The sequence below is a fragment of the Fusarium keratoplasticum genome, chromosome 4, assembly GCF_025433545.1.
Source record: "Fusarium keratoplasticum isolate Fu6.1 chromosome 4, whole genome shotgun sequence".
NCBI classification, from domain to species: domain Eukaryota; kingdom Fungi; phylum Ascomycota; class Sordariomycetes; order Hypocreales; family Nectriaceae; genus Fusarium; species Fusarium keratoplasticum.
The window spans coordinates 4,403,113-5,372,508 of record NC_070532.1 but is presented as its reverse complement, the minus strand read 5'-3'; the positions used below and the strand labels follow the sequence as shown (position 1 = coordinate 5,372,508).

Below are 969,396 nucleotides of genomic sequence, written 5' to 3'. Positions count from 1 at the left end.
CTGACGATGCTGTTCCAGGATGAAGTCGGTGGTCTCGAAGTAGAGGACATCCACAACAAGGGCACATACATCCAAGCACCTTACATCCCTGGAACCATCGTGGTCAACATTGGCGATTTCCTGATGCGCTGGAGCAACGACGAGCTGCGGTCTACGATGCACCATGTGCGTGCGCCGGCGGCAGAGGAGCCCAAGGACAAGAGCCAGGTGCGCATGACGAAGGAGCGCTACTCGATCCCGTACTTTGTGTGCGCCGATGCCGAGCGTACGATCGACTGTGTGCCAGGATGTTGGGGACCCGATCGGCCGAAGAAGTATGAGCCTGTCAACGCCATGGACTATATCAACATGCGGCTCAACTCGACGTACTAGGGGTGTAGCTGGCCCGAAGCTGGATATCACATGATTGGTGGTATGCCTGTCAGTATGAGCAGGTAGCTGCTAGGCAGAAATACAGTCTCAGTTCCGAATCACAGATGAACAATTCTAATGAGACTCACTTATCCCAATCATACTGCCATGGCCAACTGGTGCTACGGTGTTTACGACATTAGTTGCAGGCGGCATCTCATCTAGACCGAATCCTAAAACCATCTCACGACGCTGTTACCGACACGAAGACAAGCCAATCAGTAATTTGAGAGTGTTTGGCCTAGACCCGCCCAACAACATAGTTAACCGAAACTTTACTATCAACAACAAATGACATGAAACAAAGATTTGATACCCGACACTCGATCGGCCAACATGACGTTCATCAACGATGCCCAGTCAAGAGCCAAGCCAATGGCTGAGGGTGTCCTGTATTGGGTGTCGGCAGAGCAGGGAGTGGGCATTGGTAGCTGGGTGCCTAAACTGTGCGGGGGTGCCCTGACCATCTCAACCACCTTGAGGCCGGCCTACAGGGTTCTAGGGCGGGCTGATACGCGAGTCGGGGGCTCTCAGTTCGGCTCCACCATTCCTTCAGGGTAATCATTCCCGTTGGCTTGGGCGATATCGCCTCGATCGGCCAACTAATATAAGGTAGGTTGGCCGATGGAAGGCCGCCTAGCTGGAAACGACCTTCACGTGCAGCCTCTCGCGAAACTGACTATCCAACAAGCTATTGAGGATCATTGAGACAACCGCTATCACTAAATGACACACTGACACTGCAATGCTGATTTTGTTTGTATTAGCCTAGTCGGCCTGTTCCGGTATAATCCGGTCCTCTCCTGGTAGAATGCGAAGTTGTATCTTATCAGCTGTGTAATGTCGTATGAATTACCGGATTTGCAGACCCTGGGACTTCGAACTCGACGCCAACAAGGAATCTCTGGATAATCCCAAGCAATGGCCAACAATGAGCTCATGAAGGCCGTCATCTTTGACGGCCCCTTCAAAGTATCTGTGCAGGATCGGCCAGTGCCAAAACGTGAGTGCAAATGAAGCAAGGGCGAGCCCCATGTCCAGTTGGCAGTCATTAGATTTCTACCCGCTAACAATGTTCGCTGGGAAGTGCAAGACAGTCGCGATATCATCATCAAGGTTAAAGCTACAGCACTGTGTGGCTCGTATGTACCATGCCCTCAATACCTTTTGGCATCGACTAGGTTCTGACATGTAGGATGCAGTGAACTTCATGTATATCGTGGCCATGAACCCTCCAATCCGGGGTTTATTATGGGTCACGAATTTACCGGCATTGTAACGCATACTGGTGAGGACGTCGAGACTGTTCAGATTGGCGATCAAGTTATTGTACCCTTCACGGCATCTTGGTAGGTGAAATCACAACACCAAGTTTGTCCTCAGCTACTGAACTCGGGTACCTCACAGCATGAATTGCTTCTACTGCCGCCAAGGCTGGACATCTCGATGCGCATCATCCCTACCTTTTGGCAGCCCTCTCCTAGACGGCGGACAGGCGCAATACGTCCGTGTCCCCTACGCTGATGGAACCGTGCTCAAGTCACCCACTGGTGTCCCTCAAGAGACACTCGTTCTCATGGCCGACATCTTCCCAACTGGATTCTTCGGCGCCAAGAACGCATTCAAGATGCTGGATGAGATGGATCACTCAGACGCAACTGTGGTCGTTATTGGATGCGGTCCAGTTGGGCTCTGCGCGATTATTTCCGCACTCGAGTACAAGCCGAAATACCTTTTTGCTATCGATGGTGTAGAAAGCCGCTTGGAGCTGGCAAAGACGCTTGGCGCAGAGCCTTTGAACTATGTCAAGGACCATGATACTATGATGCGGAAGATCATGGATGTTTCGGAGGGAAGGGGGGCAGACGCGGTGATTGAGGTCGTTGGTCTGAGTAAGGCGCTGAGAACCGCATACGATATCATTCGCCCATGGGGTGTCATCAGCAGCATTGGTGTACACAACGCAGAGGTGAGAGTTGAGAGAGGTGCCCCCTTTACACCCAAATCAGTGTGCTAACCATAACATAGATCCCATGGACAGGAACCGAGGCATATGAGTAAGTCCTTCTATCCGATTTATTTGCCCTCAGCGCACAGTGGTTAATAATCCCGTAGCAAGAACCTCCGAATTCAGATGGGTCGGTGTCCTGTTCGTGCGGTCTTCAAAGAAGCCCTCGAGGTACTGACGCGCAATCACCAGAAGCTGAAGTAGATACACCCATGCCCATCCCCTGAAGGTTCCTTGTACTGACCAGCGCTGCCCAAAGTTTCATGTTTGAGAAAATCATGCCCCTTACGGAGGCCGTGGAGGCTTATGAGATTTTTGACAAGATGAAAGTCCAGAAGGTCATCTTTAATCCAAATGAATAATGTTCTGTTCGTGCTCGCAAATACGAGGACGTACTGCGTACATGAAAAGTGTTCTGGGCTTGAATAGATCTTAGTCAGTCTTTATAGGGCCAGTACATGAGCTGTACTAACATGACCAATTGTCGGTGACAAATCTCTCTAAACTTCAGTGAGTGATCACCTATCAAGTTGATTAGAGAGAAATGTAGACAAATAAAGGTATCTTTGGAGGATAGGAAATAGCTTTTGACGACCCTGATGCAAATAAGGTGATCTTAGCAATGCGAGTTAACCTCAACTCACCCATTGATCAGACCCTGATATCATCACATTAATACACAGAACCAACTTGGCCACTTTTTAGATTCAAAGACAGAAACTTTTGTTCCTATTTGCTCTATTATTTACAAGGTGGCTCTGCCTCGGCCACTACCCTACTCATCGTCACCGAAAAACACCTTAATGGGCATCCAGCTGTCCCCAACAACCTTGGAACGCGTCTTGATTCCAGTAAGCTCTGCAATCTCATCCTCGGACAGAACCCATCCGTCCAAGTCAAAGTTAGAAGCGATGCGCGTAGGTGTGACGCTCTTAGGAATGACACTGGTGCCGCGCTGCAATCCCCATTTTAGGCTAAGAATAATGTTAGTGCTAGACTCGCCTGAATTGTTCCCCTGTGGCCATCTTACAGGATCTGGGCAGGCGTCTTCCCCTTGGCCTCTGCGATCTTTGCCACTGTGCTATTCTTGACAAGATCGGTGTGGCCGTTGATGGGCGACGTCGAGTTACCACCCAGGCAGCTGTATGCAGTGCAGTGTATACCCTTGGATTTGCAGTATCCCACAAGCTTAGGCCTGATTCAACATATTGATTAGCAAACGGGATTCTCAAAAGTGTGGTCGAAAAAGCCTCACGAAGGGTTGTAAGGGTGCAACTAAGGTTGACAGGTCAGTTAGATCATCTGGAGTCCCCATGTCATTCCCGGGGAGATGACTTACCTCAAGCTGGTTTACTGCGGGGACAACCTTGCATGATGGGTCGCTGAGAAGCTTCTCGAGATGGCGGATCTGGAAGTTGGACACCCCAATGTTCTTCGCCTTTCCAGTTTCAAGCAGCTTCTGCATCTCTTGCCTGTGCCGGGTTAGCTGCGATCTCGTAGAACGCTTCAGCCTCTTTACCATGTCTTCACATAGTCCCAATCAGCGAGGTGTTTGGAACTGTCTGTTGGGTCCGTAGAGCAGGGGAAGTGCACCAGGAATAGGTCGACGTAGTCAAGCCCCAAGTCTTTCAGGGAGGATGCCAGGCCTTCGCTTGCACGATGATGCCAGTCATTGTCTAGCTTTGTCGTAACCCAAATTTCCTCCCTAGGAATACCAGAGGCGCGAATGCCATCTCCAACTTCCTTTTCATTCTTGTAGTTGAAGGCGGTGTCAATGTGTCGGTACCCGTTCTGCAGGGCGTACTTGACAGCATCCCGGGTCTGATCTTCGGCAGACTGCCAGGTACCTAGGCCAATGGCCGGAATGGAGGCACCGGTGTTCAGCTTGTAGCTGAGGGAAGTTGCGTTCTTGGCATCCATCTTGATTGGTATCGGATGGTGTGCGTGGCGTTGTGTAGAGCTGGAAGTGAGATGATATGGCGATAAAGGATGTCGAACCAGAACGAGTTATGAGGTCTGGGATGGATGTTTATCGATATATTGTCGGCTTCAGATTTGCCGACGTTGTTTCCGATCTACAACCCTTGCCTAAGCTTGTGTGTTCAGCAGGGTCAGGGTTGAAGCGTCATGGCTAGTTATCAGCAGTAGTCCAGCGACAATCTCCTATCAGGTTGGCGTCGGCCTAGATTGATCGGCCTACCACCTGCGCTAAGGATTCGGCCCACCTGATGGTGTTACCGCTTCCGACCCTTGGAGCTGTATCACAACTTAGCCGTCCTCTACATTTAGTCATGAGAAAGCAAGACAAATAAGAATGCAGATGATTGATCGATCCCCAGAATAAGCACAGAAGCAAAACGCACGCGCTGCTCGCAGTTTCATGCATGCACTGTGGGGGTGATCTTGACTCCAACCAAGAAAACACCAAGTCCAAATTCCAAACACATTCGTCCATAGGTAGCCAACATGGCTATTGACTGGGAAAAGTACAAGCGCAAACTTGAGTGGTAAGATCCCTATTTAGGGAAACTAGATGGTTCTGTAGTCTGGCTAACTCGAACCTCGCAGCCCCAAAGACGATGAGGCAAACTACGATAATACACAGTGGTGTAATCGCGATTTGATTCCCATCCCCCCTGAGCGTCAAACTTACGGACAGTGGTCCTATGTCGGTATGTTGAGGTCTCTCCTGCCAATAACTTGGACTGAGCTGACAACCCCCCAGGCTACTGGACCGTCTCTGGCTCTTGCGTGTCCGCCTGGACGACCGGCAGCACGCTGTTGGAGTTTGGCCTAAGCCCACAGCAGGCCATCGGCTGTGTGGTAAGTGATCCCTTAAGCTCACAGTGTTGATTTGCGGAACCCAGGTGAAAAGGTTTCCCTAACAAGAATTCCAGATCCTCGGCGCAGTACTGACTGGACTTTTGGCTGTCGCCTGTGGCTGGATGGGAGCTCATCATCATATTGGCTTCACCGTATCCAGCCGCTTCAGCTGGGGCATGAGAGGATCGTATTGTGAGTGTTTGGTCGTGCCATCTTAACACGCGCCATTTATGCTAACATGTTGCAACCAACAGTTCCTGTCATTCTGAGAGTGTTTGTGTCATGCATTTGGTTCGGAATCCAAGCCTTCTGGGGCGGACAAGCCACGAGAGTCTTGATCGGTGCCATCATCCCAGGTGAGTAACCTCCCACGTGTCAGAAGGCCAGGATACTAGTTAACATTTCATTCATAAAGCTTTCGCCAACATGAAGAATTATTTTGCCGAGAGTTCGCATCTAGAGACCAAGGATTTCATTGGTCTCATCATCTGGATGTTTGTCTTTGTTCCATTCGTCCTCGTCAAGCCAGAGAAACTGCAGATCCCATTCGTCATCTGCTTCGTCTTGTTTTGCGGTACTTGCACTGGCCTACTTATTTGGTAAGCATCAATAAATTGGAGCTCACATGTAGATAACCATAGGCTAACTACCCACAGGGCTGTGTCCCAGGCTGGGGGCTCTGGCAGCATGTTCCACCAACCCGGCACCGCACCAAATGTTGGCTGGGCGTTCCTCTTCGGTATAACCTCAATTCTTGGGGCCTGGGGTGCTGGAACTCTTGGGCAGTCTGACTGGACACGATACGCCAGGACGCCGAATGCTCCTATCCTCTCCCAACTTGTTGCGTCCCCTCTAACTATCACGGTGACGGCAATCATTGGAATTGTTGTCACGAGTGCTGCCCGTGAGGTCATGGGTGGGGACATCGTTTGGAGCCCCATCATGCTCCTGGGTGAGATCCAGAACTACTATAACAACAGCTCTGGCGTTAGAGCCGCAGTTTTCTTCGCCAGCCTTGGCCTTGTCGCCTCACAGCTTTCGATCTCGGTCGTGCTCAACTCGGTCTCCTGTGGAATGGACATGGCTGGTCTCTGGCCCAGGTATATTAACATTCGACGTGGTGGATATATCATGGCCGTCATTGGCATCGCTGTTCAGTGAGTTGCATTGGGACTTTGACACGGCGGACGTCTCAGCTGACAACTTTCTGCAGACCATGGCAGCTTTTGACCACTGGTACAAAGTTCCTCCAGGTGCTAAGTGGTTTCGGTATCTTTATGGCTCCAGCGACAGGCATTATGCTTGCCGATTACCTTGTTGTTCGGCGCCAGAAGCTCAAGCTGAACGATCTTTACATCGGGGACGCTTCGTCCATTTACTGGTATCAGGGTGGACTGAACTGGCGTGCCCCAGTGGTTTTCATCATGGCCATGTGGCCCTTCATTCGTCAGTTCCGCATGCCACACTACATTATATCATCTAGATACTAACGAGACAATAGCTGGATTGGTGGGTACCGTCAATGCATATGATGGATCACAGTACCAGAGCTGGATCCGTCTGTATAACCTCACATTCTTGGTTGGCGTTTTCTGGAGTTTCGCAATGTTCTGGGGTCTTAACATTATCTTCCCTGTAAAGGGCCTTGGTGAGGAGACACCCTTCGAAGGCGGTGACATTGTCTTGGGAGTTGAAACTCCTGATGGTGTCAGCGAGGATGGGCAGGTAAAGGCTGAAGTCTAGGCATCTACCAGGACGCAGGGACCGCCCTTTGACATCCATGATGAGTGGTTCAATTGCTACTCTGGGATTGAGTCTGTTTCCTCTTCTTATCTTGCCTTCGCCCTGCTCCCTAGCTCGGCCAATCTTCTCAAGAGAGTTGAAGCTTTGGTACATGTTTATTGCTTGATTAGCTTGAGATAAGTTTCTATGTTAAGTCCAGGTATTCATCCTGCTTTGCATTCCATTTTAACAATCTTAGGTGCTACTTCAGGTTTCCTGGGACACTCTTTGCAATGGGGAAGACAGGCCGCTCATTTTACGGTTTAAGGACCCGAGCAAGCCGAAGGGTATCAGTGCAGGAGTGTCAACATAGGAACGCGTCAAATGGCACTCTCGAGATCAGTAATGCAAGGCCAAACATCAAGCCTTTGAACTGGTCATTGCTCTACTTTTCACACTCAAATACAATGCCGTTCGCCCTCCTCATATCTTCCATGACCGTAAGAACATTGACGGTTAGCTGCCTCAGATGACTCTCGGCCTCTTTATCTCCTTCTTGAATAATCCGCCCAATCTCCTTGGCCTCCCAGGTTAAGTTCAAGAAGCCAGTATACTCGGGGTTCGTGTCACCGAGCTGTTCAGCCTCCTTTGATCCTCGGGGAACAAATTCCACTGTGTTGATATCTGTCACGCCAGTTCCGCCGTTGATCCTAATGGTGCCCTTCTCGCAGTAGATCTCGGTAGGGGCAGTCGACGTGTACACCTTGCTGGTGTGAGCGTGCACCGTAAAGTCGCGTTCGTGTTGCGAAGACTGAGACGAATATTGGAAGATGATGTGACCGCCGCCATCAACACCAGTGCGGATGATAGCAGGGTAGTATGTCTGGCTTGCAGGCTTTCCGAAGAGAGCCAGAGCGAACATGACGACGTAGCACCCCATGTCCCACAGACAGCCTCCACTAAACTTGGGTGAAAGAACGTTTGGCTCCTCGCCCTCCAACACCTTGGCGTACCGTGACGAGTATACGGCCATGTTGAGACTGGCACCATAGACTGGCCCGAACTTCTCGGTTCGGGTCTTTTCATCGTTGAGTAGGCTTTGCAGCTTCTGAAAATTGGGTTCTTGGATGTGTCGATAAGCCTCCAGAATGAGCAACCCCTTGGAGTCGGCGAGTTGGTAAAGGGCCTCCAGCTCTTTGATATTGGAGGCAAAGGGTTTCTCCATGATGACATGCTTCCCAGCACCGAGCGCCTTCAAACCTTGCTCATGATGAAGTGAGTTTGGAGAAGCAATATATACAACATCGATGTTCGAATCGGAGAGCATCGTGTCCAAGTTATCGTACAATTTGATGGCGGCAACATCTTTGATGGAGGGGGTCTCCGAGACGAATTTGTTGGCGGTATCCAGACTTCGTGAGTACACTGCCTTCAGCTGGAATTTCTTGCTCTCATGGGATGACTGCACAAACGAATTTGTGATCCAGTTTGTACCTATGATTGCGAGACCTAGAGGGGCTGACATGTTGGCTGATGTATCCGGGTGGTGTGATGATTCTGTGTTGAGATAATTTGTTGAAGTGCGGAGGTTCGTTCACAAGTGGTCGAATCTGACTTCGTGGTTGGCTCTTGCATGAGACTGTCACATGACTTTCGGTGAAGACTTGGTCACCAGATGAGGAAAAAAGTTAACCCCCTCAAAGATTGACATGGAAGTTCTGTGGACCCTGCTCTGGTGCTGGTGGCTCTAGAGGCAGATGGGCCGAAATACAGGGCGCAGGCCATTAGTTCAAGCATACGTAATACCCTAAATGATAGCCGTGGCGCTTTAGCTCAGGAATGATACGCATTGCTGGCGGAAACAAACACTCGAGCTGAGTTGACTGCCTTTGTGTAGGTATGTGGTTTTGCGCAGCTACTGCTGCTGGGATGATGACCCCCGTACTCGGAGCTTTATCTCTGTTGGCTATAGCCAACTTAGCCAGTCCATCTTGGTATTCGATGTTTTTTAGGGCGGAAGGGATCGCCCATAATGCAGCCGCGGCTGGCAGATGGTCTGGACGTGAGCCTTCGCGGCTAAATTGGAATATCTGCCCACTGGATGCAACCATCCCCGCATTACACCCCTTGACCTCAATCTGAGTTTCCTTGAAGCATATCGCAAAGGAATATTATATATCTTGCCTGGCCTATGGGGTACTCCTTTCTTCCATTTCCCAAGAGAGTTACCTGGAGTCGAACGACACGGCAATGCTGACACATTTTCTTCCCACAACAACACTCGCCATCACGCTTCGGAGTAAAGAGGATGGAGTAACGAGTGAAGCCAAGAATCGATCTCTTTTGCGAACCTTTTCGTCGTCCCACTCTGGTTACCCCTCTACCCCGGTTTCAGGTCTTCTGCCACGAGGGTGACTCCACACAGAAGCTATTTATCCAGACACCCGTCGGCATTCATGTGGATCGTCCCGAAACCTGGAAGGGTCGCAATTCTCAACATGATGATCAACACGCCAGAATCGCGATAGGCCAATGGCTTTGTGGCCAGAGTAGTATCAAGGTTGGGGCTTTTATGGTTAAATGTGAACATGTCGAGAGGGGTTGGATACCACGTCGCACGGCAATTTTGATCTTGGCCTGGAACCTTGTGATCAGGCCTAAATGGCCCATTACATGGTCTCATCTCATGCTATCACTCTATTGCGGTTGAAATGCAACCAAGTTCCACTACAAATACTGTCGATGGGCCCAAAAGAGGGTCAGGGGATCTGGAACCCTAACTCACCGCAACACTGGGCTGCTGGCCTTATTGCACATTTGTCATGAAGATACTCCCATTATGGCTGATCGGCCTCTTCGGCTTGACAGCGAATGTCGTTGCTTTAGGACAAGAGGCGATCATATCCTTCACCAACTCAGACGATTCCTTCCAGATCTTTGGAGGGAGCATCACGACAGGCCAGATTAGGGTATCTAAAGATGATTACTGGGGCGTGATTCGAGCCGCGGGAGACCTCGCCGTGGATTTTGGCCGCGTCACTGGAACCAATTTTACTCTCAGTAACGGCGACACTGGCGCTTCTCCAGCAACGTACACCTTTGAGCCAGTGGATGTCAAAAACAACACCTACGTAAGTCCCGACAAAGTGGTTGGAGATGCTCAGCTAATGGAGAGAACCAGTATCGGACACTTGACGAGGAATCATTCTCAGGCCCAAAGTATTATGATCCTGATCCCGCCAACACAGTTATCATCGTCGGAACCATTGGCCACTCAGAGGCTATAGACAAGCTGATTGAGGACGGGAAAGTTGACGTCAGCAAGATTGAAGGAAAATGGGAAGCGTTTGTCAGCCAGCTGATTGAGGATCCCATGAACGGCACAGCACGAGCACTTGTTGTCGCCGGCAGTGATCCAAGAGGCACCATCTACGGCATATACGACATTAGTGAGCAAATCGGCGTCAGTCCATGGTACTGGTGGGCTGATGTCCCAATCCGTCGACGAGACGACATCTACGCTCTGCCAGGGCCAAAAGTCCAGGGCTCGCCTTCAGTCAAGTACCGCGGTATCTTTTTGAATGATGAACAGCCAGGACTATCCAGCTGGGTTGGGTGAGTGAAAAGACCACATTGGCCTTGTTCGACACTGACGGTCATGATAGCTCGCAATGGGAGGCGACTTGGAATGATGCCGCTCCGTACAATCGCCACTTCTACGCCCTCGTCTCGGAGCTCCTGCTCAGACTTCGAGCGAACTACATCTGGCCGACTCTCTGGGGAAGTATGGTCTACGTCGACGATCCACTGAACCAGCCCACCTTTGACGCCTACGAGATTGTCCTCGGCGGTTCTCACACGGAGCCACTGATGCGAGCTCAGAATGAGTTTCGAACCTTTTATCAGGGCGAGTGGCAGTACAATACCAACAACAAGACTATTGATGAGTACTTCCGCTACGGTGTTGAGCGAGCCAAACCGTACGCCCGGAATAGCTTGTTCACCATGGCTATGCGAGGAACAGGCGATACTGCCATCGAAGGGAACCTGGGAATTGAAGCCATCGTCAAGATGCTAGAGACTCTTGTGGATAACCAACGTACTATCATTGAGGAGGAATTGGGCATTGACAACGTGTCGGATGTACCCTCACTTTGGTGTCTGTACAAGGAGGTCCAATCCTATCAAGAACGTGGCCTCGTCGTACCAGAAGACATCACTCTTCTCTGGGCAGACGACAACTGGGGCAATATTCGTCGGCTTCCTCTCAAGAACGAGACTGACCGAGCTGGTGGTGCTGGAGTTTACTACCACTTTGATTACGTCGGAGATCCGAGGAACTACAAGTGGATCAACACCATTCAGCTCGAGAAGACAGCCGAGCAGATGCTTCTTGCCTACCACCGCAATGCAAGGCGGATATGGATCGTCAACGTTGGTGATCTCAAGCCAAATGAACTTCCCATCAGCCATTTTCTCGATCTTGCCTACGACACTGAACGCTGGGGCATCGACGGGACGAGCCAGTGGATCCGCGCTTGGGCTGAGAGAGAGTTCGGCGAAGAACATGCTGACGACATTACGGACATCGTGACTCGATACGGAATGTATGCTGCCCGCCGCAAGTTTGAACTTGTCGAACCACACGTCTACTCAGTTATCAATTATCTCGAGGCTGAATCTGTTCTGGAGCAGTGGGCCACACTCAAGATGGACACACAAGCTATCTACGATGCACTAGGTGAGGAGTACAAGGCTGCCTTCTTTGAGATGTTGCTTCATCCCGTTCTTGGAGGCGAGATTGTCCACAAGATCCAGATCAATGGAGCAAGAAACCAGCTTTACGCAGGGCAGAAACGCAACTCTGCCAATGATGTGATCTGGGAGAGCGTGGACCTCATGTATGATGATTCAAATCTCACACAGAGATGGGACGAAGTACTTGATGGGAAATGGGCACATATGCTCGACCGTAAGTCTTTCATCGCTTGTTCATAGAAGACAAATTTACCTGTCACAGAAACTCACCTTGGATACGATGGCTACTGGCAACAGCCGATGAGAAACACCCTTCCGGATCTACGATTTGTCCAAGATGTATTTCCTTCCCTCGGTGGGCAGTACGGCATTGGGGTTGAAGGGTCCAATGCCACGATCCAGGGCGACAGCAGATGGCACCCTCTGTCGACCAACAGTTTACCACTTCCACCCTTGGAGCCCTTCGGTGCTCAATTCCGTTACATCGACGTATTCCACCGGGGCAATAAGCCTTGCAATTGGTTTGCTTCTACAAAGGAGACATATGTCCAACTATCGGAGTCCAACGGAACTGTTGGTGGTGACAACGGCACTGATACTCGTATCTACGTCACAGTCGACTGGGACAATGCCCCGAGTGTCCCAAGCACCACCGAGGTATTTATCAATTTCACCAGTAACTGTCGTGGCTTCGAGAAGTATGCTGGACAAGAACCGCGTGTTGTCGCAACGATCATCAACCGGGAAGTTCCTGGTAACTTTTCGGGGGGTTTCGTCGAGTCAGACGGGCACGTTTCCATCGAGGCGCAAAACCATCAAGACATTTTCTACGACGATGACAGTGAAAATTCTCTCAAGTATCACACCCTGAAGAACTACGGCCGCACATCTGCCGGCGTGGGTCTCTTCCCACTCGATACGGAAAAACTTGATATCGGTCAAGGCCCTGCCCTGACGTACGACATGTACCTCTTCAGCAACCATTCTCAGACCAATGTGACAATTTTCATGTCTCCGGCAGCCAATTACCTCGGCGACAACAATCCTCTCGAGTACGCCATCGTTCTTTGGCCTTCTGGTCAGAAGCAGCCTGAGCCTACAGTCGTCCAACCCATTGGGCCCAACATTGGTGGCAACATGCCCGATGGATGGGGATATGCTGTGGCAAATGCTGTTTGGGGGCTGCATGGGAACTACACAACGGCTTCGTTTGATGTTCCACAAGAGGGGGCATATAGCCTTCGTATCTGGGCGCTACTTCCCAACATTGTTATCCAGAAGATTGTGGTTGATCTTGGGGGTGTAAGAGAATCGTACTTGGGTCCACCGGAGAGCTTTTTGACCACACGGGATGAGAGGGGCAAGTATAACGGAACTTCATTTTCAAGCACCCCAAGAACAGACGAGGGGAGAAATGGCAAGGCTTAGGGAGTGGAGTGTCACTTCAAATTACCACATCGCCCTGCCGCCGAATGAGTACTACATTGTCGAGTTTTGTGTTTACCCCTGAGAACTACCTTGGCCTGAGACGGCAACTCACCTTGTCCTTGAAAGTGTGCCTCCAATGCTGCGATCCTTCAACAAGCCGCCTGGCCTCTGAGCTGACTACAGTGCTCCGTCGCCCCGATGTGCCTGCCTGGACGCAACAGCGAGTCCATCGGGCCGTACATATGGTGTCTCCGAGAACACCATTGGTGCAACTAACATCAGCCCCTGGCTCAAATCCCCACGTTAGTGCTTTTATATGTAGTATCCGGACCTTATTAAAACCCCCTTGGTCTTAGTCTGGGGACCATCCATACTCGGGCCGATCATGGCCTACCTTTTTATCTCCCGGACCATTGCGCATGTGCCAAGGCCTAAACGACCTACCCCATTCAACGCACGCCTTGGCTTCCTTGTCACGACTCTGGGGTAGGTCCGGAAACAGTTAGAACTGGAAGATGAATGATTTAAGTGAGTGCGGCAATGGCTTTTACCAAATCTACTCTGAAGCCATGATGATACACAATTGATCTACAACCCTTTTAAAATCCATCCCACTTGCCTGCTTTTGAGCCATAACTAATGGCCTACCCTTATCCGTGATCTACCTAGTGAAAGAAAAGCAAAAAGGCCCATCACTCAATAGCCGCATGGGTCCTCCAGAATCATCAAAAATCGCTCATGGTCTACCTAGACTTACCTACCAAAAAGACCCCTAAACCGAGACTTCTCCTTGACAACATGTCTTTGCCCCGTATCTCCGAGAGACCCATCCTGCACGGACTCTATCGAGATATGAGACTTGGGAAAGATTCCATACTCTCCGTTGGCATCCGAACCACTCCAGAACCACGCATGCGGATCCTCCCCTAAGAGTTGTCAGCGCTACTTTGGATTAGATTGCCAGACGAGGAAAACTCACAAGCAAGGTTGTAGATGGTGTTGCCTTTTCCAAACGTTAACCAGCCGGCCCGTCTTGACTTTGCCTCAAACTTCCATCTGGCTACTCCTGTTCTAGGAGATCGTGGCAATGATGCGGGGTTCACATGCTGCGGGAGCTCTAAGTCAATAATCTTGCTTGGAAACGTCCCAAAAGCCCCATCATGCCATCCCTGACACCATTTGCCAGCCCACTTCTCCGGGTACTCGACGCCGACTATTCTCGCCCCTGCCAAAAACTGCAAAACTTCTGACACTGAATCGGGTCTCGCCTGTGGCTTCTCGTTACGTCGGCGAATGTGGTCTTTTGTCGCCCTCGCAACGGGTAGACATGCGATTCTATCCGCTTCACTGGCTGGAAACCCCATATAAGGAGTGGGAGGGGTAGAATTGGGAAAGAATAAATCGTAGTCCTGGCGTCCTCTGGCGCTTATCTCGACGTCCTCATAAGCGACGACAAGGCCCGGGATGTGCGGCAATGGCCGAGGGTGTCGAGAGATGTGACGGAGGAGAAGGTCAACTGTCTGGAAAACAGTCGCGTCGCCCTCCCGCATCGTAGCCTTGGCTTTATCGCAGAAGAGGCAGCCGAAGTAGACGGAATTGATGTTTCGAACTGCAATGTGAGATTTATAGAGGAAACGAGACCGGTAAACGACTCCCCTGGCTTGTTGGCTGGCCAATGCTGAGCATGTGTATTAGACTTCAATCTCATGTTCAACCTGGTTAGTGAGGTACTTACGATCTTGGTCCATGTCCTGAAGCAAATGCGAGTACGGAGTCTTGTACTCGCAATGGATGCACTGTGCGGTAGGTTCCGCGTAGGCTTCGGTTGAAGTCGCCAACATCGATCCAAAGAGCATTTCTGGGGAATATTGCTCCCCAGCTCTCGCTGTGCTGTCGGAACCACCACCGACCTTTCTGATAGCTTGTCCGGGACCTCCGGCGGCAAAGGCTCGTGCTCCTTTACAGAATCCCCCCAACATGGAAATGGAACTATCTGGTCCAATGTCACAGGGTGCGATTCGTGGAGGTTGTAGGCCCTTTACCGACGCCGAATCTGTCTTGTTTGTTGCGCCCGAAGCTATTGACGCAGCTCTCACCCCTGACCCGCCGCTTGCGTCTGATCGAATCGATGGTCCAGATCCCTGGGTCACAATTGACGATCGATGATGCTCCGCTGAAACTTCAGTTGCGTACGGGTATTGCTTCGAATCCTGGTAATCTCCGAACCTTGTTGCACGCCCCTCAAGATGGGGTGGCAGCGAGCCCAAGCTGCGCGGGACAGCGGCCGGCTGATGGTCAATGGCTGATGCCCAGTCCTGTTCAGAAGCGAGCTCAGCAGTCACGGATGGTGGTGGAGTATCTTCGTAGGTGTAACCGCTGGAACCTCTGACGCTCGGGTTCATTGAGCTCTGGTAGTTGGTTGATCTCGGAGATAGTGCCACGGAGCTTGGAGGAGTCATGTCCCGAATGTCCAATCCTTGCAAACCGTTGGCAAGTGACTCTGAAGCACTCATCTGACGTTGATGACTCTGGACGTAGTCATAGGTTGCCCTTTCCTGTTCGGGAATGGTTGATTGATTCGAGAAAGGTAACGAATTGGGTGATGATAATGAGCTTGGTGAAATTGGAGAGGGTGATGAAAAATAGCCAATGGGCCTCGCTGGCCGCGGGGGAGCGCGGGATTCATCACGTTGCTCTGCTGCGCGAGTAAGAGAGGGCCTTCTCTGGGCCCGACCAAAACTAGGACCAGAGGTTGAAATGCTGGTTGAGGGACGTGATGATAGTTGAGAGCCTGGCCTGGGTATGTCGGGGAGAGGAGGGAGTGGGGGAAGAGGTGGAAACTGGGATGGCGGCGATGGCAAATCCAGCGCCGATTTGGTTGTGAACCTCGTAATTCTTTCGACCAGAGTGATGGCCAACTCTTTGGTCGCCGCTTGCAGCTCGTCAAACTTGGCCTTGTCATATGTTTGAGGTTCAATAAAGTCCTCAAAGTCGTAGAGCAAAATGTCAATTGACCGAACCTGGCTCACAACATCATCTGTTCTACTGTTAGTGTGAACCGGAACCTGCAAGTTGAGAAATTGTGCCTCTTACTGTTGCGCAATGCGAGATCTCTGAGAAAATCGCTCAATTGGGGCGATGGCTTCTCAAGCAAAGGTGCCAAGCGCCGCAGAGCCCGCTCTCCCTCTCTCAATAGCGACTGCGATGATCGACTGAGGGGAACCTGTTGGTAGTCGTCGCCCAAGGACCCATCTGCTTGCAATAAAGCACATTTGGCCCATTTGGTCACATCGTTAAATGGCCGTAGTAAAACGTGATCCGCCGGAGCCGACATTGTCAATAAGAGCGTAAAAGAAGCGCCAGCTGGGCTACTCGACGATGGAATCCAACATAGCAAAGCATCCGCAAGCAAAGCAAAGTGGATGGACAAACTGGAGGAGATTTGAACGAATGGGCTCGTTAAGCATCAGTTTCGCAACTTGAAACTTCAGTCACAAACGGGACATGGACATGCATGTAATTAATCAGCGCACTCTCAACGGCCTTTATCAGTTCCTGACCGTTGGCGTCTCGTCCACGCGTTGTGGCTTGCGCCACCTGTCGAGGAATCAGAGCCGCTGGGGTGGCATCCCCCCCTCCCCGGCCGGATAAGAGGAATTGGAGGTTCCAAGCGATCCATTCAGTGGGTGCATTTAACCATAAGGAGCACGGGCTGCAGCCGACAGGGGGATGATGGTGGGTGGGTAATTTCCAGTCCTCGGCCAGGCGTTCCGTAGCTTCAGGACCCTGGATCAGCGCGGAACCGACGGACAATGCTACCATTTGATGGAGGGGTATAATTCCTGACAGCTAACGAGCAAGCCAGTCTCATCTAGACCTTCGGGGCTTTATTAGTTAGTTTAATCGTCTGTTTTGCCTCTTCTAGAACCGAGCTTGTCAAAGCGCTCCGAAACCTTATTGCCAGCGACCTTACTATTGGCTCGATGCATGGTTATTCGTCTTGCGCTATCATATCAGACACGATTATGTGACAGCCAAGCCTTCCCATGTAAGCCCAGTCCGTCAACGGAGCAATTTACCAAGAAAGGCCAAGACGGCGAAGCACTCCCCAATGGTTCCCAAAGCCCGTAGGCTCAGACGTTCCGCGAATCCAATTCATGCGTGTTGGGTCCGGGGTAATCTGTGTGTGGCCTGGATAGGTAGGTAGAAAACTTTCTGCAACCTTCCAGGCTGAAGATTGGCGACTCGTTATCGCCCCCTTCGTCTCTCTGTTATCTTTCTTGGTCGTTTGGCTCTCTTTTATAAACCAGTGCAATTGGGAGTGCTGCCATTTTCAACTACGGCGGTCTCTTTCTTCTTGTTTGTCTTTTCTCTCCCTTTTTTTTCTGCTTTCTTTCTCTGAGGCCGATTAATACTGCGCGCGACTCATCCAAATCATGACTTGGCTAACCCGAATTAACGATGGCGTGGCCAACAGTCGCGTTGGCCACTGGTTCCAACTCGAGGGTTCTGGCCATGTGAGTTGACCAAGAAACATCACGCAGGAACGGCACTGACTGAGAGGCAGCCCCGTGAGCGACATGGCTCCCGTTTTACCACCGAGATCCGAGCCGGCATCATTTCTTTCTTCGCGATGGCGTACATCTTGGCTGTCAACTCGAGCATCGTCGCCGATAGCGGAGGTACTTGCGTCTGCGACTCGACTCCCGAGGACCCCATCTGCGCCGAGAATACAGACTACCTCCTCTGCAAGAATGAGGTCAAGCGTGATCTGGTGACTGCTACTGCTGCGATCTCGGCCCTGTCGACTTTCTTCCTCGGTGCTCTCGCCAACATGTTAGTCCCCATAGGCAATGCGATGCGCCGGACCGTTGATGGCTAACTACATGCCCAGGCCTGTCGGAATTAGCTGCGGAATGGGCTTGAACGCGTACCTCGCATATGATGTAAGTGTTTTCCTTTTTGCTTTGTGCTCTCGCCAACATCTAGCCACCTAGGTCGTCGGCTTCCATGGCTCGGGATCGGTTCCTTACGAAGTTGCCATGACGGCCATCTTCGTTGAGGGTCTCATTTTCTTTGGCCTTACCATCCTCGGTCTTCGACAATGGCTTGCCCGTGCTATCCCAAGGTCGATCAAGCTTGCGACCGGCGCTGGTATCGGTCTCTTCTTGACACTCATTGGCCTCACCTACAGCGAGGGCATCGGACTGGTCACTGGCGCTGTCTCTACCCCTCTTGAACTCGCCGGCTGCTCTCCTGCCGACAAGCTGGAAGACGGCACATGTCCTGGTTCTCATAAGATGCAAAATCCCACCATGTGGTTGGGCATCTTCTGCGGTGGTATTCTCACGGTCATTCTCACCATGTTCCGCGTTAAGGGAGCTATTCTGATTGGCATCGTTCTTGTGTCGATCTGCTCTTGGCCTCGTGGTACCTCCATCACGGCATTCCCTTACACTCCGGTTGGAGATGACTCGTTCAACTTTTTCAAGAAGGTTGTCAACTTCCATCCCATCACACGAATTCTTGCTGTGCAAAAGTGGGATGTCAGTCAGTACAGTGGCCAATTCGGCCGTGCCTTGATTACATTCCTCTATGTTGATATCCTCGACTGCACTGGCACCCTTTACTCGATGGCCCGGTTTGCCAATCTCATTGATGAGCACACTCAAGATTTTGAGGGCTCTGCTACCGCTTACCTTGTGGACTCCATTTCCATCACCATCGGTGCTGTTTTTGGCACATCCCCTGTCACAGCCTTTATTGAGAGCGGAGCCGGCATCGGTGAAGGCGGTCGAACAGGCATCACAGCCATGGTCACCGGTTTTTGTTTCTTTATTTCCGTCTTCTTTGCCCCTATCTTCGCATCAATTCCTCCCTGGGCGACGGGCTGCGTCTTGATCATGATTGGTTCAATGATGATGCGAGCCGTCGTGGATATTAACTGGCGATATATGGGCGACGCTGTTCCTGCGTTCCTAACAATCGCTATCATGCCCTTTACCTACTCCATTGCTGATGGATTGATCGCCGGCATTTGCAGCTACATCATCATTCAGGTTCTGGTCTGGGCTATTGAGACAGCCTCGATGGGCAAGCTGACTGCCGTCAACAAGAAGGAGAAGGACCCCTGGACATGGCGCATCCCTGGGGGTATCCTCCCCGGCTGGCTCACCCGACTTTTCCAGGGCAAGAAGGACTTCTGGCGTCCTTATGCGGATGAGTCGATCGACGCTAATGTAAGTGCCAATTCTCATGAGCTGAGCTCTGTTAGGCATCATGCTGACTGGGTCAAGCCCGGTGAGCCTTTGCCATATGTCACGACACAAGTTGTCGCAGGAGATGGCAAGAACTGAACTGGGTTGTGTGGAGGAAGCTTGTGCAATTTTCAATGACTCTCAGTAAGAGTCTACGGGTCGGGCCTTGTATTTCATGTTCATTGGTTTGACTTTGCGCGGAATACCAACACGGGACAAGAGGGGCATGTATAATGGAACTTCATTGTCAAGCACAGGGTGGTCTAGGCACAGACGAGACTTAAATAATGCGGCGCGATTTAGATGAACATTTGTATAGTAGGAGGCATTATTAGACAGTTTGAAATAGCTATTTACTGCTGGTTATTGGTAATATTTGCAGGGTTTGTTGTAACAAACGTCACTCGATCTTCATCGGCTGCAAGGTAAACATTGTTACCCCTGCACGTTGCAATCACCACAGCAAGACCAGCAAATAAAGCAGCAACAATTGTAGCAGGTGGGTTACCATTATTGCCACTGCCGCTAGGTTGCATCATGAGAGATCTTCCATTGGGCAGCTCCAGCTGCGAAGAAGCTGTAAGGTCCGGGAGTGTGATTTTGCCTGATGGGAAACGCGCCTTCAAATATTGAATAGCGTCTGCACCACGGATGACAAGTGTGAAATCGTATCCATCTGCTAATGCCCGCAAGATTGAGTCATAATTTCTTGGATCAACCAAGAAAGTCAATCCTCGACTGTACCGCAGCTTCGAGTCCGGGTCAACCCAAAATACATAAGGAGTTCCACGATAGACAGTGGCACAGGGGCTGCTTTTGTTCATCAGACTCTGCCCCCCAATTGTGCTGACAAGGCTGGTTTGCAGCAGCCATGTTTTTCCATCCGTGGTATTAGTATACCAGAGTCCGTCATTGGCACTTCCATTCCAAAAAAGGGTTAATTGACTTCCACCTTCGGAAACATAGACCGCAGGGCTTGTGCAATTCAGAGCGCTACCCTTGATAGGAAAGGTTACCGAAATGACTTGGGACCATTTTCCGTTGCTGAAGATGGTCATCCATGTACCGTCTTGACCTGATCCGTTGAAGAATAAATAAAGTTGGTCATTAAAGACAGTCATGGCCGCACTGGTTTCAGTCCAAATTGACAGTCCCAGAGATGGAACATCCATTGGCTTTGCAAATGCATCCGCCGGAGTGCTCCAAGTTGTGTATCGTAACATGCCGTTATTACGACTGTTGTTCTATACGAGGTACAGAACGTTCTGGTAGACCGCGGCAGCTGGGCTTATCCATTTTGCAAAGGTTTCCGAAGTAGTATAATAAGAGTCAAGGCCAGACCGTCTTTGAATTAACAGATACACAGCCGAAGACAAGCAACTATCAAAGCATTGGTATAGCGATGTCGCCCATTGCCAACCATCCGCCTCAAAAGCTGGTTGGAAGGAAACAGCACAGAGAGCCAGGTCAGGCCTCACACGACGCCAGCCAAATTGTACTAATCCATAAGAGGAAATCGTCACGATCGAACGGTGACGGCATTGTTTCTTGAGTTTAACAAGTAGCTACAACAGAAGTACACATCTAATCATTGAAAAACAAAACATCTTCATACTTTCTAATGGCTAAGCTTCCAGAAAGAGTTATATAGGATAAGAGATCTTGGTTGTGGTCTTGAAAACCTAAGTGCTGATTCCCTCCTGGAGTTAGAATGTCGCGATGGTCGAACACAACTACGCACCTGCCAAGATTTGAAAGACATTCCACAGCTATAAAGACCAGGTACAGTACATAAGGATATACAAGTTCATTATTCCCGAATCCAGAGAGAAGGGACCAATGACTACTTGACAAGACTCATACGGACGTTTCCATTGGCGCCAGGCCCAAATTCCCCGTCGCGGATTAAGAAGAGCTTTGGGGGCCCGTTGACAAAGTGGATGAGGAAGCACCTGAAGCGCTTCCGAAGGCGACCGTCGACACGCTGGATGAGGACGTCGGTGTGGAGCTAGAGGGTTCACTGTTAGCCCGACGTCGACGAGGCTCTTTGAGAATTGGAATGAAGTTCTTGTCAACAGGAACGTACCTCGGCCTTCCACCACCTAGACCCGAGGATGGGTGAGAAGGTGGCTCGCTTCGAGCCGGCTGAGAAGAGTCTGAGGCAAATCCAGAGGGGCTTGAAGCAGGCGGAACTTTTCGGGACGTCGGCTCGTTTGAATGGGGCTGAGAAGGGTTGGAGCCGTATCCAGGGGGATTCGCGGCAGGTGCAGAGGGGGGAAAGGGCGCGAGGCCAGTGCTCTTCTTCTTGATGATGCACTGGGCAGTCTGCTTGTATTTGACGGTTGAGACTACTTTGGTGGTCGTGGGGACGATATGAACGTATTCTCGGGTGGTGGTGATGTTGACGTCAACTATAACGATTTGAGGGATCGGGGCTTGCACAAAATCCGTTTCACGACATTGACCTGAGTTATTTGTAAGTGCGACTGACACTATAGTTCTTTCGAGGACTATATACCTTCGGTAGTTGTCGTCTCTGTTGAAACTTCGACCTCGGTATAAGTCCGAGTGGATGTGGAAATCGTCTTAAGTTGTGTCAGAACAGAGTGTCGATTCATCCATGGAAGTTTAAGAGGCTACGCACCGTTACTTCCTCATGGAAATGAGTGTTTGTGGAGTATATTGTGGATGTGTATGTGCTGATGACTTTGTTCTTTGCTGTCGCTGCGCAGGCTGTGATTGATTCATCACACTCCTCCATCAACTGCTCGATCTCTTCGGTTGTATTAGCAACCGCTGGCTGTTGGTAGAGTGTTTGCTGTCCGATATTGCCGTAAACTGCTGATGGATCTACGCAAAGGTATATGTGCTTAGTCTTGATACATTTTTCAACCCAGAAGTCCCGAGGTCAGAAAAGAGAGAACGTACCAGCACCAGCGAGAACAAGCTTTTGTAGCCCTGCTGCAGCGAGAAGGGCCAATTGCAAGAATTGGTTGGACAGCATTTTGAGCGGTTCAAGGGTCCGACAAAGAAAGTGGTGAAGGCAGGAAGACAGAGAGGAAGGAGAATATGATAGGAAAAAGAAAGGCTACTCAGAGCAAGGCTCGGGGGCTACTTAATAAACAGGCTGCATCCTCAAGACCCCTACCCTATTCTTTGCCATTCACGGCAAGAACGAGACGAAGGGCGAGTCTAGATCGTCGGCCGCTGCCCCATCACTCAGCTTGCCTCAATCCAGTGTGGCGCCATGAAACATCTGCCCGTCTGTTGAGGGGTGCAACGCCATCTGCTGAAATGAGCAATAGTCCGGGCTTGGGAGGAGGGGAGAAGAGAAGAGAAAAGAAAAGATTCTCGTAACACATATTGTAACTGTGATACGAAACTATCCTTTTCGGCTCTTGGAAGCGAGGCAGGCTAGGGATTCGATATACGCTATCTTCACAGTGTTAGAGCAATTATTACTGGTTCACCTATGCAAGGAAACCTTCAGCCAGCCGCCTGATTTCCAGAATGGGAAGATGGCTTGATATCACAAAAGGCTGCCTGTTCCTGGCGAGTGATGAGGGGGCGGCGGCTACCAAACAAGGCATGGTGCTATTGAGAGGACAATAATTGCATGGAATGTATCAGGAGGGTCTATCAACTACTGCATATGTCTTCTGTCCAGCTCATGGGCCCCGATTCTTGGTAGGTGGAGTATGAGACGCATGCTCGTGAAAAGTCCTGTAATGTACAACGTTGGCTGGGTCTCGAACATTTCAGGACTCTTATTGCAAATGCAGTTAGGCCTCCTGCACACCACGGCCCGGGTCACTTTCGTCACGCGAGGCTTGCGTGACAACACAAGGCATGTAGGAGAGCTGCTGGTCGTATGTTCAACGATCTTCATCTGCATGAGGAGAGGAGAGCGTAGAGACTCATGGCTTAAACTACAGCTAATTTACTCCACTTATACCGCTTAGGCATTACTGCATCGAGCTTATGTATTATAAAGGTGGCTGGCTGGAGTCCCACCCAGGAATAGCGTCGGCCTATTGTGGCTGGCAGTATGCAGGGAAGGCCGGGACGTTTTATCAAGAGCGGCCCGTTGCGGTACGCCGAAATTGGTCACAGGGGATGACCCCGTTACATGACCCCTACAGACCTCTTAGTCTAGTAATCCCTGATTTTAAGGTATCAGGAAGGTAAAGAGGCTATCAATCACAAGTAAGCCCTTATAGGTTAATATCCGGGTTGCTTCTCAAGTATCTGATCACTTTCAATACCTGCTGCCATGCGGAATTGGCAGAGCAAAACTAGCCACTCTGCGCCTCCAAGAGTTGTCGAGTATCCTCGCGGGTATGAATTGGTTAATACCCTGTCTGACTTCTGCCGATGAGGCAGGAGTCTATGACGTGACTGCACTGTGTAGTATTATGCCACAGCGGTCATGCTTATAATTGTAAGACAGCCAGTAACGTTTCGACTCCACATGTCTCAGCTCAGCGTTCGTCTAGCCGGAGCTAGGTATTAAAAGAGTAGGGCTAGGCGAGATAGGAATTGAGGCTGCAGAACTTGTGTCATGCCAGCTTTACACAAGGCATTACGACATTACATGGCCGTGTGTTCTAGACAGTCTAGACTACATACGTTATTCATCCCTGAGCCCTAACAGTCCAATCAACAGTTGAATGGTCTCATGTACGCATATAGTGCGGCCAGAGACTAGTTTTTTGGTTAATGTGATATGCAGACCTAAAGAATGTGACAACACGTTAGCCACTCACGGCGCTGTACTGCCAAAGGCTGGTTGAGTTTCTTGAGGCTGGCTGATTCAATACGCCACGAAAATTGCGACTATGCCCTCTGTATTGGGCTTTCCTCCGTCACGAACGCTTTCTGCGCCGTGGCATCGTAAAGATAGTCTATGATTGGAATATTGAACCATTGTTTCACTTCTCTGGACGTATTGTACCCAAAATCATGACTGGTTCTGCCAGCTCACGTCCGGTCGGGCTCGATCACCATGATCCTCCAGCTATTGCCACTCCCGAATCGATAACGCCACCAGTGTATTGAATTGTATCACCCATCCCAATCCCTATCCCCATCCCCATCTAGATCTATGTAACCGCTAGGGTACGAAGGAGGACATTCATCCTTGGATCGTTCAGACTAATCAGAGTACTGAGGAATGCGTTGTGTGTTTGTGTCCGACACCGACGCAATGCAAACGAGATAGACTCCTTAATCAGCCCCTGTGCATACCACTACCTTAAACATGTTGGGTTCAAGACTCCAGTATGTTGTAGTTCTCTTACATCTACCGTACCCTCCTGATCCTGCAAGCTGCACAGCCTAGATCGTGTCTAGACTTTAAGCAATTGTTGGGAGTCACATCTAAAACAGTTACTCTCGAAGCCACCTCAACACCTTGATAGCTGAGAACACACGCCACCTGATCTATCACATTCGAAAAATATCGTCCTCCGGACTGCTCCGTTCTGGCCAGTCGTGGCGGACGAAATGGTAGCAATGGACCCACTATTCTTTGCCGGCTCACCCCAAGCTCAGGAGCGACCCAGGAACTGCTCAGGTTAAAGCAGCGACTACTCAGGATCGTGGGCGAGAAAGGAAACAGAGAGCGTCGGGATTTAAATGGCATATGAACTGATACAGATAATACCCGGCCCTTGATGGGAGAACTTCGCCAGAAGATACCTAACTTAACTCCCAGGATGCTCTCTTCTTGCTTAGGGGCTCCATTGATTGCAGCCTGCATCATCCTTGCCTCTACACAGCTCGGCTGTCCATAGATTGAGCGAACTCTGAAAGCTTGAACCGACACCAGGCTCCAGGGCGGTTGAGCTCTTCAGTGGCTGCCTGATCCAGTCGTCGTGAGCAGGAGGCACACGAAGATGAAATGTCAGGTTCTCGGGAAGAGGTGGGTTGCTAGGTGGCATTGAGCTCCTTCGGAGGTGCGAGGGGCCCATGGACTACGACACTCACCTAGCCTTAATGAAAGAGATGCTGTGCAGCGCATGATCGAGGCTGTTGAGTTTTTCAATAATACAGGTAATCCCGCAGATACAGAGGCACTGAGGCTGTATGTACGAGACAAGACACCCTCCTCTCCAGTCTCCTGACTTCCAGATCCAGCACCTCGGAGGCGAAATCGAGTTTAACTGAACATCATATCTAATCCTTCAAAAAGACACGGGGCGCGCGCTGATATCAAGCCTACTCAGCCTTGACCTGGAAGCCATCGCCAGACTTGGTAACCTGGAAGGAAGTGTTGGTACCGCTCGTGAGAGTCTTGGAAACGGAGAGGCCAGGCGCGGTAATGGTAAACTTAAGAGTATAGCCTTGCGGTCTTGGTGGTGGTGATAGTTGCTTAAATATGACTTAGCGATACTTAGGCTTAACAAGGATGGTAGTGATATCTTTCCATACAGGAATTAAACCGCTCTTATATATCAAGGTTTAGTAACACTAGTTCTTAACTACTATTTAGATAAACGTTTAACTACAAACAAGTATTCTAAAACTTCACAGTATTTCCCAGCTATCCGGCCCGTGTTTCCTAGGATTCATGCATATTACCGGAGCCTTAATCCCACGCGCGTTATGTTCTATAGCAACGACGAAGGAATGCAACACAAGACGATGATTCAACTAAAAGCACGATCAAAAGCGCATGTGTCACTATGCATAATTTCAGACATATGTCACGTTATTAATGGCGCCTTTAGGGCTAGGGTAAGCACCTGCGTGGACACGATCGGAGGCAGTGCCCCCGTCGCAGCACGCATACGACAGCTGGCGCTCCGTGAAGAAGAGGCGGCGCCGTGAACTTGGCGTGGGCATACAACTGCCCATACCAAACCCGGTGCCGCTTGCGTAGCATCCATAAGGAAGGATATAAATAACCCTGGAAATCATGGTACATCGTGCGAATCGGAGTAAAGAACACAGAAAAGGCCTCTGTGATGTAAGCGGTGCGGCATGTTCAAGTTAGGCCGAATCCTGGATGTTGTTTGACAATCGCCAGGGACCAGGGCTCCGGATTTCCGGGTTAGTGCAAGGAAGATACATCCGAGCCAATTGGAACTTTGACTCCCAGGATACAGTGAGAAGTCTAAACTCAATCGGTGGTTTTACATTGGCTAATTAAAACCTTAAAAGATGGCCTCCCAAGCGAGCGAGGCGGGCTCTACTTCACTTGCCTCCTGATCTAGAATGTCTGTCGTCTGCGCCCCCTGTGCAGGAAGGGCGAGTAAGTTCCCGGGGACTTTTGCAGGTTCGAGACCGACTAAGCACCCGTGAGACTGGTGAAAGCGATAGACACGTGGAAGCTTAAGTGTTAGCATGACCCCTAAACCTCTATTCTACCTCTTTATTTATTGCTACCCGAGTTCGAGCTTCAGTGACAGAAAAGGTTGATGAGAAGCGATGGACTTGGCACCAACGCACTAATGCCCCAGCGCAAAGTGATTCAGCTCGTAGTGGCTGGGCGGTGTCGAAAGGACAATAAGGGGTCATGTTGCTCCTCCGGAGTTATCAGGTGGGTGTTGTTTGTCAACTCCACGATCAAACAGTCCTGAGCTTGTCTTCTACTGCACATGGGAGCCGCCACAAGTCTGGGGTGAATAAGTCAAGGTCCATTATTTATTCGTACTGCTTCAGTTGGAAGGTCCATGGTTCCTTTCCATCATCAAAATACTGGCAACCCGTGCTTGCAGTCACGAAACGCGAACGATCCTACTTTTACAGCCTGATACCTGAGCTAAGCCTCGGGCATACAGCGCTAATTGCCCTCCCCCTCACCAGCCCCAAAGACAAGTAGCAACCCTAAACTTTGACCTCGATAATCTGGCCACCTTTAGAAGGGTCTGTGGACGAACCTCCAGTGACCAGATATACCGTCTGCTCGTCCTTGCTAAGCGCAGCTGCCGTCGGAAACCTGGGCACCAAATCTGTGCTGTCATCGAGAAGAATGGTCTGGTTACCATCTGCCGTAATTTGAACCAGCTTGCTTGTTTGCGTAGCCACATATGCAACGCCTTCACTATTGAGGGTAAAGTCATCATACCTCAAACCCCAGCCGGCTGGCAGCAAACTTAGTTGTTCCAATTCTCCGACAATGCTCCCCTGGGCATTTATGCGAAAGCGTCCATGAAATCCATGAGCTGAACTGGTAAAGTAGAGATGGTCGTCAAGAATTTTCATTCCGTTGATGCCCATTGGGAGTTCAGAAGTACCGGCCAACAATGGCTGTTGGAAGATGACCTTCACACTTCCCGTAAGCGTGTTGATGCGAAACACTTGCCCTGCATTGGAGTCGGCGGAAAGAACGACATGGGGACTGAATGGTAGTGAGACCATGCCATTCAGCATGGTCGTGTTGGCAACCTGCGCGACGGTCCTCATGACAGGCTTCCGTCCCTCACGGAATCCTCTGGTGAGATCAAGAGTCGTGATTTTCGCGGAGCCTCTTATGAAGCGGAAGTCCGATATGATATAGTTTCCGCTGCTGATGGCAAACACTTCTGGCGATATCTCACTAATCCCGAAAGAGCTGTTGCTACCAGGAATCTGAGCGACAAGCTGGGGCTCTGGATTTGGAGAGGAGGGATCCAAAGAGTATATACGCCCCTGGTCGAATGTAGTAAGGAGTAAATGTCCATTTGAACGCGTAAAGACATTTTCAAAAAAGATTCCTCGCGTAGACTCAAAAAGCAGTCGAGAGTTGGATGTCTGCCGTTGAAGAACTGGCATTGCGCAAGCAATGGCCATAGCGGCAGAAACGACCAAGAACTGAGAAAGCCACATGGTGTTGGGAGCAACACAGAATGGAAGTGGGAGAGGGGAAGAGTTATCCACTATCAGAAAGTACAGGGACAACTCTTAAGTACTTCCTCATGGTCATGCCAACAGTCGATCTAGGATAGCATCCTAGGAAATGACAAAGTGAACAGGAGAGAAGGATCCGGCGTTATTTCGTTCTCTACTGCGCTAAATTGGATCACCCTTGTATACTACAAGAACCCGCTCTCATCTGTCCAAAGTGGGACCATGGACCTCTCGCTCCACTCGCGGTCATGTCTCCGGACGGAACCTCAAAATATCGGAGCTCCGGCCTTCCGATCTCCGTGTCTGTCCACGGGCCACGAGAGGCACATCTTGAATTCTTGATCCACCATGTCGCATCTCGGCGAGACCTTGGTTCGTCCATGCAAGTGATTCCACCTTGGCCAGAGAGTGACGTGTCAATGGAACCAGGAACTGCCGCGACGAGGTCTGACGGTTCGTTAGGGGAGGCAAGGGTTGTAGCCGCTACATCTATGACCACGGGATTGCTCTACCCGGTGTCCGAGGGGAAGTGACGCAGAAGACCAGATCAGTCAACATTTTTGTCTACAAAAGGACGGCTTGTTGGAAGCTCAAGAAAAGGTGAATTCCTCTTCCTCTCACCAACCATACAATCAACCCCATCCTCTTACTTATTCTACAACCCTTCTACCACCAATCCCAACACCTACCCGCCTTCCTGCTTCACCATGACCGCAGTCCAAGAATCTCGAGCCTTCCCCCTTCGCAATTCCGGCATCTACCGCAACCTTCCAGGGTTCGACCCAAGCATCAGGGGCTTGTCGGCACTCGTGTGCGGCGCCACCGGAATATCAGGCTTTCACGCCATCCGCGCTTTGCTAGACACCCCGAACAGATGGGGCAAGATCTACGCGCTTTCTCGAAAGCCCATAGCAGAGTCGCAGCTGGCTCTGTTAGAGCCCTCGCAGCGCGAGCGCATCAAACACCTTCCTATCGACTTAATGGCTTCCCCTGCGCAAATCTCGTTGACTTTGAAGGAGGCAGGTGTCCAGCCTGATTACATCTTCTTCTTTGCCTACGTGCAGCCCAAGAGTCAGAGCGGCCTGGCCAAAGAAATCGCTCAAGAGCTTGCGGAGGCCAATGTTCCCATGTTCAAGAACTTCCTCGAGGCTTTGAACGTCGGCAACCTACTGCCCAAGCGTATTCTCCTACAGACCGGCGGCAAGTACTACGGTGCGCATATTGGTCGTATCCGCACTCCAATGACCGAATCTGACCCGCGACCGACGCACTTGGGGGATAACTTCTACTATGGCCAAGAAGACGCCCTGGCCGAGTTCTGCAAGGCCCACCCTCAAGTAGGCTGGAATGTTGTCCGGCCGTCCGCTATCATCGGCGCTTGCTCCGTGGCTGCCATCAACAACTTTCTCCCTTTTGCTATTTATGCTGCCGTTCAAGCTCGCAAGGGGGAGGCTCTTGAGTTTGGCGGTAGTTTCGATGCCTGGCTGACTGAGACATGCTGGTCGTCGGCCCGCCTGACTGGCTTTATCTGCGAGTGGGCCGTTCTTAACGAGAGCTGCAAGAATCAGGCATTCAACGCCCAGGACGGGTTACTTGTTGCCTGGAACAGGCTGTTCCCTGAGATAACTTGTTGGTTTGGCGCCTCCGCAGGATTCCGCGGTCCCGAGCTAGACGAAAGCAAGTTTAAGGAAACCTGGTCGTTCCAAGCAGGAAAAGACACCCCCCTCGGATTTGGCCCGCCCATGGGGATCAAGACATCCTTCACCATCTTTGACTGGCTGCAGAAGCCAGAAAACAAAGACACTTGGAGATCGATCATGGAGGAATCGCAGGGTAAAATCACCTATGACCCTTTCGATAGGGAATCCCCGGAGATGTTGGGCACTGAAATGTTGTTCCTGCGGAGTGGCATGCTTGATTCTAAAAAAACTCCGCCAGTTTGGTTTCGTTGGTTGCGTTGATACTATTGAAAGCATCCACGAAATGTATCATGAGCTGGGCAAGGTCGGCGTCCTTCCGCCTTTGGTTGTGAAGCCGGAATGAGATCTACCACCATGCGAGCTGGGCCAGAATGGCCGTCATGATTAACTAGCATAGCTAACGTTAGGAAGATATTTCAAGGGAGAGGGTTTATTTCCTACATTCCTCAACTACCGGTTAGTTATCCTTGAAGGGGCAGCTTGATGAAGCAGAAAGTAGCCTTGATAGATGTCCAAAAACACGTTAGCTCCAATTTAACTATCTCCGTTAACCCCGTTGGCTTACAAATCTCAGCCAGTTCCAATTACCGGTCGAAAGCCTCCAGATTCTGCTAGCTATAAAGATGTGTCTCAGACGGCTAGTTTGCACGTACCTCGCCCTCTTTCAAGTCAACAGACAACCGCTCCCCCCTGCAGTTTCAACTCTCATCGCTCTTCTTCAAGAAAATAGTTATCAGACAAGCAGGCCTCCACCATGATGTTACACGTTGTCTATGTGGTGCAGTAGGTTACGCAATAGACATCTCCGACGAACAAGCGGCCAAGGTGAGATGACAATAATTCCAGTTATAACCAATACCGTCAATTCCTATGCCTTGCGTCAACACGAGCAACATCTGTCCTGTCATTCCACTTCGGGTGTTACATGTCGATGCTGACCGGTTGATGGCAGCCTTTGTTATGCCACTGTCGTGTCTGTCGCAAAATCACGGGCGGATCAACCTCTCACAATGTGACAATTCTTTATTCAGCCTTCACTTTAGAAAGTGGGGAATTGAAAGTTTACCAAGCCACACACTTCGATGAAGGCTTTGAAGTTTGGCTTCATTTTTGTCCCACATGTGGCAGCCCCATTTTCGCAGGCCTCACGGGAAGCTCACCGGCTCCGGATGATCAAGTATTTATTCAAGGCGGGACATTGGACGACACAACGCTTTTGGAATCAACGCCTGTTGCAGAGCTGAATGTTAAGTACAGACTCAGCTGGGTTGGACAAATTCAGAATGCAGAACAGAGACAAGGTTATTTGTAGTCAAATTCTGTAAGTTCTCAAATGTTTATTAATAGTCGTGTAAATAAGATCAGATAACTTATGTATTACTCGCAGGACAAAAGGAAACTCATTTTAGAAGTAACAACCATCGCAATAGAGTCTATTAAAGGTGTCTCTTATCTTTACTCTTTTTTTTAGTAACTCATGGTACCTTGATGCACGTGTTTGTCGAGATGCTAGTGATGTCTACAGCCTGCATTCTTTGGTGTTGTGGTTGGTTCTGCGACTACACACCCGAGTCATGCTGGACAATTGCATAACCATCCCTATGCGCAACCCACTCTGTGCACACATCCGATAAGAGATCCTCCTCAACTAGCTCAGGAATCTCATCCACCCGCTCGATAAACTGCAATGCAAAGCCCTCGGACACGTGCCACCCGATATGGCAGTGCATGAGCCATGCACCAGGATTGTCAGTCTCCCATGCCATGACAAGATATCCTGATGCTGGCAGCATGGCCGTGTCCCGACGAGGGGGGTTGTCTGTGTTCAGCGTTACAGTCGAAGAGTCGTACGTGCCGGAACCCTGAGCCAGGACGAAGAAGTCGTGGCCGTGCAAGTGGATCGGATGTGGGACGGGGATGGCCGTCTGGACAACCAGGTACACCCACTGGAGAGTTGAGAACTCTATGACGGCGTTTTGGGTCGTGTACTCGGTCACGCCACCCATGATGGACTCGAGGGTTGGCTCTGCCCAATCGACCAGGAATGAGGTAGTGTTGAGCGTCCACTTGAAGAGCCCTGCGCTGTTCCGCCCAACAGCCGCATCCTCAAAGTCGCTCCAGTTTGCCCCTTCGACATCCTTTGGGACAGCGGGCACCATGTTGGGTGTTTCATCACCACAGCTATCCGTGTAAGTATAGCCCGTTGTCTCTGGGGTCTCGGTGCTGTCTCCATAGTAGACAATACCGCGGACATTGTCGCCGTTGGTGATGTCAGAGCACGCAGACTGGGGGATAGCCCGCAACCAGAAGCTACCAGACGCGGCAGCCTGATCAGCTGTGACAACCACATCGATGCGCTGACCTAGAACAGAAGTGCGTGAGCAATAGCGTCGAGATATATGAGCTATGTCAATTTGACTTACCCATCGCCACGTCCACGTGAGTAGCCGTATAAGGCTCAACGGGCACAAGATCACCAGAGATGACAGTAAGGGTGTGATTATCGATGGAAAATTTGTAGTGCGTATCGACGGCCGCGTTGACAAGTCTCAGGCGGTATGTCTTTCCCGGCTCAAAAGTCACGTTGAATCGGCTGCCGGTTTCGTTGCCATCCTCGTCGGTGTAGACGTTAGTGCCGTTGATGAGCCCATTCTCAAGTGCCGGAGGACCATTCAGTTCAGCGGACGGGTAGAGCTCATCAACTGTCTGGAGGTCCCAGTCGTTCAAGAATAGTACGCCCAAGTCCTCGTCGTAGTTAGCTGTGGCGGGACCGTTAATAATCAGACCGCCAAAGACCCCCTGGTAGGCTTGTAGGCCAAAGTGAGAATGGTACCAGCTGGTGCCGTACTGCGTTGCCTTCCATGAATAGGTAATAGTGTCCCCCACAGCAACAGGACATTGGGTAATCGCGGGAACGCCATCGTGCTGATTTGTATAATTCTGTCGAATGCCGTGCCAGTGGAGAGAAGTGCCGTTTAGCGATGTCGTAAGCGAGTTGGTAACGTGGATAACCACATTATCTCCCCAGTCGGCAAATAGCGTAGGACCAGGGATGCTGCCATTGATGGCCATAGCAGAACGCGATCGGCCATCAGGGGAGACTGTCGCGTCGCTTATATCGAGCCAATATTCCCTAGTGATGCCAGTGTCGACAGGTTCGGTCCAATAGTCTGTTGAAATGTCCAAGTCACACCATTGAGTGCGGGTGGTGGCAGTGTTGCCCTCACAGGCCGCACGACGCTGTATGCTAACAGACTGAACGGAGTTGGAACTAGGAAGGGCTGAAGCCAGCTTTGCCGTGGCCAAAGCAATATACGAAAGATAATGCATGATGAGTTAGGAAATCTGAGAAAAGAATGAGGGAGTTGACAAATCAAAAGAATGTGTGAGACGATGCTGCAAGGAACGGAAACCCAGGAAAGCAGAGATATTGGGTTGACACAGCACCGCAGGAACACTGTCGCAGAGGCAGTGTAGAATCTTTTTACAGTTCTTGACCGTGATTTAGGTGTAGATAGTGTCTGTCTATAGGATTTATTGGGCGGGAGGTATGCCATTTGTACTTGGGTCGTCTTAGAGTTGTGAGTCTGCTCCAGTCTTGGCCAGGTTCTTCCCACGGAGTATCCGCGTTTACTGAGTGCATCATAGGGATCAAACTACTGAAACAGAGCTGAATACTACGTACGCGGTAGGTTTACGCTGAAGGCGGTGATACTACACTTGAGTTATCGTCGGCGGACTTGCCTATATGGAATACTCGGCCACCACGGACCGCAACATCATGACGCTGGTGGGTATGCAAGGCAAATCGCCCAGTTACAATCATACCATTACTACAACGCTTATTGCGGTAACAAGCTTGACCTGAATCGCGTTGAAGGCAGAGACAGGGTCCAGCTACGTAATGTGATGACGAGGCAATGCTTGTGGGGGTGGAGCTGGTTACTTCCCGCATTGGCACTTTGCTGGTGAGGCCTCAAACTCAATCAACATATATCCCAGCAGCCTCGCAAGATACCCAGGATACAGTGAAACATATGCCGTGGGAAAAATTTCCGGGTGTAAAAGGGCCCATGCCCTATCGGACAGACCCTAGTAGATAACCCGCCTAGGTGACATCGTGAAGGGGTACGTCCGTGTTACAAAGTTGACCCTACCACCGAATGCTTACGCGTCTATTGCGTCTTCAGCGGCAAGCCCGCGGTTATTCCTCTTGGCAACCTATTCTAGATTATAGCTGCTATGCTATAGTTTCCAAATGACTTGGGCTTCGCCTACTCAGTCCCGCGGTCGCTGTAACGTAGTATATGTGTGGGGCTGATAGATGATGGGATCTGGGTCTGAATTAGGGGCTTGGGCTAGGTCAGGATAGATGCGAGGACTTGAGAGCAAAACGTATTTTAACAATTCTTGTGCCGCCTCAGCGCCCTCATCCGAAACTTACATACTATCTGACATTCCCTGTTGTCGCATTCCCACCTTGGACTTTTTCAGTTCTGCGAGCAAACAATAATGCGTGTCACGGAGTTCTTTCTTTTGTCCTTGGCTGCCGCCTCGCCCGTTGCATGTGCCAATGCAGCGACGCCAGACGGGCCATTCCAGCTCTACGCCTATGGCGAGGATGTGGGTGGTCTAGTTCTGTTCTCCGATGGAGGTAGGTATACCTGTTCAGTCCGATTCCCTTGCTGATCCATATCGTAGAGCACGTCTACGCCGGCGAGCATTCACTACTAGACAATGTCCAGGCTGCTCCTATCATCCGTAAGTCATGCACCAAAACCTACGAAATACTTGGCAGAACGCATCAAGTCTAAACAAATTCAACAGTTGAGTCTCATGACGGCCAATGGTCTTGCTCCCCGAACACCACTGCCCTGGCCGACGATGCTCAGCCAACCTGGTCCAACCTCACCTTCGCCATTCCCAGCACCGCCGCGCCATCGCACGACGTTCAACTCGTCAATGCTACAAGCAACGGAACTTCTAACCTCGTCACCGATGGATTCTCCTTCTACGGGGCGATCGCTTTTGCGTCCATGGATGGAGGGTTGGTTTCTCTATGGCAGGGAATACCCTCGGACGTCAAAGGAGTCTACTCGTTAAAATGGAATGACACAGAGGAAGCAAACAGCGCTGTTATATTTACCCTCAAGGCAACGAAACCATTGTCCACCTAACTCTCCGAGGAGTAAATTGGTAGTGCCTTTTGGATCGGTTAAGATCAAGACATACTTACCTGGCAATATCAATTAGAAATAGACCCCGGTTCCGCTTCTTCGCTAGATAGTCTTATCGCTATTGTGTTCTGTGCCATAGTCGAAGCCGGCCCTTGATGGGATAACTGAGAGAATAGATAGCTTCATGAGAACGAAAGAATGTCACGTCGATCTAGCACCAAAGGGTGTGCGACCAGGTATGAGTAAGTTATGTAATCTTCTCTATTCTTTCTTTTGATCTCTGATTATAATATAATTAATATCCCGCTCTTACTGCTCCTGGAAGTCGCCAAGAATTCGCTTAACGCACCGCGTCATTTCCTCCTGGTACGCCTGTTCTTTAATTATGAGAGGTTTCCTAGAGTCAGCAGACGTTTCTAGATAGGCTTGATTATCAAGGACAGGACGCCCATTTCTCAAAAAATTAACTGCCAAGTAATATAATGACAAACTATTCGAGGTAAGATTGGAGCTTGCTGTCCTACCAGAGCGAACGTAAGGCTGTCCTCGAATCTGTTCCCGAGATGTAAACCATGTCTGCAGCGCTTGGTCCAGGGCAGAAGTGTCAACTGGCAATATTGAAGTCTGGGCTTCCAGCAGCAACGCGTTCACGGCGAGGATAAGCAGATTCATGCCAAACATGGTCATGTTTGACTCGGCAGGGGCTTGGCCCATCATCAAATCCTTGACTGAGGATAGGAAGCAGCTCGACGGATCCTGCGCCGGAAGTGCAGCCCACAAAGAGGCTGAACAAGCGGTCCAGCTCTCATCGTCGCACGGAAAAGGCGCCCTCGTGTCTGTCGGAGAGAGGAGGGGTTTCCTGCCGCAGAGTATCGACTGGTAGCAGTCGACGGCGTAGACGCCCTCTTCCTCGACTCCTTCTGGATCCATGGCTTCCAGGACTGCGCATTCCGCGCCGCGCGGGTGCATTCTCCGTGGATTTTAAGGAGCCCTTCGTGCCGTATTGCCACGACGAGGAGAGGGTGCAGAAGCCGTGTTGCAGCCCTCTCGGCACTTCCACCATTTGCCAATGTAGCAAACTGCAGCAGCACTAAAGCCTGCAGCTCTTCAAAGGTTGGTGATGTCCCATTGGAGAAGAGACAGCATTTGGCGAGCAATGACGGAAGGGATCCATACAGCAAACTGGCTTCCGATGTGGATAATGGGTCACTGTCAAAACCAGCGCCGATAAAACATATCGTTCGAACGAGGACCGGAGCGGACGAGGCAAGACGGAATGTTGAGATATGCAATAGAGGTATGAAGAAATGGAAACGAGAAAAAAAAACAGTCTCGCCAACGTCTCAAGCCGATGCACCGGGATGGTCTCTGGGCCGTCCAGGTCCAGGGTATAGTTGGCTGGGAGGCGGAACGTATCTCCGCCATTGAGATTGGCCTTTGCTATATCAGCAACTGTCTGGGATACGCAATCGGTAGCATCCTTGGTGGCAAGTTGAGCGACGCTAAGCTACGCCAGTACCAGCTCACCCATAATAGCGAGCTTCGTCCTGTTGAGAGAATTAAGACGGTGTGGTACGGCGTCGGCTTTGTCCCAGCTGGACTGCTCATCTACGGGTGGTGCTCATGCTCGTCACCACCACTATCATGCCCTTCCTTGTTGATATCAAGCCGGGAGTTGGTGCTTCTGTCGTAGCTGATTTGAACTTGATCCGCAATATCCTGGCCGCTATTGGCACCGTCGTGTCGCCTGTTGCTATATCAAGTATTGGTTTTGGATGGTGGATGTCTATCTTGGCTTTGATGTGCTCTTTAGCAGTTGGCTTTGTTATTATTGTGGTCTGGACAGAGAGGATAGATAAGAGGTCAGCTAGGGAATCTATAGTTTGATCAGGGTTAATATATATATTGCTATAGCCTTGGGATGTTGAGATTCTTTATTGCGGTATGACCTGTGTTTACCTTGAGCAAGAAGTGAGGCTATCGCGAGATTGCTTTTAGGTGCGACAGAGAAAAAAGTGGAAGGTTAGTCACTCTATCAGGTATGACGTGCCTGTGGAGCTTTGGTTATCTTATCTTATCTTATAGTCAGTCACGTGACTAGTGCCCCGTTGAGGACCCCCTTCTTGCGCTTTTGCATGAAGTTCGCGCTTTGTTCACACAATGCTCTTCAAAGCATTTGGACCATTCAACCTGGTCAAGTTCTCATTTAATTCATACCAACGCCAAAAGAGGAGGCTGCGAGTGAGACAACTTATTAACTTCCATGTTTATTCTGTGTTCTGCTCTTGAAGTTGCTCTCTAACATGAGCACTCTCTGCCACCGGTAAAAGTGGCCGAGGTACCCTACAGCGGGGCTGGATATGGGGGTGGACTATTCTTTTAAGCCAATCACGAGCCCTGAACAGCGTCAAGTACTCTGCGAGTTCCTCAGCGGGCTTTCTCTCTTTTCTACCGTGCATAAGCGGCCATCTAGCGACATGCCTGGTACATCGCTCCAATCTGTGGTTGAACTCAAGACTCAAAAGGTTTCGCAGCTTCAACCCAATACGTTACTCATTTCACTTCTTTATTTCCTCAGCTCGTGTGAAAACAGAAGCCCGACTACGCAAGCAGGATTGCCTCTAAGTGCCAGCAATTTTTTTTTCACAAATCAGCAGACACGCAGTCAAGAATGGTAGGATTGCCCAACAATTTCATGACCTTTTGAGATGTCCCGGAGATTCCCACATACCCTCATGCGTTTGTAGCTATCTATGCAATGGAGACCGAGAACCTTGTCAGCTTTGGAAGCCATGCTCTCTCTCTTTGCTAGCTTGAATTGATTCATCGACCGGTATTATTGAACCACCAAAAGCGAAACATCGTCAAGATGACGAGCCTCGGGGCTTGAGTGAACATGCAATGACTCTTCATGCAAAGGTGTTCATGCTGTGACAATGAAAAACAGGAAGCGAATGGCGTGCTAGTCGTCCAGACCGATTAGGATAGTAAGATTGATAAACGAAAAGACAAGTTGGAAAACACGCTCAAGACTGTCGAAACTCGCTTGATACAACCATCTAATCTTATCCCACTCGGATCGCTTAACTTATCCAATCTAGTCTGCAATCGGCTCGATGCGTCGAGTTATTTATTGCTGCGCCTCGTTGCAAGGTCAGCTTTAGTTCGTATAGCACGCGACGGAAACAACGGCACTTGTTCGGGTCTTGGCCTCCTTCAATTCTAGTCAAGATGAGGAAAAGAATTACCCACTTTTGGAAGCCGCTCCACTTTGAAATTGACGGCAGTGCCGAGAGAACGGCAGCTTCATTCCGAACGATCGGCCGACTGTCGAATTTGGGACGTTAATCAGAGTGTTTTCTTGCCTTGTGAAGCAGAAGGCGAGCGAGAATTGTAGTCGTACTTGGGCAATATCACCCTTCCCCCTGTCCCCTCCAATGGCGGACGCTGTCTCGTAACAGCGTCGGCACACCTTGAACCCTTCTTGGTCCACTTCCATGAGCCAAGAAATACAACAAGACTTCCACGCTCTTACATGAACATGACCAAATCTCTTGATGCTTCAATATCGGGCCATTCGGCACACAGAAGCCCCCAAACTGGACCCCCACAGAATGTGGCGTATTCCAGTTCTCGAGCCTCGTGGATGGGACCCTTCTTCCGTGGTACCGACTTGGCGGATCTTAGGAATAGATATCTTGGCCTCGGCCGCCATCTTATCTGATCGTAATCAATCAGCACCTTAGCCACCCAGAGAGTGCACACTCCCTCGCATTATCATTCAAGATGACTGCGGTTGACAAGTCATCCCCCGAACCAGATTTGAGTAGCGAGCAGCCAGAGTTTGCTCGGACTGAGACATCTTCAGGTAGGGCAGGAGTTCAAGCTGTATGAAACCTTGAATTACTGTGATACTGATTTACTTGGCAGGGAAGTCTGTTGAAGAGGTCCTGAGCGCGGCAGGCGTTGATTTCCGTCCCGATGACCCAAGTCTACCATGCCTCACCATCCGCATGTGGACTATTGGCATCGCTTTCTGTCTCGTGGGCAGTGGCGTCAACACTCTCTACACCCTGCGCTTCCCATCCGTTAGCTTGTCCCAATCGGCTATCCAGTTTCTAGCCTACCCCATTGGCAAGGCGTGGCAGTACGTCGTCCCAGACTGGGGCGTCACGGTGTTCGGCCAGCGCCACAGCTTGAACCCAGGTCCTTTCAACTACAAGGTGAGTAGAAGCTAGCAATGGAAGAAATACGAACGAGGGAGAACTTCCCAGGGGGCTTGATCTGACATGCATTTTACAGGAAAACATGCTCATCTACATCCTGGCAAACCTCAGCTTCCTCACCCGTCTTAGTGCTGATGTCCTGACCGAGCAGCGCGTCTTTTATGGCCTGCATGCCGGCTGGGGGTTTGAGCTCCTCGCTACGCTGACCACCATCCTATATGGCTTCGCCCTGGCCGGGTTAGGCCGTTCGCTTGTGGTGGAGCCGAAAGACCTTGTATGGCCGGGCGTATTGGGCAACACGGCTCTCAACGCGGCGCTGCACTCATCCCGCAAGGAGGAAGTTGAAGGGTATGTTTCTCTCATCTGGCATCCCAGAATCTCGCGTGCGCTTACAGTGGAAAACAAAATAGAACAGTCTCCCGCTATCGGTTCTTCCTCATGGCATTCATGGCCTCCTTTTGCTGGTACTGGCTTCCAGACTTTCTTTTCCCAGCTTTGGGCTACTTCACGTGGGTTTGCTGGATAGCCCCGAAAAACCCCGTGGTCAACCAGATCTTTGGCATGAAGAGTGGCATTGGGCTTCTGCCTTTCACCTTTGACTGTACGTGAGGGCTTCTCCCTCGAATGAATACGATATGATTGCTGACATTGTGCTAGGGAGCCAGATCGCCTACATCGGATCACCCCTGGTTGTGCCGACCTGGGCTATCCTCAACGTTTTGGGTTCACTTGTGCTCTGGATCTACGTCGTCACTCCAGCCCTCTACTACACGAACACGTGGTGGTCTGCCTACCTGCCAATGCAGAGCAACTCAATCTACGACAATACGGGCCAGGTCTTTAACGTGTCCAAGGTCATTAACAAGCGTGATGGTTTTGCTTTCGACCTCGAAAAATACCAAGAGTACTCTCCTGTAAGTTATTGCCCCCAGCTCCACGGATATCAACGTTTCCCCATATACTGGGACAAAGACCTGACACCGAGAAACCGCAGATCTATCTTCCTGTCACTTATGCCCTCAACACATTTGGTCTTGCGTTCGCCACCATTTCTTCGCTCTTTGTCTGGCTCTTCCTCGAAAAGCGCCAGGAGATTGCACTTGCCTTTAGAGCAATGTTCCATAAGGACGGGCACGGCCTATCAGCCAAAGATGGTCCATCTCGTCAGAAACTCCAGCCCCAGTACAAAGAAGTCCCGGCCTGGTGGTACGCAACGGCAGCTCTCGTTGCCCTGGGTGTCGGGCTGTTTGCGCATGAATACTATCCAGTTCAACTGCGATGGTACGGAGTCATATTTGCAATGGCGGTATCCGCCATCTTCTTCATCCCAGTTAGTTTCCTTCTTAAACATTAGCCCTCTCTCTTGCTGACTATATACACAGCTTGCCTGGGTGTATGCCACCAGCAACATGAAGATTCAAATCGACATCTTCTGTCGCATCATCGCTGGCTATGTGTGGGAAGGAAAGGTTCTGGCCAATATCTGGTTCTTCAACGTTGGATACATTTCAGGCATCAAGGGACTGGCCTTTGCACAAGACCTGAAGCTCGGCATATACTGCAATGTTTGTGCTAGACTTGTTTTCTTATAGTTGCCTGGAGCTCTTCGCTGACATCATCTTTCTAGATCCCTCCAAGAAGCCTCTTCGTGGTTCAAGTCGCTGGCCTCGTCGTTGGCACTCTTGGACAGGTTTCCGTTCTCAACTGGGCCCTAGACCATATCCCCAACGTCTGCAACCCAAAGACCGCACCCAACGGATTCACCTGCCCCTTTTCGCGCACTCACTTCAACACTAGCATGGTTTGGGGAGCCCTTGGCCCCCGTCGGTTTTTCGAGAAGGGAGCTCTGTATCGGCCGCTGCTCTGGTTCTTCCTCGTTGGCGCTGTCCTCCCAATTGCCGTCCACCTCTTGAGGAAGAAGGTCTTCCCGCAGGTCAAGTGGCTGTCCAAGATCCACGTACCCCTCTTCCTTGGTGGCTTAAACTACATCCCTCCCGCGTCGGGTACCAACTATGGCAGCTGGGCCTTGTTCGGTCTTCTCTTTAGTGTGCTCGTCAAGCGCCGGAAGGAGAGCTGGTGGCGCCGCTTCAACTTTGTTCTGAGCTCGGCGCTGGACTGCTCGGTGGCTATCGCTGGTATTCTCATATTCTTTGCCATATTCTACACCGGTGCATCTAAGCATCTCTCTTGGTGGGGAACCAACGTCTACAAAGTATGCGTCCGAAAAAGTGTCTGTCATCTCGCACAAGTTGGCTAACAAAGGCGATAGAATACTTGCGACTGGGATGGTTGCCCTTATATGTCCGTGGAAGAAGGTAAAACCTTCGGTTCTTGAGCTGCAGGATTGTGTGCATTGGAAATGGATGATGCTTGGACAATGGCCAGGCTATCTGCATGATAGAGGAGGCTCGTCCGTCTTGAGCTTACGAGGCGATCCCGTGTACCAGGCTTGATAAGAAGGAGAGCATCATCTTTTCACATTCGTTTCATAACTGCGGGGAGATTATTCAAGTATTAATAAAGAAGATGTTCACTTCATCCACTACTTGGTCAATATACAGGATAAGATCCATGAAGTTACATGACAAGTTCGCCCCCAAATCCAGACTAGGGCTGCATGGCCAGGGTACAATCCCTCGTGACACACTCAGGTAGGTAGTCGACTACCTTCACAGGTCAATATCTGTGGCTGGGCGGGCCAGGTTGTCTCGCCAATGGTGCTTGTTGATGGGATCGCGCTGGTAAAGGTTCACCTCAAAGAACCGGTTGTGCGCATCACACCGAAAGTTCTTGTAGCTATACTAGGGTCTCAGCCACAAGAAAACCAAACTCATAGTCATACTCACGCATTGAGCTTTTGGAAGTTGGCTCTGATCAGGTCGCTCTCGGTGACTTCCTTGAATGCATTTGTGGCAGCTGAGAGGGGGATGAAGTACCTCTTACTTTCGAGAGGGCCGAAGTTCACCTGGCGCACGAGCTGGACTGCAAAGGAGGGATGAATCTCATTAAGGTCGGCTGGCTCGGCCTCAGGTACGGGTGCAGAGCTGGATTCCTCTTTGTGCACCCAGGTCATGAAGCTCGTGAACTTGGCTTCGTGGTCAAGGTGCTGGGGACGGTAGGGCCGGATGGCATCACAGCAGAAGCAAGAAGACATTGCGAATAGAATAAGGCTTTGTCACAATGATTTGGGTTGGGCCCGAGAAGTGATGTGCCGCCATTGTCTTGTTGAGATGCTTGTAGGGTTCTTATAGCCATCGCTCAGCGCTGGAGATTCACTCGATCTTGGCATGTGGCCCATGGGTAAACTTTGTCTTCGCTTTCGGGGCTCTCGAGAGTGATCAAATGTCTCAGTAATAATTACTCCGTGTTCTCAATCCTGATCTCTCCATGATGATGATCTGTATCTTGTTGACATCTCTTGGTGGGCCTCCCGCATCCGGCCTCGGACGTTTTTGAGCCCTACCATGACGTTGAACCAACCGCCTCTCGCAAGAGGCAAGCCACACTGTAACGCCTTACATATTTTGAGCCCTACAATTCTTATCATCCAACCATTGGTCAGGCGTCAGCAGCCACATCGTCCTCGACACGACCGCTTACAGGATTTGGGCTTCAGCTCGACTCTGGGCGTGCTCATTGGCTTCGGCCCACCTACAGTCAAGCCAAGGTTTAGGAGAGACTCCCAGGAGCATAAATGGCTGGCCTTCCGCCGTGAAGGGCATTCGTTTTTTTCTCTTCTCTTCACGGCCAACCCAGGCGTTGGAACGGCACTCCTTTTCCAACCCCCTGTGGGAACCATCTTCCGTCTTTCCTTTCTTCGTTTGATCACATCACTTCTTCCCCCACACTACTCTCATCTCTGATTCTGTTCCGGGCAGGTCCCCCAGCCTCAGTTTTCTAGAGCGTTCTTTTTATTTCCAGTTCCAACCAGTCAGGGACCAGCGGATCGAATTATCACGAACATTATCTTTTTGACTCTGTTGATCCTGCCTGGTTGATCCGTGGAAATGCTGGGCCCCTCCCAGATGACGAGACTGAGCCTGCTGGTCAGGACAGAGGTGAGCATGCAGGGGATGCGAGTGATCAGATCTTTCTTGAGGACAACGATGCCTTCGTCCAGTCTTTACCGTCAGATGTCGCGGCCCAGGCCGCTCTTACTCAAGGAGAAGCTGCCGATGATTCTCCACAAGCGCCACCAGCCTCAACAACAAACAGACCTCTCATCTGTGATCAATGCGGCGAGACTTTCACATTACCACATCAGCTCAAGTAAGAATTGCTACTAGAATTCTTGATTGTGATGCATGCTAACTCTAAAAGTACCCACATGAAAAAGCATACTCGTCCGTTCCACTGCCAAGAACAGGGCTGCAACAAAAGATTCCGGTACAAGAAGGACCTCACTCATCACAAAGAGTCCAAGCACCCTGACTCTGTTCCAAACCTGGTCCTCTTCTGGTGCCCTGTCGAAGGCTGCAAGGATTCACTTGGGAGAGGAGTGGGCAAGCCACGGGAGAGAAACGTCGCCAGACACATTAGATCACAACATCCTGGAGAGGTGCGGGCGCCTGTGAGAGGATCTGCCAATAGCTAGTAGCGTCTCTTAATTCATCATATACATGTGTCCGGTGTCACCCATTGAAATAAGCTTAGGGCGACTACAAAAATTGGCCCACGTAGAGCGGGCAACTACTTATGACCGTGAATATATACAGAGCCCGCACAACTGATTTAATAAGCCACAGGCCAGTCCGAGTCGTAGCGAAGAAGGTTGATACCCAGACGAGAGTCACCAGCGTTGGTGTAGTAATGGTACACCAACACGTCGGCATCATTGTCAGTGAAAACAGCGTTGTGGCCAGGGCCATGGATGGAGCCATGGCTAGCCAGAATCTCAGTGCCACCTCCCTGCATCATGTTCTTTCCATTGCGGTCGACAAAGGGACCAGTGATGCTGGTGGATCGGCCGACCATGATGCGGTAAGTGCTGGAAGCACCGTTGCAGCACTTGTCAAAAGACACCCAGAGATAGTAGTAGTTGCCCCGTCGAGTGATGAAAGGGGCCTCAACGGCACCGTCAACATTGGCGTCGCGCTTGGCGAGAGAGACAAGGTTGGAGCCGGTGCGCTTTCCACTGCTGGGGTCGATGGAGATCATCTTGATGCCGGTCCAGAAAGAGCCGAATGAGAGCCACCACTTGCCCGAGGCATCGATGATCAGGTTGGGGTCGATGGCGTTGTAGTCGTTGGAGTCGGAGGACGAGATCACGACACCCTGGTTGGTCCACGAACCGGATGCACCAGTGGTGCTAGTAGCCAGGAAAATGGCCGAGTTGCGGGATCCGAAGCTCGAGGCGGAGTAGTACAAGTAGTACTTGCCGTTGTGGTAAGAAATATCCGGAGCCCAGAGGTTGGTGTCGCCCTTGGTGTAGGTTGTTGTCCATGGCGCACCGTTGGGGAATACGGCGCCGGCATCGCGCCAGGCAGTTCGGTCAGATGAGGTCTTGAGTGCCACGTTGGCTCCGGTGTGAGCCATGATGTACGAGCCACCAGGTGTCTTGACCACAGTTGGGTCATGAACGCCGGTGTTGCCGGTGACAACGCCAGGGTTGGGATACGCGGCATTGGCACCAGCCACCATGGAGGTGACGGCAAGCACGCCGCTGACGAGTTGCTTCCACATAGGCACCATCTTGAGCTTGAATCCGTGGTTTTCTGTGAAAGCTCGGTGGGATTGGCTTCCTTCGTTTGAGAATCCCACGAGCGCCGCGATCCCTTATATCCTCCTCGGCACTTAAACTGAAACATTGCTGCTAAGGGTTGCATTTGGAAGCGCGCCACGGAATAATTATCGCCAAAGTTACGGAAATTCTCCGCCCGTTTCCAAACTCGGCATCATGGGTTCGGACGCTGGCCCTCCGTCACCGCTTACTACAAATAGCAAATTGGAGGGTCACCGCCATGGACGGCTTGGTACTAGGGGGACTTCTAATTGGACTGCGAAGGTGTGAAACGGTCAGCAGGCAATCCACGTATCCAGACGCTCGGATCTTCATCCACCAGGGATGGTAACAAGCTGCCGGAGGTCGGGGCTGCATTCGATCTAGCTTGAATCATTGGATAGGCATTATTCGCCGAACGTTGCCTTGCACGGCGAAACTCAACCTCACCGCACCTTTTATAGAAACTCCGTCTCCCAGAGAAACATGGCCGTCTAAATGCCTTGGTCAAAGTATGAGTTGCATGATAAAATTCAACCTCCCCAGTTCGATACTAGGTCGTAAGTCATTGATGCAATTTCCCTAGCCCATCCTCCCATTAAAGTCCAAAATCTCTGACGTAGTGTGCGCCGTTGTATATAACTAAGAGTTCGGTGCATGGGCTATCATCGCCATTGGGGCGGGTATTGCGAAAGACGAACTATTCATTGGTTGATCCTCACCGCATCCATGAGACCTAGCAGCCTATCATTGAGGACTCTGATGCAGCCAAAATAGTGTCTAGGATATACGAGACAACCCAAAGTGTTGAGTCTTTGTTTGCGATTGGCGGATTTCCATGTCTGTGTGGACCTGGCGGAGAAATGCCCAAGCTTATACCAAGGGTGGCAACTATGTAACTCAGTGGCATCATGGAGGTTAAGATAGCGTGCTGGTTATAGGGCACTTTTGCAATTAGAGAGGGTTAAATTGGTGAGCCGAACCGTTGAAGTAGACGCCGCTCCTGGGTTTAACTTATGAAGCTGACCGGCCAGTTGGCGTACAAAGACGTACGAGGTTCATTTTAATCGCCCAAATCTTCTCTTCTGTCTCTTCGACACCATCCGGCATACAATTAGCTATCATAGCTATGGCAAGACCAGAAAAAGAATTAGGAAACAACATATCACTCAAAATCTTTGCCGAAATAGTCGTCTAATAGGCCTCTCAGCACTAACTGCTCTGGGGGGTGCCGTTTATATTCGATCCTACCTGACGTTAGCTTCGGCCCTATTGCCGTCTCAATCAGCACTTACAGATCTCTCTCGAAACTCAAGTCACGTTGTGGTATCGCTAGGATTTGGGATAGCATGTTGTAGAACTCGTGTTTCTCGCTATCGTGTTTGTCTTGAACTGCGCGATAGACATCCAGAGTTGATTTGGAGTAATCGGGAACGATGGCTGTTTCATGGCTCGCCATGCTTACCAGGGCATAGACTTTATCTCTGATATCTGTGCATTGCCAGTCGCGGAAGGTGTCGATGAGGACCTGAAGCCGTGGAGAAGGGGTGTCAGGGTGTCGCCAGTGTGCACGCTGCCAGACCATGGTACAGGCCGAGCTTTGTAATACCCTTATTGCATGTGGGTGATGTGCAAACCACGATGTTTCTTCCAAAGTTTTGAGAGTGAGATAGAGGCTCTCAAGAACGTGCCATCTGAAAGACTTGGCTCCGCACCAGACAGTGATGTTGTCGGCGTGCACAATCTCCTGAATGATCCACATCCTTCTCCAGTAGGCACGCTCGCACAAGTCGTACAGAGCCTTACCAACATGTCTCGGCCAAATAGCGTGAAACCCAGGACCCCGACGCCTGAGTTCTCGTGTGCCTTTCGCAGCAATAAAGTCCATTGCGAGATCGCTGTTATCCGCTTCCAGCCCTAGCCAGATATAGACCTCAAACGCATTGACGTAGATTTGTTTCATCATGTTGACTTGATGGTTGCGTTCGTGGACGTTGGATTGATTGATGCAGATTGCGTCGATCCAGAAGAATTTAGGCTTGGAAATGATATAGCTCTGTAGGTGGAGAAAGGACCAGAGGTTCTCACGTATGTTGATTGTCCCGCCTCCACCAACGGTGATGTTCCGGGAAGCTTCTTCATCTCCCCAAGTGTAGGAGAGTGCAGTATACCGAGGACAGTGGGACAGCTCCATACATCGAAAAGAGAATGATAGATCCTGGGGATTCCTATTGGGATTTAACTTGAGCAACCGGATCTGTCGGGCTTTGAGGTTGAGTCGTGAATAAGGTGACCCCAAGTCTCTCGTAGTTTGCGCTCTCGCCTTGGATAGCCTTGAAGTGCTGCTGACTGGAAGGCCCCACTCCCGATCGGGGCCTTCGGGGTGTCTCATGGCCTCCAGGACTCTTCTAACGAGCCTCTCACGTTTCTCTGCAAATCGCTTTGCCATAACGCTAAGCTTCAGAATAGTGTCGGTGCTTACGGCGAAGGGAGCAGACTCGAGGGCCGAGGTTTCAATCCGAAACTGGTGTGTCCCCCGGGGAAACGAGATATTATACCGGTCGTGCGAAATGAGCCTGCACGGCATTGTGTCGAGCATGGGTTTGTTAACGCCCAGGATCATATTGGAGGCAGGAAGGGACGACTCCGCATTGCCATAAAGCCTAACCCGGAGGGGATCGATTCCGAATGGATCTCTCCGGCATTTTGAGCAGACATCGTTCGTGCCGATGTGGACATGCTTCCGAATACGCTGTTCCTGGCACTGAGCATCGTCACACGGCTGTCGTACATCGCTCCATTCTCGATGGTTGCAGCTGAACTTGACCAGATCGCAGTAGCACATTTTCTTTCTCAGTGTATGCCACAGTAAACTATCCGTTTAAATGTTTGTTATGCTCGTGAGGGGACGGAAGTAGGTAGCGCGGAGTCTAAGTTTTGAGCAAAGAACTAAGTCAGACCTCCAAGGTCACCTCAGCTTTCTCTTTAGAGACCTTGATAGGCCATCTTCTAGGTGTTGACAGAGGCGGAGACTGGGTAGAGCGGGTTGTGATGGGTGGATAGATTTCTCGATCGGTGTTTGTCAGGTTTGATGATGAAAAAGATGGAGGAGCCTGATAGCGGTCAGTTCGCGTCTTTATGCGAATGACAGGCAGTGCAGGAACCTCCGGATAAAGTCCAATGCGGCGTGCAGTTGATGTTGCAGGGGGCTTGAAAGAGAGGCTCTTATTCGACGTGGTGGAATCATGCCTAAGCATGGTTGGTGACGTTATCTCACCATTAACGCTAGCTCGTTATCACTAATGCAGATATCAAAGCCGTATTATGCTTGGCGGTGAAGGTGGCTGTAGCCCGTAGCGTCTGTGTCTCTAAACAATCCAATGTTCCCTTTTAGTGTAGGAGGGGTTTTAGAATTGGCGACTGCCGCCGACGGCTCCAAGAGCCGTGGATGGGGATTATCCTGGGGACTAAAATTACAAGAACTCGCATGTTAGTACCTATCTGCTTCTCGTGGGGTGAAAGGAAGGCAGTGGTTACTGGGAGCGGGTTACTTTGGTCACGGTTAAGGGTCTTCGCTCCGAGAACACACACTTCAACTAGAAAGAAGGTCATGTTAGCCTGGATGAGTGAAGAGGTGCTTTAGTAGGGTGGCGAGATAGGCACCCCCTCTTATAGAAAAGCAAGTCAAGGCTAGTTATGCTACGTTCTTGTTTAACTAATAGTAGAGGGAAAAGGTCAAAGTTTCCTTATTTTATAAACCAATTCATTAGTAAATACCTTTGACTGCTAGGCAACCCCTACGTGCACCGCCGGCGGTGCACGTAGGGGTTGCCTAACTGCCAGTCACTCTGGGAATAGTCACAGTGAATCCCCATGACAAGTGTTTAAGGATAGTTCCCTTTGTCCATGAGTGAATCAATGTTTTCAACTTCTAATATAAGCCTTTTATTGCCTCCGTAGCCTAGAACTAACAAACTTGACTGCTGTGTTGAATGTGTAGCTCTGCATCTCTATATGTATGTTAAGATACATACGCGCAGGGACCGAAGCAAGGGAGCTGAGAAACGTAACACCCGCTCGCCTTGAAAGCACCGAATATATGCCAACAAAGAAGAAGAAGAAGAAGAAGAACTAATCTAAACTCCCCTTGAAGCGATGCTTAAAAGCGATTCTGCGTGATTGCCATAATGATTCCAGCCCTAGTGGTGTATTCCGCAGACAAGACTCCCTCGGGCACCGCCTCCCCATTGCTCCTCAACCCTTCCGCAAGAGTACACAGCCCAGCGTCAGAGAACCCAAGGGATCCAAAGAGCTTGCATGCAGCCTGGTTGTCTGGGGCAATCATTGTGCGGACGCGGATCCTCGGGGCTGTATGGCGGAGGGATCGGAGATGTTCGATTGCCTCTCGACAAAGCAGCTTTGCTACGCCCTTGCCTCTGTGGGTTGGGAGGACGTAGAGGCTGAGCATCTGCCACTTCTCCTCGTCTTCATCGGGTGCTACGGGAGGTTGGCCGGCTTCGCGGGGGAGGGTATAGGCTTCTGCAGAGACGGGGCCGTAGACAGTCACTTGTGCCACCCACTCGCCGTCAGAGTCGACTACGACGAAGGTGTCTTTGGATGGATTTCTTAGTCTAGCCATCCAGTCATGGTCCGATAACTTGGACTCGGCCTCGTAAGTTGAAGAGAATGCGCTTGGAGTCTGTTGCAGGGCCGACAATCGCAGGGCCTTGTACTTGCTGACGAGGGCCGGGAAGTCAGTGTCGGATCTGTCGATTCGCAGAACGGTGTGCGCCATGGTGATTTTATGTTCAGTAGTGAGATCTGACGAGCACATCTCTGTCGTATCTCCAACAAGCTTATATAGAAGAGAGGAACGTAGGTATTGCATCATTCTGTGACTCAGGCCTGGGATGACTCAAGCGACCTTGGGTGCTCGTCATATCCGCGCTTGTTGTGCCACAAGGCATGAATTATGTCTGAGGCCAATCAGAAGCGATTTGGGGATGAAAATCAGTCGATTTAGTAGCCAGCATGATATCGAAGTGCTGAGTGTTCAAAGAAGGCTTCAAAATCGACGATCACTTGTCCTCTTGCCTAGGTATGCCAGATCAGCCTCGGTATACACATCTCATATTTAACTTGCGGTCCCAGAAGAATTGCCCATAACTCTACAGCCTTGACGATTATCCCTCTCACGTTCTATTCAAATAGGTCCCGTATACCACCAGTGTTATATTAGCTATAATTCAGCTAATTTCTTTACTAATAAGTTTTAATATTTTTTTTTTTATTTTTTTTTATTTTTTTTTAATAAAAGATTTAATTTTTTTTAATAATTTATTTTAATTTTTAATTTTATTTATATCTTAATTATTTATAAGCTATATAGTTATAAATTATTTATTAGTATTTTTTTATTTAATAAGACTTAATATATATATATAGTAAATATAATAGTTAACTAAGTATAATAAAAATCCCTTAACTTATATTATTTCTATTTAATTAATTAATTCTTAATAACTTATTATATCTTAATTAAATAATAAAACTAGATTACTTCTTATACTTTAGGCCCTTAAGAATAACTGAAGATTAAGCCTTTAATACGCCGCAGAGATATACAATATTAATTAGATAAGGCTATAGCGCTAATAGTAAGGTATCTAATCTTAATATAATACCTTTAATAAATCGCATTACTTATCTAATCTAGAGGAATAGATTCTTATTTATTTTATTCTTAACTTAGATTTATAAGGATTCCCCTCTTAGCTTTATAGTATTAAAGAAATAGCTAATTAATTACTTATTAATTGCGATATATTATTAATTAATATATATTAGGCTTTAAATTTTATTAAGTAATACCTAGAGCTTAAGATATATTTTTTTTATAAATATAATTATTAAAGAGCTAAGTATAAAGATCTAATTATTATTTATAATTAATTTAAGCTTATAATAAATATAATTATAAAATATAATATTTAATTAAATAATATTTATAATTTTAATAAAATAAGCTTTTTTATAGGTATAATTATAAATAAAATAATTATTATAGGCTTAAAAAGATATTTAAAGCTAAAATTAATATAGCCTAGAAATTAAAAATAAATTATAATTATTTAAGTAATTAATATAAAAGGCTAAGTAATCTAGTTATTTATTATTAATATAAGCTAATATTACCTTATTAATTAATATTAAGAAAATAACCTTTTAGGTAATTAAGTAATTATAATAACTTAAAATAATTAGATTAATAATAAAATTAGCCTTAAGTAATTAAAATACTTTAATTAATATATAATTAATTAATTAATTAATTTTTATTATTTCTTAATTTTTAATAATTATAAAAATTATTAATTAATTAAATTTAAGAGATATTATAAAAAAAAAAATTATTTAGTTTTATATATTACCTTATTTTTCTTATTTATTTTAGCCTCTTAATATTAAGTATTTTAGGCTATTAAAAAAGGCTTATAATTAAGAAATAAAATATCTAATTAAATATTTTATAATTTATATTTTAAAGATTAAGTTTTTTTTAGTCTTTTATATTATATATAAGGCTATTATAATAAAAAGAAATATTAAGGGGGCTTTTAAAAGAGCTAATTTTATTCCCCTTAACCTAAAAACTATAATCTCAAAGCTTAATGTAAGGATGTGAAGAGCTTAGGCCTCCTTATATACTGATGTGGCAGGCAGTGCCAGCACGTTGTGCTGACACTGACGGATCTTTTGGTCTATTGGATTAGTTTTGCACCTGCCCGATACTCTTACACTTAATATATAGCTATAGACTCTAATACTTACTAAGGAGGGATCTAAGCCTTTAACCTCTTAGGTCTTAAGGACCCTAAGGATTATACTTAAGGCTAGATCTTAATTTAAATACCTTAAAAGATAAATTAGAAGGTATTAAAGTAGCTCCCTAGAATTAATCCTTAAAGCCCTAAGATCTCTTAAGAAGGGGATAAAGGTAATTATATATTAAGTTACCTTATTAGCTATTAAGAATAAAGACCTTTAGGAGGTAAATAAGATACTTAGTTAGCGCCGAAGGGCAAAAAGAACCTAGCTATAAAAAAAAAGGGGTTATAATAATAGAGAAAAAAAGGTAAGTAATTAATTAAATAGATACTAATATATAGGTAGTAACTAAATTATCGAGATATAATAATTAAGGAAAATTAGCGCAACTAGGGGTTTAGTATTATAGTATCTATAGCTAGCCTAGCTATAATATAAGGACCTATTAAGTAGTAATTAAGATATCTAAGGAAGAGTATAATAAGTAATTTTAATTAATTAATTAGTTTATTATATTTTTATTATTATATTAATATAAAAAGTTAAGATTTCTATTAATATATATAATAAGCGAGTGGGATAGACAAGCAAGTAGGATAAAAATCCCTTAACCTATATTATCTCTATTTAATTAATTAATTTATTACTAAAAAAGATATCTAGCTTAAATACTAAGGCTAGAATCCTTCTTGCCCTTTAAGCCCTTTAAAATAACCTAAAACTAAGCCTCTGGCGCGCTATAGAGATATATGATATTCGTCGTATAAAGCTCTAGCGCCGGCAGTAAGGCATCTAGTCTCAACGCGATACTATCCCTAAATCATATAAACTATTAGATCTAGAAGAATAGATCCTTATTTACTTTATTCTTAATCTAGATTCGCGAGGATTCCCCCCCTGGCTTCGTGGTATAAAAGAAATAGCTGATTAATTGCTTACTGACCGCGACGTATTACTAGTTGGCACCCGCTGGGCTTTAAACTTCGTTAAGTAATACCTAGCCCTTAAGATGCGTTTTTTTCGTAAATATGACTACTAGAGAGTAAAGTGCGAAGACCTAATAATTATCCGCGATTAGTTTTAGCTTATAGCGAATATAATCGCAAAGTATAGTATCTAATTAGATAATATCTATAACTTTAATAAGACTAGCTTTCTTATAGGTATAATTATAAGCGGAATGGTTATTATAGGCTTAGAAAGGTATTTAAAGCTAAAATTAATATAGCCTAGGAACTAGGAATAGATTATAGTTATTTAAGTAATTAATATGGAAGGCTAGGCGATCTAGCTATTTATTATTAGTGCGGGCTAATATTACCTCGCTAATTAGTACTAAGATAGTAATTTCCTAGGTGATTAGGCTATTATAATAACCTAAAATAGCTAGACTAATAATAAGACCGGTCTAGAATAGCTAAAGTACTTTGACCGATATATAGCTAAATGATTAAATAGTCGCTATTATCTTTTAATCCTTAATAGCTATAAAAGTTATTATTCTATTGAATTTAAGAGATATTATAAGGAGAAGAAGATTATCCGGCTTTATATGCTACCTTATTTTTCTTATTTACTTTAGCCCCTTAATATTAGGTATTTTAGGCTACTTAAGAAGGCTTATAGTTAAGAAATAGAGTATTTAATTAGATGCTTTATTACCTATGTTTTAAAGACTAAGTTCTTTCTGGCCTTTTATGCCGTATATGAGGCTATTATAATGGAAAGAAATATTAGGGGGGCTTTTAAAGGAGCTAGCCTTATTCCTCTTGACCTAGAAATTGTGGTCTTAAAGCTTAATGTGTAGCTATGGATGCTAATGCCGGTTGAGGAGGTAGCTGAACCGTTGACCCTTTGGGCTTTAAAGACCTTAAAGACTGTGCTTGAGGCCTAATCTTAGTCTGAATACCTTGAAAGATGGATTAGAAGGCACTAAAGTAGCTCTTTAGAGTTAATTCTTAAAGTATTAAAATCTCTTGTAAAGGGAATAAAGGTAGTTATGTATGAGATGGCTCTCGTGAGGGCAGAGGTCTAAGACCTTTGATAGGCAAATGAGATACTAAGTCGGCGCCGGAGGGCAAAAAGGACTAGACTGTAGAAAAGAGGGGTAATGATGGTAGAGGAAGGAAGGTAAGTAATTGATTAAATGGATGTGGATACGTAGGTAGTGGCTGAATTGTCGAGGAGTAGTGGTCGAGGGAGGTTAGTTGGACCGGGTATTTGGCGATGTAGTATCTGTGGTAAGCCCGGGTATAATGCAAGGACTTGTTAGATAGTGATTAAGACGTCTGGGGAAGAGTATAGTGAGTAGTTTTAATTAATTAAATAGTCTGTGGTGTTTTTATAATAGTTTTTAATCTTAGGGGTAAGGAAAAGTGTCCCACTCGCTTATCTGTCCCACTCGCTTATTATATATGTTATACTTAGTTAATTATTATATTTGCTATATATATATATTATAAAATTATACTTTTTTTTTTTAATTAAATTTAATAATACTTTTATTAATAGTATTATTAGTTTTTCTTATAAGAGATTAAGCTTATTAGTAATAAACCTACCTATCTATCTACCAACCTACCTAGGGTCAAAAGAACTACGTTCTCTCCCTTTAACAATCCATTCGATCATGTCTTTTATTATCCCCTCGCCCGATATCCAGCAAGCTCCATCTCCAAATCGGTAACCTCAACTGCAAGGCCTTCGTTCAATCTGTTAGTCTCCTTGATCTGATTGCCCGAGTCCTGGATAATCAGCAGTGTTGCAATATTGAGCGTCAATCCAGATAAATAAGCCAGCGGGATGCTGGACGCTGGGCTCCAAGCGTAAGCTACCGCGCTCGCAATGCTTGTTGCCAGTGACAATACGAGCATGCTGTAGAAGGTTCTTGGAAAACCCGTCTTGATCTTATCCTTCTGGTTGCTGCTGAACATTGGCTTGGTGACGACGTAGAGCCCTGCAAATCCAGAAACACACTGGCTCAGCGTCGACCAGAAATTGCTGTCGACTATGGGCAGGGAGTCTGGAGTCTGGCAGAGAATGGTGGAGTATATGGTGAATGGCATTGCCGCCGCCAGGATCAGCAGCACGGGCGATTTAGCAATCCCGGAGAGCCCTGTCCAATGGTGGGCGCCTGGATTGCGATCAATATCAGCTCGCTTATGAGCCTTGGCCCGTAACTTTCGAAACATCCTACTCGTGCTGGTTTCTGGTTGGATGTCAGGGGCAAGAGGGCCCTTTCCGAACGACGTCCTCTGGACGCCCCCGCCGGATGAAGTCTCGGCACCACTCGTCCATGACTGGACTCGAGCAACATTTAGAGACGGGGAGAGATGTTTCGGCCGCCCTGTTCTAAGTCAGCGTTGGAACAAGCAGGACCTATTTGCTGACATGGACAGTCGGTCGTCCCTGCGCCAGCACACCTTTGACGCCCAATTCATCGGCCTTTGCTCCGCACTTAGCCAAATGTTCTTTAAACATTCCGAATGTAGCTCGGATATTTTTGGTCATATCTCCGAAGGAGATCCCAGTCCTGGTGGTAATCTGGTCGAACGCCGCTTCGATGGAAATGAAGATTGGCCATATCTCGTCTAGGTGGTTGCGCATGCTGCTGACCTTGGCGCTAAGCCAGGACGAATCCTCGACTTCTCTTTGCCAACGATCAAAAGCATCGATCCATCGTACTCTCCAGGTGTAGTACGAGATAAAGCCTCCACCTAGCCTGTGCAACATGGGCTGCTGGTCGCCTTCTTGGGGACCCTATTCTCGAGCTCAACGTCCATGCTGTCTATAACATGAGCCTGAAGTTGTGAGGAAATTTGGTTAGGAGCATCCGATCGGATAAAAGCTAGATGAAATCGGCTCTGGACTGACCGAGGTATTTGTTCGTTGCATTGTAAGGCATTCATGCCCAAGGAAGCCCAAGGCAGATTAAGACATATTAAGGCAGCTCAAGGCAGGCCAGTGTTACAACCGACCGCCCCCTACTTAAGAATATATGCTAGAAACGCAGTGCATTTCCCCTTTCTGTTATAACCCTCGCGGCTACGTCACATAGTCTCTATATCCCCCGGAACTACTATATTATTGTTGATAAGTCGGGCTTATCCTTCCACCTGTGTGTATTGCCTATGTTGATCTTCTTGAGATAATTGCTTCCTTCCCTTTTCGGGCCGCGACGTGGTGTTCCTAATTGGGCCTAGTCAGCCTGACTAGCCGGAGATCACCCGGCCGGCCATTGAAGGCACGTGACCACCCTCAGAGCTATTGTACAGGGCCCAATCCAACACCAGCAGGGATACCGTCTGCTCCAAGCCTTGCTCCCCAGATAAACGACTAGGGTGTAACGACAATTGATAGGGCTGTAACGACATTTCTTAAGCAGCCTCTTTGAGCTCAGACCATGCTTTCGTCTCAACAACGGGTTAGACCAAGGATAAGGAAAAAAAAATTCACTGGTATCGATCAATTAATTACTTTCTTCTCTATCATTTCGTGTACGTTTCGCTATGGGCATCGCTGTGGTTGAATTTTGACAAAATAAATTGCCTCCGCCAACTGCCTGCGTGAATTCCTCAAGACCCGGCGGACTCAAGCCCTGGGGGGAGCCGGATCCGCATGTCCCATGGGCCCTACTCTTCCCAGAGCTCCGCAGGACCTAACGGCGGGCCAATCGGAAATGGAAACTAAAAGCACTAGACATGCCTCGGGGATGTCGGAGCCGAGCCAGGTCCCACCACGAGTCTACGTGAGAGCCAGCCCGCCACGGATCGTATTATGCATCCAAAGGAGTTCGGGCAATTTCTGCCTAGCACGGACTCATGGCAATGACCGCCGAAAAAAGACACGATGGTGGGTCATGGAGGCCGAATCCATGATATCGGCGCCGCGGTGCAGCTTGCTCAGAAGCCGACACCAAGAGCCTTACTACGTATGGCCTGGCCCCCCAACACACTCGTACCTACATCTCCTTCCAGAGCAATCTGGCCATTGTAAGCCCGCGAATTCTTGTCCATTTTGGCCGTTCTAGGTCACTCCACGCATGGCCCAGGCCGCTAGCGACTCAATGTCGATATGTTCTGCACGAAACGGACCCAAGAGAACCGAGCCATGACACCCCCAGCGCGCAAGGGGTCCATCCATCTGATTATTTTTCCATTTCCATTTTCATCAGGCTCCCCCATCGATTTCCCTCCTCTTTTGCCCAAATCCTAACTTCCATCTCCTCGAAGCGATCCACATATCCAGCTCTCACGTCCTTCGACTACGCATCCTGGAGTTGCACTCCCGGATTTTCCCTTTCAGCCAGATTACCTCACAACGAACGCACCCACCCCATCGTCATCCAGGACGTCGTCCTGGGACCCAGATCAGGTTCTCTGGCTAGTACAATTAAGAATGATTGAATGAGCGGATGGGTGGGTAATGAGTAATTAACTAGCTTCGGACATCGCAAACCGCATCATGTTGTTGTACACGAGACTTGCACCACCAAAGATCCCCAAGAAGCGCTCCCGCGCAGGTACGTTTTCCGGGACGTTTGCGACGCAGAATTTGACCTTTAAACCCCCTTGCTCCTCAGTTTAGTTTGCCCGTAGTTTCCTGAAGTTTTTGACGGTTCAAGAACCTGCACTGACAGTTGGAATTTATCTCCATTCCAGGATGTTGTTCCTGGTAAGTCCCTCCACCACCTGCTGTCCATGACGTCGCCAACACGCCCTCCGCAGCAAGGAAAAGGTATACCACAACCACGGCTCCAGCCTTAGCAATCGGCCCTAACACACTCGTTATAGAGGAAGAAATGCGACGAAGCCCGTCCCCAGTGCGCGCGCTGCCAGAAGCACGGCTGGGAGTGTCGATACGAGCCCATCAAACCTCGGCAAAGGCGCAAGCGTGGATCCAGCGCAACCCTCCCGCTCGACGCCAACTCCCCGTCCTCCGGCTCAGACAGAACCCTTCAGTCACCTGATGCTACCGTTCTCATTCCGCAATGGAAGCAAGAGAGACGAGGAAGCGATGCACCATTTGATGCGGCACCGATCATTACGGAGCAGAACCCTCTCTCGGGAAAGCAGATGAGCAGCCCGATAAGTAGCCTCTTGTCCTTGAGCCCGACTGATCTCCCCATCGTATCCCGGATTGACTCGATCGGCTTCAAATTCACGAGCCTTGACGAGACCATTGTCTCCAACCAAGACGATGATGCCGAGGAAAGTGCTTGGCAAGACTCACTGGCTTTGGCGAATACAACCCTTCAAAGCCCTCGAACCCCATCGCTATCCCTCATTGCGACTGTCTCGGTTCCCTCTCCACGATTCGAGTTCTGCTCGCCGGCATTTACCGAGTTCTCAGAGCGCACCAACAGACGCGCTCTGGTCGACCACTTTTGCAACGTGCTCTCCCATCTCATCGTTTTTCAGGAGGAGTGCGGCAACCCGTTTCAGCAGCTGATCCTCCCCTTATGCCACAACAGCCAAGCAGTTATCAACGCAGTGTATGCCCTAGCCAGCGCGCACTTGGAGAATAGGGGCGTTGAGAATGAAGAGAAGAGTGTCTACTTCCATAATGAGTCTATTCAAGGGCTGGCGAATTTGATTGAGAAGGGAGAGAATACCAATCCCAACGAACTCCTGGCTGCAGTTATGCTGCTAGTCTACTACGACGTGGTAAGTGAAGTATTTTTCGAGCTCGAGGTAGGCACTGATAGTTTTGCAGTTAGTTCAGAAAAACCGTTCGAATATCGTGGATAGCCACCTCAAAGGCGCCATATCAATCATGGGCAACAATCAAGCTACCGCCAACCCAACCAGAATCTTCTTGGAGCGGGTAAGTTGATCCTCTATCTTCCTCTGAACTATCACTAACATGTTCCCAGATATTTCAATACTTCGACGTGATTACAGCACTTTCATTAGGTACAGCACCCCTATCCACCGCTCCTAGGGCTAGATACCTTAGCCCGCCCCCTCCTCTGGGCTCGCGCGGAGCTTTGTCTCCTCTCGGAAGCGTCGACACCCTTCTTGGCATGGCTGTCTCCCTCTGGCCCATCATCCACCGTCTCCTCTACCTTCACGCCCTCAAGGACCAGCTCGACGTCGCTGTCAGATATGCAGAGCTCTCCACCGTGTCCGTTTTGCGGACTGAGTTCGAGACTACCGCCTCGGCTATCGAAACTGCCCTGAAGGAGTGGCACCCTATTTTGCCACCTGACACTACATCTACACAGGGTCCCCAGGATCTATCTGCGGACAAGGCGGCGGAGAGGGCTCACCTCCAGAGCATCCTCAACAACGCATTGGCCTATTACCACTCGGCTTTCGTGTGGCTGTATCGAGAAATCCACCGCTACTCTCGTGAGCACCCACTGGTCCAAGGCCATACGCACGTTAGCTTGACCCATTGCGTGGGAGTAGTGAGCAATACCGGTCCCATGGGGGCGCTCCTATGGCCACTGTTCGTTGCGGCATGTGAGGCGACAAGCCTGGAAGACCGAGAGCTCGCCCGACAAGCATTTGTTACGATCGACCGCCGACAAGGCATGCTGAATATCAAAAGGGCATGGCGTATCGTTCAAGAGGTTTGGAGACGCGCGGACAAGGCTGAGATGATGCAACATGAAGAAGGGGCGATGATGATGACATGGGTGAGAGGGGGCGGCCATCTCTGGAGGAGGGTGAGTGACGATATGGGCATGACAATCGTTTTTGGTTAAGATAAAACACGCGATATCCCGAGATGGGGTGCTGGAGGACTGAAGATACCCTCACAATGTGCCAAGAGTCAAGCACTCCTCGCCCTTCGGCCGCTTGGACTTCGGCGACCAACCGATGAGGAACAAAGTTGCTAATTTTCCTGAGCTCTGTGTGGATATTGCGACGTGACGGCTTTGTTGGACCAGCTGGGGAGATTAAGACACTGGCCTCAAGTCTCGAAGGTAGGCTATCTGGACTACTAGAGCGTCCTATGACCCTTTGAAACAGAGAGACAATGCATCGATATTAAAAAAGGAGGGTAACCCTAGAAGGTCAGCCACTAGTAAGTGCGGGATGGATGTGACAATTGTGCAGGGCTGGCTGGGGGAAGGCCCTTGAGTACGGAGGCCGATAGGGAACACTGTTGCAAAACCCCTGTCAGTTGTCTTTTGGGCCCCTTCCCCACTCCTAAGTCAGAAATCACCCCATACATTATTTGTCCAGATACTTAGGCATAAGCAATAGAGCAGGTACTGCGGACCAGCTGCGGGCCCGCACGACGTTCTAGAACCTCGATCTACATAATGTGGTCCAAGTAGTTTAGTTCTTTTTAAGCAATTCTTAGCGAGCGATATGGTATTGTAATTAACCTGATTTTCATTGGCTACGGTGGTAAGTTGAACGGCACTGTGCTGGAGGATAATTACTTTATCCAGCTTCAAAAGCTATAGATATGTATGCTAGCGTCCCCTTTTCTATAGCCTTAACTTTTAATTCAGAGACTCGCGTTGCGAACTCCATTTAAGTAACAGGTATAATTCTTGCATAAGCGATTTTCACTCTAGGTGCCAACATCTATGTGTAAGCACGCAGCGTGATATACCAGCAGCGGCTTTAGTGCTGTATTCCTCACGCCGGGTCAGCAGCGGACTGGCGCGGCGATCTCATACTCAGGAGAGTCTAGTGATCATCATCCACCATAGTAAAGGGCAACATTGTTATGGTTGGTAAAACACTAAATCTCGTTCCCAACATCAGTTTGGTTCTTTATTTGCTTCCATTTGCTCAACGTCTCTCTTCAAACAGAATGGCACCCCCAGAGATCCCCCCTGAGTATGTCTACAGCGTCAAAACTGGGAAGAAGCATCATGATCTCTTTACCACCATAGTTTACTTCGTTGCGATGCAAGACTGTCAGATGGTGGGGCACTCCGATATCACATAGATGTACCATTTTCTAGTGGAATTCAACCGCTGTGGCTCCGAGGTCGTTGGCCCATATTGCTTGTCGTGCGACTGTGAGATCACGCATGGCTGAGTCAGTAGCACGTATGGCCTATCTAGTGTTGACTGTAATTTTGAAATGGAAGTCTAGTAGACTGCGAAAAAGTATATTGGAATAAGGATTGTGGCGTATAGGCCAGGACTAGGAGTTGATGGGATAGAGAAAATGGACCATAAAGTGTTGGTCTGATCACCAGAGAAGCAAGACAAAAAGGCTAGCAGAGCCACTTCAATCACATTTGATAAACCGGGAGTTTGTATTGTCAAATTCGAACCATACGGTCTCAGCCATAAGTTAGGTACTTCTTTCCAATATATGTCAATTCCTCGTCATTCTTTGAAGCTGGACACCTTGGAGTCCTCCACTGAGAAACATGACTGGAGAAATGGATAAATTTATCCCTAGTACGAAGATTGACCGTGTACTAATATTTAGCCCAATAGTCCTCTGCTGACGTGCCAGAGGGCTGAAGGAAACCATCTCCCTAGGAAAGTGATCTTGGGGCCTTTCCAGTCCCCTAGTCAGTCGGCACCAGGAGCTGATCTACATCCGGACCCCAACTTTTATCCTCCGTCGAGATCACAATAGTGTTTGATCCCTTCTTCAAGTCGCAGTGGAGCGAAGCGCTACCTGCTTCCCACCAGCGCAGCTTTGTCGATTTGAATGCCAAAGTCTGAGACTCCCCATTAACCGTAACGTTTGCGAATCGCGTGTTCCAGGTTCCATTACCAAACTTGATGGTAATGGTCTTGCGGCCAGCAGAAGAGCTCTGCACATCCTTGAATGTGACGGTTCCTCCCTTGTCACCCCCGATATATCCTGCAGAACTTTTTCCGCTGCACTCTTCGCACCAGATGGCTTCGGCACCGCTCTCAAGGCTTGCGGCTTCACCTTCCAGGCTGGTTTCTCCAGGGCGCTCTGACCAGGTGCCTTTGGAAACATCAGGCCTCCAGCTCTCGCGCCATTCAAGAGTGACCTTGGTGCCATCAAAGGTAAGGGGTAGCCAGACATAGGTGCTCGAAGCAAGGTCACCGCCATGCCAGCGGTCGCCCATGTAAATCGCGTTGCTGGTACCAAGGGGCTGGATGTAATTGACTTGACTATGGTGAGTCTTTGTACCAACGGGTGCAAAGGTTGTCCAGTCAGACCAGGGGCCAGAGAGGGATTTTGCGTAGCTATACGTCTGTGAAGAGGAAAGAAAAGAGTGGTTATTACTATTTGACGAATCGAAGGATGAGGGAAAAGCGCTAAGCATGCTCTTACGTTTTCGTTTGCTTCCCAGCCTGTCAGGTCCGAGGCAAAGATGAAGTAATATCCATCCTTCTTCAGCATGGCCGGGGATTCGGCCTTGGCACCCTCGAAGCCGAAGGTGATGTCAGTGACGTCGAGGTAGTCGTCCGACAAGGCCATGATACGAGTGCCATACGGGCGCTGTTTCCCGTTAGTCGTCATTCATCGAGTATTCAGAGACAGGCCATCTTACATCTTCAGTCAAAAGATATGCAGATCCGTCGTCATCTTTGAAAAGGCCCATGTCTCGGCTTTCGTGGTCAAGAGGCCTAAAGCTACGATGGTAGGTGTACTTTCCGCACACGGTGTCACTAGTAGCGACGCCCACGCGAGCGGTTTTGTAGTCGGGGGGAGTGTCGATGTGGAGGTACATGACATACTTGCCGGTCTTGTCATTGTAAAGAACCTTGGGTCTCTCTACAATGCGGTTCGGGCCCAGATCTCCGTCCTCGTCCGTTCGGGAGAGGAGAGCGCCTTCGTAGGTCCATTCAACCAAGTCCTTAGACGAATAGCAGTTCACGTTCTCAAAGAGAGCGCCGTGTGTTTTATCCTCTCCTATCATGTAGTAGGTTCCATCGACTTCACTAAAGTTAATTTAGTTTACCAGAAGACGAGAGAAATGATGAGGGCCATTTAACTTACATAATACCGGCGCCATGGGCTTGAACGGGCTTCCCGGTGCCGGTCTGTCAAGACTGGCGGTTAGACATTGGCAGGCATGCTGAAGAGCATCTGCAGAAAACACGTACAGCGGTCCAAGTTGCTCCAGGAATAACATCAAGGGCAGCTTGCGCTTTGCACACTGCAAGTACAGTCAGGAGAACCGAACTAAAAAGAGTCATTGCGAAAGCGGTTGAGAGTCGAGTTGCTGAGAAGGTGGCTCAAACATTTGGTTCGGGAAAGGAGCGCTTGCAAAGATTTATAGACGGTCTTGATGCACCCAGTACAACCTAGGTGGTTCATTGCTCAGCTTCTAACGACATCTCGTATTCACATGAAGGGAACCATAGAATCACAATGGCCTAAGTGAAATGCCTCAATCGGGCGGTCCAATGGGATAATTTTTCAGGGGGACTGATTCAAGCTCAAACAGGAAGGTTTTGATCCGGGGAAGTCGGAGAACATGCTTTGCACGGCCATGAGGTGATGTTCAGTCTGTGAGAATCAATTTTCGCATTCCAGCATTAGTTCGGGGAAATGCCATAAGCTTATTTGCCCACGGGGCTTCGAAAACCGAAGACCTTCCTCTTTAGGGACAGAGGTTGTGGGGAAGTCTTCTGCCGAACCGCCACTGATGAATCGTGCATCATGGGCGTCACGAAAGGGGTGGTGATACCAATTGCGATTCCACCTGTGGCTTCAAGCTTTGACCGCGACTCGACCCGGGCGTGCTGAAGAGCATTTGCCGGCCCGCATCGGCCCGAGAGGATAATTAACTATCTTGCACGAACTGACAGGGGTTTTCTTCCCCCATCTTGAGTCTTCTGCCAGCATTCGATGCTCCCAAACTCGGGATAGCCCGTTTCGCTGGCCTGGAGCTCCGTGTGTGGATGATATTGAGAAGTGGTGGTCGAATATGTGGCAAGGCCGGTTAATTACCCGTCGGCTCATGGTGGGGTAAGCCCCGAGGCGATCTAACTAAGCAAGCTTCGTTGGCCACAAAATTCCGAGACAGCCGCAAAAGCCTATCACCTGTGAAAAACATCGGCTAAGCTATTAATATTTTTTTTTCTATAGGAAAAAAATTCTATGCTAATAGACTATAAGGTAGCTAATATTTTCTAAAAAAAAAAAAAAGTTTTAAAATAATAAAAGTTTTAAAAAAGAAATATAACGTACATGATAAGCATATGCACCAAACAAGTATGTGCACCAAAAATCCCTCAATCATCACCAATGCCATTTGATCAATTAATTATCAACCAAAAATCATGCCTCAACTCTATTCTGAACGTCAAGTCCTTCTTGCGCTTCAAGCTCTCCAAAATAACCCAAATTTAAGTCTCCGAGGCGCTGCTAGGCTATACCAAGTTAACTATTGGGCCTTACGTCGCCGGCACAATGGCATTCAATCTCGACGCGATTGGATTCCTAAATCACGCAAACTATCTAATCTAGAGGAACAGATCATTATTCAGTTCATTCTCGACCTGGATTCGCGAGGATTTCCCCCGCGACTGCGTAGTGTTGAAGAAATGGCCAATCGATTGCTCGCCGACCGCGACGCGCTACCCGTCGGCAAGCGCTGGGCTTCCAACTTCGTTAAGCGACACCTAGACCTCAAGACGCGTTTTTTTCGGAAGTACGACTACCAGAGAGCTAAGTGCGAAGATCCAGCTATTATTCGTAACTGGTTTACGGTTGTGGCGAACGCAATCGCGAAGTACGGCATCCGATTAGAAGATATCTATAACTTTGATGAGACTGGCTTTATGATGGGTATAATTCAAAGCGGAATGGTCGTCACAGGCACAGATAGGCGTGGAAAGCCAAAATCAGTGCAGCCTGGAAACCGGGAATGGATTACAGTCATTCAAGCGATCAATGCGGAAGGCTGGGCGATCCCGCCGTTCATCATCGGCGCGGGCCAATATCACCTCGCCAACTGGTACCGAGAAAGCAACCTCCCGGGCGATTGGGCTATTGCGACGACCCAAAATGGCTGGACCGATAACGAGACTGGTCTAGAGTGGCTAAAGCACTTTGACCGGTGTACAACCAATCGATCAATTGGTTCCTATCGTCTCTTGATCCTCGATGGCCATGAAAGTCATCATTCTATCGATTTTGAGAGGTTTTGCCAGGATAACAACATTATCACGCTCTGTATGCCACCTCATTCATCTCATCTGCTTCAGCCCCTTGACGTCGGGTGCTTCAGCGTGCTCAAGAACGCTTACGGTCGAGAAATTGAGCATCTGATCAGATGCTCTATAACCCACGTTTCGAAGACCGAGTTCTTTCCGGCCTTCCACGCCGCATTTCAGGCCACCATGACACAAAGAAATATCAGATCAGCCTTCAGAGGAGCCGGGCTTGTTCCTCTTGACGCGGAAAGTGTGGTCTCGAAGCTTGATGTGCAGCTACGGACTCCAACGCCGCCTGAGGAAGTGGCTGAACCCTTGACCCCTTGGGTCTCAAAGACCCCAAAGACCGTGCTTGAGGCTCAATCTCAGTCAGATTACCTCGAGAGACGAGTTATAACGCACAAAAGTAGCTCCCCAGAGTCAATTCTAGAAGCTATACGGTCTTCTTCTAAGGGAACAAAGATAGTTATGCATAAGGTTGCCTTACTCGAGGCTCGGGTCAAAGACCTTGAACAGGCGAATGAGATACTAAGCCGGCGCCGGAGGGCAAAAAGGACCCGACTACAGAAAAGAGGGGTAATGACGGTAGAGGAAGGACGGCAAGCAATTGATCAAATGGATGTTGATGCGCAGGTAGTGGCGGAATCGTCGAGAAGTGGTGGTCAAGGAAGGTCGGCGCGACCGGGTGTTCGGCGTTGTGGTGTCTGCGGCAAGCCCGGCCATAATGCAAGGACCTGTCAGGTAGTAATTGAGACGTCTGGGGAAGAGTATAGTGAGTAGTTTTAATTGATCAAATGGTTTGTGATGTTTTTATTGCGGCTTCTATCTTATGGGTACAGGAAAAGTGGTGCACATACTTGTTTGGTGCACATGCTTATCATGTACGTTATATTAATACTAAATATTTTAATTTTAATATTTTATATATATATATATATTATTTTCTTAAAATTATTTAAGGAAAAATTTAAAATTCTTTAGTATAATAATTAACATAGCTAGCATTATATCAAAAACCTTTAATTATTATTATAACTTAGCTACCTAGCTATATAATTATTCTAACCGGGGCCTCCTTAGACCTGGGGCTCGCTACCGAGACAGTAGGTCACGGATTTTCTTTCACGGTGAATTGCCTCCCGATACGCCCAAATCTCATTCTTGAAAAACTTTCTTATTTCGTATGGCGCTGTATGCTAAATTATTAGCCAGCAAGGATGAAGATATCCTATCGCTCCATGCAATTAGTAACCGTGAGGAGTAAGGCTTCGTAAATTAGTGCAGATATGCTAGACTTCCAGATGACAATCGCATCTACCGAGCCTCGTCCTGACCACCATGTTTGGCCCCGCCCTAGTCCGTACAGCTCCATAGTCATAGAATGGTCGCCTTTCTTAATTCTCCTTCCAACGGCTCGAAGCATCGTTCAGACTGAGGTGTCTGGTACTCTTCATATATTGCAAGGTTAGAATCAGAGGACCTTGTAACTTCGCACCACTGATACACCATTCCAATTTGCTCATACGGATCCTTTTCATGTCGCCGATACAAAACCAAGGCAAGTTGGGTCTGGCTGTGGAACCCGCTGCCTGTGGCTAAGCCCATGCATAGAACCTCTTTAATAGAGGGCATATCCCCAAGCCCAATTCCGAAAGGATCTGCTGGGTTGTCAGGGTAGAAACGATTTCCACCGGTCAACGAGTATGTTGTATTTCCCATCTTCAACTCGGGCCTTTGGTCTATTGACCCAGCGGCCACGACTTCTCCCAAGACGGCCGGGGCATCAAGTGTGAGAGACCCTTTGCGGACTTGGCCGGTCTCATCGTTTGTTGCCGGCTTACAGTAAGCCTCCAGGACTTTGAAGTGAATCTGAACTTTAGTGTGATCCTTGAAAGGGAACTTGATGGGCGCGTCGATAGATGCCCATGACCATGTAGGAGCGCGCCACTCATCCGGCCTCGCGTTTGATGCTTTGCCCGGTACCATGGCATCTTTGTTTATCCACAACAAGTCAAATTCCAATGAATCGCTCCACAGACCCGCGAGATACCTGGACTCTGACCGCCTGGATGACATTTTGGTCGCAACGCCAGACAAGGCCGGGAGCTTGTCGTCTGCGTATGAAAGATTCAGGGCCGAGTACGATTGGACCATTTCCAGCCATTGTTTCCTCAGTAGCTGCGGCGAGTCGTCGTTGGCCGTCTTCTCGTAGTGGGATTTGACCGATGCCTGTGGCCGGCCGCATTCGCAAGAGCTCATTTCCCTACACTCCCAGAACATTTCCGGGGATGCGAAATGTACGACCCTCGGAGACAGTAATCTCTCCTGGAAAACCCACGCTCGCGTCAACAGAGGCCACTTTTGTGCAAGCTTTCGAGACTCATCTGCCAGCTTGGGATGTGGTACATCCTCCACGGCTGCGACCAGATAAGGCGCGCCGTCGGCCCCATATCTTTGTCCACAGACGAGCTCTTGTCGCACTCGCCGTGTTGAGAACAAGCCGCCACTGGAGTCCTTGGAAGAAGTAGCGGCGATTGTCAGGTAGGCGTTCTTGTGTATGTTTGCCATGGCGCTTGACTCCCGAGCCCAGTCGTCGTCGTCGTCCTGAATGATGCACAAGGAATCGATCCAGACATATGGTATCCCCAATAACCGAGCGATGCAAATGGTATCTCGATAGGTCTTAGGAAGTTGAGACCAACCCAATTAGGCACAATGACGGTCAGTATTCTCAGTTGTCGTGGTCAAGGTCCGCCGGACGCCCCAGCAGCGGCTCAGACAGAGATAGCGCCCAGGAGAAGTGTTTGTCTTTGCCGTTTCTTTGAGCCGAACGCCTCTGCCATCCGCCCCAACGTCAATGACTCTTGTGGGGAGCCAATTTGCCGTCGCTGCGGCGCTACCGCATTGATGATTTGATTCGCAGTAAGAGATCCATTTCTTGACCCGCTGAAGACACTGCATGCTGCCGGGAACAGCGACCTCGTGTCCTAAGCCAAGTTGGAGCCATGGACAGGGGAGATCTAGTCAGGGTTAAGTCAACTTGAAGAAGATGGGGTGGGGATGGAGCATTACTAACACGGGACACTTTGGAATCGGATGTCCTTGCCATTGGCGTTGACTATAATATGAGCGTAGTTTGCATCAACCCTTACGGTGAGCCCGGTGGTGTCTCCCAGGCAGTTGTGTTTTGCAATGCCCTGAAGGATAACGAAGCAGAGTTCGCACGTGATGGCAGAGTCCCGAAGCATTGCTGAGGTGAACTGTACGACCCGGACAACACTGTAAGAAGGCTCGAGGTCGCCGAGTATATTCTCGCAGCGGAAGCATTGGCGTGCGAGGGGAACGAATGAGCCCGCGTTCGACTGCAGTTCCCCCAATGTCCGAATGACTGGTAGCTCAGTATCCTCCGGTTTGCTACAACCGATTAGCAAGGGAACGGAGAAGCTTGACGAGAAATAAGAGAGGCCATTACTCACTATTCGAGAGCCTGAGATGGATTGTTTTCATCATCTAGATCCACCAGGTCAGGGAAGTACAGCTTGGAGCGAACTCGGTCGCGTGGTTTCCGTGGAGGCCGGCTGGGCGCATCTTTACGCCACCAGACCAGGCGAGCAAGCCACTGCTTCAAGGTTGACATGTTGCGTGGACCAGGCTAGTAAGATGCTGTGAGTGATGTTAAATCGCAGCACGCGTACGCACATACAAGGACGACCTGTTTGCAATCAGTGCGTGAGGGGAACGCGGGAAGAGGCGAGTGATGCCTCGTTTCTCTGTCAGGGAGGGGCGGGCTCTGGCGTTCGTGAAGTGCGCCTAGGAGGCCGTCAAATCCACGACGGCAAAACCCGTCGAGCCAGCCTCACGAGGCTTAAGTAAGATCAGGGCGGCAAGCACACCAATCACAAGACTCAGATCAACGGTCGCAACATCCGTCCTCTTACAAATTGATCGGCTTGATCGTCGATGCATTAATACATGGGGACCCTGGGGCTGTTAAGTCCTTGGATCCAGGCTGAACTAGCGAGTGGGTTCTCTGTTTTCTATCAGATGGACTATCGCACGGTCGAGCTTTGACGGAGAAGCCTAGGAATAATTCTATACATGAGAACAGGTTCCAATTTGCAGCATGCGAGATTCTCTAGTATTGGCATTAAGAGATTCAGACACTATTCCGAAAGGCAGGCAAAGTTTATATACACCGCCTTAGTTAAGAAATATATCTTCTTCCCCTATATAATTACAATCCTTATACGCCAGCTGATATCAAGAAGGATTTGGATGACATGGTAGTCGAGGCCGAGGCAACAAACGATTCTGTAAGTGCCGTTATTTGGATTGGCTGTAGTGCCAAGCTGACCTGCATGACAGGTCAACACGTTGCTCGACTTGAGGCAAAAGCGAGTCAGTATCAAAGAGGTTGAGTTCGGCCGGATCCAGGCCAATGATTCGGCAAGACAATCCAACAGCGTTTTCATCTTCACCGTCATCACTATTGTGCCTGTAAGTTAACATGGTAATGGAAGAAATTTTCATAAAGCAATTGGCTAATGTTGAGTTACCCAAGCTCCCCCTTTCATTTCTATCGTCCCTATTCGCCCTAGACGTATCCAGCTTTCCCCACGAGTCAGGCGACGTCCAGTATCACGGATGGTGGATATTCCCAATTCTCTGTGAGTATCTTCGCCACGGTTGTTAAGTCTAAGTACTGATGTGGCGAGTAGTTGGTGTGACGGCCATCGTATCTATTCCTGCCATCATCTTGGCATGGAATGTCGACACTATCGCAGATTGGCTTCGGCCGCGAAAGAGAAGAAGTTCCCTAGATCAAAAACCCAGGTCTGAAGTAGTTCAAAATGGTGGCTCCGAGACGGGCGGTAGAATGAGACTGTTAGAGGAAGGTTGAAACAGGGGAGGACAGGGGCGTGATGGGGCTGTCCTCCCGCGGCACAGGAGCCGCGCAGAGCCCAATAGATGATATAGACTTATGAGGAATGTAGGGAGTCAATGACCTCTGATTGGTTATCTACCAGGGCTTTCGTCCACAACGCCAGGTTGAAGCCCTTGGATATTTATAGGCGAGAGGTTATTTGGAGGTTACTGAGACAAAAGAGCGGAGTTTATAGAACCTGGACTTACGCCTAAAAGGGAAGTTGCTTGACAGACAGCACGTGTCACTTCGCAGCTGGAAATAAGCTTTAGGAGGACCCAGCTTTAGTTATACGAGAACGAACGACAAAACGTGCTAACCTCGTGCGTGACATGTGCTCCGCATCGGACCATGCTATTATGGGCAGTTCATGGAATAACTACAGGGGCTTGGAGCTTGCTTATTTATTAATGCCGGAGAATAAGCATAACCCAGATGGGAAGGTCCATTACACTCTCCCATCCGCACTTATCCGATTTGCTGTGCAGGCCATGACTAACTAGCTTTCCGATACTTTGAGTTCTACTCATATTTGGCCAGCCCAAGCATCTCTTGACTTATCCATAGTCGTCAAGACAGGTTAGATATCCTCAGATGCAGTAGATCTTCAGTTATCATAAGCACTATATCTATCGTACCGACAGAGCAGGCGAAGAATGACTAGGGGGCGTAACTATGACAGTTCGTTGTTGTGGTCTGACTTGATAAACCCTAAGCAAAACTATAATTAATCATTCTGCCGCCAAACTGGGCTCGGGCCTGCGACCAGCCAGTCTCCCCGGTAGGGTATGTCCACCTACGCTTTCATCCTCTTCCCCTGTCTAGATCCTAGCATTCTGCCAGGGATTATGCCAGGGGCCTATGGGGCTCAAGGGTCTAAGGCCACCTGGCTTATCTCGATAGTTCTTTATGGCAGGTAATGGTTACGATTTAACTTCTCGTATGCTTCCACTTCTCGTTCTCGCATCGAACTGGGAAAGGCTACATTATTCAAGAGGCTTGCTATGAAAGAAGATGACTATATAAGACACCTCTTTCTTCCAGCAACATTTCAGGTGCCACACTCGAAGCACTTTTTCTTCATTCACCTTTCTCTATCAACCTTCCTCTGGGCCTACCCCGGCTCATAGCCTTCATCATGCGTTCCGCCGCCCTCCTGTCCGTTTTGGCCTTTTTTGGCACCGCTAGCACCACTCCAGTGGACGGCAAGCTTCAGGCCCGGGCTATTGTTCCACATGACTCGATTGGACCCGTCCTTCCCAAGACTCAAGGTGGAAAAATTGGCAATGCCATGGAGCGCTTCCAGCCATTCCTGCATATTGCGCATGGATGCCAGCCCTACACCGCCTCAAACGAGCAGGGCGACATTAGGTAAGGTGGCCATAGCCTTTCCCTGCTTTGTATCTAACAGTGTTGGCAGCGGCGGTCTTCAGGACACCGGCAACCCAAGCGCTGGCTGCCGCGATCGGAACAAGGGCCAGACCTATGTTCGCGGGGCATGGCACAAGGGCAAGTTCGCCCTTATGTACGCCTGGTATTTCCCCAAGGACCAGCCCAATGCTGGCAACGTCGTTGGTGGTCACCGCCACGACTGGGAAAACGTTGTAGTCTGGATCGACAACCCTGACAATGCCAATCCCCGCATCGTTGGCTTTGCCGCGTCCGGTCATGGCGACTACTCCCGCACCACCAACCCCATCCGGGAGGGCGACAAGGTCAAGGTTGAATATTTCACTCAGCTTGGCCTAAACCATGCCCTGCAGTTGAGCAACACCAGGGGAGACACCCACTGGCTTCTCCAGTGGGAGTCTATGGATGCCCGATCCAGGAATGCCCTTCAGAACGCCAACTTCGGTAAGGCCAATGTTCCCTTCAAGGATGGCAACTTTTTCAACAACCTGGATAAGGCTTTTATTTAAGTCTCATCCGTAACATCTCTGTGACTGTTTTTGGAGCGTGGCTTCTTGTTCAAGGGTGGCTGTAAACATAAAGGCCCGGTTTGATTCTCTATTACTATGATACTCGCCTGCGCTTTAGAGGGTGGGCTCTTAGGAAGTTGTGTTTTAAGAAACGGGGTTATATGTACTTGGTCTTATATCTTAGATATTCCTTCTATAAATCTCTTGGATAATACAGTGGTTTACAGTATGGGGTTTAATGCCGTCAAACACTGGTGAATGTGTCTTTTCCAATGGTCTCTTTTAGAGACTTCATCGGTGGAAAGAAAGGAATTCTACAGTATTGCCTGACGTTAATATCTACTAGCAGAACTATTCAGACGGCCAGTAGAAAACCTAATCTTTCTAGAATTTACCTCCACGTGGCTTTACGCCCTGAGGCGAAGAGAAAACATCCTTCGGATCGACTGTAGTCTTTATCTTCTCCAGTCTTGCGAGGTTCTTGCCCCAGTACTTCTTCTGTGCGCTTCCCTTAATCCTCAAGTTGGTGTAGCCGGCATACGACAGATACTTCTCAGGTTGTCTACCTTGGTAGATAAAAACGGCCTTGTCGGCAAATTCGTGCGCAGTCTGTGACGTCTCCGACTCGGTCTGAGCATACAAGGCGAAAAAGTAGGCAAGGTCGCGGTGAGGGAATGCCGTGGCGTCGCTAGATACATCGTTCACAGCGCCTCCATAGAGATCGACCAAAACAAACCAGCTCTTGGATCCGGAGTCTGAGTTCTGTAGGTACTCGAGCACGGAGTCAATACTGTCGTTGCTGGGCAAGCTTGAGTAGCCAATGGCCGTGTCCTTGGCGTAAAAGTATGACTGTTCTGGGAAGATGTTGGATATGCTCTCGAAAGTGCGGTTCATATGTCCCATCCAGCTCAGTCCAGCAACAATGTTGCGCTCAGTTATACCAGGAATGCGGCTCCCGAAGTCGAGGGCTTTGTAGTCTGCTTCTGCGCCAAAGAAAACCCCACTGATTAGGACAGAGCCCTTGCCGATGATAGCCACAGAGGAGAGCCGCGGATCAAGTGATTTATCAGTGGTGATTTCATGATAGGCTTTGAAGGCGTTGGAGAGCTGTGCTGGGTCCTCAGATGACACAGTAAATGCGAAGTTGACCGCCTCTTCAGGTTCAGGATAGGTCTGGAAGGAGAAACTCGTGACGATGCCAAAGCTTACACCGGCTCCCCGAAGGGCCCAGAAGATATCTGGATGTTGCGTCTTGGAGGCGGTTACGACGGTGCCGTCGGCAAGGACAATCTCCGCACTCGTCATGACGTCGAGCGAGGTGCCAAGAAGTCGGCTGTGAAGTCCGAGACCACCGACAGTTGCATGACCGCCAATTCCCACAGTGGGCGAAGATCCATGAGGCATGTATCTCTTGCCAGCAGAATGGAGCTTCTCGCAGACATCTTTGAGTCGATTGCCAGCCCCAACATTGGCTACGCCGCTTGAGTCGACTTGGACATGGTTGACATGTTTGAGGTCCACCACGACGGCACCATCGTTTCCACCAATGCCTGCAAAGTTGGTAAATAATTCGGTTGAAACTGGGTAACAGGGACTTACCTTTGTTCGTGTAGTCATGCCCGCCACTTCTTGCTTGAATCTTGCGATTGTACTTGGAAGCGCACACGACAATGCTCGAGACCTCTGAAGCATTGATGGGATAGATAATAGCAAATGGTTCGTATGGGAGATTGAGGTTGTAAGGACGGACATGGTCTGTTTGAAACCCGGTGTCACCAGAAAATCTGGCCCTCTCAGTCTGTCCATTAACTGATGCCAAGAGACAACTCTTGAGGCTTGGTGCCGCGAACACGTTTGCTGTGGCAAGACACCATGCCAAGCAAGTTGCTAAAGAGCGTGCCATTTCGAGTTCGAGATTATGCGATGGGAAGAGGTTGCTCAAGCGCCCAGGTGAAGAGGTGAGGATGCTGTCTTGATGAGAATTTACCGTTCATCGGAGCGAAACCCATTACATACCCATCATTTGAGCCTTTATTGAGGCTCACGATGTATTACGGAGTCACGGCCTTCATCGAGCTGTCCAAGTTCCGTTGAACGCGATCTTCGGACCCCGAGTTCTATCTTGCACTGGTGGTTCACGATGACGTTATGCCGATTTCTATTTGCCATATACGGGGTCCGCGGGATGCAGCTCTCTGTTCAGCTTGGCAGATTTTAGGCATGCCACGAGGTGTTGCGAACCTTATTCTTCTGAATGACGTCCAAAGTCCGAAAGGCCGAAAGGCCGAGCTTAATTTGACGACTTCGCAAAATGCAGGGTTTTGGGTGGATGAAAATAGGTTAGTAGGCGGAGGCTTTGTCATATTGCAAGGGCTAGCCTCTTTCCTTGTTCCCTGTACACCTAATTTTAGCACATCTTATCTGATCTGCCGTACCCAGAAGTGGCTCGGTCTATTAAATACCGTAGAGATCCCCCTTTCCAAAGCTGGGGAAGCCAAGACTTTGGTCTTAGGATCATCCATGGCAGGTATGAGCTTCCCAACACATCGATTCCACCGGACTCAAGCTCGAATTTGAGAAGAAACTGTCCCTGGTCTGACAGTAGAAGCTTAGCAGCACTTATCAAATCGAAGTTCCTCTTGGGTCAAGTAACCAGGACTTTCAAGAGCCCCATTTCCCGAACCTGGGCATTATGGTCCTCCTTCGGAGCCGCCAACCTTTACATCGCCGGCTGCACCGCCGTAGAGCTACACGGCTTCGGTATCGGATCTACTCGAGTTCTTACAATTTATGGAAACAAAGTACATGAGACATTGAAATACATCGACCCGAACACCCACTCGTTTGCGTATTCGATTGCCGACTCACCTGAGCTTCCCGCTACTGGCGCCCTTGGCTTGATACAATTGCAAAAAATGGGACAGGACGAGACTGAGATAACGTGGAAAGGGTTTGCGGATAGTGTGATTCCAGGAGCAGAGGAGGCTATGAAGCAGCAGTTGGCTAAGTTGTACAATGATTCCATTGACAAGGCCCGAATCACGCTGGAGAAAGAGACTTGGGTGTGATGCATGCGGGATCACGGCTATAGAAAGATAGTGCAACTTGAAATGAATTTCTCTTTCCTCGTAGTGTTCAATGTGTCTAGATGACTAGGGTCTGTTAACGACCGTTTACCTGCCCTTCATAGCCATCACACCGAGAGTAAGATGATCGTATAATCAGGGAATCAAGACAAAACCAGGTACCATTGGACGGTTCTAAAGACATGGAGTTAGAACTCGGAAATTTAATCGAAGCCACCAGGAGTTATGCCCTTGTAGTGGTTTTCCAGCGCATCTCGGTGAGGGGCTTGATACCGGGGAACAAGTCGTTCAACCGTGGCCCATATCGAGTAGTATCCAGCAATCCAGCTCCCATGAAGTATTGAATCGCCGATGGAAGTCTCTCTGCCATTCTCTTGGGCCAATACTCATACAAATCTTCCCAACCATCCAGCTGTTAGAAGCGGGTGATGTCTCCGGATTTGAGATCCTCAAGGTCGTTGTGCTCTCGCTCGAATTTGGTGCCTGAAGTGTGTCAGTTCATTATTGAAGCATTAAAAACGTTTCAATGCAACCTACCCGATGCCTTTTCCGCAATATCAATGAACTCGTTCCAGGTGAGGTAGTCTCCGGACATGTACAGGCGGCTGGGCCACTGCGGAAGTGACAGACTGGCGACCACAAACCGGGCCACGTCCAGAGTATGTGTGAACGATACAGGAACGTTGCCATCACCAGGAATGATGGCTTTCTTCGAGTCCAAGTCCGCGATGTACTTCCGAGGGGTCAGGAAGGTCTTCATTTTTGACGAGAAATAATAGTCAAGGAAGAAGCCATTGTGAAATCTTGTCCACTAGAGGCTTTTAGTCATCGTGAGGATCTTTTCGATATCGAGCTTGTGCCCGCCGGTGTACAGGACGGACGCCATTCTTTCACGCTACATTAGCAGTGGGTAACCGAAGGGAAATACTAGACTTACTCCTCATCATATGGAACATCGATGTGCTAGGCACGAACCTCTTGGTCACGGCCGAGGCTTCAGCAGCATAGATCAGATTATGCCGGGATGGGGTGACCCCGTCAGAGATAAAGACGTTGGAAATCAGCGTATGGACTTCTTCAGCTTCCAAGACGTTGGTGGTGTCTTTGATGTCCGAATAATCTACAGTGATGATCTTGACCCCAAGCTCACCAGCCTGGCTTGCGTCGGCATTTCGGCTCAGAATCTTGACAGTGTAAAGATCGGGAAATCGCTTCAGCTCATGGATGATGGCGAGACCCATGTCCCTAGTGCCTCCGGCAACTGCAACGGTAATTGGGGCATTGCCTTCCCGTCTGTTGGTGGCCATGTTGATTTTCCAGAAGAACGAATTGGAAGTAGAATTGGATTGTTGTGGATGGATTTGAAGGACGAAGCTTTGCTGGGGCTGGCCAGGAATCAAGAGCCAACGTTTCGTTTTTATAATTGAAGCTGATATGAATATCGGAGGGTCTTGTTTTTCCGCTTTTGCGACATCTCGGACACACTGGACTTTCTACAAAAGTCCGAGCATGAAGTGGGACGGGCTTCGCGACGACCATAGCACTTGGCAATTTGGCAGCTGTGGCCACCAGGCGCCCGCAACAACAATGGTCTTGACGAGGATCAGGATAACAGAATGGAGTTAGGCGCTATTTGGGATTCAAATTAGTGGTAAAATTGTCTGACATGACTTGATGGTGCTCAAGGTAGGTCAATAAATATGGTAGTCGTGATGCGACGCCCACTCCCTGGATCCTAAGATCTATAAGGCCCAACCGCAAAGGTACCACTCAATAGTTAGGTAGGTAAAGGTAATTTGGTATCTTAAGATACGAGTAATTTTTTTCTCTATAAGAAGAGTATTTTTACTTATGAGTATTTCATATATACCGATTTTATACAATATGTATAACTTTATTCTCATATTCTATATTATTATATCAAGATATGATTCAAGCTCTAGGGTAGCCAGGCCCGCTAAATATTCCCTTGTTACTCCTCCGTCTCGGTGAAATTCCCCTTTCCCCGCTCTCGTCTTGCACACAACACCATGACCCCCTTAGCCATGAGCAAGCGAGCCTATGACGCGTATAAACAGCGCAAAGTCAAGGTAAGCAAGGTGCAACCCCGGATCCACCTGTTCAGCTCCAGACTGACTGACACGCCAACTCAAGTGTGATCTGACAACTGAGATGATCAACTCAGTTCGGAGTTACTCTCTTCTCACTGCCATATGCTCCACCGTCCTCCACTCCATGCCGCTCGATGTCTGCCCCCAGGGCGATGCTCTGGCAACCCTGTTCCTGACTCTTTGGAGCCATAAGGCCTGGCATCCGAGAGGTGGAGAGTCTTATATTATAAATAAAGGGCGATGTGGAAAGACAAGACCATTCATAGTCATTTATAATACGTATTGGCTAGTTTTCCCAGGCCGTTATCTTAAAGGAACCTGTTGCGTCGCGCTATGAATCCCTCCCCCAAGCTTGGGAAGCGTATTGAGATAAATTTGCACGACCTCGCGCCCAGGAAAACGCCGACGAAACAGCTCAAAAGCATCAAGATCTTCCTCTCCAACCCCAAACCGCGGCATGATCACCCCGCCATTGACGAGAAGATAGTTTGCATACGAGGCAACAGTATTACCGTAATGGTCCCCCGCGAGAACCTCGGTAGGAGGCTCAGCAAGTTCAACGACCTCTAAGTGCCGACCTTGGGCGTCTGTTTCTTGCTGGATAACTTCTCTCGCTTGCTCGTACGCCGCGCGTAGGATTTCCTGGGCCGTCTTGGGCGGCCTGGAGAGGAGGACAACACCCGGTGAGAGAAAGCGTGCAAATGCATCGATGTGATAATCTGCGATGTCGTGCCCCTTTACTCCTCGAAACCATATAGTCTTCTTAACCCCTAGGAACTTTCTAAAGTGTTCTTCCACTGCCTCCTTCGATATGCCTGGGTTGCGGTTGGCGTTGAGAATGGCACTTTCTGTGGCGAGCAAAGTGCCCTCACCGTCAACTTCGATGGCGCCACCTTCGGCTTTAAATGGGGCGGTAATGACCGGCACATCCATTCTGGATAGGATTCTTGAGACTACGCCGTCGTCCCCTTCGCGGGGGAGCTTAGCACCCCAGTAGTTGAAGTTCATGCTCAGACCAGTCGGCGAGCCATCTGAAATGTTTTGGACAAAGGTGGGACCTGTGTCGCGGACCCAGAGGTGCCAGGCTTCTAGGGGGCAGACGGTGACCCTCTCAGAGACGGTATCTTTGGCTCGTGATACGTTGTGGGGCCTGGCGTACATAGTTACAGGCTGGAAGTGGGATATGGCGTTGGCGATTGCTGAGACTTCGTAACGGGCGGAATGGATGGCTTCATGGTACGGCCATGGGATAGAGGCGGAGTCAGGCCAGACCATGAGTGTATGGGAGTGGTTGGACCATTCAGCTGGCATGTAGAATCGAGCATGCGGTTGGGATTGCAAGGTAGAAGATTTGAATAGCCATTCACCTGGCATGTAGAACTTGGGATGCGGCCGGGATTGCATGGTAGAAGATGTGAATAAACGAATATGAGCGGGAGGCTGAGGGAGATGTTGTCTGGATAATGAGTTGTGGGCGCGCGTTGCCACTTGATGTGCTGATAGTGGGTGTCTAAACATCGTGAATAGGACAGGCCGTTGCTATCGGAAATTCTATACAATAAAAACACTGAATGTCTAGTGAGGTCGACTGAAGCACTGATAGCCGGTTGGTAGAGCTTGCGACGTGGATGGTATTAAGTGAGATCTCGTAGTACCAGTACGCTGGGTCGTGTCAAGCACAGAGTCATTGTCCCTGATCACAAGCTATGTGGGAACTTGATGCGTTAAGGCGCTAGTAACTCTCACCCGACAGTAGTATGATCCGAGCATCCAGAAACGGCGACTTCCCGCTCGGCGATCTGGCGAGGTAGGCAACTGAGTTGCTGATGTCCGCACTTATCTGTAACCGGCATGAAGGCCCAAAAGGTCGTACCAACACCGGTACTCCGTTGGACTAGGGGCCACCGGCTGGTTGTAAGCCTAGAGGCTGCATGGCGACGTCCGTTCTCTAGACATAATAGCCGTCGGAGAAAAGGAAAGATTATCCTGCGCCACCCGACGGTCCTATTGGTATCCAAACAGGAAGGCAGCCCTTGAAAGTTAGCCATCAGTGAATACCGGATAAATACGGCAATTGCGCAGGGCCAGCGGGGAGAAGCCCCTTGAACGTGCCCAGACGAGTAGGGTTTATACATTGGAGATCTAGACCGTGGAGTTTCCTGACCGAGGCTACCTAAGAGTTTCATATTGGTGAGAACGGTGAACCAATTGCCCACAAGTCACAGCGCAGATAATGAGTTGTAGGATTCAGTGAACACGATCGGGCTGAGCTACGCGCAAGATCTTCCTGATTCTGATCCCTATGCCTATCCCAGTTATCGCTATCTTGCTAATACCAATAGCTCGATCCTCAATGCTAATGCTTAAGCGAGGCCTTGTAGGCAAGACGCTAGATGACGGCTCAGTGATCATAACTCTCTCTCGAGCTGTCAAAACCGTCAACGGCCCCAATGACAATGCCCCCTAGGTTCCGGTGGTCCCGCCCCCCTGTCATAACCACTGTCCATCACATTGAAGAATGGGTGCTCCTCGAACGTCTAGCACCCCTGAAAATCCCGACAGGTCAAACCTGGGGTTCATCAGCTCTGACCAAGAACTCTCTTATCACAGCGGTGCCCAGTCGACCGGAGCCGCAGGGTGAGTCCATCTGTGTGTACGCCAATAGCTTTGACGTCAATAGAGCTAAGCCAACATCAGCTTCGTGCCGCGAAAGGGATGCATCTGGGCGAACGCCTCCAAGCCCATTGCATCCAATTCACCTGACGCATTTCATATCAATCCTGCAGCTGGCATGCTTAGGGGCATCATTGGGACCTCTTGGAGGCGCCAAACATGCACGGCGGTGTAATCGTCTGGAGATGCCCCTGATTTCTTGTTTTGCGGGCGGGGTAGTTGGTGGATTATTTACCGAGATTCCCAAGCTCTCGGGAACTTGCTCTCTGTCGAGTCGGTGACGAAGGGTTGTTTCAGGGACGCTGTAGATCCTCGCTGCAGCACGGACCTTAAGATCTGGGTCATTTTGCACAGCCTGAATGGCCAAGCTTAATTGGGCTTCATTACTTGTTGATGTTAGTGTTTTTAGTAGAGAAAGACGCGTTTAAACGCGAATGGTCACGGAGTTGCGGTCAGGTGCGTCACCCTCGGTGACCATGTCCATTGGCTAAGCTCCCAACCGATCCGGCCCCGATGGCCCCTGATTGAGCGCCAACCACCACACCAGCACCCCCGTGCCTTCATGAGTCCATCTGGCTTCTTTGGCGTAGAGCCAGAGGCCCCGCCTGCTTAATGGGCAATCCAGACCAGGTGAATCGGCAGGGGCTAGACCGATGTGGTTAAATAAAATAAGTTTATAAATAATTTTATTATAAGTAATTAAGTTATACCCCTAAACTTAAATTTTTATAATAAAGTTAGCGCTAATCATATAAGGAGATTAAGCTAAAGACTATACCTGATCATAGTAATACTATATATATAACTATCTTTAGTTACTCCATAGCCCGCTCCATAACCAGTGTCTTAGAAGATCATGGGGCGCAGAGCTTCTTAGACAGCGGCGATTATTGAGTTACAGTTCAACTATTTAGACGCTGTAGCCCCTACCCCATTCCACTTTCTTGGCCACAACGCCAGGCAAAGATGACACCTATCAGGCATAAACTTAGGCCTATCTTCCCCGTCCAACAGCCATGTTTGGTCTTGGAAACGCCCCTAGGCATCTTAAGCAGGGTCTAGACCAAGAGTCGTTGCCACAGTAGCCGTATCCCGCTTCATCAAGCTCTTTTTGACGGGGTTCTTTGCCTCGAAGACTTCGTCCATCTCCTCCAAGGTGCGCTCCTTAGTCTCGGGGAAGTAGAAATAGATAAAAATGCCTTCAAAAATATCCCAGAATACAAAGAAGATGTAGAAATAGTATCCAATATCCTCAAAAGCAGGAGCTGACGAATACTGAATGACGACGCTGGCAGCGGCAGAAGTTAAGTTACTTACCGCGGTGCCCTTTGCGCGAGTAGCCGTCGTTAGTGTTTCCACAATGTACATAGTCTGCAACGGCGTCCAGCCGAACGAAAAGGCGACGCCGAATAAGAAGACAAAGACTATGGTGGTGTTCGCAGCTGAGGCATTACCGCCCCCGCTGGTGGCGAGCTTGGAAGTGCCAGTCATGACCGCAAAGCAGATAGAGCAGAAAAAGATAGAGTAAAGCAACAAGGGCCTGCGACCAATCTTGTCGCTGAAGCGTGCTCCTAGGATTGAGGCAATGAAGCAGAACACGGGATTGAGGCCGTTGAGCAAAAGCTGCGTGCTTTCGGAAGTTATGCCCGCGTTCTGGACCATGACGGGGAGATAATAGCCAGTTACCGAGTTGCCGCTGAGTTGGCCAAAAGCAGCCATGCCCAAGACGCAGATGAGCCTTCGGTGAGCCGAACGTGTGTTGACAAGCTCGCGGTAGTCCCACCACTTCTTGTCCGAGGCGTCTTGGCGGATACTGTGCTTCATCTCCTCCATCTGCAGGAGAACCATCGGGTGATCCTCTAAGCCTTCTCCATGGTACTTGGCGAGGACAGCCTTGGCTTGCTCTATTTTGCCATGGGCAATGAGCCATCGTGGCGACTCTGGCACAAACCAGACACCACATCCCACAATAACTGATGAAACTAGCTGCCCCCAGATAGGGATGCGGAATGCGTACGGGTTGTCCCACTTGGAGCAGCCAAAGATGGTCCAGCTTGCGATGATAGAACCAAGCCACCTAAACCTATAAGTCTTGAAAATCGTGGCAGTTTTTAGCGACGACTTACCACATACAGTTGTACAAGCCCGTATGAACCCCACGCCACCGAGGATGAGACATTTCGCTCACATAGCACGGTGCACTGACCGAACAGAAGGAGACGCCGAATCCAAGAATAAAGCGGCCGCCGATGAACATGGAGAGTTTCGTCGAAGGAGCCTGGATGCAGGTGCCAACGACGATGAGTAGAGCACCGGCGAACATGCCAAGCCGTCTACCGAAGAAGTCGTTGATTGGTCCGGTGAAAGGAATGGCAGCAATGGACCCTATGTTGTAGATGGCAAAGATGAAGCCCGTCTGTGAACCTGCCGGAGTCCTGGGGGGTGGCGGAGACACGCAAATCAGCACAAATTCCACACGGCCATCTTTCTGAGCATGACAGAGACTCACGTGTTGTAATAGTTCTGGTAGGACACCATGGCATTTAATCCACCCATGAGTGACCCATCGTATCCTGTTTCCATGTCAGTCACGAAATTCTCTTTACCCATTGGCGTTACGTTACCCACCATTGAGGCATCCGCAGAAATAAGTAATGAGCAGACAGCCGTGCAGCCTGAACATGGACTTGGTCCATGGGCTGCACTCAACTTCAACGGCGCGGTCTGCCAGATGTTCGGCGAACTCATTGTGCAAGACATGCTCGGTAGCTTTGAGATTAGGGAGGTCCTCTGTTGACGCAGACTTTGCCATCGTGGATGAGGATGGGGGAGAGTGCCGGGCGAAGTAGTCAGGATGTCAAGTGGAATATGGGAAAGGAGAACGCTATGGTGGGCAAAGATGAGGCTATATAAGAAATTCCGAGAGCCCCCAACGCTAAACAGACCACATCTGGCGCTATCGCGAAAAGGTGTCCCCCGTCCCGAAGCGATGTTGGTTGTCCCGAGCCCTTGACATTGTCGACCCAAGTCGCCCGCTCTCCCCTGTAAAGATATCGGATACAGTCGAATGAGGAGGTATGGATCATGCCCCTTCTTTGATACTTGATGGACAAAGTCTAGATCTTGGGAATCCGCTATCCCCGGATTTACCCCAGGTCTCGAGATGGCTGACTGGGCAGTCTACCTTTGCCCCGCGCGGGGATGGTTTGGGCCCTGTCCATGCCTTGTCACGGCACCAAAAAGGGTAATTTTTGCCCGCCACGCTCACGCATTTTGAAGCAGAGGAGCTAAGCAATAGTCAAAGCGCACTCTCCCAAACAAGCAACTAGTTAGTGGGCATACGGACAACCAAGACAGACTCCATCGTGCGGAGACTCGGGAGTACTGCACCAAAGGATAAGCTACCTCCATTCACCATCCTGCTGGAACACACCCTGGCCAGTTCCCGGACATGAGATGAAGGTGGGCGATTTTTCGAGACCCAATACAGATCGGCTTACAATAGGAATGGATGTTGCCTGTAGGCGAGTCGAGAATAGCTTCGTGGCATCGCATCAGTTGACAATAGTACCACGACAAACAACGCAACAAAATCAAGGTCAAACTACAGGTAATGCCACTATCACTGCATTCCGGTAGCTGAGCGAGAGTTGCAGACATGGCGCACAAGATAAGTTAGACGGCCGAAAGCTTGAAGCAAACAAGTCACGCAAAACGGGGAACAGCGCTGTTAGAATTGACTTCTAAAGGCAGATATCGTTCAAATTCTTGTGATAAATTCATCAAATTGCCAAAGACATGCTCTAACACGTCCAATCGCCATAATTATCTCTGCATCTGTTACAGCACTTGCCTACACCGTGCCTCTGCTTACAAGCCATCGCCCGGTCGGAGAACGTTGGACCATCTCTATATTCCAGGTATTAGCACAGTCTAGATCGTCAAATATAACTCAGGTATACGTACAGTGTCCCAAGGCCGGCTTGAGTCCACGTAGCGTAGATCAGTTCCGAGCCGAATCACATTGTCCTTGTCATGGTTGATGCAAGAGGCATGGATCTACCCACTTGTCAGTCCAGCTCAACTTGGAATCGTTCATCGATCTAAATAACTCACGGCGTATGAGTTGTGAAGCACAACGTCGCCAGCTTCATAAGCCGTCAGCAGCCACCGTCTGTTGTACTCCTTGGCGAAGCCGGCAGGGCCCTCGGCCAGCAAACCACCGCCATTCATGTTTCGATTGTAGGCGTTCTTCATCTCCTCATCAGTGAGACCGGCTGCTTTAGCGCGGTCAGTGAAGTCTTGTTCAATCTGGGCCCCAATCTCTTGCCCCTTTTCTAGATAGATGAGGCCTCCGCCGTCGATCTTGATGTCTCCAATAGGAACCCAAGCTGTAATGACGGTGTCTTCGCCGTGTCGAAGAAATATCTGGTCGTAGTGAACCCCGATGGCCTTATTCTGGGGCATATTGTTGCGTAGGAGAGTTCTGCGGATGCTAAGAGTGTTATCGCCCCAGCCAGTCATCTTGGCGATAAAGTCTTGTAGGGCCGGGTGCTGGCAGAGGTCTTCCTTATACCAGTCCTCATGGTGAGCTTGCATAGCTAGATCGCCAAACAGACGCGCAACCTTTGGGTTTGGGCCCGTGACGTGGCCTTCAGCGTCTGTCGAGTTGGCAGTTCCAGCACCGATGCCGGGGAAGTTGAGCCGGTCCTGAGAGGTGTTGAAGATACCATCGACCGGCTTGCTTCCTGGAGCGAGAACGCCAGTGGGGGCAAGCATCTCAAAGTATTTCTGCCTGACCTTAACGACATCCTCTCGTGGCAAAATTCCCTTGAGAAAGACGTAGCCATCCTCCTTGTACCGTCTCCGAATCTCCTCCATTGGCGTATCCAAGGTAGTAGCCTTTAACAAACCAATTGACTTGCTGGGCAGGATGCCATCATTGACGTAAAACTGCTTGTGCTCAGAAATGGCCGACAGCATTTTGGAGACAGCGGAAAAGTGATGTCTTGACAGAGGCAAAGAAGGCGAATGAATCAGGAAAGGTGGATCTGCTCGAGACTCAAGCTGGATTTGCATCTTAAATACCACGCTTCTGACCGGTGCCCTCTTTTTATCGCGGAGTATGTATACCTGATGGAGAAATAAGATCGAAGCCAAACGGCGGGATGCATAGTAATAGGCTTGATGCAGCTCGACTTCTTGCAGCTCCGGTGGAGAGGGGTGATGATTGCCACATGGATATGCAAACACACAAAGACAAGAGCAATGCCGGCGCTTCTCCGCCCATAGAGGAGGGGTTGGGCGTCCCAAAGGGGCAATGATTGTCTGACCGGAAAGGAAATAAGTGTCCGCTCGCTCCTCCGCACCTCGCGGAGTATGGAGCTGAGCAAGCGTTTGAACCGAGCTTTACTGCCCATGCATTTCCCCGATGGGCATGCCGGATATCGTATATGCAGCTGCGATTCATGGCCCTTGGTAATATAACGGGATTGGCTGACTGTAGTAAGGTGCCGGCTGGCAATGAGGTACTCCCTGCTGAAACCCTTGGTCCGTCTGAAATAGGTGAGGCACGCTGCCAACATGGCAGCTGTTGCTCCTTGACTTGCTGCGACGTGTTGGCATCCCAGTTTCCATGCCTCACCTTTGTGACTCTCCGTCTCTATTGTCGATCGACTGCTCCATGCGTGGCCAAATACCCACCAGTGAAGACCGCAGATCTGTGGTCGGCCAGCCGTGAACCTCTTCCAGTTGCATCAAAAGATTCAGAACAGCTCGGCGCTCCAGCGGGTTCTCTATTAAATCTCCTCCAACTTGTATCGCCATATATGCGACTACCAGAGCGACTGCGGTTGCGGGATTCGTCAAGGCAATGCCACAGATCAAACGAATGACTGATCGTGCTTCATCCTAATTTACTTTGGTCAGAAAAATTTAGTAGTAAATAGGACCAAGCCATAGGTTACTACCCAAACACTTGGATTGCCGATTGAAGAAATCGCACTCACATCCATCCTCTTCAAAGCTGCTTGCCGTCCCAATCCTATACGAGGAACACGGGGATCATGCGTGATCAGTAACACGCTTGCCAGACTCCTGTATTGCCAGCCCATCACTGCACGTGTTAGACTCAAGGCCGAAGACATCAGGCTTGTTGCGGGAGTTCCTTACCATGCCAGGAAGCGAGCACTCGCACCTCCCCAAATGGATAGTCAGGGCCATTATCATCGCGGAAACACAAAAGGTCGTACGATGGCGGCCGATCCGTATCCCATTGCACATTGGCAGCCAGTAACGAATCAAACCTCTCGATGGTCTGGGGCGGCTCCCCAAAACAAAACTCGAGCACCTCGAGGCAGTGACTCACAGCTCGGTTCGCCCATGCGCAATCATCTTCTGAGGGATCAAGCTGGTCGACAAGCCCCGGCGGGGCCTTAATCGCCGGGGGCCGCTGCGTCCTCAACGAGGCGTAGATCTCTTGGCGCAGGCCCGCCCAATACGCAGCGCGTCCCAACCCCGTAGCCTGTGCTATCTGGGCTGTCTGGGTTCGCAGAAGTGCCCGTGTGCCAACCGAGTGCTGGTACTTGTCCGAACCTGAAAGTGGAACATCAAGCTCTTCAAGAAGACGGAGCACCACAGTAGCAGCCAGTAAGTCGTCGACGGAGTTCAATGCCACGCGGTCTAGCTCGGGAATGAAAAGCTCCAGACACCTCTGGTAGTGGCGGTCGGCGAGATAAGGGTCAAACTCTTTACAGGTGCGGCTCAGGTGACGGGCTGATAGAGCTAGGATGGCGTCCAAGAGTGGACGACATGTCCGTGCTCGGTAGGGAACTTCGACGGCAAAGTGCCGTTCCCTATCAGAGAAGTCAAACTGATATGAATTAGTTGTCATTAGAGAAGAGGTGAACTGGGAGTAATTCATACAAACCAGGATAAGTGATTCGTAAAGTGCTGCAGTAGCAAGGCGTCAGTTGAGTCCCGGAGGACCCAACAGCGGTCCACGGAGACAAGTGGCTGAGGCGTTGCCTTCAAGCCCTGATCTCCCGCATCTGAGGTACACGGTTCAAGGGGCGACTGTGGATGGCTGCCAACTGGAGACCGGGGGCCGAAGTCCAGGCTCTCTCCATCCGGACCAGGCGATGGTGTGCGCTCGGGCTCTGTATAGTATACCTGGCTGGAGATTCCAGTCTCATGCACGAAGTCAACTAGCACCATAAAGCACTGGTCAGATTGGGTAGTTTCTAATCCGCGATGGAGGCGCCCTTGACGTACTTCTTGCGGGGACGCCTGACCATGGCTGGGGGCGAGACAATTCAAGCTCGGGTCTGGCTGTCCTAAAGCGGATTTGTCTGGCCGTCCGGCTACATGACCGTCCATTTTCTTTGCATAGTCCGCACTGAGGCTTTGCTAAATCGCCTGGGGGCGTGCGCGTTAATGACGTGACGACATAAAGGGCAAAACGGGGCTGAGAGAGACGCACATCGACGGTGGAGTCTACGACAGTAGTCACTAATAGCAGGCGTGGTCAGATACATAGCATGCCTGTGTAGTCTCTGATGGCACAATCTGCATTACGTACCAGGCTCTTGATCGAGGAGGCTTGTCCTCTGGTGCCATACTGAGCAGATCTTGGAGCGGACATTGATGAAACGATCCGGGGGAAACGGGGTAAGATAGAGGCGGGCGAGAGTGGGGAAAAGTTGCCTGCTTAAGAACAAAGACAGGTAAAGCGTAAAAGGGAAAAGAATTTCCGCCTGTGCAGGGATTAGCATCCGGTGTCAGGTGATCAATGTTGGTTTAGGGTGTTGGATTTCGCTTGTGTTCAGGCAGACTTAGCTAACGAGATTACGTCTAAGACGAATAGTACTGTTGGATTGGGCCCTGTACAATAGCTGACCTTTTGGCCTAGCGGTCAATGCGCTAGCCCAAGCCTCTCTTTTTCCGTAACAGAGGCCGGAAATGCCCTGAGGCATCTAATCTCACACCTGGAATTCTCCCGCCATTCCAACACAGTCACCCCTCCTAGTCTAGAAGCTTGGAGACTCACCTCCAATATCACGAGCAGGAAGCATGATGGGATGGCAGTGCGATGGAGAATTGCATCACAAGCGAGAACTACGGAGTTTAGGGGGTTATCGTGTGGGGTCCAAGAATGTCCGGCCGTATTGATCATCTGGACCGAACAGGGGCCTTGGAATGACGCCTCGAACACAACGGAAAGCTCAGCACCGAGACAAAGGCCTGGAATCCGCCGCTTTAGCCCAGGTCTTGTATTTAGTAGGCAGCGGCCGGTGAGGAGGTTGCATTCACTGGAGTTAAGGTTGCTATACGTTTGTGCAGGGACTTACAGGCAGGCGGCACAATAATTGTGCTTCTAGATCCGAGGCAAAGTCATCGAGCGCGCGAGCTTATCTAATACTGAGAAATGCTTGATCCAATGTCCTGTATTTGTATTTGCAAACTTTGGTCAAGAATGAAGTGCAGCTCGAGCAATGCATTGCTGTATTTCCTTGCCATTACACGTCGTCTCTAACCAGGAGCTCGTCTTATCTCTTTCTTCTCTCTAAACTCTATTAAAATGAGAACCTATATACTTAGGCCTCTGGCACCCTTGGTCCAGCGGTAAAGAGATAGAATCTGTCGTCTAGCTCTTTTAAACTCCTCCCATCCGGACGCATTTGCCCCTTGCACGCTATACAATGTCAAACGAAACACACGACGAAGGTTTCTCTAAGGGTCTTTTGGTCAGTAACTACTCCAATGTCTAGGGCCGAACGCTCTTAGCAAATACCTGGAACTCTGTGTTCAGCGTCAAGACGCAAACTTCATGCGCTCTTATGATAGTCTCGCATGCCTGTTCGACAGTCTGATTCCGTCCTAGTTGTGGCATGCGGTCAGCGAACAGTAAGAGAATCAGGCTGCCGTGAAGAAGATAGACTCCAAACAGACACGGCATAAAGGTCAACTCTGGGTCTAGCCTGAGGATCTTTGACAAAGCCGCTGAAGCATCCACAGCAGGCGAAGCGCATGCCATGAATGAAGGGGTCGTGATCCAACCATCATCGTTATCCAGCATGCTGATCGCATCCCATTTGCCATAGAGTAACACACGCAGGACGTGGAGGATGTGTGTGCTGTATGCCAGTGCCAGTCTCATCTCAGACCACTGCGCAGCGGCGTCGGCTGCCGGAGTACCACTGCTATATCGCCTATCCTCCTGTGTTTGGGCAGATTGTTGGCTGGCACCGAGGTTGTCGGCATTCCGTAGCGTTCCCGGCGTTGTATCGCGACGTCCAACCTCTTGAGCAAGGCGTTTAATGCTTTCTTCGCACTCGGCGATCGTGTCTGCAATGGCCGACGGGGCGAGTGCATTGTTCAACCTGGCAAGTCGGGGGTGATGCCGTGCGTGCCGCAGCTCGATTATGTCCCCGAGTATGGCCATCAAAGGAAGGAAATACTGGAAATAACCAGCTCCAGAAATGGTTGTCGGGGGGCCCATGCACCGGGATGGCAGCATATCGTAAGGGATGTCGTCGAGATTCTCCCATACATTATCAGGAAGAGGAGCTGGTCTGATGGTTAGCATGATAAGTAGCAGAGAGAGGTACTGCCTAAGAGTACTTGCTGTACACCTCACACATGGAGTCGGATATTTGTAGTGTTTGGTTGGAAGAGAGAGCAAGGTGACGATCTATTGAATACAGGTACCAGAAGACTCGCCGCCTCTCCTCTCGAGCTTGCAAGTCCATTAACCAAGGCGGAGACTGATATTTTCGGGTCGGGTCGAGAGAATCGTTGCCGTTTTCCATATCTTCAACGTTCAATTGTAGTGACATGGCGAGCCTTGTCGCTTTGCTCCACCACTTTTGGCAATCGGACTTGAAGTCTCCAGCAGAGACCCCGATGCAGAGCAGAAGGAATGTAAGGACATCGTCAATGGAGCTGGCTTGTTCGCTGCTTCCCACCGCGTTGGGGACAGCCATGGTACTTGGACCGTAGTGGTGTACTTGTTCGCTCTCAACCCGCCATCCACCTATCAATATCAGCCAACCCGGACTGGTGTTTCTGGAGAGGAAAGGCCCTACCGTGTGTCCGCCGCCATCCATCTGCGTCTCGACAACTTATCAACGCTACTGCCAACTCGTAGAGGAAATCCGTGAGCATCGACCTAGACCCTGGGACCAGCAGCGCAGAGAGGTCCGCAGTTTGGGCACAGCACCAGAGGATTGTGGCTAACAGGGCTGGCGACGTTTGCCGCGGGTTAGTCGGGTGCAGAAGAGACTTCTTGCGGAAAATACGTGTGATGATGCACGGCGATGCGCTGCGAGAGAGCGACGTTCTGGGGTCCAGAAGGTAGACATCGAATAGGTCGCATGCCAATGATGCAGGAAAGGTATGGCTAAAGAATGGGAGCAGAGGATATAAACATGGATATCGACACTCGAAAACTGCAGAGGCTCGCTGCGGAGTCAAAGTCCGGTCAATGCTGGCTTCGACGGCGAATTCGCTCGGGCTAAAGATACTCAGACATGGCAGGGCACCGGTTGTGCTGGTGGAGCCTGTCGAAGAAGTAGGTGTCTGTTGTGAGCCATTCGACTCTACCGGCGAAGGCCCATCTCGAATAGAGGGATGGATAGCACTCGAAACCACAGCATGTTGAACTCTGCTGGGCCCGTAACCAATGCTGAAACCCTCTCGTGAAGAGGGACCGCAAGCAGCGGGGTCTTGTTGCTCAGGATGCTGTGCACGCTGCGACTTACTCAGTCTTCTCGAAGACGGCAAGACGCCAATATCGTCCTCCTGCTGGTGTTGGTCTGAATCCAAAAGCAGTGCTGATGCAGGGTTCGGCGATGAGGGCGTGGATTGTTGATCATTCTGATATCCGGGTCTGGTAAAGGTTGACATCTGGGCGGCAATGACAGAATCCGCAGTCCCAGATCGCCGAACTCGACCGCGCTTCTTGATCCGTCGGTTGTATTGGCAGGGGTAGCCATATTCTGCGGCGACGAGGCAAGTTAGAGCTATCCAACCTTTTCCAAGGTCTTGATTATTCCAAGACTCTGTGTAGTTCGCAAATAGCAAACAGTGGCACGAAACGTACCTTGACATCTACAACTAGCACGTGGAGAGTTAGCGGATGTTGGGTGGCACCAAGTGGTTTGAGATGGGGTTCTTTTTTTTTTTTTTTTTTTTTTTTTTTTTTTTTTTTTCACTTACCAGGGATGGGACCCGTCACAGCGAGTCCGGGAGGAGTGGCATTTGTCACATGCCATCCTGGTTCGTCTTCTCAGCCTGGCGTCGGCGGGTTGGTTTGTCTTTAGCTCAGCTGTATCGGTCCAAGCCCGGCTGCTGTGTTGATGCATATTGAAGGTCAAGAGTCGATAGCCAACTACCCCCGTGATCAGTTCCAGTAGGGTGGAAACGCTGCGAACTGATGCTGTAGGCTGACGAAGTGAATTGATCGGCCCTCTTCGGTTTGCAGGTGTGTTGTGTGTAGTGGGGAATGCTACTTGACTGTGGGGATGTGCGCAATTTGCCGTCGGGTTTATATCCTTCATCGAATATCGGCCTGATCCCCATCCGTCGGCATGCTTCTCCCAACCTTCCTCCATCCTTCTCTGCAGCCTAGTCAGAAGGGGGAAGGAGCACTGCAAGACACTCAGGCCGCCAAACGCCACAACTCTGTAGTCAACGGAGTGGCTGGAGCGGTTGACTGAGAATGCACCCTGATGGGTGGTTTCACATCCTCGGAGGTTACGACAGACCTTGTCGTCAGAACCGAAAATGGATGGGGGCGGGTCTGATGAGGAATAGTCCCGCCTGTGCTGGTGGCTGCGGCTGCGGTGATGATGATGTCCGGGTCATCTGCCCTTCGTAGCGGTCTTGGTGTTGCCGTCCAATTAAGGTTGGCCATACTGCCATTGACGTTATGCCACTATTCTTACAGCCGTTTGCCCTTCCAGTCTAATAACGCCCCATAGCGTAATTTTAAACTGACGTAATGTACTGTCGCAGGGGTGAAGAAGCGATAGCTCCTCCGGCCCTGCGCCCCTGATAATCCAATGCGCTAATCAGGAGAATATCAGTCTGCTGGCTTGAGTTTAGCGGGACACTTGCGAATGTTTATTCGTCATATATCTGCACGGTTACTATAGCTGGACCGCTGCCTCGGTATTGTGGGTTGCGTTGTCGGGATCGGCCGCCTCGGCATCGTCTTCTCTCTTCCCCCTGATGACTCAACGTCATCTTTAGCGTGACTCGGGCACCGCATTAGCGCCTATCTTCGGCATAGTTTGATCGAGGCCTCGAAATCCCTGCCAGATAGACTCATCCAGACTAAAAAAGGTAAAATGCCATGGGCGGCTCCGACATCCCCGAGACGGTCCAGAGGCTTTCAATCAATTGAGGCGTCTGTATTACTCCGAGGGCCCTCAGGAAGCCGTGCAGTCGAAATCGTACGACAGAAATTTTCTCACATCATGGTCCTCGAGCTAGCCGGACGAGGAGGTAAGAGACGGCTGGGTAATCCACCCGGTCGATCGAGCACAATCGCCCAGTACGGATAGCTCTTGTCAAGTATTCCCAGTCATCTGGGGTCGCCCTCGGAACAGTAGCACAGAGTGCTCTTAGTGCTGTTAAGAAGTAATGATGGTCTATCTCTTCTTTACTATGTCGTCCGCTGTATTAAAACTCCTAATGTTACTTCAACGCCCAGACTCTGTTGTCCTATTTCTCTCAAGAAAGATCAGCGAGAGTATGCAAATTCAAGCAGCAGGCAACCCCTCTCAAGAGGATAAGCCGTAACTCGACTATTGCTACGAAGGGTATCTAATATCTAAGACTGTTAGGCAGATACATATTCTAATAATAGTATTTTATTAAACACTCTCATGCTCTGGGGTAGTCTCCGCGTAGACGTTAATATAGGCAGCCGGATCTGGAAAGAATAGCACCTCCGTGGATATTTTAAAAGCTTCGGTAAAAGATAGGGCTGACACCCTCGGGCTCTAGAAAGAGCTCGTACAATTGCCAAAATTAGGTCTCGAGGCCCTATCTTGAAAGAGGAACAGCTCCAGCTACGTAGCAGAGCGCTATCTGCAAGGCTGATGCCCACGTCAAAAAGCTTTTGTTCTTGTCGTCCTCTTAGTAGTATACCCAAAGCGTCCGGGTAAAGAGTCGCATTGCTAAATACTTCTTACCATGCCAATGCCGTGGCAATCCTTTGACCTCTGACAACCATAATCGTCTTTCCAGTATCGAGCGGGAGATCCAGGGGGAGTAATAGCCCACGACTGACTACACGCAGGAGATGGCTTCTTCCCAAAAGGCAGACGCCACATCGGTACCCGAAGCCACTGATGTGTCATGAGCGTATCGAATCGTTGGCTTTCAATCACAGATTTATTTGGTTGAATGGTGCAGAGTTCCTTGTTCATGTTGTATGCCAGAGTGCCATATCCAGGTTGATGGTTATCGCTTTGCGGATGCCATTCGTAAAGAGAGCAAGGGAGGGAGTCGAATAGATGGATGTGATTCATGAAATGATGCATGACGGCGGGTTTGTTGGAGTCGATAACTTGGGCTTTTGCGACGCAGCTTCGCAGGTTTACCGGCCATCGATGCTGAAGAGCAATTGTCCTGATGACGATGATTAGTGGATGTTGGAGACGGGGTGGTAGAGACAGGATACTTCTCACCTTTCTGTGACACACAGAAGCCAAAACAGTCTGTGCCTCTCCTCCCGTTCCCTTTCTAAAAGGGTGAAGTAGCCGTCCTCTCGGGTTAGATCCTGCGACTGGGCAAGTGATATGCTCTGGGTCACATAGAACCGAGCATGGCCAGTGTTGTTGAGATTCCCGTAGCTTGCGTATAGGAAGAATGAGCTCAAAGTCGAATCAAGACTGGTATCCTTGGTGATGTTAACCTGGCGAGGTGCATTCTCGGCGAGGCTGAGGAGCATTTCTCCCGTTAGCTGGGGAACATCAGGATCCGTCCCCTGCCCAGCACCATCTTTCGTATGACCCATTCTGAGCTGCAATCGAGTCGCAGTACATAGTGAAACTATCAGTACATATCATGGCAGGGGCAGCTCCTCTAGCCAGATCGCATCAGACAGAATCTCTTCGCCATTAACCACCGGCATGATCGGAAACAGATGTTTCAGAAAGACCTCGATATGGGCGGCCAAAGCCAGAGATAGTCGCCGACTATAGCCTGCGGCGTCTAGCAGGAGCTCGTTCGAGGATTGAGCCAAGATGTTATACGAATCAGTCTGGAAGACGGAATCTTTGAGCGTCCCGTTCGCTGCTGGAGTTGCCTGTGGAGGTTGGGGAGGGAGCTCACTATGGCTTCGAGGTTCGCCGTCACTCTTGCTGCCCATGCTGCTAGTATCCAGTCGTAGTAGTGTTTCCATAGTCATGGCTTGGAAGCAATTTTTATCAAAATTGGTCCGTCCTTGTCTGAGCTGCGATTGTCGACGTCCTTGGCCACCCTTGGGACCCCTGGGACGGATGTTGTGCAAATACTGGCATCGTAGAGCTCCGTTATCGCAGGTTTTGCAATGGAAGACCACGTTCGCATTTTACCTTGCGGAATCGACAATTATCGCCTGCCGGATAGGTCTTTTGTTGGTTGTTTAACATGGTGATAGTCACGGTGGAGTGTTGAGCATCCGAGGGGGACGACTCCGCGCGTGTAGGCAACACGCGGACGAAGCAAGGTAATTCAACGAAAACAAATAATTTGGAAGAGTGAAATACGTAACCGGGTCGATATACGGAGTATCAAAGACGGCATCCGCCCCGAAAGGCGATGGGTACAATCCAAGGTGTGGGCAGAAGAGACGACGGAACGCCCCCGAGGCATTTAGGCCCAGATCAGGGACTGGGTTCTGACTGATCCCGGTTATCAGGAAAGACATCCTATCGCATAAAATTAGCGCAGCCACCGTCTTGTACCCAAAACCCCGTCATGTTCATAGCTATTCCTCAACCGGCGATGGCTCTGACCGCCCTGCCCCACGTGCCAGAGGGTCATAGTGAAGTCATCACGGCTGTGATCTTGAGGAGGTAAACACATCGCATTTGAAGCTCAATTTCAACGCTTTGAGACGCAATTTTCGAGAAGAAGAGTATTGTTCCTGCGATTCCCATAGAAAATATACCTAAATCGAAGAGATGCCGCTCTCACGAGCCCGTCGGCAGTCCCGACGAGGTCCTCAATCGCTGCCGGCTACACAAGAGGAATCAGAGATGCCGCCCACCTACCCTCGCGATCCAAGCACGCAGCCGGCCGAGTCACAGCTTCATAATAGTCGGGGCTGGCATTGGACTGACGAGCAGACGTTATACTTCCTTCAGAAGCTCCTGGAGGCTCGTCGAGACGGCGAATTGAATGTGAATAAAGTCATGCCATACCGACGTGTATTGGAGAGCTTTATTCCCGGCTTCCAAGAGAGATGGGGGTCTGATATGTGGGGATATGAGACGTTGAAGAATAAGCTGAGGAATCTAAAGGGATTCTGGCGTGTTTTTTCGTGATGCTGCTGACCTCTCGGGCACGGAGTATGACGAAGATACTGGGCGGCTTTATATGAGTCGATCTAACGCCAAGAAGGTCAGGGATAGGAATCCTCATCATGGGAATAAAGTCATTAGCGACGGACTTCTTATCGGTCCTTATATCTCCTTTGATTCATGGGGGGGAGATCTTCTCAGATGACCCGCCGGCAGGTCGTCTTATCACCGCAGCGACAGACGAGCGGGCATGGGGAGGGCACGCAGGAAGTGCGGCAGAAGCTCAAGATTCGGATGCCCTGATGGCCGACGACGATGAAGAAGAAGAAGAAGAGGAGGAGGACGAAATTGAAGTCGATATTGAAGAGGAGGCAGGGAATAGACTGAATAGTCTGCCGCAGAGTCAGCCACAGAGTCAACTTCCTAATTCCTTGCAACTTCCCGACTCTCTGCTCGAAGGAGGGGATTCACAACCGATTCCTGCGTCGCCTCGCACGTCTCATACGCCGGCAATAAGGTTAACTCCTTCTTCCACACGCCTGCGAGAGCGGCAACGTACCGCTATCTCTGAGTATCACACACAGACTTCATCATCGTCAAGGAAGAAGTCGAAGGGCCAGGGCACGATCACAGCGGAGGAGTTAAAGGAGCTTCTTCATGAGGATTCTGCGAGGCGCCTTTCCGTCACATTACGGGCAGCCGGGTCAGAGGATCTAGAGAGGGCTGTCAGCAACTGCTTGGAGGTTATTGGAGAAGCATACGGTATACCTTATGCCGTGAGGGCGATCGCGATGTTTAAAGAAGTGAGGAATGCGGTGATATGGAATGCGCTTGGTTCAGTGGAGGTGAAGAAGGCCTGGGTTGAGAGCCAAATTGGCCCGGCAGAATAAGGCTATGAATAAGGCTATATGGTTACTGTGATTTAAAGATGAAGCTATGTAGTGTTATACCTGCTAAGGGGGCTTTTCCTATATAAATTGACCTTAATTCAGGTGCCTTATTACTGACTTCAATAGAGCTATCACAGACCTGATTTTGCAGCTTCAAATTACCCCTCACCGCCTTCAGCCTCGCTGCGGCCCCTCTCTCTATTCACTTTCCTCACCTCCTTCACTTTCCTCGCTCTCGCCGCTGCCGCGTATCTCAACAGCTTCCTCGCCTCTATTGCCTCTGTGCCGACGATGATTTCTGGCTTCCTGTTCTCCTTCTTCTCTTCTTATTCCCAATACTTCATTATATCTCTGCCAAGTCGCTCTCGCGATCGCCGTACGTAATCCACGGGATGTCTGAGTCGGCACGAAGTCATCCGCGCGCCTCTTGGCTGCCTCCATCGCTGCCCGAGCGTGAGGGAAGTTATTCAGGTATGTCTGCAGATCAAGATCACGCTCATTAGGCTCGAGGCCGTCTCCTAAGATGAAATTCCACAGACCGGTGACCGCAAGGATAATACGCTGTTGATCCCGAATATCATATTCTGCGGCGCTGTGCCTCACGATCTTGAACTTCCTTTTCACTCGACCAAAGATCTGCTCCACGATGACTCGAAGCTGGGCGTGACGAAGGTTATATATCTCCTTTTTTTTCTGTGGCCGTCGATCAGCAGCTTCCCAGTCTTTGAGATGGTATCTAGTCCCCGGGAAGGGAATTAGGATGCCTCGACTAGAGCCAAACCCGGCATCAGCTATGAAGAAGCGTGCTGAGGGGATTCGCAGGTCAATAGTCTTTGCAATCCGGATCAGTGAGGAGTCGTTGATAGAACCCTCGGCGCCCACAAGCACATATACGAAGAATCCCTCGAAGTTAACTGCTGTGAGGATATTCTGTGATATGTTGTTTTTCCTGGACCAATATCTCTTCTGATGCTTCCGGGGCACATAGGCAGGTATATGACAACCATCTATAGCTCCAACGGCGCCGTTGAACGCAGTCATTTTCGGGGATAACTCCACGAAAGCCGATAGATCAAGAAGATGACTTGTTGGCTGCATAACAAAGCGTATATGCAGTCGGCGAAGAGGTTCGAGGAGTTCATGGAAGATATTCGAGACGGTTCCTTGGCTGACACAGAAGCGAAAAGCAGTATTCCTCTGCGGCTCCCCCATACGCGAAGATCCATAGCAGGATCATCAACTTCTGCTCGAGGGATATCTGCCTACTATCACGAGCAGAAGTATTAATCCTCAACCACCGGCAGAGGTCTCGAAATAGGGCTTGTGGCATACGGAATAGGTGCTTGAACATATCATCATCCCCCTCGAGCAGCCACGAGGCATAGTCTCTTGCAAGATGACGATTAGTACGGGGGCGGCGGCGTCGGCGGCCTCGCCAGCTCGGTCTCTCTTCTCCAATGACTCCAAAGAAGCGTAACAGGATGAGAACCCTGTGGCGGTTGGCGATGACTTCATCTTCTTCTATGAAGTAGCGCAGAAGGTCCTCATTCTCGAGGAGGCCGTCGCCATCGATTAGGTTCGTAATTTCCTTATTTTCCTCGTCTTCAACCGACATTATTGACAGTTATCAGGAGTTGTGAATCGCCTCGTTTCACCCCCCCTCACGAGTGTATCAATTTGAGTCACGAAAATCGGTATGATCTACATCCCCGTTGCCGTCACGGGCAACCCGAAGCTCCCGGCTAGCTTGGTACATGAAGGTGGCGGTGTTTATGTGCAGCTATGCAATTGAGACAGTCAATTCTTATATCCCCCGCTAGAATTGGTGCCAAATTGAGCAAAGCGCGTCCCCTCATTCATTTACACCGAAAACCTGATGACAGGGATCTCCCAGATTGCTGACCCTGATCAGGGCCTTAAGCTTATCTGCGGACAAACCCAGGCACGGCTCACGTGTAACCCATTCAAAGCAAGCATTTCTTAATGTATTCCTCCAAGGCAAATGAGACATTTTATCAAGCGTGGCCGAGGTAGCTTGGCATAGAAAGCTTAGGGAGGATTTTGCCAACTTAACGGGAGTGAAACCCTTAGAGTGAACGGACGCTGGTTTATGCCTCGACCTGCAGGAGGCCTAACAGTCACAAGACACAGCGAGTCTCCATTGTGTCCTCGACAGTCTCATGCAGGAATCTGCCAACCCCGGTCCGCTTCGGGCCGTCCAGGCTCTTCCACTCACAACATGACTGAGTCGGTTACGGGCTGCAGCCCGATGCAGACACGGCTTCCCACCCCCAGTCTCCTGGAGAAGCAATCGCCCCGTGGCTTTCTGTGGCTTTTCTATTGCGGGGTAGATGCCGGCCGAGTGGAGGAAAAGCCAGTCAGTTGGTCGCCTGACACTTTGCTAGCCTCTCCTTTGCAAAGGCCGGACTGGCTAGCCCGTAGTTAAAGCCTCCGCCAGGTCCGCGCCAAACCTCAGGGGTGGCAGGCTCCATGCAGCACCAATGAATAAACTTTGTTCAAAATGTCACAAGGATGAGAACTGCCAAGAGGGACAAAGATGATATCTCCCACTCCTCTCGGCCTAGAATGTTTGTGGCTTGCTCTGCTCACTGCACTCGTCGTCACATTCACCATTCACGCTCCCTTTCGATATTCCTTCACGTGACAGCCCTGGGGAGGGCAGTAAAACACGCCTAATGCCACATTGCGGGTCCATGAATCACGTTGTGTCTCCCCTCACAGGTATCGTTTGAAGCTCGCGTCATGGCCGAGAGTGCTTCTCCACCATCAACATCCGCATATTTCGAGCTCAGCTGGGCCATCCTCAGCACCATCGGACTAGCCAACGTCGTCCATGGTTTTGTGGTCATCGGCATCATTGGCTGGTCCCGTATTGTATTTGTACCCATCACCGTCTCGGCCGCCGGAGCCCTCGCCAATGGGCTGTGTTACTACGCCTTCTACTCCAACCACGCGCTGGAGGGGAAGCTTGCTGCTTCTGCCTTTGGTGATTTCTTCTGGCTGGTGAGTCGCACGACAACTGAGACGGCGGTCCACGGCCCCATGTGCACGAGAGGAAGAAGGCCTGCTGACCGAGCCTCCCTGCGTCGGGCGCAAAATAGATAGAAGAAGCCGGCCTATCGTTGTACAGCTATCTCATCCTCATCAAGATTCTTGACTTTCGCAGTCGAGTTGTGTTTCAGGCCTGCTACTGGGCAATAATTGTGGTCGTCTCCGCCTTGAAGCTCGCCATTCTCTACTACCGTATCCGATTACTGTTAGCCCCATCCGACGACTTGATAACCCTCATCGGCCGCTTGCACATTGGTTACTTTGGCGGCATCGCGGCAGCGGAATGCATCAGTGCCGCTCTGCTGTTGAGACACTTCGGCTCCGCGTATCGGACATCCACCGTCATTGCGCTGCGTGGCGGGCTCTTCAAGTATTTGATGCGGAGCACCGAAATACGTGTCGCAATGCTCTGCTTGATTGGTGTTTCCCGAGCGATAACATATTCGTTCCAGGCCACCGCGCAGAGTGCGACTACCTTGGCGGGGCAGTTTGATCGCTTCGCGGCGACCTTGGAGATGCTTTTCCCGGTTGTCATGTAGTGTGTTGAACCATTTACCCTCCTGGCTCAAGTAGATAGCTAACTGGTGCCTTGCACGACAAGTATCGACCTTTTGGCATCGCGACTCAAGTTCGCAGACGACGTACGGGCGAACTCAACAAGCCTCCAAAGATGCTCAACCAGCGGATCAAGAGTCCATCGCCGGCCAGCAAGTGGCTTGAGGAACACTGATACATGGCATCTCGAAGATCGTGAATATGGCATAGAGATGTCGTGTAGGATGAAGAGGAGCGACGAATCGATGATCACGCAGGCGGCACCTCAGACGGGAAACAAATGACCGCGCGGAGTTGCTGAAAGTGCTGAGAACAAGAGACGTTGTGAATGAAATCTTTCGTGTAAAGACTGAGGAGATATTTGCATTCATCGTCAACCTGGACAATACGTGCATTCCCTCAACCCTACAGATTAAGACTATCGAGCTCGGAAGCAATGATGTAACATTTGATCCAACTTTGAGCTGGTGTACTTGTCAATATACCTGTTTCGAAAGAAAAGGGAAATATTGTTGGCCCCGAGCAGCTTGAAACCCCCAAAGTTCTGTATATTGATCTGTTTGTCACTTCAACAGCCAAACTTCTATGTCCTAGGGTTCAGTGCCGCACTGTTGCTATCTACACGCCACCTCAAAACGCCATTCTCGCCCCACCACATCCTGCGCCATTGTCTCGTACCACGGGTTGACATCTCGCTGTTGGGCCCAGAGGTGAAAGAGCAACCAAGCTCGTGGCAGGTACGTGACGAGCCTCTTACTTGTCCTGTTCCACGGAATCGGTGGGAGCTGTGGCGTTTGCTTGCTGATGCTCTAGAATCCCGAGCCATTGCGCTCGACATCAGCGTTGTTCTTCTTGACGAGCGCATTGACCCCAATAGTGCTGGCAAAGGTGGTAGTTGGCTTCCACTTGGTCGACGTGCGAGGTGTAGTCTCTTCCATCATCTTATCGACCTGCTCAAGAGTTAAACCCTTGGTCTCCGGGACGAGGAAATACGCGTAGACAAAAGCGCAACTACAAAGGCCACCCCAGACAAAGAAGACAGAGGACTTCATGTTTCCCTTATCTTCACCAACCATAAAAGGTGTGATAACGGCAATGATAGTATTCCACAGCCAGTTAGAAGCGGTAGAGAGCCCTACGCCGCGGGAACGAATAGGCAAGGGGAAAATCTCCCCGATAACGACCCAAGCACCAGGACCCCAGGTAGAAGCAAAGAAGAAGATAAAGATAGCGATAAAGGCGATTTGTGCATTGACGGCGGAGATATTATCGGCAATGGCATGGTCAGGAACCTCCGGATCCGGGTGTGTCTTGTTAAAGCCGACTGTGACACCGACGATGGCGACAAGGAATTGGCAGACGAGCATGCCGAATGCGCCGGCAATAAGAATGAAGCGGCGGCCAAATCTCTCAACGGTCCAGAATGATATAGGGGTAGAACAGACGTTAACAAGGGTGAAGATTAGGGAGATCAAGAACGAATTGCTGATAGCTCCAGTAGACTGAAGGAACTGAGTCGAGTAGTAGAAGATGAAGTTGACGCCGGTCCTGATTACCATGTTAGCGTCCGACCCATCAGCTGGGGGCGGATGGTGGGCATTGTTAGTGGAAAGTAGGATAACACACCATTGTTGCATCATCTGCAAAGAGGTACCCAGGATCGTTCGGCGCAGGTTAGACTTGGCCTCAAAAAGGCTACCCTGGAAGCAGCTGGCCCAGCTTCCCAGCCATGTGGTCGATGGGATAAGGGCTCGTTCATACTCTTCATTGGCAATGATCTCGGAAAGTTCAGCCTGAACGTAGTGGGAATCCTCGGGCTGCCCGCGGATGCGGGATAGAGCATAAATCGCGTTCTGAACTTGACCCTTCTTAATGAAATAACGAGGCGAATCTGGGAGGAAGAGGAGGCCGCCACCCAGGACCAAAGCCCATGGGAATTGGATCGCGACGGGGATTCGATACGCGCCAGTGTCGTCGCGGTTTTGGGTAGCGTAAACAACACAGGAAGCGAGTAGGATCCCAATCGTGATGCAGAACTGGTATCCCGCGACGAGGGCACCACGGACCTTGCGGGGACACTGAAAACAGGACAGGAAAGTCAGCATGTGCAATCATGATCACTGTCATGCAGTGCCGCGTGGACAGTCCCATGTTCTACTTACAATCTCAGACATATAGAGAATGACAATAGCAGACTCAAAACCGACGCCGAAACCGGCAATAAGACGGCCAGCCACAATAGGGGCAAGTGCAGAGGCCGGATTAGTTATCATCTGGATCACCACCCCGATCATATAGATAACGCAGCCGAAAATGATGGTCCACTTGCGGCCGATGAAGTCGGCCATGTCACCCGCGATCAGAGCGCCGAAGAAAGTGCCGCAGGACAGGATCGAGACGATGAGAGAGCTATGGCTCTCGGAGAGCTTGTCGACCCCGGGGCCTTCGACAGCCTCAATGAAGATAGAGGAGCCATTCACGCCGTTGATGTAGCCAATATCGTAACCAAAGAAGATGCCCCCGAAAGACGCGAAGGCGCAAAGCAGGTAGGCTTTCCAGGTAACGGGTGCCTCGACGTGATCGACGTCCTCGGCGGTGTGCAGGGCGACAGAACCCGTGCGGGCCTCCACAGCAATGGTCACGGCCTTGTGTTTGGGAGAAGACATGGTGAGGCCGTATCTCGACTTGTGTTACGGCTCTGCTATCGCCAATGCCTTATGATGGAGGGAAAACGATGACGGGGTCAGTGAGAAAGAGAAGAAAGAATGGGAATGAGACAGTCGTGTGACGCGGATCGAGTGAATCAGTACGACGGCCAACAGTTTGAAGAAGATACGAGTGGCTGCTAACAATGTGCATTTAGGACGACGGTTGGGCTACAGGTTCACCAGGAGGATGAGCAGAGATTTATATCATGCGGCTGGCCAAGAGATGAAGCAATCTTGACTCCGATATGCCTGAAGCAACGCAGTTTGTGGGGCCCCACAGCTGATCTGAGCTTGTTTCTCAATCGTTCTGGAAACATGGGCAGAGACCGGGGTGACAGGTCTAGAATGGACCGCCTGCACAGCATTCGTGGAATATGCGAAGAAGCACCATGGAAGTAAGCTAACACGACGCCCGACTCTGCAGTCGGTGACCGCGAGTCAAGCGAACTCGGGCCGTCACGGACCGGATGAGGTTCACGTAACGGACCAACGCGCCAATGGGCGGGCATAGAAGAACTGCCCGGGCGCACAGATGAAACTGTACATGGATTGAATGAGGGTAGAAGCGTGACGAGGGCATAGGGCCACTTGACAGAGCCGTCGGGTAATTTGCTAGCTTCATTTGCACACATCCTGCTGGGGTTCAGGGTCAGGTATGTGGCATGTGAACATGCCTGCTGAGGACCTCTTTATTCACGCTAGTGCCGAACAGGTACATGAATTCTACTTTCGGATAATCCTTGAGTGATTTTCTATGCTTGGGATGGTAGAGCTCTGCACTAGCACTTTGGGACTGTTGGAAATGGCGGGTCAGGGGAAGAGAAACGCCTTTTGATGTTCAAGCAATACCTTGGCGTTAGCCTTGTTACTTGGGTTGGGGGGATAGGGAGACGGGGAAAGCAAGAGCGGCCACTAACAGTAATGCGCGGTGTGGCTTGCAAGCCGTGTAGATTCTTCGAAACCAATAGCCAGTATCTCAGTATGGAACAGTCTATTGATACGGAGTAACGAATCGTCTCTTCAGATCAACGGCCATGGGGCGTGAAAGGAGACACAGCCGCGCTGTACACATTAAGTATTTCTAAGACTGGTCAAACACAATTGTCATACTTACATACCATTACCTGCGTATGATGATTCTTGACCGCTTCATCGCCGCAAATCTCCACTGTTTGCTGGGGTTGAACGACGGCCCAATATCACTGAAATGCAGGAAGGTAGAGATTGCTCACGATGTGCTTGAGCTTGTCACGAGTGCCTCGTTTGAGACTCTACAAGCTAACGGGGAATCATGTGTAAGCCGCGTTCTTTTCTGCTCAGCTACACGCATGTCACTGGTGTGCTAAATACTTGGCCCTTTGCTCTCTGTTCAGGTCGAGAAGCTTCGTCTCGTTTGCGCAACCCTCCTCGAGGTACTACAAAATTGCGAATCCGTACATGTACTAGAGAGAGCCAAGTCACACTTTGATGCTTTGCTCGATGTTCTCTCCAAGCTCAATTCACGAGTATCAGAGAAGCTAGCGGTAACCTATCAATCTTGATCTATCCATCCATCTTGCGGTCCGCATCATGGTCTTTCGTTCTTGGAGCGATAGCCTCTTGTCATTGCACTGTCTTTGTGTTTCATGAGTTGGCAGGGTTCTCATATTTCGCAACGGATACAATGAGTACTATATGACTATGGGTTCGTGATCCCTGGAAGCTAACGATACAAAGCTTGATTGGGAATGCGACTAACAACCCTCACCATTCCCAGACCACTTCTTCAAATCCAAGTATACACACTTGGATGATGGGCAAACGGCAACTAGATCAGGCTTCTTCCGCCTTGGGTGCCTTCTTCTCCTGGTGCTCATGACCGCCGTGCTCCTGGTAGAGCTCTTCCAGCTCACTGAGAGTTCGGTTCTTCGTTTCTGGAAGAAAAAACCACAGGTACAGCGTCAAGGGGACTGAAAGACCAACAAGAATGATCAGCAAGCGAGCTCCCAGGTTGGCCTCGTCGGGGTTGAACTGATTCAAGGTTAGCAGGGTCCTGGGGCAACGGAAATCCCAGCAGGTCGAGGGTCAGACTTACTAGATACGAGATGGAGAATGCAATAGCCCTGCCAATGATGTTGGCAACGGTGGTTCCGAAAGACTGGGTCTTGGCTCTCAGCCGCTGGCTTGAAAGCTCTGGTGCAACCACGAAGCCAATAGTACCGATGGTCAGTTGGTAGAAGAAAGCCCACGAAGCAACAAAGGCCACCGAAGCAGTGACGGCAGGCTTGTTATCAGTTCCAGAAAAGCCAACGGCGCAAATGATCAGGCCCCAGGTGATCAGGAGAGTTGCTCCGTAGATCATGACCTTGCGTTGACCCATGAAATTGGGCAAGATCAGAGCTCCGATGTTGCCTGCCAACATGAGTACGAAGGCGCCAAGGCTGATGGCAAAGGGGTATGAGACACCAGACAGCTGGAAGAAGTAGGTCTGGTAGCTGATGACGAAAGGCATGCCGCCGCAGTGATGGAGTGTATAGGTGGTGGTCAATAGATCAGTGCGCTTGAGGTTTCCACCTTGGAAGATCTCCAGCCATCTGACCTTCTCTACCTCATGAGGGCCCTGGTTGGCCACGTTGATGTTATAATTGAGCTCCTCGACCATCTCCTCAACGCGTTCGGCGGACAAGTCTCCATGGAGGTGGACAATTGCCTTGCGGGCATCCTCTTCTCTCTCCTCCATCATGTACCACATCGGCGACTCTGGGAGGAAGGGCATGAGGGGAAGAAGAATGGCGGGGATGAGGAAGGTCAGGCAGAACGTTCCCTTGTAGGACCAAGAGCCGTGGACCTTGGAGAGAGGGTTCGCAATAACGACTCCCGGGAACTGTCCAAACACGACAAAGACGTTGAAGAAAGACATGAGGGTGCTGCGAATTTCGGTGGGCGCATTCTCCACGATGTAGAGGGGAGCAGTGGTGTAGGAAAATCCGATAGAGATGCCAAACACAAGCTTGTCACCGAACAGTGCCTGAACGTTGGGCGCAAAGATCATGACGAAGCTGGTGGCGACCGATATGACCAAGTTGATCCAGAAACTGAACTCCCTGCCCAGCCAGTCGTTGGTGAAGCCGGCAAAGAAGCTGCCGATGGCGACTCCAATGGTATTGGCGGCTGCCCAAAGGGACTGCCACATGGCAGAGATGACATCGTCGTCAGCTGGGGCGTAGTATCGGCCGTAGTCTTCACGGAAGGCCTGGAAGGCGAGAGCTTGGCCAGAGATGATGGCGTCGAAGCCAAAGTTGATGAGGAGCGATATGATCATGAAGCACCAGCGGGTGATCTTCTTATTTTGCTCAATGGGAAGGGTATCGGTATAGAGCAAAACCCCTCTGGGGATTGCGGCTCCTGTACACTGCCCGTGATCGACGGTGCTCCCGGAAATACGTACCGTTTTCGCTTCATATGATCGACGGGATTATCTCTGGTTAGCATGGCGTTTGAGGGGCATGATAATCTCACAATTATCCAGGTCGACGGCAGGGAGTGGACGAAACCCGTTTCGGTTAGTCGCATGCAGCTCGGGTCAGGCCAACGGTTCGATGCGCTATTCGTAGCCAAAACAAAACGAGAGCTGGAAGCCGAAAAGAGGACTGCATATCTCGTCCAGTTTGAGACTTGTAACCGACCGACCATCTATTGCAGTTACGCGGTGCTCCGCTACTCCAAATCGGCCCCGTTACCCAAATATCCGGCCAAGGCGCCACTCAGTCTTCCAAACGCCACATATGACTGGCTTGAGTACCAACTACAGCCCCTCTATCCAGAGGCTATGGGCTATCCCACTCTTGCGGAGGTCACTCGCCGCGTGACTATCGACTCAGTCCAGATGATCTACCCCACGACCAATCACTTGATATGGCGGCTGGCAAATTTATCCTGAACAGAAACCACAGTACAGACGCCCTTGTTGGTTAATATTTACGAGCATAGTGAGGCTGCCATGCCGGACTACGATGCTGCGCTTATTAACCATGAGTAAGATCCCAAGACAAGAGCGTTTCCGGCCAAGGTGGGGGAGGTGCTTGAGATTGTGTTGCAGAATACCGGCTCGCTGGTGAATAGCGGCGGCGCTATGGATGTGCATCCCTTTCATGCCCATGGGCAGCACTTCTACGATATTGGTAGTGGAAATGGTTTTTACGATGGCGAAGCAAATGAAGAGAAGCTCGTCCGCATGGGTTACAAGGCTGTGAGAAGAGATACGACAATGTTATACCGGTATTCGGCGGTCACAAACCCAGGAGGTCCAGCCGGCTGGCGGGCTTGGCGGATCCGGGTGAACCAGCCGGGGGTGTGGTTGATCCATTGCCATACATTGCAGCACATGGTCATGGGTGGGTGAGCCTTCCTTCCGATAGAGAGGCAGAAACACTAACTTTTTTTCTGACAGGTGTGCAAACAGCCTGGGTTGTTGGTACTGCGGCGGAAATTCAGAAACTTCCTCTCTATCAAAGCAAAGGGTATCTAGTTTATGGAGGTGATGCCTACGGTAGTGCCACTCATCATCCAACCTGCAGTCATCAGTTTGGCAATTCAAAGACATGCAAGGCCCGCAAGCCATGTTAACTCTATAATATTAATTATTGCTTTTATGATTATTACTTTTTAATATTTTATTTGTATTTCTCTTTTTTTTTTAAATATTATGTAAAAGACTAAAAGCCGGGAGATAATAATAAAAAGCAAATAATTAAAATAAAAAGGGGATAAAATAAAATACTTAAAAAAATAAATATATAAATAAGAAATAAATAAATAATAGGTGATTTGTATTAAACCTAGTTACTATGTTAATATATATAGACAAAAAGTATAAAATTAAAGGGTATTTTTTAGGAAAATACTAAGGGATTTCACGGTCGTTTAAGTTAATGTGGATAAAACGTAGATAATGCGGCGCGATTTGGATAAATATTGGTATAGTAGTAGTAGGGATATATATACTCATAGAATGACACTGAATTAAATAATAAGCCTTTACTAGCTAAGCATAGGCCGAATGCTTAGTTTGCAAAGCTTACTGTTCCCTTATGGTTGCCAAATATAGAAGTGCCGTCCCTGACAAACTCAAACTGTGCAGCAGACGGGGTAAGAAACCATCTAGCACTTCACAGGAAGAGCCTTCTCGCTCGTCGCCTTCTTAGCCAAGGCAATCTCAGCATTACGCCGACGGACGAGGCCTGGGAGCTTCCTCTTGCCCGCGTAAACCCACTTAGGCAGCTCCCCAGAAATCACAGTGTTGGGCTTCTCGCCCTTGTTGAGACGCTTGATGAGTTGCGATCCCTCGGCGGCACCGCAGCCGACGTTGAAGGACCAACTGACAAGGGCACCGAATTGGTTCTTGTTGAGGGTGACTTTGCTGCTGACCATTTTGGCGATGCATTTCTCGAATTTCTATCATGATATCAGAACTAGTGGTTTGAGATGTGAAGACGGACTTGAAGATGGACTTACTCTCATGTCATCCGCGAGAAGCTTCTTGCCGTTGGCCTTTGATAGGGGGATTGGGTATTTAACATCAGTGCACTTAGAGTTCGAGCAGAGATGGCCGTAGCCTACGGTAGGATAGCCAGCAGCGTCCTTGTCTATCGTAACTGGTTAGTACGCCTGACAGTCCCAAGAGCAGGACATCACTGACAGATATGAGGAACGAAACCCTCAAACTCGCCAATCAGGTCCACGGTAGCCTGGTTAGACGACGGCGCAGAGCAACCTCCGCCGCACTTGGGCTTGACGTATCCATTGGAGCCCGTCTTGACGTAGTAGTCCGAGACGTAGCAGCCATCCGAGATCTTATCCCAGATGGTATTCCCGCTGACATTGGTGCCCTCGGTTTGGCAGGTGATTGTGACGTCGGTGCCCTTCTTCAATACCTTCTTGACCGCATAGCTGGTACCTGGACCAGAGCGGCACTTGACGCCGTCGCCGGTGATGGGGTATGCGGCCGCGAGGGAGGCCGTGAGGGTAGAGAGGGCAAAGAGAGTGAACTTCATGGTGAGCAATGTTCTGCAAAGGGGAAGTTGAAGAGGGTTGAGGGAGGTTGATGAGTATCAGTTCAAGCTCAAGAGGCCAGGACAAACCCTTTATGTACTCAAGTCTCAATACTGTACAATATCAAAAGGCGGACAAGAACCTTCGGCCCTCATTTCCATCTGGACCCTGAGAAACAATCTGTCATCCCTCCCCAAGACGCCTTCCCCTTTGAGCAGCTGAAGAACACAACTGCCGGCATTCTGGACTCCTTCTTGCACAATAAGACGGGGAAACTAGTGTGCCGATTATCCACCGGATTGGGAAGCTACTCAACTCAATTGCTTGAATGGGATCGCGGTGGATGTGGGGACTGGTGAAACATCTCGGAGATTAGCCCCGATTCTGCATGAAAGACGGGGAACTTTGTTTCTGTGCGACGGGCCGGACCTGAATGTAGATCAGTTCGCTATTCGAAACGGCGTGTACATTCGTTGTTTGCGGAAATTTCCGTCTAACATGGAACGACGGGCTGTGGGCGTGGAGAGATGCATTGATTTGGGTTTTTATCTGCAAGCGATACTGAGTACTATGACATGGTGAAGGGGCTGATCCTTGAGTTTGACCCTCTTAATTGCTTTCTAAATGCTACGTCAAGCCAGGTAGTTGAATTCCAAAGGCATGATTGATTAAGGCATGTTGCGGCTAATGTGGTTGTTCAGCACCGGGACAGGGGTTAATATAAAGCTCTCAGGCGGAGGGTTGCGCATAAACGAGACATAGTAATACTATCCTGAAGGAGCTCAATCTTAGGTCCAAAGGAGATAATTGGAATAAACCGCAGAAGAGATGAACAAGAGTCGATGCTGAGCCAAACATCCCCCTAGCGGTTCAACCGGTAAGGATCCTTTCCCTATCACAGCTGTGTCTAACGTATTCTAATTATTTGGACCATTCAAAATCCAACTCAGATTGAATCTCCTCCATACTATCGCTCTATGATCCTTCTCCGACCCTCCAGCCTGGTAAAAGTCTGTCTCAACCAAAGCACCAACCTTTCGATCCGCTGTTTTGGTCAAACTCGAGTAGCCACCCTCAAACCCAACACCTGGGATGGGAGCATCAGAGAGCTTCCTTCCGTAGTTAAACTTATTCGCATCACCGTCGTAGCTGATCCGTACGCGTATGTGCCTCCGGCTGCTTTTGTGCGCAGAGTTCATGAAGAGCGTGCGCGCTGGGCCGTTGGCGTCCTTTTTGTTGTAGAGGAGAGTGGACGCTTCGCAGGCTGGGTCTGGGAGACCCTTGTCGAGGACGAAGGGGCTGAATGCAGACAGAGAGCCTCGGGCGACTTTACGGTATTCATCATCGGCAGAGGCACGGTCGTTTCGGTAGAGTTTTCCGTCAGGGGTTTGGGCGACTGTGCCTTCAGAGCCGGCGCCTTTGAGGGATTGGTAGGACCATGTGCGCTTGCCGGGCTTGCCACGGCCGATGATGTTTCTTCCTTGAGCGGGAATGACGAGCTCACCAGAGGAGAGGGCGATGCCGATTCCGGGGCCGACAGCATCCCATGACCATCCGTCAGGCGTGAGCTGCTTCGTCATATCCACAGGTTCAGACCAAGTCTTGCCGTCGTCGGCGCTCTGGGTGAGGAAGATATGACGTCTTCCCTCCCAAGAATTGTTGATCTTCTTTGTCTTCTTTCCGCTAGGGAGGGTGTCACCGCCGTTTTGGCTGTAGGCGCCGTGGTTCCAGCTTAGGAACAGGTAGATCGTGCTTCCGTCAACCACAGGAGTGGGATTTCCCCAAGTGCCATCTCCCTTTCCGACCACCTCTCGGAGGGCATCCCAGTCGCCGGGGCTCTCACCGTGGTTGTTGGTGGTCTTGGTGCGCTTGCAGACAAGATTGACGTCCCCGTAGTCTCGATTGTTGTGCCGCCGACCTTCGGCGAATGCGAGGATGCGGCCGGTAGTTGTAGTAACTACAGCGGGGATTCTAAATGAATGGAAGCCAACACCGTTTGGAAGCTTGTCTGCGTTGCGCATGTTGGAGCTGCGGAATAGGGCGAAGCCTTTGTGGTAGGGTGTTTGATTCTTGGCCGGGTCATTGACGTTGGCAAAGACGGTGCAAGCCGTGACCAGCACAAAGAGCAGAGCTCTGAGGGAGCCGTTGAAACTGAACATTGCGTTTGCCATGATGATGTGATTTCACTTCTCACTTAGCGAAAACCATCGGGAGCAACAGATGTTTTTCGTCACATTGATATATGAAACTATACATGCTTGGATAGATGACACAATCGTCAGAACCTTGCCTGTCGGGGAATTTGGATGAGTGATGACAACTGATTGGCTTCAAGATTTACCACCGACAGTATCAACAGTTTCGAATAGATCACCCACGTGCTCGAGGACATCCTTTGACTGGAGAACACCACAATTCTTGTCAGTGCTCATTAATCACATGCCGATCAATCAATAGACATCCTTCCTAATGTGGATAAGGTTATGCAGACGATCATGACCCCTGTTTTTAGTTTCATCAACTGGAATGAAATGCCGCAATGATCCTCCGCGGTGAAACAACCAAAGAGGAAAGTAGTCCGATACCCTTTTGAGATAAGTCCGTGGGAGCTGAATGAAGGGCTGATATAGAGTCAGCAAGGGCCGTTTCTGGAGGCCCAGACCACTGTCGATTGGGTGAATACCGGGGATGCCGTCCTATTCCGGAACCCTTTCGAGAAGGTCCTTCAATCTTAATATGCATGCTACCAGAAAAGTTCCGATGACCATTAATCAAATGGAACAATGGATTCATCCGTCTGACAGACTGAGGCTTTTCAATCTGTCCGTCTTCATTTTGATTTCGATCGTCAGTCATTTGTCGTTATGCTCTCCCTCAGCTGAAGGGGTGATAGGTGTTGGTTCCAATTTCTATAAAGTGAAGCAACCGTCAAGTTCTCTTTCATGTTCAATATCACCAGCAGTCAAGACAACTCCTTAAATACCTCTCAAAATGAAGTTGACAACTTTCTGCGCCTATGCGCTCGCATTCTTTTCTACTGGAGTTCACTCCTATCCCGTGACCAGCGACAACCTCAACTGCCGCTCCGGTCCAGGCACGGCCTTCGCCATTAAGAAATCCTACAAAAAAGGCCAGGATGTCACTATCGCCTGCCAGACTAAGGGTGACAACATCGAGGGAAATTCCATCTGGGATAAGACCTCTGACGGCTGCTACGTTGCCGATAAATACGTCAAGACCGGAAAGGACGGCTACGTCAAGGGCAAATGCACCAACGTCCCCAAACCTCCCAAGAACAACAAAATCCCAGGTCCTAGAGTCAACGACTATCCCTACAAGAACAGCTGCGGCCCAGCGGACAAGTGGCTCTACTTCAAGTGCCAATGCACCAGCTTCGTGGCATGGCGCGTGAATGAGCGCCTGGGCATCAAGTTCCACAACAAGTACAAGGGGAAGGCGTGGGGAAATGGGAATCAGTGGGATGAGGCTGCCCGGGCGAGTGGTGTGAGGGTTGATAATAAGCCTGTGCCGGGCTGTATTGCTCAGACTAATGCCGGGAAATTCGGACATGTTGCTTGGGTTTCTGCTGTCGATGGGGATATGGTTACTGTTGAGGAGTACAACTGGAACAATCACAGGGCTTATGGGACGCGCAAGGTCCACAAGAGCAAGTTTAATTACATCCATCTCAAGGTCTAAGGGCTTCTGGTTGATGGGTTGGGCAAAGGAAGAGGGATATGGGGTTGGAGAAGTGATATTGGGATGTCAAGAATTCCCAGGTCAGCATTATTATTCTTGGAGAGATGTATAGTTTGCGAATGTATTTTAACTTTTGATTAACGAGTGGTTAAAGACTGAAGAGAGCCTCAGATAGCGATTTAGTAAACTCCTTAATGGTGAGAATAGGTACAAAGGAGTATATAGATCGGTAGGCACTAAATAATCGCCTATGTCCAAGCCATAGTCTGTGATTTCGGTCTAATAATCAAGCCCGCTGACTTTGGTCGAGAATAGCGGCAGTCTAAGCCTCCTGATGTTTCAATGAGTATATCAATTACGAAATATAGACCATTTGTCTATTTTGTGGCGTAGAGAGTCTAGGTTATCTCTACTTAAAAGCGTCATAGTTGAACGGCAAGAACGTAAAGTTAAATCACTAAGTAGAACCAGGGGGCCGTGACTCGTACTAGTATAGGCTATAATTTGCAGTAATATGGTGCACTGCTTGATGTCGTGATGTTATTATGAGGTCCTCAATTGCGGGATTATAGGCTAGCATGACGTCCTACATCTCATCCCATGTAACTGCCGAAAAGGGAAGGCGATGATATGTGAGATGGCTAACCATGCTCTTAGTATATCGCTGAGGATTGAACACTTTGCGGAGGGCCGATTCTGATGGGGTTGCTGTATAATAATTGTCGAGCCTAGCTTGCTTTAATGGATGACCTATGTCTGAGGATCGTTTGACTATTATATTATCTGAAGAGTTAATGATATCGCGGTGCTTGCGCGTCGCGTGGTATATAGCGTTGTCTCGTTTGGTGTTTGACTAGGACTGACCAGAAGAACGGAGAAGGTATTCATAAACCACTGCTCCCTTCGTTCTGCGCTTCCCTGATGGTCCGAATTGGCCCTTGTTGGGATACGTCGCGCGGAATATGCAATCGAAGTTTAGGACCTCAGATGACGCTGATTCTGTATCAATAGTAGGATTAATAGTCATCTGGGACTGTGAGGTGTAATCCGGGAGTTGCTGTGATGAAGAAACCATAATTAAGGATAGGAGAGGCGCGAAATAATAAAAGTATTATATCTGCATACTTCAGTGATGTTTGAGAGATTTGAAGATTGCAAACACAGAACGATCAGACGTTATCAGACGATAAGATGAAATCTTGCCAATCAGAGCGCGCAGTTTATCTTGATATCTAGCTGATATCAGGATAAGGCAGCCTAGCTTTATCCGATATCCGATATGATATCGGATATAGCAGGATAGCAGAGATGATATCAGGATAGCATATCAGGATAGGCAAGTCTGGTCGTGACCACTAGCAGAAGGTCTCCCCAGTTGATCTGGGCATAGGTCACCCAAGCCCTCAGCATCTTTTCAATTTCCTGATTCATCCACTCTTGCCCCCCGTCCGTCTGAGGATGGTACGCCGTTGATAAGCGCCGTTTGACTCCAATCCGCGTGCAGAGGTGTGTCCATACGTCGCCTACGAACTGTGGCCCTTGATCGCTGGTTATTGTTGTTAGGATGTCATGGTATGGGAAATAACACAAGAAGAGTCTTCGCGCCACTGCTTCTGCTGAGATGTCGTCCATACATTCTAGGATTACTCCTTTCGTCAGACGGTCGGTAATTCCCATGAGGTTAATAGCATTGTCCCATCCTGTAGGTGGGAGCTCAGTGGTGAAATCGATGTGGATCTCCGACTAGATTCTTTCAGGTATCGGCAGGGGCTTGAGAAGGCCTTGCTTTTACTGCCTCCAAATGGTGGTCCTCTTGCACGTGTCGCAATTGTTCAGAAACTGCCATACTTCGTTTGTGATACCAGGCCAGAAAAACTGTCTTGCGACTAGCACATATGTCAGGTCTCTTCCCAGATGCCCCGTTAGGTGAGAATGGTGTGTTTCCTGTATGATCCCTGTCCGCAGAGGCTCACTGCTCAGAATCCAAAGCCGGTTTCTGAAGTGCCAGTCCTCTTACGTCGAGCGAACATTCCGATATGCTCACGGGGGTGTTCGCAGCAACCTTTGCTGGCAGGCTGCTGTTTCCTGCTGCCACTGCTCAAGAGATTTCCTTGTAGGTTCCATCCATTCTTCTCCCATTAGTCCATGCTTTCTGCATCTCTGAATCTTCGAACATAGGCACCTTGTGCTCGAAATCCAGTGGATCACTCTCCTTGGCTGCCACGTCGACGGTCTCTGCTCCTTCGGTCTTTCCAGTTGCAATGTTTACGCTCCGCATGTTCTCATTTTGGAATATCTTTCGGAAGCGCGCCTTCAGACGTTCGTCACCTCCCTCCTTAGGTATGTCTTGTGCTCTTCTGGATAATTGGTCGGGAAGTTCTGATTCCTTGCCAGGCCTCCATTCGAGAGTGAAATTGGATTGCGACAACTCTGCCCATCGTATTTGCCGTTCAGACAACTCTAGTTCTTTATAAAAGTAGCAGAGGTTTCTATGATCCGTCATGACCTTGCACTTGGTCATTATCAGCTCCGCTCTCCAGGCTTTGAGACCTCGCACGATCGCTGACAGCTCCTTGTCGTAAATCTTGTAGTTCATTTCGGTTGGAGAATGCTTCTGGGAAAAGAAGGCAACAGGTCACGATCTGTTCTGATCATCCAGCTGTAACAAGACTCCTCCTGTGGCATATCCTGAGGAATCGGCGTCCACCCTCGTTTCTCTATTCTCATTGAAATGAACGAGAACGGGCGCAGTAATCAAGGCATCATTCAGGGCAAGAAAGAACTTTTCGCAATCATCTCCTCAATAGAATTCTGCTCCTTTACTCGTAAGACGGGTGAGAGGCTTTGCCTTGTCCAGGCTGGCGATCCATTCCATTTCCATCCATGCAGTCGCTTCTAGGCAGAATGAATGGACGTCCGTTTCGGTCGGCCTTGAGTGGAATGGATGGAATGGACGGATAGAGGGGCCGCGTGGAACGGATGGATGTGGAAATGGATGCGTGGAAGCTATAGAGGGCCAATACATGTTATCCTCCCACCCGTTGCTTCCCGGGCTTCCGCAAAGCTCAGTTCAGCCAACGCGTCTGTGCCTGACAGCTTGACCTCTTCAAGTACTGGTAGCGTCTCTGTACCCCTGATATATCCCCACGAAACCACGACCTCACTGTCTGCGTCATTCCAATCGTGCTCGCATCCAGATTAGCCCGATCTTCTCGGACCATTCTGCCGGCCGCCGAGAAGAGTCTCTCAACGTCAGCAGACATTGGGAGGATAGAAAGCAGATCGAGAGCCATCTGTGATAACCGTGGGTACTCCTCTCGTCTTTCATGCCGGTAGCTAATAGGATTCAGGACTTTCTAATCCGACTTGTGGACATCACGAAGCCAATCCTTATATTCGTCGCCAACAATGAGTGCTACCCTGTTAGCCATGTCGTTGTTGGCTTGGAACAAGGCACATGGTGATGAGGGCGGCTGTGATAACGCCGGGGCCTGACGGGATTCTTCGCCGTACTCGTCGAAGTGATTCTGATACATTCGCCGCTTCTTTGTGAGTGGCTCGCCGCGTTCTCGATCCTGGGAAACAATCTGTGGCTCGTAATGCGACAGGTATAGTCCCTCTACAAGGGACTTTGCAATTTGGGTCCAGTTTGGCCGATCCGCCCACCTGTCCTCGAAATATTCCCTACGATAAGCTGGATGAAATGCAATGGCGGCGTAATAAACTGGTGTTTCGTCAAGTCGCGAGTAGTACTCGTCAAGTTTCTACCAGCAGGGGTTAATATTAACCTTGAAGTGCTCAGGCTGCGAGGAGCAGCGGCCGTATATAGCTCCATTCTACTAAGGAGATATTCGTAGCCCAGCATGATATCCCGCGGGCATCCATATGCTTCGACATGGCTTTGTTTCCTCGTTCGATGTTGACCGTCGCCTTCGATGGTAATCAGGACGTGCTCGAAGTGTTGCAGGACCTCCAGACCTCCAATGTGTCCAACAACCAACTTGCTTGACTCGTCACGAGCTCAGATTCTCTGAAGTGTCTGATTGGATGTGTGTAAGTTCTTGGTTTCGCCAGGTCCCCGCTCTGAGTTCTGTTGAATACGCGATGGAGTAGGGGTGAATTCAGTAGATTGTGGGCCACAAATTGACGATCTTATTGATTGAAGTCTGGATGATCTTGTTCTTGCTCGCTTCGTCATCATGCGGGGACGTTGGTCCATTCTTGATGTTTTCACCGCCACAAGCCAACATTGTTGTAACGAAGAGCAAACTCTCTTCTATCTGCACACAGGCGCCAATCTAACACCAACAGTTAGAGGCCTTGCTCTGTAGCCCAATACAATCTCTTCTGCCCATACCCTTAGTATCACACCTAGTCTTCTGAGAACTTTAGCTGCCGCAGTAGAATAACCCAGATCACGTGCAACATATGAGATGTGTTGTCACACTGGCAATATATTGGATTCTTGGCAATACAATACAATATAGGCCAATGTCATGTGGCCTAATACAATATGCCCCATTTGGCAATATAACAATATTGCGAGTCTTCCATATTGCTAACATACGTAACGTACTTTAACAGTAAGTGCAGCATATTAGCAAGTGCAATATTTATACTATACAGATAAAGTTATAAATTTTAGGTTTTCTAAACCGGGGTAGTTACTTAGCCTTGGGGGTTTTAGGAAATAAATTTTATATACTTAAGTAGAAAAGTGATAAAATAGTATTTCTCCTAGATTTGTAGTTAATTTATTTAGTATTTTAAAAATAAAAGTGAGGAAAAAAGTAATATAAATAAGATTTCTTTTAAATAAGTCGATAAGAATTTTTTTTAGAAAATTCTAGAAATATTTATACTTATTATTATCCACTTAAGAGATATATGTATAAATTTATATTTATTTTTAGCTTCGTTTTAATTTTTAAGAATTTTCTAAAAATCGCGATTTACACTAAAAATCAGTATATTGCACTCGCTAATATGTTGCACTCACTGATGAAGTACGTTATTGTTCGCAACACTGCATGTCCGGAGGCAGTTCTCTTGAGCCACGTAAGCTTACGGAGGGTCTATGGGTGAATCGGGTGGCATTTGGGATTCGGGTGACTGTTAGCAACGGCATGAACATATCAATGCGGAAATGCATTCACCAGAGAAAAGGTCAGAACGCACCGCGATCACCTCGGTTCTCAAGATGATAGTGGGAAGAAGCAGGTGCCCCTTGCAGAAGCTCCAGGATGGTCTGGTGTTATGGCGGCAGTTGAGAAATAACTCGAAGGGCCGAGCGTAATGACAAGGGATCATTCGGCCTAACATTGCCGTCATCTTACTCAAAAAGGAGCACCACCACCTTCCAAGGCGGGGTTGGCGTGCCTTGATCCGCCTTTCCCCTCCACTTCCTCGATTTTTCACGTCTCTTCCAACCTCACGGGTGACAATGGCGTCAAACAAGGGGTTCTCATTGTTCTTTCTGAACCATAACCCCACTGGAAGTCCACCGGGCGATAGGCAGCTAAATGCTGCAGCACGAGCTCATGTATCGCGGCAAGCTCTGAAGAACAGGTCCGCGCGGCCAAGAAACCTCAAGTTCGTATCTTACACTCCGGAGACAATGCGTCATGGTGATGGCTCTGGTCCCTCCACCAGATCCAACGATACCTATGGCGAAGAGCACCAAGCATTAGCCATCGCGGATAGAGATCGTGCGGTAACTGATCCGGCGAGTCGGCACATGTCATCCTGTCCACTCAGGCCTGCTGGCTGGGACCCATTCCACTCTTTCGCAATGTCTGGAATGGGACGAGACGAGCATCTGATGCTCTATTACGGTGAGTCATGTCTGATTAGCAGCAATTTGTCATTCATGCATTGAAACCAGCCACCCTAACGAGATTATTCAAGCGTTCACCACGACTTGGCCCCAATTTGGAGAATTTGAGAGCGGAAGGCGTAACTTCGCGCAATCGTGGTTGTGGCGTACTCTGGAGTCCCCTGCGGCATTTTATGCCGGGCTCATGGGGTCTGCCACACATTACACCATTTTTTGCCCGACTGCGTGTATACAAAACCGCATCCTTACGATGGGACTGAAGTGGAAGATCCAGGCTATTAGAGCTGTTCGATCTCTTATCGAGCAGCACCAATCCGGTTCTGCTAGAGAATTCACGAATAGCGATCTTCTCGCCATCTTTGTCCTTGCTATCCATGGTAGCATCAACTTTTCAGACGAACCGGAGCCGCACCCGTTGTCGCCCTTTGCTACATACCGCCACATGCATGTCTACGGCCGGTTGCAGCCTGGCAAGGAGCATATGAATGCCATTTATTACATCGTCGACCAGAAAGGTGGAATATCAAATATCGACCAGCATGCCTTTGGCTTCGTTTTGCCCATGTAAGTCCATGAATTCCCACGGTACATCGAACATCCCATCTCGGCGGAATGCTGTCTGCTAATCTCCATTTTGTTAGCCTCGATATGCTTTACAATGCGCGGCTAGACACTCCCCCTAGGTACCCATGTTTGCGCCAGCTGAAGCCAATGGTTCAAGAAGGTCTATGGGCCCCGGATTTGGAAGCTCATCAAAAGCTCAAGACCTTAGGCGAGTGCTTCCGGACAAGCTCTGATGCATCTTTGCCCACGGCTGCCTATCTGGAACCCAAGATGGTCAAGATCCTCGAAGTCATGGCAGAAGTAACTGTGGCCCTTGACCATTATTGCCGCCGCGGACCTGGAGCACCGGATTCCCTTGATGTGTTGGCTAATAACTGCGATTGGGCATCACATGCCATTCTGTCACTGCCTCCCTACATTCCATTGGCCATGTCTCAAAGCGACCTGGACCAGCAGCCGGATATTGATACTACTACTATCCTTCATGAGATATGCCGACTTTGCACCCTTCTCTACCACGATATGGTCCTTCTTCCAACTCCCCCACATACAGGAACCAAGTTACGCCACTCGACCAGAGTTTTATGCTTGATCCAAGTTATACAGCGAAAAGACCCTATAGAAGACCTGCGTGTCGTTGATTTTTTAACTTGGGCCATGGTTATAGGCGGAATCGCCGCAAGGCTCACAAAGCTTCAAGTCTCATATATCAAAATCATTGAAAAGGTTGCACGAGACACAGCATGGGAAGTGATCCATCCCCGATGGGAGAGATATTTATGGTTTAACACTGTATGCGATGAGCCGGCTTCGATTATTTGGCTGAAAGCGCAACAAGAGCGCCTTTCGGAATAAAGTTTCACTTTAGGCGTCGGAAGATGCGTACATAGCTTTAGCTTTGCCTCCTCGCCATTTATTATCCCTTCAGATGTGTTAAGGCTCCCGGTAGGTGTTGGAAGAACTATTAAATGCACATAACCACCCTCAGAGCCACCATATAGGGCCTAATCCAACGGCATAACGAAAGAAAGCTCGTCAACGCCGATATTCATACAGAAAGTGGAGACATCCCCGGATTCTCTCATCCAGGGTAAAGCGTGGTCGGGTCATACGAAGGGATCGAGGCCGTGACCGTAAAACCGGGACCATCATTGCACCATTGGCCCGCTTGACACATGGAGAATTGCCGGTAGTCGGGGGCTTCAGAGCGTGACTAGAAAATTGTCGGCTGAGAGCTGCGGGAACATGGGGATGACATTGTCTAGTCTGTTTTGAGATAGATTCGCCGAGCGCTGCTCGCCCCCGCGAGGATATTTTTGGCCAATTTCGCCGAAGGAGGCTGAACGGTACCATTAGTTTGCCTTGATTTAACGCTATTGGAGCGCAAGTATCGTTCCTTTTCGCGTGCTATTTGTTAATATCCGACGTTCAGCCAACAAACGTACGTTCATCCATCGTACCTGTTCTAGGCATCATTTCTCTTTTGTTATATCTCATCTCGAGGGCCATGGACTGACTGGTCGTTCTGGGCAATGGAGAACCTCACCAGTAGAGACAGTTGTTACTGCCCGCGTGACGAGGCTAACTAAGTGGTTAGTATGTAGGATCAATAGGTGCACATCACATCATGCTACTTCCATCGCGTGGATCACGTGGAATAGTCGGAACGGAAAAGGGGGATCAAGTCTCTTTCTCATCGAGTATTACCAAAATGACATCCCACGTCAAACTATTCTCCTCAGAGAAGACCAATCAACTAACTAACTAGATGCTATACGCAACAGACTCGGCAGGGTAAGTTCTTGCGGGAACCAAGACTAGGCTGGCTTCTCACTCGGCATGATGGCGAGTTCTCCACCCATACGCTCATCTCCGTTCGGTGTCCGGCTTCGCGTGAGGTTGCCATCGTTATCCACCAACAGCTCAAAAAACTCTAGAACGCCCGTGTACACAGTGGACGGGTCTACGCTCTCGAATGTGACCTGGTAGCCCTGGCCGATGAAGAGGAAGCGGCCGTTGCCACGGTGTATGATCATACCATAGGCAGGCGCCGGTTCCCCAAAGGCTATGGAGCGGGTGATGTTCAGCTTGAACTTGCCGAATGTGTGCTCCCACTTGTCCTCCCACTTGTCCTTATAGCTATCTGTAAGGGGGTCAAAGTAGAAGCCGAATGTGCTGTTGGGCTCAGCGGCCTGGGCCGCGAGAATGTGCTTGCTCATCTTGGAGAAGATTTCGTAAGGCTTGGTGAAGTCGCTCTCTGACGCCGGCACGTCATCGACACCAAAAGGAGAACACCCCAGACTGCTGTAGGTGCCATCGGCCAACCAGGCGCGACGTGCACCTCGGCCGTCGGCTCGCTGCTCGGGAATGAAGAGTGGCTGGTTGTCGTAGCGATACAGCTTACATACCCACTCATAATCTTGTAGGTAAATATCGGGAGAGACAAAGTCGATGGCTGGCGCGTTGTACCTCCAAAAGTCGAGTGTGTGAGGACAGGGGCCACCCGACGGGTAAACGCCAGGCTTATATCCACCACCAGCCACCGCTGGGAGATCGAGCTTGCCGCCAGTCTCTCCAAGGTCCACAAGAGAAGCGTCTTCAGTGTTCATCCAGACGTTGACAAAGAATGGGAGGGGATATTCCTTCTTGTCAGCTTCAGCAACCTTGCCCACGTATGAGGACAGAGCATTTGTCATAAAAATCTCGTCTCCAAAGATGCTTGAGCCGAAAGCCTGAGCCCAGCTCACAGGACTGTCAGCAGCAACAGCCTCTTTAAATTTGGACCACTTCCTCTCGAACTCGGGGTGGAGCTGGTTCTTCCCCTTGAGATATGCCAAGAGGTCAGCGGGGATGGGCTTCTGAAAGGCTTCGTTGGCCAGGTCGGAACGATCTCGAGAGTCTCCCAGAAGACCGCACTCGTTTTCCACCTGAGTCATGAGTACGGTGCTGTGTGCAGCGTCGAACTCTTTGATGTGTCGCATCAGGGCGGCAAAAGCTTTTGCGTCGGCCTCCCAACAGGCTTGGCAGAAGGGCGAGAGGACTTCGGTCACCTTCAACTTGCCATCCTGATCGAAGATCTTTGCGCGCTGGAATCGACTGGGGTTCGTCTTGATCCAGCCTGAAACGTATGAGCTGGTGCCGTTCTTGTAGCTGCCAAACCACAGCACCACGAGGTGAAGACCACGTTTGCGGGCGGCCAGGATAGCTGTGTCGAGTTCTGCGGAATTGAACTTGCCCTCCTCGGGCTCGATCATCTCCTAGGTAACGCTCTTTAGAACGGTGTTGAAGTTGCAATCCTTCAGGTTGTCCCATACTATCTCCATATACTCTTCTGAAGACAAGGACGAATTGTGCAGCTCTAACGGAAGCATAAGAAAGGGCTGGCCCTTGACGATCAGCTGGGCTGAATCGGGCGTAGCTCGAAGGTACGGGATCTCGGTGGTGACCATGGTGGCACTGAGCGGTTGTGCACACAAGGTTCTTTTTCGTTGGGGGAGAATCACGAGTGACGATGATGTGAGTCAAGGTTCATGAGTTTTCATATCTTTAGACCATCTGATGGGATGGTATTTATCATGTAAAATGTCTATGCCATGGATGAGTCCCTCCGGAGAAATACCTTGCCATATCTATATCTGGCCATCCCGCGGTTTAATTCGTAGCGAGCTGGGTATTTCTCCGAGACTAAAGCCCCTGGCTGTCAGAATAATCACGTGCACCTAACAAGCATAACAAGTAACGTTAAGCCCTCGAACCACCAGCAGAGAAACGTCAGTAATGTAGGTACATCTAAGGCATTTGTTCTGAAAAGGGTTGGTAATATATGCGAAACCACCGTTCGATCCTTATATCCAGTTTTTAGGTTTTTTATGCATTAAGCCTCGGTACAGCGATTTCTCCGTTATGCGGGCTGTTAACATAAATAAACCAACCTTACTCTGTTGGTTGCGTCTAGTCCTTGCACTTCTACCTATTTCCAAGAGAAATATCTCATTTTGTTTGAACTCTGCAATTATGGGCATTCTCGACTTTCCAACAGAGGTGCAGCTTGCCATCGCTGAATTACTGCCCTTATGCGACTTGTCCGCCTTATCCATGACCAGCAAGGGCTTGCGCCATCTCACCGAACCGCTCATCTACTCATCGATCAGGATGACATGGACACTCCAAGACCACCCAACTATCGTGCTGCTCCTACGAACTATCCTCGAAAGACCGGAACTAGGAAGCTACATTCGACGCCTGAAACTTGACGGTGAAGGGTTTCTTCAACCGTCACGTCAGTGGATCGCTCAGAATCCCGCTGCACTGCCGAATATCGTGTTACTCCAGGCCGAAAAGCTTTCTAGAGCCGCTGATTCCGCAGGAGTGGAAGAAAACACCGGTTCTTGGGTCCATGAGGCCCAATCTGGGTCACCCAATGCCGTTGTAGCATTTCTTTTAAGTCTATTACCGAACTTGGAATGGCTCTCCCTCTCTTGCAACTGGACCAACGAGATCAAATACATCGGACTGGTATTCAAATCAGCCCTCTGCAAGACTGCCATGGACGGCTTTCCGCCACGACTGCCCGTCTATGAGTCACTGAAGCACGTCGAGCTGGCACCTAGGGTCGATACAGACCACTTTCTCGACCCAGAAAACACGCTGGACGCCTTAAGCCTATTCTACTTGCCCAATATCGAACACCTATCAGTCTGCATCGATAACCCGATCGAGTTTTCTTGGCCATGTTCAACCCCGCCGAATCCGCTGTTGCTGACTTCCCTCGAGTTGGATCGGATAAGGGAAACCCGCCTCGAGCCATTGTTGTCTGCTCTTAAAAGCCTACGGAAGTTACAGTATAACTGGTTCTACCAGGCTGATATGGACCCAAAAGTCAGCAACCGCGTCGTCAAGTTGGATACGATGGCGGCAGCATTGGCGGTACTCAGGGACACGCTAACCGAGTTGACCATCACGGGAGAAACACAGCCGGCGTTATCGATGGGAGAATACGATCCACCTGACATCACCTTCCAGGGCTCGCTGGGCCAGCTTTCCCAGCTGCACAAGCTAAAACGAATGAACATTCCGTGGCTCTTTCTGATGGGCATGACGGAGTCTCCCCCCGGCCGGATCGATTTCAATCTCCCTCCCAATGTCGAGAATCTTGCACTTCCCGGGGATTTATTTGAGGTTGATAGCAACGAGTGGGATGATGAAATGATCATATCTGCACTAAGGTCGGAGCTGGAGAACGGAGCGCTATCCAGAATGGGATGCTTGAAGAATATGACGGTCTCGGGATCCTACTGCCTAAATAGAGAGCCGAGTGAGTACTTGAGGGATATAGAAGCCCTAAGTGTTCAATTCAACCTTGAGGTTATGGATTCCAGGAAGGATTTTATTAAGACTGGGATTCGGAATAGGCAAAATTCATAGTCGAGAAATCCCGTAATGAGAGCTGCACGACTAAGTATCGATTCGCATCAGATATATCCTAACTAAAGGTCCATAACATCCAGGCCTCCATTGTGACCTTGGTGACGCTTCCAAAAGCAGCCATCAGCCACGATAATAAAGACCACAGTCATTAACATATGCCGGCAGTAAAACCGAATCCAAAAACACCATAATCCAAGCCTCCTTGATCTTTTCAAGCACCAACCTTCAGAAAACTCCTGACGAGAGCCCTCAAAGATCACCACCCACACTCCATAATACCTTCTTATCCGCATTGCAGGGATGCATCTGGATCTGGCCGATTTTCTTGATGCCTCCCGCTATCTCGTCCAACTTGTATGGTTCCGGCTCAACGTCATTTAAGAAATAGTCGACATCGATGTTTGCATGCCTTACCAATAAGTTACATCCCCAAGCATCCTATGATAACGTTAGAGAACAGCTAGGCTCTACTCGTATGTCCAGGATTTGGCTTACATCACGGTCCTCAGGGGGGTTTGAGTTTTGAACTGTTCCACACCCCGGGATGATTCTGTGACCCACGTCGCCAGGCCTTCCTGTTCGGATGACTGTTGTCACTCGGGCCTGTGGGTCTAGATCGGCTATCTTCTTGTCATGTATCTGATAATACTGAAAGAAGGTCGAAACCTCGCCACATTTACGCTCATTGAGATGGTCTTGGCCTGCTTTTTCTTCGTCTTCGGGGTCTTGAGCGAGAACTCGATCTCTCCAAATTGTCTGACAGAGGTCTAGGGTCTCGCTGACAGGATTATTGGGGCGACTATTGAGAAACGCAGCCGACCCCTTCTGTGACGAGGCGAGAATGATTTCGTTGTCGAAGGCCATGATCGTCATAACCCCGGGAAGGCGTTGAGGCCTCCCGCTTCTGAAATCCTCTCTTGGTCTGTATTGCATGATGTCTTCGGCCATCTCGTCGATCGCGTCAGATACTATTTGTCTGAGCTGACCCGAGGTGATCGAAGATACCGGCTCATTGAAGACGAGATAAGAAGAAAAGACCCATTTGTGTGCGCCATCGTTTCTGACGTTCTTGGTCCGCCCCCCATTTGTTGCCAGGGCATAGTCGAGCCGGACTTTCAGATCACCCCTCGGTTGACGCGGTCTGGAAAAGTCGACTGCTTCGAGGAATTGACTGAAGGCAAGGAGCAGAAAAAGGAGTATCAAGGGGTGGCAAAAGGTCAAGCCCGCCATTGTGAAAATGAAGCAAGCTTGGTGCTACGAGGAAAGGGTGTGATACGAAAGGACGGTACTGACCGGAGTGGTCAAGAAATACTAATGGACGGCAATATAAGCAATCATGATAGCAACTAGTTTCACCGAGGGAGAGACGGTAGAACCATCAAGAAGGGAGTACATCCAACCTGGATCTAGAATGGTGATTCGACTTCCGAGGCCGAAAGACCCAACGCTGTAGATGAAACACGCCCTCGTCAAGTGCACAGCCATCAGTATCCTTGTGGGCTGTTGGGCACGGGCTTCGGGGAAATGCAATATATTTGACTCGGTCCCATGTGGACCACGTTACAGGTTAAATATGGGACATGTCTGGCGATCTATCTGGTTAACGAACCAATTACCGGTTGCGAAGAACCGCCCGGGCGTTCCGTGTAGGGGCCACCGTGGATACGACCAACAACCAACAACCAACAACCAACTACCAACAACCAACAACCAACAGCCCACAACCAACAACCGAAGCCAACGACCAACAACAAGCGGCAGCATGGCGATGAAACAGGGCTGTGGGTTGGTGCTGTGCATGAACTGATCCTTTGTCTAATTTAGACATACCTGTCGCATGAATGGATATGAGCACTGCCCTGGTGTCCTGAGCCTTCACCTAACTTGAGGAAATAGATCAACGGTTGAAGGGGGCTGAAGTTTTAGCCCCTTGTACTTTCTCGTATTCCCCTATTCCCTCTACCAACATAACATGGCCCACCCTCACCAACACAGCTCCAGTCTTGTGCAGTATCTGTTGGTTATCTATAGATAATATGACGCAGGATCATTGTTCTATGCGTCACTTGGCCCGAATTAGGCCCGTCGACTCCCGAACCCAATATGGTTCGCGGGTTACCTGTTCAGGATCCGTCCCCCTGTAAAGTGTTCGGTACAGGATAGCTTAGATGCAGACAGATTATTAAAGTGCCTCGGAAAAGTATGCATCCTGTTTTTATCTGCCATGCCGGGCCGACTATCCTTTATTCGCTTTCCAGAGTAACTGGCTCATCATGAAGTTCAATACGTTCTTTCATTGTTTCGCTCTGATTGCCACTTCTGGTACAGCAGTCGCTCGCCCAGCGTTGGGAGATATTGGATCAATACCCATGTCGAGTTTGTTCTCAAGGGCTACGGATGACGACTTTTACTTTGATGACCTCTCTTCGATCAAAAAGATTGCAGCTATTGGAGACTCGTATTCGGCCGGGATAGGGGCTGGTGACAGACTGCAGGGCCCAGGTGGTGAGTACCTTCTTTGTCTTGGCATGACGAATGATGCTAATGATTGATCAAGATTCCGATTGCGCTCGATATGATCATTCATACCCATATCTTGTCAACCAGGACGGAAGGCTTGGCGATTCAACCAAGAGAAAATTTCAGTTCGAGTCGTGTTCCGGGGCAGTAGTCCAGGACGTGATTGATGACCAGATTCCTGCGGTCGACTCAGGCCAGCAAGTCATTCTTCTCTCTGCTGGTTTGTTGCCCCTATAGTTCACTAATGGTATTCTAGCTTATCTATTCTAGGTGGCAACGATGCGGAGCTTGTCAACATTCTCAACCAATGCGTTTTCCAATGGCTAGCGTTTAGCGATGCCCAGTGGTTCATTGGGAAGATTGCAAGCTGGAAGGGCGACAAGTGGGCTAACGCGTGGGACTGGAACAAATATTCCCGTGGATGCGAAGGACAGCTGAAAGTATCAGAAAGCATCATCCGCAGTGACGAGTTTGGAAAGAGACTCGACATTATGATTGAGGCCGCCAAGAAGAAGTTGTCGCCAGAGTAAGTGAACCTTTGACGACCCCCTTCCTTTCGCGGACTAGCACTAACTGCCTTGTTCCTCAGTGGTATGATATACTATACTGGGTATGTTTCCACCTCGCTCCGTGGACTAGTGGCTGACGAATCCAACAGTTACGCAAAATTCTTCGGGACTGACTACGACACGGCGTGCAACAAAGTGAGCTGGACAGTATGGATTTTTGTACGTTTTGGCCTTTGACGTACCGCAGTGCCCCGGCTGACTATTCAGCACAGAAAGCTTACAGCCGATTGCAAGATGTCATCACTCTGAAAGCTAGCAACCGTCGTTGGATGAACTTTCTCGTTGACCTCATGAATAAACAGCTGGTAAGTCTAGTATCTCGCTTCTCTTTCATGTGGCCTTCTTCTAAACAGCTGTCACTAGGAGGCGGCTGTTGCACGGGCGGGTGACAAGGTCAAGTTTGTTGATTACGACGAGCTTGTCGGAGACTTTAACGGGCGCTTCTGCGAGCCCGGCGTCGACGAATCAACCGTGGATAGCAACACGAGGTAAGTCTCGGTTGGGTGTATAACAAAGATGAAACATACTGAGCATCACAGGCCAGAATTGATGTTCTACGAGCTCAACACCCTGGATCCGTGGGGCAAGTATCCCTGGAAGCGAGGAACAGGCAGCTACCACAACGGAACCTTCGCCGCTGAGATGAACATACTTTCACAAGCGATGCAGTACGTTGATGATAGTGCCGAATTCAGACATGATCGTCTTATAGACGATGGCGGCAAGTCAGAAAACATCGAGACAGTCTCGGCTCTGGATATCGACGAAGACAGTGTATCTAATGTGATACCTGACGGGTAAGAGCTCGAAACTCAGGAAAGAAGCTGAGAACTGACCGCGAGACTTGCAGGTATGGGCGCATCTTTCACCCTCAGATTCTGCTGCACAAGCTCATCGCGAACCTTGTCCTTTTTCACATGTCGAATCACCGGGCGAAAGAGGACGGGCAAGATACTGTGCCTATGGAGGATGAGAGTTCTGGCTCTTGCTCCCTTGATCTGCCTGACACGGATGTCGTTCTGAATTACAAGGAAACCGAAGCTGGGGAGTCTGTAAAGAAAGGCACGAAGCTGCGGATTCTTCCGGTGGGCGATTCCATCACTGTCGGGTACTTGAGCGACAGGAATGGCGGGGACGGCAACGGCTACCGAGGTCAGCTTAAAAAGGACTTGTCTGGTAGGAACATACATTAGTCCGACACGATATGTTGTATGCTGACATCAGGCCCAGATGATGAAGTCGTCTTTGCTGGCACAGAATCATCCGGCACGATGAGTGATGGTTACTACGTAAGTGACCTCTGCGGAGCAACGCGACACCGCTAACCGAGAAACAACAGGCGGCTTGGTCTGGAAAGACCATTCAGTACATCTCTGACCATGTCGATCCGTCATTGAAGCAACGACCCAATATCATCCTCTTGGCAGCGGGGACGAACGACATGAACCCGAACCGCGGCATCTCCAAAGAAGGGAACGACCCCAAGGGAGCTGCTGATCGACTAGGCAAGCTAGTTGACAAGATGATCAAGGAGTGCCCAGACGCGACCATCTTAGTTGCGATGATCATCAACACCTGCGACGAGAAGCAGAGTCCAGCAACGAAAGAGTTCCAGAAACTCATTCCTGATGTTGTCAAGTCACGAAGGGAGGATGGTCACCACGTGCTCGCAGTCGACTTCACCACCTTCAAGACAAGCGATCTGCAGGATTGTATTCATCCCACGAATTCAGGATACAAGCTCATGGGCGACTATTGGTACAGCTTCATCCACCAGATCCCCACCAGCTGGATCAAGCAGCCCGTCGGGCCCGACCCAAACAGCGGCGGAAGCGGCAACAACGGCGGCATTGACAAGAACATCCCTGCTCCCGACTGGGGGAAGAGCCCCATCCAGGTTACCTCGAAGGAAACCGTTGCTTATGCGGCTCAGTCAGCAAAGGGGGGGAAGAGTTGGACTGCCTGCAATAAAAGCCCCATCTGGAAAGGTGCGGGAAAGATTGCTCAAGGCAACGTGGGCCACAATGGTGACTGGAAGTACCACAAGAACTGGGTTGCCGAGGGAGAGGTTGCTGAGGGACTGGGGTGGGACACTCGCTATGTCCGTCTCCATGACATGAACGGCGACGGAAAGGCCGGTAAGTTGAACATTGGCAGGTCCTCTTTTGTCTTCGGCTGTGCTAACCAACGTGATAAGACTACGTTTGGATCCATCCCAAGACCGGAGAGATCAGATGCTGGCTGAACAACCTGCCCAAGCCATGGTCTCCCGCAGGCAACAACAACAGCATTATCGGCAGTGGTGTGGGCCCGGCAAAGACCATCTTCCTTGCGGTAAGATCTCCATGACTTCTCAACTAGACTAAGCTAACATTTCATAGGATATGAATGGAGACGGTGTGAGTATCAAGTTGATTGACTCATATCATGGCTAACCTTTGATCAGATGGACGACTATCTCGTTGTTGATCCAGATAATGGCTCAGTTCGGGTCTGGTGGAACTACGGCCCCGACGATAACTGGGTCAACGGCTGGAGGTTTGTACCTGGAGGCGAGATCGCCTCAGGTGTTCCACATGCCAATCTTGAAACTTTGCGATTCCCTGATGTAAATGGTGACGGAAGGGCTGACTATGTGTACATTGGTGAAGGGGGATCCTTGAAACACCACATGAACACTGGGTCGCCTGGAGGACAAGATGTACTCTTCCATGCCATGGGTGGTATTGCAACGGGCGCTGTGCGGAACTTGTCTAACTTGGTATTCGCTGATGTGAGTTTTCCCTTGCCCAATGACCACGTGCGGTCTGAACTGACTTTCTCATTAGATGAACGGTGATGGCCGAGACGGTAAGAGTCTCGTAGGGCACCCTGCCGTATGCAACTAACAAGTGATAGACTATCTGATCTGGGACGAAGACGGTGGTCTCACTGGCTTTCTCAACCAGCCCACGAACAGAGAAGGCGTGCCTCTCTTTATCAACCAAGGCGAACCCAAGACTATCGCAGATGGCATCAAGAAGGACCCTAGCACCATCAGGCTGGCCGACATGGACGGGGATGGCAAAGACGACTACGTCTACGTCGGCAAGAATGGCGCCCTGTCTGTATGGTATAATCGGGGGACGACAGATGACTCCATGACAATCGATGGTCTACGCTTTGCGGACATTGATGGCGATGGGGTGAGTGATCACTCTACGAAATTCTTTGGGCATCATTCTAATCGTGCATCCCAGATCGATGACTACATCTGGCTGGATCCCAAGTCGGGGGCTCCAACTGTCTAGTAAGTTGACTGATTACCAACAGCCTTCACTAATCTAACCTTGGCGTGTAGTCTCAATGCAGGGGTAGATGACGGTGACTCCCTGGGTTGGGCTTGGAAGCCACTGAACGGTGGTAAGGCCATTGCTTCTGGTGCGGCACCGGCCCATCAAGTTGTTTTTGGTGATATCAATGGGTAATTCCTTGGGCCCTGTTATACGTTGGATTTTTAGTTGACTGACGTGACACAAGGGATGGGCTTGACGACTACCTGGACCTGGATGACAAAACCGGTATGCTCAAGGCCTACTTGAATGTGGGTGAAGACAAGGGGTCCGAGTATGGCTGGAAGTTCAAGCCTATCGGCACCATAGCCTCTGGTCTCGGACCCGGCAAGAGGGTCAGAATTGCCGATATTGATGGCGACGGCGTAAGATACCCGGTCTCCAAATCCGCTATAAACCAGTATACTAACTTCTCTTCAGCGCGATGACTACATATACCTCAAAGACAACGGCGGCACCACCATCTACCGAAACGTCTACCACCCTGAGCACACAGGCGACAGGTACAAGCCACTTCCAGAGGCAGATGCCTCCGGCATAAACCAGTCGCCCGATGAAATCGACTTTATCGACCTCAACGGCGATGGCAAGGCAGATCACGTCTGGACGCGCAAACTCGACGGCCGTGTCAAGGTCTGGTACAACGACTACCCCAACAAGCCTACCTGGCGGGAAGCTGGCGAGATCGCTGGCGGAGTCGGAACCTCCGGTACCAACGTTCGGTACGGGACTCTTTCATCGACCGGCCGCGCGGACTACATTCCTGTCGATCCCAAGACTGGTGCCATTGCGGCGTGGCTAAATGGTTGCAACGACTTTGATACCTCGGAGAAGAAGCACAAGATCACCATTTTCCAGAGGAATGTACATGGTAACAAGAGGATGTGGGGCATCACCGAGTACCCCTTGCAAGGGAAGCAACCCAAGGATCACTGCGACCTAACGGGCAAGTATTCCCGAAGCGCGCAGATCAGTCCCAATGATCCTGACGACGCCGAGTACCCGACTTTGGTTACGAACAATGACAAGATATATGGCAAAGAATGTTACTATATTGGTTCGCCTTATACGGTAGGCCAGTTGTATTGTGATGGCGTCAGCGGGATTGTGTGCTACAAAGACCCAGACCATTGGAAGAGCAAGGGTTGCGGTGGGTGGTCATATCGGATCTCCCTGTCATGTAAATGGTAGTTTATGTTGCGTTATTTAATATAGTTGAGGCCCGGCCCTTGGTGGGATAACTGAGCCAGAAGACCGTGAGTCCTTTCCCCGCGATCTGGCCAAGGCCCTCTAAAGATAGGGCCACTCGAGGTGGGTACTGATCGGAAGTATGGCTTGGCGGTCTTCTTGTAAGCATTATTACTCGTGCACATAGCGACATCCTAAGCAATGCGTCATGGCAGATCCCATATGGCCTCTTCTTCGTCCCAACGATCATCGCAAAGCTTGACTTCATCTATGATTCGATCCCCGTGCTTGTCGTGTTCTTCCACTACTTCTACATCTCGGAGCTTCAAGGGCGTACACTAGAAGTGATTGAGTAATTTTTCGCGATGAACATGCCCTTCAGGCAGATCAAGGACACCAAGACGCTGAGGATATTGAAGCCGATGTCAAGGATGACAAGTCAATTGCTTGGTTCAAGTATCTAATGTCGATTAAATAGGTAGTCTTGCTGAAATTAACTACCTATCACGCACTGGTTATGTATATAAATAAATAGTAAATAATACAAGAAAGAAATTGCACTGCATTCCGAACCAACTCAACACTAAGCCCCTCATCTCGACCTCCTAGGTCCCCAACCTAACCTTGAAACTCCTAGGTAGCCTTGGTCACCACACCAGACTTGAGCACAACATCCTTCACAACAACCTGGCCATCGTTGATGTCGGTAACACGGACGTAGGCGGTGTCATCAGGAAGGGTCTTGTCGTCAAGAATATACATGTTGGGATCATGAAGGGTGCAGACTTGCCAGGTCTTGCCCTTGTCACTGCTGACTTCAACCTTCTTCGTCCGAAGAAGAGCGTTCTCAATAGTAGCAGCGAACCAGTACTTGGAGGCTCCCTTGTGCATGTGAATTTGAAGAGAGGACGACTCGGGTAGAGGGCATTTGATCCATTCCCATTCAATGCCGTCAACTCCACCTCCGGAATAACCCTTGGTGAGCTTCGACCAGGTCGATGGGGTCATATCGAGATGAGTAGCATTTCCGCCAGTCCTGTTGGTTACCTAGGACAGAGTTAGAATTTTGTATCTTCACAAAAGGACGGAAAGGCCAAAAATAGAACCAATTCTCACCATGATCTTCAAGGTGACGCCTTTGTAAGTGACGGAAATGCAACCGCCGCAGTTAGCACCATTGTCCCAGATATCATCCGAGACACAGGTAGAACCATCCAGACCCGAGGGCAAATCGTAGTCGACAAAGCTGCAGGCACCGCTTTGCCAGCAGTCTTCCTCGGTACAGCCATCGGACAGGCCATATCGAGTTCCCAAGCCCGTGAAGACTTCAGAGGTAGAGGCCTCCTCAGAAGAAGGGGCTGAAGAAGCAGTGGCTGAAGAAGCAGTGGGGGCTGCAGGCTTCACAACAGCCTTGGTAACAGACGTGCTAGTGGCCTTGGATTTGGCGACGGTAGAAAGAGTCGAATGGGGAAGTTTGGTGACAGGATCGACATGGGAAACAGCAGTGTTTGGCTTCTGGTGCCGACAAGCAGAAGCATCAACGACTTCGGACACGGACGCCAGCGCCGTGACAAGGAAGGGCAACAACTTGTTGAACTGCATTTCGAATAGGAAGATGGAAAGTAAAGAGCGATTTAATGAAAAGAATCAAGCAAAATCGATTGCGATGCGCGAAAGAACTTGAGAAACAAGCCGATACAGAGAAACCAGACAGACTTCTATTATACATTTGTAGCATTCAGTATCATCGCATCACGCCGCGTGTCTAACATGGATAAATTGGAAGCAAGTGAGCAGACTCGTAACCGACTAGAATTGACTTTAATTACTTCAGGTTTCACGGCTTGGACGGCACGTATGTTGTTTAATTAACATGCTGAGATCATCTGCACGTGTAGAACGGTTCGAGATTTACAGCGGCCTCCAAAGGCTAACAATATTTACAGACGTACTGGCTGCCTCGCCAGTTTAGCGGGATTCCACCCTGTCAAACCAGACCGAGGTGATTGCCGAACATCCGATTCAGAGCGGATATCAGTTGGAAAGCTGATGCCATGTCCGTAGGTGGGCTGAAACACCTACGCAGTGAACGAGGTTCTGAAACAGCTGAAGGATATGAGGCCCCACCGAGTTCTTCGCCAAACAATCCAATTCAGGTGAGGGTAGCGAAGAAGCATTCATAGCGCCACAACGCGGCAGGATGTTTTGAGCAGATTGATCCCGCTTGGCATCTCTCAATGCCGGCAAGGAATAGCGCGATCCAGTTACTAGGCAAGAGGCAGCCTCCTACTGTCGCCGGTAAAGCTATAGAGGGGTGTCGAGGGAGAGGTGCGCGAGAGGAGACAAGTGAAGAATATACGGATCAGCGGCCAATAAAAACTACAGCATGTGGCGTTGGTTTCAGTTGTAACCACTTTTAAAAAGTTCCTCCTTGTGAACTTGGTGATTCTTTAAACAGGGTTCCTCGTTCAGGGCAAGATAGCGAAGAACGAAATACGTCGTTATCGACCCCAATTGTGGAGAGGAAATACGCCAAGCACGTTTATAAACGAAAACCAGGGGTCAAATTCGGCGATGATGGCCCCATGTTTCCGGAAGCTCGGGATCCAGTTGAGGCAGATAACCCCTGGTCCAGGTGGTAGAAATGAAACGTGAGGCTCCGTTGTATTGTTCCTCCAATGAGATCAGGGTTAATTCCAAACGAACACCAAAAAAAAAACGGACCGTGCTCCTCCGGATGATACACTGGTGATGCCGAATAGCATACAAATTTTGCATCACCGGAGTTGGTGTATAATGTCCTGCTCCGTCCTCCTCTTCTTGGCACTTTTCACCCACTCACGATCAACTTTTCTCTCCTTTTCTCTCCATTCCTCACACATTCGCTCTCCATACTACAGGATATCGCTTTCTTTCGTTCTTTCTTGTCTTTCTTTCATTCTCTCAAACTATCAGCAACTCACAATGAAGTTCTCCTCTTTCCTCTTCGCAGCCTCGCTGGTCGCGGCCGCCCCCGCCAACATCGAGCCCCGTCAGTCCCCGAACAGCATCAACAAGCTCATCATCAACAAGGGCAAAAAGTACTACGGCACCATCACCGATCCCAACCTTCTCAGTAACCAGAAGAACAATGCCGTCATCAAGGCAAACTTTGGCCAGGTTACCGCTGAGAACAGCATGAAATGGGATGCCACCGAACCCCAGCGTGGCCAGTTCAACTTTGCTGGCGCCGACCAGGTTGTCAACTTTGCCCAGCAGAACGGCCTCAAAGTCCGAGGCCATACCCTTCTTTGGCACTCTCAGCTGCCTCAGTGGGTTCAGAACATCAACGACCGCAACACCCTGACTCAGGTCATTGAGAACCACATCAAGACGGTTGCTGGCCGCTACAAGGGCAAGATCTACGCCTGGGTGAGCACGCATTCAACTAATCAAATTAGCCTGAGATAGTCGACTAACTAAAGCAGGATGTCGTCAACGAAATCTTCGAATGGGACGGTCGTCTCCGTGACTCGGTCTTCTCCCGCGTTCTCGGCGAGGACTTTGTTGGCATTGCCTTCAGGGCCGCCAGGGCTGCTGATCCCAACGCCAAGCTGTACATCAACGACTTCAGCCTCGACTCGGCCAACGCTGCCAAGGTCACCACTGGCATGGTCGCTCACGTCAAGAAGTGGCGCGCCGCCGGTATCCCTATCGATGGCATCGGCTCCCAGACTCACCTTGACCCAGGTGCCGCTTCCAACATCCAGGGCGCTCTCCAGGCTCTTGCCGGCTCTGGTGTCTCTGAGGTTGCCATCACCGAGCTTGACATCGCCAGCGCCCCTGCCAACGACTACGCCACAGTCACCAAGGCCTGTCTCAACGTCCCCAAGTGCGTCGGCATCACCGTCTGGGGTGTTCGTGACCAGGACTCGTGGCGCACCGGCAAGAACCCTCTCCTCTTCGACAACAACTACTCGCCCAAGCCTGCCTACGACGCTGTTGTTCAGGCCCTCAGGTAAACGCGAAGCACCTAGCAGAATGCTTCTGGCGTGTATCCTGTGGCTACATTTTAGGATGGCTTGAAAGCATTTCAGGAGTGAACAACTATAGTTCGCATTCCACACCATTTTTTCTTCGTATATAGTAGTTTTTGGAGTAAATATTTTCTTTGATGGAAAGAGGAAGCCATGCCTCCTGGAGAGACAAATAGCATGGCTCCCTCCTAGCTGGGCTCTAGTAATCCACGAAGCATTGTAAAGGTCAATCCCGTGCTGTGCAAGAGTTTTTAGTGCAGTATTTACTTGCCCCCTGAGTCTCATCTTGGGGATCTTCGCAGGACTCTAGCTTTTCAGCAAGTATAGTAAGGCTTCACAAGGCCAAGTATCTCTGTGGTGGTCCAACAGCCTGAGACGTACTGAGAGCAGCACTAGACTTATGCTGGTACAAGCACTGATTGTTGCGTAAAGCCAGTAAGCTTAACTTGGAGGGCCACTTCGGGGATCCTTTGGCTCCAATCTGGGTCCCTGTCGAGTGGCTTGATGCCGAAATTGCGGTGTACCGGTATTTTCGACCTTGATTGCAATAGCCGAGGATGAAGTGTAGTGTTTACGATGATCAGGATGCGCCATTTTACTGCTGGGGCAGAATCAGTGGTGGTTTACGTCAGGCCATTTTCTTCTATGGGGTAGGTTCTTTACAAATGGAAAAGACCCAGGGCTCTCAGCAATCTCTCGGCACACAATCGCCTTGATCAATGATCAAGGAGAGGCCCAGTAGTATTAGAAGCTATCCTTCCTCTGTCCGCATGAGTGCAAACAAGCAGAGACCTCGTAGAATCACCTTGAGTGACCTGCTTCAAAAGAACACCGAAGATCGATGTTGAGTTTTGTTCCCAAAGAACATAGGGGGTGAGATTCTCAACAAGCCATCCTGACCCCTGTCTCAGGTGCGTGGACTGCTGAAACAAACAATCATGAGTAACGGCTGACTTATCTGGCAGGTGGCGGTCACCGAATGATAGGCTTTCGACTTTCAGCGGCAACGTGGAGACATCAACAGGAGTTCCACGTGCCAGATTAACTAACTACCTTTGACACCTCAGTCAGCATCTGGAGGATCTTTGAGGCAACCCTTCATAAAGTACTCAAAGTGCCATCACGGCAATCATCTGCTGGAATTGTTCAATCTTGGCCAGTCTATCGAACTTCGTAATTCCTCAATACATGTCGTTGAAGACCATCACATGCTCCTCCCCCTGTCAACGCACTGACATTTGGTCTAGACCTCGCTAAAGTTGACTCCATTCCCAGCGTCTCGGGCCAAGAAGTGTCGGAATGTGCGCAAGGGTCCTCAGTAGTGGAATTTAGATCCGCCGAGCTAACGGCCCCAGCACCTGATGCAAGAGGCTGAAGAGCTCCACGAGGGTGCCCTGTCCCTAAATTAAGGAACATTTAGAGGAGCGGGGGCACGGTGCCAAGCTGAACTTCCAAACTGGTAATTCGTCTGATTAGCCGAAAACACCGGGGAAGACCAGCGGCTTCGTCCACCGGCAGTTCTTGGTATTCCATCTTTGAAACATGCTTATCCTTAGACCCATTGTGAATGGCATGACGTCGTAGAGCGGGTGGAAGGAATCATAATATAAAAGACACGGCTGTCCCTCTACATCAGAAATCTTCATTCCTCGCTATCGCTTCCTCGTTTCATTCATTCGTTTCTCAGAGCTAGTCTCTATTCAATTCACTCTTTTACTGCCAACTTCCTTACTTCAGCATTCTCTTCAAGTAACAACCACTCACTTCAACTACCAACTCCAGCAACCATGAAGTTCTCCGTCGCTTCTGCCGTCCTGGCCTCCATCGCCTCCGTCTACGGTCACTACACCTTTGACCAGCTTGTTGTCAACGATGCCCTCGAGGGAACCGCCAACACCTACATTCGCAAGCACCAGAACGGCTACATGCCCACCAAGTTCAAGAACCCTCCTTCCGGCTCCATCACTCCTCTCGACGCCGACTTCTCCTGCAACAAGGGAGCCGTCCCTGCTGCACAGGTCTTCAAGGTCAAGGCTGGCGACAAGGTTGGCCTGAAGATGGCATACGGTGGTACCGGCATGGCACACCCCGGACCTTCCCAGGTCTATGTCAGCCCCGTCGATAATGCCGCCAGCAGTGACGGCAGCGGTGACTGGTACAAGATCCACCAGACCCTGATTTGCAAGGCTGGAAGCGCTGAGTCGCTGCGCACTGATGCTTGGTGCACCTGGATGGAGGACCAAGTTTGGTTCAACGTGCCTTCATCCATCCCCGATGGCCAGTACCTCGTCCGTGGCGAGCACATTGGTCTCCATGGCGCCCACGGCGGCGAGGCCGAGTTCTACTATGCCTGCGCCCAGATTGAGGTTGCTGGCAACAGCGCCACCAGCATGCCCGGCCAGAGCGTCAAGATTCCCGGTGTCTACAAGGAGTCCGACGAGGCTGTCAACTTCAGCCTTTGGGGATCTTCCACCTCATACCCCGTCGCCCCTGGTCCTGATGTCATTCCTGGTGGCACCATCCGTGGTACTGCTGATGGCGCCACTGGCGATGTTACCGAGACCGTCGCCGGTGGCGAGTCGGACTCTGGCTCTGCTCCTGTCGATACTCCTGCCCCTACTTCCGCCCAGGACGATACTACCGCTCCTGCTGCCACTTCTGCTGCCCCTGCTCCTAATGCCACTGGTTTCGACACTGATGCCGGATCAGCCAGCCCCTCGACCGGCTCTGGCCGCGGATGCTCTTCCGGCTTCCATGCTCGCCGCATGAGGTCTCTGAAGGCTTAAAGGGCCGATCTGGAGAGACGGCGCGACATATTTGAGCCCATACAGAGTGGATTGTCATTCTACGGGCTTGGAAGGTGGACATGGTTGTTTCCTAGACTGGCTTCTGGATGCAATGGTTTATATAGTTTGAGGGTGAATCTTGTTTCTTTCTGAGATAGCTGCTAGTATTGTACATTAGGCATACATATTTATTTATAGCTTACAAAGCTCTTCTTCTCATCATCAAGGCCCTCTCAAAATAGGTTATCCGTTACAACAAGACACAATTAGCAAAACATAACGGCATCGAGGCCCGACCCCATGAAACACCGTAAGAGTTACTCCGTATTAGGTTGTCCATACAGCACTGGCTGCTCACATCAGCTTCGTGGAAAGTGGAGATACAGATCGAAGAATGAGGGGAAAGCGCTCATGTCTATCGACAGTGAAAGTGTGTTCCAACTACCCACCTACAGACCGCGCGCATTGGGAAGCATACGTTATCATGCAAGATGCAAACGATGCCTCAGACGACTCTGGCCGTGTTGTGGGTTCGATCGAATGGGTAAAATCACAAAGGTTCCCGCACATGGCCAATCCTGATGGAATCTGCGGACATATATGGACTTGTCTCGAGCATTCTACGTCATGCGTAGTGCCATCTAATCCTACAAGTCATTGAGGCCTTTGAACTCACAGCACCGATGCTTTCGACACGAGTAACGAGATTGTCAGGAAAATCTACTGCACAGTTTCTCAGCACCTCATGCCACGTATCAGACCAGAGAGTCCATAGCCTAATCAAGTATCTTGCATTTATCTACATGAGTATTGATCATGGCACAGAGTATGCAAGCATCAAGACCCATAACGACCCTTTTCCAACGACTGACTTCAAATCCTCGCAAACATCTGATCCAGACTTTCGGTTGAGCCTCAATACTAACACAGTAAACAAAGCTCTCAAATAGTTCCTAAACCTGCAGCAATCGTGCAAGGGCTCAGTGTGCGACTCGGCCCAGAAGGAAAAGGGCCTGCTTGTTGCTAAAGTTGGCGACATCTCCCATGATCTCGGCGGCTTCAGGTCCCTCAAAGGCAGTCTTGACTTGGTCCGCATTTTCCCATTCGACGACGGATCCGAAGGCGTAGGGACTTGGTGAACCATCCAATCCACTAGTAAATTGCGTTGCCGACCAGCTCTTGACGCCGTATTTGCCCCAGCGCTCCTGAATTAGAGGCATGTGGTTAGAAACGTAGTAATCGAAGTCGTATTTGGCATCGGGTTCATTGGGAAAGAGGACGGTGATGGTGAAGGCCATGTTGGCAGTGATTTTGAGGGCGGTTTGAGTAGGAGGAGAAGTGGAGAAATCCAAATTTGCTTTCGTGATGTAACAGTAAAGCTGGCAATGCTGAAGAATGGTTTGTACTTTCAATAGACAGAACATTGACAAGAAGCTACCGAGTCTTTATGCATGAGCTGCCTGTGTCAACAGTTTCGAGTTACTTCTTCGACCACGGAGTTAGCGGAGGTAAATGTAATCAACAACTAACTTATTTCGAACCTTTGGGATTAAGGTTTGACATTATCAGCCGACACTTCGTATTACAAGGTAGGTAGGGGCAGGGCGCATGAAGGGCCTTTTCGGCGTTAAGACACAGTAACTTGGTTGCTTTTCGGCAGTCGTGATAAGTCCGAAAAATGGCTTCCGCATAAAAGGCATCCTCTAACTCTAGAATACATTATCTAAGTCCCAAAGCTACGAAAACGACACACCCAGTATCTTCGTTACTCCTTTTCTATCTACATCATGTCTACCAGACAGAAACTTCTTGTCGTCCTTACATCTCAGGATGTCCTTCCCACACGGGCCAACATGAAGACAGGTTGGTATCTCCCCGAGTTGGTTCACCCATACAACGACCTAGCTCCCCATGTGGACCTCGTTGTAGCTTCACCTAAGGGAGGCGAAGCTCCTGTTGACCCATATTCAATTGAGGATGTCAAGAATGATGAAGCCTGCCAAGTCTTTCTCAAAGAGAAGGAGCATGTTTGGAAGAACACGCAGAAGCTTGAGAGCTTTCTTGGCAAGTCTGATGAGTATGCCGGTATCTTCTTCGTCGGTGGCCACGGACGTACGTGTACTTTTTCCTGAATCACAATGAGGCGCTAACAAATCTATCCAGCCATGTTCGACCTTGCTGTGGATGGCACGTCTCATGCTCTAGTTCGCGAGTTTTACGAGTCCGGCAAGCTAGTCTCAGCCGTTTGCCACGGACCGGCTGCCTTGGCCAATGTCAAGCTATCGGATGGAACCTACATGGTCGATGGCCAGGTAGTCACAGGTTTCTCCAATGCCGAAGAAGAGGCATACAAATTCACCGATGCAATGCCTTTCTTGCTTGAGGACAAGCTGCAGGAACATGGAGGCCAGTACGAAAAGGCCGATCAGCTTTTTGGCGTCAAGGTCGTTACCAGCGGCAAGAGTGAGAACCTGATCACTGGGCAGAATCCTCCCAGTGCTGGAGTCATCGGCAAGGTCTTGTTGGAGGCCATTCGCAAGCGTGCTTCCTAAGTCAGGTGCGACAGCAATTTGCAGTCTTTAGTCTACTGAAACATGATTGTATTTTCAAGTTCTTGCACTATCTAGATAGCGAAGCTTCTTTTAACCCTCTTTCCGAGGCTCTCACCACCGGCGGCCAATGCCCGAGGTCTTCCATGGGCACACATGATGACGCCGAAGGCCCAATGAGAGGCCGGCGTTAACCCCCTTACATAATGGTCAGCAATGAATCACAACCTCCTCTGAATACGTCATCAAACGTCGACAACCCAATTTCCCCATTCTCGTATCTATCTTTGACCTGTAATCACTCACAATCCATCTGATCCTCGTCCTACATCTATCTCGGAAGGGTTCACCCTTCCCGTCTATAGAGAATGGCCGATCCCCTTCGGGATTCAGACCAAGACGAGGCAAAGTCGGCAGAATCAGGCCACAGTCAGTTGGATCAATATTCGCAGCAACTGGTCCACCGACTCCATGACGAACTAAAAGACAACCTCTTGGCCGTCCATCTTTTCGGTTCGGCTGGGTACAGCGCATACCAACCTGGCATCAGTGACGTTGATGTCTATGCAATCATACATGAGCCGATATCCGATTACCGTCACCTCTCTGAAATCATCAGCCATCACTCTTTGCCCTGTCCAGCACGCAAACTTGAGTTTGTCCTCTTCACCAAGGCCAATGCAGCCCGGCAGGCACCCGATCCCAAATTCGAAATGAACTTCAACACAGGCAAGGGTATGGAAGACTATATCAACTTGGATTCCCAAACTGAGCCACGATTTTGGTTTTTACTCGATATCGCCGTTGGTCGTGAGCTGGGCAAGTCTATCTTTGGACCACCGCCCGATACGCTCTTTGCGGCTCCGTCATCGGAATGTGTATTCGATTGCATGATCGAATCTTTAGCCTGGCACCGTCAAAATGGCCCTGTGGATCACAATGGTATCCTCAATGCGTGCCGGCAGTTGAGGTATGAAAAAACTTCTATATGGGGCTCCAAGAAGGATGGTGGCAACTGGGTCCTTGAACACTATGACCATCCCAATATCGTTACCCTTGCCATGGACGCCCGGCATTCAGAGACGCAATTGCCGCCAGACCTGGGGGCTGACTTTCTGGATTTTGTGGAAGACGAGATCAAACGAGACAAGGTGTCAGATGAGCAAGGCTAAGATGGAAATGAGGCACTCGCGCGATGGACATGAAATAACAGGGAGATTGTATTAATCATGGGACCGTGGCTAACTTCTATACTTTTGATCCGACGGAGAAGAGACATGCTCATCCAAAACCAGGGGCTGATGTATGCAATTTTGTTCCCCCAACTTGCCATAACTAGTTTATCTACCTTAGTATTCAACTTTTGTTCTCAGTCTTTCCCCATACTTGTACGACATGACTATCATGCCAATCATACCCAAAGATATCCCTGCAAGCAGTGTATTACCCCATCCCTGGTCCAAGGCCTCATACATCTTCGGACCAGCAAGTGGCAAAAGGGCGCCGCCGACACTTCTCAGCACAGTGTTTGCCGCAGTAGCACTAGCAGCGTATACAGGGAACGCGTCGACCAAGTAGGTGCTCACAGAACTAAACACCGTGATCATCCCGAAACCAATCAGGAAAGTGCCAATAATGGGCACAAACCAGAAGACTCGGAATTGAGCCGTCCAGCCATACACCAACAGCCCGATGGGAATGATTGCGCTGCAGGGAATCATAAGGGGAAGCCGATACTCTGGTTTCATCTCTCCGCCTTTGGCGGCTAGTCTCTTCATAATAGCGTCTGAGAGTAAGCCAAAGACGAAGAGTCCAACGATCTGACCACTACCAAAACCCAGGTAGACAAGTCCGACGTTGGTGACTATCCCATATCTGGTCCTGAAGACTTCAGAGACAGTGGTGAACAGCAGGTAAAGAGTGCCGTAAGCGATGGCGGTTAGAAGAGAGAGGCCGAAGATGATTGGCGATAGAAAGAGCATCTTCAATGGGCGAGCCAGGCTTTTCTTCAGGAGCTGATTGGTTGTATCGGAAGTGAGGGTGGAAGAGGCCTGCTGAGTGTCGTGTAACTTCTGCAGCTTCCTTTGCCTCTTCTTTAGCAGAGTTGGACGGTGAGTCTCCTTCTGAATGAAGAGGCAAACAGCCAGAACAGCGCCAGTCTACGTTGGCCGATGTTAGCAAAAGAGATTGGACTTGAAGGATGCTTAATCTCACCATAATGACAAGGAGCCAAAAGTTCCACCTCCAGCCCAAACTTCTAGAGACATATGCCCCGACTGCAGGTCCAAGGCTCGGGCCCAGCAGTACAGGCATATTCCATATGGCCATCGCTCGGCCTCTCTCCTCCTGTCTGAAACAGTCGGCGACGCTAGCCGGCCCAAGAGTCAAGGGACATGCACCCACCAGTCCAGTGAGCAGACGAAAGACGATGAACATGGGCATATTGACAGACAAGGCGCATGCGATGTTCGTCAGGAGAAAGAGAAACATGCAAATATGGTATACTGGAAGACGGCCGTAAAGCTCGCTGAGTGGAGCGAGGAATAAAGGGCCAAAAGCATACCCAAGCAGGTATATTGATACCGAGAATGAGCCTATGTTGGGGTTTGTTTCCCCCATATCGTCCATAATGAGTTGGACAGCGGGTGCAATCATGGAAGATGCAAAGGGCCTAACAGTCAGGATCAGCACAAGATTCCGGGGTTGCAGGCCGTAGCATGTCAGGGGCCACAAACGTTAGTAGCGTCAAAGTTGACACCGCCATGGTGTTGATCCATCGCTTGGACTTTGGCCAGTTCAATGGCATCTCTGGATCGTCTGGTCCATCCCAATCGACTGGGCAAGCATCCGACTGACTTGACCCAGATTGCTCCTCTTTCTCTGTTGATGTTGGAACTGGGGAAGTGCCATTCTCCAGCTCCAACTCAGTGCGCGCTGCCATGACTGTCGGGGGCCAAAGTTCAAATTTCGGATAGCGTGACGTCGCCAGGTGAAGAGTTGAACTGCGATGTTCTTGAGGCGATGGTGAAGGGACCGTTGAATGCTTCTCGCCAAATTAAGGATTGCAGTAGTATTTAAAATACAACTTAACTCAATCTCCAAGCTGGCAATATCTCTAAAATCCGAGAAAGTTCCTTGACGCAAGAAATCGTGCATGGAGAATAAAATCATGGTCCTCTCCTTCCGCGGATCACTCTCGAGACTGAGACCAGACGGACCAATCAGCGAGCAAATCTTAAGTCCGGACGTCCGTGTCAGCCATCGGGGAGCCTCCCCGACACAAGCAACTTTAGGCTGGAGCTAGTGTCAGCAAGTTGCATTCACTAGCAAGGGTCATCTTGGGCGAGATTGGCCAACCGCTTCCAGGGTCGTGGGTCTCAAACACCCACCCAAGTGAGGCAATAGGGTAGGGAGACAATTATCTCATGAACGCGTCCAGATGGCATAAGGATCAAGGTTTTAATAGATTACTTAAAGTTGTAGAGTGACATATGAACGAAGAAAATACTTTATGCGATTTGAGGAGTACTGGAAAACCAAGTAATGTGCTAATTGTCAGGTTTTGTGATATGATGCATCGTTTAATATCGCGAACTCTTGAAAAAGTCGGATGCTTTCCGCCAGGTGTAGCAGCCAAACAAAGCTCTCATCGCGTCTTATGTAAGCACAGGATGACGTCACCGCAACGTCCGAAAAAGATTAACCTTCACGTTCCCGACCGCGCACACGTAAAAGTCATCTCATGATAGCCTCATTCGGTGGCAGTCAGACCACCAACGATCGCGACAATTATAATGACAATCACGACCTTTATCGCGCCACAATGAGAAACTTAGCTGTGCAACGATAGTTATTGATGTCAATAATGTCTCCAAACCAGGCTATCTTCCAGAGGTAAGAAATAAAATAAAGTTGTCGGCACACAATGGCATTGATAATTTTAAATACCATCCTGAAACATTTGTAATTTCCATATAGACGCAGCCTATAGTCCAGACCAATAGGCCGTTTCCATCACCTCCAGCTTCCCTTCTAATAATATCTTCTGGCTACTAGACCCTACAAGCACCTTGTACACTCCCTTTTCACAGACCCAGCAATGCGTCTCCTCGTCCCAAAACGCCGTTGCAAACCGACCTAGTGGTATTTGCACCCGCTGTGTTTCCCCAGGTTGTAGGTGTACCTTCTTGAACCCCTTTAGCTCCTTCTTGGGCTTCGCGATGGAGGATGTTGTTTCGTCGGCCGCGATGTAAAGCTGAATGGCTTCGGCTCCAGCTACTGTACCCAAGTTCGTGACTTCCAAATCCACGTGTAAGGATGTGACGCTCAGGTTCGAGTACGTAAAAGTCGTGTATGAGAGGCCATGGCTGTGTGCATAATGTTAGCTGGGTTCTTTGCGTTGTGGCATGAACAAGGAGTAGTCATCTTACCCAAAAGGATAGAGCACGTCTCGATCCACCTTCTCGTAATATCGGTATCCAACATAGATGTCCTCACCGTATATGACGCGCCCCCTCTCGCTTCCGAAGTTGAGATATGTCGGCGTGTCCTCGATTCGTCTTGGGAAAGAGAGTGGCAGTTTTCCGCTGGGACAAATCTTGCCGAAAATGACGTCGGCGATGCCGTTGCCAGTCTCATTACCCCCCATCCATGCATGGAGATGCGTATTGGTCCGCGTAGCCCAAGGCAACATGTTGAAGGGTGTACCGCTCTGTGACACGATGATCGTGTCGGGTGCTGCATCCAAGACGGCCGAGATAAGGTGAGGGAGGAATCCTGGCAACTCCATGTGCTGACGGTCAAAACCCTCAGATTCTTGATCTCTGGTCAGACCAACACATAGAATCGTCACATCTGATTGTGTTGCAACATCAACAGCCGCTCGGATGGATGTATCAGGGTCAATCACTCTCGCGAGACCGAGTCGTCCTGCACCGCCACCGAAGTTGACCACACCTGGCTTGACGAGTTTGGATGACGGTGCACTTTCGTATTCGACCTTGATCCTGTACGTCTGGCCTTGAGTGAGGTGCATCTCAGCCTTTTCTTCCAGAGTACCCTTGCCGAAGAAAAAGGTGCCGCCTCGCTGCACAGCCGTGTTGTCGATCAACAGCTGGCCGTCGACGTAAAGCCGGGCTGAACCATACACAGCCAAGCCAAATTCGAAGGGGCCTGTAGCTTGCCCAACAAAGTCGCCCTCCACTTCAGCGTAGAACAGCTTCTCCAACTTCGGATGTGAATAGCCCATGAGTTGCCACGAAGATTCGGGTAACAAGCTCTCGTCGATGACTTCGCGATCTGGGGCCGTGGGCGGTTCTCGGTAGAAGCGTATTCGCAGACCAGGACATCCGTCAGGTGTCATGATATCTGAAGCTTGAAGAAGAGGGTTCCAACCACTTGCTGAAGCGCCGATTTCGTATTTAACCTCGATGTCGGGTGGTAGTTGGTCGACAATCCCTTCAAAGGGAGAAATAGTGTAGTATGGCTGAAGATGTGCTGAGCCACCACCACAAAACGAAGTGTTCTTCATGTTGGGTCCAATCAGGGCGATACTCTTGAATGGCCGCTTGAGCGGTAGTAGGCCCCCCTCGTTCTTCAACAACACGACACTATCCCCGGCCAGCTGTCGATTAAGCTGCCTGTCTTCAGGAAAGTCTCGACCGCCTTCTTCAGAAGCCACAGCGACCTTGTTGCATCTCTGGACAAACTCGAGCACGTTGCGTGCTCGTGTGTCTATCGTCGTCCGGGATACCTTTCGCGTTGATACTGCAAGGTCCAGTAGTTGGCCGCGTTGCCTGGTAGGCCCGGGCATCTCAAGGTCCAACCCTGCGTTGAGAGCTTCGGCGGTCGAGTAGGTACCGAACCTAGAAGGATAGTCGTTAGTCTCAAACTTGACGTGAGCCATATGCCATGTCACCGACGTACCAGTCGCTCATGATCAGCCCCTTCCACTGCCACTCCTCGCGGAGGAGGCCATCCAACAGATCTTGACTTTCAGAGACATGTTTTCCGTTGACTTTGTTGTAGCAAGACATGACAGCTCCAGGTGCAGCGTCACGAAGGGCTATTTGGAAAGGGAGCATGTGAATCTCTCGCAAGGCACGCTCGCTAACCACGACGTTGACCCCAACCCTTTCATGTTCTTGGTCGTTGGCCAGCCAATGCTTGATGACAGAGACAACACCGGTCGATTGAACGCCCTTGATGTATGCGGCAGCCAACTTGCCTGTGGCATACGGGTCCTCTGCCATGGACTCGAAGCCCCGACCGCCCAGTGGAGAGCGTTGGATGCAGACTGTTGGTCCGAGCCAGCAGTGGGCGCCCTTTGCTTTGCATTCGTTGCCTATTAGAATACCTGCCTGGTACAGGAGATCTTGATCCCATGTGGCCGCCAGACCAGTACCGCAAGGCAAGCATGCTGCAGGTACACCGTCGATGAATTTGGTCCCTCGTACGCCGTTCGGCCCATCGCTCACGCGGACGGAGGGAACGTTGAATCTAGGTAGAGGAGCTGTGTGCCAAAAATCCTGGCCTGTATCGCAGGGCAAGTTAGCATGGATACTAGCATTCCTTTGGCCACTGAAGGATTCGAAAAGTAGCACTTACCAGACAACAACGAGATCTTTTCTGATACGGATGCATTTTTGATGACATACGCGATGTCAAAGTCGCTTGAAGCCTCAGAAGGAGCTTGCATTTTCAGAACCATGGCTGTGGTGGTCCAAGGGAGGATGTTCAGAAGACAATGGTGGATGTGAAGCTTCAAGGCCTAGAACAGTGTCCCTTGTCGCCCGGGCCGGTATCAAGACTGCCGCCACACTTATATTCCAAGTAAAAAGTAAATAGCTAGTACACATGTTGGAATAGAGGACCAGGTCCCTGCTTAACCCTGGCCTTGGCGAAGCGGTGGGCCTTGCGATGTTGTATGCACTGTCGGGGAGCCTCCCCGACCATAAGCCTCGAGGGTGGAGAAACACCAAGGAGAAACGGATGATCGATTGCCTACTGTAGTGGAGTCGGGTAATCCAGACTTGACTCCAATATCGCTTCCACTACTTGTTTAAGGTTGGAGGCTCCCCCATTCGGCTCGTCAAACTGTGGCTGATTCGAGTCCACAGCCTGTCTAACCTTGTCTCTCCATGTTTCCGGCAGAATGACATTCTGCACGATAAAGGTTGCTTGGATCTCATCAGCGTGGCGCTGAGCCCTGTGAACAGCTGCCAGGGTTAGACATGAACTGGCTGTCATGCGGATGGTGTACCAGGCGCCCTGGTGCCGATGACCCACGACTTGGCCCAGCTTGAGCATGCAGAACTGTAGACATTGGGACGCAAACGAGGTAACCGGGGCATGGAGGCAAGGGTCCATTCCGTCTACGAGCCGATCCACGCAAAGCCGGACGAACGGTCGTGACACAAGCTCGCGAAGGGTGAAATACCGATGCCGCAAGACAAATATCATGGCGTTTGGATGAAAGTCGATTTGGTAGCCCTCTGGGATGTCAAAGTAGAAGATTGGCGGCAACGAAGAGTACCAGTCGAAAATCTGAGTTTCCATCATCTCAGCTTGGGAGATCATGCGACGAACCTGCTTCTCCGTTGGCGTGGTGGGAACCTCCGAGTTCATCTGGAGCAGCCGATTGATGAGATGTCTTGCCGCGATCTCGCTGAGGTAGTAATACCAGCTCCGCTCTCGCTCCGTTGTATCGGGATCTAGCGGGTGCGAGCCGAGACTTGGAGGCTGGGGGAACGCCAGAGGGAAATACGCGTTGTCGAGGACCGAGGGGCTCGGCAAGGGTAGTTCTAGCCTCAGCTCGCATTCCGACTTCCAGATGGTGAAGTAGAGAGCCTGCATGATGGTGAGTTCGTTGGAGGAAGAGTCGGCTTGGTTTATGAGTTCCCCATGAGGGAAGTGTGTCAAGCTGAGACTGTGCCATGCTGTCCCGGCGAGGCTGAAGTGCTTCCAAGCTTCAAGAGGTTCGAGTCGATGCATGTACCATATGCCTGCCAGACATAAGCATTGAACGGCCTGAACGCTGCTCTGTCCTGATGCATAACCAAGGCGTTTGATGGCGACATTCCAGAATTGCATCGACAGGCCCAACTCGGCGTTCTCCCTAGCCTTTTGATTTGGCGTAGACGACAAGTGTATCTCATCTCCTCCTCCGGACTCGGGATAAGGCTCGGTGATGGCAGCGTTGGCGCACACCAGGGCTACCAAACACGTTTGTGTAGACCAGTCGAGTCCGTCCTCGGCAACTTGTAACATCATGCGATGCAGATCGCTTAGGTCCAGGATCGGGTTCTTGGTGTGGAGAGTATCGATATACTTTGACTCCAGCCGCGCGAGCTGAGGATAGCTTGTATCCGGTAGAGAGTAACTACCCATGTTTGGAGGGTTCCGCTGGGCGAAAAGGCATTGTGTGGGCCGGTCTGGGGCAAAGATTTCCCAGTCGAGAATTGATTCAACCCCCTGAGGTCGTACCGTAGCGTGATGCGTTAAGCTCTCCGGCCCCTCGGATTGATGATGTTGCTCGGAGACTGACTGAGACACGTAGGGCGAGGAGTCGATAGCCTGTGCGGGTGACTGCTGCTGGTAGTGTTGAAGAGGTTGCTGGCTCTCCACCAATCTTGTCAGCTTGTGAATTGCCTGTAGGATCTCGGCCCCCGAAACTGAGCTACTGTTACATGAAGAGTTGGTTAGCCAGCCACTCGTCAATCACGAGCTCTGCACCAACCAAGCAACTTGGATCTTACCCCGCATCTTCCTCGTCCGGATAGACACAGACCAAATGGCGCCTCAAGCAAAACCCACATGTTGGCCGACGGTTGTCGCATCTGGTCTTGCGGAGGCGACATTTTTCGCATGCGGTAACGCCCCGAGGTTTGGGGAACGGGACCTGGCCCCCGCCATTTTGACGGGTCGTTGTTGGACTGTTGCGGCTAGTCATGGAGGCGGGCCAACGGTGGTGATGGTGGTTGTGATGGGGATTAAAGATGTCGGGGAGGACCCGACGAGGCCAAGATCAAATATGAATTCAAGAATCCTACAGCAAAAGACGTTGAGCAGGGGAGAGGCGCCCTGGGGCCATTTAAATGCGTCGGGGAGCTTCCCCGATCCGCAAGGGACACCAGTAGCGCCACCAGACTAGCCAGACAAGGTTTCCACCACCCATCCGATCCTGTACCAAGTGAGGAGTAGCGAGCGCACTGTTCGAACCATTCTTCATTGTCACAAGTTGGTTCAAGCCATGTGATCGAAGAAACTTCAAGTGGATGCATGCCGACTGTGGTTGGCCACACCGGCTAACTCCATCCCTGATCTTTTCGTCCCTTCACAGCTCAATGCCCTCCCCGCATCCCCATCTCCCCAGTTCTAGGCTCGATCTAGCCTCCCCACAACTTTAACCATGGGACCAGCTACAGTAGCTCCGGTTCTCGGTCCTGAACCATCCATGGCCTGACCTCACCACCAAGAAGTTTGCTTCAAGTCGGCTTCCCCTTGCCATGGCTCGACTCTTACATTGATGCTACTTGGCAAGGTTATAAATATTCCTCAGCAGCCCGGACGTTTGGGTTATCTTGGCCAGCAATCAGCACGACTCGTCAAGAGAATCCCAATTGCAGATTTTTCAGCCCCCTTCATTTTGCAACCTTACAGGCATCATGGGCCTTTTCAACAGGAATGAGAAGAAAGATGCCGCGGAAAACACTGTTGGGCCAGAGCTACTCAAGGTATCATCAACATCACACTAGTTGACAGCAGTTTCCGAGTCTTTGCGCAATCAATGCTAACTTAACTTAACTCACAGGTTCTTCCTAATACAGACTTGCCATGGTATCGAACCAAGCATCTCCTCCTGCTGAACTTGATCCTTCTTGTTCCTCTTTTCAGCTCCTCTGCTGTCGGCTATGATGGTCAGTTCCTCTCCGAGTTCTCACGATTTGCCATATCAAGGCTGACGATGGCGCGTGTGACACAGGCTCCATGATGAACGGTCTCCAGACACTCCCACAGTGGCGGGGATTCTTCAACAACCCTCCCGCGCCGGTGCTCGGAGCCATCAACGCGGTCTATCCAGTTTGCAAGATTCTTGGTCTGGTCCCTGCTACCTTGATCTCAGATAAATGGGGTCGCAAGATGCCAATCTACCTTGGTCTTGTTGCTCTCGTCTTTGGACCAGCTATTCAAGCAGCATCCATGAACCTCCCCATGTTCATCGTGTCCAGAGGTCTTATTGGGTTCGCCACAGTCTTTCCTCAGGTGGCTTGCCCGATTCTCGTGTCCGAGCTGTCTTATCCGACACACAGAGGCAAAATGACGGCTCTCTACAATACGTTTTTCTACTTTGGTGCCATTGGAGCGGCTTGGATCACCTATGGAACCTTCAAGATTCAGTCTACATGGTCTTGGCGTATTCCCTCGGCATTGCAAGCAGCCATTCCCTTCTGCCAGCTGCTGTTCATCTACTGGGTTCCTGAATCTCCTCGGTTAGTAGAAAGCCAAGCACAGAAACGACACTTGCTGACCAGCATGATGCATTAGATGGCTCATCGCCAATGGCAAAAAGGACCAAGCAGTTGCCCTTCTCACCAAGTGGCACGCGGCCGGACAGACAGCCTCTCCCCTTGTCGAGTACGAGATTACCGAGATCGAAAAGGCCCTCGAGCTGGAGCGCAACCAAGAGTCATCTGTGTCGTGGCTGACCCTCGTCCAAACCGGTCCCATGCGCAAGCGAACTTTCATCGCCTTTATCCTCGGCTTCTTTAGTCAGTGGAACGGTATCAGTGTTGTGACATACTACCTGACTCTGGTCCTCAACACCATCGGAATTACTGCCGTGCAGGATCAGACCTTGATCAACGGACTGCTTCAGCTCTTCAACTTTGCTGCCGCCGTCTTTGCCGGTGCCATGATGGTTGATCGATTTGGACGTCGGAGACTGTTACTGGTATCTACCATTGGTCTTGGCCTCAGCTACATCGCCTGGACTGCGCTCACGAGCTACTTCATCAAGAGCCACGATGAATCGGCCGGTCGAGCTGTCGTGGCCTTCATCTTCATCGCCTTTTTCTTCTACGACATCGCTTGGACACCGCTCCCACAGGCATACACTATCGAGATCTTCCCCTTCCTCACTCGTAGCCGTGGTTTGACAACCGAGCTCACATCATCTTACATTGGCCTCATTACCGCCCAGCTGATCAACCCGGTTGGCTTGGCTGCGATCGGCTGGAGATACTACATCGTGTTCTGCTGTATCCTGGCTGCCCTGTCCACTCTCATCTACTTTGTTTTCCCCGAGACCAAGGGTCGGACATTGGAGCAGATCACCGAGATCTTTGATGGCAAGAGCATCGCTGTGGCTGCTGAAGATCTTGTTAGCAAGGGAAAGTTTGGAGTTGTTCAGGAAGTTGAGATGCCAGGCAAGCGTGACAGCGCGGATGTCTAAGCACGGTGCTTTCTTTGCTAGATAGTTTCTCTACAAGAGACTTGGGATAAGTAACAATCATGACCTCTAAGTACTACGAAAGACGGTCATTTGTCTCTTGCTAGAGGCAAAGTTGGGCAGGGGTCGAAGAAGACGCATGGTGTTGCACAATAAACGTGGAAAGCATATGTTTATGCGAATATAAATGTTCTAAGAGAGATGGTAGCCACATGTGTTACAGGTTCTTTCCCCTCCATGTTGTGCTCTAGAAGCATATCCGTAGCCCTCAGTGCATCCCCTTCGTCCAGGACCTTGTCTCTGTAATGCCAAGCCCAATTGTGCACTCAGATGATAGCAATTAGTTCTTGATGGACTTGAGAATCACCTCAAAGGCCTTCTGGCTAATCACAAATGTGGGAGCGACGGGGAATCCACCCGGAGTGCGAGGGAAGATGGATGCATCAACAACGCGAAGCCCGTCAACTCCATTGACCTTGAAGTTGGAGTCAACACAGTAATCCTTGTCACCAGCAGGACCCATACGGCAGGTAGACGTCGCGTGATGACTAAAAGCTTCGTCCATGATTCCCTGGCGGACATCAACGCCGGGAGGAGGCTCGATAACCGTGTACGGGGCATACAGCTCTCCGGTTGCGTTGAAGATTTGCATGGTGTGCTCGACAGCCTCCTGTATAGCCTGGAGATCGCGGTCTCCCTTCTCAGCAAAGAAGTTGAAGTTGATCTCCGGGGCTTCTCTGGGATCCGCCGAGCGAAGTGTGATGGTTCCAGCTTGGTTGCCAGTTTGCATCTTGACGACTGACCAGAACCACGAAGTGGGAGGCGCCTGGTATGTGGAATATCCGGGAAAGTAACCGCGGAACACAACGCCAGCAGCTCCGAAGAGGAATAAATCCGACTCGTCGGTCTCACTGACGCTCGACTTGTAAAGAAGACCAAGAGGTGCTGCACCCTCGCCATACGGTCCAGTGTGAGATTGGTTCCATTCCTGGAGACAGGTGTCGTTGGGTCCAAGGGAAAAGTCGCATCGGGCAAAGGGGTTGTTCTCCCAAGGGATAGATGCTTCGACAGTAACGCCACCCTCGTAGTTGTCTTGGAGATATTTGCCCTGGAAACTAATAGTTAGCATCGTATGATCTCGCACTATTGTTGAAGGGAACTCACCACAGCCGGAAGGTCCACCACGACATCGATATCATGGCTCTCGAGTTCCTCCCGAGGTCCAACGCCACTAAGCTTGAGAATCTGTGGGGTATTGAACGCTCCACCGGCGACAATGACTTCCCGAAAAGCAGTGACGTTCATAAAACGACCCGAGTCGGATTCATTGAACCGCTTGTCAGCCGAGTACAAGCCTTCGCCCTTGAGGTACTCAACGCCGTAGGCTCTTGGCTTCCCATCTTTGCCGTCCTTAAACAGGACGCGTGTCGCAAGAGACTGTGTGCTGAGAGTCAGAGGATACTTGGGAGATCCATCTTCAGTTTTCGCAATGAGTGTCTCGTGGAGGTATCTCCAAGATCCAGTGCGTTGCCTCAAACCATCAATGTGGAGAGGAAGCTGATAGAGACCAGGGGCATATCGATCCGGTCCAATGCCGTTAATGTCCCTCTGCATCAGCGTTCCGATCTCTTCCGCGTTTTCGACTTCGATGTCCTCGGTCAGCCGGAATGCATGAGTCAAGACCTCGACAACGCCAGGTCGTTCAGTAATGTAGGAAATGTTGTTTCGGTTGCTCTGTGGCAGATCAGTCATCGCGCTTTGGACATGGGTTAGATCTGAGATTACATACGGCGATGAAGCCATCAAAACCGTGGCCAGGGGCGCCCTCGGGAGCATAAGTGCAGTTCTCCAGGTCGACAAAGAGCCGTCTCATGTTGTCAGAGCTCCAGGACTTGTCTCCGGTGAGTTCAGCGATATAATTCCAGTCACTCTCAGGTGGCAGAGCGAAGTTCATGGCGTTGAGCTGAGCAGAGCCGCCGAGTGTGGCACCTCGAGGGTAGAGAATTCCAAGACTGTAGGAGTTAGCATGGCAACCTCTTCGGGAAAAGGTACTGGAAGGGGACTCTTACGGCTCTGCATCTTCCGGAGGATCAAGTCCATACCACAACGTCCCGTTTGAAAGTCGATAGGTATACTTGGAGTCACGGCGTGCTTGCGTCTCGTTCTGGTAATGGTTCACAAAGAACGACCAAGACATGCTGGGCTCTTCCGAAACGATATCTGCGCTGATTTCTCTGGTTAGCCACCAAACTCCAAGTGATATGGGTGCGTAGGTAAGTTACAATGATGGAAGACGCTGCAACAGCGTGTCACCCTGATCATCTCCAGCCTCAAGCAGAAAGACGGAATGGCCAGCGCGGGCAAGGTTGGCACTTCAAAGAATAGTCAGTAAGATGTTATTATTATCTGGCAATCAACTTACGCTAGAGTGCCACCACCTGGGCCTGAGCCAATGATGACAAACTCATACTCGGCTGTCTTGTTGTTGTTGGTTGGGAGGGCAGCAGCCAGCCCACAGAGGAGGCTAGGAACTAGCAACTTCATCGTGTTCTGTATTCGTTCTTGTTCTGTTGGTGGTGTTCCTGTGTTTGTTGATTGATAGACATAGATGAGAGTCAACCTCTGTTTTATACTTCGTCAACCCACGCAGGCCCAAGCGAGGCTCAGGCCTTTCTGCTTACAATTTACATCGTACGCAATCATTACCAAAGTTCTCAATATGTGGAGTCGTAACCCTGCGGCTGTGCAAGAGATGCATCGTCAACCATGAACTACCTTGGGTAGATTCAAGGAACTCCATCTGTACCACTTTCCTTGGGATCACGTTAACAGCCATTGACGATCATCTAGGTCCCCTGGTTAAGCATAAGCCAGCGCGTTACATCTACAGGTCTGCCAAGGCGCAGAGTGTAAGACACCCCACCAGCCCTTACGTGTCGTCGGATTTATTGAGCAGGAAAACCCGCATCTCCGATAAAGCTGACTCCGGCTTTCCAACCAGCGATTTCCGACGACATGTGTAATCCCGTGCTCGCCTCCGGATTAATTGTGTTTAAGCTTATGCTAAAGATCATCGCCTTAAAGTCCGCAGAATGACATGTTGTTCTATTAACCTGTTCTCACTACCATCAACTTCAACTGCCCTTCACTTGCTCTGTCCCGTCTAATGTTCTAGTGTAGTCCACGGGCCTCAAGTTGCGCTGCAAAAAGGCTTGTCGGTTTAACCTGCTTGTCAGGGCGGATAAAGGTACCGTTCCCCGACGTCCCATTCGTTCCTCCACAACCGATACACCAGTTAATGCCAAGCGGTGGTGACTGGACAATGGCTTCACCCCTCAGATTCCACCCAACACCAGCATTTATCGTCCATCCATGGCCTGTGCCATTTGAAGCTCGATTGACAAAGAGAGTCGGCACTGATGTCCCCTCAACAAGCAACCCATGCGCCCACCTTTCATGAGGGTAAATGGTCTGTATGTCAGACATGGTGGAGTGACGAATGACGGTGTTAGGTCCTGCGGCTAGCGAGTCTGTTGCCACAGAGAAGCACCTGGCTGTTGGGAGACCGATCTGCTTGCAGTCTTGTACAAGAACCTGGGAACCTTGAATCAAGATGTCGATGGGAAGCGCTCTTCCTTCAATGTCGTGATCCCGATTCATCTCGATGTCTTGAATGGTGATCCGAGAAGCGTCCGTCTCAACTTCAAAAAATCGGTTGAATCCTTCCAGCCTCAGCCCGCTTGCCCAGCTGTCAACTGTCCATGACGGGAATTTGACTGCTGCGAAGTTGCAAGTCTCGTTACTGAGTGGAGCTCCAGAACAAGAATTGGGAACTTGGATTCGAAGATTGTGAAGTCCCATCTCCGAGTATTGCTCTGGAGGCTTGTACGCCCAAACCTCGGGCTTCATGTATCTTGAATCAAGAGCGTCTGTCAATGGTATCTGAAGCGTGACCTCCGTGCCATTTATGGATTTGATCACATTTGGTGACATGATCTTCTTGTTCAACTGTTGTCTACTTAGTATCTAATTATCTCTATGTAGCAAGGGGGGCTGCCGTACCGTTATCCATGTCTGTGGATCACCATCTCGTACCAAGTCACCCATCCCGTTATATCTGATCCAAGATTCCTCTGTGGCCCTGGATATGTAAACGGTTTGGTTGACTGAGAGTTCGGTGTTGTTCCGGATGTTCACTATGGACGAGCCGATAGGAACATAGTCGTCGATGATTCTTGATTTGGCCCCAAACTCTGCCTTGGAAGTGTTGCCAATACTCCCAAGAGTGAAGACTGGGCTGGATGGTTGTTCCCTCAGTACCAAGAGGGTTTCACCACCCTTGGGTCCCCGAACAGTGACGTTGCTGCGAAGCTGAATGCCAGCGCTGATGTGGAAGCTACCCGGTGGGAGCTCAACAACGCCTCCGCCACTAAGGGCAACGGAGTCAATGGCCTTCTGAATCAAAGGACTTATATCATCATAAGTCTTGTTGGGAAAAGAGAGTGTGATATCGGCAGTGGTGACAGTTGGAAGTGATACCTCTGAGTTGTGGTAGCCAGAAAAACTGAAGTCTGGAAGCTTGTCCCCGTTGGGACTCACAATCGAACGCCAATCCACGGTAGATTTGTGTCTGTTGTCGCATACGAAATAAACAGTCAGAACGACTGCCAGTATCGTCAAGATTAGGAGATGCCACATTTCCGCAGTGAGGCTCAAGGCAAACTTGTCCGGGATGCTTCAGAGAGGGGATGATGAAAGTCCCCAAATGCAACGTTCAAGGCCAGGGCTCGGAGAATTCACCCCTCTAAGAAAATGGGAAAGTGACTGATTGCTTCCATGCCTTGACTCTTGGACTGGAATGGATTGGCCAGGTCTGGATCGTCGGAAATGGCTAGAGGCGCCGCTCGATGTAACCCCGCGTCCTCACAAGTGATAGAGTTTAAAGTAGGTCCTTTGATCACAACTCACTACCCTGTACCCAAGACCGGAGGATTTTGTCGTGTCATTTATCACTTATCGGATGCAAGATGGACTCGATTCGAGCCTCTGGTCTCGGGACTTAACATTAGAGCTATATCTTGGAGGCAACCCTTTCATCCCGACTTTCAGGCTAAAGGAGAGGAGTGGGCTAGAACCGGGTCTGGCCTCGGCCTGAAGACAGAAACGGTTGGATGGAAACGGTCTGGGTATACTGTCCGTCACGATTGATCACGGGAGAGGGGTTACAGTACGCCATGGTGTCTAGATCGAGATATTTCAGCTACCTGTAGGGTAGGTCTCCCATACAAGTCTTGTTCCGCCAAGCAAAGATCAGAGAGGTAAAGCGAGATGGGCTTAACATGTGCTATTCGAGACGTGAGGACAGTTGAATGAAGAAGAAAAGAGGAAATTACTTCTAAAATCCATGGAAACGCTCTTGCTTACCTTTGGTCTCCCCACGGCGTTTCGATCTGCAAAGCCACCCGCTTCTTTATTACGCCCTGCTCTGATCGTAAATTCTGCTTCTTATCGCCGATCTACGCGTAGGGACCACTTCGCTCGCACTCACTAAACATAGCCGCTAACTAAGCTCGGGTTTCGGACGTGTATTCGAAAATGGTAGCACCGAGAAACACTAGCTAGACTGGTGCAATAATGGTTGAGTCTCCCGAAGATTGCGACACTTGGCTCGAGGGCCGAACTCGGTTGGGGCACGGCTGTGCATGCTGAGTCGGGGCCTGGAGGATATGCTTTATTGGGAATGAGCCATCGAGTCAAAGCAGCAGGCACAAGAAGCATATAACGGCCAATATTAACGCCTCCGTTGACCAATCGAACGGTTCCTTTGCGATGTTCATACGGAGGTCTCCGCTGTCTGCCAGTTGGTGGACCTGCCTGGATGACTAGCTTGCCACCCCCACAAGGCAAATAGACACGGTAAATGTTGGGTGTAGTGATAGGAATGTATAATACTGGCGCCGTTTAATGGTAGACGCTAGTCTCCAGTCTCCCCGGCGGGTCAGAGCCGGTGGCTGCCGCAAGTGGCTGAAGAATGTGGGACCATGTCTCTCTACCAAGTATCTCCTGATGCCAGGTATTTCCAAGTCCAAAGCCGGCTTGGCGTCTTGCTCCCGCCGGGTCCAGACGGTTCAGGAACTCTGCGGTTGCGGCGTCCTACCACGTGCCACCGCCAGGTGCCGGGAATGCAAGGAACGGGCCCCAAGGAGGTCCTTGCGGTCTAGACAAAGTATCGGCTTTGGCTAAAGTTAGTGTAAGTGACAAGGAGCCACAGCTTAGACCACGGGCACTTGGGAGGCTTCTCGCCCCAATCTTGCTGCCGTGATGGTTACATCTCCCGGCGCCCGTAGCTCACCACCACTATGCAGAAACACACACAATGTGGACGTCCATGCTGAAGGGCGCAGAGCTAGGATAGGAACCCGGGCAGCCAAATCAACGCCCGGTGGGCATCCTGCGGAAGAGGAGGCAGTGGCTGCAGTCAGAGGATTTAAGAAACTGCGCTGTTGAGTCGTAACGCCGCAAACTCCGGCACGTCCCTAAATGCTCTCGCCTCAGATCTTTGACCTTATCTATCTTGTATTGCTAAGATTAGCGAAACCGCCATGTCTTTGGGATTGCTGAACCACGATAGACCACTCGCCGTACCTAGGCAGGTAAGAGGTAAGTCAAAGTGTTCAACTACGTAAATGGCCAAAGCACAGACAAGCTTTGATGGTGATGGGATATCAGATTCGGCGTAGCTTTTTGATTCTCTATTTCTAATCTAATCAAGTGAGACTAGTGTAGTATTCTAGTTGGCCGAAGTGTCTTGTTGCTGCATCTATCGCTTCCCCGAGCCTTCCGGAGTTGTTGCTCCCTCTTTGTGGCCCGTGGGTTATTCGATATCATACCCTTCAGTGCTGGGAGCACGGCTAGGAGCACGGTCCCTCCTCTGGCCCGGCCCTGCATAGACTGGCTTTGGAGGAGTGATTTCTCCTCTCTCAGCAGCGGATAGCTCATCATTTGTGGCGGGCGCCGTCACAGTCTCTGTTTCTGTCGTGGCGGGAGCACCTGCGGGAGGCGCTGATGACGCTGTCACTCCGGATATGCCCCATACTGATGTCATTGTTAGTCTCGCAATTTCCAAGTGAGACGTTTTGAGACGGACGTACCTTGACTGCCAAGATTGGTAGCAACCTTTGTGAAGATGATGACGCTCATGAACGGCGATATCATTTTGTTGATGCAGTACCCCAGTATCAGTTTGTGCCCACGTTTTCTTAGCTCGGATTCCAGAAGAATTGAGCAAAAGAACCAGACAGAGGGTACTTGGCCAATGATCAACATCGGCATAAGCTTCATGATGCTAGCATGATGGGTCAGGCTCCTGATGAACAGAATTGTGTTCAAGACCCGGTAGTAGACCATGCTGAGTCGCACGACTTCGATCGTGGCGGCGATGCGAGTCAGGGGAATCATCTTCTCTCCGGCAAGGTAGAAGTAGTTGTTGAAGTAGGCATTGGAGCCCCAGCGACGTCTTTGACTCAGATAATGCGTGATGGATTGAGGTGCCACTGTCTCACTAACAGCGTCGGGTACGAAGAGTGTCCGCAGATGTTTCCCTTGGGATAGCATAGAGTACGTGAGCCTTCTGTCAGTACCCTATATGATGTTAGTAAAGAGATGAAATGAGTGTCTACAAGGTTGCACTCACAAGGTATTGGACTTGATGAGAAATCACCATATATCCAGTAACGGGTTCGGCATATTTTCGAATAGCACCGGCCATCTCTTCCCTGACTGCAATCATGGTGATGCATCCTGGAAGGCAGGTTACCTTGCCAACGATGCCTTCTGCTCGTCTTCTCACATATTGACCGAACGTGTACTATGACGGTTAGCAAGGCCGGGTGGTTTCAGTCATCTGAGACACTCACCTGAAACTGTTGATATAAATTCCAAAAAGACCATTCATACCCCGGTTCAAGTTCAACAAGAACCAATCCACACGCAGCAATAGCATTCTCGTCTCTGGCGATCGCATTTGCAAGAAGGGCGACTGCTCCCTTGTAGATGGTGGAGTCTGCGTCGGTGCAAAAGACCATATCAAAGCCGTTGAATTTCTCGCCCTCCGTGAGAGCAGGGAGGACATCTTCCCAGATCTCCTTCCTTAGAAGCTTGGTATAAAGAGGAGAATTGTCCCGTGCATAGTTGAAGAGGTCGTGGCAGAGAATGAGAGAATCCTTCTTGCCTGCATTCTTGACCTTTTCGATGACAATGACAGGCACGTCCATCATGAACCCGGCGAGGACACGGAGACAGCCCTTCTTCCACTTGAGAGACACATAAGGCCGCTCAAATTCACTGACCACCCGAGTCATGTGTGATTGCACATCTCGAGGGTTGCCGTCAAGGATGACAACCATGACCTGACGGTGCGGTTCGACACCATTGTCCCGAAGAGAGTAGATGGTCTTGACGATTTGCTCCTCGCTCTCTGAATATGCAGGGATCAAAGAAAGTATCCAAAGCTGCTCGACTTCCTTGGGTGGCCGAAACTTGTGGTAGATGGCAATGACCATCATGCCAAGTGGTGAAAGAATGGCCGACAAGAAATCCTTGCTTTTGATGAAAAGAATGGTGACAAAGATGAGCTTGCTCTTCTTTCCAAAAAAGGCCGTGACGGTCATGCAGATGTTGATCAAGATGATGATGCCGAGAAAGATAATTCTCTGGTTCCGCAGATCCCTGGGCGTAAGAATGCGAGCAGGATCAACAGGATCCTCGATGGGAGGGTAGCCACATGTCTCAACAGTGTCTTTGGGACCTGGAGATGGCTGCTCAACCGCCGTCTTCTGACTTGATGCATCTTGATCTTTTGTTGATACTTGTTGAGGGGCATCACCAGGCGTTGTGATGCCCGTTGTCGAAGGCGCGGTGACATGCATGACTGATGTTGAAGCTGGTAGTCTGGTTTACGATATGCCATGAGGTTTCGAGATGGAGGCGTTTGGTCTAAGAAATGTATAATAACTAGTAGCTTCTAAAGAGTTTGCCGCCGGCCGGTGTAGTAAAAGGGCCCGACCCCGAGGGGCGAGTGAATGGGGTCAATAGCCTTAGTCAAATTCCGGCGGCGTTGAAGCGCCGGTGGCCAGATTTTCCATCAATGTGATAGATAGCATCAATACTAGACGGTGATATACATAGCGCATACGAGACGTTACGTACTGGTTGCAGGATAATCAATATTAGAACACATATCGTTCCCACCAGATGGTCTGATCGCCTACCTACAGCAAGAAGGATATGAGGCTTGCCAAGAAGACTAAAAACGACACCAAACTTTTCCCGGAATTCATCCAAACTTGCCCATCTTGGGCCATCTACCGAATATCTTCCCCTGAAGGCTGTCTCCGGTTCCCCGCCTCCACGTTCCATACACCTGCCCCCAGCGTTACTCAAGTTTTGGCGGCGTTGAACAAGAACTGTCAAGTACTATAGTACCAGGACTATGGTTACGGCCGTCGTGGAGCAGTGACATTAAACTGGAATGGTTGGGCCCTACCCACATTCCACAGACTTGACTTAGAGTTGGGGCGGCATGGCAATAGCTTTTAGACCAGTCCAAGCCTCGAATCATTCACTCCCTATATCACCGCTCCTAAACCCGCCCTTGTTCCCGTCAAGAGCCTAACCGTAATGCATTCAGTATAGACTGAGAGATACATGTGGAGCATAGAATATGGCAGAACTCCAGAGCCTCAGAACGTTCATCGGTCGAAGAGCCTGAAGTGGTTAGGTAGTCAAACCAACGGGCCTAGATGTGTGATGAAAACGAACCCTATGCTTGGCATTCATCAAAAGTGCCGCATAGCCAAGCGAGAACGTTCTATCAAGCAAGACGTCTTCGGATGTAAGTGATTGGTGTCATGTTAAGAGGTCCAGGCTGATTAGAGTGCTTACCAAGAATGGCGCCTTGAGGCCCAGGACCGCCATGCCGCACGCGGCTTGCCACGACATCTCTAGACCTGCTTTCTTGGTGTCTAAGCCCAGAAAATGGATACATCACTTTATCAAAGTGCTGGAGACGGGTGGCGGCGGAGCTTACCGCGTGGTGCGTGCGTGCCGTAGTGTAAGGCTCGTCGACTTGGGCGCAAACGTCAAGTTCACTTGGCCCAATGTCAAGAGCTTTGGCAAACTTGCACATCTCAGCGCCCACCGGGTTCCAGACAGCCTATACCGAGTGCTGTTAATCAATGTCGACGCTAGAGGCGCGAACATACCACATCGCCACGATGTTCCCTGCCGATAGAATGTTACCAACAGTAGCCTACACCATACCATCTTTCGCCATTACTCAAGTTGAGGGTCTAGACTGCTCTGTACAACTTAATGTCTGCCGACGAGAGGACAAACGCCCGATACCACACGCGTGAGGAGTGTGATAGTCCAGTTCAAGTATGATATCGGCATTATAGCCGCCATGCATGTCTCACCTATAAGTATCACAGTCCCGGCAGTCTGGGTCAGCTCATCATCACAACAACTACTTCACAATCCTTCCAAGAGTATCATCTCTACCACTCACAACACTTTCAATCATGTCTCCCTTCATCAAGCTTGCCCAGAGGGCCCTTCCTCGCGACTCCACCATCATGGAGCGCAAGTGGATCAAGCTCAACAAGGCTCCTCAGACTGAGACGCCTGCTGAGCCTACTCCTCTTGTCGCTGTCATTGGTGTTGGCTTCGTTGGCACTGGCCTTGTCGATTCTTTCTCTGCCAAGTACGACATCCTCGGCTTCGACATTAGCGAAGAGAGAGTCAAGGACTTGAGGGTTGAGTTTGAGGCCAGACCCAACGTCAGCTTCACCTCGACTGAGTCTGATCTCAAGTTGGCAACTCACTTTCTTATCTCTGTTCCCACTCTTCTTCTCTCCGACAAGTCTATCAATCTTTCCTATCTGAAGAGTGCACTCGACAAGGTCAACAGATGGGCTCGACCCGGCTCGACCATTGTAATTGAGAGCTCAGTCGCAATTGGCATGACTCGTGAGCTTCTTGGACCTATTGCCAAGTCTCGTCGTCTCTTTGCGGGCATGTCTCCAGAGGTAAGGTCACATCCGATTCAGGACTTCCTTACCATTGCATACTAACATCGATATAGCGCATTGACCCAGGGCGCACTGAGCCTCCCATGAGGACCATTCCCAAGGTTGTCTCTGGTCTTGACGATGTTGTCCCCGGATCTCTCGATGCTATTGTCAGACTTTACGGCCGAGTCTTTGACACCATTGTCCCCGTTTCCAAGCCAGAGGTTGCCGAGATGACCAAGCTCTACGAGAACTGTCAACGAATGATGTGCATTGCCTATGTCAACGAGATGGCCGATGCTTGTATCGGTCTTGGCATTGACCCATACGAGGTCTGCGACGCGGCTGCCACCAAGCCATTCGGATATCTCCCCTTCCAGCCCAGCCTGGGTGTTGGTGGACACTGCATCCCAGTCAACCCTTACTACCTTCTCTCCAACGGCGACTATCCCCTCCTCAGAGCTGCCGCGGAGACCATGAACGAGCGCCCCGCCGAGATTGCCCGGAGAATCATTGACGGATTCTTTGGAAGCGACAAGGGAGGCCGCCGAGACTCTGGCTTCGAGATCAGAAAGCGAGTCCTCGTGGTCGGCATGGGCTTCAAGGCAGGACAAAGCCATCTGGTCAACTCTCCCGGACTTCAGCTTGCTCGGGAACTCAACAAGTTCGAGCTCGACGTGGCTTTTGCTGATTCTCTTGTCAGCCAATCAGCTGTGCCCGAAATCACCAGACTGGCTGATGAGGACTGGACCAAGGAGAAGTTGGAGGAGTTTGACTTGATTGTGGTGAGCTTCAAGCAGACGGGTATGGACTTTGGCCTCTTGGAGGAGCTATCAGAGGATGTCTCGGTACAGATGTTCTGCCAGTAAACATTTGGATATGGGAAAGATAATTCTGGGGCGTTTTGTTTCTTTGAGTTCAAGTTTCAAGTATCTCTATTTTCATAGTAAGATTTCTGGAACAATCTACATGGGCATTTCAAACTACTTTATGTGCCTTCGTACTTACAGCCCACGTCCTGGACCATCAATATGATAGAAACCGATGAATTAATTGTAACATTGTAGTTCTAGCGTTTTCTTAAAGGGATACTCTCTTAACTATGTCTCTATTCTAGTAAAGAAGTTCTTCTCTCCTTCCTTGCAAACCACTCCCGCTCGTCGGATCAAGCTATCGCCAACAGCCAACCGTAGCTTCTCTGCAGTGCTTGGAGCGTTCAACACCAAAGGCTCTGTGACCTTGTTCATCTCGCGAGCGGCCTTGACAGCTTCCCTCAAGGCAAAGAAAACTGAAGACCCCAGGAAAAGGGGAGGCTCTCCCGTGCCTTTGCTGCTCTGGATAGAGCGAATCTTCTCCCAGCTGATCGGCTTGCCTTCCGAATCATGTTGCAAAGTCGATATGTTGAATACTTGAGGGATATCAGAGAAGCCTACCTATGCATTAGTACGGAGATTATTCTGCCCGAGACACAAAGCTATGGAGAATACTCACCTGGGATCTTATATGTTCCAGGCCCTTTGGTAAAAAGCTCTCCGGTCTTTGTCCACAAGGATTCTTCCATTGTGAATAGACCTTGGCCCTGCACAAAAGCCCCTTCAATTTGACCATAGTCAAGAGCTGGGTTAATGGACCGGCCAATGTCCATCATGAGGTCAGTTCTAAGGACCGTAGAATCTCCAGTCAAGGTGTCTAGTTCGACCTCGGTGATAGCACTGTTGATAATCAAGTCAGCATACATAGGCCGCTGTGTTTGGCAAGTGTAAAACTTACACTCCTTGAGTCCAGTAGTAATACCTGCAGTAAAGTCAGTACCACTGGGGGAAGCATGAAGACTCAGATACTCACATAGGCAGAGGATCCTTCCAATTTCCCCACACATAACCAATTCGGGGCATCTTCCAGAAGCCGTTTGCCGCCAGGTTGACTCTGTCGGAGTACGCCGCATGCGCGATCTTGGATAGCGGCGCATCATAGCCGTACTTCTCTCGATACGGCTTCAACCGCTCATTGATCTGATCGCACGCGTTCTTGACCGCCTGTCCGTTCAAGTCACTACCAGAGGATGCTGCAGTGGGAGAACCGTTGGCGATCTGGTCAGTCTGTGACTCCTTGTTGTAAACCTCATCCACAGTGACGCCTAGCTCCTCGGCTGCAACTTGGGACATCTTGGTGTACAAGCCTTGGCCCATTTCGGTGCCCCCATGGTGCAGGAGAACTGAACCATCTTCGTAGATCTTGACATAAGCTGCGGCCTGGTTGAGGCACAGAGCAGTTGCAAAGCTGAGGCTATTAGCGGGGTGTCTCGGTGATACGAGATGGTACAACATACCTGAGGCCGAACTTGGTTGGTATCTTGCAAATTCCCCTCTTCTTGTAGCGATTCTTTAAGTTGAACTCCTTGACTGCCATTTTTCGCTTCTCGTAGTCAGAAGTGAAGGTGAGCTGCTCTAGCATGGTAGGGACATGGAAGTCGTCTGTGATTTCCTGCAGGAATGGTGTCCGTTGCCCAATTTGGTACAGGTTTCGAGTTCGGAGGTCGTCAATATCGATATTCAGACCTTCCGAGATGGCGTACATGATGTTCTCGGTAATGTACATGCCCTGAGGACCACCGAAGCCACGGAAAGCCGTATTGCTGACAGTGTTGGTCTTGCAGACCCATCCTCGGACCCAGGCGTGCGGGATGTAGTAGCAATTATCGACGTGAGTACAAGCACGATCCCTGTTGGCCAATGTTAGTATTCTTCCCGGCAACATCAAGACGGCCAACGTTGGTCAAAAATGTCACTTACATCACCGCCGAGCTCATGTCCAGCGTGTGGCCCGCATTGTTGTAAATATCCACGTCCAGGACCTGAATCTTTCCCTGCGAATCAACACCGACCTTCCAGTGCGACTGGAACGGATGTCTCTGGCCGCTGGTAGCAATATCCTCATCACGATTGAGCATCATGCGCACGGGACGAGATTCCTTGCGTGCTGCCAAAGCCACCAGCATAGCAATGGGAGTGCTTCTTGACTCCTTGCCACCATAGGCTCCTCCCATGCGACGAACGCGCATGTTGACCCTACTCATCGGAACGCCCAAAACCTGGGCCACAAAGACTTGGTTCTCCATGAGATTCTGTGACGAAACATAGACCTCCATGGAGCCGTCTTCCATATGGGGAATTGCAAGCGCCGCGTTGGTCTCGAGGTAAAAGTGTTCCTGGCCTCCCATCCTTGTCGTGCCTTCGAAGACATGCGCACACTTGCTAAAGGCGTCTTCAAGTGACCCCCCAACGGCATCACCCTTTCTCAGTTGCTTCCCATGCTTGAAGAAGCTGCCGGCCTTGATCGCTTCGTCAATGGTGACAATGGAAGACAGGGCGTTGTAGGTGACTTGAACACGATCGGCAGCTGCTCGAGCTTGTAGAGCCGATTCCGCATAGACCAGCCCAATAATCTGCCCATAAAAGTGAACTTTGCCATCGGCGAAAAGCTCCTCGTCGCGAACAACTGGGCCCCATGTGTTCTGGTCCGATGATAGACTGTTCTTGTCCAGATAGCCGACTACCCCTGGCATCTCCAAGGCAGCTGTCCAATCGACACTGAGTATTTCAGCGTGTGCCATCTTGGACATGACCGGTGCACCAAAAAGTTCATTGTGTTGTCGAGGCATGTCATCGACATACTCTGCCTCTCCAGTGCAATGCTTCAGTGCTGAGAGATGGGGAACCGGTCGTCCTACAGTCCTGGTTCCTCTGTTTTTCATCGAGGCTGTGAAGTTGTCACGATTGCCAGAGGATATTTCGCGGTGGATTTCTTGGATTAGATCGGGGTCGACCTTTGCGAGGCCCAGCTCACTGACAACCTCGTGCCAGAAACGGAAGAACATGGATATGGTCAAGACTGATTAAAGCGTTAGCTTGTTGCAATACAACTGGGCTTTGGTGTGACAAACCTCTGCGATAATGGGCCATGCCGCCAGGAACACCAAAAGGCAGGTCAAATTGTTCCAACAGCGCATCCATCGCTGCCTCCAGTGTAGCTGTGTCGGCCCACCGTTTGCTAGCAACGGCTTCTTGTGCCTTGGCGGCAATCACCGTAGTTGGAGCCATTCCACCAAAAGCAAAGCCTGAGTCTTGCACCATGCCATCTTGATCAAGACGGACTCTCAAGCCAGATGTGACAATGGCAATATCGTCGTCTTTTCTCTTGGCTTGCTTGTATGCCTTCGTAATTTCCAGGGATTCTTCTTCAGCAAGTGGGATGACGATTTGAGTAATAACTCCATCTTCCGGAAGGGCGGTAGTCCGATAAGACACAAACCAAGAAGACAGGGGAATATCGAAGGCCCCGAGTTTCCGAGACAGTACACTTACTCTTGCACCGGCTGCTAGAAGCACAGGTGCAGAATCTGAAATTGGGCTTGCGGTAGCGAGACTGCCTGCAAGACTGGCCACATTCCGAATCTGACGTCCAGCAAAGTAGCGGAGCTGCTTTCGGAGCGCTTCTAGTGGCAAAGCACGTCGGCCAAGTTTTCGATACAGGTTGGTGCAAAGATTCTCTACTTTAGTCAATGACAGATTGCCCGGGATTGTAATCTCCTTGAGAGTGTTGAGCTTAGCCTGGCTCAGTTCACTGGGATCTTCGTGACTGTTTAACTCGGGAATATCTGCCGCAAAGACGGAGACTCGATAGTTCATCTTCTTGAATCTGACTTCGATCTGTGTCTCGCTCGCACCGCCCACGATTTTTGCCGAGGGATAAACCGCCTTCAACTCAACAAGCTGCTTCAAACTTGTCGGCCTAAACCAAAGTCGTCGCTCGTCTCCATAACAGATCGGTCGAGGCTCATACTTCCAAAGGGACGGTGGAAATATCGGTTCAGTGGAAGCATCGTATGGCAAGAAGGTTCGCTCCATAAATGACTTGCCAGGTGAACTCGGTGGTGTAATTTCTGCCTCAGTAGGCTTGGCCGAACCGCAACCCTTGGCATTCGGATCATCTCGACAGCAGCCACCTGGTCGACCACATGACCCAGAGCCATTGGCAGCACGAAAGGCATTTGCATCAGTTTCCTCTGTGTCTGGAGTACTTGGGCCGGGAGACTCTTTGTGGCCATTGCTTTCTGCAATGACTCCGTTCAAATCTTCGGTGATGAATGTCCGAGCGGCTTCGAGAATTGGCTTGTAGCCAGTCTGGAGCAGGTCAGCAACGTTCTAAATATGTGGAAAGTCTCAAGATGACATACACATCGGCAAAGATTTCCGTCGAGATGGCCCTGGAGCTCGACATCGGAGTTGGTAAGATGGAATTTGCCATCCCGATATGAATTCCTGATCAGAGCGTACAAGCTCATAACAATACCGGGCGTGCAAAAACCGCATTGTGTGCCACTAAGGCCGCCAGGTTAGATGTCATACCAGGTTTTAGAATGCAATCGGAAACGACATACTGCATCTTTGCCACTCTCTCTTGTAACGGGTGTGGGCGATGGACTGTACCGAGTCCTTCAATTGTAATCAGACTCTTTCCATCCAATCCAACAAGCGGATATAGACATGCATTGACAGCAAGGTGTCTGACGTGTCTGCCCGGCTCAGCCGTTTGCACGACAACGGTGCAGGCCCCGCAACCACCTTCGCCACATCCTAACTTTGTTCCCTTCAGGGTATCTTGGGCTCGAATCCAGTCAAGGAGAACCCAGTCGGGGTTGGGATTTTTCACGGTCACGGGTCGTCCATTGACAACGAACCGTAACTCAGAGCTCTGGTAGGTGGATTTGATAAGAGAGGAAAGCGCCTCGACGGAGCTCTTTGGTGAGCTGGCGCCATCGGTATCGGAAGGGGGCGGCGACGGCAGAAGGTCCAATGTCGGTGTGCTGTGCATGTTGAATTGGTGATTCGCTAGATTAACCTCAGAGAAAGGAATGAATCGAGAGAAGGATGGTCAGGAAGCGATTGACCTGGCGCAAACAAGGAGAAGGGAAGTTTATGGCAAACAAGTGACTTCAGCAACCCAATAACGGCCAAGTGGAAACGACGTGAGCGGGAGCGTTGTAACACACTCAACCATTCGCTCCAAGCCACCCACTCCCGCTACCCGCCCGAGGTAACATTGACTTTGCTCTACAAACGTCGATCAGAATGTAAACGAACATGCAGGGGTGGGGATGAGGCTGGAAATCCCCTATCCTCAACCCCCACTCCTGCCTACAGCATCCAGTTGCTCTGATATTATGCATGGTTATCTATGCCGTCACTGTACTTAAATAATATTCCTTCCTCGGCTTTCTTTCCTCTTTCCCCGTCCTGTTTCTACGTAAATTCTCCGCAAGCCAACCTTGTGCTGGACACGGACCCCTCCGCTCGGAGGGCGCCATGCAGAATTTCCAAACGCCACCGACAACGCTGGGGTCCAAGACGGAAATATCCGTTCATATAAGGGCTTACTCTGCTGGTCAGTTGGACAAGTTAATTGGGGGCTAGTGAGGTCGTCTTTCGAGAGTGGGATGCTTCCCCTCATTCGAGTCTTTGGCTGCCAGATTGGTTGGGTAATCGGGACTTGAAGAGTGGAGGTACCGAGACGTGCATTGCTCGGTACTTTGCTCACTATCTTACCCCGCATGTCCATCAACCCTCCCACTCCTGTTTCCACTTCCGTTAACTCTCTGATGATAGAGGCAAGTCCGGACGAACCGGGAATATGAGAAATCGACCAGTTATGAAAGAGGAGAAGGGCCCTATCAGTGTACAGTAATCAAGCAACCTGTTGAGGCGCTAATTGGGCCTCGGCTTGCTAAAGATAGAGGCATACCAATCCCCTGGTCTGTGGCAATCTGGCTGCAGAGGTGTGCGCAGGGTTAAACTTGATAGTGGAGGGAAATTCTATGTAATAGTTACATGAACGTGCTTTGTTGAGCTAAGCCCATTCTTGGTCTAAGTACAGCGATATATGAAGAAGAAATTATGGCTGCGCACTGATCTGACTGCATTCCATCCCAATTAACCTTTGGCAGTGGCATTCGGGAGCTGTGTCTGATATTGGTCTCAACACAATAATTCAATGCAAAAAGCTTGTCTGAGGAATGCCGCTAGTAGGCGAGGCAGCTGGGGACTCCAGCACGGAGATGAGTCGAATCGAGAGCCGGGTAGACGTAGCTAATCTGGTCAAGCAAGAATGACAAGGGAACCGGCATTCCATGAGTAGGCACAACGCTATACTAGGTCAGTGTCTGTAGGATAGAACGGTGGGGTTGGCTTACATGGTGTTGTTGCTCATGCCGTCAGCGACAGCTTGGTTAAGCCAGCCGTAAGCAAAGTGAGGGTCAAAGTGCGTAAGGGTGGAGAAAGAGTCAGCTTCGTAGGCCAACATGGTGCTGTTTGCCGACGGGCAGCGGGTGGTGACGATGGAGTACGACCAGTCAACGGAATGGGGAGCCTCCTCGTGCCAGATGAAGCGAGCTTGCATCGTGCTGTCGGCGTGAATGTACGGCTTTCCCTCACTATCAAGGCATATTAGATATAGATCCATCGGGGGTTGGGAAGAACTCACGTAAAGGTAACGAGCTCAGCACCAGGAATCTGTTTCCAGTACTTGGCTGCAACCTCAGGAACGATGATCTTGGCTCCCAGAGCGACATACTTGTGAACATCATAGCTATGGTCATGGTGATGATGTGTGAGCTTGGGTAGTTAGTACAAGATCCTGCTAATGATTAGGTGGTAGACGCCTTACAAAGACATGGGTGATCGGCTTCTTGAGGTTCTCCTTGACCCATCGAATCACAAGATCTGTCTGATGAGGAGGGGCCTCATACACGATAACGCCATCCTCGAAATCCAGAATGAGATGCTCCACGATTGGGCTGTTTTCAACCAAGAACTTGTGGGCGTTGGGGAGATCAGGGCCAAGCGTCTCAGTAGTGATGTTGTCATAAGTTCCAGTATAGGGACCACTCCATAGGGCATTGGTCCAATACTCTCCAATCTCTGCGTGCGAGTATTCCGGGATCTTGGCGGGTGCAGCCCGGGGAGTTGCACTCTTGCTCTCCTCAAGCCCTTCGAAAAAGTCAGCAGAAAAGTCTGGGTTTGGGATGACCCTCGAAAAGTCGGTTTGCTCCACGATGGCAGTGCCGTTCTGGAAGACGAAGCGGCGAGTAGGAAACTGGATTCCATTAACTTCAGTGTAGTTGTAAAGGTGTAGGTCGTTCTCTGTTCGGCCAAAGATAGCATGGTCTTCAAAAGAACGGATGATGTAAGGCAGCTTGGTCTCGAGGTCGAAAGCGACAACGATGTCGAGGTGTTCATCGTGAACTGAGGGCTTAAGTTAGAAGAGCTCCTGGATGCACAGGATGCACGTACCAGCTGGGAAATCGACGTTGTTGATAGTGACAGTGGTTCGGGTGGGCTGATGCTTCTCCATCTAGTAGAATATTAGCAGCGCATCCGCAACAACAACGAATGTCACCAACATCTAGCAAGAGTCGGGGCGACATCTTGTGCGCCTGGAACAAAAGATACTCGGCAAGGGCAGCTAATCGAGATGAGTGCACGTCCAATAAGAGTTGTCAAGGAACTCACAGTCTGTGTAGCCGGCAGTCGCATTTCCGGGCAAGAATACGAGATCATTTCCCTCATTGTAGCAAGCATACCCCTCAGGACCATCCTTCATGACAAGTGAGAACTGGACAGGTGGGATAGATGGCGTTCCGAAAGCAAAGTAGTCTGGTGACGAGTTAGAGGAAAGGCTAATCTGTGTTTGAGAGGAAATCCCTACCAGAGACTTGATAGTTACGGTCGATCCTCTGAGAGAAGCCATCTTTGAAAGAATACGAGATGTTTTGGGTACCATGAGATACCACGTACCGGTCTTCGTAGAAAAGGTTGTAGTTCTGCATCAAGGTGCTGATGCGAAAGATCCTGGATTTGGTCAGCTCCATTCGGACCCAGTACGGATTTAAAACGTCTCTTACTCATCGGACTCATAGGTGACACCATGCAAATTCTGCAGGGCCTTCCTGCCACCAAGAGCTTTGATAGCTTGGTTGAGAAGCAGGTTTGCAGTTTGCACTCCTCGATCGCTGCCATTCCGGGGATAAACATGGGAGGATGAGCAGCTACTACAGGCAAGAGTGGCTTGGGGTAAACAAAGGACAGCAGCGAGAGCCGCGGTTGCAGTTGATAAAAACATTGCTGGAGCTTAGAAAGGCTGGAAGTGCGGTTGTGCTTGAGATATTTCTGGGCAAGATAGCAATACGGCAATGTCTTTATATGCAGAGCTGAATCATGCATCTCAACCATCCTAAATTTGATTCCAAACGGCAATCATGCTATGCCAGGCCATCCTTGACATTATTAATCCGATCCTGGCTGTGCTGATCCGACTACGCGGCGCGACTTGAGTTTCTTCCCACTGTTTCTTTGTAATAGATTGAGGCTGGGTCAGACAAATTGCGAGAGAGCCCCAGATGGCAGGCTAGTTAGTAGCGGAGCGGGCATTTATAAGTGCCGTTGGCAATGCTGGGAGCGATGCTGATGTCCCGGATCTCATCGCGGACCTTCATAACTTCCGCACCGCGAGCGACGGTAAGCATAGCCCGCGTTCCCCGCTTTACAATGACTTGATGAGTTCTAATTATTATTATTTTAGGTATATCGGGCTTCTTTAAAGCTCTGGGATCATTTCCCAAGTTGCTTTCTACTTTGAAAATTCATCATCGGCTTTGTTATGCATGGCATGAAGAAATACCTCAAGGCCACCACCCCAGTGTGTTCACTGAAGTAGAGAAAAAGCGGAATAGCCTGGGAGTCATAGTCGACATGATGGTTACTCTTTCATTACCTAGCACCATCGTCTTCTTGGTTTTGAATCGCCTCTAGTTGGTGAAAGATACCAGGACAGAGAGAATTCGGATTGACCGCCTTGCTAGTAAAGTCGCAACTTTTCAGCCTCTATTCTCCAGGCCGCTCGTTGTGCCCTAATCTTGTTCTGCTTCTTTAAGCTCCATGACTTTGACTTTTCCTTTTTCGTGTTTTTCTTCCCCTTCTTGCGGACTCTGCTGTTGATAATATCGCAGTATTGGTCTGGTGTTCTTACCAAGCATGGGTTTGGCCCTGGAGCTGATGATGATACGATTTCTCTCAACCGGTCGACAACAGCCTCTTTTCTGTCAAGGCATCTGTAAGTCGCTAACAGTAATGCGGCTTTGAGGGTAAAGTTGGCATCATTCCCAGCACTGTGGAGTCGATTAAATGGACATCCAAGCCTTTTAAGCAACTCCCGAAGTTTGCACGGCCAAGGCCCATACACCTCGTTTGCTACTTGGGTGGTGTTGATAACTTCTATGTAAGGGTGCGCAAGAGCATACCCAGGAGCATGGAATATATCAAGTTCATTCTCGACTGCATGGCCAACAAGGACGATAGGCCGATCTTCAGGTAGCGCTCTGTCAATTTGACACACAAGTTCGGCCGGTTGTATCGCCGTCGACTCCCCAAAGGCAAACCTATTGGAGGCTTTCTCGATGTAAGACTCCGACCCCGTGATATAGTTTTTAGTCTTGATGAGGTCCTCTCCGTTTTCAACTGGCTGGAACAAAACTTTGGTGTCGAATGTGGCAATACCAAGCTGGGAGTCCTGACTCTCAACAAAGCCATTCCTCAAGTTGTTAGTCTGCTCAAAGTCGATTGCCACAATGATAGGTGACGGTTGGTCAGATTCTGATAGGCCAAGAGCTGCTTGCAAAACCTGCAGTCCGTTCTTTGAAATGCTTGGACGCCACCAGTGGCGAGCACGCGATGATGGAGACATATTCGCACTCTCGGGCTTAGGGTAGATGGGTGTTGGATTTGGCCCCTAGCTCAGAGGTGAGAATTGGGATTTGACTGGCTTGGGCGGTTCCTTTGAGGTGGTAGTTGAGGCCGGTTAACGCACCATTAAATGGTTTTAGAGTCGCAAAGGCCTTAAGCTTTGCATCTGCATGTCGCAGAGTTATGTGTTGCTTGGTGGAGCGCAGGCAGAAAGGGATAAAACCTTTCTACCAGTTAGCTTTCCATGGCTACTGCCTTGCGAAGGCTTATTATATCTAACGTTTGGTCTTTTTACGGTATTGAATTTTATTCGCGTTCCTGTACAAATGCATGTTACCTCTTGCTCCTCTAGCTATCACTTGTGCGTCAGTGGTGTTTGAGCAGCGCGTATCCTCCGTGGACTAATAACGTGTATCCAAGGGACGTGATGATGGCGTTATCGGAATCACCTATTCTCGAGTGGTAAGAGAATAGGGATTTAGTTTGTCTGTTACTTGGCTGTAGTGGTCCTGTTATTCTTCGGCCAGTGGGCAGGCGGTATGTCGTGAGCAGTCATTTGTTGAACACGAAGTAGATTGAATAGGTGAAACTAGCAACTAGATCCAATTCAGCCGGAAATTATATCACGGAATGCTTTCAACGCTTCTTCCCTTGCCCCCTGACTCATGCTCTGTGGCTCGAAAACACAAGGTATGTACCAGGCGGCAAACTTTTCTATCGCTTCATGTAAAAGTCGTGTCATCCTCCCTGGCCCAGGCCAGTTATTGTCCAGCGCGGCTATACCCCGGATGTACATTCTAGAGAATCTGACCAAAGCCAGGGAAATCGGGTAGGAAATCCATGCTAGCACGCCAGCTTTAACAGGCGTTTCTTTTTTCCCTCTCGACATGTCCTCGATGGCTTCCAGGATGGCAAACACCAGAATGCCGCGCACCCACCGGTGCCCTTCTTCCACCTGTGAGGGGGGAGGAATGAGATCTAGTAGTTCTCTCCCAACATGTTCCACGATCACCTTGTGTGCATAGCTAAGCTTGCTCCGTCGCTCGAAGGGGGCAACTTCTCCAAATGCATTTCGGCATTTCCGGTGAAGTAAACGTTGGAAAGACTGCATCCTGGCCAGCTGATAGGTATCAGAAACCTGGCTAAGTGCCTGGGCGAGGCCACTGAGTTCGAGGCAAGTGGCCCCAATCCAAGAACCATTACGCGATAAAAGTCTTTCAAGTCGCGAGAACTCGCCGTCGGTCCCAGATTCGATAACAGATTCAACATCAAGAAATGGGTGCCGATTCAGCTGCTCAGCCCTTCCCATGAAGTAGGCTGCGTCTCCAAGCAGGCTGGCCAATTTCAGCCACCGTTGCGACGCCTTGACACAGTCCACTGCTGCATGTGGATGACTTTGTTCTTCATAATCTCCATATAGTAGAAGGTTCAAATCGGGCCAGATAGTTCTGGGCTGCTTTGAGTATTCCTTGACATGAGTGGGACAACGTCCGGGGATCCGGTGTAGGTAGCGCGCAAGCAAGATCATAAAACGGACAGAAGAAGGCCGGAAAGATGCATCAGTTTGACAAAGCGATGTCTCGTTTCGCATGAATAGCGACTCGTTCATCGCTAAAAGTCTACCAAAGAAACGGCGCGCAGCTTCATTTCGTTGCTCGCTCGTTTTGGGGACCATGACTCGTTCGGCCTCATTTTGTTCATAGAGCCTAACTCTTTCGGCCAAGTCAGTGGGCTGGCTGGCACTAATGTGCTGAATCTCGCGAATGCCCTGCGGAGTGCTGGACATCATACATTTCCACAAGAGTCGGGCGTCGTCTTGCTGGTACATTTCTGGCAGGGTACCCGCATATTTATCCTCAGCTGCAAAGAGGTGCTTCAAAAGCTTTCTCTTCTGGCCGAAGATATCATCTGATGACACAAGCATATCCGTATCGAGATCTGCTAGACTCTTCTGCATACTCTTTCGAGGGCCACACCTAAACAAATCCAGTTGTTCAGGCAGGTGATTCCAGAAGTCGGTATAAGCCGGGAGTTTTGAGACGAAAACAGAGGCAAAGATCCATAGAGCAGTTCGAACGCGTGTTTGCCGATCTCGATGGTCTTGAACCTCGCGTTTGACATTCTTTGCGTTGTGACTCTGGAGAAATTAGCATACTGGGCATAATTTTCTGTAAAATGTCATACCATTCCAAGAGAATCGACACGTCCCTGGGATACACTATGGTTCAAAATGAAGAGTGCGCTGTAGATGAACATTTTCTGATCCTCAGTGGCCTTGCTGGGATTGTTGGCTTTCTCCTGAAGGTAGCTGAAAAGACAAAGCTCCCCATATCGACAGTAGAACCAAAGCAAGCGGGCTTTGGGGTCGAGTTCGGGTTTAGGCACTGAATGGGTTGTTCTGATGGCATCCTCCTCAAGAGGATTGGAGAATTGTTTGCCGCTGCAAAAGAATGCCAATGTATACTACGACGGTCAATATTATTCCACGGCGTGGCTTCGGTGTATACTTACTACCCAGTGGAACTTGTCGGGTCTCTCGGGATCCCGGAGGAAATCAACTGCTTTACCTGAAGGGTATTCACGGAGAAGCTGCTTCTCAACCGTCCTTATTTTGTCTGGGCTCGGTTTCTTGAAGCCTTCCGAAAAACAAAGCAAACTGAGCCCCCGGAAGCCGAAGTACCAGTCCATCTTGTATTTTCTGCCGAGCATATCAACAGAATATGGATGTTTCCCCCATTCAAACACTCGCATTATCAATTGGGCAATTTCAATGTCGAGTGTATCAATCCAGAGGTTTCGAAGTATCGACGTTCCTAGTCATGTCATGAGTTGCTTAGAGACGATATCGAATGCAGATACATGGAAGAAGCGGTTACTCACTCAGAAAGAAGGACTCGGACTCAATAATTTCTAGAAATTGGGCCTTGGTGCAAGGGCTTTTCCAGAGCCGCGGCTTGCGAAGTACCAGACAAGCTTTGCATGGGAAGCCGCCTTCACACTGACACCAGGGTTCGTAAATATCCATTATTCAATAAAAAGGTGGTGATGTATTACCGCAATCCCCACACATCTGCAGCGAATGCAAACTCCATTTGCCCGCGCCATAAGCTGCCGTTCGGCTTGCTCTCTGGTAAGACGACCTCGTCGACCTCCACGCCTGGCGGGTGGCAAAGGTCTTCTATTTTGAAAGACTGGCCCAGTGACCGGTTGATGGATGAATGATTGGGTTCCCTGTCGGTGCTCTCCGAGAACTGGAGCTGGGGTAGCGGTCTCGCAAAAGTACGATGGGGCGGGAGCGGCGTGTGGGATAGAAATCGTGTTGGATGAGTTGGAGACGGCTAAAGGACCAATATGTGAGGTTATTACCCGCTTTGAAAACTCTTTCGCTGGAGATGGTCAAACTTACTTTGGAGCTGGCTGGCGTTTCCATCATGCCCCCAGCTATGACAGTTCTCTGGCAATCCCAGGTTGTCGGAAGCAAGCGAAGGCGACAAGACGCTCGTGGCATCGGAAGGCCCGGGAAAATTGACAGGTGCTTCAATGGACGGAAACCCAAACTCGGCTGCGCCGGGGGCATCGTGAACCCAGGCTTGGCCGAAGACCTGGCTTGAATTGGGACCAACCGTTGCGGGGGATTGGAAGTCGCTGGTCTCAAGGAGGGGTAGATCAGCCGCAGTGGAATCTCCGATGGGCATCATGGACATGTCGGTCATATCCAAGTCTGGACTTCTCTATCAGCGTAACTTCTTCGAGAGGGCAGAGTCATCAATGACCTGGAATGTCTAGTAAAGCGGCATCATCAATCTGATCAAGGTCCATGAGAGACGAGAAATCAAAGTCGGAAGGCTCAAAAGCAGATATGTGGAGATTGTCTAGAAAATGCGAAGCCTCAGGGCCGTTCGGATCAAGGGTGTTGATATGCGAAAACGGTTCGGCATCTTCTGGAAGGGAAGGGACCTGGGGATCCCAAGGATCTGGAGGAGGTGGCATCTTGATTGATGAACTGCGTGTCTGTTTGAGGGATCATGGGATGGATGAGGAGCTTCTTATACCTTGATTGAAGACAGTTTAAGGGCGAACTACAAGGTTGCCTTACAACGTGTTCAGCCAATGAGAGGAAACATCGGTAAAGGACATGAGACATGGACGCCAGGGGTCTCAACACATGTCCAATGGGATCAATTATCGGTAGAGATAAGTGGAGCTAGCTAATCTGAATCTGGTAGCGGACAAGGGCCATTATTCTTGGATTGGTTGTGGCACTCAGGCGCTTCAAGACGCTTTGGAAGAGTGCAAGTCGCAAGCAACAGTACCATTCAGGCTCAGCCCGTTCTTGTTACATGTCTATATTGATCACCTTGATGAGCAATAAACACTTGTCAAGCCACTGCTATTACTCACGTGGAGTTTGTATCATCAATGAGATGGAGCCGGGAGGCAAATGGTTTAGCCAATAGCGCCCAATTTGGGATTTAGCATCAACTGCCGAGGGTATGGGCAATCCTATGCTACTACCCACGGTTTCTTACCCGGGGTCTATGTCACTCGGAACAAGCACAATAGCGTAATGATTAAATCTTGAGACATGGGAATAGCCAGATTAAATCGACAGATAGGGATGATGGAGGCAGATTATGTTTAACGGAAGAGCGGCATGGTTCACATGGTGACGAGGTAAAAGTCACTACACTCAGAGCACGATTGTATAGCTCAGGGTCTGGGCTTAGTATCGATAATTTGTCTAATTCAAATTTATGCCGCGATGTTCGTTATGGAAAACAGAGAGACTATTGAAAGAGCATAGTCCGCGGATGGCAACTCGGATTTAGTCCATGGCAGTCGCTCTTACGGTGTGCATGCTGAGGGTCCAACAATGAAGCTATAAGTATTGTTATTCAAAGAAAGACTATGCTTATCTGAATCAAATCTAGTCATGAAGTGAGTATAATTGTGAAAGGTGAACATGCCAGACAAATGAGTGGCCTAAAAAACGACTGATTTCCCCTCGGATGTCCATACGGACAGAGAGCTGTAATACCACAAGTGCGTAGACTCCACCTAGGCTACTCTAAAACACGGAACCTTGGTCCCGTCACACCAATATCCCAACGAACCTCCACACGGTCACCGACACCGACATATTCAACACCGATGAGCTGCCCAGCTGGACAAGGGATTCTTGGCCACCCCTGATAGGCCTGGATCCATGTAGCGTCTCCCGGCTTCGGGACTAGGATTCGACCGACATGGTTGTCTCTGCTCTTGGCTTCTGCCCATCGAGCAATGTCGGCAACCGAAAAGGTCTTAAGTCCTTGTGGGGGATCCGACCACGTGAAAACGTCGAGGGTCTGCGTTCCAGTAGAGACATCTCGATCCCAGAGCTCAAAGATGAGTTCGCAGGTCTTGCCTTCTGTGCTTTGGTCGAAGTCGAATGTGACGATGGTGGTTGTCTCGTCGGCAGCTTTGCCGTTCTTGACGATCAAAAGCTGATCCTGGGGGTCTTGAACGATCTTTCCACTCTGGACCCAACGTCGGTAGGTTCCCGCGGGGAAGATGATGTCTTCAAATTGGCGGGGTTCAAGGGCTGGTGCGGCCAAAGAGACAGCTGCGCTGGAAAGGAGGAAGGCAAGAAGCTTCATGTTTGCTTTTGGGGGCTGGGGAATTGTCTAAGCTTGATGGAAGCGGTTGAGACGATGGTGATTGAAGATAGACAGATAGAGAGAACAAAGTAGGATTGTCACCTTTTTATACCTCGATAGTCGTAATTGTTCCCGCACATCCGCACTATGAGGCCTTAGAGATGGAGGGTGCCTCGTATAATTCGGGTCTATCAATGACGAAAGACCTCATTGCAGATGCATACAGCCAATGTTAATTGATCAACCCACATTTGCAGATCCTTCGGGCCGCGCAGATCTCCGTTGCTGACCGGATATCCAGAACTTGACTTCGAAGGAGAATGCTCCCTAGTTATACAGGCGGATATCCGCGAACACTCATGAACATGAATCCATTTGGGAACTAGACACTGTATTCAAACAGAGCAAGTATAAAATCGTATTTGAGAGCGCAGCTCAAAGAATGTTAATTCTTAAGGATATTATGCATATTCTAGGCTCATCAGCTCGGAGAAATTGTTCAAGCCTCGAGAGGGGCCCCTTGAGACGTCATTGGCTAGGCATTGTGTCTAAATATACCACACTGAACCACCTATTTTTAACCACACCAAGTACACTTTTACTGGGTGAGCGCAGGCAGGTGACTACTCAACAGCGCGGCATTAACACTCAGCTCGTCTTCCCCTCAAAGATTTGCGCCTTGGCATCAAGACCAAGCCGGGATGTCACCCTCCATCGACCGCGTAGCTCAGTAAGACGGGCTAACTTGAAGCCACCGTGCTGCACATTCTTCAAAATAATCTTACATCATGGAAATTTTATCTCAATCTTTATGCTGGCGTATGTTGGTACGAATGACTGACTTGGTATGACTACCGCCGAAAGGGTATTCGTTCCGGTGTTGTCCGGAGTGATAAAGAGGGCATTCAGGCCAACACACACAAAGTCCAGGGAACCTCTACTTCAACAATGCATACTGTAAGTTTAATTCGCTGTTGAGTTTAAACCTCCCTTGACTGATAGTGCTTGCTCGCATTATCACTTATGCTGCTCGTCTCGGCATACGTTGTACCCTCGGCTATAATGCCCTTGGAGCTGGACGTCTCGTCCTCCAAACGTCGCCACTTCCCCCCACTGCCAGTTACCGACATTCTACCCTTGCTGCTTGGCGTGAGATTATCAAGCTGTGTCCCTCCCACATTCACCTGTCCTCCTCCAATCGTGTGGATTTGTTGGCCGCTCGACGCGTTGCCAGCTGACTGGCCTTTGGAAGCACCACGACTACGGTCGAAATATCGGGTAAACAATTTCCGGAGAGACGGGAGGGATGCTGCGGTGATGGCGACTCCACTCTCCAGTTGACACCAAAGGGAAATATGGCCGTTCCAGTCTGCGAATGCCAGTCAGAGAAGATAGTTGTTAACGGAGTAGTCGGCTCACATAGCTTGTCCTTTGTAGCCAGGTAGTACTGAAGGTAAGGCGCCCTGACGATCGTAGCTGTACTTGCAAGAGCACCCAGTCCTAGGATGAGCATAACGATTCTCTTGGACCGCCGATTCATCTGCAGCTTTCGTACCACAAAGTAGGGCAAGATGGCGCAGCACCAGTCTGTCACAATACCCACAGCCGTCCAAACGTACCCAATGATGACAACTCGATTGAAGTCACCACATTTTCCAAGCAAAGGGTTCCAATATGCTCGGACGGGGGTGCAGTAGGTAAGAGAAGCAACTATGCCAACGATTGCCATAACCGTGGCGAGCAGCTGCATGATATAGAGCGTCCAGCGATACTTTGGTTCGACGGTGATGCGAAGCAGCATGAATACGACTGAGGCTTTGATCAATGGTACCGTGGTTCCGTACGTGACCTGGGAGTAGAGCATGTATTCGGCGCATCGAACCATGACGAGATCGTTGAGTTTATCGTCCCTCGTCCCAAGGCCAAAGTATGCTGCTTTGACGGCAAATACGCTACTGACGATGAAAGAGCCCTGACAACTAGTTATTACTGTAAGCATGACGACCTCGAGTCTTACATAGGATAACACAGCAAAGGTATCCTCCCATCCCCAGTTTGCGGTATATCGCAGCATCCAAGCCCGGACGTAGACCCTCAGAGCCATAATAACCGTCGCAATCACCACGAATATTAAAACGACAATGATCAAAACGAGGGCAAACCTTTGTGGTTTGATCGGAGGATGGGCATAAGCCAGCTTCTGGAGCTGCTCGCCCTGTTCGAGTGTCGACATCTTCAGGATGCTGCAGGACGAGATTCCAAATCATACCACTGCCTCTGCTCGGAGAAGAACATTGGGGAGTCCGAACTCTTCAGTAATTTTTAGCTTTCGCTGCCAAGATACATGGGTATTGATCTGCGCGCAGAGCCAGGGTAGAATCCACAGGAAAAGGAAAAGGACGACGATGGCATGATACCAGTTCTCTTGGATTCAAGGGTGCAATACACTTGCCCCTGTTCCGCGTGGAGCCATTCAGGGGATTTTACAACCTGCATGCCTCAACGGACCATGTTCCTGCAGCTCGCCCAACCACGGAAAACCGGATCACCTTTCGGGTCCGGTTCACGTTGCATCGGGGACGTCTTGAAGGAACGCTGTGTTGGTTCCAAGCTTTTTCGTTTCACTTGGCGCAAATACAGCCAACACGAAGGTACGGAAATGCCAGGAGCCCATGATTAGCAGCGGTTCGATGCAGGACCCCGAGTCTATAACCCCTATTAACCCTAGCTAGAGGATTGAAGCTATTTCCGCATGTCCACGGTCAAAATGGCCCAACGCGCAGTTCCATCCGATATCTTGTTTTGTGTCTTAGGTTCTAAGAACTGCTTGTTTATCGGAAACTTGTCCGTATTTCAACATGTTGAATTTGTTTGGCTGGGGTACAGCGGTCCCGGAGGCTAGCGACAAAGTCCTTCCTCTCCACTTCTTCGATGATACGCCAGTCTGGAGATCGTTCATTTTGTATTCCTTGTTTGTTTTTGAGGATGTACTCGACACGGATAAAATTCGCCACTCATTGGAAGAGCTGGCCCAAAGGGAGGGTTGGCAGAAACTGGGAGCTCGGCTCCGACGAAACGTGCCGTATTCCACTTTTGTTTACTCAACACATATTTACTGACTCTTGCTCAGTCCAAAGGCGTTCTTGAGTATCACATCCCCGCCGATTTCAACCAAGACCGGCCGTCCATTGCGTATACCCATGTTCAGCATGACACACCCATAGCCGACGACCCCGTCGCGGGTCAAATACCCAAACCAAGCGCGAGACCCTCAATACTCGGTGACCCTGACCAATTCTTGAGTCTTATGCACACTGAGGGGAGCCCCAAGAAGTTGGAAGACTATGTCAATGCGGAAAGACCCCAACTTGGTCTGCACACTGTTTCGTTCAAGGATGCCACTCTCGTCTCTATCTACTGGCCTCACATTCTATTCGACGCGATGGGCAAGAAGGCTCTCTTGACTGCGTGGTCATTGACACTTCAAGGACGTCAGGACGAAATTTTGCCTCTTTGTGGCGCCGATAGCGACCCTCTTACGGAGCTTGGCTGTCACCCTACCGAGCCTCACAAGTTGGCTGATCGTCAACTCTCCACGTTGGGGCTGGTTCGATATGGCCTCAATCACATTGCAGAGTTCGCACTACGCGGGAACGAAACTCGAATTGTATGTGTTCCCGCAGCCTTTATGGACAATTTGAGAGACGAGGCAATGCGAGATGTCTCAGTGGACAGCTCTAGCGACGAAGACACGTTCCTCAGTGAGGGTGATATTCTGTGCGCTTGGTGGACTCGCATAGCCATATCACATCTGCCTCAAGACTCGGAGACCAACGTTATTCTATACAACGCTTATTCCCTTCGTTCTGTCCTTGCCCAAGACTTGCTACCAGCCGGCACCTCATACCTCTCCAATGCCACAGGGTTCATACATACGCCTCTCACCGTCAAAGAAATATTCACAAAACCTTTGGGCTACATCGCATCCCGTATCCGACATTCGATCTCGGAAAACGGAACAAGAGAGCAGGTCGAGGCGTTCATGTCCATGGTCAGGCAGTCACAGGCCCGAACACCCCCATTCTTTGGGGACCCCTCGATGCACATGGTTACCTACTCGAACTGGAGCAAGGCCAAGATGTTTGAAACCGACTTTTCAGTGGCTATAAAGCCAGATAGCCCGTCGCCTTCTAAGGGGCACTTGCCAGGGAGGCCGACCTATATCCAGAACTGTCAATATGGCTTAACTCTACCCAACGCGTTCCCCATCATGGGCAAGGACGCTCATGGGAACTATTGGCTCTCTGGGTACTTGAATAAGGGTAACTGGGACAAGATTAACGAGATACTCAATAATATCTGAGGTAGATTCTGGGGCAACGAAGGCGTATGAGACTGTTCACGGACGCCTGTGCTCATGAACTGGGTAATTGCAGGATAAGTGGTGCTTGAGGTTCCGATTTACTTTACATTATCAGTACAAATAACGGTGTCCTATCTTACATGTCTCCCTCACGTTTCGCACTTACACTTTGACGTTCAAGGCCCCATCAATGAGTCCCCAGGTGTGATCCGCCACCTTCGTCATCTGCTCTTCGCTCCAGATAGCCTTCTTGACAAGGAGACGTCCCTTATTATCGATGTTGCTCCAATATCTCCCCTCCTTCTCTCCTGCCGTGCAGCACTCAGTCGCCCCATTTATCAAATATTCGGCACAAGTTTCCGGTGACACGCAGACCAGGTTGGCTCCAACTCGGCCGACCATCCGTAGATACCAGGGAAGCTCTCTCCATAGACCTGAACTGACACCTCCAGGCCATGCATGTACGAAATGCCTTCGACCAACACCGTTGGATTTCTGCTGTGCCGCAAAGTACTGGACCATAGCGTCGTTCATGGACATGCAATGATCTGCCGCCTTACCGAGACTAAAGTGCGTCTTAAGGTCGAGGTCCTCCCAAATGAGCTTATCAGGACTTCCAAGCCAACCATCAAACACGATAATAACCTTGCCATCTTCACTCATCGCTGGGAGAAGCTCGCGTATGAGAAGCTGTTTGCCGTAGTAGTGCAGCGCCATCTTGCGATCGATGCCCTCGGGAGTCTCGGTTCTCCCAGCCGTCGTCATGATACCCTGAGTCATGATGAGGAGATCAAGTTTCTGGCCTTGAGCCTTGAAATCATCCGTGTACTGCTTGATCTGGCGCATCGACGTTGCCTCGAGTGGTCGAAAGTTGATGTTGGCGTGTGGAATCTTTTGGGGTTTGGTGCGGCCGCTGATTGTGACGACTGAGGTGCTGGCTTCGGCGGCGACACGGCAGGCCATGGCATAGCCGATGCCGCTTGTGCCGCCCACTACTAGAGCTCTTGTAGTCATTTTCTCCTACTTTTCAGGGCTTTGAGGAGTGGTTTGATCGTGCTGGGAGAAAGGAAGTTGAAGGCGGAGGGGGGAATGGAAGCTAACTGCGTTTTGTTCAACTGGCTGTTGGCTGAGATCAGCCATCCCCAGCCACATAAATTTGCAGCGAATGTTCAACGTCTAGGCACGGTGTCGACGCGGCGACAAGTCACATAGTCTTCGAGGAGGTCATGTTTCTGTTCCTACACTGGGTCACATCTTAGACAATTGAGATGATACCATCGGCTCAGTTTTACCACTCGTTTTAATGAGTCGGCTTCTTTTGTTGCCATTCATTGCCCTCTCTGATGGTGTCTAACCTACCTACCCTAGATTCCACAATGACCCCTGCCAATTCATAGGCTGCAGGCTGCGCGTGAGATTAAGCGATCTGAAAGCCAAGAGTTTGTGGATCCTTCGTAGGCAGAGCAGGCAGCGAGCCCCATTTGCAGGAGCGAAATTACTTTCTTGTTCAGCCTTAAAAGGAGATGAAGCTTGCGCGATAGGCAAACCCCACGCTCTAGAGCAACCGCCATCATTAGCTTTGTTAGACTTTATCCCATCATATTCTTGCATCGCCATGTCTTCTTCCGCAGCTGGTGAAGGCGTCCTCCCGCCCCTTTTGCCCGAGATATGGAGCCATATTTGCTATTTCATGCTCAAGCCGAGCCTGTCCAACCTAAGCCTCACCTCGCGCCAGATGAACCACATCGCCTTGCCTCACCTATTCAGGAGCCTACGCCTCGAAGCCTTTGACGGTTCAGCCGAGCGCGTCATCAATATCGCCAAGTCCCCCAAGCTGCGTGGCTTAGTCCGAGAGCTCACCATCGACTCTTGGGTCGGATCCGGCTTTGAATACAATGCAAACCAGGACTATGAGATTCCTACAGATTTCATGGACGCTTTGCCTTATATCCGATGTTTCGGAAAGGTCACGACTATGCATCTGCGGTTCAATGAGTTTTGTGGTGACGATGATCGGACCTATTGGGCAACCGAGATTGAAGAGACCTGGTCATTCAGATACAGAATCATTGATACCGTGTGTCACTGTATCGCAGGCATGTGGACCAAAGAGCGACAGGAAAGAATAGACAACAGAGCTGGCCTTGAATACGACCCTGAGTATCCCGAGGATGATCTGGGTGTTCCCCTGGAACATGTCTTGCCGCTCAAGGAGCTCACCATATCGAACCTGGCAGACTATGCCGATCCTTCCATCACTAAGTCCAAGGCATGGAAAAAGGTTCTTTCTCTTGACAGCCTCGTCAACCTCAAGCTCTTCATCGCCACGGAAACCGAATCCGCTTCACCAGAGTCCGCCGTCTATTTCGAAGAAAAGTACGAGTTCTTCGGCGACCTGCCCAATTCATGGCTCTCGAGCCCCATCACCGACAACCTGCGAGTCTTGTCGCTATTCTACTGCGACTATTGGGGCTGGTTTCCAAAGTTCGACTTCCGCCTCATCGGCCAAGACGGGTCTCCATTCCCGCAGCTCAAGGTGCTTGCCCTTGGAAACTACGTCTTTAGCCATGACTGGCAGATAGACTGGTTCGCCTCCATCGGGTCAAAGAATGGCAGCGGAGGGCTAGAGGAGCTTTATCTTGATGACTGCCCCATTTTGACCAGGGCTCGCCAGATGGGTCCGCTCAGCCGCAGCGACCCTGGCTATCCCAGGGCTGGGACGGTCATGCAAGCGGGAAGCCGGAGGCCTGAAATGTTTGAGTTCTCACTGCGATGGCACCAGGTCCTCTCGCGGTGGACAGAGTCGATGAAGGCGCTAAAGGTCTTTCGAATGGGTCATGGTGCCTGGCACTCACCTGCGCCAGCGGATGCCAAAATGTTTCGAGAAGATGCAGATGATGATGGCTATGGCATGGACGCCAGCACGTACCATCGCATTTCCTACAATACCCACCGAAGCTTTGGTGGAAATGGCATCTCGGTGACGGAAGAATCACGCATGCAGTACACAGAGTACGACATCGGCACCGGGCCTAGTCCATGGCTCGAGGGTGGTAGATACTACGCGGGGGATGCTGAATCACCTGCTGTGACGGAGGAGACGCGGAGCAAGGACGAGGGAGCTTATGAGGCACTTTTTGCTGCGGTAAGTGCCAGGCAGCAGGATGCAAGAGGTGAGCTGTGACGGAGCCGCTTTACATGGTCAAGGGGCAGGGTTTTCTTTTCATCTTTCCATGATTTACCTCTCAGTACATGCTTATTAGTCTACTCTTTTTCTCCAAGCATCTCTGCCACGACTCTGGGGGAATCTGAGCTATCTCCGAACGGGAGTGACCGCCTCAGCTTTGTTGGGGTCTTGATCTGTGCATCAATCTCCGTCCACGTTGCCATTCAAGTTGTGGGGGTTGGCACTATAGACTCTGGGCCCCCCGGTCAAAGTTCGCCTCCAATCCCGTTTTATCCGAATGTCATTGGAATTAGACATTGAACGCTTCCATTATTCCTTGATAGCAATATGCATCCAAATGTCGTCTTGACATCTCACCCGATATCGTCCGTATGCGGCAGCCAAAGCTAACCCCGAGGAGCGATCGGCGCCCAGAAATAAGCCGCATTCACCACCAAACTTGGCAGTTTCCAGAAGCATTCCAGAAGCATTCCAGAAGCATAGTGCTTACTTGAGCCTCCCACTAGCGCCAAATCACGACAGCCTCAATGAATCGCGCCCGCACAACAGCCTCTGACCGCACACTCGCTGATCCCTCACCGAACCCATGCCTAGTGTTACAGACTTATTCGCCTGCGCCATTTTATTTTCCCATCAAGTGAGCTGACTCGCTCAACAATGACGCTCCCGGAGCCACCCGAGTCACCGTGTAGACCCATATCGTCGAGTGTGGTTATCCACTTAGTCCAAAGGCTCCGAGAAGCCACCGTGCCGAGTATCCGGTATATAGGGACTAGTTATCCACAAGGTGTGGGAACCATCCCGACGACGTCCGCCAAATGGCAGGCAATCCGTTGCCAACTGCCGTGAGCACGTACACTTCGATTCGACGTTGACGGTTAATCAAGTCGTCTCAGCAGGATGCTAAAACCCCACAAGAACGGGGTCAAGTGCCTTTAGTGATCCCATGGGGCTCCGCAAGACATGGGGGTAAAGATGAGGAGAAAAGATTTAGTATATAAGGGGTAGTCTACTCAAATCTTTTCGAGGACCACTCATCTTGTTTTTGTCTCTTCAGTGCCGAATTTGCAAAGATGAGCTCGCAGACATACCTTGGTGCCAGCGGCAAGGCGTTGAGCATTCTTCAGCTTGCTCTCGTCGTCGGCCCGGCCTTTGTTATTTTCGGTTACAACCAAGCCGGCATTGGTGGTCTCCTCACTGAGGAAGATTGGGTCAAGACATTCCCTGGCATCGATACCGTCCACAGTGAAGGCTCCGAGAAGAGCCGCAAGTCGACACTGCAGGGCTTTGTCGTTGCGACCTTTGTTATCGGTGCCCTTATCGGCTCCTTGTCTTGCTCGTACACGGGTGACAAGTTTGGTCGACGCAATGTTATCTTCTTTGCTGGCATCTGCACCTTGATTGGAGAGATCCTCGAGGCTTCCTCCTTTGGCCTTGCCCAGTTCATTGTCGGCAGAGTCATCATTGGCTTGGGTGTCGGCCAACTCAGCTCTATCGTCCCTGTCTGGCTGAGTGAGACTTCAGCAGCAAAGAACCGTGGACGCAGTGTTGTCCTCACTGGCCTTTTCATGTGTCTGGGTTATACACTCGAGTCTTGGGTTGACCTCGCCTTCTTCGAGTTCAAGCACGGCCCCGTTACCTGGAGACCCCCTATCGCCATCTCCATCGCCTTCTCTATCGTCTTGTTGGCTTCAGTCTATGCGCTTCCGGAAAGCCCTCGATGGCTGGTCCTCAAGAACCGATCCGAAGAAGCCCGTCATGTCGTCTCAGCACTCCGAGGTCTCCCTGAGGATGCACTCGAGGTTCAAGCTGAAGTGGCCGGTATTGAACACTCTCTCGAAGAGACAAGCCGAGGTGGAGCCACCCTGGGAGACATGCTGAAGATGGGCGACGATAAGCTCCTCTACCGATTCTGTCTCTGCATCATGCTTCAGTTCTACCAGCAAGCCTCTGGATCCAACCTGGTGTCAGTTTATGCGCCAATTCTCTTCCAGCAAAACCTGGGCATGAGCAGTGAGATGTCTCGTGTTCTCTCCGGAGGCGCTCTTACGTGGAAGTTCCTCTCATCCTTTGTCGCCTTCTTCACCATCGATCGTTTCGGTCGAAGAGCCGTTTTCATCATCAGCGGAGTTGGAATGTCGGCCTGCATGGCTGCACTTGCAATCACGACGTCATTTGGCAAGGAGAACCACCCTGCTATGATTGCTGCCGGTTGCTTCCTTTACCTCTACAACACCTGGGTCCCTATTGGCTTCCTTGGCGCCAATTTCCTGTACTGCACCGAGGTTGCGCCTATTCGTCTGCGAATGGCCATGTCGTCCATTTCGACAGCCAACCATTGGCTATGGTATGTCACTCCAACTCTTTACAAAGCACCACAACTAATATTTCTACAGGAACTTTGTGATTGTCATGGTTACTCCCGTGGCCATCAACACTATCGGATGGCAATACTACATTGTGTTTGCCGTCATCGCCGCATGCATCCCCGTCTCGGTCTACTTCCTCTTCCCAGAGACTATGGGCCGAAACCTGGAGGAGATTGAGCTCCTGTTCAAGGACTCTCCATCGGTGTGGTCGACCGTCAAATTTGCCAAGACTCGACCGATCGCTATGCCTCAAGAGTTTGTAGGAGGAAAGGAAAAGAGCGATCACATCGAGGGTGATGACTAAGTTTACAAGTGTCAAATGGTCCCCTTGCACGGCATGGGAATGATCTGCATCGGTCCCCTTTTACGAAATAGACGACCACCATATCCCATTGGCCATTCTGGGCCATCGCACTCATCATCAACAGTCCTTGGAAAATAGGCAGTTGATGGTGGTTGGTGAATAGGCACTTGCCACTGACTTGGGTTGCGGATGGTGATAAAGGTGAAGATAGCATGAACAAACAATGACAAGAAGAATTCAAGATCGGATCAGGCGGATGCCCGTGCTTTTTACCTTTGCCCATGTTTTTTTTAGTTGCGACAAATTCCAACTGATCGACATGCCATTATCCGATTCCTCGCTTATAATTCGTGGACCTGTTGATCAATTCTTCCACCCGGAGAAACCGACAAACAAGTATTCACTAACAGCAGGAAAAGAAGTGATAGACAGGCTTAATTAACTCCCCCGCCTGATCAAGACCATTTTCCCCTCACTCTATGCGCAACTATAACTCTTATGCGCGCGAATCCAATCCCGGCGCTTCAAATCTGCCGGGGCACGCTGGCCTTTATCCTGGCTCAAATGTAACCTTGCTCCGGATGATGCTCGACCGATCAGGAACGTCATACGAGCTTAGATATCCCGAGGCACGAGACTTCTCCGCGTTGTTTTCTCCGCATCGGCGCTACTAACTAATAAGAGCGGGATGAAGTGCGGGTTAGTCGACTTTACGTCTAGGCACTTGGATGTACATGATGCGGAGAGGCTTGATTGATCGATGATTGGGCCGCTTGACTATTTTCTGTATATGGTTTCGGGGAATATCTCTTTTAGGCTGTGTTGTATGACTTTGTTGTTAATATTAATTAACTGGCTGTTAGTATGGCCGACCATCGGCTGCAGGCACGTCATGAGCAGATCGTCGTGATATAAAACCCCGTCAATGCCGACAGAAAATGTGACTCTTCCAGACACAGACCTCTCAGGCTTTGTCTGCCCAACTTTGATATGGTCTCCCTCAAGTCGATTCTCGCCGCTGCGGCGTGTGTCGCGACGGCTGGAGCTGTCAGCATCAAGGTGTCTGCCTCGGATGGAAATGCCACCAGTGGCCATCAATATGGCTTCCTTCACGAAGTAAGTGTCTACTCACTCACTTCAAGGACTGGTGACTGACCTTTGTATCAAGGACATCAACAACTCTGGAGACGGTGGAATCTATGCTGAGCTCATCCGCAACCGAGCCTTCCAGTACAGTAACAAGTATCCAGTCTCTCTAGATGGCTGGCACTCAGTCAATGGTGCCCAGCTATCTCTAAACCGTCTCAAGGAACCACTTTCCGATGCCCTTCCCGTGTCTTTGAATGTCAAGGCAGGAAGCAAGAAGGAAAAGTCTATTGGTTTCTTTAATGACGGCTACTGGGGAATGGATGTGAAGAAGCAGACTTACACAGGCTCTTTCTGGGTCAAGGGTGCCTACAAGGGAAAGTTCACCGCCTCGCTGCAGTCTAACCTCACTAAGGATGTGTTTGGCTCTGTGGATATCAAGTCCAAGTCTGTTACCGATGACTGGACTGAGCACAAGTTCGAACTCATCCCCAAGAAGGATGCTCCCAACAGCAACAACACTTTTGCCATCACGTTCAACCCCAAGGTAGTTATCCAAATCTTATCGGTCGCCGATATTGGACTCTTACTTACTAGTACAGGGCGTCTCTGGCGGGTCTCTTGACTTCAACTTGATCAGTCTCTTCCCCCCTACTTACAAGGGTCGCAAGAATGGGCTGAGAATCGATATTGCCGAGGCTCTCGAAGGCCTGCACCCCGTGAGTCTCCCACAAATAAACCCATCATGTTCAATATGCTGACCCAACTGCACAGAGTCTGCTTCGCTTCCCTGGCGGCAACATGCTGGAGGGATCAACCAACAAGACTTGGTGGGACTGGAAGGACACCCTCGGCCCTCTCCGATACCGAAAGGGTTTTGAGGGTGTCTGGGAGTACCAGCAGACTCATGGCCTTGGTTTGATGGAGTACCTTGAATGGGCCGAGGATATGCAACTAGAAATAGGTAAGATATTCTTGCTCAACATGCCTCGACACACATCTAATAAACTCCTTCTAAGTCGTTGGCGTCTACGCGGGTCTATCCCTCAACGGCGACGTCACCCCCAAGGAAGACTTTCAGGCCATCATTGACGACGCCCTTGACGAAATCGAATTCATCCGTGGCCCTGCTGACTCCAAATGGGGCAAGCGTCGAGCCGAACTTGGTCACCCAGAGCCATTCAAGCTTCATTACGTCGAGATTGGAAACGAAGACTGGCTCGCGGGTTATCCCGGAGGATGGAAGAGTTACAAAGAGTACCGCTTCCCTATGTTCCTCAAGGCCATCACCGACCTCTACGATGACATCACCGTTATTTCTTCTGGCGCGACTACTGATGGCGACGGCTTTGACATTCCTGCTCCTGGAATTGGCGACTACCACCCTTACCGTGAGCCCAATGCCCTGGTCAAGGAGTTCAACCGATTCGACAATGACATTGGTCACATCGTTGGAGAGGTTGCTGCCACTCACCCTAACGGTGGAACTGGCTGGGCAGGGGATTTAATGAAGTTTCCGTGGTGGATTGGAACCGTGGGCGAGGCTGTGTCTCTTATCGGCTACGAGAGAAACGCTGATCGAATTCCTGGAACTTTCTACGCCCCTGTCCTCCGCAATATGAACCGCTGGCAGTGGGCCGTCACCATTGTCCAGTTCGCCGCCGACCCCGCCATGACAACACGCTCCACCAGTTGGTACGTGTGGGAGCTCTTTGCCGCCCATCCCATGACCCATACTCTACCTGCGTCCGCCGAATTCGACCCTCTCTTCTACGTTGCTGGAAAGAACGAGGACGAAGGCACATTCATCTGGAAGGGCGCCGCCTACAACACCACCAAGGGAGCCGACGTACCTGTCTCTCTGTCCTTCGAGGGTGTTGAGGCAGGTGCTGAGGCCGACCTCACCCTGTTGACCAACGCCAAGGATGATCCCTTCGCCTATAATGACCCTCACACTGGTGTCAACATTGTGAACAGCACAACTACAGTCCTTGAGGCTGATAAGGATGGAATTTTCAAGTTTAGCCTGCCAGAGCTGAGTGTTGCTGTCTTGGAGACCAAGTCGACAGGAAAGAGCTTGAGAAAGCGTACCCTCGGAAGAGCGTTTACGTCTTAATGAGCTTGAATCGTTATAGTATGCAAGTTGATCACGGCTCTGCTACAACAATGGCAGTAGCAGATTCCGGTAGTCTATAGGAAACTGAATTTAAGATGTACCAAAGAGTAGTCTCATATTATCGGCAAGTGCTTCTTCATATTGACGGGATTCGCCAGTTCAGCCGAATTTCCTATCTCCGAGTGTCATCGAACAATAGTCAAATCAAACGATGAGGACGGAATATAGCATTAAAGGGGGTTTCTATTCTACTTTCACCGATATTCTACAAGGATCTACTGGTAGTATACTAGTACTATTAGCATGCTTTCACACCTAAGTTCCCCCCCAGAGTATATCACGTCCTCATATGCTCAGGAAACTCTTCCAGCGCCACATCACTTGTCAACAGCAACAATACACTCTCATCAAAGTTGGTTGACCTCGCTGTTGAATAATTGGAGAATATCATTAGCTATGGCGATAAACCGGCGGACGAAGGAGTTGGTTGGCAATAATGAAAATCAAGCATAGTGCAAAGGGTTGTATAACTTCCATGTCTTCAAAGATGGCCGTGTATACATGTATACAGTCAAGACAACCCCCCGACCCCCTTGTCCGCCAACCCCCTTTGCACTTTGAACCAATCATAGACTAATCCTAACCATAACCCTAACCAACCATAACCCGAATCCCAACCCTACCCTAGCCATAACCCTTATCCTAACCTATGCATTGACTAATGGGGTGTCAAAGGGGTTCAGCTCACAAGGGGGTCGCCTTGACAAAACACTCAAGATAGCCCGGTAGTTGGAACCTATTTGGGAGTTAAGCCCAGCCGCTAACAAGCGGGGGTGGACCGTTATCGCGGGGTTTGGTGCCTCAGGCATTGACCCCCTTCTTAGTCTAATCACGACGGCAACCCTTCATGATATCTAACATCTTCCTTATATCACCTTTCACTCCCTGGACGATCTTGATTTGCTGCCATCATTACACCTCACTGCTGTTCTTGCCAACCATGAGCACCCTTTATCGTCTGACACACTCGAGGTCGCGCCACGGGTGCACACAGTGCAAGGCCAAGAGGGTAGGTCGGTCGATGGACCTGGCGTCGAGACACATCGAGGCGCTGACGGTGAAAATCAGCTTAAATGCGATCAAAGAAAGCCCGGGTGTAGACGGTGCGAGGAATCTGGGAACCAATGTCCCGGATACGTCTTTAACCTGCGATGGTCTGCTAAGAACCAGCTCCATCAGAACTCTGCTGGCTCAAGCCGTGGTCAGAAGCCGTCAGTAACCAAAGGGGCTCAGGCTTGTCTACAGGCTGGTACTGCCTCAGGCGACCAAGAACTCGCGGGGACATCCGGGTCCTCAGGTTTGAGCCTTCTCTCCCTGTTTCCCAACTTGGGAGACGGCAGTTATCTACCGTCCCCTACGCAGCCAGGCGCCTCACAATATCCAGGCCTAGGATATGAGCTTTCAGACTCTCAATGGGGTTTCCAAGGATACAGCCCTATGGAATACCCCCTGACCTTGGGTGAACCCTTGATCTTGGACAGTGGCTTTGCCGACATGCCTACGAGCCATGCCATCAGCGAGAATTGGGTGGATGCAGAAACCCAACGATATCCCCATAGCATAAGCTCAAGTTCATGTGCCTCCAATCATCATATTAACCAAGACTCGGGGCAGATGATACAAATGTTTTCAACACTGCCAAGGGAGCTCAGCAACCTCCCCACCGCTCTCTCAGATTTCTTCATCAAAGAAGTCATATCACTATTCTGCGCCTGGGACAGCCAATCAAACTTTATGCGTGTCGTGGTCGAAAAGGCTTGGCAGTCATCTAGAGTCCTCTACCACACAATGCAAAGCATGGCTGCAGCTTGCCTGACCAGTGGGTTCCCTGAGCTATCCGCAACGGCGACCGAAGAACGCCTTTTAGCGCTGCAGTGCCTTGAAGAAGACCTCAGTAGCTCCTCGGATCACCCAGAGGTCGAACTCCTGTCAACAGTTCTTCTTTGCCACTCCGCTACCTGGCATAATCCTAGGAACATGTCCGAGGAGCGATTCCAAGCGACACAGAAGTTGGTGCATGACCGGGTTGCGACAGCCACAGGGGAAGACTCCAGGTATATCGCCAGGTTCTTCCAGACTTCAGTCGACTATTGGAGGATGCTGCTCTCTTTCTTCGCTGACACGTCAACCACTGACAATCCCTTCATCGGACCGGAAGAGCCGGTCAATGAGACTGCCTTACACCCTTTTGTTGGGGTATCAGGTCAGACAGTCAGGATGCTCGCCGATATCGGAAGACTGGTATATCAATACCGTCGTCGAGTCTCAGCCATCAAGTTTGTCACGGAGGCAGACTTGGACTTTTTCAAGAGCCAGATTCGAGAGGCTCGCATCTTGGAGAAACGACTGCTCCCATACAGGCCGTTGGATACTTCAAGGTTGCAAGACATGGGGGATCCGAGAACTACATTGGCGCACCTGGCCAAGATAGACGAAGCTTATCAATATGTCGGACTACTACAGATATACCGCGTGTTCCCTGATCTCCTCGCAGAGCGGTATCGTCCGTGGGATAAGGAGCACATCCTCTCCCCGCAGCCTCCATCCAAGATCCCAAGCAGAGCCGAGATGGACTCGTGGATGACCAGTCTGGCATTGCACACTCTGGATCTCGTCCGCGAAATCCCCTTTGAGTCCAGAAGCCGAAGCATCCAGCCCCTCATTTTTGTTGCTGTTTCCAACGAGCTACGCCGCGGGCCGCAGGACGTCGCTTCGCTGGGCGCGGTAGATGATCAGGCTCGGGGGCTTGGCCGGAGCGTCATCGAGGTGGCCCGCGCCAGGAGCTTCGTCAGGAGTCGGCTGTCAGCATACGCGGCTGTGCTTCCGCTGCGCAAGGTAGCCAATGTTCTGGAGCTCGTCACGAGTATCTGGAGTGCTCTGGATGAAGGGCAGTCTGATGTGTATTGGCTGGATATTTGCACACAGAAGGAGTTGAGCACACTCATGGGGTGATCCTGTTGATGTAAAGTTGGCTAGCTACTCTCTTCACCAGTCTCCTGTCTTTGCAATTGAAACCCATTTAGCTACGGATTTCTCGACTGTCACGTCTTGTTGAAGTCGCTCCTTGGTCATGAGGAAGGCCTTTGGCAGCCAGTCTGGGACAACATCACGAGTGATCATGCTACAGAGCGCCTCGCCAGTCATCCATGCCTTATCCATTCCGTATCCGCTGTAGCCTCCGGCGAACCATTCACCATCGCCGTCCCTGCCGGACATATCCTTGGTCAGTCGGCCCACCAGCGGTATGCCATCGGATGTATGCCCCTGAAGGCCAGTCCACACTCCTTTAAGTTCTGGAAGCTCGCTAGTCGGCCATCCTTTGGTAAAGTATTCGGGGAGAAAACGCAACAGGGCTTCAACTGCCTGACCTGGAACGGAAGTATCGTCGGAAGTCAAGACATCAAACAAGTTGGAGTAGTCAGTGCCAACCCAGATATCTCCAGTGGTGCCGTGCTGTTGGAGGTAGTACAAGCCGCTGTGAAAGAAGCCAGTCACCGGGTCCAACTTCGACTTGACCAGGCAACTCCATGAACGTTGGTTGCCGCGGTGCTCCAGGTATGGACCAGCCTTCTGCACTGACATCGGTCCGCGATACGGGTACAGTCTTCCCGCAAGTGGACGCAAGAGGTGTGCAGCGTTTGCATTCGTGCAATGGATCACCTGCTTGCTACGAATAGTTCCCCGTGGTGTCTCGATTGCATATGGGTATTCAGACTCGGATTCCGGGAGGAACTTTACGTTGGTGGCGGGTGTGTTGGTCTCGATCGACAGACGGCCGGGGTGTTGGGCGAGGAGGCGCTCAAAGATTCCGGTGATGAGACGATATGGCCAGAGTGCGCCAACTTGATGCTGGATGACTCCAAATCCGTTCTTGATATTCAACTTGAAAAGGGGCGGACAGTCAGTTCTTGTCGTCCATATAAGAGACGATACGGGGCATACCTCGGCAAGATCTTCCTTCTCGGTCACGCCATGAAGCGCTCGGTGCTCGGGTATCGCATCTCGGAAAGCATCCAGTGACTTCCTTGAGACTTCCCAAGTCTCCTTGTCTCCAGAGACCATCACTTTGGAAACTTTGCGGATCTCGCTGGCAGCCTGGAGTTCGGGATCCAGGTCCTTGACCATGGACATGACCCGATCAATGTTCATGAGACTGAAGCGAGAGATCTCCTTCGCCGCGTCTTCTCCGTGTCGTCGACACAAAGCGCTGTATGTATGACCGACTGGCGAGACGAGTTGGCCGCCGTTACGGCCAGTGGCACCGCTCGTGAGGGTGCGCGCCTCCAAGACCACGACACGGCTTGCGGGGTGTAGGGAATCATCTTCGAGGAGGGACTTGGTGACGCTGCACCCGGTGATTCCAGAGCCGATGACGACAAAGTCGGCAAACCGAGGAAGACTGGGCGACTGGATGTTGGAGACACTGGGATGAGGGGGTTCCTGCCATAGGGAGACAGATGGGTCAGCCCTTGGGAGCAATGGGTCAGCGACGAGGGCCGCCCTGAGCTTCGTCATGAACTCTTGCGGCAGACCATAGTTGGGGTCTGGACTCTGGAGAGTTTGAGCGATGGCCAGGAGCCGGTCTCTTGCCTTGTCGCATGGGTTGCTCATGGTCAGCAGTAGGTTGGTCGTGAATAGGAGGTACCGATGCTGCCATGGTCGCCATCCATTTCTTCACTATTATACCTTTGATAACGGCCATTCTGGTTCTTGCAAGTCGGCGGTCGTCGTTCGGAAGTGTCCTCAGTCTCAATCAGGTGTTGTAGTGCTAGTCTTGCCATATAGAGTATGACAAGGATGGGTTATCTCCATCGGGAGATAAGCAGGTGACGATAACGCTAACCTAGATTTGGAGTTGTTAAACAGAGGCATCCTATTGCTCAGATTCTTACTCCATGGGGTAGGCGGGGTCTAAATCGTTCGTGCTACGCTTGAGGGGGCAAACTATTGATTAGACCCCATGTCTACGAGTCAGGTTATCTATCCGGTCTTCTTTGCTAGCAGAGAGTCCCATCCTTGGCCCGGCGAGCCGATCAGGGTGGCGGCCTGGAGGTTTGTCCTTGCCAAGGGACAACTTGTCGTCTTTCCGCAGATATGAGCCTTGCCAATCTCCTGTTGAGCATCGATTCTCATGCCTATAAGGACCTTGATCATCCCCGCCACAGTCCCTATCATCAGTTCCTCCTCCTTGCCCAGCTACCAAAGGCGAGCATTGGTTCTCTTTCTTTGATCCTCCATCTGCCATCATGACCGCCTCGCTCAAAAAGGATACCGGCGATGACAACGTTTCGACTTTCGCCGGGGACCACGTCCCTACCACTGTGCTACAAACTCGTCGCGGCTTGACCCCACGTCACGTTCAGCTGATGACCATCGCCGGTGGCATCGGCGTCGGCCTCTTCGTCGGCGTCGGTGGAGTTCTATCCAAGGCTGGCCCGCTCCCACTGCTCATAGGTTATCTGATTTACGGCCTCGGATTCATCTGGCCAACCTGTGTCAACATTGCCGAGATGCTGGCGTGGCTTCCAATCCGTGGCTCCATCTACGAACTCGCCGCTCGTTTCGTCGACCCCGCCTTGGGCTTTGCCATGGGCTGGACCTACTTTTACGCCGGTGCCATGTTGGTGTGCACCGAGTACTCTGCCGTGGCTACCGTCATGCAGTATTGGAACACCGACATCAACCCAGCTGTGTGGATCGCCATGGCTATGGTGGTATGCTTCTTTCTGAACATGGTTGCAGTCAGGTAAGCGAGTTAGATACTCTTAACTACATTCGGAGTCACTGACAGAATCACAAAGGTGGTATGGAGAAGCCGAGTTCGTCATGGGCTCTACCAAGATCCTTCTGCTGATCGGCTTGATCCTGGCGACCTTTTTCACCATGGTCGGAGCAAATCCCACGGGTGAGGCCTATGGGTTTCGCAACTGGAAGAACGGCGACATGGCGCATCCTTACTACACTGAGGGTGCTACTGGTATCTTTTTGAGCATCTGTATATCGGTCAGGTACGCCGTCTTTACCATTGGAGGTCCCGATATCATCTCCCTGGCAGCTGGCGAGATCCAGAACCCGCGAAAGACGATTCCCCGCGTTGCCAAGATGATTGCCGCCCGTATTCTGTTGTTCTACATTGTGGGAATCCTCGCCGTGGGTATCCTGTGCAACTCGCGCGACTCGCGACTCCTGGGCGCGATCGAATCCGGCGAGGCTGGTGCAGCGGCATCTCCCTGGGTTCTAGGTCTTTTGAACCTCGGCATCAAGGGCTTCTTGCCCGGCCTCATCAACTTTCTCATCCTTCTCTCCGGCTGGTCTTGTGGCAACGCCTATCTGTACTCTTCCAGCCGAACCCTCTACTCACTTGCCCAGGACGGACGGGCACCCAAGCTCTTCTTGAAGTGTACAAAGAGTGGCGTGCCATGGGTCTGTGTCACAGCTGTCACCATCATCTCGCTGTTGTCTTTCCTCGTCGCATCCAATAGCGCAGGAGAGGTCTTCTCTTGGTTCGTGGACCTTACCACCGTCGCCCTTGTCATCAATGCCACAGCCATGTCGTGGGTTTTCCTCGGCTGGTGCCGCGCTCTCAAGGCACAGGGGATTGTTCGTCAGGGTGAGAACCACTTCAAAAAGTCGCTCTTCAGACGATCCGTGGCACAGCCAGTGCCAGGCATTGTGTTCCCCTATACCGTCCCCTGCGCATCTTGGTCGCCATATTTGTCCATCCTTCTTGGTACCCTGACCACCATCTTTATCGGTTTCGACACCTTCAAGCCATGGTCGACAAAGGGGTTCATTACTAGTTACTTTGGTCTGGCGTGGTTCACCTTCATGTTCTTGTTCTGGAAGATTTTCAAGGGTACCCGTATGGCAAACGCCACTACTGTCGATATCTATGCCGACGGGCAGAAGCAGGCCATTGATGAGGAATGTCGGTTCTGGGAGGAGGGGCTTGGCCAAGAGAGTGATAGGGAGGCTTTGAAGAAGAAGAATATCTTTGCCCGAGCTTGGGCGAGGTTTTGGGGAGCCTAATGACCAGACTCGAGTCTAGGCATGAAAGATTGGGTGTAAGTGGCTCCATTCGGAGAGTTAGCAGCTTGGATTCCATGTTGATCGACTCGTACTGCCTAGATCATCAAGATGTGACATGGGCGTCTCTATTCTCATATGTCCTTACCGATATTTTGTCCATGATGGTTGGCATCTTGGTCCGATTATTGGCTTCCTATTTGTAATTGGTTCCCTTTCCTAGTTCGGAAAGATTGTAGAAGTGGGAAACTAACTTAGGTATGGTAAAGGTTGGCCTGAATGAGACAAGTACATCCTGTGCTTCTATTAAGAGTTCCAACAGTGACCGCTCATACGTGTATCCGTGACTCTGTTTCTCCCTATCTTCTGGCTCAGTTATCTTATTAATGGCCGGGCTTTAACTATATCAAAAACTTCAATGTTAACACATCATGGCATTTTATCCCAATGCTAATATAGTAGCCTGTTTTTAGTCTTTCTACTGCCTAGATGTAACACTGCCTAGATATAACTATTGCCTTTGCCGTAGATAGCGGCGGCGGCTACGCACCTTAGGATGAGATTAGGGATATCACACCAACTATCACATCAGAGGCTTCCTTAGAGCAGGCCTTCTCACAAGCGACTAACTTCTATCTGCCCACTGTTAAATGCAGACTTCGGTGTTAATTCGCTCAGTAAATAGGAGAGCAATCTAAATCTTACAACTCTATTATGAAATCCCATTCCTTAATCTCTTACATAGATAAAACTTCTACGCCTGCTTAACTCACGGTTAAGTACGCGATCCAGAGGTCCTCGTCGATATGGAAGACGCTCAATGGGTAGGTCCTGGTTCAACTTGAGGGCGCCCCCTCCTAGATATCGTTGATGCTCTTTGTCAAACTCAAGCTTCCGGGATGCCCTGTCATCCTTCATCCTGCGTAAAGCCGAGTAAACGGCTTGGTGTACCGACCACGCTGGGCGACTCAAGACGTAGTCTCTATCTGGCTCCGCCGCCAAGAGTTTGATGGCTGCTTCCACGTTCGAAGGGTCCACGTTGGCGCCGTAGTCAATCATGAGTCGGGTGATCTCGCCAAGGGCAGCTAATCGAGCCTTTCTTGCTGATCTTGACGTTGAAAGAAAGGCACAAATAATCTCTCCAATGAATAACCTCCAAGGTGTAGTAACCGTCCCGGCTCCTTTGTAGGTAAACTTGAATTCTTGATTAGGATCTGCTCCTCTCTTGAGCAGGGCCTTAACCACCTCGGCTTGTCGATCGGCGGCTAAAGGCGAGAAGTGTAGAAAGGGAATATGAAGCAAAGAGTATGAGACTGTCGTAGGGTTTTTAAAGCCCCTCTTGATAAAATTCCACAGGGGACGACGTAAAATGGCGGGGCTGAACTTTTGAAAGGATATTTCAAGTAGACGGTCTCTGGACAGAAGAAGTGAGCCTCCGTCGTCAACTTTGTCGTTTATGTAGCCTACAACTCCATGCTCGATGGCGAGACATAGAAACAGCTGTTCCAGGCTCATCGCATCATAGACACCGTTAAGGCTTCTTAAGCCGAGGAGGAAACTCTCGTCGTTAGTGTACCTAGTTGAAAGCCTTTCGCAAAAATGGTCCAATCCTCTCACGAGCTCCTGTGTTGAGTTTGGGCTCGCTCGGCCCGCATGATACATGACATCTTTTATCATCGGCTGCCGTTTTGTATAGGGACTGCATCTTGCATCCAAAGCAATGCTGGCGTAGAAAAGCGTTAGGTGGGGATCATAAGAGTCAGGCAGATAGCGACCAAGTCGTCTTGTGGTGTTTGGGCTGTCGATGAAGTCTCGAACGGTTCTGTGCAAGTATTGAATCTTTGGCCCGAGGTACCTGAATACAAGTTTGGGAATGGGTTCAGCCACCTCCAGGAGGCCTTTGCATCTGCTGTTCAACCTGGTTGCAATATCTTGCACACGGTCAAATAGGTTGTCCATGCCGTCTTTCCTGAAATTACTGGCAAGAAGCCTGCCAGGTAAATCCAGAAGATTCTCTTCGTCCGCAAAAGAGAAGAGTAAGGCGGGAGGTGGTTTGGGGCATGTTTTCATGAGGGTGAAGTATTCGGTAGCGTGCTTGAGATAGAAGGGGTCAATGTTATCAAGTATCCTTTCGTATAGCCCCTCCAGATCCTCTGGTAGATCATCAAGTCGTCGTTTTAGGTCACTTGGACGATCTGCTTGGCTGAGTCCTGCAAGCAATGAGGACACCACAATCTTGACCCATAGGAACACACCAGACGCCTTCGAGACCACGGAGCTGACAAGGTCGTTGGTGAGTCCAGTCTCCCTGCCTCGTAGAGCCATATATTTCTGATTCTCGTTGAACCTCGCTTCGACGTATTTCTGGATGTCAGAGCGGGTGAGGTCCTGAAGTCGGAGGCTAGGCAAGTCCCTAAAGGCCTCCTGGAATTCATTCCATGGGCGACTTGCGGTGCACAGCTTGACAGATGAAGAGTAGGATATGACGTCGTTCATTGTGGAAATCAGCGGCTCCAAATCTCCTTCGAACTCGTCCAGTCTGTCCACGAACAGAGCGACTTTTGCTTTCGAGGAGATATGCCTCATGGCTCGCTTGAACATGTTGCGCAGCTCTCGTTCCGGGACTTCTCTGGCAACTTCGTTGAATAGAGACAGCACCCCCCATTGCTTGGGAGACGCGAATGGAATGGCTTTTGGAAATGCCCGAAGGAGTTGTGAGAGGAGCGTCTTGAATAGCCCTTTGTGAGATTTTTGGGCAGCATTACCTGCAGCCCAAAAGTAAAAGGAAGCCATGATGAGACGTTGGTCTCCGGCCCAGTGTTGAAGGTACTCGGTGCAGCGAGTTTCCATAGGCAAGTTCCTGGAACTCTCCGCTGCATCCCGGGATTGGTGAGGCTGGGTCAAGAACTTCATCAAGGTAGATTTCCCTGATCCAGTCTTTCCGGTGATCCAGTAGACCTGCTCATCCGACTCGAGCCAGTCTGTAAAGCTTGACCACTTCGCGGTTTCATGCTTGCTGTTGTTGAAAATCCAATGAAATATTGCCTCGTGTGCATCAGAAATTGCCAGTTCCCTATCTGCCATACTTTCGTAGTGAAGTGTGGCTAGGAACATTGTTTCAAGGTTCTTACGATGGCCGTCGGTAAGAAGGATGTTCGAGGATGTCTCAATGTCGTCGTCTCCAGACAACATTGCGCTGATGATGGCGGTCCGAAGCCGGACTCTTTCAGCCTCGCCGTCTTCCTGGCCCAGCCGCCGGATCAAAAGCTGAACGATGGATGATCCAAAACCAGACTGGTCGATTGAGGGGATTGGTTCCCGTGCAGACGCACTGGTGTCTGCTGTGAGCTGGTCAAGGCATCGAAGGATCTCGTCTTGTTGTGTTACGCTCTTTTGCGAATATTGCCTCCGAAACTATTAGCTCCAGCAAGGATAAGAATATTCTGGACTACTACTTGCCTAACAGAGACAAGCAAGTTCAGGCTGATTTGATGCTTGAAGTCATTGAGCTGGCTCTGGAGAGCGGAGAGGCTACTTTCATTCCACTTGAGTGCCACAGCAGATTTCATCGCCTTCCAGATGTTTCCAGTTTTCGAAGGCTTGACAATCTCAAGGGTGTCGAGCATCCTCTGAAGAGCTTTGGAGCATTCATTAGCCAACGCAATGATCCCATCATTTCCGTTCCCAGATGAACGATTAGCAAGTCGGGAACTGTCAGCTTTAAGTGTTCCCAAGACAGAACCGAGGCTTTCTGAGTTTGTTTGCAGACTCCGGAGTGCGACGAGGTCCTCGTGAGTCGAAGATGACGACCTGTACATGGCGATGGCTGTGATGACGAAATTCGAGCCGAAGTCGATGACTTGCATGATCGACGCAGCTAAACTGAACGCTTCCATTATGGTTGAGATGCGTGGAGTAGGCATGTGAGTGCATCTATGTGGAAGAGTTCGGGCTCAGTAAAATTCATGGATCAAAATCGAGGTTCAAAAGAGATCAGGAACGAAGAAAATGGACATGCTGTTAAGCCCCGTGTGCTGTCTCGCCTCATTATTTTTCAACCCAATGAGAGTAGCCAATCAACAATGGCCAGCAAAGAGATTGTGCCATTACTGCCTACCGCCCAGGCCGCTTTCACAGCCACCTGATTCCCCAGCCGCACTGCGATTGTGAGGCCTGCAAGTTGCTTGCTCGGGCTGTGCAAAGCCAGTGCGCCTGACAGCCTGTCAAGCCATCGTGGTGGTGACACCGAGCCAGCTGAATGAGCTCGGTTGTGACCAACACGTCTGCAGTGCAGCAGCAACGATCTAATAGCTTCACCTCTTATATATTGCCCCAATTCTTGGATTCGAGGTAAATTCAGAATGAGGCAAGTCGACATGCATCAGGGCTGGAGAACTCTTCTTGACAGGGATGTGGCCTTATCAAGGCCCACGTTGCAGCTCTGCCGGGCTGAGATGTTCAGCTGCATAATTGACATGGCTTAGTTGATCAATAGTCGCAGCCTGGTTTCATCTGGGCTGCACCTGATCGCGATCTCATCCGTAAGCTCTTTCGACGCTACATCACTTGTCAACGGAAACAATCCACTCCCATCAACAAATCTCCTAATTAGGCACTGAGGCGCCTCAACCGTGAATGCTCTCCCTTCAACCGAACCCCTCCTTTCTCTCGATTCATCCGTCCACCTCCGCAATCCTTCTCGGTCTTTCCCCTCACTCTAAGTTTTCCCGCACACGATGGCAGGGATTTAGTGTGTGCTGATCATTCTAGAGTTGCCTCTGTGCACTGGAATCTGCAATGTAGATCTCAAAAACGGCTTATAAGAGCCGTTTTAGCCTGATCTCGGAAAACATTCTCCTCTGAATAGTTAACCCACCAATCCGAGGCCCTGTACACAGCTCAACTTCGCCTAACAATTTTACAGGAACGAAGAGGTAAATTCATAAATATACATCTCTAAGTCTTAGAATTCGTAGTAGAGTGCTCACAACCTTGTATCGTTTACCACTTATACTTATGCCCGACTCCATTTAAGATCCAAAGGCTACACGCTGCAAATTTGTGTTCACCATGCGCACACTCTTCCTCCTAGCACTTTTGACGGTTCTTCCAACATGCCATGGCATTGATCCTCCCAACTCCAAATCAAACCCCTCGAGATTGTGGTACGACACTCCTGCTAGTCTCTGGAACGAATCTCTGCCCATTGGAAATGGGAGGCTTGGGGGAATGATCAAGGGGGTAACTGGAACTGAACTCATCTACATCAACGAAGACTCGTTCTGGAGCGGCACCTCACTCGACCGAGTCAATCCAGACGCCAAAGACACGCTTCCAAAGGTGCAGTCACTTCTCGCCCAGGGAAATGTTAAAGATGCTACCTTTGAAGCCAATCTGGGACTATCAGGTGTACCCTCCAGCATGCGAATGTACCAGCCTGGAGGAGACTTTCAAATCTACTTCCAAAACCAAGGGTCAGCTACCAAGTATGAAAGATGGCTCGACCTCAGCGACGGCACGGCAGGTGTCTACTACGAAGCGAATGGTGTCTCGTATCAGCGCGAGTACCTTGCTAGCAAGCCGGCAGACGTCATGACCGTTCGGCTCACCACTTCAAAGCCGGGCTCCTTAAGCTTTTACATTAAATTTCAACGACCTTCGAATCAGCAGAATCGGTTCGTGGAAACAGCTTACGCCGAAAACGGAGACACTATTATCTCGACTTTCAACTCGAATCAGATCAAGGCGGTTTTTGGTGCTCGGATTGTCATTAAGGGCGGATCTAAGCGTCAAATTGGCGATCAAATTGTCGTAACCAACGCGGACGAAGCCTTGATATACATCGACATGCGAACTACTGTGCGGGAACACGACCCTCTATCAACAGTTCGAAAGACACTCGCCAGGGCCGTGTCTTCCTCTTACTCGCAAACTCGCGAAAGCCATGTGAGCGACTACCAAAAGTTATACGAGCGAGCGAGTCTATCCCTTGGCACTTCGAGCGATGAGCAAAAGGCCTTGACCACAGCCAAAAGACGCCAGGCCCTAGCCCAAGGCGACTTTGATCCCGAACTCTTTAGTCTCTACTTTCAGTTTGGGCGATACTTGCTTATTTCTTCATCACGTCCTGGAACCTTGCCTGCGAACCTCCAAGGAATCTGGAACAATGCCCTAGACCCCTCTTGGGGCTCCAAGTATACGATCAACATCAACATTCAGATGAACTATTGGCCAGCAGAGATCACGAGTAAGCCTCCTGTCAACTTCAACTTCTCCAGTAGTCCTAATAAAGCACCAGATCTAGCCGATTTGACTGAGCCTCTATTCACTCACATGAAGCTCATGCACAAGACGGGCAAAGAAGTAGCACGCAACATGTACAATGCCCGCGGTTGGGTCGCCCACCACAACACCGACATATGGGGCGATGCCGCACCCCAGGATATTTACGCACAAGGATCATACTGGCCCATGGGACACGCTTGGCTCCTTCAGCACGTTTTCGATCATTACCTCTACACTGGGGACAAAGACTTCCTCAAAGAGAACTACTATCTGTTCAGAGACGCGGTGCAGTTCTACGAGGATTTCCTTTCAGACTACAAAGGTTGGAAGGTGACCAATCCATCCGTTTCTCCAGAAGCCTCTTACAAGAATGGAAGCAACTCTGGTGCAATGACAGTTTCAGCAACCATAGACAACTCGATCTTGCGCGAGCTGTTCGGAAACTTTGTGCAGGCGGCCAAGGTCTTGAGCAAATCACAAGACGAATTGGTCAAGACTGCCGACTCTTTGAGTAAAAGTCTTCCTCCCCTGCAAGTCTCTCCGAGAATGGGTACCCTCATGGAGTGGATTGAAGACTTTGAAGAGGCAGATCCAGGACATCGCCATCTGTCTCCCCTCTATGGCCTGTATCCGGGGTCCGAGATCACGCCAGAGAATCCCAAGATCTGGGAGGCGTCCAGGAAACTCGTAGAGCGGCGTGCCTCGTAAGTGCTATTTACAGTGCCAATGTGAGCCAGGATAAGCATCACCTTTTGCTAACTCCTCCTAGGCATGATGCTGGCAGCATGGGATGGTCTCGTGCTTGGCTTGCAGCCTTACGAGCCCGACTAGGCCAGGGCAAGAACCTTGAAGTTGACATGACTCACCTCCTCTTCAATCTTACTTACGACAGTCTCCTCAACATGGGACCTCCTGCAGGATTTCAGATCGATGGCAACTTCGGCGGCTGTGCAGCCATTGCCGAGTCACTCTTATCAAGCAGCAACGGCGTGATACATATTCTCCCTGCTCTAATGCCATCCTCAAAACGAGGAGCTTTCAATGGCTTCGTGACAAAGGGTGGGTTTGTGGTTGATGCTGAATGGAAGGATGGTGCCCTTACCAAGGCATCGATCACGAGCATGCTTGGGAATGCTCTGAACGTGACGATTGGGACAGGCCAAACGATATCAGAGGCTACTACGGGGAGTAAATCTTCAGGGAAGGGCAGTAAATTCTTTTCAAAGAAACTCAAGTCTGGCGAAACAGTCCACTTGCTTGGTGGCAACTCAGGTTAGGCGGTCAGACTATAACTAGGTCCTCACATCCAAACTCCATAGCCTGCGTTTCATACATACTTGGGGAGAGCAAACAGATAAACAACTTCAGTGCCATATGATCCTGCTTTCAGACTCATAAACCTCCCGTGTCAAGTCATCCCAGTCCGCGGCTTGCCTCTTTGGGGCGTCGGCCACTTTGTACCCTCGAAACTCAACATTTCCCCCCACCCATGGAAAGTTATAAGCCAGACCAACGAACGTAGCATAGCTATCGCCAATGAAGTCCAAGTGGCCAAATTCTAGATCATGGATGATATCGCCTTCACCGGTATCACAGCCCCTCAGTCGAAAGTAGACGCGACGAGGGAGGGAGGGCGTAACCTTTCGTTGGTTTAGTGCAGGGCCGACACCCTTTTCCAATTTTTTGCTCGGTTCAATGTCTTCATTCGACCTCTTCTCTGAGTTGGGCGTTTCTTCTTCTTCTTCTTCGCTATCGCCATCGTCCTCGTCGTCGCTGCCAGGTTCTTCCGAGTCAAAGCTATCATCGTCAGAGCCCTCGTCCGAGTCATCCCAAGTACCAGCGAGTGCATCCAGTGTCTCCTGGCATGTGCTTAGGATCATAGTTCCTTCGATAATCCCAAAGTGATAGTCGGCAATGAGTGTCCCGTTTTTTCCATCCCCGATATCCATAATAAAGCCACCCATCCCCGGCCAACCATCTGATACGGTGTCGCATTTGACGATGTAGGAGCCTGTACATTGCCCAAGCTCAACGCATGGAGATGCCTTGCCTTTCCCAGTTCTTGCCTTCTTGCTTTGAGCTGAACTCTCCTTGTTGGGCTTTGAGACATAGTCGTGGTGTGCTTCCCTGGCTGTCTCCCACTCAGACTCTTGTTTCGTCTTTTCTTCCTCGCGGGCCTGCCTGTTAATGGCCACGGAAAGGCAGATAACGGCTGTACGGTCCTAGCCAATGCAGACACCTCGATCCCCGTAGGAGCCACTACTCATGTGTAGCCTAGGGATTTCCGTAGCCATTTGATGAAGTGGCATCCTGTCGTCGACTCCATACACCACGAAGGCTTCAGGAGTTTCTGTCTGGTCGGGTTCTCCGTTGGTTAAGAAGTAGTAGTCCAAAAACCGTCCAGCATCGCAGTTAGCTCTTTCACCAGCTGTTGTGCATCTGTTAAAGGCCTCGTCTTCCCTCTGTTTCTTCCTTGCGCTCCAAGCCCGGACATCGTCCCCCCCCACTTTTGCTGCAGGGGTGCAGTTTATGTCCCATTTCATCTCTGAGCGGGGGAGGAAACGGACAATATTTCCCATCCACCACACGTCCCGTGATACTTCAGGATTGTAGCGAACAGCCACAGTACAACCGCAACCTTCCATCAGCCTCCTCGCAGACGTCAACTAGACAAGATGTCTGCTTTCTAAAGCTTCCATCCTTTGGAGCCAGAATTATCCAAAAGTCCACACGTAGAGCGTTCCCTTACTAAAGTTGATACCACCCACTCACACATGCTATCTATGACCTGGTCTTCTGACTTTGCCGTTCATGCAGGAGGCCAACCACTCCCCGTGAGGGGTAAACTCGAGTTACACAAGGTCATCAGGCCTTCGCTTCCTCAGATCATTACTTCAAACTCTCTTCTTTTCTCATCTCTTCCTGCGCCCTCAATTGCCCATTGGGATTTGAAAGCTGCTCCGCCCTCCGCATATGGAACAAGACCCCGAAATGGCCGGACAGGCTGAACACCCAAAATGGTGGCGTCGCCGATTTCCGTGGCATCGCACACAATACAGAGGATCGCTTCTCTTCAATCTCGCATCTTTCATTCTTCCAGCTCTCTACGGCACTCTTTCCAAGCTCTGGGTTGCCAACATTGACGCATCCATGGTGGTAACGACAGATGCATACACCTACATGAACACGGCCGCCGAAGCCGTCAACGAAGGCCTTCCAAGAGCCGCTTGGGTCATTATTGGTGACAAAGCATCACGGGATCTTGCAAAGCGTCTTCAGTTGACACATACCCTGATCGCGTTTCAATCTCTCGCGGGATTCATATTGAGCATCGTCTTTCTTGCCGCAGCCCCAGCATTCGCAAGACGCTTCGTCCCCTCCGAAGTCCGGGATGCGAGCTTGACATATATACGCATCTCATCGTTCACCGTCTTTAGCGGAATCCTTGAGACTGCTGTCGCGACTTCAACAAGGGCTTTAGACAAACCAGATATTCCCTTGGCCATCAGCTCGGTCAAGTTTGCCATTAATATCCTGCTCGACTTTCTTCTAATTTCAAAGTGGCATGTGGGATCCTTCACCCCGACTGTCAACATGCAAGGCACGATCCAGCTAGTCTGCAATCTTGTGGCTTCCTTTGTCGGGCTTGCCTACTTCCTATGGTCAAATACCCGGCCTCTCCTGAGAGAATTGCGACGAGAGCCGCAGACACACCATCGACTGCGCCCAAGCTTCCAAGCGCTCAAGGTTTTCCTTCGTCCTGGCCTCATTTTCTTCACCGAATCTGCCGTGAGGAACGCACTCTATCTCTGGCTGGTTACGACAATCGTTGCACTCGGCTCCGTCTACTCCACGGCTTGGGGTGTCTTCAACACCATCCGCTGGGGCCTGGTCATGGTTCCAGTTCAAGCACTAGAGGCGACTGCCCTTCAATTCATCGGCCACAATTGGGGAGAGTGGAGAAGAAAGGTGGGCGTCAATATGCGAAGACCCAGGGCGAGCTGGAAAGATATTCTCGCCATTGTACGGCCTGCGCTGAAATCCCTTGTTCTTGCGATTGTCTTTGAGGTTCCGCTTGCCATCTTCCTCACTTTATACGGGGCCTATTCGTTTGCATCCTACCTCAGCGGCTCGCACGAAGTTGCCGAAGTCACGGCATACATGTGGCGAACTCTTGATTGGTGTTATGTGTTCTATGCCATGTCGACTCAGCTAGCCACGATCTTACTTGCAACCCGACCAAAGTGGTATCTATACCAGAGTCTTGCGAGCAATCTCCTTTATGTGCTTCCATGGGCCATCGCTTGCCAAGTTGCTCACTTGGATACGGATAGTGCTTGGTGGTATCACAGTTGGGTTTTTGGCGGCAGTCTCGTTTTCAGTTTTGGAATTATTATAATCCTTGATTCGCTCTGGGCCTGGACTTTGCTACGAGGGAAGGCCAAATTGGAGGTGTTCAGAGAGTGATTTCGGCACAATAGACGTGCCTTGAAGCATGAATATTCAAGAAAGAGCTCGAGGTGCTGAAGGAGAGACTCTTGTTAGGAGCGCTTATTCCTGGCTTTAAGTTTTTCCTACAATTTTGTTATTTATTACCTTGCTTCTCAATTCTGCTTTTCCATTCTCTTTCATGCTTGATACAAGATCTAGTCACACAGAAGCGTTATTTCCCCAGACAATATGCACCCCAACGTTGATGTAACCGGAAGAGATGGCGCAATCTCGATGTGACATCACCTCATCGCATTTGCGTATATCGCAGCCAAACAGCACCAATGTCTTAGTAATAATGGAGAATATCATCAAGTCTTTTTAAGAGTTTGCATCCTTCATTCACGACTCAACTCATTAAAAACAGTAGAATAACAGAAGCATCATGTCCGCCACTGTCGTCATCACTCCAGCAGCCCCGGCTCCTCCTGGACAGCCTGACATCGCATACGCTCCAGACTACGCCAAGTTCCAAGCCCGCCAAGCTCAAAGACTCAAGTCTGAAACCCTGCCTTCGACTGTTCCTGAGGGATTTCCAACCCAGTTGACGGGCGATCTGGTCTGGGATGGAGAGTCAGTTGCTCAAACGTACGATTGGGCCTATGTGTTGTCTCCGGATCAGACGAACGAGATTGATCAAGCATTGAAGCATTTCCAAGGTAGCCGCAATTTCACTTCACCTATTCTCTAGTAGACTTGCTCACTCTGATAGTTCTTAACATCCCCCTTGGCCAGATCTCTCCTGAGACCTTCCCTCTGCCTCAATTGCATGCCGAACTACGCAAACTTTCGGATGAGCTTCATGCAGGACATGGCTTCTTTGTGATTCGCGGTCTCGACGTCGACAAGTACAGCCGACAAGAGAATATAATCATCTATGTCGGAATCTCTTCACACATCGCAGGTCAACGAGGTCGACAGGACAGCAAGTTCAACGGCAAGCCTGCCGATGTCGTCCTGACCCATATCAAGGATCTAAGTTCGGGTCAGGAGAAGGGCGCAATTGGAAGCCCTGCATACACGACTGATAAGCAAGTCTTTCACACTGATACCGGTGATATCGTCTCCCTCTTCTGTCTTGAAACTGCCTTGGAGGGTGGAGCTAGTAGACTGGCCAGCACATGGCGCGTCTACAATGAGATTGCCAGAACTCGACCTGACCTGGTCCACACTCTTTCCCAGAACTGGGACGTTGAAATGTGAGAACACGACTCTTGCCCCTAATCCAGGCAGCAGCTGGGTACTGTACTAACCCATACCAGCTTTACCAATGCAGACAAGAAGTTTGCCACACGGCCACTTCTCTACCACCAAAAGGCTACGGAGTCGACCCCAGAGCGGGTGGCTCTACAGTATGCTCGCCGATATTTCGTCGGATTCGGGGCCCTCCCACGAAGCCACGACATTCCTCCCATCACAGAAGCCCAAGCCGAAGCTCTCGACACTCTTCACTTCCTTGGGGAAAAGTTGAGCGTTTCAACCGATTTCCAAAAAGGCGACATGCAATATGTCAATAACCTTGCTGTGTTTCATGCGCGAGACGGCTTTACGGATTCGCCGACCCAGCAGTGAGTGTCTCTATCAGTCACTGCCCTTCCTTAAGCTCACCACTCTGACCTTTTAATAGGCGACATCTTCTGCGGCTCTGGCTTCGAGACCCGGAGAATGCATGGAAAACTCCAGAGGCTTTGAGATCGCGGTGGGCAGAATTATACGATGGTGTTACGGTAGAGGCTGAAGTTTTCCCGTCGGAGCCTTACATTCGCAGTTCCAGCAACAAGGCGAGGTAATGATCACCACTGGCACTTTTGTTCGTGGAGGTGCGATTGGCTACGCATCCTGGGTGGGTTGGTCGGAATATGTGCGACAATGTCACATGCGACTGTCTTCTCCAGCACGTCGAGAAATTCGGCTCAAAAGGTCCGGCGAAATAAAAAGACAAACATGAACAGAAAGGGGCCACATCAGGGGCCAATGCCAATGCATTGCTTGCAACATGGTGCCACTTTGAGTATTCGCAAACTCGGCAAACGTGAAAATGATGACAACCGAAAAGACTTGCAACATTCAAGTTGGGCCCAGGTCGAATTTATCCTCAATCGGGTTTTCAGCCGCTGGTGCTGACAGCCCGTGTCGGAACAGGCGATCGCAATCTCGGGGCATTGAGAGGCCTAATTTCGCTAAAGCCATGCCCGTTGTGGTTCTAGAAAAGCTCGCTGCTACGCCCGCTAGAGCATTGACATGACAGTTACGTCAATGAACTATGTTTTCAACGATGAAACCGTTCAAGATATAAAAAGCTACCGGGTTACCATTTTGGCGTGACGCTTCATCATCAACGCCAAGGGACGCTGCCCTGCCTGTCAATCTGCAAATGCAAAAAGGTATCCATCACTCTCCACTGCCTCCTGGCATTTCCACTGTCTCGCATGTCGACCAATGATGCCCAACTCTCGAGTTGCCTGGCAACCAGGATCTTCCCTTGGCGTGTTCCAAGCCAAGGCAAATACGAAGATTAGTCAAGTTTCTAAATATGGGGATTGGCTGTCTGCCTTGTAAAAGTGGGTGCCCCCGGATTAACCCCTTTAACGCGTCAGCCGGATCAACTCGACCTTGGTTAAATAAAACCGAACCATCGCCTGTTCAGCTTCTGTCAGACTCGATCCGCCATCATCAAGTTCTCTCGTTATTATTCTATTCAATCGATCGCTATTTGCGTCTTTCGTTACATTTGAACGTAATATTACATCCATCTTAATCCACCGCCATCATGTCCACCACTACCACCACCGCGGCTGCCACTGCCACCACGGCATGCACCAACCTCTACGACTCTCCCAACCAGGACACCACCTGCGCCATGCCCTACACCGGAAACCACACCGACATCATGAAGAAGTGCTGCGGTGATGCTCAGATCGTCAGCTACCACAACGACTGCGGCATCTACTGTGTTGCCCTCGACCAGACCGTCAGCGACCTCGCCGACTGCCTCTACGAGAACGGTGCTCCCTGGGAGGCCGTCTTCTGCAGCGTCCCCAAGAGCGTTTCCTCCGACGTTGCCTCCAAGACCAAGGACGCCGCCGTCCCCGCCTCCGCCCAGGCTTCCGTCATCTCTGGCGGCGACAGCGACAAGGACGACGACAAGGACAAGGACAGCGACAAGGATAGCGATGACAAGGACAGCGACAAGGATAGCGATGACAAGGACAGCGACGACAGCGACAGCACCGCCTCCGGCACTGCCAGCTCCGCCAGCTCAACCTCCACCGGCAACGCCGCCGCTGGTGTCGTTCCCCAGTCCAGCGTCAGCACCCTTGGCCTCACCATCGGTGCTCTCCTCTTCTCCTCGATGGCTCTCGGTGCCTTCAACATTTAAGAGCCCTTTCGGTTCTTTGTCTGTTTTTTCTCGCATTTAAAATTACAGCCTTTTGCATCAATCATCGAGGCGGCATTGGCATACATCCGGATATCATAATGGGGTCATTGTATACATACACGTTATTGTATTGTTAAAACTGGTAGTCGTTCATTTGCCACAACAGACGAATTGTCTCCAATCGCGTCGCCCATCTCGTGTAATCGCTTGTCTCGTCTCCAACGCCCGCCCAAAACGATCAATTAGTCTCGTTTGAGGCCGATTCGTCCCGCTTTCCTCAATCCCAGCAGTCCAACAATCGTACATAGTAGCATCATGCCAAACATCGTCCAGAAGCTGGCCCTATACCCCTGCATGAGGGCAACCACTTTGTCAGTGCTGTTTGAGTCCTTTGTCACCTGTGTGGATATCACCTGGAGGATAGCCAGACCCAGCGCGCTTCCGAACTGTGCGGCTGTGTTGAACACTGCCCCAGCAAGACCCTGCGTATCTTCAGGGAAGACGTCGGTAATGATGATCAACCCGACCGTAAAAAGTGCATCACAACTAATAGGTTGCAATATCTGTGCCACAAACGCGTTACCCCAATAAGGCCAAGAGGGATCGATAACAGCCATCAGTAGAGGAGAGCCAGCACAAAGTATCGACGTGACAGTGACGATCCAGATAGCAGGAATCTTGTGGACGAAAAGACCCACAACGATATTGACAAGTGCAGCAACTAGTGTGCAGGGCAAGATCCGAATGGACGCTTGAAGAGCTGGTAGATGCTGGATCTCTTGAAAGCTGAGTCTTGTTAGAAAAGGTTTTGTCCTCAGGTGTGTATCAGCCAACTTACAACAAGCTGCAGAACAATTCCATGGAATTCAGGACAGCAAATGATAGGGCAATAGTGACACAAATACTGAAAAAGGTCGCATTCTTCCAAATGGAGTTTGGGATCAAAGCTGGCTTCTTGGCTTCATCCTGACGATGAACCCAACCGACGAAGGCGAGAAAAGCAATTGTGCTCAGACAAAGCATAGCGATGCTCCCAGGCTGACGAATTGTTTCCACATCCGCACTCAGAAAACTAGTGATTTGTTAGTTACATTCCCACAATACCCTTCTTGGAGGAAGAGTTACGCTGGCAAATAACACATCACTGTCATGAAAGTAGATGCGAGTATAGCGCCAACCCAGTCAACTTTGGTTCCAAAATCTCGTAGGATATCGTTCAAATTTCGGTCATCTTGCCTCGTTGGAAGCGCCCACAGGCCCACGACAGAAAAGAAGAGAGTCAAAGCCCCAGAAAGGTACCATCCCGCTCGCCAGCCAATAGTGTCAACAAAGACACCACCCAGAACCAAGCCAATCGAGAACCCAAGAGGCTGGCTTAGACCCAGGCAAGAAAAGGCCATGTTACGGCCTCGCCCGTGAGGCAGAACTTGAGTGATGATAGCGACTGACGAGGCAAGATGCATTCCCAACCCGATCCCTGAAGAGCCCGAAACGCAACGAGTTCTGTGCCTTTGCCAGATGCCCCTGATCCAATCATCAGAGCTCCGCTCGCAAAGCAGCCGACAAGATCAACCCATCTTGGCCCTAGGACATCAGCAACCGCCCCGGCCAGTAGCAAGCTAGAAGCTGTAGCCAGGCCAGAGACTGATGCCGGCCAAAAGGCCAGAGGGGGCGGTAGCTGAAGGTCTTTTGTGATTGCTGGTAGTCCGATGATAACCAAGCCGTTGATGAGACTGGAGGTGAAGGTGACGCCTGACAACTAAACCGTGATAACTACCGTTTTAAAGCCAAAGATTTCGCTAGCCTTACCGATATCGAGCTCTAAGTCATCATCAGTGGTATCCGAAATAGTCGAGGGAACGAGCTCTTCTGATGATGATTCATCGCTGTCATGAGCCAAGACTGCCTGCGTCTGCGTCGACATGCTGGCCGAGGGGATTCGCACTTGTTTACGAGAATAAGGAGAGATCAGGGGTGGAATGCGCAAGCTTTTCAGTTTTCCAAGGAAAACCTTGAGTGATGAGTTGAATGAGATCCTATGACACATGAGAATTGCTCCTTGGCCGAGCTCGGGCGAAATCTCACCAAGGTTCAGGCACGACAAATTTTGGTCACCAGTTTCGACGATGAGAAAAATAGAACCAGAGTTAAACTAGGTATCAGGATTTAATCCAAAGAGACGAGTTGTTCTTGCATCGAGATCTTGTTCGGCCTTCTGGCTTAGTTGTCCCATCAAGGGCCAGGCTTCAACTGTAATAAAGAACACATTGTCAACAAACCATCGCATCATATCAAGTTCTTGTTCAATGATCAGACGTTCGGATTCTAGGCACCACCCCAGGATAACTACTAGCCTATTAAGAAACAGAAACAATAGAGACAGGTCTAGTTCTGCAATCAGTCGAGTTAAAATACTATGAGCAAGGATAACTATCCTTGTTTTCAGCATCGTGTCTAGCATCGGAGGCCTAAGAATGTCTACCGTGTTGGCTGGTCTATTTGTGCCTCAAGATTGGCGTAGACCAAAAACATTTTGTGGAACATGGGCATGATAATTAGGCATTTTCACGATAATTTTTACAATACATACCATCGTTGACAGTGTATATAACGCAGTAGCACTAAACTTGATCCCCTTTGCCAAGGCTGCCCCGTCCCGTATGTGTTGCTCAACCTCACCTACCCTAGGTATTGAGGAGTGTTGCACTCAGCGATCTTCTTTCATAGTCAATCTTGATTTTCGCCCAAGTATTAAAAGTAACAATATTGGTCAAACCAAAGGAAGTTCTCCTTTAACTCGACCCTGTCGTTATTAACGGCTGTACGTGTTTTCTCATAATCATAACTTCCCTGTGGTCCCTCAACACATCCAATATGAATGACATGCCAGCTCCTCAACAGGCCGTATCATACGTGAACATTCATCTAGTAATCTTCTACCTTTATATCTCATCATTATCTACTGCTGACGTTGCCCTTCCATCATTAATTATCATTGCATCCTTCAATCAGTGCATGAACATGCGGCATCTCTCCTCCGAAGTGTAAGACGTCATTATCACGTCGACTGTCTCACTACTGTGTTACATGACTAGATGTGCGCAAATTACAAAGAAAGCAGATGCATGCAGTTACCAGAGATACACTATTCACATTCCACCACATCAACCTCGTCAACTGCACCTGACAAAGGGCAGGCAGTAGAACAAGAAATCAAGGAATGAGTCCAGCACATCACCTTCACAAGTCCAGAATCTGCGGCCGTCGACGGTGCCAACCCAATAGAGTTGGGCCCTTGTCTAAGACACGAACCCCCCCTCGAATGACAGGGGCGGAGAAGTCCAATGAAGCCCCCGCCATATTCATCGATGATCTCTTCGGGGCAATCGGAGATCGGCTCGCACATGGCCCATTGAGTTGCGGAAACTGGTATGGCAAGGAGCACCTAGGCCCTTGACGTCGACACCCATGCTTTTCAGAGCGTGGATGGGAGGTGGCCACAAGTTGAGGAGGGTTCCCGCGGGTTTGGCGGAAGGATACCTTTCGTAGACCTTGACTTTGAACCCGGCTTTGATAAAGGAAAGTGCCGTGGCCATTCCGGCAGGACCTCCGCCGAGAACGACAATCTTCTTGGGGGTTATCATTGCCACCATCTTGGCACGCAGGGAGCAGGGAACTGAGATGCTTGGTAGAACGGAGTAAGGCTGATCGGGTTTAAAACATAAGCAGTTAGCTGGAATGTCTCCTCTGCGGCAACAATTCATCGTAAGGGATGTGATAATTAATATTCACTTACGGTACTCTGTAGGTGGAGACAAGGTGCAAGAATGGAATGTGTGGTCTCCGTATTTCTTCCCCCGATGGCCCCGGAATCACCGAACCCGCAAAACTCCACAGCACCTCAGATTCACAGAGTGAAGGTACATTCGCCTTTTAATGGGGGCTTTCCCCGAGAACTCCGGATGGGTTTCAAATGTTGGATCTAATGCAGTAGGAGTGGAGTCACCTCCCGTCTGGCCAATACCCATCCAGGTCGCCTCTCCATTCGTCCAGTTCACTGACGCTTCCTGTCAACTCGGCAACAATTGATACCTGAGGCTTAGCGTACTGGAAACCCTTTTCTATGTAGGAAGGAAAAGCGCATATCTTGCAAGAGCTTCAGTCTTCAATGTTGACAGGAAATGGGTTTTTTGTTGTTGCTGATTTCCCTAACCTAGCGACTAGCTTGAAGCTTTCACTCCTGCCATTCCACCATAATCTTCCTTGGCATCCTCCCCTCCAATCTTGAAAGGTCGGGCAGGCTGAAGTACAAAGAGCAGCCTTGCTGAACTTGTGTTGCTCGTATTCCTCCAGGCATGCATAGTAGCACGCTGAACACACACGTCTCCCCGCTTCAGTATTCTCGTCTCCCCAGAGTCAAGGATTAGTTCCACCTCCCCTTCCAACACCAGACCAAAATCCACACTGACAGTGCGATGTATCGGCGATGTCACGTTTGGCCCGATGTCGACGTAACGCAGTACAGTTCCATTCGAAACAACCAAGCCTGGGGCGTCATCCAGGAACTCCCGGTACTGCTGGAGGTCTTTGTCGCCAGACAGGTTGACAGGAAAGCCGCGAGTTGCGTAGCATTGTGCGAAGATGGCCGAGTTGTCAGGTAAGCTATACCACGGCGCAGCAGTAGGTATCGACTGGTCGATTACGGATTTGCCGGAAGCGTCGTGGGTGGTGATGTACCGCTGAACTTGGGGTAGATCGCTGGCCATTGTTCTGAAAGGATGCAGTACCTCTAGAAGGTACGCGAAAGGGGCTATGAAGGTCGTGAGGCGTAGGAAGCGAAGGTTAGTGAGTTCTTCGGCTGAAAAAGGATCAGATGAGCGTCAATTTCGATGGCTTCGTTGTAGCACTTATTTGTACTGCGTGACAACTTGCGAGCCGTCTTCTATCGGGATGTGGGGAAGATGGAATAGACCTCTGTCGGCAAGTGGTGGCATCTAAATGTAATTGTGCAAAAGTGGAGGACCGAACACAGCGGCAAAGTATTTCTCGGCATGGAGTACGGAGTAATACAAATACAGGTAGGGGAAAAAAGTATAGACACAAAAACATATGCGCATCGCTTGTGCAGAGACGAAAAAAGTCGCTCAAATGACCTCCAGTGACTGCGAGAGCCACTTTTCGCTGGCAAATATTCCGTTTGGAATAGCTTCGTCGAAAAAGCGCCCTGAGCCCCAGTGCGTCACACGCCTGGCCAATCAGGTAATATTCCTTGACTGCCTTGCTCTGCAGGGGGTGTTTGCGGAAATACCTGAACTACCCAAGGGAATTTTCGCAGAGCCGACCCTGAATACGTTCGCCGCGCTGCCACGATCTGTCCACCAGAGCGTCAGGCATGCCATCCAAAGCGCACTCACGGACCAAAATACAGAAGCTTCTTGGCGGAACCATGCAGAACATACACAGGACGTAACAATGCACTTGCCTATCAGCATAGGCGACTTTACCGGTATGTTTTGGACTATGATTTGATATGCTCCCAAGATTTTACTCATATTTGAGACGCTAGACTTCTCTTGCAGTTTGAACCACGTCCAGAATGCTGGTCAAATTATGGTTGGCCAGAAGTCCGCGCCTCCATCTTTCTACAAGTTTCCAATGTGCTATCAAGGACGTGCGAGCTCTGTGGTGGTCTCGGGGACGCCTATTGAGCGACCTGTCGGGCATTTCTGGGACAACTCGGAACGACACGCTTCAGCGAAAGATCCCCCGGTGGTGTTTGGTCCATCCAGGAAGTTGGACTATGAGGTTGAAGTGGCAGCGATTGTCGGAAAGCCACTACCCATGGGAGCAAGACTCAACGCCACAGATGCTGATGATCATATTTTCGGCTTCGTGCTGATGAATGATTGGAGCGGTGAGTTTGATGCACAGCGGAATCTCCTGGGACCCCTCTAACAGCCGTGCTAGCTCGAGATATTCAAGCATTCGAGATGATTCCATTGGGTCCTGTGAATGGAAAGAACTTTGGCACATCGATATCGCCGTGGGTGATCTCCTACGAAACCTTGGAACCGTTCAAAACAACTGCACCGATCACTCATTCCGATGTCTCAATCCACATGATCGATCCTACCGCTTCCACTTATTCCATTATGCTCAAGGTTGAGATAATATCGAACTCCAAGTCTACTACTACCGGGTTGTCAAACTTGAGCTCATTGTTCTGGACGGTACGCCATATGCTAGCACATACGGTTAGTGCAGGGTCGCCCTTGAGGACAGGGGATCTCTTAGCAACGGGCACCATCAGTGGCGACCAGAAGGGTACCTATGGCTGTCTTCTGGAGGAAACGGAAGGGGGGAGAACACCTACTCAACTCGAAGATGGCACCAATCGTTCTTTTCTAGAGGATGGTGATGCAGTTCGTATCACGGCAATTGCTGGCGGAGAAGGATCTGGGGTCGGCTTTGGAGAGTGCACTGGAGAGGTGCTCCCCGCTCGCCCTTCTGATAAACCGCATAGGAACGACTAAAAATAGATTAGTCGGGAATAAGCAATATGGTTTTAGAGACTTGATTTAGAATTTGACGAAATCTCTGCTAAGTACGAGGTTGATTGCCTCTGTCGGTGAAGGCGCAAGCTTAATCCGGTACCGCAGTGGTATCTCTCCTGTAATAGCCGTAAGAGTAGACCATTCGTTGCCTTGAAGTTGAGTGGTTTGTACTGCTTTGGGGCGGAAGGCTCCGACTAGGCTTGGAATAGGTCCTTTGACCGTCACCTGGCAATGAAGCCATCCATAGCGCCTACAGACTTGGCTAGGCCATCAAGCGATCAGTGCGAGCCTGGCCGTCAGCTTTGGTAGGGGGTCCAGGCTGGAGGTTTATGCAACTGGCGGGATAATGAGCTTGTCGAGCGAGGGCCGTTTAGATGGTGCTCAGTTGAGTGGCGTGCTCTTGGCATCCGGTGCACACCACCCGTAGTAAACCGTAACCTGATTGGTTCATGTTCTATTGGAAGTTGTAACGGGGCGTAGCGAACTGAGCCTAGGGTATCGTATCACGTCGGGTAATGTCAAGAAGTATTCTTGAGTAATCAACTTGTATTTAAAGTTCAAGGAAGCTAGAGTGTCTGTATTAGGGGGTTCTGCGTAGTCTTTGGTGAGCATAGCCCAAGGAGTATCTCACCATGTCCATCATGAGATATCCTCACATACTCACTTGTTCAAACAGAGTGAGAGAGTGGTTCCCGCTCACGGGTCCTACAGTCAGCGGTAATACGTTGATCCGTGCCTGCGGCATCATGCAGTCGTATCCGAGTCACAACGATGGGATGTCATCTTTCCGATTCCCCTCAGATTTCCCCCAAATTTTGCCTCCACGTAGATCGGAACACGTATTGCGGAGTAGCCAGCCGGCGGGGTACCCGACCCGGACATCCCTCCGACTGTCTGCGGGGTTTCTGAGCGGGCAGCCAAGAAGAGCCTGCGTCAACGTCATCAGCGCAATACTACTTACATGACCGTCACAGGACCGGGAATGTCTAATGCCACTATACAAAATTCTACGACATCACTTGACAAGCAATCCACGTTGCCAGCAACGCCTAAACCATAGCCATCCTCGGCGAGTATCCTCCTAGGCAATGGGAACTCCTACCTCTAGCTGTTGCTGCTACAGCGGCTTTCCTGATACTGCGTATAATTTATCTTTGTACGTTGCATCCGCTGGAATCTGTACCAGGCCCCTTTCTAGCACGATTGACCCTATCACTTATGAAAAATGTCGGCTGAGCTATTAATGTTTTTTGTTACATAGGGTAAAATTTTAATACTAGTAGACTATAGGGCAGCTAAGAGTCCTACCAGCTGTATCTTCGAACCAGCTGCAGACGCATTCGAAGCAATTTCAGTGGACCCAGTTTACAATTCCAGGGTATCCACAACTTGCATCGACGACAAACTTCCAGCAAATACAGTGGCAATGCGAAAGGCCTCTAGCGAGTTGATTCAACTGACTAGTCCCTAAGCTTTCTACTTTCAAAATGAGGAGAGAAGGGAAGAAAGGCTGCAGCAAGGCATAAAAAGGGGCCAGAGCAGCAACAACAACAACAACACAATCATCGAAGGAACCAATGATGGAGCTCCGGATCAATTGACCACCATCACGGCTACACTTGTGCGTGCACTAATCGTCATCGTGTGTCTAACAGAAAGAAGGGTGCACAGGCCAGAACAAATGGTATTGGGTGCCATTACCGGCGGTAATTGGTACAGTAGGCTCAAAGTGAGAACATCAAGATCCTAGATCTGCAGCATTCCCCTTGACACTCTCTTCCAGGCTGATAAAACCAGCCCCATAGGCCTCCATCAATAATTCTTCAGCTCTTCGAATTGGCTCAACAACACTCAAATCTTCCCCCTCATCCGGCAAATTCTTCCACTCCTTGTTTGGATACAGCTTACGGAGAATATGGACGATGTCATTGAGGCTGACAGGCCCGGCCATCGCAAAGATGCGTTCTCGCTGCACTGCTGGGTGGCTCAAGGCGATGACATGGAGCTTTGCATCATCCTGCACATTGACATAGTGCTGCGGCGGAGCGTTCTTTAGCGAATCATAGTCTGAGTCCCAAAGAGCCTTGACCCAGCGCGCTGATGTCGGATATCCTTGGTTGGAAGAGCTGATCAATGGGCCAATGTTGGCGTTGGGAAGGACTGAATTGTCCAAGTCAGCAAATCAACCGTAACGAGTTGTGAAGAATCCATACTAAAGTTAACAACAAATGATGGCTTGTTATTGTCAACCCACTCGGAGATTGCACGTTCGGCTGCGATTTTGCTAGCAGAGTAGACGGTATGCGGATGAGGATTGGGCTTCCAGGCGCCTTCGACCGCCTCTTCGTAGAAAGTATCGGCCTTGATGGTGAACGCCTCTCCTGGCCTGGGCAGAGCTGCTGCAAATGAGGACGAGGTGTACACGAATCGCTTCATGTTGGGCTCTTTCGCCGACGCTTTCACCGCGTTGAGGGCACCGTCTACTGCTCTGGCTATCGCGGACTGGGGGTTAGTAGAGCCGGTCATGTCGTTTGCAACGTGAATAAAGCCAGCGGCGTCTAGTAAAAAAGTAAGCGCAAGTGTCTGAAATGTTACAGGTAGGGAATTATACTAGACGTGGCCGCATCAAAAGCAGCCTCAAGGGCCATGTCTGGCACTTCGACCAGCTCAAAGCTATCCGGACCATACTTGCTCCTGAAGAAATCTTCCACCCACGCACTTCTCAGCAAACTTCTTGTGGTCCCGCGAACCCTGTAGCCTGCGGCAAGAGTTTGGTCGGCGACATGGGAGCCGATGAAGCCGCTAACGCCAGAAATGACGATCAAGCTGCCGAAGGGGACGGCGGGGTCTTTGATGCCAGAGAGGGTCATCAGAGGAATGGAAAGCGGCAGTATGCTTGAGATTGTGCAAGGAGAAAGCGTCGACTGGAACTCTGTTCTAGCGAAGTTCGCATGAATGAAGAGCAGGCATAGGTCTATATAATGAACCTATCTCGACGCCATGGAAGAGACGAGTGTCAAGGCTCACTCTGGACCCATTCATGCCGTGGGGCATAAGCCGGTTGCATTGTCCTGCACCAACCAGAATTGAGACCCTCACTCTTGGGTGGCAGATGACGCTCATTATGGAGAATAAGCCAGTTGCATGCGCATGACGTTCTAACTCAACTCGGGTAACGTTCCTGTAGCTCCTCCTCAAGGTGGGGAATAAGCCAGTTGCATAAATGCGGGGCCTGCCCTCTGCTGAGGCGTCTCAGAAACTTCATCTTGACCAATGGCTTCCAATGATAGTACAACTTCAATCCAGCGAACCTCTCTCGAGCGCTTCTACAATCCGCCAGACTTGTGGAATGATAGAGACGACTGGACGGGCGTGACGAGCACGGCACAGAGGAAGAGATTGCAGAATCGCCTGAACCAGAGGGCGTGGCGTGAGTCAATTTTGACTGACAGCCTCAACTGAAGCCTGACTAATGCGGACTTGAGAACAGGCAGAAGACAAAAGCTGAACACGGCAAGGTCTTCTGATGCCTTGCCCGCTTGCCAGGTTCCCTCCGCTCCGCCAGGCCCTAGCGAAAATACCTTCACGGGCAGCGTAGAAGGCCTTTTGCTTCTGGTCCAAGCGGATGAGGCATGTCGTCTTCGAGACTTGCTTCAGCAAGCTTACGAGGAGTACACTCTCAATGCCCCGAGACTCACGGCCTTGCCTCTTGTGACAAGAATCAACGTCCTCAATGCACTGGCACGCAATGCTGCCTACTTGAATATTCCTTCTGTAGGCCTTTGCTGTGTCGATCTCATATCGCCGTTCAATCTCTCCGGCCCCTCACTTCCAAACCACTCGTCTTCAGAGTTTCCGAGAGCCTTACAGCCTACTGAACTCCAGAAGAAAATTATTCACCATCCTTGGATCGACTTGTTGCCCTTTCCAGCACTGCGGGACAATATGCTTCGGTTCATGGCTCTAGGGCTGCTAAATGATGATAGGTTCTGCGACGATATCCTTGGCATGAGAGTGGATGAGTTAAGTAGCAGTCCTGCTATGATTGTATGGGGTGAGCCTTCGGATTGGAACGCGTGGGAGGTTAATGCTGCGTTTTTGCGCAACTGGGGCTTCTTAGTTAAGGGTTGTCCTGAGATCTTTGAGGCAACGAACAACTGGAGATGTAGCAGGGGCGAAAAACAACTCGAATATACAGACTAGGCATTTGAGAATTGAAATAAATATTCTCTCAATTCGTGACTAGTCGCCATCATGATTAGGGTTCCATCGGGTTGATTCAAACTCGGACATAGAATTGCTGCCAAGAAGCCGTCTACTATTGACTGCCAGTTTAGTGCAACAGCCAGCTAGATTAGTCATTTAACGTAACTGAAGGGGTCAAAGAGTCTGTCGCAGGTACTGATGGGCTATGAGGATCAAAATAGCGCTTGTTTTTCTATCTAAAGGAGTGACGAGAGTCGGTCTCTTATACGTGTGTTCAGTTAACCGACCTCAAAGGCAGCAGGCTGTTGCCTGACGCTTGATATAGTATCGCGCTTTACCTCCTTAAGCTGTGATTGCCGTTGCCTTCTTCCACCCTCCATAGTATTTACCCTTTGTCCATTTACCAATAGTAAACTGCGTCTCACCTTGATTTCTCTGCGTCTTGGTTAGCATTGTTCCATTAGCAGCCGTGATACAACAACTCAAGAAAGAGTAGGCACGAGAAATCACCCCTCGGGGGTAGGGAGGAGCTCTTACCAGTTCCCAAAGCTCTGCACCGAGAAGTCCTTCAGCGCCCTCATCTTCTGGCTCTCCAATGGCACCGGCGATGAACAGGGCGGGGATATAGTGTTCATCCGTTCCGTGTGCATCGCGGAAGTATGGATGCTTCATCAGCCTGGCCAGGCCCCTCCTAAGCTTGGGCCCTCCACCGTTCTTGACAATGACGTCCTCCAGTGCGGTTCGAAACTCGATGTTCTCGCGGTCGGGGGGCCGTTCCATGGCGAAATTATCCTTGTACTTGTTCATGTACTTCCACTCTGTACGGTAGAGGTTATGAACGCCTCCTCCCGAGCCGATAAACAGATAGCCCTCCTCTCGTAGTGGCCTCAGCACTGTCCCCATCCGGGCGTGGTCAAAGGGGTCAAAGTGCGAGTTCAGGGACACCACTGTGACTGGCGGGCATCCGTTGGGAAACATGGCGACGAGGATGGGGAACACGTCGATCATCCAGGTCCTATTGGGGTCCTCTTCCACTTCGAAGCCAGCGCCTCTGAGCATTCCGACGCATCGTCGGCCCGTCTCCAGGTCCGGGTTTGGTTTGTAATCTCTCCAATGCTTTGGATGAACGTTGGACACTGGCATGACGCTGGGCGTTGGGTTCATGCCAATCTTTATCTTGTTGTCGTCGACCCACCAATGGGCCCCCTATTTGACACCCGTGAGTCTCAGAAGGCTTTGATTGAGAATTATAGAAGTGTAGTCACCATTAGAATGACACCTTTAATGCCATGGTTCAAGGCGTCCTGGCCAATCTTCCGCCAGTAGTCCCTGACCCGTGAGTCTTCCCCCAACAGCATCGTCGTCCCGTGGGACAGGAAATGGACAGGCGGTAGGTCTAAGTGAGAAGTTAGGGAATCTGTGCGTTGTTGAGCGCCAGTTCGTTAACGGCTAATCTTACCAGCCATCGTTCCTGAGCCTGTCGAATGGACAGCGGTTCTGGTGGAGAGTTCCGGTGGTTCAGAAGATATAGGGGTGAAAGACTATTCCCGGCGAGTCTAAAACAGAAATCGTTTGGAGAAATATGATTGTAAAATGAGCCCACGGAGGCTATATCTGCCCTTTCATGACAGCTTGAGGTTGGCCTTCGCCATCAAAGAGTTGGGGGGGAGGGGGGTGGCGGCCTACTGTGATGTCCTAGCAACCTCCCCACACGGATGTTACCCCTAGTCAAGGCGGCAAAGGGTCTCCACCTCATCCGGCCGGTGGAGGCCAGGCAGGGGAGCGCGGCAAGTGAGTCGGGTTACAGATAACAGGTATGATGTCGGACGAGAACAGCCATCGGTTAGAACATACACGTTTTACCTAAACTTTCCAGGTGGTTTTGTTGATGCCTCGTTCCTGACTTTCTCCAAACGGATTATGACGCTGAGGTAGCTCTCGATGAATATGTCTCTCCCAACATGCTCTTCGAACGAGTCAACTGAACAAGGTAGAAGAAAACGGCAAAACAAAGTTCCAGTGTCAACAATTAATGTAAATTCGTCGGTAAACTCGGAATAAGGCTTTTCTACATTTACAGAGCAGGGTAGAGGCCTCACAATTTGTTGAGGGAATGGCTGGCGAGGGTACTCGAACAATACTCTCTCGATTCGAAAGCTACAATGGGGACATCCTCCTAGTGAACTTGGATTGTGAACAGGATTCCAACTCGTCTTCTCATCCTACTCTCTCTGACTCCCACCAAGACTCCCACTACCACTCTCCTGCGACTTGATATTGGAAGTACCCACGATCGTGCAGGCCAAGTGCGGTCGGGAACGTATACGCCCACTGGGTGCAAGAACAATCAGCCACGCAAGATCCTCAAAAATACTCTGCAAGCTGTGGACGGAAAGGTGGGGAGCATCAAGAAAGCAGACACTTACGCGCAGCATCTCGCAGCCATGAAACATAGTCCACAGGAAGAGCCTCACCGGCAGCGGCCCTCCTATGGCGACCCAGTCATCGTGGACAACCGGTGGACGATGAGCAGGCACTCGACGCTGGTCAGAGCGCCAGTCCGGGGGGTTTGTGTTTGGCTCGCGGCCGGTGACGCTGTTGTTGGCCGTGAGGAACTCGCTGATGCGTTCTCCAGCATTGTCCGTTCTCGTGCTTCTCCCAACGCCTTGGAAGGGGGAGATTGGAGCCTCTTGAATGGTCCTGGTGGTGGTGGTTGCGGTGCTCATGATGCTTGTTGGCAGTGAATTTACGAGTATTGAGTGAAATCTGGATTCGACGAGCAGGCTGGCAGGTCAAGGAGTTCTGTTGATGAGTGGAGCAGGAGATGCTAAGATATTCGGGCGAGCATCGACCTGATTTGCCATCTCCAGGTGTGTCTGGGGTTGGGACTTGGCACGCAGCTCGGAAGTATGGGGTCCGGCAGAGGGCTCCGGGAAGTGGAGAGCTTCCCCGTGGGGCAGATATCGGGGTAAGCATCGGAGATATGACAGACGGAGGAAGCGAACCGCACGCCACATCATGATCTTGGGGGCAGGGATTAATGATTATGGCCTGCTCTTGTAGCGGACCGGCAGTGTAGTAGTGTACCAGCTCCGATACTCAGGGTTTAGTCTATATCAGACATTGGACTCCTCCTCCCTCAAGCCTCCTTATCGCAGATTGGTTTTTTCTTTCATTGCTTCCATCACAAGAGATAAATCCGAATGGCTACTCAATCCGCCGTGACTATCGCTCAGGTCCAGGCCACGGCCACGGAAGGCCGCATGAGGGACCTTCGACATCGGCAGAAGCAGCTCATCTCGCTCCACCGACAGCTCACAGAGAACGAGGCCGAGGCCATCTCGGCCTTGCAAGCCGATGATGGGTTCTCCCGAGAAGAAGCTGAATTCGTCCTAGCGGCGACTCTCGACGAGATCCGAACGCATTACGACGCCCTCGACCTCAAGAAGGAGCTGGAGGTTGAATACGGCATCAAGCGAGGCAAGAGCAACGAGCAGAAGCGGACGGTGCAGCCGCTAGCCTACATTGTCCCGGAAACCTTTACGCTGCTTTACAGTGTGCTAGCGGCCTTTGCAGCTGCCACTGAAGCTGGGACCTGCTGCGTCTTCAAGGTTGGTCTGATCATGAATATGCGAGTATGAAAAGAACTTTTTTTTTTCTGACACGGTAAAGTTTGACAACAACCTCCTTTCGACTCCTCCGCTCCTCGGGCGAATCTTCGCACAGCTCTACGACAAGGAGGCTGTCTCCATAACGACATCCGAGCCGGACACCAGCCTGATCGAGTCATGGCTCGTTGTCGATCAGACCGGCAACGCAGACGTTGGTCCAGGCGCCGAGAAATATCTGCCTTCTCGTCCAGAATCGCTCAGCCTCGGGGTGGTAGATCGGACCGCCAACGTCAAGGCTGCGGCCAGGGAACTGGTTCAGTCGCGCCTCGCATTCCGAGGTTCGAGCCGGCAGGCCGTAGACTGGGTGTTGGTCAACGAATTCGCTGTGGAGGAATTCCTCGACGCGGTCATCGAGAACATCAAGGCATGGCCACAGGCAAGTGGAGCCAAGAAGGAGACTGACACGCGGAACGCAGACCTGGAGGCTCTCGCGGCAGTTGGGTCTCAGGAGGTCTTTGACAGACCGGGGGTTGGTTCTGTGACCAAGACGGTTCTAGGAAGGTGAGCAGAAGCCGTAGCATCAACGGAGTAAGTTCCTTGGGCACTGACAAAGCATCCAACAGAAAACACAACGGCTTCCTGGGGAGAAAAATCGCAAGCCGCATACTCAGCGTCGATGTTGTTACTAGTCTGGACGATGCCATCGACCGGCTCTCCAACAGCGGCATTGAGCTAGGAGCGGTCTACATCTTTGCGGGACTGAAGGAGGCAAAGTACCTCAGCCAATACATCCCGGCCCGAGTTTCGTTTGTAAATCACATCCCCCGGAGGTTTCACAGTAAGTTGACCACCTAACCTGCACGGAACTACATATGCTTACACACAGTCCAGTTGGCCCAGTGCCAGCACTCAGGTATCCGGTGTCGGACAGGACCCGATACACGCGGCAGATGTTCGAATTTAGCAGCCCGCAGTTCGTGGTCAGTACAAGGGCGGCGGTGAAGGAGGACACGGGGAAGCTGCTGAGAGAGGCGCGACGGCCCCTGAAGCCAACCGGCCAGCCAAAGGCCGGGGCGATAGGATTTTTCGAGGTCGGTGTGTACTTGGGTGCGACGTTTTACTTGTTGCCGTTTGCAGCGTTTGGCCTCGCTGGCATTGGCTTTGGGCTGCACAAGGGATGGGAGCTCTACCGCGGGCTGTAATTGGGGAGAAGTCCATAATAGGTATCTGAAAGGCCACTGTGTTAGCATTGGGATATGATGCTATGATGTGTTGAAAATGTGTTCTTTATTATAGTTGAAGCCCGGCCCTCGATGGGTTAACTGAGCCAGAAGATCGTCCATAATAGGTATCTGGTTTGTGTTGATCATTCGGGTCCTCGCATAACCTCCGTGTCCGAGAAAACCCGCTAAGCGGTAGTGGCTGTGATGAAAAATGCGGGGTGCTAGCGCGCCGTGGAGGCGGGGGTTACGGGGGCTCGGAGTGTGGGCACGGTAATGGAAAATGGGGTAATTTTAGTGTCTAACTTGGTATTAATTCACCCCGCGGCCTCAATGGTCCCCTTTCCATCCCATCTTTATTCAAGCAGAAGAACAAATGAGTGCGTGCCCAAATATCGTGCCCATCAATTTCGCGGGCACGCCTCGACCTCGCTCTCATTCGTTTCCCAATCCCCAATCGAAGATGCGCAAACAGCCCCCCGGCCGAGGAGAACAAGACCCCCTGTATCAATGCTCCCAGTGCAGTCGTCGCTATCACCGCACTGAGCATCTCGTCCGCCATGTTCGCTCCCACACCAAACAGCGCCCCTACTCGTGCGCCTTCTGCAGTAAGGCCTTTGCCCGGCGGGACGTTCTCAAGAGGCACGAGGTGATGCACAGCCATGACGAGCCGCGCCTCAATCCCTCGTCGGCCGTTGCTGTCAGGGTGAGCCAGGCCTGCAGACCGTGCGCGGCAACCAAGTCCAAATGCTCCGACCAGAAGCCTTGCCATCGGTGCGTCGCCAAGGACCTGGACTGCACGTATCCTGATGACCCCGAAGACTCCATACATCAGACTCAGGATCAAGCCCAGCATCAGATGCCGAATCACAATCAGAACGACCAACCCGAGATGTTCCCCGACGGCGAGTTTCAGGAGCAGCCGGATGCCGTTGCTACGGATCCAAGTCCGAACCCCCAGCGAGACATGGACGATCCATCCGCGACTCTTCACGCCTTCCTTGGCCCGATGGACCTCCCGGATCTGTTCGATCTTTCGGCGCAGGATCCCCTGGTTGCTGAGGGCTTCTCCTTCGGACCGGACTGGGACCTCGGCCCAATCGACTTTTCGTCTCTGCAAGCGCAATTTGACGCGCCCGACGCCATAAACATGATGCCCGACATGTCAACTGTAGACACGACGGCCGAGCACCCCGAGGCCCTGTCCGTGACCGGCTCCTGGGAGCCGCAGCACAGCGAGAATGGAGAAATGGAACGTCCCAACCTGGCCGCCGGCGAAGAAGGCTTCAGAGTCCCCAGGCTAAGCCAGAGCCCCAACGCCTCGGCCCTGACCATGTCGCTGTCGACCCCTGCGCGGGACAACATCCTCAGCATGATCCTGAACACCACGTCGCAGGCCAACGCGGCCCAGATCGTAACGGCGTTCCCCTGCACCGAAACGCTCAACATGCTCATCCGCAACTGCGCCCAAGACCAGCGAGCGGCATACATCAACGGCATCCTCCATCTGCCGACTCTGGAGCTCAACCAGCAGCGGCCGGAATTACTTGGTGCTATGGTTGCCGTGGGTGCCAGCAACGCGGGAACGACCGTGGCCCGCAAGTTCGGCTACGCTATGCAGGAGGTCATCAGGGCATCATCTTTCCGATCGGTAAGATATATATTGAACTTGCTAGTCAAATTAACGCAGCTGACACGCCCAAGTGGGAAGAGGATAATACAGCTTTCCGCGACATCGGCCTCGCCCAAGGCTTCTACCTCCAACAGTACATGGCCTTCTTCAGCGGCGTAAGGCGCAAGATCGCCCTCGCAGAAGCCTGCTCCAAGTGCATCCAGGTCATCATAAAGAACGGCCTTCACCTCCGGGGAGCGTTGGAGAACGATAATGACAAACTGCTTGACCTCGCCGGCCTAGATCATCAATCTCTCGATAGGGCGTGGCGGCAGTGGTCCGTCCGTGAATCGCAGAGGAGACTCTGCTATGCCGCTTACATCATGGATGCACACGTCTCATTCTCGCACGGCACCCAGGTCATATCATCGTACATGGACATGAAGATACCGCTGCCGGCGCCCCGCCGACTATGGACGGCCGAGACATGCACCAGGTGGAGGGACGAGATGCTGCTGTTGGAGATGTTGCCCAGGCCCCAGCGGCCACTGTGCCTCAAGGACGTCATAGGCGACCCGGCGCTGTTGGCCATGCATCGCGACTTATTCGACGTCGACTTTGCCAACTTGGGCTTGCTCGCAGGCCTCTGGGCTCTCATCAAGGAATGCCATCAGCTCAGCTCCCTGGGCCATACCAGCACGTGGAGCTCCCTGCTGCTGTCATCGCGACGCGCCGAGCTCCTGTCGGTGCTCAAGCTCTTCGGTTCCGAGGCCCTGAGCGCCAGTAGCTCTCCTGAGGCGGAACTGCTCTACGAGGCCGTGTCGATGCACGCCCTAATCACGCCGGACAGTTTCTTGCTACCCGAGCTCACGTCGCTGCTGCGGCACGGCAAGGCGGTTATTCCCTCGTCGGTGCACCATCCCAGGCTGGCGGGGAGCGTGGAATACCGTGCTGCCCTGTGGCGAATAGGCCGGATGATACGCGCGGCGTCCCGCTGTCCCACGGGGACCCTCTGCGACGTCTACGCCATTGCGCTCTTCCACGCGGCCATCATTCTCTGGTGGCACGGGATCGCGTTGTCGCAACAAGGTCTGGGCTTGGACCGGAGGAGTCACGTTTGCATCTTGGACAGCGACGACTCTCACGAGCACCAGATGTTGAGCCGCGACGTCCGTCTGGCACTGCTCGGCCCTGGTCCTGGAATGGAGCCAATACTTCTGGAGAACCCCTCTGACGTGATGGAGCGTCTCAGAGAGATCCTCGGGCATAATTGGAGAGACAGCCAAATGCCCACTGGCGTGCAAGAAATCTCGTACGTCTTGACGAACCTCGGCAATGCTGCGCACAACTATGAACTAGAGTTGGACTGATGCAGATGCTTCCCCCCATGGGAGGGGGGAGTATGTGATGCCGATCTCCTTTGTATGGGTGGAGGTGTCTGACTTCGGCCCGGCTGCACCACATACCGGAGGTTATGGCGGGGGCTGCCCGGCAAGGTGGGCTGGAGGAACGAACAACTGGATCCTGCACCGGGGTCCCCAATACGACCCCTCATACGCTGCCCCGCGATACTATGTCAAATAGCGACAAGGCTGCCGTTCCTGAATGTATTCCAGTAAAGACAAGTAGAAGCCTACAGTTGACGAACACGAAAATGCCCAATGTCATCAGAGACATACGCACCGTCGAGACGGAAGCCTTCCCTTACATCTTTGAGCAAAATGTCAGCATCCAACTCAAGAGCAACAACCAGACCGTCGTGCGGGCCAATGTGTACCGCCCCAAGAACGTAGAACGAGCCCCTGTTCTCATCACCTACGGCCCCTACGGCAAAGATATTCCCTACGAAGAGTGAGCTTGCCCACCGAGGATTCACCATCGTTGCTGACCATGTTGCCTCTTAGCTTCCTAAAGCACTCTTTCGATGAAATCAATCCCAAGCACAAGTCAGCCCACTCGGCATTCGAGACCCCGGACCCAGGCTTCTGGACCAAAGAGGGCTATGCCGTGCTCCGCGCCGACGAGGTGGGACTGGGCCAGTCCCCCGGCCTCCTGGACACCATGTCGCAGAACACGACCGACGCCTTCTACGAGGTCATCGAGTGGGCGGCCGAGCAGCCCTGGTCCAACGGCAAGGTCGGTCTCATCGGCATCAGCTACTTTGGTGGAAGCCAGTGGCGCGTTGCGGCTCGGCGACCCAAGGGCTTGGCTTGCATCGTGCCGTACGAAGGCATGGCCGACTACTACCGGGACCGGAGCCGCCAGGGCGGCATTGCCGCCATACCCTTCCTCGAGTTCTGGTTCAACCGGCAGTGCAAGAGCAACCAGTACGGCCTCCCTGGAAAGGCTAATCGAAAATGGGGTCCCGATACCATCGAAGGCGACTTGAGTGAGGACGAGCTGGCGGCAAACCGACGGGACCAGGCTGTGGATAACGCTGCGCATCTCTTCCGCGATGACCCGTACTACGCCTCCAAGGAATACAACCTTGAGGACATCGAGGTCCCTGTGTTATCAGTCGGAAACTGGGGTAACACCGCGGTTCATCTTCGAGGTAATATCCTGGGCTACCTATTTGCCGGCTCGCGATACAAGTTCCTGCGATTAGGCGTCGGCCGCCACGACCTACCCTTCTACCAGGACGAAGAGGTTGACAAGCAAAAGAGCTTCCTCAGTGCCTTCCTCAAGGATGACGACTACGCCGGCTGGACAAAGGGTCAGCTACCGGCCATCGACATGGTCGTGCGCAAGGGAAACGTCGGGTACAACGATCCCGCTGCTGAGAAGGCAGGGTATACTCGACGGACTGAGAATGAATGGCCGCTGGCCAGAACCAAATACACCAAGTATTATCTCCACAGGGATAATACCATCTCGGTAGAGCCAGAGGCGTTCAACCCCAGCACCCCGATCGGCCGTCTCTCGTACGAGACCCCCAGCACCCCCGAGGACCCCAGGTTTATCCAGTTCAGCACGGCTCCCTTCGAGAAAGAGACCGAGATCACAGGGCACATCGTGGCCCACCTGAATATCTCGGTCACGCCTCTCCTGGGCGGGTCGGTACCGCAGGACATTGACCTGTTCCTGACCATACGCCACTTTGACGCCAAGGGCGAAGAGATCTTCTACACCGGCACCATTGGCAACCCTATCCCGCTGGTCAAGGGCTGGCAGCGCGTGAGTCTGCGCAAGGTGAACACTGCGCACGCCCGACACCGCGAGTGGCTGCCGCACCGCGACTACTTCTCCACGGATGTCCAGCCCGTCATCCCGGGCGAGGTATATCCCGTCGACGTGGAGATCTGGCCGACGAATGTGGTTATCGAGCCTGGTGCGCGCCTTGTTCTCGATATCAGTGGTGGTGACACACCGGGCGTGGGTATCTTTGTCCACGATGGTGCGGAAAGGTTAGTTTCACCCCTCGTTTTATTACATGCTAGTCTGCTCAGAAAGCTAACTGGAACAGGACCCAGGAGAGGTTCGGCGGAATCAACCACATTCATTTTGCGCCGCATTATCAGAACTATATAACTCTGCCCATCATTCCATCGTAGAAGCACTTGGGATTTAGACCTGTAGTTAGACAAGGCAGCGTGAGTTACCGGACAGGCTAGTATCTGGTACCAGGTAGTGAGAATGATAGAAGGTTGTCTAATGTGCGTACAATGAATTGCAAAAGAACCGGTCACTTTTCTGAAGCTCCCTGAATATTAAAGAGTTATTACAAGACTTGAATCGGCATTTTTAATCTTATGCTATGAGCGTATGTACTGTCGGTAGCAATTGTCGGTTCTTTTGCAACGCCACTACATGCAGTTTCAGCGTCGGTTGAACAACAGAAAACAGATTCCACTTCTAGCCTTGTGGGTATCTAAAGACGCCATCCGACTTTGGGCATTTACCTTGGAAGAAATTGCTTTCGAGCACTAAGGATCATCTTGAAACTGAGAATCGTAAAGGGGCTGAGGTGGGATCCCCAGATGCTGCTCAGCTTCCTCCGGATTTCCCTTTTTTTTCCTTTCTTTCGTGCGTCAAGATTTTCCCTGGCTCGTATTCCCGTTCGTCTACAGCTTAAATATCGTCGTCGTAGCCTGTATCGCCTTTGATCGTTCCTTCTGATGAACTCTGAGCTTCGATTACACTACTGTTACCCTCATGCTTCAGATTTAAGACAGTGACATGGCATATATTGGTTCTTATTCACTACCATTGCAAGTCGAATGCATCTACAAACTGTAACAAATCCTGCAGGGCCGCCAACGACAATTCCAGATGTCGACCGCGCACCAGCTTACAGTAGACAGCAAAATCTACCTCTCATTCTTTTGAAGGCTATCATTAAGTCCTGCTAGGAGTACATACAAGGTTTCTAACCTCGGAACCGACACGGACCTCTCACGAGCGAATGCCAGGATGCCTCCCAGGATTGCCTCCACTTCCATCGGCAGTCCACCATGCATGTCGGACATCATGCTGGGCTCTACCCCGGGATACTGTCTAGCATGCGTCCTGCTCATCTGGAATTTGATGGTCTCCTCATTGGCGGCTTGAGCGTAGCCACACGCCGCAGCGACGGTGCAGATCTCTCGCATTATCTCCAGCACGACATGCGAAGCGAGGGGAGCTGCTTGGAGGAACTGAATGTCGCGGCAGCGCGAGAGAGCGCCGATTGGGTTCCACGCTCCGTTGGCCACTATCTTTTTCCATCTTTCCCCCTGGACATCTTCTGAGAGATGGACAGTGGCTCCGCCGGCGCGCAGGACTGAAGAGAGACTGTGGACGTGGTCTTGGCTCGCTGTCGAGGGAAATGAACCCAGGTATAATCTCTCGCCCTCGCTGTGCTTGACCGAGACTGCTGAGGTCCGCGTTGTCGGCATGTACACGACACCCGAGATGATTGGGTTGGCGGGATAGCCCTTCTGATAATCTATTTCCACGCCGATCCCATTCTGAAAGAGCACAACAGCCGTTGTACTATCTTGCAGTGCTGGCGCAAGGGATTTGACCGTTTGTTGCTGGGCGCCTGGGAATGACTTGGTGCAGATGACTACAAAGTCGAATGGCTGCTCGCTCAGATGAACTGCTTCGTCGACTGACGACACGACCGCGGGGTTGATGGTTTGATCGCCAAAGATGACAGATTCGATCCGAAGGCCGGACGTCTTGGCTGCCTCAAAGTTGGAGCGGCAGACACAGACGACTTCGGCACCGGCGCGAGTGAAGATGAGGGCGTAGACACTGCCGATGCTGCCCACCCCGAGAAGAAGGATGCGTGCCATTGCTGCGTGTCCGTTGGTGCTAAGCGTATTTCTCAAAGCAATTCCAGTCAAGTCCTTTATTAAAAGTAGGGGCGAAGCACATGCCTGAGCGGTTTATGTGTTTCGGGCCTCCACTTCCCGGTCAGACCTGGGTGGAGGCGAGTGCAGCCGTGAGAAACAGCAGAGAAGCGCAGCGTTATCGGGTGGTGGAGGAATGCCGCATCATGAGCGAGTTTATTATGAACGTCGGTTCTAGTGCGCAAAGTTCATGACAAATACGTCGAGATAGTTTTAGGGTAAATCGTAATCATGATTCGATGACCGAGTCGAAGTGTTACAACTTCAACCTATTTACTTTGTTTGAATAAAGAGATGATTCTCGAGGCAATGATGATGCCACCTTTTTATTCTACAAAGCCGCGTGAATTCCATTCTCCTGCTTGTATTCAGACAAGAGCTTGTAAGCATCGCGGAGGACATTGTTGGCGCAGCTGAACCTTTCTAGCTCCTCGGGCGTTTCTGCGAAGAGTTAGCACTGGGGGGCTCATTCCTGCTTGCAAGGGGTCACGTACCCGGGACCTTGTCTCCGAAATGGTGCACCTCATCTTCCAGAACCTGCGTCGGGTCCCACTGATGCATGGACGAGATGATCTGTGTTACGGCGACACGCGGCACACGGAGCGCATTGAACAAGTCCAGGCGAGCCGGAACCTCATCCTCGGACGCCATGTCAGAAAGCAGCATGCCCAAGGCGGCCGCATCTTCCAGCGCCATGGATGCGCCCTGAGCTCGTGCTAGGCAGATTCGTTAACCGCTGTTTCCAACATATGATTGCTGGGACTCACTCGGGGGCATAGGGTGGGCGGCGTCTCCGATCAGGACGACTCGGCCTCGGGCGAGTCTTTCGAGCGGCTTTCTCTTGTATAGCGGCCACTGCCCTACCCTCTTGCCGTGGCTGGGTTGTGTCAGGGCCTGCTGACTGTAAAGGGATGCCCTAACTCACCGGCAAATAGCCTGGATTGCCTCTGGGTAGCCTTTGACAATCTCGCTGACAACGTCTTCCTTGCCGGATATTTCGTTTCCTAGGCCCGTCAATGTTTTGAGTCAAAAAAGGGGGTGTAAAAAACATTACCATCTGCATCTTGGGAAAGCTCAGGAGGATAAAGCACTCCTACGTTCTGCAGGGCGCCCCTGAACTACATGTTAGTCTGTACCAAGTCCACAGAAGAATATCGCACCTTCGGCATCCATAGAAAACAACGCTTCTATGAGCGCCGTAGGCAATCCGGAGAGACGGATAGCCATCCTCGAACAGGGCAAGCGTCTCTGGGTCAGTGCCGAGCTTCTCGGTAGGGACCATGAACCGTAGCATCGACATGTAGTGGTCGGGGGCAACGTTATGCCCGATAACGGTGGGTAGAAAAGCAGCCTAAGAGGGTCAACTTCATCAAGCCTGGCAACTGGGGGTTTGATGGCCTACTCTAATTCCATCAGCTGCGATGACGAGGTCCTTCTTGACGGTGGTGCCGTCGTCAAAGTGAATAGTACCGTCCAGGTCCAGCTTCGACACCGCGGTGGCCAGGTGAAGTCGCGCAGCGCTGGATCGCATTGGGGTTGGTTCGATAGCCAACCTCCTCAGCTCATTGTGCAGATCCACGCGATGAAAGAAATACCACGGTGCCTTGTATTTGGCTACAAAGTCAGTGACAGGTGCAAGACGCTTCTTTCTGAGATCACCCTGGACTGGATATATGATGGTCTGCGAGCAGTGGTTAGAACCGTAGTGCATGCTAATCTTGCCCGGTATACTTGCGTTCTCGGCCACTGTGGCCTGAGACCGTTCAAAGTCGACACCGTAGTAGGCCAAGATGCGCGAAGAATTGGGCGGCGCCATGATGGCTGCCCCGACTTCATCTTTGAACTGAGATCTCTCGTAAATCTGTTTTCTTCTCTTGAGCCTGACTGCTTGGACACGTATAGAGGCAGATTATCCAACCTCAACTTGGTGACCGCTCTCCAACAGCGCAATGGCAGCTGCCAAACCTCCGATGCCAGCACCGATAATGCCAACCCGGAGGGTTTTGTTGTCCGGCTTGGGCGTTAGGTAGGCCCGTGGCGGGAGCCAGTAGAGGTCGTCGCTGATTTCTCCGACCATGATTTATCGGGGATTTAGGATATGGCTTTCGGGATCTATGGACAAGAATATCGAATATCTGCTCGATTGTTTTTCGTTTTATTTTTTATTATTATCCCGGAACGGAAGCAAGCAATTATCACCAATTCGCAACATGTGCTCTGAGGGCATTCGGCATCCCTGGTTGGCTGCTGCTTCCGCATGGATGTGGAGAGCCGAGCCGACATGGGTTTCTTGCATGGGACGACTCTCACCACACTCCACAATCCCATCTATCCGGCAACCGGGCTGGGGTAAGTTACCCCAGATGCCGCAGTTGGGAGACGATATCCGAAGTCGGAGAGTCACGAGAACTACATTAGGAGGAATGCAAGCATTGCTACCGGTGAATCTATGCTCCCAAGCCGTAACGATAGCCCTTCCGATTCACCGTAACACCGTCGAGGTCTGTGGTTAGGATCCTAGAGCAATATCTCGACTACACTAACATTTCCTAGATGCCTCCCCAGATCATCAAGTCCGTGGTTCCCCTCCACGTTGGGCAATTCATGTTTGTCCGTATCGAGACAGACCAAGGCATCGTCGGATATGGCGAAGCAGGAATCTGGGGCCACATCACGGCCGCGGGAACAGCGATCGAGAGGTTCGCCGAGTACCTCGTCGGCAAGGATGCGTTTCCCATCGAGCACCACTGGAACACCATGCATCGCTTCAGCTACTTCCAGGGTCTGGCCATCAACGCTGCCATCTCGGCCATCGACATCGCCTTGTGGGACATTAAGGCCCGCGCCTTAGGGGTGCCAATCTACGAGCTTCTCGGAGGCGCGTGCCGCACAAAGGCGCGGGTTTATTGCCACATCTACGAGAAGTCGATTGAAAAGGTGCTCGAGGAGTGTAAGAAGAAGAAGGAGGCTGGCTTCACGGCCTTTGGCCATATCAACCCGTTCCTCGACGAGGGCAACGACCAGGTCTACTTTAAGCCGCACGCCAGGAAGATGAACGAGGCGATCGCCAACGTCGAGAAGATGCGCGCCGTGGTCGGCGACGACGTTGATCTGCTGGTTGAGCTGCATCGCAGGCTCACGCCTGCCGAGGCTATTACCTTCTCTAACGCTATTGAGCACCTCCGGCCGCTCTTCGTCGAGGACCCCATCCGGCCTGAGAACCCGGACGCCATGGCCCGCGTCGCGGATCGGATCTCGGTCCCGATCGCGACCGGAGAGAGGTTCGGCACCATATACGAGTTCCAGGCGTTGCTGGCGCGCAACGCCGTTGAGTATGTGCGCGTCGACCTTGCATTGTGCGGCGGCATCACCGGCGCAAAAAAGGTTGCGGCCATTGCAGAGGCGCACCAGGCCCAGGTTGTTCCGCATAACCCTCTCTCCCCGATCGGGCTCGCCGCGTGTCTGCAGCTCGTCGCGTCGATCCCCAACTTCACGGTGCAGGAGTACGCCACGGGCTTCGAGTCCGGCGTGTTTCATTCTACGAATAAGCATCTAGGCCATGATATCGTGGACCATGTCCCCGAGGTGCACGAAGGCTTCGTCGATATCCCTTCTGGCCCGGGGCTTGGCATCAAGTTGCTTGATAATGCGGCGGAGGTCAGGCCGGCTCTGGTGCAACCCATCGCCATGAGGCTTCACAAGGATGGGTTCGTTGTGGACCAGTAAGGTAGATGGATTGACAGCCAGATACGAGTAGATGGAAGGCTTCACAAGCAGTCATTATAAAGTTAGAATTCTGTGCGCGTTCCGACTGTTCCACGGCAGCTCATCCAGCTCGAGTAATTTCATTGCCCATCAAGGATAGGTGCGCGAGGATTCTCTCTGGGTTCCGCTCACCCGCTTCGCGCTGAAGCAGATTCATCCAGTCCAAAACCCAATCGCGGATGTAGGTAAGAGGGAACGGAACGTGATGGAAGAGCCTACCCAGGAAGTATGCTGAATTAACTTGATCATCTCTCAGGGCCCTAACCACTGCCGAGGTATCATTGAGATCAACGCCATGAAGACGTTGACCGATAAAGTACCCGTCGCAAATCGACATGCCTGCTCCGTAAGCTGCGTATGGAGACGTAGCGTGGGCAGCATCACCAGCCAGGCTGATCCTCCCCTTGGACCACTTTTGCAAAGGCACTCGGTCTCTTATCGGCCATCTCTGAAGGTTTGTTTTCTCCGTTGCTTCAACCAGGTTCTTGAGTGTGCTCGGGAAGCCGTCGGCGAGCTTGAGGGCGTACTCAAACAAGCCAGCTAGTGCTTCTTTGGAGTCTGGCCATGCTTGCAGAATCCACCACTGATGGCCCTTATGGCCACTGCTCAGGATCGTGGTGTAAGTGCCCTGCACATATTTGTTGTGTGCCAGTACGCATTCGTTAGGCTCCGTTTCCACCAAATCGTTAAAGGTGAACCCGCCAATGACGTGGAGATGATGGCTCCGTTTGGGCACATCACCCCACAGGTGTTTCCGAACAAGGGAGTCGATGCCAGCTGCTCCAATGAGGACAGCAGGCATTCACCACCTCTCCATCTGCGAACTTGAGCGTGACAGAGTCACCGCGATCCGCGATTTCCATCACATGACGGTTGAACTCGATGACGCCGGGGGGTATGGCGGCTAGCATGCGGGAGTAGAGATCGGGCGTCCCAGCATTCCTTAGACATGTGCCGCGCCGTCCCTCATATGAAGGGGCACGGAAATTCCTTCTCCACTCAGTTTCCCCCCTTATTGCAGTGAAGATCTTCGCACGGGAACCGCCCGTTCCGGCCCGTCAAGGGAATCCTCCATGAATGGTTGGGTTTCAGGTAGTTGATTGCATGATGACGACTTCACCTTGTAGGGCCGCGACAACCGATCTTTAGCGAGGAGGAAAACAATCAGGGGGAGTGGGGCCAACAGGGCTGTTGTTGATCGAATTGATCTTGTCAATATTCAATGTCTGGTATCTACCAAAACTTGCCGCGTCCAGACCTCTGTCCCTCCTGGAGACCACCAAAGACCCAGGAGCCGTTTTTCACAAGACGCGACACGGAAATTTTGATTGCAACAGGGCAGCAGTCTCTAATAACAGCATAGTCAGTAGAATTATAATTATGTCGAATGTATTGGTGCCATGGCCCGGGTCCTTGAAGTGTTGGCTGAAGAAAATGACACCTTGCCTCAAGAAGAATTCTTCCAGGACAAGCTTTTCTTCACCTGCTGTAGATCCAATGGGAGATTTTTGGCGACAAAAACGTGTATTCGAAAAACTCTAGGTTTCCAATGGTGTAACGATAAAAGAACTGGTCCTATTTTTAAACCAGCACCACTTCGAACCACGCACCGTTGTTCAGTGAGTCACTTCCCTTCTTATACAGGCAGAGACTGGATCGAGCTATGCACAGCAATAGTTGCCACATGAAATGCTCAAGTAGAGAGAGGGAGGCTCCACAGTCCAGGGTAAGAGGAGATCATCATTCAACATCGAGGGTACTCAGATTTCGGGCCGCTGCTTCACGCGTGGAGATGCCATAAATAGTACTCACGTGGTTTTTCTACAGTACGATAGGTAATCTTGGTTTGGTTATTTCCATCACTGAGCAGAAAGAAGTGATACGTAGAGAATGGCCGACTTCCGGATCATGCTTCCCTAGAACCTTGACATCAGGTGCTGATTCTTGCCCGACATCATGTCTACCAATCATCCCTAAGCCACTAGCCCCCAGCCTCTGTGCCAGACAGTTATGATCTGCAGATCTTGGGGTGCCCATATCTGCTTGATATTTACCAACGCTTTCGGAAAGTATCTTGCACAACAACGGCACTATGCATCTAAGCCAAGGCTATGCAGCCCGCTGCGAACGGTTGATATTTCTGAATGCAACGGTGCATAATCGCTCACAATCTTAGGCTGCTCGAGTAGACAGGCTCTACAACCGAAGACGGAGTCCACCAAGTCACGCATGAGACAATGCCCCTGAGGCTTACGCGTCAGGACGACTGTGTCATCTCAAGGCTCGACGGAACCGGTCCATGGAAGACGTCGAGAGCAGAGCCGCTCGAGGGGCAAAAACAGCAAACAAGATAAGCTTCGACTGCATCTTCATGTCTAGACTAAGAAAGGGTCGTGATGCGTGGAATGACATCGACTTCATCTACGAGTGGACAAGAATGTCGCTAGACGGGGCATCTCAACGTCGAGGGGAAACGCCCTGTGACTGATAATCACCGTTTAATCTTCCCAGGAATTCAGACATGCCATGTTTAATCATGTTGGCCCAGCTCCGAGAAGCCACTCGGATGTCTGCTGCATGCCTGGAGTCCAGCCATTCAGAGCCATGGATTCGTTCGTTGGTGGTGGCATCAGGCTAGACCCAAGATGCCCTACATCCGAAATCTCGTCTCGTTGGTGTCTGGGGCGGTTTCCGAAGAATTCTAGAGAGACTATCTGCATCCTGTGCCTGTCAATATCCCTGCTAGAAGGTGCCACAGGGTATAGCCATTCCTATCTAGTCGTTAGCTCAGCCCAAAGACCTCATCCAGGACCGATATGGCTTTGCCGGTTGAAAACTGGTCAGGGGGCGCGTTAGACATGTGAACTTTAATTTGGTTCAAGAGAGTGGCAGGTCTTGCAGCAGGACTTGATCTCGATGGAATTCGATGGCATTGTTGTAGAGATCGCCTCAAACAGAGATGCAGGGCGAGCGAGCAATGTGACTCTCCGCTTGGAGACGCGAACGGACAAGGCTAGAGATGTTAGCCCCTCTAGCAACCAGGTTCCATGTGGTATGAGCAGGGGCTTTGAGAAATGAATCTGATCCCTCCTTCAAGTCTAGACTGCTTTCGATAGCCTTGGTCACGCCTTTCAGGGTGAGACATTGTCTGTAGTCGCCCACGTTTAGCGAGGAACGGGTAGGCAGGGCAGCCGCCCTTGCATGCTTTCGGTGGTGGGAACACAAGGGAGCGGAATGCAAGAGGCTTTTAGTTCGAAAACGATTAACATCAGGAGAAAATAGACAAACTCAGGGGACCAGAATTTTGTATATATATCAGTCCAACTTCTTGTCCAGAAACATGTCACCTCGTCCTCCATTCTCCATCCACTGAGGAACAGGTCACTCGTTTAAACATCTTTCGTTCCCTTACCACTTTCGCTTAATTGTCTTTTCAAAAGCAACTTCAGCATGCGTTTCTCACTTGCCTTGCTCGGGGCCATCGCCCCGGGTGCCCTCGCCCAGGGGGTCCGCTTCACCAACACCAGCACGCCCGCCATCACCACGACCGAGGCGACGTCATCCAATCCCACCTCGACTGACGCTCCGGTCTCTGAGCCTGTCGACCTTGGCTCTGCTTCCCTTGGACCCGGTGCCTCCTTTGTCACGGGACCTAACGGCGGAGTGGCCATGTAAGTTGACGCTGAGCCGAGTATACAACCCAACACTGACCTCTTATGCAGTCAACTTTCTGCTCCTGCCAACGGCTTTGCCTCTTTCGGTGTTTCCGGTGCTGTTCCTTTCGGAATCAACATCGGAGATCTCATCAGGATTCTCTTCGACATCCTCGTCTTGCTCCTCGAGTCGCTCAGCAAGCGTGATGATGCCACCGACTGCTCCCTTGATGTCCGCGTGAACGGCGCGTCCCTTTACAATGAGGTTCTGCTGTACAATGGTGGCAACTACCAGTCCCTTCAGAGTGGCGACACCGCCGCTGGTGCTGATGCTCCTGAGCTCGAGTTCATTCAGACCTGCGGTGCCAACCCCGTTGCCATGGTTGTTGCCAACGTCGCTGTCGGTGCCAACGGCGCTTCCAACACTGGCAACCCCCCTGTCAACCCCACCGAGACTGACGACACTCCTACCGGTACTGAAACTGACGGGTCTTCTCCCACTGGCACCGAGACTGATGACACTGGTGCTCCCACTGGTACTGAGACTGACGATACCGGGGCCCCTACCGGCACCGAGACCGACGACACTGGTGCCCCTACCGGAACTGAGACTGACGACACCGGTGCTCCCACTGGTACCGAGACCGATGGCTCCGAGCCCACCGGTACCGAGACTGACGGTTCTGAGCCCACCGGAACTGAGACTGACGGCTCTGAGCCCACCGGCACCGAGACCGATGGCTCTGCTACTGGTACTGAGACTGATGGCTCTGAGCCCACTGGCACTGAGACTGATGGTTCTGAGCCCACTGGCACTGAGACTGATGGTTCTGCTACTGGTACTGAGACTGACGGTGCTGCCACCGGTACCGAGACTGACGGCTCCGCTACTGGCACCGAGACTGACGGCTCTGGTACTGCTACTGGTACCGAGACTGATGCTACCACCACCGCCAGCTCCGTCCCCGGCTTCCCTCCCACCAGCAACGGCTTCGTCTTCTTCGGTTGCACTGGCTCTTCCTCCGGCTTCCCCACCTTCGAGCTTGCTCTTTCCAGCCCCCAAATGGATATCGATCTGTGCAGCTCTACCTGCCAAGGCAGCGACTACTTTGGTGTTTACGACACGTGAGTTCCTTGACCCCTGATTCTAATCAACCGTCTTCTAACACATAACAGTGACTGCTACTGCGGTGATGAAGTTGATGGAGACAGCACCAGCATCGTTCCCCCTGAGCAGTGTGACATTGAGTGCCCTGGCGACGACTCTCAGAACTGCGGTGGTGACGCTCCCGCTGCTCGCCGCAGCCGCATCCAGGCCCGCCAGAACGTCCCCAACAGCATCCGCCTGACCGTCTACATCTCTGCTGAGTTCAGCGGCCCCGGCACCAGCATCTTCGTCACCGATGTCATCACCGCCACTGTCACTGACCAGCTGACCCTGACCACCACCTTTGTCACCACCCTCACCGGTCCTGCCACTACCCAGACTGCTACCGTCACCGCCATCTATGAGTGCTTCAACGGCCGCTGCTTCCCTCAGGATGGCGGCTTCAACCTTCCCGGAGGCTCTGGTGGCCGTATCGTCTACATTTTCAAGCCCTACCCCGGTGAGGACTGCGACGGCCAGACTGTCTACATCCCCGAGTCCTGCAACTGCAAGGGTGGCAGCCACTACGTCCCCATCATCTGCCACAGCGACGTCTGCCACGGAAAGACCGTCTACAAGCCCGAGCAGACCAAGCACATTGGTGGCGGCGACATTGTCTTCACTCCCGTTGACTGCCACGTTTGCAAGGATGGCAACGTCATCTACAAGCCCTGGGAGGATGACTACGATATCATTGGTGCCCCTGGCTGCACTGGTTCCAGCTGCCCTCCTACCTGGAAGCCCGGTCACGGCGGCTCTGCTCCCGGCGGCGGCTCTTCTGCTCCTGGTGGCGGCTCTGCTCCTGGTGGTGGTTCTTCTGCCCCTGGCGGCGGTTCGTCTGCTCCTGGTGGCGGCTCCTCTGCTCCCGGCGGTGGCTCCTCGGCTCCTGGTGGCGGCTCTGCTCCCGGCGGTGGTTCTTCTGCTCCTGGAGGCGGCTCTGCTCCTGGTGGTGGTTCCTCTGCTCCCGGTGGTGGCTCTTCTGCTCCTGGTGGTGGCTCTTCTGCTCCTGGAGGCGGTTCTTCCGCTCCTGGTGGCGGTTCTTCCGCTCCTGGTGGTGGCTCCTCTGCTCCCGGCGGCGGTTCTTCTGCTCCCGGTGGAGGTGACTCTGCTGCCCCCGGTGGTGGCTCTGCTGCTCCTGGAGGTGGTGAGGCTACTGGCACCAAGGGCTCTGGTGGTGACTCTGCCGCCCCTGGTGGTGGTTCCGCTGCTCCTGGCGGTGGTGACTCTGCCGCTCCCGGAGGTGGTGAGGCTGGCGGCGAGGCCGACAGCACCAAGCCTGTTACCGTCTCCGGTGCCGGCAAACAGGCTGTCAGCATCATTGCCGTCCTCGCCAGCATTTTCGCTGCTGCCCTTTAAAAAAGCTGCTTGCACGTTTAGAGTTCGTTTCAAGGATCCGATGTCATGTCTTTCTTCATTATTTTTGTGTGCGCCCCCTTTTTCAATGCTCGGAGCCTGGGAGGGATAATACTTGATGGTGGACTTGTTTCTCTGCCACCTGTTTGTAATTAGACCTGCGCGAACTTCAATTTCACCGAGATCATTGTTTAATAATGATTTAATTCACTCTGTATCTATTACTGGCTATTCTCGTGCTCATCTGTGACTATCTCTCCTGGAGTCATCGTTATTGGCTGTGCTGCAGTAGCCTTGGCTCGATTAAGCGCTTGTATCCTTGATACACAAGTCACCTAGTTTGAGAGCATCTTGTGTATTATAGGACTCCCTTCGCTCGTGTACTATACTGACTTTACTATATAGACGTTCTGACGGTGAAGTTAGATGAAAGGTTGTTGCACAGTGATGTCAATGAGGGCATTCGGAGTTCAGGGAGCCTAATCATTCAGGCTTGTTATTATCATTCTGGCCTTTTCTCATTCCTTCGTTGACCTCAAGCTTATAATACTACATACATCATTGTCCTGGGTCCTTCATCACACTGGCTGACCCATCCATCTCCAGTGTCTTTGCCTCATCCATACTCTCGTTCATCAAGCATCTCCTTCTCACTGCCCAGCCGCTTGTCAAATGCCCAACCACCCACCACCCAGACAGTACCGGCAAGGCAACTTCATTCTGTGCCTTGCATCCACCTGACCATATCGTCATGAGAAGGGTCCAAGTGCTATGCGCAGGCAACGCATAGGACCAACGATAGAAGCCTGCTGAGAGTTCAAAAGGCCAAATTGTGCTGGCGACGTTGAGGATAATCCAGGTGAGGAAAAAGAAGGCAAAGAATTTGATGGGCACCACCACATCAAGTATTGAATCCACAACGAGATAGTTGACTTCCATGTAAAACCAAAGGCACATCCAGGTCTCAAAGAACTGGCCTCGGGAAGCGCCCCAGTCTTCGCGGAATGCCCAGATATAACCAGACATGCCAATTCCACACAGCAGAGTGTATACCTTGCTAATAATCAACCGAATAAGGTATATATCGCGCTTTGAAAGCTCGGTAAATACGCCAGTCTCAGTAAAGATGCCGTTCATGGCCATGGAAAAGAAGAATTGCATCAGGATCGGCATAACCATCGAGACGGTGTTGAATAGAACCCGAGATCCTTGACTCGTAGGCATAAGGTCGATGAAAGAAGCCTCAATTGGGTTGAGAAATATATTGGAAGAAACAGGGTCGCTGAGGTTGACGGCTGAGCGTGCCTCATTGGCAACACGATAATAGATCCGAGAGGCTGCGCTGACAAGGGCCCTCATGCCTGGGTCGATAATGGATGAAGTGATGACCGGATAGTATATTCCGTTGAATATGTAAGAAATCGTCTTTCTTGGGTCATAATCAGTTGTATTTTCCCCCTGAATAGCTTCCATGAGACGAGTCGACGCGTCGGAGTGGGTGTAGATAGCTCCCCAGTAACCACCTTTGCAAACAGCTTCTTGCAGTAAATCTGGATTGGGATACTCGGATATCGACCGGTACTCAAGAGTGGGAAACGTTTTGGCTTCAAGTGCTTGATATGCGAGTGACAATGATTTTCCAATTTCAGCACCGTCATAGTCAACTGCAAGCACCTTCAACGCCTGAGCTCGGGACCCAGACTTAAAGAGGACGCCGTAGAGGTAGGACATGTTTGCCAGGAAGAGAAGCTGCAGTATGATTCCCACCATGGCGACTGGTATTATGAACTGAGGCCATCGTTGGGACCAATAAGGGGAGCGAAACGGTTTTCGGGAGGAGGCCCGTAGTGGGAATAGGGGCATGGTTGATCAGAGGCAGGTCGGCCTATGAGAGGGTTCAAGAAAATGCATGGACTCTGTATGAGACGAGCGTAAAAGCTAGCTAATTTGAAATGGGAAAAGGAGCCCAAGGCATTTTAAACAAATCTCTATTCCCCATCATGGGCTCGTAAAATCAGGTGGTGTTACCTAGCCTTGTCAAGCCAGGGGGGCAGACGACAGGTCAAGATCACGAACCGAATCAAGCCAATCCAAATCTTTACGAACTTCCAAGACGTCTGTTAGCAGCGTCAGGGCGCCTAGAGGCGAAAATCATGGCTTGATGCCTTGGAATCTTTCGACTTGGAGTCAAGGTTCATCGTGCCCAGCCAACAACGCAGTCCGCCCCTTCCAATGTCTCCGCTAACATGCCCCAAGCGTCGTCATGAGCCCTGACGAAGATTTCCAAACTGCCGATTAGTAAGCGGTAGATGTTGAAGAACAGCCTAACGCCGAATACCGAGTGGCCTGATGGGACATGGTTCACTCGTAACAACTATTGAATGCCGATTCAGTGCCTAGTTGAGATCCCATCATTTATTCCGGGCTTGAATTTGTAAAGGTTGTTGAATCATCAAGCAATGTTCTGGAACGAACTCTCGCAGGTGCAGTCTTTCACGCAGGCACGTCTTGTAGCTCTCAAAGTCCTTGAGCATTTGGGTAAGCAAGCATTTAAGACCAGCAGCATTGAATTAGTGTGGATTTCAGAGGCCACGAGTTAATAGTACTTTAATTCAACATCAAAGCTCAGATAGGGACAGCATAGGTAAGATTCAGCTTGCGCCTATAACTTCAACCAAATCTATTTCTACCCAACACCTTACCATGTCAAAACCTTCTCCTCACTCCAAATACAAGTCCCTTGCTTCAGAGTCTTGACCCATATTCTCCGATGTTCTACATCAGTGACAATATCCATGTTGCAGACTCGAGACGAACTTGGAATGTCAAACTGAGTACAAACCTGCCCCAGCCCCTCCTCCTCCACACGGATCACCTCCTCAACCACAAGAGAAGCACCTATACTATCCCAAACTGCCTCTCGTCTTGGAGCCGCCGTCAATATCGAGACGGCGCGACGACGAACGAGCGGATGACGGCATTTGAGTGCTACGTAGTACAAGAGCGGAACCGTTCCGATATCGACAGAGAACTGTGTTGTTGCTGTTGAAGACAAAAGCTCACCCGCCTTGTTCACAATATTTGTAAAATCCTCCACAAACGAATCAAAGTAAATCTCGTCATCAGAGAAGCTGGCAATAAAGATCATATGCGCAATGTGATGCCAGAGCTTCATGATCGTGACCCTTGGACTCTCTTGCTCCTCCACATCCTGGGTAGAGAGAAAAGCATCAAAATTTTGCAACCATTCTGCCAGACGGCGTTCGAGGTTCAAGGACTTGGAGTAGCGTAGTGAACGTTCCAGCTTGCGGGACACTGAATCCGGGACGACGTAAGCCAGGAGAATATCGAGAGCCTTTCTAGCTTGTTGGAGACTTGTAAAGGGCTCTGAGGTTTCCTCTTCTGGTAGCGGCATGTGGCACGGCAAATCCTGTACCATGGTTCGGGCCTGAAGCACCAAGCTTGTCCAGAGAGGTCCGAGTTGGGTTCGAATCATATATCCACCCGGGGATGATACCGATGTTCCATTGGCGAGGGGTCGTTTACCCTCCGCCCATTGTGACATGACGAGCAAGCTGCTCCTCAAATGTGTTTGAGCAGCAGAATAGTCACCTCTCAACCACTCAAACGTGACACAGAGAATAGAGCAGAGCAAGGTGATTTCCAGGTTAGCCCAGCCCTGAGTTGTTATGTGTTTGTTGAGAAGACCGATGCCGACGCCATATTCGCCGATTGCTCTTTGTCTTAGCGTCAACGTGGAGGAAGGATAACTTGACTCGGTGTGAGCGGTATGAAAACTCTCGTGGAGAGAACTGAGAGCGACGACCATTTGCCGCACGCACGGCTCACGGCGGCTGATTTGGAGAATCAAGGTACTCCATAGATCGCTCTCAAAGAATCCACAAAGTTCCGGGGCGGTCTTGTTCCGAAAGTAGTCCAGGGCTCGACACCCCTTCTCCGATAAGAGGGAGTCTCCGGATAGAACGAGGGAACAAGTGGATGCAGGCAGTGGCGGAGATGTAGATGCCTCCCTCTGAGCCAGAGGTGCAGTGTCATTAGACTCCTTGACAGCGTACCCATCGCACTGTCGACCAGTCTTGGTACAGCGCTCACAAGCAGGTCTAGTACGATCACACCTAACACGACGAATACTAAGAAAGGCAACATCAGTAGCCGCATGAACAAGATAAGGCTGAACTAGGGGCGATAGTTAAGCATACCGACAAACTCCACATCCCAATTTAGAACGCGTATGCTTAGCCCTCTTTCGCGGAGGGCGGGCGTTAGCAGCGTCTGTCGACATGGTCTTAAACGCGCGGTACCAAGAACGTCAAAAGACCGCGTGGGAGTGATAAAGATGAGATTCGAGTGGCTCGATCTGACCGAAACATGAAAGTTGTGAGTCTTCGGACTCGGACATGATCATCTCCCCTTTGTCTCCACGAATGCATGTTCCGCAGTGGAGATAATCTCATCAGCGACATATTCTGATTGGTCTGTTCGTCTAAAAGCCAATCGCTTCTCCAAAGCCGATCCCTGTCTGGGAATAGGGCGTCTTGGTGTGGGCTCCGAGCTTACACACAGAGGCCGCGGTGACGGCATGTTATAACGAGCCGCGTGGCTCATGGGAAAGCTTTTTGCATGCCAGAAACGAGTGCATAGCCATTTTAATGTAGAATAGAATAAGCTCTGATTGGTCGGTTCGTTTAATGATAGACCTCATGTTTTGAGGTTCGAATATTTAAGAATGGGGAGCCTGCAGATGAGCTCACCACTTGTCAAGCTCAGCCACGCCTCAATAGCGCTCATAAGATCAACGACATCTTTTTAATCAGTTCCAAGTCTACTGAGTAATATCAAGGCGATACCCTTTTACACACATTCACCATGACTATGGACATTCCCAACCTAGGCGGCAACGCCTTCTTCCTCGCCTGCCACGCCCTCCTCATACTCCCCCAAATTTACTACGGTATCCGTCACAAAACATGGGGTTTCCTGTTTGGAATGCTCTGCGGTCACGTACTTGAGATCATTGGCTATGTCGCTCGGATAAGAATGCACTTCCTACATGATGAGTTCTTAATGTGAGTCTCATATCTCTATCACCACAACCTCCTCTCTAATGCAATCTAGGTACATCGTCACCTTGACTATTGGCCCTGCCTTCTTCAGCGCAGCAATCTATCTCTGCCTAGCTCGAATTATCACTGTCTACGGCGAAGGCTTCTCCCGCTTCAGCCCCCGCACATACACCATCACCTTTATGATTTCCGACTTTGTCGCTCTCATCTTCCAAGCCGCTGGAGGAGCCATTCTCGGAGGCGAGGATCCGACCAAGACCGATGCAGGTCTTGCCATCATTAAAACCGGTCTTGCGGCTCACTTGGCTGCCATTTCCATCTTTGTTATCCTGGCGGGCGAGCTTGGGTTCCGGATTCATCGTAACCGAGACGCCTGGAACCCCAACTTTAGGGAGTTGCAGCGATCCTGGCGATTCAAGATGTTTCTTATCTGTGAGTCAAAGCTGAGAACACTTCTATGCAGTAATTTTCTGACAACAAATAGGCCTCACAGCTGCTACTCTGTGCATCCTGATCAGAACCTCGTACCGAGTTGCCGAACTCAGTGGTGGCTACGACAGCAAGCTAGCCAACGATGAAACGGCCTTCATGATCCTCGAGGGCGCCATGATTGTCGTTGCCACGGCCTGTCTACTCGCTGGCCATCCCGGTGTCTGCTTCGAAGGTCGATGGGGAGAGGCTGATTTCCAGTTGAGGAAGACTGACGAGTCCGCTCAGTTTGAAAAGACAGAGTCTGATCCAGTTCCCCTGTCATGTCTAACCACTACGACGGCACCCGGATTCAGAAAGACGGAAACGCAATAGGCAAGGATTGGAGTTTGGCATAGTATAGACTTGGTTTTCCTTTGTTAGTGGGAAGGTTTAAGGATAGAGACAGGCCAGCCACCAAGGGCGGCTCGGAGACAACTGGGGCGCTAGATTATTTTGATACACAGTAACAGACATTCAAGTTGAAATTGGCTGCTACACAATACTTTTATGAATTTTAGATACGGGAAGGTAACCGAGACCATGATGAATTTAGCGATAAATATGTGCTTCGCCTGATATGAACAATCTAGATGGGCAGCTTGCAAGCAAGAGAACCAGTTCCTATCCATCAATCTTGGTAATAGCCTGATTTGCAGTCTTTGCATCACCGCCAGCTCTGTCGATGCTAGCTCCATCTCCCTCAATCTTATCAGAGTTCTCCTCATCCTCCACCCTCGAAACATTACTAGGAACATCATAGCCATACTTGACAAGCTGGGGATTCCGGCTTCCCCACCAAAGCAGGCCAAGCTGCACAAGGATCGTACCAAAGGTAAAGGCCGTGGAAAGAGGGAATCCAATCGGATACTTCGGGGCATCAGAAACTCTGAAGGCGCGGAGAGGAATGGTAGCATGACCAATGTAGACAATCATGACAGTGAGGGCCACGATGATAGCTCTAGCTTCAGGCTCCTTTCGAAGCAGTTCCGCAAACCATGCCATAAACGACGGGCTTCCAGCGTTGGTTGCATAGGTCATGAAATAGAAGCCCATGACGACTTTGTGGTCTGACGGCCAAGCGCAGAGGACACTGAGCATGATGCCGTGGAAAAAGGCAGAACCCACACTGATCTGCCATCGCCAGTGCTTCCAGTCAGAAAGACCGTTTAGAACCAAATTGGTAAGAATCTGAAGAGCGTAACCGCCGAGTGGGAGAATGTTGACCTGATAGGTGCTATACAGGCGGTTTCCAGCGCTGTCAACCAGGCTCTCAAGGTAGAGCACAAAGTACGAGTTGGCTCGATGCGCCCAGGCACTCATGGCAAAGGCGAGCAGGTAAAAGTATGTGACCGGGTGAACGATGAGCTTTCGAAGCTTTTGCTTCAGGACGGAAGCAGGAATGAGCTTGGAAGTGTTGGCGCCAAATTCACCCATTCGCTCACGCGAGAGTGCCTTTTCCTCCTGAGTCAACCACTTGGCGCGGGTGTAGGCGGGAGTATCGGGGATGATGAAGAAGCCAATGATTCCCTGGCCAATGGTGATGGCACCGGAGATGATAAAGAGCCACTGCCATCCAGCGATACCGTGGACGCCGTTCATGTTCCGGTAGAGGGCAGCCTGCAAAGCTCCGAGGAACATGGCGCCGGCCACATCAGAGACGTTGAAGAAGGCGATTCGGAGGGCAAGCTCGGTTGGTGTGTACCAGTTGAAGATGAGAGAGACGACACTGGGCCAGAACACGGCAGAGAAGAGGCCAAGGAAGAAACGCAAGGCGTAGATGGTATGCGCGTTGGTGGCTTTGCAGGTGCTGCACTTGGTTAGTCGAATATTTTCATCAGTCTAGGTATAACTTACAAAGTGACAAAGAGTCCCCAGATGATTTCGCAGCAGGGAAGAAACAAGGAAGGTCGAACCTGTTCATGTTAGTGGTTGTATCGCCAAAAGCACTGCTTCAAAACTCACCTTGGTCTGAGCAAGCTGACCAGGAACAAGCCCAATCGCATAACCAATAGAGAAAAACGTATTAAACTCAACCAGTTCATTCCCATACAAACTCAATGCCTCTCTCATTCCCGAGACATAAGCCTGCGTAGTCGCCGACTGGTCCATCTCCTTCATGATGCCCGCCAGGAACGCCCAGGTGAGGAGGAGGCAATCGAGCTTGAAGAGCAGGACATGTTTGGGATCGCGAAAGTACGGGATCTTCTTTGAGATGTGCTTGAAGATGCCGGATTGGACAGGCTGAGAGGGTTCTGTGGTAGCATCAGGGGATGCTGTTACTGAAGCGTTGGCCATGTTGCAGGGCTATCTCTCGCTTGTGCCGATGATCTCAAAAAGAAGCTCTCACATCCGATTTACAAAACCTCCAACCAAAGATGGAACCAACGTTTTATATAAAAACATCTTGTCGTAAGTCACATCGCTCACCTGAGGTTCGCAGGGGATCCGCGACCTCGTTTTTTCCCTTTCCAAGTCGTCGTGTCTCTCAAGATGGTCAATTAGCGGAGATTCGGACCACGAGCGACGTGTTGCGTCCTTTGAGCGGCAAATGACGACATTGGTAGGTTCCCCAAAGGGGGAATTGTCATCGGGGAGCACCCGAATGCGACACGACAGCTGCAGCGCTTACCCTTAAGCTTATTACTTTAATCGCGACGATTGTATTGAGCTGTGCCGCAATGATCAATGGGGAGAATCTAGACATGGCGTGGCTTGCTTGGAGACGCGAACAGTTGGGGCCAGACGCGGGTGATCGCGATCCAGCATGGCCCAGGTAGGGAACTCTTGTGCGCGTATAAAAGAGCGGGCATGTCTCCGACATTGATGAAGAATTCCTCCCTTGCCTTGACGTGAGTCTATTCTGTTGTTCATCCATTGTTACTCGCGATGCAAGTTCTCTGCGGGCTTCCCCCGGTCCCCTGTGCAAGGTGGGCACGCGATCGGGATAGACAACGCGAGTTTTTGATGTCGCAAGCCATGCGACGATTTATATGAGACGTTTTTTTTTTTTTAATAAGCCTGGCAGTTGAGTAGAAATATTGGCACACTGGATGGTTGCTCTGAAGGAATTCGCCTCTTCTTTAGCGACGAAGGATTAGCTCGTAAGACAGGGCTCAACGCGACACGCCGATCGTCTTGAAGAACACCGATGGAACAAGCCTAGAACAAATGTTAAAATGGCAGGTTTGACAGGTATTCTAGTCTATTTGATCAACCAACAGTGGCTTATTTTAGAGCCCAAATGTCAGCAATCCATGCATGGTTCACGGGCGCAAGGTCAAGATTTAGCTTGTCTGACCTCGTTTGCCTACCCTAGAGCATCGGACGAGCCGCTTTTCCCCATGTTACTCGAGATATCAACACCGATAGAGGAAATGATATCTCAGAAATTCGGTTAAATGATTTGTAGCATTTTATACTGATGCCTTACTTATTACGTAGTACTGGTCATTGGGACGTTGACGGCATTATCACACACAAGCGAGATTTCTGCTGACTTTTCACACTGGCCGTTACGCGCAGCCACGAATGTTAAGCTGATGCCGCAGCAACACCAAAAATGAGCGATTCTACAATGGACCTTCTCGAAGCCGCCATTTCTCCAATATGACCCCCAGGGAAGACTCGAAAAATAAAGGAAACAAAAAACAAAAAGCCTCAGACTTCGTTCTGAGGCAGTGACGTCACACGTTGGAGACAGCAGCCCTCATTTTCTCCAAGCCTCACACGCTAACCACACAATGCATATAAAATGCACTCCACCAAAAGGACAAAAACCTGGTCCTACCCTCACTTCACGAACCTTGGTCACGATGGGAGCATGAATATGTCATTGTGGAACATAATGCCTAATTCTGGCTTCAACAGCATCTTGCACACAGACGACATGACCCCTTCCTGAATTTATCCATCGTGTCAATATTGGGCCATTTGCATGACAGACAGACAGACACAAAACACAATACGTACTCCATCGCCAAGCATCACATCGCAGAGGTGCAGCTCATTACCCACCATCCTGACTCCCGGACACTCCGTCGTGAAACGTAAGGGCGACAGACGGTGGGTTGCCATACCGTAAAAATCTCCACAGGCATAAAAAAGCCTCGACCAGAATCAGAATCAGAATCAGGTGGGCTGAGCAGAGCCTCTCTTGGCTCACTCATGTGCATGTACTCGGGAATCTATTTACGTATCCCGTCAAGATCCTGGAGGCATCACAATGCACCACTCTTACCGCATGGAATTGCAAGCGCGTGGTCAATGTCAGAGGGTGGAAAGACGGGGTGGAAACGGAGGATGGGAAATGGAATGGCGCATGATAACAGTCTCCATCATATAATGGAGGAGTTGGGCACTGAAGCTCCATAAGTAGGGCAAAATGGAGCTTCGAGTGGGATGATGGTACGGGGTCGGAGATGGGGTAGACCACTCACTCCACCAGTCCGTAACATATCGAACGAAACCCATGGCGAGTTCACGATGCTCCGGAGATTCGTGGCGTTGTTGTTGATGAGGCAGCCAAGGGCAAGGGCAAGGAGCCCGGATACGGCCACCGAACACACACAACAACCAACAGATTTCTTGGCTATTAGCAAGGGCTGGGATTAACTGAACTGGTGGGGAATCTTCTTTTCTTCTGCGGCAAGCAAGGCATCGATTACGAGGGCTTCTGTACATGAACGGTTCCATTCCCCATTCGCTTCGGCCAGAACGGTCTCGGTCAAGGGACCCATGGGGGACTGTCATCCAACGGAACACGTCCGTTTTCTCTAGCGCGGCTACAGAGTAATTAATTATGGACACCGAAAAACTTCTAGAGCGCGTTCCGTCCGTAACCGAGCTTTTCCCAGATCAGACAAGGGGAGAGGGGACTGACCCCCCCCTGGAAGCGGGATTTCTCTTCAGCTGTGTCTCGTCTTTCCTTGGTCCCCCCTGAGTGTGAAGAGAGAAAGAGAGGGAAGCCCTGACCAAGACCTTTTTCACTTCTTGTTTGTTTGGTTCAAGGCCCGTAATTATCTTGTCTGCATTGGCTTCTGATTCGGCACCTGCGAGACACACTCACACAACAAGACACATCCCACCACCCACCAAACCGACCGACCGGATCGATCGATCAAACAACCCACCACCCCTTCCAATCTGTCTGCGGCAGAGCAAAATGTCTGGCCTCGACGCTCCTGAAGTTGCCGCCGCCTACGATGCCGTGCGATCGGACAAGGATGAGACCAACTGGCTCCTCATCTCGTACGCATCAGCCGTGGGCAACAAGCTGAGCCTTACAAAGACGGGCACGGGCGGTCTGTCCGAGCTGGTGAAGGAGCTGGACGACGGCCAAGTCCAGTACGGCTACGTGCGCGTCGAGTACGCCAACGACAAGGAGAGCACGCGCGTCAAGTTCGTGCTCGTGGTCTGGATCGGCGAGAACACAAAGGTGATGCGCAAGGCTAGGGTCAGCATCGAGAGCGGCGACGTCAAGCGTCAGCTCGCGCACCACAGCATCGCCGTCACCACGGGGGACCGCGGCGAGCTGGACGAGGGGGACATTGTGACGCGGCTGAGGAAGGCTGGCGGTGCTGATTACAACGGAGGACGGGGTTGATACCGACGGTGAACGGGCAACGGGTAGTATCAGCCTCCCGGGGGGGAGTTAGAAACAGGCATCGGATCACACTACCGATCACGTGCCGGCAAATGTCTGCTGGAATACCGGTTCAGGCTCAAGAGCACGCGACTATACTAGGGAGGATGTGTTTAGATAAGGAGCGAGAGAGCAAAGCCAGAGAGAGGCCCCCGTCCTGTCTGGGAACTGTTCCAGGACGCACACACAGCAACAATCATCGACTATCACGAACCAGCCACACGGAGTCCCAGCCGGCATTCCCAGACTATCCTCCATCCATTCGAGCGCTAACCCAGATACTGGTAATTGCCATCAAGACACACAGGAAGAGCACGGTTCCCCATGGTCTGACGATTTGATATGATGGGGTCATCAATCCACAGACAGGATCAAGGGTTGTTTTGCAAAGCACCAGTCTCTCTCAGCCCTTTGCCCCCCTCGTCGTCGTCCTTGACTGCCGTCATCTGCGTTTCCATAATCAAGTCGATAATTGCCTTCCACTGTCCTTATCCCACAATCGCATTATCCCACAGACACAGACACACACTCACACACCCTTCCAGAAAGCCAATTCTCAGCTCTAATGTTGTGCTACCCAACTTGCAATAAACAACGTCAACGCCGATTCGTCCATCTTCTTGTCATTACATGTGATTGATTGAACGCCTCGTATTACCACCAAAGAGACCTGTTCAATACAAAGTCCAATTGGACAGATTCTCACCCTTGGCTGAAAGCTTGGCCCAGAACCACAACCACTCCAAGCAAACCCTGGCCACCCCATCAGTAATCTCCTTCCGGTTTGAGCCATCAACCCCGAACGCTCGTTCGGCCAGGCCGCCCGGTGCGCCCACTATCCCCATGTAGCTGACCCAGGGTATGACGTCTGGGGCTCCCACTCGCCGTGCTTCCCCGTCAGGGTCTCGCCGAGGCGTTACGTTTTCGGGCATCGTGGAAAACGCCTCAGAAGGAATAGCCCTCCACAGATTTCCAGCGACAAACAGGGGGCCCCACGCTGGTAAGCAGTAGCCTCTTGTCTGCCAAGGATCATGATCGAATAGGCTTTCGAGCCGTGCCACACCTCGGCCTGCGGCGTTGGGTGAGGCACAAGTCAAAACAACGCCTGTCCGCGGGCTTTATTTTTCTTACTAGACCCTTCTTGCTTCTCTTGAACCGTTCCTTGTCTACAATCCCTTCCCTTCCCTTCCTTTCTCCGACGTCCCGAGAGAAACAATCTCGGTCAACAATACCGTCCCTTACCGTGTCCTATCGTGTCCTATCCTGCCCTTGGCGGTGCCACGTGTGGAATCACAACCCTTGCCTCCGCACCCGCATTATCATTCCTTTTTCCTGACCCCGACGTCCCCCCTCCCCCCCCTTGTCACACACCTTATCTTCTCGGTCTTGTCTTTTCCGTCCCTTGTCTAGTGTCCCTCTCGCGACTCGTCGCATTGCCACTACCTGAACCTACTAATTCACCTGCATCCCCTCCCCCGTCCCATCGGATCCTCCTCTTGGCTTTCCTCTTTCGCAACACCATTCCTTTTTCTTTTTTTCCTCTTTATCCTCCTCTCAATCCCTCGACGGGAAGACCTCAATCCGATCCCTCGACTCCTCTCTCAACTCTGGAGCGACCTTAATACCAAACTCCTCGGCTGGTCTCGACAACCTCTCCCACCTCGCCATACCCCCCCCGTCATGTCGTCGCCCATCGGCAAGCGCGACTCGGCCAGCAGCAGCAACGGAGCCATGGATCCCAAATCTGAGCAGGTGCGCCGAGGTTCCAAGACCTCGCTCGGCAACACTGCAGGCGCCGACCAGCTCCTCGAGAACCTGGGTTACAAGCCTGAGCTGTCGCGCAACCGCTCGACTCTCCAGGTCGCCTTCATGTCCTTCGTCCTGGCCTCGATCCCCTACGGTCTTGCGACTACCCTGGTGTACCCCCTCATCGGTGGCGGTCCCGTCAACATCATCTGGGGTTGGGTTGCCGTGTCTCTCATCATCGTCTGTGTTGCCGCGTCCCTGGGTGAAATCACCAGCGTCTATCCTACTGCCGGAGGTACTTACCGTGTTCCGTCCCCTCAACTTCTACCGTGTTGCTCTATATCCTTCCGGCTCGCGACCCTTTCTTCTTTTTCCCTTGCTGCTCTTAATGTGACCATGTGATTGATCGCGTATTAGGTGTCTACTACCAAGCCTTCATGCTTGCTCCCGCCCGCTGGCGGCGCATTGCAAGCTGGATCTGCGGCTGGCTGTACGTTGTGGGAAACATCACCATCACTCTTGCTGTGAACTTTGGTACCGCCCTGTTCTTCGTCGGCTGCATCAACGTCTTTGAAAAGAAGGACGGCTCCGCCGTCTTGTCGGGCGAGGCCTACCAGGTCTTCCTGATCTTCCTCGCCCTCACCCTGCTGTGCAATGCCGTCTCTTCTCTGGGCAACCGCTGGCTTCCCTGGATCGACGTGAGATTCCCTGCGTGCTCTCCTTCCCCGTGAACTCTGCTAACTGATGTGCTTTAAAGACTGCTGCCATCTTCTGGACCTTTGCCGGCGTCATTGCCATCGTTGTCTGCGTCCTGGCCATTGCCAAGAACGGCCGTCACGATGCCAAGTATGTCTTCACTCACTTCGAGGTTAACTCTGGCTGGCCCGATGGCTGGTCTTTCTGCGTTGGTCTTCTTCACGCTGCCTACGCTACCTCGTCCACCGGCATGATTATCTCGTGAGTCTCAATTCATCATGACATATACACCTCCTGTACTAATACGGTCCCAGCATGTGCGAGGAGGTTCAGCAGCCTTCCACCCAGGTCCCCAAGGCCATGGTCGCTACCATCTTCATCAACACCTTTGCCGGTCTCCTCTTCCTCATCCCCCTGGTCTTCGTGCTTCCCGACATCACCGAGCTCATCAGCAGCGCCCAGCCCGTGCCCGCCATCATCAAGAGCGCCGTTGGCTCCGCCGGCGGTGCCTTTGGCCTGGTCTTCCCCCTCATGGTCCTCGCTATCATCTGCGGTATCGGCTGCACCACCGCTACCTCGCGATGTATCTGGGCCTTCGCCCGTGACGGTGCCATTCCCGGTGCCAAGTGGTGGTCCAAGGTCAACCACCAGCTCGACGTTCCCCTCAACGCCATGATGCTCAGCATGGCTGTCCAGATCATCCTTGGTGTCATCTACTTTGGTTCTTCGGCTGCCTTCAACGCCTTCTCGGGTGTCGGTGTCATCTGCCTGACTGCCTCCTACGCCACCCCCATCGCCATCTCTCTCGCCACTGGCCGCAAGCAGGTCAAGACCGGATCCTTCTACCTCGGCACTTTTGGCACCGCCGCCAACGTCATTGCCATTGGTATGTGTTCATCTCCTAAAACTTGGTAACAACAACTGACTTACTCTTTAGCCTGGTCCCTTCTGGCCCTGCCCCTGTTCTGCATGCCCTCCGCCATCCCCGTCACCGCCGAGACTGTCAACTACGCCCCCGTGGTCTTCGTGTTTGCCTGCCTCGTCTCCGGAATCTGGTACTGGGTCTGGGGCCACAAGAACTACGCTGGTCCCCCTACCCACGATGAGTAAATCCACCAACCTGGTAGGGTCTAGCTGCTTTGCAATCTGCTTCAGCCCTTTCCGCCTCACATTCTTGAGGAGTACATTATAGTGTTTGGAGAACGCCGGCGCGACATGTTTGATACCCCCTCATCTGCTCGACATCAAGGGCTGTGGACGCTCTCTAAGCAAGAAAGAAGATATGTTGAATAATATGAGATCCGTTCGAGCTTTGCTTCATCCCATGACCTTTAGTCAGGCTTGATGTCTGGAACACCTCGATAGAGAAGTCGAGCCAGGATCAGTACATAGTTTTATAATACCAAGCATTATGGCTTCCCACGTTGCCAAGGCGTATACCTGAAAGTTCTCTATCTTGCTATGCTTTTCGTGCGTGGTTCAAACAAGATCCTCACGGGGTGTTGATTCTTTTTGATTAGCATGTTCAAATCATGCTATGTTGTTGTACAATGGGGCCTTGATGCCGCTATTCGTGATGACTAGGATGCCCTCTTTTGAAGAGAGGTTCTATGGGCATTAAATAACTGTCTCGGTCGTGTCCGTACAATCATTAGCCACACGGCGGTACAATCAAGCATCGAAAGGCTCTTAATCATGCAAGAATACTTGATATTCGATGATAGCTAAACAAACTCGACGTGAAGTATTTATGAGACATAGCTCTAACGATGGGTAAGATCCATACCGTGAATTGCACCCATGCCAGTTATAAACTTGTCGCCATTCACATAATCCGTGTCGTTAGAATCTTCAACTAGCCCTATTAAACTCGCGTTGTTGCTCCTCATCCTTTTGACTGGCATATTTTTTTGCATGGGTTGAGACTATATGCCTACCGGTTTGGCTTACCCTCCCCCTCTGTGTTTTGGGCTGGCAAGATGAGATAAATGTAGTCTGTAGAATCTTAGAGTGAAGCACCTGGTCCATAACTATGTCCATTATGGTTTAAGATATCCTGCCTGTTCGATACTCTCCCTAAGTGCTCCGGGCCTCAATATAGCTGTACCGTGCCAAAAGTCGCATCTAAATATGTGTATTAACTGTATAGCCAGTAGTAGGTTGCATGCTGAACCATAGAAAAGCTGGCTAAGATCAATTAGCTATAGTAAGGTGATGCATGATTCTTGGATATCATGACAGCTCGAATGACGGCATCGGCCACACTAATAAGGTGCATAGTTATCAACATACGCGGATATGGCATCTCTGCGACTCTGTTTAGACTGCACTTAGGGCCCGAGTATTAGCTCTGACTAAAGCCTGCGGAGATAGCTAATTCCAAGAGGAAAAGCTGGTGCATAAAGGCTTCTCCGTCTCTCGCCTCAAACACATGATAGCCCTTGTCTTCCAGACCGAGCCGAGATCATGATGAAGCAAACCCACCTATGAAAGCATCTGATTTCTTCTGAGCAATAGCTATTTGATACAGTGTCTTCATGAGTGTTAACTGAATCATTGGAGCTACCGGGCCTGAGCGAGATGGGATATGTGTTTACCTTGAGAGACAAGAATCGCTCTGAAGGCTCATGTATCAACGGATTCGAAATCTCTTTATATAATGCCCCATAATCAGTAACATCACGCGAGCCATCAACCTTTCAATACCGTCCTATGTCAATCCTGTCTCCCTTGGGCTCTGGGTGGCGACCTATCCTTGTGGCATAGCTGACGAGGCCAGGGAACTGATGGCAAGGTAGAGCAATATTCAGATATTATTGGAAGTAATGAGATTCATGGTAGTTTTCTCTTATCCCTTCGCATTGATAGAATGTTCTCATGGGCATGAAGCGATGTAGGAGAGCTCATGTGCAATACAGAGCTGTTGCCTGGTCTACAACACCAGCTTGCCATCTTACCCCCAAAAAGCATCCGCAAAGCACACCAGAACCCACACATACATTTAAAGGATATCTCATCACAATGGGTGTACTGAGTATGCTGGGTTTCAAAGCTGAGACTTGAGATTGACACATTGCTGCAAGGATATACTTGTCAAGGTGAGCCCCGAATCAGCCTGTCAGAACCTCAAAAAGGAGCCATCAAAATTCCCGGCTTGTGGCCTAGGGTATCTGCTATCGATAGTTCTTAGTCTGGACTCACTTCACGATTATAGAACACTTCCAGGCAACATGAAGCAAGGAAATCATGACCTTAGGCCTCAGATATTTTATGATCAGAGATAGCTTGATTACTAAAAAGAAATCTCCATTCTCTTAAAGATCTAACCTAATTTCTACCTAGTATAGAGTTTTTCAATTTATTTCAGAAGTCAACTAGCTACTCACAAGCGGAAGCACCTTCAAAGTGACGGACAGCTGCTTTACCAACTATCAACGGATAACAAAGATCATGATAAGGATGTGGATATCGTCATACTTCACCTGTTCCTCCCATGGGTTTATCCATTGCGTGTTCCGAGTTGGGAGGGAGGTGCATTTATCCGGAAAGGGGGATATAAGATGGCGTAGTAAGGCAAGGACGCAACTGCAGCTGGCCGGATTATCTCTTTCGGTGGTACACCTCCATACCAATCTCCAGACATGGATTGCTTTACTTCCGAATCCTATTACCTTGAAAATCCGGGGCAAACAGTGATGAGGCTGCGCCATTACCGGGGGTAAACGGACTCATGCTCGGCTCCGAGATCAACCTATATTTGCCTACTTGCATAGTCAAAGCCACAACGTGAGCATCTCCTCTTCGACCTATCAAAATAAGCTCAATTCTTCTTCCCCGCAAAGTATGTAGGGTCTTGACTTCTGCAAAATGCATCGTGTTGAAGTTTCCTACAACTGCTGTACCACTCTTCTCCAGAGCATCACAACCCAAGTATCATGCCCTTATACCCTCACAAACACTCCTGCAAAACAACTCCAAGTCACGTCATCTATGCAGTAGAGGGCCTCAATAAACCACTGTGGGGGAATCGTGCGAGTCGCATCCCCAGACGGATAGCTTCGGATGATTGTCAAGACATGAACAGGTGATCACTGCTTCAGAAATCCTGCCATCGGCCGTCAGCACGATAAAGGGATTCCACAGGCCACTGTATCTGCGGCAAAGCTGTGCAACATCACCGGTGAACACGTTCAGAGAAAGAAGGTGGCCAGGGGAGGGGGGCGCCACGCATATGCCGTGATACCATGCCCTTTCCATCGGGCCCTGGCACGCATTCTTCTTTCCATGTCCTGCATGATATCCATGAGCCCATTACCTGTTTACCGACTGAGGCTGGTAATATTCGGTCAGTAGGGGTTGTCCCCAGGTCTCGTGATGATTTGCATGACATGTGCAGTGCTTGAGTCGAGATTCCTGTACAATTGGCCTGAATCGTGCAGCGACAGTCCGGTCAAGCCGGGCTCATAACCAGTCGTCAACAAGCGCAGGACATGTCAACCGGCTTCAATGGGATTGGTAAGCAGTCATCGTAGGTGGTACAATAGCGTGGCTCTGGTTTCCAGCCTCTTGGCTGTATCACTTGAAAGTGTTGCAAGGAGAAGCATCAACGGACACTCACCGGTTCGAGACGCGGCTTTGAATTGCGATCGACCCATTGCTTACTCGAAGGCATCTCGGTGCAGGTACTTTACTCCTACCCCGAAATTGGGGTCATTGTCAACCGTTGTAGTAAGCAACTCCAAGTATATCAACATTCAGCCTAATGTCCAACCCCGATAATGCTGCTTCACCATTGAGCCGGTTTACACAGCAGCAAGAGACTTTGTGCAACGTTCATATCAGCATAGAATATTCACTATCAATTCATCAATTCTACCGAATAACCGAGCTCGAGGTCGCACAGCTGCCCCTGTCTTCAGCTGATGCTGTAGGCCATGTTCCCCTCAAAGGGGGGGAGTCAGATGGCCCGGGCCGTCGACAAAGGGTGTGTACAAAAAAGATGAGGAGCAGAGGAGATCTAGAACTGGTCAGATATATAGTTTCAACGTGCACTAGTGCGTTGCTCCGACTCGAACGTGAGAAAAAAAACTGATGGGACGCTCAGACGGGGAGGTCGTGTCAAGGGCCGTTGAGGGCGCTTGTCATCTGGTGCTGGCACACATCACAAGACCCATTGGGGCAAGGCTCAGGTGCCTGGACAGTGAGGAGTGTTTTAAACCTTGAGGGAAGGCTACCCTATCCGAGCCCAGGGCTGCGTCCTCCGGATCGTCCAGCGTAGCGTCCGAGATGGTTACATCTGCCCGCTTGCTGCAACGCATATCCAAGGAGGAGAAGCATCTGCCGAGAGCGAATGACTTAGATTAGCAATCAATGCAAAAAGACACGGTTCAAGACTATCGACACTAGCAGATTCCTCCCGATAGAGCCTCCTCCTCCTCCTCCTCCTCCTCCTCCCTCCTTGCATGCGTGCCGTCTCCGAGTCGAGTCGTGCGGAGGCAGACAAGATGAGGCGGTGAAGGGGGCTCCCGTGTGCAATGGTTACAGCGGGCTTGGGCTGGGCAACGCTCCGTGTGGCGGTCGTGAATTAACTTAGATTGTGGTGGCTCGCGCGATGTTATGTTGTTGGTGCCACCGACTGAGGGGAAGCTTCGAGACTGACTTCAACAAAAGCTGATGGCAAAGCGTCTCATTCAATTGATCTCTTGCGTGAAATTTGGAGGGATGAGATAATTACGTAAATGAGGAAAAAAGGTTAGAATGAGGGATATATCATCACCAAAAAAAGAGATGAGATACTTCTCCTCTGTGCAAGTTGCATGTTGTGGCGGTTATTTCGAGGTTGCGTCCCCCAACTACTACTGTACCATAGCACACTTCTCCTCCCTACAACTAGCTAACAAAGGCCCGGAAAGTGGGCTCCGGGGGGGACCCAAGAGCGCGGCGACGGTGGTGCTAGAGGCTCGTCTACCCGCCTTGGTGAGACCATCTGAACGGGCCAGCACTGGATTTAGCTCCGGCCCCTCTTTCTCATGGGGCACTGCAGGCGCTGAGATGCTTGGCATCTTGGAAGCAAGCAAGGCAAAGCAAATGAGCCGTGTTGGACTCACCGTGCGCCCCGAGCAATCCCTGGCCCACTCGGCCGACTAGTATCTTTATTTGCGCGATTCACATACTAGAGCCCGATGACGGGGACCTTGAATCGATGCACAATACGTCATTCGCTGTCATCTTGATCGCCGATGGGAAAGGGGGAGCAAATCCTGGAGGGAAAAGACCCAGGTCTTGAAGACAGGCAAGCAAAAAATGAAGATATTTCGTTGGGGACCAAACCACCAAAAAATCAAACCTAGAAATAGAAAAAGAGTGTGTGTGGTGTCGTCCCCTGTGCCTGGGTCCAAAAGAGAAAAAGAGGCAAACCTATCCGTAAACTGAACAAGACCTTGCTGATCCGAGGCCCGAGCCTCATGGGCCGGCAACCACTTGGACTCTTTGTGGCTTGCCTTTGAAGTCGTATCCATGAGATGATGGAGGGGGTGGTGGCTTGGTAGAGTAGCAGCGGGAGGAAAGGCGTACGCCTCGCGCTGTGGATCGAATGCGGGATGCCCCAACTAGACATGGCCGACTCGCGCAGGGCAGGGCGGCGGCGTCTACACCATCTCATAAGAGAAACCAGGAGGCAAGGCGGGTAGGGGAGCTCATCATCAGGCCGATTCGGGACACCGGCCTTATCTGACCGACTGCAGAGGGCATCAAACTGGGCGATCGGCGGGGGATATTAGACCACTCGCAGCCGATTCCCAGACACCTCTCACAAAGTCCATGTCGGCCAGAGCCCCAGGGATTTTCGCGGAGGTGGTGTGGAGGAGGCGCGGCGGCGAGGGGTTCTTTAGCGAGCAGGAGGAGGAGAGTCTTGATAACGACAGAGGGGGGAGTTGGTGTAAGAGCAGAGCTCTGGATCTGGACCAGACCACCGCTGGGTTGTATTTACAGTCCATCATGTTTGTTGAGAGCAACTCTGTCAAGGGGAGTGTAATGCAGAGTAGCCTTTTCATTCGATGGACCCTGTTGATCCGAGAGTCAAACAGAGGAGTTCCCCGCGGGGATAGCTACTGTCTTTGGTGATCCTGTCATTCTCAGATCATGGTGCATCAGCACACACAGACTGACGACTACCTAGAAGTAGTGGACTTTGCAACTTTCCCATGACCTCTTTCCGAGAGCTCCGATAAATCACACTTTCAAATCCCATCACGTGTGCAGAGTTCATGTCGGCCGAGAGACAAAAACAGGGCAAAACGGTCTCATGAGCAGATGGTGCCTCCAAGCAGGTTTCACACACTGAGGAGAAGCAAAGGTGCATCTGCAGCACAGGCACGTTGGCAAGGAAGTGAAAAAGAGGGGGCAGGGTGGGGTAAGCCATTCATTCGTAAGAGGGGGACGGACAGTGGCTTGGATGGCTAACAACTGCCTAGAGAGCCCCAAGCTTGATAGGGTGACATGCAGGAGCAGCTTCGAGAGGATGATGACATCCGGAGACGACCTCGAGGTGGCTTTTCTGCGAGGAGATGTCCAATTTGACAGGGAAGGGTTGGTTGGTGTCTGTCGGTTTCGCTCTGTCCAGCCTCTCTTCCTCTTCACCTCCCTCCCCCTGGCTTACTGGCCTAACCCTCGTTCCGGCCGTGAGATGCTGCATCACCCCACTAACCGACCGAACCGTCGTAGCCCAGTCCGGGGCGGAAGATCCGGAAAGCTTGAGGCTCCTCCGCGTGCCGACTCTGTTGTATCGTCTCCAAAACGACGGGCCCGGCAGAAGAGCAACGACTCCAAGCTCAACACCACCCGATAACACGAAACGGATAGCGTCTGACACGGCGCGCGCGCCTACATACCGCAGCATTTTTAGCTGATCGTCAACGTTCCCCGCATTTTGAGACGCCCAGTTTCGCAACCAAGCACCCTTCCCCCGGATTGAATGGCAAGATAAGGGAGAGGGATGACGACGAAGCGAGAAGCACTGAACTGACTTGCAGCGCCTAGCGATGCGCAGCAACGCAATTGGCATGTCCGGGGCTCGTCATCTTACGCCAGCACCAGCAGCAGTCTCTCTGTCTGTCCCACGGCTAGGCGTTGCTGCATCTTCAGAGCCGAGGGTCTACCCAACTGTGGCTGCGTAGCTTCAGCCTTCAGGGTAGACTACAGAGGAGGGGGGAAGCCATGGAACATCGGTGAGCGGGAGCGACACCAAACTCTGTTAATCCTGATGAGCATTGGGCGAGAACCCCAGATCCGGGGTCCAAGCCCCTTCCCTTGGGTGCTTGCTGCTGGTCTCCCTTCTGCCATGTATGAAGGGTCCATCCCGGTGGCCAAAACCTGACCGGCTACAAGCAACCTTACCCTCTTGGAAAAAGAAGGGGTCCTCCTGAGGGTGTGTCGAACAAGGACAGCAAAAGAGGCGAAGAATGTGAGTTGCAGAAAGGAGGCAAGACTGACTGACATGGCGGCGGCAGCACATCATCAATCAATGCACGGCGATCAATATCCACCACACAAACATGCTGTGGCTCATGGATCATTATCACGGCGGGGGCAAGTCAAGCGACGATCAGGGTAACAACACCCATCATCTCCTCAAAAGGACCCTTCAAATCCCGGAGATGGAGATAGCCAAGAAGTCTAGACGAAGCGAGGAACGAACGGGCAGACCCCGAGGGAGGGCGAAGGGGCAATCGCGGCTGCTGCGACTTCGGATAAGGCAAAATCATGATATGATGGAGCCTTCTGTCACTTGTTATAACCTCAACTATACGCTGGGAACATCAGATCATGGACATTCGCGAGGCCTTTCTCGTGGGGCTCTTTGCAGAAATTCAGGGTCCACCAGCCGCAACGACCGGGGCGCGGAACTGTATTCCCCATCAGAGCATGTTTGCTCTGATCTGATAGTGAAGAGGGGCTGACGATGGTTTCATTTTCAGTTGCAGAGGATCTTTGAGAGAGGGATTGGCACAATTTTTGACTCTCTGCCATGCATAAGACGGGCTTTGATGGATGGAGTTCGGCGTCTAGATGCCTCGAGATGCAACGCAACACGGCCCCTTCAAAGGTCCCCTAGTGGCAAATTGCTGATGAGTCTAGAGGCCGAGCTTGAGTCAATCGGCAAGCCAACGGCACGTCAATTGCCTCAAGCAAGAGGTAATCTTCAAGAGTCACCACCAACCAACGGATTGGTGATGGAGAAAGCCTCTGTTGGCTGATTGCAGTAGTTTGAAGCCATCTTGCCATTCCAAGGCTGTTGTGGACAGATCTTGACTGGCAGTGACAGTGACAGTGACAGTGACAGAAGGCCAAGGCTAGCAAGTCGTCAAAACATACCCCCATGTCGTGCCATTCAAGGCCATTGTCTCGAGCCCGTGCTTGAACCTGACCTGCTTACAATACGAATGAGCTGCCTGTCTACTGTAACTTGATCAATCTCGGTCTGCAGGAGCTCCACCCTCACTCCCTGGTCCTTGCTGATTTGACCCCTGGTCGAGAGCGAGCCAGGGATGGATGTTTTCTGCGAAGCGAACGGCCAAAGCCTCACAGGGGGGGCACGGCGGACCCCCATGCAGGACTCGGGTGCAGCCAATGGCGACGGCGTGCGAGGCCGTTTTGGAAAAAGGGCATCGAGATGGCCGCATCTCGGATGGGCGATTTGCGTGCAGCAGCAGCAGGCGCTTGTGCGAAGAGCATGGCCTGCGTGGCGTGCGAAAGACCCGGGCTGATGAGACGCAGGAGATTCGCGGGGGAAGGCCAGGCGCTGCGCTCTGCGTGTGTGTGCGACTGTGCGTGCGTGGGAGGAGGCTCTGATAAGCATCCGTCTGTTTTTAGACATTTTTGGCTATCGGTAACCTGGGAGTGCAGGCAAGGCAGGGCAAGGCAAGGCAAACGGGAGGGGGGAATCTTTGTTATCAGCTTTGATGGAGGTTGTGTGAATGCCATTGATAGAAGAACTAGCACCAGGTAGACCGACACCGGAGATGTCTACGGAGATGTTCATTGCCAGTCAATCAATCAGTTGAATTCTTGATGACGATGAATGATGAGCAAAGAATAGATGAAGCGATTGATCTGCTTCGTTAGTATAGTTATCGGCCGGCCTTTGTTATCGCCCCGAAGCTATCGGTGAAGCTATCGCAAAATGCCGCCGGAGCTAACGGCGCCCTCACAGCCTCCGTCGCTTTGGGGCCCGCTTCGCATCTCTCCAAAATCTTCCATCTCCGTTCGCACCGTGTCGGCCGAGCCCTTGGGGTGGTGTCACGGAATGAGGAAGCTAGGCATCATACGACCAGGGGGTGGTTCACAGCTCTACCGGCATCCATCGACTGGTCTCGCCATTGTACGCAATAGAAACAGAGCATGTCTGTGGTGTCGCGATGTCGGCCAGGTCCGTCCTGCTGTGAGTAGGTAACAGTAATGCGAGCGAGCCAAGCATCACTTCTCACAAACGGTCCCGACCGTATGATACGGCGGGGACGGGCTGCGTGTAAATCCCGTCTTGTTAGTCAATGCGACGGTATGTTGGGGAGCATCAATTATGGGTGCAGGATCTTGGGGTGATCAAGTTGGAGGGGAGGGGGCAAGCTGAAGATGCGTCAGGACAGAAAGAGGAATGAAGCAATCCTGGACAGCCGGTGAGAGTGGCGATGATGGATGGGCAGGAGTTTTGAAGGGCAACGGTCTGTGCTTCTATTCTTGTTGGGAAATGGATGTTGGATGGCAAATCGACAGCTCCTCTTCGGGGAACCTTGAAGTCCGCCATGCCATGCCATGGCCTCCGACTGTTGCAGCTGGGGTCGTATCATCGCAGGGGATCTTGTGGTTGGTTGGGGCAAGCAGGCTGCAGGGGCTCTGTCTGCCTGGAGACTGGGACTCATGAAGAACCTTTTTGGATGGGGAAGCTCTGGATGTGATTGATTGATTGCTTGCGTGTGGGATTGCGCCAGATGCGCAGAATCCATGCAAGTCTGCAGTACCAAGCTCCAGGACCAAAAATTGCATGTGAAAGGCGTTGGCGCCCATGTATGGTGTACTTCTAGACAGTACAAACGTCTTGGCTGTGGTCTTGGCTCCTCGCTTGGCCATAACGCTCCGCCAGCCAAATTATGTGCGTCTTCTGTTAGCACGGCACAAAAACCTCATGATTTAGTCTTTTATGGTGTCGCGAGGCGTCCCAGCTAACCACCTCGAAGCGATCTAGTGCCGTGCGAAGCGAAGAGCTGATAATAATGAGTGACTCTCACTCAAGCGAGCGATGGGCCTGGAGAATTTAGCTGCCGTCGGTCGGCCGACGGGGGCATAGCTCAAAGAGCGAAAAAGGCGAAAAAAGACGAATCTGCCCCACCAGTTGAAGCTCACCAAGACGCGATTATTGGAGACGAGCTTTCCCCCCTTGTTGTTGGAGGTGAAAAATTTTGGTCCAAACGATTCAAAGAGAGAAGAGAACTGGCCCGTGCGTTTACTTATCTCCTGGTCCCGGAGCAGAAACGGCAGATAACTGCAGCCCTGGCAGCACCAATTGAAGCTATATCCTTGCCCATAGCACTTTTATTTACTTTTTCTTTCTTTTTCGTACCACAATCAAGCTCATCTCATCCGTGGGGCCCTGACGCATCACGATCTAAGAAAACTCCACTTAAAGGGCAGGCGATAGAACGATCAAAGTCCATGACAAAGAAATGGCCAATGTTAGGGTCAGACGGGGTATCCCCATATCATGATGACAAGCAGCAATGACAAGCCCTGACTAAGCTGCCGTCGTGCTACAGGCTCGGGGTCGGGGTCCAGAGACAATTTGATGGATGCAGAAGCGACACTCGTTTTCGTCTGGGGCAATGGCTTGCAGCGTTAGGCGGGAAAGACAACCGCCATCGTCTTCCTGTCTGCGTCTGGCATTGGATTGGACATCCCCCCGCGTCACATCAAAATCGTCCGGTCTGGCTCGCGGCGCTTCGACCTGAGCCGAATTCCTTCTCCTCCTCCCCCCCTGTGTAACTGTTTACTGTTGTGTTGTGGTCGCACAAGACCTGGGGGATCGGCGTGTCTCATAAGCCAATCCAATCCGTTGCCCGGCGAGGACGCCATTATACCAAGCCACCGTCTAGCTGACAAGGACCATGATTGCCGGTGAACTTGTGTTCAGACCTTCATCTTGTCAAGTGCCAGCCCGGACGAGAACTCGGTCCTAGACCCTTTGTGGCTTGGCGCAATCTGTGGCGGGAGGTGCTCAGGAGACTTGAGACGAGACCAGTCACTCTCTGTGAGCCCAGCATTGAGCTGAGAGACGGAGATGGGGGCGTCAGGTAACAAGCCACGAGCGTTGAGATCGCATGGGGGGCTTGACGGGGGCTTGCCCCAAACAGCAAGCCCATATTCCACGAGAGAGGCTCAGGTCAAACAAACAGACAGACAGACAGACTGTCTCTTCCCCATCCTCTCTGCCCCCCCAGACCTGGGCGCCTCTCAACGGTGGGCGCGCAGGCATCCTGAGACAGCACGGGGGAGAAACCCGGACATGGCCTCGGCGTGGTCATGGCATGGGACATGGATGATGCTGGGCAACAAGAAACCTGAAAGCCAATTGCAGAGGGGAATGTCTAGGGTTTGCTGCTTCTCGATCACCTCTTGGATACGTATACGAACACCACATCTCTCGACTCTGTGTCAGTCAATTCATCCAATCTCTTGGTCGCGGCCGAGAGACGCGATTGCGTGGTGAGACAATGAAAGAATGAGCGCGTGGTTTCTGTGACGACCTACGTCATTGAAGACGACGATGGGTGTCAGTTGACATGCATTGGGAGGGTTTCAGCGCGATTGTCTCCTTCCCCTCACTTGTATGTGTCTCCCTCTCGTGAGCTGCCGTGGGATGGGATGTAAGGCGAGTAAGCGAAATGTTTCTGAAGCAATGCATACTGCCCGTCTCTGTGCAGGAAGCAGTGCGTGAGCTTCCAATGGGCGGCTACCATGCGTCTCTTTGGAGGAGGAGGGCTTCGGCTCGCCTGTAGCAGGCGGCGACTTGTTCACCAATCAAGCACAGTGCCACGGAACTGTGACCTGTGTACCACTGCGGGCGGTGCTTCTGGCTTGCAGTGATGCATGCACATTTTACAGCGGCCTTGCAGAGAGCGAAAGGATCCCGTCAGCAGCAGCAGCTAGTAGCAGATGGATCTGCCGGTACCATGCCAGTGGCCCCCATGGGCTGGGCAAGGGGGGGAGCCTTCTGCCTTGGATGTTTTGGACTTTTTGACGACCGAAGAGACAGGGAGGGAGGTTTCCGTCCATCGGAAACTGAACTGAGGCTCGAGGTGGAAAACGCCATGGCTTTCTGCACCTGGCATGTCGGTGAAGGAAGCTTATGTACCATCCATCTTCAATTCCCTCTCTTGAAAAAATACCCTCGAAAGTAAAGATGAGGCCATCAAGATCTTGCCGACTTTCCTTCTTTTTGCCCCCCTGCTCTTCTTTCAACGGCGCGTCCGGAACCAGCGGGGCGGAGAGCGGAAAGACGGAGACGCACGAAGGCGATGATTTCCATGGGATGGGATGTGCCTGAGCTTCTCTCATCGGAGTCTCCCACTGTGCACTAGGGTATCCACCTGGAGATGATTTTCCCACACATACCATTTTTTGCAACAATCCATCCCACGCCTTTAGCTCAACGCCCTTCTTTTTTCTTGTTGTTGTTGGAATGACACCCATGTAGGTAATTTGATGGGAATTTTTCGCCTCTTGAGGCATCTCGAGAAACGAGTAGATCATCGTACATCACAGCTCGGAAGAATAATACCGACTCCTCATTCTCCTTCTTCTTCTGTAATACCCTAAACGTTCCCAGATCATAACCTCACTCAATCTCACTCACAAATGCACACGCCTCTCACCGATTGCTTCCAGATGCACACACCCAACGTAAAAAAAAAAAAACGACAAACCACCCCCCACCCACACTAAGACATGGGTCTGTCTCTCTCTTGTGCTCACCACCAAGAATGCACCTTGGCAGAGAAAAAAAGATGGGAAAAGCTCAGACCAGGGGCGCGCGCCACGACCGGGGTTTGGTTCTTGGGAGTAACGAGCGACCACCATTCGATGATCTGACTTGAGGGTTTCACGCCTTGGAAGAAGACGCCATTTTGCGTGTTGTGTCGGGTCGCCGTGGTCGCAGATTCATTCATTGCCCTTCTCAACCCATTCACCATGACGACTGATTATTCCATCTCTTCCTCTGCTCTAAACTTCTTCTTCTTCTTCTTCCAAACTTGAGAAATTCTCCTTCTTGTAGACTGCCACAGTAGTTTTCATCGTCATTCTTTTTTCTTCTCCTTTGTTCCGGTAATTGTGGCGCCGTCTTTTGGTCTTCTATCTTGCTATCGCCAAAACCCGACCCTTCCATCATCATAACACCACCACTCCATCGCTAATTGTGCACTAAAAAATCACCGACTGTTGCTTTGCTCTGCTCTTCCGGCGCATCCTCAACCCCTGGTCGCATTGGATCTCCGCCTTTCCTGTCGCCATCCATCCATCCATTGGGTCCCATCGCATCGCATCGCATCGTCGTCCCCATCAATTCTTTTTGGAGATTCGTCGATACGATACTGATTGTCCGCTCATATCATTATTTTCTCCTTTGTTCTCGCCTCCTCTGACGTTTTCTCGACTCCAACCATCCCACACTATCCGCACGCATACGGTAACCATCAGCATTTCGGGCATCATACTTCAACGTGCTTGCAGATTAAATTCATCATCTACTGCCGGGTTCTGAAAATCATCAACTCTGGGCGTTTGTCAATCGTTCCCAGTCGTCTGCAACCAGCTGGTTTTGGCATTTTGCCGCCGCCCCATCTTCTCAACTCATCAACCATAAGAAAAAGCCTCCTCCAATCTTGTCCCCAACTGTAAAGCCTCCCACCTCAACCGGACACTGTCGCCGCCGTCGATAAAGAGGAAGAGAGGAGAAAAAAAAAAACCAAACCTAACCAGAACGTCCAAGCGTCTCACGGCGTCTGCACTACAGCGGTATGATCCCACCCCTACCTTGAACGCAAACCCACCAAGCCAAACCAAACCAAACCAAACCAAAGCCCTCTCCCACCCCATCCCTGTCCCCATCCCATCCGCCGCTCGCACTCAATCCTGCTCCCATCCCATCACACATCCCTGCCCTCCACTACCACCCATCCTGGACGCCGCCAGACGGCCCATGCCTACGCGGCTCTCAACCTTGTCGTGCTAGTCCATGCCGCTCAGGCCGGCCCCGGCGCCTCAGTCCTGGTCTCTGCGCGCGGCGAGTAGAGCACACAGGCACTCAAAACCACCTGCTCCCCGCAGGCCATCTTGATCTCGTTCAGCACCTCCACCAGCTTTCTTGCTGTCCATGAGTTTATGACTGACTGACTGATTAACGTCCAGTATCAGCAGCCTTTTTTCGGTTTTCTTCTATTCTGGTTCTTGTTTTTTATTGTTGTTTCTTGACCTGCATCTCCATCCTATCTCATCCGCACCGCCTCGCTCGTATCACTCCTAATCTCGACGACGCCTTTGTTCTCCCCCGAGTCGAGTCCAACGATACCATCCCTCCGGACCACTTCCTCCTGTCTGGAACCTGCGGTGCAACCTGATTGTGATACCTGGCAACCTCAATTCCTCCTGCCTGGGGTTTTTACGACTACGCGGCTGCTGCGCTTCACGGTCTGCTCTGTTGCTGGAATATTGCCAGAGCACCTACCGTGTCGCCAGTTTGCTTCAGTTCCTCTTACACGCGGTTCATGTAAGTAGGCACGCACAGAAACACCAACGCACCACTCGCACTCCATCAATCGCCTCGAAATTTTCGATGAATATTATTCCCCTTCGATGATCTCGTGCTTTTGTCCTAAATTATGCTTCGCCACTCAATTATTCATCCTTAAGCATGCTGCTGACCAGTGCCTTCCTAATCCTTAGACCCGTCTCGATAACCTCCTTCCTCCTCCTTCCCGCATGCGCTGAGGCCGCCTACCAACACCACAAGGCTTCCATTCCTCGTTGCCTCATCATCCCGATCAATTCGCCTCAGCCCTCGCATATTATTCACCTCCACGTGGTATAGCTCCTGGCAACAGCTTCCACGGAATCCTTCCTCTCCCCCCTTTTCTCTCCTCCTCCCTAACTCACATACCCGCATTGGGAATGCCTTACACGCCGCCCTCAAATCGATCTCCCGCCTCGTCAGCCTCCTCGTCGCCCGTTGCGAGCCGGCGTTCCTCCCTACAGACAGGGACCCGACCAAACCTCCCCAGATCCGCCTCGTACCTCCACAAGCACCGACGAACACCCTCAGCTTCCGCCGTCAGCGATGGATCAACGGGCACGCTGACACCCCAGGGCACATCGGAGGATCTCAAGAGCATGGGCTCGGCCGTGCCATCCAACGTCCGCCAGTCTCCCCCCCCGCTGACGGACGACCGAGCCATGCCCATGGGTGCCATTATCTCGCCTCCCGACTCTGCCTCCTCCGGTAGCGATGACGAGGAGCAGGAACCCCAGATCCGCGGCCGAAAGCTCGACAAGGCGCTTCGAGATGCCGTTAGCCAGATCCCCATGCAACGATCAGCATCCCCCCAGAGATCGCAACCCACACAAGAAAACGGCGATAGCCAGCCTCGTCGGAAAGACAGTGTTCACCTGAGCTTCAGCACAAGCGCCCTGGGTGACCTCGCCAAGGCGGGACGCAAGATTGGACATGTTCGCTCCGTCACTGAGCCTCACATTTCTCTGACCAAGTCTGCCGATAACTCATTGTCAGTATCGGAGGAAGAGACCGATGAGGACCTGCAAAAGAAGCCTCAGATGGTGCGAAAGAAGTCGGGCGAGCTTGTTCGACCTGCACTTCGCCCCCCCTCCCGACGACGCCCCTCCAGCATGCCTGGCACCCCCGTCTTCTCCAAGGCTGTCCACTTTGACTCACACCTTGAGCATGTACGCCACTTTCTGCAGGTGGACCGCCCTCTTGCTGTGAGCGCTGGCTCTTCGCCCATCGACAGCTACGAGAGCGATACCGAGTATCCCTTCCCTGGCAATGGCCAGCAAAAAGTGCGGTCGCCCCCCTACGAGTGGGAGATTCTCACATCCAACTTTCCCCACGACAGCGCCACTCGCAGGTCGTTGCCCGTGCGGCTCGAAAAGGTGTGGCTGTCCAACGACCAAAAGACGCTGCTAGGCTCGGTGGCTGTCGCCAATCTCGCGTTCCAGAAGTCGGTTACCTGCCGCTTCACTCTGGACTACTGGAAGACCACCTCGGAGGTTGCCGCTGACTACAGCCACGAGATCCGCCCTCGGGAAACACCGTTGGGCCACGACCGGTTTACCTTTTCTATCAAGCTGGCTGACACGGCTAACCTCGAGTCCAAGACTCTGTTCCTCTGCGTCCGCTATGCCGTCAACGGACTTGACTACTGGGACAACAACGACTCGAGCAACTTCCAGATTGACTTCCGCAAGAAGCATCTTCCCCAGAAGGGGAAGAACAACTTCCAGGGCGCCTCTTCCCGCCCAGTTAATGGCCTTCCCCGGAGCAACCGACGCAACGGAGCCTCAACGGTGCCTCGCCCCAAGTCGATGCCTGCTGGCTTCGGCGAGTTTGGTGAGGATGCTAAGCTCAGCTATGACCAGCCCATCCACGAATATCTCGGTGAGTCGGGCAACGGCACCTCGGGTCTCCGCCTCAAGTCCAAGTCAGCGGGCAACCTCGCCAGCGATAACATGGCCAAGGGCTTTGGCTCGCCCAGCGGCCTTGCCTTCTCTAACCGCTACGACTTTGGCGCTTCTCTCAGCGCTGCCGTCCAGGCGGCCAAGGATTCTGGCTCCAAGGATAAGGACGGGCTCTACATGAAGGCCAACGTCCGGAGTGCTAAGCCCACTCTCCCCGTATCGACGACTCAGCCCTCGACACAGGTTCAGAGCCAGACGGCCCACGGGGCGACCTCGCCCAACTCAACCTTGTCCAGCTCCTCGTACGAAGAGCTGGTCAACAAGTACTGCTTTGTACGTGCCCCCGAAGTGCGCCCTGCTTCACCCGCCTCTGGCCCTCGTCCTCCCCTCGGTCGCCAAGATGGTTTCACCCTTCACCTGGATGTACGGGATGGCACGATAGGCCGGAAGCGCAATTGAAGAGTTGGTTACTGACAGTCATTGATGTTGCAGTTTGGTTCAAAGCAGTCGAGCCCTAACATGAGGGACGGTACGCTCAGCGGTGCTCGCTTTGATGGTTCTTCTGGAGGCGCTGCTGCTGCCCCTGCTCCTCGCCGGAGCAACGTCACGGCTCTCGGAAGTCCCAACGGCAGCATCCATCACGCCGGCCCCGCCGTTCATCATAGTCTTCCGCTAGGACATGGTGTCTACCACCCTTCTTCGGCCCCGTCGACACCCAAGGATGCCTTCCAGGCAAGCGCCGGGTCACCGACACCGAGGACATCTGCCTCGGCAAGGTCCGCCTCGCCTGCCTTTATGACATTTGACGGTACGCCGTCGACCGATGTTTCCTACCACGTCCAGCAACAGATGATGATGGAGCGGTTCCCCTGGACGGGTGACTCTCACGCTGCCACAGCAATCCGAGGATAGTATCGCGATGCCGATTGTGAATCGAGCTTCATCCTCTGAGACGAGTCAACCTGCAACACACTTACCACCAAGAGCAGCTCCAAGACTGTAGTGCTATCTTGGTATTCTACCAATGACTGTGGACCACCTCTTCAACATGGCCACATCTATCAATCCTCCCTCCTGTCTGTTTGATTCGAGACAGCACACACTACACACACACTGTGGCTAGCCTCGGAAGGGTTACTGGAATATGTTTTTACGGCTTACGGCCAGCAATGTTTGGCGTTTACGGTTTCGGACTTGTCAGCGAGCAAGCAAGCAGCCTGGCATGGCGTGCCGGGCATCCGCATTTGGAGTTTTGGGAGCTGTTTCTGTTGTTTGCCATCGAATGCGCGTTGTTGCCTTTTCCTTGTCGCCTCTGATTTACTCTCGTTGTTTTTTTAATCCTCGAACTTTCTGGTCATGTTGGTTGGCCCTCGGTCTGGTTGGCTGCTCTGCTCACCGTTGAACGGTCAGAGACATCCATACTTTAATGTGGTTTTGAGTGAGCAGCAAACGGAAGGGTCACTGCGATGGAACACGTCGAGGAAGAGGCTTATACGGAGTCGGGCGATGCAATGCCATGCCTGCTTAACCCGCGTCAAGATGTCTCCTGGAGCGTTGACTTGACTGCGAAGACTGTACACGGCGCAGGGAAAGGAAGGATACGGGAAGGGAAATGGGACAAAAGTTTGCTTCCCTTGAGGAATGCAAGGGATTTTGGGGAGTAGGCCAGACGGATTGATATACACTATACAAGAATGCGATGCATGCAAAGCTGAAGAGACTATTTTGCACCTCATTTGTCCTCGATGATTGCCAGTGTGAATGTAGTGATGGTGTTGCGCGTCCTTCAAGTGCCAAGGTCTCGGCCGACGCCGAGTCTCGAACCGGGCTGTGCTGAGGGAGCTATGGCCTGACTCCTGACTCGCTCAAGGCCCCGGAACTGCTGGGCTGAGTTTGAGCTCTGATTGGCCGGTTCGCCGGACTTCCTGGATGGGCTTGGTGGTGTTGATCTTGATCCCACACACCGAGCGTGCCGAGTGTCTGTCCAGGTCAATGTGCATGCGGATCTGGCTTGATCTCTTCAGCAACATCTAAATTCAATGCGAACTTGGTACAGATGTGTTCTTGCGTCCTGCTATGCGGTCATCTTTGCCATCCCGCGCCGGCAACGGACAATAGATGCACTCCGTACCGAGTGTCCTCCCATCCTTCTTGGTCAATGCAGATCCCTTAATTGACTTGCTTAGCAGGCATCCGTATAGTCCCCGACCAACCTCATCTGGGGTTTCACGACCAAGAAGCTCATTGGCGGTGTCGCCAAAGAATGACGAGTCCAACACCAAACTCTGGGGAACGTAGAAAAGGAGGATTCTATGAATGGAGTCAACTGTTGATGAATTCATCGGCCAAGCCATGACGGGATGGATACTGTGTACGCGTTCTGTTGGAGGTTTTGTTTTGACCGAGGGAGGGAGACGGGATATAAACAAGCTCTGCTTCCTGCAGAATGAAGTCAAATCACCAGTCCTTCATTAGTATCAAATTCTATTCATTTGTTTTCAATCTGTCATGGCGCTTCTCTCGACGCTTGTCCTCTCTTTGGGGGCTCTAGCGACTGCCCAGCAATTCGTCTCTCCTCCTCAAGGTCTCCAAGTGTTGCAATCGAAGCTCTTTGAGGGAGCAGAAATCTCGTACAAAAGGGTAGACTCACCATTGAAGCGAGATTCAGGAGATATTGGATGGTCATGTACTGATAATTCGTCGTTCACAGACATCCATATGCGAGATCACTTGTGGCGTCAACTCTTATAGTGGCTATGTGACTCTCCCGAAGCATCTACTCCTGGATGCCAAAGACTGGGATGATGATGTGTCTGCACACCTCTTTTTCTGGTATTTTGGTAAGTCGCAGAGAATCCCCTCTTGCTCAAAGGCTTTGTACTCAATGGAAACCTCTTAAGAGTCTCGAAATGATCCGTGCAACGCGCCAACGTCGATATACCTCGGAGGAGGACCAGGAACAACCTCGTTTGACGGCGCGTCTGGTTTTCCATGCCTGTTCAACCCTGACGGAAACTCGACTACATTGAATGGATTCCCCTGGAACAACAATGTCAACATGCTGTATGTTGACCAGCCCATCGGGACCGGATTCTCTAACGCAAAATTGGCCAACGGCGCTTTGGATGTGCTCTCCCACACCTTCACCCCGTCAGAGGATGGTCAGGTTCCCGGGGTGAATGCTACGACTTTTCAAGCAACTCTCGACGCTAGACTCCCTGAAACGGTCCCGAAAACTACCATGAGTGCTGCAAGAACCTTTTGGGCCTTTGCTCAAGTTTGGTTCAACGAGGAAGTCGACGAATGAAGCTGGACGCTGCTGGGTTACTGACTTTGTCAAGGTTTCCAGAATGGAACACGAACAGTGATGGGATTTCCTTATGGACTTCATCTGTGAGTGAGATCGAGTTAGTCTGCTCGAAACTGACCATCTCGGTAGTATGGCGGCATGTACGGACCACACTTCTTTTCCTACTTCCAAGACCAAAACGAACTCATCGAAAACGGAGCCCCATCTCTCGAGAATGCAACGACCCTCAACCTCGCAACTCTAGGACTCGACGAACCCGGCATAGACTACCGCGCCATGATAATAGGGTATCCGACATTCGGTCACAACAACACCTACGGAATCCAGATCTTGTCGGAGGAGGTTTACGAGGAGCTTATGGCTCAGATTGTGGCCCCTGACGAAGGATGCTACGCTCTCATTGATCGATGCCGTGGGTTGGTGTCGGAAGGCGATCCTGAGAGGTTTGGGACTAACGAGACTGTGAATGAAGCTTGTGTGGAGGCGACGAACATGTGCTTTGGAGTTATACAAGGCGCATATGGAGAACTATCTGATGTGAGTCCAGAGTTCCGTCACCGAGAAGGCTCATGAACGGTGCTAACATCCATAGCGCTCTCCCTTCGACGTCACTGTTTCCAACGTCACAGTTCTCCCATGGCACTATGTGGACAACTACCTCAACCAGGCCTGGGTACAACAAGAACTTGGCGTACCTCTCAACTTCACTGCCGACTGGGGACTCATCGCCAAAGTTTTCCTTGGAGAAACAGGCGACCCGATGATTGGTAGCTTCACCACACTGGAAAAGGTGATCAAGCGTGGTGTCAATATAGCCATTGTTTACGGTGATCGAGACTACCGATGTCCTTGTTAGTACCCAAAAGCATCGCCACTTTCTGATACTGACTCTTACGTGCAGGGTATGGCGGCGAGAATGTTAATTTGGCCTTGAATTTTCAGGATGCCGAAGGATTCCGTTCCGCAGGCTACGAGTTCATCACAACAAACTCGTCAAGTAAAGCCGGCTTCGTACGAGAACACGGCAACCTATCCTTCTCAAGAATTTTCCAAGCTGGCCACGGTGTCCCAGCCTACCAACCCGAAGTCATGTCTAAGATATTTGAACGAGCCATATTTGGTCGCGATATTGTCACTGGCAAGATCAACATGGCGCAGAACGGGAACTATAGCACCACCGGCCCGAAGAGTGTGGCGGATGTGAAGAATAAGGTAATGGAGGCTCTGGAAAACATGTGTTTTGTTCGCCTGCCAGAGAGCTGTACGGATGAGCAGTTGGCTGCGTTGGCCAATGGGACGGCCGTGGTGAATGATTGGATTGTTGTTGAGCCTCGAGGGAAGAAGCCTAAGCCAATGCAGCAGCATGAGGATAAGGATGAGGATGGTTTTTTCTAGAACCTACCCTTGGTTTTACAGAACTGTTTCTCAGTTGATGGGATATCATTCACTACTAGCATTTGCTATCTGAGACAGGTACAACATCTACTTGAACTTGGACAAATGGCCAGGGTCTTGAAGGTTGAAGATACGCTCCTTTCGTTTTAGAAATATCATTTATAGACTATTCATAATTACACAGCACGGTGGTAACAGCGATTACTCTTCTCGCCCTGAGTGAATGGACCTGCCGAGCTCCACTGATTTACGGATCTGATGGTCAATCGAAAAACATGACATCACGTATTTTTAGGTCGAGATCGAAGCTAACGGTCTTGGCGGTCTCAGAAACCTCAGGGCTGTGGCCATACGAGCCGGATAGATCCGTTATTGAGTAGGTATAAAAGAATGTCAGTATCCTAGATGCTCTAGAGAGTCATTCTAAACACCAGCAACTGTTTCTTTCCTCAAGTCCAACTATGAGCTCTTCGGATTATCCCCTCCGCCAGTCTGGCATATATCGCAACCTCCCCACCTTTGATCCAGCAATCAAGAACCTGTCGGCTGTTGTGTGTGGTGCCAATGGCATTTAGGGTTTCAACACCGTCCGCGCTTTGCTGGACTCTCCCGATCGTTGGGCCACCATCTACACGCTTTCTCGTCGCCCTTTATCCGAGAAGCAGCTGTCTTTGATACCATCTGCCTTACAAGATCGTATTAAGCATATCCCTGTCGATCTCTCCGACAGTCCTGAAAAGATTGCTGGTGACTTCGCCGAAGCCGGTGTTCGCCCTGATTACGTCTTTTACTATATCTATGCTCAGCCTTCTTCTGATGGCGAGTCAGGCATGGACCCAAGATGGCACAGAAGTTGTTCGACGCCAATGCTCCCCTGTTCAGAACCTTCCTGAAGGCTCTTGAAATTGTCCATATTGAGCCCAAGCGGATTCTCCTGCAGACTGGTGGCAAGAACTACGGGATGCACATTGGCCGTGTGCGTACTCCGCTTGTCGAGTCCGACCCTCAGCCGCGCCATCTCTCCAACAACTTCTATTACGCGCAAGAAGACGACCTGAAAGAATTCTGCTCCCGCCACAGTACGGGCTGGAACGTCGTCCGTCCGGCGGGTGTCATCGGAGCAAGTCCCAATTCGCCTCTCAACACCTTCTGGCCATTCGCCATCTACGCCGCCATCCAGGCACGTAAAGATGAACCTTTAGAATTCGGAGGAACCTTTGAGTCCTGGCAATTCGAGGCAGGTCACTCGACAGCAAGGCTCAGCGGTTACCTCTCCGAATGGGCAGTGCTGGAGGAGAAGTGTGTAGATCAGGCGTTCAATGCCATGGATGGGGGCTTACTGAGCTGGGATCGCTTCTTCAGTGAGCTGGCTAGATGGTTTGGTGTCAGCAAGGGAGTTGTTCCTCTCAAGGTGGACGACGAGTTCACAACAGCTATTTCTCTAGCTGGAGGTGAGCAGGCGCCGCTGGGCTACGGACCACCACTCGGCTTGGACTTGAAATTCTCCCTGGCCGAATGGTTCAATGAGTCAACCAACAAGGCGGTGTGGGAAGAGATCATAGCAGACTCTGATGTTACGGCAAATCCGTTTGCCGATGGAACTGCAGGACAGATGATGGGGGATTTTGCATATATAAGGTTCGGCACGCTCTCGATGAACAAGGCACGTCTGTATGGATTTTCTGGTTTTGTGGACACTTGTGAGAGCATTTTTGAATCTTTTGTTGATATGGAGCGGCTGGGACTTCTTCCACCTATGAGTGTTTCCACGGCTAGGGCTTTGGTGTAGGCCGGTATCGAATCTTGATATCTGCTTTAGACAGCATATAGAAGAATTTAGCAGGTCATTGATGTTCTTACGGCCTGGGTAGAACCGGTGATGGGCCTCCAGACCCATGGCAAATAACGTGCATACTAGGCCACGAATCTGGGCGCCTCCTATTTCCCTTCTTGCCCGTAATCCTGAGTTGATGCCACTTTAACCTGAGCCCGCCTGAGCTCATCCTGAGTCTGGGCTGAGGCCGGACTGAGCGTCGGGAAGCGTTGTTCTTCAACCACTCTTGGCAGCGAGGAGTGGAAGGCCGAATCTCTGCGGTATTCGGTATACCCAACTCACCTGAGCTCTATAAACATTCCAAAAAAACCGAATCACATTGAAGTACAATTCAGGCGATGCCTCCAGCCGCAGCCTTCCCCGCGATTTAACTCTAATGATGTCGCCCCCGCTCAAGTTAAGCAATGTTTCAGTTCAGCTGCCAATATTTACGCAACTTATCACACGCTAGCGGAATGTGATATCTGTTTGTGGAGAGCTGAATATTGACAAAAGCATACATGCTTGATCTTTAACATGAGCTCAAGTATATGAGTAAGGGAACAGACGCATAGGTAGATTCTCTGTATCATGCCAACAAAGCTCACAGCTATGAATTTGAAGACCTTCCTACTCAGCTCTTTGAGCCTCCTCCCCAACGCTCATGCAGCGAAACCCCCCCTTCCTACCCTTGATCTTCCTTGGGGATCATACCCGGCCACCGTCCTTCCAGCGGACAAAAATGTGCGACTCGTATCGAACTCGTGTAAGGGCTCAGCTAACAAATGAAAGATCTACCTATTTGAGAATGTCCGCTTCGGGGCCCAGCCGGTACGTTTTGGCCTATTTGATTTCCTATAGGATTGTGATAGTAGCGTTCCCAAAGTTACAGATTGTCTCCAATTCAACCCACTCCTACTTGACAAGGACGATCGCACTGGACCTGGCGGTAAAAGTCCCCTTGGCATCCCTAACCAGGACCTTGACCCAGACAAGTCGCATACAACTAAGGTGCCTGACTGGAGTGGAGCTGAAGACTGTCTCTTCCTTGACGTCTATGTGCCGCGGTCGGTGTTTGACGACCCAGGTTCCCAACCGCCACTGCCCGTAACCGTCTGGTTCTACGGAGGGGCATATGCGTTCGGTACAAAGAGGATGAATTCCGGGCCCCTCTACAATGGGAGGTCCCTTATCAAAGCCTCTAATTACACAACCATCTTGGTGGCGGGAAACTACCGGCTTGGAGCTTTTGGGTGGTTGGCTGGCTCCTTCATGCAGACCAACGGCCTGCCCAATGCCGGGCTGTACGACCAGAACCTCTTGCTCCGGTGGGTTCAGAAGTACATTGGCAAGGTCCACGGAGACAACAACACTATCAGTGCTTGGGGAGAGTCGGCCGGTGGTGGTTCTATTCTCCACCACCTCATCAGAGGGAATGGAGACAAGAATCCCCTGTTCACCCGTTTTGTTGCACAGAGTCCGGCCTTTGAATGGGCGTGGGACAACTCAGTCGGCGGCCAGCTGGATCAAGTCTACCAGAACTTTTCAAATTCCCTTGGCTGCCATGCCCCGTACGACATTGAATGCATCAGAAACCCGTCATTCTCATTGGAAACCCTGGCTTTGGCGAACATCAAGCTTTTCGAGAATGTCAAACAGACCGGCCTTTTCCCCATCGGACCATCGGTGGACAATGCCTGGATCAAGACGATCCCTACTCTGGCCTTCTCCCAAAGTAGGTAACGACTAACATTTCGTCTTGAAGATGATGCTAACATCTTGACACAGAAAAGTTTTGGCCAGGGATCAAATCCGCCATCGTCTCCCACTGTGCGAACGATGCCCAACGTTTTACCCCAGACAGTGTCGTTGACAACACTACCTTCTACGGGTTCCTGACCAAGTTCCTGCCAGGCGAGAGTTATGCCCCCTTGAGAACGAAAATTGCGAACCAGTATAATTGTGTGAAGGATTACAAGGGAGACTACAATCTCTGTCTACGCCACGTCATCCGGGATGCATCCTTCACATGCAACACAAGAGATCTCCTCGACTCGTATCCGCAGCAGGCCTACGCCATGAACTACGGCTTTCCCAATGATGCCTTGGCAGTTCATGCAACTGATCTCGTCCCGCTATTCGCTAATGTAGATATATGGGGACAGATCGCGGCCATGTTTGTGAAAGGGTTCAACTACACTATCCCAGCGGCAGCCGAATGGGGGCGACAGCTGCGCTCAACGGTCATAAAGCCCTACCTGAGGTACTTTTCGTCGTTCGCACGGTATGGAAATACTAATGGTACTGGAGATGGTGGATGGCCGGTTGTCAATGGATCTGGGCAGCTCTTTTCCAATGTCATGAAGCCCTCGGCGAAAGGATGGAAGCTAGTTGAAGATGGCCAAAATTCGAAGGACACATGTGCCTTCTGGCACAGCATAGCGCAAGATATTATGCAACCCCAGCCTCATCCAGGATGGAAGATGGAGAATGCGGATATGGATACGGATGTCCAAGAGGAGCTTTAAGGGTGATGAGCTACCAAGGGAACATATGTGACTAGGTACACAAGGGCTCTCGCCTGATCCAAATTCCTAGAACTGAGCAACAAACTTCCCGGTTATCTAAGCCATCATTAGCTCGTATTCATAACAGGAAAAGGGGACACTTACATTGCCAAACTTGCTCGTCACATCATTCAGTTGATCAAAACCCACCGTGTTCACCACTGGCTTCACAGCTCCTCTCCGAACAAACTCAAGAGCCTCAAGCGTATCGGTCCGTGTACCAACCAAAGTTCCAATGATCCTGATTCCTCGATCCATAACCGTGATGGGGTGTAGAGTCAAGGGCTGGTCTGGAGGCGGGATCCCAACGCAAACTAACGTGCCAAAGACAGCGACCAAATCTAGCGCTGTCTGGTATGCCTTTCCGGAGTTTGCTGTGACGACGACTGCCTTTGCTCCCACCTCGTCAGGAGTCACCTTTTTCAGGGCAGACACAATGTTTGGATCTGTAGCGTCAAAGTACGCATCGGCTCCTGCTTTGAGGCAGGCTTCCTGAGAAGGTCCGACATCGACAGCAGCAACTTGATATCCCATGGCCTTTGCATACTGCACTGCGAGCCCTCCAACGCCTCCAGCTGCTCCTACAACGGCTACCCACTCTCCTGGAGTAGCTCCACACGTCTTGACTGCCTTGTATGCCGTGACACCGCCGCATAGCACTGGAGCGATGAGTTCATCCGGCAGAGCAGAATCCTCCGGAAGAACCAACACATATCGGCTCGGCACGACACAATGCTCAGCAAAGGTCCCGTCCCAATTCCGCCCCGAATTCTGAAGCTCGCGACATCTCGTCTCGCCACCAGGCTCACGACAACAAGAGCATCGTCCACAGACATCACGAACCCAAGCAATTCCAACACGGTCGCCCGTCTTGACGATACTGGGGTCAACTCCATCACCGATTCGTACAACACGGCCTACGCCTTCGTGGCCGAGGATATCACAGGATGGACCAAGATGGCCAGCTGCAAGGCCCATGTCGGTGCCGCAGACGCCTGTGGCGGATAGTTTGACGAGAACTTCCCATGGCTTGGGTTGCGGGATTGGTACTGAGCGTACTTCAAAGCGGAAGCTGGAGTCTGAACGCTGCTTGTCGTCAGGTTTGGATTACTGATATGAGGGGTGTGAACTTACGACTACAACCGCAGCCTTGTGGAGAGGTTCTTGAGTTACAGTCATTTGGGTTATATGATAGACAGTGGCTTGCTTGGAAAGTATGTAATGCAACACTGAATTCTGTTTGCGGACGCATGCATGCTCATATCCCACTTGAAGCTACAAAAACGCCGATCAACAAAAAGGTAAGCCGAGGCAGTACTCACCTTTAAAGTTTGACTCTCGGGCCGCCACGAGCTGGAATGCGGAGGTGACACAAGACTCAGACGCCACGGACACGGACTCGTACGCGGACCAACCTCCAAGTAGGCTTGGCGCCACGTAGTGAAAGCCTCTTCAAGACTCCTTACCAGGATCCCCCAGACTCTGATGTGTCTCCATTAATGCCGCGATCTAGTGCCGATGGCCCCCTTGTTTGCGGGGAAACGATCTGCGAGCTTTGCGGGGTTGTGAAGCTATCGGCTCGGTAGATGCCTGGTGTTGTTGATTGCTCGTGAGGGGAAGTGCCGATGCCGATTTTGTCGGATGCATTGTTCCTTGAGATTAGTTATTGGGTTTTTGAGAGTTGAGGAAATGAGTTGGCTATAACCTTGAGTTGACTTTGTGTACTCTTACATCTTGACTGAGCAATGGCTGAAACATGTTGGAGTTTGGGGTTCCCTGTCGACTCTGGCGGAAGCATCTAAAGGGCAGCGCGATAAGCGCTACCATCTGTGCATAAGATGCTCTTGGTAATCCTCATACACGTTGTTTGAATGAATCAATTGATTGGGTATTGTGAGTATTAAAGATGGCTATTGAAGAATGTGGTTCAGAAACATGTAGGTTGTAATTACCAGTGAGGGTTCATAACCCACAACTGGGCGATCATGGTTTTTGATGAATGCATCTAGGGTCTTTGTGAGATGCACGCACTATATCTAATATTTGAGTTAATAAATGTTTCATCCGCCCCAGAGGAGGCTCTGCGTTGCCATATTAAGAGTTCATGATTAAGCAAGGGCTCTGCCTAACCAAGTCAAGGAGCAATACCAGCCTCTGATACTAGGCTATAGTGAAGCTATCAAGATGTCTTTGTTCTCCATAACTCATGCATGCCGGTATCCCGGAATCCCTTATCCAGCCGAAACCTCCTAGATGCACAACCCTCAATGCAACACCGTGTCAGCTTTCCAGACCTCAACCTGCATAAAGCTATCCGAATACTTCCCCACCGTGCGCTGTGTTGTTGATGCTACCATGTCCGGGCCCTGCCCGAGCCTCCACACCTCCTGCAGCTTGCATCGTTGCATGAGTCGCGGCCCGGGCCATGGTGGGTTTTTGTTTATCATGTTTCGAGACATGTAGGTAAGCTATCGTTGCGTGCAGGTGGAGTTTTATGTGCCATTGAGATATTTAAACTGGCCATTTCGCAGAGATTTTGGCTCAATGCCTTTTGTTGTATTCTAGTTTTGTGCCTCACTTGAAAATCCTCTGAAGACAGCCTCAATTGACACCAAGATGGCCAGCAATTCCGAGGCCAATCCATTGACTCTGCCCCCTGGCATAGACGCCGCTGTCTTTCACAAGTTCATTGCGGCTGCCAGGGACGTCACTGGCCCAGAAAATGTTACCATCATCTCCAAGAAGGAACAGCTAAGCAAGGACCAGTATCTTGACCAGAGCAAAGCCCACGACATGTTTCACATCACCGGCAAATCCTACTTCGTATCTTCAGCCGTCATCACTCCTCGAGACGTTGCCGAAGTTCAGGCAATCGTCAAGTTGTGCAATGAATACGAAATTCCCCTTTGGCCCTTCTCCATTGGCCGAAACGTTGGCTATGGCGGCGCTGCTCCCCGAGTTCCTGGATCCATTGGACTTGAGCTCGGCAAGCATATGAACAAGGTCCTTAAGGTTGACGTTGATGGAGCGTATGCTCTGGTAGAGCCTGGTGTCACATTTACAGACCTTCACGAATACTTGGTCGCCAACAACTTGAGGGACAAGCTCTGGGTTGATGTTCCCGACCTCGGTGGAGGATCCGTCATTGGAAACACCACTGAGCGAGGAGTTGGCTACACGCCATATGGTCAGAGCCCTTACCACGTTTCAGACTGAAAGGTCACTGACAGCTCATAGGTGATCATTTCATGATGCACTGCGGCATGGAAGGTAGCCACCCGGCCACTTTTTCGTTGTTCCGACACATATCTAACATTCAACAGTTGTACTACCGGACGGAACTCTCGTCCGCACAGGAATGGGCGCACTTCCAAACCCCAATGCTGACCCCAACGCGCCTCCCCATGACCAAGAGCCCAACTCAGCCTGGCAACTCTTCAACTACGGCTTTGGCCCCTACAATGACGGTATCTTTACTCAATCGTCCCTGGGCATCGTGGTTAAGATGGGGGTCTGGCTTATGCCGAACCCGGGAGGTTATCAGTCGTACATGATCACTTTTCCCCGAGACGAGGATCTCCACCAGGCCATCGAGATCATCAGGCCTCTCAGGACATCAATGGTTCTCCAGAATGTGCCTACTGTGAGGAGTATCCTCATGGATGCAGCTGTCATGGTAAGCTGGCCATAACCATGCACATGAAACAGCAAGACTAACAGCTGAAAGGGCACTCGTGCGTCGTATACATCCTCTGATCATCCTCTAACCGATAAGGAACTCGATGAGATTGCAAAGAAGCTCAACCTAGGACGGTGGAACTTTTACGGTGCCCTCTACGGACCTGAGCCCATTCGAAAGGTCATGTGGCAGATCGTCAAGGAGGCGTTCTCGGTGATTCCAGGGGCCAAGTTCTACTTCCCCGAGGACATGCCAAACAATCTTGTCTTGCAGACTAGAGACCTCACACTACAAGGCATCCCAACGACGACCGAACTGGAGTGGGTGTAAGTTGTCACAACCATCTGCCCCAGCCTGCCATTCTCTAACCAGCCTCCAGAAAATGGCTCCCCAACGGAGCCCACCTCTTCTTCTCCCCCATCTCCAAAGTCACAGGCGACGACGCGGTAGCCCAATATGAGCTCTCCAAGAAGCGCTGTGAAGAGGCCGGTTTCGACTTTATCGGTGACTTTTGCATCGGCATGCGAGAGATGCACCACATTGTCTGCCTAGTCTTTGACCGCGAAGACCCAGACTCGTGCCGTAGGGCTCACTGGCTCATTAGCCAGTTGATTGACGACGCGGCGAAGAGGGGATGGGGAGAGTATAGGACGCATTTGGCGTTGATGGATCAGATTGCGCATACGTATAATTTCAACAATAATGCGCAGATGCATCTCAACACTACCATCAAGAATGCCTTGGATCCCAAGGGTATCTTGGCGCCGGGGAAAAATGGGATCTGGCCCAAGGGATACGATGGTGGGAAGTTTGCCGTCCGACCGGGAACATTGACTCGAGGACCGAATCTGTAGATGGCCGTTTTGGTATAGGTCATGTTGTAGCAAAATATCATCTTTACGGTTATGCTTGTCACTCTGTCTAAGTCTTGCCCAGCAATATTGCAGCAGTACTCTCAGCTAAGCAATGTGAATAAGCAAGCGTCTATAAAGCGAGGGAAGAAAAGCTGAAACTTCATTCAACCTCATTCCGTGTCCAAAGATAGATCAAGGCAACCCAGCAAAGCCATCATGCAAAATGTCTTGAAGATAGAGCTTATTTGTGATCCTAATAAACAGGTAGTCCTTTAGTCCAAATTTGGTCCAATGCCGGAGTTGTGTTTGGCAAATATTCCCTGCCCCAGAAAATCAGCGGCTAGCTGTATGGTGGCTACCCAGTCGACGCCACCGTTATGGTGTTGTCGAATAGGTACACAGATATGAAACAGGGACATATGCAAGCCAGCAACTAACTGGAGACTTTGATTGAGTCTAGAATGCCTTGTCTATTTTCCTATCTAGTCGTGTTTTGTTACACAGCCCCTGTTGCAGTTTGTGTGATGCTGTGGCGTACGGGCTCTTCCTATCAGCTCTGCAGTCTTCAAGACATTGTGCACCATTTCTCCCAGCCTGCTTGCCAGGATCCCTGATGGTTGCTCAGCCTGACTGCTATTTTTACATTCCGCCTTGCCAACATTTAATTGGGCTGAAATGCCGGGCTAAAAAAGACAATGGAGCTGCGCGGTTTCTTCATGTTTTCCCCTACCCAGGTGCCTACCTACCTACACCTTATTTCGGCCATGGCTCAATATCAAGAGGTCGACAACATTGAGGAGATAATATCTCGACCGTCAACCCCCAATTCAAACCTTAGCCGCTCCGAGACAGCTCCTGATGAGCTTGGTCAGTACAATGCGATCCGTCAGCCGGCCTCGAACCAGTCTCGGACGAGTGCCGAGTCCCTTGACCAGCCACACCCAGAGCCGGGGCCAGAGCGCCCACGACGTCGTTATGCTTGGTGGCAGAGAATTGGGATATTAGGCGCGCTCACAATCGTGATTGGAACACTGGTTCATCTTGCATCCTTAGCTGTGCTCATTTTCCTTTGGCGAGGTGCTGAGGCATCCTTGGACCGTAACGAGCCAAAGTTGTGGCAGACCATCGTCTGGGATGGATGGGCGCCTGGAACCGTTACCATCTGCTCTGCCGCCATGCGTACCTCGATATCTCTTCAGCTCGGTCTTCTCGTGGCGGCTTTGGCGGCCATCATGCTAGAGACATCTGGCGTGTCCTTCAAGGATATCCCGCTCTTGTCCACCGAGCGGGCATCGAAATCGACCCCTATCGGTATTCTTCCCGCAGTATTCAGACAGACTACACATGGTACCTCGGGACTGGTGCATTCTTTTATCGTCAGTATCGCGGTCACCATAATGCTCGTTTCGACTTTTATTTCCACCATCCTACTCTCCGACTTCGAAACCCACGACATCGCCGCTCCGGCAATTACCAGCAACAAGACAATAACATTCGAACATGACATAGAGCTCGAGGACGTCAATAGAGCTTCATACTGGAGATCCAAACCCGCCGCACAGTGGCGATTCGCAGAATCTCAGATCGGCAAGTCCTCTCCTGGCGACACAGGGGATACTTATCGTGCCATGCTGCCATTCTTAAACGAATCGTCGAGGACGACTTTGGAGTTTTACTCTGGGCCTGCGGTGGTCGCCAACACCCGTACTATCTGCGCTCCATTATCCTTGCACTCCTTCAGCATTGTCCCAGAACCACTAGCAACCGAGTCCCTGGTCAGTGGTATTAGAAAAATGTCTGGGGGTGGCACGCTCTTGCGTGTGGGTAAAGAGTTCGATATCAGCGCATTTGAATGCCAGCTGCCTACAGTTGAGGGCCACCAGACAAACTGGCCCATCTCCCTCTGCTTTGGGGCTTCTCCTGAAGGACAAAAGTACCCCTCTGTTGCCTCATCAGATCCGAAAAGTGGCATGCCTTATGTCCTCCATCCGATAACCATCCTCAACACGACCAGAAGGCTTGTGCTTGACGTAGAGGTAAATGATACTGACGACAGTGTCACTTACCTCGTACCCAAGCATCTTCGAAATTTGACGTCCAAGTCCAAAGGTCTTTGGACGACAGTGTATGATGCTGAAGGCCTGGATGTATTTTCAGCCTCTCTTTGTTATTTCAACCTTGCTCGGCCGCTGGAATACAACGTCACAATGTACGGGCCAACGATTCCATTCGAACCTACTGGTACCGACGACATATGCCTCCAGTTCGGTTCAGGCGCGCTCTCTCGGGAATTTGCAGACCGTGGCCTCCTCAGCCTCGACATTGGGCCCCGTATAAGAGACATCAAAGACGAACTTGACAGGGCAGCCGTGGATTCAAGTTTCGGTCGTGTCTGGACTGAGCTTCCTCTCGGGTCCAAGTCCGCTTGGAGCATGAGGTATGGCACATTTTACGAGCCACAGTGGAAGGCTCATCGAGCGCATACTGCTGTTTTTCAGCGGATTATCCAAGAGAAGGGAGACCCAGCCAGAGCAATCCAGGCACTACTCACTCGGCTATACCAGATGACATACTATGATTGGCTGCCAGACTACAATGCTGAGCATCCAGTTACAACTGTGCACTCGGCACAAAGACTCATCCCGATGAGATGGACTGGACTTGTTATTGTTTTGATTCTCGTTGGCTACCATCTCATCTTGGTGTTCGCTACAGTGGCGCTCTTCATGGTAAAGACGAGGGGTTCTGCGCTTGGAAATGCGTGGCAGGCGGTTGCGCAGATAGCCCGCACGACAAACGCCCTGGAATCAGCCGACAGGATGCTGGACAAGGAGGTGGACAAGTGGACAAAGACAACAGGGCTGGATAAGGAGGTGTATTCTATATCAGAGTCTGCTGATGGAAATACGCTTGAAATCCAACTTCGGAAACGGACAGTAGGTTGATGGCATTGATATCAACTTTTGAGCCAACCTTGTAAATGAGGATTTGGGAGTATGTATTTGGAATGCCAACTAGAAAAGCATCTTTGAAAGTGGTGAGGATAGGTGTGTAGCATTGATACAAACTCCGGACGGGAAGAGTACACGGAGGCCTCAAACTCGTGATGTGATAACCAGCAGGAACTATATACCAGGAGAATATGTCCATTACCTAGGAGTTTCTCTCATCTCCACTTCTTAAGATGTTAGTCAGTAAAATGTAACGTAATAGTCTTGCCGTAATAGGTCCTTGACACCAAACCACCAAGACGAAATAAACTATTGAATCTCGCAATCGTTCCGACCACGGTCTCCAACCAACAGAATCACTTGCGGATACTCAAAACAGGCCAGTCAAGCAGAAGCAGTACGTAATAAAGCGAACGGTCCATCCCAATTCCCAGCATCCCACACTCGGAACCAAATTCCTCACTTCAGCCCGTGCGACCGCTTACCATAGCTATAACGAGCTGATGTCATTCCGCCTTTGACTGATAACGCATCACATCCTTGAACTCTTCATCCTATGAGCGGCACGAAGTTGCCGGGCACCCCGGAAACATCTCCGCTCTCATCGGCCGAGAGATCTATCACGCAATCGGCGGCCCCGATTCCTAGTGTCCGAGAACCAGGGTGACCCCATTTTGGCGATTACGCCATCTCAAATATACGGGTGATGCTGTGTGTTTCAGCGGGCCGCTGATCTCGAGCTGAGAGTTTGAAAAGGGGGGCTCTCCCACAATATCCCACCGGGAGTGATGGGTCCTTTCAATCTACGAGTTTGAACTATGGAGATATGCGAACCAACGTGGATTATGGGTCGAGCCGCTTCTTGCCGACGGATCAAAGCTCGTGAGATCCAAAGTGGACCTCTCACTGTACCTCTGTTCAAAGACGTGACGAGGTGATTTAGGACATGTCGATCACCGTTCATGCAAAGAGTAGAATCCTTCTCGAAGAGTTCTATGTTAAACGGTTTCTTCAACGACACGTCAAATCATTCGATAGTCTTTCATAAGCCCTCCACAACCTGGTTGTTCTCGTACCTAGCGGTTTCGCCATGTTGGCGACGTCTGTTGTCATCGCGCACCCTGCGCACCCTCCCACTCGGCCCCCCTGGTTGTATCATTCGCCCCTACAATGTCGAAATATACAGCAGGGGAGAAACATCGCTAGAATATCGGCCAACTATTTGCCTCCCGAGGGCAAAATCATGTACGCCGAGGTCGCATTGTATAAGTAGCTCTGGGCTTCTAGCTTGCTTCTTGAGTTCATGCAGCAATCCTTGGCTACAACTACGGGCTTGGCTCTCTTTTCTTCTTTGACCATCCCTGCTGTTTCTTGTTTTGTTTCTACGTCATGGCCTGGCGCAGACCATTCAGTGGCGGAGAAGCCGAGGCTGCCACTGTGCTAGAGGGCCAGAGGGAGGAAATTGCTGATGGCAACACTCACTACATTGCTGAGAAGGGAGGCAACAATGCTCAAGCTACCTATCAGGATGCCAGTGGTGCTCCAATTGAGAATAACTCTCCTCTGGGTTACTCAGTCGGTCCTGTTACCATCACCTTGCTCAACATTACCATGATGATTGGTGCTGGTATCTATTCGACACGTATGTTGTTGATGTCTGATTGGAGTGAACAATACTGACCTTTCGAAGCATCTTCCATTCTGTCTGGTACCGGCTCTGTTGGTGTCAGTTTTGTCTACTGGACTCTTGGTTATCTGGTAAGTCTCCTTGCTTCAAGATATAGTTTGCCAAGATCCAAGACTAACCTAGTCCCAATTAGCTGTGCATGGCCTCTGGAGCCGTCTACCTCGAGTTCACTGCCTACTTCCCCAGTCGATCCGGCTCCGAAGTCGTCTTCCTCGAACAAGCTTACCCTCGCCCCATGTGGCTCTTCCCTACGACTTTTGCTGTACAGAGTGTTATCCTCTCGTTTGGAAGTGCAAATGCTACCGGTAAGTCAAGCCTCGCTGCTACATCGCAGATGTAAGCTAATACGTTGCGACAGTCATGGCCAACTACCTATGGGCTATTTCTGGACATGAAGGCACCAATTGGCAGATCAAGGGCACGGCTCTGGCTTGCTACACTCTTGCCACTCTGACCCTCGTGTTCAACACCAAGTACGCATACTGGTTCTCCAACGCCGTCGGAATGGTAAAGGTCTGCACTATCTTGTTCGTCATCATTACCGGATTCGTCGTCCTTGGCGGCAACACTCGAGTTGAGAACCCCACCGCCAACTTCAAGGATGCGTGGTCTGGCAGCTCCAATGCATCAGCTTATGGCATGACCATTGCTCTTTATCGTATCATCTTCTCTTATGGAGGTTACAACAACGCTTTCAACGTCGCCAACGAGGTCAAGGTAAGAAAACGACGCTGTGTGGTAGAACCCAGCTGACTCAGGTCTTGACAGAACCCTGTGCGATCGCTCAAGATCTACGCTACTGCCGCCTTGACTACCGTCTACATCCTGTACATGTTTGCCAACGTTGCCTTTTTCGCTGCAGGTAAGTACATAATTACCGCCCAATAGTTTGTGTTGAACATCTAAGTTGACCACCTCCGTGACAGTCCCTAAGGAAGACCTCGAGAACTCTGGCCTCACAGCCGCAAGCCTCTTTTTTAAAGCTGTTTTCGGAGACAGCGGTGCCGTCCGTGGTCTCAACTTCCTCATTGCGCTTTCTTCATTCGGCAACATGATCGCCGTCATCATCGGTCTGTCCCGAAGAATCCGGGAGTGTGGCCGACAAGGCGTCCTGCCTTTTACGAGGTTTTGGGTCTCTACAAGGCCTTTCGGAACTCCTTTAGGTCCGTTGTCCCTGTGAACTTGGCGATGCTTCCAAAAGAAGCCATCAGCCGGGACAACAAAGAATACAGTTATTAACACATTATTAGGCCCTTACCTCGTCATCTGGTCGCTTACAGCTCTGATGCTTCTTGCTATTCCCGCTGGAGATGCCTTCACTTTTGGTGAGTGACTAGGGTTATCCCTGACCAAGGCACTCCACGTTCTGACACTCAAACAGTCAACGATCTCGCCACCCTTCCTTCAGCTGCCTTCAACCTAGCCATGGCTGTCGGTATCTATGTTGTCCGCTGGCGCCGAAGCAAGGCCAACCTGCCCGAGCCTGAGTTCAAGGCGTGGCATATTGTCATCATCTTTAACGTTCTGATCCAGCTCTACCTTCTCATCATGCCATGGTACCCTCCCGAGGGCGGACAGTATGCCGGAGACGTTAGCTTCTGGTATGCTACATATGCCGTCGTTGGTATTGCAATGTAAGCAACCCCTCATCTATCCCTTGGTGACGCACTGGCTGACACACTGTAGTCTCCTTATCTGCGGTGGATACTACTGGCTCTGGGCCTTCCTTCTTCCCAAGTGGAAGGGCTACCAGCTTCGACAGGAACTCGTTAGTTTTGAGGACGGCGCTCAGAGCAATCAGCTTCGAAAGATTCCCAATGTCGAGCTTGCAGAGTGGGATGCCACCCATGATGCTGCCGGACGTCGCATCGAGCCTTCTGCTACCTCGACTGGGATCCAGATTCAAGAAAAGGGTGTTCGAACTTCTTCTGATGATAGCAACTCGGATTCAGCCAAGAGGGTCAATACTCTTCGGGAGACACAGCTCTAGATGCTCAGGGTGGCTACCGGACCAGACTATCATTCAAATTTGCAGACTGAGGCTTTATCATAGAACTATAGAGATTGGTTTGATCTTGTCATGTCGCTGATGACTGTGCAGGCTCCTCGCGGGATGTTTTCCTCGTTACATGACCATCTTAATATCATCATCCTCATTCCCAAACGCCACAGCATTCTCAAAAGCCCAGTCCCGAATAGCATCAAAGTTCCGGCAGGTATGCAGCGTGCTAAAGTCGGGCCAATGGCTCTCAAACCCTTTGTAGTGCTTGAAGGTGAATACACCAGTATCACTTTGACACATCAGGTTTGTCCTCAACACTTCGATGCAATGGTCTGTACCAAGTTAGTACAAGCAAGAGATTTGTGCCAATCAACTCACCGAGATGCCCTCTCAGGTCCTTGGGCTCCACATCGATGTCTCCGCCCTTGTCGGAGTAATACTCCTTGAAACTATGCTGCCTCAACAAGTTCAAGCAGTGGAGCTGGTGAAAGACCTGCATGCCAACACGATAGCCTACTTGGCCCGTTTTGGGGCTCTTGATGGTGAGAGATGCGGGATCAAGCCCCAGTCGATCAAGCTCTTCCCGGGTGATCATTTGGTCTCCAACGTCATATGTGACGTGATCCCATGCCTTGTCGACCTCTGGGCCATACCCGACAAATTCGGTTCTCTCGAGGGTTGGAGTTATGTTGTATCGTACCGTCCGGTAGTTGGCTACTACATCTGCGGGAGCTGCGTTGCCTTAGAGAAAGCTCGGAGTGGGAGTAAAGGAGACTTACAATAGGGAGAAGCTACTTGGGAGCAGCCAACGCTCAAGGGTTGTCGGATGTGAAGTATCAGAGACAGAACAAAGAATGCCAGTGAAAAAGACAACAGCAATCCATGACACACCCAGACAATGTATGGGTGTGTCGAATACCGTTTCAGAGGAGGGACGACCTGTGTGTACTTTGGCAAAGGAGACAGGAGAGATTTTTCCTCAAACTGCTGCTCTTCGTCCGAAGGAACAGGGCCATATTTCGAGTCCATGATGAGTTCAAGAATTAGGTAGTTGGAGAGAAAGGAATGAAAGAATTAGGTGCAGCCAGCTGACACCCCGAAAACACGAAAAGAATGGCGAATCTATCGACGAAGAAGGAAATGCCCAACGAAACATGCCACGAAATGGAAGAGAGGCTATCTATACTCACATGCAGTTCAAGTCGTGGCGCCACATCAACGTCATGATCTTTCACCACTGTAAGTTGCTTCGGGGCCAACCGCCGACGCTTGAGACGCTAATCAGGCGACCAAGACCGAAAACGCCAAGCTTTTCCGAGAAAAGGGACAGGGCGAGACGCCAGAAGAGTCGCGTAGGTAGCAAACGCGACCTCAAACGCAATGTCGAAACTCGCTTGGCGAAACCAAACAGAGTCACCTATCAACGCGAGCAGGTCCCATCAGGATAAAACACTTGGGAAAGAAAACTCCAAATCTGACCAATAGGACAATGGTGGTTGGGGTGGTCATCTGTAACAGGGGTTGGTTGCAAAAGAGAACCTGAAGCACCTAGTGTCTTGTATTGGCTAGGGGTACACCGAAACGTTAATAAGACCTTGTGGCTAGCAGAAACATGGGGAAAGAGGGATATATCCACGAATCACGTTATTTCTGAACGTTGTTTCTGGTAGTTGATCTATTACGCGCTCAAGATGCAGATCAAGACCCATCATCTGTCATCTCAGTCTCATGGTTGGATACGGACGAACCATTGCTTCGGAAATACCCCAGAAACCGCCTAGTATGAGAACCTCAAGTTTGGCGAGCGTGTCAACCGTTTCTATTCCTGTGCAAGTCGGATATTCGGCCCTCAGAGGGGACGGTAATTCGGCATCACTAGACTCGCATCGCGGCATTCAGGGCGTCAACTACACTTCAGAGATCGGTATGGGAGGTTCTATTTTGAGGTTCTGTCTAAACTGCTAAGAGATGAAGGCGAGGAGGTGAATGGTATAAGAAGCTCAAATCTTCTGTTGAGATGTGGTTTAATCATTCACTCTTCATCCACTCAACATTCTCTACATCTTCGCCCGGCGCGACTTTTCAGCTTTTCTTACATTGATTCAATTCTCAAGGGCTAGTCCCATCTTTCATTATCCAAAATATTTTCGACTGCCGGCCAGTTTTTCTACCCTCATTCAATATGTACTTCTCCAACGTCGTCATCGGCCTCCTCACAGCCCAGGCCTTGTCCAAGGGTGCTCAGCCAGGAGCTGCTGTGGGCAAATACGCGGTATGGCTATCCTACACAAGTCTTCAGCCCCATGATTCTAACTTATTTACAGACCTTGATGGCTGCTGCAGCCCTGCCCGTGAGCGGTCTTCCACTCTTTGGCAGTCTCGAAGTTCGGGAGGTGAGATTAAACATCATGGCTCTGGTTTCACTATGCTAATAATATGAAGCCTCATCATCAGGGAAACCAAGGCAACCAAGCCAATCAAGGCAACCAGGGCAACCAAGGTGGTCAGAACGCCAACGCCAATGCCGATGCGGTTGCCGGATGCAACAGCAAGAGAGACGAAGACCTTGTCCGTCGGCATCACCAGGGAAACCAAGGCAATTCAAACGGTGCCAACGGCCAATCCGCTGCTGGCGCTGGAAATGCCAATGCCTGTGGCAACGACAATGCCAATGCAGCTGGTAACGCCAACGGCAACTCGGGTGGCAATGCCAATGGGAACGCTGCTTCGGGTGCTGGCAATGCCGCGGCCGGAGGCAATAATGGTAACGCTGCTGGCAATGCTAACGGTAACGCTAATGGCAATGCCGCTGCTGATGCTACTGGAAACACCGCTGGTGGTAATGCTGGTAACGCTGGTAACGCTGGTAACGCTGGTAACGCTGGCAATGCCTGCAACAACAAGAGAGGCATCATGGGGCTTTTTGCTAGACACCATCAAGGAGGCAAGGCCAACGCTGCTGGCTGTAACTGAAGTGCTGATGCCTTCCTGGACGAGCCTCGGAGCTCTTGACGAGAGGCAAGAGATACGTGGTCAAGGGCTAGCCAATTCAAATCTTGACAGGTAATCTTTGTATGGGATATCGTCATAAAAACATGTATCAATAGGAAATACTTGTATCTAAAAACTAGGCTAAGATGAGACAGCAATAAGCTGAGTCTATTCTGAGCGCCAATAGAACACTACCCCAAGACTCCTATAATCCATCCAGGGCCGGGCTTCAACTATAACAAAGAACACCTTGGCTACTTTGGGAACCTCGCTGGCAGGCCACCTTTGCAAACGGTGGTTGGAACAATGACTGGCATGAATACATATGCATCGTTTTGGGCGAGTACCCAAACGAGTCACTCTGGCTCTTCGCTGTTACACCAATACTCCGTGTTAGTGAGAAGAGAAGTCCCAAGGTCAAAAAGACAAAAAGAGGGTGCTCCACGCCTTTTGTTTATACAATCGGGCTATATGTAACTAGGAACGCGAACTTCGACATTCCAAGTATTCTGACCAATGCCGCATACCTGCAATCCAATACATAGTACCTCCCGGTTTCATCATTTTACCCAGCGATTCCAGCTGCTTCATGTATTCGTTCAACAGCGAAGTCTGGCCAAGGTCTTTCAGCGCGTCGCAGATGGATATGACGATGATTCGCGTTGTGCGGCCGTTGGTTAGCTGGAATTTACCGATTTCCTCCATCGCTTCTTGCCAGTACGACAGAGCACTTTCCTTATCAGACTGGACGTGGCGTATTTTTGCAAGTGTGATGTGCAAGCGTAATTTCTCAAACTTCAGGAGGCCGGGGCGGGACTGAATGTCCAAGCAAAGCCTTTCCGCCTCTTGAAAGTGTTCCTGAGCAAACAAGGCTTCCGCTAGGGATATCTCGAGACGAGGCCTTCCTGAGGAGAGACCTTTCTGACCTCGCCTGGCAATTTCTGCGCGGAGATGATGTTCGGCAGCTCCAGGGTCGTCGAGTTCTCGTAGCGTATCGGCATGCTCACAGGTAAGATCGCAGAGATCTTCATCGAACAGAAGGTCCTTGCCATGCTCTGCAGTTTCCCGTGCTTGATCAAGGTGCAACAACGATTCTTTGAATACGCCGAGGAAGCGCAGAACCCTCCCAAGCAATAGTTCTTTACGGAAGACGGTGACTTGCTCGATTGGTGATGAATTCTGGTCCAGAGGTGTCCATTGTTCAAGTAGTGTCTTCGCGGTCTTGAGGTCTTCTACTTGAATACAGTTCAAAGAACGCTGAATAGTTGCTTGGCCGAGTGCAGAATTCATTCTCTTATCCACCTCGGCCTTGGGTTGAACGGACTTGCTGATGATTTTGGTGGCGTAATCCATGTCACCGGCAATCCGACTGAGAAGACTCTGTGACTGTGCGATGCGGCAATCCAAGTATGGGTGCTCCAGGCCGCTCGAGGCGATTTCCGCTTGGCTAATGACAGAGCGTTTCCATGCTATAGTGGGAAATCGAGATGCCTCGACAAGGGTGAGCGCAAGGTCAATCCTAGTGCTCGTATGTAGCAAGTCGAAGTGATCTTGAAAGGCTTGCAGAGTATGCTCAAGGTGCGGTAGGAATAGCTTTGCATTTGAAGTCCTATGCCGGTGTTAGAATGAACGCCCAGTCCCCTCATTTGTTGGCTTGGACTCACGCAGGCTGGATGTATTTCCATGGGATTGCTCGATATGAAACGACCAAGGCCTGGCACCTCCAAAAAGGTAGGTCCTCTGCAGGCACGCCCTCGCGAACACGGCTCGCAACGGCTTCATCCAAGGTATAGTTCTCGTCATTGTCCATCGAAACGACCGACGATAGACACAGGCCATCAAAGACACTCTCCAGCCTTTTGCCATCTGATAGCAAGTTGCGTAATTCTGGAGCAAGACCAGCGTGGACCGCGTCCACTTCTTCGATTCCGCCTAGTGTGGTCCATCGTTTACGTGCTGCAGCCCCATGAGAGAGAAGGTCCAGGGAGATTGGGTCGGATGTTGATAAAAAAGAAAGAAGTGTCAATATGACCTTGGCATCGTCCGATCGAAAACCGTCTGGTCCCGGAACAGCCTCCAACACAGCCACTAGTGGCGGTGTTTCCCATGCGGTGCGTGATTCTGCCGCTGAAGCGACGTCGGGTTGGTAGTTGTTTCGGCCGGATTGAGGGGTGGACATTGTACCGAGAAGATATTGCTAATGCAGCGTGAACTTGATCGCCTCATCGACGAAGGAATGTTCTACTAGCCAGGAACCGTTAGTGCCGGAGGGAATCTGAGTCCTGAAGGACACACTTGAGACCTGGTTCACAGTAGTGTTGACGAGAGGTATAAACTCCAAAGTCCTCTCCAGGTCGCGTCAGAATCGCTATCTTGGGACGAATCGACCCAGGCTCGGGTCGTCTTACCAAGATATATCCCTTCACCTCAGCTTTAGTAAAGCTGTGACAATTCTGAGCTCAAAGTTTGTGGCAAAAAGATGCTAGTTTGAACTGAGATGGAGGGAGGAGGTAGGTGTTGGGTGAGCCCAGTTTTAGACTTGGCCATGCCCGATTTGTGGCACGTTTGTTCGTTGTACAACAGCAGGACGAATTAGGTTTAGCTTTGTGCGAGATAATCCATCCTTCTTATGTATGTACCCCCAAGGCAGCTCGACTGATAGAGAATTGGAATGGGTGGATCGAAGCATGCAATACCTACATGGCAAGAAATGATATGAAGATAGGTACTGATGTCGATTCATAGTAACTGACACCCCATCCTGGAGTAGGCTTTCCCGCCTTGCTAGGCGAAAATCGTCGCTCGCGTCTCGGAGAAAGCGGGGAGAGCAAACGAGGATCATCCATGGCCCCTCCCCATATCGAGCCTTGGCTACTCAGTCTTGGCAGTACCGGGTTTATTTTAAAGTTAAATAACTATATTATCAGCAAGAAGGTTTGTCCTGGTCGAGATTGCAACTTGACCAATGAATAGACTATATTCGATATACTTGAGCGCATCCTCTATCACTATACATTGTGCGAAGCTTCTACCGAGCCGAGAAAGCCATCTTTCTAGAATATGCTACTAATGTGGGCCTTCCATCGCTTCTTAGGGAAGAATAACAGAGAGATGAGTTATCCCGGCAAGTGGTAAGAGTTGTAAAAAGATAATGCCTAGACTAATGCACGCACGTCTTTCAATCGTGATACCAGTAAGACGGAAAGACATTTTGGTAGTCAATCAAAGACGTCAAGCAGCCGAGAATCTCTAGCGAGCCCGTTATATTAGTTTGGATCCGGCTGGTAGGTTGAATCTGTCTTTGCCTGTATCTCAAGTTCAACCAGCCGATCTATTGATGCACTCTCAAGTTGAAAGCTAACCTCCACCTCCCCATGTTTTCCGTCAGAAAGCATGAAGAGTATGACACTCAAGTTACAGGGACCGATGCGTGAATTGCGATAATTCTCAGGACATCTCACCTTGAGACCCGCCGAGGATCAACGGCACCTAGCTGCAATATTAAGGCCTGCCAAGGCGGTTAATTACTCTGCTATCGGGGGATCTTTTGGCTATAAAGTTATTGTTCACCTGTATCTTCTCGCTATCGATAGCATAGTTCGGACTTTGGCAAGTGTCTGAAAACTTTACCTCGAAGTGCAAGGTTTGCGTGCTGCATCTGTTGAGGCTAGGTGACTCGGGCCGCAAAAAGCCAATCCTAACGTTGATAATCCAAATGAAACATAAATAGAGACTGCCTTCCAGATTCCCTTCTCAGATCTATCTCCCCTTATCAAAAATCCAAGCGTTATATCCATCAAGTCGGTCTGAACACCCCAGCATCCCAAGATGAACAACACGTTCCATCGCTTCGTTTATCTCCCCTGGGATATTCGGGAGCAGATATGGAAATTCGCGCTTCGACCATCTCTCCCCGGTGTCCACACCTTCAAACTCTACAAGCCCAACTCAGGCAACGGCACAGATGAGAATATTGATATCATTGCCTGTCACACACGCCAGGGTTCCCTACGTCTCGCCGCCCCTGATCGCGAGCAAAAGTCCCCTACCGGGAACCACAGTACGGAAATCACCCAGAACCAGGGTAATTATTCGACGTACCTCATCGATGGGGGGCTATGGACTGTCTGCAAAGAGTTGAGGCACGTTATACAACGCCATTTCGGCTTTCCCAAGTGGCGATCCTTGCACGACGAAGACCCCGAGAGATTCCGACATGAGGCAGTACGGAAACTGGATATGCCAGCAATAGGCTACTTTGCGGGTAAAGACCCCTACTTCTTTACCGTCTTGCCGAACCGGGATCTCTTCATCCTTCAGCCTCAGAACATAAGCATGATGACTCCAGGCGATATTAGCTGGCATGCTCGCGTTGGAGCCCGTTGGCAGGGCTTTCAAGGGTTCCAACACATCGCGCTGGAATACAATAAGTGGTGGGAATACATCCTATCTGATTTCTCCAACCCTAAACATGAGGCTATCATCAAAGTTCTTATTACACTGGGGTACCATGCCGTTGGTGATAAGCTATGGTTTATCGATTATACCCTCAGACGAAGACACGAAGTGGTTGCTGAGCCGTCTTCATCTCGCAACAGGGAAAGCGCCACTTTTTATCTTCAAGGTCAGCGGTTCGTTGAGGTAGAATGCTCCCCCAACAGTCTAGAGAACTGGAAGTACACCGAGAGAGTGAGTGGTGACGACGTTGAGAGGCATGCAAGCAATGGGAATTGGGACTCGATAAGCTTTGTCCGCATAGTTCGATGTGCTCTCATGAATAGCTTTCTAGATCTCGAGGGATTGGGATATGGCTTGCCACGGCAGGTAGGACTTCTGGCTTGCGAATTTTTCTGAACTTGGGTGTTGTTTCGGATGGAGATCCTGGTGATGCTAGGTGGTGATGGACTCAGCGTTAATAATGAGGAAGATAGACATGAAATGCCAAAACTAAGAATTATCTCTTCAAGCATTCATATCTATCGTCACAGTGTGTGCTCTTGTCGAGAGAATGTTGAATTTTTCGGCGATCCTCGACCAGAGAGTATCGGGACAACAGACAAGTGCAAATAACCGCACATGTTCGTTACAAGTATAGCCCAAGCAACGAAATTGGCCTTTCGAAGATATGTTTTCCAAGATATTAGGGTAGTGCCAGTAGCGCATTGCAGCCAACTCCAGCGCTTTCGCATGACTTTCGACGGCAATGTCAATGTCGTCTTCCACCCTATCCTCGAGAACCGCTGCGTGATGATCTGCCCCAGGTTACCTAGTCAAACATGCAGCCTCGTCGGGAAAGTCGTCAGAGAATGCTCTTATAAGCCGTTATATAGCCCAACACCGTTGAGTTGCTCAGGAGCCTCCCCCGCTTCTTCGAGCCCTTTGACGGGGAGTAGGCCAACAACTTTTCAGCTGATTTGGTTAGACCCTGCGGCTGAGATGCTGGGTATCTGCAGCCTCGTTTATTAATACGCACCGTAACCCCCGCACCATCTCATCTCCGTTTCTTCCAAATTCGATCTCCGTATTTGTCTTTGGAGGTGGTCCAAACCCGTCATAATATAAAGTCCCCTAAGCCTCCCGCATCTCATGCGGCACAAGCCTACCATGGCTCAACCCGCGTCGGACACAGAACAACAGTACGGTGATGCGCCGGAAGTTGTGCCGGGTTCAGGTCCAGAGGTCGCCTACGATCGGGCGGGCATGTACTTGATCCAGCCTGACCGGGAGAATTATCCTGAGCTAGACCCTTCATCAGCAGAGTCGAAATCCGGGGCGCACATCGCAAAGCAGAAGATACCCAGTCGCGGGCCCAGGTGGAAACGGAGGAGGGTATGGATTATCCTAGCTGGCTCCCTGCTCGCAGTTATTGGGCTTGTCGTCGGGCTTGCCGTAGGCTTGAAGAACGCATCACAGTAAGTCTTGTACCAAGCCTCTCACCATTGTATCGTGTTTAGTTACCGACCGATTACAGCAATGCCCCAGAAACCACAGATGATGTCGACGTTGACCCAGCCTCGCTATGCAATGGCGCCGTCTGCCCCCAAGTCATTGCCACAGCAGCCTTCAGAGATGAGCTGCATGTTTTCATTCGCTCCTCTAACGGCAATATACAGCACCGTTCAGGTAACGGCTCCTCTTTCGATTATAGCTCCTGGGAAGACTTGTTCAAGACCGGCACGCTGACCCAGCCTGTCGCCATGGCCTGGAAGCCCGACGGCAAGGACCGCCTCGACGTCTTTGCGCTCAGCTCCCAAGATCGCACTATTTACGGCCTCCACTTCCAAGATGGCAACTGGTCTGGCTGGGAGGAGATTGCCTCCGGTGCGGACAGTCAGCCTATCCTGTGCAAGGTAGCCGATAACCGCATTGACATGTGGACGACGGATTTGGAGAGTCACAACATCACCCAGAACGACTGGATCATCGAGAAGAATAGTTTCTGGAGCACATCGGACGGCAATGGCAAATTCAGGACCAGTAACACCGGCCCAGCAAGGTCCGCCCCAGGTATCGTCTGCCGCGATTACAACATCACCCAGGACATTGCTTGGTACGACCGCGACAGCGGCTCCCTCTGGTATCGCTTTTACACAGACGACGACGGATGGTCCAAGTCAAGGGACATTGGTGGTCATTTCATCGGCGACCCGGCGTTGGTCTCCTTTGTCAACTACCCACAGCGAGTAGATTTCTTTGGTGTGGGGGAGGACCATCAAGTGTATCACTTCAGCCGCACGGGCGACGAGGACTCGAAGCTGGAGGCGCTGGGCGGTAATGTGACGAGTACGCCCGCGGTGGTGTCACCGTCCAAGGGTGTGATGGATGCTGTGGCCCTCGGCAGGGATGGGCGGATCAAACACATGCATTATAATGGGAGCGCGTGGGCGGATGAGTGGGAGGATCTCGGCGTGGGTGCGTCCGCTGCGCCACAGGTAGTGATTTTCAACGGGTGGGTGGTTTTAATTGCGCTGGGGAAGAATGAGGTACGGTATGCATCGTGGAAGTCGGGGGGTGAGAGTTCCTGGGCGGACTTAGTCAAGTTCAAGTCTCTACCAGATGTTACTCCATCGCTGGATTTTTTTCAAGAGGAATTATAACGGAGTATAAGTATTCTATAGATTATTAATGGCATAATTTAAGTCCTATCGTGATTAGCAGTAGGGTAACGTATATATAACACAAGAGTATAAATTGGAGAGCTTAATCTCAGGTGCGCCACGGTGCTATGCGTCTTAGGTGTGATTGAGGAGTGCAGCTGAGAGGCTATGGACTGACGTGGACGAATAGTATCCATATCAGTCTTATCAGGGCACTTGTGGATTGAGGGGGCCGGTCGCACTGCAAATATAGCGTGGAGAGAGGGTTGGTTCCATTCATCGAATCTCAAGATGGGCCAAACCATGGATCGCTGGGCAGCTATACTCGAGATGGATACAAATGTGGCAGAGCAAATCGAGAGGGCCAAGAGAAATTCGAGCAAGGGATCACAAATTCGCCAACTGGGATCAATTGCTACTCGATATGTAGTAGTTGCATAGTATTGTAGATTACCTCTCATGGGCCCATGGGTAATATTGTAGTTGCTTCCCTAGCTATGAACCAATTACCTCCATCAATCCATCTAACCATCTGAAACAGCCGATACACAGACTGAGCGACACGCACAAGGGCAGGCCGCCATGTCTGGGGAGGCTCCTGTGGGCGAGATGCTAGGCGTACCAGACCCCGGGGCCGATTTGGGGGATGGGCTGGCGGAGGATAATCTCGAAGGCGAGGCGGATGAAAATGATGCATAGAGGCTACCCTAAAAAATCTCCAACTTAGTGTGCTCCTCTCGTTAATATAGTGGTTGTTTAGCACGTCGTTGAAGCACTTGGGCCTATGTGAGTATTTAGGCTGTATATAGACTCTGCCTATACCAGTTACCCTTTTGCAAGAGACACAAGGGAGTAGGCAAGTCATATATGCACCGCCGGCAATGCAAATAAGATTATATAATATATCACACCGCCGGCGATATAAATAAGATCTATTATATAAGAGGTAATATAGCCTTATTAAATAAAAATAATACCCTTTAAATAAGGCTCTTAATTTAATTATTAATAGCTTTTATCGCCTTAATTTAATAACTAGTAGCTTCTATAATATTAATTCTATTTATAATTTTTTTTTTTTATTTTAATAAATCTAATTATAGCTTCTTACTCTTTCGCTAATAATACCCTCTCTCCTAAGGGTAAATATTATAGCCGTAAAGATTTATATATTGCTATTAATACTTAGGCTATGCCGCGAGGCTATGCCTTTATAATTAAGAAATTAAAAAAGACTTTTAATAAAAGAAATATAATTATTTTTAATTATAATTATAAAATAAAATATATTTTTACCCTTAAGGCCTTAAAGTAATAATAATAATAAATTATAATATATTATATAAAATATTATTTTTTTATTATAATAAAAAAAAAGCCTTTATAATAATATTTAAAGTCTAAGGTATTATCTTAAAGCTAGCTTTAATTAAGTAATATATCTAATATTTTATTAATTATCTTAATAAAATAAATTAATAAATTAATAACTTTATAAGACTAATATTTAATTAAGAGAAATTAAATCTTATTTATATATTAATTTAAATAATATATATAATAAGTAAATTAGCTAGTTAAGTAAGTTAGCTAAAAATCCTTTATCTAATATCTTCTTAATTTAATTAATTAATTCTTAAATACCTAGTATATTATAATCTAATTATAAGGCTAGAATACTTCTTACCTTTTAGGCTTATTAAAATTAATTAAAACTTAGCTTTTAATATATTATAATAATCTATAAAGTTAATTATAATATTTTTATAAATTGCTATAAGGGCATTTAGTCTTAATATAATATTATCTTATAGTTATATTAGCTATTTAATCTAAAGGAATAAATCTTTATTTATTTTATTTTTAATTTAAATTTATAAGGATTTCTCTCTTAGTTTTATAATATAAAAGAAATAGCTAATTAATTACTTATTGCCCGTGATATATTACTTATTAATATATATTAGGCTTTAAATTTTATTAAGTAATATTAAGAGCTTAAGATATATTTTTTTTTAAAAATATAATTATTAAAGAGCTAAATATAAAGATTTAATTATTATTTATAATTAATTTTAGCTTATAATAAATATAATTATAAAATATAATATTTAATTAAATAATATTTATAACTTTAATAAAATTAGTTTTTTTATAGATATAATTATAAATAAAATAATTATTATAAATATAAAAAAATATTTAAAATTAAAATTAATATAATTTAATAACTAAAGATAAATTATAATTATTTAAATAATTAATATAAAAAGCTAAGTAATTTAATTATTTATTATTAATATAAGCTAATATTATTTTATTAATTAATATTAAGAAAATAACCTCTTAGGTAATTAAGTAATTATAATAACTTAAAATAATTAAATTAATAATAAGATTAATCTTAAGTAATTTAAATATTTTAATTAATATATAATTAATTAATTAATTAATTTTTATTATTTCTTAATTTTTAATAATTATAAAAATTATTAATTTATTAAATTTAAGAAATATTATAAAAAAAATTTTATTTAGCTTTATATATTATTTTATTTATTTTATTTATTTTAATCTCTTAATATTAAGTATTTTAATATATTAAAATAAGCTTATAATTAAGAAATAAAATAATTAATTAAATATTTTATAATTTATATTTTAAAAACTAAGTTTTTTTTAATTTTTTATATTATATATAAGGCTATTATAATAAAAGAAAATATTAAAAAAGTTTTTAAAAAAGCTAAGCTTATTCCCCTTAACTTAGAAAATATAATCTTAAAGCTTAATATATAGCTTTAGACTTTAATATTTATTAAAGAAAGAGCTAAGCCCTTAACCTCTTAGGTCTTAAGGACCCTAAGGATTATATTTAAGGCTAGATCTTAGTCTAAGTACCTTAAAAAATAAATTAAAAGGTATTAAAATAGCTCCCTAGAGTTAATCCTTAAAGCCCTAAGGTCTCTTAAGAAAGAAATAAAAATAATTATATATTAAGTTATCTTATTAATTATTAAGAATAAAAACTTTTAAGAGATAAATAAAATACTTAATTAATACTAAAGGGTAAAAAAAACCTAGTTATAAAAAAAATTATAATAATAAAAAAAGAAAAATAAGTAATTAATTAAATAAATATTAATATATAAGTAATAACGTACATGATAAGCATGTGCACCAAACAAGTATGTGCACCACTTTTCCTGTACCCATAAGATAGAAGCCGCAATAAAAACATCACAAACCATTTGATCAATTAAAACTACTCACTATACTCTTCCCCAGACGTCTCAATTACTACCTGACAGGTCCTTGCATTATGGCCGGGCTTGCCGCAGACACCACAACGCCGAACACCCGGTCGCGCCGACCTTCCTTGACCACCACTTCTCGACGATTCCGCCACTACCTGCGCATCAACATCCATTTGATCAATTGCTTGCCGTCCTTCCTCTACCGTCATTACCCCTCTTTTCTGTAGTCGGGTCCTTTTTGCCCTCCGGCGCCGGCTTAGTATCTCATTCGCCTGTTCAAGGTCTTTGACCCGAGCCTCGAGTAAGGCAACCTTATGCATAACTATCTTTGTTCCCTTAGAAGAAGACCGTATAGCTTCTAGAATTGACTCTGGGGAGCTACTTTGTGCGTTATAACTCGTCTCTCGAGGTAATCTGACTGAGATTGAGCCTCAAGCACGGTCTTTGGGGTCTTTGAGACCCAAGGGGTCAAGGGTTCAGCCACTTCCTCAGGCGGCGTTGGAGTCCGTAGCTGCACATCAAGCTTCGAGACCACACTTTCCGCGTCAAGAGGAACAAGCCCGGCTCCTCTGAAGGCTGATCTGATATTTCTTTGTGTCATGGTGGCCTGAAATGCGGCGTGGAAGGCCGGAAAGAACTCGGTCTTCGAAACGTGGGTTATAGAGCATCTGATCAGATGCTCAATTTCTCGACCGTAAGCGTTCTTGAGCACGCTGAAGCACCCGACGTCAAGGGGCTGAAGCAGATGAGATGAATGAGGTGGCATACAGAGCGTGATAATGTTGTTATCCTGGCAAAACCTCTCAAAATCGATAGAATGATGACTTTCATGGCCATCGAGGATCAAGAGACGATAGGAACCAATTGATCGATTGGTTGTACACCGGTCAAAGTGCTTTAGCCACTCTAGACCAGTCTCGTTATCGGTCCAGCCATTTTGGGTCGTCGCAATAGCCCAATCGCCCGGGAGGTTGCTTTCTCGGTACCAGTTGGCGAGGTGATATTGGCCCGCGCCGATGATGAACGGCGGGATCGCCCAGCCTTCCGCATTGATCGCTTGAATGACTGTAATCCATTCCCGGTTTCCAGGCTGCACTGATTTTGGCTTTCCACGCCTATCTGTGCCTGTGACGACCATTCCGCTTTGAATTATACCCATCATAAAGCCAGTCTCATCAAAGTTATAGATATCTTCTAATCGGATGCCGTACTTCGCGATTGCGTTCGCCACAACCGTAAACCAGTTACGAATAATAGCTGGATCTTCGCACTTAGCTCTCTGGTAGTCGTACTTCCGAAAAAAAAACGCGTCTTGAGGTCTAGGTGTCGCTTAACGAAGTTGGAAGCCCAGCGCTTGCCGACGGGTAGCGCGTCGCGGTCGGCGAGCAATCGATTGGCCATTTCTTCAACACTACGCAGTCGCGGGGGAAATCCTCGCGAATCCAGGTCGAGAATGAACTGAATAATGATCTGTTCCTCTAGATTAGATAGTTTGCGTGATTTAGGAATCCAATCGCGTCGAGATTGAATGCCATTGTGCCGGCGACGTAAGGCCCAATAGTTAACTTGGTATAGCCTAGCAGCGCCTCGGAGACTTAAATTTGGGTTATTTTGGAGAGCTTGAAGCGCAAGAAGGACTTGACGTTCAGAATAGAGTTGAGGCATGATTTTTGGTTGATAATTAATTGATCAAATGGCATTGGTGATGATTGAGGGATTTTTGGTGCACATACTTGTTTGGTGCATATGCTTATCATGTACGTTAGCTAAATTATTAAGAAATAATAATTAAGAAAAATTAATATAATTAAATATTTAGTATTATAATATCTATAATAAGCTTAGTTATAATATAAGGACTTATTAAATAATAATTAAGATATCTAGAGAAAAATATAATAAATAATTATAATTAATTAAATAATTTATAGTATTTTTATTATAATTTTTAGCTTATAGGTTTAAAAAAGTAATTAATTTACTTAATTAGCTAATTTACTTATTATATATATTATATTTATTATATAATAAAATTAATATTAAAAACTAGCCTCTAGGGACTTATAAGCTTTATATATAAAATCTTATTAAATAATAAACTAGGTTTATAGTATTATATTAAGTTAGGGGAAATAAGTACTAAGCTATTTTAAGCTATTAGGTAATTTCTTAAATATAGAAAATAGTTAAAGGCTATAGCTTTTAATTATTATTTTTTTTATTAATTATAATAAAAAAGAAGAAATTTAGGCTTTCTTTCTTAGTATAATTATTATTTCTATTAATTAATTATTTACTCTTATTATTTTTTATAATATTAAGATTATAGGATAGTATATAAGATCTTTTTTTTAAAAAGTTATTAAAGAAAAATATATTAAAAGTTTAGGCTATATAGTTAGTATATTTTATTTCTTTAATAAAATATAATTCTAAAAGGAAGATATATTTAATATAAGATTTATAGTTTTCTTACTAAGGAAATAAAAATCTTTTATAAAAATCTCTTTTAGGAATTACTAAGAGAAATCCCTAGGATTTCTAAAGCTTTTCCCCCTTTCCTAATCCTTGCCCTTTTAGGAAATTCCCTTAGATTTCCGCTAGGGTATTTAGTAAAAATCCCTTAGAAATCCCTAGCTTATTAATAAGGGAAATCCTAGGGGATTTCCCTAGGAGGTTATATAACCTATCCTTATAGCCTTTTATAATAAAGATATTTATAATTATATTATATAAGATAAATAAGATCTTATTTAAGACTAAAATAATATATATATCCTTATTAATAAGCTTAAAAATAAGGGCTTTTAAAATTATATTTATTTTAATAATAATAATTAAGTTATAATAATAATATTTATATATTTAAAATTATTAAGATATTTTTAATCTTATCTTAAGGTATTTATAATAAATTATATATATTATTATATAATTTTATATTACTTAAAATAGAAATTAAAGTATTATAATTAATATTTTAGTAATTTTAATAATAAAGGCTTTATACCTAAAGCTAGAAGCCTTAATAGGCTTAAATTAATAAGGTTTATTTATATAATTATTAATAGCTTTAATAATATATTAAAGCTAGCTTTATTTATAATAAATAGCTTATATCTTAATTAATTAAAGAGGTTAGAATTCTTTTTATATAATAGCTCTCCTCTTTAATATTAAGCTTTTAATTATAATTCTTAATTACTTAAAGAATTTAAAATTACTTTTATTATCCTTATAAGAAAAGGTTTAACTATAACTAATAATAACTATAACTAACTAATTAATTTATTAATAATATATTAAAGAGATTATAATAGCTATTTTCTATAGAGACTTTTAATTAGATAATTAAAGTAATATAGCTAATACCTATTAATATACCTTTTAATATAACTAAGATAATCTTAGCAAGGAGGTCTATAAGCTTTATAAATATAATAAAATTCCTTAGGAACTATATAATAAGAAGGGCTAAGGAATTCCTAGGAAATTCCTAAGAAATTCTTTATAAGAACCCTTAGATCTCTTAGGTAAAATAATTATTAAACTTTAATTTTATTTTTCTTTTTTTTAGAAATTTATAACTTATTAAAGACTTAGAATTTCTAAGAAGTATTTTAAAGAATTAAGATTAAAAGCCTTTATTATTTTTCTCTTATAATAAAAATATAAAAAATACCTATAATAAGCTATAAGTAATAATATTAAATAAAGGCTTTAAGAATATTAATATAAATATAATATATATAATAAGTAAGTTAGCTATATAAGTAAGTTAGCTAAAAATCTCTTATTTAATATCTTCTTAATTTAATTAATTAATTCTTAATTACTTAATATATTATTTATTAATTATAAGGCTAGAATACTTTTTATTTTTTAGGCTTATAAAAATTAATTAAAACTTAGCTTTTAATAGGCTATAATAATCTATAAGGTTAATTATAATATTCTTATAAATCGCTATAAAGGCATTTAGTCTTAATATAATATTATCTTATAGTTATATTAGCTATTTAATCTAAAGGAATAAATCTTTATTTATTTTATTCTTAATTTAGATTTATAAAAATTTCTCTCTTAGCTTTATAATATTAAAAGAAATAGCTAATTAATTACTTATTAATTATAATATATTATTAATTAATATATATTAAGCTTATAATTTTATTAAATAATATCTAGACCTTAAGATATATTTCTTTTAGAAATATAATTATTAAAGAGCTAAATATAAAGATTTAATTATTATTTATAATTAGGTTTAGCTTATAATAAATATAATTATAAAATATAATATTTAATTAAATAATATTTATAACTTTAATAAGATTAGTTTTTTTATAGATATAATTATAAATAAAATAATTATTATAAGTATAAAAAGGTATTTAAAGCTAAAATTAATATAGCTTAGAAATTAAGAATAAATTATAATTATTTAAGTAATTAATATAAAAAGCTAAGTAATTTAATTATTTATTATTAATATAAGCTAATATTACTTTATTAATTAATATTAAAAAAATAATCTCTTAGGTAATTAGGCTATTATAATAACCTAAAATAATTAAATTAATAATAAGATTAATTTTAAATAACTTAAGTATTTTAATTAATATATAATTAATTAATTAATTAATTTTTATTATTTTTTAATCCTTAATAACTTTAAAAATTATTAATTTATTAATTTTAAGAAATATTATAAAAAAAATTTTATTTAATTTTATTTATTATTTTATTTTTTTTATTTATTTTAATTACTTAATATTAAGTACTTTAAGCTATTTAAAAAGGCTTATAATTAAGAAATAAAATATCTAATTAAATAGTTTATAATTTATATTTTAAAAACTAAATTCTTTTTAGTTTTTTATATTATATATAAGGTTATTATAATAGAGAGAAATATTAAGAGGGCTTTTAAAAGAATTAGCCTTATTTCTCTTAATTTAGAAATTATAATCTTAAAGCTTAATATATAGCTATAAACTTTAATATTTATTAAAGAAGAGATCTAAGCCCTTAATTTCTTAGGTCTTAAGGACTCTAAAGATTATACTTAAGGCTAGATCTTAATCTAAATACCTTAAAAAATAAATTAGAAGGCACTAAAATAGCTCCTTAGAGTTAATCTTTAAAGCCCTAAGGTCTCTTAAGAAAGAAATAAAGATAATTATATATTAGGTTATTTTATTAATTATTAAGAATAAAGACCTTTAAGAGGTAAATAAAATACTTAATTAATACTAAAAGGTAAAAAAAACCTAGTTGTAAAAAAAAGGGGTTATAATAATAGAGAAAAAAAAATAATTAATTAAATAGATATTAATATATAGGTAATAGCTAAATTATTAAGATATAATAATTAAGAAAGGTTAATATAATTAAGGATTTAATATTATAATATTTATAATTAGCTTAGCTATAATATAAAGACTTATTAAGTAATAATTAAGATATTTAAAGAAAAATATAATAAGTAATTTTAATTAATTAAATAATTTATAGTATTTTTATTATAATTTTAATCTTATAAGGTAAGAAAAATAATTAACTTATTTATATAGCTAACTTATTTATTATATATATTATAATATAATAATTTATTATTAATTAAATTTATTATTTTTAATTATAGTTTTTTTTTATTTAGTTTTTTTTTATTTAATTATAATATTAATAAAAAGTTTACTTTTTAAAAAAAAAACTTTTTTTTATTAAAAGCTCTTAAAAATAAGTTATAAGAAAGGGAAGTTCTTATTAGTAAAGATATTAAATTCCTTAAGGACTTAAAAAATAATACCTAATATAAGGTATAAGTTATAATACTTATAATAATTATAAAAATCTTTTATATTACTAAATAAGAGGATTAAAAAAGTCTTATTATAGCTAGCTAGGATCTAGTTATATAGCTATAGGCATAATTATATTAGGAAATAAAGGTTATTAGTATTATAGGTTTTAGAGGGATTAGTTCTTAGAGTTAGTATTAGAGTTTAAATCTAAAAAGAGTTAGCGCTAGGGCTTAATACTAGACTTAAAGGTAAATAAAGGTTTATAGATTTAATTAATTAAACTTATCTAATTAAATATATAATATATATATCTTAGTTTATATAAATATATAAATAATAGTAATTTTAATAATAATTTTAATAATAAATAAAATATATATAAGCTTTATTAAAAAAATAAATATTTTATTTTATTTTTTAAGCCTATTAGGGTTATTTTTATCTTAAGTAAATATAAATATATAATAACTTAAAATAGCCTTATAAATATATGATAAATATAATAATAAAATTAATTTAAAAAAATATAAATTAAAAATATTTATATTTATATAAGCTAAGTAATAATTTATAAATATTATAAATAAAAAAGTAATTTTATATAAGTTTATTATCTTAATAATAAAAGATATTTATAATAAAAATCTTAAAAAGCTTAAAGAGCTTTATATCTTAAAATATATTAATAAAATAAGTTATTTTATCTAAACCTAGCTAGATCTCTATAAAAAGTAATATATTAAGATATAAATTTATTAATACCTCTATTTTAAATAATATATTATATTATATTATAAGGGTATTTATAAGCTTATTAAATTATATCTAAAAACCTTATAAGTTAATCTCTTTAGAGCTTAAAGAATTATTAAGTATATATTATTAAATTAATTTATTAAGCTTAAGGTACTTTAGGCTAAGTAATATATAAGTATACCTCTTTAATTATTAAGGGTATTATATAGCTATATTTATAATTAGATTTTATATAAAGCTTTATATAAAATTAATTCTTAATAAAAATAATTATTAAAAATATATCTTATATATATAAATATATTTATAAGGACTTTTAATTTACCTTATATTTATACCCTTTAGCTATTATTAATATAAAATAAGTTATTTTAATTATATTATTTTTATATATATTAATACCTTTAGCGCTTAAGAATCTCCTAGCTTTTTTATTATATTAGTAATTTCTTAGGTTATAAAAAGCTAGGTAAGTAAAATAGTTATATTATAGTAAAGCTTACTAGAATTAAGATAATATCTTCTATAGTGAAATATAAAGGATCCCTTTATATTACCCCTCTAACAGGGTAGGGGCATGTAAACCCGATGTTCCGCAGGTTTGCATAAAGCCATGTAATATTTTTATTAAGTTTTATAAATTATTTAATTACCTAGTAGCTAATTTAATACTATTAGTAATAAATATTTAATATAAGCCTAATATATTTAAGCTTATTAAGAGGATATTATAGCTAAGAGTATAATTAAAGTATTTAAGATATTATAAGCTTAGTTATAAAATAATCTTAAAGGCTTACCCTTTATATTATAAAAATTATTTAATAGCATTATTAATAGCTTTAATTTAGACTTTTATAATTATATAAATAATAATATATATATTTTCTTATTTTGTAATTTATTTTTTATTTTTATTATTTTTATTTAGTACTTTTATTATATCTAAGATTATTATAATAATATATATATTAATATATATAATTACTTAGGTATTATCTTTCTTAATAATTATATTAATAATTACCTTAGTTATACCTATATTATAAGCTAATAATCCTTATATTATTTTTTAATAATATAAAGAATTATATAAGGCCTAATATATTATATTACTTTAAGGAATAATTAAGACTAATTAATAATTTAGAAAAGCTATAAAGCTACTTATATTTTATTTTAGAGCTAAATATAATTAATAATTTAATTATAAATAAATAAAGAAGTATTATAAAGAGAGAAATAATATTAAAAATTAAATTAAAAAAAATAATAAGTTTATTTTAATTAGGATAAGGCTAAGACTAAGTAAGTTAAATCTAATATAAAAAAAGAAATAATATAAAAGCCTTTTATATAATAGCAAGGGATATAATATATTTAAAATATTACTAAAAGGAATTATAAATTATAAAAAAATTAATATAAAAATAAAAACCCTCTTTTCTTAATATTTATAAAATTAATAAGAAATATAATTAATATATATTATTTAAAAAAAAAGAAATCTCTAAGTATATTATATATAACTTAATAGCTTATTTTAATTAAGCTATAGGTATATTAAATAATTATATAATATAGGCCTAATAGCTTTTAATTATTTAAGTAAAAAAAATAATTATTTTTATAGAAATTATTATTATTTTTATTAATATTATTATTATTCTTACTAATATTATTAAATATAGCTATTTTAGTTTATATTTATAATTTAAATCTTTATATTTTCTAATATTATAATAACTACTTAATAAATAATTATTCTTATTATTAATAAAAGCTAAATTATACTTAGGATAATTATAAACTAATTTTAATATATCTAATCTTTAGCTTAAAGAGTATATATATTTTAATAAGAATTAATATTAAGATTAACCCTTTATTATAATTATTATAGCTATTAATTCTAATATATAATATAGTGCTTTTTCTTAATTTAATATTTTTATAAATATAATAATATAATAATAAGAATATTTTAAAAAAGATATTAAATATTTTAAGCTTTTATAAGAGCTTAGGGATTCTAGGTATATAAAATATTAAATATAATAGGGTTATTTAATAATATATATTAAGCTTATTAATAATATATTTATAGAGGCTAAGCTCTTAGATAAGGATTATTAAGATATTATTTTTATTATTAATTATTAATAATAATATATAAAATAACTAAGATATTTATATTTATTAAATATATTGCCTTAGCTAATATTAATATATTATTAATAAAAATAAAAAAATCCTAAGGGTTTTACTATTAGTTTTAATTTTAATTATTTATCTTTATAATATTATTTAAGAAAAACTAAAAATCTCTTTTAATAAAAAAAAGCTTACTTTATATATTAAAAATATTAAAATAATTTATTTTAAAACTATATTATTTAATAATATAAGTAAAAATATTATATATTACTTATAGCCTAAGATAAATTAATATATAATTAATAAATATTATATTATATCCTAAATATCTATATATATAAAAAACCTCTTAATTTCTTTAATTATATAAATAAATATTCTCTTAATAACTAAGAGAGGGATATCTCTTATTTATATATATATAAGTCAGTCTTATATAATAGATCTTATTTATGCCGCCGGCGGTATATATATGACTTGCCAAGGGAGTAGGTACATTTATTAATCACATCAAATCCAGTGGCTTTCGGTGTTGAGTTTAACCGCTGCATGCTTTGACAAGGGCCTCTCAGCCTCGTCTCTCTGAGGCCCATGTGCCCAGCCCAACACTGCAACACCCAGGCCATGACTGCCTGATTCTACCTGACAACGAGATTCCCCGTTAGTTTGCTTCTCACCTGGCTTTTTCGTTGAATGATGCCTGTCTTCCGACCCTCTCGCCGAGACGAATTCGAGGTCGCAATCATTTGCGCGTTACGAATCGAATACAACGCCGTATCCTACGTCATCGACGAGTTCTGGGACGAGGATGGCGATCCGTATGGGCGAGCTCCTAATGATCCGAATACCTACACAACCGGCCGCATCGGCAACTTCAATGTCGTTCTTGCTCTATTATCACGAATGGGCAAGATCAACGCCGCAAGCGCTGCAGCTTCCATGGCCATGAGCTACAGTGGCCTACGGATGGCCCTTCTTGTCGGAGTCTGTGGCGGTGCGCCTCGCAATAGGAATGAAGAAATCTTGCTGGGGGACGTTGTCATAAGTAGCAGCGTCATCGAGTATGACTTCGGTAGGCAGTATCCGGACAACTTCGTACGGAAAGCTTCTCTCCAAGATAGCCATGGCCGGCCAAACAAGGAGATCCGCAACTTGCTGGCAACACTTGAGACTGACCGAGGGCTCAGCCTTCTTGAAAAACGCACTATATCTTTCCTCCAAAAGATTCAGGCTAAAGTCTCCAAGACAAAGCATCGGGGAAAGTATGGTTACCCGGGAACGTCGGAGGATACGCTGTTCGAGACAGCCCACCGCCACAAACACCATGTCTTGCCGAGCTGCGCTTGCGTCTCCTGTTTTAGTGACGCCGACCCCGTTTGTGAGGAGGCGATCAACTCGTCGTGTGCGAAACTTGGATGTAGTAACGGGCCTATTGTTACTAGGGAACGACTACGGGCCAAGCAACGGGCAGAACAGGAGGGTGAAGCTACCGCCCAGCATCCCACCGTGCACATCGGGCTTGTCGCATCGGGGGACAAGGTGATCAAGTCTGCAGCAGAACGGGACAGGCTCTCCAAAGAAGAAGGCGTGATTGCGTTCGAGATGGAGGGCGCTGGCGTATGGGACCAGCTCCCATGCATCATCGTCAAGGGGGTTTGCGACTACGCTGATAGTCACAAAAACGAAAAGTGGCAACCGTTTGCCGCTGCAACGGCAGCCTCCGCGGCCAAGGCTCTGCTATCGTTCTGCATCAAGACCGATAGGCCTAGAGATGCCTTTAGAGAGGTCATTGAGCTGTTCTACCGCATCGCTGCTTCGCAAGATCAAGGGCGTGATACGAATATTCTCGCCATCAAACTCGACATCGAGAAGTACATTCTACTTCAATGGGCCGAAACAGTCAATCTTCTTCAAGAGAACTTCGACCCGCGCCTGAAAGACCCTGACACCCAAGACTCCGTCACAACAGTGCTGGGTCGCATTCGTGACCTTCTTGCAGATACCTCACGGATGGAACAAGTATATGGGATCAGCCGCCGTGGCGGGCTCTTAACGCCAACTGATACTCGGGATCACATCCCAACCATCTGTGGTCCATCTTTGGACAGGCTGGGACTTGCATCTGGCAATCCTGGCGCCAGCTCGAGCTTGTGGAACCGGCCCACGCGTGCAAGGGGAGACCCAAGCGCCGTAGAAGATCCTTTAGACGCTGCGGAGAAGGAGAAACCTCGCTGGGTAATCCAGGACAATGAGAAATTCGGAAAATTTGTTGCGGAACTGGCGCGCTACACCACAATGCTCAGAGACGCTGTCCTGCCTACCTCGGAAGCCAACGCTAGTAAGGATCTAGAGGTGATCCGCGACCTTGGCCATCTGAAGGCACTTATGCAAGCAGCAACAGATCATTTGACGACCATCGCCGAGCCCACACGAGAAATCATCAACCGCAGGTGCACTGAGCGTATCCTTTCAACACTCTGGTTCAGAATGATCGATGATCGAAGGGAAACCATCGCTGCTGCGTGCCTTCAAACATTTAGATGGGCTCCGAAGCCTCCGGCGGACGACCAGCCTTGGGATGGCCTATCTCACTGGCTCCGGGCTGGCACCGGTATTTATTGGATATCAGGAAAGGCGGGAAGCGGCAAGTCGACGCTCATGAAGCACATTTCCTCCTCGGGCGTGACGAAAACTCTCCTGTCGGAATGGGCCGGTGATAGCCCATGCACAATGGCCGACTTCTTTTTTTGGTACCTTGGAACGCCTGAACAGAAGACACAAGACGGTCTTTCCAGAGCGCTTCTGTACAAAATCTTCTCCTCTCATCAGAAACTCATTCCCAAAGCCCTGCCGGCCATGTGGAGGGAGGCATATGACGACCGGGACACGATCGCGTCTCCATCCCCCGCCGAGGCGGAAAAGGCGTTCAGAGTCATCTCAACCTCCCCTGATCTCGGACGATTCTGCTTATTCATAGATGGCCTCGACGAGTATCTCGGAAACTGCCAGGACGGCATATCGTTCATCAAACGTCTCGCTGCCGGTCAGAACGTCAAGGTCATTGTTTCCAGTAGGCCGACTCCGGATTGTGCCGCAGCTTTCAGGGGATTACCACAGCTTGACCTTCCAGACTTGAGACCGGCCGACATATATGCATTTTTCGAAGATGTCATTAGCATACACCCAGATATGAGCAGGCTGTACGAGGACGACCCTCGCGAATGGCTCTTGCAGCGATGCTGCTGCGAACCCCTGCCCGCAAGGCTCTTGCAGCTATGCTACGCAGAACAAGGGGCACGGGAGTAGACCAAAGTTGGTGGCAACTATCCTTGGCCTCGCATTAGTCGCCGACTATGACCTCAAGCCACCCCCTATTGAAGTTTGGCCAGAGGAGACAAAGGTCAGCTTGTGAAAACGTCTCGAAGGCCGGCCGAGAAGCCATTGCGGGGGCCTTCTCGAGATTGTCAAACGACGCACTACTGACTTCAAGCCGAAGTTCTGCTTCTGTGGCCCCGAACATGACGGCCGGGTCAACATGGAGGTGGGCTTTATGCATCGCACTGTGTTCGAGTTCCTCAGGGACAAGAGGGTGTGGAAACTTCACTGTCTCAGGATGAAAGCAAGCAGCGAATTCGACGCAGCCATGGACCTGTCACTCATTAGACTACACCTTGCCATGCAGAGCCTACACAAGCAAGCTCCGTGTGATGCTCAGACTCTCTCATACCTCCGAGACGGCGTTCGCTGGGGCTCGAAGGCGGACCGCGATGCCCCCTTAAGTAGGGAAAACATATTCTGGAGGATGATGCCGTTCCTCGACTTGCTCCACACCCAAGACTTCGCCCACCCAAACCTCACCAGCCAGAGTATGCGCCTTTCTGATCTGGTAGATGCCCATCATAACCTCATGGATCAGTTCTCGTACGCCACGCTCGCCTTGGCCGCTAATGATAGCGCAGCAAACTACCTCAGGGAGTCAGGGAGCACCCGCGTTTGCTCCCAGTCGCAGAGATATGTGAATCAGAATTCCAATGTCGACCACTCTTCTTCTATGCTATCAAGTATAAGTTTCTACTTGGCATCTACAGCCATAACCCATCCCCGTCACCGCCATGGCTATGAGCATGCTCATCGGATGCGGTAGTCAGACTATTACTCTCAGCAGGCTATGAACCAAACAATCTCGCGTCTGACGGCCATGGAACGTCTAAGTCTTCGCCATGAATCTTCTGGCTGGAATAAAAGCATGAGGCACTCGGTACTACCGTCCAAGTTGTCAGCATTGACGACTATCGAGTCATCTGTTGCCGCCGGGGCAACGGCCAGGCCACGTGTCGTTTGATGTAGAGACTTGGATCAAGAGTCGTTTCGGGAGCCGGAGCTTATAGAGAGGAGCCAATCTGTTATACAACGTTTCCGGGAACTGAAGACGGACCTGGGTGGCGGGAGCTCGGAGGAAGAGAGCCGGTTCGGATGAATTTGGAGGTTGAGGGCCGGAGACAAAGCGAGTCTGCCCCTGCTAAGTATAGATTGGAATAGGATGGCAACTATTAAGGCCAAGGTTGTGACTCTTTTATCATACAGGTGAGCCGGGGATATAAGCAGGTTGAACAGTCCAACGTTGTGGCTGCAAACACCATTTGTCTGCTACATCCTTATGATCTTAGCTTCTTGTATAGATGAGGATGGATAACGAGCGCCAAATATCAAGGATTTAAACAACTACTCATCTGTTTATTAGTACCGTCATACTGCGAAATTCTACTACTTTGGCATGGATCGTAAACCTGGAGGGAAACATTAGCTCTGGCGTATTAGCAAGGAGGGTTGGCCGCTCACGTCAGCACAATGGATTGGCCAACAAGTATGCCAAAACTTCCCAAGCACGTTTCAATTCCTTCCCTCTAAAATTCGCAACAAAACTCGTGATCAATATGCCTACTCTCAGACAAGCCCTCGGCTTCTCCCGAGGCAGATCGCTGGCCCTCTTCATTCTCTTCGGTGGGGCCATGTCGCTCTTCTCCATACTACAACTCCCATTCATCGACATCGACAATGTCTTTTGCGGCAAGGATCCATGGGCAACACCGGGGGAATGCTATTGGTTTGGAAGACCAGGGATCAACAAGGTTGCAATGAGGTTGCATCTTGCCACGTTCCTGCCGGCCGGTGCTTTGGTCGGCTGGCAGTTTGTACCGGCGAGTCGGCGACCGCACTTGGCCAAGTACCACCGTATCAATGGATACGTGATACTTGGACTATCAGCTTTGGGTACTGTTGGTGCTCTCATTATTGAGAAGCGTGCCATGGGCGGGCCTTTCTCAGCCCGAATCGGGACCTGGATCATAGGCTTATCGTTTATCACCGCCATGGTGATGGGTGTTGTCAGCATCAAGAAGCGACAATTCGATCAACATCGAGCCTGGATGCTCAGAGGTTGGTTCTATGTTAGTGCTTCCTTTGCTCTCCGTTATATACCGAGACATGGACTAACATGCCCAAGGCGGGTGCCATTATAAGTATGAGAATTATTCTCATCGCAGTGGCAATCATCGTCGGCCAGCGAGGATGGTTGCTTCGACCTCTCCAGTGTGCCGTGATCGAGTACTTGGACGAGTTCAACCCAGATGGAACAAAGCCGCTATACTCGAACTGCTCCTTGTATCTAGCAGGGGAAGACCCAGGGCAAGAGGTCCTCGTAAGAACAAACTGGGACTTCAATGATCTACCAGGAATGGCTGTCGCGTTGCGATACGGGTATCTGTTTGGGGGCTGGACTGCTTTCACACTTCACGCTGTGGGGGTTGAGATCTATGTCAGTGAGACCCTTCTCTGCTTGCGGACCTCGCGATTTACTAACGGCCATTCAGTTACGGCGAACGGCTCCCAGCCAGAAACTGAAAAGCAGATAACGAGCAACAATTAAAGAGTATATGGGGACTCCTTAATTAGCTAGCCCATTACATGTCTTGTTTTGTGTCCCAGTTAATCTAGAGCAAGGCCTCAACAGAGCCCTTCGCGATCCAGCTGTACTTCATCCACGTTGACAATACAGCAGCTATAACAACCTTCAGGTAACGTTACACCAACTATTCCAACTACTAGCAAAAAGGAAAGACAAAAACATACAACACCGGGCATTCGCCGGTCGTCACCGACCCGACTACTACTCCAGCGGTCGCCAGTTTGACTAAGGGAGAGCGGACGGGATCCCGTATTCTCTAGCGCCTATGGCCGTATGTGACAGGCTTGCTGCTGAGAGGTTCTATGTTGTCGACTCTTGCTAGCCAGTTCTCAAGTTTACGACAGAAAGCGGGTGGAGATTGCCAGAAACCAAGCTGGCCTAGAATACCAGCAACACCTGGTCCTTGACAGTGAATTGGCAGAATAGAAAGAGTAGACAAATCCCATGTATCTCCCAACCATGACATAAAGCTCAATACACCAATGGCGAGAAAGAGTATCGTCAATTGTAGCAACCATGATGCCCCACGCCGGGAATCCGGGGTCGCGGGGAAGTGACATGGGTCATGGGAGCTAATGGCCATAACAAGAAGGGATGGCCAGGGTTGTCGAGCTTATTGCCGCTGACTCCATCACGAGCAGCCGAGGTGAAGTAGCCAGGGAGGGGGGCCGTGAGGTAAAGCGTCAATCTCGAAAGACAACTAATACCAGGCCATCCTCATCTCTAAGCAATCTTGTCTCCCATTCCAAACTCAATCTCATCATGACAACACCTCCAACAACAAACCCCATCCCCTCGTGGATCCAACACCCGTACCCCCACGTCCAAGACAGCATCATAAGCTTCCCCCGCAAAAACATCCTCCAAGTCACCCTCAACAGGCCAGAACATCGTAATTGTCTCCCCATAGAGGCCACCATCGAACTCGGCGCCCTGTGGAAATGGTACGACGCCGAGCCGGAGCTGCGATGCGCGGTCCTCACGGGTGCTGGTGACAAGGCGTTTTGTTCGGGGATGGACCTAAAGGAGAGGCTCGGCATGGTCAAGTCGAAGGATGTCTCGCTTGAGTTTCCTTCAGGCGGGTTTGCTGGGATGACGAATCGGACAGGCAGGAAGCCGATTATAGTCGCCTGCAACGGCCACGCGCATGGTGAGATATTATGTCAATCAGCTAAGCCGAAAAGCTAACAGCTCAGGTGGTGGGTTTGAGATCGTCTTGAACGCCGATGTCATCTTTGCCTCTCCCAACGCAACATTCCGGCTCCCAGAAGTCCTCCGGGGTGTCTCTGCTCTGGCTGGAGCTTTACCCCGAGCCATGCTTCTCTTTGGGAACCACCGGTGCATGGATCTCATCCTCACCGGTCGAGTGCTGGGCGTCGAGGAAGCAGTTCAATGGGGTCTTGTCAAGGAGATTGTGCCTCAGGACAAGTTGTTGGAGAGGACCTTGGACTATGCGAGTGAGATTGCCAGCCACAGTCCCGACAGCGTCATCATCTCGAGGTTGGCTGCAAGAGAGGTGTGGGAGACGGGCGTGAGTCGGGCGACCATGAGGGGCCAAGAACTCTGGGGTGAGGCGATGCTGCGAAGCAAGAATGCGAGTGAGGGTTTGGCCGCGTATAAAGAGAAGAGAGACCCAAAGTGGTTTCCTTCACATATTTAGACTTGAGCTGGGCAGTCCAGACGTGCCTCGATCAACACAACTGCAGTCCATGGCAGCCTAGTACAGGGCAGAGCAGACACTCAATGGAGGCACTATAAATATTATACGGAAAGAGAATCTAGACATTACCCTGCCACTTGAAACCTAGATCTACAGCTTACTCCCCTCGTGAGCAATACGTGCATAGCCATTCGACAAGGCCACACGCCCATCCCCCTTCACAACAGTCTCAAACAAGACATCATCCGCCCCATCACTAGACCCAACAATCCACATCCTCGTCTCAAGCTCATCTCCAGGATACACAGCGCTCTTGAACCTAGCGCCAAACTTCTTGAACCTAGTAGGATCAGAGCCACCAAGCTCCCTCAGCACTTGCACAGCGGTAATGTTCCACGTCCCCAAGCCGTGGAGAATGGTTCCCTTGAAGCCAGCGCGCTTACCAAAGGCTTCGTCGGCGTGGAGGGGGTTGTAGTCGCCGCATAGGCGATAGAGAAGTGCAACTTCGGGTGTTGTCTGGAAGGTGGAAACAGCATCTGGTGCACGATTGGGGATCTTTGGGGTTGGTTTGGAGGGACCTCGAGGACCACCGTAGCCACCTTGACCCATTCCAAAGGCCATCGAGGTCATCTTGACGTAGACAGTGCCAGTCTTGGTATCTACGAGCTGCTGTTCAGCGTCGAGGATCATGGCCCCGCCTGCAGATAGTTAGCTCACGAATGAAACGTACGGAACACCAATCACTAAAGGACTTACCCTTATCGTAAACACCAATGACCTTGTTCCGAACCTCCAAATCAAGTCCATCAGAGCTAACAGGCAAAGGCTTGAGAATCTCAATGCCCCTCTCCCCATCCACCGACTTCTGAGCATCAAACGGCGGGACTCCAGGCACGTTTGTTGAACTCATACTAGCGATGAAGTCGATGACATCTTGAGAAGTCTGCTTGAAAGCGAGATTGATGGGGAAAGTGGGAAAAGCAGCAAACTTGGGGTGGAGCTCAAACAAGAAGTGTCGCTCAGCTTGTTTGACGCCAATGGCATTGGCCTGGAACTTGGTCAGCGGTCTGTTTATGAGTTGATGAGAGTAAATTAACTTACAAATAGTAGCACATCGCGACGGTTGTAAGAGCACTTCATCGGAGGATACTCAAAGCCAGCAGCCTTGTTAAAGTCGACATTGTCGTATCGCCCCGAGGCGTTCTTTACAGGTCTGTCGCTCGTACTCATCTTGTGAAAATGCAAATCACTGTGATGGATAATTGATACAATTGAGTCTCTTGAGAATAGGGAGATATAATAGACACACACTTGATGGGATGCCCCCACACGCTGCGATGTGGCTATAAATGGTGGTTTACCCCGCGATCCAAGATCTGGGGTGCCGAGGCGCCTTACCGAGCCGAGGCTCGTCTTGGGGAATAAACTCAACAACCCTGTCTGTAGTTTATTAATCTGTATCGAGGGGTTACGGGGTTACCGATGATCTTGTAGCCGAGCCAGTCAAGCACAGCTTCGAGATGAACCGAGACTGTAGAGTGCCCCCAGCCAGGTCGCGTCCATTGGGGAAGCTCCTCACTGCCGGCAGACTACCTGCGTCGTAGCAGCCTAGAGGCGCTCTTAGACGGGGCATTGAAGAGATGAGACCAGCGAAGCAGTATCGGCAATGATCATAGAGGAGTGACATCAACTGGGGCAACCAAAGAAGAAAGCTTTATTCTGCATTGCCGTAGAGGCAATTTGCCGTTCATGGGGCGACGACGACATCAAATAAACCAGACATAGCCTTTATCCACAAATAAAAGCCATGCATGGAATCTGATATAGAACCAGGTACAATCATAGAGTGCTAGCCAGGCCATGGTTAGCTTCTCAACCAATTGTGATCGTCTCTTCTTAGAGAACCGGTAGATGCACCTAGTGGAAATGCCACTCAGTTCAGGACTCGCCATAGCAAGTACGAATTCATATATTACAAACTTTATAATGCTCCAGTTTTGCAATCTCCCATTCGTGTCCAGGACTCACAGGCAGACGATCTTCACCTCTGAATCCACATTCCTCCATTCCCGTAAACTTGATCCCTCATGGCCCCAGCCTCAGACCTAACCCCAACCCAATGCGTCGGAATCCGATCCATCTGATGCTGAACCCTACTCGTCGCCTCATTCAGCCTATCGCCAAAACTCCTCTCGCTCCTCAGCGCCCGGATACTCGACGCCGCAATCTCGGGTCCCCACGTCTCCCGCGCGAGACTCGCCATGGTCGTCATGACATCTCGTCCGTGCTCTTCGACTATTTCTCCGTCTTGTTGGCCTGGAATCCATGGGTGTAGGAAACCCATTAGCATCACCTTGACTCTGATTTCGAAAAAGGTGATGTCTTCAAAGTCGTGGATGAAGTGGACTGCGACCTTGTTCCGCTGCACGACTCCAGGAGGCCCGTTCCTTAGAGGGGCTATCGTCACAATAGCGGCGCACCAGTCGTCATCGATATCTTCCATGCCTTTGTTGGGCGGCACAAGACGCGCCCACGCAGCAAACACGCCTCCCATGCGCATCTTGACCTCATCAGGCACCTCAGTAAGATTCGCCGTCGGTATCCCAAGTTCCCTAGTCGACGCTCCAGTACCGTGAACCACCTTGCCCGCAAGCTTGAACGGAAAGGGCGCTTCAGGACCCTCATCACTACCAATGATGGACAAAGGACCCGTAAGTGCCGCGCCTCCAACCATGGGATCGTATCGGCCAGCTTTTCCATTCCTCCAACTCTCGTTGACAGCGTTGCCAATGCCAGAAGTGTGATATGCAGCATGCGCAGCCTTTTTGATGGCCGCGTTGGGTGCAAATCTCTTAGATCCAGCCTCGACGACCGCTCCCGCGACGCCCGTGTACTTCTTGGCCACCTGCTGTCCGATGGTGCTCGCGACCTTGATACCCATTTCCAACGGCATCGTGCTAAGACTCGAGCCTCGGACGACGCTGGCATCGGTGGATGTGCTGGCTATCCTGAAGACCGGGCTCCCGCAGAGAACCTTCTTCCCACCCTCCCCAGCGCAGAGAACCAACCGGAAATATCCATCCGTAGCAGCTGCAGGTATTCGAATAACATGCGTCTCCCTGGGAATGTGCTTCTTCAAGCGACCCGAAGCCTTCTTAACGAACCGCTTAAAATCCCTCTGAATGCCTCGTTCCTCAGCTTCAGCCAGGTCCTCAACACCAGCCTTGGACGCAGGCGTAACATCGATCCAGCTCCCGTTGGTGCCCACCAGAGCCTTGAGGGTCATGCCCATGTTTCCAGAGAACCCCTTTTGCTGCAGCCACACCGTCCTGCCTTGAGGAAGCGGCTCATCCGAGAGGATAGTGATGGGCACTGATGTCGCAGGCCCGCGATACCAGACAAGGGCGTGAGAGTGTCGAATGATGGTAAAGTGTTTGGTAGATTCAGCTGGGTGACTAATCAGTCCTCCAGCAAAATACTGCGCCTCTCCAAGAGCAGCCTTCCATTTCGACTGATCCTTCGGTTTCGAGTCTGTAGTAATTGTCGAAAGTGCAGAAGAGCTCTTGATCCTCCTAATCTCGTTGGTGGGACGAGGACCCAAAGACGATGCAGGCCTGGGAAGCTCATCAACCACAAAATCAACGGGCAAATTGCCCCTGGGATCCGCGAGGCCAGACTGCTGAGGAGCGTGAGCCCCCGTGAGGTTGGTAGCCGACCGAACTGGCCGTAGAGGCCGCGGCGGAGGTCCCGGAGGAGCTAAGCTTCCGGAGTCGTAAGCACTGTACGGAGGGGGCGCCGGCGCCGGTTTCCGGCGGATTGACGGGTCGGACCAGTTGTCCATGTCCGTGTCTGATGGAAAACAAATGTTACAGATAATTCGCGCCCATTTTGACGCTGAAGAATGACATCAAACGCAGGGAGGCCGCCTGAGCGAGCGGAAGGGTCTCCCAACAGAATCAGACGCGTTGTGGCGAGAAATTGCACAGTGCTATTTCAGGGGTTGGAGAAAGATGGCACAGTACGTATACGGATACACGAATCGCTGCCTATTGGATCGATGACCTTAGTTGACGCTGCATCCTTGAGGGTTGATTGCATTTCTCGTATTTCTTCTAAGCTTTGATAGATTTCATGGAATTCCTTTTGTTCCACGTCTCTACAGGCATCGCGTGTCTACAACCAAGACCGCCTACCAAGCCTAGGTACCTCATATCGTCTCCCTTCAGTTCGAGACCAGAGTCTCTATCTCGTCAACCTCCTTTGGCGTAATCGTCAAGTTCTCGTATCCATCCTTGGTAATAAGAATGTTGTCCTCAATACTGCCCACCGTAGTTAGCAACCGTAACCGTGCAGTCAATAGCGTGACGGTATGGCCAAGACTCACCGGACTCCACCGACATCCCAGTACTTATCAAGCACGGCCGAATCGATAAACTTGCTGTGCACAGGATCCTCCAGGTACGGGGCGATGATGAAGTTGCAGAAGTAAATCTGGGAGCGTTAGCCAGCGTATCTCAAGGCGTCTTATTCAACTCACTCCGGGCTCGACGGTAATCACACTGCCGCTGGGAAGGTTGCCTCGCACGCGCAGGTATCGGAAGAGCTTGTCCTTATCCTCGTAATTGGCGTTACCACCAGTGTCATGAGTATCCATGCCGAGATAGTGGCCCAGACCATGAGGCAGGAAGGCAGCGCTGGTACGGGCCTTGAGGATCTCATCCTTGTCGCCCTTCAGAACACCAATGGAAAGGAGACCATCAATGGCAATCTTGTGGGCAAGCAGGTGCACGTCATCCCACAAAACACCCTCCTTGAGCACTGCTATGCAATCATTCTGCATCTTGAGAACAATCTCGTAGATCTCACGAGACTCCTTGGAAAACTTGCCCGACAGGGGAAAGGTTCGGGTCTTGGCAATGTTAGATCTGTATCCACACAAGCATGCACAGGTTCACTCACGATATCAGCAGCATAGTTGTTCCACTCAGCACCAGCATCCATCAACAAGTTCAGCTTTCCTTCGAGGGGTGCCTCGTTGGTCACATAGTGCAGAGTCGCGGCAGCCCTTCCACTAGCTGCAATGGGATGGTAGGCCATCTCCTTGGCTCCATTAGCCACACATCTCTCCAAGAAAGCAGCCTCAAACTCTCTCTCGTTGACGGCCGTCTTGGCCTTTTCCAGAACAGCTCGGTGGCCAATGTCCGACACGTGGTTGGCCTTGCGGATCATGGCAACCTCGAACTCGTCCTTGACAACACGGGAGACCTCAATGGCCTCCTTCAGAGCATCAAAGTTCTTCTTCTCGAACTCGAGGAATGTGACGTGGTCCGAGACCTGGTTCGCGATCGCGTAAGCTGTCGATTGGGGGTTGGCCCTTCCGAGGTGCGCCAGGGTAGCGTTCAGCTCAGAGGTAAGCTTGACCTCGTCGACATCGTACTTTTGGAGGGCCTCGTCGATGCTGAGGGGAAGACCGGACCAGATGACGCTATCGGGATCGATGGGAGGAATAAAGAGGATCGACTTTGAGGATTGGATATCGTAGATGTAGTAGCAGTCGGGTAGGTTGCAGCCGGTGAGGTAGTAGAAGAATCGGCGCTGACTATTAACTTGTCAGAGGAATTCTTTAGGTTGTCCATCATAGCGAATCGACTCACCGGAAGGGTTCGGGCTCGTCGTTGTCCTCGAGGAGCTTGGTCATGCGAGACTCGAGGTATAGGATACCGTTCGCATCGGGGATCTTTTCGCGGATGAGGTCGACGACGCGCTTGGCGTGCGACTTGCTCGGGTATTTGGCCTTGAGAACGGCCTCGAAATCTTCGGCGACCATGTTGGAGGGTTGCCCAGGACGTAGTGGTGAAGCAGTCGAGATTGCTCTGAAGCTCGTGAAGCGGGGTTGTTGCGATAGCGAAGCTCGCGAAACACCGAGATATCCGGAAAAAGATAACTTGGCAGAAGTCGAGTACACAGCAGACCTCTCTCGTGTTACTCTCAAACTCAACGTCGAGATTGACCTGACTTGATAAAGAAAAGAAACACGACGAAAAAGATACGATGCGGAGAGCAACCCCGCCATGGACTCGTTGCTGATGACAGCGGCCATGAACCAAACAGGAAGCTCCCAGCACTATCGACCGCCGACTAGTGGTCGCATCCACTAAACAGCTGCCCGTTACAGGTGTGCTTCCAAAGTTCCAGGGTCCCGGGTCCTTTTTACAGGGCTCCACTGCGGCTGTCTACGGCTTCCGTAGGCGGTCCTTTTGTGTTCAGTCGAGTTGAGGGATTGGATGGTGCGAGTTTTGGAGACGGCTACGTCATTGGTTCAAGTCGGGAGAATGATAACCCGGCAAATGAAGCCATCCCCACTGCTTCAATCAACAATCCCAATGTCCATCTGAAGCGATTCAGAACTTCAGGGCACGGTTGTTTTCAGCTTCAGCTCGGACCCGATAGATTTGTTTCTAGAAAAGCATGATCCAGCGTTATTCTGAGTTCAGGCCCCTTTCAAAACGCTCAGACAGCAAAAGGCAGATAACCGAGGGGGTTGCTAAACTCTCGCTTTGACCTCAACGCCTCAACCGATCTCGAGGTGGTTGCAAATTTCAGGAACAGGATCATGATTCAGGTACAAGTAAAAGTTTCGGGTATATTACTAAATTTGTCCAAGAAGAATTCAAAGTCTTAAAACATCCGGCTCAGGGTCTGAGCTCATTCAGAGAGAAAGTCGAAAATAGCGTCGTAGGTCTGTCCACATGTGTACTCGAGATTCATGCCATGACCAGTACCAGGGATAACAGTCGTGTTCAACCGCGAGGCATGAGGGAAGTACTTCTTAGACGTGTCAAGAAGCGAAGAGAGCTCCGAGTCAACGCCACCAGTAGCCATGCAGTTTCCGCCACAGAAGGGAACATCGCGATCTAATTAACCACCAAAACGTCAGTGTCATGTCATGTCAGTGCGCATCAGGAACAGGGTGGTGTCTTACCGCCAGTAACCACAAACACGGGACCAGTGTACGAATTCTCCTCCAGCATGGGTCCGGCAAGGGTCAGCAGCTCGCCAGGCGTCGTCGGCTGAGCAGTCTTGTACGCCAGCTTGAGCATCTGGGGGTCAAAGTTGCCCTCGGCGAAAAAGTTCATGTGAACGCTGACGGTCGAGGCCGTGGCGACGTAGCCGGCGGGATAGTTGTTGGCATTCGGCGACTCCTTGACGGGGATGAAGTTGTTGCTAACGGCGAAAAGAGACAGGTAGGTGGCTGTCTGGGCGAAGCCAGTCAGGACAATAGCGTCGGTGAGCTCAGGAGCCGAGTTGGCGAGAGCAAGGGAAATGACAGAGCCAAAAGAGTGGCCAAGGTGAACAGCCTTGGAGTACTTGGCGTTGATACCGGGAAGCAGTCCCTTTCGAGCCTTTCGGGTGAGCTCCTTGAGAGCAGCAATCTCGAGAAAGACCTGGATCTCATCGATGGGATTGCCCTTGGAAGAAGCGCCAATGCCGAGTCGGTCCCAGGTCAGAGTCGAGTACTTGTGCTGATCGACCGCCTTGGCGACGTAGCTGTAGTTGTTCTTGTTGTAGGACATGTCCCAGTAGCTTCGATCGAATCCGATGCCGTGGGTCATGATCTGGATCTCATCGCCAGGGCCGCTGTCAGGCTCGCAGTAGGTAGCAGCAAGCTTGTAGTTGCCGGTAATGACAGTAGTCTACACTAGTTAGCAACTATTGACAATATGTCAGACATCAAAGACTCACTCCCTTAGTAATCCCTTCAACAAAGTTATCTCCCTGTCGAGACAAGTTCAGAATAAAGTTGGTAACATCCACCTTGGTCAACGGCTTGTCCAGGTCAAAGACGGCATTCTCAGCCTTCAACGACACAGGAACCGTGATATCGGTGCACTTGCGCGCCGAAGCGGCAGCAAAGAGGGCAAAGAAAGCGAGGGGCTTAAACATGATGGGCTACTAAGGCTGGGTAGAATGTAGATCGGTAAGGACTGGGCGTGGAGAGGTGATGTTCAACGGTCAAGCCACTGGGAAGATGGTGAGACTTATACCCATTCTTGAAGGCAAGCGTCTCGATCTAACGAGTGAACATTTAATTGGCATCCTTGGCTCCCGGAGGTCTCGGCTCTGCAAAGACTCGAGCTAATGCTTCAGGTCGGAGACAAGAGACGAGGCGCTGCGTTGCGTTTCCTCTCCCCTCCTCGGTTATAGAGACAACAAGACTCTCAGGCATCATCAAAGCGTTCGGCACTTAGCCCAACAACAAAGTCCGAGTGATGTCGGGGAGATGATAGTACAACTTGCACCAACATCACACGGCATCATCTCCAGAAGTAGCAAAGCTCGCGAGGCAAACAAAAAAGCGGGCGAACTTTTGTACCCCCATCAAAATCCAACAAGGTCCTCTCTGAGAAGATCGAAACAAATCTACCGATGGCTATGCAGCCAACCGGAGAAAAGAAAAAACGGCCCTAGCAGGCGGGTTGATGATTGCGATCTTCACCCCCCGGCAGAGGAGACATCCGCACGGCCAGCACATCAATGTCTCTTCCTGGAAGTTCCAGACCAGGGGCATTTCCTAATGAGAGAGAAAAAGGTTTCCTGCTAGGACTTGGAGGTTGCATCATCTCCACTCGGTCAGAAGGCCTCGGGCGCGCCGCCATGACAGCAAAGGATGGTCTCCTTACCCCTTGCTGCTGTTTGCTGCAGAGTCCAGCTCGGGATCAGATATGCCGGCACGGCTGGATCCGTGTTGTGTTTGCTGCAAGCCAAGCAGGGGGTCTTTGCCGCTCGCGAAAGCATCTGATTTGAGGTTGAGGATCCATCCTGCAGGTAGCTCTCCACGAGAACCAATGTTAGCTCAGACGAGGTGCATGGAGATAACACAGCGTCGAGGAGACAAGAACCTCTAGACACTTGTCCAGCCAACACTCACATGAGCTCGGCCTCGGCTTGCCTCACCTGAGCCAAATATCGTGATGTCATTGTCGGGAGACCTTCTCAATCTTGAAACTGCCACAGCAAAGACTTTGGAGGAGAACGGACTCGACCTTATATCACGCCCGTTGTGCCCGGCCATCAAATGTCTCTGGCCTCCCCAAACGCCTCCCTTGCGTCGGGTACGGTGTGATTCCGAGAAATCTAAGACACAAAAGTCACACACCGTTACGAAAGTTTTTTTTTGCTTATTACCTTGCCGTTCTGCAGCCAACCGAAGTTGGTCTGAGACATCTTGCTTACTTACAGGGTCCAAGTCACAAATGGTCTGGATCAGGCGGCAGAGGCGCGCGGACGAACCAGGGACCTCCACATCAGATCTAGTGATGGCATCGTGTGCTACGTGATATCAGACAGGCAGTAAACGAGATCAGATCTGTTGCAGCCTAATCTCGCTTGGCAATAGTTCAGCTCATCGTTGAAGGAAGTGATCGACGCTCAGGGCTTCATTACTAACAAGACGTTCTAAGCAACAAGCAACTCTATTACCACCGACCTATTTCTCAAAGCTCATCCTTTGCATCCAACTCATACTGCAACTGCGTCGCAGCCCCAGTACCAGAAAACGCCCCCATAGCCATAGCCTGCAGCACACTCTTCAACACGGTCGCAGCATCGCCAGCCGCGAAGCACCCCTTGACGCTGGTCTCGTAGAAGGGCGGTTCCACCTTGATCTCGCCCGATGGCTGCATCTCGAGGCCGAGCTGCTCCGCAAAGGGCGAAGTCTGGACCACGTTGGGATGGCTAGCGACGAAGCCCTCGACCTTGGAGGAGCCGTCTTCAAAGGTGATTTTGACGGCGGGGCCGTTGTCGACGAGCTGGAAGCTCTTGATGATTCGGTTGTCGTAGTTGATCTTGCTACTGTGTAGTTTGGCGCGTACGCCCTCCAAGAGAGATTCGTTGCCGTTAGAGTAGACGGTCACGGACTTGGCGAGGCGTTTGGCCATGGGAGCGACATGAGAGACCATCTCTGGAACAGTGAATATGCCGCCAGCGAATACGCCAACAGATTCAGCGCCTCGTTCCTCAAAGCCATGGCAGTAGAGGCAGTGGAAGCTTAATCATGTCAGCTGTGACCCATCACGGAGACTCAAGACCACTTACATGCCACGTCCCCAGCAATCAGCATAACCTTCAGGCTGATCCTTAAGAACATCCTTGACACCCGTACCCAGACCCAGCCTCTTGCCTTGGTACACAGTACCTTTGCTATCGACAGCTTCAAAGATACCAGAGTCCAGCTTCTTCACCGTCTCAACGGTCGCCGACTTGAACTCGATAGAGCTATACCGCTTCTCCAAATCTTCCCGAGCCTTGGCCCTAAAGGCAGCAGGGTCAGCATGATCGAAGCCGATGACGTTGTGCATGTGCTTTGTTGGCGCGTTCCGGTAGACTCCCGAGTCAAGTACCAGGGCCGTGTATAGTTGCCGGGCGAGAGCTGTCGCCATGGAGAGGCCGGCGGGGCCACCGCCAATGATGAGAACGTCGTAGAGTTTGGTCGCCATTGGTTCTATTGCTCAAAGTCTGTAGTAATTGTTCGTTGAATCTGGTGCTTATGATTGTCTCATTATCACTTGCATCCACAAGCGGCCGATGATTCTTTATACAAATCCCGGAGAGAATTGAAACCCTCCGGTCGGAGACTTCGGTCGTCGGCCCCACTCCGCCCCGGATTCAAAAAGGTGCCGGCGATTTTGTTCCGCCAGCGGACACGGAGCAGGCCAAGTCCGAAGGACATGAGCTGCGTCATGATTCGTGAATTCCCATGACCAATGCAAGTTTCGTAGGGTATTACAAGTACCATCATCCATGAATCTTGGTCATCGCTAACCCCGCTACAGCCTGTGAAAGGCTTCAGGCACGTCTCGGCATTGTTGATCAGGACATCGCCTGGTGAGTTGGCCGAGATCGACGCAATGCCATCTTGGGTGATGTACCGCGACATGACGTTGCGACAGAATCGGGTTTGAACTTCATCAGAGGACCACCTTAGGCCGGCTGCGAATATCACGGTTATAAGAAGCTTAAAGATCAAGCCCTCCGTTACGGAGTATGGAAATAGAGACATATCTTGTCACAGTCGAGTCCTGCCCTTGCTGCTAGGCACTCAAACATTTTAAGCGTAAAAGAGCCAACAGGTCGACGAATGGACGCCAATGAAAAAGTTCCCAAGGATCGATAAAATCTTGGATCTTGCCCGACGCAGTTCCACCTGTATATTGTTGATGAGTTGTCCAACGTCCATCTTCCGGCCAGCATCTCAGCAACAGAGCAGGGTCAGTTGAGCGCAGAGCATGGTCATAAATAGCTACAAAATACATATCATTCTCAATCATCCTAAAAGGGATGATAATGCGCCCGAGGGGATATCAATTCCTGTTAATAGCGATTACATCTCTCGTCACATCACGCAAAGCATCGAGGGCAAGTCCAAGTTCGACCAAATAGTTTAATTCTCTCAGGTCAAATAAGAAAAAAAGTCCCGCGTCCGGGAAATATCTATACATGAAAAAGCAACAACGCTCTTTACAAGACTATGCAAGCAAAGCAGGTTCGTCAATGGACGCTACCCATGTACAAAGTAGACCACAAACTCCCGACAACCCACGATGCTCAAGCAGCTTTTCACCGCGAGCACCAGGCAGGCAGCGGAAGCTGTGTTATCCATTTCCATCCACCATCAACCCCATCGTAACTCAACACATCTGAGAAGGCTAGGTTTTGTGAGGACCAGTCCGCGGTGAGGCTCTCCCACCGTTACGCTGCTGCAGAATTCCCACGGAACACGGGGGGTTTCTGAGGCGGACCTGCTACGAGTCGTCACCCAGCACGACCCAGACGTCCGAGGACGGGGTGGCTGCACTGTCTCGGACCTCCCGCTCAGAGGGGAGGTCGTCGAGGTCGCTGTCTGAAAAACAATCATAGTCTGAGAGGGGGTCGGACACGAGGTCCGGGGGCTGCGAGGTGTCGACGTCAAACGATGGCTGCGAACCGTCGAGCTCGTAAATCACCCGCAGGGGAGCAAAGGAGCGGGTCGAGGGCCCGTTTCCTTGAGGGATGGAGCCGTCGTCGGACGGCGTGGGAGAGAGGAACTGGGCGATGCTGTCGTCGCCGCCGAGGTCTGTGAAGGAGAGGTCCAGGTGCAGGGGGTCGTTGAAGCTGAAGCTGTGCGACTTCTTGTTCTTTCGTGACCGCTTTGCAGGACGGATGGTGTACACTGGCTCCTCGTGCTGGATACTGTTGAGATCAAACGCCTCTTCGGGCTGCTTCTCTTCGTCGTAGAGAAGACCGATACGGTAGAGCTCGGCAATCTCGGCGTCGTCATTCACAGGCTGGGTACGTCGCAGACGGACGTTGCCCTTTGCTGTGGATGCATCGCGAAAGGCCTCCTCGCGCTCGAGGGTGGGCTTTCGCACGAGGCGGTATCGGTCGCTGGGCAGAGGGACCTTGCTGCGAGCAAGATCCCGGCCCTCGGCCTCATCGGAGCAACATGCGGTTTGGGTGCGGCCCCGGGTGATGCCGCGGTTCCGGGGATGACGGACTCGATAGTCTAACCGGAGCTGCTCGGGTCCAGTAAACACGAGCTCATTGCGCAGAACTCTTTCTAGCTGAGGACGACGGGCGCCGCGATTTTTCTGATCCTCACCGCAGCGATGGCAGTGTTCGGTACCGCAGGTAGCTGTCGTGCAGTGGAAGCCGGTATCGCGGCATACAGAGGTACTGGTGCTCTGAGCCTGGCGCTTTGCGTTTGCGCGGATAAAGTGGTTGCGAGAAGAATAACCACGAGTCTTTGATGGAGCATCAGGATTGATGGGAAAGTGTTTATACTGCGAGATGGCAGAGGGAAGATCCCCAGCGCTGTTGAGAAGGGTCTCCATGATGGGCGAAGCTATCGGTATAAGACGTGAAACTTGTATGTGGGACTCGGTGGGTATAGATGATGTGTATGCGTTGTAAAAGGGCGTCAACGATGGCGCAACAGGGATGAAAGATGCAATATCTTGCGTGCTCTTGCACATCTACTGTACTAGAGCAGGAATATGGTCGAGGCCTCTGGAACACTCTGGGCGAGAAGGGGGACTGGTATTATATCATCCGGGGGCGTGTTGGTGCGAGGCCAGCACGATTGGACGCCGAGGAAGAGTCATCTGGGCCGTCGATGGCGTACAGGCGACTGTACCCCGGAAAATCAAGCCCCCTTCAGCCTGGGGCCAAGGCATCCCCTTTGTTTTCTGAGTCACGGTGCCTTGATCCGGGCGTCCTCTGTAACATGGGTGGCGCAGCCGGCTTACCTTTGGTGAGACGGGCACGCTGCTTGGTGATAGGCGATAAACCCCAGGAACGAAAACAGTCCCCGATAGCGTTATCAGCGAGGCACAGAGCAAGGCGCATGACGTGCCTCTTTGGTTGGGTGTGCCAGGCAACGTCCTTGTGACTGTTTGCGTCTCTGGACATGATTGGTCAGTGAGCATGGGGGTTTGACTTTGGGGCTCACGCGCCGTCATGACGATAAGCAAAAGAGAGGGTGTCGTCATTTTTGGCAAAGTACTCCCTTAACAAATTTGTGTGTAGAGTACATGCTCGCAAGGCAGCCAGCCTTCTCATCTCCGGTTCTCGTCTCGGTTCGCCTTGGAAGAGTCATCGCCGGGTGACCAAGCTCAAAAGTCTCGGAAGACGTCAAGTCCTTGAAAGAATTTTCCAAAAAGTTGGAACCTGATCAGTGAGGAAGCAAATTCTGTGAAACAGCTGCGCATGAATTGTCTCTGTTGACAGTCCTATGACGCCTTGTCGCATTCATGCTGTCAAACATCCTCGGCAAATGGCTCAACCACATGAGCATAGATAACAAATGCAATTCATGAATCAGGTCAAACCAGTACCGTCAAATACTCGTGCTCGTCCTTTACTCCAGCACGTTCTTGAGATAACGGCGCCGATAAGTCAAACGATGGTTCCCTATCTAGGAAATCCCGATAACCAAAACCCCCGGACGTTCTCGGCCTCTCGGTGATGCGGATACTAACAAATCGGGACACCGGACAGGGCCTCATAAACGCCAGTGTGCGTCGTATTCTTCCCCATCTTTTGTGAAGGAAACATGCAGCAACAAGGCATCCATACTGCAAGAACTGTACATCATGTCACCTCGCCCGAGGCAGCCGCAGGATGCATCTCGAAAACAATAGGGTAGGTAGATGTGAGACAACAGGAACAATGCAAACTCCACCAACTGCTACGCTGCCCGGATGCTTCAACAAGGTTTCATTCCCGATTCGCCTAGGCCATGCTATTTCCATTTTCAAAGTTGACCCATCACATCTCAAAATTCTTTCCTCTCCCCCGAGCCTCACCTCACCTCACGTCCAGCGTCTTGAGGTACTCCTCCACGTCCGTCATCTCGATCCCTCTCTCTGCATTCACAGTCTTGCTCTTGTCCCACGCGACGCCGCGCCCTTGCGCAAACGTGTCCCTGTACTTGACCATGGTGCTCGGGTCCTCGTCCATCTGCCGCTTCAGCTCGTCCTTGTCCCACAGCTCACGGTGGAACTTGGTCTCCAGGCGGGCCTCGAGCAGATCCGCCAGCGCCCCGTACGAGATGGTGTCGCCGGCCGTGTAGACGACCTGCCTCTGAATCTCTCTTGGATCCAACACCACCTCTGCCGTGACGCGCCCAATGTCCCGCGGCGTGGTCACCGTGATGGTGTTGTCCCAGCTGCCTAGCGCTCGCACCGTCCTCTTCCCAAAGTCGACGACCCCAAAGGCCTCAAGGAACAGAAAGCTCATAAACAGCCCCGTCGACACAATGACCCAGTCCACCTCGCTCTGCGCCCTCAAGCCGCGGCGCACCTCTAGCTGCTCGTCAAACAAGTCCTGCGAGCTCCCCTCGCCAATCACGTCGTAGTCCATTCCAAACTGCCACGGAAAGTAGCGCTTCACCTTGGCCTCGATGACAGCCTCGAGAAGCTTGACCTGCGTTCCCGCCGGCAGGCCCATGCCGTTGCACGAGACGACAACGTCAAAGCCGGAAAAGACGGCCGCTAGCTCGGCCACGCTGGCGTTGACCACGTCGGCGGCCTCAAAGTCGGCGCCGAGTGCCCGGATGTGCTGGATCAGCCTCTTCTTGTCCGGGGCAGCCGAGTCGAGCGTCGCCTGTCTCAGTAGTACCGAGATCCGGGCTCGCCTCTCCTGCCGGAGCGGGTGTACGGCCAGGGCCTCGAGGACGCTGAGCCCCAGCTCTCCGGCGCCGAGGACGAGTATGTTGACGTTCATGATGCACAGTGAAGGGTCGTTGAGGCGGTCCAGGGCTTGCAGGTTTGCGACCGAGAGTTTGAGGGGCGTATCCTGATCTTGTTGATCCGTCATTCTCATGGCTGAAGGGGGCGATGGCTCGTATATAGGCTATAGCTTATTCTCCCGCCCATTACGTCGATTTACCGCTTGTGATCCAGAGTCGCCTCCTCTCCTGTGTCTGTGGGGTTTGACCTGCCGATCTGATGCGTTGGGGATCCGCTGATGTCACGCTGAGTGGCGCTCAACAGGCCCGAGGGCCGTACGAGACGACTCTTGGCCTTGGTTATGCTCGGTTCTGCCTCTTGCTTATCCATAATCTCCGGGAATGAGGCTATTCTCATGTTGCCCGTCCTCTCTAAGCGAGTACTGATTTGTAACGTCATTCGTTTAGTCTCATGTTGGACCTGGTATTCAACGTTGAGTCAATTACAAAGCGTCTTCGCTTATCCCCACAGTCGTGCTAAAGCCGGCTCATATCCCGGACATAGAGGATTGCAACTCTAACCATTTGTAAGCCTTGAATGCTACACTTCGAATGCGGAAATGGAATTCTAGATTTGAACTTGAATTTATTCATTCCATTCATAATAATGGTCTAGTCATTAAACTTTCGAGCTAACGCAGGGACCGGCCTGCTGCCACAAGACGCCATCGCTCCCAATGCAAACCACAAATGGAATTCAATTTTTTGCGTGCCTTGACCTTTCTTCCCCTTCACTTTATCGTCTTCTTGTTGGCGAATCCCACTGACCGTGTCTTGAGGTCAAACACCACGAATTGCGCCTTGAGGAGGATGTCTCCCAGGATTGCGAATCCGATACCTTCGGAACTTTGAATGCCACCGTAGCATGTATCCTGGGTGAGACGCCCATAGTTGATGTAGCTTCCGGGAACCTTGCCTCGGTAGTTGCCCATGCCAAAGTAGTAGTCAGGGAGCTTCGATGTGCAGGGGAATGTCCACACTCCCTGCTTAGGGTCGAGCTTTGCCCCCTTGACCTTCCTGTAGTATCCCGTGACGATGAGTTTGGGCACCAGGAGGAGTGTTGTGCCAGTGTCGACGATGGCCGAGTACTTGTACTTGTGGTAGGGGGCACCAGTTCCAATCTGGAAGCCCTCGACTGTAAACTGCCACCAGGGGCTGCTCTTGTCGACAGTGTTGAACTTGATGGTCCCCGAGTACTCGCCCTGATTGATGTAGCCAAAGTTGTAGTTGCCTGCCTTGCCCTTTTGCAAGTTGGCTGTGAAGACGGGGAGGGCCAAGCTCTTCTGGACGTTGTCAAAGTAGGTCTTTTGCACCGTGGGTCGGACAGTGTTGAGGCTGGTAAAGGCAAGGCCTACGATGCCATGAGAGAACTTGTCCTGTGCGATGCCTTCCGAGACCTCGGTCGCTGACTGCACTGCTTGCTTGGTGACGTATGTGTTGCCGACCTGGACTCTGTCGGTGTAGACGATGCCGTTGGCACCAGTGCCATCTCCGTACACGATGCTCCACGTCTGTCCGGAGAGTCGTCTGCTGGTCTTGGACTTTTCTGGCTTGTAAAGAATGTGGCCAGCCTGGTCAGGCAGGTATGTGTCGGATGAGAAGACCCAGCTGCAATGGGTTAGTCGAGTCACTAGAATGGCTTCTTAAGACTTACAGGTCAGATGAACCAGTATCAAAGTTGAGATAGGTAGTCTGAGGTGGTGTGCCAATCTTGACGGGGACAACGTATTGGGAATCGTAGTACCGGGGAGGTGTTGCTGAAGCTGTGCCCTTCATGTTTCCTGAGAGAGTCAGATATTGTTGGTACAGTCCATTCATCTTTACTCACCAACTTTCATCTTGAACTTGTCATTGGTAGCCTTCTTCTTGGCCGCTAAGGCCTGCTTGAGCTTCTTGGGTACTGGCTTTTTGTACTTGTTGAACACCTGCACCATCGCCGTAGTGCCATCAGGCTGCTTGTAGTGACCATTGGTAACCTGGTCAAGCGAAAACTTCTTTCCATGGGCTCGGGGCACCAGGTGTGTGCCGTTATCCTGGGGAACAAGGTCTTCGTCGATCTGGGGGACCTCTTCGCTGTCGGCATCCTCTAGGGGGGCGGCATTGGCGTTGACGATACCTGCAAGGAGCAGGAGGGCAACCGAGCTGAACTTCATGATGACTTGCGAAGGTTGTGATTGATGTCTGTAGTCCTCGGCAAGAACTGGAGTGAGACGATGGGGCGCCAGGACCCTGATATTTCAAGACATTCGACCATAGGGCCAGCCCAGCAGTGCGGTAGCCCACGAGGCCGGATCAAGGGTGACGACGCCTTCGAGGCAATTCTGGATCCCGATTCACGGAATTCTGGCCAAGGCTGGAGTAGGTGAAGCCATCGCGGAGAGCTTAACCAGGAATGTGGCCCGTGTCCAAGGGGATAGCTGAGGAATGCTCCTGAATCCAGTAAAGTATGGCTGCCCGTCCACATTCCCAACGACTTGGACTAGGACTAGACCCGAGAAATACCTTTGACGGCGACCGAGACAAGGCACCTCCCGCCAGGCATGGCCAGCGGACGGAGGCACCTCCGGCCTTGGTAACTGGCGCCGGTATCTGATTTGCTCCTGGACGAGCTGATATGGTTTTGAGTTGACGGTCCAGAGGCCCGATCGCCAGGAACTCGCCCTCATGGAGGCCATGTCAATACCCTGTCAGACATTTTGAGGTAGTGATCGACGAGTGTCGAACGGTCCCCAAAGTTGTTGGAAAAGACCCTTTGCAGATCACTTGATCTGGAGCATCGTTGCTTTCCGGTCGGGTACCTGCGCAGCCAGGCTACCGCGCATGCAGGTCCCCAAATGTCATGGCGATAGTGGCGTCACCTTGACATGGCCCAGGCTCCCAGGGAATGAACTCACTGACTCGATATTTCGATGCGAGCAGTGGCGGAGCTGAAAGCCGAATCTCGTCTTGGCTCTGGGGAAGCTGGCCCGGGAGGAGGCCCGGGAGGGCGAGGCTGAAGCCATCTCCGCAATGAGGCTCACCCTATAGCAAGGCTGTGGTAAACACCAAGACGGTTGTCAACACCATGAGCTGTCATATCAGACATCGTCATACAGTAGTGGCAATGGCTAGCGATGATGCAAAGTGATAATCTATGGCTCATCCATCTTGAAATTCGCCCCTCATGAGTCACCAAATACAGTAAAGCAACCCCACTAAAAAGTCCCTAAAAATGCACCTTCCACACACAATTTACGACTGGACGAGACGATAAGATAACGTTTTTGAACCCCGCGACAACTCAACTTCTCTCAAGGTTGCCCACAAAATTCCACAACGCCTCTTGAACTCTTGTTCCCTAGTCTCGAACCCTTAAACTTCACGAGATACTCGCAAACTGCCATTCTCGACATCATCGAGCGAATCCTTCACGATGGACTCTTCGGCAGGCGATGCCACCGCCTCACCGGCTGCTCCTCATCAGCCGCCATACACCTACACGGCCAACCAGGGTTACGAGAAGACCGAGGAGATCCCCCGCGAGTTGCAGACCCAGAGAGAAAACCCTGCCCCCGAGGGCCAGGAAGACGACAACGATCTCGACGACATCTTTGACGACGATGAAGACTTTGACGAGAAGGAGTGGTCCGCTGACGGCGGCGACCTGACAAAATCCTACAACCGCCAGCGCAGTGCTCAAGACGGCGCCGTTCTCCCCCGTTCAAATCAGCAAAAGCCCACCGCAAACACCTTTGCCAGCATCGACGATCAAGTCTCCGCCCTCTCCAAGCATGCCGCCAAGATCCGCCTCGACTCGGTCAAGCAGGATGCCGACAAGGACAAGGACAAGGCAGACCGCGCCACCAGCGAGCAGGTCCTGGATCAGCGCACCCGCATGATCCTCCTCCAGATGATCAACCGCGGCTTCGTCAGCGAAGTCCACGGCGCCATCAGCACAGGAAAGGAGGCCAACGTCTACGGCGCCGTCCTGCACGACGATCGCACCGGCGAGACCACCCAGAGGGCCATCAAGGTCTACAAGACGGCCATCCTGAGCTTCAAGGACCGCGAGCGCTACATCACCGGCGAGCACCGTTTCAAGGGTGGCTTTGACAAGGGCAACAACCGCAAGATGGTCAAGCTCTGGGCTGAGAAGGAATTCCGAAACCTGCGCAGGATCTACAACGCTAGTATTCCCTGCCCAGAGCCCATCAGCCTCAAGCTTCACGTCTTGGTCATGGGCTTTCTTGGCGACCGCAAGGGCTGGGCCTACCCTCGCCTCCGTGACGCTGTTCTGACGGGTGACGATGTGGATCAGCAGTGGCATAAGCTTTACGTCCAGCTGCTGGGCATCATGCGCCGCATATACCAAGTCTGTCGCCTTGTCCATGCCGATCTGAGCGAGTACAACATTCTTTACCACAAGGAAAAGCTTTACATCATCGATGTGTCGCAGAGTGTCGAGCCTGATCATCCCCGGTCGCTCGAGTTCCTGCGTATGGACATCAAGAATGTGGGCGATTTCTTCCGTCGCAAGGGCGTTGACACGCTCGCCGACCGCGCCATCTTCAACTTTATCACGGCACCTGAGGGAGCCGTTGAGGAACCTGCCATGTCAGAGGCCATTGAGAAGCTCTATGAGACTCGGCCTGATGCCACGAGTGAGGACCACGCTGCTCAGCTCGAGGTTGACAACGAAGTGTTCCGAAACCAATACATTCCTCAGACACTAGAACAAGTCTATGACATCGAAAAGGATGCGCAAAAGGTTAACCAGGGCCAAGGCAATGACCTAGTCTACAGCAACCTCCTGGCAGACCAGGTCATCGCTCCCAAAAAGACAGAAGAAGCCGATGAGGAGGAAGGCTCCACATCCGACACTGACGGCGAGGGTGCATCCCTCGACGACGACGACGAGTCGCACGATGAGAGCCGGTTCGAAAAGGGCACTCCCCGTGGCCGACGCTTCGAGGACAAGGACGAAAAAAAGGTTTGTGTCCCCCTAATCCATCGCCCCTTGGCGCCACTAACCCCCGTTTTCTCAAACAGGCACACAAGCAGGCCGTCAAGGAGGCCAAGCGCGAGAAGCGCAAGGAGAAGATGCCCAAGCACCTCAAGAAGAAGATAGTCGCCAGCACCTCTCGACGGAAGAAGTAGACAAGAAAACAAAAGAATAACTTACTTCAGTCTTGGGACATTCCTCCAGCCGCCGTTGAACCATGAGGTCTGAATGAGCAAAATCTCCGAGATCTTCAGCGGCAGAGACAATTCGAATCCCCCACAGCACTTTGCGACACAAACCGCAATCGGATGATGAGCACTGATTTGTCGCCCGTGGCGTGTCTCACGGCCGAGACGGTTTAGCACCCCGAGACACTTGCGTTGACGGGTGTGTAACCTCCGGCCGTAGACTGCCCAGCGCGATCTGAACGCCTTCGGGGCGTCGGGAAGATCAAAGAGAGCGCTGACGATTGCAAGGTTTTGAACCAAAGCTGCCGTGGGAGCCGTTCAAGTGACGGCGCCGGCGCTTCTTCCTCCCCTCAGGTAGAGAGATCCAGGCTACTCAAGCCCAGCTCGTCACATCGGAAAGAAAGCACCGACCAGAAAAGTAATGACTTGAATATTACCATGATTTTTGAAATCCCTAGATGCGCTTGGCTCAAAAGCAAGTTGCCCTCCCGAAGCCGTTCATGCAGTCGCGCCATACCTGTTGTGTATACAATCTCTCCATCGCCCAACTAGAAAGGTCCTCCGGCTATTCGTCTGCAAGGTACCAGGTCCCAAATTCCCAAATGCGGTCGTATTACACAGCTTCGCCCTGAGCCATGCTAAAAGTAGAACTGCTGCTGTGGCTGGCCTGGTGGCGGCTGAGCCAAAAAGTCAAAGTTTAACGAGTCCATTCCCGTGTTCCACGGGTCCGGCGATTCTGAAAAGGCAATGTCGAGTCAGTTCTGGACCAAGCTGCTGCGGGCAAAGTACGAGAGAGAGAGAGACTTACCACCCCAGATGGACTCGTAAAGATCCATGGGAGCCATGTACTGAGTGGGATCGACATTCATCGTGCCCATGCTGTCGAGATTAATGTTGTTATTAGCCTGCACCTGCTGACTATACGGGAGGCTAGATTTGTAGAGTGTGATTTTAGAAGAGTTTACACTTGGAGAGAGGAAACGACTCGGTACTAACCCAGTAAAGTCTTGGATGGCAGCGCCTCCGTTCTGCATCTCTGCCATGGCCAGGGCGGCATCCTCCCGTGGGTCGGCGCTCTGTGGGACGTTGCGGAAGTGCGGGTTGCTGGATCCGGCGAGCTGACCCCCGGGTCCGAAGGGGAACTGAGGCGTCCGGCTGCCGCTGCCGGCGGCAGAGGCGTCACCCTCCTTCTTGAGGTGGGTAGGCACCACGGAGCCATGGTCGTAAATGTTCTTGAGCGCCGTCAGAGCTCGGTAGAGCGGCCCGGAGAGCTCAATGTCCTTGTCCGTCGTTATGACGTGAGGCTCGGGTGAGCTCACGTCCTTGGCGGCCGTGGCAGACAGGGCTGCGATCAGATCGCCCTGCAACTGCCGGACCTCGGGGTCGGTCTTTGTCTCGCAGAGTATCCCGAGCAGGAGCGCTGATGATAGGCCGTGGTACGTAAAGGCCCAGCTCCTCGTCGGGATAGCTGATAATTGGTGCATGGCCAGGAACATGCGGACGGTTTCGGTTAGGTTGTCCTTGCAGCGATCGGCGAGGCTCTTTCTCTGGTCTGCCTCAAACTCGCAGTCCCTCCGTAGCGCCGGGCGACAGGCTACCGAGATGACAAAGGAAGTATGGAGGCGAATGGCGTAGTGCTGTAATCGATCAAGGGCCGTCTTGCAGCTCTCCTTGAACTGGAGTTGTGGCGAAGTGCGACTCCGAAGGCTTTCAACGGCCTCGCAGTTGTCGACGATTTGCGTGTACGACGAGCTCATCATTACATCGGGGTTTAGGCGGCGCGAAATGATTTCCATGAGGTGATACATGGTCTCGAGGTATGAGTAGTTGCCGTTCGGCGTGGGTGACATGACAGGGATGGGACAGCAGGGAAAGTTGGTCATCGGACACCTAACAAGGGATTAGGAGATCAATCACATCAGCGCCTGGTCGAGCTCACCTGTCAAAGGAGAGCGACGTCAGGGTATCGTGCCAAACGCAGCTCCACCATAACCTTCGTCGGATCATTTCTTTCGATTGCGTGTTCGGGGGCGTACTGTCACGGCTGTCGCTGGGTGTTGTTCGGTGCAGACCTAGAGACTGGGCAAGACGACATGTCAAACCCATCAGCGCCCACGACGCCTCGGCCTTCATGTCGTTGAGTAGTACAAAGCTGGTAAGAAGTAGTGCTTGGATCGAATCGAACGAAGGTCTAAAACAAGTCAGCATCGCTAACTCGAGTCAGGATGAGAACCTGTCGCTACCGAAGAAGAAAGTTGCCCAGCCGGAGAAAATGGAAAGAAATCTGGATGTATCGCTGAGAGTCTCTGGTTCGAATATGATAAGGAGATTCATGGTACTGTGAGCCGACGGCCAAGACCGCAAATAGTATGGCCAGCCATGATGCTTGGACTGGCTTGGTCGACTTGACACCGTTAGTCGCGCTCCGAGAGCGATCTTCAAGGTAAACCATGAGCTTGGACTCAAGGTCGTCAATGTCCATAACAAATCCCCAGAACGGTTGCGGTATTTCCTTGTAAGCACGGAACAGCCTGGAGAGCTTGTCAGCACTGCGGTCCGGACTGCCCGCGGCTGTCGCCATTGCGGTCGCAAACTCACTTCATGACCTCGCGATCGGACGGCAATTCATTTGAAATGTCCTGCGTCATCCGCTGAAGGTGATGGGCCGACATCAGCGGGAACGGCGCCGACGTGTCCAGACCCAGGATAGACCTCATGTCTTGGCGGATGTCGACGCTCTCGCCCTTGTTGATGGGTGAAGACTGCTCGCGCAGCAGGGCGGGAATGCTGTTCTGGCCCAGATAGCGGTCGCCCGCAGGCTCCGGCTCATCAAGGCTCGCTGTGGTGTTTCTGTTAGCTGGTGGCCTGACCCGAGGTTATTCAGAATTTGCGGACGCCTACCGATGGTCCGTGGCCAGCTGTCCTGGCGTTCAACTTTGCGCACGCTCTCGTCGGGTCGAGAGTCAGAAAAGGAGTGCGTCCTCTTGCGGTTGGTCACGCTGGCCTCTGAAGGCGCGGCCGACGCTGAGTGCTTGGCCGTTGAGGAGCGGTTGGGCTTATAGGAGCATAACCGAGGATGTTCTCTCTTGACGCAGTTTTCACAGGGCTGCTTGTTGTCGCACTTCACCTTACGCTGGCGACAGGGCCAACATGCGGTACCTGGAGCATCGGTCAGCGGATGAGACGGGCCGGGCGGCGCGAAGCTATTCACATCGCGCCGTGATCTCAAGACTCAACTCACCATAGCGAACCTTGCGGTGAGAATGGATGATGCGACTCGCCTCCTCTGGGGTCAACTCATCAATGGGCACCCGCTCGTCTGGGCTAGGGTTCTCAGCCATAATTAAGCGGGTGGGCGGCTCAGAATCGAGCCACGGAGCCAAACAGACGTCGCGATGGTCCTGACGAAGCAATGTTTTGATACCAGATGAGGCTTCACGAATGCCGAATTCCGAGCGTCTCCATGCGCGATGCGGGCGAAGAGGGGAAGATGCGGCGGTGATGGCGGGGCCGGTTCGGCTTTCAATTCAAACAAGAGCGGCGGCGTTTTTCGGTTGGAGAAGGAGGAGCCTTGGCAATCTGTTTGGTTGGTTGGGGCGGGTGAGCGGGAGGGATACAGTACGGACAGTATGAAGTAGAGGACGGTGTGAGGGCCGATCTCCGGGGGCGGGCTGGAGACGGTTTCGGATAAATAAAGGCCGTTTCCGGGCCGCAGCCCAGCTGCCCAATGGCTGGCTCCTGGCGCAGGTCAGGAAGTGAGATACAAAAGGTAGAAAGCTTAGTTCTGACTCGTCTCAAATGCTGCTACTTTTGAGAATAATTTGTGTAAAGATGTTCAAATAATAGATAAAATATCATCAGAAACGGTAATACTCTAAACTGTTCTTTTATTATGCTTATGATATTTTAGCTATTACCCTTTGGGCGAAGTAACCTGATGCCTCAGGTTGACTCATGTGGTTTGGCCTGTCCGTGGGCTGAGCTAGAGGCGAATTGAGTACCGAGACAAGAGACAACATGGCTGGCGGCTGGCCTCATGGCGGCAAGCTGCAGCAAAGTGCAAATCCTGCGACAAGCAAACATCCAAAGCACGGCACTTAATCAATGCGACTGCTTTTCACGTCATGTCTCGATATTCCTCACGTGGTCTATCCCCTTGCTCCCGTTCTCTGCGCGGGGGCATACCCATTCACTGTCCATCCCATCTCTACCACACTCTTCGCCAATCTCTCTCGCATCTGGGTCCGCTACCATCTTTTTGCCCAATCGCCTTCCTTTTTTGTGATTTTCAAGCTGTTTGCTGCTCTGAACCAGTTCCTCGAGGCTGCGACTCCCAGTACCGCAGGGCTGAGCAGGTTTAGCGCCAGGAGATATCTGGCGCATTGACCAAAACCTTCGCAACGACCTCACCTACAATCATTGGAGCGCCACGCCGTGGCTGCTTAAATCGCATTCATTTTGACTTTTGGCTTTCTGCGATAAGCTCGTCATGTCGACTGCCCTTCCGGCTTCCCGGAGGTCTCAGGCGCAAGAGGAACTCAATCGCACAATCCGGTCGCTCAGCTTTGATTTCCAGCTCGACCTTGAGCTTCCCGACCCGACTCTGTCGCCCAGTAAGCGCCGGCTACAGCGTCGCACAAAGGAGCAGGAACGTGCGGATTCCATCTACCGTCGCGCGCACTACCTCAAGTTCCAAGATCCCAACCGTCTCTCGAGATGCTTTGGCCGGTTTCGCGAGCAGGCCGACGAGCATCTGAGGCATTGGGTCGAGAAGCCCCGCGCCGATCCGGACACCACTCCAAGAGCAACCAATGGCCCACATCGTTCCCGCTTGAGCCCCGAAGAGCGGGCCGAGCTCCAGGAGTTTCTCCTGCAGCTGCTTAAAGATGACAACCTTGTTAACCAACCGCGAGCGAGATACTCGAAGCGTAATTCGGATGAGTTTCCGGATCCCAGTGCAAAGCGATACAGAAACTCCATAGATGGTCCTGGCGCAGACTCGCCCTGCAACAGTGTCGATGACATCCCAGTTCGATCCAGCACTTCGAGTCGCTCATTCGCGGGATGGCCCGCAGCTCACGACGCAGGTACAGCTGCTGCTACCACACGCTCTGCCACACGGTCTAGCACACACTCCAATGGCGTCCAAAGTGCAACCACCAGCTTTTCCAATTCCCATGCCTTGTCTTTTGGAAATAGATCCTTCAACTCCAGCAAAGTTTCACTCGCTCCGACTGTCTTTTCTGCTGCCAATGATGACTGTGCGGCCAGTACTCAAACAACTGTCATGACCAACCAGTCATTCAAGGATCCTCAGACTTCGTTTTCTCGCAGCATACGACAATTCGAATATCAACCCCTTGCTGAGCCTGTCAAAAGACGTGTGGATTGCGAACCGGTACCCTTTTCGGTGAACAAATATGAACACCAAGGGCCAGCCGAACCCGTTGATGAGCCAGTGCTCCCGCCTGTGGTATTCCCACCCGTGGAAAAGCCTCGGCCTGTCATCCGGCCTCAGCCCCTTGATATCAGATTCGAGGCCCCTATTAGGTCGAGCAGCCCTGCCACGGCCTACTCCAGCGTCCCGGAAATGGCTGACCTGGACACGCCAGTTCTCGGAACTCCAGTGTTTGCGAAAGAGCCGTCATCGTGCGCCCTAACTGATAGGCTACGAAACATCTGGCGTGAGTAGTCTACTTGAGAGGGCATTCGACAACTTACTGATTAAAATCTAGCCAAGTTTCCAATTCCTGGATTGAATCATGCTCCTTTGATCATCTTGTGGGAGCTCACACGCGCTGCGGTTCACTGCCAGGTGGACCTGTCACAATGGGACATTGATTACAAGCCCAACGATACCTGGCATGATCAGAGCAAGTTTCGTGGTCAGATCTTGCTTTCACATCGACTTTTCGTGGGTCAAGGACTGCCTCCTGCTTGTGAACGCGCTGCCTGGGATGCAGCCTTGGGCACTTTTGCAGCCCAAGACAAGACGGTAGCCTTGCTTGCAGAGCTGGCTTACAACACTGAGGATTCTGGTCCATTGTACCGACTCAAGCTTCAGCCGCCTCGACTTGAACTTGGACATCGACTGGCTCGTCGATTCGGCGCGGACCGTTTCATGGAGATTGTGATGCCAAGTCCAACTTCCAGAGATGCTCCGGACGTTATCAAGCAGGATGAAGGGGGCCCGAACAAGGTCATAAGATGGCTGACTGACAGTTCCCATTATTTTGTAGGTCGTACATGGGTGCCGTTCTTTACGCGTGACGCAAAGAAGACGGTCAAGGATCCCAAGCCTCCCCACAAGAGCATGACCATCATGCAGGAGCGCGTCTACTTCTTTGCAACTGATGGTAACAACTTCCGTCTCCCTGATCATCAGTATCCACCACAGGAAGAGGCAATAAGCCCTAGGAATCGCACGAAGATGCGGCGCTGTGACCTCTTGAACTGGGCCATTGGCGTTGAGCGCAACTGTCGGCAGCCCGTTCCGAAATTGTTTTCTCGACTTGCTCTCAGTGAGTATCCCAGATAGATGATAGTGAAACTGGCTGACCCTTTGACCAGACCTCAGTAAAACGGTCCCCACCATTGTCCTTGAGCCGAACCAGTTTCGCCATCAAGACACCATGTTGGGCTTTCACAAATACATGAGGGAAGAAGACAAAAAGTCCCAGCAAGACATGGGTGATGGTATCGGCCGAATGTCCCGAACCCTTGCTCGCAAGGTGGCGACTCATCTTGGTCTCTTGGAAGCCCCTTGTGCGTTCCAAGCCCGTATCGGCAGCGCCAAGGGGATGTGGATTGTCGATGTTGAGGATGACGGCCTTGACGACAACGATTGGATAGAGACATACCCGTCTCAAAGGAAATGGGAGTGCGACTACCTGGACGTTCACCACCGGACGTTCGAGGTGCGTGAGTGGTCGAGGGAGCTGAGGCCGGCAGCTCTCAACCAACAATTCATTCCCGTTCTGGAGGCTCAGGCTCCCAGACCCCGTCTCATGCGGGATGCCATCGCCGCTCACCTGGTCAATGGCCTTGATGAAGAGATTGGTGGCCAAATGGCTGCCATGGCTCACCCCACCAATCTTCGCGGCTGGACACATCGTGGATTCGATCGCTCGAGTGTTGGTCATATCCCATTCTTGGGGGGTCTACCAGAGCGAGATGAAGACGTCATTTCGTACCTGCTAGATGCAGGCTTCGAGGCTACCAAGTGCCGTCACCTGAGGGACCTTGTCTGGAGCATGCAGAAGCGGCAGGCGGATCAACTCAAAGCGAAGATGAACATCAAGATCCCGCGCTCAACCTATGCGTACATGGTTGTTGACTTTACTGGGACATTGGAAGAAGGGGAGGTTCAACTTGCTTTCTCCTCCAAGTTCCAAGCCGACGGCGAGTCAGACACACTACTGGATGGCATCGACATTTTGGTCGCTCGAGCACCAGCCCATTTTGTCAGCGACATCCAAAAGGTCAAGGCAGTATTCAGACCTAACCTCAAGCGGTTGAAGGACGTGATTGTCTTTTCTTCCAAGGGAAAATCGCCACTTGCTGATCTTCTCTCTGGCGGTGACTACGACGGTGACAAGGCTTGGGTTTGTTGGGATCCTCAAATCGTCAATAACTTCAGCAATGCGGCCAAGCCTGTGGAACCTGACCTTGTGGAGCAGGGATATCTTCGAAAGTCCAACCCGAGCTTTGAATCGATCCTGAGCACAAGCATTGATGTGGACAGTGCCTGTGCCGACTTCCTGCACTCGGCTATTTCTTTCAGCATGCAGCCATCCTACTTGGGCATCTGTACCGTGTTCAAAGAGAAGCTCTGCTATTTTGAAAGGGGCGTCAACAGTGAACGAGCCGTGGCACTCAGCACACTGGTCAGTCTTCTTGTCGACCAAGCCAAACAGGGTCTGCTTTTCACACGCGAGGACTACGAACGACTCAAGCGCGATATGAAAATGCAAGGCAAAGACCCCGAGTACCACAACGATAGAAGCTCGACGTACACCAACAGAGATAACTCCAGTCATATTCTTGACTACCTCAAGTTTGATGTCGCCGAAAACACCGTTAGAATAGCGTTGACGAAATTCTACAACGCTCTCTACGGCCACGAAGTGTACGCCTGGGACAAGGACTTGGCCCGTCTCAATGATGAATTTGAGGCCCAGAAAGAAGGCTCCAGGATCATTAAGAGACTGATGGAGGTCCTGCACGCCAAGGTCTCGGAAATGACCAAGGAATGGAAAGTGACAATGGCCGCCAGCAAGGCTGACACCCAAAACAATGAATTTGGTGCCAAGGTTAAGGAACTCCACCAAAAGTGGTCTTCATTCCAGCCGCCGGCCGAGCTGATGACTTCCAGACAAGTCAAGCCTCTCCTTGATTCCTGGAATGGAGACCCAGCGCTAAGCAAATGGGAGCTCCTCAAGGCATCGACCATGTTCAAGCTCGGCTACAAGTTCGCGTACAACATGGTCTGGCGACTCTCGGGTCAGCAGTATGCGTGGATGAAGGCTATGATGTCTCGTGGGGGATTTGACGTGAGCGCCGTGGCCGTCACGGCAGAGATGTGGAGTATCCTTCGACCAGATAACAGGCGCATCGCGGCGCTGACTGCTCGACGCCAGGCTGGACATGACAATGAGAGTCTGTCGGCGCTGGAGGAGGTGATGGAATATGATGAGGACGGTACCCAGATCGACGATGCTTAGAAGCGCATCGGCCTGGCCAGTTCGATCATCTCCAACACTGATTCTTCAAGGAGCTGGGACTCTTGATTCAGCTATTCTTCATAATTTGGCGTCGCTATGGATAGGGAGGCGTTTGGGGTTGGATCCGACGGCCGTTGCGTGTGCCTCTTTTGGCGCCAGCACTTGGGCACCGTTGGATGATGGATTTTGTTTTTCGTATAGCGTGTTGGTTCGATACCCTGGTGTCTTGTCACATAATGCTTCATAGGTGCTCCCAAGCCTTTATACATGCACGCAGCTCTTCTAATTGGGCCCAATTGTCCGGGTTTCACTTGTTGTGAATCAACCATGCGCAGTCACATTCCACGCGACTTGGCGAGACATTTCAAGAATTGGTTGAAAAATAAGACCTATCTGTTGTAGTGTCTACCCATTGGCCATTGGCCCTTCTCATCTGCTTCCAGCGGTGTTGCGTGCACGCTGAAGCAGTCGAACAACTCGCAATTGTTTTTGTTTCCTCCCCAACTCACATCCTAGAACGAGACATTGTTGCCAAATTTTCCTCCAACGTTCTCTTACATTAGAGACCAAGAAAAATATGTGTGTTGTGTATGGTGGCTCTACCGCCCCTACCGTCCCATGATGTCCTCCAGAATTAAGTAGGGACATTGTAAACAGGAGATCCATTTCCAGAACCAGAAGAACCGTTGCCCCCAGAGGTCTCGTCGTCGTCGTCATCAGAGGAACCATCTGAGTCGTCACCACCGATTGAACCCTTGCCTCCGACTTTAATGCCAACGTTGAGCCTAAGATCTCCCAATAGATCCCCCAGAGGGGCCAGAGCGCCATCCAGAAGTCCACCGAGAAGTCCAACTCCAGTGCCCGTTCCAGTACCGGTACCGGTGCCAGTACCAACTCCACCAAGGAGCGAGTTCAGGATGCCCTGAAGACCAGTACCAAGACTGGGGTCGATACCGACGACACACTCGAGGAGGTCGGAGAGACCCTGGAAGAGAGGGGTCAGAGTGCCAGATCCGACTTGGCCGCCTCCCAATCCCAGCGTACGGACAACATTGTTGACGGTGCTGGAGAGGGTGTTGGTGAGACCGCCAAGGAGGCCGAGGAGCTCATCTTGGTCGTAGTCACCCGGATCAGTGATGGACAGGCCATTGAGGCTGCCGAGGGTATCATGGAGCAGAGACGAAATGGACCCGAGGAGATCAAGGCACTGCGCTCTTCCTTGACCCCTGGAGAGACCTCCAGTCCTGATTCTGAGCAGAGTGTTGTCTGGCAAGAGTCAGAAAGCGTAATTGTACCATGGAGATGGTTCACCTACCAACATCACTGGCGTGGCCCTGGATCTTGCTAACAAGATCCTTAACCGTGTTGACAAGCTGAGCACCCTGACCATGCCCACGCTTAGCCTTAGCCTTTCTATTCGTGGGGACCTCGACGTTGTTGGCGTTGCCAAGCAAGGCGTCGAGGAGGGGCTGAAGATTAAGAACGAGAGTTAAGGTGTCGCCATTGACGGTGGCCTTGTTGTCACCGCCACCGAGACCCAGATCTCCCAGAGAAAGGGCCTTTTCAGGCGCAGGAGCGGCGATGGCGACAGTGGCCAAGGCAGCGGCGGTAAGGAGCGTGTACTTCATTTTGAAGGCTGGTTAAAAAGAGTGTGAAAGGAGTGTGTTGGAAATGTTGTTGTGCTGGTTGATGCTGTGATGATGAGGAGAGGAAGCAGTTTTGGTCAGTGAAAGGTGAGATACTTATACTCATCTTTCTACGGGAGATAGACGTGTTCAGGAGCCGATATCCAGGGGAAACTGAGGGCATACTCGTCAACGCAGATCCTCCTCTTGCCAAAATCCAGTCGACGATCACATCACCACCAACATATCCACCGGCAAAAGTTCATGGCTCTGCTGCACTGGTAACGACTTCCCGGAACATAGCCGCTGACGATGATGTGGAAATACAAGTGGATTGCGTTCATCGAGGAGAGCTGAATTCTGGCACCAAGCTGCTGAAGAGTATGTCGATCGCCTTTCGGGAGAGCTTCCGTTCGTTTCTGGGTGACACAGATGTATGATCGACATTGATGTTGGTGGGCTAGGGGAGATGGTGGTTTTGTTGAAGACATGGAGAATCAGGCGTGGGCTTGCCAAGCTGTTGAGCGCCTTGTGCTAGATGCCATATGTGGTTGCTGTGACACAATGAAAGAGTTCAACTGTGTGAGTAAGCGTTTCTCTCTCCCTACTTCTGGATTCTATTACATCGATTATCTTGCATATTGTCAAGTTATCTGATGAAGACAGATGACGGTCCCTGCCAAGAGGTCTCATCTAATCGAGATTCTCCTGCAAGGGCAAGCCACTTGCCTGCCCATTACCCGGCACACAGCTCGTCACATCCAGATATGTCACTATCCCAGGGTATCCAACTTCAAAGGGTATGTGATTTAAGTGAGGGATGCATGCACCAATCTCCACCATTCCACCAACTCAGCTGCTGGTTACCCACGTGTTTTTCCACGGGGTGCGACGATCAGACAGATCTCGCACGCCAAGATGTGACGAGTAGGTTGTTTGCGAGGGATTGTCCTGCCAGCCCTGCGCTGTCGTTGGAATGTAGAACCCTTCTATTGTTAGAAGCGTGGTTGTTAGTGTTTCTGGTTGGACTACGGAGGCACATCTCAAAAGTTTTGTCCTGCCAAGACGCTAGGCCGGCGCCACAAAAACCCTCGCAAAAGCAACGAAAGGCGGTCAAGGCCTGTTACAGCTACTTTCTGTGGTGATCTTCTTCATCGGCTTCTTCTTCGATTTCTAACGGTTTTTTTAGGTCCCTAGCCATGGCCCCAAATACCGATATCGCGACTCGTGCCTTAGTCGTCGCCCTCAAGGCGCCTTGCAGCGGCAAAACCACTGAAGAAGTCGCTGCGATAACTGGCCTTTCAACCCGTCAAGTTAACCGTATTTATGCTCGTGCGATCTATCGAGGATTTGACCCTAACTTGCGGCCTCTTGTTATTCGCGATGAATACCTTCGTGATGCCCCACGATCCGGCCGGCCACCAAAGCAGACAGAAGAGACGAAGAAGGAGGTCTTTTCAAAGGTTCGCCGCGATCGTTACGGAAGGGAAAAATCGTGTGCTGATATCGCTGGTGAGCTTAGCTTGCAGGGCTGCGATCTCTCTGCTATGACGGTTTAGAGGGTACTGCGAAAAGCTGGGTTCCGGAAGACCAAGCCAACGAGGAAGCCTGGGTTGACGAAGAAGATGAGGAGAGAACGCCTTGAAGCTGTATTCGTGAGAGATGGAAAGGAGCCAGCGAGTTTATGTTCTGGGGCGCCTTTTCCTATGAGAAGAAGGGTCCTTATTATTGCTGGGGTCTAGAGACCGCAAAAGAGAGGAAAGAGGCGTAGTTATTAATTAATAATCTCAATGAGGAGTTAGAGCCGATTATGAAGGAGGAGTGGGAGCTTAATAACGGGATAAGAAGGCTAGGTCTCTGAAATCTGCCGGGTAAGAAGCCTGTGTGGAAGTAGAAGGAGACCGGTAAGCTGACGAGAGGCTCGGGCAAAGGCATCGACCGGTGGCATTATTAACAGACTATCTTGCTGCCGAAGATGCTTCTTTTTGCAAAGGAATATCTCCTCGAGAGGCTAGGCATAGTTATTTAAGAGGATAAGGCGCCAGCATACGCACACTACGCTCAATAATGGATATATGATCTTTATTAAGTCCGCCGGCTTATTTAGTGTGGTAACTCGCCGGATTTGAACGCGATCGAGCCTGCCTGGCTGTATTCAAAGAGGATAACTATGAAGAAGGGCGCCCCGAAGAGCGGGTCTGAAGCTATTTATGCCTGGGAGGCAGCTTGGAAAGAGCATCCGTAAGAGAAGATCCAGGCCTGGAGAGAATACCCTCATATGGGCAGAAAATCATTAAATTAGAGGGAGGGAATAAGTATAAGGAAGGTAGGGGTTTTCCTTAGTAAAATGAGGGGATCGGAGGTACCTTTATTGCTTTGGGAATAGTGCTCGTTTTAGGGCAGGATAAAACTTTTGAGATGTGCCTCCGTATGGCTTTGATGATCAAATGCTACAGCGGTTGAGGTTGCCATGCCATCTCCTTGCTTGCGCAGGGACTGCCAGAGCGTACTCATCGCCACTATTAGAGCACCATCTAAGACTGTACAAAAATAATATAATAATAGGTTAATCCCTTTTTTAATTTTGGTTAGCATAGGAAGAGACTAGTCATAATTGCAGTGGTTTAGATCCCTGCTCAGTACCTAATGGCAATCCCCACGCAAGCAAGGAGATGGACACCGATTTGAAAACAGAAAGTCCATTGAGAGAGCCCAGATTGGCTCAAGGAGCATTCACTTGCTGGTGGAGAGTTATCTCGGTGTGAAGGAGACAGTCCTGGTTATCACAGACGTATAGCAAGAGGGGGGGCGATTAGCAAGCAGGAATACAGTCTGAACGGGACTGAATTGTCCCATCTTGGGTATCTCCAGTAGGCCTGCGAGTATAAGTCTTTTGGTCTATCATGTCCGCTGCCCTGGTCTTTCAACACCAGCTAAGCATCCAACCAAGCCTTTGCAATCCACAAAGCCCTCCACTTCGTATCAACATCAAAATAATGCCTCCACGGACTCAACGCAACATGAACAGCATGACACTCCTCGCTAAAAGCCACAGGCGCATGCTGATCAACGACATGCCTCTGCCTAAAAGAGTCGAGCGCTATCCGCACATCAAAGTAGACCGCAAACCCAGCGGCTATGGCCATGCAGACGATGATCATGTACCATATGGTAGGCTTGTCTTTTTCGGTTTGGGAGTCTTTGGTGGAGAGACAACGGCGGAGGATGAGCATTGAGATGAGGAGGGTCCATTCGGCGATGTGGTAGAGGAAGAGGATGGGGCCGACTGAGGTTTTGTAGTTGAGGCCTGGGTAGTAGCTCTTGAGCATCCAGTCTTGAGAGCAGAGTTTAGCTGGTGAGCAGGGCGATGTGCCAGGCGCGTTGGCGATTCTATCTTGAAGGCACTGATATCCAGGAGGGACATGATACCCGAGTCCCCAGCGCATCCAAACGATCATGGCATAGATGGCCGCACACCACTGAGCAACAATCAACCCTTGACAAACCCTCTTGATAGGAGCCGACCATCTCGGAAACTTTGCCAAAGCGCAAGAGTATGGATGATACTGAAGGTCAAAGACGTGACGCCAAGTGACCGTCCATGCTGCAAAGGACATGGAGCTCCATTGCGTAGAATCAGCAACAGACGAGAAAAAGGAGATCCACCACCAGAGAAAAGCTCTGACAAAGTCAAACAGGTTGAAGCACCAGTCTAGAGGCCCCAGGGAGGCAAGCGCGGTGCACCCGCCAAGTGCTTTGTGTCCGCCCTGGCTGGTCTGCGCGCTCTGCAGGTATCCCTTGAGGGACCACAGCAAACTCAGAGTGGCAATGTTGAAAGATACCCAGACGGAAAAGTTATTCGGGATATGTGCGGACGGGTATGGTTGTGAGGGGATGACCTTGTAGCCCTTGAAGCACTGCATCGCAGTACACCAGCCATAAATCTCTTTTGGTTGACCCATCTCATAGATCTGAGTAGCCAAGACATTTCTGAGTCTCGTATCTCCTAACATATTTCTGAGAGCCTTGCAATCAATAGGCTTGACACGAACCGAAGAACAGTTCAAAAATGCCGTGTTCTTGTAGAATGGAAACTCGGGGCTGTCAGGGGGATACGTCGGTTCGTCCGAAGTCAACCCACGCGCCATGAGGTATATGGCAGTGCATAGAGAAGCAGCCGTGAATGCTAATAGAGTCCATACGACGAAGGACCCGATCCGGATAGCCCTGCTAGAATGTTGCCAGTCGATGAATCCCTTTGGCCATCTAGGATAGCGGCATTGTGTGTGTTGGTGGTTTGGGTCATGGTATTCTGACGTGTAGGTGTTGGCATAGTTTTCTGAAGGACGAAGCTCTTGAAATCCGTGAAGCAGCGAGGCGCTGCTTGGGTTCGCCATGTCTCGGCGCCTGTCGTCGTGTTGGTGGAGATGGGCCAAGTGGACGTCCTTGACAACGGTAGTCCCGAGGATTAATCTGGACGAGTTGGACAAATCCAAGGCAAGCTCTATTTGAAGAAACGTTATTCTCTTTGTATCCGCCTTCAAAATAGAGCCAGAAAGATGGCTTGGGAGTTGGCAGCCCTACATCCAGTGTCATTTACACCAAAACCCCAGGGCCGAACACTTTCGGACGCCATCAAACACAATCCCACAGCTGAAAGAAAAGAAAACATGGCTTGCTTGCTTACGCAGTGGAGCGTAATTAACAGTGGGTGTTGGATCGATCAGGCTGAGGTTTTTGAGGCAATCATTGGACGATAATTCAAGATCTACTCGCCCGCTACGTACCAAGATGCAATCTTGGGCGCTAAATTCATGGTTTGAGGGGAAGGAAATGGATCTTTGGTAATTCAGCCTTGGCGGGGCGTGTGGGAGAGGCAATTTCCAAGTGTCGACTTGAGGCTGAAAGAGGACATTCTCGAGGGCATTTGCAGGTTGATGCTTGTCAAAGGAATCATTAGCTGCGTCATCGGCTACGTACGTATACATATCCCAGATGATCAAGATGAAAATACCAAGCCGGAAGGGCGGCAAGAAGAGCCTCACACAGCAGGGGACGCGCAGTGTGCATTAACAGCCCGAAAGATCGATGTGTCCGTGCCAGATGTTTCAATCCTAGCCTCTAGCAAGGTCTTTGACATGAAGCCCAGTGCTGTTCGTCAACGCCCAGCTAAACACCAAATCACCATCTACACGCTCAACTGTTCATCAAACCCATGTGCCGTCTCAAACCTTTTCCCCCTCAAGAGGCTTCCGTCCCCAAACAATGGTCCTATAAAAGTCAGCAATCCCATCTCCCTTTCCCCAGGCATACTCACAATTGACACCACCCAAAGTTGCTCTTCTTCCTCATCTCAGCCCTAAACTTGGCAACAAGCACCAAAACCTCTTCTCTCTGCCATCCCAGTACCTGCGTCAACATGAACAGTCCAAAACCCTCGACGCTCTCGTCAAGCGCAAGCTGTAACAAGAGCCCAGCCTGTTGAAGCTTTGGATCTTTGGGCCATCCGTGGATGGGACATTTGACCTTTTTCTCCGCAATGTCGATGAAACCTGCGGCTGCGAGGTTGTCTCTCATGGTGTGTCCTTGAGCGACTGCGAATGAACGACCCATCTTTTCGCCGCCTTCGTAGAAGAGTTCAGCCCATCGGTTGAAGATGTGATCTTCAGGAAAATCAACGTGATCAGACTCAATCTTGACGTCCATCTCCAAGTCCTGAATCCATCCTCCCGGCTTGAGATGGTCAAACGCCTTCTTATAGAGAACCTCCCAGTCGGGAATACTCCCGTAGAGAGCGCGAATGTGCACAAAGTCAAAGTGCTCCAGTGGCCACGTCCAATCGAGGAGACAATCCTCAATGACAAACTCGGCGTTGGGGGGCACCCACGTCGGCTGGATAGGGCTCAGATCAGTCCCAATAACCTCAGTCTCTGGAAACTGATCCCCAAAGTCAATAGCCCAGATCCCAGTCCCGGTCCCAACATCAAGAACCCTACCGGGATGATCACCAATGGGCGCAAAAAACAACTTGTCGTCGAGCGTCATGAGCAAGCCATTGTGGATCATGTCCAGACCCTCATTCTGCTGCTCGTCGTTAGGCGCCCAGTACTCGGTCGTCTGAATATTCTCATAAGTCCTCCCGTGAAGCTTGCGATAGTTGAGAATGCTACTCGAGACAGAAGTGGTAGAGGACGCCAAGCTGCCCTCGACTGCAGAGTCAGCATCGTCAAACTCGACATGCGGATCAGCCTCGATCCTCGACGGGGAGTCAGGGCCAGACGATGACTTAGGGGAGCTTCCAGGCGAGTTGTTTCGAGACATGACTGTGTTTCAAATGACATTGACAGAAGAGGAGAAGCAGAATTAACCGCAGGCGCCGCCGCAGCCGTGTTCGTGGCTTGCCGGACGGCACATCATATCCCCGCAGCAGAATCCCTGCCAAGAAATGATAGACAGCGTTCCATTGTTGGCCATTCATTGATGAATCAGCGGGTCGACATGCAGAACTGTTGGCCGCGACTCTGCTGCTTATGGTCTCTGTTCTTTGACTGCCGTGAATAGAGCCTCGTCGACGTAGGGCTGAGTCTCGATTGTGGAGAGAAGCTTTGAACTAGACTGAAACACCGTTTCTTGGTTGCATTTACCTTTGAGATATCAGAGTCTTAAAACGTCGGCGGAGAGTTCCATCTTGCTCGGAATAGGCGGAGAAGGGCGTGAGAAGACGGGTAGATCCGTGCTGTTGAGTGTGTTCTTCCAATGGTTCAAGTAAACGGCGCCCAGTCGTCCCTCGATGGCTTCAATTGCCCCCTCATAGTTCATCTAGACACCGTTTATCTCAGATAAACTAATGATCATCAGCAGAGTCCTAACCCAACGTCTTCCCCTCCCTCGTACAGCGTGACGATCTCAGTCTACACCCTCCATGCCTCCATATCTCAAGGCGCACAGCATCTACAATGCAGTCTGTGTAGCATATGAATCACCATATAACTGCCGACCACGCTGCCCTCGGGCAAAATCACAACTCACGATTTACAGCATCACACCCGAGTAACAAGGTAACATCAATGTTTTGTAACGAAAACATAAGAAAAAGCCATTAACAGCAAACGCCAGCCAGCCATCCACCTCAGGGTATCAACGCCGCATCCCGAATCGTCCAGTTCACTCGATACGTCTCTCTTCAGATTCAATTCGCTCGTACTTTGTTGTCTCGTAGTTTGTCGTCCAGTGCAGTCTCCGCGAGAAGAAGCGTCCGAGGAACAAGCCCATGCTCACAACGCAGCCCATAATCATGAGGATACCAAACTTATTGCTGATCATGGGCTCGGTCTCGGGCCACACGCTCGCGATGCTGCTCGGCATGAGCACAGGCTGACCATTCTGCATGTCAATCACAAACGTAGACCCCATGATGGCGCCGTTCTTGTCGAGTGCTGCAGCACCCATGTACCGATAACTGGTCCGGTTTCCCAGGAAGATCTCTGTCTCGAAGCCCGTCTTGTTAGCCAGAGCAACGAGGTTGTCAAAACCGCTGAGTCTGTTTGCGTAGGGCGATGCAAGCTAGTCCAAGTCAGCACAGTGAAACACTCGGCAAAGGGCCAGAGAAGTAGACTTACCACGGCCCACGAGGCAATGTCGGTGGCACCGTTCCACGACAGATAGACCGTGGCATTCTCCGTCGTCCTATGAGGGGCGTCGACGGCAGCGCTGGGGAGCCACGACGGGCGGCCCGTCCAGTTGCCCTTGTGGGCGCGGTACGCAAACATGTCGGCTTGGAATCCCTCGCCTAGTTTTCCTCGCTGGACACTCATGACGACGGTGCCGTTGGGTGCGTATTCGACAAAGCTTGGAGTATATCCCCATCCAACAATTACGTTGCCACTCTCGAGTGTCTGCATGCCTCCCATCGCTCCAGAGTCGATGCCGGATGGGTGATAGTACTCCTGTACAACACGGACCGTCATGTCGGTGGTGTTGATCGCCAGATGCAAACCGCGAGATCTGCAAGGTCCATCACAGTAGCCGGTATGCTCTCCATGATTGTCAAACATGGTGATGTGGCTCTGGTTCTTGTAGAATCTGGCATCGTGCTGCCAGCCAAAGTTGGTCGCCCTACCTCCACTCAAGTCCCTGAACTGGTTGCGACGACCTCCCAGAATCCAGATGGGATGTCCATTTGTACCGTCAATAAGTGCAATGGTCGAAGTGTGACGGCTAGAAATGAGATAGTTGCCGTCCTCCGTCTTCTCGACCGAATTGATGTGGAAAAAGTCGAATCCTGAGCCTTCCTTAACGCCGAATCCTTCCGTATAACGCGCATGCGTATCCTCGAGGCTAAAGTACTGAGACGCAGCCCACTGGAACAGAATCTTGTTGGTGACGGGGTCAACCTCTTGGAAACCGCTGTCCATGAGCATGGCGTCGGCCTGTCCTCCCATGATGGTGCAGTCGTAGGGTATGGTCCAATAGGCGGAAAAGATGATGGTACCCTCGGACGTGAGCTGAACTTCGTGCATGTCGGCGAGAGCACCGCCTAGACCCTGCGCAGTGACGTTGAAGACGAGGTTGTAGTTCTCATCATAGACAAGACCGTAACCGTTGGCATGGCCTCGATTGTGGACGCCCTCCCAAAAGACCAGATGCCTGCTCCCATTGAACATCTGAACATTGGAGCAATAAGAGTTGTCGTAATGCTGGTCAGCATACACAAGACTAAAGTCCCTAGCATCGAGAATCATGGGGCCCGCCCTCATCTGACCATAAACTGTTCCAAGAAAGATGTACGGCGCTTCATCGAGGCCATGGCGACTGAGTGAATTGATGTTGAGAATAGGAGCGACGATATCGGAGGAGCGGAAGGTCTGGTGAGCGAATCCATTAGACGCCTCTGCGAGTGTCGTAAACTCGTTGGCCTGGTTGTAAAGGACCAGGTCAGCCAGCGACGGCCCAGCCAAGGCAAGAACAGAAGCCAGAGCGCCGACAGCGCGTCTGAAGGATTCCATTATGTTGCTTTGGCATATACCGAGTAAGAAATATTAGAAGAAGCCGAAAGCAAAGGTCGGGAGTAATTCTAGGTATCAAGTAGAAGAGCAGCAGTAGGTGTCGGATCGAATGATAGGCCGTGAGACGTGAGCAGACAGATTCTAGGATACGCAAAAAGCGGGTGTAAGAAGTATCCAAGGCCTCACAAGGTGCGATGTCGGAGGCGACGGTAACGAAGCGAGCAAACTTGAAGAGAAAGGAACGATCGATGGTTGATGGTCACGCAGCGTGAAGCCGCACCCAGGAGAAGAAAAAGAATGGACGAGGGGAAAGAAGGTGGTTCTAGTGATAACGATGAGAAAAATGAGGGGCGGCTAGATTGATATATACACAAACAGTAAAAACATCCTGGTTCTTCTCCCTCCTGGAACGCGCGGAGGGTGGATGTAGGAGGAGGAGCGCTCGAGGGCCCGTGAAGCTGCATGTATCAATTCCATTGGCAGGCCGCTTTAGTCTATCACCACATTTTCTCTATTTCCGTGAATAAACTCGTCTACAGAGGTAAAAGCAGCGTCATACCAAGCCGGGTTTGGTCCCGTCCAGCTCGAGGTTGACGCAAGCCCCGGACATGGGTTCGGGCGACCGCCCGGAGCGAAAGTCAATGGCGATCGACTTGGCGTGGAGTGATACTGTACATCAAAGGGACAAGTGTATCGGGGGCTCACTGAGAGATAATCCGTTTTGTTCAAGTTAGAATGCACTCGACAGTATGCTTCATACATCGAAATACCCATCTCGGACGTCACGGACTCATCCTCTCCCCGATGTTCAACATCATCCCTCCCATGACCAAACGCCGAGACATGACATCTCTCCAGTGGAACCTGACCATCAGACGACAGACGCAAAGAAAACCCCGAGGACTCCCCAGGCCTGTCCTCTGAGCCTTTGAAGGCGACGATCAAGGGCCCACTAACCACATGAAACGCGTGTCCTGGCACGACCGACTTCCGAAGAGACTGCTTTCTACCAGTTCAAATCAATGAATCAACGGTATGTGGGAGAGGAACATTCGGGATGCGGGTGAGGCCGTCTAGGATTACGCGGCTAAGCATAAGCTCCCGCAGAGAGACGCCGCCTTTGAACGTTGATCCACAATTGATTATACTTTTATATCCAGATTCAGCTTACCTCTTGTCACTACCTAAAACGCAAGAAGGATTAAAAGACGATTATTGATGTTAGTTCACAGACAAAAGATCAACTTCATCTACAACTCACAAATCCCCTGGCTTCTCACATGCAAGGATCCTCGTGATATGTAGAGTGTCTGTTTCTCCTTACAGGGACCTTGATTCAGAATCCCCTGACAATCTTTACCTCCGGCCCCGCCGATTGCCGAGAGCTTCGGATGCCGGAGGTCCGATAGCCCGGGTCCGTGCCGTAAGGTTCTCTTGGCGGGATCACGACGATCACTTCAACTACATCTTTGGATCTACGTATATTACGGAGATCATCTATCAATTCCAACCTTGGAGTATAAGTGGTATATCCATCATTCCCTGGGCTTTCTAGCTACACAATGCCACTAACTCACTGAGACTAACGGGCTATGAAGAGACATCAACGAGATGGTCAGATACATTAACAACTTCAGTTATAAGGACCATCCATTACAGCTTCCAAATCCGCGTAGCCCTCAGGTATACATATCAAAGGCTACGAATGATACGACATTCACAAAACATTCAGTCACTAACAATGTACAGAAGTGTTCCTCAAATATATCACAATTGATGACCCCCACAGGAGGCTACCTAGAAGAAATATCTACAACAGAATCTCTCTCTCCTCTTCTCCAAGCCCATCATACAGACGGGTCACCTCGAAAGCTTGACAACGATGTCACGATGCTGAGCAGACAGAGTTTAGTAGTCCTCGTCGTACTCCTCATCAGCGGGGCACTCCTCGTCGTCAGCGGGCTCCTCATCATCGACGGGCTCCTCGTCGTCGGCGGGGCACTCTTCATCGTCATCGGCAGGCTCCTCATCGTCGATAGGCTCCTCGTCATCATCAGCAGGGCACTCCTCGTCGTCGTCGACGGGCTCCTCGGCACCGGTGTCGGGAGCAGCAGTGGCAGCGGGGGCCTCGGAGGAAGCGGTCACGGCCACGAGAGTGGTAGCGGCGGGGGCCTGGGTGGCAGCGGGGGTGGAAGCAGCAGGGGCGGAAGCAGCAGGGGCAGAGGGGGAAGAGCCGCTGTTGCCAGAGCCAGAACCGGAGCCACCGACGACAAAGTCGATGCAGGACTCGTAGGTCTGGTCGATATCGGGAGCGTCCCAGAACCACTGGAGAACGCAGTCGCCAGCAGTGGTGCAGTCACCACCAAGGCTCTCGGGGAGAGTAACGCTGAAGGCGGTGTTGTTGGCATCAAGACCAGCGTTGGAAGCATAGTTGGAGAACTCGATCAGGGGCTCGCCAATGACGGTGTTGGAGCTGGTCTTGACAACAGAAACGTTGGCGTAACCAGTGTGGGGAGCGGCAATGTTGACGTCAAAGTCAATCTCCTGACCCAGGGAGTAGGTCTGGACGTTGTCGGCGTTGTCCTCCTGCTGGAAGCCCTTGCACAGCCACAGGTTGCACTTGGCGGGGTCGGCGCCGGTGCCGACGACCTGGAAGATGCCCTGGACGTTGCCGTTGATGTCGGCGCTCTGCTGGTAGAAGGGCTGCTCGCCGCAGGCAGCCTTGAAGGCATCACCGGGCTTGCGGGGAGGGGGAGAGCGGACGAAGCCGTGGGCGGCGACGAGGGGGATGAGGGTGAGAGCAGCGGCGTACTTCATTTTGGCGGTTTTTTGTTGAGTAATTGTGATATAAAGAAGTCTCTTGGACCAGATGTTTGTGTGTTTAATGAGTGATTGGTTGTGAATAAAGGCTCAAGAGCACGAAGCAAATGTTGAGTATTGTTGTAATTGAACGGCCGTCAAGGCTCGAAACGAAAGGTATGGGAATGAAAGGATGTACAAAAACGTACAAGAAAACACAAAAAAATGAATGGATAATCTGGTCCTTCGAGGTCCTTGGAGAGAGAGGCTGAGGAAAGTCGAGGCAAAGAGAGGGCATCGTCGAGTTGATATACGGCCGTCCTGCCGGGGGAGGGTTCCTGCATCTGGCCTCCATCTCCGCTTCCAGGGGGGGAGGAAGTGAGCAGGGACGTCTACCCCCCGGTCCTTGGGGACCAGGAACCGAGGCCGGTGGCGGCAATGGAGGCCGGGGGTTTGGCAGGTCTGGATGGACAAGCGCCGGCCGAGAGTGGAGGAGCTCAATTGCAGTCAAGCTTAACAGGGCAGCTATCAATGCTCACCAGCTGCTCAATTGTCTGCTGACGACTCAAAAGTCGTCCAAACAAATCCTCTACAAACCAAACTGTTTGCATAAACACATCAGCTCACACCACGTTTCGTTTACCGTCTCATCGGCATTAACAATTCACCATGTCCATAACTTGTGTCAAGTTCATCTTTGATCACCCCATGAACACCGCCAAGATGCAAACCCACCGGCTCACCGGAAATCCTAACACGGACCCTTGTCGGTGCGCGTTTGGAGCCAGCGCAAGGGGCGCACAGGCGATTGGTGGAACATCGACATGCAGCGTTTGAGCCTCAACTTGTGGCCGCCGCGCCCAGGGGAAGGAAATCTTGGTCAATTTTGTTCCGCGATGGAAATCCTCGGCCAGAAATCCTCAGTTGAGATTCGCTTAGATTCGACAAGAGGAAATACCGGAACAGAGTTGAAGAGCGGTGATGCCTTCAACTGCCACAACCTCACCATTCATTTCTTTTGCTTCAATCAAATTCACAAACATCAATCAACACTATAAACAAATCATCCCCTCTCTTAATTGAAACTCAATCTCCAAACCTCGATCCCCAATGCCCTCTTCCCTCTCCCCCTCCTCGCAACCCCTGTCAACCAGTGGATCCTCCATCTGCCAGATAAACGTTTTCTAAGCCATGGAAAAACTATGCCCATCTTTCAACGCGAAACGAGACACAGATGTCCTTGTTTCAGGCTGGCCCATGGAACATCCCCGCCGTCGTCCAAGGGATATTTTTCGTCCGTAGATCCTTGACAAGGGGGGAATCTTTATTCCATGGGCGCTAAACTCTAGGCGAGCGGTCTCTCTCTACGCGAGCAAAGATTTCACCTGAGTCGAGGATTTTACAGTAAGAATTCAATTTCTTATTCAGCTTCGAAAAGGGGTATAGGTTTACATATAGTATCTCCGCCGAGCGTGTTGAGACGCCCAGACCCAAAAGCCCCTGCCATTCCATCCATTCTTGTATCCAACGCCCGTTGAGTCGCTAAGCTACATCATCATGATCCGATCATATCGAGAAAGGAAAAATAACAAGACAAATCCCTGATGCAGGAGGAAATCTAGATACATAGATGAAAAGAAAGATTAATTAACCCGCTTAGATAGGCTCATCCCGAGGCTCGATGAGAACCTCGTTGACTGCCACATGAGGAGGCTGGCACACGGCGTACACGATCGAGCTCGCAACCTCCTCGGGCTCCAGCACCTTGGCGCCCGTGGGCTCACCGTACTTCTTGAGCGCCTCCTTGTCCGTCGACATGCCCAGGAGGTCCGTTGCCACGTTTCCGGGCTGGATCGACGTCACCCGGAGGCCGGAGCCCGCTGTCTCGAGTCGCAGAGCCTGCAGCGTCGCCTCGACAAAGAACTTGCTGGCAGAGTAGACGCCCAGGCCGGGGAACACCTTGCGGCCGGCATCCGACGAGATGGCCACGATGTGGCCGCTGCCGCGGGAGAGCATGCCAGGCACCGTCGACGACAGGCAGTGCAGCAGACCCTTGCAGTTGACATCGACGGTGCGCTCCCACTCGTCCGTCTGGTTGTTGGCCATCATGGTAAAGTACATGACACCCGCGCAGCTGACAAGGATGTCGACAGGGCCCAGCTGCTCGCTCGCCTCCTTCATCAGGGACTCCACCTGGGCCTTGTCTGTCACGTCCGTCTTGTGGAGCAGCACCTTGCCTCCGTGCACAGCAATCTTCTTCTTGACGCCTTCGAGGGCCTCGGTGCGTCGAGCTGCCAGGGCGACGTGCGCACCCTCCTTGGCGAGGCCAGCAGCGACAGCGGCACCGATGCCAGAAGAGGCACCTGTCACGACAGCAACCTTGCCGGCCAGACGACCCTTGTTTGCCTTCTTGGCCACGCCATTGACCTGCACACGCTTAGGAGGGCGAGGCAACCAACCTCGCGCGTAGAAGTGGCGGGTATAGATCTCCAAGAGGCCGTCGTCGATCTTGGGTCTAAAGACCTCGTACTTGTCTAGGGTTGGTTGTGTCTTGCCATCCTTGAGCACAATGACAGACTTGAGAACCTCTACGTTGGGCATACCACCGCGGAGAATATCAACGGTGAAGGGATCATCTCCTCCCTTCCTGTCGCCTCGCTTCTCATGCCAGAGAGCAACCCATTCGTCCCATGGGAGAGGCTCTGTGGGGTAGCCAATCTTGGCCAGAGAGTCAAATACGTCCTTGGAAGCCACAGGAGCAGGATCACCCAGATGGTACAGAGTCTGGTCTTCATCATCTGTGTGGTTGGCGAGGGTAACAATGGCTTTGCTGACAAAGTCCACAGGCGTCATCTCTAGGAACCATCCATCGACATCCGGCGCTCGGCCGAGCTGCAATGACTCGACCAAGATGGCGTTCATCAGATCCCAAGCATTCGTCGAACCAGAGTGGCTATGACCGGTAATGGTACCAGGTCGATACACTCGGACAGGAATACCTCGACGACCGGCCTCGTAGACGAGCTTCTCAGCAACCCACTTGGTCTGACCATAGCCATCCAGCAGCTTGGTTGGGACATCGTCAATGTCAATGACAACATCCTCAGACCAGCCCTCAGTGGAAGGGGGGAGAACACCGTTGGTGGAAACGTGATGGACAGTCGCTCCACTGCGGCCTGCGAGTCGCAGAATCTCCCTCGTACCTCCCACGTTGGCATTCCTCAGAGCAGCATAGGGATACACCAAGTTGACGGTGGCGGCGGCGTGCACAATGACTTGCACCCGAGTCGCCAGCTCGTCAAAGGCTTCAGGCGAGAGACCAAAACGCTTCCTAGCGAGTGTCCCTGGCAAGATCTCCATGCGCTCCAGCAGATAATCCTCCCAAACGCCCAGGTCGATCAAGTTCTTTCGGATTCGGGCCATACCAGCCGGTGCACAGTCCTCCACGGGTTCGGGGAATCGCACGAGACAGATGATGTGAGCATTGGTAGAGTCAACCAAGGTCTTGAGAAGGAAAGCTCCAAGGTATCCAGTGACACCGGTAAGAAGAATCGTGTCAGCGTCCTTGAGAGCACGCATCGGGGTGCCATTCGACTGGATCTCTTCAGGCAGAGCTGAATCTGCGCGGAGAACAGCCGGCAGATCAGCCTGCACAGCAGCAGTATGACCATCGCGAGCCGCCTTGACGGCCGAGAGATGTCCTTCGAGAGTGGGGTTTCCAGCCAAAGGCGCAAGAGGAACAGGGAATCCAAATGTCCTGGTAAGTCGGCTTGCAAGGTCAGCAAGAGCCAACGAGTGACCACCCAGATCGAAAAAGTCGTGCTTCGGTGTGATGGCATTAGCGGGCATGTTGAGAGATGCTGCCCAGAGCATGATGATGGTCTCCATCTTGATCTTGATGTTGTGCTCCTTCTTCGGGGGTGCCTTGGGTGACCGCGGAGATGGTGGCGGAGGCAGAGCCTTGAGATCAGTCTTGCCAGAAACTCCATGCGTGGGGAGTTCGTCGAGCTCAACCCAGACAGGAGGGATCATGTAATGAGCGAGGTGATCTGAGAGAGCACGTCGAGCCACCGGGCTGTATCCGTACTCATCAATGATGGGGATGGTTCGGTCTCTGGGCTCGCCCTGTTCGCGGACGATGTATGCCACAATCTGCCTCTCCAAGCCCTCACCATGGGCAATGACTGCACAATCGCGAACAGCCAAGTGTTTTCGGATAGCGCTCTCGACGGCGCCAGGCTGGACGGTGTAGCCACGGGTCTTGATCATACCTCCAACTCGGCCTGTGATCTCCAAAAGTCCGCTAGGAAGCAACCTCGCAAGATCACCAGTTCTGTACATGCGCGCATCCTTTTCAGGGTCGAAAGGATCCGACTGGAACGCCTTGGCAGTGGTCTCGGGTAGGTTGAGATATCCTCTTGCCAGGAGGTCACCTCCCACGTACAGCTCACCACTTACACCGGGCCCAACTCTGTTGCCGGCCTCATCAAGGATGTAAGTGTGTTCAGGGTCGGTGAGAGGACCGACAGGACAGACTCTTGTGTCATAGTCGATAAATGTCTTGATGTCACCCACTGCAGTCTCGTGGGTTTCACTAGCGCTGTAGACGTTAAGAAGACGGGCGTTGGGGAGGGCGTCAACGGCGCGTCGAACAAGGTCGGTGGTAACAACCTCGCCATTGAGCCACAGCGAGCGAAGATGAGGAAGACGCTCGCCAAGCTTGGGGTGTCGAGAAAGAACAGTGGCCAAAAGTGTCGGGGTCATGAGGGTATCGGTGATGCGCCACGAAGAGAGAAGCTCAACAAGAGCAACGGGATCATAGCTGGCGTGGTCGGGGATAGCGACAGTGGTGGCACCCCGCAGAAGAGGCCGCAGCATCTCCCAGATGAAAAAGACGTTGCAAGCTACCCTGTCACCGGGCTTGAGGTCGCTGACGCCGAATCGCAGGTCGTATGAGCGGATGGCGGCTCTGTGGGGGTTCATGATACCCTTGGGCTGTCCAGTGGTACCAGAAGAGTATGAGACAAAGGCGAGCCTCTCGACGTCGTCTTCCTCGGGCAACGGACGTCTCTCGTCCAATTGAGGTGTAATATCTCCTCTAGCCTCCTTGTCGGGGTGGTCGACGACAATGACGGGAACATCAGACTTGATGTGGCTGGCGTGCTCGACCTGGGTCAAGATGACAGTTGGCTTTGCATCCTCAATGACATCTCGCAAAAGACCTGGAGGATATGCCACCTCAAGGACGAGAAAGGCACCACCAGCGCGGAGAGCAGCGACAGATGCAATCACGTAATCGGCACTCCGTCCCATCAGGACACCGACGAGGTCATCGCGACCAACACCGTGGTTGCGCAGCCGCTCAGCCAGAGCCCACGTCTCCCTGTCGAGCTCGGCATAGGTGAGCGATCTCTTCTCATCCTCAAGAGCCACGGCATCAGGCGTGGCGGCCGCCTGCTGCTCAAACAGAGCAGCCAAGTCCTTGTTGATGTCGATAATGGTCATGATAAAGGACTAGACTTGGGGGGTATCAAGAGGGAACAAGACAGAAATGTGAAGGGGCCTCGGGTAGTTGTATCTTTTAGAAGCGGTGGGTGGGTCACGCGACCAATCTGCAAGGCGTTACTCCAAAAAAGATGTCGGTGACGGGGACCGGTAAACTAATGCTTGGATCCGATCCCAACAATTAATTGCGGACAGGCGGAGGCTTCCGGTGATACGAGAAAAGGTCCAGGTTCGGGGTCTGCCAGTGTGTAGACACCACGTGGAATGGAATTGAGCGAGTACGGAGGGTTTCCGGTCAAGATGTCACGTCTCAAACGGTTCCCATTGCTTGAAACGGATCGTGGAGAGCTTCTCGCGGGGTCAATGACGGGATAGAGGCTTCTTTTGACTCCAAGATCCGAGTTTTATCTCGTCCCCACAAACGGCAAAAAAAAGAGATGGTGATGATCAAGTGGAGATATGTGTCTGGGTCAAACTCCAGATATCCTGTTCAACTTGCTCCCACAACCAATACTTTATAAACGCAGGACTTGCCACGACTAGAGACTGGTCAAACCACAAACTGCGAGAAATATCAAGGCCAATTGTGCATCCATCAGGGCAATGCTGGATTGGCAAAAGCCCCCACGTCGGGAATTGGCGGTTGGTGATTGGGTTGCAGCTGAGCCGCCACCAGAAACCATACCGCTAGACCTAGGGCCCGATCAGGTTTAGCTGCCCGCCAGTTTTTCGAGGGGGAGGGGATCGGCTCCATCGTGTCCCTGGAGAAGGTTGTAGCACGTTTGGGGGGTGGAGAGGGACCTTTGTGGTTGTTTTGTACAGCAGGTAGAGTACGTAGGTAGATGATGTTGATCGTTTTGAGATGCGAACATTATCACAGATACTCTAAAATATCTCCAAGAAACAGCTTCAATGCCAAGCAAAAAGCCCTCCCGTTCATGGCTGATCCGTCAGTGAAACCGCCTCCCAACCAGACGGCTGGGCCACTTTCACGTGCTTGAAAGCCATTCTTGTCTCAGAACGCTATCCCCCTTGCGTCCCTAGCGCTCATGGCAGGGCACCAATCGGAAGCTCCCGATGCCAGGGTTGAATAAGCGCTTTTCCCAGTTCAGCTTCTCCTGGTTGTAGGGTAGGTCGTGAACTCCCCGTGTACATCGGCTTCGAGTCCCGATCACGATGTCAGAACGACATCCACGCCAAGGAGAATCATCTGTTCATGAGAATGAGTCTGAAGCATGTCTGTGCGGAATAGTTTAATGTCATTGACAAAATAATTGCGCGGGGGCTTGGTCACGAGAACTTCTTGATTCGCCCTCGCGAGCTGAGTTGACGTACAACTTGCCTGCCCCGGATCACAAGTGCCACCTTCAGACTCGTCGAAACCTTGACATCCGCGGGATGTCGATTGCGTGATTAACTTTCTTTCAATTCGGGATACTTCTCACGCGAGGAGGTGACAACCTTCGGATCTCGCAAGACGCGTTCCAAGGATCAACCCATCGTGTAATGAGTGCCCCCATTCCTCTTTGCGTTGACCGAGACGCAACACACGTCAACACCGCTTCTATCAGCAACTTGCCAACTCATCACCCCCCAAAAACTGTGAAACCAAGGTCACGGAACCAAATTGCATCATCATTCCCATGATCCTCCATCATATCGATAGGCCCCGACGACCCGAAGGGCATGGGGGTCGGCCCATCGCCACCACACGTCGCCCATTGCCACATTGATCGCCCTGCATGCGCTATGCATGACGGTCGGGGAGAATGGATAGACATTGGGTGGTGTGCCCGACGAATCAGTGGACGTGCAAAGAGCTTGTTTTATCCGGATTGCGTCCCTGAATCGCCTTGGCTGAGGGTTACCCGAATAGGAAGATGATGTGAGACCACCTTGGGTTCGTGAGGTGAGTATCGTGAATGAAGCTTCGGGGAGTTCAATTTGTTTCCATTTGACGACGCGTTTTTCATGTCAATGGCACGAAAGCGACCGATTTGATAATAAATATCTTGTTGTCTTACGACCATGCTCTGAGCTCGTGAATTCCTTCCTAAAAAAATAGCCGTGGATGGAGCCTATGGATCCAGCATCATGCGAAGCATCGGGATCTCTTGCTGGATTCAAACCAAATAAAATATAATAAACAGCTCAGCCCCCCCGGGCCTTTTCCCAACAAATTATTCCTTTCAAGCGACATGATTAGCTTCAACCCGCAGTTACGCGTGGGATGGTCTGCCAAAGCCATGAGACGGTGAGGCACGGATGCCATGATGCACAGGTGAGTATGATCACAACCAAGCCGGATTGCATGAATCTAACATGATTTTGCAGACCCGACGCGATGTTGCAGCCTTGAGCCGAGGGTACAGTCCTTCGAGTGAAGGTGTGTACTCTTGGCATCATGACATTGCCTAGTGGTGATCTGCTATGGAAACCGAAGAGCACATCTTCATACACGGTCGTCGCATCGAATGCTATATTCACGAATGCCACATGAAGCCATGTTGGCCACACTCCCACCATTTCGTGGACCACTCAAGACAAATCACGCGAAACAAAACAAGGTCGCCAACGATATCATCACGTCTTATTACAACATTACATCAATACGCCAAAAACATTAACTTTTTTCCCGCCCCATACTCCAAAAGCACCTCAAATATCCGATCGTCCCTTGCTAAGATCAACTTCAGCAAGGGGCACAACCTTGGTCCGACGAATAATCTTGTGTCCGAGATACGCCACGAAGAAGAGCATCAGGCTGACATAGTTGGAGAAAAAGTCGCCAGTGTTCCACTCGATGAAGACGGTGAAGCCGCAAGTGAGGGTGATGAGGGCGACAAAGAAGGCGCCGTAGTACGACAGGTAGGGCTGGAAGGGAGCGTGGTAGGGCAGCTCGGAGCGGGGGATGCCCTGCACGCGCATCACCTTCTGGAACCGGATGTGGCAGACGTTGATGAGGACCCAGGTGATGAAGCATGATGTGGCGCTGATGTTGAGCAGCCAGTTGAAGACGGTCTCACCACTGGATGAGAGGTTGATGAAACCGAGAAGACCCAGGACAGAGCAGGAAGCGACGGCAAAGTAGGGGGTACCGAACTTGTTGGTGCGCTTCATGAAGGCAGGGGCAAGACCGTCCTCAGCCAGGGCCACCATGATACGGCTGCTCGAGTAGACGTTGGAGTTGGCAGCCGAGAGGACAGCTGTCAGGAGGACAGCGTTGATGATGTCAGGAAGAACGCTCACGCCTGCACGAATGGCCACAATGACGAGAGGCGAGGCAGAGGCATCGGTAGCACCACTATCGAGAGCTGGGTCGTTGGAGGGCACGTTGATGCCGACAAAGAAGACGGTGGCCATGAACAGGCCAAAGATGCCCCAGAAGGTCCAGCGGATGGCCTCAGGGATGGCCTTGCGGGGGTTGGCTGTCTCACCAGCACCGACACCAACGAGCTCAGTTCCCTGGTAACTGAATCCAGCAGTGACGAGGACAGCCCAGAAGCCAACGAAGCGACCGGTAGGGCCCTCGATATCCATGTAAGTGTTGAAGGGGCCGGGGTTCTTCCAGTAAGTGAAGCCAAGATAACCCTCCTTACCCACACCAGCATTGATGCAGATGGAGAAGATGATGAAGCCGATAATGGTAATAACCTTGATCATAGAGAACCACATCTCCACCTCACCGAACCAGCGGATAGGGAGGAAGTTGAGAGCGGTAAAGATGAACCAAAAGACAGCGATCCAGATGCCAATGCTGAGGCTGCTGTCCCAATACTGGATGATCATTCCGGCGGCGGTAAGTTCAAGGGCGAATGTGATGGACCAACTAAACCAGTAGATCCAACCCATGGCGAAGCCGATGCTAGGGTCGACAAAGCGAGCAGCGTACGAGGTGAAGGAACCGGCAATGGGGATATACGAAGCCATCTCGCCCAAGCTGACCATGACAGCATAGACAACCGAACCCATGAACAAGAAAGCGATGAGGAGAGAGACGGGACCAGCCTTGGCGAGGGCAGGACCGACACCGAGGAAGAGACCAGTTCCAATGGTACCACCGATGGCGATGAACTGAAGGTGACGAGAGTTCATGCCACGGTCAAGACCGCTCTCACCAGTCTCGACATCCTCTCGAGTGGGAGAGATCTTCTTCTCGTTGCTCGCCCGAGGCGACTTTTCGTCGGACGACGACTCGAGGAGCATGGCTGCTGTTTTCGGAGGGGTGCTATGGCTTTAACAAGGCCGATGATTAACAAACAGGAGAAACAGGGGTTTGGTTCTCGATCTGCGACCGTTGACAATAGGTAGTCAGCCGAGGCAAGGCTTGACGAGATGGACGTGGAGGAGGCGAAATGACGAGCTTGTCCGAGATATGCTCAAAGGACAAGAGCCGAATGGCAAACCACAGCTGAGGAAGACGGGATGGAACAGAGCATGGAGGGAGCAGAAGCAAGCACCAAGTGGGCTGGAGAGACGGTTGTTATGTAAAAAATATGAGAGGGCCTCTCAACGCTTGGTTAACCCATCTCGGGGCCAGGGCTCCATCCATCATGGGCCCATTGCGCAAAATTCTTCTCCACGGGTGATGGGAATGGGAGGGTGGCCCAAGAGTTTTCCCATGGTTCGCCCCCGTCTGTCTCGAAGGGAGTCCAAAAATGCTCATCATGATGGCCCGGCGCCGGCGACTCGTTTCCTCTAGAGGAGAGGTGCACCTCAGTCCCCTGTCACCTATCCCCTGTTTTCCGTCCATTCTTCATCTCGAACTGGGATGATCAAGGCGTGGGATGTCGATGTGAGCAAGCTTGTGTGGAGATGTCCGAGGGGCAAAAGACCCCAAGATGGGGAGAGATGTTGGAAGGGCGCATCCGTAGGGTGTGCTAGACATGGCGAGATTTCCCAGGAAGAGAGGTTTTTCTGATGCGTCTACTTCTCCGAGCCGCGCTAGAAAAATCCAAGGGGACCAGGGGTGGCAGCTAACTTAGGTCGCGGTAGTGGCACGGCTTGGCCGCTCCCAAGGTGAGGCTCAGCGCATGATGCGACCAATCGGCCTGAGCCGCCGTGGCCAAAAGGAAAGATTTTGCAGTGGGTGGAGTGTCTTTTGGAAACGCCACTTCCATCACTGCCATGCGAACTGGCTTCGGTGGTTTGTTCCATGCAGCTTCTGCGAGAAAAAAAAACAACATTTCATGTCGATTTCTTCCTTCTGGGACAAGGGACAGGGAATGATCGTCTGTTAATTAATAGCCTGAGTCATCATCTGCTTACCAAACTAGGTCCCTACTGCCGGCTCTTGTTCCCCTTGCCGGTAGGTGATGCGCCGCTCACCTTGTCCCATCACCAAGTCTCAGTGACGCCGAGTCATCATCAATAGCTACCCCATCCTACGGAGACACCGTCCCGACCTCGGGTGAGAGATGCCCGACTGGGGACAAGTAAGAAAAACCTGCTGCCTTAGCTTCGATCTGGCGACTGAACTGGATCCCGCAAATCCTCAACGGCCTTCAATCCCGTCCTCCCATGTTACACGTCGCGCTGCAGGAAATAAGCATTCCGCAGCGTGTCAAGCGACTCAATCAGCGTTGGCGACAAGAGGAGAACCTAGTCTTCCAGAAGGCTTGGGGATTCGGCTTTTTAGTATTTTCATTACTTATACAAACTCCGCTTGAGATGGTCGAGGCTGGACATTGGCCGCATCACGGGGGCGTTGTGGACGGGCCATCTCGATGGGGACCCTGGTTTCAACAGGAACGGGCCGGGATGCTTTGCCTGCCCTTGCTGTTCCGGTCCGAGAACGGATATGAGACGACTCAGACGAGGAAGCAAAGATGATAGAGAAACTTGGTTGGAGTCATACTTGAGCTCCTTCAATCGGATACTGACCCGTTCTCGCCAACCCAACATCCCCAAGCTCCTCCTCGACAAAACCACGAGATGCGAGATCCAGGCACCATCAACTGTCGCGTGAGATGCCGCGCCGTAACAACGTGCTCCACCATGACGGGCCTCACAATTATCCCACTTGCCATTGCGGGCAACACGGTTACCATTGCAGGCAACTCCCCAAAACCATGGACACCCTCCACAGACGACGAGACGAAGATGGGTTCCCGTTTTATCCCCATGATGGGGCTCCATCGTTCGACAATCTCGCCTCGCCCCCGACAACCCGCTGCACCGGACCTCGACGACCACGCGGACTGGTTGACGACCAACTCGTTTGTCTTTACGTAGTGTCACACAGAGCTTGTTCTGACATGAACCTTTTAGCTTGGTCGTTTCTTTTGGGGCGATAAGATATTAGATCCGGGGAGATCTTCCCGTGAGAGACTGCATGAACTGACCTTCTCAATTTTTCTGGAGTCTCATGTTCGGGCACTAGCGTAGTCTCTATCATCTCGGGGCATTCTATCCGCGAGGTTTTTTGAACCAGGTCTTGAATAGAACTGTAGGTGCTGACACATAATAGCCGGGAGTTGTCGTTTGTGTTCTCAGACCAGTTTCCTCTTGAGTGCAGTTCTTCCTTGTAACTTGACAGCATACATACCATATCCATGTCCTGTCTGATCGAGTGTTGGGAACGGCCCAACCGATCGGAAGACGCAAGCGTCCAACGCTCTGGCCAGAACCTCACACCACTGAATAGCCAAGAGGAAAGTCGATCGTCTCAGAAGAGGACACGCGATTTGGCATGCATCAGGGGGTCAGCTACAGACGGTAGCACTCTATTGATTTCAATACGAAGGCGACGTTGCGATCGACATGGGATGGCCAACATATTTGCAGCACTGCAACCAAACAATCCTGTTTCACAGCATCTTGCAGAGGGCAAGCTGAGGTCTTGGACGTTATTCCCGGCCTAGCTATTAATCCCGTGGCAAGGGAGGGCACACGGACTGGCGACCAATGCTGCATCCACTGCCGGAGAGAAGGGTCAAGTCGTGATGCCCCTGGATAGTCTTGTTGCGGCTACCCGTACGTAGGTGTTTGTTGAAGACGATACTGACGACCTATGCCCATTTTCCTGTATAATTGATTTTCCAACTCGATACACCAAGGACGGCACAGTAACAAGAAGTATGTCGCATCCGGTTCTGATCTCGTTGCCGACGCGTCCTCCTACTTCCCGTTTGGCGCATCTTGGCTGGTGGACGTTAGGCAACCTGCATCCGTCAACCGACACAAACGCTCTTGCATGCTGTGCTTCTGCATGCCGCTCAAACGACGACGGGATGCACTCATCCTGAGACACGGCCCAAGAACGAATCCTCAAATCCACGCAAACACTCTGAGCAGTCAGTGTATGATCAGGAGATTGGCATTCGGCTCGACGGCACCGGACGAGCCTCTAGCGGCGTCTTGGACTCGGAGCCTGCACGCAACCAGCACCAGATTTCAGCTCCTCGTGCTCTGTAGCTACAGGGGGGATGGCCAGAGCCAAGACCTCTGATTCGTCAGACGGCACCTTCTCGATGGCGCTAAACCCGATGCCGTTACAGCTTTTCGTTTTAGGGTAATTGCCGTGCTTGGGAGCTGGCGCCTCAATGACCTCATAGAGTCGGGCCAAGGTGAGGAAATGTCTTGGAGTTGTCTTGGAAGGTAGGAGCGACCTTGTTGACACCCCGCTAGGTACCGATTAATTAAGTTCGAGGTCATGATCTTTCGGTTGCCGAGGGAGAATGTCGCAACTTGGAACTTGCAACCTCCATCGTCGTTCCATCGATTCAATCGACACTTGATGCTTTAGCATTGATTACTTCACGTCGCCATTCTGCATATTCGACATCCCTGCGCCGATCATCGTGATACCCTCAGTTCAGCTGTGCGACAGCTTCACCAATTGCGACAGCTTCATCGATAGTCGCCGCCATCATGGGCGAATCCGATAGCTACTACAACCCCAACCAGCCGGCCAACGGTCAATACTCGAGTGCCGGCTACCAACAGCAATACCAACCCCAGCCGCCACCTCCTTCTCATCCCCAGTACCAGCAGCAACCGCAGCAACAGCCATACCAACAAGGACCTCCTCAGAATGGGAACGGATACATGCCCGCCCAGGGCTACGACGGAGAGAAGGCGTCATTTGAGGAGCAATTCAAGGTTCCCAAGCCCAAGTACAACGATCTCTGGGCTGGTATTCTCGTATGTTGACCCTCGTCTTCAAACATGCGAGCATCATCTAACTCTATAGCTCATCTGCGTCTTCATCGGTTTCGTAGTCGTCTCGGGTCTCACTCTTCAAGGATACGCCGCCAACCGCGGAAACGCTGGCTCTGGCATTTACGGCAACCCCAACGACTTTTCTCTCAACACGAGCACCATCATTCTATTCATGTTTGTCCTCGCTGTCGCCTTTGTCTTATCGTACGCGTACATCTGGCTCGCGCGAGTCTTTCCCAAGCAGTTTATCTGGGTTACGGGAATTCTCAATATCTGCTGGGCACTCGGAACCGCCATTTTCTACCTCTGGCGCAAGTACTGGTCTGCTGGTATTGTGTTCCTCATTTTTGGCCTGTTCATGGCCTTTTGCTTCTGGACATGGATCTCGCGCATTCCCTTTTCGGCTCTCATGCTCAGGACGACCATCGATGTGAGCAAGAAGTACGGCCATGTCTACCTCACCAGTCTGATCGGAGGCCTGATTGCAACTGCTTTCGCCGCCTGGTACTCGATTACTCTCGTCGCCATCTACGTCAAATACCAGCCCGCCGACGACAATCCGTCATGCAATGATGGAGGTTGTAGCCAGGGCAAGGTTATCGGTCTCCTTGTCTTTGTCACCTTTGCCATGTACTGGTTCTCGGAATGGCTCAAGAACACGATCCACACAACCATTGCTGGCGTATACGGATCCTGGTACTTTTGCGCCCACAACTTTCCCAAAGATGCCACACGCGCTTCTGCCAAGCGAGCCTTGACGTACAGCTTTGGATCCATTAGCCTGGGCAGCTTGTTGGTTGCCATTGTTCAGTTTCTTCGTCAGCTCTGCAATGCTGCACGAAACCAGGAGGCAGCTGATGGCAGCTTCCTCGGGTATGCCCTGTTCTGCTGCATCAGCTGCTTCCTGGGACTCTTGGAGTGGGCCGTCGAGTTCCTCAACCGATACGCTTTTTGTCACATTGCATTGTATGGCAAACCATACTTTGCAGCTGCCAAGGATACTTGGAAGATGATCAAGGATCGTGGCATTGATGCTCTGATCAATGTGAGTTTGCTACGTATTAGTCCCTGTCCTTGAACTATTGCTAACCTGTGCAGGACTGTCTCATCGGCCCCGTCCTCTCGTTCGGCGCCCTGTTCATTGCCTACGCCTGCACCCTTCTCGCGTACCTCTTCCTCTACTTTACCGATCCTGCCTACAACCGCGACGGTGCTTATACTCCGGTGGTGATGGTCTTTTCGTTCCTCATCGGCTTCCAGATCGCAAACATCTTTACCACACCCATCTCGAGTGGTGTCGATACCATCTTTGTTGCTGCTGGCTGGGATCCCCAGGTCATGTGGCGCGATCACCCCGAGCTGTATCAGGAGATGTGCCGAGTGTACCCCAAGGTTCAGCAGGTTATTCGTGACCGATGAGCTTGAATAGTAATGCGGAATAATGATGGTCTGGTTTTGAATGATACCACAAAAGTGCTGGTGGATGACTGTTTCTTGGCTTGAGGGGATGTTGGTTTTGTATGGTGAAGCGGCGACGATTGGTCGTGGAGATAATACTCAAATAATTACCAGACTCTACAAGAGTTCTACTTGTGCTGACCCGGCCCTCCTTCTGGATCCTTCGCACACACTTCCATCTGTCCGTGTCTAATTCGGCGCCGGAATAGCAGTGACATGGATAGGCCTCTCCCTCGATCCGAGATAATCGATATAAGCCGGCAGAGCCACCTTGACAGGCGTCTCCTGGTTGCCTTTCAAGACGATGCCGTGGTTCGGGCTCGTCATGCGCTTGAACTCTGCGAGGATGAGGGCGAGGATGACGACGAGGCCGGTTAGGAGGATGACGGTGAGGGATTGGAGGATGCGGTCGAAGCGAGAGGGGGAAGACATGTTGATGGAAGAGTTGTAACGTTGAATAGGTAGCGGACGAGAGTTGAACAAGATGGAGGAGATGGAGAGTCCAAGTTGATCAGCAGTGGAAGTAAATCAAGAGTCGAAAGCCTGGATCGAGCAAGCAGCTCTTCACAAAGTGCAAGCAAACAAGGAACAACCCCCTCCTCCCTTACCATTAAGCATGTTAGTCCAGACAAGCTACAGTAGTCCAAGCCCAACCGACAAGGGTATGCCTCACGATGTGTTCAGCTGCACGTCTAGCACCCAATGAGACCGAGGGAGGCTTGATTATGCTTAACAAGACAAGTGTGGAAGCACGGGCTATTCATAGATGGAGAGAAGATGAGTTCTTTTTCAGAGGTCCAGATCCAGGCAACTAAAAATAAAGGGATGGTGGTATTTACAACAACAGCAAGAAGCAAATAACAAATAACAATCAAGAACCAGTACCCTTCCTTGCGGTAGCCTCAAACGCCAGAATCCCCAACACCGTCACGTTCCCAAACAAGTTAGTTAGCAAGTTGCCCAGTAACTGATGCCATGCATAACAAGATGAGGTCTACTCATCGTCTTGGCTCTGCGGTCGCCCGTAGAAGCCTCTCTCGCGCTGCTTCGACAACACTCTTTCGTAGCGCAGGTCCTTGTACATCCTCGCCGTCGTCATCAGTGCCGTCATCTTTGATCGGCACAACTGCCCATCTCCTGGCTGAGCCTTGCATGCCCGCCCAGAGATCGGTGGGCAGGAACTCCCCGACGTCTTGTCTAAACGTCTCTCGAGATGCGCCGTCCTCTTTGAGCAGCTTGTCGACGTTGTCCTGGGCCTTGCGCCAGATGCTCCTGACCCGGTCGTCGACGGCGTGTCGGCGCTCAACCTCGAGGATTAAACTGTCGTAGGCGCTGGCATAGCGCTCGTAAAAGTCCTTGAGTTGGTGCATCTCCTCAAGCTTGGCATAGACGCCTTCCTTTTCCATTTCCCACCTTGTTCTAAAGTCTCCCTCGGCTGCAAGATAGTCGGCGAGTCGATCGCCAATGTCGCCAAGCATAGCATATGCATCTAGCATACTTGTATACGCTTTGGTCGACTTCTCGTGCTGCTCCTGCAACACAGCATATCCTTGCTCCATAGCCGCGAGGCGTTCTTGGATCTCTTGGACCACATCTTCCACCTCTCCGGCGTCTTGGATAACGACCTTTAGCATCTCTGCGCGATCCTTGGAGGTCTTGGGCTCGAGATCAGAGACGTTGGATTCTTGTTCCGCAATAACTCCTGAGATGGAGACGCCGTCACTTCCTTGGGATTGTGTAACCTCGGCAGCCCTTCTACGGGCGAGAGCAACACCACCCTCTGTAGTTCGGATCGCGGTGACGCACATATCAAAGTGATGAGTCAATGACACCAGCAGATGTGCCATGTTGGCTGAATGATCAACCAAAATTTCAAGGAGTTCGCCCGTGGACGGATTCGTGTCGCTGGTGTCGCGTGACAGGCTCGGAGCATCGACGATGATCTTTTTGAGGCTGCGAATGTCGGTATCGAAACGGAGCAAGTCTCCGTCAAACGACTGCTGAATTGCCTGCGCCAAGTCAGCAATGGGCCGCGATAGCTTGGGATGGCTTTGCCTACCTGTAGCTCTTGGATGCTCTTCTTCATCGTCTCGCGCATGCCATGCACGCCGCCTTCGTCGATGAAGTCGAGCAGAGTTCGTCTCTCCTCACCTTTCGGCCGAAAGACGCTTTCAACGCTGGTACTCTCGAGCATCTCCATGGTGTGCCCGAGCTCTCCGTCAGCCAAGTCCATCGACTTGACCAACTTTTTAAAGTCCTTCTTCCCCCAGTCATATGTGCCCTGTAGGCTCCTCCGGACCCGCACGAGGATGGCAGCCTGGTCTAGTATCGATGTCCGTAGGAAGCCGGCCTGCGCCGCTAGGATGGCGACGTCTTCGTGCGACTGGCGGGCCGCGGTAGCGATCTCGTTGGCGCGTAGTACAAGAGTCATGGAGGAGAGGGAGCGCTTAGCGACGAGCAGATGATTGACGAGAGTGTCGATGGAGATGGACGGCATGTTGGGGTCGGCATTGTCGTCGTGTGTGAAAGATCGCGAGCGGGAATTCGAACCGCGCGAGTGAGAGTTTGAATGAGGATGTGAGTGTCTGGATGAGGCTCCAGAAGAGCCGTGGCTGCGTCGCAACGAAGCTGAAGAGGAAGCCATGATTGCGGACGGAGTCGAACAGATGTGAATGGACTTGTGGGGAGGAGGGTATCAAAGAGGAGATAAATATCGGGAGATGACCCCGTGACTACATGATGGGGGAAAAGCTAAAGATGGACACGAAGAGAAGCGACAAAAGATAAGGTTGATAAAATGAAGAAGTATGTGAATGATGATGGGAGAGAGAGGAAGATGGGAGCTTGATGGGCAATGACGGAACCACTGATAAGCTTCCGTTATCGCAGGAGTGAGAGGCAGGTGCATGTCGCAGCAGCACCTGCCTAGGCAGCTGACGCAGTCTCAGACCAGTCACACCCGGGACCCCGGTGATAGCGCGGATTATGGGGACCTCGACTTGCCCTTTAGCGGCTTAGCGGCTGCCTCTCAGTGAGTCTAGGCGGTCCTGGGCGCTGATGTTTGGCGCTGTTTCAGCCTGGGCTGTTTGCAATTGGAATTTGAGGACTGGACGCACGTGGAATGGCGCCTCCATCCCGTCATCTGAATCGTGTCTGTCGCAACAGTCTCACCTTGGTCACCACTGTCTACAGTGTTATACGGATGGCTCAATTGTCATTGTATAATCGTCATTAATAAATTCATTCTTTACTATCGTTGCTTCGTTCCTAAGAGAATCCCTTCCAGGGGCCTGTCCATCCGTCCTCGCTCCTCATCCATCCAAAACACTAACCAAGAGCAAAACAAGCTAGCAGAAAATCATCCCCAATCCCGTGTACTTTGGGGTCTGGTATATCAGTCTTCTCTAAATCTTCTCTAGTCGCTCTCTTCGAAATGCAGTCTTGCTTCTCGCCCTTATGGCCGATGCTCCAGCCGGCGGTCAAACTCGTACGGCGTGGGTGCCGGAGAGTTCATCCGAGTTGTATCGGCCGAGTCAATGTGAAAGTAACTCTTGATGGTAGAGTTCCTCTCTCCCGTGGTCGTGACTTCTTCAATCACTCCACCATCCTTGCGGACTACCGGAGGATAGAGCTTGCCATCCTCGGCCTTGTCCTTGGGAGCGTCCTTGTCGTCCCCAGCTCGGACGCCACCGGCGTTGGACTGGGCATTGTCAAGATCTGCCGCTCCCTTCTCACCCATGCCTCCTTCAAGAAGTTGGCCGCCCTCCATAACGGTGCGGAGCTCTAGACCCTCGTCCTTGGAGTAGACCCTGATGCCAACAACGCAGATGGCGTTCCATGGATCAGGCATGCGCTCTTCCTCCGAGTCGTAGTCATCCACATGCACCGCCTGGTTCGACTGTGTGAGTCGCGGCTTGCGGGTCATGTCATCGCTGCTGTAGAGGGCCTCCCAGTCCTCAACGGGAGAGTCTGACGACTCGCCTGCAGAATCATAGGCAGGTCGAAGCCGGACGGGCAGGGGCTCTTCCTCTTCAACAGGAGCTGGTGGAGGACCACTAACGGGAGGCACCTCTTGCTTCTCCTCGACGATCACAGTTGTGGAATCAATCGTCTTGGGAGTGAATTGCGGCGATCCAGTAGAGACTGACATGACAGCATCGTCAGGGACCTGAGTCTCCTTCTTGTCAGAATCCTTCGAGTCCTGCTCGGAAGAATCCTTGCCGTCTTTGTCAATCACCACAGGCTCGTCCTTGTCGTCAGACTTCTCTTCGGATTTCTCCTCAGACTTGTCCTCAGGCTTGTCCTCGGTAGACTTGTCGTCAGCCTCCTTGTCTTCGACAGGCTTGTCCTCAGATTTCTCTTCAGACTTGGCTTCCTTGTCGTCGACGGGCTTCTCCTCAGACTTGTCCTCAGACTCCTTGGGCTTGTCATCCGAAGACTCGTCGTCGGCCTCCTCAGCCTTCTTCTCAGCCTCGGCCTTCTTCAGGGCCTCAGCCTTGGCGAGTCTCTCCTGCTTCAGCGCCTCCCTCTCGGCCTTGACTTTGGCGTTGAATTCCTCGTCAAGGCGGCACTGCTCAGCCTCCCATGCGGCACGTCGGCGTGCTCTCTTGTCGGTGTTCTTGCTCGACTGCTTCTTGGTGACGTCGCGGTTCACGTGGCGCTTCTCCCACATGCGGCGACGCTCCTTTTGTCGACATCCAGAAGCCTTCTCTTGATCCTTCTTCTGGCGAAGCTTGGTGACCTTGTCCATGTGGTCCCATGCCTTGCTGTGGGCCAGATCGTAGGCGTAGCCAACCTGGGCAAGCTTTTCATTCTCAACCCTATCGAGGCACTCGCGCTTCACGACGTCCTCGACAGAGGTGGCATTCGAGTCTCGCTCGCCTGTCACCTTGAGATACACAACGTAGTTTCCTGCAGGCAGGTCTGGAAGTTCCACTGACACCGACCTATCCATGAGATAGTTGCCATGAGAGCGGACGATGTAGTCCTCGGCATTGGGGCTATCCTCATAGTGAAGTCGGAAATGCAGGCGGAACGAGTACTGGCCGTGAAGACCCTTGAAGTATCGGCCATCAAGTTGAGACAGTACCAGGCAAAGGGGCGAGTCCTTGGTTAACTTGATCTGGAACTTCTCATGGTACTCTGCCTTCCATGGCACATCGACTCCGATCCAGCGCTGACAGCATCGCCAATCGCGATCCCGGAAAAGTCGAGTGCGATCAAAGTGAGAGTACTTGCGAATGAGGTCCTCGTACGAGATCCAGAAGACAGAGTCGCTGCCAAACTTGTGGCCGAGCTCCTCTTGGACCTCGGTGGTCCACTCCTTAGAACCATCACTCCAGGGTCCTTCCCAGATACCCTTACGGACCTTGCCCCAAGGGTTTCGGAGCTTCACCAAGCGCTGACCAGACTTGAGCGTCCGGGCCTCCATGACAACGTAGGCGTGTCCCTCCGAGATGCCGTTGCGCTCACCATAGCCGTGCTCCAGCAGGCCGGTCGAGGCGCCAAAGAGGAACTCGTCATTGACTCTGGACATCTCCTTGTCCCAGAATTCGTCAATGTCAAGGATGTCAGACGTCAGGAGTTCGGTGGTGACGCCACCCGAGAGATCTTCCAGACCCTCGCCGATCCAGCCGCCAGACAAGGACGCATAGTCGCCATGCGCCTTGGCATAGGCCTTCTCTACCAGTGGGACCCAAGTCTCGTTCTGATCCTTGCACTGGGCAAAGAAGAGAGCCTTGGAGCCAGTCTGGTAGGTCTTTCGGTACACGTTCTCGACATCCTCGCGGTCAATCTGCTGCAGGAGATCTCGCTGCATGCTGGGAGAGTCCCAGCAAGGCGACTTGAGATAGAGCTTGTCGTCAATGATGGAGTAGATCCACTCTCCGTCTCTGTAAAAGACGAAGCCGTAGATTCCAATCTTGGTGTCATAGGCGACGCAGATGCGCTTGAGTCCATCCGGAACATTGGAGAGGGCCGTCAGACCCGCCATGATCCAACAGTCACCCAGACTTCCTTGCTTGACGTCACCACCATTCACATCCTTCATGAAGGTGGGCTTCTCGAAAATTTCGTGAACTCGCTTGACAGCCTTGGGGACAGAAGCCTTGGAGCTGAGAAGAGTCGTTCTGTTGAGTTCAAACTTTTGGACGCCGAGAGTATTGAGACAATAGCCCTTCTCGTACTTGAGATCCCAATCCTAGCCAATCAGTCAGCGTCGCATTCTCCAACACATTGTCTGAACAAACTTACCAAGTCCCAGCCAGGATCCCGATATCGCATATTTACGCGCTTGCATTCTTTAATGATTTTTTCGACCTTTCGTCGGCATTCTTCCGCAGCGCGCTCGTATCCCGCCGAGAGCAGCTCATTGGATTGGTAGGTGGCGGGAGGGAGGACGGGATCGAATGGGAGGACGGCGAGGGCCCTTTGGAACTTGCGCTTGGAGAATTTCTTCCAGATTCGATTGATAGACTTTTGGGGCGGCAGCTTCTTCTTCTTCTTTTTCTTTTGGTCGTTGGAATTGGCTGTGGTCGCGGGCGGCACGCGAGGCCGACGAGGGTCGTCCGACTCTTCTGATGAACTGTAGCCGTGCATGTTTCTGGCTGATGTTGTCTTGGTCCGATAGCGGATAGTGGAGAGTGCCGAGATTGGTCGTAGTCTCAAAGCACGCTCAGGGAGTTGGGAGAGAGGGGTGGGAGTTAAGCAAAGCGAGAATAAATAGACAAAGTGCAATGCAAGTTCGGTGATTCAGTAAATAGCATGAGAGTGAGAGACTGTAGTAGGAACAGGATAATGACAAGGAATAACGTATATGCCGTAACTTTGGGAGGAATCAGGGGAGGAAGGGAAGACGGTGAGTCAAGAGGAAACAAGAGCATATATACGGAGACCAAAGGGTACTTGGCCGGCCCGCCACCCAGGGTCCGACACCGTGAGGATAAGACAGACCTACTGCCTCGTTAGTTCTGCAGCTACACCGACATTGGACTTGAGAGGCTACAGCAAGCTTCGTCTCTTTCCTCTGGCGCAGCAAAGCTATCAATGGATGTCTCGAATCGCACCATTGACGCACGGCGCACTTGGCGGACCGGCTGGGTCTGCCGTGTGGGATGGCGGAGAACGGCAAGGAGGTCAGCAAGGGTCCTCTTTGGCAACGAGCTAACACAGAGTCCCCCGGAACTGGAATTGTAACCGGTACCCCGAGCTGCATGGTACAAGGTTCCACACGGGGATAACGAGCTGTTTAATGGTTGACGGGCTGATGCTGGCGCAACCCCAGCAATTTGGACTTTGAGGCGAGAACTCGTTCGTTCCTCTGACGACTCCTTCTGCCCGTCCTTGATATTGTCTCTTCACTTTTGGACCACCGAGCACAGCGTATGTCTTCCCTTGTTCAAGTGTACTCGGCCGTGTGAAAAACGGGCTGCAGTGACTTGACGATCAAAGCGAGGCCTTTGCGGGAGGCTGAGCTGACAGATTTCTTCGGGGGCGGAAAGCCCGAGGCCTAGTGGGGGCTGAAAGCCGTGGTTTTCAACCGTGACGCTTCTGGTGAGCACATGGCGACGGCCCAGGGCAGATCAGAGGCATGAAATGCCTTCTCCGACCCTTTTTCTTGAGAAATGTTCCATTCTTCGCCATCCGCCATCGCAATTGCCCCCCATCCCCCGCGGTTCCGATTCGCTCGGCCGGCCACGCCAGACTCCTGAGTCGTTGGGGGTTGTGGGTCCCGTTTTAGGGGTCTTAAGGGTCCTGAGCTAGTCACTAGGACGGCGTGGATGGGCACACAGATGTCTCTTTCAAATGGACTTTGGCGAGGCAAACAGTGCGGGGGCGCGTCTCAGTCCAAGCCTATGTTCAAGGCTGCATCTCCTCCTGTGGGCCGCATGGAGATGCCTGCAACTGTGGACAAGGATGACCTGTCGCCGACAGCTTCCAGGCGGCAGGCTGGGGATGGGAACGAGTGGTCAAGGAGCTTTCTTGGATTAAGGCGGCTGATGTGATCGTGCGTGAGACAGCAGGGCTCTGTAGCAGCTCTTGTGTGGCTATACCGTCGCATTCATGCGAGAAAAGGTACAGGAGAGAAAAAGAGACTGTGGCCAGCACTGTCCGGTACCTTGTCCAGACTGCGATAAGCAATTGCCCTATGAGCGCTTCGAGATTAGTCGATCACAGAGGATTTGCAAGGGTGGCAACGCTTCCGAGAACGGCGGGGCCTGCTGGGGTGAGCATCTGACTCTCTCAACCCTCCCTCAGCCTCAAGCTGGGACTTCTAGCGACCTGCAATCCGCAAATCCTCACACGACTCGAGTGAGCGTGAGTGACCCATTGGTGGACGGGCCCATAGCTGGGCCAGTGGATGAAAAGAGAGACCGCCCCCGCATTGTGGTTGAAGACGACAAGACGCTATCGTCAGCCTGGATGCCTTGGTGCCTGTGGTCTCCATCAGCAGATTAGACCAGGCCCCAGCACAGAGCCTCAACGCGTGTGTCCGAGTGCGTGGCCAAGGCTGAGCCCTCCAGGCAGTCCAGGCTCCGATATGCAATTCGGACTTCGGTTCTAGAAGTGGTGCTTTGAAAATGAGTCGGCAGCGGACGGAAGGAGTCAATTGGGGGAAAAGTAGACAAAGTCTGATCCGATCGGCGTGTCTAGCGGCGCCCGACCCAGGTGGCTGTCGCCCCAAAGTGCCAATGGAAGAACAAAGCCGTTGTTCGGCGTGTGTTCCATGAGGCTGACTCAACCGTCCTCGAGTTCGTGGCTTTGGAACTGACACTCTCGACGGGTGTTGTAGTGAGGGATATGTTGCAGTTTCAACAAGGTTCTGTTCACGTCATGGTCCGCCCATCCGATGCTGAGAACCTAGCTGCCTCTGCCTCTGCGTGCATGCAACGCTGATACGAGTTGTTCGCGAACCAACCCAGAGTCGAGATTTGCTGATTGGTGCCACCTGGTCAAGAGGCGGCTCAAAACAAGAGATGTCGACTCGAGTGATATTTCGTGAGCATTGTTCACGGTTTCGTCGTCCTGCAGTGCTTATGCGGCCTCCCCATGGAGTGCTATGATCGCCATTGGTTGTTGAAGTGACGGCCAAGTGCATTGTGCAGCATCGTGCAAGCCGACTAGAGGATGCGGCTTTTGTAGAGCTTAGCAATGGCCGACGCGTTCGTGGGGACTCGTCACGGCTGGATTGGGTGCAGTCAGTCACATGCCATCTCAATGGATACAGGCTGATTCCTCTTCTCACACTCATTGTATTCGTTGAGCTGGTTGATAGTGGCTTGCATTGCAGGTATCCAACTCTTGTTGCCCCCTCATTTGGCGCCAATGCAGAGCAACCCCCGCGTTCAGAGTTGCACAGTGACAGCTCAGTTGTCCCAAGAGATGACAAGGTGTGTGTGATTCGGTGCACAAACTGGCCAGCGCCTAGCCGCGTCTATAGCGGATGTTGTGAGACGGGTATCGATCGGTTATCCGCACATGTGTGATGCAACGATGTCGAGGAGTTGATGAGCGACGGGCGATCTGGGAGCAGAGTCGAGTACAGGGGGCATATGGAGTAGCTGGCTAGCTTGCGCCGTTGGACTCGATTGCTTTTGGTATATGCATCGAGAGAGGATAAGGTGGTTGAAGATTTAAGGTAAATCGAGGTGAAGCAAGCACGTGCAGCATGGCAGCTGGTGAGATGGAAAGGTGAGGTTGGGGCTGGGGCACCCGGTGTCGGCCAGAGCCAGAGCGAGCAACTACTCCATATGCATCCAGACTTCATTGCTATTAAAGCCGCCGTGACATGTTCTGGTTTGTTTCAAGTAGAATCATTTTATTTTAAATAACTCGAATATGAGATCCATCTCTTTCTTTCTATTGTCGCTGTGCTGGATATTCCCGAGTTCTGCACCAAGGGCAGAGGCGCACTGGCATCCATTTGGGCACGTCCGCTGGCAACACCTGCGATGCACCTCTTTGACAGGCGACCCTAAGGATATCCTAAGCTTAGGGTTCACATCTTTGGCAGAGCAACCCTAAGCGAGCCTAAGCCTGAGCTTCCACAGGATTCCGTGCTCTGCTGTTTATCTCTCTCTCTCTCTCACCATCTCCAAACATCTCCCCCCATTTCTCCCCCTCCTCTCCTCCCGCCTCTTGGCCTACCCCAACCATCCCTAAAGCTTCTTGCAAAGGGGTATCCAAAGGAACTGATCGGGCGAGAGCCCCCACGATCGGGCGAGAGCCCTCATTCATGATCCAGGTATGTTGTCGCATCTCTTGATATCCCCAGAAGCCATTTCCCGCCTGGTTTGCGAGCCATCCTCCGCGCACAGGCGACACAAGGTCTGCCATAGTCAGCCTTTGCAGCTAACCATCACCTCAGCACATGCCACCTTGTCCCATTTCACTGGAAGGTGATTCTTTCACCTCGCGTCCCTGATGGCTCACGGGGCACCGAGTCTGGCAAAGACGATGACGTGCCTCCTATGCCCGTGACCTCAACGGGGTCGAGAAACGCCCTTTGTCTTTACGCTTGGCCTGTCGAAGTGCATATGCACATGGGATATAAAACCTGCGGGTCGCGAGCCTAGAAAGTACGATTTTATGTACTTGCCGGCCGGCTTTTGGCAAATACGATTTCATGTACTTGCGCATTGACTTCGCAAACGACTGCAAGTGAGTTCTTCCCGTTTTGTTGACATCACCTGTTATGGAGAACTGACCGATGTCTCCTCCAGCGTTGGAAGTGGGTGCTGACATCGAAGAAGATCTGTATTTGCGAGCCGGCTTTGGAAAGTACGATTTTATGTACTTGTGGCTCGGCCTCAGACAGACAGGGTTCAACCGATTCCACCAACGACTGCAAGTAAGTTACTCCTGTTTTGTGGATGTCATCAGTTATGGAGAACTGACCTGTGTTTCCTCCAGCGTTGGAGGCGGCGGGGAAAGCTACCCAGCTGCAAGAAGCGATTGCGGACAGAAACATATATATATATATATATGCCCGATGACATCCTCGGTAGTGGAATGCTTCTCCTCCGGAAAGTACGACTTCATGTACTTGTGAGTCGGCTTCGCAAGTACGACTTCATGTACTTGCGAGCCGACTTTGCCAACGACTGCAAGTAAGTTATTCCTGTTTTATAGATTGCCCAGCTCTAGAGAACTCACCTGTGTCCCTTGTAGCGTTGGAGGCGGTGGCTGCTTGAACGAGAAGACCACTGTCTATTCGCTCAATTATCCCATCAAGGGCCGGGCTTCAACTATAACAAAGTATGCGGACGAGATCAACACTTTGAGGAACGATAAAGAAGATGGCACGCAGGTTGGAGAGGAATAAGGTGGAATATCACTTGATGTGGAATATGGAAATGGACTGGTGGCATCACTGTGAGGAATGTTCAAAGACTGCCATCCCGCGTCTTCAAATATACAACTTGTTCTTATCATTCTGCCAGACTTTTGCCCATCGTGCCTCTGGAGCATATGCGAGGTGTTTGGAGAGGGTAGAGAGGAAAGCTAGGAGCTCGCTGAGGCAGAAGCAGAGATTGCCATGCAGCTGAAACCGCTTGCCAGTAGTCTATGATGATGATAGAATGAAGGGAGGCCAGGCGTCAACGAGAGACACGGGACACAGCTGGGGAAGGGAAGGGCTAGCCCCCCAGAGATGTGAATTGGCGCTCGTCTAGAATGTGGCGCATGTATTAAGTTGAATATCCCTTACGACTCGAGCGATTGAACGGTGACCGGATTCCTTGATCCTTGTGTGGATGCTCATCCTTCATACTGGATCGTGACTACGACAACTCTGAAGACCGCCCTGTAGAGGAGCCCAACCACTTCAGCCAAGATCCTCATTTCCGTATTTATGCTTCATCTGATGATGACCCATCATACGCGCCCCCACAAGACAAGAGCTGCTTGATCATTCATCGGCAGAACTCGACCCCTGTGTGTAGAGCTACTTTGATGTCCCTTTGATCGACAGAGAGCGCGTCTCCGGCGCCATGATACTCTCGCCTTTGTCAGTGATGACTTTCTCGTGGCTTAGTCAAGTTGCACTCCTCTCAACTTCCCTTCTTCATCCTGCCGGTTATCACACCTCCCCCCTCGATCGCCATGACCCAGCAAGATGATTGATGAAGACTCCAAATATTTTTCGCTTAGTGGCGATGTCCGCATCAGCGGGGCCAAGTACATGGCACATCACTGACTGGGATCAAAGGCGGGTGATTCCTGTCACGATGGACGAAGAACAAGACGATGAGAGCATTGCCATCCAACACCTCAGGCGCCATAGCAGCCAGATTCCGCTCAACATGTATAGGATACACGTATCCAACACCGGTGAAGTTATTTCTGCATACACCGATGCGGAGAATGACGAGACTTGATGCGTACATTACCCGCTCCTTGATGAGATCTCCCTTCCGGAGGGGGTCCGAACAGTACGCCGGGATATGCTCAAGAAGCTCGAGAGGCTAGGTCCTGACACTGACCTTGCCACATACCCTCCATGCTCCAGTGAGCCTGCCAACAAGGTGAGGGCCACCCAGTCACTGCTCCCAAATTGCATTGTCGTGTGCTGACATTTAACCAGGTGATGTTCAATACTACTTTTTATGGCAGTATGCGCAAAAGTCTTGGAAAGAAATGAACCTATGGATGCGCCTGCCCAGCCACCCGAATATAGTTCCCTTTGACCGCGTCGAAGTCCTTGCTCAATAGCCATAGATCAGTAGTATGAGAGGCGACAGGCCATCTTAGAAAGAGGCAGAAAGGTACTGAACTGGGAGCGACCGCCGCAGAAGGTGCTAGATGACGGAAGACGGCTTCTTTCAACTGGCAAGGTAATAAATTGATAGAAATTGAGGTGAAATCGATTACTTAAGAGCATTTATGTTTATTTGTTCAACTACAAATCTGGTTTCAAGAGTTTTGGCAGTGAATCATGCGCTGGTTGGCAACAATGGCTAACTGTCCAATCTTGCGATTACTAGCCAAGTCCATTGGGTTCTGAGAGCTTGAAACAATTGCTTTCTATGTGACTTGTGGATGAGGTCTTTTTGATAGGATTGATTGGTCAATGAGAATAGTAGGAGCGAGCAGTCTACACTCCATCATGTTCAAGTACGAAAGCCGAACCACCAGACTGATGCCAACAAAAGGATCCTCTAACGCCATTGCTAAACCCAAGAAATCAGGTGACCAAACACCACTATGAAGTAAACCAACTACTCTGAAGCGATGAGTCCAATGACAAACAGCGTCAGAACCCTCGTGATATCCCCATCTTTGTGGACAACACAACAATACCAGCAAGGCGTTTAGCAATAAGCAATAACGACCAGCTTATTCTACGTCTCAGATCGCCAGTTCAATCCTTTGGCTGTCATTTTTCGGCCACTTATCCGATCCGATCCCATTGAGGGCTTCGTCAGAAGCTGTTTCCTTGAGCTCTTCATAGAGCTGATCACCTAGGCCGGCAATAACTTCGGCAAGGATAACCTGGTCATAGAGGAGTTCAATACGATAGGCGTTGGCCGCGCTGACGTCCCATTGCCAATAACCGACAAGCATGCCGACCTGACCACCTTCCCCATGCATCAATGATGCCATTCGCAGCTGAGCTTTGGAGGTCTCATACTAGGCGAGTGCCTTCTGGCCGCACTAAAGGGGGAAGAGAGCCTGGCGTTATTGTTGTTGTTGTTGATGCTGGCTGTTGGCGTTGTTTTTCGAGTTCATGGTGGCGGCGGCGGCGACAATGATCCAGAGCGCTTGACAAAGTTGCAGCGACGACGCTCCTTGCAGTGCGTACACTTCAACTTCTTTACCCTAGCCTCAGGGTGCAGCTCAAGGCCGGGTCATATGCCATACCGAGTGTGCCATTTCCGCACGTCATCGTTTCCATCCCGGTCGAGATGCTTGATGCACTTGGCGCAGAGCCAGACGCCCTCTGTCTTTCGGGGCCCGTCCACGAATAGGAACTGGTTCCGAAGTGACTCTCGTAGGGCAGGAGTGAAGATACTTGCGGCTCGTTTTGTAGGTGCGGAGCTGTCCGCCATGGTCCCTTTCCCGATAAGACTTTTGGCCATGGGAGGATTGGGGATTGAGCCCATAAAATCTTTGGCTGGGGGATTGCCTGCCAGAAAGATGTTTGTCGTAGACACACTGTTAACAGGACTATCGATCATGGTAGTGTCAACTTGGTCTCCCATAGAGACGGGAGTATTTGCGGTAGGGAAACCGTTGGCAGAGCTATTCGTCGAGTGAGTGTAGGCCATGGAGTCATTGGCCGTGAGACTGTTGATCGTAGAGTCATCAACCATCAAATCGTCGACCATCATCAAATCTTCAACCCCGGAATCCTTGATAACCAGACCCTGGGTCATTTCGGTAATATCCATCAAGTCATTGCTCGTGGAGTTGTCGACAACAAGGTTGTTAACCATTGAGTTGTCGATCATGTTGTTGGTCATCGAGTTATAATCCATAGCGACAGAATCAAACCCAAAGTTGGGCATGGGATTAAGAGTGAAGTTATTCATGTTGAGAGTGTATGATCGCGTTAGCGAGGGATGGCCAGGTAATTGACAGAATAAGAGTTTGGAGAATAACAAAGGGAGAGGAATTGGTTGTTGTTGATGTGAGGATGGATGGGTTGGTCTCTACAGAAGAAAGCATCATGTCAATAAGTAGGCCGTCAACACGAAACAATGGTTGTAGGATTGAATTTTCATTGTCATGGTAACAAGGTGTATCATTTCCAATATGCACGCTGTATGTATAAATCTGCTGCCTAATGGCTAATATGTGTTCTCATGACCGCTCTGATCATCAAGAGATATAGACTCTCGTGCTTTTAGCCTTCATAATGCGTTAACATCGTATCAGGGTGTGTAAACACGTCCTGGTGTCTCATCAGGAGTCGGAGGCTCTTCCAAACCCTCATCAGCAGCATCGACAAGGGGCGGATTCCTCCTCTCCACACGTCTTCGCCAAGGCCTGTACACGAGGATAGAACCTAGTCCCACAACTAAAAAGACACCACAGATGCTTCCTCCGATAATATCAAAGTGATCTCCAATGGCGGATACACCATCCCAGAAACCTCCCTCGGGCTCGGCAACGTTCTGGATGAGGGACAAGACCTGGATAATGCCGATAAAAGCAGACACAAAGACTGTGATGCCGGTGAGTACAATGGAATAGTATAGAATGGCAACGACGTCTCTGGAAAAGGCCTTGGAAGTGTATAGAGCCATCATCAAGGCTCCGTCGGTGGTATCAAGTAGACACATGCCAGCTGTGACAAAGTTAGCTGCCAAGAAAAAGCTCAACTGAGTTTGAAACTTACCGGTAAACAGCAACGGGAAAATCAAAATCAGCCAGATACTCGTCCCCTGCACAGCCTGGATACTCGCAATTCCAAGAATAGCAATCTCGGAACTCGTATCAAACCCAAGGCCAAAGACGACGCCCAAAGGATACATCTTCCACGGCCGATCAATGACTCGAAACAGCCTCTTGAACACACGAGCCAGGAATCCTCCTCCCTCGAGGGCAAAATGATCCTGAATCTGACTCTCCTCGGCGTCAAAGCCACTCCGTTGTCGGCGCTCCTGCAGAACAACCTTGAGACGCTGCACGAGCTGATACAGAACCCAACCGTTTCCTATGCATAAAATGATGAGGAAGACGGCACTGACGCTGGTGCCTATGATATTTCCCACACGGGTAAACCCATCAAACCTCTCCCTCAAAGCACCACTCGTAGCCGCAACAACAATACAAGTAACAATAACAATAGTACTATGCCCCAGCGAAAAGAAAGTCCCCACAGTAGCAGGTCTCTGCCCAGAAGCGATGAGCCTCCGAGTCATGAGGTCGATGGCGGCGATGTGGTCTGCATCCAGAGCATGGCGCAGGCCGAGGACGTACGAGAGCGCGGCTGGCGCGACAAGGCGGGGGTGGAAGTGCAGCACAACGGCGGCAGTGGCCCATACGATGGCGTTGACGCTGATGAGGAGGAATATCATGAACAGGCTGTTTGTGGGTATTCCGCGGAGGAAGCTGGGCTTGGAGATGCCCAGCGGGTTCTGAAAGTTGAAGGGCGCCATGGTGATTGAAGTTTGTGAACAACCACCTCGGGATATTCACAGAAGGAAAAAAGGTTAAAAACTCGACGAGTTAGGAAGATATACTACACAAGCCACCAGCAAAACCCCCTCACTTAAGCTCCCCCACGTAAAAGATGCTAGTCATCACCAGAGAGAGAAAAAAAACGCCATGAATTTGACCGACGGCGGCCGGCGGGCGTTTGAATGCAAGAGTCGTTGCAGTCGCCTTATCATGGATGTGCGGGGATGCGGATCAATATCGATAAGCTAAGCCACTTTGGGAACGGCTGGCTAGACTTGATGGGGATGTGCCGGAGCCAAGACTCCAGGGTAATCTGAGGCTATTCAGAAGAGCCTCAACTTAACGACGTCTTTGCGCCGAGATGATGGTTTGCAGGTGACTTGATTGGGAGCTTATTGATGGTTAATGCACCGCTAAACTTCTTATTACCGTTTTGATTCCAGAGCAGCCAAATCTCGCCCAGTAGTAAAGCCAAGGCAAGACAGCCTTCCCCACCAACAAATGATTGACACGAGCTTCTCAAAAACGCCTTTGCTTATCGGTGTTCTGACTTCGGCCTCGACCAGGACACACATTGCAACATGCAGACATTTTGTGGTTCTTTTTGTTGTTGCTGTTACCGGTGACTTGTGATGTCGCTCCTCTCTTCCCGATATGAGTGTCACGAGTGAGGATGTTCAGACAAATCCCTTGATCTCGTCCCTTTGGAACGTCGGCATCATTTCTCTCCATCTCCTCAACGTGTCCGTCGTCAACTAATCTTTAATAATTGAAGCCTGTATGTACCCTCGGTTTGAATGCAACGGCTTGAATGCCATTGACTCCCTGGCCCCGGCACTTGTGATCCATCCAATGGAATCGAAACTGTCGACTCATGCGCGTGATGTTCTGTCTTCAAAAGTTAAAGTCGCTCTCGAAAATACAGACTGAAACGATGCGCCCGTGGGAAAAAGCTTGAAGTAATCCGCCTCATCACAGGCCTCGGACTCGAGTGATCCCAGTCTCGGGTTGATAGCTCGTCTTCGCCTCTCTGAGTTGGTGAGAGGGCGTTATGGATTCTAAGAATGAGAATGAGAGGGCAGTTGTGATGTCGTGTGGGAGGTCCTCAAACTGGACAAGACATGGTGAATAAAAACTTCACGTTAACTCTTCTGCCTGGCGTCTTGGGGGAGACATACTCAGACGTCCTATCCACAACAAAAGGCGCAAAGCTCGCCGGCGACAACAAGTTGGCTAGTTCGGGAAGGGTAACCGTAGGTAGCTTGTGGACAGGCTGCCCCAACTCTCCTTAAAGCCGTGCATGAGGAAGAGGAAGAGCTCGAAAGCAACAAGGCCAAACTCGTGGGATCTTGATCACATCTGACCGCGCCCGTCCCCGGTTAGCGCATCAGATGCCCCGAGCGATATAAAGAGTTCAAAGTTGCCACACCCTCTGGTTTATTCTAATCCGAGTAATAAAAGTTAGACCTCATCCCCAACACATGGTCTCAAGAACTTATTCTTTTACCCCTTAATCCACCCCGAGGGTACCGCCATATGCAACGTCTAACTCTCCCCCCCTCAATACTCGACGTGTCGTTTGCCCGTCGTTTAACTTACTGTCAAATTTCAGAATTCAGTACTCAAACGTAGTTCATCACTGTGAGCCAAAGCCTGTTTACCGCTGCCCCATTAGGCGGCAGACAGAGTTGCCAGCTGCATCGCGGCCGTTGGACTTGCTCTGCCTGGTTTGCAGTGCACGCTTGTAAACACTGCTCAACAGCTTTTGTTTGCTGTCTGGAGGAACATAAATATCCGTCTTCTCCCTCAGTCCTCTTCTCTTTTTTTCTCTTTCTTCTTCTTCACCAGCGGGTTTAAATTACAACTACCTTGACTCCCCCCCCCTCATTCTTTTTGACAGCTTCTTTTTGAAACCTGGTTTATTGCCCATAACCTCGCACCTCATACACATTCTTCATATTGGAGATGGCGTCCTCCTATTGGCCCCATGTTCGGGAGGAGATCCTTCGCACCAGCCCCGAGACTACACACCCCTCCCTACAATGCATGATTTGCCTAGAAGGCATGGGCCCTCGAGAAGAAGCCTCGCATGAGGCTGTGGTCCTCCCATGCGGACACATCTTCGGAAAATGCTGCGTGGAAGCATGGGTGGCTTCATTTATAGGAAGAAACCCACCTAGCTGCCCGACCTGTCGGGCAAATTTGATACACCCGGGCTGCGGCCATGTTGTCAAGATCATCCCCGTACCGACCATCATCTCGGCACCACCCCAAAACATCTGCCAGACTCTCACCAGACGGCCCGACAACGTTGCCAAAGCTTTGCGACATTTCTCATCGGCCGTCCAAAACTACAATCTCGACAACGCCAACCGTGTTGCTCTTCGGAGGTTCCCGCCCACCATCCCCGAAGGTAGCGTCATCAGACATAGCTGTTCCGATTGCCATGTCCACGAACTTCTCCGCGTCTTCACCACCATCGTCTCCCCCATGAGCATGTTCAGCCTGATCGGGGCAACTGAATTTCTCGGTTTTACCGCCAAGGCCGGAGAGGAACGCTGGGTCCTCCACAACCGAGGGATGCGAGCAAGGGCTGTCAGGACACTCGAACCACAACCCGAGCTGCCCGAAATTTGCCACCAAATTCGAGCCTTCATGGAAGGGACCGCGAAGAGCCAGTTTTGGCCCGTCAAAGACCTTGAGGGTCTTGATTTTACGCTGTGCGTTTGCCGCTGGGAGGACCCATCCGGATGGACCTGAAGGAGACGCCGCTGGTGGTCGTTTGTCAAGTGTTTACGGATCAGTTGTTCTTGTTTAACATTTTCTTGTTTTCATTTTACTTTCCATTGTACCGATGAGTCCTCTTCGGTTGGTGGCTTATTGAGTTGGGTTCGACTGAAAGGTTGTTTGTTGTCTGAGTTAGATTCGAGAGGTTGAAAGGATTGATGTGGCTGATGAAGATCATTATGTTGTTGACTCTCTTATTCTTACCTAAAGGTGATCATTGTGATGTCCTGGTGAATTCTTTGTCCTTGGAATGATCGCGTCTGAACAAGTTGTTATTCTTTATACCGTCGAGTTGAACAGAGTACGCATCAACGTCCCTGTTGACCATTAAAGGATTAATCCGCCTTAAAATACAAACCAATAACTCTCAAGTGACAATTCATACCATCAATCTGCTCCGATCCTCCAACGTTGACCGCCATGAATTCTAGATCCCCTTCTCCCACCACGCCCAAGAGCCCCTGTCCAAACTGCTCCAAGACGTGCAAGATCACGTCCATCTACTGGCCAGAGCTAAAGCAGATTCTAGAAAATGACCCCAGCAGGTTTGATGACCTCGATCTAGAATGCCTCTGCTTCGAGCGCATGTCCATCTTTGAGGATGACCACGTCAGAGACCCAGCGATGGGTAGTTACACCCACGGAGCTCACGTCCTCCCCTGCGGTCACATCTTTGGCGAAAAATGCCTCGTACGCATGTGGGAGTATGCGAATGAAGCTGATGGCTGGTTCGCCTGCCCAGCGTGTCGTCAGGCTCTTGGTTATCATCCGCACTGCTACCACGACCTCAACTCCCTTCCCATGCCTCAGTCACTGGAAGAAATCAAGCAATTCCCCTATTTTAGAGACAACGTCCTCATATCAAACAAGTGCGGCGACTGCATCATGATGGACGAGGTCAGGAACCTCAGCTCCATGGCGCAGAACCATCTTCCCCCGATGGACCTCCGCGAGGGTGAGTATCTGGGCGTGTCCATCTGCTCTCCCGATGCCATGTGGGCACCTTCGACGGATCCCTACAAGGCGGACCCTATTGTACGAACGATGCAGCCTTTTGGGGCGTTGAAGGACTTTTGCGAATTTTCGCGGAAGTCGATGTCGGAGAACTGGGAGGGGGTGTGGAGGTCGGTGGACTTTCGGGAGCTGGAGTATCGTCTTCATGTTTTTAGAGTATCGGGATATCCTCGAGTGTATACTTGAGGGAAATAGATAGACGGTGTGTGACCGGGCCATATTGCAATTCATATAATTTTACTGCTTTGTTTCTGTAGATCACCTATTAGCTATGATCCAGTTCCAGTGAAACAACATCCATCTATGCAGCGGCTTCAAAGTCAAGAACCAATCCAGGAAGCAGCTCAATCGACTTGGGGCTCTCCTTCGTGCCCAACAACGTCAACCTAACCTCAGCCTTGTTGCCCCCATTCGAAAGACTAGACAAAGCAACTTGGTTGCTCCCAGGGTTAAGTCCAGCAGGAAGCTCATAAGGCCAGGAGAACACTCCCGCCTCTGAGGCAGCGACTGAGTTGTGAATGGCGTCATAGACTGGCTTATAAGTCGAGATTTCTTTCTCCGGGAGTAGAACTGTAATCCGTGAGAGACCCTTGGCGTGAGAAGGATGCTTGGTGTACTCGTGAGGTCCATCCTCTCCCTTGAACGGCGACCGAAGATGTCTCTCAGTAACATCAACACACCAAAACGGCACCGTAGCGGGGAACACACGTTTCCCCTCAGAATCAAGAGCAACCGAAACAAGACACTTCATAAGAACACCATCCGGCCTGTGTCTCTGCAGCGGAACGAGATCGCTATACGTGACACCCGCAGCAGCATCAGCGACACGCTTCTGAAGCTGCACATAGTCGGCCTCGGAATGCAGCGTATGCGCCCAGTCTGCAATCTTTCCCTCCTCGAGGTTTCCCCAGCGATGAGCGCGTCTCTTTTCTGGGTCTACACCTTCGACAAAGGCGATGAATTCAATGTATGTGCCGTCGGCGAGGTGGATAAGTTTGTTGACGGTGAGCCCGTCGGCGTGAGCCCCGCCGTCGATGACGATGAGGGAGTCTTTGAGTTGGTCGGTGACGGTTTGGAGGGTCTGAAAGGAGACCAGGATGGCGATGTGGTCAAGGATTGGGAGTGCCATTGTTGATGCTTTGTTTTCTTTGTGTTTGAATGAGCGAGTGTCCCTGCCGCTTTGTTGAATGAATGAATGAAGGGTGTTCATGGAAGGGTAGTGCGGGGGTTCGGAGGTGGTTCGGAGGACGCGCATAACAAGCGCCAGAGTCGACATTTACAGGTGATTAGACGCCAATTTGTATTTTATTTGCATATGGCCAATCAATTGTATAGGGGGCATGTTGGAGTTGCTCCACCGACCTTGCTGAACACGCAGACTGTCAGTGGAGGTTCCGATGAAGCAATTGCTGGTGTGTGCCATTGATACTCAATAGCGCATTGAACTGCAAGCTTATATCGCGACACTCATACAATGATACTATTAATCGATAATAGCGAAGATATGAATCGATACTTTATAATTGTACCTGTGGGTAATGGAATCGCAACACACCTTGCTGCAATGGACACCAGCTTATTGCTTCAACCCAACCTCCACGCCAACCATCCAGCTTCCTTCAAAGCGATGGCTTGTTTCATTCGTCGGCTCGCCATTCGCATCAGACCATCGAATCATAACCGACCGTCCAGCCCCTCTAAATAGCCTACCGACTGCCGCTCGGATCGTCGCAGCCTGCACATAAGATTCACCCTTGTGTTGAGTGAGATCTAAGCGCTTACCATCTCCGCGTCTACACCAAAGTCCGTCGCAAATCCGCAGCATCCGGAAAGCGGCACAGTTCATGATTATAAAGCTGTCATCATGGGTTGAAGCGGGGTTGGGATGCTAATTGGGGGCTTGGTATATATGAGTGAGGTTCGCTGGTAGCAGAGCCATGAACTACACTTCTCATCTCACACCTACTTACCCAAAGACACGATGACGTCCCTACACCAACAGACCGTTCCACCGCTGGTCAAGTACCTTAGGAATTTGTCCCATCTCCTCCAAAAAGGTGCCAAGTTCTGCGAGGAAAAGGGCGTCAAGCATGAAGAACTTCTCACCTACCGTCTAATCGCCGACATGCGAGGGTAAATACCAATGGCAATTACACTCTCTCCATGGTATAATCTCTAACACAATTCATAGACTCCCATACCAAGTCCAATCCTGCTCCAACACAGCTAAACACGCCGTCTCCCGCCTCGGCGCCCCCAACATCCCCATCTTCGAAGACACCGAAACAACATTTACAGAGCTGCACGCCCGAATCGACCGGACAATCGAAGTCCTCGAGTCCGTAGACCCAGCCTGCATCAACGGAAAGGAAGAGCAAGAGGTCATCATGGAGACTGGGATGGGAAACTTTCGCTTCACGGGGCAGAGATATGTCTCCGAGTTTGTGCTGCCCAACTTTCACTTTCATCTCACTTCGGCGTATTGTATCATGCGTGCGCAGGGAGTCCCGCTTGGGGCGTTTGATTATCTCAAAGATGTTTTTGAAAAGGTTGAGAAAGAGTGATGGTTGAGGGTGGGATATGATATGCGGGAAAGGGAGGGTATTCTTGAATGGGGGCCGGGAATAGTCCGTGAGAAATTCTCGCCGTCACCTACTTAATGAGAAGAGAAACCACTTAAAGATATCAACAATACAACAACATTGAGTCATCATGTCTTCTGAAACACCCTCCACTCGCATTCAAACACCAGATGTCACCACATCAGAAGTCGAAAGAACAGCCCACGTCCAGCGTCTAATGGACCGCCTCCTCGAAAAGAGCCCGATCTACAACTTCATAATGTCACCCGTCAAACTCATCAGCGCCACGCAAGGAACAGTAACAACTCAAATGGTCTTAAACGCCAACCACGTCAACAGCAGAGGAGGTCTGCACGGCGCCGTGTCGGCGACAATCATCGACTTTGTAACGGGTCTCGCCATCGCGTCTTGGGATCTGAGGGAAACGACGGGGGCGAGCGTTGATATGCACATCAGCTATCTCAGCACGGCAAAGGTTGGGGATACGGTTGAGATTGTGTCTACTGCGGACAAGGTTGGAGGGAGCATGGCTTTTTCGACTATTCGGATCTCCAAGGTTGGGGAGGATGGGAGTTTGACGCCTGTTACTGTTGGGCAGCATACAAAGTATGTGAGGCAGAGCTCAGCGAAGACGGATAAGGCATGATGGGATATTGGCAGAGTTAAAGAGTGCTGAAGGAAACATATGCTTAGAGGCGGCACCAGAGAGCTTAGACATGTCATGGAAGACGGCTAGATGGAGGGCATGAAACATAGATATATATACACCTCACCCCTCAAACTCTCCCAGTCGAACAAGTAATCCCCCCATCAACAACAATCTTCTGCCCCGTAATATACCTCGCCTCTTCAGAAGCAAGAAACAAAACAGCATTCGCAACATCCCACGCATCCCCCATCCTCCCCATCGGCACCTGTCCATTCCTCATCTCGCAAAACGCCTCGTATCCCCCTTCCTGCGGGAACCTATCCGCTAGACTCTTCGTGTAAGGCGTATCCATGAGGCCTGGGACGACGCTGTTGAGACGGATCTTTTTGGGGGCGTATATGACCGCTGTTGCCTTGACGAATTGGAGGATGGCCGCTTTGGCTGTGTTGTATGCGACTTGGGCTTTTCCAATGTATCGGAGTCCTGCGATGGATGAGATACACACGATTGATCCTCCTGTTGGTTGCTTCTCCATAATGGGTAGGACGTGATGGCAGGCGAGGTACACGCTCTTCAAGTTGATGTCCATCTGCGCATCCCAAACCTCCTCTTTCAAACTTGCCGGATCCCCAGGTTGACTCTGTCCAACGCTCGTAACCAGGATATCAATCCGTCCATGCATCTCGAGGCAAGCATCCACGAGCTTCTTCACCGAGGCGTTATCCGTGGCATCGGTAGCCACGACATCGCACCGTCCCCCCTCAGCTTCAATCGTCTCCTTTGTCTTGAAAGTTGAAGCAACAGTCCTGTTTCCTCCAAAGACAACAGCTCCTCTTCTCGCGAGTAACACGGCGCATGCAGCACCAATGCCCCATCCATCGGCACCAGTTTGCCCGAGGCCGACAACAAGAGCGACTTTTCCGTGTAAATCCAACATGACGGAGACGGAAAAGGAAATAACAAGCGAGACACAAAATAATGATTGGCGGCCATCTTTTCAAAGGCGCCGAACGATGCAGTTATAAGCTGTACATGATGGCCATTTTCCATCATTTCCAACGGGTTTCTTGCGTCCTGTCGGAACTTCTCCGTCGGCAGGATTGCGTGATCACCGAGGATGCGGAGCTCCTCCGCCTGCAACTCACGGCGACACTTGCAAGAAACGTCATTTGGGGGGTGTAATACATAAGCCATGATAGGCCAGCTCTTTTACTACTCAAATCCCAATCTACACTTACAACAAAACACACATCAAAATGGCAGACATCAACCCAGACTACGACCTCGACACCCCCATAACCTCAAAGGTAGGCCTCCGCCAGGGCCTCGCCTCATACGGAGACCCTCACTTCTCTCTCTTCCTGCGCAAGGTCTTTATCAAGGCCCTCGGGTACAGCGAAGATGCGCTCTCAAGACCCATCATCGGCATCGTCAACACATACTCGAGCTTCAACCCGTGCCATGCCAATATTCCGCAGCTGATAGACGCCGTCAAGAGGGGCGTGCAGCTTAACGGCGGATTAGCGATTGACTTTCCTACCATCAGTATACATGAGTCTTTCTCGAGCCCGACAAGCATGTATTTGAGAAACTTGATGAGTATGGATACTGAGGAGATGATCAGTGCTCAACCTTGTGATGCCGTCGTGTTGATTGGAGGTTGCGACAAGACCACGCCTGCTCAGTTGATGGGAGGCATCTCAGCAAACAAGCCCATCCTCCATCTTGTCACAGGCCCGATGATGCCAGGAAGCCATCGAGGTGTGAGAATCGGAGCTTGTACCGACTGTCGTAACAACTGGGCAAAGTACAGAGCTGGCGCTATCGATATTGAGGATATTTCAGCTATCAACGATGAGCTGGCACCGACTGTAAGTTCAATCCATCTCAACTCCTGTCCACAAACTCATTGGCTCTCAGGGTGGAACATGTGGTGTCATGGGCACAGCAAGCACCATGGCCTGTATCCTCGTCGGTCTCGGCATGATGCCTTTCGCAGGCGCCACAGCTCCCGCAGTCTCAGCTACTCGTCTCCGCATCGCCGAGGCCACAGGAGGACACGCTGTAGCTGCATGCAAAAATCTCGACCAGCTTCGGCCGCAGACTTTGCTGACGCGTGAGTCGTTTCTCAACGCCATCATTGTTCTTCAGGCTATTGGTGGTTCAACGAACGCTGTCGTGCATCTCATGGCCATCATCGGACGTCATCCAAAGGTGGCTGGCACCATCACTCTGGACACTGTTGACGAGATTGGCCGAAAGACGCCGTTGCTGGTTGATCTGAAGCCCAGTGGCGACAATTACATGACTGATTTCCACAATTCAGGTTTGTCGTTCACATCTCAATAGTTGACCAGAGACTGACATCCCCAGGTGGCATGCTTGCCCTCTTCCATGAGCTCAAGCCTCTTCTCTACCTTGACGCCATGACAGTAACCGGGCGAACGCTTGGTCAAGAAATAGCTCAAAACTCTCTCATCCCCGTACCAAGGGAGCTCAGCGTCATCCAGCCCTTCGACAAGCCCCTCTACCCGAAATCATCACTCGTCGTGTTGAGAGGCAACCTAGCCCCAGGAGGTGCCGTCATGAAAGCCAGTGCCTCTAAGTACAGACGTCTCCTCCAGCATTCTGGCCGAGCGGTCGTCTTTGCCAACTCGGCAGACCTCGCAGAGAGAGTAGACGACCCTGATCTGGAAGTGACGCCAGATAGTGTTCTCGTTCTTCAGAGTATCGGACCCATCGGCAACCCAGGCATGCCAGAAGCTGGAATGATCCCAATCCCCAGAAAGATCGCATCACAGGGAGTATTGGATATGCTCCGTCTATCAGACGGCCGCATGAGTGGTACAGCAGGCGGAACCATCGGTCTTCATATCTCACCAGAATCCGCCAACCCCGACTCAGTGCTGGGAATCATCAGGAACGGCGACCTGATCACCTGCGATGTTGAGAAGAGGATACTCTCAGTTGATCTGTCAGATGAAGAAATCGCCCAGAGAATCCAAGAGAGGAAAAAGACCTTTGCCGCGAGCGAAGGCGCCGCAGCACCGTGGGTGAAGAGAGAAGGAATGAGAGGTTATCGGGGACTGTACATGCGACATGTGAACCAAGCAGAGGCGGGAGCAGACTTTGACTTTTTGACGGCCGATGGGCCGCCTCGATCATGAAAGTTGTTGATGTCCGTTATATGCTTGGGTATGTGGGTATAAAGTCCTGGAAAAGGTCCCGGACTATAGTGTCGACGTTGATGGAATCCGTCGCTTCAAAGTATTCGGCAAATGTATCGTCCATGAGAAAGTCTTCAAATGCGTTTCCACTAAAGGCGTTCATGCTCTCGTTGTTGCTCATTGACAGCGTAGTGTTGGGATAGGAGATGCCAACATCCAAGCCTGCCAATGTGGTTTGCGTAGATGTGATGACGGGCCCTTCTGTCTCGCGAATAGCTCCACGACTGTTTGTAACGCCAAACTGCCCAGTTCTGTCTCGTAGCCATCGAATCGTTGATCTTCCCAGTTCATCCAAGATATCCCGGCTTCGTTTTGCCCCTGACCAATGCTCACCAGTGGCGCTCAGAACACTCAGAGAAATGCTTAGATCTCCCATCAAAACGTCAATCTCAGTATCGCGAGCAATCTCTGGTACCACTTTAATACAGTATAGCAAGGTAATTGTGCTGAGCACCAGGGCATGAAACGTTACCCAACTGTGCACCAATAGATTCTTCTTGTACAAGCTGTCAAACAACTTGATGCTCTCGCGAGCACTCTGGTGGCACTGTACCAAAGCCTCACTGGAAGGCTTGGGTATGGCGGGACTGGGTCTGAGGAGAAGCATTCTCAGACCGTGATAGCGCAGCTGACAGGTCGTTCTCAGATAGAATTCGGATGGCACGTTGGGAGAGACAGGAATCTGGCTTGCCCACTCATCCAACTGACGCAGCATAGATATTTGCCAGTCATTGATGTCGATGACTGGGGGGTATGCGTAACTAGGCGAGTCTCTGATGATGCTGTTGGCAACATACTTGATCTCCGAGTTGAGCTTGGCCGCCTTGAAGAGATGCATCGCAAAGTCCATCTCCTTCTCAGTTTCTGGAAGCCGTGACTGGTTTACGTCGCCAAACTCATTGTCGCTCAACCCTTGAGGCATCTATCCTGGTTAGTCAAGGCCCAGTTTGCCTGTCAGCTTCCACTTACACGAAGTTCGCACGCCTCATCCCTCACACCAATAGGACGGCCCATCATGGTTGCAATAATCCGATCAAAAGAGAAAATGACCCAAAATATGCGGGCGCGCATCTCCTGCTCAAGCAAGGATATCCCAGAGCCAATGTTAATGTTGCGCTGGAGGCCCAGGTCAAGCAGGGCAGCGAGGCAGTGATAGTTGAGGTACCACACATTCAGGCGGACAAAGGGGCTATGAATAGTGAAGATGAGGAGCAGGAGAAGGCACTGAACGCCTTGTAGAGAGTTCTCGAGGTTGAGCTGTTCCAAATGCTGTAGGGCAGACAGACAGTATGATTCTGCTGGGATGCGAGCCCTGAGCCGACCGGATAGTACAGTAGCCCCTATGGCCAGAACCATGAATACTTGAAAGGCAACAACAGGGTCTTTTTCTTCCTGCTCATATGCCTGATCCAACATCTTTAAGAATGTAGGCCGATGAAGGATAGGGTACTGCAGGTGTACCGCGTCAAAGTAGGCATCGCACAACTGCTTCGCCATATCTCGAGCGGGAAGAGGCAGAGGCCCTTGGATCGCCTCAATGAGTTTGGTGGGAAAAGGGGCATCGCGACCTGATCGGCTAAGCCTCTCATCCTGCTTCGAGGCCGAGTTGAGCATCACTCGCGCCAGAAAGTAGCCGCTCGAAGGGCCGATGTATCTTGGGTCTTGGTTCGTCCCCAGAGACACCAGTCCAATCTCATGGGACAGGGCACCAGCCCCTGTAGGCCCAGGAGCCGACCTAACAGGCTGATTATTTGGTTCTGTAATTGTTTCGTTGACTTCCTCCGTATAGTCCTGGGTCTGCAAAGCAGAAGGAGAGTGTAGTATGGTATCTGTGGTATCATCCAGAGCAGCTTCACTCGAGGCTTCTCTAATCTCAGGAGGCGGCTCCTGGGATAAATCAACATCAGGGCATCTTGAGCGTACGATACCCTCTAGCCAAGATATACGGCGCTTCAGAGTCGAAATGTATCTACCTTGACGTTAACATAGGAATAACCACGGCACGCTTGACCTACTCCCTAGGCAGATCCTTCAATCGGGCGCTTTCTCCGTCTGTACAAGCCGCACCAGCATTTCGACAATTTTTACACGACGGCAATTCTCCATCACACTAAATTCATCAGTTCCGTATCCCAGACACTAGAATTTTCGACGTACTCGTATCTTGCGTCGCTGGCAGCGGAGACACGCCATGCGCAGCCTGGGATTTCTCCGTCCCAGCTGATTCCGTCTTCGGGTCCGCGGCCCACTGGAACTGTCGTCTTCCGGCATCTTTGGGAATATATTTGCGGGTGCGTTATTATTGGTGGATGGATGAGTAGCTGCAGGTGCTGTTGTTGAAGAGTAGAAGATGGAGTGGCGAAACTCCGATGGGAGCGGGGAGATGCCGTCAGAGGTTGGGGGCGAGACGGAAAAACGCCGCGTGGTTTAGGTAGAGGATAATCAATTGACCCAGTTCACGATGAAATAAAACCATTCAACGCTCGTTCGATTAAAACAAATACTATTCGTTATTAATTGATTCCATAATTACAATCACTTGTTCAAGACAACTCTCTACCTCTTCCCTGTTTAACCAATCCATCCAACCTCCTCCATCTTCAACTCCTCATCCCCACAATGGCATCTCAACCCCCAGAAGAATCCCTCAAAACCCACGTCGCCGCCTCAGAAGCCCGACGCCTAGTCCAAGACATCCTCAAAGGCAACGGCGTCCCAGAAGAGAATGCCGCCATCATCGCCCGCTGCCTCGTCGCCGCCGACCTCCGCGGCGTCGACACCCACGGCATGAACCGCATCCCCTCGTACATGGAGCGCATCCGCCAGGGCGTACTCAACGCCAGCGCACAGCCTGTCGTGAATCAAGTGACGCCGGCTGTTGCTCAAGTTGACGGAAAGAATGGGTTTGGCTTTGTTGCGGCTTACAAGGGTATGGCTGCTGCTATTGAGTCTGCTCGTGTGTTTGGTATTGGCATGGCTAGTATCAAGCATTCGAATCACTTTGGTATGAGTGCCTGGGTCGTTCAGCAGGCTCTCGACGCAGACATGATGAGTCTTGTATTCACAAACTCGAGTCCTGCTCTGCCTGCCTGGGGCGGCAAGAGTAAGCTCATGGGCGTGTCCCCCATCGCCTGTGGTGCACCAGGCAAAGGCCCAATGGAGAACTTCATCCTCGACATGGCGCCCTCAGTAGCAGCTCGAGGAAAGATCTACAAAGCCAAGCGACGCGGCGAAAAGATTCCATCCGACTGGGCCCTCGACTCCGAAGGACGCCCAACCGATGACCCGGAGGCTGCCCTCGGAGGCGTCATGCTCCCCATGGGAGGACCCAAGGGTTCAGCCCTATCCATAATGATGGACGTCTTCTCAGGCGTTCTCTCCGGCTCAGCCTTTGCCGGACATGTCACAAACCCCTACGACCCATCCAAGCCCGCAGATGTCGGCCACTTTCTAGTCGCCATCAAGCCAGATCTATTCATGAGCTTGGACGAGTTCCGCGAGAGGATGCAGTATCTGTACGAGAGGGTGGTGGGTTCAGAGAAGGCGGCCGGTGTAGAGAGAATCTATTTTCCGGGCGAGATTGAGCAGTTGGCCCAGAAGGAGAGGGAAGAGAATGGGATTCCGCTTGTGCAGGCTGAGATTGATGCTTTGAATGAGGAGGCGAGGAAGGTTTCTGCAGACACTTTGGTCACAATGAAGGATTGATAGTTGATTTAGAGTGAAATCATTGGTTGGAATCATGTATCAATACCAGAAAACTATTCAGGCGTACACCCGTTATTGATCATTGCAATAAATACACTTTTCATATCGCTATGTGACCAGACGAATCTTATGCATGAGGAAGACACCTGGCAGCAAAGAATCCCCTATCCTTGAGAGTGAAAACCAACTACCTATATCTAACAGCTACAGCACTTAGATAATTGGCATATGAGCCATTTCGGAGCTCGTGGTAGGTTCCAGAGGCCGGCGAGTTGTCCCCATAGTGGCCACGGACATTCTCCGTCAGGCAACCCGCGGGTTTGTTCCGCTCAGCCTACACCAACACAAGCGTGCACACTTTAAGAGCTGAAGATCAACCATAGTGAACTTGACTTCCTAATCAACATAACAACAGTAAATCAAAAAATACACATCATCAACAACCATGACTGTGGTTCACATCGGTACCTCCTACGGCCTTATTCCATCACCTCTCACCGCTGACATTGAACAGTCCTCTTCAAATTCCGACCTGATGTCGATGAATCCCATCGAAAGACCTTTGTCAAAGAACTCAAAACACTCAAGGGTCTATCATGCGTCAAGGATCAGCGCTTGGTAGTAGGCGGCCCGTCCATTACAGACCCCATCGCACGGAGCAAAGGCTACCAGATTGCCCTGCTGAGCTTTCACCAAGACCCTGCTGCGTTGGCAGAGTATCAGGCTAGCAGTGAGCACCACAGGTGAGTTGCATCCTACGATGAGAACGGACAGGCATTAACTTGGTGTCAGGGTGACGAGTCAATATCTGTGGCCTTTTGCGGAGGATGTAACACGCTTCGACTTCGAAGTGGACGCTAAGGATGAGGACATGTTTGAAAAGAGGTTTGGTTTCTCTCAGGCATAGAAAATAGATCTTAAATTGCTGTCATAATCCCTCTCTCACACCTCTACGACGTAAGCATCAAACGAGCCACTTCAGGACTCTCGCGCAGTGTGGATCGCCAACGAGCTTAGTCCCTATACTTCTGACGATTCACTCAGATTGAGGAGGTCCCTCTACCCATCACCATGCTCCTTCGAAATACGGAGGGCTTCCGTGTTTCAAGGCGAAGCTCTGCCGCAGACAGCTTGTATAGAGACATCTCGGAAAGCATGCCGAACAGGAGCAGAGAGTAACCGTCCCAGGTACCAATCCGTAGGGAGTCAAGGTCATCAAAAGTTTGGTGCGCATTCACGGGGTATTGCGAGCCCAGTGCCTTACCAGATAGATGGTACTATAAATCGCTGGCAAAGTCAGCTCATCCACTCCTACAAGTCTTTCCACTTCTCTCTGCCAAGGATAAAGGACCACTTGAAACATCAGAGTCCCGTCTTGTCGAAAGAAACTTCGGATCAAGAGATCGTCTGGAATTATTGCGCAGACGAGCCGAGACAGCCATAGCCGGCGTGGCCATGGACGGATCAATCGGTCTGTCGCTTCTAGTCATCGATCGCGCCGAGGCTTGTACGTTCCCGCGTCAAGTACTTCGAGTGTTGATATCGACGGTTTTCAATCGTACACGGCGCGACTGTAGATGAATCAGTAACAGCGCTACCCACTCACAACCTCAGGAGTCAAGCTCCATGACGTCCTTATCTTGAAGCGACCGCATCTGGCAGCCGATGTAAATCCCGAATTATAGTACAGCATTGCGCCCGGTAGATGAAACGAATATCCCAGAAAATCAATCAGACAAAGCAGGAAATGCGCCAGTGGCCTAGTCCCGGCCAGTTCCAACCTCTCAACCCGTCTTCTGCGGTTACTCGGCGCGTGAGCCGCCGCTGCTGTGTCGCGCGCGTTTCCGGCCGCTGCTTGTGGCAGGGTGCATCTTGTCGTTGCGCTCTCTCTTGAGTTTGTCGTCCAAGACACGAGCTGGTGTGTGTTAGCACTGGGCGCGTCTTTTATACAGGAGAGCGTACTGAGAACATCGTATCCGAACTGGGGGTGCTCCAAGCAAAGAGCCTTGAACTCGTCTTCGGCCTCGGCGCGCAGTGTGTGAGAGCGGGTAGCCCAGAAGCTCGCGATGGGTGCGCGAACGGTGGTATCGTCGGTGCTGGTGTAGGCGTAGACGTAGCGGGCATAGGCGATCTCGCCCTTGGCAGTCGAGTTGACGCAGTGGATCTTGGAGCTCGCGAGAGTCTTGAGGCCCAAGACGCCAAACTTCTCGGCGAGTGTGTAAATGCGGGCGTGCTTGAGGAGCTGATCGCCGCTGTTGTCGACCGAGGGGATCGAGGGATCGGACTCGAGGACGCGCTGGCCGGGGAGCTTCTTGGGGAAGTATTCGCCAGTGTAGAGGAACTCGAGGAAGCTTCCGACGGTGTCGATGTCATAGTCTGGGAGCTCGATCTGGCGTGGCTACGGGGTGTCAACGGCCTCAAGTGGCTATAGAACAAGGCGCAAAGAGCTCAAGTACTAACGCTGCCGTCCTCAACAAATCTGTCGCAAATCTCCTTAAAGTAAGGGCTCTGGGCCAAGAGGCCTTGATGCGCCGTGAGAATTGACTGATCGCCTGATCCAATGAGCAAGGTAACGATCGGGCTCATAAGATAGTTGGCAAATGTGACTCTAGGCTCTGCAATTTCGGTATCGGCAAAAGGAAGCTCGCTGCCGTTGGGGTTCTCCTGCTCCTCGCCATCCTGAGTGTTCTGGGTCTCAGTCATATCGACATCGCCAGTCGGCTCAGCCGACTCCTCGTTGTGCTCGTCGGTAGGCATTTTGAGCCGAGTGATCGTCAATCTTTAAAAAAGGAAAGTCTTGAGCAATTGGAACCAGAAACGAGCGTAAGTCGGCGCGCGCGTTGGAATCAGTCGCAACACTGACGAAAGCTGCCTGATGGGCGCATGTGTGTACTCTGCGAGTCGAGAGGTGGGAGCTCTAGAGGTGCCGAAGAGACACGCTAGTCCGAAAGCAGAAGCCAGCTTGGTAGTGGGTCCGGGGTGAGAGTTGAAGTTGATGCCTCGTGCGCAAGGCATCAATAGAAGAGTCAGCTACCCTATACCTTCACATCGAACTGGAGCCGCTATCGGTGTGCCCCGCCCCCACCAATCTCTTGGAGTCACCTCTGACCAAACCAACGCTGGACCTTCAATTGGCCGTCAATTGGCATGGAGACAAAGAAAAAGTAGCAAACTCCAAGCCAACCCATCACTTTCTTTGTCCCTGGCCTACCTCCCCTCCTTTTCTAGACGCCACCTCTTGCCATTGTCTTGATCTCCTTAAGATGTATGGTGCAGCGCAGGTAACTATAGCCATTCCAATTATCCTCAATTCACCATGGACAGTAGACTCATTGATCGTCAGCTCGAGATACGGCCTTCTGCCGATGAAGCTCGCGATGCATTCAACCAGGCCTGGTCCGACACGAACCGTCCTACTCTCCTCCCCGTCTGCGCCTCCACCCCCGCCGACCTCCTGACTCCTTCTGCCGTGTACCTGAAGCTCTCGTCAGGGTAAATGCTCTCTGTTCCAGCTTAGACCGCTCGACCTGTGACTCACGACTTATAGAGCGACGGCCGAATACTCATTTCTCCTGGAGAGCGCAACTGGCAGTACTGAGACTGTTGGACGGTATAGCTTCATCGGCGCCAGTAGGCTCCCCTGTGTTCCCCCAAGTGAAGCAGTGTCTAAGTCCTTCAGACCCCCGAAAAGTCTTGACGACCGGCGACGGCTACGATCATGTTGGCGACCCTCTCCGAGCCCTCGAGGCCGAACTCTCTAAAGACCGAGTCCTCGATATCCCCTCCCTACGACTTCCCAAGCTTTCCGGCGGTGCCGTGGGTTACGTCTCGTACGACTGCATCAAGTACTTTGAGCCCAAGACCGAACGACCGCTTAAGGACAACCTCAAGATCCCCGAGGCTCTATTCATGTTGTTCGACACCATTATTGCCCTAGATCACTTCCGCTCGACTTTGACTATCGTCACCCACATGAAACTTCCCGAGAATCCCTCGGATGATCTCCAGCCCGCCTACGATGAGGCCTGCGCTACGCTGCGAAAGACTCTCGACATCATCTACCAGCCTGACACTCCACTTCCCACCCAGACATTGGGTCCTCAATCAGACTCAGAGCTACAGTATTCGTCAAATGTTGGCCGAAAGGGCTACGAGACGTTTGTCACGGAGCTCAAGAAGTATATTGTCAAGGGAGACATTATCCAGGCTGTGCCGTCACAGAGGTTTTCTCGCAGCACCAAGCTTCACCCTTTCAACATTTACAGGACCCTTCGCACCCTGAACCCTTCACCTTATGTGTTTTTCCTTTCATGCGCCGACTTTCACATTGTCGGTGCTTCGCCCGAGTGTCTTATGAAGACTGACGGATATGCCCCTCTCCCTTCGGACTCTCGGTTTGGCTACACCACCGCCGAGGCTCGCTCACGGCCTCGCATCGTTAACCATGCTATTGCTGGCACCATTCACCGTGGAAAGAATGCCGCCGAGGATGATGAGCTTGCGGCTCAGCTTCAGGCTTCTAAGAAGGACCGCGCTGAGCACGTCATGCTTGTCGATCTCGCTCGTAACGACGTGAACCGAGTCTGCCACCCTACCACGGTCAAGGTCGACCGATTGATGAGAATCGATCGATTCTCTCACGTTCAGCACTTGACCTCTGAGGTCTCAGGCGTGTTGCGCCCCGAGTGCACACGCTGGGACGCCCTTCGATCCATCTTCCCTGCTGGAACCGTATCAGGCGCCCCCAAGATCCGAGCCATGGAGCTGATCTACGACTTGGAGCAGGAGAAGCGAGGAATCTACGCAGGCGCCGCCGGCTGGTTCGGCTACGACGTGGTAAGAGTGGACGACAACAGCAAGCCCGAGGACAAGATCTTTATGGATGAGGGACCCATGGACACCTGCATCGCCATCCGCACCATGCTCGTCAAGGACGGCGTTGCGTACATGCAGGCGGGTGGCGGCATCGTCTATGACAGCGACCCGACGGATGAGTGGATGGAGACGATGAACAAGTTGTCGGCCAACCTTCGCTGCGTGGAGCTGTCGGAGAAGTACTTTGGTGAGGGCGTGAGCACCAAGACGGTGGAGGAGATTATTGCCGAGGAGAGGAGGAAAGGGGAGGAGGAGGTCAAGGCGGCTGAAAACTGAGTGTACATGTTGTAATGATGTACATGCTGCAAGTGAGTGGTAGATAGAATGAATAGTAGAAATTCATTGTATATCCATGAGTGTCGAGTGTTTGCCAACATGTTCACTGAATATGGTGCCTGTTTATATGGTCGCTGCTTTGTTCGGACGACATTAACCATGTCTTTGTCTCGTGAACGGTTCTTTCTATATGGTTCATTTTCTAGTACTCGATAATTGACTGTTCACATCCACCAGTTCCAAGACGTTCATCTTAACATGATGGAATACACCAAAGGCAGTGATGTTGAGCTCAACTATATAATGGTTTACAAGTTGCCTTCAAACTTACTCTCATCTTATCACCCACAGCTCACTCGTCTACACTCAATCAAGTGTAGATATCAACGCTACAGCGAAGCAACATCACCATCTACGCAACTCACCTTTTACTCACCCACCAAAACAGCAACCATGCCACGCAGCACCACATCGTCTGCAAACGGGTCAGAGCACTACTGGCCCAACATCAAGAACGCCATCCTGCAGAACCCAGCAGGCCAGCCGCCGAGTCAACTCATGAAGCCTCAGTGCCCTGTTTGCCTCGAGACTTTCGACATCACCACGTTCCGCAAGCCATCGGGGAACCCGCCCACCTGTGTAGTACTCTTCTGCGGACACGTCATGTGCAGGAGGTGTCTTAGACAGGCGGAGGAGTCTGGCGTCGGAGGCGAGGATAAGAAGTGTCCTTGCTGCCGGACGGCGCTGGCATGCAGATGCGGCGAGGCATCCAAGACGTTCACGGTGCCTGACGCCAACACGAGCCCGGACGCCGTATTTGATGCACCGCTCACCAAGCCTGAGAACCCCAACGGGGACGTCCAGCCAAAGTGCCACCGCTGCGCGGCGTCGAGGGAGTGGCTCAACCGGATCGATGGCGGGGACTGGCCAAGAGAGGCCGAGACCATCGAGCCCGGAGCCGTGCGGTTCATTTACGGGACCGTCGACGCACTCGAGTCCGAGGGCCGGGCCGTAACTCCTAGGTCCGTCTCCAGCGCGTTTGGAAGTGTCACTGACGATGAGTACCAGATGTTGATCGGCCACCGCAATGACTTCATTAGCCAGCGGAGACCGGAGCTCGAGAGCGCAAACCCGTGGTTTGGAGGTCATCGTGAGGCCGGTGGATTAGACCGTTACAGTTCTTCCAGTCGCCATGACGAGCGTCGCCGAGAGGTAAACGTCGACTACCGAGCTCCTCTGGATCCTCCTCTCGACACAGAAGCCCGGCGCCGCCGCGGTGAGTTTGAGGAGCGCCGTCGCATGCACGACAGACTTCCAGAGGAGAGAAGTCTTCAGGACCAGCTCAGCGGTCTAAACCTAGGAAGTGAATCGCGCTTTGATGCCTTTGGACGGCCTCGGCCCAGTAACGGGAGAGAGAGAGAGCGTGCCCAGCAACGCTTCGACGAGCCCGGCTTTGATGAGCCTCGACGACGAGATGCCGGCATGGGTGGCATGGCAAACTATGGTGACTTCGGAGGAGGGCGTGAGACTGGTCGCGATACCTTCTCTGGCGCCCAATACGGACGGGACACCGGCAATCCATACTCCGGTCAACGCGGACGGGATACCGGCAACGGTACCCCCCACACACGGAACACCGGCAGCCTTTACGGCGGTGCTCCATACGGAGGTGATATCGACAGAGATAGGCGCTTCCCCAACACCCAACGCGAGGCGAACCCTGACCCCTTCTCCAGGACTGAGCGCGGCCGCGGGACGACACGCCCTCAATCCCAATACGGACGCGAGACAGGCGAAGACGGCGACATCAACGCCAAATTCGAGAACAACCCCGAAGCGCAGGAACTCTTCCGGGAGAGCATGGAGCGGATGAGAGCCTACGGCAACCTCACCGAGGAAGAGCTGTCCGACCCTTCCTATATCGCATGGCGCAAACGAGAGGCCGTCAACGAGACTGAGTTGGGGGCACTAGCGGAGCGTAATCGCGCCTACAGAGGCGGAGATGGGCCTTCGGAGAGGCGGCGATGGTAAGTGTGAGGTTTTCCCGTCTGAACGCCGTTCTGGACGGGCCGAGAGATGACGCGGCTGCGAGTGTAGCTTGGCGAAATTCAGGAACGAGAATGTTGCTGAGTCAGACTGTAAATTAGTTGTAATAAATCATCACCTTTTCTTCATATCATCCACCCTTGCTTGAATTTTTGTTTACGCACGATGCCGTCAGAGCCGTCGTTTCGTACGTCAAAGAGAGAGAGACCGCCACCGGTGAAACCAAATGACAATAATAACCCCGTGATGCGTAAGAAAAAAAAAAGGTGACGACGACGCGTGAGGGAAAAGCAACTAGCCATCTCGTTAGTGTTCGGCATACCGGCTCGTGGATTGATCGTCCATTCCACTCGGCAACTCAAAACCGGAATATATATGCCGAGCGATGGTTTCTTTATAGCCAACACGATATCAAAATGAATCAATTAAAGACTGAAGAGGATGAGAATAAAGAGAAACGACAGAGAGAGGGAAGAAAAAGTGGGGGATAGCATCATCTCACCGCGCCGTGCCGGTATCCGATCGCGCCCAATCGACCCCGGCAAGTCGGCACAGCGACATCCACAAGTTGTAGACGCCCTGTTTTGGAATGAATTTCAGGGCTTCAGGCTTGTCAGGGTCTGTCTATCAGCAGCATCAGCAAGAAGACACGAGCAAACAGACGGACAATTATCTCTGAACGGTAAACTGTTCCTCTGAAATACTCTATCGATCCATCTCGTCTGAATATCCATCTCCAACCCCATGCTGTATTCATCCGTCATCGTCAACAACCGTTCTATTCCCTTATAGTCCCACCTCGCTTCCTCGGCACCACGATCCTACCCACGAGCCACCCCAAGAAAGCCCACACCCCCCCAATAGCTAAGCTTCTAGTGGAGGGCAGTCCGTCCTGTCTCGGAAGTACGGCTTCGTCCCCAAGCTTGCCCTTGAATCTGTTCGTGCCGTTTCTTCCAGGACGCGACGAGGCCCTTACTTTGCGGCGGTAGACTAAGAATAGGCGGCAGCCCCCCCAGTCCCAGTCCCAGTTCTCCCCCCTTCGCTGTAATACATACATCCCTTCCCACGACCACTGTCTGTCTCTTTTTCCCCTCTCTTTCCCCCCCGCCCTCGCTGTCTATTGTTCCCCCCATTTTCTCTTGGCCCTGTTCGTCCCCCTCCCCTCCCCTCCAAAAAAAAAAGTGTCTTGTCTCGCCTTGTCTTGGACGACTCAAGAGTCCAGGGGGGCCGGCCTAGAAGCGCCTCTGCCAAGCAAATAACTCGATCGCGCCGCCCATTCAACTCACTCACATCTTGTGTGCCTTTGAGCCTCAAATCAAACAAATTACCAAACCTGTGCTTCCCAATTCCTAGGCGTAGCACCTCCAAGCCCGCCTCCGTCGAACCGTTCATGTAAATGCCTTCCGCTCTGCAGGCCGACATGGACCCCGCCGTCGTCGGCCTCCCTGCGTCCACCGCCATCGCCGGGCTTCTCGCTGTCGGCGCCACTGCCATCGACACTCTCATCGATCTCAACATCTCACCTCAGCACGACACGGCTATTCTGAACCTCTTCCTCCGTGAGGTCAAGGAGTGTCGCTCTTCGATTCACGCCCTCTGCAAGACTCTCAGCCTCATCGAGAATGCTCAGATTCCATTCCCAGCTCGCGCAACATGGATCGGCCTCGATGAGCTGGTCGCCACTCTGACCGACACAGTTCTCGCCTTTTCTCGCATGTATTCCCTGTGCTGCGCACTCGACGAGGAGGCTGCGCGCTCGAGCCCTGAAGATGCCACAAGACACCTGGAGAAGCGCATAAGGGCCCTGTGCGCCCGTGTCCGGTGGCATAACTTGTCAATCGCCATGATGATGACCGTAATAAACTGGTGAGCAGGCCACATAACCCACAGAATCACATCCCTGCCCCCCTCTCGTTTGTTCGCACAGACCGCAGAATGGCTGACTGGATGGAAATACCAGCCCCGGAGAAAAGGACGCGAAAAATAGCCGCGACGAACTTGCCCACCGCATTAGTCGACTTCTCACCTTCAACGTTGGTCTCGCATCCCGTTTGCGAAGCGGCAGCCGGCCCGGATCCTCGGCCGCCAAGCCTCCGTCCCCCGGTGCCCAGCCCACCGAGACCTCCGCGATCGCCCGTGCAGAAGTGGGTCCCACCCCCGGATCTTGGCCCTCCAACTCGGGCACCCTCGCCGATCGAAAGGCCATCTCCCGCCTCATCCTGCCCGTCACACTAGAGGAGCTGCGGGACGACTTCGAGTACTATGTGCCTGACATCCCCGAACAGATCGGGGGCTGTGATTTTGTCACAGGCGGTGTGCTTGTCGGCACTCCATATGAATTTACGCCGGCGCGATGAATGACACGGCTGGATTACTATTAGCGTATGAATTACCAAAGATGAAGAGGACGTGTCCTCGGGAAGGATAATCATCAGGAACGATGACGAGGATGCAAACTCGGTGTTAGGGTTAGTAATTGCAGGCTTCTTCAAGGCCGGTCGGATTAGCTTGCTGTCTTTTTGCTTGATGGTTGGGGTTAGACGGGCATTTCCAAAGGTTTTTATGACTGTAAATGGGTTCTTTTTTTTTTCACAAGGTGGACAAGATTCATCTAAGCATTTAAATTCAGTTGAGATATCCAATCAATTAAAAAAAGACCACTAGGTCTGGTGCACTTCTTAAATGATGTACTTGTTTCCGTGCATCTTGACCTTGTCAGCGTAGGCCTGGACAGAAACCTCGGTTGTACGCTCAGGGAAGTCCTTGAACGAGAGAGCGTACGTGGCCACCGAGTGGGCAATGAGCTGTAACGCTGGTCAGTTACACGTTCGTCTTGACACAATACATGACTCACCTTTGTGTTGACCTCCCAAGCAGTGTAGTTGACGTTACCAAGGTCGTCACACAGCTGGTGGTAGCAAGGATCATACCACTGGCCTGCGATACCACCAAACTGCTCTGCCTCCTCCTTGGTCTTGACGCCCTCGGCACCAGTAGCGATACCACCAGCGGGGATACCACCACGGATGAATCCATCATAGTCGCTGCGACCGTCAAAGGGGATGAAGGTGTAGTTGAGACCCTGCTCCTCGTACCAGTCGACGTACAGGTTGCGCAGCTCCTCAGAGCCGGCGGGGTTCTCAGAGTTGGTAGCGTTGTAGATCTGGTAGGCAAAGTTGGGGCTGCCCATCATGTCGTAGTCCATGAAGAGGCGAATCTTGCGGTTCTCCTCCTCGGGCAGCACGGCAACGTAGTGGTCCGAACCAAGGAGGCCCTCCTCTTCAGCGGCCCACCAGGCGAAGCGCACGCAGTTGTTGACGCGGAACTTGGAGAGCTGGGTGGCGACTTCAAGGACGGAGATACTGCCGGAGCCATCGTCGTTGATACCAGGACCCTCAGCGACACTGTCACTGTGACCACCGAGCATCACACAGTTCTCGGGGTCACCGTGACGGGTCTGGGCAATAATGTTGGTGGTAGAGATGGTCTTGACCTCGGCGTCAATGTACGCAATAGCATCAATCTTCTCGCCATCCTTGAGCTTCTTAGCGATGGCCTGGCCCTCCTCGCCACCGAGGCCGAAAGTAGCGACATGGTTAGGAGAAGGAGTTCCCAGAGTTCCATGAACCTCCTCCTTCTCATAGTTGTACACCACAGCGGCGACAGCACCAGCCTTGCCAGCATTCTCCGACTTGGTACCAAAGGGGCAGGTTCCTCGCAAAATGAGAGCAATGTTGCCCTTGAGGGACTCGGGGTAGTCGGACTCGCTGCAGCCCTCGTTCTTGACGAGGACGAGGTCTCCGTAGACGGGCTGCTTGTTCTTGGTGGGAGGAGTCAGACCCATGGGCGACGCGTCCTTAGGCACCGAGTTGCCGAGGACGAGGCGAGACTCGAAAACGTTGCCCGACACGGCGGGGAACTGCTGGTTAGAGACGGAATAGTAGCCGCCCAGCTTGGCCAGCTCAGCGTGGATGTAGGACAATGTGCCGAGGTGGCCTAGGTAGCAATCATCAGCATCATGCAGATAACACGGCCGAAATCGGCAAGCTCACCTTCACTACCAATGACACGAGTAGGATGTCCATACTCCTCCTCTCCATTCTTTGCAATCTCGTAAAGCTCCTTGGCCCTCGTCTCGAGGTTCCCGGCCTTGATGCTGCTCTGCAATTCCTTGGTATCGATCAAGGGCAGACCGGTGAGGTCATCGCTGCTGGGTCCCGAGCTAGGCGACCAGGAGCTCCACGGGAGCTGGACATTGAGAGGAATCTGCAAGGCCGAGACGCCCGAGAGCGCCGTGGCAGCGACCAAGAGGCTCTTGGCAGTCATTGGAATGGTGAAATGAGGATCTGTCTTGGGTTGTTTATGGAGGAGAGAGAGATGAAGGAGGAGAGTTAAAGTGATACAGCCCTTGTGATGAGGTGCTGGGACTCGGGAGCTATTAGTGGCTGTGGTTGCCCGCTGCGACGCCAGCCAGGCACAAGCTCTTATCGCGTCTTGCCGCTAGCCGCTTTGAGTCATGAGCTTTGCCTCCCCGCATTAGGTTGCACCATGTCTCGGACCTTGCCTGTTTACCCTGGACTCACAAAGATCAAGGTATTTACAGTGCAGTGTGTACGAAGAGAAACCTGTGGCAGAGTTCGACGTAACTAAAGCATTGCCGTTGCCATGGATGCCGGCTCTTGATGCAGCTAAGAACTCTATTCCAATCAGGGTTGGTAGTGACCCCCCTTCCACCATGCACCCAAGCCAACGGCCACCAATGGCTTTTCACCAGCCGACGTGAAGCTCGCCGAAACTCACTTTGCAGACCTTTTCCATCTGCATATCACCAATATTATACAGTACGCAAATAATTTACTTGTGATCGATTGTTTACTACATAGTCGAGCTGTTTGGTCTGGAGGCCGAGTCGCCACCAAAGACTTATAGTCTGCTATCCCACTACCTACCCGGGTGAAGGGGGGGTTCAGGACAGTGTGGCACATAACTTACATCACACTTTTAGGTCAACATTATGGCTTTATGATAAAAACTGACCATAATATCCTCTAATAACAGATATCAATTACAACAGAGCCGTAATATAATAATAAGCCCTCAATAGAGCTATAACAGGCTTATATATTTAATAGTGTTATTCTTTAACACTATGCTGTCATTAACTACCATGCTTAATGATACAGTGCGAACAGTCTGTCCTGAACCCCCCGCCACACGGGTAGGTAGGTGGCTTGCGACGCCAACACTACCAGACAGCGACGAAGCAAAGATTGCACGAAAAGATACGACGGATTACAAACTTCTACATATATAGGCTATCGCCTTTGACCAATGAATAGCCACGAGCACAAAATATCTACTGAATACTGTAATTCTCCTGGTGACATCGTGCTGACGCCTAGCCAAACCTCGAGTCCTCTCCGTACAGCCTGTGTGGCTCGATTGCCAGCCCAAATCTCACTCAGCTGTACCACCCTCAAAGCTGGGAACACAAAAGAGAGACATATTGTGAGCCAGTGCACCTAGGTTGGGGAAGATAAAGCGAGTAGATACCCCCCAAAATGTTTTTACGCATAAAATGGTTGATGACAGCCTTTCTCGGCTTGACTTTGGAATAATGCACGTCGTCTACCTACTCTACCTCGGCGTCGTCCAACGCATGGGTGAGATCAAACACAGCATGTATGGGACTGTCAACAAGATCTTTTCCGTCAAAACTGCAGTGAGAGAGCGAGTAAAAACAGCCTTACCGATAGACAGATGAATGAGCTAACTTGATGTAGGTTACCGGCAAGACAAAGGGCAACACTGAAAGAGAAGCAGAAGAGGGACGTTGTAGTGCCGAGAAAGAAGTGAGACAATAGGACTCGTCAGATACCAATAGGTCTTTTGATGGAGTCAAACGGCCAATGAACGGCTCAGAGGATCCCTGAATGACGATGCCTGGTTGAGGCTGATGTGCTGACGACGGTTGAGAGCAAGTGAAGCCAACTCAACCACGGCCTTGCACATATCCTGAGTGCAATGAATAACAAACCAAGCAACACTGGGAAGATTATTTAATTTAAAGATGCGCTAGTCACTCCTCTAACCATTCCATGCATGCCTGCCTCATAATGTACATCTCCCCGTTGCTGTAATTGTTGCTCCCGGAACGCCCCAATATAAATATTATTCTGCCCATCATGGATCGAGCAGCCTGCTGTTGACCCTTCTGAGCCTTCCACTTCTTCTAATCCCGGACAGGTCTTCCTCCACTGCGGGCGCCAGCTTCCTGGCTATGCTGGCTGTGCTGTGTCGGCTCAGCTTTCGTCCTCGCTCTGACTCTTCTGGCTCTTCAGTTTCCGTCTTGGAAGCTGCAAAGCTCTTGCGTCCTCGCACCCGTCGCTCATCGTCAGCATCCAGGAAACGGTGGATCGTCCGATGATCTAGAACTCTCTCTTCTTTGTCGTGCGGTCCTGCCTTGTCCGTCTTGGGCCAGATGTATCCGTAGAGCTTCGAGTGTCGTTCGCAGCGGGGGCAAGACGATCGTGTAAAGTATGCGTTCTGTTGTACAAAGTATCCATCGCAGATGGTGCACTGGATCCATGCCATCTCAGGCTCCGACAAGAGCAGTGGAGTCAGGAGATAATCACCGGGGACTCGCACCCGAGATGGCGGCGTGGGTTGTTTGACGAAGGTGCGCCGTTGGTATTTGCGGCGCTTCGGCTGTTCCTCTTCGTCAGCAGCCTGACCCTCCTCGACAGGCTCGATGCTGGTTGCGATAGGTACTGGCTCAGGCTCAGGTACAGCCTCAGGAGCCTTTTCAGGCTCCGGTTGTGGTTCCATCTCAGACTCCAACGGAGCGTTGAGGATAGCTCGAATAGACATGCTCTCCAAGCCGCTTCGACCGTTCGGCCCTGTTGTGGGGGCTTCTGTCTTTGTCTGAGGTGACCGGGATCCCTCAGTGCTCTGGGGGGAAACTGGTGCCACCTGGGGGACTGTTTGAGCTCTGCCCTGCTCAATAGCAAGAGGAATCGCCTCTTTCATTACTGGTGTCTTGACCATGGGCTCCGGAGTCTCCTTCTCAGGCGAAGTGACATCCGTCTCCACCACGCCGCTTCCTGACGATTCACTAGCCGTCACAGAGCTACTGCGTGAGGATGAATCTTCCCTGGAAATCGGCTCAGCTGAACGCTTGAGACGCTTTGCGGGCGTCTTGGGTGGTGTCGCAAGGGCATCAAGTGGTCGCTTGCGGCTGTTGGTGCTCTCCGCAGGAGGAGATCGAGCAGCTGAAGAATCTCGAGCGTGGCCGAGGAGCGAGTGTCTCGTGGCTTTGGGAACTCGTGGCCGCATGTCGGGAGTGACCGAGGGAGTTCGTGATGAACCAGAGATGCTATCGTCTCTTCTTCGTCGTCGCAGCGAATATCCATCGGACTTTTCCTGCTCGATGCTCTTCTTCACCGCCACTGACCCCTCCTCCGGCTCCCACGCATTCCGCAGCAGATCCTCGCAGGTCTTGCAAAGACACTCGCAGTTGTTTTCGCCAAAGTAATTATCACCGTAAGTAACTGTGATCTCCTCTCCTGGTCCAATCGCTCGTGTTGCGATAATCTCGATTCCTGCATGGCTTGTCCTCATAAGTTTGGCGTTTGCATCGCAATCGTGGTTCGCAAATCGTGCGGGTCCCATGAAGAGGCTTGTGCACTTGCTGCGTGAGCTGACGACAATGCTGAAATCCTTCTTCTGGCTCGAGATTGCCTTCTCCTCTTCCGGGGTGATGATGACCTGAACGCCTGAGAGGTACTTGATGGATTCGTTGCGCTTGATGTACCGTCTGGCGTGCACAGCAGCCTCGTGGGTGACAATCGTGTATCGGTTCGTCGAGCTGACCTCCCATGGACAATCGGGGAGGTAGATTTGCACGTATCGCCTCAAGTGTCGTCTGAAATCCTCCTTCTCCTTGTCTGTTCTCAAGCCATTGTAGAACCTCTTGAGTCCGTCTGTCTTCAGTAGTCGCTTCTCGGCAGCCTCGAGGTCCTTGTTGATAACAGCTTCCTCCTGAAGGACTTTTGTGATTTCCTCTTCTCGTACACCTCGGGAAGGGTGGTAAGATGTGCGATTCTTGGGAACCGTTGTCCAGTAAAAGACCTTGTCTGGGTTAGAGCTGTGTCACAAACGCCAGCGTCTACTCCTTCATAAACCACTCACATGGTCAACCAGGGCATCGGTGAGAATGTCATCATATGCTGACAATTGAGCCAACGTTATGCGCTGCTTCTTGGCAGGCGCATTCTTTGAGGGAGGCATGATGCCTACTCGAGCCCTTCAACACAGGCAATCTCCAAGTGCCGAAACTGTCGTCGATGCTGAAAAAGGAGCGCACGTGTCCCCAACAAGAGACACAACAAAGGCGAGAAAGAGAGGATAGCGAGCGTCGATCCTCAGGGCACTCCAACTGAGAATCCTTGCGCAAAAACCGAAACGGAAACCTCCTGGTCTTGGAAAAAAGGCGGTGGGTTCTAAAAGAGCGGCGCAGTGAAGCGATGTCGTCCAATTCAATTCAGCTCATCCACTCCCGCAACGTCATAGTCTTGAGATGGCCCGCAGCGAGTCAAGGCAGTGGAGACACAAGTCTCTCCTTGTAAGGAACGGTATTCGATTCGAAAAGCGACAGAGGAGAGACAGGGCGAGGCTGAGACTTGAGAGGAGGGGGTGCGGTCTCTCAGGGGATCCGGATTGAAGGAGGGAAGAGTTGGCGGAGGTGGAATGACATCGTTGCTTGCTTTCGAGGTTAGGGGGGGGCTTGCTTTGTTCGTCCCCGGTCTGGTCCTGCCCCAGAGAATTGGCCAGGCGACGGGCGGGGGCTGTGCAATTGTTGATGTGGCTTGGCGGCTTAGGTGCGGCTGGCTGAGCCTGAGCTTGAGCCTGAGCCTTGGATGGCACGTGATCTTGGTTCGAAAAGTTCAACGCCAATGGTGGGCAGTCGACGATATCCGAGCTGGACTGTGGAGAGAGACGAGTAGGAATAGACCTCCCTGCGCGAGGATAGACTGCCAAAATGATTCAATTAAAGGTATGATTGATCTTTATATGGTTTCAATTTCATATGCTAACCGTGCTAGACCATGCTCAACTGCATCGACAACTCGGGCGCTGCCCTTGTTGAATGCGCTCTTGTCGTCGGCCAAAAGCGACACGCCCGAATCGGTACGACCTCTCCCCTCTACATGATATACGACCCTCAATCGAACCATTCGAACTCTCTATTACTCACAAAAACTAACTGTCCCCAATAGGTGACCGTATCGTCGTCGTCGTCCAGGAACAGCGAGGTTCCTCCTCTGGTGGCATGGCTGGTCTCTCTGCCGCCAACAAGGTTAAGCGCGGCGACATCCGCCACGCCGTCGTTGTCCGAACCCGATACCCTACCCAGCGACGAGACGGCTCGGTCGTCAAATTCGACGACAACGCCTGCGTGCTGCTCAACAAGGCTGGTGACCCTGTCGGATCCCGCATCAACGGTGCTGTGGGCGCCGAGCTGAAGCGCAAGAAGTGGAGCAAGATTCTGTCGATGGCTCCTATGCAGGCTTAAAGTTTGGGAAGATGAGAGACTACAAGAGGGGATGTGGATGGCTGTGTATAAAAGACAGGTTAGGACGAAGATGTCACCATGTACGAGTGGGATACTGTACAATTACGAATACTCGGGCATTTGCGAGGCGTTGATGAGAGAATAAAGACACCTTTCAGCTCAATCATTTACGGGTCACTGATTGCGATTTCATGTTTCGGATGTGATTACATGTCACTTGGATGTTACTGCGAATAATGTTGTGATTCAAGACTGCAAAGAGCAGCTTGACAAATCCTTATTGTCCTCCATCACATCTACCAGTACAGGTCTATCAGATATTGATAGGATACAAATTCCATGTCTTCTAAAGCCATCCAGCGCCAGTGGCATCTTAGCCACACCCTTCCGTGAACGCCATTTGCTAATGGAAACAATCCGAGAACCCTTCCTCCAAATCTTTAAGACGGTGATGAGATCGAGCTCTTCGGGGGTAATCATACAAGTCATGCCTATGTGAAGATGTGACCGCACTCGCAGCAGACGTAGAACAATTTCTACAAGAGTTAGTTGTCTGATATCCAGGCAGTCATTGGTATGGCTTACCATGCCGGTCTCGGCGCTTCGCTGCTGAGACTGGAAGAAGACGGCTTCTTCATGCTTGCAACTGGGGCAGGTCTTGTTGGATCGCGGGAGCTGCAGCACACAAAAGAAGAACAAAGTCAGCCAGCAGTCTGTAAGCGAGGGCAAGCGGGTTCCAAAGAAGACGCGAGACACATGAGCTCCGACTGCTGAGTGCAACTTTTACGCGACCGTCACGGGTCGGCTGCCAAACTGCTAGCCGCGAGGGTGTCTATCATGAGAAGCCCAGAGCATGTGCCAGCCAAATGAGGATGAACATAAATCGTGTGCGTCGTGATGCAGCGTAAAGGGTATAGTCGTTTAAGTAACGTCGATCGGGAGTATGTGTCGGTCATAGGTCGATGTCCATGAGGCTGTCGCAAAACTCCTCGCTCGTGTCGGAACATGAATCTTCGGGGTCGGTCTTGAGGTCGCACTCCTCGGACATCATCTCCTCGTCGTACTCGGAAAAGGGGTCCGCGTCCTCATCCTCCCAGGGCAAGGTAAACTGGCACATGCCCGTGACGGAGCGCTTGACGTTCTCGCGGAGAGTGACAACCATCTGGCAGTCGGGCTTCCCACAGGTGGTGCAGAGGATGATATCGCCACAGCCGTGGCAGGTAACGGGCGGGAGGTGACTAACCGTTGGGTCGGAGCCAACATCCTGCGTGACACCGGCCGTCTCACCGGCCGAGGTGTTGAGGACGTTGCGGAAGACGCAGGTGGATTGGGCGTCCTCGGTGTACTGGCAGGTCCGGCAGGTGAACTGCAGCTTGTGAGAATCCACATCCTCCTTGGGGTAGAGCATGTTGGAGCACTCGGAGCAGAAGCGAAAGGTGATTTGCTCAAGCTTCTTGTCGCCCGAGGCGTCGTCGTAAGAAGTGGTGGACTGGGGGGTGGCCATTGTGGTCGGTCGCAAGCTGGATGTAATAATGCGTAGGGGAAATGGCGAGTCGCTGCGCGGTTGAAATACTAGTATATTCCAAGATGCGAGTGAGAGTCGCGAAGGCGATCCTTTGTTTGTCGCTCAGAGGTTGTGGTGTTGGTGAAGAAGAAAAGAAGAGGACCAAGTTGAAAGCGGCGAGGCAAGGGAAATGGTGGTAGGGTAGTCCAGGAGTGGGAGCGGAGGGCGTGCCCGTGCCAAAAAGACCTAGACCCACTGTTTTTTTACCGCTGCCCGAAACTGGTTCCAGGTGACTTGACTTTTGGCTGGGTCGCAGGGGAAGGTTGGCTGATGCAATGGTAGTCAAGTCTGCAGATGGGGAAAAGTATCTTTTGCTTTTTGCCAAACTTTGAGGGTTGTGGTCAAATATCAGAGGAAATAGAGAGGAAGAACTAGAGTCTGGAAAGTGTGGTAGGTCTTGCTAGTTTTGTAGGGAGACTTGAAATAGGCCAAGCCAGGCCTCGTGTGGATGGTCACACGTGGGGATTGCCATGAGAGTGAGTGAATCTCCTCCTCAAAACTCTCGGTCGCTCTGTTTCACGGTCTTGACGCGCCTTGCGTGGCAAGGCAAATACTAGGGGACAACACGGCCACTATGGGTCCCCGACAGGGGGGGTTTGTTTGGTTTGCTTGGTGACTCACGCCTGAAAGCTACAGTGCAGAACAACACAACTCGGCGATAAACATGAGGTGACGCTATTCCTGCCTGAAGTCCCAGGCAGTATGACCCCGGCCAGCTGGCAGCGGCACCTCCGCCCTGTGTAACTTGGCAACCCCAAATCATCTGGTGAGGCGGCCGACTACTGTGCACTCAGGAACATAACAGTGAGAATCGTGATTTGGGTCATGATTGGTCGTAGCCCGTCACCTCGAGAAGGGGGCGAGTAAGCTGATTCACGATTGAAAATAAGCCGATTTGACGGTAGAGTAGGGCGACAGCGACAATACCCTCTCAAGTCGGACGCGTAGATTCACACCTGCGTTAATCAACGCCTCGATCCAGGAACAATGCAACCTGGTAGGCACCCAAAGGGAGACCGCCAAGATGATGTGCATGGAATAAGAGACACGCATACGAAGCCTCTGGAAATCCCCAGAACAGCCCAACGTAGACAGGCAGAGGGTGAGTGCCGTCAGAGGTAATGGCGGGTGACCAAGGGTGGCACATGGAGGCTTGGAGTCCCGGGTACGAGGGCCACGGGACCAGCCCATTCTCAACAGCACGACCACAAACGACGGTTCGAGGTCAAGACCACGTGTAAAATAGACGCAATCTATCCCGCCGTCGCTGTAATGGGGAAGAATTGGGGAGTTGGGGATGTCACTACTGTTCGTTGGGTGTTTTCCTAGTCCCCGCAACTGGGTGGTGTTATGGCTTCCTATCGCTCAACGAGCTCACCAATACTCTCGCTGTTTCCCCCCTATGACAAAACCATCCATATGCACTTTCATTTTAATTCCGTGCAATTCTTCACAAAGATGTGTTCTTTCGTTGTGTCTTTGTGAGTCACGACACCCCTAGAGCGCGTTCTTGAACGCGACCGATGGTTGATCGTGGCCTGGCTCATGGATTTCGCCAATGGTCGTTTCATCTATCATTAGACATCCCCTCTAAATGCCTCTCGTACATGCTTATCAGGTGCTCCACGTGCGTCTCGTTTGCGTATTCGATCTCGTCTGGCGTGTCTTTCCATACGGATTCCAAATCCACAATAACTACCCTGTCCCCAACAAGAAGAAAGTTGTCCAGCTTCAAGTCGCCGTATGCGAGTCCAAACTTGGCCAACTCAGCAAAAGCTTCCTCAATCCGGCGCTGAAACTCTGGGGGCTCAAGGCAAGGGAACTTTTGGTTGCAGGATTCGATCCCATCGACTTCGGAAAGGATCAAGGCACGAGTGCCATGGACTGTTGTTTCGCCAAAACACTTGGGGATCAAGCTTCCATGTAAAGATAGAAGCTTTTCATACATGCTCTTCTCATTCTTAAACTCATCATTCCAGCCTAGCTTGAGCTTCTTAATCACAATTCTCGATGGAAGAAAATAGCCTGGGATGACAGATTTGGCCAGCGATTGGATCACCAGAGGAAGCCGGCGGAACAAGGCGATTACAACGCGGTCAAAGGAGCCGCGAATAATTGAGAGTCGCAACACGTTGGGGTGGTAGCTATCATTTTGGCTTCCGATAGCACATATGGTACTCCATCCAAGTCGGAACTGGAGAAGCCGGGTCGGCCACTCTTTCAGTAATAGATAACCTGGATTGTGAGTACCTTGACCAGTAATGAGCTTGAGTAGTTATAATTATCCGACTTTATGGAAAGGCGACCGGACGACGTGGATGATACAGAATCGCAGTCGCGCATCGCAATGGAAACAAGGACGCGGTAATCACTTCACTGACACTGGCTATTAGGGGTCGTGAATGTTTGGTACGAGCTGGCAATACATAATCACGTGCTCCATCTTGCCTGTCAACACGGCTGCCTGATGCACGCCAGACACGTAGGTCAAGCGATAATGTTATGTGATCAGCGAGGCAGCCGGCGATGGCAAAGACGATGATGAAAGTTTAACTCCTCTCCAATGTTATATGTAACTTTGTGTAAAAGCCATCTAACTACTCAAGGGATATTATAGGTATTTTCTTCCTTTGTGTTGGCGTCTCTTTTGCCGGTCCTTACCAATCCTCTGGGAGTTGCGATACCCGCTCAAGACCTCATCAAGAAAGGTTTGGAGCAAACACCAACCTTCCTGACCTCGAAGATGATAAAGCACGAGGACAAAAACGACCAAACACTCTGATTAGAGCCCATAACCTATTTAATTTGTCGCCCGCTTCCCGAAATATTGGAAACTCAAGGCCGCCATGCCGAACATATCGTTATTGGGGAGACCAGGTTCGTACCCGCCCGCCGGGGTATTATCCGCCGACTTCTATGCCTCCCATCCTTATCTTGCATAAGTACTGAGGGGTAAGTTAATGTATATACTTTATTCACATGCTCGCTTGGTCTTGCTAAGAAAAGAGGCGAGCAAACTTGCTCCTGGATGAGTGTTGGGGATGCGTTGAAGAGAAGCATTGATGAGGATGCTGAGTATCTTGGCTCTATCAGTGATACTTAATCCCTGATTGAGGATTGATACATTTGACCTCTTATTTCGAAGAATGCCTCTATTAGACTCTTTCTATATACGTGGTTGCGGATCATGTTGAGAGGTGTAATCGTTGCTACGAATTTCTCCAGGAAAGAAGCTTAACTTCCCCACAGAGACTACCGTCCAACCCCGGATCTTGGCAACTTTATTTGTTGGAGGAGATTACGAAGCTTAACGATGCTAACGTTGCTCTAAACTCTTTTTTATAAAATCATTCGGGAAAGGGGTACGCTTGTCATATGGATGTCAGTATCGAAGGATCCGATGGTGTCTCGGATGCCGGGTATCCCCAACGGCCATGCGTAACACCTCACCGACGACACCTGCACCGATGCTCTCCCATATATAATAGACAAAGACCACCTAGGTTGACATGTATTCATCACGCATAGACTCATCAATAAGAACACCGAAAGCATGACAGGCCTTACTGAAACCAGCGACAACCCCATCCCAATCACGAGCGCCGATTCGGTCACCAAGATCGAAGCCGGTGACGAATTGAGCCACATGGAGAACCAAAAGTTCGTATCAAATCGTCCCTTTAGTGATTTCGGCGAGCTGACCTTGGCTGTAGAAATGTTCCTCCCGAGTTTATCTTTGATCGTCAGGCTGAACGTCGTTTGCGCAACAAGATCGACTTGACGATTATGCCCATCATCTGTCTTATGTATCTCTTCTGCTTTATCGACCGTGCTAATATCGGTAAGAATATCATTCCTGTATTGACCCATAAGCGTCTTGCTAAGTATGATTACAGGCAACGCTCGGATTGCTGGCATGGATGTCGATCTCGGCATGAAAGGGTTTGACTATAACGTCACCCTATCCATGTTCTATGTCTCTTATATCGTCTTTGAGCTTCCTTCCAACATAGTCTGCAAGCTCCTTGGACCAGGATGGTTTCTGCCTGCCCTCACCGTGCTGTTTGGGGCCTGCTCTATCGGCTCTGGCTTTGTCAAGACAGTCCCTCAGATGATGGGAGTGCGGTTTCTACTCGGCATATTTGAGGCTGGAATGCTTCCGGGAATTGCATATTACCTCTCTCGATGGTACCGCCGCTCTGAACTCACGTTTCGGCTGGGACTGTACCTCGTTGCGGGACCCCTGGCCGGTGCTTTTGGAGCTCTCCTCGCCTCAGCCATCCTCCGACTCGACCATTTCGGAAGTGTCGATAGTTGGCGTATGATCTTTGTCATTGAGGGAATCATCACAGTCGGACTCGGATTGATCGGCTTTGTCACCATGACAGACCGACCGGGTACAGCACGCTGGCTCACAGAAGCAGAGAAGCAACTCTCTGAGGATCGTGTTCGGTCGGAGCGTGTCGGGCAGGTCAAAGTGCTCGACAAGATGGACAAGAAGAAGCTCATCCTGGGGATCTGGAACCCCGTTGTCATTAGCACGTCTTGGATCTTTCTCTTTTGCAACGTCACGGTACAAGGGCTGGGCTTCTTCCTGCCGACAATTGTGAGGACGATTTACACGGATTATACGGTCATCAAGCAACAGCTCTACACGGTACCACCCTATGCAGTAGGATCAGTTGTTACGCTGTTGCTGCCACTGATAAGCTGGCGGTTTGATAGACGACAGTTGATCATGATCCTCTCAACGCCGCTGGGCATCGCTGGATACATTATCTTCTTGTCAACAGCCAACCAGTCAGCACGTTACGGCGCAACCTTTTTGGTGGCATCATCCGTGTTTTCCCTGGGGGCTCTCACCAACAGCCAAGTCTCGGCAAACGTGGTGTCGGACACGGCCCGATCCTCTGCCATCGGCTTAAACGTGATGCTCGGCAACATTGGGGGTCTGATCTCGACTTGGTCGTTTTTGCCCTTTGATGGGCCCAATTATCCTATCGGCAATGGGTTGAACTTGGCTACTCAGGTGGGAACTCTGGTCTTGGCGACGCTGACGCTGTTGTGGATGAATCGGGACAATAAGAGGAGGGAGAGGGTTGAAAGTGAGGAGTTGGAGAGGATGCAGGGCATGTCAGCGGAGGAGCAGGAGGATCTAGATTGGAAGCACCCGTCATTTCGATGGAGGCCCTAGATGTGAAAGCATCCAATTCTTCTGTAAATAGCTTGATATCGATGAATAGTATCCAATCCGACATTGTCCGTTTACTCAAGACGACACAACGAGTGAGGGATATCCAGGCCAACCACTAGCGACCCCATGACCTTAAATCCTCTTAAGCTTGTGCGTCTATTGGACCAGGCGCACGCAGAGCGCAAACCCAATCTGGATATGCCTCGTCAAGTCAAAGGCCAGTCCGGGGCGTTCCCCCTTGCCTACTGTAGGTGTTGGATGCCGCGGGGAGGATGCGTCGCCCTATGAGAGCCATTGGCCGATCACCACCAGCTGCGACACCCCGCGTCAGACCCCGCTCGCTACGGCAACGCCGCTAATTTGTGCCTTCGCGGGGCCGGGGGGCGGACCTGACCTTCTAATGGGGTCTCCCGTGGAAACTGGTTCTGCGGCACGTCATTGTTTCCAGCTACGTCCATCCCAGCTTCACTTTTACTCCTGCATACTCTTGCTTCTTTTGCCCAGCGCATCTTGGCTTCTCACCCGCGACGATCCGTACCATCACCAAAGTCAAAGCTTTACTACAGCTCTCGTGACACTTGACTTGTCCCTCCACCAGCTTCGCATCAACAAACTCTGTAAACATGGTAAGCGCCTAGTCAACAGCACAGCCCTTGCTTGACCAACAGAGCACCAAGCTACCACGGCCTCATGATGCCTGCCATGGGTACCTCCAGCTAACACACCCAGTCTGATACCGGTCTCCCCCCCAGCTGGGAGGTGCGAATCTCCAACTCCAAGAACCTCCCCTACTACTTCAACTCGACCGACAAGGTCTCCCGATGGGAGCCCCCCGCCGGCACCGACACCGAGAAGCTCAAGCACTACATGGCCACTCACCACAGCGCCGGCTCTCGACCCGCCGCCGCCCCTGGCGTCCCCGAGGGCAAGATCCGCGCAGCCCATCTCCTGGTCAAGCACCGCGACAGCCGACGACCGAGCAGCTGGCGAGAGGTATGCGCGGGCAAAATGGAGTCTAAGCGAACCCGCTGACAAACATATCCAGGCTGAAATCACCCGCTCCAAGGAGGACGCCTACCAAATCATCCAGGCCCACGAGGACAAGATCAAGTCGGGCAGCATCACCCTCGGCGAGCTCGCCCTCACCGAGTCTGATTGCTCCTCGGCGCGCAAGCGAGGCGACCTCGGCTACTTTGGCAAGGGAGACATGCAGAAGGAGTTTGAGGATGCCGCCTTTGGCCTCCAGCCTGGCCAGATGAGCGGTGTTGTGGAGACTGCTAGTGGTCTGCACTTGATCGAGCGGTAAGTCCATCTGTGATCCGAGAGAAAATCATTGACTGATGAGTTTGGCAGCCTGGAGTAATTAAAAAGTATATATCATGCCGAAAAATTGACAAAGCACAGCGTGCAGTTGAAGTCGTGTGCAACACTAATAGCAGTGTTCTGAAGAATGTCGCCTACCTCGTCTACATCCCTGTTTCGTTCAAGTGCTCAAAAGAAATTTAATTGCTGACCTAGAAACCGTACATCTCCTCTAGCTACATTATCTTGCCCAAGGTTTGTTCTCAAATGCTACAAAATTCAACCAAATGTGCTTCTCTATATCAGACATGCTCCCCTCTTGGCCTTCTATCCTTCTCTCGACCGAAATGAACTCTAAACACCAGGCATAAAGCGCACAATACCGCCTCTAGTCTATCGCCCACGTCTTGTCTAGCTTGCCAGACTCAACACCGCATCTTTGAAGGGCTCAACCGTTGTGAATACCACCGTCATGACTCCAGACACTGTCATGGCCAAGGCTGCATATGGCGCTGCTCGACTTTTAGTCTCGTACAGGTAGGATACGCCCATGGCTGCGCCGTTGATGCCGACGGTGATGCCTGCGGCGATTGTGATGGGGTCGTCACCGCTGGCTAGTTGTTGCTGTGTTGTGTTGAGGAGGGATTTGAGACTTCGGAATGAGCTTTTGCTCTCTGACGCAGGTAGACCTTCTCGGGAAGAGGTATCGTCGTCCTCTAGCTTCACCCCCAGCTTATCCAGCACGAACGGATAGCAAAGCTGGCCGAGGATTCCGTTGCTCACTACGAGGGCGGCGTTCACGCCTGGATTGCCACCCAATGCTGTCATCGCCGGTTTCGCCAGAGCAAGAGTCGTGCTTCGTGCCGCGAACGCCAGCGCTTCGGGGCCATCCAACCCCAGCGTTTTCCCCGCGAGAACCGACAAGAGGACGTTTCCTGCCGCCGACGCCGTGGCCACCAAGATCGTGAGAAGACCGGCCACGCTGAAGAGCTGGCGCTGGCACTCGTACAGCTTGAAGCCCCAGATCAAGATACCGCACTCGAGGATGGAGAGCGCAGCATCTCCAGCACCAAACCACGGAGAGTGGTTTTCGGGAAGGGGTGTGTTTGTCGCTATGGAAGTCCAGAGAGCATAGAGTGGCGTGCCGCTGCTGAAGATGCTCAACACTCGGGGCAAACTGTCGGGACCGTAGGCGCCGGCTTTGCCACGCGTGTATGCCGTCATGAGCAAAGTCGTAAGCAAAACGGGATTCATGAGAGTGATGAGAGTGTTCTTCAACTTGGGTACGTCGTTGCAGTATCTGGATGTGTTGAACTGTCGCTGAAGCCAGAGTGTCAAGGCCCAGACGAACCAAAGGACGCAGCCGTCGAGGACGCGGTCTTCGTTGGCAGCGGCTGCGATGGGGGCACCGATGACAAAGATGCCGAAGAACGAAGCAAGTAGATGGCAGTTGGAAGTCCAAAAGCGCCAGACCGAGGAGTTGTCAACACATTCGTCGATAGGCATAAGAACCGACGACCTTCGACTGGCTGCAAGAGACTGTCCTGTTTCATGTCCCGGTGTCGAGCAACCGATGTTCTTTTCATGGTTGCCGCAGGTGGGCCGGGATATCTGATCCAGAGTTGAGTCGGAGGAGAGCCAGCTGATTTCGACCCGCGGGGGAGTCGTCGCGAGAGGGCTGGGGATGCAAAAGTCGTCAGGGATGCGAGAAGTCGCCAAGGACATGACGAGGAGCGAGACAGCAAAGACGGTGGTCCAAGAAACGAGGTTGGTCACAACTGGCACGGACATCAGCGAAACGAGCGAGATCTCCAAGGACGAGGAACGTACCAAAGTTGCCGATGATGCAGGCAATGTCGTGGCCGCCCAGGATGTCGCTCTGGTTGAGCATCACCAGAGGGATGGGGAAACCCAAGCCCAAGTGGACGTTTATGAAGTCTATCTGCGATACGGGTCAGACCAGCATCTTTGATGAAGCTGCGAGTGCTTCGTACCTTTGATTTGATGTGCTTCTGGTATATCTCGTCGACGCATGGGGAGCAGAGATAGGCCACGGCCATGAGCACAAAGGTCAAAGCCATACCAAAGATGGAAGAAAAGAACTCGAGATGCGCAGGAGCCAAAGCCCGACTGATACCCCAGATGATGAGCTCGCTCATAAGGTAGATGATAACGACCCATCCAAAGTCGAGGACGCTCGTTGCGGCGGCTGTCAACCGCCTCCTCCATAGGGCGGGCATGTCTCGGGTGGGATGAAACAGCAGCATCATCTTCTTTATCGAGTCCAAGAGGAGCGGACCGAAGGCTCCATTTGAGCGTCCGAGACAGCGGCGCAGAGGGCGGAGGATTTCAGAGACGTTGTCTCTGAAGGGGGCCATTGTGCAACAAGGCTTGGTGAGAGAAGGATCCAACACAAAGTCCCCGGGGCAGAGCAAGTGAAAAAGAGTGTTACACCATGGCAAAGCCTCGTAACTTGCGGAAGGGTGCGATGTTGTTTTTAAGAAAAAAAGTTGGTTGCTGGTGTTGGGCACTGCAGAAGTTGAGATGGGTGAAGCGAGCAAGCGTTGACAGTGACAAGGGGCCGGTGGCGGATAACATACCCCGGAGAGACTTGCAGTTTGAGATGGCAGTTTTTGGACATTGGCAGCATAGCTGCATGAGATTTCAAGGTTCGGATGGCTCTTTTTAGTTGATGGTCATGTAGGAACCCGAGTCACCAGTGCCAAAGCAGGTGTTTCGATCGGTCTAGTTCCGACATGTCAACAAGCCAGAGATCTTATTGGTATACGAGTGTATCGAAATCAGGGCACAACGAGGCCAGAGATATTATTGGCATATGGAGGTGTCGAAATCAGGAGTTTGCTCTTCAAAGATTGACCCCAGGCAGATATCCGTTTGGTCTTGTTTGTCCAATCCCACATCAGCCAGTGGCAACTTGCCGCTCCCGTCTTGCCGTGCCGAGACCCTCCGTTTGAAGAACTTCCCCAGCGATCTTGTACTTGTCCATAGCCAGGTACGAGGTCATCGCCTTGGAGTGTTCAACGGAGAAACGTCATTGAGACGGGACGTGGTGACAAACAAAGGACGGAAATAGTAGCCTTGTGGGATTTGAGGAGGGGGGAGACTCGAGGACACGGCATGGGAAAATAATCCCCGCGGGGAAGAGAGTTAAATTGGACTTGAAGATGCTTGGTAATTGAAAGAGGGGCCCCTGGGTCACGGCATGGAGGGCGATGCTGGGGGACGTGTGACGACTCTTCAAACGGAGAGGGGAGGAGCTTTGTTCAGACGGCGAAACGCGATTTTTTGTAACTTGAGATGATGGATACGAGGAGAATTAGACGACGGTTTCGTCTATGTAAAGAGATAACATCATGGGTTGGACAAATGGACTTTAATAGGTAGCCCTACGTGGATGCATAGGTAGTTGTGCGGCTGCGAGGCTATCGCCAGCCTGTGGCCTATGCACTCATGCACAACGCAGCTAGGGCATACATACCCAGCTTGACAGATCTGACTAGAATAAATGAAACGGCTTGACGTGCAGAGATTAATATCTTCAGCTGTTACCATCTACCAATTATGAAGCCCTGATGAAGCGTCTCTTAAGGCAAATATCCGTTGGATGCAAGATGTGCTGTAGGTGTAACCGGCCAGCGGACCCACCCCGCCTGGAACAGTTGGTCCCCCGGGCGGGCTGGCCGCTGAGAAGGACCTTACGGTGCAGGGGGCTCGTGCTGACCGCCCCCAGCCGTTGTCTCGGATCTTGGGCCGACGACGTCCAACGTCTTTGATGTTTGTTTGGGCTTGAGGCTCATCAGGATTCATCAAAACGCCCACCCATCAGCTCAAGAGGCTTGGATCTGCAGACGGGATTGACGAACGGACACCGCCTCCATCTTGAGATCCATCTCGGATTCTTGTCAGCAGCCTCGATCTTGACCTCAGCCTTGTGGCTATTCCCGTCGCGGCTCATCGGCGCCTCACCACCATAACGTTGATTCCACCTGGCGACACGTTCAAGACAAACGGCTCTTGGCCTCGGCTACACTTGACCCAGCCTCTTACCGCCTCTCATCACCTGGTCAAAACCCTTCCCATCAACAAAGCCTGAAGCAAGCCAGCACCGGCCTGTGCAACATCAACAACGTTACTTGAAAAACGCCACTTCGCTATTTCACAGGACCAGAATGGATCTCGCCCCCAGGGATCGCGCAGAGGCCCTGCTGCTCAAGGCCGCCCGCGCGTACGGCGTCCCCGCCGCGAAGGACGACGTGCGTGGCGCCCTGGACGATGCCGCGTTCGTCGAGTGGGCAAATCTACATCTCGCGCCCGATCACCTCTTGACGGGTGATGAGCTGGCATTGTGAGCTGTCAACCCCCTGTTGTGTGCGCAATCTGTTTCGGCTGACTTTTGATAGGTATACTGCCCTTGACAAGAGCGGCCAGGTTGATCGGTTGGCTGATTTGTATGATTTGGGTGAGGTTCAGGCGGTCAATGAGGATGACATCAGGGCTGCTATTGATGAGTTGAACCGGTCTACCGCCACCATCTCTAAGCAGACCGAGGCTTTACGACAACAGCAGGATGCTCTCTCGCGTCTTGTAAAGAAGCGAGATGAAGCTGAAAGTCAACGCCGTGACTGGGAAGACTCCCGCTTAAACAAGACCAAGCTCGCACTCAAGAAGCTAGCCTTTGAGGTGACTACCCCTCCCCCTCACCAATATGCAGTTACCCCTGGAAAACGTCAGACTAAGACAAGGGTAATTCAGGTCGACGGCGAGGCGCAGAGCCTCGAGTATCGCGTCGCCGATCTAGAGCACCTCGCCAAGGACTCCCGCTCCAACCTCAAGCACACGGTGGACGACGCGCTGCAGTCCGACGACAGGCTGCTGTCGAGCTTGCAGAAGCTAGGTTGGGAGCTGGACCAGCAGGATCCGGAGGAGAAGCAGACTGTCGAGAAGCTGCGAGAGATCTGCATGCGGTATGCCGTGCCTGGGTGGGTATCATGTCATGGATACTAACGGTCTTTGCAGGCTGATCAAGACGACTGTTGAGACGCTTCGCACGAGGTTGGATAGGATTTACCTTGAGGCCACCCTTGCGGCGGAGAGATCGGGTGACGTCAAGTCGGCGACTAGTGACGATGTCAAGGCTCTGGAGGAGGAGCTCGAGTCTCTCTACTCTGAGATTCTCCCCGTTGCTCAGATGTCGGCCGAGCAGCAGCATCTGGAGCCGGCGTTGAAGTCGACCGACTCTCACAGCGGACAAAGCCTACACCGTTCTGCCGTAGCGGTTTCTTACGTGAGTCTGTGTTGCACGCCAGCTGTACAGTGTCGCTAACAGGTTCAGGTCGATGAATGCCTGGACCACCTGCTGGACAGAATATGTCTTCTCGCGGACCGTGTAGAAACGCTCAAGTCACACCACGCAGCAACATCTTCCATCATTGCAACCGCCAAGTCAGAGGTCGCTGCCTCCCTCTCTCCGGAGAAGAAAGCTGCCAAGCCCGCTTTCCCTGCTTCACCTGTTCGCAACCGCAACCCCTCTCCCATTCGACGAATACGCGCGAACACTGGTTCTCGTCGCGGCAACCGTCGCCGTTCATCTGGAATCCTGGATGAGCCTGCTATTGAGGCCCTCCTTCGTAGCCTCGCACTCACCCTACCCCCAGCAGAAGACGCAACCGCCCAAGAACGAACCTCAAGCCTAGCACAGGTCGTATCAGAGCGCTCCATCAAAACAACAGACGTAACCCGCAACGCACAAGAAAGCTACGAAGCAATCACAACCTCGCGTCTCGACGACACCCGCCTCGCCATCCAGCTCCTCCGCGACAGCGTATTGGCCGAGAGCCCTTTCAACGAGGTCAAGCTCGCTGACCCCGAAATTGAAGGGTCGATCCACGTGCTGAGCCAAGAGGTGGAAAAGGTGAAGGAGAAGCTCGAGGGGGCGGTTGCGAAGAAGGGGTCGTTGGCGAGGAGCGTTGCCAAGGATGAGTTTGTGCAACGATGGGCGACGTGATTTTTGTGATATCCTCCCATGATGCATCAAAGATGTTCAACTAGAAACCTAAGATTTCTCGTATCTCTACCATTTTCACGTTTCAACTGCTGTCCATCGTACTATCCGCACCGCTGAATTCCTTCAATACCAGCCAATTGCCCCCGGCCCACAAACATATGCAGGCTCATCCTCCAATCTGGGGTATTGGATAAGTTGAAACAGGGAGGGCCCCGATAAACTTGATTGGGTCTGCAACCGTGAGGCCCGAGACTCCATCGCACGTCTCTCGGGCGGCTAAGCAAGGGCAGGGAATGTGGCCGCATATGGGCGTCTAAACGCATGTCGGCATGTGTTGTCCAAGGGTCGCGGCCAAAAATAGTGGTATTTTGCTGCAGGCTGGATAATGTTTCGTTTCTCTGAGAATAAAGGATGATTTCTCGCTCTTCGTATTTTTCAACTTTGTTTCTTTTGTTTTTTGCAGTTGATCAAGTTGAGTTCCAACTTCACGAAGGAATCATGGCTTCAACAGATCAGCCGGCCGACCATGGCTCCAGCGACACTGAAAAATACCCAGGGGACTGCAGTCGCAGAATAACATGTCGGCCTTCGGTTGTACCCAACTATAGTCTCACCCTCCGCGCCTTGGCCGAAGCCAGTGAACCTCCCTCTCCCACTCCCTCCGGTTCACTACCCTCTCCTCGCTCCTCTTCTAGTTCACCTCGCTCTCGCTCTCGCTCTCCCTCCAACTCGCATCAGTCTCACTCTCATCCCAGTCCACCTCTCTCTCCCTCTGCCCCCAGCTCAACTCTCTCTCCCTCTCACCCCGGATCACCTCGCTCTCCCTCTACCTCCGGTTCACCTTTCTCCCAGCCTGGCTCACCTCTCTCTCCATCTCCGCCAGGCTCGCCTCTATCCGATGGCACAACCCCTCGAAACTCGGTGCAGGAATCCCGAGAACTTTCATCTACGAAACCACCGGACTATGATACCGAATATAATAGGCAGGCCCAGGACATCAAGGCCACTCACTGCTGGTGGTGGGAGGACATCGGGGCTGCCATGTTCAGTATTGTGTGTATGAGCATGGTGGCTGCAGTCTTGGTCTCTGCCCACGACACGTCACTGGAGTCTTGGCCAGCCTCGATACAACCAAATTCCATCATTGCCATACTTACAACATTGAGCAAGGCCGCTATGCTCGTACCCATCACCAGCTGCTTGAGCCAGTTGAAGTGGAGGCACATGAGCACAAAATCACGACCGCTATCACATCTTCAAGTATTTGACGACGCCAGCCGAGGACCTTGGGGTTCAGCCGCGATGATGTGGAAACTCCCGCTGCAGTCGAGACTTGGATGGGCTCTTGCGCTCGTCACAGTTGTTGCGCTGGGAATAGAGCCGAGTGCGCAGCAGATCTTGGCCTTTCCGGTCCAGGAGAGGGCCTTGAAGAATGTCACGACAGAGATTGGAAAGGCGGATATGTACTACTCCAAGAGCCTCTTTCAGCCCGGTGAGGGAGACGGTAAGTTACGACGACTGTTTCATACCTTACTCAAATGCGAGCTGCGCTGACATTCACGAAAGGGCAAATCTTGGATCGCAGCATAGACCTTCCTCGCTTCCAAGCGTCAGTCATCAGCGCTCTAGCAGGAGACGTCTTTCAACCATACTTCAACTGCCCTTCACCAGCAACACGCTGCGAATGGCCTGATTTCAGCAGCCTCGGCATCTGCAGTGCAGTGAGCAACGTCACTGAACAGACGAAGCGAAAATGTGAAGAGGGAGACAAAGGTGTCAGCAATTGCACTTACACCATCCCTCTGACTCTCGAGTCACGCGAGGGAAGCAAAAACACGACGATCTCGATGAAATACCACGAGGATACGGAACACGGTGATGGCAGCGAAAATTCTCATGTCCTGCGAACAACCTTTGTGCCAGGAGACAAGGACGTGGTGGGCCAGTTTGTGGTCGTGCGACACAGGAACGACAGCTGGGGCGAAGACTCACCAGAGCCGAAAAGCCCAGAAGTACTGGTGTCTGATTTGAGATGGTGCGAGAAGATGTACAAGGACGTGTCTGCCAATCCCTCAGGACCCAACTCAGAGAGCGTCGACGACAAGCTCCTCCAGTTTGCGAGCAACGAATTCGAGGGTGGTCGCTGGTTTCTGAAGTTCACGACTCCTGATGGACAAGAGAACTATACGATTACGCGAGATTTGGAGGAGTATCTGCCGATGTATCTGGCGCAGGTCCTCACCGTCGAGCTGGAGCAGCAGATGGCACACGGCGTCGCATCACGGCCAGATCTGTCAAGAGCCCTCAAGAGCCCAGGCTTCTTGTCTACCGAAACGGACGTGGAGAAGTTGATGACCAACCTCGCGGATACGCTCACGAACCAACTACGCACCAACGACAATGGCGACAACAGAAACGCCACCACAGTGAACGGCACCGCCTTCATCAACGAACCCGTCATCATGGTGCGTTGGGAATGGTTCATACTCCCACTCATGGAAGTATTCTTCACAGTCGTTTTGCTTTTCTGGGTCATCGTCATCAACAGAGACGGGCCCCTACTCAAAACCTCTATCATGGCGTATCTGATATATCCTCTGAGAGGATGGAGAGAAGAGGAGATGAGCGTCGCTGGACGGCAGACGAAGGAGAAGCTGGGTAGACTGGCGGAGGTAATGCGTGGAAGGATGGGTGAGAGCGGTGGAGGATACGCCATTTTCAAGCAGGACTAATATCTCATTGCTCACTAATTTTCTTTTCTGTTTAATGAAGGGGCGGGTCATCTTCGAATTAATAGTCTGAAACCGGGACGTTTCGAGACACAACATAGGTTATCAGCCCAAAGGTTCATGATCACGCTGGTCGTGAGTAGATATAAATCGTCACCCACACATAGATTAAAGAAAGAATGGAGCCAATTATTCATGATATTAAACATGTAACCAAGCATGGTCGATAAAAATAGGCTGCGAGAATATACTATCTAGCGAAAACTGCTCCAACCCTTCCTCATAAAACCCATCCGCACTCGGGAGTTGAGCGTCAGAGTGCAGTTCCCTCTGAGCCCGCTTATCCCCGACAGGATGAACAAACGTTGTCTGCACGCTCACAGTCGTGTTGGAAGCGTTGGACTGGCCGCCGGGTGTGTCGTCGGTCATGACCTGTGGTGCTACAGTGTCCATAATGTCGGAGTCGATAAGTTGCCAAATTTTTGCGGGCTGGAAACTGATCATGTTGTTGTCTTGGGCTTGGCTGGACATTGTTTGTAATTGATGTAGAAGCTCGAGCTGTGACTTGGTTAGCCAATGGTTGTACTACATGATACGCATCAAGGCCGAACTCACCTTTTGGGCGCCTCGTGGACTAGGATACGGCATCGATGAAAGAAAGTCGACGCATTTCCGATAATTCTCCCTCGCTGTATCAGAAACCTTGCTATCCCTCGCATACTGAAACAACCACGCGATAGTAGCCGTAGCTGCAACCATGTCACAGATCAACGGGTCGTAAACCACAAACCCAATGTCCATACACGTCTGTGCCAATCGAGCAACCCACGAAGAGTGAAACATGGCCTGATCAACAGTTCCCTGTAGAAAGAGCCTTGGTTGGGAAGGTCGGTTTGCTTTTCGCAAGGTGACGAGATGGATGAATGGATGGTTGAGAACCCCTTGTGTTGCGTGGGCCGCCATCTGAAAGGCAAGCCAAGGCACCCAGTACTCGTGATGTCTCTTCAGCTCATCCAATGTCCGCTCCGAGAATCCCACATTACGCACAAAATGCACGTGGCCCAGTTCGGCTTCCAGGTCGTATAGTTTGTTGGTCAACCTGTAAAAGCTGGAATCCGTATTGGACGGGCTGTCGACTTGGCCGAGTCGGATGGCGTGGACATACGAAGCCACATCTCCCCAGAACGACACTCCTCGTAAAGCATGAGCTATAATACCAGAATCTGGCTTGCTGTCGTCCCGGATATTGGCCAGGTCTGGCGCAAATTCCTCGTCTGCTTGACAGGAAGGGGGAGAAGGCTCACGCGTGCTCCGTGGATATTCAGGGGGCGCGAGACTCTGAGATAGAAGAGTGAACCGTGGTGCAAAGGCCTTTTCCAGGATAAATACGCTCCAATAGCATCTTAAACTGGCGTCATCCTGGGGACTGCTTTGTGGGGAGTTGACGAAGCTCATGCTACGGACGAGTTCTAGTCTACTAGCGGCCCCTATGGCCATCAATGCCAGCGCAGGTCTTCCTTCTAAGGCACCGAGTTAGCAATGCTGATATGAGTTTTAGTTCAAATACATACCAAGAATATCGGCCAGGGCCAGCAAGCAGAGAGCCTGCGAGATTTCGAGCTTAGCCGTTCCCCTCATGGCCAGCTCCAGGACAGTGTCGCGGGCAGACCTAGCCCTCAAATGAATGAGATCAGCCTCCTTGGCGCTATTAGAGTCATAAGGCAAGTTGGACAGCGACAGAGCGAGAAATATCCACTGTAGAAACAGAGGAAAGCCCTCCACTCGATCTCTCAGGCCCTCAGGTCTGAAGAGCGGGAGCGGTTGGAAGTACAGCCGAGTGCCGTACACCTCGACAGCTTTGTCGAGGGATTCTGAAGACGGCAGGGTCTCATGGGGGTCAGAAGGCCTATGCAAGTCAGAGCAACATTATTAAGTGAGAGGTTGGAGCGCACCATGGCGTTGAGGGCTTATCAGGGGCTGTTTGTCTAGTGATGGGCCTCTCAACTATTGATTCCGTCGCATGCCTTTGCTCAAGAAGTGATTCCGGGGTGAGAGAACTACCACTACCACTAGCATGGTTTTGAGAATTACTTGAATAAATTCATCAGCTTCATGTCCATCAGAATGGGATGGCATGCTCACCGAAGAATGTCATAGATCTCGCCAACTTGGGCCTCCAAATTGCGGACACGATCTCTTGGTATTGACGTCCTACCCAAGTTCATAAGCTCGGACCAAATCACCAACGACAAGGGGCATGCTCACGATTTAGACGTCGTCCTCCTTTTGCGTCTTGTCGTTTCCCGATTCCGCGGAAGATACTCACACGGCTGCTCAAGACGTTCACAAAACGAACAAATTGGCTTCTCTCCAGTGCATTTGGTCTTCTTTCGCCTAAATCTCACGGTGAGCAAATCTCTCCCGTTCCACACCAAAAACCCCTGGTCGACACTCACCTGCAGCTCTCGCACGCACGGCGGACAGTCAGCTCTGCGTTACCACTCATATTGAGTGTGGGGTTTTCGCCGCTCATGCCACCACAGTCCGGGGGAAGAAGCAGAAAGGGGACGAAGGTGGGATCGATGAGATCTCCGTGCCCACTTTAAGTTATATATACTCGGTGCTCGAACGAGACAACGACGGTGGCACGTGATCAAGAGGGGTTGAAAACCTGGGGTAATCTGCTAATCTTTCGTATCAAGCTCAAGTGTTTCTCTGGGCTTCCAGGATATCCCGTCGGCGCGGGGAAGAGGCGATATTGAAACCCTGTCTTGAGCTGACTCTTTTCGAGATATGAGCGAGACTACGGAGTAGGCTCGGCAAGTTACGTGTTAAATATCCGTACCCACATTGTTTATCTTTGTGTGAAATACCATTGGTCAATGGCTTCAACACGGAGCTTTACACTACTTTTCCGGATACCCGTCCTCGATTAATACTTTGTCCCTTGCTTTCGTCTTCAAGGTGATAACATGTCTTCTCAGTCGATTTCTTTCCCAAATCACTCCAATTCCTACTCCTACAACAATCAATCAACCCCTGAACCATGACGTCCCGAAACCCCGTATCGAAAAACGAGCGCATCGTCATCGTGGGCGCAGGCGTCTTTGGCCTCTCGACAGCCCTCGAACTCAAGAAGAGAGGGTACCAGAATGTCACCGTGATTGATCGTTATCTCCCGCCAGTCGTGGACGGATCTAGCGTCGACATCTCCCGAGTCATTCGGGTAGAGTATGCTGACCCTCTCTATGGAAAGATGGCCCGCGAGGCCCATGAGGGTTGGGTCAAGGATTACCCTGATCACTATCACCAGTCGGGGTTTGTCATGGTCGCCAATGGGTCGGGGAACTCTTACATTGAGAAAAGTAAGGGTATCAACAAGTCACTTGGTGATACCCTTGAGGAATACGAAAATGCGCACGACATTCGCAAAAAGTTCCCAGAGATTCAGGCCAAGCTGGATGGAATGAAGGCCTATTACAACAAGACCGGTGGTTGGGCAGATGCCGAGTCAAGTATACGCCAACTCGCCCACCAGTGCAGTCTTGCAGGAGTTACCTTCATCACTGGCCCCAGAGGCCGAGCTGTTTCTCTGAAATATGAAGGATACAAGGTCGTCGCCGTCAATGTCGCCGAGGGTGATCCCATCCCAGCTGCGCAGGTCATCTTGGCTACCGGCGCATGGACCAATCGCCTCCTCCCGATAGGTTGGGCGTCTTCTGCCTCTGGTCAGCCTGTTGGATTCATCCGACTATCCCCAGAGGAATCAAAGAGACTTGCCAAGATGCCCGTCATCATTAACCTCAGCACGGGCGTCTTCATCTTCCCGCCCACGCCAAACTCCCACATCCTCAAGATTGCCCGCCACGGCTACGGCTACGCCACAGATGTTCACGTTGAGGACCCCCTAGGCCAGTCCCGAGCAGTGTCGTCTCCTAAGCGGGATGGCAATAACGCCAATGGGTCGTTTCTCCCTGAGGACGCAGAGCAAGCCCTCCGTGAGGGTCTGCAGCAGCTTGTGCCAGAGTTTGCCAACCGAGAGTGGCTCAGAAATCGACTGTGTTGGTACTCCGACACGCCTGAAGGCGACTTTATCGTGGATCACCACGAGGTCCGAGAAAACCTCTTCCTGGCCACCGGCGGTGCAGGACAGTAAGTACACCATCCCCCAAAGCAGGGTCAAAGCTAACATCAGTCAGCGCCTTCAAGTTCCTTCCCATTCTGGGCAAATATATCGTAGACTGCTACGAGAACAAAGCTCCTAAAGAGCTTCGACACAAGTGGAGGCTCCGCCGCCCGACTGGCCAGGAGCTTGTCAAGCAGGGAGATGGAAGCCGAGGCGGACCTCCTCTGAGGAGACTTTCACGGACTGAGCAGGCCAAGCTATAGATACAGTCATGCGAAAATTAGATGTAATGAGCGTGGCTGGCTTGTACATAGATTGCTGTAAGCTGTAGAAATGGGGCTTGGACAGTTTGAACTAGACTAGACAATAAGAGTTCAATCCATTTTGATACCAACCTCCTCATGTCTTTAACCGTAAACTACCCTAGCCGTATTCACTTGCATGTTTAAATCCTCTACTTTCTATGTAAGCCGTCACGTTTGGCTCTTTGGTGAGAGTAACAACACTCAGAGATAGCCATGAGCGCGTCCTCTCCTTGGTATCGCCTCAGCTGCCACCTAGAGGAAGACGTGCACTATCTCCCCTGCTACTTCAAGATAGACAGACTGCTTAGTATCAAATCAGCCCCGCAGTCCCACGGTAGACCTGGTGGTGACTCGGGTTCTCCCCCGCAAGCCGTGTCAACGTAAATCTCCGTGCCCACCCGGGGAGCCTATCTCTACTCCAGAAACCGCCTATCTTGATATCTGGGGTAAAGCGCGACGGTTGGAGATGCCCAATGTGACCGCTCTGCTGCAGCAGGTGATCGGAGAGTTATCTGAAGTGGGATCTATCGGACTTCGTCCTCCCGTTGATGTCTTCCTAGCCAACCATGACTCACGCTGAGGCCTTTGTCGGGAACAGCCCAGACCAAGCATGGCCTTTTTAATGGTTCTCTTATCAAACCCCGCCTTTGAGATGTCTGAAAATTCTCGGGAATCGGTGTTTCGGTCAGGGCTTGAGGTTCAACGCACGCATGTGCGGTTTTGTGGACGACAGGTTTATTTGGGCAAAACTAGTAAGCCCTCAATCAAGACTCGGACACTTCAAACATCGCCAGAGACTCGGGAATTAGACCTTGGTGATGAAGTCACTCCTGTCAACTGAGGAACAAGGTTAGGGCATATCAATAGGAGCTGTCCCGCAGCTATAGCTATAGCCTTTCCCTTGGGTGGGGTTCCTGGATATCCTTATCAGGCATTCTCTCGCCTTCTTGCGTTCTATATCGTTGGCCTATGACTGTAGAGCTTTCGCCATGTCCATCACAACGTTTGAGCATATCAGCCCCAACATTATACGTTGGCTTCTACGCGACCATTGCTGTGATGTCGTACGAGACAACACGGGCTACGGATGCGCCTTGTTGAGCTTCATAGGCCAATCAATGCCATCTCTTGGCAATTTTGGTTGGTTTGGGTGTTCACTCATAATCATGCCTTCACAGCACAGTGGTTCAACGTCCTTGAAGGAACGTCTACAGTGGACCAGAGTAAAGACTTCTGCATCCCACAACATATCACGCCTACGTTTAAAAGGGCCCCTACGGTGGTTTTGTGTGCTGTATTATCAGGGATACGGAGGCTGGTATGACATGGAGTATCCCATCGGGTCTACGACTGAGGACTCGGAGTGAGCCACAGTCGGTAGATGAACGTCCGTAGACAACTGGCTTCGGGCTTGACCAAGCCCATGGCTTGAGAGAAGGAAAGGCTTAACCGAGAGGAGCACAGGTGAAGGGCTCCTTGACGGTTCCATGGTCGTACTGGTCAATCTGTAATAAGAGTCAGCACGCTGGATTGTCTTTTGTGGATTGATACACTTACAATGTCAACAACAGCAGAGTAGGTTCCGGCAACGAAAAAGATCAGGCCCATAATGAAGATGATGGCGTTGACAATAGTCAGCAGGATATTCTCCTTGCTGAAGCAGCTTCCTTTCCTCAATAACATGAACCACATCATTGCGGGCCAGTAGAGAGTGAAGCCAGAGTTCAACAAGCTCGACGTGATGGCAATCAGGTCGCTAAAGAAAGGGATGGCCTCGGCGATGACGAATCCAATCCAGGTAAAGATGGAGATCACGATCAACCATGTGATCCAACCCTTGGGGGTGTTGATGTACTTGACGATCGAGTTCTCGTAGATCCGGCCGTGGATGTATCGAACTGCGACGGTTGTGTTGATTGAGCCGCTAATGAAGATGACAGGCAGGGCCACGCCAAAGGCGACCTTGCTGATTGTGTGTCCTGCGGATAGCAGAGCTGGCGACTTCACATCAATACCCACGAAGGAGTAGATGAGGGCGCCGGTCAGAGTATAGATGACGATCTCGAGGCTTCCCAGCGTCCAGATAGCCTTCATATAGTCGGTGGGCGTGTGCATCTCGTCCATGAAGCTGAACTGCGAGATGGAGAAACTGTAGGCGAAGAAGATATTGCAGATAGCAATGAAAGCCTGCGCAAAGGTAATGTCCGGCTTGGGCCAGGCAGACCAGTTGGCAGGCTCAGCTGCACCAGTCGACTTGACGCCTGTAGCAATGATGGTGATGCCAATGGCGGCAATGATGGAGCCAAAGTCGATGTAGCCCAAGATAGCCACCTCTGCGAAGCTAGGAGGCACAGCCAGGATGAGCAGGATAATGGCAGAGATGACACCCCAGACAAGGCTGCACATGTCGCTCTCTGTAAGAGTTGAAAAGGCAATGGTCCCCGTCAAGCAATGCGAGGCCGTGAGAAGCAGAAGCTGTAGCGTCACCATGACACCAAAGACTTCCTGTCCCCAAGGCCCAAACATGAGACCTCCTGCGGCAGGGTAGTGCTCGACGTGCGGGTACTTGACCTTGACCTGGCCTACAATGTAGGATGTGTAGATGGCGATGAGGCCGATACCGACGGAGCAGATGACGCCGGCCACCATGCCCAGCGTAGCGAAGGCGCCGGGGATGGAGAGGGAGCCGAGGGCCACGGCCTGGACGATGAGGACGATGGTGAGCCTCTTCCAGCCAAGACGGCTGAACTTGGCCTTGCCGTCGAGGATCTTGCGCTTCTCAAACTCTGTCACCTCGCCAATCATCTTTTCGCTGGTCGAGTCGTCAGGGGCCGCAAACATGGGGTCCGAGGGGTGGCCGGCAGGCTTGATGTCCTTGCCAGAGGGTTGGATGGCGGCGGCGTCGGCCGCAGGAGGAGTTGTCGTGGGGATCATTTTGGGATTGGACGTTGATTCAGTCTACCATGGTCACACAGACGGTTATGCTGGGTCGAACTCTTGAAAGTTCAGGAGGTTTGAAGAGGAGGGAGGTGCGTATGAAGGAGGAGGACGGATGGGACATGAAATTGAATCCGGAGGAGGGGACTGGGGAAGTTTTGTAGCAAAAATATGACTCCTCCGATGGACCGACGCCGGACGGGGTCCAGTTCCTTGGGGAAGAGAGCTCAAGAGGCAAAACTCTGTCATTCGATGGGGTTGCACCAGTCATGCGTAGGGCCAGGGCCAGTTGTCGATCCATGAACAAGAGGGTCAGATAGTGGATACCACACTTGAAGAGAGATTCTAGAAGATGAAGAAGCGTGTTCCTGAAGAGCTTGTTATGGGTCAGGGGACTAAGCGAATGAACTGCGGGTCCATGACATGAAGTTGCAGCTATTCGCAACCTCCAAACCAGCCATCATCTCCAACTTGTAAACTCGATACAGAAAAAGCAAACTCAATGAACCCCAACTTCGAGATTCAGTCCAAGCGTTTCACCGGTCAGGCGCTGAATCAAACTTTTGAATCGCCCCAGACGTTAGAAGCTTAGACTGTCACCAGTTGCGAGAAAAAAAAAGTGGTGATGGTGTTTTTGTGGATTCCGTTACTCAAAAGTCGGTCCATTTTACATAATGTCCCCTGGGACAAAAGCGGAGGCCCCGAGTCAGAAGCTCCGCGAGACGAGAAGAAAATAGGGTTATCGCCCCAGGTCCAATGGAACTTCTGGAAGGAAGATGGCCGAGGCAAGATGGTACGGGAGGCCAATCTGCGAGTCAATGCCATTGGTAATGGACCTGGGGATATTGGCTGGGGAGGGGGGTTAAGCTCCCGTTGGAAGAATGATGGAGGAAACGGAGTGCATTTTGGTTGCATCGTGACTTGCAGGATAGAGGTTGATCATGCGAGATACTGAAGAGCTGCTCGAGATGCTTCAACTGACAAGTCTCAGTCATTTGTTTGTACTGTCCGTGTCTGCAATATACATGAAACTCGAACAACACCAGGTTCCACAGCCTCTCAACACTCTCCCCTCTTCCTATTCAGCTTCTCACTTAAATACCTTCCGTAAGAAATTCATGACTACGACAGAGTCCAGTAAAGGACCCTCGGGTGGCGGCTCCGGCTCGGCAACGCCGGTAGGGTCGCCCCATGTTTGCCTCCACTTTCTACGGGGAGCCGCACACAGACACCATGAGACAATCTCCATTTGTGACCCGACGAAGCAATCTCCTCTCGCTTCCCCAAGTTTTATGTGTCTCTACTCCAGAATGATCTAGCCGGTTCCCCGCGTCTCATAACTGTCAAGATTGGGAAAGTGAAAAGAGCTCATCACGTAAGAGATAGCTTCACAGCTCTTTGATGGGGCAAGGATGTGTTCTCGGGAAGCGGCAGAGGTCCCGGCACTAACGCCAGGTATAACGCAGCCGCCCGGCTTGGCTCTGCTGGCGCCATGAGACTGGTGCGCCTGTTTGCATTCATCACCATGGAATCTCAGACGAGAAGACACTCTTCTCAAGCTACCTCCTGGGTTCACCAATGCATTTAAAATCCCTCTACTGTTTAAATCGTAGCACGGAGCCACAGTCTCGGGCCATCGCTGTTGAGGCCCGATGTCTGTGCCTGGAACCTCGGTTCTAAGGCTTGTGACACCGATATTGGTTGGTGCCTTTGAGGCCTTCTACCAAGGTGCTGGTGAGCAGCACGGACGTGAGTATTAACAACTCACGCTCCTACGGCGGCCTTGGAGTTTCCTTGGGCAGCATTGGCTGGCACAAGGACCAGCTGGGGACCACCCAGTGGCGGCGCGCCGAGAAGTGTCGCTTCAGGTGCAAGGTATATGCTATCGTATACTTCAAGATGGATGGCCAGAGCACTTGCCTGCCCAAATGTGGGGGGCTTGACTGCAACTATCGACACTGCTCGACAGAAGCACGGGGGCATAAACAGCTTGACCTTGTATTCACTATCAACAGGCGCTTCAAGAACTTGGCGTCGAAAGGAATGAAAGGCATGGCCATGGGCCTCTCACAACGCACATGCTTCAAGGTTAAGGTAGTTGGAACTGTAACAACATGTGAATTCAAGAGAAAGATGATCCCTCTGAACGGTCTAGCTGTCGCGTGCCGAAAGGATAGTGCCCTTCACATGCGTGTTGGTCTCGACCTGGTCAAAGCAATGAAACGACCGATTACATAGTCAGCTCACAACTCTGGGCCGCATTGCCGTGTTGTTGACCAAGATGTCACATAGTGTGACGCGACGTGAGGAGACAATGGGGGATGGTCCTTTGAGGTTGAGTCGATGCGTGACTGAGAACAGTAACTCACCACATCAAACTCTTGAGGAAGGTCGGGTAGCAGATTACAGGTTTGATCAGCCCACTCAAGGCGACAGAATTTGGTCTTCCCGGGTAGTTGAAGGTAGTGTCCTATTCCCAGGTCGATTGATGGCAGTAACTGCTACTTCTATTCAGCTTACCCGTTCCATGTCCATCTCACGCCATGGTTTTATCACAGGGGCCATGGAACGTTTCTAGTAGCTAACACTAAGGGCTTTCCAAGTCTGTAGTCAACATCGATGCGCCATCGGGAAGATTCAACGCCTTTGCGGCCGCGTGTGGCTCAACATGGCGTAGCGGAAGGGTGCTTCGAGACCAACTTGGACATGGTCAAACTTCCTTGATGTTCAAGACTAATGAAGGTAGTTCACAGGTTGGAAACGATTCTAGGTTCTCTTGTCTATCCCCCACTCCCCTTTAGGTAGTCCTTCATGAAAAGCCGTGAGATTATGCCCCGATATCATGCTCCTCTTGTACCAACACCCTGGCGACCAGCAACGACGTCGGCACATTTCAGCTTACAACTTCATGCGCCTCCAACCTTGGCGCGAATCAGACTTTACAAAGACTTTTCAGGGTAGCAACTGCCTCCCTGCCAGCAAGCTGATCGACAGGGCAATGCTACGGCACGGATGATAGGGGATGGCAACCTTAACGCCATCGCCTCAACATTCTGAGAACCACGTTGTTCTCGGTCAGGATAGACCAATTGCACTAGCTTTGTTATCTCGGCAGCTAAACGAGTCTCATCGGCAGGCCCTCAGCCGTGTTTGAGGTGTCGTCAATGGTATGCGGATATCGCCTCTTCGTCTGCCCTCGCATCACTCTATCAACCACAACGCCACTTCTTCGGCTTAAAATGATGGCGCAACGCCTCTTTACACTCACTGAAAAGGATACAAAGATATTCAGCCTCAAATTCACATGGAAATGATATTTCCGAGTGAAGATTTTACCCAGCTACGTACGTGAGACAAACGCCCGCTCGAAGACCATCATCTCGTCGCAATCATACGTGAAACAAAAGCGCCCGCGTTCCTCCAGCAACAAATCGTATCTAGATTCCTCAAGACCCTGTCGTTAATCATGTCGTCAGACATCCCGTCGTGTATCTACCCAAAAACTCTATCCAACACACCGAATCAAAACTTGGGTGTCTTTCTCTTTGTCTTTGATGACGGAGTCCCGTTGAGGAGAAAGTAAACCGGCAGGAATATCAGAGATCCAACGACACATAGCCATGTGCTGTAGAGCTGCCATAGAGTCCAAAGGAAGGGACCAAGGCCGGGGAGGATGAATTGTATGCAGTCGTTGACAGGGTACAGGTCCTCCTGGCTAGCGATGAAGTACTTGGGCTTCGGCTGCCGGCGTGGCTTGACGCTTCCTGGCTTGCCGTTGCGCTTGTTGGTTGGTTGCTTTTCAGGAACGTCCTCCTCTGAGGAGTCGGGTGATAGTTGGGTGAGTTGGAGAACGGACACCAGTCGTACGGGTGCTTTGTAGAGTGGTATGAACCAGACTGCAAATGTTTGGCGAAGGGAGACGTATAGAAGACCACTTTTTTGGTCAAAGACTGGAATATATTAGCAGCTGCAGCTATGAGCGACAGTGTCTACTTACCAGCTGAATCAACCTTGATGTCGATGTGTGGACTTAGAGTGCGATACCACCGGTAGATACCGAGTATCAACCAGATAGAGTCAAGCCCGCCAGCCAAAGGGATCGTGCCCTTTGAGATGGACGGCACATGACAGTACGGATGGGAGAAAGAGGCGTTGGGCAGAAAGTACTCTCTAAGCGCCGACTCTTGCACCTCAGGACTTCCCTGAGTGAGAGCCTTTATCACGCCGGCGATTTCTCTGACTGTAGTTCACTGTGAGCTTCCTTCTCCCTCAAGTGAGGTCATCGCGGGGACTTCTTACCTGGATGCTCCATTATTTTTGTCTGCAGCGCGTTTGATGTGCCAATTGGTGAGAGGGAAGATGGTGTGGAGATGAACTGTTAAACGCGTTGCAAAGATGGGGTTTATGAGGAAATTGAAAGGTCAGAGTATCGAGAACGAGTAAACAAATAGAATCCTGGAATGGTCAAGATTACTTGCTATGACGGCCGTTTCAGCCATGTCTGTGTGGTTGTCCGTGAGCTTCCCGGGCAATAGAACAATAGAACTCGAGTCGTCATAGCGGGGTCTTTCAACATGTGAATATTGACGTCATGCCCGTGGACCGAGTCTCAGCAAGTAGCAATTTCACATGATAGCTTGAGCCCTTTAATCATCGAGATATTTATTAGGCCGAGAAGCCAATTGATTTCTGGCTGTTGAACTACAGGCATTGTTCATCATGGCTTCCGACTCGGGGCTGGTCAATCCGCTCTTCCATCCTTTCATCTTTCTCTATCAGATCCTCCAATGGCTTACGGATAAGCTGCTATCGCCGAAACCTCCCGGTCAGAACACGAGACAGGGTCGTCCCAAGATTGCCGTCATCGGTGCTGGAATCACAGGTGTTACGGCGGCGGCTCATTGTATCGGTCATGGCTTTGAGGTCGTCATCTTCGAAGCTGGTTCCAAGGATCAAGTGGGAGGTATCTGGAGTGTAAGCTACAGCTTTGACAAAACTGCCACTTCAACTAATGATCCTTGCAGAGAGTCAATGAGACTTCTGGTCTGCAAATTCATTCGTTAATGTACCGCTTCCATCCCTCCGTCCAATGGAACCGGGGCTATCCCGACCGCCAGCAAATCCTCAGCCAGGTCCGACAGCTCTGGGAGCGCTACGGCCTCAAGGAGAGAACCCGATTCAATACCAAGATTGAACAGGTTTACCAGGACGATCACGGCAGGTGGATTGTCAATGACCCCTCTCTTGGGCGCTTTGGGGGCGTCATCACAGCTGTTGGAACTTGTGGTGATCCCAAGATGCCCAAGATTACTGGCATGGACGACTTTTACGGGCCAATCTATCACTCGAGCGAATTGACTGGGTATGTTCACCTACACATCATGCTTTACACAAATTAATTCTTCCCAGGAAAGACGTCAAGGACAAGAAGATTGCCATCATTGGCGGTGGCGCCTCGGCTGTCGAAGCCCTCGAGTTCGCCTTTGCCGAAGAAGCCGCCAAGGTCAGCATCCTCTCCCGCTCCGACAAGTGGATTATCCCACGAAACATGGTCGTCGACACTCTTTTGAGCTTCAACATTTTTGGCCAAGAGACGTTCCTATCCTTCATCCCCGAGTTCTTCCTCCGCAAGTTCTTCTATCGAGATCTCGAGGAGATTGCACCTGCCAAGGGCAATGGGCTGTTTATGGATACGCCTATGGTTAACTCGGATATTATGGATAAGCTCCGTGAGGGCAAGGCTGATTGGATCCGTTGCGATATCGAAGAGCTTGTCGATCGTGGAATCATGGTCAACAGACGTGCCAGGGGCGTTCCCAAGGGTGGTCCTGGTCATCAAGAGCTCGTCGAAGCGGACATCATCGTCATGGCCACCGGTTTCAAGCGTCCTTCTCTTTCTTTCCTCCCCGATGATTGCTTCGAGGAACCATACGGTCCACCAAACTGGTATCTACAGACCTTCCCACCCACACACCCTTCCATCTCAGCCATCAACTGCACATACCTCAACGCCATCGGCACAGTGGGCAACTGGCACATCGGCATCTACACCCGCATCCTCCTCATGTTCATCATGGATCCCTTTGCCCGACCCAGTCCGTTCTGGATGAAGCGCTGGATCGACATGACCAAGGCCCTGAAGATCAGCAGCCCGACCGGCGCTTTCGACTTTTTCACTTATCTGGAGCTTGTCTGGTGGTTTGTCTTCTGCGTGGCTATTAACCCGTTCCGGTGGAAGTGGGCAATCTTTGTCTTCTTGGGCGTTGGGTTTGGGCTTCCCAAGGCTGTTGTTGACAGGGAGGAGAGGTTTACCAACGGTAATGGATACCAAGCACGAGACGAAGGAACAAGTTTCTGATCAACCACTCACTATTATTTCATTGTCATCAGAAGAGACATCGCAGCAGGTATCGAGACCAAATTGAACAATTTCATATTCAGGGAAAAGGATGGTGTAGAGGTCATGATCTTGTGATTTTAATAGAATTACTATATACAGCCCAATCCTGAAGGGTATCTCAATGGGGTTCCACCCCGTTTCTATCTAAGTTCTAACATGCAAGAAGCCTGGTATCTTACAAACGGCGCTGCCATTCCTCTTTCTCCCCTGAGAAAGGTGGCAGCGGTCCCTGTTTTTGTTGGCGCTGCCATCGGCTTGAACAGCTGGCGCCTTTATCCTCCCATTCGAGCCTTTGAAAGGCTTCTTGGGTTTTCTGTATCTCCTCCGTGGTCGTCTCGAGTCGGGACGATGCCGACATTACTATCCTCGGGGCTGTGAAAAATGCTCTAATTGAGCGGCGCGTCGCTTAGGGTGAGTATCTAAAGATGCTCGAAGTGTGGGTTTGTTGATTTTATGGTTTTTTTGTGTGTTGTTTATGAAGGACCGTAAGTGATGACGGTCTCCTTGGTGACCTGGATGCCACCAATGTTTTGGCTTCGCTTGGTAGTGAAGCCAACCAGAGCAGGCTCAGGCTTGGCAGGAGGCTCAGGCAACTGTTCAGTCAAGGTCTCCATACTGTCCGAGTCCTGCTTGGTGTCGACAGACTCAAGGGCGTTGTTCTTCTCTCCCATCATGGTCCAGAGGCGAGCCTCCTCGTCCTGGCTAGGGTTGCTGCCGTTGCCAAACTCCTCGCGGCTGGGGAGCTCGTACGAGTTGCTGTAGGGGTGGTGGCTTTTGCGCTTCTCTTGGCTGTGGGAGTATCTGTTCTTGGACTTTTCCTGGGAGCGGAGACGGGAGTGGATGAGGAAGGGGATGTAGCGCATGCAGAAGGGCTTGAGGGCGGGGACAGAGGCGCAGATGAGACCGGCGTTGACCTCGATGAAGCTCCAGATGAGCTGCTGGGGGAGGTGCCAGGTGTAGTCGACAGTGTGCAAAAGAGGGTAGGTGACGACGGTCCGCTTGATTGAAGCGATGCAGACACTAGACATTGTAAGTAAGAGACGTAAGATGGGATGGGATGATGACTCACAATCCACCAGTCGCAAAGAGAAGAGCGAGAGAGACCTTTTGGGGAGTGGGGATCTGAAGAGGAATGACGATGCGGATAGGAAGGCAAAGAACGCAGAGGTCGATGAGGATGTTGGCAATAGCGAGAGTGAGAATGGGGATCTCCTTGTCGATGCAGTCACCCTTAACTGAGAGGTCCCAGTTGGCAGATATAGGGCGGCAGCGAAAGATGTTCAGGAGGATGAAGCAGAAGGTGTAGATGCAGACGAGGCAGATGAGAATGTGGACAGCCCTGCGGATGATCCTATCGGGGGAGATGCGGAGGTAGAAGGCCAGGACGGACAGCTTGGCTAGGGCAATGCAGAATCCGTAGACGAGGGTGCTTCCGAGGGTGGTGAGCCAGAACTTGGGGCTGTACTCGGCCATGGAGATATCCCAGAGGTGGTTGCCAGCGCCAAGGTTAAGGACTGAGGAAGTGTTAGAGATGGATGAATAGATGGATGACATATACACATACGAGTCAAGGTGACACCCAAAAACACAAAGGAGAAGGCGAGACCAGTAAGGCACAGGTCTAGCAGTAAAGTCAGCCTCCCTCTTGCTCGTCTTAGACCGGATAGTACCAACAGTCATCAGCACCCAGCACACTCTTGACGACAAACTTCCTGGTAAAGATGCGCAGCGACACGGCGATGAGGGCGATGATTGTGGTGGCGACGCCCGCGGGGACCACCTCGCCCGCGCTGCTGGGAAGGTTGGTCAAGCTTCGAACCTGGCCCTCGGGGGGGTCCATGACATAGGTGATGGCCGCCATTGTGAAGGATTGTGGTTGACAGGTTTGAACGGTTGGTTTGAAGTTGAACAGTCACGGCCACTCGAGGAAAGCAAGGAATGGACGTGAACCGAAACCAAAACTCCGCAGCAAAGTGAGCATGGCGGACACTCAGAGGATTATATCCATCTCATCCGGGTCCCGCCCATTGTTGGAGTGCTTTCAGGGTCCTTCATCGAGGGATCCATTCTCACAGGACATGACCGTTGTCGTCCGGGGTCCATCCCAAGGCTGAAGGAGGAGAATGGTTCGACTTTGAACTCGCAAAAGTGATCACTCACTCTCAAACCAGCATTGAGAAAAAGAAACTCTAGAGCGAGAGCTTAGAAGACTCCGTTCTTGCGCGTCTGGGCCCCTGGCAGTTTAGCTGCCAGGAACCCGGGCCCTCCCATGACCCGCACTTTGTTACGTGGGGAGAGAGTGAAGAATTTCTTCAACGGCGGCTTGCTTACACGGGAGTGTGTTAGCTACCCCGGTCCCTGCCTCCGCTCCTCGCCGTAGGCCGGGCTCCGCCGGGGATTGGACGGAGGTGACGGGGACGGAGTTGCACCTCTCACATGGACGGCTTCAAAGGCATTGTGAGAGGAAGAAAAAAGAAAAAAGAGACCCCATGAAAGAAGAAAAAATTCATGGCCTCATCGCCCCTCTTGCTGTGAGGACGTTGCAGGTCGACGGCTGAGGCGTTTTCCCGTCTTGCCTTGACCCTGTAGAAACGAAGCCCGCTTCGAATTGTGCAGACTCGAGCATAACTTGAGGCTTTCGGGAGGTCGGTGTAAGTGACGGCATTTGTCTACGACAAGAAACCATCGTGATGTCCATCAAGAGGGTTACACCTCCGATCATGTTGGAGCCCATCATGTCAAATCCATGTCAGAACCAGGGGAAGAGACGAAAAGCACAGACGATTGCATTCCCAGTCTAGGTTTTCCGATCAATCACACCCAGCTAAATCTACCGTAACATCAGCTTCTTGTTTGACTCTCAAAAGCCGAGGCAGTGTGGAGGATCGACCAAGGTTACACTTTCAACCAAAAAAACGCCCATCGAACCACCAAGAGCTTTCAGTACACTGCCGGAATAGGAAATTCCTGTTGTAGAGGTTGTCTAATTTACACCTTATTGATCCATGACTCGACAATCGGGCTTTTCTTTTTCTTTTTCCACGCGTGGTTTTCACTCCTCATTTCCTTTCTTTTCTCGTGTCTGCTTGTCTCCTCACCGATAGATCTCGTGTGGAGGTGGACGAGCATGGCTTCCAGGGGGTTCAAAGAAGAAAGTAATTGAAAATGGGGCGACTTGCCGTTTTGACGGTTTTCTCTATAGAAACGGAAGGGATTTGAAGCCGAGAACTGAATCCGGGGTGAGCCGGGACGAAAAGAGTCGAGCCAAGAAGACAACCGAGAATGAGTCTTGCGGAGCCGCAAGGCAAACGACTCCCAACTAACAGCATCAACAACCATGATTACGGTCTTCATTTACATGTGAAGTGACAGCTCAACACTCACAACCAACAGCTTCCTGTTCGGATATGAATGTAATCGCTGATGAATCCGTTAAGCGACATGCAATAGTTATGTCAATGGCGCGGCAAATTAGAACCAGAGAAGCTCCAGCCGTTGGTGTTGCTTTTTCTTCCTTTCTTTTTTTGGCAGACTTTTTTTTCTTCACCACGCTTGACTCTGGGAACATTTATGGAGACAAAGACATCCCTGTCTTGCTCTCAAGGCATTGACACACACAATGGTCTAGACTTGTGAGCCAAGTTGAAGAAAATCCCATGTTGTCTTCTGAGACATTGCTCTCACACATGCGCGACATCACGGCCTACAGCCACGAGGTCGCCTCTTTCTGCAGTGTCTCGGTCGATGAATGGCTTTGGACGACTGTGGCTTATGCCCTGTTCCTGGATCATTCTCCACCCTTTGAAGCAGGCATTGTCTGGGAATAAACTCGTTTTGTCTTGTCCAGCTGAATGGTATTTTGGTACGTGCAGATGAAATCTGGTCAGATGCTCATCTTGGAGGCAAATCTCGTCCCTGAGAAGCTGAAGAGAGGAGTCTTTGTTTGCCGCTTCATAGTGAAACCAACCAACAACGCTTATCACCACTAACCAACGCACCGAGACATTCACTTCTAGCCCTACGCCATCTCCACCAAAGCTAGCTACCCGTCTACCGAGTACGGATCCGACCGGGTCAAGTTCCCTCTTGTCTCGAGGATAAAAACGGAGCAGAGATAAAAACGGAGGGCAGCGTGGAATCAGGCCATCAAGAAGCGAGGCAGCCACAAAGCGTGATGAAAAAGCAAGCATGCCTACTGGTCTCCTCGGAGGACGCCTAGCCGCAGTTATGCAGGTACCATCGAGGGGGGCACAGTTTGCATTGCCTCCTCTTCTTTCTCGTGGCGGCTTTGCAAGGGGAAAATATTACATATTATATCCATTACTTCTTCCTTACCCTCGTTGCATGCTTCTTGCGTCTCTCCACCATGAAGGAGAATTCGAAGTTTGAAGAGAATGCAACTTGAGATATTATGCAAATCTTACAGATCTTGGTCCACAGAGGGCTTTTCAACCCAGAGAATCCACATTACACGAGTCCATCTCGAGTTGCCCATCTCGGAAGTCATCTTTTCGTCTGAACAAGGAGCGGAACGAATGCCGATCAAACAACGGCCCGTCATCGCTTGTTAGCGAAAAAAAGACCTTGCCATGTAAAAAGCCGGTCAAAGAATCCGATACCAAGATTTGAACAATTCCGTCATTGATGACAACGTCCGTGTGCTGAGACAGGCAGGGGTTGGTTCCTCTTCACCGGGGCCGTCGTTTACGTACGCTCGGCCAGAGTTCATGTAGAACCCGGTTGAGCCGCTTGGTCCGAGTGCAAAAACGCGGAAACAAACATTTGGAGGCTTTTGATGCAAGATAACACCCTCTTGGCCAGCAGACTCGACCAACAGACTTGATAGCACTGCCCTCATCAACTCGAGACCGCCATCCTTTCTGCCTTGGCAACTGCCGACCTGCTGACAGCATTCATTAAAAGCAAAGCCTTGCTCGTCATATGCCCTCTCTCCGAGAATCCACTCTCAGATAGCCTCTCCCCAGGGACACCCTTGCCCTCCACACTACGAATCTACCATCCATTCTTCAAAAGCCGCATCTCATTGCACCGTCACATATCTCCTGCCTTGCCAGAAACACCGGCCACGTCGCACCATGCCATGTAACGCTGAGCCCGTTGCCCTGGATTCAGCCCCAACAGCGTGGATGATTGTGAGAGTTTTGTAACGTGTCGGGCATCCTCACGATTGGAAATCACACCTCGATTGGATTTTTTTAATGTCGTAGTGCAAAAGCAATAAGCATCAATGCCTTGGATGAGGATTTGAGATGCGGTCGAGTGCAATATCTCGACAAAGCAATCCCGTGAGCCACGACAGCAGCAGGGTGTCACTGTGTGTGAAAGAGAGGCTGGGCGCCTCATGTAGATGACATTGGTGCATTTAATGGATTTCCGCCGTTGCCGACTCTGAATGCCGTGAAGAATGAGCATTTTCTTCTTGGAATAGGGTAAGAAAGGGTGCTGGCGTGCGAACCCGACTGCTTGACATTCTTGGTGATGCTTCCGATAAGTCGTGATTTCGACCGCATCTATGGTGCAAAATTCACCTTCCCAATCCCGCCTAGAACTAGAAAAATATGATCCAGAGCAAAGTCAAGTAATCATACTTGCCATTCTCACGAGCTATTACCACGTAACCATAAACGTGCATGAAGAATTTCCTTTCCGAATGATGGTTTACTATAGGGTAGTGCTCACGAGACCTCATATCCACTCCACTCTCAACGCAACAGCTTCTCGTTGAACAATCTCTTTATAACAATACCGATTCCCTGAAAATCCCCCGTATTAATATTACACACTCCATTCCATAGTATACATTCCCCTCCGAAAAAGTCTACCCAGGCACGCTCCCTTCTCGCAAGAATCTCTCGCAGGTGTATAGTCGTTCGTGATACATCACCCTCCGGTAGGCCTTCATTATTTACCGACTCTTTGCCTTTTGTCATTTGCCGGCCGTCTCATTGATCGCATAACATAGCCCATCAACCACTCGTCTATTCCCCGTGACACCTGAATGCAAAAAAGACTTTCGTGGCTATCTTTATCTTAAACCTCCTCGGTGCCCACCGCCTCGTAGCCACCTCGCTCTCGTCGACCCGTCAATTGCATCAGAGTAGGACTCTCGTACATGGCAGTATAGTCGATCTTTTCGCCGCCGAGAACAGCAGTTCCCGTTTCCCTCTGTCCAAAGACGGGGGCGGGATCACACCAAAAGTCCTTACAGTTGGTGATGCAGCCTCGGCTGTAAGGGTTCTTCTTCTTGCGCTTGTTCTTGGTCGACACTGCGCCTCGGCCGGTAATGGTCTCGATGAAGGGGTCAACACCCAGGATACGGCTCCACTGCTTAAGCATACCGCCCTTGTGCTTGTGAGAGTGAGCAGCAGGAGTCGATGCAGACAGAGATGGATGGTTGGGGTCAAGAGGTGCGCCGGTCGAGGTGAGGGCAGTGATTGCGGTGCCATCTTGAACACCAAACATGTTCTCGTACGTCGTCATGGCTCGCGAGACCTGGAAGAACTGGGTGAAGAGAAGCATCGTGACCCAGAGTAGTTGAAGGCTGATCCAAACAGCCAGAAGCGCAGTGTAAGAATCAGCGTTGATGAACTTGCACAGTCCAGGGCTAAGGACATTGCACGAGTCTGAAGCCTTGGTGCTTATAATCTCGAAATCTGTACATTGTAAGCGATTGCCGATACACGTGAAGAGAGAAACTTACAATAATACAGCAGCCAGTCATATGAAATGATACCAAGAGAGAGTGAGATGAGGTAGAAGAAGAAATGTCGGTGGTTGTTAACACCAACGCAGTTGTATACCCAAGGGCAATGGCTAAACTGGTCAGTATTGCACATGTCTCGGGAGATAGAAAAGCTTACTGGTCATGCTTGGCAACGCACCGCTGGCATCGGCGGCAGTGCTTGCTTCGCAGAGGTGTTCGAATCATGCACGTAACACAAAAGTTGGATTCGTCATATTTCCACTGCGCGAGCAGCTCGTCAATGACAGCCTTTTGCTCCGCAATGCCGTTCATCTTGGGCACGAAGCCGGGGTCGTATCGCATGCTGGCGACGTAGAAATACGCCGTCAGGCCATAGGAGATGGCAAAGATGATGTTAAGGAACAGATGGCTGTGACCCTCGGTTGCTCGCAGAGTTGTCGCAAAGAGAACTGTCGTCAACCAGTTGACTCCGACCAAGAACAGAGATGCAGCAAAGATGCCGGTAAGCCAGGGCTGTTGATGATTAGAAACGAATCACAAGGCGAGTCAAAGTAACATACCGTCTTGTGAAAGTGTCGCATGTCGGGAGGTGCATACTCCAAGACCTGCTGCGCAACCCACTGAATACCATACACGACAGCCAGGCCGAGGGGCAGACCGATGTACACCGGCGCGTGTGCGACAGCCATGAGCATGCCCCAGACAAGCACAAAAGGCCAGAGGAACAGGAACCTGGTGACAAACGCCCTCTTGTCCTTCAAGAAATAGCTCGCGCCAGGCCACGGCGGCACCGCGGGGTGGCCGTCCTCATTGAATCCGCATTCCCGGAGCGCTCGGTGCCAGGCGCCCTCCGTATTGAGCTCGCTGGCTGTCACGGCGGGAGTCTTACCAGTCTGAGTCTTTGCGAATCGATCGGCGCCATATTCGATGAGCTTGAGGATACATCCCGGATTTCCCTTGACCAAGGCCCAGTGCAGAGCGGTAAAACCTTGCTCGTCGGTCGCGTGAACACTGGCGCCCCAGCGGAGAAAGAGGTCGACACATTGCGGAAATCCCTTGTAGGCCGACCACATCAGCGCCGTGTGGCCGAAAGTATCCAGGACATCGACGGGAATGCCCTGGTGGAGCAGGAGCACGAGCAGGAGGACGTTTCCGTTAAAAGTCGAAATGTGAAGGGTGTTGTAGCCCTGGGCATCGGTGATGAGAGGGTCTGCGCCGTGCTGGAGGAGCAGGTTGACGGTGTAGTAGTGGCATCGCTGAGCAGCCCATTGAAGAGGCGTCGCTACCGACTCGCCTCCTTTCCTGTTGATCTCGGCGCCGTGTTCGATCAGGAATTTGCACATCGCATACTGGTTGTTAATTGCGGCCCACTGGATACTAGGTCAGCCATCATCGTCATCGCCAACTGCAGCACACGACTCACATGTAGGGGTGTGATTCCCTCGTCGTCGCTGTAGGTGGCATCGTATTCGCCCGACTCGAACAACTTCTCCATGGCCGGAACGTCTCCTATCCTGGCCAGCTGCATAATGTCATCCGCCTGGTTCTGGCTGTCGTCACCGGGAAGGCTGCCCATCTCCACTTCACTATTGAGCTTGGGCGTGGCGGCATTCGACTTGGACGACATCTGAATGGGCGCAGTTGGCGCACCAGAGGTGCTGCTGCTGCTACTCATGGCGAAGGATGATGATGAAAGCCAGGGGGACCGTGGATTCGAGGCGCGCGACTGAGGGGGAGCAACGGATGCTCGGGACTCGACAAAAGATCAAACAGAGACAATGGACAGAAGAGGATATTCGATTATTCGTACAGCATAAATATCATCAAACTTCCCACGCGCAACCAGGGAAAATAATGAAGAGGGAGAGGAAGAAAAAATGCCAATGCTGACCCGAACGAACTGACCAATTTTGGACAGCGGCGCGTGGAGAAGGACTACGTATTACTGAAGCCGTGATGCCGAGCGCGGCTGAGCATTGGCCTTGCCTAAAGGGGCTTAGCCGCACGCTTCAGACTTGCCGGTGACGGGGTGCCGTGATTGCAAGGGTCTTGTGGCTGATTGCTCCATTTCCCCCTATCCGCTTTCGGGTATGTGGCTCGTGCTGTGGCTGTAGGATTCGTGTGAGTGGCTGCGCCGTATTGTGGCGTCCGGTGTAGGAGCTCGCCGGTGGGTGAGGTGGGTTGGCCAGATTATCGTTCGCACAGCTTCACCACCTGGCCGCCGAACAATTCCATGCGCAGACGTCGGCTTTGACGCTGTGGATGCATTTCGGATACCGTTGAGTTATCCGCTTACTCTTCAACTGCACAACAATCGCAATCACCGCAGGCGCCCGTTTGGTGCCGCATCACTCATTCACAATGCCCACCTTCACCGAGGTGGTCGAGGCCATCATGACGCCTTCGGCCACAACAATCATCGTCGGCGCACTCATCATCGTCCTCGCCCCGATCATCCTCCACGTTATTCTGTCCTCCTCAAAGACCTACACCGTCGCCCCGACCGTCCTCCTCATCGGCCCCTCCAACGCCGGCAAGACCTCTCTCTTGACCCTCTTCGAGCGCGGCTCCTCAGGCACCGAGACGCACACCTCCCAGGTCCCGCAGTCGGTCGAGCTCAACGCCTCCACCGACTCTGCTACCAAGCACTCGTTCCGCAACCACGATGCCACCGATGGCACGTATACCAAGTTCCTCCTCGTCGACACCCCCGGGCACGGCAAGCTGCGCCTTGTCGCCATGGAGAAGCTGACCCGCACCGACAAGCTCAAGGCCGTTGTCTTTATGGTGGACGCCGCCGCCATTAGCGAGCAGGATGTCCTGGCACCCACCGCGGCGTACCTCTACGACGTGCTGTTGACCCTCCAGAAGCGCGCTACTTCCAACTCTAAGACGAAGGTGTCTATTCCCGTTCTGATTGCCGCCAACAAGATGGATCTCTTCACCGCTCTGCCCTCGACACTCGTCATGACGAACCTGGAGGCCGAGCTGACCAGAATCCGCGCCTCGCGAAGCAAGGGACTGTTGGACTCTGGAGTTGGAACCGATGACATTGGCTCTGAGGAGCATGATTCCTGGTTGGGCGAGTACGGTTCTTCCAAGTTCACCTTTAGCCAGCTCCAGGAGTTTGACATTGATGTCGAAGTCCTCCCCGGCAATGTCTCTGGCGATGGCCCTGGCGCCGACAAGTGGTGGTGGTGGATCGCCCAACGGGTGTAAGTCCCAGGGAAGCAAAAACAATTATGAAAAAGGGCGGATTGGGATATCAGTTGTATTAATGACTTTTCTTTTTAATTTACGCAGCTGGTCCCATCACATAATGCCATCCATTGTAGATGTTGAGTCTACCGTCCCAAGATCCATGCCCAGTTCTAAAAACCGAAATCGCCTGCCTTTAAAGATTTCCTACGCTTCTCTATCCCGGAACGCCAGACGTGAATGTCGTTGAAAACATGAGTACTCGTTCCGGCCTCTCGCGAGGCTCACTCCCCTCCTTCTTACAGCTTCTTGTTGACCATCCATGTGAGGAGGTCCACCTTTGTCACGATCGCGATGGGCTTGGACAGGGACTTGGAGTCGTCGGCCTTTTCGGTCACGACGGCTGCGCTGTTCCACTCAAAGAACTTGCTGAGGGTGCTCAGAGGGGTGTCCTTGGTGATTTCGACAAACTGTCTCCTCTTTCCGGGGTTGATGGGCGAGGCAAACTCGCGGGGGTCGGTGACGATCTCGTCGAGACGGGCAAAGTCGAACATGACGTCCTTGACCTGGCTCTGCGCTGTGGCGCGGCCTCGAGAGATGTAGCTCAGCAGGTTGCCCAGGGTCACGAGACCAACCAGCTTGTTTCCAGAGGCCGAGAGGACGGGGAGCTGGTCGAAGCCCTTGTCGCGCATGGTCTCGATGGCCTCGGAGCACAGAGAAGTAGCACCGACTGATGTGACAGGCTTGAGGCGGAGAGAGGCGATAGTTTCGCCCTCGTAGGGGTCCGAAGTCTTCTGGGCACCAGCAGCGGTGGACTCGACTCCGTTGACGGGCAGCAGGTTGTTGGCTGCCAGCCAGTCGTCGTCGGCAAACTTGGAGAGGTAGCTTCGGATGCTGTCGGGGAGGATGACAACCACGACATCACCCTTCTTGAAACCGAACTCCTTGACCGCGAGGAGCATGGCAGCCATGGCAGAGCCGGAGCTGCCACCAACAAGAAGACCCTCCTCAGAAATGAGTCTACGGGCGAGGTAGAAGGACTGCTGATCGTCGGTCTTGTACCACTTATCAACAATCTCGCGGTCGAGAACGTCGGGAATAAAGTCATAACCGATTCCCTCCACCTTGTAAGACTCGTTGGCGTGCTCCTCGTTCAGAAGCTCGGGCAGAGCAAGAATACTGCCCTGAGGATCCGCCGCAATAACCTTGATGTCCTTGTTATGCTTCTTGAGACCCCGCGCAAGACCGGTAATGGTGCCACCAGTACCGGCGCCAGCAACAATGGCGTTGATCTTGCCGGCGGTCTGCTCCCAGATCTCCTCGGCGGTGCCGAATTCGTGGGCGAGCGGGTTATCCTTGTTGCTGTACTGATCAAGGATGTGGGCGTTGGGGATCTCCTTCTCGAGGCGCTTGGCGACGCCGATGTGAGATTCGGGGCTGTCCCAGGCAGCCTGCGTAGGGGTACGGATGATGGTGGCGCCAAGGGCACGGAGGACCGAGACCTTTTCGGCGGACATCTTCTCGGGGAGGGTGATGATGGTCTTGTAGCCCTTGATAGCGCCGACGAGGGCGAGGCCAATACCACTGCCCAATGGTTAGCAACTGCGAAGGATGACGGTAAGAATTGGGAATCTTACGTGTTTCCGCTGGTAGGCTCGATCAGAGTGTCGCCGGGCTTGATACGGCCACTCTTCTCGGCCTCCTCAATCATCCTCAAGGCGATTCTGTCCTTGACGCTGCCGCCAGCGCTGAACAGCTCAGGCTTGACGTAGACATCGCACTCGATACCCAGAGACTGGGGAATCTTGTTAAGTCGTACGAGAGGCGTGTTACCGATGAGCTCGGTGGCCGACTGGACGGTGGCAGCGCGAGGAGGAACGTGGGGGACCTGAGACGCCATATTCGCAGCGGTTTTTGGGAAATGGTGAAGCTGTAGAGTATAGCTTTGAAATAAAAAGAAGAAGAGAAAGAAAGCTTCAAAGCTCTTCTCATACGAGAAGACAAGCACGCCACGGCGGAGTCTTGCACAATCCACCACGATCAAATCAGAGACATTCGAAGTGGCGGGACGGCACAATTAGCAAACTCTACCCCGCCAATGCCGAGACTATCCGTGAATGGCTTAGTCAATACCGAGACCCCGAGCCGAAAGGAGTAGGCGGTGAAGAGCTACGGGAAAGATGACTGTCATGATGCTCAGCTCATGGTTGTTTGTGATGTAAATTGTGGATGATTTGGGCATTAATTGATGGAAAGCTCATGGAAACTTGAATTATAGGTGAAGAATGACATTGATCTCTGCTATTTCTGCCAGATGAAGCTTGGATGTCGCCATTCTCAAATCCGGTGGCCTTTCTCTAAACCGAGAAGCCCACTCTAATCCGAGCAGTCATTTCTAAACCGACAGGCAAATTCTAATCCGAAAGTATCCTTCCAATCCGGTGACCGTTTGACGCTCTCATCTAATCCGATAAGTGTTAATCATCCCGGTAAGCTTAGTACAAGCTGACGTAGTGTTTCAAGCTTTGAAACGGTCTGCGGGCAGTCAGCCATATTTGGTGCTCTAGGTTAATGGAAAAACGAGACACCACTATAGTCCCTATGAAGGCTTTTGTATATCTCCCCCAAAGGATAGCCAGAAAAGGAAGATAAAAAGGAACAAATGTATTTTGACCAATATATTCTTGTCAACATAGATATCTTTTTTTTTTTTTTTTTTAAATACAACATTATTATAAGTAGAGGCCTTAAAAGAAGAGTCAGAGCAAAGCTTCACTCTACCCCGGTGGTGTTTGCATCATCATCATGCTGCCAGCGGCCGCCACAACATCAAGTTAGTCCTCCAATTGGGACAACCTACCTAGAGCTCTAAGAAAAGAGCAAGAACACAAAGAAGACACACTGTCGAACTGAATAGACTCCATCATGACAACTTCCTACAGACCTTCCTGTCTCCATCTTGTTCTCTGTTTTCTTCCATCGCCAATTGATGACCACTCTATCTCTCAGCACACAGTCATCACCCCAACCTCTCCTCCCATGATACAATGCATCTCGTATGTTCAACGACAATATCCATCTCATGACGATAAGCCCTTCAAAAGTGCCTTCTCCCTCTAACAAAGTTCCCTCGCCTTCCCCACTCGCCTCCCCCGGAGCTCATCCCTCCTATCACGGACCTTGCTCCCCTTGATATCGCAGCGCGAGCATACAAACGATTGCCATCTCGGGGAGCTCCTCTGCGCACCGCCCCGCGTCTCTCTGTAGCACCCTGTAATTGTCTGGCGAATCAGGAGCTCGTGCTCTCGCGCCACGACATGGGGGTAGCGGCGCCAGCCCGTTGCCAAGACCCTTGGCCATTGCGACCTGCCATTTCTGCTGCTGATGCCGATAGGCCAAGGGCGACATGGAGTTTCCTGTCTGGGAATGATCCGCTCTATCTGGCACGGCGATCATGGCGCTGTGTAAGTTGAAGTGTCTTGAGCTATGGTCTGAGGTTAATTACAAGGTTATTTGAGCTGTCGGTGTTAGAGCTATAAAAGGGACCTGCAGTCGCGTTGCATTGAAGCTGCACCAGAGACTGCAAGGCGATCTCTGCTGAGGACGACTTGAGATTGCCCATCAATTGTCACCATGAAGCTTCTCGCGGGTCTTCTCTACGGAGCTCTGCTCCTCACTGATGTTTCTGCCAAGAAGTTGACGGCCAGTCAAGTTGAGGGTGACATCAAGGAGCAAAAGTAAGCTATCACAGGTCAATGCGAAAAGACATTGTTCCTAACCATGTCAGGCTTCGAAAGACGCTCGAGGACCTCAACAAGATCGGCACCAAGAACGGCGGCAACAGAGCTTTCGGTCTTCCCGGCTACAAGGCTTCTCTTGACTACATCCTCGACCAAGTCCAGGGCAAGTACGGAAAGTACCTCGATACTTTTGTCCAGCCCTTCAACCACACCTTTGAGCAGACGCGAGATATCTGGGTGCGGGGACCTGATGGCGAGGATGTCTATGTCATCACCTTGATGTACAACACTGCTACTCCTACCCCCGATGGAGTGACGGCGCCTCTTGTCCTCGTTCCTATTGATGATGAGCGTGGTTCTGGATGCTTTGAGGACCAGTGGGAGGGAATTGATGCCACCAACAAGCTCGCACTCGTGAAGCGTGGCACCTGTGCTATTTCCGACAAGCTCAAGCTGGCAAAGAAGGCCGGTGCCCGTGGTGTCATTCTCGTCAACCAGCTCCCAGGCGAGAACATCAGCAGTGCTACTCTCAGCGCCGAGAACCTCGGTCTGATTGTCCCCGTCGGTGTCATCCCTCTGGAGATCGGCACTGCCTGGCGTGAGCGCATCGAGGGTGGTGAAACGTTGGAGGTTACTCTTCTGGTGGACTCTATTGCTGAGTCTCGAGAGTCGTGGAACATCATCTCTGAGACTAAGCAGGGTGACCCCAACAACGTTGTCATGCTGGGTGCTCATCTCGACAGCGTGCAAGCTGGCCCAGGTATCAACGACGATGGTAGCGGAACTGCTGCTGTCCTTGAGATTGCCAAGTCCTTCACCAAGTACAAGGGCTACAAGAACAAGGTCCGATTTGCTTGGTGGGGTGCCGAAGAGTGAGTTTAATCTTCCTTATACCTTGCGACAATGCTAACACAGTGACAGGAGCGGTCTCGTCGGATCTCTCTACTATGGACAGCAGCTTTCTGAGGCCGATGCCGACAAGATCCGATTCTACTTCAACTACGACATGATTGGTTCTCCTAAGCCCAAGTACTGGGTTCAGTCCACCACCGATGCCGACCGGATTGGTGGAGATATCCTGGCCAACTGGCTGCGCAAGAAGGGCAAGAAGCCAGAGTGGGAGTGAGTATCTCTTCATCTTGAACATGGAATATGACTAACGCGGAATAGGGAGTTTGACACCTCTTCTGATTACGTTGCCTTTATCGAGCTCGGCATCCCATCCTCCGGCCTCTTCACCGGCGCCGACGCAGAGACCGACCCCTGCTACCACCTCGCGTGTGACACCATCAAGAACATCCACTGGGGTGCCCTCACTCTCAACGCCAAGACTGCCGGCAGGGCTGCTGCTCACTTCGCCCTCAGCCTGGACGGCGTCCCCCCTCGATCCAAGACCAGCACCAACCCCACCAGCAAGAGAGCCGTTGCTGCCAAGTTTGCCAAGTGGGAGGAGAAGAAGAGAAACGCAGGAAAGTCTCATAGCTGCGCGCACAAGGAAAAGATTGTTGTTTAAAGCTTGATGAGTGATGTGTTCATGTAGGGGGTTTGGAGTTGAGGTTGGTAAGGGGGTAGTTAACGTGTATAGAAGATTTATGTGTATATGAAAATTATACTATCTGATCATATCTCATTATCTCATTCTGAATCTTGGCATCATTAATCATTAAGCATGCTCACTCGTATAGCCGGTATGTTGTGGGTGATCTATTGGATGGCCTCAAAAAACGCAGGCAAAGGCCATCCAATAGACCGGATCTCGTCTTTTATCTCCCCAAAACAAACCCTGTTAGACTCCCATGCCATGCGTATTCTGAAACGCTCACAATAATACAATCTGAACCCATCTTGGTGTTGTTGCTAAAGTTTGAAAGGCCGTCCCCTCGATCAAACAACCCGTGGGGGATTCTGGGGCTTGTTTGGATTGGCAATAGGAATCGCCCTGTAGGTGGGAATCTTGGGACCGCCTGGGATTTGTTCCCTGTCTATAACCGGTGGAGGGAACTGCAGGTTGGTGGTGGGCACGGGGATGGTCCTCACCCAGCGGCCTTCTCCTTGTACCGGCTGACTCTTCCGCTTCTTGGGTGTCTTGCCTGCGTGAGACTTGGGAGGAGGAGGTGGTGGGTAGTAGTACTCTTGCTGTGCCTGCTGAGGCCAGTATCCTTGAGTTGGTTGAGTCCAGTGTGTTTGAGGCATGGGCTGAGTCCATTGCTGTGGTGGAGGTTGGCCTTGTGGTGTTTTGCCTCGGCGGACTTCACCCATGGCTTCCGAGTAGCCATCCGACATGTATGAGCTCCCATAGCTGCACCTTTTGCTGTGAGGCATCCTCCGACCTGGCGGCACGAAATGAATATCGTTTACCCGCCCTGAACGGAGGCAGCAGCGTATGACGATCATGAGGATGATAAAGACGCCGACCACGGTGCCGACAATGATGCCGATCTCAGTATCCGTGAGACCATTTGGGTTTGAGTGATGGGATGTGACCACGGGACGGTCCGTAGCGTCCACGCCTAGCGTGACATAGGTTGTATAGGTGGTGGACGGGAGGATGACAGTCTGCGTGATGACCTGGGCCTCCTGTCGGATGGCCTTGAAGTGGGGGAGCGCCGTTGTCGTGGCCATATCTGAGACGATCTGAAGTAGAAGAAAAGTGAGGTTATTCACAAGGAAATGTGCAAGGAAATGTCGCAGAACTCAGGCAAAGACGACGTGTCGGCCTTTTGAGGAAACCCATCTTGCTTTCCAACCTCGTCCCACACACGCATTTCGCCGCGCGCCCCCCTCTTCTTCGATACCACCAGTCATCTGAACATTTCCGCGCCGCTTCTCATAGAAAGCGGCCCCCAACAAAGAAGAGCTGCACCGGTTTCCTAGTCGGGCATGCCTTGAGTGGCCCTACCCGATGCAACCGTATCTCGAAAAACTGTAAGAGGGTCACTTGGACCTGGGCGCTGGCCAATAGTAGAGGGAATCGTGTGAGTGAGGGGGTTGCGTGATGCAGCCTGGAAACTAGGCTGCCAGCGCTGCTGCGTGCTGAAAGAGAAAACAACAAGAGGAAAAAAAAGATGACTGCATTATGCCTTGCTGCGGTGTTTTTGGGATGCTTTGTTTGGTTCGCAATAGCTTCGCTGTGGGGGTCCGGGTCATGATCGTGATGAAGTCTAGTACGGATCCGAGCCTGCTTGTCCAAGATGGGTTCCCGTTCGCAAAGACGGCATGTTTCTTGGCATGTACATGTGTATTATTCATCTCTTTGTCTCCGCATGAGTCAGCCCTGCCGTCTTTGTTTACTTTAGATGCAGGCTGAGCCTCCTCGCGTCCCGTCCCTGTTAAGACGCGTCTTTGTCTCTGAGAGACTCCAACGATCTTTACTCTTATCTGCTCTTCTCAAGGCAATTTCTACAGTAGCTGAGATCACCTCAAAGTCTGTATCGTTGGCATCACTGTCGTGAACCATGCATGATTGTTGAGTCTCGTGATGAGACTCCCCCAGGTATAGCTGGGCCACGTCTCACCGAGCCTTTCGAGCCTCTCTTGTGCTTGAGCCAGAAATGATTCTATGGACAGTGTGGTGAAGCTTGTGGGCGGCGAGGAAAGAGAGATGATGTTGACGAGTGACGTATGAGCTGACTTGTAACCTCGTACGATATCACCACTTGCAGGACCGGGCAAAGTGCAAGACGTCTCTCGGTACAAGAACGGCATAGTTATATAGCAGTCCATTAATCGCGTTTGTCCCAAAATGTAGAGCCGGTGTCTCATTGTGCGTCTCAGACTTGTTTATTCGTTGGCACTGCTGCGCGAACCTTGCACTCCGGTTGGTGACGCAGACTTGCAGGAGTTGCGGCTGCTGCCGGACGCGTTCTCATCTGCCGAATGAGTGTTTTTGTTTCCTGTTTCAAATGAGGAGGGAACAGGTGCGATAGGGAATTTCAATACTGATTCTCTGTAGAATCTCTGCAAGATGTGCATGATATCCTAGAAGCTATAGGGGAGAGCAGGAGAGGGAGTTTGCTTCAACTCGTGCTTTAACCACACAAGTGCTAAGAACCACGATTAATTCCATCCTCACAATGTCAAGATTCTATCTAATGACCACAAAAAAGCCTTTTAGAAGCTGCTCCTTCACTCCACCGTCACGCGTAGGTTGAGATCTCCATCTGCCGTGATGAGCTTGGCCAGATCCTCGCTATGCTGACGATCATACCCGGACAGATCATGGCAGTACAAGACCAGCGACTCTGACAATCGCGGCAACTTTCCGCTCAGGGAGGCTGGGCTGCCAAGATCGTGAGGTATCAACTTCAGGCATCGTAGTGAGCCGAGTTCATGCAGGGACTCGATTTCTCCCTGGATCTGGTTGTAATCTCAGTACCTGGTGGTATTTAACTCTAACTCGATAAGGTCTTTCGCAAGCTCCCTCAGCATCTGGCCAAATACAGTCAAGTCGAACGTCGTCTCGGATATCATGTAGTTGCGTGCCTGGTCCAAGGGCTGGTAACTCAGATGACCTATCTCGAGTGAACGTAGAGCAGGCTCAGGACTGAGATGGATCGCCAATCGGCGGATGTTGCTACATCGCGTGAGTATGCTCCTCATTCCCGTCATGCCGAGGAAGCATCACCTGAGCTCAAGAGTTTCTAGCTTCGAGACGCGGTCAGACCACTTTACCTCTGAGACGTGGCGCCCCTTGCACTCGAATTTACAGACCCTCAGTATCTTCAGGGTCGGGTGGAGGAGTAACGGCTCGAGCTCAACCATGTCGAAGTTCTCGGGGCGATAGCGGTCTCTCGTCAGCCGTACCTCTGTCAAGTGTGGTAGGCAACGCCTTGAGAGTCCGTGTCTTACGGGCTCATCTTCTTGACCACCCAATATCTATGGTAAAGGGGGATTTGTTATTGGGGATTGTTGATGGTACAGTGACATCAACTAACCGAAACCGAGGTTTGAGGGCCAAGATGAGGGTATCCAGCCCAGTGGCAGATGGCATTGGGCTGAATGCCGCATCAAGTCGGCCGCCCACCGCAGGGGGTAAGCCCAAGGGCGAGCGTGCCTCCTTCAACAAGCCCACGAGCGAACGCCTGTACCCTGCATCCATGTACGTTTGCAGTAGCCGTGCTATAAGGTTCCAGTTGCACAAGGAGATAGCGCCAGTGGCCTACCTGAGCTGTGGACGGGCGACGAGTGAGTGGATAATTAATCCTCAAGCATATTGCCCATGGCTAGAAGAAGCAAGATGAAAGGTGCGATATAGCATGGGCTGAGCGAGATCTCGAATGCGACGAGAAACAAGGCAGAGAGAGAGCAGGGCCTCTACATTGACACGATGAGGCCTGGCAGGCTCGGGGGACTGCCATCTCAACGGGAATATCGTCTTCGAACAGGGAGAGTACTAGATACCAGACATGATCTGGCAGTGAGGACATGATAACAAGGTGATCAAGTTTTGTAAGATAGGCATTTGGTGGTACAAGATTGAACCGGCTGTTGGGTAGCAGGCCAGGTCGACAGGCCGACCTGATTGGCCACTCAATGCAAGGGAGGACCAACAACATGCTGATGCTAATACTTGCCCAACTAACAACATCTTGAATATCTTTAACGAGCACCATGAAACTAAGACAAAACAGAATTTGCTACGAGGAGCAAAAACATACAACAGCGGGGATTCGCTGGTCGTCACCGACCCAACTACTAATCCGCCCCTCACCGGCTTATCTATGGGAGAGCGGACGGGATCCCGAGTTCTCCGGTGGGTATGGTCGTATGTACCAAGGCGTCGGACAAGTCCACTCATGAATACGGCACGCTCAACGCCCTTTCAGGAGAATGATAGCATTGAGATCTTCCATATCCAGTTCAGAGACTGACTATTCTTCAATATTGGGCGCCAGAGTCGAGTTTAGGCATTAAAGCATCTCATCCTTCACTGGCCAAGTTGCAGGTTCGACTCCCCCTCTTGGGAGAGCTTGGCGGCTTTTGCATGGCTGAGCATGATTGTGAGTGGCACTTAAGTCTTGGTCGTGTATTTTATATGCCTGAATTTCGATGATTGCTGGATTCTTTCTGGATGCGGCAGCTGAATGTGGCCTCAATTGAGGCAATGGTTGAGAAGGAGACGTGGATCAAGTTCTCAGAGTTCTCACAAACACTCCCGCGGAACAACTCTGAAGCACTACATGGGTTGAATAATAGTAGCCAAGGACTGACCTAAGGCCGAATAGTATATTTATTCGGCCCAGAACAAGCATATCAAAGCACTTACCATGGACTATTTCTACCATGGGTGTTCTTCGCTGGTGTGAGTGCTGGATACGTGCAGGCAATGCGAGCTTGGGGCCCTTCCCTCACTTCTCCTTTATGACACATATTGTCTCGAATGGCTGCATCGCTCCTTACTGAGAAGTATAGTTGAATGCATGGTGACTCATGTTGAGGCCGCATGACCCTTGGAGCAAACTTTGACGGGGTTAAAGTCTGCTGATGAATCTTATAACTACGCAGGCCTCATTCAACCGCCATTTACATTCAATATACACCACAAAGGAATATGATGTTTAACAAAGGCATCAAAAATTCTTCTCTAGCTCTACGGCCCGACTCCATCTATCGCACAAGTCCGGAAGATGACAAGGCCAATCCTCAGGATCTCTTCACCAAAGCTACTCGTTACTTGGACACCTTACGGAACCTGAATGATTCCGCAGAGCGAGAAAATCTATTCAAGAAAGAGCTCAACGAGACTCTGGTACACTGCATCTATGGGAGCAACCGAATCGAGCATGCCGGGCTTGGCCAAGAGGCGACGTTTTACCTCTGCCGAAGGAGACTCAACCAGGGCTCAGTGCCGACCTTTGATGGAAGAGCTACTGATAAAACTGGTATAGAGGAGCTGCTGGCGGTTGATCAATCGCTGCGGCAAATACCAGAGAAAGAGCTCCTACGCCAAGGCCGAGAAGTCGTTCAGCACCTCCAAGCCTTCGAGTACCTCAATCATCACTTTGTGGAAGGCGGCGAAGACCTCACCGAAGACCTCATCAAAGAGACCCATGCAATCCTCTGTAATGGAGTGTCAATCATCGATGAAGAGCTGCCCGAGGTGCCTTCGGAGATGTACGCAGGCCGTTATCGCAATGTCGCCGTCGGCGCCGGCTCGACCATGTTCATTATGCCCAAGTACGTCCCGCAACGGATGAAGGAACTCTGCAGCAGCCTCAAAGAAGAGATCAAATACATAGAGACCCATAGCTGCGTTGATCCTTTCTCCCTCGCTGCGAAATATTCACTACAGTTCGTGGACATCCACCCCTTCCAGGACGGCAACGGACGAATGTGTAGAATAATTCTTAATGTGATACTTCGCCGCTATCTCGGCATCGTCGTGGCAATTGGAGAGACCGATGAAGATGTCAGAGAGTACATTGGGATCAAGAGGAGAGCTTCGATGGAAAGGGAAGGGCATGGGGAGTATGCGACGTTTGTGTTGAAAAGGGGGACAAAGACGATACAAAAGCTGAAGCAAAAGATGCACGGGAAGAAGGCTTGAAGGAGTGGGCTATGCTATCGGGTAACCTAGATCGCTACAAAGGGAGCTCAACTGGAAGTCTTCTTTCTCCAATTGAGGCATTGCGATGACTAGATCCTCGCTCTTTTGGCGGAGACGAAGTCTGGCATCCATTGCCCACCTTAGTGGTGAATAATACACGACAAGCCTTGAACTAGATGGCAAGCAAAGCCAGAGATGGCATTATAAAACCTTTACTTGTTCGTAATAAATAGATATCTGCTATCCAATAATGACAAAAGGCCAGAAACGCAAGACATCGCACATTCCTCTCAGAAACCCTACCTTCCCTCAATCTCAATGCTCAAGCCGTCAGACTCAGGTGGTCCCTTGTACACATGCTTTGCGTGGACAAAGTACCACACAGCCGATATCGTCATGAAACCGAAGAAGACGACAACGGCATAGTTCATGGTGACGGGTGTGACGGGGATGGCTGGGGGCATCGAGAAGAGGACCATCTCAAAGGCGATCCACGAAACCGCGACAATGTTGACGACCCAGCCAATTGTCTTTCCGAAGGTCCAGGGTGCCGTGTTGACTCCAGCTCGTCCAGTGAGCATTGAAAGAAGAATAGGAATGCAATATGAGATGGCTAGACCAATGACGCCAACGGAAACAAAGGCGTTAAAGGCTGAGCTGGAGCCGAGGTAGATCAGACCCAAAAGCATTTCGATGACGGTGGTGAGGATCAGAGCGTAGATGGGCGTACCATGACGCTTGTCGACCTTGGACCACACCTTGGAAAGAGGAATGGCGTCGTCTCGCGCAAAAGCCCATGTTGTTCGAGAGGCGGCGACCGTGATGGAGATGGAGCAGAAGAGTGTGATGATCAGGACCAAGGCCGTGAGAGCGATGCCGCCGGCTTTGGTACCCGTGACTCGGTAGAAGATATATGGGAGGACTTGGCCGAGGGGCGCTTCGAGGAGTTCTGCCAGGGGTGGGAGAGTGGCGCACATGGGGATGATCTGACGAGAGTTAGCTGACAAGTTGTAGATATGGATGGTAGGCACTTACAAAGAACAAACCAGCGACGAAACCGACGGGGACGCAGAGCGAGATGGCTCGAGGGAGCTTGACAGTCGCATCGCCGCATTCCTCAGCCATGGCTGTGATCATGCCCAGGGCAGAAAATCTGTGTCTGTTAGTCAAGAACTTCTTTGAGATAGCACGTTAACTCACGTATAAGCAGGGGGGAGAGCTCCGATCCAGAAGGAAAAGTCTCCCCATCCACTCAAAGTGTTGTCATAGTGGCCCTGGGCATGTCAATAACCAGATCCTTCTCGAGTTTAGGATGTCCAACTTACCAGAGTGTAACTGGGGGAATGTCGGCCATCAGATGCCTTTGTAGAAAGGAATACGCAAGCAATGAAGATGGTGATGGCTGTAAAGGCAGCACAGAACGTGTCCACAGTTGGTAGAAACTTGTTTCCGAATGCGACGATAAAAAAGGTGACAACGCAGAGGCCGTAGAAGATAAGGAGAAGCTTCCAGGGCTGCCAGTCGTAGTCGGGATAATAAATACCGACGGCGGCAGCAAGAAGAGAGGCAAAGCCAAAGTTGACGGACAGGGTGATGGTCCAGTTACCGACGAGCCATGTCCAGCCGGTTATAAAGGAGAGGACGGTTCGGTACTTCGGAGAGGCAATCTGGAAACTCCAGTAGTAAGGACCAGCGGATGTCGGCCATCTGGCAGCCAGTTCTCCTAGAGAAATTGCAATGCATTCGTCAAGAATACAGACGACGACCCAGCCTAGGAACATGGCAAGCTGGCCGCCGCCGTAGATCGAGTTGATCATTGGTGCACCGAAGCCATAGGGGATCTATGAAAAGTTAGACAAAGCATCGAAATGATGAAGACGAACTTACAGCAGCAATAGCTAGAGATTGGAATAGCAGTGTGAACATGGAGCGGTTGCGTCGCAGTTCGGGCTTGTAGCCCAGGGCACTGAGGTCGGCGGCATCACCAACGGGAGCGCCCTCAAATTGCTTTCCCTGCTGATCAAAGGACTTGACCTGCCGGTCACTATCACTGCCCTTCTCAGACACCATGATGGCAAAGAGGTATAATGGGAATCAACAGTAGTGAGGAGAAAGGAGTGCTGAGCCGTCTCGGGGATGTGTTGTCCGTGACACAAAAACCCACGTCCAAAACAGCAGCCATCGCGTTGAATATAAACCCCGTCTCCCATAACATTTGACGGCTCCCTCGGCGGTGACATGTCCAGCCACATGTCTGATAGTCGCCCCCCCTTGTCTACGACAAGGTTTCAGGGATGATAAGCCGCGCCGTAAAGAACCCTGTTTCCCCGGATTTTGGGACGGGACTTTTTTGCCTAGAAGGTGTTAGTCTGACTCGCGCGGATGCAACCCCCGCCCCGGTTGCTCCTTGTCTGTGGTTGGTGAGTGGACGGGAACTCGAGCCTGAAGCGGAAAAGGCGGAGGGGCAATAGGTTTGCCGCTAGGACTTCTGAATGCTGGTCGCTGGGACAAGGGTTTGAGATAAGGATGTCAATCTTGTTTCCGCTTGTGTCTTGGGATGGTACCAACGTGTGTGACAGGGACTTCTATGCCAGAGTCGGCAGTTTTATGGCCCAGGTGCTGAGTTTTGGGGTAATGGGCGTAAACGATGCCCGCTGTTCACATACGATTAAACAGAACCAGGCCTATTGATGAGTCTATTGGATTTTGGGTATCTACTCGAATCATTTCCCCCACGTCAACCAAAGACAGTCTCATACTTGAGATCAGCCATGACGTCGAGCCAGTGCACCGATCCCGGCACCGCCTCACTGTCGTACCATGACCAGACAGCCTGTAAAAGTTCCCGAAGTATGACAATAGGGCCTACAGCTGGACCTTGACCAAAACCCCTCAACCTGTCCATGATGAACTCGCGAGCTAGGCCCACGTCCGAGAAATGCCTCTGCTTTGGAGACTTGGAGTCTCCGATCACTGGGTAAGACATGTCTGACCAGCTTGTATCTGACAGCTCCAGCTTCGGGGGTGCTTCCTCTGTGGATACTGTTATACACCGGAGACCAGAGCCCACGCCTAGGCATAGTAGGGGCTGAAGACATCGGATTGACTCTGCTGGGATCTCTGAGAGTATCCCGGTTATGTATAGAGCGAGCGATGTCGGCCATGTTGTTTTGGTAACGCTCCCTGAATCTATCCTATCCGGTAGGCGCCTGGAGACGAGATCAGGAAATGTCTGGTAGAGCTGAAGAAGCGAAGATAGACGAAACACCTCGGCAGCGCGGTGCAAGTCCATGTCCAGACCATCTCCGTTGTGACTTTCGCTTCCATTCTCGATAAGAGCTGGTACCTCGACCGATAAGAGTGTCTCCTCGAGGGCCTGAGCTTCGTTGATATCTAGCATCGCCTGCCACATCACCTCATAGGTGGGTGCGATGCTGCCTCGCCACGTATCGCGAGACCTGCGACACAAGGACATGGCCTTTCCAAAGAGCGCGATTATCTTGGGCGGAACACCGGTCCAGGGGTGTAAGACAAAGTCGTACGGTGGATAGGTTGCGGGCGTCCATTCCACGAGGGTGCTGATGTCTTCCTTGTAGCTCGTCACGATACTTCTGACGGATTCTTCGTAAATGAGGCACTCTTTGAAGAATTCGATGAGCTTTTGGTCCTCTTTTGTAAGATACTTGGATCGCATCTCTAGCAGGGACAGTATCACCCGGACATGACGGAGGTATTGTAGCCCGAGCTGTTTGTGATCCATCCAGCAGAGTGACGAACTCAAGCAGAAAAGAGATATTATGAGAGCGTGAGGTATGGTCGTGACGGTATTCGGTGCTTCAAAAAGCTTTTTCAGCTCGTGTATGATGGCTTCGGTCGCGATCCGTGGAGCTGACGCAGCTATTTCTTGGATCTCAGGTTGGCGCTTGACTAGAGAAGCAGCTGCCATGCTCTGTAGAGAATAAAAGAGAGGTCGCGACGAGCCCCATAAAGAGGAACCGAGTCGTCGAAATGGATTTGTCGGAGAGTCGTATGCTGCCCAGGCGCCGCATACGGATTTGAACCAGAGCTCAATGAGGAATGTCGATGGTTCGGAGATGGCCTGTGTTGGGGAACTGATTGGTATATAACCTGAGGTGCAGCCCTTGGAAACAACAATTTGCTTCTCTTCAGCATCTTCGGAGTTGCTCGGGGTTGGTTGGAGTGGCTTGAGCTCAAGCTTCGTGTTTGGTGAAGCCGTCAAAGCATGGTCAGCTTTAAGATTGACTGGCCTCAGACGTCGTTGGCTACTGATGGTTGATGGTTGAGAATAACTTGTGGCGACAATGCCAGCTTTCGCCCGCTTCTCCGAGGAAGAGGATGGCTGTGTAGGAGGGAGACTTGGAGTGGCGCCAGACGATCGAACATGACTCTGCGTGTCTGAAACATGATGCTCTTGAAATGACACGGAGGCGGCAGAGATGAGTTGATCGAGGTTAGGGGGGTCATTGGTATTGCGCCTGCTGCGCCGCTCATGCTTGGTCGACCATTTGAGTGTCTGCTGATAGCCAGGGCAGACAATCTTTCTGTCTTTACAGTTTTGACAGCCCGGCTTGCTCTCATCACACTTCAGCTATAGAGGGGGACGGATTTTTGTCAGCCTCGAGAGCGATAAGGATGATAGGACAGGTTGGTACCCTTTTCGCCTTGCACACCTGGCATCCCGACCGGGATTTCGTCTGCCCCTTCATATCGTATGTTTCAACAGATCAATGAGTTTGAAAAGAGGAGAAGTTGCATGGCTCGGCCGAGGAACTCTGGGCAGTTCCCACTTTCCCCAGATTCTCTCTCGAGCCTCAAAGCTGGGCACGCTAAGAATGAAGCCAATGGGATGTTACCGGAGATCGACAAGGGAGACAGAAGCTATTCCCAATCAAGGAAAAAAATCCCGTCGGTATCTTCGTGCGGGGTTGATTTATCTTGTGCAGACGCGCTCATGACCACGACGTTTGTTCATGAATTGGTTTGTGGAGATGATTGATCATGGGGACAGGAAATAAATGCGTGACTCTTACGTGTTTATTCGTATTGATCTGTTGCTGATAGCGTTGTTGGAGGGTATCCTGAAGCAGGGATTCTCGACGCCATGGACTTGGCTACCCTGAATGGTAACCATTTCCCTCTGGCGCTGCGCCAACAGGTAGTTTAATCGCGTGATGATGCATTAAATCCTCTAAGCTTATATTCTAAAAGCTAGGAGAATTTCTTGCTGCTCTAGGAAAGGATGTCCATGAAGGATCATGCTCTTTGGCGAATGCTACTGCGCATTGTCTGCAGGAGAGGAGCCTGTGACCCCATGAAGAAAGAAACTTGCCAACAATCATCACTGTAATTAAAAGGCCTTCTTTTCGCGCCCTGAAAGCATCTTGATCACCTTGGCATGCAATCTGAACTGACATGTCGGCCGTGTATCAAAGTCGAAAGCGGCTAGACCTCCGAACAGGGGGAATAGTATCTCGGCATCTAATTGCCGATCGAGATATGGGGATGCCGAGTATCCATGATTTCGGTGTTATCTTGTCCGCGAATCCATGTATAGACCAATCACTCGGACTCTCGTTATCTCTATCATGGCATATCTTCTCCTCCACGTACAAATCATGTGTTTCTTCTCATCATGAGACTATGGGCGATTGTTCTCAACACCATGACCTTGCGGATGGGTCCATACCCGCAGCCTTGTTCCGACCATGATCCAAGCACTCAAAATTCATGAGACTCATAACCTTTTCATGTTTCCATGGTAAATTTTCTCTATTTCCAAAAGCCAAGTTGCACGACCGAGACGATTATCAACATTACACCATGCCAAATTATGCGTATACTCAGGCCCAGCTACCACTCTTCATATCCTCTAAGCAATTTATCAACAAGCACACTACGTATAATTAACAAGGACTAGATGTTCATCTCATGCCACACCAACATATGCTTCATCAATGCGTGCCTCGCCCACCGACATCATCGCCGTCCTTTTCGTTACTATCGCGAACAACTTCGCGAGTCTTGCCCCACTTGAAGTCGTCGGAGTATATCAGGGAATAAACCAGAATAATAATGTTCATGAACGGAGAAGTAAAGAGATGAAGAACGAAGCCTGCAAAGTACTGGGCTCGCTCGAGGTTGTTGCGTGGCAGCCAGAAGCCAATGCAGAATGAGTAGAGCTGTTGGCATTAGCACAAGGTTTAGATTGATGGGCGATGGCCGGAACTTACATAGCGGAAGAATAAAACGCAGATGAGACCGAGAAAGACGGGATCCTGCATCACCTCTCTTCCTCTCTTGGCAAACACCATGAGGAGCTCGACGAACGCCGCGATGATGAATGGAGTGATGGCCCAAGTCACGACAGCAATCACACTTTGCAGTCTCTCGATGGGGATAATTCCCGGTCGAAATATCATGACAAACTCATTCGAGATGCTTCCCAGAGCCCAACGCTTGCGCTGAGACAGAAAAACCTTCCAGGTCTGTGGGACAATAGTCATGGCTTTGGCACGAAGAGCCTGCGCTGTCTGCTTGCCGGGGAAGAGACTGAAGATGATGGAAGCATGGATACTGTCCTCTGAGTAGTTACCCATGATGTGTTGTGTCATGATATCGTTAGGCTTGGGGCAGTATCCAAAACGCTCCCTGAGGACAGCATCGCCAAACGTGGCCTCGTCGACGCGGATGAGCTGGCAGCAACCGGGCAGACAATTGACCTTTCCCGTAATGCGAGACTGGAACATGCGGCGAAGGCTTTGTGTCTGGGAGTACTCGACAGACTGATACAGAGACCAAAGACCCCAGTTGTGACCGTCAAAGTCGACGCATACGTGACCACACACGCCGACAAGCTTGGGGTTCTTGCGGATCTCTTTGATCATCTCCCAGATGCAGAACTCGTCAAAGACAGTATCGGCATCCATACCACAGAGGTACGTAACGTCATCAAGACCAGCTTGGACAAAGTTGTTGCCAATATACTCAAACAGGTCATTGTTGAACATTGTGACGACGTTCTCGGAACGCTGCTTGAAGTGGTAGAGTAGCGATCGGGCAAAGCAGAGACTGTCTCGCTTGCCCTGGTTGTATCGCTTGCCGACAAAGACGTATGGAATGCCCCTGTAGAACCCAGTCTGTGTCTTGACTGGCATGAAGAGGCCGTCGCGAGCACGGTAGCCGTTCTCAAAGTCGCGAGATGGGCCTGGTTCCAGGATGTCCTCGAGAAGATAGCCTTGAGTGGTCTTTGTCATGCCAGGACCGCGCACGTTTCCGTCAACGACGATAAAAATGACACGCGGATGGTTGTCGATGTTCTTTTGCGTAATCAAAGAGTCCAGGGATCGTGTCAACTCTTCGTACGTCTCGTTGTAGCAAGGGAGCAAAAGAACCATCTTCTCTGGCTCATCCGGAACATTTTCCTTGGGCTTCCACCAAAAGCAGAGAATATGCGTGCAAAACCAGTGCAGCATGATACAAAAGCACATGAACGTTTGCAGAATCGTATTCGAGCTGAGGAGAACGAGGAGGAAGTAGTACACCTCATAGTATCTCCATCCGATGTAGACGAGTGCAGCGTTGAGCCCGACGAGGCCGATGATGAGACCCCATTTCTGGAGCATGAGCATCGACTTGGACATTTTTTTGAGTTCTTCGTCAGAGTCCCAGCGTAGCTTGGCTTCTTCTTGTTGGATGGACGAGGTGAAGGAGAGGCTCGAGTCGTTTCCGCCGTGGGTGAGCCATGAGGCTTGGGTTACGCCTGATCGAGGGGTTTGGACACCGGGGTGAAAGTCGCCGTTGATGCCTCGAATAACGGACTTGACAAAGTTGAGCAATTGTTCACGTTGATAATAGTGCCATTGAGGTACTCACCGAGTCCCGGGAGCCGGTCCCGCCAGGTCTGAGTTGATACTGAGACACTTGGTTGTAGGAGACGGGCGGGTGCGACCCCTGAGGAGTCATACTGTTGAGCCCCTGAGAGGCCATGCTATTGAATCGCTCAGCGGAGGAAGAAGACTCCCCGTTGGGAGGTGGGATCCCCAGGAAGCTCATCGCGACAGCTTCTTAGTCCCCCTAGGAGCGACGTGCGGCCGAGACTCAACTGCAGCAGGGGCAAGTGATAGGGCAAACGAAAGGGTGAAATGATTTGATAGTGAATGACTGGGATGAGAACGAGTGAAGCGGGTAGTTGCGTGCAAGGGACGCAGCAACGAGGGGGAAATAGAGACAACGAGGATGAATGATAGGCAGAGTCTTGTTCCAGACTCAAAGAGGTACCCTTCAAGAGGAAACGCGCAGAAATGACAAGCCCAAGCGAGTGACGGGCAAGGTGAAGAGCAACGGGAGCCAGCGAGAAGACGCCGGGGAGCTGTAGAAGCTATAGCAGCATCACTCCCTCTCTCAATTCCCCGCCACTATCCCGCAAAGTCCGTTGAGCATCAAGTGCCGGGCGCCTCACCGATCACCGCCTTCAATCACGGCCCCAGAGGAGAACCCCGATGCCATGGCACAACAGCAGATAGTTCTTGATCTGATACGAATTCTCAGCTCTCAGGGGCGTGAGACGGTGGGTGACTGTAGTATCCAACCAAACAAGTCAAGAAGATATGTGCCTTGTTCGAGAATAGCAAAGAGCGAAGGGAGACATGCTTGGAGAAGCTCGTACACGCCCCCTTGTTCAGCCGCTGTTTGACCACCATCCACTGACAACCTCCAAGCAGGAACAAGTATAAGCATAAACATGAGTCCTCCAGGAGACATCATTGAGTTTATTCAGTGGCCTAATGCGGGTGTCTTGGTTGAAGCATGGCGTAAACTATTAGTTTGATGCTGTCTGTAAACGTTCAACAACTGCCAACCGTTCTAGCGACGTGGACAGCATACGAGTCAGGTTATTTTTAAACTGAGCTTAGAGATTTCTTTGCTACTATTCAAATCAGTACGTGTAGTCTAGAGCACCGTAGAAAGTCGACAAGAACAGCCAAGGAGGATGCAGTCACGACAGCGTGAAAGCCCCCCACCATTGCGTTGTGCGACAAACATGAGAATCACATCCGGTTAGTGATGACTGGTTCTTTTCAATTTCGGGATCCTTCGTGAGAAGAAAACAGACCCGGGTCGGGGCCGAGGACCATCAAGACCAGCGTTCATGCTGTTGAGAGCATCCCGAGTTTCGTTTCTGCAAGACGTCTTTACTCCTTTGATCCCGAAGTCTCAAGCCATCTCAACAACGGTAGGCCAAGTGGCGAATGTCTCATTCAACGGTCAGATGGCGAAATAGCCATGATCTTGGCCTTTGACTCGTAATCCATGCGGTATATGGTCAATCTCAAGACAAGATGGGGGATGCGGCCGTGGGGGGAGTTTTCGTGTCTCAAGGCCGAGTTTCGCTCACAAATAGGACAACATCAAATAGCTCCAAGCACACGGCATGCTCACAGGCACGACACCGAGTCAACGTTGGCCGGGAGTCTTGCCCGGATGTCGTGATGTAAAGCCCTTGCAAAAGCGAGGTAACAGAGAAGTCGTGTTTGCAGCGCGGCCCCCGAGCCCATGATCCCAGGACCTGCAGTAGTTAGACAGGGGGTTCGTGTCGTCAAGGTACCGGTACGTCCGTCCCTGTTGACAGCAGTCGTGAACCAAGGAGGTTATCCCCGGAGACGGGAAGTCGACACGGGGTCTGGGATGGACACTTTGAGTCAAGATCAGCACGGAAGAGGACTATCCCCCACCCACGAAACGAGGAGCCCGTTGCCTGTCTGAAGCCACCGTTACACAGGGTCGTAACCCATGTCCTGGCCTCAAGATGCACAGCATCACTGACATCATGGTCCGGTTATCCTCCCGAAAATACACATTCAAAATGCTGCGTAACGCTCGGAATTCGGAGCACATTCAGCTTGCATAATAACTCACTCGGATTCCACTTCAGACGCCGTATCCGACGATATGAGTGCGGGGCCTGATACTTGGCTCCTGGCTTCTTGATTCCATCCAGTGAGCTTCAACTATGAGGCTGCATGTTCGTGGGGTGGACAGGACAGCCATGGGGAGGCTATTCTGGCAGGTATACACCCTCTTCTTTCACACTCTCTGCAAGCACTGCCTATTTGGGACGCTGCGATGCATGTGGGAATACGGCGGCACACACGCATATCCCATACGAGGGGCTAAGGACGGCACGCATTGATGGCGCGTTTTAACCTTAAGCCTAATCTGCAAGAGATTGATGTGTCTGAACCTGAGTTGTTGGGGTGTTCGCCTCCACTGAGCATTCATCGTAGGCTACGTGACGGATATATCGTCAAATGCGCATCGAGTGACTCTGTAGGACAAGATGTATGAATAGAATGGTCGCCAGTGATGAATAGAACTAAATAAAGAATTAGGAACATAAATGAAGAGCATGTAGTAGATGAATAAAGTGTAAGAATAGAATATTAAGTATAGAGATCAACTACCGAAACAACCCAGAGATGTTGGGCTGAATCAGCCCAAACGGCTTGACAAGGGTCCAAGGAAACTCAAACAAACAGTATCCCAAAGGAATTTCCTTCGGACATGACGAAATAGATCCCAATTACACAGGCGCGGGTGCGCTTAACCCCCTCTCAGTAACACTTCCCAAAGCCCTCCTGGCAGCCCTTGCCACAGTGCTCGTCACTGCTACCACTACCATCAAAGTCAGCCTATTGTTGTCCGGGAAAGCGAGAAAGTCTTACCAGAATCCGTACGGAGAGCAACACTTCTTAGATCCGTAATTGGTGCAAGTTGCCTTAAACTTGGATCCGCAGAGGCCGTTGGTGGTGTCATGGATCTCGCCACTGGGAGGCTTGCACGACCCAAAGTCGGCGTCACAACCAGTTCCGCAGTATGGGTCGCTCGAGCCGCTGACAAACCATAACGTTAGCAAAGAGACAAGTTACAAAGGCATACTCTACAGATATTCGAGGGTGCGGCTGAACCCGTGCTTCACCAAAGTGAAAAAGGGCCAACTTACCAATAACCATACCAGGAGCAGCAGTTACCGAATCGAGATCCTTGGCAGGTGTAGCCCGTATTGCCACCACAAGTCTGGTTGGGCGAAATCTTGAGGCCACCCGTCGGCTCAACTGTGTAGGTAGGTTGCGAAGCCTTGGTAGAGGACGGCTCGTGAGTAGGGACAGCTGTGTAGTCGCGGCCCCGAGGCGCAGTTCGATACCAGTTCTCTTTGGGATCTCCAAGGCACTCTCCGACTGTCACTAGTCTGTACCCGCGATCCTGCGCTGTCTTGATCATGTAGGCAGTCAACTCGGTGACAGTCAGCTCGTGGACATCATGGGCAAGCACGATGTACCCATTGTTGTCCGAATCAGAGGATACGCCGTCAGAGTACCTGTCTTTGGCAAGCTGGATTAAATCCGGACTGTCATACTGATAGTCCTTGGTGTCGATATTATTATTGACGGCGTGGTAGCCAAGCTCTTCCATCAGATCGAGGCACCCAGATCTAGAGATGCACTCCAGGTAAGGGGGTCGCATGTACGTAGGGATCCACCCAAAGATGTTGCGCAAGGCCATCTCGTTGTAGATCATCTCCGTTCGTCTGATGGTGCTGTTGACTTCGTTGAGATTGCGATGAGTCCAGGTGTGGCTAGCGATGTGATGGCCTGCTGAATACATGCGTCTTAGCATGGCAGCCCACGGGTTAGACGGGTCGTCGATGTGCCCCTTTCCCCTGTTGTTTCCGGCAACAAAGAAGGTTGCCTTGACATCATACTCGTCCAATACGTCCAAGATCTCGTTGGTGTAGGTGTAAGGGCCATCATCAAACGTCAGGGCAATCACGCCAGGGGTCGTGCAAGTTCTGATGATACTGCCTGTCATGATCTTGTCAGTCTTGTGCCATGAGGGGCATCACAACATCGGAGCAACAACTGCACATACCGTAGGGCACGTTCCCGAGGTTTGGTCGAGGGATGTCTTCCGTGCTGCTCCCATCTGGTCCAAAGCTGAGTCGACAGTCAGCCATCATTCATGCAACCCGACTCCATAGCCCTCCGCATTGCCGCATCTGGATAACCTCCTCTCATTCATCTGCAATCAGCTCTTTGTGGCGAAACTTACAAAGTATCACAGGAGTCGCTGTATTCGAGCTGGCAGCTTGAACCACCGCAAAACTCTTCGGTTGTGCCGCAGAAGCCACTCTCTGAACAGCAGGACCCATCGTCGCACGATCCAATCCCAGGACCACACTCTGCACGCTTTCGAAGCATAGCATATCTTGGTGACAGGACTTGATCCTCAGCTGGAGCCGGCCCAGCAACGGCAGTCCCGGCATTGAACAGCAAGGAAACGACGGTGATAGAAAAGACAGACTTCATCCTGCCGCTACGCTCCGTGAGCTTCAACAGACAGGGAAACAGCAGGAGAAAGAAACGAGTGACAACATGAACGAGCGATGGGTAGAAGCACAAGCGTCTTCCAGGAGCGGAACCACGACTTATTTACCCGACCGAGCTTAGATGCAGCTCGCTCAAAGTCGGGCAGAATCACCTCAGGGGAGCCTGTATATTGGAACGCCGAAACCCGTTGCATCCATGAACACGAGAAACCCCGTTCAGGCAGGTCCAATGTGTTGAGCCGACAGCCTAAGTTTCCCCACCAGGACGCCATGATAGCTCATCAGGATCCCCGAGATGGCCGCAATTACAGCCATCTCCAAGCAATAGTTCAGCCCATTGTCGGATGTGGCCCTCACCGGTAATTTTATTCTTTTCTTGGAACCGTCCCCATGCCCTTTGGCTTTCCTTCTCAGCCATGCTCCTGACTGGTGACCCGGCGCCACTGCCAAGGCGTAGACTGGTGTAGCCCCTATTAGATGGTCAACCACTGCAAAGGAGTAGATGTATCCGGAAATATCGCATGTAATCTAACGTGCCAGAGGCTCTTAGGTCTTGGCCAAAGGCTGATGCGAGGTGGGATCGGGAGGGCCGGCATGGGGGCCGTTTCGGCCACCTCGCCGGCAGCATGAAGCTGATGCCGGTGACAATGTTTAGCGGGAGACGGTTTCCGGGCTCTTTTCCCACTTCTCAATAGAAGCAAAAGCCAATTAGACGCTCATATGATGCATTTTGATGCAGGCGAGGTCGCTGACGGCCAGGATTCGTGTTCAGCTCTCCCATGTTCCTCGTCTTCCGTCCTGCAGGAAAAGAAGGTTGAATGAGCCTCTATGCGTGCTCCTGTAGGTCCAACAACATTCATTCGCAATCAAGACTTTGTGTATCGACTTGGCAGCCCGTGGCTTTGCTTTTCGACCAGTCATATGAATAAGAACAGCAGAAAGCCTCCTCGTTTCGACTCGAGACTCAGGTCCGAGACAGGGACGACGCGTCTTATCGGGTTGGCATCACACCACTGTGAATGACGATGCAATGGATGCTGTGTGTAACCGTCTCTTGCATGTTATAGACCTAGATTATCAGACGGGCCAACCAATTTCTTCTCCGATGAGCGGCCTGCCCTGGATCTGGTGTTCTTGCTGTGGCTTGAGCCAGTTCCGGGAGGGCTGATGGCCTCCCACGTAGGTGGACGCCACTGAGCCAAAAACGCCCGCTTGACGGGCTGTTCCTGAGTCTCTCGTCTCATCGTCGCACAAAAGCCAGACTGAATTCTCCACGTGCAGTCTGCGACCAGGGTGGAAATTGCGGATATGGGTGCGGGTGGAAGTACCAATACGATGGTCATGATGCCCGGACGTGTGACAGTGTTCGGCTAGATTTGGTGCTCCAAACCCTTTTTTAAACCGGTTCCTGGATGTTTGCTCAAAGACCCCTGTCATAGAGTTATAGGCTCAGCTGGAGTTGAGTTCTCACAGATGTTGATGGGGGGGGATCCTCCTCCTAGGATAACATATCCGAACAATGGTATTCTCTTCACAAAAGCAGTCCGAGAAAGAGACAGCGGAGGTTCCGTTCCCTCTGTAGGGTGTGCGAGCTGCCCGCTTTCGGCTCAAAGTTCCAGGCGTCGTTATGAGAATGAGGAATGCTCCGATCTCTAATTCAAGCTACGATGGGCAGCACAACCGGGCTGTGAAACGGCTCATCCGGTCAAATGCAATAGTGAGGTGGGGCCGCTCAATTAGAGCCAGCTGCTGTGTCTCTGGCCTCGAATCATTCTGCGCAGGATACACGACGGACGAAGGCACCAAAGAAGAAAATAGAGTCCGTTATAGCGTCGACAGGTGGAAGAAGTACGAGGTGACGGTTCCAGCTGGGCTCACAATAGGATACCCCTGATCAATCGCTGAGGCCGGGACGAAGCTCGTTCCTGTGCAGGCGGATGCACTTTGCAGGATGACATCGATGGGGGAATGCTCTCGAACCGCACGCCCTGGTTTTCTTAGCAGATGCTGACCGAAGGCTCTGAAGACATCAGGGATGAAGATGTCGGTTTTGCTTGTTGAACACTACTCGACGAGAGCCTTGCGTGAGGGCTGGCGAGTACGTGTCGTCTTGCCCATCTTCGGAGTACATTGCGATCGTTGGACCAAATCACTCGATCTCCGTCGGCAGCCAGAATTTGCCTACTTGTTCATATCCGCATATCTGAGCTGGAGTCCCCGTAGCCTTCCGGTGCATGTTCCGGCTCTGTAGCCTTTTCATTCGTTAGCAGACCTTTTCCGATCGTTACCAGTATGGCCCAATTGCTCTCGCATAGCCTCCTAGCTCGGGGGCTTCCCCTGATCGCACATGAGCAAGACTCCAAACCATGGAACTTCTCCAACCGCAAATACTACGACATTACTCCACCGAGCGAAGTCTCAGAGACAGAAGGGGGTATTCAACCTACTGAGACAGAGTCAATCGACTTAACAACGGAGCCTCTTGTCGCTGTCATTGGAGTTGGCTATGTCGGCGAGCACCTTGTTGGAGTCTTTTCCAAGAACTTCAATGTGCTTGGATACGACGTCTCTGAAGCTCGAACGCAGCAACTGGCTCAGAAACAAACGGCCGAGAGCAGAGTGCGGTTCACCTCCAAGGCATGTGATCTTGCAGATGCCACCCACTTTCTCATCTCGGTGCCAACCCTGTTGCTTCCTGACAAGACCATCGACTCTTCCTATCTCAAGAGCGCTCTTTCATCCGTTGGCCTCTATGCCCGTCGAGGCGCGGTCGTGGTCGTCGAGAGTTCTGTGGCTGTCGGAATGACACGCGAGCTGCTTGGCCCGCTCGCCAAAGAAAGGGGATTCTTTGCCGGCATGTCGCCAGAGCGCGTCGATCCTGGCCGTGTCGAGCCGCCGGCTCACTCCATACCAAAGATTGTTTCGGGGCTCGACGATGTAGTGCCAGGCTCGCTTGACGCCATCCTCCGGCTCTATTCGCAAAGCTTCGATCAAGTTGTCCCGGTCTCGCGTCCAGAGGTTGCCGAAATGATGAAGCTGTATGAGAACTGCCAGCGTATGGTCTGCATCGCCTATGCCAACGAGATGGCAGATGCCTGCCTTGGGCACGGCATTGACCCCTACGAGGTGTGTCGGGCAGCTTCAACCAAGCCCTTTGGCTACCAGCCCTTCTCTCCCGGACTTGGTGTTGGAGGACACTGTATTCCTGTCAATCCGTGGTATCTACTCTCCAACAGTAGTTTCCCTCTTCTTCGAACCGCGGCTGAGAAGATGCATACCCGTCCCGCGGAAATTGCCCGCCGCGCTGTCGATCGTCTCTACAGCGAAAGCCGTGAAGGAATGCGGCCGCGGGTCTTGGTCGTCGGCATCGGCTTCAAACGAGGGCAGTCCCATCTCGCAAACTCCCCTTGCCTCGAACTTGCAAAGAGCCTGGTGTTGACCGAGAAGGTTGATGTCACCTGGGCAGATCCATTGGTCTCACAGGACGCGATCCCTCAGATCACGCGTTTATCCGAGAGCGATTGGACAGCTGAAGCGTTGGGGCGCCTCTTTGACATGATTATCGTTTCTTTCCGTCAAGATGGTCTTGATTTCGATGTGTTGGATCGTGTCCAAGGCGTGCATGTTGAGCAGTGGTGTGTTTGATGTTTGGGAGAAAATCTTGGAGTTTCGAAATGTTGTTTCTTTGGCGAAAGCAGGTTGCGTGGTGAAGGTGGAAAGCGCCACCTCAGCGTTCTAGTATCAACAGACCCTCGATACCTTCCTTCCCCCTCGTTCTTTCCTTTGTCTTTTCCTTTGTCTTTTCGATAAAACACGAAGAGATAGATGCACGAGTTTTGAGTGGTCGAATTGACGAGTATAACCAAGCTGCCCTCCGAATTCCAGAGCAAGGTCTAGGGTGGCAGTCAATCGCCTGGGACTCGCACTCTTCTTTGAACACGGCCTGTAATAAATCACCCCTTTTTATCATGGTATGGAAGATAGTGATATTTACATATTCTATGATACATCCGAGGTAGGTTGTGTTCAAAAAGGCAGGCTGCCAACCAAGGCATCTGTGGTACAGCCCAGATCTCATTGCGAGCCATACCATACACATTACCTCCCAGTATTATCTTTCAGCAATTTTTAGGAGCTCATCGCAATAGTGAACAAATTTGACCACCAACGTATTGTGCGTCTCTCCCTCGACCTCCCGAAGCTGCGACCCAGCCACTCTCTCAGCAATCCATTTGCCCATGTGGACCGTGGTGTTGACATCCTCAGTTCCATACCACATAATTAAAGGTCTCTTGCTCTCCGATGCGAAGGTGATATCTTGGAGCTTAAAGTCCCACTCCTGCGCAAACAATTTCGACTCATACAAGTGAGCATCGACACCCTGGATTGTTGCTTCAACAAAGGTTGTGGTGAGATGGTGCACAACTCCTGGTTTGCTCATGATCTCTTTTTCTCGGCCTTTCATAGTGTTGACGAAAGCCTGCTGTGTCTTTTCCGCTTCGGCTAACATTGATGGATCAACGGTCCATTCTTCTAGGGGACCTGTGAAGTTGCCTTTCCGGCTCGGAATCGGGAGGCGAAGGAAGAACCCAAGTAGCCCAGGCGTCCACTTGGCCATTTTGAGGCTGAAAGCCGTAGCCCAGTGGGCACCCTCGAATCCAGACTCAAAAGGTGACAAGCCCCCGAGGACCGCCACGGCTCGAAGACCTTCTTCTGGGCGGATGTACCTGGCACATGCCAGGGCATACGGACCACCACCACTCTGACCCATGACTGCGTATTCCGAAAGATTGAGTTGTTTTGCGAGTGCCCGAACATCGCTGGCATATCCTCCGATGGTTCGCCCAGGGTGGACCTCAGACCGGCCGAAGCCTGGTCGGTCTGGGGCGATCAGTCGGATATTGCAGTCATGAAGCTCCTGGTGAAATTCGGCACACTCGAGGCGAGAAGAAGGGGTTCCGTGAAGGTAGATGATCGGTCGTCCATTTGGGGAGCCGAATTCGGCCCATGAAATGAGTCGCTTGGTGGAGGGGAGGCGAAATGTTAACAGATTTCGAGGACTTGTAGTCATCACTGTTTGCATTTGAGGTCGGCGGACCTCAGGGTGAGGTTGAAATCGGATTGAAGGGCAGTGATAATAATTGACGCAGCTTTGAGCAATTGAGATCGAGGGGACTTGGAGGAGGCTTCAGCTTTCCAATCGACCTATGGATCATGGCGGAACCTGCTCTTTATACCTCGTGCCTGGCTTCGATTGCTTTCTAGCTGACTTGAGGTCATCGTATCGCGTATTTGACACCAGGAGGATGAACCCCACTGAAGGATGCTAAAATGTTACGCGTCTTATTGGCCTGTGGCTTACATCCAGTGCTTGGCAATGATATTGGGGGTTCTCAAGCATCTCTCACTATAAGGTGCTGGAATGATAAAGCGGCCAGGCAGTATACCTAACAAAGTAGCCAAAGGTATTTGACCTCTTGCCTTCAGTCAAAAGATCTCTTGGCCCCTGTTGATTCCGAATTCCACCACCGGGCCGGCAGGGATCACATCCCCATGCTCCACTCGGGCCCGTGTCATGCCGTGTGGAGCCCCGTGGCGGGAACGGGCCGGACTACCGGACGGCCAGGTCGTTAAGATCAACGTTTGACACTCCGATCCTGAGAAAGACCCGATGCTATAGTTCATTCCCTATCCAGAATTTCTCAATTCCTCTAAAAGCCAAGCTCCTAGTGATTATACTGTAACTACTGGCTCTCTTGAAGTATGCATCTGGAAGTACTTATCCCTGGTCACTAGGTTGGCATGCTAATCCGGTCTGTTATCAACTGCTTGAGCTACAGGCTATGTTCTTCATCTTCTCTCATAGCGATTGAACTCTATTCTCTCGTTCTCGCCGGAAATTCAAACATGACACACCTCGGCACGACTCGTTGCTCATATCAACTGGTCGACCTCCTCATCTCGCATCCGATCAGCGGACTCGACAAGCTCTCTCGTCTGAGGTGAAACCACCTGCACAGCCGCTTGCCACGCATTTCCCAGCATCGATGACTTCGTTTGCGTTGCAAAAAGTAGTGTGGTAGCAAGGAGTAGTGCAAAGTGCATGAAGACGAGGCCAAGGACGATACCAAGCCCAGTCCACCGAGCTGGGACGAGAGCACCAGTTGCATGTATTGTTGTTACTGAATGCTCGATGTTAAAGTATGGCGGCAGGTCATAGTAAGCCATCTGGTATAGCCGAGACACTGACACAGACATCCAAGGCTCAATATGAGGAGGCCATTTGCGCCATGCTTCCCATCTTGACAAAAGTGCCTCTATTTCTAGGCTGTGCATCCAAAGAATCGTTTCTCAAACGCAGATGAGTGTGGACATGATAGGATCTGGGATATGGGGCTCGTCGTATGATAGAAAAACCACAAGCTCAGTAAAGACCGCAAACCCTCAGCTATTTGGGTGTGATTCTGCCTCGTATCTCGTATCCCGATACCAATGCATGCACCGAAGCTGAACTCAGCCGGAACCTATTACGCTCGGTTTCTCATGCCAAATTGAAATCGCCCGTGTTCCCCGTATACAGGCTGCAGATCCCTTTAGAAGTCGGGCATATCATACAACTCGTCTGGGTCTGCAAATCCGTTAACACCGATAAACATGGAAGAAGTGTGTGCAAAACTCACCGGTGCCCTCATCTCTAATATACGCCTTGACTTCTTCAACTCTTGTATCAATCTTCTTCAACATGCCGTCTAGTTTATTCTTGACCTCGTCCTTGCACTTGGCGGCACCTCTCAGCGCTCGCTTCGCCACATCAAACCTGCTCACCCCGTTAACCAACATCATGTCGAACGGCGTCGTCGTGGTTCCCTCTTCTTTGTATCCTTCAACTGTCATGCGGTGCAAACCAGGACGACCAAAGAGGAGGCCCTGGAGCTCCGCAGCGTAGCCGTGATAGTTGAAGCACACGGCCTTGTCCTCGGTGAACATGTCTAGAAAGTCGACTCGACTGAGCGCGTGTGGATGGTGAGATTCAGAAGCAAGCACCATGAGATCCGTTACGTTGATAACACGGACTCGCAGGTCTGGAAGTAGCTGTCGGAGCATCTCGGCGGCCTTGACAACCTCAAAGGTCACCTCGACACCGACCCCAACAAGCACAACGTCAGGGTCCTTTCCACCGTCAGTAGATGCAAACTTCCAGACTCCCGCACCCTTTCTGCAATGCTCCGCAGCGTCAGAAGGCGAAAGGTAGACAGCCGTCGGCTGCTTGGAGCCGATCATGAGGTTGACATAGTTCTTGGACTTCAGGCAGTGATGGATGGTACTGAGGAAGCAGTTGGCGTCGGGAGGCAGATACACCCGCGCGGCCTCGGCCTTGAGATTCAGCACGGCTCCGATGAAGGATGGGTTTTGATGCGAGAAGCCGTTGTGCTCCTGGCGGGCCCAGGTGCTGGACTCAATATAGTTGATGGAGCTGAGGGAGCCTCTCCATTCCACCTCGCCTGCAACCTTGTTGAACTTGGAATACTGGACCATCATGGTGTGGATGATGCCCAGGAAGGACTCATAGCTGGGGAATAGCGCAGTCCGACCCGTGAGAGTGTAGCCCTGCTGGGAGTTAGCTTTCATCTGGTCGCCCAACGTGCAATGGCTCTGCTTACCTGCATCCATCCCTGGCAACAATGCTCAGAGAGGATTTCAATGACCCGACCACCTTGAGCCCGCGAGTACTCGTCCCATTGGAAGTTTCGACCTGTATGCTCGAGAACTGCATTGAGCTTATTGCTCTCCAGCTCATCAGGAGAGAAAATACGGAAGCTCTTGGGGTTCTCGGTAATGACCTTGTCCAGGAACTTGCCCGTCTGCTGCATGCAGCTGCTCTGCTGAGAGATTTCCACAGAAAACGGCTTCCAATCAGGGAGTTTGAGGGCCTTGTACGGGTCGTACGTCTGCTTAAGCTGTCCAAGCCTCTTTTCATCCTTCTGGGGTATGATCTCCAAGATGCTCTTGGTAGGTTTCCCGTCCTTGAGCAACCGACCTGCGTCGTAGGTCTGGAGCCAGTCCTGCAAAATCTTTAGGTGCTTCTCATCCTTGTTGGCGTTGGGAATGGGGATCTGGTGAGCGCGAAATGAGCCTTCAATGATGTCATTGTCAACTTTTTTGGGGCCCGTCCAGCCCTTGGGGGTTCGAAGGATAATCATGGGCCATCGCGGTTTCGCAATCGGCTTGCCCTCTCGCGCAGCTCTCTGAATGCTCCTGATCTCGCTGATGGCCCATTCTAAAGCGCTCGCAAGTTCGACGTCGATCTCATTCAAGGTCTCAACGATGGCCGGCTGATATCCGTAGCCAGAGAACAAGCTGACAAGTTCCTTGTTGTCCATGCAGCCAAAGATGGTGCGCTCACTGATTTTGAACCCATTGGCATGGAGGATGGGGATGACCGCTCCAGACTCTGCGGGATCTATGTACTTGATGGAATGCCAGGCGCTGTGAGCAAATTAGGAATTTGATCTTCTGTCTTGGATAGCTGAACTTGCGCTGCAGTTGGGCCGCTCTCAGCCTCACCGTCGCCAATAACACATGTAACAATGAGGTCAGGGTTGTCCATGACTGCACCGAACGACACTGCTAGGGCATAGCCAAGCTCACCGCCCTCGTGGATGGATCCCGGGGTTTCAGAGTTGATATGACTGATGGCTACATTAGCAAGACATGTTGCCCTGAAAAATTATTGTCTCACCTGGGAAAACCTCCGGGAACAGAGAAGCCTGTGATGAGGTTTCGTAGACCATCTTTGTTAACACCATACTTTTGAGGAAAGAATCGCTCCAAGGAGCCCTCAAGCCATAGGGATGCCAGAGCGGCCGGAGCGCCGTGACCGGGCCCAATAACATAAATCATGTCCAAGTCATGATTCCGGATTAATAGATTGAGATGAGACCATACGAGGATGAGGCCAGGACATGTTCCCCAGTGACCTGTGGTGGTTAGCCAAGCGTGGTTGAGTGTAGAGGCAGTGAGCTACGCACCCAACAGCCGTGGCTTGATATCTTCTAATCGCAAGTCTCTCTCGAGTAAGACATTGTCCCGGAGGAATATCATGGCTATTTGATGGGTGTCAGCAAGTTTCTCCCATTCAAGGGCGGGTCACCATACACCCAGCAAGATAGCATGCTGCTTGTTGAAAGTCTTTCAGGGACTGCGCAACACTCTTGTCCAGGACCTTCTTTGGCGGCCTCGCGGCAAGGTCCAGGGTCTCATATGGCAACCGACTCTCGAGCGGCGCCGGGTTGGGTCTGTCAATGACTTCGCCGGGCATCTTGTTCGAAGGTCAAGTTTACAGGTATTGCGGTATCGCAAAGGAAGTGAGACGAGGTGCACAACGCCAAAACATAGTAAAAGAGTTTGTGTCTGAGAATCTACAGGCCGAAAAGGTCCGACTGGGCCGACATAATTGTGACGACAAACCAAGCATGAAATGATGTTATATCAATGACGTCGATGACGTCGCTTTGACAAACGCCCTATTTAACAAAATATCTTGACAATCAAAACTGTACTGCAGCGAATAAACAAAAGAAGGAATAAAAAAGTCAAAAGATGGAAAAATATCTACTTCGCTCTCCGTGACTTTCTCTAAGATCAGTGCTTCGAGATAATAATGTCACTCGGGGCGGGAGGCGTTGAACACGCCGGCTTCTGGAAGCTCCATAGAAGGCGGCTACCAAGCAGCTAAACAAGTCTCCTGCAATAACTTGAACTGTAGCTGTCATTGAAGATTCGAGATTCCACATCAAGACATTACAAACGGGCCCCGGCCGATTCGCCAGCCTCCAGGAAAGACGGCGCCGATCTTTCCGGAGCAATTCTCCGTGACTGAGGCCAGTGTAACCTGGCAGACGACGATCACATCCCTCAGAGAAGCATTTCCCACAGTGCCACAAAGCCTGGTTGTAAATGACACGCCCTTCATAGGCCAATCGCTGTCGGAGGAATTCCTCCTGACAAGTAATGACGATTTACTTGCTTCAACCACTTCCGTGGCCAAACCTCCCTTGCAGTGGCATTTCCCCGCTCACGATTGAGGAATGAACGCAGTTGTGACGTAAAATGAACGTGCCTTTGGACGAGGCCCGGAGTCGTATAAGATGAGCGTTAGCCAGGGCGCCCTGGATAAGAGTATTGTCCACACATGCCCAGATACCCTGAGTTCGCGATACGAAATGTCCGAGCAAATAATTGGGACTATCAAGCACGCAGTCATGGGTTCCAAGAGCGACAAGATCGATCAGCTCAAGACCACCATGGTCCAGCCTGACGAAAAGTCGAGGATCACCTCCGACTTTGGCACAAAGCAGAGCAACACAGATAACTGGCTGCGCGTGAATAGAGAGGATCAGACAGGGCCTATGCTCTTGGAGGACACATTTGGTCGAGAAAAGGTATAGTTCTGATAACGTTACCAACCCTCGGACAAAGACTCATCAAGATGTGTTAGATTCACCGTTTTGACCATGAACGTATCCCCGAGCGAGTCGTCCACGCCCGCGGTACCGGAGCTTTCGGTACCTTCAGACTCCACGAGTCGGCCGAAGACGTGACCCACGCCGGCATCCTCACCGACACCTCCCGCGAGACGCCCCTCTTTATCCGCTTCTCCACCGTGCTCGGCAGCCGAGGCTCAGCAGACACAGTCCGCGATGTCCGTGGCTTCGCCGTCAAGTTCTACACCCCTGAGGGAAACTGGGACATTGTGGGCAACAATATCCCCGTCTTCTTCATACAAGATGCCATCAAGTTTCCGGACTTGATTCATGCTGGAAAGCCTGAGCCGCATAATGAAGTGCCCCAAGCGCAGTCGGCACACAACAACTTCTGGGACTTTATGTACATGCACTCCGAGGCGACGCATATGTACTTCTGGACCATGTCCGACCGAGCCATCCCTCGCTCCTTTCGCATGATGCAGGGATTCGGCGTCAACACTTACACACTTATCAACGCAAAGGGAGAGAAGCACTTTGTCAAGTTCCACTTTACTCCTGAGCTGGGAGTTCACTCTCTTGTATGGGATGAGGCCCTCAAGCTCGCGGGCCAGGACCCAGATTTCCACCGCAAGGATCTCTGGGAGGCTATTGAGAACGGGGCGTATCCCAAGTGGAAGTTTGGCATCCAGACCATCCCCGAGTCCAAGGAGCACGACTTTGACTTTGACATTCTCGATGCCACCAAAGTCTGGCCTGAGGATCTCATCCCCGTCCGCTACATCGGCGAACTGGAGCTCAACCGGAACGTCGACGAATTCTTTACCCAGACTGAACAGGTCGCCTTCTGTACCAGTCATGTCGTTCCTGGCATTGGCTTCTCCGACGACCCGCTCCTCCAAGGCCGAAACTTTTCCTACTCTGATACTCAACTCAGTAGACTTGGCATCAACTGGCAGGAGTTGCCCATCAACAGGCCTGTATGCCCTGTCATGAACTTTAACCGCGACGGCGCCATGCGACATACGATTGCCAAGGGCAAGGTTAATTATTGGCCAAACAGATATGGCTACCAGCCGGCAGCTACCAAGGAAGAAGGTGGTTATATCGACTATGCGCAAAAGGTCCAGGGGATCAAGGAGCGAGCATTGAGCGCCAAGTTCAAGGACCACACGTCTCAAGCCCAGCTGTTCTACAACTCGCTCTCTGAGCCAGAGAGAGCGCATCTCCAGGCAGCCCTCTCGTTTGAACTGGATCACTGCGACGAGCCCATTGTCTATGAACGACTCACCCAACGACTATCAGAGGTTGACGGAGTTCTTGCAGAGCTTGTCGCGGACATGGTTGGAGGCAAGAAGCCAGAGGGAGGTAAAACAAACCCTGGAAAGACAGCCAAGAATCTTAGTCAGATGGACTTCCTCCCTGAGACCCCTACGATCGCCACCCGCCGTGTCGGAATCATCGTCGCAGACGGCTACGACCCCATCGCCTTCAACGCCGTGTATGGGGCCATCAAGGCCCAAAATGCCATCCCTTTTGTCATCGCACCGCGCCGCTCAGCAATTTTCTCAGCAGATGAGAACCCAGACTCATCCAAAGGCATCGTTCCCGATCACCACCTCGAAGGCCAGCGCAGCACAATGTTTGACGCCCTATTCATCCCCGGCGGCGAAAGATCCATCCAGACGCTTGCCAAGATCGGTCGTGCCCGGCACTACATCCGTGAAGCATTTGGTCATCTCAAGGCAATTGGCGGTACGGGTGAAGGTGTCCAGTTGATTGAGAATGCTATCCAACTCCCCGAGGTTTCCCTCTCAGAGGCAGATAACGGCGATGTGGTGGAAAGCTATGGCGTTGTGACGCTCAGGAACGCGCGACCCGAGAGTCTGAAGGAGATTGTTAGTGTTGCAAAGAATGCAAAGGGATTTTTGGAACAGTTTGTGTATGCTATTAGCCAGCATCGTTGCTGGCAGCGAGAGCTGGACGGGCTGAATGCCATGGTGGCATATTAACATGGGACTTGGGCAGAGAGTAATGGATTCAATTCACCACATTACCTATGATATTACTTTCAAGGCTACTTATATGAATGCTTTAGTAGTCCCTGTCTGAAGCGGTAATATCTATTGGATTGGGACCTATATAATAGCTCAGAAGGTGGTCACGTGCCTTTAATAGCCGGTTAGGTGATCTCTAGCTCCATGGCAGACTATATAGGCCTAGTTAAAAAAGCTATAGTACCCAGGGGATTAGGTAAGCGAGTTACGTAACCCCTCTGTTTATCACAGAGGGGGCATTATAACCTATAACTACGTCACTACTATAACCGCCTTATGCACTATAATTACCTTATTTCTTTATGAATTAAGGTCTAAATAGCTTTAAATTAAAGTTAGATCTTATTTTTAATTAAAATTAACTATGCCTCGATTTTTAGCTAAAAAAAGCGCCGCTATGGTATATATAGCGTATATATATCTATCTAGGCTATCTATACTACTAATAACTTAGGTAAACCCCTCTCTAGCTAAATATAGCATTAGTAATACCGCTGCGCTTTATTATATAAATACCTCCTTAACTAAGAAATATATATATCTATTAAAAGCTAAGAAATTATTACTTTCTAACTTTAAAGGAGGGACTCTATTAGCACTAATTAGGCTAAAAGAATAAGCTTTAATAATCTTTATTTACTTAATTAAGAATAATATTTTTATTATATTAAAAGCTTTTATTTATAATTATATTAATTTCTTTTAAGGATATTAATTTAATAACCTATAGCCTCTTATATTAATATTATAGGTATAGAGGTTTAAAAAGTATTATTTAAAGCTTTAATATAAATCCCTAAAAGTCTAAGAAATTACCTATGCCGCTAGTAAGATAAATATATAATATATTAATAATTAGTTTAAGGAATTTAATACCTTAATAAATACCTTTAGTATTTAAAAATATAATTTTTAGAACTTTAATAAGACCCCCTTATAAATTAGGTAAATAAATAATAGCCTAAAGCTTTTTTCTATTTAAATAAAATAAAACTTATAAATAATTATCTTTTAGCCTAGGAATAAAAAGTCTTTAATATTTATTAATATTATTAATATAGCTAAGAGGTTAATTCTTTTATTCTTAATACTTATAATAAAGATATTATTAAAGAAATATATATATATTAATATTAATAAGTAGGTTATTCTTATATTTATAGATATAGGTTATAATAACTCTTATTAAGCTATTTAATAGCTATAATACTTTAATTATTATTTCTTTATTATTAGTAAGACCTTTATTAAATCTTTTATTAAGGAATAATTTAATTACTTAATAATTATTATTAAGTCCTAATTTAATAAGAAATATATATTTAAACCTTATTACTAAGTTAAGAAGGTATTAATTTTATATTAGCTCTTATTAATAAATTCCTTTTTTATTTATAAGAATCCTAAATTTATTTAATATTATAAAATATTTAATATTATCTTATATTACCTCTTAAGTTATATAAATTATTATATATAATATCTTAATATTAATATTTATTAATACCTTAAAAATAAATAAAAATATATTCTTAGGGATTTTATAATAGCTAATAATATATAAATCTCTTAATTTAACTTTCTAAACTAATAAAATTATATATATATAGCTATATTTAAGGCCTATTATATATATATTAGCTTTAAAAAATTAGGTATCTTTCTTATTAACCTAAAAGTTATCTTAGGTTTATTTTACTAATATATAAAAGAGTAATAAAAGCCTCTATTCTTAGTAATATTAAATAGGGATAAAATAACTCTAAGGAGAATTAAAAAATAACTTTTTAATTACTTTATTTAAAAGTCTATATCCCTCCTTAATATATTAATATAAAAGGTTATCTAGAGCGCTAAAGTATATATTAATCTCGCTATTATAATATAAAAGTTATAAGAGAATATTATTATATTATAAAAGAACTATATATAACTTAAGGGATATTATATATAAAGTTAATATTAAATTAACGTACATGATAAGCATATGCACCAAACAAGTATGTGCACCAAAAATCCCTCAATCATCACCAATGCCATTTGATCAATTAATTATCAACCAAAAATCATGCCTCAACTCTATTCTGAACGTCAAGTCCTTCTTGCGCTTCAAGCTCTCCAAAATAACCCAAATTTAAGTCTCCGAGGCGCTGCTAGGCTATACCAAGTTAACTATTGGGCCTTACGTCGCCGGCACAATGGCATTCAATCTCGACGCGATTGGATTCCTAAATCACGCAAACTATCTAATCTAGAGGAATAGATTATTATTCAGTTTATTCTCGACCTGGATTCGCGAGGATTTCCCCCGCGACTGCGTAGTGTTGAAGAAATGGCCAATCGATTGCTCGCCGACCGCGACGCGCTACCCGTCGGCAAGCGCTGGGCTTCCAACTTCGTTAAGCGACACCTAGACCTCAAGACGCGTTTTTTTCGGAAGTACGACTACCAGAGAGCTAAGTGCGAAGATCCAGCTATTATTCGTAACTGGTTTACGGTTGTGGCGAACGCAATCGCGAAGTACGGCATCCGATTAGAAGATATCTATAACTTTGATGAGACTGGCTTTATGATGGGTATAATTCAAAAGCGGAATGGTCGTCACAGGCACAGATAGGCGTGGAAAGCCAAAATCAGTGCAGCCTGGAAACCGGGAATGGATTATAGTCATTCAAGCGATCAATGCGGAAGGCTGGGCGATCCCGCCGTTCATCATCGGCGCGGGCCAATATCACCTCGCCAACTGGTACCGAGAAAGCAACCTCCCGGGCGATTGGGCTATTGCGACGACCCAAAATGGCTGGACCGATAACGAGACTGGTCTAGAGTGGCTAAAGCACTTTGACCGGTGTACAACCAATCGATCAATTGGTTCCTATCGTCTCTTGATCCTCGATGGCCATGAAAGTCATCATTCTATCGATTTTGAGAGGTTTTGCCAGGATAACAACATTATCACGCTCTGTATGCCACCTCATTCATCTCATCTGCTTCAGCCCCTTGACGTCGGGTGCTTCAGCGTGCTCAAGAACGCTTACGGTCGAGAAATTGAGCATCTGATCAGATGCTCTATAACCCACGTTTCGAAGACCGAGTTCTTTCCGGCCTTCCACGCCGCATTTCAGGCCACCATGACACAAAGAAATATCAGATCAGCCTTCAGAGGAGCCGGGCTTGTTCCTCTTGACGCGGAAAGTGTGGTCTCGAAGCTTGATGTGCAGCTACGGACTCCAACGCCGCCTGAGGAAGTGGCTGAACCCTTGACCCCTTGGGTCTCAAAGACCCCAAAGACCGTGCTTGAGGCTCAATCTCAGTCAGATTACCTCGAGAGACGAGTTATAACGCACAAAAAGTAGCTCCCCAGAGTCAATTCTAGAAGCTATACGGTCTTCTTCTAAGGGAACAAAGATAGTTATGCATAAGGTTGCCTTACTCGAGGCTCGGGTCAAAGACCTTGAACAGGCGAATGAGATACTAAGCCGGCGCCGGAGGGCAAAAAAGGACCCGACTACAGAAAAGAGGGGTAATGACGGTAGAGGAAGGACGGCAAGCAATTGATCAAATGGATGTTGATGCGCAGGTAGTGGCGGAATCGTCGAGAAGTGGTGGTCAAGGAAGGTCGGCGCGACCGGGTGTTCGGCGTTGTGGTGTCTGCGGCAAGCCCGGCCATAATGCAAGGACCTGTCAGGTAGTAATTGAGACGTCTGGGGAAGAGTATAGTGAGTAGTTTTAATTGATCAAATGGTTTGTGATGTTTTTATTGCGGCTTCTATCTTATGGGTACAGGAAAAGTGGTGCACATACTTGTTTGGTGCACATGCTTATCATGTACGTTAAGGATATTAAAAATAATACTTTTATTATAAGAGAATTAAAATATATAATTAAAATATAAAAAAAAAAGACTAGAGATTAAAATTAAAAAGGCTAACCTAGTAGTAAAATAATATCCTCTAGAGACTTTATAATAATAGTTAGCCGCGCCTCTATAATTGCATAGCTATAAAAGCAAAGAGGGAAAAGGCAGCTATAAAAGCGGCCGCGATAGCTTTATAAGAGGCTAACCGCTAGAGAATAATATCTAAGACGGAAAAAGAGACCTTATGAAACTATAGGCGCCTTTAGATTAAAGCTAATAAGAAAAAATAAGACTTCTAATATTAAATTTAAGATTAGTATATTCTTAAAGCTATTCCCGAGGCCGCTAACTATTTAGCCGACCTTAATAAGGCTATAGCCTTGCGAGGTTAGCTAGATAATATACCTAAAGATATGCTCTTAGTATTATTAGGAGACTTAATACTGCTATTACTTAGTAATGAGGAGGAGGATTATAATAATATTAAGATTATAAATATATAGATTAAAGGATTTATATAAGCTACTTTAGCGGCTAGAAAAGGGGATTATTTACTTAAAAATAGTAATTAAGAAGAGGATTTATTATATTAAGAAGATTAAGGTAGATTTAGCTATAATTATATACCTAATAACTACTTAGATAATAAAAGGGTTAAGGTATATATTATAATAGCTAGGATAATAATTCCTATATTACTATTATGGGCCTAAGACTAGGTATTATATTTACTTATATATAATAATATAGAAATAGCCTTAAGAAGACTTAAATTAATAAAATTAATTAATTAGATTAAGCGCTATTTATTAATAATATTTTTATTAAGATTAGACTTTAATTTATAAAGAAATAAGGTAATTATAATATATAAAGCAGTTATAATAGTAATATAGTTATAAGTTATAATACCCCCTTTATAATAAATAGAGGGGTAGCTTATTATTAGTTAGCCCCCTAGGTATAGCCTAAAAGGGAAAAAAGAAATTAATATTAAGAATAATAATAAAAGTAATATATATAAATTAAAGTAATATATATAATAAGTAAATAAAATAAATAAATAAATAAAATAAAAATCTTAACTTCTTTAATAAAAATTATAATAAAAATATAATAAATTATTTAATTAATTAAAACTATTTATTATATTTTTCTCTAAATATCTTAATTATTACCTAATAAGTCTTTATATTATAATCAGGCTTATTATAAATACTATAGTATTAAATTATTAATTATATTAACCTCCTTTAATTACTACTTTATAATAATTTAGCTATTATTTATATATTAATATTTATTTAATTAATTAATTATTTTCTTTTTTTTATTATTATTACCTTTCTTTTCTATAATTAGGTCTATTTTATCCTTTAGCGCTAACTTAATATTTTATTTACTTATTAAAAGTCTTAGACCTTTGCCCTTATAAGAGCTATCTTATATATAATTACCTTTATTTCTTTTATAAAGACTTTAATACTTTAAGAATTAACTCTAGAGAGCTACTTTAGTGCTTTTTAATTTATTTTTTAAGGTATTTAGATTAAGATTAGGCCTTAAGTATAATCTTTAAGGTCTTTAAAGCCTAAGAGGTTAATTAATTAAATACCTCCTTAATTAGTATTAATATCTATAGCTATATATTAAGCTTCGAGACTATATTTTCTAGGTTAAGGGGAATAATATTAGCTCCTTTAAAAGCCCCCTTAATATTTCTTTTTATTATAATAGCCTTATAACGTATATGATAAGCATGTGCACCAAACAAGTATGTGCACCACTTTTCCTATACCCATAAGATAGAAGCCGCAATAAAAACATCATAAACCATTTGATTAATTAAAACTACTCACTATACTCTTCCCCAGACGTCTCAATTACTACCTGACAGGTCCTTGCATTATGGCCGGGCTTGCCGCAGACACCACAACGCCGAATACCCGGTCGCGCCGACCTTCCTTGACCACCACTTCTCGACGATTCCGCCATTACCTGCGCATCAACATCCATTTGATCAATTGCTTGCCGTCCTTCCTCTACCGTCATTACCCCTCTTTTCTATAGTCGGGTCCTTTTTGCCCTCCGGCGCCGGCTTAGTATCTCATTCGCCTGTTCAAGGTCTTTGACCCGAGCCTCGAGTAAGGCAACCTTATGCATAACTATCTTTGTTCCCTTAGAAGAAGACCGTATAGCTTCTAGAATTGACTCTGGGGAGCTACTTTTGTGCGTTATAACTCGTCTCTCGAGGTAATCTGACTGAGATTGAGCCTCAAGCACGGTCTTTGGGGTCTTTGAGACCCAAGGGGTCAAGGGTTCAGCCACTTCCTCAGGCGGCGTTGGAGTCCGTAGCTGCACATCAAGCTTCGAGACCACACTTTCCGCGTCAAGAGGAACAAGCCCGGCTCCTCTGAAGGCTGATCTGATATTTCTTTGTGTCATGGTGGCCTGAAATGCGGCGTGGAAGGCCGGAAAGAACTCGGTCTTCGAAACGTGGGTTATAGAGCATCTGATCAGATGCTTAATTTCTCGACCGTAAGCGTTCTTGAGCACGCTGAAGCACCCGACGTCAAGGGGCTAAAGCAGATGAGATGAATGAGGTGGCATACAGAGCGTGATAATGTTGTTATCCTGGCAAAACCTCTCAAAATCGATAGAATGATGACTTTCATAGCCATCAAGGATCAAGAGACGATAGGAACCAATTGATCGATTGGTTATACACCGGTCAAAGTGCTTTAGCCACTCTAGACCAGTCTCGTTATCGGTCTAGCCATTTTAGGTCGTCGCAATAGCCCAATCGCCCGGGAGGTTGCTTTCTCGGTACTAGTTGGCGAGGTGATATTGGCCCGCGCCGATAATGAACGGCGGGATCGCCCAGCCTTCCGCATTGATCGCTTGAATGACTGTAATCCATTCCCGGTTTCCAGGCTGCACTGATTTTGGCTTTCCACGCCTATCTGTGCCTATGACGACCATTCCGCTTTGAATTATACCCATCATAAAGCCAGTCTCATCAAAGTTATAGATATCTTCTAATCGGATGCCGTACTTCGCGATTGCGTTCGCCACAACCGTAAACCAGTTACGAATAATAGCTGGATCTTCGCACTTAGCTCTCTAGTAATTGTACTTCCGAAAAAAACGCGTCTTGAGGTCTAGGTGTCGCTTAACGAAGTTAGAAGCCCAGCGCTTGCCGACGGGTAGCGCGTCGCGGTCGGCGAGCAATCGATTGGCCATTTCTTTAATACTACGCAGTCGCGGGGGAAATCCTCGCGAATCCAGGTCGAGAATGAACTGAATAATGATCTGTTCCTCTAGATTAGATAGTTTGCGTGATTTAGGAATCCAATCGCGTCGAGATTGAATGCCATTGTGCCGGCGACGTAAGGCCCAATAGTTAACTTGGTATAGCCTAGCAGCGCCTCGGAGACTTAAATTTGGGTTATTTTGGAGAGCTTGAAGCGCAAGAAGGACTTGACGTTCAGAATAGAGTTGAGGCATGATTTTTGGTTGATAATTAATTGATCAAATGGCATTGGTGATGATTGAGGGATTTTTGGTGCACATACTTGTTTGGTGCATATGCTTATTATGTACGTTATATTATATAAAAGGCTAAAAAGAACTTAGTCTTTAAAATATAGGTAATAAAGTATTTAATTAAATATTTTATTTCTTAATTATAAGTTTTTTTTAATATATTAAAATACTTAATATTAAGGGGCTAAAATAAATAAGATAAATAAGATAATATATAAAGCTAAATAATTTTTTTTTATAATATTTTTTAAAATTAATAAATTAATAATTTTTATAGCTATTAAGGATTAAGAAATAATAAGAATTAATTAATTAATTAATTATATATTTTGTTGGAGAAACAGAACACACCACACCACACAGCCAGATCTTCGCGAATTCCTTTCGTGACCTTTCAAAAGAGGGATCTCACACACTGTCTCGTGATCTCAATAACATAGAAAATAGTAAGGGCAAATGATCAATTGATAGCAATAATGATTACGCCGAGGAAGAAAGCCTGAAGCTCCCCTTTCTCGTCATGATCGATGAAGATGATGATGATGATCAGAGGCCGCGGCCTCTGACCTTTTTCTACGTACAAGAAATTGCCCAACGGCCCAAAAACGGCTTAGCACTCATTTTCCCCAACTCACAGCTCCCCACGAGGCTTTGACACCTGTCCTCACGGTCCCAAAAAGCCTCGTCAAACTTATCCCCCCCCCTACTTCACGTGTTGTTCCCATTGCGCCTCACCCAGCGCCGCGCCCGCCACATGACCATTCCAGATCAATTGATCAAGTGTCCCTGCTCTTCTGCCGTTTCTTCATCCTCTCGTCTCGGCTCTCTTTTGACACCGCAGCAGGTGTCCAAGGCTGGGCGGCAGTGGCCAGAATCTCGTCCCACTGCGAGGGTCTCACCATCCCGCCAGGGAGGTGAGTAGCGTAATTGCCGGTCAGCAATCGTTGCGTAGGCCGGCCACGCACCATACCGAGCCAACTCTTTTCCCCTGGGTTGACTGACATGATCTTTGTCCCCGCCCCAATCGCCTTCCGCTTTGATGCAGCTTCCTCATCGGTCTCGTAGTCTGAGCAAATGAAATCTTCGGCTCCGCGGACGTAAGGTCCTTCTTCGACAACAAAGGGACGCCCGTCTCTAGTTTGACCCCATCCGTAGTCAATTATCATTTGATCAGACGGACCTGGTGGCTTCTGTCCCGTAGTCGTGTCTTCCACACCCTCAGATGAGGAGGGGCTCCCGGTCTGCTGGTACTCGAGCCACTGTTCGACGAAGGTCGTGGCCGCTTCGGAGTCCCCAGGGATAGATTACTGAGGGGCTTGCTTGCGGGTCCAAGGCTGATCCTTCTGATCAGGAGGTGCAGGAGTCGAGGATTTGTCGGCTTGCTTCTGAACCCTGGGTCTTGGGCCGACCGACTTCTTCATCGGCTTCTTCGTCTTTGGGTCGGGCTCATCGTCGTCAGTCGGGACGACTACCCCCTCTTGGTAGATAGGGAAATTGTCCGTGATCTCCACGCCTCGGTCGGTATACCATTTGATCAGTTGCGCAGGGAGGTCAGGAAATGCGACTCCGGAGTTGAGGACTGCAAATGGCCCTGGCCCTTGGGGAATTTCCACCGTATTGCCTAGACCGGCCCGGGGAATTGAGATCAGTCGGTGGGATTGCCAGTTGCTAATGTGGCTGATATCCCCTCACATCTGCCGGCACATATCCTCCCCCAGTCGGTGTAAAGCTGGTCTCGGGACACCGTCTGAGCGAACTCGACCGGACTGTAATTGATCACATCCGCGTAGAGGGATTGCCGCTTTACAAAGACCTTGCTGCGGGTGCTCTTGCGCCAGAAGTAACCGTCCTTGATCCCCAGCTCGTCAAAGATCATAGTCTGGTAGATGCCCTGAATCCCATCCAAGTTGTCATTGTATAGGATGTCTCTGGGCTTTCCCCCTTTAGTCCACGAGTCCGGTAGCCAGTCACGGACCAATAGATCAAATGGTTGCGAGGGTACTACCTCGTTCCCGTCAATGTTCAAGGCTGTGGGGGGACAAATCGTGGCCAACTCGCTTGAAGTCACTCCCACGAGCCCTCTAAGGGTTTGAAAGAGGCAGAACGTGCTGAGGAGACCGCATTCCCATCCCCCTCTCTGTGGAGTCAAGGGAATAGAATGGAAGTTGAAGTGGTATGGTTGACCGGCGCTTGCAAGGTGTTCTCGCCAGGCGATGGAGGCGAGCTTTGCACGGAGCTTCTGATCAGTTGATACAGTATCGAAGTGATAGAAGTCGCCCCTGACCCTGTCCCATATGAATGTGGTGAAGTGCTTGTTGTACCTGAACCTGAAAAAATCCCACAAAGAATCTTTTCCCTCTGCAGGCTTCACGCCACCTCCGAATCCCTCCAAAACCCATGTCATGGTTTGTTGGCACTCTCTCGTAGTCATCGGGGAGGAATGGCGAAGGCTCCTCCCAGTCGGAGTTGTATTCTGGCTTCTTCGCTTGGATGTCGATTTCGTATCGTGCAACTGTAACGACCTTTTCGAGGCCATTCCCAAGCATTCGCAGTACCGCTGAGATCGAGTCATTCAGGAGCATCTCTCCGTCCTTCTCCAGGTCCTGGTGTAAGCGCCACAGAGCTAGCGCATGTTCCCCCCATGACACATTGTAGGTGGGATTATTGAAGTAGTTCCTCTGGAGCTCATCCTTTCCGAGCTTTGATTTGATCAATTGGCGATCGTCTGTTGTACTGGGGTATTCGAAGGTGGCAGAGTCCCAGTGGTCCCATTCCTGTCGTGGCTGAAAGAAGGGCGGCTGCTCAGATTCATACAACTTCTCGATCGTATCAGGGCTGGTCTCATTCTTCTCGAGGAAGCTTCCTGCTCCTCCAAAGTGATTGACCCGAGCCACTAGGTAGGCCATCTTCCCTTTCTTCATGAACCGCGAGTGGTCAACGGGGGGCGAAGAAGACGGTTGGTTGCGTGAGTGGAGGCATCTTGAAGGTTCAAAAGTGTACTCGAGGGTGTAGAGTTGTCGCTGTGGGAAGGTCTTTTCGTTGATTCGTGTGTGGTATGCGCAGTGTATGGTTCTCGTGTAGTTGCGCTTCGTATGATCAAATGGAAAGGCGGTCGATCGGTCTTTTAAGCTCGTCGGTTCCGGGGTGCGAAGGGCTAATCCCAAGGTCGGTCACTGGTCTGCGCTGATCTCGCTGTTGTTGGATAAAGAATGTTGTTTTGTCAGGGGAGTAGATGCGTGCTCTTGAACAGGCGGAAAGGAGGCTTTGTGTTCTGATCAAATGGTCGGCGCGGGTGATTGTGAACAAGGAGCGGGATGTGTCTTTGTGTCTCGAGGAAAGTGAATGAAGGGTCGGTTTGTGTGCGAGGTGTGAAAGAAGGCTGGTGTGTTGTTCTCCCTCTTGTGAGGCTGTCCAGCTCTTTTGTTGTGTGCAGAGGGCGACTGTGAATCACAGCCTTCCACTCAGAGGTCACCTGAACACGCCGCTCCTCTTACTTCACACATTTTTGACCTTACACGCATATAACTCTTGTGTGCTCCTCATTTTCTCATTCTCCTCTCTTTCAACTTCACCACTCTTGCCTGCGCTTTTTGATCAATCGATTCACCATGTCTGCACAGACTCCTCACGAGATCCTCGCCAACAAGCGACGGAACGTCCTTCCCAACATTCGGACTCTCGCTCGGCCTCAGCTCTCTCACACTGACTTCCAGAGGGGCACCTCCTCTCAGTGGAGTGACCGTGGCGGTTTCAAGGTGACTCCTGCAGAGGCCCAGACGGCCAACCTCCCCAGGGCTAGTTCCCGTATCCTCTCTGCTCTCGATAGCCTTTCTGACCAAATGATCAAACAGGTCCACGAGTGCCTCAGGGTCTGGATCTGTTCTCGCTTCGCCCTTGACCGAGATGGCTTCCCTCTGTATGTCGAGCTCGCTTTTTGACGACACGGGCCGTGAGAACCCAAAGGCCATCGCGAAACGTTTCTTTGAGCGCTGCGGCGCTCCCGATGCTGTCATGAGAGAGCTCATTTCGCTGATACCGAATCGTTCCCTCCAGACCATCTACATCCCTGCCGACTTTGCCCATCCCCGTGGATGGTTCTTCAAGCAATTGATCACTCGCCCAGAGCACCGGAAAGCTCTTGGGATCGCCCTCCTCGGGTTCCGCAACCCCATCTTCTGTCGACACTGCTGCCAGTCCTACTTGACCAACATCAGCTGGAACAAGGAGCATATCCTTTACCCCTTCTCATCTTGCGTCTCGATCAAGGGTTTCATGGGCGGGAAGTGTGCCAACTGCGTTTGGCACCAGAAGCCTTGCGAGTGGGAGTTTCTGCCTGGGTACCAGCCAAAATCCGCCACTGAGGGTCCTTTGGACTGGCCTCTGCAGGGGAAGGATACTCCAAAGGATTCGTCCGATGAGGTTGGAATTGATCAATTGAATCGGGTGTCTTGTCCTCGCATTTCCTGCCTGTACCCTTCCGAGGATGGGAATCAAGAGCAGGACCGTCAGCTTCTCCAGGGGATGCGCCAACTGGCTCTTGATGAGAAGGCTGACCCTTCTGGGTTCTGGAAGGGGTTGGATTTTGGGTCCTAGGAGCTTTCCCGCTGAGGGATGAATTTTGAGCGTGGTAAGGAGTTGTCGTTTTTGCTTGACCAATGGTAGGGTCTGGCTTTGTGTCCATAGTTGCTTTCAATTGATCATTTGCCTCCATCTGTTCCTAATCTCCCTATCGAGTCCTTTGTCTAGTTTTTGGTTGTCTTCTGCGGGCTTTGTGTCGAGCTTATTTCTCAATGAACAATAAATTCGAGTGTTGCGTCTGAATTGTCGTGGACTGTGTCGCGGTTGTCTCTTGCAGTGTCCCGCCTGTCCTGGACAGCGTCCTCTGTGTCTTGGGCGGTGTCTCTGGTGTCTGATCAAATGATCTGTGTGTCTCTCGTAAAATGAATGCCCGGATTTGTTGAAAATTCCGGTGGTTGTGTTGTGGTACTAAAACTTTCTCCTCCGTCTCGTCCTTCCCCACTAGAAACCTAAGGATCCTCACAGGTTTCTAGTGCCACCCCTCTTTCCTCTTCGTTTCATTTCAGAGGCTTTCATACTGAGCAGCTTGCTCAGCAGTGAGGCCTGGAAGTTGCACTTCTATGCGTACTGGAGTGTTTCTCCTCGGGTATGGCATCTCACTTTTTTTCGCCAAGATCCTCCTCCCCACTATCTTCCTCCTCACTTCCATCATCGCTTGCTTGATCAACCATTTGATCATTCGCTGCTTTCTTGCTTCTCGTTACCCGCATGTTCTCTTTGTCTCCGCTTCCCTCTGAACTTTCTTTCTCCTCTTTGAGCTTCTTGAGGACTTCCTCTTCATCTGACTCCCCTTCCCACCAGCCATTTTCGTCCTTCACGAATTTCTTCAGGTGATCCCCATGGATAGATTTTGTGATCTCGTAACCATCAAGTGTCTCGAGCTTGTAGTGATTCGCCCCGTCATAATGTTTAAAGATACGAAATGGGCCATACCACTTGCGTGCCATCTTCATTTTTGTCGACATATCATTTGATCGGGGAACGTCGAATCTCAATACCAAATCCCCAACCTTCAGAGGGGTCTTTCTCAACCTGTGGACGTTCTTCTCGTTCTGCTTCTTCGCAACTTTCGCCCTGAATGCACCAATCTTTTGCCGCGCTGCTTCTACGTCTTCACCTTTTCTTTCAAGGATTCTGACCCTCGCAAGGATGAGGTCGTCTGCCGTAGACACTTCATCCCAATTGATCAATCGCCAAGTGGGAAGATCAACCTCCAGGGGGTACGCTGGCTCCCATCCGTGGATGAGATAGAAAGGAGAGTGTCCGTGTGGTGCTTTCGCAGCTGTTCTGTCGGCGAAAAGCGCTCTCTCTAGGTTGTCGTACCATCTTGGCTTCCCTTTTCTTTCCATCTTCCTTAAAGCCATCGAAATAGAGTAGTGCCCTCTCTCATTGATGCCATTAGCTTTGGGGTTATACGGAGACGTGACGATCTGCCGTATTCCCAATTCCTCGAGCAAGGGTGGAAATTCCTTCTTGAATTCGGGCCCACCATCCACTACTGCCACAGAAATCATGCCAAATCGGTAGACAAGGTTGGCCGCAAAGCGCCTCAGTGCTTTGGCCGTGATCTTCTTCAGAGGGATCGCTTCCACCCATCCTGTCATATCGCATCTTGCCTCCGCGAGGTACTTAAACCCTTGGTCTAGTGGCATATACTGGCAGTCGAAATGAACCTTGATCATGGGATCAAATGGTTTAGTGTGCTGGACGGCCTCTAATGGCCTCCAAGGAGCGTGGGCTTGACAGGTGGGGCAGCACCGTACTGCTTCGGAGACCTGGTTCCACATGCCATTCCAGAAATATCTCCTCTTCGCAAGGTTGTAGGTCACTTCCCTGCCCTTGTGACCGCTGTCGAAGTGATACGATTTGATCAACTTCTTCTGCATCTCCGGGTCATCTACCACCAGCAGAGGTGAATCGTAGTCCCGTTTTGCTCGCTTCCAAAGTCGTCGTCCTTGAACAAAGAAAGAAAGAGCCTTTCTTTTGAACCATTGTAGTTGTGAACGAGTCAGCCCCTCAGGCTTCTCAAAGGTGCACAGGTATTTGGCTATATCCCTATGCTCTTGAGAGTAGACGCCATCCAGGACGTCAGGTTCCCCGTTGACGTGAACTATGTTGAGGTGGAGGTCAACGAAGTCTTCAATATCTCCTTCAACTTGCGCGTCCAGTTGATCAGATGGTCCCGCATGCTTTCGTGACAATCCGTCAGCCACGCGGTTCTTCTTTCCGGGTACGTGTCTGACTGTAAAATCAAAGAGAAGAAGGTAACTGATCCATCTCAAGACGAGGGAACCGGGCACGTCGTCTGCTTTGCCGTTGATTTGGTGGACCAATACTTGCGAATCAGTCTCAAGGACAAAGGGAATGCCATAGATCATGCCCCCTAAGGCGGCGGAAGGCATAGAGGACCGCCCTGCACTCTCTCTTTGTCGCGTCGTACTTAGTTTCGGCTGGGTTCCATAATCCGGATTCGAATCGAATTGGTTTCCTTTTCCCATCGATCACCTGCATTAAAACGCATCCCCAGCCTAAAAAGGCTTGCGTCGACCATGAGGATCACCTCCCCCAGCTTCCTCGGAGTAGTTAAGAGTGATAAGGATCGGCGGTGCCGTGATCCTCTTCTTCAATGTCTCCATGGCCTCTTTTTGGTCTGCTCCCCAGACAAACTCGGCGTCTTTCTTCAGCAGATCCGTCAAAGCCTTCGCAATCCATGCGAACCATTTGATCCATTGGCGATAGTATCCCACAATGCCAAGGAAGGACCTTACCTCCCCTACGTCGAAGCAGTCTTCCCACTCCAAAATTTTCACAACCTTCCTCTCTTCTGGCTTCCTCCCGTAGGTCCCACAGAGGTAGCCAGTAACCACTGCCGTTTTTCTGCAAAACTGAGACTTCTGGCCTGCAACCGTGCAGCCTGATAGCTCAATGTTCACTAGCACTTTATCGAGGTTGATCAAGTGCTCCAGAACAAAGCGGCGTATTCCTGGGGCTGCCTCCTCCCCACCGTAGTCCGTTGTAGGTCCCCTGACGCAGATATCGTCTAGGAAGGACCGACAGACGTCAGGGATCAGGTCTCTCAAGATTCGGAGGATGTTTCGGGTGAACTGGGCGACTGAGTTTGTGGCTCCTTGCGGCAGCGTGCACATTCTTAGTAATCCAATTGGCGTCATGAAACTAGTCAAGTCTCTGCTGACCTCCGCTAGTTCCATCTGATCATATCCTGAAAAGAAATCCAGGAGTGACAGCATCCTGCACATGGCAAAGTCTGCAGAGAACTCATCGCAGCCTGGAGGGATAAGGCTGTCCCGTATTGTGTGTTTGTTCATCAATGTAGCCGAATTGATCAATCGAAACTGACCGTCCTTTTTCTGAACAAGGAAGAATGGGTTCCTATAGGGGCCATGACCTTCTTCGAGGATTCCTCTCTCCATCCGGGTTCTCAGGAGTTTGATAACCTCCTTCTCGCACCCTTTGGGGATAGGTATGCCTTTTGCTTGCCAGGCCTTGTGCTCAACCACCCTGATGACCTGCGGCGGTGCGACGAGTGGGTCAAGTTTTCCGCACTCTGAAAATTCCCATGCAAGTGCCGCTTCTCTGTTGTACATGATCTCGAGGAATACATCCAATTCTTCGCGCGTGAGGGTGCCATCCACTTGATCAATTAGTCCTTGGAGTCGCTCTTTGTAGATCCGGGTTCCTCGTTTGATGTCTGAGAATTTTGGCGTGATCCAATCTCGGTATTTCGAATCCTCTTGCAACTTCTCCTTTGCCTTCTCCCACTTTTTGGCTTTCCATTCTGGGTCACCTTCTGGGGTAGATCCATCTGACGGAACGTCATCTCTCGGGTGGATCTTGACGCCTTTCTTTTTGTAGAGAGTATTGACCAAGATTTCTTCCAACTTGCTCCGGTCAGGCGGGTCTTTTCCTTTCCGTATTTCATACTTCTTTCTTGCCCATTTTCTGATCAAATGGTTTGCATCCTCAAGGGCCACATGATATTGCCTGATCGTCTCTGCTTTGACAATACCGATCACCTCCTCCCCCGACTCCCGACTCAACCACCGTAGTGACGTCGGGACGTCGTCCGGTTCCAAACCACTCTCCCAGTCAACCTCAGGTTTGGAGAGAAGGTTGACGTTTATTTTAGCGGCACGCTGTTGTCCACGCCGTAAGTTGGGGCCTCCCACTTGATGGACCCTGCAGCCGGGGTGACGACACGGGTGTTGCCTAGTTGGCATCGGAGGAGCATAGAACCGTCTCTTGTCGAATGATCAAATGATACTCTCGCCGAGCGGACGAATGGCATGCCGAGGATGAAGGGAATTGAGATTCCCTTTGAGGGCGCCACGTACATCCTCTGCTGGATCCATACATTGCCGAGGTACAGTCGAACAGTAGTCTGGCCTAGCATGGTGATTTGGTCCTGGGAGAAAGACGTGGTTGAGGCACGGGCTGGAGCAACTTTGAGGCCGCAGGCTTTTGCAAGCTCCTGCGAAATGATGTTCCCTTCGGAGCCTGTATCCACCATGGCTTCGATGACCTTGCCCTCCGGATTATCGAGTCTCACAAGAATGCGAGGTAGTTCCTGGGACTGGGCGACTCTCTTGCTTTGGCCCTCGTCCATCAGTTCGATGTTATTAACCATCTGATCAGTCGGTTCTCTTTCCTTGGCTGTGGGCGTGGTCTTCCCTGAGGTCTCCGTCTTGTTCTGACGAACCTCCACCGTCTTTGTCTCTTCGTCCGTTGTGCCCGCGTCGGTTGTGACGATATAGTCTCCGGGCTGAAGGTCCTTCGTATTATCATCGGTTCGGTCGGTTTGGCTTACTTCGTCGATGAGAATTACGTTCACGCCGGCTCTCTCGCTGATCGCTGTCCAGTAGGCCTCTCCCCAGTCTTGTTCACCAACTTGGACCGCATTGGCGCCGTTGGCCTTTTTGATCAGATGGTCCCCGCCCTTCTCCGGTGGTATACGGCGCGGGTTCGATGTAGGTGATCTGTTCCACGCTGTTAGCAATGTCTTGGCAATCTTCCGCTACCTCTCTGCCTAGTTGGGGCAGCAATGTGAATAGCTTATCAGCTGGAATCGAGATCTTCTTCGTTCGAAAGTCATCTCTCAGCTCCTGTATGATTGAAGCCTGCTTTTCCTCAAGCGTTTGAAACCTCTGGCTCTTCTCTTTGCCTGTAGCGGCTGGTTTCTCAATTGGAGTCGACTTCCTGATCGGCTGAGCAGCTTCTTGCACTTCAGTGATATCTTCGACATGGACCCTCTTCCTTGCATTGGCGTTGACGGCGACAGTCGTAGTGGTAAGCGTCTGAGGCGCCCCTGCTTGATCAAATGGTGTGGGGTCTTCGTTGACCAAGATCACATTAGTGGAGGTTCCAGGCGGCGGGTTCTGGCTGTCCAGGATATCTCGGTCCCCACGCGTAATTTCCTTAGGCAATCGATCAAACCCTTCTGGGGACTTATACTTCGGGCGGTAGAGATCCAAGGCCTCGGGGTTCTTCCGTATGAAATCGTCAATGATGTTGTTCTCGGGCTGGGTTGGTGTGAACCTGAGCCCGGCTTTGTTATGTTGTTCAAGCCGCCTCACCAGTGGGTGTAAATCTGATTCCGGGAAGCGCATCAACCAGTTGTGGACGAGCTTTCGGACTCCGAACTTCTTGAATTGGTACACAAGATTCGGCGGCAGCATTGCATCACCCCTTCCGAGGAGGGCCGCTCCACCTTGAGGGTCGTAACTCGCGATACCGGCGCTTTTATCATAGGCCAGGTCAGCACAGGTGTCGGGAAAATGGTTTCTTCCTGCGCAATACCAACACGCCATGTTGTTTTGGTAGCCACCTCGCCCCGATCCGTAGGCCGCGTATGTGTAGAGATTCTCGTGGTTCTGAGGTTGATCAATTGATACGGCGTTTGTCCTGAAGGGTTGGCTCGTCCCCGTGGCAGCCTGCCTGTCGTTCTCCCTCTGGATGATCTGAGCGAGCTGTAGCTGTGTCTCCTGCCCTTTCGCCAGATTGATCGAGAGCTGGGTCAATTGCGCGGTAAGGTCGTCGATCTTCGAGTTGGTCACTTCGTCGGGCTCCTTTCTCAGGATCCTAGGGGTCTTGGTGCTTTTCGTGGAGGGGCTGGAGTTCCTTGGAGGGGTCGGGGCCCAGGTGACCTTGCGAGTATCATCTTCGTTTCTAGAGCGGTGGGTCTTCCTGATCTCGATCTTGTTCTCGCAGTACCGTTTGATCATATCCGTAAGGTCATGGTAGTTCATGATGGTGAGTTCCCTGACGCCTTTGTTGTGCCTTTCGCAGATCCCATCAATGACCTCCTCAGGCAGTGCTTTGTAGATGGCTCGGGACTGCGTGCGGGAGTCCATCCAATTCTTATCGGTCTGTTTGAAGAGATACTGATGTTCATTCAACCATTTAATAATGGCGTGAAAGTCAACCTTCAGTCGGACCTCATTGAGTATTTCAAGCTTCTCTTCGACCGTTTCGGTTTGATCGGAGTCATCGTTCGCAAAGGACTCCTTCAGTTTCTCTTGGGCCTCTTTCCAGTCGAAGCCTTCCATAGCTTGCCGGACTTCTCTCTTCATCTCGGGGTCGGTGTATGATTCAAAGAGTCCCGGCTTTTTTTGTCTTCAGAAATATTCATGAGTTCTGCTTGCTGGTTGAAGTTTCGCAGGTACTCAGTCACATCTTTCCCTTTGAAGGCAGGGAGTGGGTGGAGCGGGATCGCAAACGAAGGACCATTTGATCCTTTGGTCATGAGTTCCTGGAACAGGTTGAAGAGGGCCTTGTTGACCGTCGCCTCGGTGTCGTTCTTGGCCTCCGTGCTTTGGCCAGTGTCGCTCTTTGGCACGGTATCAAGGCTTTTGTCGTTCTGAGCCATCGGTACGATATCTGTGGTTGTCGTTGTTTGATCAGATGATTCCGAGTCGTTGCAATGTTTTTTCCTTGCAATTCGCGCCTTTGAGAGGGTCGGGGGATCCCGTCCTGGGGGTTTCCTCGAATGCCGTCAGGATCAGGATGAGAGCAGTGAGTATTTCGCTTCTCGTAAGCCACCAGGCAAGCATTCCGATGATGAGGGCCTTCCATTGTCGCGTCGTAAGCGTCTTCATGAGCAGTTCCGGTGGAGGTGGCCTGCTAGCTCCGGTGAAGGGAGGTCCCTTCTGCGCTAGCCATGGGTTCACGATGTCTTCCTTTTCCGTATCCGTAGTAGGTGGGTCCCTTCTGCAACCGGCATTTGCTTTGTGTGGGGGCACGGGAAGGGTCCATGTTGACTTCGATTGTCCGGGGTAATCTGATCAAATGATTCCAATCTTTTTGGCGGTCAGGGGAAAGGCGGAATCGAGCCGTGGTTAATTTCGATAACGGCTGGGCGATTTTCAGGGTCCTCCTAATCGCCCGCTTCGTCTTTTTTTTTCGCAATTCTTCAATATCTCGCGTTTCTTGATCTCGTGGAGGTGGTTGTGTTTATAGTCCATTGATTGGCAGCGTAGGAGTGCGCTCTCTTGTCTGATCAATCGGTTTTAACCAACTCTGGTATATACCAATCGTCAGAAAAGCAAGAGTATCAAAAAAATCCTGTGTGGGGGGCACCAGATTTGTTGGAGAAACAGAACACACCACACCACACAGCCAGATCTTCGCGAATTCCTTTCGTGACCTTTCAAAAGAGGGATCTCACACACTGTCTCGTGATCTCAATAACATAGAAAATAGTAAGGGCAAATGATCAATTGATAGCAATAATGATTACGCCGAGGAAGAAAGCCTGAAGCTCCCCTTTCTCGTCATGATCGATGAAGATGATGATGATGATCAGAGGCCGCGGCCTCTGACCTTTTTCTACGTACAAGAAATTGCCCAACGGCCCAAAACGGCTTAGCACTCATTTTCCCCAACTCAATATTAATTAAAATACTTAAGTTACTTAAGATTAGTCTTATTATTAATCTAGCTATTTTAGATTATTATAATAACTTAATTACCTAAGAGGTTATTTTCTTAATATTAATTAATAAGATAATATTAGCCTATATTAATAATAAATAATTAAATTATTTAGCTTTTTATATTAATTACTTAAATAATTATAATTTATTTATAATTACTAAATTATATTAATTTTAGCTTTAAATATCTTTTAAGCCTATAATAATTATTTTACTTATAATTATACCTATAAAGAAGCTAATTTTATTAAAGTTATAAATATTATTTAATTAAATATTATATTTTATAATTATATTTATTATAAGCTAAAACTAATTATAAATAATAATTAGATTTTTATACTTAGCTCTCTAGTAATTATATTTCTAAAAAAAATATATCTTAAGCTCTTAATATTACTTAATAAAGTTTAAAGCTTAATATATATTAATTAGTAATATATCGCGGTTAATAAGTAATTAATTAGCTATTTCCTTTATACTATAAAGCTAAGAGGGAAATCCTCGCGAATCTAGGTTAAGAATAAAGTAAATAAGGATTTATTCCTCTAGATTAAAGAGCTAATATAATTTCTAGAGGGTATTATATCGAGATTAGATACCTTTTTATTAATACTAAAGTATTATTAGGTTAATTATATAGATCTCTGTAGCGTATCGGAGCTTTAATTTTAGGTTATTTTAAAGGGCCTAAAGGGTAAGAAGGATTCTAGCCTCTCTATTAGATTATAATATACTAGGTGGTTAAGAATTAATTGATTAAATAGAGAGGATATAAGTTAAGGGATTTTTATTTCACTTGCTTGTCTATTTCACTTGCTTATTATATACGTTACTCCTTCTTTGGCAAGACCTTCTTGAACCCATATTGTGGATGGCCTGGGTAAGCTCCCCACTGGTCATGTGGCCGTCTGGCTAAAAAATCCTGAGCTCTCTGTCAGCTACCTCGCCATGGATGTATTAGACTACGTGTTAGTGTAGACTAGCTGCAATACTGAAAACGCCTTGCTTTCCGCCGCTCAACCCGAGACTGAGCCCCTTCTGGATTCAACAAACAGTGCTGCGCCTTCAGCTCGATTGGCTACGATGCTGCCAAACCAGCAGGCAGTACCCCGCCACGCCATCTTGCATATGAGGCTGAGACCATCTCAGTTTCTGCCTGCAGCGAAGGGCTGTCTGCCTTATCACGAGGCACGTCACACATTCAAACGGATTGGTAGTCATAGTTGTAATTCCCCTCCCTGGCCGGTGCAAACCCAACGCCCACCCAACAACTAACTGCCCGATACTCATCCGAGGATGACTTGTACCAAGCGGATGCATGAGGAAGCGAAGGCATCACGATCGCGAACACGACAGACAATATGGACTTCGTCTCAAATTCGGCGTCCCTCGTTCAACAAGTTTTTCACCTTTACCGCCATATCTCGTCGTCACAAAATTTCTCAGACACCGCTGGTGAGCATGACCTCCGGTGGTCGCGGATGGAGTAGTTTAGCTAACGCTTGACTGTTTCTCAGGCGCCCTATCTGCTCTCATCGCAGTTGAATACTTTCGCTTCGAAAGCTGGGTGCAAGCAAGCGGGCTCGTCACCAAAGATCCCGCATCTGGGGAGCCCGTTGTCCACGATAACTCGCTGCGACGATGCATCCTCCTCGCTGCCGACGCCAACTGGGCCACCCTGGACTATAGGACAGTAGAGGAGACAATTCTGGGAATTCTCTCTGAGGTGTACAGATGCCTTGAGAAACTCAACAAGCTGAGGGGAAAGTACGCCATGCACCTCACGTCCGGGTTGTCGTCATCCTCCATCCCTCCTGGGCAGGTTTCGCAAGGCACCGCCCCGTCGCCGGCCTCGACTCCCGCGCCCACTGGGCTCCATAATGTTGATCCCCTCTTTTCCAGTCCGCGTGTCGCTGCGACGCTGTCTCGGGATACTACCATTCGACAGGAGCGTAGCCGAGCCGTGAGCTTCTTCCGCAAGGTCAACTTCGCCTGGTCGCTTTCTAACGATGTAAGCGATAGAGTGAAGCTCGAGGAGGCCCTGAAGACACTGAGGGATCTCAATGACCACCTAGAATTGATCCTCCCGTCGTCTAGTCGGAGTGGCAATGGAGCCGAGGTGACTGGGCGACTTGTTAGTCTCAAGATGCTGTCAGTTACAGCCGAGCCGACGGAATTGCGAAGCATTGGAGAGGCAATGGTGACACGGGCCGGTCACGTTGATCTATACCAGGCCATACACACCGCTGCTATTGTCAAGGCAAAGAGACTCGAGGGAGGCGTATCGCCGTCGGAGTTAAAACGGGTGGTCCTTGAGATAAATATGCTAGTCGGACCTCAAGCACCCAGTCAAGGGAAACAAACTCGCACTCTATGCAAATTTCGATCAGACGGTTCTATAGTTTTGGTAGAAGGGACGCAATACCCGGATTCCCTCCCCGACGCCGACATCCAGCTACTCAACGAACGGATCGCCACTCTCGCACTACTTCTCAAGCTCGCGGGCCATCCCTACTTTAAGCCACTCCCCGGTTGCCACGGCTACATCCGCTACACTCGCACACAGTTCGGCCTCGTCTACTCTCTCCCCGACTCAGCAGACCCAAGTCGCGAGCCCATCCCGCTCTACTCCCTTCTCCCCACCACAAGCCGGCGCAATCTTGAAACATTTGGCATGACCAAACGCATCAGCCGCAACACCCTGCCAGCCCTCGAGGAGCGCTACCGTCTAGCCCACGCCCTGGCCGACGGTGTCCTCTCTCTACTGAGCGTCTCCTGGGTCCATAAGAGCCTCTGCAGCTGGAACATTCTCCTCTTCCGATCCCGCACCAGTCAGGGCGCTATCGACTTTAGCCGACCTCTCATCGCCGGTTTTGGTGTCTCGCGCCGCGAAAAGCCAGGGGAAATCACCATTGACACGCGCGATCCCGACTGTCCGCTCCGCTTGTGGCAGCATCCAGATCTACGTGGTAGCACACATGTGCGATTTCAACCGAAGTACGATCTTTACTCGCTCGGATTGATGCTCTTTGAGATTGCGATGTGGCAGGACTTGCCGAGTTTTGACGGGCATGAGGATCTTCAGACGTATGTGCTGAATCATTCGGGGGTTGTCGCGCATAGGATGGGTACGACGTATCGGGATGCGATGATGGCATGCTTGGATGATGATTTTAGGTGGGATGAAGCAAGTGTTCCCGGGGGAGAGACGATGCCGTTGGTGTTTGCAGATGATGTTGTTGCGAAGCTGTTGCTTTGTGTTGAGGGGTCTAAGTGCTAGAAAGGGGAAGGCTATCATTCTCAGTCCTCATCCGTTCCCTCTTCTTTCCCCTCAGCGGCATCACTCTCGTACGCTGTGTCATCATCACTGAGCTCCCCTGCCAACGTAGCAATCATATGAACATTCCGGTCCTGCAGAAACGCCATCGCACGCTCGATACCTCCGCCCATGTTCTTCGCCAGAATTTGAGCCATGGAATCTCTCTCCAGCGTGATCGTCCCATCGAAATGTTTTAGCACTCGCCATGTAGGCAGATCCTGGCACTGAAGACCATACGAGAGGGGCGTCTTGCCTGCCTTATCGTACACATTCACCTCAGCACCAGCCCGCAAAAGCAGGTAGGCCATTTCGGCATCCCTATTCGCAACAACTTGGTGAAGGAGTGTCATTTTCTCATCTCCACGGAGCACCTGGTTCACATTCGCGCCATATTCGACGAGAAGTCTTGTGCTGCCAGCTTGGCTCCTTAGCGCAGCGTCAGCGAGAAGCAGGTCTAACGCATCTTGCCATGGCATGTCAGACTCGGGATCGTTTCGGAGGTCTTCCAGCGCAACTTTCAGGAGACGATTCATGTTGTTCTGCGCCGCGTATAAACACAGCTTGAGGGACCAAACCATGTCGTCGTCGTCCTTTGAGCCAACCGTGCGAACGGCCCGACGCTCGCGTACCAGCATTTTTGCGATTTCCAAGCGACCCAGGTAGACATCCTCACGGTCTCGAACTATGCCGTGGGTTTCTTGCAGACAACTGATATCTGGGCCGCGCAGGCAATGGCAGTAGTCTAGGGCGTTGCAGCGGCCTTCGGGGTTCACAGATTCGTCCCCTGCGAGGATGTCGACTCGCGCGCGTTTTTCACAGAGCTGTCTTGCAACGTCGGCGTGGCCGTGAAAAACCGCAAAGTGCAATGCCGTGAAACCTTCGTTGTCAATGAAGTCGAGGTGGTATGGGGTATTGAACTTCTTGAGGATATAGCCCACGATTAGGGGGTTTCCGTATCGGCAAGCCAGGTGCAGCGCGGTTTTGTTCTTGCTGGGCATCACAATGAACGATGGAACCAAGTCTTTCTTCGAGTGCAATGGTTCGAGGAGGTACCTCAGCGGCGCCAAGGCTGTATCTAGGTTGGTCGTGAGATACTCGAAGAGAATGTTCACACCAGGATGCTCTTTGTCAGGCGAATTGGGATCAATCGGCTTCCACATGGCGTTGACGTCGGCCCCATGCTGGATGAGAGTAGAAGCAATCTCAAAATTCCGGTTCAAAATTGCTCTCATTAGGGGTGTCCGGGACTGCTGTGTAAGGAAATCCATCTTGATGTCCTCACTGGCAATCACATCCACTACAGTTCCGTCACATCCGAAACTCTCTGTACAGAGGTCCAGGAGCTTCTCTGCGTTCGGAATGCGGCCGTCGGCAGAGTATGCCTGAGCACGCTTCATGGCATACAAGACATTTGCGGTGTCAGCTGTTGCGATGATCTTCTCTGCGACATCGGCCCAGAACTTTGCCTGGTCACTCCCACCTTCCAGAAAATCTTCTTCGGAAAGCATTTTCAAGAAAACGGTGCTGTTCCCCGTTGAACATAGGAGCTGAGGGAGTGCCGATATTGGGACTTTCGAAGCCAAGTCAAATTCGCGAAGGACAAACAGAGTGTGCCTCAAGGCGTCAGCCCAGCCTTTACCTCCATACGCCAGCCGTTCGTGAAATGGATGAAGGGCTATGGCCTGGACAACGTAATTCTCGAACAATGTGCCAATGGAGTTGCTCTTACCAGTCCGGTCGAGCATAAAAGGGAGAATCGGCTGGGCGAGAGTTTCGCCTCTTTGACGTAACTCCTCAAGAAATACGCGGAGGATCTCCGGTTTGTTCCTCCGAATGGCAATATCCACCGGTGTTACTCCCTTGAAGGCGTTTTGGATATCTGCCCCGCATGAGACGAGTGTCCTTGCGAGTCCAGTCATCCCCAGCTCTACGGCCCAGTGCAGGGCTGTGCCTCCATAGGTGATGCCGAATATGTCGATGAAGCGATGTGGCGGCTCTGCTGTGGCGTTGAGGACACTCTTTCCATGCCGTTTCAAAAGCTTTACTAGGCCGATGATGTCTTCCAGCTTCTCGATGGCAGCAAGCCAATGCCAAGGGGTTTCTCCTCGGTTATTTGTCAACGAAGCATCTGCTCCGTTCTCAAGCAAAAGCTTGGCGATCTCGATATGAGCAAACCGAACTGCAAGCAGGAGTGGTGTGTTACCATCGTTATCTCTGGTGTTGATGATACTGCGCAACAGTCCCAGGAATGCCCGAAACCGATCGGGATTCACCCCAAAAGCAGCCCCGGTATGCAAGAGTGAGTTCCTCCGTTGACCCAACCACATGCTCTGCATCCTCGGAACTGCTGAAAGTAGGCTGGACATTGAAGTAAAAGCGCATTCGCTGAATAGCCCGTCGATCATGTCTTTGAGGTGGAACCTGGAGTCATTCTCTTTCCCCAGCGACACTCCAGCTACTTTTTGGGCCTGATTTTGTTCAGCCTTTCGCAATGCTTCAGGGTTGTAACGATGCAGCCAGATTCGTGCAAGAAGTGAGCCGTTTTCAACCCCTTGAACCAATAGCGTCTCGCACTCGTTTCTCATCGTAGCATCCATCACCACCCCGGAGGCTTCGTAGAACTGCCCCAACATCACTTGGGCGATGGGTTCGCCTGCCATAGCGGCATTTCTCATCAAGGACACTGCGGAAGCCATGCTGTCCTCCGTCTGCCCAAAACCATCGAAAGTTTGGAGACTAAGCTGGAACAAGGACTCGATCCCGGTGATCCAGTCCACTGCTTTGGGATTTTCGGTAATTTCGGTTAGACACTGATGAAGCATGGCCTTGACACTCCTGGGCACGTCGAACAGCAGTAGGTGGCTAACCATCAACTGGATATGACATGAGATGAGGTGCCGTGTGCAGAGTTTGGGAACCACTTACAGAACTTTTTGCGAACAATCCCTCGTCTTCGCCAACGTCACTCTTCTTCGGGTTGGGAAGATCTCCCATAGACCTGAATGTTTGTCAGCAATTTACACAATGGAGCTTTCCTTGAGGATGTCAGGACACGGTAAATGTAAATTCTTGAACCTACGCATCTGGGCTATAGTGCAGTGACTCCACCGCCTTATCGAGGTCCCTTTTCTCTATCGAAGCGGAAAGACAGTGTTGAAGAGATCGTCGAGGTATCGACACGGCCAGCATGTACGACTGAAAGCGAGTACCGCTGGCTGCCTGGCCTGCAAGGAGCATGGCCTTCCGGTAGCCTTCTTCGAGAGACACGACCGCTTCGCCGAGGATCAGGTCACTTTTCTTCCGCCGCCAGATATCTTCACTGTCCTGGCCGTCAAACGGACTTTGGCCCGGGAGACAGAGCTTCCACACAAGAAGACCATACGAATACGTATCTGTGCCGCACAGCAAACCGCTATGAACCGGCTCGTTGTGCTCTGGTGAGGTCCACGGGGGAGTTCCCGTAGTGAGGGTAACCGTCCGGTGATCCTTGGCCTTGATAACAGAACTACCAAAGTCGGACAATTTTGCCCTCACTCGCCCGTCTCCCAGATCGAAGACGAGAACATTCTGAAATTTCAGATCTCCGTGGACGACCCCGCTGGCGTGAAGGGCCTGTAGACCGCTCCCAATCTCTTGGCTGAGCTGTAAACAAGTCTTGATATCGGGCTTCTCCGACAAGACGTACTGCTGAAGAGACCCATGTTGAGCCTCCTCCAAAAGAAACACTGGAATCCACGAGTGCGCAACTGGATCAATCCGGGCCCATTGGACGGAGATTAGCTGGACGATGTTGTCGTGTTCCTTGAGCGGAGCATGGCAAAGGATTCGCAGCTCTTTCAACAGAGACTTGTAGGTGCTCTTGGGAAGAATACCAGTGTCGTCGGGGATTAAGGGATACTTTGCAACTCTCTGGCCAGGGTAGCGGTGAGCTTGGAAGAACCCACCCCGCGCAAGTAAGGAGCCTCCCAAGACCGAGAAGTCCATGCTAATGGCGTTGACGAGTAAACCCCCAGAGAACTTTGCCCAGTTCACGGCCTGGAAGAGATCATGCACCATTTGAAGTCGGTCGGACTCGGACTCTTCCTTTTTGTCCGTTGGTAATACCAAACTCGCAGTTGCCGAGTTGAGGAACTGACCGTAGTCTTGGATGATGACGCGATCACGAGTGTGGGCGCGCTCGCGATAGTTGTTGGACGACTCGGAGGCCATCTCGCTGATCCTGTTGTCTGCCTCCGTGCCAAGTACGATACCTTGAGAGAATGAAGGCGAGGTTGACTGCTTTGGGAACAATTTACCGCAACGGAACAGGTGATGGGAGAGGGCTTATTTCCTGTCGCACACAGACTGATACCCTGCAGTTAACTATTGAAAGTGGCGTATGATCAATGTTCCAATTGGCGTGAACCCCGCAGCTGATGAAGTCCGATGAACTGCAGCACTTGAAAGAGGAAGTGGCGGTATAGCAGTAGTTTCAGCCGCAAGGCTGTGGGCTCCTGACTGAGTGCCTCAAACTTCGTAGATACCTACCAGCAGCACAATCACGTAACGAAACATTGCCACCGCCAACTACCTGAGTATCTGTGCATTTACCGGGGACTTGTAGCATGTTCACAAGTCGAGGTCTCGCCGTTGACGCTAGAATCATCGCGCAAGTGTCCTGCAACAACGCTCATGGGGATACCTTATTGCATTGGGCCATCCGCAAACATGCAACCTCCTTGGCACGTAAACTGCTCCAGAACGGAGTGCCCACGAATCTCCCGAACGACGAAGGCCAGACTCCGCTCCACCTCGCGGTATCTTCGAAGGACCTCGCAACGTGCAAGCTTCTCGTCGCCGCCGGCGCCAGCCTCCACACGAAGGACAAACATGGCAATTCGCCTGTCGACCTGGCCATGGCCACGCTGCTGAACGGCCACTCCACAGACGACAGCATACTCGACTTCCTCGTCCAGAAGGGGACCGCGTCAACGGAACACCAGGCAGAGTGGTTTCGTGCATTTTGCTTCGCCATCTTGAATTGCAAGAGCATTTTGACTGACGTCTTCCTGCGACAAGGGTGGAATCTCCTGGATAGGAACCCTGCAACAGGCCGAACGACACTCCACGTTGTAATCGCTTCCACGGAAAGCCTGGCACCTCTCGAACGCCTTGTAGAGGCGGGCGTTGACGTCAATGCCGTGGACGGCGAGGGAGTAACGGTTTTACACGTTGCAGCACAGAGACGCAACACTGATTCTCTCAAGTACCTCATCAAACACGGTGCTACCGTGGACGCCATCGACTACGGACTTGGCGGTACACCTCTGGTTGGCGCTATCTTCGGAGCAAAGGTCGACAACGCCCGAGCCTTGATCGAAGCCGGTGCCAATGTGTTCCACAAACTGAAACCGGGTCGTCCGCTCCTCCATCTAGCCGCTCAGCAAGGCCAGCGGGGAATTCTCGAACTCGTCGTGTTAGCAGGAGTACCGGTCAGCACACTCGACGAGTTGGGAGAGACCGCCGCCTATTGGGCTTGCCAGAACGGTCACCTGGAATGCATCGAGTTTCTGATCACGCATGGTCTTAGCCTCCAGGCTGGGGAAACAGACCTAATGGAAGAAGCCATAAAAAAGGGGCACATTCCCATTGTGGAGTCTCTCTGGAAGCACGGTCTACCGATCACAGAGTCATGTCTGCATTTCCTCCATGGCTTAAAGGATATCGATGCCAGCCGTTGGGAAATGCTCTACCTCATTTTGCGACATCTACAATCCCGCCAAGCCAGTGAGGGTGATGCGGAAAATGAGGGCTCAGACGTTATGTTCACCACTGAAAGTTACCTATCCTTGGGATTTCCCGATCTCGCTGCTGCCATCCTTGAAACCGGTCGCAGAGTAGGTTATCTTGACGACAAGTCATGCGCCCGTCTCCTTTTCATCTGCGCACAACACGGGTTTTTATCCGGGGCTCGAACTCTCCTGAGCGTAGCCCCGTCTCTGGATGAGGTGCGAAAGTTCTACGTCGAACCCCAGGGCTGGCGTGCATTGGAGGTTGCGGCCTGCGAGAATGGCATTGAGCTCATTAAGCTCTTCTTGGAACATGGCTGGGACCCAAACCGTGAAGACGTACGAGGCCGGACAAGTCTTCACCTCGCAGCTCTCTGTGGTGCGTCAGATGTGGTGAAGGAGTTGTTGCGCGAGTGTAACGTCCATCATAGGGACAAGGAGAGAAACACACCAGTTCATCTGGGTGCTTACAGCGGTTCGGTTCAGGTCTTGGAGCTGCTCGTCACTGCGAGAGGGGACCTTAACAAGCAAAATAAGGCTGGGGAGATTCCCCTCGGGATTGCTTGTGAGCAGGGCCATGCTGAGGTAGTTCGATGGCTCTTGGAGCAGGGAAGCCGGTACCAGATGGGAGATGCTTCGCACCTACACCCGTTGCATCATTCCGCTCGTCACAACCATGTCGATTGCGTAGACATTTTGATCACCTCTGGGTCCAATGTCAACGCAAAATGCGCCGGTGGAAATACTCCCCTACACGCTGCTGCTAAGAGTGGCGCATGGAAGGCTATCTCACGACTCCTCCAGGCCAACGCTGACCCAAACTGCAGCAACCACCAAGGCATGACGCCCCTTGCCATCGCCCTTTTGCACGCAGACCAATCTCCCGATACCATTACCGAACTACTCCAAAAAACCTCGGTGGACTGGGACACCCCGCTATCCCAAAACATTATCTTCACCTCGTGCATCGGCGGAAACAAATACGCCATCACCGCCGTCTTTGCCCGCCTAAAACAAGAACGCCCAAAAAAAGCAAAGAAAACAGTCCGTCGCGTACTCCCCGAACTCCTCGCAGAGCTATGCTCTTCAGAGCCAGCAAACAGCGCAGCCTTCCCCTTCCTCCTAGAATACATGCATCCTAGCTCCAAGGAAGTTCTCTCCACGGCGATACTCATCAAGACCATCCAAGTCGGCGATGATGCAGAGCTTGCACAGGCGCTGGTGGATATCGATCCAAAGAACGCGTATCTGCGCACGATAAGTCTACCGAGCATGCTGCATTTTGCCTGCCGATATGGGAGGATCAAGATTGCAAGGGTCTTGTTGGCAAATGGGGCGCCGGCGTGGGCGGAGAATGAGGGGGGTTTGTCGCCTTTAGGAGTGGCGAAGAAGTATCTGGTGGGAGAGAGATTGGGGGAGTTTGTAAATTTGTTTAGAGGGTATGAGACTGCTTTGGATGTACTGAGGGAGGATGATGAGGCTCAGGATGTAATTTTGGCGGTGGAGATAGGGATACTCTCGGATGAGGATGAGGAATAAGACACAGCTTAATGGCTCAATGTCACATGTTGATCGCCCCCACCTGATCAGGTCAGTGTTAGAAATGTGGAAGATTAGGGAGCTTCTGTATCCCTCTTAGGTCTTTCAAGTTAGGACCACAGTGCCTAGAGAAACATCCAAGTTACGCCCGGTCTGCTAAAGAGCTTTACCTACCCGTTGACGATTCTAAACCGCCGAGGATGCTCGTGCGACACGATCTTTAGGCCTCCTGGATAAAGCGTAGAAGCCTATAGAAGCGACACGGATTAAATGAGCGCCTATGTGAAGATACCTAATATGTCACGAAGAAATGCAAGCTTGACCATCCTTCCTATTATCCCCTATACTTTTGAGATAACCTCTCCTAACTTGAGTTGATAAAAGGCGCGCTGTGAGAGCTTGACTGTTGAAACGCTATGGAACCCTATCCTTATCTATATTATGAGCATCGATATCGCCGTCCCTGTACCCAACGCGTTGCTGCCGCGCGGCAAACCCCCCCCCCCTAGCACTTGAGTTTCTCCAATACTAATTACTTATGCCTATGTCGAAGGGGGCTTGCGCGAAGCTCCTATGGTCATTCAGAGTGGAGTTTTTTCTCAGTAAGCTTTCCCCTCTTTGGTGGCCTGCATGCTGTCGGGTAATCCGTGGGCCAGTCATTCATGGAGCGCCGACGGTCGGGACAAGTCGTTTTAGAAGAACCCATCTTACACCCACCCGGGCACAAGCAAATGAGCGGCGGCAATTATCTGCTTGAGGCTTTGATCGATGTTGAGTGAGCGTCGTTGACATCTAGCAACGTCGAATAAGCCATATGATGTCTGCCTTAGGCAATAAACATTGGATGCTCCCCTTGCCCTCTCCTTACATCTCTAATGGTTGATATCGAAATCGTCATCACAGCCACGGCAGAGCCTCCTAAACAGTCTTACTCAATTCCTTTAGTTTATAGGCAAATTTTTGCTAATTGTAAGGAGAGGAATAGCTCATGGTGGGCCACGGTTTCTTCATTGGTATTACTAATTGAGTGTAAAAATACAGGAATAAGCTTTGATTCATATATATCTCTTTTGTCAACCTCGACGAGGGTACACTTACATAAACCATCGACAAACACATGATTGCCCTTTGACTTTAACTTGCCCGAGACCTTCGGATTATCGGCCTCTTACTGAGGCCAGTCAGGAGGGTCGTGACAGAAAGCTCCTGGAGCATGTAATTCGCAAGCGAGCCATCCTCGAGCGACATGCCCTCGTTTTCGCCGTGCGGTCGGAAGTAATGCTCAACCCCCGGCCGGTAGTAAACACAGCAGTCAGCGTGTGGTGTCGGAGCCAGCCTGGAGCCCTTGCCGGGCCCGAGCTTGGGCGGGAGCACGAACGGGAGCAGCAGCAGGAGCGGCCAGCCCGACGACGTGCTGGAACCGGATCGGAAGCCGGGGCCTGGAGCTCGTACTGCAGTTGTGGGAGGGCGCTTCTAATCGCACGGCCTGAGATGGTAAGCTCTAAACTCCTAAAGGATCCAGCATGTCTGAAAAATATGATATACCTTCTACAGCAAAGCCATTGTTTTCTAGTGCAACAAGCTTGCTCCTTTCGCTAGTCGCTATAGTGTCGTCGGAGATGGTGTTTGGTACTTGAAATGCTTCATCTCCCCCAACCTTGCTTCTTTCCAATATCACGTCGCAGAAAGATCCGCTAAAACCATCAGCACCCGAGTTCGTCTCCGCGGCGAATGCTTCATGTAACCTACCTAGTTAGGCGTGCAGTCTGCATCGCGGAAATGCTTCTGAGTGATGGCAGGTTCTTCCTTTCGGTGGAGGACGTCGAATCGAGGCGGTCCGTGTTTTGAGGACCCTTAAAACTTGCAAACGGCGTAGCGAACCCTTCGGATAGGTCTTAGACTTGCAACCTGTGCAGATTCTGTCAGTCGTTTCTCCCAACGAGGAGTGGCGCGTCTGGGCTGTGCTGGACTGAGGGACCAAGTACTAACTCTGCCGGCATTATAGAGGCTAGTTCTTCCCAGGCCAGTGCAAATGGGTAGAATGATATCGTTGTGTATGTTGGCAAACATCCGAGGCAAATCAGGCTGAGCACGAAAAGCCCTCAGCTCTCCCCCTCCCCCCCATGCGCCCAACAAGAATACAGGCCATGATTGACCCCGAGGGAAGCATTTTGTTTTGCGTATTTATCTTGCTCAGCCCCCAACAATCATGTGGCCGCCAATGCTGATCATGGCCCTCCTGTCTCATGTGCTAGGCCAGCTCTAATCTTGACACCCGACCAAACAAGTCATCGCATGGCCGCTGGGTCAGGGAAACTGGTACATCTACGGATATATGGACCGGGCATCTTCGTTTACTGCATGGTATTAAGGTGACGGCCAAGGTAAGAGTCATTTGAACAAACAGGTAGGCATGACCTAACTGAGACTATAGATGGAGATGGCATGGCCAAGGCTGCTTTTGAGTATGCCAAGAAAGACTTTGAGCGCCGCAATAGTCTAACAGACCAAGACAAAGCACTTTTGCAAGGCTCATAGTCCCTCTAAAATGTTCAAAAAGTCGTCGCCGAAGCAATGGCCAAGTACGAGGCCAAAGCGGAATCGTCGAAAACAAAGAAATGGCTCCAAAGAGTCTCTGAAACCATCTGCCATTACAGCCAAGTACTGGACGTCTTTGTTCAGCACCATCCCGAGTATGTTGCTCTAGTCTTGGGAACCATGAAGCTAGTATTCATAGTAAGTTGATAGACTGGTTGCACAATTCGACAGGCTGATGATATTATGTACTAGAGTGCTGTGAACCACGCAGAAACCCTGGAACTCCTATCAACATCCCTCTTTGAAGTTGCGCAGCGTTTTCCACGCGCCAGGGTTCTTTCAATGCTTTACCCGACTAAGGAGATCCGTGTTGCCGTCGAGAGGCTCTACGCCGCGATGCTACAGTTCCTTCTGATGGCTCACTCGTGGTTTAATGAGTCCAAGTTCCGCCATATATATCACAGCTTCACGCGGCCACATGAGCTTAGGTATAAGAAACTACTGCAGAGGATGACGGGTTGCACCAACGAGATCAACGAGTGGGCGGATGTAGGGGTTCGCACTGAAATTCGAGTCATGCATGCGGGTTTCATCGGTCAACTTGAAAAGGCCATCACCGCTGTACAGAATTCTACGAGCGATAAGCCGCATCGAATAGACGGCCTAATCCGCGCAGCATCAAGTCTGAGAGACGAGGTCAGGCAGCAACACAAGCTGTTGATGCACAATGTAGAAGCATCAAGGAATGGGACCGGAGCTGGGACTGATCAACTTATAGCAAGGGTGGAAGGTAAGCATCGATCTCTTTATCATCCTTCATGCTAATGAAGATGCAGCCCTCCACTCCATTACCACCAGTGGTCAGCTGAATAACAACCAGAAGCTGTCGGAGCTGCAACTGTCCCAAGTCCTCAACAGCCTCTCTCAGCAGTTTGAGGACCCTGATCGATGTCTCAAACAAAATTTGTTTTTCCGACATCGAAGAGCTTCTGGTCGGGGCAATCCCGTATCAACCAACGAGTTCTGGTTGTCCCCGAAGCTTGCAAAGTGGTCCTCAGGCAACGGCTCATCCCTGGCAATCATCAAGGGCACCTTCACGTTACGATCGGCCATTCAAGTCTTTGGCGTCAACGCGAATCTCTCAATGTGGACCGTTCCAACGCTCTGGGCATTGGCCAGCTCTCAGAAGCCAAGGTCAAGCCCGACGCTGACAACGACGGACTTGGTGAAGTATCTTACTTACCAGGCGCTGAGGTTCCCTAGGGTTGTTCAGACTGAGAAGCAAATGTCATGGCACTATTCACAGCTTCAAACCGAAAGGACACTGAGAGAATGGCTTACCCTGTTCAAACGCATCATCGGGGGTTTGGGAAGGCAGGTGTACATGGTTGTTGATCTAGCCATGGTGGGCTCCCTCCTCGAGTCTGTGGAAGGCCTCAATTTCATCCAAGAGATTAGCCAGGTTTTGAGCGACGTGTCTGAGCAAGAGAAGGGCGTTAAGGTCAAGATGGTAATCCTAGCCTACGAAGCGGAATGGTTCAGACTCATATCAAGGGAGCTTTCGGATCCAATTATCCCAGTAAAGCCAATGAGGACAGGGAGGCGACAAGGCGAGGAAATGAGAAATTCCATCAATAGGCAATTCGTTTCTTCTCGTGGCACAAGACAGGCACGGCGAGTTTAGATGGCCCATGGGAAGAACAGCAGGGATGTTCGGCACATTCCCATCCCTTAAGTTTGTATTACCACAATGCATTCTGGTAATAAGCTTCATGGTCTTTCCTGGATCCCCCAAATACGTTAATTGGCACCTTCTTTAACTAATAGTACCGGAGTAGACAATCACAGGACCTTTTACATCCAGGTCCAGTCATCATACGTCATGATCCCCTCAACTGATCTTGCCAAAGTGTCCAGATACCTATGCAAGCTTTGAGGTTTGAGCTGCAGGTCCCAGCCCTGGCTCGCCGTGCAGGAACTTTAAGCACTATTCGCACCGCAAACGTCCCCTCTCTTGGAAGAAAGATGGCCCGTCCTCCTCGCTCACCACAGGTTGAAAGGCCTTGCCCGGTTCAACTATACTAGTATAACATTACGAACCGGCTTCTCCCAGGTGGTAAGCTGGTTGCTCCTTTGAAGTGTCGCGGACAATGCTGATACAGAAGCAGGCTGCGCTTAAATCAAGCACATAACCCACGAAACCCCATCACCCAAAAGATGCGGCTCAAAGACGGTGGTCCAAACCCCCTCTTCCTCGCCATCGGCACCCGAGGCTACTACGTCCAATCGCAAATCTTACGAGTTCCTCAACGATTCGGCGTGTTCTCCCCCGGTCCTCCCCTCCTCCAGGTGCACCAAGCTTCCTTCCTGACTTTTCTGGTCATTCTCTTCGCTGTTGAGTTCTCCCTGTCGAGCACGTTCGTTCTGACCCTATATCGCCTGGACGGGCCGTGGTTGATGGCCCTGCTTGGGCTATCGGGAGTTCGGGTGGGATTGTTTGCTCTGCTCTGGTCTCTAATGTGCGGGCTTTTGTTTGTTGAATGATGTCAAATGACATTCTGGCGTGTTTGGAGAAGGCCGTGGGTGCAAAGAAATGGGGGATATGACCTGGTTCAGGATTGAAAGGGGTATAATGCTTGTACCTTGCAGACAGCTGCGCTTCTCTTATCGCGTTGTTTTAAACGACACTCGACGGGGTCGGGCAAGACAACAGATCAGTCGCTTGGCGAATGGCCGATATAGGGTTGGAGTTAATCCATATGCTTTGGAATGCAAGGCCAACAGTATTCTTCCAATCAGCCATATCTTCTAGCAGAAAAAATATCGCTGGGCTCGATAATAGTTCGGTTTCGGTCATGCTTCAAGATGCAGCCGATGGCACTCTTCCATCCCCACAACTGTGGACAGCTACCTACTTGCTCAAACACCCTCCTCCTCGTACCTTTTTTGCGTATATCAACCATGCAAATGAATCATCTTTTAATTCATCAATCTTTTAATGCCAAAATGTCTTTCATCTTTACCGAGGTTACGATTCGTCGCGTTGATCATCTCTCGGCCTGAGTCACGTTTTCCCGGCCCAAGTCAGCCTGACATGGCGCCACATCTGGCCTCAACCTCTCAACATCACCGCCATCAAAACAACCAAGATCCCATCGCAATCACCAAGTGATCCGTCTCACCTCAGCTCTTCATCTCATAGCCAGTCTCAGCGAATGGCTCACCAAGCTCACAACATCCCCTGGACCGTCCTCGCGTCGACTCTCAAGCTCAAGACCGCCAACTCATGCCAGCACCACGCCCAGAACTTCCACGTCCGAAAGGAGCCTGACCGCGGCAAGAAGCTGACTTATTTTGCCAACGCTTTTGTCAAGAATGCTCTGGATCATGCGCGCTGTGAGAGGGACAAGTATCCCAAGACGTACGATCCCCCGGCAGACGATGATGTCGTTATCTCGGATGAGGTGGCCAAGACCATCGAACCCACTGTTTACCGCTGGCGACTCTATCACGATGCGCCAGATGAATTCGACACCGTGCAGGAGCCAAATAAGCGCAAGCTCTGCCAGCACATGAAACCTAATGAGACATGCCAGTGTCCTCTACCTTTCAAGGAAAGGAAAATGTCTGCCTTTTTGAACCCGCACACGTACAACTCGTGCTACGAGTTCTACAGGCACAACAGGGATGGCTTTTTCAACCTCGAGGTTGTCAAGTCCCTGCTCCTCTACGGAGAGATGGATACGATACTCCGAATCTGCGCCGCTGAATACATCGACCTGGAGAATTGGTGGGAACAATCCCAGTGCGCTTGCATGCAGCCCGATCTTGGATGGGACAAGATCTGCCGCTTGGCCATTGACTCTTACGTCCTGCTCAATCTCATCCAATGCTTCCCGGAGACTTGGGATAACGCCGGTACTCCGTCAGACGCCTACACGTCCATCAAGGCGTACCAGTATGTCGTCCGCCATTGTACCAAATCCGGTTGGACGTCAGACATCGCTACATATCCTCACCGACAATTCTTTGGAATCGAGAAGGGTCAGTTCAAATCTTACCCTACGCCCCATAACATCGGCCGATGGGGCCATCTCCTGGAAGGAAAGTACCAGGATATGACTTACTACCCATATGGGTTGATGCCATACCAAGAATTTCTGGAGTTTGAGAAGCCCATGGGCTATCAACCACACGCTACTGATGTGACACATGTCCAATGGATCCTGTGTCAGAGGGGCCTCCCACCAGAGTTGGCCGATGCTATTCTTGACGAGGCAGACTACACCCCAAAGCGTCGACTACGTGTTGCAGACCAACCACTCCATCCTGAGAATCGAGCCGACTTCGAGAGCTATCTCAAATATTGTTGGCAACTCATCGTTAGATGTACCATGATGGGGCAGGCTCTTGGCATGGATATGGAGCTGCTCCTGGGAAACATGATCAGGCTGAGTATCGGCGATCTCTTCATCTGCAAATGCGCCAAGATACACCATTGGACGTTTGACGACAAGGATCGAGACTTGTTGGTCTTTAAATGAAGCCAACATTGGTAATGTACGTGTTCCGTGTCCAAGATTGTCGGAAGCTGCTTACACCATCTAGACAAGAGTATCTGAATCCGAGATGGATTCAGAAATGAGTCTGGCTACGAGGCTCACCATGTCAATGGCGCTTCTCGTCCAGGCCCATCATCAAGCCATTCCGCCAAAGTCTGCATCTTCACACGCGCCGTGTGTGCCCCCGTGAATCTGAAAACGGCCCAGCGCACTTGGCAGCTTTCGGGAATGACTTCTACCTCGTCAAGCCCGGCTTGACCAGCCATTTCCCCTCCCCTTGCATCCCGAAACAGCGCAATCTCGTGCTCAAGACACGCCTCCAAGAAGGCTGCGGTAAATAAGCTGTCCCACAGGCCTTCGCGTCGAGGATACTGCCTCAGTAGCGCCATAGCACGGCGCCGCAACGCCAGAGTCGGGCCAGTAGCAGCTACCACAAAGACTGGCTGCGTGATCGAAAGCGAGGGGAAGAATTCTCTTGCGCCAGATCTTTCGTGCCTAGCCTCATTCCCAAATACGGACTCGGCCATGTTCAGCAGCTGGATGGCGTGTGCTTTGAGATCGGTGTGCGAGTCACCCATGAGGTAGTCTAACAGCGGGTGGCATACTGCTCGAAAGACTCGGAGGGAGTCTATCGCCTTATTTCGGTGTTGCGTCGAGGATGAGAGTTGGTCTGGCGGCCCGAAGCACAGACAGTCGCCCGAACTGTCCGAAACAAACATATTGAGAGCCGTATTCAACTCGTGAAAGGCTCGAGTATAGGGTTGCTGCTGGCTGATGGGATTCTCAATCGCTTTATCAGCACCTCCAAGAGTCCCAGCTTTGTCTGGTCGGATACGTTGTGATAAGAGTATCAGCGCATCGAGCAACGATTGAAACGCCCTTCCAGCACGCGCAATGCTCTCCGGTGTCGCTCGAGACGGCACACATCTGCTATGTTGGCAGATCCTTGAAGACTCGGTCGGGTTCGGTGCAGTATAGTATCGCCAAGCGGTATACGCGTCAACATCCCTGAGAAGCTCAGGTGCTTCGTTTGCGTTGCGATTGTTGAGAGCTTGAGACTGGAGTTCAAGGCTGGCAATGATGGAGAGGACGGCTTTATACGACACTGAGCTGGCTGTGAGGTATTCAGGCACTTTGGATTGGTTTACTCGGGTTGCGTTCAGCTTGGATTGGCTTGGGTTAGAGTTTTGCAGCTCTCTCAACAGACTCTTTGCCGCTGCAAGATGGACTCCAGATTGAGAGTGTAGACCTTGAATACTGCATAGATAGGTGAACAACACACTCGCAATCAGCGCCCTCCATCTTTCTTCGGGTGGCGTCCGTGAAGATGGCAGATGGACGAGGTGCTTGACAGCCTGGTTATACTGATGCACTGCAAAGGGCGAGGTTGAACCCGCACGACCAGAGCCCCGGCTTGCAAGATAACCTTGGTGCGCCGCTCCAAGACTCACCACGGCGTGCCAGATGGCTGGATCCGAGTGGCAAGTGCGCGGTATATCAGTCAGCCAAAAGTCGGCATCGAAGACGCCGGCAAACTCGGAGGCTGTGACATCTAGGAAGAAGCGGTAGCTACGGAGTTCTTGGTCATTTCTCCTTGGCAATGGCAATCCCAAGGACATGGAAATAGTAGCGTTTCGCCTGGGTATCCGGGTCTCAGAGGACGGGGTGTTTGCTGAAGGTGGAGGGGATGGCAGCTCAGTGCTGTTGTTGTCTGCATATCCGTCACACTTTCGGCCAGTGGAGAGGCAGCGATTGCACGACGGCTTTTGCTCGTCACACCGCACTCTTCGTATCCTATGTAGGAGTTAGGAAATTTAACAGTGATCTTATGAGTTCATGACTTACTTGCAAGTAATGCAATCCGTTCTTTTTCGGGGGTGAAAGGCACGCTTCCTATGACCCATGGCGAACATACCATGGCCTTGTTCAACCATGTGTCGGCGGCAGGACTTGTAGCTTGTGATCGTTCTTCAGGTTAGAGACGCGACAGGGTGACGCGTAACAAGCCAGATACTCAATTTTCTTCTTGTGCCCTTGCCCCTTGAGCTTCGTCAAGCAGAGTGGCAGTGTACGGACCAGCCCCCAGTGTAAGCATACGGTTAGTTCGTTAGAAGCCCGTGCACCTTCAAAATATCTGGGTGAGATTATGCGACCTGACCAATAAGACGCTCAGTTGAGCACTCGTCAACTCTGATTCGTCTACCCTTCGACATAACGACGGGTCATGCCTAACGAACCCCCATAGCTTGTAAGTGAGAAAGCCTTCTCCTGTGCAGCTGAGCGGGGATATCAATCCTGGCAACAAATTCATACATCTAAGCCTCGTGATGACCCGGCCGATTCGACGTATATCCTTGCCCTCAAGTATTTCCAGGTCCTCTGCTTACGGTCATCCTTGACGAACTCCCCAATAGGATGTTGTGTTGGACTTGGGCTTTCTATGATTGGGCGGGCAGCCCGTGTTATAGAACGTGTGTAGACAAGCCTACGAGCAGAATGGTCAACTCAACAAGGCATGCAAACTATTTAATCGCGAGGTCACCACCATGATACTCTCCTCAACAACATCTGTTCTCATACACGGATTACGGCCAGCTCACTCATCATGTTCATCAACCCTTCAAAGACACCGAGACTTGTCCTTGGCCTCTTGACTCTCCTCAGCTTGTCTGAGGCCCAGACCGCCCATGACTGCCCTCTATGGGGCCCTATTTATCCTGCTCCCACCAATGTACTCAAGTCAACCATTGTCACCAAAGCCATCGACAACTTGAAACAAAGCCTCGATGCAGCTTTGAGCAACGGGACTCTAGGCGCTGCCAACGCCTCCTTCCATCTCGAAGTCTTCTCCACGGATCAACATCTTCTCAACTACAGCTATGCCGCACCCCAGATCAAGGACTCACTCACCGCAGGCCTCCTGAACAGGGACACCGTCTTCCGGATTGGAAGCGTCTCCAAGCTGGTGGCGGTTTACACCCTATTGGCAGCCACTGGCATGGAGTACATCAACGATCCCGTCACGAAATGGGTCCCCGAACTCGCAGCTGCTTCCGTACCTGATGATAGCGCCGTTGATGCGGTGCGATGGCAGGATATCACGATCGGAGCTCTGGCAGGGCACCAGGCTGGCCTGTTGAAGGATTGTATGTGATTTGTCTTTTGCTTGTTCAACTCTGATATTGACTTGGGCTACAGTTTCAGTTGCTGACCTTACCTTTGCCTACAACGCTTCCACTGAAAAGCAGCTCGGTCTTCCTGTCCTACCAAATAATGAGATCCCAAGTTGTGGCAGCGATACCAAATTGCCTGCCTGCTCGAGACAAGGTATGCTGTCCCACGGAATACTGTCTCATCATTTACTCACCTTGATATAGAATTCTTTGAAGGTATAAAGGCTCTCCACCCAGTGACAGCGCCGTTCAACATGCCCATCTACTCCAATCCCGCTTTCCAAATCCTAGCCTACGCCTTGGAGGGCATTACAAACAAGACCTTCTCTGAAGTCTTTGAGTCAAGCATTGTGCGCCCTCTTCACTTGAACGCCACGTACCTATCAACGCCACCGGTAACCGACAACCTGAATGCCATCATCCCCGGAGGCGAGATTGAAAGCGGTTGGAAGATTGATGTAGGAGATGAGACTTCGAGCGCGTGAGTATGGTCTACAATTGGGTTCCACTCTTTCTAACATTCGAGGCCATCTCAGTCAGGGCATTATGCTATCCACCGGATCTGACATGGCAGCCATCGGCCAGTCGATTCTTTCCTCATCTCTTTTATCCCCAGTGGTGACGCGCCGGTGGCTGAAGCCCATATCCAACACCCCAGATGGCCATTTCTCAGTCGGCATGCCCTGGGAAATTCGACGAATAGAAACCCCCGCGGTTCCAGGTGCATCGTCCAAGGCATCGGGGACCCGCCTGGTTGATCTCTACACCAAAAACGGCGGAATTCTGGCCTACTATGCCCAGATGGCCCTCTCGCCCGATCATGGACTTGGGTTTATGGTCACCATAGCTGGCAGGCCCCCAATTAGTGGACCAGATCGAAGGTCTCTTGAGATGAATATCATCAACGAGATGGTGACAGACATAATGGTCCCAGCCTTTGAGGCTGCCGCCGCTGAGCAGGCCATCAAGAACCTTGCGGGTACGTACGTTGCGACTGATAACTCTATGGAGATGACGATTGTTGGTCTGGACGGATATATGGGCCTTGGAGTCCAGAATTGGACTTCGGGAGACCTTGACTTGCTCGTCACATACTATGCAGCCCTGTCGGTGGCCGATTCTGTGTCCAGCACAAGTCCAAGGGCGAATCTGCGCCTCTACCCTGTCGGACTTCACGGAGGCGGCAAAGTGGCTTTCAGGGGCGTATACGGTCTAAACACCAACGAAAGCGTATTTGGTTCAAGAGATGAGCCTTGGCTTGGCGGTTGTGGTGCCTGGGCTGGGGTTGGCGAACCGCCATACGGCAACGTTGGGCTCGACGACTTTGTGTTTGATGTTGACGAGGATGGGAGGGCTACCGCTATCACGGCTCGAGGGGCAAGGAAGACTCTTCAGAGGAAGGCATAGATGATTCTGCCTCTGAGCGGCAGACTGACTGGCAGCTTAATTCAGTGGTAATGGCTGAATGTTAGATATCTTCCAATATTGCAGTATGACTCCAGCCCATGACATGTCCAAAGTGACCGTCGCATCGCCCATAACGTCCTTAGTGGCCTCTAGTCAATCATTCATCTCCGCCATTCGGTTTTGATGCCCGGAGTACGCTTTGTATATCATCAACTACTTGAGCTGACGACTCGTATTCGCCCATCCAGCACTTCCGGATGACTTGACCTCCCTTTTCGTCTTCCAGCATGGGAAATTCGCCTGCCCTGAAGCGACGTTGCACCTCGCCGCCTTCGTCAACAGGGTCAAGATCTAGAAACAGTCTCTGGCCTGTCATGATGGAGTAGATGGCTGTCCCTAAAGCAAAACGATCGGTCTGGTAATCACAACAGTCTTCGTCATCCCGGGGCATGGATGAAAGGGTATTATACCGGGCACCTCCATCAAGAGCGGCGGTCCCATCCGGATGAAGAAGAATTCCTTCAAAGTCGCCAATCTTGATGTTGAGAGCCAGGTCCAAGAGGAGGTTTCCGGTTGTTATGTCGCAGTGGACAACTTGGTTGGAGTGAACAAAGGTCAGACCCTCGGCAGCTTGCAATGCCCATTTCAATCTTTGGCCAAGTGACGTGTCAGGATGCGAAACGAGGTATCTCTGGACTGAACCATTGGGCATGTATTCGAGGAGGAGCCCATCTTCATGTCTTCCCTTGACAGAAATGATTCTCTCGTGGTGCCCTATCCTCTTGAGGATCTTTTCCTCAATCTGCAGCCCGCGCAAAGAGACCTCCCTCATCCGTCTCCTGTATTTCCAGCCGGCAGCCGAGTAAGCGGACTCATCCTCATGTGGCGGGACAATGGGAAATTTGAGTACTGTCTGGTCATCAATAAGCGCCACGTAGTTGCTTCCGCTTGCGTCAAGGAATTTTTGAATCCCCCGAGGGTACCATGGGAGAAAGGAATAGTCGCTCATGGCAAGTTTTGTTATGTACTAGTCGAACAGACGCATGGCGAATACCATGTCAGTTAGATTCCCCTCAGTTGGCCCACTAAGCTGACTCACCCAAGGAGGAATGTACCTTTGGCAGCCTGGAGGCCGTCCAACCATAAGAACAGGACCCCATGCATCACCTCACCAGACAACAATAGGCAACATCACTACCTGCATCCTTGCCTAGCATCCATCCCATCCAAGGTGCTAGTGCATCAACAGCCTGATAAAAGGGCAATGCTAATCTTGGATTCGAGGTCTAACTGTCTCAAATGAGCGACTATGGAGTTTGAAATAGTTACGTTCTGCTTATCGAGTTTGAGAATGTGAGTGTTGTTACACCAAGTAAACTTGCATCATGAGTCTTTGCCACCAAGCTCCGACCCATGTCCTCAGCTACGGCTTGAATTGCAATCCACACCTTCTTAGCAATTTTGCATCGGCATGCCAACCGTCATGGTCTTTCAACAGAGCCAGTTACACTTTACCGACCGATTCACCTGTCATTAGGTCTGTGTAGTAAAGGCAGCCGATAAGATATCTGTGCAACTCATGCCCCAGATGAATCCCCCATTCAACTATGCCACAGGCACGGCTACCAACATTGATTGCGACTTCCTCGCTTGTTCCCTGCCAAAGTAGGATGATTCAGACGGAAGGCATCATCCCGATGAACATGTTGGTCTTTGAAAATCCCACAGGCCACGCACAAAAGTTCGATGATGCATCGGCTTGCGGCACAACCTACCTACGATAACCTTGAGTATATATAGCCATCATGCGTTTATCACTGATCCTAGCCCCTCAAGTTCCTCTCTTCCATCTTTTACTCTTCATATCCTACTTTATCGACATGGGGAGCGGCACCAGCACGCCCATTCGTGACTGCCTCGATGCCGTCTGTGCAAACCGCCCCGACTGCGTCAGATATCCTGGTGAAAACCTCTTCTTCCCTTGGGCGATACCGTTCAATCTCGAGTTTCCAGTGACCCCGGCGGCAGTTCTTCGACCCAGGACTGCCATCGATGTCTCGGGAGCGGTCAAATGCGCAAAGGAAAACGGATTCAAGGTCCAGGCAAGATCTGGCGGTCACTCATACGGGTAAGGGCATCATCAGGGAGATCACTTCTAGCTGTGCTAATGAGAACAGCAATTTTGGCCTCGGGGGGGTTGACGGAGCTGTAGTGCTTGATCTGAGGAACCTCAAAAACTTCACTATGGACCACTCGACGTGGCAAGCGTCAATCGGTGGAGGGATGCATCTTGGAGAACTAGACGCGCATCTTCATGCCAATGGTGGAAGGGCCATGGCTCACGGAACGTGTTCGAGTGTGGGCGTAGGGGGTCACTTCACAATTGTAAGTTTCACCGACTTGATGCATTTCAACAGTGGCTAATACGGAAAAAGGGCGGCCTCGGACCAATCTCGCGCCTGTGGGGTACCTCTCTCGATCACGTAGTCCAAGTTGAAGTGGTAACAGCAGACGGAACCATCCGTACAGCGAGCCAGACGGAGAATACGGATCTCTTCTGGGCGCTGCGCGGTGCTGGAGCCAACTTCGGTATCGTCACCAAGTTCGTGGTGAAGACTCACCCGGAGCCCAACGGTATTGTCGAATACAGCTACAACTTTGCCTTTGGTACCCCAGGAAACATGTCGACTCTATACAGGGATTGGCAGGCGCTGATTGCTGATCCAACCCTTGATCGACGGTTTGCAAGCCTCTTTGTCGTCCAACCACTAGGCGTACTCATCACAGGAACCTTCTTCGGGACTGATGCAGAGTACCGCGCATCCGGAATCCCTGATCGACTCCCTGGGGCCAAGGATGGTGCTATCTGGCTGACGAACTGGATGGGCCACCTCTTACATGAAGCAGAAAGAGTGGGATGCGCAGCGATGAGTCTCCCTACGGCGTTCTACACCAAATCATTGGCCTTACGGAGGAAAGACAGACTAAACGAGACGGCTGTTAGCGACATATTCGCTTTCCTTGAGAACAAGAAGAGTCAAACGGCTCCCTTCGTCATCCTCTTCAACACCGAAGGCGGTGCAACGGCCGACACGGCGGGCAACGCGACCGCATACCCACACCGGGACAAGATAATGATGTACCAGTCCTACGGCGCCGGAGTGGGCAAAGTATCGGACTCAACACGGAGTCTTCTAGACGGCGTACACGAGCGGATCTTACGAGCGGCCCCGGGCGCCCGATCCACGTACGCCGGGTACGTGGACGGGTGGATGAACCGGACGGCGGCACAGAATCTCTACTGGGCGGACAACCTAGAGAGGCTGACGCGGGTAAAGAGGACGTGGGACCCGGAGGACGTGTTCAGCAATCCGCAAGGCGTGGAGCCGGCTGATCATGAGACGTGACCTCGATGGCGGACGGACCTATAAAGTGCATGCCGAAACGGGCTCCGATGGATGCCGAGACGGGCCCCGATGGCCGTGTTTGGATGCCGATAAAGGCTGGGGTGTGCTGAGCGTACTTGTGTAGCACAGATGTTGAACACAAAACACAGACCATTGTCGTCAATGTCTGTGATACTTTTCAGCGTGATGCCTTAAGATGTTGACCGCCCACTCATGATACCATCGCTTATACAGTACAGGCCCAAAGGTGGCATGCGAAGAGGATCCTCAACCCACCAAGGGGAGTCCTGTCGGCGGCTGAATTCCCCACCCTGCAAGCACCTCAAGTTCAGGTCGATGTCGAGGGTCCTTGCCTGACCACGTTGTCGTCTCGTGTCTGGATAAAATAGCATGAGGCTCTGGGCCAGGGGATGCACGTGGGAAATCAAATCCTCAAGGTGCGCACGGCTATTCATAGGGTGAGATTGACAAAGATATTTCATAAGGTGAGATTGACAAAGATATTGCCTCGGAGAGTACGCCTTATCAAGAGGTTCAACTCTATGCACGCCATGCCAAATAGGCTTGTCAAGAACGCCCTATTCCCACAATTTAGCTCCCGCGCAACCCCGCATCCTCTATCTTGTCTCCCTCTGGGTAACTCAACCCGAATCTCTCTATGTGCCCTCGTGAGCATCATCATCTCCGCGTCTTGATACGGCCAGCCACGGCACAAAGACCCACCAAGACGTAACAGAGGGCATTAACAAATTCCAAATGTTTGCATCCGCGGGGAAGGGAGCGGAGAAGGTTGTTGCGGTTCGACGAGGCGGCAAACAAAACCCGGACTTTTGGGAGCTAGTTATGCTTTGTTTCTTCTTTCATACATCTTAAAACTAACAAACTTGACTTTCCAACTCTACACGTCATTGGTTCTTGGGCTTGAAGCTATCACCAGACGAGTTGTACGTGAGGTAGGTTCATTGACGTGTTGTTGTTATCTTGCACTTTACCACACTCTTACCTTGACCTGTATCCTTGGCATCCCTGCTGGCCATACATACCTACCACCCTCACTTACATCCTCACTCACCTTTTCTCACCTTGACAACCCCCCCGACACCGAACTCACCCACCCTGTCATCTCGCAAACAACCTTCCCTTCGCCTACCAACATCATATCCACAAATCCCTATACCCGCCCACTCCCCGTTCCGTCCCTGGTCCAAGTGCTCCCGTCTCATCTGCTGTTCACCATCCACTCCTCGTCTGATTCCCGTCGTTTAATCCAAGATGCCCCAACCCCCGGTCGCTGCAAGACGGAGCCTCCACAAGGAACCCCCCATCATCACATCCCGTCTCTCACTCCCGGTCGCCAAGGCGGGCCGCTAACACACCCCTGCCCTACCCCTCCGTCCTCCGATCCCCGGGACCCCTTCGGCAACATCACAGCGTGTCTCCTCATGTCCCACGTCCACAGTAGGAACTGCGGAATACTGACAATGCGCCATAAAAGCACAATCCTACCGAACCATGGCCATGCTGCAGCGCTCCGGATTGGTCGCCCCGAGCCTCTGGGTGCGCCGTGGACCTGCAGGGGCCTCTGCTCTGCGCGGATATAACACCGCTGCCGCATCCTCCTCCATCCGCGGGCGTCATTCTGCTTCTTCTTCAACTCGTCATACAGTAGCAGCCAGGGACCAAAAGTCTGGTCCTTCGACTGCTCTGCATATCCCTTCCCCAAAAAGTCTCATCTCTCGTCCGTATTCGACAGCAAACCCCAAGATGTACACCGCATCTTTTGCCTTCTTTGAGGCCATCTGGGAGGCCGGAATCACCCATTGCTTTGTCAACTTGGGTTCCGACCACCCCAGTATTATCGAGGCCATGGTGAAGGGTCAACGTGAGGCCAAGGGCAAATTTCCCACAATCATCACCTGTCCTAATGAGGTATGTCTGGCCTTGCAGACTTGACTCCAAGAGACTAACGTGATGGTTTGAAAGATGGTGGCCATGTCCATGGCCGATGGCTATGCCCGGTTAACAGGCAAGCCTCAGTGCGTTATCGTGCATGTTGATGTTGGTACTCAGGGCCTTGGAGCGGCTGTCCATAATGCCTCCACTGGCAGAGCCCCTGTCTTGGTGTTCGCTGGTCTTTCACCTTTTACCCAGGAGGGAGAGCACCGCGGCAGCCGTACCGAGTACATTCACTGGATCCAGGATGTCCCCGATCAGAAACAGATCCTCTCCCAGTACTGCCGGTACTCTGCCGAGATCAAGACTGGATCCAACGTTAAGCAAATGGTCAACCGCGCCCTGCAGTTCGCCACCTCAGACCCTCAAGGTCCGGTATATCTGTGCGGTGCACGAGAGGTGATGGAGGCTGATCTCCAGCCCTATTCCCTCAAGCAGCAGCACTGGGACCCCATCGAGCTCGGAGGACTTCCCAAGAGCGCCGTCACCAAGATTTCCGAGGCCCTGGCTGGCGCCAAGTCACCCCTTCTGGTCACAGGGTACTCTGGTCGAAACCACCAGATCCCCGGCGCACTGGTCGAGCTGGCGAACAAGGTCAAGGGACTCCGAGTGCTGGACACTGGCGGTAGTGATATGTGCTTCCCCGCGGACCACCCCGCTTGGCTTGGTCTGCGATTCGGCGCTGATGACGCCATCACCACTGCCGACACCATTGTCGTCCTTGACTGCGACGTGCCCTGGATCCAGACCCGATGCAAGCCTCGGGAGGATGCCAAGATCTTTCATATCGATGTTGATCCCCTGAAGCAGCAGATGCCTGTCTTTTATATCCAGTCTGATGCTCGATATCGAGCCGATGCCTTGACGGCAGTGCAGCAAATTACCGAGGCCCTTAACAAGGAGGAGCTCAGCAGCAAGCTCCAGGCCAGTGCTGCCGAGGCTGAAGAGGAACGATCCAAGGCATACCAGAACAAGTTGGCGACAATCGCCAAGGCGGCCGAGCCCCTGGCGGACGGCAGCTTCGGCACCGGTCACCTCTCCAAGACGCTCCGCGACCTCTGCCCCGAGGACACGCTCTGGGCCATTGAGGCTGTCACCAACACGCAGTTCGTGCACGACAACCTGCAGCCCAAGATCCCTGGTTCGTGGATTAACTGCGGTGGTGGTGGCCTTGGCTGGTCCGGCGGTGGTGCTCTGGGTATCAAGCTGGCGACTGACGCTGAGAATGGCGGCAAGAACAAGGGCAAGTTTGTGGTGCAAATTGTGGGAGACGGAACATATCTCTTTACTGTCCCTGGCAGCGTCTACTGGATCTCAAGACGATACAACATTCCCGTCCTGACAATTGTGCTAAACAACAAGGGTAAGTGGGATGAAATACCATCATGAACAACTTACTGACTCTCGACAGGTTGGAACGCTCCCCGCAGATCTCTACTACTCGTCCACCCCGACGGTCTTGGCTCCAAGGCCACAAACGAAGAGATCAACATCTCGTTCGACCCGGTGCCCGACTACTCCGGCATCGCCAAGGCCGCCGCGGGCGGAGACATCCACGCTGCCAAGGTAGACCAGGCGTCTGAGCTGGAGAGCGTGCTCAAGGAGGCCATCGCAAAGGTGCAGGCAGGCCAGACAGCTGTGGTGGACTGCAAGGTGGCGCCCGACTGCTAAGGGATAACACGCAGAGATAATGAAATTTTCATGATAGAAAGATAATAAAGCGATGGTTCTAGACCTATGAGGCTCCTCGGAAAATACACATGAGACGACGCTAGCATGTGATTAACTGATAGCACGATTTCGGTTGATTCGCCTGCATATTTTCTTTCATGTGTCTTGTCATCGTATCTGCTCCATTGACAGACAGCTCCGCTTCGTTCTAGGCGATTGACTGCATAAGGTGAACCAGTGGGGATCTTTGTTAAAGATTGATTGATTGTTGCGTGGGAACCTCGTATCTTGGCTCTCAACACGGAAACATCTCCACCCCGAGATCAAGACGCATTCATACAAAGTTCCGAGCCGTTTATTGTAAGTTTGAAACGAAAACAAATGGACCCGGTCCCTGGCAGCTGGGTCACAAGATGCAGTAGCTTTGGGCCCAATACGAATGCCTCAATGCGAGACACGCTGGCAAGACCTGCGTATCATGGAGGCCACGAGGGAGCAGTTCCTGCATCAATCGACGATTCCGGACATTTAGCTTCAAAACGTCCGTCTTCAGTCGTATCTGGTGCAATTGCGGAGACTCTTGGTCGCTCCAGACATTGCCACTCAATATTGTCTCATTTCCATCTCGTGTTGTCTCTCTCCAAACGTGGCAAGGGCGCTTGGGGGTTGCAGAAGCGAAGTCTGATGTTGGAGTCGCGACATCGAATCCATCCCCCGTTTTCTGTAGATCCCTTCAGGTCAGCAGGTTGCGTGCCCCTCCCCGCCTAAAATCCGGGGCGACCGCCACCTCCCGGACGCGCTGTAGCGCCGCCTCATTAGCGAGAGTGCTCTGTGCTGGGGTCAAAAATAATGAGACATTGAAGGTTAAGTCCTCTCAAATACTGTTGGTGTACGACGTAATGATTCATATAAAAATACTGAAATAATAGATAAGATACAACCATATTCTCCAATTTATTTAAATGTAATTTTTATCATTCTTATTATCTCTCTGTAGCTCCCATTCGTGGAGGATATTTTAACACTCCGTACTGCCTGGTATTGTCTTTTTTGCCCCTCCTGCCCTGTAGCGTCCTAAGCGCCCATCACCCTAGCCTCGACTAGGAAGTTGAGGGCGGCGCAGAGAGGACCCGGCGATTCGATCAACAGCCAGGAAAAAGCACGTAAATCATCAGGCGACATTTCGCCCATGGACCTCTTGGCGAGGGGAGGTGATCATCTCTTGGTTACTACGCTGTATATTAACCGCCAGTTTGAAAGCATGATCACTCACAAAAAGGTCTAGAATCCTTTCGTGGGCAGGCAAATCTTGCCGGAATAATACGATGAGGGGGAGACACACGTCCGGAATCGACCGCTTGAATAACACGAGCTTGTCGTCTTCCGCGAGCCCGACCCGAGAGGCGAATTGACAGCATTCCATTCAACGGAGCTTTTTTTTCTACAGCAGCTACGCTAGGGGACCAGAGCTTAACCAGAGATCGGCTGAAAGGGAAGCCCGGTAGAGCCATCATCTCCAAGTTAGCTCCCCCGCACCCAATACGCATACGCACACCCTGGCTCGTGACAGGCAAAAAACCACTGGGACTGGACTGCAAGGTCATGCCAGCCGCCGACACTACAAAAACAACTTGCCTTTGCTTTTATTAATCTCGCCATCGCCGGCGCTTGTAGGAGCGTCCTTCATTTCCTTCCTTACAGACAGCCTCCACGCGCGGCTGAGGCTCGCGATCCTTCCATCTTGATCCTGCCCCGCTAGTCGGACCGTCTTCGTCTAATGTCCCTCGTCAACCGTTGTACGATTCTCATGGCCAACACCACTATCTAGAGGAGTCGAGATTTGGGATCCCGGCTCTTGCTTGCAGCGACAAACAGCAGCCCAGCGCTTCCCACTTTCAGGGTCCAGGTCTAGATCCGAGGCTCCACATACGGCGCCTGGCTCGTCTCGTCCCACCCCGAGTCGCAAGTTTGCGCTCGCTCGCAAAGGCAACAAAACAAAAAAGCGCCGGGCCCCACGACAACTGGAATTCCCAATTTCCATTGCGCTCTTCAATTTTCCTTTTTCTTTCTTCTTGAGCGACGAGATCATGAAAGGCGTCGAGCCGGTTCTTGCGCAGCGCCTTGTCTTTATCAAGAGACTGAGACGCGTCAACGGCTCCATATCCTGACGACAAAGATCCCCTCTTAAACACTTACCCGCTCTCTGCAAACTGAGCCATGTCTCACCACAATTCGACGGCAGCCGTAGCGACAGAGACGCACGCCGGCAGCATCCCATTACGACTCCCCGACTCAAACCCGAAACCCACCCCCGACCGACCGCCGCCTCCTCCCCCGGTGCCCTCGTCCGATCCCCATCTGATCGCCGCCGAAGATAAGCATCAATCCACCCCGAAGCCCGCCGTCGATCATGGCCTCTTCGAGATGGCGCCCTCTGAGGCCCTCGCCCTGCTGAGCGCCGGCGTCGAACTGCTCGTCAGGATAACCGGGGACGTACCCCCGACGCCACCTCCAAAGTCTCCCACCGTACCGCACATGAGCGGCATGCAGGCCGAGAAGGAGAACATTGTGCGATCACACTCGGACAAGAACCTCGCCAGGATGAGGAAGCAGGCCGAGCTCGAGGCCAAGAAATTGGCCGCCGCCAAGGAATCGCCAGCTCCAAAGCCAGAGAGTCACGACTCGGACGCCATTGACGGTGTCCGGCTGAAGCAGCCCGCGGGCCTCATGTCGCCGCCTCCTCAATCGGAGCCATACGTTGTTGTCGGGGCCGATTCGCAGCCCGTCAATCTTCAGCACAGCGCCATTACGCGCAAGTTCTATAGCAAGAACGAGCCGCCCATTAGCATCAACCAGTATCTCCAGCGTCTACACCAGTTCTGCCCCATGAGCACGGCAGTATACCTCGCCACATCTTTATACATACACCGATTGGCAGTTGACGAGCGAGCCATTCCAGTTACTCGACGCAATGCCCATCGACTGGTCTTGGCTGGTCTTCGGGTCGCTATGAAGGCACTCGAGGACCTATCCTATCCTCACGCCAAAATGGCCAAGGTGGGAGGTGTCAGTGAGGCAGAGCTAGCCCGTCTAGAAATCAGCTTCTGTTTCCTAGTCGGATTTGAACTGGTCGTGGGTGAGAAACGCTTACAGAAGCATTATCAAAGATTGAAGGAGGGGACAGCTCAGCATCAGCACATCCTCGAGAATCTGGACGTGCCAACACTGAGGCTCGGCAAGAGGCCGCGCGAGGAATCACAACCGGTGGCTTAACGACGCATATACCATACTCGTACTATTTTCCATTTGTCGAAGGAGTTTTACCAGAGCATATGTGGGAAGGCATTGCACACTATTTGTACATACGGGTCACGGCCATGTCGAGGATTAGTATTTGTGGGATAACTTGACACATAGTCTAGGCGCGGCATTGATGGGAGATGGCAAAGCACATATGAAGCGAATATTGAGTTTCGATACCCAGACTAGGTCATAATTGACTGCATTCAAAAGTGTTGTTGTGAGTATGTGAGGATGACCATTGGTTGTCACCAGTCATGAGGTTAACACCATTTCGGCCAAACAACGACGAGCACCGTCACACCAACTATGTTCTGACGCAAGAATTACACTATCTGTGCTGTTTTCGTGTGCACATGTCCCGTTTCGATGTCCTCGTGGCCCCCTTTCGGATAAAATGCGAGAGGGAGGGTTACATGGTCAACCGTCGGGTCGGAGCGAGAAATGAGGCTTCGGTGAAGGATGGAGGTTTGTCTCGGTCAAGAGGTCATGGGATGGTAGAATTGGATTGATGGTGGATGCGAGAGAGAGTTCAATATTGTTGCACAAAGAAGGTTCAGTGTCTTGGGAATTTGTCTTAGACATGCCACCTTCACTATCAAAGTGTAGGCACCGCTCAGAATCATGGCGGGATTCGCAAACAAGTAATGTGTGAAATTTTATGTAGTCTTTCTTTAGTTGTTGTATCGTTTCTCCTCTTCGCGCATTTGCAACCTTGAGCTGTTCATGTTGTACTCAACGAGATGTTGCAGGCGAACTATCAGATTCAGCACATCGTCCAGTTACCACCACTAAATGATCCCAGTTGACGATCCTCGCTTATTCTAATACTGGCTATATCGCCAGCTACAACTCAACCTCGATAGTGGCCAATGCAGAATAAGTGATTTCTAATTACAGCAGAGTGACAGACTTGCAACCCACATCAGCTCAACTCGCGCAGCCCAAACACTCTCACTAAACGACATCGACGAAATACGGGCTTCCCACGTCAACGTAAGCATTTCTAATCGCGGCCAGTTCGGATCTATCAGAAGACAAATACGAGGCTATCCCCAGACCGGCGTTTCCCAAGGATACGTGGGGCAAACGCAAATACGAGTATTCTCTTGGCACAACTGTGTCGGCCGCTTTTGTGGTTCGAAATGCAAATCATGACCTGGCACTAAGATAATGAGAATATTCAGCTGTGGTAATCTCAGTTGGTTCGCCCAGGCGGGCTGCTCAACCAAACTCAGGTTCGTGAGCCAGATGCAGTCATCCCCCAACTTGCATGAGCCCGGCTCAACTAAAGCAAGGTACGAGACAAACCTGCTCCATAAGCATCGATTAGAAAAATTTGTTTCATCTCATGACCTGTCGAATCTACACGAGTGTGGTCTCACTTGAAGGAGGGGGCGTGTCAGGCACTCGGAGGCACAATGAGACAAAATACATCCATGTCTATAGAAAGGCGAGAACAAGATCAAGGAACGAGGAGTATCAAGGAACGAGATCCAAGTTGAGCGCATGTGGAAATGCGCACTGCGAGTTTCGATAAAGCCGAAGCCGAGTATCCATCCAACACGAACTGGAAAAAGGGTTGTGGAGCGCAACCAAAGTTCCCTCTTGTCTCGACGTGGGGGAGGGGCTCTTTGATGTCCTGCGCTAGCGTGCGTGGGTGCCTGGGGAAAAGAGGAGAAAGGAAAACACCAAGACTCGCAACATGTGTATATTTTGGGACTTTGGTAGAGCTTCACATGTGTTTGGCTTGAATTCATCTATAGGTCTGCAGGTATGGAATGCAACAGATGCATTAGTAGCCGTTGTTCCCGGTGAAGCCATCAGTGATTGCATCACCACTCATTCTCTCCAACACCCTGTTTCGTGAAACTGGACTTTCGTTTGAACCAGGGCATATTCCATGGTTACAAACAAAAAAAAAAGTTATTCCCTCTCCATCTTCCCTCTTCTTCCGTTGCCTGACACGCCCCCCTCTTCCTCAGGCCCCATGACACCACAAGGCATCCAACCTCAAAATGGGAAAGGGTAGTTCCCCTCTCACGATCGACGAGGGGTGGTGGTGGGGGTGTAAGCATTCAAACCATCTGCATTCAGCTGTGCATGTACCCTGGCTTGCAGCAAGATTTTTGAGTCACTCATCACTGGTCAATGGCCGGACATGTCCAATCGCATGCTTTTTGGAGGTGTGTCATGTCAATTCCTTCAGGCAACAGTTGCGACTTCGGAGGTTTAGCCCTGTGATGTTCAACACTGAAACGGTTGAAATGATAGTTTGTATAAGAGTCAATCTAGACTAGTTGGTCAAATAAATGTAGTGAAAGTAACTACTGCAAACTGTTGAAGTCGTGCAATGGTTGTTGGAACTGTTGAAGTTTCTTGATCCCATACAGAAGCAGAGTTGAATCTGCCATGGAGCAGTAACTACTCCCAAGCCGTGTTGAACATCGTGGCTCTCCATCAAACCAAGTAGCAAACTAATAATCACTTCCTCGACTCAGAATCTCCTTGCTAGACTCTCGAAGCAGAATTGTCTAAAAATCGTTAGTCAAAATCCCCTATTAGCATAGACAAACTCACATGCTCAAACTGAGCTGAGTACGACCCCTTGACGTCGGCAAGCGGTTCATAAGCCTCCAGCAGACCATTGGAAACCAGGCAATTCAGCTTTTTCAACCCATTAGCACAAACACTTCCTCAACACTTTACTGTGGCACTCACCCCGGCCAAGTACCGCTCCTGGCCTAGACGCTCAAGGTAGCGCCGGCAAAACACAATGTTACCAAAGTTCTCCTTGATGACCTTGTGCAGCTTCTTCGCCGAGGCAAAAGGCAGCGACGCCGGAGACGGACCTCCATTCTCCAGCTTGTAACCGTAGATTCCGACCTATTCCGATGTCAGTTTCCTCTTCCCCCAAGAGAACATAACCACTCACGTCATCGTACAAGCGGCCGCGCCCCGTGGTCCCAAACGTCTCGATGGCAAAGACTTCCCCCTCCTCCATCTTGGTCTGGTCCGAGTTCTTGATGAAGGGGATCGACTTGCCGCCGTGGATCCGGTAGTGCTGGATGTTGTGCGCGCTGATGTTGCGGACCGGCTTGACCGGGTACGTCTTGCCGCCAATCTCTACCTCGTAGCTCTCCATGGCCTCCTGGATAGCCGCACTGACGTCGCAGATGCGCACGTCGATTCCAGAAGCCTGAGGCATCGTTAGAATCCTTGTCTCCGGTTGAATGTAGAGATGCTTGCTCACCTTGATGCCGCTATTGGTCGCGTCCTTGACCGCCGCGAGGAGGTTATCATACGTGGGGTCAAATGACATGGTAAACGCACTATCGACGATCCATCCGTTGATGTGCACGCCAAAGTCGACCTTCATGACATCCTCGTACTGCAGGACGACATCCTTCTGGCCAGGGTTGGGCGTGTAGTGTGCCGTCTCGTGGTTGAGGCACAGGCCGGTTGGAAACCCCATCCCGGACTTGAGGCCATCGCCCGGTTCGAGGCCCTGGTTGCCGAGGAGGGCTCGCACGCCATCCTCGATGCCGTTGGCAATGTCACGTAGTGTCTGGCCTGGCTTGACGCTCTCCTGAGCCCACTGGCGTACTTGGCGGTGCACTTCTGCCGCCCGGCGGTACTCATCGAGGAACGCAGGGTCCTCAAGTTGCTTGCGGTCAAGGGCACGCAACTCCGCCGCAGTGGTGCGAGCCGTGTTGGTATCCTCATAGTCGAGGAACTCTCCTGCAGGATACTGTCCAGGAGCAAAGAGCTCACTCAGCGGCACCCTCGGAGGGGATGATTGGTGAGTAGCCTTCTTGGCCTTCTTCTTCTTGGGCTTTCTCTTCTTCTTTTTCTTCTTATCAGATGCATCAGTCAGCGGCACGGCGCTAACGACACCCTCGTCATCATCGTCGTCGTCGTCGTCGCCGCCTTTGTCACCCACACTCCCGTCCCCATCACGGGACAAGTGAGCGCCTCTTGGTTCTCCGCCGGCGGAGCAAGGGTCGTTTGAGAGGGGACCGCCGCCTATCACAGTGAGCACTCATCCAGAGTCATGGTGGTGAGTCGTGTTCGTACCATTTCCCTGCGGGGGGTGATCTTCAGATATCTTGGCGCCCATTCCGACATGAACGCAGAGTCTTGACTTGATAATTGTGAGTTGCTTGGATGATCTTGAGATCTGAGCTGACTCCTCACGCGAGCAATGATGCAAGTAAGAAAGCGGTCAACAATGGCAGAATGGATAAGTTATGAGATGCTCATGATGATTTCACTTGAGATGATGAGAAACAGAATGTTTTGTTTAAAATCAAACCCCATTTTTGGATTCTTTTTTTGTTCTTTTGTGTATCTGATTTCTCCGTATTCCTCCCTCATCGGCTCTCTTCCGAATGAGTGGTGTCGGTTGGTATCAATAAATCCCAAGCCCAAGTGCTTTCATCCAATATCATGTACAAGTTTCCCAATAACCATGCCCAAATCTAAATCAAATCGCTAGTCCCAATAAAACCAAAATGCTGTACTGTTTGTCCGAGATCCCAATCAAGAAAGCCAATGATACAAGAAGAAATACACAGAAGAAACCGATATCAGACTCTCAGTCGCTTACTCCCAGCGGTACACGCCGTCGTCGTAGAGTACTCGCTGCCGCCGGCTGCCGGGGCCGACTGAGGCCCGACGCTTGGGCTGCATGCGCTCCATCAGACGCTTTCGCTGGGCCTCCTCCTCCTTCTTCTCCTCCTTCTTGGCCAGTTTGCGGGCCTTCTCCTCTCGGCGCTCCTCCTCAAAGTTCAGCCGGCGCACGGCCTCGACGAGCTCAGCCTCGCGGTCCAGGACCTCGACTGAGGGTCGCTTGTAGGTAGAGGCACGGCGAGGACGAGGGGGAGCGGGAACTGCAGGACGGCCAGCGATCTCGGCATTGGCCTCGGCGATGCGGATGGCAAGTCGCTGGGCAGCCTCCTCTCGTCGCTTCTCCTCTCGCTTCTGCTCACGTCGGATCTTGCGGGCCTCCTCGCTGTCAGAGTGCCGGCTGTCACGAGAGCTGGAGGAGGCATGGCGAACATGCTTGGAAGATCGGTGGTTGTCGACAACCTCAATGATGTGACGCTCAGGCTTGGCCCGGTCGTCAACAATCACTGGTCGTCGGTGAGAAGCATCGCGGGTCTCGATAACGTAGGTGTTGGGGTTGGGAGAGGCGGGAGCAGTGTGAGGGGCAGTCCAGGTCTGAGGTGGTGTGCGAGAAGTAGGCGGGTTGTCGACCAGGACGATGCGATCAGCGTGCCGTGAGCTAGGTCGACGCTCCTTCTTGTGGTGGAAATCGAGGACCTTGTGGCCGTCAATGTAGAGGCCAGATGCCCGCTTCTTCTTGCTGGACGAGCTGCCGTATGATCGGTCTGACTCGTCACCAGAGCGGTAAGATGGCGTTGAGGGCACAGGGCTGTACTGAGGAGTGGGAGGCAGCTGGGTCATGGTGGGATATGTTGTCTCGGTGTAGTTGACGAGCTGGCTGGGGTGCTGGAAAACGTAGTTGCTGGCGCAGACCTGGCCGTGACGGGAGTTGGCGCAGAGCGTGGGCTGCGAGTACTGCTCTGTCCGGCCGTCAGGGTAGACGTAGGTGTAGATGTTGGTGGTGCACATTGTGTCGGTGTTGGAGGGTTCTGGGCGCTGGTTGCGCGGTACAGGAGGGTGCTCCTGGATAACTACAGGAGGCAGACGAGTCCTGTTGGGAAAGAGTCGAGTCTGCTCTGGTCGTGGTGTTGAAGGGTTGCTGTTACGGCGACGATGGTTGTATAAGACGTTATCAACAACGACGGGAAGCTGTTGAGACGACAGTGTGTTGGTGAGAGAAGTCAATGAAGACTGCTGTTGTTGGAGAGGTCGTGGGTATTTATGAGCCTTTTGATCCAGATGGGATTGAGTGTTTTGTTTGGCTGGTCAAGAAGAGGAAGAGGGCCCTTGTTTATATAGAAGAGAGGCCGCAGGTCAATGGAAGTTTGGTGGGATGGTGTGCAGGGACTTGAGTCTAAGCCGGCAACTGCTGGATCAGGAAAGGGTAGGGGTGGATGCCTGGGGAGTGAAGAAATGGACTGATGGACTTTGGAGTATGGGGGGTATCAAAAAGTGGAAAATATGCGGAGATGGGGTGTGTTGTTGCCTTGGGGTTTGAGCGAGTCTGATGGATAGGAACAGGACTTTGGTTCGCCAAGCGGATCGCGATATATACATCGGGACCTGGGCTGAACAAGATGGTGGTGTTCCCTCCGAGGCAGCCTCAGAGCTCAGGGTGGGGATGGCCGTTTCTGCCTACCAGCCCTAGCTGCCAGGGTCTGTCTGTGAGTGAGTGTCTGCGGCCACTAGACGACCCCTGCCACGGGCGCCAATGGCCTTGGGAATGGCCTTGTGGCCCCCAGGTCCACCATCAGAACCATGCCGATGACTCCCTCTTCCTGGGTCAAGGGGACAGTCCAATGGCGGTGCCTGCTGAGCCACGGCCTTCTCGCTAGGGTCACCCCTGACCGAGACAATCCTTGGTCCCAAGGGTTCACCACCACGGAAGAGTAAAACACAGCCCAGTAACAGTCCAGTCCGTAGGATCGAGTTGTTTCCCGTCTGGGGGAGGGACGGGAATCGACACGGGAGACGAGGGGGACTCTGACAAGCGACGAACCAATGCGAATCCAATCAAGGGTTGGACGTAGGGCATTGACGGGTACGGTATCCCGCCAGCTGGTGAACCCATCGCCAACTTTTTAGGAACCCGTCCACAAATTCGTCCAAGCGTAGGACTTTGGACATGTCATGTACCACGAGGTGGTATGCCATCTTTGACAGTTTGCTCATGACGATGGAGGCGGCTCAAGACGCGGCCTTGGGTTGAAACGCAAAGGACACAATTGTGTTGACATCGATTGACATGCACCGTACACCATCTTCTTTTCGTGTCTGGGAGGTGGTCTGCGCACACCATCCATGAGCAGATCCAGACCATCACACAAAAAAAGGTGCCTCGCAAAAAGATTCGACCCTAACGGACTGCGACTCACTCGGAAAGTCCCAGGCCACGCAAAAACATGTCGCCAACACCTTCTCTAATGCCGCCGTCGGCCGTCTTGTCAAAAAACCTGGATCATGGGGTCATTTTCTCTTGTATCCGGCATTGACTCATCGAGTCTGCAGACACACAAAGGAAAGCCGATAACACTAGAGCAGAGTGTAGACAGGCCACCTACACGCCCTTGCACACACTGACCTCGTCCTAGAATGCGACAGCGACAAGGACACGCCCTCCAACCGGCGAGTCGGGAGACGGAGTGAGACAGGATTTGGGTAGGGCAGGGCGTGACTTGTCAAAGTGTACAATACGGCCCCATCATCATGCGCGTGCTCTTTGTCGTCCCGCAATCGCAATCATTGACATGAATGTCGCCCATCTCTCATTCGCTCGCAACCTCACCCATCTCCAAGTCCGAGTCTCAACTCCAAGAGCCCCTGCAGCAGTGGGAAGCCAGAGCGGGCAGTGCCTGGGGCCCTTGGAGTCCGCCTATCGAGGCTTGGACCTCGAGAGTGGACGCCTCTGGCAATCTGGTTGCGGCGCTAGAAGGTCCTCTAGCGACAGAGGCGCCACATCGTCTACCACAGCCTCAGCCCTTCCACCAGGGTATGAGAGGCTTTGGCGTCAGATTTGATCGCGATGGCTGCTCAGCCTTGCATCGATCCCAGGTTTTCGATCAAGAGCTTGAGCAGAGTTTGATGATCCTGAAGGATTCATTGGATGCCTCTTCCCCTCTGACGGGCATGCCGTCCTCCACCTGTCTGTCCATCATCCCGCCAAGATGCAAACCACACGGGAGCTAGATGGATGGCACAGATGCCTGTCACAACGGGACGCACAGTTCAGTTCAACGGCCACTTTAGGGAAGTCGTCTTGGAAGCAGCCAGAAGCAGCCACTGTCAATTGTCGATTCAATTCGACTGCATGCAGAGCCAAGGGCGTGCATCTTGTTTGTGACCTTGGAATTGGAGATGCAAGATGTCGCACTACTGCGAATAGCTTCAGCGAGTGCAGCACAACGCCCGCTTGAAACTCTCCTCGTCCATACCCCGGAGAACCAAAGATCCAAATGACAAAGATGCTGCCTGCCGAGACGTCTCCATTCAGGACTCAAGACATGGGCAACCGTTGACGTGCCTGGCTCTGATCGATCCATCACGCGGCCGTTTGTGAAGGGACCTGCGTCCAACCCGGCAACTCCACAGGTCCGTGTTTGATTGGTTTGTGGCAGCCACTTCTCAAGACACGATATTCATCAAGACGAACGCCAATCCCATGAGCAACCTCATACAGCTCTGAATCAGAGCCGTTCGCTAGGAAGAACTCGGCCTGACGCGTCAGGACTGACAAGTTGCCTCTTCCTGCAGGCTCTGCTGATGGATCAAGAAAACTCGGCAGGACGCGTTGCTCGCCGCTCACAGTCACCCTCTCAGAAAACGGCCCCCAACGGCCCCCAAGTGTGTGCCAGGGCTGGTCGCTAGGGCGATTGCCTTTTTGGCTGCCTCACGGACTAGGCCAATGAGCGACATGGTTGATACGGACATCCGTTCGAATCCAGCTCAGCCGGCAGCATTTTTACGCGTCCGCACATTTGTGTCCAAAGATGGTTGCTGGTGACGATACCTGTGCTTCATTCATGGTGTTGATAGAACTGCAAGAACTCGTGGCCCCTGCTAAAGGGCCAAGAGTGGCGAGGTTCGTTTCATCAAGGACAGGTACGTACCGCCAAGAGTGGTCACCACAAAGCGCTTGCCGAAAAGGGAAAGGCCAGTCAGCCCTGTGAGGCAGGCACGACGGTCTCTCAGGCAGCCGAGCTGCAAGCAAGAGCTCTCTCAATCGCGCCTGCCTGCACTGCCCCCTCCGCATCCAGGTTCCATCATCATCGAGCTTCTCTTCTCGTTTACAGGCATTTTAATAATACATCATCCCCTGGTCATGATGCTTAATTTTTTGCTCGCTTGATAATAAAAAGTCACAGGGGCTTTATGATGAAACCGATCAGCCTCTGGGATGCCTCTCGAGTCCTGGCCCCCAATGTCTCGAGTCCCGAAGAGCTGGAACATTTTGCAAATTTGACGCGCGCTTCTTCAACACCCACACAAAAGTAAATTAAATTGCAAATGTTTCGGGCTGGGCCGTTGATTCTGGCTAACAAACCGTTCCCTTGGGTTCACCAAGCGCCGTCATGAACTGACAGTTGGATGATCGATCAACCAACACAACCATACCTGGCAGTCAATTCCGTCTAGTGTAGGAGTGGCCGTATTTGGAGACCATGAAATCTGCACATAATTTGACTCTCTTCGCATCAATTTCTCGCCTGCAGCCAACATGTTTGAGATATTTGCAGCTCTTGTCATGACCAACTTATGATTGGTGATCCTCTCGCCAGCCCTTCTCCTTTCGTCAGCAACCACTTTAGTTCTAAACATATCCAAGCCAGCGGTGGCAATTCCGATCCTCCGTTGACATTTTCCGATAATAGATGCCTGTGCTATTTGGGGTTCCCATCCCATGGCCGCGTTTCATGTGGCCGTTGTCCGCGCGGCAAAATCCAGCACGCGACGTCGTCAACTCTAGGGTAGTGCTATTTCAAGCTGAGCAGCACCTTTTCAGCTCAGTGGCGGCTTGAGATGGAAAGTCTCAGAAGCATGATTTCTGTTGGTGGCATGCTCCTAAAATTTCCAACGAGACGGGCTTACGGATTTGCCTTCATCTTGTTGCCAATATTAGCAGCGTGGCTATTTCCAACATCCCATGCAGACACATCTGTAGGCGTCGAATCTTACGCGTAAACTTGCAACTACACTCTCCAATTGAAATCAATGTCAAAGAATCCCTTCTCGGGTACCTTGAAATGCGAACATCGCACTGGTTTCCCCTGACCATCTAGATATCCACCCCTATCGACTCCTTCATTGCCAACCCGATTCCCCCACCAATCCAACACCACCCCTGGATGCTGCAACGCAAAGTACATGACCAACCCAGAGATTCCAATGGCCGCGCTGAACGAACTCGTCAGGACGTACGCGTACTTTTCCCACCACTCCGTGTGCCGCCGTTTGATATAGTAGTTGAAGACAAATGCCAATAGAACGCCTCCTTGGATGTAGGACCAGTTGAAGGGTGCCCATCCTAGTGGTCCAGCAAGAAAGATGGGTGAGTTGACGTTCTTCCAGAATGATCGCGGCCATCGCTTTCCAAGGTAGTAGACGACAATTGGAAATACTAGTCCAAGGGGCATGAGGTATGTGATGGCAGTGTAGGGAGCTCCAGGACCGAATAAACGTCTGGGACCGATGCATCCCCACATGACTGTCGACATGAAGAAGGAATGAGTGTGAGGGCATGTGAAACGGTCCTTTTGTCTCTCTGAGCAAACATCTTCAATGTTGCGTAGAACCCAGTGGTTGACTCCAAGCGCGACAAAGCCTGCTAGGACAGTCGCCCAGACTTGCGCGGCAAATGCCCACCGGGGAGGAATCTTTGCGTAGTGGGCCAGTTTGAGATCCGAGAGGAAGTTTACAGATTGATGCGTTGACATGAAACTGAACATTTTGAAGATCATGTTAGGAATTGCCCTGCCTTCTAGGACATAGCCGCCAATGACCATGGCTAGGAAGGCTGTTGAGATTTGGATGTTGGTGATCGCCGTCAGAATACCAAGAGGGATCTGCAAGATTGCTGTAAAAATGAGGGCCAGAAAGATGCCCCATATGGGCATATCTGTCGGCCAGACTGTGACAGAGACGCAAGCCATGACAAAGGCGAGGACGAGGATGATGAGGTACCACCAGTGAGGACACTCTGGGTAGACAGCCATCAACCTGTTGTGCACGTCTTTAAACTCTTCTTCCCTCGACTTGCCGGACCAAAAAGCCTTGAGCCCGCTCATCATGTCGTGACGATGCCAGAGATAGATGTGTACGGGAAGACAGATGTAGACCATGAAGACGGCAACATAGTTGAGGGATTGAGTTGTATTTACCAATGGCGGGCTGTATTCGTAGTATGCTGTTTCGTTGAGGGTGAAATTTGGACTCAAGATGCGAGAGACGTTGTAGATGTTGCCCGTGTTGTCGTAAATCTTGTTCCCGTTGATGGGAAAGTATCCGCCTTTCCAGACATTGTTGAAGTACATGAACGGCGCAACGACGAATCCCGTCAAGGCCATCCCGCTCGCAAAGTTGATGACTGTAAACAATGGCATGATGATGGGGTCGACCATGTACGTCAACATGTTCCAGTCAAGGGATGGCAGCGGATTCAGGCCGAGGCCGCATGTTGCTCCCGCTATCAAGGCGAGTGTGACGTTGCCGGGGGATATCCAGGTTGGCCAGTTGAAGAGCGCAATGCCTGTGAAGAGGTAGTTTGGGATCCAGTAGTATACGAACATGGCGCCGAATGCGATGTAAAAGAATTTGTACCTCGAGATCGTCCAGCCATTCGCGCTTCGTCCTACTTCTCCATCGTCGTCGAACAGCGCCTTTGTCAATCCAATGTTGGCCAATCCCTTGGGCCAGATCATCGGAGCCGGATAGACAAGAAATCGACGAGCCATTCCGGCGCAGCCGTACCCGATAAGCTGAGTTGACAGCAGAGTCGTTATCTGCCAGGGGATGCTATTGGCGAGGACGGTTTCGCCGTAGAAGCGTTCTAGCTTCAGGACCTGGATGATCCCAACGATGTATGCGCCTGTCGAACCCCCTCCAAAGGAAACGTTTGTCATGATTGCTATAAGAACATGTTCCTTCTGATTGAACGGCCCCGGATTGAGCGAGAACTCCCAGGATAGTATCCGAAACTTCCTCTCAGGGAACCACCTAGCCATCAACAAGCCCAACGGCATGGACAACAACTGAGCGACGTAGGTCGAAATCTCGATGGGCGGCATTCTCAATGAGAAGAACTGACATATTGCGGTTCCGCAGATGGCGAAAAGTGTCCCTAGGATAAAAACTCTAAACGTCCCCACGGGGAGGGAAGGATCATCGGTAGGATCGACGACGGCTCGAACTTCGGGATATATGGAGTTGTTGAGCATAAGGTCCTTTTGCTCTTCAAAGTCGGCAAAGATGCTCCGCGCGAGCTCTGGGTCGGCGTCATTGCTGTTGTTGAGATATGATCTGGCTCGATCGAGGACTTGATGGGGGAAGTTTTGATCTCGTTCGTGCTCCTTGAGTAGGATCTTGAGCTTTTCGACTATATCTGGCTCGGGGGTGTCGGCGTCAAGGGCTGGATCTTTGAGCTCTGTGGCAATGGGCTCGCTTTCATGGGGTGATGTCGAGTCGTTTGATATCGCAGCCTTTGTCTCCTCTGATTCCATCTTGGATACGGTTCTACAGAGAGGAGCAATGAAAAAACAGGTCTATCAAGGTTGTGTGAATTTGCGTCTATAGCTCTTATGCATGATGGCGACATTCCCAACAGAATAAGCTTCTGAAGTTTTCACGATAACCACCCAGAGGCTGAAGTATATGAGCGATAATGCAATATGATAAAGCCAAGATACTTCTTGTGGGAAAATCGAAACTGGGAATAGAACGATGACTCTCCATCGTTCAGTAGACGAGGTTGGCGCAAGGGCTTTAGAAGCCGCGAATCCATCAAGATATTGCTTCACATAGGTTACAGCCCCCAGAGGTGGATGATGAAGAAACCATTGATTCTCATGGTGTTAAATGAGAGACCAAGCAATCTATGATCTTTTGATGTAACAAGCACATGACTACGCGGCCATGAAGAAAACAAGCAATGCTCTTCCAACACTCGACCAGATCTCTACCTCAGGTTTCTCGCCGGTCCGCATTCAACAACCTTTCCATGATCCAGACGCAAGCACCAGTTTGCATCCTCCACAGCCTCTAGACGATGCGCAATCGTGATGACAGTGCTGTTCTTTAGTTCCTGTCTCAAGATGCGCTGAACCGTCGCTGCGGTACCGCGATCGATGGACGCGGTGGCCTCGTCTAGAATCACCAGTCCACTCCTCCGCAAGACGGCTCGTCCGATACCAACCAGCTGTCTCTGTCCTTGACTCAGGTTCTTGCCTCCAGCGTCAATCTGAGAGCCCAGACTCCATTCCTCACCAAGAACACGGTGGATGGCATTCGTGCACTCTTCATCCGAAAACTCCCCGGATGGATCGATGTTATCGCGCAACGTGCCAGGGAAGAGAGTCGGATCCTGCTGGATGAAAGTGACGCGGTTACGCAAAGCTGTGCGGTCAACCTGGGAAAGATCTACGCTTCCAATCTTGACCGAGCCCTCCGCAGGGGCTCGCGTTGCCAAGAGAGCGTTGGCGAGGGTTGACTTGCCTGATCCAGTTCGACCCAGGACCGCACAAGTTGAACCACCAGGGATCTCGAAAGTGACACGGTCCAAGACAGAAGGGAGATGATCGTCGTACTTGAACGACATGGAGTCGAAGCAGACGTCATCGCAAGGCCTGGGCCAATCCTTGGGCGGCTCGATATCACCATTCGGCTCCTCGGGAATCCGGTTCAACGCATCAACTCGCTCCAGAGACACAGCATCCAACTGCAGAGCCGCAAACTTCTCGCACAGCTGCTGGACAGCACTCATGGCAATGTTTGTCTGCGTCAGAACGAAACCGACGGCGCTTGCTGGTGTCCCCATGTACACCATCGACAAGACCAGGACGGCTCGCATAACGGCTGACGACATGCCGAGTCTGCAGTCTAGCCAGAAGGCCATGCTCCAGAAGAAGTGGTCCTGCTTCTGAAAGTCGTCGACAGCCTCGAGGTGTCTGTCCTGAAACCGACCTTCAACCTTGAGCGCGCGGATCGTAACCAGCCCGTCCTGCATGACACCAATGTTGGCAATAATCGGAGTGAGATACCTCATCTCCATACGGCGAAGACAGCGGGAAACAGGCACGTAGATCCGGAAGAAGTAGACAAACAGGAGCGCCACGGCGACGAGGATAATCACGAGGAAAACCTGGTGCGTCATGATGGCGGCAAGACTCAAAGCCAGAGCAATGAGGTTGTACACGAACGCTTCCAGAGGCGCCAGGATTCCACCGTCCACCATGCCCATGTCGGATATCAGGCGGTTCTTGAGCTGTCCTGTCGGAGTCGTGTCGTGGTACCGGAAAGAAGCCTTGCTCACCTTTTCGATGGCGATCCTGAACAGTCCACGCGCGGCGTTGATGCTGATGGATGCCAGAAGGATCTGAGCGATGGCGAACGACACGATCTGCGCGAGGGAGAGACCACCAAGTACACCGAGCCAGGGAGAAGGGTGTTGACCAGGATCGGGAAGACCCCAGTAACCGCTTGTCACCGAGTCCTCGAGGTTGACAGACTCGGATCCCCATGCTTCGAGGAGACCGGCTCGAGCAATGTCGCACCACCGGGAGAAGCTGTAAAAGACGGCAAGGGAGATCCAGAGATGCCATCCACCAGCACCCATATACTTGATGTAGATGGACAAGGGAATGGCGCCTGTCTCAGTAACCTGTTCCGGCACATCCTTGACTCCAGGAATATCCTCAGTAGAGTGATCTTGTGGAATCTCGTGGGCTTGAGTTCCGACAGGGCCTGAGTCGACGTGGTGAGGGTGCTCCAGCTCTTCCTCAAGCTCCTGAGGGGTCAAGACGTGAGCGTAACCGTTGGTAATGTCGATAACCTGATCAGCATGCTTAAGAACCAAATCATCTCTATGCGTGACAAGAACAATGATTCGATCCTTTGCCAAAGGTCCTCGAAGGAAACGTTGAACGATAGATCTCGCAGTATCATGATCTAAGGCAGCAAGAGGGTCATCTAGAAGAAGAATACGACAACGACTGTAAACAGCTCTAGCCAAAGCCACGCGAGCCTTTTGTCCTCCAGAGAGACCGATACCTCCCTCCTCAAGCTTGGTTCGATCACCGTCTGGAAGTGTCGCAAGGTCGGGAACGAGGGCACATGCGTTGATGACATCTCGATATCGTGCTGAGTCAAAGGGTTCGTGGAAGATGATGTTTTCGCGGATCGTCTTGTTCTGCAGCCAGGGGAGTTGTTGAGCGTATGCAATAGGTTCATCGGGTCGGGAGAAGAGACCGCTTCGGTGTTCCATCTCGTTGAGAATCGCAAGAAGCAAGCTAGACTTTCCAGAACCGACTTTGCCTCTGACAACAGTGAGACCAGTAGTTATCTTGAGGGTGAGATCCCTGAGGACGAGGTGTTCGGTAGCAGGTCGCGAGAAGGAGGCGACGGAGAGTTCAATGTCCTTTGTAGAGGATCCGCTAAAGGCGTCTTCGTCTCTGTCGGGTTCAGACATGTACTTGTTGACTCGGTCGACGGGAATAGTAGCCTTCCAGTAAGCAGAGATCAAGTCAAATGCCTCCTTTGTTCCGGACTCGAGCTGCGCAAAGAGTTGTAGTGAAGGCCAGATGACATCGTTAGGAAGACCCTGTCCAAGGACAAGCGTGTAAAGACAGATACTCGCAAAAGGATAAGTAGCTCCTCCGAGAACATTAATCGTCGAAATGGCAGCATTGACAAACGAAATTTGTAGACGCTTCCTCATCTCCAAATCACGAAACCTCATGATCCTCTCACTCCAAGAAGAAGTCCACCCATTGAGCTTGAGCGGGCGACTAGCCTCAACAAAGTGCGCCACAGCCTGTGCTCTCCGATCAGAGTGAGCAGTCCGCTGTCGCTCCAGCTTGATGACCTGCTTCACGAGGAGCGAGTTGCAGCAGAGGAATAGAACCATGAAGCCGAAGCCGACACATGAAGGCCAGCCCATGATGTCGATGAGGTAGTAAACGGTGACGATGACCTTGATAGGCTGCGCGATTACCTTGGGGAACTCCCAGAACCGCTGCGATATCTCGTAGGTGTCGCCGCGGACCAGGTTGACCACCTTGGCGTTGGAAGCCTGGTTGCTTGGGGTTTCTGTAGTAATGGGCTTGTATTTCTTTCGACCAAAGCATCCGTTGAAGAATTGCTTGACCTTGTCAAGGCGAGTAGGATGAGCATTGAATTGGTCCTCTCCCGCAGCAGGATCCTTCTCGGTCATCTCAGATCCAGGAACAGCACGAGTCAAGAGTTTACCAAACAATCCGATAAACGTCTCGCCACGGCATCTCTCATACGCCTTGCGAGAGTACCATCCTGAAGTAGTCTTTGAAACCTGACGGATGGTGTCGATGGCGAGCATCACCACGCACCAGAGACCAGCCTCTGCAGGGTCATTGTCATCGAGAGCGCGGTACAACTTGCTGGTAAGACGAAGATTAGAAACTTCAGAGACGCGCTCAACAATGGCGAGGAGAGTAGAGATGAAGAGGTCGAGACCGTTGGCTTCGATGAGGCATGGGAGGAGTTTGCCTTTGAGCTCGCGAAAGGCCATGTATAGTCGAAAGTGCTGAAAGTCGTGAGGCAGCTGCCAAACATCTTCAACAGAAATCTCTCGCTTGCGGCAGATTTTAGCAAGAGGATACACCCAAGTGACGGTCCAGAATTGGAAGAGGGTGAGGTTATCTTCTGGGCTGCGGAGAAGGTTGGTAGGGTCGCGTTTGGAGCTTCCAATGTCTGAAGCTCCCCATGACTGATTTCGAAGAGGCATATTGCCAATGATGAGAATAGCGACAAGTGTCAGAATAAATCGAAGGGATTGAAAGACGTTGAGGTTGATTGTCTTGAAGTTGATATAGTGAGCAGCGCAGATGACGAGTGTTGCCGACGTCATGAGGAGATACTGAACGAACAACAACCTCGGGGTCTTTGTAGGACGGTCGAATAGCGTAATGAGCATCGCAACAGTCCATGGCGCAATATCCAGAAATGAAATAGGTAGTCGAGGGTTGAGAATAGCAGAACAAACAGCCAGAGCGAGTCCCAGAAAGCTAATGGCCATCAAGCAAGGCGTCCAAAAAGTCCACCGCTTGCCATTCTTCTGACGAAGCCCAGTCTCTTGAGCAAAAGGCTTGAGCCATCTCGGCGTAAGGTATCGTAGAGGCTTAAGGAATATGTAGAGGAGGAAAACGATAAAAGAGGTGATGTTGAGGGCGAGGAGGATTCCAGCGTCACGCCCGGATAGTGAGCTCACCCAGGTTTGAAAGCTCTGCTGGTCGAAAGCGAGGACAGAATCGGTAGAGAGTTGCCTGGAGTTTCCAGAGATATATGAAATGTTTGCAGACGCCATTGTGATAGATGCTGAATAGACAGGATGCTTGTGTTGATAGACGTCGTGTTGTTTGGAACTGCTGGTTTGACAGCCTGCGTGTGTGTCAACAGCAGAAATCCAGCGATTTGAAAAATTGGGAAAAATAGAAGATTTTTTTTTTCTTTTCGGGGAAGGAAAGCAAGGGACAAAGGAAAGGGTGAGTCAATGTTGAGTTTACTGACATTGATAATTTACCTGCAACACAAAAGTATAGAGACTTGACTGAAGCCGAAAGGTTCAGCAATCAACGGTCGCGTACCAGATACAAAACACGAGGCACCCAACACAAAATTCACACAAAAGACAAAAGGCGAAAGACAAAACGATCCATTGGTGCAAAACAAACAGACTCAATGGCGTCGTGATGGTCAATTGAACGCACTTCAACAACCACACCAAGTTCTGGATAGCTTCGGTGAAGAGTTGAAGCTTCAGAGAACCCCTCAGCGGTGTGAATTCTCGCGAGAGAACCAACCGCGCCGCGATAGCCATTGTCCAATGATCCAGGGTGCTGTGGAGAAAAACGTGGGTGAAGGAGTGAGACGGCGTGGATCATGGCCGGAAGGGGTTTGGTATGGTGTTGGATGGCGGTTAAAGAGTTGTGCTTATGAATATCGTCATCGCATGTTGAGGCGATGGGAAGTCGTATGGTGCTAGCGGTAGAGGTACAGGCACGTTGCAATGGGACAGTCAGTATCTTTCAAAGACCCATTTCGAATTGTTCGCTTGCAAATACGAGTACATTCCATTCATTAACCCCCATCTAAACCATCAAAGCACCTCCAGCAAACGCCATGGCAAGCAGAGTGATGAAACCAGCACCACTCGCAGACCACGCCTGCAGAGCCGCAGCAGCATCAGCAGACTCGGTGGACGAGGCGGCAGAGCTGGTGGCAGAAGAGCTTGCGGAACCCGTCTCGGAGCTGCTGTTGCTGCTGTCGCCGACGAGAGCCTCGAGGGCCTTGTCGTCGGTGAAGTAGGCCTTCACCGAGGAGGCGTTTCGGCACTCGCTGGGGGGCTCGGCCTTGCCCTTGACAAAGTTGGCGGCGATGCACTGTTGAACGTTAAAAACGGTGGACTTTTTGAGGCAAGAAAATACGTACCTGGTAGAGGAGACCATCGACGGCCGAAGAAACAACATTCACCCATCCCTTCTTGCCAACATACTTTTCCGGCACGGTAACCTGGGGTTGGCAGAAATCACCAAGTCCACTCTGCTGAACAATGGGGAACAGCTGCTCCCAGTCGCCGTCGGCCTTGGCATCCGTGGTGACACGGAACAGCCAGTTGCCCTGTTGATGAGTCGAGCGGACGGCGATGGCCTCGCCGCCGACGTGGAAGTCGACGAGGTCGGCCTTGGAGAGGTCTGGAGTAAAACCGCCGCAGGGGGCCTTGTCTTCATCGTCGTCCTTGAAGCCGATCGAGTCTGGGTACTTGAGCTCGAAGTGGGCGAGGGAGATGCCGCAGAGGGCAGCGGCGGAGAGGAGGAGAGAGGAGCGCATTGTGGTGGTTTTGGAAGAAGCGCTGGAAAAGTAAGATGGTAGGGCGCGAGAGAGGCGAGGATGAGAGGGAGTTGGTGATGCGAGATGAAGGCGGGTGGCTGAGAGTTTTTGTAGCTGCGGAAATCGGCAACAGAAGCTACTGCAGTGTTGGCAAGTGCCTGAGAACGGGTCAAGCGCGTTATTGGCTTCAGCTCGTTAATTGATGGGACAGGAGGGAGTGTGGTTCATGTTTGACGGAGCAAGGGTGTGCATCATAATTGCAGCAGTGAATAGGTCTGGACTCGGCTCTCGAGGTCATCATGAGAAGTACGTCATTGAGGCCAAGAGAAGACATGATGGCGCCAATCGATCGTGTCTTATAGATGCGTCAATTGAGGAAGTATTCTGTGCATCTCTTCTCTGCAAGTCTCTATCTGATCTGGAAGCCACTACCACAATTATCACAGCCATAGAAGCAAACGCTGCAAGACACAAGCGAAGCTCTCACAAACCATCCATCGTCAACCTTGATGGTGGAGGCTGTTACCCCAAAGAATGACACCCCTGCAAAGCCGGGGGCTAAAGCGCAGGGTCCAATCAAGAGCCGCGTGCACGGGCCTTCCATTGAGGCTGTTTGAGCAAGTTTCCCTTCTCTAGTGCAAGAGTGAGGGCATTTCCAAAGACACTCGCTGTTTGCTTGCTCGGCTACACGGCATATTACAGTAGAAACACGGATGAGACGGATCAACTTATCGTGGGAAAAGAGGCGCAATATCGACTAATTTTGGTGAATTTTTTACCCGAGTTCCTGGTCTTTCACGCTTGTGTTTCTTGCCATGGCCAATCCGCATGGTCTAGATCGAGTGCCAATATCAGACACGGCTTATCAAATTGACCACCATCTTTCGAGACTGTCTCGTCTCTCGCGGGGTTCCTCCAAGTTACATCCAACATCAGCACTTCTCTTCTACGGCTCCTCCGTCTTCCGTGTCTCGTCGTTGCTTACCACCAGTCTGGCAGCTGAATCAACCTGCTCAATCACTCTCACTCACTCACACAGTCACTGCTCGGCACGTCACCCAGCCGAGGGCAATTGCTACACTCCCCGCAGCAGTCATGAACAGGTCCACAGCACAATGATCATCTGAGAAGCATCTGTATTTGCGCTCCATCCAGACCACCTCAACCGACATCACAACTTGCTTTCAAGACGCTGGCCGTCCCCGCGTCGCAAAACGACCGCTTCTATCCCTGTTCAAGTCCATCATAGCCCACCATGGATATGGACCATATGCATCATGACCCCGGCCTGGGCATGGAGACAAATTATGCCTTTGCCCGGGGATACTGGTACTCCATCGCCGGCGTTGTCGGCGCTCTCGCTGTCGTCCGCGGCATCAACTATCTCGATGCTCGACAGAGGTGAACACCATCCTCACCCCCTCTACCTCCGAGGCTGACTCGAACAGACTAAAAGCATGTCGCGACCCCTCAGTCGATCATCCTACCCGACCTCATGGCCCTCTTAGCCAGGCTTGGGCCACAGCAACCGCCATCATCCGCGAGATGGGCCATCCACAGTACTACATCCGCCTCCGCGGTCTCCAATGGGCTACACCACTTCCTCTTGGCCGAATATGGGTTCTTGCTTGCTACTGGGCTGTCATCGTCTACCTCATGAGCTGGAAGGTCTCCAAGAACGACGTATACTACTGGGAGCGCATCGGATATCGCAACGCCTGGGTAACTCTCACGCAGTTCCCGCTACTATACCTTCTCTCGACAAAAGTCAACGTCATCGGCTTCCTCATTGGCACCAGTCACGAAAGGCTCAACTGGCTGCATCGCTGGGTTGCGCGAACCATGTTTGTCACAGCGACGGTCCACGGCTTTCACTTCTGGACCATGTGGGTTCGCGCCGAGTTTCTCGACTACGCCCTTGAGATCATGCCTCTGGTCAAGTACGGACTCGCAGCTTGGGCGATACTACTCTGGAACGTTGTTACAGGCATCGTGCCTATTCGGAGGCTTTCATACGAGATTTGGGTTGCTCAGCATGTCCTGACCAGCATCATCATGCTGTGGTTGTTACACAAGCATATCCCTGCAAACGCCCGGTGGTTGCTATGGATGAGCATCTCGTTTCTTGTGTTTGACCGCGCCATGAGATGGATACTCTTACTTTGGCAGAATGTCCGCATTCGATCCAATGGGTCAGCTTGCCAGGGGATGAAGCATCTAGGACATCGGGTGGCTGCCCGGGTTGTTGGGCCTTCAACAACTGTCATCACGATCAAGGATGTTCACTTTGAGTGGAAAGCTGGCCAGCACATTTACCTCTGGCTTCCTCGCTTGGGACCATTTGAGGCCCATCCTTACACCATCGCTTGCGCACACAAGATAGAGGGCACATGCTGCTGCAACAGCATACAGCTGGTCGTCCGGGCGCATAACGGCTTCTCGAAACGAATTCACCAATACGCGACCAAGAATCCATCATCAGAGCTCACGGGCTTCGTGTCAGGGCCCTACGGTGTTCCTCCACGATGGGACATTTTCGAGACGCTGGTGCTCATCGGGGCATCAACCGGAGCGAGCTTTGTTGTTCCCATTCTTGAATGCGTGGCCGACGCACAAAAGGCCAATTGTACGCGAAGAGTAGAGGTCGTGTTGGTTGCCAGAACATCAGAGGAGATCCAGTATTACGTCGAGAGGGCCGAGGAAGCAGGGCGAATGGTGAGGGCCAAGGGCGTGACAGTGAGCATCCACGTTGCAATAACAGGAGCCAGTAAACCCATTGCTTCACCGGAGCCTCAAAGCCAAAGCGACTCGGACGAGATCCAGCCTACAAAGACAGGCTGTTGCTGCAGCGCGCCGTCAGAAAAGACGCCCGACGAAAAGGCATGTTCCAGCGACTCCTCAGCAACGCCAGATCTCATGCGCCAATACACGAGTCGACCTGATATCGAGGCCCTGATCCGTGAACCCGTGGAGCAGGCCTGGGGCGAGACGGGGGTGGTTGTCTGCGGCGGGCGAGAGATTGTTGCACGGACGAGGAATTGCGTGAGCCGCTTAAGCGACGAGAGGGCGGTGCACAAGGGGACAGGGGCTCAGGGAATTGGATTGCATGTTGAAGAATACTCGTTCTAACAGGGATGTTGTTGATACTGATATCATGGATATCCTGGGACGTGCATGTTAGAGAATAGCACTGAACACGTAACGACAGCTTAACAGATAATGATGAAACTATCTACCGAGTACCAGCCTCTCCCATTTACCAAACAATTCAATGTTTGCCTCTTAATTCCAGACCAGCCTGGAATGCCTCCCTTATCCACCCACCTTGCCCCTGCCAGCTGGTCCCGTCTCTGATTGGCTGTACACGTCTAGCGAAACCTCGTCCCCTCTTTTTGTTGTTTCCAGCCTCAATCACCCAAAACAAACCTCGGCCGGCTTCACCTACTTTCAAGTCTTGACCGACTTCTCATCAAATAAAATAAATGCCCGGAAGAGATCGCCCATGCCTCCTCGTCGACGGCAGCGTCCTCTGCCGAGGGTGTACGCCCTACTCAACGCGGGCGTGAGGCTGGTGGCGTGGTTGACTAGCCTTGCTGCCGTGCTCATGCTGGCGTATGTGGGAAAGGAGTGGCCATCAAAGGGCCAGGTCGTCATCGCAGGCGCCCTAGGTGTGAGTTTTTCCTGAAAAATATGTGTATTTCTCGCAAGACTAACACGGTGTAGTGCGCCATCGCCATGCTCAACGATAGCTGGGACATGCTGGCCACCACCGACGCCTCCATGGTAGTCCCGCGTCTCGCCGCGTCACGAAGAGTCCTGCACGATCTCTTCTCCATGGCTCTCTGCGTCGGCGGCATCATCATGATGTGGGTATCCAACATCAGCCTCTCACCAGAAAAGACGTCGGAGCAGCGTCGTCAAGAGATGTGGATCATGATGGCCCTCTGGACCCTGATCGCCGTAGTGTACGTTTCTTCCCGCTTTGATCTTCATCATTGCTAACGGTGCGGTAGCGCGTGGAGGTTGATATTTGCGGTTTGGGGATGTGTGGATTGTTCCGGTGATGCTAGACGGGCAGCAAGAAGAAGACAGAGACGACGAAGGAGGAGAAATGACCCTTGGCATCAGATGGGTATACTATGACGATGCAGGAGTAATGAACGACAAAGGGAGATATGAAAAGGACAGGCATCGACACGCGCGGTTACTCAAAGACAGCTTTTTGACGACAACCATCAGATATCGGCGTTTTTTCATTTTGAGCATACGACTGGCGGTCACGAGAAACGTGATGATATTTTCGAGACAGAGAGAAGGTAGACTAATATTACGGTTGAGCTTGGTCTCACATCATTTAAAGTGCTAATCTTTACGACCACTTTCAAGCTGTTCGTTACTCTTCGGCCTATTCAGGGCAAATCATGGCTGCTTAAGAAGCGAGATGGTTCTCGACACAAAGACATCAAAACAAACACCATTCAACACGGCTGGCGGCAGCATCTGACAAGCTTTTTCAGATGCATGATACCCCAACGAACCTTGTTCGCAAATGGCCATTATAAAAGGGGGCTTGCCCTCAGTTCTAGCAAGGGCAACAACTTGACCCTTTCACCCTTGAGGGGTCTTGATCCATCGAGATGAATGTGAGATACGGGGACGCGACAGGGCGAGTGGCTTGCTGCCTGCATGCCTTGAAAGGCTCCTCCTGCCTTCTCAAAGGCTCAACCGGTGTTGTGCACGAGTGGCGACCAAGTTTGCGTCAGGAGCGAACAACATCAGCCGAATGATGTTGGAGGGGAGACTCGATGGCTACCTCGAAGGCACAGTTTGGGCACTCTTGGTTCTGGTCATCGCGGCACCTTGTTCCATCCGCGACATTCACCTAGGAACATGGTGGCCAAGATCACAACGCACCAGGTTCTATTCTACGTGGGATCTTGGACCAGAATAACCGCTACGAACCGTGTTCGTTGTTATTGTGGCCGATGCCCCCTTTGGACCTATCGCGTTACTCAACAATAAACAGTTGGCACTGCGAGGACAGAGGAACCCTTTCTCGGAATGCTACCGGCAGCAACAGCAACAACGACGACGACGACGACGGCTATCTATTCGCTCAGTTATCCCATCAAAACCAGAGCTTCAACTATAACAAAAGACACATCAACACTTCATAGCATCATATCCCAATGCTAACACGGTGGCAAAGGCGGCAGCGTTGACAGCAACAACACTCGAGAGCATACCTGTCATTGCGAACTTGGGACGTTTCCAAGAGAAGATGTTAGCCACAGCAACAACATGCGCGCGCAAAGCTGCTCAGATCACCCGGTGTGTTATCCCACTCAACGACCACGACTCTGAGGTCGTCGATAAAGTTCGCGATGCAGTGCTCCGACGATGCGTGGCCCTGTCTCTGTCGAATCGCGAAGGGAACAAAGATCATCTCCGACAAGGTCACTTCCAACGAACCAGCCTATTGAGACTACTGCACCCAAAGAAGCTCTTTATACTTTTCAGGCCCTTTTCAAACCTTCAGAGGGTCAGCGGAGCCCCTTCTTCGCGGCCAGTCAAGCATCCAGAACCGATCGTGATTCGATTCCATCAGGGCAAAGGCAGGGGGCCTGGGTGTCGGCCAGGCCCAATCCGAGAGCTCCCTCCTCTTCCCTTCTCTGAGAACCCTAGCCGTGGATTCTCGATCCTTCCCGAGATACTACTCTCATCACGGAACAAACCCGATCGTATTGCTTTCTGGGGCCATCTGAGGCATTTCGGCATTTGGCATCGAAAACAGCTTTATCGGCAGGGTATGAGTGCTTCGACGCATAGCCCATGGTCGTCCTCTCGTGGTGCTTCTTCAAGACATGGAAGTGCTTGGAGAACTGGTGACGGGCCTCAGGTGCGGTCTTGGGTAAACTTGGAGAGCTTGGCAAGGTTTCAGAACCTTGCAGCTTTGTCCCCCGTGGTGCGTGTACCGGGTATCTCGGCGGTAGCTGTTGTCAGCGGGCCGGGATGGGGAGAGGGAATAGTTTGCGTGCGTTGCGCTGTCACAGGCCGTGTAAGATGGCGGTTGGGAGCGCCGGGTTCCCATGTAACTACTTGAGTAGGCTGAATACAAGAATCGCAGAACAGGTCTTATTTGTCCTTGTCCCTGTTGATGGCTTCACGGCCAGTCAAGTAGCACCTAAGGTCTTCATCCCATAACAACGAGCGCCTTGATTCCAATCCCACGCTTCCATGCCCTGTGGCCAATGCCATAACCATCATTAACTCAACCTCAATTTACAGCAGCCAGGGTAGGGTTAATGTCTATTCACAGGCACAGTTAGAAGCAATGGAACACGTGTAGGTAAGTAAGAGTTGTGCTCGTACATGACGCGTTAAGTATCAAAGGGCCCATTTTGGGTGTAAAATGACTCGGTGAACTGGAAACAGGCATCTGGCCATTTAGGTTTTGGGAAAGGCTACCGGAAGAGCTTTGCTGGGTCATGTATGTTAACCTACAGAGGTTAAAGGGAGAACATTAGAAAAAAGATGCACGAATATGGAATATAACCTCTGTTCCTGCATTGCCAGGTGTTACGCCGAAAGTAAGGGTTGTGGCTGCCTGTATGCCAGCAAGAACTTGAGCCACCAAAACAGCCATGTGTTACTTTTGTTTTCTTCCATAAGAGCCGGATGATTCCCTCTACTTTTCGGGCGACAAGATATGGACATCTTATAACAATCACCAAGTATTGATGACTTGCATTGCGCTCAACCTTTGTCGTTGATGCGAATCACCTCAACTCCTGACAGCAAGCTTCATTGGTCATCCCGAACAGTGATTTAATACCATCTACTCTATGACCCATTCATTACCTCTTTATCACCCCTTGACACCAAGACCCCGGTCCTGTAAGTCTCACGCCCACTCAGCACAACAGTACACTCACATACACCAGCCACCACGATCATGCATCGCCTCTGTAGATACCCGCGTCCAACCGTAGACTGCAAAGTCTACACCAACGAACCATACTCGTTAGACATTACGTCCGAGTACGCGAGATGCCCTCAAGAAGGCCTCGAGACCATCTTCACTGGCTTCGGCTCCACGATCAAGAACTTTGTCAACCGCCATCGCCACCGTCGAAACAAGGTGCTCTCGGTGACGGTCCAAGTGACTCTTCGCAGAGTCACGATAGGAGCCGTCATCAATTTGCCTCCGCCGGTGCCCGGGAGGGGGAAGCAAACTCGGGTGTTTGAGTACACTGTATCGGCTGAGGGGAAAGAGTACCCGCTGAGGCTGTGGGTTAAAACTTCTCGAGGACAGTTTCTAGATGGTGAAGGCGGCTCTAGCCCTGAGGAGCCTTGCGTCGAAGGCTACTACCGGGCTTCGTTGCACTACGCGAGGTGGATGGTGGAATCTTTCTACCAGTTTTCATCGTGACCGGGCTGGGCAATGACATTCTCTGGAGACGTTATTGGAAAAGAAGAATTCACCAGATCTGGGTGGCTTTCATTATTGACTTCTCGACCATGTTTGTCCTGGATGATCTGAATTCATTGTGGTCCTGGCTTGTCATTCACTGGACGGGCTCGTTTGCTATTTACCGTCTTCGTCCCTTTGATGCCTTTTATCTCGAAAGAGTAAAAGGGAGGATAGCAAACAACACATCTTTACAATGCCTCAAACGGTCCGGGATGATTCTCAGCACTTCGTTCGACGGGATATGATTCGTATATAAGCCGATCATGCTCCTCATATCGTCCTTCGAATCGAGAGAATTCATACCATCAACCAACACCACTCATACCACAAATCAACCTCTTGAAGGTAAATATTACCAACTGCTCATCTCAAGTCACATCACTAGCCTCTTCCCAGATCAAAATGTGTCAAGCCGTCCGCTACGTCTACCCCGGCTGCGGTCATCCCATCCGTCCCGACTCCGACACGTGGTATCTCGAAAGATGCCGCATTGCCCACGACACAGACAGTAACTGTTGGCTGCCTCACAATCTCCCTCCCGAGTTCATCCAGGACAGAGTGTATCACGGCGAAGGTCTGGCCGAAGACTGTGCTATGTGTCTCTCCTTGAACGCCTGGGATGATGATGACGCTGTCCGGGCATGGGTTGAAGGAACAGACCCCTCGGAAATTGAATAGGGCTCATTCTTCGAGGGGGAGGAGAACGACGACGAAGACGAAGATGGCGAAGGCGACGCCGATGCGGGAAATACCACCCAGCAAAACACCACGCAGATATCAACAGAGGCGGATCCCTCTGCAGAGGAACTTCCTGGGGCCGAACACCTTCGGTGGGCGATGAACAAAATGATTGAGATCGACAGCGATGCCGGGGGAGAGACTCCTCCTCCTGAGGACCGAAGCTTGGGTTCGGCGAGCATGGATCTTGAGGGCAGCCAGCCTTCGGAGATGGAGTATCACTGAGCATCCTAGGGATAAACTTTTGAAAGGCCTCCTTCAATCACATTGTGCTTTCGATGAACAAAGCAGCTGACTCCATTTGGCATTGCCCCTCTACATAACCTCCAAACATTAACCAGTCATCTTCTGTCAACCACTGGTTATATATGCTTGTTCCCTTGATCCAAGGATATCTCAATAACATATACAAAAACAACAGTGTTTGCAGTGAAGAGAACCGCCCTGAAGTCATATTTAAGCCAGGTATGCATCCATAGTGACATTTTGATAGCCATCCAACGTGAATCCTTTCGCCTTCACGGCAACAGAGCCCCTGAGGTTTACCCAGGCAATATTCTAGTGTATCACAGCTTCGAGTTATTTGCCCTTGCTGAGGTGAACTGGGTTGGCGTTTCAATGGGCGGGTTAATCTCTTTCAAGGCACCAAGACAAGCAGGACAAACCGTTGACGTGTTTAACAGCTGGGCAGCAGATTAACTGCCGTGTTAGAAATTGTTTTTTGCGTTGAGTATTATGATTCCAACATGCCCCCAAAGGGTTCGTCAGTTGATGAAACATCCATGGGAGTTTGACTCTCTGATATTGCCTATTCAAAGCATCTATATACCGAGGCCAACCTGGGTTCCTCCTGTTCCCAATTCCTTTAACCAAAGAGCTTATCCAGCATACGCTCAAACATGGTCCTATCCTCTGTTAGCAAAGATCTACTGAGTCGCTCATGATACTCACTTTGGCGGTATCGGCACATAGTTCTCTTCATATTCTCGCACCTCGTCGAGGTTCTTGTAGAGATCAACCTCGTGTGGCTTGTGAATCTTGGTCTTGTGGATCAACTTCCAGCCAACGTACATCACCGGGAAAAGACCGACAGATGTGTACCTATAACATCAGTATCCGAACTCGTCAACTTTGGGAACTTGACTTACGAGAACAGAAAGTCGGGCACGTTCCAGTATCCCTCAAAGGGCAAGAACACAGTATACCCTCCCACGAATGTCATGATAAAGGTACCCGTGAGGCCATAGTACGCCGCAAAGGGCATACACCACGCTTTGTAGGGCAGCGTGTCTCGGCTGATACCCTGGGCTCTCAAAGCACGGCGGAAGCACAGGTATGTCACGCAAATGCATGAGAAGTTGATGAGCTGCGAGGCCGTGACGAGCGAGACGAACCAGTCCAGGACCACGGCCGTGTTGGTGGACAGCTGGAGGAACGAGAGGAGGGCGATGAGCAGGACGAAAATGACGCAGTAGATCGGCACACCCTTCCGAGTACAGGTGGTTAGGAACTTTGGGGCCTTTCCTTCGAGGGCGAGGCCGTAAAGAGATCGCGAGGCGCAGTAGACGTAAGAGTTTCCGGCGGAAAAGGCACTCAGCAGGACCATAGCGTTAACAATGTGAGGCAGCACATCGATACCAAGACGGTTCATGGCAACCACGTAAGGCGAAGCTGCTGCTCCTGGCTTTCCGTTCGTAAAGGCGTCGGTCATCTCCTTATCGTCGTAAGGAACCAGGATACCAACACAAAGCGAACCGAGAACGAAGAAGGCCGTGAGACGGTAGAAGACGGCGTTAAAGGCTCGTGGCATGACCTGTCGGGGATTTTCTGCCTCTCCAGCTGCCATTGAGACGTAGTCAGGGCCGGCGATGGTGAAGGAGGCCTGGATGAGACACTGCAGGAAGCCCAGCCAACGACCCAACGCTCCATCGTAGTAGAGCGGTTTGAACGCTCCAGGATTCTTCCAATAGGTGAATCCAAAGCTGTCCCTGTCCGGGTTGGCGCCCACCATGACGAAGAAAGTGAACAGGATCAGGCCAACGATCAACAGAACCTTGCCGAGGGCTGCCCAGAACTCTGTCTCGCCATACCAATGCACAGCCAACAGGTTAATAGCCGCGTAGAGAACAAGGACAATGACAATGATAGCAGCGGTCGGAACAATGTCACTCCAAAAGTGAATAATCAGGTTACAGGCCACAACTTCGAAGGGTACGAGGGCAGCTTCGAAGATGAAAAAGTTCCAACCCGCTGCAAATCCAAAGGCCTCGTCGACGTAGCGACCCGCGAATCGGATAAACGGCGACGAGATGGGAAGGTAGGTCACCATTTCGGCCATGCAGAGAGTAATGGCGAGGATAAAGGTACACCAGATGGTGAAGGCGAGGAACAAGCTGGCCGGGCCACCATTCAGGAGACCTTTTCCGATTTGAACCTATATCCGTATGAGCTCATGTACTAAATAAGGGAGAAACTCTGGCATCCACGCACATAGAGGGCAGTACCAATGGTTCCACCGATACCAATCAGCTGAATGTGCCGCGACTTGAGCTTTCGGTGAGTAGCATCTTTCTTGGTTCCATTGTGGAACGACGAAGCATTAAGGTCATCGGCGAGTACAGGACTAGCCCCAGCTTCCTTTTCGCTCGAGAACTTGTCGTCTCCTGCAGGGTACGCCGGCGGCGTTGAGTTGATGGCGCCAGACATTTCGACCTGGATCCAGTCACGTCCAACTGGTAGGATTTCTTGTGTGTAGTAGTAAGCTCAACAGAATTGTCGACTTTGCTTCAGCGTATGGACTTGAGAAGTAGTGAAAAGAAGGCAACAACAAAGTCCATAAGCTGCGATACAGGTTCGAAGCTGTGATCCCCCTCACCAAATTTGGCGATGAATCCTTTAGTGTTGACGATCAACCTTGAAGCTCGGTCCAAGGAGAATCAGAAGCTTAAAAAGAGGAACAAAGAAATCAAAGACCCATCTTCAAGTTCCAGACTCTGCGGGCCATCGCGCGGCTTTTAAATGCAAAGGGGGGGGGACCCGACCTCCCGTCTTTTACACATGATGCAACACCAAGTTTTTTCGGCAGTGGCGAGACAAGAGCTGATAAAAAGTCCTCATGGAACAAGCATTGAGACCATGGATGGTTGCACAAGAAACCAACACTTCCTTCAGTTCAGCTCCCACAGCATCTTGTCCTCTAAGCCAATTGGATCCCCGACATCGAGTCTGACCATGCCATCTCGGCTCACAAGGGATCCTAGATCATGACGAGGTTTTTCCCCTCGGGGAACCCCATTCGCCTGGGGTTCTTAGCACAGCCCATCCTGTGCTTCCCCCCACGGGCAAATCCTTTCAAATCTTTCTTCGTTGGGCTTTGCGCTGGTAACGGTTGGCTCCGTAGATCAATTGAACCGACGTCCAAAAGTTCCTTAAGAGCCTCCTGCTTGGCGCCAACAAACGGGATGACGCCCAAGCGCAAGCCACGACGGAAAGCCTCAGTCTTGGATGCAGTTTGACACAACGATATCACGAATCACAACCTCGGCAAGTCGCCGAGTATTGGCTCTAGCTTGATTCTCTCTCTCCACTCCAGTGCCCTTGCTAGTCTCTTGTTTCCTTCCCTCCCCCTCCTGCAAGGAAATGGCCTGGTGTTTTTTGGATCCCTGCACAAGTCGCGTGCAGATATTCCTCCAAGAATCGATGAACTTTCAGCTTTCTCAGTTTACCACGCCATCTTCGACGTTGCAACGCATGCTTCCAACGAGCTGGTTCGCCACGCCTGTGACCAAATGCCCGGGTCTAGATCACGCTCATCCTTGCTCTTCGACTTGTCAAGAATGATGAAAGGGAACGAGACCCACCAAAGAACGACTCCATCGCTTCACATGGATGCGGCTGCTTTTTTGTCCCAACCACCATGCTCTACAACGTAGTATTGATAGTCGCGGCCAAGGATCCATGATACCCCTCATGGATTTCAACAAATAGATAATAACTCAGTAATCAGTTATCTAGCAATATCTCGCGTACGACTCTTCTGAGCGTCCAATACATGGCTGTTTCTCTATTAAGCGCTGCGATTACAATGATAACCACTCTTCCTCACTGTTGGGCGCATTTTACACCCAACACAGACATGGACTTGAAACAGGATGCCCAGATGGATTGGCGCTATACCGTTGACGATAGGCCATACCTGTCGATCCAGATAATTGATTGCCATCAAACCCTGAAGCCTGCGAGGGTCGCCGTTGTAGCGTCGGCGTTTTTCTTGCATAGCGGGCAATCCATGACTCGGGTCCTTGAATAGCCAATTGACCGGGCAGTTTATTCTGTTGCCTGGACCGGGGAACCAAGGATACTCGACAAGGGTGCATCAAAGAGGAAGCTGTTTACGGCATCCCCGCTCTTGTATTGATGTGGCGTCTGGAGGATTTGCGCAACCAAGGAAACGGATCTGCCGTTGTTGGAATAGAGTTGCTCCTAGATACGGTTCAGCATAACGATGGGTAGTCTAATGGATCTAAACATACCATTGACTGATGTAAATATGTATCTATTCAGTTAATTCATGCCTAACAGTAGAGACAATTGCTCAAATTATTATTAGATCCCATACATAGTCGATATCCAACATCCTCGCAGTCACACCATGCTCTTCTCAAGCGACTGCGGAGAGACACGCTAATCTTGCCCATCGTCTGACTGTGGAGTGTCATCAACTCTTCCGTTTGGTCAAAAAGAAGAAAAGAAAATCATATTAGCGCTAATCTTGAGGATATCTCGTTGGTGGCCATGTGCCCATGTATGTAAGCTGTAAACCAACAACCAAGCATCATCCCCCGCTCGACGTCACCAACACCAATTCCAGAGACCAGCATCCATTCGCATTTCCTCCCCAGTCTTGCTTATGTCCCGTCTCATTGGTTCCGCACTCATCGGCACATGACCTGCCTTCGGTGTCGCCGTGAATGCACCTCAAGGGTTGGGAATCGTAATAGTACAAAGTATCCATGCGTGAAATCCAAGTCCCGTCAGTCGCGCCTCGTCTTCATCCTTGTTAGTACCCGTCTTTTGATTCCATTCTCGTCTTTTCCTTCTCCCGTTCATGGCATTAAACGATCGTCATTTCAACTTGGGTATCGTCCAAAAGAGTGTCTTCGTAGTTGTTCTTCTCCAACAACTTGTCCTGTTTACAACTCGTCCTTTGCGTGCTGGAATGACTCCTTGACGGCTTCGGTAGCCTGGCTGGCAGCGCTTCCGACCTTCTCGCCGACAGACGACGCAGCCTCGTTTGCCTCACTAGCAAGGCTCTCGACGCTGGCGGCCGCCGTGGCGTAAGCAGCCTGGAGTCGGGAGAGCACACTCTCGGTAAACGAGGGCTCCTTGCCACTGATGAGTTCAGAGACAAGCTCGCTCACAGACTCGTATTGCTTAGCCGCCTCGGCTGATGCAGTCACTGCAGATGCTGCAGCTGCATCCGAGGCAATAGACGCCTTGTCGGCGGCGGCATCGGTAGCCGCGGCTGCATATGAGCTGGCATCACTCCAGATGTGCTCATACCACGCAATCTGAGTAGGCTCTCCGTAAACCTGGCCGCTGATCTGCTCAACGATTGTGTTCCAAGACTCGGCAATAGCCAGGCCTGCGCTAGAGATCTGCTCGCCAGCAGCATCCACAACAGAGGACACGGAATCGTCGACAGCCTGGGCGGCCGACTTGATTGTGTCACCGGCGGCCGAATAGGCAGATCCAGCCGCATCACCAGCAGCCTGGGCAGCAGAAGCTGCTGACTCCCGAGCCACAGAGGCAACAGATGAGGCAGATCCAGCGAGGTCGGTAGGGGTAGGAGTGGCCGTCAGAGATGAGAGGGCAGAGGAAGCTCCAGCAATAAAGCTAGCGTATCGGTCCTGGGCAATACCAAGACCAGCGAAGTAGTTCAACTTGGCCTGCTCGTAATACTTCTCCATCGACGATGACGGAGTGGGCGTGGCGAGACCCATAGCGATGAGTGCGCTCTGGTACTGGATCTCAGCCCACAGACGGCCCTCGTTGAGTCTCTGAGAAGCGATAGACTCGATGCGTTCCCAGTCAACCCAGTTAGGGACAGTGGTCGTGGCAGGGAGTTGGGTTGCCGTTGTGGCAGCCTCGACAGCATGGTTGAGCTTATCGCCAGCAGCTGAAACAGCCTTGTCGTATGCCGAGGAGACGGATGCGAATAGCTGCTCGTGGACTGGCTTGGGAGTACCGTAGATCTGTGCAGACACGACAGACAGAGCACTTGAGTACTGCTCCGATGCTCGAGAGACAGCGGTCGAATAAGCTGCCTGTGCTGCGTCGGTGGCACTGGCAATATAATCTGTATCCACGTAATCCTCGAGGACGACTTGTCGGTGGGGGACTTCCTGAGCCGCGGCGCCGAGGAAGGCTGGCTTGACATGCTGCTCGTTGGACAGCGGCGTCTCGTCGCGATGCGTTAGGGGGTCCTCCTCGATCTCGACGAGGGGCTCGTCGTCGGCCGGGAGAGGATCTTCACTACCGTTGCTGACTATCGAATGGGTGTCACCCATGAGCACTTCAGACGCTTCCGAAGCAAAGGGGGTCGACGTACTGCTGTCTTCTGGTTCTGCGTCCTTTGTGGCCGACTCGAACGTCTCTGAAAGCTGGCTTGAGACCTCTTCAATCACACTGCTAGCAGACTCGGAGGCTGATGAGGCCAGGGCTTCTTCGGTCTCGGAAACCTCGTCCGCAATGCTGCTGGCGCTCTCCTGTCCGTCAAAAGCGAGGCTGGAAGCATCGCTGACTACCGACTCGATCGACTCGGAAATAGCAGAGGTGGCCTTTTCGATAACATTCGGTTCATCGTCAACAACCGAAGAAACCTCCTCCTTGACGGGCTCAGCAATAGACGACACAAAGTCCTCCAGGTCTTGCTCAGCATCTTCGGCTTGAGAGGTGGCCTCTTCAGCAGAAGCGGAGAGGCTGGAAACAACGTCATCTTCGGCAGGAGTCTGCTCGTCAGCGTCCTTGGACTCTTCGGCCTTCTTGGCCGCGATGGCTTCCTCGGCAGCAAGCTTCATCGCGTCGCTATCAAAATCATCCGACGAATCTCTGGCCACAACCTTCCAGCGGGCAACCTCCTTGAGTCGAGCAAGCTCCTTGGCAGCCACGGAAGCGATCTCCATGCCCTCATCCTCAACCTGTGCAGAGGCGTCTTGCGCCTGGAGGAGGCTAGGGTGCGTGACGATCAGCTGCTTGAGTTGCTCGGTCCATTCGTTGAGGGTGCTCTTGAGCTCATGGTACTTGGCCCAGTCCTTGTATGTGACGCCATCAGTCCATGCCCACCTCATGCCAATCTGCTGGAGGGCGAGGTTTCTAGTCTCGTCCAGAAGCTGGAAATGAACATCGGCAACGGTAATGACGGTCTCCTGAAGCTCCTTCTCATAGCCCTCGCGCCATTGTCGAATGGCCTGGGCCTTCTTCTTAATAGCCATGCCGGCAGATCGTACCGCAGCAACAATCTTCTCATCTACATTGTCAGTGTTCTCATCGACCGATCCAGCCAACGCCGAGATCTTGATCCGAAGAGCCTCAAGCTCCGAGGCAATCGTAGACTCGAGGTCGTCAAATAGCTGCCTGCCAGTGATCTGGACATTCTCCTCGATCATGCGCTTCGCAATCTCGTCGACACGTTCTTCCAGGTCATTGGCGCCCTCATCAGCTTGAGAAGCAAACTTGGTCTGCCAAGTCTCCAGATCATGGGCCACCATTTCTCGAGCCTTTCGTCGCTTCTCGCTCTCGTTCTCGGTGGGGGGAGGTGCCTGCACAGGGTTGATGTACTCTTGAGTGACGGACTCGGTCACAGGCTCGGGGCTCTCCGTAGCGACCGGGACCTCAGAGGATGTCTCGACAGAAGTTGTGCTCTGTGGAGAGGGCCTCTGGAATGACGAAGTAGTGGTATCTGTGACATAGCTGAGAGACGTAAGTATGGCGCTTTAACAAGGAACGCCGAGCATCTTACCTGGTCGAGTAGTTGTCGTGGACAGGCTTGACCTTGGTCTTGTAGCGACCCAGGCGTTCACCGATACGGACCAGCTGAGGTTCGACATTCTGAACGTAGACAACACGAATGTGAGGCCAGACGCTTCTGTCAAGGAAGGCATAAGTCTTGTTCCAAGCCCAGTAGGTCGTGGGAAGGGCGGTTCGGACGGTGAATTCAGAGGCTGCGTCATAACCCTGAACAGCATATGGCTGCACAAACTCATAACCCGGTCGCAAATATTCGTAGTAGACTTGTAGGCCGTTGGTGCGAGCAATGTCGTAGTAGGGGCCAAGGGCCTCTCCAGCCTGCTTGACGTAAGGGCCAACGGTTTGGTCATATTGCGCCTGCGCAAGACCCTGGTACTTGACGAGCTGGGGCTGGCCATTCTTCTCCCACTGAGCCCAAACATAATCCTGCACCTTCTCGGCCCAGGGAGCTCCATATTGGATCGCATATGCGCGAGCGGGCTGCCAGACTTTGCTTTCAACAGTCTCGTAGTACGGTCGGGCGACTTCGACATAGGGGGCCGCATAGTGGTCGTAGTAAGGTTGGACATGAGGCGACACGGCGTCCTTGATCTGGAAATAGGGTTTGCAGATGGAGGGGGAGGTCTCGTCGCAGGCTTCAAGGGACGAGGGGCATCGGAAGAGGACGGTCAAGATGGCAGCCCATGTTGCGAGTCTGAGGGGGTACAAGTCAGTTATCAGCTAATAGAGATTCAGAATGCAAAGATGAATTGACGCTGATGAAAGAGCGGCCAGAACAAAGCTCGGGCGAACTGGCAGCGATGACGCGCAAACAGGACATACCTTGCGACGACATTGAATGTCCAAGCCAAGAAGCTTCGTCTCTTCTTGACAGCTCTTCTTCGGCCGGCTAGGGACTTGCCATTCGCCATGCCGTTGGTGTGGCCGTTGCCGTTCATGATCGAGCCGGCGGACTCGGCCATGGTTGATAGAAGCACGCGCTGCGGTCAGGACGGTTGATGACGGGAGCTTCCGAAGAGGGGAGCAAGCAAGCCAAAAGATGATGCAAAGTAACAAGTTTGATTGTGCAAAGTGGCGCAAAAGCGAACGACTTCAGAAGAAATCCGACTCGCGACGGGAGAGACGTATCCAGCCCTTCCTGCCAGTCAGTTTCACGATCCACGAAGCCAAGTTGGGATTTTTCGGCCAGCGAGCAACTGGACTGGGAAGCTCGGGGGTGAGGTGCTTACTTTTTTGGATAGGCTGCAGGGGGTCAGTCCGGCAAGCGTTATGGATCTCGGGACAGGAGCAGGAGTGCTTCTGCGACGTAACTCGAGACGGGAACGAGACGATGGGCTTGAACGTGCAACACAAATGGTCACTGGTGTGAGCTTCTTTGACCCTTTATTATTTTTCTACCAGGAGATGATCAAGAGGGCGGGAATGATGGCAACACCGGAGCTGAAGTCGTTGTTCCTTGGTTGGAATTGGAGGGCACCAGCACATGTACAGTGGTGTCATCCGTTCCCCCACCAGGTTTTAGCGGTTCGCATCAGCGCGGCCTGGCACTTTTAGCGGCATTTGCTCAGCGATTTGCAGCCTGTCCTGCATCTTCGAAACACTTGATGGATGGTTGCGACGTCATGGAGAAGCACAGAAGCTTGCTTTGGTCCAGATTTTCAGTGGCATCATGGCTTTTTGGGATCCGAGAGACGAGATTACAGACATTGATTGGTTGCTGTTTCGACTGGAATGCAGACAGTCGTGAACTGGAGGTTGGGGCAACCTGAGTCTTCTATCAGGACTCCAAACATGGAACGTCAGGGGATGCCGTGATGGTGACTACGGTTATTTTAACGTGTTTTACCATCGAGCCTCGGCTCCGTTTCCGTACCATTAATTCCAATATTAATGATCCTTCAAAGTAAAAAGAGCTATCTTGAACAAATACAGGTCCATCGCAATCGATCATGTCCATCACGAATCTCCTGGTTCAGCTTCATCATGCTCTCAAACGATGATCATTTCCCATGTGACACGCGCCTCTCGGTCCATGACATCAGCTGCGCACATCAAACTGCCAGTGCTGCCTCTGACACGTGAGGGTTCACGGAAAGCGGCGGTGTCGGACTATCTGCTTCTCCGAAGCCTTGTTCGCCGTTTCGGAACTCACGCATCGCATTGCGTTGGGGCTGGATTCCGCCAACCGTACCTATCTCCGCCGTGTTGCGTCTTGTGGGGTCGGAGTGGCGGTACTGTAGTTGCAGCCCAGGCCGACAGCCACTGTGGAATTATTAACCACCACGTCTCATCACCTCTATTTTGAGGCCGACGACTACTCCCGGTCACCTTGTCGACTTTTCACTCTCGACTGAAGAGACACATGCTCACCGGCTTGGCCGACTGCATTGTCGCCGCTATTTCACTTGTCAGGTCACCTTTTCCTGCCTCCGTGTCCCGTTCGCCGCTTCGATTCCCCGGTCTTCGGTCCGCTCGCGCCCCTCGAACATCCTCTTGATCGGCCAGCGCATGGTTCTCCCAACAATTCCTTCACAATAAGCCCCTCGTGGGCGCGATCGATTTCTTCTAGAATCGCCATCGCTGAATATTATTTGCCGTCATGGAGGACCTCACCTCGAGCATGAAGCTCAAGGGCCTTCACCGAGCCGCCACTCGATCCGACGACATGAATCAGAATCAAGATGCTGCACCTGGAATTTGTCGAATCTGCAGAGGGGAGGCGACTCCGGAGGAGCCTCTCTTCTACCCGTGCAAATGCAGTGGTAGTATCAAGTATGTCCACCAGGACTGCTTGATGGAGTGGCTTTCCCATTCTCAGAAGAAGTACTGCGAGCTTTGCAAGACGTCGTTCCGCTTTACCAAGCTGTACGCGCCTGACATGCCTCAGTCCCTTCCGGTACACGTTTTTGTTGGACATTTGGCCAAATATTTGTTTCGAAATGTCTTGGTCTGGCTTCGTGCTGCCATGGCCATCAGCGTCTGGCTATGCTGGTTGCCCTATTTTATGAGATCCATCTGGTCATTTATGTTCTGGGTCAGCGATGAAGGCTTTGGCAACACTTCTATGCTCTCGCGCAACAATGAGACTACGGATGCAGCACTTCAACTGGCTGCAGGTCTCGATACCGGCACATGCCCCGCGAGCCCCCTCTTTGCGCCCACGACGACATCTGCTTCAGCCGCCGAAGCCCTCCTGGAATCCCTCTCTGGCCAGAATATCTCCGAGTTTTTGATGCGCATTCTCCTAGGCTCGTTGGGAGTGCCCGTCAAGTTCGATCGATCCGACTCGTCTCTGGAATCAGTCAATGCCTCGTTGGAAGCTGCATCGATTGGCACAGCGCCACCTTCGTTACTTGGGGAGGTGGCTTTCTTGAACAACCTCACCCGGAACCCAACGCTTAATCGGACCGTGATTTCGGTGATTGAGGGTCAAATCATCACTGTCTTGGTCATCATTTGCTTCATTCTAGTCATCCTGGTCAGGGATTATGTCGTTCAGCAACAGCCCGAAATGAACATGCGCGCAGCCTTTGCCGGCCCCGAAAACCCCCTGGCAGCCCAAGAACCCATGCTTGTCCGGGCCGAGATTGCAGAAGACTTGCGGGGTCCCGATGAGTCGGATGACGAAACTCTGGATGATGGGGAACAGCCTCATGTCGGTCCCGATGAAGCTTTCGCTGCCGAGGTCGAGCAGGTTGCTAACATACGACTCCTCCGTCGAGCATCATCCGATCTTCGCGTTCCTCCAGGGATGGTTGAATCCGAGTCTTCTCCTCTTGAGCCTCGCCCTGTTGAGGCTCGTCCTGTTGCTCCAGTTGCTGCCGAAGAACCCTCTACTGTTTATGACTACATGCGCATATACCACAAGGCAGGCGGCGAAGCTGAGAGAATCCTGCAGATTATCGAAGAGGAAGGGCTTCAGGACAGACTTGCATACTGGGTGGACGTTACGCGCCGATCCATCCGGGATCGAGAAGGCGGACCCTCTGACGTTGCCCGACATCCAGAACAAGCTGATGGAAGAGATCACCCAGAAAGCCCAGGTTCTACTGCAGCAAGCTCATCCAGAAATGCCTTTACCCCTCCCTCTGAGGAATTTCCTATCTCCTTTGATGAAGCTGGCGATTCGGCATCCGGAAAGGGGAAGGATAAGGAACCGCTACCCGCTCTTCCTGATCAGGACTTCGAGATAGACCCCTGGACAGGAACCTTGTCACCAAACCCTTCTCGTCCGCGTGCCGTATCTGACGGCCCTCAGCTTCACGACACTATCAATCCTTTGGCCAACAACAGCTGGTCATTCGCTGGCCTCCCCCAAAACCCCGAGGATGAGGGTTCTTCATCCCAGGCCCATGACCAACCCCAGGCTCGTGGCCCGTACGGCAAGTTCAAGAAATCCCGTTCTGGGCCAAGAAGCGACGTAGCTGTGACGGGATTCGATGAAACTGATGAATCCGATGTACCTGATGAGCCCGAGCCATCAAGCGTTCGTCATGACTTTCCCGAGTTCAGGGGTCAACAGGATCAACGCCTTCCTCTGGATGACCACCACCATGATAGACGAGAAACTCCGGAAACACAACTGCCTGTCCAGGGTAATGCTGCTGCTGCTACTGCTGGTGGTCAGGATGATGGCCCGGCACCTGGCCTTGTCGGTAGGGTGACCGATTTCATGTGGGGCGACTTGGACGAGCAGCAACACGCCCTTCAAGATCTCCATCACGCCGACGACGATATTGGCAACCTTCGAAATGATCTTGACGATTGGGAATTTGATCTTGACGACCTTGGTCGGGACGATGCCCCCGGAGCCGGCGGTGCCGACGACGAGCCCGAGGATCTCGGTGATGCCCAAGGACCCGGTCTTGACCAAGAAGCTATGGAAGAGTTGGAAGACTTCGAGGGCGTTATGGAGTTGATTGGCATGCGCGGTCCTATTGCCGGACTCTTCCAAAATGCCATCTTCTGCGCCGTTCTCGTCTCGGTGACAATCTTTGCTTGCATCTTTGTTCCTTACAACATTGGACGTGTAAGCGTTTGGATTCTTGCCAACCCCATGCGCCTCGTTCGCCTGCTTTTTGAGCTCTCAAAGCTTCTTCAGGATGCTGCTGTTATGGCCGCCGGTCTGGCCTCATGGGTTATTTTGAACATCATCGACATGTTCACCGGTATCATTGGAGGCTTCATTGGATCCCAAGTCCTATCAGCCAGAAAGGCTGCCTGGATGCTATGGACGAGCGCCGGGTCCCGAGTTTTGGATTATGCATTTATGGACTTTCCCATGTCCGCCTCGGAGATGCAGAACTTTTCCGCCATCAGTCATGGCGCTCTGATTGCAGTCAAGCAGAACATTGGTGCTGTTTTCACAACCATCAGTGACTCGGTGGGCTTCATTCTCGGCGGCGGTCTTCTATCAACTGGCCTATCTCTGGAGACTATCACCTCCGCAGGCGACATGGCCTGGTCCAACCTGCTCGCTCTCTCGTCCGCATTCCTGAACCCGAACTTCTGGGTCATTGATCTTAGCGAACCTGATGGGCCGGCTGTCATCAATCCCGTCCTAGCCTACTGGTCTGGGTTGGATCGCTTCTGGGCCATCCTAGCTGGCTACGTGACGATTTTCTTCGCCGGCGCCATGTACCTGAAGCGAGGAAGTCCATTCTCGAGGGGCCACATCTTGCAAGCTTGGGAGGCGGGTGTCATCGACACCTTGCATCAGGCCAGTGGCATCATGAAGGTCATCATGATCATTAGTATCGAGATGCTCGTCTTTCCCCTCTACTGCGGTCTCCTCCTCGATGGTGCCCTTCTGCCCCTGTTTGAGAACACGACCTTCAAGTCTCGGATGCTCTTCACCTATAACTATCCTCTGACCTCCGTCTTTGTTCACTGGTTCGTTGGCACTGGGTACATGTTCCATTTTGCACTGTTTGTGTCAATGTGCAGGAAGATTATGCGTCAGGGTGTTCTCTGTAAGTCCTCCTTATTCTTCAGCCAAATATCTCAGAGCTAACTTTGCAACAGACTTCATTCGTGACCCGGATGATCCCGAGTTTCACCCTGTCCGCGACGTCCTAGAGAGGAACCTAATGACACAGTTGAGAAAGATTCTCTTCTCGGCATTTGTGTATGGCGCACTTGTTATCGTTTGTCTAGGAGGCGTTGTATGGGGTCTCTCCTACTCCGTGCCTGATATCCTTCCGGTTCACTATTCCTCCAATGAACCGGTCCTCGAGTTTCCAGTCGACCTCCTCTTCTACAACTTCCTCATGCCGCTTGCAGTTAACTTCTTCAAGCCTGGCGATGGGCTCCACGCCATGTATACGTGGTGGTTCCGGACATGTGCGCGCAGCTTGCGGCTCACTTTCTTCCTGTTTGGCGAGCGAAGAATCGACGAAGAGGGAAGCCTCCATATTGGAGCTGATCGCAGGTTCCGAGAACTTCCCTGGTATAAGTGCTTCTTCTTGGAGCTGAACCACAAGTATCACGTTGTTCCCAAGACCTGGACAGACTTTTTCGACGGGGGTGATGCCAAGCCTAGGGCTCCTCTCACCCAGAGCGAAATCCACGCCCTCACCCGGGCGAAGAATCGTTTGAGAGACGCCAATCAGCTGACCCAAAGTGGTCACTTTGTTCGCGCTCCAGCCTCGGACCGTGTCAAGATTCCCAAAGGCAAAAAGGTGTTCCTCGAGGTTGACGAGCGCGGCCGGAGAAAGGACAAGCAAGACGACACTGATCTGTACGCCGGTCCTCAGTATCAGATGGTGTACATCCCTCCTCACTTCCGCGCGAGAATCTTTCTCTTCATCTTATTTATCTGGGTGTTTGCGGCGATCACTGGAGTTGGCTTCACCATCATCCCGTTGGTGTTTGGTCGACGAATGTTTAAGATGCTGATCCCGGAGCACATCAGAACCAACGACATTTATGCCTTTAGCATCGGTGTTTACCTCCTCGGTTCCCTCGCTTATCTGGTCTTTCACATCCGAAGCGTGTGTTCCAATGTGCAGCGCGGGGCACAAAAGTCTTGGGAGTGGCTGACTGCTGGAGAGATCGGCTGGCGCACCGCTACTGTCCTATTGCGAGGAGCCAAGCTGGTTTATGCCTACTTTTTCCTCCTCGTGGTATTCCCACTTCTTGTATCAGGGCTACTGGAGCTATATCTGGCAATTCCTCTCCACACGTATATGTACCCACCTACCGCGGCGTCAGTTCAGGCATCAAGAGAGGGAGGATCCGAGGCAAGCCGACATACAGTCCGAGTCATTCAGGCTTGGACCCTTGGTCTACTCTATCTCAAGCTGGGTGCTCGCATGGTTACGACCTTGTTCGCGGATACTCGACTTGCAGTTGCCGTGCGGACGGTGCTACGGCGCGGCTGGATGCACCCCGACATTGGCGTTTTGACTAGAGCTTTTGTTGTCCCTGGTCTAGCCATATCAGCGGCGGCAATCCTAGGACCTCCAGCCATCACCGACGGCCTCATCAAGTACGGCTTGATTGCAGGCGCCCGACCTGGTGCGAATGAGCTGGCGGAGGTGGCACGGTTGGCGATTGTGTATCGTCAATCGTACCCAGCCGTTGCACTCACAGCCCTACTCGTTAAGAATACGGTAGGGTTGGTCAAGGTATTCAACGGATGGACAGCCCGTATCCGTGACGAAGCGTACCTGATAGGCGAGAGACTACACAACTTTGGTGCTGCTGCAGCGGGAGCAAGAAGAGTTAGAGGCGCTTGGAGAGCCGGAGGGGCAAGACTATAGAAGATCAGGCATCAGTTGGTATATTGATTTCTATTATTTTACGTCTGTCAATACTTGCATCTATTAATGCGGAGTTGGGTCCCACGGGTTTGGACCCATATTCACAACCACCCTGTACCACAACACTCAAGAGCCCGGACAACCAGAAAGCGGGCCATCACACAAGGCTATTCATGTAGCACCTCGATCATTTTTACTTAGAAGCGTTGGTTTCGGTCCTTTGTATTTTTTCTTGGAGCGGGCGAGGTCCGTGGGAAAATAGGTAGATCCATCCTTTGGCCAAACCGGTCTGTACACATACAAAAGATTATGCTCTCAGACAGCAATGCACACCGCCATCCCTTGAGCTATGAACTTTCGCACTCAATTAAATGTCAACACTAAATACTACCACGTAGTATGTTAACACCCTTGACAAGTAACATGCAGAGATTAAAGACCAACAGCATGCAGGTGTCGGTCATTTCTCGATCTGCCCCTGGAGAACCCCTGGTCTGGGCTCTGTTGCATTCTTGGCGGCTTACGCTGGGTCGTAGTGCTAAAAGTATGGTAAGTATGGCGTCAGTATACTTTGGCGGCTTCAATTATTGACGGGGTTATGATCTAGATGTAGATAGTCTGGATGAATACGACTCAAGACCGTGTCCTATTTGGACAAGTCTGAGCCCTACGTGGACAGTGCAAAAGAAAGTACGTGCGCTTCGGCAAACATAGCGGGCCGCACTCAATTCCTGACGATACGGCAAAAAGCAATTGTGCCCCTGACACATCGAGAACCTCTCAAGCCTCGTCAGTCCTGACTTGATACCCATTGATAGAACAAGGGGAAAATTGGAAACAATGGAACAAAGGTGGCTTAAAGTGCAGGAGTGGCTTCAGATGCAAGTCACGTGAAGCAGAAACACACTGTTGCCCAATGGTGGGGTCGAGAAGGGGACCGAAAGCGCCCTTGTTGCCCATGGCTGCCAATAACCTTGCCCCAAGGGGCTTAGTGCATGATGCCGGCCCAAGGAGAATGGGGGGCGCGATGTGTCGCATCAACAGCGGTCGTCACAGGCCAAAACAGCAAACACCCTTTAACATCCAACAACCATCACCAGCATTGGCGGCGACGTTTCCCTTGGAACTCCGCGCTTCAGCGGCCGCGAATACTAACCCAACAGCAGCAGGACAAGGTAAGATCCAAGGTAAGTGCGGTTGCCGCCCGAGAAAGAGGTGATTCCATTTCGAAGGAAGCCCTCTTATTCCCACCACTTCAGCTGGCCCTGCGAACGGACGACTTGGTCGGTGAGTAACGTCCCCCGCCTGTTCTTGTCCCAGACGCCGACTGACGGAGGGCAACAGCTGCGCAGCGGAAAGACACAGTCTGCACACAAAGAGACGACGTCTTTGTTCCGTCCTTTTTCTTTTCGACCACCCTATTTTATCACCCCAGCCCCAGCCTCCGACACCGTCGTCACCGCCGACCCCGTACCTTGGTTCCCTACCCGAACCAAACCACACCCATGCGAACCCGATCGAGCCAAACCATCTAGATACCCGATCGCTACTATCCGTCATGGCTTCAGAACCCCCTTCATCCCCGCCCGGCGCGGAAGCAACCGCCGAGGACACCCTCAACTGGTACAAGGCGCAGTATGAGCAGCTTGAGTCAGAACTCGCCGAGTTCAGAGAGTCGAGCAAGGAGCTGGAGCAGGAGTTGGAGAAGGATATTGAGAGGGCGGAGAAGCAGGAGCGCATTTTGCAAGAAAAGGCCGAAACTCTGGGCTTCGAGGTGGAGGAGTGGAAGGTGAGTCGAACCACCCCCAACAGAACACAAACCCGACTAGCAGGACACTTGGCTAACTCGACGGCTACGTTGTCGCGCGCAGAGGAAATACAGAGAGTCCAAGACGGAGGCTAGCGCATCCCAGAATGCGCTCGAGAAGGAGATCACGACACTGCGAGACTCGAACCGGACTCTGCAACTGAAACTGAGGGATATTGAGGTGGCCAACGACGACTTTGAGCGACAGGCGCGCAACACCACGTCATCGCTGGAGGACATGGAATCCAAGTACAACCAGGCTATTGAGAGGGCGGTCATGATGGAGGAGGAGATCAAGATGGGCGAGCAGGAGCGTGAGCAACTTCGCATCGAATCTCAGCGCTTGCGCGAGGAGCTGGGCGACCTCAAGATCGAGGCCGAGCTTCTTCAGGACAAGATCAAGAAGCAGGAGTCCCGTCATCTTTCCACCATCTCGACCGACCTCTCCGTTCTCGAGTCGCCAACCTTTGACCACACCGGATCCCCAGGGTCGACGGCCAGCTCGCCTCTTATCACAACACCTCCCGAATCCAAGTCGCCTATTCCCGATGGCGACACGCTGTCCGAACTCCCCGATCCTCCTTCGCCGCCCATGTCGGATGTCTCGGCGCCTTTGCCCAAGGTCGCATCTACAAGAACTCCGGCTGTGTCTCGAAATGGCCGCTCTCGTCTTCCTTCGTCGTCTGACAACAGCATTACCCCCAAGCCCCGGGCTAAGCCTCCCACCAAGACGACGAGAGCACCTGGCAGCCGAATCTCGACTGGCGGCACTACGACTATGCGCACACCTGCGAACCGCGCCGTTGGACCTCGCTCGGCTTCGCACAAGCTCCCCGCTTCCAACTCGCTTACGCACATCCGAACCCTTACTGCGCAGATGCAACGCCTCGAGGCTCGCGTGCACTCTGCACGATCTAAGCTTCCCGGGCCGACGCGCACGCCAACACGAGCTTCGCCGCGCTCCTCCGTCTACGGAGTCAGCAACGTGCCTTCAACGGTTACGATCCGTTCTCGCAAGCGCACTGTGGGCTCTACGACGTCTTCTGTAGCCGGTGACGACACCACCCCAACCAACAGTCAGAACTCTGGGACATCCAAGGGTAGCCACATGCCCCGACTTAGCACGTCTGGGGTCAGCCGGCTGTCGTTTGGACCACTGCCGAACCGTGGGGGCCCCGAGTCAGAAATCAGCAGGCCCAGCTCACGTGCTAGCGTCTCGTCGTATGCTCGGCCACCTTCACGAACCGCTGGAGACATGATCCCGCGACCTGTCTCTCGAACATCTCTCACAGGAACGCGAACTCCTATGGGCCGGCCCCGTTCATCGCTTGGAGGCTCGATTCACGGTCACTCTGCCAGCATCAGCCATCTCGATCTGGAGGAGGAAGACGAGACCGAGTTCCGGACTCCAAGCCGTAGAGGTACATACTCCAAGCTGGACCCTGACGGAGGTATGACCGGCATCCCCGCCCCTGGCAGCGGTATCCCTATGCCATCAAGTCGGCGCCAGAGCGGTGGCCGACGGACTAGCAACGGGCCAATGAGATCCAGCATCTCTGCTGGGCACAGGAAACTGAGCGACCTGGGAGAGACCTACTAAGCAGTCTCTTCTCGGCAACGCTCCGAGACTGTCCCAGTTTACGATTTTCTTTCATTTGGTTTTGCTTCACAGCGGTTCGAGCGGTTACAAAATTGGCAGCATTTTCACCTCGGTCAAGGATATCCATCATACAAGAAGGGGTGGGACGGCTCGGCATGGTTCACAGCAGGCGCTTTGAAGACGGTGTTGATGATGATTACGGAATCCATTCTTGTCTCTCTGGCAGACTTCGTTACTAATACCGCTTGTTTGGGTACATGGGGTTTCGGCAACGGGGTTTATGGACGTTATGAAGAGATGGCATCTGATATTTCTTTTGTTTTTTCTATTATCCCGAGGGGCCTGGCCGGGCTTTATACCTACGAGGTACTATACCATACCACACGCCTTGGCCGGGCCTGACGGGACGGGGGTGTACCGCTGCAAAGCGAGTCATCGACCAGGCTGCCCGGCTGGCCTTGACGGCTCAAGCTGGCGAGCGGGTAATACTGGGGAAGATGATGCGAGGCTACTTCTGGTTCCCTCGCGGGGGCGGAGAGGGCGACATCGACAGTGTGGGGAGTGGTTCGATGTCTGACAAGGCTGGCGAACGACAAACGGCGGCCCGTGAATTAGTTAAACCTATCTTATTTTCCTTTGTTGATCAGGGGAGGGGAAGGGGAAGAGAAGAGGAGTAGATACAGACTGTGGAGGCGTACGATAGTATACCTTAGCTTGAGGACTGGGAGATGCCCGGCCTTGAAAACGCCCAATACACAACTTGATACCATTAAGTGCTGTTTCTGGATTTTGGATTGACTGTGGGGCGGTGATATGATGGAGGATCCCGGATATGGAATGACAAGGTGATGCACAGATTTACAGAGATTGCGCCTCATCATACTGCAGTGCTCGGTGCCAGCAATGAATTGAGTTTCCAACCTGCAACGCGCGCAACAAGCCGTTGAGATTACACGAGACGGTGGTGATGATCATCATGTTGAGCGTTGTTGCCTCAAGACAAGCTAGTCTGAGATACCGGGTGCAACTCTGAAGCTCAACTGTAGAATACCCTGCTCACCATTGGCCCTGCAAAGTCAAGGGAAAGAGATCGGCATCGGCATCTTGCATGACGTTCCAACCTCAACCCTCGAAGGGGGTGGGGGAGTACGTACTACAGTTCCGCTGGCCCAGCGCAGTGTGTCTATCTCTGAATCAAAACCTGCAATCTTTTGCTTTGGATTTGCCGGCATCCCGGGGACGCCTACAATGTTGGGACTCGGAGGATGACCGCTCAAGGCTGCGGCTCTGCGGCGGCCCGCGGGACCCCGAGGGGGCATCTAATTGGCAGAGGAACCTGATACATGGATCCAGATTTCGGGTTTGGGGCTCAACAATTGGGGACGGCTCCTGTTCCATTTTTTTTCTTGTCTCTTCTTGTGCCTGGGGGTGGGAGAATTAAGGTAGGGCGCTAGTGTCATTGGGCGTTAGCGGAGAAGGCAAGGTACATGATGTCTGTGCATGGGGTTTGATATGGATGTCTTGGATGATTGGGAAGTTTGGGGTTGGGAGCGGGCTTGGAATGTCAAGGGAGAGGGAAATAGGTTGTTGAATGACATTTGGAGATGGAGGCATTTTGCCTTATCGCGATGACGAAAACTCTAGATGTGATATCAGAGGCTTGTGTTGAATGCTGGGGATGACCTGACCTTTGACAGGGGTGGATGAAGCATTTACACGGGAGTGGAGATGTTCATCTTGGGATAATGGAGGCTCATGGAAGAAGAGGGAGCTCAGGAAGCTTTCTAGCTGGGCTTGGCTAGGTAGTAATGGATACCCAGAGCCACGATTAATAGTAGGATCGACCCAATTGACCACGATTCATCAACCCTCTGCGCTGGGATATTCGCAAGGTCAAGCGAAATGACAGCCCCTTGTCCCTGTTGACGAAGCTCCCGCTCGGTACAGTGTCGTTCCGGGCTAAGGGACACACACGTCACTTGGAAAAGAGGGCGTTTTGGAAGCGTGGCTCAACGCCGCGCATCAGTCGCTCCCGACTGGCTCCCAACACCTGGGCTTGCGCCTGTGGCTTTTTTTTCGGATGGACACATCCCTGGGCAGCCTTGCGATTCACGACTGCGAGGCTACGAGAGAAAGGCTGCTGTTGCTGTGGATTATATCGTGACGTGCATGCGATTTTCGTGTGGTCAGCCCGGACATGTCGGTAATGAATTGGGATTCTTCGGGAAATCGTATTGTCCAACTGGTGATCGATCGGGTTCCGAGTAGCTCGACATGGGGGCGTAATACGTGATGCCTTTCTTGGGGGCTAATTTCAATTCTTATTCAATTACTTCTGCTCATCTTCGATTTCATGCGTCTATCGTTTTCAGGCAATATTTGGTCGTGGATGCTCGTGTCATGACGACATATCTTATCCATCTCATCTCCCCGTCTCGCAGCTCTTTATGTCGGACGGCCACTTACACGCACAGTCAGCTGATGGCAGGTCCAGAATGAGCAGGTCGTCTGGTTATCAGCCATCTCGGTATCGGAACCCGTCAAATAGAATCAATCAGACTCATGATCACGCCTACATCATGAGCAATCATCATCATCATGGTCATCAATTATAAGCCGGCTTCCGATGCGGATTCCGGCAAGTCGTTCGGTCTCCGTCTACGGGCTTTGTCTCCAACAAACCCGAGAGTCCCCGCGATGGGAAGGGGAAATCTTCCACGCCCCCCTTACTAAATATGCCCGCTCAACCGCGCTGCTCCCCGGAGCCGCCTGGCCCGCCTTGGCCCTTTGGGAGAGAGAGAGAGCTTGACGGGCATCCCCACCTGGAGCGAGTGCCGGCCCCTCAACCCTCGACCTCACCTCACCCATTGAACTTCCATGTCTCCCGCTGGACCCTGAAAGGACGCGCCAATTCCACCTGGGAGATCACCACCTGGGAACTCCACCGGGCCACCTCCAATTTTTTTTTCTTTGGGGGAGTCAGTGTGTCACTTTTTTCCCTCTCTTCCCCTTTGCTGGTTCCTAATCCCGGCCCCCCCTCCACCCCTTGATCGCTCGGCTTACGCCCGGCCTTCCATCTTGTCCTCCCGTCCCAACAGTTCTAGTTTGTCTCCCCCGCCAGCTGCCGAGCAAAGGGCTTGCCACCACCTAGCCAACAACAAGTGAGCCCCCCTAGGTTAAGCCAACAGTAGAGACAGAGTGGAGGTCAACAACCCGCAGAGGAGGGACCATCCGTGGCGGGATTAGCTCCAGGTGCAAGGGGATTGGGCAGATCCCGTAGCATTGTGCATGTCTTGTAGCTTCGTTTTTTTTTTGTACTTGAGGTCTCCCGCATCCTTCAGACAGATTCTCTCCTCTGATCTTTGTCCCCCTCTCCTCCTCTTCTCAAGTCCCATAGAGAATCAATTGGAAGACGAACAGGTTGTGAAGCCCTGTTCTCTGTATAATCCCTGGACGTCCTCCTCACGTTCAGTACATACAAAGTCTTCTCTCCCATCCATCCTATCCTATCCACCTCATTTTAATCCCCCTTCGCCCTCTTGTATTATTTTTTAGCGCGTATACCAACCGCTCCCACCTACCGGGACGCTTTCCACTGAGCCTTCCCAACAACAGAGAAGGTCTTTGTTTTTTTTCTGGGTCGGAGCTACCCCTGCCGTGCCTGCCCTGCGCGCACCCGCCTGACTGGACTGTGCCGGTTCATGACGCCCTGAGCAAAGACAGCGAACCAAAGCTCATCAATTCTTCCTCCTCCTGGAAACCTCTTTTTTCCAACAAATCCATAATCTCCTCCGCCCGCGATTCTTTCTTTCTCCTCCTCCTCCTTCTCTTTCACATACACACAACGCAGAAGCCATGACTGAGATCTCAGCTGGTGCCCAGGAGGGTGCCAATGGGCGGTCGGTGCCCTACGTCAATGGCAAAGCGTCGTATGCAGAGAAGTTCAATATCGCAGACCACTTCATCGGCGGAAACCGAGTAGAGAATGCGCCTCCCAGCAAGGTCAAGGACTTTGTTGTCCAGAACGGCGGTCACACCGTTATCACCAACGTGAGAAGCCCCTTTTGCGAGTTTCGAGGTTCCCGGAGCGGCATCTCGACCCCGCCAAATCCCCCATGGTAGAATTGTTGAGCTGACCAGAGCTTGCTCGCGTGGTACAGGTCCTCATTGCGAACAACGGTATCGCCGCCGTCAAGGAGATCCGATCAGTCCGAAAATGGGCCTACGAGACGTTCGGCGACGAGCGAGCCATTCACTTCACCGTGATGGCTACCCCCGAAGATCTGCAGGCCAACGCAGAGTACATTCGAATGGCCGACCACTACGTCGAGGTTCCCGGCGGCACCAACAACCACAACTATGCCAACGTCGAGCTGATTGTGGATATTGCTGAGCGCATGAACGTCCATGCCGTCTGGGCTGGATGGTGAGTCTTTGCTGGCTGCGATTCTGTATACACGAGATACTGACCAACTCAGGGGCCACGCCTCCGAGAACCCCAAGCTGCCAGAGTCGCTGGCCGCCTCTCCAAAGAAGATCGTCTTCATCGGCCCCCCCGGCTCCGCCATGCGATCACTAGGCGACAAGATCTCCTCCACAATCGTAGCACAACACGCCGACGTGCCTTGCATTCCCTGGTCGGGAACTGGCGTCAGCGACGTCGCTGTCGACGACAAGGGCATTGTCACCGTTGCCGACGACATCTACGCCAAGGGATGTGTGACCTCGTGGGAGGAGGGTCTGGAGAAGGCCAAGGAGATTGGCTTCCCCGTCATGATCAAGGCCTCCGAGGGTGGTGGTGGTAAGGGTATCCGAAAGGCCATAGCCGAGGAGGGTTTCGAGGCTCTCTACAAGGCCGCCGCCAGCGAAATTCCTGGCTCTCCCATCTTCATCATGAAGCTCGCCGGCAACGCCCGACATCTCGAAGTCCAGCTGCTTGCTGATCAGTACGGCAACAACATCTCCCTCTTCGGCCGAGATTGCTCCGTTCAGCGACGTCACCAGAAGATTATTGAGGAGGCTCCCGTCACCATTGCGAAGCCCGACACGTTCAAGGCCATGGAGGAGGCCGCTGTCCGTCTCGGTAAGCTGGTCGGTTACGTCTCCGCTGGTACCGTCGAGTACCTCTACTCCCACGCCGACGACAAGTTCTACTTCCTGGAGCTCAACCCCCGTCTCCAGGTCGAGCATCCTACCACTGAGATGGTCAGTGGTGTCGATCTGCCTGCTGCTCAGCTGCAGATTGCTATGGGTCTTCCCCTTCACCGCATCCGCGATATTCGACTCCTGTACGGCGTCGACCCCAAGACGTCGAGCGAGATCGATTTCGAGTTCAAGAACGAGGGCACCGCCCTGAGCCAGCGACGACCCCAGCCCAAGGGCCACACCACCGCCTGCCGAATCACCTCTGAGGATCCTGGTGAGGGCTTCAAGCCTTCCAACGGTGTCATGCACGAGCTCAACTTCAGGAGTAGCTCCAACGTCTGGGGTTACTTCTCCGTCGGTTCGCAGGGTGGTATTCACAGTTTCTCGGACTCCCAGTTTGGTCACATTTTCGCTTATGGCGAGAACCGTTCTGCTTCGCGGAAGCACATGGTCATGGCCCTCAAGGAGCTGAGCATTCGTGGTGATTTCCGAACCACCATTGAGTACCTCGTCAAGCTTCTCGAGACCGAGGCCTTTGAGGAGAATACCATCTCCACTGGTTGGCTGGATGAGCTCATCTCCAAGCGTCTTACCGCTGAGCGACCTGAGACTATGCTCGCCGTTGTCTGTGGTGCCATCACCAAGGCTCACATTGCCAGTGAGGCTTGTATGGCCGAGTATCGCGCTGGCCTCGAGAAGGGTCAGGTTCCCTCCAAGGATATCCTGAAGACGGTCTTCACCATCGACTTCATCTACGAGGGTTTCCGATACAAGTTCACCGCCACCCGTGCCAGCTCTGACAGCTACCATCTCTTCATCAACGGCTCCAAGTGCTCGGTTGGTGTCCGTGCTCTGAGCGACGGTGGTCTCCTTATCCTGCTCGACGGACGAAGCCATAACGTCTACTGGAAGGAGGAAGTTGGTGCTACCCGTCTGTCCGTCGACAACAAGACCTGCTTGTTGGAGCAGGAGAACGATCCTACCCAGCTTCGCTCTCCTAGCCCTGGTAAGCTCGTCAAGTACACTGTCGAGAACGGTGCCCACGTCCGAGCTGGTCAGACCTATGCTGAGGTCGAGGTCATGAAGATGTACATGCCCCTCGTTGCTCAGGAGGATGGTGTTGTCCAGCTCATCAAGCAGCCCGGAGCCACTCTCGAGGCCGGTGACATCCTTGGTATTCTTGCCCTGGATGACCCTACCCGCGTGAAGCAGGCTCAGGCCTTCGTTGACAAGCTCCCTGCCTACGGCGAGCCTGTTGTCATCGGTTCCAAGCCCGCTCAGCGCTTCTCCGTCCTCTACAACATCCTCAACAACATTCTTCTCGGCTACGACAACTCCGTCATTATGCTGCCTACCCTCAAGGAGCTCATTGAGGTTCTCCGAGACCCCGAGCTGCCCTACAGCGAGTGGAACGCTCAGTTCTCAGCCCTCCACGCCCGCATGCCCCAGAAGCTCGATGCTCAGTTCACCCAGATCGTCGACCGCGCCAAGTCCCGACACGCCGAGTTCCCTGCCAAGTCCCTTGGCAAGGCTTTCCACCGGTTCCTCGAGGACAATGTCGCTCCTGCTGATGCTGACATGCTCAAGACCACCCTCGCTCCCCTTACTGAGGTCATCGACATGTACTCTGAGGGCCAGAAGAACCGTGAGCTTTCCGTCATCAAGGGTCTTCTCGAGCAGTACTGGGAGGTTGAGAACCTCTTCATGAACCAGCCTCAGGAGGATGCTGTTGTTCTTAAGCTCCGTGACCAGCACAAGGACGACATCATGAAGGTTGTTCACACTGTCCTGTCTCACAGCCGTGTGAGCGCCAAGAGCTCCTTCGTCCTGGCTATTCTTGAGGAGTACCGCCCCAACAAGCCCAAGGCTGGCAACATTGCTAAGAACCTTCGCGACACTCTTCGCCTGCTCACCGAGCTCCAGTCTTCGCGCCCCACTTCTAAGGTCTCCCTCAAGGCCCGTGAGATCATGATCCAGTGCTCTCTTCCTTCCCTCGAGGAGAGAACCGCCCAGCTGGAGCACATCCTGCGCACCTCCGTTATCGAGTCCCGATACGGTGAGACTGGCTGGGACCACCGTGAGCCTAGCCTGGACATCATCAAGGAGGTCGTTGACTCCAAGTACACTGTCTTCGACGTCTTGACCATGTTCTTTGCTCACGATGACCCCTGGGTGTCTCTGGCTTCTCTTGAGGTTTATGTTCGCCGAGCGTACCGTGCCTACATCCTCAAGTCGATCGAGTACCATCAGGACGAGTCTGACGCCCCCCTGTTTGTGTCTTGGGACTTCCAGCTTCGCAAGCTTGGCCAGTCCGAGTTCGGTCTGCCTCTGCAGTCTGCTGCCCCCTCTACCCCTGCTACCCCCAGCGGAGGCGAGTTCAATTTTAAGCGAATTCACTCGATCAGCGACATGTCCTACCTCACCCACAAGTGGGAGGATGAGCCTACTCGCAAGGGTGTCATTGTTCCTTGCAAGTACATCGACGATGCTGAGGATCTTATCGGCAAGGCTCTTGAGACCCTGGCTACTGAGCAGAGGCAGAGGAAGAAGCACACCACTCCCGGTCTTATCCCTGACCTGAGTGGTAAGCGCAAGCCCGTCCAGGCTAAGCAGGAGGTGGAGGAGCTGTCCGCTGTTATCAACGTCGCTATCCGCGACTCTGAGACCCGCGATGACCGTGAGACTCTTGAGCGCATCCTGCCTATCGTTGAGCAGTACAAGGATGAGCTCCTCGCTCGAGGTGTCCGTCGTCTGACTTTCATCTGCGGTCACAGTGATGGCTCCTACCCCGGGTACTACACTTTCCGAGGACCCGAGTACAAGGAAGATGACAGCATTCGTCACAGCGAGCCCGCTCTTGCTTTCCAGCTTGAGCTCGCTCGTCTGGCCAAGTTCCACATCAAGCCTGTTTTCACTGAGAACAAGAGCATCCACGTGTACGAGGGTGTTGGCAAGGCTGTGGACACTGACAAGCGATACTTTACTCGTGCTGTCATCCGTCCTGGTCGTCTTCGGGATGAGATTCCCACCGCCGAGTATCTCATCTCTGAGGCTGACCGTGTCGTTAACGACATTTTTGATGCCCTGGAGATTATCGGCAACAACAACTCCGATCTGAACCAGGTCTTCATCAACTTCACCCCCGTGTTCCAGCTCCAGCCCAAGGAGGTTGAGGAGTCCCTGCAGGGCTTCCTTGACCGATTCGGTATCCGAGCTTGGCGCCTCCGTATCGCTCAGGTCGAGATCCGCATTATTTGCACGGATCCCCAGACCGGAACTCCTTACCCTCTCCGTGTTGTCATCACCAACACCTCCGGCTACGTCGTTGACGTCGACATGTACGCCGAGCGCAAGTCGGAGAAGGGCGAGTGGGTCTTCCACAGCATTGGCGGTACCCACGAGAAGGGTCCCATGCATCTGCTGCCCGTCTCTACTCCCTATGCCACCAAGAACTGGCTCCAGCCTAAGCGATACAAGGCTCACCTCATGGGCACTCAGTACGTCTACGACTTCCCTGAGCTGTTCCGACAGGCTATCCAGAACACCTGGACCAAGGCCGTCAAGCTTCAGCCCAGCCTGGCCTCTCAGCAGCCCAAGACTGGTGACTGCATCAGCTTCACTGAGCTCGTGCTTGATGACAAGGACAACCTTGACGAGGTGAACCGTGAGCCTGGTACCAACACTTGTGGTATGGTCGGCTGGATCTTCCGGGCTCGCACCCCTGAGTACCCCAACGGCCGACGATTCATCGTCATTGCCAACGATATTACCTACAAGATTGGTTCTTTCGGTCCTAAGGAAGATGACTTCTTCCACAAGTGCACTGAGCTTGCTCGCAAGCTGGGTATTCCCCGTATCTACCTGTCTGCCAACTCTGGTGCTCGCCTTGGTCTTGCGGATGAGCTCATGGGCCACTTCAAGGTTGCTTGGAATGATGCCAACAACCAGCAGGGTGGCTTCCGATACCTCTACCTTGATGAGGAGACCAAGACCCGCTTCGAGAAGGACGTCATCACCGAAGAGGTCTCTGAGGATGGTGAGAAGCGACACAAGATTGTCACCATTATTGGTAAGGAGGAGGGTCTTGGTGTTGAGTGTCTGAGGGGATCCGGTCTTATTGCCGGCGCCACCAGCCGAGCCTACAACGACATCTTCACCGTGACCCTGGTGACCTGCCGATCAGTTGGTAAGTTGATTTGTCCAGTAACGAAAGTGCTTCTCTAACATTCAATAGGTATTGGTGCTTACCTCGTCCGTCTCGGTCAGCGTGCTGTCCAGATTGAGGGTCAGCCCATCATCCTGACTGGTGCCCCTGCCCTTAACAACCTGCTTGGTCGTGAGGTGTACACCTCTAACCTGCAGCTCGGTGGCACTCAGATCATGTACCGCAATGGTGTCTCCCATATGACCGCTAACGACGACTTTGCTGGTGTCTCCAAGATTGTCGAGTGGATGTCGTTTGTTCCCGAGAAGCGCAACAGCCCCGTGCCCGTCAGCCCTAGCGTGGACGACTGGGACCGTGACATCACCTACTTCCCTCCCCAGAAGCAGCCCTACGATGTCCGGTGGATGATTGGTGGCCGCGAGGGTGAGGACGGCTTCGAGTCTGGTCTGTTCGACAAGGACTCGTTCGTCGAGGCTCTCGGTGGCTGGGCCAAGACTGTTGTTGTCGGCCGTGCTCGTCTTGGTGGTATCCCCATGGGTGTCATCGCTGTCGAGACTCGATCGGTTGAGAACATTACTCCTGCCGACCCTGCCAACCCTGACTCTATCGAGCAGGTCAGCAACGAAGCCGGTGGTGTGTGGTACCCCAACTCTGCCTTCAAGACTGCCCAGGCCATCAACGACTTCAACAACGGTGAGCAGCTGCCCCTGATGATCCTTGCCAACTGGCGTGGTTTCTCTGGTGGTCAGCGAGACATGTACAACGAGGTGCTCAAGTATGGTTCCTTCATCGTCGACGCTCTCGTCAAGTACGAGCAGCCCATCTTCATCTACATTCCTCCCTTTGGTGAGCTCCGTGGTGGATCTTGGGTCGTCGTTGACCCTACCATCAACCCCACGGCTATGGAGATGTACGCCGATGTCGAGGCCCGTGGCGGTGTCCTTGAGCCCGAGGGTATCATTGGTATCAAGTACCGCAAGGACAAGCAGGTCAAGACCATGGAACGCATGGATCCTGAGTATGCCGGCCTCAAGAAGCAGCTCGAGGACCTCAGCCTGTCTACCGAGGAGGCCGACGAGATTAAGAAGAAGATGGCCATCCGCGAGAAGCAGCTGCTGCCCGTGTACGCCCAGATCGCGGTTCAGTTCGCCGACCTGCACGACCGTGCTGGCCGCATGAAGGCCAAGGGTGTTATCCGAGACTCTCTTGAGTGGACCAACGCTCGTCGCTACTTCTACTGGCGTCTTCGCCGCCGTCTCAACGAGGAGTACATCATCCGCCGCATGACCTCGACCATCATCAGCACTTCGCACAGCCAGACTGCTGCTAAGAACGCCGAGACGCGTGCCAAGTACCTGCACCTTCTCCGCAGCTGGTCGGGCATTGTCGACTGGGAGAAGGACGACCAGGCCGTCACTGAGTGGTATGAGACTGAGCGCAAGACTATTGGTGAAAAGGTTGATTCTCTCAAGTCTGAGGTGCTGGCTGCCGAGGTTGCCAGTGTTGTCCGAGGCCACGCCAAGGCTGGCTGGACTGGTGTTCGTGAGGTCCTGAGGGTCATGCCCGTTGAGGAGCGGGAGCAGATTCTCAAGTACCTCCAGCAGTAGAGAGGGGATTAGAAGTAGAGGAGGAGGATAAGAGGACATTCGATTCGGAGGAATCTCCTAATGTGTGTTTTTAGAGGCGATTTACGCTGCTTATGGTTTTACGTCACGTCGTCAAGACATTAGAAATGATGGAGGATAGAGAAGTGGTGGGATGTGTATGAGGCGTAAGGCATTGGATTTACAAGACATGTTCAATATCAATATTTCTTTACCATGCATGACTGATTGACTCGTTGATGTGAGGTGATTGAAGTGAATGTGCTGCTACTCAGGAGGGAGTAGATATGCTACATGCAGTGTGCACTTGGCTCCATATCCGTCATGCTCTACTTAGGTAGTAGTAAATTTATGACCAGGTACCTTGATAGAATGGCCTTAAAGTAGGACAAATTGTTTTGAGGCAATAATGTCTCTTATCAATTTTTTGAATGTTATGCCAACACCTAATAACACTTCTTCTCACGCTGTTCATGCCTCATCCTCACGTCCAAGACTAAGTCGTGATAAATTCACCTACTCTTCAATGCCCAACCTGACATGAATGTGCCCTCGTTGTCTTGGAGACCAAGAGAACCCAGCTTCACAACCTCAAACTCGCTCGGAAGAGGCCTCAGACCGTTGTCACCGAGGATCCACGGCCAAGGTCGTATTGTCCCCCCCCCAAAGCACTTGCTGAAGCGGGACTTGGACGCGTCGCTCATGGGCTGTTGTTGGCCAATCTCCTTGGTTGAATGTAAAGATGAGATTTTTCTAATCTGGCCACCGATAATGTGCGCCTCGACCCTTGGCCGTCTTTGGTAGTACAATGCCGTAAATAACAGACCCGTCTCCAATGTCCCAATGGTATAGTGACGGTTGGCCTCCTGAGTTCCCAGTTTCCGTCCTCCCAAAACCGAGGCGCCAAGTCTTGAAACTGAAGAGATGAGGCAGTTACGGGTTCAGCGAAAAAGAATACCAATGACCCAGGGCAAAGTCATCGATAACCTATTCACTGAAGTCGCAAATGCCTTATCTCGTCAATTTCAAGACTTGTCGCCTCGTTTTTTTCCAGTTGTCGTAATTGTACAATAGCCGTTCCCGTCCCATACCCCTCTCAATGTGTGTGTTTTATGCCGTCTAGCTCATGAATGTTGTCGTCTCAATTTGTTCTTGAATCTTTGTTTCGTTACGCATCTTGGGGAATCTTTGTCCGGATCTGCACGCCGTGCCAGCCCTTGACGAGATCACCCAATGCAGCATTCACCATACGCTGCTGCTTGAGAATTGTCTGGCCCTTGAAGGCGGCGGATGTGATATCGATGGCGTACATGCTCCCACAGCCGCCCGAGACGTCCTGGACGAGCAGCTCGCTCGGGGAGAGTTTCTCTGCGAGGATTTCGGCAATGGCGGATTCAGCGGGTGTCATTGAGGGTAGATCGGGTTCTTCCTCGAGAGCTGGGGAGGATCGTCGAGGGAGAGAAGTTGAGAGGAGACGAGCGGGTTGACGGATAGAGAAGGGCGTTGTTGAGCGAGAGACTGTGGGAGCTCGGAGGAGGGATCGCATAGGAAGGCGTGTGCGCATCGCAGCGCGACGACAGGCGTTACAAATCATGGCAATTGAGTGATTAGAGGCAGCTTAATTGGACTCGGATGTTGCGCGACGGATCAATTGGCGGCGGGGGAGGAAGAAGAGAGAAGTTAATGATGATGGGGGAAAAGAATCCCCATGTGCCGGAATTTGGAGGCCGAGAGATTACCTAATTGAGAAACTTGCAGCCGGGGGGTGGACACTGGGGAAGGGAAGAAAAAGTGGAGGGGCTTTGAAATCAGATTTTGGGGATTTGCTGAGATATGGGGGTAGATAAGATCTATAATATTGTTTAGAGTATTATAATACGGCTATAAATCCTCCTTCTAGAGACTGTATAATACGGATGCTGTATAAGAGAAGAGTGTTGAGGTGAATGTCCGAAATGGCTTGTGAGAGTGGAGGCTTTGTCAATTCTTTTCATGGCTGGTGGGAACTAAAATTTGCTGGACAAGGCTTCTCTCGTCTGGAGCCCGTCGACGAGAGTCTAGAGCCACGTAATCTCGTCGTGACTTGTGATCTCATCGATTCTTTCTTTGACAATCCGTTTGCTTGTTTGATTTTGGTATAATACATGCTTGATCTTGTAACCGATGCCACGAAAGGTATGAGATGGCCCCTGTGAAGATTGCAAGCACCACTGACTGACCCCAGAACCGAACCCCCGAATCCCTCGCTCTCAACCGCGAGAACCAGCGTCGTTCCCGTGCGCGACAGCGTGAACTCCTCGACGACCTACAGCGTCGGGTTCGCGAGTACGAGACCCGCGATGGACAGGCTACTCTCGAGATGCAGCGCGTAGCGAGGGCCGTCGCTGGTGAGAACGCCGCGTTGAGGAGTCTGCTCGCTTCGAAAGGGGTTGCTGCGGATGAGGTTGAGGCCTATCTCGAAGCTGTGAGGGCGGGAGTGTCGTCTGGCGCATCTATGGCGTGTACCCCTGCGTCGAATTCACCTTGTGCTGCGTCACCGGTGAAAATTGCCCCAAGGCCAGTAGCTTGCTCACAGCCCAGCGGATGTGGTTCAAACGGCGCCATTCCTGACCGTGCTCCATGTTCTTCTCAAAGACAGCTCAAGGCACGCTCTTCCGCAACACCTACGCCAGCAGCACCATCTCCACAACCCTGCAAACAAGAGACAGACGCACCCACGCTCAGCTGTTGCTCCCAACCACAGCCCGAATCTCAGGAGACTTCAAAACCAAAGCCGGTGGACAAGATCCACTGCATGGAGGCTGCCACCATTCTGGCTCAGATTCGAGGAAATTCCGATATCTCTCAGGCACGAGCTGCTCTCGGCTGTTCCAACAACGATAATTGCTTGGTCCGGAACACAGATCTTCTAGACCTCATGGATGAGATGACTTGATGCTCGCCGAGTCTATTATTCTACGGTTGACCCCTTTCCTTCCATCTTCTCAACTCTATCAAGCATCCCACCACAAACTCTCATGCCCTCCAAGTCCATCTATCCGAAACCCATCGAAGGAGATACACCAACCCCAACAACACCGGAACTTCAATCAGCGGTCCCACAGTCGCTGCGAGCGCCTGGTCACTCCCCGGTCCATAGGTGGCGATGGCCACTGCTATCGCGAGCTCAAAGTTGTTGCTCGCAGCCGTGAAGCTCTGCGTCGTCGAGAGCGGGTATCCAAAGCCCCATTTCCGCGCCACGAGCAGCGTTGCGAAGAAGATGACGATGAAGTAAACGATTAGGGGGGCTGCGACGCGGATGACGGATACGATTTGGTGGACTACTTGGTGGCCCTGCGAGGCGAAGAGGATGAGGATCGTGTATAAAAGTCCGATCAGGGACCACGGCGAGACGATGCGCAGGAATACCCGTTCGTACCAATCCGAACCGAGCATCGCTCGGAGCGAGAAGCGGGTTATAACAGCAGCACCAAGAGGGATCCCCAGGAACACGGCTACGCTCGTGGCAACGGTCGCGTAGGATACTTCAAGGGCGCCTTCTTCCCCGCTGATGATGCTGATGAAGAAGATGGCCATGGGGGCGTAAAGGGCCATCTGGAGGATCGAGTTGATGGCCACGAGGATGGCGCAGTACTCGCTGTCACCGCCTGCGAGGCCGTTCCAGATCAGGACCATGGCAATGCACCTTGCTAGACCCACGAGGATGAGACCGATGCGGAGTTCGGGTTTATCTGGAAGAAATGCCCATGCCAGACCGAGCTGTTCAAGTCAGCACAAGTACGGACCCAGATTCTTGTCCATTGTGTTGATGCCCTTTTTGAAGGCGCCATACTACTTGACGATGGGTGCGAGGGAAGGGACATACCATGAGGAAAGGCGCAACGATCCAGTTGATGACTATACTGAAGAGCATCTGCCTCCAGATATCGCGCTGGGCAAAGATCTCATGAAGACACTCGTACCGCACCTTGCAAAGGATGGGATACATCATGACGAGAAGGCCTACAGCAATCGGTACCGAGACGCCGACAAACTTGCCCTTTTCTAGCGCCGGACCTGTCGAGGGCACAAAGTTGCCCAGGATGATGCCCACCGCCATGGCGAGCAGGATCCAGAGGGCGAGGAAGCGGTCGAGCCAGCCGAGGGACTTGAAGGCCGAGGCATTCTTTTTGGATTGTGTAGAATTGTTCTCGAGGTCGTGCATAGTGGGAGGTTCTTGTTTCGTTGGTGGTGGTGTTTCTGGGGGCATTTTGGGAGATGTTGAAGGTGTTCGGAGGATTGTCGATTGCACAAGACGGTATTTCTATTACCAACAAAGATCAAGATTGATTCATTGAACTCTCAAGATGAAATAGAAAGATCCCTTCTTTATGTACTTGGATTAATGTCTTGTCAAATTCTCCCATCTTCGACCGCCGTAGCATGTGCGTCGGCCATTGGGGCTACTAGCCAATCAGAACAGGGGCATGACAGGATCCCCCGGGGCGAGTCCGGAGGGATGACGGAAGGGTCTCGGCGTCACACTGTCCACTCTTACTCTGAGATTGCTATTGTATAAAAAATTTCTTTTCTTTTGAAGAGCAGAGCATTGACGAGAATTTGTTGAGGATAACTAGCCCTCTTCCGCCCAGTCCCCTTCCATACTCACTTACCTGAGAGTTCATCCCAGCTTGGCCCTGATATCATCGCATGGGAAATAGGGGATCACAACACAGCACTGTATATGTTCAGACAGACTCATTCATGATATCTTTTAGTTGCCTGAGCGAGATGAGATGCTCGCATCTCTCATCAATGTACGTAAAAGTCATATATACATGCATATTCCAGCAGCGTTCGACGCCGACAGCGTTTATACACAGTTCTCGATAATCTCTTGAGTCTCGTCATCGTCTTACAGGGTAAACCTAAAGCTCGGATGCCAGTCACCCATGTTCCTCAAGTCTTCCTCTGGCAGACTGAGCCTGTCATCGCGGTCACCGGCATCGCGCTTCCTGTTCTCGCGCCACATGAAGCCAAACATGAGGGTGGCGGCGAGGGTGCCCATCCACATCATTCCGAGGGCGGTGCCGTAGCCTGTCTTGTAGGTGGGGGACTCCTTGACGAGGAAGATGTTTGCGCCGATGATGCCGGCGACGTTGCCGAGGGTGACCTGGAGGGCGGAGCCAAAGGAGCGCTTCCAGTGGCCGGAGAGGTTGTTTTGCAGCCAGGCGAGGCAGATGGGCGTGGCGATGTAGCCGCCGGCGTTGATGAGGAAGACGGCGGCAAACTTGTAGTCGCGAGACTTGCCGCCCTGCTCGAGAAGCATGGCGTAGCCGATGGTTGCGATGCAAGCACCCGTCAAGACGAAGCCATAGCGGTGCTTGAGACGATCAGATCCCCAGGCGGAGAGGAGCATGACGCCGGCCGAGAGCACATAGACAGGGATGGTTTGGACCTGGGCCTCCTCAGCCTTCCAGCCAAACTCGAGCAGAATGGTGGGCATGAAGAAGACGCCAGCGTAGCCTGTAGTACCAATGCCCATGTACATGAAGGCACCGAGCCAGATCTTCCAGTCCTTCAGGATCCTCTCGGTGGCGAACTTGTTGAGCGTGTCCATGCGGCAAGAGTCACCAGTGTCAGCAGCGAGGCGGCGCTGGACGAGAGTCTTCTCCTCAGCAGTGAGGAAACGAGCCTGCTCGGGCCAGTCTGCGATGAGGAAGACGGCAATGATGGAGAGGAAGGCGGTGATGGCACCCTCGATGATAAAGATCCATCGCCAAGCAGACATGCCCTTGTCGCCACCGAGACGAGCAATGCCGTAGGCCAGCAGTCCTCCAAAGGCACCTCCGATGAGGGTGCTTGTGAAGAAGAAGGACATGCGTTTCTGGAATTCGTGGCGCTTATAGTACATGGACGTCACGTAGATGATGCCGGGCAGGACTCCAGCCTCAAAGGCACCAAGGAGGAATCGCAGGGCAACAAGAGATCCATACGAGTGAATAAAGCCCATGCACATGTTGATGATCCCCCAGCAGAACATCAGCCCAGAGAGGTAGAAGGACGGGCGGACCTTGCGGATGAGGATATTGGATGGCACCTCGAGCAGGATGTAGGGGATGAAGTACACCTGGCGTGAATGTTAGTGTCTGTGAATCTCCACGGGACAGAAACGTACAAAGAGAGCAATGTTGAAACGGTTGCCCGAGAGGTCAATCTCTTGTGGCAGCCCCTGGATCCTGGCATTGCTGATGTTGATCCGGTCGAGGAAGGACATCATGTAGATGATGAACAGGGTTGGGTAGATGCATAGATCCAGCTTCATCAGCAACTTCTTCTCCGCCGCGGGGTCGATGGGTGCATAGTCCTCCGACTTGGGCGTGCTGGGAGGATGCGACTCATCGGCCACAGTGGGCGTCTTTTCCTCAACGACTGACATGTCGAATCTGGCGGGGGGAGACAAGCTTAGAGAAGAGGCAGGGCGGGAGGGAACAAGGTAGTATTAGGGTAATAGTGAGGTGAAGGAGCAGCAGAGACTCCAGGCAGATTGAGCCGTTGATGCGTTAAACCAGGATGGGGGTGGGCAAAGATCAACTTGGCTCCGACAATCTGATCGGTCGAGAGGATCAGATATATTAATCTGCAATGAGACTCAGAGGGGATGTCTTGTTTTGAAGAGATGAAGCTCCTTGAGGGAAAAGAAGAAAAGAAGGAAAGAAACGGACTTGTGAGACAATATATGCATCTCGGGCGGGCCAACAGGTTGCAGCTGTGTTCCTCACAGCCTCCAGGGGCATGCTACGCGATGCGAGGTTCGAGAAAACAGACCCCGGCTGTGACTCCAAGAATATCCATTCTCACCTGTGGTATAGGACGGGTTCCTCAGGTTGCGTCCTGCCGGTAGCTGATGGCACGTTTTGCAGGTGCATGTTTCCCGCAGGTCGAGCATGTATGTCGACTCTGCATATTCCCCTCCTCGCTTGGCTCTCACTTACAGGCAGCTCCCTCGTAGAGGTCGGAATAAGCACCCTCTACGGTGAGCTCTAGATCAAATCAGGAAATAGAAACTGTTCAAGGGCATCGTTTCTCCTCGTGGTTGACCGTCGATAGTGCCTCCCGAGTGGACTGTCGTTGTGGGGATAGGATCATCGCTTGGCAAGGCAAGACGGATAAACACCCATGGCTTGGCTAGATGACTAGGGGGATGGCTCCCCGATGGTCCAACGAGAGCCGGTCTTCGGCGTGTCGACGGGATGACTTTCTCAGGGGTACCCCGGCCGAGCTCTAGATCCATGCTAAAGCCGCTCCCGCAACGGGTCCCGCGACGAGATGGGTTCGGGAGGGGGGCAGCAGAGATCCGAGCCGGCTCACCAACTTACGAGTCCATGCGTCGGAGGCTGAAGGAGAGGATTGCGCCTTTCGGTGGATCGTGAGTCCCCATGAAAGAAAGTGGTGATAGAGAGCTCGCACGTCGGACGATGTCGTCTAGATCCTGGCGCGCAGATGGAAGCACCTGTGCTCCCTTGTGCTGGCCCTCGGGGCGTGTGCTGGACAAAGCATCATCTAGATGCCCTACCACGTGGCCACAGACTGGATATTCTGGATGCCAATTTCATGGGGATCCAATGCATAAGAAGATGGACCAACACAAAGTGCTGAGCCACTTGCAATCCCGACTGTTGGCGGCATGTCAGGTTGAGGCTCCATCATCCCTGCTTGCTTCTAAGGTGGGTGTCGAGATCCAAAAGTTCTTTGACCTGACGGTAAATGTCTCGTCAAGGCAGCACAGGAAAGAAGCAAACAGAGCTCACAAGCGACTCGTCTGTTTCAAGAGACGGTTACCGCGCAGAGTAGCATCTACAGTCAGCCGCGCATGGTCTTCAAAGAGAGTCGTTGGAGTTGATCCCCGGCATCGTGTGATGGATCAGAGGGACCCTTGCTCGGCCGAAACTTGACCCACCATGTGCCGGACGCCAAAGTGCCAATGTTGCGAGTGCCGTCTTAGCGGCCGTTGTCCCGCCCCTTGGCGGCCAGTCCAAAGACACCTTGGCCATGCTCGACAGGCTCATCCCGGTAGTGGATAACATTGTGGCAACGTCAACCAACAAAGAGTTGCATTGGGAAACCCCAAGAGGCTTAGAGCCTGGTCCAGGGACAACACCACGTCCAGGCCCGCAAACAAAGGAACTCGTAATAGAAACCCCAATCGAAGCCCTATCCAAATACAGCCCAAGGGCCTTCCCCCCGAGACCCAGGCGCGATGGCCGCCATGAGGGGAACAAGATGAGCTCTCCACAAACTCCCTTTAGAAATGATCACCGGTGATCCCCATAGCGGGCCGAGCAAGATGGAATCTTGTTGCCCTAAACTCGACGCTAGATATGCGGCGAGCGGTCTTTGTGTGTTTGAACGCAATATCTGCGTGGCAGACTATAACTTCACACAGCTCGCAACTCCTTGCAGGTCTCATCCGTGACCGCATTGTCGGGACTCTGCAAGCCTTTCGGCATGGGTCAGGGGCACGTTCTGCAAGAGAACCAACACAAGGCGAAATTGGTGGTCAGACTGTTGGCCAAGCACTTTTCCAGCTCTCGAGATGCCGGCGGATTCTTCCACGATGACTTGGTCCATGCTGTCCCAGGCCTCCCTGGTCCTCTTGCAGTCGAGGTTACATGCGCAGAAAACCACACTTTGACCATGTCACGTTCTCGTGTACGTAAATCTCGACCGCCGTACCGCAACGAAGTGATCACCCCTTTCCAGGCGGGGTATAGGCGTTTAGTCTGTGCTGGATCGACTCGCGACTGCGAGACATCTGGCGTGATCATCTTCGTGGTCGATGAGAGCTTCTCTTGTGGAAAGAATGAGTGCAGATCCGGGACGAGCAGTATCACCATGTTCGGCACGAGCCATTGGATGCTGGTTGCTCAAGGCTGCCTGCTACCAGCCTGGGATTGTGAGCCATGGACTTGGTATTGCGAGAACCAACACGAACCCAATGATTCGGAAGAGATTCCAGCTGTTGGCAACCCCTTGAAAAACTCTCTCGTTCTGGCTGTCGGCAGCTCAGGGCTGCAAGGGCCGACTCTCTATATGACACCACTCCCAACCTCTTACGGTTCTCGACACCCTAGCTTGCGGTATGTGAGTGTGTTTAACCGGAAGAACCCTGGAGAGGTGCCGGTATTTGGGCATAGCCACCAACTATGCCTTCTGGCTTCCTTGATGATCCCTCACGGAATATCTGCTCTTCTGAGTCTTGCCCATGGCCATGATGCGATTCGTGAACCGTTTGCCTGACTGACCGTGTGGCTTCGGGTCAGCGTCTCAGGACACGCACCTCAGGCTCAAGGATGAGTGAGAACCTTGTGTGTGACAGCGGGATGCGTAATCCGTTGTGGTTGATCCACCTCCTATGCAAGAGGGGATCATCACGGAACAATGTGTGCCAGGATTCGCCGATGCAGGAACATCCACATCTTCCATAAGCAAAAAGCAAGCTCTCTTGGACCAAGAGGCGGATTCCAACGCGTCCAGATTCATCTCCGAAGGGGCTCCGGACCCGAAAACCTCTACCGGGATGAGTCCTGCATCGCCTATTATTGCTCTGGTCCGTGGGGCCAACTCCTCAACACCATGCCCCAGTCTTCTGTTGGCCCTCGCGGGATGGACCACTCTTGAGCTGCGTGTTTTCAGAAACAGCCCCTGGCGTATTCACCCGCCTCATCAATCTCAGTAGCCAGTGGTATCCTTGGACTGGTGGCTGCTATTGCATGGCCAGGAGGAAGCATGGATATGCCCAGGCATCCTGCGTCTGGTCCTCATGTTAACGTCGTAGAGGAACTGTCGATAGACGAAGGGGTGTGCACGAATTCACCTGCACAACGGCTTTGTCCGGCGCAACGGATCACAGTCCGCCCCATGTTGAACATTGTTCGGTCAGTAGTGGCGAGAGATGTTTTCTCGGGCCTATATCACCCAAACATCGTCTCGCCGTGCCCAGGCCAGGGAGGCCAACAATCACCTAATGCTTCACCCTCCCAGCTCGTCGTGCTGGATCCTTAAGCAGGGAGTAGGTTGTCCGATTCCTTTCTCCTGGGAGGTTCCTGTCGCCATATATCTTTGACGTCCCAGCGGTCTCAACCTGAGACTGGCCCTAGGCGACTTTTCGACGTTTGAGACCCGTATGGCATCGACCAACACTGCAACATGGCGACCGACACTCCAGACCCAAGCTTGAGCAATGCGCATATGCTCTACATTCCCATCGCCATCTTTGGTGTGCTGTGTCCGTTATTGGTGGGCATACGTATCTGGTCCCGGCGAAGGAAGGGAGGACATCTCGGCGCTGATGACTACACCATCATTGGTTCTCTGGTAAGTTCCTTGTGGTGCGAGATGTGGTGCAGAGGCTAACTTCAACTTCTGTTAGATCTTTTCCCTGGCGTCAAGTGGACTTGAGATTGCATGTGAGTTAGCCAACTGGCAACCCTGAGTATCTACTCGCTGACGCTGTCCAGCATGCCATTATGGATTCGGACGGCACTCTAAGACCCTCTCGAACGAGAACAAGATCGAAGCCCTTAAGGTTTGTCGCAGACCCCCTCTCAAGAGCTGACACGCTAACCGAAGGCTTGTCATGCTCAAGTTCTTTTTCGTTTGCCAAGTGTCGTACAAGGCATGCATCAACTTGACAAAGTGCTCGATTGTTCTCTTGTACCTTCGAATCTTTGGCAAGGTCCGCTGGTTCAAGTGGCTCTGTTGGGGTTTGGTGGGAGTCGTTGCCATGTATGCCGTCTCTTCGGTCATTGCCACCATTTTCCAGTGCACACCAGTTCGTCGGGCATACAACAAAAGCGTTCCGGGAACCTGCATCGACAACGGCAAGTTCTGGTATGCCAACGCGGGCTTCTCCATCGCGACCGATTTGATCATCCTGTTCATGCCCATGGCATCCGTGTACCAGCTGCAAATCCAACAGATTCAGAAAATCGCCCTGGTAATTGTCTTCGCGCTGGGTGGCTTCGTCGTCATCACCTCCTGCCTTCGAGTCACCACCATCGACATCGCTGCAACAACGACCGATGTCACCTTTGACGTTTCTTCCACCATGTGGACTGTCATCGAGATGAATGTCGCTATCGTCTGTGCTTGCCTTCCGATGATTCGACCAATAATTGTCAAGGTGTTCCCCAAGCTCATGCCCAGGAGCAGCAGCAACAACCAAAAGTACGGAACTCCAAGCTACGGAACCAAGTCATATGCGCACAGTCAAGCGCGAGACAAGAACGAGTGGATCCAGATCGACGCTGGCCGAAACGGTATCCCCATGACTTCGATTCGAAAGGCCGGCTCGACAGGAAGCGAGGAGAGCATACTCGGACCTCAGGTCGAGGCCGGCACCAACCTTGGACCACCAGGAGCACCATGGCCGATAGAGGAGAATGGTCAGATGTCCATCCAGAAGACGGTACAATATAGCGTAGAATATTCGAAAGGACAGCAGCAACAGCAGAAGGGTGAGAAGTAGTGGTGGACTAATAGCAGGCCTCTCAGGGATCGTAGCGAAGGGTTTGGTAACGATGAAGCTTCACGATTTATTTTGTAATAGCAACGTTTTCCGTAGAAAAAAAAAGGACTTCTTTTCGCCAATGTCTTGTGTATGCCGGTCTGTGATGACTGTTTGAGTGCTTCGATGCAACCCAGTGTGTCGCCAGGGCGTCAAATTTTGGCCTATGTGACAGTTGTTGCGATGTTCACGACGTCGTAAAAAGTCATTTCAGGTCACAGCGCATGCCTACGAACTGGACATTGAGAATGGGTGTTTATTCCATCCTGGAGATATCCCAGGAGATGGTGCTCTTCTCGGTTTCGGGAGTTGAATCCGTCAAGGGTCTTCGTCAGTCGAACCCTGTAGTTCTAAGCTTCAGGGCTTGTCAGCCTTCCATATTAGAGACAGGCGTGGTGCTCGTGAAAGGCCAAGAAAGGACGTCGAAAATGGATCCTCGTCTGGGGACCCCAGTATGAAGGATCGTCTTGTGTTCTCGCTTCTTCTCGCCAGGAGGCGGATCAACCTGGCCAAGGAGCCCCCACGAAACCGAACGGCGCAAAGCGGGCCGTCTCGTCCGCCTACCCCATTATGTGCGTGAGCCTTCCCAGACAGGGGAAGTTGGCCGCGAGCTGTCGCAAGCTGTCCGCGTCAACGATGAATTGTCATTCCTTCAAGTCACGGTCTGGAGCAGAGTGAGGACGACGTTGACGACTGGCTGCTGAATATCTCAGAGTGCGACGTGTGGGTCGAGATGGAGCTCCTCCAAGGCATCCAGCAATTGATAGGGGTCTAGAAGGGCCATGTGGCTGATCGGGCAGCCATTGGCGTGTCTCTCAAAGGACGGTACGCATGCGAAACCGAGCAAGATGACGAAACTATTGGTGGAGCATGAATTCTCTGAGGCTCGAGAAGCATGCCAACGAATCGACAAGGGGGAGGATTGATGTTCAAACCTCACAGGCAACCGCATTCCCACATCCCGAGCACGTGCTTGACCATGTGCTTTCCCCGTGACTTCAGCATTGAACATGGTCATGTGACACTGAACCATTGCCACTCAATGGAGATCCAAGCAGATTCCAACAACCAGCCAATGATAGCGCAGCTGATCAGGCAGCAGTCAAACCCATGGAAATGGGCCGCGAATAGGCCGCGCTCAAGATCCGCTTCGCAGGCAACGAGATAAGAGCTTCTCTCAACAAAAATCACTTGAATCGATGCCCTGCCGCTGTCGCTGCACTTACTTCCTGTCATTCTTCGTTTCAATTGAATCGCATTGCATTGTCCTTGCATGTGACCTTTCTTCCGCTGCGCGCCAAGCATGTTTTATGCCGATGCGTGGCTAGCTTCGACCCCCTAGAGCTGAGCCTCACTAAATTGCGACGAGGCCCCGCATCATATCACTCGCCATCGTCAAATATCACTACAAAACTACGCTCAATAATCACCATCATCGACTTTTGCACTTTAAGAATCCGAAAGAATTGAACGCCGTACATTGTTTCACAGATGGAGTCGTTCCTTCCGCTTGGCGGCTTCCAGCTGCCGTTCCAAAAGCGCCTCAGCAGACTCTACAATGACACAAAGAAATCAAGCGACTTTGTCAAGGAACCTGTCCAAAATGAGGAGGACCCTGAGATCAAGGCATTGCACCGAAAGCTCCGGATTCAGAAAGACAGGCTTGTCACATGGGGGCTGGAATGGTCAGATCCGACTCAATCAGCTGAGATTGATGAATCTCTGTCCAAAGCTGGCTTGAGTGAGGTTGTGGGAAGCATCATGTCGACTATCAAGGATATCCTGGCAGAGGCTGAACCCCTCTGGCTCAGCTCGAAACGCATCATTCAAGGGCCTCAGACCTCACAAGACTCGAAGCCACCGCTGGTTCAATGGGACAAGAACCGCTTCGAAGATCTGGTCAACGACCTCACCACATCAATCGACACTCTATATGACCTCTCCCGGACTCGAGCCTCCGGTGGGACCCCAAGACGATCATCTAAAACCCCCTTCAAGTCTCCTCAGCCATCCGAGGACTTCCGTCCATTCGAGTCCACGCGCATGCAAACTCCGCAGCAGATTGACCCCCTCACCCTAACACACCTGCGGCCTAGAAAGGGCAACGAAGCAGCTGTACCTCGAGAGGTTGTCTTTATGAGCAAAACAGCTTATGCGGAGCTCACCCACGGAACCACACGCCAACCGTGGGCTCCTCTACTTCTTGAGTATGCCACTTTCGACTCTATATATGCCTCGACAGGCATCATGCCGCCAATGGCTCGCTTCGAAAGGCTGTCGGCTGGATTGCAGCAGGACTCACAGCGATCACCGGGAACATGGACCGGGTTGCCTCGTCTCTTGGGATACTTTGAAGACCTCGAGAACTCAAGACTCGGCCTTGTTTACAGATTCCCCCCTTCCTTCAATGCGGTTTCATTCGAGAGGCTCACCAAGAACCCACTCTACAACCTGCCCACTCTGGGAGACTTGCTCTCTGTCCCTGGATCGGAACCCAAACTTGAAGCCAAGTTCAGGATGGCTCAAAACCTCGTCAACACTGTCTTTGACCTGCACGCCCGTGGCATTACGCATGGCAACATTGTGGCAAGCAATGTCTCGTTCTGCGATGCTGTGACCACGGAACCGAATGCTGTCAACGGTGAAGTTGATGTTCGACGTCCTCTGCTCTCTTCGTTTGACCTTTTCCCCGATGATGCCCCCCTGACCTCATCTCCACTATCACGGCATCCTCTAGACCCCCGCAGTGCACCCACATCTCCTCTGTCCAAGTACACAGACCAAAGGATTCTTGACCTTTACTCTCTTGCCATGCTGCTTCTTTCAATTGGCTTGTGGTCAAGACTGGAGGAACTTGCTCCCGAGTTTTCACCCAGCATCCCCGTGTCAATCTTGGACCAGCTAGCCGTGAGATGCGGAAGTCTCTACATGAAGGCTGTTCAAGCATGCTGGAATGCAGTCGATGATGAGCTTGCTGGCCGGCATACTGGCGAGCATTTGATGTCAATGGTACAGGTCAGGGCAAGCCGATTCTTGGAGGCGTGCTGCATCCTAGATGGTGTCAGTGGCCTGGAAGAGAGGCTTGACCAAGAATTGAGCCAAACCGAGGCAAGTGCCTCCAATACCGGGTTCTCTGCCGACCATCCTCCCATGGGGGACACTTCTTCCAAGGGCGGCAAGGACGCCAAGGACTCGAAAGGGTTGATGGCCCCATCAAGGGTCAGCGAGAAACAAGCGCCGTTATCGGCACCCTCGCACGTCGCCAAGGCTGAGAAGAGCTCTGAGAGGTTTGAAGCAGATGCGGACATTGACGGTACGTCCTCTGTACTACTTGTACACATCCATGCAGGATACTGACCTTGACTCAGACGCCCTTGATAAGCCCTCAGCCAAATCGGAAGCCAAGCTTCGACTCTACCCCCATGTCCCGCTCGCACCTGAGATTGTGGAGAGATGGAACAAGATCCTGATGCCTCAGATTAACCACGCCCTTCGTCATTTTTATCGCAAACACCCCGAGTCGGTTGAGATTTCGCTCGAATCTGTTGGGCCGAGCCCACACAAGACCCAACCAACAGTACTCGTTGTCTGCACTTCTGTTGGCAAGGTCCGCGCGATCCTCAAGAAGAGGATCGGCGACCTGTTTGACGAGACAACTGGATTCGCATTGAAGGTCTGTCGCGGCCATGTGATGAGATCTCGCCGGGAGCCATACTCAGTCCTCCGATCGATGGCCCGGAGGAGTGCCAAGGGCGCCGGTTTAGATGCAGAAGACGCCGACGCCATCAACCCGGAATACCAGGAACGACCAGGGAATGGCGCCAGCATTGGGGCTTGGATTGGAGATCATCATTTACCCCCTGTCAGCCTAGGAGGTCTTGTGATGGTGGACGACAAGCCCTACGGCATGACGGTCCACCATATGCTTGATGACCCGGACCGTGATTTTGGGGCCAGCGACACCACAAGGTGCAGCGCTTTGCCCGACTTAGACTGGTACGACCAGTCTGGAGACGAGACTTCCGCGGACGACGGTGATGGCTATGAGCTTTCCGATACCGAGTCAGAAGCTTATTCGGAGTCTGATATCACGAGCGATTACGACGATGACGAAGATGAGGAGGAGGATGAGTATAACGAGCCTGGTGACATTCCTGGGATTGAGCCTGGGTGCGGTGATGGGTACATTGTTACACAGCCTGCTTTTGACGACGTGGAAGAGGGTTTCTACCCCGACCCCGACACTCAAGATGAAGACCATCTCGACACATTTAGTGTAGGAGAAGTCTATGCTTCGAGTGGCATCCGCAGGAAGGAGGCCAACGGGCTGGTCCACGAAGTAGACTGGGCACTCTTCGAGTTTGCCCATGAGAGATTGCCCGAAGACAACAATATCCCTCGCGCGCAGAGCAACTCGTCCCTGCAGAACCTGGGCCGAAATTACAAAGACGGGGCGGCCCTGCTGCGGCCGACCACCGTCGCGCCCTCCACGTCCCTCCCCGGTATGGAGGTGCAGTGCATGGCCCGGACAAGTGGCCTGCAGACCGGCAAGATCCTCCCTGCCCTCGCTAGTGTCAAGATCTACGGTCGTGTCTCCCCGAGCCACACGTACCAAGTCACCAGCGTCGAGGGCCCGGAGGATGAGACGCACAAGAGGGGTGTGCCTCTTGGCATTCCAGGCGACAGCGGCGCCTGGATTGTTGATCGCAGGCACGGCCAGCTCTGTGGGCATGTCTTGGCTTGGAGTCAACGTAAGAGAGTTGCCTACATCTGCCCCATGGACGTCTTGCTTCTCGACATTGCAGAGACTCTTGACGCTCATGAAGTGAAGCTCCCCGGAGGCGAAGCCGTGGTGAGTCTCGGGGGTGTGCATGGTTATGCCTCAAGGGATCAGCAAATGTCACAGCCAGGTGACGACGACTTGGAAGATTTGGTCGAAGAGGAGACTGAGGAGCAAGACCTCCCTCCACGACTTGTCACCTCAGTAAGCACGGCAAGGGATGTCTCCGGATCGCGGAAGGGAGGCATCTCGAGTTGCACCGTCAGCGAACGGGGATCGTCCAGCCCCATCCGGCTGGAAACATCCTCCGAGCTGGGGAGCCTGTCGAACCGTCTCGACGAAATGAGCATGAGCGGCAGCTTTGGGATCGGCGTTGGCGGTTGATGGATGGCGGCGGGTCTTGCCGCCTCGGTACTTGTCTAGTGCGTTTTGGATTACTTTGAAAGCGAGATGTAATAACTTCAATACCCTTGTACGCAAACCCTGGTTGGAAATAAGGAGAGTTAAGTAGTCAGTCCAAGATTGGTTTTGGTAGTAAACTTGAGCCCGGACGAAATCGAAACGTATACAGCATCATGCCTTTGGCTTGCGCGTTACATGAAATCATCCTCCCAGTCCTCGTTGCGGTCCTGGTTGCTCGAGGCAGCCATGTTCTCATCGGTGAAGAGGTCATCGTAGGCGTGGTCCTTCTGCCACTTCTTTTCCTTCCACTCCTGGGCCTGGCGCGCCTCCTCCTTTCTCTGCCGAGACAAGTCAGCCATGGGTAAGCTCCGGGGTGCGCTGGGATACTCCTCACCCTCTGCTGCTGGGCAGCCTGGTCCTGCCGGCGCAGCTCCTTGAGACGGTCGTCCTTTTCCTGCTTGAAGTCGGGCTTCTGCTCCACCTTTGTCTTGTTGAGGCGGTTGACGATGGGGTTCTCGCGCTGCGGTACGAGTACCCTCTTGACCTGTGCAGGATGTGAGTCTGTGGACAGGGGGGGAGGGGTGGTGGTGATGCAGGTTCAGTCGAGACACGCACTTTGCGTTGATCCTTGAAGCCAACCTGGCCGACAGCCATGCTGCCGTCCTTTTTGAGGTTGGACCAGGGCGTGTAGATGACGGTGATGTTGTCCTTCTTGTTTCCTGATTTGCCTGTCAGAAATCGTGGACTGGCGGCAGCATCTCCAGGGGTTCCCTATACCCTCGATCGAGTTCGCCTTGGTCAACTGGGCGAGATCCATGACCAGCTCCTCTGGCAGCGCATCCCATTGCTGGCCCTCCTTCATGCGGAGGTAGATATGGGCGCTTGAAAGCTTATCCACGTGGAACTGGGGAGCAAGAAAGCCCGGAAATCGTCAGCCCTCTCTGCCCGTCCCATACAGTTGACCATGCGACCTCACCCTGTTCTCCCGGTCAGCTGTCGCCGAGTTTCCCGAACGAGAATCCTCACCAGACATCCTCATCCCAGCCAAACTTGATCAGGTCCTCATCTAACACGTTTCAGCTGACCAGACAGGGCTCAGAGGTGCGGGGGAGGCATACTCTCAAACTTGTCCTTGCCGACGTAGATGAAGCCCGGCGGGTCAACGACGCTGGAAGTAAAGTAGTACACCATCCTCAGGTACGAATCCTCTACCAAAGAAACGAGGAGGTGTGAGATCTCAGGGGGTACGAGTCCGATTCTGACGTTGAAGTTTCCTCTGGAGATATCTCGTGAGCGCTGAGGGGAGGGGAGAAATTTCCTGCTTTGGTGCGGGTACCTTGGCACTAACAATAAGGCCCGAGCACCCCGCTGTAACCACCCCTACAGGGCGCCCAGCTCAGCCCTATGCGATGTCGTCGGAGTACCTCCCGGCTCCGGCAATAAATGCTGGGGATGCTGGAACACGTGATATCGCGATCATCTCGTGAAACGTCCAACGTCAGTTGATGGGATGAACCATGCGAGTAGATGCTGTTCCGAGCTTCCAGTTGATAAGGAACTTAACGAGTACCTCATTATTCCCCGGTCCATGTGCTACACGCTATGAAGGTACGCCCTGGTTAGGGCAAGCCTTCGTAGGCATGTCCGCGGACCGACGGTTCCGAGTCGTTTTTTTTCAGCCGCGTTCTGCGGTTCAAGTTCGATTCGGCTCCTTCGGAGTATGAAACACGGCTCTAGTGCCAGCCGAGCCTTGCGAGACTCTCCGGATTAGGGGACACGGGTCGTCCGTTCAAGACCGGACTCGGAGGACACATGAACAGGTTTCTCCGAGTTACATCGTTCGAGCGTCGTTCAAGCCCCAGGCAGTTGGACAAATCAAGATTTTGGTATTATAAATGAAAACCTCGTGGTTTCGACTGAATCTAGCGTACAGTTAGTGAGTTGCTGATCCTGGCTCCGTCGCGTGGTCTAAAAACTTGGTGCAGTTTTGATTGTCAACCCAAGTTTTTGGAGTTGTCATCGTCGTCGACAAGCAGAAAAAAAAGAGGGTGTTCCAGCGTCTGCCAAGGACTCTGCCTGCCCGCATCCGCAGTTTCCGCCTCTGGGCTGTGTCCCAACCAACAGGGCAGATTTCAGACAAGGCTCTTTTGTGGTGGGCGGAGAAGAAACAGGGCTGGGAACGAGGCGTGGACGTAGCGTCAAGCCAGGTTTCGCAGAGCCTCTACTACGTAGACCGCTGCTCAGAGAAAGTGGGCTCCCGTGTTTTGGGGCTAGCTTGAAATGACACACCCTTGAGAATGGCTTCATTTGTGCATTAATCTCATGTGGGCTTTTCGGCGATCAGGATGAATACAGTAAATGCTGGCCGACGACGACACCACACACACGCGCGCGCTGACGCACACACACACACTGTTGAGACAGATTTGTTTGTTGCTGCAATCTCCTGCAATACTAGTGTCTTCACGCCAGTCAGCTATGACTCGTCCCTAGTGTTCCAGATCTCCTGGAGCATGTCTGCGTGTCGTGATCGGAGGCATCTGAGTCGTCAGATCCCCCAGCTAGGCTTTCACTCTTTGTACAACACAAGCTGCAGACATTGTAAGAATGCACTTTTTTTGCGACTTGTTTCATAAGCTAAAGGTGCACTTTCGGGGTGATGTCTCCGAAGATATGATATCTTAAGTTTCCTCTTTACTCACTCCGGCTTCTTGCTGATCCGGCGCCTTCAACACTTGGCATCCCGTCTTTGAAGGAACATTTGTCTCCACCGAGATCGATCGTCGCTGCCCCCCACCCACCCTAGATTTCGAGCCCCGGATTTCGGTAGTCAGGTTGCCATGTGTGTACCATGGTTCAAGGGGACAACGGAGACTCCGGCCGCTTGGCGTGGGCAGAAGATGCCAGAGAGATATGATAGAGCTCTGAAAGTGAAGTTACGTAAACAGGGATCTTGCAAGTACTCCGAAAATTTTCGGGGCTTCTGCTGGCGGTGCTTAGTTTGAGCTGAGGTTCTGTATCGTGGGTTGTCTAAACCGGCATCAAGGCACGCGCGGTGTTGAGTCTAGTGCAACGTGACATCTGATTTGACAAAGTGCAAGCTTCGCAAAGCTGCCTGAATTGGAACATTTTGTTTCTAATTAGCTGCTTCGTTAACAACTATTGTTTGATGCCAATAAATCGTGGTGACTGAGCTCGTTCAATTAGAGGTCTAGATGGCGTCTGGAAAGCTCCATTGGCCAGGTATTTTGCCCCATGTATTTGGCCAACTCACCAAAATAGTCTGATAGAGCTAAAGAAAAGTCTAGATAAAGCTATACCCAACTTATAAGCTTACGAGTTACGGGAGAGCAATGTTCGCTCAAGCGCAAGCCATGGTCCACGCCTCGACTGGTTTGCGCGTGGACGCTAGAGGAGCAAAGACCAGAAGAAGGCCCCAAGGCAATGGCGCTTCGGGAAGAAGCCATCCGGAACAAAAGAAACGTCGAGTCGAGAGCAAAAGCCTTGCCATTGGACTAGCTAACGCGGTGGGCGGCCGAAAGAGCCCAGACCAGGGTCCCGTAGATAACCACCAACAGGCATGCCCGCGACCCTGCGTGATATGGCTCACGATGCGGGAGACCGGGGGCCGCCCGGGGGGGTCCAGTCCAGTGGGGAGACAGAGGGGCAGCAGCAGCAAGCACCCCCGGCTCTGGATGATGGAGGCTTGTGAGGCTTTGACAGGACACACGCACGCACTGAGGGGCTTGGGCGGGCTCCGCTCTCTGCCAGACGCTGCTGTCAGATCAATCAATGGACGAGGAAACCTGTCAGCTGCCGGGGGAGGCTTGCAGATGTGCAGAAGCCATGTCTTGGACATGTCTCAGAATCGCACGCTCGCTCCCGGACGAATCGGTGGGCCTCTTACGGGATTGGGAACGGGGCCATTAGAGAAGCTATTGTAGAAGTGGGTTTCTTTGTTTCGTTGTTTGTTTTCTTGTCCTTCACTTGCACAGTCACTCCCTCACGATGAGTGGCTGCTGTGTACAGAAGCTGTCAACTCGCCATCCACACGCCAAGACAAGAAATGCCTTCAGCTAACACACCGGGTTACCACATACAGTACATACACTTCTGCCTTGGGCTTGTGCGACCTGGAAGCCGTTTTCATCTTAGTTTCTCTCTTTTTCCATTTCATTGCCCCTTTTGCCAAGCAATTCACCGACTGATCCCGTAACCTAATCAGGACGCTTTGCCCCTTGGGCCCTCTTCCAGCCCTTGACGAGATCTCTCGCCTCGGCTATAGCCTCATGATGCCATCCATGGGGCACATATCCCCTCCGCATCGAGCTTAGGCTTTTAAACATGCCGGGTGGCGTCATAAGGGTCCCCGGCTCAGGCTAGCTTCAAGGAACCGTCACCGGTCCTGCTGCACGTATGAGCAGCGGTGCGCCGCCCCTGTCTGTTCATCACACAACTGGCCTACAGATTGGCCAGTCGGGCCCCTTGGCACCGAGGCCCGGTTATGCGGAATTATTTGCGTCTTCTATTTCCCTTAGCCGAGTCCCACGCTGTCATCCAGCGCCTAACGGGAACGGGAGACCTTCTCCGAGGCTTGAGGACCGTAAAGGGCGGGTTTATGATTTTTTCGACCTCTGATGCGTGATTATCATGGCCAAGAGGCGAGTGTCTGCGCCTGGAGCGGCTGCTGAGGCTGAACGATTTGCTCGAAACGGCACTTGGAGATGCCTTGTCCTTTGCTCTACTGTAAATCCATGAATGATATGAGACCCGAGGTTTCCCACCTCCATAACCTGACAGCAAAACCCTCAAGTTTCCCTTTCCATGCGCCGCCGCTAGAAATAGAATACCAGTCTACCCCGAGACCTTTTCCCCCATCCCAGAAATCCACGTGTATCCTCATGTATCCTCGACTTCTCGCCTCTGTATCAGCGAGAGGGGGTGGCCGGTGTCAAAGCACGTTGCATCATCTTCTCGGGCAGTTCCCGCTGCATGATATGATGATGCCAGTGCTGCTGCTACTGCGCCAGAGTGGAGAGAGCAGCAAGAGGTTTTGAACGCCGATAACCTGCAGGCGGCTGTATCACACAACACTCCGAGTGGCTGCCGCGAGTGTCAGTGAGGCTATCAATCTTTTTGAATCTTTCTAGGCTCTACCACTTACAAGGACATCCCGAGAGACTCAGCCTTCGGTAACGACGATCTGATTGCTGTTGACCTCGGTGCTAAGTGTAGCCGCATTGTAGTCATGCCCGGGTGCCTTGTAGACGTCCACCCTGATATAGTATGTCCCCGGATAGGCGATATATAGGTCGACGAAGTGGAAGGAAAGGTCAGTCCCCGACCTGCCACCAGTCTCGACACCCGTGGCAGTGGTGTTGCCGAAGAGGGCCCCTTCGACCATGACCCCGTCGCTCCCCATCAGGATGGCCATGGCGAAGTAGCTCGAGCTTGAAGACCTCGACCTGGACGTGAACCGGGCAACCAGGGGCGGGTACAGTATCGTCGAAGTTGCGGCCCACGGGGGAGGCTGCGATGTGATGCTGAGGTTCGGCATGCCGCGAGACTTGATGATGCGCTGTTGCTGCTGCTTTTCGGATCAGGGGTGATAGGCATGGCACTGATATGCCGTATCAACAACAGTCGTCGGCTGCGAGCATATTCGGGTGAGAAGGGTCGATATATACCCCATCGAGGTGCGCGAGCCGTCCACACGGTTTGCTCCCAAGCAAGAGAGATACCCGCCGACCGGGAGGAGAGGTGCCTTTACAGATGGATTGACTTGAAGATGGTCCAACTGGACGAACGATTCGTTCAAACCCCCGAGCCGAGCCGGCGTCTCACCTGTCAGGGATAGGGGAACAGCCAGGAAGCGCGGAGGAACGAGACGAACGGGACGACATGCAATGGGGGGTACCTGTTCAGCAGGATCGGAAGAAGCCACGCGGCTAAGATCTGCCCCAGGGTCTGGGGAGGGGGGGTTTCTGAGTAGAAAGAAAGACAAGACTTAGTTCGGTAGTCAAAGTGGAAAAAGAAAAGAAAGGGACAAGAAATCTCTAGAGCCAACGGCTGAGGGGTGGTCCAGGCAGGCAGCGAGACGGAGAGATGTTGCGACGGGCGTTGATAGCCTCGCTCGGTGGAAGCTTGCAGCGGGAAATGTAACAACGGTCAAGGACAGCCGAGGACGGGCGACGAGTCGGGAGACGAAGCGAGGCTCAGGGCTCACCAAGTGTGGATGTGTAAAGTGCGATTCGATTGCCAGAGAGAGGAGGAGGAAGAGGGAGAAAGAGAGGAAGAGAAATAGACAAGGCCCTTGGTGAAATCACAAGTCGATCCCTGCAACCCTAGGGAATCCCTGTGACTATCAGAGAGAGGGACGCATAACGCTGTCTGTCTGTCTGTCTCTCTGTACCTAGGATACGTAGCATTCAGAAGAAGGTCGGCGACTATTGAAGCCACTGAGAAAGAGCCTCTCAAACGGCCACTCAGAGATGGTAGACCGACAAGTCGGGTTCGCCGCCAAGACGGACGCCCTTGAAGTGTAGGTAAGCGATGGCGCTGGCTGAGATTTGCTTTTGTGCATGTGTGAGTGGATTGTGTGTGGTAGTGGGCTTATGAGCACCAGTCTCCTTCTGGGTCCCCTCACTCACTCTTTTGCTTCTTTCTCCTTGGCAAGGCTTTCCCTTCTCTGGCTGGCCGTTGGTCTCGAGGAATGTGTCAATAGACCCAAGACTGTGGCACCGACCCTGATCAGTAATCACGCTACGTTAGCCTGATCGTCGTCGAACTGGGGTGGCGGCCTTTTGACGATCTCTTGACTTTTGTCTTGGGTGATGAGTGGGCCGTGGATAAGTAAATTACACGTCTCTTTTTCCCCTTTGTTTACAAACCCCACGTGTGGATGGGCAACTTAAAAACGCACTCTTTTTTTTTCCCCTTGGCCGCGGTAACCCAGATGGTAATTCTCTATTATAGCTCCTGGGGTTAATAATACTCGTCTATTCAGCGTAGCAACGCTGCTGCTGCAAGGGTGGGAGGGCAAGCCACGTCGTGATGGTTTCTAGAAAAAAGAAAAAGGGCTCAACGCCATAGCTGGGCTAAGTACCAGGGGTTTTTTTCCCACTCAAGGTCTCCAACGCACTTCAGCGAAAAGGGCAAAGTCCCCTTTCTTGAAGAGAGCCTCTCCTCTTCTGGCCGTTTACACGGGCAGCCGCTAAACACTGGGGGTGCGAGCAGAACAGAGAGGGGCTCCATCTGCGTCGGCCTCATTGCCGACTGGTGGCGGTCTGACGAGGGCTTGCAAGGAGCAGTGCTCGTCTGGTTTCAATCGTGCTCTCACTGTTGCTATGTAAAAATGGAGAGACAACACAGCTAAGCTAGACCGGTAGGCAAGGTGTCGCGGGCCAGCCATTCCACGCGTCATGCGTCTTGAACGCGTGCATAAAGAAAGAAGGCCAGGTTCCCCCCCCTCCCAAAAACCCAGTTTCCCATGCTCGGGAATACGTAGGGCGTCAACCAGACTCCTGGTTATTAGCGTCGACGTTTCTTGTCCCATCTGGCGGCTAGTGTGGCCTCCCCCGGGGAATTGACGTTGGTGAGACAACGATCTTCAACAAGGGACCCTCTGCTTTGCAGTAATGGGTGGTGGTCCAAGTTTGAACCGTGTGGTCCCCTGTCCTGTCCCCTTGAGTTTGCGCGCCGTAGATCTTCTCAACACCCCCTTTTTCCGTTTCTGGACACCCTTAAAGGGGGGTGGATCACGGTAGCATCGAGAGGGCATCCACCAGGCGAGTCTCAGCTGTTTACCGGTCAAAAAGCTCTGTCCTGTCTCTGTCTAGAAACTCACTCATGTGTGTGTGCGTCGTCGTGTGCGCGTGTCTCCTCTACGTGAAGCCAGCAACGTTGCCCATGTCCCAGCAGCTCCCTTGCGTCCTGGGTCGTCCGCAGCCCCTAACGTAGTCTTGGACGTGGGACCCGGCTGTCAGCCGCGGACGCTCGGGCTGGCTGACCTTGGCCCTCTTTCTCCAGGCCTGTGGATCGCGCCATGGGCGATTCTAGCTAGCGGAGGCCTTAGCAGATGCAAGACAGAGATTCCATGGCTCCAAACTGACGTCGATGCGACGGATGGGACGGGGAGGGTCAAGGATAACGAGGAACGAAAGCGAGAGACAAGAAGGGAAGTACGTACAGTTTCTCTCTTCTCTCCCCCTAGCCTCAAAGGGGAGCAACGGGATCCTACACTCACACCCCCGGCCAAAACTGCCTGATAATCAAGCAACGGTCCGCTCCCATTTGCCCGAGACCTCTGGGAAGCCAGGAATGATGCCAGTTGAAGAGAGGCCGGCAGGTCCTGAATGGGCTTTTGGCCCTGTGGCGCCACGCGTTATTCCTGTCGCGGGCTAGGCTGGGTCATTGTTCGTGGCCTCTAGAGCGGAGCCCCCGTTCCCTTTGTCATGGGATGCAGCCAAGCTCAATGGATCGAGCTTGTTGCTGCTGCCTGCCCTGAGCGTGAGACCTTGAAGGCTCCGCAGGATTTGTACGTGCATTTCCCACCTTACTCTGCCCTGTGTAAGTGCTTGTGCTTCTCAAACAATGGATCCATGCTGTGTCTTGGTGGTGAGCATTGTCTGGTTCCCCCCCGTTTAGAGAGCCCAGACCATGAAAGAGTGCTTTGGAGGACCCAAAGAAACTAGCATGATCGGCCGAGACAGCAGCTGTTAGACGTGGGGGGGAGTGACAGAGTCCCTCCCGTCTTGAGGCGCCGCTCCTCTCTCTGTCACATCTCATCCAGTCAGGATCACACCAGCGCACGCAGACGCGTCTGCGCAGTCCAAAGCCGCGGTTCCCGCACCAAGGCAAATAAGGGCACATGTAGGGCTTGGAAACGTACGGACTGGGGGCGAGACGTAATAGTGATTTGTAGGTCCCCTCCCTTCTCTGCCAATCTCGACGGTGTCTCCCCCAGTCTCTGATAACAGACTCATGCATGCCGTCCTGCAATCGGATTCTCCTCCCAGCAGACCTCGATGTCTGTCTCTGCGGACCGTCCCTGTCCTTGAGAGTCCTCGTCAGCGTTCCTTCCCTCTGCTCGTTAAACAGGCGAGTCACATGATACCCATTTACCAATCCCACGGGCCCAGTTATCCGAACCTCCTCCAACTCCTCTATGGTCCCACGGGTTCCAGCACTCCGACGCTGCTTCTTTTCCAGGCTCCAAAAGAGGCATACAATCGCCGGTTGCTTCTCTGCTCGGCGTCGCGGGAATTAGGGTCCAAAAGTCGCATGGTTACATCCATCGCCCAGCCTGGCCAGCCCTGATGCGGACAGCTGAGAAGGGGTAGCACACCAAGGCCTATTCAAGACATTGCTCTCGGGCACCTCTCGGTCGGGCCAGGGTCCAAATTGGTGATGAGCTGACTGCTGCCTAACAAGCTGGATAATCAGATCAAGACCTTACTGCGACCAACCTGAAGCAGCAGGGAACATCGAGAAGTTTCCCGCAGTATCGCTCCCTCTTCCGGCCCGCCGCCATCCTCGGTTAACTCAAACGACCTTTCGTGCTGGGGAAACTACAGCACGCTGCCAGAAGATTCCACTATACAGATTCGAGACGATGCCAAGCATATATCCCCGTCAAGATACTCGGGATCCAACCCGCAATGGCCTGGCGTTGTGTGGCTGTCTGAGCAGCAAGCAGCAGTTGCTTTTGAGAGAAAAGAATATGCGGCTCCAAACTTCGTGTCTCCGTTGGAAGCCTGTCGACGACATTCCGTGTAACCAACCCGCCCCCTTCCGCCGAATCGTCAGCCAACGGTTTTCTGCACCGCATGTGCGGCCTGCGTCTGCAAAGGAGGGCCTCTCGATTCTGCCTGCCTGTTGACGCTTGATTTCATTGGACAGAGAACTTCTTTCAATGAGGGAACACCCCCGTGGTCGGTTGATTAAACCGGGCCGAAACTGACCCTCAAGGGAAGTTGAGCACATTTACAGCGCAGGAATGGGATTGTACTCGACCTGACGAGGCAGGCTCCGGCAAGACGATGTAGAAAAGCCTGACGCCTCTTTGGAGGCAGTTGAAGGTTGTTTTTACTAACTCACTATTAGCAAAAGTGCTCTCTTCGTCGATCATTTTCCAAGCCCCGATGCCATCATACACTCCTGACTCGAGAGAACCCCCGATCGATGCCTTGGTCTCTGTCAACTGAGACAAGGCTCTGTGTTTTCACTGTCACATCGTGTGGATCTCTAAGGCTTGGCGTGAATACCACCGTCATAGCAAACCTATTGGGGAATGCATGCCAACGAGACTGACAGACAAGCTCGGTCTGATTCGACCGCCTCCGTGGTCGAAACTAAGACAGGCCGAACGAATCGAGTATCTGCTGGTCAAGTCATGCCGTTGCGTGCTTCGGAACAATCGACATGTCGACCTCGAGGCTTTTCCAAACTGATGGTATCATATCCATGATAGAACATCAACAAGCCCACTTACGAAGCGGCATGACAAAGAAGAACCTCCTTTCGATGACAAGACGATCAGCAGTTTCAGAAACAGCTGCCGGGGAGCGAAAAACTTGATTTTAGGCTGATCTTGGTCTTTCGTGACGTTGGTTGGGGATAGTTCAGAACCCCATCTTTGGTGTGCCACCACAGTCACCACATCAACAGACTTGCAAAGTTGCAATTTACAGACAACGCCCTCCCCCTCGCCGACGATGATGAAATCAAACAAGACATGTCGGATAGGGCAGTCGGGAGATTGAGATGGTGCATCGACATATCCGGACACTTGAAGCCCCCACCGAGTCCCAAATCGGATCGAGATGGATAGGCCCTTATACGGCCCTTCTCAGACAGGCCGGCTCGAGTTCGAGTACGATCAGCAACTGCGGCAGAAGTCTGACAGGTGCAGTCGTGACTTGGGACAAGCCCGTTGGTCCGGAGAAACCCACGTTCTGTATAACGCAAAGATCGGCGGTGGCCTTGGGCGAGTGGTGCATTCGCAATCTTGACATGCGGATCCAAGGGTCAAGGAGACTTAATAAAGACGACGGAAGACCCTCTGGGTGAAACCAGAATAAAGCTCGACCAGACGAATCTGCGCCGCGAGTCGGCATCTTCCCTGCCTGGGCTCCTGATGCATCTATGCACCGCACCCCTTGAGACCATTCGGCATCCCGAGCAGCCGTCACCCGAAGGAGGAACATGTTTGATTTGTAAGGCCCGACCAGGCCGTGCAGGATACTCTCTTTGACGCCTTCGACTGACCCAGCGTCGTCCGGAGGCATCCCCAGGGTTCCCGTGGGGGATTTCCCTCTTGTTACATTGCTTGCAGCGTCTTTTGGTCTTTTCCCATCTCTTTTTTGCCTGCCGGCCCATATCTCGGAGGAACCAACAACGGGTTTTAGCCATGCGAGTCGAGACCATTCCACTCAGGCGCCATGCCTAGACTTGCCCGTTTGCGACCGTGCCCGCGTCATTGTTTCAAGCTTGGTCTGAAACACGGGACGTGACTGGAGAGGCCGAGAGCATCTGCGCATGCCAGACTCTGAGAGACGATTTAGATGGTCTAGATTCGTTATTGGAAGATTATAAAAGCAATATTAGCTGCCCTTTTTGACGTTGTACTCGTTGTCTTTTCTTGCGTTGCAACGACCAAGATAATGTTGCTTACCCTAGACAACATGTCCGAAATAGGCAGTTCGACGCCATCGAGCCCCACAAAGAACTTCGCCCTTTCAACAACATTCCAACCTCGACGCGTTGTGATACTCGGTGATTTCTCTGGCATTGGCGAGGCATGTACGCACCATAGACCTTGTCGTGATAGATCAAATGCCTTTTGCCCTTTCGGATAGCATTCACAGCTCGTAAAGCGGCCTCATCAACCGACCAACCATGGCAGCTGCTCCGCGCCGCTCTCAGAGCCCCTTCCGGGATGCCTCGGAGACGACCCCTCTCCTCGGCGACGGCCTGGAAGTCGACACCGAGGCCTCCACTCTCATTGGTACCGCGACTCCCACCGTCCGCTCCGGCGCCGGTACGCCCGGGCCCGGCGACGATGCCCCCCCGGAGGTCAAGCCGGGAAAGCCGCTGCCGAAACTTCAGATCTTCCTCCTCTGCTACGCCCGGATGACGGAGCCCATCGCTTTCTTCTGCATCTTTCCCTTCATCGCCGAGATGGTTCAGCGGAATGGAAACCTACCCAAGTCTGACGTGGGCTTCTACAGCGGCCTCATCGAGTCTTTGTTCTCGGCAACCCAGATGCTGGTGCTCATCACCTGGGGCCGTCTCGCAGACCGCATCGGCCGCAAGCCCATCCTCGTCTTGACCCTCGTTGGCACAGCCGTTGGCCCAGCGCTCTTTGGTATGGCAAAGACTCTTCCGCAGATGATTCTCTTCCGGTGCTTGGCGGGCGTCTTTTCAGGATCTAGTCTTGTCATCCGGACCATGATCTCGGAGCATAGCACACCTGAGACGCAGGCGCGTGCCTTTAGCTGGTTTGCTTTTGCTGGAAACTTGGGACTCTTTATTGGCCCCATCATTGGCGGTGCTCTGGCGAATCCGGCCACTCAGTATCCCGGAAGCTTTGGACATAACAAGTTCTTCCTCGAGTACCCCTACGCCCTTCCAGGCTTTGTCACTGGTGTCATCAGCGCCACGAGTGCTCTCACAAGCGCCCTCTTCCTCAAAGAAACCCTCAAAAAACAAGGCACTGACGAGCTATCCCACCGAGAGATCACCTCCTCAAAACCACCTCTATCAACCTGGGAACTCCTCAAAGCCCCCGGCGTCGGCATCGTCCTCTGGGTCTACGGCCACGTCATGTTCCTCGCCTTTGCCTTTACGGCCATCATGCCGGTTGTGCTCTACACGCCCATCCACTTGGGCGGCGTGGAATTCGACTCTGTCAAGATCTCCATGTACATGGCTGTCCAGGGAGCGGCCCAAGCGATGTGGCTGGTCTTGGCGTTTCCCATGCTGCAGCACCGTTTCGGCACCAAGGGTGTTATGAAGCTGTGCGGGTTTGCGTACCCCTTTTTCTTTGCTGGGTATATCCTTCTCAACACGCTGCTTCGGGCGGATACACATCTCACGACGGTCCTGTTCTGGACTTTTGGAGCTGTTGTTGCTATTGTCGGTCCTGGCGTCTCGATGGCGTTTACAGGCGTGCAGCTTGCTCTCAACGACGCTGCCCCTGACTCTCACGTCTTGGGAACTCTGAACGCCCTGGCCTTGACTCTTTCCAGTGGCATTCGGTCCATTGTGCCAGGTGCTGCCACAGCCATCTATGCTGTTGGAGTTCGAGGTCAGATTCTTTGGGGTCACCTTTTGTGGTTTATTCTGGTTCCCCTTGCTGCAGCGTTTGCTGTTGCCTGCGAGTATCTGCCAGAGGGCCGACGGCCAACAAAGGATGACGACGAGAACGAGGAAAGCGAAGCTTGATCTCCCTGAGCTGCTTTGGAGTTGATATTCAACAGAGCGCGTGGTTGGGCTTGGCGAACTTTATACGTTGTGATGGAAAGGGTGTGGCTGCTCCCCTTCTTACAGGGATGTGATGAAAAGGGGTGAATCGATGCTGGAAGCCACCTCGAGTGAGGTTATAAATCTTGGGTAGGTCTAGTGGATCAAATATCAGGTGAGCTCTTTTGGTTGAGCATCGTTCAAAAGGGTGGAGAGCCAGGAAGAAATACATGGACTGTACAACTTTTGGCATTTAAAAAACGGGCAGGAAAAGGCTCCAAGAAGTTCTCGTTTATGTCACAGTTTGCTTTTATACTCCAACGGCGCGGGGACACTTGAGAATTCTAAACTGATTGTTGTCTGTACAAAGAATGATGTTGGTGGCGATGGTCTTGGCAGACTACCTTTTCTCACGGATAGAATACAGGGGTTTTTAGATCAACTGATATTCAACCATCAACTTGTATCTAGCACGCCTTCTCGCTGGCGTCTAACTTGTAAGTACTTCTCTATTTTATTGTCCCGATGTGTGACCACGTCTTGTTGTTTGCTGCGTGGTACACGAATGCGAGAGCTCCAGAACATCTCTGCGCCAAAGCAGCTTGCCTTGTCTTTTTTTCAGGCACTGACGACGTCAAAATAACTTCTTGAGAGCTACAGTAGTGTTTGAAGGCTCCCGCCAGGTCAATACCGTAAGGATGCCATTCGGATAATGAAGCCTACGCCAGGACGCCCCCGACTTCTTCCTATGTAGAAAAGAAACAACATGGTCCTCACCGCTGTTCCTCCTAGGAGTGACAGACGGTGGTTTTCTATCCACAGGTTAGACGAATACAGACTTTGTAGATACGGAAATTGGGCACTGGGCCCGGAGCGCGCAAGGAATGTCTTGGGCATATCTTTGCTCATGGGCATTGATCGTTGTTCTGGAAAGCTGTGACCCAGAGAGCCTCTTTATTTTTTCATCTTGACTGTCTACCTACTAGATTTCTATTTTGTTCTAATGGTGTGTTCTGTCTCGTTTCTTAGCACCTCGGAAATCATTCTCCAGTTCCTTCAAATAGCAAGTCTGCTCAACATAGGTGCGCCCGATACGGTCAGTATAGCTTGTGTAGATAATTATAATCCGCCTCCCTCCGCCTGTGGCGATTCCCTGAAGATGGCGACAAGCTCATTCAAGTCAGGCCAGCTTAGGTAGAAGACATACCTACCTGCCGCCTAATGGGTTCTCCTGCTCCTGCATTTCCCCAAGGTCCACGGGCTCCGACCAGCTAACAGTGTCACCTTGCACGAGATGCGCGACCGCATCGACAAGGACGAGCAGCTACAGCGCCTTTGTTTGGTGGTCACGCAAGTCATGAATGTTGTTTTCCGCATCGGTAGTCCTGACTTGCACTGCGTCTGGGGTAACACGCTTCCATCCTGCATAGGACGACAAGAAGCTCCCGCCAACGGTCAAAGCGAAGGATGCAAAGTGCCGCACCCCAAACCGGTTTGAGCAGCATACCAATATTTCGCTGCTGGTGTCTCTCAAGGCCACGGGATGGCCTATAGGCTGTTACGCATGACTGGAGGGCGGGTTGTCAAATTCCCAATCATATCATTTCATATCCTCATCTCATAGTAATCTTGAGGGATGGAGATCTTAGGTTGGTTAAACTTCTTGGGGTCGCTTATGGCGATTTATTTAATCCTCATGATGGGACATTGTGAACCAGCGTCAATTACCTGGGTAGTCAAGTGATGGTAAACAGCCAAAGTCGGGACCCTGGGCTTCTTTTATGGGAAAGCTATAATGAATCGTCTACCCCATGTTTCTGAAACGTGGCGATAACTAATAACCCCTGCAAGAGGATTAAAGAAGCTGCGTCACAGGTACACAAAGTCACCGTTGTCGGATGTCGGAGTCGGAATAAAGCACAACGGCCAGGCCGAGGCCGTCGTCACACCACATCTCGGGCACTCACCACGGGCAACGACATGTCAAAACAATGTGAAGCGTGGGTTTACCTTGTATTATTTAAAAGAAAGATGAATGATCCAACAGACAAAAAGGCAAGGCAAGGCAAGGCAAGCATGCGTTGTGCAAATGAATGGAGAATCAACTGCTGCTGTGTGTCGTCTCGCCAACGTCGGGTCCCAACCAATCAAGAAGCGACTTCTAAAAATTGCCTGCTGGTGAACGAACGAGTCGTGGGGCCAACACCTACGTGTACAAACTCGTGCATAGCGTCCCGGCGGTTGCTGGATACGAGGCTCAGCTTGGTGCAACACGGGAGTTTGTGCAGGCGTCGTGCATGGCTAGTTTTTAACACAGCAGCCACTGGATCTTGAGCCTCTTGAAGGTTTGTTTCTATAACTGTTTGCATGGCGTGGGATGTGATCGATGGTCTGATCATGGTATCCTTGCCTGCTACTGCGTCATGGCTGCTACTGTCTCCTGTCGATCGTGGGGCAAAAAAGTTCTGACAGAGATTGAGATGCAGGGGAACATTGTCAGAAGGATCAATTCTCTTGAAACTCGGAATCAATGGGAAAAGCATTGACTATCGGGTCCCCGCCTCGCCGTGGTTACTCAACATGGACACCCAAGCTTCACCGAAGGAAGGATTCTCGTTGATTGAGGCACTGTAATTGAAACGCTGGGATCCCAACTGCTGATAATTCCGCCTCAACGCGCAATCACCTCATGCGGCTCTCCTCTTTTTTCCCTTTCCCCCAAGCAACCGGCGATGAGTTGGTTGTGGCCCCCCTCTGTCGTCATGGCTCTACCGCCAAGACCCTTTCATATGGGGCCACTGGGTCTCGACATCCGTTGTCAACTTGAGGATCCTGTCTATATACAGGACGTTTCAAAGCTCGCTTCCATGCAGAGAAGCCGGTCTCCCGGAGCTACTGGAAAATAAACCCCCTGCAATCTCGTTCGTGTTGGCAGCCAAGGACCCAAGGCGCTTGACGATGCCCACTCTCCTGCATGGGAGATATCCACGCCTCAGCTGGGGTGGTCGCCCTAAATCCCGGCGTCGTCGATGGCGACGGGGCCTTGATCATGGGTCCCGACAGATGATCGTATATAGCCTCTGCCCGGCTGGTCTATCCGCTGTCCGTTTCTTCCCATCTCGTATCTTCCCATCGTGATTGCGGGGAGGCCTAATTCTTGATCATGCGCTTGTATTCGCTCGTATGGCTCTTTGCCGCGGCGGCGAGTGCTGTCGATATCAAGCATATCGGCAATAAAAAGACGTCCTCCCGACTACCGGGAGCGTACATCTTTGAGTTTGAGGATGATAACGTATGTTGATCGAGTTGAGCTCAAGTTCCCACCGCTGACAAGACCCAGGACTGTTCAGACTTTTACGCCAAGGCTTCCGAACATGGAACGACGCGGATGCAGTACGATTACAAGCTCTTCAAGGGCGCTTCGATTCAGTTTAACGATGTCGACCATGCGGAGGATCTGGCTGTCATGATGACCAAGATGCCGGCAGTCAAGCGGAGCTGGCCGGTTAAGATGATCAGCCTACCAACACCAGAGGTTCATTGGCAGGGCACACCGGGCAAGGATTACTCAGCTATCCAACGGAGAGACTTGGATGGGAGAGATGCGAAGAACGACACCTTTTCGCCGCATATCATGACACAGGTTGACAAGCTGCGAGCTGAGGGAGCGACGGGCAAGGGCATCAAAGTTGCCCTGGTCGACAGTGGTGTAAGTTACTGTTAACAACTCATGATTGTAGTCAGCTGACTGTTGATATAGGTTGACTACACACATCCTGCTCTTGGAGGATGCTTTGGCCCAGGCTGCCTCGTTTCCTTCGGAACTGACCTCGTTGGCGACACCTACAATGGCGAGAACGCAGCAACCCCAGATGACGATCCGCAAGACTGCGAAGGACACGGAACTCACACGGCTGGAACCCTCGCGGCGCAGGCCAACTCGATGGGCTTCACCGGAGCCGCCCCGGGTGTCACCATCGGCGCGTACCGGGCTTTTGGCTGCAAGGGCGAGTCCGGCAACGACATTCTGATTGCCGCTTTCAACCGGGCTTTTGAGGACGGTGCAGATATCATCTCGGCGTCTATTGGAGGGCCTGCCGGTTGGTCCGAGGATCCGTGGGCTGTGGCTGTCTCCCGCATTGTCGACCAGGGAGTCCCGTGTATCTTGTCAGCTGGCAACGCTGGCGAAGCCGGTCTGTTTTACGCGAGTACTGCTGGCAACGGAAAACATGTGACAGCTGTTGCTTCCTTTGACAACACGAAATCACTAGCCCTGTTCAACGTCTCGCACTATACCGTCAACAACGGCCCGAAACACGAGTTTGGATCCTTGGCCGGAGCACCAGATGCTTGGAAGGGCGTCAAGTTGCCTCTATGGGCTCTCAACTACAACACCACCGTCGCCGATGATGCCTGCAATCCGCTACCGGCGAATACGCCTGATCTCAGCAGGCACATTGTGCTCATCCGACGGGGCACATGCACATTTGAAGTCAAGGCTACTAACTTGGCCAAGTTTGGAGCTCAGTATATGATGATCTACAGCGATCTGGAGAAACTGATGCCTTATGACGTTTCAATGGTTGCGGGCATCAAGGCCGCCGCTATAGTCTCGCCCTTGCAGGGCGTAGAGTGGATGAAGCATCTCAGCAAGGGAGAAAAGGTTGTGCTGGAAATGTCGGATGGCAGCGATGGAAACGTCATGCTTCGAGAGACCGTCAACAACATCACAGCTGGTGCTGTCAGCGCTTTTACATCTTGGGGTCCGACGTGGGAGATGGACGTCAAGCCACAGTTTGGCGCCCCTGGAGGTGAGATCTTGTCTACTTACCCCAGAGATCAGGGCAGCTTCGCCGTATTGTCCGGTACTTCGATGGCGACTCCCCTTTTGGCAGGCATCGTGGCCCTCATCGCCGAAGTCCGAGGAACACTGGACCCCATCTTCATCGAGAACCTCCTTTCCGCCACCTCGAAGCCGCAGCTCTTCAACGACGGAAAAGCCTTTTACAGGTTTTTAGCTCCTGTTCCTCAGCAGGGCGGCGGCATCGTGCAGGCTCATGATGCTGCCCACTCTAAGATTATCCTGAGCCCCTCGAGTCTCTCCTTCAACGATACGGACAACTTTGTCGAGTCTCTCAACTTTACCCTCAAGAACACTGGACGCGAGGAGGTCGAGTTTCAGATCTCGCATGTTCCTGCTGTTACAATGTATACTCTTGCAAAGGGCTATATGTATCCGGATGGATTCCCCAACGATTTTGCCAACGAGCAGGCCAGTGTTAGATTCAGCGAGTCCAAGGTGTCTATCTCTCCAGGAGAGAGCATCGTCATCGAGGTACTCCCTACTCCTCCTGAAGGCGTCGATGCGAAGCGTCTGCCCGTCTGGTCTGGCTATGTAGCCATCAACGGCACAGACGGAAGCGCTCTCTCCCTCCCCTATCAAGGCCTCACCGGTTCCCTACACGACTCCCCAGTCCTCGGCCCCAACGACACCTGGATCACATCATCAAAAGACGAAAACTTCTTCCCAGCAAAGGCAAACAAGACGTGGATCCTCCCCAAGCCTGGCACAGCCAACAACCAAACGGACGAGCTCCCAGAGATCGTCTGGTTCCTAGCCCTCGGCACGGCCAAGCTTCACGGCGACATCATCCCCGTGACGACGGACAAGTCGTCCTCGACCGGAAAGGCCAGGATCATCGGCGAGCCCGTCAACTTTCCCCTTCTGTGGAACCCCATGGGCCGCAACTCGCAGCCCTTCACTGGAGAGTTGGCGGGTGGTGGTTTCGCCCCCGCGGGAATTTATGTGGTTCGGTACAGGGCGTTGAGGATCTTTGGAAATGAGGACGATGAGGGAGATTGGGATGAATCGTACTCGCCCCCGTTTGCGATACAGTACGCGCAATGACTTGATTGTAGAATAAAAGAAAAGGTTACGGGCTTATGTATGGGATAACGAGGGTTAGAAGCTTGGAAACATATTGGGATAATGAAGCATAGAATAGTTTAGATGTAGAAGTCAGCCAGAAAGAGCTAGACATCAGTTTATAGTTGAATATCAGTTAATCTGAAAACCCTCACTGTCGCAAGGGAACTTAATCTGACCATCAGTGCGGTAGTTGTGGTTAACCCAAGCATGCATTCTATAATCAGCATAGCATTACTTTCCTGCCATCTTTTCACAGGGGGTACTCATCAATAGCGCAATTGATAGACACGCAGGGACCCTCCAGTAGTTGTATGGGTATATTAATAACTTTTCATGCTCTCATCTATTGTGGCTTTATCGAGATCTACCTCGCCGCCAACATCCCATCGTCATCGCCTTTTTTATATCCCGTTTTTTGTATTTCTAATCTTGTCTACCTTACATTCTATTTCCAGTTAGCCTCATGTATCTCATTTAAATATCACTTCAGGGTACATACCGCTCAACAGGGGTGAGACCGAGCAGGCTCATGCCGTTGTGAAGCACGATTCGGGCAGCATCGTAGAGGGCCATGCGGGCCTTCTGGAGCTCCTTCTCGCTGCCGACAATTCGGAGGTGGTCGTAGCTGGAGCTGAGGACGTGGGTCATCTTGAAGAGGTAGGTCAAGATGGTGGTAGGCTCAAGAGTCTTGAGAGTGTTCTGGACAACGTCGGGCCACTGGCTGAGCAGACGGACGAGGTCGGTGGCGTGCTTCTCGCTCAGGAGGGTAAAGTCGGCAGTCGCCAGCTCCTCGTCGGTGAGGCCGGCCTTTCGGCGGATGGAGCAGAGGCGAGCGTGGGCGTACTGGAGGTAAGGGCCAGTGTCACCCTCGAACGAGGTCATGGCATCCATGTCGAACTTGTAGTTGTTGATTCTAACATCGTTAGTAAACACTCGTCAACAATAAAGGGGCTACATACCGCTTTCCAGACATGTCCTGGACCATGACACTGCTGATACCCAGAATATCGGCAACAGCCTCGGGGTTCTCAATCTGCGAGTACTTGTTCTCGTTCTTCTTCATGACATCATGCATCTTCTCAGCGACGTCCCGGAGGATGTCGTCGAGGAACTTGACGGTGCCCTTTCGAGTGCTCATACCGAGTACCATTCCAAAGTTAATGTGCTGGCACTTCTTGGCGATGTCGTCGTGGCCCATCAGTTCAATCGTCTTGAACAACTGCTTCAGGTGCAGGTCTTGTTGCGAGGCGACGACGTAGATGATGTGGTCAAAGTTGTACTTCTTCTGTCGGTTCAGCAGCTCGCTGATGTCTCGGGTCAGGTACAGAGCAGTGCCGTCCTTCTTTCGCAGAATGACCTTCTCGAGACTCTTGCCCTGCTTGCCAGCGACGTGCTTGGAGAAGTCGATGAGAATAGCACCGTCAGCATCCTCGGTAAGCGACTTCTCGGCGAGAACCTTGGCGGCCTCCTCCATGTCGGACTCGGGGACTTGGCTTTCTCCTGAGTAAACGTCGTACTCAATGTTGAGTCGGGCATAGGTCTTCTTGTAGCGGACAATGCTCAGATCACGGAATCGTCGCCACAGCTTAACAGCCTCCTCATCACCATCCGTCATTCGTCGGAAGTACTTTCGGGCCTGCTCGTCGAGCGAGGCATCCAGAAGGGCAGTGACGTCCTCGCCAGCCTTCTTCTTGGCCTCAATGGCCTCCTTCTCGTCGGACATCTCCACGTTGATTCGGACGTAGAGGTTGAAGAGGTGGTTGATGGGGTCAGCCTTGAGAGCCTCCTCATCACCCCATTTCTCCCAAGCCAGAGCCAACAGACCATACTGCTTGCCCCAGTCACCGAGGTAGTTCATTCGGATGACATCCCAGCCAGAGTACTCGTACAGCGAGGCGATGAAACCACCAATGATTGTGCTTCGCAGGTGACCAGCGTGGAAAGGCTTGGCAATGTTGGGGGAGGAAAACTCGACAATCATGCGCTTCTTTCCAGCGCTGGGGTCGCTGGGGTCCTTGAGGCCGTTGTAGGGGTTCTTTCCGTAGGCATCAGAGCGGTTTCGGATCGTGGGCAGCAGCAGGCTGGTAAGCTTGTCGGTCTTGAAGAAGAAGGAAATGAAAGGACCGCTAGCAGTAGGCTTCTCGATCAGGGGAGACTCGGGGAACTGCGTATAATCGAGTCAGTCAACAGATAAAGCAATTGCAACAGTACGCGACTGACCTTAGAAACCCACTCCTCAGCCAGATCCCCGGGCTTCTTGCCCTTGACCCGGAGCGCAGGGACAGCGAGAATAGCATCTCCCTTATCGAGGGTCTGAGTCCACTGGATGGCGGGGTAGATGATCTTGGGGTCAACGCCAGTGATCTCTTGCAGAAGGCCCGTGATGTGAGAGCGGTAGATGTCGACGGGGTTGGTATCGGGGTGGCAGTTGGGGTACGATTCGACCTTGTCAATGCCAAGCTTCTGAAGCTGCTCAGCGAGCGCGTTGCCGTCGGACGCCATCGTGGAGTAAAAGTTGAAGAATCGTGGGGAGGGGTGTTGTTGGAGGGGTCGTCGCTGGCGGGGAGTTGACCAAAGAACAAGAGACCGGTTCAAGGTCAGAGACGGTCGTCGCGAACAGCAGGCGTAGGAGTAAAAGGTTCGATGGATAGAAGAAGAAGAAAAAATGGGCGAGGGAGTCAAACGGCGCGCGACCATCACTTGCACTTGCAGGCAGTGTGACTCAAGTGGGCTCGAGGGTAAAAAGGCTTTGAGCCATTGGGGTTTTGGCAGCCGCTTTCTCATGCAGTGCGCGCCATCGATTCGCTGCCGGTTTTGCGACACCACCGCGGGGCACGGTCTTCTGTTTTTCCGCTCCGGATAAGGATTACCCCTCCATGCCTCAGTTGATCAACCACCATGATGGAAAAGCTATTGAGAAGAGTGAGTATTGTAAAGCTCGACGGAGAAGATCGGGCATTGGCAAGGCATTAGGAAGCGTCCAGTGTTAGCAACTGGAAAATACAACTCGCGAGTGTAGCATCAAGCACCAATACTTTGTCACTCACCAGCAATGTAATCCCATCAATACACAACTGGGACTCACGCCAGAACCTAACTTCACTCAAATACTGGACCAGATACATCTTTATCGCACATTTTATTGCAACTGATCGAACCAAATAAATACGCTCCCAAGACCATTCGAATGAGCAGGTCATTATGATATATGCCGGACCCCCTTTTCGCTCCTGAAACCCCAGCCCCCGCAGGAGCCCCCAAACAATAAAATCGAACCGAATTATTGAACAGAATCGAGACATGGAAGAATTGCCAATTTTGATGCGCCGTGGTCGCGGTTTTACAATCTCATCGAGAATCCGCCAACATGCATGAGTGAGTGAGTGAGGGTATATAAATGAAATCTTTTTAGACGTTGTCATCGCCGCGCATCTCGTTGCTGAGCGATTCGCCAGTCGCCTTCTTCTTGCGCCACTCAAAGACGGTCCTGGGCTTGTCCTTGATAGCATTTCGGAGATGCTCATCGCTGCGCTTCATCCAAGTGCGGGCAGAAGCAAGGCTGACAGGGTACAGAGGCATGTTCTGGTGACTGAGAAGGAATGCATCCGGCTCGCGCTTATCATGAGACGCAATGATATCCAAGTCAGAAGCAATCTGGTCGCAATAGATTTCGAGAGGCAGATCGTTGACATCGTGTCCAAAGGGGTTCTCAATCTCCTGGCCGATAAAGAGAAGACCAAAGATGATGTAGCCGGCGGCAATGGTAGCGGGAATGGCGGCCCAGTGGAGGGGCTTGACGAGCTGGAAGGGGAGTAGCATGACGTAGACAAAGGTGATCTGGCTGATAGCAATCGTGTAGGCAATCGGGAGAGGAGTGTTGGTGACACGCTCGCAGCCAACCAGAACATCGTTCATCATTGTGAGGTGGTTGTAGGCAATTGTCTGCTGCATGGGAACGTCGAGCTGTCCGTTGGCAATCATCTTGTCAAGGGTGACAGCAAGATGGCTGAGAATCTCGAGGGGGAGGTTGCCAAGAGGCTGGCTGGTTTTCTTAAGAGCCTTGCGAGGGTTGCTCGTGGCGAAAGAGACACCGAGGTATTCTCCGGTCGACTTGAAGATGTTCTTCTTCTTGATGGAGTTGGCATCAGGGTCGCATGCCGTGGCCTCCTTGGCAAATGTGTTGAGGTGACCAATGAGGTGCTCAAGATCCGGATAGGCGCTGTAAGGCTCGAATCGCAGAGCGTGCTTGAGAGAGACGGCGAAGGCGACAATGAGGTTCATGGCACCAATCTTCTTGAGGGTAATCTCGCGAGGGTCCTGATCCTCGGGGTCTTTAGCGTGAATCCAGAAGACACGGCCAAGCGTCTGAGAGGCCATGGTAAGCATGCCCCAGTAACGGCGACCCTCTGCATATCGCTCGTACGCAGTCGAAGAGCGGAACGACAAGCTCAGACCGACGAGGAAACCCAGAACAGTAAGCAGAACCGAGTCAATTCCCAGCTTATGGACCCGCTCGGAAATGACAGTGATGACGGTCGCCCAACCACCAACAATGACCAGAGGCACAATCAGCTTAGGCAGAATGGAGCCATGCATCTGCATGATGAGTGGCCATTTCGAATGCTTTTGGATATCACGAGGACCGGTAAAGTAGTCGTCGAGATCGAGTGAGGTCTGCTTGCGGAAGAGAGCTGGGTTGACAGCGATGTTGGGCGATGGAGGTGAGCGAGAGTGCTCGAGAGGGATCTCAAGGCTCTGGAGACGCTTGGGGTCGGCGTCCATGCTGTGGAGGCGTGAAGGATCAATGCTAGGGGACTGAGGCTTCTCGTTGTTGAGGTTGCTGGTATCTATTGTCGGTCGGTTGACGACCGTAGCGCCAGAACCGGCTGAGTAGGAGTCACCCATGATGTGGAAGGGGTCGCTTGTTTGCGAGTGAGTGTGCTGTGCTGTGCTTGTTTGGTGATTCGGATACTGGAGAGCGAAAGTGGTGATCCTGCCAGCAGGCAATGCAATGCAGAGACTCGGCTGAAAGTCTGGGCGCTGAGGTGAGAAGAAGGAAAAAGAATCAAGGTCGTAATAAAGTGAAACGAGGAAAGAGAGGTGATGGTCGAGAGGGAGAGCAGGAGCTAAAGGAAATAAGGTTGATCGAACGAAGAAAAAGAAGGAGATCAGACGAAGGATGCAAGCGCAAGGGAAGGGGCTCCAGGTCCTAATGAATGAGGGACAAAGGGGAGTGAGCAAAGGAAAGAACGGGGTCGCTTCGTCGTCCGATGCGGGATGAAGCTCGTCGGGAAAAGAGAATGAGAAGGAGCAACCTGGAGAGACCAGACCACCGATGGAAGCCAAGCCCAAGTGGAGATGCCCCATGTACCGTCGCCACTCAGGAACCGTCTACGGGTCCCCCCTTTGGACGGACCCCTGCGTGGCCCCCAACGATCCAGGGCGTGTTTGACCTCTCATTGGTGCAGGCGAGCTAAGGCGAGCTACACCCGGCGCCCCCGTTTTGCGCTGGAGGCTCCTGAGAAGCCCTGAAGCGGTTTACGGTGCTGCGGCAGGGCCCGCCTGGGCATGGAAGCAGCGCTAACGGCCCTGTAGCGGAACGGTACATGTGCTGGGTACTTGGCCGTACTGTGCGCGGTCTGTACCACCAACCGTCGGCCGCAACGGCTTTTGCTCCTGCTGCGCGTGCAGCCTCTACTTCGGCTCCGGAGTACACCTCAGTACCGGGACACTCACCTCACCTTTCAGAGCCGCTGTCAGCGCTACGGTAAGTGCTTGCCGAGGTCGAGGCCAGCCACTACGACATTAGAAGCAGGACATGAAACGCTACTTGGGTCCTCCGGCCCCCTTTGCCAATAGAGGCTATTGTTTTGTCGCGGTGGCCCCAAAGAAGGAAAGAAAGAAAATAAACCTCATAGAGCGTCCCCATCTTGGCATGTGGGAGCAAGAATTGGTCATGAGGCTTGGCTGAATGTCTGGGCGCCTCTGATGGTCAAAGAACTGAACCCTCTTGTTCTTGGACACTCTAACGCCATGATCCAGGCCGAGACGCACCTAAGATTGGGGCTGGGTAGTTGCAGAGCAGAGCACGCAAGACAACATCCAACGGGCAAGACCGCAGGCCGATCCGACAAGCCAAGGATTGAATCGCGATGAGGAGACACATACAGTGTACGATGGCCCCCAGGAATGCGATGCGGGTTTCAGGGGAAATAGGGTTGGGCTCTTGCAAGAGAAGAGGCAAAGCTGGAGTTCTGGTTGGCCCCCCTGGCCGATGGGCTCACCTTATTTTCACCTCATCGATGATCCTACCTTTCTTTGCAAACGGGTCGGACGCCTCGTTGCTGAATGTTCCGTGGCGAAACAAGGGGCGCTCTCATGGCCAGAGAATCCACATGGGTTTCTGATGACTCTCGTCTTGTCCTCGATTGGCTGTCTCAGGAAAGGAGGCCCGTGACGTGTCGTTGCGCTGTGTTGCGTTGCGTTGCGCGAGTGGAATGGAGAACGGCCAGGAGATCCAAGATGAGTAACAAAAACCCACAATCGACATCCATCCCTTGCCAAAACAAAGATGGGTCCGGTCTGCTTGCACGATGGAGAAAGAGGGAAATGCGTTGCACAGCCCCCTTCTAGATCAAACAAGGAGCCATGTCCAATGACAACCTCGAGATCCTGACCGTACCATCCTCCTCATCCACCTTTTGGTCAGGGAAGAAACGGTACAATTAGGCTCTCGACTAAAGTTTGCTTAGCTTTTCCTGCTAACCATGACTCTTCCCGGTATACCGGAACCACTCGATACGAGGCTACCTGAGGTTGCGTTTGTGGTGTTGTATTTCTCATGTGAAAGAGGTCTTTGGAACTGGGCTCAGCAACTGCTTACATGCTTACTATGCCTCCATAATAGCGCCTCCGTTGGCGCGCATAACACATCTCTAATGAAAAATATGTTCCGATTCAGGCACTCACTCCCGTCTTTTTTCTAGGCATTGTGGCAATGCCAACCTCTGGATGGTCTGGCCTCTGCCTACTCGTCCACGTAGGTGCATCTTGCTTCGCTGCACGTTAGGTACACAGTATTCATACAGTCCATCCTCTTGTAACTCGTAAAAAACACATCCATGTCCCGGCTTGACTAATTTCAGCAAAAATCTCCAGCGTCTCCACCGCGGGCATACGCGTGTCGTACTAACAGGAACCAAGCTTTTTTCCCCCTTCGATCTCCTTCTCCGGAGTCCGCCTGTTGATCGGTCCAGGCGGACGCCTCTTTTTTTATTCTTTTTAGCGGATTGCTCTATTTTCTGATGGTTTGTTTGTCATCAAAGTAACGGACAGCATCCTGGTCTGTTGGTAGCCCTGGACGCGTTCAATGCGGGTGAGATTTTGTTTTGCATGGACAAGAGTCCACAAACTTGCTGGGCTGCATCTTGCGAGACCTGTCTCATTTGCCATCGACAGACTGACGTACACACATAACACACCAACATACATGCTCGCAAGATTGCTTCTGCTGTAGCCTGATATTCTGCCCTTCATTCTTTTCAAAGGACTCTTGCAGGTCACATCTTCTGCAGCCATCCACCCTTCGGACCGACACGGACCAAGTCATGGCATGGCATGGCGGAGGATCAACATTGGGTGAGGCGAGGCGAAAGAAAACAGACAGGGGACCCCCTCGCCCACAAATTTCGCCAAGGCCTGTGGCATATTAACTCGAGTTCATGCCGCGTCTGCTAGCAAGAGGCGGTGATGCAGTCAGCAAGAGCTGAACTAGCAGCCCTTGCTTGGCTTGATCAATTTCGTCTACAGTCTTGGATTCAAGCCCAGCCTTTCTTTTACGAATACTTCAAGTATCTTCCCCCTCACCGTCAATGTGCTTCCATGAAGCATGTGATGTGACAGGTTCTCCTTTCTGACTCGAGCCGAGTGTGACTCTCAGCTCTGCGTCTAGCACCCTCGACATCCAAGCCATGTAAGAGCCAGAAAGGAAAACGCCAAGCTCGATCTGACCGTTTCATCGTGACACCTGTTTTTCTTTCTGGACTTTTGCATTAGTGCCGTCGTAGTCTGTGTCCAAATCAACCATCGTGCGGAGAAACCACATGGTTGACCTCAGCACTAGCGGAAAAGCGGCCGATCACCAAGACTTTTTTTTCTTGTCAAATGTTCAAGCTGGCACTTCGGCAACGAGCCGAGTAATCACTAGCATTCGGTCCTTGACCTCAAGTTGCGGGATTCAGCTTGGCAATTGTCTTTGCAACCGAGATGCACAAGTGTGTAGGGCGGAGAGGAGGCATTGGCTGGTGGAGGGTTTGTCTCACGCTTAAGCGCACAACTCGACTTTTTGGCGCGCGCAACCATCGTGAACTGCTAGCCTCCGCGCTTAGACAACGACCTACGGTAAATCTGGATCGACAACATCAAGTGACTGCCATGATCGCCACCCGTGGAAGCGCCTTATCCACCACCCCCAGTCAAAGTCTGGAGATCATCGCTCGAGTGTCAAAGGGATAAGATATCTTTGGTGTACGGTATTGGATCGGTCAAGGCTCCACGTTGAGCTTGGATCATACATGTCCGTGACCAGTTGCTTGTTTGGCCTCCATGGCCTTCAAGGGAAGCCAATCCTTGATTCTGATACTCTATTGTGGTATGATCAAGAAATATGGCGAGCCCACATCCCGTTCCCCCAGACATGGATCGTGTCTCAATCCCAGGACTTTCTCATGACCCAACCTGCGTGTCTCATCCAGGGGACTCAAGTATCTGGGCACCATAGACCGTCCTCATGGCTCACAAGACGTCTCGTATTCATATAAAATCCCTGAGTTCCGCCGGTGGTTGATGCTTGCACGACGAGATTCTCCCGTTGATCGGTCCTCGCCTGAGACATGCACCATCATCTGCCGGCAGATACTCTAGTATCATCCACTGCAGCAACACCTGATCACCACCTTCATGTGGCCTTTTCTCCTTGTTTTGACGCAAAAGCCGGGGCACAAAGGCCACATGCCGTCTGCCTGGCCCCACCAGTCATGGCTTTGCCGATGGTGGCGCCAGAGTTAGGGTCAAGATGAGTCGACGATGAAGGTGGCAGTCAGAAGACATGCAGGCATATTTCTTATTCATCGAGGCATCCAACGCAACTACTAAAGGATTTCTTGTGATCGAGGCCATAGTTGTTGAAGAAGTGGTCCAACATTGTTCGGTTGTCACTGATCTCTCAATCTCGGTATCGGACGCGCCGAGCTGGCCTCTACCCGATAGTTGATCATTGGAGGATGAATCAATAACGAACATCATGACCGACTGCATCTTGATCAATTAAGTGGTTCTTCTCTGGGATACGTCAAGGCCAGACTGCACTCTATTTAAGTAACCCTCAGTCAGACACTCAATGTTTGCGAGACACTCGTCAGGAGGAACCAAGGGACCAAGGAGAATTGTTCTCAAGGCGTTTCAATATGGTCAACCAGAATCGGTTCCTGAGTGCATTACCCCCAGTGCGCACGGGAAATGGCAGCGACTGCTATTGACCACTGGTTGAGTGACGACAAAGACAGATTCATCTGCTGGATCAGTGTTATGAGGGAACTTGTGAAGTCTACTCACTAACTAGGTAGCTTACGGTGCCCACATTGACCTGGAATCTATAATATTTCTCATGCTGGTACTCTTTTATATGTCCTGATGCTGCGGTATGCGATGCGCACTGCTTATATAGCAAGCGTTGACGTCGTGGGCACTCAATGTTCACTTCTCGCGAGTCAATAAACTTGGCTTTCATGTGCCTCAGAATCAAAGGGATGATAAGAGTATTCTATAGTATTCTATATCTAGAAACATACTTAAACCATCACTCGAATCCCGCAGACGGGGATAATCGGGGCGCTCTGCTTCTCTCTCTCTCTCTCCCTCTCTCGCGGTATGATCACCGATCCGCTGAGGTGAATGGTGAAGACCAAAGGAACCGTTACAACATCGTTAATCCCACCTTAATCCATGAATAATCGTGTCCACGACGGGATAAAGGTTGTCTGGCGAGCGTGTTCACCCTCTTTCGCCTTCTCGCCAAACCACTTACCCTAGTCTTCGAGGAGCCCTTCGAGGAGCCCCTGACATTCTGTCCGATGCATACCCTACTGTCCTTCCAATGGCGCTCTTAATGAACTAGATATGTTTCTTCTACATATTCCTTGTTTCTTGCTCGAAGCGTGGCACCGTTTACCGTCGTGGCTTCTATACGAGCAGGCTGATGCCGTGTTTTCCGAGCCGCATTACGCGTATACAGCTTTGTGGCCGCCGTCCTCCTTATATCGTCTGTTCTTCTTACATTGGCCAATGTCTTCAGAAATATGTATTTCTAAAACCTACCCAAACACTAATTTGGATGGTGTTGGCTGATGGATTGTCGTTGATACTCCTCTCACTGCGTTGACGCATCGCCAATTGCGCGACCAGAGCATGCATCAATAGTCCTTGAGCCACCCATATCTCAACCTACCCGTCTGGCTAATACCTCTACCGGTCTTGGGGGGTTTCTATCGATTGTGAAATACCTTTGCTCATCGTAGAATTGCTTCTTCGGACCCTCGGGGATACTCGTATTAAGCCTGCAAACACCGCCAATGAATCTCGTACACGACCACCTCCACTTCCATACTGGAGCCCTTGCTATCATTGAGAACTCTTAGCAAGCAATCCCGACAGGTCTGGTGGTAGCCGACAATGGTGATTTGTAAACTAGGCACCTAAGCAATCGTAGGAAAAGGTTCAGCATCCATACTCTTGCTTCAAGTTGGGCCCAGGAGCGGCCGCTCTTAGATGGAGTTCAAAATCATGATGTTGGTGACGACTGATGAGGTAACCTTGGCTCGTATTCAAGATCCACGCCAAATACCTTGAAGATGATTGCACGTTCCGTATGGCTCCAAACGAAGCCGATATAAATAATCGTGCATTCTGATTGCGATTTAATGTGGTGGCTGCAGCTTTATTTACATCACCCAAAAAGAGGCGTCCACTAAAACCCGGCAATTCCAGAGCAAGGCCGCGTCGAATCAAGCCACTGAGACGCCCAAGCCGAAACGTGACGGAACTGACTGACGCACGCAGTGCCAGGCACGCACTGCAGGGATGTTTCGTTAGCGGTCCAGTTCTTCTCGATTTAGCTTGGGGCTGGCTGTCAGGATGGATCCATTCTCAAGGGAGAAGAGGGACCCCCTAACCAGAGCATCCCGTCAGCAGCAACCCTTGCTTTACAGATTTCCACGATCTCGTCAGTTTGCAGACGAGACGTTGCGGTTCCCCTCTGCCAGCTCCACGAACTTCTACTAACTCATACGACGACGATATTGACATCGCCGTCTTTCCACCATGGCCGGTCGCTGGACTCCCCGGCAGCGCTCGCATCGCAACAACGTCGTCGGCTTCTTCGTCCTGGTCTTCCTCATCCTCTTCTACTTCCGCGACGACCTCCTCCCTCCCTCCTCAAACTCCCGCAGCCATGCATACGACACCTCAACCACCTTGCGCCTCGGCGACAACGATGTCGAGATGGTGGTGGCGAGCATGAAGCACGAGAACGTCTCGTGGCTCGACCACTACCTCCCCGAGTGGAAGAAGAACATTTACGTCGTCGACGATAACAAAGCCAAGTTGACCGTGCCTACGAACAAGGGGCGCGAGGCCATGGTCTTCCTGACGTACGCCCACCTGCCCAACTTGACAGGATGCGTCTGCTAATGCGTGCGCCGCAGTTACATCATTGACCGATACGATTCCCTGCCCGGCAACATCATCTTCCACCACGCCGAACGCTTCCAGTGGCACAACGACAACCCCGACTACGACGCCCTCCCCCTCCTCCAAAAGTTCCGCTTCGACAACCTCAAAAAGGTCGGCTACGCCAACCTGCGATGCGTCTGGGTCCTTGGTTGCCCCGCCGAGATCAAGCCCATCCAGGACGAAGCTCCTGCCAAGGAGGGAGAGCCAGTCCACGCTCGTCACGTATACAAGGCTGCTTTCCAGGAGCTGTTCCCCAGCCTCGAGGTCCCTGAGGAGGTCGGCGTAACTTGCTGCTCGCAATTCGCCGTGCGTCGCGAGGCCATTCGCAAGCGCCCGCGCGCCGAGTATGTGCGATTCCGCGAGTGGTTGATTGTGTCTCCCTTGGGCGACGACCTGAGCGGCCGTGTCCTGGAGTATTCATGGCACAGTAAGTTTCCCAATGCTCACGAGCAAATCATTCTACATAGACTAACACTCATATCAGTCATCTTTGGCCAAAAGTCGGTCCACTGCCCCAACGCCGCCGAGTGCTACTGTCAAAACTACGGCATGTGCGACATGACTTGCGAAGCAGACAAGTGCGACGGCCAATACGTCCTCCCTCCCTTTTCCACCCTTCCCAAGGGCTGGCCTCGCCTCGGATGGAAGGGAGAGGACCGCCACTGGACCGGGCAGCCCTGATCCGAGGGAGCCAGCTAATGCGATGCAATTCGATTCACACGGCCTATAGACTGTCACGATAGGAGGAGCACGTTTTCTTTCACATGCAGTTTTATTTATCCATCCAATTCGGGAATCAGGATGAAAACACGGGGGCACGAAAGCACGAGGATGTTCAAAAGGGGTTCGCCCTTACCTTTACCTTTGGGTTCTTGTTGGTTTATTTGGTCACGGGGCGGGCGTCTGGGATTGATTGGGACGGGGCAATCTGCTATGTCTGTACCAAGTAGAGGTTTCTGTAGCATTATCACTATCATGGGGGCAATAGTAGGAGATAGAGAGTTCTGCACGGGATGCACTTGTGCTGGGCTGTTAATAGAGACTTGTGTGTCTTGACCTCGTGTTAAGGAATGCCCCTGACGTCTGCCCCTGAGGTGGTGTTTGAGGCCAACTATGCTGAAGCTTGTGGTCGACACCTTACATAATCTGCCACACCTACATATCGCTCTGGAATCTTGAACTTCCATGTTTTGCCGCTGATAAGGATTCGCTATCGATCTCCTTCATTACTCTGATCCTGGGGTCTTATGTAGGTCTTTGTCTTGGTGAACGAGTACTATAGATCTCTCCTTTTAGTGCCCACGTCATGATACTCCTACGAATGCTCAATGTCCCCAATTGATGACCCACGTGCAGACCCATTGAAGGCGTGTAGGACTTTTCGAGCCTCGCTTTGACGATGTCGTAGAGGAGACGGACCCTTGGGGCTTAGTTTGACGCAAGCCACCAGACATTGATACAAAGTAACACGAATTCATTGCACCTATCATTTGTTTCAAACATTACCAACCCGTTCCAATAATTCTGCGGGGACGGCTCTCGTCCCTGTCTGTTGGAGCTAGAACTCCCTAGCGTGGAGTGCCAATGCAGATGTGGCGGGCTGCCTCACTCACGCGGGCCGAGAAGGGTCTTCCCGCAGGCGAGGTAGATTCACCCGCCAGTTCATTGCGGCGCGAGCAGCTATTACTGAAAAGATGTGGAGGTTCAGCTCAACTCAGAGACTGAGCGCTCGGTCCTCTCCCCCAATCCGAGCCTTCTGGGCCGTGGATCTCAACTACCGATCTACCTTGGCAGGTCTTGATGCTTGTCAGCTGAGCTGGGACGACTCAATAGTTCAGAATAGTGGCCTGGATGGAGGGTGGGATGGCTCCATGGACTCACATAGAAGTCAACATGTTGCTAGCTCCTTATTCTGCTCTCGGTGCTTATAAGGATGGGAGCAGAGCAGGTTATCTCTGGTAAATCCCATCAGCACTTCTCCAGTCCATTCTCCAAATACACAGAAAACTTCCTCTTCACCCTCAACATACAACATGCCTGTCCAAAAGTCCGACGTCCTCACCATCCCTGGGGAGGAGGAGTGGAGAGTCACCCCCATCGCCTGGAAGCAGAACATGAGGGAGAACAAGAAAGACTACCGTTGCATTGAGTTTACCAACACTCGTGGTATGTATGGACCTGCCCTTAGAGTCAATCCCGCATAGTTCTCACATCCAACAGCCGACGAGATTGAAGAGACGAACTTTTTGTTCGTCTCAGAGGAGTTGCTAGACAACTTCAAGTCGTCAAAGATTGAGAGGACTGGCACAGGCTTCAAGCTCACGGTCGACAATGATTACCTGTATGGCCAGCGGAAGGGGAACAAACATCGTTTCCTTGTGTACCACGACAAGTCGCGCTCCATTTTCCAGGTACCTCCCTATTGAATCTATTAATGTAGCATCGCAATAACTAACATTGTCCTAGCACCGCTTTGTTGAGGGTGTCTTAACAGCCATTTCCAGACAGGCTACCGAAATCACCGCGAAGCTGGGTTATGGTGATGCGAGGGTTATATCGCAGACGATCGCCGGTGTTATAGGAGACAAGCTTCACGATTTTGACCGGTACTGAGTTTGTATCCAAGTAACATGGCAAGCAGAGATGAGTGCCTTTAATATCAAGCGTGTAATGACGAATATGTTCTGCAGTCCTGTGATGTAAATCGTCTTGCGTTGGGGCTTAGGTGAAGCCTTTCAACACTATCACCAATCCCTTCCAATCGCCTTGAAGTCAAAAAGCACTACCGTGTAGGTTCAGGTCCCATCAATACTCTGATTTTGTATTGAAAAAAATGGATTCCAGGCAATTCCTGAGAAGAGCGCTCTCTTACTTGCGCTTTTCGTCTAAGGTGTCACCGTACCATTGGCCCCACTTTGGGAGCTTTGCTCCACCCCCATTCGTAAATCCATCATCAACAAACCAACTTCACACTGCATCAACATCACTTAGATCCTCTTTGAGCAGTGCTTGGTGCCTTGCTTCTTTAACTTGAATTGTTACACACATTAAAGCCCTAGAGGAACTCTCATCACCATGGATCGATCACAAGCTACGAGTGCCAATCTCATGGGTAAGTCTCTCAAGCTAGCAACCTCAAGACTATCGTTGACAAGTCTCAAGACACACATAACAGGCTCATCGCCGATATCCTCACCCACTATCGCACGCTCATGATGCTTGCAACCATCCAAGCTGAGGGCGAGCGCAGCAACAGCAACCCCGAAACGATTTCCGTAGCGGGAATCTCGATGGAGATGGCCTTTGACGGTTTGGTAGGTCTGCCTTTTACGTCAGTGCCTGTTTTCTGACCGAGGATCTCACATTTGCCAGTACTCCTCCATCAAAGAGCTTCTAGCCCTATCCCGCAGAATCAAGGAGCTCTGGGTCTTTGGGCCCCTCAACCAGAGCGACACTCAATCCCAGGCAAAGGAAGACCGGATTGATCGCGATGTCTCCGAGGTGGCAGGTCTTCTCGACATGATTGACGCAAATGCCATGAAGAAGCTCGCTGAGCGCTGCGGAGGGACGTGGGAGCTGCAAGAAAGGCCGACAGAGACGGCACCGACAACCGGAAGCTAGAGCAAGACGGCGGTGTTGGAAGAGGCGGCGAGAAGTTTGATGACAGGTAACTCTGAAAACAGGAAGATGTCGGCAGCGAGTAGAGCATCGACAGCAAATTCGATGACACTCAGGGCAGAGAGTCCGTACGGAGCAGACAGGCTGCTGTCACAGGAGGAAAGCGACCTTGAGGACAACGCTGGCACTGCGGCTGGTGGCAGTCGGCGATAAGCCTTGAACACTACAGATGCAAGGCGATTGAGTTCACTGGACGATAAGAATGGAAGTCATGGGACGGGGAGGTTCATTAGGGCGTTATTCAGGCGTTGAGGGGCTGGGTTTGGAAAAGAGGTTACAGTGAGATACCCGAGCCCTGATATTCTCACCTTTCATCCAGCCATAAGGTACTTAGATCCATAGGTACCTGGGTATTGGTCAACTGGATTACATTTATGAACATGGATGCCACGTGCTTGGTCTCCAAGAACCTGGGCTCTGACGGTGGCCGCCACGAGTTCGAGTCGGGGTTGTTGGGAAGGTGCGCTCATGATGGCTTCAGCAACAACGCCTTCCCCAGGATCAGGTGGGCGTCACTCCGCCCAGGCTCCTTCCTTGAGCAGAGCTGGATCCCCATTCACCTCCCGGGCTCCTTTTTCTTGGGCAGCCCAGCTGAATTTTCTCCCTCAACCCTCTTCTCTTCTCCTTTCCCAGTCCCCCAGCATTCCTTCATCACCAAGGACTCATCTCTACAACCACTCGTCGTTGTCCTCCAGTTGTCCCATGTCCATCGATAATACAGGATGCTCAACTACCTTTTGATCGCCGCCTTTGGGGCCATCGCCGTCCTTGGCCAGACCTCGTACGGGTCCGAACCCGAGCCGTTCAAATACTGGGGCTGCGCTACAGTCGATGCAGCGGGCTTCAGTGAACCCGTCCAGTTTCCTTCTGGCGTCTTGAGCCATGAATCCTGCCAGGCAGCTTGTGCAGGCCACATCTTTGCTGCAGTGTCTCCTGAGTGAGTCTTTCCATCCAAGTTTATCCCCCATGTCCGCTTCTAACATGATCCAGTGCTTGTCGTTGCGGAAACGACCCCGATGCGATCCATGCTGTTGACGAGGGCTCCTGCAACCATCCCTGCTTCGAGAATCCCGACTCTCCTATGTGCGGCGGGATCTGCCCGGAGGGAAAGCCAAGAATCTCTACCTTGTTCATCATTGATACTGTATTTCTACAGGACGAGGTTCTTCCCGAGCGAGTCAACCCAGAGAATCCAGCAGTTCCGGCCAACAACACTCCTGTACCCCCGTTAATGGAGCAATCCGCTGCGTCGAGCGCCCTCGCGGAGGAGGTCTCTGAGACAGAGATATCACCTCCCGAGATTGGGGTGTCACAGGTACTTCCTCCGCCAACTGATGCTCCCCTACCCCCTCCGGAGACGTCAGCCCCTGCGCCTCCATCGGCTTCAACACCTGGTGAATCCCTGCCCAGCACTTCAGTGAGCGAGCCAGAGTCAACTATTCCAGTGCCGCCTACCATTCTCCTCTCGACCAGCACCTCGCCTCAGGAAAACCCTCCTGCAACATCCGCCTCGGATATATCCAGCTCGACTTTGGCCACCGATATTCCACCCGACTCTTCCGTGGAGTCCGTCACTAGCGAGACCCTTCTGACAGAAACTCTTCCTGAGCCTATTCCCTCGATTACGCCAAACAGAAATGACGGACCTGTGCCTTCCCAGGTCCTTGTGTCCGAGTCGAGCCAGTTCGAGGTCCCGGTCCTTACGGCACTGGGCGAGCTGCTCCTGATTGCTGTTATGATTGCATAAGTTTAGGTCAGGTCTCATGAAGAGGGTATTGAGGAGGAAAGGTCATGGCAGCATTCGGTTAAAGGGCTCATGTGTTGTAAGGAACTCTGGTGGTAGTTTATGTGGGAAGATTTTGGGCGGTTTGTCGTGGGCCAACACTGTCATGTTGGGAGCGCTGATCGAGAATGTCCTAGACAGGTTGTCAAACTTAGTGAGAGGTTCAATCACATTTCACTTGTACTGAAGGCCATCTAGACGTAGAGCATACGCAAAAGAAGATGAATAAATCTTGTGAATTACTGAATTGCTCCCTGACCTCCCGCCGGCGTAGGGTAAGTGAGTGCGGCCTCGACGGCCCCACCAGAGCTCCGAGCGCCCAGGGGAAAGTGGCGGGGTAGGAGCTGACAACCAAGCAACATCAACGTCAACACCAACATCAACATTGACATTTACCTGGACTTGTTCTCGCATCTTATCAATCGCTCCCCGTGAACAGGCGATACATACAAGATGCAGTCTGGTATTGCAGGTATGATTGGATCGCCCCTCTTGCCTGTCCATCATCTCACATGCAGCAGCCTCCCAAGAGCTCCAGAACGAGTTCAACTCGTTGTTGGCATCAGACGATACCTTTGGCCTCCTTGCCTCGATTGAGAACGAGTCCCTCGTCCCTGTCGCCACTCTTCCCTCGACCTCCTCATCCTTCGGCGAGAACCTAGCGAGCCTGCAGCCGTACATCAAGACTGACGTCGCCCTTTACATCATCCTGCGCCGTTACGATTCGGCACCCAAGTTCCTCGCCATCACCTACGTCCCCGATGCTGCGCGCGTGCGCCAGAAGATGCTTTTTGCATCTACACGCCTGACTCTTGTCCGCGAGCTCGGATCGGAACATTTCCGTGAAACCATCTTTGTGACTGTCCCCGAAGAGCTGAGCGAGAAGGGTTTCGAGAAGCATGATGCGCATACAAAGCTGGATGCCCCTCTTACCGAGGAGGAGCAGGCACTAGGCGAGGTCAAGCGTGCTGAGCAAGAGGCCGGATCTGGAACAGGAGTCAAGGCAATTCATCTCAGCAAGAGCTTCTCCATGCCCATCGGGGAAGATGCGGTTGCTGCTATGAAGGAGGTCGGACAGGACGACGGACGATCGGTTGTCATGCTGGTGAGCTATTTTGGGCAATTGATTTATCCTATGCCGGATACTAACAGACTTGGCAGAAAATCAACCCAGAGACCGAGGTGGTGGAGCTGGTTCCCGAATCGCCGACGCCAAGCTCAATCGCGGAATTGACCCAGGCCATCTCGCAGACCGAGCCGCGGTTCACCTTTTACCGATATACCCACACACACGACGGCGCCGAGCAGAGCCCCGTGCTCTTCATCTACACCTGCCCCGTGACGCCCGGAAACAAGGCCATCAAGTTCAGGATGATGTACCCCCTGATGAAGCGGGCAGTGCTGGAGGTTGCCGAGCGAGAAGCCGGACTTAAGCTGGAGAAGAAGTTTGAGGTGGAAGAGCCCAGTGAGATCACGGAGCAGACTGTGCTGGACGATCTGCACCCCAAGGTTGCTACCAGACAGGGCTTTAGCCGACCGAAGCGACCTGGCCGAAAGTAATCGATGTGATGAATCAACAGATGAGAAAGATTTCAGATGAACAGACAGAAGATACACATTTACAACCATCATGTTTACGAGCACGCCGAAACGTCGAACTAGATACAATACAACTTTGTCACATTTTTAAGGTATGTAAAACAAGTCAATCTTTGATGCAAGAAACGTCAATTGTCCAAGCTACAAATGCTGGTATTTATCCAAAGATGCATGCATGTAATGAGAACCCAAGCCGCCCCTCAACCCCCAAAATGCATGGTATCCTTTCTTTCTCCTTTGTATCGTTGACCTTCTCATCCTCTTTGGTGTTGTCTTCTCATGTCATGTACTCGCTCTCGTCTCGCCAATCATGTGCCGCCCGCCCCGAGTTTTTCAGATGGACTCTTCCGCATCTTTCACAGCATTTTGCACTGGGGAGGTATTAGAAACTGGGACGGTACAAAAAAGCGGCTTTTTGGTCGGTGGGTGTGTTGTGATGTGTGTGTGTGGAAGTCGACGTCTTCTTTGTTGTTGAGATGCAACAAAGAGATCAGGCTCGACTGGGTATGTAGTGACTTTTTTCTCTTCCATGTTCCTCCCATTTTATTCCTCGTACTTGCCTCCAACAAGGGAGATGTTGCTCTTTTCTAGCTTATCCCTGAGGTACTCGTAGACGGTGAAGGTGACGGCCTGGCCGGGAGCGACACGCATGATACGGGGGGTGATGCCCTTGTAGAAGGCGTGGAAACCTTCTTGCCTGGGGGGTTGTTAGTCGCTGTATCTTTGAAAACACATTTTAGAAACTCACTTGAACATGTCGGCGGCGATTCTTGAGATTCGGGTCCAGGCGCTGGTACCGGGCTCGGCGGGAGTCTTTTGCAGGCGGGTCTTGATAGTGTCGATAGGGGCGTTGCTCAGGGGGCCCATGGCACCAGAGACGAGACCGATGAAAGTAGTTTGCCAGCTGGGAAGGTTGGTGCCCTCGTACTGGGGCTGCCAGACCTTGAGCCATTCCTTAAAGTAGCTGTAGGCGGTAAAGTTGACGGCCTGGTTGGAACCCTGTCGCAGGGCAGTCAAGCTGACTCCGCGGTAGAGGGCGCCGAAACCCTCCTCCTTGACGACGGTGTACAGGGCGTGGGCGGCGTTGCGGTACTTGGGAACATCGAGGGGGTCGGCCATGGAGTGGTGCTGGGCTTGGAGACGGATCTTGATGACCTCCATGGGCGTCACGACGGCGACGGCCTCTGTGACACCGGCGGCCAGACCGGCGAAGAAGGTGGCCTTTCCGGAGACGACGCCCGTCTTGGGGTCGGCGAGGATCTGCTTGTACCACTCGAACGAAGTGAACCGGATGGCCATCTTGGGCACGATACCAGTGAGAACGGCACCGAGACCCTTGTAAAGGCCGAGGGGCGTCTCCTTGCGGATGATGTCGGCGCCGGTCTTGATGAAGCCGCGCTTAGGAGCTCCGGGCTGCCTTGCGCGCCGCGACAGCTGCATGCGGACCTTGATTGTGTCTTTTTAACTCATTAGACGTTGTTTGGGGGTCAATTGAGCTTGCGCGCGAGTGAGGCGCAAGAGGGTTTGGCTGCTTACCGAGGGGATGGCACGCGAGGGCCTCCATCATACCAGCACCACCACCAGCTGTAAATCGGCGTTAGTTTATGCTTCAACCATGCTCTGTGAGAGCATCCTAATGCAATTGGGACATACCAATGAGGTTGACGGCCGCCGAGGGCGGTTGCCTCTTGCCTTCACCCTTGGAAGCCATTGCGACGAAACCAGAGCTTATGCGCCCAGCTTTCTTCTCGTTCCCTTCTTTTCTTTTTGAGATCTACCAGACGGCACCGGATCGCGAGTCTTGACTCTCAATTTCACTTTCCAGACGAGGATTCTTAAGACCGAGGTTCGGAGGAGAGGTGTTCGGAGATTCGACGGGATGTGAGAGTGAGGCTACGAGAGAGTGAGGGAGGGGAGAGAAAGGAGTCACAACGCAAAGGAGAAGAAGAGGGCTAAGAAGGATAGAGAGAGGAGCGAAGAACGGAGGGAGGGAAACAATTTAAGAAAAAGAAAATGGGTGGATGGAGCACCTCTCTCTCTCCGGCCGAGACGCCGTCGCGCAAGGTCAAAAAGGCAGACTCATATGAAAAAACAATGGATCCCCTTGCCGAATGGGCACGGGGAATCGTGGTGTAGCTACCGACACACCTTACGAAAACCCCACAGTCTCATCGGGAGGAGCACCTCGGAGAAAGCCATGAATGGGTTCGGAGCTTGGCCGTGGCCGTGGCCTAGCTTAGCTGGAGGCGTGTGAGTTGGGGAGGGGGAGGGGATGCAGGGACGGAAGCAGGAGGATGCGCATACGCGTGGGACGGGCAAGAGAAAGGAAGATGATGGAGATGCAGATATCTCGTTCGGAGAGGTGCCCGGACCATGATAACGTGTGACTGTGTAGAGCTTCAAAAACGTATTGGCATCAAAGAAAACATTCTACACCTGAAGCCATATTCTCTCCCCTCACGCCCTCTCCCCTCATCCCCTCACTCACATGTGCCCTCCCCCAAGCGCAGGTCCCAAAAACACCCGCGAACTCTGACGTCTCTGGCTCTGGCTGATGACTTGCCCCCCCAATCCCAAAGCCGAACAAGGAGCCCCACAGGCTCCGGGCAGGCGGAGGACCGGGGTGCGGAGGGCGTGTGTGGCTACGCATCCATGCGGCCGAAGCAAGCAGAGATTCTTGTTTCTTTTTACAACCACATGTCATGCTGAGATCCTGTTTAAATTCTTTCGAGTAAAAGATGAGCTTGTGATGATGCCCTCAGCTGACCGAGCCTAGTAATAATCATGGTCACGGTGTAGACGCAGAGCTCGGTGAAGTTCCAAGTGACGTCGGTTTCTCTCTTTTACCGACGGGTAGCCGAGCTTGTGATTTTGCGGGGTCCCGCAACTGCTTGCCTTTGTGTCTCGACCTCTCGTTGCGCTTTCCTTTTCCGCTGACCTCGCCTTACGGAATTAGCTAATCAATGTAAATCTGGGGTTTTCACCTCAGAGAAATATGAACTATTCACAACAATGGCTCTCAACTATCAGTCAAACATGAATAAAAGTAAGATAGTAATGGTTGTGCGCCTTCTAACAATGTATTAATGCAAGAATGAGAACATCAATCGGAACCGTTTCGCATCCAATGACTCCTTTCCCTCTCTCTCCCCCAACAACTACACCCACACCACTACCCCCATTCAAAAATCCACACGCCCCCTTGTTTTCGAGAACGGCCATCATCCGTTGCACGAAAAAAAAGCGAAAAGGAAGTGCATGGCCGAGGTTTGCCGAGGTCTGCTACCTATTGTTCCATATCATTTTCTGGACCCTAAAGAGGATCTCAAGTAAAAAGAGAAGGGGAAGAGGTTCCGTCGGAAGTGCTTCACCGGGGGATGGAATTGAACCCGGGTTTTCCTTTCGGTAATTGTAGGTGGTAATTAATACATTGTGTGTGAAAAAGCACGGAGCAAAAAAGCGCATTGTCAAAAAGGCACGAGTGGCCTCATGCCCAGGATCGTGAGATTTGAATGCCGTGTACAAAGTCGGCACTCGAGACATGCTGCGGAAACGAAGCACCCTCTCTGCCGAAAAATCCCAATCAGTCGGTTCCGATGAGATCAGATAAGATGCCCGTTTGACTTTGTTTTCCGCTCTGCCCCTTCCATCCATCCATTCCTTTCCATGTTTCCAGGCCCCGTGTGTGTCGGAGTTGGTCGTTGTTAGCAGCTTGATCCGGGACTCGGAGATTCGGAGACTCGGACGACCTTTTTAGCAGTCAACTCTGCCTCCCCCCGAGGACCCTTTCCACGAGACAAGGGAAGACCTGCCTCTTCCCTTGTCTCAGCTTCCGCCCGAGCTAAGGCAAGGTACGTACGTTACCCGACTCACAACAACACACACACACAACTCGGCCCTCCGGTCAAGCTCCACCCGCGGAGCCGCAGCCGTATCCCGACCCGGGCGGCGACACGTCCGCCGTCCATCTCATTGGGACGCTTCGGAGCCTAAAGAGGAAAATATTTGTTTTATTTGCTCCCCGTGAGATCTTTTACGTAGAGAAAGCTGGAACGTATCTGTTAGAGGACGGTACAAGACGGCCGAGGGAACGGATCCATAACTAGACGGTTCTAGATGGCCTTGAGGACATGACGCCATTTCGCTTGACTCGTTTGGGGTTGGGATTCTAGCGGCTACGTCTAGGCGACTTCAAGGATATAACCTGAGCCCCCAACTGGAGATTGCTTTGGATCTCTCCCTCAAAGGACCCTGATGCTCGGAGTGGTTTTGGGCATGACAGCCTCACTGGACAAGGTAAACAGTCGGTCTACATACAAGCTATGGATTCATGCGTATTGTTCAGGGCGGCGTCCAACACTTGGAAACGAATGAACTGCTTCAGCCTTGAATCTACGCAGCTCCAGGTTGTATACTTCGGAAGGGAAATACTCACAGATGCGGCAGCAAGACCATAACAGACAGTCAGCCCTATGACAGCCCAAAAGGAAACTCAATGTCACCATCACATCGAATTACTTGCACAAGGCTGGATAAGTTTTAAATGTCTTTGTATCTTTTCACATCATCTTCTTCACTAGTCATACTGCATCATCTCCAACTCCTAACGTACAGTTGTCCCTCCCGTTCCATGCATCCGTGAGGCCCATCTTTATCCTCTCGTCGAGGGACAGTCCCCGTTGTAGGTACCCACAAACAAAACAATTATCCGTGCCAATAACTCCCCGGCCCTCAACCCTTTCGTCATCCCTTGTTTTTTGCCCCGTGCCTCGGTACTAATCAACCCGAGGTGCACTTCCTTGCCCGAGCTCTTCCGTGTCTCCAAAGAAATGCATGCGTCAAATCAAACACCAATCCTTTCATGATGCGACCAATTCCCCAAATGACTATCCGCTACCTCCAAAAGACTCCCGCTACCGACAGAAAGAAAGAAAAAGAAAAAAGTGCGATAAGGTGGAACAGCCAGCACCCATTGGTACAGACTACGAAGGCGTGCCACGTTCTTCAACCCGCTCACCTTCGAAGCTGTACAAGCGAACCTCGCCGTCTTCACTACCACTCGCCATGCGGCTGTCGCTGAGACCGACACATGTCACAGGGCCAGCATGTCCGGTGAAGCTGCGCTCACACTTGCCAGAACGAGGCTCCCAGATCTTGGTCATCGAGTCATTGGCACCCGTGACTACCCGCAGGGTGTCACCGACGAGACCCCAGATGCCCTCGACATGGCCAAACATGCTGCGGATGCACTTGCCAGTGGCCGTGTCCCAGAGTCTAACTGTGTTGTCCAGGCCACCAGTGAGCATGTATCGTGGAGGCAGCGGTCGAGACTCGTCTGCAAAGCCCGGTCCGTAGGCCGCCCGATCATTCGCGGGCTGCTCCGGGACTGCAACCGGGGTGTTACTCCGGCCGCTCGACACCGATGCCGCATCCGAGTTGTCCAAATGGGGCATCTCATCCGGCTCAAAGTCCGCCGGCATCAGGAGAACCTGCTGCACCTGGCCCACATGGCCGAGGAAAGTCTTGATGCATTGCTTCGAGTCCAAATCCCAGAGCCTGACCGAGAGATCATCCGATGCCGAGAACACAACTCGCGAGGGCGAGTCGATGCGCACGTGGTTGACCCAGTCGGTATGGCCCCGCAGACAAAACGTCTGCTTGGTATCAAAGCTAAACACCTTGACCGTCTTGTCAATCGAGCCCGAAGCCAGGGTGCAGCCGTCATAGTGGACCGATAGGACACCTTCGGTATGGCATTGGAGCGTGCTGAGACACTCCCCGGTCTGCCAGTTCCAGATCTTGATCGTCTTGTCGAAGCTACCGCTGATCAACTTGGAATCATCGAATTGGAGCGTTCGCACCGCTGACGTGTGGCCTCTCAGCGTGCGCATCACCTCTCCCGTCTCAATGTTCCAGATCTTGATGGTCGTGTCGTAGGAGCCCGTGGCCAGGATGTTGTCGTCAAACTGGAGACACGTGACACCATTCTCGTGACCCTTGAAGGTCTTGATGGAGCAACGACCCGTCTTCCAGTTGTACCCCACCTTGAAACGATCCCGGTAGACATCCTTCCACGGTCGGAACTTGCGCTCTTGTTCGAGCTGTTGTCGCGATTTGCTCGTGCCGTTTACTCGTGGTCGCTTTGCGCCTCTGTCGTCCTCATCGTGCTCGTGATCGTCGGCTTGGCGCTTTCGCGATTCGCTGCTTTGTGTCTCGGCGTCCTCGTCAAGCTCAACCACGTCGGCGGCCCGCGGATGTCGGTGTACTTGTTGGTGGCGGCTCCACGCCATGAGTTTTTTCCTCTCCAGCAACGGTAGACCCCAGCCGCATTTTGTGCATTTGCGGTCGATGTGCTGTTCGCACATGCGGTGCCACACGACATCATCGTCAGCCAGGTTGCGCCATCGTCGGCTGACCTGCGCCGCCTTGCAGAGCGATACGGTGTCGAGATAGCTCAGAATCTTGTAGGAGAGTTCGGTGGGGAGGGCGGCAAGGAAGTCGATCTTTAGCTGTTCTTGGACCTCGCGCGATACGGTGGAGAGCTGAGGGAAGCAGCATTGAGTGATGATGCCCTGGAGCATCAGCTCGCGGTGTTTTGAAGGGGCTGCGGAGAACAGCGACCACACATGCGTGATGGCTTCTTGATCGGCTGACGAAAGACTGTTGAGTTCCTACAGGACCTGTCAGCAAAGTCATCCAGGGGCGCCAACTAGCTCCGACCGAAGTTGGAAGCAGGGGCAGCAACACTTACACTTTGGATGAAGCCCATCTTGGTCTCGTCGGCAGCACGTCGACACTTGGAATCGGGGCGGTGACGATAGCAATACTTGCTATTGGGATCCTTCTTGCGAACAGTGGGATTGCGGCTGGGTGTCTGAGGAAGGGCCTGCTTGGCCTTGCCGAAGGGTGCATAGAGACCGGGGATGTGCTCCTTCAGGAAGGGACTGACGGTCTTACCGACCAGTTCAGAAGGCATCTTGACTAAGCGTGGGTTGATTTCTTCGGCGGATCGGTTTCGGTCGCAGTTGTCCTTCGAAGGTTGTTGAGAATGGTTATCGAGTTCCTCGGAGGTGTCGTCGGTGAGCTTCAGAGAGTCGCTGCTGGCAGCCAGAGGAGGAAGAGGTGAGGCGGTGGAACTTGAAGTCGAGGACGGCACAGGAGCATGGCGATGTACAGATGTTATTGTTGAGGCGGAAGCAGAGGCGGAAACAGAAGGCGAAGGAGTCGAGGAAGTAGAGGTAAGAGATACGGCTGAGGTGACTGGGGCGGTAGTGGATGAGTCGGAGGAGGGCCGATGGCCGTTGACGAGCGAGGGGCTGTTCATGGCGCAGGGAAAGCCAAATCAAGGACCTTGGGGAAAAGGGAGTTGCGCGATGAGAGGGCTAGATATCGTAACTCCCTGCTGCCGTCTGGGGAAGAGTGACTGGGCTTCTGGGGTGGGATCTGAGGCAAAGTCGCTGGGCGATGGCGTGCTGAGCCTTGGAGCGCTACCTGCGGTCCACCCTAGATTTGTGCGCCAGCCAGCCCAGACCTTTTGAAACCCCAGTCAGCGGCTGTGCGACAGCAGCCGGTCGCTTTTGCTGCTTGCGCTAATTGGCGGCCGTGGGAGATGAAACCGATTCTGGCGGTATTCGACGAGAGCTTCTGTCGTGGTCGCGTTGCGTTGCCCGGCGAGGAAAAACGAGAGGACGTGGTTTTGCAAGGTGTAAGTGGGTGGGAATGGAGGGTGACGTTCGGTGGAGGCAATCAACCTTGAGAAGGTGTCCTGTCCCTTCGGGTCGTCGGGAGGTCCTGGGTCCTCCAGTCACCATCCACTCCGAATTGGCAGGTACCCTCTCGCCTTGCGCCGTGCCTGCCCTACTCTTTCCTTACTGAGCCGACCGTAGGGCGGGGAAAAGAGGAGCTTGAGATGCAGCTTCCTGCTGGGCTTTTTTCTGCCACTTCGATAGGTCATGTTGTTATCTGACATCGGGCTTCTTTGTTGAGCTCGCCGACCTCATCCTATCTCATCTTCAATCCCTCACAAACAACAACCGTGTCCCTCCAAAATGATGGGGGGTCTCTCTCAATGCCTTCCGGGACTCCCTGACCCCCCAGTGACCTTGTCCGCACTGATTTGAGCCCTGGGCGTCTGGCCCTTGCTCTCTCTGGTCAATCATCTCACAAGGAGCGCTTTCGAATTTGGGCCCCAAATGGCGTTATCAGAGACCGATCGGCCGGATAGGTTGACGGTATAAGTGGGTCCCTGACACGGCAGTCGGTCGGTGTGGAAGGCGTGCTGGTGGCTCTTGCGTTGCGATACAAGTCTGGCATTTTGCCACTCGAGCTTCCGCCATCAAGGTTCACTCGGGCATCATGGCAACTATTCGCGAAAACTATCAAGGCCATGACAGGTTCCCTCTTTGGGCCTCCTCGATGGCATTCTGAGGGGAACCATGCTCACCTGCCTTAGGTTTCGCACGGGCTTGTACCAAGTCATGCAGGCAACTGGGGAATCGACGGGGCTCTGGGCCCTCAAAGACCCTCCAACGCACGCAGCAAAACGCACTGTAACTCACAGTTCGTACTCACGGTCAATCACAATGTTGTCTGAGACGGCAGAGAAAATCACCCTGCTTAGATTGGACGGCATTGACCGCGGTATCCTCGCTTCTACTGCAATTATGGTCCAATCATGAATCCATTCAGACTTTTCGACTCCTCTTTTCTGCTTGCTGATTCTCTATTTTTTCTTTTCCTTCTGGGCCCCTCTTTTTCATGTCTTCAGCTGATGCTATCAATTTTCATAGATTGCTTACATACACATGCACTCATCTCAACTCATCAAGTGGACGCCACAGAGCCACACCCAACAAAGAACCTGCATCCTCACTCCATCGACGCACGCCAGAGCCCACGTTTTTCATGTCGTCTTCATTTCGATCCACCTTCAGCATTCGCTCCCTCGTTTTCACTTTCTTGACAAATTCCACAGCCCGACGAGACGGCATTTGTCCCCGTTCTAGATCTCGCCGCTCGCGATGACGTGATTTCCCCAGGGCAATTGGGTCTTTGCAATCCCATGTTTTACCTTTTGTCATCCATTATCTCGCCACGTCCGACTTCCGAGACCCGGGATCGCCTCATCGCGTTTTGCGACTCATCACCTCGGTCGAAGCGTCGATGCTGAACAATCAAACAAACAAGGGGTGATCCCTCGTGATTCATGGCCAGGGCGCTTGAGCTTGGCGGTGATGAACCAGCCAACCGGTCGCGGATTACGTAGACGGGCTGGGTTGCTCACTCGGCTGCTTGAGCACATCATCGCATGTGCTACCGTGGCGCAGAACCATATCTGTGAGCACATCACCCCCGGCAATGTCATGATTATGCTCTGGGCAACCTTGAGGTCTGTTTATTGTGCCAATCTCCCCTTATTTGGCCGAGCCCGAGCTCGCGATCTCGACCTCTGTTGCTATCTCTCGGATTCTGTCGCAACACCAATCTACGACTCCTGACGCCCCTGGTTTCCGTCGATTCCGGAAGCCAGCGATGCGAACCTGCGCCCTCATTCGTCGATAACAACTTGCTTTTGAGTAGAGGCCCCTGGAAGCCCTTGCTCGTCAATGCCATGGCCTAATTCAACAGGCCAAGTCTTGTTTCTCCTCCACTTGGCTCGCAACATGCACCGCACAGATCGCAGGCCTGGCCCAAGGGAACCATCTTGAATAGACAAACCAGCCACTCGCGCTTCCCTGCCTCCTCTGGCGGTTGCAACTTGGTTTCAACGACGTTGCGACATCAGGTGTCGGTGTGACGGCATTGTCAGACGAAGCAAACCTCGGCCTCGTTGATGTCATTTGATTCGGCATCTGACACGCGGTGTGCCGTGTCAACGGATTCTTCCATGCAGCTAAAAGTTTCTGATGGGGAGGATGATGCCAGAGTTTACTTGGAGAAACAGCGGTCTCGGGAAGTGACTCAACGTGTGTGTTGTTCAGCAAAGTCTCGTAGGCGCAACTTTGAGGTCGGAGGCGCCCCGACTCTGGCGCAATCTGATATCCAATCGTGATCATTTTAAACTCAGCATTAGCAACGCCAACCATCCTCTGATGCAGCGACAGCATTCCAGCGGAGTCAGGTGAGAATCTTGATAATGAGGCTCAAAATGCAGCATCATCTGCCTGATTGATCACGACATGTCCGATACGTATCTTTCAACCAGGTTGTTGTAGAAGACCTATCTCGACTTCAAGTCGGACAGGGGTCGTCCCCTGCGAGTCCCGTGGCAGCCAAAGGTCCATAGTACGTAGTTCTAGCTCAACCACCATCAATAAGTTCTGGTGAGATGGCCGAGTTGGTTATGGCGTCAGGTTAAGGTCACCTTAACAACCTAAGATTCCTGATGGAGCAATCCTCCTGGGTTCGAGTCCCAGTCTCATCAATTTCTTTTTTTGGTCCCGTTGCCTTTTTGCTTCCCTTGATTAAATTGATGAGACTCAGCGAGACTCGGTTGCTCCTTTTTGCCGTGCTTACCAGAACTCTTCAGGCTATGAGAGCGCGATGGCTTGACAGTTTCGTTTTGAGTGATGGCTTCAATGCCATGTTCTACCCCTGAACTTCGAGAAGATGACTTCATACGACCACGCATATACTACGCGCTTAAGCGGTCCATTGAGCTTGGATCGCTCATTTTGCTCCGATAGCTTATCACAAGTTTCGCTATTTAAGACATTGGTCGAGATCTTTGGTCCTCGATCCAGGAGCGAACTATTGTTAGCATCATCGATTAGTCCATAGGCGGGTTTACGGGTCGAACTACCAACGATCCCATGAAGGTAGCCAGGTACAGTTTGAGTCCGTTCGACCAGATGAGGCAATGAACAATGATACTCGCAACGTTCCGCTGTCAAAGCTCGGTTCGTGATGCAAGTGGCGGGCCTCACCGCGCTCGTTGTCCAGCCACCCGACGACAGATCTAGGTTCGTCGCGATATTCCCCTTGGATCGGATAATTCCTTCTGCTTCACTGCTAGACACTGGATCAAGCATCGCGCTTGGGATCGCGTCAGACATGTTCACTAGTGAAATGCCGTGTCGAGATGATTCATGAGCGGTTTCACAGTCAATGTCGTCATTGATAGATGAGATCCTTCGGATTGATGACGGCACAGTCGTTTCTAGTGAGATTGATCGCTACGGAATGCTCGAGACTGAGGAGTATAATAAGATGACTTGATTCTGTAGTTGGCAGTGAAAAGTTCTTCTCTATCATCCTTCAGTTCCAACGCGCATCTCAGGCTTCAAAGATCACTCTCAACTTCCACTTCCAACTCAACACACTCAATTTACACAACACCAACATGTCTTCCCGAGGTTACGAGGACTCTCCTTCTGGCGAGTTCCAGGAGAACTCCTATGTCTCTCGCCCTGGTGAAAAGGCAGAGCCCATTCCCGTGCAGGCCGACTCCGACACGGTGGAGGACCCAATTGATGCGAACAACGCGGACACCGATGCGCAACTCGGTATGTACTTCCCAACACTTCCATCTTGACTATTCTAATCGTATGCAGAGCGCGATGATGCCGATGCTATCGACAAGAGCAACATCATTGATGAGCGTACCCGAGGCGCGACTAAGCCTGGTGGTACCTACAAGGAGCCTGGCGATGTGGAGGGACTGCCTGATGATACTGGTCGAAGCTCCAACCGATAGATAGACGATTAAGGAGCTGCCCCTGTTTGGTGTAACTTATGTATAATCTGACTTATTGAAGTGCACGATCGTTGCAAACAACTTGGGGCGCAGATTATGTGAGCATGTGTATTCTCCAAGCATACTCAACGATGGGAAAGAATGACTTATAATATTTGAAATAGTTCACTCTCAACCCACCATTCGTTCATGTATACTGCATTATTTTCTCACATAACAAGACGTTATTGTTCACTTCATCCCAGGTACTATACCTATGCATCAAAACCATCGCTGATATTGTCGAATCTTCCCAGAAGGGGCATCTATAGTAAGATTACTTCTGAATTGAAGACCAAAGCAAAAGACGGTTAAGATCATTTGGATGTCAAGGCTATGTGGATTTCTAGCCGTGCTGTGTAAATGAGATGGGAGTTAGCTCAACAACCGTATCTTGGCTCATTAAAAGATCATGAGCTGTTGAATGGTATGAAGCATCAAATTATACCAACAACCAAAGGAGACATGATCCCATAAGAACAACACTTAAACTGAACCACTTTAGTATAAGAAAACCAAGATCTTAATTAATCAACCATCGATTCTCCTGGGGATTGTTCATGCCTTTCTCCTCTATTCACTTAAGGTCCAGGGTAAGATCCACGTTAACCCCCGCCGGGACCGCAACGGAAGCCCCACTCACATGCATCGAAAATCTCGTCTCTCCAGACAAGCTTCGAAAGTATATCCATCGACTATCCTCCTCGTACTATTCCTGCTGTCGCAACCAATGCAGATATGGCGGCAGACAACGAGGCTCCTGTCGCGAGCAGCGCAAGCGAATCCAAGCCTGCCCAGGGCTTGGGCGACTCCAATGCCGCTTCTAACAATGGCCAGTCGCGCCAGGATGGCAACCGTCGCAATCCCCGACACGACCACCGACGACCTGGCAAAGGCCGCGCCGAGAAGGGACGTGGTGAATTCGGGTACGTGATCATGGGAGAACCTCTTTCTAGCGCAGTTTCCAACGTGGCTAACCAGATGCTAGCCGTCAGAAGGGCGACAAGCGCAAGAAGAACGACGAGTACAAGGAGTACAAGCGCCGCAAGCTGAACAAGCAGGGCGATTCTGCGGATGGCGAGTCTAGCAACAACCCCTTCTCCAAGGAGGAGATTGCTGCCGAGGAGCGACGGCCGAAGCGAAAGGTCGCTGTCATGATTGGATACGCGGGCACTGGCTACAAGGGCATGCAGGTGAACGGCAACGAGAAGACCATCGAGGCCGACCTGTTCAAGGCCTTTGTTGCTGCTGGTGCTATTTCGAAGGCCAACGCCGACGACCCCAAGAAGTCGAGTCTTGTGCGATGCGCCCGAACCGACAAGGGCGTGCACGCAGCCGGCAATGTCATTAGTCTGAAGCTCATCATTGAAGACGAGGATATTATCGATAAGATCAACGCCGAGTTGCCGGAGCAGATCCGTATCTGGGGTATTCAGAGGACGAACAACGCCTTCAGCTGTTACCAGACCTGCGATTCGCGATGGTATGAGTATCTCATGCCCAGCTACTGTCTTCTGCCGCCTCACCCCGAGACCTTCCTGGGCCGAAAGCTCACCGAGTTGGCCAAGGAGCACGGCGTGGAGGATGAACTGGCTGCCAAGATGGAGGATGTCAAGGATTTCTGGTCCGAGGTCGAGGAGAAGGAGATCAAGCCTATCCTCGCGAGACTGGACCCCGAGACCAAGGCTGCTGTGATGGAGAGGATGCACGTTGCAGAGGAGGCAGAGCCTGAAGCAGACAAGGAGCCCGCAAAGGCCGAAGAGGGTGAAGCTGCTGAGGAGAAGCCAGCGTCTGAAGAGAAGCCCGCCACTGAAGCCCCTGCGGCAGAAACCGCTGCAGAGACTACCGCAGAGACTACCGAAGCGGCTACCGACCCCGATGCTATGCAGACCGACAGTATTTTGGAAAGCCACAAGCCTAAGAACCGTGAGCTTGGTCCAGTTGACTTTGCGCTTCGGGATATCAAGGCGGCGTACGTTGCTGCAAAACGCCGATACCGTATCAGCACCGAGCGTCTGGAGCGTCTCCAGGAGGCCCTCAACAAGTACAACGGCACGCGCAACTTCCACAACTACACGGTTCAAAAGTCCTACTTTGACGCCTCCGCGAAGCGACACATCAAGTCTTTCGTGGTCAACCCCAAGCCAATCATCATCCACAACACTGAATGGTTGTCTCTCAAGGTCCACGGACAGAGCTTTATGATGCACCAGATCCGCAAGATGGTCGGTCTGGCAAGTCTGATCGTCCGCTGCGGCACACCCCTGAAGCGCATGGACGAGAGCTACCAGAACCAGAAGATGGCGATCCCCAAGGCTCCCGGTCTGGGTCTGCTGCTCGAGCGCCCTGTGTTCCACAACTATAACCGCAAGGCGACTGAGTCGCTTGGCAGAGAAGCGATCGATTTTGGAAACTACGAGGAGAAGATCCAGGAGTTCAAGGATAAGCAGATTTACACGCGCATCTTTAGCGTAGAGGAGAAGGAGAACTCGTGAGTAGTGATGCACCCTGAGGTCGGACGAAAGCTAACAAGACATGCAGGTTCCACATGTTCTTCAACCAGATCGACCAGTTCAAGACAAACCACTTCCTGTGGCTGACGGCTGGTGGCATGAAGGCTGCCGAGATCGCCAGGAATACGACCGGTGAGAAGGTGCAGCAGGATGTCGACAAGCAGCTGGGCGATGAGGATGAGGACCCTGAGGGCGGAGAGGGTTAAGAGATATGCGTGTAATACCGGAATTGGGATAGAGTTAGATAGACCCTTGCTTGACTGTCCTGGGGTATAAACGAGTATTGTTCAGTGTATGAGGTACGAGAATCATTCCTCGGAGTTCGGAAGCCTTTAATTGTATGATGTCGTGAACTTGTTGAGCAGGAATGAGCGGTATGGCATACTGTTGTTGCCTGGGGAGGTGATGAACTGTTTAAGATGCCGTGTCAGTGTGCGAGTGGGAATTCGTAGATCCCCGATGATGATAAGATCAGCCTCGGTGACACGGCCCCACATGTCTCGGTGAAGGTCGGTGGGTGAGCCAAAGTTGCAGCCTCAGGCATCAGGGAGACCCACCGCACTCGCGCACAATTCGAGGGTTTGAAAACCCCAATTTAGCGACCCACCCTCACAAACCCCAAAACTTGCAACGGCCCTTCGCAACACCAAGCACCCTTTGTCGTCGTCAACTAACGCAGTGCACCGTCAGTCAAAATGAGCGCCCAGGCCCTGAACAAGATCGCTCCCAACAGCCCTTCGCGGCAGAACCCCTCCGAGCTCGAGTCGAGCATCGCCCAGGCTCTCTACGACCTCGAGACCAACACTGCCGACCTCAAGGTTGCTCTGCGACCTCTGCAGTTCGTCTCTGCCCGTGAGGTGAGAACACCATGATGAACGAAGAAAAAAAAACCTAGGTTGTCCGAGAACTTCCTGTTCCCACAAGAAACCCTGTTTGCAATGGCCCACCACTTCGCCCCCCGACGCGCCGTCGAGAGATCTTGCTCCTGGAGAAAGATTGAATGCGCAGCGCAACTTGTGTCGCCGGGGCGGGCGTGCCAGCCGGAGTATCATTGACTTCTGTGGAACAGGACGGGAAGCGGTCCAAGGTTTTGTCCTGGAGCTCGCATGCTGACTTGGGATCTTGATTAGATCGAGGTTGGCCACGGCAAGAAGGCTATTGTCATCTTTGTCCCCGTCCCTTCCCTGCAGGGCTTCCACCGTGTTCAGCAGCGGTAAGATATCCTTCTCCTAGATGATTGAAGTCACAACTAACGACATTCAGCCTGACCCGTGAGCTCGAGAAGAAGTTCTCCGACCGCCATGTCCTGATCCTCGCCTCGCGCCGCATCCTCCCCCGCCCCAAGCGATCTGCCCGCTCCCGCAACACCCAGAAGCAGAAGCGACCCCGTTCGCGAACTCTCACTGCTGTCCACGACGCTATCCTTGAGGATCTCACCTACCCCGTTGAGATTGTCGGCAAGCGCGTCCGCACCAAGGAGGACGGCTCCAAGCTCCTCAAGGTCATCCTCGACGAGAAGGAGCGTGGTGGTGTTGACTACCGCCTCGACACCTACTCTGAGGTCTACCGACGTCTGACTGGCCGCAACGTCAACTTCGAGTTCCCTCAGAGCGGTCCCGCCGACTACTAAGTTTGCGGAATTATCTGTGTCATGAACAATTTTCTCAGGGCTGGGAGTGATTTTAACATTGGTTGGTCAAAAAAGGGCTTGGCGTCTTAAAGAGAAGTAGCTTGATGAATGGTACAAGCTGCGGTATGATTTGACAAGACAACTTAAACACTTCTTCCGTCCATGACTCGTCCAACATTGGGTATCTAGATCTATGTGCCTCATGCCATGTGTGTGTCTGTCTCTTTTGTATCTTGACTCATTATCTTGACTCTTGTCTGATGCGGCCAACACCTAGCACGCACCAGTATGCTAGCTCTTTCTTCTCCCGAGCGTCCTTGTCCTTCCCAGGCGCTGTGCCGACGTCCTGCTGAGAGTCAGCCTCCCATTCCATCCTGACAAACATAGGTATCTCCAAAACATCCTCGTCCTCTCTCAGTGGACTCTTGTCCACCTTGTCGCCAATCAAGTCCTCTGGGCGAAGTGGCGCAGGAACCACTTCCAAGATGATGCTCACCCAGTTCCGGCCGCGTTCCCAGATCTTACCAGCTTCAGGCTGACCATTGCTGTCTTCACCCTTCCGCCTCTTGTCTCGGTCATCATCCTTGAGAGCGTCATCCCACATGTCCGTGTTGGCCCCAACCTCAAACTGAGGGCACAGAATGGTCACCTTGCTGGAGAACCTGCCAGGCGTACTGTTTGGCGTCGCAAGCGTGACCTTGATACCGTCAAAGATGGGGTTGTTGAACGTGAGGATGTAGTGATAGGGGTTGAGAGGTTTCAGAGGAGGCTCTAGGGCGATCTGCGGACGATGTGTAGTAGGAATTGGCCCGGCTGTGGGATTCAGAGGGCGGATGCTGATTGTCGGGATGTAGGCCTTTGCGACAAGGCGAATCTTGAATCTCGTCGACGTGACCTTGTTTTCTGGCTTGGAGATGATGTGTCGACATACAGAGCAACGCTTAGAGCGTTTCGTCCTGAGGAGGTATGGTATCGGTCGTAGGCCATCCTGGAACCGCTTCACCTCTGTCTGCTGGGCGTTTTGCTCGTTGGAAGCAGTAGTGTCCCAACCCTCCTGATGTAGCCTCTTGATTTCGGCAGACTCATCTAGGTCCGCTAACTTGAGTCCTTCCTCTGTATTGAGAGCCTCCCGCATCACGTCCGAAGGACCCTGGCGCTTCCGGGCGTGTCCATGCCCGGTGTAGATGGACATTATCCTAGATAGCGCTGCAGGGGACGAGAAGCCGACGTTGTCATTGAGCAGAGACATGCCACCCAGTGAAGCATTAGCATCCACCAACTGCGCCTGGTAAAACGACTTGAGGTTGGCAAACTGCAGATCCGTGTCCACGTCGTTATCCGCTGGTGGGGGCTCCTCAGGATTCTCCTTGCGCCGTTCTTTGAACTCCTTTGCCGTGAGCTTGAGGTCGCCGCCGTTGTTGATCTTGGACAGCTGCGAGTGGATGCCGCTGGGGCGGTCAAAGTCGATGCCGATCTCGGTCGAGGTCCAGTTGCAGTACTGGCAGAAGAGGGCGTACGGGCCGTGGCCGTGGGACGAGGCGTCTGTTGCGAGATGGGCCGGGTCTGTAGGCGCCAGCGCCATGACCTGGAGGGGACCGATGCATACGGGACATTGGTAGCAGCTTCGTGTACACCTGTGCAAGTCGCGTTAGGACGGAGATATCATGACCTGGGAAGGTTGGTGTACCTGTTGCCCTCGCTGCGGAGGTTACTGCTAGGAACCTCGAACAGGCAGTTGGGGCAGTAGTATGTGACTACCTCCTCATTGACACATCGAGGACATCGAATCTGCTGGCAATCTTCGCAGTAGAGGAGGTGCTCGAGGGGATAGAGGCTGAAGTTGGATCGAGGGGCACGGGGGTCAAATGATCGCTCATCGTCGGAGGAGTCCTGCGGCTGAGGGCTGTCTGGGAGGTCGGGAGGCGAGAGGTCGGAGCAGGGACATTGTATGTACGTGTAGGGGATCACGGGCGCCATGGCAGCGGTCATGTCCCGGAGTTGACGAAGCTCGACATTGAGTGAAGGGAGCTGTCTGGAAATCGGGGCCAGGTGAGGTGTTCGGTGTGAGGTGAGCAGCGGGTGGGTCTCGGTGAAGATCCAATCAGGTCAGCTGACCACCTTGAGATCACCACACTCACACTCTCACTCTCACTCTTTCACGGTGTTCTTGTCAATGTGTCTACCGTTTCCGTCCCAGTGACATATCCCGTTGTCTTGATTTAATTTCATTCGAAAACAGAAGCAAACTTGATTGAAAGACATGTTCACCAAAAACGGGCTTGATGTTCCAACGAGACAAAGCTGATGCGAATCAGGGAGCCTCCAAACATGGCATTCATTCCCCCACGTGAAATCATGCCGAATCGACAAAAAAGCAACAAATGGATTTGTCTCACAAAAAAAAGAATAGGCGTTTTCAGTCCCGCTCTCCGCCCTACAGCCCGTTTTCAAGGTACCCCCATCTCCCGAGTCAGTGGCGTTATCAATTGGGGACGATGCCCGGAAAAGGGCGGTCGATGCTTCGGTTGGTGAAACACACAACTGAACAAGAGACAAGCATTTTTTGACACTGACCCCCCAATTGGTTTCTGGCATCCGCTCTCTGACGGGCTTACGGCGGCGAAAAGAGGCGCTTCCAGCCTTTCAATAGCTCGGCTGCGAGGTGTCCAGCCTAGCGTGGGAACGGCAACGGGAACATGTCTAGAACGGCCTGCTGGAAGCAGCTATTGATGGGATTTTCTTTCTCAGAAGGCAAAGCCGATAGCGGCGTTTTTCGTTCATGGGATGAGACCAGATGTTTTCAAATCACTCAACTCGTGTATCTTGTCCTGCTTCGGGCTCCGGTCTCCTCACCTTGACACCTGCACAACATTCTGCGGGGCCAGCTAACAAGGGATGATCAATTGAACACGGCGGTTGATCCATTTTGTTTTGTTGACTCGGTCGCGTCATGGTGAAAGCACAACTGAGGGTTGGACCACCAATGGCTAGATCCTTGGCCTGCAACCATGTCAGGACTAAGGCGAGCTGAGCTGGCACGGGGATCAAGGAAGAAAAGAAGAGGACCACCAGTACATACATGGTATTAGCGTATCCTTCGCCAAGGGAAGCTATGAAGCTATAATGAGGATGGGCAAATAATACGTGGAAGACTTCTAGAGCGTTGCCTTCTGTGACGATAATATCATCTTCTCTTATCTAGCACTCTTCCAAGAGTTATTGCGTCATAAAGAAGCAACATTTGACAAGAGCTAGAAGTACCTTGGGCCTTTGGGTGCCTCATTTATTTTTCAACCCGCGTGTTGGCCAAAGCTCGCCTCCCGTGCTCTGGACCATCTGCCCCTTGGCCTAAGCAACTCACTAGTCCACGAGGCTTGCTGGATTTACCGAAAAGGGCTGAAGTATTGAAGTTTCTGGGTGCCTGGACTGAACTGGTCTGCAGCTGAGGTGTGTGTCGTTTTGTTTACTTTGCCACCCGAGATGTTGAAGGGTCCAAAGGAAGGGCACAGGATCAACGGCCCTCTTGATGATGAACGTCAAAGCATCCAGGGGCATGGCTGATCCATGGCTTCGGATCCCTGGACCTTTCAGGTGGAGGCGGAGGCTCCAATTTCGAGACCCGCCCTGCTGGGGACGAAGGATTAATCCCCGATCTAATGGAACGTCAGAGACTAACTAACTAATAGATGGGCTTAGATTAACCACGGATTGATAGAGCTCATTTCAGCATGGACACTTGAGCTTCGCTCTTTCAGGACAGGACGGGCAGCGAGATTACGCCATGATTTCTTCAACTAGAGCCAAGACCCTCACAATGCCCATCATCATGCAATTCCCCGCTACTGGGGTGTCCGGCAGGACCGGCCTTTGCCTTTTCCTTTGACGTTGGGTCCCTCTCAAAGAGGGTGACGGCATGATGCTGAATGCATGCTGTACAGCTGAGTCAAGGGTTGCGTGGACCTCTTACAGACGTGTGCCGCGTCGTGGTGGTGTTCACAGGCAGTCCGATAGATCGGATCGGAGCTGAAGCAGCCAGCCACACATGGAGATGGGCAGACAAATGAGGGGAGGCTCTCCTGTTTCTGGACCCGGTGAATGGGTCTCTTTTGCTGTACAACCTTAGACGTGGGATGAGAGAGGCCAACAGTGTCGAGTGCATGTAATGCATGCATCAGCTCACGCCGAGACGAAGCATAATGTTGACACAGCGGGGTCCAGATCTGGTGGTTTCCACGGCCGATCAGAGCCTTGTTGCCAGCTGAAGCTCTCTTGCTTCTGGCGGTCGGCGAGCTGCTTGCAGGGATCGCCATCTTGTGGGACAAGATGAATGGGTCGCGCTAATACCGGTGGCTTGAAGGGTGTCTCACAAGCTCTTGTCTTGGGTGCGAGTGGCCCATCTCCAAAACGCAAATTCCGACCGTCGCGGGGCTTCCTAGCCGAGAGGAACCAATTCCCCAGGGTTTGCCTGGGTTGTTCTGGACTGGCCTCGCGTTGACGCGCGCGTGCGATGCAGTAGTTAGCTATTAACCCAGGCCTGTCCCCTGAGGTGATCTCCCGCCTGGTGAATTCTCTCTTTCTTGAGATTCCCTGCGTGGCACTCGTTCCTCATCATGGAACCCCGGGCTTGACGACTGGCTTTCCAAGAGAGGCGACATGTCGGGTTTCTTTTACACCCTTTGAACCTTTGCACTTCGCCGCCCTCCCTTTTTGCCGTTCCCGACGACACGAAGCACCCTTGTCTCAACCAACAAAAAGCTACAAAGATCGCAGGCCGATTGGAAGGAGGGGACAAACCATTGAACGCCTCTCGGAGTTGAGCTCTGGGGAAGGAAAACGCCAAAAACAGATTTCGCGGCCCAGGTACGAAGGCTTGGCCTGCAAGATCCCGTTGACACGGCTGGCGACATTGCTTGTTGAGCCGCGCATTGCTTTCGCATCAATCTTTGCATCTTTTTTTTATGACCAGGGGGAGGGGAAGTCCTTGAAGACCTTTCTTACATATACGACCTGGAGGGTTTCAGCACACCCTCACAACAACACGAGGGAATCTTTCACCCAAATTTTTTTTCTTCAATGGCAGGCTCGAGGAGGAGTCCTCGCTTGAGGCAGTTCGGTGACTTTCTTGAGGCTAGAACCGATCCTCATCCTTCTGTGCAACGGTGGGATGGTGCTGCAAGGACATGTACTGACTGGGACAACATCCGCCGGGTGAGTTGGTATATACTTTTGTGGCAGTCAAAGACTAATGATGGAATATAGGACCCGGAGCTCTGGTTCAGGAACGGAAACTGCCTGGTTCACTTATATGGAAGAGGACAGTCAAGAAGAGGCCCTTCATTCAAGGTGCCCTTCTCAGCCCTGTTGGAGACACAATGTTACCCTCTCATACAGCGATTCCTCTTCTGGGAGGGCATTCAGACCCCAAATGTACGAGAACTCATCCTCTGGAGTCGAAGGAACCCCATGCGAAAAGTCGAGCTGTATATCCCACCGCCACCGACGACAGACAAGACGCAGGCATTCCACTACCACTTGGCAACTCGCAACTTTTTCGCATGGGTGTTTCGGAGATCAATGGTCGGATCAAGCCTCGGCGGCGCCCTCATCGGACTCCTTCACAGCATGCACGAGTTTCGCTCCGGCGTTGATGATAACGTGGCGGATATGATGGACTACTTTGACGAGGAGGGATACCTGGATATGGCTAATCAGCCTAACCACGCCTTGGCGATGCTGCAACTGGCAGAGTTCTTTGAGATGAAGGAGCTTTACGTCAGAGCGTTTGCTCATTGCGTTGGAATGAGTGATCGTCTTTTCAACAGTCCCAGATTTCAGGTATTACACGCTCAGTTGAAGAATGTTGGAAGCAAGCCACTGACGACCAAACAGGAACTCAGCCCTGAGTCGCGCAAACTCATTCGCAAGGGCCGGATAGAGATGGAATACCGACTGACTCAGTCGACGACCATGCTCAAGACGTTTCTCGACGACGAGCTCTCCGAGGCGCACCTGAGCGTTTCGGCTGGTGCTCTAGCTCACCTTGAGCGTTTCCGAAGCTTTCTCCTGTCGTTTTACACGACAAAGATGGGGTATTACCCACCTACTACTGTTGAACCGGATATCGACATTTTTGATCCTCGCATTTATAGGATCATGCGTGAGGATTTTGAGGCTCTTTATGACCTCTTGGTTGATGATGGGTTCACTTCTACTTCTACCATGCCCCCGACAGCTCATGGAGGCATCTGCACACTACAACTCGTGCAGTCATTTGATCTTCAACGAGACTACACCCCTCTCGAACATCCTCTCCCTCTCCTCCCCGACCTTAGCCATGGCTCCCGCCGGATGTCGTGGTTCCCTGGACGCGTCACCCTCCGGTCGGATCGCCGGGTCACGGCTCATGCGGCACTGACCAATGCGTCCAACCTGCTGAAACCGGGCGTGTCCCAGAACGACCTCGTGCGAGCCTATCGGAGATTCGAGGAGGATTCCATCATGTCGCCGAATAAAGCAGACAAGCAGGAAAAAGTGTCACTCGCTGACGCTCGCAAGGTCCGGTGGATCTTGATCTATGCCGTCTGTCAGGTTCTTCGCACTGCGACTGATGTGCCGCCTGAGGTTGAGGAGGATCGCGATGAGGCTGGTTACAGCCTCTGTATTTCTACTGATAATATTCCGCCTTGGAATACTCCTCGTGAGATGGGCCATATTCTTCGGCGGCAGACACAACTTGTTACTGGCTTTGACTGGAGTGTGCATGAGGACTCGCATATGGAGGAGTCGAGTGGCAAGATTGAGATCAAGCCCGATATTGACTATTTCGCTCTTACCCACAAGGAGCGTCCTTCCAGTCACTGTGGCTCTGGCAAGATTGAACGCCGAGCTTCGCTTCCTGCACGTCCATCAAGGTCAAACTCCGTAACCCAAGCCCTGAGCCGGTCCTCGACTATACGACGCTCTATGCGCATGTTCAAGTCATCGCCAGCCAGCACTCCTCCACAGACCGTGACGCCGCCGTCGCGACCCATGTACCACGAGATCGTCGTGCATGGGTATGGTAACGGTACCAACGACGTGAACCTGGAGTCTGAGGAGCCATATATTGATGCTACGGGCTGGCCACAGAGGAGTGACTCGACAGGGTCAAAGGAGGATGAGGTCGGAGGGGCATCTCCCGAGAGTATGGAGAGCAACGCCGACACAATCGACTCTCCTCTGGATACACCTCCGATCGTCGAGTACTACGTTGAGCCTCCTATACCCAAGGACGTCAAGGCACGACGTGAAAAGAGGCGTGATGTCATGTCCATGGTTGCGCGCTCCGTCTCCGGCCGCGTCTCCAAGCGACGCCCCATCAGCGCCCTCTTCTCCGACAGTTCCAGATACGCCGAAAACGTGGAGCACATGGTTGAGCGTCACAGCTCACTCGGGGGTAAATCCAGACGCCATAGCATGCTCCCCGACCTCCGGCGCAAAGGCGGCCTATCCCGCAGCGCCACATTGCCATCCCGCGCCGACAACGAGGGAGAGCCATATATCATGCATGAAGACTCTGACTGGGCAGTCATGCAAACATTTGTAGAGAGGGAAGACGACGAGATGTTGTCAGCCTGGGATGAATACGCAGGCCTGGGAGGATTGACGGATATGAGTCGTTGAAGTTTCTTTTACGACTGTACTTGTGCCCGCTCAGCAAGCGGTGATTTTTCCTTTTCTGTGTTGCGTGTTTTTTAATGCTTTAGCAGATACCCCCCTATTTTCTCTTATGTATGAACGACATGTCTAGACGAGATAGCTTCACTACCTGCGTTTGAGGGATGGAAATTTGCCATGATGGGTCGTATGGATTACTTTAGCGTATTTGTCTGGGATTATTCCACAAAAGATGGGATTGCTCTTTCGCATTCAGTGCTGCATGAGATATCTATTGCAATGTAATCTGTGTTAATCTGCCTCTGCTTTGTTGTCTTATGTACACTCGGCCTGGAATTTGGTCTTCTCTTGTTGACGAGATGCAACAATGGAGTTTCGGGGTTGCGAGTTCTGACTTAGCAAGATGCAGAACCCAGTTGTGCTTTAATTGGCTATTCTTGCCACCTCGCCGCCTTCCTCGCCCTGCTGACGATCACGAAGCTGCCTTTGCAAGCCGGTTGCAAGCTGCTGTTGAAGGCTGTTGTAAGTTTCTATTGAAGGCCGCCGTAAGCTATTGTTGCAAGCCGGCTGAAACCTGCCTCTGAAAGCCGTTGCAAGTTTGCTGGCCTTCGACAACGGGCCGCCGTTGGTAACTTCCCCAGCATCTACTTATATGACGAGATAATACCCCATGTTCTCGCTGAGAATAGCGGTTCTGTATTAACAGGTTGTATTAAACACTACTCTAGAGTATCAAACACCTACGCATACATAGTAATCCTTCCATAGGGCCGTACACTTGGCCCCAACAGCAGGGTTCCACTTTGCAATCTGGGCCATAGTGATCTTATAGTAATCCTGGATAGAGGCGCAGGTTGTAGTCGATTTTACTAGGTGGAATTTCTTGCAATTATTAATCATTCCCGCCTGGACAGGTGTAGGGGTTGGGTTCTCCTTTGGCGGCTGAGTTGGCGTTTGTCCGATAACGCCTACACAGACATGATAGTCCGCCCATAAGGCCGTGCATTTGGACCCAACGGCTGGGTTCCACTTGGCCAGTTGCTCCATGGTTATCTTATAGTAGTTCTGAATTGAGGCGCAAGTAGTCGTTTTCTGAACCAAGTGGAACTTGTTGCAGTTATTGACCATCCCCGTCTGAATTGGCGACGGGGTCGAGATTCCGTTGCCAGGGGTTGTGGGGGATGGCTTTGGAGGGCTCCAGCCGATGATAGAGACACAAACATAGTACTGTGCCATGAGAGACTGGCAGCTAGAACCAACGCTCGGATTCCAGGAGTAAAAGTCCTTCAAGGGAAGATTGTAATAGTTGCTAATTGAGGAGCACGTCGTTGTTGAGCTGACCAGGTGGAATTTATTACAATTCTTATGCATACTGGCCTGGATTGGAGAAGGAGTAGTAATCCCGTTGCTTGGCGTTGTCGGTGAGGGCTTCGGTGTAGTCTCAGGCTTGTAGTCGGTAGTCATGACGCAAACATAGTAGTTTGCAAGAAGTGAGCGGCAGTCTGTGCCAACAGAGGGGTTCCACTTGTAGAAGGTGGCCAGAGGCAACTTGTAGTAGTCTTGGATTGACGTACAGGTCGTTGTAGTCTTGACAAGATGAAACTTGTTGCAATTGTTGACCATGCCGTCTTGGATAGGCGAGGGCGTCTCGATGCCGTTGGTGGGAGTAGGCTTCGTCGGCGAGGGTGAATGGCCAACAACCGAGACACACACGTAGACGTCAGCCCACAGGCCTTCGCATCCGGATCCCACAGATGGGTTCCACTTGTAAAGCTCGGCCGTGGTGATGCCGTTGGCCTTGGAGATGGTGTCGCACGTCTGGCCCTGGCTGACAAAAGCGAATTTGTTGCAGTTGTCAACCATGTCGGGCTGGGTCGGCGACGGCGTCTCGATACCGTTGGTTGGGTCTGTCTTTGATGTAGTCGTGGGGCTTGGCTTGACGGTATTGGTGCCCTCTGGATCATGGCCAACGATGCTCACGCAGACATAGACCTCAGCCCAGAGCGACTCGCAGTTGGCGCCGACTGAAGGGTTCCAAGCCACCAGCTCCTTGAGCGTGATGCCGTTCTTGGTGAGGACCGTGTTGCAAGACATGCCTTTCTCCACGAAAGCAAAAGCAACACAGTTGTCTACCATGTCTGGCTGCGTGGGCGTGGGCGTCTGGACGCCCGTGGTCGGGCTGCTTCCCCCGACCGTCGTCGTCTTGGAAGGGACGCTGGTGACGGGGGGCTTATTGGCGGCCTCAACACAGTAGGACCACTCAAGAAGAAAGTTGCTGCAATCGGAAGCTAGCCCAGGGTTCTAGAATGTTTCTTGCCACATTAGCGCCGTCATCGTTGGCAAGGAAAAAGAGGAGTTCTGGTATTACGCACCCAGCGGAGAAAGTCCTCCATGCTGATGGACCAGGCGTCTGGCATGTCTTTGCATGCGATTGAGCCATCGTTGTCCCACCACCAGCTGCAGAACTTTGTCGTATCAGGGTGTGATGGGTATTTTGGTGACGTGCCCATCAACTTGATCGGGATGTTTTGAGGTGCTGTCTCGTTCTTGAACTGGCGGCGGGGGATCCATGTCGCAGCCACATCTCGAGGCAGAGACAAGAACGAAGCAACAGCCAGTTGGCCCAACGCCCAGTTGAACTTGACCATGGTGGTAGTTGGCTGCTTAGGAGAAGATGCTGACGGTGATGGTGGAAGAGACCAATAGTTTCAATTATGACAAGGCGAAGAAAATCACTCTTATAACTGAGAGGTTGTTATTCAATGATTCCATCATCAGTCGATGCTATCCGCAAGTAAGTCCTCCCCGACGGCCAAAGTACTGCTACATTCTACGTCCTGCCTAACCAGCCCCTTTGCTCGACTATCGACACCACCAACCTCGGCGACCGACTTTTCTTGAACTCATAACGACAAAAACACTCTTCCAGAGTCACCTTTCCACTTCCCACCTGTGTTGGTTGGCTGGCTGGCTGGCTGGCTCTTGGCGTTCTGTTGGTTCAGGGGTTTGTTGCATGCATTGATGGCGGCCCGCTCTCCTCCCTCCCGCAACAGCCGACTGGTTCGCCTCAAGCCTGTCTGCGGCCCCACGGTAGTTAAAAACTTATGCTTATTCTGTCCACTGATCACTGTAAAGTTCCTAAGTTCACATGTTAACTTGACGAGAGAGAGAGAGCCAACACGTTGACCCTGCTGCTTCTTGGCAGATAACCCCATTAGTAACTCCTACTCAGATTCCTCTTCCGGTTCATCCTCCGGTATGTCCTCCCTCACGTACTGCCATTCCTCCTCCGTGAACACCTGGCTGCGACAATACCCCTGTTCAGTTGGTCGGACATAGCCTTTTGGCGTTATCTCCACTGTGCTTCTCATCTCGGAGCCCTCCCGCTCCTCGGCATCTATCAATCGCATCCCTGCCTTCCTCTCGTTTAGCCACAAGATGGATGCCTTCCTGGGATACCTTTCCTTCCACTGGGCCTCGGTGAGTATACCAAGCTCCTCGTCCGAGACCCGTGTCGCATGAGGATCAATGGCCGCGGGCAGCTTTGGGCCTGTAGTCAACATCCTCCACGGGCGCCCTGCGGCAAGGTCATAAAGTGGGCTTCGGCCCAGCGCCACAAACGTTCCGCCATCGACGCGGATATACCAGGTGTACTCACTGTCGTTCAGGGGTGCAATGTGGGTGATCGGGAAGGCCCAGGTTGTGGTTCCGTTGTGACCTCTTCTGACATGACAACGTAGCAAGGTCCAATATATGTCCTTGTTAAAATCGTCACCGCGCGGAGCGGATCCCAGAACCGTGATTTCGCCTGTATCTGTCTCTTGTAACCCCACCGCGTGCTGTAGGCCTCGAATAATCGAGTCCCAGAGTGATCTAGGCGCGTGCTGGTAAGAGTACCGATCGCCGTCGCCATCGCCGTCGTGGGCACATTGTTTCCTCTCATCCATGCCCACGCAGTCAATATGGAGACTTCGGATGCACGCAAGTTTGATGGGGCGGAAAACGTCGCCTGAGTCCCACCTGCCTAGCATGGCATCACATACAGAGGCGAGGTCGATGTGAACATGATGCATGCGAGGCAGCAAGCGGCGTAAGTCCTCGCAAAGGTGCGTCGGGTCGCCATCAACCCCCCTGATCATGTCCCCATCTCCGCCTCGCGTGGCAAGCTCCAAATTCACGCAACTTGCAGGGAGTGCCTTGAGAACGGTCGAGATGGTTGACCTGAGAATCCACAATTTGAGTTTGGGCTCTCTGGGGTGTGTTGTCAGGGAGAAAGACTCAAGTGCTTCCATGTGCGCAATGACGTCTGTCGCCAGTAGAAGAATTTGTGCGTCTAACCGTTTGTATGAAGCCGTGTTCCATTCGCCATCTTTCTGAATAGGTCGGAGAGTCAAGGATCGGGTGATAGAGCGGATAGCCCGACGATCATGGCATGCCAGGAAACGGTCCATCTGATCGCCGCCAAGCAGTACCAGATCCTTATAGAGTATTGAATGCGCAACATCATGCCACACCCGGTTTACCAGTAGGCAGGAGGTGATGGCGGACCTTCCATTCGGAGAATGGCCGACGGTCCGGAGTATTCTGAACAAAAGCTCAGCCGGGATAGCTTTGATATTGGCAGTCATCTGAGGCAATTTGGCAACGTGAGTCGAGCTCGGTGTCGGAAAATGATGAACAGGGAGGGGGTGAGGTTGAAGTGAGGTTCATATGAAAAGGGTAAAGAGCTCGGAAAGTCTGGGGCCAAGCATGATTTTTAAATATCCATGTAAGTATCTTGGCGCGCTGCAAGGTGGGTAACCGTACTTCTGTCAGTGTAACGTTGCCGGAGAGAGAAGTCATGGTAAGTTGGGGGCAAACTGTCTGTTAAGAGAAGGCGCATAATAAATCAGGCCATTTACAATTAGCATACAGACATGAGAAGGAACTGGTTGCAAAAGGCCGTTTACTGGACATAGAAACAATAGAAACCAACCTAAAAGATAAAAGAAACTGCGAGACATGTACGCAAGTGGGGTGAACTCTAGCAAAGTAAAGAAGAAAGTTGAAATACTAAGAAGCCAATAGATATATATAGGATAGAGAGTTGCTCTAACTACCTAGGAGGTTATAGCTAAATACACTTCGTCCACTTGCGATCCTGTAAATGATTTCTATAAACTTCCTTATAAGATAAGCGTTCCTCAAGAGCACTTCCCGAAATTCGGCTGGCTTTGTAATGCACACACATCAGCTGTCAGAACAAAGAGACTTTTTTCTTTTCGAGGTCATGACTTACCAGCCTAGATATTTGTCGCAGTGATACTCAGTATCTCCACAGTAACCAGCAGCCGAACAGCAGTCACCGAACTTGGATCCCTTGCACGTCAACTTGGCTTTATACGCACATGTTCCATCCTTGGAGACTGAGCCCGGCATCTGTGTCACCGAAGGCTTGGCACTTGCAGACGTAGTTGTCTCTGTGCCGGAGCAATCACCGTACTGACAGCCGGCGCCACAAGACACAGTGTCGTTGCCGCAGCTAATGTAAATCAATCAATTAGCCACACGCGAATCATCATTGGACCTCAGAATACCCACGTCCCGTCCCTTGAACAGCAGAGGCCGAACTTGGGAGGGCATGGGACGTAGTCGACTGAACGCCCACATCGGCCGTCTGTCGACCACGGTCCTCCGCCTAGACAGGCACCCTCCTGACAGTTTCCGATGCCGCAGAACTTCTCGCCGGAACCACATCTGCCCGCAGAAATTGATCAGTAAGCCAAAGTAGAGCTAGATGGGGGACGACACACTTCCCGTCAGCTCCACAGCAGTCACCAAAGTCACTGCCGACGCAGGTCTTGGAGAAGTCGATTTCGCGGCCACATGTACCATCTTCGGTAGCATTTACTGCCACATCGATATCTTTGAAAAATAAGTCTTTTTTAATACTTGTCTTTGGGTCGTCGGTCAGGGGGGACTAACATGGTGCCACGCAGTAGGTCTCTCCGGGCTTGAAACCATCGCATGCCTCGCCAATACTGGGGTTGGCAAGCATGAACTCTTCCAGAGTCAAGTCAAACTGGGCGAGCAAATCGTCACATCCCGTCCAGACATCGGTTGTGAAGTTCATGCGACACGGTTGAGCACCGCCGCCACTAGGTGCCTGGCGAGAGTAGAGGAACGACAGACCATCAGTCAGAGGCGAGCAGACCGCATTGTTGATGGCCAGCAAGGAGAAAACTAGGAAGCATCGAGATGCCATGATGAGTATCTTGAAGCAAAGCAAAGGGCTTCAATGGTTTGTTTACGATAGTCAATGCAAGAGAAAGAAGGATGAATCATGAAGAACGAATAGATACGGGACAATGGAAACTACCCTTTCACAGCCATGTACGACGAGCTCACCCCGGTTTGATCAGATGTTTAAGATAAACAGGGGCATCTCTGACCAGCCTTGGCTCTTGATACCCCGTCTGTGGGTTGATTCTTTTGGCTGTAAACCCTCGATATCTAGTTCCGCTGATCGAAACCAATCGGCACACCTCTTGCCTTTCTCCATAGACCGGGGGGAGGTCAGAATCCAAGGGGCGTCAGAGATGCCTGTGTTTATCTTATGACATGCATGGTACTTTTGGCCGATCTAATTTTCCTATCTCGCCACCATCTCCGATGCAACACGCTGTGCTGTTGGCTTGGCAGGGACACTTTGTTCAAGCGGCTCGGCCATGCTACGCTATGTTATATCACCCCTGTTGGTGCGTAGTAGCAACAGTTGGTCGTATGTTATGAATGATGAGGTTGTAGTCAAGTCACTTTTCCAAACAGTACGTTCCCTGAGTCTATGATAACCAGCGGTCAAAGGTATGGGGTCAAAGATCGAGGGATAAAAACATGGTGATCCCTTCACTATGTAATGCTTGATCTCCTGCAAAGGGACTATTTCCGTGTGTGTGTGTGTGTCATTGAGATGGCACAGATGAGGCCCACCATGCTGCTTTTTTCAAACACCTCTCGCAGTCTGGCTCTCCTGGTATTATCATGGCTGGCATTGTTGTCGCCGTTGGCGCAGTGTCAGGTATCTACTGTCAATGGACAGGCCATGCATTCAGGAACCCCGGTGCGGCAGAATCCGCATGGTATACCTACTTTGATATACAACTGCGCGAAAGTGCCAGCATTGTGCGAGAATGTCCATAAGCAATACCCTCTAAACACTTACACGCATTCGACAACCAACGCCGCTGGCGTCGCCGTACCGGTTGCCACGGGCTACAGCACGATGCAAGGCCGCACGCACCTCCTCCTACACTTTGACAGGGCTGGAAATTCTCAGAATCGGAGAGGCGTGGCTTGTGGCTCAGGGTGGAAGAAAGTGCACAGTTGCCCTGAGTCTGATCAGCCAGAGTATGTGCTTCGTGGCGTATCTGCAACAGGAGACCTTCGCTGACAACCTGTGGCGATATAGCACCGTTCCCGCGGGGGCCATGCTGGGAGAAGGATCGTTTCCCCCCGCTAGATGGAACCCAAACGGCCTCAAGCTCGGCGACCCAGGGTACAACAGAATTGCCAATAGCGTTGGCCAATTTGCTGGAATGATGTGGACCTGCGATGAATTTCCCTTTGCCAGGTAACGAATCTCCCCCCGAAGCCCGATTACTCAGCTGGTGACCTTCGTCATCTTATAACCTGAGACTTTAACTGATACTTACTTCTCTGGCAGTTCTGTAGAAGGGGGCTCAGGAGCGCGGACATACTGCACTCCTCAGCACGCAGCGTGCGGCGGTACGAAGGGTTTGCCTGTCGGGGTACAACTTGTCCACTCGGAACAAGACTTTCAGAGCAATGCTCTGTCCAGTCTGCGGTCAAGTGTGTTCCACAAGTCCGAGGTTGGTGTATATCGGTATCACTTCAAGACGAAATTCAACACGGAGCGGAAGGGTGCTGCGCTAGAAGTCGAGTGGTACACAGAGTCCGGTGATCATTGGAGTATTTGGGGCCAGGTATCGAAACGCTCTATTGAAGAACGTGACGCCCGATCTGGGGTTATCCGGGTGGTTGATGGCATTTACAGCAACGGCACTGTAGGACGGACGTATGAGATGATACACAAGGACGAGGTAACTATGCTTCCCACGCGGATATCGGGGAAAACGTGACGATGCTGATCATGTCCGATGTTCTAGTACAGGGTGCTTCGCAGATCGTGGGATGAATATCTCGGCAAGAATGACTCGGCAGTGAAGCCCCAACAAGGGGACACGACGCAGCCATTGGCACAGATGGGCACCCGAGATGTCGATGAGGAGATAAAGCTCAGTCGTATCTGGCTGGAGGCGTCAGGCAACGGTACCAACCCGGCTCGGCAGGGGTACGAGGCTCTGGCTGAGCCTCCACCGCTACCTATTCTCGAGATAGCCCAAGACTTTGTGGAAGAGCAAAAGGAAGACAAACCTGCAGAGGAGCCTTACATTGTGCGTGCCGTCGAAGCGAGCGACGGCACCGAGAATTCCACCTCCACCGCCGAAGACGGCAAAACGCTGGCACCAAGACATGAGGAGACGGCAGGCTGGATGTTCCGTCGTCAGTCACAGCGCCAGTGCGACCGCGCGACGCCATGCCCCGATGGTAGCTGCTGCAGCAACAAGGGCCGATGCGGATACGGTGACGACATCTGTGGCCCCAAGGTCTGCGTGTCCAACTGCGAGGCCACGGCTCTCTGTGGCAAGGACAGCCTGGGAGGCAAAGTCAAGTGTCCGCTCAACGTCTGCTGCAGCGCCTACGGATACTGCGGCGTCGAGAATGACTTCTGCGAGAGCGCCGGCAAGGACGCCCCCTGTCAGAAGGGCTTCGGCAGCTGCAACAAGATCGATCCCCCATCCTGCGGGGGACGCTCAGCGTTCGCAAGAAGCATCGGCTACTATCAGTTTGCCAACGTGCGCGAGAGGCAATGCAATCGGATCTCGCCCAAGCAGATCCGCACTGAGGGCTTCACCCACCTGTATGGTGCGTTTGCAACCATCGACCCCAACACCTTTGCCGTGAAGCCGTGGCATGAAGACGACGTCACTCTGTATAAGGAATTCACGGCTCTTAAGAAGAAAGGACTCAAGACGTGGATCGCCATTGGAGGCTGGACCTTTAATGACCCTGGCGCGACACGCACTACCTTTAGCGACTTGGCTGCGAATTCTGGGCGGCGAGCACGATTCATCAAGTCTGTGGCTAGCTTTCTCGAGGAACACGGTTTCCAAGGCGTGGAACTGGACTGGGAATAGTAAGTCAGAATCATTTTTTGCGTCCTGCGGTGCGAAAACTGACCATAGAAAACTGCAGTCCCGGAGCCCCTGATCGTGGTGGCCGCAAGGAAGATACAGACAACTACGTATCTCTCCTGAAGGAAATGCGTGCCGCATTCGGCACCAAGTGCGGGATCAGCGTAGCCATCCCTACAAGCTACTGGTACCTGCGATGGTTCAAGCCCAAGGAGATGGAGCCTTATGTCGACTACTTTGGCGTCATGACGTACGACCTCCATGGGCCCTGGGACGAGGACGTCAAGCAGATTGGCAGCGTCATCCTGGGTCACACAAATGTACCGGAAATTGCAAACTGGTCTCTACCGCTCTACTACGACGGCATCGACCCGGCCAAGCTCAACATGGGCCTTGCCTACTACGCTCGCGGCTACACCGTCGCCGACTCCAACTGCAACGGTGTCGGGTGTAAATGGTCCAGCACCAGCCGTCCAGCGCCCTGCACCAACTTTGGCGGCGTCATGTCGCTCGAGGAGATCGAGAGGATGGTCAAGGAGGAGCCAGGCATGTCACCGAGGTTGCTGGCCAAGGACATGATGATGGAGCTCAAGTTCGGCGACCAGTGGATCGGCTATGACAACGAGGACACGATCCAGATGAAGAAGCGCTGGGCGAGCAGCCGATGCTTTGGCGGCACCATGGTCTGGAGCGTCGACATGTACTCGGGCTCCGGCAGCGGGGACACCCCAGACGATGGAGGCTCCGGGGAATCCGTCGATCCAGGTGGCAACCAGGGTGACGGCTCTGGTCTCATATATATCGACCCAGAGATCTGGGACGAGGAGGAACCCGAGGTGAGATGCCAGCCGCCATGCACCATGGTGCTGCCGCCGTCGTCCCTCAAGAAGCCCATCACCCTGACCCTCCCTCCCTACGAGACCTCGCTTGACGTCGCCTGGAGCGGCACGGATGGCTGGCACAGCACCATTCAAAAGACGACTCTGACCATACCTGTCGTTACCATCACCACCGTCGACGTCTGGCACGTCACAGTGCGGGATAGGCGAGCCGATTCCACCACCATCTGGTCAACGTTCGATGTCACACCAAGCATCAGGCTGCCGACCTTTATCATCACCAACAGGTTGCCCGAGACTACCCAGGACGGTGTTACTCAACCCCCAGGGACCAGAACCATCACCCCTCCGCCATATCCTTGGACTTATACGCCTCCAGATCCGCCAAGGGCGAAGCCTACTTCCAACACACCTGGCGGAGATGATGATGACGACGGCGGCGATGAAGACGACAATGTTATACCACCGCCTCCCGCCGTGACTTGGCGTCCCGGGAAATCCGGTCCTATATGCAAGAAGAACTGCGGCAAGCCTTGCCGCACATTCTGCTCCTTCCCCTGCCTCCTCAACTGTCCGGACGGGGGCAAAGACTTCCCGGACCCGAGGAACCCCAAGCCGCCCGTCCCTCCCAGACCGCAACCGACGGGGGCACCAACGCCGACGGTAAAGCCGACGGTGCCCAAGGATCTACCGACGCCAGGCGCGCCGCCAGAGAACAAGGACCACGAGAACGACGAGCAGCAGTGCGCCCTCGAGTTCGACCTCCCGCTGCCCACGTGGCGCGACCCGGACGGCACCACGAGCGTCAAGCCCAAGCCAACGCCGCCCAAGCCCTCCCCCAAACCGAACCCGGAGCCCCCGTCTCCCAACCCGGACACCGAGGAGGTGGACTGCTACAACGGCGGGCAGTTCATCAACCGCGGCCTGGCCATAGAGGCGCTCGAGTACTTCTGCGACCGCTTCGAGGGCCGAGTCCTGGACGCCACGCGGCCAGAGACGGAGCGCACCCTCATGTGCAAGCACGGCGTCCACTGCATCCCCACCGGCAAGGGGTGCTTCGTCGACGTCCTGATGAGCGTCACCGTCAAGAACGGGTGTCGTTTCACCGTGGGCAGCAAGGGGGCCAAGTCTGAGTGTGGTCGCATCCTGAGACGCATGATTGACGAGTGCGATACGTCTTCGACGCAGTTTAAGCAGGGCGGCAAGCTGAGCAGCAATTGTGCGGATTGGAGGTTTGATCCCAATAACAGGTGGAACCCGAGTTCGAAGGATCAGTGTTCAAGTTAACTACTTAGATAGAGTATGAAGAAAATATGATACGGCCACAACTTGTCTGAGGCCTACAGGGTCATTGTTTTATCTATTCCCTTACTAAATCGTTCCAGTCATCGTTTCCTTCCAAATGATAGCATCTTCGTATAGTTTAGTATATTCAGCGTTATCGACTTCCTACTTACGGTGTCTAATTGCTGGATATTTATCAACATTCCCTTAGATAAAGTCTCTGTTAATTGTTTGTTACCTTTCTGCTGAGATGGGCGAACAACCCTGCGTTGAATGCCCGCCCAAGTCGCCAAGGCAAACATTTGCACCTATCCCAATGGCTATTGTTTGTCCTTACCTCGCTCGCTACATCAAGTATGGAATGGATAACCCTTCAATCTCCCCTATATGAGATGTAATATGACAATTAACATGAACTAAGGCCCTGTCCGATGACCAAGGCTGATTCAAACTGGCTGCAGGAATGGAAGGCGAACCACCATGAAAAAGGCAACCACCATATGAAATATTTTTGACGAATAATACCCCAGACGGCTAGCTTACCTACTCGGCTGGGCAAGGTGAATGCTGGTCTGGTAGGTGCGCCTGAAAACTGCCTCGTCAAAAGATCCAGGGCTTTCACAGCCTGATCCCAACATGCGCTCCTTCATCATCCTACCAACACGGCCTCATGGACCCAATCTCGGCTCTTAGCCTGGTAGCCAACATCTTCCAGGTCATCGGCTTCACCAACGATGTCATCACAATCTCCAAGCAGATTTACGACGCCGGGAGTCCTGCGGGCCTCTCTGAGCTTGAGCAGATTGCGATTGATGCGCTGAGAACGGCTGACGATATCACAAAGCGTCTCGCCGGATGCAGCACCGCGCTCCCGGGCTCTGAAGATTCGGTGCTACTGCGTCTAGGTCAGGACATTATACTTATTGCCCAAGAGTTGAAGCTCCTCTTGGAGAAGTTACGAGCTATGGGCGCTGGCGGGAAGCCTTGGCACACTCTTCACCAAACCCTCATGACCATCTGGAAGAGAGATGATATTGAAAAACTCGAGAAGAGACTGGTTGCTGTCAGGGGAGAGCTTCAGTTTCACGGTGTTGCCTTGATCCAGAAGAAACTTGACCAGCACTCTCTCCAGCTCCAAGATGTGGTTGCTCAGCTCGACGACCACGCCCAGGCCGTCATCCCACAGCTGTTTGGCCAGCTTGACAAGATCAAGGTGCAGAACGACACCATAATCGATAATCAGATGAACGGCGAAACAGTAGCATCCCGCCGACACGAAGAACTAATGGGTGCTGTCAAGGGAGCAATGTATCAGCCTGGTCAACCTTTGCTATTAAACAAGAGAGTGTCTCGCAAGATGAGAGAAACTGCGCAGAAAAAGATCCTGGTGTCGTTATGGTTTGCTACAATGCAAGACCGGGAGGATACGATACACGAGGCCAACCGCAGGACATACGAGTGGCTCTTTTGCGACCCTGTCGCGGAGCAGAAGCCTTGGGACAACTTCCGCAACTTTCTCTCTGACGATGCGGATATCTATTGGATCACTGGCAAGGCTGGGTCTGGGAAGAGTACTCTGACCAAGTTTGCCACCCACCACCGCGAGACTTCTGAGGCTTTGTTGCGATGGGCAGCTGGGAAGCCTCTGAACATGGCGTGCTTCTACTTTTACTACAAAGGCACCAAGCTGGAAAAGTCAGAGGCTGGTGTGCTGAGGTCGCTCCTCCATCAAATACTGTTCAAGCGGCGCGAGCTCATCAAATTTGCTTTCCCTGAGCGCTTCGAAGCTTTTCGCTTTGGCCAGAATGGGGACAGGAGCTTTGAGCCAACGTACTGGGAGCTGAAGAGGGCGTTGGAGGCACTGTTGAAGAGTTGCCCAAATGAGCGATTCTTCTTTAGCGTTGATGGCCTTGATGAGTACGACGCGAACAATCATCAGATGGGTGAGCTAGTAGATGTGTTCAAGGCGCTCTCAAAGCTTCCCAACGTCAAGTTTCTTCTCACGAGCCGTCCCTGGGTTGTCTTTGAGGAACGCCTAGCTGGATACCCGAGGCTTCGCCTTCATGAGCTCACACGGCCCGATATTGCGAGTTTCGTGGACCAGCGGATCAGTGAGCACCAGTCCTCACGGACAACGATGAGCGATGATACTTCAGTCATTAGTTTTCTGAAGGAAGAGATAGTAGAGAACTCTGCTGGCGTCTTTCTGTGGGTATATCTCGTTGTGCGGTCCCTGCTCGAGGGTCTCAACAACGGGGACTCTGTCGACGAGCTGCGTCAGCGCATCCTCGAGCTTCCGACAGATCTTGAAGACCTTTATCTGTACATGTGGGTCAGAATACTCGAAAGATACAAACCACAAGTCTCTCGTCTCCTGCGGATCTTGTCTTTTGGATCGTCCGAGGGAGCTCGTACCAGCTTGCTGGGTTTGGCCCTGGTAGAGGAGATCGACGAGGAGGCCGTCTTTGCCCTGCCGGTGGCACCGCTCGATAAGGAACAAGCCCATCGCTGGATGAATACTATGGAAGCCCGTATAGCTGGCCGCTGCCTCGGCCTTATTGAAGTGCAGCGTGTTAAGAGAGTCCAGGTCAACGAGGAAAGGGTAACGTGGAGCACGGACTGCTACCAGAACAGCACCGAGGACGAGCTTGGAAACCCGTTTGTCACGTTTATCCATCGATCCGTGTTTGAGTTTGTCTCATCGCCTGAGGTCTGCATCAAGCTGGAGGAGGCCACGGGCGCATCGGCTGGGAGATCTGGGGATGTCTTCCATGCAGAGACTGCCATGCTTCGTATGCTGGTTCTTCGAATCAAGACGTTTGCAGAGGAAGGTTTTAAGAAGGACGCTGATGAGAACATTGTGTTCCCTGCGGCTCTCGAGAGATTGGTCTATTACGCCCTGACCACGTGTCGACAGGCCGAGAAGGCGTCAGGTAAAGCCCAGAGTCGTTTGATAGCGGAGCTGGACAAGATCATGACGCATCTGTACAAGAATGCGTATAACAGGCTCGGCAGATATCACTGGAGCAACACTCTACGTCTGCTAGGTGAAGCTGGTACGCACGGTATGGTGTCAGTGGAACAGCTAAAGCTGAGCCAGAGCAGCATGCTATCCCTGGCCGTACGATTTGGTCTCGTCCACTATGTTAAGGAGAATGAATCGGTCAGCAAGTCGGTAAACAGCAAATCTGGAAGGCCACTGCTGGATTACGCGTTGAGGCCTGGCTGCAAAGCTCTCAGACGCAACCGCGAGAAGAACCTGGGGCTTCATCGGTCCTCGGAAATGGTGTCCTTCCTTCTTGAGAAAGGCGCCAGGCCTAGTGAGAAGTTCTGCGGGAAGCAGTTGATGGAGCATTTCGTATGGGACCTGGAAGAGGACCCGGGCAAGAACGAGACTGCAAAGATCATTGTGCTGCTGCTCCCGTACGTGCGGGAATGCAGGCTGGGAGGCCCGTCCTTGATGATGTTGAGAGATACCCTGAACACCGCCCCACGCGGGCGAGAGATGGAGGAGGATACTGAGAACGCGGTGCAGATCCTGCATAGACTCTACCTCGAGGCGAGCCTGGACCCAATGCAGGGTATGGAGGAGAGGCTAATGCAGGATCATTTTGTCAAGCGTCTTTTATCTTGTTTCAGAGGCTGAGAGGGCCTCAGTACCCAGCATGAGGATTTGGATACGTGACAATTTAGCTCGGGCGTTTGAGGAGTAGGAAATCATTAATTATTGAAACTTGGATAGGGTATCAATTGCTCAAGGCTCCCGGTCGCGCTTCATAACTCATGCCTCATGGTCGGTTCATCATCTTACAGCCCGACTCGATCAATGAATGGAAAATAGACCCATCACAAGCTTACTCCAAGCTTTTCTTGGCAGATTGGCCAGAGGCCATGGACAGGCCGTCGAGGATGTTATTCCCAAACACCCAGATCATGTAAGCTGGGAGGATGAGCCAGAAGCCGCTGCAGAGGATTAGTATTGTGGGGTGACACAGGTAGAGAGACTTACTTGGGGAGCATCCAGAGGTAGACGATGTCGAGCGGTGTGTTGTGGCCGATATTATCGAAACCGCTGTAGTATTCATTGGCCCCTCGTGTTCAGTCAGTAACATGACCCTCAATGCATTATGGCATCACTCACAGTACAGGACCGTCTTGCTCAGCGTCATGACAGCCGCGCTGAAGCCAATCAACACAGCCAAGGCGCCGTCACGGCCACTGAGCGTCCTCCTCGCAGCCCCATCCATCGACCTGCTGTCGGCGCGCGTCCAGACAAGCCACAGGTAGACCACGTACATCAGCGACTCGACGACGTTGAGGGCGCTCTGGGCGCCGGTGAATCCGTTGTGCGCATCCCAAGACTTGAAGCCGTATACGTGATCGACCTTGCCGTATAGCTCGTACGGCACCCACAGCGGCCAGTGGAGGTTTCCGCCAGGCATGGTGCGGGGGCGACCCAGGACGTAACCCGTGTCCCATGCGACGAGGGGAACCGACACAGCGAGCCAGAGGAGGGTGATCTTGGAGGGCGTGTGCCGCCATGTCGCGGATGGGACATTCTCGATCGAGACGCGGCGCTTCTTGGACGTCGTGTTGGCTGTGGTTCGAGGTGCCCGCTTGCGTGTTGTCGACGGCGTTACTGGGGCAAAGTCCGGGGGAGGAGGAGATGGGGAGAGGGATTCGGGAGCGGCGCTTGCTGCGCGGGAGGTGGCTCGGGTTGTGACCATTGTGAAGCTGTCGAGGAGGATGATTGATGCGTCGAAGGAGAGAATGATGCAGTTGAGGAGAAAAAGTAAACAAGGTGATCCCAAACAGGGGGAGCCCAGTTTAAACAACAACAACCCCTCGGAGGAGCAGCCCGGGTTCCGTTCGTGATGGGTTTCCCAAAAAGGCAACTGCCAAAAGGTCCCTTCCACTGACCAAGAGGCCAGATGCCGTCAGCACTGTAAAGTGCCTGACATCCGCTGCAGCTTTGGGTGAGTGGGCGCTGGGGTCTAGTGGACTCGGCAGTGGTTTAGTGACGTTCGAGATGGTGGCATCGATGCGGGGGAGGGTGTGGCTAGTCCACGATGAGTTTAGTCGAGTTTTGTTGAGGATGATGATGGGAGATTAATTAATAGAATGTGTTATTTGAGTGGTACAAGGTCATACATGTTCAGTATGTACATTCACGCCGAAAACGTGTCGCCGCCATTCTCCAGATACTCCGTCTCCTCCGCCGTTGGCTCCCTCCTCAACGCCTTGTTCCGGTGAGGATATCGTCCAAACCTCTCGATAATCACCTGGTGCTTCTTTTCAAAATCGACATTGATCTTGCCGAATGCCTTGGCAGTCTCGGGGTCCGCCTGAGCAACCTCTCTAGCCTTCTTCTCATATTCATCTGCCCCGCCTGTGCCCTCCAGGAGACTGAGGATGTCCTGCTGCATGCGTTCATACCCCAACACGGCCTTTTCATGGGCCGACACGTCTTCTGAGTGCATGAGGGGCATGTAGAGCCAGTTTCGGTGCGAAAATTGCCATCGTAGCTCGGGAGCATTGTAAGGTAGGCCTTTTTCGAGAGCTTTCAGCGTGAGCTGCACTGCGAGGGGATCGAAGAAGGTGAAGCAGACGGCTGCCTCAGCGCCACGATAGCAGTTTCGGGGGATCTGATCCAACAAGATGACCAGACTCAACCAGTCCAAAGGGTCGCGCGGCTGGGCGACGGCCAGAATGTCCTCAACTGATGTGATCCCCGCGGCCTTGATGGCTTCAAGAATGGGGCTAAACCTAGCACTGTGGCCGTGAGTTTATGGGCCAATTGGTGATGGGAGAGTGACTTACACGCAGATGTCGTCAAATTCCTTGCCGCCAAAGAACCATCGGCGCTGATTCTCGGCTCGAGGAATAGCTCGATCGGCCTCACTCGTCAGATGCTCAAACCAAAAGCTCCGCAGTTCCTCGAGCTTATTGTGGGTGAGGTGTTCTTTGAGACCGTCAAGGTTTTTCGCCGTTTGAGAGTCCATATTTGGCGACAGCTTCCGGGCCGATGAGCTGAAAGTGTTTATCCCGGCAAAGTAACGATGGTACACCCTCGCTGGCAACGAGCTTGAGGAAGATAGCTGGGACAGAGCGAGTCGATGATCTGAAACCCATTCAGCACTTAGATAGCAGAATAGTATAAAGAACAACCAACATGCTACACGGCGTGCTGGGCCACGCGCAGCAGCCGATGCTCTCACCAAGGCTCTCATGATGAAGGTTGACAGAGCGAGATGACAACTCACCTGAGATTTTCGAGACGCCGCAACTCTTGACTTTCAAGTACAACGAAACAAGAGAGTTTAGACCCGGGAAACCAAGTCAATTAAAGTAACTAGCCGATGAGTAATGACATCAAGCTAGCGATTGGATTTGTCAAGATGTGTCCAGTTCGGTGTTCGCTCGTTACCCGACTTCCGATCGGATCCACTTCCCCCGGATCATCGGGCGTCCGAGGTTGGATCCGGAGCATGCTCCGTCTTGATTGCCTGGCTGGGTCATCTGAAGCCGGACTGAAGACGGCGGGTGCCGGGTGCATATTGAATATCTTGGCAGGTCAAGTTTGGACAGTACGCACTTGGATTGCGGCATTGGGTTTGTCCATATAGCCTCTCTTGAGGGCGGCTCAATATTCAAGGCTAAAGTGGAGTTCAATTCATCGGCCCTACCCAAAACACAGCAGTCTTATCACCCTCGTCTTGATGAGATGACGGGCGATACGCACACGAACTTCTGGCGCGCCGACTCACAACCTTGGGCGATTGATGCAACGCAGCCTCGCTAGATTTCGAGTTCTATGACATTTGACTCAAAGCTTCCAAAGTCACGTTCGAACCAAGTTTCTGAAATCTCCGCCTCGCTTATGGCTTTGTCCCTCGTTTTTGCCCAAATGCCGTGCCACTTTCCTTTCATTTGCACCTCAACCCTGTCTGCCACATTCAGTATTCTTGCCCATCCTTCTTTGTCCACGGACTCTTCAGCGAGTATGGTGACGGTATTATACAAGGTCATACCGGGACCGATTTCGACATATGTCTCGTTGTTCGGGGAGCTATCTCTTGGTGGAAGAACTCGGCTGCCAAAATTCACCATCGGTAGGTTGTCGGGGGCGATGTGGAAGAGTCCCAGGCCGAAGGCTTCCGGGTCGAGTGGACTGCTGATATTGAGAAATGTTACCGGCATGGTACTGTTGTTCGTTACTTGTATGTGGATGATGATTATGGGATCCTTGTTGACCTGCTTGATGTTGATGGTGAGATTTCGAGCTTGCTCAGCCTTCCTCTCTACAGTCTCCCGCTCGAGGGTCATCTTTTCCCGTTGTTTCTCTACACATTCCCGCTCCTTAGGCGTAGGCGCAGTGCATCGATGTGGGATTCCCTTCCAGCCAGCGTACTTTCGGAGGCACTCCATATGCGAAGGCATGCAAACTTCATACGTTGGCCTTGCCCAAGCATGGCTTTCGAGCAGCCCAAGCATGGCGAGCCACAGGAATAGAACTCGGAGTCCAAATGGGCAAGCCATGGCTGTTTGTGATGATGGGGTTACTGATTGGTTGGTAATGGTAAGTGCCCAGACGAATGATATAGGAGTGGTAACTTGATGCGCGGCTGGCGGCGGGACATTTGACGAGCATTTAACCCAAATACAAGAGCATCAGAATCTTTGGGGCAAGCGAATTGATGACACATAAGAGGGAGGTATAAAGATGTTCTCGGTCCTTTTGACTCTGGGATGTGTCATCTTCTCTTCCAAGTCAGCGTGACGTTCTTCTGTTGTACTGTGAGGCAAGTACGTTATATGGGCTACGTGAGTCAATATCAGAGAGAGGATGCGGCAAAAAGCATGTTTCTCGGCCGTCCGGTTAGAAGGAGGGATCTTCTGGTATTTACCTGCCCATGCGATGGGGGATTTGGAGCAGAGTCCCTGAACTGTAGTCTAAAGCCAGCCATATGAAAGGTATAACATCAATGGATAATAGCTATTTATTATTTAATAATAGCGTACCTCTACTCATGGCTTATCATTGTGTTATAGGTCTATTCTTAGAGAAATCTCTGATAATGGAAGGATATTATGTTAATTTCTTCCCCCAAGGCCAGAAGTTATCTCACGACCATGACGCAAGTCATCCATCACAATGTCCTGGACCCCCCTTCAACCAGGCAGGTACAAGAGCCCTACCGAGATGTACTTGCTTTCGAGGTATAAAATGTCTGTTGTAGGTTCTTTCCCTCAAGCCAGCCGGACTTGGCTGCTCCTGCACGCAGTGCCAAAACCTAAGTCTCCTCATAAACCCTCATAAACCCTCATCGGAAAGCTTGACTCTCCCTTCAAATACTAATAGGTTCGTCATCAAAGATCATCATTATTTTTTCAAATTCCTTTTTTTAGAGATCTGCGGCCACGTCACCACCCGGACGAGTCCCGTCGCCAAAATGTGGTCATCATCCTTTCTCTTTGTGGCCATCGCATGGCTAATCGCCGTCAACGCACAAAAATATGACCCCGGAGACAAGTATCCGAAGCCTGGTCGGCCATTGGCACACATCACCGAACGACACAACACATGTGGACAAGAAGGGATGGCAGGCGACTACTCAGGTTATATATCAATAGCAATCGAGAGCAAACGTAAGAGCCGCAAACAGGTTCGTCGAACACTGCTAATCCGTACAAGCTAAAGAGAAAATCCAAACCGGGAAACAAGTCCCAATTAAGGAACATGCAAACATGTTCTTCTGGTTCTTTGAAGCTCGACACAAACCCCAAGACGCGCCCGTCATCCTCTTCCTAAACGGCGGCCCCGGAATCTCGTCCATCTACAGAGTCTTTGACGGCAGTGGCCCTTGCAACATCGACTGGCAGGGCAACATAGGCCCTAATCCTCACAGTCTCAACGAGTACGCCCACATCCTTTACGTCGACCAGCCAGTCGGCGCGGGCTTCTCCTTTGGCAATGCCAACTTCACCGACAACCTAAAGGCAGCAGAATACCTGTATCAATTCATGCAGCACTTTTATTTCGAGTTTCCCCAATACCGCAAGAATGAGTTTGGCATCTGGACTTCGGACTGGGGCGATACTGCTGGACTTGCCCTCGCTGAGAGGATCCTCAAGAAGAACGTCGGCCTCACGTGGATGAGCGTGGGTCTGGAGGGCGAGCTCCCGATTAGACTCTCCATGATGGGTTTGGAGAGTCCCAAGATTGATCCCCCTTCACAGCTTGCACACATGTACATGTACGTGGCCAAGAACCCGTGGCTCTATGTCCAATCGATCGAAGATGGCGAGGATGCTCTCCGGGAGTACATGGACACACTCGAGGCCGATCTAGTAGCGTGCTCCGAGAGGAGAAAGCAAGATTGCAAAGAGGAGTTGAAGGGTTACAGGCAAGCCCTCCGTAGCTCGACAACCCCGGACGGGCTGCGGACCGAGTTTGACTTGTGGGACCTCCGAGATGCTCGGCACAATTCTGACAGATCTCGCAACATCGGGATGAGAATAACACCAGCAGCAAAATGGCTGAGTAATGCCAAGACGCAAGCACATCTTGGAGTGACGGGCGGGAAGCTGGCGCGCGAACCCATCAGGTTTGAGCCATGGAACATACAAGTGCTCAAGTCCTATTCAGCAAACCAAGAGAGTGAGTACAGAGCTGGTCAACCATCATGAGAATAAAACCTAACAAGGAACAGTCATTAGGTCCTGGAGGAAGAGTCTCAGATACGTCGTGCACTCAAAGATAAGAACTATGATCGTTGGCGGTGATGCCGGCAAGTCTCACCCATCCGCCCACCTTGTCGGTTAGGAGCTAACACCTTGAGTAGACGTCATCGCGAACCCTCTCGGCCTCCGTTGGCTCTCGCAAAACGTGACCGTGGGAATCAATCGCACGTTTGAGGTTGAGCCATTGGTCTGGGACTCGCAGAGCTTCAATCCTGAGCGGCAGAATCGGAAGCTGACTGTAGGCACGTTCAAGAGGGTGAAGCATTTTACGTTTGTTGTTGTCGAAGGGGCCGGGCACGTTATTGCGGAGAGAAGTAGGTATTGAAGTCCTGTCCGGTTCTTCTGCTGACACGAATAGAACCCAAGACGTTAGTTAAGCTCTTCTGGTCCCATGTGAGGAACAAGCCGGTAAATACACCGCTTATAGAATGGAGAGCAGACAAGGGGATCATTTAATGAGAGAGCTTGCACAACTAGGATCAGGGGAGTTGAGACTCATACGAGCTGAGCCTCGGCGGCTTCGACTTCTTCTTCCTCGTAGCTACAGATACCTAATTGACCGACCTTCTTTTCATCACACCCGAGGCTGCGAGTTGGGTTACCATGCCGGGCTTGCTAACCTGGGCTTTACTGTTGAGCAGCTAGATAGCTAAGAAGGTCCGAGTTTGTAGGGAAACTGGGTGTGGGTAGCAAGGAGAGCGATAGGCTTGTTTCTAGCCCCCAGCCAGTGGTGGTGTCGTGGATAATGGTGACTTTTTACTTTTTATGTAGCCTAGCATGTCCTTTGCGTGTGAAGACGATTAGAGGAACTTCCCCTCAGACGATAAATGTATTCTTACTATCTTCATCGTAAGAAGTTTGACGATTTTGCTAATTCCTACTTAAGCAATTGTAGCCCTTTAGACGTTCTGGCGTTCAAGACTTTAAAATCCTACACCTACCTGTAGATATCATCATGAAGCAGCTTGTATCCATACTTATTTCCTCTAATGGCTGTCTAGCTATGACGGGAAATTGTCGACGTACCGAGCGACACTGGTAGATCCAGGTTTTTTTCCGTCAAGCGAAATTCCCCAGATGATGGACCTGGCATCGGGAACCCCTGCAGGTTTCAGCTCGGCGGAAACATGCCATGTTATTCTAGCAGGCGGCAGGTATCGGACGAGGTACGGATGACCTCTTCCAGGGGGATCCCTTGCGGAAAGGGATCTTCAGGAGCAAACGTCTTTCTTAAAAAAGAAGGGAATGAGGGGGAAGAGGGACTTCTCCAACAAAGGAACCCCAATCTCATCTCCAAGGGAGGGCAGGGATTAGGAGGATGCGGCATTGTGGCCAATGTATGGGGGATTGACTCGAAATCATGCCACATGGTCTGCTTGTTCCAGGGGACGCCCCATGTTTTGATCGCGCCCTCCCCGCGGGAAAGAGGGAGAAAGACAGATTCTTGCCGCTGAACTTTTCGCTTATACGAACTACTGCCAGGAGACGAGGCATCACCTGGTGAACACATCTCAACTTTATACTCCAAGTGTCAGAGTTACCAATCTCTCCCTCTCGAGTTGGAGAAACCCGTCGTGGTCTGTGTCGTGTCGGGCCTCGGTGCGTGTAGACAGCCCTAGCGTGTGCTAACGACGCCCGAAGCGACGCTGGGAGGACCTAAGATCGACGCCGTTTATTTAAGGCTGTCAGCCCGGATCGACAGGCGCTAACTCCAACTCTGAGAGGCTTATCTGCAACCGGGCCACAGTTGCTCTGATGGCTGATGGATGAGCTCATGAAACCGGAGACTTGGTTCCGTCTGCAACAACGTGTTGGCTGCAGAAAAGAAATTTAATTTGGTTATGCAGCTCTTGGAGAACGTGTTGGTGGCGTCTTGGTCGGCCCAGGATTGGGATCCGCTGAGGAGTGGCTGGTTCCCTGGTTATGGGAATGGAGTTGTATTTGGAGAGGCGGAATTACTCTTGTGTCATTTTCTGGAAATAAAGAAAGGCGTTCGGAGCAGCCGTATGGCTGGAAGCAGCTGTGATCATGAAGTTTGCCCTCTTCGTTTCTCCTGCGTCTCGTTCCTTGCATCTCTCAGCTGCTGGTCCCTGTCACTCGCCCACCCTGCCCTTGTTTGGCATGTTTCGCGGGCACTGATGCCTGTTATCCGATGCCTGTTTGCGGGGGAAGCCTCTGAGATTTCCAACTGTAACCTCCGACTTGTTCCTACTGCAAGATGTTGGTCCAGAGATTTTCTCCAACTCGAGCAGTAGCAGACGATGTCAAGGATCTTGATCCGTCAAATACGACTCCCGTCTCCCGCGTCGAGATGGATGGGCCCAGATCCACCCGGATATGACTCGTGCTCAGTATTGCGCCCACTGCTGCCAGTGAGTAGTTAGTAGCAGCTGTCAACTCCACTGCCTGAGCACACATGGCAGATGTACTCTATTCCTGTGGTGCTATTGGTGAGGTAGTCACTGTGGTCTTGTCCTGCTGAGCTTGTGGTGCTATTCAACGCCCGATGGAAGCACGAGGCTGTCACGACATCCACCCTGTGGACACACTCGACAGCCTGAGCGCCATTTCAGAGAACTAAGCTCTTCTTACCGCTCAGTGGACTTCTGATGGCATACCCGAGATTCCTCTTGACCATCGACAATATCGAAGCGGCAGAGATGGGCACTCGCCTACGCTCCTCCCAGACAGGAGGCAGGCGTAGGAATTGTCCAGACAAGGATGGCCTCGACAAACAACAGATGCAACCGTTGAGGATGCGACTGTGCTTCCCACCCTCGAACCAACCAACGCCTCAGCCGCAGATGCCCCAAACAGGCCGTGAATCCCCCCTCCCCCTACCATTGATCGTCGCGCGGCCCGCTGGAGGAGAAGAAGCTGCGGATCCGACTACTCTCTGTCTGTGCTTTATACTTGCCTAGTCATGGCCTTGTTTTAAAACAGCCGTGAGATCGGGCGCTTCTTTAGCGTCGATGCGCCTTGCTTTTTGGAATATGTATCCTGCCGCTCCCTGTTCCGGCTGCCACTCTTTTATGTTTGCCGTTTGAGTCTGTGTTTGCTTTGTTTTGTCGAGCGTCTCCAGGAACAAACCGAAAGCCTACTCTCCTTCGAATCGACACCCGCTGACTGCGGGCTCCCATCGCCATCATGTCCGAACTATGGAAGGGCCCGCTCTACAAACCAGGTCCGCTCAAGAAAAGGTTCATCTTAGATTCCCGAGGCTAACATGCGCGCTGGGCAGTCTCACCAAGCATAGATGACATGAACATTGCGAGCATCGCCTGGGGAGTTTCCCTGGGTGTTTGCATATTCACGTTTGCAAAGGGCACACGACAGACCATCAAATCGTGGAGGAGGGGCCGCAAGATGAACCCTTACATTATTCTGTTGTGGATGGAGTGGGCGAGTAGCTCTATTATGAGTGCTATTACCTGGTGTTATCTGCGGTCTTACATCCCAGGAGGCTTTCCCTTTTTCTTTATCCTGGGTATGTCCATTAACCTGTCCAGATGACACTGACCGCTAACACAGGGTAGTCTTTCTCTGGTGTATCCAACTACAGGCCCTCATCCAGATCATCATCAACCGAATCGCCATCCTCATGGTCGTCCGACAGAACGCGAGAAAGCTCAGGCTCGGCGCATTCCTCGTCATCCTCGTTGTCAACATCAGCGTCTTTTGCATCTGGATCCCAGCTCGCCTGGGGATCAATAAGACGTGGAGGGACATCAATAACGTCTGGGACCGTATTGAAAAGGTCATATTTTTGCTCGTCGACGCCGGTCTCAACCTGTACTTTATTTATCTGGTGCGGTCGCGGCTTATTGCGAATGGTCTCACCAAGTATGGCAGATTGTTTCGCTTCAACTTGGGCATGATTGCAGTGTCCATGACGATGGATGTACGTGGGGTTTGCCTGGTAAACTAAGCTCATACTAATATTGATTCAGGTCCTTCTCATTGCCATGATGTCTCTTCCCAATGACATTGTGTAAGTCTCCTCGTTGCATCAGCCCTACTCACCCCTGACAACTCGACAGATACGTCCAATTCCATCCCCTTGCATACCTCGTCAAGCTTCACATCGAGATGAACATGGCCGATCTCATCACAAAGGTGGTCAAGGCCAGCAACCCTTCAGGCTACCCCGACTACTCAGGCTCTCGCTCCCGCACGACACAACAGGGCAAGAGTTCAGGACGTGGAGTCACCGGTAACAGCAAGCACCCAACGTCCATGTTTGCCGGCGGAAACACGACATACATCGAAGCCGGAGCCGAAGATATTGAGCTCCCAACACGCAACGAGCACGGCATCCAAAAGACTGTGAGGACCGAGGTGGTGGTCAAGCCATCGCGGCAATCCCAGTACGACGACCCAGATATGGCGAGCGAGTCGAGTTCCACGAGGCAGCTCAAGAGGGAGCACTTTCCGGTATGAGAACAAGAGAAAAACCGTTTGGCAAAAAAGAAACACTGCTTGAACTTTCTGAGTAATGATAGATGCCCGAGCATCGGCGCCGGAGCTCCCAGGCCCCAATCCTGATCCAGACGTTTGACGCGCCGTTCAGCACTGCTTAATAGTAGACGATACCCGCTTGCTTTTCCTTCTGTTTCTTTTATAAATTACGTTAGACTACAGTACTTGTATAATAGAAAACAAGGTGCGATCCTTTGTCATAGTTCTGGATTCGCACAACCGCTTCCTCAAGGCCCAAAGCCAACTCAGCTCTGGATCCACCAATTAGTGTCAATTGAGCGACTTGTCACAAAATGGAAGCAGAAGCTGATGTGATGCAACACTTCAGATCCCGAGAGATTGGGAAAAAGGAAGCAAGACGCGATGCCTGTCTCAATTCTTGATCTTGGCGGCCCACAGCCAACTTGCCCATGAGAGTTTGTGACAAGTCATTGGGCAAATCGTGGAAGAAGCCCTGTCACATTTTCGGTCATTTTTACCGAGGCATGATCGGAATTAAACTCCTCGTCTAAGCAAGGTACCGCAGCTAGCTTCAACGATCGACGAGGCCCAACAGGCCAGAGCGGACTCTCTTCCGCGCACCTGGTCTGATGCCTCGACAGACAATCTTGACAGGAAATGCCTGTCATTTATCAAGACATCTTGGCAGATTCATGACTCGAATGACAAGACGACATCTCATCTAGACGAGCCGTGGCTCAACACTCCCCGTCATCTGATCGTAATTAATTTAATCGGGATATCAGGCCATGTCTCAACCATCCTGATGATCGCCATCATGGTCCGACCTTTGAGACTGGACGACCAACATTCTGCTGGGTTCTCGTCTTCGACAAATACGATCAACACCAGTTGGGTCATCTCTGTCTCAACCCCTATCGCACATGGCCGTCACTCCAGAATTTATACCAACCCAACGCTTGATACCGGCACGGCCCTAAGCTCATATTATTTACCCGGCGAATAGATTCGGCTGGCCGTACACGCCTGACTCTCATTCTCCGTCATGCACCTGGCGGCTAAGTGCCCCTTCATCACGAAATATTCCAAGATCACAACTCGGCTTATCCGCAAAACATATTGTTCTATATGTCAGCGTGGAAGGCAAAAACGTTAGCGCTTTCTTCCAGGACTTTGTCTACGGATTGCTGCGTAGAAACGACATAGCCTTCCCTTGCGCTCACTCGGGGTACCAAGAATTGATTCGTCGGCACGTTCAACGTCCAACTACATCGATGGTTCTAATCGTTGCTACCTAGGAAAGGGTATAGACAAGATTCCTAGTGAATTTTGCCGGCTTTGCTTTTTTGCAGGTCCTGTTTTCCCTGCGTTGTGGCACTAGGATACGATGAGCGACTAGATCTGAAAGCAATGCCTCATTGTATATTAAAATGGATGAATGTTTGTCTGGGGCTCTTGATGAGGGACTCCTTGCGTTTGTCTCAACAAGCAGGCAATTATACTTGGGCCTTGCACACGGTCCTCGAGAGTAATGGATGGCTACAGCCAACCGTGGACATGGATACACTAATGTCATGGTGAACATCCGACCCTTTGAGAGAAATAGGAGTAGCCTAAAGTTTCGAGGCGCAAACGCGATTTAGGTTCTGTATATAAACAATCTGACCATCCAAGATAAAGTTTGCAACAAGAAACTACCTATTATAGCTTCTGACATCCTAGAAACCAGTGAATTACTCCATGAATCGAGCAAACCAGTCCAAGAACTGCTGGGGCTCTTTCTGAAAATAAGTATACCCATGCCAGCGCTTCGTCGTTCCCTGGATCCAATGTAATTTCTTCTCAGCGATGGGAATATTGTCATACATAGACTGGACGTCCTCAGGCCGTGTGCCAGGGTCATCATGGACCTGGTACAAAAAGGTAGGGACGTGGACATGCTTGGCGTCAGACGCTGGGGCAACGTAATCGACGTGAAAGCTTGTCTTGAGAAAGAATCGCCGGTCGACTTCCTCCATATAAGAAGATGGGGCTCCAAGTGCCTCGAGAAGAGTTTCGAAGACGAGTCGGATAGTCAGAGGTTGGGGAGCAACCATGCAACGGACGCCCTCAAAGGCTTCAGGGCGACGCTTCATGGCGGCCAGAGTTGCGTTGGCTCCGGCGCAACGACTGAAGAGGCCAATGGTCATGCCGCTCGTGTCTGGGCGGTTGCGGATATACTTGAGTGAACCAAGGACATCGCGCCACTCGTAGAAACCAAAGAGGCCGTTGTTGCCACTTCCGCTGTGGCCGTGGTTGCGTAGGTCATACGCAAGGACGTTGTATCCAGCATCATGAAGGATCTTGTAGTCGGGGATGAAGTTGACATCAAAGTCATTGCCCGGGACGAGCGAGTTCCAGGGCTCCAAGTGAGAAGGGAGACCAGCACGGCTGAACCAGTGCGGATGGTTGGCTATGATGATCTTGTTGGAACCCTTGCATGGGATGAACCATCCCTCGAGGGGAACTCCATCTTCAGATGGGAAGAAGACGTCCTCGTACTCGAGGCCAGCTTCCTCGGGGTAGTGGATGATGGGTGCGAGAGTCCAACCACGGAAGTCGTCGACCACGGCCTGGATTGTGGCATGAATTTGTTCTTCGGAGAGGGCCATCTTGGTTTGTAGATGGTGTAAGTGGATGATGTCTGTGTTGTGGCCTGGCTGAAAAAGGAGGGGCTGCGTAGGGGCTGCCGCGAGTTCTTGTTATCTTGTGGCAATATTTGAACCCATGCGAGACTTGTAAGGCCTTTTATCTTCCATCCATCTTCCGCCTCTTGGCACTCTTGATCGCGAGCAGCCAGTCCTCCACAGATCGAATCACGGCCAAGCTTCAACACCTCTCGTCACAATTACGGTCAACTGAGACTGTAAAGCTGTCAGATATCGAATTGGCTGCAGCCACTCGGCTCAAGGTTAAATCCACATGAATATTTCCGTTGTCTACTCAGTTTTGTTACTCGGACATGGAGATGGTTTCTTCGCCACCTCCGACGCGGACTTTATTTTTCCATAATCCCGTTTAACTCCAGCCTACTTTCCCCGTAACTCCAACATTTTCAAGTCGCCAAGATATGTGAGGGATATAGAATTACAGACGAATTATTTCTTAGCCACTTTAAGAACCCCAATTAAGAGTTAGAAAGGATTCTTAGGGATGGGCCAGCCTTCATGATACCCGCCCCCTCCTATCCGGATGGTTACGTGAGGGAAGGTTTCCTGGTATTCATGAATTGGCCCTGGGCGGCTCATTCTCATGAAACTTGCCATAAATGAGGGTCGAATTGTCAACCTGAGTTGAAAGACTCGCTGGTCGTATCCTGTTAAAGCTCAACGTCCTGTCTGCAACGGAGCTATTAGCAACTCTTTCAACCGAAAATGACACTCATATATATCTGACAGTAATGGGCGATGGTAATTGGCTCAATTTGCAGTCCTTGACGACAGCCGATGGAATATGCCATTGTCATATCGAGTTCTTTGTTTTTGGAATAGTATTCTTCCTCATTGATACTGCATTTCCTGCCATGTTCTCTCTTGTTAGGTGTGTGTTCATTGTTAAATTCGTATGTTCTTTGTTTGCGCAGTGGTTTTTCTCCTCTGAAAAGGGGACTTATCGTCATTCTAAACAATGCCTCTGGGCCAACCTAATAAAGAATCATTCGTACCGCGTTATGGGAAGTTAGAAACCAACCTATATAATCTCTTACCTAGAACACATGCCAGCTTCGCGGCTTGGCTGCTACAAGACTTGAAGCACGCCGCTGACAAAATTCATACTTATCTAACAGTACAGATGCATTGCATTCTCACGGAAGCCGGCACAGAATGCCGCGATAGCGTGCTAATGACAACTGCAAACATACTGGGTATCTTGACGTTCGCATTCGGCTTATTTCTATCGTTCACTGCCTTGGTAACTATCACTCGGAACGCTGACAACGAAGTTCGAGACTTGTTAATGGCTCTAGACCGGACCGATGTACATCTCGGTGATATTAACGCCTATCTAACACAATTAGACATCGAACGAGACCCGGTTCTAAAGGAGATGCGACCCACGGTGACCGGTAGTTACAGGGAGTTCCTACAAGCCCGTGATGATATCAGGGACTACTTGAAAGAATTTGCACCAGAGATTACCCAGGAACAACCTAAGCCATCCAATGGCCCCAGTCTCAACCATGGGAACACATGGCCGCAGAACCCGACTGCACCTTCACAAGCCGGACTGGACTACCATAACAATCCTTACCATACTCCCCAGGGGCCACGGAAATCATCGTCCCTGTGGACTCGTTCTAAGTGGTGGTATCACAAAAAAGAAACTGCAGCAAAGATGACAAGGTTGGAAAGTTTCAGGCAGCACTTCAATGCCATCCAGCTGACTCTTATTGCGAGGTAAGTTTGGGCAGAGTTGACCCTTCGTGTTTGGTAACTAACATGTATGTTCAATGACAGAAAGATGGAGCAACAGAAATTGTCAGTGGAATCACTGCGTCGGGCTGTTGATGGCCTCACCCTGAAGCCTGCGTACCTCGAATAGAGGCCTGTGATGGTTTTGAAAAGGTTAGTCTTCGTGACTTAGGACTGTCGGAGTCATCCTTCACAGTCGATGATCTTCAATAGGCTCTCCAAGAGGGCCCCCTAACACCGCGGCTCTGAGCTAGTATCCTTTAGGAACACTGTTAAGCTATTTTATATCTATTTTTGAGGCGATGAGATGATTTTGCCCTATGCATACTGTGAGCTACTAGTTGAAATGAATTGAAAGACCAGATTTTTATTTTATTTTATTTTTCTTTTTTTAAAACAAAAGAAAAGAAAATAGAGAAACAAGGCGTTAACCCGCTTTAGGGTATGTAGTAGGCGAACGATCCGCCATCTTCTTTGCATAAACCTTTGGTGTTGGTGGCATGTCTTGGTCCTGGGCCACGACAGACTCAGGCCAGGGGAAAATCGCGCCATCTGCTGTTCCTGGTTGCATCGCTTCCGATAAGGTTATGAGGCTTAAGCCAGAGGCCGATCTGGGCTTGATGCCCTGAAACCTTGTTCCGTTGAGGGTCTAGATCTCTAAACTCAACTTGCTTCTGGAATTTGCCAAGCCTATTGACGTAGGGTGGCACCGGCTGGTCTCATGTGGTCCTGCAAGTCGATTTTTTGGAGCGTTGCTTCTTGGACCTTGCTGGATTGGTGCATAGATGGAGATGTGAAAGAGTGAACATGATGAGATACCTCATGACCGTTATATAACGAAGCTGGGCTTGAGGAACTACACTATAACGGTAGCAAAATACCTGCTTACCAAGTGTGGACCTGAAAGCTTGCCCGATCTCTACCCTTACCCATTCGTTGTGGACTATAATTTGAAAAGTAGACATTGGGTCATCTACGTTACAAAGCTCGTGTGATCTCTTATAGCGTAGCATCCAATATCAGATGTGTTCCCCATATCGAGGAGTAAATAGACAACTTGTGCCCTGTTCAGGAATTACCACGGGCAGGTATGGATATCAAGTTACCCATTGCGAATGAGATCGTTGTACCAAAGCCTGTACAGGCTGTAGTAAGCCAAGGGGCGGTCAAACTTGTCCCCAAAGCGACATTGGATGACGTGTTTCTAGATATTAACCCTGCCAAGGTCACAGAGAGTGGCTTGGGGGATAAAAACACAACTGTTAATCAAGGTGTTTTGTGTGCCAAGCTCCTCATGGCTCAGCCTTGTTTGAGAATCTACCCACGGTAACATACGTCAGGAACACGACAGCCGATCTCAGAACAAACGTCAGACCTCAATAGCCCAGTCGAGTCGTAACTAATATCAGATACAGCCTGCATATCAAATGCAGTCAGACAAAGATGCCCAGACGCCAATGATATCAGACAAGCAAATACTATGCAGGCTTACAAAAATATCTCCTTCGTATGCCTCGTACTGCGTACGTAACCCTCCCCTTTGTAAATGCCGCACAAACAAAATGACGGGTTGCACAAGCCTCACCCGCGTGCAGCTGGTTTTTCTAGGCAGACGAAAGCCAAGAACGACGAAAACATCTGGGCGCTTAGGGAGGAAACGTGCAAAGCCCTTCCCGTCGTTTGATCTCTGGGGCAACCCGCCTGGTGAGACAGCCACGGGAAGGACACACGACAAGGTGTCAGATCCTGCTTAATCAAATCGGTACGATGCACGTTTTGGATATAGATCCATGTGATGAGGCTCCCGTGGTGATGCTTGCGGGCTTGGCTTAGTGCCTCGTGGCTGGAATGTCTTGGATGCCGTGGGCTAGCCCCGATGACCCGATGCCTTAGGGCTGGCCGCGTCCGGCAATATGGGCAAGAGGATCTGGAGAGAAGGCTTGAGTATAAATGCCGTTTACCAGCTTCCAGGTTGTCGATCCATCCTTTGTCTTCTTCTCTCCAGCTATATATCACACATAAACTCGCCACAAAAAAAGTCACTCGTTGACCCCCTCCTACTTAACCTCGACACTCGCTACAAATCCCATCTTTACACCATGAACAAGATCTTCCTCCTCGCTCTCTCGGCTACTGGTGTCCTGGCCGCCAAACGAAGCCCTCTCCTCGCCGCTCGACAGGTCGTCACCATCCCCTGCTCCGACCAAGGCCTCAAGGACTGCGGTACAGGCTGTATCCAGCAGGATTGGACCTGCTGTCCTAGCAAAGCCGGTGGCTGTCCTCCGAGTGCATACTGCGATGTGGGCGCCAACGGCGAGTATGGCTGCTGTCCTAATGGTAGTCAATGTGGTGGTGATGGCGGTGCCAACACGCGCGGCATGACCAGCACCATCGTCATTCCCGGTAGAACGACGACCATCTATAACCCACTCGACACTGAGGAGCCTCAGGGACCCATCGTGGAGACACAGACGTCTCTGATCGTTGAAGTCAGCCAAACGACCATCGATATTCCCATCTCTCAGCCCAATGGTGGCGGAACCGCCGTCCCTAGCGGTAATGGTGGCTCTGGAGGTGACGGCGGTTCTGGCGATGGTGGCTCGGGTAGTGATGGAGGTGATGGAGGTGCCGCTGGTTCGAGCGACGTGCCTCCCGTCATCCAGACTCCGAATCCCAACCCGGAGCCCAACCCTGTCCCCGTTCCTGGCACCGAGACTGCTTCCGGCACACCAGTTCCCGTCCCCACACCCGTCACCGTCAACGCGGCCTCGTACAATGGCTACAGCTGGATCGGTGGTGTCGTGGCTGGTCTCGCTGCTCTACTGCTTTAGAGCCTTTCACTAAACTTTGTCTTTCATTTGTCGCGGGAATGGCTGCTGGCTAGTGTGCAGCTAAGGAATGGTCTGGATCGTCAAAGGTGTGGCTGCAGCAGCAGTTTCAGGAACACATGCGCTAGGGACAGGTGCAGGTTGTGTGCCTGACCGGATGTAATTGTCTGTCAATATAATTAACGAACGAATCGGTTGAAGTCTCATGTTGGATCTGCTGGGTAGATGCGGGCGGATGATCACCCGTCTTACACGCATATGCGCCCTGGCATTTCGACGGTTGAACACTATAATTCGCATCAATCCTGGCAATTAGATGACAAGGAGTCAAGACCTGGTATATGAGACCGTGGACTTTGATGCTTAGCTCACAGTAACGAACTCGAACCGTTGCCAAGTGCAATTGATGGTGCGACAATGAGTATATTATTTTTACCTACACAGCTCCAGCTTACTCAATCTTGATGCAGACCTTGCCCTGGTGCTTGCCCGACCACTGGTACTCATACGCCTCCTTGAGCTGGCCCAGGGTGAAGATCTTGGGATCCACGACAGGTCGGAGCTTCTCTGGGTTGGCCTCGACAGCGCGGCACATGTCCTCCATCTGAACCCGGCTGCCGACCAAGATACCGCGGGTGGTGCAGAGGTGGGTGAGGTTGTCGAGGAATCCAGGCTGCTCCTTGTCGGTACCGCCGACAAAGCCGATGATGGTGATGACGCCGTCAATCTTGATGCTGTTGAGCGACTGCTTCATCGAAACGGGACCAGCAACCTCGACGACGTGATCGACACCGACACCGCCAGTCAGCTCCTTGGCCTTGGCGCCCCATTCCGGAGTGTCGCGGTAGTTGATGATGTGGTCGGCGCCGAGCTTCTTGAGGAGCTCCGCCTTTTCGTCTGAGCTCGTGGTCGCGATAACCTTTGCGCCGGCGGCCTTGGCGAACTGCACAGCAAAGATACTCACGCCACCGGTGCCCTGGGTGAGCACCCACTGGCCGGGCTGCACCTTCTTGTCGGTAACACCGAAGAGGGCGTTCCACGCGGTGAGACCGGCGCAGGTGAGGGTCGCGGCCTCGTGGAACTCGAGGTTGGAGGGCATGGGTACGAGACCCTGCTCGTCAAAGGCGCCGACGGTGCGGAGCGTGCCGTGGACAGCGCCACCCAGGCCAGTTTGGATGGAGAGGCCATCGAGAGAGCCGCCAATGTGTCCCTGGTTGAAGAGAGTGACGACCTTGTCGCCGGGCTTGAAGCGCGTCACATTCTTGCCGACGGCCAGGACGGTACCGGCGCCGTCAGAGCCGGGAATGACGTTGGGGACAGCCGGGAAGGGATATCGGCCGAGCGGGATGATGAGGTCACGGTACTGTGACGCTGTTAGTGAGGGGAAACTTTAACGTTACTGCAGAGGAAAAGACGCACGTTGAGGGACGCGCCCTGGACTATCGGAACGAGTTAGTTAGACTCAAGGCATTCAATTGTTGTTCCTGAAACTTACTCTTGACCAAGACCTGGCTGTCGCCGAGTTCAGCCAGAGGCTGCTCAGAGAGCTGGAGGGCGTTGAAGCCATCCTTGCCATCCTGGGCGGTGACGTTCCACTGCTGGACGGTCTGGGGAATCTTTGTCTGAGTCATTGTTGAAGATGTGATGTGATGTCGAGATGCGATGATGGGGAATCTCTTGTTTCTGGCTGATGGAGACTACCAGACCCAGGCTCTATATACCTCGTTCCTTTGATCCAGAGTCCCAAGATGCCATAGTTGGATTTGTAAGGAACCTCTCCGTGGAAAGTGCCTTGTTCCCAGCGACTGGGGACTTCCCTGGCGCAACCTCGGCGGTCCGCGGGTCCGCACGCATGGCACGGCCATACAGTAACGAGTTGTTGACGTGATGAATTATCCCGTGGATCGTTCACCGCGGAGAACAAGCCTAGCAAATGCCGTCAGTGACGGTACGGGGGACCGCTCCGGGTCACACCCTTCCAGCCTGTAACAAGCAAAGCTCGCCGTGCGAGAGTGCACCATCCCGCCTTTTGTGCTTGATAATTGATGTCGTTCCCCGCCTCGAGACCCACGTTGAGCCGGACGTTTATGTCACTTTTCCGACTTTTCGGACCCGAGTCGGGATGGTGGGCGGGGTGGTTTCTAGAAGAATTATGCGTTGACAGCTGTTTTTTTCTTGCGTGTCGTTGATCTTAGAGGTTGCATGTTCCCATGACTCGCGCCTCATGCGGTTCCGCTTTAGGTCAATTGGCGGTGTCTGCTGTGTCTTGTGGTGTCTGAGGAGTTTGCACAAACAATTAATCATGACAATGGATGGCAATGTAGGGTATGTTGATAGAGACGATATTGAGAGCTTCAGGTGAAAGTGCAGAACAAAGCCGTCTGCCGTTCCCTCCAGCAATTGACATCCATGCATCAATTGGCGTGATCCCCCTTATCGGGGTTACAGTTGCCCCGCTAACTTGATCCAAGCCAGTTCCATACTCTGGACACATGTCAGCCAGCACCTCGTCCGCGTATAGTTACACGACTTGAAGCAAAGAAACAACTGATAACTTGACCAATAGTTCCTGACTATTCATTCCATGGCTCAGATCAACATCCAGCAGAATGGACTCGGCCTCCAGCTGCCAAGCTCCAGTGGATCCTCTGCATTGACGACCCCTCGGCGCACCGCTACGCCCAACCCCGGCCCCCCCTCTGGCCTCGTCGTCTTCTCGGGTGGAAGCGCCGCGAACAATCTCGTCGACGTCTTTGAGAGCGTCCGCGAGGCTAACCAGTGCACGCTGAGCTACGTCATACCCATCTCAGACAATGGCGGCAGCAGCAGCGAGATCATCCGCGTGTTTGGTGGGCCAGGTGAGACCCCCTCTCTCTCCTTGCATGCAGGTCGCAGAGCTAGACTGACCGGGGCCAAGGTATCGGAGACGTGAGGTCGCGTCTGGTTCGTCTTATTCCAAACGACGGGAGCCCTGAGACGGCTGCTATAAAGCGCTTCTTTAACCATCGCTTGCCCAAGGCCTACAATGAGGCGAGGTCCGAATGGTTCGAGATTCTAGAGGCCACGCATCCATTATGGGACGACATTTCATCACCGAAACGCGAACTCATCCGGTCTTATCTCAATAGCTTCAATCTTGAAGTTGTGAAGCGCATGAGACCTAGCAGTCGGTTCGACTTTTCGGGCGCCAGCATTGGGAACCTGTTTCTTACCGGGGCTCGCCTCTTTACTGGTAGCTTTGAGGCGGCCATTTATCTTTTGAGCTCCATTTGTTCAGTGCCAGATCGGATAGCAGTTCTTCCTGCTCTTAATACCAATTTTGCCAGTCATATCGCTGCTGGCCTGGAAGATGGGACAATAATCACTGGCCAGAACGACATATCTCATCCCAGCGCGCCCACGGCGGCTGTTCCCGGGACATCAGCTGGCCTCCACAGCCCGACAGTATCAAGACATGAGGTGTGGGATCATCATCATGTAGAAGATGCCAACCTCCCGGGAACTCTACCAGCGCTGCGACGGCCTGCTATCGCCTTCTCCAAGGAACAGGAAGAGGACCTACCGGCAAGGATATCCCGGCTCTGGTACATCAATCCATATGGCGAGGAGATCAAGATGCCTGCCAACCCACGGGTCTTGGATGCCCTTCGCTCGGTACACAACATAGTGTACAGCATTGGCTCCCTGTTTACATCCCTCATCCCTAGTCTTGTCCTCCGCGGTGTAGGAGATGCGATTGCCAGCCCCCAGATTAGGAACAAGATCCTCATCCTCAACGGCACTACCGACCGAGAGACGGGTCCCTCTACGGCGCCCTTTACCGGCCTCGACTTTGTCCGCGCTATCGCCAACGCCTGTGCCGAATCAAGGGGTCTACCAAAGATAGAGCAAGACGAGTACTCCCAGTACGTGACGCACGTCATCTACATCGAAGGTCCAAACTCGCCCAAGGTGGATAAGCAACAGTTTGGGCAACTTGGAATCGATGCGACAAGACTGTACGGACCCAAGGATGAGACGGGTAGAGGAGGAAAATATGACGCCAAGGCGTTGACACAGGCGCTCGAATCCATCATTGGGAGAAAGGATGCCCGATCGGATAGGAGTCGGCGCAACACTCTCGTCGGATGATCAAGGTTGGTGTAATAGAGGTATTTTGCATTAAATAGGAAAATCGCTTTGGGTATGTAATTGAACCTGGGCTGACCCGTTTCGGCCGTTCTGTATATCTTCCATCATCTTGTGATACCTTTCCCTCCAGTGCGCCATGTTGTACAATCCTGTTATCCCCCAACCATTAAACTGCCACTATCCCTTCCCTCCATACATCACAGAGACCCCTGTGATAAGAATAGATAGGTCATGACGACAGGCCAGCAAGTCGATAGTAGTAGGGCGGCCATGACGGAGCTGAAGCCGACGTAGTTCTTGTCAAAGGGACCCTTCCAGCGGTCGACGAGGGCGCAGGTGCTGAAGATGACGGCGCATCCGTAGAGGGAGGCGGCCCAGAAGATCCCGAGCTTGATGGCGGAGGCGCGGTCTTCGGGGCTGAAGACGACTCCCGAGGTGTCGGGGATAAAGGTTGAAGAGAGGTTGTTGCCCATGGTGGAGGTGGGTGTGAAGTTGAGTGAGGTTGTATGTGGGTTGGAGATGGGGCCTTGTGTTTTTTGTTGGTAAAAGTTTGAGATTGATTGAGAATGTAAATTGATCCAGCAACTGTTAAACTCGCCTGCGAGTAAAGAAAGGAATTTCAGATTCCCTCCCAAACAGCGAGACGCCGTCAAGAAAAAGGCCTTCGCAATCCCCCTCCTCGTCACATCGTGAGCAACAGGGGTCTCCCAGCCCGTCACAGCGGACCATGCCTGTCGCAGGCTGGCGTCGATCAGAGGCACTATACGGCAAGCAGCCAATGAGACGTCTCAGGTGCCATCGGACCAGGCCAAGCCGGTCGCGGATTCGTCTTGGTTGGTGATGCGGGCTGCAGAGGGGGTCCAAGGCGTCCAATGGCCACGGGGGTTAAGCGCGGGGAGAGGTACAGGGGGTGGTTGATGATAAGAATAGGCTGGTCTTGATGAGTCGATGGAAGGCTTGTGATGAGCCCATTTAACAGCAAAGAAGCCAATAGCTTTGCTCTGTGAATTTCCCAAGTCCCAGCCTCTGGTCATGCTGACTTTGTTCACCGCATTGACAAGAAATTGGTTCGATTGTTTGGCGTCTTGCCTCGCGGTTACAAGCGAGTTTTGAGTGCTGCAAAATGTGACAGTGGTAAAACGTCTCGCCTCAGGCTTTCTCTAGCTTCTCTAACCATTTCCTCGCCAAGTCCGAAACCTCCCAATCGTCCTCGTCCCCTTTAGCCTCTTCCAGAAGAGCCTTGACCGTCGGCTTGAGCTCCTCCCACATGCTCAAGGGTACGCACTCATCCACAAAGTCGAGAAGACTCGCGATCCACCCTCCGTCTCCTCTCTCCTTCTCGATGAGCTGCCCGATCGGCCCCACTGTCACCTCCGGGAACCTGGCCAACTGGGCCCGACAGCCACGGAACGGGGGCCAGTTTGCGTCGGCGAGCCAGTCGAGCAGACCCGGGACGTGCGGGCGCATCTCGTCTGCGGTTTTTACGCGCTCTTGGAGAGTGCGCTCGGCGATGTAGTCGCTCTTTGTTTGGGGAATCCACACCGCCGTCGGGTCGTCCATGAAGCGGATGAGCGATGCTGCTTCGCTGCGTAGGCCCGTCGCACCTTGGTAGTGCGACGCCGTCGTGCCGGAGGCGGTTGTTTCGGATACCGCTTTCAAGGCCGGACGATAGTGGTGAAGCTCCTCAAGAGGTAGGTCCACGACGACTTCGTTGAGGGCCGTCCACGCAAGGTAAAAGCCGTCTTGGTCGTTTATCGGTGATTTGATGATGTCGGAGACGGCAGCCACTGTCGGAGCTTCCGTTGCGCGTGATCGGATCGCCTCGATCCCGGGAGGTTTGCGCTGGTGAGACTTGAAGATGGCTTGGCTGGCGGATGAGAGGATCGCTGGGACTCTAGCTCCAAATGTCTCCTCATCCAAGCCGGCGAGCAAGTCGATGTCTGTCGTGTCGCCATGGTCCCCAGCGCTTGTTGACGCATTTCCTTTCATGTCTTGAGTGCTCATCGTGAGTTTGTCTCTTGTTGATGTTTGTGAGTGGGTGCAAGTTCTTGGTGTTTAGTGTCTGTCAGCTTGCTGAAGAGATTCACTAGCAAAGCACGCCGTCAGAGTCACACCGACCTCTCAGTAAGCACTCTTCCAAAGCCACAATTGTCTAGCTCCACATGCGCATAGGCAGGCAACATTGTGACTCTGCTCAGCCTTGCTATTTTCTTACCTGATCAACCTGGGAATGGACTTACACCTTCCCTCTCGTGTGTGGTGGTCGGGAGGTTGAGTTGATGCGGCCATATGCAAGCCCACCTCGATTCTACTCCTCTCATGCACAAAACGAACATGAAAATGTCTTATTTTGTAGAATTTGTATTCGTCTATCCTTGCCTCATGTCACACAGTGGCCTAATCCCTCACCATTCGGCGCCTCCACTCGTGGCTACCCTATGTCACTGGAAGCAATCATTTCGAGAGTCAACATTGCATAACGACTACCTAAACCGATTTCTTTGTCTTTCCATCATCTTCCATTGTATCCCAGACTAGATTGAAAGGCATCGAAGTATCCTGAAGGGGCTTTGTGAGCTACTTAGTGCCAAGTCGCCCTGTTCTTTGTGCTGCTCACGAACAACATAGAAAATGGTTGATCAATACCTTTAAACAAAGATAACGATGTTTACCGATTTTCCTTTGTTCAAGGAACATTTAAGGAACATGAAAACCAGGAACCCTTCCCTTTGAATCACAAATCGACAACTCTAAAGAACCGAGACTTACAGACCGAGACAACACCGAGCTACTCTCTGGCCAGAACGATATCAGGGCGACTTTTCTAGATATGGAGACTATGATATGGCATCACTATGATTGGGATGGCGTCTACCCTAGATGCGCCAGAGACTGGGAGGTGTATGATTTCTATCTGTCCCTCCCTGAGCTCCAAGCCTCCCTCCACGAACTCTGGGATGACTGGCTCTCGAAGCAGCCCCCGGGCTACACCTTCAACCCCTGGTTAAACCACTGCATATGGGTTCTCTCCCTTGTAGAGTGCGAGCCTCTCAGGTGGTGCTACAACCGCCCCAACGCGAACAAGGAGACTTGGAACGAGACTGCTCATCTTGTCCGTCTGCTCGTGCGATGGCAGGTCGTGTATAGGATCATGGCGCAGGCTGAAGATGGGCCCTTGGATGGGGAGAGCCGCATCATCTTTGTGCGCAACACCCTCGCCATCGTTGCTGTCTGGGCTAAACTTCAGTTCTCTGGGCCGGCAACGATTCGTCACGTCAGGGGGACGTTGACTCCTCCGTCGCTTCGGTAAGTCAACTATCTGCTCGAACCTCTCGATCTCTTGTCGATAGTGTGCGTCAGGTGTCATTTGGTAAGTGCGAAGGAAGTCAACTGCGCTGACATGACGCAACGGGGTGGGTAGTTGAAGCAGATGACACTTGACAATTGACGAGACGATAAATAATCAATTACATTCTTTACCTCTTCAATAAGATTTTCAAGATTAATAACATCCAAATTCCATTATTAATTGCAAAAAGATGGTCACAAGTCCCTCAGATAGCAACATCCCATAGCTCTCAGGGAGCTGGGCTGGTAAGGCCCGAGGATCATTCGAGGAATAGGAACGCTCGATTTCACCCCTTCGCACCGGTACTCGGTCTGCATCTTTTACGCATCCAATTCGACCCGAAAAAATCCCAAAATCCTCGTGTCGGCATCAGCCGCGGAACGGCTTCCCATACAATGCGCTGAGGGCTTGGACAGTTCGGAGTTGAATCTAGGACACATGGAATGCCAGAGATCGTTGGTGACCCGTAACCGTGAGGCCAGATGGGAGCTGGTCTCGTTGTTGCGTGAAATCGCTGCAATTCTGTGTGATAAGGTCTTGTTTTTTGAGTGCAGGTGATGGGCAGGTGTTGGTGTTGAGTTGGCAGTGTCAAGGACCGTCAGGGACCGTCAGGGGTTGATATGTGACCTCATGCAGGTACCGTACCAAAAATTAGCGGAGTGGATTAAAAGTGGGCCTTGATGAGGGAAGAAGCTTCTCACAGATGGAATGAGTTTCATATACGACCTGTAGCATTACTTCAGGCCAAAGTAGAATAGACACACTCCCTGATCTCCTTCAACTAACACACTTCAACCGATCCATTAAGTCAGGAAGTTTTAACAAGACGAAAGATCCTCCAACTCATCCCATGTACAAATGATTGTGAATAGTTGCAGTTGCAGACGATATTAACCCCTTATGCCACTTTGCACAGACACCCTCAATCCCCTCTGTCCCGTTCCAGCAAACCAAAACCAAGAGATGAATCCCCTTGTTTGAATGTCGATCTTTTTATAGTTGAAGCTCGGCCCTTGATGGGATAACTGAGCCAGAAGACAGTGTGAATGTTGACTTCGAATCCAAGCCCGCCGCCGCTGCAATAAGTTAGTCTCTCATCCCTTGATCTCGGAGCCCATCATGACTTACCTCCTTTGGTAACTGTCGCGGCGTTCCTCTCATCTGCCCGTGAATAATTGCAGTTACAGACGATATTAACCCCTTTGATTTCTTCTCCCACTTTGAACACACACCATCAACTCCCTCTAGCCCATCACAGCAAACCAACACCAAGAGATAAATCTCCTAGTCTAAATGTTGACCTCGAATCTAAGCTCACCGCCACTACAAACAGTCAGTCTCTCGTCCCTTGATGTGGGAGTTATTCGTCGTGACTTACCCCCTTTGGTAGCTATCGCGACGTTCTTCTCATCTGCCAAACCTCCTCCCCAGGACAGATGAGAAGCCCTCTCAGTGATGGGACTAAAACCATCGTTGATTACGGTCCCGGACGTGCCTGTCCATCTGTTGGAACGCCCTTTCCATCTCCTCGGCCTCCCGAGCGTTCCTGAATCGTCGTGGAACATTCGCCTGGAACCCATCCCACCATGGAACGTTCGGCTCGAACCCGTCGCGTCTTGGTGCCCAACGAGGCCCCGGGCTGGCGTTCCTGGAATTTCTCCCACTCACAGTGTAGTACCCGTCGTCTTCCTGCTCTTCCTCCTCCTGCCTTCGTGGCCGGCGGTGGCCAGGGCTGACTCGTCTAGGACCGCGGTGATGGTCATCGCGTCGCAGCTGGTCATGTCTGTGCCGTCTGCGGCGGTGGGAAGATTCCGAGTCACTCTCAGAAAACTCGTCCCGCCCACCACCGTGCTCGACGCAACAACCCCCTTGGCGTCTGGCGGCATTAGGACATCCTCGATTGCGGCACGAGTGACTCGGGCAAAAGTGGGATCCCTCCAATCGTGAACGCTCGCACCTGCGTCGCCTGCAGACGTGATCAGAGCAGAACCGGCTGTTCATGCGGGCCTCCCCGGAGCAGCCTCTCCATGAGCACGTGTGCATAGAGCAGTGTCGCGAGTTTGGGTCGTTCGTGTTGTCGATGCATTGCTGGCACCCCTCGGTTATGCAAGTATCTGAGAAGTAATGGTCAGTCCAAGTCTTGTCCAGCTATTGTCTAAGATGGATGGAACTCACGAGGGGTACACCACCGGTTCTCTGGGACCCGTAGGTTGTCACGGCATCTGTTGCACTCCATCACACCGCACTTGTGCTGTGGGCAGTAGTCGCTGTTGCCATCGACTATGCCATCACAGGGGTCGCCGGGGGCCCGGCACAGGTGGTGGTAGGCACATAACTTCTCCGGATGCCCATTGCCATCTAGGGGTGTAAAGCGCCTGCAGCCTGCATACCCGCAGGGCTGGTGTTGGGAGCACATCTGTCCGTTCTGGCCCTGTGGGTAGACTTCCAGAAGACACCCCGGCTCGTCGCAGGTGTGCTGCTTGCAGAGCTGGCCGTCGGGAACCCGGATCTCTTCGCAGCCTGGCTTGCTGCATTGGTTCTCTTTGGCATGCGCTGCGCAGAACAATGTGACAGAGTCTCGACGTCTCTTGTAGCAGCCCCCCTCTGTACAGGCATCTATGTCTTGTCAGTCTTGACATTCAGACGGGATGAAAAGGGGCACGAACGGTCTGGACAAAACCATCTGTCTCCTCCTATCTGGGAGTATCTCAGGTTGTAGGGTTCAAACCTGACGTGACAATCAGGGTCGGTGCATTCGGCGTCTGGGTTGGTAAGCCTCTGCTTCATGAGTCTGGATGGTATCAACGCACGCTTCTCACAGAACTTTTCGCCCTTTATTGTCTGGTCACCACAGTTGTTTGGTCCAGCTTGACAGGCGTCTGTCATCCGTTAAATACATCTCATACTTAACTTGGACATGTAATGCTCACGGTGATGGCAGAAATAGTAAAACGCTCCCGTGGAGGAAGACCTAGCAGGTTCATTGTGACATCCCACAGCCTTGCATTTCTTCCTGGCATTTGGAGTTTGAGCCCTAGCCGGCATTCGGACGAGTGGTTGGGCGTGCCGCATGGTGTCTCGAGGTTCCGGATGTTTGGATGAGTGTCGCTGATGAGGTTATCTGTAACCTCCATGTTAGCTTGCGTTGCCGTGGACTCGACACCTCGATGAGGTTGCATGGACTGACCTTGAAGTAAGGATAGAAATCTGATGTTTTGGTCTTTGGTTATAGTAGTAGCTTGTGATGAGCAAGAATGATAATCTCAATTCAAGGGATAAAAGTCCCGTACTTATAGTCGAGATGAGGCTCTTCGTCGATAGCCCCCTTAGTCGCCAACGAGACTAAAGCCAATGGCCTCCTTCCATCCGATTCTGCCTCTTCTAAACTGGTCAGTGATTCACTGTCGAAAGCGGGTGTTCCAACTGGGCATCCGTCTTTCGGTATGTAACCCCATCCCTGTGCTCTCATAGCAAGAGGCCTCCACGGTTGGCAGCGTGAAGGTGGTGCCGATTTTCGGGCTCAAGCATGAGTCAAGCTTGCTGCCTTTCTCACCTGAAGGCAAACATGTTTCTGTAGCCTTGCAGATGAATGAGGCGGTGACGATGTGGCTGCCTTGTCTCTGTGGACATGGACAAGCATAGGTTTGGGGTATAGACACCTAGCTGGGAGTACAGCGACGCACAAGTGTCGTTCGTGCATCAGAGCTCAAGGCCGGAGGATTTGGGAGTAGGACAAACTGTTGGCACAACATGATGGGTTCGGTTGCTTGTTGAGAAGGAGTTGCAAGGTGGTAAGAAGCGATACTTTGAAAAGAATCTATCAGATGATCAGTAGTTGGGTCCCAGCCAGATGTAGATTACTCACCTGCCACGAAGGCAATCAGGGTAACCTGTCTGCAACTCAAGGAGTTCTGGTCGACCATAGTATGCCCACTTCTGTAGTGACTTTTAGGAATCCTCTGTGAAGAAACGTAGCGTCTCTCTTCGTTTAGGAATTCGTTGAGGAGTCTGCCTCGGGTTCGCTTCCGGTTGGTCCCGTCCCGTAGCCGTGAGAATAAATAGAACGGGTGTGTTCCCATCTATTTCGACTCCCATGCTGAATTAGCCCACATGCAGCGTCTCACAAACTACCCATACGCGTGACGTACCTTGTTGACAGCTCCCGCCAAGGTTGTTTGGCCGCCCCTTTCCGTGCCGGTCCTTGACCGGCTTTGAACCGGCGAGTCGATGACATGGCCGAAGACTCTAGAGTTCTTGTTGTAGGTTGTAAGTCGAAACAGTTTGAGAATGGTGACCCTGACCTAGGGTGCTGGTCCTTCCTAGCTGCCAAAGAGGACGCGAAGCCGGCCCAAGCAAAACCGTGATGGTAGGCAGTCGTCGTCGTTGTCGAATATTGTTGAGGCTGAAGTTCCTGCACCCCTGTAGTATCACAGTCTCCCACAAACTCCTCGTTGCCTCGTTTTCGAACGGCCGTGTATCGGCTGCTCCGCCCCTGTCCTCTCCATCATCATGTGCTAGATTTTATGACGACGTCTTCCGCGGCGTCCAACGTTGGACTCGTGATAGGATGGTCGAGGGCAAAGACGCCCGGTCGTAGTGGGAACTCGAGCTACACGCGTCATAGGATAGAGCAGGCAGGCTGTTCGCTGGGCAGCATCTACGCAGCCTATCCCGGTCGATTCGGTTGGTCAACTTTACCGCCAAACGCTGTATCTCGTGCTCCAACAGCCGCGGGGAGTTCCTAACTCACATTTTGGTTTTGGATGCCTCTTGGTGAGTCCATGCGGCTCTGCTGAGACACGTTGGGGTTTGGTAGGTGGAAAGTTTGGGATATGCAGACATCAACTGCAAGGAATTTCGCATGCATGTCTCTCTTGCGTCTGCCCAGTTTACCTTGTTTATAATTCATCAGATTGAGGCTGATTTATGTCAGAAGAGAAGCATTATCAAAATGCTAAAGACGTCTGTTCCAACAAAAGCCAGTCACGTGTGGGGTTCAAAATATGCGGAGGATGGCTTCGCAGTCACCGAAAAGTAGGAGCCTGAATTTTCAGAAGATTTTTTTCTATTCCCCTACAGTTGTTCTAGAGGCTTCCCCCCTGTTGATGCCCACTGAGCCTCTCCCCAAGCGTTCCTCGCCAGCGCATGCAGGCAACCGTCGGCAGTTGTTTTTGTGACCACTTGCCGAGGGGTTTTCCCTATCAAACCTCGAACGCCCCTTTCTGCTCAACTGTTTGTCCCGTTGTCATTGTCCTACTGGCCGTGGAACCGAATTGTTTGTGCCTCATTGCCGAAGTTCCTCACAGCTGATTCACACCTGGTGGCAGAATCAGTCACCTGGTCCTGGTTGCTCGCTCGGATTGCGGTGCCATGCGGTCTGAGTCTCGAGGGATGGAACAGAGGGTCTCAAGACTTGGGTAAGAATCATCTCTCATTGAGGTTATCTGAGAAAGAAGAGAAAATCAAACTAACAGCCTCGCATCAAAATTAGGCCAGAACCAGTAGAATGCCAAACCCGTGCCGTACGGACAAGTCGAAAACGAATGGACCTTCGGGGCCGCGAAACAAAAAGAATGACGAACGAGGACGAGACCAGGCTCGGGCCCCAATGCCAGCAGCATCAGTCTGGCTCGGGCGAACCGCCAGGCGAACCTGAATCCCCCCAGGAAATCAGTGAGCCGCCCCAACAAAACGACAGAGGTACAGATTCAAATCATCTAGCCGAGTCTGTGGCAGCAGGACTGCCTAAGCTCCCTCTAGATGCCATCTGACCACAATCTCTCCTCCGAATCCCTACTTCAGCTACCCGTTAGTCCTACGCAAACTCAACAACATGAAAGGGGGAGAGACTGTTGGCTCTTACCTCTATGGTCCTAGAGACACTGACATGACGCACCAAGACTTGTTGGGCAGAAAAACTACGAGTATTTCACGAAAGGGATGGCCTCGCATTTAAATAGCATCTTTTCCTAAGTACAATGTGTTCCCCCCCGCCTCGCAAGGTTTCCTGAAAACAGAAGCAAAAGGGGACTCCATGTTTGTCGAGGACTTATGGAGGTTGTCGGTTCGGCTAGGACAAGCCACACAATCTTGATTATAAGCGAAGATGTGTTACTCATGATACCTGCTGACTTCGGGGATAGATGCACTTTTGATTTTCTTGCCAGTTCCTTGCTTCACCATGAGGAGACTACGGGCCGATTCGAAACCCAGATGACGTGGCTATCGGATGCCGGATACGAAGCTCTTTTCACTGGATTCTCGATCGAGAAGGAATAGGCGTCGTGATACGGGATCATGGATGATCACTCGGTAAGAACTTCCCTCTTTTGCAGAAGTTCGGCAGTTGGATGATCAGACTAACCTAGGATATCCTTGGGACTGCTCTGGGAGATGACAAACTCCGAGTCTTGCTGTTAAACTGGGCGTCATTTACACACAAGGATGTAGGACTCGTTGCTCAGAGGAACAAAAAGTGCAGCTGACTCCGAAACCTTCAGCTATCATGCACAAACGGCCGAAGAGTGCATCCATCATGACCAAGTGCGCTTAACTACGCGCTCGGGGAGTCAACTATCTGCCGAATCTTTTACAGCGGGAACCGTCCCGACGTCAAGACGTCAGTGGCCTACACAGAAAGAGGGGATGAACCACAAACATGGTCATCTCCGGAGACGTGGACGATGCAGGGGCTGAGGTGGATGAAAGGGGAAGTAGCTCCGTATCTATACGTTTCAAGCCATTGATAGAGTTGCACAGTCTTTTGTAACTTCTCACAGCCGCAGACAGCTGAGCATGAACTCATTGGCAAAATTATTCTCTTAATGCACCTTGTCTGCCGAAATGCCCCTAACCTCGCTCCAAGGTTCCCTCCAAGACTATCACGCCACTTTGCGAGAGGAATCAAGAGGAGGCATATCGTTTTCTTGCACCCTTTGTTAGATACACCACAGGTATACCAAGTGCCACTCTTCCAACTCTCCTCCAACCCTTTGCCGTTACGAAGAAACATACTCTGTTCAACTTCACGAGCCAAGACCGCATGTAGCTGATCCAATCTTCCTTCAGAAACAGATCCTACTTGTCTCAGATGACCACACTCCACGTCCTCCCCGATGACCAACCCCTCGCATGCATTCTAGGCCAGCAGATCCTCAAGATAGGGGCACCCGAGCCGAGGGTAGAGAGATGGCAGCGGCCAAAGATGAAGAATGGCAAGATGACAAAGGGAGGGTGGAAGAGAGTGGTTCGGCATCCATATCATGTTCTCACAGCATATGAGATGAGGAAGGATGCTCTCTTCATTACCCTCAGTCTGTACCAAACGGCTGGCAAACCCTGACTTCAAGGTTCGTGGCTTATCTTTGCTCATGTGGATCGAGTGTCGCTGTTTCCCACTAACCCTTGAATTCCTGGATTCAGGGCCAAGCCTCTTTGGTCTCCTTGACTTTAGTCTATAGTTTCTTTGTCTGTTAAGCTATGTCGTCTAGTTCAAATGCTAACATTGGTCTCAAACAGAATCCCTTCGACCACACACCGATCCCCAATCCTCTCTCTTCCCTACCTCGCCCCGAGCGCTATACTAGCCATATATGTTACAAGATAAGACAATTCTCGACGTGTCTTATCCTTCGTGAGAAGATCTAGGATACGGACTGGGTACTATGGCATTTAGCATACATCCGGCAGGAGGTTAGATGGCCTTTAGAAAAGGGGTACTGCAAAGCATTCTAGAAGAATCTTCCAATTCAATCTCTTCCACCTCCCGCCCCTCCTCCTGAGATGCTTTGGTCTATTAAGAGAATAATTCGTCTAACACAGGATTCCATAGGTTCGAAGGCCCTGAGTTGTCCTCCAAGTATCTATCAGCCGACTACATCTCCATTGTTCAAGCCACGGAATAACAATTCCTCCTCTGCAGAAATTACTCCATACCTGAATACGCCACCTACCTCCGCTCCCGTGTCGACCCGCGAACCTACCTATTCTCAAACCCATCTTGCTTCGGTCTACACAGACTATACGAGATTCTGCCCATGGTGCTATGCGGCGTCGGGCTTAATGCCAAAACTGTAAGAAATGTTGCCGACTTTGCTGCTCGTCCAGACACTCTATTAACATGGGAGGAAATATTCCTTGGTTAGCAGGACCTCTGTCCAAAGAGACCAGCTATAGGAGATCCAGCCAAAGTAGATGCCTTCTCGTTGCTCAAGATACCACAGGGGCACAGGGTCACGGTCATCCTGAAGAAGCCTGGCCACATGTCCCCTCAAGTCGTTGACTTCTCCAAGGCCATTCCTCTCTTGCTGAAGCTTTATATCCCGTGGCTCTTCTGTATATTAGTCCAGTAAGTGCCCGATTCTTCAGGAAGAATCAAACTTGCTCGGGTAGCCCACTTCAAGAGGTTGAGAGACACGAGCTAAGAGGAGTTCTTTGCCAGACGTACCTCTACCCCTGATGCACACGATCGTACCCCGATTCTCGAACAGTTCTCCACGTACAAGAAGCAGCCCTCAAGTCCAACAAGTTGATGACGTGATGGGCGATACCGCGTAACACTTGCGTTCAACAATCGAGACCATGCCGAAGTTTAGGATAACACGGAAGAGAATCGTGGAAATATCTACAGCCTACAGGAGGGAGCAATAGATGTCAAGGGATTTGTATTGATATGGGGAGTCAGTCGAAACATAGACTAGTCACGGAGCAAGTTACAATCAAGGCAAAAAGGAGGATGTGAAAAATCGTCATGTTCCTCATGAGACGCTAGACCATATAGGTACATTGAGACACTCAACGTGCTTGCTTGCTTGTTTGTGCTATGCCTGTAGCCATCCGAGGCTACTCATGAAACGCCAAAAAAAATAATGCAGTCTGCCACCCTTCATCATGCAGTATCTACTTCAGAGTTGCCTTGAGAGGCAGGTTGCGGGAGCTGCTCCCGACGTATACGGTCTTCTCGTGCTCGGTAATAACCCAGTTCTGAGAGACCACATCCCAGTTGCTCAGGTCGCGACGAGTGATATCAGTTGTAAATCTGACACTCTGACCGGGAGCAATGTTCTCGATTCGGTCAAAACCGCGGAGGACGCGGACAGGCTCGTTCTCGCCGCCGTGGCTAATGTAGAGCTGCGGGATCTCGTCCGATGTGGCGTTGCCAGTGTTGGTGATAATAGCACTAACAGTATATAGAACATCCCAAAGGTGAGGGTTTCCGCCTGGGGCACCAGAAGATGGAGGCCGCGGCTGGGCTGAGCCATCGAGAGCTCCGGGGGGTAGGAACTCTTCGGCCGTCTTTCCGTAGTCGGGATCGCCAGAAGCCTCTCTTCCTGAAGAAGAGGTGTTCAACCAAGGGTAGATGAACTGGTAGATGTAGCGAATTCCATCGGGGAACGTGTAGTCGGCAAGGTCAGTACTGTAGTTACCAAGGACCGGAGCAGCAATCGTCTCTCCAATAGGAGGATCGAAGGGAATCTTGTTGTGAGCTTGCACGTTGAGTTCAGAGTACTCAAACGTGGTCCAGGACAGACCATGGCCGAACTCGTAGATGGGAGCAGACTCATCGTTGGACTTGCTTCCGTCCGTGCTGGGAGAAACCTGGTCGAAATGACGATAGTCGATAAAGACTCCCTCCTTGAAATCATCTTGAGGAGCACCCTGGCCATTGTTGGGCTCGTATAGGACATCAGTGCCGTAGCTCTTTCGGGTGCGACCCCATGTGAAGGGGGAGCGGCCAGGGCTTGCTTTGCCGTAAAGGATGTCAACAAGAGCATTGCCGGACTCCTGTCCAGGAACACCAGCCCACACTATGGCGGTAATGTTCGGGTTGTCGTACCATTCCGTGAGGATGACAGGACCAACAGTGTGCAAGACAACAATGGTGTTGGGGCAAATTGAGGAGACGTTCTTAATCAGGTCATCACCCTCGTTCCACAAGGTCAGATTCTTCCGATCGCCTTCGTTGCCGTCAACATCGATATATCCTTCTCCGGCATTTGCATTGGCAAACACAATAGCCGTCACGTTAGGCTGGCTAATGAGACTCCGCGTCTGTTCCCACTGGTTGTTCCGCAAGACGCTCTCGTAGCGAGTGCCGTCGAGGACAGCCTGGTTCTGTAGTGCTGAGTCGGGAGTAACGAGGTAAGGGAACTGGGCTGTTCCTGAGCCCCAGGACATGGCCAGAGTGCCGTTGTTGCATCCGCGGTCGTTACAGCCGTTAGGACCAGCAGGGTTCGGGCCGGCGTCCTCGCCAACGACAGCAAGGAACTTGGGCTTCTTGAGAGGCAGCGAACCAGAGTTCTTAAGGAGGACGGTGCCCTTGGCGGCTGAGATTCGAATGTGCTCGCTGTGGTCGTGACGAACATCAACGCCGAAGTTGATCTGTTCCCAGTTCTCCTTGGCAGCGGCTTGAACGTAGCCGTAAGTGTCTCGAGACCAGGAAGAGAAGTTGATGTCAGGAAGGTCCTCAACAGTCTTTCCAACCTTGAAGAATGCCGCCATGATTCTCATAGCCATGTCGTCAATACGCCAGTCAGGAACAGTGCCGTTGACCACAGCGAGGGTCAGGTTACCACCCCAGAAGCTGTATCCAGTGTTGAACAGAGTGTCACCAGGCATGGTCATGTCAAGGCCTGCAACAGCGGTGGCGGCTCCAGCATGCTGGGCTTGCCAGTCACTCATGACGAAGCCCTGGAATCCCAGTTCGTCCTTGAGAATTCCGTTGAGAAGCTTTGAGTTTTGGCAACCGTAGGAGTTGTTCAGCTGCTGATAGGAGCACATGATGGCACCAACGCCCGCCTTGACAGCGTCTGCGAAAGGCCAGAGATAGAGCTCGTGTAGAGTCTTGTCATCAACGTTCGAGGACAGGGACTCGGTGATATTGTAGCCGCGGCCCAGGGATTCGGGGGCCTGGCGATGGTGCTCTAGGTCGTTGTTAGCAAATTTATCAGCGAAGAAAAAGAAGGGAGCATACCTTGTTCGTTGCCGATGTAATGCTTAGCACAGGCGATAGTACCACCATCTTGAATGCCGCTAACAGTCTCGGCCATAGCAACGCCAGCAACGTAGGGATCAACCGAGAAACCTTCCCAGTTGCGGCCGCCGGTAGGAGTACGACCGAGGGGGCCAGTAGCAGGGCCAAGTGCAACGTCGATGCCTTTCTCACGATGCTCGGTGCCCATCAGGAGGCCACGTTGGTACCAAAGGGCACGGCTCCAAGAGGCGCCAGCGGTAATACCAGTTGGAAACGCAGAGTTGTAGTCAGACAAGCGGATGCCGAGGGGGCCATCCTGCATGCAGAGACCACGCATTCCAAAACGAGGGAGAGAACCCACGTTGCCGACGCAACGTTCGCCCATCCATCTGCCTCGAGTGTTAGCAGTCTAGTAGAGTGTATAGGAACCTCGGGAAGGAGGTCAATGCAAAGTGTCACGTCAGGAAGAAGAAAAACAAGTGACTCACCCGACACCAGTGGTCAAGTTGACCTTTTCAAGTAGGGTAAGTTGTGAGACAAAATCTTTTGCCTTGATATAGGCTTCCTCCCAGCCAGGGGCGGCCGGGTCCATCCATGGGGAAGGATAATGGGGAGGAGAATGCGCGAGAGTGTTATTCTTCACACCGAGCTGTAGTGGTTTCTGGTCAGCTTGAGAACCAACCATGGGGACCAGCCCCGAAAATGCCGCGAGAACAACAATGAACCGCATCTTGTCGATCCCGCGGAAGTGGATTTGTTGATTTATTCCTCGTGTTGGGCTTCTTCTTCGTCGTCGTGCAACTCCTCGTACATGCGCCCAAAGGCGTAGATAGAGAAGAAGAAGAAGAACAGCAGAGCACCCAGGAAAAAGATCACAACAAATTCCGAAAGAACGAGGTCGTAGTTGGAACGAGCAGTGGGGGAACGCATCTCGGAAAACACAGCGGCAAAGGAATGGCGGATAGCTTGAACTTGTGCAGGGGTTGTGAAGCGGAGCGACGATGATGATTTGCGGTGGTGAAAGGTGGAGGTGGAGAAGAAAGAAGGGAATTGTGGGAAGATGCAAGGGTTGTGTGGGTTTAGGGAGGGGTACTTCAGTGAGAAGGGGACTTGCTCACCCTGGGAGGAGCTGCAGCGTCTGTGGCAGTGGCCAGCAGAAGGGCCCCAAGGAGCCAATCCGACCTCATTCTTGCTGTATTTTTCTGTTTGACGGTTAGTTATGGGTTGGTATTTGTAGAGAGTTTTGTTTATGGATAATACAAACATTTTATCTGCTCTGTATTTTTGTGGCTTTGGAAATAGGTCTGCGTTGTGTTCGGCCCATCTGCCGTATGCCCCTGGAACCACTGTAGAGCACAGTCAATGGACGATATACAGACCAGGCCCGAGGAATCAAGCCTGAGGGGATGCAGTCAAGCAGGAGGGAAATGGCCTTGATATAAAGAAAGACCGAGACTACTGGTCAATTTAAAAGTAGACCCAGCAGCTGCTGTGTGGCCTTTTATGTGCCGCCTTGGATATTACTCTCGTGCCAGGGCATCCGAACAAGCGCATGTCTTGGGCCCAGGATCTTTGCCCTCTCCCTCCCCTCTTCTTCGTCAATGCTCACACCAACCCATATTTCTCTTGGCCGCGTATCCCTCCCCCTCGAGAGGGCTCCAGACTTGGTATGACTATCCTTCAAGGACTCGGAAACTTTTTTGGCCCAACTCGATGACACGCTCCAGAACGAAGGACCTCCCGCCGATCGTTCGTCGTACCCCACAAACCCTCCAACTGAAGCTAGGGCGTCCAAGCAGCCCGGCATCTCCAGGCTACGCCCCCCTGCGCTCGTGGGGAATAGGGCCGATGATGGACCAGTTCGAGCAGTTGCGATGACGGGAGTCATGGGCTCTTTGCTGCGAAATGACCAGCTGATGCTCTGCTTCGGCTTTACTCGACCGACAGGCATCAACCCATCTGCTCCGATTGTCTACAGATGTAAGGTTCTGGCCATGTTGACGTCAACCTCTTTTTACGTGATGCATCCAAGTCTTGCATTGATCCTTGTCGAGGGCAGAAAATCGATAGTGATTCCAAGACTCCCGGGCTGGAGATGGTGATCGACACGCTAGCTTTCCCAACGGCGTAACGCAGTGTTCAGTTTCATCTCACTCAATCCCCTTTCTTCCACGCGTTTGACAGCTGAACTTGACGTACACGTTTTTGTGTGTACAATTGGGGTTTCTCCTAGCTGACCAAGACACAGGAACAACTTCTCTCTCCTACGTTCGACAAAGCCTCCAATGGTTACCTTTAACCCCCTGGCTAGAGATGACGCCAACAGCTTCGAACCCTTGTTCCTCACGTCCTCCCCGCATCCCAAAAATCCCCCGCGTCGTCGACCGATCGTCCGTCCATCGGCCCCGCGCTCTTCGGCCCGTTTCGACTCCAACGAGGGCCTCGTGGTGCTGCACGCTCTAGTCTCGCTCTCTCCACGAGAGAGGGACCATCCGTCGACCGAGTCTAAGCCCCCCCTCGTCCACAAGGTTACAGTTTACCCGGATTTCCCTCTTGCCATGCAGAAGCAACGTGGTATAAGCCCATCCTGTGGAATTGGTGGAATTGGTGTTCCGTGGTACACAGGTCGGGTTGCTACAGGTTCTCACGCTCCGGCTCGTGTTGGTCCCGACCCGAACGTGGACGAAGGGATCCTCAGATCAAGCAAAATAAGGTTAAAACGAGTACACATGTCTAGAGGTCGTAGAGCTTGATACCTGTCTAGGCAGGTGAATAGTCTTGTCTATTTGTAAGACGGTCTTCCGCAGGTGATCCGTCACAATGGCCGACTAAAGCCTTGATCGACCCATTCTACTTGCATATCCCTCTCCCTAATGCCAACAACACTCTAGGCTGCTGTAAAACTTGATCCTTGGCTTCCCCATTGCTCAATAACCCATCAGTAGATTCCGGGGATGATCCGGTAGCGGACAATCTTGCGGTACTTTTCCCAGTCCTCGCCGTACTTGCGGTGACACTTGTCGTCGTCACGGCGCTCGCGGTGGATGAGGAGGATGGCAAAGTACAGGATGTAAAAGTAGGTGATGAGCATGCCCCATCCCTTGGCCTCCCCCTGGACAACCTCTCGGCCATCCCGCATCACGAACGCCCCCTCGGCTTGGGCACCGGCGCTCAGGATCTGGTAGCCGGCGAGACCAGTGGGCAGGCAGTAGGGCCAAGACTGGATCCAGTCGCCGAGGTAGTTGATGTGTCGGGCAACTCCCCACCAGCCAGAAATGAGAAGCTTGCTACCCTTCTTGGTCTGGATGTACTTGAGCTGAGACACCTTGGGATCGTTGGGGTTGGTTCGGAAGTTGTTCTTCTCGCTGTTGGCAGAGCGGAAGATGTAGAAGCCAAGACCAATGAGGGACAGCATCACGGCAAGACCAACAGGGCCGAGTGAGACAGGGTGCACAGCCAGGTACCGGGTCTGCAGGGAGTAGACGAAGGGCACCCAGACAATGTCACCAAAGGCAAGCATCATTCCGAAACCGTCAGTTGTGATGTCCATGGTGGTCAGGATGGCTGGCTCGTTCCACCAAGAGTCAAAGACGTAGACGGCCTGGACCAGAGTGATGCAGATGGAGCTGTCGGTAACGTAGCCGTAGTTGCGGTACTGCTGCGCACACCAGGAGCAGTTGAAGATGATCCAACCCATCATGCCAGGTCGGAGCTCCAGCCACTCCTTGAGGTCGACCTCGCCAATCAGGGGGATGACAACCCGGGGGTTCAGCTCGCGGCCAATGAACCAGTCGTACAGCATGTTGCCCGTGTGCCCTCCCGCGGCGAGCTCGCGGTTCTCCTTGTTTCCCGGCTTGACGCTGAAGCTCCGGACGTAGACAAAGGTGGCCACGGCGTACGAGAAGATGGTGTTGGCGGTCAGGATCTGGATGAAGTTGTCCGAGATGAACGTCCAGACGGGGAACTCGGCGCCCTGGGCTGCGGTTCCGGCGGCGAGAATAGCAAGGGTGAACGAGCTGCTGTACAGAGCTGAGACAGTCAGCACTTTATTCCTGCAAGAGTTGGGGAGGTCGTAACACACTGTTGAGTCTATACTTGAGACGACCCCCAGAGCGCAGCTCAGTGCCCTCCACCTCATGAGCGGGAAGCACGCGGTATAGGATCAAAGACAGCAGGATGTAGCCAGCCGTAGCAGCAGAAGCCTCCCAGCTAACAAGTCCAGCGAAGCCATCCTGTGGCCATCCAACCTCCTGTTTGAGCTTGTCGAGCGAGAGGGTCTTGGGACTCAGCAGAGACGGCGCGGGGCAACCCGAGATGTCGTTGCAGACAAAGTTGAAGACGTATACGAGGACGGGGAGGAGGAAGGAGATGGCGAATGCGCCGGGACTAACACGTCAGTTAGTAAGTAGCCCGCAGTCGTGTTAGTCAAGGATCAACTCACGGTCCAAAGAACTCGTAGCCATGCTGCTCCTCAGAGGCAGCCTTGCTAGACCTGGGGGCCATCTTGCGGTGGACGAAGCTCGTTGTGTCGCGGGTGCAATTGAGCAAGGGTATGCAAGATCTAGGAGGGATCTCGAGATGTTATAAAGCCCCTGAGAAGCCACTTCCTCGCAAACAACTAGCAACACTCAGGTTTTCAACGCAGAGCCCACCATTGGCAAAAAAAATCCTTTGCCTGAATGCACGTACGCACACGTTTGCCGTCGCGGAGCGATCGAGTTCCGTGTCGGCTCATTTAAAAGCGGCCTGCGCAACAACATGGGCCCCGCTGCCCGTCGTATTCGGCTCTGAGAGCAATTGACAAATGGAGAGCTTCGATAAGCTTTCAGGGGGAAGCACGGAGATCGGGAGCCAAGGACGCCGACTTGGGCAAGCTTTATCCCGGACAAACACTTAAGCCGGTGTCTTCGTCATACTCGCTCGCCTCTCCCTCCCACCCTGTCCTTGGTGAAGCTGCCAGCCAATCACCAGCCACCATCGCCACGGGACCAAGCCCCCCTAAACTCTCAAGGGCAGGCTGCCGGGGGTTTAATTTGGAGAAGACAGTTTGAGGTTTTGAGTGTCGATGGGGAACGCACGCGTAATCAAGGGATGCCATACACTTTCACTTCGCAACTTGAACCTGTTCATCTTCAGAGTCGATTGAAGCCTCATTTTTTGTATGTCGAGATTTGTTCACGCTCTCTCCATCTTTAACGTTCCTTCTTTTTTGGTCTGTGACGTCTAGTTGACCAGGTGCTGCTGTCGCGATTCCAACTGCTGAATCTGCCTCGAGGCGCGACCACGACCCTCGTCCATCTCGTCCGTTTAAACGATCCCTAGACACGTCGATATGCTCCTCCGATCATTGCCGTTCCTCCTCTCCATAGCCTCGGCCGTCAGCGCAGAGCCGGACGAGCTGCCGTCTACCACAACCCACGCCCCAGCATGTACGGCTACGTCGCATACCGGTAGTGGCGGCTTCTACGACCTGCGGCCGGACATGGCGGTGGTGGCCGACGACAACACAAAGAAGTCGGCCGTCACCAAGGATTACTTCTCCAAGGGGTATGACTATGGCAGGAACTTTACGCTCAACATCTGCGGCGCCGTTGTCGATCCCGTGCACGATGTCGTGGGTGTAGATGCTGGTTTGTGGCAGAACGTAAGCGCATACTACATGTCGCGCGGAGAGATTATTTCTATAGGGTTGGTTGACATGTGTATGTCCCTGAGAAAATGCGCCAGCTAATAGAAGCAGTTCCCAATCGATGGATTTGCAGAGCCGAGGTCGCAAGCTGGTTCTGCAATACACCGGTGGCTCTCCCTGTGGTGAGGATGCCGAACCGACAAACGTATTCGGACGACGGAGCGAACTCAGCTACAACGATGAGGATGCGACTTACACCCCCGTACCCGAGGCCTCTCAGGAGCCCAAGCCGATAGACACTCGAAGGCGCAAGTCAACCACCATCTCGTTCCACTGCGACAGAGACCCGGGCAGCACCTCTGCCAGCGTCTCTTTTGTCGGAACCGACCCTGAAGAGTGCGCCTACTTCTTCGAGGTGCGGTCCTCGCACGCCTGCGCCCACGCCGAGCCGCACAAGCCTGGTAGTGTAGGCCCCGGCAGCATCTTTGGGCTGATTGTGCTCATCGCCGTGCTCGTCTACTTCCTTGGCGGCATCTTTTACAACCGAACCGTGGCCCACGCCCGCGGCTGGCGCCAACTTCCCAACTACAGCCTCTGGGCCGGCATCTGGAGCTTCATCTGCGTGCGTCGTCCCCTTTCCTCGAAGCGGGAGAGATATCTTCCCTGAGTGTCACTGGCGATATACGTCAAAAAAGGAGATTGTGGGACTGACGGGGGGATGTTTTTGTTTCTATAGGATCTGTTTCTCCGCCTCCTTACGGCCTGCATCCGCCGCATCGCTCCTCGGCGTGGTTACAGCAGAGTGAGCTCGAGTCCCAGCCGAAGGGATCGCAACAATGAGGCTGAGAACCGGCTGATTGACCAGCTGGACGAAGAGTGGGAGGATTGAGGGAGTTTAAATTTGTCACGGGTTCTGGTGTTTTCTCTCTGGGGGTGTTTTTTTTGAAGCTGGGTTTCTTCTTTCTATCTAGACGGGGACACACTGGAGTTTGACGGGGGTGCATGATTAATGGGTCGACACGCTGCATTATCAACTAGCTCTGGAAGACGGGTTGGTATGTTGGGCAATGCCATGATGCAATTATTTCACATTATTTGGGCAAGTGTCTGACCGGCAACGTGTAACTCCTCATGTTAGCTCTGGATCTGAGGGGATGTGGTGATGTTGGAGTGTTGAGTTCAGTTGGTTACCCTGGAGAGAAGCAAAATCCCCAGAAATCAAGGCCACAGCAGATGAACCCTCGACCCACGGGTTCGTCATGGGCAAATTTGCCTCAATAGACGATCTCCAATAAGCTACAGCAAACCACAACAGACGCTGCAGAAGTCCAAATGCGGACGTGTTTGCTTCGTGACGAACCACAGGCCAGAGGCGCATCTTCAGCGCAGTCTAGTCAAGCCCCCAAGAGGGTCTGAGCGAAGCAAGCAAGACAGACATAACGCACACTGCATTCACAAGTGTGAGCGGCACGGCCCATCCCTAAGGTGATGTACTGTACCTAGCACGGTAGTCACTGTTCTTCTCTCTCTCTGACTGTCTCTCCAAGCCACACTCTGAGCACGGGCCTTGGGGAAGACGTCTCTTGCAGAGCCTGATCGAAGAACTACTCTAGCGTGGATTTGCAGATGGGGATCCTGCCACTAGGCAGCAGGCAAACATGCGTTTGCCCAATTGCCATTGCCATTGACTTGTCATGAATGTCCTGATGGGCAATCGGGCTCTTGGTTCGAAGATTGACATGACGCTGCGGATGCACTGGATACATCCGGATCGAGGGAGTTGAGCGAGCCATCAGAAAAAGCAAGGGTGGTTTGTGTGCTGTCCATTCATTCTTCCTATTGTGTGTGTGTGTGTGTGTGTGCGTCTGTTTGCTTGTTTCCTCACGAGATCTCCCTAGTGCAGACGAACAAGTGTCGAGGGATATGCACTCATCGTCTGTGACGTGACAAACCGACGAGTCGTCAGGGGCCGAGGGCACAACCTGCCATGCCATGTCACTCCAGGCCCTTCTCTGGCTTCTGTCACTTCTGAGAAAAGACGAGAGAGAGCCCTGCCCCACCTTTGGCTCTCAGATCTCCGATCCTCAGATCGATTCAGCCCCAAGAGGATCAGATCATATGCCCCCCCCCCTACTAATGCCTACTAGACTTTAATTCCCCGTAGAATGAAACACAAGATCAGACAGATCCGACCTTGGATCTCGCTTGTACTCAGATCCACGGACCCGGAAATCGGTTCGATCCAAATCTGCACTGCATGATGAATGGATGGGGGATGGTCAGGGCAGTGCAGCTGCCTCCAATAACAATAGGGGGGAGGAGAAGGGAAGAAAAAGAGAGGACGAACCCCTGCCCTTGTTTCTCTCAACGGTTGCCGTTCCCCCTGCCCAAGCCAAAAAGCGTTAGGTGTCTCTATTTTTCTTCCAACGGGCACCAGCAACGGTTTTCGCGTGGAGACGGGAAACAAGTTTTTGTGTAGGTAAGCACCAAGCCTTATTCTGGCGACATCCATGGCCTCATGAAGGGTCTCGCGTGTGCTTCCAAGTAAAACACGTTGCCTCTTTGTCTACGTAACCCATTGAGATACCCGGGTATGCGTTGAATCACAGTGGGCCAGCATATTTCTGCAGTGACGAAGCAGCAAAAGTAAAAAAAAATGGCACGCCCTTGACTTGAGTGGCAGAAGCTCCCTGCATCCAGTTTGCTGCCCTCTCCAGCCGAGTGCACATTTTTTTGCCTGCCCAGTTCAAAAGCCTGGATGGAAAAAAAGTGACATTCGAGAGAAAAGAGGGATCCTAACAGGTGTTCGTCCTCCCGTTCGTAGTCCAACTACGTCAACATGCAATGCAATCCTGGCAGGCAAAGCAATTTTTCATGTAGTTTCCTCAGGGCCTGCAGAGCGTAAGCGGCGAGTCTTGCTGCTGAGGCCAGAGACGCTAAGAATGGTGGGTGGGAAATGTGGCAGCAGGAGAGGCGAGCAAACTTGGGGAGGATCGTCGTTCTGGAGATTTGATTCTGTCGTCTTGAGCTCTGCGAGAGGCCCCAAGAGGAAACTGGAGTGTACTGGGGCTTGTTCTATCTGGCCTATCGAGTACAGAAAGGGGAGAGCTGAGAGATCACGGATCATGGGATCATCTTGGAAGCAAACAATTTCTGTAACCCGTCCTTGCCGTTCCAATCTCAGGTCCCTCGAGTCCTGTCTTGCCCTGCCGTTGCCGACATTAGCTGGTGGCTCCCAATTGCTCCCGCGTTTCAGACCTCTTCCGTAGAGAATCATGGAACGGGTTTCCCAAAACCGAAGGGCCTGCTTAAGCCAAGTGATCTCGGCCCCAGAGGACCCCGTCATCCTAGGAGTTGGAGGGTGTGCCAGCGTGCGTCTCCCTCCCCCGCCGGCCATGATTACAGACACGCCCCCCTCGTGGTCAGCATCCAGAATGTCTCTCTCGGAGAAGACACCCCGTGGGCCGTTATCCTGGGCACACCGCCCCCCTGGACGCCATCATGCGGGTTCCCACGCGGCGACAGGGCAGAAGCCGTGCGACCTATCAGTCCCGGGTATCTGGTATGCGGTCTTCGCCCAGGAGGGAAAGGTCGCCTTTTCCTTCATTAGTCTCGACGACCACGGCTCAGCCCGAGGATATCAAACTTGCTCTGTCCGGGGCTGAACCCCCCCATCCAAAGTTGAGGGAGCGTGGGAGGGGCGAGGAGGGGGAGTGTATACGACTCGGCGGCGGCGAAGACGGGAACGGGAAGCGCTGGGAGTGGTCGAGCTCGAAATGTTTGGGTCTTGCGTCGGTGTCTGCGAAATCAAGGGGGGAGGAGAGTGGAGAGGAGGACAAGTTCTAATGCACAGAGTTAGCAGCACGACCAGATAATGGTTTCTGAGAGCAAGAAGAGAGGGAGAAGAGGGATCTGGGGAACCTTGTGCCCTGTGTCGGCGGCCTGGAGCAGGTGATGTGCATGCTATGCTGAGTCCCGACATGACACGGCAGTGACCGACTTTTTGAAATTCTACGGAGATCCATGGAAGACTGGCAGACTGCAGGTATGCAGCCGGGCCTTATGCAGCGAGACGATGAACTAATGGGGTAGCACAAGGGCAGATAGCCATTAACATTTGACTACTACGAAAAGGTAAATGTTCAAGTTGCAGTCACAGACTCTGAATCAATGCAGGGGTGGTGAATTAAAGAGGAATGCCAGTGTGCACACCAAGTTTACCATCATCACAAACTTGTCCCTCCAGTGGTTTTCCCTCTAGCCTGGGGTGGACCACCAGCTGCAGCTCTCCGAGGGGCTCTCCCTCAAGTTTGCCCTCACCATTTTTTTTTTACCAACCCGGATAATTCAAACATGGCCCCGACGAAAGCGGCGGGGGTCTCTCTTCTCTCCTCTTGGCGTGCAGACGTCAGTGCCCAGGCTAGGGCCAGATCTGAGCGAGTGCCACCACCTGCAGCTAGCCCACCTCCCCGGAGTCAGATGCCGTGCTCTCAACGGCTCAACTTTCAACGATTATGCCGAGTGGCTGCCAAGATTTAAACTGCCTATCCCTGCACTGTCTCTGACCCGTGTGGCTTTAGTTCGCAGATGACGGGCTTGGACGCATATGGCCCGACGGCATCCTCATGGGGCCAGCGCCACCGGGGTGGGCAAGCAAAGTAGGGAGCATTTAATCTACCGGGGTAATGTCGAGAGCGATATGCACTGCCTACGATACTCAGAGACCCTGTGGGGAAGGGGGGGTACGTAGATAATGGAAAAAAACATGCAGGCGAAAAGGGCGACGAGCGTCTGCCCGGGAGCCTCCACCACGGGAAGGGGAAAATACGACGCTGGAATAGCCTGTCCAGGAACTGCAGGCCAGGGGCGAGTGTGCTGCGTGCTCGAGCAAAGGGAAATGGGCACTGGTGTGGCTGACGAGCAGGTATATCAGATGGCCTGTCCCCCCAGAGATCCAAGGGGATGCATCACCTCAGATGAGAGCTCAGATTCTTCTCAGATCCTCCTCAGATTCAATTCCCGCTCGTTGCCAAATTCTCCTGAATAGGAATAGACCCCTGTTCGACGCCTGAGGAACCCTTCTGGCGGTGCCCTGCCCCCCATTGTCCCGTCAACCTCAGACCTCACCCATTGGCCCTAGGCAACCTGTGCGGACACAGTGCGCCAGAGCTTTGCCAACCTGTGCCCACCGTTCCTCTGGACGAACGATCGAGGCTTCCATTTTGGGACATTTCTCAGATTCTTCTCAGAATGGTTTTTAACCGTATTGATCAAGACATGAGGTCGTTCGCCGGAGGGGGGCTTCTGGCACCAATATATAAACCCCCTCTGAATTCTGACCTCTTCTTCCCTTCTCCTTCACACTTCACAACATCATCTTCTCGATTTGCTCCTTATCCAAGTAGCAGATCTTCAAACCTCTTTCACTTCAACCCATCGCCAACATCAAGTATGTTCACCACCCACCCAACCTTCTGATACTCTCTTTTCTCTTCTTTGCATGCAACCTCTGTTGTGTACTGACGCTCCGGCACTTTGCAGATCGCTCTTTGTCCGCACATTGTGGCGGTCAACCCTTCTACGACAAGCCCCATTCCACCGCTATCAACATGTTCGAGAACTTCAACTTCGACGTCACCGTTGAGCAGCTGCAGGCCTATCAGCAGTGGGAGGCCGCTATCATGCAGAACCTCCACAACCTGGGCATTGATCCGGGCACATCGTTTGAGCCACTTGTCATCGACCCTGCTCTCGAGCAAGCTGTCCATGTATGTATCTTCATTTCTTTTCTCGTCTCTATCTTTTTCTCTTCGTCTTCACCCTTCCCATCTTCCACCATTGACTCTTCTTCTGTCTTGAGCTTCACCTATCATCCCTACATGACTTTGATAACTGACCACCACCTCAGATGCAGGCCATGAACAACGTCGCTGTTGCTCCTCAGGCCCAGCAGAACATCCAGGTTGCCCCCGTTGCCCCTCAGGAACCCATTGCCCAGGGTATCCAGAACAACGGCGACATCGGCTTCCCTACCTTCGACCCGGTCCATCTTGATGCCAACCAGCTCGCGAACATCGTTTCTGCCGACACCGCCAAGGTCGAGCAAGCTACCGACTCTGACCACGACACCGGGATTGCCTCTGACGACGACGTCGACGCCGAGGGCGAGCCTGCCGACTTCCCAGGTCTCATCGGCTTTCCCAACCCCGTCCCCATGGCATCCGAGGATGTCGCAGCCCTTGTTCGCCTCAGCGCTCTTCCCACCGACCAACTTTCTCAGGTCATCCTTGATCTCCAAAACAGCCTCCGGCTCAGGGAGATCAGCATGATGCCTGGTGAGGAGATGGACATTGACCAGCCCGAGCAGATTGACGGCATCCCCACCTTTGCCGACGCTCCTCTCTCCGCAACCAACGACATCCAGAACGTTCAGGTCCAGGCCCAACCTACCCACAACGCCAACCGTCCTCGCCCTGACATCAGAAGCTTCCCCCCTCCTGACCACACTCGTGAGTCTCGGGATCAGTACTTGATCGATCGCCGGGCGGATGGGTACACGTACCGGGAGATCAAGGAAGCTGGGGGTTACGATGAGGCGGAGCCGACCCTTCGGGGAAAATGGCGAACTCTCACAAAGGAGCCGGAGCAGAGACTCCGGAAGCCCAAGTGGGAGCAACACGATGTAAGTCATATCCACCTTGAACTGCCTTTTGACTTGTGCTAACCATCTCCCTCTGCAGCTTGAGTTGCTTCGCACTGTGACTTACCGATGGTTCACCGACAACAACAAGCAGGTCGGAGATGCGCGACCTCCTTGGAAGATTCTGGCCCAGGAGATGTTCGACGAAGGTGCCAGTTACCACTTCGGCAGCGGTACTATCTCCAAGATGTGGGAAGTCGTCCACGCCCGCGACCGGGACAACGCACTCCAGGAGATCGCACTTGCCAACGCCAACTCCAACGTTTGAGCAACACTTCACTCCGTGGCTCTTCACGATGGTAACGATTCTCACGACTAACGAGTTGATACCCCATTCCCAACTTTCCAATTGCTTCTTTCAAAACACACAAAAACATGGTGGCTCACAAGGATCTGACTTCACGTTGCATTTGCTCTTCATGTTCTCTAATGGTTTCTTTTCTTCTTCATGATCATCGCTGCGCAAGGGGTTCAAGGTCGCACACAAAAGTTCAAGGCAAATGGAAGGCACATAGGTTCATCAAACATTCAACAGCATCTGGTTTTCTCTCGAAGGATCAAGGGCAAGGTCCAAGTAGAGTAGTCAACCACAGATAGCTTCTGGGCATGGTACCCAACACAAGGATGAACAGGCTGCCTCTAGTTATATGAATTTGATTTTCATATCACAATTGGTCTTGATTGATACTTGAATGCATCGTGACTTGTTTCTTTGTTGTCAATGTTCGTGGTGCCTGCGCTGTTGGTGTTGCACGAGGGGATTCGCAAACACCAAGGCCCGACACTCCACGATAAATAAACGCTCTGATGATTTGACTATTTGATCTTGCACATCAAACATTGAAACAGTATACTGGACTAATTCAAGTTGTTTTTATCTACAGTAAGGTTGTTCGTGATGGCAAAATGCGCTGCCGTGCATTTTCAGCCCCTGGCAAAAAAAGTTCCAGGCTCCCGCCCAGTGCCTCATCCAGACTGTCAAAATGCATCTTGTGGTGTGGCCCTCCAAGCGAGCGAGGGCAAGGTCACGTGTGGAAGAATATTGCAGAATCTGGCACATGCGGAAAAATCTTTGTACACATGCCCGAGTGCGGTTCAATGCATCTGGTCTTTTGATGGAGGTCGTGTTCATCTGTATTGTTGAGCTGGCCGCTTCTATCCCCAGAGAGCTGCTACAAGTATCTACGAACAGGCATTGGAAGAGAGCACGCATTAATTTGAGTAGATGCTTTGAATTATCAAACAAGATGCAAGCCGTGACTCATATCCATTCGTACATACATGAAATCCATTCCCTTCAGATTTATTGGATCAGCAGTAAATTTCCATCAGTTACAAGTAACCTGGAGAGCATGGCCTTCCATCTATCCAGACCGAGCCGGCCGAGACCGCTTCTAAAGGGACAGGGGGCCAGGGTAGAGGTAAGACGGAACACCAATGTGCTGAAGACCGCGGTTGAGAGCACCAGGAAACTGCTGGATGATTTTATAATCATGCTCTTCCTTGACCAGGACGGTGCCAGCCAAGATGGTGCCGTTGACGGAAAGCTTGATGCCGAGAGGCTTGCCCTCATCGTCCTCGAGATGAATCTTGTCGGATAGACGAGGCAGAAGAACCATGGTGTCCTTGGTCATGGCTAGGTTGTAGCTGATGCAAGATGGTCCGTCAAGGGGAGGTTCACTCTCGTGCTTTGGATGACGCGTGATGGTAGCTTCGACCATGCAGCCCTTCTGGTACATGTCGAGGTAGGTTAAGTGCAGCTGATCAGCATCCATGCCGGAGATATTGCGGGCGATGGCTGTGAAAGGGAGTTTGGCTACGATGGTTCCAAAGAGTTTGTCCTTGACGGTGAGCTTATCAGCGACAATGGACCAGGGGGAGTCCGGCCCAAGGCCATCCTTCATTCGCGAGATGGGAATCATCTGAACATGCCGGTGTGCCTGGCTGGCACCCGAGAACTCGCCGCTGTTAAAGAAGGTGAATAGTCCATCACCACCGTCAGGGTTTTCATAACCGTCAATACAAGCACGAATGGCGGCAAAGTCATCTCTCTCGAGTAGATGATCCTGATCCTTGAATTCGTTGGTGGCAAGGATGAAGTGCTCAGCTGCAATGGCGAACTTGTTCAGGACAAGGTAGTGGGAAGGACCGAGGTCTGAGATACGGAGAGCTTCGGGAGGATTGTTAAAGACGTCGTTGGCAAGCATACGAGCCTTCCTGGCCTGGCGCTTGATCTCTTCCTCATCGGCTTTGGGGACATGATGGGGGTCGGTCTCAGCTTGGGCTTGTGACTGAGGAGCAGCGGGGGCAGCACCAGGCTCAGGCTTGCGTGAGAGACCAGGAGCGAAGCGCAGTTGGAACTCGACAGAAGTTAGTACCTGCAAGGATCACACGGGAACATGTATGCCATCCATGAATGTCATGTATGTCATCTAACAGGGGGACGACACTTACAGGGACCCCGCCAAGGGTCAGGACGGCCACCTCGGTGGAGTAGAACGTGAGCTCCTTCTGGCCAAGGGCACGGGAGAAGGCGGCCGAGACCAGCCGGGGCAGGTCATTGATAGGAAGAATGCCCGGCATGTTGTCTCGAGAGAGGGTATACTCGAGAGTGACAGCAGTGTTCGGGCAAAGGTGACGAGCTGGCGATGTGAGCTTGCTTGCTCTCTGAGGTTGTTTGTCTGGGTCTGTGCTGGTGCGGGAGAAAAAGAGGAGGGCGAGGTACCTGGGTACAAGGTTCCACAAGGTTCGATGGTGGCACGGGTAAGACATTCGGTCCATTGACGTTAGGCCCCCCTGCCCCTGGACCCTGGCACTTTCAGCGCACCCAGCTCTCCTTGAGCTGCTGTAACCGCGTTATCTCCACTATAACGGTCCTCACTCTAGCATCCTCCGATACTGCACCTTCAATATCGTGCAACTCTGCTCTCCTGGCTCGACACCTTGTTTGATTTTATCTCGCCATTTTTAACATTATTTAAATTCTTTCGTGGCCCATATCGATATGTTTGCCGCTCTGCTGAAGCATGGTGCACTCTCAGTCTTGCTCAGTTCCTCTGTTGACAATTCAGACCTCCCGCCATCTTGCTTCACTCTCGAACTCCTCTCCGCAGTTCACTCGCCCTGTTCCTTGGTCCCCTACCTAATAAACAAGGATCTAACAGGAAAGAGGACCTTATGAGGATTGTGGAACATCCAGGAAACTGGTGAGTAGTACCAGATTTCCTCTTGGGCGCTCCCTAACAAATCTCAGACTCCCCGACCGCCATCTTTAATCCCGACAACCCGTCCCGTCCCTTGCGCCACCCTGGCCTACTGCCTTCTGTTCCAAATCCTTGAAACTCCCCGGTGACACGTCTATATGCATGTGGTGTCACTGGAGCACGTTGTGGAACCTTGCCACCGGAGGATTCCCACGGGATCACAGCAGAAAAGAAGCCTTGGCAACGAAATTGCGGTCAAGGATGAGCGGTCAGTCATTGAAAAATCATTGGAAGCCTTGTTGAAGCAAATACCCGATTCTGGACTCAGGAGACAGGGGTCTGGCTTGGTGGTTTAGCTGGAACTCATGTCGTACATAGGTGGTTTGCCCGTCCCCTCGTCGATCATCACCAAAGTAGCAACCAGAAGGAGAACCTGACCGCCTAGATGTCTTCGGTATGTACCCAGATGCTCGTTCATTGACGAAAGAAACCTTCAAGCCCCCTTTAGCCCAACTTGGCTTGACGTGTTTAGCACATGCAAGGTCCTTATGAGACAGTGCAGCTATTTATCAGGTCCTGTACTGCCAGAGCTTATTAGAGAGTGAGAAGAAATGCTCCAAAGATATACCAGAAGCCTCATGTAAGTGCAGACAGCCCCATCGATCCGTGGCCGGAATGCCACTAACACCCCACTCGCCCAGGTAGCCCCTGCAATCCTCCCGACGATCCATCCTTTGTAGCCCAAGGATACCTACAGAAGGAGGCGTTCCAAAGCCTTGAAGAATTTGGGGAAAGAGAAAAGACTCCCGGAGCTCCCGAGATGCTCAACGGCCTAGATGTCTACCCCCTGGGCGTCCGGGGTCATCGTGACACAGCAGGGCTGGGCTAAGGGTCTGACTTACACGCGCAAGGCATGCAAGACTTACAACAAAGGGAAGGGAAGGCGGTACGTCAGTGTCCTGGCAAGCTAGACTGGGATCCCTGGAGAGATATGGGCTTGAACTAGATGCAACGACCCTATGAGCGTCAGAGATAACTCACGATAGGCTCAATACCGTTACAAGCCATACATGGCTAGTGGGACCGTACCGCAGCTAGCTTCTGGGAAGTCGTTGCCATCTAGTGGTGTATCCTCAGCGTTCAAGGTACGGAATTCTGTGGTCCTCTTGGTGTATAGCGACCGATGCTGATAGTCTGGATTGACAAAGACCATAGTTAGAGCCTCGTGCTACCGAAACCCCCTACTCCTTGTCCCCCAATGGCCGAAAGCCCCCACGATCGAATATCCCCGTGATCGAGAGGGGCGAACACTCGAAGCCTATGGATTCCTGCTACTAGTCCGAATTACTGTCATGAATGAGGATCTTATGTCTGTTGATAAGCCAGCTCTGGATCTTTGACACTCCGCAATCTCGCAGTGTAACTCGCAGAATGGGCTTGGAAACGAATGTCAGAGGGCTATGAGGGAAGCAACGCTCCAAGACTCGTGCGTTAAGGAGATTATGAAGCCTTTTTGGGACGAGGAATTTCCCGAGAAATGTAGGAAGTACGTGGAAGGCCTATCAGTCTTGCTTCCAACGGACCGCTGGAAATATCACGACATGGGGTGACAGGCGAGAACAAGTTTCTTTGCAAATATGCCTAGGCCTGAATACATGGTACGACGGAGCCAAGAATAACCAGGGTCGCAGGCAATGCAAAAAAATGAATACCAGATGCATATTTGGATTAAACGGAGCTTTTCTTACTGGAAACAAGTTCAGAGCACAGGGTTGGGTTAGAGTTTCTCCGCTCCGCTTGGCGGTACTCCAGGGGAGGCACGCTGGAGTGTGAGAATAGGGGCACGAGGTTACAACTTGGGTCTCTTATGATACTATCAATCTAAAATTTCCGGACCCATTGAACCCTGAGATTATATTGCCGGTAATTCCAGAACAATACGTGTTTGAACTCTGAAGGGACATGATACAAAGCGATGGCCCCTGAAAATGGTAGACACGTTTGCGATGGAGGTTTGCAATTGTGACTGATAAGATTCACACCAAGATTTCCCGGCTTACTACTCCATTTGTACCGCCCTGGAATGTTGATGACCATGAGGCAGAGTGACGTTGCTACGCAGAGTGGTCATGGAAGGTAGGTTGGGGAGCCCCTGAACTGGGCCACCTGTTGAGCTTGGCTCATGCGATATTATCTCCGGGCCTTCCATCTCCATTTAGGGATGAATACAAATGTACCAAATCGCTGAATCCTTTGTCCTTACAATGGACCTCAAGTCTGGGGAGGAGAAAATGTCCAGTAGTTCTCTCAGAAGAACCTCATATGGATGTTCATGCTCGCTCTCGTTCTCGTTCTCGTGGTAGTTCCTCGTGAATTGGCTGATATAGACTCTCGGTTCAACTCGGTAAAGGAGGTTATTGTTTAAAATGCGTTGGTCACGGATAGAATGATACCACATATGGCACAGTTTGCGGATCTACGGCATCGACGGACCTATCGAGATGAGTAAGTATAGTAACATATAGCACACAACTCTCAGACGCCGAAAACCAAGAGTCCTAGACCAGACAATCGTGTAATTCGCATGTAGCCGGCAGACATACGATGAGCTCGCCGAGGGAAGGGGGCGAGGTGGTAGAGGGTTTGCGCTGGCCTCTAGGGGGCCAGTGGCTCGGGCCACATTCTGGTACTATTGTCTGCAACGGATACACGAAGTTCCTGACTTGGAGGCAAGGGCCGAAGGGAAGGAAAGGTTGAACGGATATCTCTAGGAGGTCCCTGTAATATATTAATAATCAGCGCTCATCTCGGGGGAGTTTCAAGAGAAATGCTCACCAGCCTACCAACTGAAGTCCCAATTCCAACTGAATAGTGGCAGTCACTCTGGTGTTGGGGATCCCGTGCTCCTGACTGGTACTGCATCGGAACGAACTCGAGTTCTGAAGGTAATTCTTGCTGGACGTCAGCCTCGGTGACATCGAAACCGAGAGGTACCTCGAAATTCCAGGACACCGCATCTTTCGTAGGAGAGCAAAGGCAGCTGTTCAATACCCACAACCATGGTATCGGCGGCAGTCTGCAGCGAGTCACTCATCCGTGGATCAACGAGAAAGAGGGGGGAGATGAACAAACCTAATATGAGCCGATGTGGCCTGAAGGGCCTGGGCCTCTTGGTGAAGATCTTCTCAAGAGTCGAGAGAAGAGGAATTTGGGGGTTGATGGCAGCGCTCCTTCAGGGGACTCTTGATGCGGTGGCGGCCTAACCGACACTGAAAAGAACCGAGCCTGGGAGTTTCAGGGGGCAAGGTACGGTATAACAAGAAAGAACAGAAGGGTAGCCGCTGTGTTTTCAAAGATAATTACATCATTTGACTCAAAGCGGCAAATCAGCTCCAGTCCCGATAAGACATGTAATCTACCTGTGAAAGGAGCATCAAGCAAACACTGCCAGCTGCCGAAGCCACCCTCGGCTGCATTGCCATCTACGGCTTGGGCAGGAAAAATGTTGTTCCTAATAATATCAAACTGCAACGGATTGCTCCCCTTGCCTTTGATTGTTTGATTTATTTGGTTGCACCCTTTGTAGTCACTGCGATATTTCTCTCCCAAATATCACCTGATGCCTTTATCCATTAGCTTTCTGAACTACTAGTCTTCATTATTTCTTGAAGGCGCCAGTTTGTCGCCATGGACTGCATAGCCACCTGTTCAGATCCCGCCTCGTCCAAATAATACCACCCAATATCCCCTGGCGCATTGTCATGCGCCCATGAGCGACCTCCTGAAGAATATTGTTTGAACATCAAAGGTCAAATTACGGTGGGATGCAGTGCAAGTTGGTTACCACATGGTGCAATGACGTTACAAACTCTTGGCTGGCTCGTTTTGCAGAGTCTCGGCGCCAAGAGGTCGGGCAAAACCATGATGACGGAGACGGCAACACTCGGCCATGCCACCAAGGATGCCCGATCATTCAGCCTTCCTGGGCGTCAGTCAGTCAGCCCTCAAAGGATAAGATCTTCGGTAGATCTTCTAGAAGCGATCCGTATACCTCCATCCGTCTCCTGCTGGTTATATATTCTGACGGATTCCCTTCACCTAGGTTCGAATGACCATCCGATAAGCCATTGACAAACCGAATCTATCATGACATCTCCGTACTCTCGAACGATGCTCAAGGCCTTGTGCCTCGCCGGTCTTCTTTACCGATCCACTACGGCTCAGGAGGACCTCCCACAGACCATTGTCGGGTGCGACTATCTCGACTGCCCGTTTGGTGACGGTACTCCCAGATACCAGTGGGCCAACTGCACCCTAGCAGACAAGGATTACACAGCTGTTGGATTCTCGCGGATACCTTTAAGCTCCAACTTCTCCTGGCCCGGCCTCTCGTGGCTTTATGGCGCCGAGCAGAATAATTCCGCCTCTCCGGCGTTCGAGAAGAACTTTTACCTGGGTGCACCACCTGAGACGAACTTTTCGGACGTGACGGCGTGCGCCATCTTCTTCCGAAATGTGAGCAGTGCGGTTGGCTTTCAAGGCTCCAGTAGGACGTCGCAGGGTACCTGCGAGGATGCAATGTCGAAGGACTGCGTGGCAGCTTTGAACAAGCAGGCCGCTGCTGTTGAGGTCGAAGGTCTCTCTGCCAAGGACGCCTGTGACAAAGTGAAGGACGAGTTGTTGGAGACGATAGACCCTGATTGTTATTCATGGGCCAGGGGTAGAGATTGGAACAACATCACCTCCGTGCGTAAGTACTTGAATGGTACCTATATCCATACTTACCTGGGTGCTAACAACCTCACAAGCCTTGTCAGGACCAGACGCGCCCAAGCCTATCTCACGCCAGGAAAACTCTACGTCCAACTGCTGGCCAGTCTCCCCCAAGGACTACAGTCTCACAAAGGTTGAATCATACGTGGTGGATCGAAACGGGGTCTGTACTTTCGTCTTGCAACGAGAAGCCACCTGCTAATCTAGCTAACAGGACGAAGGCGCGTACAGTGTGGTTCCTATCCTGACCGTCTTCTTCCCAGGAGACTCCGACACCATCCCCGAGCCCGAAAGCCAGATGAACTGCATCAAGAGTGTGGTGAACCCCGATATGGAGTTTGATGACGAGAACGGTTCGAGTGCTCTGAAGGCTGTGCCGATGGTCTTGGCCCTGTGGGTTTCAATGCTTGCGATGCTTGTAACTCTACTTCCATAAGACGATTGAGTCGTACCCTTCGTGGCTACTTAGAACAGCACAGAGTATATATAATTCGATGTTACCAAAGAGCGTCCAGTTGAATCCGAAAATCTCTTAGTCCTATCCCAGTGACAACTTTTCGAACCAAGGCCGATCTTGCCCAATGTTTCAAGAATCACCACATTCAACACTTGCATCACCCCGACTAGCCTCCCCTTCCTGCGCCTGCTCCCGAGACTCGCCAATCTTGTATTTACTCACACGCGGCCGAACCGATATATACTCGTCATCGTAGACAGGATATTGGAAACGCAGGTTGATGGAAAACTTGAGTACGGAGTGGCGATAGGCCTTGACCCCGATCTTCTTGGGAACCTCGATAATGATGTCTCTCTTCCACTCAGTAGCAGATATGAGATAGGTGACGGGGAAGCGGACGTCGTCTTGGTGGTCTTGGGCGTATGTTTGGAAGGCGACGTCTCGCCAGGTTTCGTTGAGGTTTCTGAATGTCATGATGGTGGTCTGAGGCGAGGAAGATGGCTTAGCTTGGGGGATAAGTCAAGAATCAGGTTCAAAATACAACCGGTGACCAGACGTTGTTCTGTTTTGGTTGAAGGCGCACGTCATTTGATCGACATTGGCATTCTCCACGTAACTTCTCCAATGGCAGAGGAGCTCACTCCCGCTCGTGACCGATATGACATGGATTCCAGGGCGAGATGATCTTTGAATGTTGAGAGTTTACGTCAGATGGAACAATATACAAAGGATGCATGAGTTGAAGCCCCTAGAAGCCCTACACAAAGGTGTATCTCCTAGTCGATAACAAGATGAACCTCCACATCCCCCTTGCCATGCCTTTGACTTTAAAACATCTTTCCTTCTCTTCATGCGCAGGATTAGGAACATCAAACCGACTATCTGTCTGTTCAACAACCCATGACACGCTCATACCGCGTATAGTTGGCCGAGGTAGAGACTCCAGCACCATTTGGAAAGGGGTAAGAACAAAGGTCTCTCCCACACTCACATCCGCGTCAAAGGTTGCCCGTCCACAATCCATTTTTGGACCCTGAGTTCCAACCCTGGTCATGTACAGAGCCATGATGCTTCCAGCCGCCGAGTGTTTCATGGGACTGTTCTTCATGCCGGGATTCTCAGACATGACTTGTTTCGCAGCCTCTTCTCCCATTCTCAAGAGCATAGAGCTAATGATAATCATTTTACTATGCTTGTGATTTTCAAAGCGTTTTTCGAGCTCCTTGTAGGATTCTTGCTCTGATGGCTCTGCTGTCAGGTCCGATCTGGGCGTGTTGCTGACTGGGGCCCACGACCACAAACCCCCTTGCTCCATAACCCTATCGATGATCCAAGATTGATGATACCCTCCATCAGGAGTAGGATATAGGGCAAACATTCCCGCTCGGTTCTCAACTTGCAGACCTGGCAGAAACTCGCCGACGGACTCAATCATGTCGTCCAAGTCGCTGCGGCTTTTCCAGTACCGGTTCGAGGTTGAGTTCAGGATCGAATCCGCCAGTTCCTTTTCGCCCTTCGAGGCCAACGATTCGATAATCTTGAACATGATGTGCGTCGGCGAGTTCTTGTTGTTCGGGATTGTCTTGCTCGATGCACTCCTGGTTTGATAAGCCATGTCAGTACATGGCTTGCAGCCCTCTCATCTTTGGAAACGAACCTGGTCTATCCAGATCAAGCGAAAACCGTTCTCGTGGGCAAAGGTCACAACACAGTCAATGGTACTCTTTACCACTCACATATCTCAAACACTGCCATCCTCCTCAACCACCTTGTAGGGTCCTTCTTCATCGTCACTACGGTTGGCTGTCGCAGCAGACCAACAGTAGGACACGGCGACAAAGTGATCACACCTGCTGTGCTCGTTGGAGCCAACCTTGTTCACTCTTCGGATCCGAAACTTGGTAGTCTTCCCTTCGTTTGGGAAGAGTGGAATGTGCTGGCAGGTGTTGCACGAGTACTCTCTGACATGAACGAGTCGGCATATTTGTGCAGTTCGGCTTCACGATTCTCGATCCTTGCTGTGGGAGTGAAGGAGAGATGTTTCTCGCAAACATGACCCGCCGGGAGGGGTAATAGTTCTTTACAAGGCTGGTATTGTCCAAAAACGGGCGGTTCTTGGTTGGCTTGCTGAGGCTCGTGATCATGGCCATCGTCGAATGTCAGAAAGCGAAGGCTATCGGCCCAACTCGACGTGAGGATGCGGGTCATGCGCTGATTAATGATTGTTGCAACATCTTCACGGAGCTTATACCGTGCCACATTTTCCGCTTGATCTTGAGGCTCATCCGGAAGCACTTCTCGAGTGTCGTCAAACATTTTGCGAATGATGTTGCGACCAGCTGAGGTGGCCTCGAAGAGGCGGACAAGGCGACCTGATGACACATTCAAGTAAAACCGGTTAAGGCTGTAAGAAAACAAACTCGCAAGGCAATTGCCGATTCTAGCCAAGGCAGATTTTGGATATCCACCGCAGCTGCAACCATATGGAGAGGCCAGACTGATTGTGCACAAACACTTGTTTCATATCACAACAATACAGCCTCTCCACACACACTGCGGCCCATTTTACCACCTCATCTCTGCAGTAAGGCGTCGAAAAAGGCAAACCCGGTGAGTTCATGACAAGTTGAAACACTCCTGCTATTGGATGCGCCTCGTTCTGCCTGTTCTGCCTGTTCTGCAAGTGGCCACACTGCTGACGCTAAGGCATGCAGCTGCAGAGTCAGCCTCAGCTGCCTGGAGGTTATGTAGACAGTCCCCTCTTTGTCCACGTCGAGTCCTCCTACTTAAATTGCCCCTGAGGCACGAAACCAGACTCCTTTCACTCAAGCTTCACCTTACATCATGAGAATGCCCCCCACCTTTATGATGCCGGGCGCCCCAAGGGGATTCCTGAACGCAAACGACGGCGAAAGCGATGATGGCCTTGGAGACATCGACAGCAAAGTCCAAGTGGGCATGACCGCCGAGACAAGAGATCTCTATAGAAAAGACAGCGATGATCCCTGGCGAGAATGGGCCCCCGAAGACATTGGCGTCAACGCCAACTCAGCCGCCGCAGCTGCCAAGTTTGCCCTCATCATCCGCCGCCAGAAGCACCGCGATGACAACGGAGAGCTCGCCCTCGCTCTGTACTCCATCACAGTACAGAGTCCACTGATCAAGAAGCAGTTGGGCTCCGTCTTTGATGGGTACAAGGGCATCAACACAAACTTGAGGAAGCTCGACTTCAAGGCTCCCTTTCACGAATTCTTTTACCGATGGGAAGAGTTTGTGCAGGCCATGCCAGCCGAGGCCGAGGAGAACGAGGTTTCGAGGAGTCACTACAAACTTCTTTTCGACACCGTCTCCAAGGAGATGACGCCTCACATCGAGCAGGTCACTGACCTGGTCAAGAATAATGTCATCTCTTTTCAGTATGTCTGGGCTCTCTTTGAGCCTGGCATCGAGGTCTACACCAGAGTCGATGGCCACGACCGCATCCTTGTCCTCATCCATGGCGAGTATCAAAAGACCGACTGCGGCATCATCTACAACCTCTCGTGTCGCTACGTCGACACTGACGGAGAGCGCTTTGGATACAGGAACATGGACATCGTCATCCAACCGTTCGGGAACTTGAAGCCTATCCTGGAGCTCGACGTTGTCCCCAGCCGTCTGCAGCCCAACATTGAGACCATCCGGGAGCGGCTGGTAGAACGAGGCCAACGCTTCGTGGCGCTGAAGGGAGTTCACCACAGATCATACACTGGTGTCTATGAGCGAGCGAACCCCCCCGCTGGACATCCAAAAAAGCAACATGTGAGTATATCCAACCTGTCTTTTCGGTAACAGAGACTAACCAGCCAAAGGTGGTTGAGGAAAGAATCGTCATCGACGGCAGCATGTTCTCCAAGTACGTCGATGAGCACCAAGGACGAATGCCACCTCTTATCCCCCTCGACGAGTCGCCACACGGGGCCAATTCGGACATTGAGAAGAGCCTGGACCCTCAAATCCGTGATAAAATGGGTTCCCGGCTACCTCAACCGCCTCAGTATCGGATGAGACAGGTCACCCCCGGTAGAGCGGGACGATTCGCTCCTCCCATGGCTATCCCAATCATGGTCACGGAATCGAGGCCAGTGGCGCCGGAGGACGAGAATCTCCCTGACAAGTACTACCATCTGTGTACACACGTTGTCAGGGGGTTCTGCCTCAAGGCAAAGGACTGGGGTGAGTTTTTTTGCCACGCCGCTCAAAGAACAAGTGCTTACCAAGGTATAGGATATCTCGACATCAACCTCATCCAGGACATTGTCTGGAGCAACACTGCGTTTGATCAGCTTGTTCTGCCGCACGACTATAAACGCATCATCCGGGCATTCGTCCATGCTCAGATCTCTGGACTGGATAATTTTGACGACGTGATCAAGGGAAAGGGTAAGAATGGACACTCTGCGAACGGAAAGACCCATGTCTAACGGATCTACAGGACGGGGCATCATCATGCTCCTGAGTGGAGAGCCAGGAACTGGCAAGACCCTCACATCAGAGTCAGGTTCGTATATATGTAGTCTCTCATCTTCTCTGTCATACTTACATCTCCCATAGTCGCCGAAACCATGCACAAACCCCTATACGGCATGAGCGCTGGCGAACTCGGCGACGATGCCGGCGAAGTCGAGGAGAATCTAAACCGCGTCCTCGAACTGTCGACAAAATGGCGAGCCGTCCTCCTCGTAGACGAATGCGACGTGTTCCTCGAGCGCCGCTCATCATCTGACCTGCAGCGCAACAAGCTAGTCGCCATCTTCCTTCGTCTGCTCGAGTACTACCAGGGAGTCATGTTCCTCACAACCAACCGAGTCTCATCTTTCGACCCCGCCTTTGAGTCCCGTATTCATTTGACAATTCACTACCCGAAGCTGGACCTCAATAGCAGACTGCACGTGTGGAACACCTTTGTGAAGATCGAGACCGGTGGCGTCTCGGAAGCCGAGCTTGGGGAACTCGCCAAGGAGGAGCTCAACGGGCGACAGATCAAGAACGTGGTCAAGACGGCGAGGCTGTTGGCGTCTGAAGAAGGGGTACCGCTTTGCTCGGGTCATATCAACACGGTGTTGCGCATCAAGAGGGGGAATATCAAGATGGACTAGGTGGTTGTGCCGGAATTCCGAAGGATGCCACCTTACGTGCTTTCAAGTTGAATTTTCAAAGAGGTATTTAGCATTTCAAAATACGCTTCAGTTTTCTGGGATTGTTATTTTTTAGCAAACCCCTGGGACCGCCCCTGACATTTCCCTGCAACGCCAAATCTTCAATTGCGGTATGGATGCCCATCATGCAACCTTATACAATTACTTCTTCTATGCCGAGAGAGAGTCAAAAGCTGGACTTGAAAAGTCAAATAGACGTCAATCACTTTCAGGTCACTTTAACAAGATTATTTACAAAAGTATATCTCACCTCCCTCGAATCTATCATCTCCAACGCTGCGCATTCACCACACGCACCATGCAGTCCAGTTCAGAATCGCGGGTCCTCCGTACCTTGGGCCGAGTGTAAGTCCAAAGAACCGCGTGGGAAAAATATATATCTGATTTTCTTCCTCAAAGCGAACATTATCAGTCCGCTCTGCATCTGCTAGATCTCTACCCTAGCACTATCTTGACCTGCCATTATAAAATCCCGATATACTCGGAGACAAAACTCAAGCACACTAAAATCCATTTCCGTTTTAAGAGCTAAGCTCTTACCGCTCTAAGCTAAGTTAGTGCTAAGCTTAGGCTAAGAAGGCCTAAGTTAAGGCCAAGGTAGGCTAAGCTTAGGCTAAGCTTAGGCTAAGATATATATATAAGCAGCGGCGGCAGCTTCAAGCCCTTCAAGGGAGTTTCTAACGCCGTGCACCCCGGCTGTGGCTCAGCCATCATGTCTATGCAGTTGTGAATCACTCAAACAAGGAGAACTCATCACATCTTAAACAAAGATAGTGATTGGCGCCAAACACGACGCGGAAACACAGATCAACATGTTCGCAATCTGAAATTAATTTCCATACCAATTATGCGTTGGTTAACTACGTTCAATCTTGTGCATGTTTTTCATAAATCAGTCGAGGCATCACAAGTGGATACTCGCAGGGATGCTTCCGGCTTAAACTGGTTTCCATTGGGTGATAAGAGGAACGGCAGAGGTACCGGCCGGATTAAATAGCTCTAGTTGGCTGCTTCCAGACAGGGGCAAGGAGCTCGGCCTACCAGCGACCTACCCTGTATGAGTTCATTCTTTGTCTTCATGGGCGATAAAGATCTTCTCAAATAGATAAAAATCAATTTATTAATGAAATATAACTCAGACAACTTTTCTCTATCATCTGATGCACTTTTTACTTTGTTCATCGTTGTGGTGAAGGCTTGGTGCGTCAAAATGTCTTTTCTGGCCCTTTCGTAACGCACATGTCAACCCGAACCCCGAAGCTCATCATAGATCATATATATCCGTGGGCTTCGGCGCAAGAATCTATCACAAATGGGGCTGACAAGCAAGATGGGGGACAATTGCGCTTGATCGGCGGGCGGATGTGGGGGAAGGCGATCCCGAGGCCGGGCAGGAAAGCGTTTGTTAGCTTGTTGGTCTCTGGCTGGTGTGGGCAATGCCCCTTTATTAAATTAACAGCCCGTCACGTATTACTTGTCCATCAAAGGTGACTCTCACCTCCTCTCCTTCGCTGAAGTCATGAACACATCGTCTAGATGACCTACTGAGTAATCCGGTCACCTGGATTGGTAGAAGAATCTCCGGCACCAGTCTGGGGCGTCATAGCTGCCGCTCGTCGTCTCCGGCGTCGTATACCCCAGAAGCAGAGACCAGCAAATAGTAACACGACGATGATAGGCAATCCTACCATCAAAAACCACACGGCAGAGTTGCTAATATACTGTTGGCCCGTGTCGGGATTCTCTTGCGCAGGTCTAGTGGTAGGAACGGACTCTGGTGGTTTCCACGACGAAATCAGCTCGCTGTGGGTCAGCGTGGGCGGCTGTGGTGAGAGATGGGTCCTATCAGATGAGGCCCAGGTTATGGCCCAGGCCTGGTGGATTATAAGGGTGCCGTCAGGGGGGATAATGCTGTCATCCCGGTCCAGGGCTGATGCTGTCGCTGTCGCTGTTGTCGCTCCATCGTCCTCGGACTCCTCTGCTTTGCTCTCTATCCATCGTCCGCATTGATTGGGGACCAGTGTGCTAGCAAGCTGGCGCTCCCCTTCGAAGTAACTAAAGGTGTAGCCGCTGAGGCAGGGTCGCTGGTCAGTGTTTTTCCTGTTCGCTATTTGAAGAGGGCCGAGGGACGAACCTTTCGCAACAGTAGGCTGTCGAAGCGATCTCGGAAGAATCTGCAACCGTACCTATGTCCCAATAGATCCACCCAGTAGGGCAAACTGCTGGACGGAAGCTGAAGCGATTCTTGGCCTGGGTATCGTCCCAGCCGGACGGGTAGCATGACACGATCGGGTCCGACACCAGAACGGGCACCGTGGAGCTCCCATCTTCAGTCCAGATCACGCTTGTTTGGCTCCAGCTCGATTGGCAGCCACGCGGTGGTTCGTATGGCGTAGCGAGGTTGATCCGGTCCGTGGCTGTCGCTGTTGCTGTCACCGAGGACGGTGTGGTGTTGGAAGACATGGTTGCCATAATTGCAGAGGGACAAAATCTGGGGGTTCCAGGGCAGGCGACGCATTTATCAATCCCCCAGGCATGAATGGGGCCTCCGATGCAGTGTGTTGAACTTGGTCTCAGGGTGTGTCACCTGCTGGAGGACAGGGGCCAACATGGAGCGGCCAACTGCCTTCAATGTCCGGCCGGGTGATCTCCAGCTCGTCGGATAGACTAGGCCCAATTAGGAAGGCCTCATCGCGGTCCGAAAAGGGAAAGAGGGAATTATCTCAGAAGAAACAACAGGCAATACACACAGATTGAGGCGATCCACACGGATAGCCCTCCCTTGCAACAGATTTAATCTCTCCTCCGCTCGATCCCTGTTTCTGATCAGGGCCTTATCTAAGTAGCGCTACATGGGCGGGGGAGATACATATCCTTTGATAAGCGAGCCGGGAACACGGGCGGTCGGAGATTTCCCGTCCCTGCACGCGAAAATATGCTTAGCCGATTTAACCTGTAACCTCATATAGGTTCCTGGTCGTCTTTGAGAGTGGCATGACATAGCAAAAAGCGTTTTGTGAGCCAGGTCCTTTAATTAACAGCCCATGCCGCGAGGCGTTTAGCCAACATTGGGTTCTTTTACAGTGGGCCAGCTTTGATTTACAACGAGGCCTGAGCTCAGCGTTAGGTTTTTTTTTTTTTTTTTTTTTTTTTTTTTTTTTTCCGAGTTGCCCATTAGAGCACTCTTCCCTGACATGGTTAAATTAGTGTTGTCTAGAGTAGAGTGTCAACCGACACGCCACGGCATTGAAACCCAAGTGCGAAATCTACGGATCCTTTTGGATCTGGTGGGCTCGGATTCCTCAACATGTCGCCGACTAACAAGCTCCTGAAACATGGATCGGTAGCTCCGAACTGTTGTACATCGCCTAGATGAGCCTGGAGACCATCATGTGCAAGCCAGTCCAGTGGAGGCCTCCCTATGTGTCATGCTGTTGGCTATAGTGGCCAGTAGAGCCGAGTTCCTACGCAAGATTCATTTGGCGATCTGCAGGCTGCAGATTCTGTCGCTATTGTTGACAAAAGAGGTCATCAGCTACAATAACAAAGGACATAGTCATCGACACATGCCGGCATTAAACTCCGATACTATACCGGTAAAACACCGTAACCTAGAATTACCTTCGGTGGATGCTGCCACGAGGTTATTTCCACGTTCTTGTAGACTCTGGTTCGCTTGTATTGTTAGGAAGGGCCCTCATCTCCGTATTCTTGGCTTCCGGTGGCCTCTTAAGAGAGGAGTGACATCATCATCGACAAGGATCCTGATGATCTATGTGTTGCATCACGCCATTCTTGTCGAGTGGAGGCAGCAAGTTGGCCGACGTTTCTAGCTCTTAGAGTTTGTCGCAAGTGCGGAGTAAATTCAGGAGGATTCGCGAGTCCCATTTATCTCCCAGGGTGGCGGGCTCGGTCCGCCAACCGATCAATCCTTGTCTATACAAAACAGCTCGGGTAAGGAGAATCAATTGTGGAAATCCCGCATTGGCCTCGGCACCTCGGTGGCTTCTCTTCGTGGATTCGATGGGTAATAGGATTAGTTAAGAGGGGAGAATAACACCTAACGCGGAAATCCTTCTCAATGTGGACGAGCCTCGGACCCGAACGATGTAACTTTGGAATCTCACGACCGACTGGTTGATCGTGATCGATGGTTGGAGAGCTCAACTATTGTTGTCCATTCTGTAGGCTTCCGCAGTTGCCCTCCCTCAAGCTCTATACGTCTCCATTAAAGAATCAATAGCTCACTCTACAAAGAGTTTTAGACAACAAGAGGCGGTTTGAAGAAAGAATCTCTCTGACTGCCTCAGGATGTGGTGGTTTAGGCTCTTTGTCTTAACTAAAATCCTTAACAGCCTTCCTCCCATTCGGGAATGGTTTACTGGCAAACGTAGTGCCAAGATAGCCACGCCTTTCGGTTCGATGGAAACCTCTGGACACATCGTGATGGGAAATAGTGAAGCAATCCCTGCTCGCTTCCTCCGAGTGGCGGGTTGTACTAGACGAATTAAGTTACACCAGAGCCTTTCAAGTTGTCTCTAATTGGTTACAACAACGGCCCGTTAAACACCACGACCAACAGGACACAGCCTTGCGGTTAGTATCATGGCCAGCATCACGACTAACCGCATGACTAGGCTAATGCACCACGACCAACAACATAACCAGGATAATAAACCACGACCAATAAGACTCAACATCCCGCCTGGAATCATGGCCAGCATCACGACCAACAAATAACTCATCGACTGTTGCAACATGAGCGGAGTTCTTCCGTCATTCGACGCCAGATATAGGGCTTGTTGGTTGTCTAATCTTATGCAGGATAGCCCATGCAATCATCAGCCGATACCCTCAAGCCTCTGGGACCAACAGCTAGCTCTCCGGAACTTTGAAGCAAGGTGCAGATAGACTCGGCCTTGCTACGAAACAGGAAACTCGAGAAATTGAGAGGAATCCACAGCAGGCAGAATCGTTAGACCTTTCTCAGAACATACAGTTGATGCTATCGAGGCGAGTTGGTTTAAATACCCTCTTCGGGTTCCGCAGTTTCTTGAAGAGTAGCAGACCAAACTCCAGCCTCTCACTGGCGTCCGCTTTTGCACAAAGCATTGTACATCCCTTTTGTCACTCTTTTTTCCCACATTCTTTTGACACTCCAATACCCAATTTGGCGTGCTCTCTACACTCTTTTGACACACTTTCGTCATTCCTTTGACACTCACCATGGCGTCTAAGAAGCCATGGAGCGCCTTCGCCCTGGCGATGGTGCTCATGGCCAACTTGTTACCACTGGCAGCAGCGCTCCCGAATCTCCGTATCATGCCCCTTGGAGATTCCATCACTAAAGGGAGTGGCTCCAGTGGTATCGTTGGTTACCGAGGCCCCCTCCGTCGCAAACTCCTGAGCCAAGGCAAGGACGATGGAATTACCGTCGACATGATTGGCAGTCTTACAGACGGCAATATGCCTGACAACAACCACGAGGGCCATAGTGGAAGGTACCTAGACGAGATCAACACGTACTGGAAACTATCCATCAAAGCCCGCCCCAACTTAGTTCTTATCCATGCCGGCACAAACAACATGGATAAGAACCGTGACCTTGATATTGCCCTCGATATCTACCGGAATATGATCGACGGCATATTTACCGAAGCCCCCGAGGTCACCATCCTTATTGCCCCTATCATCTGGGCCAATAAGCCGGCCATGCAAGTCAACACCGACCACTTTAACCCGCAACTCGAGGCCCTGATCAAGTTGAGGCAGCAGCAAGGAAAGCGCATCCTTCCTGTGCCCATTGACATCGGCCCTGGTGACCTCTGGGATGAGAAGCACCCCAACGACCAGGGCTACGAGAAGATGGCCAATGCTTGGCTCAAGGCTATCCTGGAAGCCGACTCTCGCGGATATCTGAAAAAGCCCGTCGCCATGACCGACGACGACGCCCCGAACACGGGTATCGGAAACTCGGCCGACGGCGGCTCCGAAATCGGCGGCTCTCACGGCAAGATCTGGGAGAAGAAGGGCACTATCTTTGAGGGTTTCCGCACCTGGGAAACCGTCGGCACCATCGCGGCTGCGGCCGAGAACGGCAGCCGTGACAAGCTGATTCTGGCTGACCTCAACGGCGATGGCATCTCTGACTACGTCCTTGCCGATAACGACGGCACGGTTCGGGCCTGGATCAACAGCGGCAAGCCCAACTCCTGGACGAGCCTCGGAAAGGTTAACCCGAGCTGGAGCTCTATCAAGGGTGATATGGTCCGGATGGCCGATGTCGATAATGACGGCAAGGCAGACCTGATTGTTCTGTACTCGGACGGCGCAGCAAAGGTCTGGAAGAATATAGACAACGGCAAGAAGTTTGAAGCCCTTGACTCCAAGTGGGCTACAGGTCTGGCGTCGTCAGAAAAGGTTCATTTTGAGGATATCGATGGTGACGGATATGCCGACTACGTCATCGTTTACAGCGGTGGCGGCGTCAGATGGGCGCGCAACACGCACAACAACGGCAAAGATAGCAGCAAGAAGAACTGGGAGAATGACGAAGCTATCGCCCCTGGCCCCGCTGGCATGCCAGATAACAGGGCCAGAATTCGCGATATCGACGGCGATGGCAAGTCTGGTAAGTGCTATATAGACTGGGGAGAGGGCTAAGACACGCAACTAACGTAGTGACAGACTACCTGGTTGTCTATGATGGCGGTGCCGTCAAGGCCTGGCGCAATACCATTGGAGACGGTGGCACTGATAACAACTGGGCCGACCTGGGTACCATTGCGCCCGGCGTGTCGGGCGTTACTGGAAACATGATCCGTTTTGCGGACATGGACGGCGACGGCTTGCCCGACTTCCTCGCGGTTGCTGATGACGGAAGCATCCGTATGTGGAAGAACTTGGGCATCGCTGGCACTAAGGGCGCCAGCCTCCGGTTTGCCGATCTGACTGGCGATGGCAAGGATGACATTATCTCTGTCGATGCCAAGGGCCGGGCTCGCGCTTGGACTAACAAGGGCGTGGATAAGTGGGAGTCGATGGGTGAGATCGCGCCTGGCCTCGATGAGGACCTTTCGTCGGCACGCATCGAGTTTGCCGATGTCAACGGTGACAAGAAGGCTGACTACCTTGTCATCTACGGCGGAGGGGCAGTCAAGGCCTACCTGAATAATGGTAACCTCCCCAACCCCGGGAACAGTCGCATCTGGCAGAATCCCATTACCCTCTCGCCTGGCGTTGGAGAACCTGGTAGCAAGGTACGCTTTGCAGACCTCAATGGAGATGGCTTTGACGACTTCCTCATCCTCTACGACGGCGGAGCGGTCAAGTGCTGGCTCAACAACAAGAACGTGCCGCCTAAGGGTGGCGAGCGCATCTGGGGGGAAGGCCAGATCGTGGCAACAGGCGTCGGCGAGCCAGGTAGCAAGATCAGGTTCGCCGATCTCACAGGCGACGGTAAGGCCGACTACATCGTCCAGTACGATGGAGGCGCCGCAAAGGCCTACCGCAACCTGGGTAAAATCGGTACCAGTCAAAGTGGGCGGAAATGGAGCCTCATTGGTACGGTTGCTACCGGAGTTAGCCCCCAGGGACCTGTCTACTACGCCGACATCAACGGAGACAAGAAGGCCGACTACCTCGTTGCTTTTGACGGCGGCGCTGTCAACGCATATATCAACTCATACGACTGGATCCCAGATGAAGGGGAAGACGATGGCAAGGACGACGATGACGAGGATGATAATGACAATGACACCAACAAATGTACCCCAGCCCCCAAGACATACAGTAAGAAGCAGATTGATCGCGTGGGCGAGTACATGGATTGGGAAAAAATGGAGTGGACAAATTCGGCCATCGTGGGCGTGCAATACGTCACCATCGTCAACCTCACTCCACACAAGTTCATTTACGACGTCGACGGCTCCAACTCTTACCAGATGACCAACTGGGACTTTGCCGACATCCCTCAGGGCAAGGCGCGGCAGAACGCCGTGGAATACTCGTCCACGGCGGGGAACAAGGTGGACAGCAAGGGAGAGGCCTATTACAGCATTGACGGTACACGCGACAAGTTCGTGGTACGCGTCACCAACCACGAGTTCGCACTCTACCCCAAACGGATTGTTTTCGACCTGAACGACATGGGAGCTGGTTCAAGAGAGTATAACTGCCCCCAGGTGGAAACACCTGTCACTCTTGTCATTACGGGCAGCGCCGACTACGAGCATGGGTACATTACATCACTAGTACACGGTGGAGCAGGCTGGATGCAGAGCATCAAGGACGTTATCAAGGACCGCCGCCTGAATGAGATTGTAATTCCAGGAACTCACGATGCCGGCATGACCAGGATCAGCAACGGCCTGCTATCTCTTGGCTCGGCGGACAACACACAAACCCAAAACCTCAATATCAAAGGCCAGCTAGAGGCCGGATCGCGTTGGTTCGATCTCCGAATTGCCTCGGTACACAAGCCAGGCAATGACAACTACGACTTCTGGGCCATTCACGTGAACAAGGAGCTTGGCAACCCGGCGATAGGAGCAGCAGGCGAGAAGTTGAGCGAGGTCATAGACGAGATCAACGAATTCACCAGCAAGAACCCCGGCGAAGTTATCATCCTCCAGACCCGGGCACTGATGGGTCTTTACCAATCCCCAAGAGGCCCTATCCTCTGGGATGACGGCCTGAAGGAGGACTTTTTCGACAAGCTCAGACGGATCAATAACCGTTGCCCGAACCTGAATCACGAAAACAGCTTTGAGACTTACAAGATGGGCACTTTGATGGGCCAGAACAAAGGCAAGGGATGCGTCCTCATCTTTCTGAACACGGGGAATCTCGAGGAAAAGATTGAAGAGAAAGACCGCATTTCAGAGAAGGACGGTATCTACAACAAGGATTCCATGAAGTTGACTGATGCATGGCCGAACAAGAAAAACACTGAAGATATGGCCGAGTGGGCGGTGACCGAGTGGAAGAAAGAAAAGACCGACATGTACATTGGCCAGTGGGTGGTCACAGCCAACTATGCTCCTGGCGGTGAGACGCGCTCCATTTTGCAGACCTCTGTCCTTGCCACAAACCCGGCACTGTACTGGCGCGGCGTCAACGAGATGTCGCCCACAGCCTTTCCCAACGTGCTGCTGGTCGACTACATCGGCAACGTGCTCCTCAACGTGAATGAGCCAGATTGGGATGACCTCAGCGCTGAGATGCAGGTCCTCGCAATCGGGCTCAACCTGTACATGATCAGCGAGAACTGCAAGATCAACTCGCAGCGACCGCCGCTTCTCCCCAGAGACTCCAAGTCTTCGAGGCTTGCTAGTGGTCGGGGCAAGGCCAAGTCGTGGAACGGCGTCGTCTTTGCCAACGGTACCAGGTTTGACCAGCCAATCTCTGGACGACGTCTTGGGTGCTCCAAGACTCTCCTCAAGGGCACTGTGTTCGAGAATGGAACAGTACTGGATCGGGATGTGCCGAACCCGAGATGCCAGCCGGTGAAGGCACAGGCACCTAATGCTACTTTGCCAAGCTTCACTCCAACTCCAAGGGCAATCCGACGGCGAAAGAGAGCTTCTCTGTCTGTCACGGCTTGACATGTATACATCACGTGCAGAAATCCCCCACAAATTTCTCACCAATCAGGACGCGATCACGCTCAACACCCACACGATCACGGTGATCACCGGATCACCGCGATCACTCACTTCCACGATCACTCACTTCCACGATCACTCACTTCCACGATCACTCACTTCCACGATCACCCTGATCAAGACTCTGGGACATAAGGATCGGGCACCATGTCCCCAAGTATACAGCACACACTCATTGCACTTTCTTATGTAGTAGCTACCTCAGCTATCGATACAACTTGGTCACACTCAATACCCTTGAGCACATTACCAGACGTGACTTACACGCCGTTCAAGATAACGCTAGCATCCCCTCTGCCAACATAAACCTAGCATGACCGGTTTATCTCCCAATACCATTTTTTCTGGCCCGTGCACCCATCTTTCAATCGTAAGTTTTGGGTCCGAATACAAGAATGCTTAGCCCATGCGCCTTCCCAAGCTTCCATGGCTTAAGGTACTAATTCTCTATCGCCGTAAATATCTAGGAAGTGGCTTGATTGGCTCGATTTTGAAATGGAAGAGAACATACACCATGGTGACCCTATAAGGAGATAATTAAATTTAACCCGGCCTAGATGCCTGTTATTAGATAGAACCTAAAAACGGCCTTGGTTTGGATCATCGCTCTCACATTCGTAGCATCGGCCTAGTGCCGTTTACCTCGTTTCTAAAGCTTTAAGGCATGGCTGCGCCTTGGAGTGGGGGGTAGGGTCGCTGATGGGGATGATGATATATATTATTCCCACTTCGGGAAAAGAGAAAATAGCCTCGGTTAATTGCCATCTTCGGTTTCGATGTAAAACCTGTTGAAGGCCTGAAAACGGCTTGCTTGACCGGCTGCGGCCATAACAGCCCCGCTGAAGGGTAAGCAAGGCAGATTTCGGCACACGCTACAAAGGGCGTGCGTGCAGTGACATTTGTGAAAGACTCACGAATGCAGGCGAGCAACTCGAATCAAGGTGACCGAATGGGCAATCATTTGCTGTCGGAGGCGATATGCTTACCGCGTACACTATGTCAGCATTAGGTCGTAGTTGGGCAGACGGGCCCGGTCCGTGGAGATCACTAAGACCCGACCAGATGATCTGTATTATCAATTTGCCCTCAATGAAAACTTCCTACTGCATTGCAGGTACTGGCTGTAATGGAGCTTTCTGTCTCGCCTTATTATAAATACTATATTATTTCACTATAACTTTTGCGAGTCAACTGGATCTTAAAGAGTTTTGGGAACGCGCAGTTGCTAGAAACATCATCCAGCATCCTTTAAAGCAGGTTGGTCAAGTCAATGAAGACTCGGCGGAACCAGCATGGGTCCGGCTCGATACTGTCGACTTGTCTCGACATATTCCCTGGAGACTGGTCAGCTCCTCGGAAGACTACCCGACAATTCGCAAGCAGATACTTAGCGAGCAGCTCATCACAAAATTCACTGACCTTGAAACTCGCCCTGGCTGGAGGATGGTGGTACTGAAGCAAGAGTCCGACGATTTAATGGAGGTGATCCTGGCTTGGAATCATCCCCATTTCGACGGAACTGGTGCAAAGATATTTCACGAAACCATGCTCGAGACTCTAAATCAGGCCGGGGCAGGCTCTGACCTTCCAATTGTCCGCAACCACATTCTGGAGACAGTGGTTAACAAGCAAAACCTCCCACCTCCTCAAGAGATTGCCGGCAACTACTCTACTTCCTTTGGCTACATGGCCGACATGACCTGGGAAGACGTGAAACCAAGACTACTTGGCTGGGCATCTACACCTCCCACGATCTGGCCACCTATCTGCCCGAAACCTTACGAAACCAGGTTTCGAACCTTGACTATTGACAACCAGATGCTCCAGGGTGTGCTCGCGGCTTGTCGAGCGCACAAGACAACTCTTACGGGTCTACTACACACCATCGCCCTCATCAGCCTCACTCCATACGTCCCGAAAGAGGTCTCGGAAGTAACAGGCAGCACACCACTCAATTTGTGGCGATTCATCCCAGCGCGGTAGGAAGCGTTCCCTGATCTTGAACCAAACAGGACGGTTAGCTGCTGCGTCACTTCGACAGAACACAAGTTCGATCAAGAGTTGCTGGACCGAATTCGCGATCGAATCAAAACTACAGCGGATGGTTCCAAGTTGTCAACTTGCGCAGACATCATGTGGGACGTGTCGGCAAGAGTGCGGGGGGAACTTCAAGAGAAGCTCAGCCAAGGCCTCAAGAACGACTTGGTCGGTATGATGGTCTTCATCTCGGACTGGAGAGAACATGCCAAGGAAGCACAGCGAAAACCGCGGGCAGCTACTTGGCTCGTCACCAACCTGGGAGTCCTCGACGGAGAGAATGGCTCAGACCAGCTAACCGAGAGATGGTCAATTCAGAAGGCAGACTTCTTGCTGAGCGCCGACGTTGCCGGCCCAGCGCTTACTATCTGCCCTGTCGCTATCAAGGGCCGAAATCTGACCATCAATGTCGGCTGGCAGGGAGGTGTTGTTGACGATGAACTTGGAGAACAGGTTGTGGGGGATGTTGGGAAATGCTTCCGGGATGTGGCGGCGACGCGTTAGTTTGCCACTGAGGGTTCAATGTAACTGATATATCCCATAATGAACCCTTTATTATCGGGCTTAGGTCTTCTTTAGGTTGGCTATAGAAAGCCCTGTCAGGGGATGTTCGGCAACGGATACCTATTGACGGAAATATAGAGGGTAATAAGACGATAAAGAATCCTGGCTCGAAGCCCCGTCCCGACGGCAAAAGCCGCTCACTCCTTGACAACCGGCAAGGTTCCATCGATCTAAGACACAGATGGTAATCCTTCAGGGCACAGACTGGGGACCCCCCACGTTAGACCTTGGCCACCGGCACTTTGGATCCCGATTCAGGGGGTCCTGGATACTTGGCAGCAAGGATCGGGAAGGCTAATTCATCCCCTGTTGCTGGTAACTTGACACGAGTTCAGTTACCAAAGCCGTTCTTGCAGAAAAGATGGAACACAAGGTATTTAACTGGCACAAGCTAATGCAGGATATCCTTGATTTTAAGTTTATTAAGCATAACACATCTCCACTCTCTATTCCTTCGCTGCTAACCCCTGACTACGTTCATAATCCCTTTCTCTCTCAAGGCAGTCTGAAGCCGCCCTTCTGTCTCTTCTGGAAGAAGCCCTCAGGGTCGTACTTGGCGGACACCTTGCGCAGAAATGCGACGTTTTCGCTGCCGTAGCTCAGGATGGGGTCCTCCTGGCTAGGGTCCACGTAGTTCAGGTATCGCCACTCGCGCAGGCCGTCAATGGTCTTGGCGAACTCCTCCAGCGCTGAGGCAAAAGCGCTCGCCTTCTGGCGGAGCAGCACCTCCTGCTCGGCCGTCTTGACCGTGCAGGACAGCAGCCACATGAGGGAGTTGCCCTCGATTCTGTCAAGACCGAGCACGTTGCCTCCGTGCTGAATGCCGCGGTCGGCGAAAAGCCTGGGCACAGGCTGGAAGAGGTTCTGGGTGCCGAGTTCTGTGGCAGGAATCTCCTCCAGCAGCTCCTTGACAAAGGTGTCGTGGAGGTCGGCGGCCTTTTGGATGATGCGGACATCGTTGGCGAATGTCAGACTGAACCAGACGTTGCTGCATGAGTTGTTAGCAGTGGTACCTCGAGAAATATCGCGGTACTTACTAGAGGCCAGAGGGGAGGACATAGGACTCGGCCATGTCACTGACAGGTCGGACGCTGATGTCATTGAACAGCTCCGGTACATCCAATGCCTCATCGAACGTGGCAGGTCGCTCGACACCGTTGGTATCGACAAGGACCTGAGCGACAAGGACATCAGTGGACATACCCGGGTTGTAGGTCCAGTTGATCAGATACGCCGCCTCAGGGTTCTTTTCGTTGTTGTTGGTAAAGTTGACCATGGCGTGGGCGATGGCGTCGCCCTGGGAGAGCTCCGAGGCGCGGATACCGCCCCAGACATTGCCAGCTGGGAAGGTCTGCAGGTCGAAGCGTGTGACGATGCCAAGGTTGCCCGATCCGCCCTTGAGAGCCTTGAGAAGATCGGGGTTGGTGTCCTTGTTGGCGTTGACGATGCTGCCGTCAGCGAGGACAATCTCGACGTTGACAATGGAATCGCATCCAAAGCCGGCGCGGCCAGTGTAGTACGAGTTACCACCACCGGTCAAGAAGCCAGCGACGCCAACATTGCCGTCTCGACCACCTGGAACAGCAACACTGTGCTTTTCAAGCTCCTTAAAGACATCCGCCCATCGACCACCAGGCAAGACCGAGGCCAGAGAAGTGGCAGGGTCGTACTCGGTGCCCTTGAGGAGGCCGAGGTCGATGGTGACGCCGTTGTCGACGTTGCTACCGCCTGCCCAGTGACTGTGACCACCGCTTCGGATGGCAAAGTCAGCGGTAGAGTTGGCCCCGAGAACGCGGATAATCTTGGACACGTCTTGGGCGTTCTTGGGTCGAACGATGCAAGATGGCGTCAAGCGGGAGCTAGCAGACCACCAAGAGTCTACTCTCTCATCATACCCATCTTCAGCAGGGACAAGGAGCTGGTCACTGTCCTTGAAGCCCGCGGCAGAGAGCAGAGAGCACTGTAAAATAGGATCAGCGTTCATTGTTCGACAAGAGAAAGGTGTTGTGTTTCTTACTGCTTTAGCCGCCGCGTCCTCGGCACTTTGACGCATCACGAGCGATGAGCTGGGACCCGCGAGGAGGATCGCCATGAGCGCTGTTGTAAATGGATGGACCAACATGGTGGGGAGAGGGATCGACAGTGGGCTTAAGTTTATTCAAGACAAGGTGGCCGAGGGGGGATAGTAGCATGCAATGCAGGTTACTACTGCAGGGTCAAGGAGTGCTGATGTGACACGACAGTCGGGAGCGCCTTTATAAGTCAAGTCACCTCCCTTTTTTGTACTTTTTCGGACAACTCCTTCTCCCCGTCGGCGGAAATTACAACGGAGCTTACGGACAAAAAGGTGAGGTATATCTTTGCTGGTTATGCCAAGGCTCTTTCTTCCCTCTTCCGTACCACGTACGGAGTAGGCTATCCCGCTCGCTGTCAAGGATCACCCCCCTGCCATCTTTACCCGGGGGAAGGGTCCAAGCCAAGCGATGGTACTATGCAGGTAATAATAGCAAGGGGTCAACGAACGGTATCGCTGCGTCCGGGGCCAAGAACAAGATGCTGTCATGCAGGCCAAGATTCCCAAACCCAACCCTGAGCCTCCTGATGTAAGTCGGGGTCGTAAAAAGCTGCGCCTTTTCCGCGCATACCAAACAAATCACCTGCAGGAGAATCCGAATTGTCGGGCCCTGCTTTCTCTTCTCTTTTGTTTCTTCTTCTTTCTGTTTTCATGAAATCGTCATGTCCGTGGTTGACGGTGTTCTTGTCGCCATCCCGCCCCCAGAAGGCTATGTCGTCGACTTTGACAACCCGCAGCGTACCTCTGTTGAGGCTACGTACGTGATCTGCGGAATCGGCATGACCTTGGCCCTCTTTTTTCTCTTCCAGAGACTCTACGTCAAGATGTTCGTCAGGAATAACTTTGGGATCGACGACGGTGCGTTACAGCTAAACAGCAGTGGATCAGACGGAAGCTAACAATTAACAGTGCTCTTGATCATCGCCTGGGTATGTCTTGTCTAATGGAAACTGCCATCTGCCGATCAATCGCTTATCTTGACAGGTTGGGTCAATCACAATTCAAGCCCTGTCTCTTCGTGAGTTTCTCTGCACATTGACCTGATCAGAATGGAGATGTGTGCTGACGCTTGTAGGTTCGTTCGCCGAGGGTTGGATGGGAGTCCACGGCTGGGAGATTCCCTTTGAAAAGTTCCAAAAGGCCATCCTTGTACGTCTTTGAGTCTACTGCGTCCGTATTTGACTAACCGTCGCAGTGGGCAACCTACATCAACTCGATCGTCTACACCGTCCCGACATGTCTATCAAAAGTAGTCATCCTCCTATTCCTCCTCGAACTCAACAAGGGCCAGGCCTGGTACCGATGGACAATTTTTGGCACCATCTTCATCGTGTCTGCGTCCAGCATCAGCATCTTCTTCGCCTCCGTCTTCCCATGCACGCCTTTCCGCAAATCTTGGGATCTGAATATTCCTGCCGAAGTAGGCTCTTGCATCGATCGACCGGCCATGTTCCAGGCGACTGCGGGGTTGGGTGTTGCAACTGACGTCTTGATCATTGCCATCCCGATACCTATGATTGTTGGACTTCATCTGTCGGCTAAGAAGAAGGCCGCCCTTCTGTGCCTCTTTGCCATTGGTTCTGCGTAAGTCTTGTGTCGTTCGATGAATGCCTAGATATTGACAGTTGTAGAACCGTCATCACCTCCATGGTCCGACTCGCTCTTCTCATCTCCCAGCTCGACGCCGTCGACACAACCTGGGGTGGTGGCCCAATCCACGCTTGGATGTTTGTTCCCTACCCCTCATCTTCTTGCATTCACTGATCAACCGTTGAAACAGCTGCGTCGAAGCAAACCTCCTCATCATGTGCGCATGCCTATCAACACTCCGCCACTTCGTCAAGACGGTTGCTCCCCGCCTACTCTCCAGCAGCAGAGGAACCAGCACGGGCAAGTCGAAAACGGGCCTCTCCTCGGGCCACGAGCTTCGAACCATTGGAGGAGGCACAGGGGGGAGGTCGGCCAACAGGGCTCCCTACACCCAATTCGACGACCCCTTCACCACAACAGCTGAGGCCGAGGGTGGCTTCGGGTGGCGACGGGAAGGAAAGTCGGGGAGCTTGGATGACAAGTCAAGTAACGATGACGGGAGAAGTGACAAGGGGATTCTCCAAACGACGACTATGGTTGTCGAATACTCAGAAGCTCGTGCGGTATAACGCATTCCTGAAGAGAGCGCAGCGTGATATAATGATTAGCTAGTCTAGTTAGAAGAGGTTATTAATCAATCCACATGTAGATATCTCATTTGCCCATATGTAAAGTCTAAAGAGCAAACACAAAATGGTGATACTATTCCGGCACATAGCAGTACAACCCGAATCCACGGTAGAACCCCATTCCGTGCTGGTCATGTCGCCACATGCCGTAAGGGCCTGTCTACAGCCACATTCCCGAAGAACTGTTCCCCCCAGTCAAAAACCCAGGAGGGCGGTTCCTCAGCCGGCAGATAACTACCTGGTAGTCCCCGAGTCTCACCAAGTGGCCGGCTCACTGGCAGGGGGTCATTCGTAATATATTCAGATAAGGAAACTCGCCTGATCTTTTGAAAGAATAGCCGACCAGGTTTCGATAAAGGCGTCTCCACAAAGTCTTGTCGTAGTCGGGGTGGATCCCAAGTTCCTTCGCGTCGCTGCCGAGGCTCAGGAGGCTCAAGCCATCCCTGGCTTCCCTGGGTCCGTTGATCAGGTCATGTCATCTACGTCACGGGAAAGGGCATAGATGGAAAGGTTAGGGAGCGACTGACCTCGGTTCGAGGAGCTCTAAAGCGCTGCCGCTGCTCTACCACCCTGGTTGCACCGTAGACGAAACCTGCGATATCCTTGCTGGCGAAGGCAGCAGGGTTCATGTTACTGGCCGCCAACATGTCCCGGGTAAACAAAGGTCATACCAGCTTTTGAAAAAACCATCAGGAGAATCTCGACGATGATAAGGACCTTCAAGGGAACCATTCCATAAAAGTGGTAGAGAAGATGGGGCTCTGGGCCATGCTCGAATCCTCCCGGCGTCTGACCTAGTTGGCCATTTCGGTAAAGGCGTCCATGAATTCGTCGGCATCGACACCTAGCCAAGCCATGATTCTAGTTGCAGTTTCGTGTGCCCCTTCCGTAAGCTGAATCTGCCAGGCCTTTTTATAGCTGTCAGACTACTAGATGCAGATGGCATCGACGCAGAGCATAACTTGTTCCTCGTCGTCCCTGATCTGCTTGAGAGCTGCGACGAGGTTCGAGTGGCTCATATGGGTGACCATCAATTATGATAGTCGGCATATCGTTGGCATTTCCTCAAAAGTATGACAGCGTTCTCTAGAGACGGAATAAGAAGCCTTTAATTTCTCACAACTTATAGTAAGCTTAAATATGATTCTACAAGGTTATAATAAAACTAAATTAAATAGCAATAAGCTTAAATACTTTAATAAAAATTTAAGATTACCTTAAGCAATTTTATATAACTATTGTTATTTCTACTAATTATTGAACTGTCAGTACTATAAGTATTCTTTGGCAATCACCTTATCACCTCGGCATGAACCAAGTTTCCGACTATCCAACCGGGAATATTAACGGGTAGTGATCTGCATCAAAATAACCCAACTTTGTACGGAGTCGCATCTTGACCGATCCACTGTTCGATCTTGATCCGTACCACTCCAATCACGGCTAGATGTGTCCAACGTTGATGCATCCTCAACAGCCAATTGGCTGCCCGAACGACACCACGATGGTCGGTCACTCTCAAAACCTCAACAACCACGTGCAATGAGTTTGCTCCTAGTATTCGATGCTTACAATACTGATGTCGTTCATTGGATATCTCCCTCTCACATCGCTGCCTCTTTCGTGACCGGTAGATAAGGCCTGGTTGACGTGTAGTGCTACAAACGGGAGTGGTGATGTAACCGGCGCAAGAAACGTGCAGGAGACGAGACGAACTGTTGGCTGCCAAACTAGAGGAGCATGTTCGAGCAGTAAGAGGCACAGGCGGGGTGGGCTGGGCTTAAATGGTGTTGATAAGTTTGGCCGTAGCCACAGAGCCCAAGCACAAGACCATCTTCCTTGACACCGCCAAGATGAGGACTACGCTTGTATACGCAGCCGGCCTCTTGGCCACGACAGCCCTGGCTGCGTTTGACGGCAACCTCAACTATGCCAGTCCCTCCCGCCGTCACATTCGCCTTGGCATCGACGTGCCCCTGGTAAAGCGTCGGTCCATGAAGCGCGGCAATGTTATGTACGAGCCCTCTGACCTTGAATTCACTCACGGTGTGGCCTCTGGAGATCCATGGGCCGACAGCGTCATTCTTTGGACTCGGGTCGCTCCCTCGGCCAAGTCGAGTGAGAGCACAAAGGTGGTAGACGGCACAGCGGGATACTACAGCCACGAGACGGAAAAGTACATCAAGGCTGATCCCCATCCCATTTGCTTAGACTGGGATGTCTATGACTCCGATCCGTCAGAGGGAGAGGCGAACCGTGTCACGAGTGGCCGAGCATACACGACGTCTGATATTGACTACACAGTCAAGGTGAGACATCACAGCTCTGCTAACAAAGATTCCGACTGAAGCGTTAGTAGGTTGAAGCTCCTGACCTGAAGCCTCTCACTGTCTACTACTATCAATTCACAATCTGTGGCTCAGATAAGAAGAGTGTGGTGGGTCGTACCAAGACAGCTCCGACAGCCGACGATGCCGTCCACGACCTAAGCTTTGCTGTTTTCTCTTGCAGCAACTACCGTGAGAGACTTCAATCCGATGTTTCAAAATAGCTACTGATGTTATTCAGCCAACGGATATTTCAACGCGTATGGAAATGCTGCTAGAAAGAATGAGCACGACTATGTTATCCACCTAGGTGACTACATCTATGAGACTGGCCGTGACGGAGAGAGGGCCACTATGCCAGCCAAGACGATTTTTACTCTACACGACTACCGAACTCGACATGGACAGGTAATGCCCCCGAAGGAAACTCAAACATGAACGGATCTAATGAGCTGCTTCAGTATCGTACCGACTCGGATCTGCAGCTCCTTTCACAAAACTTTGCCTGGATCCCTACTTGGGACGACCACGGTAGGCTGCATCTCCAAATCTGCCAGATTCCAGCTAACATCAAGACAGAGTTCGCTGACAACGGCTACCGGGATGGCTTTTCCCACATGAACAACACTGAGGATTCCTTCCTAAACGAAGGTCCCAAGGTCAGCGTTGACACTCGAAAGGTCAATGCCGTGCGAGCTTACTTTGAGTGGATGCCTATTCGGTATGACATTGAATCTTTCAAAGAACTATTGTGTCGCTAACAAAACTTAGGCAAACGGATTTGGACGATGGACTGAGAGTCTGGAGATCCTTCCAGATGGGCAAACTCCTGGATCTCATCATCCTCGACACGCGAAACTATGACCGAAGCATCACCTCGCTTGGTAGGTAATCATCTCTTATACATATCACTACTGACCAGGTCTAGGTTGGAACGATGAATATGTTGACTTGATCCGAGACGACCCCAGCCGCACCTTGATGGGAGGGCGCCAGGAGAACTGGTTCTACAGGTCCCTCAGCAAGTCCCAGGAGCGAGGTGCAGCTTGGAGAATCATTGGAAATCAAATCATCTTTTCACGTATCACCGAGAACTGGGGCAATGGGGAGATTCTGCCAAGCGACAACTGGAGCGTAAGTCACTCTTTGCCAGGTGTTTCATTGCAGTTACTCACACTCCGCAAGGGATATGTTGCCAACCGAAATCGAACCCTGGAGCATCTGTACGATAATGAGATTGGCAACAATATTTTCCTCGCTGGAGACAGCCACCAGAACTGGGTAAGCCTCCTAACTGCAAGTCGGCTCTTCAAAAGCTAACCTCTAAAGGTCTCGGATCTGGTCTGGTTAGGAAACCACGACTACGACAACAAGACCGGCTCTGGAAGTATTGGTGTCGAGTTTGCTGGCACTGCCGTCAGCTCCAGTGGTGTCAACGGCCCCATCGAGCCCAACGCCGGAAAGGCTGCTCGCGAGAGAGTCAAGAGCAACCCCGAGTTGATGTGGCAGGAAGGATACTACCGGGGGTACTTTCGTCTTGATGTCAGTCCCAAAAAGGTCACGGCGCAGTTCTATGGTGAGTATTCCTCTGAAACCTTGGCACAGCTACTGACAGACCTAGGCTCTCCTTCGGTGGCTACTCGTAACCCCTGGGATATTCCTCTGGCAAACTTCACTGTTCTATCTGGTGAGAACCACCTTCATAGACCAGTTGCTGACGGGCATGTTGAGTCCGGCGCGCTCCGATACGGAGAGGTCAAGCACACCAATCTCTCTCTCAACACTGAGACCGGCAAATGGAAACACGTTGAATTTGACACCATGTATGTCAAGTCGTCTGAAGTACCAAAGTAATACCATGTCCTAGATATGAGTTGCCAAGAGAAGTAGATAGAAAAGTGGCTATTTAGATATATAGATATTTTTCAACAAAAGACCATGACCAATTAAAGAAGCGAAAGAATCCCAAACCTGCATCTCCATCACTCAGCGGCAACTTCCTCCTCTTCGTATTCAGCAGCCTCATCGTCAGCGCTGGCGTCTTGGTACTGCTGATACTCGGATATCAAGTCGTGCATATTAGACTCTGCTTCCGTGAATTCCATGTCGTCCATTCCTTCGCCCGTGTACCAGTGCAGGAAGGCCTTGCGGCGGAACATGGCTGAGAATTGGTCCGCTACGTGCTTGAACACTTCCTGGATAGCGGTCGAGTTGCCCACGAAGGTGGCTGCCATGCTGAGTCCCTGTGGGGGTACGGAGCACAGCGCGGTTTGTACATTGTTGGGGATCCAATCGACAAAATACGAAGAGTTCTTGGATTGCACGTTGAGCATCTGGTCTTCGATTTCCTTGGTTGACAGACGGCCACGGCTGAATCAAGTTAGCAACGTCAAGGTCAACATCGCTACCAGGTATGACTCACAAAATAGCAGAGCAGGCAAGATATCTTCCATTGCGGAAATCAGAATCCGCCATCATGTTCTTCGGATCAAAAATCTGCTGCGTAAGCGAGGGCACAGTCAGATGCTGAAACGACCGACTATCCCGGCTCATAAGCGGTGCAAATCCAACCATGAAGAAGTGCAGTCGAGGAAACGGAATCATGTTGACGGCCATCTTGCGAAGATCCGAGTTGAGCTGACCCGGGAAGCGGAAACACGTCGTTACGCCCGCCATGACCTTGGCGATCAGAAAGTTGAGGTCCGAGTAGGACGGGGTGGCGATCTTGAGGCTCCTGGTACAGATGTCGACGAGGGCCTTGTTGTCGAGGCAAAACGTTTCGTCAGAGTTTTCGATGAGCTGGTTTAGGGCCAAGGTGGTGTTGTATGGTTCAACAACCGTGTTGGAAACGGTTGGTGATGGGAGAACTGAATAGGTGGCGATCATGCGGTCAGGGAATTCCTCCTTGATCTTGGCGAGCAGGAGGGTGCCCATTCCTGAGCCACTGCCTCCGCCGAGAGAGTGGGAGAGCTGAAAGCCCTGAAGGTGCTCGCAACCTTCAGCCTCTCTTCTCACCACATCAACAACCTCATCGACAATCTCAGCACCTTCCGAATAATGTCCCTTAGCCCAGTTGTTTCCGGCGCTATCAGCCCCCGAGACAAAGTTGTCAGGGCGAAACAGTTGCCCCATAGGCCCGGCGCGGATGCTATCCAGGGGGCCAGGCTCCAAGTCGATGAGGACTGCACGGGGAACATACTTGCTGCCCGTTGCCTAGAAAGTAACTACCATTTAGCGGGCCTTGTCTTTGTGAGGCGGTGTAAAAGTGACTTGCTTCGTTGAAGTAGACGTTGAGTCGCTCTAGTTGAACGTCCGATATACCATTGTATCTGCGCAGAGTTGAGCAATGAGTGAGAAGTCAAAAGTCGGGAAACTCACGCTCCATCCAAGTCGATCCCATGTTCACCAGAAACAGTTTGCCTAGAAAGGATCAGTTCTGCTTCTCCGTGAAAGTTAAACAGCGGCTGCCGTACCAAAAGTTTGTTCCGATTTGATTGCCCTGCGAGGAAAATCAACATCTACACCATCAGAGCAAACAGGGGGTGAGATTTCTTACACATTGGCCGACTTGAAGGTGTACCTGATCAGAAAGGGGAGTCGTCAGATTTCGCAACCCAAAAAAAGAAGATCATGCAAATTGCTGCCAAAAACTCACAATCTCGCGCATTGTCGCCGCCTAAACTGCAATAGGAATCTGCTGCCTTTGATTTGCTCCAAAACTTGCTCCCTCTGAGGACGCGTCACGGAGTACGACAACTTATACGGCACAAACCTGATGCCTAACGGCGAGAGATATTCTGGTGCCTATTTAAAGGCTGTAGCCTGGTGGCCTGACATGGCCCATGGGATGGGCGGGAATCCCTGATTTCTAATTTATCGGCCGACAGGCTCTTTCCGGTCCCCGATTGCTCAAGCTTGTTGTCTGCTGTGGATCTTGGACCTGTTGGGTAGACATTCTAGTGCGTTTCGTTGCGACCGAGACAAGTTGCCCTTGACGACCTTGCCTCCATCATCCCCTCTTTACTTTGTATTCTGTCTGCCTAGTTTAAGGCCATCGTTGATTCCTCCATCTTGTGTCCAGAACGCGGGGGCCTTGTGCTGACAATAATCGCTGCCTCTGGCCAAGTAATTGTCCTCATCTCGCTTCTGACGTGGCACGGATGTGAGGGTCACTTTTATCAGCCGGCCATTCAATTGCATGATAACATGTAAGGCGCCAGTAGAGGTGGGCGACTTGTCACCGCCCAGTTTTTCTCATAAACGACGGTAGGAATTAATCATGATTCCTGGAAATTGTCAAATAGAAGCCTTGAGTCGTTTCTTGAGAGGAACATGGCTCTCAAATGTCAGCGCTACTTTGAACCCATGAAACCTACTCCAACAGCCTGTCATACTTTGCTGTCACATCTCGTCACATCGCATCCATTTACCGTGCAGATAACCACAGCCCAACCACGCAGATGCGCGCTTTTCGTTTTCCGACCTAAGTTGTCAGCGGATGCCCAAACCTTGGCTAATCGAACCTTCAGCGAATACTTCACGACCACATCCCCAACACTGCAACTAACCCCCATGTACTAGAGTGCAATCGTCTTAGACTTGGGCATCTCCTCAACTTGGTGGTGCACCAGGTTTGCTGCCGGTCATTCTGCTCGGTTGCAAGGTCTTTCGCAATGTCAGTAAGTTAATACGAACGTTGGTCATCGTCATCTCGGCAAGCAATTTTTCATCCTTCAAGACAGCCAACGGCAACAGCCAATAGCACCCTGGTAAAATTGTCAAAATCGCACCAGTTTGACGAACAAGAGATGAAACTGTAACTCAATGCCACACAATTTCTCGACAACAATTTCCCCATAACTCGTGCATGCCAACCACTTTGCCATGTCCTCTCCGTCTCAGCTTCACAAGTTGATGACACTGAAGGGACTGGAGAAATTCTGTCCACAATCCTCTCGCTCAAGGTCGACTCAGTCAAACCAATATCTCCATCTCCACAAAGACTCTTGTCTTCTCACCAACATGCAGGTCCCGTTCTTCATGAGTTTCCTACTTTGGAGGCTCGCCTCTACAACTAGTTATAATCCCCCTCCTCAACACTCGAAAAACATTGCCTGGGCGTGTTTGCTGCCGAACCAATCCCTCTCCAGTTAACGTGCTAAAATTTTAATCATTGTAAAACCAATTAATCAACATTGCTGAAATCGCTTTTGTGCATATCCGCGACCCTATTATATGGGTAGAGTTCGCTCTCAGGTGTCAGCCTCGTTTTCTTTGAAAACAGTAAGCTTTACTATATCTCTACCTGCTCGCGATTTCACTCAAATCAGTCTTCTACTCTCTATACTATATCCTTGGCCACAACTAGTAGACGCCATTGGGGGAGTGAGGCTTTCAACTTTGACCATAAACCAACCCACAAGGACGCGAGGTTCAAGCATTGTTTCTGTTTCGTACTAAAACACCCATGGTAAATTCAATCAAATTCTATTCATCCAACCGGAATGCTTGCAACGCAATGGTGGTCGTAGAAGGGTCGCCACACAGTCCTGGATAGAATATAGCAACCCCTGTCGGACTACAACACAATACTTGGATACGCAACTCGACGCAGTAGAATGGATTCTTGCTATATATCAATAGCTCAAAATTCTGTGTTCAACAGGGTGACGCAGAGTTCTCCAAAGACTTCAGGTACTGCACAATGGAACTCGACTACTCAGGGGATAAGCAACGTCCAAACTCTTCCAACAGCGGTGGCCCTTTATTCGGAACTATTCCCCTCATTTGGAAGTTCATTAACAAGTTTCCCTCCTAACATGTTCTAAAACATCTGCTTATTCTTCGCCTTAGGGCAATTCCTCTACACGCTTGATACTTGGGCTGTCGCCCTTCGCGTCACCCTTCGCTGCAATACATATGGATCAATGTGACGCAACTCCCACAGGTAATTACAGGTCTCAGGGCGAATATCCACACTGGAATCTTGTCGAGTCTTGTTCATTTAACGTTCCTTATGTCGCTTTGATCTCTGCAGGCTGCAACGTCCGAGGATTGCGTAGTTCAGAACGAGTAACAAAAATAAAATACCAGCTAAGGCCTCAACCACTCAAACATGGTATCTCGTAAGTCATAGTGTTCAATCAATGAAAATCGGTTTGCACGATTTAAGGGTTGTCTTTGTTCGAAGGATCGGTGGCATAGGTCCAAGTATGAGTTGTCATCCGCTCTTGCGCCCCTGACAAGCTTTCATCTGTGTGTGTGCATCACCAATCGGCTTTCCCGTTTCTGCAAATATATCTCTGTATCAAATATTATTCACTGTCTGGGCTTTTTTGGTTACCTATCTCATCTTCTATATACTACTCCCCTTTTAACCCTAAGAAACCGACTATCCAGAGTGTCGACTTCAGGACTCCTTTTCTGCCTCACCATGGGGTCAAGCCTTCTCCCGGGTGCGGTTCAACTATCCCTATTCATCTGCGTCAGAAACCTTGTTGAATCAGCTGCCGTATTGAAGTGACTAACAGAATAGCATATCCCGCCCAGCGTCGTTCGATGCGCCTCCCAGCACACAGGATTGTCTCATCAACGCCAGAAACCACATCACGTTGAAAGCAGTCGAAACAGCAATGTTCAGAAAGTCAATACATATTATTTATCTCTAGTATCTAATTACGCTGGCCATCGCCACTCATACCCGCATGTCTCGTCAGATTAGATTCGCTTATATCCCTGGGAGTCCGATGACCTGTCTAACAGCAGGCACAAATCGAGGCACAATGTACACAATGTAAAAGCCTGTAGCTGCGGTCAAGAGTCCCGTAAGCTTCAAATCGTTAGTTCAGACACATTAACAAATGCCCGGGCAAACTCACCTTCTCGAACCAAGTGTGGAAGTAGATGGCCGTCATAAGAAGCATCCACACGCTCAGGCCCATGACGCCCACGGCAAACTTGCCGCCCAACCCAAGGGACGGCTCTTCCATGCGCTCCTGGGATGTCTGGGCCTCGACATTGGCGCTCTTGAGGGCTCCGTCCGACATGACGACGCATCTCTCCTCGTCCTGCCCAAGCCATCGCCCAACTGCCCAGCCAACTTCCTGCATGAGGAATGCAGTGCCGAGGCTGAGGAGGAAGACATGACCTGATATGTCATGACCGCCCTTCCATTTGCCACCGGCTGCTTTGCAGGCCACAGATGTCACCATCTCCCCAAGGCCGCTATCACCCATCTCAATCTCCCTCCGAGCCAGTTCGCATCGGCCGCCCGTCCATCGGAAGCCGCGGTCGATCAGAGCGGGGCCAAAGCACCACTGCGTAACGAGGACCCAGATAGTCGTCACAGCAGCCCATCGCAACACTGCGCGGAGTCGACGTCCCGCATCGGCAGTACTCGGGTGTGTAAAGATGAAGAGTGCAAAGGCGACAGTAATCCATGCCCAGCCTCTCTTGACAAAGACAACGTTAAAGATGTTGGACTTGAGCGCAAAGTAGCTTGGGGCGACTTTGATGTCTTGGACGTGGGCTTGCGCGACGTGGTCGTATGGCGCGGAGCGAGTCTCGGGAGACAGGATGGAGAAGATGGTGCCGAACACAAGAACGACGGGGAACAATAACAGGCCGACTCTCTCGAAAGGCGTCGGAAGGAAGGGCGACGTGCGTGGGGTCGAAATCGAGGTTCTCGCGGGTTCCATGGTGATGTCGCTAGCAGAGTCGGCCGCTTTGGCGGCGCGTCGGGTAGTAACCATTCTAGAAAAGCAGCAAAACAGCAGAGTGCAGTCCGACAGAAATCGCAGAATGTTAATTGACGGGTAGAAAAGAACCTCTGGCGCGGAAGGAGGAGGAGTTTAAGTGGCGCCAAACGGCTTTGTTGGCGAAAGCTGGCCACCACGATGACGTCGACGTGGTGGCTCTTGTCAGGGCCCTCAGTAACGCCGGCCGGAAGAACAAATCCCCGAGTCTTTGTCTAAGGACAAATGAGCTGTTAAGGTTAGGAATGTGAGCGCAAGAACCCATCATCGCGAGACCCCTTACATTGAATGCGTGCTGTATTGGCGCTGACCTCTGTCGGCACCAAGAAGTCTTTGTTCCTAGATGCTGACTGGGTTGCCATCCTGACATCCATCCTTTGATCGCTCGGTGGTGCCCCACACCACCGACACCAACCAGATTGATCTTGGCAGCTCAACACCGTCACGCAGCGCCAGGCTACCACCGCCATCCGACCACAATCACTCGCTCCAGTCAAGCCCTTATAACCTAGTCTAATACATTCCTCCCTCAGCGAAGTAGCTGCATTCTACCAGGCATCGCATGGCGCGATGGGATCCGTCCTAGACGTGAACCCTAAACAGACCATTCCCCTTAGGGGTCCTTCGCTTTTTGGTTCATGATGCTCCAGCGGAAGGTCGAGCGTTCGAACGCAAGTTCGTTTTTTCCTTTTTTTTTCTACAACGTCCTTTTTAAGCCCTATTTCCGTCTTCTCATCAATCCTACTCCCTCTAGACAGCGTAATTTCTAATATTCTATCTTTTTGTAATAAAAGGCCTGCGCCATGGAATTCGTTGAACCAGGCCCTTGTCAAGATGTGACTGTGCCGTCCACCACCCTAGACCTCGATACCAAAGAAACTGTTCCTTCTCTACGAAGCCAAATCAGCGCTCAAAATTGAAGAAGCCATGTCGTCTACCAAAAGGTCAAGTAGTCGCCATTGGAGTCGCCATTTTATCGTGAGTGAGAGTGTATTGTTTGTGTGTGACGTCCAGGCTGCTGCCTCAACCACCCCTGCTCCGTGGCATCCATGAATCCCTCTTAGACCAAGTCAGACCCAGCTTCCATCAGCGAAGTAGCAACAATACCATTGGTACAGCATTTGGTACAGTAGTACTAAATTACACCTTATCTTCGGATATTTCCTCCCTCTAACGAGGGAATCTTCGCTTTTTGGTTGTCGGGGGCAGGCGGAGACCTCAGTTCGAGCGATGAGGGTGGTGATGTTTTCGTGTCGTCTTCTCACATTCTCGTTACGCATATCCCTTTCACTCCCATTCTTTCTTTCCCCCTGTCCACATCGTATTTTTTTTTTTTTATGTCTATAGGCTTTAAATCGGTTTCCATTCGACGATCTGAATGCTTCCGTCCCTCTGAGCTCCTCGTCGTTGGCCTCTGCCTGAAGTGGCTGCCTTGGCCCCCACCTCGCGCTGACCTCGACCTAGCACCCTTAAATATCTAACCAACAGATCACTCTCCCAGCGAAGTAGCTACAGCATTGTCATTTAGTTCAGTGGCTAGTTATGGCCGTCTGATGCTGAGATTTACTCCTCCCTCACGGGAGCCTCTTCGCTTTTTGGCAGTCGAGAGTAAAGACCAGAAGCCTGCGTTCGAGCCATGGCCGTCTTGATGTATACATGCAGTAGCTTCATTTTATTTTTATTTTTTCTTTTTTGCCCTCCATGCTTCCAATATGAGCGCCTTCTCAAGTCTTTTCTTGGCTTTTAATTCTTCCAAAATACTCCTGGAACATGTCCTTCTCTTCAGGCTCCTCGCGTGGGTGACCGTGAGGCAACCGCCGCAGCACCCACCCATGCTGGCTCCACCTCACCACACCCCTTCCCCTTATATGTCGAACCAACAAAGGACACTCTCAGCGAAGTAGCTACAATAAATCATTTAGCCTAATGGCATGCTTCGGCTGCCATCAAGCTACCAGTAGTACCAGCTCCTCTTCGGAGGAGCCTTCGCTTTTTGCGGTTGGCGATGATGGTCGTGTAAGTCTAGAGGGCTTGCGTTCGAACATTGGTCGTGGATGAAGTGTGTTCTCTGCGCGACAAGTGCCTTTTTTCTTCTTATTTTTTTTCTTCTCTTTAATCACTTTGATGCTCATACCATAGATTAAATCTGCTTTGTTCAAAGACAGCTCACGAGTTTTCCTTTCTCTGTGCTCATCCCTAACCATCCCGTCAAGTCTCCTCCTCGCTGTCCGGGCACGGTTGCCGTCCGTGCCCCACCTACCGGCGCCTCCTTCGCCGGCTGAGTCACTGGCCGACACATGGAACCAACAACCTCCTTACAAAGGGAACCTTCCTTTATCAACTCAGAAAGCACATTCCTTCTCAGCGAAGTAGCAAACTCATCAAAGAAAACACACTTTGGTCAGGTTGGTAGCGCGTTGCGCTCCCTGGCTTTCTTCGCTCTTTTTTGCTGAACGACACGGTTCAATCCTCCATGTTCCACTTTTTTTGTCCCCCGCGTGTAAGTGTCTTGACATCTGTCGATTGCGAGCAGCACCATGGTATTCGGAATTATAAAGAAAAAGATTTCCATCGCTTAAATATTGCAAGAAGACCAGGCCTCACTCGTCTTGATGCCAACCCAAGTAGCCACTCACTGTGGCGTTGGCATTGCCCTCGAGCCACTACACGATAGAGGGAACGACGATCTCGTCACCTGGTTCGTAGTGATAAACGTAGCCCTAGAATTCACCATCAAAACAAATTTATGATCGTCTATCTATGTCAGCCACCAGAAATGTCCACTGTGCTCAAAAACCATGTCTAAGCAACATCTACGAGGTCACATGTCACAGCTCCAGGCAGCAGCACGTGCTTCAGAGCCAAGACCTTTATAAGACAAATTAACACTCTTTCTTTCAGCGAAGTAGCCTCACATACAATTCTGAAGAGTCAAAGAACACGTCACATTAGTGACCTTCGCTTTTTGCCGATGTCAGAGGCTCGAGTTCGACTCGCGAAGCCTCCTTTTTTCTTTGTTCTGTCATATACTGGGTTTTTCGACGCCACCACCTTTCTTCCATCTGGGTCGCATCATCCCAAAGAGACAGATCATAGCTCATCCCACAAACATTGGTAGTCGTTTGTAAGTGTCTTGACTTTTGTCAAGTTGCGAGGAGCACCTTATGATGTCGCCTGTTTACTGCGCTACCATCCATGACAAGGACGACGAGGCCACTTCATCGTTCTTTCACAAGGATTGGAAATAGACATCCAGAAATGTTTCTTAAAGCGAACCCTCATCTCTTGAATATGGTGTCTATTTGATACCAGACTGTCTCCTGCGCTCCCATACCTGTCCGCCATTAGGTCCAGGCAGAACGCAGCACAGGCATCCAGGCAGCAACACCAGGAGCACGTGCCCCAGAGAAAAGAACTTTATAGCCAAGATTAACACTCGGTTCTTTCAGCGAAGTAGCTGAACACACAAACTTACGATGTGGTTTCGCAAAGACATTGTCACACAGTGACCTTCGCTGTTTGCTGATGAAGGGTGCAATGTGCGACTCGCGGAGCCACGGGTCTACTCTTTTTTGGCCGTCGTCATAGACCGTCTTGCTCCCCGCCTGGGTACAGAGTGTCTCTGAACAAGACTCACATCATTCCTTATTCCACCATCATCGCATCATTTCAAGAGGCTATACCCAACCACAATAACATCACAGGACACAAAACTTGGTAGCACGTCGATTCATCGTATTCTACCACCTTGCCTCTAAAGCAATGGCTATATCAACATTTCCCTATCCGAAGCGTTTGCCGCTATCCCTAAACTCCTGTTCCACCAACGGAACTAGTAAACAAACCAGAAACCGGCCCAAAATCGTGTCCTCATTCCAGTTGCCCGGAGCGACACGTCAAAGAAGCTTGATGAGAAAGTAGAAAAAGCAAGGGAAAAAAGAAAAAAAGGACATGAATGTAGTGACTTGGGTATGCATGTGTATGTACTTTGCGTGTTTTTGTATGTCTAGACCATTGTCGCGGTCGCGGTCATCATTTGGTCACGGCAAGTTGCAGTGACGCATGAGAGGCGCTGAACAGCTTACGCCGACGAAGAAAACAGAGCAATCGCAGCGCAAAAGTTGTTGCGGTTGTCGGCGTCCAGCATGGCAGACTTGCCGTCGACAGTTACCATGTTGATGCTGGCCTTTGTGCTGATGCCGTACAGGTGGACCTGCGAGCTCTCGAGACTGATCATGTTGTCCTGGCAGTTGTTGAGAGGCACACACTCCTGGTCGTAGTTGTCAAAGAAGCTGTAGAGACCGCCGCCAAAGATGAAGATGTCCTTGGAGTCGATGGCCCGGACACCCCAGGTGCGCGCACACTTTGTCGAGTCACCCGTGCACGAGGCAGTGAAATCGGGGTCGTAAAAGTTGGCGTTGACCGTGAAGGGTACAGTGGCATCGGGGTTGCCCTGCATGTAGGCCGTCTCGGTCTGGATCAGCGACATGTAGACGTTGCTGGCACTCTTGAGCTGGTAGTTGTAGAGAACGTTGTGCTCAGAGGCGGTGCCCCAGAGCCACGCGCCCTTGGTGCTCTCAATAAGGATACCTCGGCCGTTGTAGATGTTGATCTGAGAGTGGTCGGCAAGGTCAAGCTCGTGGTCGGCGACCCACAGCCAGGTGTTCTCCATGTAGATGCTGGCTTGCTTGGTGACGTGCATGAGCATGAAGGCACCGACGCACTCGGGGTTGGGCTCGGTCTTGACCTCGGGAGTCTTCTTGCAGGTGTCGGACTGGAGCTTGGTACCAGCAGAGCCAGCGACGCGGAAGTGAACGTCAAAGAGACCAGCAGAGCCAGGAGTCTCGCCAGCAACGTTGAACTCCATGAGGATGGCACCAGGCTGAGGGCCAAGAGTCTCAAACATGAGGTCCTGGATCTCGACGTTGCCGACATCACCCTCCTGACCAATCTGCCAGACAGGCTTGGGGTTGGCCTGGTCCTTGAAGTTCTTGTCGCCGCCGGCCATGATGAGAGGCCAGATCTCGCCGACAATCTTGATGTTCTTGGGGACCTTGACAGTGTCGGTGATGACGTAGGCGCCGTGGTCAAAGTAGACAATCTGGCCCTCAGTGATGCCGTCAAAGACAGCCTGGATGGCGGCAGTATCATCAGTGACACCATCACCCTTGGCGCCCTTGGACTTGACAGACACAAACTGGGTAGCGGGGATATTGTCGTACTGGGGCTTGCTCTTGGTGACGACCTTGCCAGCGCTGTCGAGGAGAACCTTGGGCTTCTGGATGGGCGACTGGGCGTCCTGGACAGCCTCACCGTTGCCGCCGACGTAAGCACGGCCCTGAACCCACGAGTCGATCTTGGCGTTGCCGGCGAGGACGGTAGCCTCAGTGCCCTTGTTCTTGACGGCGATGGGGACAGCAGAAGACATGTCGACGTTGTCGAGGACCAGGGTGCCGTTGGTGCCAGGCTGGGCGGGATCGTAGGTGGTGAGAACACCGACCTGAGTGTTGGAGATCTTGCTGTCGAGCAGAAGGATGGAGCCGACGTTCTGGATGTTCTCGCCGGCAGTCATGTCAACGCCGATGTTGCAACCGTCAATGTCAAGGCCGTTGAGAGTCCAGACCCAGTTCCAGTTCATGTAGACGGCAGTGTTGCAGTTGCGGAAGGTCATGTTGCGAGCAGTGAACTGCTGACCACCGAGGAAACCACCGTACTTGCCACCGATGAAGACGAGATCGGTCATGAAGCCGCCGGAGCCGTTGTCGATGAAGATGCCCTGCTGGACGTTGTCCTCGCTCTTGTCCTCAATCATCTGGAAGACAATGTTCTGCAGCGAAGTAGCCTGGGCGACCTGCCAGTGGACACCAGTACCCGAAGTCTTGGGCATGCCGGTGAGATCAATCTTGAAGTTTCGGATCTGGCGGAAAAAGTTGTTCTGGTTGGTGTGCCAGTTGTTGCCCTGATCATCGTAGGGGTCGCAGTCGATGACGGCCATGCCCGCAAAGTTGGCGGCAGCCTTGAGAACCGGGAGCGACTGGACATCGCCGACCATGTGGGTGTAGTAGTAGGGGAGGATGGGCTTGGAGACGACGTAGGTACCGGGAGGGAAGTAAACGAGGGCAGGGCGGACGGTGCTCGAGTCGCAGCCGTAGCCGCAGCGGTTGCCGTCAGAGAAGGCGGCGTTGATGGCCTCAGTGTCGTCAGTAGCACCATCACCCTTGGCACCGTAGTCCTTGACGTTTCGGAAGATCTTGTAGTCGGCAGAGCCACCATAGGCGACGGCACCCTGGCGCTCAATGGATGCGAGCCACCAGGAGTCGGCGGCCGAGACACCGTACTCGGGGGCAGCAACAGGAACAGCAGCCGAAGGAGCAGGCACCTGAGGAGCAGCCGAGACGGGCAGAGAAAAGAGGCGCAAGGCCAAGAGAGACGCGGTGACGATCGTCGAGAGCCCCATGATGACCATGTAGAACCAGCTAAACGGAGTCGCTTGGGGTTTTTGTCGATCTAATGAGAGTGGTGGTGATGTTCCAGCGAAGGGCTGAATGAAGAAAAAAGTCAGTCGGGTTGAGGTCGTGCTTAACGAGTACAGGATATCGCGTGAGGAGGGAGTGATGAGAAATGAATTCTGCTTGGTGACGTAGAAGAAGGGAAGCTTGATGAAGCCTTTGATCAAGGCGAAGGGGGAGGAAAGACAAAGAGCCAAGGCGACAATGGCGATGGCCCAATGAAGGAGAGTGCGATTGAAAGAGGAGAAATAAAAAAGAAAAACAAAGAACAATAGCGAAAGATCCAATTGAGGGCAAAGGTGAAGGTCAAAAAAGGTGAAAAGCGGGAGACAGCTGGCGACCAGCTGGTGTAAGTGAAGCGAGGCCGGCCGGTGGCTTCAATAATAGCCCGAGGCTATTCGCTGGTGAGACCACTAGATCTCGAGGCCCACGTTTTTCTTTTTTCCTCTTTGCATCTCATCCAACCAGAAGCAACTTTGCTTTAAGCCAAGAAGACGCATTCGTCGTCTTTCATCTCGCGTGTTGTGCGTGTCTGAGAGTCACACACGTCCAAGAGCTCACACACACTTACCAGGAAACAACAAAAAGAGGTCAATGCGGTCAATGCAGAAAAAAAATGTGAAAGGTGACCAAAACGTGTTTAAATCCCTGAAATGAGAGAGGGATGAACAAGAAAGGAACGGTGGTTAGAAAAAAGAGACACACGCAGAGGCGCGTGTTCACACGAAAAAGACAGTGACGATTTTTGTTGGTGGTGGTGGTTGCAAAGCGAGAAGAAAGAGAAGGGAGAGACACGGGAGAGCAGGCACACGCGTTTTTGAGGAAGGTTGAACTTTAACACATCCAAGAGAATAGCTCACCTTTGCATTATTGTCGTCGACAGGGTCATGGGCAGGGATGCCGTCGTAGTAGACTGACGGCATCCTCGATGTGGAACCATCCATGATCAGGCTGGCTGGGTTTTGTTAGGCTAACAAGGGCGAGGTTGAGGGCATTCCCATTGGACCATGCGGCACCAGCGGGTTGTTTCAAACACGGCCGGACATATGGGGCCAAAGCGGCAGACGGGACCAAGCTGAATGATGTCTCTGTTGGTTGACAAGACAGAAGATGGGACTCAGATTTAGAGGCTATAATGACCTGTCGTTGCAAAGATACAAGGGATGATAGATAACCAAGCACTCTCAGAAAAAAAAGGGGTAACATACAAAAAAGTAAAGAGAGAGAAAGAGAGTTCACAGCATAGCACCCCAGATGGAGAACTACCCAAAACCTCGTGATCCAAAAGAGGCAAAGACAAACTTATCCCGGCCCAGGTCCCCCTGCCTCTAGCGCCTTGTTTCAGTGGTTCCCCCCGGACGAGCCAGCGTGTGGCTTTGAGGGCTTCATCGGACGGAGGACCCTCTCTTTGTCAGGCGGCAAAGGGATGTTGTCTGTCTCAGAAAGAATCCTGGACCGTGTGATGCATTTCGTGGCATCCATGTAGCGATCATGAGAATCGGTCCATGAGGCAGAGGTGGTGCCTTGCAGCATATGCATCCACGAGTTCTAAATGCCGGCAATTTAACTTCAAGCCTCGCTGATGCAAATCTCCACATGCACCCGTGTCCCCGTGGCGTCTGTCAGCTCGCAGCCCTGCCAGCCTCGAAAAGTCTCTTGCATTAACAATGTGATGCTTCAGGTCAGGAATTCGATATGCATCATAGTCCGCCGCATTCCAAGGCATCGCTTCCGATCCCTTAATCAGATCTCCCTCCTTGCCCCGCTAAAACCCCCTCGGGCCATCGCCCACCAACGGATCGATTCCTCCTCAATCAACCTGCGTCATGGCTCCAAACACGCGCGCGACTATCCGGGGCTGGGTGGACAAGCGCTGCTGGCTGTCAGTTCAGGATCAAGGGTTTTCTATATCCACAAGTGCGTTCCATAGATAGGTGACTTTGAAGGCGACTCTTGTGGTGGCGGCTATAGCAGACTCTCTTTAGCACTCAGCAGCCAACGACGCGCCCTCAATAACCCCCGTTTCGAAACACCCAACCCTCGATGGCCGCATTTGGCTCGACCTCATTAAACAAGACTAGAATCATATTCTTGGCGACTCGACGCCTATCGATCGGGTACATCGTGTGGCGTCGACGTCGACGGCTACCTACATGATCTTGTACCCATCAAGTCAACGTTTCACAGCATTGATCGACTCTGTCAGGCATTGAAACAGAAATCTTCTAGATCCGTCAACTGCTCACTAAAGACCATGCTCGCATCATCACCACGAGTTCTAACACACATGGCGTTTCGTTTCCCCGATCCCTCATCTCGGACTCTGCTCGGCCCAATTCTCCCCCAGACTCGACTTCGACGCGCATCCTCATTACCCCCGTCATCTCCCGCCGTTACATCGTCCCGCCCCTGAATGGCCTCGGCTTCGCCCGAGCAACCCGAAGCCATTGGTTCGTTTTCGGCAAGTCGAATCGACTCAACTCATCCAGGAAGATGTAAAGAGAAATGCTCATATAATCGTATTACACCAGTGGTCTATGTAATCCACAAATCGCTAACAGTATGCCAAACAAGTAACCTAACCCCCACACGGCAACGAGTCGCCATCCTTACATACATCCAGATCTCATCTCATAGGGTGCTCCGTGAGGCTGCACGCCTGGTCATGTCTCCAACCCGTCCAGCAAGTTTCCATCATGCTGCCGTGCCGTCATGTGATAGATACCCCACGTCTAACCATCCAATCCCTCCATATCATAAATCGTTACAGCCAACTTGCAACTCGACTTGCGAATTGTGTTGACCCATTAGTATTCTGCCTTCACCTTGCCAGACTCAGATGAAGCCTCCATCAGTCTCCACTGGCTGACCGCACTCCAGCATCTCGATGCCGTCAACGTCGGCGCCAAAGTCCATGATCAAGATCTTGGGATCCTGTCCGGTGCTCACGATACGGCGGTAGTCGCTCTTGGCACTGAGCACCCAACTAGCGTGCCATCCAGGAAAGTCCAGCAACTGGTGGCCCGTCTCCATGTCCCAGACCTTGATGTCCGTATCGTAGCTTCCGCTAATGAGCCGTCCGCTCACGCTGTCAATGTGCAGACTGCGAACGAGGTTCTCGTGAGCGCGCATCTCCCGCAGGCACTCGCCCGTGTTGGCGTCCCAGATGCGAATCACCTTGTCGTTACCCGCGGAGGCGATGTACCGACCGTCCTCGGAGAATTGCGAGCAGGCAAGACCCTTGGTGTGACCCGTGAATTCGCGAATATTCTTGCCCGTCTCAATGTTCCACAGCTTGACGCGGAAGTCACCCGAGCAAGACACGATGGTGTTTGCCCGCATCTGCACTGCATTGACAGGCCCACTGTGTCCACGGAGCTGTTTCAGAAGGTTGCCAGTCTCGCGCTCCCACACACAGATGCTAAAGTCCTTGCTGCAGGTGACAATGTGCTTGTCGTCAAAGGCCAGGTCCAGAACGGCGGCGGTGTGACGGCGAAGCTGGCGGATAGGTCGATATCCCGCCTTGACGTTGTAGACGATGCAGGTCGAATCGGAGGATCCAGTCACCAGGATCTCATCATCGTACTGCAGGCACAGAATGGATGCCTTGTGGTGGGTAGGGAATGAGGCAAGAGTGGGCATCGAGGGTGCCGTTCTCTCGTTGTCTGAGCCGGTCGCAAAGTGAGTAGGATTGCCTTCCTCATCCAGGAGCATATCAGGCTCATGGATGACCTCGGGAGGCCCAATAGCGAGACGGCACTGCAGAGTGTGCATGTCCCAGACACGGATCGTCTTGTCTCGCGAACCGGTAATGATTTTGTGCCTGATCAAGTCAGTAGGGTGATTGGGAGAAGTCGGTCAATAAACTCACTCATCGAACTGAAGGCAATAGATGCTATCTTTGTGACCATTTAGATAAACGGGGCTGGCCTTGCCGCCCTTCCATCTGTGAGTCAATTGCTGCTTGACACGATAAATCTCTCGCCAATCATTAGTGGGTGCAATTGCCGGGACACCGAGGCCAGTTCCGGGTGTGACGGGAGTGCTGGTGGCATACGTGGTCGTCGTCTCACGGAGACAGGACTCACGCCAGATGTGCTGGTTGCTGATGATGTTCTTCCAGCTGCGGCAGACCTCGCTGGCCTTGGTGAGAGCTGCAGCGTCCAGGCAGGCGAGAATATGGATGGCAAGCTCAGTAGGAAGCTTGGTGACAAAGTCGATCTTGCTAATGACAGACTCGGCATCAGCTTCCTCGGTGCCAGGCAGAGTCACGGTGATTCCAATGCCACTCTCTCGGTCGTTGCTCTCATCGTTGGTGCTAGGGTTGAGCCACATGCTGTAGAGGCTCTGGCGAGCATAGTACTCATTCTGCATAGCAGCTGAAGCCTTTGCAGCAGCTCCCGAGTTATCGGGGATGATTGGTGGCTCTCCACGGAAACCAGGAATAGGAAGGTTAGAGGGATGCTCCTGTTGATGGTGGAATCCGTGTTCATGGTTTAGATCCAGTCCATAGATGGATCGTGAGTGTCTGATAGTGGCCTGTCGAAGTCTGCTCCAGGTCGAGTGTCCATGAGATGTGATGGGTCTTGCAGAGTGGTGTTCAGGGACATCTTCAGCCACGCCAGAGGGTCGACGATGAACCATGCGGTTGAACGAGACAGACGCTCGACGGATGATTCCCTTGATCGCACCAGGAGTATGGAAGTGATGGTGGTGTTCATGACCGTGGCCATGGGAGGCGCCGTGGCCTGACTCGTGCACCTCCTCTTCCGTATCGTCGATGGCAAGATCGTTAAAGTGACGCGATAGATGATGCGAGCTATCATGTCCCCAAACAAACGACTTGGGGCGTCGCCAAGGAAGCGACAGACTCATGCTACGGTGTCTGTGGCCGTACGTGGTCGCCCCAGAGCCGGTCTCTGGGCGGAAGACGCCGGGGGCCGATGCTTGAGATTCAGAAGCAGCAGCAGCGCCCATGGCAGACGATTCGGCGGGGGGTTCCATCATGGCCTCATGAGCAGGAGCCCAGTCGTTGACGGGGATGATGCGCTTGGTCATGGTTGTTATTGAATCGCAGGCAGAAGCAGAGGATGTGTTTCAAGTTCGAATCGACGAAAGGGATCGTAGGGTTATCGTCGGTTGTCGGTATCGGATGAAGCGAGTCGTCGAGTTGCAGATACTGCGAGTTGCAATGCGACGGCGGTCAGAGATGAAGGAGCGTCGGGTCCAAGCCAAGGACAGTTCAAGCCAGCAGAAGAGAACAGAGGAGCGCAGCGCAAGCCCCAGATGAAGGAATGATTCAGCACAAGATGCTTGCTCGCTCTTGTACTGTGAGGTGCTGCGTGCTGCTGGGACGGCGACCCGTGAGCTGGGCGGAGAGGTGGGCGCAGCTCGTCGTATGACTGAATCGAGGTTGTAGGTTTGTTTGTTTGTTGTTGCAGCACCTCAGGCAGTGGAGGATGGTGCTATAAGGTTTGGGTCTGGGAGGGGTCGCCTTGTGTAGGGCCGGCTGCGTTTCGGGGGCAGGTAGGCAACACTGCAGGAGCTGAAGATCGTCCAGCTGATAAAGGAAGGACACGACAGTTAAAAAGGAGTGAGAATATTGGAAATTTATTTCCTGGTGGGTGATCCTTTTTCGCTTGCGTCTTGGACAAGGAAGGAAAAAAGAAAGGAAGAGAGAAAGAAGACCTTGAATTCAAGGAAGCGAAGCACAAGAGAGAAAAAGCGTTGCGCCGATTAGCAATCCCGGTCAAACCAACGGGGCGGGAGGTGTCGGCGGACAGGACAGGGGTACCACTGATATTTACAGTACGTCGACGGCAGACAAAAGCAACCGGATCAGGGGTCAGGAGCCGAGGCCAAGGGAGAAGATTTGAAAGGAAGAAGCGAGTCAGGGGACAAGTGAGTGACGATCAGGGGAACTGAGGACGAGAGGGTGTCGAGACGGGAAAGGGGGCAAACGAGGTCTCACGATAACAAGATACCAGTCTATCCTCAGTCAAGCCATGTTACCGGTGAACCAGCTGTGATGTCAGGCTGGCGTTCCTGTAGGTTCAGTTTTGCCAACGCCATCTTCAGCGCCAGGGACCGCCCCAAAAACTAGCGCCCCCCGGTACCCGAACAGCAGCTGGACCCGACTTGACCAGAGGACTGGGAATGGAATGCGGGAGGACGGAGGCCCAATCTGTGGCCAGCGAGTCCCAGTTTTTCCTCGGGGGCCGCGATGTGGCCATGACTGAGTGGCATTTAGGACAGGGACTGTAATTACTTGACACTTTGCAAATTCTCTACGTGTTGTCAGTGTTCAGCTTCCTTTTCTCCAGTTGAGCGGTGAGAATACAGTAAGAAACGACTCCGGGACAAGTCCTTCTAGATTCGACACTAGCCCGGCCCCTCCCCCTCCATAACTCGCAAGTGGCGCGTAACACAGACAGTCGGTGTTTTGGGGGTAAAGGGGGCCCTGTGAGTGGCGATGTGCACTCGCAATCGTTTCTGCAGGTCAAAGGGTCTTTGGTATGGGTTGCAGGAGGAGCCTGCACTCGCTGACTTTTTCTTTGTTGATATTGATGTTTGCTGTCCAACCAGTGTAACGCAACCCCGTTCACCACAACAACAGCGTTGCTTTTTGATGCTACACTGCAGCCGGGTCTTTGATAAACATTGCCAGGCAATAACAGATACCATTCCCGGTCCAGCTAATGCCCGGACCTCAATTCGCAGAGCTGTCCAATCCAAACCCCAACCCCAGTTCTTCAATGGAAAAAAGCGCCCCCCAACAGCGCCACCAACTAGCAACCCCGGATTCCACTCGGCTCGCTGGATGATCTCATCCGCAGGGATAGAATTTTTTCTTGTGAGACCCTGGACCTCTATTTCCGGTGGACGGTATTATTACAGACCTGGTCATCCACAAGCTAAGTCTGGCACAAGAGATGCTGTGCCACTGTGAAGCAGCAATTCGCTTGATTCGTGCCCTTTAAAGATCTGCAGCGATCTCGGCAACGAGCACACCCACAAACCGTTCGGACCATTAAACTTCCGGGAAAATCTCTGCGGGTTGGGATCGACTGGGAAGGGAAAAACTAGAAACCTTCCAGGTTTGGCCTGGAGCTTGGCCCGACGAGACGGAGAGCCCGATGGGAAGGTTGTCGTAGCGCGACGCCATTGGTGCTGCATTGGGGGATCTCCTTGATCGCCCGGGGCTCTGTTGGGCTTAGAGGTCTATTAACGTTCCTCAACTCTCTGACCGTGGCTGAAGCGTTTTGGCCAAGAGAAGTATCACATGAGACTCCGGCCTAGCTTCAAGTGAGGTCGGAGCTGCTACAAAATGGCGATAGCTTACATGCCAGGCATCAATGGACCCAGCTTCAAGATCTCGTTGTAAAGAGCACCGAGATAACGGGGCTGGCACGGTTCTCGTGGGGTGAGAGATTGAACCTTGTGGATCAAGTTTTTCCCGAGCCAGGGCCCATTGGGAGAGTTTTCGTGAAGGAGCATGAACAACACATTGCGGAATTGCGACAGCAATATCACCTCTCCATACCAACTTACCTGACACTCAATTGCCTCTGAATCTTCAGACCTCCTGTAGAGCTTGTTCAAAATGGCTGGTCAGCAGAAACCAGCCCAGGTGGCATTCCGCATCCACTTCATCTACCGCCTCTTCTTCCTCGTCGTCGAACCCATCTCCGCGCTGGTGGGAGCCTACTACAGCCACTTCCGCCAGGAAACCTACCTCAACCTGTTGAACTCGGACTCGGCACCGTCCCCGGACGCCAGTGCGCCGCTGGCAACCTCTGTCGCCATGTCGCAGCTGGCCAACATGTTCTTCTTCTTCGCGCTCAACGAGGCGCTCGTGCTACGATCCACGGCGGACCTGCGCGTCTGGCGCACCGTGCTCTTTGTGCTGCTGCTCGCCGACGTGGGACACTTGTACTCGATGCGGGAGCTCGGGGCGAGCATCTACTGGGATGTCGCGGGGTGGAATGTGAGCGATCTGGGCAATGTGCCGTGGGTCTATGTCGGCATGACCATGAGGCTTTGCTTCCTGGCGGGTTTTGGTCTGGGCGAGTCGCGGGCTCTGAAGAAGAAGGACTGGAAGAATTGAGGGTGTTTGAGTAACCGTGAGACGTGGTGATTTGGTTCTCGCGGGGTTGGACAAGATATACCCGATATCCGATCCGATACACGATGGGACGACAAAGTTGGACAATCAAGAGACAAGTGCATGTTTGGGATACAAACATCAGGCAATTGAAAGAAGGATATAGATAATTAATTCCTCGCAGAAAAGGATGCCCCCATTCAGGACCAACGGAGCAATTGAAAAAGCAACATCACCAACACATTCTTAACTCACCTTTCATCTCATGCCACTCTTTTCCCCACGCATCACCTCCTTGGTGGAGGAATCGGCATCCGTCGGATCAACATTCCCACGATAATCCGATGTGACTGTGGGGAGGAGACCCGACTCATGATGGATCCCTCATGACGCTCGCCACCCTATCGCGTGCCGTTGCGACGGCCGAGTTGGAGCTGTCTCTGTTGCGGGATTGGGGAAGAGAGGGCGCCATGATGCGAAACCCCCAAACTTGAAGGTGAGTAAACGAAACGAGTCCAATGAGGCCCGTAGCCCGCCTTGACCTCCCCCAAAGGCCCATGACATGGCGCACATCCGATGGCACGTCGCTCTCTGCTGTCGCTCGCGTTGAGTGAGGGGCAATCCGTCGATTGCCCCTCACCAACCCGACCGACATGGCAGTAAAAGGCGACGAGGAGTGGGAATGGATGACCTGAGTGGGGGTTTGTGAGGAGCAGGACAAAAGCTTTATAAGGAATACCCCAGCTGTTGCCATTGAGCTCTTGTCGTTCTTCCTTCTTGCTCTCGTCTTTTGCTGCATCGTCATTCCCATTCTCGACCGTGTCTTTGTGATACCCCCACAACATCACCCCCCATCGTCACCATGTCTTTCCCCGAAAAGTTCCAGGGCTTCCAGTCCCCCAGCGCCGAGCGATGGACCGACTTTGAAAAGAACACCTTCCAGCCCCGTCCCTTTGGCGACTACGATGTCGACATCAAGGTCGAGTGCTGCGGCGTCTGCGCCAGCGACCGTCACACCATCAGCGGCGACTGGGGTGACTGCCCCTACCCTCTGGCCGTCGGTCACGAGGTTGTCGGCAAGGTTGTCCGCGTCGGCGACAAGGTGACGCTGGCCAAGGTTGGCGAACGTGTCGGTGCTGGTGCTCAGGTCTATTCGTGCCTCGAGTGCCGTCAGTGCAAGAATGACAATGAGACCTACTGCAAGGACCAGATTGACGCCTATGGTGCTCCGTACCTCGACACCGGTGTCAACACCCAGGGTGGTTACTCTTCCCACAGCCGCATCCACGAGTACTGGTGAGTTGATCTCATTCCTGCTCATCATGTTAGCGTTGGCGTTCATCGACTGACTTGAACACTCACAGGGTGTACCCTATCCCCGAAGCCCTCTCCAGCTCCCAGGCCGCCCCTATGCTCTGCGCCGGTATCACCGTATACAGCCCTCTGAAGCGCCTCGGTGCTGGCCCCGGAAAGAAGGTCGGCATCGTCGGTATTGGCGGTCTCGGCCACTATGGTCTTCTCTTTGCCAAGGCCCTCGGCGCCGAGGTCTGGGCCATCTCCCGTACGCGAGCAAAGGAGGAGGATGCCCGTAAGATGGGTGTCGACGGTTTCCTGGCCACAGGCGAGGAGAACTGGACCAAGGGCCACGAGATGACCTTTGACATCATCATCAACACCGCCACCTCTTTCGAGGGCTTCGCTCTCAGCCAGTACCTCAGCCTCCTCGACATCCACGGCCACTGGAACTCTGTTGGTCTTCCCGGCGGCGACGGCCTGACCGTGCGCAACCAGGACTTCCTCTCCAACGGCTGCTACATCGGCTCTTCGCACCTGGGCAGCCGACGGGAGATGCTCGAGATGCTGAAGCTGGCTGCCGACAACGGCATCAAGTCGTGGGTCGAGGAGATCCCCATCTCGACCGAGGGTCTTCAGCTCGCCATGGAGAACCTCCGAACGAGCAAGGTGCGATACCGATCGTGCATGGTCAACTACGACGAGGCATTTGGCGCATAAATAAGAGACAAAAAATGATGAAGGAGGGAAAGAGTTGGGATGGGATGGTTAATGGTGGAGACCCCAAGTCGACTTCGGCGCGGGGATGGAGACACCTTGATAGGTTCACGAGGATGACGACTTTGTGTTTAGAATTGCACGAGTTGCCCTCTGTTACATGACGAATTGAATGACAAATTGAATATGCTTTCACGTTATAAAATTGATTTCCAATCCTGCTGAGAGGTGCCTTGTAGCGTGGTGGGTTAGTCCATTGATGGTGTTTTCCCCGATGAGCAATCCTGGCCTGTAAAAGAGGTAATTCGTGCTTTGAGACAGCGAATTCGCACGCACTAACAGGTTGTTTCATAATGGATCATGACCAGGCTCTGCTACCTCTTTCACCACACCGTTGGATCCATTGCTACACACTGATCCTCCTCGCCAAACAGCCGCGCAACTCTCGCCAATCGCCAATCGCCAATCGCCAATCGCCATGTAACATGGTTCCTACATCGCTCTGACAAGAATGCGTATTTATCGAGGGTCCAAATAGTAGTAGATTGCTACCGAGGGGCTCTACCCGGCTAGCCAAGGAGCATACACAGCGGATAATAACACAACATTTACAGCGCGCCATGTGCTTATTAACCTTTTCATGCTTACGCATGGGATTGAACGAGGGTGAGAGAAAACTGCCCAGAAGGGAAAAACCTCGTGAATGCGCATTTATCAACGCCAAGAACTATTCATGGTCTCGTGCTGACATATCCGTATTCTTCGACCCATCCCATACCCCAGCTCAACCCTCCACATCCCCCGAACCGGAGCCCCCATGTCATCTGCCGCTATCCCCAATTCTGACTCGCCGAAGCCTGCAGCAAGCAGAACGGCGGGTGACTCACGTTACAGGCCTCGACAGGCGTGAATTGGAGTCTCAACTAACATCACGGCGCCCAGCCATGGTGGCATCCTGTTCTTTAGCATCCTCTTTTGGGACTCGCCGACAGCCCGGTTGGTAATCCATACGAGAGTGGGTTTGCTTTGTGACTCGACTTACAGGGTCGTGATTCACGACTTCGCGTTGGTTTAAGATGAGGCTGCTGCCAGTTTTTTGAGGCATTGTACAAACAACAAACACCAAGAACAAAGAAACATCCCTGCACTCAATTGACTTTCATCCACAATTATCTACTTTCCACTTTTAGCCGAACGCTCATGAAGTTCCATCTAAGATCCACAAATCGATCTTCCAACACCAACACCATGTAAGTCAATGCCAGTCCCGGGTAAGAGATGCACCCACTAACACCACCACAGGGGACAATCATCTGCTCCAGCATCGCCGACAACCCCGGTCGATAGCGGCGACCGGGGCAGTTCCTCATCCCAACTAAACCTCTCCCTCCGCTTCCGCCGCACCTGCAGCAAGGGCGAGATCACCTCCGTCGGCCTTTCGCCCTGCAGCTCAGCAGCTTTTGCCATCTACATGGCCGCCCAGACTTCTCAGTCTTGGATTGATGTGTTTGACCTGAAGACTCAGCGGGGTTACTCGCAGACCAGCGGCTCTCACGCCGTCTTTGCGCCGCACACTGCTAGCTTGGCGACTATCCGGGATTGGATCGTTCGGCTTCCCGGAGGAGTGGACTTCCACCACTCTAGCACCGTTCTCCTACGGGACTTTACGACGGGAAAGACTGCTGGAGAACTTAAGGAGGCCAAGGGCGAGCCGGTTGCTTGGAGCCACGACGGGAGAGTCATTGCTGTCGGAGAGGGCAGAGACCGCATTGGTGTCTGGGATGTAAAGAACGGACACCGAGTTGGAAGAGTTCTGAGCCACATCGACACTGTTACGCACGCTGCCTTTATGCCCGACCACAGCTTGGTCACCATATCTCGCGACGGAACTCTTCGAATCACCAACCCAATCACATGCAAGACCACCCGCCGTCTTGAGATTGATGGCTCGACCAACCCGCGAGCTCTAGCCGTCAGCCCCGACGGCCGACGAATCGTCTCAGTCTGGGGAACGAGCGTGCACATCTGGATGCCACTAGCCAACGACCTAACCTCATACAACCTCAACTCGGTGCGCCGCTTCGAAGGCTGGCCGCTGGCTATCTCATCCGACTGTCGCTACATGCTCTGCAGAACCGAAGATGGCTTCGACATCATGGATGTTGCGACGGGAACTGTTGAATTTGAGAGGACTACGGAGGAACTGGTAATGTCGGGTGCTTTTTCGGAGGACGGGACGACTTTGGTGCTGGGTAGGATGGACGGCGTTGTTGAGGTTTGGGATATTTCTGGCCCGAGGTGTTGAAAAGTTACATGATACCCAAGGACGTGCTTGATTTTGCTGATTTTGAGGGAGTAAAGTTGCTATTTATTGATTTCTTGACAAGTGGAGGGTTTGTTTTTTGTATTATACGGATGTAAATACTGCAGTATCTGTCTTCATTTAACCACTCTATTGTATTCCTTTCGTCTGCTTCACTCAGTCAATTGTCAGCCACCAAGAAGCTCTTGCTTCTGCTCGTTTCGGATGTCATTCATTTTGAGGTGTAATTGGCAGGCTGAAGGTGACCACCCAACTGGAAAGAGCCTGACCATAGCACAGGGCCCTTTCAGGACTGTTTGGTTTGTGCGCATTTCTCCTGAAAGAGATTGAGATGGTAGACACGGGAGCAAAGAACACAACACCGTCTTTTCCAGAATATTGCCCAATGAGGGGATTGAGCAAATTCGTTCACTAAAAGCAGCCAACTTGATCCAATAAAATAGCTATAGTGAACTTCTCTCTTGACAACTGAAGGATTGTGCGGTTGCTGTTCTTAGCAAGTTCGCACGGCAACTACCAGTATATAGTTTCCAGTAAAGTACTGAAATGCATCGTCTTTGGATATTGCAGCATATCCTCCCGACTCAACGTCTCTGGCAAGGTCTTGTTTTCACTTGTTTCTTTTTTTACGATAAGGCTTATCATACCGCAGACATAGAGATCTTAGCCAACATGAATCTCACAGAGTTCAGTGCCGAAATCCTCCTCCAGATCTGCGAAGAGTTCTGTCAACATTGCCAGGAAAAGCACCTGAAAATTCCTAGACCAGACTGGTGGCGAAGAGACTCCTCTCGCCGCGCTCTCCTCGACCTCTCACTCGTCAATAGGAAGGTAGGAGCAATCGCTCAGCGGGTACTTCACCATCATTTTGGCTACGTAGATAAGGATAGGGAGCCTGATGACCTCGCTAGGTTCTGCCGCACCATCTTTCATAACCCAGAGCTTGGCAAATGCCTCCGATGGGCTAATCTCTCAGTACCCGAGACAGGGATAGACAGGGACGTGATTCAATGTTGGCTACCAGATGCTTTAGAAAAGTTTGGCCACCACATGGCCCTCAATGTACATGCCTTGCAGGAGGATTGGCTCCACTGCTCTATTTCGCCACTCATTCTGCTGCAAGCTCCAAATCTGGAACGTATCGACGACGACGGTAAGAATGAGGGGGCATGCCTCGGCATGCTCGCCGGGTCCGTGGTCCGTGATGGCGCACTCCCGCAGAATCTGAGCAACGTCTGGCTGGGGGATTGGATCTCCTCTATGGGGGCACATGACAGATTAGGTCAAAGCCTCTCCTTATGGGGGCTTGGGTATCTGCTCAGTTCCTTGCCGAAGCTTCACACATTGGGTATCTACTGTCCGGTGTTTTCGAGTCCTGACGAACGGGTGTTGCTTCAGCACCTGCGTGTCCTTCGGCTTGGTGACTTTTTGATGCGCCGAGACGAGCTTGAGAGACTAATCTCGTGTACACCAATGCTTGAAGAATTCGCACATTTTTACTTTGGTCTACCCGCCATGTTTAGGGAAGATACAGCCACTGTCCCCGATATCTGCGAAGTTTTAGCCCTGAGGAAGGATACCCTGCGGCGTGTTATGCTCGATGCTTCATGTACCACTGATGACATTCACGCTCTAAGGGAGCTGGATAATCTGGAGGAGCTGAAGATCTGGGCAGGACCTGCTCTCGAACCCCAGTTGGAATTATATCGTCTCGACAGCCAAGCCCTGGCGAGAGCCCTGCCACCATCGCTGCAGAAGCTCCACGTCATATTAGCCCACACAGGTGTGGCCTCGGCCGGTGAGGCTTTAATGACGTACATCTGGTCAACGTACAGAGAGTCGTCCGAACAGCAGAAGCTGAAGCAAGTGTACTTTGACGTCTATGAAGAACCAGCTCGGCGGTACAGTCATTTCAAGCAACTCCTTGAAGGGGGGGGGGCAGGAGTGGACCAGACATGGGACTGTTGTGTTTAGCGTGAGGAGGTTTGCTTGGTACGATATGGGGGATTGGGGATCTGGAGAGGGCAACGTTGATGAAAAGGGTTGCAGGGACAGGTAAAATTTGTGAATCTAGACTCCATCGCTTCAGTTATTGCAAGAAATGAAAAATGAAGACATTTGAAGCCATGTTCATCATACGACACATCCCTTGCTCAAGCCAACTAAGTCACATAGTTTCAAGGTTTCTGTCATCTTGGTGTATAAGAAAAACATTACATGAAATTTCAACTTAATCAATGCATCTTTAAGAACCTATCATACCCTAGGACGGCAGCCAAGAATAGAATACCAGCGTTGAAAGAGTATTGATCCATGAACAAAGAGGGCCATCAGCCACGATAGCGAGGACCACAGACCGATGTCTTTTCTTTGATTAAAAGCCGCTAATTGGGCTACACCACATAGGCACAGCAAGGTTCAGAGTTTGGGCGATGGCTACCAGAGGCTGTCGACAAGTTCAGCCACTATCTGTTCAACGGCGGGCAAGAGATACCATACGAGCCTCTTCTCGCACCAATCATTCTGCTCTAAGCGCCGAATCTTGAGCGCCTTGAGGACGACGGATTTGACGTGCTGATCCATGATGCCGTGATCCTGGATCGCGCCCTCCCATGGAACCTGAAGAGTCTATGCCTGGGACGATCAAATAGCATCGCCGATAACAAAATAATGATGGATCTTTCTTGGGACGGGGTTGGGGGGTTCATTAAAACTTTCAACAGTCTTGAATCTTTGATTGTCTACTGCCCCCTCGCTTCGGGTGTTGACGAGCGGCTATCATTCCAGTCCCTCCATACGCTTCGGCTCCACGAGTTTTATATGCCACGAGAAGTCTTTGAGAATCTCATCTCACATATACCGAAACTTGAGGAATTTGCAATTTCTCGGGCAAGACACCCCAATGAGCGTGTATCCGACTCTGCCACTGTCCCTGAAATCTTGCTGAACATGCTTTTTTTTTTTTTTAAATACGCACCAAGTTACCTATTTTAAACTCTGCTCTCTCTGAGATACTTCCAATATTCGAAAATTTTCCTTACATGCTTGATGCAGGTGCGAGACTCTAGGTAAAGGAGAAAGGAAACACGAGGACATGGTGACATTTATGAGGTATGAGGAAGCTGTCTTAAACTAGGCTGACACATATGCACAAAAAGCCGACTCCATCAAAGCTTCTCCAAGAACCCGAGGACAACCTTTTGAAACTTCTCCGGTTCATCAGCTGCCGGGTTATGTCCCGAGTGATCAAATACAACCAACTCGCTGTTGGGAATTCCCCTGCTAATATCCTCAGCCTCTTCCAGAGGACAGACGACGTCATGACTTCCCACAACTACCAAGGTGGGAGTTTTAATCTCTCCAAGTCTACCTCGAACGTCGAAGCGAGGTTGGCTGAAAGAAAAGGCCGCGTTGTGAACCTCCCAGTGCAGATGGGACTCGCCGCCTGCACTCTCGAATGAGTCGAAAGAGGGTGGCTCGGATGATGGTTCGTCCTTCTCAGGGGTGTAGATGGCGATGATCTCGGCAAGACCTTGTTCGGCGTCCTCCTTGTCTCTCACATTTCCAGACCATAGTCTGGCCTGTCGAGCGGGATCCGGCTTAATACGGTTCGAAGTCAAAAGGGAAGCAAGGACTCGATGAGTTCCAAGGGGCCCGCATGCCCATGTGTTCTGTAGGATCAAGCCAGAGAGACGGTTGGGAAATGCCAAGGCGTAGGTTAGCGCAAGGAACCCTCCGTAGGAATATCCAGCCAGGATGAATGTTTCGACTCCCACCCACTCCCTACATAACTTGTGTCAGTCAAGTCAAAGGTGGCTAGAGAGGAATGAATTACCTGAGCTCGTCAACATCAGTGATCCAACGCTCATCAGTAAAGGGGCCTTTGATGTCGCTAGCGCCACTGCCCCGAGCATCATAGACGAGCACACGGAATTTCTCAGCAAGGAACTTGTATGCGGACTCGGTCGATGTGTGACTGGACAGTCCTGGGGCGCCGTGAAGAACAATGACAAGTGGCTTGGTCTTGTTTTCGGAACCGAGAAGCCAGACGTGAAGCTTTGCTCCGTCGCTGAGTTGAACTTGGGTGCTGGTGCTGGACATGGTGCAATGTGTTGGGGTGCTGTGTGAGTTGGATAAAGATGTTTGTGCTGACGCTCTGGATTAAGGGAATGTTTGGTTTTATATGCATCTTATATATCAGGTTTGTATGAGACAGGATCTGTCATTCCACTCTGACGAGTACCAACGCTTGAGTCAGTAACGTTATCGTTGTTCATCATGAGAATACACTTTCGCTCAGCGAGGCGGAGATTGGCGCAATCAGTATCACAGAGTATCAGCTCTCGCTAAAAGGATTGTGATGGCTAATTTGTCAGACTCAGGTCGTCGAGGAACAAGGAGTGCCATGGTTTCGGAGAGTGTCGCTGAGCGAGGTGGAGATGTTTCCAAATCGGGCAATTCTCGCTGAGCGAGGGTGTTGACGGTCCACCCTCCAACATGGCGATCGATTGGATGATTAAGTGTTGTTTTGGGGTATAGAAAATCAAATAAGAAAGCTGAGCATGAAAGATGTGAAATATATTTTATAGTAAAATATCACCTCGATCCCCCTCGCGCATCAGTCTCAACCCTTTGTCGTCTCCAACCTCGCCAAAATGACCGACTCGGAAAAGCAACAAGACGATGTCTTGCCTTGGGACCAAGATCCCGATAACCCCCAAAACTGGAGCAAGCTGAAAAAGACTGTCAACCTCGGCATTGTTTCCATGTTGGCCTTTATCACGTAAGTCGACGCTCACCTGCTTGCCTGACAAACATCTCACTATATCCCAGTCCACTGGAATCCTCCGTCATTGTTCCCGGTGTCCCACTTCTGAAAGACGATTTTCATGAAATAAGACGGCCCGTGACATCCCTTGTTGTGTCAATCTTTGTTCTAGGATTCGCGTTTGGTCCTCTTCTACTATCGCCGCTATCCGAGCTATACGGCCGACGTTTGCTCTTCAACGTCTCGAACCTTGTTACACTCGGCTTCTCAATCGGCAGTGCTCTTGCACCTAATATTGCTTCATTTATTGTGTTTCGATTCATCGCTGGCAGCTTTGGGGCTGGGCCGATGAACATTGGTGGAGGAAGTATTGCCGACCAAGTTGCCCTGGCAAAGAGGGGGCTTGTCATGTCCATTTTCTTCACTGGCATCTTTCTTGGACCTGTAATTGGGTAAGTGAATCACTCATGAGACCCTCAAATTACCATCTAACTTTGCCACAAGACCGGTAATCGGAGGCTTCATTGCCAAGAGCCTCGGGTGGAGATGGGTCTTCTGGGTCATGACGATTGTTGCAAGCCTTCCAATTCCTGCCACCCTCGTTGAATCATCAGCTGACTAGATCAATGCAGAAAGGCTTGATGACACTTGTGACATTTGTATTTCTCTCCGAAAGCCATGCCCCAACCATTAAGAGGCACAAGGCAAGACAAGCTCCCCAACAAGTCGTCGTCGCTGAAGAGGGCAAGCCCAGCACAAGCGATGTCCTTCTGAGAGCTGTCTCAAGACCAATGCGCATGTTGATACGGAGTCCTATTGTTACCGGCCTCTCCTTATACCTCGCCCTTGTCTATGGCTATCTTTATCTCCTCTTCACGACCTTTTCCACAGTCTTTCCTGAACAATACGGCTTTGGCATCGACACCTTGGGATTGGCTTTTCTAGGACTTGGGATCGGGTGTATGCTTGCACTAATCGTGCTTTCATGGCTCAGCGACTGGCTACAGGACCGTTTCACCGAAAAGCATGGGGAATCAAAGCCAGAGTGAGCGCACTCCACTGCAGACGTAGCAGGAATGGACTAACTAACGTCGAGTAGATACCGCCTTCTTCCAATTGTATTGGGTATACCCTTGCTACCGATCGGCTTGTTCGTGTACGGGTGGACCGCCCAGTACAAAGTTCACTGGATCGTCCCAATCATCTTCACCGGTTTCACTGGAGCCGGTCTCATCTTCTCGTTTGTAAGTCAACTCACCCTCTTACCAACTCCATCAACTAATTAAGTTGTTCAAGCTTCCTACGCAGATATATATGGTCGATGCCTTCACAACTTATGCGGCAAGTGCGCTGGCGGCAACGAGTGTCGTCCGCAGCATTGTGGGCGGTTGTCTTCCCATTGCAGGCCTGCCACTATACTCGGTGCTTGGATACGGATGGGTGAGTCTCGGTTGGGTATAGATCTCAAGAATTGTCTAACAAGTTCTGTAGGGAAACTCTCTGCTTGGCTTCATCGCAATGGTTGTTTCTATTGCTCCTCTTCTCTTCTGGCGATACGGAGAAATATTGCGGAACAAGTATGATGTCAAATTTGACTGATACAAGTTAGACATCGTCACTTGGCCAAGTCTAGGTATATCACGGATTCTCCAGAGTTACTTGTTTCAAGACGAGCCAAATTCTTCAATGCGCAGCTAGGAGCCGCGCTTTAAAGAATTTGGAGACTATGTGTGGGCAATTTATTAAATATTTCCCTTCTGCCTGTTCAAGGTTGGATCATCTCCGAAGCCCAATCTTCCTTTGCCAATAGTAATTTGATGCAATGGAGCCGTCTCTCGAGGTTCGAAGCAACACCTAGTAGCCACGTCAAATTCAACTTGCCAGTATCCCCCAACTCCAATGTGCCTGCAATATATCTTTCCTCAAAGTCCCTAGCCCCTTGATGAAGCTTTCCCACCAAGATGTTCACATCTCGTGTTGCGTTCTGTAGCATCAATCGCTTGAGTGAAATATCATCTTGCTTCGATGGTTGAAATGTCCCTAGCCCAACACGAGTAGTGTCGTTGCCGAGGTGGACACTGGGAGTTTTTGCAATCTCGCATAGTAGGTTGACCTGCCGCTGGTGAAGCATAGCAAGGTTCATCAGTCGGGGACAGCCGGCGTCGCAGTTTAGACAAGAGAGATATTTTGTGGAGAGCTGAAATACATCCTGCAGCAACTGCAGGATTGCGTCGAGACTTGTTTGTCCTGGCGCGTTAAAAATATCGCTCAGAATGTTTGCCTTGTCGTGAATAGAGGCGTAGCAGGAGTCCGGGCATCTTTGTCCCTGACTCGGGCTGGAAGAAGAAGGTGGCGGTGGCGTGTCGAGGGAGTCAATTAGATCAGTGAGAGACGGAGAGTTGCTTGTGAAGGCTATCGTGTTGTTTGGTAGCAAAGATGGATCAACTTGAAATGAATTGCTTTGAAATAGCTGATTTCATCAGTACTCAAAGCCCATCACGATGAATGGCCCAACAAATTTCACTCACCGTGTTGGTATCGGTACCAGACAAGACGCCCTCAGAGTTGTCAACTTGGTCATTTTGTATTACGAAACCAAGCATTGAATGGATTCCTAGATTCCCACTTCCAGTGGCTGCTTGAATTGGGAATTCTGACGTGAATGGTGGTTCACCGCTCGCTTTGCGTTTACCCCGTCGCTGAGAGATGCTGTAAACGCACGAGGAGGCATTTGAGGACGCCACACATCGCCGACAAGGAACACCGCCTGAACATTTGACCCTCGATTTTCGACACGAGTTGCAAGACGTGTTATACTTGCGAGGATGAACGAGATCTGAAGTGCCACTCGAACTCGTGGAACCTGGAGTAGGGGTAAGGGTAGCAGGTTGATGAGCCTGGGGGTTCCATCGCGAGGTGTAGGTGCTTGGTATTCCGTTAAAGGTTGTCATTCTTGGCCTATGAGCAATCAGGTCCCTGATAGAGGAAACAACTGTTTTCAGGTGCCACTATCGAACAAAGAATGCAGTTAGAGAACAGAAAGGGGAGAGTGAGGATGGATTTGTAAGCGGTAGGGTCCATCAACTAGGGTGCGGGTAAGACCATATTTCTTGAGATTAAATAGGCAAGGGCGGGTGGTTAATAAGCACCTTAAATTCAACATAATGGAGCCCTCCTGATGTGTTTATCAGCCCTATTGATTGACCACGTGAAGCAGCATCTTGTCTGTTTAACTTAGGCTTCCGAAACGCACCACTTGGAGCGCCTAGCGTCCTAGTTTGCAAGTCTCGTATTCTTCAGAACCAATTCAACAACAAGGCCGAGCCTAAGAACAAATGAATTTCCTATTGGCTGCATCGTTTCAGCACGTCTCATTCATTCAGGGGTCACGAATGTGGCGTCGGGGAAAACCTCGGCTAGGCTATCATCACCAACTTCAAAGCCACGTCTTTCCCCGCAAATTTTGACTACCTATCACCCCTTTTGCCCCGAGCCATTTCTCCCCTTGATGAATTCCTGTTTGCCATCGATGCTGTTGCTGTTCTCATAGATCATCTTTAAAATGCCTCGTGCCAAGAAAAACGCAACCACGACCGAGTTAGTCGTAAAGCCTCCACGCAAGAAGCCTGGCCCAGCGCCAAAACCACTATCAGAGCGCGTCTACAAACCGGCCAAGCCAATCCAGCGCATCGAAAACAGCTACTCACAGAGAAGAAAGGAAGAGGTTCTCTTGTATCTTCTTAATCACACCATTTACGACCCTGACAGTTGGAAGTCGGTCAACTGTTATAGAAAACCCTTCCAGCGAGATGCCTCAAAGCATTTCAAGATACCAGAGGCCACCATACATACTTGGTGGAAGAATAGGACATCTATCCTGAACAGGGAGAAGAAGTCAAGGAAGAAGAAGGGCTCAAAGGGTAAATACTTGGTCCTGTCCTCCCTAAACTGGACGTGGCTGACTTGCTCGCATTAAGGCCCACCCGTCTCAGAAGCGGGAGAAACAGCACCGCCAGAGACAGACACAACAGAGTCAGAACCAGCAGACCCAGGGGCAGAGAGCCCAGCCGCAGACAACGAGGGCAACACCGGGTCAAGTGAGATCCAGGATGGATGAGTGGCAAGGTTGATCTGATTCCTTTTATCGGGGTAATCTTGCCCAACTCAGCCACTGCCGACGAGAATGCCAGACTGGGATAATTCGCCCACCAACAACATTTCTTCTTTCCAGCGCCCAAACCCTTGCATTATATACTCGGGCAGATTAATGTCGACCACCGGGAAATTTCGTTGCCTAGACTCGTCGTGCGGCGAGACACACACATATCTAATCAGGCCCAAACATACGGCACCACCCAGCCCCGGCCGACTTGCACCGTACAACTTCTTGGGGCGTTTTTGATGTGATGCTCGGTCGATATGCACTGTCAGTCTCTACCCGGTTGTCCCTCAATATGCCCATTCCCTTATCACCTAGAAAGAGATGGCGGCTCTTTCTAAGCTTGAAAGGTTTCTCTAGTGTAGTTTCGATTTCCCTTGAATCATTTGGTCTTGAGCGGGCTTGGTAGCGTGGAACAACGTCTTTCTAACGTTTTGCGGTAATTTTATGAATACAAGGATCAAAGCCATCAAAGACAGAGCTCATTTCCACTCCAGTCTTACAGATTCATGCGCCATATCTTGGAGCCGAGTTGCCACTCTTCACATAGCAGTCTCGGTTGTTGTTGGGACTCATAACTTGTGACTGGGATATGATGAAACATGGAGAAAATTGTATGATGTAAGAGATGAAGAGCTCTGCATAATGACGAGTAGAGGGAATAGAATGGAGAAAATAACTTCCAACTTCTCCCGAGTTCCTGCTCGTTATCGTCTTTTCTCCATATTCATTGACTCAATTATTTATAGATTCTCTACACGTCTCAGCCCCTGGAGGCCTCGCCCCCATGCAAATCCTTTGGGGGCGACATGCCGTCATGCTTTTGTGCCAATGACAACTGCTTATACCTGGGAGGTGGGATCATGAGCAAGTCCTACGAGTCGCACAACGTGTTGGGTGAATCTTGAATAGTACTGTTCTAGGACTCCGTGAACTACCTGCGGGGGTCAGCACATTGGCAGCAATCTTGAGGCGGGAGCTAGCAAAATCAGTTTTAAGCTCAAAACTGAGCTTTATATCCCCCCTTAACTGTCCGCTGTGGCCTCACTTACTATAAAGTGGTCGCACCATTGAGATGGCGACCTTCAAAAGCTGCTCGTCGATTTCACCCCCTCTTGATACAAACTCAACTGCTCGCCAAGATAAGGCGACTTTGGAAGAGCGTCTGCATGGCTGATTGGCTGTCCCCCGCGCTTATCCGGCGCTGCAAGTCAGACGCTCCCACACAGCCACTCAGGCAACCTGACTTCACTCCTTCATCATCCTCTCATCAAAATGGCCAGATCAAAGTCTCATCCCTGGTTTGATCAGGTTCTCATGCTGAATGAGGATCCTTGCAAGTCTTGCGGTGCCTTATGCGACCTCTTCGAGAAGCCTAGTTCAACTGGAGAGTACGTCCCAGGCGGAGATTTTGAGATAAAATCGCGCGGCAAGAATGTCATCCTCAACCATCAAGATATCTGCGAGACTTGCCTAGCACTAGCCAAGGCAGCCATCATACTCAGGATGTCTCTCTATAGGGAGGGCATTTCCGACCCCAAACCCCTGCTAGCAAAGTTTTGGGATGTGAGGGTCTCAGAGAATGTGATCAACGCAACCGTGTCTTGGCTCTTGCGGGGGGCTACATTGCTCACCCAAAAATCCATTACCATCTGTCAACCAAAAGACGTGAGTTGCATATTCTCCTCCAGTCCCCAAGAACCATTACTCACATCAATATCAGGCTTCAGCCTCCATCTCAATCGACGCAGCGAAAGAAGACAGATCCACTGCCAGATCAGAGCAGAACATTAGTTTCATAAGAAAGATGCTCAGTCTCTGTGAGACAGGGCAAGATTGTCACCACAACTGCAAATCTGGAGGTGATAGAATATTACCCACCAGGCTAGTTCTTATCGGCGATGGGGAAAGTTCGATCCGACTGCATGAAACATCCAAAGAGCAACAAGGCTCTTACGCAGCCTTGAGCCATTGCTGGGGACCACCGGAGAAACACCCTCTTCGAACCTTGCAAGGAAATATTGAGTCTATGAAGTCAAAGATCCCAGGGGATAAGCTCTCTGTCGTCTTCAAAGAATCCATCTGGCTCTGCAGACAACTTGGCATTAAGTACATCTGGATCGATTCGCTCTGTATTGTCCAGGATGATGCCACCGAATGGGAGATTGAAGCTGCCAAGATGGCGCAATACTACTCTGAAGCAAGGATCACCATCGCTGTCGACTCTTCTCCTGACGGGACGACTTCATTCCTCTCTCAAAGGGCTGAGAGATGGCACCCTCAAACATCTTCGTCTGCCCCATACTTGATCGTACGAGAACACTATGACAGATTGCAGGAAGATGACCTGGAGAATTCCAGCATTAAGGCACACAAATTCCTTCCCGAGACACACCACCTCCTCCCAACTCGAGCTTGGGCAATGCAGGAATCCATCTTATCGACTCGAATTGTCCGTTTCACCCTCTCCGACATCACATGGGAATGTGATGGAGAGACTGTCTCCGAGGATGGATTCAAGGCTTTGGATCTAGCCGAAACCTTCCATCCATCAAGGCCATTCTTTAATGCTTTAGAGAATCCAACAAATGAAAAAAAGAGAAAAGATTTATGGATGGGCATCGTTGCAGAATTCACATGTCGTTCTATCACCGTTCCAACTGATCGACTGCCAGCCATGAGTGGCATGGCATCTCGTTATCAGAGTATCATAGGTGGCCGATACTTGGCTGGGATATGGGAGACATACCTCATGGAAGGTCTTTCCTGGGGAAGATCCCTGCATGGCCCGTCCAACATTCGAGCGCCTGATCACTATCTCGCTCCAACATGGTCCTGGGTATCGATATGTGAAAGAAGTCGTGTACAGTTTCATTGCGACCCTGGCATATCTAAACTGACTTCTAGCTTACGCCCAGGGATTCTCGAGGCCCACTGCGAGACTTCAAAGGACTCACCATTCGGCCGAGTCAAGAGTGGGTACCTGTTGATCAAGGCGCCGTTGTTCAAGGTCACCCTGACCTATAGCTGGGATTCAATCCCCGAGGATATAGTGTACGAGGTTGTGGTCGCTGGAGATGATGAGAACGAAGAACCGTGGGCCTCTGACAGTTTTACTGCGGATTGCTTGCTGTCCGTCAAAAAAGGCAATGCTCTCAGAGCGTATGATGGGGACAACCTTGAGTACATGACAAATCCGACGTCATTCACGGCAACCGCTTGGGTCATGTGGTTAGGAATTGGAGCTCTGGTCCTAGGGCAAGATCCTGATTCCGAGGCATTTCAGAGGCTTGGATATCTGGATACCTATGGGGAGGAAGTGAGCTCACCTATTGGTGACCCTGAGCGCTGGACAAATTCACTCCAGGGGACAGTGGTGCAGTTTCAGCTCGTGTAGTCCTACAGACTCGAGATAGGCTGTTTATAGCAAAGAAGCCAGAATGAATACCAGTTGGAGTGCGAATTTTGCGTTACAAGGCAACCTTTGCTGACCTCCAGTCGAGAGGGACACTCTCAGTGGACAGTGAAAAATACAAAAAGAAGTCTACAAAGACAAAGATTTTCGCGCCAAACAAACGCCTGAACTCCAATCCAAAAACACTACTCAGTACATAGAAGGTTCCAGACCCAGTGCAGCAACTAGTCATCGCCATCTCAACTCCAAAGGCCTTTCACACAGTCCTACCACCACCGCCACCATAGTCGTGACTCAACCTTCTCATTCCCTTAAGAAGATAAAGATCCAATTCTATCTATAATCTATCTTCAACAGTTAACCTTATTTATTACAAGTATGCTCAAGTATATTCACTCACCTTATTAAGTTTCTCGTCATGCCCCTCACCACTAATAAGCGTCACTAAGAACCTAGTAATTCTATTTAAGAAAAAGAGGACGGCATCGTTCTTGTCCTTGATGTATAAGCGTTGAAATGGTGAGTCAACAGGGTCAGAGATAAGAAAGACAGGATTTCTAAGTAAAGCCGGCTGGGCAAAGATTTGAGTTATGCGAGAATGAGATAATATAAGCCAAAATACTACCCAGAGTTGTATTTGTGATCACGTACTATCTGCCATGAACTGGATTAGCCTGTCGATTGGGCGAAACTCAAGCAGCCAAGTCTCCTTCTATGCCGGTAAAAGCCCCAGCAATCCTTCATCGCTCAGCTGAATGACGGTGCCAAGCACAACGCTCCCTTGGCATGTCTTGGCCAAAGATTTTGCCCAAAAAGGAAAGGAGTCTGACATCCCCACCTAAACAAGGCGTCCTCTCACCAGCATCCCCCGTCCCCGTCCTGTAGCATAAGTACGTCCAACGATCCAAGCTCTCTCCCCCCTCCCGACCCAAACTAGCAAAACGTCTGTAACTGCATGCGTCATGAGCGACCCGAAAGCGTGCTGGGAGTGCCACAAGAGACGCCTCATCTGTGACTTTGCAAGTCCGGCTTGTCAAAAGTGCGAGGCTAGGGGCGTTGCTTGTCCTGGGTATGGGGAGAAGAAGCCGTTGAAGTGGCTGCAGCCTGGACAGACGAGGTCTAAGGGGAAGAGGGCTAAAAAGGAGGTCAATGTTATTCGGCTTACGTTGAAGGATCCGAGTGAGGCGACGAGTGTCTTTGAAGCAATCGAATACTGTGAGTACCCTACATGGTTGAGCCTTGGATCCTTGTACCTGGAAAGCACCTGGATCTTGATGTACTGATCACCTTGCAGTCAACACTCACATTTGTCCCGATCTAGTAGCCAATGGCGCTGGTGGTGGCTCCAACTGTCCCTTCATCCTACACCCCTCTGAAGCCCCCTACATCCCTACGGCCATCAGACACACCATGGTGTCGATTGCGCTAGCCCATCGTGTCCTGCAGTCGGAGCAAGGGTTTGAGGCCGACAGGGCTTTGTTCTCCACGAGGCTGCAGAAGCATCGTGGTGCAGCCATCAGACATTTGGCGAGCGACTTGGTGCCGGGGTCGCAGCCGGACACCATCACGTTGGTGTCTATCCTTACCTTTCTTTTGGCAGAGGTGAGCCATTCGGTGACTTGAGGGCGTTGATCTATCCAGCGGGCTAACAGGAGCTCAGGTCCAGCAGAGTTTTTCGTCCAGCTGGCGCCAGCACTGCGATGCCGCCAACACCGTTGTGGAACTTCTTGGCGGGATGAGTACCATCTTGCTCTGCTACCCCTTTATCAGACCCGTCGTTCGGTACTACATCCTGCACGTGGAATTTGAGTATTTATCACCTGCATACCCAGATCTAACCTATCCTAGCATCGAAATCTTGAGCACCACGACAGCTCCGGTAGTTGAAGAAGCCCGAGCACGTCGCCAAATGGAAATCCTCGGCTTCCTACCCATGGCCTTCAACATGGGCCTTTTTACCACAGTTCCCTGTGCCCCGGAGCTTCTCGTCGACATTGTCTTTGTCAACCACCTCCAGTCACAAGCCCAAGCCTACGAAGGAGCCGTATTCGACACCAACCTCCAAAAAGCCTCTCTAGACTTGCTCCAGAGGATTCAGTCCTTCTCTGCTGAGAGCTGGGTCACCAACATTGACCTCAACGAGAAGTTGAATGAAGATCCTAACAAGCCTTCGAAGCAGCGTCAGGCAATTTCGTGGGACTGGCAGAGCGTTGCGTACATTTACCAGTCTGCCGTTGCCTTGTACTGCATCTCGTCGCTACTCTATCCTCAGTATACCCAGGATATGCCCCAGACACTTGACAAAGATGTCGACATTGCAGCTATTCGATCAGCCTATCTGGCTACCCTGCTCAGCAACATCAAGGACGTTGCGTCAGGTTCAAACTTGCAGCTCCGAAAAATGCTCATTTGGCCGCTGGTCATCGCAGGCATCGAGGTGGACGTGAACGACGAAGCGTCGAAGAAGCTCATCTGTGGTGAACTGGCTTGGATCAGCAAGGTGGTAGGGACGGCTTCGCCGCTGGTAGCGCATGACTTCTTGTCGAAGCTTTGGAAGTCGGACTGGATTCCCACCGGGTATGGGAGAAGAAGCTGGAATAGCATTTTTGATAGGCCGTATGTGTTTGTCATGTAATCTAGAGATCTAGATAGGCACTCTCCTTAACCTCCCCTTAAAAACTCCATCCCTCACCTCACCTTTTCATACACTCGCTATCACCTCATCCCAGAGTATAATGGGATCCAGATGGTCACTAATAGAGCTTGAATCGCTGCACGCATCCCAACTCGCCCAATCCACCCGTCCATCATCCTCAAATATGGACCACTGGCCCCGTCTAGCCTCACACCTGACACCGCGCTGTCCCAGCTGCTTCATCACCCGTCCAACTGGGCGTTCCTCTGAAGGGCTGCTGTCAAGGTTCTTGCTCACAATAATGCCGTAAAAATATACACGTGTCAGCTTGGGGAATTCTTCAACCTTGTGCACCCCTACGGCTTCCAGCACTTCAGCCAGCCTAGAGCTTACAGAGCCATCGTTGCTGTTGTGAAAATGTCTCAGGCAATCTGATTCGTCCCAGGTCTCCAGCTCAAGATCCGGGACGGTCGGTTTATGCTCCAGGACCAGTGTCTGCAGCGTCCGGCGTGAGGCCATGAGGATGACCATCCAGTCTTGGCAGCTTGCCTCTTCAGCACGCGAAGACCATGCTGACCATGATTCCCATGGGTCATCCTCCACGTGAGCAGACGAACACAGATAAAGGTGTCGTAGGATCGGCATTGATATGCCCTCCTCAGGCAAAAATCCACCCAAAGGACGAGGAAAAGTGTGTTCCGCAGCCAAACTCCCGTAGTCGGATGATTCGTCGTCACCGGCGAGATTCTCCTCTGGCAAGGGTGCAGGATCCCGGTCAGGATACAATGTGGTCATAAGCGGCCGGTCCAGCATCCCGAGCTCAAGGCGCTCCAGCATTGGGCCGGAGCGTAGGACCCATCTAGCTCCAGCCCGGGGAATATACCCAAACAACTTTGCAAAGCGGAGTTTGGCGAGAGGCGGATGGTCGACTTCAGGGGTGACTTGGTCAATCTTATCCCAACGCCCGTACAGCTCCAGGGCCTCGAGGTTGGAAAAGTAGGGCAAAATATCCCAGACCTTGTCGCCGGCAGAGATGACGGTGCAGAGACTCCTCACTCGGCTGGCAACCTTTCTGACCCTGTCCTGATCGACTTCAAGAAGCTGCCGCAAGATATTTAGCGGAGAGAGCCGTTCTGGAGGGTTGCCTCCACGGTATCTACCAATATAGACACGATCCGAGGGAGACTTGAAAGGCTGCGGCTCTTTAATCTGGTCGCGGGTCTCGTGATAGCCATCCCCATGCAGCTCAATGTCGGTCCATATTTGTGGCTCGATGAGGGCGTTGATGCGCTTACAGGTGCGGCTGAACTTGGACTTTTGACTAAAGGAGAGATAAGAGGAGATCTCGAGAATGATTTCAATGGGGAGAGTGTCTGGAGAGTGCATTGTGAGGGGCCGAGATGGGAAATGTGTTGCTCGAGTGAGACGAATCCGGGTGTCTTTATATCTAGAGCTCGTGTGACATGCTGACATGCGGTGGAGCAAATTCGAACTGGTTGCCTAATCAGCTGCAATGCCAAGGCATGGAATCTCGGTCGACTGCAACGATTGGTCAGTTGAAGTCATCGTGAATCTGCATACTGTCAGCCCTGTCCTTGATGGACGACGAGAACGTGACGCCGAAAGGGTATTCGCCCATCGTCCTCTAGAGATATATATTCTTTCCAGAACTCCAGACTATTTCATCTAGGCTTCATGAGATATAAAAACGTCATAGTTTGCATACGAGTGTTCGCCTTTCTTCCATGCCTGAGCCCGTGTGCGTGCCATTTTAGAGAGATCAAAGGGACGCGGGTTAACTCTTTTGCTCGCTTCTGTCTCAATTACCTTTTTCTCTTTAATGCTCGCATCTGCAAAGAGACTGTTGGTGCCTAGAAAAATCCTCCGGGGAAACACTCAATAGCTCAAACCATCAGTACACAGCCGCCACCAAATGCAACTCCCCTTTCTAAACCATCTAGGCCCGAAAACCTGCAGTTCATCCTCATACCAAAGTCTTCCCCTCGAACTGAGTATGAATACTAAGCGACTCGTCGATGGGTTACCCTCGCCCTGTAAACTCCAACGTCCATCACGATGCTATTGACAAAGCAGCTACCTCAACAGTGACGGAGTACGCGGTTATAAAATTAAGAGTCTTGTTGCACTTAGTGACGCTAAATTGCGTAGGAATACAATGATTGAAGGAAGCTCTCGGTCAATGTGTTCTTTATTATAGTTAAAGCCCGGCCCTCGATGGGATAACTGAGCCAGAAGGCCCGAATCTCTAGGCCAGCCCCTAGGCAGAACGCCTTTAAGTTGTCTCTGGAAACTTTGTCTTTGCAGAAATTTCTGAAATCATAATTAAAACAGTAACCCAACATAAGAAGACTTTACCGCAACAATTTCAACTTTTCAATCTGCACCGTTTGACTTGAACAACACCATTCTTCTCATCCCCTTTGCCTAATCCCCTCACCCACGACATTCGTCACCGACACGAACAACTTACTCATCATGCCTTCGACTATCCAAATCCAAGAGCATGGAAATGCCACCCATCTCCAATTAGCGGCGCGCATAGAGGAGCTCCGCCAGCTCACTCGAATCCAGAAGAAACTTGAAAGACGCTCCAAGATCATCGTATTCGATGATGAGCAGCTCCAGGAGCTCAGTATGGTTCGGGGCTCGCTATTCGATATAGATGAGGATGATCCTATTGACCTTGATCCCCGCTACTTTCTTCCCGGTCCGATCCAGGAGCTGGAAGATGGACTTGAGCAGCTACGCAGTGAGTGGGCCATTTTCCCTCGCCCGTGGCCACAGGCCAAGCCGATTGAGAATCGCCATCTCCAAGGCAGAGACGAATTCGCCCACAGCAGTGCAGCCGACGATGCTTTGTGGGATGCCATAGCTCGCTGTGGTTTCTGCGAGGAGGTTGCCCTGAATCCTTCTTCATGGACGCCTCACGAGCAAGATATTCCATCCATCACCTTTGCTTTCTCTTGCACGCAATAACTAACCCCGTTCCGTAGCTTTGCTGAAATAGGACCCGAATGCAAGAAGTCCTGGCGGTCTCCAGAAGACGGTCGCCCATGCTGGCAGTATTGGTCGAGTGGTGACTTTTACATGCGACCCCATCCAGGAAATTGTCCTCCTGAACGCGGTGTGTCCAATTACAACCCCGACGTACCTCATGCTGTCGGCACCGTCTGCGATATAGCTCGCCCAAGGGGCCAGAGTTCCCTCCACAGCGAGTTGCTCGCAGCCGTTTGTCTCCTCAAGGCACAAATCGACTCGCCAAGCCGATATCTTGGCCACCACGTGTGTCATGTATGTCTCCATCCCGTTCCATCTTGTCAACCTTGCTGACATGTCGTAGATTCTGATTGTCAGCTTTCACGCCCGGTTCTCGGCTCGTATCATCCAAGCATACTTTCAGAATGGAAAAGTTGTCATTCGACCGTCCCGCCTTATCAACCTACATACTCGAACTATTTCGCCAGAGGTCAAGCTTGTTATTCGGTGGCTCAACAGCCGGCCAGTCGGCGATACACGCCTGCCAGTCCAAGCAGTCCCAATCCTTGACCAAGTTGATGACAACTTTGACTTGCCTGTTCAGGTGACGGATGTCGAGGGAGTTTTGCCGCAGGATACTTGTGAGAGGCAAGCAATAGAGGGGGCGGAGGTTGTCTTGTGTAGCTTACCTACGGCTACACTTTTCACTTGAACAGTAGAAACTTCTACCGTGATTGGTTGGGTGGCATTCCTTAACCTGATAATAGCGAAAGGTTGGAGTTGGAGATGGACTTGATAATCTCAGTCTGAATGACGCGACATTGATAAGCGGAGGGTATATCTTGTGCACCGGATTGAGTAAATATTCATATTTGTAGTGCAGCATAAAAGTTAAGTAGACAAGTAGAAAGGGTTATTGGAATTACTCTTTAACTGGCATCCTTTTATCTTGTCATTCAGGTGGTGTGGTTAAATAAAATCGAAAAGAGATACTATAAAAAGTACTAAGGAACAAATGAAGCGACTCACATGACTCCGCCTGTCTCACCATCTTCGTCGCCCCTTCTCTTCTGCCTTTCTCCTCCTATACTCCCGCAGGACCTGTCTTGCTCGCGCAGCCTCTGCAAAGACGTGACCTAATCCATACTTTTCCGGGTCCTGACAGATCGGACAGTTGGCAACAAGGCCATCATCTACCCCCTCTTCAGGCTGATGCTCCCTGGCATCAAAGTACTGGTCCCCGTCGTCATCGTCGTACCATACATCACCGTCGTCATCCATCTCTGCGCGGTAGCCAGCCAACTGCAAGGAGTTGACAAGCAACCTTACAAACGGGAAACGAGTCAACTGCCCCCGTCCTTCCTTGGTTGAAATTGTCTTGTAGAAGAGGGTCGTGTGCTTGACAGGTTGCTCGTCCAACTCTTCATGGATGAAGCAGTCTTCTCCTCCACTCCATGACTCGGTACCGGCGGATGAGTTGTATTCTGAGCCATCATCTGAGTCGTATGATTTCCCGCAAAGGATACCAGTGGCGGACCAAGATGCCAAGAAATGAGGGACCCTGAGCTGCTCTGATCGCTCATATACTTCTTCACCCAAACGCAATATTTCGCTCTCTGGTTTCTGGGCGCTCCCTTTCAGTGCTGTCTCTCTAGTGCGATATGAGTATGCCCTAGCGACCTCTTGTGCCCTGGTAGTGGAAGAGGCACAATACCAGTGTTCCAAGTCCAACCATGTGGGGGGGCCTTCAAAAGTCGCGTGTGGGTCCGAGTTGTGCCAAAGGAGATGGCTCAGGGCTCCTTCTAGTTGGATAAAGTTGACTGTATACCGATCTCGGTTCGCATTGAATCTTTCGGGTAACCTCCCCCAGGCAGCTTGCCATGCGCTTGATGATTCACAACCGTCGAGTATAGTGGTTGCGTCGCGAGATAACAACCAATGCATCACCTCACTATTTTCATAGCTGATGCACGTACTGAGCGGGGTGTCGACAAATAGTGCAGTAGTTGGGGGAGGATTGACTTGAGCGTCAAATTCAACCAGGAGAGAAGCCATAAAGACGTTGAGCAAGGGGTGAGATAGCAGCAGCCTCCGGTGATCATTGGGGCCGAGTTTCACCTCTTCCAAGCCAAACAACAGCTCTGCGATATCCCCGGCTGCCAAGGCTCCCCGTAGGAAATCGTTCAAATTTCGGCCTGGGTTCCAATCCGAAAACCCGATCGAGCGCAGGAATTTTACCTGCCTAGAAAAATGGGGGGTGTCGAGACATGATACTAGGTGCAGTTCAAAACCGTCTAGCTGTGCTCCGTGGAATATGAATAGAGGCAAAATCCGCTCATCAGTGGAAAATCTAAAGGCGGTAAGCACAGCTGGTCTAGAATCAATAAGCTTATGAGCCATCACAACATGCCGAAATACCATATGGCTCTGAACTCACGCAGCTTTCCTAGGGCAGATATTTGGGTTGCAGCCTTGCTCTAATAAAAACCGGAGTAACCTGATCATCGAATCTGCATCGTGTCCATGGAAGAATAAGTGCTAGGCAAGTTATTGATACATACTCAAAACAACTACCAGCTTATGGAGACGGTACTCACTTCAAGTAGGCCATGTCCATCTTCATTCACATCGCTAATACTTGCGTCTCCGCTCTCCAAGAGGTGCCTAACAGTTGGCAGTTCGAACTGAGCGCAAGCTTTGAAAATTTCTGCGCCTTTTGGTCGAACATTGACGACAGAGATCCGTCCAGACAAGGAAGGCATGCCAAGCCAAGTCTGGGTGAAATGCTGGGCCTTGATCTCGAGGCAAATTATTCGCTGACCTAGGATGCTGACTCTTGCTTTGAACAGAGCTCGGGCTTTCCAAAGATTCTTCTTCGAGATGAGACTTAGAGATCCCTCGAGGCGCTCCTGTGGATCATAAGCGTCTTGGGACTTGGCTTTGGTTTTGAATGACCAATTCTGCTTGGCAAGGGGTTCTTTCCATCTCCATTCTTCCGTCCTCTCTCTGACTTGTGCAAAAATTTCATCTGGAATTTCAGTCGATGGCCCTGGCGATGGAGAGCTAGCGCGTGCTGATGATTCAAAACATGATGGTTCTTCTGTCGCATCCCTAGGTCTTCGAGAAGGTGATGTTTGAGGTGGGCCTGAGCGACATGTTGTTTTCAAACTCGACAGTTCGAGGGCCATCTGTGTTTGGGTTTCCTATTGCGCATTGAGGGTCAATACGACAAGAGCCGCGCATCTATAGGATCGGCATTACCGTGATCCGGACCTCAGCTCTCTCCTGGGAGTCCAGGAGCTTTGTCATCATCTGGGTGAACATGAGAGAGGTCGTTTGTTGCTCTTGGCATAATCTCTCAACGACATGGCATGTTGTAGTAGAGGCTTCAATAACCTGGTGTTGCTATTAGCAGAGATGACGGGCCCGTACTGTTACTTGAATTGGCTGACCTTTTTTCCCAACAGGCCAGATTGGGCCTGGAAACATGACTCTAATTCCTGAACCGCAGTGGTGATGTCGTTTCGGATGGCTTCCTGTCCTAGCTGAACTGCAGAAATCGAGGCTCGGTTGAAAGATGTAAGACGCCTGGTGAAGAACTAAATTAGCGATAGTATGGAGTAAACATTTTACCCGGTGCCGCTTACACACCGAGGATACTCAGCACGGTGTCAAGAGCAGCCTCAGATTCTGTCACATCCTTGAGGACTTTTTGGGCCTTTCTCTTGTCGATGGCAGCCCAACGTAGCCTGTGTGGTGCAGATGATTGGCCTCCATCTCCATGTAGCATTCGAACCTTTTCCAGCGCCGCCAAGCTGACCCCAAGGCAGCTGTAAAGCAAGCTGTTGTGAGCGTCGGGGATGAGATCGCTAGCATCGGCGTTTGCCAAGTCCTTATCTAGCTCGTTCGCATGATGGAGTAGGAGACCGAGTCGATCGATCTTGGCGCTTAATTCGGCGAGTTCTTTAGGAGCGTGAACGAAGGACTGGACCAGCTGACGAGCCTGATCCCCGATGTCGACAGCGAGCTTGAGTAGTTGGGCGATAGCGGCCGTGGCGCCCACAATCTCGAGAGGTTCCATCAAGATTTTGCATGGAGTTGAAATAGAAGAGATGGAAATCACAAATCAGGCTGCGGTGGTTGTTGGGCGAGAGGGAGAACCTGGATCACGTGGGGACGCAGCAAGGCGTCTGCATGATGCGGCCAAGATGAGTATGCCTTGTGTCACTTTGCCTCAATCTTTGTCCTTAAGCAGTTTGTAAGTCGAGTGGAAACTTGAGCTTGCTCGTCTTCAACAGCTGTAGGTTCTTTTTCTTTTATGAGTTCCTGAGGAAATCGATAGTTGCTAGCGCCGAGATCAACCCCATAGTTGGCTTCAAAGTCCGTCCAGGTTTTCAGGGTTGTAGAGATAGTACTTTGGATGGCTTCGGTACCAGAAGCATCTGCACGCCGAACCCTATACTCAAAGTGATTTGAGGGTCAGAATTGCTTGGTTTAGTAGGAGTGTTTATAGTCACCCTAATTGACCAAGCGACAGTGCACCAACGTGACTGGGAGAATTTGTCGTGTTGAAAAAAAAACCTATCTATCCTTCTTGAATAATTCTGCAACCCTAATTCACCAAATCAAACTTCTCAACAAAGGGAGTGGAACGCCCCCGATTACTGCAGCTGAACCATCAGGTTCTTGTGCTGGCCAAGGCTCTTGTACTCGGCCAAGGCAGCTGCAGCCTTGGGGTCCTGGTAAGCCGCCTGAGCCTCCTAAATAAATTGTTAGCATACCATCGCACAATAATCAAGAGTGATAACTCGTCATACCTCGAGGCTGTCCCATCCAACCAGGCCGAGACCAACGGTAGGTCCATCTCCAACGCTGACACCACCCCAAGTCTCCTTGCCGAGGGCATCTACAAGGCTCATCCAGGCCTTTCTAACCTCGGGGTGCTTGCTCTTGTCATCAATGACAATGCTGGAGAACTGGGTGAAGGTCTTGTGAGAGGCACCCTCGGGGAACTGGGCAACCTCGAACCGGCCAACAGTAGGCTCGCCTCCAACTCGCTCATTGTATCTCTCCTTACGCTCCTGAGCCCACGCAGAGGACTGGAAAGCTTCGACATCCTCCTCGGTCTTGAAGGCTATGGTATGTCTTAGTAGCCGCGGTCCAGTGACTTGGTCTTGCCCACTTACAGATGCACTGAACAAACTTGAACTCAGTGGCAGCCGCACCGTTCTCGGCAACAACGGGTCCGGCGGAAACGCCAGCAACTCCAGGCTGGGACTTGAGCTCTTCCTTGAGCGTGGGCCAAGCCTCGAGGAAGCGGTCCTTGTTCTCCTCGGAGATGGTAGGGACGACAATAGTGAAGTAAGGCATGGTGACGTGTTTGATGAGGTTGAGAAGTTGAGCGGCTGAAGGCGATGCAGTGGGTTGTAGATGTAGAAGCAAATGTTTGATGATGAAAAGTTAACTCAAGTCGAGGCATCAGTCTGTATTTATAACTAGACAACCCCCATAAGGAGGCTCCGTTAACTCCTCGTCGGAGTCTTGCCGGAACCCGAACAATAAGCTTGAATCAGCCCTAGCTCTAGACTACGCGTATAAAAAACGACTTCGTACGAGGAAGCTCTCCCAAATGCGTTGCGCCTTTGAGTCGCTGGCGGTGAACCCCATGTCAAACAAGCATGACACGGCCATGCCAAGACGTGGCTCGCCAAAAATGGGTGGATTGCGGATTCGGTTTCGGTTTCGCGACGGATAGGACAACAGCCGAAGTCAATTGTGCAAGATTTATGTACACAATTAAACGATGCGAGATATGGGCTGAAACTGTACCCTGTTGGCACTTGTAAAGGCATAAGTTGTCGAAAATAGACCCTGTTTATTAACGAGTGGCTTGGAACTAACATCAGCCCAAAGGATTGCGTTGCATTCATCAAGATGAAGCGCCGCGTAATCATACGTACATACCCTAGTGTAAGCCTCGCAAATATCCCTAATTCAACCTATTCTCGTCCGATTTTGAGTTCGTACATCCACCATCCCGACACTGGCTGAATCGAGTCAAGTCTAGCCTTTAACTCGCCTTGAGGAACCTGCGGCTTTGACGCTGTGTCTGATAGCTCATTGACTGCCGTCGCCTTGTCAGGGGACTCTTTCGATGCTGAACCCCTGGATTCTTTTCCCGAAAGGCAAATGAGTCTCGAAGCAAACTCTCTTAGCCGAGCAACCTTGTTCGCCTCCCTCTTGGTGTCTTGCTGGATTCTCGCTCTTGGTCTCGCCGTCGCCTTTCCAGGACGTGGAAACGCATCTGGTATCAAGTCTCCGCTGCTCCAGACCTTGACGCCTACTGATCCGGCTACCATCCTCGTCTTGTATTCTGTCTCGTTTACGATGAGTTTGACAGGCACCGACACGAAACCCTTTGGAATTTCGTCAATGTCCACGTGATGGAATTGCACACCATCTATATTGCAACCCGCTCGCCACCGGCCTGTTTCGGGGTCCATGATGTCTTCGACAAGTCCCTTGGGATGGAGACAGCTCCCCTCGGGTGTCCAGAAGCAAAATGCCGATATCCATCCAGATAGACTATCGGGACCAGATCCGTTCTGTTCCCAGTGAACAATCTTGCCCCAAAAGTCGAGGATATCGGGATCCTTGGGATGGTCGAACGAGCGAACAAGACGGTCGAGCACTGGCCGCAGAAGTTTGGTGAATAGTTTCGCTTCTTCGCCAAACTCGGTTATCTTGTCAATGCGTTTGCGGATGTTGCGCCAGTCGTTCTTGGTTCCGAGTAGAGTTACCGATGGGAGACCACAGCATATACACATGGTGTAGTTAAAGTAGCTCTGCATAGATCCCATCATGAGAATCGCCGCAGTAACCTTGTCCGTTGCCTCGGTAGTCGTAAAGTCTGGCATGATCCATTTCCTCAGCTTGGGGTCGACAATATGTTCTTCCATCTTCTTGGTCATGAGGACGGCTAGTTTACCAAAGTCGACAGGTCCTTCAGCGTAGACCTTGACTTCCTTCTTGTCCTCATGCGCGACAAAGTGAGACCTTAACTTCTCGGCGTTCCTGTTGATGTAGAAGCTCAGCTGCGTAAGGATGGAAAACCAAACATCCTCGGGGCGGATTAGCAGGTGATGATGATTGCTATAGGCCCACCAGGCAGCGTTGACAAAACCGTTTGCCTCGGGAAAGATTCCATTTTCGGGAATGTAGTCAAAGGAGGATTGAATGATTTCCTTGCTCTTTTCAAACTCGTCTGGGCACGACTTTTGCAGAAGTTCGAGGGATGATGTCGCCACGCTTGCTTTCCTCCATGGGGTAGCTGGGTGATCAGCTGGATAAAGAGTGACTGGCATTTTAGGCACACGAGTATGGTATGGACAGAGAAGATGAATTGTCAGTCCTTTTTTGGCTAGGTGCTCCTATTTGAACGAACTGAAAGGATGTTGGTTGGGTGAAAGAAATGGCATGATTGCAAGAAACGAGGGGTCATTGTTTCGAGCCCTCGTATATATGAGACTCGCTTTAGTGGAAGTGGTTAGTCATTGGACCAACACCTGGTTGTAGGATTTGTGGCTGTGTTCATCCATCAACCAACACCAAGCGCTGAGCTTGACAAAGAAAATAGATCATCAGTCTGCACAATAGACCATAATGCTGAGAGTATTATTTAACAACAAAACTTCGTTTACATAAACTGCTGAATTGGACGCGTGTAGAGGTATTATTACGTTAACTAATAAATATAATACCTTACTGCAGGCTATAAGGCCAGACTCTTGAGCAGCGTCACCATATGGCTTCGTGCTCTGAGGTGGCCTAGCTAGAGATAAGTCAGGTATATAGGCCACGCTCGAAAAACGCCCTTCAAGCTCCAATTGCCTCTTGTTTCATAGAAAATCCAAATCTATCGCGCCCCAGCCGTAACCGATCACATCGTCATCCCCTACACCAACCTGCTGAATGCCATCCATTTCATCCCGGTTGATGGCCACCTGGCTCATCGCCGGGGGTAGGGTCTGCTGCTGGAGTTGCTGCTGCTGGTACGGTTGATATGGTTTCTGATGGGACATGGCCGCCCCTTGACTCTCTGGTCGCTTGTTATCATCGGATGGATACTCGACAAACTGGAAGCACGTTGATTTTCCCATCATCTCCTGCATCAGAGATGTCAGTCGTGCAATGCAAGGCTTCATCAAAACCGGTAGACTCTCTTTGCCTCCGTAAACCTCTCCTACAGCGTTTTCACCAGTGGTGGTTGCGCCTCCCGCAGCTCCTAGAGGGAACACTGCCTCATCTGAGAAGAAGGCCGCCATCCCGCCCGATATGACACCTGCAAACTGACGCACTACTTGCGCTGCTCGATGTGCGAGGCTCCACTCCTTTGGGAACGCTTCCAAGACTGACAGCGCGACCGCAACCTCATCCCTAGCTAGGAAGGGAAACGTCGACTGTGAGGTCCAGTTTGCTGAGCGGCATATTGCCACAAAGTCATACATCAAGACCAGACATATAGGCATAAGCCTGTAGAGCGTGTTGCAGTTGAGGGGCAACTGTTGCTGCTGGAAGAGCGCCGACGTGGCTTGAAGCTGGCGCTGCGCGAATTGCTGTAGCTCTTGCCGTGATACAGCTCCGGCTGAGCTGTTAAAGTGGTTCGGGTAGTATAACAGGAGGAGCAGGTAGTAGTACCGCGCGCTGAGCCAAGTTGTGGTGCTATGAATCGTGGTGTTATCGCCGCCTATCGGCGACATCAGACATCCTTGACTATGCCAATCCTCGATGGTCGCACGCAAACTACTCAGCGTTGCTCGCCTATCCAAGGGTGTCAGCTCCGCAATTTCAGCCTCTCTTCTGAAATGAATCTGCTCCAAGATGCGGCCTTCCAGCTGGCGTAGCTGGATGACGTGTCGGCTTGTCTGCAGTCTCCTGGCGTACGTTATTCTCTCTCCGCTGGCAAATTCCTCGACCGTCAGACCGGGAAACGGCACGTCAGCATTGTCCGGGAGAGCCACAGGCAGACCTTGTGACACGGCCATCATGCGATCAAGAGCGAAGATGCTCCAGTATAGACGGTGGCGTAACTCTGTTTCAGCTGGTGGATAGGTATTTTCATCTGCTGGTCGACGAGCCAGGCCTATCGTGATAGCCTGTCGTGCCGCAATTCCGACGATGGAGTATACTAATGCTCCAGCCGGGTCAAACAGTGAGTAAAGCGCTAGAAGCATCAAGATCTGAACCGACTCGATGCTGTCCCGGCAGACGCACTCTTGGATGATCTCGGCGTATGCCACCTTGAACTGTTTTGCCGTGTCTCTAGGGACCCGGCTGGCTCGCTCCAGGGTGGTGCAACCTATGGACATGACCAGATAAAGGAGAGTAGACTGGGAGTCACGAAGCCTTTGAGCAAGGTCACCCAGGGTCTCAAGATTCTCAAGTATCTTGGCCTGGTTCACAAAGGGGTATGCTCCGTTGACGTTCCGAAAGTAGGCGTCGACAAAGCGGCGAGCTGCCGCATCTGCTGGTAGACCGTGACCTGCCGCGAAGCTATCGGCATCTAGATCGTGTGTGCCCGTTGAGCTCTGATAAGATACTTGGCGGCCAGTCGGGTGAGCACTGTCGGGATCAATAGGTGAAGTCGCAATGCTTCCGTCGATTTGAACACTGAGACTCGGCGGCTCCAAACCAGAGTGCCCTGGCTCGGTGTGGCTCGGAAGTGAGCCAACTTGGACTTGAGCCGGGGAAAGATCAGATGATGACAATGCATCAAGCACGTTCTGACCTCGAGTCTGCCCCTGGAGGGTAGCTTGGTTCGTCGGACTGAGATTCAGCCGACTCCCAAGTAGGGCGGCAAGGTCAGACCCAGTCTCAATGTCCTCAATTCTTGCACCATGATGTGTTTCAAGGAGGTGCCCATTGATGTAATCACTGAACCATTGGACCCGTGCTCTCAACTGTAGTGCCTCGGCTTCAGGGGTAGCGGGTGGTGCACTATACGAGCAACTCTGACCTGCGCTGGCACACAGACTGCACGCGGGAAAGGTCCGACTGCACTTCTTCTTGAATGAACGACACCTGTCACAGGCAGGGATGGAATTTCGCCCTTGAGAGCTCCGGGCAGAACCAAACGGGCGGGGAGCAGAAGATGATGGTTCGGGAAACCGGGCTGGCGAAGCGGAGCGGACCCGACTGGCTCTGGTCGACGGTGAGTTCCGTCTCCGACGAGACTGATGTGTCATGTCCGAGGCTATGATGGATACTCTGCCCTTGTTAGGGATCTGGCGGAATGAAGAGCCACTGGATGCTTACCTCAATCAACTGCGCTCGGGTCGACCTCAATACTGGTCCTATCGAGGACGTGCTCTGCCCCCATAACAACCAAGCAGCGAGTACGGATACACTCCGAATAAATTTAATCAGTCCCCTTGAACGTATTTTCACATCATGGGCTTAAGAAGGATCTTGGGCAAATGGGACGAGATGAGATCAGAAAGTCATGGGTCTGGAGAATAACCAATTCTCCCCCACAACCGGAAGAAACATGTTCCGCCGAGGAGAACTACCCCAGATTCCGACAACACGGATATGACACGCCCTAACCCCCTTTCCAGGGGCGCGTAACCTTTGGTGGATCGGCCCTCATCGTGTGAGATGGGAGGGCGAGATGACGTGAAAACACGACTCAATGTTTCAAACATGTGGTAGAAAGCACGAGAAGCAACCAGCCGGCCGAGCAGACCTCTACTGCATAAGGTAGCGACAGGGTAAGAGCGCAAGCGGTGGCAAAGGGGCTGGAACTTTGGAGAGGGATGGGCACATTTAGGCGAGTGACATTAAGTAGTTCTCAGGCCAGGTGCCTAGATCACAGCATGCAACTCAGGACTCGAAGTTTTGATATTGGGGAGATGGTCTAGGATACGCGTTGGGCATGAAGGCAACCTCTCCCGTAGAGCAGGGGGCCAAGACGACCACTTCCCATGGTTCAAGGCCGTACCGACGCGCAGGCCTTGTGCGTTCTAACGCGCTAAATCTCGCTATAAAAGGTGCTTAATGCAACAATGTTGACTTGCTTGTGTGCTATCATTCTCTTTACTCCCCACAAGCCATGTCCACTCATCCGTTCCAGAGTGGCTCAACAATTTATGAATGGAACTCTCTTCCTCCTGCCAATCAAGCACTTAACCACTTCTAGTATCCGATCCAGTCCCCGATCGCCATATCCGATATGATAAAGGCCGCTACGAATATTCATGCCGGCGAAACCAGGTTAGGCTTTGTCTTCTGGAGACATGTGCTCCTTGTGCCCCTTTTCCTCAAGAAACACCTGGACCTGTGTGACATGCTTGCGGAACCTGCGAGGCGCGATCTTGTCTTCAAACATCTCATCTATCTCGGCAGGGGTTCGGCAGGCAATTTCTGGCAAGACAAAGAATCCGACGACGCACGAGATGACACCGGCGGCTCCGAAGCTGATGAGGTCAGTGATACTCTGGATAAGCACGATGAGAGTAAGCGGAAGGGCTAGCATACAAGTATCCCGTTCTAACACTCCAAGCTTTGAGCATGAGTGGAACCGTGTAGTTGAAGGCAATCCCGAGAACGAAAGAGCCCATCAAGGCTATAGAAGCAGTTCGTGCCCGCAGTCGTTGGGTAGGTATTTCGGCGACGTAAGAGTAAGATATTCCCGCCCCCCCGACCACACCATAATTGGACACGCACCCCCAGAATACCTGAATCGACGTTTAGTCATGATTCAATGGCACAACGACGGCAGCTACTTACCAAGACATTACCCAGTTGTTTGCTCTGGTAGTCGAAGGATCCAAGAATACCGATGGCGAGCATCGAGATGGCTCCGGCCCCAAAGAGGCCGATAGTAAGCCAACGCCGGCCAAATCTATCCGACATCAAGGTAGTTGTGAGAACGCCCAAAAGCTGACAAACAGCGAGCACGACCGTTACGGTGAAAGGATCGTCATTTCCAGCCAACTGGACTAATTTGGGTCAGCTACAATACACGGGCGGTTTATAGAGCTAGGTCAACTTACAGAAGTATGTGCCGTAGTTTTTGGTGACACTCTGTCCTGCCAGCTGCTGCATTGCCTTGGGCCAGAAGCAAATGAAGAGTCGCCAAAGGTGAATTCCTCGGAAGATTTCCTGATATTGGCTCTTATCCTCGGCCGTGGATTCTCGCTTGTGCTCGACCGTAGCGATGATGATGGACTGGGACAAGTCAGCTCGAGTCCGAAGCAGAGTAGAGGACCAGATCCCACCAGTTCTTTCTTTACATCGTAGCCCGGCACGCCTTTGTGTGTCTTGGCTAGCACCTTTTCCGCCTTGTCAAACATGCCCCGCTGGACAAGCCACCCTGATGTTGGTCAGCCTCAAAGTAAGTGATGCTGGCCATGGTCAAACTCACAAGGGCTTTCCGGGAGGCAGAAGAGGTTAATGAGGAGCATACCGCCCAGCATTCCCCACTGGGTGCGGATGGGAATCTGGAAGTTATACGGGTCCGTGAAGGCCAGTTGTCGCAAGGCCAACGGGGCGAAAATCTGCGAACAAACATACCAGCTGAGCCCATGTTAGCGGTGGCAACGACAAGGCCTGTAGCTAGGCAACTCACAGCATGTACGAGGTAGTCAGGAAACCTCGAATCTGTGTTGGCGCGTTTTCAGAAATGTAAACGGGATAGGTAGCCTGCATCATGCCGAGGCCAGCTCCTCCGATCAGCCTAGCGAAGAGCCAGTAGAGCCAGTTCGTGGCAGCGGACTCCAGGGCCACCGACTAGAAAGTATCAGCAAATAGGCAGTTATAAGGCGGATAGCTTGCAACTCACGACTGCGAGAGAAAGCCAGGTGATGTGCATAGCAAACCTGCGCCCAATCTTGTCAATGACTATCTGAAGGAGGCCTACACCGACAAATTGACCAGTCGATAGCATGCCTCCCCAAACAGCCACATGTGTAGGGTTGAGCTTGGTGCCCCCGTTGGACATTTGTCGAATGAAGCCTTTATTCGAGACAATGGCGTTCGCAAGCGCAAGTTTTTGAATTCAGAGTCAGACTGAGTTTGTAGTCAGTGGGGGGACAACCACGTACGGTAACCTTCCAGCGCGGCACTGAACGCAGCCATCATGCAGATCAAAGCTATACGCCAGTATATACGTAAAGCTTTCAGGATGGGCAAGTTATCCAACTCGGATCGCATCTGGACCGGATCGCCGTCTGCCAGCGCCTTGTCGATGGCCTTTGGAAGCTCGCCATTGTCGGATGCTTCGACATGATCGACAGGGTCTGCCTTCCCGTTGGACTGATCGGTATGTCGCATGGTGAATTGTCTCGCTGAAAAGGGGGTTGTTGCTGCTCGTACCCCGTGCCTTGGGAAGAAGCATGAAAGGCGTGAGGCGGGCGTGTTGACTAAATATGCCCGACAGCTCTTTAGTTCGGCTGGCCCTGATCGCGATGGACCATGGTATTGGCGATTGAAACAGTCTCTGGGATGGCACTATTCAGTGGTTGGAAGGAATCTTGATGGTAACGGTCACGTTGGATCCAAGCCGGGGACCGGAGCGCCTCCGACAAGGTAAAATCGGCCCCACAGCGTCCCGAGACCGGAGCGCGCCCGACTCCGCATGATTGAAACCGGGGGCACCGCCGACAGAGTCAACTCAGTGGCGAGACTCCAATGCTTGTCAGCCAGTGTCAATTTTCGTGAGAACTGGTCATAACCACCAGGGTTAGTCTGTCTTCCAGATGCTCCCTGGGTAACCGTAGTTCGATCAGTCGGGAATGAAAACTCTGCTTTCCCAAGCAAGGTGGCGTGTCGGATGCTCCCCGGTTCAGTCTACAAAGTGGCTACCCTAGACCTAGCCTCCGCTTCGAAACAATAACAAGAAGAACAATAATACTAATAATAATCATGGCTTTCCAGACTCCCCAAAAGTACCCTGAAAGGAGAACCAAATCAGGCCAGGACATCAATTGCCATCATATATGCGACATGTCAACAGGCACCATAACTCATGCCACATCCCATAATGCTTCGTACCAGCGAGACATCATGTGCTTGCCTGTGGCGGCGTTGAAGGACCATCAGAAAGGTCAGCCAGCCAGCAAACTTTGGTGACATCTGGGGCAGAAGTGGAGTAGTATCTCCGGTATAGTGAGTCGTGCGAACCGGGGAAGATGTGGGGAGGATGCGGGGAGAATGGAATAAGCACAGGATCGCGATTCAGGGGTCCCAATCCAATATCGGGCACTGCCCGACAAGAACCGGCCTCCACCCGACTCAGCTCATCCCTTCGAAGCGGTCGATTCAATTCTCATGCCATATACTTCCCATTTAGCACTACCTTGAACCTACGGGGGAACGGGAATTCACCAGACTGAGAAAGCTCAACAAACCCTCTCAAGGCAAACAAAAGGGTCCAAGCCCTACCAAGGACGGGCCAAACCATTCTCAACTCCCAAAATCTTGATCCTCACAGCCTGCGGCTTGCAACCGCCTCTCCTCAGCCGTTCTTTACTCTTCCCACACAATGGCACCAACACGTATCATACTCGACACCGATTTGTCCATGGGCGCCGGCGCCGATGTCGACGATGGATTCGCCCTTGCCCTGGCGCATGCCGACCCAGACATTCAGCTCGAGCTGATCACCACTGTCAACGGCAATACTGACGTTGAGAGCGCTACTATCTTGACTGGTGTCCTCCTCAACCGACTCGGCATCCAAAACACCCCCCTCGTCCGTGGTTCCGCTACCCCCATGATCCATCCCGATCAGCAACGGACCCCTGCCCCTCACGTTCTGGCGCAGAAAGAGACTGCGCGTGCTCCTACCCCGGGATACGCCCCCGTGGCTATCATTGAACACATTCTGGCCAACCCGGGTGAAATCACCCTTGTCGCCATCGGGCCTCTCACCAATGTTGCTCTCGCCCTACTTCTCGAACCTCGGATCAAGTCAGCTATCAAGGAGCTTGTCATCATGGGTGGCGTCTTCCTCGGAACCATGTACTCCCGCAACAAACCAGGAGAATTCAATGTCTTCTCGGATCCCGAAGCCGCCCGAACCGTGTTACGCTCCGGCATTCCTCAGCGATGGATCGGCCTCGACTGCACCCTCCGAGTTCGACTGAACATGGCAGACGCTCAAGAACTCAAAAAGTCCTCGTCAAGTTTCGCCGCCTTCGCTGGAGATGCCACCATCACCTACATAGATTATCAAGCTGTCAGGTTTCCGGGGAGGCCCAAGACAGACTCGATCCCCATGCACGACCCCCTGGCCGTGGCCGTCGTGTCACATCCTGAACTGTGCGAGTATAGGGACATGGCTGTGTCGGTTATTACCGGTGATGGTGAAGCGCGTGGCATCATGGTCGCCGACCGACTTGAGACCCCTTCACCTCCAGTCCCGAATTGCCGAGTTGCGGTCGATGTCAACAGCGAGGCATTCCGATCCCATTTCTTGACATTAATTCAAAAATTATAAATGCCTTTTCTTTCATGTTGAAACTCCTCCATAGACATAGATAATGATAGATTGGATTTTCTAATGCGCAAGCCGTGCGAACTCGGGGCATATCTCTCTTTTGAAGACTGCTAGTGAGCCGACGGGGGAGTTTAATCGCCTCCATCTTTGGGTAGCTTCCGTAGAGAGGATATCAGGGAGGAGCTATCTGGTTGGCATCTGCAAGGACAAAACCGGTAACTTACCAGTGAGCCATGCTATGGACTCTGGTTGGATGGCCTGGCTGGTGGACCAAATTCCTACGTCTGCCTAATCTCTAATTTATATGTCATCCTACCTCCTATAATCTCTCTTGTCATGATCTAGCAAGTAGTATGGATCATATTTCGTCAGGAGCATTCTCATGGATACGATATGGCGCATATCGCAACTTTTACCATACAGCACTAAGTAATCGTATTAATCAGCTTGAATTAGAGTATATGCTTATTAGGTTATTATTATATCTATCCAGTTCTTCGCCCAAAATCGAAAAATATATAAAGATATAACTGACTGGTAAGGTTGAAAGCAAGGCATACCAAATCTCATCTCGTAGGCTTCTTGCAGGCCACAGGCCCAGTCAGCATTGGTTGTCAACTGTGCGGTAGGCTGACTTTTGTCCTTGGAAGGCTTCGCTCCGCCAATGTGCAGAGCGCTGCAACGCCTCATGGTAACCAAGGACTAGATCTGCTGTCTCAGGCATGCCGACATGGGGCTCAGCCACCTTGTCCTTCGCTGATAAGATAGATCTGCGTGGTGGCTGTTCAGCTTTCAAGGTCTGCACTTCAGAGCCTGATTCTGTATGTAGGTATTCAACACCACGGACCCCACACGATGCCTTTCCCTTCCTCCATTTAATCGCTTCCTACCGCTCGCTTGTCAACATGGAAGTTGTCGGCGGCATAGCAGCCGTGCTCCAGCTGGTCCAGGCCGTTGGAAACACCGTCATCTATGTGAGCCAGGTCTACCATGATGTCCGCGACATGGACGACACCTTACAGGACTTCGACAGCCAGCTCGACGCTACCCGCATGATGCTTTCGGTCCTGTCTGACGGTATCCGACGCAGTGCCTTGGGCCAAAACACGCCACCTTGGTGGAACCAGAGTGCGTTGGAGGGCATTCTCAACAGCTACGACCGATCTTATAGCCGGCTCGGTGCCATTTTCGTCGAGATTGGCCGCCAGAGGTCATCTGCCACTGCTTTGAGGGCTTACATCCGGAAGAGGCGGTATGACGGCGACATCAGTCATCTCCGTCTTTCTATCGACACATACACCTCGGCCCTTCAGCTCCCGGTTCTCATTCAGACGATTCAAGGGTGAGTTTCTTTATTTCGCTGTTATTTATCAACTAGCCTCTAAACCAGATATGGCAGTTCCACCTTTGCTGTTCCCCAGCCTCCTACGGGAGACGCGGCCGCATCGTTCGATGAATTGGTACGCCGCATAGACAGTCTCCAATCCTCAATGGACCGCCTGGACCACGACCTCGTCACAAGAGCCCTTTGAAGAACTGATACACCGACTGCCATCTCCACCCAACAGGGGCGATCTGAAGACTCTCAGGCGGAACTGGATGCTGTCAAGCAGAAGGAGAAGCTCGACATGGAGAACGACACACGCGCGACGCTTGGCGTGCTGAAGGGTCTCATGGGTCACGTTAAGGACTACGCTTCAAGTATCGAGTCACCCTCGACGTCCTCTAGACTCACACAACCCTCGTCAAAGGCGAGGAGAGGCCATCGGGACACCATGAGAGCTATAACTAGCCCTGACTCTCGCAACAACATTTTTGCCAGCCCGGGCCTTGACTTTCAAGTTCGCCTTCCACCAACAAAACACCAAGATGTATCAGATTGGGCAGGCAACGTTTATCACGGAGATAACCTTTCATTCACCTCCGCGTCTTTGGATTCATCCTTGCCGTCAGTCGCGAACACTACGCAATCAGCATTGAGCACCAGCACCAGAGGGACCAGCCTTCTCGACGAGCTGCACGAGAGAAGGATCCAAGCGGCTGAGAAGTTCATGAAGGAAAAAATGTTTGACAAGGCAATCCCGCATCTTGAACGTCTTCTCAGCTCAAGCTCCGACCCCGAGTTCGCCCAGGGTGCGAGCCGACCAGTCCGATCATTGGCAAAGGCTCTTGTTTATTCCCAGAACGACGACAGCACAGTCGAGGGCTATTGTCAAAGGTTCCCTTCGATCAGGGCTTGGGTCGATGAGTATCGACTGGAACATGGCCTATACCTCTTAGGCCAGGGAAATTATGATCATGCCATTGTTCTTTTGCAGTCGTACAAGACAGATTCAGTTCTATCAAGGGGCAGTGTTGTGTCTTCTGAGGGCTCTGGGAATTCTTCGACCTGGAATATTGAGTCCCTTGAGCATCCTATAAATGTTTACCAGGGCCACCAGTTGTCTCCAGCTCGGTTTGCTGGCTCCAAGACCCGTCAGAAGATCCAAATCGCCCTCTATCGGGCACTATTGCGGTCCTCGAAGAGCATTGACAAAGACGAAGCCATCCCCATCCTTGAGCGGCTCCTGCAGTGGGAGTGCTTGGATTCGGCCGACAAAGGGGACACCCTCTCGCTCTTGGCAGAAGCTTATCGCTTCAAGGGCAACTTTGAGGATGCGAAATCCCACGGCATACAAGCTTGCCAGATCAAGATGGACCTTCTCGGTCGCGATCACGAGGACACCACGGCGTGCATCACGCTCATGGCCAACATTTGTCTCGACAACAACGATCCAGATGAGGACTTGTGGAGGGGAATGCTCTCTCAACACAGGCCTACTAACGGCGGTGTGTATACATCGCCACCAAGGTTTCCTGAAGTCCAAGATCGTCTCAGTTCCTGCATTCAAGAGATGCAGCGACTAGCAACCAAGAGCCCCAAGCAGGCCGCCAGGTTTAGAGTCAACTATCTGAAGGAGAACTATTGCCCAATTTTGAGCCAACGCATGTCCGACTCAGAGCTTATCGAGTGTAGAGACTGGACTCCAAGCCCGCAAGAATGCCTCTCCGACTTGTTCTTTTTCGACGAGTCTCTTCTCTGCTGGGACTGTCTCAGCAAACACATGGAAACGACCCACACGCTTGCTGGAAGAGCGGTCGGTGCCGCATGCTTCACGCACAGGTTCGGACGTCCGAGTGGCTTCACTGGCCTATCTCCTTTTCATTTCTTTGCGATGGCCGTCCCCAAACCTGGAAAATAGGCATCTCGACAGAGTGAGAACTGTGTCGACGAGATGGATGCGATCCTCAAGATTGCTCAGGTGGCAAACCCCGACAGTCAAATCACTTCTCGCATCATCAACGGAACCATGCACTACAAGAGTAAATCCAAGGCAGTATCTGCGTTGTGGGTGGCTGCTACTCATGAGAATCACGCGGTGGTCGACTTCCTGCTTTCCTTGGGTGACACAAAGGCAGCCAAAGGCAGCCAAAGGCAGCACGATTCTCAAAAATACTACATACGACCCTGGCCATAAGAGAGACATCGGACTCTTCACATCATTTGAGGGGCGGACTTCTCCTATCCCTGCTAGTCAAAGGCTCTCGAGACCGTTCCTTAAAGCCTTCGATGCCCTCACATCCGATGAGGCGCGTCGAATGCTAAGATCGCCAAGTCCTAGAAAATGGCCATGGTGGTTCAGTTGCCCGTTCATGGTCGGCAATCTTCTTGGCAAGTGTGGAAAAGGGAACTGGGATATACAATCACAGGCTGGAACAGGTGCATCCAGTTCACTGCTTCAGCTGTTAGTCCAAAGTGTGGCTATACCGTCATTGAATCCCTATCCATTGCTTCTTGGGTCAAGCGACATAGAGAAGCTCTTTTGGGCCCTCTGGGATCATGGATTAAAGGAAAACAATTTCCTTTTTATGATGCAGCCCATACGCACTACCATTGACAGCACCCCTTTGTTCTTCAGCCAACGAGTATGTGTTGTGACGAGGGAACACCTACAACTCTGGCTTTCTATTCTCAATCAGCTCCAAAGAAAGAACGTCAAGCTCGATGAAATGTCCAGAAGAATGCTAGAACAATGTTCCCAGAAGCTACTTGATCAAATTAAGCCATTGTCGTTGTTTCCCCCGACGGATTCCTGCAGGACTCTAAATCCCAAGGACATACGGAATGTCAGGAGGGGCCGGACAGTTGACCGAGCTCGAAATATGTGGATTCGAGCAGGGAGCTCATATTTTCAAAAAGAGCGACTGTACATGGTCGACTTGCTTTGGAATTTCCTTGATCAAATCCCCCGCTCCTAATAGCAATGGGACGACACGGGCTCTTTCAATCGATAGTCTTATTTCAGAGTTGAAACCCGGAAAGGGGTTCCGTCAATTTGATGTCATGCACACCGAGAGTCCTCTAACGACCAGATGATCGATGATCCTGGATGTTTATGAATACAGCCTAAAGTCTGCTTTTCCAAGCAACCAGCCCCAACCACCTAAGCCCGACGTGAGATGGCCGTAGGTATATCCAACTGATATATAAACCAGGAGCTATAGTGCTTCCACTCATGTGTCGGATCAATGAGGTTTATCTATCTCGAGTCAGTACAAGCTAACAAATCAGGGGGTAGTTCTCTCACGTCGTAGAGGCTGTACAGCGTCGCAATAGTCTTGTAAATCTCCAGCTTGGCCAAGTTCTTCCCCAAGCAGACGCGTGTTCCTCCTCCAAAAACAAAGTCCAAGACTTCGTGCATTCGGCGGAACCGCTGATTAAACAGGTCCTCTGCCTCACCATCCTGTTTGAGCCACCTCTCGGGGATAAAGGATTCAACTTCAGCACCAAAGACGCCAGGATCTCGGCTAGTAACCGCGGGATTCAGGCCGACCTTTGTCCCAGCTGGAAGAAAACGACCGTCTGGAAGGACGTGACCGCCCTCGGGGACGACACGCTCCGGGGCAAGACCGATGCCAGGACAAATCCGCATAGCTTCTCGAATAACAGCATCCAGATAAGTCAGCTCTTTCAAGTCTTTCCACTGAGCCGGAGTTTCCAGGCTCGCTTGATCAAGCTCAAAACAGAGCTTCTGCTTCGCCTCTGGATTCTTGGCCAAAAAGTACACCACAGCACGCATGGCCGAAGCCGTTGTGTCGCCTCCAGCGATTACCGTAGGCAGAAGCCAATTCACAAGCTGAGCGTCGTTGACCATCCCCGGATATTGCTCCTCCAGACCAAGATACTTGTCAAGAAGATGAGGAACGTTCTGGGATTTCAACCCCTTTTCGGCAATCTCTTGCTTGTATTCTGAGATGGCCCTCACCGCGTACATGGTGCCTGTGAGCTGCGGCTTGGGCCCGATTCGCTTGATAGGGTTCTTGTCAAGGAGATAGTCGAGCCAGGGAATTTGACAGACCTGTTTTTTTTTGTTTTTTTTTTCAGCAATTTCATCCCTGGGTTGCTTTGGGTGAACTTGACGTACAGAGGCAAAGTAACGCATCGAGTTGACAGAATCCTTGATCAAACCATCAACATCTTGCTCCTTCTCGATGAAACCATAGTGTCTCCCGAAGGTGACGTTTGCCATAGAGTCCCAAGCCACTGTACAGTTAGCAAGTTTGCCACGAAAGAACAAGGGGTTAACAAACACCAGCCTAGCCAGTCGTCCATCATGCACACTTTGCCCTTTGATGGCCCATCGACAAACTTTTCGTTGAGCTTGGACGTGAGCATGTTGATTGCAACGTCCAATAGGGGCTCGATGTCCATGAGTCGACTCATGGAGAAGAACTTGGAGATCGGCTTGATTTGTTGTGCATGCCATGCAAGATCCCTGGTGTTGAAGATGTTGGCCAGCCGTTTGCCATTAATCAGGACATCGTTGATCATGTACATGTCACTCTACAGTACCCATGTTAGACCCCATATATAATGATGAAAGATTCATACCTTGACCCAAGCCTTCTTTGTTGAATACACAGTCTTGATCATCTCCGGGTCGTTGAGAATGATGGCATTGGGGCCAACCCGAACAGCAGAGCCATATTTCTTGTGCCATCTGCGGTTGACACTGTCGATTCGTCCCGGTATTACAGCGGCAGCACGCCAAAGATCAGTAAACTTCGCAACAAAAGGACCTGGGAAGGCCCTCAGGGGTGAAAGAAATAGTTGCCAAAGTACTACCAAGCACAGTAGAACTGCCCCTATGCCCAATACATGGCTGTATTCCAGCTGAATGAGAGCCATTGCCTCGCCTGTCTACTCAAGTTTGAACCAGGCTGGTCAGTAATGAGGGATAATAGACACTACAATTTATACTTACCCAAGTGCCTCATGCCAAGGCAAGTCGATCCCGCAGTCTCCATCTAGTCATGCCTCGGCCTCCGTATGATCCTCGCATGCACGGTTGATCAGATCCCCATCGCGTCATAACCACAGCTTTCAGCCTATAAAGATCCTTAACATGCAGTCTATACCGTACCCGGACCAATAGCCGACGATGCATCATGTATGTTTGAAACTAGGGCTTGACCAATTCCACGCTGCGATTGAACGCTCATGGGGTCATAAAAAAACTTGAGACACCAAGACGCCCGCGTCAGCTAAGATAGGAGAAATATTTATAGTCTAAATATAAGCAAATAAAGATATAAATAAAGGGAATAATAATATAATTACTTTTTAATACTATTTAATTACTTATGGTATTTTTCTTAAAAGCCTTAGGCCTTAGACTTAGTCTATTTTGCCGTGATAGCTGTAGAGGGTTGGTTCAGTGTCTCATGTTTTTTGACGACCGTGTGACACTCAACCGGGGAGCGGGAAACGCGTCATTCCCGCTGCGGGCCGCTGCAAGTCCAAGCCCGGCTGCAGGCTGTCGGGTACATGAAAAAGACTGGCCCTGATTTGGTCAAAATGGCGGTGCTTGCAACTCTCCAAGGCTAGTCCCTGATGTTATTGCCGTATGTAAGACCAAGGGGTTCCAAGGAGGAATGCATGGCGAGGCAGAGCACTCCGAATAATTGTCGCCGATTTGCACTTGATGCAGCCCATTGATCGCCTGCCCGTAGGAGAAGAACCTTATAAAGAGCTTGAAATCATCTTGCAGAAGCTGAATCCGCAGTCCAGCCGCCAACACGTGGCTGTTGCGGATGAATGGGAAATACGGGGCCACTGATAGCCCAGGCACTTGGCATTTAGGCAAAAGAAAAGTTTGTACGAATGAGGCTCTATGAATTTGTGCTACGATAAGGACGAGGCTCTGAATGATGGGTTGTGAATGAGGCAGCACCTAGGTCTCTCACATGAGTTGACAACACCTGAGTCAACTACTAAATCATTGTCTCTCCCTCCCATGAGGCGTCGTCACTCGAATGAGTTATGACTCCTTCAGCCTCTTGTGATAGTTATATCTAAAATCACTGTCCTTGCCCTCTCACAGGTTACGGCGTATGCACCACGCGTCATCGGTTGGTCAGATGACTAGATCAACTGTAACTACAGGCGCTTTGCTGCACAAGAGGTAAGTGTTCACTGCCACAGAGCTACTTCACGTGATATAACATAGAGTCGTTCCATTTATCGAGCCTCTTTGACCTACCTAAGTTGAATAGGCTTGGGCGTTGAGACTAACTGGTCAGCATCAATAGCGTCTTGGTGAACAACCTCCATCCCCTCAAGGGGGGCTTGAAAGTATGGAAGTCGATGATAACTAATTCAACCGCAATTGTCTCTAATTGAAAAGCCTTGCAGAGTCTTCACGGTTTTTGGAATCCTCAAGCTTCAGCGGCTCGGGATGTACCTTGCTTAGGTGCCCCTGAACAATGCCCAGATTTCGGAAGGAACAATGGGCACAAAGAAAATTGCTCAGAGTAGTAGTTGCGCTTGTATAAATGGAAAGAGTCACTTTCACGAACTACATGTGAGTAATGGGTTCCCAATCAAGTGTGTGTTCCTCTCATGCTTTCACACGACCATTGTTCGTCAGTTGATATCTCACTGCTTCATCCTTTAAAGCAGTGATACGCAAAGCACGACGACATGCGCAGTATCAACACTAGTATCCAGGAAACTATAAGACGGCGGAAGCTCAACACAATCTGCTACCACTTCTCTCAGGTATTCCAAATTGAGCCTTCTCATCCAGCATTGCCTACCTTCACCCAGAGTCATCACGACGCATACTCTACCATCCAGAACTAACCGGCTCAGATCGAACATTCTAATCATGAGCGACCTTCCAGAACCGTGGGAGATCCTGATCCCCATCCGCGAAGTCCCCAGTCTGCGAGTTCTATGCAACGCTTTACGGCACCAAATGAGACCGCGTCGATTCACCATTCGCGTCGACAGGGGCAATTACTCAATCAGAGGACACTTTCAGAACCCCAGTCGGATCGCCTGGGCGTTGATGCAGGCTGGCGCCTGGCAGCCCCGTCCGCAACCCGGTCCTCCTCTCCGGGACCCCCTAACTCCTCCACCTTGAGACGTTGACTGTTCATCGGGGCACACTGCTTGACCTATTTTCCGATGGAATTTCCCGATCAATCGGGTTCGACTCATGAGGCATCCCCGTATCGACACTGTTCTTTGACCACTTGTGCTTGACTGGAACGCCAGAGGAGGAAAGAAACGAGGCTTCTCAGATGCAAGGTTGAGTATGGCATCATACCGAACGGTTTCAACCTGTCTTGGACATGAGGCTGAACACTCTGCAAATTGGGAGAGGGGGGGATAAAAGGTGGGATTTTGTACTATGCATGGTGCGAATATGAAGGAGTGTCCTCTGGACAAGCGTTTGAGCTCAGTGAAGACGTCGAGCAAGGCAGAGGAGACAATTGCATAGCTCGAAATCCTCAGCACATAGCGAAGAAGCCTTGATCGATTTTTTTTGCTTTAATTGACCCTGTTCCTATTTTGTGGTACCTGAATGGCAGAGTTGACGGCTTGCTGCTCACCACCCTTTCGTCTTGCAAGTGCTGCAAGCTGAGTTGACTACGGCGTCGGTAACTGACACTTATCACGTAGGCCACAACAGGCACCTTGAATTAATCACCAAGAACACCTCAAGTTTAATTAAAGTCTTCAAAGTGTAAGTAAGCCCTCCAAGGTGGTTTCTTCAACTATCCTGATGTTTGGATCATGGTCACCCAGTTTCACTCAACTCAAGGCAGAGCTTATCCAGACCCAAGATAACTCATTCACTTCAGCAACGAGGTTTTTTCTTATACGATGAATAATGTCTTACGAACGAAATAAAGACTGACCTAATGGTAATCTCACAGTATTTGGCCTAAACAGCAAACCTGACGCGCGGGGTGGATATTTGCTTTGCGCTCAAGGTGTTCGGCTCAAGTTTAGAGGACAAAGCATATACATACATGCCTAGATGGCTTATTAACACTTCTACTCATAATATAATGTGACCTTCTGATAATATTTTACTGTGTATGAACAGGTAGAATGAGTAATTTGGTCGGCTCACATCCCCCTAGGCTCCGAGACCGTATACCCTACAACCACTCACCGCCCATGTTCGCCACGTAGGGAGTTTGAGCTTGTAAAGTTGCGATTCTTTATCGCGAAAAGATTCCAGGTATACTAACCTATCAAGCCTCTTCTCAAATGCAATGCGTCGTTCAATCAAGCAGACCGTTGAGTCCACCTCACGTGGCCAACGGCCCTCCGCGATGACCGCTTCATCCGCCAAATACGGCGGGGAGAAAACACGACCAGAGCGCTGCACACTCACCGGGCAAGAATGTTGAAAACACAAAGAATTCATACGGCGTTAGTCTCTGGTCCCTAGCCCTCGCGTTTAACTGGGTGGCGGGGCTTTCTCATCCCGCTGACCGAGGTATCAACAACAACACGACAACACCACCACTCCAGAGATGTGAGACATCAAATGCTAACCACAAATCTCGCCTTCCATCACACTACAGTCAAACTCACAAAACACTTGTGTTGGTCGTCAAAGAGATTAATATCTTCATATTGGGGGTCATATCTTTCGTCGTCGAATCTATCCTCGATCCAATTTTGCAAAGATGCCAAAGGGGTATGATGAACGGAATGCTCGCAACCAAACAAAAATGACAGACGCAGGCTGTTGAGCCCAGTCGGATCCGCCTTTCACCGTACTCCTGTCTTGCTATGCAATCCCTTCACATTCCAACAACCGTATCGCCACAAATGCTGCCTGCGCTCGTGCCTTTTCACCCGGGTAACCCTCCATCGTCGTCGAAACCCATAAATCACTTCGCTGCCTGCTCCCTTTTGTACCACAGTCCCCGTTCCTGCGAGAGTTGGTACCGTCTGACCCAAAATCTATGTACGGAAGCGAATGCATCCCCCGCGGGAGCATCCCTCAGTCGGCCCAACCCAGCATCTCAAGAGTCCCTCGAGCATCCGCCGCTGCCATGCCGCTGACGGCGAGCTGCCGGACCTGGCTTCCGCGACGGAGACGCTGCAGTCCGACAGACATCTTCCAGGCCTCCGACTCATCAATGACGAACACGTATCGCTTGCCCTCCTGATCTCGAACCGAGGCCCGTAGCAGGTGCAGGCCTTTAGATTTCCACTCTCCAGTCTGGCCAGTCGAAGAAGGAATGTTAGCATCTCGGAAAGTTCGATCGCATAAACCAAGACGACAACAAGTTTTGCACGCGCGCAACATCTCGGACAAGAACACATCGGCTTCGTCGCCGGTGAAGGCTTTGGTCGCACCACGGTCGCGGGTTCGAGAAGCGGCCGTTTTGTGAAGGAAGGGGTTCGTTTTCGTGTCGGGGGCGGGGGAGGAAGCAGACGGCGAATTAAAGCAATGCGGGGGGCACCATACCTCGACTTGTTTCAACGTCCAGGCCTTTACGTCCCATTCCCGCTGAGGGACGCTCCGAACATCGTCATCGATGAAGAGGCCCTCAGTGGTGATGCGGAGGATCAGTCCGTCAGTGACGGATCCAACTCCCGAGATGAGCTGGCTGGCGGGCATCTTGGAGAACTGGTTCATGAACAGGTAGACACCTGAGATGACAATCTTGTCAGGGTCCTTGGTGGAGTAAGGACCGCTGCGCACTGAAGGAGGCGGCGATGTTTGGGACGTCGTCTGAGACGCAGCCCATGACGATTCCGACCCAATCGACGACGCCGACCTCTTGTGCTGCGGGTTGGGCTTGTCGTACGGCCGGTGACCAGTCTCGGTGCTGACGCCCGAAATGTTAGACTTGGTAGCGGAGGGAGTAGCTGTTCGTTGAGATGAAGCGGCTGAGCTGGGAGGAGGCTGCCTGGAAGCTGTTGAGGTGGTTGAACGAGGTGCAGCAGGCGGTTTGCCGTTTGGCCACATGCTCATTCTCTCACCCACGCCTGAGTAGGCATAGCTAGTTCCCTGGCGGGATGGGATAGCTTCCTGTTCAGCCTTCTCCCGCTCCGCCTTTTCTTTCTCGGCCTTTTCCTTCTCAACCTTCTCCTTTTCGAGCCTTTCCCTCTCCAGCCTCTCCTTCTCCAGACTCTCCCTGGCGATTCGAGCCTTTTCCATTCTTTCAGCACGTTCCCTCTCAGTGCGCTCCTTTTCAGCTCTCTCCTTCTCGCGCTGCTTCTCCAACTCTCCCTTTTCCTTCTGTCTCTGAAGTTCTAGCTCCTTCTCCTTTTCAAGCTCTTTCTGTTTCTTCTGCTCTTCTCGAAGTCTGGCTTCTTCAGCCTCCTTCTTCCTTTGAGCATCCCGTTCTGCGGCATACTTCTTCCGTCGTGCTTCGCGCTCCTCGGCTTCCTTTCTCTTTCGTTCTTCTGCCTCGCGAGCTTCTCGTTCTCGCCGCTCTTCTCGCTCACGGGCTTCCTTGGCCTCTTTCTCTAAGCGCTCGCGTTCTTTCCGCTCATGCTCCAACTTCGCAGCCAAGTCCTTAGCTAGCTGCTCAGTTTCGAGGCGTTCCTTACGCTCCCTGGCTTCGCGTTCCTTTCGCTCACGTTCTTTTTCACGCTCCTGGCGTTCCTTGGCATCCTTGGCTCGTAGTTCGGCCAGTCGTCTTGCCGCGTCCTCTCGTCGTTTTTGCTCTGCCTCCTTCGCCTTGCGCTCCTCTTCCCGTTTCCTCATCTCGTCGCGAGCCTTCTCCCATGAACCCTTTTGTTTAGGTGTCTCGGCTTGGGCGGGTTTCGGGGCCGGTTCTGGCTCAGGTTCGGACTTGGGTTCTGGTTTGGGTTCCGGCTTAGGCTCAAGCTTGGGCTCAGGCTTGGGCTCAGGCTTGGGCTCGGGTTTTGACTTAGGAACCGGAGCTGGCTCGGGTTCTGGCTCAGGTTTGGGAGGTGGAGTCGACTCAGGCTCAGGCTTAGGCTTAGGAGCCGGCTCAGGTTCTGCCCTGGGCTTGGGAGGAGGTGATGACTCGCGTTTTGGTTTATGCTTGGGCTTTGGAGGAGGACTCTCTGTTCGGGCCTCAGTCGAGGGAGCCTTCCGTCGATGCTTATGTTTCCGAGGAGGTGTTTCGGGAGGCGTTTGAGGTGGTGGAGGCCGAGCCTGGGCGGATGGTCGAGGCGGCTGCGTCTCAGTATGTGGTGTGGGTGGAGGTGGTGGTTGAGCATCATGTCGCGGCGGAGGAGTTGTCCGCGTCTCCTCTTGTGGTGGCGGCGGCGGCCTTTGAGACTCAGGTCGAGGACGACGCGGCGGAGGATCTGAATGTGGTGATCCTTGCCACGACGTTCTTGGGCCATCACCTTGAGGTTGCCGAGGAGGAGGATCGTTGTGCGGAGGGGGAGGCGGAGGGCTGCTGTGAGGAGGAGGAGGGGGGGCTCCGGCATTCGTTGAACCATTCGTTGAACGGTATGGGCCCCATCCTCCCGCTCCCGACTTGTCGTTGCCAGAGCCATTACCGGAACCCTTCTTATCTTGGTTTTGGAACCGACCCAAACTCCACGCGCCAAAGCCCACACCGATCACCAACATGGACATGGCTACGTTACCCAGGCCTTGGAAGCCATCCCACCACGTACGGAAAGCCGGAGCCAGGGTCTGGCCGAGAACAACGAGGATTAATGCTGAAGCGAAGCCGGCTGCAAAGCTGTTGACGTTCGGTTTCATGGACGGTAGGTATAAGAATCCGGAGCCGGAGGAGTGTTCAGGGATGACAAAGATGTCATACTTGCCCGGAGGCAAGCCAGAGCCCTTCGGCACTCCGCCATGAGGAGGCGGAGGCGGAGGCGGCCCGCTCATAGTCGACTATCAGCTCGAGTGGGTTGTGTCAACTCGTCTGCTCGGGCTGTCGGTCGCTCGGGGTCGCAAATCGTAGGCGGGATCGCTCGTCTATGGGATTCTTGGGGAAGCCATCAAGGCTAGAGGTAAGACTAACAGCAGGTCAGTGGAGGCGGCCTCTATACCTAGACAGCGATAGGTATGTGTGCCAGCACTGGTCGTTGGGGAAGAGTCCACAGCCGTGAGTCCAAAGAGAGTTTTGTTCCCAGGTGGTTGGGGCCAGAGCAAGGTTTAAGGATTTTTGAGGTTGGACAGACTCACACAAGACAAAGGCCGGGAATACGGCGATGGGATCAAACGCCAGGCTCCGAAGCAAAAATGACTGCTTCCAGAAGGCGTAGACGAACAGCGACAAAACGGGAAGCGAGGCGAAAACGTCGATGCCCTGTTTGCTTGTCAAGCTCGGGGGTAGTGTTTTGTGCAAAGGGGTTAGCACGAAGGGCTGATGAAAACCAGGATGTTAGAGAGAAGAGGGGGAGAAAGGAGGGACAAGAGAGAAAAGGACGCAGCGCCTTCTTTGGTGGAGATGATGGAGAGGGCGGAGATGGACAGCGACAGGGAGCCCGGGCGACAACGGATCCATGGATTTGTTTACTTCCCGTCGGCTGCAGATGCGGTTGATGGGACCAGGGGCCCGGGTGGAAGTACATTGCAGGTACCTGCCCCAAGTCGAGCTGTCTGCCTGGCACGCCTTCCACCGCTGCCACTACAGAGCCCTGCAGGCTAGCTAACAAATCCAGCCTTTCCGCCCGCGGCCCGGGGCCCACCTCATCCACCCAGTGGGGCAACCACCCACTGAGGTCACTCACTGGTTATGACTGGCAAATGGCGCTAGAGCTCATCCTATCAAGTTGAAGTGAGACAGGGGATCCAATTGCCATGATGGATTCGAGCCTGACGAGAGGGTGTGGCTTTTTCTCGTCGTTCCTCTGTGTCTACTTTTTTCTTCCTGTCGTCTTGGAGTCGGCCAGGGCCCATGCTTTCCATGGTACGATGTCTGTTGATGGCTGGAGCCCAATTTCGGGTGGCAGGCAGGGTGGCTCTTACCTGACCATGTGCCAACTCTATCTCGGTCTGAGACTGACGTGCAGCAGAGTCCATCCATCTCTCGCATCGACATCTTCCTTGAGATCAACACAAACAATCATTCGGCTCGCTTGGGGATTGTACTCAATCTTGGCTCCAGGAGCAAATGCAGGGACGATAACCGAGAAAAGAGGCTCTTGAACTGAGCTCAACCTCAACATGGAGATTGTTGCGCTGTAATTACTTCTCAGCCTCATCAGACCATCCTCCATCACCAGAGCTACCATCTCTCGTTTTCTATCGTCTTCTTTTCACCCTGGCCTCCATTTCGGCCAGCCTTCGCTCCCGCCTCCCGTCATTCAACGGACGCGACCGTTTATTTCGGCCTCCAACGGTGTTGTTCATTTCCCTTCGAGACAAGAAGCGGTTGACAACCAGGTCTCCCCTGCTTGTCGCACCCAGGGTTCCTCCCAACGCCTCTCGTACTTCCCATCTCCTTGTCAAAGACCATTCGGCGCCTGTCCGGTTCGGACACTGTTGAAGCGCACCGACAGGACCCTGAGGATCAAAAGACCAGACCACAAGACCCAGGAAAAAGAAACGCGGCCGTTGAGGGTTGCGTGGGCTCGTTCGTAAGCTCGTCCCAACTCTTGAACCTCTCAGGTTCCCACACGCAGCGAATGGCCATGCCATCAGCTTCCCCGCCTGTCGATCTCGTCACAAAGGACAACAATGCATGGCCTGGTGTTTTGATGGCGGGCCGTCATCGGTGCTCTGAAGGCTTCCATGTGTCCGCCATTTTCCCGTCTGCCGCAAATCCTTCTCGATGCCTGACCCTTGTCGATTGGCCAGGGCGGGCGCGGCTTCAGTTTTCCTCCACCCACCAATCCCTCTGTTTCCGCGACTCGTTCCTCCTCAACTGCTCTCTCGTTGCCATCAAGGCCTTTCCCAGGAGGTTCTCTCCCCAATGCTGTCGAAAGCCCATGGCTCGGTTTTCGTTATAGCCGATGCCCCAGACTCGGTCCTTTGATGCCGCCTCAACGAGGATTCGGTCCCCTGTGGCCAGCAGCTTGCGGCCGAGATGTTCGTTCTGGGTAAACTTTGCCATGTTACCCGCTTCGACCACTCTACTCTTGACGGGGTCCCACTCGTCGTGGGTAAAGCCAACAATCTTCCGACCGAGGAACTTCTGTGTTCTGGGACTCGAAGTTGCCAGGATCTCGGCCTGGTGGCTTTTATCGTTGAAACGTACAGCCTTGCAGACCATCATGAACTGCTCTGCGCAGTTGAACGTGATTGATCCATCTGGATCTGCCTCGTCGATATCACGACCGACAAGCTCGGATATCTTCGCTTTGCTGACGGTGAAGATGGAGGGAAACCATTGACAGAACTCCCCGTGCTTGGCATTGGGCATGTGAAAGAACAGATAACTCGTGTCACTATCCTGGGCCTGGCTCTGTGAAGAGTCGAGAGGCTTTGGCCCCACTGACTTTTTGCACTTTTTGCCCATGCCTTTCCGCCATCAACTGTGTCACGATGTCGGTTCTGGCCAGGGTTCAGTGTTGCAATTACGAACAAGCGAATGACTACGGATCCGGCGAACATCTTATTACCATCCAGGCTATGGAATAGACTTTCCTGGGTGACTCTACGCTGAAGATACTTTCCTCGACGTCACCATCGTGGGAAAAGTTTAACTCTGGTTCCTGGACCGTCCTTCTATGATTGGACCCTTGCCGCGTTTCTGCTGTCAAGCTCGACTCTATGAGGGTCTATCCGCAAACGACACACCGATACCACCTACATACCATACCCTCGGCACCAAAAAGTACGGCCCTTGGATTTTGCGTTGGTCATCATGCGTCCGCAGCTTCCGCCAAGAAGTAATTGAGTGGCTGTGATCTCACCGCTGAGGCCTTCCAATCCACCAGCCATCTTTTTCTCCCGTCGTTGTCAAACCACCTTGCATTGTCAATAACCTCACTCACTGCACAACTCGTGTTTACATTGCGTGGCACAATTTGTCCCAATCGCTCCTTTTCTGCATGCACTCATGCGTATTTTTCCAACCGTCAATGCCTTCACAACTGCTCATTACCTAGGTATTTCCCACTTGTCACGACCCCTGGCGCGATTCACAGGGCCCACTCTCGGTTGTCCTGGCAACTGGTAGGGATTGAAGCCCGCCAGACTCGTTTGAGTGAGGGAACAGAAGAAAGGAAAGAGAATGGCGCTAAGAGCGGGCAGACGACGTCGGCACTGACGTAGCTTGCATGCACTAAGTCGTTTTTGTTGTTCTGCAGCACAACGCAGTGTGCAGCGCATCTCTCTGTCTCTGTTCCAACAGACGCATGTCTCTCAGTTGGTTGCAGGTTGACGAGCGTTGATGAGAAAGACACACATGATGCCTGGTTCTTTTTTTGGTCTTGTTGTCATGGCATTCCCTCGTACGAGGCTATTCCCGATGCCATGGCCTCGTAGTTCGAGACCAATTCTTCTCTCTCTTTCGCTGACCGCAACTAGGTAGCGTTTTGTCGTCTGTCTTCAAACCCCTGCTAGCGCATCTTTTCTCTGGTAGATGTACCTCTCGTGTACCCCCCATGATATGCAACACGTGGAACGGTCCGGCGCGTCTCGAGGCACTTGTCCATTTTTCTTTGCAACACATTCCCATAGAATCGGATCATGGCGTATGTGTTGTGTCAAGCAGGTTTTGTTGTGCTACCAGGTAAACAATAAGCCTAGCCCGCTAGTTACCGGTCGATCATGATGTCGTCGATTGCCTCTTGGTCTTCTTTCCTCAGCTGTGTCAAACTTGAATCTTCAAGGATGCGGGACGTGGCTGTCTGTGGAGCTCTCCACAGAGTTGTCATTGAGAGTCTGTGAGCAAATTTCCCATTTCGACAAGGAACAAGGTATCATTCGGAGTTCAAGCTTTCATGTACAATCAACGGCAATGCAGAAGGACCCTGGATTTCCATGCCTGACACCCTCATTTCCCCAGCATCAAATTCAAGCCCTAGCATAAACATAAAAAGCACAATGCACAAAAATGCCCAAATTGAATTCCTATGCCACAATCGAAGAAGACCTCCCATCAAATCGAATGCAAAACCTATTGTTCCCTGAAAACCCAAGACGCCCTGCGTAATCCCATCAAATGCCTTGTCCTGTTCAACTTTGTACAGCGAGTGTTGCCGCGTCTGCAATCCATGAGAGTCCTACCATGAGCATCTTGATTATCCACAGCCACCAAACCACCAATTGAACCACGAGCAGTATCAACTTCACCAGCGCCGCCAGTAGCAGCAGTCACATCTTCTTGATGCGGTTGTTGGCCACCTTGACCTTGGCCTGCACCCGTCCCGCGTCCTCGTCCAGCTTGTCCAGCATCTCTGTCTGCCGTTCCACCTCGTCGTAGATCTGAAGTCCCATCTCCTTCTGTCGTCGGATAATAGTCGTGAGTTGATCAACCGCGAGATCCTGGTTCTCCATCTCTTCCTTCTGTAGTTGTAGTACTCCTTGGTTGTCCAGCTCGCGGGTCTTGTCCGTCTCGGGCAGAGGGGCTCCGAGAACCCGGCCGCTGGGTCGACCTCCCTTGAGAAGCCCGGCTTTGTCGGCTGTCGATGCCTGGCCCTGACTAGATCCACCGAGTCCTGAAGCAGACGTAGAGCTGGGCATGCTGTTGGAGAGCCTATCAAGACCCTCCCGCTCCATCCGTGCCTGGGACACCAGATCGCGTCGGCGTCGCAGTTCGCCCTCGCCCAGCCGACCCGACTCTTGTATCCTCCGTAGTCCGTCTGCCAGTGTCGCGATAAGCGTACCACTCCTCACGAGGACCCTCTTGGCTGCTGCGCCAGCTTCCGCTGCAGCCGTTGAGTTGCCATTGTCCACAGCCGCGTCCCGCCTTGATAGACATTGCCGCGCCTCATGAAGGTTCTGCTTCAGATCCCTGTGAATATCCAGCCATGTTCCAGGATCTGCCGCGCCTGCTGCGGCACTCTTGACTCTTCCCGCCGCCGACACCGAGGAGTTCGTTGTGCTCGAGCTCGGCAGGTTCAGGAAAGCTCTCCACGCCGAAGTATCGCGCCACCGTCGATCGGGCGACTCGGCAATCGCGCGCAGGTACTTTTCCAATCCATCCTGACGTTCCCGTGTCAACTCCAGCGAGTTGACGGTCGACTTGAGCCAGTGCTTTCCGGGCAGAGGCTCTGGAGGCGCGGCGCCAACCTCCTGCACGAGGGTCTGGTTGAGGGTGGCAAAGTCGGAGTATCGCTTCTGGACGACGAAGGAGCGTAGAGGAAGTCGGAGGGTGATGTTGTAGAGGGTATACGGCTTCTTGGAGCCTTCGTCGGAGACGCTCGTGGACGGGATGGCGATCTCGGGCGGCGGTGCCATGGTGATGCGCTATGACTGCTTCTCTCTCTCAACTCGCGTGGGTGGTCCAATGATGGGATGCTGAAACGAAGACGGTCTATGATTGAGCTCAGTGAAAAGACGATAGCAATATGATATCCTTTGCGTCAAGGAAATTTGTACAACAGGGGGGAAAACCGGAAATGGAATCAAGGCACGAGGATGATCAAGCAAGCGTCATGGCCTGGTAGAGCTTCAAAGGGTGCCTGACGTACCTGGTTCATATTCGTACGGTGAGAACCAACAGGGGTTTAGCGTGCCCTGCATGCTCTGTAGCCTGACCTGAGCACGCTTATTTGAGGTCACGGGCGGCTGCCGGCACTTGGGACGCCAAACTGCAATTGGGTGTGCATGCGACCCTTTACAGTGAGAGGCACTGTGTATGGTTCTCACCTCAAGCGTCACTCACATTCCATAAGCTCAGCATTGCCCATCTCACGAATGTGGATTATTCGAATAATATGCAGTCAGACGATTTTCTCTCATCCAATCGTACTGTTCTCGTGGTATATTTCTAGGAAACTTTACTCATTGTTAACTCACAGAGCGTCGACGTATCGTCTCAGAGACAACGAACAGCGCCCATCCAGGATAAGGGGGGCAAACAATACTGCAGAGTTGTTAGCATATCCTCCTCTAAAGCTAGCTATAAGGGTATGATAGATATCATCAAATAATAAGTAAAAAAGATCTAAAGCATTGATTTTTATTAGCATGTCACTTTATTATGATCATCATAAAGTAGAGTGAGCCTGGTGTTCTCATTGGGTCTAGTACTCCAGCATCGTGACTTTGCCATTATGACTGCCTATCTACTTTCCTCTACCTGGACAACCCGAGGCGGTAGATGGGCCATCCCATGGCCTTGAACCACAGCAACGGCGAGATCTTGGCATGTTGGCCGAACCGGTTGTGGGAGTTGAGCACCGCCGGTGGAAGCTGCTTATCGTCTCCGGCCATCAGGCAGGGCAGAAGCGTGTTGCCCCAGACGCAGTAGAGGTCGGGGCGGCTAATGCACGCGGCCTCATCTACCGCAATGCCCTGGGCCTTGCGTTTCCAGGCGGAGTAGGGCTCCTTGGCCGACAGTGATGGCGTGGTGCAGACGATATCTGCGATGCGAACAACGTCCTCCAACAACGAGTCAAGTCTATCCTTGCTTACCATAAGGCCTTGCTCATATTCAATCCAATCGATCCCTTGAGAGGCCACGGCACGAAGGCGGTGCAACTGCTCATCGTTTTCGATGCGGCTTCGCATCTCGTGAAGGGCAACGCTCTCATTCCGACGGAACGGGCGGACCTCGGGGTTGGGGGAGCGCAGGAGGACAAGAACCCAATATGCGGCAGATAGGTGCATCTTCCACTCTGACTGGCCTGACAAGAACGAGTTTGGGGCAGCCTTGTCTCCATCGTCGGGGAATCGCAGCAGGTGAAGGAAGGCAGATGCTTCGTCATCGATCTTGTAACCGCGGACAACATGCTTGTATCGAACACGGTTCCCTTCATCGTTGCCCTCGTTCATGCGGTCCGTGGCGCTGGTGTCCACACGGTCGAGTCGAGCGGCGAAGTTGTTCACAGCGATATCTGTCGGGCCGGTGGCGTAGATCTTGCCCAGGCTGCACGACATGCCAATCGTGCCAACGGCGAGGGCAGTTGTTTTTCCAAGGCCAGCACCAATTACTCCGAGCCCGAGCGGCCTCTCACTGAGGTATGTCTGGAACCTGGCTCGATCTTGGGGAAGAGCCTCCTGCATCAGAGCCTTGATGCGGTCTTTGTCGGTTCCTAGGAGGTTGATCACGGGGAGTGATCTGCCTAGGTTGCCCAAAAGCTCGAGAGAAGGGCCGGAAGGAACGTTGCCTATCAGGGTATCATAAAAGCCTGTTCCGCGGACCAGGTCTCGGTGCAGGCTCATCTTGAAGTCGACCTCTGAACGACTCCCGCCAATCGAATTGGTTGGCTGCTCGCCAGGTTGAAAGAGGCAGATGGCGTTGACCTTCATCTCATAGTCCTCAGCACGAGCATCGAAGTGAAGGGCAGCGCAGTTCTACTGGCTTACACCTTTTTCGTTCAACGCGAGGTTGGCGGTAGGGCGATCGTGGAACGTGATGACCTCGAACTCAGGGCCTTGGGCGGCTTGCGTCAGGAGGGGCCGGTGAACTAGCAGAACCATCTCATGATCGGCAAGGTTATGTGCGTTGAGGGCATCGATGCCTTGCAGATCCACGATCTTGGCATCCCACTGACCAGAGGGCGCCTCGTCTTCCCAGTTGTCGTAGAGGTCAAGCTTGAAGGCACCCTTGGCCAGATGGCACAGAGCATGCTCGAAGTTCTTCTTGAAGGTCTTTGAGAGGGCCATGATGACAAAGTATCTCGACGTGTTGCCTTGAGCGTATTCCACGAAATACGCCGAGAACTTCCGTGAAGCGATCTTGCCAACGGCTCCGTCAAGCCACATGAAATCTTGGACCTGAGACTGTGTCATAACGGCTAGGTGAGCGTTGTCGTCATGATAATTCCAGGTGGGTAGGAACTGGTGACCCTCGACCTCAAGCATTTTGGCGTATCGCCCCTCATCCCAGTTGTGGATGTTGCCGTAGGGGTAGGCAAAGGGCGGTGGAAGCTTGTCGACGTGCCAACTGCTCTCCAAGATGCCGCTTGGTGCGGCGACGATGATCCGGAACCTGTCCTGCCGCAGGAACTCCAGCAGAGTATGCTTGCCGGCTATGAATCCTCCCTGGTGGTTGAGCATCTCCTCGGATGGGTGCCCAAGGCCCTTGGAGGGCATGCCGAAACCGTGCACTTTGGTGAGGGTTGGATCCCTCAGACTAACCTCGACCAGCGACAGGTGCTTCTTGGTGCCGGGGAAGTGGCTTCGTAGGGCATCGCTGACTACTGGCTCGACGGAACGGGAGAAGCCTTCTCGGGGGAATCTGACCTCAATCCTATGCATGTCGGTTGGAACTATCGTGTGATGGAGATAGTCGACTATAGATTCGTCAGTGTGTGTTATTCTGATGGAAGCATGTAAGAGCCTACCTCTGTGGCATATGCCAAACCCTTCTTCCTCGTTTCCCTGGCCAAATGGGAACTCGAGCGAGAATCCGATACTCGACTCGGCATGCGTGTAGTTGTACATGAAGAGGTATGAGTTGACCTCCGACTGTGGCTGCACACCGAGAGCTTTCCCTCCGAGGATGGGGCCGCGGCAGCCATCCAGAAGGATTGCGCAAGGCTTCCAAAAATTTGCCCGGGGGGCGGCGGTGGTGAGACCGGGGCCGCTGTTCTTGCCTGGAGCCATGTTGGAACCGATATCTCGACGACGACTGCTTGGGTGTCTAGGCCCTGCGAACCTAGGAAGTTTGTCAACCTGCCAAACACCAAACTACTACCCTTCTCCTCCACGACCACTCGACACTTCAGAATCCCCCAAGGGTCCTTAGCTAACGTGCAAGCACGCGCTTAGTTACCGACCTCTTGCGAGAGCCGGCGTGACCACCTGGGTTCGTCGTCAGTGAAGAGGGAAGCGACCCAACGAAAACAGAGTACGACAGACACGGGGCCCGTCGGAGAATGCGAAGAACACGGGGACGGCGAGCTGTGATCTCGCACGGGGAGCAGATTGTTGTTGAAGGAGAGGAGAAGCAACAAGAGAGGGGCAGAGAAACGGGATTCATAATGGGTGTTGCTCTGTTGTAGGCGTAGCAGTGCCCAGCAGTGCCCAGCAGTTCCACCACTGGTAAGGCTGCGCGTGATTGGAAGATAACAAATAACAGGCCTTTTATAAGTGCGCAATATCGGGATAAAGACGTTGGGATCAAGCCTCTAACGTGGTGCAAGCGTTACCAGAGTATCATGAGGGTCTACATAGCACACCCTTCCCTAAGGGTAGCTGCTAAGGTATACTAATAGTAATAAGAGAATAACTAAAAATTATATAAAATCTTAATAAAGTTAATATACTATTTTACTGTATTTATATAAATTTACTCCTAATTTTTAAGAGGAGTTAGACCTTCTTTGTCATTCTGGTGTTTCGTGTCCCAGCAATCTTGATCTACAGCGTCCTGGCCGGTATGGGCCTCTTCTGCTGAATGGCTGGAGTGTAAGAGATTGTGGCAGTCCCGGCGGTGTTGAACAAGTTGGCCAGCATTGAGAGAGGGCATGGAGCACTCGGCGCAGCCGAATTGTTCTCTAACGTCGCCGTCCATCCATTGTCGAAGAGGTAGCAGGTCAACGTCGAACTCTGCCAGAGGAACTTGGGGGATAATGGACGTATCCCATTCCCCTTCCCATATCTCTTTGCCAAGGGACGCATAGACTCTCCAGAAGGGGTGGCAGAGTGGTACATGGCGGAGGATTGTGCGGAGCTGGTTCCAATCGCTGACCGAAAAGTTCCTCATGGCCGTGTTGGTGAAGGCGCTGTCGATAGTCACTGTAGCGCTACTGAGGTCAATAAGCCGGACGGGGTCGCTTGGTCGGGCACATCCGCAGTCCCGAACCTGATTGCGATGCCGTGGTCCTCCATCTGAGGCGTCGGCTTACAAAGGTGGAGCGTTTGGGATATGCGACACTTGATCTTTGTCCAGTCGTTGTCGCTTGAAATTTAGACAAGGGGAACCGTCTGTCAACGGGGTAGCTGGACCATCTGCCCGAGGGTTAGCAGGGAATTGGGTTTCATAGAGAGCAGCGCGCCTTTTCGCTTGACAGAGCCTTCGTCGACTGAATCCGTCAGACCTCTTTCTCGATCTGTCTGGTTTGTTGTACGGGGTCCCAGGCCTTTATACATGGGTTAGTATGAACTCCCAGTGGTGATGTCGAATCTTACTGTCGGGCGCCTTGTACACGGGTGCTTGCGAAGCGACGACCTTTGGAGAAGGAGGCGATTTCAGAAGAGAGGTCCCGACTTGTACACGCTCTTTCAAGTCAAAGGATTCAGGGAACTTTTGGTTCATTGCCCGTTGAAAGGTTGGAGGAAGGGCGTCCCATGCTCTTGATGTACTGTTAGCTTACCAACGCTGTACATTTAGGGTCCAATGTTCACTTACATGTTGACCAGGCTGTTGAGGAGCTGGATCTGTCCTTGTAGACACTCGTTGGCCGCGGCAGTTACCACATCGCTTTTTGACTTGATCTCTAGCCTATTGGCTTTCTGATTGAGCTCCTCAGAAGTGGTGGTGAGCTTGAGATTGTGGTATGTCTCCTATTGCGATTCCTAGGTGGCTTGGAGCGAGGCAACTGCTCAACGAGGTCGTTTCTGAAAGAGTTGGACATTGTGACGGCGTTATTGAACGGGAGAGTGAAGCCTACTTGAGAAAAAAGAAGAAGCTGCAAAGATATTAGCAGATCCTTGCCTTAGGCTAGCTCTAAGGATATAATAAAAATAAGAACAGAATAGATAAAAAAAGGTCTAAGGTATTGGTTCTCATTAGGAGATGTCTTTATTATTTCTAGAGTATTTTATATAAAAATTATCATAAAACAAACTTGACAGTCCATCAACGCCTTGTACATGTTCCCGAGGGTATCGCTACCGACATATATGGCTTCTCCATTGGCGCCGAATGTCACCATCTGCGTGCCCTTGCCCTTCTTCTTCTTGTCCTTGCCCAAGGACCCGGCGTCGTCAATGTCATCAACAACCAGCAACCCACTCTTCTGGCGGCTGAGGATGACGTTCAGCCGCTGCTCGTCGGCTATAAAGCCGGGGCCAGATCTCCCAGTTGTCCCCATGACGGCAACAGCGGTATCGCCCTCTTATCCCTGGAACGAATCGACTGTGACGGCATCGGCCATCCCGACGAGAGCTGCGGACTCGGGTTTCTTGCGCAGGCGGTTGATCAACTCGACGTTGGACTTGTACGGCGAGATGATGACGAAGCAGGCCGGATTGACCTTTATGAAGTCGGAGAGAAGGACCAGTGGTCCATGTTGCTCTTTGACTGGGTAACCGGGTTAACGTAGCAGAAGGAGCCAGTGCAGTGGACGAAGGCAGTCTGTAGGGTACTGCAGGGTACTGGCGGCAGCAGGCTTCAGGTCCGAGGACTTCTGTTGGAGGTAGGCCTCCAGCTGGCGACCGGCAGAGTGTTGAGGGATGCTGACATCGCGGCCCGGGCCGGAAGGGAAGTACGCTGTATACCTCGGCGTGGCAGAGCTCGAACAATCCTCTGGCCATCCGCTGCTGGGTGCGCAGACGGTGTATGAGCCATCCAATGGCCGTGAAGGACAGCAGGGGCGAGGTAAATCGAGTGGAGAGAACGAGTGGGACTTCGTCAAGAACCAATTGTCGAGGCAATTAAAGCCACCTCTTCGGAGTCCCTACCAGGACCAAGGATTTGTCTTCACAGTCCTTCGGGCAAGGGAACGGGGGCGGAAGGGGAAGGAAGGGCGCCGTGGTCTGGTGATGGTGTCGTCCGTCAGCGTAGACCGAAGTCTACACACAAAAGTCTGACAGAAACCGAACAACAGCAACAAGACAAAAATAACCATGTCCATGTGTAGGCATAGACGAAAGAAGAAAAAACATTTTCGGTTGTTGTGGGTGTGTGCCCTAATTCTGCAACGAGGAAGGAGCCCGGGTGACATGGACATGATGCTCCCTCCCAACATTGTGATGAATGCCCTCACTCCGGCAAATCCTGCTTTAGACAAGGCAGGTACCTAGGTACCCCCATGATGGTACAGCATGTGATCCCTCAGCCTGACTGATAGTGGATGAATCCATGGATCCCCAGCTTGGCAAGGAGCCGCTGGAAATATCAGGGTTAATCTAGGATAAGCACTTTAATAAGGCTTGATACATATAGAAATCATAGACTGAATTCATTCTTGGGTGGTATTGAATATCCTAGACAAGACTTTTATTTGTCATAAGCCACCTCCTGGCGCTGAACTCGGAGGTAATTTCGAAAGAATCTTCCATGGAAAGATTACATTTCATAAGTTGATAGTTCGAAGAACAGATAACATACTACTGCCGATGACTCAACCACATGGAACTCTTCAGTAGTGCTTTGCTTGACGGCACAAAGAGATTATGGTGAGGACCGAGCTTCAACTTAAGCCAGGCCCAATTGACGTCAGGTTTCATAATTCCATGGACGTCCAAGCCAATATGTAAAGAGAAATATATCCATGGCCCATATGGATCAAACTCACTGCCTACTGGATTTGGTATATGAACTGGAAATATCTAGACAGAAGAGTGTAGGCACAATAACACCAAGCAAAACGAAATAGTGTCTCATGACCAGTGATAACAGCGGAAACACGACGAGACCTACCATTTATGTAATGTTCGGTTTTGGCATTGTTCACTTGTTCCCGCCCATAGCCGTAGTCATACTACATCAGATCATAGATACATCAACTACCTTCGACGATAGCGATACCTGCGCTCATCGCTCTCCCTAGAACAGACCACACGACCGTCAACTCCCCCGTGGCAATCTTGTGATTCTTTTTTATCTATGACATTGCCGTGATAAATGGTATATTTGTGTGGCAGAGCTTGCCCGTTTGTGGACGCTGCTTCCAGGCCTCTTGATTGTGGAGTGATACAGGACTTGTCCAAAGCACAGCTTGAATGCTGATGGCCAGGTACATCGGTGCCTTGAAGCGAGCCAGGCTAGGTTGGAGAGCTACGCCAGCGAGCCAATGCCGTTTTTGAGTTGCTTGTCCTCGGCGACGACAGGGATAGTTTGGACTAGGAGAAAGGTGAGCAGTTGTTCAAACACAATAAAGACGGAATCCAAAGAAGCTTCTGTTGGGACACCAAAAATTACCCCGGAAAACAGGTTCCTGGGGTTTGGTGGCAGAAGGGCCGAATCCCACCCTCGACAGCATCCTCGCCGAGTGCGACCCCTGAAAGCTACGGCCGATCCGCATCCACCTCTGGATGTTCCGGACGTATTTGGCTCTGCGGAGCCCCGCAATCCGAGGAAACTTGAAAGAGTTACAACCGGAGGCTACACAGCGGAAAAATATAGGGGCTAGAAGCCTTCCTCCCAGCTGACTCTTGGGTAGGCTTCTGGAATTCCAAAGCCGACTCCCGTCCTACGAAGAATCGAAGGATGTAATGTCATGAAGTAAATTCCCGCAGTAAGCACTGTAATTAGAAACCATCGAGGGTTTTTGTTCCGAGGAAAAATTGTGGTTCAAATGAGGGTAGCTATCGAGCTGGCTGCAAGAATGGTTTCGGAGACTGGCCGAGGCTTTAAGAACCTCTGAAGGTCTTTTGAGCTGCAGAAGACGTTCGATCATGGATATAGCATGAGGTGATATTTCCAATAGGCTGGCCTGCCCTGGGAAACTGGGATAGTGAAGTCGAGATGCTTCTAATTGTTGTCTCGTGAGGTCGTAGAGAGCGTACACGAGACAAAATTTGAAAAATAAGACACAGCTAGGATAAAAATTTACTTAAGCTATTGCTATGAAAAGGGAAATCAGCAGTTAAAATGAAGCCATTGCTGTTCGCATGATGTTGACCGTGAAAAGCTCAATAGCAACCACGTGGGAACTCATGACATCTTCAAGGTGGTTACAATTTCCATATCCGGCAGAGAGATGTGGGCTTCGTTTGTCGCCTAGGTTGTTTCGTAAAGGAACAGGCGTGACGTGCTGAAATACCTGAAAACCACGCGCGGTTCCATGGGATTACTGCTCCAAAGTGGAGTGAGGCCGGGGAAATATTCCTGAAGGGGTTTCACGTGGGGTTTCTCCGCCCGAGGATGTTCCGGGCCCATCAAGAAATTGGAGCATCTGGGGATTGGATGTTACTCTCGTCAAGCTTAAATCATTCTTCAGCGTCAGATATTCCCTGATTGTGTATATATCTGGGCTTGCTGTTGTATCAATTTTGCTTTATAGAGCCAATTATCTGATTCACGGCATGCAATCATCACCAGTCTCAGCCTCAAATGTGCCGTTCGCACTAAGTAACAGGCCATGTCGGTAGCATGCTTCCACTTCCACTTTTGAGGGGATCGGGGAACGGTTCGCCGACACGCTCACGCGTCCCCAGCGAATCGCCTGTCTTTAGCATCATGCTTCCCCTGCTTGGAACCGAGTCTAGACTAGGACCATGAGCCGCCTGGCTGGGATTTTGCCAACCCCGTGACTGTCAGTGCGGGTGAAGACGATCCAAATGTCGGAGAAGGTCGATGGAGCCGCTGAGTCAACTATTTCAGACCGCACAGTTCCTTGCCGAGTATCCCCGAGGACAGGGTCCCCGCCGACTGATCAGCCGAGTCGCGTGGAAGGCAAGCAGCCCGGCAACTAACATTGACACTTCTGGAAACACTAGACGCTTTTGTGTTCCGGCAGCATGGATCAGCTCTCTCCAGCCCGGCTTCTGGGTGCCGAATGGTGTACGACTCGCCTCCATCTAGAAACCTTAACCACCAGATTGTTCATACCCATTCCTCGGTTGACCCACACTCCGCAGCTGTTGGTCATGGCTGCCCATGGGGAATATCATGTTCACAACCTAAGAATGCCATGATCTGAGCGCTGGGGATCCATCGCGGAATTACGGATGAAGCATCTATATAAGTTTGTGGGAGCCTCACCTCATGGACATGTTCTCATCAACACCCACTGGGCCTTATCCAACACAAGTACACATTTGACATCAATACTCGCCAGGATTGAGTCTTGCTCAGAGCGAACTCCATCATGGCTCCTACAGAGACCGATACCAACCATGTCGAGGCATCACAAGAGCATGCTGCCTCTGACGACAACGGCAATGTGACTCTCCACGATATCTGGGAGCACCGCCGCGTTCTGGGTTTCTGTGAGTTACCCGGCCGTCTTTCCTCGAAAGAACTTTCCTAAACTAGAACTACTAGGTTTCCTCATCTTCCTGCTACCCATCAACTTTGGCTTTGAGATCAACAACGTCGGCAACCTCCTCGCCGTGGTGCCCTTTATGGAAGAGTTTGGTAAAGTCGTGGATGGGACTCTGCTCATTACAGCTCAGGACCAACAGATCCTGAACGCTGCCACGACCGTCGGCATCTTTGTTTCCGCCTTTGCGACAGGTTTCATCTCTGACAAGGTTGGCCGCAAGTATACGATCGTTCTCGCCTGCTTCATCTGTATTGCTGGCATCATGGTCCAGTACTACGCCAAGTCTATCATGAACCTGTTTGGTGGAAAGCTCCTCGGCACCTTTGGATTTGGCTTAGGACATTCCCTAGGACCTGTCTTTGTCGCTGAGATGGCGCCCAACAAGTTGCGAGGCACATGTCTGGTTCTCATTGTCAGTGTTTGCCTCTCAGTCTCAAGCGCATCGCTAACCCAGACTTAGAACACCATGATTGTCATCGGCCAGTGGCTCAACTCCCTCGTCATCTATGCCTGCTCGGATCGCACCGACGACATGGCATGGAGAATTCCTGTCATCACCCAGCTGATTCCTCCATGCCTGCTCCTCATGGGTCTCGTCTTCCTCCCCGAATCCCCCTCGTGGCTACTCGTCCGCGGACGAATCGACGACGCCAAGAAGTCTTACCTTCGTTTCAACGGCAAGGACTTTGATGCTGATACCGCCGTGGCGGTTGCTCAGCTCGCCATTCGCAGCGAGAACGAGGCCATGGGTGAGGGCGGAAGCTGGCTGCAGTGTTTCAAGGGTGCAGATGGACGCCGGACACTGATCATCTGCATGGTCTACATCGCTCAACAATTCATCGGAGTCAACTTTGTGAGCGGCTATCTGACCTACTATTTCCGTCTGGCTGGCGTCAACAACCCCATTGGAATCGCCCAGGCCGCCTTTGCTATCCAGCTCTTTGGAAATATCTGCTCGTGGCCACTGGTCGACCGGGTCGGTCGTCGCCCCATGATTGTCGGCGGCATGATTACAATGACGGCTGGTCTTCTCATCATCGGCGGTATTAGCACCATCGGCAGCAAGCAGGCTCTTTCGGCGACTGTTGCTTTCATGGTCCTCTGGGGATTCTTGTACCAGGTAAGCAATCGCGGTGCTTTGAAGCAGCAACCCAGACTAACAGCAACTTGTAGATGACTGTGGGTGCTACCGCGTACTCTGTGGGAGGCGAGACCCCCAGTATTCCTCTTCGACAGAAGACTTATGCCATCAACATCATGAGCGCCACAGCTGTGTCGTGCCTTGTCCTTCAGGTTATGCCTTACCTAATCAACAGCGATGAGCTCAACTTGGGCGGAAAGAGTAAGTCAATACCTGCCGGCCATGCTCATCACCTTCTAATGCATCTCCAGTCTGCTTCATCTTCTTCGCCTTCTCCGTGCCAATGTGCGTCTACCTTTACTTCTGCCTCCCCGAGATGAAGGGCCGCAACTACGCCGAGATCCAGGAGCTCTTTGACAAGAAGGTGCCTGCTCGCCAGTTCAAGGACTACCAGTGCAACTTGGGAGATGCCGTTGTTGCCAAGAGGATTGAGCTCGAAGATCGGAAGCCAGTGGAAGTCTAAGTATATTGTCTTTATTACTTGAGGTTACACAAAGAATTGAGGAGGTTGGCACCAATAGGTCAAGCCTCACAAGGAGAGTGGAGGGCAAGTAGATAGCTAAAGTGGCAGAGTCACGATGCAGGTGATGTTGGTCCATGGAGTAACCTATCTCTCCCACCTTTATGATGACAATGATAAAGAGATATCCTAAAAAATGGTTAATACTTTAGATCTCTTTCATCTGTGCTTTTCATCACTTCTTATTATACCTTTATTGCTAATCTCAAGGGCGAATAAGTTAATATCTCTATGCTCGTGTGTGGTTACTGAGGAACTCAGGTGGCCGAGGTGTGACGGACATCCATTCGCTGAACAGTCATCCTCGTCGCCATTTTAGACGCTCCGAGCAGAATAACTACCTAACACAGTCACCGAACTCTCGGCGTATGAGCTGAAAGAGGCCAGTTAACACTACTCTTAGCCAGGTAGTTACACCAGAACATTGAGAGCAGCTAGGTTTCTAGAATTAACTCTGATCAATGAGCTCTCTGAAGAAGTCGGCACATTGACTCCCAGGTTCCTCGTTGCAAGCCAACTAAAGCGTGCTGTCAACCCGAGCGTGGTGATAGACATTCCCTGGATGGAACCCAACTTGCCCACACTCGCATAGCGTGATAGGACTTCAATTCGAGAGACACCGTGTTTCAATACCCTAGCAATGTTGTAGATGGCGTGTGGGTTGGCTAGCATAGGGAGTGAGTCAAAGATCCAGTCTCTCCTATGATCGATGAGCAATCATCGCCGTCCAGTCAACGGCTTCGCATAAACTCTGAATTACCTCAAGCCATGGCGGCCCGAGCCGCTCCCGTGGGCCTCAATGCAACGCAACACAAGATGAACAAAGGCAGGCACGTTTCCAACAAGATCAATTTTGTACTCATTCACAGGGACTCAAGAACACGTTCCCCGGGAACAAGAATAAGAGAAAAAGCTTCGCTTCTAGTGCCAATCATTTGCCAATGCGTGCGCATCCATTGGCTTTCAACACAGTCCCTCCCCAAAAGTATGAGGCCTCAACTCCAAAGTCCATGCCCGTTTTGCCTCATGCCGGAGAAAACCAGACTATGTGCTCCCCCTCCCAGTACACTCAACTCATCATGGTCGCGTTCATTACATCTCCCAAGACTTTGATATGAGCTTGGCGGGACTAGAAGGTCTCCTGGTCGTCCACCTGATCCTCGGCGGGGATCTCGAAGCCCTCCTCTGTCGAGTACAGGATGGTCTGGATTTGCTTGATAAGGCCGTCCTCCTGCTTCTCCAGCTCGGGATCCTCGTCGACGGCTTGTTGGATGAGAAGCTCAATGTCTCGGAGCTTGCTGAAGTAAAAGTCACGCTCCCTCTCGAGGCCTGTCACTGTCTCCTTGAGGGTAGCGTTCTCCTGCTGAAGGGCGGCGGTGGCGGGGCCGGCAGCCTTGGCAACCCGAGGGCCACCGCTAGGGGTACCACCTGCTCGACGGGCGGCGCTGCTGGAAGCGGCGGATCGGGGGGCGGCACCACCGGCGGGGGGCATGGCACCGCCTTTTCGTCGGGCAACGGCGTCGTACTCGTGATCCGGGAAGTTGAGGTCCCAGAAGCGCTTTGTCCACTGCAGGAACTCGAGGTTGTCCTGCATCTTGCACTTGACGAGGGCCGATACGGGAATAGGCTTGTCGATCTGGTGCTTCAAAAAGCAGTCTGTTGAAGGGTTAGGGGGTTGTCGGTGGAGAGGACAGGGAAGTAGACGCACTCTGAAGCACCTTGAAGTTTTGAATGTACAGGTATTCCGAGTTCACATTGAACTTGACCTTGGACATGGGAACGTCCATGTAGATGCTGTCAAAGACTTGGCAAAGGGCGGCGCTAGGAGAAGAATGTTAGACGCTGGTTTCGCACGCAATGTCCCCCTGAATCATGATGTTTGGCCGTGGCATTGTGTCTGGCGGCGCAGTCGTGATCTCGATCGCGGGGTTCTTTGTTGTTTTGAGCCGCCATGACCACGATGATGGCACGGGTCTCACCCAATTCAACGAGGGGGCGGGGCAGAGGTCGACTCACCCAGTACCGCATTGCTCGACCTTTGTGATGTTAAGCTGCAGAAGGCTGTTGAGCCACGCAACAAGCTCTTGTCTATGAAGAAAAGCCCAAGTCAGCACCAGCAGCGCGCCATGGCAGAGGCCGCCATGTCGCAGACGGCCCCGAAGGCATCACCACCAACCTCGACTCGCCCATCTTGAACTTGAGATTTGTTTATTCGGGATAGGATCGTGGTACAACGCAAGCGATGTCGGAGCTGATCGAGGCAGCTGATTATCGAGAAACGTCTTTCGGGAATGCGAAAAGAGTAGAGACGGCGCAGAAGCAAGCTCAGCTAAAGGAGAGATTGCGTTGTCGGGATGGGATGGGGAGAAATTAAAACCATGGATCAGTCTTCGCGCTGATTCCAGAACAGAAGAGTTGGCACCAAGCATTTGCCTGTCGCCCAATCAACCAGACTGACGGTAGTGGGGGGTACCCGCGGAGACCAAGTGTTGTGCTGTGTTTTTGCTGTGTTTTGATGGGTCGGTCTGGTACCGCTATCCCAGAACCCCTCCAACATGGACCCCCGCTCTCCCCCTGAAGCTGGTTGACTTTGGGCTGCTCTTGCAGTGAGGTCACGTGGCTGCAGCTCGCTGACCGCATCCACGTCCTGGCTCGTGCTCCTGGACGTGACGGGAGCTCTCACCGCCAAAATTTTCAAAAGCGGCAGAAAAAAAGTTCGAGATTTGCGCTGGAGGAAGGTGCCCCACTATCCAGAGTCGCATCTTCAACTTCACTTTTTCATTCCATAGACACGACACGAGTGTCTCTCAATCCGTCCAAGATGGCGCCCTCACAGAAGCGAAAGCCAATTGAAGACGACTTTATCCACACCATTGACGACGACGACGATCTTCCGGTCGAGGAGGAGGAAGTCTCTGCCCAGCCTCCCAAGAAGAAGGCCAAGACCTCCAAGGGCTCCAAGAAGTCGAAACGCGCTGCCACCCCCGAGGATGACGAAGAGGAGGTCGCCGAGGGGATCTGGGGTCAAAATGATGACGACGATGGAGCCATGGACTCTGACTTTGAATTCGGCGGCGAGGACGCGGAGGACGTTGGTGTCGAAGAATTCGAGGGATGGGGCTTTGATGGCGCGAAGAAGGGCATGAACGCCGACAAGAAGGGCGTCGACCTTGACGAGATTATCCGCCGACGGAGGGAAAAGAAGCTTGGAAAATCCGCCGACAAGGATGCCGAGGAGGATGCCGACCAAGCTGAGGTGGACGCCAATGAAATGGAGGTTGACCTCGACGATGAGGACGACGAGGTTCTCGCCGACGACGCATTTGGTATGAACGTTGCTTCAGACGCCGAGGAATCCGGGGAAGAGGAGGAAGATGACGAGGACAAGTCTGAGAACGAGGCCGAAGACGATGACGAGGCAGCTTCAGACAACGACTCTGTAGCTACCCCTGTTGGCCACCCCGACGATGATGTCTCAGACCAGAGCGACGATGAGGAAGATGCCGAGGAAGAGGAGAAGCGCAAAGCCTTCTTTGCTCCTGAGGAACAGGCCAAGCCAGGCAAGAAGTCGGACGTCTCGTCATTCCAGGCCATGTCTTTGTCACGTCCTATTCTTCGTGGTCTTGCTTCCGTTGGTTTCACAAAGCCCACCCCTATTCAGTCCAAGTCCATCCCTATCGCTCTCATGGGCAAGGACCTCGTCGGTGGTGCCGTCACTGGTTCCGGAAAGACTGGTGCTTTTATCGTGCCCATTCTCGAGCGTCTGCTGTACCGGCCAAAGAAGATCCCCACGACTCGAGTTGTCGTCCTTACACCTACTCGTGAATTGGCCATCCAGTGCCACGCTGTTGCCACCAAGCTCGCCGCCTATACCGATATCAAGTTCACCCTTGCCGTTGGTGGTCTGAGTCTCAAGGTTCAGGAGGCAGAGCTGCGATTGCGACCAGATGTCATCATCGCGACACCAGGTCGTTTCATTGATCACATGCGAAACTCGGCCAGCTTCAATGTCGACACGGTTGAGATTCTAATTCTTGATGAAGCCGATCGTATGCTTGAGGACGGTTTCGCGGACGAACTGAACGAGATTCTTACAACACTCCCCAAGTCTCGTCAGACGATGCTTTTCTCGGCCACCATGACATCTACTGTCGACAGACTGATCCGCGTCGGAATGAACAAGCCAGCCAGAGTTATGGTTGACTCTCAGAAAAAGACTGTCGGTACCTTGGTGCAGGAGTTTGTTCGTCTACGACCTGGTCGAGAAGAGAAGCGAATGGGTTACCTGGCATATATCTGCAAGACACTTTACACAGAACGGGTCATTATCTTCTTCCGACAAAAGAAGGAGGCTCACCGAGCTCGCATCATCTTTGGTCTTCTTGGTTTGTCGTGTGCCGAGCTTCACGGTAGCATGAACCAAACACAGGTCAGTATTCTTTTGAGTTTATTGATTTCCAATACTAACAGTATGCACAGCGTATCTCCAGTGTGGAAGAGTTCCGAGACGGCAAGGTGTCATATCTGCTGGCCACCGATCTTGCTTCTCGTGGTCTGGATATCAAGGGAGTCGACACCGTCATCAACTACGAAGCCCCTCAGTCGCTCGAGATCTACGTCCACAGAGTCGGTCGTACTGCCCGAGCTGGCCGCAAGGGTACCGCCATTACTCTTGCCGCCGAGCCCGATCGCAAGGTCGTCAAGGCCGCCGTCAAGGCTGCCAAGGCCCAGGGTGCCAAGGTCGTCAGCCGAGCCATCGAAGCTTCGGAAGCCGACAAGTTCCAGGACGAGATTGATGAGATGGACGACGAGATCGATGAGATCATGCAGGAAGAGAAGGAGGAGAAGCACCTCGCCCATGTCGAGATGCAGGTGAAGAAGGGCGAGAACCTGATTGAGCATGAGGCCGACATCAAGTCCCGACCCAAGCGAACATGGTTCGAAACGGAACACGACAAGAAGAAGTCCAAGCAGGCCGGCCGCGAGGAGCTGAACGGCATGCGGGAGGGCTTGAAGAAGAAGGCGGGCAAGCTGAGCAACAAGGACAAGAAGCGACTCGACGCCAAGCAGATGCGCGCCGAGGGTCAGGAGTGGAGGAAGGGCAAGTCTTCTGAAGCCGAGATGAAGGCAAGGCATAAGGAGCAAGCCAAGTCGAAAGCCAAGGCAAAGGCAAAGGGCGGAGACAAGAAGAGTGCCCCCAGCAAAGCCAAGGGCAAGGCTGGTGGCAAGAGGAGGTGAAGTAAAGGGGAGTCATTGTCAGCGATGTACAGGTAGATTTTAATGAAACTCATAGCAAGGCACATGTTATTATCGGTCAAGTGAATCAAGGGTAATTACTCTTATAATTACACGTATTATCGACAAACGGGCGTGTTTTATTCCTCTGTTGAACCCCAGTTCTGGTCAAGTCCTGGAGAGCCAGAGCTCTCTCGTGTAACCACGGTAGTGTGTTGAACACAATCTCCAGCAGCGATCTAATGACTGATCTAAGCCTATAGAGATTGCAGAAGAGAAGTTCCATTCAGCACCGAGCCTCCGTCCCTTCCACGGAACGCGTGAATTGTGCCCTAGCTCCAGAAGTTCCGGTGTTGCAGTAGGAGTGTTTCCTTGCTACATGTCAAACCATGACATGCTCCTTTACAGGGCGGCGATGGCAGACACGATGGGGAGACTTGAGTCAACAGGGACACCGATGCCAGCGATAAGAGCAAGCTGGATTTGAAGCAGGGCAATGAGAGCAGCCCTCAGTCCCGTGACAACAACACCGAGAGTAACTGAGGCGCTCAAGATAGCAGCAGCAAAGATGGCCAGGGGAGCGATGAAGGGGTTTAGGATCTCCCTAACGGCCTGGAGCTCAGCATCGAAGAAGGCACGGATGTCCGGGGTCAGGTCAGTGACGATGAGTGTGACGACGACGCTGATCTGGCTGATGACCTGGATAGATGCTTCAATGGCCGCGATGAGCTGGACGACTTGGTTCTGAGTAAGGCCGACGATGGCGCCCACGACACCTCCCGCTGCGCCGGTGGTGACGGCAACGATGGAGGCTGTGGCTGTTGCGACAGCCTCGACGATAGCCTGAAGATTGGCCCTAATGATGGTTTGGAGCTGGACAATGACTTGAGCGTCGACGGCCCCCTGGATTTGGGTGACGGCGGTGGCTATGATCTCACATTAGCCTCTGTTCCCGTTCATTTGTAGAGTTTCTCCATACTGATAGCATCAACATTGGCTTGGACAGCAGTCTGGAGGGTACCGACTTGGTTGACAATGACACCCACGGCAGTCTGCTGCTGTCGGGGGACAAGCTCAGGAACAAGCTCAGGCTCCGAGGCCGGTGCCGGGACCGCCAAGGCGAACGACGCAAGGGTGAGGAGGCTCAGGAACTTCATTGTTTAAGTTGGTGATGTGGTTTTCAGGGGTGTTTGTTCGATGATGATCTGATCCATTGCTATTGCTGGGCGAGTTGGTAGATTATATACTAAACTGAGCAACTGACAATAAGAAACTCCATCGGTTCATCGTACTCTTTCATCCTCGATGCCTCCCAGGTCCGGCTGCCGGAGGAGGAGTCTCTCGGCAAGCCACCATGTGCATTCCGTGAATCTGAGACATTCTCTCGATCTAGACTCGTCACATTTCAGAACGGCATTCCAGATCTCCATCACCATAGACGTCATGATTGGTTCGTCATAGTTCCCACCATCCCTCTCGACGTTTTTCTCTCTTTCCTCCGAGAGCTAAACTCGACGTGGTTCGGCACACGCCGTTCCCGCCGGCCCGCGCCGGGATAGTCTGTCACTTTCAACCCTGGCACTGCGCCGTTTGGTCAAGGTACGCAGGTAGGTTCGTATTCAGCTACTTACAGGAGGCTATACGGGTCTAGAAACGCGGCTCGCAAGCCTCTTTCGTCCGTGGTGAGACTTGTATTCCTAATGGAGGTGGTGCGCCAACGTTGTTGGCACTCCTAAAGTTTGTTCAGTTTGACGTGTGTTTGAGAGCTTCTTTTTTTCTCCGGCTGCTTCGAGGTTCTTGATCGGAGGAACCGTGGCGTGGAAGCTTGTATGCCTTAGCCTTTTAGTCTTGCGGTTATGCAGTTGCTAGCACGAACTATTTTACAAGTCTACGAACTAATATGCTTTGTTGTCAGTTCCAAGCGTTTGACTGTTATGCCCCTGTCCAAAGCCTTGTTTCCATTTAAGCGCCGGGCTGAACGCATCAAGCCCAGTCCACTCCACCATCACGATGCATTCAAGGTCGCCACTCCACCGTGACATTCATTTTCAAGATGGGCAAGGAATGTGAAGATCAAACTCTGTTTCGTTTGCTTGTTTCGACTTCATCCTTGTGTACTTTGAAGAGTATCCGGCGGTGACTTTGCAGTACCATGTGATGACTTCCTTGGCAGCCGGGGGATCACCACCTTGACGAAATACAGTCTCCATGTCTCGGGGTCGGAGGCATCAGAGACATCCGAGATCTAAGACGTGTGGGCTGTGTCGGGGAAGCCGGTAGAGGCTGTGGATTATCAATATCTTCGTCAGTCCCGCATCACAGGCGATGACAGGTCTGGAAGTGGCGGAAACCTCAGCTCTCCTTGCATCAACATGATAGTTCCACCAAGTAGCTTTCAGCATCCACCGACGACATGCCAAGGCAAGCACGCAGGTGGAGCGCTTCGAACCAGGAAGGTGTGATGAAGGGCCAAGAGAGGTTTGCAGTGTGGGCTCTTGCGGAAGAAACCGAGATTTGAGCAGATGGTGTGAGCGATTTAGAAAGCGGAAACTGCAGGCGATACGCATCCTTGGCCGTCTTTGACAGAGACGGGATAGATGCGGCGGCGTTGTTGAGAGACAGAGGGGAAAAGGGCGAGGTGGTGAGGGAGTGGTGTGGAACGCATCCAATGGGTTGTCAATAAGACAGCCAACGCATGGGGGACGTGATCGTCGCTGTTTAACTTGGTATCGTGATGAGCTTGCGTCAAAGTATTGAATACAGGAACAAGTACTTGCTTGAACCCAGCGTCGAGAGCATCAGCCAAGAGTGTCATTGGAAACAAGGCACGGCACAACAGGGCTGCCACCACAATGCGATGCGTCTACAGACAGCCCGTTCAGACCCGTTCAGACACGGCATCTTGCATTTACAGGACGTAATTTACAGAGCTGAATAATCATAGCTACTCCCCCCGATACTCGTAGCCATCGAAATGGAAGTTGTAGTTCAGAGTCCTAACAGACATGGCCGCCATGTATTCCTCCTCCCACCTCTCTCAGAACCTCTGTCACTTTCTCGCATGGCTATCAAGGAGGCATGGGCTCACTATCTGTGAGCAATGTTGGATAGGTTCTCCTAACGAATCTAGACAGTGTTCTCCTCATCTGGCTCCGATCGTGAATGAGGGATGCATAGCACCTTTCCATGACTGGTACATCGATTTAGGGCCAGGCTGGTGGTTTTCGGGTTTTTCGAAGATTTTAATGAGTTCCTCTTGCCGCATGGCTTTGGCACACTGATCGAATGCGGAATAAAGACCTACGCCAGGAGAGATCTAGGGGAGTGGTAAACAGCATTATCTTAATGCTCGTAGGGGGCAGGGGAATTACTTAATAGTTACTTTGCGTAGAGGAACTTTTAATTAGTATCATTTATTCTACCTTTCAAGGCGAACAACAATCTGCTCTGTCATCTGAATCGGTAACGTACCAAGGAACAACGTACCTCTGAGACTTGCCCAGAGTTCTGTAACAATATCACCAACGTTCTGCTCAATTACGCTTCTCTTTCTATCCTTTGAGCTTATTTTCATTGCAGCAATTCTCTTCCTTTTTCTCCATTTGCTTATCACTCCCTATCCATCAATGTCGAGAGCCGTTTCCGCGCTGACCTAGACCCCCCTCTCCATCCAGGACCTGGCTTTTTCGTCACACGGCACATTCCTCTGACACTCTTCAAACCCAACGACACCTAAAATGGTTCATATAGGCAATTAGCATCCCCAAAACAGCTCTAAAGCAGCACTCAGGGCATGTAATGCCTCGACCACCTACCCACGGGGACCTCTCACCATCTTAACGCCAAGGGGATAAGGGATAAGCCAGGCTGGCGGCTAATTCACTCCCATCTACTTTTTAAATCAAACTTATGATGCTACTTGTTAAGGGTAACCGCGTCCAGTGTGGTTTACCATGATTAATGGAGTGAATCCAATGGGTGCCTCGATACAGTCTCGCATCGACCCGGAGACACTTTTCCTCACCCCTTCTGGTTTTCAGCCGGATGTTATCGCCACAGCAATCGAGCCTAAAGCCAAAATTTACTATTTATTCGCGAGGCGCAAGGACCTTGCTCTAGGAACAGCCCCCTTATTAGCGAAGACTTACAACCCAGGTCCCTCGGGTCCTCATCGACTTCAGTTGGCCACTCCGACCTTAGGCCGGCAAGCTGCAAACACAGGTTTCCCAAAAGAGTCCAGCCCTTCAAACCCTTATATCTCTATCAAGTAGTCTTCAAAATGAAGTTCTACCATTGGGTCTCTGATCGATACCGTTCGCGCGCCACTGTGTTCAGGGGTGAGATGAAGAAAGAGTGGGAAGGTTCCCATAAACTCAGGGAGCTCGCCATTTCCATAAATGACCCTAGTTAGAGAGAGTGGTACCAATTTTAAGCCTCTTCCTCTACAGTATTACTCAGGTAGCTGCTCCGGGACGCATTCAGGTTATTAGACGCTTATCCTCCCCTACGGGTGGCTATAAAGATGGAATAAGATTAACAAACAGTGTTTAAGAGCTTAAGAATAACATTGATGAGTAATTTAGTTATAATGTAAAGGACTTAGAGGAGTTGACCTGTATTTTGCTTTCCGCCTTCGGTGTCTTATTTATTTCTCCATAACCCTACATGACGAGTTGAGCAGGGCGCTGGCGTCCGCTTCATTCAATTTTTTTTCCCACGCGGAAAATCATCCCGGAAAAGGCATTCGGAGTCTATTGGTGCCCATACATGAACCGTAACGTCTGGAAACCCGAGAGATGAGCCCGGGCGATGACGATCAGAGTTCCGGGGAAAGGCGTAGGACCACGTCCCAGGGCCATTCACTCGATCATTTGGTGAGTGACTTGGACATTATTGCCAAGAAAGAACAAGAGACAAGGAAGAACAACTGTTTCGCCACATTTCGGTGAAGAACTAATGAGAGTTGAGTGGAATTCTCACTATCCCATTTCTTCTGAATGCTCCTGGATAACACGGCAAGAAACGCGCACGGGAACCATGTTATAATGAGACAGGAAGCGCACAGTCCGTAATACGAAGGAAACTATGCGACCTATGAGATACGATATAAATAAACATGGCCAATTATAGAGGGTGTAAGATATTGAAACCTCTTGTCATGTGCAGTTGTAGGTTAGCTACCTGCGCATGGGGTTTAAGAAATAAACGAAATGCTACAGTACAACAGTACCTAATATCTAATTCCTCTCTAATAGTATACATAAAATTGAATAAAATCCATTTAAATAAGAAATAAAAAGAGCAAGTATTTTATTTTCTTTAGGTCTATTTATTATTGTTATTATTATTATGCCTTACCCTTACCCTTGGAGGAGAATATGCAGGTTCAAGTTTGATGACGTAAGGTCCAACGCCCACCTCGGCTGCGCCTAGCTCTCCATTCCAGGCAGCTGGAGGTCACGAGTTCACCATCCTGCTGAGACCAACATTGCTATCTTCAAGACCTCCAAAACCCGCCGGGCAGACTCGAATCATGTGCACCAGTCATCTTTGACCGTCGTGTCAGGCTGAAAACGCCCCCGTCAGAAGACGCGCCCGCCTGCGACGAGCCCGTCGCCCGTCGCATCCACCCAGCTCGTCTTCTCCCACCGTCAGCCGGACCGTCATCGTGAGCCCGCCGTCCAGAGACGTACATCCTCGCCTATAAATCGGATTCCCCGTCTCGGGAGGACTAGTCGACAAGGTGGCTCCGTTCAGGTTCTTCGGCCCCTATCGCCCTCATCCGCGCCACAAGCAGAGCCTCCTGCGCTTCCTCTTCCCACGTGCCGTCCGAGAGCGATATCGCGAGCGACTACTCAACTTCCACCTCAATACTCTTCCCTACCTGAAGCACAACTTTCAGTCGCGGGTCTACCGTTATATAGTTGAGCGCCAGCGTCGGCGCGCCGACAAATCTCGAATCGTAGACATCGTCGCAAGGCAGGGTAGACGACTGTGGCTGGGTCAGCAAGCACATCGACCGGTCAAGCATGCCAGGACCCGGCACAAGGGTCTCGTGGCACGCAGAATGCCGCCTATCGGAGGGAGTATGACGGGCTACGGCTCGGACCGGGCCACCAGCCCGGATCGGGAGAGAGGATACCGAAGGAAACGGCTGGCCGCCATGGCGGGCAATTTGTACAGGAGCGGCCAGGCAGCGGTCACCGAGATCAAGGAATCATACGCCCAGACTAGGGCGCGAGGCATGGACGGAACATATGAGAACCATGGCCGGATACACATTCCAGGTGCCTTCCCTGATGTCGCCATTACCGTCCAGGGCGACGATCAAATGGTCCTGTTCCCTTCATACGCGAAACGACATACAAAGAGAGACTGGGGCGAGACAGCGATGCATCAATCAGAAGCTGCGCATGGAAGTATCAGAGACGAGAACTTCTGGAGGCAGGAATGGGAGAGAAACGAGGATGAGAATGCCATCGTCGACGTCGATGTCCGAGGTTGGATCTACTCTCCTCATACGGGACCAATGACACGGAGGAATCGAATATTAATCGGCCTGGCTCGGCAGCTCAGCGGTATACCAGCTCCAAGAGCTGATCAGCCTTACAATCTCAACACTGGACCCGCCCGAACTCATCAGATGCACGAGGAGCAACGGGAGCGGGAAAAGATTGAGCATGAAGCGCGGCGCATTGAACGACTCGGACAGCAAGAGAAGCGTGTGGCCTATCGCGGAGGCTACAGTGAGAGACCTCAGGAGAACAGCGACCCAGAGACGGACAGCTTCTACTTTCCTCGATCGAAGAGTGGGAACCAGTCCCCAGACTCGGCTCCATCAAGTCCAACGATGCCAGCCAGGACCTTCTCAACATCCACGACTGAGATGAGTGAAGCAGATCTGGCACTTGCTAATGCAAATCTCATGGCTCGAATAGCGCCATTCATGACGAACCCTTCTGTTGCTCTCCCCATCACCCTCTTCTTCTACAACGACACCAAGTCTCAGTCAAGAACTGTCATGACCAACGATGCAGGTCATTTCATCATCCGCGCTGCACTAGACTTTGTACCAACACATGTTCGGGTTCTGGCGAGCGAGGATCTATCGGCGACTCAGGAGATCAAGCTCATTGAGCCTTACGGAGTTAGCCTGATTAGTGACATTGACGATACTGTCAAGAAGTCCAACATCTCAGGGGGCGCCAAAGAGATCTTCCGCAACACTTTCGTTCGCGACTTGTCTGAGCTTTCGGTTGAAGGCGTGAGAGAATGGTATAATCGCATGTACCAGCTCGGCGTCAGTATTCATTACTGCTCAAACAGTCCATGGCAGCTGTTCCCAGTCCTGGCCAGCTTCTTCAAGCTCCACGGACTACCGCCAGGATCCCTTCACTTAAAGCAATACAGCGGCATGCTGCAGGGAATTTTTGAGCCAGTAGCTGAACGAAAGCGATCAACCCTAACTCGGCTGCTCAGGGACTTTCCTGAGAGAAGCTTTATCCTCGTGGGTGACAGCGGAGAAGCTGATTTGGAGGTTTACACAGAACTTGCTCTGAATAATCCTGGCCGTATTCTCGCGGTCTTCATCCGAGATGTGACGACACCGGAAGAGACACCCTTCTTCGACCCTGGCTTTGACCCTAATCGATCAAGGACTCCAAGCGCATACGATGGTTCGCGAAATGCTTCATCTCAGAACCTAGTACCAGGCGCATTCCGAGAAAGGAGACCATCCGCAGGTCCAACCATGGGAACCCTGATCGACTTTTCTGATGAACCTGGAGAGACAACTGTGGACCGCTCTGCCGCTCTCGCTCAGATTCGGAACTCGAGCGTCCCCAAGACTGCTAGCACAACCGATCTTCTTGGTGGACGTAAGCCTCCGCCGCCTAGACCAGCGAAGCCTGCAGCCCTTAGAAGCGCCAAGTCTATCACTGAGTTGAACAAGGGCGTTGCTGGACTTGGACTCTCTCGACAGAACTCTGAGGAGCAACCTCCGCCTCCCCCGCCTAGGAAGCCCATTGTGCAAGTCAGAGAGCCCACGGCACCACACCCGCTGTCGCAGATCCAGAACTCTTCCCAGCAGAGTATGGGCAGCAGCAACAGTGGCGGCTTTAAGATCCCGGCACAACCGCGCAATAGACCTGTGTACGATGCTGATCGTCCTCCTCCACCTCCCCCAAGACGGCGTGCTACCCCCTCCAACATCACGGAGCCGGGTCCTCGTCCTCCGCCACGCCGTACCCAGACGACAACAAACCTAGATGTAGATTACGAACCTCTACCCCCGCCGACAAATGGACCGCCATCCTTTGGCACTGCCAGATCCGGCAGCCGGTCTGACGGCAACACCCCGACCGGAGGCTCTCCCACCCTGGGACCTCAGGCGGTCAACAAGAAGCTAGAGTTATGGAGGAGGAGATTGGCGAGGGCACACGAGCAGCTAGACGGGCTAGGAGTTGCCTTGTACACTTGGCGGCGTGGCGGCGACGTCATCGCCGAGGCCGAGGGCATTGTGAAGCAAGCCCTCGCTGACATGGAAAGAAAGAGGAGGAAGAGGTAGTGATGAAAGGAATTCTCCTAATAAACACGTACAATCCGAGAAGCCACTTGGATGTTTTCAAGGTGCAAGACTGGTATCTTTTCCATTGATGCTTGATTGTTGCTGTTGGCATTAGGAGAGGGATGTTGAAGTTGGCCAGTTGAGCTTGCCCGCCGTCTTGTACTCTTTGAAGAGATCCTGGAACTTGGCTCCTTGGCTGTCGTCGATTCCAAGTCAGGGGCTGAATATATTGGCGCGCTTGTTGTCCACGGAGCGAGACGATGAGGAAGATGAAGATGAAAAAGACAGAACATTCATCTGATCATGGAAGTGTAGAAGTGTCATCTCACCCAAGGGCTACTCGGCGTTTCACGGCGTTATTCTGTCATTGAGAATTATATCCATGACTCCATCATCATTAACTATCGACGTCTTCTCCACACAAGCATTCACAAACTCAAATATCCAACAGCTTCATCATCCAATCACAAGGCGTGGTGGCAGAGTGGTCTAATGCGATAGACTAGAAATCTATTCTCTTCGGAGGCGTCTGTTCGAATCAGGCCCACGTCGATCGGTTCTTTTTTTCTCTCTCTTTTTGCCTATTTTCATTATGCCTACTGATTGTTGGTGATGTTTTTCTTGGTGTTTTGGTTGTTCGTTCAATGGCAGTCGCGGATGACTCAGCTCACTCCGAATTACAACCTTCCATGTCCTTTCCCATCCAGACCATTTCAAACAGCTCTTCCTTGCCTTATCCTTTATGCTTATTAGACGGGAAGCGTTGGTGGTAGTAACATAGTTCAAAATTCTTTTCGTCTTACACCTCAAAAAGGAGAAATAGTCTTCAAAACAATGTAACTAGACATGTAGCAGCCGTGTCCCATCACCACATCCAACACGTCTCAAAGCTATCAAAGTACAGATGGATCCGGCATGTACACGTCTAGATGTTCCCAGCCCCAACTCCGCCATCGTGGCATGCCCCTACCGTCGTTCCATAGCCGTTATATTCATCGGGGGTTCATGCCGCCCGCAAGGTTCATGTGCATGATGGCGTCCGCGGTCCAGTCCGCCTCGTCGTTAGAGTCCCTGTTTGATTGTCCCCAAAAGTTGACGTCTTCTCGCCCATCTACACCTGGTAGTCGGATCTGGGGTGGCGCTTGACCTACCCCAGGTGGCACTTCAGGCTTTGTTCCTGGCGCTGGTAGAGGACCTTGCTCAGGTTCAGTGGCACCGTAGTGTGAGAAATCAGGCGGGTCAAAGGCTTGTTCTGCCTGGGGAGAAAGGCTGAGCTGAGCTGGGGGTTGAGACACCGGGGCTTGTGGTACCACCTCAGGGTATACGTGCGAGTCCTTGTAGGTCGTTGGTGTCCCGTGGTCATCTGATGTCTCTGTGATGTTGCTGTGTGAAGGAACATATGACTGACGAGGAGGTGGGTGCTCGAATTCCTCCTGTTCGGGGATCTGCGGAGCCTGCTCGGCATTCCTCAGACTGGAAGAGCCAGGGGCAGGATTTCCTCCGCTTCGGACGCTGACCATGGAGACTCTGGCCTGGTCCATCCCGTCAACAACACCTCCAGCTTCAGGCGCGTCCATATCACGGATGGAGAATTGAGCCAGGGTGCGAAGCTTTCGACTGACCCAGCCGCCCAAGATCTTGCCTCGCTGCTTCTCTCCGAGACGCGACTTGGGAAAATCTCCCTTGTTGACGAAAGCTACGATATCGACAATGATCTGGTGTTCATTGAGGATAGCGTTGACAATGACTGGGACGAGAGATGCCAAATAGGGCTTGCGGCTGACCTCGACGAGCACCACAATCAAGCCACCAGCTTGGAAGACAGCACTATAGCTTTATTAGTACAATCAATTCTTTATGAGTGAGTCGGACTTACCAGCCGTTGGTCACGATGTTTCTGTGACACCGCTCTACAGAGTTCTCGATATCCATAGGGAAGTGGCTCAATCCGTTGATCTCGAATGTCTCTCCAATGTTTCCGAGAACAAACAACACCTGCATTTCCACGAGGGCTCCGTTGGGGCCAATCGGTCGACTGACATTGTGAAGGAAACCCAAATCTCCTGTTCGAATGTACTGGATGCTCGGATCTCCATCAACGGCTCGTCCGTCAAACCGCTCGGCATCAAAGGCATCCTTGGAACCATAGAATGACTTGACGCAAGCCTCAGAGTCGACCCAGATCTCGCCATACTCGCCGTCAAGACAGTGCAGTCGGCTCTCAGGGTTGATGATGGCAATCTGGGTCGAGACGGGAACCATTCCACTATCTTGAACCAACAAGGCCCTGGGGTCCGCCTCTGGGTCAACAGGGATAACCAGACCACGTCGCAGGGCCTGCGTGTCGAGCCAGAGCTCGATCGGTTCGATACACATGTAAGATCTTGATGCAATCATGGGGTTGAGGACATGCGAGTAAACAGTGTTGATGGCGGTTGGGTCCAATCCAGCCCCAGAAAAGTGATGGTTGACCTTCTGGAATACATCAACTCTTGGTCTACCCTCAGATGTGATCATCATGTTCTTGAGCTCATGCAGGGTGAATCCCTTGGCATGCATAGAGTTCATAGCGTGGTCAAGCATCTGCGGTGTCGCGTACGTATCCTTGATCTTGTACCTTGACAGGGTAACAAAGAGGGACATGGGATTGGTAGCGAACTCGATAGGCGACAGGAGGTAGGTTGGTGTGCCAATATAGATGCCCATGAGACATGTGTGGATGAAACCCAGTCCAGTTGTACTTCGGACACATCCAAGGACTGGCCTCGTGCTTGTCATTTGGCAGGTTTCCTTCTGAACCTTGCACATGCCCATGATGGTATCGTGTCCAAGTTGAACCGCGATGCGTCGTTGGTCTGGAGTCCAGTAGGTCCACACAATAACTGGATATCCAGGTCGAATCCAGGCAGGGTCTATTGTGAGTCTCAACTCTCTCAAGCCATTGCTCTGCTTTGGCGGCTTAGTAGTGTTGAAGACACTGGGCATCGAGATCTTCAGAACCTGGGCAGATTGTTTGATATGGCTTGCCACAGGCTTCATCTTGATCAGGTGGTCCACCTCTGCATTTACAAGCACAGCCTTGACTTTGTAGTCGGCCACGATGTGCAGGAAAGCAGGGATGTCTTCGTTGAGTCGGCCTTCATCGAGAGGCGCGATGGGGATGACGATTGCGCCCAGACATATGCAGGCGTGAACGGCAAAGACGAATTCCTCCGAGTGCGTGTACATGAGAATCATGTGGTCGCCTGGCCGCACCTTGACCTTGTTCTTCAGGTACATGGCGACGGATGCCACCTTGGTGTCAAACTTCTTCCATGTCACGCCCTTTCCTTCGCGACCCCTGCCGTCGATTGTGCAGTACGCGAGTTCTTCTGGTTGACGGGCGACGCGCCATTGAATGAGGTCAGAGATGCATGAGAAGTTGTTCAGGGGGGTTGATGTCCGGTCATCCATGACAACCTCTCGTCGATCAACACCCGAGTATTGCTTATCAGCTGGCAACAAGAACTCGGCACGCGAATCCGATGCCAGGGGCGACCAGATACCTCCCATGGGATCTACACCAATGGGCAGATTGAGTACAGCATGCTCCACGCCAAACTTGACGTGCACGCATGGAAGGTTGCCGAGATCGAACTCTCGGCGACAGAGCATGTTACCGATTTCTCGCCGTCCATTCTTGACAACTCTGGGCAACGTGTTTGGCGCTGTGATCATAACGCAGTACACCCTGAGATGGTGCTCCGTCACAAGAACCTCCATACATCTCTCAGCCAGCGACTCCAGCAGCGCTGTGTCTGGCTGTCGAGGTGGCCCGCCAGATGTCAAAGGAGCCGTCGAGGCTGCCGCCGACTCAAGGACGACGACGGGAAGATGTTCATCGTTGACAAAGACGTCAAAGGCTGAACAGTCGTAAATCTTGGGAACATTCTTGACGATGCTCACGACAATGTGCTGAACAAAGAAATACCGGTACTCGGCTATTTCGTGCCCATGCTCAACCCACTCGACCTTTTGCCGAATGCGGTCCTCGTACAAGCCCAGGACAAAGATTTTCCCTTCGATGACGGTGCCCAGCAAGCCGGTTCTGAGAAACTCGGGCTCGACAGGTTGGGGTGTGGGATCGCCGGGATCGAATCTGTAGGGGCGAGCATGGAAAATCAGCTCCGTGTTCTTGGGCTGCGCCCAGAAGCCGCCAGACAAAGAGGGCGAATCAACCCAAATCTCGCCCACAGAGTGGGGAGACGCCAGCAGTCCCGACTCTGGATCAACCACAGAGAGCGTGGCATCCGGAATGGGGTATCCAAAAGCGCCAACCCGCACCAATCCTGGGTCGTCACCTGCTCTCTTGCGAGCTTCATCACCAATGGCCACAACCACAACTTCGTTGGTCTTGAGCGCCTCACGGTCCAACAGAACCTCGCCGAGCTCATTCTTGGCCCCCTCTTCTGTAGTCGTAGTACCACCACCACCCAGGAGACTTCCAAAGCCGTTTGAGGGTGCAGGCTTTTCTGACTCTTCCTTCTCTCCGCCCTCTTCTGAGTCTGTATCAGACCCAAGATCGAGCTTCAAGGGGCACCCCATGCGCTCTTCTCCTCCGAGCCAGTCACGAACACTAACTACCATGCCGCCGTGTTCCGGCAGACAAAGCATCGGTGCCACAACCTCACGAGCCCGAGGGTTCCTCAGTGGTCTCAGCCAGCGATCTGCCAGCACTTCGTGGAACCCACTGTCCACCGTCAATGTATCAATCAAGCAGAGCTTGATCATTTGAAAGTTGGGCTCCATTCCCTTTTTGAAGTTTCGAGTCACCATGGGCTGCTCTTGGTAGTTGTAAGCAGCTCGTTTCAGACCCGGATAGTCTGCAATCATGATGGTCGACTTGTATTTAGTAAGGAGGTGGGCGTAAAGGCCAGGGACGTCAACGGCCTTGTTGTCAAACCAAACAGTGGTGTGGCCACCGTACACGGTAAGCAAAACGCTGAGAATCATGCCAATTCCTTGACGAGGATCCAGATAGGAGACCAGAATCTCACTACTGGCACCGCCACCAATCAGCCGGCCGTTCTTGTCTCTCAATGACGGGTTGAAGGTATCTCCAGGTCCATTGCTGGGAATGGTAGAAATGATGGCACTCAAACAGGCCATCTGATGCATGATTGTTCGGTGGCTCAGGACGACACCTCTAAGATCTCCTGTAGGCGCTCGCGAAAACTCGATATAGGCCAGGTCTGGCACAACCAAAGGAGGGATATCATCCTTCTTCTTGGGGTGATAACTGCCAAAATCATTCGTCTTCCACCATTCGACACCCTTTGGCCAGGTCAACTTTTGCGTGGTAATGTCTCGCTGGAAGGTCTTGAGGTTGTTGTCGGTAGTCAGGGCAAGATGCGCTTGTGTCGAGGTAAGGATGGTGTTCAAACGTTGGTAGTCCTCCAAATCATTGATGGGGACAGCCACCACACCCGCGATAAAGCATCCCAAGAGCGCAATCGCAAAATCAATGACTTCTGAATCTCGGTACACCAGAGCAACTCGGTCACCACGGTATAGTGAGCTCTTGTCTCGGATGACTTGAGCCACCTTCTCGGCTCTGGCCGCCAATTTGTCCCACGTAATCGAAGCAATCTCCTTGCCTTTGCTGTCCAACACCCAGTACGCTGGCTTTTTGGCTATTGTCCGGCCCCTGTGCCTCAGGACAGCGGCGATGTTGTCAAACTTGGACATGGGCGTGGATTCATCGTGGGGGTCTTGAATCGCGAACGGCACTTCTCGCGGTTCTAAAGGCAGCTGGTACTCGAGGACTTCCGGGGGTGGTAGATCGTTCGCTGTCAGCATCGGAGGGGCCATCGCGGCAGTGGGAGAGAAAGCATCGCTCGAAGAATATCGTTGTTGAGGTCCCCCATACTCGACCGTTTGACCCTGTTCATAGTGCTGCTGCCCTGCAAAGTCTGAAAAGTAGCCTTGAGAGTCAAGTAGTGTCGTCGTTCTGCCATCATAAGGCTGCTGTTGCTGTTGCTGTTGGTACTGCTGCTGCCGTTGCTGGAATTGCTGCTGCTGCGGATCGACATATGTGCCTTGCTGCTCGGGTCTGAAAGCATAGTCGCCCGACATCATGGTCCCGCTTCGGGTTTGGGGTTCGGTATGCGAGGGGGAGAAGAAGAGAGAGTCGCGATGAGCGCCGGTCGGGCCTCCAGCCATCGAGCCCCCTGGTCGCAGGAGAGAGGCGGGAGGCGGCTCGGGGGGGTTCGAAGCGCGTGAAGGCGGTCCATAGGCTGATGACGGTCGGTACATGGGAGAATCTGGACTGTCGGGGATGGGGCCGCTGCCGCTGCCGAGGGCGGCGAAAGCAGCAGCTCGGTGGCCATCGCTCGAGGGATGCGCTGAATCGTCAGGGGAGTGTATGCGGAGGCCAGGTTGAGAGTCGCTCAAAGCAGCGACTTGAGGTGGAGGAGAGCCAAGGAACTTGGAGAATAGTTGGGTTCGTCGCTTCTGGTAGCTAAGGATATGGTTAGCGGTCACTGCACACGCGATCGCGGGGTGCATATGGAGGAGCTTACCCCTTCTGTGTAATATCTCCCTCCTATCAAGTAAAGTCAGTCAGGTTCTATCAAGAAGTATCTCAAGCAAGCGATGTGAACATCTCCTACTCTAGCCACGTCTCATGAGGTAGAGGAGCGCATGAGGTAGAGGGGATCATGGTGGTGGATACGGAAGTGCCGGGGGCGCCAACGAACCTCGAGCTCGCGGTCCAGCTCCTCAAGCTTCTCTTGGAGCTCTGGATTGAGTTCGGCCATGGTGGGAGGTTGGCGATGCAGCCTCTGGAAGTTGAGGTTTGTGGATTAGGGACAACCACGGCTCACAAGCTGGAGGAGCCAGCAAAAGGTCTCGTGACGTAAGGTATGGCAACCAAGTCTTTGAGGTTAGGCCAGGCCGGGCGGGAGGTGGGCGACAATTCGCTTGCTTTTCAGGTTCTGGTTTGGTTCTGGCGGCAGGAGCGCCCAGCAGGGCCAACACGCCCGCCGTTGGATCAAGGCGGGGAGCCCCTGCCTTGGTTGGGCTCGGCTGGATTAGCCGCCGCCCTTCGTACCTGCGAAGGCTCCATTGGGTGACAGGTCACTGAACAGAGAAGGAGCGAACGACATCCGACGGCACCTTCCTGAGACCGCCCAGCAACTCAAACTCCCTTGTAGTGCCCCTCCATCCTCCACTAGCTCCACTAAAAGTTCCTGAGAGGTTGCAAGGTGCTGACCCCTTGAGGCCTCTAAGGAGCTCGCCCACTCTTGGCTTCATTCGAGCCAACGTCTACAGGTCTATTGCTGTTCGAAATACGGCCTCATGAGAAGGATACGGATTATCTGGATTGTTTCCAAGAATATCCTCCCTCGAAACTCGTGTTTGCAGGGATATTGCGGCACGGAACCCATCACACGATTTTGGACAAGTCATCGGCGAGCTCTCCATTAGCCATCAACCCAATTGGGAAATCGTTTTGTAGAGCTCTTTGCCACTGAAGACAAACAAGGCAATGGAGCAATTTATCGGTCTCAGATCATCCCTTCTACAGGTTTCGAAGCTTTAATGAGATCCAACACCACGAGGGATATCGACAGTTAGCAAAAGCCCTCTACTTGTTCCCAGCCTCCGTGTTCAATCGGTGGGCTCGGAATATTGAAGCTCCTCTTCCGGCTCATGGCCCCACTCGTACCTGAATTTTGTTCAAGCCTCACGACTGAATATTCAACTCTTCTCTTCATGCACTTCCAATGCAGCCTCCTTCAATGGGCCATTAATTATGGCCTTGAAAATCTGCATTCTCTGGTCCAATTCCTTCGTTCTCTGACGAGATGATGAATTTTCATCCGCCACTTAGACAAGCGTAACTGGGCTTTGAGCATGCAGAATCTTCGCATCTACTTTCTCAAACTTGACACTTCAACTCACCATGACAGGCCCACAGCGACCATGCCAGATCCATCTCGGATCTGGCTCATGAAACTGCTATTATATGGTAAGCCTTGACTTTTACACCTTCACTGCCCTTCCCTCCCTGCTTTTATGATGAGACACGCATAACACAGACCTGTTCGGAACTTTCTGTCGAAAAACGTGCACAGCTCTCCTGATCGAAGCGCTTTCTTCCCAATTTCTTTGGCATCGTGCTGGCTTTCATCTTTCTTGGTGCTAACAAGCCACAGGTTTTAATCTGCTTCCGAAAATAAGAACATGGTGCAATGACCTGGACTACCCACCCGCACTTGGGTGTTCCAGTCTACGAAGACAAAGAGGTGCCACACCTTCTTCCGAGATTCAGCCCTTGTTCAGTATATCCTGAACATGGTCTGCGTTTCTTTGCTTCGTGTTTTAAGGGATTCTTGGAAACAAAGGTTCAAAGGAAGACAATGTTCATAGATCTGGACTCATGTTCTCGTGTTGTCCTCGGCCTCAGTATTAATATTCACGGTTCATCCTTGATCAATGTCCATTTCGTTCATTATACCCACTATATATCCATTCAACTACGATTGTCAGACCTTTGACAGGTTTTCCGCGCCGCAATCGTTCAACTCAAGATTTCAACAACAGCATTGTGATCACGAGCCTCGAAGATAACATGGATCCTCTACACAACCCAGGTCCCTATATGGACGGTACCATGGCTGCGGCCCAATCAGAATATCTGGCTAACGTCAACGTTGACGATTTACAACTAGACACCATAGATTTTGACCCTCTACCTACGTTAAACAGACCCGTCACCGACGATGGACTTCAGGGGGTGCCAGGCAATGCGCCTCTTCCACAACAGCCTCCAGCTCCTGGCTTCCTGCAGGCACCTCAGGGTGTTGGCGACAGGATTGACGTTGGCATGGGACCTGGGGGTGTCGCAGGATTCGGTCCTGGAGGCCTCAACTATGGTCTCAACAACTTCAATAATCCCATCAACCCCCAAGTTCTTCAGATCAACCCCAATATTCAGCCAAGACCCTACCAACCCAACAACATCTACCCCGATTTCGGACTAGCAGGGCGTAATGGGCCGTCGTATACTCCTATGAACGCCTGGATTGAAACCACCAACTATGAAGGACAACTGCAGCTTACCCCTACTCAAGTCCACTTATCCGTCGATGATATGCAAAAAGCATACCGCAATGCACCTACTCAGCCTATTCGCGGTTACTGGAAAGGAGAAGATGGAGGACGTTTCGGAACACAACAACCTTTCCTCGGCGGATTCGCCCCGTTCCTTAATCAGCCTATGAATCAGCAACCGGCTCAAGGTCAGGAGACAGGATATATCAAGCGCAAGAGGAGAGATTCCTCCGATCTACAAGGCCGAGAAGACGAGACTGCCCCTTTTCGCTGGGCTGGTGGAAAGGTTCAGAACAACAGGACGCTCAAGCTAAAGGGGGACATTACTTGCGACCCAAGCTTTGTCTACACAGATCCCCTACCCCTCGTGGAAAACTGGAAGAAGAGAGACGGCGGTGGTCCCCATTTCGAATACACGCCCTTGGGCCAATGGGTTGATCACCTGGAACTCAGCGCCGCAGAGTTGCGTCACTACCTGGAACACTGCCCTCGGGACGTCAACATCTTTGTCCAGCAGCCTCCCGCTCAGGCCAACTCTCGGCAGCAGGAGTGTGACCGAAGGTGTCGATACGCCCAGTGTCCCGTGGACTCCAAGATCATTCGGCCTGGCTTTCTCCGCGTCGTCTTTGACGAGTACCATGAACGCACGTCTGATGGGCGGAAGGACCCCTTCAAGGTTGCGGGCTGCATGCACATGTGGTGCTTTGAGCAGTGCGTAGACCCTTACGAGTTCTGGCGCAAGAGAAAGCTATACCCAGACGATCGACACCTTCCCAAAGAGCAAAAGAACCTTATGGCGATCAACCGCGATACCGACAGGGCCATTGTCAACCGAGCCTTTCTTCCATGGATGTCGATCCAGGGCAACCTTCCAGGCCTCCCTGAGATCCCCCGTGATCATCAAGACTCGCTCACTTACACCCTGGTCAAGCATCATCTGGATAACCAAGTCACCGCCCGCCAAACTTGTCGGGACAAGCGCAACAGAGCCAGAGCCGAGGAGGATAGGAACACCCTCGACGTCCACATGGGTGACCTGAGCGTCTACGCCCGAAGGTGCAGAGAGATCAGGGCGAGAAAACGCGCCGGCGCGAAACGCCGCAAGTCTGGGAGCCCTTACGAGAAGGGCCTCACATGGGTCACTCCGAAAGATCTTCCCCAAGACTCCGAGCTTGTGGAACATGTGCAGGAAGATGTGTTCAAGGGGTCGCTCCATAGCCCGTTGCAGTCACCAATCAAGACGCCGACACCAGTTGCCCCAAACTTTGAGCAATACGTCCAGCCGGGCGAGGAGGACCTGAGCTTGATGCAGCTGGATAGGTATGCGATGCAGCAGGGGGAGCAAGACCTCATGCCGCTGGATCCAAACTTGATGCAACTGACACAGCAGACAGGCGAGTCAGTCTTTATTCCGCCAGAGCAATCGAGAGAGCCGGATGTGTACGACTATATGCAAATGGTCTCGTCTGGGGATTTGAACTTTAAGGGACTGTCGCCGTTAGAGAAGTCAAACTTGATGCCGCAGACAAAGCCTGAGGAGTCAACCCCTATGGGAATGCCACCACCGCGAGTGCCAACCCCGATGCAGCTGGATTCATTTTCACTCGCCCTCCCTGATGTAGACCAACCTCAACCTGGGTCTGAGTCATTGGCACTCCCCAAGCCAGAGCCCCCGAGCCCAGAGGTCAACACCGTGTCACGGAAACGACGAGCCAGCGATCTCGAGGATGACGAAGACAGCCTTTTCGGCAGCAACCCGCGGCGCAAGCGACAGAGGGGCTCAGTAGCGTCCAAGAGCAGCGAGCGTCAAGGTCAGGGCGCACCTCTGAGGAGGAGTCCAAGACAAGGCCCTAGGCGTTCGGCTGCCTAGAGAGCTGCAAAGTTGGCAGTGACGACGGGTTTTCCTATCAAGTGATGGGTATCATCAGAAAGTGGGGAATGACTCGAAGGCTTCTCTCCTGCAGGCAGGAGAAGCCGTTCGACAAAGACGCTTTGATCATGAGTTATGAAGGGGAGGGGTCCTGCATAGGCAACGGGCAACGGCATGGCGTACATGGCGTCTCTTGGCTAGCCAAAGTCTTTCCTCTTTGTTTCCTCTTTCGATACCCTCCTCCAAGATGGAGGTTTCTGTTTCTGTTGGTTAGTTTCTTTGTTAATAGGACATGGATAGACGCATACATAGATGCATTAGACTTGGCTCAGCACGGAGTTTGGAGCCCTGACGGAGGCATACCTTCCTCTTTAGTCATAGATAATCAAGGTCAGTCCTAGTTGAAGAGTGGACTCTCGATAAGCAATGCAATAGGTGACGTTGTGTGAAGACTTGACAAAGCAACCGAGTTGACCAAGTTGCTGACCCTGTTACTGACCCTTGGGTGTCAGAGGGCGAATTCAGGGTCAAAGGAATTCTACCTCTATCTTTGTTTTAACGTGAACAAATAAACTTACAAATAGAATCCTTTGGTAAAGTCGTAATCTAACAACTCTTTGTGTCTGAAAATAATCTGGTGACTGTGACACAGACATGGTAGCTAGGACTCAAGCCACTCGGGCCGTGCCAACTAAGGGTAAGGACACAGATCTCGGATTCTTCCGAGGGATTTTCCACTTGGACTCCTCTTTCACCTCATGTGCTCTTACGGAATCGATCGATACGTTGCCAAAGACGGGACGAGAGAGGATCCCGGCAGGGTGATGGATAGCACAGGACGGACGTGCAACCAGACGGACTGCAGCCTGTGGGCCCAAGCTCTGGGAAAGCAGAAGCTCAAGCCCATGCCCATGGGAAAAAGAAGTGGATCTCACACAACTCCCGAGCCCGTGATACGTATGGCTTGACAGTTGTTCGACAGGGGACCTCCTCTTGAGGAATGGGAGAAATGGCCCAAAGGGAGAAGATCTTTGGTGCATGGCACGGGAACGCCGAAGTGGGCGGAGGGGGGGGTCTCACACCCGGGGGGCGCTAGATGGGGGGAGGGCCGGGGGATGGATGAGGTCCACGCTAGGACAGCTCTGCGGCCTGGGAGCTGAGCCGGGAGCTTTGTCTTGTGGGCTTTTGGGGGAGCAGCTGCTGTTGATGACATCGTTTTCTGACGTTCTGTCTGCTTTGAGGGTTTGACTTTTTGGTGCTGGACAAGAGGGCTGAGCAAGAGCTTTGTTGGAGAGGGCGGTGGCAACCGGGGAGGCTGAGAAGAGAGCCCATCCAAGGCCCCGGTGTGAGCTGTAGCTGTAGCTTGACATCCAAAGTGCCCAGAGAAAACGCCCCTGCTGGCTGGATGCTGCATCGGCGAAGTGCGAGGGTCAAGGTAGGTCGAATAGCATAGCTTGCTTGAAGGGCTGGACCTAGTTCAAAAGAAGCTGTGTTCCCGGGGACGTTGAAGACTTTCCCGTTGCTTTTGCTTCAAGCCCATGGACTTTTGAATCATCCTTCAAACATCTTTTAGAGTTTGAGTATTCCTTCTTTCTCCAATCCTTTCATTTCTCTTGAACATCTTGTCAATCTCCCATCAATCAACCAGCTGGTGGCATCGGCACTCCCGTCTCGATATCCACATCTCGATTCCACGCCAAACGCAAAACCGACCTTTTTTACTCCCTTGGCTCTCAGGACTACCTTATCCTCGGCGCGTCGCCTGAAGCAAGTGAAGCGAGCGACTACTATAGCTTCATCCAGCATTATCCTTTTTTCCTGTACCCGCAGTGGGCTTCAGCGCTACGTATTGCCCGGCGATTATCTCTCCTATTATCGCTGAGCAGTTCCCATCCTCACGCGTCGCGTCACGGGGTTTGCAGCCATCTCGCTACTCGACAACCAACCCCCCGGAGGATCGGAGAATATTTACAAGCCGTTGTGCACGGTGTGTCCCTCCCTCCTTCAACTTGGGAAGTAAAGGCTTGAACCGTTCTCTCATTGGCGTTGCGGCGTCGGTTGCAGATCGGCCAAGGCCTGAAATTCCGGATCCGAGAAAGTGGAGGCGCCTCCAAGTGGGCGGTCCGAGTCGGGGTCTTCTACTAAGGCGGTCGGGGACTGGACTCTAACTGCAGAGCCCGTGCGGCAGGTGCTGTAGTACCTTACAGAAGGTGCTTGCTAGGGCGCTCGGGGCACTTTTAGTGGGTCGATAACCAACCCACGGGGGAACCTTACCCTTACCTTGGTTACTGTCCGCCTTGTGCTATCCAACCGTCGGGTCAACCATCTCTCAAACCGTCATCCGTCAACTCTCTTTGCTTGTGTTCGTCATGGGAGAGGATCAGATGGAACCTGCCCTGCAGGTGATTGTGCTGGTACGTATTTTTATTGGTGTCTGTTCGCGCTCTGTTCCTCATGCCGTCGTTGTTGTTTTGACCCATGATATCATGGGTCTCGTCGCTTGCAGTATACAAAGACGTTGCCGCGATGCGATGGAGGCCAGATGCAGGCAGACGAATGGAGGAATCACATGTGATTCAACGGGCCTTCACTCCTGGTCTCTCATCCTTTTTGGCTCTGCTCTATGCATGTTTCAAGCATTGCTTACGGACCAATTCACCTTCATCTCAGCCTCACAACATGAGCTATGACAACATTTACTAACCTCAGATCATAGGGTTCCGGAGGCGGACCTCTCGAGTCCAATGTCACTTCATTCTTGGTCCGCTCCGTCGCTCAAAACTGGCATCGCGGTTCTGTCGTCGCCGTCGATGCCGGTGTTCATCTCTCATCGATATGCAACCTCATTGAGGCTGCGACGCCCTCACCAGCCCCCTCTGCCCCCTTCACACTCACCTCAGGCCCTTTCTCCGGCATCGAGCTTCCTCATACATCCATCCTAGCCAATGCCGCTCACATAACTCAGTCGCTTGTCGATACGTACCTCATTACTCACCCTCATCTCGATCACATCGCTGGCTTCGTCATCAACACGGCCGGCTTACCAGGCACCCGACCCAAGAAGCTAGCCGGTCTGCCCAGCACCATCCAGGCCTTCAAGACGCACATCTTTAACCATGTCATCTGGCCTAATCTCAGTGATGAGAACAATGGCGCTGGAATGGTTACTTTTATGAGATTGGTCGAGGGAGGAAGCCCTGCTCTTGGTGATGGCGAAGGCAGGGGTTATGTCGAGGTCGCCGACGGGCTTCAAGTCAAAATCTGGAGTGTGAGCCACGGCCACTGCATCGAGAAGCACAACCACAGGGGCTCAGCTTCGAGTTCCTCGACGCGATTCGGCAGCCATGATGCTTCCATGTCCATACCCCCACGACGCGACCTCTACAGCCTCCCAGTACCTCCCCAGCGAACCTCGAGTCTGCTCAGCCAAGCCACATTCGGCCCCGGATCTCCTCAGACCGAGCAGGAGCGGATATGTGTCTACGATTCAAGCGCATACTTTATCCAAGACCAGAAAACCCACCGCGAGGTTCTAATCTTTGGTGACGTCGAACCTGACTCCCTGTCACTGAGTCCCCGAAACTTTCAGGTGTGGAACGAAGCCGCACCAAAGATCGACTCAGGCTCCCTGCGTGCCATATTTATCGAGTGCAGCTATGACGATTCGCAGTGCGATGACCGCCTATTCGGACATCTCAAGCCTGTCTACGTTATCCAGGAGCTGCGTGCGCTGGCCTCTCAAGTTGCTGAGGCTCGTAGTAACCGACTCCTCAATACCAAGAAGCGCAAGCGTGTAGGCAGTCTCAACGAGGAAGTCCCTCGCCGGAATCCTTCACTGGCCAATCTCTCACCAGAGGACCCCGTCTCGCCAAAGACCATCAAGGCTTCATCGGTCGACCTCGTGTATCCTGGTCCTGAGACACCCCCGACACCGCACCTAGCTACTCCAACAGCTGAGCTGACCCTCAGGGAACTCGAGTCGTTCACTTCTGCACCTATGAGACAACTCGAGGGGCTCAAGGTTGTCATCATACACGTCAAGGACCGGTTAAATGATGGACCCAACGTGGGCGACCAAATCCTGGAGCAGCTCCTGGAGCACGAAAAGGAGGCGCAGCTGGGTTGCGAGTTTGTCATTTCCAAGCCCGGGCAGAGCTTTTTCTTTTGATTTGTTCATTCTCCGGCGTTGCATCGTGTACAAGAATGTGTTGTTGCATGTGGTTCGGTATAGGCTTGTATGAGGTTCGGCTTGCGGTATAGGTTCGGTTTTGGCTTCATGATTTGCATGACCTGATATTTGTTCTGATATGTACGCTGCTGCCTTTTGTCTGAGGCGGTTTTGTTCCTGAGATATCCTTTGAGTTCGTTCCAGGAGAGGAACTGGAGGTTTGATACTGAATCGAGAGCTGTGTTGCACACTGAAATGGTTCCATGAGATGGGTCGCGAATCCGTCTAGCTCTATTCTATCAGTCATCAGCCATATATAAAAACTCTAGTCTATTGCGAATTTTGCTTCTTGAGCTTCTCAGCACCCTCTAACCCACCGACATCCTTCTCGAAGTCGACTCTAGGAATCTCCATGACCTCGGTGGTCCTTCCATACGTGATGCCTCCCAGACGGCTGATCGGCCTCAGCACCTGGGGATCGACGAGGTTCTTCTCCTCGTTAATGGCATCCTCCCTAACCCAGAACCTCGTTCCTTCAAAGATGGCGATGGTACCAGACTTGTTGCCCGGACGGGCGCGGCTGTCATATTCCTTGAGAGTGTCAAGCTTGGCCTCGATACTGACGACAGCCTCGCCAACACGAGCGCACTTGACTGTCTCGCAATCGTACACAGGGGTGAGGCCAGAAATGTCCCACTCAGATACGCCATAGGGGGCGTTTGCGCTGGCCGAGTTGGCAGCCTCGACAAAGGGCTCCGAGATGATGTTGATGACACACTCGCCCGACTCGGACACGTTGCGCAGCGTATCCTTGGCGTTTCCCAGGCCGGAAGCGATGCCCACGACGAACAGCGGGGGATCGTGGTTGACCATGTTGAAGTAGCTAAAGGGAGCCAGGTTGGTAGAAGACCCGTCGGCAGAGCGCGTGCTCACAAACGCAATAGGTCGTGGAGTAATGGCAGAGATGAGAAACTTGTAGTTGAAGCCAGGGTTGCGTCCCTCTTCGTGAGGATCTATCGCGACGTGCTTCTTCCCCGCGTCGCCCTCATGAAGCTTGTTTGCGCCATCGCCAAATTTCCAATCCGGGTTGACAGTCTTTGTGTAGCGAAACTTTGACTCGACATTCCACTCTGGACGAGAAGCCTCGACGCCCTTGAAATCCGGGTGAGGATTGCGCTTGACCTGGTCCGCCATTGTGAAAAGTGGTGATGTGTTGAAGCAGCGGGTGGTGGTGAGGGGTATTTGGCGGGGTGAAAGGTTAAGGGGACGCCGACGGGCTATGGAGAACATTGAGACGTGCGTTTAATCCTACCTAGCTAGGTACGGTATCAGGATTGGTGGTGGAGAAGAGAGGGTCGACGATTCGTGATTGATGGCGGCATCGATTCGTTGGTAATACCTGATAAAGCAAGTCTCGGCAGTTAGACATGGCTATTAATCGGGTAGTTGTATCCGATGTCGCAGACGCTCATGATAAGTTAGTTGGTTAGCAGGTAAGAATATTCATGGCTAGATATTAATCAATTCACTAAGCTTCCGCAATGCTGCGCTATGCTATGGCAATATTATACAGTAAAATGAATCTTCGTTTCCACCTGGCAGGTTGGTTGGTATATACCATTAATACCAGATTTGCACTGCATTTTTAACCCGCGCTGACTGTCGCTTGCGAAGGCTGACTCCCTCCCATGTCGCTCTTCAGTCAGCGCCATAACAATGCAGATAAACCTCCAACCCAATGAAAAAGCCTTTCAGATCGTCATAAAAGAAATCAAAACCAAGAACTTGTTGACCAGAAAGCAGAGATGCAGTACTCTTCATTTGACAACTGAGTTTGTTCAGGGTAGGTAACTTAGAGGAAGAATAACGATAGACCCCATCTCTTAGCCGCAGCACGTGTCAGGGATCAGGGTTTAGCGCATGTGACGTCGCGAGGCGCTTGTTAGCGCAGACGCGGCAAAAGACTCATTCGGCCGCGTCCTCGCAAAAAAGTTGCCCGCCTGGAACTAGAACTACTACCAAGACTTCACCGGCCATGTCAGAGCAATTGTGGCTTCGTCTTACGCCGCATTGCTAACTCTCCCCTCGCACTCTTTCCATGCAAAGATGGGGTTCTCAGCGTCTTGGGTGTCAATTTCAAGGATCTATTAACCGTCGTCTATATCTTCCCCCACCTCCATCCTCATTCTTTTACAGACAGAAATCGACAACCCCGATTCCCAAAGCCAAGTCTCGAGCCTTTCGCAAGCCACGTTTGCCTGAAACCAGGCCCCTAGCGACCTCGACAAATCCTCCATCTCCAATTCCAAAAGTTAGGCTATACTCTGCCAATATTCCAATGGCGACTTCTATCGAGATCGCAGCCGTCCCCACCTTGGACACTCCTGGCACATGCCTCTTCGTTCACAATGAGAAGCGCGCCTACGTCTTCGGCCGACCCTCCGAGGGCACTCAGCGCGCCTTCAACAGTCGGAGACTTGGCATGGGAAGCACAGAGCATGTCTTTCTCAGCGGCAGTGTGTCTTGGGACCAGGTCGGAGGTCTCTTTGGCTATATCCTCACCGTTGGCGGAACACTCGAGGCAAGCAGGGAACAGACGGCCATTCTAAACGAGGAGAGACAGAAAAAGGGAAAGAAGACGGTCAAGGCAGGAGTTTTCGAGGCCATTGGTATACACGGTGGTGAGAACTTGTGCCACAGCTTGGCCGCCTGCCGACCTGTGATTCTACGACAGCCCGTCTCTGTGGTCACATACGAGCACAGGACTGATCGTAGGGCCAAGACCATCGAAGACCTCGAACCCGACTGGCAGGACGATGCTATCCGCGTGTGGAACATTCCAGTTCAAAGAGAGCGCTCCAGCAGCCCACAGAAACGACGCCGATCGAGTTCCATTGTTGGAGATTTGAGCCCCTCCTCAGCACAGTTTAAGGAATTGGCAAAGCTCTCCGACCCCGAGTATGCTGCTACCCTTGTCGAGAAGACCATGTTCAATGGCCACCTCAAAGGCAATGGCGTCTTGGTCCCTACGCAGTTGAGCCAAGTCAAACCCACAGACACTGTCTTTGTCCGCAAAGGGGGCGATGTGAGCTTATACAAGGGCCCTAGGCCAGGCGATGGTACAGAAATCAGCAACCCCGACGAGATTGTCTGGATTTTCCCCGAGCACGAAGGCCTTATCGATCGCAAAGCGGACCTCATCAACGTCACACATCGACCGCTCCCGCCCACAATATACAGCCAAACGTCCATGTGCTATCTCGTCAAGTGTCACGACCGCCGTGGAAAGTTCAACCCGGCAAGAGCAAAAGAACTTGGTGTCGCTGTCTCCGACTTCAAGCATCTGACCCAGGGCCGGAGTGTCGCTGGAAAAGATGGCATGACTGTGACCCCTGACATGGTCTTGGGCGAGATGCAACTCGGAAACGGTTTCATCGTTGCTGACATAGAATCCCGCGACTTTCTGGATTCCTTCTTTGAGCGACCAGAGTGGTCCAACACTGAGCTGATGGCCAACGTCGTTACTCTCTACTGGATCTTGGGCCCTGGCTTGGCTAATGATGCCAGGATCCACCAGTTCATCCAAGAGCACCCTAATATGAAGCACGTCTTTTGTGCGCAGGATACATGCCCCAACATGATCGCACTGGCTGGACCTAGTGAGCTTCAGACCAAGCTACGGCGAATCGACCCTGAGAGATTCAGTCTGCTCAAATACGACAACACAATCAAGGGGGACCTACCTCCTGGACTGAAAGTCGAACATGGTCGCATTGGCAGCAAGATGTCGCTCATGCCTCGCCTTCGCTTCGATACTGGAACGGTTGCCCCTTTTCCCAACCTCGCCGAGGCAGCGCAGTCTGTCAGTGATGAGATTATGGATTTGGCACGCAAGGCGCAGGAAGAGACCTCCGACCCCGAGTTTCTAAAACGAATCGAGGAAGAAGAAAAGGACATTCCCAACCGTGATGCCGAGATCATCCCCCTCGGCACTGGTTCTTCGATCCCTGGAAAGTACCGCAACGTCTCTGCAACGCTCATTCGCGTCCCTGGTATCGGAAACTATCTTCTCGACTGCGGTGAAGGTACCCTTGGCCAGATCCGCCGGTTATTTGGAGACGAGGAAACTGGAAATATTCTGCGAGACATGAAGTGTATCGTCATCAGCCACCTCCACGCCGACCATCATCTGGGAGTCCCCAGCTTCATCAAGGCCTGGTATGAGCACACTTTGGAAGACAGCAACGCAAAGCTGGCTATCTCGTGTATATCAAGATATCGCGGCCTCCTCGAGGAAGTCTCCCAAGTTGAAGACATTGGATTCCACCGCCTGCACTTCCCTAGCTGTTCCCAGTCGGATAAGTTCAACACGGGACGCCGAGAAGTTAAGGACGACAGTTTCGGTCTTCGTTCCATCACCCGTGTCGCCGTGCCTCACTGCTGGCTGTCATTCGCTACAGAGATTGAACTCACATCTGGTCTTCGCATCGCCTACTCGGGCGACTGCCGTCCATCAGATGACTTTGCGCGGGAATGTGAAGGAGCTCACCTACTCGTCCACGAGTGTACCTTTGACGACGACATGCTATCTCATGCTAAGAAGAAGAAGCATTCGACCATGGGAGAGGCGCTCAGCGTCGCTCACAAGATGAAGGCCCGGCGGACACTGCTCACGCATTTCTCGCAGCGCTACGTTAAGTCTGACTCTCTCAAGAGGGAAGACGCGGGCGAAGCTGGCGAGGTGCTCATGGCGTTTGACCACATGCGCGTGAGGTTGGGAGATTTCAAAAAGGCTGCAGCGTTTCAACCAGCGATTGCTCAGATGCTGGCAGACGCTGGTGATAAATGAGTTACAAAAGAGGAATTGGGACTTGTACAATAGCATGAACGGACATGGGTAGAGCATGGTGGCGGATAGATTACGAGTAACGTTCTTCTTACTTTGTTATGCCATGACTATGGAATGACCACTCTTGTCTTTGACTGTTCTTTCTATGCGTGATATGGTGATTCTTAAGCTGGTCATCTCCAGTCGGGATGTATCACCTCGTGGAGAGGGAAGCGGCTTTTCCGTTTCTGCCATCCAACTCACGGTCATATATGGTATACTACGGCTCTTGTTACGGAAAGGAGAACCAAAGAGCGAATAAAACATGCAATGAATTGGAGTTTGGCAGAATCATGGCCAACCAAACATCCCCCTAACCTGCACCATGAGACTTCTGACCTGAGACTGGCCAATAGCCATGATGAAACTGCGATCCCCAATAGATGATCCTGATACAGGAAAAGATGTAGGAGAGCTCATAGGTAGAGAGTATATACAGAAGGGAGTTGATCCCGAGGATGCGGTCGTATGGTGTAGGTGAACTTTTCTTGCAGTGGCTGTTAATCTCGGCTCACTCAACGATGATTCCCTCCCTGGTGTGTCCGAAGCGTCAAACCTGCAAGGATCTCCAGGGTGATTGACTCAGATTGTCCTGTCAGTGAGTCAATCGGAGATATGCGTCATGGAAGAACAGGGTAACCAGAGGAGGTGAATGGTGGTGCCTCAGACATCTGTGTCGAACTCTTCACTGAGGAAGGTGCGAAACAGTCGCAAAGAGTGATGCCTCTCAGTGAGCGGGGCTTGAAGTAAACCTGTCTTCGTCACCATCGCCATCATCATTGCTCGTCTGCCCTTCACAGCCATCAAGTCGCCATTCCGCATCACGCTGATGTCGTCTCTTGCAACGGTAGCCGACCTGTCAGTCCAGCGAGTACATTGGGCTGCTGTCGACCACCCCCGGCCACCGGAGCCCTGACATCTGCAACCCGTCCCTGCTTCTTGCTTCTCGTCCATCGAACCACGACCCTGCCTCGCGCAAAGCTGCTGCACAAGCAATTGACGTGTCACCAAGGGACGTCCTGACCTGCTGTTGGTTACCCCTCCTTCCCCCACCCTCATATGTCCTGGGAACGTCATTCTCACCATCAAACAGATCGGCCGCGTGGCCTAATGGCTAAGGCGCTAGATTTCGGCCCTCAGACACCGAATACTCTAGAGATTCCAGGTTCGAATCCTGGCGTGGTCGAAAACGAGTCTGAATATATTTTTTTGCCTTTCTCTAGCATTTTCGCTGATTTTTTGAGAGGTTTGGCGATGTTGGTGGTGGTGTTGAGACGGTTTTGATATCAAACCCGCGCTCCTTCCTCATTTTTTGCCCAGCCCTACGGCCAACGGTCCGGGGTGCATGGACCTAAACCCTTTTTGGGCAGAAAACCTTCGGGCTCCTTCCCTCGTAGACCGGATCGTGATGAACAATTCATCATAATCCAACGGTTCTCTCGACGACATGCGACGAGGCCGTGATGCTCTTGTCGGGAGAGCTCCCGACGCTGCGTTGAACCCCACGATCTTTGACCGGGCCGGCGCTGCACCCCGACACTAGTGAATCACCTGGCCCCGGCCAACTACACACAACTCCCGGCGCCGAAAGCGGGACGCGCTTATCGTCGCTATTTTTCCCAGTGTCCCACGGCCCGTGGTCATTCGGGCTTCTAGTCCTCCACCAACCTTCTCTCGTGGGCTCTTTGAAAAACCCCCCTCTTTCCTGCGCCCTCTCGCTAATGTCTCTTCTTTGACCTCTCGACGCCCTCCCGCTTTGGTGACTTTCCCCGTTTCGAATCCGTCCCTGCGAACGTCGTTCCTTGACACAACAAGCTTGACAACAGCTTCCACACCAGATATCATGTCGGCCTCGCTACCTGGCACGCGGGAGCTCCCCGCCTCGCAGTATGATCTCGAGACGTATATGGGACGGGTGCGCCATGCAATTGGCATCACAGACCCCTCGTAAGTGCAACATTCAACTCCTCAGGCACATTGGCGCTGGCTGACCGCGGCGGCGCATTACTAGGACATTGTTTGCGGGTACAACGGGCCTCGAGGCGGCCAAGAAGTTGGTGACCGAATACAAGACGGGCAAGCTTGAGCACATGTCGCCGGCACTCTGGCATGCGAAGAAGGTGGTGGATTCTACGCTGCATCCTGGTATGTGGTCCCGATTCAAGTCTCGAAGCACTGGGCATATCTAACTCTTGTATGCCGCCGCAGACACTGGCGAACCTGTCCTGCTCCCCTTCCGAATGTCCTGCTACGTCCTGACCAACCTGGTCGTCACGGCGGGTATGCTCCAGCCCGGTCTGGGCACGATGGGCATCGTCGGGTGGCAGGTCTTCAACCAGTCCCTCAACGTCGCCTTCAACACTGCCAATGCCAACAAGTCGTCGCCCATGTCCACCGAGGTCATGGTCAAGTCCTACCTCTCGGCCGTCGGTGCCTCATGCTCCGTCGCCCTGGGCCTGAACGCCATCGTCCCGCGCCTCAACGTCTCCCCCTCGACTCGCAACATCCTTGGCCGCTTGATCCCCTTTGCTGCCGTCGCCTCGGCCGCTGGCCTCAACACCTACCTTATGCGCCGCGACGAGATCGTCAAGGGTATCGACGTCCGACCTGTTCTCTCCGAGGAGGACAAGGCCAAGCTCAAGGCTGAGGGCAAGTCGGAGCGGGACGTTCCCTCGCTGGGCAAGTCCCACACCGCCGCCAAGATTGCCGTGTACGAGACTGCCGCCAGCCGAGTCTTCACTGGTAGCCCCATCATGGTCATTCCCCCCATGGTGCTCTACCACATCGAGAACAAGCAGGCTTGGTACAAGAACCTCATGGAGAAGGAGTGGGTGCGCGCTCGACCCCAGTTGGCCAAGGGCATTCCCCTCGGTCTTAACCTAGGTCTCATTGCCCTCACTTCGTTTGCTGTTCTGCCTTTTGCCCTTGCCGTCTTCCCCCAGCAACAGGAGATTAGTGCCGAGATGCTCGAGCCCGAGTTCCACGGTAAGGGAGGTTTGAATGGCAAGGTCATCTTTAACCGTGGTCTGTAAGAGTCCACATCGTGCGCCTTTTAGCATACTTCGGGCTTGATACATCGTCGGATGAGCCTTGTCTCAGGACTACTTTGAAACAGAGGGAGTCCTCGATCGAGGAGGCTGATTTGCCCATAGCTTTCGGGAGGGGTTTGGTTCAGGACTGGGTTTGAGAATACCCTAGACTTGAGCTCAAGGGAATAGGGGTAGATGTACTCCTTACCTGTCTCCGAGGATTGGAGAACGGGTTACACCCATACAGATGGCGTTTATGGAAAATACGAGGGATCTTTATGGTTGTCGTTGTAGACCAGGGCTGAAAAGATATGCTGGACCGGAAGACAAAAAGACTACATAGAACTTCGAGTTGCTAAAACCAGTCAATAGAGCTAGAGTTGTTTGACATCCACAAGCCATGTTTGACTTGAATGAACCTGTCCCTGCCTACGGTGTGCTGTTTCGACAATCAACCATCATGGCTACGGCAGTTTAGTTGTGTATAAGGATGAAACGAGACATGGGCAAAGACGACGGCATCAACATGACTAAACAAACACCTCACCTCATCAAACTTGGCATTGAGCGGGGCTGGCTGGGCCTCAAGATCCATTGATTCAGCAGGGCGAGACATATTCGATCCTCTTTCCCTAAAATCCAGGAGGTCTTCCACAAGCCCGAGTTGGCCTAGGTTTGGTGGGCAAGCCATCGCCACCGAGATCGACACGGCCAACTCTGGCGGGATGGCAAGCCGTCAAAGTCGCGATGGTGACGGCAGTGGAGACGCTGGTTATCACGCCCAAGGGGAGAATATTGGTACTGTAAGACAGGCTAAACAGGTGACCCTGTGTCGCTGTCGAATGCCGAAATCCAAGCACGTCACTCGTCAGGCTGACAGACGAGACTTATCATGAAGGAGCGCGGGGTAGTCGAAAGATGCCGGGAAAAGGCGGTATTCAGTCGTCGGCAGAAGGACGGCAAATAGAAACCAGCTGGTGTTTCCCGGATCCTCTTCTATCTTGCTGTGGAAGCGGGGGTTGTTGACGAAGCATCAACATATCGACCCAGCATGATCAGGGGACCAAGAACCGAAGCGCCACAGAGAAGTGCATCAGGGAGCGACAGAACGCGCAGCGCGTGGCAGTGGATCCAAAGCCGCCATGAAGTGAGAGGCTGACGACTGGCCAGTTAGAGGTAACGCGAAGCAACTCTGATGATATCGAAGGCTACGGGACGAGGACCGACTTGTCCACCGGTTTCCAGCCAGCCAGCTAGCGACTGCCAGCTGAGCCAACCGAGTCTTGTCCGTGGATGGATGACCCATCACCTGGCTAGCAGCGGGCAGGGCAGCGGGGTGTGGTGGGAATGTTCTGGAGACAGTGCCTACAAGTCCACACCATGACGATGCTATCTATCATGACAAGGTGTTTGTTGGTAGCACGAAAAAGCCGAACAGTCGACGACACGAGGGCGCGAAATGAAGAAATGGAGCTCAGAGTGAGATGAGATGGACATCAACGGTCAAGGCTCATCGAGGTCCGTGAAGGACAACAGAAGCTGGGGTTGACCAAGTCTAGTCCAACAACAGGGGTTCTTGTCAACCTCCGCTTTGGCCGGGGGACAAGGTGGATGGATCCATCGCCGAGGCGTAGGCCGCGGGTGTGAGCGGGTGCATGCGTGTGCTTGCGCGTGGGGAGAAGCATCTGTATCAGTTGCGTTGGCGAACACTGAGAGCGTTTCAACGCTTCCGAGGCATTGACAACAGAATCTCCCCATTGCGCGCTTTGCTGGCGTCGTTTACTCGAGTCTACTACTCGGGAGTAGCGGTGCTGCCGCAGCACATCTGGATGGTCATGGCTGCGACGAATGATGTCGGAGGCCGTGAGCTGACAGAGCCTGTCATCAGCCCAAGACATTGGGGGCACAAGGGACGGACCAACGAGTAATGAGACGCCTGTGGTCCCTGTAATGTGGTGCAGAGGCTCTGGAACTGGAACGGCCGCGGGCCCGGAAGGATGCGAGACGGGGCTGGGCGGCATCACATCTTGGGGTCCTTGTTTCTCTGGGGTCTCGATTGCTAGGTTAACTTTGGGCTTGATAGTTGATGATACAAGCAACGAGCAGAGACTGAACAGACGGAGGTAATTCAGGGCAGCCAGGGGTGAGCACAATGCCTTTGTGAAGACGTCTGTTGCGTCTTTCTAGCCACGACGTGATCCAAGGCGAGAAAGCGAGGGGCACAGAACGAACTCGGCCTGAAGCACGGGGTTGAGCGAGAGTCGAGGGTTGGCTGCGGCCCACCCAGCCAGCAGCGTCACTCTGCGCGAACAGCGTGCCAGATTTGGCGCTGGCTGGCTAGACCCTTCCTGGTCATGAAGGTTGAAACTCTCTTTGGGCTGAGGAGAGCCAGCGCATCTTGAATTGCGTTCCTGGCAGTAAGGGATAGCATCTCTTCACTGCGAGAGAGGCGTTTCAAGGCGGCCAAGGAACGGGGTCGACGAGGTCGATGAAGCCGACGGAACCGCAATCGATCGCTCCACATTGGTGTCAATGTCGAGTGCTGATTTCGTGCACCTGCGAGGTCGTGACCTTGTTGCAACCCGGAAATCAATTGACGTTTTTGTCCGACATGTTTCGCAGTGACGCCCCTTCTGGCTTTTCCGCTCTTCACCCGGTGGTTCTGCGAACAGCAAAGAAATCTGTCTTAATCCCTTAATAGGGTCCACGGCCAGGCTCAGATTCAGTTGACGAGGAGATGAAGGAGGAGGAAAAAAATTGCCCATCAAACAGCAAGAGTTAAGCGACGATGGAGAATTGGACTGTGAAAGGTCCCAAGGTGGCCCAAGCACGAAATCGTCGTCTTTTTCGGCAGGCAGGGTGTCAGGCCGACGAGGGCGAAGTGTACCTGGACCATCAGAAACGATGTGTACCTTTTGGGGCGGTGCGGAGCATTTTGGCGGGGAGAGATAAAAATATACTTGCAGACAGTAGCTGGCCTTGTAGACACGGCATTTACAGCGCCGATAGGCTTGCTCCTTCCAGGTTGGGCGGGCACTTTCATCTGTTCTTTTGTCGTATGGCAAGAGCCCTCTTCATCAAGTGGTGCAAAAAACCAGAAGGAGAGATTTAACAAATGCCTTGATGTGAATCAGAGATATTCCTAATTACACACTTTTGCTCAACGATTCACGATGCCAAAGTCTCCAACAACCAACACGTCACACGCTGGTCTGCGTTCACTGCCCAGGCACCCTCCAAGGCACGGGCTGCTCCACAGGAACCACGCCGCTGCGACGGACTCTGGGCCAAGAAACCATCGGGACGCCTTTGCCTGGCTTGGCCACCTTCCCAAAGGCGCCCTCTCAGTAGGACCCAAGGATTGTTTCGATGGAGACAACGGGCTGCAAAGCCCTGCAAAACAAGCCCTGCTCGATGCCCTGCAGCGCCCACTCCAATGCCGGATCACAGCGCCACATCCAGGTACCTCTGTCTAACTGGAATTCCGCCTCTCTCTCACCCTAAATCGTAACCTGAAGGAAAACCTAGCAAGGGACAAACCACACCTCCCTAACCAATCCACTTCCCGATGGGCCTGTTGGAGATGACGCGAAAGATACATGGAGCAATGTAGAGGCTGCCGCTCTTGAACAAGTACTAGAAATGGACCGCTATCAGCGTCACTCACGATGGGCCCGTCGCCCTCCCGACCTGCACCCAGTAACTTTGACCAACGCTCCTAGGGACGGTAGCGAAGCCCGTGACGCCCTCACCAGGCCGATGTGAAATCACTCCACATCGCTTTCTTTTTGGACTCAATCCAAGCCTCGCCTCCTCCCGAAAAAGGGAACATTAACATTTCCCGATTAGGTGATTTAATGGGTGCTGGGACAGTTGAGCTGCCCCGCCGCCTGAAATAGCCTGGACGGGCTCGCACAGTGGACACCTTACAGCGCCCTTCCAGGCCACCCCCTCACTGGAACCCCCGAATGCCACCCGCTAAGCCCACTGTATCGTGTACCGCTAGGGCTGGAGCCAGGCCTCCATCCACTGCCCATTGTCGGGTGCTTCCCGTCTTCCACTGACTGACCTTTTGTGCACACCTCCACCATCACATCGTCCGGGCTCCCACTCCCGTCGAGAACACCCCAGGTCCCCCGTTCCATCTCGCCTCTCGCTCGTCGGCCTCTTCTCCTCCTCTTTTTCACCCACGATACAACGCAACGAAACGAGAGAGAGCCTGCGCATACGACTCGACTCGACTCGACCTGATCGGTCTTTCGTACCGTTCGATACGGCATCGTCCCTTCGGCCTTCCCTTTTGTTCTCCTAGTTCACTTCTGCATCTGGCCCTGGACGGCTCTGATCAAGATGTCAACCCCGACAACAGCGACGGCGACACTGGCACAATTCCACCATCCTCATTATCCTGCCTCCTACACCCATTCACACACGCATCACCAAGGATACCAGGCAAACCCCAGCGCCAGCTATCGTTCTGTTGCTACGAGCCAGACTATTCTCCCTCCTCCGGTTTCGTCGGTCGCCTCGCCCTCTCATAACACTGCGGCCATACTCCCGCCGCCCTATCAGCACTCACCTCTCGCGTACTCGTCATCCGGATCGAATACTCTGAGCCTCGCTCACTCATCGGTTTCTCGTGCTGTTCCTGCGGCCCACGAGCCTTCTCCTCGTCACGACGCGAACTATTCTACCGCAACCATGCCTGAGGCCGCTCCTGCCGCTCGCGCGGAGCAGCCCTCCAGGAAGCGTCGTCGCTCTCGTGAGCCCGATTGGAACAACTTTTACAAAAATGGCCTCCCCAAGGAGATCATTGTAATTGACGACACTCCCGAGCCCGAGGCCAATACGGGTCGAAAAATCACGAATGGCACTGCCACTGGCCCTACCGACAACACTTCGGGCCGTCAGGTGGCCAAGAAGAGGAGACGTGACGATGAGCCTGGCACCATCCAGGGCGCGGGTTACCACATTAAGTATCTGGGATCACAAAACAACACTCCGCTGCAGACATCAACACCCACTGGCTCGTCCATCTCCAGCAGTGACCGCACCAATTCTGCTCTCAACACTGCACCTACTTCGCTTTCCTCCAACGGCCAGTATGACGATGTCCAGGTTCCACTCAAGCGGAAGCGGACCCGACAACAGGTAGCCAACGAGGCCAAGCGTCGCGATATCGACGGCCTGGGTGATCCCTTTTTCACCTACAAGCCTCCTCCCTACCCACCCAAGAAGGCTGGCGAGGTCAACGTTCAGGTTATCCATGACGTGAGTTGATTCTCCACATCGCTCTCTGCAGACCGAGTCCACTGACAAATCCTCTCAGCGACAATACAACAAGAACGTCAAGGTCGACGATGACGATGGCCACTACATTGTTGTGCCGGATGCTGAACTGACAGACAAGTGTACGTTGCCCGTTGCTCCGAGTTCATCTCCAAGCTGACCCCATTAGACAAAATCGTCCGCCTCCTGGGCCAAGGCACTTTTGGCAAGGTTGTCGAGGCTCGTGACCGAAGACGCAACAAGGCTGTTGCCGTCAAGATTATCCGATCAGTTCAGAAGTACCGGGATGCATCCAGGATTGAACTCCGTGTCCTGGCCACCCTCAAGGCCAACGATGAGGAGAACCGGAACCGATGCATCCATCTTCGGGATTGCTTCGACTACCGCGGCCACATCTGCATCGTCATGGACTTGCTCGATCAGAGCGTGTTTGATTTCCTCAAGGGCAACGCTTTCGTTCCTTTCCCTAACAGCCAAATTCAGAGCTTTGCCCGACAACTCTTTACGAGTGTTGCTTGTGAGTAGAACGAATCTCGCCGCTCAACTGCCGCTGACCACTTCTAGTCCTACACGACCTCAACCTGATTCACACCGATCTCAAGCCCGAGAACATCTTGCTCTGCAACCATTCATACCAGACCTTCACCTACAACCGCAAGATCCCTTCGTCTTCCACGACTATTAACAGACAGGCTACTCAACGCCGTGTTCTGCTGGACACTGAGATTCGATTGATCGACTTTGGCTCCGCGACCTTCCAGGATGAATATCATTCGTCAGTTGTCTCGACTCGCCACTACAGAGCCCCAGAGATCATTCTGGGTCTCGGATGGTCGTATCCCTGCGATATTTGGAGTATCGGATGCATCCTCGTCGAGTTCTTCACTGGCGATGCTCTGTTCCAGACCCACGACAACCTCGAGCATCTGGCCATGATGGAGGCAGTGGTGGGACACCGCATCGACAGCCACCTGGTCCAGGCCGTTAACAAGATGTCCACACGGAGTGGAGGAAATGCCGCTTCCAAGTAGGTCTCTCAAGATCAGTCCACTCGTCCACCTACTTACAGTATATAGGTACTTCAAGCGGCTTAAGCTTGATTACCCCACCCCTGACACGACCCGCGGCTCCCGACGCTTCGTCAAGGCCATGAAGCACCTCACGGTAGGTCAAGATCAGTTGCCGGTCTGTTTATGGTTGCTGACAAAGAACAGGACATCATCCCTAGCAACAACGCATTCCTCAAGAACTTCGTCGATCTACTCAAGAAGATATTCGTCTACGACCCTGCCCAACGTATCACTGCCAAGCAGGCCCTGAACCACCCTTGGCTCAAGGAGATGGCTCAGCCTGACGACGGCACCGAGGCGGCTAAGATCCGCCTGGAGCGGATACGAATGGAGCAGCAAGGTGCAAGACATCAATATGTCTGAAGCTGGCATCGCAAGCCTGATATTCTTTCTAACGACATACGAGCATGATCACGGAGTTCTGGGTTTCCCGAGGCGAGTTTGAAGGGAGGGACCTCTTGATATGGAAGAGGCTCGTTTGATGCTCATTCGACCTACCATTGTATTCTAGTGCCACCGTCGAATTTTCTCGCTGCCATTTTCACTTCTTCTGGGATTTCTATGGCAGCTGGCCCTTATAACGCAACGCTACGACGGGAAGGAAAGGTGCACTTTGTTGGATGGCGGCGTCGAGGTGCTTGTTTCGGCTGACAGCATATGGACAACACTTGTCCACTTCTTTTTCCCTTTGTCAGGTCTAATAAAATCGGACAAATACTCATCGAGAATTGCCTTGACGCAACTGGCGACTAACGGAAAGGGACACTCGATACTCATGTATACGAGTCGTCTCGGACATTTGAGATCGTCACCACACGATCTAGATACGGGCCTTGTCTGGCTGTGACCTCACGTGCTAGGTAGGCATTTGAAAGGATTGGAAATATCTGCAAACGTCACCTGCTAACAGAACTCAAGGTCTGCCTTCACACTTCACAATGGTTACTTGTTCACACAAAGAACTATGATGGGTGGGAGTGACTTCCGAACAGCAGCTTTTCTGCGCAGCCAGTTGTCCCATTGTCTTGTTCACCCAAGAATTCTGGAAGATGGTACTGGTTCACTACCCATATTCGCAAGTTCATTCAAGGTCCATTGCTATATATGGCCCCTTGATCAGATTTGATGCGACGGAAAAAGAAAGTTGTCTGCAACCATTTAGTGGCATTTGACTCAAAGGATTTTGCTCTTGGTATTCTCATATAATAGCGAGCCTTGACTTCCTCCAGTCCATCTTTAGCGATTTCCCTGTCCTGATCATGGCAAAGCGTTGTTACGACTCGAATGTCCGCCAACTCACGGGGCTGCTACGGATGCCTTGTGAAATTGTTTTTTCGAGTCCTACCCAAGCATGGCTCGAGGAGCAGGCGAGAGGCATAGGGCAGCTTGACGAGTCCCTACGCCGATCGAGCAAACTCCTCGCTCGCATTTCGTCCCGGCTCGACCAGTTACGTGCCAAACCCAAGGGAGCCCAGCTCTGTAAGGCTCATTACGGTCTCAACCCCAAACTGATCCGTCGTCATATGGTTCATATCATCGCCGAGTGTACTAGCCGCATCGACCGTTTGCGACTCTGGCGACGACGCATTCCCTACCCCGCCAGCGTCAAGGCCTGGCTCAAACGCATGGATGCTGTCACTGGGATCTGGATGGGAGCCGAAGTTTTCCGTATCGTATTTGGATACGCACAGGCTGCTTCTTGTCCGAAATCAGTCAAAGGCGGCTGCGAGGCCTGTATCATGTCAGCCATTGGTGGTCAGGATGAAGCGCTTCTTGTCCTACGAGCGAGCCTCCTTTCTCGCACTGGAGGCTACGGTCGAAAGTCGCGCAAGGAACCCCGACTGTTGCGTTTGCTCGAATCATGGATTGACCATTTCGGTAGGGACCGAGCCGATGCTATTCGACGCCAGAGCGAGATGCTTGCCGATACGCTCCGAGCTGTGAGAATTCAAGTCAGGGCCGCAAAGAAGGCTGCCGAGAACGATCCAACGCTGTCTACGCCGAATCGCTTCCTAGTATTGAGAGCCGAAAACGTGACACAGAAAGTAGAGCGGGAAGTTATTGCTAAAAAGCCATCACGGCCGCGACAAGGTGTCCAAGGATGGGCCCAGAACGCAGATGGTCAGTTGGATTATGCATATTTTCGGAATCCGCCTTCGACTTGGCGTTCCTCGGGCGAAGAATCCAACGAGGAACGGTCTGAGTCTAACTCAGTTCAAGAGGCACAGACCTCCGATATGGACGAGCTGGATACTCCCGGCGAGCGTGCGGGTCAAGAGGCATCGAATTGGATGGACGTTCGCATGAAGAACCAAGGGTTTACACTCAACGAGCGCCGGAAACTATTCGAGGACGACACTCACCCTGCCCTCAGCGACTACGGCCCGGCCAATGATGTGCCCTCTCTATTGGGAAATGGACGGCCGCGGTCGATGCATTCTGAATCGGAAAGCAGTCAACGGCCACAGCCAAACCTCAAACGCTCGGCGACCGCCGCGGGTCCTCCCGCTTCTACAGCAGGCGGGAGCATCTGGGAGTCCGTTTCAGTGGCCTCCCTTTCACGATTTGGGTCTCATGCGCCCAGCCATTCAGGGAGCACCATGTCTACTGTCTCCTTTCCTGCCCCAAACTTGAACGCTCGTTTCAATGCCCCTGGCACACGCAACGCACCGTCCCTTGTGTCGCTGCCCCCTGACGACCAGCCATATCTGGACTTCTGCAGACAGATGGGACTGGATGTGAACCCCGAGTTAGTGAAGCAAACGCGGACCTCTGCCCCGTCAGGCTTGGGGAGCCAGCCAAGTGAGGAAGAAGGGGGTGATTGCCCACCACCACCATCAAGCATCTACTCTCAGGACTGAACAGGGAGATATCGCCCTGTGGTCCATTAGGGGGCCGTGGACTTTGGAGAAGGACGAAAGGGGTAATTTTGTGCCATCTATATATATCGCGGAGGATTAGTGAACTGGAGGAGAGAACTATAGTATCATTATAGAGCCCGGAGTTGAGGTTATGGATGGGAATGAGACGGAGACCTGGAGGTCGATAGAAGGAAATACCCAGGACACCTATAGGAGTTTTGATACGAGATACGATAATATGAATAACCTTTCCTTTGTTAATTTCTGCCTTGTTCTCACAATGATGTAACGTCATGTTTTATATTTCACCCCCTTACAACGAAGCAGCCAACGAGGGATTCGCATGCAGCTTGTCAATCAACATCCCTACTCATTTACAATTTCCTGGCTCGAATGCATGTGAACAAACTTCCAGCTGTTGTTTGCTAGCATTAGATCTCTTTGGTCTAGCTAATAAGCTGTAAGCACTGTCTGCCAGTGCCCGGCAACTGGCAGATTCTCTGCCTCTCTCGAGCACCGTGATGCCCTTCTTTACTGAGACTGAACCCTAAGCCCTAAACGAGAAGGCATCAACAAAAATTGATTTGGTGTTATGATTCACTGCCATTTGCGCCTTCCTCATATTTTCTCGCAAGCACGTGCGACCTCCTTCCTCCGCTTGGTGGCTGACACAACAACACTTCTCACCTCCTTTATCGAGCCAACATATTTCCTCGAGCACAACTATTTTGCATCCCGCATAATCCTTTGTTTGTTTTCCCATTCACAACTCATCGTTGGATCTTGCTGACGGGTCTTTGTTCAGAGCCCACCCACGGCTGCGCGCATCGTTTGCTTCTTGCGCAGTCGATCCGCTGCAAGCTTCCGCTGCAAGCACAAATCCGCGCCCTCATCAAAGCGACTCCTCCTCAACACAGTCAGCTTGTCGACAGCCAGCCATGTATCGTCCTTCAGGTGGTCAAAAGGGCGAGATCCCCGATGCCACATCAACCTCGAGTGTTTCGCGGACGCTGCAGCAGTTTCGAGCCCAGAGCGTAGGCGTTCCTATCCGCACAGAGACTCCGCCACGCCTGTGGCCGACGGTTGTCCTAAGGGCTGGACGAGAGGGTGCGCAAACAGCTTCTCACGACACGGCTTAGATGGCCGGTCGCCCAGAAACTTCGCGCCCTGTAGCCATACCAACACCCCCAACGCAGACCAGGACCCTCAACAGGAACCAGAAGATGTATGCAGTTCGCTCTCAGCCTTCGATGCCCAGGTTTGAGCAGTCCAGCTCAGAGACCACCAATTCGCCTCGAGAGGCAAGCCCAGATCTCTCCCAAGGGTCGCCACCAGGAGGTGTGCCGTTGCCTGCACCTCTGCACATCATCCATGCCGTTACAGAATCGCAGGAGAAGCGAGATGTTGGTGCTGGCACTCTCACTATGGTTGTGAGTGAAGGGCAGGACCAAGCTGCTGAGATTCCCTCCTTGGCCGCGCAAGAGAACGAAAGATCAACTGAACTTCCGAAATTTGAAGCGCCACTTAGCCCAGGGCCTTTCAAACTGCCCGCCGTCGTGGCTGCTGTGGACAAATGGCAACTGGATGACTGGAAGCCGCCCATCATCACCTACTTCAAGCTTTCTCGGGATCCAGCCATGGATCAATGTGATATCGACACGGATACCGGAGAGCTCATGAAACCCCTCAAGCACATTAGGATCAAGACGGAGGACAGAACAATCACCCATAATATGGGAGATCCCGAGTGGCGAAGGTGGAACATGACATCGGAGATGTACATTTCCAGGGAGCTCGCTCGTCGCGAGAAACTCAAGGAAGAGGTCCTTGGCCAGCTAAAGCAAGAAGAGGTATCACAGCTGCCGGAAGAAGAACCCTGGCCCGACGCCCGATGTACTTTACGACCCGCAGTCCCCGAGGACTGCGCCCAGATTGCTCAGATTGTCAACCTGGAGATTCAGAAGGAAGGCCACTCGCAGATCCTTCTTCCTCAGCCTGTCACGGCTTCGGATATCCGGGCTGTTTATGACACCTGTTTGCGCGGCCTGCGGCCTTTCATCGTGGCGGTTCCCTCGCAGAGCGAGTTCCTGGACCGATCCAAATGGCCAAAGGGGGCAGAGCAAGAGTACCAGGAATTCCTGAAGTTCAAGAAGGCTCAAGAGCCATCCAAGCCTGCAGTCATCCTTGGGTTCGCCTTTGTCACCGATACTCGACAGGGTTTCCTTGGTCACATGTGTCCTGCATCCAGACTCACAGGGCAGATCAAACTGGCAGTCCACCCTGAGCATCGAAGAAAGCTGATCGGAACCGCACTTCTTGACCGGATTCTGGCTTCTGTGACGATAGGCCACCACAGTCTGGTCGACTTCAAGTGGGAGTGTTCAAACCCCAATTCCATGTACGAGTACCCTGCCGACAGGAACCGCCGACAGTATGCGAGAGTCTACGTTGAGACATTCTTCACCGGAGAAGATGACCCGAGCCTTGTTTGGATGACGGGCATGCTGGAGAAGTTTGACTTCAAGCGAGTTGGTCTTTTCAAGGAGACTGCCAAGAGAGGAACCCGCGGCGGCGAGTGGCTGGACCTGGTTGTGTGGGAGTTGGAAGTCCGTTCCGCCGAGGAGCTTGCTAACTACTGAAGGGCGATGTCCATCACAGCCATCGAAGATATTCGGACTGCGAGGAAGGGAGTGTGAAGAATGTGTTTTGGGAGGTTCAAATGTGGAGGAGGCTTGTAGACTTTTGATTCATTACTTGAGATGTACAGCGAGTTGGGGTGATAGCCGCATGTGCTAGCTATGGAGGGATATGTTGAAGCGGGATAGACTGTATGGATTGCACTGTACAATGGAAATAATATGTTTTGGAGTCGTGTAGTTGGAGTGGCATCGGGCATCACGGTCGTTCAAGCGAGCACCAATCACGTGCAGCTGTGGGAGCCGCAGGCACCAGAATTCAACGACGTCCAAGTAACCCAACATCAAAGAAAAATCGCATCAGATTTATTCGCCTGAAATTCTCAAAAGCATCTGACAAGGCGCTCCTTCTCGTTCGTTATTCCAGTTCAGATACCCCAAGCTTCGAACCATGTTGTCTATTCTGCGAAAAGCTCGCCTCAAGGATAAGGAGATGCGGATCCTGATGCTGTGAGGGCTCACCGAACGAAAAGGAATGAGGACCAGAAAATTGACACCACACAGGGGACTGGACAATGCGGGAAAAACGACTATTGTTAAGAAGGTTATGGGGGAGGACGTTAATACGGTGAGCCCGACGTTGGGCTTCATTATCAAGACGATCGATTATGAGGGGTAAGATGGTCTCTCAACGTGATCATGGATAGTGCTGACGATGTGTCCCAGGTATAAGCTCAACATCTGTGTGTATCTAGGCACTCTGAAATGTCTGAACACCATGGCTGACTCTTTTAGGGGATGTTGGTGGTCAGAAGACACTCCGGTCATACTGGAGGAATTATTTTGAGAAGACAGATGCCCTGATCTGGGTTGTGGACGCAACGGATCGGTTGCGTATCGAGGACTGCAGAGACGAGCTGCAGGGACTTCTCTTGGAAGAGGTACGTCCATAGCAACGGCCGGAAGTGTAAGAAGCCAAGAGTTTACTGACGAGTTGCACAGCGTCTTGCAGGAGCAAGCCTCCTCGTGTTTGCGAACAAGACGGACGTTGAGGGGTGCATGACGGAACAGGAGATCCTCTCGGTAAGTTCGGAGCAAAAGATAATAACAAAAACATTGAGCTCACAACGGTTTAGGCACTTCAATTAGAGTCGATAAGGACTCATCGTTGGCACATCCTACCATGCAGCGCCATGACTGGTAGCAACCTAAAGGAGGGATTATCATGGGTTGTGGAGGACGCCAAGAAGCGCCTTTTCCTATACTAAGCTATCTACGCAGCCAGCCAACAAGGAAAATGACTGTTGAGACGAGCAGTTAAAAGCTGAAGTCCACCCACCATGACGTGCATAGCCCGAAACGATAGATGGGTTCGTTACGCCGGGCAACGGTCAAACTCAAACGGCAGCTCTCCAACGCCAGACGCGAACGACAGGGAACAAGCCAGCGGCGGATGGGCACATCGAAAGCGGCACTTTTGTACACTGCCGCAACGTCGCATTCCCGATCGGCTGGAGGAGGATCTGAGATGGGATTCGCCTTTTTTTTCTGAGGGCAGCAGACTAGGTAGAATCTGAGATGGGGGGGACAAGGTTTCACCGGATTCGAGAGCGCGGTGGAGGTGGAGCGTGGCCATGGACGGGATGATGGAAGTAAACAAACCAAAGATGACGTTCTTGGTTTTGTTTATGGCGCATCGCATCCATCCATCAGTGAAGGAAGGATTCGTGCTGGTGCATAACAACTAATTAATCTGTTATGCTCAGGAGAAGATGAGCCATGCTGACTTATGCATTTCTTCGTATGATACCTAATTCAATCGTGCATCAACATCGAACTCGGCCAGGGGTTGATGACCGCCATTGGGTCTGAAGCTGTCAGGCACCGAACATCGCCGGCATCGAGGTTCGCTGAGCTTCTAGCGGGAGCGCCCTCCAGCTGGCAGCGGGAGCACCCCCCTGAGACTTCCGCTACGGGGGGGCCGTCCGCGGGTGGGTTTCTAGGGAGAGACACCTCTAAACTGGAGAATTGCCAGGGGGGCCTGATGGGGCGGGCCAATAGGGTCTGCGTGATGCGCGTGGGCACTGGTTGCATGGATGGAGTCTGGAGGGAAAATTCCATGGACAGCTGCGGTCTGGTCTTTTACAGATGGGGACGGTGGACATGATCCCATGCATCCATGGCTGGCTGACTGTCTCTCTTTGACGCCCAGTTTATCAACGCCCAGCGAACTCTTTCTCTTCCCGTCCCGTCTCGTGCAGCACCTACAGTTCGTTCCCATCGGCAACCCGAGGCGACGCCCGGCAGGAAAGAGACCTAGGAATTAATAGTTGCAGCGTTCTTTTGCGTGGGATTGCCTTCTTTTTTTTTCTTCTTCTTACTGCTCCATTTGCTTATGCATAGCGGCCCCCTCCCAAATCCTGCTCTCTGCTGCCGCTGCCGCCCGTTCTAAAACATCCATCCCTCCACCCCCCGTTCCGTGTCATGTCCGAGAGCCATGTCCGACGAAGTCTCCCAGTTCCTCGAGCAGGTCGAACGCCTGCGAGGCCAGCAGATCGAAGAAGACGAGGTGCGAGCCCGTGAGCTCGAGGAATACCTGGCTGCCAAGCGAGAGAGGCAAGCCCGTCGTGAAGGTGAGAGAGGTCCTAGAAAGCTCTGTGCTGTGTTGCGATGTGACGGGATGGGATGGGAGAGAGACGTGATGCTAGACTTTTGCTGTTGCATTGATGGCGTCCACTTTCGTCAGGCCAACATTCCCCGTCGTACACAACATAACGTCCCGGTGTTTACTTTTCGTCCCCATTGTTATTTACCTGTTTTACTCCATGATCTCTTTGCATGCTGTTTTTTCTAGGTCGTGGATGTTGTTGATGCTGCTCATGTCGAATCACTCAATCGCTGTCCTTTTTTCTTGCTAACCACGGGTCCTTGCTCCTAGAACGTGCCAGATCCATCTCGCCGCAAAAGTCCTCACCCGCAAACACCCCGTCCCCACGCTCCAGCCGACGCAGCATACACCTTTCCGAGGCATTGAAGCTCGAGTCCCCCGTCGTCCCCAAGGACGAAGGCTCCCCTCAACCGCCAGAGCCTGAGGCCAAGCTCGAGACCCCCATGGACCCCCCCGACTCCTCGCCCACCAAGGAGAACGAGACGCCCCTCGACGTCGACACCAAGTCTCCTACAACAGCATCGACACCACCCGCCCGTTCGTCTACGCTGTCGTGGCAGCGCCGGCCTAGCTCCCGCAGCGGCGCCGCCCGTCCCCTGAGCATGCTCGCGACCCAAAATGCGACCCAGCGGTCGCTGGCCGGGTCGCAGGATGCCGCACCTGCTCCCGCCTCTGCCACCGAGCAAGCCTTTTCCAAAGACCAGATCGCCCAGGCACTCGGCTCGAAAGATCCCTCGTGGTTCCGTCAGACGGCTGATCGGGGAGCAAGCTCTGCTGCTTACCGAAAGAACCAGGTTGAAGACGAGGATCGTTTGGATATGGCCTCTGTCAAGGCCCAGCTGCCGGGCATGACAGCCGACCAACCCAAGCCTAGCCCGCCTGTCGAGGAGACCCCTTCTCCTACCAAGATGCGTTTGGCAAGCCCTCCGACTCTCAATCCTCCAGGCTTCGATGGCCCAGGTGACGACAAGCCATTGGTTGACCGCTTCGCGAGGACCCCTTCAGGCCGCACATCCCCTATCCGGTCCAACTCTCGGTCCAACTCACCTACCAAAGGTGTAGGGGGCTTTGTACAGAGCGCCATGATGAAGAGGTCCGACAGCGTCAAGCGATGGAGCGTAACGAGCCCCCCAGGCCTGGCCCGTGGTGACTCAATAGCCTCAAGTCGAAGCACTGGCCTGCCCGGAGCTGGCCGACCTCAGAGCATGGTGCGCCCTGGATCTACTACGCCAAGCTCGAGCCGGCCTACGTCACGAAATGGGGAGTCGGAGATCGAAACCACACCGAAAGCTCCCACAATCGACAGCGCCCTGGAATCCAAGACCCCCAAGGCTGGGGAAGAAAGGATCCACGTTCCAACGAGCCCATCCAAGACAATGGATCCTCGACGGTGGAGCCCGACCAAGTCTAGCTGGCTGGAGAGTGCTTTGAATAAGCCCGAGTCACCCAAGCCTCAGCACAGGTCAAACACGTCGCAGCCCGCGTGGATGGCGGAGTTGAACAAGAACAAGGCCGAGAAAGCCAACAATCCTGCGGAAGGGACCCGTCCTCGGCCAGGATCCATCTCTCACAAACATCAGGTTAGCATCGGTGGGCTTATGAGGTCTACGCCGGTGGGATCTGTTGCAAGGCCCAATACCCCTGGCCTGGGCGGTATCTACTCTCCTCCTCCTGGTGGCAACCGACCTCCTTTCGGCCATGGCGCTAGCAAGAGCATCTCGAAGATTGCCCCTAAGCTTGAGCCGGCAGGTGCTGAAGAGAAGGCGGTAGAGCCTGCCCCTGAGCCTGTTCCTGAGCCTGAGCATGAACCGGTGCCAGATCCTGAGCTCACAGCAGAGGAGAAGCAGAAGCTTCACGAACCGGAGCACCAGGAGGCTACAAGTCCCAGCGAGACCAAGCCCCCTGCACCCATGCCAAAGCCGAAGCCTGAGACGCCGCCTAAGAAGGACTTTCGCGGCAGCTTGAGGCATCGACCAACTGGCTCCGAGGCGCCAAAGACAAACGAGCCCGAGTTCAAGAACGTGTTTGGCAACCTCCGCAGGACCAAGACTCAGAACTACGTAGCCCCGGATGAGCTCAAGAGTAACATCCTGCGGGGTAAGGCCGCGCTCAACCAAACAGGCGGCCCCCAAAAGACAGAGAGGGTGGATGAATTCAAGGAAGCCATCTTGAAGAAGAAGGATGACTTTAAGAAAGCTCAGGCAGAAGGCAAGGGCATCACCAGAAGCAACACCATGGCTGCCGAGCAACCCCTGCCCGAGGGACTCGCACGACGAGCCGAGTTGGCCAACAAGAGAAAATCAGTCATGGATCTGAAGTCGGCTGCTGCGCCAGGTAGGCCAGAGTCGCCAAAGCCGGTTCCTGGTCCCAAGAGGATGCAAAGTACACCATCTTTCTCGCCGAAGCCCTCTGTGTCGCCGAAGCCTTCACCAAAGCCCGCCGCCGTCCCCTTTTCTGCGGAGCACTCGAACGAAGGCCTCAAGCGGGTATCAACAGAATCCAGCGCAAAGCCAGAAGAGCCAAGAGCCTTGCCAATCTTGCAGAAGGAAACGAGTGCCCCCTCTATACTGCAGGGACGTGTAGGAGGTGTAGGAGGTAAGCTTGCTGGCCGGTTCAGCCCAGCTCTGGCTGGTATGCTTGCGCGAGGCCCCCCTCCCATGGCTACCAATGGGGGAGCCAGTGAAGAATCCGGCTCAAAGGGTGCTTCTGCATCAACCACAGAGCCATCTGCGCCTGGCCCACAGTTGACACATATGACAAAGGGTCGAGCGAGAGGACCTAGGAGAAAGGCGCCGACCACAGCCGCCCCTGCAGCTGCCCCAGCTACTGAGTCCAAGCCTGAGCCCAAGGAGAGCCCAAAGCCCATTGAGGCACCTGTCGAGCCTGTTAAGGAGACCCCCGTGAAGGAAACCCCTGCCCCCGCCCCTGTGGAAAAGACTGAAGAATCAGTCTCTGGTCCCTTCTCTATCCGGCAGCAAGTCGCTGCCAAGGCGGCCCTTCGTGGTAGACCTACTCCTGGTGCTAAGCCTCAGGAGAAAGAACCTGCCAAGGGCTTCCAAAGCCTTGAGGAGCGAGCTCCCGCATTCCTCCGCAAGCAAACATCTCCCACTGAGCCTGCTTCTGGCGACTTCCCGTCTCCCCTTAGAATCCAGAAGACCGGTGATGCCGCTTCGCAGCCCAACTCGCCCAAGAAGCTCGACACGAAGCGCATGTCGAGGTTCTTTGATGAAGCTGGATCCAACGGTGCAAAGCTGGAGTCTGCTAAGGAGCCTGTCAGATTGACTCACCAGCGAACCGGCTCCAGGTCTCCAGTGAAAATGTTCCAGCGCCCTCTGCCAGAGCCCGAGCCGTCGTCGCCCACAAAGGTTGACAGCGACCCTGTCGTGTCGGTCAAGAACGCCAGAGCCATGTTTGGCGGTGCTGCTCAGTCACCACCACCACCTTCAAAGCCCTCTTTCGATGGGGCTGAGCCTGAGGTGACCAAGACACCAACAAGGACACCTCGTGCCCTTCCTGAGGTCGAACGTTCATCTCCACTCCAAATCAACAAAACACCATCTCGAGTGGCTAACCGCCCTCTGCCAACTCCTCCAGCTAAGGAACCCCAGACTCCCAAGGCCCAGCAAACCACCTCGGCGGCCGCATCGCCAAAGCCCAAGCAGGGCAACGATGTGGCAAGTCTGCTCAGCGACTTCTTCGGCCCAAAGCAGCCGAGGACCGAGTACAAGGTGGACACTGCATCGATTCTCATGAACCGCCCACCGACAGGGCCTGCTAAGATCCAGAGTCTGAGCTTCCAGGTGTTCCAGATCTCGGCTGAAGGCAGGAAGTCGCCGGTTGCTTCGCACTATGAGCGCGTGCTGTTTGAGCGAGAAATGTACATCGCTCCGCATAGCTTCACCAATGAGGCTGGCTGGAAGCGGCTGGAGATATACTTCTGGGTTGGTGACCAAGTGCCCGAGGCTGCAGCTGACGATGCTCTCCTGTTTGTTCAGAAGGAAGCCAAGGCCCTTGGTGGAAAGCTGGTCAAGATGCAGCAGGGCAAGGAGACGACCGAGTTCCTCCAGGCGCTCGGCGGTGTTGTCATGGTCCGACGAGGTTCGAGCAACAAGTACGACTCGCTGGCACCCAACATGCTGTGTGGCCGACAATACCAGGGTCAGGTCTCGTTTGATGAGTGCGACTTTACCCCAGCTAGCCTTTGTGCGGGATTCTCGTACCTCATCACCAACCAGGGCAAGGCCTATCTCTGGAAGGGTCGCGGCTGTGATGTGACCGAACTTAGCGCGGCACGACTCATTGGCATCGAGCTCACGCTGACTGGGGAGTTGATTGAGGTCGATGACGGTGAAGAGCCCGAGACATTCTGGGCGCTATTCGAGGGAGGATCCAAGCCGCACTCGGCTGATCACTGGCGACTCAAGCCCAACTATGCCAAGTACTGCAGCAGACTCTTCTGCTCGGATGCAGATACACGGCAGCAGGTATGTTGACTATTCTGAAGTAGATCTTGACAGATACTAACGATGACTAGGTCTTTGAGATCTCGCCCTTCAACCAGCGCGACCTCTCCCCTGAGCAAATCTACGTCCTCGACGCCTTCTTTGAGATGTACATCATCGTCGGCGCCCGTGCCCAGTCCCGATATGCATCCTTCCGCAACGCTCTTGACTTTGCGCAAGAGTACGCCATTCTTGCCTCTGGCATGGAGGACCGCCCCTTTGTCCCCATCTCGACAGTTGTGCTCGAGGGCATTCCCCGGGACCTGAAGCGAGTCTTCCGCTTCTGGCGCGATGACCTTAGCCCTACGGCAACCCACAGCGGCAACGCATCAGCTGCTCTTGGCACACCGAGGCGCGGTCGGAGCTTGAGAGTGGTGTCGCTGACACAGGCGCTGCAGGCACTTAGCGAGTGAAGCAGAGCGAGTGTGTCAAGTGTTGAAAAAGTCGGGACTTTTTTCTTGAGGTGAATTTCTATGTAGCGGTACTCCTTGTAATTGGCTGGCCTCGGCCTTTGGTGCATGATGAGACATGGGACGGGTTGGCGATCTTGGAGTTGAAATCTTGTTTGTAGCTTCAGGTTGGAAGAAGTGGGTGACGATAGTAGACCATGTGTGGCCTAGACAGCGATGTGTGTATCAATACTTGATGTTTGATTCTAGTTTTCCATCGTCAAGGTGATGTCGTCAAACATGGACTCAACTGCAAAGACAACTGAAATCTCATCTCATCATGCGCCGTCTATTGGTTCATCTGATAATCGTCTGTATCTTGAGAAACAAAAACATGTCTCAACAGCAAAGCATGGATCAAGCAAGACTGCATGCATGAGGAGAAAAAAAACAATGCAATAGCACAAAAAACAAAAAGCAATCGACTTTGCTCAGTCCGTCAGAGCAAAAAGCCGCCTCATGCGTCTATGGGGGTATCAAATGACTGCCTGCGAGTCTCTTCATCCGACATGACTCCCCTTGGAACCCTCTCGTTAGGAAAATTTACTCATCATCCCTTACCCAGTCTGTCTCCTCCTCTTGAAATCTACCTCTACCAACCTGAAGTCTACAATGTTTTTTTAGGGGGGTGGTCACTTAGTGGGCGGCGCCGTTGGTATCGACGCCGGAGCTCTTGCCGGTTGAGTTTCCGTTTGAGGCGGGCACGGCGATGGGCTGGCCTCGGGCCTTGGCAGTTAGAGAGACAAGCTCGTTGAGCATGAGCTCGCGCGTTGTGCGGGTGAGCTCATCAACGTCGGCGGCCTCCAAGCCCTTGGTAGGAATGGGTTCCAAGACTGTAGTTTGTTAGTCAACTATAAGATTGTCACTCTGAAGGAGAAAACATACCCTTGACGGGAATCTTGCCAGACTTAAAGACAAAACTCTTGATGAAGAGGATATGGCTGTAGTTTGCGACAACGCAGGGGACAACGGGGACACCAGCCTGGACAGCCAGGTGGAAAGCGCCCTTCTTGAAGGGGAGCAGCATGGGCTCCTTGGCATAGCTGCGGGTGCCCTCGGGGAACATGTAGACGCTCTGGCGCTTGGACTGGATCTCGTTGGCGGCGCCCTTCATGGCCTCGCGGGCATCCTTTGTGTTCTTGCGGTCGATAAAGATGGAGCCGCTCAGAGCCATGAACCAGCCGAGGAAGGGTGTCTTCTTGAGCGAGGCCTTTGCCGTGACGCTGCAGTACTTGGGGAACATGGTGCCCAGCATGAGGACATCGAGCTCGGTCTGGTGGTTTCCGATAAAGACGGCGGGGCGCGTGGTGCCGAGGATGTTGTTGGGGTCCTCAATGACAAACTCGACGCCGGTGGTCAAGAGCATGGCGTAGAGGAAGCATCGGCCGGCGGCCCATTGGGCGATCCCCTGCTTGCCGATGAGGGTGAGGAAGATGGAGACGAAGACGCCGTAGAGGGCGGCGAAGATGAGCGAGATGTACGAGGCCAGGCCGCGGGCGACGAAGCCGGCCTTGGGGACGACCATGGAGAGGGCGTAGAAGAAGATGGTGAGGGCAGCGTAGCCCGTGAGGAAGGTCGCAAAGATGCTCGAGACAGACATGGTGGGCGGCCGGATGGTTATACGATATAGGGCGAGTCTATACGGTATAGAGAAGTATTCGGAGGAGAGTCGACGGAGGAAAGGGTTATAGGGAGAGGGTTTGGCGGGGGTGGTTGGTCTAGTTTGGTTCGTTGAGTGGAGGCTCAATTCTCGCTCGCGGCGGCAGCAGCGACGATGGCGATGGCGGGCAGCGGGGTTCCTGTTATTTTTGCGACGCACACACAGACACACAGACACAACGAAAAACGAGGGTGGGTAAGAATATAACGAATAATGAAGAATGACCTGCAATCACAAGGCCATGGCTTGAAGCACAAGGTTTGGTAAGTAAGAGAAAAACAGGAACAGGGAAAGAAAAAGGCGCCCGTTGGATGGCGGCCACGGGATCGGGAAGAACGAGACACGGCCGCTGGAAAAGAGTCGTTGATTGGGGCGATTTGATTGGCCGAGGCCGAACATGACGGTGGGTGTGGGTGAAAATGGCTTGTGAAAGTCGGGACCTGAGTCGGCGGTTTCCCCGATGTTGCGATGGTCCGAATGGGGTAATTGCAGGGGGACACATGATATATTACAAGATACCAATGGCGTTGTATTGTTATAAAACAGGCGGTATAGCTGCAAAAAATGACCAATATTCTCACTAAAGACTCGATATCATATGCCAACTTACACTAACAAAATCGTGCCGCGGCTCATGGAACAAGCTCATCGTGAGATATGCCACTTTACGTTGGGGTGAAAAAACGCAGCGCTTTGACCAGAAAGACGAGAATCACGTGGCGGGCCTGTCCCCAACCGTTTGACAGAGATGCCAAGCCTTTAGCCTAGCCATCTACTCCACAAATTCGGAAAAGAGTGACGTACCCTCTTGGCAAGGGGTTTGGTTTGTTCAGGTTTGAAGCCATCGCCAGCAAGCAATTGGTACATACGGATGCTGGTGGTAATTGCAGGCTTCAACTGAGAATGACAAATATTTTCATTTCTGGGTATAAATACCCTCCCTCTCTCCCTCTTACATCCGACTTGAAAACTCAACACCTTCTATATATACCCGGTCTTCTTGCTCACTTCATCGGCATGAGACCAGGGCCTGGCTGAAGAAGACCTGTCTCAAAACAAAAACCAATGGGACCAGGCTCAAAGAACATGGAAGGGGCTGACGACGAGGCCTTTTTCACCTGCTCATTCCCCTTGTATCATTCGGAAACTCTTATATATACAGCATTCATGAACAAGATGGCGGGTCCTCGACTATCCCCTTCTATTGCCCCCAGCCACATCTGTCTTCCTTCGCTTCTCCTTCGAGCCTCACGACGAGATCCTTGCCAAGTTGATGCTTGTGCTTTGAGTTGACCTTGTCTCTTCTCGTTATGAACAAGACCTTGACGAGGCCAACTCCTTTTCGGGCTCCCGCAGCTCGCCCCCTATAAATGAAGAAAAAGATGAGCCCGTGACCTCTTTTTCACCAGAGCCTTTCATTTTTGGGTTCTCTTGCATGATCTCACAGCTCGACACTAGTCAGAGATACCTCGACCATGTGGAAGGGATGACCAAGGATGCAACGTTCAAACGGATCTTTTCTCTATACGCTTGCTTTTTCGTCGCATATATTATAACCCCCTCATTCTCACTCATGGGGTTGGCGCGTTTCACTGTATACTGCAACGAAATGATCCTGGACCTTGAGACTGCGAATCTTGTTTGTCGGCCATGTAATGGGCGTCTCCGAGCGAAGTGGAAAGACCCAATACTCCGTCCTTCGCTCTGATGATCATACGTCCCAATTCGAGCGATTCTTTGCCCACATCCGTTGCATCACCCAAGCCATGACAGTACGTCTTGAACGATTATTCGCCTATCTTCGAACTTTGCAATATATATACTTCACGATGTCCTTATAAATACCAGGACACGCCTGAGCCTGATCGTATCCAAGTTGCATCTAGTGTTCTTTACACTAGTTACAACCTGTGGGCGGCGGGATGAAGAGAGAGCACAGAGATTCTGGTTCCTCGAGCCGACCGCGTACGCGGTCTTGCGCACCATGTCCGCGAACTCCTGCAGACGTTCTGTGCCTTGTTACCGACCTGCAAACGCCCTTCGGATCGATCCGGCCCCGCCCGACTTGTAGGCTGGGAATGGTCCTTCACGAACTCAACACCACTAAACGTGACCTTTAACCGTCAATCACATCAAGGACCCTCAAGTCGTCAACGGCGCCTCTATAGTACCAATCCTCCTGAAAGATCCAAGAAGGATGATACCATTACTCTTCACATCGCGGCCATGAATCCCTTTGCTCGATGGGACTCCCACACCATCTGACCGGGGCCCAGGATCAACACATAGTTACAGACACAGATTCACATCAGCTGGTCATTGACAATGCATTATAATTGGCGACTTCCCTAGTATATATATATACGTACCCCTTACTTCACCTTTACTTCAAGGACAAACAAAACCCGTCACCTGCACAAGCCATCACTTCGTCGGCTTCTTGGGCTTCTCCCACGTGTCATTTCATGAGCTGGCAAGAAGTCGTAGAAGATCTGCCCCGGGTTGCCTTAAAGCATTATTCTTCCCATCCAGGAAACGCACCCTCACAACGATTCATCCCTTTGACGAGTCCCGTTCCTGAGAGACTTCTGGCGATCCCAGTAACCCGACCGAATGGAAGCAGCACACCTTGAGGCGGCAAATGTCGGGTTGACCACACATCACACAGATCTTCCTCGCGCAGGTGCCTCTGACGGCTCCTATTAAACCTGGATCTTGACTCGAAGGCACAATCGAGTTGGATGCCATGACATATATTTTCCCGTCCGCATTCACAAAAATCCCCCTCGACTTCCTAGGTGCCCCTGGATCAGGGTTATATAATCGGTCCCTGTGGCAGAACACTGTCATTCCAAGGATGTTGGTCGACGCCATATCATTCTTCTCATATATATATATATTTCAGCCCTGTTTATCTGCTATCCCTGGTCGGGAAGTCGTCCCCAGCATTGCTTGCCAGAGTGTCTCTCGCCGTCCACCAACGATTGTGAGGACTTCTCAGCATCTCCCTACCGCCATGCGGGAACTTGACCTCGAGAATAGAACTGCCAAAGAGATGGGGTGAGGGGCAACCCAGAGATTCCCATCTGACGTCCAAGTTGAGGCGATGCTACTCTTAGATTGTGGCCGCCAATCATTTCCGAGGAAAACACTCCCTCCGTATTCTTCTTTTGCTCGGATGAGGGAGCCCTAAAAGTGGCGATCATTTTAGCAAGTGCAGAGCCTGCAAAGGCCCTGGTCGGGCCCTACGGGCTATCAGTATAGAAAGAAGGGTCTTCTTGTATCTTGCTCTGGAGGAGACACATGGCCGGGATGGCCTCTATCTTCTGCATCGTGTCTGCTCGGGAATCAAACTTCCGCCGCGACGTTCCATCACATGCAGGAGGCAGCGATAGGTAAGCTGCAGAATGTGCTAGGAGCAGGCATGCTTGGATGCTATACTCCCACCTCTCGGAGCGGATGAATCTCTCATCCAAACATAGAGTATATCTCTGAACTTCATCGAATGAAATCCTAATTTTATTCGGAGGAAAGACCAGATAGAAAACGTGAAATGCCCATATATACAGGAAACTAGCGAGTTGAGCCATGGCAGCAAACAGTGCTGCCACTTCCCCTTGGGAGCGCTCAACCCTACATATTGGTCTCGTTCGTTGGCAACGTCATTGCAGTATGGGGCTCAAATCACCCCATGGTCGGGGTTCTCCTTTTCCCCCGGTACTTTATATACCTTGCGAAGACAGAGTCTCAAGGTTCTATCTGAGTCACGTTGCGTTCGACTTTCGGCGCGGTGAGCGCTTCACCTCACCATCGAAACAGAAGACTGGACGCACGACATTATCAAGCCCCCACATATATTCTCAATGGTGTTTCTCTCATTCTTCCCTCGGGGTTGCCTAACCCCTCTACCAGGCGAGGGGACAAACAATGCCTGCAAATGGCTTCGTTGGTCCTGCATGTCATGGACCAGTCAATATCCAGCCTATCCTGTATTATCCTGGGCATATTCTACATATATATCGAGAATCATACGTTTCCACCGAATGGAGGGCCTCTATTAGTCACCTCAACGAGGACTATGATAAAGCAGTAAGGTCTTGGATAACGACAACCTTCAAGGGGTATTCCCTGCCACGACACAACTACTATCCCTCGTCCATGTTTCTCTTCGAGATGGCAGTGGGTCAAGAGTATAGTTTCCCCTATAAGCAATCCCCAAAACGAAAACCGACCGATGGAGTTAGTTGGGGAGGTAACTGAGGAGTATGGTGAAGAAAGTACCACCTGCCCTTTGTTAATCCTAGCGACCGCAGCGAAGGATAACTCAACAGGCTGGAGCCTATCATCGCAACAAAATACTTGCCGACATAATATCGCCACTTCATATTTATCATCTACAAGCCATATGACACATTACGCCGCGACTAGAATAAGGACTAATTGCCGCCGCCGTTTGAATACCCATACTGGACGCTGCATGATCCTGATACTGAGCGCTTCATTGACCTCGTCCTTAACAGCAGAGGCTACCAACTTCGACCAAGAAAATCACCATCACGTCTCTGGCAGCATGCATTGGACCTAGGTCACAGTCCTGTCCTCCCGAAACGCCAAGTCCCGCGTTGTTGTCAAGGAGCAACTCCCTTCCCGTTCCCGCTGGAGCGGCGGGAGCACAAGACAGTGCGGAGAGAGCCCTACGTCAACCCCCTATATAATCTGAAACTTCATGTCTCTCTTGTGAGAGCCCAGGCAGTCGAGTCATCTGGTTGCGTGTGGGCTTATGTATATACACCTGGGGCTTCAAGTTGCTTCTCAACGTGGCCAAAGGCTTTGCACCCCGTGATGAATTGCTTCTCTTCTGTTCATAAGGTCCAGTTCAAAGCTTTTCGCCTCGACTTTGTCGGTGAATAGAGTGTCGTGAGGCAGAAAGCTGTATTTTGTCCCTCCTCTGGCTTTGACGAAACGCCTATGGAAGATATATACGTCACCCAATTTGATGGATGAGAATCAGCTGCCCAGGAGATGTGCAAGGAGTCTGCTATACTTACGGTGCCATCATACTCAATGCCGAGAGCAAGCACCTCATCACGGGGCCAATTTGAGAGGCTTTCGAAGCCGATTTTGGCCGCAAGAATCCAGTCGATTGTTACCCCTAAGCTTATTCTCTTAGATAATTGTTTGGAATTGTCGTCTAAGTGGCAATCGAGGCTGTGATCATAGTTCTACAATCTCTATATATTGTCTTATATACATCCGACCCGGAGTCCACATGGCGCAGGACATGCTTTGGAACTCGAATACGGGTGTTCAAAGAACCCCGATCTACCCGGTTCGAGATGCTCTGAGTCGAGCGTGTCATCAGTCAGAAGCCGCTGTCGAACGCGAGTCGCGGCGATGGAAGTCTAAGGGGAAAGGACATCATGAGGCTTCATTTGAGCGGAGCCTCAGATCCTTGCAACGGAGTGATAGTGTCTGGCCATTCCACCATCCCTGTTACAGGATGCGGGCAGAACAGGATAAACCTTCGCCCTCATCGAGGTGAACATGTCTATTCATGGACTCTGGGTGTGGACGAGAGCATCGTCCTAACCAGATATCATCCGTCTTTCTACACTCTGGTCATTACCAATTCTGAAGAACTGTTCCGAGGCTTTGGTTCCACGCCTGGTTCTTCCTCCACAAGGACTTTCAAATACCAGTATATATCTCAACTCCACTCCACCCGCTCTATCAAGCTTGAGGCCCGAGGCTTAGTTCCCATCAGAAAAGGACTGAGGAAGATTTGCCAAGTCGAAGCATATCAGCACCTAACAGGAAAAGGTCTCATCAAGAAAGGCTCAAACGATATATAGAAGACCACGCAGCCTGAATCGTCCCTGGCAGTGGCCCCATGGCTTATCGGGGCCAATCTTGACCCCTTCACTCACATGAGAGCCCCCCCCCCCCCCCCCCCCCCCCCCCCCCCCAATATCCAGTTATTTCGGCCAGGGGAACTTTGAGGCTTCCCAGTCACCGCCTTGGACGAGGCAATCACAAGGGTTATAACTATTCAGAAGAGCTTGGTGCCGAGTTGGGGGGTTTCGGTCAGACTGTTTCGGAACTTTCTCCTCTGCCGTCCATGTTCATGCGACGAGCATCACCTTCGTCAGCCGCTTAGAGCTTGTCTCCGATGAGAAAGGTCCCTTCTTGCCCGCTCACATATATCAACACATCAATGCCGCCTTCTTTGAAGCTGTCCAGGATGAGGTTTAGGCTCCGGCGATTTATATATATTATTCGCTGTGTTGAGTTGCTGGAAAGTCTGACCATCGATAAGACGTATGAATTGTTCTTCAAGAACTTTCCAACCTCCTTCGTCTAGAGTACACTCGAACACAAGCCCGATTCAAATGCCACTCGCAACTGGCAATGGCTCGAAGTGGTTCAAGCCCATGTAGCACTCGGGGCGCAATCGGCCCCGGCATTGCCGTATTGACTCAGTACCGAATCTCAGTCGATCAAATATCCTCCAAGAGATATGCCAGTGGATTAGTCAACTATCTATCAACCGGACAATCAACAGTCATATCGATCAGTCAACTATAAGTCCCAGTCAATCAATCAACCAGTCAATCGAATACCAATCAGTCAACTCCAAATCTACTCATGGTTAATCAACTCGCCCATACCAGCTCTCATCCTTACAACCAAGAACTTTGAGTCCAACCTTCCTATTCCACCACGTATCAATGGATCCGAGATCAACGTGGCCTGCATATCCAACGTTGACCGGCAGGAGTTCTCGTGGGGAAAACGCGGCGGACCGGGTCCGAGACAAAACGGCCAATGGGGGCATTTAGGGGGCCCGAGCTCCCCCCGCAACGCCAAGCAGTTCCCTGTATGAGTGCTGTAGACTGGCGACGGCGTCTGGAGCGGATCCTCTAGGCTGTAGGTGCAGGCAGCATATAGATGTAATGATATAGATAAACACATGTCAAAATCAATATTGTCGAGTATCATTTCTTAGGATAAATGTGGCAGGCAGCAATTGCACGACCTCTTCAAGGACCAGGGCTTGAATCCGACATCACGGGACCGTCCGAGCACACCCTCACACCCTCTCAAGCTCGAGATGCAGCCCATTTGGAAGCACCAGCACGACTCAACCCGAAAAGACCAGCTCAGTCTGAGACATGTGAAGAAGAAAAGTTCAATTGCAGCTGTTTTGGCTCTAAACATCATCAATTCAGAAAAACACCATCAAGCTCTTCCAACTTGGCTCACCATCTTACAACCCCCAGTCCCTCATCGCATCACGTGAAGTGCGCCTATCGGGGACTCTACCGGCTCTACACGGGATACCCAGATACAGTAGCTCATGTAACCACTGTAGGCCCCGTTGCAGCCTCAAAGTGGAAGCCTCGCCGTCACCCTCGACTCCCAGCATCAACCATCGCCAGATTTCTCGCCTCGACCATTGCGAGCGTTCCCTATCTGTCGCATCCTGGGACCCGGTGGCTCTAGCTTGGTCGCTTAAAGCCGCAATCCGATCCACTCGTTCAAGCTCTTTCTCGGTCCTCGTCCGTACCCCCCAAGGCTCCCAACCATCAAGCTCGAGCTTCTCGTCGTTGCTCCCTCTGGCATATGATGCGCCTCGCCCGATAATCAATCGCCATGGCCTCCTCTCGCCGAGGACAACCCTCCCTCTCGGTCCGCATGCCCTCGAACCAACCCCTCGACCGTCCTCCCATCGACGCACTATTCCTTATCCACTTCGACGTCAAGGCCGGTTACACCATCCTCTGGAAGCAGTCCGCCCCGGGCATTGAACTCGAAGGCCTCGTCGAGTACAAGTCTCTGCCCTCGGGCCTACACACCGTCTCTGAGGATCTCATCTACTTTGTCCACGATGGCGGCCACGCCGGTCTTAGCGCCTTCGTCAACATGCCCTGCGATGAGGAGGAAGCTCGTCATGCTAGAATGATCGCCGTTGGCGTCCTGGTCCCTCTGAGCTACGGTCGCTTAGGTCGCGCCTGGAGACATGCAGAGGCTCTGAAGGAAATGGCCGCGTACGTATTCGTCTCGTCTCGTCGTGCGCAACTACACCCAACTAACAGCTCTCCGCAGGAAACTCGCCGAGGACCGCAAGAACACCAGCATTCTGGAAGAATACTGGACCGCCAATCGCGAGAAGCAAGGCCAGGGGAACCGACGTCTCTCGGGTGAGACCCCCGTGAGCTCTCCGTCCCTCCATTCACAACCTTTTGGCCGCAAAGGCCACAGCCGGAACCGATCCGCCTCGGACGGCGCCTCCCTAATACCTACCGGCAATACCCTCTCGCCATATCATCCCGCGTGGAGCTTGACCAGCCTATTGGACAAGTTTGGTCCTCTCATTTTTCCTATACACCGCGCTGCCTTGCTGCGCAAGCGCATTCTAATATCATGTCATGCGCCAGTTCATGAGATTTGCGATTTTGGTGAGTTCCGCACTGCGCAGATATGAAACTGTCACTAACAAGAACCTCCCAGTTTATAATATCTCTGTGCTTTCAAATATTCCCTTGTCCGTTACCGATATCCTCCCCACTTCGACCTCGACACAGCGCTTAAGGCCCTTGTTCTCTATTGGTGTACACGACATCCCTTTCCTCATGGAGGATTTTGAGGCCTCCAAGAGGGAACGCAGTAGCGAGGATGCGGTGGACGATGAGGCCGGCTCTGGGTGGATCGCATGTACCACTGACAGCATCCTCGCCATGAAGGATACTCTGTGGGATATGCTCATCACCATTCCTCCGGACTACGCCTCTAATGCTGTCGAACGGGTCTGGCCTGTGGTAGAATGTCCACGGGGGCAGCCCATCAAGGCCACTCAGCGAGATCTACGCCGCTTCACTTCTCTCAAGAATGGCCTGGCTCGTCTAGCAGCTCCCCTCTCAACTCCCAATGCTGCCCCTGAGTCTCCTGAGTCAGAACGACGCGTCTCCACTCATTCAACCCGCGTCGTGCGTGATCCTCGCGACGATGCTGTAGAAACCATCGTCGAGCCATTAAGCTGGGCAGCCCTGGCATATAATGGATACATGTGGTGGGCCAGCGCCGGTGAGCAGCTCAGGTCTGAGCAACAGGAAGAAGCATCTCGCGACGCTGCTCTACTGGCCGATTTAGGTCCTTCATCAATGAGCATGCCTCGCCCGAGCTCTCGTTCTGAGCCATTATCCGAATCTCTCACCTCCCTCACAGCACCCAGGCGTACCAGCCACGACTCGGACGAAGCCCGTGTCGAACTCGCCATAATCGCCTATTTCCACCGTCTCACAACCCAGATCCTCTCCGTACTAGGTGATCTGGCCGACAGCCAGGACGAACCCTACACTGACCACGATGACGATGAGGATCTATCACAAGGCTCTGGTGAGCGGACACCTCTCCGTCCAACAGAAGCCGATCTCGACGATTTGGACGCCGACGCCATCCGGGTCGACAGCCACGCCGTGGAAAACATGGGCCTCGACGTCTGGAGCGACAGCGACTCACTCTTTGTCCGCGAGCTATCAACCCTCTACTTTGGCCGCTCAGCCCGCATCGAGGGCAAGGGCGTCGAAGTCTGCGGCGTGAGGGTCTGTTGAAGGTTCTGGCCCGGCTGTCTTTGCTGAGACAACCGTGGCGACGAGACGAAGCTGGACTTGCGTCTTCTTTGTACAACTCTGCAAGCTAAAAAAAAGAAGAGTATTGTTTTTAAGAGCAGACGGGTCAGTCTAGATGTGTGCGGAATACCAAACTCAGAGAATTAAGCCTCGCAGGCAAAACCCAACAAAACTTGTGTCGACGAATTGATGGAGGAGACGAGTTTTTTTTTTGCTGGCAGCGTTGCATTTTTAACATGTTTTTCACTCTTAATGCTTGCTTTTTTTTTTTTTTTTTTTCCTCTCTCATTCTAGAAACTTTTGGTTTGGGGGGTTATTATTATATAGCGTTTTTTCGCTGGGCATGTATGTATGTGTTGCTCAAGATCAAAAGGACAACAACAAACTTGTACATCTCTCTCCCACATGTTGCATGGGTTCAAACTTGGCAAGAGAAGCAGAGATTAAAAAAAGTTGAGTGTGGAATCAACAAAGTACAATAGGTATGAAACAACAACAAAAAAAAAGAGGTTATATATCTCATTCCCTTAAAAAAGAACCCCAAAACTCCCAACCCGGTTTTTGGCCGCGGAAAATGTTATGCCCAAAGTCGGAGGGTGCCATGCTCCTCATACCGGACAAAGCAGCTCTCCCTACCTCGTCTCCTTTTGCCCATTTCCCAGAAATACATACACAAGGATTATCTGCCTCCCGTAGAGACAACTACAGACGGTGGCAAGGGGTACGGCACCGATGATACAGGGATTGCGGAAATACTATGTTCAACAAGGCGATCCGGTTATGACTCGTCCTCGGTATCTGTGTTTGTCGCGCTGGTGTCATCGTCCTCCTCCTCGGTACCGCTCTCATCGTCAGAGTCCTCCTCGACCCTCCGACGGGGCTTGGGGGTCTGGCCGGTCTTGAGAACGTGCATCTGGCCAGCAAGGGAGTCTGAAACTTAGTTAGCATATGGTCACAACTGACAGTGAATGGTATCAACTTACCCTCCTCCGGCTCGCTGATGTCGTCCTCGGCCTGCATCTCAGCCGCTTTGCTGGCCTCCTCAACAACAAGTGTCACCTCCATCTTGGTGTCGAAGCCAACGTAAGAATCACAGATGACGTGCAGCACAAAGGTGTAGTGGCCAGCCTGAGGGGGAGCGGCGAACTGAGCCTTGAGAGTCTGCATGTTGAAAGTCGGGTTACCCTTGTCGTCGACGATGGGCTGGTCAAACTTGGCAAAGTGGAACGGAGGGACTGCCATCTTGCCCTGCTTGGAGTCGCTGAGGAAGGCATGCCATTGGGGAGAGTGATCGCGGGCGTAGTGGGGGGCAAAAGTCAGGGGAGGGAGGATGGTTTGCTCGTCAACATGAACAGGCTTGCCGTCGGGACCCTTGATGACCTTCTTCTTGCGACCGCTGAGAGCCTCAATGTCGTCCTCAGCGGGATCAATGTCCTCGAGATCCAGCTCGTCAACAGCGGGGACGTTCTCAGTACCAGGGGGGATGAAGCGGCCCTTGATGACGAGGGACACAAGAGACGAGGGGATGATGAAACGCTCTCCAGTAACCTTGAAGAAAGCCTTGGCGACACGGAAGTAGGGAATCTGCTTGGCAACATTGACGGCGGTCTTGTACTGCTCCTCGGTCAGGAGGCCCTCACCAACAGCAAGCTGTCGTCGCTGAGCATCCGGTCGGTCCATGAACTTCTGAACAGACATGTGGGTCTTGGAGTCGCCCTCAATGCCGCTGACAATCGAGGGGGTGATGTGGGGAAGCTGGAGAAGAGGAGACGACTTGGGGGGCATGGCCTGGATCAGGTGCTGGCTGGCGTAGTAGGAACCGGCGATGGGACCAATGTTGCCGTAGGCCAGAGAGATGGCGTTAAAAGACTGGTTCAGGGCGCGGGCAATAGGGCCAACCTGGAACTTGGCCTTGGTGAGGGCAGGGTCATCGAGCTCAACACGACCGAGGTAAGCCCAAAGAAGAGCAAGAGCCTTGCGTCGCACGCCGTTATCGAGATCCTCAAGCTTGTCCTTGTCCTTGGCAGTCATACCAGAAGCATAGGGCTTGTGTTCGCCCTCGGCCGTGATCCTAGACTCAATCTTGGACAGACCAGACTCGGCCTTGTCGCCCTTCAGAGTCTCCTCAAACTCCTTGCCAGTGCTCAGTGCCGTGATGATTCCACCCTGGTCGATGTTCTCCTCGTAGTGTCGAAACAGGTTGTTGGCGCTCTCCATCAGGACACCTTCCTTGGACCTCCGCTTGGTACCGTACCACCACGATCCGACGAGCCAGGGGAGAAGGACCCCGAGGAGCAGGGTGTACAGGAGAACGACATACTTGCCGTTGCCGTCCGAGACGATAAACTTGGGGAGGGCAATGCCCATGCTGAAGCTCTGCTTGCCGTCGGGGTGGCCGTACTGGATGTAGTTGTTGCGCACCTCCTCGTCTGTGAGGGCCTGGTAGGCCTTGGTGAGTTCGACATAGTAATCGTTGAGCGACTCGACGGTCTCGTTCTTGGCAGGGTCGGGGCGAATCTTGTCGGGATGGTACTTGAGGGACAGGCGCTTGTAGTGCGACTTGATCTGCTTCTCGTTGAGGGACTAGAGTGTGTTAGCATATTACTCTGGTTGTCAATCTCGGGACAGCTCACCTCAGAAATTCCAAGGATATCGTAGGGGTTGTAGAGCTTGGGAACAGTGCGCTGGGTCACCATGATGAGGTACACCATGCCGCCCATGAGGGCCCATCCGATCACGACAAAGATGGCCCGCTTGACCCTCCACTGCTTGCGCTTCTGGGTCGTCCTCAGCGACTCGACGGTGGCCGAGTGCTCCGTCTTGTAGTCGGTCTTGATCCGCGGCGCAAGCGCATCTTGGTCGCGACTGGGGCGGACGAGGGTGTAGGTCAGGGGGACGGTGACGAGGCCGGTGAGGGTGAGGATGAAGAAGGGGAAGAACTGGCCCTGTTATTGGGAGAAGAACTGGTTAGCCATGGATGTGCAGTAGGAGGTGTAGCATCTCTCTTACCTGCTCGTCATACGAGTAGTCTGAACTCATCTTGAAAGAGTAGAGAGCCCAGGGCTACACTCGACGAAGGAGCTTTGTAACGGGTGATGAAGACAGCAAGACCAGACAGGATTCGTTCCTTCTCTTCCGTATGCCCAGGAAAGATGGAATCTACCGGCCAAATGTCGTGTCGCGTGTTGAGCTGGCCGACAATGCGGATTTCCGTAAAGTTATCAAAAGAATGGATGTCGAGGCGAGTGTGTCAAGCTGTCCTCAAAATGTTACGGCCACGCAGCGCATTTCCACTCCAGGCGGGACCGGGGACTTCCACTGGGCCTGGGAGGGTCTTGCAAGGTGCGGGCGGACGCCGGTGGTCGGATTATCTGTCACTCCCCACTTGCCGCTTGGGCTGGAACAAGCACGAGAAGGAACACTCCAGCTGGTACCTTCCGTGAATACGCGCCACCGTGTTCACAGTCTCACTCTCTCTCACTCTTTCCATTTCAATTTTAGAAGCGCAGCCATCTCACTTCTTTTTAGCGTAGTCAGCCCTGTAACTTACCTATGCCTTTGTCTAGCCTATTCGCCTCCAATTTTTTTTTTTTTACACTCGTAATAGCCAAGTCTAACTTTGCAACAGAAACCTTGTCCCTTTTCACCTTCAAAACCTCCCAACTTTTCAATTATAAAACTAATGATTCATTGACAAAGAAACTCTTTCTCGCTACATGTGAATATGACCTAAAGCACAGTCCCTCTAATCCTACAGTACAGATCCCGGCTCCCTATTACATAGGGCAGTTCTTTGTTCCCAATGGTACATCCTCCCAACGCCAAACATGACCAAAGCAAAGCAACCATCACACGCTACGCTATGACATTCTGCCCTCCTCCTCCTTCACATCTACTCGCTGCTTACTCGCTGGCGTCTCCGTGACTCGAGTCGCTCTTCTCCCTCGGCTCCTCGTAAAACGTGTCCTCGCCGAGGGTTGTCATGCCAAGTCCAAGCCCGCTGAGGTCTTCCACATCCGTCTCCTCCTCCGTCGTCGCTCCAGTGCCCATCTCCTCGGCAAGGATGCTTCTAAGATCCTCCTCACTGAGGATGGTCTGGATGCTTCCCCTACGCACCCACGGGCGAGAGTCGCGGCGACCTTGTTCAATCAATCTCTCAACCATGAGACGGTTTGCGATAAACTTGAGCTTTGGGAATGCGCTCTGCTTGCCCTCGTGAATCATCCGTGAAAGACGTGGTGCATCAGGGTCCGTCAGGATATGCCAAAAGTCTGAAATTCTAGACTTGGGCCAGATAGTGATGGTCCCGCTGAACTCCTGTAGCCACAGCTGGCTCCAATCTTGACCAAGAGGTCGTGGCAGCAGCTCGGCGTGACGGATAAACTTGAGCCACTTGTTCATGTCCAACTTGAGGTAATGCTCAAACGCCGACATGAGATATCCACCTCGCCATCCACGTCCCTTGCGATGCGTTACTGGGTGGCCAACCGAGCCTCGCGAGGAGAAGAAGAACAGGTTGATGTGCGGGTTAACTTGGCTGACAATGGTGAAGTTGACGTTGAAGTGGGTGTTCAGCGCCTTGATGGGAATGTCTGTCCGCAGACTGCCATCCTTCCACTTGTGGCCGAACGAGTATGGCTCCAATGTCCCGTCTCGAGTCTTCATCATGAGGACAACCGGGTTCAGAATGCCAGGGACTGCAGCCGATGCCAAAACGGCCGACCAGATGACACAGTCGGGACTTGTGAGGTAGTTGCAGAGAATCGTAGGTGAGTGCGGATCAGCTGGCACACAGGTCACGTTGAGGATGCGGCCTGTCCGCTCATATGCCTCTCGGAATGTCATTGAACCTCGCGTCCACCAGCCGCATCGCTGAGCCCAGTCAACCGAGTCGAAGCGGGCTCCTGTCTTCCACCATCGCGGAAGCCAGACAGTGAAGGGCTCGCGGCAGGCGTTGATGCGCTCCGAGAGTGCTGGCACAAGTAGTTCATTAAGCTCCTCGTTCGTGCGGGTGGCCACCAGGGCTGCAATCAATGCTCCGCCGCTGGTGCCAGTGATGACATCTGGGAGTAAATCCGCATCCAGGAGGGCCCTGACAACTCCAATGTGATAGTAGGCAAAGGCTGCACCTCCTGACAGGCAAAGCGCTGTTCTTCCGTAGTTGGCGTAGACATGCTTGAAAAGAACCCGCTTCTGCTCCATCTCTAGCTGTTTGGTGCTAGCAAGAAACTTGATGCTCTTTTGCTCTGCTCCTTGTTAGTCGTTAATCCATAACTAGGATGGAAAATACTCACCTTCATCAAGAAAGTTCTGCACCAAATTCTTCGTCCCAAAGTACGTCTGGCTGTATAACCTCGAGTTCTCCACTCCAACAAAGTTGTTCTTGACGCAGGCCTCGATCAGAGTCTTCAGATCGTCCACAGCCTTGCCTCCATCGCTTTGTTCACCCTTCTCTTCTTGCTCTTCTGCTCGGAGTCTCGTCTTCCTCATCTGCTCCCACACCTTGCGAACCGTCTTGGAGTCGTAGTATGCGAAATCATTCTCCTCCTTCCAGGTCTGTCGGCCCAGGTAAGTGTCGAGCTCCTTCGCGGCGGTAACCCAATCTTCGTAGTGTACGGTATTTCGCAGGTTCCGTCGGAGGCTCTCTCGCTTTCCACGCCAGGTGAAAAAGTGTTCATATACCCAGATGTACAATCTCGTCGAGAGATACGCAATCGCGAGGCCGGTCAACCACGCAAATACAAAGAAGAGCAGCGGCCACTTCGATACTTGGTATAGGTATCCTTCGCGGGTCTCATCCTTGGTCCGTGTTCCCAGCAGGCCCTCAACGGCTCCCTTGCCGTTGCGGCGCTTTCTCTTGTGTCGCTTAGATCCGCGTCGATGGCGATAAACTCTGGGGTTCACAGGGGCCCAATCGTTCTGCGCCGTGATAAACGTCCCTTGGCTCGGGTGTCCCTGACTCGACGATAGCACGGGAAGATCGCCGGATGCGGCGCCTGCAGCGGCTGCAACGGCTGCCACATCATCGGCAAGGCCGCCCTCAGCCTGCGACGGCCTCTTGGTTAAGCTAAACGAGCTGGGGCTGCGAGGCGATCGCGCACCCGCATCGTCGGACGGGCTCTGGAGCGGATCCGGGGCTTGTAGCGCCTTTTCAAAGGCTTCGAGGTCTTGCGCGTCGACGAATTCAGTGTCGACGTCTGGTAAATGGGAGGGGTCGAAGGACTCGGGTGGAAAGCCGTAGACGGGATTGCGAGGAAGCAAAGAGGCATACGGCGGCGACATGACGGACGGGTTTGGCAATCCCTAACCCATCGCTGGTGATAAAAAATTTCAGGAGAGATTGCAACAGATCAGATTGGCATGGACGAGGCGAAAAAAGGGAGTAGGAATGCGCTTTATCACGGCCTGTCTGTTGGGTAAAGTACCTCGTGAATCGACAACGTGAGGGAATGACATCAGTAGGTCTCGTCCGGAGCTGGTCAGCCTGAGCTACCTCTGTACTTTACCCCAACGAAATCCACAGCCAATGGCAACCCGGCCTTGTAAGTTGCCATTCGGGGGTCCATCCTTATCCATACCAGTTCGCCCTTGGCGAGCCGAGGTCATGGCTCTCCCAACTAAAGAACACCTGGTCTGGCATCAGGAGAGAGTGGGAGAGTGATGGAAAACAGCAGATGCCAGTGAGGCACAGAGACGTTCTACACACCCAAACATCCTCTAGTTACGCCTCTCAGCTCCATTCACAAAACGGTGCACGTCATCATGTCTCCCCACCTACAAATATCGGCGTTCATGAGCATCGTGGATCCACGTCGCCTCCCCTTGCTGCACCCTTGCCCCGATGCCACCAGGGGGTCGGGGTCTATTTTTCCTATTTTTCCATCATCAGGGGTATTTCCCAACGACACAACTCAGTTGATAAGGTTGTGTACCTAGTATATAGCAAGATTTTGTAGTAGAATTGCACGACCAAGGTTCGCCTAAAGGAGAATTCTGAATCTCATAAACAGTGGATAGTCACAAGTCCTCCTCTGCTCTTCCCCCCGAACACTCGACATCTGGTATACCTCTGTAGATCTCTCCCGCCTACTCCCGATCTCTTCTCTCCTTCGCCCCTTACACGTACTGCGACAGCCAGCGTATACCGTCACCATAGCCTTGTCGCATCACCACGGAGCACATGAACAGCTCGATCGGTCGGATACCCTCCAGCTGAACCTTGCCCTTGCCGGTTGTCTGGTAGAGTCCAAGCTGGTGTCGCATCTCGTCCTCAGAGACGGCATCGGGGTGGTCGATCTTGTTTCCGAGGATGACAAAGGGGACCTTGGAAAGCTCCTCCATGGAGAGGAGGGCATCGAGCTCGGCCTTGGCTTCGGAGAATCGCTCGTGGTCCTTGGCGTCGACAAGGAAGACGACACCGTTGACCTCAGGGAAGTAATCTCTCCAGATACGGCGGGCTGTCACGACAACTATTAGTCATTTACAATCGCGGACTGAGGCCGAAGCATCACTTACCCTGCTGGTGACCGCCCAGATCGAAAGTGGTGAATCGAACGTTGCCGATAGCGAGCTCCTCGGATGCTACGGCGAGTTAGTACAACATAATTCACAGCGATAAAGCAGCAGGCCTGGATAGAACATACTGGGGTGAAGAGTGGGCTGAAGAATGGCAACACGGTCGTTCTGTGCATCTATCGTCAGTACTAATGCTCCTCCAAATCTGCCATTGCCGTCGGTGTGAATCAGGGCGGCCCATGATCCATCCAGCAGACAAATCTCAACGCACCTTCAGCATGTGGAGAAGAGTGGTCTTTCCGGCATTGTCGAGACCCAAGAACAGGAGCTTCGCGTGCTTGTTAAGAAGTCCAAGTGAGGACAGCACATCGTAGACTATCCGCAGCACGTGTCAGCCCATCCAAATCCGAATCGCTTGCAGGCGGCGCATCGAGGCGAGCACATACACCAGTTGACAATCCACATGATGCAGATGTATTAGATAGTCGTATTAAATCAAAGGTAAAGTTGATGGATTATATTCGGCCGCTTGGGGGATATTCGTCGTGGAGGCTGGCGTCGTTGAATGCGAACTGGGTGGATTATAAGGAAGGCGTTCATGGGATTGTCAAAAGCTGGCAAGAAAGGGTGACGCTGTTTTGGCCTCATTTCTCAGGCATCCATGGTCGCATGTCACGCTGTCCTTCGGAACACGCGAGGAAAGGCATCGGAAGACATACAACAAAGAGATCACGTAGCACATCCATTACGAGTCTTTATTTTCGGCTTCTTTGTTGTCGTTCGATTTATTCCATCACACTTGCATGAACTAGATCATTCTCCCCTACACAACCAGTCTTGACCTGTCAACATCCACACCTTGCCACTTCCGATATTCGGCCATCCCACCGGAATTTCAACTCTACACCTCACACCAGATAAAAGTGCATGCAGGAGAACTGAGTCGAAGATTTCAGATGCATTTCTTACAAATCAGACATGTTAAGTTTCATCACAGTCAAACAGAAATAGTTGCAAGGTGTATCATAGTCGTTATTGATATCCTGTAGATGCATATCATCATAGCCTCTCATCCAACGCCGAGCAGGTGACTCATATTCCCAATGTGCTGTATCGGGTATCCAGATAGTTTAAACAAAAGGCTCCTCTCCGCCGATAGCGAGCGTTGTCCGGCCGCTTTGAACAATGATAAAAAAGATGTAAAAGATATATACAGGAAACCTTGTATCGGGCATCCATAAGTCCCAGTAGATACAAGTGGCCCAGTCCTGAGGACCTGGCCGAGAAAGGGAAAAAGAAAACGTCGTCAAGTTAAATCGTAGGTATATCGTGCATGACCGTCTTTGGTCATGTCAATCTTGCATCTAGGCAATGCATAATTGGTCTTCACGCAACGCGGCAAGTGTGCTAGACAGAGATGACATAGTGGCCCTGGTCTTTCTTGCCGGCCATCAAGAGGCCAAGTTCTCGCATGCGTTCCGTGCCACGGCCGGGAACAGGTTTCCGCTCAGGGATCTGGCCTCGTCGTGCACGGTTGCAGTACTTTTGATGGAACTTCTCCTTGCGTCGCTGGCGCTTGCTCTCCAGGCCCTTGACAATGTCGATGGCCCCGCGAACGTGGACGTCGCTGTCGTGCACGATCTTTTGTCGGGCTTGCTTGCGCTGCAGGCACATGGCACCAGCACGTGGGAGGGACTTAGTCTGAGTGAGACCAGGGCGGCCGGCGAGGTTGAACTTGACCTGACCACAACGAGGGGATCCAAGGGGTGTAAGTAGGGGCTTTCGGACAGGAGCTGGCGACTTTGCCTTGCGGGGCGAGTGTCGGTCGAACAAGGGCTTGGGCGAACGTCCTCTGGCCTTGGGGGGAGGAGAGAGGTGGCGCTTAGGGGCCGGCGAGCGGAATCTTTTAGGTGAAGCATGCTCACTCTTCCGTCGGCGGCGGTCGCGTTCGTGATGCAAGTCCTCCATCTTCCCATGAAGAAAGTCTTCCTCATCGCTTGAATGATGAACAGGGTTGAAAATCTCTCCATCACCCTCGTCTTCAGACTCGGAGGCAGGGAAGCTAGGGTCAATATCCTGAGGAATGAGACGGAGCTTCTCGGTCCTTCGAGCTGCTAGGCACGAGAGATACGCTTCTTCGAGAGGTCTGTCCTCATCCAGGGTACCGCAGACGAAGTCAGTACTGTCGGGAAGATCAGGAGCCTCATCGCGCTGCTTAGGGCGTCTTGGCTTCTCCCGGCGAATGGTCCGCTGCTGGCTGCTCAGGGTCGTGATGGACGAGTCCGACTTTCGCTCGTGGATGGATGGGCGGCGGACTTGAGGGGTACCGGAACTGATGTGAACCACTGTCTTGGCACTAGGAGTCCAGAGAGCCATGTCATCGTCTTCGTCCTCCTCTTCAGAATCAGCGAATCCGGTCTCCTCGTCGGTGTGATAACCATCAGAGTCCTCGTCCTCATCTTCATCCTCATCATCCTCAATGTCGACGTCGAGCTCATCCTCATTGTCGTCGTCGTCGTCGTCTTCATCATCCTCATCATTGTCAAAGGCTGCATCCTCGTCGTCGTTGTCCAGCTCCTCCTCTTCCTCCAGGGCCTCCTCTTCGGCCTCAGTGGCGAGGCGACGGATATGGTTCTCCTTAGTAAGGGTGTCGTTGATGGTAAGCTTAGCCCCCGTGGCATCGCTCTCGCGACGAATCCAGTCGTCCTCGCGAGTTGTGCCCCTGGCAAACTCGTGGAACTGGGAGCCATCCGTAGCCAGATCGGACGAGTTGGCACGGAGAAACTTGGGCCGTGACATCGAGTGTCTGCGAGGAGTGGTCGGTTGAGGCGCAGCCGGGACAGCAAATGTCAACGTCGAGCTCCGTCTAGGAGTGGATGGAGACTCGGCTTTGGGTGTGCGATCAGCTCGGCTGGCATGGATGTCAATGTTTCTTGGGGGAGTGTTCTGGGTTGAGGCAGGTCGAGCCGGGCAGGCAAACTTGATACAGGGTCGTCGGGGAGCTTCCTGAGCAGAAGGTGTCTTGACCATAGGCTGAGCCCGGGGTGTCTGATCTTGAGCAGCAGGCTTACCTCCGCACGCGAACTGGATGCTTCGCTTGCGAGGTGCCTCCTCGGCCCTGGCTTGCAATCTGACAGCAGCCCCGAGCAGGGAGACCTGCTTCGGGTCTGCAACCCGTTCGTCGTTGAAGCGGAGCATGGTCATCTCGGGGAGAGGAGGGCTCGGGGTGCTGGGCCGCGAAGGGCTCGTGAAACCAGTGTCGCTCGTTAGGTCAGCGGTCGAGGCGAGGCTGATGGTGCTGGCAAGGGAACGCCGCCGTTGGTTGCTGGTCAGGGCGGGTCGTTGAAGGTCGTGAGTTTGGGTTTGGTAGAGGTCGTCATCTGAGTTTCCCATGATGGCCTTGGTCAACAGAGACGACTTGTCGTTGGAGGGTCGAATGGCGGTTCGCTGGAAGTTGCTTGAAGCAAGTGGTTGCTTCTTGAAGTTTAGCTCGGGGGGTTCGTCGGCTTCTTCGAAGTCTTCTGAGCCGTGAGCCACCCAAGGCGTGTCTGGGTTGTTGGTGGTCATGTTGGGGGTAGGAAGGGGCTTCGGAATATTATCTGATCTGAGAGCAGGGATCAAGGCTTCAAACGTATGAGCTGTCAATGCTGCAGATTCAGAGATCGAGCTTGTCGGCAAGGAACCGGCAAGGCAGTTCGAAGCGGGAGGCGTGTGAGAGTTGAAAGGTAGCTGGGCGAGATGTGTGGTGGTTGTGAGGCGTCAGCGGAGCTGAAGCTGCAAGACGTTGCTGGTGGATTATCGCGAGAGCGAAAAACAACGTCGAGTGGTGTAGTATTACGTGTGTCCCAGAGGACCGAGGTGCTATAACAGAATGACGGACATGGTCAACTGGTATGAGGCTCGGTAATAGTTGATGGGATGTTCCTGGGGAGGTAGAACCGCCTCAGAGCAGGCCAGATGGGTCGATGGCGAGAAGCAAGATGCAGGGCCGGCCCGGACTTTTGAGAGCTGGAAGGAGGAGTAGAAGCGCGGCTTTCTCGAATCGCAGGATCCCCGTCTCAAAGAGTGGCGCCTATGCTAATGCTGCTTTGCTGGTGGTGGGTTCGCTGTGGGTGGGCGTGGGAGCTGCAGGTGCAGATGACGTCCCTTGAAGGCACGAGTGCAAAACAAAGTCTAAGACAAAGACGGACAAGGACCGGGTAGGGACGATTGCCCGGGCGTAGTGTGTGTTGGAGAGGTGCAGGAGAGTGAACAAAAAAGTGCGGGAGAAGAAAGAGGGATATATCACTCGGCAGTTGGTGAATTGAGGTGGTGGTGGTGTCGTCGATTTAATAAGCCCTCGGGAACGCTTGCAAAGCGGCGGGAAAGAACGAGAGAAAAAAAAACAGTAGCCGATGGCAGGTACGACTGGGAAAGGTACGGAAGGAAGGGGGGGTGTCCCCTAAATTAGAGGACGACGGTAAATGGGTGCCGTGCAAGGAGCGGGTAAAAACTGGAGCTGAAGATGGGACGGAGGGGACAAAAGGGAAAAAATAGGGACATGTGCCTTGTCGCTGTCCGTGTCAGTGAAATTTTGCTGGCACGGGCTTGGCCAAAGGTTTCTCTCGGCTGGTTACATCCCACAGGGCGGGCGCCAGGTGAGGGTTCAGGGCAGGGCTTTCACTTGGTGTGGGTGGGACGAGCCCACTGAAGCTCAGTGGAAAGACTTGGTGGCCAGGCCAGCGCTTGAACCTTTAGGGGATTGTTTTTTGCGCCCTTTTTCTCCTGGGGCTGGCTTCAACGCCTAGATCGATCCATGGGGGGCCACGGGCTTACAATGGTTCGCTGCCCTTGCCCTGCTACTTTTCCCTGTCTGTCAAGCTTGTCTCGTCCCGCTCTTATTGCTCCGAGTCTTCGTTTCCGCTTTTTCGCCAGATGGAAAAAAAGAAGGAGACCTATTGGATCCCTCCCGACTCCAAATTTACGGTGCGTCTTACATCTGGGCATTCCGAGGCCAAATTTCGGCTACATAAGGAACCCAGACCTTCACCCAGTGAAACATTCAGGGTGCTCACACAGTACTGGGTTCTGGAAGGATCAACCAGTCAGGGTCTTCCCAATTGACCAGTGGCGCCTGTCAGAGATGGCCAAACAATGTCCACGTGCGGGCGCCGAACACGATCCTCGCACTGTCTGTCCACCAAAACGACCCACGACTTGTAACCGGATTGGCCGTGCGAATATCTCACCCCGAGCTAAAGCACACTGCCCTCCACCCAAGCCTTGCTCATCAGCAACCTGTATTCATGATCTCCGTCATCATCTTTCCAGAAGCAAGCCGCCACAAGAAATCGCCGCCGTTGATTCACAACCCGCACTTGGCCGCCCCACCAATCCCTGTTCTAAAGGCTTCTGGCCAGTTGGAAACGCGCTGGGGCGTGCTAGGGAGCAACAGTCACTCCTTACGAGGCGGTGTAATCTTGGACGAACGCTCGCTCTGCAACTTGCCTACTGCTGACGACTTCGAACCGGTACGTGCGACTCGCTGAGTCGTACTTGTTGATCCTCGCGGCCAGTGACTGACAATCAGTCACTTTCCCGTCACCCCAGCCACGACACGACACGACGCGAGTGATGGACATGGCTCGACAGCCATTATGCCTGTTTCACGTTTAGACACCCTGCGCCAGGGGCTTTCTTGATGCGAGAAGGGATGGCTGCGCCCAGGGTGCTCGCTGATCTTTTGATGTTGCAGGTTGTCACCGGCAAGTACCCGGTCATCAAATGCACAGAACTCGCGAAGCCTCGTCTTGGTTTCTAGTGCCACAATGCACAATGGCAACAGAGCTTGGACGCACAAGTTCTCCTTCATCATTGCTCTTTGTCAGCTCAGCTCAGTCGTCGTGCGCCTCGTCTTGGTTCTTGTGCGCTCTACTCTCGGCTGCGTCCGAGTCGTGGGGGTTGCTCCAGAATATCACCTCGAAAATAACGAAAACAGTCCGTCTACCAATTCCAGAACAGCTTCTCCACTGCCGCTTGTCCGCCCTGACAAGTGGTCGCTCTGTTGGCGCCTTTTCCGCTCGTGCCATGCTGCCGTCTCCGTCTACGATTGACCCTTGAGGCCGAATTACCCAGCTTGGCATAGCCTCGCACTCAGGGACGCACTCGAACAAGCGTTTGCGGCGACCCTTCTGGTGCGCTGCTGTTGGCTTGCATCAATCGCGGCTCTGGATACCTGCCACAGGTGCTGCCATTGGCATTTCGCTTCATTTCCCCTCTTCTCGTCCAGACTCCGAAACCCCGTGAGCTCCCACGGCTGGCCCACTTTGCAGAAACGCATGCAACTCAGACCACAGAACTCGCGCGCCATGACGACAGTGACTGGCATTGGCGCATCTTGGTAGCTTGACCCTTCCGCGTGCCCGCAACATGCATGGATGGGGTCATGGTTCAGTCTTGGGCTGACGATATCACCGTGGGATGGTTTCCCAAGATTGTTGCCCCGGATCCTGAAAACTGACAGGCGGAGTAACTCGATAAGTCTGGTCTCCAACTGCAAGTTACATATCAACAAGTCGGGTGCATTTCGGCGCTGCAGCTGCTGGCATTCACGTCCGTCAACCAAGTTGTCAGGATGTTTAGCCTGAATGATACTTGTGATTGTGTAGTTGATTGCGCAGTTGATTCCGTGACGATCACGGCAGCTGTGAAGGATCCAATATCCCGAGCCGTTACTGATCGTCAAATACCTCGGTCTCTTCCCGTGTGGTGTCGTGTCGAGGCATCAGGAGGCAGTGCGACACCCCTTGAGCAGCAGGACGTGAACCACGGCGGCCTCCGCTTTCTCAGGAATGGACGTGTCTGATGTGATATCAATTCTCACGCCTCAGCTTTGTCTCCCTATTGCTGGAAACTGCTGGTGTTGCTCGTCACGTTGGCCCGTCCACCTAGGCGCTAACCCCCGCGTTGAAGCCAAACCCCGCATCCATCTCCAGGTGCGGTGATGCGGTGCGGTATCAGCGCGTAGATGGAAATTCGTTGCTTGCTTGCTTGCTCTCAAGCTTGCGCCGCTTTGTGTGGTGGCATCCGAAAGCCTCTCCGCGTTCTGGCCCACGACGCCTCCTGCAGCCCAAATAGCTTGTTCAAACCTGCCTTGGTTGAATAACAGGCTATATCAGTGGCCGTCCACTATAATTCATCAGCGATACACCCACTCTCGGCGATATACTCACACGTCGCGAGATTCCGGCGGTGAAGTCGGCTTTCACAGGCCTTTGAAGTCCAGCTCAGTTTTCGTGACAGATCAAACTGGAGCTACAGAGGATACGACAATCAGCATCATTCACGGCCTCAATGAACCAATCCCAAATCACGAGCCGCCCAGCATACCAGCGGAGAGCCACCTCGACAGGCATGCGGTTATGCTTATGCGGACGCTGCAGGTAATACTCCAAAGTTTACCAACAAGTCCTAAAAGTGAAACCTGGATATTAATGGTCGACTACGAGCCGCAAACTCAATTGTCAGGACGCAGTCATAGCAGCACGGTTTCGACAAGAATGCAGGTACGTCCTCATATCTCTAAGCTGGATGCAGCGCGAGTATAACCTCACACGCAGAATGCTGCTTGGCTCGCATGCTCATGCTTCTGCTCCGTCTCGCTGCGTCTACAACGTGGGCCCCGGTCTCGGCCGGATATGAAGACTGGGCCGACAGATGGAACCATTTCCTCCTCATTACCGACGCCGGCATGACGAGAGTCGTGTGCAGTAAAACGCGCGGTTTTTTTGCAATGGGGGTGTGGGTTCTTGCTGCATGGTGGTTGTCGCTGTGTAACATGGAGCCCTCCATGTTGTCGTTCCCGTCCTCCTAGCCGGTTCCCTTGATCCAGCAAATGAGTCGCCAACAAGTTCCGGAGCTGGGACCTTGTCGCTGAAAGCCACAGAAGCAAGCAGGGAGAAGGGGACAAGCGTCCTGTGACCTGCAGACATGCTATGACGGGGCTGGTGCCAAAGAAGCAAAGCGAGGGCCCCCAATGTTACACACTTGTCAACTGTGTCCAAGTTGCTGTCGATCAGGGACGTTACAAGTCCTTTCAGATCTTTGCCAAGAGATTCTAATGTCCGAGAACTGGTTACAGTCTCAAAAGGGCAAATATCCAACATTGGGAAGTCTCCTGTGTAACCGTCATTTCTGTCTCCCGTGCCGCGTTCCCCTGGCCTCGTTGCTTCGTACAGTAGCGGTTTGTGGGTTCTCGCCCTGAAAATTTGCTCTGGACCAGGCTTTTTCTAGACTGGAGGGAGTTTGGTTGGAGCAAGCCGCCTCCAGCTTCCGTTGAGGATTTTGTTTTTGTGCTCCGCTAGCGGCATGATACGTCTTTACGTAGCTTACAAGCAATGGGGGCACGGTTTTGAATTTGACCAAAAGCCAATTGCTGTGTTTGTTGACCGAAAATGGGACAAGCCACGGTCCGACCGCACGCGGAGCTTTTGGCCATGCTGGCATCCAGTTTCTCAATTCCTGGGCTATCGAGAATGAAGTTTGTCGAGAGGCGCAATTCAAGATTCGCATGGACCGTGCCTCGATCTCGCCGTCTTGAGAGCTGTGTTGATCTCCCTGCCGCCATGGCTGAAACTGGTGATGCAATTCATTGCTCAGAGGGACTTGGCAGGGGCATGGCTGGAAACATTGATACTACGGCTTTGATCTCATAGCGGTGAGTCCAACCCTGAGCGGGTGAGCATGCCGTGAGCGTACTCGTAAGCCGAGGGCTACATTACATTACACACGGGGGCTGAGGCAGATGGATGGTGACGACATTGGAGGGATTGAGCCACTTGGAGCTGATGTGGCAAGGGTTGTTTCTGTGGCGATGCCAAACCATGCTGGAACTCTCGGGGCCCGATTCCGGATCTTTGCGGATCTTTGAAGGTCCGAATGTCCACGAGCAATGGATGTCATCCATGCCCGATGAAAACATCATTGCTTGTTTAGGTACTTGGGCAACTCCCATCTGCGGCTCGTTTCCTCGGGCACCGAGCGAAAGATGTCATACCAAGCGCTCCGCCTCAACTCGCATATGATCGACACCTCTTGGCTGGACACTGCGTGTACGCAGTATATCCAACTTATTCCCAGGGATACCAGTGCCGACTTGCCACTGCGAGACGAGGATTGCTGGCAGTCCCCGAGACTCCGAGCCCAGACGTCAGGATCCGGACCGGCTGGGGAATGCTCATGAGAGGAATTCGGAATCTCGCTGTTATTGCCTAGGTTATTGGGAAGTTCTGGAGGGTGCTCCCGGCTGGTTGGTGCCGGGGTACAGGGTAAGCTACTCTTGATGGCTATGACATCGACACCAAGTTATACGACACAAGTTGATGGGGCGTTTGCTACGCTTCGGATTCGTTGGGGCTCGAGGGTTGGACATGGGTGTCCGTGGGGTAGCCATGCGCATTCTCTTGAACATCCGAGGTATTGTTTGGTATGGGGCAGGGGGGACGAGTGTTGAGTGATAGCCTGGAGTGATGACAGCACAGATTCATGTCGGCAGAGTACTCGGCAAAAGATATCGTTTATGGACCGTGAAGTAGTGCCTCTGATAAGATACTGGCTAGCATGTTGCTCTTTGGCATCCGTAACAGCCGAGCCGTCAACCATCGAATCACAGGAGTGTGAAGTTATCACCAAGTTCAAGATTAACTGTAAATCCCTCAACTAATACCCTCGAGAAGGTTGAGCTAAGCATTAGTTAGGAGTTAGAGCACCCCAGTATAATGAGAACAGTGAACCCATTAATTGGATAAACAGTCGAGCTACATAGGTAGTTAACCTCACACACAGCTTGTTGGAGCTCGGGGCAACTTACTGCGGTTCACCCCCTATCCCACGAGGACACCACACTATTCACTCACCCCATCGCATACGTTAATTCTAATATTTCAAGTTTCCCCATAAGCCCGCCGAATGGGACTATTAGGGGTCTTATCTGCTCACCATGCAACCGGGGTCATGTTCATCAACACTGCC

At 51.5% G+C, this 969,396-nt stretch overlaps 294 protein-coding genes and 7 pseudogenes across 301 annotated transcripts, besides 7 other annotated features; 144 read left to right on the top strand and 157 right to left on the bottom strand.

Moving 5' to 3' along the window:
* Window positions 1-1,332: 1,332 nt before the first annotated feature.
* NCS57_00668600 (uncharacterized protein) lies at window positions 1,333-2,781 on the top strand (the record flags this gene model as incomplete). Its single annotated transcript, XM_053056568.1, has 7 exons — window positions 1,333-1,414; window positions 1,499-1,553; window positions 1,614-1,760; window positions 1,819-2,380; window positions 2,440-2,468; window positions 2,527-2,619; window positions 2,667-2,781. 7 exons carry the CDS (start codon window positions 1,333-1,335, stop codon window positions 2,779-2,781), a joined length of 1,083 nt encoding a protein of 360 aa, XP_052915523.1.
* A 413-nt stretch (window positions 2,782-3,194) lies between these two features.
* On the bottom strand, window positions 3,195-4,339 carry NCS57_00668500 (Aldo-ket-red domain-containing protein; the record flags this gene model as incomplete). The annotated part of the gene is made up of 5 exons (XM_053056567.1): window positions 3,195-3,393; window positions 3,450-3,614; window positions 3,675-3,694; window positions 3,759-3,891; window positions 3,939-4,339. The coding sequence occupies 5 exons, from the start codon at window positions 4,337-4,339 to the stop codon at window positions 3,195-3,197; spliced, it is 918 nt and encodes a 305-aa protein (XP_052915522.1).
* Window positions 4,340-4,885: 546 nt separating this feature from the next.
* Window positions 4,886-6,985, top strand: NCS57_00668400 (uncharacterized protein; the record flags this gene model as incomplete). Its single annotated transcript, XM_053056566.1, has 9 exons — window positions 4,886-4,926; window positions 4,988-5,091; window positions 5,145-5,242; window positions 5,317-5,434; window positions 5,497-5,598; window positions 5,658-5,841; window positions 5,899-6,399; window positions 6,456-6,688; window positions 6,744-6,985. The coding sequence occupies 9 exons, from the start codon at window positions 4,886-4,888 to the stop codon at window positions 6,983-6,985; spliced, it is 1,623 nt and encodes a 540-aa protein (XP_052915521.1).
* Window positions 6,986-7,409: 424 nt separating this feature from the next.
* NCS57_00668300 (GFO-IDH-MocA domain-containing protein) lies at window positions 7,410-8,489 on the bottom strand (the record flags this gene model as incomplete). The annotated part of the gene is made up of 1 exon (XM_053056565.1): window positions 7,410-8,489. The coding sequence occupies one exon, from the start codon at window positions 8,487-8,489 to the stop codon at window positions 7,410-7,412; it is 1,080 nt and encodes a 359-aa protein (XP_052915520.1).
* Window positions 8,490-9,786: 1,297 nt separating this feature from the next.
* On the top strand, window positions 9,787-13,150 carry NCS57_00668200 (uncharacterized protein; the record flags this gene model as incomplete). Its single annotated transcript, XM_053056564.1, has 4 exons — window positions 9,787-10,095; window positions 10,146-10,579; window positions 10,630-11,936; window positions 11,985-13,150. The coding sequence occupies 4 exons, from the start codon at window positions 9,787-9,789 to the stop codon at window positions 13,148-13,150; spliced, it is 3,216 nt and encodes a 1,071-aa protein (XP_052915519.1).
* A 753-nt stretch (window positions 13,151-13,903) lies between these two features.
* Window positions 13,904-16,484, bottom strand: NCS57_00668100 (uncharacterized protein; the record flags this gene model as incomplete). Its single annotated transcript, XM_053056563.1, has 4 exons — window positions 13,904-14,076; window positions 14,130-14,828; window positions 14,886-16,187; window positions 16,244-16,484. The coding sequence occupies 4 exons, from the start codon at window positions 16,482-16,484 to the stop codon at window positions 13,904-13,906; spliced, it is 2,415 nt and encodes an 804-aa protein (XP_052915518.1).
* A 1,102-nt stretch (window positions 16,485-17,586) lies between these two features.
* On the top strand, window positions 17,587-19,506 carry NCS57_00668000 (uncharacterized protein; the record flags this gene model as incomplete). Its single annotated transcript, XM_053056562.1, has 5 exons — window positions 17,587-17,667; window positions 17,718-17,986; window positions 18,045-18,096; window positions 18,148-19,389; window positions 19,447-19,506. 5 exons carry the CDS (start codon window positions 17,587-17,589, stop codon window positions 19,504-19,506), a joined length of 1,704 nt encoding a protein of 567 aa, XP_052915517.1.
* A 1,806-nt stretch (window positions 19,507-21,312) lies between these two features.
* NCS57_00667900 (uncharacterized protein) lies at window positions 21,313-22,411 on the bottom strand (the record flags this gene model as incomplete). The annotated part of the gene is made up of 4 exons (XM_053056561.1): window positions 21,313-21,872; window positions 21,926-21,992; window positions 22,052-22,182; window positions 22,336-22,411. The coding sequence occupies 4 exons, from the start codon at window positions 22,409-22,411 to the stop codon at window positions 21,313-21,315; spliced, it is 834 nt and encodes a 277-aa protein (XP_052915516.1).
* A 6,535-nt stretch (window positions 22,412-28,946) lies between these two features.
* On the top strand, window positions 28,947-30,200 carry NCS57_00667800 (uncharacterized protein; the record flags this gene model as incomplete). The annotated part of the gene is made up of 1 exon (XM_053056560.1): window positions 28,947-30,200. One exon carries the CDS (start codon window positions 28,947-28,949, stop codon window positions 30,198-30,200), a length of 1,254 nt encoding a protein of 417 aa, XP_052915515.1.
* A 1,298-nt stretch (window positions 30,201-31,498) lies between these two features.
* NCS57_00667700 (uncharacterized protein) lies at window positions 31,499-33,269 on the bottom strand (the record flags this gene model as incomplete). The annotated part of the gene is made up of 2 exons (XM_053056559.1): window positions 31,499-32,301; window positions 32,363-33,269. The coding sequence occupies 2 exons, from the start codon at window positions 33,267-33,269 to the stop codon at window positions 31,499-31,501; spliced, it is 1,710 nt and encodes a 569-aa protein (XP_052915514.1).
* A 1,131-nt stretch (window positions 33,270-34,400) lies between these two features.
* Window positions 34,401-35,116, top strand: NCS57_00667600 (uncharacterized protein; the record flags this gene model as incomplete). Its single annotated transcript, XM_053056558.1, has 3 exons — window positions 34,401-34,593; window positions 34,641-34,700; window positions 34,767-35,116. The coding sequence occupies exons 1-3, from the start codon at window positions 34,452-34,454 to the stop codon at window positions 35,114-35,116; spliced, it is 552 nt and encodes a 183-aa protein (XP_052915513.1). The 5' UTR covers window positions 34,401-34,451.
* A 309-nt stretch (window positions 35,117-35,425) lies between these two features.
* NCS57_00667500 (uncharacterized protein) lies at window positions 35,426-36,046 on the bottom strand (the record flags this gene model as incomplete). Its single annotated transcript, XM_053056557.1, has 2 exons — window positions 35,426-35,493; window positions 35,641-36,046. 2 exons carry the CDS (start codon window positions 36,044-36,046, stop codon window positions 35,426-35,428), a joined length of 474 nt encoding a protein of 157 aa, XP_052915512.1.
* A 2,856-nt stretch (window positions 36,047-38,902) lies between these two features.
* NCS57_00667400 (uncharacterized protein) lies at window positions 38,903-41,677 on the top strand (the record flags this gene model as incomplete). The annotated part of the gene is made up of 9 exons (XM_053056556.1): window positions 38,903-38,984; window positions 39,047-39,339; window positions 39,419-39,690; window positions 39,753-39,943; window positions 40,000-40,256; window positions 40,337-40,672; window positions 40,725-40,907; window positions 40,970-41,554; window positions 41,612-41,677. The coding sequence occupies 9 exons, from the start codon at window positions 38,903-38,905 to the stop codon at window positions 41,675-41,677; spliced, it is 2,265 nt and encodes a 754-aa protein (XP_052915511.1).
* Window positions 41,678-42,011: 334 nt separating this feature from the next.
* On the bottom strand, window positions 42,012-42,496 carry NCS57_00667300 (uncharacterized protein; the record flags this gene model as incomplete). The annotated part of the gene is made up of 2 exons (XM_053056555.1): window positions 42,012-42,138; window positions 42,189-42,496. The coding sequence occupies 2 exons, from the start codon at window positions 42,494-42,496 to the stop codon at window positions 42,012-42,014; spliced, it is 435 nt and encodes a 144-aa protein (XP_052915510.1).
* A 1,577-nt stretch (window positions 42,497-44,073) lies between these two features.
* On the bottom strand, window positions 44,074-45,033 carry NCS57_00667200 (Arabinan endo-1,5-alpha-L-arabinosidase; the record flags this gene model as incomplete). Its single annotated transcript, XM_053056554.1, has 1 exon — window positions 44,074-45,033. One exon carries the CDS (start codon window positions 45,031-45,033, stop codon window positions 44,074-44,076), a length of 960 nt encoding a protein of 319 aa, XP_052915509.1.
* Window positions 45,034-46,226: 1,193 nt separating this feature from the next.
* Window positions 46,227-47,906, bottom strand: NCS57_00667100 (HET domain-containing protein; the record flags this gene model as incomplete). Its single annotated transcript, XM_053056553.1, has 2 exons — window positions 46,227-46,308; window positions 46,357-47,906. The coding sequence occupies 2 exons, from the start codon at window positions 47,904-47,906 to the stop codon at window positions 46,227-46,229; spliced, it is 1,632 nt and encodes a 543-aa protein (XP_052915508.1).
* A 1,314-nt stretch (window positions 47,907-49,220) lies between these two features.
* On the bottom strand, window positions 49,221-49,856 carry NCS57_00667000 (N-acetyltransferase domain-containing protein; the record flags this gene model as incomplete). The annotated part of the gene is made up of 1 exon (XM_053056552.1): window positions 49,221-49,856. One exon carries the CDS (start codon window positions 49,854-49,856, stop codon window positions 49,221-49,223), a length of 636 nt encoding a protein of 211 aa, XP_052915507.1.
* Window positions 49,857-57,550: 7,694 nt separating this feature from the next.
* Window positions 57,551-59,600, top strand: NCS57_00666900 (uncharacterized protein; the record flags this gene model as incomplete). The annotated part of the gene is made up of 4 exons (XM_053056551.1): window positions 57,551-57,562; window positions 57,682-58,554; window positions 58,604-58,714; window positions 58,764-59,600. 4 exons carry the CDS (start codon window positions 57,551-57,553, stop codon window positions 59,598-59,600), a joined length of 1,833 nt encoding a protein of 610 aa, XP_052915506.1.
* Window positions 59,601-61,382: 1,782 nt separating this feature from the next.
* NCS57_00666800 (CBM6 domain-containing protein) lies at window positions 61,383-62,997 on the bottom strand (the record flags this gene model as incomplete). The annotated part of the gene is made up of 5 exons (XM_053056550.1): window positions 61,383-62,048; window positions 62,129-62,296; window positions 62,349-62,739; window positions 62,798-62,841; window positions 62,905-62,997. The coding sequence occupies 5 exons, from the start codon at window positions 62,995-62,997 to the stop codon at window positions 61,383-61,385; spliced, it is 1,362 nt and encodes a 453-aa protein (XP_052915505.1).
* A 3,339-nt stretch (window positions 62,998-66,336) lies between these two features.
* NCS57_00666700 (HET domain-containing protein) lies at window positions 66,337-68,599 on the bottom strand (the record flags this gene model as incomplete). The annotated part of the gene is made up of 3 exons (XM_053056549.1): window positions 66,337-67,644; window positions 68,115-68,376; window positions 68,439-68,599. The coding sequence occupies 3 exons, from the start codon at window positions 68,597-68,599 to the stop codon at window positions 66,337-66,339; spliced, it is 1,731 nt and encodes a 576-aa protein (XP_052915504.1).
* Window positions 68,600-71,024: 2,425 nt separating this feature from the next.
* NCS57_00666600 (uncharacterized protein) lies at window positions 71,025-71,805 on the top strand (the record flags this gene model as incomplete). Its single annotated transcript, XM_053056548.1, has 2 exons — window positions 71,025-71,257; window positions 71,307-71,805. 2 exons carry the CDS (start codon window positions 71,025-71,027, stop codon window positions 71,803-71,805), a joined length of 732 nt encoding a protein of 243 aa, XP_052915503.1.
* A 384-nt stretch (window positions 71,806-72,189) lies between these two features.
* On the bottom strand, window positions 72,190-73,708 carry NCS57_00666500 (FAD-binding PCMH-type domain-containing protein; the record flags this gene model as incomplete). The annotated part of the gene is made up of 2 exons (XM_053056547.1): window positions 72,190-73,355; window positions 73,405-73,708. 2 exons carry the CDS (start codon window positions 73,706-73,708, stop codon window positions 72,190-72,192), a joined length of 1,470 nt encoding a protein of 489 aa, XP_052915502.1.
* A 1,598-nt stretch (window positions 73,709-75,306) lies between these two features.
* Window positions 75,307-75,651, bottom strand: NCS57_00666400 (NmrA domain-containing protein; the record flags this gene model as incomplete). Its single annotated transcript, XM_053056546.1, has 2 exons — window positions 75,307-75,374; window positions 75,429-75,651. The coding sequence occupies 2 exons, from the start codon at window positions 75,649-75,651 to the stop codon at window positions 75,307-75,309; spliced, it is 291 nt and encodes a 96-aa protein (XP_052915501.1).
* Window positions 75,652-75,702: 51 nt separating this feature from the next.
* NCS57_00666300 (NmrA domain-containing protein) lies at window positions 75,703-76,198 on the bottom strand (the record flags this gene model as incomplete). Its single annotated transcript, XM_053056545.1, has 2 exons — window positions 75,703-75,778; window positions 75,867-76,198. 2 exons carry the CDS (start codon window positions 76,196-76,198, stop codon window positions 75,703-75,705), a joined length of 408 nt encoding a protein of 135 aa, XP_052915500.1.
* Window positions 76,199-77,305: 1,107 nt separating this feature from the next.
* On the bottom strand, window positions 77,306-78,406 carry NCS57_00666200 (uncharacterized protein; the record flags this gene model as incomplete). The annotated part of the gene is made up of 1 exon (XM_053056544.1): window positions 77,306-78,406. One exon carries the CDS (start codon window positions 78,404-78,406, stop codon window positions 77,306-77,308), a length of 1,101 nt encoding a protein of 366 aa, XP_052915499.1.
* A 2,316-nt stretch (window positions 78,407-80,722) lies between these two features.
* Window positions 80,723-82,487, bottom strand: NCS57_00666100 (MFS domain-containing protein; the record flags this gene model as incomplete). Its single annotated transcript, XM_053056543.1, has 4 exons — window positions 80,723-81,752; window positions 81,802-82,110; window positions 82,185-82,248; window positions 82,304-82,487. 4 exons carry the CDS (start codon window positions 82,485-82,487, stop codon window positions 80,723-80,725), a joined length of 1,587 nt encoding a protein of 528 aa, XP_052915498.1.
* A 1,058-nt stretch (window positions 82,488-83,545) lies between these two features.
* Window positions 83,546-84,754, bottom strand: NCS57_00666000 (uncharacterized protein; the record flags this gene model as incomplete). Its single annotated transcript, XM_053056542.1, has 3 exons — window positions 83,546-83,584; window positions 83,642-83,734; window positions 83,792-84,754. The coding sequence occupies 3 exons, from the start codon at window positions 84,752-84,754 to the stop codon at window positions 83,546-83,548; spliced, it is 1,095 nt and encodes a 364-aa protein (XP_052915497.1).
* Window positions 84,755-85,315: 561 nt separating this feature from the next.
* On the bottom strand, window positions 85,316-86,567 carry NCS57_00665900 (uncharacterized protein; the record flags this gene model as incomplete). The annotated part of the gene is made up of 3 exons (XM_053056541.1): window positions 85,316-85,585; window positions 85,684-85,790; window positions 85,847-86,567. 3 exons carry the CDS (start codon window positions 86,565-86,567, stop codon window positions 85,316-85,318), a joined length of 1,098 nt encoding a protein of 365 aa, XP_052915496.1.
* A 1,872-nt stretch (window positions 86,568-88,439) lies between these two features.
* On the bottom strand, window positions 88,440-90,580 carry NCS57_00665800 (Fungal-trans domain-containing protein; the record flags this gene model as incomplete). The annotated part of the gene is made up of 3 exons (XM_053056540.1): window positions 88,440-89,242; window positions 89,313-89,708; window positions 89,761-90,580. 3 exons carry the CDS (start codon window positions 90,578-90,580, stop codon window positions 88,440-88,442), a joined length of 2,019 nt encoding a protein of 672 aa, XP_052915495.1.
* Window positions 90,581-92,859: 2,279 nt separating this feature from the next.
* NCS57_00665700 (Fungal-trans domain-containing protein) lies at window positions 92,860-93,701 on the bottom strand (the record flags this gene model as incomplete). The annotated part of the gene is made up of 2 exons (XM_053056539.1): window positions 92,860-93,313; window positions 93,373-93,701. 2 exons carry the CDS (start codon window positions 93,699-93,701, stop codon window positions 92,860-92,862), a joined length of 783 nt encoding a protein of 260 aa, XP_052915494.1.
* Window positions 93,702-93,749: 48 nt separating this feature from the next.
* Window positions 93,750-94,094, bottom strand: NCS57_00665600 (Fungal-trans domain-containing protein; the record flags this gene model as incomplete). Its single annotated transcript, XM_053056538.1, has 1 exon — window positions 93,750-94,094. The coding sequence occupies one exon, from the start codon at window positions 94,092-94,094 to the stop codon at window positions 93,750-93,752; it is 345 nt and encodes a 114-aa protein (XP_052915493.1).
* A 1,218-nt stretch (window positions 94,095-95,312) lies between these two features.
* NCS57_00665500 (uncharacterized protein) lies at window positions 95,313-96,080 on the top strand (the record flags this gene model as incomplete). Its single annotated transcript, XM_053056537.1, has 1 exon — window positions 95,313-96,080. One exon carries the CDS (start codon window positions 95,313-95,315, stop codon window positions 96,078-96,080), a length of 768 nt encoding a protein of 255 aa, XP_052915492.1.
* Window positions 96,081-98,828: 2,748 nt separating this feature from the next.
* On the top strand, window positions 98,829-99,991 carry NCS57_00665400 (uncharacterized protein; the record flags this gene model as incomplete). The annotated part of the gene is made up of 3 exons (XM_053056536.1): window positions 98,829-99,104; window positions 99,203-99,690; window positions 99,754-99,991. The coding sequence occupies exons 1-3, from the start codon at window positions 98,844-98,846 to the stop codon at window positions 99,989-99,991; spliced, it is 987 nt and encodes a 328-aa protein (XP_052915491.1). The 5' UTR covers window positions 98,829-98,843.
* A 525-nt stretch (window positions 99,992-100,516) lies between these two features.
* On the bottom strand, window positions 100,517-102,373 carry NCS57_00665300 (putative glucose transporter rco-3; the record flags this gene model as incomplete). The annotated part of the gene is made up of 3 exons (XM_053056535.1): window positions 100,517-101,255; window positions 101,334-101,785; window positions 101,870-102,373. The coding sequence occupies 3 exons, from the start codon at window positions 102,371-102,373 to the stop codon at window positions 100,517-100,519; spliced, it is 1,695 nt and encodes a 564-aa protein (XP_052915490.1).
* Window positions 102,374-104,227: 1,854 nt separating this feature from the next.
* Window positions 104,228-105,886, bottom strand: NCS57_00665200 (MFS domain-containing protein; the record flags this gene model as incomplete). Its single annotated transcript, XM_053056534.1, has 3 exons — window positions 104,228-104,425; window positions 104,490-105,783; window positions 105,843-105,886. 3 exons carry the CDS (start codon window positions 105,884-105,886, stop codon window positions 104,228-104,230), a joined length of 1,536 nt encoding a protein of 511 aa, XP_052915489.1.
* Window positions 105,887-107,554: 1,668 nt separating this feature from the next.
* Window positions 107,555-108,447, bottom strand: NCS57_00665100 (Lysozyme; the record flags this gene model as incomplete). The annotated part of the gene is made up of 3 exons (XM_053056533.1): window positions 107,555-107,848; window positions 107,909-108,039; window positions 108,093-108,447. The coding sequence occupies 3 exons, from the start codon at window positions 108,445-108,447 to the stop codon at window positions 107,555-107,557; spliced, it is 780 nt and encodes a 259-aa protein (XP_052915488.1).
* Window positions 108,448-109,362: 915 nt separating this feature from the next.
* NCS57_00665000 (Sialidase domain-containing protein) lies at window positions 109,363-110,616 on the bottom strand (the record flags this gene model as incomplete). The annotated part of the gene is made up of 1 exon (XM_053056532.1): window positions 109,363-110,616. One exon carries the CDS (start codon window positions 110,614-110,616, stop codon window positions 109,363-109,365), a length of 1,254 nt encoding a protein of 417 aa, XP_052915487.1.
* Window positions 110,617-111,436: 820 nt separating this feature from the next.
* On the top strand, window positions 111,437-112,144 carry NCS57_00664900 (Peptidase C51 domain-containing protein; the record flags this gene model as incomplete). Its single annotated transcript, XM_053056531.1, has 1 exon — window positions 111,437-112,144. The coding sequence occupies one exon, from the start codon at window positions 111,437-111,439 to the stop codon at window positions 112,142-112,144; it is 708 nt and encodes a 235-aa protein (XP_052915486.1).
* Window positions 112,145-118,230: 6,086 nt separating this feature from the next.
* On the top strand, window positions 118,231-119,399 carry NCS57_00664800 (uncharacterized protein; the record flags this gene model as incomplete). The annotated part of the gene is made up of 2 exons (XM_053056530.1): window positions 118,231-118,544; window positions 118,622-119,399. The coding sequence occupies 2 exons, from the start codon at window positions 118,231-118,233 to the stop codon at window positions 119,397-119,399; spliced, it is 1,092 nt and encodes a 363-aa protein (XP_052915485.1).
* A 962-nt stretch (window positions 119,400-120,361) lies between these two features.
* On the bottom strand, window positions 120,362-121,993 carry NCS57_00664700 (uncharacterized protein; the record flags this gene model as incomplete). The annotated part of the gene is made up of 2 exons (XM_053056529.1): window positions 120,362-121,801; window positions 121,859-121,993. The coding sequence occupies 2 exons, from the start codon at window positions 121,991-121,993 to the stop codon at window positions 120,362-120,364; spliced, it is 1,575 nt and encodes a 524-aa protein (XP_052915484.1).
* A 565-nt stretch (window positions 121,994-122,558) lies between these two features.
* On the top strand, window positions 122,559-123,968 carry NCS57_00664600 (F-box domain-containing protein; the record flags this gene model as incomplete). The annotated part of the gene is made up of 1 exon (XM_053056528.1): window positions 122,559-123,968. The coding sequence occupies one exon, from the start codon at window positions 122,559-122,561 to the stop codon at window positions 123,966-123,968; it is 1,410 nt and encodes a 469-aa protein (XP_052915483.1).
* Window positions 123,969-124,220: 252 nt separating this feature from the next.
* Window positions 124,221-124,835, bottom strand: NCS57_00664500 (uncharacterized protein; the record flags this gene model as incomplete). Its single annotated transcript, XM_053056527.1, has 2 exons — window positions 124,221-124,409; window positions 124,467-124,835. 2 exons carry the CDS (start codon window positions 124,833-124,835, stop codon window positions 124,221-124,223), a joined length of 558 nt encoding a protein of 185 aa, XP_052915482.1.
* A 1,409-nt stretch (window positions 124,836-126,244) lies between these two features.
* On the top strand, window positions 126,245-131,583 carry NCS57_00664400 (SGNH-hydro domain-containing protein; the record flags this gene model as incomplete). The annotated part of the gene is made up of 20 exons (XM_053056526.1): window positions 126,245-126,476; window positions 126,529-126,711; window positions 126,762-127,017; window positions 127,081-127,101; window positions 127,150-127,219; window positions 127,273-127,365; window positions 127,424-127,548; window positions 127,600-127,857; window positions 127,911-128,236; window positions 128,291-128,349; window positions 128,400-129,198; window positions 129,258-129,394; window positions 129,442-129,459; window positions 129,507-129,833; window positions 129,889-129,910; window positions 129,959-130,245; window positions 130,300-130,349; window positions 130,401-130,523; window positions 130,580-130,757; window positions 130,813-131,583. 20 exons carry the CDS (start codon window positions 126,245-126,247, stop codon window positions 131,581-131,583), a joined length of 4,335 nt encoding a protein of 1,444 aa, XP_052915481.1.
* Window positions 131,584-132,213: 630 nt separating this feature from the next.
* Window positions 132,214-133,182, bottom strand: NCS57_00664300 (uncharacterized protein; the record flags this gene model as incomplete). Its single annotated transcript, XM_053056525.1, has 2 exons — window positions 132,214-132,627; window positions 132,697-133,182. 2 exons carry the CDS (start codon window positions 133,180-133,182, stop codon window positions 132,214-132,216), a joined length of 900 nt encoding a protein of 299 aa, XP_052915480.1.
* Window positions 133,183-134,544: 1,362 nt separating this feature from the next.
* On the top strand, window positions 134,545-135,581 carry NCS57_00664200 (Beta-xylanase; the record flags this gene model as incomplete). The annotated part of the gene is made up of 2 exons (XM_053056524.1): window positions 134,545-134,991; window positions 135,048-135,581. The coding sequence occupies 2 exons, from the start codon at window positions 134,545-134,547 to the stop codon at window positions 135,579-135,581; spliced, it is 981 nt and encodes a 326-aa protein (XP_052915479.1).
* A 1,802-nt stretch (window positions 135,582-137,383) lies between these two features.
* NCS57_00664100 (uncharacterized protein) lies at window positions 137,384-138,382 on the top strand (the record flags this gene model as incomplete). The annotated part of the gene is made up of 1 exon (XM_053056523.1): window positions 137,384-138,382. One exon carries the CDS (start codon window positions 137,384-137,386, stop codon window positions 138,380-138,382), a length of 999 nt encoding a protein of 332 aa, XP_052915478.1.
* A 980-nt stretch (window positions 138,383-139,362) lies between these two features.
* On the bottom strand, window positions 139,363-139,680 carry NCS57_00664000 (uncharacterized protein; the record flags this gene model as incomplete). Its single annotated transcript, XM_053056522.1, has 1 exon — window positions 139,363-139,680. One exon carries the CDS (start codon window positions 139,678-139,680, stop codon window positions 139,363-139,365), a length of 318 nt encoding a protein of 105 aa, XP_052915477.1.
* A 438-nt stretch (window positions 139,681-140,118) lies between these two features.
* NCS57_00663900 lies at window positions 140,119-140,934 on the top strand (annotated as a pseudogene). The gene is made up of 2 exons: window positions 140,119-140,494; window positions 140,546-140,934.
* Window positions 140,119-140,934: a sequence feature.
* A 365-nt stretch (window positions 140,935-141,299) lies between these two features.
* NCS57_00663800 (uncharacterized protein) lies at window positions 141,300-142,103 on the top strand (the record flags this gene model as incomplete). Its single annotated transcript, XM_053056521.1, has 1 exon — window positions 141,300-142,103. One exon carries the CDS (start codon window positions 141,300-141,302, stop codon window positions 142,101-142,103), a length of 804 nt encoding a protein of 267 aa, XP_052915476.1.
* A 177-nt stretch (window positions 142,104-142,280) lies between these two features.
* Window positions 142,281-143,872, bottom strand: NCS57_00663700 (MFS domain-containing protein; the record flags this gene model as incomplete). Its single annotated transcript, XM_053056520.1, has 3 exons — window positions 142,281-143,090; window positions 143,146-143,602; window positions 143,667-143,872. The coding sequence occupies 3 exons, from the start codon at window positions 143,870-143,872 to the stop codon at window positions 142,281-142,283; spliced, it is 1,473 nt and encodes a 490-aa protein (XP_052915475.1).
* A 1,044-nt stretch (window positions 143,873-144,916) lies between these two features.
* Window positions 144,917-147,640, bottom strand: NCS57_00663600 (Beta-glucosidase; the record flags this gene model as incomplete). The annotated part of the gene is made up of 4 exons (XM_053056519.1): window positions 144,917-145,298; window positions 145,362-146,795; window positions 146,857-147,463; window positions 147,538-147,640. The coding sequence occupies 4 exons, from the start codon at window positions 147,638-147,640 to the stop codon at window positions 144,917-144,919; spliced, it is 2,526 nt and encodes an 841-aa protein (XP_052915474.1).
* A 293-nt stretch (window positions 147,641-147,933) lies between these two features.
* On the bottom strand, window positions 147,934-149,789 carry NCS57_00663500 (uncharacterized protein; the record flags this gene model as incomplete). Its single annotated transcript, XM_053056518.1, has 2 exons — window positions 147,934-149,611; window positions 149,746-149,789. The coding sequence occupies 2 exons, from the start codon at window positions 149,787-149,789 to the stop codon at window positions 147,934-147,936; spliced, it is 1,722 nt and encodes a 573-aa protein (XP_052915473.1).
* An 807-nt stretch (window positions 149,790-150,596) lies between these two features.
* On the top strand, window positions 150,597-152,383 carry NCS57_00663400 (MFS domain-containing protein; the record flags this gene model as incomplete). The annotated part of the gene is made up of 4 exons (XM_053056517.1): window positions 150,597-150,665; window positions 150,743-150,848; window positions 150,914-151,421; window positions 151,477-152,383. The coding sequence occupies 4 exons, from the start codon at window positions 150,597-150,599 to the stop codon at window positions 152,381-152,383; spliced, it is 1,590 nt and encodes a 529-aa protein (XP_052915472.1).
* Window positions 152,384-152,720: 337 nt separating this feature from the next.
* NCS57_00663300 (GMC-OxRdtase-N domain-containing protein) lies at window positions 152,721-154,924 on the bottom strand (the record flags this gene model as incomplete). The annotated part of the gene is made up of 6 exons (XM_053056516.1): window positions 152,721-153,488; window positions 153,545-154,114; window positions 154,170-154,392; window positions 154,450-154,605; window positions 154,663-154,752; window positions 154,803-154,924. The coding sequence occupies 6 exons, from the start codon at window positions 154,922-154,924 to the stop codon at window positions 152,721-152,723; spliced, it is 1,929 nt and encodes a 642-aa protein (XP_052915471.1).
* Window positions 154,925-155,551: 627 nt separating this feature from the next.
* Window positions 155,552-157,111, bottom strand: NCS57_00663200 (uncharacterized protein; the record flags this gene model as incomplete). Its single annotated transcript, XM_053056515.1, has 2 exons — window positions 156,443-157,111; window positions 155,552-156,388 (listed from the first exon to the last, which is right to left on the bottom strand). The coding sequence occupies exons 1-2, from the start codon at window positions 157,076-157,078 to the stop codon at window positions 155,552-155,554; spliced, it is 1,473 nt and encodes a 490-aa protein (XP_052915470.1). The 5' UTR covers window positions 157,079-157,111.
* A 2,143-nt stretch (window positions 157,112-159,254) lies between these two features.
* Window positions 159,255-161,307, bottom strand: NCS57_00663100 (Chitin synthase; the record flags this gene model as incomplete). Its single annotated transcript, XM_053056514.1, has 4 exons — window positions 159,255-159,475; window positions 159,532-160,021; window positions 160,074-160,247; window positions 160,297-161,307. The coding sequence occupies 4 exons, from the start codon at window positions 161,305-161,307 to the stop codon at window positions 159,255-159,257; spliced, it is 1,896 nt and encodes a 631-aa protein (XP_052915469.1).
* A 1,444-nt stretch (window positions 161,308-162,751) lies between these two features.
* On the top strand, window positions 162,752-164,318 carry NCS57_00663000 (uncharacterized protein; the record flags this gene model as incomplete). Its single annotated transcript, XM_053056513.1, has 3 exons — window positions 162,752-162,817; window positions 162,880-163,467; window positions 163,524-164,318. The coding sequence occupies 3 exons, from the start codon at window positions 162,752-162,754 to the stop codon at window positions 164,316-164,318; spliced, it is 1,449 nt and encodes a 482-aa protein (XP_052915468.1).
* Window positions 164,319-164,549: 231 nt separating this feature from the next.
* On the bottom strand, window positions 164,550-169,323 carry NCS57_00662900 (uncharacterized protein; the record flags this gene model as incomplete). The annotated part of the gene is made up of 9 exons (XM_053056512.1): window positions 164,550-164,878; window positions 164,941-165,161; window positions 165,220-165,243; window positions 165,295-165,729; window positions 165,779-166,171; window positions 166,242-167,340; window positions 167,393-168,632; window positions 168,686-168,830; window positions 169,190-169,323. 9 exons carry the CDS (start codon window positions 169,321-169,323, stop codon window positions 164,550-164,552), a joined length of 4,020 nt encoding a protein of 1,339 aa, XP_052915467.1.
* A 1,204-nt stretch (window positions 169,324-170,527) lies between these two features.
* On the bottom strand, window positions 170,528-172,626 carry NCS57_00662800 (uncharacterized protein; the record flags this gene model as incomplete). The annotated part of the gene is made up of 9 exons (XM_053056511.1): window positions 170,528-170,651; window positions 170,699-170,938; window positions 170,989-171,119; window positions 171,172-171,749; window positions 171,798-171,858; window positions 171,908-171,969; window positions 172,017-172,160; window positions 172,213-172,355; window positions 172,409-172,626. The coding sequence occupies 9 exons, from the start codon at window positions 172,624-172,626 to the stop codon at window positions 170,528-170,530; spliced, it is 1,701 nt and encodes a 566-aa protein (XP_052915466.1).
* Window positions 172,627-177,607: 4,981 nt separating this feature from the next.
* Window positions 177,608-178,241, bottom strand: NCS57_00662700 (uncharacterized protein; the record flags this gene model as incomplete). The annotated part of the gene is made up of 2 exons (XM_053056510.1): window positions 178,019-178,241; window positions 177,608-177,966 (listed from the first exon to the last, which is right to left on the bottom strand). Exons 1-2 carry the CDS (start codon window positions 178,233-178,235, stop codon window positions 177,608-177,610), a joined length of 576 nt encoding a protein of 191 aa, XP_052915465.1. The 5' UTR covers window positions 178,236-178,241.
* A 1,067-nt stretch (window positions 178,242-179,308) lies between these two features.
* NCS57_00662600 (But2 domain-containing protein) lies at window positions 179,309-179,884 on the bottom strand (the record flags this gene model as incomplete). The annotated part of the gene is made up of 1 exon (XM_053056509.1): window positions 179,309-179,884. One exon carries the CDS (start codon window positions 179,882-179,884, stop codon window positions 179,309-179,311), a length of 576 nt encoding a protein of 191 aa, XP_052915464.1.
* Window positions 179,885-180,864: 980 nt separating this feature from the next.
* NCS57_00662500 (uncharacterized protein) lies at window positions 180,865-182,117 on the bottom strand (the record flags this gene model as incomplete). The annotated part of the gene is made up of 3 exons (XM_053056508.1): window positions 180,865-181,253; window positions 181,304-181,856; window positions 181,902-182,117. 3 exons carry the CDS (start codon window positions 182,115-182,117, stop codon window positions 180,865-180,867), a joined length of 1,158 nt encoding a protein of 385 aa, XP_052915463.1.
* A 625-nt stretch (window positions 182,118-182,742) lies between these two features.
* NCS57_00662400 (uncharacterized protein) lies at window positions 182,743-184,247 on the top strand (the record flags this gene model as incomplete). The annotated part of the gene is made up of 2 exons (XM_053056507.1): window positions 182,743-182,961; window positions 183,015-184,247. The coding sequence occupies 2 exons, from the start codon at window positions 182,743-182,745 to the stop codon at window positions 184,245-184,247; spliced, it is 1,452 nt and encodes a 483-aa protein (XP_052915462.1).
* A 162-nt stretch (window positions 184,248-184,409) lies between these two features.
* Window positions 184,410-185,261, bottom strand: NCS57_00662300 (uncharacterized protein; the record flags this gene model as incomplete). Its single annotated transcript, XM_053056506.1, has 1 exon — window positions 184,410-185,261. The coding sequence occupies one exon, from the start codon at window positions 185,259-185,261 to the stop codon at window positions 184,410-184,412; it is 852 nt and encodes a 283-aa protein (XP_052915461.1).
* A 601-nt stretch (window positions 185,262-185,862) lies between these two features.
* On the top strand, window positions 185,863-187,431 carry NCS57_00662200 (uncharacterized protein; the record flags this gene model as incomplete). Its single annotated transcript, XM_053056505.1, has 1 exon — window positions 185,863-187,431. One exon carries the CDS (start codon window positions 185,863-185,865, stop codon window positions 187,429-187,431), a length of 1,569 nt encoding a protein of 522 aa, XP_052915460.1.
* A 1,076-nt stretch (window positions 187,432-188,507) lies between these two features.
* NCS57_00662100 (uncharacterized protein) lies at window positions 188,508-190,107 on the top strand (the record flags this gene model as incomplete). The annotated part of the gene is made up of 2 exons (XM_053056504.1): window positions 188,508-189,781; window positions 189,831-190,107. The coding sequence occupies 2 exons, from the start codon at window positions 188,508-188,510 to the stop codon at window positions 190,105-190,107; spliced, it is 1,551 nt and encodes a 516-aa protein (XP_052915459.1).
* Window positions 190,108-191,097: 990 nt separating this feature from the next.
* Window positions 191,098-193,309, top strand: NCS57_00662000 (Non-reducing end alpha-L-arabinofuranosidase; the record flags this gene model as incomplete). Its single annotated transcript, XM_053056503.1, has 5 exons — window positions 191,098-191,223; window positions 191,276-191,740; window positions 191,796-191,912; window positions 191,968-192,157; window positions 192,213-193,309. 5 exons carry the CDS (start codon window positions 191,098-191,100, stop codon window positions 193,307-193,309), a joined length of 1,995 nt encoding a protein of 664 aa, XP_052915458.1.
* A 3,045-nt stretch (window positions 193,310-196,354) lies between these two features.
* On the bottom strand, window positions 196,355-197,980 carry NCS57_00661900 (uncharacterized protein; the record flags this gene model as incomplete). Its single annotated transcript, XM_053056502.1, has 2 exons — window positions 196,355-197,251; window positions 197,312-197,980. The coding sequence occupies 2 exons, from the start codon at window positions 197,978-197,980 to the stop codon at window positions 196,355-196,357; spliced, it is 1,566 nt and encodes a 521-aa protein (XP_052915457.1).
* A 635-nt stretch (window positions 197,981-198,615) lies between these two features.
* On the top strand, window positions 198,616-200,398 carry NCS57_00661800 (putative general amino acid permease; the record flags this gene model as incomplete). Its single annotated transcript, XM_053056501.1, has 2 exons — window positions 198,616-199,115; window positions 199,171-200,398. The coding sequence occupies 2 exons, from the start codon at window positions 198,616-198,618 to the stop codon at window positions 200,396-200,398; spliced, it is 1,728 nt and encodes a 575-aa protein (XP_052915456.1).
* A 726-nt stretch (window positions 200,399-201,124) lies between these two features.
* On the bottom strand, window positions 201,125-204,261 carry NCS57_00661700 (uncharacterized protein; the record flags this gene model as incomplete). The annotated part of the gene is made up of 2 exons (XM_053056500.1): window positions 201,125-203,801; window positions 203,855-204,261. 2 exons carry the CDS (start codon window positions 204,259-204,261, stop codon window positions 201,125-201,127), a joined length of 3,084 nt encoding a protein of 1,027 aa, XP_052915455.1.
* Window positions 204,262-205,465: 1,204 nt separating this feature from the next.
* On the top strand, window positions 205,466-207,957 carry NCS57_00661600 (Glyco-hyd-65N-2 domain-containing protein; the record flags this gene model as incomplete). Its single annotated transcript, XM_053056499.1, has 2 exons — window positions 205,466-207,384; window positions 207,450-207,957. The coding sequence occupies 2 exons, from the start codon at window positions 205,466-205,468 to the stop codon at window positions 207,955-207,957; spliced, it is 2,427 nt and encodes an 808-aa protein (XP_052915454.1).
* Window positions 207,958-209,671: 1,714 nt separating this feature from the next.
* On the top strand, window positions 209,672-211,147 carry NCS57_00661500 (uncharacterized protein; the record flags this gene model as incomplete). Its single annotated transcript, XM_053056498.1, has 1 exon — window positions 209,672-211,147. One exon carries the CDS (start codon window positions 209,672-209,674, stop codon window positions 211,145-211,147), a length of 1,476 nt encoding a protein of 491 aa, XP_052915453.1.
* A 409-nt stretch (window positions 211,148-211,556) lies between these two features.
* NCS57_00661400 (TauD domain-containing protein) lies at window positions 211,557-212,961 on the top strand (the record flags this gene model as incomplete). Its single annotated transcript, XM_053056497.1, has 4 exons — window positions 211,557-211,830; window positions 211,884-212,370; window positions 212,434-212,739; window positions 212,799-212,961. 4 exons carry the CDS (start codon window positions 211,557-211,559, stop codon window positions 212,959-212,961), a joined length of 1,230 nt encoding a protein of 409 aa, XP_052915452.1.
* Window positions 212,962-213,941: 980 nt separating this feature from the next.
* Window positions 213,942-214,550, top strand: NCS57_00661300 (uncharacterized protein; the record flags this gene model as incomplete). The annotated part of the gene is made up of 1 exon (XM_053056496.1): window positions 213,942-214,550. One exon carries the CDS (start codon window positions 213,942-213,944, stop codon window positions 214,548-214,550), a length of 609 nt encoding a protein of 202 aa, XP_052915451.1.
* Window positions 214,551-214,792: 242 nt separating this feature from the next.
* NCS57_00661200 (MFS domain-containing protein) lies at window positions 214,793-216,474 on the bottom strand (the record flags this gene model as incomplete). Its single annotated transcript, XM_053056495.1, has 4 exons — window positions 214,793-215,336; window positions 215,389-215,622; window positions 215,978-216,302; window positions 216,360-216,474. 4 exons carry the CDS (start codon window positions 216,472-216,474, stop codon window positions 214,793-214,795), a joined length of 1,218 nt encoding a protein of 405 aa, XP_052915450.1.
* A 1,438-nt stretch (window positions 216,475-217,912) lies between these two features.
* On the bottom strand, window positions 217,913-219,316 carry NCS57_00661100 (FAD-binding-3 domain-containing protein; the record flags this gene model as incomplete). The annotated part of the gene is made up of 3 exons (XM_053056494.1): window positions 217,913-218,254; window positions 218,347-218,352; window positions 219,020-219,316. The coding sequence occupies 3 exons, from the start codon at window positions 219,314-219,316 to the stop codon at window positions 217,913-217,915; spliced, it is 645 nt and encodes a 214-aa protein (XP_052915449.1).
* Window positions 219,317-219,698: 382 nt separating this feature from the next.
* NCS57_00661000 (Fumarylacetoacetase) lies at window positions 219,699-221,083 on the top strand (the record flags this gene model as incomplete). Its single annotated transcript, XM_053056493.1, has 3 exons — window positions 219,699-220,056; window positions 220,117-220,464; window positions 220,518-221,083. 3 exons carry the CDS (start codon window positions 219,699-219,701, stop codon window positions 221,081-221,083), a joined length of 1,272 nt encoding a protein of 423 aa, XP_052915448.1.
* Window positions 221,084-222,842: 1,759 nt separating this feature from the next.
* NCS57_00660900 (Epimerase domain-containing protein) lies at window positions 222,843-223,974 on the bottom strand (the record flags this gene model as incomplete). The annotated part of the gene is made up of 3 exons (XM_053056492.1): window positions 222,843-223,264; window positions 223,318-223,662; window positions 223,716-223,974. The coding sequence occupies 3 exons, from the start codon at window positions 223,972-223,974 to the stop codon at window positions 222,843-222,845; spliced, it is 1,026 nt and encodes a 341-aa protein (XP_052915447.1).
* Window positions 223,975-225,652: 1,678 nt separating this feature from the next.
* Window positions 225,653-226,776, bottom strand: NCS57_00660800 (putative aromatic ring-opening dioxygenase family protein; the record flags this gene model as incomplete). The annotated part of the gene is made up of 4 exons (XM_053056491.1): window positions 225,653-225,745; window positions 225,848-226,516; window positions 226,576-226,706; window positions 226,770-226,776. The coding sequence occupies 4 exons, from the start codon at window positions 226,774-226,776 to the stop codon at window positions 225,653-225,655; spliced, it is 900 nt and encodes a 299-aa protein (XP_052915446.1).
* Window positions 226,777-228,513: 1,737 nt separating this feature from the next.
* Window positions 228,514-230,123, top strand: NCS57_00660700 (Aldedh domain-containing protein; the record flags this gene model as incomplete). Its single annotated transcript, XM_053056490.1, has 4 exons — window positions 228,514-228,921; window positions 228,983-229,482; window positions 229,545-229,759; window positions 229,813-230,123. The coding sequence occupies 4 exons, from the start codon at window positions 228,514-228,516 to the stop codon at window positions 230,121-230,123; spliced, it is 1,434 nt and encodes a 477-aa protein (XP_052915445.1).
* Window positions 230,124-230,604: 481 nt separating this feature from the next.
* NCS57_00660600 (uncharacterized protein) lies at window positions 230,605-233,123 on the top strand (the record flags this gene model as incomplete). Its single annotated transcript, XM_053056489.1, has 2 exons — window positions 230,605-231,792; window positions 231,846-233,123. The coding sequence occupies 2 exons, from the start codon at window positions 230,605-230,607 to the stop codon at window positions 233,121-233,123; spliced, it is 2,466 nt and encodes an 821-aa protein (XP_052915444.1).
* A 284-nt stretch (window positions 233,124-233,407) lies between these two features.
* NCS57_00660500 (putative hydrolase, CocE/NonD family) lies at window positions 233,408-235,307 on the top strand (the record flags this gene model as incomplete). The annotated part of the gene is made up of 3 exons (XM_053056488.1): window positions 233,408-233,604; window positions 233,658-235,160; window positions 235,220-235,307. 3 exons carry the CDS (start codon window positions 233,408-233,410, stop codon window positions 235,305-235,307), a joined length of 1,788 nt encoding a protein of 595 aa, XP_052915443.1.
* Window positions 235,308-236,063: 756 nt separating this feature from the next.
* On the bottom strand, window positions 236,064-237,032 carry NCS57_00660400 (2-dehydropantoate 2-reductase; the record flags this gene model as incomplete). Its single annotated transcript, XM_053056487.1, has 1 exon — window positions 236,064-237,032. One exon carries the CDS (start codon window positions 237,030-237,032, stop codon window positions 236,064-236,066), a length of 969 nt encoding a protein of 322 aa, XP_052915442.1.
* A 2,480-nt stretch (window positions 237,033-239,512) lies between these two features.
* Window positions 239,513-240,815, top strand: NCS57_00660300 (uncharacterized protein; the record flags this gene model as incomplete). The annotated part of the gene is made up of 2 exons (XM_053056486.1): window positions 239,513-239,590; window positions 239,643-240,815. 2 exons carry the CDS (start codon window positions 239,513-239,515, stop codon window positions 240,813-240,815), a joined length of 1,251 nt encoding a protein of 416 aa, XP_052915441.1.
* A 3,489-nt stretch (window positions 240,816-244,304) lies between these two features.
* On the top strand, window positions 244,305-247,010 carry NCS57_00660200 (WSC domain-containing protein; the record flags this gene model as incomplete). The annotated part of the gene is made up of 3 exons (XM_053056485.1): window positions 244,305-244,525; window positions 244,577-245,632; window positions 245,684-247,010. The coding sequence occupies 3 exons, from the start codon at window positions 244,305-244,307 to the stop codon at window positions 247,008-247,010; spliced, it is 2,604 nt and encodes an 867-aa protein (XP_052915440.1).
* Window positions 247,011-247,565: 555 nt separating this feature from the next.
* On the bottom strand, window positions 247,566-248,777 carry NCS57_00660100 (DUF3533 domain-containing protein; the record flags this gene model as incomplete). The annotated part of the gene is made up of 1 exon (XM_053056484.1): window positions 247,566-248,777. The coding sequence occupies one exon, from the start codon at window positions 248,775-248,777 to the stop codon at window positions 247,566-247,568; it is 1,212 nt and encodes a 403-aa protein (XP_052915439.1).
* A 928-nt stretch (window positions 248,778-249,705) lies between these two features.
* Window positions 249,706-250,572, bottom strand: NCS57_00660000 (Zn(2)-C6 fungal-type domain-containing protein; the record flags this gene model as incomplete). The annotated part of the gene is made up of 1 exon (XM_053056483.1): window positions 249,706-250,572. The coding sequence occupies one exon, from the start codon at window positions 250,570-250,572 to the stop codon at window positions 249,706-249,708; it is 867 nt and encodes a 288-aa protein (XP_052915438.1).
* Window positions 250,573-251,894: 1,322 nt separating this feature from the next.
* On the top strand, window positions 251,895-252,895 carry NCS57_00659900 (uncharacterized protein; the record flags this gene model as incomplete). Its single annotated transcript, XM_053056482.1, has 3 exons — window positions 251,895-252,094; window positions 252,144-252,523; window positions 252,576-252,895. 3 exons carry the CDS (start codon window positions 251,895-251,897, stop codon window positions 252,893-252,895), a joined length of 900 nt encoding a protein of 299 aa, XP_052915437.1.
* Window positions 252,896-253,183: 288 nt separating this feature from the next.
* NCS57_00659800 (uncharacterized protein) lies at window positions 253,184-254,857 on the bottom strand (the record flags this gene model as incomplete). The annotated part of the gene is made up of 3 exons (XM_053056481.1): window positions 253,184-254,369; window positions 254,417-254,475; window positions 254,525-254,857. 3 exons carry the CDS (start codon window positions 254,855-254,857, stop codon window positions 253,184-253,186), a joined length of 1,578 nt encoding a protein of 525 aa, XP_052915436.1.
* Window positions 254,858-257,537: 2,680 nt separating this feature from the next.
* NCS57_00659700 (ADF-H domain-containing protein) lies at window positions 257,538-258,164 on the top strand (the record flags this gene model as incomplete). Its single annotated transcript, XM_053056480.1, has 1 exon — window positions 257,538-258,164. Exon 1 carries the CDS (start codon window positions 257,724-257,726, stop codon window positions 258,162-258,164), a length of 441 nt encoding a protein of 146 aa, XP_052915435.1. The 5' UTR covers window positions 257,538-257,723.
* A 1,719-nt stretch (window positions 258,165-259,883) lies between these two features.
* NCS57_00659600 (uncharacterized protein) lies at window positions 259,884-261,755 on the top strand (the record flags this gene model as incomplete). Its single annotated transcript, XM_053056479.1, has 5 exons — window positions 259,884-260,244; window positions 260,367-260,647; window positions 260,707-260,906; window positions 260,960-261,531; window positions 261,583-261,755. 5 exons carry the CDS (start codon window positions 259,884-259,886, stop codon window positions 261,753-261,755), a joined length of 1,587 nt encoding a protein of 528 aa, XP_052915434.1.
* Window positions 261,756-276,860: 15,105 nt separating this feature from the next.
* NCS57_00659500 (CBM21 domain-containing protein) lies at window positions 276,861-279,293 on the top strand (the record flags this gene model as incomplete). Its single annotated transcript, XM_053056478.1, has 2 exons — window positions 276,861-278,804; window positions 278,874-279,293. The coding sequence occupies 2 exons, from the start codon at window positions 276,861-276,863 to the stop codon at window positions 279,291-279,293; spliced, it is 2,364 nt and encodes a 787-aa protein (XP_052915433.1).
* A 1,596-nt stretch (window positions 279,294-280,889) lies between these two features.
* Window positions 280,890-283,086, top strand: NCS57_00659400 (uncharacterized protein; the record flags this gene model as incomplete). The annotated part of the gene is made up of 6 exons (XM_053056477.1): window positions 280,890-281,021; window positions 281,092-281,221; window positions 281,282-281,556; window positions 281,821-282,228; window positions 282,284-282,542; window positions 282,593-283,086. The coding sequence occupies 6 exons, from the start codon at window positions 280,890-280,892 to the stop codon at window positions 283,084-283,086; spliced, it is 1,698 nt and encodes a 565-aa protein (XP_052915432.1).
* A 2,425-nt stretch (window positions 283,087-285,511) lies between these two features.
* NCS57_00659300 (COesterase domain-containing protein) lies at window positions 285,512-287,427 on the top strand (the record flags this gene model as incomplete). The annotated part of the gene is made up of 4 exons (XM_053056476.1): window positions 285,512-285,643; window positions 285,692-285,730; window positions 285,761-286,634; window positions 286,688-287,427. The coding sequence occupies 4 exons, from the start codon at window positions 285,512-285,514 to the stop codon at window positions 287,425-287,427; spliced, it is 1,785 nt and encodes a 594-aa protein (XP_052915431.1).
* A 66-nt stretch (window positions 287,428-287,493) lies between these two features.
* On the bottom strand, window positions 287,494-288,645 carry NCS57_00659200 (PKS-ER domain-containing protein; the record flags this gene model as incomplete). Its single annotated transcript, XM_053056475.1, has 3 exons — window positions 287,494-287,523; window positions 287,572-288,552; window positions 288,601-288,645. 3 exons carry the CDS (start codon window positions 288,643-288,645, stop codon window positions 287,494-287,496), a joined length of 1,056 nt encoding a protein of 351 aa, XP_052915430.1.
* Window positions 288,646-289,891: 1,246 nt separating this feature from the next.
* Window positions 289,892-291,999, top strand: NCS57_00659100 (Vanillyl-alcohol oxidase; the record flags this gene model as incomplete). Its single annotated transcript, XM_053056474.1, has 6 exons — window positions 289,892-289,894; window positions 290,032-290,653; window positions 290,704-290,736; window positions 290,790-291,142; window positions 291,194-291,471; window positions 291,525-291,999. The coding sequence occupies 6 exons, from the start codon at window positions 289,892-289,894 to the stop codon at window positions 291,997-291,999; spliced, it is 1,764 nt and encodes a 587-aa protein (XP_052915429.1).
* A 764-nt stretch (window positions 292,000-292,763) lies between these two features.
* Window positions 292,764-294,944, top strand: NCS57_00659000 (uncharacterized protein; the record flags this gene model as incomplete). Its single annotated transcript, XM_053056473.1, has 1 exon — window positions 292,764-294,944. The coding sequence occupies one exon, from the start codon at window positions 292,764-292,766 to the stop codon at window positions 294,942-294,944; it is 2,181 nt and encodes a 726-aa protein (XP_052915428.1).
* Window positions 294,945-296,339: 1,395 nt separating this feature from the next.
* NCS57_00658900 (uncharacterized protein) lies at window positions 296,340-298,627 on the top strand (the record flags this gene model as incomplete). The annotated part of the gene is made up of 9 exons (XM_053056472.1): window positions 296,340-296,592; window positions 296,641-296,708; window positions 296,771-296,942; window positions 296,996-297,354; window positions 297,406-297,499; window positions 297,564-297,800; window positions 297,888-297,962; window positions 298,019-298,271; window positions 298,324-298,627. The coding sequence occupies 9 exons, from the start codon at window positions 296,340-296,342 to the stop codon at window positions 298,625-298,627; spliced, it is 1,815 nt and encodes a 604-aa protein (XP_052915427.1).
* A 135-nt stretch (window positions 298,628-298,762) lies between these two features.
* NCS57_00658800 (uncharacterized protein) lies at window positions 298,763-299,668 on the bottom strand (the record flags this gene model as incomplete). Its single annotated transcript, XM_053056471.1, has 3 exons — window positions 298,763-298,971; window positions 299,018-299,371; window positions 299,419-299,668. The coding sequence occupies 3 exons, from the start codon at window positions 299,666-299,668 to the stop codon at window positions 298,763-298,765; spliced, it is 813 nt and encodes a 270-aa protein (XP_052915426.1).
* Window positions 299,669-300,821: 1,153 nt separating this feature from the next.
* NCS57_00658700 (uncharacterized protein) lies at window positions 300,822-301,612 on the top strand (the record flags this gene model as incomplete). Its single annotated transcript, XM_053056470.1, has 3 exons — window positions 300,822-300,911; window positions 300,964-301,032; window positions 301,082-301,612. The coding sequence occupies 3 exons, from the start codon at window positions 300,822-300,824 to the stop codon at window positions 301,610-301,612; spliced, it is 690 nt and encodes a 229-aa protein (XP_052915425.1).
* A 495-nt stretch (window positions 301,613-302,107) lies between these two features.
* NCS57_00658600 (uncharacterized protein) lies at window positions 302,108-303,809 on the bottom strand (the record flags this gene model as incomplete). Its single annotated transcript, XM_053056469.1, has 2 exons — window positions 302,108-303,239; window positions 303,295-303,809. The coding sequence occupies 2 exons, from the start codon at window positions 303,807-303,809 to the stop codon at window positions 302,108-302,110; spliced, it is 1,647 nt and encodes a 548-aa protein (XP_052915424.1).
* Window positions 303,810-305,458: 1,649 nt separating this feature from the next.
* Window positions 305,459-306,407, top strand: NCS57_00658500 (2EXR domain-containing protein; the record flags this gene model as incomplete). The annotated part of the gene is made up of 2 exons (XM_053056468.1): window positions 305,459-306,319; window positions 306,390-306,407. The coding sequence occupies 2 exons, from the start codon at window positions 305,459-305,461 to the stop codon at window positions 306,405-306,407; spliced, it is 879 nt and encodes a 292-aa protein (XP_052915423.1).
* Window positions 306,408-307,234: 827 nt separating this feature from the next.
* On the top strand, window positions 307,235-308,727 carry NCS57_00658400 (uncharacterized protein; the record flags this gene model as incomplete). The annotated part of the gene is made up of 2 exons (XM_053056467.1): window positions 307,235-307,542; window positions 307,602-308,727. The coding sequence occupies 2 exons, from the start codon at window positions 307,235-307,237 to the stop codon at window positions 308,725-308,727; spliced, it is 1,434 nt and encodes a 477-aa protein (XP_052915422.1).
* A 12,673-nt stretch (window positions 308,728-321,400) lies between these two features.
* NCS57_00658300 (uncharacterized protein) lies at window positions 321,401-324,010 on the top strand (the record flags this gene model as incomplete). The annotated part of the gene is made up of 1 exon (XM_053056466.1): window positions 321,401-324,010. The coding sequence occupies one exon, from the start codon at window positions 321,401-321,403 to the stop codon at window positions 324,008-324,010; it is 2,610 nt and encodes an 869-aa protein (XP_052915421.1).
* Window positions 324,011-324,239: 229 nt separating this feature from the next.
* Window positions 324,240-324,652, top strand: NCS57_00658200 (uncharacterized protein; the record flags this gene model as incomplete). Its single annotated transcript, XM_053056465.1, has 2 exons — window positions 324,240-324,570; window positions 324,621-324,652. The coding sequence occupies 2 exons, from the start codon at window positions 324,240-324,242 to the stop codon at window positions 324,650-324,652; spliced, it is 363 nt and encodes a 120-aa protein (XP_052915420.1).
* Window positions 324,653-325,638: 986 nt separating this feature from the next.
* NCS57_00658100 (uncharacterized protein) lies at window positions 325,639-326,630 on the top strand (the record flags this gene model as incomplete). The annotated part of the gene is made up of 2 exons (XM_053056464.1): window positions 325,639-326,151; window positions 326,208-326,630. 2 exons carry the CDS (start codon window positions 325,639-325,641, stop codon window positions 326,628-326,630), a joined length of 936 nt encoding a protein of 311 aa, XP_052915419.1.
* Window positions 326,631-327,431: 801 nt separating this feature from the next.
* Window positions 327,432-328,329, top strand: NCS57_00658000 (uncharacterized protein; the record flags this gene model as incomplete). Its single annotated transcript, XM_053056463.1, has 2 exons — window positions 327,432-327,819; window positions 327,866-328,329. 2 exons carry the CDS (start codon window positions 327,432-327,434, stop codon window positions 328,327-328,329), a joined length of 852 nt encoding a protein of 283 aa, XP_052915418.1.
* Window positions 328,330-328,479: 150 nt separating this feature from the next.
* NCS57_00657900 (MaoC-like domain-containing protein) lies at window positions 328,480-329,559 on the bottom strand (the record flags this gene model as incomplete). Its single annotated transcript, XM_053056462.1, has 3 exons — window positions 328,480-329,027; window positions 329,086-329,377; window positions 329,431-329,559. The coding sequence occupies 3 exons, from the start codon at window positions 329,557-329,559 to the stop codon at window positions 328,480-328,482; spliced, it is 969 nt and encodes a 322-aa protein (XP_052915417.1).
* An 811-nt stretch (window positions 329,560-330,370) lies between these two features.
* On the bottom strand, window positions 330,371-332,212 carry NCS57_00657800 (Riboflavin kinase; the record flags this gene model as incomplete). The annotated part of the gene is made up of 1 exon (XM_053056461.1): window positions 330,371-332,212. The coding sequence occupies exon 1, from the start codon at window positions 332,168-332,170 to the stop codon at window positions 330,371-330,373; it is 1,800 nt and encodes a 599-aa protein (XP_052915416.1). The 5' UTR covers window positions 332,171-332,212.
* Window positions 332,213-332,551: 339 nt separating this feature from the next.
* Window positions 332,552-334,156, bottom strand: NCS57_00657700 (putative Xaa-Pro aminopeptidase; the record flags this gene model as incomplete). The annotated part of the gene is made up of 5 exons (XM_053056460.1): window positions 332,552-332,648; window positions 332,714-332,820; window positions 332,867-333,238; window positions 333,289-333,928; window positions 333,984-334,156. 5 exons carry the CDS (start codon window positions 334,154-334,156, stop codon window positions 332,552-332,554), a joined length of 1,389 nt encoding a protein of 462 aa, XP_052915415.1.
* Window positions 334,157-335,034: 878 nt separating this feature from the next.
* On the bottom strand, window positions 335,035-336,273 carry NCS57_00657600 (AB hydrolase-1 domain-containing protein; the record flags this gene model as incomplete). The annotated part of the gene is made up of 3 exons (XM_053056459.1): window positions 335,035-335,243; window positions 335,312-336,023; window positions 336,073-336,273. 3 exons carry the CDS (start codon window positions 336,271-336,273, stop codon window positions 335,035-335,037), a joined length of 1,122 nt encoding a protein of 373 aa, XP_052915414.1.
* Window positions 336,274-337,823: 1,550 nt separating this feature from the next.
* Window positions 337,824-338,825, bottom strand: NCS57_00657500 (Pyr-redox-2 domain-containing protein; the record flags this gene model as incomplete). The annotated part of the gene is made up of 2 exons (XM_053056458.1): window positions 337,824-338,376; window positions 338,425-338,825. 2 exons carry the CDS (start codon window positions 338,823-338,825, stop codon window positions 337,824-337,826), a joined length of 954 nt encoding a protein of 317 aa, XP_052915413.1.
* Window positions 338,826-340,130: 1,305 nt separating this feature from the next.
* NCS57_00657400 (uncharacterized protein) lies at window positions 340,131-341,339 on the bottom strand (the record flags this gene model as incomplete). Its single annotated transcript, XM_053056457.1, has 1 exon — window positions 340,131-341,339. One exon carries the CDS (start codon window positions 341,337-341,339, stop codon window positions 340,131-340,133), a length of 1,209 nt encoding a protein of 402 aa, XP_052915412.1.
* Window positions 341,340-342,672: 1,333 nt separating this feature from the next.
* Window positions 342,673-343,689, bottom strand: NCS57_00657300 (NmrA domain-containing protein; the record flags this gene model as incomplete). The annotated part of the gene is made up of 1 exon (XM_053056456.1): window positions 342,673-343,689. One exon carries the CDS (start codon window positions 343,687-343,689, stop codon window positions 342,673-342,675), a length of 1,017 nt encoding a protein of 338 aa, XP_052915411.1.
* A 636-nt stretch (window positions 343,690-344,325) lies between these two features.
* NCS57_00657200 (Peptidase A1 domain-containing protein) lies at window positions 344,326-345,747 on the bottom strand (the record flags this gene model as incomplete). Its single annotated transcript, XM_053056455.1, has 3 exons — window positions 344,326-345,202; window positions 345,249-345,375; window positions 345,423-345,747. The coding sequence occupies 3 exons, from the start codon at window positions 345,745-345,747 to the stop codon at window positions 344,326-344,328; spliced, it is 1,329 nt and encodes a 442-aa protein (XP_052915410.1).
* A 1,259-nt stretch (window positions 345,748-347,006) lies between these two features.
* Window positions 347,007-348,730, top strand: NCS57_00657100 (Serine/threonine-protein kinase RIO1; the record flags this gene model as incomplete). Its single annotated transcript, XM_053056454.1, has 2 exons — window positions 347,007-348,563; window positions 348,623-348,730. The coding sequence occupies 2 exons, from the start codon at window positions 347,007-347,009 to the stop codon at window positions 348,728-348,730; spliced, it is 1,665 nt and encodes a 554-aa protein (XP_052915409.1).
* A 671-nt stretch (window positions 348,731-349,401) lies between these two features.
* Window positions 349,402-352,104, bottom strand: NCS57_00657000 (uncharacterized protein; the record flags this gene model as incomplete). The annotated part of the gene is made up of 8 exons (XM_053056453.1): window positions 349,402-349,499; window positions 349,572-349,693; window positions 349,760-350,653; window positions 350,703-350,954; window positions 351,007-351,294; window positions 351,362-351,602; window positions 351,665-351,922; window positions 352,005-352,104. The coding sequence occupies 8 exons, from the start codon at window positions 352,102-352,104 to the stop codon at window positions 349,402-349,404; spliced, it is 2,253 nt and encodes a 750-aa protein (XP_052915408.1).
* Window positions 352,105-353,252: 1,148 nt separating this feature from the next.
* NCS57_00656900 (RNA-dependent RNA polymerase) lies at window positions 353,253-357,486 on the top strand (the record flags this gene model as incomplete). Its single annotated transcript, XM_053056452.1, has 3 exons — window positions 353,253-354,447; window positions 354,499-355,284; window positions 355,334-357,486. 3 exons carry the CDS (start codon window positions 353,253-353,255, stop codon window positions 357,484-357,486), a joined length of 4,134 nt encoding a protein of 1,377 aa, XP_052915407.1.
* Window positions 357,487-358,120: 634 nt separating this feature from the next.
* On the bottom strand, window positions 358,121-359,114 carry NCS57_00656800 (uncharacterized protein; the record flags this gene model as incomplete). Its single annotated transcript, XM_053056451.1, has 2 exons — window positions 358,121-358,752; window positions 358,802-359,114. 2 exons carry the CDS (start codon window positions 359,112-359,114, stop codon window positions 358,121-358,123), a joined length of 945 nt encoding a protein of 314 aa, XP_052915406.1.
* A 1,181-nt stretch (window positions 359,115-360,295) lies between these two features.
* Window positions 360,296-360,756, top strand: NCS57_00656700 (uncharacterized protein; the record flags this gene model as incomplete). Its single annotated transcript, XM_053056450.1, has 2 exons — window positions 360,296-360,574; window positions 360,634-360,756. The coding sequence occupies exons 1-2, from the start codon at window positions 360,311-360,313 to the stop codon at window positions 360,754-360,756; spliced, it is 387 nt and encodes a 128-aa protein (XP_052915405.1). The 5' UTR covers window positions 360,296-360,310.
* A 3,580-nt stretch (window positions 360,757-364,336) lies between these two features.
* On the bottom strand, window positions 364,337-365,432 carry NCS57_00656600 (uncharacterized protein; the record flags this gene model as incomplete). Its single annotated transcript, XM_053056449.1, has 2 exons — window positions 364,337-364,382; window positions 364,429-365,432. 2 exons carry the CDS (start codon window positions 365,430-365,432, stop codon window positions 364,337-364,339), a joined length of 1,050 nt encoding a protein of 349 aa, XP_052915404.1.
* Window positions 365,433-366,275: 843 nt separating this feature from the next.
* On the bottom strand, window positions 366,276-368,116 carry NCS57_00656500 (uncharacterized protein; the record flags this gene model as incomplete). Its single annotated transcript, XM_053056448.1, has 2 exons — window positions 366,276-366,674; window positions 366,731-368,116. 2 exons carry the CDS (start codon window positions 368,114-368,116, stop codon window positions 366,276-366,278), a joined length of 1,785 nt encoding a protein of 594 aa, XP_052915403.1.
* Window positions 368,117-370,024: 1,908 nt separating this feature from the next.
* NCS57_00656400 (Chitin-binding type-4 domain-containing protein) lies at window positions 370,025-370,933 on the bottom strand (the record flags this gene model as incomplete). The annotated part of the gene is made up of 1 exon (XM_053056447.1): window positions 370,025-370,933. One exon carries the CDS (start codon window positions 370,931-370,933, stop codon window positions 370,025-370,027), a length of 909 nt encoding a protein of 302 aa, XP_052915402.1.
* Window positions 370,934-372,571: 1,638 nt separating this feature from the next.
* NCS57_00656300 (Carrier domain-containing protein) lies at window positions 372,572-376,420 on the bottom strand (the record flags this gene model as incomplete). Its single annotated transcript, XM_053056446.1, has 1 exon — window positions 372,572-376,420. One exon carries the CDS (start codon window positions 376,418-376,420, stop codon window positions 372,572-372,574), a length of 3,849 nt encoding a protein of 1,282 aa, XP_052915401.1.
* Window positions 376,421-379,078: 2,658 nt separating this feature from the next.
* Window positions 379,079-380,626, bottom strand: NCS57_00656200 (uncharacterized protein; the record flags this gene model as incomplete). Its single annotated transcript, XM_053056445.1, has 1 exon — window positions 379,079-380,626. One exon carries the CDS (start codon window positions 380,624-380,626, stop codon window positions 379,079-379,081), a length of 1,548 nt encoding a protein of 515 aa, XP_052915400.1.
* Window positions 380,627-384,292: 3,666 nt separating this feature from the next.
* Window positions 384,293-386,002, top strand: NCS57_00656100 (Protein PNS1; the record flags this gene model as incomplete). The annotated part of the gene is made up of 3 exons (XM_053056444.1): window positions 384,293-384,565; window positions 384,615-385,628; window positions 385,682-386,002. The coding sequence occupies 3 exons, from the start codon at window positions 384,293-384,295 to the stop codon at window positions 386,000-386,002; spliced, it is 1,608 nt and encodes a 535-aa protein (XP_052915399.1).
* A 1,037-nt stretch (window positions 386,003-387,039) lies between these two features.
* On the bottom strand, window positions 387,040-388,685 carry NCS57_00656000 (Autophagy-related protein 17; the record flags this gene model as incomplete). Its single annotated transcript, XM_053056443.1, has 2 exons — window positions 387,040-388,050; window positions 388,101-388,685. The coding sequence occupies 2 exons, from the start codon at window positions 388,683-388,685 to the stop codon at window positions 387,040-387,042; spliced, it is 1,596 nt and encodes a 531-aa protein (XP_052915398.1).
* An 810-nt stretch (window positions 388,686-389,495) lies between these two features.
* NCS57_00655900 lies at window positions 389,496-392,701 on the bottom strand (annotated as a pseudogene). The gene is made up of 2 exons: window positions 392,294-392,701; window positions 389,496-392,240 (listed from the first exon to the last, which is right to left on the bottom strand).
* Window positions 389,496-392,701: a sequence feature.
* A 6,687-nt stretch (window positions 392,702-399,388) lies between these two features.
* Window positions 399,389-400,572, bottom strand: NCS57_00655800 (uncharacterized protein; the record flags this gene model as incomplete). Its single annotated transcript, XM_053056442.1, has 2 exons — window positions 399,389-399,670; window positions 399,922-400,572. 2 exons carry the CDS (start codon window positions 400,570-400,572, stop codon window positions 399,389-399,391), a joined length of 933 nt encoding a protein of 310 aa, XP_052915397.1.
* Window positions 400,573-400,914: 342 nt separating this feature from the next.
* On the bottom strand, window positions 400,915-402,144 carry NCS57_00655700 (Nickel/cobalt efflux system; the record flags this gene model as incomplete). Its single annotated transcript, XM_053056441.1, has 2 exons — window positions 400,915-401,330; window positions 401,382-402,144. 2 exons carry the CDS (start codon window positions 402,142-402,144, stop codon window positions 400,915-400,917), a joined length of 1,179 nt encoding a protein of 392 aa, XP_052915396.1.
* A 3,229-nt stretch (window positions 402,145-405,373) lies between these two features.
* Window positions 405,374-406,153, top strand: NCS57_00655600 (RING-type domain-containing protein; the record flags this gene model as incomplete). Its single annotated transcript, XM_053056440.1, has 1 exon — window positions 405,374-406,153. One exon carries the CDS (start codon window positions 405,374-405,376, stop codon window positions 406,151-406,153), a length of 780 nt encoding a protein of 259 aa, XP_052915395.1.
* Window positions 406,154-406,268: 115 nt separating this feature from the next.
* NCS57_00655500 (Glyoxalase-like-dom domain-containing protein) lies at window positions 406,269-407,096 on the bottom strand (the record flags this gene model as incomplete). Its single annotated transcript, XM_053056439.1, has 1 exon — window positions 406,269-407,096. The coding sequence occupies one exon, from the start codon at window positions 407,094-407,096 to the stop codon at window positions 406,269-406,271; it is 828 nt and encodes a 275-aa protein (XP_052915394.1).
* An 852-nt stretch (window positions 407,097-407,948) lies between these two features.
* NCS57_00655400 (uncharacterized protein) lies at window positions 407,949-408,531 on the top strand (the record flags this gene model as incomplete). The annotated part of the gene is made up of 2 exons (XM_053056438.1): window positions 407,949-408,100; window positions 408,159-408,531. The coding sequence occupies 2 exons, from the start codon at window positions 407,949-407,951 to the stop codon at window positions 408,529-408,531; spliced, it is 525 nt and encodes a 174-aa protein (XP_052915393.1).
* Window positions 408,532-408,679: 148 nt separating this feature from the next.
* On the top strand, window positions 408,680-409,195 carry NCS57_00655300 (4HBT domain-containing protein; the record flags this gene model as incomplete). The annotated part of the gene is made up of 1 exon (XM_053056437.1): window positions 408,680-409,195. One exon carries the CDS (start codon window positions 408,680-408,682, stop codon window positions 409,193-409,195), a length of 516 nt encoding a protein of 171 aa, XP_052915392.1.
* Window positions 409,196-409,325: 130 nt separating this feature from the next.
* NCS57_00655200 (uncharacterized protein) lies at window positions 409,326-410,135 on the bottom strand (the record flags this gene model as incomplete). Its single annotated transcript, XM_053056436.1, has 1 exon — window positions 409,326-410,135. The coding sequence occupies one exon, from the start codon at window positions 410,133-410,135 to the stop codon at window positions 409,326-409,328; it is 810 nt and encodes a 269-aa protein (XP_052915391.1).
* A 319-nt stretch (window positions 410,136-410,454) lies between these two features.
* NCS57_00655100 (uncharacterized protein) lies at window positions 410,455-412,365 on the top strand (the record flags this gene model as incomplete). Its single annotated transcript, XM_053056435.1, has 3 exons — window positions 410,455-411,069; window positions 411,119-411,524; window positions 411,572-412,365. The coding sequence occupies 3 exons, from the start codon at window positions 410,455-410,457 to the stop codon at window positions 412,363-412,365; spliced, it is 1,815 nt and encodes a 604-aa protein (XP_052915390.1).
* A 16-nt stretch (window positions 412,366-412,381) lies between these two features.
* Window positions 412,382-414,696, bottom strand: NCS57_00655000 (Zn(2)-C6 fungal-type domain-containing protein; the record flags this gene model as incomplete). The annotated part of the gene is made up of 3 exons (XM_053056434.1): window positions 412,382-413,347; window positions 413,395-414,312; window positions 414,583-414,696. The coding sequence occupies 3 exons, from the start codon at window positions 414,694-414,696 to the stop codon at window positions 412,382-412,384; spliced, it is 1,998 nt and encodes a 665-aa protein (XP_052915389.1).
* A 348-nt stretch (window positions 414,697-415,044) lies between these two features.
* On the top strand, window positions 415,045-416,130 carry NCS57_00654900 (uncharacterized protein; the record flags this gene model as incomplete). The annotated part of the gene is made up of 1 exon (XM_053056433.1): window positions 415,045-416,130. The coding sequence occupies one exon, from the start codon at window positions 415,045-415,047 to the stop codon at window positions 416,128-416,130; it is 1,086 nt and encodes a 361-aa protein (XP_052915388.1).
* Window positions 416,131-416,575: 445 nt separating this feature from the next.
* Window positions 416,576-417,037, top strand: NCS57_00654800 (Stress-response A/B barrel domain-containing protein; the record flags this gene model as incomplete). The annotated part of the gene is made up of 3 exons (XM_053056432.1): window positions 416,576-416,594; window positions 416,645-416,873; window positions 416,923-417,037. The coding sequence occupies 3 exons, from the start codon at window positions 416,576-416,578 to the stop codon at window positions 417,035-417,037; spliced, it is 363 nt and encodes a 120-aa protein (XP_052915387.1).
* An 895-nt stretch (window positions 417,038-417,932) lies between these two features.
* NCS57_00654700 (BTB domain-containing protein) lies at window positions 417,933-418,887 on the bottom strand (the record flags this gene model as incomplete). Its single annotated transcript, XM_053056431.1, has 3 exons — window positions 417,933-418,045; window positions 418,093-418,528; window positions 418,591-418,887. The coding sequence occupies 3 exons, from the start codon at window positions 418,885-418,887 to the stop codon at window positions 417,933-417,935; spliced, it is 846 nt and encodes a 281-aa protein (XP_052915386.1).
* Window positions 418,888-419,234: 347 nt separating this feature from the next.
* On the top strand, window positions 419,235-421,281 carry NCS57_00654600 (uncharacterized protein; the record flags this gene model as incomplete). The annotated part of the gene is made up of 4 exons (XM_053056430.1): window positions 419,235-419,411; window positions 419,474-419,622; window positions 419,678-419,760; window positions 419,810-421,281. The coding sequence occupies exons 1-4, from the start codon at window positions 419,394-419,396 to the stop codon at window positions 421,279-421,281; spliced, it is 1,722 nt and encodes a 573-aa protein (XP_052915385.1). The 5' UTR covers window positions 419,235-419,393.
* A 258-nt stretch (window positions 421,282-421,539) lies between these two features.
* Window positions 421,540-423,312, top strand: NCS57_00654500 (RING-type domain-containing protein; the record flags this gene model as incomplete). Its single annotated transcript, XM_053056429.1, has 1 exon — window positions 421,540-423,312. One exon carries the CDS (start codon window positions 421,540-421,542, stop codon window positions 423,310-423,312), a length of 1,773 nt encoding a protein of 590 aa, XP_052915384.1.
* A 1,411-nt stretch (window positions 423,313-424,723) lies between these two features.
* Window positions 424,724-425,684, top strand: NCS57_00654400 (uncharacterized protein; the record flags this gene model as incomplete). Its single annotated transcript, XM_053056428.1, has 2 exons — window positions 424,724-425,193; window positions 425,288-425,684. The coding sequence occupies 2 exons, from the start codon at window positions 424,724-424,726 to the stop codon at window positions 425,682-425,684; spliced, it is 867 nt and encodes a 288-aa protein (XP_052915383.1).
* Window positions 425,685-426,005: 321 nt separating this feature from the next.
* On the bottom strand, window positions 426,006-427,653 carry NCS57_00654300 (Peptide hydrolase; the record flags this gene model as incomplete). The annotated part of the gene is made up of 3 exons (XM_053056427.1): window positions 426,006-426,131; window positions 426,182-427,323; window positions 427,380-427,653. 3 exons carry the CDS (start codon window positions 427,651-427,653, stop codon window positions 426,006-426,008), a joined length of 1,542 nt encoding a protein of 513 aa, XP_052915382.1.
* Window positions 427,654-429,510: 1,857 nt separating this feature from the next.
* On the bottom strand, window positions 429,511-431,616 carry NCS57_00654200 (Histone-lysine N-methyltransferase SET9; the record flags this gene model as incomplete). Its single annotated transcript, XM_053056426.1, has 2 exons — window positions 429,511-431,457; window positions 431,518-431,616. 2 exons carry the CDS (start codon window positions 431,614-431,616, stop codon window positions 429,511-429,513), a joined length of 2,046 nt encoding a protein of 681 aa, XP_052915381.1.
* A 751-nt stretch (window positions 431,617-432,367) lies between these two features.
* On the top strand, window positions 432,368-432,901 carry NCS57_00654100 (uncharacterized protein; the record flags this gene model as incomplete). Its single annotated transcript, XM_053056425.1, has 3 exons — window positions 432,368-432,382; window positions 432,432-432,516; window positions 432,606-432,901. 3 exons carry the CDS (start codon window positions 432,368-432,370, stop codon window positions 432,899-432,901), a joined length of 396 nt encoding a protein of 131 aa, XP_052915380.1.
* Window positions 432,902-433,392: 491 nt separating this feature from the next.
* Window positions 433,393-434,405, bottom strand: NCS57_00654000 (uncharacterized protein; the record flags this gene model as incomplete). The annotated part of the gene is made up of 3 exons (XM_053056424.1): window positions 433,393-433,437; window positions 433,487-433,614; window positions 433,907-434,405. The coding sequence occupies 3 exons, from the start codon at window positions 434,403-434,405 to the stop codon at window positions 433,393-433,395; spliced, it is 672 nt and encodes a 223-aa protein (XP_052915379.1).
* Window positions 434,406-438,018: 3,613 nt separating this feature from the next.
* Window positions 438,019-439,659, top strand: NCS57_00653900 (MFS domain-containing protein; the record flags this gene model as incomplete). Its single annotated transcript, XM_053056423.1, has 3 exons — window positions 438,019-438,125; window positions 438,179-438,306; window positions 438,362-439,659. The coding sequence occupies 3 exons, from the start codon at window positions 438,019-438,021 to the stop codon at window positions 439,657-439,659; spliced, it is 1,533 nt and encodes a 510-aa protein (XP_052915378.1).
* A 623-nt stretch (window positions 439,660-440,282) lies between these two features.
* NCS57_00653800 (Peptidyl-prolyl cis-trans isomerase) lies at window positions 440,283-441,022 on the top strand (the record flags this gene model as incomplete). Its single annotated transcript, XM_053056422.1, has 4 exons — window positions 440,283-440,285; window positions 440,389-440,652; window positions 440,705-440,961; window positions 441,013-441,022. The coding sequence occupies 4 exons, from the start codon at window positions 440,283-440,285 to the stop codon at window positions 441,020-441,022; spliced, it is 534 nt and encodes a 177-aa protein (XP_052915377.1).
* A 350-nt stretch (window positions 441,023-441,372) lies between these two features.
* On the bottom strand, window positions 441,373-443,339 carry NCS57_00653700 (uncharacterized protein; the record flags this gene model as incomplete). Its single annotated transcript, XM_053056421.1, has 3 exons — window positions 441,373-442,739; window positions 442,792-442,903; window positions 442,956-443,339. 3 exons carry the CDS (start codon window positions 443,337-443,339, stop codon window positions 441,373-441,375), a joined length of 1,863 nt encoding a protein of 620 aa, XP_052915376.1.
* A 1,812-nt stretch (window positions 443,340-445,151) lies between these two features.
* On the top strand, window positions 445,152-446,986 carry NCS57_00653600 (uncharacterized protein; the record flags this gene model as incomplete). Its single annotated transcript, XM_053056420.1, has 4 exons — window positions 445,152-445,327; window positions 445,383-445,946; window positions 445,999-446,266; window positions 446,315-446,986. 4 exons carry the CDS (start codon window positions 445,152-445,154, stop codon window positions 446,984-446,986), a joined length of 1,680 nt encoding a protein of 559 aa, XP_052915375.1.
* A 498-nt stretch (window positions 446,987-447,484) lies between these two features.
* On the top strand, window positions 447,485-449,718 carry NCS57_00653500 (uncharacterized protein; the record flags this gene model as incomplete). The annotated part of the gene is made up of 2 exons (XM_053056419.1): window positions 447,485-448,490; window positions 448,553-449,718. 2 exons carry the CDS (start codon window positions 447,485-447,487, stop codon window positions 449,716-449,718), a joined length of 2,172 nt encoding a protein of 723 aa, XP_052915374.1.
* A 198-nt stretch (window positions 449,719-449,916) lies between these two features.
* On the bottom strand, window positions 449,917-452,221 carry NCS57_00653400 (Zn(2)-C6 fungal-type domain-containing protein; the record flags this gene model as incomplete). Its single annotated transcript, XM_053056418.1, has 6 exons — window positions 449,917-450,273; window positions 450,331-451,235; window positions 451,287-451,621; window positions 451,668-451,692; window positions 452,072-452,109; window positions 452,172-452,221. The coding sequence occupies 6 exons, from the start codon at window positions 452,219-452,221 to the stop codon at window positions 449,917-449,919; spliced, it is 1,710 nt and encodes a 569-aa protein (XP_052915373.1).
* A 540-nt stretch (window positions 452,222-452,761) lies between these two features.
* On the top strand, window positions 452,762-454,104 carry NCS57_00653300 (DAO domain-containing protein; the record flags this gene model as incomplete). Its single annotated transcript, XM_053056417.1, has 2 exons — window positions 452,762-453,867; window positions 453,915-454,104. 2 exons carry the CDS (start codon window positions 452,762-452,764, stop codon window positions 454,102-454,104), a joined length of 1,296 nt encoding a protein of 431 aa, XP_052915372.1.
* A 1,487-nt stretch (window positions 454,105-455,591) lies between these two features.
* NCS57_00653200 lies at window positions 455,592-457,104 on the bottom strand (annotated as a pseudogene). The gene is made up of 2 exons: window positions 455,704-457,104; window positions 455,592-455,651 (listed from the first exon to the last, which is right to left on the bottom strand).
* Window positions 455,592-457,104: a sequence feature.
* Window positions 457,105-460,605: 3,501 nt separating this feature from the next.
* NCS57_00653100 (uncharacterized protein) lies at window positions 460,606-461,395 on the bottom strand (the record flags this gene model as incomplete). Its single annotated transcript, XM_053056416.1, has 3 exons — window positions 460,606-461,033; window positions 461,081-461,323; window positions 461,383-461,395. 3 exons carry the CDS (start codon window positions 461,393-461,395, stop codon window positions 460,606-460,608), a joined length of 684 nt encoding a protein of 227 aa, XP_052915371.1.
* Window positions 461,396-461,802: 407 nt separating this feature from the next.
* On the top strand, window positions 461,803-463,441 carry NCS57_00653000 (uncharacterized protein; the record flags this gene model as incomplete). Its single annotated transcript, XM_053056415.1, has 3 exons — window positions 461,803-462,057; window positions 462,108-462,445; window positions 462,493-463,441. 3 exons carry the CDS (start codon window positions 461,803-461,805, stop codon window positions 463,439-463,441), a joined length of 1,542 nt encoding a protein of 513 aa, XP_052915370.1.
* A 515-nt stretch (window positions 463,442-463,956) lies between these two features.
* On the bottom strand, window positions 463,957-465,344 carry NCS57_00652900 (uncharacterized protein; the record flags this gene model as incomplete). Its single annotated transcript, XM_053056414.1, has 4 exons — window positions 463,957-464,503; window positions 464,553-464,997; window positions 465,048-465,104; window positions 465,158-465,344. 4 exons carry the CDS (start codon window positions 465,342-465,344, stop codon window positions 463,957-463,959), a joined length of 1,236 nt encoding a protein of 411 aa, XP_052915369.1.
* A 4,190-nt stretch (window positions 465,345-469,534) lies between these two features.
* On the bottom strand, window positions 469,535-471,882 carry NCS57_00652800 (Palmitoyltransferase; the record flags this gene model as incomplete). Its single annotated transcript, XM_053056413.1, has 5 exons — window positions 469,535-470,157; window positions 470,205-470,317; window positions 470,365-470,720; window positions 470,768-471,577; window positions 471,631-471,882. The coding sequence occupies 5 exons, from the start codon at window positions 471,880-471,882 to the stop codon at window positions 469,535-469,537; spliced, it is 2,154 nt and encodes a 717-aa protein (XP_052915368.1).
* A 686-nt stretch (window positions 471,883-472,568) lies between these two features.
* Window positions 472,569-473,426, top strand: NCS57_00652700 (Signal recognition particle receptor subunit beta; the record flags this gene model as incomplete). Its single annotated transcript, XM_053056412.1, has 1 exon — window positions 472,569-473,426. The coding sequence occupies one exon, from the start codon at window positions 472,569-472,571 to the stop codon at window positions 473,424-473,426; it is 858 nt and encodes a 285-aa protein (XP_052915367.1).
* Window positions 473,427-473,704: 278 nt separating this feature from the next.
* Window positions 473,705-475,440, bottom strand: NCS57_00652600 (annotated as a pseudogene). Its single transcript has 2 exons — window positions 475,043-475,440; window positions 473,705-474,989 (listed from the first exon to the last, which is right to left on the bottom strand).
* Window positions 473,705-475,440: a sequence feature.
* A 1,598-nt stretch (window positions 475,441-477,038) lies between these two features.
* NCS57_00652500 (Peptide hydrolase) lies at window positions 477,039-478,658 on the top strand (the record flags this gene model as incomplete). The annotated part of the gene is made up of 4 exons (XM_053056411.1): window positions 477,039-477,142; window positions 477,193-478,017; window positions 478,067-478,267; window positions 478,316-478,658. 4 exons carry the CDS (start codon window positions 477,039-477,041, stop codon window positions 478,656-478,658), a joined length of 1,473 nt encoding a protein of 490 aa, XP_052915366.1.
* Window positions 478,659-479,029: 371 nt separating this feature from the next.
* Window positions 479,030-479,767, bottom strand: NCS57_00652400 (uncharacterized protein; the record flags this gene model as incomplete). Its single annotated transcript, XM_053056410.1, has 1 exon — window positions 479,030-479,767. The coding sequence occupies one exon, from the start codon at window positions 479,765-479,767 to the stop codon at window positions 479,030-479,032; it is 738 nt and encodes a 245-aa protein (XP_052915365.1).
* A 3,928-nt stretch (window positions 479,768-483,695) lies between these two features.
* On the top strand, window positions 483,696-484,691 carry NCS57_00652300 (Fido domain-containing protein; the record flags this gene model as incomplete). Its single annotated transcript, XM_053056409.1, has 1 exon — window positions 483,696-484,691. One exon carries the CDS (start codon window positions 483,696-483,698, stop codon window positions 484,689-484,691), a length of 996 nt encoding a protein of 331 aa, XP_052915364.1.
* Window positions 484,692-484,990: 299 nt separating this feature from the next.
* NCS57_00652200 (uncharacterized protein) lies at window positions 484,991-486,761 on the bottom strand (the record flags this gene model as incomplete). Its single annotated transcript, XM_053056408.1, has 5 exons — window positions 484,991-485,677; window positions 485,727-485,844; window positions 485,892-485,965; window positions 486,017-486,532; window positions 486,579-486,761. The coding sequence occupies 5 exons, from the start codon at window positions 486,759-486,761 to the stop codon at window positions 484,991-484,993; spliced, it is 1,578 nt and encodes a 525-aa protein (XP_052915363.1).
* Window positions 486,762-487,428: 667 nt separating this feature from the next.
* Window positions 487,429-488,385, bottom strand: NCS57_00652100 (Zn(2)-C6 fungal-type domain-containing protein; the record flags this gene model as incomplete). Its single annotated transcript, XM_053056407.1, has 1 exon — window positions 487,429-488,385. The coding sequence occupies one exon, from the start codon at window positions 488,383-488,385 to the stop codon at window positions 487,429-487,431; it is 957 nt and encodes a 318-aa protein (XP_052915362.1).
* A 2,278-nt stretch (window positions 488,386-490,663) lies between these two features.
* Window positions 490,664-492,764, bottom strand: NCS57_00652000 (Chitin synthase; the record flags this gene model as incomplete). The annotated part of the gene is made up of 3 exons (XM_053056406.1): window positions 490,664-490,891; window positions 490,943-492,529; window positions 492,585-492,764. The coding sequence occupies 3 exons, from the start codon at window positions 492,762-492,764 to the stop codon at window positions 490,664-490,666; spliced, it is 1,995 nt and encodes a 664-aa protein (XP_052915361.1).
* Window positions 492,765-495,322: 2,558 nt separating this feature from the next.
* Window positions 495,323-497,074, bottom strand: NCS57_00651900 (uncharacterized protein; the record flags this gene model as incomplete). Its single annotated transcript, XM_053056405.1, has 5 exons — window positions 495,323-495,383; window positions 495,434-495,601; window positions 495,712-496,570; window positions 496,638-496,702; window positions 496,818-497,074. 5 exons carry the CDS (start codon window positions 497,072-497,074, stop codon window positions 495,323-495,325), a joined length of 1,410 nt encoding a protein of 469 aa, XP_052915360.1.
* A 2,312-nt stretch (window positions 497,075-499,386) lies between these two features.
* Window positions 499,387-500,739, top strand: NCS57_00651800 (uncharacterized protein; the record flags this gene model as incomplete). The annotated part of the gene is made up of 1 exon (XM_053056404.1): window positions 499,387-500,739. One exon carries the CDS (start codon window positions 499,387-499,389, stop codon window positions 500,737-500,739), a length of 1,353 nt encoding a protein of 450 aa, XP_052915359.1.
* A 466-nt stretch (window positions 500,740-501,205) lies between these two features.
* NCS57_00651700 (AB hydrolase-1 domain-containing protein) lies at window positions 501,206-502,165 on the bottom strand (the record flags this gene model as incomplete). Its single annotated transcript, XM_053056403.1, has 1 exon — window positions 501,206-502,165. The coding sequence occupies one exon, from the start codon at window positions 502,163-502,165 to the stop codon at window positions 501,206-501,208; it is 960 nt and encodes a 319-aa protein (XP_052915358.1).
* A 1,522-nt stretch (window positions 502,166-503,687) lies between these two features.
* On the bottom strand, window positions 503,688-506,413 carry NCS57_00651600 (uncharacterized protein; the record flags this gene model as incomplete). Its single annotated transcript, XM_053056402.1, has 7 exons — window positions 503,688-503,722; window positions 503,775-504,702; window positions 504,756-505,581; window positions 505,632-505,784; window positions 505,835-506,072; window positions 506,124-506,198; window positions 506,251-506,413. 7 exons carry the CDS (start codon window positions 506,411-506,413, stop codon window positions 503,688-503,690), a joined length of 2,418 nt encoding a protein of 805 aa, XP_052915357.1.
* An 829-nt stretch (window positions 506,414-507,242) lies between these two features.
* On the top strand, window positions 507,243-509,590 carry NCS57_00651500 (Catalase; the record flags this gene model as incomplete). Its single annotated transcript, XM_053056401.1, has 2 exons — window positions 507,243-507,536; window positions 507,593-509,590. The coding sequence occupies 2 exons, from the start codon at window positions 507,243-507,245 to the stop codon at window positions 509,588-509,590; spliced, it is 2,292 nt and encodes a 763-aa protein (XP_052915356.1).
* A 12,624-nt stretch (window positions 509,591-522,214) lies between these two features.
* Window positions 522,215-524,020, bottom strand: NCS57_00651400 (uncharacterized protein; the record flags this gene model as incomplete). Its single annotated transcript, XM_053056400.1, has 1 exon — window positions 522,215-524,020. One exon carries the CDS (start codon window positions 524,018-524,020, stop codon window positions 522,215-522,217), a length of 1,806 nt encoding a protein of 601 aa, XP_052915355.1.
* A 126-nt stretch (window positions 524,021-524,146) lies between these two features.
* Window positions 524,147-528,501, bottom strand: NCS57_00651300 (uncharacterized protein; the record flags this gene model as incomplete). The annotated part of the gene is made up of 4 exons (XM_053056399.1): window positions 524,147-525,772; window positions 525,991-526,612; window positions 526,779-528,248; window positions 528,299-528,501. 4 exons carry the CDS (start codon window positions 528,499-528,501, stop codon window positions 524,147-524,149), a joined length of 3,921 nt encoding a protein of 1,306 aa, XP_052915354.1.
* A 2,430-nt stretch (window positions 528,502-530,931) lies between these two features.
* On the top strand, window positions 530,932-532,850 carry NCS57_00651200 (Protein kinase domain-containing protein; the record flags this gene model as incomplete). Its single annotated transcript, XM_053056398.1, has 2 exons — window positions 530,932-531,025; window positions 531,088-532,850. 2 exons carry the CDS (start codon window positions 530,932-530,934, stop codon window positions 532,848-532,850), a joined length of 1,857 nt encoding a protein of 618 aa, XP_052915353.1.
* A 20-nt stretch (window positions 532,851-532,870) lies between these two features.
* Window positions 532,871-537,098, bottom strand: NCS57_00651100 (Protein kinase domain-containing protein; the record flags this gene model as incomplete). The annotated part of the gene is made up of 3 exons (XM_053056397.1): window positions 532,871-535,762; window positions 535,815-535,887; window positions 535,969-537,098. The coding sequence occupies 3 exons, from the start codon at window positions 537,096-537,098 to the stop codon at window positions 532,871-532,873; spliced, it is 4,095 nt and encodes a 1,364-aa protein (XP_052915352.1).
* Window positions 537,099-542,770: 5,672 nt separating this feature from the next.
* On the top strand, window positions 542,771-544,418 carry NCS57_00651000 (uncharacterized protein; the record flags this gene model as incomplete). The annotated part of the gene is made up of 3 exons (XM_053056396.1): window positions 542,771-542,932; window positions 542,987-543,524; window positions 543,571-544,418. The coding sequence occupies 3 exons, from the start codon at window positions 542,771-542,773 to the stop codon at window positions 544,416-544,418; spliced, it is 1,548 nt and encodes a 515-aa protein (XP_052915351.1).
* Window positions 544,419-545,949: 1,531 nt separating this feature from the next.
* On the top strand, window positions 545,950-547,278 carry NCS57_00650900 (uncharacterized protein; the record flags this gene model as incomplete). The annotated part of the gene is made up of 1 exon (XM_053056395.1): window positions 545,950-547,278. The coding sequence occupies one exon, from the start codon at window positions 545,950-545,952 to the stop codon at window positions 547,276-547,278; it is 1,329 nt and encodes a 442-aa protein (XP_052915350.1).
* A 116-nt stretch (window positions 547,279-547,394) lies between these two features.
* NCS57_00650800 (Zn(2)-C6 fungal-type domain-containing protein) lies at window positions 547,395-549,200 on the bottom strand (the record flags this gene model as incomplete). The annotated part of the gene is made up of 2 exons (XM_053056394.1): window positions 547,395-549,090; window positions 549,142-549,200. The coding sequence occupies 2 exons, from the start codon at window positions 549,198-549,200 to the stop codon at window positions 547,395-547,397; spliced, it is 1,755 nt and encodes a 584-aa protein (XP_052915349.1).
* A 701-nt stretch (window positions 549,201-549,901) lies between these two features.
* On the top strand, window positions 549,902-551,876 carry NCS57_00650700 (Beta-lactamase domain-containing protein; the record flags this gene model as incomplete). Its single annotated transcript, XM_053056393.1, has 4 exons — window positions 549,902-550,442; window positions 550,495-550,623; window positions 550,674-550,950; window positions 551,006-551,876. The coding sequence occupies 4 exons, from the start codon at window positions 549,902-549,904 to the stop codon at window positions 551,874-551,876; spliced, it is 1,818 nt and encodes a 605-aa protein (XP_052915348.1).
* A 157-nt stretch (window positions 551,877-552,033) lies between these two features.
* Window positions 552,034-552,885, bottom strand: NCS57_00650600 (EKC/KEOPS complex subunit BUD32; the record flags this gene model as incomplete). The annotated part of the gene is made up of 1 exon (XM_053056392.1): window positions 552,034-552,885. One exon carries the CDS (start codon window positions 552,883-552,885, stop codon window positions 552,034-552,036), a length of 852 nt encoding a protein of 283 aa, XP_052915347.1.
* Window positions 552,886-553,681: 796 nt separating this feature from the next.
* On the top strand, window positions 553,682-555,283 carry NCS57_00650500 (FAD-binding PCMH-type domain-containing protein; the record flags this gene model as incomplete). Its single annotated transcript, XM_053056391.1, has 3 exons — window positions 553,682-554,004; window positions 554,054-554,261; window positions 554,312-555,283. The coding sequence occupies 3 exons, from the start codon at window positions 553,682-553,684 to the stop codon at window positions 555,281-555,283; spliced, it is 1,503 nt and encodes a 500-aa protein (XP_052915346.1).
* A 1,512-nt stretch (window positions 555,284-556,795) lies between these two features.
* NCS57_00650400 (Pyruvate decarboxylase) lies at window positions 556,796-558,907 on the top strand (the record flags this gene model as incomplete). Its single annotated transcript, XM_053056390.1, has 3 exons — window positions 556,796-557,212; window positions 557,267-558,599; window positions 558,648-558,907. 3 exons carry the CDS (start codon window positions 556,796-556,798, stop codon window positions 558,905-558,907), a joined length of 2,010 nt encoding a protein of 669 aa, XP_052915345.1.
* Window positions 558,908-561,124: 2,217 nt separating this feature from the next.
* NCS57_00650300 (uncharacterized protein) lies at window positions 561,125-562,180 on the top strand (the record flags this gene model as incomplete). Its single annotated transcript, XM_053056389.1, has 1 exon — window positions 561,125-562,180. One exon carries the CDS (start codon window positions 561,125-561,127, stop codon window positions 562,178-562,180), a length of 1,056 nt encoding a protein of 351 aa, XP_052915344.1.
* A 2,504-nt stretch (window positions 562,181-564,684) lies between these two features.
* Window positions 564,685-566,369, bottom strand: NCS57_00650200 (Methionine aminopeptidase 2; the record flags this gene model as incomplete). Its single annotated transcript, XM_053056388.1, has 6 exons — window positions 566,285-566,369; window positions 565,461-566,233; window positions 565,143-565,406; window positions 564,929-565,093; window positions 564,788-564,874; window positions 564,685-564,741 (listed from the first exon to the last, which is right to left on the bottom strand). Exons 1-6 carry the CDS (start codon window positions 566,325-566,327, stop codon window positions 564,685-564,687), a joined length of 1,389 nt encoding a protein of 462 aa, XP_052915343.1. The 5' UTR covers window positions 566,328-566,369.
* A 443-nt stretch (window positions 566,370-566,812) lies between these two features.
* On the bottom strand, window positions 566,813-568,135 carry NCS57_00650100 (uncharacterized protein; the record flags this gene model as incomplete). Its single annotated transcript, XM_053056387.1, has 1 exon — window positions 566,813-568,135. The coding sequence occupies exon 1, from the start codon at window positions 567,842-567,844 to the stop codon at window positions 566,813-566,815; it is 1,032 nt and encodes a 343-aa protein (XP_052915342.1). The 5' UTR covers window positions 567,845-568,135.
* Window positions 568,136-572,061: 3,926 nt separating this feature from the next.
* On the bottom strand, window positions 572,062-574,587 carry NCS57_00650000 (uncharacterized protein; the record flags this gene model as incomplete). Its single annotated transcript, XM_053056386.1, has 1 exon — window positions 572,062-574,587. One exon carries the CDS (start codon window positions 574,585-574,587, stop codon window positions 572,062-572,064), a length of 2,526 nt encoding a protein of 841 aa, XP_052915341.1.
* Window positions 574,588-575,042: 455 nt separating this feature from the next.
* Window positions 575,043-579,422, bottom strand: NCS57_00649900 (uncharacterized protein; the record flags this gene model as incomplete). Its single annotated transcript, XM_053056385.1, has 1 exon — window positions 575,043-579,422. One exon carries the CDS (start codon window positions 579,420-579,422, stop codon window positions 575,043-575,045), a length of 4,380 nt encoding a protein of 1,459 aa, XP_052915340.1.
* Window positions 579,423-580,206: 784 nt separating this feature from the next.
* On the bottom strand, window positions 580,207-580,945 carry NCS57_00649800 (uncharacterized protein; the record flags this gene model as incomplete). The annotated part of the gene is made up of 2 exons (XM_053056384.1): window positions 580,207-580,497; window positions 580,547-580,945. The coding sequence occupies 2 exons, from the start codon at window positions 580,943-580,945 to the stop codon at window positions 580,207-580,209; spliced, it is 690 nt and encodes a 229-aa protein (XP_052915339.1).
* Window positions 580,946-582,200: 1,255 nt separating this feature from the next.
* NCS57_00649700 (FAD-binding FR-type domain-containing protein) lies at window positions 582,201-584,074 on the top strand (the record flags this gene model as incomplete). The annotated part of the gene is made up of 2 exons (XM_053056383.1): window positions 582,201-582,346; window positions 582,394-584,074. The coding sequence occupies 2 exons, from the start codon at window positions 582,201-582,203 to the stop codon at window positions 584,072-584,074; spliced, it is 1,827 nt and encodes a 608-aa protein (XP_052915338.1).
* Window positions 584,075-584,381: 307 nt separating this feature from the next.
* On the top strand, window positions 584,382-588,377 carry NCS57_00649600 (uncharacterized protein; the record flags this gene model as incomplete). The annotated part of the gene is made up of 4 exons (XM_053056382.1): window positions 584,382-584,615; window positions 584,669-584,910; window positions 584,959-584,990; window positions 587,974-588,377. The coding sequence occupies exons 1-4, from the start codon at window positions 584,448-584,450 to the stop codon at window positions 588,375-588,377; spliced, it is 846 nt and encodes a 281-aa protein (XP_052915337.1). The 5' UTR covers window positions 584,382-584,447.
* Window positions 588,378-588,821: 444 nt separating this feature from the next.
* Window positions 588,822-589,382, top strand: NCS57_00649500 (uncharacterized protein; the record flags this gene model as incomplete). The annotated part of the gene is made up of 2 exons (XM_053056381.1): window positions 588,822-589,052; window positions 589,098-589,382. The coding sequence occupies 2 exons, from the start codon at window positions 588,822-588,824 to the stop codon at window positions 589,380-589,382; spliced, it is 516 nt and encodes a 171-aa protein (XP_052915336.1).
* A 640-nt stretch (window positions 589,383-590,022) lies between these two features.
* Window positions 590,023-591,863, bottom strand: NCS57_00649400 (AA-permease domain-containing protein; the record flags this gene model as incomplete). Its single annotated transcript, XM_053056380.1, has 4 exons — window positions 590,023-590,062; window positions 590,109-590,258; window positions 590,306-591,591; window positions 591,648-591,863. The coding sequence occupies 4 exons, from the start codon at window positions 591,861-591,863 to the stop codon at window positions 590,023-590,025; spliced, it is 1,692 nt and encodes a 563-aa protein (XP_052915335.1).
* Window positions 591,864-594,349: 2,486 nt separating this feature from the next.
* On the bottom strand, window positions 594,350-598,147 carry NCS57_00649300 (uncharacterized protein; the record flags this gene model as incomplete). The annotated part of the gene is made up of 3 exons (XM_053056379.1): window positions 594,350-597,128; window positions 597,178-597,879; window positions 598,008-598,147. The coding sequence occupies 3 exons, from the start codon at window positions 598,145-598,147 to the stop codon at window positions 594,350-594,352; spliced, it is 3,621 nt and encodes a 1,206-aa protein (XP_052915334.1).
* Window positions 598,148-599,784: 1,637 nt separating this feature from the next.
* Window positions 599,785-604,948, top strand: NCS57_00649200 (uncharacterized protein; the record flags this gene model as incomplete). The annotated part of the gene is made up of 2 exons (XM_053056378.1): window positions 599,785-603,157; window positions 603,210-604,948. 2 exons carry the CDS (start codon window positions 599,785-599,787, stop codon window positions 604,946-604,948), a joined length of 5,112 nt encoding a protein of 1,703 aa, XP_052915333.1.
* Window positions 604,949-606,506: 1,558 nt separating this feature from the next.
* Window positions 606,507-608,355, top strand: NCS57_00649100 (Nuclear distribution protein nudE 1; the record flags this gene model as incomplete). The annotated part of the gene is made up of 2 exons (XM_053056377.1): window positions 606,507-606,737; window positions 606,820-608,355. The coding sequence occupies 2 exons, from the start codon at window positions 606,507-606,509 to the stop codon at window positions 608,353-608,355; spliced, it is 1,767 nt and encodes a 588-aa protein (XP_052915332.1).
* Window positions 608,356-612,210: 3,855 nt separating this feature from the next.
* Window positions 612,211-619,272, top strand: NCS57_00649000 (uncharacterized protein; the record flags this gene model as incomplete). Its single annotated transcript, XM_053056376.1, has 4 exons — window positions 612,211-612,405; window positions 612,516-612,781; window positions 612,834-617,686; window positions 617,735-619,272. The coding sequence occupies 4 exons, from the start codon at window positions 612,211-612,213 to the stop codon at window positions 619,270-619,272; spliced, it is 6,852 nt and encodes a 2,283-aa protein (XP_052915331.1).
* Window positions 619,273-620,437: 1,165 nt separating this feature from the next.
* Window positions 620,438-620,833, bottom strand: NCS57_00648900 (uncharacterized protein; the record flags this gene model as incomplete). Its single annotated transcript, XM_053056375.1, has 1 exon — window positions 620,438-620,833. One exon carries the CDS (start codon window positions 620,831-620,833, stop codon window positions 620,438-620,440), a length of 396 nt encoding a protein of 131 aa, XP_052915330.1.
* A 599-nt stretch (window positions 620,834-621,432) lies between these two features.
* Window positions 621,433-622,204, top strand: NCS57_00648800 (uncharacterized protein; the record flags this gene model as incomplete). Its single annotated transcript, XM_053056374.1, has 2 exons — window positions 621,433-621,444; window positions 621,494-622,204. The coding sequence occupies 2 exons, from the start codon at window positions 621,433-621,435 to the stop codon at window positions 622,202-622,204; spliced, it is 723 nt and encodes a 240-aa protein (XP_052915329.1).
* Window positions 622,205-622,284: 80 nt separating this feature from the next.
* On the bottom strand, window positions 622,285-623,572 carry NCS57_00648700 (annotated as a pseudogene). Its single transcript has 2 exons — window positions 623,135-623,572; window positions 622,285-623,028 (listed from the first exon to the last, which is right to left on the bottom strand).
* Window positions 622,285-623,572: a sequence feature.
* A 591-nt stretch (window positions 623,573-624,163) lies between these two features.
* On the bottom strand, window positions 624,164-625,687 carry NCS57_00648600 (MFS domain-containing protein; the record flags this gene model as incomplete). The annotated part of the gene is made up of 2 exons (XM_053056373.1): window positions 624,164-625,378; window positions 625,427-625,687. The coding sequence occupies 2 exons, from the start codon at window positions 625,685-625,687 to the stop codon at window positions 624,164-624,166; spliced, it is 1,476 nt and encodes a 491-aa protein (XP_052915328.1).
* A 3,770-nt stretch (window positions 625,688-629,457) lies between these two features.
* Window positions 629,458-630,778, top strand: NCS57_00648500 (uncharacterized protein; the record flags this gene model as incomplete). The annotated part of the gene is made up of 4 exons (XM_053056372.1): window positions 629,458-629,625; window positions 629,681-629,717; window positions 629,769-629,836; window positions 629,897-630,778. The coding sequence occupies 4 exons, from the start codon at window positions 629,458-629,460 to the stop codon at window positions 630,776-630,778; spliced, it is 1,155 nt and encodes a 384-aa protein (XP_052915327.1).
* A 1,530-nt stretch (window positions 630,779-632,308) lies between these two features.
* NCS57_00648400 (uncharacterized protein) lies at window positions 632,309-635,981 on the top strand (the record flags this gene model as incomplete). Its single annotated transcript, XM_053056371.1, has 2 exons — window positions 632,309-634,130; window positions 634,186-635,981. The coding sequence occupies 2 exons, from the start codon at window positions 632,309-632,311 to the stop codon at window positions 635,979-635,981; spliced, it is 3,618 nt and encodes a 1,205-aa protein (XP_052915326.1).
* Window positions 635,982-636,190: 209 nt separating this feature from the next.
* On the bottom strand, window positions 636,191-637,190 carry NCS57_00648300 (uncharacterized protein; the record flags this gene model as incomplete). Its single annotated transcript, XM_053056370.1, has 7 exons — window positions 636,191-636,337; window positions 636,394-636,543; window positions 636,615-636,718; window positions 636,777-636,903; window positions 636,956-636,976; window positions 637,031-637,065; window positions 637,118-637,190. 7 exons carry the CDS (start codon window positions 637,188-637,190, stop codon window positions 636,191-636,193), a joined length of 657 nt encoding a protein of 218 aa, XP_052915325.1.
* A 3,991-nt stretch (window positions 637,191-641,181) lies between these two features.
* NCS57_00648200 (uncharacterized protein) lies at window positions 641,182-641,556 on the bottom strand (the record flags this gene model as incomplete). The annotated part of the gene is made up of 1 exon (XM_053056369.1): window positions 641,182-641,556. One exon carries the CDS (start codon window positions 641,554-641,556, stop codon window positions 641,182-641,184), a length of 375 nt encoding a protein of 124 aa, XP_052915324.1.
* Window positions 641,557-647,897: 6,341 nt separating this feature from the next.
* On the top strand, window positions 647,898-649,445 carry NCS57_00648100 (MFS domain-containing protein; the record flags this gene model as incomplete). The annotated part of the gene is made up of 1 exon (XM_053056368.1): window positions 647,898-649,445. One exon carries the CDS (start codon window positions 647,898-647,900, stop codon window positions 649,443-649,445), a length of 1,548 nt encoding a protein of 515 aa, XP_052915323.1.
* Window positions 649,446-652,626: 3,181 nt separating this feature from the next.
* NCS57_00648000 (uncharacterized protein) lies at window positions 652,627-655,371 on the top strand (the record flags this gene model as incomplete). Its single annotated transcript, XM_053056367.1, has 3 exons — window positions 652,627-652,755; window positions 652,804-653,172; window positions 653,224-655,371. 3 exons carry the CDS (start codon window positions 652,627-652,629, stop codon window positions 655,369-655,371), a joined length of 2,646 nt encoding a protein of 881 aa, XP_052915322.1.
* Window positions 655,372-655,830: 459 nt separating this feature from the next.
* NCS57_00647900 (Arginine--tRNA ligase) lies at window positions 655,831-658,089 on the bottom strand (the record flags this gene model as incomplete). Its single annotated transcript, XM_053056366.1, has 4 exons — window positions 655,831-655,837; window positions 655,892-656,305; window positions 656,352-657,556; window positions 657,613-658,089. 4 exons carry the CDS (start codon window positions 658,087-658,089, stop codon window positions 655,831-655,833), a joined length of 2,103 nt encoding a protein of 700 aa, XP_052915321.1.
* Window positions 658,090-658,800: 711 nt separating this feature from the next.
* NCS57_00647800 (uncharacterized protein) lies at window positions 658,801-660,708 on the bottom strand (the record flags this gene model as incomplete). The annotated part of the gene is made up of 1 exon (XM_053056365.1): window positions 658,801-660,708. Exon 1 carries the CDS (start codon window positions 660,295-660,297, stop codon window positions 658,801-658,803), a length of 1,497 nt encoding a protein of 498 aa, XP_052915320.1. The 5' UTR covers window positions 660,298-660,708.
* A 6,060-nt stretch (window positions 660,709-666,768) lies between these two features.
* On the top strand, window positions 666,769-667,860 carry NCS57_00647700 (uncharacterized protein; the record flags this gene model as incomplete). The annotated part of the gene is made up of 3 exons (XM_053056364.1): window positions 666,769-667,097; window positions 667,152-667,606; window positions 667,664-667,860. 3 exons carry the CDS (start codon window positions 666,769-666,771, stop codon window positions 667,858-667,860), a joined length of 981 nt encoding a protein of 326 aa, XP_052915319.1.
* Window positions 667,861-669,110: 1,250 nt separating this feature from the next.
* On the top strand, window positions 669,111-669,792 carry NCS57_00647600 (uncharacterized protein; the record flags this gene model as incomplete). Its single annotated transcript, XM_053056363.1, has 3 exons — window positions 669,111-669,345; window positions 669,400-669,590; window positions 669,646-669,792. The coding sequence occupies exons 1-3, from the start codon at window positions 669,213-669,215 to the stop codon at window positions 669,790-669,792; spliced, it is 471 nt and encodes a 156-aa protein (XP_052915318.1). The 5' UTR covers window positions 669,111-669,212.
* A 462-nt stretch (window positions 669,793-670,254) lies between these two features.
* NCS57_00647500 (uncharacterized protein) lies at window positions 670,255-670,800 on the top strand (the record flags this gene model as incomplete). The annotated part of the gene is made up of 3 exons (XM_053056362.1): window positions 670,255-670,291; window positions 670,342-670,493; window positions 670,552-670,800. 3 exons carry the CDS (start codon window positions 670,255-670,257, stop codon window positions 670,798-670,800), a joined length of 438 nt encoding a protein of 145 aa, XP_052915317.1.
* Window positions 670,801-671,579: 779 nt separating this feature from the next.
* Window positions 671,580-672,604, top strand: NCS57_00647400 (WSC domain-containing protein; the record flags this gene model as incomplete). The annotated part of the gene is made up of 2 exons (XM_053056361.1): window positions 671,580-671,794; window positions 671,848-672,604. 2 exons carry the CDS (start codon window positions 671,580-671,582, stop codon window positions 672,602-672,604), a joined length of 972 nt encoding a protein of 323 aa, XP_052915316.1.
* A 489-nt stretch (window positions 672,605-673,093) lies between these two features.
* Window positions 673,094-674,200, top strand: NCS57_00647300 (uncharacterized protein; the record flags this gene model as incomplete). Its single annotated transcript, XM_053056360.1, has 3 exons — window positions 673,094-673,112; window positions 673,162-673,745; window positions 673,802-674,200. The coding sequence occupies 3 exons, from the start codon at window positions 673,094-673,096 to the stop codon at window positions 674,198-674,200; spliced, it is 1,002 nt and encodes a 333-aa protein (XP_052915315.1).
* Window positions 674,201-674,516: 316 nt separating this feature from the next.
* On the bottom strand, window positions 674,517-675,950 carry NCS57_00647200 (uncharacterized protein; the record flags this gene model as incomplete). The annotated part of the gene is made up of 5 exons (XM_053056359.1): window positions 674,517-674,610; window positions 674,796-674,936; window positions 674,988-675,696; window positions 675,776-675,823; window positions 675,893-675,950. The coding sequence occupies 5 exons, from the start codon at window positions 675,948-675,950 to the stop codon at window positions 674,517-674,519; spliced, it is 1,050 nt and encodes a 349-aa protein (XP_052915314.1).
* Window positions 675,951-679,221: 3,271 nt separating this feature from the next.
* On the bottom strand, window positions 679,222-681,563 carry NCS57_00647100 (F-box domain-containing protein; the record flags this gene model as incomplete). The annotated part of the gene is made up of 2 exons (XM_053056358.1): window positions 679,222-680,910; window positions 680,991-681,563. 2 exons carry the CDS (start codon window positions 681,561-681,563, stop codon window positions 679,222-679,224), a joined length of 2,262 nt encoding a protein of 753 aa, XP_052915313.1.
* Window positions 681,564-685,490: 3,927 nt separating this feature from the next.
* NCS57_00647000 (uncharacterized protein) lies at window positions 685,491-685,934 on the top strand (the record flags this gene model as incomplete). The annotated part of the gene is made up of 2 exons (XM_053056357.1): window positions 685,491-685,743; window positions 685,792-685,934. Exons 1-2 carry the CDS (start codon window positions 685,581-685,583, stop codon window positions 685,932-685,934), a joined length of 306 nt encoding a protein of 101 aa, XP_052915312.1. The 5' UTR covers window positions 685,491-685,580.
* Window positions 685,935-686,687: 753 nt separating this feature from the next.
* On the top strand, window positions 686,688-688,692 carry NCS57_00646900 (PseudoU-synth-1 domain-containing protein; the record flags this gene model as incomplete). Its single annotated transcript, XM_053056356.1, has 3 exons — window positions 686,688-686,899; window positions 686,962-688,464; window positions 688,515-688,692. Exons 1-3 carry the CDS (start codon window positions 686,712-686,714, stop codon window positions 688,690-688,692), a joined length of 1,869 nt encoding a protein of 622 aa, XP_052915311.1. The 5' UTR covers window positions 686,688-686,711.
* Window positions 688,693-689,181: 489 nt separating this feature from the next.
* Window positions 689,182-690,116, top strand: NCS57_00646800 (40S ribosomal protein S7; the record flags this gene model as incomplete). The annotated part of the gene is made up of 3 exons (XM_053056355.1): window positions 689,182-689,343; window positions 689,617-689,699; window positions 689,750-690,116. 3 exons carry the CDS (start codon window positions 689,182-689,184, stop codon window positions 690,114-690,116), a joined length of 612 nt encoding a protein of 203 aa, XP_052915310.1.
* Window positions 690,117-690,357: 241 nt separating this feature from the next.
* NCS57_00646700 (uncharacterized protein) lies at window positions 690,358-692,114 on the bottom strand (the record flags this gene model as incomplete). Its single annotated transcript, XM_053056354.1, has 2 exons — window positions 691,804-692,114; window positions 690,358-691,750 (listed from the first exon to the last, which is right to left on the bottom strand). Exons 1-2 carry the CDS (start codon window positions 692,103-692,105, stop codon window positions 690,358-690,360), a joined length of 1,695 nt encoding a protein of 564 aa, XP_052915309.1. The 5' UTR covers window positions 692,106-692,114.
* Window positions 692,115-695,084: 2,970 nt separating this feature from the next.
* NCS57_00646600 lies at window positions 695,085-697,778 on the top strand (annotated as a pseudogene). The gene is made up of 3 exons: window positions 695,085-695,324; window positions 695,376-695,951; window positions 696,006-697,778.
* Window positions 695,085-697,778: a sequence feature.
* A 726-nt stretch (window positions 697,779-698,504) lies between these two features.
* NCS57_00646500 (uncharacterized protein) lies at window positions 698,505-700,420 on the bottom strand (the record flags this gene model as incomplete). The annotated part of the gene is made up of 2 exons (XM_053056353.1): window positions 698,505-700,073; window positions 700,145-700,420. 2 exons carry the CDS (start codon window positions 700,418-700,420, stop codon window positions 698,505-698,507), a joined length of 1,845 nt encoding a protein of 614 aa, XP_052915308.1.
* Window positions 700,421-700,996: 576 nt separating this feature from the next.
* NCS57_00646400 (F-box domain-containing protein) lies at window positions 700,997-702,400 on the bottom strand (the record flags this gene model as incomplete). The annotated part of the gene is made up of 1 exon (XM_053056352.1): window positions 700,997-702,400. The coding sequence occupies one exon, from the start codon at window positions 702,398-702,400 to the stop codon at window positions 700,997-700,999; it is 1,404 nt and encodes a 467-aa protein (XP_052915307.1).
* Window positions 702,401-705,033: 2,633 nt separating this feature from the next.
* Window positions 705,034-709,152, top strand: NCS57_00646300 (Chitinase; the record flags this gene model as incomplete). Its single annotated transcript, XM_053056351.1, has 5 exons — window positions 705,034-705,158; window positions 705,220-705,381; window positions 705,475-705,871; window positions 705,938-706,968; window positions 707,088-709,152. 5 exons carry the CDS (start codon window positions 705,034-705,036, stop codon window positions 709,150-709,152), a joined length of 3,780 nt encoding a protein of 1,259 aa, XP_052915306.1.
* A 667-nt stretch (window positions 709,153-709,819) lies between these two features.
* Window positions 709,820-712,795, top strand: NCS57_00646200 (NACHT domain-containing protein; the record flags this gene model as incomplete). Its single annotated transcript, XM_053056350.1, has 1 exon — window positions 709,820-712,795. The coding sequence occupies one exon, from the start codon at window positions 709,820-709,822 to the stop codon at window positions 712,793-712,795; it is 2,976 nt and encodes a 991-aa protein (XP_052915305.1).
* Window positions 712,796-713,003: 208 nt separating this feature from the next.
* NCS57_00646100 (uncharacterized protein) lies at window positions 713,004-713,876 on the bottom strand (the record flags this gene model as incomplete). The annotated part of the gene is made up of 3 exons (XM_053056349.1): window positions 713,004-713,112; window positions 713,159-713,240; window positions 713,291-713,876. The coding sequence occupies 3 exons, from the start codon at window positions 713,874-713,876 to the stop codon at window positions 713,004-713,006; spliced, it is 777 nt and encodes a 258-aa protein (XP_052915304.1).
* A 441-nt stretch (window positions 713,877-714,317) lies between these two features.
* On the bottom strand, window positions 714,318-715,379 carry NCS57_00646000 (uncharacterized protein; the record flags this gene model as incomplete). The annotated part of the gene is made up of 3 exons (XM_053056348.1): window positions 714,318-714,921; window positions 714,970-715,270; window positions 715,322-715,379. The coding sequence occupies 3 exons, from the start codon at window positions 715,377-715,379 to the stop codon at window positions 714,318-714,320; spliced, it is 963 nt and encodes a 320-aa protein (XP_052915303.1).
* Window positions 715,380-717,602: 2,223 nt separating this feature from the next.
* NCS57_00645900 (uncharacterized protein) lies at window positions 717,603-719,266 on the top strand (the record flags this gene model as incomplete). The annotated part of the gene is made up of 5 exons (XM_053056347.1): window positions 717,603-717,798; window positions 717,845-718,810; window positions 718,863-718,940; window positions 718,995-719,131; window positions 719,252-719,266. The coding sequence occupies 5 exons, from the start codon at window positions 717,603-717,605 to the stop codon at window positions 719,264-719,266; spliced, it is 1,392 nt and encodes a 463-aa protein (XP_052915302.1).
* Window positions 719,267-722,040: 2,774 nt separating this feature from the next.
* Window positions 722,041-723,333, top strand: NCS57_00645800 (uncharacterized protein; the record flags this gene model as incomplete). The annotated part of the gene is made up of 5 exons (XM_053056346.1): window positions 722,041-722,077; window positions 722,135-722,380; window positions 722,430-722,794; window positions 722,844-722,884; window positions 722,934-723,333. The coding sequence occupies 5 exons, from the start codon at window positions 722,041-722,043 to the stop codon at window positions 723,331-723,333; spliced, it is 1,089 nt and encodes a 362-aa protein (XP_052915301.1).
* Window positions 723,334-725,066: 1,733 nt separating this feature from the next.
* On the bottom strand, window positions 725,067-725,984 carry NCS57_00645700 (uncharacterized protein; the record flags this gene model as incomplete). Its single annotated transcript, XM_053056345.1, has 1 exon — window positions 725,067-725,984. The coding sequence occupies one exon, from the start codon at window positions 725,982-725,984 to the stop codon at window positions 725,067-725,069; it is 918 nt and encodes a 305-aa protein (XP_052915300.1).
* A 1,345-nt stretch (window positions 725,985-727,329) lies between these two features.
* On the top strand, window positions 727,330-727,914 carry NCS57_00645600 (uncharacterized protein; the record flags this gene model as incomplete). Its single annotated transcript, XM_053056344.1, has 2 exons — window positions 727,330-727,769; window positions 727,830-727,914. 2 exons carry the CDS (start codon window positions 727,330-727,332, stop codon window positions 727,912-727,914), a joined length of 525 nt encoding a protein of 174 aa, XP_052915299.1.
* A 1,912-nt stretch (window positions 727,915-729,826) lies between these two features.
* NCS57_00645500 (uncharacterized protein) lies at window positions 729,827-730,615 on the top strand (the record flags this gene model as incomplete). Its single annotated transcript, XM_053056343.1, has 1 exon — window positions 729,827-730,615. The coding sequence occupies exon 1, from the start codon at window positions 729,884-729,886 to the stop codon at window positions 730,613-730,615; it is 732 nt and encodes a 243-aa protein (XP_052915298.1). The 5' UTR covers window positions 729,827-729,883.
* Window positions 730,616-731,063: 448 nt separating this feature from the next.
* On the bottom strand, window positions 731,064-732,261 carry NCS57_00645400 (uncharacterized protein; the record flags this gene model as incomplete). Its single annotated transcript, XM_053056342.1, has 3 exons — window positions 732,108-732,261; window positions 732,032-732,051; window positions 731,064-731,975 (listed from the first exon to the last, which is right to left on the bottom strand). Exons 1-3 carry the CDS (start codon window positions 732,241-732,243, stop codon window positions 731,064-731,066), a joined length of 1,068 nt encoding a protein of 355 aa, XP_052915297.1. The 5' UTR covers window positions 732,244-732,261.
* A 917-nt stretch (window positions 732,262-733,178) lies between these two features.
* On the top strand, window positions 733,179-734,743 carry NCS57_00645300 (annotated as a pseudogene). Its single transcript has 2 exons — window positions 733,179-733,470; window positions 733,530-734,743.
* Window positions 733,179-734,743: a sequence feature.
* Window positions 734,744-734,940: 197 nt separating this feature from the next.
* On the bottom strand, window positions 734,941-735,216 carry NCS57_00645200 (uncharacterized protein; the record flags this gene model as incomplete). The annotated part of the gene is made up of 1 exon (XM_053056341.1): window positions 734,941-735,216. One exon carries the CDS (start codon window positions 735,214-735,216, stop codon window positions 734,941-734,943), a length of 276 nt encoding a protein of 91 aa, XP_052915296.1.
* Window positions 735,217-735,892: 676 nt separating this feature from the next.
* NCS57_00645100 (DUF5071 domain-containing protein) lies at window positions 735,893-736,759 on the bottom strand (the record flags this gene model as incomplete). Its single annotated transcript, XM_053056340.1, has 1 exon — window positions 735,893-736,759. Exon 1 carries the CDS (start codon window positions 736,745-736,747, stop codon window positions 735,893-735,895), a length of 855 nt encoding a protein of 284 aa, XP_052915295.1. The 5' UTR covers window positions 736,748-736,759.
* Window positions 736,760-737,573: 814 nt separating this feature from the next.
* NCS57_00645000 (uncharacterized protein) lies at window positions 737,574-738,053 on the top strand (the record flags this gene model as incomplete). Its single annotated transcript, XM_053056339.1, has 1 exon — window positions 737,574-738,053. The coding sequence occupies one exon, from the start codon at window positions 737,574-737,576 to the stop codon at window positions 738,051-738,053; it is 480 nt and encodes a 159-aa protein (XP_052915294.1).
* A 1,500-nt stretch (window positions 738,054-739,553) lies between these two features.
* Window positions 739,554-740,978, bottom strand: NCS57_00644900 (uncharacterized protein; the record flags this gene model as incomplete). Its single annotated transcript, XM_053056338.1, has 3 exons — window positions 739,554-740,206; window positions 740,268-740,708; window positions 740,759-740,978. The coding sequence occupies 3 exons, from the start codon at window positions 740,976-740,978 to the stop codon at window positions 739,554-739,556; spliced, it is 1,314 nt and encodes a 437-aa protein (XP_052915293.1).
* Window positions 740,979-746,990: 6,012 nt separating this feature from the next.
* NCS57_00644800 (Beta-glucosidase) lies at window positions 746,991-750,046 on the bottom strand (the record flags this gene model as incomplete). The annotated part of the gene is made up of 3 exons (XM_053056337.1): window positions 749,553-750,046; window positions 749,065-749,453; window positions 746,991-749,014 (listed from the first exon to the last, which is right to left on the bottom strand). The coding sequence occupies exons 1-3, from the start codon at window positions 749,792-749,794 to the stop codon at window positions 746,991-746,993; spliced, it is 2,655 nt and encodes an 884-aa protein (XP_052915292.1). The 5' UTR covers window positions 749,795-750,046.
* A 1,956-nt stretch (window positions 750,047-752,002) lies between these two features.
* NCS57_00644700 (Delta(14)-sterol reductase) lies at window positions 752,003-753,567 on the bottom strand (the record flags this gene model as incomplete). Its single annotated transcript, XM_053056336.1, has 3 exons — window positions 752,003-753,093; window positions 753,146-753,450; window positions 753,506-753,567. The coding sequence occupies 3 exons, from the start codon at window positions 753,565-753,567 to the stop codon at window positions 752,003-752,005; spliced, it is 1,458 nt and encodes a 485-aa protein (XP_052915291.1).
* Window positions 753,568-754,396: 829 nt separating this feature from the next.
* On the top strand, window positions 754,397-755,582 carry NCS57_00644600 (MRH domain-containing protein; the record flags this gene model as incomplete). Its single annotated transcript, XM_053056335.1, has 3 exons — window positions 754,397-754,752; window positions 754,805-755,315; window positions 755,430-755,582. The coding sequence occupies 3 exons, from the start codon at window positions 754,397-754,399 to the stop codon at window positions 755,580-755,582; spliced, it is 1,020 nt and encodes a 339-aa protein (XP_052915290.1).
* A 4,720-nt stretch (window positions 755,583-760,302) lies between these two features.
* On the top strand, window positions 760,303-761,661 carry NCS57_00644500 (uncharacterized protein; the record flags this gene model as incomplete). The annotated part of the gene is made up of 3 exons (XM_053056334.1): window positions 760,303-760,461; window positions 760,602-761,375; window positions 761,434-761,661. The coding sequence occupies 3 exons, from the start codon at window positions 760,303-760,305 to the stop codon at window positions 761,659-761,661; spliced, it is 1,161 nt and encodes a 386-aa protein (XP_052915289.1).
* Window positions 761,662-762,787: 1,126 nt separating this feature from the next.
* On the bottom strand, window positions 762,788-763,976 carry NCS57_00644400 (uncharacterized protein; the record flags this gene model as incomplete). Its single annotated transcript, XM_053056333.1, has 2 exons — window positions 762,788-763,753; window positions 763,848-763,976. 2 exons carry the CDS (start codon window positions 763,974-763,976, stop codon window positions 762,788-762,790), a joined length of 1,095 nt encoding a protein of 364 aa, XP_052915288.1.
* Window positions 763,977-768,742: 4,766 nt separating this feature from the next.
* NCS57_00644300 (uncharacterized protein) lies at window positions 768,743-769,805 on the top strand (the record flags this gene model as incomplete). Its single annotated transcript, XM_053056332.1, has 3 exons — window positions 768,743-769,346; window positions 769,405-769,532; window positions 769,584-769,805. 3 exons carry the CDS (start codon window positions 768,743-768,745, stop codon window positions 769,803-769,805), a joined length of 954 nt encoding a protein of 317 aa, XP_052915287.1.
* A 150-nt stretch (window positions 769,806-769,955) lies between these two features.
* Window positions 769,956-771,372, bottom strand: NCS57_00644200 (HET domain-containing protein; the record flags this gene model as incomplete). Its single annotated transcript, XM_053056331.1, has 2 exons — window positions 769,956-770,309; window positions 770,818-771,372. 2 exons carry the CDS (start codon window positions 771,370-771,372, stop codon window positions 769,956-769,958), a joined length of 909 nt encoding a protein of 302 aa, XP_052915286.1.
* A 1,259-nt stretch (window positions 771,373-772,631) lies between these two features.
* Window positions 772,632-774,964, top strand: NCS57_00644100 (AAA domain-containing protein; the record flags this gene model as incomplete). Its single annotated transcript, XM_053056330.1, has 5 exons — window positions 772,632-773,627; window positions 773,678-774,041; window positions 774,093-774,248; window positions 774,301-774,366; window positions 774,420-774,964. The coding sequence occupies exons 1-5, from the start codon at window positions 772,671-772,673 to the stop codon at window positions 774,962-774,964; spliced, it is 2,088 nt and encodes a 695-aa protein (XP_052915285.1). The 5' UTR covers window positions 772,632-772,670.
* Window positions 774,965-776,565: 1,601 nt separating this feature from the next.
* On the bottom strand, window positions 776,566-777,496 carry NCS57_00644000 (uncharacterized protein; the record flags this gene model as incomplete). The annotated part of the gene is made up of 2 exons (XM_053056329.1): window positions 776,566-777,094; window positions 777,159-777,496. 2 exons carry the CDS (start codon window positions 777,494-777,496, stop codon window positions 776,566-776,568), a joined length of 867 nt encoding a protein of 288 aa, XP_052915284.1.
* Window positions 777,497-780,250: 2,754 nt separating this feature from the next.
* Window positions 780,251-784,629, top strand: NCS57_00643900 (SGNH-hydro domain-containing protein; the record flags this gene model as incomplete). The annotated part of the gene is made up of 2 exons (XM_053056328.1): window positions 780,251-781,655; window positions 781,712-784,629. 2 exons carry the CDS (start codon window positions 780,251-780,253, stop codon window positions 784,627-784,629), a joined length of 4,323 nt encoding a protein of 1,440 aa, XP_052915283.1.
* Window positions 784,630-786,234: 1,605 nt separating this feature from the next.
* NCS57_00643800 (uncharacterized protein) lies at window positions 786,235-787,230 on the top strand (the record flags this gene model as incomplete). Its single annotated transcript, XM_053056327.1, has 2 exons — window positions 786,235-786,647; window positions 786,702-787,230. 2 exons carry the CDS (start codon window positions 786,235-786,237, stop codon window positions 787,228-787,230), a joined length of 942 nt encoding a protein of 313 aa, XP_052915282.1.
* Window positions 787,231-787,785: 555 nt separating this feature from the next.
* Window positions 787,786-789,382, bottom strand: NCS57_00643700 (FAD-binding PCMH-type domain-containing protein; the record flags this gene model as incomplete). Its single annotated transcript, XM_053056326.1, has 3 exons — window positions 787,786-788,278; window positions 788,328-789,250; window positions 789,308-789,382. 3 exons carry the CDS (start codon window positions 789,380-789,382, stop codon window positions 787,786-787,788), a joined length of 1,491 nt encoding a protein of 496 aa, XP_052915281.1.
* Window positions 789,383-789,843: 461 nt separating this feature from the next.
* NCS57_00643600 (uncharacterized protein) lies at window positions 789,844-791,523 on the top strand (the record flags this gene model as incomplete). Its single annotated transcript, XM_053056325.1, has 8 exons — window positions 789,844-789,893; window positions 789,954-790,222; window positions 790,274-790,293; window positions 790,349-790,382; window positions 790,440-790,513; window positions 790,560-790,948; window positions 790,996-791,091; window positions 791,145-791,523. The coding sequence occupies 8 exons, from the start codon at window positions 789,844-789,846 to the stop codon at window positions 791,521-791,523; spliced, it is 1,311 nt and encodes a 436-aa protein (XP_052915280.1).
* A 1,913-nt stretch (window positions 791,524-793,436) lies between these two features.
* Window positions 793,437-795,764, top strand: NCS57_00643500 (uncharacterized protein; the record flags this gene model as incomplete). Its single annotated transcript, XM_053056324.1, has 10 exons — window positions 793,437-793,892; window positions 793,943-794,102; window positions 794,152-794,318; window positions 794,372-794,441; window positions 794,490-794,631; window positions 794,682-794,794; window positions 794,839-795,044; window positions 795,096-795,191; window positions 795,240-795,486; window positions 795,532-795,764. 10 exons carry the CDS (start codon window positions 793,437-793,439, stop codon window positions 795,762-795,764), a joined length of 1,890 nt encoding a protein of 629 aa, XP_052915279.1.
* A 128-nt stretch (window positions 795,765-795,892) lies between these two features.
* NCS57_00643400 (Tubulin beta chain) lies at window positions 795,893-797,577 on the bottom strand (the record flags this gene model as incomplete). Its single annotated transcript, XM_053056323.1, has 7 exons — window positions 795,893-796,280; window positions 796,333-797,092; window positions 797,139-797,239; window positions 797,289-797,330; window positions 797,384-797,409; window positions 797,467-797,490; window positions 797,566-797,577. The coding sequence occupies 7 exons, from the start codon at window positions 797,575-797,577 to the stop codon at window positions 795,893-795,895; spliced, it is 1,353 nt and encodes a 450-aa protein (XP_052915278.1).
* Window positions 797,578-800,637: 3,060 nt separating this feature from the next.
* On the bottom strand, window positions 800,638-801,661 carry NCS57_00643300 (uncharacterized protein; the record flags this gene model as incomplete). The annotated part of the gene is made up of 2 exons (XM_053056322.1): window positions 800,638-800,739; window positions 800,789-801,661. 2 exons carry the CDS (start codon window positions 801,659-801,661, stop codon window positions 800,638-800,640), a joined length of 975 nt encoding a protein of 324 aa, XP_052915277.1.
* Window positions 801,662-805,745: 4,084 nt separating this feature from the next.
* NCS57_00643200 (uncharacterized protein) lies at window positions 805,746-809,117 on the bottom strand (the record flags this gene model as incomplete). The annotated part of the gene is made up of 2 exons (XM_053056321.1): window positions 805,746-808,205; window positions 809,034-809,117. 2 exons carry the CDS (start codon window positions 809,115-809,117, stop codon window positions 805,746-805,748), a joined length of 2,544 nt encoding a protein of 847 aa, XP_052915276.1.
* A 1,891-nt stretch (window positions 809,118-811,008) lies between these two features.
* Window positions 811,009-813,231, bottom strand: NCS57_00643100 (F-box domain-containing protein; the record flags this gene model as incomplete). The annotated part of the gene is made up of 2 exons (XM_053056320.1): window positions 811,009-811,996; window positions 812,045-813,231. 2 exons carry the CDS (start codon window positions 813,229-813,231, stop codon window positions 811,009-811,011), a joined length of 2,175 nt encoding a protein of 724 aa, XP_052915275.1.
* A 2,545-nt stretch (window positions 813,232-815,776) lies between these two features.
* Window positions 815,777-816,280, top strand: NCS57_00643000 (uncharacterized protein; the record flags this gene model as incomplete). The annotated part of the gene is made up of 1 exon (XM_053056319.1): window positions 815,777-816,280. One exon carries the CDS (start codon window positions 815,777-815,779, stop codon window positions 816,278-816,280), a length of 504 nt encoding a protein of 167 aa, XP_052915274.1.
* Window positions 816,281-817,139: 859 nt separating this feature from the next.
* Window positions 817,140-818,290, top strand: NCS57_00642900 (uncharacterized protein; the record flags this gene model as incomplete). The annotated part of the gene is made up of 2 exons (XM_053056318.1): window positions 817,140-817,573; window positions 817,642-818,290. 2 exons carry the CDS (start codon window positions 817,140-817,142, stop codon window positions 818,288-818,290), a joined length of 1,083 nt encoding a protein of 360 aa, XP_052915273.1.
* A 1,197-nt stretch (window positions 818,291-819,487) lies between these two features.
* On the top strand, window positions 819,488-820,592 carry NCS57_00642800 (uncharacterized protein; the record flags this gene model as incomplete). Its single annotated transcript, XM_053056317.1, has 2 exons — window positions 819,488-819,537; window positions 819,590-820,592. The coding sequence occupies 2 exons, from the start codon at window positions 819,488-819,490 to the stop codon at window positions 820,590-820,592; spliced, it is 1,053 nt and encodes a 350-aa protein (XP_052915272.1).
* Window positions 820,593-821,282: 690 nt separating this feature from the next.
* NCS57_00642700 (uncharacterized protein) lies at window positions 821,283-822,584 on the top strand (the record flags this gene model as incomplete). Its single annotated transcript, XM_053056316.1, has 1 exon — window positions 821,283-822,584. One exon carries the CDS (start codon window positions 821,283-821,285, stop codon window positions 822,582-822,584), a length of 1,302 nt encoding a protein of 433 aa, XP_052915271.1.
* Window positions 822,585-823,777: 1,193 nt separating this feature from the next.
* NCS57_00642600 (AB hydrolase-1 domain-containing protein) lies at window positions 823,778-824,711 on the bottom strand (the record flags this gene model as incomplete). The annotated part of the gene is made up of 2 exons (XM_053056315.1): window positions 823,778-824,393; window positions 824,446-824,711. 2 exons carry the CDS (start codon window positions 824,709-824,711, stop codon window positions 823,778-823,780), a joined length of 882 nt encoding a protein of 293 aa, XP_052915270.1.
* Window positions 824,712-825,265: 554 nt separating this feature from the next.
* Window positions 825,266-826,977, top strand: NCS57_00642500 (MFS domain-containing protein; the record flags this gene model as incomplete). Its single annotated transcript, XM_053056314.1, has 7 exons — window positions 825,266-825,393; window positions 825,444-825,830; window positions 825,883-825,949; window positions 826,011-826,423; window positions 826,478-826,622; window positions 826,675-826,818; window positions 826,870-826,977. The coding sequence occupies 7 exons, from the start codon at window positions 825,266-825,268 to the stop codon at window positions 826,975-826,977; spliced, it is 1,392 nt and encodes a 463-aa protein (XP_052915269.1).
* Window positions 826,978-828,940: 1,963 nt separating this feature from the next.
* Window positions 828,941-829,495, top strand: NCS57_00642400 (uncharacterized protein; the record flags this gene model as incomplete). Its single annotated transcript, XM_053056313.1, has 2 exons — window positions 828,941-829,298; window positions 829,356-829,495. The coding sequence occupies 2 exons, from the start codon at window positions 828,941-828,943 to the stop codon at window positions 829,493-829,495; spliced, it is 498 nt and encodes a 165-aa protein (XP_052915268.1).
* A 1,317-nt stretch (window positions 829,496-830,812) lies between these two features.
* Window positions 830,813-832,934, top strand: NCS57_00642300 (HET domain-containing protein; the record flags this gene model as incomplete). The annotated part of the gene is made up of 3 exons (XM_053056312.1): window positions 830,813-831,205; window positions 831,261-832,023; window positions 832,456-832,934. 3 exons carry the CDS (start codon window positions 830,813-830,815, stop codon window positions 832,932-832,934), a joined length of 1,635 nt encoding a protein of 544 aa, XP_052915267.1.
* Window positions 832,935-833,914: 980 nt separating this feature from the next.
* NCS57_00642200 (Zn(2)-C6 fungal-type domain-containing protein) lies at window positions 833,915-835,587 on the top strand (the record flags this gene model as incomplete). Its single annotated transcript, XM_053056311.1, has 3 exons — window positions 833,915-834,167; window positions 834,247-834,554; window positions 834,613-835,587. 3 exons carry the CDS (start codon window positions 833,915-833,917, stop codon window positions 835,585-835,587), a joined length of 1,536 nt encoding a protein of 511 aa, XP_052915266.1.
* Window positions 835,588-835,653: 66 nt separating this feature from the next.
* On the bottom strand, window positions 835,654-836,973 carry NCS57_00642100 (F-box domain-containing protein; the record flags this gene model as incomplete). Its single annotated transcript, XM_053056310.1, has 1 exon — window positions 835,654-836,973. The coding sequence occupies one exon, from the start codon at window positions 836,971-836,973 to the stop codon at window positions 835,654-835,656; it is 1,320 nt and encodes a 439-aa protein (XP_052915265.1).
* Window positions 836,974-838,083: 1,110 nt separating this feature from the next.
* Window positions 838,084-839,296, top strand: NCS57_00642000 (uncharacterized protein; the record flags this gene model as incomplete). Its single annotated transcript, XM_053056309.1, has 3 exons — window positions 838,084-838,466; window positions 838,602-838,899; window positions 838,949-839,296. The coding sequence occupies 3 exons, from the start codon at window positions 838,084-838,086 to the stop codon at window positions 839,294-839,296; spliced, it is 1,029 nt and encodes a 342-aa protein (XP_052915264.1).
* Window positions 839,297-841,827: 2,531 nt separating this feature from the next.
* On the bottom strand, window positions 841,828-842,665 carry NCS57_00641900 (uncharacterized protein; the record flags this gene model as incomplete). Its single annotated transcript, XM_053056308.1, has 3 exons — window positions 841,828-841,980; window positions 842,037-842,172; window positions 842,232-842,665. 3 exons carry the CDS (start codon window positions 842,663-842,665, stop codon window positions 841,828-841,830), a joined length of 723 nt encoding a protein of 240 aa, XP_052915263.1.
* Window positions 842,666-843,245: 580 nt separating this feature from the next.
* NCS57_00641800 (uncharacterized protein) lies at window positions 843,246-843,954 on the bottom strand (the record flags this gene model as incomplete). The annotated part of the gene is made up of 3 exons (XM_053056307.1): window positions 843,246-843,344; window positions 843,402-843,718; window positions 843,771-843,954. The coding sequence occupies 3 exons, from the start codon at window positions 843,952-843,954 to the stop codon at window positions 843,246-843,248; spliced, it is 600 nt and encodes a 199-aa protein (XP_052915262.1).
* Window positions 843,955-844,583: 629 nt separating this feature from the next.
* NCS57_00641700 (uncharacterized protein) lies at window positions 844,584-845,948 on the bottom strand (the record flags this gene model as incomplete). The annotated part of the gene is made up of 1 exon (XM_053056306.1): window positions 844,584-845,948. One exon carries the CDS (start codon window positions 845,946-845,948, stop codon window positions 844,584-844,586), a length of 1,365 nt encoding a protein of 454 aa, XP_052915261.1.
* Window positions 845,949-846,482: 534 nt separating this feature from the next.
* NCS57_00641600 (MFS domain-containing protein) lies at window positions 846,483-851,916 on the bottom strand (the record flags this gene model as incomplete). Its single annotated transcript, XM_053056305.1, has 10 exons — window positions 846,483-848,580; window positions 849,879-850,058; window positions 850,120-850,319; window positions 850,372-850,583; window positions 850,638-850,812; window positions 850,863-850,957; window positions 851,009-851,160; window positions 851,213-851,373; window positions 851,426-851,598; window positions 851,688-851,916. The coding sequence occupies 10 exons, from the start codon at window positions 851,914-851,916 to the stop codon at window positions 846,483-846,485; spliced, it is 3,675 nt and encodes a 1,224-aa protein (XP_052915260.1).
* A 1,210-nt stretch (window positions 851,917-853,126) lies between these two features.
* NCS57_00641500 (IU-nuc-hydro domain-containing protein) lies at window positions 853,127-854,083 on the top strand (the record flags this gene model as incomplete). The annotated part of the gene is made up of 1 exon (XM_053056304.1): window positions 853,127-854,083. One exon carries the CDS (start codon window positions 853,127-853,129, stop codon window positions 854,081-854,083), a length of 957 nt encoding a protein of 318 aa, XP_052915259.1.
* Window positions 854,084-854,988: 905 nt separating this feature from the next.
* Window positions 854,989-857,325, top strand: NCS57_00641400 (uncharacterized protein; the record flags this gene model as incomplete). Its single annotated transcript, XM_053056303.1, has 3 exons — window positions 854,989-855,425; window positions 855,483-855,543; window positions 855,652-857,325. The coding sequence occupies 3 exons, from the start codon at window positions 854,989-854,991 to the stop codon at window positions 857,323-857,325; spliced, it is 2,172 nt and encodes a 723-aa protein (XP_052915258.1).
* A 1,242-nt stretch (window positions 857,326-858,567) lies between these two features.
* On the bottom strand, window positions 858,568-860,312 carry NCS57_00641300 (uncharacterized protein; the record flags this gene model as incomplete). Its single annotated transcript, XM_053056302.1, has 5 exons — window positions 858,568-858,663; window positions 858,712-859,482; window positions 859,549-859,667; window positions 859,715-859,967; window positions 860,016-860,312. The coding sequence occupies 5 exons, from the start codon at window positions 860,310-860,312 to the stop codon at window positions 858,568-858,570; spliced, it is 1,536 nt and encodes a 511-aa protein (XP_052915257.1).
* A 4,123-nt stretch (window positions 860,313-864,435) lies between these two features.
* Window positions 864,436-867,264, bottom strand: NCS57_00641200 (uncharacterized protein; the record flags this gene model as incomplete). Its single annotated transcript, XM_053056301.1, has 1 exon — window positions 864,436-867,264. One exon carries the CDS (start codon window positions 867,262-867,264, stop codon window positions 864,436-864,438), a length of 2,829 nt encoding a protein of 942 aa, XP_052915256.1.
* A 1,930-nt stretch (window positions 867,265-869,194) lies between these two features.
* Window positions 869,195-869,842, bottom strand: NCS57_00641100 (NADAR domain-containing protein; the record flags this gene model as incomplete). Its single annotated transcript, XM_053056300.1, has 1 exon — window positions 869,195-869,842. One exon carries the CDS (start codon window positions 869,840-869,842, stop codon window positions 869,195-869,197), a length of 648 nt encoding a protein of 215 aa, XP_052915255.1.
* A 1,802-nt stretch (window positions 869,843-871,644) lies between these two features.
* On the bottom strand, window positions 871,645-872,730 carry NCS57_00641000 (uncharacterized protein; the record flags this gene model as incomplete). Its single annotated transcript, XM_053056299.1, has 1 exon — window positions 871,645-872,730. One exon carries the CDS (start codon window positions 872,728-872,730, stop codon window positions 871,645-871,647), a length of 1,086 nt encoding a protein of 361 aa, XP_052915254.1.
* An 840-nt stretch (window positions 872,731-873,570) lies between these two features.
* NCS57_00640900 (uncharacterized protein) lies at window positions 873,571-876,045 on the bottom strand (the record flags this gene model as incomplete). The annotated part of the gene is made up of 3 exons (XM_053056298.1): window positions 873,571-874,755; window positions 874,804-875,732; window positions 875,784-876,045. 3 exons carry the CDS (start codon window positions 876,043-876,045, stop codon window positions 873,571-873,573), a joined length of 2,376 nt encoding a protein of 791 aa, XP_052915253.1.
* Window positions 876,046-876,736: 691 nt separating this feature from the next.
* On the bottom strand, window positions 876,737-878,477 carry NCS57_00640800 (uncharacterized protein; the record flags this gene model as incomplete). Its single annotated transcript, XM_053056297.1, has 4 exons — window positions 876,737-877,179; window positions 877,573-877,736; window positions 877,793-877,926; window positions 878,232-878,477. The coding sequence occupies 4 exons, from the start codon at window positions 878,475-878,477 to the stop codon at window positions 876,737-876,739; spliced, it is 987 nt and encodes a 328-aa protein (XP_052915252.1).
* A 3,942-nt stretch (window positions 878,478-882,419) lies between these two features.
* On the top strand, window positions 882,420-884,200 carry NCS57_00640700 (MFS domain-containing protein; the record flags this gene model as incomplete). Its single annotated transcript, XM_053056296.1, has 5 exons — window positions 882,420-882,540; window positions 882,596-883,008; window positions 883,057-883,716; window positions 883,770-883,938; window positions 883,989-884,200. 5 exons carry the CDS (start codon window positions 882,420-882,422, stop codon window positions 884,198-884,200), a joined length of 1,575 nt encoding a protein of 524 aa, XP_052915251.1.
* Window positions 884,201-885,386: 1,186 nt separating this feature from the next.
* On the bottom strand, window positions 885,387-886,447 carry NCS57_00640600 (uncharacterized protein; the record flags this gene model as incomplete). The annotated part of the gene is made up of 4 exons (XM_053056295.1): window positions 885,387-885,913; window positions 885,966-886,078; window positions 886,274-886,345; window positions 886,434-886,447. 4 exons carry the CDS (start codon window positions 886,445-886,447, stop codon window positions 885,387-885,389), a joined length of 726 nt encoding a protein of 241 aa, XP_052915250.1.
* A 631-nt stretch (window positions 886,448-887,078) lies between these two features.
* Window positions 887,079-889,495, top strand: NCS57_00640500 (ATP-dependent RNA helicase DRS1; the record flags this gene model as incomplete). Its single annotated transcript, XM_053056294.1, has 2 exons — window positions 887,079-888,686; window positions 888,737-889,495. 2 exons carry the CDS (start codon window positions 887,079-887,081, stop codon window positions 889,493-889,495), a joined length of 2,367 nt encoding a protein of 788 aa, XP_052915249.1.
* Window positions 889,496-889,894: 399 nt separating this feature from the next.
* On the bottom strand, window positions 889,895-890,649 carry NCS57_00640400 (uncharacterized protein; the record flags this gene model as incomplete). Its single annotated transcript, XM_053056293.1, has 2 exons — window positions 889,895-890,418; window positions 890,472-890,649. 2 exons carry the CDS (start codon window positions 890,647-890,649, stop codon window positions 889,895-889,897), a joined length of 702 nt encoding a protein of 233 aa, XP_052915248.1.
* Window positions 890,650-895,559: 4,910 nt separating this feature from the next.
* On the top strand, window positions 895,560-898,058 carry NCS57_00640300 (DUF2183 domain-containing protein; the record flags this gene model as incomplete). Its single annotated transcript, XM_053056292.1, has 1 exon — window positions 895,560-898,058. The coding sequence occupies one exon, from the start codon at window positions 895,560-895,562 to the stop codon at window positions 898,056-898,058; it is 2,499 nt and encodes an 832-aa protein (XP_052915247.1).
* A 992-nt stretch (window positions 898,059-899,050) lies between these two features.
* NCS57_00640200 (DMAP1-binding domain-containing protein) lies at window positions 899,051-904,855 on the bottom strand (the record flags this gene model as incomplete). The annotated part of the gene is made up of 4 exons (XM_053056291.1): window positions 899,051-899,885; window positions 899,935-904,557; window positions 904,619-904,641; window positions 904,796-904,855. The coding sequence occupies 4 exons, from the start codon at window positions 904,853-904,855 to the stop codon at window positions 899,051-899,053; spliced, it is 5,541 nt and encodes a 1,846-aa protein (XP_052915246.1).
* A 1,817-nt stretch (window positions 904,856-906,672) lies between these two features.
* Window positions 906,673-909,024, top strand: NCS57_00640100 (uncharacterized protein; the record flags this gene model as incomplete). The annotated part of the gene is made up of 1 exon (XM_053056290.1): window positions 906,673-909,024. One exon carries the CDS (start codon window positions 906,673-906,675, stop codon window positions 909,022-909,024), a length of 2,352 nt encoding a protein of 783 aa, XP_052915245.1.
* Window positions 909,025-911,393: 2,369 nt separating this feature from the next.
* On the top strand, window positions 911,394-913,192 carry NCS57_00640000 (uncharacterized protein; the record flags this gene model as incomplete). The annotated part of the gene is made up of 2 exons (XM_053056289.1): window positions 911,394-911,438; window positions 911,741-913,192. 2 exons carry the CDS (start codon window positions 911,394-911,396, stop codon window positions 913,190-913,192), a joined length of 1,497 nt encoding a protein of 498 aa, XP_052915244.1.
* Window positions 913,193-913,522: 330 nt separating this feature from the next.
* Window positions 913,523-914,482, bottom strand: NCS57_00639900 (Flavin-Reduct domain-containing protein; the record flags this gene model as incomplete). The annotated part of the gene is made up of 1 exon (XM_053056288.1): window positions 913,523-914,482. The coding sequence occupies one exon, from the start codon at window positions 914,480-914,482 to the stop codon at window positions 913,523-913,525; it is 960 nt and encodes a 319-aa protein (XP_052915243.1).
* Window positions 914,483-915,323: 841 nt separating this feature from the next.
* On the top strand, window positions 915,324-918,041 carry NCS57_00639800 (Ribonuclease Z; the record flags this gene model as incomplete). Its single annotated transcript, XM_053056287.1, has 1 exon — window positions 915,324-918,041. Exon 1 carries the CDS (start codon window positions 915,531-915,533, stop codon window positions 918,039-918,041), a length of 2,511 nt encoding a protein of 836 aa, XP_052915242.1. The 5' UTR covers window positions 915,324-915,530.
* A 1,627-nt stretch (window positions 918,042-919,668) lies between these two features.
* NCS57_00639700 (uncharacterized protein) lies at window positions 919,669-921,112 on the top strand (the record flags this gene model as incomplete). The annotated part of the gene is made up of 3 exons (XM_053056286.1): window positions 919,669-920,027; window positions 920,092-920,225; window positions 920,289-921,112. The coding sequence occupies exons 1-3, from the start codon at window positions 919,924-919,926 to the stop codon at window positions 921,110-921,112; spliced, it is 1,062 nt and encodes a 353-aa protein (XP_052915241.1). The 5' UTR covers window positions 919,669-919,923.
* A 4,347-nt stretch (window positions 921,113-925,459) lies between these two features.
* NCS57_00639600 (Protein kinase domain-containing protein) lies at window positions 925,460-927,831 on the top strand (the record flags this gene model as incomplete). The annotated part of the gene is made up of 6 exons (XM_053056285.1): window positions 925,460-926,380; window positions 926,439-926,520; window positions 926,568-926,915; window positions 926,963-927,425; window positions 927,475-927,562; window positions 927,613-927,831. 6 exons carry the CDS (start codon window positions 925,460-925,462, stop codon window positions 927,829-927,831), a joined length of 2,121 nt encoding a protein of 706 aa, XP_052915240.1.
* Window positions 927,832-928,727: 896 nt separating this feature from the next.
* NCS57_00639500 (uncharacterized protein) lies at window positions 928,728-930,329 on the top strand (the record flags this gene model as incomplete). Its single annotated transcript, XM_053056284.1, has 1 exon — window positions 928,728-930,329. The coding sequence occupies one exon, from the start codon at window positions 928,728-928,730 to the stop codon at window positions 930,327-930,329; it is 1,602 nt and encodes a 533-aa protein (XP_052915239.1).
* A 938-nt stretch (window positions 930,330-931,267) lies between these two features.
* NCS57_00639400 (uncharacterized protein) lies at window positions 931,268-932,968 on the top strand (the record flags this gene model as incomplete). The annotated part of the gene is made up of 2 exons (XM_053056283.1): window positions 931,268-931,436; window positions 931,485-932,968. The coding sequence occupies 2 exons, from the start codon at window positions 931,268-931,270 to the stop codon at window positions 932,966-932,968; spliced, it is 1,653 nt and encodes a 550-aa protein (XP_052915238.1).
* Window positions 932,969-933,416: 448 nt separating this feature from the next.
* NCS57_00639300 (ADP-ribosylation factor-like protein 2) lies at window positions 933,417-934,233 on the top strand (the record flags this gene model as incomplete). The annotated part of the gene is made up of 6 exons (XM_053056282.1): window positions 933,417-933,475; window positions 933,530-933,640; window positions 933,692-933,708; window positions 933,761-933,906; window positions 933,968-934,048; window positions 934,102-934,233. The coding sequence occupies 6 exons, from the start codon at window positions 933,417-933,419 to the stop codon at window positions 934,231-934,233; spliced, it is 546 nt and encodes a 181-aa protein (XP_052915237.1).
* Window positions 934,234-935,429: 1,196 nt separating this feature from the next.
* NCS57_00639200 (DUF4045 domain-containing protein) lies at window positions 935,430-940,548 on the top strand (the record flags this gene model as incomplete). Its single annotated transcript, XM_053056281.1, has 3 exons — window positions 935,430-935,598; window positions 935,904-940,117; window positions 940,168-940,548. The coding sequence occupies exons 1-3, from the start codon at window positions 935,463-935,465 to the stop codon at window positions 940,546-940,548; spliced, it is 4,731 nt and encodes a 1,576-aa protein (XP_052915236.1). The 5' UTR covers window positions 935,430-935,462.
* Window positions 940,549-941,220: 672 nt separating this feature from the next.
* Window positions 941,221-942,184, bottom strand: NCS57_00639100 (1-acyl-sn-glycerol-3-phosphate acyltransferase; the record flags this gene model as incomplete). Its single annotated transcript, XM_053056280.1, has 2 exons — window positions 941,221-941,417; window positions 941,470-942,184. The coding sequence occupies 2 exons, from the start codon at window positions 942,182-942,184 to the stop codon at window positions 941,221-941,223; spliced, it is 912 nt and encodes a 303-aa protein (XP_052915235.1).
* Window positions 942,185-949,897: 7,713 nt separating this feature from the next.
* Window positions 949,898-951,855, top strand: NCS57_00639000 (DUF4484 domain-containing protein; the record flags this gene model as incomplete). The annotated part of the gene is made up of 3 exons (XM_053056279.1): window positions 949,898-950,292; window positions 950,351-950,703; window positions 950,756-951,855. The coding sequence occupies 3 exons, from the start codon at window positions 949,898-949,900 to the stop codon at window positions 951,853-951,855; spliced, it is 1,848 nt and encodes a 615-aa protein (XP_052915234.1).
* A 796-nt stretch (window positions 951,856-952,651) lies between these two features.
* Window positions 952,652-954,912, bottom strand: NCS57_00638900 (J domain-containing protein; the record flags this gene model as incomplete). The annotated part of the gene is made up of 4 exons (XM_053056278.1): window positions 952,652-952,803; window positions 952,857-954,456; window positions 954,507-954,818; window positions 954,883-954,912. 4 exons carry the CDS (start codon window positions 954,910-954,912, stop codon window positions 952,652-952,654), a joined length of 2,094 nt encoding a protein of 697 aa, XP_052915233.1.
* Window positions 954,913-955,776: 864 nt separating this feature from the next.
* On the bottom strand, window positions 955,777-958,155 carry NCS57_00638800 (Patatin-like phospholipase domain-containing protein; the record flags this gene model as incomplete). The annotated part of the gene is made up of 2 exons (XM_053056277.1): window positions 955,777-957,119; window positions 957,168-958,155. 2 exons carry the CDS (start codon window positions 958,153-958,155, stop codon window positions 955,777-955,779), a joined length of 2,331 nt encoding a protein of 776 aa, XP_052915232.1.
* An 834-nt stretch (window positions 958,156-958,989) lies between these two features.
* On the bottom strand, window positions 958,990-959,853 carry NCS57_00638700 (Small COPII coat GTPase SAR1; the record flags this gene model as incomplete). The annotated part of the gene is made up of 5 exons (XM_053056276.1): window positions 958,990-959,330; window positions 959,389-959,454; window positions 959,517-959,556; window positions 959,660-959,763; window positions 959,835-959,853. The coding sequence occupies 5 exons, from the start codon at window positions 959,851-959,853 to the stop codon at window positions 958,990-958,992; spliced, it is 570 nt and encodes a 189-aa protein (XP_052915231.1).
* A 942-nt stretch (window positions 959,854-960,795) lies between these two features.
* On the bottom strand, window positions 960,796-962,955 carry NCS57_00638600 (uncharacterized protein; the record flags this gene model as incomplete). The annotated part of the gene is made up of 1 exon (XM_053056275.1): window positions 960,796-962,955. The coding sequence occupies one exon, from the start codon at window positions 962,953-962,955 to the stop codon at window positions 960,796-960,798; it is 2,160 nt and encodes a 719-aa protein (XP_052915230.1).
* Window positions 962,956-969,396: the final 6,441 nt, after the last annotated feature.